Source organism: Nilaparvata lugens, chromosome 7, assembly GCF_014356525.2.
Source record: "Nilaparvata lugens isolate BPH chromosome 7, ASM1435652v1, whole genome shotgun sequence".
Taxonomy (NCBI): Eukaryota; Metazoa; Arthropoda; class Insecta; order Hemiptera; family Delphacidae; genus Nilaparvata; species Nilaparvata lugens.
The window spans coordinates 14,563,149-15,520,252 of record NC_052510.1 but is presented as its reverse complement, the minus strand read 5'-3'; the positions used below and the strand labels follow the sequence as shown (position 1 = coordinate 15,520,252).

Sequence of the window (957,104 nt, the reverse complement as noted above, 5' to 3'; positions counted from 1 at the left end):
TTTAGTACCTAATACATCTTCACAATTGAGATAAGAAATATTTTAGTAAGTTCATTATTATATTTCTTCGTAGCCTACAAACGATTTAGCGACGGTGCAGAGCTATAGAAAAGGATGAAGCTGAAACAGCAATAAAAGTAGTTATCAATTACGGTACCCTTTTATCACAAGACAATTAAATTTAGTTTCAACTCTACAACCCAAGAGCCATATAAATTTAATTGAATTTTATTTCTATATAATAATGCAACATATTATAGTCTACAGGGTTCATACAGAGGGTATAGCAACGCTATAAATATTCAAATAAAATAAAGCCATTTTCAAGTGTGTAAATTGCACATTGATTTACACTTAAAGGTAGGTACGCACACAGATCGTCATCGGACGGACGGCACGCATTGGACGGTTCGTACTTTTTTAGGTGCTGCGCACAATAATCGTCATCGGAGCATTGACATTTTAGTTCATTGCGAAATATGTCGAGTCGTGTGAAAATTAATATTACAGTATATAAGTGGATAGCAGTAGAGAAGAAGGAGTGATAATTGTTACTTGTTTGTTAGCCGAAGATGAAGAAGAGGTACAGCGACGTAAGAAGAGAAAACGAAAAATTTGCATTCATAGAATTAATCACAAAAGGATAGAATACGGAGAATTTAATCATCTATATCCCTGATTTAATTGAAGACGAAGTAACATTTTTTAGCTACTCCCGCATGTCGCAAGTAATGTTTTTTGAGCTTTTGAATGTCCTTAGCGCAGACAACCATAGTTAAGGCTGTTCGGTAGCCTATTTAAATTGGATAATATTTTTCAATATAATTGTTAAGATCATTATAAGAGTGAGAAAAAGTGGCAACTGAAATTTTTAAGTGGTCTTATGAGCGAGTTATGGGTTGTTGTAGTGCTAACTTTCCAGATTCCGTTTTCTTTCCAGATCATAAACGGTTTCGACTATATTAACAGAACTTCTCTTGAAAATTCAAAAAATGTATCTTTCCAAACTAAAACATTTTATTCCCCATATGCCCATATCGTTCATAAATAAACAAGTAACATTTTTTGTAAAATCTATAACACTTGTTTATTTTGGCGAAAAACGCATATTCGAACAAAGCCAATGATATACTGAATGTATTAAAAAAACTCCAATGGAAAATTCGAAACTGTTTATGATCTGGAAAGAAAACTGAGTTAGCACGTTCAACAACCCATAACTTGCTTATTAGACCACTAGCAAATTTCAGTTGCCACTTTTTCTCACTCTTATAATGATCTTAACAGTTATATTGAAAAAGATTATCCAATTTAAATAAAAAAAGTGTAGGCTACCGAACAGCCTTAAACTGAACACCACTTACTGCCGTGCGATTGAGCCATTACATCCGAACGGAGCCGTCGGCTTCAATGCTCCTCTCGGGATTCCTGACGGCATTTCCGATCTACGTTGCGGATAGGTATGCGCACTCCAATTGAAAACAATGCATCAAATCTAATCGTCCGATGCGTGCCGTCCGTCCGATGACGATCTGTGTGCGCCTACCTTTAAAATGACTCTTGAAGAGTTTAAACTAGTTGATGTGTTGTGATGAAATAAAAGGGTAATTATGATAACTATAGTGTTTCAATATACGCGCATTTCACAAAACTTTTCATTATTCAAAAACATCTTTTAAAAACTATTTTAGGCAAACCCAGACTTTTTCCAACAAAAGATTTATTCAGGGAGTTCAAGGTTTTAACAGTTCGACAACTTTTCATAAAAAATTTGGTACTATATATTATAAAAATAAAAATTTATTTGAACCACGAGAATCTCTTTTGGGCTTGCGCCCCGCGCGAGACATTTTCCAATTTGTCAGAATGGACTTGAATGTGTGTAGGAGACAGTTTTCTTATATTTCCAATAAATTAATAAACCACATTCCCTTAAATATTCTTGAAAAAAACAAACATAAACCAAAGGCTTAGATCAGACATAGATAAATGGATAATAGCAAATAAAATCGAGGAAAAATTGTTTTAAATAAATTAATTTTCGTCTACTCCATGGTTGCAGTTGATTTACCTACCTCTTACCTTTCTCTTCTTCTTCGTCTTCTTTTTTCTTCTTGGCCTTTTCCGTCTTTTCTCCTTCCGTTCCTTTATTTTTTGTATCCTCTTTATTATTAAGTACTAGTTTTTATTCTGTATTTTTTTCAAGAAATTTTTTTTGGATCATTTTTGTTAAATATTTTTGAAAAACATTTATATTGCAACTCACATCTGCGCACAGGGTTTCTTTGCAGGTGTAGATTCTTATATATATATATATTTTTTTGTCTTGAAAGTGTTGTATATATTTTTTTGAGAATCAATAAATTTGAATTTGAATAATTTCAGTAGCCCTCCTAAAAGGAAAAGTGAGTAAGGATGAAGTTATCTGTTGTGTCTGACAATAGAAGAGAGAGAGAGATTGATAGTGAAGCTGATCGGGCGCCGATCCAAGACTCTGACCTATACAGGGGGATGGTCGTCCGGGAGACTCCCCCAACCTGGAAAATTGTTGAAGTTTTTTTATCGAAAACAGCATTTGAGAGCTTTATTTTTTAAATATTGATAAGATTTTTGGATTTGTTTATTTAAATGACAAGGTCTCGATACTTTGTTATTTCTGCACCCTCAACTTTTTTCAATCACCACTTGGATAAGTATGGAAGCTGGGTCGTTTCTGGATCCGCGCATAAACCTGATGCTAAATAGGTGCTTACTTGGAATTGTTAATCTCTCATTGAAAGAGGATAGAGACTAATTATTATGAAAGACTACTAAAAGGCTATCTATGAAAGGCTACTTTTCCCAGTTTTTGAGCTTTGAGTCTATATACCGGTAATAGCCTATTATCAGGCTAAATGTCTGCATAGGTCTGCTGCATTTCCAGTTCAGCATCCATTATTTTCATAAAACCTATATAATACTTGTTCTAATTAAGTCTGTTTTGTATTTATATCTCATAAATTTTAATGTTCTGAAAGAACCAGAAATTACTCTCAGTTTGAAAATTCCGGTCAAAGTGAAGCTTTTCGCTGGAGATAAGAGATGGCGTTGCAGTGCTCATATATCGACTTCGACTGCATTTGAATCAGGACGAAATAGCGTTTCTGCGCAGCTGGCAACCATGTTTTTCTTCAATGGCTTCACAACGTAAATCATCCAGCGCCACAACTTTAATTTTGAAACAGAGCAATTTTGTGGCATTGTAGCCAATTTAATAGGAAGCAGTTATACCTAAAACTGTGTTTCAGTAATTTTTTCAATATTTGAAAGACTGGAAAGCGAGGAATTTCCAATTTTCTTGGACTTGTAGCTTCTCATGGAGGCGGAGCCAAGCTGAGTGATTGACAGTCGAGTTCGGTGGGCCGTCTGAAGAATTCAAAGTTTAAATTGAATTTTAGTAGATGTCTGAAAGGTTTTAATAATAGGATATATATTTTTGATTATAAAAACAAGATTTTGAAGGAGTTTGTCAAGCTTTTCAAGCATGTTGTTGTGTTTTTATCGGGAAAATAGCGATTGGAGCCGGCAGAATTAGTAGCAAGAAGGTGGCGCCTCCTATGATTACTAGCGCTTGAACAAGGAACTGACGCGCAAGCTCGAGCTGCGATTGGTCGGATTTTGAAGTGTTGCTCGGCTAAATGGCACTTGGGCCCAAGGTTTTATGGCGTAAGGACTTTGAGTGGCATTACGGAGGAGCATCCCACCACCCCGAGCCTTGCCCCTGTCTGACGAGCTCTCAGTTTATTTATTAGTGCACTAAACTTTGCGATAGAGCACATGCTGCTATCGTCCGATCCGCGTGTCGCGTAATGAGCTAAACGTCGACAGGAGTGCGGTGACAGTTTTTGAAAGAGTGTCGTCGATCGGCTACGTTAACCGCCAATGTATTGTTTGTGCAAGTTAGGTTACTCCAGTCGCGATCCTTTGTGTCGGAACCAGCTAGCCCTGCCAGTCGGATTGTAGGTTAGGTTACCTTTTAGTCGGATTACAAGGTTTTGTTGATGTTTGTGTTTTAGTGCGGGTTTAAAATAGTATGGACGAGCAGAATCGCATGATGCATCCAAGTGGTCAAGTAGGAATGATGCCTCAACCTCCTTACGGAATGCAACCTGTGGATCCGAATCACGGGGCCCCGGCTACCCCGGACCAAGAGACCAGGAAGCAGGATATTGGCGAGATATTGCAACAAATTATGAACATCACCGACCAATCTTTGGACGAAGCTCAAGCCAGGTGAGATGTGCTTTCTTTGTTTGAACGCCACATGTGTTGTGTTTACATTCTAGAACATCTTTTTTTTCTACAAAAATTTTATTTTAATCAGATAACCCAATTCAAAGGCCCCAAAACATTACGCAATTACGGCTATATGTGATCCAAGTAGCTTTGTACAACCAGAAACTCTCATCTATGTTTGTAACCTAACCTCTTCGGTTCATCAAAACTTCAAACTGCAACCAATAATACCGTGAAATTAATGTTTCTTTTTTGTTAATCAGTAATTTTTGGATGCTTCAAATTAAAAACAATATCTTTTAGTTGATTGATTGAGATGAAAGTTGATCCGTATAGGTTAGGCTACCATGATTGTGTGTTGCGGCGGGCCAATCGCGCTCACTAGGGTTTCACCATCATTTCCTTGATTTCTATTCGATTTACAAAGAAAATAGTAAAGCGATATTTTTCTCTGAGGAATCTTAAACATTCAGGTGTTTGAATCAATGATTTAGTACCGTAGTATTCTTGGGCTAATAAAATTATCTTATCAGATAAAAAAACCCACAAGTTATCAAAATACAGGCTTTCAGCGTGGTTATAGATGCTGTACCGTATTAGATTTTCTAATCAAAAACTAAATAAGTTGCTTCAATTTTTTTTTAATTAAATTGAAAAAATTACACTAATATCTAATATGCCGGCAAGTTAACTTATAAGAAAAATAAACGCTGCCATAGCTTTCTATGGCATAGCCTTTATAAATTTCGTTTAAAAAAAGAAAATTATTTCCTGTAATTTTCAAATATTTTTTCCATATATTTAAATTCTACTTTGATTCTACTAGATTGTAATTCAGCATTTAATTTTAAGAACGGAAGTGAAAGCCTTGATTTGTAATCATTTAGCTAATTTTACATAGTTTTTTCTTGACAATTTTACAAAAAATTCATTTCGCAGTAACCTACAGTTTTGTATCCGTCGTATTGTTTTCATAGAAATTTATTTTCCAATATCAATATTAATGTTGACCATACATTTGTTTTCTAGATGACAGAATGGTGTAGTTTTTTTGTTAAATGAAACCGGAACAAGTTTTTTAGTAATGTCCAAAACATTTTATCTTATCTAGTTTTTATAGTAAAACAATTCATTACTTCATGTCAGATCTTTTATCAATTTGTATGTAGTAGATAAGGCTTTGATTCTTCTAGGGTTTTAAATTTGATGTTTCTCATCAATCAATCATTAATAGATTTGATGACCTCTTCCACTAAATCTTATAAACTGTACCTCATTTGTAAATCAATTTTTATTTTTATAAATTTCATTCCCACTTGAGCCGAATTACTACCAAGGCTATCTCCAACACGTTTTGATCAGTATTTTTTAAACATAAAGTTTAACTTCCTCATTTATAAATTCTCATTTCATTTGTTACAAATATTATTATTTTGATTAGTTTGCCTGTGTAATTATGATTATTATATTGTTATTTTTTGAGAGGCATTGAAAAAATATCAAATCTATTGATGAACAATCTCAGTCATGAATAGCCTACTTATGTGACAAGTGCTTCTTTTAATTTACGATGACTAAATATGGAATATGCAATGCATTCTGAAGAGTAAAATACTTTATTATATAATTATTTGCTCAAGTATTTTGTTACATTAAATTGAAGGAGATTATAAATTTCTGTTTCAGAAATAATCTAATTATTCACTTGGAAAATTCAAATATTCCAGTAAGCTACATTGCTTTCAAAAATGGGTACTCTTGAAATGTATTTGAATAATATACAAAGAAGATACTGTAGACCTAGTTGTAAAAAGACACTGTACAATTTTTATGTTTATGATATTCATTCATCTATTTCTAATTTTGATAGGCTATTTGTTTCTGAAACACAGAGTATGAGTATGCTTGAAGTTATAATATCAGGTACCGATGCAATAATAGGCTCAAGTATTTGTATCATTTCATGAATCATAGATTTCACAATTTGGTTAATATATTTCTAAATGCTAAGGCGTCAACTGCGCCATCATTTATAGCCTACCGTATCGCCTAAATTTAATATAAAATTAATGATTAGGATGATTGTTCAATTTAATTTTTCATGAATAGGTAAACAATTGAAACTAATAACTATTAAGTTTTGGAATTTGCATTGGCTTTTTTCAGTTTTCCCAGAAGTAGCAATAATTAAATATTAATACCAGGATCATCTCATCTAGTTTGACCATAGAGAAAAGATAATCTAGTATATACTTATGCTTATCTCTCCTCTATTGTTTGTCCCTGGAGCCCAAATTCATAATAAATATCCAGTAAAGTCATAATAAATAGTAAAGTCATTGATAAGACTATATCGAACGTACAGCATATTCTGACAATTTCTATATTCATTCAATCCCTAATGTAGCTTTTGTACCATCAAGTCTCTTAAACAATTAAATTATTACAAATTTTTGAGGCTATTACAAGGGATTAAATAAATAATACTTGCATCTTTACTTGAATGTTACTCATAAAGTATTTTTTTCTCTATGCTATTACAGACCTACACAATCGACAATTGCTTTACTTATTCTATCGTATTAAGGAATATTACAATATCTTTAAAAATTGGTGAAATTCTTAACTGTAATTCATATCCTTATCAGCATAGATTTTGAAAAATAACTATTTTTATAGACTGCGAAATCGAAATACAGTGTAATATTACTACAATAACGTATTTCAATCCACACTCAATATTGTAACCCTCCAAGGGGTGTACAATATCAAAATCTTGATGAGACTAGTCGTGTGGGTATCTAGTATTGTGGGTGCGGAGGGTGTCTTAGGAAAACGCATAATAAAAATATTGAATTGTTGAATAACATTAGATTCCGATATTGTATTCTGTTTACAAGAAAACAAAATTAAATCACACTTCTTAAAAATGGCAATATTCTAAATAAAATTACATTTTTTTTAATTTACATTTTCAATTTTGATTTTATTGTTTGACTTCGGAGACTGGTCAAATTCAAGCTTGAATACCATCAAGAAGGTACTTCTTCATTTCATTTCAAATCGTCACCTACATCACTATAGTGAGTTCCACATTATAATGGCATTATTTGATTAACATTGGATTCCTATCCTCGTCTATCATTCGAAAAAGCAGATACTACTATCCTTTTCTAGCTCCGCAACGTTGCCAGATCGGTTTTAAAAACTATGTTTTCCAATATAAAGCCGTGTCCATATTGAACAAATGTTCGACATACATTTTCGGCAAACATTGTTGAGGAGCTCAGGGACAAACATTGTAAAAAGTTTGGACAATCATTGTTTGTCAAACAAGAAATTAATGTTTTTTCAAACATTTTCAGTGTTGACAGCTGAAAAACATAAAGGTTGTTCTCGCCACTTAGAATCATTTTGTTTGGTGAAGCGTCCACACTGGCCATGTACATTGTTTATCAGACATATTATAATTTGCCCAAACATGTTTGTCGAACATTTGTTCAGTTTGGATACGGCTTAACAGATCGGTTTTTAGAAATATAATTAATTACCAAAATATTTGAACTCAATAATAATATTGAAATAAAAATATTATTAAATCATTGAAAATATATTCTCTTGACGAATAAAATATAATTGAAACAAGAATAAAATAATAGGTAGTTAATATTATAGGCTATCAGATATACCGATATCAGCTATCCTCTATAGATGGCAGTGGCAAGGTAGAGAATCAGCAACGATGTTCTCCTATTTTCCACCACTGCCATTATAACGTGTACCTCACTATAGGACGATATACCTCCCTTCAGTCAGATGCACCTCCGACTGATTCGGGGCCCCCTATAAGCTATAATAAGCCTTCAAAACAAAGTGGACCAAGATATTCTCGGCCAGAATTATTATGCTAAAACAACAGAAAGCAAGACCGTACCTCAACAAGTCGTGCTGCAATTCTTGAAAGAGAATTTTTGGAAGAACACAAGTTTCAATTACGACCTTCAGACACGCAACACGTTTGTGATTGTAGGATTGAGAGGGTTGCAGGGGGTAACGCAAAGAATTCAGTTTCGTGTTGCTGGCTGTTTGCTTCAAAGGCTTACCAACATAAAACATTTATTAAATCCGTTCCTTACACAAGTCGGCTCGTGAAGGCAAGAGATAGGCCAAGTCGGGACCGTGACGATTATATTATTACACCAGGATGAATAGCCGGTCTGGTCCCGCAAACTAGGAAACGCTTTTGAGATTATAGGCAGGCAGGCTGTGCCATGCGGTTAGCTCGCAACTCGTAATTTAAGGCTTGGAAAGAAACCTGCAACCAAATTAACGTGCATGCCTTGTTAGCCGTGCAGAGGTGAAACCCTGGGGATTGTAAATGGTGTAGTGACGGAAATTGGATATACACGTTGACTTTTCGAGTTGTAGTCGAATTTGTTCAAATCAATTGGTCTTTTTCAATAGAAAATATTTTTGTATGGCTATCTGAGCGATAATCTTACTTAAATAATTCATTCATAGATTTTTACATAGAATTGAAAATGTTGGATAAAATAGGACTTGAATGATTCTGTAACTCTTTACCCCCTATGAGCTATGAAATGATTGGTTATCAAGTAAAGTCCTTCACTGGACCATACTGTACCAAGATACCGCATACATCATAAATGGATCTTTTGATAGGTAACTCTGAAACTTCTGTAATTTATAGTAAATCCTTGAAGCTGTCAGGTAAAAATTAACTCAATTTTTTAACTAGAAACGGCCCGTTATTTTTATTAACCGCAATCTGAACCAAACACGTCAGTATTTTATAAAAAATTTAATATACTGTACTATACTTTATTCTACATTTAAAGGAATTCTTTTTTACAGGCACAAATCATACAAGATTGAGAGAAATGTACCGTTATGATCAGTTCGATATCATGACGATCAATTTCCAAAATAATTAAGGAAAATTAAAAAATAAACATTTTCATAAAGACCCATTTTGTCATGGTTCCGTGTAATCATTTACTTCGATTATGAGGATCTTATACAAAGTACAGTTGAAGGATTTTGTTATTCTTCAAATTGCATTTGCATTAAGTTTTTCTTCATTAATTAATCACTAATATAGAGCGCTTTGTATTACTTTTACATACATTATTTTTATCAACCGCAATCTGAACCAAACACGTCAGTATTTTATAAAAATTTCAATATACTATACTTTATTCTACATTTAAAGGAATTCTTTTTTACAGGCACAAATCATACAAGATGAGAGAAATGATCAGTTCGATATCATGACGATCAATTTCCAAAATTAAGGAAAATTAAAAAAATAAACATTTTTATATAGACCCATTTTGTCATGGTTCCGTGTAATCATTTACTTCGATTATGATGATCTTATACACAGTACAGTTGAAGGATTTTTTTATTCTTCAAATTGCATTTTTATTAAGTTTTTCTTCATTAATTTATTACTAATGAAGAGCGTTTTACATTATTTTGTTCCTCCCAACAAGAAGTCTGGTGCCTGCTCTACCCAATACATCAAATCCTTAAATGTTATTGGAAAAAATGAAATTTTATTAATAAATAAAGCCTGTTTATTCTCAAATTCAAATTTCTATTACTGTGTATCGTTTTAAGAACGCTCATCATCTTAACATCTTTCATAAAAAGATTACATGAATAATATTTTACCTTCTATTGTTACATTAATGTATTTGTTTCTCATAGAAATGTTCTTTTTCATTGCAATGTGTGTGTGTGTGTGTGTGTGTGTGTGTGTGTGACTGTGCACACTCATTGATATTATGATTGCTGTGTGCCCATTGGAGGGAAGTCTCTCGGTTATTTGCTTGTCTTGTATTATTTGAAATTGAATGGATTTTTGGCATTGTCTCTGTTTGAATGAAATACAGTTGAACAGAAGTGTGTGCTTATTGTTTGATGAGATCGTAGAGCAGGCTTCTCAAATACTCATTTGAAAATAGCTTCTCTTTGAGTTTGAGTAATGAACTCAGTTGAAAGTTATGTTATTTCAACATAATGTGAAGGACATTTTATAAATCTAACTTAACATTTTAGATTTTATAATTAGTTTTTTAAATGTCTCAATACATCCATCCATGAATGATTTTCTAAAGAAATTTTATGCTTTTAAAAAGTATATTCTCTGTTTGAGTAATAGGATACCTAAGTAAAACCATAGAGAAACAATAGCCGGCGACAGATCTTCTTCCATTCATACTTAGTAGTAGATATCCCATGGTATAGGGCGTTTATGTCGCAACTTTTACTGTTATCTCAAGCCGATTACTGTTGATTATTGTCGAATTTTACTGTTTTGTTGGGATGAGAGTGTATGAACGGCACAATATGAGAAACTACCAGTGTCACACAGCTTCACGTGAAGGAATTACATGAACTATCGGCTTGGGATAACAGTAAGAATTGCGACATGAACGCCCTATACCATGGGATATCTACTACTAAGTATGGATGGAAAAAGATCTGTCGCCGGCTATTGTTACGCTATTGTTTTTCTATGATTTTACTTAGGTATCCTATTACTTAAACAGAGAATATACTTTTTAAAAGCATAAAATTTCTTTAAAAAATCATTCAGGAATGGATGTAGGCCTATTGAGACATTTTAAAAACTAATTATAAAATTTAAAATGTTTAGTTAGATTTATAAAATTCCCTTCACATTATGTTGAAATGACATAACTTTCAACAATATAATATATAGCATAATATGCTATTGTTTCTCTATGGTAAAACTATTTAAATGTTCCATTTTTATATATTGTGGCAGAGTTTTCTTCTGAAATCAATTTTTTATCATTTAAGAGCTCAGTAGCTATCAGTTCCTGTCATCGCTGATGAATGAACCTTCCTAGTTGTCAGGGAATCCAGAAATTGAATCGTAACATTTTTAAGAAATATATAACTTTGTAAATGTGATTGAAGGGTGTTGAATTGAATTTTTTGAGGAATTATTGTAGTTTATTAGAACTTTCAAGGGGGTTTTTCAAATATCAATTTTTATTTAACTTATAAAGATATTTTAGTGTTCATCGTAATAGGTATCTTTGGTGGAAAAGGTTCACATTGACTTCAAATTATTATTTTTTCAATATTGTTAGGTTTTCTGGTATGCTCCTGTTCTAATTAGAATGAAAAATTGTAATATTATCTTGCTAACAAGCATTTTTTCCCAATTGGCACCTCCAAGGACGAAGGAAGTAAGTGGTTGTGATGGACCGATTGCAATGAAGAAGGTGATAAGTGAAGATGGGTCTGCAGGTCCAATTTGACTGCTAATAAATATTTGCGTGGTCACGCTGAAATGCTATACTGAGATCCACTTCATACCGTCAGTTTTCCTTATTAATAACAGCAATGCTTTCTATTGAAACAGTGCTGGCAGTTAGCAAGAAACACACGGCCATTATCATGATTGAAATTGATTCTGCGCTCTGTGTTTAGGCTAATGATTTGTTTCCTGTTGCCCGGTTTAATTGAAGTCTGTCCAATTATTTGTGCTCGTTGCAATCGGAGAGCAACGATCAGCCAGATAGCATAGAGTGATAGGGTGAAGTGTTCTTAAACTTGGAAATTTCGCAACAGGAATAATATAATGTAGATTCCAGATTTTTGAAAAACCATTAACAATGAAATTTTGCGTAATTGGGTTTAATATTTTTTAATTACGACTCGATTCTGGTCTGAGAAAATATAAATTATCAAAGTTGCAGAAACTATGTTAGAAGACAATGTTCAAGTATAATGAATATGCATGTAGAATTGTGAGATAATGTTATTTAATTTTATTGGTCAATAGTCTATTGAAGTAATGTATAACAAATTTATATTGAATTCATCAACACAAGGCAACTGCCATATACTCTATAAAATAAAATCTTTAAAGATGAAGAAAAGATAAAACTCAATATTTTGTCTTTGGGAAACTTATAAACGTTCAAGCGCTTTATTATAGTGCCAGTTGCACAACAGCCGGTTAAATTTTAACCTTGATTAATTTCACGAGAACCAATTAGAGAAGGCGTTTTTGAAAAGACGGCTTCTCTGAATGGTTCTCGTGGAATTAATCACGGTTAAAATTTAACCGCTGTTGTGCAACTGGCACTATAATAAAGCGCTTGAACGTTTATAAGTTTCCCAAAGACAAAATATTGAGTTATATCTTTTCTTCATCTTTAAAGATTTTATTTTTCATGTACTGTATGTTGATTGTAACTTGACATGTCTTGATATCACCATACTTATGTTAATATAGTGGTCAATCAATCAATCAATATCATGTCAATTTCCCCCCCCCCTCCGATTCAATTTTCGACTTTATATTCATTTATTTATTGAAAAATATTACATGAACATAATTGATGATACGTTTGTTTCAGTATAAGTTTAAAAAGTCTTGTAATATTTTTTTGATTTCTTGAGTTGGTGATGCATGTGAATATTGTTTATCCTCAATTTTTCAGAACGGTAACAATTGATAATATCGACTAATTATCACCTCTCATATTTCAGGAAACACACGCTCAACTGTCATCGAATGAAACCATCACTGTTCAGCGTTCTGTGCGAAATCAAGGAGAAAACAGGTGAGCAGAGCAATCCAGCCAAAACATTTAACAATTTTAATAAAATATTTGAATTAAAGTTTTGGAAATCAATGTTAAATACTCGTAGTCACGGTTTGTTATAAATTAATCTAAGATGATGTTCATCTCTCACCACCATACGTAGTAGTTTATTACTTAGGGCCTGGACACACTGAGCTATCTTCGATCACAGTGGACTTAGGATCAATATTTCAGATATCTAAATCTGTATCCTCCTATGATCGCTCTGATTGCATATCGCAGATCGCTCTTTATGTGTCTAGGGCCGACCCTTACCGGTAGATTCCTATTATTTAGAAGGAAGTAATGTACCTACAAAGTGAAGAAAACCTCTCGAAACATGAATGATTTGCTTCGGCCCTCACAAATTGAGCTAGAAAAATAATGTCAATCTAGATCTAGATTTTGTAAAGTGATAAATCATCCTATTCAGGATGAATGGACTACATTGATTGAAAACACCGCATACCTTACTCTTTTGATAGTAAACAAAGCATGCAAAATGTGTGGAAACAGAGAAAAATGAATTATTGTTGGCGTGGTAGACAAACGCGCCAAAAATGTGGACGCGTAATTTACGTGGGAGGAAATGGGCGATCGGAAAACGACCGACAACAAATATTCGCGGAAAAGTGTGATGATGATAGAAGTATTGCAAAAGAGAGAGGAAGGGAAAAAGAGTGACTAGATTGCTTATCTCGGGTATGCCATTTTCGCGGCCTGCCGCCTATTGATAGGTTTCATACCGCAACAAAGCTATAGCCAAAACACGATGTGCGAGATACATGATGATATTTTGAGGGGAGGGGGTGTATTCTGATTGATACTCTCCCGCCGGATGCAATCTTTCGCGACCGATATGGCTGGCTGTCGTGTTGTACGACACACGTCACGTCACATCACGTGTGTTGAGGCAACTGATTGATAACACACTGACGCGCGCTCTTCAGGTGATCTGTGTTCAGCTACTTTTGTGTAGCTATAAAGAGGACCGTGTGTTGTGTTCTATATATTTTAGTGGCATATTTATTGTGAGCAGAATTGAAGTTTTATGTAGAGATTCTGTTGGTGTGATTTGTGAGCTCAATATTTTTGTAATGTAAAATGTAAACCAATGAATTGAGGATTTATTTTGTACAAGATTCTTGGTTTATTGTTCATTTTTAATTCATTGATTCACATTTTACAGTACAAAATTATTGCGCTAACGAACAAGATTTTTGATTGTAAAGAAATCATTTGAAGTTCGGTACATTACTTTTTGTTGAGACTCACACGCTTGTGAAGTTTTCTTATACTCTTGTTCTTGTTATTTGGGATATTTTTCATTATTAAAATCGTGCTCACCTTTTCTGTGTTATTCGACCTATTGTAGATTTTTTCACATTTTTCCCTAGTTGGGAAAATTTGCATCAAGTTAATGAGATTTAGCTCAGGTTTTAATCGAGTTTTCATCCATCTCCGACTTTTCAACTGAACGAATTTCACCGGATAAAACGTTGCAGCGATTCATTTTTTAGAGTAAACGAATAAACGTAGTATTTCAAGATGTTAGTAACAAATGCTCAACGACAGTACTATTGACATTAGTCGGCTGGTTTTCGAGAAAAATCTCTTTCAATTGGTAAGGTTTGGAAATTAGTGGGTGGTTTTTCATGATATAGGGAATTCAGTTATAAGCTGATAGCTTTCCGTGTCTTCACTTCCACTTCAATTAATTTAAGATTTCTCTGTAATGTGAAGAAGCTTTGTTCAACATGAGTCATTTGTCATGAGGTTTTCGTCGTCAACAAGAGCTTTTATTTATTGTAGCTTCAATGAATGAAAATTTTGTGAAATTTTGAAATTCCTCACTGCTCGGTATTCAGTACCAATTTGTTCCAACCAATTTAGAGGTTAGTTTGAAACAAAGTGCTTTACCCAAAGGCATCTGTCAACAATTGTACACACGCCCTCAAGCTGTGTCGCAGTACAGAGTCGGTTCACCTGTAAATTTTGTTCTGCACACACATTTCAGCGACAGGCTTTGAAGGTGTCATTGCTAGATGCTAGACCATGAAGCAGTCAGCAGTCAGCGGTTCGTCGACCAGTTAGTTATTAATGTTGTTGAGCAGTCGTTGTTGCTGCAGCAGCCACTATTATTAATGGTTAGAACCGAGTTGTGGGGAGGTTAAAAGTGTCACACTTGCTGGGGTTAGAACTCTAGTGGTCCAGACATGTAGGCCTATTTCACATATGACACTAACATCTATATGTATAGGAAGGCACCGTTATGTTAGTGGTCATAGACACGTAATTGACTAAAGTGTCGTTGAGAGATGTAACCAAGTACTAGTGACACTTTGGCTACTCTATGTATTTCTCATCTATTCTCGTTGCTGAAGTCTATGCTGATATTTTAGTGATATTATGATGGTGAAATGTTGGAGTACCCAGTGGACATTGTAACTAGTGTTGTTGTCTGTTGTGATAGTGAAATATTAGAGTAGCCGGTGGTTGTGAGCTTGTTTTGAACAACTGTGTTGTCGGCAGCTGTGTGTTAGTTATTGCATGTTGTGCAGTGCTAACTAGTAACTTGTGCTTGAGTTGTATTTATGATGGAGGATAGTTGTTGAGTTGCACTCTTACTAAACTTGGTGTAATGTTTTATGTTGTGGTTTGAACCGTTGTATATTTTATGATTTACTAGAAAGGTTGTTTTTGTTGTGAGAGTTGGAGGGAGGTTGTAAACTTTTTACTCAATATCCTTGAACTTTTAATAAACTTGTACTTCATTAACATGCATTTTTAAACTTTCTTGAGGGAGAACTTGATAGAGTAGTGGAATGAGTTCAGTTGGAAAACATTAATATCAACGTTCTATTTGATAGTTTAACTGAGAATTTCAGAATTCACTTCAATTTTCTAATTTGTGAAGTTCAAGATTGAGATTGTTATTGTATTGGTCTATTGGACAATTTTGTTAGCTATAAATTTGAGTATACCGTACTGTATTTTCAACTATGCTCTTGTTAGAATCCTCATGTTTATTAAAATTCTAATTAAATTCAACGAAACTGTGGTTTATTCATAAGGATTGTATTGGATCTTGGTTGATCATTCTATGACCAATTTGTGTTGAAGATGGTTCAATCATGAGAAAAAACTTGGCCCCATTACATCACTGAAATTTCAAGCTCTTTTTTCAAATTATAAATCATATAACATACAATTTATGTTACAAACAAAATAATTAAATTATGAGGTGTACCAACTCCAGGCAAATTGTTTAAATGAATGAGTCCCCTCACTAATCATCAATGATAAAATTATTGATAGGAGTCATTTCCAATTTATTGTTTTGTTCCTTCAGTCTTCTATTGCCTATTTCTCATTAATATTTTTATGTTCACAATAAGCTTTATTACACTCTTACTCCGGAATTAACGACTTTGGATGATGGATTGACTTTAGAAACAATATCGACATCATTCAGCTAAAAGTTTAATGGAATAATAAATATTTATAATCATGAATGAGTTCTTACTAATCAACTACAACTAAAGACCTACTCTTTTCTCTACTGATTAGCTTTTTGAATCCTAATTCATGTCGATTTCTTCGCCGTCAATCAATTGTGCCTTGTGCATAGTATGAAGGGCGGTGCTTGATTTTCATTAAAATGAAAGTATGCACATGTTTGTGCGCGTGTGAGTGCTTCATCCCTGTAGTGGTGACAATGGCTCAATTAGTAGCTGCACAGCAAAAATAGGATCAATATTGGAGAGACGGTCAGAAAAGTGAGTGGCGAATATGGATGGGGAAAATGTAAGAAGGGAGTAGTTTGGGGTTGTTTGTGTGTACTGATGATTAGGGAACCGTAGAGGGGGGGAGCAAAGTGAACCAACTCTCTTTGCTACAAGGGTCTGGGGTCTCGGATGGGGGACCCCTTTTTAGATTTTTCAGGGGCCTTTTTCGTGTGCTGGTGTCCTTCTACGTTGCCGTTGCTACATTTTGTTTACGGCGTACCGCATGATCATGAGACGCGCTGGATGGGAGCTTGCGTGCGTGCGTGAGTTTGTGGCTAGCTGTGTGTTAGTGTGTGGAGCTCTAGCACATAAACACTTGCTCTTTATGGGAACAGCGCGTTCGGAGAGAGAGAAAATATTCGGGTCTTCTTCTACAAAAAAAAAGTTTTTTCTTTTTGGGATCTTTTTGTAGATGAGTGAGTTGGGAAAAGAGAGAGAATAGTGTACCAGAAGGGAGTAAGAGTGAGAGAGATGAGGAGAAATTTGAAAAAGGAGAGGATTCTATCTGTGTATGTGTGTGTTCTGTTGAAAGTTGTGAGTCTCCGTCTGTGTGGAAGACAGCATCGGGATGCTGGGACTCGGTTCTGTTGTGGAGGATTTTCAGGTCTCTGCCACTAAAATATCATATTTATTTGCTGTTTCTTGTACCTTAGTTTCCCCTTTTTTCTCTCAACTCTCGAGATATTGTTTTGTATCGTTTGTGCCTCTCCACATTAGAGACGAACGGCAGCTACTTTTGTTGGCTGGTACTGTTTTTAATCCGGGTGGATCTAATTTTAGAGATTAAACTACATAGTAGATTTTATCAAAGTACGATTAATTTATTCAATTTAGGTATCACACCTGTGATGGGTAGGTCGCTTACATACTGTGCATATGGCTGGGTTGGGTTCACAATTGAAGGTTTCACAGATCGAAAATAAATTCATGAAAGCGGAAAGGAAATAATACTTCTTCATTCAGATGCATTCTTGAGTCCCAAAAGATGTTTTCTTTATAATAAGTTGTCGATTAAATTTTAGTTCTCTACTCCTGAAATCAAATGAATGAATCTTCATTGTTGCAAGTTGATGAATACACAGACAATATGTAAAGGATTTTAGGAACATAATTATACGCAGGTTCAAGCACTGATAATAGATATAATAATACTTCTTTATATTTCTACCAATTTTCAAGTAAGTTCATGTTATAAGTTGCCCATGTATCATTTTTAAAACTACTCCTACAAGATTATATAGTAGTTTATCGTTTATTAATGATTTTCAGAATATCTTTAGGAGTAGAGTGAAGAGGTCTGAGGTCATTTAGAGATTTTTTACAGTAACGTTGGGGGATGGAAATGTTTGGAACGTGTTTTGACAGTAGGCAATATGACATCTAGTATTAGAAAATTAGTGGCAAAACCTGAAGTGCTTCAAAGTCTTATACGAATTGAATAAGTCATTCCCCAACCCTAAATTCGGGAATTAGAATATCACAGTATTCGGGCTTGCATTGAAACGTACACGAATCTCCTGTGCCACAACACAATAAATAACATGTAAGAAAGGCACGGTATTGTTTTCATAATTAGCCAGGATAAAATAGTGGACAGCCAAGAAAATGAGATTACGTTGTGATTCAGAGAGTGAAATGCGACTGAATTTTGTAAGCAACAGAAAACTTAACAAGAATGACAAATGAGGGGTGCGCGTGGACACTGCGATAAGGAGCCGAAAACGAATAATAATTACATGCCCGAAAGAGAACGCAAGAAAAAAGGTGAGGAGGAAAGAGGGTGTGATGGAGAGAGAAACGGGGGAGGAAGTATAATGAAAGGGGGAAGAGAAGAAAAAAGAGAAGGTAGGAGAAGAATTGGGTGAAAGGGAAGAGAGAAAGAAATGAATTAACGAAGGAAAGCAACTAATTTGATCAAAAATTCTTGGTAGTGGGATTGTTCTTGGTGTAGTAAAGTAGTTTTTAGTCTAGAGGAAAGATGTACAACATTATTTGAGAAGTCTACAGAATTGTAGCTCAAGCCCAGGGTTTCCACCTACAATTGCGAAGTTCTTAGGCCCCCTCAAGTCTTGTGTTGGGGGCCAGCTCAGTTACTTATAAGGTAATACAAGTTCGTTATCAGTATTGTTGGTTATATCACGAACATACCTTAAGGCGGGCGCTGATCCCAAACCGGACCTTAAGGTACGTTGGAGGGTTGAGCTGTGAGGTGACTTATAACCTAGGTCGTCGGACCTTGGCCATAGAGTGGAAGGTGTATGGTGGTCTTAAGTAGAGTCAGCTAGTGACAGTACGGAGCTAGAGCGGTAGTTGTAAACTTCACGAGTTACCGACATGAAACGTCACAACCGTATCACGCACACGTTCACGTCTGCGATCAAGAAGGCAGTGCCAACAACCCTCGAAAACCACCTCACCCCTCCACCCTACCGAATTATTAAACAAGCGACCCCTGTTTGTTTGTGTGTGAGTGTGTGTGTATAAATTAATTTAGGGTAGACTGGCAAGAAAATTTTCGAGAGGGGTGAAGGATGAATCGAATTTTGAAAGTGAAATGAAAACTGTGGCGTGAGCTGACTGGGGCTCTCCACATTTCATATTATTGTAGAACATATCGCACATCAAAGGCATGATGGATTGTGTGGTGTGGTGTGGCCTCAGGGTAAAAACTGGCAACTCAATTGGAGTTGGTGAGCCACTGTGGAAATGAATGTATGACTAATGCTGGAGTGGTTGTTTTGAAAGCAGGTAGCAGATTGTGACGTGAATGAAACTATAATTTTGTATCTTTCTATTCTTGTGGGGAAGTTTACTAGTTATGTCCCATTGTATACTTGTAGAATACTGTAATATAGATCAAGTTTCACGTTCTTGCTTTACGTACAGTAACATCATTTTAGCTTTTGACAAATTTATGATATTCTTACGCGTTAGGATTCTCATGCGGTTGTAAACGAGTATTATCTGTGGAATGATTTATGTATCGATTTTCATTGTCTTTCTTGGTTTATAGGGCCTGAATATACAGCTCTTGAAATTTTCTTCATGTTGAAACATTTTCAAACTCCACTTTTCAAGTGTTCAAGTAGTATGTTGGATTCCCATCTAAATTTTATTAATTCCAACCTTCAAATGAATGATCAATTTTCGGTGGGTTGGTTACTTATTGAGATTGTTGAATTAGTGTAGAAATAATGATGGATTGATAAGAAGGTGTTGTCATTAATATCAACCATTTTTCCAATTATTTACCTTTTTATGTCAATCTAACATTGATTTCACATCTTATAGTAAAACTCGATTGATGATTATAATTGATAGTTTGATATAGTAGTTCTTTTTTTATTAATATTCTATTTCACCGTTGCCACTAGTTTGACGATAGGTATAATTCATTTCACTAATTAATTTATTCTTACTGGACTTTATTTTCCTCCACACATTGATTTATTAAAATACTTTACCATTCACTTCACCAACCAATTCGTTATTTCTCCACTTTATTCCACTTCACTTCAATTTACTGTATTCAAATACAGCACTTCTTACTGGAATCACTTCAAACGTTGCAGCCAATTCGTTAGTAGCTGAATTTGAATATAATGTGAGTGCGGGTGTCGGATTAGCAGAGATGCCGGTCTATTGAGTCCAACCAACCGGTCGTTTCAACCACTATTATATACTTATACTATGGCAATATGGTATAGATATTGTAGATATGTATAGTAACGTGGCAGCAGTATGTTATAGATATATAGAGTGCCTGGATAAGGTAGGTACACGGTTTTTACCGTCGTAATTCCAGAACAGTCTGCCTGTCTGGTCTGGCAATCCAGAGAGTGGAGGTTCTTTAGCTTCTTGCTTGGACGACCTTCCCGCTCCGCTCTGCGCTGCGCTGAGCCTGAGGTCCCCCGCGGACGCGGGACTTAACATCTCATCTGCATTCTCTTGTGAACGCGCGCACTCGCACACACGCACACAGAACCGGTCTAACCGCGTCGTGAGACTACCACCAGCGTCACCACTACACACACACAAATCGCGCCGCTTACAGAGAATAAATGAAAAGAGCGAGATGATAAAAAACGAAGGTGAAAAAAGTGAAAAACAATATTTTTCTTATTTCTTTTTAAGCATCCAATCTTATCTTCTTTATTTCTTTCTTCTGTAGATGTATATTGGGCGGGCACGGTTGCGAGTAGACAAAACTACTACTGTTGACGTCAACGCCTCGGGAAAAATGTTGAAAAAATGATAATGAAGTTTTTCAGGTGTTGAATATTCTATGTATTGCAAATTTCAGGGACCGGAATATTGAGGTTGTACATTTTTTTGTTGTAAAGTTTGTTGGAATGAGATGTATGAATGGGGTTGCATATTTTGTACTAAAATTCAAATTTTCTATCTCTGTGTTTCATATTGAGATATTATTTTTCATATGATGAATGCTTGATGGCACCTTGAATTTGGATGTGATATGTTTGGAATTAGACCTGGATTTTCGTTGTAAAAAACCCAAGAACATAGTGTGATACACTATGAAAACTCTCTTTTTCTTCAATTTTTGTGTCATGTCAATTTATTTTGTCTTTTTGTCATATCAATTCATAGTCTTTTTGTATGCCTATATCCACGTCTTTAATAACTCCAACGTATTCAATTTTATTCCTTTAACCTGAAACTTTGTTTTCAATATTGCTATAATATTATTGTCTTGAAATGGTCAACATTCAATGGTAATATTAATTCAAATCTATTTTATTAATAATATGGTAGTCTTTCTATTCAATATGTATTCTACTCCTATTAGTATTACAATCTTCAATTCCATGCACAAAGAACGGATATTTTCATTTTATTTTTTAACCTTCTTCATTGTCCTGTAAAAACATGTATGCATACATAATCATGAACAACATTACATGCTTGTCTACTGAGCAAGTTGGGTTCTGGAAAATCCGATAAGGATCGATCTAAGCTAAGCTGAGCTAAAGTTGAACTTGAACCGCTTCAAGACAAAGCCGGTATTTTGTCTGCCACTTGGTGTTTGTCTTCACTCATTCTGGATTCATAGCATCATCTGCACCATCATCATCATCATCATCATCATCATCATCATTAGCCCGCTAAGTCCTGCATTCGGACTTGGGCCGCATTCAGATAATAAGAATATTATAAGATGCAGTCCAAGTCAGTGCTTAGAGCCCCGTGTATTTTATTAGCCCAACTTCTCTATCTGCTCTCTGTCCTTCTGATGATATTCGATATTAGTAAACCTTTTATTTTCTTTCTCTTCTACCTCCACATAGCCAAGCTCAGTTCCACTTCATTATTTCTCTTTGTTCCATCCTTCGCATGCTTGCTTTTAACAGCTTCGTTCTCGTTTTACTTTTCGCGGTTTCCTCATGACCTTTTCCATTTCATTCTCTTGCTTCATCAAATCTTTCTTTTTTCTTCTGATCCATATCGTCATCATCTAATTTTTTCATAGTCCTTTGCTTCCTCCTTCTGTTTCTTTTACTTCCGCTTCTTCCTATGTTTTTGTCTTCTTCTCTTCCTCCTCCTTTTCTTCCACTTCTACTTCTCCGTTCTCTTCATTCACCTTGTTTTTCATCCAATCTCCTCCTCCTCCTCTTTTCCACGCCTACTTCTCTGTTCTCTTCATCTTCCTTTTTTATCCCATCTCGTCATCTTCTTGCTTCTTCTCCTTCTCCTTTTCCTCCTCTTCCTCTCCTTTCTGTTATTCCATCTCTGCGTTTTCTTCATCCTCCTTGTTTTTCATGTCGTCATCTTCCTGTTATTCCTTTCTCAATACTTCGTCATCTTTTATCTTCGTTCTCTTCTTATTGCCCAATTTCTCCATTTTTCTTCTCAGTTCTCTGCTTCCTCCTCCTATTTCCTCTCCTTTGCCGTCTTCCTTCGTCTTCCTCTTCTCCTCATCCAGATATTATCTTCGCAGGTTTTCTTCCTCCTTTTCCCATTCCTCATACTCCTATTCTTTGTCTCCTCCTCCATCTACTTCTTCTTAGCATTAATATCCACTTCTAATTCAACTTTTCATTTCCAATCTTCGGATCCTAATCTAAGCAGAACTAAAGCTTATGTAAACGTGTGTGATATGTAGGCTCGTAAACATTGTTGGTATTGCTATTTCATTGTACAAAGCAATTTCTCTCTTGAATTAGTTTTTCATGATTTTTTATTACGTGGTGCATCATATCGTCTTGGATTCATTGTGAAAATTGAAAGATACAGTATATGAGTGTATATTTTTTGTAAGAATTTCTCTTAGAGGTTATACTTATCATAATATACACGTAGATTTACCAGATATTCATGAGAAATCTTTCCAGTTCAATTGAAGCCCATTTCAGTTTATTTCATATTCCCACAAATTAGTATCAGTGTTGTCCGAGCCGGTTCAGTGCAAATATCTTTCCCCTGAGTTATCTGACTAATCATTGGCTGCTCGCTCAGCTGGGCTGATTATAAACTGTTCCATTAGAAAACATGGGAGGAATATTTTCACTGAACTGGACACACGGAGTCTGATGCTGATATGTAGGAATCCAGCTTGAATGTAAAAAGATACGAAATATGCAACTTTAGAAACATAATTGATTAAACGAGTAGTTCAGATCACATCTAGTTTATGGTCCTCTATGAGACCATTTCAATTTGATATACTAATATGTTATACAATATAAAAAGAATGTTAGTGATAAGTCATCACTGTACATAATAGCCATAAGGCTGAGTGGGAATAGAGTGTTTGAAGTGCTTGGTTCATTGCATGAATCAGATTTGGGTGCGTAAAAGCGTTCAAATGAAGAGTTGTTAGGCAGTTTTCGCGGACATTCCTCCAGCCTTGTGAGGTGGTAAAAACTCGAGCAGAGTCTGCTGCGACGGAAGATGGCGGGTGTTGTGTGTTGGAGTGAGAAGGTACACACATTGACCACATTGAAGCGTGCTTGTTTTACGACTGACGACGGTCGCACGCGCACTTTCGCGTTCGCGCCCAGTTCACACGGTGGTCGTAAAGTTTATGCCTCCGTTTACGGCCCTACTACAACGCCGTAAAGCCCCAAGAACAAGAAGAAGAAGAAATAAATGTGGGGTGGGGGTTGGGGGTTAGTGGAAGGACATGAAGTGAATAACGTTTTATTCGAAAAGAGCTAAAACCGCTTTGACGACATCAATTTGCCACAAAATCAGTGAATACCATTTTATGGCAGTAAAACTACACCTCCGGCCTCCCGGCCCCTGCCCTGACTATTCCATCAACTTGATATTATCGTTATGTTATTAGACCACTAATACTACTGATATCAGCCAGCGCAAGACTACCTACCACTCATCATATGTCCTTTTATTTCATTTCCTCTTCCCCTTATCCATCTCACTTCTTTTATATTTTTTGTTTCTCAGTCTTCTGCCTCTTATCTTATCTCCTGTCTTATCCTATCTGATCTTCTTTATCTCCTGACTTTATCATCATCATAATCATCATCCATTTCCTTACTTATTCATCATCTCCTCCTCCTCCTCCTCCTCCTCCTCCATCACCACGAGCCCCTCTCCGTTTTTTATGTCTTCTTTTCGTCCTTGCTTTTCTATTTTCCTTCTCATTCTTTTACTACTTTTTCTTACCTCTAGTGACTTCTTTCCTTCACCGTTTTCTTCTCTTCGACTCCTTTTCCTCTTCTGTCTTCTTCGCCTTCTTCTCTTTCCCATCTTCTTCCTAATTATTCCCTCTTCAATCACCTTCTCGTTGCACTCCTTGTGCTCTTCCGTCGTCGTCATCATCGTCTATTTTTAATTCATATCTTACCTTTTCTCATTCCTCTTATACTCTTCATTCTTCTTCTTCTTCTTCTTATTCTACTGCTTTGGCTTCTCTTTCTTCCTCATCTCTCCCTTCTTCTGGTTTTCTTTCTTCTTTTTTATTCTTCTTCGTCTTATTCTCCTTCTTCTCGTCTTCTGTCCTCGTCACGATCTTCTTCTTCGAACCCTCCTCCCCCGTTTTTCTCTGTCTTCTCTTTCTCCTACATCTTTCTTTCTCCTCCTTATCCTGCATCGTCTTTTTCTCCTTCTTCACTTTATCATTATTTTTCTTCTTCGTCACATCATCATTCTTCTTCTTCTTCTCCTTTAAATTTTTCTTCTTCTTCTTTACTCCTCCCATCCCAACCTTTTATTATTATGATTATAATTTTAGAGGACAACTCTCAGAGGCGGTCTGTGGCCCGTCGGCCCTTCTTCCATATAAAAAACACCACCACTACCCAAATTGCTCTATAAAACTTTATTATTCAATTACTCGGCTCTAGATTCGAATTTAGTTGCTTTATTTGACTATTATCGTTGTTGTTACAGTTCTGGCTGTTTTCTCTCTTACTTTATTTATGTGTCGAATAGTTGTGCCGCTGTTTTATTATAATGAGACCAGTCAGGTAAATTGTTGTAGCCAGTTATCGTGCAATGGAGACATATTTATACGTGCCTTTCAGCTCAAACTTGTTTAGTTTGGAATATTTAAGCGGTGAATAAGTTGTAGTTGATAATCGATTTGAAACGACTGAAGTTTTCAAGCGAATGTAATTTGCATTCGATAGTTTTAACATGTTTATTTGGGATTTATTATCTCGTTAGTTTGCTTCAACAAGAAATGAGTTTAATCTCTGGAGAAGTACAGTCATTTTTGGAGTATATTTTGTCCTGATATATTAGTATGAACTGATTGTTCAGTATGTGATATTTATGGATCAATTTTCAAGTGAAGGAATTTCTTGTCAGATTTCATTGAAATCTATTACGAGTATTTTGAAATACCTATTGCTCAGCCGGATATTTGATCACAATCAAGATCAAAGTATTCTCATTAATTACTCAAGTTTAAAGTACTTGTAAGTTGGATTTTGGAATTAAGTGCTATAATTACCGTGTTTTAATGAAGTTATAAGATTCTACATATTGTAGTAATACCATAATATTATTATACTTATACCATACAGTCTTCTCCTCAGACCTAAAGTCTACCGATTTCCTACAATTGAATGTATACTTAAAAGTTGAAGCTATCCAATGAAAGTACCTTAGAGTACCTGATATTTGTAATTCATTTTTCACTGAAATACGCACAAATCACATATTTAATACAAATACGTTTTCACGTTGGCCAACAATTCACGTATTACTTTCCTTGCCCTATTAGCCTACCATAGGTAAGGAAAGTATTGCTTTCCGAAAAAGATTAAGGTACCCCAATTTCTAAATTTCTATACGTTTTAAGGTCCCCTGAGTCCAAAAAAGTGGTTTTGGGTATTGGTCTGTGTGTGTATGAATGAGTGTATGTGCGTCTGTGTACACGATATCTCATCTCCCAATTAACGGAATGACTTGAAATTTGGAACTTAAGGTCCTTACACTATAAGGATCCGACACGAAAAATTTCGATCAAATGAGATTCAAGATGGCGGCTAAAATGGCGAAAATGTTGTCAAAAACAGAGTTTTTCGCGATTTTCTCGAAAATGGCTCCAACGATTTTGATCAAATTTATACCTAAAATAGTCATTGATAAGCTATATCAACTGCCACAAGTCCCATATCTGTAAAAATTTCAGGAGCTCCGCCTCATCTATGCAAAGTTTGATTTTAGATTCCCAATTATCAGGCTTCAGATACAATTTAAACAAAAAAATGCAAGAGGAAAAGATTGAGCATGAAAATCTCTACAATTAGTGTCCAGTAACATTTTCACCTTAAATTTAAAATAAACTCGAAATTCGAGAAAATGTGATTATTTCAATTGCAAACTGTTGGCAACTGTTGATTCTATTAAATGATTCACTATGAAGAGATAGCAGACCTCGTGTGTCTCCAGCGTTATTGCCCTGTCACCAGATGGCTCAAATCTTTGAATATTAGACTTGAGATGCGCGGGAACACTAGCGTCAGGTGATCAATTTTCATAACGGCAAGGAAAGTTGTGTGAGTGTGCCACACCAGATTTTTTTAGTAAGTGTACCTAATTCTCATTTGTATACATGATGATTATTAGTTGAGTATAGACGTATATTGTAACTTGGTTATAGATATTGTCAAGCATTCCAATTACAAGAGCACATTTGTCCTGTGATCCACTTCCTCACTGGAACAATAAAACTTTTTCAAGTTGTCTCCATTTATTTTGCCGGCAATCTGTCCACCTGTCCGTCTGCATTTCTGACATACCGTCAAACACTGACCTTCACAAAACAGATAACAGTTATAACAACTGTATTAATGTGGTCGCTATCAGTGTCACCAGATACCAGACAACACCAACACCGTCTTCCAGATGTGAAGAAGCAAAAGCAATTAGCACTTGGAAACGGAACCTCTACTGTGACATTCACTTCTAATTGGCAGTATTCCGTGTAAACAACCATTATACTTCCCATTGAAACATTGCTGCCAGCTTACAGTGAACTTCACTCTTTGAGATTCACTTTAAACTGACAGTATTCCTCATGAATAGCATCAATGCTTTCTCATTCAAACAATGCTGACAGTTTGGAATGAGACTAACATTTTGGGATTCACTAGGAATTGTCAGCATTCCTTATGAAATAACATCGATTCTTTCCATTGAAACAATGCTGCCAGTTCTAAATGAACCTCACATTTTGGGATTTAGGATGAACTGTCAGTATTCCTTATTAATAACATCAATGATTTCCATTCAAACAATACAGACTGTTTGAATTGAATTTTACTAGGCAGCTTATTGGTTGCGGTGTGATTCGGTTGTTTGCTGACATGGTAATTAGGCGGTTATCGTTTGGCACAACTTGAAGAGATTTACCATAGCCACCTCTAATACCTCCTGTATTAGGGTTGGCTGTGGATTTTTTTTTCAATCAATCATTTTATTCAGTAAAATGCATTACAAAATTGGTCCCGCTAAACCTAAAAGATTTTACAGCAGGTGCCTACAAATAATAAAATACACAAATAGAATGAATGCTAACTTGAATGAATAAATAGAATGAATGCTAACTTTAAAAATAAACTAAGGAAAAAAATTTCATGAAACTGGGAGTTTAGGAATTTAAAAAGGAGTATGGGGTATTAGGTATTTATTATTTATTATATGTATTAGTATTTACGTAGCTTTATAAACAAACAGTAGATTGTTGAATAATATCGTATTATATTTTTTTATAGAATCAGAGATAAACGAATATCCTGTATTCTGTACGAATAACGAGTATTCTGTTCTCTCTGATAGAATTTAGTATTAAGGTGAAATAAAAACGATATTGTCAGTTACACATCATTTATTTGAGCCAAACTTAAGTTCCAATGCACTAAGGCATCATCTTCAGTGGTCTTATTTGAAACTTATGTTTGGCTCAAATAAAATAATGTGGGACTGACAATATCACCTTAATATGGAGAAATTCCACAATATTTCTGTTCACATTGAGAATTTAGTATTATATTAGTGTAATATCGTCTGATTGTGGAATAGAAGAACCGCTCACGTTTCTTATCACTTGTGTTGTGGGGAAGGGAGGTTGATGTTGACAGCTCTGTCGTTCATTATCAGAGTGGTAGAAACTTATACCTAGGTAATTAGGTTGGCTGCTAACAGGTGAAGGAATTCTCGGATTCAGTAGAAATTCTTGTTGTATTAGTCATTGTGATTGGGTGTTGTTAGTACGCAATTTTCAAAGAAGTGGTGTAATTGGGTTGCTTGTTATAGGATTGATTGAACTATAAATTCTTATTTTCTTGGCTAATTGGGAAGTTTCAAATAATTGAATATGGGTGAAGTTGGACTGTTGGAGTGATTGCCTGATTGGATTCAGTATAATACACCATAAATAAATGTATAAATTCCATTTCTCATAAGATTCAAGATAAATATATTTTATATTGAATAACAAAATAAACTATTTATAAATTATCAAATATCTATCCTCAACAGTCCATATATTCGAATGTGATCATTATTTAATAGAGGGTGTTAATTATTTAATAATTTCAAGATTATTAAAACTTGATTCTCCAGCTTTATTTAATATGCTATTTTTCTATTAATTTAATTGAGACTTTTCAACTCCATTTAGATCTCCTTCAATACTAATAATTCAATCTCGATTTACTTCTCTTTGACTGTAAATTTTATTTCGCTGCTTATAATATGATTGTAGGGTAACGTTGTGTATATAAGCTAGCTCACAAGCCTATACTTATGCTAGTCGAGCCACAATATTATGTAAAAATGATAGGACTATATTATGACTTTTGCAAACAATGTGAATAATATTTTGTTAAATCATTTCAATCTGAAATTATTCTATTTCCAGGAACATTGTAATACTGTAATTGATTATAGCAAACACAAATTGGAGAGGTGGGTGATGGTGGCACCATTTCTGACTGAAATTGGTAAATTTCAAGCAGTAAAAAAGTTAGTCTGCTTTGTGTTTGTTTACATTTGAAATGTCATCATAACCTGACTTCTCATTAAAAATATGTTTATTCAAGATTTTTCAAATTCAGTCATACATTTATGTAAATTTTATATTTTCACATTTAAGTAAAAACATACCAAAAATAAGAAACGATTAGCACCAATTCAAGCCTTCACTGAACCGTTGTAGTTGGACAAGTGACGAGTATTTGTTTGTTTTTCTCTAAAACATAAATAAAACTTGATTTTGAAATTGTTATATGATTGACACATCTCCAATACATGTTATTTAAAGCTTGAAATTTACCAATTTCACTCAGAGATGCTGCCATTGTATATGATGGTGGTTATATTTGTGCATTGTTGCATTCTGTCTATTTCTATAAAAACTTTTGGCAAATAAAATTTGATCAATGAAGGTCTTTTTTCATTTTATCAAAGTAGCCTGAGCCATCTACGTCGATGAAGTTCTCTGAAGAATAGATAATCTTTTCTCTATTTTCTAGGCTAGCTACTACAGCCACAGTATCCTCCGATATTTTGCTGATAATCCCTTTCTGCCTACTACAAAACTGGTCTACCATAATATTATAGTGCAGTATCCATAAATTTGCATGCTGCAAGTTTTGAAGCACTTTAGCACTCAAGCCGCCCCTAAGCATCATACTCGTCTATGCATGCAAAATGTTGGACGGCTGCTATATGAGCTGCTAGCTGCTATGTTACTGGTCGACTAAACCCGAGAGCTCAACCAAGGTATGTCTTGGTTCAATGGCCCTTGTCTACTACTACTACAACTTACACTACTATCTATCCATTCCAATGTCACACATGCTGCGGGCTCATGCACTTACACATACTCACATATACACTACTTTTATTCTCACTCACACATGCCCACTTGTGTATTTCATTCGTATGAGTGAATATGCATTTGCGTCTTGTGTAAGTGTATGTATATCGCTTCATGTGTGGATCTGTGTATTTCACGGATATGTTTGACGGGTTAATTGAAACGGAAGAAATTGTAAGAGCGTATACGCCGATGTACAAAAGCGGTCTGTCGTTGTGGCGTCTGTTATTCGGCTGTAGTTTATTCATGTAGCCATCCCACTAGATTGAAATACAGTACAACCGTGACAGGTTATTGTGTGTAGTGTGGTGTATAGTGGTCGGTTTGTAAAAGCTGATGTTGAAGCGTGTGAATGTCGAATTTGTAGATGACCAGGGATGTGAAATAGTACACGTTACTTTATGGAGTGTGTTCCTAGTAGGGAATATGTATGGAATAGTGTTTTGCTGGTCGATAATGAAACAAGCTTTCTGGTGGAATTTGTGTGGAAAATAGTACCTAAAGTTTTCAGTGTGTCAAAGTTTTAATTCAAGTTTGTCGAGTTCTCATATCGTCAAGTTCTCAGTTTATAAAATTTTCAGTACGTCAAGTTTTGAATTTGTCAAGTTCTCATTTCATCAATGTTATGTCTCCAGTACGTCAAGTTTTCAGTTTTCAATATGTTTTTGTAGTGGAGCAAAAATTAGGTACGCAACTCGGGAAAAAAATTTTCGCCGGCTCTCAAACGCTCACGACTTTGTCAAGAAATTGAAAACTTTGATCTGGAACTGCCAGACACTCCTTTTGCCGCCCTAGGTGCGAAATGTACTATTTCGGCTAATTTCGGATTATTGCAACCCTGCAATCAAAGTAATTTCATTTAATTCGCTTGGAAAAACGTTATCCTGAAGATAAATCAATATTTAACATAAATATATTGATATATTTAAGACTAAAACTTGAGAAGAAAACTCATGGGATTGTAGTATTGAATAGGAATAGGTTGTTACAATCAGGAAAAGCTCCTATGGATACAGGCACTACCACCTAAATTTAGGTGGTAGTGGTACAGGAGTGGATTATGAGTGTTTTGTGTTACCAAACATGATGTCATAGAATGTTTATAAACTATGGTAATACTGGGTTGAAAACAGATCAATAGTAAGTACGGTAGTAGAGTAGCTGGCGGGATGAAATGCTTGACCATTTTTTGTAAGTTGAGTTGAATGCGGCCGATTCATGTTTCTTGAGCTGATACGAGCTGTAGTGAGAATCATTTCATTCTGTCAGCATTGGTTGCATGGGTAGCATTGATGTTATCCTGATGAAACGCTGACAGCTGTGCAACGAAGGCTATCGTGCCGGTAATGATAGTAGCTGGGCTAAATTATTGTTATTATCAGGTGCTCGGCTAGAAATAGACTGTCATTGAGTGCGAAATTATTGTCCAAGTCTTCCTTCCTTTTTAGTCGTAAGTGCTATTGATGAGCGGGGCGATACTGTGACACCTGTCAGGGAAATTGATGTTTTCGCTGGTTATCGGGGAAATTTCTGAAAGAATTGGAAAGTAAATCAATGATAATAATTGTGGAGAGTTTAATTTAGAAGCTATTTTCTAGTGTTTGAAAGAATTTAAAAGCGGTTCAATGGTAATATTGTTAACGCTTTAGTTTTGTATCAAATTTTCACAATACTTGCAAAACAAAATTCTTACTTGGTCCTTTCCAGACTCTCTCAATTTGCATACAGCATTTCTGTAAATTTAAATTGAGTGCTTTGACTATCCATCCAAATTGCATGAAGTGCATAAAATTGAATATACACTGCAGTGAAGGCAAGTAAATGCAGCAGACAGCTGTTCTAAACAGGTGCTTTCTCAAAATACACCACTAGTTGTTGCCAGACACCCCTTCCCTCCCCCTAGCCTAGACACCACCCCTTCTTGTGCAACACATTATTATTCTCTACAATTAGAACTACAGTGCCCACATCTATGCGAATGCGTCACAGTTCAACAGTCTCTTATATGATTAATTTGAGCTTCAATGTGAATTTTCGTTGATGGTTAATATTATATTGATTTTTATTAGATTTTTACTCAAAATTGATTTATTTCGCACAAAACCTTGTTTAAAATTTTAGTTGAGGTTGGTAATATTTAATATATATTGTTATAAGGAACTTATTAATTGATTAGATACAAAACACTAGAAATGACATGTATTTCACCACTTTTGAAAGGCCTGTAAAATGAAATAATTATCCCCAAGGGGGAGCAAACATTACTAAATCATAATGTATCTATTGTATGAAGCTTTACAGTTTAATTTACATCAAGAACCAGGAACAATAGACAACTCTATAGATACAGTACCATTGATGAAAATCATTTAACAAAACTTCCCATCAAGATATATTTCCGCTCATGATCATAGCAGACATTCTCTTAAGTCTATGATAATTCAATTTAAAAAAAAATTGTTAGGTAATGATTTTTATGTCAATTTTAATAAATTTGTAAATTGAATTTCCAATGTGTAAATGATTAACGTAATAAGATTTCATTGATTTTCATACAACATTGAGGAAAAGTTATGTGTTGTGCTGAAAATCGTGCCAAGTTCGTGCGATACAAGAAGCATGAAATACATACTACCGCATACACAAAAACCGACATCACCAACTCACGCGCGATTCTGCGAGTGCGCTGCCGCTTTATAACAGCCTTATGAATTTCAAAGCGCGACTATAATTGACGTGGCAACAGAAGATAATCTGCACTCGTTAGTCGACGTCTAATTAGGCTTTCAAGATGAAGAAGAGGGAGGAGATGAAGAAGAAGAAAGAGGATGATGAAGAGGAGGAGGAGATGGAGAAGAAGGTGGAGGAGAGGCAAAAGAAAGAGGAGAAGAAAGAGAAAATCACATTAAAAAGAATAATAATGAAGGGCGTAGAGGAGTACGAGGCACGAGACGACGTAAAGACAGCCTCTTATTTCTATGCAAGTCATAAATCAGTGACTAAAGTCTGTGGATTGAAGAGAGAGGCGAAGAAAGAATGATAGAGAGGAAGAGAAAGAGAAATATAAGTAAATTGCAGGAGGAATTGGATACTGCATGATTGTCTGGAATATGGATGACCGTTGTGTTGTGTTTTTCAAATTTTGTTGAAAATGTTTTAATTTTTGCTGTATATATGTATGAGAATGATTTTTATATCATTAAAATGTTAATTTATGTATGTAATCTACACACTTCAAAGACCTACTCCAAAAGTTTCTCATTGTATCAGAGATAAAAAATTCAAGAATCGTTCAAACTTGGGTAGACCTGTCTCGCAATTTATGAGAAGGTAGAGCGAAATTTCTCAAAACATTATTGGCAATTGGTTTGAGATGATTTAACTTCATTTCAGCAAATTCGAAAGTGTTCATTTTTTCATAACCTAACCTAACTTCAATATTAAAGGATATGTGATTTGGGATAGACGTTCTTTGTTCATAAAATAGAAGATGCCATTGAAGAAAAATATCTTCTGTAAAATGTATTGTTAGGTTTCCATTTTACTTGATTATATAGTTACTTTAATTTTCATCCATAACTCATTTAATTCTTCTACAATACTCATTGTCTATACTTCTAATCCTTCCATTCCTGTATTCCAGAGCAGGATTCAAGTAGATTATTCAGATCTAAACTAATCAGACTTGACAAGGTACACAGTATAATGGCTCTGTGTGGGTTGATAATGGAACATGCTTTGCCAGTGTAGTAAATCCATACCACGGTGTCCTATATCCTCCATGTAGGATGCTTGTACATTAGCTCGCACATATTGGAGCTTGGATATTGTAGTGATGATTTACAGTGGGAAGGGGAAGGAAATGTTATAAATAATATTGAATTTATAATGGAATGGAGGTGGAGTGGATAATGTGTATATTACTGTATCTCAATAGAAATATTGAGAGAAATATGCTGATTACATTACTTTATCCAATCATTTAGTGTAGATTATAATAAATATCCTGGCTTACTAGGTACCAGTTTATAATAGAAGTAACTACTACCAATGTATTAAGTAGCTAATATTACAATTTATATTAAAGTCTCATTGAATGATTTAATTATACCAATACACCAGCCTTTCAACTCAATATTGGGAGTGCCTCAATACTACGAGATTTCAATTTGTCTAGTGTATGAACATAACCTAATAGGTTCTGTTCAATTAGGTTGAATTAGGCAAATAGGTTGAATTAGAAAAATGTTGGAGAGGTTAGATTTTAGCTTTCAAATAGCAATGTGTAAATCTTATTTGAAATTTATGTTGATAATTTTATATAATAGACACAATGAACAAAAAGTCTAAATACTCGCATATTTGGGATATTGCACTTACGAATGACACCCAAAAAGTGAATATGAACATGAAATGCAATAATTTTATTAAGTTAATATCAAGTTTTACTGTGAAGTAATTAAATTTGTGTTTTGATAATTGTGTAAAATGTGTTGTATCTCCATAAATCGGGGAAATTTTAACATGACAATCTACATCCTTGGTAAGAGTCTATTATGATGTAAAGTCTATTATGAATGTGTTTGGTGTGAAGAATAGAATATAGATTGTAGATAGAATGGAGAGAGTAATGAAATAATTCTATACAGAATGGATGATGAAGATAGACGATAAGAGGAAGAGAGTAAGTGAGATGAAGCTAATTAAGTTCAGATGTGAGCTGCAGTGGAGTTTACATGCAGCTTGTACCGTGTCTGAGTACTGTGATGGCCAAGCGTGTATAATCCAGCCGCACTGTCATTAACTGACCGTTTAATTCGTAACTTATTGTGGTGCTGGGCTATCCCTTGTTGTTGTTGTTGTTGTTGTTTTGGGAGATGAATTTGATGCATGAAGACTCATTATCGCGCCATGGTCAGTGCCCATCAGCTGAATGAAGCTGTGTGAGATTCTGAGTGGCTGGTCCACTTGGGAAGAATTGAAGGAGGGGAAACACATTTAGATCAATTGTGGAGGATTAGGAAGAAATAGAATTAAATGACGAAAATTGGGAGATGAAATAGGGTGGTATATTATGATAATATATTCCTGCATTTATATTCCTAATTGTCTAATATTGGATTGCCAAAAATACGAGCTGAGTTATAACGTTTTATGTGCTTATCGCTGTCAGGGCTTGGACCTGTCAAATTTTATCAGTGGACTTGAAGATAGATACATCGATAGGAGGAATAGATTGAACAACACTATTGAGATTATCGCTGGAGATATCAATTGCAATATTCTTACTGACCAAATTAATAATATTAGTAACAGATATCTAGATGTGCTCTATGGGGCTGGTTTTGTTTCCTGCGTTAACGTTCCTACAAGGCGGACGGCCTTCACTTCGACTTGCATCGACCACATTTTTGTCAGGCACTTTGATACGGAGGCTCTCCGTCCGGCCGTTTTCCGGTCTGACATTACTGACCACTATGTAACGTCTATTTTAATTAAAAATGATAATCAAGCTCAGAATGTACCAAGATTTGAACCTCTCCAATTCCATGCTTCCATTGATTACTTGAAATTCTCAGAAACTGTTTCACAGCAAACCTGGCAGGATGTAACAATGATAGAAAGCGTCAATGAATCTACTGAATCATTCGTTAAGAAAATTCAAGAAATTAAACATAGTTGTACAACAAATAAACCAAAAAGAGTCCAATTAAAAAAATTAAAGCCCTGGATAACTGATTCGCTTATCAAATCGATTAAAAAGAGGAATAAATTAAGTAAGCTTGTTATCAGACAACCCTTTAATTTACAATTGAAATTATACTACAATAATTATAGGAAAACATTGAATAGATCATTAAAAACTACAAAATATAATTACTATAGGAATAAATTATTATCCGATTCTAAACCTATTTCCTTTTGGAGAACAATTAATGAAATTTCGGGTGTAAATCCAAGGAATAACTCATTTCCTATTCAAAGTTTTCTTACTAATAGTAACGACAGCCGAAGTCCTCAAACAGGAAGTTGTACTACGGTTTCTGATGTTTCCAATAAATTTAATATATTTTTCTCTAAAGTTGGAGAATCTCTTGCAGACGTTATAAAACAAGGCAACCATAATATTAATCTACCTGACATGGATCACCCTCCATGCAATTCGATTTTTGACTTACAGCAGGTGAGTGAGATGGATGTTGAAAACTGCATTTTGGAGCTACGAGGTGGTTCTGCGCCTGGCTGCGATGGCATATCAGCATCTCTTTTGAAGGATAATTTAAAATCTACTGTTACTCCTCTTCGTCACATTATTAATAGAAGCTTTACATCAGGAACTTTTCCGGATATTCTCAAATTAGCGAAAGTTATTCCACTCTATAAGTCTGGCATTAAAAATGATTTAAATAATTATAGACCTATAAACCTTCTTGGTTTCATTTCTAAGGTCATCGAGAAATGTTTCAAGAAGCAATTGACCAAGTACCTTAAAAACAATAACATTCTAATGGATAATCAATTTGGCTTTAGGGATGACCGGAATTCGTCTAATTGTTTCTTTCAGCTTAGCGACTATCTGAGACAGGGTATTAATAATAATAAATATATTCTATTACTATTTATTGATCTGGCAAAAGCTTTTGACTCCATTGATCACGATTTGTTGTTGAATAAACTGACGGCCATAGGAATAATTGGTGCTGCACACGATTGGCTTAAAAGTTTCCTGTCGAAGCGTCGCCAGTTGGTATCTATTGCAGGAGTCGAAAGTAGCATCCAAGATATCAATTATGGTGTGGTACAGGGCAGTACCCTCGGACCAATTCTATTTCTGGTCTACATTAATGATATTATTCAGGTAAATATGAGTGGTAAAATGATGCTTTTTGCTGATGACACAGCCGTTTACTTTGAGGGAGACAGTTGGGAAAATGTGTACAGAGTAGCTTCAAGTGAGCTAAGACAATTGAAAAGCTGGTTTGATATCAATATACTCAGCATGAATACAAAAAAAACTAAGTGTTTGCCTATTTTCCTGCGTGACAGTCGTGCTCCCCCTACCAACTTGGAATTGAGGGTTCACACGTGCGGGGCTGATTGGGGTAATACATGTGGCTGTGATTTAATAGAGACTGTCTATGAATATAAATATTTGGGCATTCATATAGATAGTCGATTGACATGGAGCTCTCATGTTAGATACCTTAATAGTAGGCTGAGAAAAATGATTTATGTGTTCAACCAGCTTAGGGGAATCCTCAATATAAATCATTTGAGAACAGTGTATTATGCGTACATTCAGTCCATTATTTCCTACGGTATTATCCTTTGGGGAAGTGCATCCAAAGCGTTGTTAGATCAAATATCAGTGACTCAGAAAACTATAATAAAAGTTGGCCTTGGTCTATGCAGAAGATTTCCATCCGTACGATTGTTTCAGGTCTTCAACGTTCTCAGAATCAGGCAGCTATTCATTAAATCAGTACTGATGTACATGTTCAAGAATAAAATATATTTCAATTCAGAGTCCAATCATCTTTACATGACAAGACATTCCCGCTTTCATCACTCGGGTCTTCAACGAAACACCCGTTCAGCCTGTGATAGGAATATATCATACCTATGCCACACTATTATGAATAACATTCCTCAAGAAATAAGTCAGCCGGGCGCATGTAGTTTCTCAAAATATAAATCAATAATTACAAATTGGATAAAAACGCTGAATGAAGATCAATGTGAACGGCTACTTCAATCTATTTATCAATAGGATATTGGTTACTTCTAATGTTTGTATATTCTCTTTGTCCCAATCAATATATCTTTTTGCCTAGCGGTTCACCTTGTGATGACCAACGTGTCTGTGGCGTGTGTGTGTCTGTGGTGTGTGTGTGTGTGTGTGTGTGTGTGTGTGTGTGTGTGTGTGTGTATGTGGTGTGTGTGTGTGTGTGTGTGTGTGTGTGGTGTGTGGTGTGTGTGTGTGTGTGTGTGTGTGTGTGTGTGTGTGTGTGTGGTGTGTGTGTGTGTGTGTGTGTGTGTGTGTGTGTGCGATTATGAAATTGAAAAAACTTATTTCTCTTAAGTTCAATCAGGAAAAATGTATACTTTAATCACACAGTACTGGACTCATTGACCCACGAACAGGCCAAAAAGGTCTATGTGGGCTCTTATATTTCATTAAATAGAGTGAATCCACTTGGGATAGGTGCAATAAGATAAGTTTTACCACAATAAAATATGCTAAAACATTGTTGAACTGGATTAAACTAGGAATATTATTATCATAAATATAATATAGATATATATGATAGGGAATAGGATAAGATATTAATAGTATTATTTGTATTACATATCTCAAGTTGTGTATTTGCTCTGTTGAAATATTATTGTAAATTGTGTAAATTTTGCTGAAATAAATTCAATTCAATTCATTCAATATATTAACAAAAGATATGAACATTTTTGTAAAAATTAACTGTTCTTGGAGAAAATCAATATCTCAGTGTTGAAAGCTTTTGTAAATATTGCTCAAATATATTCTCTCTATTTCACAAGTACCATACAAAATTGTAGGTTCTGATTTATTGGGATTATTTTGAAAATGGTGGCAAGTAGAAGGATATCTGTCTTAACGAACTCTACTTCGATCAGCAATAGTGTAAAGGTGCAAACAGAACGAGTAAGTTGCGGTGGAGATCGATGCCACTAAAAATTGTACAATAATAGAATCAATGAGTCATTGGGTCGATTCAATAAAAACTAGAATCTGGAGTTTACACATGAATCTAGAATCTTACTAATAAATCAACTGGAAACTAGAGATTAAACACATGACTGGAATCCTAGCATTTGCTTGAAAATTACTTACAATTACTATTAGAACTAGCAATTGCTAGCTTTTTTCAATCGACTATAGGTAGAGATACAATAGTTATAGTGTAGAAGAATGCTAGCGAGCTGAAATCTTCATCTCGACCTGACCGTCCTGTTCGTACCCTAATTCTAATTGCTGCATGAAACTGTGCTTGAAAAATTGACAAATGGTTATAAATTAGTTTATATTATGTCAAAAAGAAGCATTACTCTTGATAATTTCTTATAGGGGCTATTAATGAAACCCCTAGCTCTTGTGACAGAGCTTATAAACAGTTATATAGTGATATCAGTTCTTTATTAGGAACTTTTTTAATCCGTTATTTATGAGCACAACTGTAACTGTCTCACTAGTCCCTAAATGAGTCAAGTAGGTCTGAACTGCTTACTTTAATATTGGCTTCAAACCCTATAGTATACTGGAATATTTCTTTGTCAACTGTAGTACTTGATTACAACAATTTTCATATTTTTTTCATGGAGGAAACTTGAAGTAACTAGTATCTATAGAAGAAGGCTCCAACTTATTCTCATTCACACATAGTATATAAGCTGAAAAGTCTAGCTGTCTGGAACTTACAACAAGGAACATTCTTTCATCAGTTCGATTACTCAGCGTTTTAAAGGGGTTTCCTTTTTTAGACCCTCTGGTGTTCAATATAACTATATTACCCTTTCTGTAGGCAACAAAGTCGGTTATAGTAAGCTTTCAGAAGTTAGATGTTGGCTTGTGAGTTTCGAAAAGTGAGGGGGACCTGGTTTGAGGGGTGCCCCTTGGGAGGGGGGGGTTGTATTAGACAAGACGCAGCCAACAAAACTTAAAAATAGTCTGCTAACGAACACAGACTTGTATTGTAAAATTCGATTTAATCTGTCAGCATTTCTTGTGAATAACACGATTGGCCTTCCATTCAACCGATGCTGACTGTTTGAAGTGATAGGCTTGGAATAGTTTGGCTGCTTCCCCCACACACTTGCAATGTTTCGCTCCCGAAATAACTTTCTCACAAAATGTATCTCTTCCAACATCTAGATTTATTCTCGTTTCAACTGAGCAGTATAGACGGTGGCGGCATTCTACTGTGGAAACGACCTATCATCAGGCTAATTGTATCAGATATACGACTGCCTGCTAGGGCAGATAGTGACGATGCAATGCAGTACAGTAATTAGAGTAGTTGAGATTGATGGATGGACTAAGTCTCACCTAACCAGTTTAATAAATTTGAGACTTGAATAGAGTGGCTGAAATTAGAAAAAAGTATGAACAATCAATTGAAAATCTGTCATGATTGATAACATTCATTACTATTAATGTTTTCCGTTGCACTTTATATATTTATTATATAGGACTATGTATTTATAGTCCTATAGCACTAAATATTTTTAAATAGAACACTATATATTTCATCATTCATATGGAATAAATTATGATAAAAAAATATTGTAAAAATGATCCAGCGAAGTATTTGAAGAATTTCAAGAAGGCTATACCCTATTGGTACGCTACCGTGTGTTTATAGTTTTGGTATAGTTTATTGACTCGAATGTACAGATATTCACAATATACTCACGTGTTCAATAATTACCATATTATTAGTGTATACCAATAATGACATAGTCTAGCTTTTTATTTGTTTCCGCGCTAAGAAAATTCTTTGTAGCCTACAGTCTACAAGGTTGTTTCATAAATTTAGATTGTTTAGAAGCTGACAAGATACTACTACTGTAAACGAGATATAGAAGCTGTGCAAGTGTTTTCAGATGTGATATAACGAAATAGATTAGTATCAGATAGATGAAAGGATATTTGTGTCAATTAGAAGAAAGAGAAGAATACATGATGGGTACATTGGAATAAGAGAATGAAGAAAATGAGTAAATTCTATCAAGAGACAAGGATAGGTTGAGTGCGTAGAGGCTGATTCTAATTATTAGATAGAGTTAGTTGAAAAAAGGTGAAGTTAGAGGAAGAGGATTAAATTAGGAAGATAGACTGAGTAAAGAGAAAGAGCGAGAAGACGAGTGTGTTAGATTAGAGTGAGTGCTCTGATGAGATGAGAGGAGAGAGAGGGTGTGAGAGTGAGAGAGTGTGTGTGGCTGCGTGGAAATGGCAATTTAGCTGCCGGCGAGTTGTAGTCTCATCCAGGATAGTTCTCTCGCGAGTTGACGCGGTGTTTGTTTTGTTGGGGGGGGGGGGGGTTGGAGGTCCTTGCTATGAGGGGGGGGGGAATTTGGTGTGTACAGTCAGAGTTAGGAGTTCTGGTTGTAGGGGCAAAACTTCATGAATACCAGATTCGCGCTAAGAACGGAGTTATGAATAAATTGGATGAGTGCTGTTGTCTGTAGTGTGAGTGTTTGTGTGTGTGGCTGAGAGAGTGGAGGTGTAATGAGAGCGAAGTGCTGGATTAGGGGCGGGGAAGTGTGGAGAGGGGTTGTTGGTGGCAATGTGTAGGAACGCAGGTTTGGTAATGTGTCGCATGGTGACTTTTAGTAAAACATTGAAATGAGTTAGGCCTCACGGTGCTTGTTTATGTGCACGTTGGTTTTCTTCAGTGTTTCACAAAAATGTTCACTCTTTATTAATTTCATCATTTTTCTATTCTATTCAGATCTTACAAAAATCAAGTTATTCTGAAATTGTGTTGACAAGTTTCATTGTATTCGTTTATATATGGCTCAAAATTCTTGTGTCATCAATGAATGCTTGAAGAATCATGAATCTTCATTCATTACTTTATTAACAACACTGCCCTTAGTGCAATGCTTATGCAATACAGTAGTTTTAAGTGCAGTATTCTTCTTAGTGTTGTTTATAGAATTCTTTTGGTGATATTTTTTTACACTAACTTAACTTTTTTTTAATTGAATATTTGTTGTGTTACAGGTATGTTGCTGTTCTAATAGACTCGCTCCATTCATGGTATGAATTCTCACTTTATTCCCCTTTGTATTTACTCATATCATACTTCTTATGGATCATTTCACCAATAAATAATTCCTCACTCTTTAATTCTACACGGAAATTATTCAAACTCAAAGAGTAGGCCTATCCAAATTCAATAAAAAATTACTGCCATCTTGACAAAAGTATAACATAGTATTTTATCTAGCAAACCATTTTAAATTTAAATTTCGTTCTACCTTCTCATTACTTTACTTGTTCGTCACAATTATTAAACTGCATTAAGGGAGCAACGATCCCGCAATCTATGACACGTCAAAGTTAAATCTAATATCTAGCATCCTTCATATTTCAACACAACAGATTTCACAAAACACACATTAATCAACAAGGAAGTCTGCTAACCTGTATGGACACAATACAATGAGGAATTCCCTGAGTGTTTTTTTAACTCCTTCAAGCCATCAATTTCTCTTATGTGAATTATGTGTAATTTCTCTTATCCTATCTGATTGAATTAAATATTTTCATTCCCATTTAAAACGGGCCACTCTCTTTTCTGCAGGGATTTTGTTAATGACCTCATGAAAGAACGTTATACCAGAGAGGATAATATAATACTCTACTGTAATACCTTTATAATACTCTTTGTAGATTCTGTTTTTCTATGGTTATACCAGTAATCTACATCCAGCCCTTGCAATGATATAATAGGTTGGTTAGGTTGTAATTCAATTACGTTTTTTTTTTCTATTTCACCATTGTTTTTTCAACATAAAGCCTTATAATTTGTCTACTTTGAAGTACATTGTCTGAAATAGAATGAGATCAACGATAGTGGTGCTGGTGTTTGTTACGATGATGATAGTGTTGTATTTTATGAACGATGTTGATGATACCTGTCTAATGATAACATGTCTGGTGGTGCTTAGGCGTTTTCTAGATTCTAGACCACTGATGTGGTGATGGTGATTTGTGTTGCCTGGGCGAGGGGTGGGGGGCACTGCTCCCTTATCAAGACTGCTGGTTACTTTGTGGGTTGTAAATTTTCCGTTGCCACCTCTTATCTTCTCTGCGTTCTCTCTCTTTGTCTCACCCTCTGTTTAGTACGTGAATGCCGTCTTTTTCCTTGACTTCCACTACCCGTGTGTATACTCTTCTATCTTATCTTTGTTCTCTTTATTTCTGAGCTAGGCAGAATTTGTAGGCTGAATTGAAGTTTTTGTGGAAAACGTCGGTGTGTTTTGCATAAGAGTTGGAATGTCCTTGTTCTTTGTATAGTTGATAAAAAAAATATTTAAATTAATGTTTTAGTTTGTAAATTCATTAGAATTGAAAATGGGAGAGAATCATACCATTTATTTAAATTCCAATTGAATGTCACGTAATGAATAAATAGGGATGTCATAATACAATGGATATTAAATTAATATCCACTCAGCACAGCGCAGAGCGGATATTAAATTAATATCCACTCAGCACAGCGCAGAGCGGAGCGGGAAAGTCGTCCAAGCAAGAAGCTAAAGACTTTACCATAGAAAAATGGAAACTATTATATTCTCTTTGATTATACTAATGTCTCATTGTATTATCACATAACATTGTTGATACTGTAATTATTTTTTTTTTTACAATTCCTACACCAATGTTTCATTGTATTATAACATAAGATTGACAATGATTGAAATTAATATAAAGTGCTGGAATACATAAACATTAATAAATTATACTTTAATTATTCTTCTCATTTGAACTATTTCAATATAAAATTCATTATGAAATACTGGTGATTTGAATTATTGTACTTACGTGTACGTCTTCTAATACAAACTACCAATAGTGTTACAATCATGAGATTTTTACTATTTTCAATCCACAATTCGTCGCAAAATTTATAGTCAAGTCTAATTAATTCTTCTTAGTTCTGATACCCTCAAAAAATATTTTCCCTTCATTTTATAGAACTTACATGAGTGCCTCACCCCCTCACCTCACCTTTAGTTTCAGTATCACTTCAACAGCCTTTTGTTGGCTTACCTTTTGGCTAGAGTAGAGGCTGACTGGCTGCCTTTTTGACTTGGTCTGACTGCCTTTTTACTCTTGGATTCGGTTTTGTGGATGATGCTCTCTGCTCTGTCGTGATGTGATGTGATGTGATGATGCCCCCTGTTTCTCGATAGGAGTCCCACTGCTACGCCGGTTGGGGCAATAAACAAGTTGAGAGACACAGCGGGCGGCCAGCTTCTTCGTTCCTCTTTTTCGGTCTTCTTCTTCTTCTTCTTCTTCTTCTTCTTCATCATCTCCTTTTTTCTTGTTAACTTTTTGATTCCCTAGTCTCCCTTTATTCACAACTATTCACTCTAGCTGAACGAAGCTATTGTTGATGATTTTTTGCTGGCAAAGATGAATGTGTATGGATCAAAACGGTGATGGCCTAGTGCAAGGATGTTGTAGTAGGTATGGATGTAAACCTATGGAAAGACCTATATACTATTTTTGGGCTTAGTGGTCCCGCATTAGAAGTTGTCTACACTGTGAACATTCCGTAGAAGGTGAAAAAGATTAATTTTGTAGAAAGATAATCAAAAATATTGTCCGATATTCAGTTTAGACTACAAATAATATATGCTATTGTAATTAAACAGATAATATGAATTATTTTAAATTAATTAGACTGCAACTCATTATTATGCTGTCTCAAATCCAATGTGTACGCATTTTTTTTTATTCTAATTCCAGTGATTAATTTTTTCATGGCAATCATTTCTTCAAGCTACTTGTTTACTCATATGATTGTGGAGTTAATAGAGATTAAAATCTTGAATTTAAATTCCTAATTTTTTCATGGCAATCATTTCTTCAAGCTACTTGTTTACTCATATGATTGTGGAGTTAATAGAGATTAAAATCTTGAATTTAAATTCCTAATAAATGATTATGTGATAGCCTAAATGGTTTAATAAGTAAGAAACAGAATATAAATGTATTATTTCTTTATTTGAAGCCTTTGACTGATTCAGGATTGTTTATTTTTGGGTCCCAAGTAACTGCTTATTTCAATGTAAATTTATAGTTCTACTCTGTAAATCATATTTAAATTTCTTTCAAAATTTAAATTTTCATTCCAAATTCTATTATCTTAGCAATCAATCTTGACAGTAACAAACGATGAAAATACATGTTCTGGGCTATTCGTTTTCTCGAAAACAAAAGCATTTGAGTAATTATCTCCGAGCCATATGTAGTATTTTTCTAAAACTAAACACTTCAAAACTATAGTGAGAGGAAGTAATTTATTCCGTTCCTCTTTAGCATTAAAATGTACATAATTTTGTAGTTAGCAGTCTTGCGGAAAACGAGATGTTTTCTATGGAGTCTCTCCCAGTCAATAGTAGTTCTGGGTTAGACCAGACAAAGTCGCCTACTGTTCTACTATAGTTTACTTCCTTTCGAAATTTTCACGAATACTAACCAACTGTGAATAATCCTTGTGTGAGAAAACCTGTGGGAAATGACTTTGTTCTTCTGTATGTGCTCGGAATTTAGATAACATCTAGTAATTCTATTTTGACAAGAAGATTATGCTTTTTTGTCTTTATGTGGATAACTAGGATTTTATTGTTGTTCTTTAGTACCTACAGTGGTTGAGAGTAGACCTTTGTTAGCAATTATTATTTGACTACATTAAGGATTTGCGTTGCTTTCTCTAATAGTTGTCTGGTTGTGTAATTAATTTGCCTACTAACACTGGATGTTGTTAGTAGAATTTTATTAGTAGTTGTAGCGTCAGTATTTTAGTAGAGAGGCTTTAAAATCTCCGTAATTGGTTAAGAAATGGTTTCTAAGTGAGGAAAGATTGAAAATTTTAATACACATGCAATAAAAATTCACCTATCTTTATATTTTTTCTAGTTCTTTCATTACTTTGAACTATTTTATGAACAGTTATGACATTTCCATTTCAGAAATTGTAACCAATGAAAGGTCATCCATCCATCTTATCGTCTCTTCAGTAGGAACTGTCCAAGAATAGTATATACATATTATAATGCTATATATACTATCCTTGGGAACCGTCTAGTTTAGTTTTTCAAATGTGATGGTTATAAGTTGAAGTTATAAAATCTATTATTTTACATCTAAAGTTACAAAGGAATGTATGTTCATCATGACATCTCACATCAGAAAGCGACATTTCAAAATACATCTTTCTGTAACACTTGGAATCCTACAAACAGTATCAGATATTATCTTGTTTTGACGTATTCCACTTCAAAAAATTCCTCAAATCATTTAAATTCCAAGTAGATGGGAAACATGTTTGTATGTTTATTGTAGTCGAATTCCTTTTTTAGGAACATACTTGTATGAAGCATACATTATCTCTTTGAAATATCATCTATTCAATGAATGCCTTGTCAAATTTTGAACGTAGACTACACCTCTCAACCGCTACTCAGATTTCAAATAATACAATTTCTATTCAATATTTGGGTGTCAAAAGTACGCCCTACAGCTCTATGTTCTATCCATTACTTTGTTCTCTCTATGCACTCTGATCTGAATTTATGAGTTTCTAGATGTTCAACGCCTGGTTAGTGGTTATTCCATTTAGAATTCTTTCTTCGACCTTGAAAATCTCCATCAGAAACTTTCAGAAAGCTCTTCGAAGGATAACAAGGTGTTACATAATCAAAGAATTTAGACAATAAAGTAGTGGGAATAGTGATTAAATTGTCACATATTGTATCAGCAGCTTCCAGACTGTCAGTGAGATAAATATGTACTGTGCACATACCAATCTTCCGTCTCATTTCCTTCTCGTCCCCTTTCTCACGTGATATTCTTCATTTTCTCTTCGTTTCCTTCTTTTTCTACTTCTATTACCAATATTTAAATTAATGTACTTAGTTCAAAAAGTGAAAATAATGTTCATTTTCTAATTATCTCTTCTTGTTCCTCTTTTTCTTATTCTTCTTTTTCTTCTCTCGCTTCTCCTTCTCCTCCACAACCTTCTTATTATATTTTTCATTTTCACCGTCTCCTTGTTTCTCCTCTATCTCCTTCGTCTTCTTATTTCTTTTCTGCCTCCTTCTCTTCCTAAGTATTTGATCAACTCTGCTTGGTTGTACCAGAGATATCACAGTGACGTTTTGTAATAACAGCACCTGGACAGTCAGTGCGATACACCTATCTACCCTGTGCATCCATCCAGTCTATCCTTCTTCATCTCATTCCCGCTTCTGTCTTCTCTCACTCTCTCTCTCTTCCTCCTGCTGCCTGCCATAAGCTTCATCCTGCACCGCTTCGCCTACTTTTTAATAACAGCAATCAGTCTAAATGGAGAAAACGGCCGAGCCGACGCTACACTACTATTATTATCACTGCGCAAACTCGGTTTAATGTTTTGTTCGCTTTTATAAATGCATAAACACGCTAGGCTGGCCAGTAGATTCTGGAGTGTAGATTAAATGATGAATTGTGGCTTTCCGGGCCGCAGTGATTAAGCAATAAAATTATCGGGGTTTTTTTAGAGGGGAAATTGGATTTTTTTAGTGAGCAACCCTGCTGTCAGTTACTGTCGATGGCCGAAATTACTGCTTTCGAAACAGTTTTCAAGGCCGTTAACTGTGGCCGGTAGCTTTATGTGCTCAATAATTGGCACCAACCACTCATATTTTCTGCTTCTTTAAGCGGAAGCTGCGGTGTTGGATGGTTGAATGTTTGGTGATATGGAATTCTGAATTGAACTACTTTTTTCTCTCAACAAATTGGAATTCAATCATTAGTTCAACTATCATTAAGGATAGATTTTTCTAAAAAAAAAAACAAATTTTATTGAATGTCCTGGAAATGATGAACCATGAAGTGATTGTTATAGATAATAGATAATGGGGTAATAATTATATTTTTCCCTTTCTGTGTAGTTGAGAAGTTGATATTCTGGTAATTATTCATATTAAATAAAAATACTAAGAAATTGTCAAAGTTCAGATAAAATCTGTGGTTTTTGACAATTTCTTAGTAATTTATCCTATTTGCACAATAAATTTAAGAAGCGGTTGACTGTGGTCGTGCTGATAAGCATTCGATTAGATTAGTAGAGATACGGGTACGTTTGAGTGCTACTCCCTGTGGAAGGATGACCACGTGTAGAGCCGACTCCTTTTAATATCATTTATGAGAATAAGACTCGCTTCCTGGTGGAATGGAATTCGGAACCCACTGGAACCTCATTTCTCATTTTTATCCGTACAAGCCTTAAGCTTATGTGAGCATCACCATCTGCAAAAAAAATTAAATTGGACTACCATTGCTTTGATTATTTGTACGATAAGTAACATAAGATAGATATCAATATTTTCAATAAAAGTCTTGGATTTGTAGTATCACATATTTTTTGAAACCCCCTAGACCATCATTAGACAATAAAATTAATTTCTATTTCATAATATCATAGATTTAGATATTGAATATTATTATTGTATAATTATAATTTTATATTATAGGTATTGAATATCTATAATACAAAGCGACTCCATTAGACCTGAACATCAATAAGTATACATTTAATGTAGCAATATGAATTGGTAGTTGGCTTCAAGCCGTATGATTGGTAGATGGCTGGCCTATCAAGGTCTTGTCTGCTATTGGCCGAGACAAGGCACGCCAATAGTAGGCGGAGCATTCCCAGGACAACTGATAGATACTAATAAACGTAATATATACAGGGTGTTTCAGAAGTAGTGTCGAGAATTTTAGGGTATAGTACCTGGATGCTAGGAGACTACAAATGTCATATTTGAAGTGTCCAAAACTCAGCGGTTATCCTTATAGCTGCCATTTTGTTTTTTTCACTTGAAAATTTTTATCTCAAGAACGAAATGTTGTATTGATCTGAAATTTGGCATGAATATTTATGCTATAAAGACTCAACTATAAAAAATGAAAAAAAATTTTTTCGTTGAAATTTTTCAAAATGGCGGCCATTTTAAATTTTTGATGGCGAATATCTCGAAAACCGTCCATTTTACAGAAACTTTACATGAGACAAAAAAGTTAGCAAATTGTTTTACGATTCCAATGATACCTAATTTATTAAGATTGGTCAAAGAATAACAGAGAAATTAATTTTTTTCGTACTGCATGCATGACCACTTTTCACCATTTTAAAGATCAATATTAATTTTTTTTATAATTTCATGAAAACCGTTCTTATTACAGAAATATACAAGAATAACTTTCCTCCAAATTTTATTTTACATTGAAAAATATTAATTTCACTCAAATCGGTTCACTGATACTAATGCAGCAATTGCTCAAAATGCCGTCCTTCAACTTGATTACACAGTCTGCACCTTTCAATCATGGACCGTCGAACTGCTATAAAAGCATTTTCATCATCTTGAATGGCACCTGCTGCAGCAACCACTCTTGCCACAAGGTCTTCTTCGTTTTCTACTGGCGTGCTGTAAACAAGGTCTTTCATATGGCCCCAGAAAAAAAAATCTAAAGGGTTGAGGTCAGGTGAACGTGCGGGCCACGGTACAGGTCCACCCCGCCCAATCCACCGCTGACGATAGGTCATGTTCAGAAAGTCCGTAACAACATTTCCGAAATGAGCAGGGGCACCATCATGTTGAAACCAAATATTATATCTGTTTGCAAGAGGCACATCTTCCAAAAGTTCTGGTAGTATGTCTCTTAAAAAAGTAATGCACGTGGGAGAATTCAGACGATTAGGAAGAATGTATGGTCCAATCACGCGATTACCTAAGATACCCGTCCAAACATTCAGCGAAAATCTATGCTGATAACCACGCACTTTGACCTCATGAGGATTGTCTAAGGCCCAGACGTGACTGTTGCGAGAGTTGAAGATTCCTTCTCTTGTAAAGCTGGACTCATCGGTAAATAACACATTTTCTAGAAAATTTGGTTGGATAATGTCTTGCTGAAGAAACCAACGGGCACAGTTACTCTTGGCTCATAGTCGCGTTCAACCAATGAGTGAACTTTTTGAAAGCGGAAGGGGTGAAGTCTTTCCTTGTTTAGTACACGCCACACAGAAGAAGCACTTGAATTGATTTGCTTTGCAACTGCTCTCGTACTCGTTCTAGGATTGAAATCGAATTTCTGCAATACTTCCTCTTCAAAAGCAACATTTCGAACTGCTCGAGGCCTACCAGCAATTACCCTGTTCCGTTCAAATGAACCAACTTCTCTCAGCCGATTGTGAGTTCTTGTGAACACCTTGTCGGAAGGGAGACGGCGGTTTGGAAATGCAGCTGCATACATTCTTCTTGCTTCGGTCGCATTGCCAAGAGCTGCTCCATACATGAAGTGAATATCGGTGTACTCCAGCGAACTAAATTCCATTACAATAATTAAATATTTGTGTAGAAGCAACGTAAGAAAATATTGAAACTGGAAATTTAAGATAGAAATAAGACCTAGGAAACGTGAGACTAAGAAATAGGAAGCACTACATCTGGTTCTTTACTTTTAATGAAACAACAATACTTTTACAAGACAAACATTATCATCTGAAAACCATTGTAAAATCATCTGTTTGCCCATATGGAGCCATACCGAGTTTCAAAGCTTCATCTTAGATACATCTGGAATTAAAAAATTAATATTGATCTTTAAATGGTGAAAAGTGGTCATGCATGCAGTACGAAAAAAATTAATTTCTCTGTTATTCTTTGACCAATCTTAATAAATTAGGTATCATTGGAATCGTGAAAAGATTTGCTAACTTTTTGGTCTCTTGTAAATTTTCTGTAAAATGGACGGTTTTCGAGATATTCGCCATCAAAAATTTAAAATGGCCGCCATTTTGAAAAATTTAAACGAAAAATTTTTTTTTTATTTTTTATAGTTGAGTCTTTATAGCATAAATATTCATGCCAAATTTCAGATCAATACAACATTTCGTTCTTGAGATAAAAATTTTTAAGTGAAAAAAACAAAATGGCAGCTATAAGGATAACCGCTGAGTTTTGGACACTTCAAATATGACATTTGTAGTCTCCTAGCATCCAGGTACAATACCCTAAAATTCTCGACACTACTTCTGAAACACCCTGTATAATTGAAACATTATAACTAAGAAAAACAGGCTAAACTGATTAGAGGAGAGATTATAAAATTATTTAGGATTAAAATTAATGATTAAGTTGTTTACTACACTTTCAATTTTATCCACTTTAGGCTCAATCAAGATTATTTCTTCATGCTCAATTCAGGGTATGAAGAAGTTCCACAACATTTCTGAATCTTTTGTCCAAATTGAGGTTCAACAGTTATTCCGACTCCCTGAATCCAGTTGACTTCAGTGCCACACACCATCTAGAAAAGTAAAAAATACACGATAAATTATTAAGCTTACAATAACATCTTTTACTATTACAATCGTTTCAATTCACTTTCAAGTAGCTGCTGCATGTCTCTATCATTTTAAGAATTAGAAAGTCTACCTGAATTGATCGATATACAGCTCGTTGTGCGTTAATAGACCAATGAATTCTTCGATTACTGGAAAATGAATTTTGATTTCAAGATTGGTCATTTAGTTTTTTGAGCATGAGTGCAACCTGTGGTGTATATGGTTTGTATTGACGGCACCTTGCTCAGGCTCTGGCTATGATTATATTGGTGAGTTGACTGGCTGCCTTGACTGGTTGATTGTATTTGTGTCTCAAAGTTTATTTCTTTTCAAGTATTTTCAATGGTTTTTCATTACTTAGAAATAGTTTTTCGAATACATACAGTGGTTGACTTCAAGATTAGTGTCAAATCGTGAGTAAAAACCTGGAAATTGAACTTTTTGAGGTCAAAATTGTTTTCTAACCTACCTGAAAGCAATGGAGAAAGACGGTATTTGATGCATTTAATCTTGCTTAATGAACTTTGACCACCCTGCTTTAAACGTAAAGATCTGAAATTTCTCTCATAGAACTGTCACTAATAAGAAACAAACTTCTGAATTGGGACTACACAGAGGAGTGCTCAATCCTCTGCGGTTCCCCGTTTCATCTAGAACTTCAACCGTTGCACGGTTGCTTAGCTGTAGCAACTAGTGGTCACTACTTATCGGCAGCATTGATCAATGATACTGTTGTTGATCTGAGCAGCGTATCATCAACGGAGTCATCCTCTGTGAAATTCTCACCCTTGCTGTTATCTCGGCGTTGAGTGGAGCCTTTTGATAGATCTACGTGTACCGGTATCTTCTTATCTCAGAAAACCCGACTCTTCTTCACAAATTGAATCTACGAATTGTTGACAAGGCTGAGACTAGTATCTTGTGCTGTAGCTGTTATTCTTATCATGCGGTAAGATTGTCAGCTGCTCCTGTTTCTCGTGCGGCTGGCTTGTCTAATCTAATTCTGTGTGTGACAGTTGCAGTTGTGAGAGTGACTGACAGTTATCATCGCTAATCTCAAAAATAAAAAGATAATAAACTGAGTGGACTCAATGAATGGAATCTTATCACTTTTCCTTAACAATTAAAACTGTATTTCTCTTTGATTTCCAACTTGAATGTATTTCTTTCATTTCTCATGCTTAAGAATATTGTTGTTTTATTCCTATAACTCATACAGTGTGACTAGAGAGAAATTATAAGATGTCTTTTTCTCTTTATAAAACAACTAGAAATAACGATGCTATTTATTATGATAAGAATTGTTATAGAAAGAGTCATTCCTTGTCCTCGGGCGATATTGTTTGGAGATGTGTCCATAAAGGCTGCTCTAGTACCATCACTACTGACAAGTCATTAAAAAATTTTAAATCATCTGCAAACAGTCATGTCAAACATGCTACACAAACTCCCCCACAACTTTGTAAAAATTCTTTATCAAAATCAGTAACAATTGACACTGCTGAAAAAACGACTAATAGAGTTATTACATGTAGGATGTCACGTTTGTCTGTAGATTCAAGTTTAAAAAATATAAGAAAGGCACTCTCTTTTGATGTAAGTAGTCAGACTGACCCCCTTTTTCTACAGGACAAGGATGTTCTCATTGAACGTATTAATGAACTTCTTGGTTATCAGGATGCACTTATAGCAGAAATTCAATCTCTTAAACATCCTGAATGTGTGCCATCACATTCACCTACTACTCAATGTGTTGCCATACAGACCGAAAGTTTGTCAACTGATTCTGATGATCAGCACTATGCTATTGCAAACAGTAATTTTATCTCACTCAATAAAACCAAGGATAAATTGTATAAGGAAATTATAAACTTGGAGCATGATATAGCTGAAAATAGAAGTATAATTAGTTCATTGGAATTGGAAAGGGAAAATCTTGCTAATATAATATCAAAAGTAAGCCAAGAAGTTGAATTAGTAGGAAAATTAGTAGTGAGTGAGGACTGCAGTGAGTCATTGGGTCAAACAAGTGAATCTAAAATAAGGAATATTATAGAACATGTAAGGGGGAAAATTATTATATTCTCTGATAGTCAAGGTCGTGATCTGGCATCCTATCTACAAAATAGAATACCACATTCATATAGTGTCTCAAGCTTTGTATACCCTGGTGCTGGTATGTGTCAAATATTAGATAGAATTTTTAATTGTAAAGAGGTACAGCTTATGAATAAAGAAGATTATTTAATTATATTAGGTGGTACAAATGACATAAATGACTCAGCTAATGAAAAGGACACTATTATATTCAGATTGGCAGTTGAGAGTTTACTGCGTCAGACAAGACATACTAACGTGATAATAGGGACTGTGCCTTACAGATATGATATGCCGGCTGCCTCACCCATAAATTGCATGATAAAGGTGATTAATGGTCTCCTGAAAAAAATTGTCTCCGGATTTGTTACCTTGTTGAACACATGGGATCTCACTGCAAAAGAACACACAAGTCATGGTTTACACATCAATAAAAAAGGGAAAATTAAAATAGCTAGGAGGCTTGATGCTATTATTAGGGATTCCCTGGATAGGAAAAAAGCCACTTCTAGTAGTAATCTTTATGAGTCCATGATTATTGAGCTCACAACTGGGCCATGTTTGGAGGGCAGTACTTCGTTGATTGGGGGAGAGGTTGATGCTGTAGTACCGGCTACAGGCGAACCAGATGTAGCATTAAATTTAAACTAATAGCTCCAGACAATGAAGTTGAACAAAGCTTCAGCCTACATGCAGAGGTAACTGGCTCTCTAATACCTATAATTTCGAACTCCATTAGAAAACCTAAACCTCCCAGAAGTATAATGATTGCTCATTCAAACCTCATTGATATACCTATAACAGCCATGGACAAGCACAGAGGGGGATCAATTGAACATCATGAAACTTATACAGGTAGGAACGTAAAATTGTGCTCCATTAATGTCCAATGCATGCGGAATAAAATTAGTGAGCTTGAGTTACTTTGTGAGCTGCATGACATCGACGTTTTGTGCATCTGTGAACACTGGCTTGTTGAAGATGAGATTGAATACTACAGCAATTTGGCTGGTCTCAGGAAGGTAGCTCATTTCTCTAGGCAGACTTCAAGTGGTGGTGTAGCTGTTTTTGTGCGAGAGAGTATGGCATGGTCGGCAAACGCCCTAGACCTCAAAGAGTTCTGTATTGAGATGCATGCTGAGTTTGCTGGGATACATATTCCGGAGTTGTCACTTGTTGTGGTAAGCATGTATCGCTCTCCTAATGGAAATGTTGAATGTTTTTTGCAGCAGCTTGAATTATGTGTTGGATGTCTCAGTAATATTGGTTTGTTTGTAATAATTGGAACTGATCACAATATTGATTTGCTTGGCACGTCGGCAGCATCCTCAGGTTTTTTGAATTTGTTAAGAAGTCTGAATTTGTATAGTGCAGTAATGCAACCTACAAGAGGTAATGCTTCCCTTGATAATTTTTTCACAAATTTGGACCATTGGAGCTATGTTGCTGAGGTTAGTGTTGATCAGATTGCAGATCATAAACACATTCTCATGGAAGCCACTTTTATGGCAGATGTTGTTGGAAGTTGTAATGGTTCCAGTAGAAACGTTTCTTACAGAGTGTTCAATGATGGTATTGTCAGACTTTTCTGTGATTATTTGGGGGTTTGGGTTGACTCTTGGTTGGAATCTGTTATTGATATGCAGGCGGTTGGTGGTTTTCAATGTTTCTTTCATGCTCTCATGGATGGTTTCAAGTTTTTCTTTCCACTAAGAATGAGGTCGCTAAGTTCTAAAAGATTCACAACTATGAAGGGAAATTCTGTACCACAAGTAAAAGACTGGTTCACTCCTGAACTAGCCCGAATGAGAGATATGGTATCCATGACAAATGATTTAGCTAGAATCAGGCCTCACCTGGTTGAACTAGCAACTGGGCTCAAGAAGGATTACCGTTATAGATTGCGAGAGGCTAAGAAAAACGCCAATGCAAAATTCATTGCAGAGGCTCAAAATTCATGTAGGGCTGCCTGGAGTCTTATAAATTCACATAAGCCTAAATCAGAAGAAGGTGATCTAAGTTTCACAACTGCCAGTGAATTTAATCAGTTCTATGTCACATCTGTGGAGAGTATTGTGAATAATATTCCAAATAATATTGCAACCGATCTTCCCAATGCTCTTCAGGGTATTCCAGTTGTAGAAGGAAACTTTGAATGGAACCATGTGACACCTGCTGATGTTGTAAGCATAGTAAATGATTTTAGTGTATCAAAGGCAAAAGATATTTATGGAATGAGTGTGGCTTTTCTGAGGCGGATTATTTGTTTCTTGAGTCCAATACTTGCATGCCTTATCAATAAGTGTATCGATGAGGGTGTTTTCCCTGATGAGCTCAAGATATCAAGAGCAGTTCCAATTCACAAGAAGGGTGCTCTGGACAGTGTAAGCAACTATAGATTCATATCTTTGATCCCGGTGATTGCAAAAATTTTTGAGACGGTATTGTTTATTCAGCTGTACAACTATTTTGAGAATAATGGTCTGCTGGTTCCTGTTCAGTTTGGTTTCAGGAGAGGAAGATCGACTGTCTCTGCTGTGCAGACTCTCATTCAATCAGTCCTGGAGGCATTTGAGAATGGAAGATCTTCATCGCTTTTGCTCTGTGATTTATCACGTGCCTTCGACTGTGTCTCGCACAATATTCTATTGGGAAAGCTGGAGAAGTATGGCCTTGGAGTCGGTGCTGTCAGACTGATGAAATCATACCTGAGTGATAGGTTGCAGGTTGTGGACTGGAATGGTGAACTATCAAGTCCTGCACCCTTGAAACATGGAGTCCCACAGGGATCAGTTTTGGGACCTTTGCTCTTTCTCATCTCAATAAATGATATATATTATTCAGTAGATGGTGGTGTTCTGTTATTCGCAGATGACACATCACTATTTGCGGATCATAAGAGCGTAGATTCTGCCAGGCTTGCTGTGAGGGAGCTGTATCATAGTGCGTCTCAATGGTTTGATCTAAATAAGCTGGCTCTTAACAGTGACAAGACTCAGGAGCTATCATTCAGCCTCAATTCTGGGATTGCCACGGGTACTGTGAAGCTCTTGGGGTTTTCCCTGGATAGTAGGTTGACCTGGGAGGCTCACATCAGCCAGCTCTGCAAAAGGCTAAGTAGGGTCATTTTTCTGCTTAGAAGGCTTGTATCATGTGTGCCTGACGGTTTTGTGCGCCAAGCTTACTTTGCTTTTTTCCAGAGCCATATTGCATATGGTACAAGGCTGTGGGGGCACGCTGCGAGTGTGAATAGGGTGCTATTAATGCAAAAAAGAGCCATTAGAATTGTGATGAGAGCTGGTTGGATTGATCACTGCAAACCATTGTTTGTACATTTACGAGTGATGACAGTTTACAGCCTGTACATATACGAGTGCTTGGTTTCGGTTAGAGAGAATATTCATTTGTACACCAGGGCCAATCAGATCCACAGTCACGCTACACGGGGAAATGGAAACCTGGTCCTGCCCGGGGTGAGATTGGAAAGATCCAGGAAAAGTTTTCCCATATCTGGCATCAGATTTTTCAATAGGCTACCTGATGAAGTAAGAGAGCTGCCTCTGGTGAGCTTTAAGAAGCGGGTCAAGTCATGGCTGGTCGCCAACCCGTTCTATTCCATTCATGAGTTTGACGAGTCTGACCCAAGCACTATGTAAATTGACTGTGTAAAGCACTAAGTAAATTGCCGACTGTGATAATAGAGTTTCTATGGTTTTAGTTTGTTCACGATTTATTGTAAAAGTAGGTATAGATTAAAATTAGAATAGGCTGTATAGACTGTGATAGAATTGAAGTTTAGTAATTGTTTATTGATATTTCTGTATTATTATTTATTATTTTCTTGTGAGAAACCGAATAGCTTTGAAGCCTGCTCTTGTACTGCATGTTGTGTATTATCTTTATTTATGTATTGTTATTGTAATTCTGTTAGAAATTTTATTGTAATGACATGGCCTAGTGTACTGTATGTATTTTCTGGCTGTAATAAAATCATTGAATCATTGAATCATTGAATCATTGAGTGGCAGCCTGGCAGGGCAGTGTACAATTACGGCAGCGGTGGCTGGTGTAACCTACAATCATGGGCCAATTGTTTAGAGGCCGAGTTAGGCCAACTACATAGCAATGGCAATAGCTCCAGCACGCCCACTGTACACTACTATTTATTAACACTACACTCTACACTGTACTCAGTAATGTACTGTCTATATTTATACCGTTGAACTGTTTCCAGGTTAAATCGTCATTATATTGTATTTTTTCATTGCTCGTATTCCATGATAAATTATATGTATAGGCTACCTTCGAACTGTTACTAGCTGAAATCGTTACTATATTGTATTCTCTCTCTACTGACTAAAATACTTGTACACCATGAAAAAATTTAAAATAGTAATATGGAAAATATTGTTCAGTAAAATTCTGACATTGTGTAAGAAATTGTGGTCAATTGTCTTTGAAGTGAACTTATAGGAAGGAGTTATCAGTTATGTAAGTATGATATAAAGAGTAGATATAGAATGTAATGGATTTTTGTGTTCGATTCTGGTAAGATAGTATGAGTGAGAGTTTTTGGTGTAGGATATAGTGATGTAGTTCAGTATTATCTGGAATCTACACGAATACGACTGTTCTCTTCAATTAATAAATAAATGAGAATAATTCTATTGAACCAATGTAATTTGGCGATTAATTCCAATTCGAATAATTTTATATTTAGCCTATAAAAAATACTACTACCGTACTTTAAACTATATTAATAATCTCCAGGTGCTCATTCAAGCATTATTCGCAATTTGATTGTTTATCAGTGCTGTATTGAACATCTCGGCGAAGCAACATCGCAAAGGATCTCTCCGTCAATAAAGACCATGAGAACAAATAAGAATAAATAAGAGCTGTTTGTCATTTGTAAATATTATTCATAATTTATTTAATGCTATCAGTATGATATCTGACTGTTTGACTGCTCCTCTCCCCTTGCAATGAGAGTTTCTTCCATATCTCAGCACTCAGGAGCCACCAGACTTCATATTGCATCCAGCAATGTGAAGACCAATTAACGTTTCTGCTTTTTTCAACACATTGCCTAGTGCCGTGATAGGGACAGTTGGAGAGAATGAATGAATAGTATTTTGAGACAGAGGTAGGATATACGATAGTGATAGAGATAGACGATAGTGGTTAATATAATCTGTATGGATTGAGATAGTATGTGAGTGGTATTATAATCGTTGCGGATTGATAGAGAGTGAGTGAGAGGAAAATAATATAATATTTGAAGATTGAGAGTGAGTGAGTGAGAGGTTAATAATAATCTGTGAGGGTTGAGAGAGAGTGAGTGAGAGTTTGATTTTAGACAGAGGAAATCTAGTGATATGATGAGTGTGAGGAAGGGTGAGTAAAATCCGTTGAGGCCAGTCGAAAATCGCGAATCGTCAGGATTTTAGGGATTCGGGAGGCTGGACTGGGACTGGGAGGGACGAAAGGCCTGTCAGTTTTTCAAACAGGATTACACTGTCAGGATTTTGTCCAGGGTAGTGGTCCACAGTAGCAACAGTTTGAATCCAGATTCATGTGTGTAGTGGGAGGGGGGAGCACTCTTACGCCAATCATCCTCTCAAATAAATCCGGACGATTTCATCCTATTCCTCTTCTTCATCCTTCCCTGTATGGGCTGTAAACCCGGTGAGGTTTAGATAAGGCAAAGCCCATCAGTGAAGACCTACAGCGGTGGTCAGTTGGTAACCATTCAACCACGAATCTGTGAGGAGGAGGAAGAAATACTGTTAGGGGAAGAGTGGTGGAGATTTGGATTGTGTTGCGGGCAAAAAGTTATTTTGTGAAATTGAATGGACACTGGTTGGGCAGGGATGTGTTGCCTGCATTTCTGCTCGATATGTTTTGACTTTGGACTGTCCCAAGTGATCATCGTCTGTCGGGCTTTGTTGCTCTCTCGCCTCTGGGCCTACACATTCACAATGGTGTACCGTTTTTCATTATCTGTCCACCTTTTAAAAAAATTGGAAAGCTTTCTACTTTTTCAGCTCAACGTAGTTCAATGATTTTACGAAACTTGTTTCATAGCATTTTCGTTCACATAAAAGCTGGTTTGTTTGAGGTTTTTGTTTTAGAATACTCATCATTGTAATTTTTGCGCCCTTCCATAATATGCAGTCCTTCAATCTTCTTTCTTTGTCCATTGAATTTTCTCCTTTTTTGCTAAATTCTTTTTCCATTGTTGGTTTTTATTTTATTTCTTTTCTTCCCCGTACCGTTGTCATCTTCATTCTTTGTTTTACTTTCTACAAGGTTGTCACCTTGTTTTTTCGTTCAACTATCTTGTTTCTTACATGCTTTCCATCCTAATTTCTCTTTGGATGATGCCCACATGAGCTTTTAGCTTGTGCGTGGCTAATAGAAAGTACGTTGGTGAATTGATGAAATGATTAAACGTCCATGCCATCAGCAGGATTCGAACCCACGAACCAGGCGGTGCTAGCAGACCGAGGTTTGTAACGTTTCTTACTACTAGATCAACCCGGCTGGACTTTGATTGTTTGCTTCTACAATCGACAATTGAGGTACAGTATGTATAAATGTTTGATATCCTACATTTCCTAGGGAATTGGGTCTTTGAAGACAGATCTGTACCAAGAAATATAGGTAGAAAATGGACATCAGTATCCACTGAGAAAACATAAATTATTAGTATTATTATTATTATTTTGATAATGGCCTAAAAATAGCAGAATATCGCTGTTCAGATTCCCTAAAAAATATCAAAAATGAATATTGAACTAGTTTAGGTGAGTAAAAGAACTTTAGTCATATTAATTAGCTAATTGGAAAATATATACAGTATATATATTGGGAATTCATCCAAAATAAAAATGAAATGGATGATTTCCCTATATATATATATTTTTCCAATTAGCTAATTAATATGACTAAAGTTCTTTTACTCACCTAAACTAGTTCAATATTTTTTTTTGATATTTTTAAGGGAATTTGAACAACGATAACTCTGCTATTATTGGGACATTATCAAAAAAATACTGAATTAATTTATGTTTACTCAGTGGAAAGTGATACTTGTTTTCTATCTATATTGCAGGCAGCACTACTGTTTTCAATGACCCAATTCCCTTGGAAATGTAGGAATATCAAACATTTATATATAATGTGCCTCAATACTCGATCTAGCACAGTATTTTTATGGATTGGGGACTCGGCATCATCCATACTACGTGTGAGAGCATTTCAGCATGTGTGAGGTGAGCCTCCAATTGACGACCATTGATGATGCTTCCTGCTGCTCCTCTGAGAGTGAGAGAGAGTGCAAGGGAGAGAAAGTAGATGGGCAGTTATGAATTGCGATGAATGCAAAACGGGAGATCAGTTGGCGAGCTGATAGGGCAGATAGTGTCGACAAGAGGATAAGTGGAACTCCATTAAGAGAGCACCGCTAAAAACACGTGTTGCCCCTTCCCCCCTCGTCATGGGACCCCTTTTTCGTGTGGTTAGGGGGGGGGGCACAGCAACAGAAAGGAGGCCCCCGAACTCATTTCATATTTATTGGGGGGGACTCGTCTGTCCAGTGGGCTCCTGAGTCCGGCTAATATTCATTCCAATGACGAGCAGTCATCATCATCATCATCATCATCATCATTCAACCAATAGCTACGTGAGAGTGTATTATATGGTTGTACCCCCCACCACCAAGCCATCACTTTGAAGGCACTCTTCACACTCATACATAGCCACCACCTCTTTAACCTAATGACTCATGAAAAACCTATTAATCTCATCACTGATACATCATCATCATCATCATCATCTCCTCCCATCCAGACCGAGTGAGTGCTGTTGAGTACTCTTGTTTTTGCTGCTCGTTGCTCTCGTTCATGTTATTATCGTCTTTTACATTTTCATCATTATTTGATGCTAAATTGCCCATTACGAAAACGGTGTGTTGTTTTGTTGCCTAATGTTTGGGGTGTATCAGTGTGTGATGAATTGTAGCTGAAACAGAATTAGTAGTATACTTCTTATTTTAGTTGGGAAAGGTTTATTCCAAATTTCATATGAAATTTCACCTTAAAATTAAACTTGTTATTGTAGAATCTACTTGAAAACAGGCCAAGCCTGTTGTTCCTTCCCAATATTATTTTATGATTTTTGATTGTATCCACAAGTAAAAAATAAATGAATGAATGTGTTTCCTGTTTATTACCTATATATTAATATCATGTGAACATACATTTTCCAACCTCTGTAATCAACCATCAAAACCGTCAATCAATAGTCAAAATTAGAGCTCAATTATAAATGCATGAATCAACTCATGCGGTATTCTTCACTATACTCACTTTGTAGATTCTATTGTTAGTTCATGAATAACAATATTCACATATTTTTTAGTAGCATGTATTTCACGAAATACTCGATTGCCAATCCATGAATGAAAACAGTTACATTCCGTTCTGAACTCACACAAATATAGCCTACTAGTTCCATATTTCATACAATTCTCGATAGTCGATCCATGAATGAATTGTGCTTTGTCGTTTACGCAGACATTTTGTAGCCACATATTTCATTCAGATTGTGACGTTGATTCAGAAGTGAGGTGTTGGGTGTTGTAAAGCGGGCGACGGGTGTTTACACACTCTTACGCCCTTTATATGACACTGACTGACATTTATGTCAATCGTACACTCTGATTCATAATAATGCTGTAGTAAAGTGGGTTGACGACCGTTAAACGCGGGGTGGGTAGTGTGGGGGAAAGGTGTATTAAAACAAAATATTATTGTGCCACATTGTAAAAATTTATGTGCTCCCGGTTTGGGGCGTGAGTTTGGGAAGTGTAGCGCATGCGTACTGCCTGCCAGCAAGCTTTTACACCTTTGTTATGCTTTTAATAGAGTTTATATTCGCATATATGTCAAATGCATAGTTGGGTGTGTAGTGTAGTGTGGTATGCAGCAATATTTCGTAAAAGCTTCCGATTTGCAGGGAACCTGTTGCTCCTGGCTTCAAATTGTTATAGCTGTTGGTGCATAGGTCATAGACGGCCTCTTTACGGCGGTGTAAAATTTTGTGACGACCCCTCAGCCTCTTCCCATCTGTTCCTCTCGCCCCTTCTCTCTTTTTTGTCTCCCTTCATCACCCCGTCCTAGTGTTCTCTCTTTCCGCGTTTTGTCACCCGTTTGACTCCAAAACAAAACTTTACCCCCAAAAGGTCGGCGACTATCCTAGAGTTTACAGCCTCTTCCAAGATGGTCCTCCTCATTTTACATCAGTTTCCTCTGTCTATCATTCCATCTCTTTCCCTCTTTCGCTCACCCCATGTATTGCTTTCTCCATCAACATTCTATCTTCCTCTAAATTCTCATCCTCCTGTTACTATCTTTCTCATACGTTTTCACTATTGTATCTTCCCTCTCTGTTCAGCCTCCTAAACATTTTCCTTCTTTGTAGTCTCTTTTATTTCTTTTGCACCCCTCTTTGCTGTCAAATCCTCTCACTTGTTCCGTCGTAACTGACTGATATGGGCAACGTTTGTTCTGAATCATTGAAAACCATATAATCACAGCTATGATAGTAAGTGCTGCTTCTTATCTCCAAGTTGTTCCTTTCACTTTGTTACAAATCTGACTTCTCTCAAGTTTCTTGAATGGTTTTTTTTCATGAATCTTTCAATTTCTCTTCAGGATGATATTGTTCACATGAGATTCAACTGTATCGGGATTTTAGTAGTTTATTATCTGGTTTCCCTTTGTTACAGATCTGACTTTCTTTCTCTATAATGATATAATTCTTCAGGATTCTTTTAATTCATCCTAAGGATGAAATTTTTCAAAATAAGATTTAACTGTATCTGAATTCCATTAGTTTATTATCTGGTGTCTTGGTTATGATTTTTGTGTTCGTAAAAGTACAATTTTACACTGCTATATTGCTTCTCAGCTTGACTCATTTTACCTATTATTTGATTGTCAATACAAACCTTATTTTCTAGTTGACTTTATTTGTTTAGATGTTTTAAATTACTGTTATACTGCTTCTTAGTTTAACTCATTTTACCTATTCTATGATTGTCAATACACACTTCATTTGATAGTTGATTTTATCCATATGCTACTATAATTATATTATGTTTCAAAACGTAAAATGTTAATATTTTGGTGAAATTGAGCTTTCAAAGAGCTATCAGAATTTGCAAATAACATAGAATCGTATCATAAGTTGAGTTTATTGATCAGACCGCATTCTTCACCCTGCAATTGCCATCCAGATAGTTCTATGGAGTGTTTTTGTGTCCATTCTTATCAGTTACGTTTCCGCTTCGATGGTGAAAAAATGCGTCGTTTTCGTAGACAGTTGGGCGTGTAATTACTGCAAACTTACGTCTCAAGCAACGGGACAACTCTATCGTTCAGAAAGTGCTGATAAGAATGGTGCTGCTTCATTCTTACCAACTTCCTTCATATCGCCAACAAGTCCCAAGTTACAAAGTTTATTCACCTACTTCTCGAAACGTTGGGGAGCTGTGATGGTTGTGGGCTATAAGCTGCAATGTTATAACGCATTGTATTCTAACTGATTCCGAACTCTATAACTATTACTATTTGTATTTCATTACTTTGTATAAATTCTGGAATTGTTATTTTGCACTATTTTGTGACCCATATCATGAGTATAGACTATACAGCTAAAGTTATATAAAAGTTAAAATTCTTAATTTTCGTTCTTTTTTAGTAAGAGTGGACTAAATTTTAGGAAAGTGAAACCATAACCCTATTTCGGACTTTTAAAATGTTATCTAAATTTGGGATAGAAATAGTACAAGGAGTATCCTTAGTTTTTCTCTCCCAATCAGTGCTACTTTGTAAAAATTATGAATAAATAAATGAATAAAATAAATATATTGTACAGTTGTATGTTGTTTCCATTCCTCATTCATTTGTCATTATTAGAAATATTTGTTTACAAAGTTGTACAAATTCTGTATTAGTTTTCATTCCATTTACAAGTTTGATGACCTAAGCTCAAGCCCAATTAAAAAAGTGCTAGAAAACTGAACAAATCTTGTTTTGTTTGTCACTGTTATCCAAACATAAATATCTAATCTATATACTATAATAAAGGAAAGGACTGTCTTATACACACACTTACGAGATAAGAAAATTATGTTTGACGCATCATCAAGTTTGTACTAATGAACTTAAAAAACTTAAATTTTTGCATCTGGATTCTTAATTAACCGAGCATGGTTATAGGCCTATTTTCAATTCTCCATGATTTCTGTACGTAAAGTTTTCAGTATGTAAAGTTTTATAATGGACCATTGCTGAGCATGGGTTACCTGCTAGTTATAAATGTTCTCTTAATTTTGAGTATGGTATCTTTTTAAAATGTTAAAGGTGTTTATTGGGCATAGAATATTCATAGTAGAAATAAACCATTAACCAACCAAACATACTCAGGTGCGCCTGATGCAAATGCATTATTTTGCACTATTTTACCCTGAAAACAAGGCAAGCTAAGTGCTGGCTGCTTTCTGTTTGGAGTGACTCTTGCAACTTACAGCCAGCCTCACTAGCCTAGAAGCTATAGAAGCTTAGATGCCAGACAACGCGGCCTCTATCTCTTTACTCTTTCTCCAATTTAATAGGAAGAATGTGACAAGAGCTCCATCATCATCATCATCATCGTCATCAGAAGAGGCAGTGACATCGATGCGAGCTGATGATGATGATGATGATGATGATGATAGTGTGCGCGAAAAGGATTTTTTTGCTCTTGTCTTTTTCCCCAGGAACAGTTTAGGGCGGTCTCTGGGGCGTGAAGATCGATGCCAGTTGTGTCTCTTGACCCCTCGGGAGCCCCTGCTTCATCCCCCATAACCCCCCTTGTGCACCATTGTCACTACACCCCTTGCCCTTTTTCTCGGCCCTGCTTTCTCACTCTCATCTCACACTGTTCATCGGAATCTTTCTTTCTCTGTTCTATGTAACACTTTTCTAAATATTTTCCTTCGCTCACTTTTCTGGATCATACTTCTCACTCTATCTTGTTCTATTTACGTATTTTTCTCTTTTTCTAAAAATATTTCCTATCACTCAGACTTTCCTTTTAAATTGTCTTCCTACCTTTTCAGAGTATCTTGTTCTATTGATGTATCTCTGTCCTGTCTCATTCATTTCTAAATATTTATCTTGGTCTTATCTCTCTCTCTCTCTTCTTTTTTTTAATTTTCATATAGTTTTCTCTCTTAATTTTAATTTTGGCTTGCGCTCTTTCTCTCTCTCTCTCCCACTCTCTCTTTCTCCCAATCTCTCTATTTTTCTCTCGCTTCATGGTTTGTACTCTGTTGGTTTGCAGTGAGGTCACCACCCAATGTAATGCGAATTTGGTTTTGTGTTCAGTGAAGTGAAAAGAGGAGAGGCGACGTCTGGCTTGCTATCAGTCGCCTCTTTCTTCTTCTTTTCTCCCTTATTACTCTTCTTTAATTTTTTATTTTCATCCTCAGCCTTCTCTTCTTCTTTCTCATCGACTCATTCTATTTTCATCTTCTTCTTGACATTATCATCACCATCCTCTTTTATATTGCCTCTGTACTCTTTGCACTTCAACCCAATTCTCCTACATTGTACAAAATTGGCAACGAGTTACATTTTTCAAACTTTTTGCTGTCTGCTATGAACGGCTGTCTGTATCAATCTATGCAATTTGGATGGTCAGTAGAAAAGTTGTTGTACGTTTGAAAGAGAAGAAAAAGAGTTCCATTTCAGTGAATCCTTCCTCGCAATTGATTTGATTCTGTAGAATTGCTGTGGAACGCTATGCTAGAGTATCAGAGTAATATGTGTTTTGTAAATTAGGTCTTCAGAAATCATACTGCATGATTTTTGGAATTGGATACACTAAACTTTCCTTTGAATGCGAAATTCCGAATGAATTTGATTTCGATAGAATGATTTTGCTCTAATTTAAGGCAGCAGAAAATGAAAAAAAAACCGGATGAAATCATCTTTTCTGGACGGAGGTTAAATATTGTAAACTTGTCGGAAGCTATGCTATTTTGATAATGCTTCATCATTATTAGTTGACCGAGCGAAGTGAGGTCTAAGATTCAAGTCGATGGCATTCTCTTATTTGACATTTATTTTGGCATTATTGACATTATTTTGGCATTTCTCTTAATGTTTAAATGTTCATATGTTGCGCATTTACGGCGAAACGCGGTAATAGATTTTCATGAAATTTGACAGGTATGTTCTATTTTTAATTGCGCGTCGACGTATATACAAGGTTTTTGGATATTTTGCATTTCAAGGATAATATAAAAGGAAAAAGGAGCCTCCTTCATACGCCAATATTAGAGTAAAAACCAGACTATAGAATTATTCATCATAAATCAGCTGACAAGGGATTACACAGATGTGTGGAGAAGCCAGTCTATTGCTGTATTTCCATAAGGTCTATAGTTTCAATTAGGTACTTGTGGATGAGAATACTGCGTGAGGTCTACTGTTCACAGAACTACTAGTTTAATTGTCTTTAGTCTGTACAATTTTTGTCCATCACATATTATCTGTCCACTTTCATCAATCTCATCATCCGCATAATATATTATTATTATTATTTTGGTACAGTATTATTATCTATAGTAATTATCTTTGTTGGAGGTGTACGAACGATACTTGGGAAGTAGATTAGGGTGCAATTCACAACTAATAACTTAGAGTTAGTTAGTCGAGATATAATGTCTGTGATAGAGAGCACTCACTATAAAATGCCATTACCACCGGCACCCACTTATAATAACCTCCCACAATAATAACACAGGCCACCTTATAGCTCGCTTTTCTTTCACACTTACCTACTCCATCTCACACACATGCACACGACAATTCTCTAATAATTTAATTACAATTATGTACCGTATGCGTGCGCACGTTGGAGAATTTTGATGATTGGAGGTGGATTAGAGGAGGAGGAGGAGGAGCAGAAAGATAAAGGAGGAGAAAGAGGATGTAACGAGGATTAAGATGTATATACGGGTAAGCAAAAGAAGAAGAAGAAGAAGAAGAAGAAGAAGAAGAAGAAGAAGATGATGATGATGATTGGTGAGGAGAATGCAGTGAAGGAAATAGAGGAGAAGATGAGAAGAGATTGAGTAGATACAAGAGAAGAATAAAGTGACGATTATTGGAAATAGATGGGGAAGAGAGAAAAGGTGCTGTGATTGAGGTGGGGGATCCAAAATGATGAAAGAGATTGCCGCCTGCGTCCTAGTCAATCAAACTCTTTCATCCCCTCTCTTTCTCACCACTCTTTTTTGAATTCTCCGTCTCTCACTCTTGTGTCAGGGTGTTGACGAATAATCGTTTAGCGCTGGACAATAATTATAACAGGCCATTCGGCCGGAATTAATGTGCGCTTCGCTCGCTTTTAATCGCTTTCGAAAAGAGGCTGAGCGCCTATCAGCATTCAACGATCAGACGTCGGTGCGTGTGTGTGGGTGCGCGCGTGTCGATGATTGATTTTGTGGGTGAGCTTATGAATGAGTGGCGGTGGTGGTCAATTTTCGGCTGATAAAGAGGCTGATGTTATATTGGTGAAGGTGTTGCTGTCAATCAGGTTTAATCGATGGAAGAATGTATGCAGTGATGATGATGATGATGATAAGCTATCATGTTGTGGTTCTGTTGCAATTGCTTTTCCGAATTTAAATCAATTTGGTTTTTATTAGTGTTTATTTAGAATGTTAATTAATTAAATATAAATTATGTTAATAATGTTATTTATCCAGTATTTGATTACCTAATATTTCAATACTTGAAATATTTTAATTTGTATTGAATTTAAACCAGATAGAATACAGTTAGAATAGGAGTTCAGTTCCTTTAGAAATGAGTTTAGTTCTATTCTCATTGATTTGTTGATAATAATGATCTTGGAGATGAAACACCTCATTAAATTCTGTCATTTATCTGAAATATTGTAAGAATTAAGCCTTGTCAAAATTATCCAAATCTTACCAACGTTATGTCCAAAAATAGAGAAGAGTTTGTTCATGCTGGGTTCAAAGCCTTATTATCAAAACCCATCAGAATCCTTCAAATACATAATTTTGATGATTCGGGAGGTTATGACAAGGCCTAGTTCATTTCTGTAATGAAGTATTTATTCTCCCACATTACGTTTCGGCCATGGGGTAACAGAATTCATGTATGCAATATAATATCAGCTCATAGTCATATCATAAGATAATATCAGCTCAGCAGCAGTAAAAATACTCTGAACTGTTTCGTATTCTCTGAACCCAAATGTCTAGATTTTCCTATGACCAGATTATAATGCTGTTGGATGGCTGATATTAATGAAATCTAATTACTCATCCAATTTCCATTCATTTTCTATTTTTCAATATTTTAGTACATGCTTGTACAGTATCACGATTGGAAGAGAAAAAAAGAACCGAATCGTACCTGAATATTTCCAAGTCCAAATTATATGTCCAAGTACAAGTCATGAAGTCAGAAGTAAATCGTTCAGGTCCAAATTTAAAGTATAGTACACTCTATTTTTATGATATTTTGATTAACTCGATGGGTTTACTATCTCCTTCACTAACCGGATAAAGAAGACTTGGTTACTGCGTTCAGTTGACTCGTTCCTTCTTCGTCTTCTCGTTACCTCTCTTTGCCACGGGTATTGCACACGTGTGCATGCGCGTGCTCGTGCTGGCGTGCGTAACGAGCATGCAGTAGTGCACAATTGTGTAAGGTGCCACTCTCCTGTCAATGATACGTGACCACCGCTTTCTATCTGGAAAGATCTACCCTTTCTGGTGATCTGCGATGGTGGGGGGGGGGTAGGGAGCTCTTTGTCATCTATACGTGGTGCATCATGTGATGGCTATTTTGAGGTGGTGTCATTCATGTCTTACCGTTCATTACTACCAATTAGCATGTGTCAAGAGTGGCTGAAGTGTCCCCTCGTTTATAGGAGTTAGTGGTTGGTGGATCGCCATTGATTGAGTTCATAGGTGGATTATTAGATTGACTTCATTATTTGATTACGTGGCGAAGTTGAAACATTGATATCCTCTTTTCCACTTAACGTTCGTTAACGATCCTTATAGAAAAATTACTGAGAGGATGATACACCTCGAGAGCATTGATGCAACCCAATGAAGAACCTGTCACTGGAAAAATTAGAGTTTAATAATTTGTTTGATTTTATAATGAACTGTGATCTATACAATGTACCTTCGAAACAATGTAAAATAGCTCCTATTTAAATTTCCTGAAGGAGAGATACAAGAACAATCGGTATACTCTAATTTCTAAATAAATTTAATTTTATCAATTCATCAGGTTTGAGTCTTCATTGACACATCTGATGAAGCCATGTCATGGGTAATCTTGCGTTAGCTAATCGCATCTTCTTTTTCATAAATCGCTACAAATTTCTTGCAATTATTAGCCGAAAATCACCAAGCCGAATACTTAATATTAGAGAGCTACACGATTGATCAATACGTCTTCCAATATAATCTCTGATAGACTGGAGGATTAGGAGGCCCTTGATTGGCAAACAAAGACGGTGTGCTTGAGAGTACTGGGACTGTACATCCAATATCTCTGTGCACGTGCAATATATGGGTGCTGACAAGCACATATGCAAAGATTGACAGAGAGAGAAAATGTCTATGAGAGAGTGTAACTTAGATAGACTACTATACAGAAGATAGAGTGAGTGGGTTCATGGAGAAGAGAAATAGTGTAACATAGAAATAGAGATATACAGGAGAGAGAGTAAATGTGTGTGAGTGAGAGGAGGTAAGAGAGTAGCGAAAATGAGAGTGAGATTAGTGAGAAAATGTCGATGAGAGAGTGTAACGTAGATACTATACAGAAGATAGAGTGAGTGGGTTTATGGAGAAGAGAAATAGTGTAATATAGAAATAGAGATATACAGGAGAGATAGTGAATGTGTGTGAGTGAGAGGAGGTAAGAGAGTAGCGAAAATGAGAGTGAGAGGGCGAGAGAGTGAGATTAATGAGAGTAGAGAATAAAGAGAGAGATTTTGGAAAATATATATAGCAGATAGAAAGAGAGAATTCAAGAAAGAGAATACAAAGAAGAGAGAGTGAGAGAATAGCAAAGAGAGATTGGCGAAAATGACTTAGCTCAGTGCACACACTACACACAGGGTGTGCTTGCAAGTATTGAACTGTATATACAATACTGGTTTAGTGCCCCCGCGGCAGTCTGGAAGCCAAACCAAACCAAGAGGCTGCTGTGTGTTGTGTTTGTATGCGAGTCGTCCATACGTGTGTCACATATACATGTGCACGTTATGTCTATATGGACCAGCGCTGCACACACGGTCGGTCTTTCAGCCTGCGTGCGTTATCAGCCACTGGACTCGGCCATACGGTGACAACTGGGCTCCTCCCCCCTCCCTCTCACCACTGATCACGTGATCTGATAAATCCCAATCTAACCCCCCTTTCCATCCAAAATACCCCCTAACTCGTACTACGCTGGTTTGGGGCTGGTTGGTGGGGCTTATCTTATTTTGCCCGGAATTAATCTCCCTTTTCTCTAATCCCTCTCCGGGGTAACTTCCCCCCCCCCTCATCATAAGATGGTCTGCGTCCAGTGAAATGAACGTGGAAATGTATGTGGGGGAAATAATAGTAAAGGTTAGAAAGTTTGGGGAAGATAGTGGAGGAAGAAAGTACAGGTTGATGGCGAAATAAAATAGGCCTTTGCGACTTGCGGGATTCATAGATCGAATGCTGTTGAGTTGTTTCTTCTTCATATTATTTAATATTTAAATACATTATTATTAAATCTACCAGTTTTTTCAATCTCAGATTCTCTAGTGTATAGGGAAATGTATGAATTCTGAACACAAAGCCTTGGAAAAGAGTTTTCACATCAGATTCATTGAAATAGAAACTATTTCGATTGTTTCAACATTACCAGTCTGTTATTATACTGAAACTTGAGTATTGTGCAAGCAGCAGAGTACGGAATGGAGCCTTATGATTGGTAGTCGCCTGACCTATCAACGTGCAAGTCTGCCATTGGCCAAGACACAAGACACGCCCCTAGTCGGCGGGATATTCAAATGTCAAGCTTGAATTACAGACAAATTACAAGAGCAATGATAACATATTGAATGATCAAAATAGCATAAAAATTGATCACTGCCTCATTTAAATCGAGATTGATAGCGTTGTTACTTTTCTACTTCTTTTAATAAATTCTTGTGACAACTCTAGTCTACATTTAAACTTTAACAAAATCGGTCATTGATCCATTCATTTATAATTATAACTTACAAACAGCACTTATAATTCAAATTTGTAAAGAAAAATAACAGATGAACACTAAACTCTATTCTTCTCCACAATTGAAATGTATTAATGATTTTCATCATCTATTCAGAAAGTTATTTCTTTTAAACCAAAATCTATGAGATCTTGAATCAAATCAAGTTCAAAACCCACCTAAAACTGTAGATCCATTCATCTCAGATTATCATCCGCTTCATTACCCTCGTACAAGCTTAGAGTTCATTTGGGCATCACCCTCAGCAAAAAAGCATTTTTACCAACACTATTGCAGAAGGTAATTTATATGAAAGCTAATTTTAAAATGTAATAACTATTCCGTACCAAGTGTGATCTCGGAATTGAATAACGCTGACCTTCCAACACCCTCACATAATATGATCACAGATACTCACGAGAAGTTAATTTGAAACAGTTTTATTCTTGTTGGACTGTTTTTGGTGTTAACCGGCGGAATCTTTGAGAATACGTACCCATCTGGCGAAGCGTTGATAATGCACTCAGGTGTAACGAATTGAGACTGAATACTTTTTCGTAGTAACTCGGCTGCTTCGAGACAGGATAGCGAATCGGGAAAGCATCCAGCATAAAAATAGAATGAGAATATTGTAGGAAATAAAGCTTGAAAATAAAATATCAACAGTCTGAGCGGTTCAAGATGAATACACAGTGGAATATTTGTCTGGCATTGAATGCTTGAGAGAATTACTGAGATTTCAATACTTATGCAAGAAGGTTGGTTGCATCATGATGTGAGTCATGGGTCTGGAAAATTTTATTCACAGATTATAAATTGCAATACTGCCGACATTTGAATGAACTTGGGATTTTGTTGATAAATAATATAAGATTTATTTATTGGAATACTTGAATTGAAGGTTATTTCATTGCTGAAGCTGTGATAAATGGAATGATCTTTTTTGAGCATATAGATTTTCAGAAATCAAGATTTGCTATCAATTTTTCTGAGTATATTTTTCTAATTCCATTGTGAGCCAACATGTAGGAACATATATAAGTCTTCTCTAATATAATTATTATATATTGTACATTCGCCAAATTATATAAGGGCCGTTTGCACAGTGTAAGTGCAAAGCTTAAACCAAATCTGGATTTTCTTTGGTTTAAACTAAAATTCCGTTTGCACAGTATCAGTTTAAACTCTGTATTGACTTTAAACTCTGGGAAAGTTTAAACCTCCAAAGCAGGAGGTTTAAACCAAATAATTTGGATTAACTTGACATTTGTAAATATTTGATGGGGAAACAGCTTATAGTAAATTATTTTTCGACGGTTGTTTTTAATGCTTCTGTAGACAATAATTATTATTAATTTAGGTTATAGTGAATCATTATTTAAATGTAAAAATAATTGTAATGGAGGAATTGATAGAAGTTTTTAATGCGATTGATAAAGATGACTGCGAATAAATTTTGAAACTGAGAAAAATTGGGCAAAAACAAATAATTTAAATTTCTAGGATAGAGAATTTTTGTAACGGTTTTGCTTGAGTACAGCAACTGCCAATTTAGTATTTTGATTGAATAAACCACTACCACTTCATAGAAATTAAGAAAATTTTTAATAGTGGTCTTCGATCAGAAAACATGTTTTTAATAACACATAAATGAGATATAATGCTTTCGAGAGATTTCTAATAAACGAGGAAGACCGTAGTAGATTCAAGCGTAACAAAATAACTTTTTTATCTTACTACATTCTAAAATATATTTTCTGGTGCCAACTAAACATAAGTTTTTAAAGAATTTCTTGATCGCTTTTCACTTTTATAACCGTACAGCTTACAGCTCTGTGGATTTTGAACAAGAACAAGAAAATACTAAAATAGTAGCTACATAACCTCAAATTACTGATGGTTTGTAAACAAAAACAAATTTCCTGTAACAATCAGCCTTCCTGATATTATAAACGATGACATTCTATTGCCAACTTAACGCTAAACTAGTTTAACTTGAACTGGATTATGAAATTAGTCGAAGAAAGCCAATAATAGCGAATAGAGTTGATCCAGCGATAGAGAAAGCAGTAATGGATATGGCAATAGAATATGAGAATAATGCACTGAGAAAACCGATTCAAGTTTAAACTTTCTGATTAACTTAAACTCGATTAACTTAATCGAGTTTAGAAATCTATACTGTGCAATCGGCCCTAAGTCATTAATAACATTTTTGTAATTCCAATATCAATTTTATTTTGTTCTTCAATCCAATGATATTCATAAGTGATTTAATTGAAAAATAATGAAGTACGTCTTAGTGTCCATCAATCCTTCGTGAAGTTGGTTGAATTCTTCTTTTGTACAAACTTTTATCATTGCAATAAATTCAAAGCTCCAACTGATATTAATGACAATTTTCATTGATAGAGCCTTTAAACTAACAAATTAATCATTAAACCAACAAATCAATAACAAAATGCATGAGAACTATTCTACTCAGAAATCGAACTGGATGTGGATTGGAGATTTGGAACTTCAAAATCGTTTGAAATTTGAATTTTAAATGTTTTTCTAGTAATTGTGAATTACAGTTGAAATATCTCTCCTATTGTAATTTATAATGTTATAGACATTTTATATTATTTCATTATTGCAAGGCCAAATCCAGAAAGCGTTGTGCAGGTTCATTTTTGGAGCTCATATTCTGGAAAATAGTTAGACAAGAGAGGCGAAACATGTCCGACATGTTGGAACATTCAAAGTACCGAACGTTGGTGGACAGAATAATTTGCAGCCTTTGAAGTTCTGTCTGATACGACAGTTATGGTGAATGGAGAAATCTGAACGGTCAACTACGCGAGTCCCTTTGATCGACCAAATGCCACATTTTTTGGTTGTCAGAATTTTTAAAAGTTCTTTTTGCCTTTCCTGATTGTATAGAAGTTCATAAAAATATGAGTAGATTGAAAACATTTGACAAAAAACTGTACAGGAACAGGCTGAGTTGACGGTTTTTGTAGGACATTGTTTGACAGGTAGGTTTTCCACGAAATCTCTCTGATTCAGTTTCGAATAAATTGGACTCTTCAACTTTTCATTTAGGTATCCCATTGTTCACTTGATAAAATAGTTATTCTAACTCTGTAATTCTGTAATTTATAAGAATTGATTAAAAATTACAATAATAACACACAAAGTTCATAAGTATTTGTTGAGCTTGAGCTGTTCTACTGTATTTATTGGCGAACCTAATAAGCTATCATCGGTGATTTGGAAGATTTTGTTCTCTTCATTTGTTTTGGTGTATCATCACAAGATTTGGAGTTGAGCAATAGATGTCATCAGTTATCAGTAAAACCTGATTTCACCTAAGCGGAAACTTGGTTTGAGCGACAATTAATTCTAAACTAAAAAAAAAAAACATATTACAGGACCAATTTGGAATCATATGAATAGACCCAACTGCCGCTCAAACCTGGTTTTCATTTTTGTGGAATCGGGCAAGTCAAGTCTTCGAAGTTATACTCATCAACTTTTCGTGAAGGTTATTATGAACGGTACATTGAGTGATTGGTTGTGTGACTCAAGTCATATGAACTGTTTCTGAAGAAAAAGCAAATCTCTATGAAGAAAGAGAGGAAAATCAGTGGAATAATCTGGAAACTAAAAGTACAAAGCACATTCCGGGGAATCGTTGTGCAGAAATATGATGAAAACGAAAAGAATGTTCACAATTTAAGTGCGCAATTAGTAGTCAAAACACGTGCCGCTGATGCGCAGTTGTGATCAGTTCAATCATGCATTGAAGTCATGCTTGTTGCAGCAGGGGATGGTGGGGGTTTGCAGGGTATGTGTGGGTGGCGGGGGGTGTAGGGGGTTTGGGGAGGTGTTTTTGGAAGAGTAGCGATCCGGAGTCGTTGGTAAGACGTGCGTGTGAATGTTTAATGGGCAGATCTCGCCCCGGAGGCATAAACAATGCAACAGCAGCAGAAGCAGCCTCGCTACACAAATAGAAGGCGGCGGCTGCAGAGCTGTGTGTCAAGGGAAAGGGAAGGAGAAGAACGGAAATATGAGGGAACAAGGGGAGGGAGAAGAACAGAAATATGAAGAAGCAAGGAGTGGGAGAAGATCAGAAATATGAAGATGAGAAAGCAAGGAGAGTGAGAAGAACGGGAATATGGAAAGCAAGGAGTGGGAAGAACTGAAATAAGAAAAGGAGTGAGAGGCGGTCGAAAAGGAGAGGCAAGAGGAAGATAAGAGATATGAAGAAGGCAAGCTGAAAAAGAATGTACGAAAGAGTAGAAAAAAAGCAGGAGTAGAAGAAATTAGAAGAAGGAAAGAAGGAGGAGGTATGGAAGAAGTCGGAAAGGAGAAGCAGTAGGAGGAGAAGAAGAAGAAGAAGAAGAAGAAGAAGAAGAAGAAGAAGAAGAAGAAATAAGAGGAAAGCAAAAGATAAAGGTGGAAAAATAGAAACAGGAGAATGAGAAAATAACGAGTTGATCAAGAGAAGGAGAACGGAAAGATAATGAAGGATAATGATAATGAAATACGAGAAGAGTAGGCTATAAGAACACATGAAGACGTGAGGAGGAGCAATGAAAACATTGGAAGATAAAGAGATTGATTGGAAGCAGGACAGAAAGTGAAATTAGAAAATTGTGAAAGCTGGAAAAATGAGGGATGAAAAGCAAAGAATGAAAGTAGAAGAAGGATAAGATGGTCTTATGAATATGAGGTGGAACATGGAAGAAGATGTAGATCGAAAGTAGACGAAAGAAAATTTGGAAGCTGTAAGAGAAGAAAGACATGGAAATAAGAAGGTGAATAGGATTTGACGAATAAGAGAAGGAAAATATGAAGGAAAGAGCAAAAATAATAAGAGAAGAAAGTGAAATAACTATTGTTCATGGATATATGTTGGGAGTTAAATGGTGCATGTTTGTCGAAGGAGAAGATTTGAGAAGATGAGAAAAAGATGACAGCAAAAGGAAAGAGAAATATAGAACGAAGAAAAATGACAAAAGAAGAATATCTTGTGATACAAGGATGTTGTGAAAAGGAAGGATATTAACAAAAGACACGTACTCTCTTCAATATAGAATGAATGGGGTGTGTGTGTTGTTGAAGCCCTGGTTTGCATTCAAATGTCGAGAAATATCAAATAATATATGTTGAGATAGAAAATCCTGAAAATCCTGCTTTGTATTCTTGGAGGAATAGAAACAGAGTTGAGAAATTGTTATCGTTATGCGTAGATGTGATTTGAACAATAATGTTGGATTGATAGACAATGTGGTTTTCATGGAAAGAAGTTAGTATTTCACATTATTTAGAATTTACACTGTTTTCAGAAATGTTGTAGAGCTTTTCCATGATGAGGTGAAAAAGTAATTATACAAATATTGTCAAATCCACAAAAATTAAGTTTATTTAGAAACCATACTCGAGGCATCATCCTCAGTGGAAACAAAGTATGGCGTTGAAACTCGAGAATGGATTTTAAATAAACTTAATTTTTGTGGATTTGACAATATTTGTAAAATTACTTTTTGGCCCCACTTGGATGTAATGAGCTGGTTTACGTGTGTCATATGGAGGCCGAAAGTGATTGTTTTCTGACCAGGCCGGTAAAATTTTTACGGCCCTAGGGCTGTAAAATAACCTTGAAGTCAGCTGATTCTGATTTGATGTGAACGTGTTTACAAAATAGTTTATGAAACGGAATCAGTTTATGCTTCTAGAATTAAATAAAGTTTTTGCAATAAGATACTATCATTTTATTTGGATGAGTGAAATACAAATAATGAGATATTATAAACTATTCAAATTCAATTTTCAGAGTATAATAGAATCTAACCTCAAACCTCCTAGTACAGCGTTTATCATGGAACATGGTGGATAAACGGAATCATTTTATGCTTTTAGAATTCAATAAAGTATTCTGTAATAATATACTATCATTTTATTTGGATGAATAAAATACAGATAAGATATATATTATAAACTATTCAAATAATTCTATTTTCAGAGTAGGATAGAACTTCTAACCTAAACTTCCGTTGACATTCAGATTGGCCAAATTTCAAGTGTGCTAAAACAGCTGATCAAAAACTTTTCATTCTTTGTGTTTATCATTCAATAATCAAAACATTTATAATAATATCTTATTGTCATTTGGAAGAATAAAAAGTATAAACTCAACCTCTTACATAATTGAACATAATCTTTTAGGTTATTTAGACAAATCAGAATAAAAAATAAAAATACTTGGACAATTTCTTGATATTCAGATTACCTCAGATTTGCTAGAGCTATGACCTTCCACTTTTGCTTTCGGAAGTGCTTATAATAGACAATTATTCTCATATATATATTGTTTATTTTCCTGTGTGGCGAAAAATAACGTTCTCACCATGGGCAAAAATGTTTTTCCGGCTCTCAATCTTTTCTAGTCCTCGGCCTACGGCCTCGGACTTGAAAACCGATTTCGAGCCAGAAAAGTCCCATTTTCGGCCCTAGGTGCGAAATATACTATTTCACCTCATTATTTGGAATTTATATAAAAGAATTGTATGTATTGGAGAACTATGCTGTATAATTCAATCTATTATGTACCGGGTTTCCAGTGGATAATCATCATCTAATGATAACTGAAGGCAAAAAATGTCGATCTCATCTAAAATAGGGAATGATTCCTGACAAAGATAAAGAAAAATCACCTCAACTGAGACATTGTTTAGAGAGTACCAGGGAGAAATGCATTTAGAGTGTTAGTTAAAGAAACGCTCATGAATGTCATGTTTTCCCATGTTGAAGAACTTGCCTGAATTTCAACAGGCAAGTGATTGAAGCTACCTGTTGTAGCAGAAGAAAGTTGAACATAGACATCGTTGTCGAGAACGATCTGTTGATAATCATTGATAATCGATAGAGTAAACACAGTATCAAGTTGCCACGGCAGCTCGCTCTATTGCCTCGAAAAGTGGACCAGATTGTGAATATGATAGTGTGCAAGCGAGAGAGCACCAGTTTAATTTGTTTGGTAATTTGAGTGGTGATGATCATTATCCTTCCACCTGTATCCTAATAATTGGCCAGTGCTCTCTCTATAGGGGCGTTTTGGATATCGAATCCAGAGAAGAAGCCGGCTTGACGTGTTGATTGAAGGCTGTCTAGTTTCATCCACGTTTCTCTCTTCCCTCACTCTCATTCTATCTCTCTCTCTTCATTCTTTACCACCACCAAGCACCTGAGAGAGTGATTATCTTCTGCAAACGATTATCATTTCCCACGTTGGTTTGTTTTTTGTTGTCTTCTCCAATCATTTAATTATTCCTGCTTTGTGTTTCTATTGTTGTATGCCCACCTTAGTTGTGAGAAGGTGGTGGATCTGAGGTCTTCATCTTTATGATACAAAATTCTTGGTATTCACTGTTCAGCTAGCATTCCTCTCCAATGAGAAGGATTCTCGGATATTTATGAGTCATCTTCTCAAGCTCAGGTGTTTCTTTCATTAATACTGTCATATAGAAGAGAATACTAGTAAGTCATAGTTGATCTCTGATTATGTCCATCCAGCTATGTCTGCAATATAAGGTGATATGGTATCTCGATAAGGAAAAATATATATTTGAAATTTATTTGTGTTATGTGAAATGAATACATCAAATACTATTGTCATTTAATAAATCATATATAATTGGATGTATTGTTCTTATTTGAAATGAGTAGATTCCACAAAAATATTTATCTCATCAAAATTAATAACAATATTAAACATGCAGAACCCTTTTTATTTAAAACAATTTAAAACTTTAAAACATTTCAATGACTATAGTTTAAGTTTATAGTTTTATAGTTTCAACTTGAAAATGAACTTTAAAATGGTCAAAGTAGGCCAAACTAGTCGTTGAAATGTTTTAAAGTTTTAAAATATTAAAAAAAGGGTACTACATGTTTAATATTGTTTTTATTAATTTTAATAAAGTAGCTAATACAAGTGAAGGAATTTCATCTCACAAGTATCTATTACATGTAATGTATGTCATTCTTATCATTGCTTTTCTCTCGTTTCAGGTAATATCTCTTTGCAGTCAATTACGAAATATCAAGCACTTCAATCAGGTATAGTAATCGTAATAAATTTGTCACCTTACAATTTAGTTATCAATTATCAATCATTTCATGAGATTTTTGGAAATCAAAACTCAGGACAGACTTTTGGTATAAAATTGAAATCTAGGTCTGATTTCACTCTTCACTCTCTAGAATTTTCTGGTACCCTACTTCTGTATTTCTAGGAGCGTTATTAGTGGGACAATTTAAATCTTGTTCATAAGCAGGTTGACTTGAGAGCTTTTTAAAATCTTATCTTGTTTTCGTAGTGAAAACGGGAACGTGTGTTTCATGAATGAGTAAGCTTAGTGAGAATAGTTGACTTCCAGGTATTCAAGAGGAACCTGAGTTTCGAGGAAGTCCAGGGATGTAGTTATTGTTAGGGAAACGAGTTTGTCTCCAATGGTGTCCATCCATAGTCGTGTATTCAAAGTCAGTCAATCGTTAACACTGGTATAGAATTGAACTAGAATTCATCCACATGTGCCCATTATTTCTCCACTCAAACTAATGAAGTAACGGTGCTTGCTTATTTCTGAGAAGTTAGGGCTGCTATCTAGGTAGCATACCTATTCAGCCCATTAGAGCAGAGTTAATAGTGAAGTCGTTGACAATCTATACAAACAGAATGTGTGCTGTTTGATAGTTTCAAATTGAAGATTTATAATGATTGGAATCATATTAAATTTTGAAATGAAGCAAATTGGTAACAATGGAATTTCTATCATTTTATAAATTCTCCTTTTTCTTCTTACAAACAAGGATTAGGCTATAGTCTGTTCCGACTCACATCTAGCTAATTATTCAAATAAACCTACAATAATGCAAAATTTCCCATTATTGCCACCGCTTGCATGGTCTGTCAACTTCTGTTTTGCTGATAATTATAGATTTGGCTGATAATTATAGATTTGGCTGATAATTATATTATATTTTCGATCGTATTAATTATTTTCCTAAAATAAATTAGCTTGTCAATTCTCAGATTGAAAACCATACTACCTCATTTGAAAGTGAGAGCGTATTTGAACACTTGCAAAAGTTCTTATCTCTGATTGTAATGTGGAACTTTCCTGTAAAAAATATAGCATTTTTGTATTGGGGATAGCCAACTTTTTATTGTTTCATTCATTAAAAACTTCATTTATCATTGGATTGAAGATAGATTGATAGATCTTTACTAAGATCTTTTACCTTAATTTATCAAATTGTTACAAGTGTTGTGGGCGAAGTTGAGACAATAAGAGCCCCCTCTTCCACTCAACCCAAGATTGAAGTGAACGTTTTTGGTAGTTCATGTAAATTGAAAACTCTAAAGTTCAATTGATTAATCCAATTGAATACAGGCAGTGGGCAAAAAAAAGTGTTATTAGGAATGATAAGAGGAGATCGATGATGAATAGTCGAACAGTTTCTGGTCGGAAAAAGTGATCGACATTCTTGTTGACTGTGTGACGGGACGGGACGGGTTGGATGCCGTTTTGCCGCCGTAATATACGACGGCAATTTCTATGCTAATTCTCGATAGCATCTTCAACAACGATCGTTTAGTCGCGATAATGTACGAGCTTGCACAGATTGAAATGGCGAATTCTTGTAGGAATTGTGGAAGTCGCTCTCGTCTCCGCCATTTCCTTGCTGATAGCATCTCACAAGATGCTGTTGCACGATTCTCCAGTCACCATTTTCACATGTCAAGATACAACCTGATGTCAGATTTATGCAGATGGGAAGTCGCGTCGCACTAATCAAATGTGATGTGTGCAATTTGCTAAATAACTCAACTCGGCCTCAGAATTTGAATTTGAATTATGATTTTGGCACTTTGATGAAATTGAAGGCGGAAGTCTGTGGACAACTTTGTGTCGTTGTGGTGGGTTCAGTCCTTTTGTGATTTTTCATTAAAAAGCCTTCTTTGTTGTATGATGTGGATAGTGGCTGGAATTAGTTGATCCAATTTTTGATATAGTAGTGTTGATACAAAGGTTCTAGAACATAGACAAAGATATTTTCAATTTGAAAATATGGACTAAACATGTCCAATCTATTAATTATATTAATGCTCAGTTGATAATCTGGTTCCTTAAGTAATTTGTTATTTTTTCCATTATTGATTGGTAGCCTCCAAGTGATACGTACTATATTATCTCCCATTCACGTAGGATATAACGTTTTTACTCTTTGTATCAACTATGGCATTTCTAATCTGATTCCTAAAGTAATTTGTTATTATTTGTTCCATTATCCATTGGTAGCCTCCAAGTAATCCATTGGATACCTGCTTTATTTCCCATTCACATAGGATTTCTCTTTGTATTACCAATGGTATGCTGATACTATTTGAACTTGAAGCTTCAATGTACTGGACTGCAATATTTCATTCATATTAGAATGTGAGGCAGCCCCTAATTTGTATGAGTATAAGGCGTAGATTACTTACTGATGGATTGGTAAAAATAGCTGAAAAAGTTTTCAAATACTTTCAAAACTATTATTGGTGTTTTTTACATCAAATCTCGTAAGTATGATCACAGAATACAAATATATTGCTGTATTTATATTCTGTGGTATGGTCTTCTAGTTTGCTTGAAAAACTGAGATTTGAATTGGACACTACTAATTACATAAGGTATAAAAAACCATAACCTAATTTCTCGCCTGGTGTATGAATCAACATTTGGGGGAATGAACAGTTTTAAGCTGTGCCTGTTTATTCTATGCTATCATTCCAATGTTTTTTTAAATTGTGTAACTCTGAATTAATAAATAATATTTATATGCTTTGCGACAACAAAAGTTTTTCAGCTTGACATTCTCCTATCCCAGATCACATGCCAATGCAATGTTCCATTGTTCTGTAATATTGTGCTAGTTTTCCCAGTGTTTCGTGATGTAGTACTAGTGAAGACTATGAGCTTGAGCAGTAGAAACAGTGTTCTAGGATAGAAAATAGAGTCAAGAGACGCAGACGCTAGAATTCACCAAATCATCATCACGAATGGGAGGAGCTTTTGAGCTAGCTGCTCCGCCCCCCCGTCCCCTGCAGAACCCCTTGCACATACAGGTGGCATGTTTACGATCTGGATGCTGTGGTTGGATCGTGAACGGGGGGGGGGTGGTCCGGTTCCCCCCTCGCAGCGAGTATTGTAGAGCGCGCGTTTTTAAATCCGCTTTTCTGTGTTTGGGAAAATAGAGGTTGAAGTACAACCTGACTGGTTTGTCCAATTTGTTGAATTATTATATTATGATATGAAATGCTAAATAATAGACTAGTAATCTAAATCTAAATGAGATGGAATTGAGATTTCACGAACTTGAATTAAATTTATGTATTATAAAATGTTAATCCAAGGTGACTTGTTAAAAAATTTATTAATTAGCTGGTGCAACATTTCAATTGAATTCTAAAACTCATTTCATTCAAATTGGAACAAAAATATCATTCCTACTTGTTCAAATAGTTTTGAAAGTACTGTTCTGGGATTGAAATTTGAAGTGGTATTTTCATTTCTGTCTTGAATAGTATTTCAATAGATGACAATGTAGTTTTTGTACTCATGAATCTTGATTGGTAAATCTCTTGGTAAATTCTAAGACTTGCAAGATAGGCTAATAGGAAATTATTTCTACTTGTTCGAAGTTAGGAGTTTGACCTCTATTGGTGATCATTATTCTGTCTATGGTAAATTGTAAACAAAACAATGAAATCACCCAGACATTGTTTACAAGCTGTCATCGTATTTCATCTGCTCGCCACGGAAAACTTTCAAATTACTTATACATTTCAGACGAATTCATATTCCATTCCTATTGAAGATGTCCAAACAGAATAGTAATATCGGAATGGAAAAGTACACCTAATTCACATTTTCAGATCATAAAGTGCATGAGGATTGAGGATAGATCTGGCTCTGGGTATGAATGTTGATTTTATAACGGTTAAAATTGCTAGGAAATCGATTGGAAAAGGAACTCGTAATGGCAAAAAATGTATAGAAATAGAATACAAAAAATGTATTTCGGAATGAAGCAAATTCTCAAAGACACTCAATAAAATTCTCTGAATTTTAATGGAAAATGGTTGTTGAAGGCTTAACAATAATTTTGATAATCTACAGATGGAAATTACTGAGATATTGTAATTATTCAAATGCTAATGAATTAATAATTTTTATTATTATTGAACGAAAATCCAAATTTAATGCTGTAATTTACCCCGAAGACTTCTGCTACTGCAAATATTGACAACAGGGTAAACAGCTAGATGGAAATTGGATGAGCGCTACTATTCAAAAATTACAGCATTTAATTTGGATTTTCGTTTAATAATAATTATTAATTTTGTTAATGATGGATAGAATAATAATATTTAAGTAATTGAATAAAATATACTTATAAGAATATAAAGTTCTCGAAAGTAGGGCTACAGTTGAATTCAGAAAAATACTGTTTTGATAGTAGTGATTGTGCACAGCCCCCTCCCTTCTTGTTTTGTTCGCTTGGAATTATAATTCAAATCTAGCACGAGGGGCTTTCTGAGTAGAGTGTTCACTATAGTCAGGCATAGCATAGCAAGCTAATTAATGGAACAAAGTTATTAGCTTCTCTAGTCTTGGCATCATCATTCCCTCACTCTCTCACAACGGAGAGAAGTCTGTCTTCTTTTTGGCTTTCACCCCGTGAACTTTAGAGTTTGATTGACAGGCAGCGGCTCATGTTCCTTCCTTCCTACCCATTCTGATTCTCAATTTTCTTTTTTCCTTCCTTCTCCAACTCTCATCCGCTATATTCCACGGTCTCACTCTGCTTAGGCTTTTTCGTAATTTACATCCGCCATCTGGAGTTGGTTTGACTAGTTTCTAGGGCCAGCTAGGCTAGCGGAACGGTTTTTCTAGGCTACGCCTAAAATAAGAGAATAGTGAATTTTGACTTAGTTGATGAACTCTCTGTTATTTTATTAAGAAATTCCGTATTTCAGCATTCAAGAATATTGTCGAAGCTGAAAATTTAGCCAGCAAAGTTAACTCTTTTCCAATTCATAACCAAATATTATGTTTTAAATTAATAATATTTTACAATGTAATTTTGGTTTTATTTCCAGGGTTGTTGTTCATTGTATTCTATTAAATTTCAAACGACAAATTTATGGTTCAATCTTTCCAGCTTTGTTGATGAATTATCATTGATCTATCAACTGAAAATTATCTTCTATGTACTATACTTAAATCATAACATCCAACATACTTGAAATGGACATAACCTACATAATATTTGAACAATTTAAGACAAAATTAGGAAATTGAAGAAGTTTTGGGCAATAGCCTGTTTTTTCTTTTCCGACTACTGTATTGTTTACACCATCCAACAAATAAATAAAAATGAATACTTTGAATCAGTCATAAATTAATCTTAGTTATTTGAAATTTGACTCACATCTTTGCATATAAGTTGCATATGACTGCTTTGAATTGTGATATTATCTTTCTCAATCATTTGAAAAACGTAAGTAGAAAAATATACAATAAATGCAGTATTTTCGAAGCCTGCAATTTCGTTCAAGTAAACCATTATTATCTTCACCTTGCACATGAAGCCTTCAAAGCAGTTACAAACTAACTTCTACCTTACTTATGACAGTCATACAATTTGACTTTTATCACTGTAATTTTGATTTATTTTAGATGTTTCTGAGACATTTGTTAGTGAGACTGACGTCGTAAATACAGGGCTGACGTATTATTAAAACTTATCTTTGGAGCTTTGGAAGCTCTATTACTAAGCTTATCAGTGAATTGGTAGCGAGCTTATGTAACTGATGGATGCCTTAATGCCATAACTGGGCCCATCTTGCATTCACATTTTACTTTCAACTGTTTTTTTTTTGTACTGTATAATATTTTTAATAATATACTTCATATACGTGACAAAAATTTGTCGTATGTTTTCATGTAAATAAATCTTCTTTGTCTTGCTAGTAAGGACGTTGTTGAATAGAAGAAAAATTTCTTGTAAACTATACTAGCTTGTAATTCAATAACAAGTGATTCCAATGCAATGTGGTGTCTGTTGCTGAGTTTCACAACATTAACTGAGGAAACTCATGTTCAATAATATTTTCAATCTTAGAAAATTCTCCTCGAATGCTGTTACAAGTTAGCCCGGGTTTTTACAGTGGTTTGAAACGTCATATCCCAGAAACATCAGATACATTGCCGATAGAGTTAAGTTGAGCATATAAATATTTCCAACTTACAATGCCTTGTTTGTACTATTCTCGTGCGGTAGTTTATACTGATCAATTAGATTTGCAGTTTCATTCAAGCAATTTGTATTGTTTTCATAGAATGAGGGATAGAGTATTTTTACAATATCGACCACTTCATTTAATTTCTATGCTAAATTCGTTCTAATAATCAGAATCAGTAGAAATCTTCTTGGGTCTGGCTTAAATTTTAATAATCGAAAACATTTTTAGAATTGTTTTCAGAAAATGATCTTTGACTGGTGAATTAATAGAACAAATTAGATGTGTGGTTTGTAGAAATCTTCTACTTGATCTCCGGCTCGTAGAAAAACGAAGAGGCTAGACCACAGTAACTCGAAAGCCGGTGATTACCACGTAATAAAAGGTATCGAAATATTCGTAATAACAGGTGGCGCGAGTAGAGCCGACGATCCTAGTAGCCGAAACTTCTCTAAAAACCATTTTCTTCAGTCAGAAACACAATATTAGAGCCGAAAAAAGGCTCTCATTTGGTACCCGATAGAGGTTAACGTTCGCTTTTCGAGACACTTGTAAGTCGGGCATGAAATCTGGACAGCCACCGCCGACGTCTAATTTATGGCGTTTTAAAAACGTGTTATGTAAATTTATTAGAAATAAACAAGCGATTTACTGCATCAGGTTATCTCTCCATCATCTCGGCTCGCTCTCTCGTCACTTCAACACTCCAAATGTTGGCTCTATTTCGCTACAAACCTAGCTTATCAATGTTGGGTCTCTTGTAGGTGTTGATAAGCGCTATCTCAAGAGTTAATAGACAACAGAGACTGTAATAGGTTGCTGATTTGATCAAATTCTTAGATGTATGTTTGCTGGGGCCATTTGCAAAATATATCAAAATTTAAATTACTCACATATCTCTGTGAAGTTATTATAATCTATGTTGGTTCTTTTTTGCTGATGAAGTTTATTTACGTTTGAGAAAGACATTGAAGATAAAGAGGTTGGTTGTTGAGAGGAAGGCGTTGATAGGTATCAATGATAATTCAATGAATCGAACCTAGGTCAATTTCACTATATTATCTATATTTATAGATAAAGAAGGTGGTTGATAAGTTACTGGTTAATGAGGGGTGTGCGTTAATAATCACTCAATGAATCAATCTAAAGTCAATGTCATTGTATTTATATTATCTAGAGTATAGAATTCATAACCTATTACGGTCGGTGCACTCTGAGGATTTTTTTTCTGAATATAATTTCATCTGACTTCGAATGGGTATCCTTCTCAGCAGGATCAGAACCTTTTTTTAAATCTTCAAGATTTTTTCTGACTTCTCATACCTTTTCTACGTTACCCTCTCACGAATTCTTGAATGATCCCAAATGGACTGCAACGAGAATAGAATAAACAGTTAAGTAGTTGGAGTGGAGTTAGAAAATAAGAAGAAAATATGAAGAAGAAGCACACCGCAGCGATCCTTTCACGGACCCTAAATTTTTGGGTTTCACTTTCTTCTATTTCTCCTCCTTCTACTCATCCATTTTCTTCTCCCTCATCTACCTCTGCCCTTTTTCATCACTACTTCAGTCCCAGTGTAGTTATAAGAGAAAAAGCTCTTTGCACTTCTTTATCCTCCTTTTCTAATCCTCCTTCCCCTTATTTTTCTTCTTTGTCATTTTCTTCGCCTTAGCTTAACACCACCCACGGGAAATATCGCCGCCTTATTTAAATTCATCCCGGATCTACTTTTTGTCTTCTTTCTTCTTCTTTTACGTTTTACTTATTCTCATTCGTTGCCACTGCCCTCCCACCGAATGCCGGGAATGATTTTCAAATTAAACTTGAAAGCCGAATGAAAAGATGTGCTACATTAACGCCGATTAATGCCTGATCAAAGGGCCGGCCTCCCCCTGGCTAATTGTTGGTTCTTTTGTGGTTACGGGGAACCGACAGAGTATCTCTTGCCCTTCAATCACTTCACTCTTGCTCACTATTTTTGTTGTAATCGATCATTTTAACCAAATTTCTCTCTAAACTTATATTTGCAGTTACTCATTCTAATTTTCTATGAAACTAACTACTGATGTTAGCAATGAACATTGATTTTCATACTGCCAATTGTCGTTTCAGTGAATGATGGCTATTATTAAGACGCATTCCAGCATATCATTATAAGTGAACGTATTCAGTGAGAATATTATTTACATATGTTTTATGAGACTTGCTCATCCTCGCTCAACTGGACTGATTGGGAACTCTTGGTTTGTTTTGATTGGATTTGTTATTCTCTATTTAAGGTACATGAATTCTTATTTCATAGCAAATCAAACATTCATTTCATTGCTAGTAGCTATTTGATGTGAGGCCAGAAAGTCAATATTCACATCACAGTTAGTAAGATTGAAAATAGAGTAAATTAGATGTCTGCTTTACAAAGCTCAGATATTTTCAGTAGAAATCGAAGTTTTCTACACGGCTTTTATCTTTTGTTATATATACAACATGAATATTTCCAATTTTTTTTTTGAAAGTAACCAACCAGCATTCCCCAGTAGATTTCAATTTCCACCAGAATTCAATTTTTCATGAAGTGACTGCATCTGGGAGATTTCTAATCCAACGTTCTACATTCTTCTTCAACGCCATTTCATGATTTTTTTCTCAGTTTTTTCTTCTTGATTCTATCTTCCAAAATGATTACTCTTCTCATTCTGGTCTCAATGCAGCACCTCATCTAATTTACAAAATATCTGGCACGTGCAATCCTTGTTGTCTATCTCTTCCTTTTTCTCGCTTCCTCCTTTCCTGTTTTCCTCTCTCTCCCTCACTTGCTCAAATATTGCCAAGTGTCATGCAGGCTTGCATGTGTGTGCGTGCGTGTGAGTGAGTTTGAACGTCAGAAGCTACGAGAAAAGCTGGAAAAAGTTTTTTGTGGCAATTATATGAATAATGCAGAGGACGATACTAGTCTGCAGGCAGCTACTCGCTTAGCAGAGTGCGGTATAATTTAAAATTTATTTAAATCCTGATCGAAAATGACTCTCTCTCTCTCTCTCTCCACAAGTCACATCTCCTTCTTCCCTGCTTTTCCATCTCTTCTTCATTATCTTTGCATGAGCTACGTGATCATGCGGTTCATCCCCTTCTCTACTTCCTATTTCTCTTTCTCTCCTTATTCCTCCTCGTCTCTCCACTCTGTTCATCTGTTCAGTTTTTCCATAATTTTCATAGTTTCTTCCTATTCTCTTCATTTCGTCCTTTTCCCTCAATTTTTATCCCATTTCTACCCTTTTCCCTTCATCTTCTTCTTGTCCTCCTTTCCATCCTCATTCATTCATTCACTCACTCATCTAATGCCTTCCACTGTTTTCTCTTTCCTTGAACCACTCTCTTCCTCTTTCTACATCTCTACTACTCCTTTTTTGCCTCTTCTACTTCCTTCTTTTCACTTCAACTTGTTTTTCGCCACTCTATTCTGCTCCTCTCTAGTCGTTATAATTATGTTCTTCATATTCTTCTCAACTTCTTCTTTCTATTCCTCCACCTCTTCCATCTCATCCGCTCCCTTTGCCTTCGCTTTTTGTTTTTCTCCTTTCCCTCACACCTCTTCACTTTCGTCGTTCACTCTTCACTTTCCTTTCTTATTTCTCATTCCACTCATTCCTTATTTAATGGAACATCGATTGCGAAATGAATGTATTAAAAATATTCCAGCGACGAGTTAGTGCAGTCGAGATTCAATTCTACAATTGACTTCTTTTAGTTTATGGTTGGGTTGAAATTGAATAATAATTCTCGAATGTTTTCAGCACACGATTATTATTCGATTTTGTTATTTTTCATTTTATTGTATAATAAGCCATCAAAATATAATATTATAATTATTGTAACATTTTCAAAGAGAAAGTCTTGTTTTTTATTTTCACTTCTATAATATTTTGATCCTACTATTTTCGATTTTCTTTTTTCTGCCTCTCCTCTTAAGTATTTTACTCTTTTCCGGCTCCTATTTTCTCCAATTCCTCATTCTTAGCTATTTCTTCTACGTCAAATCGGTACCTAATACTTTTCTACTTTTAACAACTCTGGTGACTTGTGTGGCAAGCTTCACTCAGTCTCTTCAAGAAATGACGCACATTCAAGGAGTTTAACTTGATTCCTCTACAAAATCATGTTTTTTTTTTTGAGGACATTCGAGGATTTTAGCTTGATTCTTTTAGAAAACTATGTCGTTTCTGAGGACATTCAAGGAGTTTAGCTTGATTCCTCCACAAAATCATATAGTTTCTGAGGGCATTTAAGGAGTTTAGCTTGATTCCTCTACAAAATCATGTCGTTTCTGAGGATATTCAGGGAGTTGAACTTGATTCCTTTACAAACTCATGTTGCTTCTCATGCCGACCTACTATAATAGCAAGCGACTGCGGCGAAGCGAGCCTGAATCCTGAAGCCGGAGAGTTGGGTCGGTGAGCGGAGAATAGTATAAGGAACCGAAACTGACTGTGGACTGTGACTTTGAACCGCGATGGATCCTATGAATAATTGATGAGGCAGCCATGAGGCAGCTAGGTTGAGGCTGAGGCTAGCCAACAACCGACGTCGACGACACTGCACTTCTATCTCTTTCTTGTTCTTCTCTCCTTTTTCGTTTTCTTCTTTCCTTTCTTCCTGTTATCTTCGTTTTAATCAACTTGCCTGCTATGTAACTCTCACATATCCAGCTATCTTGTTATCTATCCCACGTCTACACCCGCAACTTCACCACAATTATCGAGTGTTTCTCTTTTCTAGTTTCTTCAGATTCTCTTCTATGTTTTGCATTATTTATAATATGTATTCTGTATCTAGTTTGTATCATGTACCACTCTTTCCTAAAAAATGTTTTCTGTTTATTACTAGTATACTCTTGATATCCTTACAGCATTTGTCTATTTTATTCTCAATCAACTTTTGCAATCAATTATATTTATCTGAACTGTATTCTATTTTTGTCTCTTTTCCATTCAAAATTATTTTCCAATTTCTCACTTCTTTTGTGAAGTTTTGTTTTCGAATTGATTTCGTTTTGCTATGTCAATCCATTATTGAGTTTTGATATCCTTGGTGTCCTTATTACATAAACAATAATTCAATTCTTTTGTTTTTCCAGCTTTATGTACTTTTGTCTTTCTCACTAGAGCATTATTATTCGATTCTCCATCTTTTTCTTGTATTTGCAATATTCTATTATCTTACTTGTTTACCTTTCTCCTATTATTCTAGAATCTCCATTTTCTCCCATGTTTTCTAGAATCTATAACCATTCCCGTTATCATATTCTTTATTCCATTTTCTTTATTCTCGTCTTCACATAAAAATCTACTGATTTTCATTGTCTTTTTCTTACTTAGTCTTCTCTTCTACCTTTCTATATTGTATATCTCCGCTTACACCTCTCTTTCTTGTCCTCTAGTCCTATTCAATTTTTCACCAACTTTAACTGCCTCCTTTGAATCAATTCTCCATCCTTTTCCTCCTCAATTCTTCCCTTTTCCCTCCACTTCTCAATCGTGTGATGGAACAGTGCTCACCGTTCCGTGTATGCTTTTTAATCGGAATTATAATACAGCAAGCACCTCTGCTTGTTGCCTACAACAAGCCAAAGCGGACCCGAGTCTCATTTCTAAAGATTACAAATTCTCTCGGCTCTAATCTCGCGGCATCGGACAAACGATTTTCTCCACACCAACTCTCCCCATCTTGATTTTTTTTCTACATGCTTTTCTATAAATATATGTATAAAGATCCATCCGTTCTCTCGCTTCAATCCATAAGAAAGAAAAAAGAAGGTGAAAAGACAGCTTGTGTGAAGTCAGACGTAAGAATTCTCTCCGGTCAAGCCAATAATGAATAAGCCGATGTTGTGTCCATCCCCCGCAGCTTATGCTACACAAATGACAAGGAGAACGCGACGGAAAGGTGGAGATCAAAAGTAGGAGAGAGATTGGAGGAAGATGTAGAGGGAACAGTGATGGAGTAGAAGTAAAAAATATGAAAGATTATTGAAGAAGAGTAAGAATATAGAAGGCGAGATCTCATAAGATTATGATGATGATGATGATGATGATGATAGTACTGTGATAAAGTTGGACGAATGACGGATAATGATTACGTTGTTGAACAACACAACACGGATTGAAAAAGTATACAGTATATAAACTTTTTAATATATCAATATGATCTAAATGATCTATTTATTTTTTTACTTCATTAAACACATTGTTTCCCTGCTTGAACCTTATGAAGGTTCTTTCTAGATAAACGAAATAATAATGAGAAAAAAGTTATGTAATAGAGAAAAAGTACATCTGAAAGGCAGCAGATCAAACTAACGGAAAACTTGGTTGGGAAATCTGTACCTACAAATGATTTGTCATACAGAGTGGAGTATTCCTAATCTATATGCTTTCAAAAAATACGCTAGGAATAACCGAATTTTCAAGTAAGCTTTTCATCTCACTCTTTGAGAGATCATCTCCAGGAAGATAATAATATCATTGATAGCCGATACGAATATGGCGTTGCCTGCTAGAGCTACCTGGTCGCGGGTTCGAATCCCGACAAATCCCATCGAATAGGCTTGGACATTTGATCATCTCATCAAATCACTCTCACACTCCCTATATTACCCACGCACAAGCAAGAAGCTCATGTGGGTATCATCCGTAATAAAAAATGAGATTGAATGATGATGCTTCTTCCTTCTGATACAATCTAAGAATTGACCAATTTATGTTAAATGGAACTAACAAAATATATTATAACAATTTTTCATTGCCAAAGTATATTAAACAATAAATTTTAAAGTAAAATGGATTTGAAACTATTCCATAGATCATTCACTCTATTGACCTAAATTAATGTGTATATAACTTGATTACTTTGGATCAGTGGTCAGGTTTGCCAGACAAGACAAACAGACAAACATTGCAAAAACCTTGTGTGTCCTTGTGAGCACTCAGAGTAAGTGACTGGCCGAGTGTGACCTTTCACTCGTGTTAATTTGACCTCTGACCCCGTCTGATGTCCATCTCTTCACTCGTTTTAATAAAGGACACCTGTACAATGAAAGTCATTAGACTCTGACATCGTATTGCTTTTTAGCTCGTGAGATTTGCGCTCAAATGTCATGAATTTAACGGCTTATTTTCGAGTTCTTCCAACTAGTTCTAGAAACAGTGATGTAGCATTCATATAACTTGTCAGGTGTTTATTCATAGCTCTTCTACCTATTCCGTAAAAAGTAATATTAAAATATTTATATAAGTGAGAATAAATAACTTGGCTGGGTGTAGAGAGAATGAACAAACAACTACGTGGATTTCTTCATCGATACCTTGTTGTTGCTGGGTTAACATGTAGAGGTCATGCAAATTTCGATTTTTAATAAGATTTTTGCACATTGTAATTTTTTATATATGATTGATAATGGTCACTTGCGTGATGAGTTATTGTATGATGAGAAATAATCTATTTCCTTTTTAAAACAGAGACGGCTATGAACCGTCAATCAATCCTCAGAGACAGTATGTAAGATCTGTTGCTATTCATCATGTAATTAGTACTCCTAGTTTGATCAAACCATAGACTAAGTAATATAGTTCGATCTGTGATCAAACTTTATTTTTATCTCTTTGGTTATAGGCTTCATTAAACTCCATCTTATCTAATCTCGGGTTCTCAGTTGTAGATAGTTTTAAATTATTTCAATTTTGTTTTTACTTGTGAGTGCATAGTTTTTGCATTTTTGGAATCCCTACGATTATTGTGAAGTCGTACATATTTCTACAAAATACATTTTTCAGGCATCTCATTCTTGGAGTATTTTCTTGAGAATCAGGAAAAATAACAAACATTCGTCCCAGACGCTATAATGGTTAGCTAACGATCTCCTCAGGGATTTGCTTCTCCAACATCACACACTCTTCTTTCTTATTTGAGCTTCTTTCTTCATCCTTCGAAGAAAGTTTACATTGTTATAATGCTGTGTTATCTTAATGAGAAATCATTTTTTAAAATACGAAAACTAAGGAATGGAAAAGTATCAACCAAATCTCAAAACAATTACAGTATTAGATTGGAACGAGTGGATAGCAAGTCTACACTTGATTGAACAAGTCGAAATAGAAAATAGAATGGATCAAGAGAGATTGATGAAGTGAGGGGGGAGGGGGAGAAAGAAGCTACAGCTTCATGATGTGTAGAGGAGAAGTAGATAAAGAATGGGATGGAGGAAGAGTAGGAGAAGCTATTCCCAGGTCGTCGAAGAAATGGAATGGAAATTGGAATAAAATGGAGTAACAGGATCAATTTGGTGGGCTGCCTTCTTTCTTCTTCTTCTCCTTCCCGTTTTATTTTACTTCTTCTCTAGAATTTATTTTTCTCCATCTTCCCTTTCTCCTTCTTCTTCTCCTTGAATCCCAGGTCGACGCTCTACTCTTCTGTGCTCGCCTATCCACTCGCTTCATCCTTGCCTTATATCATTTCCCTTCTTCTTCTTCATCATCTTCTTCTTCTTCCTTCAATTCCCCTTCCATTCCACCATTCCCCTTTCTCTGTTGTGCGCATATGTCTGTCTCGTCTCTCCAGAGAGATGAGTCTGCGTATCGTCGGTGTAGAGTCTGCAGAGTCTCACACCCGCACGTGTGGATACCATACAATCTAGGGGAATCCTAAGTCGGCTGGAAAGCTATGAAGAGGAAGGAGTGAAAGAGAAGAGGTAGGATAAGTTGGTAGTTGAAGAGTGTGGTACGAGAATAAGAGAATAGTGATAAAGAGGAGAAGGAGGAGTTCAATGTGAAGGAATGAAGAGTAGGTGGAAGAAGACGAGAGGAGATAGGCATGATGAAAAGGAAGATAGTGTGGGAAGTTGAGAAGTAGAGGAATAACTAGGGTGTGGAAATTAGATAATAAAGAGAAGTAAGATTTCGATCGTGTGGTTAGGTTATTTACTACAGTGAGGTCCACGTTTCAATGGCAGCATTTGATTAACATTGGTGATGCTATCCTTGTCTATCATTCGACAAAGCTGCCAGATCGTTTTTTAACAATGTAGAAATATGATTAATTAACAAAATGTATTACCTCAGTTATGGAAATTTATTATAAAATAATTAAAATAATTTTCGTGACGAATAAAATTGATATAACTGATCATTTCTTCAAGAATGAACAATATTATTATCACATCAGATATACCTGTATCAGCTATCCTCTACAGAAGGCAGTGGCAAAGCAGGGACTCAGCTACGCTGTTCTCCCATCTTTCTCCACCGCGATTTTAACATGAACGTCACTGTAGTATAGGTTTCAGACGTAGTGTGCGAAGAAATAGTAGAGATAATTGGAAACGGTACAAGAATCAGATAGGAAAGAAAAAAATCATTGCTACTTTTAAAACATAAATTCGGAAAAAATGTTCAAGATTAGAGGGTGATGTGAGAAGTATGTTGATGACAAGTGTCAATGTTGGTTAGAAGAATAAGAAAAAGTTGCATAAAAAAGAACGATCGAAGAATGATTAGAAATAGAAGAGGTAAAGAGTGGAATTGAGTTACAGAAGTTGAAGACGTAGGTTGAAAAATGCTAGGAAAAAAAGGTGATAGGAAAATGAGTAGGAACTTTTGATGGAGTAGAGTATGAGGATGAATATGAAAACGAAGTAAAAGAAGAATTTGATGATATCTTCTCTGGAAGTCAGATAGAAGAAGAACTTGCAATGAAGTAGAATATGAGGATGGATATGAAAGAGGAGTAAAGAGAAGAAAGGAGTGAAGAAAAAATGAAAAGTTTGAGTAAGTTTCAGATTGAGGCTTTCTTGATAGCGGAAAGAAAATGTATTCAGAGTAGAATGTGAACTCTTTTTGTATACCTAGAGCGTAGTGGATTGTGTCAGAGGGGAAGCGGCAAGGATGAAGAATAGGTAGGGCTTGCAAGTTGGTGAGAAGAGACAGAGATGGGGGAGAGAATAAGTGTATAAGTAGAGTGAAGCCAACAGTATGTATCAACGCCTGTATCCCTCCAATTTATAAATCTGAACGATGAGTTGGAAAAACTCCCAACGCTGAGAACAACGGGGTTTTCTATGCCAAATGATTCAATAATATTTAATAGATATGATACAACTAACTGAATAGACTTAAAACGTTGTCAAGAATCCACTTTAATTAAATAAAAATTAATATTTTACAGGATCATGCTTTCGTGTGTGCTCATCCCGTACTCGTATAAGCGGTTCATTTACGTTATTATATAGAAGTTTACAACATGTTTTTTCCTCATAAACTTTCAATTTTATCCTGTTATATACTCAAAAAGGACAAATGAGTGAGTCAAAAAGCATGCTCCTGTAAAATATTAATTTTTATTTAATTAAAGTGGATTTTTGACTACGTTTTAAGTCTATTCAATCATGAAAAAGTTCCACATCAACATCCACGCTACAAACTTAATTAATGATACAACTAATTTTCGATCGTTTACAGATTAATGCAAGAAGGTAAGGAAACAGTAGTAGTGGCATTCATGTGGTTTGAAAACCATAAAACACAAAATTGCTCATTGGTATAACTGCTCATAGACTTTTCAAAACTGCTCATAAATTGGGGGAGAAAAACTGAGGATACCTTTCACTATTTCTCCTTCATAATTTAGATAACATAAAAAAGTCCGAAATCGGGTTATGTTTTGTTGGTTTTCACTCTCACAAAATTTTGAGTACAATAATATATTTTGTTTGTGTAGTTGAAAAGTTGATATTGTCGTAATTATTCATATTGAATGAAAAAAACTAAGAAATTGTCAAAAAACCACTGATTTATTGATAATTAGAAAGACCGGTTTCGGTTATTACACCAATTGGTTTATCAGAGATTGACAATGGTGTAATAACCGAAACCGGTCTTTCTAATTATCAATAAATCAGTGGTTTTTTGACAATTTCTTAGTTTTTTTCATTCAACAATAATATTTATACAAACCATTTTTTTGAATTTGAGATGTCTCGTAAACCAAAATAATTATAATAATACCACTCAGTTCAATCAATATTTCTATTCTATATGAATTGCATCACTATATCTCCTTTCTATATACACCAGAATATCTCTTCCAGGTTGATTTTTTCCAAATTCAAATTTATTTCTACAAAGTAGGTACAAACATTTAACTATAAAACACAAATGCAATTCACCACAATCAATTCAAATAAATAACATTCCTTACTAAAAAATAATAAATTGAACCATAATAGCATTAATACTTCTATTCCTAACTAGTAAGAGTTATAATGCACAATCAAACTGGATGGATTGAGGATTATCATTACATTATTATTCAACACTTCAAATAGCATAAACTTGGTGGAAATCTACTGGCATAAGTGAGGACTTGTCCGCCAGTAGGAGTAGCAATTTATTGTCAATTTAATATTCAATATTCTATAAGTTAGACAATATTACATTTTCTTTATCTGCACACAATAGTCTGCATAGCTGTAGAATTATTCCAAAAGATAGATATTTACATTGTAGCGTTCTACGCGTTTCATCACAGAGTTCAAATTTCAGTATGAACCATCAAAATGGATATAATAATTACTATGATGGCTAATTGTAACAAACTTTCTTGGGTTCATGTATCAACCCGGAGAACAGGATAGAACCTCCATACAACAATAGTGAAGAGCCATGGTCGACGTTTACTATATAATATATAACAATAAAGTAATTATGTTATAATCAACTTCCTCGGGAATAGTATATGTTATGATGATAACAATAGTAACGAGTGTTAGGGTAGATGGGTAGCGGAAAGGGTGAGGGAGGATTGTTGCACTTTGGTAGCCGGTAATGGATTTGGGCTGTAGCCATGTCTCCAGTTGACAAGTAAATGGAAACTTACTCTCTTCCTGTTAAATTGACTGTGAATTTTCCTGGTCAGTTCCCAGGATCTCCAACTGAAGTCCCATCCTACACAAAGTTGCCATTTCCACAATAATTAGTGCCATCTGTCCACCTGCATTATTGTATTTTGAAATATTTTTCAGTATAGAATATTATCATGGTCAGTGGTTGAAGTATGAATATTGAGGAATAGAAGTTAGAGTAGTTAAAATAGTTGAACTACCAGTAATTTTGGGCATTAATTTAAAGCAATAAAGTAATTAAATTTAAAGCAATTTTGGACATTTATAATGGTGAAGATAATTTTGATTTTTTTTTCTGTGAAAATTGGAAATATTGTTTCAATCTTCTTTAACCTCAAAATTGTTCCTGCAATCAGATTTTTTACTTAATATGTGTAACGCTAGTTCGCCTCCATGGTGCACATTGGGTAACGCTAAATGGACTAGCAAATTATGGCGTTCAGACAAACTTATGTTCTCCTTACCGAAAACTACACAACATCTCAAAGAATTGGAAATATACAGTGCATTTGTAGGGATTTGAGGTATTTGAGCTTTATATGTGTTGTGTATCTGCCATACGCTAGCTAAATAATAAACTACCAGTAGTTAGAGTAGTAGACTACTAGTAGTTGAAGTAGTTGAAATATTTTTCATTATGGAGTATTGTCATGGTCAGTAGTTGAAGTTTGAATATTGAGGAATAGAAGTTAGAGTAGTTTAAAAAAAGACAGAAATTTTCAATTCGCAAAAAACCAAACTGTATTCGTTCGTTTCTAGCCAGAGACAGTCTCACCAGGTCAACAGCCCTCATGCAAAACAGTGCTGGAAACAGCGACTTGCTGTCATGTGGTGTCACATGTCACGTCACACCTTAACCACATCACACAAATCACGTGACATGCTGTAATGATCGATCACACCGCCGCGCGCGCACACACACATAAAGAACTAATGCCACTCTTAATTATTACTGTTCATGAATCTAATTATTGTCCATAGTGCACGTGTGCATGCTAGAGCTGTTGACTGCGCGATAAATTAATATTCATGCCTGTGCCAGAATGCTGGGTGGGTTGGTGGTTGGGGGGGGGTACAAGCACACAGGTGAAAGCCAACTAGAATGCCCTTCTGCCTCCCACCCCCTAACCCCTACCCAAACCACAACACAGAAAATTTCATGTCACTCTTAAGAGTACTTATTATTTGTCAGTCAAGGACTATTAAAAACTCACAGCATCTGAATAAATTTCAAGTAATGCATTTGAAATAAGCAGTAGTAATTAGCATCATAGCTTTCATATAAATCACGTTATTCATTCATTAATTTGTACAATTATCATTGAATCACTTATATATCATTATCTTGTAAATCACTTATAATTGAAATGATTTAGAGAGAAAAAGCAGATGAACTCCAAACTATTTTCTCATCAGAAGTTAGAAGAGGGAATTTAGAATTTATTGACTATTTGCAGAATTAAGACAATATTTTAGTACAAAATAAGGTTGGGTCCCTTTTTACTGTTGAACATAATTTCCAGTCTTTAAGGGCTTCAGAAGTGAGAGATCTATTCTCTGTATTCATCCTTTGATTCCTCATTCTTCTAATGCTTTTAGAATTTTCTTCATTTGCTATATTGAAACAGTTGGCTTAAACATTCGATTAGTTTCAAATTCATAATCTCTTGATATTTCATAGCTTTGTTCTTCGTCTTTGCTGTATCATCATGTATTTTTCAAACTATTTCGATAATGAATAATTTTCTAAAGTTTCTTTTATTCTTAATTCTCAATACTACTACCAATGAAATTGTATGCTCCTAGTTGAGTGTATTCTACTTTCCTACTTAATATATTTAACTAGTTCTGCAGTAACTTATTGATGGGAAGGGTTTCTTGTTTGTATTGCTGTGGTCTCTATGGCTACGTTAGTAGGCTCCTGAAATCAATGTCTTATCACATTCTGTCCAACTGTGAGGATTCACATCCTCACAATGAGGCTCTCCTCATTTGTTTCTCATTGATTGTGTTCACATTTCCCTTGTCAAAATGCCGTTCCGCCTATCAAATTTACACTTTCAGAATTTTCTACCTTTTTCATAAATTTTCAATGTGTGTTTTTATTGATTCCAAATGTCATGTCATTAGTTGTTTTAGGTTATCTATGTTCATTATAGTCTATTGATCCAGTTCCTCATTTTTCTATGCAGGAACTAGCATCTTTTATTATTCTCTTTCTCCATTATTCCTTCACTTATAACAGATATAAAATATAAGATAAGAGACATTCTATATTGTATACAAAGCCTACATTCTTATTCTAGATAAGAGATATTCTATATAAAGTTATATCTTCTCCTTGATTATAATTATTATCATATATTCTGTTCCTCTACCATTATATTATTCTGCCAATCGAGTCGCGTTTCCTGTCTCAATAAAATAATTGTTGATTATTGAAGTGCGTACAGACTTATGCGCCACGAACACATGTATTTCACTTTTCATCAGCTGATTATATCTGTATTTTTACAGAAACAGTAAGATACAGATATAATAAGCATAGCATCAGCTTAAAAGATCTTCTGTGTTTATTGTTACTATCTTAGGTGGTAAATACATAACTCTACATTTTTCTAGAATCTTAGCCCTCAAATGTAGCCCTCCTGTAATCATTTGATTAGCTTGCCAGATGATGAATGAATTGTTGTTTAATTATGAAGCAGTGAGTAGGGATCGACTTGCGGGCTGCACCCAAAATGATAGACCACAAAAGGTTGGGTGCTCTACAATTTTTGAGTGTAATTGATGGGTTCAGAATTGTAACCCACTATTATCTTCTTGGTCTTTGTGGAGGCCGTCTTCATTCATTTTCGAATTGTGTAGTATGGAATGTTGTAACTTACTATTATTAGAGAATAACTTAATATTATTTTTCTTGAACAGTAGTATTGTGCAGAATGCTACTTGTAAAATAAGAGAGGTGCCAGTGCTCCAATACATTTCTTATCTAATGAATTACTTGTGTATCATTTTGGAATATCAAGCTATCTAACTACTGTAAAGTAAATACTGTCATAGAGAAACAATAGCATAAGTAGATATCCCATGGTATAGGGCGTTTATGTCGCAACTTTTACTGTTATCTCAAGCCGATTACTGTTGATTATTGTCGAATTTTACTGTTTTGTTGGGGTGAGAGTGTATGAACGGCACAATATGAGAGACTACCAGTGCAACTCAGCTTCACGGGAAGAATTACATGAACTATCAGCTTGAGATAACAGTAAAAGTTGCGACATAAACGCCCTATACCATGGGATATCTACTAAAGCTATTGTTTCTCTATGATACTGTTATTGAAAACCTTTCAAAGTATTAATATTTTGTTATCAAATCGTATCCAACTCTGAGGAAACGATAAGCAGACTATGATAATTAAAGAATTTCATTCCACAATCACATCAATTTAATGATTGGAGAATCAGGGATAAACCCACAACTGTTTCTCTCCCTAATTGTGATATAGTTGAAATGAGGCTATGTAAACACTTATAATAATGATCAAAAAAATTTACTGTCCAAATATACATTATAATACTTCTTTCTCCTTCATGTTAATGAATAATATAGATCTCATGATTGTCACAATTTCAATTTTTTTTAATATGTCATTTTTGCCATTTGCTTTATTTGAAATATCTCTACTATACTATATGGAGTCATGTGAAAGCAACCAGTAAAATGAGTAACTTATCTAAGAGCAATTAAACAATAATTAGTATTGAAATCACGACATTACTTGCCATAAAAAGTTCTGAAATCTTTTCCAGTGTTTCACTAACCTGAACCATCAATCCAACCCGCTCTGCAGCAATATAAGAAACGCGAAAGGCTGTAAACTTTATTGCTCACTTTGAAAACATGAGTCACACGCATATAAAATGAAGATTTTTCGTGGAAAAATTCATCACGAAATAAAATGCATCCGAACGATTCGTTTGATTGCCGAGTAATTTGAAGCCGATTATATGGCCGGGAGTCAGTTGCTATTGAGTTGAGAGAAGATGCTTATGGCTGAAATAAAACGGGGACGGCGCTCGTAAAAGACAAGAATGGAGTCGGAGAGGAGATTGAAGAAATCAGAGGTGGTATGTGTGTATGTGTGAGATTGAAAGAGTGAGTATGTGAGGGAGAGAGAGACTAGTGAGTTGTGGCAAAACATTGGAGTATTGTGTGAATGAAAAAAGTTGGAGCATAAATTGCATGCGAGCGAACCACCTCCTCTGATCACCCATGATGTTGCAAGTATTAACAATCAAGCGTTAAGAAGTACTGAGTCTGAGCATCAATATAAAGGTGAAAGAAATTGAAATATTTTTGGAGTGAGAGTGTATGAACGGCACAATATGAGAGACTACCAGTGCAACTCAGCTTCACGGGAAGAATTACATGAACTATCAGCTTGAGATAACAGTAAAAGTTGCGACATAAACGCCCTATACCATGGGATATCTACTAAAGCTATTGTTTCTCTATGATACTGTTATTGAAAACCTTACAAAGTATTAATATTTTGTTATCAAATCGTATCCAACTCTGAGGAAACGATAAGCAGACTATGATAATTAAAGAATTTCATTCCACAATCACATCAATTTAATGATTGGTAGAGAATCAACGGGATAAACCCACAACTGTTTCTCTCCCTAATTGTGATATAGTTGAAATGAGGCTATGTAAACACTTATTATAATGATCACAAAAATTTACTGTCCAAATATACATTATAATACTTCTTTCTCCTTCATGTTAATGAATAATATAGATCTCATGATTGTCACAATTTCAATTTTTTTTAATATGTCATTTTTTGCTTTACTCTGAATAATATATCTAATTTTATTTCTTATTCAGTTATTTATTTGTCACTCATTTACTTTATTTGAAATATCTCTACTATACTATATGGAGTCATGTGAAAGCAACCAGTAAAATGAGTATCTTATCTAAGAGCAATTAAACAATAATTAGTATTGAAATCACGACATTACTTGCCATAAAAAGTTCTGAAATCTTTTCCAGTGTTTCACTAACCTGAACCATCAATCCAACCCGCTCTGCAGCAATATAAGAAACGCGAAAGGCTGTAAACTTTATTGCTCACTTTGAAAACATGAGTCACACGCATATAAAATGAAGATTTTTCGTGGAAAAATTCATCACGAAATAAAATGCATCCGAACGATTCGTTTGATTGCCGAGTAATTTGAAGCCGATTATATGGCCGGGAGTCAGTTGCTATTGAGTTGAGAGAAGATGCTTATGGCTGAAATAAAACGGGGACGGCGCTCGTAAAAGACAAGAATGGAGTCGGAGAGGAGATTGAAGAAATCAGAGGTGGTATGTGTGTATGTGTGAGAGTGAAAGAGTGAGTATGTGAGGGAGAGAGAGACTGAGTGAGTTGTGGCAAAACATTGGAGTATTGTGTGAATGAAAAAAGTTGGAGCATAAATTGCATGCGAGCGAACCACCTCCTCTGATCACCCATGATGATGCAAGTATTAACAATCAAGCGTTAAGAAGTATTGAGTCTGAGCATCAATATAAAGGTGAAAGAAATTGAAATATTTTTGGAGTGAGTGGAGATACAGTATGTTGCAAGGATAAGATATACAGAATTGTGAACAGAAGGGACGAGAAATGAATTGGTGAGAAGGTGAAAATGGTAAAAAGTGGGTGGAAATAAGTGATAATGTTGGAGGAATGAAAGACTAATAATTAAAAGGTGGAAAATCGAAACTTTGTTAAAGTGGGTAGAAAAACTGGAAATAATTGATAATTTTGAAAAGAAAGATGAAAGATACGCAGAAGGCAGATGAAGTGAGTTGGAAAAATGAAAAAGAAGAGAGGATCATTGTCCTCTTCATTTTTTCACAGGTGGGCAAGGGTATAAATAAGAATACAAATTTGAAGGAAAAGGAAGTCAGCAGGCAGATTATAGGAAACTATAAATTGATTTAAAAATATTGAAGAAAGGGCAATACAAAAGAGAGGATGATGAAGAAGAGTTGAGAATCAAGTCAACAATAAAATACTGCACGAAGAAGAAGAAAGAGAAGACAAGAAGGAGGAGGAAGGAAAATAAGAAGTCAAGGATCAAAATGATGAATACTTTGATGGTATGAAAAATACTACAGTGTAGATAAAGAACACCAACAAAATGATTGTGTTTATTATGAGGAATATATTATAGAAAAAAAGGAATTCCATATCACAAGATTAAAGGCAAAGCATAAAAATATCACGAAAAAGGATAATATAATTTAGAAGAATAACTTATAAAGGGCAAAATTGATGTATGGAACCACAGAGAAGAAAATGTCTAAGGATAGAATGTTGCAAAAGAAAAACAAGAAGTAGGAGAAGAAGGCGAAGAAGATGGTGAAGAAGAAGAAGAAGAAGAAGAAGATGACGAAGAAGAGGGAGAAGATGAAGAAGAAAAAGTACTGAAAGGAAAATAGGACAATCGACAAGTGAAAAGACAAGGGCGGTTGTCGTAAAAAACGCTCGCACGATTTACAGCCTCCTTTTGCTAATAAATTCAAATCCCGGCAATACAATACAAGCTCTCTCTCTCTCTCTTGTATGCAATACAAACAAGCATCTTTTACAGCAGCACTTGAATAGGCTTTGGCCCACTGCAGCTGCAGCCCACTCCACATCTTATTGATAGCTTGTATTGTGAGATTACATGGCTTCAACGATTACCCCAAGTCAAAATAAAAAAGCAGTTTTATTGTGTTTCTGGATTTTTATTTGAGAATAAATGTTCGGCTTGCTAATTATGTATTTGTTATGGTTGAATATATTTGAGTTAGCTGAGTGGGAACCAGTAGTCAACTTATTCACTTTGAAGTTTGTTATCCACAGAAGATGAGCATTCATGTAACAGTTGCTACACTTATAAGTGGATTAGAGTATATTATATTCAAAATGATTCGATAACTCTATTTGTTGTAATGTTACTTGAAAAATTCATAGCCAGTTTTATGATGATGAGGTGTCATCATTAGTTCTTGTGGGTTTAATTCTTTATTGGTAAATTTTTCATATATTATCATTTTTGTCAAGCTCTTCTCGATATTGTGGACGATTCATGTATTGTACGACAGTTGCTGCACTAATAAGTGGATTACAGTATATGAATTCAAAATAATTCGATATTTTTATCTGTTATAATTTTACATAATGAAATTCATAGCTAGTCTTACGACGATGGGTTGTCATCATTCGTCCCTTTGGGTTTAATTATTCAATATTTAATTTTTCTTACAGTTTAATTTTTGTCAAGGTCCTCTTGATATTTATGAAATTCAAATTATTAGGACTCTTGCACTTGTGGCTTCTAGTTTTAGGAACTCTTAACTTATAAATCTTATTTACTTGAAACTTGTGAATAAACATTTTGGAGTAGAATTAAATGTGAATGAACAAGATTTAAGTAAATTTAAGATCAAGATTTAGCATGATGTGTAATTTGCATACTAGGGACTCAGCGGTGAAGTCAGCCACCCATCCCACATACTTTACCCTTCGCAACTTGGTACACCACTCAGCATACTGAATGTTGCAGTGCCTTTATAATTACTTCCACTTTCCTCTCCACGAAGAAGAAGAATTATAGCAGCCTCTTTTGGTGCAACCCCTTTTCGTACTCCTCACTCCCTCTCACTCTTCCTCTTTTTATCTCTCTCTATTCATTCCTCCCCAGTTATCTTTTTGTACTCTCTCGCTCTTTCTCACTCACTTCTCCTCTTTCTATCTCTCTCCATCCATTCCTCCCCAGTTATCTCTTATTAATGTGTGTTGAGCGCGAGGGCGGCATGGCAATGATTAGAGAGCAAGAGCAAGGTAGTGGATATGAAAAGTGGAGGGTTGATGATAGAAGAAGGAAGAGCATGAAAGGGAGGATTATCTTCACCTTACATTACACCATAACCAAACATCAATTTTGCCTCCTTGTCTTTTTCCGGTCGACAAAAAACTAGACACACTTCCGGTGGATATAGAGTGCAGAGACATGCTCTTTTAGCACTTGTGTGGAAAGGGTGTGATGAATTTTGAAAAGGCTTTCAAGTTACAGTGAATTTAGTAATTAAGAATGTGAAAAAACCGCAAGTGGACCAGAAGAGAGGGTGGAATGATAGTGTCAAAATGTTGTTTATGGGATTATTATTATAAATGGCAAATACTGTAAAATGGATGATAATTCTGCGACTGAATCATGTTGTAGAGAACGCAAGTACATCTCAGTTTTACCCTGGAATTCCGATACTATATTTTTTTATTGTAATTGAATTACTTCTGGTAGTTTTTATTCTCTTAATCAGTAATGAAATAGCATTCTATTCATATTTTACTTGCGTATTTGAATTCATAATTTGCGATTAAAATAAAATGACGAATGATATTGGCGAATGTTTACATTTCAAATCTATCAACCAGAAATGTTCGGGTTTCTTCAATACCTCTCAATAAAACCTACAAGTTATCATCTGTAGTTTGATGGCACAGTTGAACTGGGTTGCACAAAAGTCTGTTAACTTTCAATCCCGATTAAATGCCACAAGAACCAATCAGAGAAGAACCTTCGCTGATTAGTTCTCGTGGAATTTAATCATGATTGAAATTAAACAGACTTTTGTGCAACCGGGCCTCAGTTATTGTCCTTCAACTTTGGTTAGTCTACATTGTGGGAGATATATTATTTTGATTACATAGCCTATCTTTCCGATCTACTGTATGTTGAATACTCTTGTCTATTTGGAAATAATGTTACACATGATTTTTCATTTTGATCTCTTTTGTTTCAGGTATGTTCACCACTGATATTATCGTCTGGTCAAGATTTTCAAAGAAATTGGTATGACAACTTATTAAATTTATAATTTTAATTATTATGTTTATATTCAATAATTATGTATATATTCTACCTTATATTGTAAAATAAGGAAAAATATTGTTGAAAAGGTTGGAGACATATTTCACAGAAAATTCTTGTATTATCACAATTCACAATAGGTATAGAATTCACTTTCTAGTACCTAATCTTCAGCTTCCACCTTACAACACTAAACTGTTACAATAACTGTACTGCTATTTAGTAGTAGTTCTTCGAACAGTAGACCTCATGCAGTTTTCTCATCCACAAGTATCTGATGTCACCTGTTCAAGTTGATTCAGTTGAATCACAATTCACAGTTGAATCATAATTTACTCTTGAAAACTGTTATTTGTTTTATCCAAGATCGAAATCTCACTTGTATTAATAAACTCAGTTCACGTTTGAATTTGTATGCCATATGATGATTTATCCAGTTTCGTGATAATCTTTCCATTTGATAAAAATATTTCTTAACTATTTTTAAAAATAGACTATTTTTTTCAGTCAAGAATATTATAATATCTTCTGCATTATTCAGTTCATTTAATCATTTTTTATTTTATTTTCAATCACCTATTAAATTTGTTTTTCAAATGTGAGAATATTGCTACTGATCGGCAGGCATCATAGAAAATATTGAAACCCTACCTTATAGAAATAGACACGACCAGACATCTGTGTAATGCATGCAATAAATAATCCACTTGTCAGCTGATTTTTTTTAATTGAATTGAATTTATTGCCAAAAATTACAAATACATATTTGTACAATATTAATTACAAGAGTATACAATACAAATAGACATTGATTTTAACTTAAGTACATAACAATATTATCAATGTAATATTTGGCACTGCCAACATAAGAAACCTTGTGTGTTGGCAGTTGCAGTTCACTTATTCTGCTTCAAGTACTTCATATACAATTAAAATTTTATAATGTTAAAGATAGTATTACAGTAATTTACAAAAATCGCAAAAGCTTGGAAAAAACAAAACTACTAACAAGAATACTACATATTATATGATTACGTGATATCCAATTAATTATTGTGCCGTCTTGAGGCTATCATGACAGTTAAACTTTCAAAAAGAGAAAATAAATACAATAAAACTAAACTCCTGCAAGATGACGTGGGACAATTACATACCTGGTTTAAATTCGATAATGAATAATTCTATAGTCTGATCCTATCTTCAAACTTCAAAGTAAATTATATATATAGTAACATCAGAGTATGGAGGAATTCCTTTTCTTTTCATATCATCCTTAAATGCAACATTACATACATCGACGCGCAGTTGAAAAAGGAATATTCCTGTCAAATCTCATCGAATTCTATCAACGCATTTGGACGTAATCGCGTTACATACAGACAGACAAAAGCAAATCGAGTTGAAACATAGACCTCACTACGTTCGGTCAACTATACTGCTTACAACACGATGCTGCTGGTCTTCTATACTGCTACAGTGATATGTACTTCTACGTATAACATTCTCGTAATTTCTGACACCAATTATTCCCAAGTAACGTGCACAGTTGAATTAAATATTCAGCAACACTTGGAAGATACAAGAAGACATCCATTAGCATGTGCAGTGCACACCGACTGAGTCTATCTTGTGCACCAACTTGACTCGAGTGCCCGTGTTGATGGTCTGGCAAGAATAACAATAATAATAGTTGAGTGAGCCAAGGGCCGAAGGGAGTGTGGGTGTGTGTGTGTGTGTGTCCTTATCCCTTGAAAGGGTTAGTGGAAAGGCCCCGCTTACTATTCCACAGTGATGCTGGGAGACTCGACGACCAATGGTCCGTGCTTAATATATTTGGAGGGGCTCGCAGTCCCCCCTACCCCTGTCCGGGGGCCTCTCAATAACCCTGTTATCACCTCCTAGCCGGAATTCGTTCGTCCCTAAACCCTTGAAATAGGGATGGAGCAAGTTATCCCTGAGTCCGCCCCAGGAATCTTGCAGTCGCTGCTACACTTATCCTCTGAGTTTCATTTCGCCAATCGAGTATATCTGCGCTTTCCTCTGTCTATTCGCACTTCCCTCATTTTTCTCATCTTCTTGTTCTTATTCCAAGTTCTGTCTTTGCCCACTTCTCCTTCTTTAATTTTCTTTTTTCATTTGCCCTTCCCTGACCGCTTTCATCTTCGTTTACATCTGTGTAGTTTTTCCATCTCTTTTCAAGTTTTTTCTTCCGCTTGCCCTATTATCGTCACTTTCATATAACATTTTTCCACCTCATCTTCATCTTCTTTTTCTCCTCATCCGTCTTCTTATTTGTTGTCTTTCCTATTTACCCTCATCTTCTCAGCTCTCCTTGTTTTTCCTTCTCTTATGATCTATCTTCTCCTTATTCCAATGCTTATTCTGATTTTTCTCCTCATTTGTTTTCTGATAAGCTTTTAACTATTCTCATTCTTATTGTCTCTGCTTCTACTTTTCCTTCTATCATTTTCCATCCATTTTTATAGTTTTCATCTTCAACGAAGCTGTTCTCTGTGTATATTCCTCTTATACTTGCTTCTCTTGGTTTTCTTCTGTGTCCTCTCTTTCCATTTTCCTCTGTTACTTTATTCTCTTGGATCCTTCTGTGGTCCTTATTATTCTTTTTCCACTTCCCCCACATGTTTCTATTGTAAATATTTTTTTAAACTTTTCTATGTCATTCCTTCTTCTTCCTTCTCCTCCCTCTCCAATTTCCGTAGTACTTCCAACACTCTTCATCTCATTTTTTTTCTTTTCAAATACTCTCACATTCTTCTCCTTCTTCCATCAGCCCTTAGATTTTCACTTCATCTTCTTTTTCTTCTTCTTCTGCTTCATCTCCTTCTTCTATCTATCTATCTATTCTTCTTCTCATCGTCTCTCTGCTCGTTTTTCTTTTCTTTGTGCAGGGAATGTGTGAGCTTCAGCAATGTACTGCTCGCTATGTTATAGTGCTCCACTTCTTTCGTCGGAATAAATTGAATTGGTTTTGTTGAAGTTGAATTAGGAAGAAAGGGTTTGCTCGCCGGAAATATTTCAGATAAACCCTGTCTTCTGTACAATACACTTTACAATGCGCCTTCTGGAACAAAGGACTCAGGATATTATTTTGTTTGCTATAATGCTTTTGGCTACTTGAAAATATTACCATTTGGTGCCTGAGCTTGCTTCCTCGGAGGAAATTATTGTCTTTTATAGATTAGAGTTTTTCATAAATTTGAAAGTTTGTGATATTTTTAAAAGTATCATGTTTGAGAATATTTCTCCAGAAGTTGAACTTATTGGTAAAGAAATCACTAGTCACCTGTTATGTAAGAAATTCCATCATTACTTAGGTTTTTCTGAAATTCAAGTATTAGTGTTAATAAAAATGGAATAGGTCAGAGTGGAAAAAAATAGGACTGAGCATAAATTATGCTTTCCATCGAACAGTGTTGAACTGTATGAACGGTCGATCATAAACCTCAAATTATTCGACAATAATTCTCAATATTATCTTGTTTTTCTTTTTGGTTCATCTTGAAAAATGGAGTTTATTGTGGAATCTCAATTATTTAAATGCAGTTGATTTCTGTATATTTTGGAACATTTGTCAATGGGTATCCATACCCCGCACTTATATTTCGAGCTTCTTCTATTGAGAGCAATATAATTTGGATAAGAACTCTACATTTGAATCATTATAATTTGAATTTAAACTCTGAGAACAGCACTACACATTACACATATTCAATATTGATAGAAAGATTGTGTATAACATGTCTTGTCATTTTCATGTTTTTAGTTACTCTCTGAATCATTATTAAGTACCCACTAATGAGCAACAGTTTTATATCTCTTGTATCAAGTTCTCAATTCAAAGATAGTACATAATCCTAATTTCAGGCAAATGTAGATTCCAATACCGCCCATTACAATTAAGTAAATGAGTAGGCAGACCCCAAAGGCATGAATTTATAACACCCTTTAATCCTTCACTCGATCTTCCCCAATTGCTCTTATCATCATCAGAATGTGCTCGAGAACAATATTGAGTATCTCGCTCGCCGCCCAAGGAGTGAGCAGTTTAATGATTCTCATTTCTGTTTTGGCCATTCTAATAGGCTGACGCTCTCGCACGCTCCTATTTATAATTGAGTCAATTCTGGGCATCTGTGTGGGAGTTCGTCTTTTGACGGGCAGGGGTTGGGGGGACTCTCCCTCCGGGAAGGGGTATCAACCCTTGGTATCATCATCATCATCGGTATCCAGGTTGTGGACCGGGACTAGCCACTAGGGACTCGAGATGAGAATTTTGACCGGCTGATGCACTGGCAAGGTTGTAGCCAACTAGACTGGGGTAGTTTACCCCCTAATGGCCGACTCGTCTCGGTGTTGGAAGGGTTGTATGACTCGATGTCATCCGACAGCTTAGGGGTGGTGCACACATGTGACACTCTGTGATGTGATGAAGTAGGATCACATGAGTGGAAATAGACACATGTGGCCTGTGTGAAATGTGAATTCCGTCTTATGTTGTCTCGGCAAGTGGATCTTGTCTTGGCAAATTCAATTACATAGAATGGAAAGGGTTATGCAGCTCGCAAGTTCTTGTTGATTATCAGATCTACTGGGGTGTTTTGCAATTCCCTTTTGCTTCTCAATTTTCCTTAATCTCTCACATTTCAAGTCTCATAGCTTCGATGATAGAGGGGTTTTTTCAATCAACACCTTGAAATTTTCATATTCTTGTAGTCTGGTAACATTTTAGATTTTTTCTATTTTCAAGAATGCCTGTTCAAATATAAGATGCTCTGTAATTTATAAAACAGGCTTCTTCTTGGTTGAATATTCACGGATACTTATTGTCTACGGTTTGTAAACCGTTTTCCAAGATTTTGCCAGCGTTACCCATGCACAAGCCTAGAGCTCATGTGGGTATCACCTACAGCAAAAAGTAGGTGATTTGTTGGTATAAAGATTAGGGAAAGATGTGATGTAAAGATAGGTAGCTTAGACAAACTATCTACAAAACATGACTAGTAGCCGCGTTCTGCTGTTATCGTTTATACAATAATATGATGGCATGTATGTTGTGTGTATAAGAAGAAAATAAATGACTGTGTCTAGGCTTTGGTGACACATGCTCGAAATGGCGATAGCTGTTTTTGGGGTAGGTTTTGTCGAGGGGGGCTCCATTACAAGGGGGAGAGGGGTGTCACAAGGAAATAATAATTGCGACAACACGTTCTACATATAAAACGACAAAACACACACACGGTAAATAATGGCTGTGATTAAGGGGATCGCGAAATGGGTGCTGAAGCTGGGGGGAGGGAGTCGATGGACGTCCCCCCTGTTTGATGGATTGTACACGCGGATCCCCCTTTCCCCTTCTATTGCAAAATGTTGCGTGCATTGTGATAGAGAGTGATAGTGTGTGTTGATTGGATTGGATGAGAGAGAGACAGATATGGTTTTGATGGTAATTATAGCATATCACGGTTGTGATTTGATTGGAATTTTAATTGAACGAAATTCATGAACGTGATTACAATATTTGTTTCAAGTAATTGCGTGTAATATCACTTTTTTTATTAGATGTTTAATCATTCCTATCATGGTGTGCCTGATCAATATAACACGATGAGAGTGCCCAATTTCAATTGGATGTATTGTATCACATTACCACATACTAATTGAATTATTGAACATAGAATAAACTGAATGTATATTATGTTATCTGGACCTGGTTCCTGATTTCTGGAAACGTTAAAATTTTGTTGGGATTCAGATAGAGATTCCTTTATTCATGTGTTTAAGAAAGCAAAATTCAACTTACGTTGTAGTGTTGAAAATAATTAGCAGTCAGAGTAATTAATTAATCATATTAATCTACAGAAGAGTTTTACTATAATATTGAGCAGAGGTAAAATATGACAAAGTTGAGGTATCACTGTAACGTTTTCACATGAAACTGTGAAGGTTGGACCTTTAGTTGTCCATTCTCAGAAAGGGTATCAAGGATACCCTCCCCTTTAACTCTTGACCGTAAGAAGTTTATACTCTCGTAAAAACAGATAAATGAATACTCCAAAAAGAAATGATTCAATCGCGAATAAAATCAATTTTCCATTCTCTTTTCCATGGTCTGCATCCAAATTAGTGTTCTATTTACAGTATCATAAATCTATTAGATGATGCGTCATGGAATAATCAATGAAACTGAAAAAATGAAAACTACAATGAAAATTGAATGCTTTTTCAATGTGGTTCAGTGCAAATCTCGTCAGGGCCTTTGAAAAGCATTGAATGAGGTGAGCCAATTTAGTTGCCGTAAAATAGACATTCGGTTGGCCCAACTCTAATCTAACAGACTGTTACCATAAAATGTAAGTTAGTGGTGCTCTATTAGCCGGCGGTAGTACTGTAGTAAATAGGGTAGTTATTCTGGGCAGGCAACGATCGTACACTCATGTTTACGGTGTGTATACTCGTAAATAAACTCGGGGGTTGATGCCCCTCTCCACCTATATGGGGTACCCCCTCAAATCATCCCTTACCTTGGTGTGAGGGGGTGGATGTTGATAGAGTAGGCAGTGTTCAAGATGTAGGTGACCGTGAATAGTTTCTCTAAAATATTGAGTATTTATTTTTTGTAGAATCCATTTCTTATTACACTACTGTATATTGAAAATGAAAAATGTACCATTCAGATAAGCAAAGATAAGTGATAGAAATCATATATATTCTTGGATTGTCTACAATTAATCCCTGATAATATTCAATAACAAGCTTATTTATCTGATAAAGAATCGAAAATGAAAAATATTGTATCCAATAGGAAAGCAATGATGGATTACGAATGCTATTTGTTTATTGCATTGTTATTGTCAATATTAGTTTCATTTAGTAGACTATAATAATATGAAATCTTTTACATGACATTCAAAAATGTTGAGTCTACCCTTGAATTGTCTACATTCTACAATTAATTCCTGATAAGATTTAATAACAAGTTGATTTAATCGAAAAAGAACCGGGACTTTCTACTACAGTTCAATGAACAAATCTGCATCTGAAATTATCTGCATACATTTCTGTTTCTTCTGGTAATTCATGTGAGCTTGAATTTCATGAGAGTTTGCAGATGTTATGTTGATATTTGGTGGTATTTTTGAAGTAAGGATTTAAATTGAAAGTCATACTTAAGCATAAAATAATAGTTAGAGAGCCTAGAATGGAATTAATTATTCTCTGGATATAGTAGAATGTATTAAACATATCTGGGGCCAATCTAAAATTCCACCATCACTCTTGGAAAATTAAACTGTTGAAAATTAAACAGGACAAAATTATTGATTATTTTTCTGCTTTATCAGCCAATAAAACCTTCTCAAAAATGTAAGCTTTGAACTATGCTATCACAATTCCAGTCACTAGAAAATTGGTAAAATCTAGTAAAAACAGTGAAGATTTCTTCGGTTGCCTAAGAATGAATAGAATTATAAATAAAATATAAATCTTTGTAGTCTAAGTACGCTTTCAAATTATTTTATTCTTTAATCTTTTATATTTTATTTGTATTAAAAATAGCCCTGAAGAAAAATACAATGGATGGAATTATACGCATGCAAAGTTTGGAAAAGAAACAGTAGACATTTCCAAAAAAAGATGAACAATAGAAGGTCACTTGGAGAATGTCCAGTGCACTTAAACACATTAAAGGGTTGATTCGTCACTCTTCACCCTTAACAACCTTTTCGCTGAAATTATTCTTTCAATGTATTCTTTGTGACTTTTGTCTTCGAGAGAATTTTCAGACTCAAATACCCATTGCTTTTGAAGGTTTTGGTTTTTAAATGTTTCCGTAGACTTTTCTTCTCGTCCTATCTTAGAAAGGATTGGTGGTTCTGTTGAAGGGTATGTGATCGAGACAATACTTCTGTCTCTTTTCATGTTATTCCTCCCTTTCATTCAATTTCTTGAATGTGGTTCCATGTGGCGACTTTCATTCTCTTCCTCCTGTTTTCCAACCATCTCCCTTTTGTCTGTATATATGGAGTTTGCAGAAAAACAATGGGTTTGGAGCTTAGGGGTTCTCTCTCATATGTGGGGGTGCAGTAGTTATTACAACAGCCCTCCCCGCACATTATTTCGCTTTTCATCCATATATACGGTACGTGTTTGAAATGTGGTTGTGCATCGTTGCATCTTTCTCCTCTTGCTATTGCCCTTTCCTTACTCCCTATTCTATATTTCCCTTCCTTTTGCAATTCACATTCCCTTCTATTTTGGAATCCTCTTTTCATCTCAATTCAAACCCGCTCATCACTAAACGTTTTTGACGAGGTTACTGCAGTATTATTGGATGGGTACGTTATTTGTCGGTCCCGACTGAAGTATGACAGTTGTAGGGCCCATTGACAGCTTGAATGATACATTCAGGCGAGGTGGAACTTCCATCAGAGCCTTCCCACCAATAAAAGCTATTATTATTATTATTATTATCTCGATTTTTTCTAGTTTATCAATTGAAATGAAAAAAAATGAAACAATTTTTAATCAATTCCATTTTTTCTATCACCCATTCCTTGATTTGCTTCCTTTTCATTATCCTGCTTCCTCCCTTAGTTCTCTATCTTTTCACCTCATCCCATCTCGATTTTCTCTTTCTCCTCATTGATCTTTACCCTTTTCAACTTCATCTTTTCCTCTCCTTACCTATTTTGTTGTGAATTTTCCTTTCCTCTTTATTCCCTGGATCTTCATTTATCTTTTCTTTTCACAACGTTTCATTTCTTTTAAACGTCTACTTTTTCTCAAAAACCTCTTCTTTTTGTTCTTCATTTTCTCCATTCTGTCTTGTATCTCCTACCCCCACTTTTCTTATCTCACTTTTCTCTTATCTGCTCCTTCTGATTATTATTCCTATCTTCTCTTTTAATTCTCCCCATGTTTTCTCTGTCATCTATCTCCCCTTTTGATATCACTATCAATAATTTTGGAATTTTAAACGTCTAACCATTATTCCAGCCTTGTATTTTCGGCAGATTAACCAAATTGCTTCGTATGATAGCAAGTTTGTCAAAATATCACAATCACCAATTTTTTGAGAAACGGCATTTTTCTATCTCCAAATTTTATGGAACTGGAGAAAGGACTAAGATTAAGACGACTAAGAAATACTGGTGAGAGAGATTGTGTAAGATATTGAGAGAGAGAGAGAGATTAATTGATTGAGTACTTTATTTATGTAGATTAATATAAATATACTTGCTCTTATACGATAGATTACATTACATCAAAGTTTGAGATGAATTCCCAAATATAAACTAAGAAATACTAATTGAACTGTATATGAAAAAATCAATTTGCAATAACTATAGATAATATTGTTAAACATATAAATAAAAAATAAGCAGCCACATAAATTGGCGGAGCTTTGGACATATCAATGTTCATTCTTCGGAAAGAATATCCAAAATATCCTTCCCAGTAACTCTCTACTAAAAGAGAGAAGGATATTGAGGAAGAGTAGCACACATGTGTCTCCATCTGACGTCACACGTCTCCAAAACGTCGGCAGCTCACGCGACGCTATTCCTCTTCTTCCTCTTCCCATCCACCCTCTCCTCTTTCTTCTCTTTTCCTCCATATTTCGTCTCTTCCCCTTCATCCCACTCCTCCTCCTCCCCAATAAACACAAAATGGCAGGATTTATGCAAAAGCAGCTCCTGCAGTAAGCTGCTCACCGTCAGACTCGTCTCTGGCTGCCAGCTAACGGGGATTTAGAGCGATCTGCCCGGGAAAAGGTTTAGAGCTGCTGTGCTGCTTCTGCTATCAGAGGGAGAAAGAAAGAGCGAACGAGAAAGCAGGAAGCTACTAATTTATTGCCAGTACTCATATACGGTGTGCCCGAGAGAGAGGGTGGTGGGAGAGCTGATAGGACGTGCCCTGCTTGGGTATGTGCCGTTTAGCTGTGGTGAGTCCGGGGTCCCGATTGGAAACTGTATGACTGCCACAGCTATCTCTACATATACAGAATCACAATTGTCTGTTTTTCAGACTATTTTCCGAAGGGTGGAAGAAGCACTGGAAAATGGGAGAAATAGAGATGAATAGAATGGAGTACAGTATTTTTAATCCTGGAAAATTTCAAATCTTGAGGTCATACAGTGTGACTTGGTATCGTTGTAATATAGTTGTAATATCTTTGGTATAACTGGTATCGTTGTAAGAGACTAAAAATTGAGACGAATGTGTGTATGTATGTATATGTGTGTTGAGTTGAGAAATATCTAAATATCTTATAGTTTTATTGCATTCATATTAATGTCTCGTGATTTTAATGGATTAATCAATAATACATTTTGTGTTGAAGTAGTATTGTAATAATACTTTTGTAAATACTGTATGTTCAAAATTCGTCGATTTCTGCAATTCCAATCCCTGTTATACAGAAATCAGATTCAAAGGAGATTTAATGACAGTTTTCCAGCATGAAACAAACTAATTGTTAAACTATTTAGGTAGCATTTATCGATTTCAATTAATACAATCAGAGATGAACTAAATAGTTTATCTTTAATTATATTGTTCTTTCTATATGATGCAACTCAGTCAACTTAGTAAATATTGCTATTTACTAATTTAAATTTTTAAAAATAAAACTTTAATAATTATTATTTACTTTTTGTGTAGTTGAGAAGTTGGTCTTTCTAATATCAATAAATCTGTGGTTTTTGACAATTTCTTAATCTTTTTATTGAAAATTATTATTTAGTATATATTATTTCATATAGTGATATCATAGAATAAACAATTGTTTATTCTATCATGGTAATTTATTGAATCAGTAAAGCTGTCGTGTAAATGTTGAGTGTAGACTTCAAGAGATTCTGTTGATACTAAACACAAGTATTGTACACTTCTATAATTTTATCAAAATTTTAATTAATGAAATATTCATGTCTCTTGATACCATTTATAAATTATTCAACAATCTTTTGTACATCTAAACCACGTTCATCCGTTGTATAGGTTTTAAGGGAATGTGGAGGGATTATTTTTACCATCGAATAAACAAAACTTAGCCTCATGACATCCTTTATTTTTGGTAACATGTATTGGAGTGCTACGCTACAGTATTGGCAGCCTGTCACATTCTCCTAAAACTTGTCAACGCATCTGCTATTAACCGCCATTACTTCCAGAGTTTTGTAATCAAAACAAGTCTTTGTTGTTGTTTGGAAACTGGCCCTTGTCCAATATAGGAAAAGAGAGGATGAGGAAAAATGTAAGAGAGAGAGTTGGTGATGAGTAAAGAATGAGGAGTATTGAGTGAGTGAGTAAAGTTTCCGAAAACGAGGTGCGAAAGAATGGTCGCTCACTGAGGGAGTCCTAAAACAGTGAAACAGTAATCCGACGATCACGGCTCACGGGCTCACGGCTCATGTGTCACGCAACATTTGAACGGCAAATTGCATTGTCTCTCTCCCTCTCCAACCCTTTTCCTCCCTCCATCAAGCGGAGGAGACTCTCATTTACTACGTCACCCCTCATAACGCAGTCACACTCTGCTATCTCTCTGATTCTCTCTTGTTTTCCCCTGCAACCTTCATCAGTTCTCAATCTCTTCTCTCTTCCGCTCTCATTTCCTCTCTCAATCTCTCCTTGGATGCTGCGAACACTTTGTATGCATGGTAGTTCCTCTCTGCCATTGCGGTGGTTTGGTTCTATCTTTGTGAAATTTTTCGTGTTACTGTATTTTACTTCTTGTTTTGGTTCACATTCTATTCTTGGTTTAGAATGTGTAACAAATCTAGATTTTGAAGAGGAACAAATGAAAGACAGTAGTGAAAATTATTAAGAGAATTAAAAAGCAAAGCAAAAGTGTGTAAGAAATCTGACAAAGTTTAAAAAAATTTACAGAAAGACAATAGAATGCGCTGCGTTTTCATTCTGAATGAACCGATCCAATGACCGAATATGATTTTAAAGATAGGAAAACGAAGCTTCAGTTAACGAATTAAGGAGGAGATTAAATACAGACAAATAGGAAAGGGTTTCCTAAAATCAGAACAGCTGCATTCCCTCAGTAGCAAAGGCATTTGTCCCTCATTGTTGTAGCATCTAGAGAAATTAACTTTATTCACTTGTTATTTTTCATTTTGAATGAAAAAGACTAAGAAATTGTCAAAAAACCACTGATTTATTGATAATTAGAAAGACCGGTTTCGGTTATTACACCATTGTCAATCTCTGATAAACTGACAATTTGACAATTTCTTAGTCTTTTTCATTCAATATGAATAATTACCACAATATCAACTTCTCAACTACACAAAAAGTGTTATTTTTCATCTTATTTATACATATTTTCAGCTTTCTATCATTTCCTCTTCGTTTATCTCCATCACATCCTTCTATATTCCAGTTTTCAATCACTTCCTCTTCGTTTTCCTCCATTACATCCCTCTCTCTATATCTTCATTCTCCTTCATTGATTTTCTTCTACATGCATCTTTTAATCCTCTTTTTCCTTCATTCATATCCTCATTGTTATCCTCCCTCCCCTCCCCAACACATATTTCCTTCTCCATTCTCATCCTCTTCTCTTTTTGAATCCTTGTCTTGTTGATGTTCTTCTCTTGCATGCTTGTTCTATGGTTGATCTATTCTCTTCCTCTATCTTATCCAATTTATCGGCCGCGTTTGAAACCAAGATCAGTCGACCTCCACCCCTTCTCAGCCTGCAGTCTACACAAACAAACCCCATTGTGTCCCCCCCCCCGGATCGTGAAAACTTTGCGTCCCAAAAAGACATTAAAAATCACTGCAAAGCCACAGCCGAGCAGTCACAGATCCCACAAAGTCCCTTCTCCTTTTCTCCTCCCCTCTCTATCCCTCCCTCTCTTTCTGTTTATCTGGTGTCTTTATCGCCTCGGGCTTCCCAATTAGATTTCAAATGATGTTGTGATAACTGCCGCCCGATAGTTACTTTGCTTTGCTCAAAGTCTTCAAAGTCGTCGAACCGCGACAAGCTTTTGTGAGAGAAGTCTCTCACTCCCTCTCTATCACTCACTCAGTCTCTCTCTCTCTCTCTTCTCTTTGTTCTACTCACTTTGTTTTTATGGTCGCTTTTCAAGTAGCGCCTATTTGCGAATTCAGTCTTCGCCAACACTCCTCCTCTTTGTACTTGAGCCGTGTAATTTTATGCACTCGAAAGAAGTTGAGGTAGGTCTGTAATAGGCTTGATGAGCAGTTGTCGTTTGTCGCATTAGCACTTCAATATGCCTGCTTTGTTTCACGAATTAAATTTGACAAAGTGGATAATATGTGGAATTAGTTTCAATAATTATTTTGATAATAATTATGTGAAAGATTGGCTTCATCATTTTAGGGGACTGAACATTAAAACGTTCGATTAATTAAACTACATAAAAAAATTCCAGTGACCTGATTCTAATAGCATTTTATCTTGTTTAGATTACATGTTCCTATGAGAACTGCACTTACGGCTCCAACTGTTTTTCAGCCTACTTGGTTGGCAAATGAATCAGATAATTTTGAATCTTGTTATGTTTTCTCAATTGGATCTATTTGACTTCATTTAGATCAATTGGAATCATGATTAATAGATTTTTGTTTTCATGAGATAATTGCATTTTTCTGGTTGTTGAGAGAGAATTATGTAAAAGATAAACGATATATATTGTATTGTTATATTGTATTCAATTATATAAATTATAATATATTAATGTATTATATAATTATATTACATTTTTTATTTATTTATTTTTTATATTGTATTATTTTTTTGTATTCGGTTTCTCATAACCGTGAAAAGCACTACATGACATCAGTTTTCTTTATATAATGTGAAATAACTTGAAACTGTGACTAATATCATGATAATAAAGACCGTGAAAAACACTACATGACAGGGCACTAACTGTATTTACCCTGGCGTTATAGCTTGAAGCTACAAATTGTTGGAGAGTGTACTGTTCTTGTAGTATGTGAACATAACTTTGAAAATCAACAAACCTAGTTGAAGCTGATTCAGCAGAGAGCAATCAGCATTGTTCAGATGGGAAGCAACGTCAGACAATAATATTTTGAAGTGAAAGGGACGTGATAATTTCAAGGAGACGTAATGATTTTGAGTAGATTATGAAGAAGAAGAAGAAGAAGAAGAAGAAAGAAAAGAAGAAGAACAAGATAAGAAGATGCAGATGATGTAAAAGATTCTGAAGGCGTAGAGATAAGAGAATCGGAGAATACAGAGATTGACTGAGAGGAATAATACTTATAAACTAAACGAAGAAGGAGAAGAGCTATGCCAAAAGCTCCAGTGTAATTTTAGGAACAGTAGCAGCAACACAGCAGCTTGTATTGTACTTTACTTGTTTTTGGGAGGGATGAAGACTCGGCAGCAAGTAATGTTGTAAGCACAGCAGAAGAAAAAGAAGAGGTGGAGGAGGAAGAAGAAGAAGAAGAAGAAGAAGAAGAAGAAGAAGAAGAAGAAGAAGAAAGAAAAGAAGAAGAACAAGATAAGAAGATGCAGATGATGTAAAAGATTCTGAAGGCGTAGAGATAAGAGAATCGGAGAATACAGAGATTGACTGAGAGGAATAATACTTATAAACTAAACGAAGAAGGAGAAGAGCTATGCCAAAAGCTCCAGTGTAATTTTAGGAACAGTAGCAGCAACACAGCAGCTTGTATTGTACTTTACTTGTTTTTGGGAGGGATGAAGACTCGGCAGCAAGTAATGTTGTAAGCACAGCAGAAGAAAAAGAAGAGGTGGAGGAGGAAGAAGAAGAAGAAGAAGAAGAAGAAGAAGAAGACGATGAGATGGAAGGGGGTGGTTACTTTAATTACATGGCCGTTGCTATAGCACAGACAGCATCCGGGTCGAAATGCATGAGAGGAATAGCAGAAAGGGGATGAAATGATGTCTAGAGGAGTAAGGGTTGTCTTCTATTGCTGTACTGTTCTACCATTTCTGCTCATTCCTTCTTCATTCTCTGCTGTATCATTCTCCCACTTTCATTAGACATTAGTCCTGTTTCTATTATTCACGCTTTTTTAGTTTCTATAATATTTTCATTATCATTTCTCTCTTTCTCTTTTGGTAGAGAGTTAATGGGAAGGATATTTTTAATATGCTTTCCAAAGAATGGACATTGATATGTGCAAAGCTCCGCCAATTTATGTAGATGCATTACAATATTATGATGTATAGTTATTCCAAATTGCTTTTTTCATATTATTGTACAGTTCAAAAATTATTTTTTAGTTTATGTTATGTAAATTCATCTAAAACTTTGCTGTGTTGTAAGCTATTGTTTAAGTGTAGAAGCCAGTATATATTGTAATCTACATAAATAAAGTACTCAATCAATCAATCAATCTCTTGATTGTTCCAGGTATCCTAATATTGATTACTGTTGTAATCTACATAAATAAAGTACTCAATCAATCAATCAATCTCTTGATTATTCCCAGTATCCTAATATTGATTACTGTGGTTTGTAGCACAATATTCATCTTAAAGTATTATTTTAAGAAATTTTTGTAGAAGTTTCCTAACGGAATTTTGAATTGGACTCTGACTTGAAGCTGGATAACTGATGAAGTAATGAATAATGTTTTGTTTACATAGTTCGCGTAACTTTGTAGTTTACAGTAGGTCTACTGTATTACATACAATTATCGAATTTGTATCACAAACTATCTAGAAATCAATGAATATGAGAATGGAATTCATCATTTCAACTGTATTTCTCCTCCATCTTGTTTTCAGTATTTCATTATTCACACGAAAAATTTGAAGCTAATTTGAATATGTGAGAAAACTACGAGAATCTTCAATCAAAATGTCATTCGTACATTGCTATAATCACTAGTAACTATATGGTTACTAGTAACCATCTAGTTACTAGTGACCATCAAACTATTAGTAACATAATGACCATCTCCAAAATTTCATAGCTGAAAAATTTGAGTGCCTGGTTCTCTATGAACACCGCGGAATCGCTTCCTGCAGCTGTAGATAGTGTGAAGATTGGTGCCATTGCCAACATGGAAGCCAATGATAGGCACATAAAGAAGAAGACCATCCGGACATTTGAATAGTAGTGAATGTGAAATTTGAGTAAATAGATATACTCCAAAATTTCCACGAGCTGTTTATTCTACACAACAGCAATGCCTACAAGCAAATACACTGCTTGTTTTAAACATTTTGCATAACATACAATAGAAGTAGGATGCTTGTATATTTCTATGCATGTACAGCAGGCATAAGGCTCGTAGGCTTGGAGCCATTAAACATTATAAGATGCCTCCTAATATTATTTCCACCCTTGCTCAAATATGGTATGAAATTCTCTCATCTTCTATCTTCATCATTATCGTCTTATTGTCCTTTCCTTCTCCTCTATGTTTCTCCTTGTTTTCTTCTTCATGCTTAGAAATTCTCTCATCTTCTATCTCCATCATTATCGTCTTCTTGTCCTTTCCTCCTCCTCTATGTTTCTCCTTGTATTCTTCTTCATGCTCTTCTTATTCCAGAACCATTACAATTCTAATTCCATCTACTCTTTCGTCCCGTTTTCATTCATTTTCTTCATCTTTCTCGATTGCTGAATGAATTTCTGAGCTTGCTTTCTCTTACACACTCTCTTCTTCCTCTTATTCCTCTCTTTCTTCTCTGACTCGGGTCGTAATTATCCATTTGAGTCTAACAATTATTAGTCTCGTCTGACAGCACTAGCAATAATGGCAGTGAATGCTTTTTATCACGACGCTATCATCCCTCCTATTAATTTAATCTTGCGTGCCAAGTAGGGCGATTTTGTGAGCATTCAAATCGGATATTATTTTGATTATGAGTACTTCAGAATGTCAATGAAAAACCATCCCTACTTCTCGATGGTTGATTTTATTGATCGTAAAACATGTTTGAAGTTTGTTGTTATGTTAGCTTTATATCATGGTAATTGCAGTTAATACAAAATTATGTTACTTGATTGAAATTGAACTTGCTTTCACTTCAATTGAAAACGGTGGAATAGCACATACAACATACTAGGATAGAATGATTCAGGAATGAGACGATGATGAAATTATAAAACAAAATGATCATGATGATGCTGAAGTAGAGGAGAAAATAATGAAGATCTTGGAAGAGAACAAAATAAGAATTTAAAGAAGAATGAAGATATAACGTCAGGAGAGAGGTTAAGGGATGAGTAGAGAAAATTGGCGCTAATTGAAAGAAGGACAAGAAGAATAATTAACGACAATAATATGATGATGTATAGTAAGAAATTAGTGAAGAAATTGTTGTAGAAGAATTCTGTTTAACAAAATCACATTAAAGTGAAAGGAAGGCGAGTTTGTAGAGCACAAGTGCTAATTAGAGAAGTAAAGAGAGGCATTTCAAGTGAGAGAGGGTGAAATATAAAACAGGTTATAGTCTATATATTTAATATACAATTAATAATTTGAAAATGTTTATATGTGTTGAAGAAGCAGGATTGGTAGAACACGTAAATGAGAAAAATTAGAGAGAAAAGTAGATCGGAGGAGTAAATGAAAGAAAAGTAGTAGAGAACTGGAAGTAAACAAAAACAACGGAAATGCGAAAAGCACAAAGAAGAAAAGGGAAAATTGAAACTTGGCTAGAGAATTAACAGCTTGTCGCTGTTTTGCCAGCAAGGGATCCGTTTGCGATCCTTCTTTTCTTTGGCCATACATTCGTTTTCCTTCCATTTCCCACTTTCCTTTGCTGGGTCAATTGTTTTCCTGTCTTTATAGGAGCAAGGGTGAAATATGGCTGGCCGGCATCCGGTGCATCTGAAGAAAGCACAAATTCGAGAAAACAAAGTCATCGGGCCACGAATTATTATGGCTGTCACAACTGAAGACAGCACGAAAAGGAGGAGGAAACACAGTCATCGACTAGGAGTTATTGCAGAGTTCACTCCTTTCTTCGATTTTTCCGACGTTTTTCGAGATGTTCTCCAGAAAGTTAAACGGACAACTTCCTTTTGAAAATAATGTTTTGAACTTCACAGTCGGTTAAACACCGTAGAGAAGTTTGCACTGTTGAAGGCCGATTGAAACCCATATGTCACCAAAGTTCTTCATAGCTTACATTCCTGTGAGATCTTGAGTTTTCTTGTAGTATGTCGATTTTCATCTTATAGTACTTTTGTTTGAAGATTTTTTCTAAACGTATGATAGTCAGTGTATCCATATTAGGTATATTTTGATTTAGATACAGGATTTATTCGTTTAAATAAAATTTTAATTAGTTGAAAAATGGAAAGTCAAATACATGTGCCGCTATCTAACATTTTTATCAGATCTAGGTTTCAAAACACTAGTGAAAAAAAACACTGTCTAAACTCAATAACATAACTTACAATTTAAAACATACTTTGAAAAATCAGGAATCAAGAAATAGACCATGTTCAAACTTGTAATTTCCCTGATTCTAATAAATATTCCAGATGGAATATATTTATATTCAAACTCTTTTTTCAGGATTTCCTCCACTCAAGTATTCAGTTTTCCATTTCCAGGTAAATTTAAATGTTTGTTAAAACAGTATTTCTAATATTTATTCAAAGCGTTTATGATCTATCTTGATTGAATTTTTTTAAGAACTTGTACAATTTGGTTGAACTTGATCTAATGTCAAAGCCAGTTTGCTGATAGTTGGATATCCTTCTGTCATTCTTGAGAGTCAAAGCCTATTTGTAGGTGACTGGAAATGATCTATACAATAAATTTCGATCATATTTTCAAAGTGTTGATACTAATCAGTTTAGGTGGTGAGTGACGGTTTTCCAAAGAGACGTATTTCGTTTTCGGCGTCAAATTGGATTGGTCGTTGCGGTATCAGTGTTTTCCCTCAACGATGAGCGACATCGACGACTTTGAGAACGAAAACGAGCGAGAGAGAGTGAGAGAGTGATTTGAGCTTGAGACAGCTTATCAGCTCGTTGTGTCGTCTCTATTCGCCTTTTAAGTTGTCAGCTGTCGTTAGGACAAGTCCAGGATTCTCGGTCTGGAGACACGCTGACTGCTATCGCTCAGGTTAGAAAATCTGTCTCATCTGTATGACGACCACGAGATTTGAAAAGTGTTCTTTTAAGTCTCATCTGATGAAAAGATATGATAATTTCAGATTGAGATTGAAATATTGAAAATAACTGAACAGTCGTGTCTTGAGAAGTTAGATACTTTTTCGCTCATAAGAGAATCAGAAATGATGTATCTGTTATGAGCTTTTATCCTTTGCAAGTTTTGTTTCATGATATAGTATATTGAAGTGCAGTTTAGTATAATCAGTAGCTTACTCATTCGACTAATTTGAATTCGTAAAATAAATAGCTATAATAATAAACTTCATTCCCAAAAAAAAACAATTTATACAAAATAATAATCAATTATCTAGAGTCTAAACTAAGAATTGAAACAGATTCAATCTCTGTAAGTTCTATAATCAGTCACCACGTAATCAATCATGAGTTTTCCGCTCACTGTCAACTTTGTCTCATTCTATTCCATAGAGGTGTCCAATCTCAATCCCATAGGAAATCAGTCGTACTTGTTGCAGGAATCACAAAATTTGACAAGTATCGATTGTGCAGCCATGTAGAAAGGGTTGTTACGGTTATACATTACTGAAGTACAGCTTTGTTAACTCACTAAATATTCAACTTCATAATTATTAGAGTTATTTAATAGCATAATGTTATCGAACAGGAATAATCAAACGAAATCCCTATCGTAATATTGCTACTTTATTTCCTATTACTATTCCTTCATCTAGGTACATCTTTCTTTTCTCTTTACTTATTTTCTCTCCTCCCTCCTCCCATATTATTCATCTTGTAATTTTTGTCTCTTTTTTGTTCCTGTTTTACCATTTTCCTCTCTTCCCATATTATCCATTTTGTCCATCTTGTAATTTTGCTCTTTTTGTTCCTGTTTTATCATTTTCATCTTCTTACTTGCTCTCTCTCCTTTTTCTCAATTATCTTAGCTCTAGCTTTTCGACATCCTTTTTCTCTCAGCTCATATTATTCATCTTTCTCTTCTATTCTCTTCTCTATTCTCATATACTTGTTGGTCTTCCTCTAGCAATTATCACTGCTTATCACGCTCTTCCACTTCCTCATTCATTCTATCTTTCTCATCCTTTTACTCTCTTTACACTTCACTCTTCCTTCCTCTCCTTAACTATTTCCATCCCATATTCTCCGTTCACATTTAATATTTATTCTCACACATTAAAAAAACAAAACAATTTCCTTCTTAATTCGTCTCAATTCTCACATTCTCTCTTCCACCCATTTCTTCTCATCTCGTGTCCTCCCTCATTTTTTCCCTCTCATCTTGTTCTATTTCTCTCTTTGCTCATAGCGCGACGCTTATTGGATTCATTAGTAGAAAGCAGAGCAGCCGTGCAGTCAGTCCTCTCTGTGTGCCGAGGCGTTGAGGATGTCAAACTGACAGATATCAGATACACCCTCCCCCCACCACCTTCAGATATTCCTCTCATCCCTTTGTCCCAACCCCCCCCCCGTTTGCTGCTGTCATGTCAGCTGATTTCCACCCCTTCGTCAACCACCCCTTACCCTACCATTCAGTTAGCGCACAGATTCGGCATATCAGCCTGAATCGCTCGTTAATTTTGACTGCTACTTGTTACTCACTGGCTACCAGAGGGACTATTGTCTTCCGTTTCACTCACATACTCGTTCTCTCTCTTTCTCTACATCTGTATTATTTATTGAAATTAATAGATTATCATGTTCAAAACATGATCGACACAAAAAAATTGTGTTGTACCCAATTGTCTAAAATAGACTCGTGATATTATTTTATAGACTCGTACGATTTTTTCTGTATCCTATTCCTCATACCAATAGCTTTTCTCCACATTCTCTCTTCTCATCAATCCAGGTTTTTGATATGTTTTTTAATTCCTCTCCTACTCCATTTTCTGCCAGTTTCAGTTGATACTCAGTCTTGCACTATCATTTACATGCACTATCTCTCATTTGTTGGTGGTTCCGTTTCTGCCACTTCAAATTTGTTACCCTGTTAGAATAATTATTTCGGTTCCCCTCACTTTTCTGTTTGCATATCTACCTTCTACATTCTTTCAACTCTTTCATTTGTTGAGTCTGATGTGTGATGTCTTAAAACTGGAGCAGTTTTGAAATGATTGTGTTGTAAAGTTTTCAGAATTATTAGTTCAAAAACGAATTTTCAGAATATAGAATACAAAATGCATTAGGTTTTAAACCATAGGTTTTATTCATTTGAAGGAGTCACTATGGCCAATAGACTATACCCACTAAGTAAGTTGAGAAACGTATATGTAGTATCCTAGTTATTGGCCATATGTAGGAGTCTAGGGGAACCTCGATAAGGTGAAATCCCCATCATGGATCTGGCGGAAGAATATGCACTTGCCGTGTCATAGTGGTAAGGGGGTAGGGGGTATATGTTTGCTGCAAAGTGCACATGTGTGTTATTTTAACGCAGTGAGTGTGCGTGCGTGCGAAATATTGGAAGGGTGGAGGAAAGAGCAGTGAGAGAGTGAGTGAGTAAGAGAGAGTGAGCGAACTGGCAGCAATCTAATCTTGGAGTACACTTAGCTGGATTGAAACTGTATGAATAATTCGTGCGAACCGTGGGTTCGTCCGGTTGTCCGCCCGGGGACATCAATATCCGATATTATTGCGGACCCTTCCCCCCACCCAACTCTTCGAATCTGACCAATCGGACTCTCTCTTTCTCTCACCTTCTCTGTTTGTCTCTCTCGGCATGCGCCGTTTATTATAGATTGTCGCTAACGCCTGTCGTGAGTTGCTGATGGCGGATAGCCACTCATTATCTGTTGGCTAATAGGCTTCCCGTCGGCGGGACACTCTCCATATTTATTGTATGCAATATGCACTCAGCCTGTATGCAATGCTCTTGCTGCTGTAGTCCATGTTTGTGTGTATCTTGGCGCAAGGACTGACGTGAAACTATTGCTTGGTTCTCGTGTTTACTCCTTGTAGTAGGTACTTCCTGAAAACTTATTTGAATAATCCACCAATTGTATTAATACTTTGTAAATAATTTTAGCTTATAGGCTTTTACTTTCCTTGCCCTATTACCATAGGTAAGGATAGTATTGCTTTCCGAAAAAAATTAAGGTACCGCAATTTATAAATTCCAGGTCCCCTGAGTCCAAAAAAGTGGTTTTTTGGTATTGGTCTGTATGTGTGTGTAAGAGTGTATTTGCGTCTGTGTAACACGATATCTCATCTCCCAATTTGAAATTTAGAACTTAAGGTCCTACCCCTATAAGGATCCGACTCGAACAATTTCGATCAAATGCAATTCAGGAAGGCGGCTAAAATGGCGAAAATGTTGTCAAAAACAGGGTTTTTCGCGATTTTCTCGAAAACGGCTCCAACGATTTTGATCAAATTTATACCTAAAATAGTCATTGATAAGCTCTATCAACTGCCATAATTATCTGTAAAAATTTCAAAGTATCTATGCAAAGTTTGATTTTAGATTCCCAATTATCAGGCTTCAGATATAAATTGAACAAAAAATTCCAAGTGGAAGAGATTGAGCTTGAAGAACAGCTGGCTCACATTTTTGAATAGTAGACTTGAGATGCGCGTGGACACTTTGGTCAGGTGGTCAATTTTCATAACGGGAAGGAAAGTTGTGTGAGTGCGCCACACCTAATTTTTTGTAATCATGTCTATATTTTGAATAAACTCCTCTGGACGTGTTGTACCTTCTACCAGAAAAAAACAAAAAACTACTACATTTTCAAGACAGAAGTTGGAAAGCACTGAGCAAAAAACTTTGGACTATTAGGATACCGGTACTAGAAAGCATTAAACATCTTTGAATATCTTTGTCTCTTATTTTCTACTACTTGAAAGTCCTATTACATCGAGTTACTGTGTGGTCGAATATATTCTTTGAATCCACTCACGACAGGATATTTCTAGGTTCTACAGTAAATTCAAGCCCTATGCCGGTTGTGAATATTCCTGAAGAACGTTTTACAATTCTGTTTCCTCATATGTAATGGATATATAATAATAATATCGCGTGACCTGGTTGGCTCAGGTCAGGTGTCAGAGTTTTCAGGTCGCACCTGATCAATTTGAGGTCCTCTGACAAGGCCTAAGGTCTGTTTTTAGGCAGCCGGGACCGACCGCCTATTGTAATGGATATTGAGTACCCGTAATTGACTCATTTCTTTTTTGAAACAAGCTATAAAAATCTATATCCATAATAATTGAATGCTAGACATACTTAACATTTTTAATTGTATTCACAATGCATTTACTGATGTATTCATTTTTGTTTCAGGTATGTTCAATGAATTGACCGATGTGGAATGCATTCTCTGAATGGTATGTGGATTTATCAATAATTTCCATGTTAGTGAATATCGCTCTGATTACTCATTTCAAAATATCTTTTCAGTTGTAGAAAAGCTAGTTAAGAGATAGATGTCAGTTGGCTGACACTACAACTTTGACACAGTCGACAGGCAAGATTTTTTGAACCCCCTTTTTTCGTTATCCCAATCCTGTCTCCTCCATTTCTTCAATTTCATTCCTTTCTCGTTCCCTTCTCTTTCCTGTTTTTCATCTTTTACTTTTTCTTCACCCTGTCTTTCTTCTTCATCTTTTCCTTCCTGTCTCTTCTTGTTGTTCTCCTTTTTCCTAGCTCCTCTGGCGGCGTTTTCAGCATGGCAGTCAGGCAGTGCCCGAAAACGTACAGAAGCCTATAAATCAAACATTTAATCTCGGGCTGAAGGAGCGGCAGAAGCAGAAACTATGTCGTTAGGGGAATTGATGCTGGGTGAGGAGGAGGAGCAGCCCGCCATGAGAAGATAGACTCCCGACTCCTGGATTTCCGGGCTCTCTTGCTTCCGGCCTTCTATTCCGTTCTATGTTCGCCTTTCTTCTTCTTCTTCTTCTTCTTCTTCTTCTTCTTCTTCTTCTTCTTCCTATTCTTTCCCTTTTTCTTCTTCTCCCTCTATATCTTTCCCTTCTTCTTTTTTCCTCTTTTCCTTCTTGTATTCCTCTTCGTTTTCTTCTTCTTCCTCTATTTCTTTCCCTTCTTTTTTCTTCTTCTTCTTTTTAGTCTTTTATTTCTTTTTTTTTGGTTTTCTTGTTGTCATTCACTTCGTTTTCTTCTTTTCTCCGCAATACTTCTTCAGATTTCATTCTTCTATCCGTTCTTCCCACTCCATTCCCTTCTTCCACTCCTTCATGCTCTTCATTTTCTTCGTCTCCTCTCCCTCTCTCTCTTATATAAAATATGTTCTACCTAATTCTATTTGTGACTTCAACTAATTTAATTTCACCAAGAAAAAAAATTAGTTCCAGTTCTGTAGATTATTGTAAGAATTATATCAGTTGTCCATTCAATTAAAGTTGACAGTTTGAAATTTATCTCATTATAGCAGTAAATTTTCCACTTTTCATCTACAGTAAAGCCCCGCACACATACATCGATTTTTGTTCGGACGATATTTTGCTGTCCTTATAAATACTATTAGGCTAAACAGATGATGTTTGTCAAGTTCCGTTTAATCTGATAGAATTCATAAGGACGGCAAAATATCGTACCAACAATCGATGTGTGTGTGTGCGAGGCTTAAATATTAAGGATGCGTACAGATATACACCCCGCGAACATGAGCAATTCACTTTTAATCAGCTGACTATATCTGTATTTTTACAGAAACGGTAAGATACAGATATAAAAAACTTGGAATCAGCTGATTAAAAGTGAATTGCTCATGTTCGCGGCGCGTAAATCTGTACGCACCTTTAGAAGTTGTGTGATAGCTGGTACAGAGTGATTTGTTCATACCTGGTACACCCTGAACATTCTACGTTGATCAAACATGATCTATAATTTTATTCTATATGATCCACTTGATCATGCTTGATATATCAATTATACTCAAATCTTCATTCTATTATTAATCTCCTTAGACACTCATAAAACGCATATTGCTCTAAATTAGACAAATTATATCTCCACATTGCTAAAGTAGAATTCACCTTCTGACTAAAACTGACATTCAGTTTATGTTTGCTGCCCTGCTCAGATGTTGACAGGTTGAATGGTGTTGTAGGTGGTGGTGGACACTCACAAGTCACATGTAGAAATATTTTGTTGAGAAATAGCGTCGGTGTTTATAGGCCAGAAGCCGAATACAAGCCAAGAGTGTCCCAGTCCAGGTTCAATGTTCGCTGTAGCTTCTAGCGATCGTAGTTGGCTTGCTCCATTGGCACTGTGCCTCCTCTTATTATTCTTCTTCTTCTTCATCCTGTTCTACTTCTGTTTCTATCTTCTCATTTGTCTTCTTTTTTGTTCCTTACCTCTTTATCATTCTCTCACTCTTAATTTTCACTCATATTCACTTCTATTCCCACATCCTTTTTACCTTCCTTTCTATAATTCATTCTCTCTGTCTTCTTTTTCTTGTTTCTCACCTCTTTACTATTCTTTCACTCATATTCACTTTTATTCCCACTTCATTTTTACCCTTCCTTTTCATCATTCATTCTCTCTGATTATTATTTTCATCTCAGTTTTTATTTTTAATTGTTTATTGTTACTCTCCTATTTTATTCTTCCTCCTAAATCTCAACATAATATTGTATTATTTTATACTTGTAGGTAACTATCGCCTCTGATTTGTTGATAATCTTCATTCTCCTCTTCTATTCTTCCTTCTTAGTTTTTTAGTATAGCATCACAATTTTTTTTTGGCCACTTCATTGACCTCTTTTGCGCCCAATTCGTATCCTTCATCTTTCTTCATCATCATTTGATTTCCTCTTTTCTTACTTCATTCTTCCCCGCATTTTCATACATTTTAGCTTCTATTCCCATTTCTTCAACCTTTTTTAGTCTAGACATCTGAAATAATTCCTTCTCTTGTTTGATCTTCTCATTCTTCAACTTCATCATCTTCCGCTCATTCTTCTCATAGTTCTCTCTCCACATCTCTTCTTATTCTCCCACCTCCAATGTTTCTATCTTGTCCTTTCTCTTCGTATTATTCTTTCAACTTCTCTTTCTTTTTGACACCTTCCTTGTTCTCTTTTCATTTTTCTCTGCTCCTTTCTCTCTCCCATCTGTTCTTCCTTCTCTCTCTTCACATCTCCTCTCATTTTTCTATTTTATTCTTTCATTTCCTCTATTTTTCCCTTACTTGTTCTCTTCATTCAATTTTTCACTGTTCCTCTTGTATCCTTACATCCTTATACAAATTCATTTCTCTCTGCTCCTTCCTCTCTTCCGTCCGTTATTTCTTCTCTTTCTTCACATCTCATCTCATCTCATATCTCATTTCTCTCCTATTCTTACATCTCCTCTTTTATTTGCACTTTCCTTGTTCTCTTCATTCATTTTTTCACTCTTCCTCTTTCATCCTTTCATCTTCTACCAACTCTCCCTCTCTATTTATCCCTCATCCTCTCACTTTTCTTCTTCCAATTTTTATTCTCCAAACGCTGCCAAACTAAGCTACTACGCCACAGAGCGCTATGTTGACACGACAGTTCCGCTGCAGTACCAACCCAACTCAACTAGCATAAACATTTCTACAAACAAATAAACACTCCATTTATTTTTACCGACCATCTCGCGGTAGTTCCAAACCCTCTCACTCTCTCATCTTCATGTCTCTACCTCCATCTTTTTCTAACCCTCTTTCTCCATCACTCTTACAGCAGCAGCCTCTCTCTGCGTGGTCCCAGTGTCTTCTTTTTATTAATAAAAGCAAGCAAAGCGAGGAGAGCAGAGTAGTAGTCCATTTGGCACTGAAATATCTGGCAATAGAATAAATTGATCGCGGTCTGTCGTTCTGTCACACTTCACAGCATATCGTGGTACATTCCACTAGCACAGGTCCATGTCAAATGTTCTATCATGCTGTAGTTGCTCGTTGATATAATAAATATATGGCCAACTCTTGAGAACAAAGTGTAGTTCATAGGAAGAAATAACCATTGTGTGTTTTTATTTGGTGCTGATCTAGAAGTTGAACATAGCATTGATAATGAATTCTATTTTTCTCTTCAATATTCTACAAAGGTTGTCTAATATAAATTTTTCTTTAAATCATTAATAGAACCTACTTTGAAAATAAAAAAAACTCAGAACAATATTCTACTAAGGTTGTCTAATATAATTTTTTCTTTAAATCATTAATAGAACCTACTTTGAAAATGAAAAAAACTCAGAACAATGTGAAGGGGGTTAATGTTGAATTTTGTAAATCATTTCTACATCTGCAAAGCTCTATACTCTGTAAAAAATTACTTCTTACTTGGGATGGACATGCGCAGCAGAGAAGGCATACAGCAGCAGGGATACAACAGCGGCTCTGTTACCGTTTTGAACCGGCCAGCGTTCTCTAATTTCCAGAGAGTATCCAAGCGCTGATGATACGCATAAGGATGTTTTCTCTCTGGAAGCGCTCAGTTGACTGAGTCTAATTGACAAATTGGCAACTGCGCTTCTTCTTATGACTTTAATCATCACTGTAATTGGCTGATTACATTTCTCTGCGCTGCAAATTCCTCCAAGTCTGAAGTAATTTTGTAGGGAGTATAGTAGCCTTCATAGGAGAATGCGCGGAGAACGCAGCCAGCTATGAGTATATAGATACTGTACGTGGAAAACTGGAGAAATCCCAATGGATTTGCATTAAAGCAAATGAAGCATTGCCTTGCGAACAGCATATAGACTTGAACTTCAGCAGTGAGTTCTTTTAAATAGAAAATTGCAGAAATCTCTATCCTTTTAAATAGAAAATTGCAGAAATCTCTATCCTTTTGAATAGAAAATTGCAGAAAACTCTATCATATACAGGAATTCCCACTTGATTCATTTCAACTCTCAACATGCAGGGGAGTCCGGTCTCACAACTATCAATCCGATAAACTGAAAAACATCAACATGTTAACATAATTATGTATGTTATTCTATTCTCACTGTAGAAATAGAATTGGGAATTAGGAATATAATATCATAAACATAATTCAGGAAAATGTTCAATTGAATAACCATCAAAACGATTGTAATGAAGTAAAAATTACTACTGTATCAATAACTAGATAATGGGAGTAAATGGAAAAAATAAATGAATCATTATAAAGTTGAATGTAGAGGATAAACGAGCCTGGATTAATGAGTGACACGGAAAAACGCGTGAGCCAGGGAAAACAACATATGGTTCCCAACAGCTCGCCCTAGCCTAACCAATGGTCGGTGGTTGTGTATGTGCGTATATGTGTGGGTTTTTGTATGTGTCTATCTGTAGCTTGGTTTCCGGGTTTTCCGAACAAGGTTGGCAGCAAGTGAACAAAGGGTGGATGCGTGGATGGTCCACAGCTCACAGTGGTAGGTAGCCTGCCTGCCATGGAGCAGCAGCTAGACTTGAATTTCAGCCACCACTCGCTCGCTCACCGTTGCTGCTGGCAAGATTAAAAACTCTGGATAAGAGGTAGTCGGTAAGGGTGGGTGTAGGTGGAGGGTACAAGTAATGTGCGCTCGTGGATGTGTGCGCGCGTAGGCGAGTTCGCATCTGCGGGTGTCGCAGGTGATATTTATCGCAGGGTTGAGCCAGGGCACATACCCTCTAATATTGGGGATCCAAGGTTGTATCTGTGTGTGTGTGTGTGTACCAACTGTACTTCATACAGCACACGTACATGTGTGGAGGTAATATGTGTAGGTGTAGAATGTATGTACGTACTCTCGCACACGCGTTCCTGCGCGCAAGTTTCCTGGATTGCAAGCCATCTCGTAGCACCTCCTCAGTATGTGAATTTCACTGTCTCCTTAATCAATAATAATGATGAGATTATGAAATTTGTAGGAAAACTATATAAGAAACAATAATTATTACTTGAATTTTACTGGAAAGAAGTAGGTTCGCTGTGATGTAAATAAGATATCAAGCACTCCACTTGACTCATATAATTCACATAAAATAGTAGAAACTCCATTTTTCTCCCCGAATATATTCTGGATTGCAAATGTGAATTTCACTGTCTCCTTAATCAATAAATGATAAGATTATGAAACTTGTAGATAAACTATATTCTGGATTGCAAATGTGAATTTCACTGTCTCCTTAATCAATAAATGATGAGATTATGAAACTTGTAGAAAAGCTATCTAAGAAACAAATTACATGAATATTGTACTTGAAAGAAGGAAGTTCGCTGTGATTTAAATAACATATCAAGCACTCCATTTGATTCATATAATTCACATAAAATAGTAGAAACTCCATTTTCTTATATCATGATAGAAATAGCTAGGTGGAATTATTCCTCATCAATGAAAGACCTATGTTTTAATATTGATGTAACCTTCGCATTAGAATACATTGTATTCTTTACGTGTTACTCCAAAAGGGGTATTATCCATCAAATAGAGTATAATCATTAGGCATCGTAGAGCACTATCATTATTGTAATTATGTGACATGAATGAATATTTAATTTCTTGATTCCTGAATAAATTAAATATTATTCTTGTAGTTGATTCTTAACCCTTTACATTTAAATTTTTATTTTTAATTTTTCTTTATCAAATGCAATGTTGATCTTCCACAATATAATCGGTGTATCATGCTTTTCTTTTTATTGTATGATGATCGCGCGTCAAGGGAAGTAGTTATGATTATTGTCCCCTGGTGTTGGGGTGAGGGGAGGGGTCAATCAGTGTGACCACTGACCGAAGCGAGTAGACACTTGGTCGATTTTATTTTCTTTTATTTTTGTCAGTCAGAGTCGACGAACGGTTTGCGACCGATTTAGTGCAACTGTGGCGGTCGGCAACACAATTGCACGTCAATCTTAATTCGGAGCAGAGCAGGCCAATTTCAAAGTCCACCGCTGGTTAGAGCCATGCAACCACTGTCTGTCTATGTTTCCTCTCATCCTGGTTTCCTGGTATTACTTTTCTTTCATTCATCCTTATTTCCTTCTCTTTCCTCTTTTGTCTGTGCCTTTTCTCCTGTTACAATTGTTTGGTTAGCCCTATGTTCTCGGTTATCTCTATCCTTATTCCACATACTTTTGGAATATTCAATCAATCAATCGTGTACAATATTATTATACTTATATGAAAAAGCAAACACAGTGATTTCAACACTGTCCCTCTTCAAATTTGTACTACTGTTAATTGAAGAGAGTCAAAAAATCCACTTTAATTTAATAAAACTTATTATTTCTCAGAAGCATGCTTTCGTGTGTGCTCACACATCATTTTGACAATATCTCTAGTCTCTTCAATTATGGAGAATTCATCAATGTACACTCTATAGATCTATTCTTCTGCTCAGATTGACTAGTTGCATAACTGATCATTCCTATAGGTAAAAATTTCAATTCCGATTTATCACGATTTGCTCCCTTTTTCTGTTTTAATCTACCATCTTACTTCCTTCTGTTTCCACTTAACTTTGTTCTATTCCTTCTCTTGCTCTCTTACTATATTCTCTTATTACCTCTACCAATAATGCATACTTTTTTCTGAGTTTATACTTCTACGGTACTTCTTTGTGTTGATTGATACTTACTTTTTCTCTTTATTTCCTCCCTCTTTTATTTCACTAGCATAATACTCTCTCTCTCTCACACTCTCTCTATCATACTCTCTCTCTCTCTTATTCTTCCATAGCTGTGTTCAATTCAGTCTTTGAATCTTGAGTTCTCATCCTTGGACCATTACTATCCTTTTCTGTCTCTCTCCAATGACTGACAGCCTTCGTTACTCCTCTCTCATTTTGCTTTTTCTCTCACCTCTTCTTTCTCTATCACTCTCACTTATTTGCTCTCATTCACTGTCTTTTTTGTTTTCTACTTTTTCACTTCTCTTTTGTACTTTACTTTCTCACTATCTGATCTCTATTTTATGCTCTGTATGAATCCGTTTATTTCTCTTTGTGATCATCCTATTCTGTCTTTCCCACTTATTTTCCTGTTATAACTCACTTTCTCACTATCCTTCTATTTTATTCTCTCTCTCTCTCTCTCTCTCTCTCTCTCTCTCTCTCTCTCTCTCTCTCTCTCTCTCTCTCTCTCTCTCTCTCTCTCTCTCTTCATCCGTTTTTGTCTCTGGTTATTTTGAAGTGACAGCCTAATCGGTGTTGGAAATAATTGCGGGAGGTCGATGTTGTTTTCTATTCCAAGCGAATTATTTTAATTTGTGTAATGCATGATATTGCCGCTGTGAAAAGGAAGTACCTGTCGTCTACTGTTATTCAATCTGAGCTGGAGTTTGCGTGGGGGATAATGTAGCAGAATTATCTTCAATGAAATTATTTGATGGAATATACCCACAGATTACAGGTTCAGAAATAGGTAGGGATAGTGGAGCCTTATAATCAGCTTCGGGAGCACATGCAAAATAACTAGTCAATGAAAATCAAGGACACGAATCTCCATTGAAATTGTTAAATTTGGTTCTGCGAAATAACTACTCAATGAAAATCAAGGACACGATCAAATCTCCATTTATGAATTGTTAAATTTTGTTGTCCAGTGCCAGGTTTCACCAAGCTCGGTTGAGACCATTAATATGGTCGAATCAGGTATGGTTTACTACGAGTATACTAGAACATGATTTCTACGGCGATAGTTTCTACCGATAATTACAGTACACAGTTGTGAAGCTACCCAGTTAGGAAATTTTCAAATGTCTTGACCGAGATTGGTGAAACTTCGCAAAGGTGTATGATTTCTAAATAAATGTGATAATGATAAGGTGTTTAAAGGTGTATATTTAATTCAATCCCATCTCACATAAGAGAAATTGATGGCTTGAAGGAGTTCAAAAAAACACTCAGGGAATTCCTTATTGTATTGTGTCCGTACAGGTTAGCAGACTTCCTTGTTGAATAATGTTTGATTGATGTATGTTATGTGGGATCTGTTATGTTGCAACATGTGGAATGTTAGATATTAGATTAAACTTTGACGTGTCATATACTGCGGGATCGTTACTCCCTTAATGCAGTTTAATAATTGTGACGAACAAGAAAAGTAAAAGTAAAGTAAGAGTAATGTGAAAGGCCAGTGTAGAAATGAGGCCTTATAGATTGTATATCCAATCGAAATAAAGCAAATTTCCAGGGAAACAGAATCCAATGACCAATTGGTAAATTTATTACTTGGTTTTAGAGGTATGATAGTGGAAAGCTAGTGTAGTGGTGAGGCCTTATAGCCAGCGTATCCTTCCTATCGGATAGAGCAAATCTCCAGGGAAACAAAACCATTGACCAATTGGTATTTATTATTTTTGTTTTTAGAGGAATGATAGTGGAAGGCTAGTGTAGTGAGGCCTTACAGCCAGCTACATGCGGAGACGTCGCGACGTTGGCAGAGCCGGGTAAACAAAACAGGCGAGTAGGGCCACCGCCGCCGAAAAGGGCGTCATTTTGGGGTGGGTGGGGGAAGCAGGGCAGGGAATGAGCCACGTGTTTTTAAAGGCAAAGGGAAGACCAGGGCGGGCGGGCGAGTGAAGGGCGCGCACATAGAGCTCTAGAAAAATCAATGCGCTCCGCCCCGACGCACACGCGCGCACCCACTCCACACCCCCTCTCAACAACATTGTCCTATACTTTTTCCAGCTGTAGCTGAATCAACTGTGCTACAGTATTTTCGGCAGAAATGCATACAGGACGCAAAGTGTGAATATGTTTTAGAAATAATGTCTAGGAATATCTTTATTCTTGATGCACAATATTTCGAATGATTCAATTCAATCTATTAGGCTACACCTGGCTTTATGAAGAGGACTTCATAGACCTGGAGAGACCGTTATAAAGTAGATTGGTTCACATTTGAGAAATTCAAATGAGACTTGATGATGTTTTAGTATTTCAAGCACTGTCTATGAGGCTTGAAAAGTTACACTGAAGTGACAGTGTAACTTTGTTGGTATGGAAGCTTCCCAGAGACTCTTCTAAGAGTATAGAAATTGTAAGAATAAAACTTTGATATTGTCAATACCACTTTTATTTATTCGAAAATCAATTCATAATACAGAACCAGGTTTCATGGGAATTCCTACCACATCTTCAGCTGAATGTATTACCATGAAACCTGGTTCTGTATTATGAATTAATTTTCGAATAAATAAAAGTAGTATTGATAATATCAGTCTTATTCTTTTAATTATGGAGAACTACCACAACATCTCATACCATACAATCAAATTATAGAAATAATTGTTAAAATTTATGTCACATGACACAAAAAAAAAGAAAATCACTTGAAGGAACCCTCGCTACACAAACTCTTCCGTGGTATAGAATACTCTTATCATAAAGCTTTTCAATTAATCTTAGTGAACGTTGATGTTCACAGTGATGTCAGTGAAGTATTAAAGAAAAACTATCACTTTAGTTTTCTCTACAACTAATACAAGTAGAGACAGAAAAAATTGAAATAGGATTCATCCGGCAGGAAGAAAGTAAAGCATACTTGGGATTTCTTGGAATTACAACGTGACTCCATGAGATCTAGTGGTTGTAGTACATGGGAGCTTCATTTGTAGTTCCTGAGAATTTCTTGAAGTCACTAACCTTGATGAACTACTAGACATCATAAAATTAATTTGAAAATGTGATATTACTCATGATAGCAGTGTCTTAAAAGTTATATTGAAGACGTAATTCATTTTCCATGTGTTTGAATGTTGAAGTGCGGGTGCCCGGATGTAATGAAATACACGTTATATACTAAAATGCATCTGCCATAACAAACTAAGAATTCCCACCAATAGTTCAACGAAATTCTTTTTTCATTATTACTTATACCTTCTCGTTGCAAATTATGATAGAAATTACGAACTTACATTCTTCACATCAATTCAACTAAATAAACATTTTGAGTGAACTGAACTGCTATCATTGTATACAATTTTAGCGGTGCGCGGAAGAAGATATATAGGAACAAGCTTCGTCCTTTACTGTTTCAGTCGATATTTGAATTTGAATAAATTAACAATACAATATAATAAATTGTACAAAAACGTGAAACAATACTACCAGCCTCTCCGACAAATTGTAATTTTCCAAAAAAAACTGCCATTCATACTGTGAGCTCAAACATTTCTACATCTAGTTCAATTTTGAGTCACATGTCACCATGAAAATTCACGAGAGGAACTCCTATTCACGACTGAGAATGTAACCAAAAATCATCCCTTTGAACTGTCACAAATCTCAACTCTTTGAAACAATGCATCTCCCAAACATTCTGAACGAAAGAAAGTTGGCATGAAATTTATATTTGTTGAAAATATGTGTTTGCTGTCGTATCCGCTGCACTTTCGGCACATTTATCATCCCAACTTTATTTCTCGGTTGTTTGGCAGGTCTTTGCTGGCCCAACTCCAATACCAGCATCTCAATCTGTATTGTTGTTTTCAACGCATTTTCTCTGTTCTCTACAAACTATTATTGATAGATAGTCTTCAATTCCTATTCCAACGCTCATCTCTTTGTTTCCAAGTACAGTCTTGAATTCTCATCTCTTTTTCGTTGACAATTGTTTCAGTACATGATCAGGAAGTTTTAGACAAATTTGTTGAAACAAAACATTGGGGAAGAGCAATCTAATGTTGTCAGAAGCTGATTGTATCCTAACTCAGCTGACCAATAGCAATCAATAATGAGCATGGAGGTTGGCTAGCTTAAGACCAATGGCGAATCATCACTTCCATTTTGTTTCATTTGCTGCTGCATTTCAAGTTCTACGAGAGTTATTGCTGTAACTTTGTTGTTATGTTGTAACTCAATTGAAGGAAATATCTAACTTCAGAGTTCAGAGAGATGCTCTTGTTCTTAAGGTTATTGATCCAATAAATCATTTTATTATTACTTTTATCCGCTTTTTTGAGTGAAATATGTGTATAATAATAATCGTATGGCTTTTATTGGTGGGAAGTTCCTGACCGAAATATGTGTATAAATTAACGATTTACCATCTAGAATCTTGACTGTTCTTCTGTATTAATCAATTTCATCTTTTAAATTTGAATTTTTCAAGTAAAGCTATTGTTCTTTGATAAATGTATAATTTATCATACGAGATCCAATGCATCATCTAATCATGAATTTCATGTGATCTATTGAGTGTTATATTTAAATAAACAAAAGAATTTACATTATTCACTACGAAAATGATCTCCCCATTCCATTTTGCAAATAATGGTTGTCGTTCTCATTTACTAACAACAGCACTGTTTCACAAGCATTATCAGTGAAGCTGAACAAAGCGCTCCTTTTGTTTTAAACGCGAACAAATACGTACCTATTGGATGAAGAATCTATTATTTATGCGACTCAATTAGACTGCCGTAATTCAAATGCTCACTCGATATTATCATAGCTTAGGGCTTTCGGCGATAGAGGAGTAATGAGTTGGGTAACTCCTTTGTGCTGAACAGCATGCTGGCTGAATAATATTTGGGTTAAATTGAGTATGTAGCTGATGTCCCTTTGAATTTGTATGGGTAGCAAATTGGGATTTGAGGATAATATTGAGCAGCAATACGATTTGAAATTACCTCAACGGCTCTAATTCTCCATGGAGGCTATGTGATAGTATTCTATGATGTAGGCCTACTCATGTTGTGGTTGCTGATGAAACATATCTCCGAATCTCATTTCGTTTCATTTTTTGACATTCTGTTTCTCATATTACAATTTCTCATTCCAATTCAAAATTTCCAAATTAAAATTCTATTATCTTGACACCAGAGTGTACTCATGGAATTTGAAAGTTCTTTGAAGTTGATACAATTATATTATAATAGGTAATTTCTCCCTGATTTTAATTCGTTGAATTCTCAAAATTCATTAACCAAACAAATTCTATCCATAGTTTTCATTTCGTCCTTTCGTCCAATGCTTTCATCTATAGACAGTGTCATTTATTAGTCCAGTTTTGTATATAAAGTTAGGCATGTCTATCTGAGTGTTACCATAGAGTAAAAGTTATCGTTTGAAGATACCTAGATTATTTGCCTGGTTGTATTACAACATAGTTGGAGTGTAGTATAGTACAGTATAGTTGGAGATGAGTTTGAAAGCAATCTCTGGTATGAATGGTTGATTAGTTGATAGACCTAGTACATGAGGGGTTGCAGAAATTAGAAAGAGAGAATGAAATGGTTTTGACTGGAAGTGGAAGAGAGCCGACAGAAGTGAGAATGAGCAGCGAACAAATCGATAGCTGTCATCGCTGGCTGTCTCCCCCCTGCCCGTGCTTCGCTCCGGGGGGAAATTATCCGACTATAAAACCGCACGACGATTTATTTAACGCCGGAGAATATTTTATTAGTTCCGATTTCCGACGTTCGACGCGCGTCGCGACGTGCCGCGTCCATCAGTCAAAAACCGCGTTACCCCTGCCCTGACCTACCCCGGGGTGGGGGGAAAGGGTATCTATCACTCATTCTCTCTCATCTGTCGTATCCAACGGTTGCCGGCTTTTAAATATACATTCATTCTTGTCTGCTCTCTGTTGCACTGATGTTTACTGCCACATGTCATCGCAGTCTCGTCATCCTCTTCCTCCTCCTTCCTTCTTCCTTCCTCCTCTTCCTCTTCCTCTTTCCCTCCTTATCGATCATCAATCGTGTTGGGAGTCGCACTTTTCCGATTCACTGTTTTAATCTGTTCCTCTTCCGTCGTCAGTCACTAACTTGATGTTTTATATTTTGTTCCACATTGTTTTTATCGGGGATGTTTCCACCGGTGTGTGGATGAAAATTGGAACATGGGCAAGTTTGTTCGTTCTGTTTCCTGGCTTGATTTTATTCGTGTAGAGTGTACAGTAGGAGTACATAATCCCACATGCATCTAAATCTAATTTATTATTTTCAGCGTTGCTATCCTACTATTTAATATAGTAATTTTATCGATCAGTATAGCTCCAAGTCCAAAGTACCTATTCAACCTTATAATCGTTTCAATAGATTTGTTTCCAATTCCATATTTAGTATCGACCAATTTAAGTGAGAATAAAAATCCCATTAAGTTCTCATGGGACTTTAATATACTTGCTAGGCAGGGCTTGGAGGGAATAGTATTATTATAACTCATATGAGTTATATTTTTACTGGAACAGTCAGTGGCTCTGATACTAACTTGTTTGAATCAATGTTGATCAAGATAGTGGATTCTGCTCGGATAAATACAAGCTTTATATTTTAATCCAGAAATGGTAGTCTTTTCATGTTCATAGTATTCAACTGATTGATTTTGAGCAATGAGCATGATACAGTGATTCAATAAGCTTGGTCAAGACAGTGTATTCCCCTCGGAATAGTTTAAGTTCTAATTTTTTATCCAGAAATGGTAGTCTTTTCATGTTCATTATATTTAACTGATTGATTTTATTGTAGTGTCAATCGTGGTCATTGGTAACAATTTTCAAGTAACTTCTGTCAATTCATAAATCGACAACTGGTATCCGGTATGCAAAGTACGTTGTTGCAGTTGGATAATCATTGTAGTGTTATCGCCGCCGTTGAAACTGAACCTTGATGTTGGCGGGGGCCGCTGCAGAAATGAGCACCGAGGGGGAACTGGATGTTGACGGAGTGGAAGGGGGAAGCGACGGACCCCCCGCGGCTGAATCGGCGGCGGGGAGTCGCTTAATTCGCGCCAGGGGCTTAAAAGTTTTAGCCAATAAACTGACCGAGACCCTGCGTCGGATTAACCGTCGTTGTGTTCCGCAGGGATGCCCCCTTAAACCCCTCCCCCCTCATCCTTCCTCTGTGCACTCTCTACAATCTCCCTTCTCGTAGCCGAACAGTGTCTGTGTTCCCCAAGATCGGTTACTCTCCAACAACTGTGGGTCTCTGGAATGGAGAAGAGTTCAGGTTTGGGGTGTTCCAAAAATGATTTTGGAAGGGTTTATGGAAGAAATGAAATTTGAACAATGGCTTTTTTCACAAGATGATAAAACTAGTTTAGAATTTTGTGTATTTGATTGAAGAAAATCCCAATAATAGATGTGAAATGGAAATGATAATTTCTTATAGGAAATTAATTTTGGTTTTCATAAATTGAATTTCATTTATTCTCTATAATTAATACTTTAAAGTATGCGTTTACAATTCATCATATACTTTTCTACATGATTATAGTTTGCAGTTCTAATTGATTTTTATTTTTTTCAGGTTGGTTTTCGTCTCAATGTCTTGTTCTTGGAAGATCATCTACGTTCATAGTGGTAGAGTATAGTATGAGCTATTTATTCTATCTTGTCGGTAACTTTAAATAACTTTCGATAATTGATATATGAATTATTTATATTTTCTAGTTGAGTTATTGATCATTTCACAAATCTTCCAAGAACTTTCTTGATCTGATGGTTTTGATTGATAATGTATCCCAGTTTCTAGTCACTAATTAAGCTAGAGCAGTGTACCAACTACCAATATTAGGTTAAAAAGTATTTTACAATTGATCAACTAGATCAAAATACAATGATTCTTTACAATCTACACTAAATCGACCTGATAAACATTGTACCTTGTAATCGACCTAACCTTGTTAAACTGGAAGGGTACTTTGAACTTCAAAATCAATCCCACGTTTTCTTATAGAATGAGAAAATTTTTATAATCATGACTAGTGACGTATCCCACCGTTGATGTTTGATAACGTGAATCTATTGGAAGAAACGAGGAAGTCTACACTGTAAACTGTAATAAAATTCCCGTCGAATAAAATGAATGGCTTGATAAAGTGACGAATACAACTGTTGATAAGAGGCTGAAAGCAAACTGCTGTTTACAGTTTAGGTGCGCACCTGTTAAGGGCAGTAAGAGCATCAAATAAAAGAGTTACGGCTCATTTTGTCTGCCACTTGCTGCTTTGTCAATGGTCGCTGGAGGAGCGTAAAACTCCTAGAGAAAATGCAGGAGGACATGGGGCAACAGGAAGACCAGAAGTAGAAGTTTAGTTGGAAAAGGGAATAAGAAGGTGATAACGGAAGAAGGTGGCCTAGAAAGACAGAGTAAAATTGAATTATATGAATAGAATGGGAGAAAAAAGGAAATTGTAAGTAAGAAGATGAAATTGAGTAAGGAATTCTAATCTCTTTTTTTTCATTCTAATTTCTGGTTTTCTGTTTATTTTAAGTAAGAAGATGAAATATGTAAGGAATTCTAATTTCCTCTCCTTTTTTCATTTTAATCTCTGGTTTTCTGTTTATACTACTTCTCAATCTCTTCATCTCTGATTTTATCATCCTCAACTCTAGTCCTCTTGTTCTAGTCCTCGTCCTGTGTCCTCATCCTCCTCTTCCACATTATTTTTCTTCATTTCTCATCCCTATCACATTTCACCATTTCTTTTTTCATTTTTTTCCATCCACAAACACTTTCAGCTTCTCTTGTATCATCTTTAGGAGTAGAAAGGAGATGTAGAATATGAACATTGTAGAAAAGTCTTCAAAAACTAGGAAATGGAGGTAGGAAATGAAGGAATACTTATAGTAGAAATGTCAATAGTCATAGATATGACAAAATTGGGTGGATGAAGGAGGAGGATTCAAAGGTGATTAACAGAAAAAAGTATTGGATAGTGTGGAAAACGGGAATACTAGAGATGACTTTGAAAACATGAAATGATATGAGAGATCTCATCTCATTTACACACGTAAATTTAAAGAAAGAGAAAGTAGGAGGAGTATATATGAGTGAAATTCAGAAAAAAGTGTGGAATTAATGGTAGGTGAGAATAAGAATGATACGAAATAAGAGAAGAAGATATGTAGAAAAAGTGTGGAAGGAGGAAGGGAAATGTCACTGGCACACGTTTGCAAACAATTTGAACGATTTGAAGAAGTTAGTATGTGAAGTTTAGGTGGATAGCATAGCATAGGTGGTGTCGCTTATTTGAAGACGAACGTAGAAGCCCTAATAAGAAGAAAGACTGGTGGAAACGGCACTTGCCACTCTGACTCTGCCGCAGCTCCAGTTGTCTTGAGGGATGATGAGGGGCGCCAGTTTTACGATCATCTTCATTTACGCAGTGCTATGCTGTAGAAAGTGGTAACTGAAGGGGCGGAAGAATAGAAACGAAAAGAGACGGAATACGGTAGGTATGTGAAGAAAATAATAAGAAAAATATTAAAAAAGAAAAAGAAGAAGGATCGATTATGATTGTAAGAAGCTAGAGAATTATCAGAAATTGAACAAGTACAGAATAAGCTGAAATTGAAGAAGTAGAGGCTAAAACAGGCTGATACAAAATGAGAAATATAAGTAGGAGGTTGACAGATGAAAGTGGAAATATGCGAAGAAGAAGCATAAAACGTAAATGAGGGAGGAGATCACATAATTTAGGATGTGGAGGCAATGAAAAAGGAGAAGGAGATGAAGTATGGATGCAATGGAAGAAAGAAATTCTTAAAAGAAAAAATTGATTGGAAAAATTAATAGAACCTGGAGGAAGAGTCATGATGCTAACAAAATGAAGAAGCAGGTGATGACAATGATGATTCTGATTATTATTATTATGCTGTTGTTGAATCAGCAGGAGAACAACAAGAAGAAGAACCATAGTACTGTATTAAAATTAAACGAAAATATTACAAATCAAGATATGTTCGAAGGAGATGAGGTCATCACGAATGAGTAAGTTATACAAAGAAGAAGATAAAGAGGATTACGAATATGAAAATAAAAGGAGATTAAACGATGAACACCGGATGAATAGGAAACAAGTAAAAATATGCAAATGGAAGAAATAGATTACAGGACGAAGAAATTGAAAGAGATTGTGAAAGGCAAGATGCGAATGAAGCAGGAGGAAAAAAAGAATAAGGTAAGGTATTTGCAGGATAAGGAACTAAAGGAGAAGAAGAAGAGGAAGATGATGAAGAAGAAGAAGCGGCCCTTCGTAGGTTCATTTTACGACATTTTGAGTACTCGTCTCGAAGATCGGTCCCGGGAAGTTTAGTAGTTGTTGGCGAGGTTATGGTCGAATAGCGGCCGGCTGAGTGTTTTTAGTGCATATTATAGTGATAGTGAAGAGCTCAATCGGATTGCCACACTGGATGTGCACTGCAACTGATTTGTAGCCGTTTAGTACTTGTTTTCACTCATCTGTTTTTGTCGTTTTCATGTTCTTGAGATTTGCTTTCTTATTGAGATCTTGTAGGATTCGAATTCAAATTTAAACTGCTTTCATTGGTAATGTAAATATCTAGAAAATGGTTTACAAAGGATATCCCAGGATTCGAAAAAGTAAACACTTGAAAATTTCCATGTTTACAAAATGCCAGGCTAATTAAAGGTAGGCGCACACAGATCGTCAATCGGACGGACGGCACGCAACGGACGGATCGGACGATTAGATTTGATGCATTGTTTTCAATTGGAGTGCGCAAACCTATACGATGCGAATAGGTATGCGCACTCCATTGAAAACAGTGCATCAAATCTAATCGTCCGATCCGTCCGTTGCGTGCCGTCCGTCCGATGACGATCTGTGTGCGCCTACCTCAATTCTATTAAATAATAGATTCGAGGATGTGCGATGTTTGTATTAAATAACCGACGAAAGAGTGCATATCCATACTCACCCTACTAGTGTTCTGAATTGCATATTTTCTGTAATAGATTTTAAATTTACAGTATTCCTCTCCTTGGAATATGCACTGTAGGAAATCATAACATTGTGGGTAGTATATTAATTAGATATTATTAAGTTGAAGAAAATAATTTTTAGAGAAAATAACGTGAATGTGATGAAGTACTGTTGAAATCAATTCAATTTATTCACCAAAATACATTGATAAAATCACGTATCCACAGAATTGACATTTGAAATATATTTTGATTATTGTAATTCACTTTTATAGTGTTTGATTAGTAATTATCGTGAAGGGCTCTACAAAGACATTCACATTGAGGTGCTGGTCTATCCACAATCCACATTGGCGGACAGAGCTCAGTTGTCTTTTTGCTTGATTGCCATTAGAATTCCACAGAGGGCTCATTTATTGCATTGCAGCATAGCTGCCTCAGGCGATCATTCCATTCTCCAATCTATGCTATTCCTTTATTTATCTACTCTCTCTTCTGTTTGTCATTCTTGGTTTCATTTTACTCCCATTCCTGTTCCTTATGTTTGTTTATTTTCTTGTTTACCCTGCCTATCTTTCTCTTAGTTTTCCTTGCTCTCCTTATTCATTGTTTCATCGTCTCTCCTCCTCGACCTCTTCCATGTTTTACTACACTTACATCCTCAATTTCTCTTTGTTCGTCACCTATACTTCCATGTTTTTTCCGCCTCCTTCCATCTTCTTTCTTTTCCTCTTCTCTCTTCCCTAATCCTTCTTCTTCCAACTCATTTATCTCTCCAATTCTCCCCCCTCCACCTTTCCTTGTACTTCGAACTTCTTAATCTTTCGTCATTTTCCAATTTTACTCCCCTCATCCAACCTTATTACATGCTTTTATTCTCCTTTGTCTCGAATCTCCTGATTTTTCTTTAGTCGTCCTCTTCCTACCTTTCCTTCCTCCTGATTATTATTTTTTATCCTCTATACCTTTCCTTCCTTCACTATTACAGTCGTCCTATTCTTTACCTTTTCACTTTCTCCTCATTTCTCGTTCTGGTTCACTCACTTCTTATAGCTTCATTTTTCTATCCTTTCTTCCCACAATGTTCCTTGTTCTCCTCCTCTTCTTCTTCTTCTTCTTCTTCTTCTCCTTCTTCTTCTTCTCCTTCTTCTTCCTTATCCATTCTCTTATTCACCTTCATCCTTTCTTTATTTTTGGTCATCTTAATCTTGTTTTCCTCATTTTCAATAATTTCCTCTCCACTTTCTCATTTGGCATCTTTCAATTACTTCAATCATCTCCAACTTTTTATCATTTTCATGAATCAATTTCTCTCTCTCGCTTCGTCATCTCAATTTCTTTCTCCAGCTGAATTTCGCCATTTATGCTCTACTTGAGTACAATTATAATGATTGTTGTTTCTCCTTAACAGCAATCAAGGATCTTGAGTACTGATGAGTACCGTTTGTACTTGGAGATCCATTTGGTCGCTTTCTTTAGCTGCGGAATGCATGCGTGCCCTATTGGGGCAGCGACGATCTCGTTTCTCGTGCGAATTAGCTGGCGAGAAAGAGGCGAAAAAACGGCTCGCACGAATTGCAAGACGAGAAAGAAGTTAGAAAAAACAAAATGGCGCCATTTGCAACGTGGTTGCGCACGGCGTTTTCTTCATTAACTTGTCAAAGCGCAAATTAAGTTGTTGGCCGACCTAATTAACCCGACCTGTTTCACGTGGTGTGAAAGAGGAATAGGGAGAGCAACGAGTGAAAAAGAGAGAGAGATAGATGGAGGAACGTGGTGGAAAAGTATGTAGAAGACACTGACGTCTCAGTACTTTTGTTTTGCCTCTAACTAAAGTACTTTTAAGGTCATCAACTTCAGCTCCCATATTATTCTTCCAGTCACTTATCACTTATGTCTTTTTCATGCATTTTACATACGTTCCATTACTCTTCAATGTATTATTCTCATGAATGTACTGCTCTTGTTGTTAATTGTAGTTCAAATATTTTATTGGACAATTTCCCAGAGTATACGTTACTTAACAATAAAGAATGTATCCAAAACTTTATAGAAGTTGATACGAATACCTTAAGTTTCAATAAGAACCTAAGAGTTCAATATTCATGTTTGAAACGAACAATCTGATATGCAATGATAGAGAGAAAACATCTTCATAATGTTCTTCAATTCCATTCCAATAAGCATAAGTTTGAATAAGAAATGATCATTCCTTGATTTCAAACGAGATCTTAAATAAGAAATTTTCCAATCAATACAATGAGTTGTAATACAGTTGTTCTTCGCAGAATTGCTTTTTACATTCATAGATTAATATCAGTTCCAATACAGATTGGATGAGTAAGACAAATAAAGGACTAAAATATAGTATTGTTTACACTAGACACAGATATGTTGAATTCAATCATTTGTAGACCACTGAAGATGATGCCCCATGCTTCGAATCTAGTTTGGCTGAAAAAAATTACATGTGGAACTAACAAATCATATTCATTTCATTTTAATATATTATTGCTCAGCTAGTAGTAAAGTTCATCAACTGAAATGAGAATCCTCTATTTATTAAAAAAGTAACATTCTTTCATCAGTATTTATATGTGTGCTGCTTTCATTATTAATGAGGGAATGCTAGTGATTCAGGTAGAACGGAAAACAGGGAGTAACTTATTTATTAACAGCATAGGTGAGAGATAAGCAAGCTTGCAGAGCGCACAGGTAGCGGTAGCCCATTCTCATACCGACACGTCAAAATCCCAAGATATACAATACACGCGATTATGCCTGACGTGTGTGTTACGTCATGTGAGTGTGTGTGTATGTGTGGAGTACTTTCGTGACAATCGCCTTACCCTCCAACTGAGACACGCCCGTTTAACAAAGCAGGAGGAGTTCGTCATTAATAAAACATCAGGCGGGTTTTGTTTTTTCAACAACAAAATTTTTCATCTGAGGTACCAGCAACGTATGTGCCGGGGAGAACATACGTTCCGACCCGGACACACCACCTGATTCTGGAAGAATGACGAAGAAGGAAGGTGGATAGAAGGAAAAGAGAATTGGGAGGAATATGTATGTACACACTCTCGGTTCCGCGGTCCAAACTCAACAGGATACATTAATTACTACAGGATCTGAATTTGTAATGAGTTTGTAGCCTTGTGAATTGAATGTGGAGGCCTACTGTGCAACGCTCATGTAGAAGTTGTTTCAGTTATTCAACAAAACGTAAGTGGCTGATGATTTGGGCTCATTTTATCATCAACATTATTCAATTTTCAACTCATTGAGGAAATATTTCAATTTTTTAGTATTCTTGGAGAAACTGTGTTCATTCTATTAAGGTCAACCTGAGTTATTCTATTCCATAGAAATCTTTATCGTTTTATATTCCTTAGCTCCTATTACATCTAATCTCCTTGCTTCTGTGATTTTTGAGAGTTAGGTTGTTAGAATTTGGTCCTTGAAGCTCGAAATGCAATTATCTCCAAGTTTATAATGCGAGACATATTTAAAATGAATGTGGAGGCCTACTATCAATTGAAAACAATAAATTAAAATATTAGGAAACTGTATGTAATAGAATTTGAAGTATAATATTTTGGGATATTTTGGTATATATAATATTTATATTTTGGCCACTCCCGTGTTTCGGATGGACACGTTAAGCCGTCGGTCCCGGCTGCCTAAAAAACAGTCGTTAGGTCATGTCAGAGGCCCTGAAATTGATCAGCTGCGACCTGAAAACTCTGACACCAGACCTGAGCCAGCCAGGTCACTCCACTCCATATTATTATTATTATTTGGGAATTCAAGTATGCTTCAATTTGTATCTAGTAAATCCAGTATTGTGCGGTTTATGAGAATAATTATGAACTATTCTTGAACTCTTAGTTATTCTACATTATTTCTCGTATATTCGACCCAAGTCTCCATCTTCTCATTTCACTGTTGTACTGTGTAACTCAAGTTAAAATTACAACTCTTATTAGCCTGAGTCTAATATTTTTGAAGGAATCTCTTGAAACTTTTCGCTTTTATCAATTTTTCCCACTATCTTTGCCCTCCTTCCCACCGATTCCAGCGATTATTGGTGACTCATTTAAAACACATTTACTGTGGAAAGCAGCTTTCCCCTAATGCGGCCCTCATTTAGATGTTGGTTGTGGGAGGGGGTTGGGTGTACAGGAAAGTCTCTGTTGCTTCTTTTTAAACATTATCTGCCTCCATCCTACTGGATTCATTTCCTCCTCCTGCATTCCAGTATTTGATACTTCTTGTTTGTCTCTCCCTATCAATTGAAATCCTTTTCTTTTTTTTTAACTCAGTGGTTTTTTGACAATTTCTTAGTCTTTTTCATTCAATACGAAATCCTTTTCAATTACTTTGAAATCCCTACAATTGGAAACATTGAAGATGAATCTAATCGAATGAAATCAATTCAATGAATCTATTTTAATGTTGTTCTTGTCTACTGGCTCTATTAGCTCAGACTCATCTTACATAAAATGTTTGCGTTTGTTCTATCTCTTGAAAATATTATACCACAAAGCAGGTAATTTTCCCTGACGCGTTCATAGAGCTAACCGTATCCGAGTTGCATGGAATACAAGCAAGTACCTCAACAACAAGTAACTGAGTCTGAAATTGTGGCTTTGTGTGGCGAAACGACTTGCTTTATGCAGGCTTGCAGAGATTTAGTCGAAATATTAAAAACAAAAGAGCACTACAGCATAGGTGATTGAGGGCAACGAGGCGTACCTTAAAGGGAAAAATAAGATGGAGAAGGAAAGTTTAGAGAAAGAGAGAACGGTGATGTGGAAATTGATAAAACTGAAGAGGATGAGGAAAGACGAGCACAGTGATGGAGGAGGAAAGTGTAGAGAAAGAGGGAACGTTGATGTGGAAATTGGTAAAACTGAGGAGGAGGAAAGACTTGGTTGTAAACGATGAACAGGTATTGACAGACATGCAATGATACGGACCACTTGCTCTATGTCAGAGACAACCACTAACGACATGCCCTGTATACAATGATGCGTTTACTGGCTGCATACTTGGTAGGTGACACTCTCACATGATGTGGATCATTGTGCAAAGGGTTTGCTATCGTGCAAGTCAACAATAGTTGCCGATAAGATGTCTGAACTTTCAGTGGAAGAATTGGAGGTTTCAAAAAGGAAATATTACTCTAATCTTTCGAGATCTATTGATCTCAAAACTCAATCTTTAGTGAGTTCATTCTATTTTCTTTTTTCTTTAGGGCTACTTTTAATATGAATAAAAATATAAATCTCAGTACCCTTTTAAATTATTTTATCACATTTTTCGGACATTAATCCTCCTCCTCTTCCTCCTACTCCTCCTTCATCACCTTCTCCTTCAACTTTTCTTCCTCCTCCACCACCTCCTGCCATCTCACTCTTCCACCGCCCTTCTTTCTCTTGTTCTTCTTAATAACAATATTACAAAGCCACTTCAAATTTTCAAAACATTTTCTCTGAAATCGTAAACATATCTTCTCTTCATGTCCTTTCCCCTCCTCTTCCTCGCCACCATCTCCGCTCGAAATCACATATCCCATTTCGTTCCATGACTGGACACTTGCTTTGGCATCAGATCAGCATCATCCCGATGTCAGAAGTAGTGGATAACCTACAAGAGCAGTCAGCAGCATTACAACTCAACTTGGATCCTTCTAGCGGCGTCTACCTCTGCTGCAGCTGACACGCGTTTGATATTTGCGTCTTCCCGCTCTGTCTACGTCTCACATCCTCCTCCCGCACATGTGCCAATCGCTTCTCTGCATGCAGCTTAACAGTTGAGTCGGCTTGTCAGTTGATGTGAGTGGGATGTGGAGTGAGTAGAGGTACAAACCTCCTCGATTCATGTGTCGGTACTCATCTCCATTCAAAGGTAGCATCGAATTCTCCTACTTGACCTTTGCGTTTGATTGAAACGCCTCTGACGGCTCTCCAATACACATGTCTTGTACCGATATGAAACCTTTGAGATGGAATATAATAGCATACATGGAACCTTTGAATCGGAATATAATATTAGTATGTCGTGCACCGATATGGAACTTTGAGAGAGCTGGAGTACAATGATTGGCTCTCGAGATTGATGTGTGTGTGTAGTGGAGCAGGTATTTTTGGATTCATTCATGGAGTTGTATTTCCAATCTCATTCAGGCTATGAGAACTTGATTCATTTGAGTTCCATATTCAATTAATAAGTTTATCAATTCTGATTGATGGATTTGTTACATGCATGCAAACATATTTATCTTGAAAATGTGCCATCTCCAGGAAATTGGATTAAATTCATTGGAGGAATGGTCTTGAGTGCTGGACTATTTCGTTATTTTGAATTTTAACTATAAATTAGTCCAAATATTGCTATTCATATCTTATTTTCTCTTGTTAATTCTTCTATGTTCATTCATTCATTCAACAATGCACAAATTACATTTTGAGAAAGAAACAACTGGCCTTCATATTGCTAATAAATAAGAAATCTATTATATATCATATTAATATGCTATTATTCCAAGATCCGATTCCATCCAAAATTATTCTTTTATAATAGGCTATGTTTTGCTGTTCTTCCATTCTTTCCATAATTACTTTGATAAAATATGATAGTATAATGTCATGTTCTACTGATATTTTTAAATACAAAACGTCAGTTTTAATAACCATGTTTCTAATAGATCCTTCAAGATCAGATTCCATCCAAAATTCTTCTTCTATGTGTTCTAAAAATGTTTTCTGTGTTTCCATTCATTTCACTATTTCTTTAATAAAATATCTTAACAATATGATACTATGTTCTATTGAGATTTATAAATACAAAGTCAATTATGCTATTATTGTCATGAACTATTATTCTGTTGGCATGTTGACAATCTCAAGTTTTTCAACTTCATAATCACCACAGATAATATCATATTTTCGCAAAATGATGAAAATACATCAAGGATGGTTATTCTATTGATGGGAACCATGATTACTTCAATAGAGAAATAATTATTGTGGGCACATGACATGATTGTGGTTTGTAGACCACAGTGCAGCTATCGATTTAGCTGGCTTGTCACTCAAAGTCCTTTTGAGTTGACTGAGGCTGGTTATGTGGAACCAACCCTTTAGCTCACTGCAGCAGCCTCACACACACCGAATGCAAAGGGTTGTTGCACTGCATCAGTATTGGTGGATATTGTGACAGTGGTAGATGTCAAAGTCGCCGACGCACGCACACCAGTGCACTTTGTCTTTGTGCCGCTGATATCGAGAAGGCATTACCGTCGTCTGCCACTGGCCCAGCTATGCACTGCCTTCCTTATCTTTCCACTTGCTCCCCTCTCTAATCTCGCTCCTTTCCCACAATCGGACTGCCTTCCTATTTTTCTTCATTTCCTCGGTTTCTCTTCCTAGTCGTCTTTCTTGTTTCTCTCTTCCGCATCTTAGGCTTTGTTTTCTCTTCTACATGTGAACTCATTACTTGATTCTCTTTCGTAGTCTCTGGATTCTTGAAGTTTATTAACTCTTTAGCTTTCCTTTTGCTCCTTTGTAGGTTTTTATTCCTCTTCTACTGATTACTTGATTCTCTAAGTTTCTCGTCTACATCTTTTACTCATTACTTGTTTTGCTCTGTTTCTCTTCGTGGTCTTTTCCGTTCTTCTCTCCTTCATATCGGTAGATTTTTGTTGTCTCATATACAACCTGTACTCATTACTTCTCAGCTTTTCTTCGTATATTCATTGTATTCTTTAAAAGCTTTCTCACCTTTTCTTAATACTTTTTCTAATCATTCTTCTAATTTTTTTTATTATAATCATTGTATCCTCTTTTTATCTTTTTCTTCGTCTTTTTCTTCATCTTTTCCACAATTCAAATGACGATTTTCATCTCTCATCAGAATCTTCTGATTCATTTGTTTGTCTCTCATCTCTACAGATTCATGATCTTCGATCATGACAATTTATTCAATTATTGTAGTTGAATTACATTTTTTTTTCAAAGACACAATGGAATCACAGAACTAATGCACTCTATACATTGAAGTTTAGAAATCGTCCATATCCACTTGGGCTATTACTGTGATAATACTACGGTAATTGTAAAATAAAATAATGAGCAACTGTATAATGCCTACTAACTTCTTCCCTTCACTTGGCTCTTCCGCTTCTTTGATACATTATTCTACTTCTTATGTCCTGTAGAACATAACTAATTAACTCCTGTAGGTTGAATGAAACCATCATAATTTCACAAAATTTAAGCGTCAAAACGGCATAGACTGTAGAGTTGTGACGCTTCAAATCTTGCTTCAACTATTTTTACGTACTTGAAAGCTACTGAATTCAACACAGCCTAGCCTAGTTGTTACCAGTGAGTATAGAATGTAATTACATTACTGGTTGCTATAGAATATTTTGAAGACTTTGTTAAAGATCTGATTTCGTAATCAAAATTGTTTATGAAGAACACAGAATGATTTGGATTGTGATGAAAACGATTTGCTCTTTAGAAACTCATCAAATTGTGTAATCAACCATTATCTAATTAGAAGTTCTGTAACACTTCTCATACAAGTTGTATTAGCACAACCATTGTTGTCAACTTGAGAATTGCATTGGACTGATATGCCCAAGAGCTGTGTCTTTGAGTAGGTCTGCTCCAAAAATAGCAGACTGGCCTTCCCCTCCCCCTACCACCGCCACACTTACAATAATTTCCAAAAACGAGTCAGCTCGTCCAGTCTGGAGGGTTGAAGAGGGGGGAGTCTGGAAAGGGTTGTTGTTTTGCCTTATTTTTCAGCCCCTCCATCCCCATCCACTGATAATAATGAAGGTATTGATTGCGCTGGGAGAGCCGGCATTGCATTGCCGGCCTGGCGGCGGGGGTGGTTGGTGCTCTCTCTCACTCTCTCTTGCTCGCTCTCTCTCTCACTCGGTGGCTTGGCTAAGTTGCGCCTGGCCCCCAGTAGGAGGCAGCACGGAGGCGGCACAGCACACGTTATATCGATAAATTCTCTCATTCCGCCCCCACTGCCTCCGACTCGCTGCAAACGCAGTATAACTATTCTCTCTCTTTCTCTTGTCTCTATCCCTCTTTCCTCCTTTCCTATGTTATTTTCCAAGTCTGTCACTCGTTTTTCTCCTACTTCTTGCTTTCCTCATTTCATTGACTCTGTCTTCAGGCTTTTTTCATATTACTTTGCTCATACTTTTTGTCTGTTTCGTACTTTTCTTTTTTCTTCATATTTCTCTTCTACTGTTTCTTTATGTATGTTTCGTACTTTCCTCTTATCTTCATATTCCTCTTCTACTGTTCCTTTATGTCTGTTGTTTCTTTCTTACCTCTATTCCCTTTTCCTCCATCTCATCTCATTGCCACATGTCTTTCTTGTGCTTTTCCTTTTACGATTATGTTTTCTGATCTTAGTATTATTTTTTCTATCTGCCTTCTAATTTTCTTCACATCTATGTTTGTTTATCACAGAATACGTAAAGGCCTTCTTTTGACTCCATCCATATTGTATTTTCTTTCCGTTTGCTTCTTGATCTCTTCTCCTTTTTTGCCTTTTTCCCTCTTCTCTAGGGTGTGAAAAAGTATGTCCGTAAATACTTTTCTCATATATTGTCTGAATAACTCATAAACGAGGAGTAACTCGATAAAGGAGTACATCAATAAAGTAACTCTGGTAATTGATTGATTCCCAATTTCACAAAGTTTGCTACTTTAGTAGCAAGGAGTAAGTTCGTAATACTTCTCTCCAACAATGTTCTGTGACTCTGAGTAACTAATTTAAAACTAGTAAAACAGACCTCTGTTAATGCAGTAGTTCTCAAACTTTTCACTTCGAGCCCCCCTGCATAATTCAGCTGTAAGCCGGGCCCCCCTACATGTAAAAGCGTATAACAACAAATTCTATACAAACAATTTTAATTTATTCAGGTACTATAGCTACTATAGTACATAGTTGTTACTTATGTTTCTCATAGCAATTAACAATAAAAAGATCTTCAATGTGAAGGATGAGCTTGTTTTTCCGCACAGAATTTGTTGAAAAGAGGTGTCAGCTCTGATTACGCTACTCGTTCCTGATATTATTACTACTAAGTTCCTGGGTCACATCCAGTCTTGATGTAAATTTACTTTTCATGGCAGCTAGAGAAGAGTCAATAATATCTTCAATGCCTTTTCACTCAGAATTGGGTGTTCCTTTTGCACACAAATCCAAAAGGATGTGAGAGAATATTCTTCAAACTTCATTTTAAGCGCAATAGTCACCTTGGAGATCAATGAGGTTTTCATTTTCCATCATGTTGAGGGAGCACTCATTGATTGAGAATTTGAATAGGTTTTGAATCTATGCCAAACCATTCAAGTTCTCATTGAAATATTTTTAAGTAGAATTTTAAAAGTAGAAAGATTGCTTATCGTAATTATTGTAGAAGTAAATTTGAATATTTTTCCAACAAAGCTTTGTGCCTCCCCTGAGCAATCATCGCGCTCTCCTTGGGGTCGCGCCCCACACTTTGAGAACCAATGTGTTAATGAATCCTCTGATATTGAATGAATTGATTTCCGAGCTACATTCTATCACACCAAGTTCAAACTAGCAAAGAAATCTTTTAAATTCAATTCAGCTAGTGAAATGCTACACATTGTATCGTAAACCGATAAATACTATTGTAAACATTGTGTTTAAACAGCAACAGATTAAGGTTTTAAATCAAAAGCATTCAATTCAAGGTCTGTAGGTTATTCAGGATAACTAGCCAAGTTGCAACAAAGTTGAAGTAGGTTGGTGAATGTATTTGTGCTCATGAGTTAATTGATCATAGAAAGTCAGAAGCGAGTTAACACAATAGTGCTTGGGACACTGGAAACAATTCGTCGTTAAAGAAAGGACACTCATTAAATGGAAAAAGTACACAGAATGAAGGTTCCAAGGTAATAAGAGCCCATTGTGTGCGCGCGCATTCAACTATACAACTCACCCTGGTTCTTGAGTAATTGTGGCATTGAAATTAAATGAAAGCTAAAATAATATGATTTCTGTATTTAATTAAATTCTTGTTCCAACAGAGAGACTTGCTTTTAAAGGTTAATCGAATGTAAGAATAACTCTGTTGAAAGTTGTCGTTGAGTAGACGTAGCGAAGTTTCAACCAATACTTATTCAAGCAATCAATACTCAGATTAGATTTACACCATCATGATGTACTCTTCGAATTTCAGAAATTAAGTATATTTACCAAATAACTGAGATTGCATCTACTTCGTATGCCAGCAAATAGACTTCCAATTCAAGCTTGGCACTACAAACCCGATGGGAGAAGAGGCGTCGGACGACCGATGAAGAAATGGATGCCGGAACAGGCCAACAGAGCCTAATCCTTGAATGACGATGATGATGACTGAGATTGCTATTATGTTAATAAGGTTAATATGTTAATCTGGGAGTATGGAGGTACAGATTTAGCTCATATTACTATTTTCTTCAGCTAGATTCATACAATGAGAAAAATAGATGTAACTCAATTAAAAAAATTGCATCTTCATTCTTCATTTTATTACAAAATTCCAATTCAACTATAAATTGGCGCTCAGTTCCAATAAACGTAATGATAAATAATATATATTGCAGATTCTTTGAATCATTATTCAACAAAAATACGAAACATTAATCATTTGAAAGTTAAGACCCGGTTGCACAAAAGCTGCTTAAATTTTAACCGTGAACAATTTCACGAGAACCAATCAGAGAAGGCCTTTTTGATAAGACGGCTCCTCCTATTGGTTTTCGTGGAATCAATCCCAATTAAAATTTAACCAGCTTTTGTGCAACCGGCGGCACTTAATGTTGTATTAATGTAATCGATCACTTGCCTCTGTGTTCAAAAATTCATAGCATTATCGTGGTGACTGAAGCAGTTCACCCTAGCTGGGCTAATATGCACTCATTAGGCATACCGTACAATTATCGCTGCGATTACAATAATTAACACAGCATAACTTGTAATTACGTGAATGGGAGAGGGCAAAAAAAGACGCAAAGTGACAAGTTTACACACCTACCAGGCACCAGCGGTCCCCATGTCGTTACAATAATGATAATTACTGGAGGGTGAGGAGGGACGGGTTCTGGTGAAAAAGGAGAAGAAGAAAGTGGAGAAGTGGGATGTGGAGGACGTGGAGGAAAACATGGAAAAGGGATGGAATAGAAGTATGGGTACATGGTTTGTGACTTTATGAGGAGGGGTACTGAGAAAGGATGAAGAAGATTATGATGGAAAGGAAAAATGAAAAGAGGAAGGAGGAAGGAAAGGAGATTATAAAGGAGGGAAGAAGAAGACAAAAAGATGAAGAAGAAAAATGAGGAGGAGGAAAAGAAGAAGGGAAGAATCAGAAGAAGGAGGAATAGAAGACAAAGAAGATGAATAAGAAGATTCAGGAGGAAAAGAAGATGAAGAAGGGAAAGAAGTAGGTGAAGAAGCAAAAGGAGAAGATGATGAAGAAGGAGGAGAAGAATTGGTGGGTAGGAAAGAGTACCTGGTGAACGTATCATTGGGGGGGTGGAGGCGTAAGTTGGGTGACATGGTCGGTGACTTCAGAAGGAGAAATGAGAAAGAGAGAGTGAATAAGAGGTGACAAGAAGTTTAAGAAAGAGTAAGGAAGAAAGAAGAAGATAGTGTTTAATGTAGGGGAAAAAATGGAGGGTGACACGAACCTCAGAATGGGGGATTGTGGGGGTTGAAAGTACGTTGTTTAAAGGAGAGAATTGGGAAGGATGGAGTGTGAGGAGGGGTAGAGTGGAAGGAGGAGGAGAAGGTGGCTGAGTAACACTTTGAATAATTCATACACCAAATGAAGCACGATAAAGCAGCGTTATACCATCAGAAGCGGCGAGCGTCGAACTTGGAAGTTGGAGGTGGTAGAGGAAGGGTGGGGGTGATTCTATGGGCTGGAGAGATATGATGATGAGTGGTGTGAGGGGATGATTAGAGGAAATACGTCGGGGGGGGGGATCGTGCGTTCATCCTGCAGACGTGTTTTCCTCTCCATTCTTGGCGGCAATGGCTTAAAAGTTCCATCCGAAACATGCATGGAAAGGAGTACTGACGAAGGAAGATAGGTGTAAGAATGAGATGGAGATAAGTAACGCTGGCAAAATGAGAAGTAGATGGGATGGATTCCTACAATTTCGTTCTTGGAAGAGAAGACTGTGAGAGAAGTTCATGTATTTGGAAGATGTGTTGAGAAAATGAGAAGTAGGAGGGGGGTTGTATACAGTGGATTCATAGAATTACCGTCTTGGAAGTGTAGAAAGACAGAGAACCAGTTTGAATAGAGGGAGAAGAAGTAGACAATAAGTAGCAGAGTGAAGTTTGCATTGGATTTATCTCGTTTTTGGAGAATTCTGTTCATTTCCCAACTTGGCAGTGTGTTGTTTACTTATCCTAAATTTCTCTAAAGCTTGGATTACATTTTACAAGACTATGGTTGTTCATTCACAGAAGAAGAGATCAAGTTATATTGAACCTGTAAACAAGAGCAACTCTGTCGAGGAAATGTTGATTGATATAATTGATTAAATTCAGTATTTTCCAAGATGAATATTATTTATCGTTTCAATTCAGACGTGAATTTACTGCATATAGTCATTGGAGTTTTCACTCCAATCACAAAAGAATTTTATGTGATTTTAACGGTAGCATAGTGTGTGCTTCATGTCTTCTTAGCAAGTTCAATGTCACGATGATTAATTTCCCATTTTCGGGTTCAAGGTTAAAATGTCATTAAATATTATTCAATAGAATTGTTGCAGTTACAGACGGTTAAAGTCATTGAAATTAAGTTCAAGACCAGCAGATGTCAATGAAATAGATTCGTGCTGCGTTGCACCAACCGGGATCAACTACAGTACTACGAATTAGCTGACATATACCTACTTAGTAATTCACTAATCCAAAGTTAATATTAATCGCATTTTTACTATTTCATCATCCATTATTCATTAGTATCCAGTATTAGTTATCTCTATTTATTTGAAAGTTCTGGATCATAGTTTGATAGCTGCTATTTCTCAACGATTATACACAATTATCATTATTTTATACCCATACTTCACCAGAATATTATCAAGTAGAAGTGAAAAACAACTGCTTAGAATGATTATAGAGCTGTAAGTTAAGGACTAACGCTTTTCGTTTTTTACAAATCAGCTGTTACAAGTGGATTGTGATTTCATGACAAAACACGTTGAGGTAGGTCAACAAGAAACGTGTCTTAAGGATCCTGCCACGTGACACATTGGGGAAACAATAATGGCAGGGGGAAGGGGAACATACAAAAATGCCCAACCATCAAAGAAATGGAGCTGTTTTACAAGTTAGCGCCGAGACGCGCTGAATTGGGCGGCCCGTTCAAAAGGTTATAAAATAATTGTGAACGCGTGCAGTCGTAAAACTGAACACCGTCGAAGAAGAAGGAGGAGAAAAGGAAGAAGAAGTGTGGGAGGAGGGGTTTACGATCGACCAAATTGTTTTACCCCTCACCTTCTTCACCCTACACTTACTATAGTCGCGGGTTATAGTTTGTAGTTAGCGTTTATTGCTTATATAAGCGTCGCTTAACAATGCGCCTAATCGCGCAGATTTGGTGTTGTTTTGTTGACCGCGCGGCCTTTATTGCTCTGTAATTGGGTGAACGGTTTTAGACCCTATGTACCCCCCACCCCACCCCCGACCCTACCGCTACTTTTGTAAGAGATCACGCACTAGACACTTACTAACCACTGATTTTGTTAGGGCTGGAAAGGAAGCAGATTGAAAGGCATTATTTTGTGATGGACAGGTAATGACTATGATTTGAAGGCTGAGTATTTATTTTCATTCGAATTTTATCGCAGTTTTCCTTTGCAATGAAGATTATGTTTATTTTCCCAAAAATATTATTATGTGATAAATTATGTCATTTGATTGAATTTTAAATTATACAACATAAGAATAAAATAATATTCCAAATCAAATAAACTCGAATAATATGTATTATATGTATTGAACTGTTCATTTTTGACAGTCACTCTCTTCTGATCTAGAAGTGTGGGCATGATTTTATGAGCAAAACATATTTCAGCTAAGAAGTGATCTCATTGGTGAAGTTTATACTATAATATTTCTTATTCAATCACAAGTACGGCTCCTTAATATTGACAATAAGTGATACTAATGTAATATCTCATCTATCCTAGTTATTACTCCTTTCTTATTCACAGCTTATGCTGCAGTGTTCAGTTTTACAATAAAAGTTTTAATCTTGGCTGTTTGTAGTATTTGGGTGTGAATAGTATTTCTTCAAAACTACTATCACATCAAAAAGGACGGTTGTTCCAAACAAGGATGATCAAGATTATTAATTGAAAATGAGGAATTTTCATGACAGTAAATGATTTGGACAACACTTTTTTCAAATTAATAAGATAATAGATAAAAAATATAAAAAAAGGTACAATAATTCCATTTTATAATCAAATACAAGTAGCCCTGAATTCATACATTTTAAGAAGATTTGCACAACAATAGCATTTAATCAAAATTTGGGAGAGAAATGCTACAGGCTTAGCCTGGTTTTTCCTCCTTCGTCTCAATTGTATTATGTTTATAGGGTTTTGTACAATAAATGGATAAATTAATAAAATGATTGATGTGTTCAAGAACGAAATGTGATCAATTTCGAAACTTCATGTGATCAAGAACGAAATGAACTAAAAATTTATTTATGATCAAGAACGAAATATAAGTATTCTTCAATATTCTCAGAGTTAAAACTCAAGTCGAATCCATGACATCTCCCATTTGTTTTCAATCTGGATGTGGCTTAAGAGGAAAAATATAAACAACTGTGTCACTGGCTCAAAGTGTAGCAACCAGGATAGAATGGGATGGAGCAACGAGTTGAAAAGTGAAGGAAAATGGGACAAGTTAAAGAAAGAAGATGCACAATACATCATTTGGAGCACGGCTTCGTCCGTCGTACTCTGACGGATTACTTCTCTTCTCAACCACCGACCGCAAACCAGTCAAGTTGACTTTGACAGCAAACATTCTCTCTCCCTCTCTCTCTTCTCTTTTTCTTTCAGTTGTTTCTCTCCATCACACCCTCTCCCACCACCCAGACTTAGCAGTCATTCAAAAAAGCGTTCATTCAAAAACAAAGTGCCTTCCTGGTGCTGAAACTTTATCGACGTCCTTGAAAGAAATGTTTTAAGTCACACTCACGTTCATTGACGTGCTGTTTTCTAGTTTTTCATTTGTGTTGAAGCTGTCGAATTGGAAACTCATGAATGATATTTCTGGCGATTTGGTTCACTTTTTTGTACGAAATTAGTTGATCTCGTGGCTCGTTATTCTTGCATGAAGTGTAGTCGGTTGGGTGATTGGTTCTTATTTCCCTGTAATTTTGGGAATTCTAGGAACTGAATTAGTTTTCTTCCGAAATTGGAAAATCAGTAGAATACTTTACGTCATGCGTGTGATCCAATTACTAATTAAAGATGCATTTATAAAAACAATTCAGTAAATTAGATTGATATTATAATTCTAAAGTGAATTGCATTCCATTCATAATTATTAGTCCACATGTTTTATGTAGCCTGGAAATGTAGAAATTTTGCCTTGTTCAACGTGTTCGGTGTTATTTTTCATATTTATGTTCTCAAAGTACGAATCTGTCATCTGATATTGAAACTATTAGCAGTATCTTCGCTCTTCATTGAATTGTCATGATAATCATGTTGATTTGATACTTTGAATTTAAATTTATTCAATAATTATTTTTCTCTGTACAATGTCATTCAGGTGACAACCTAATTCATTGTGATATTTCCTTGATATATTTCCATTACCACAAGTTTCTCCTAGACATTGTCGTACACTACCTGAAAAATCTAGATGCTGATCGGTTGAGATAGGGAATTGTTTGCAATGATTCTTGTATTGACTTTTCATTAATTCTCTCAGTTTGTATACTGTTACCTCCTCCATGACTCTGTTATTAAGAACACTATATACTGCTCTTATATTTCACGATATTTCCGTGAAATTCTCATAATACCATATCATCCCCTCTGACAACAAACTTCATAACCAAGTTCATCTCGTCATTCCCTTGTATGTATTCCAGTTTAGTGCGCCGACGCGAAAACCTCAATCTACTTTGGCAATTTCTCCCCTTGTATCCTAAATAGCTGTTGGAGGCAAAAACGTGGATCCTGTATTAGCCAACCCTGAGCTTTTCCCTGCTTCACTTTCTCGGTGCTGCAGTATTCCAGTTAGGATAAAAGAATATGAAGAAGAAGGAGTAGAAGAAGAAGAGAGGGATGAAGTAGAAGAAGAATAAGGAGTAGGGAAACAGAGGAGAACAGGCCGCTGAGTGCAAATTGATTTATACCCGATTTAAAAGGACCGCCTGAATGGAGATTAGAGACAGGCTTTAGTTTGCTTGCAAGGAGGGCACTGCTTGCTTGCTTGCTTGAGCCAGTCGAATGAATGAGAGTTATAGCGTGGGTAAAATGTGGAAGAAGCGGATCAATGGAAAATGGAAAAATAGATTGAGGAGGAGCACAGAGGACGATGAATTGACGAGGTAGGAAGTGGAGGGACAATTACTATGTAGAAAGGTGGATGAATCTGAGAATAAAGAAAGGAAATCTGAAAAGATGGGGAAAAGTGTTAGTGTAGGAGATGAAGAAACGGGATCAAAGGATTAAACAACGGGAAACTTCCGTTTCTTGATCTGGAAGTGCGGTTCTCGAAGGAGAGAAAGAACATGGAAAGAATTGAAAAGCAAGAAGGATGAGAGAATGAAAAAATCAAGGATAGGATACGAATTGATAGCTGGAATTGGAAGACTTGGAAGTAAGTAGAGGGAGAATAGAAATAACGGAAACTTGGTAAAGCATAGAGAAAATGGTCAGAAATCAAGAGAAGTGAAAAGGAGAAATTTGGATAACTTGAAAAAATGCGGGATATGTGGAGTTGGTGATAGTTAACAAAAAATACTGGTTTATAGTAGAGGAGAAGATGGAAAGTAAATGACAATACTACTTGAAATAACTTAGAAGTTGAGGTATAGAAAGAGAAGAATGGAATATAGTGTTGAAAAATATTGAATTTGATCAAGAAGAAACTGTTTGTGGACGATCAAAATAAAAGATGGAAGATAAGTGGACTTTCGATGAAGAAGAAAAAACGTTGAAAGAAGTAGTGGAAATCATGATCAAGGAGATAATCAAGAAGATAGACCTGGAAGAGATAGTCGTAGAAAAATTGAAAGAAGACAGAAGATAAGAAACTGAAGAAGATAAAGAACTGGAAGAGGATAGAGGAAAGTCGGGAGTAAGTGTTGTGTTGGAAACGAAGAAACGGGATAGAAAGAAGGAGGAGGAATTTGGCTAGGAAGATGGAGGTCGTGGAAAAATGGAAAGAAGACAGAAGATAAGAAACGTCCAAGTGATATGTTGGAAAAAGGGAAACTAGATGTAGAAAGAGATGCTCAACATATGGGTGGAAAAAGAAGATGAGAGAGAAGATTTCTACTGAGGTGGAAAAAGAAGATGAGAGAGAAGATTTCTACTGAGGTGGAAAAAGAAGATGAGAGAGAAGATTTCTACTGAGGTGGAAAAAGAAGATGAGAGAGAAGATTTCTACTGAGGTGGAAAAAGAAGATGAGAAGAATACAAAGAATTGAACGAAGAAGAAGAATACGAAGAAGGGAAAAGCGTTCATTCAAAAACAAAGTGCCTTCCTGGTGCTGAAACTTTATCGACGTCCTTGAAAGAAATGTTTTAAGTCACTCACGTTCATTGACGTGCTGTTTTCTAGTTTTTCATTTGTGTTGAAGCTGTCGAATTGGAAACTCATGAATGATATTTCTGGCGATTTGGTTCACTTTTTTGTACGAAATTAGTTGATCTCAGGGCTCGTTATTCTTGCACGAAGTGTAGTCGGTTGGGTAATTGGTTCTTATTTCCCTGTAATTTTGGGAATTCTAGGAACTGAATTAGTTTTCTTCCGAAATTGGAAAATCAGTAGAATACTTTATGTCATGCGTGTGATCCAATTACTAATTAAAGAAGCATTATAAAAACAATTCTGTAAATTAGATTGATATTATAAATCTAAAGTGAATTGCACTCCATTCATAATTATTAGTCTATATGTTTTATGTAGCCTGGAAATGTAGAAATTTTGCCTTGTTCAACGTGTTCTATGTTATTTTTCATATTTATGTCCTCAAAGTACGAATCTGTCATCTGACATTGAAACTATTTGCAGTATTTTCGCTCTTCATTGAATTGTCATGATAATCATGTTGATTAGATACTTTGAATTTAAATTTATTCAATAATTATTTTTCTCTGTACAATGTCATTCAGGTGACAACCTAATTCATTGTGATATTTCCTTGATATATTTCCATTACCACAAGTTTCTCCTAGACATTGTCGTACACTACCTGAAAAATCTAGATGCTGACCGGTTGAGATAGGGAATTGTTTGCAATGATTCTTGTATTGACTTTTCATTAATTCTCTCAGTTTGTATACTGTTACCTCCTCCATGACTCTGTTATTAAGAACACTATATACTGCTCTTATATTTCACGATATTTCCGTGAAATTCTCATAATACCATATCATCCCCTCTGACAACAAACTTCATAACCAAGTTCATCTCGTCATTCCCTTGTATGTATTCCAGTTTAGTGCGCCGACGCGAAAACCTCAATCTACTTTGGCAATTTCTTCCCCTTGTATCCTAAATAGCTGTTGGAGGCAAAAACGTGGATCCTGTATTAGCCAACCCTGAGCTTTTCCCTGCTTCACTTTCTCGGTGCTGCAGTATTCCAGTTAGGATAAAAGAATATGAAGAAGAAGAAGAAGAAGTAGAGAGGGATGAAGTAGAAGAAGAATAAGGAGTAGGGAAACAGAGGAGAACAGGCCGCTGAGTGCAAATTGATTTATACCCGATTTAAAAGGACCGCCTGAATGGAGATTAGAGACAGGCTTTAGTTTGCTTGCTAGGAGGGCACTGCTTGCTTGCTTGCTTGAGCCAGTCGAATGAATGAGAGTTATAGCGTGGGTAAAATGTGGAAGAAGCGGATGAATGGAAAATGGAAAAATAGATTGAGGAGGAGCACAGAGGACGATGAATTGACGAGGTAGGAAGTAGAGGGAAAATTATTATGTAGAAAGTTGGATGAATCGGAGAATAAAGAAAGGAAATCTGAAAAGATGGGGAAAAGTGTTGGTGTAGGAGACGAAGAAACGGGATCAAAGGATTAAACAACGGGAAACTTCCGTTTCTTGATCTGGAAGTTCGGTTCTCGGAGGAGAGAAAGAACATGGAAAGAATTGGAAAGCAAGAAGGATGAGAGAATGAAAAAAGCAAGGATAGGATACAAATTGATAGCTGGAATTGGAAGACTTGGAAGTAAGTAGAGGGAGAATGGAAATAACGGAAACTTGGTAAAGCATAGAGAAAATGGTCAGAAATCAAGAGAAGTGAAAAGGAGAAATTTGGATAACTTGAAAAAATGCGGGATATGTGGAGTTGGTGATAGTTAACAAAAAATACTGGTTTATAGTAGAGGAGAAGATGGAAAGTAAATGACAATACTACTTAAAATAACTTAGAAGTTGAGGCATAGAAAGAGAAGAATGGAATATAGTGTTGAAAAATATTGAATTTGATCAAGAAGAAACTGTTTGTGGACGATCAAAATAAAAGATGGAAGATAAGTGGACTTTCGATGAAGAAGAAAAAACGTTGAAAGAAGTAGTGGAAATCATGATCAAGGAGATAATCAAGAAGATAGACCTGCAAGAGATAGTCGTAGAAAAATTGAAAGAAGACAGAAGATAAGAAACTGAAGAAGATAAAGAACTGGAAGAGGATAGAGGAAAGTCGGGAGTAAGTGTTGTGTCGGAAACGAAGAAACGGGATAGAAAGAAGGAGGAGGAATTTGGCTAGGAAGATGGAGGTCGTGGAAAAATGGAAAGAAGACAGAAGATAAGAAACTGGAACTAGAGGAGATTGTCGTAGAAAAATGGAAAGAAACAGAAGATAAGAAACGTCCAAGTGATATGTTGGAAAAAGGGAAACTAGATGTAGAAAGAGATGCTCAACATATGGGTGGAAAAAGAAGATGAGAGAGAAGATTTCTACTGAGGTGGAAAAAGAAGATGAGAAGAATACAAAGAATTGAACGAAGAAGAAGAATACGAAGAAGGGAAGGAAGTTGAAGATGTGGTAGAAAAAGAACTGGGAAGTAATGTTGTAAGAGGAGTAATGTTGGAGGAGGTTGGAAAAGCTCTCTGTCTGATCAATGAAGACTCCCGTGGGAAATGCAGCTGAGGATATCCTTGGGGTTTCCCGGGGGACCATCATGGACGGCCAAATAACAAAGAAGGTGCCCGCCGCACCACTGCTACTATATTACAACGTACACTTCATCCAACCTGTGCCTGTGTGCTCTTTACTTGGCTTTAGCGCTGGCTTTCTGCATTTGAGTTGTGCTTTTTGTGAAATTCGGTGAAAATGATTATGGAAATTGCTGGAAGAATAAACAGTGTTGATTCACTGGAGAGTCATAGTAATCCAGTAAAAAAGTAATAGAAAATACAAAGTAGATTATTAGAATTACTTGAAACAAGTAAGAATTATTTGATTGTTTGGTGAGAGATGTTGTGGTATTTCTCCATAATTGAAAGAATAAAACGTTGATGTTGTCAATAGCACTTTAATTTATTCGAAATTAATTCATCTTACAGAACCAGGTTTCATGGTAACACCTACCACATCTTCAGCTGAACTGTTCAACTGATGATGTGAAAAATGAATTTCCTGTTCCTTCAACAATAACAAACGCATCAGTTCAGCTGAAGATTTGGTAGGTGTTACCATGAAACCTGGTTCTGTAAGATGAATTAATTTCGAATAAAGTTAAGTGGTATTGACAACATCAACGTCTTATTCTTTTAATTGAGTAAGAATTAAATTTGTTTGAAAAAGTAGATTAAAGAGTCAAAAAGTAGATTAATATTCAAATATAGTAGAATCCGAGTGAGATGACATCTTTGTGTAGATAAGAACATTAATTTTCAAATTACTGAAAAATGCAATGAATGCAGAAGAGAAAGAATATCTTGATGGATTCAACACTGCAAATGTTTTGGAAGTTTTCCGTTGATTGTATAGAAACACAATATTTTAGACTGTAGTTTTATAGCAAGAAAAATTAAATTTATCGTCTTTCATAATAAATCTTGAGTTGAAGCTCCTTCGATGCAAATTTCAATCCTTACCTGGATTAAAATGAATTTAAAATAATTTTCAAGGCAAGAATGAGAGTTGTCTAATCTTGAAGCTGTTGGCCAATGGCATGCGGTCACAAGGTGTGAGGGGAGTGGCTGATTGGCAAATGTCTGAGTCAATCAGAAGGCGTTGGAGGTTTTTATTCATAATCGAAGTGATATTGCTTATTTGAGATGTATATTTTCACTTCTGCTTTCATAATACAGTGATATTAATTTAAGAATAGTAATTTAAACTGTATAATCTATTTATTACTCATCTTTTTACTAATATTATTGGATAAGATTATCATCACTGAGTTTTTGAATACTGCAATACTCTTGTTACATAAAGCCACTTGTACACTAGCGTTGTTAAATGAGATTTCAACAAATTTTGGCAATTAGTTGACAATTTCTTAAAAAGCACAGCAACTTGTTTTATAATGAAACAACTGACAACATTTCTTAAGAAAACTGTTTGTGAACATCATTTTTTTTAGTAAACGTGGACTCGCATATTTTCTTTTCAATATTTATTTTGGCAAGTATGTTACGTTTGATACAAACTATCACTCAAGACATCTTTTAGCAACATTAAATCTACTGTCGAAATCGTGTAATATATCTTAAATATATCTTATATATTATTGGAATATATTATTGTAAAGGCCTTCCTTTATTGTTACCTGCGATCATTCATGTACCTAATGCAATAAGAATCCACTATTCTCATGCACATAAAACATACTACTCAAAGTGTCTGTGAGTGTGAGATACCAGTATGACTATTACTGTGGCACTACCCAAATTGTTAGCAATCAAACATCGTTCTAGTTAACCAACTACCCAATACTATTTGAATGGCATTTGGAAAGCGGCAATCAATATCCCTCTGAACAGTATGGTGTCGTAGTTTGGCATAGCAGGGCTATTGGAATTCGAACACTGGGACATAGGTAGAGGTAGAGGCAAATATCTAGCAATGTTAGCAAGTGAACGAACATACCAGAACAAGTTCGAATGTCGTCGTGTATTACGTGCTGTGGTGAGGACGTTAATTTTACTAAGTAGTTGAAATAACGGGGGTTCTAATAAACGATTCAAATGGTTTCCCTTATTGGACAACCCCATTTTCTTGACTCCGTTTCAATACATTTTGGTGAAAGTGGGATGAAATTTTCGATTGATTTTTTTTGTAATCTAGCCTTGCACGTTACTAGCATAGCCTAGCCTACACTACCTTAGCTATCAGCATAATTATATAAAAGAATACTAATAGTTGTAGTAAATAGTAATAGTTGATCTCTGCTATCAGTAATGGTTCAGCTACGGTTTCTCACGGTTTTGAGAATCTTCTCTTGGCGTATTATGTACATTTTATCATTGTCGTCAATTTGTTTACTATCTACAATTTATTTAGTACAAGAGTCATTGAATTTACATTTCTAGTCACCAATTTCATATAATTAGAATCTCCTCACGGCGTATTTTGTACATTTTATCATTGTCGTCAATTTGTTTATATCTACAATTTATTTAGTACAAGTGTCATTGAATTTACATTTCTAGTCGCCAATTTCATATAATTATTGAACAATCAAGATTATCTCTTTACCAAAACTCTCCATTTGTGAAGCCATGTTCATGGATTTTTTAACATATTCCAAAGGTGGTGCGAAACTATGGTATTTAAATTTAGAAAAAATCTGAATAGTTAGCTATTTCTTGTCACAATTCACATTTATGTTGTGATTAAGTTGAGGGAATTCTCATTATATTTAAAAACTCCGGTACGGTTGCACAAAAGACTATTAAATTCGAATCGGGTAAAATTTAACAGGCTCTTGTGCAACTAGGCCTATGTGATGAATCTTGGTGATTAATTACTGTCCAGTAGTGTAGCATAGCAGAATGGTAGCAGCAATAAGACACTGACATATATGTTTATTTTTCTGAATAACCACAACTTTCAATTAGCATGATCAACCAGTTGACTGGAGTGGCCGTAGTCGAGTGGATTACATGCTGGCTTTGTGATTCAGAGGCCCGGGTTCAGATCCCGGCCCGGGCAAGATATTTGTCTCGGGCCACTCCCGTGTTTCGCATGGATACGTTAAGCCGTCGGTCCCGGCTGCCTAAAAAGCAGTCGTTAGGTCATGTCAGAGGCCCTGAAATTGATCAGTTGCGACCTGAAAACTCTGACACCAGACCTGAGCCAGCCAGGTCACTCGATATTATTATTATTATTTAACCAGTTGACTCATACTGAAAACTAGCTCATTTTCCTTGATGGTTGAAACTACAACAACAGATTCACTTTTTAAAATAACCACAACTTTCAACTAGTTAATTACATATTTTGAAAACAAGTTTATTTCCGTTGATTGTTGAAACGTGAACGCCGTTATCAGGAGAGAGTGTGGTGTGGTGTAACCCACGTGAGCATAGTTACTGGTTTCAGATCCCGATGTGACGTGACGCGAGAGTCCTGGTACGCAGCTCCAGGAATGTCGGTCGGGATTCCTTCCCTCTCTCCCTTTTCCTTCTCACCCTTTTCCTTCCCTACATCGTGTTTCATACGAATGGAGAGAATTCCTCACTGCCGAAGAATGTTTAATATTGCGTTCCGCCAACACCGCTGCTGCTACTCCGTGTGAAACTGTCAGTAATCCTTTTAAGAAACACCAATGCTTCCCATACAACTAATGCTGACGGTTGTAAGTGAATTTTGTCATAGAATGGAGGCATTTTTTGCGTGCAATGTGTTGTACGATGCACAATAATTTCGTAACGGCATGGAAGGGTGTTACCAGGAATGAAGATGAGTCGGTTGGATTCTTTCCTCAAATGAAATCAACTGTTAGTTTCCAGTTGTTTAACTATGTTGAATTGGTTGTTCAAGGGAAACCCTTCGTTACGTGCATTTTGCAACATGCTTGATCCTTGTGTAATTTTTCCAAGTTTTGTCTCGTTCATTGGTAGATTTTTATCAAAGCCGCTATCAAATGTATCTTGTATCCTTGTATTTTTGTTAACAGGTTGCCCTTCGTCTTTGTTGAATTTGAACATTACATTTTTTCACAACTTCTTATATTTTCCGTTGCATGTTAGATGTTATCCTCTCATCTCAGTCCTATTTCCTGCATCGTTCTTCATATTCGTTATCTTTGTTTATCTTTTGATGCTCTATAACTGCATTTTATGAATAGAATAAGAAATGTTTCTTCAATGTTTAATGAAGCACGTCTCGTTTTAAGTATGTTTCAATGGGATAGTTTGTATATTTGGGAGAGAAATGAATAGTATATAATAATTCTAATTTTGTTTTTAAATGGTTAAAGTCTCATTTCAAGTATGATTCAATGGGATCTTTCTTATATTTGGGAGAGGAGTAGCTCAAGGTTCGCCTTTCCCTAGTCATTTCAATGATGAGTGTTTCCAAAAACAAAGAATATTGAACACGACTTGGAAGTCGAATCAACTTTATTGCAATTTCAGTGGACTAGTTTGAATCAGCCAATATGTAGACTGCCTCTATTTTGTTCAGGTTTAGAAAACAAGTTCTATACGTTTGGATAATGTGATCGTTTTGAATTTGTTGTAAAGTTCAGATCTTTCATGTAATTGTAAGGAAACTAATGTAGCTTTATATCGATGACGACGCTGATGATTATGATGATGATGATAATGATGACACAGAAAGAAGAAGAGCATGAAGAAACAAAGTCAGAAAGCGATTCGCGCTGTCGCAGACTACAAATAATAACTGAAGAAGCAGAAGAAAAGAAGAAGAAGAATAAAAGCGGAATTGCTAGCGTGCGTTGCTTTCCCTGCTGCTGCTATAGCTGCTATATCGGAGACGGAATAGAAGGGGAAGAAACATCCTAATGAATGCTTCAAACTTTTAATTAGAAAACTTGTCCCTACCAATGACAACTTTACTCCGTTGTCGGCGGGGAGGCTTTTCTTCTGTTCCTTGAGGGTGAAAGAAGAAGAAGGAGAGGAAGAAGAAGAAGAAGGAGAGAAAGAAGAAGAAATTTAAGAAGGAAAACTGAAGAAAGAAGTAGAAGTTGTAGATGAAAGCAACACTCGGTTGCCTGGAAAAGTGTAACTTAATACAGAAGGGTGAAAATTTCACTTTTCTTGTAGACCGTGGTGTGTGCTGAGACTACCAGATTAGCTTGTTGGCTGCTGAGTGCTGAATGCTGACTGCTTTGGTCGCGCACATCTTGGCCATTTGAAAATTGCTCAACCGTCTGCTCTTTTCACAAGTTTCGGAACAGCGATGCTGATTGAAAGTTGATTGAATTGAATTCTGTCGCCCGAGATTTGCTAGGCTATAATGTTGAGATGTTCGCCTCCTATTGAACAAATTAGTGAATGGAGTGTTATTCCTCAATCATTAAAGCTTTTTATTATTTCCACTTCGTCAGTTTTTATTCATTTTGTCACTCATTCAGTTTCATTTTGAGTCGGTCGTTTCATCATTTCAAATTTGTTAATAAATTGCTCCCCAAATGCTGGATTCTCCATGTTTTTGTCTGTCAGAATCATTATCGTGAACAGTGAGATTATTGTTAAGTTTATCTCGCTTGGTAGGAATGGAGCACCCCATACTGGAATTAATTTATTATTATATAATCGGTGTTTGGAATTCTATTCATGTTCCTTGGGGTATGAAGTATCCTCACATACGCGTACATCTGAAAGTTTTTTTTGTATATTTATTGTTGTTGAAGAACCAATAAAGAATTTTTTTATTTGATTTTTTGATCTGTGTTGAGAAGAGAACAATTGCATTTTCTAAGGGAAAGTAGGTAGTTCAAGTAATTCCTAACCAACTAACTGTCAACTGAGGTAACTGAGGGAAGAAGAAGAAGTAAAAGAAAAGTGAAAACTGAAGATGAATAAGAAATAAATTTAAAAAAGAAGAAGAGGAAGAAGTTTCAGAAAGGCATGAAAGGAAAGTGGTTTATAATTAGAAGTGTTTTCTATAAAGCGGTTTATAGAAAGAAGAAATACAAGAAGGGGAAGATTAGATGTTTTAGGAGTCGAGAAGTTGTAAAAGAGAATAGATGAATTAAGGTAGGCGCACACAGATCGTCATCGGACGGACGGCACACATCGGACGGATCGGACGATTAGATTTGATGCATTGTTTTCAATTGCGCATACCTATACGATGCGGATAGGTATGCGCACTCCAATTCAATACAATGCATCAAATCTAATCGTCCAATCCGTCCGATGCGTGCCGTCCGTCCGATGACGATCTGTGTGCGCCTACCTTTATAAGGAAAGGAAGATCTGAATGGAATCATGTAGAAGTGGTAGCAGTGAAAAAGAAGAAGGCAAATAGAAAGAATATGAGGACAAAGAATGAGCAGAGAGGAGAAGCAATGATTGGAGGCCTGAGGGCCGACCTTTGCACCTTGCAACTGGCAATAAGAATGTCGCAGCCAAATGGGATTTCCCCAACGAAAGGCGACGACAAAAAGAGACGAGGAGGAGAAGCTCCCATTCAACTTTCTTCTTAGAGAGAAGATAAAGGAGAAGAAAGGATTTGAGAAGCAGCCTATAATAAAGAGTAGAACCAAACGTATATAGGAGAAAGTATAAGTTGGGGGAAAATATCAAGAAGAATGATGGAAATCTGAGAAAATAGTCGAGGAAAATGAAATAATTGTAGAACGTAACCAGAAAATTTATGGATTAATCAGAGTATGGAATATGGAATATACAGAGTATCAGAGTTTGGAATATCAGAATCAGAATAGAGAAGCATACAGAATCAAGGGAATGTCAGAGAAGAGACAAGCGAAGGAAAAATAAATGTGAGTGTGACTGAAATGAAGATAAAAGGAGGAAATGTCATTGGAAGTGGTAGAAAAAGAGATGCGTAGCAGAGCTGGATAAAGAATGAATAGAAGCCGATGTTCTTCTACCCACACAAACAGACTCCGCTAGGGGTTGAGGAGGCAGTAAGTGAAAAACGTAATTTTCGAATTCGATTGAGTTTCCATCCCTGTTCCAGTCTCCCCCTATACCCTTCAACCACGTTACTACTGCCACGACACCGAATTCCTTCCTCCTCCTCATACTCCTTTTCATCCGCCTCCTCACCTCTCCAGGATGAGGTATATCGAAAAGTGTTCTTGCGCGTGGGAGTGTGTATGGCCAGAGTGTGTGAGTGTGATAGAATGAATGAGTGGTTGTATGAGCGGTGGGGGAAGGGGAGGGTACACATCAGGGACTGTAACGCGGCTGCTGCGTTCGTTTTCCGAAATGGAAAAAAGAATTTTGAATAGGAATAGGGTTGGGAGAGGAGAGGAGTTCGGAAGAGGAGGGGAAGCAATCGGCATCTGTGGCAAGGACATGGGGACGAGAAAGAGGATGAAGAAGAATAAGATGAGGAAAGGAGGAGAAGGATCGGGAAGAATCACCACAATTCATTTAACACTTGTAATTAATGCGATTCTAGAGAGAGAATGCAGCACGCGAGGAGAGTGTGTGCGAGAGTGAGTGAGAGAGCTCACAAACCAAGCTCTGGAATTCCAATTTACAACGCTGCGACGATGGCTAACCCCTCTCCCCTGCACCCCCAACCTATTATACAGGGGACCCATGTGAGTATGGAACTCAGCGTTCAGAATTTGGTTGGGGATTTGGAAAACCTTTCAGCGTCGTGCTACTGCTGGCTGCTCTGAGTCTGTGTTTCTGTTGAACACGGCCTTCTAGATTCAATCAATTTGATGACAACCAAGCCTGGCAGTCAACTGAAAACATACTACAGTGAGCAACCACTGCAATCATCTCCAGTAATAATTTCTAGTCTGTTGAAATGAGAGATTGAATTTAGGTAAATACAGTAGGATGCATTAAGTTGAAATTTTGAGGTTGGATCAATTTGGGCTACCTTATTTAGAACTTCGAATTGGACGGATTTTGTTATGGTTGTTAGCTTAGTACACTACACTATACGTCACACTAACTGGCAATAGTTCATTTTTTCAATAACCACATTATTTGTTTGTTCTAGTTGTAACAATCATCATTTATAGTGCTGGAAGTTTAGAAGAAAATTTATCTCTTGAATCCATTCAGCAATAAAAAAATCTCCAATGATAAGAGGAAATTATGCGGTATAATAATTAGAAAATTACATACTTCATGTTTTTTTTAACTCCAGTATTTTGATTCATTTTTCATCCCTAACGATTAAGTCATAGACTGAATGAACTCAAAGACTTAGTTCTGTGATTAAGGCTACTACAGAGCTATTCAAATAGAAAACTGTTATTACCTTTCATGTCATAAATTAAGGCTGCTTTATAAGAGTTATTCATTCATTTTGAGTTGAAGATTTCTGAGTTCGTGAATTTAATTACCACTTGACCTACATTAACAAACAATCGACTCGATTTCAATTTCATATTGTTGTAAAAGACATAAATTTAAGGTGTAGTGTTTAACAAAAATATGCCTTATTCACAGAAGATCACTGGTTAATGAACATCAAAAAATATAAAAGTAATCGATCTCTCAAAATAAGATATCACTATCCCTAAATCACACAATGTGTTCTTTCATTTGAATAATCTGAAGCAAGTATAATATTCATGTGTTGGCACCAATTTCTCATATTGTCTACACTAAAACTAAAGGAAATTGGTTGAGGAGAGCATTCAACCATCATTACACTAGACATTAGGAGATTACATGAGACAACACTCACTGGAAGCGGTAAGTGCATGTGTTCCGCAGCAAGATATTGTTGGTGTGATTGTGGTAAGAGGTGTGTACTGTGTGTCCCCCAAGTGGTGATCATGTTGGGGGGGGGGGCACATTCTGTTGAAGGTGGCGACGAGAGCATTCATCACTTGGCCGGCTGGCGGGGAAATTAAAGCGGTCTGCTGCAGGAGACTGTCCGCCTCCGCTCTGCCGCCTCCGGGGGCGGCTGCCACTAGATTTATGCGCTGCTGTGTTCCGGTGAAGCCACACCGGCTAACAAGGAGTCGGCCACTAGTTTCGCACCTTGCTACCAGGCCAAAGACGCAAACATGTCGTTCCCTTCCTCCTCCCTTGCCATCCTGTTGATCTTTGTCTTGTTCCATTTTCTTGTAATTATACTTAGACGTCTTCTCCTTTTTCGTCCTTCTCTTTGACCTGTCTATACTTCTGGTTATATCTGGCTTGTCAAGCTCAATCAAATATATAGTGAATATTATTTCTATAATTTTCCTTCTCTTTATCCTTGGATAGGCGACTTGCCAATCCACATCAAATATAGAGTGGTATTCACCCTCCTGTGTAAAATTAATTCGGCTAGTCCAATTAGTGCTCAGTTGGAAAGAAAATCTAGAATAGCCTGGGTAATTCAATTTCGACTATCTCGTCGATAAACCATAGTAACGTCGATTCAAATTCTCGGATTCAAGCAGTGTTTTCTGTCTATTTTTAAAATCAATTCAATCATTTCAGGGCTCTACTAGATAAGGGTATTCCAAAATTGAATATCTGAACTTGGGTTAATGGATAAATAGAACGATTTTTTGTAACGCTCTATGTTTCTGTTATATGTAAAAGATGCTGGTTTGTACGTTGGAACCAAGAACTAATGACGGTTTCTTCATATAACAACTATCCAAATTTCTGATTTGTACTACAATATTATTATTACTTCACAAAAACTTTACAATAATACACAATCAATATTTATTAAAATTAATAGACCGTCAATATAGACAAGTCACACAAGTCACATTCACTCTTGCTGATGAATACGCACTTTTAATATTCAACAAACTAATTATTATCCATAATACTTATGTATTACCTTGATTTATAGCATCATCTCCTTCATACTTATATTACATCCGTTTTTAGATTTCAAATTTAATAAGCAACAACCACTTATAATAAATCCACTTTCATTGCTCAATTCTGAAGTCCTGATTGCAGTTTTGCGAGGTTGGGAGAAGTTGCTAGAAGAGCAGGAAAGAGGCGGCAGTAGAATGAAAGTTGAAAGCGTGGCGATGGCCTGTAAAAGGGTAGTTGAGGTTAAGGTTGGATGTGCAATGACGAGAGAAGAGTGAGAGAGAAAGAGAGAGAGTGAGAGGAGAGAAGTCGGTCGTAAAGACGACGACTCGTCGGACGTCAAAGTTTCAGTCGATTGCCGGTCGTAACACGCTCGTAAACCTCCCGGTTCACGAGCAGCAAACGGTCGTGCGTCGCTTATGCAGCCCGTCTGACACTTGTTGCTTGCTTGCTGCTGGTTGCTCACTATTATTACAATAACTATTTGTCGCTTACAATAACTGCCCTGAGTGTTAGGACCATGTCGTTTTACGCTGTTGACTGGTTTTTGAGGTTGATGAGGAGCTTGGGGTGGTAAGGTTTGGGGAGGGTTTGGAAGTTTAGGCTAGACCTGCAAGATGGTGACTCGATGAGGGTATTGGAATTCTCGGTTGCAATTACAATCAAGACTAGCAAAGAATTAGAGTATGTATTTGTTTAATAGGAGTTGATGAGAAATCTGTGTGAGGAACCTCAACTAGGTGTAAGATGTAAAGAATGCAAAACAATGATAAAATGAAACACAGAAATCTAGTAATATGAAGCTTCCTTGCGTCTGAATAAATCATCTACCGACAGAATACTTGAACAACTCGATTTATTTCACTTGGTTATTTCTTTTTGTATTGAATGAATGTATTTTTCAGGGTTTTTGTTTTCGTGGAGCAATCTAAACTTGTGCTTGCATTGAAATCTCTGGAGACTAATCTAGATTGTCTCGTGATTAATCTAGATTAATATGTCTCGGACATTAATCTAGACTAGTCTAGTGCACGACGCACTAGACTAATCTAGACCAGATCCAGAGACTAATCTTATCTTGGCATTGTCTATTAGTCTAGACTTCTTCTCCATACTAGTTCACCAATGATGCAGACTACCTGTACTCCAGATATGGCGTATACCATGAGTACATTGAAGACAGTTTTCCTCAGTGAGGATATCAGTCTTACTAGGGCCGAATACTAGGCAGCTGGGTATCCACCCAGTCTTGATAGTCTTGAAACGCTGAGCTCTCAACACAGGATAGACAACCCCCCTCCCCACACACACACACACACACACACACACACACACACAAGACGGACTCAGCTCATGTCTGTGCCTAAAACTGTAGATTCTATGGGAAAAGAGGATATCAATGTTTGTTTCAGGCTCTATTGAGCCTCAATGAAACCGTGGAAATTTAATTCGTTACTCATACCACAGAAGAAGGAAATCTGTTTGTTTTTACTAATGGTAATCTGAGATATTTAAGATTGACGCAAAGAAATCAATTTACAGAAACATCAGTCTTTAATAACTTCGAGATTATTAAATAGTATCAATGCTTTCAATATTTCTGTATTAAAAGCTCTATATTGCTGTATTGAAAGCTATAGATTTCAATATAGGTTTAAATGTAGCAAAATAGGCTTTATTCCAGCTCTGCATATTATACTACTTTCTCTTTATCTTAGAAGAAAAGTTTTGAAATCTTCAAGTCTTTTCACCCAATAATCCAAATATTCTCAACTGTGCCATTTCATAAAAAATGGATAATTCTGAATAATTCATGTTTATTATCATCTGAATAACGCAAGTGTTTGTTTGTGTTTGTTGCAGTGTTGAGCCTACGCAACACACAGGAGGAAGAGCCGCCCGACCCGCAACTGATGCGCCTGGACAACATGCTGATCGCTGAGGGGGTGGCGGGGCCCGAGAAGGGTGGCGGTGCGGGGGCGGCGGCCACTGCCAGTGCGGCGGCGGCGGGGGGACCTGGCCAACCTGACAACGCCATCGAACACTCTGACTACCGAGCCAAGTTGGCGCAAATCAGACAAATCTACCACCAGGAACTCGAAAAGTATGAACAGGTGAGTGCCCGCGACCAAAGAGAAATTCATATTAATTCTAGGTTAGAAACAATTAGATTACAGGATTATATATTTAGTGCCGGTTGCACAAGAGCCAATGAGTTGTTAAGTTTTAATCGTTTTTACCACAAAAATCGAAATTAACCACGATTAAAATTTAACCGGTTTCTGTGCAACCGGGCCTTAGACTATTAACAACTAGTTTACGGTCCACGGTCTAAAGTCTAAAGGTAGGGTAGTGATCCACCTTCCAACAAGTCCACCAGTTTAGAGTTTACTCACTTACTCCTCAGCTCTACATCAGGTCTTTACAACCCTTGGCCTCCCTCACATATCCTCTCCATCTGTCTCGATCCTCGGCCTGCCTCCTCCAGTTACGAACTCCAAGCGTCCCTAGATCGCGTTCCACATCATCCGTCCATCTATTTCCTGATCGACCTTTTCTTCTTCTGTTATATATTTTCTCCTTCCATATACATTTCACCACTCTTCCATCTCCCGTTCTCAACATATGCCCCATCCATCTTATTCTGCCAGCTTTTATCGACCGCACAATGTCTTCATTGTTTAATAATTTCTCTATTTCAAAATTTCTTCTTCCTCTCCAGAGACCATTCTCAAAAACAGGGCCCAAGATTCTTCTCATCACCTTTCTTTCAAAAACTCTCAGTCTTTGCATATCTCCAGCAGTAAGCACCCATGTTTCCGATCCATAAAACACCACACGCTTCACCAATGTTTAGAGTTTACCAACCAGAAATTAATGTTTATTTATTGTTCAAACTCTTTGCCTTACTAACAAATGAAAATCCTTTTCTATAGTATGTTCATAAGGATTGGTCACAATACCAGTATGTTATTCCACATCCTACCATAGAAATAAAATTATTTTCGTTTGAAAAATTTACCAAAATATACCAAATTTGTCAATTTACACTAATTTTTGTTATCAGCCATTGGTTTCTACTCAAATATGTTTTGATAAGTTCAGTTGTAATTTTGAAATCAATTGAATCGAATTTGATTCATCAGTTGTGTCGCTGTCAGTATCATAACCTTTCTTTCAAATATTTATCGTTAGGTTTGAAAATTCTTAATTACTTCCAATAACTCTAGAATGCAATTTCCATATTTTGGCGGTTGTAGGCTACTTGAGTGTCCGTCCGATGCAGTGGCGAACCGGTGGGCGATAATTTATCAGCGGTTTTCGCTGCTCTACTCCTGTTTTATTACTCTTTCTGCTATCTCTGTCTCTCTTATTTTTATTTGCTCTCATCCGCATCGTTTTTAACGCCTCGCTTTTGAAGTGCGTCTGAAGCTGCTGCCGAATAATGTTTTCATCTGCGATCGTGTGCTGTGCTGTGCGCTCCAAACTAGAAATCAACGCTCGTAAAATTGGGAATGCCTTCTCATTACTCTCCTTCCACTCACTCGTCCTCATCATCATTCTTCTTCTTCTTCTTCTTCTTCTTCTTCTTCTTCTTCAACATCTTCTGTTCATTGTCCTTCTCCTTTTTCTTTCTCTCCGCCTCCTCTCCCATCTTCATTCCAATCCTGTCACTCCACCTCTTTCTTCTGTTGAATTGCAATCATAATTTTTGTCATTTTCTCTCCTAAGCCTTCGTTCCCCTGTACATTGAATCTTGACTTCTGTGATTTGATTATTGTTCTATCCTTTCATAATTGAACATCTCAATTCTTTCATTTATCTTCCAGTACTCTGATTTTCTCCTTTGCAAATTATTTTCATTCTCAATTTTGAACCTTTACACCAATAAATCATCAATTTCGAATTTTGTTTTTAACTTTCTTATTTAATTTAATACATATCCTAGTTATTCTCGTTCTTCCAACATCCATCTTGTTTTATTTATCCGGTTTCCTTATTTTCATCGCCCATTCAGATTTTCCTGTTTTGCTCATCACTCCTTTTCGCTCTAATATTGAAGTCTTCAATAATTGTACCTGAAATCTTGATAATACAACTACAACTTGATCATTACTATCAGTAATCTGCTATTATCTTAATATTCTTAACATACGTAACAATATACATCACGAGTATCATCCAATAAAACAATCATGACTTGATATCTCTGATATATAGTGCTCTGTAAAGTATGTCCAATATTTTCAATCAGTGAGTTCAACAGAAGAAAACCTTTTTTTAGTATTGTCTTGTTTTTGTAGTATAGTTGTTAAGATGAACAAGAACAAGAAGGAGAAGAAAAAAGCCATAAGTTGTCACCTTGATACAGACAACAGCTCTATAGTGAGATTCACTGTCAGTATTCCCTATATATGAACCATCAATCTCTCCCATTGCATCACTGCTGACAGTCTGAGGTGAATCTGAGTGTGTCCTGTCTGTCAACCAGCCATCAAATGAAACAGCTTCACATGTCGATGCTCGACCACTGACAGTTTGAATTTATATCACATCAATTCGTTTAAAAACGGCCACCAAATACAAATTGTAACGATCGCTATAAAATCCCGCGCTGGTGTGAGTGAAAGAGAGAGTAAGAGAGAGAGAGGTGCTACTTCCTGTTCTCCTCTATTCAACGTTTCCTGGTCATTTCAAATCTACCATCAAACGTTTTATTTCTTAAATTAGTGTGTGTTTGATTCTCGAATCTTTTGTTTTGAAGATGTTGGTTGCGTGTTTCTTCCTCTTCAATCTTCTTTGTACATTTTTTCACATCTTTTAATGTTTGCATTGGTTGGAAAAATACTATAACTGTTCTATAGTTCTATAAAGTTATAGAACTATGTAAGGCTTACTGAGTCTACTGTTATAAGAAAAGTAATGGACATCGTTTGGAAGGAATTTTCATTCCTACCAGGAAAAGATATAAAAGTCAAAAAATATTTTTTTTTCGCACATCTATTGTTATCACTTTTAGACTGTCACTCATAATAATATAAAATAATACTTAGATTATATTTCATATTTTAATACTAAATAATACAAATTACTCTTGTAACTCGAGGTCACTTTGAACAACTTGGCAGTGCATATTTTTCAGATCATTCTAAACGAAGCAATAATTACGAAATTCATGTCGTTGCGATCAGACAGTTGTTCATGCTTTCAAATTTGATATTTGCTTTGAAAAATATGTGGTTCAAAACTATCCTTGAGAAATGGACTTTGTACCTCCATCTCGTGCATGAGGTAGGTAGGTAGGTAGAGCAGTTTATAAAAAGTACACAGTCATAGTCAAGATAATTCATCTGTAGAACAGCTGTTTTGACGACTTTAAAAAAATTACGACTAAAAAAATCATCGAGTTTCACACAATTTAAACAAAGTAAAAGGACTCTGAAAACAATAAATAATTATATATACACATATACAGAAGTCTGATCATAGTTTCAAATATGAGCAAGGAAAGTTGTGTGAGTGTACCACACCAGATTTTTAGTATTGTCTTGTTTTTGTAATATAGTTGTTAAGATGAACAAGAACAAGAAGGAGAAGAAAAAAGCCATAAGTTGTCACCTTGATACAGACAACAACTCTATAGTGAGATTCACTGTCAGTATTCCCTATATATGAACCATCAATGTCTCCCATTGCATCACTGCTGACAGTATGCGGTGAATCTGAGTTTGTCCTGTCTGTCAACCAGCCATCAAATGAAACAGCTTCACATGTCGATGCTCGACCACTGACAGTTTGAATTTATATCACATCAATTCGTTTAAAAACGGCCACCAAATACAAATTGTAACGATCGCTATAAAATCCCGCGCTGGTGTGAGTGAAAGAGAGTAAGAGAGAGAGAGAGAGAGAGAGAGTTGCTACTTCCTGTTCTCCTCTACTCAACGTTTCCTGGTCATTTCAAATCTACCATCGAACGTTTTATTTCTTAAATTAGTGTGTGTTTGATTTTCGAATCTTTTGTTTTGAAGATGTTGGTTGCGTGTTTCTTCGTTTTCAATCTTCTTTGTACATTTTTTCACATCTTTTAATGTCTGCATTGGTTGGAAAAATACTATAACTGTTCTATAGTTCTATAAAGTTATAGAACTATGTAAGGCTTACTGAGTCTACTGTTATAAGAAAAAGTAATGGACATCGTTTGGAAGGAATTTTCATTCCTACCAGGGAAAGATATAAAAGTCAAATATTCTTTATTTTTCGCACATCTATTGTTATCACTTTTAGACTGTCACTCATAATAATATAAAATAATACTTACATTATATTTAATATTTTAATACTAAATAATACAAATTACTCTTGTAACTCGAGGTCACTTTGAACAACTTGGCAGTGCATATTTTTCAGATCATTCTAAACGAAGCAATTACGAAATTCATGTCTTTGCGATCAGACATTTGTTCATGCTTTCAAATTTGATATTTGCATTGAAAAATATCTGGTTCAAAACCACTTCTTCTTGATGGTATTCTTCTTTTGAAAGTATATGAGATCTGCATAGTTTTATACAAGATGTTGTGTCGGTGTAGTGATAATCCAATCATGAATTTTATACTTGCTCAATTTCCATAATGAAGTACATCTCACATCGTATTAGAAGGACTATTCAAAGATTGTAATAATATTATAATATAGCTGTTTGAATAAAATATTTGCCAAGTAAACTTTGATTCTAATGATTAGATTCAGAATTAGTTTGTGGATATAGTTTTGATTGGGAATTAGTTTGTGGATATATGTCGGGATCAGCGATGTGATTTTATTTGTAGAGCAAGTCAGTACAATCAACAGCAAAACCGGGCGATTTTTCAAAGCCGACGTCGACACGTCGGAGTTATAATTGGAAGTGTTATTTGTAGTTTAGGCTTACCACCCCACATCATTACTCGGTTCAGTTTTATACACAGTAGTCGTAAATAACCACAATTTCTGTAGCATTCGTTAGTTAGCCACTGAATGCCGCTGTGCAGTGTGCATTTGTTGCTTATTCAATTCCTCCACACAACCCGTTCCCAACTTGAAAAATCCTAAAGTTTATTATGGAGCAGGCAGGCAGGCAACTTTCAAGTTGGTTCAAAGTTGCTGCCTGCTTTCAGAACACAACTGTTTTCTCGTTGGTTTTGTTGTGCTGTGTTACTTTTGTTGTTGTTTGAAGAGGCAGCCACATTGTTTGATAGTGTCTTTTGTTCGATTCACTGTCAGTATTCCCTATATATGAACCATCAATCTCTCCCATTGCATCACTGCTGACAGTCTGAGGTGAATCTGAGTGTGTCCTGTCTGTCAACCAGCCATCAATGAAACAGCTTCACATGTCGATGCTCGACCACTGACAGTTTGAATTTATATCACATCAATTCGTTTAAAACGGCCACCAAATACAAATTGTAACGATCGCTATAAAATCCCGCGCTGGTGTGAGTGAAAGAGAGAGTAAGAGAGAGAGAGGTGCTACTTCCTGTTCTCCTCACCTCAACGTTTCCTGGTCATTTCAAATCTACCATCAAACGTTTTATTTCTTAAATTAGTGTGTGTTTGATTCTCGAATCTTTTGTTTTGAAGATGTTGGTTGCGTGTTTCTTCCTCTTCAATCTTCTTTGTACATTTTTTCACATCTTTTAATGTTTGCATTGGTTGGAAAAATACTATAACTGTTCTATAGTTCTATAAAGTTATAGAACTATGTAAGGCTTACTGAGTCTACTGTTATAAGAAAAAGTAATGGACATCGTTTGGAAGGAATTTTCATTCCTACCAGGAAAGATATAAAAGTCAAAAAATATTTTTTTTTCGCACATCTATTGTTATCACTTTTAGACTGTCACTCATAATAATATAAAATAATACTTAGATTATATTTCATATTTTAATACTAAATAATACAAATTACTCTTGTAACTCGAGGTCACTTTGAACAACTTGGCAGTGCATATTTTTCAGATCATTCTAAACGAAGCAATAATTACGAAATTCATGTCGTTGCGATCAGACAGTTGTTCATGCTTTCAAATTTGATATTTGCTTTGAAAAATATGTGGTTCAAAACTACTTCTTCTTGATGGTATTCTTCTTTTGAAAGTATACTGTATATGAGATCTGCATAGTTTTTACAAGAAGATGTACATGTTGTGTCGGTGTAGTGATAATCCAATCATGAATTTTTTACTTGCTCAATTTCCATAATGAAGTTCATATCACATCGTATTAGAATGACTATTCAAAGATTGTAATATTATTATAATATAGCTGTTTGAATAAAATATTTGCCAAGTAAACTTTGATTCGAATGATTAGATTCAGAATTAGTTTGTGGATATAGTTTTGATTGGGAATTAGTTAGTCGAATTTAATAGGGAATTTGTCGGGATCAGCGATGTGATTTTATTTGTAGAGCAAGTCAGTACAATCAACAGCAAAACCGGGCGATTTTTCAAAGCCGACGTCGACACGTCGGAGTTATAATTGGAAGTGTTATTTGTAGTTTAGGCTTACCACCCCACATCATTACTCGGTTCAGTTTTATACACAGTAGTCGTAAATAACCACAATTTCTGTAGCATTCGTTAGTTAGCCACTGAATGCCGCTGTGCAGTGTGCATTTGTTGCTTATTCAATTCCTCCACACAACCCGTTCCCAACTTGAAAAATCCTAAAGTTTATTATGGAGCAGGCAGGCAGGCAACTTTCAAGTTGGTTCAAAGTTGCTGCCTGCTTTCAGAACACAACTGTTTTCTCGTTGGTTTTGTTGTGCTGTGTTACTTTTGTTGTTGTTTGAAGAGGCAGCCACATTGTTTGATAGTGTCTTTTGTTCGATTCGGCCTGCCATTGTTGCCAGATTTCCCGGCCAACAAGGAAAATGAATTTCATTATTTCAAATTGCAAAGGGGGAGTAAGTAGGGCGAGCAGTAACAGCGAAGGGGGAAGGGGTGATTGGAATCGAGCCGACTGAAAAAGAGTCGGGCGAAATTGAGAAGGAAAACAGAAGAAGAAGAAGTTGGAGAATAAGAAGAAGAAATGGCGAGAAGGAGTAGTGGGAAGGAGAGGAGACGAAGAATATAATCAACGGCAGCAACAGAAAAAGTTGAAATTTGAAAAGTTTTATAGCCTGATTACAGTCTAGATAAATTTCGTTGTTTGCCACTTTTCTGGAGACGTTTGGTTCTCTTTTCGAGATCGGTTTTTGTTGGCGCTTGTTTTGTTTTCTATTAATTTTCATCTTGATTCTTTTGATTCGATTACAAAATTGAAAGTATCTTATTTCAAGTTGAATCTCTTTTCTCATCCCATATAGCTTTTGTTGTATTCGCGTGGAATCAACTGGGAAGAAAATTGATTTTGAATGAGACTTTATGATTGAAGGTTGACAGACCATATTGTTTACCATATTATTCTTTTCATATTTACAATGAGCTTCTTTGGACCTTCACAGGAATAGGAGGATAATACTTCTAGTCTGATATTCTAACATTTACAAATTCTAAACCTTTGTTGCAATTAAGAATAGAAAACTTCATAGGATATCAAAACATCAGATTTCTGGGGTGTTTCTAAATTTTTCTGTCTTCCAACATTCAGATTCTTTGAATAGAAACAGAAGATGCAATGATTTACTGTTAACTTGACATTCGGGAATCTGGAAAGAGAGGGGTGGAGTAGTAGTGCTTTCTTTGTCCCGCCTCTTCTTTTAATCTGAATAAAGTGATAATGATGGTCGATAATGGGAGGGCTTTAATAGCGAAGAGGGAGGCACAATTGATGGAAATAATGAAGAGTGAGAACGCGACGTCGCTTTCTTGTTTCTTTCCTTTTTCGTCAGCTCTCGACACTGTTATCTCCTTTTTCGTTTTGCCTCAACACTTGTAAAGGAGAAGGTCCTTAGTCTTATCCCTCTACGGTATCTATCACACCCCTACCTCCACTTCCCTCTCGTTTCATTCTTCGTTAATCGAATAAAATTCCTGGAGCAAAATTGTCAGGGGTCGTTTGATTTGCGAAAGTTGGAAGGAGCTGAATCTGGTGGGAGAGAGAAGGTTATAGAGAACTGATGGTGTGGGAAAGAGACAGACTCTCTAATTGGCTACAGATTAAATTGATCGTCATTACTGAAACTGAATTACTGATTATCCGGGGTTTTCGTGTGGATTTCTTGGAACGGAAAAATGGAGAGACAAATTCGGAATGGCAGGGCTTATCTATGAATTTTGTCTCCTCCAGTGTTCTTGATCATTTTGCTAATTTTATCGCCGTCTACGTTTTTTAACTTGATTAGGCCTGCTTGAGTTAGCTTTTTGCCGATCTGTTAATCAAAGGTGGTTGGCAATTTTCTGCATGGCTTGTGTTTCCATCTGGGTTCTGTTTTGTTGAAAGTAATTGAAAAATCGGTTGATAATTCGACGTTACGATTGCCATGCAGATCGTATATCAAAGAAAATAATTTATTAAGAAAATTGAAAAAGTGATAATATTAATTTGATTGGTTGTTGCTTCTTCATTAATGAATTTTACAGAGCTCATTCATCAAGGCGTGTATAAGACAATAATTATATTAGTTAATTGCTGTTTGATTTATAACTATCTCAACTTGAATGTGAATTCGATTTCCATCGCATTGATTGATGATTGAGATGATAAGACTTCATAAAAAATGTATCAATTGATTACCAAATTGATATTTGGTAACTTGTTCTTGACAAAAAAATACTGTCTTGAAAAATTGAAATAACCGATTTATAAATGGCGTTACTTTCACGAAATGGCGGATTGCTTGTGATTAGTCGAAGCGTAATACAATGAAATGGCTGCTTATTGGTCTAAGTTGTTACAAGGTGTTTTGATTGACATTGGCATTCACCAATAGGAATGCTTGTTGATTTGTAGTGGGGCGTTTAGTTAAGTTTCGTTGAATACGTCTCCTGTTCATTGTCTTTCAAACATTATTTTTTCTATTTCACTTATTACAGTTAATATTTTCATGATTTTATATTGAAATTTTATTATAATTTATTCATTCACTCTCTTATTTCTATGATAGAATATTTATGTGCCGATTGCGCAAAAGCCGGTTAAGTTTTAACCGTGATTAATTCCACGAATCAGAGAAGGCGTTTTTTGAAAAGACGGCTTCTCTCATTGGTTCTCGTGGAATTAATTAATCACGGTTAAATTTAACTCGCTTTTGTGCAACCGGGCCTTTAACTTGGTATTGTTTGATTTATCCAAAGAGAGTACAATATCTCGTTTTTCTGTAGGCCTACAGTTATCTACATTGCTTGAACCAGATTGTTTCATCATATTTGAATAATACCTGTCTAGGGGTGCAAATTGTCACAAAATTCACTATAGTCAGGGTTATTATTGAGACATCTTTCCGCCCTTTTCTGGTATACTAACCATTCTATCTTTGATTTAAAATCACATTACAGATTTGAAAGTTTGAAATTCGTTCATTTTCCTTTTAATGATTTACCTACTCGATCATGTCTATTAACTTCATTTTTCCTCTCTATATCCATATTCATTCTTGATTCGCATATAACCAGTAGTGTTCTGTGTGAAATTGGAATAGAAGATCTATTAGAAGGCCTTTTAAAGCGAGTTGAACACAGTAATTGTGCTCTGGCTGTGGCGGCCTAACTGAGTGAAGCGAGACTAGCCAAGCGGCAGCATAAAAACTACACGCTGTGCTGGAGATAAGAGCATCTAAATTGCAGTTTAATTGAAGTAAAGAGGTGGAGGCGCATCATGGAAATCTCTGCTCTGTGATTGTGATGGGAGGGGGGAGGACGTGCTTCAATTGAAGTTAGGCGGCTGCCTGCTGCAATGTAATGGTGAGCTAAGTAATAGTAGTGTACTGGCTGCAAAACAAAAGGAAGATGGAAAGGTTAGGGATAGGAAGATCAAGGAACAAGATATCAAGGGAGAAGATAGTGGAGGAGTTTGAAAAAAAAGGAATTGAGAAGGCTAAGAAAAGACTACAAGTGAAAGGAGAAGATGAAGAAAAAGAAGAGCTAGGGAAAGTAGGAGGTACAAGTGAAGAATGAGAGGAAGGAGGATAATAATAGGAGAGAAATAAAAGAAGAAGAAGAAAGCAAAGCAAAGAAGGAGAATGAGGATAAGCAGAAGAAGGAAAAAAGATGATGATGATGATGATGATGATGATGATGATGATGATGATGATGATGATAAAGAACGGGAAGAAGAAGATTGAGGAAAATTGAAAGGTTGAGAAAAACACGGAGTTGAGTGAGGAGAGGAGAAAAAGATGAAGAAGAAAGCTGTGAAGAAGAAAAATGGTTAGTGAAAGAAATACAGAATGTGAGAAGGAGATAAAGAAAATTCATGAAGTGTTGAAGAATGTAAGAAAGATGTTTGAAGAACTTAAGGAAGATGCTGCAGGTAGGAATGTGAAAAAAATTGATGAAGAAGTGTTGAAGAAGAAAAAGAATGTGTGAAAGATGTTTGAGCAGACAAAAATATTGAAATTAGGGTAAAGCAAAAGGATAGGTGGATAAGCTATGATCATATGAAAAGGAAGAATAGAGAAGGAAGAAAAATCATAGAAAGGAAGTAAGTAATGTAAAAAAGTAGAATTGGAATAAAAGTATGAAACAAACATAAAAATGAAAAATAATGAGATGTTATGATAAATAATAATAAGATATTAAGAAGAATACGAATATGACGATGAATGAGAAAAAGGAGATGAGATAGACGAAGAAGATGTAGTAAAGAATAAGAAAATTAGAAGAAAGAAGAACAAACAGTGTGTGCCAGCAGGTATATACACAGGCGGAGGAGCGAGCGAGTGAGCCTCTTCCAAATTATAGGTTTTAACGTGAACACCTATATAATACGGTAATAGCAGTTTCATAGAGTGTAGCAAATTACAGTGATTCCTCCTCCTTCTTCCTCTCTTCCTCTCTCCCACCTCTAATTCCTTCCTCTGTACAGCGCTCGTAAACATGGATCACCGTGCACAAATCCAAATTGAAGAGTTGGTAACAGTGAGTGCTGTGGCTGCTATAGTGAACAGAGGTGCAACGAAGCACAACGCGCTAATTATTACTATTATATATTATAACCAAGGACAACGACAGCACAGTGCCACCACAGCACACACCACACAGCTGCCCCCCGCCATTCAAACACTACTACATTATTCAGGCAATTTTACACATAATTACCCACTTTTCATATTCAATGGTAACTGTAGGAAAAATTTAATGTGAAATACGTGCGCAAAGTTCGTTTGCTGCACTCAAGAAACCATTCCGCCCTCGCCTACGGCTCGGGCGTAAACGTTTCTTTCGATGCAGCAAACTGTCACTTTGCGCACTAGTTGCACAAATAACTATTTTCACCTGATCTGAGAAAACATAATTTTGTACCCTTCTACATCATAAGTTACTTGAGTTTGAAAGTTTTGTATCAAATCTTGTGATACAGAAGTGATCATTTTTTTCTACAACATGTAACGTATCATTTGAACCAATTAAAATGATACAGAAGGGAAAAAACTATTTTTTTGGCCACTGAAAGTAATATTTGGGTATTTATCATTGTTTATAGCGAAAATGGAACCTCTTCTCTCCTTTCCAATTGAAAAATATTTTTGTACCACTTTTATTTCGTGTTTTTGAGGTGTGAAGTTTTATTTTTCATTACCTACAGTGGAAAATGATGAAAATATCATTTAAAACCGTGATTAAAACGGTTCATTGATTACAGAAATACGTTTTCCACCTGATCTGAGAAAACATAATTTTGTACCCTTCCACATCATAAGTTACTTGAGTTTGAAAGTTTTGTATCAAATCTTGTGGTACAGAAGTGATCATTCCTTTCTACAATATGTAGCGTATCATTTGAGCCAATTAAAATGATACAGAAGGGAAAAAACTATTCTTTTGGCCACTGAAAGTAATATTTGGGTATTTCGTATCAAATCATGTTATCACATGTTATCACATGATTTGATACGAAATACCCAAATATTACTTTCAGTGGCCAAAAGAATAGTTTTTTCCCTTCTGTATCATTTTAATTGGCTCAAATGATACGCTACATATTGTAAAAGGAATGATCACTTCTGATCAGTAGTGATCATTCCTATCTACAATTATCACGACTTATTAGCAGACAAATTCTCAATCTTCACATCAACACTAATAAAATCTAATAATTTGATGATCTAGTTGGATCAAAACTGATGGAAATGATGGACCCCTCTCATCTTGTTTTACAATGCTACGTAAAAAAATAATAATGGTATGTATTGTGTGAGACATGAAATTATTTGAAGCACTCAAATGTATAGGAAATCAATCAATAAGAGACAATGTTCATAATTTGCAACTTTTATTCTCACAAATATTAAACAGGCTCTTTAGAAAAAAGAACTAAATTACTATATTATTCTTCCTGTCACAAAGCTTTGGACTCTTTGAAATTTTCGAACTCAATGAATTATATAGTTGTAATCTATAATGTTCATTTCTGTTATTATTCTAGCACAATATGAATGGTGAAAATTATAATAACAAATAATAGTCATAAATTTCTGTACTGCTCATGAACTTATCATTATTTCAGTCATCACTTTATTACAAAACAAATTCATACATCTTGAGAAGACAACGCTTTACCAGAAAAATGTATGAATATCAATCAAATATTGAAGATGAAGTCTAGCCAAGTCCATGCAATTAATATTCAGTCTTGATCATTGAGATTCTTTAAAGCTCCCATTCATAAACTAGTGTATTTCAGCTTTCCGAGAATACAATCATGTAGTTGCTTATTCGCTCATCAAGAATATGACTCATTTGGAGAATCTCTACATAAAATTCCGAGCTGCTTTCTTACAAAGCAGATCTATCACTATGAATTTCATGTTGTTGAACCTTGGGTGTTTTGATTTTCATTAGGTCTCATGGAAGATTGACTTGGAATAAACCCAGAGAACTAGATTCTAGAGAAAACTGTCAAAGGATTTAGGTATAAATTCTCAACCGCAGGGATAATCAGTTGATGAGTAAAATATTCTGAAAATGATTTCTCTGTGCTTTAAGGGATTTTACTTGATTTTTTGCTGTACTAACCAGTATTGATAAATCAAATCGCAGATGTGAAATTGAAATCTAATGAATTGTCTTGTCATGTTTCTCACGGTGATTGAAAATTTCCAGCAAGTGTTTGTGAGAAATTCCCTATACATTTTTAAGAAAACATTAGCCCTCAAAAGTATATTCTCAGAGAGTAGCCGGACACTTTGTGTAGAGTCTTTGTATAGAATGTATGGTTTTGGATTGGAGAAAAACTTTTAGAAATTTTTACTGCTATTATTCTTTGTGGCTTATTATTAATGTACATCCAAAACGGTAAACTTTATAAAAAAATCAAAAGATCAAAAATGTCTCAAAATTTCACGTGAAATCCAAAAACATGAATTTGGATATTGCCTTTTAAAAGAAATTTTTCCCGACATTCTGGAAAATGGAAAATATTTTTAAAATTCAAATAGTATGTACAATGTCACAGAAAAGGAAGGAATTTGTACTTTTGTAAAAAGTAAAACAAACGCCTTTAAGTTACCTAATGTAACACTTCAAGTGAATTACTCTGTACAGTACAATACAAGACAATTCATATAATTTTTGAAATTAAAAAATGTTATTGCTTATAATGTCTTTAAATCTTAATGATAAATCAAGGTATTAAATAGAGATATCCTAATGTAGTTGATTTTTCCCACCTTTACAATGTTATATTTTGCTAAGTGTAATTCAATATGAAGCATAAGCACAATTGATAATGTTTTGTATGCAGGAATTTTAGTAATTTTAAGCCTATGAGTTTGAAGGTAAATCTTTGACAAAAATAAAATTATAACTTCATCATTAACTATTATTCTGATCTCCTTTGCTTCATTTTAATTTTTAATGGTCCTGTGTTTGAGTTTCCTTGCTGTTGCAAGAAATATGCGATATTTTTCTCATTTTCACAGTCTCGACAGTTTTTGATTTAAACAGTAATGCAAGATCAATTTAGGGCAACTCAGCTTATAGAGCATGGAATTTTCTCTAATTTAAGACCAATTGCAAGTTTCTATAATGTATTGTACTCATTTTAGAGACTCTTTAATAACAGTAAAATCGCAAGAAAAATGAGAAAATAAAGATCATCATTCAATTAGCTGTAACTTTTTAACGGTATTGAAAACAGAAGTATAATTCATGGGAGTGAAAAGAGGAGAATATTCATCACAACCTCGACTACTTTTTGGATTTTTTATCTGAAGTGTTCCACAAGATACGCAACGTTGCATATGCGAGACTGTGAAAATGGGGGAAATATCACAAATTTCTCGCACATTCAAAGTTGTGTATCTTGTGGAACACTTCAGATAAAAAATCCAAAGAGTAGTCCTGCGCGACCAGTCAATTCATTGGAAATTTTATTATCTTTAATATTATAAGAGAATGCTTTTTCTCGATAAATTCAAGGTTCTCGAGATTTAATGGAAAACTTAAAAAAAGTCCAAAATTTTGTGGTGAAGAAGTCGCTCTCTGGCGTGTCAGAAAATTTCAGATTAGAATTTAGCGCCCCAAAATACAGATAGAACCATCGAAAAAAATTCTTTCGGGGCTGTTTCCTGAAAAACGATCATTTGACTGGACTATAAGTTGTTATCCTATTATATTAAGCGAGCAATTTCTGTATATCTGTTTATATTTTTCTATTTTTTATCTGGCTATCTCGTTATATGGTTATTTATGTTCAACAGATCTCGGAAACGGCTCTAACGATTTTCACGAAATTCGGAATATAGTAGGTTTATGATATCAAAATTCGATTGCACTAGGTCTCATCCCTGAGAAAACTCCCTGAAGGACATGAAAAGGATAATTCATCCTTGGAAAAACAGATAATGATTTCGTCTGTGAATAAATCACAGACGAAATATATTTTTCGTAGTGAATAAATCAAAATTCGGGTAAGTAACAGTTTTGGGCTGTGCCTGTTAGTACTTCCCCAATCATTTTAAAGAAATGATTATCAATGAAATAAATCTGTTTATTAATGAATAAATAACGAGCAAAGCTCGGTGCCCCGATATTTGGTATTAATAGATAGAATTTACAAAATGTACTTGTTCTGATGATATCTTTATTCCAAGAACCAAACCATTTAAAGATACATTTTGTTCGACTTGTGTTATTTACTCCTGTAATGTTAAAAAGTAAATACTACCAACAACACAACATCAGTGACAACCTATTCCAATTCATGATAAATATCGGGGCACCGAGCTCCGCTCTAGAGTACCTACAAATGAAAAAAAATTATTACGAAAGAAGAAATTATACTAAATATTCATAGTTCATACTGAAAGGTTCTATCTAATCACAGTGGATTGAGATTAATTCGCAGAGGAATGCAAAAATTTCTCTCACAAAAGCATGTTAAATTTTAATCCTGATTCATTTCACGTGAACCAAATCACAGAAGACCATCTCAAAAAGATAGCTTATCTGATTGGTTCTACTGGAATTAATCAGGATTAAAATTTAACCGGCTTAAATTACTAGGGTAATCGAATTTTCATATTATAAACCTACTATGTTCTGAATTTCGTGAGAATCGTTAGAGCCGTTTTCGAGATCCGGTGAAATACAAACATAAAAACATCTAAAAATTTAAACATCAAAACAGAAATTGCTCGTTTGATAGTATAGGATTTAGAATACCTAAACTTGCCGACATTATATATTGTATGAATAAAATCGTTCCAAATTTGTATGAATGTTTACCAAGATTGCTATGCAATATTCTTTTGCAATAAAGAATTATCAATGATATTATTATTCAACTTTTTATAAGTAACCTTAACATTTAAAAAGCAAAGTCTCCCTTACTTATCTTTTAATATCCTATTAAAATATGTGTCATGTAGTTTTTCCTGATGTAATGAAGTTCTTTCTAGTCCTCCCGAACAAGAACGGGTGCACTGCTAGTCTCAAAATAATATCAAAAAGATACTTTATTTCTATTTTAAAGAGATAAGAAACGATGGTATATATTTTTACAATATTATGAAAACAGAAAGAATTCCTCACAAGACCAAAGGTAAATAATGTCCTATGGAAGATTAGAATGTAGAGGTGCGTACAGATACACGCGCCGCGAACATGAGCAATTCACTTTTAATCAGCTGATTATATCTGTATTTTTACAGAAACGGTAAAATACAGATATAAAAAGCTTGGCATCAGCTGATTAAAAGTGAATTGCTCATGTTCGCGGCGCGTATATCTGTAAGCACTTTAAGATGTGAATTTTATTGTCATACACTTTTTTGTCAATGCTAGCCAATAAATTCGATAAATACATGGTGCTGGGAGACCTAAATGTAGACTTCATGAAGCAATCAACAAGAAGTAAGACACTAGAATCATTATTTGAGACTTACGGTTTGAGAGGCATTGTCAGGGATTGCACAAGGGTTACTGGGACGTCATCGACATTGATTGACATTTGTTTTGTTTCACATGACATATGGACTGAGGATGTGGAGGTAATTGAGCTGGGACTTTCCGATCATTATGCTCAGATCATCAAATATACTGTGGCTGGTGAAAATGATAATGGTGATAGGCTATTCGCTACAAGAATATTCTCAGACTATGCAAAACAATGCTATGGTCAATAGCAATCGATGTTGAGAACTCACAAGATGGGAAGTTTGATAAGTTTTTGGATATGTACTGCGAAGCCTTCAATGAATTGTTCCCAATCGTTCATAAGAAAAAGAGGACAAGCAAAAAGAAAATTGAGTGGGCTTCTCCTCTACTGAAACATGCTTGTGATGAGAAAAGAGACTCCTACTCTTCGCTAAAATATCTCCAAACAATGCAGCACTCAAAGATAGAATCGATCACCTGTCTCAGCTGATCCGTCACATGATAAATGATTCGAAACAAGCTCATGCTGAATCGATACTAGCCTCGTCCAAGAATAAAGCCAAATCAGTATGGAAAATAATTAAAATGGAAACGGAGGTCAATACTGTGAAGAAGTCGTACCCAACAGCAGTAAATGGAATAAGATGAACTCTATTCATGATATAACCGAAAGATGTAATGAGTACTTCATAAATGCTGCCGATACCCAATTTAACACAACTTCTTCTTTTAAAGAGCAGCTAGGAAACGTGTGCCATGTCGGAAATGTATTGGAACGATTCCCTGTATTAACGCAACTCGAGGTACTTGATGTCGTGCAACAATTGAAGAGCAAAATGACAAGCGGATTGGATGATATACCAAGTAGAATAATGAAGGAATGCTTTAACCCAATCATTGCTCCAATAGTAAGTTTGATAAGCATATAATTCAGCTCAGGTACCTTCCCTCATCAACTGAAACTTGGAATGGTGATTCCTATTCATAAAAAGGGATCAACAGGAGATGTTTGTAACTTCCGTCTGTAATAGAACTACATAATTTTTATCATTTGCCATGAATTTTCACAATGAATAGATAAATTGTTGACGACGGTGAAAATTCATGACAAGTAAAATTATGGAAAAAATGAGAGGCTCTAGCAGTCGATGGTAAGGACGGGACCTGGAAACATCTACGGCAGATCAACCAGCCCGACTTCTCCCTACTGAGAGGGTCTCCCATTTTGGTAGAGTGAGTGCCAAATTAATTATATTATTTTTATCTTTTAAAATTATCAATAAATATTATATTATTCATTCTACATTTAATTATTTTACAATTAAAACCTTTCTCATGAGATAAAGAGTAAGATCCAAATTTAACCTCTCGTTAGCCAAGCGATATTTAACCCCTCATTTATTTGATCAGTACATCTTATTTATCAATTATAATATAACAGCATTATCTTTTATTAATTTCTGTATCCAACTCCTAGAGAGTTAGGACCTGTAATTCTTGTTGAATACAATCCATATTAATTATTTTGTTACAAATTTTAAATTACATCATAAATCAAATTAGTTCAACCATACAAATAACAAGCTGCTTCTCCAATTTATTTGAAAAATTAGCAGAAATAACAATATCCAGGCACCTGAAATCAAATAGAATCGTTTCACCATGCCAATTTGGATTTCAGCCAGGAAAATCCACTACTGATGCTGTTAATGATTTTTCGCCACACTTGGATGTAATAAGCTGGTTTACGTGCGTCATATGGAGGCCGAAAGTGATTGTTTTCCGACCAGGCCGGTAAAACTTTAAGGCCCTAGGGCTGTAAAATGACCTTGAATAACAGCTGATCGTGTCCGATCTCACAAAAATCATAGAGAGATAATCTCATAACGACTGTAATAATCTATATAATTATGTATCGTGAATCGCGGTATTATGTCTATAATATATTTTATAAATTACTGTTTCATAATTTAATATTTGTTATTGTGTTTTTGATATCAAACAATAGAATACGATGGTATCTCCATAGCCTCAACAATATACTTAATGTTGGTTGCATTGTCCATTGTCAGAAAGGTACGTATCGCAAGTATTTAAAAGTGAAGAATCGAATTTGAAATCAAAGTACAATAATTGTATCAATATTTAAAAGTGGGGTAGAGTAATAATTGTTTCTTTTTTATTGTCGAATTCCACTTCTTAATGCAATACAATCAACAATAGTATGAACAATAATAGAACAATAATATGGTAATAAGAAAATACAGCAGAGATCTGAAGTTTAAGGTAAGCCTACTGGTAAAACTCAGCCTTGACTGAAAAATTCCTAGTAATTTTTCTGTAATTCATTATTAAAACTTTTAGATAATTTTCATTCAATATTAAACCATATAGAGAAAACATTAGGCCCACTCAAGATTGAATCTTCGAATGTTTTCTCTATGATTTAACTATTTTCAGAGCAATATTTTGTTGTGGAAATGCCGGCAAACCGGCTAAGTGTTTCAGTCAGGTACCCTCGTTCAACAATACGGAATGGCCGAGAGCGTAAAGGCGTAATACATCAAACCTCAAAGCTCAGTGAATAACAAACATGATCTAGGTTTGAATCTCGGTCAATGACATTTTTTTTGTCGATGAATTTAGACTTTTATTAGCTATTTTTTATATTAGTTACCGTAATTTAAATTTCAATAAATTTTTTTGATATATTTTGAGACAAAACTGTGAAATATGCAATTATATTTAATTTTTCACATTATTTCAAAAAAGTAATAAAAATTCTATTCATCCATCTATCCATGAGATATTGCACCAGGCGCAAAGCGCGAGCTATAAAAATTCAAACAATTATTCGAAATATTAATAGTATAAAAATATGGTCACTATTGTAAATTATTAATTAGTAATATTGAAATTAATTGACAGTAAAGTTGTCATAACCAAGATTCAAACTATCAAAATAGGCTGTTTGAATTTTATTTATTTTTCAATTTCTTATATATTGGGAAGTTTTTTTTTTTGGTGTGGCGAAAAATAGCGTTTGCAACATGGGCAAAAATGTTTTTCCGGCTCTCGAACGCTTCAAGTTCTCGACTTCGTCTCGAACTTGAAAACCGCGAACTCGAGCCGGAAAACGTACATTTTCGACCCTAGGTGCGAAATATACTATTCTGTTCAAAATTTATGACGCCCTGGATAACAATAAGAAAGCTTTAGGTTTATTCATCGATCTGAAAAAAGCTTTCGATAGTCTTGATCACGATATCTTGATGGAAAAAATTTATCACTATGGATTCAGAGGATCTGTATTGGATTGGTTGAGATCGTTCATAACAGGCAGATAACAGGTGGTCGAGATTGAAGCAAAAAACCGGAATGTGGAAAATTATAAATACAGATCCAATTGCAGTAAATTGAAGAGAGGAGTACCACAGGGAACAATAATTGCACCTATATTATTCTCCTTATTCATCAACGATCTCCCTAGTAATATACCAGGAGCCAGTAGTGTATTGTTCGCCGATGATGCCAACTTTCTCATCATAGGTGATACTATCCAGCAGATGCAGAGTGGGGGAGAAAAGGTGGTAGAGAGCATTCGAAATTGGTGTGAAGCAAATAAAATCAAGGTGAATATTGATAAGACATGCTATCTCAGTTTCTCCATAAATCATTTCAATGCTCCTGACACCTTCTACTTCGATATGGACTTAAATCAGGTCAAACCAGCAAATGTATGCAGCTTCCTGGGTTTGAAAATGGATTCTGAAAATGGAATGATCACATCGACGAATTGATTAAACGACTCAGTAAGGCCACATTCGCAATTGCTACACTAGCAAGAACAATGCATCAGCAGATAGTCTTCTCCGCATACTATGGATACTCTCAGCCTCTTCTTACCTACGGATTACTTTTCTGGGGCACGTCACCGGAAATTATCAGGGTATTCAGAGCACAGAAGAGAGTGATTAGAATAATGCTCAAAAAACCGCCTGGAACTTCATGTAGAGAATTATTCCGATCAACAGGGACGCTCACACTACCTTGCCTGTATATTGTGGAGTCTGTAGCATTTGGTCTCAAGCATGCATCGACGTGGACAAGAGGTGCTGACCTAGCGCTCAAGGAACACCTATCGAATACAACAACATAGGACAGCGTTCTACGAGAAAAATCCAATTCACATGAGCAAAAAATGATCAACTCCCTGCCGCACCATCTTAAGGACATTGACAATAGAGTGCAGCTCAAGAAAAAATTGAAGGACTGGCTGGCTGATAAGTGTTTTTATGACATGAATGACTTCTTGTTGTGATTTTATTTTTGTAATATGTAATTTCATTTTGTAATATGTGACGATTGCCAAATAACTTTATTGTTGTACATGCAAAGAGTAATAAATTCAAATTCAAATTGGATGGACTTGGCTAGACTTCTCTTCAATATTTGATTGATATTCATAACATTTTTTCAGGTAAAGCATTTTCTTCTCAAGATGTAGGAATGTGTTTGTAATTATGTGATGACTGAAATAATGAAAAGTTCATGAGCAGTACAGAAATTGATGATTTAATGTATCATAGAATACATACCATTAATATTTTATGTAGCACTAGCTTACCCGGCAAACTTCGTACCGCCAAAAAGTCAATGTATCTCATGTCACACTTGACTTTATTTGGTGAAATTTACCTGACAATCCACATTTTCATTTACGAACATCTCCTATGTGCTTAGTCATACAGTATTTATTATTCCGGAAACATATTCTTCTCAATCAATTGGTAGTAATATCTCTATCAGTAAAGTATTGGATTAAAAAAAATAAGTAGGTCAAATCAGTGTTTCAAAGATGAATTCAATGTTTCCATAGTTGTTGATTGTCAATAAATGGTCCAGGAAATTGAATTAAATTCAATTTAAATATTAGATATAGCTATTTCAACCAACCTTGAGTAACGGCGACTTTCAATAACATCAATTGCAATTCTATCAATAATTGATAGAATTGCAATTGATGTTATATAAACTTTTAAATACTATTAATACATGAAGAAACTTATTTTCTCTGTTGAATCGTTGATAAGATTTTTCTTCACGCATTGGATGTTTCTAACATCAATACACTTTATTTACTTATTTTTCTTTGCATATGTATTATTTTTTTCGCAGGTCAAACACAGAACATACGGGAAAGAGTTTCTATGGAAGTCCACCCAAAAATATTTTAAAATAAAACTTTAATACAGTAGAAAATTTGGAGGAAAAAAGTTGACTGTGACGGTATTTGGAAAAAGGAAGCTAATTTTTGTGATCTTGAAACATTATCATCTTTTGGCATCATCATTTCATCATTATCAAGCTTTGGCAATTCCAAAACATAGGTCTGTGAAATTTATTAATGATTATTAATAAATTATTAGTCCCCCCATTGAAATTTTTGGTCAGAAACCATCCCCAATATTCACACAACATATCCCCAAAGTTTCATGCCGTTCTGTCAAGTACTGTTAGTAGTTTTTAAGTCCATAGGGAACAAACAAACTAACAAACTTACAAACAAACACACAAACAGACATTCATCTATATAACAAGAGAGAGTAGGGTTGTGTTTGTTCGTGTGTTCGTTTGTTCGCATCAAAACATGACAACTTGTGGATTGCATACCGGAAAAACGGGAATGATTTAGATATCCAAATTTTGCACATAGATTCTAAAAATATCAATCTCGTGCATTTGGAAGCCCAAATTTTAGTTTTCCTTCTAGATTTTTCAGAATTATTGTTTAAATTTCATTCGATTTCATTAAAAAATCACCAAATCATATGGTCGAAATTAGAAAAGGAACATCTGTTTCTATATTGCTTTCTACCTGAAAAACATAGTTTTGAAACTTCGTTTTCCTGATGCAATGTTTAGGCCTACACGTGGATTATTAATTTTTCAGCTGGAACAATTTTTGTGACAAAGTGCTAAATAAACGTCTACAGTTTCATCAATGCTGTATCGGCAATATGAAAACGCATGCAGTTAATATGACTTTGAATGAAGGTGTTGTTATTTACATAAAAATATTATATTCTTCCATTTTTATTTAATTAAAATTCCAAAATTATTCGAGCCCTGATAGAATTACTGACTCAATGTACAGTCAGTCAAAAATTTTATATTGGATTGAGGGGTATTTTGGCAAGCTAAGCAAAAATAAGGTCATATGCACCTTTTCGTTATATCTTCAGATAAAAAATGAGTTTTGAGGGTTGTCAAAACTCCCTCTGAAAGGGAAATATAGTATAGTATATAGTATCATCGTCTATACTATAATAAAGGAAAGAACCGGATTATAAACGTAGCCTATACATATGTAAAGTATAGGGAAATTATGTTTGACGCATTATCACGTCAGAACTACTGGACTGATTAACTTGAAATTTTGCTTTATTGACTCTTGCTTAACCGAGGGTGGTTAAAGACCAATTTTAAATTCTTCAAGATTTGATTACATCAAGTTTTCAGTTTGTCAAGTTTTCAATTATTTGTCTTGCTTCCAGTTTGTATGGATCAGCAGAAGATTTCTCTTGAAAGGAAATTAGAAGATAGGTATGATTGGGGATCCTTTTCGAATGATAAAAACAGGTTTTCCGTCACACCCAAATTTTTTCCGCCATTTCGAATCCAACTTCTTTTTTTAATTGAAAGGTGGTCATACTGATTTACTTGAAATGCAGCATATAAATTCTTAATCAACCGAGGATTCTTATAGGCCTATTTTGAATTCTTCTAGATTTCATTACAAGTCTTAAGAAAGACCCTTGCGAAGCATGGGTTACCTGCTAGTTTTTAAATATAGAGATTATGAAACAAGATGAGAAAGGTTATTTGTCAATTTTAATACTAGTAGTTCTGTGAACAGTAGACCTCAAACAGTTTTCTCATCCACAAGTATGAGATGAATCATGAATAAAAAATTTACTTGAAAATGTTAATGAACTCAGTCATAGCCACCTCTAATACCTGTATTAGAGGTGGCTATGACTCAGTTCACGTTTGAATTTGCATCCCTTATGATGATTTATCCAGTTTCGTGATAATCTTTATCTTTTATCTTTTCATCTCATAAGAATATTTCTCAACTATTATAAAATTATTTTTTTTTCAATCAAGAATATTATAGTTTCTTCAGCATGATTCAGCTCATTTAATCATTTTTTAATTTTATTTTCAATCACCTTTTGAATTTGTTTTTTAAAAAATGTGAGAATATTGATACTGATGGGCACGCATCATAGAAAATATTGAAACACTACCTTTTAGAAATAGACACGGCCAGACATCTGTGTAGTGCATGCAATGAATTACAGCTGATTGATTATGAATAATTTTATAGTCTGATTGATCCTATCTTCAAAGTAGATATCAGAGTATCGAGGAATTTCTTTTCTTTTCATATTGTCCTTGAAATGCAAAATTTCAAATAAACTTGTATATACATCGACTCGCAGTTGAAAAAGGAAAATTCCTGCCAAATCTCATCGAATTCTATCAACGCGTTTGGCCGTTATCGCGTTACATTAGGATGGACAAAAGCAAATCGAGTTGAAACATAGACCTCACTACGTTTGGTCAGCAATCAGTGAGAGCTTGTTCCAATCCAATAAAATACTTTTCGATCATTTTCTAACAGTATTGATCGAGATAGATCATCAAATTATTAGATTTTATCAGTGTTGATATCGATGTGAAGGTTGAGAATTTTATCTGCTAATAAGACGTGATAATTGTAGATAGGAATCACCATTACTGTATCACAGGATTTGATACAAAACGTTTAAAATCAAATAACTTTTGAAGCTGAGGGAACAAAATTATGTTTTCTCAGTTTAGGTGGAAAACGTCTTTCTGTAATCAATGAACCGTTTTAATCACGGTTTCCAATGATATTTTCATCACTTTTCCACTGTAATGAAAATTATACTTCCCACCTCAAAAACACGAAATAAGAGGGGTACAAAAATATTTTCCAATTGGAAAGGGAAGAAAAGGTTCCATTTTTGCTATTGACAATGATCAATACCTTAATTTCAGTTCTAGGGGCCTAAGCAACAGTATTTTCTGTTTTGTATCATTATAATTGGTTCAAATGATACGCTGTAGATTATAGACAATGGATATAATCACTTCTGTATCACAAGATTTGATACAAAACTTTCAAACTCAAGTAACTTATGATGTAGAAGGGTACAAAATTATGTTTTCCCAGATCAGGTGAAAAACGTATTTCTGTAATCAATGAACCGTTATAATCACGGTTTTCAATAATATTTTCATCATTTTTCCACTGTAATGGAAATTAAACTTCACACCTCAAAAACACGAAAAAAAGGGGTAAAATTTTTTTTCCAATTGGAAAGGGAAGAAAAGGTTCCATTTTTGCTATTGACAATGATTAATACCTTAATTCCAGTTCTAGTGGTCTAAGCAACAGTATTTTCTGTTTTGTATCATTCTAATTGGTTTAAATGATACGCTGTAGATTATAGACAATGGATATAATCACTTCTGTATCACAAGATTTGATACAAAACTTTCAAACACAAATAACTTTTGATGAGGAGGGGTACAAAAATTTTCCTTTGTGGTACAAAAAGGTACAAAAATCCAGCTTTCATTTGGTATGGGCTTCATTGCATTTTGCTCAAGTCGGGGTCCTGCCCCCGACTTTTCAAGCGCTTGTACCCCAAAATGGGGGGCGGTACAAAATTTTTTTTTGGTGGTACAAAATGGTACAAAAATCAGAGAACACAATGGTATAATTCTCGTTCAAATCTGTGCAGGTCGGGGACAGGCATAAACCTGTACCCCGACTTTTCAAATGCAATTTCTTCAAAATGGGGAGGGGTACAAAACTTTTTCTTGGTGGTACAAAAAGGTACAAAAATCTAGCTTCAATTTGGTATGGTTTTCATTGCATTTTGCTAAAGTCGGGGTCCCGCCCCCGACTTTTCAATTGCTTGTACCCCAAAATGGGTGGCGGTACAAAAATTTTTTTTGGTGGTACAAAATGGTACAAAAATCAGAGAACATGATGGTATAATTTTCGCTCAAATCTGAACAAGTCGGGGAGAGGCATAAACCTGTACCCCGACTTTTCAAATTCATTTTTTTCAAAATGGGGAGGGGTACAAAAATTTTTCTTGGTGGTACAAAAAGGTACAAAAATGGTACAAAAATATGGTATAATTTATTTTCAAATTCGAGAAAGTCGGGGACCAGGTTTATGCTGCTGTAATTTGAACGCACCTCCCATTACGAGAAAACTCAATCCTCTGTCTGGTGAAGAGAAGAGCAAGAAAGCCTACATGCTGCAATATCGAATTTCGAGGTTGAAATTGGTTTTCGGTTTGAGTAACTCTCTATGGGAGGCACGATTCTAACTGATGTATGTTTTCAATTTGAGTAAAATTCGTGTCAATTCGTTATGTTTTCCACAGGTGAAGTATTTTAGAGTTCATTATAATTGTAAACAATTTTTCAGTTGGAGCTGATTTGGAAAAATACTGCTGTATATTTTTTGAGAAGGAAATAGTTATGGGGTACAATGCATTTAAATGGTATATTTAAAATATTGCAATTCAAGTAATTTGATTAAAATCAATTGGATAATGATTGATTTATTCAAATTGTAAAGATGAAATTGAATGACCATTGTTGACAAGCTTCATCAATTCGCTTTTCCCATTAGTATTTAATAACTTTAATATACGCAATGCAACACGAACAACGTGTTCATCAATAGTAACGCAATCGTGATTTCAAGATTGCCTGCTGCTTTCAATCGTATTTGATAATCTGTGGTAGCCAATAATGTGAACTATAATAAAGGTTAATAAGATGTGAAGACCACGGAGTAGAGAACACGATCTTCCTTCTTTGTTTAGACTATTGAATTTGGAAAAACTTTTAGAAAGTGGTAGGCCCATGTGAAACTAAAGGTGCGTACAGATATACGCGCCGCGAACATGAGCAATTCACTTTTAATCAGCTGACTATATCTGTATTTTTACATAAACGGTATAAGATATAGATATAAAAAGCTTGCATCAGCTGATTAAAAGTGAATTGCTCATGTTCGCGGTGCGTATATCTGTAAGCACCTTAAGATTTTTGAGATACTTTATTGAAAAACTACAAAAATATATTTAATGAATGGAAAACTATCAATTATTGTAGTTGTTTGTAATCAATGATCAACATTGTGAAGAAATGATTGGATCTCAATTTCAAGAGATGTAAGATCTCTGATTTTATGACTACACTACTGTTCAACTTATACCTTACATTTCAGTTCAAGTTTTCAAGTACTCAGTTTATAAAGCAATCTAATAATTCTTTGCCAATAACAGGAATTACCACGCAATCCACCTAAAACATGATGGAAAAACTTTCTCATAATTCAAAAATAATGACTACAATCGATTTTTATTTCGTTGTAAAATTAGGCTCTAATTGTAATCCACTCATGGGTCCTGTAACTATCTCGCTGTTTCCCCTGCTTCCATTCTGGTTAGCAAGACCGTATTATTATGTAAATGATAGGTTATAGTCACGGTTATACGTTTTTAATCTGTTCCAAATCCGACCATACGAGTTAATTGATATTATTTAGGAAATTCTACAGTGAATTTTGTATTGCTCTGTTGCTTTTTCTACGGCATGCTTGTTGCATCCTGACACAAACTACATCGCCATTACAGATTTGATTGGACATATAATTTTAGAACTTCTTTAGACGAACGTCTAGATGGTTTATACCTCTATCAGAACATCAGATTATTGATTATGTGTTTTTGTTGACGACCCCACAGCCACGTATCATAATCCTAGGTTATTCCTTTATAATTTTGTAAATATGTTCTTCAATTCTATCAAGCTCGTGAGATGAACTCCCTATATTGTTACACCATCAACTATGTTTGTTGAGCTAAACTCATTGTGTTGTTATTTTATCCAAGCTTGGGCTCAACTTGATGAGATTAAAGTTACAAAGTTGATTCTAATCTAGTTTTAAACTGTGATTATATGGTATTATTGTACTTTATTTTTGTATTGGACAATCTTCTTAGAAATTATAGGGAAATTTTCAGATGCAATCCACTAATCATAAAAGAAACTACCGTACTTTTTTACCTGTTATAGAAATAGTTTCCACAATTTGTCCCCTTATTTTTACACCAACAAAAATCTGTCTAGTTTAATAGAGTTTCCCTAGTATTCTCACAAACCTTTATTTTTCAATAATTGAATGAATTTGAGTTTTATTTGTGTTGAGCTCTTCAATACATGCAAGGAGCTCACAACGTTTGTGTTAATGTGAAATTTCTAAAATTTATGTTTCAGTTTTCAAGTATTCTGCTATTCCAATTTGATTCATATTTTATCATTATAATGGGATCAATTTGTGTGTTTAGTTATTCGTACAACGAGTTCACACGCGATTTGTTGATGTCTTTCTACAGTTTTCTTTCTGTTTTCATGTATTTTTGTACATTTATTATATTGTTCATGCATGATTATACATGTAGATCATTTTTACAATGGTCGTCCTGTTTCCATGTATTTTGTAGTTCCAATTTGTAGGTTATAATTTATGTTTCTGTTCTCATTTATTTTGTAGTTCCATTTTTTTATCTATGTAACAAACAACACTTTTATAAAAACATTGTTAGATAAGATACTAAGACAGTCCTTGTGTTATTTTTTCCTTCCAAATTTAGGTGATGACACTGTTCAAAAAGTAGGTTCGGCTTCCTTCACTTGTCCAATTTTCTAAGTAATCACATATAACATAAAATTTTGAATTCATGTAGATTATACACCAAATTAAATAGGCTAATTATGTTTTGAGACTGTTATTCTTCTAATTTGATGTACAGCTCATGTCATTCTACATGCAATTCTAAATGCATGTATGATGATTTACATTTTATTTTCTAAATTTTTAATGTGATGAAACTAATTAGTTGTGTATTGTTTGTGTGTTGTAGGCATGCAACGAGTTCACAACGCACGTGATGAACCTGTTGCGGGAGCAGAGCCGAACGCGGCCGATCACGCCCAAGGAGATAGAGCGCATGGTGCAGATCATCCACAAGAAGTTCTCCTCCATTCAGATGCAGCTGAAGCAGAGCACCTGCGAGGCTGTCATGATCCTCCGCTCCAGGTTCCTCGATGCCAGGTCAGTTCTACTCATTTCATTTATACAAAAATCAATTTAATATTCTCATTTCTGCCATGAAATGTGCTGGTCGATGAGCTGGAAAATTCGACTATACTCCGTACAAATCTACTTCAGTCTTGGAGGAATTTACGGCGCAGAGAAGTGGAGGGAGATCAGCCAATTACAGTGATTGATAGAGTTATAGGTGGAAGCGCAGTTGTCAATTTGTCGATTAGAGTCAGTCGAGTCTGTGATTGCAGACAGGAAGCTTCCTAAGTTCAACATGAGCGCTTGAATACTCACTGGAAATTAGAGGACGCTGGCCGGTACACAACGGCAACATAGCCGCCGTTGTATCCCTGCCGCTGTATGCCTTCTCTGCTGCGCATGTCCTTCCCAAGTATGATGTAATTCGGTACAGAGTATAGTACTCCCAGTTGTTTATTTAGTACATTATAAATTTATTTCTTATTAACCGTGGTCATGTGACGTAATCTAATAAACCGATTGCCCTACGAATCAATGAATGAATCTGACGACAACAGTCCAATGGTTTCATTAATCAACGGTTAAATATATTGAACTTACGCGCAATATGAACTTACTTACTTACAATTGGGCTTATTTGTTGAGAGTTGCTATCTCTTTTTACGGGCGAGACCATATTATAAAAAATACCATATTATTAGCCTTTTTCAGCTTAACGTTCTTCGAGTCGGCAGGACAGGTAGCACACAGATTGACTGATCAGGTTGGCGCCTGAAAAACCCTTGAAAACGCCTAATATGGTCTCGTCCTAAGTAATGTTTAGAGAAACTAAATGTCATTTGTTGTACTCATTCACAAGTAATGGTTTCGTATTAAAATCTGTATAAAATGAGCTCAACGACTAAACCTGTATGAAATCCTCTGAAATTGAAATTAGGTAGCCTACAGACACAGTACAAATGAAAATTCCGTACAATCAATAATTGATAAGAATTTTTTAATAATAATAATAATACTGAGGGTGATGCCCACATAAACTCTTAGGCTTGTCTTGTGCGTGGGTAATGAGTGAGAGGGATGATGATGAGAGATGACGACTACTTTACCGACGACTTATCGTCTCCTCCGAAATACAAATTGGATGACTAAAACACTTGAGCTAATAATATGAGCATAATTCGTAGAGGAAGAATTTTCATTTCAGTAATGTTTTCCAGTTCAGAAAATACTGAGTGATAATGATGTAGTATAGGATTGTTCAAATGGTAGGTAGGTAATAAAAATATGGAATAGTGGAATAAAAATATCTATTTCATATAATAAACGTACTAGAAGGAATACTAAGTAGCCTACTAATAATTTATTGATTTGTAACCTCTAATTGATGAAGATCTTACTTTGAAGAAGTTAACAAAATCTTTTTTTATTAATTGGTGTAGAATTTGAGGAATTGAGTAAAAAAGTCAATTTTGTTTGTAACCTATTTGGAGTAATAGCTGAAGGATTGAAACAATTTCAATCATACAGGTAGAATGCGTCGCCATATTAGACGAGCTAAGCGTTGCTGACAGGGGTTTGGTTTAGATCAAGACATGAGGCAATATCTACATAAGCAGGCTGCCATCCCAAATTTGCATAGCAAGTGACAAAAACGAAGTGTGTCTTTTAGTGCGAGTGAGTGAGCAGATGGGGAGGGGGAAGGAGGTGTTGGCCCATCCTTCCTGGCTTGCCAGTTGTCTTTTTAAATATATTCATAACCCCCTCCATCTACTATTATTCTCTCATCAACTAATTCACACTGTGCCCCTTGCCTCAATGATATGCCATTGTTACAAAACTCATTAGCATTCGCACGCATTATTTTATCTTCTCACTTTATTTCGCGTTATTTGACATCTATGTTCTTCCTTCCATTCAAGTCCTTAATAATAGTAATGAGATTCTAAATTAGAGTATTGTTCTTGCTGGATAGATTGTTTTTATATATTCGTCTCTGTGTTGATGATCTAATTGTGAATGTAATTTAAGGTTGTGAGAAAATATTTTATCTCAAAAGTACGGTAATAACTCTAAAAATTTTAATATTTTCAAGATTTCTCCTGTAATTGATAGAAAAAAAGGATATTAGTAACAAATTATCAAACTAGGTGTTGTCACAACGTAATTGGTATAAACGAGTAGTAACGCCTATTTTGGATTAAATGAAGATAAATGAATTATATTGAATGCATTATAGTGTAGCTCAGTATATATGTACTAAGCATAAAATAGAATAAATCTAAACGCTGACAAAACAGATTCTTCTGCGAATTAAATTGTTGATACGATTTTCATATTGTTTTATGTATGCTATAAATCTATACATTTCTTAAGGAAGTTGTCCTTTTGATTCTGCTATCATAGTATTACGTTTTTACATTGGGAGGTAGGCTACGTGAAACACACATCAACATAAAACCAAATTATTCTCATTTCTTCTCATGTCATTACAATTAGTGAACAAACTAGAATCATTTTCACTGCAATAATTCAAAAACTGCAACAAACTATGCTTGTGTACATAGATGTGTGAGGGTTGTAACAATACATAAATATGATGATGATCCATGACTTATCATGGTTGTGAATACTGCACTGAGTATTGAGTATTCATATGGTGCAACAGCATTACTCTGTTGAAATATGAGACGGGGTATACGTATGAAAAGTGGTCTGGTTACAGAATATATCTCACAGATAGCAAAACACCATGGGTAGTAGAAATACTGATTGACAGTATGCATCTTCTATTATTTATAAATTGTCAGTCGATTTGGCCCAACTCACTCTCCCTTCACTCCCTCTCTTTTTTCCCTCTCTGTCTCTCTCCATCTATTTTCTCTTTTCCATAGCTTGCAAAATGGTCCAAAAGCTTTAGAGTGACCATAAATATTGATGAGCACTGTTGCGTTATATAGCCGCCTGTGCGTTGTTTTTGGGGTACGAAGTATATCTATATATACCTGTGTCGTACCTATATTATCCGCGATTTATCATTGACTAGTGGTGGACACCCCTCCACTCCCCTCGCCAACTCACGTTTCGCTGTCAATTTGTAACTGTTGCACGGCTCAACCAATATTTCGCCTTTTGAATAAACAGGGAAAATATTGAATATTTATTCCCTGTATTACGCATGCTTCTGTTTCCTGTTCGTGTTGGAGAATTTTATTTTTATAACATTCATTCATTTATGAAATCGTTTTTTAAAAACTGTTTCCTATTGGTGTTGGACCTCAAAAAATAGACTGCGTACAGACTTTAGCACCACGAACACGTGCATTTCAATTTTCATCAGCTGATGCTACACTTATTATATCATTCTGTAACTTACTATTTCTGAACAAATATGGATAATATCAGCTGATGACGCGTGTTCGTGGCGCTTAAGTCTGTACGCAGTTTTAGAAATCGAGCAGCAGAATATTCTGCGGAATAAGTTGGTGGTTGGTTAGCATATCAAAGTAGAAGTCTGCTATTGGCCGAGACAAGACACACGATCACAGTCGGCGGAGCAAACTGCAGTAATGAGTCACAATCAAACAACTGCTGCAAAGATTTTTACAACTTTCAATTTGAACGATTTTGATCAAATTTATACTTAAAAAAGTCATTGATAAGCTCTATCAACTACCACTAGTCCCATATCTGTAAAAATTTCAGGAGCTCCGCCCCATCTATGCAAAGTTTGATTTTAGATTCACAATTATCAGGCTTCAGATACAATTAAAACAAAAAGGTTCAAGTGGAAAAGAATGAGCATAAAAATCTCTACAATTAATGTTAAGTGACATTTTCACCTAAAATTGGAAATAAGCTCGAAGTTCGAGAAAATAATATTTATTCAATTTGCTAACTGTTGGCATGAGTGTTGATTCTATTAAATCATTCACTATGAACAGATTGTGCCGGGCACTGTCTTTAATTCAGGCCTTTTCCCAAGTTATAATAGTAAATTTAATACGCAATAGACTAGAGCCATTATTGTAAGTGAGTTAGCGAAATAAATTATTTTCTCTCTCTATTATGAACGGCCATGACTTCGAGTTTCCCATGATAGATATTTAAAAATTGTGGCTCCGAGTCGTCGAGGAATGTAGATTATGGAATTATCTCTAAAACTTAGCCTTCTTGTCGCGACATAAAATGCGATAAGTTGGAAAACAGCAAGCATTGAAATTATAACAACTACCGATTTTGCAGTTACTATTTGGTCCAAAGGCTGTAGAAGCCACGCGACGATTGGTCAATTGATTCCATTCGCCCAATAGGAGACCTGTTTCTAAATACAGTAGTGGGGATTCCCCAGTCGAGATACCAGATTACGTTCCGGAGGACACTTTGCTAGGAGCACTACGAGAGTAAAGATGTAGTCACTATGTTTCCCCCTTTTTGGGCAGGTTTATAAGTTTATTTCAGTAGTTAATGTAGGAGCTAGTTTTATTTTTTATTAATGTTTAAATTTACTAGTAGTGCCATGTCCTGAAAGGTTTAATTGTGTTTCTTCATCATGTACGAATAATTGTTTCTTCAAATAACCGCTAAGCGGTTCATGTGTGTCCCCAAACCAACTTCTTGTACTACCACCCCTTTGGTTCCGCAACTTTATGTAAAACCGCTTCAAGACACCCGTTCAGACGACAGGTCTAGGGACGTAAGAGGACGTCGCCGTCAAGCCAAATTCAACCGGTAAAAGCTCACCGCCAAAAACAAGGTACTGTAACCCCGACGATGAAGCAACGTACAAACCAACGAAAGTGCAGTGTAGTGAAACAAAGGTTCATTCGAGAATGTCAATAAAAAGTGGGGATTCAAAATTATTATGAAATGGGTTATATGGGTTACTATCGACGAAATTTGGGTTCAACGGGTTTTTTCTTTCTTGAGTAATTTCATGTTGAAATTGATTGGTTATTTTATGACTGATCTTGTTTGGTTTTGTGACGTATTGCTATCTAAACGGGGATAGTAATGCGCCCCCGAATCAGATGAAGAATGTCAACAAAGTAACATGATATTGTTGTTTCTGTTGTTCGATTTTAGCTGCCAATGTTTATTGAAGCTGTTTGTATTTTTCTATTATTTCAAATTGTAGTGTTATTCTATAGTATAAACCTATTAAATCAGGCATGGCAAGATTAATTGAAGTTTTCTTGACTCTAGCCCGTTCACCTGCATGAATTAGGTATAGACTCAGGTATTTTCTAGATGTGTCGGCCTATTTCTAAATTCTAAATTTTATTCAAAATTATCTTCTTAGGCACAAGATAACAGACTTCATGTGTCTGCAGCGTCATCGTCCTGTCACCAGCTGGCTTAGATCTTCGAATAGTAGGATAATTTAGATGAGCGGGAACACTAGCGTCAGTTGATCAATTTTCATAACGGCAAGAAAAGTTGTGTGAGTGCGCCACACCAGTTTTTCTGTATTGCAACTTAGTTTCCCAGCCGTACTAAACTAAATACTGAAATATTCTGTAGACCTACTGTACTGTATCATAGAATAACCAATCTACTGTAGCACAGAATCTATAATATATTGTTATTCTCCAACTGTACTTAGTAATTTATTAGTTGTTCAAATCTTGATAGCTCTACAAGATCGTTCTAACTTTATGTTGTCTGTAATAACAGTGTAAATCTAAGAGAGCGCTATATCGCAATATATGTGTGTCACCGGTCACCGTTATCACATACCTTCAAAGTAGCATTATAACATGCAGCACAGGGACAGCACAGGTGCTAAACACATTTATCCAGCCAGCAAATCTAGCAATAACTGAAACAAACGTATTAAATATTGTGCAGGGGCCAGAACAAGTGGAAAGGTGTCGCATGATTTGTGTGCTGCTGCAAGCCTGCGACGAGAGTTGAAGACGCAAAATGGAAAATGAAGGTGGAAAGAGACGGAGTGAGGTGACAAAAGAGAGGAAAAAGAGAGGGAAAGAATCAGAAACAGACAAGAGAACAATGTGAGAAAAAGGGGTCTTGAGTGAGGAAAATAAGAGGAGACAAAGAATGAGAGGGTTAGAAAATGAAAATGAGAGGAAAAAGAATGTTGAGAGAATGAAGAAGGAATTGAAGAAGAAGAATAGATGAGGAAAGATGAGAAGAATTTGTGGAAGAAAAAGAAGTAGAAGAGAATGAGAAAAAAGGGAAGGAGGGGAAGAGGAGGAGAAGATGCAGTAAGGGAGATGAAAGAGGAGAAGAAGAAGACTAGACAGAGAACGGAGAAGAATAGACTGAAGGAGGAGGAGAAGAAGAAGAAGAAGGAGCAGAAGAAGAAGAAGAAGAAGAAGAAGAATAAGAAGAAGAAGAAGAAGAAGAAAAAGAAAAAGAAGACATAAAAAAGAAGAAGAAGAAGAAGAAGAATAAGAATAAGAAGAAAAAGAAGAGAAGAAAAATGAGAAAGGTGATGAGGGAAAACGGAATGCCATAAGAGGAGAAAAGCAGAAGGCAAAGATAGACAAAAAGAGAAAATGTGAAAGTGAGATTCGAAAAAAGGAAAGAAAGTGGGAAAAGACATGTAAGAAAAGAAGAAAATTCAGGGGAAGAATAAACAAAAAGATAGGAAAACGAGTGGGAAAGAGCTCTCAGAATAGAGAAAATGAGATGTTAAGAGCGAAAAGAGAGGAAAATGAGGAGGAAGAATTACCAAAAGAGAATAAAATGTTTTGGAAAATTGTGACAAAAAAGAGGGAAAGAGAGAAACGGAAGAGCTTAGTCCGGGACTGGGCTGAACCAGCTGTTGCAAAAATCGTGAGCCTCAGAGCAGAGCCTCAGTTCACCTCAGCCGCCTCAGCCTCAGCCTTTATTAAACGCGGAGGTTTCACTGCAATAACCTCAAATTTATTGCTGGGCGCAGTCGGATTTTCGCGTCAGCTCTCAGCTCTCAACCGCCGCCGCCGCTCCAAACAGGCAACGAATTCCGCACACGTGAAAATCTATTCCTCTGTTGAAGCTGCACATACATGGCAAGTGTTTGTTCCCTGTATAAAATACTTGGCTGGGTTTTGTTGCTACTGTACTGTATTGTCCCGGCTGCTGGGGACAACTACCTTGTTTATTGGATGAAAGGGTTTGATACTGTAGAGGAATTGAATAATAGAAATTGTGTGGTTCTGTCTTGGAATTTGAATGCATTTGATGATATGAATAGGATTTTTTCAATTTTGGTGTTCACATGATTTCGTACTTGATAATGCAGGTTTTTTGATAATTTCTCAATAGGATTGAAGAATATCGTTGAACAATGTGGGAAAATGGTTGTCAACCTTGAAAGAAATGAGATGGAGAGATGTGTCAAAAGTGAGAGGAAAATTTGAGGATATAGAAGGAAAGGATTGGTTAGAGCTCAGGTGGGCTGTGGGCATCACCTTCAGCAAAAAATGTATGATTTGAATCGATTAGATTAGATTTGAATCATGAGATACAATATCATAAATATGGAGATGGGTGAAAAGATGATGAGGAAGAAGAAGTAAAACAAAGAAGAAAGAGGAGAGGAGAAAGAAGATGAAGGAGAAAGAGAAGAGGAAAGAGATGGACGAGATGAAACAAGATGGGGAGAGGAAGAAGTAGAAAAAAAGAAGTAAAGTAGAAGGAGAAAAGTAAGAAGACGACAATGAAGAAGGAGAATGAGTGAAGTTGTGTTTCTTCTCTGGCTCAAAATTTTGCAAAATTACTCAAAAATTTCCAATTTGTAGAGATTTGAGTGAAGTATTTTTGTTTTTAATCAGTTTTTAAATATCAAAATTTAACATTTTCAGTTTAGTCATTAGTTTTGAAGTGGAAATTGGACTTTTTGAAGTGAAAAGTGAAATCTTAACTTCATTCTCTTTTGAAACTTTTATTTGTAAAAATTTGGGAGAAGACAGTTTGTGCTATGCCTGTTGTCTTCTCCCAATCATATTATATATTATAATTATGATTTGTGATTGTCAATGAAATAAATATATAAATGAGGATAGGAATGAAGTAAAGTATGGGAAAGAGGAGAAGAGTAGACATTGAATGTAAGAGAGGATGAAGAAGAAAGAAAAGAGAGAAGAGAAGAAATAAGTAAGGAGACTGCGTAAAAAGAAAAGTATGGGGAAGAGGAGGAGAATAGAAAGAAAAAGAGGGAGGGGAAGATGTAATAGGAGAAAGAGATGGGAGAAGAAGAAGCAGAAGTAATGAGAAGAAAATAAGGAGAAGGAAGAAGTGGAGGAGTATGAGGAGGAAGAAGAGGATGAAGAAAAGCCCCACTGTGAATTTGCAGTGATGGAATCCCCAGTGTGAGAGGGAGATAGTGTGGATTTATGTGAGGGTTGCAGCGAGTGAGGCAAGCAAGGATCGGCCAGGGAGTCATCCCTGTATTCCTGCATCCCTTCATCCCTTCTGCACTGCAACATTGACGAGGGTGCCACCTCTTTCTTACAACCATTCTCATCATCATACAACACAACATTACCCCACAAATCGCCTATTTTTACATTATGCTACAATTTTTGCCCCTCCATTCTATTCCAGTTTACTGTGTTATTTCCACCGACCGAAACGTTATGTCAATCAATTGATGATTAATATTAGAATTTAGTGTGAATCAATCATAACTTCTGAGTGAGACATAGCCTCAACCTGTGAGACTTGTCATGCTGTGAATATATAGTTTGCACACATAATTTTTTTAGCGTTTTTATTGTATCACAAACTCATGAATTAAAAATTGGAATTAGTTTTTGAAAGTCTCTTTCCAAAACGACGAAGATTGTTATCAGAATTCCCACTTTCCCTTGTTAATAATGTAATATCGGGGCACCGAGCTTCGCTCGTTATTTTTATTTATTGATAAACAGAACACAATTCTCTAAAATGATCGTGTTTATATTTTACAGCTGGCTATACGTCAGCTTATGAATTTCGTGGATGCGATATTTTGATTTTCCACAGAATCACTCGCTCACTTTTTACTATCCACAGACGACGAAAGTCCCAGCTGTTTCAGCCAAGGATGAATTATCCTTTTAATGTCGTTCAGCGAGTTTTCCCAGGGATGAGACCTGTGCAATCGAATTCTTATATCATAAACCTACTATGTTCCAAATTTCGTGAAAATCGTTAGAGCCGTTTTCGAGATCCGTTGAACATAAATAACCAGATATAAAAATACGGAAATTGCTCCCTTAATATAATAGGATTATTTTATTGTTAGAAACTCTTTATGGGCATTTTCATATAGAATTACATTATGATTATTGAATATGTTCATCTAATGAATTGTATTACAATTTTGTTGATAAGTAAATTATTTTCAAAATTCTCTTATGGAAAAATTATCTCAGATGAACTCGCAAGAGAAATTCTATCTGAAATGAATTTTTTTTATGGTGTAAAAGTCAACTTGTACAACTTGAGTTTTAATTTCAAAATGGATCAATTTACATTAAAACCATTCGATTAATCCTCAATTTCCTCACTGTAATAACTGCTAATAATATTGTTGTTGTCTGTGGTTACAGAAGAAAGAGGCGGAACTTCAGCAAGCAAGCGTCTGAGATCCTGAACGAGTACTTCTACTCACACCTAAGCAACCCCTACCCGTCGGAGGAAGCCAAGGAGGAGTTGGCCAGGAAATGCAGCATCACCGTTTCACAAGTCAGTACAACAATAACTTATAATAATCTAATCTGATAATTCTATTCCTTATATAATCATAAACAAGATAGACAGATAGATAGATAGCCTAAATAACATCCACTGCCCTCCTAAACAGGGCGATCAGGAACTTGTCAAAAAATCTAAATGGTCGAACAAAAAAGACACAGCCCACAGTAACAAATACAAGACACAGGAAAAGGAAGCATTTTTTTCTCCACTATTCATGTGGAGTAATGTTGAATGTAATCTTCCTTTGTGTATAAAACATTCTTGGAGAAATCTATCTTTAATTGAGATCTAAAGTCGCGTTCATTCATACTAATGATTTGATCATTTTTACATTGATCACAATGATTTTTGAAAATATGATTGTCTCTGCGCACCATAAAAACGCGAGAGGGAGATGTGCTTCCCAATTGTTTGGCGTTCATATCCTACATTCACTACGTCTGTCAGAAGATGTTGGGACGAGGGTTGATTCTAAATACCAAAAATATTGTTGAGATTAAAACCAAAACATGATGCACATGAAGGTTAGGAGAGGACACCAGACAACAGCCCAAAACTGTCGGAAAATCTTATCTGAAAAGTGAAGATGATGACGGGCTGTTGAGGTCACATATTTACCATAAACATTTTTCAAAGCTAAAACGAGAGATTTATGATTCAAATAATAAGCAATCAATTGAAATGTAGTTTTTTATTGACAGTAAAAAAGGCCAAGTCACAGGAGGCGTTTTTTTCAGACGATTCGGCAGGGCAGGAAGCTCTCCGATTGGCTGATTCTTGATCAGCAAGCTTATCGAATCAGCTGATTCCCGAACGCTAAATCAATCAGCCAATCAGAGAGATTCATGCCCTGCCGACTCGTCTGAAAAACGCCTCGTGTGGCTTGGCCTTAACTGTGATGATCTTCAAAAAAGGTGGAATTTGATTATATTCACCTAATCTCCAATTTTTCCAATTATTCAATTCTTAGGGTCATATCGTTAAACGTTAATCTACGATTACAAGTAGACATGGTCGCATTTTAATATGATAATCCGTTTCATTCTGGGCTAAAAGCAAAAGCAGATCCGTTTAAACTAAGATGGTGCATACGGGCCTCAGTGTCGGTTGCACGAAAAACAGTTCTATTTTAATAGTTATTAATTTGACGAGAACCAATCACGATTGAAATGTAACCGGCTTCTGTGCAACCGGGCCTTAGTTGCACAGTTTCAGAGCTCCAGAACGTCAAACAAAATCAAACCAACAAAGATTTTGTCAAATATTTTAATTGAGTGACGGCAACATGTGAGCATTGAGCATTGGTCCAGCGTCGTCCCGTTTGAGTGTGATCCGGCCCTGGCCCACATTATCATCGCTGTCTGTATTATTATTAGGTCTGATTATTATTCAGCTGACCAGCGAGTGCATTTTGAATTGTAAATTGACCGTCAAGTGAATAATTTTGCCCACTCCAACGTCCAAAGACATGTTTCCGTTTTCTTTATTCGGCCAGATCTGGTTGCAAAGTGAGACGAGACGAGAATTTTTGCCAAGGAAATTCGCACAGAGTCTATTTTGATCTGATTGAATTTTTCCGGGTGTTATTGATAAATGAGAGTTTAAATGTTCAAGTACCAAGTATATGGTCATATGTAAATGCACGTGAGTGACCATAAGTAATAAGTATTATTTTAAAGTGTCGGATGTAACTCAAGTTCTGAAAATTGGGAAAAAATTGCGTTTGCTATTTTCTAGAAAAATTTCATTCATATATCATTCAACTCACATCGGTGCACATGTTATTACAATTGGACACTAGAAGACAACAGCAAAAAATAGTAATTATTGATTCATAAATATGATTGACTTGAAACAGAGTAAGGTATTATTACAGAGTAGGTTATTTCCAATAAAATAAGTCTTTGAAGTACGGCAAAGAACTAAGAAAGAAGTCAGTTTTGGTTTCCTCCTCGAGAAAGCATGAAAGCTACTTCTCCACAATCTTTCCTTTATCCACAATCATAAGGTACTCATAAATAATAATAACAAAATTGAATAATCCCCACAATATCAACTTGAAATTTTTTAGGGGTTCATGGGGAATAGCTCAACTTTTAGTATTGAATCGATTATATTGAACAAGATTTCTAATATCGCATTCGCCATAAAACCATAGTAAGATGTCTGAAGGAGAAGAAAGAAGTATAAGCCAGAAAATGAAAGAGGAAATTGGAAGAGGAGAATTAGGACCAGGATGTATAAGGACTAGAAGAGTAAAAGAAGAGTTTCAAAAAATATATAGAAGAGATAGATAAGAGAAAATAAGAAATAAATTATAAATTATGAAAAAAGACTGGAGAGTAGTACTAATTGAAAAAGGATGGGTATAGAACGAATAGAAGAGTAGAATGAAGAGATAAGTAAGAGACAAGAAGTATTTGGTGGCGAGAAGTGGAGGGCTGAGGGCTGAGCCGTTGACGGCCTTCCAACCAAAGAAGAGTCAATAAAGTACAGTCTGAAAATATTTCGGTTGCAGTGCAATCAACCTTGTCTGACTCCACCCTGCTCGCCTACCACAGTATGTATGTATATTTCTTTGTTTAAATAACTATATGTATAAATGTAGTAGCCCTGTAGGCTTGGGTTGACCGCGACCTCCTCACTATAAATTCTCCAAGTTAAGCACATGTCCTCTTTCCTCAGTTGGGTTGTGCCCTTATCTTCAGCCCAATCTATTTTTCAACTAACGAGCTTAACCGGAACAACCCTTAGTTTAATCCTAGGCATCGCTTGTGAACGAGTTTTGATAAGATTAAATTCACTACTGACTGGGTATATTTCATCTAAGCCATTTTATTAATAAAATTTGGCAACTTTGTATTATTTAATGAATATGAAGTTCATAGTGATAACGATATGAGCTCCATATTGGTCTTGGAACAAGTCAAAGGGGAATTACACTGCAGTTTTTTGAAATATGAATACTTAAAAAGAGATTTACAAGAAATATCATTCATTAATGCCTTTCAAAATTGTAGGTTCTAATGCATTTTCTTTGTATATGATCTAAAACTAATTTGTAGTACATACAGTTTGTCTATTATCATAATATAATATTATTGTAGTCTATTTATTTCTATTGTCATATACTAGTAAACATGAGTAACTTTGTAAGCACTTGATATTAATTTATTTCAATTATTGATTAAAAATGAAATCTTGTCGTAAAAGATAGGTACTCATCTAATAAATCATGAAAGACTTTCCCTCATGAATTGTATTAGCTTGTTCAAAAGCCTGCAGTATTGAGTATAATAAGATTTTGGTCTTACAAAAGTACATTAAGTCCAATAAGCATTCCCCTGTCAATACAATGTTGTTTTTAGATTTTACGTTAGAATATCAAATCAAATTAAAATAATTTATTCTTCCAAAAATAGTTCACAATACAGTAGTGTAAATACAAACTGGTTTAATACTGTATAATCATTTGCAGAACATATAATTTAGTGAATATTAGAAGAAAAAAATCCTGCAGAGGTTTAATAACCTGAGCGCAGGAAATATTATATATATATATATATATATATATATATATATAATTATTATATTAATATAATATTTATCTGTATAGTAATTTTCATTTTCGGGCTTGAAACCAAATCTAAAGCTAAACTGAGAAATAATATCAGTTGCATGCCTCACATACAACTTTCATGCCTCTGACGATGAAACATTGTTCTAGTATGGACAGAGCACACTTTGAGAGATGAATCCATTGCATTTAGCCTTGAACGAATTGCCGTCTAGCCTATTGAATAAATAATACATGAGAGGCAGTGCTATTGCTGTTGACTATCACTCTTGTTCTACTTTTGCTCTTGTTTTATAAATATAGAGGCTGGTTGTAAATTGTAAATATTGTTCTACAAGTCAAGAGTGAAAATAGGCGTGGCATTACGTTCACTGCTCAAGCAGTGTGCTGATTATTAATGAAATTTATGGTTGTAATCATGCAATTGCAATTTTATGAATTGCTTCACTAATAAGAAACATAAATCATTGTTGATTGCTTTCATTTAGATCCGTTTGTTGTGGGCTGTTGTATTGTTGTTTATTAGAAGTAGATCAGCTGTTGCAGGTGTTTACTGTCATATTTTACTATGTTAATTTTCTCTGAAATTTCGATTGATATGATGATCATGAGCTCCATTTGTCTAAAATAAACATAAAAAATTTCATTAATTTTAAAATTCTATTATTTTCCCTATCATAATATTATATTGTCGAATTCTTCTATTTTTGTGAACATTGACCTGGTTATGTCGCATTAATTTTACCTGGAATAAAAGAATCCAAAACTGAAAACTTGAAGAAAACATACTTTAAACTTCTTCCTCTGAATACGGAAACGCACCTTGAGCATTAAAATGTTCTTCATTTTCATATCAATTGTAGCTTTGAATTGAGGAAATATACTTTTTACGTAGTTCTCCACTATTTTAAATGATAGTTCTTCATATTTATTTTATTTTTATTGAAGTATAAAAAGAAGACAACTAACATATACTTGTTTAAATTTTATTATTTTTCATTTAGGCCTATTGTAAATCAATACTCTTGAAATGCTCTAGCAAGTATTGTTTCACCATAATAGTGTTAAATCGGCTTACTCTATTCTGGAAAATTTCATAAAACCCAGACTCTCATTTATCTAGGAGGAAAAATTACTCACAAAGCTATAGTTTATGTAGTTTGAAATTCGAATTCAAATAATTCTACTATACAAGTATAAAGTATACAAAAAGTATACAGTTTTGCAGTTTCAATATTTTCAATGACACCGAAACTTGTTTTGGCTCACAATGAATTGTAGTTTGCTGTTAATAAACTGGATTGCATCAACTGTAAACAAGTTTGATCTTGGATTAGCACTGTAATAAATGATTCAAGATGATTAATCCTGGTTGATGTGAATCAGCTTGAAACCTACTCATTGTTCCATTTGCATCTATTAGAGCAGCCAGTTTCTGTATCAGAATTTATTGTAGAATTCTTCTATTTTTGTGAACATTAGGTCTTGTAATGCAGCATTAAAAATTGTTATTTCAAATGTTGTCTGTTGGCACTGGAATTCAATTCAATTCTTATATGCCCCGCAAAAAAATACATAGTGAAATATTACAGAAGATTAATCGTGGAAACTATGGACTAACGTAGGCTCAACTTACACTTACGCTACTCAAGTCGAGAAGAGTGACTCTAGTCACTAGCATGTGTTTTCAAATGGTGACACTCAAACCAGTCGACTCTAGTCTCCGCATCCTCACGACTGTGAGACTGAGTCGAGTCGACATGTTGGTACCGACTCGACTTGAGTTGCATAATGCCGTGCATTTTTAATGAAAGTGAGGTTATGTTTTATGAAAGTGATGTTTCATAATTTTAGATAAGACAATATATTCATAATAATTATTATAAAATTTGTTACATGCACAGAAGTGATGAATTGGATATCATATTTTCAATAATGTGAGGTTAGAAATGGAGTAGCATGGAACTGAAGTAGAGACAATGAGCAAGAAAGTCGTAAGGTCGAGAGACTGGAGTATCCTCGACTGGAGTCGTACGATTTAAGTCGAGGTAGTGTGAGTTGAGCCTTAGATTCTGCTTGTTGTTGGGGTATAGACTATTTCAATGGTGCAGCAATGTGAGTATTTTTGTCTAGTATTTTGTTGTTACTTTTTCCTACAGTTACCTTGAAAAGTGGCCATTGCTGCACTGATTACAGAACGCAAAGAATCACTTTTCCGCTCTAGTGCGGGAAAAATCTTTCCTGCACTCCAGATTTGCAACATGGCAACGCAAAATAGTTAGTAGGTTATATGGAGCACCAGTGCAGCAAAATCAAAATTAAGTTGGTAACAGTGACTGTGGTGCACGTTATAAGAGTCTTGAGGTGGTGGACAACAGTGGATGACAGCCCCCCCCCCGCCATTCAAACACACATACTACATTCTATTCTATTTATTAATAATAAAATTACACAGATATACATTTGATGGATTTCAGGCAATTTTACCCATAATTACCCACTTTTCATATTCAATGGTAACTGTAGGAAAAACTTAATGTGAAATACGTGCGCAAAGTTCCTCTGCTGCACTCAACAAACCATTCCGCCCTCGCCTACGGCTCGTGCGTAAACGTTTCTTTCGGTGTAGCAAACTGTCACTTTGCGCACTAGTAGCACAAATAACTATTGTCTGGTAATTGACGAGTGTGTTATCGTTTTGTGTTGTCTAGGTATCGAATTGGTTCGGCAACAAGCGGATCAGGTACAAGAAGAACATAGGCAAGGCGCAAGAAGAGGCGAACCTGTACGCGGCGAAGAAGGCAGCAGGTGAGCGAGAGCCGTCCGAGGACTCGGAGGCTGACTCTCTTTACTTTTACGACCGCTGAGCCACGATCTGCTGCTGCTGGGCGGGCGGGGGGCGGGGCCACGGGGATCGACAAGCTTGTGCACACCAATTGTCTAAACCATCTACATTTCTCACTATCTGCAAATTAAAATTTTATTTTATTGTTTACATTGCTTGTAACAGAAGACTTCATTCGTACAAGATTCAACTACGAAAATGATCAGTAAAATAATAGCGTTTTTCTCAAGTAATACAATTTGTCAAATATAAAGGAGACTTCCGATATGGTAATTAGTTATCAATTATACTTTTTTACATTGACAATGATCATGTTGATGACAAATTTTTTATTCTGAGTTCTGAGTGAACCTAATATAGTTTCAATTCTATAGACTGGCTCAAACCAGTGTTGGCGAAACATGCAAATTGAGATAATAGCATACCTAAATAAAAAATAAAAAGCCCTAATATGGACTCAATATTGTTACAAATTACCAGATTTGTCAAATTGAGAAAATTTAATAACAAAAATCATGTAGGCCTACTCAACCTAACTTAACCTCAATTCAGTATTGCTGCAAAGTGGTAAGAGATTTGTCAAATTGAGGAGATAAAAAAATGATGTAGGTCCTCTCAACTTGAATTCAGTATTGTTAGGTCAAATGTAAACTGACTGTGGCATTCATTGTGTCATTACCCACGTACAAGACATAGACTTTTGTGGGCATCTTCAATTATAAAATTATAGCCAAAACTTCTAACTAAAAAATGTAAAAAGTTTAAAATTTCTACTAAATGTTTGATAACTACATTATATTACTTATTTGCTGTTTCAACAAGTTAAAATGTTATGTGGGACTCATTGTCTATTATAATAATTTAACTTCAATTTTTTCATGCTAAAATTATCTAGTTTCAAACCAATCTTATTGATTAGGTTAGAAGACTTGGTTCAAAATTATTTTTTCCTCAAGAGATCTGGTCAAAAATGTAGGTGGTTTACAATTTGCACAATATTTATTGAAGAAACTGGAATACCGTGCACTAGCTTGCATAAGATCCCCGGTTCCCATGAATCTCTATTGCTTTCAAACTTACTATTTTATTAATGTTAAGCAGACTAAACTGCCCTAATGATCTACTAAATCTTGTACTCAAATTCTGCAGTCTGTTCCTCTAATGGGGGAAATTATTATTCATAAAACTTTTGTACTCGATATTAGAATTTAATGCTTCAAATAAATCTAGGTTACAATTAGCGTCAATTCCAATTTTAAGAAATTAGCACTAAAGGAAAATAATGGAATTAGACCAACATTTTTTTTTAAAGAATTGACTTGATTTTTATCTCATGATGAATAATACTTATTCTATAACGTTCGTCACTTGCTAGCTTCTAATAGAATTTTATTAATGTTCAATGTGCTCTTATAAGTTTGATAAACCTATTTTTATTGATAATTGTGATAAGCTTTTTGTATGTTTATATATGATTTAGTTGTAGTTATTTTTGCGAGTATGTGACAATGGTTGTTCTAACAATTTTAGTGTATAAGTGTTATGCTTGGCTTTAATAATTATTATTCACAAACATTTTATTGCTGAGATTTTAATGAACATTCAAATTTGTTTTTATTGGCTCAAAACTCATTAGCCTGTCATATGTCTTAATCATCGTCTTCACCTCCATTGCTAATGTAATTATTGCAATAATTAGAAAGCCCAAAAATTAGATGTTCAGATTATTTTCATGAGTCAAGTAGCTGATGGATTGAATCTGAATCTCTTTGATAGGCTAGAGTGTTGATTCGCTATTAATTAAATTGTCAGCCGCTCTTCTGAATAGTGTCTATTCATTGACTTTAGCTCAGTATTTAACAGTGATTTTGTCATCCAATCCAATCATCTGTTGATTGATTAGTAGACAAAGCTTTGTCAATTGAAAAGTTCTCACTGCCTAGGGTCAACTCCTGTATAGATCATCAGCTTCTTCGTTGATATTGGAATTGCTGTATTCACTACGCCTTCTCCTATGTTCTTCATATTGTTTATCAGCCACTTCTCCTAGTATCTTGATATGTTCCTCTCATCGTTAGCTACACATTATTGACTTTTCTCAGCTCTCTGTCCAATAATAAGTTTGCCTCCCTCCTCTACAAGCTAGTCACATTTTTGCAAAGTCCAATTTCCAGAGGTACCTTATCCACTGATTGAGCATACTGTCTCATCTGAAATATCACAACTGTTTCAATATTATTTAAGAACTTCAAAAATTTCTTCCTTGTGGTTTCGTGTCCTCCTCAAGATGAAGGTCCTTTAATCTCTCGTCATCATCCACCTACTAACAAGGCACAATTCGAGAGCTGATGTGGGCACCACCCTGAGCAATATTAAAGGCATGCAACTAATGGGATTTTTTAGAAGATATCATATCACCCACTATCAGAAATCAGTGGTTTCATAGAAACTATCAGTTATATCAAACTATCAGTGAAACCCACTATCAGATTACTATCAGTTTTATCAAACTATCAGTAAATCCCACTATCAGGTTTCATAGAGGGTTGAATTGTAAAATAATATAGCTCTCATCATAAATCCAGGAATTCATGTAGATTTGAATTGGAAAATATCATCATATCTCCCATTAGAAATACAGGAATTCGTGTAGGATTGCTCTGAAGTTTGTCTCAGTGTGTGTGTACACACGTGAGTGTGTAGGTGTGCGTGTGTGAATTTTGTGAGGGATTGTACTGGTAGTGAAGGGTTTAGGCGCGCTAGAATTTTCGTAGTGTTTGTAAGAGTAGCAGGCGGCGCTGCGTTGCGTTGCTGCGTTGTAGTTGTAGGGTATGTGAGCTGGTGCAGTGAGCGGCTGACTTTTGTCAGTGACTGTACCGTCCCGGTGTTTCGGCTGACGCTCCGTACGAATGGAACGGAACGGAACGGAAAGTTCTCTCTCGCGGGCCGGAGGGGAGCGCAGCTGAAATGGAGTTAATATATCACCGCGCTGTAGCGTTGGTCTTGACAGACTCAATGGGTTTTCTTAGTCCTGGCTCGCTGGCTTGCTTGCTGTGTTCCTTCCTCCGCCCGCCTAGAAGATATCCTACGTTTTCTTCTTATTCTCATCCTCCTTCTTATTGTCTATCTCACTCCACTGAAGGTATCCTTCATTTTCTTGCACTCCTCTTCCTTATTTTCCATCTCACTCACTCGAACATCTCCTTCTACGTCTTGTACATTTCTTCTCATCCTCGTCCTTATTGTCTATCTCACTCCATCGAAGATCTTATACATTTTCTTGTCACTCTCCTTCCTATTGTTGATATTACTCTGTTTCTTCTGCTGCTTCAGTGCCAGATCTTCTCCTTCAAGGGGAACTTCTCTCTCATTCTCTCCTTGCATTCGTTTTCGCACAAGAAGTAGTAGTAGAGAGGAGGGGGTCGAGGTAGAAGTAGTAGTAGTAGGAGGCGGTGTAAGAGGAAGATAGTAAGAAATCAGGGGCCCTAAGAATGAGATGATAGTGATGAGGAGGGGGAAACAAATAAGAAGAATAAGACAATGGAAATGAAGAAGCTGTAGAATGAGGAAAAGATGAAGGAGGAGAAGGTGGAAGACTATAAAAGAATGAGGAATAGGAGAAAAGGAAACAAGATATACAATGAAGAAGCTGTCGACATGAGAAAATAGAGAGAAAATTGGAAAATACTTGATGATGAGAGAGGGAAGACGTAGAGATCAAATCAATGAAAACTCAAGGATGAAACTAAAGGATAAGGTTCTGAAGAGAAGAGAATAGTGAAGGAAAAGAATATAGAAAAAGAATGGAAAGAATGAGAATAATAGAAGGGGAGAAGATAAGGATGATGAAGAAGGAATTTTAGAAGAATTCATTCCCCGCGGGTTTCTTCTCCCCTAACCTTTTGCAGATCTACCTTTTCTCTTATCAGATCTCTGTGCTCCTGAATTTCCTCCCATTAACTGTTTGTACCGTTGTCGTCTCGAGTTTTACCTCCATTGCAATCTTCTGGTGTCCTTTTGATTCTCGTTATTGCCTGCATTCTATGAACTGTTCCTTATTCTAGATTCGTTCATTTTGTTCCTAGTTGAGTCTATTTTCTATCAATTTACTCAGTGACTGATCATGGCTCATGACTCATTATAACTTATGACCAATCATGACTTATCACCCAGTGACTTATTTTTCAATAATTACTGAGGATGACTCTAGTAGGTGACATGATGATGATGTTGACATGTCGTTCTCCTGGAAAGGATTCTTCTATGAGGAGATTATAATGAGTTGAGATGAGTATGTGGAGTTAAAGTACCTACACCTTTCCATCTACGGTTCACAACTATTTAGAAGTGGAGTAGGCTGAAGATTATATCCCTATCTACACCTAATGTTTTCTCAATTGGCGTAAAGTTATTGAATATCATGGAGATGAGATGATAGTGGTAGATGCATTATTGTGTTTTTCTACAAACCCTTCTTGTCCTTATCACAATTTATAGATAGATTAAGGCTTAGAGTAGATAGTAGCACAAGCCTTTCCCCCTACCTGACTCATTCTGGTTCCCATTGGTAAATAGTAGAAATATTCCAGTTTGAGATGATGATCGTGGTATGGATGCGTTAATCTTAATCATTCATTATCCTGAATCATGCATTATTCTGTATCAGAATTACTTTCTTATCCATATATTTTCATTCATATTCCCGAATTTGTTGATTGGCTTTGGTATAGGAGTAGTGTGTAGCACATCCCTGCACCCATTTTTGTCCTCTTTGTCACTAAATTCTTGTCCCCCTTGGCGCAACATATGAGTATTGTGTAGCACTTTTCAGTCCCCCTTGGCGCTAACTAGGTTGAGTATTGTGTAGTACATTTTGGTCCCCCCTTGGCGCAATATATGAGTATTGTGTAGCACATTTTGGTCCCCCTTGGTGCAAACTAGGTTCAGTCCAGGATTACAGTAGCATGTAGCATATCCCCTTATGGGTCCCCATTTCCGCACACTTTTCAGTCCCCCTTGGCGCAAACTAGGCTCAGATCATGATTTTAGTAGTCAATATTGTATAGCACATCCCTTATTTAGTTCTCTTTGCCGTGTCTATTTCGGTCCCCCCCCTTGGCGCAAAGTAGGTCCAGTCCGAGATCATAGTAGTGTGTAGCGCACTCCCTATTTGGTTCTCTTTGCCGCATCTATTTCGGTCCCCCCTTGACGCAAACTAGATTCAGTCCATGATCATAGTAGTGTGTAGCACATCCCTCCTCTAATATTGGTCCTCTTTACCACTCACATTTTTGTCGTTGGTGCAATCTAGATTCAGTACAAGATTAAAGTAGTATGTAGCACATTCCCTATTTGGTTCTCTTTGCCGCATCTATTTCGGTCCCCCCCCTTGGCGCAAAGTAGGTCCAGTCCGAGATCATAGTAGTGTGTAGCACATCCCCTATTTGGTTATTTTTGCTGTACCTATTCTGGCCCCCCTTGGCGCAAACTAGATTCAGTCCAAGATTAAAGTAGTGTGTAACACATCCCCTATTTGGTTATCTTTGTCATACCTATAATTCTGGTCTCTCCATGGCGTAAATTTGAGATCATAGTAGTGTGTAGCACATTTGGTCCCCATTGGTGCACTCCTTTCAGTCCCTACAAACTAGCTTTCAGTTGTTTAGCACAAACTATGTCAATTTGGAGAGTGTAGTAGTGTGTAGCCAGCCCCGGTGAGCAGAGGGCTGATGGCTGGTGTGGTTGTGTGTTGTGTTGCTGTAGGGGCGTCTCCGTATAGCATGGGTCCAGCGTCGCAGGGCACCGCGACGCCGATGATGTCGCCGGCTCCCCCCGGGTCAGGAGGCCCCAATGACAGCATGGGTTACGCCATCAACGCCATGAACGGAGGTGGCGGTCCCGGTGACTACAGTTCGCCAATGTCCGGATCACAGGTCAGTCGAGCTCTCATTCTATTCACTCAACAGTGTGCAGTGCATCAGCAGTCGGCACTCCCATAACATCAATGTAGAAACATTCTTTTTAGAACGTATCACGTCTACAGTTTACATCGGGTCTTGAAAAAACTCCATTAGATGAAGTACTTATTTAATAAAGCAGGGTAATTGATTTATCAAATTTTGAATATTACTTAATATTATATTATTACCTATAATATGTGTTATCTAAATTTGGGAGAGGAATAGCACAAGGTTACCTTATTTTTCCTCTCCCTATTATTTTGATAATGTACTTATTGTATGAATGAATAAAGACTTTCAAAAATATTTGAAAAATGTTTAAACCCTTTGTTTTAATAATTATAGAATTATTTTTAAAATTGCACAAGTAAAACGCAATGTTACCCTGAAGAATAAACTTTTTTCCCAATGACTTAACCTATAGAATGTTAATTTTTATCCATAAATAAGGTCACTATTTGTTCCTAAGGATTACATTGATCTTATGGGTCATAAATTCAATATGGCCGACTGCTACCACACACTATATTATAATATCATTTTACTTATTGTTCATTCATTATCATGCATATTTCTATATTGAAGGATAAATGCTAGGCGTGTGCACATAGAGAGCAGTCAACGGTATTAGGAGGATATAGATATAGATATTCGTATATGTCTATACCCTTATAAGACTGCTGGAACTCACCTGAAGACGCCTGACCACAGAATAGGTACAGAATGGAAACTATTAATGAAACGCCTATCCAACAAATGCTTTTTAAATGGCACAATGAAACTGAAATGGAAACTAGCAGCTGGTGGTGTCTGGTGCCTACTTTAGACACAACATACTAGACACGTCACGTGACTGCGCCATCTTGTTTGAGATTACAATCGTGGTCTTTTGATTGGCTCGCGGCAGTGAACGAGATCAATTGATCCGGATCAGTAATATGATCCGAGTCTTCCATCAATACTATTACAATGCTGAACTTTCTAACAAGATGGCGGATTTTTGTGCCAGGGTACTAGCCGAGTTTCCATTCTGTATATTCTGTGGCCTGACCGCTCTCTGTTTGCTTACACCCTATAGTCCATAAAAGATTACTTCTGACTTGGAGGAATACGAGTAGCAGAAAAATGGAGGGAGATCAGCAAATTACAGTGATGAATAGAGTCAAAAAAGCGCAGTTGCCAATTTGTTGATTAGACTCAGTTGACTCAGTGCTTTCAGAGAGGAAACTTCATATGTGCATCGTGAGCACTTGAACACTCACTAGAAATTGGAGAACGCTGGCCGCTTTAGAACGACAATATCTCAACCTTACTCTGCTGCGCATATCCCTCAAAGTCAAAAGTAATATTGTATTCTTATTAGTTAAATATGGTTATAATAAGTATATGGTTAAAAGTTATTGTATGGACAATAAATATCATATGGTTCATGAATCTGATTTATGAGAAATAATTAGTCGTCAACCGTAGTTGTAGTCGATTGGAAGAAATCAATTACTGAAAATTGATAGAAATTATTTAAGAAAGAATGATGAAACAGCATATTTTAAAGTATAAAAACTTAATGCAGTGCAAATTTCTATGAAATTTATCGAAAAAATGCAAAAAATTGATGGAAACCCTTTCAATTTAATTTTTATTAGCAGATGCATGATCACTTGAAAATAATATTATAAATATGCATGAAAAATAGAAATCACTGCATTGTCAATTTCCTGCAACTTTAATTGTCATTTTTTCATAATAACAAAAACACAACAGGCAGTTGTGTTTTGTTCTGTTGAAGGGAAGAATACAAACTTGAGGACAATAGTTTAATTAAGAATAAACCAAACCAAACTAACTAGGCTTGGCTTGATATAGCCTATAATGCATTTTGAAGGATCTCATTATTATAAAGAAATATCTTGGTAAACTAACCAATATTTTGATAAGGATGAGGTGATGCTTCACAGCTCACTGGAGACAGTAAATACTGTAATAAATATTATACAATTTTGAGGATTTTCAGAAGATTTCCACTTCCGCATACGTTTAAGTTATTATACTACTCTTGCAGATAGTGATATTCATTACATTCATATTATTTACAGTAAATCAGGCAATTAATCTAATGCTAATTTTCAATTTTGAATTGAGGAAAAATTCAAAAATTTGATTATTTTCTCATTTACTGTATTGTACATTATGCTAATTTTGTTCTTGCATTTTTGCAAGAACAATTAAGTTGCTCTGATAATTTCATCTAATAATTAATTATTTTAATTTTTCTTGTATTTGTTAGAAATATTAATCAATAATTGTTTGAACTGATTCGACTTTTGTATGGTGTGCAGGCTCCATACTCTGACGGCAGTCTTGGATACGATGCAATGCACCAGGTGAGTCAATGAGCTTTCAAGCTTATTTTATTACTTTCATAATAATCTTTATATTGTAGTACTGGAAATGGTGGAACCTTCACTTCAAATTTCAATCCCTGATATTCTACCTCCTAGAAACATAATTTCCAAGATAGATTTTTACAAAAAACACAAGTTTCTGTTTCCAATTCTCCAAAAATCAGGTCCTTATGAAGCCTAGGTCTTGAATTCTACAAAGTGGCATTCTCCATTTCAGGGAAGAATGTATTAATTATTAAGTGTCATTGCAAAAACTTGAATATTGTAGTATGACAAAGTATTGATAAACCAAATGTGAAAAATATGTTATTTTCATCAATTTAAATATTGAAGAATCCACCATTTCCACTACCTATTTACAGTAGTTATTCATTTAGAGGGAGATTTTCTGCAAAATTTATAGATAAATTAGATTAATTTCATCCATATTTTTTCTCCTCATTGTAGAAGAACTGCCTTTCTGAAAACTCTGTTATTCTTTTGAAAGCATTTGTTAAATATCATATAAATATTTTTATAGATAACATAAATTGACTCTTATAGTCATATTACCCCCTTTTTATCAGAGTTTTGTGATTTGTTTATCAAGTCAGAATCAGTATCAATTTAATTTCCATTTATTACCAACTGTAGACATAGTGCATAAAAATATAAATTCCATTATTAAAATAAATCCACTTTAAATGACGCGCTAAAAGAGCTACCGTAACCTTCAAGAAAATTAAATAATTTTTGGCTTGTCAATCCTACAACCAGGACATCCTATATACCATATAAGAGGTCCTGCTACAAGCTGCGACCACAATAATTTGATTCTACTCATGTAATCTCACTTGAAACACATTAATCTCATCTACTCATGCAATCCTTTGATTCTACTCGGCCCAAAAAACCAAAACTCAGCCGTGATTGATACAGCCGCAAGAGCTGTATTAGAAATTCATCAAATTGAAGAGGTTCTTACACGATTCTAAAGAGTGCTATAATTTCTAATTACAGTTGGTCAATAATGCACGATTTTAGTGGGCAGTTTTGAGTCAGGAAGGGGTTGTAAATTATGCCGGGTGACACGAAAAGTCTCAAGATGTGCTTCTGAGTATTTCAGGTTAGGTTGGGTTGGGGGATGTAGTGGGGGGAGGGGGAATTGTGTGAGGGATGTTAGAAGAATCAGGTAGGAGAGATGGCGTGTGATGGCCACTAAAAGATGTCCAGCTGAGTTTATTGGCAGTAACACTCTGCTTGGCGGCCATCAGATGGAGTCGGGGGGGTGGGGAGGAAGGCACCCCTTGGCGCGTAATGAAAAGTCACCCCATTATCACAGCGCCAATAAAAGTGAAGCAGGCTGCAGTATTGAATAGCTGTGTTTTATGCTTTCTTTTAGCACCACCTAGATGGACAAACAGACTTAACCTCTAATGCAGCACCTCCTCAAACTAATACTGTACTACTGCAGCTGTACTTGTTTGCTTTTTCTTGCACCTCCTCTTTTTTTCTTGTCTCTTATTTTCCAATTTTCATTTTCGTTGATGTTCTCTTTGCATCCTCTAATCTCCTTCATCCTATTCATTGTCATTTTTATAATTTCCTTATGATCATTGAAAATGATAAGGAATATTCTCTTGTTATTGGCTTTCAATCTTTTTATCCATACTCTGTTACATCAACATAATCATTTTCTTCGTGAATCTTTTCCATTTCCTCCACTTTTAATATTTCTTATGATCATTATTGAATTAAACTATCATCATCACACATCACATTTCCTCCACCTATTACCTACTGTAAATTTTGTCCAGCAATTTATCGCTATATTTTCTACTTCTTTCATTTACATTTTGTATAATTATTATAAATTCTTCACCACCATACTCATAATCATTACATTTATCCTCTTTCCCCTGTTATACTTTTCTCTCATTTTGCATTCCACTTTGCCTTAATAATGACATTTTTTTGTGTTCTTGTTAATAGTTTTTTGCATTCCTCATAGACCGCAAGAAATATTTTCTCCCAATACTTTCTTGCTCTTGACTTTCAATCTTTTTATCCATACTCAGTTATATCAACATAATAATTTTCTTCGTGAATCATCTAAGTTTCCTCCATTTGCAATACTTCACTTCACTTTTTCTTTCTCATTTTCAACAACTCGACCCAAATACAGACCCTTGAGGTCCATATGGGAGATTAACCCATAAATGTAATCTATATGCTTGTTTTGATCAATAAAGAATTTTGAATTTTGATTTTTTTCCAACTTACCTCATATTTTATCCTCCCATTCAATGTTCTTCATTTCTCATTTATCATTATATTATCTCATCTTTATCTTCGTTTTTTTCTCTTCTTACTCATGGTTTTCTGCTTCGTCATTTTCTATTTTCCAATTACAGTGTTTTCTAATTTTCTTTTTCTACCATCATCAAAATGATCTTCATAATTTTCTCCTTTATCATGCTACCTTTTTCATGACTTTCTGCCTCCCTCTCTTATCACTGTAGGATCAACTAGTCCCTCTAAAATAGCTTGTAAATTAAAATGATTTTCGGCCATCATAAGCTGGCCCATAAACGATATTATTACAGTGTAGTCTTGTCCGTTTCCAGATTAATGTATTTTCGCACAATAAACCAGGCCTGTAAGAGTGTACTTCATTTTCTTGTGATGCCCTACCGTAAAAAACAAGCAGATGTGCTTTTATTATCAGGCCGGCTTATCTTTGTTACTTGTCCGACCTCATAATGTTGCTGCGTTATGTTGTAAATTTTCGCAACTTGTTATTGCATTGTTCACTGCTATTTTATTTTTTGAATCTGATCTGGGATGAATTTTAACTACTTTGGGAACAATGGCTAGGAATTGATAGATTGTAATGACTTGAGGCTTCATCATGATTGATAATATTATACAGTAGAATTTATCTAAATATTTATTTGTTAAGACAGACCATATTTTTAACCTGTTAATATTGCTAGTTGATATTATTGTAAGGGTAACTTTTTATAATAGAAAATAAATGTATTCCAAACTAGATAGTTAAATAGCTCAATATTTTTACATGAGATAAAAGCATAGAAAGTTGTACAGTACATGAGATATTTTTCATACACCATTATTTCATATTGTTGAAATATGTAAAATATCAAAGGCAGTAATTGAAAATTGGATTTAAATTGTATAACATCAGTATTAATTTTCGGTGTTTTTTTAATGGCAATTATTTTCGTTCACAATTTATTCTGCTTCTATAATCTGTCTTATTATTTATATTTTTTCTCCTGATTCAGCTCAATCTGATGATTTCCACATTTTTCAATATTGAGAAATATGAAATATTTTTTTTATAATTCTAGTTATCTCAGTGTATTGTAAATAATATGTTTCACATGGTCTCTTGTATTAATCTCTGAGCTCTTCTTGATCGGTTTTTATGTATTTTTTCAACTGTATAATACATTTTTATAACATCATTATTAATTTTCGGTGTCTTTTTTTAAATGTCAATTATTTTCGTTCACAATTTATTCTGCTTCTATAATCTGTCTTATTATTTATTATCACCGTGTTGTGTTTCCTCCACCACTATCCACTTTAGTTGCTACTGGTGTTTGTGTACTAGCACATTATTCTTGTAAAAATTTCCAAAAACTGAAATAATTTTATTTCAAAATGTATACCATTCCACCTCTTCACTTCTTGTTGGTGTGATATGTGAGTGTCCATCTGGAGAATAATCTGAGTGCAATAGAAAACCTATGTAAATTGAATAAAAAATCATTCATTCAACTAATCAATTAAATAGCTATTCGTTCTCAGCTTTGAACTTTTTAGTAAATTTGTTTCCTCCATTTCTGTTCTCTAAATTTCAATACTTCATAGAGCATGTTTTTTCATTCCATATGATACTTTCTGAATTCACTCAATGTACAATATCGATCTTAAATCCAAATACTTCTACTTATCCATCATTTCTATTTCTTCTTTACTGTCGATCGCTAAAAATCTTGAAACTCTTCATTCTTTTAATGCAAATTTTCCTTCGTACATGAACACTCTCTCAGTTCTTTATTGTTGTATTTACTAAATACTACTACTTAAAAATACTAAGTAGTATTTTGCAATACGAGGAACTGCTTTTCAACATCTCAAAAATGTAGGGTGTGTCAGGTTGTAACAATTTCAAAAAACAACATATTTTTCAGGCAAAATTCTGAAAGGATACAAAAGGTGTAATCTGTTCTGAGGCTGAATGAACATTATTTTCATTTCTTCTAAACTTAAACCCCTATTTATTTCTGAAATAATCAAAATTGAGAATGTTTTCAATTTTTTTTCTCCGATGAAAACACTGCCAATTTTAATTACTCTAAAATGGATTATTTTCTTACACTTTCTAAGCAATATGGTTTGCTCTACACATATTGCCTTTTCCTTGAATCCTAAAAATAATATACAGAACTAAGAATTTCTTGTTATACAATTTGTTCTCATGTATTTATTTATTTTCAATACTGACACAAATCATGTATCTACAAAGATTTGATTGCTATCATTATTATTATTGTCATTTTTGTTGATATTGTGATATATGTATATTGTTTTGTTTGGCCTGGCACTGATGCACTGCGTGTTTGTGTGTGTGTTGTAACAGGGAGGCGGCGTGACCCCGAAGGCGTCCGGCTCGCCGCCGCTGAGAGGCGGCGATGGGGGCGGCTGGAACGCACCGCCCCGCGAGCAGATCCCCGACTTCCAGCCGCTGCACCCGGACGACAGCGGCGATTCCAGCGACCTTGACATCAAGAGGCCCAAGCTCTAGGGATCCTTCTCCATCTCCATCTCCTTCTACTTCTCCCATCTTCATCATTATTATTGTTACTATTAGGTTATTACATTTCTGTTGTCGCTGCTGCTGCTACTGCTCCTCTCCCCGCCCGCCCCTTTGTTCGATTTGTGGTCGTCTTCATCGATCTCGATAAAGCGTTTGATCAGATGGTTGAGGTTAATGGAAGCAGCTGGATCGCTTCCTTGTCAGGTTAGTCTCCTCACAACTTGACTCAAGCAATACAAAGACGTGTTAGAGCCAATGATACGCTGGGCACTAGATTTCAAGTAGAGAATAGATGTGTGAAAGACAAGAGTTTTACAGGGCTGCATTTCTTATGAAGTGCTGTTCTTCATACAAGTGATATGAGATTAATGGGGCTGATGAGGACTAGCTTGAAATCAAGTTCAATAAGTATCAACTAGACAAGTCAACATATTTGCAGAAGTATTGTTTGTTATTGTAATATTGTTCTTAAACTAGTAAATAATGTAACTGGTAACTGGCAAGGTACAGTTTGTTGCAATACGTTTTTCCAATATACTACCTACAAAATTTCATTTGTAAACCAAGAATCTACAGTTTCAGAACCATTCAGATACGTTTTTCTTGTGAAGTGATTTTCAGAATGAATAATTTTCTACAATATATCTAAGAAATTAATTACAAAATGTGTCAAAGTCGTTAACTGAAAATCACTTGACTAAAATCAGAATATATCAGAAAACCACAGAACACTATGAACCGTACTAATCAAACTATGTTTTTTCAAATTTTGTTTTGAGAATCGTGTTATGGGTGGCTGAAACATTGACAAGTTCAAAAAAATTAAATCAAGTTTGACAACATTTTGAATCATGAGTCTTGCCAGTAGCTGATTAATGAAATTTAATTCGGGTTTACAATAGAAATCTATCATTTTAACAGTTCATGAAGAAATTTCATCTTTGATATTACGTCCCATTGATATTAAATGTCAATTTTTTAGCAGGCTGAAATTTAAGAACTGCAATTTTAGTATATTCTTGATGTTTTGTGTAATAAATGTGCGTTGTTAGCGTGCAAGTGCAATTTGTTCAAGTTGAATCAAAATTATTCAATTCAGCTCATGATTCAAAATGAGTTTCTTGACAATCAAGAATAGGGTGATTGAAATTTATTTTACTGTTCGACGGTCTATAGTATATTGGAACAATTTTAGTGTAACTTTGACGAAGCAGCTTTTCTCAGTTTATTGTTAAACTTTGAAAATTCACTGTGATTTTATATTTTAGTGGGTGAAGATGGGTGGGGTACACTAATTTGCTGCTTTTGGGGAGATTGATGAATTTTTCGTTATTAGATGCAATTTGAGTAGTTTGGCAGCCATTTTAGAACTCAGCAAGTTTAATTAGGATAAAAACAATTTTAAATTCATTCATGTTAGATAGGTACCCAATTTTAGTTGGATTTTGTTACGATTATGTTGGAGGGTGTATACTTGAGCCACCAACTTTGCATTGACATTTTTGTATGTTCATGTTTTCCAATTGCAATCGCGTAAGATTAGAGATAAAAGTGACTTCTTTTTTGTAATGCTGTATAATATACTATCATACAGTTGTTGAAGCTTGACTTGACTATATCTTGAACTATGCTGAAAATGTGTTTGTGAATGCATAATAATTGAGGGTTATCTTTCTAACAGACTTATTTTTAATGGTATGATTAATGTGTACCATATTTTATATATAGATTTATGAACCTCTTATATTGAGAGACACTCTTTAGATATTCTTTATAGACAGGTGGTAATTCTCCACTTGCTTTGTATACGGATAAATATTTATAATTCATTAGCTCTTATCATTCATTATTATAATTATTAGTATTAGTATTGACTAGTGTAATAATATTAGTTGTTGATGATTGATTTTATCGCTTATTGACTGGTATGATATTATGCAGCTTCGATTGAACCAACTCTATAAATTTAAAGGAAATCTATTAATAGAGTCGAATATGAATAATATTTTATTGAAAGTGAACAAAATGTTAATGTGATCGGTTCTTTTTTTTATGATGATGATATTCTAACAAATCTGTTAGTTATGAAATTTGAAGCACTGTATGTTATGCGTGTGTATGATTTATTTCACATGCCGGCTCAAATAAGATATTTCTGTATTGAACAATTGTGTGAAGGGATATACGTGTGAGGAAACAATCACAGAATAATGTATTTTGATCGTTAAGTATTTTGACGTACTTGAAAACAAATTTATTTCGTGCTATCAAAAATCTGTTTATTTACTTTTTACATTTTTTTTAAATTATGTAATTGCATATAGTAAATCATTCACAATTAAATGTTTCTAGAGCCTAGCAGCAGTTAATTGAAACTTCTGAATTTAAAATTGTCACATCTTTAAAGTAGATTACTTTTTTCTTTTAAAAAATCTATCTTCTGTTTATAGTGATATCGGGTAGCTCAAATATTCTCCAAATTTTCACTTGAGAATTATTATTATGTGCTTCATGAATCTGATGATAGAATATTTATGAGAAATCAATCAAATGATCAATCGTTTCAAAGTTAAATTAGTCAACTTGAGAACCAATAAGAAATTTGAATGATTATTGAAAACATTATTGCACTTGATTGACTTTATGAGATTGCCTTTTTTCAACTCCTGAAAAATGTTTTTCTCTGAAAATTTATATTTCCAATCTTTTTTGTAGGCTGCAATAAGTATTGAAAATAGGATTTCTTTTAATTACCGTACTCTTCAAAAAGGTGTTCTATTGGAATACTGAAGGATTGTAACAAGGTTGTGAATGATCTATTTTTGCATTAGCATTTACAATAATTCATAATTTGAATATCTGTGTTTTTTTCAATCAAGTAACAATATTAATTTATCAATTTTTGAAAAAATATTTTTGTCCAGCACACAGACGTTATTTCATTCAACATTTTATTATAAATTTAATTTAATAATTTTGGTTTTTACTTGAAAGTTGTTGAGCTTAAAAACGTTGCAATCACCAAGTATACGTACTGCATACACATCATAATATTTAATTAAATAATAATTATTATTGATAATTATATAAATATATCGAATTGAAATAATGTTCTAGTTATTGATAAGAATTGTAGGTTTATCGATTTATTACTACGATTTATTTAAAAAGTATATTACTTGTCGGTATCATGACTTTCTAAGTCTATTTTTTGTAATGATATGCTGTTGAAATTGTTGATTTATTTTGCAATATTCAGCGGGCCTGACTCTAAATTGAACAATTATATCGATTCATCGATCATAGATATTCACAATCTCATTTTACTAGTAATTTAGTTACAATTTACAATATCAGTGCAAGATTCAGCCTATTACTGAATAGAAAAATCACTTTGTGGTTATTACGAATCAATTTGATGTAAGAGAATCTATCAATAATAATTTTGATGGATTCAAGTATATTTTTAGCATATAAATGGTTTTTATCCTGCATATAATTCGTAAAAACAATTTTTTCTATAAAACTCTCCTTCAACCATTTGTGTTTCAACTGTTCAATTTATTTTTTCGTTACTTCTCAACTTGTATATTCTAAACTCAAATATTAAATAATCTTGTATATTCTAATCTCAAATCTCAATTCTGGTTCAAATCTTAATTTGATTTATATTTCAATGTTGTGAAAATCCATATAAAATAACACGCTATGAATTTTTTTCAATTCTTCTCAAATCATATCTCACATGACATCAATGTTTTGGAAAATCCAGATTTCGTGTTTTTCAAGAAAATCTAGATTTCGTGTTTTTCAACTGGTTCCTGAAAGGTAATCTCTTGCTTAAATAGCACAATATACTGTTATAGTTTCAGTTCATTGAAAAGTACTTGAAACTAGTCCTTCATATTCAATTATGTTTCTATCATCCTCAATGTCCTATTTTATTTCAATTCACAATTTAAAACTACTGTGATTAACTGAATGTGTTCTGATAAACAGTATCAAATATCTATGAAATACATCACATTTCAACAGCATATGAATAGTAATTCGTTCATTCGTTGTATGGTTCATAAGTGAATTTGAAGCTATTTAGAGAATATTACTATTATTGTACGTTGTTTTCAATATATTGCGATCCTTGTATCGTTTTATTTTTGAAATGTTTTAACTGAGTACTGTATTTAATAATTGATTATTATTGTCGAGATGCACTAATTAATAATTAACTATTGCCTTTGAAAAGTGTGTGGAAGAGTTGATTTTATACCAAGTGCAACACAAAAACGGAAGGAAATTGATTTCCCAACAAAGCACTGGCACTAGGCACTAGGCTACCCATGTGATTGAAAACAGAATATACCAGGATTTTTCCACGATCCAAACAAACTTCATCGTATACGATTTTTTAAATATAATATTATTAATAAAATAAACAATATTATATAATAATATGATTGATTATTATTATTCAAATGAATTTATAACAAATAATGATGATAATATTAAAGTAGGTTATTTATATTATGAATGATAAAATACTGATGAGTAACTAACATTATTTGTGTGTGATTCATTCAAATTTTATTTCCTTTAAATTTTGGGAAATTGTTAAAATAGTAGCTGTAAGCTATGGAGCCTCATTTTATATTGTCTTCAATATTAAATCCCATTATTCAAATCAGGAATATTTTTCATCAACTTTCCATTGAACTATAATAAATTCCGGTTTACTGGCTGGTCCAGAAGTAGTGTTAATCTTATCAATAATATTAGAATGTTCAGTAAGTTTGTAACAGTACTGTTTTACTATGAAATCTACTATTATAGATATTTCAAGATTAACTTGAGTAATTGATGTAAAATTTGAACTAATCTTTGACTCTCAAACAAGCAGCTATTGTTTTTTCAAACTTCCCAATTTTTTGGCATTTTTGTCCTCTTGTGGATTTTACCAGTAGTGGAATGAATGATTTTTGTTTGAACGAGTGAATATTATATTGAATAAAAATCTTTTGTTGTCTATTTTTAGGTTTCCCAATAGGCACAGAGTCGCCATTGAATCTGTAATATGAATTCGAATGAGTCTTTTTCAATTGAAACTAATTAATTATTACAAAAAAGTGTGAAATTTGAGCTGTGCAGAGCACATACGAAACAAACACACTCAGTATACGGAGTAATGACTGTAATATATACATTTTTATTATAATAATTATTGCGAGATATGTCCAAATAATATTTTTATTATGGTAATGTTGTGCTGCATGGTGTTATATAACTGTTGTAAATATAGATATAATTGACACGAGTTGAAACAACTAGAAGGCTACAAAAACAAAATATCGGTAAAACTAGATGGCTCTATTTTACCTCAAACATTTTTCAATACTTTGATACGACAAGAGTATAATTATATTTTAAATCAATAATAATTGTAGTGTTAATTTCCTGTCTTGATTAACAATAATTTGTTTCATTTTTTAATTCGAAGTAATTGTTTCCAAGTTGAAATAAGCTTTTATCAGCAGATAGTTAATACTGTGTAACTACTTTGTTTTCAAATTGTTTTCTATTATTTGAACTTGGCAATCTCTGTATGATGTATATTGTATAACATTTAAGACAATTTTGAAAATTATAATGATTGATGTTGAAGTGAGTTTTTTGATTCCAGACTCCCCTTCAAAAATGCTGTTTTCTGTATTTGAAATGAGAACTTCATTCATCCAAGATTGAGCCTCATCAATATAGGCTACTGTATTAGGAACACAATCGTGATTAATTATGATGTTTAACATTTTGAAAACAGGATTTCTTTTACAAGGATAATTTGACAGTAGGTTTCATTGGGGATCCTATTCGAATAAAAAAACTACTTTTCTGTGCTTCAAAATTTTGGTACGCCATCTTGAAACTTCCATTTTTAATCCAACTTCTTTTTTTATGGGACGGTGGTCATAATATGACCATGTCATATATTTTATATTATACATGAAACATGATTACGATACAGAATTTCAAGAGAGAGGCCCGGTTGCACAGTTTAAACGTGATTAATTTTTTGGAGAACCAATCAGAGAAGGCTTTTTTGATAAGACGGCTTCTCGGATTGGTTCTTGTGGAATTAATTACGATTAAAATTTAACCGGCTTTTGTGCAACTGGCATAAAATGAATGAGCTTGTAGATGAACCAGCAGGAAATAGTAGACCGGGAAAACCAAATTGAAATTGTTCAAAGTTCCAATAAATTATTTATAAGATCAGAATTGTGAAGATAATTGATATGCATTGAGAAAATTGATTTTTTACGTCTAATAAGAAATTTATATTTATTCAATGAATTATATTTTCTCAAATGAGCTACAATTGGAGATTTTTGTCTAAACAAACTGTAAAATGGAATATTGTAATTTATCATGCTCTTCTTTTTCTTTTTCTAGAAGGAGCTGTGATAAAATCCATATCCATCCATTATCAATAAATACATAGTATATCATGATTTATAATATTTTTCAAATGATTTTCATATGGTTGTGGTACTTTTTTACTTTCCTTGCCCTTTTACCATAGGTAAGGAAAGTATTGATTTCCGAAAAAATCTGGTGTGGTACACTCACACAACTTTCCTTGCTCATTGATCTATAAGCCTCATTCTTAAACGAGGATAATTTAGGGGAATAACATTATGCCGATTGGCGGCTAAATAACTACGATTATACTATTGTTATTGTGTTCAGAGTACATTTTCCTTTGTTTGAATTATGAAATTTCAGGGTTTTTTGAAAGTTGTCAAAACAGACAGCTGTTCGACAAATAAAATATCGACATGTGTTCTTTTGAATAAACTGCTCTACCTACCTACCTCACGCACGAGAAAGAGGTTACAAAGTAAATTTCTCAGGGATGGGGTAGACCCCCTGTTAGTTTCTCAGGGAGGAGACTCATTCCAGTTAATAGAGCTGATATATAACTATACAGGATATGAATTTAAAAAAAATCTGTCAAGTCATTTTCGAGAAAATCGTGATAGAAATTTAACAAAATTCATTCTTTTCAGGAATATTACGGAGCTCCTGCAATTTTCCCAGAAATGAGACTCATGTCAGTTGATAGGGCTTATAAATAGCTATCTATGGTATAAATTTGAAGAAAATCGTTGGAGCCGTTTTCGAGAAAACCGTGAAAAACATGGGTTTTTAGTAATTATCCGCCATTTTTCTCAAGAATATTACGGAGCTCCTGCAATTTTCCCAGAAATGAGACTCATGTCAGTTCATAGGGCTTATAAATAGCTATCCATGGTATGAATTTGAAGAAAATCGTTAGAGCCGTTTTTGAGAAAATCGTGAAAAACATGGTTTTTTAGTAATTATCCGCCATTTTTTCCGCCATCTTGAATTTAATTTTATTGAATTTCTTATTGTCGTGTCCTCATGGTATAAGGACCTTAAGTTTAAAATTTCAAGTCAATCGGTTTATTAGAAATGGAGTTATCGTGTTCACAGACATACACACACACACACACACACAGACCAACACCCAAAAATCATGTTTTTGGACTCAGGGGACCTTGAAACGTATAGAAAACTTGAAATTGGGTACCTTAATTTTTTTTGGAAAGCAATACTTTCCTTACCTATGGTAGTAGGGGCAAGGAAAGTAAAAATTAAGGTACCCAAATTTCTATACGTTTCAAGGTCCCCTGAGTACAAAAAAGTGGATTTACTTTTCTTGCCCAATTACCATAGGTAAGGAAAGTATTGCTTTCCGAAAAAAATTAAGGTACCCCAATTTCTAAATTTCTATACGTTTCAAGGTCCCCCGAGTCCAAAAAAGTGGTTTTTGGGTATTGGTCTGTATGTGTGTGTGTGTGTGTGTGTGTGTGTGTGTGTATGTGCGTCTGTGTACACGATATCTCATCTCCCAGTTAACGGAATGACTTGAAATTTGGAACGTAAGGTCCTTACACTATAAGGATCCGACACGAACAATTTCGATCAAATGCAATCCAAGATGACGGCTAAAATGGCGAAAATGTTGTCAAAAACAGGGTTTTTCGCGATTTTCTCGAAAACGGCTCCAACGATTTTTGATCAAATTCATACCTGAAATAGTCATTGATAAGCTCTATCAACTGCAACAAGTCCTATATCTGTAAAAATTTCAGGAGCTTTGCCCTATCTATGCAAAGTTTGATTTTATATTCTCAATTATCAGCCTTCATATACAATTAAACAAAAAAATTGTAGTGAAAAAGATTGAGCATGAAAATCTCTGCAATTAATGTCCAGTAACATTTTCACCTAAAATTGAAAATAAGCTTGAAATCCGAGACAATGTGATTATTGAATTGCAAACTGTTGGCAATTGTTGATTCTATTGAATCATTCACTATAAAGAGATAGCAGACCTCCAGTGTCTCCAGCGTTATTGACCTATCACTAGCTGTCTCATATCTTTGAATAGTAGACTTGAGATGCACGAGTACACTAGCGTCAGGTGATTAGTTTTCATAATGGCAAGGAAAGTTGTGTGAGTGCGCCACACCAGATTTTTATTCGATTGAAATAATCTTCAATCAATATAATGACAGATAACCTAACTTTGGTCTGAATGTGTGACTTTTGAAATAGCGACCTTGTCTTGTAAAGGAAAACGCTTCATCCGCAGTCGACCACGGATTTCAGCCATCCTGAAATTGAGCCCGCGGTCGACGTCGCAAGTTTTTGCACAAACGAAAACGTACCTTAGGATAGTAGAAGGATACTGAAATAACAGACAACAGCTTATGAACAGTGATTGAATGTCATGTGTCATCTGCCATTCCTCATTCGAAACCGGCTATTGGTATTGGCTATGACTATGCTAGAATAATAATAAATTACAAAGACATAGTAGTTCTGTCTTCTGTTCCATTAGTGTTATAATATTTCGTTCATAATTCAATTTTCAAGCCGACGTTTTGCTAACTCAAGTCGATTTCTGTCGACTACTGTCTATTATTAGTGTGTTGTTGGGAGTGTAAGAGTGGCACAGTATGAGAGACTACCAGCGTCACATAGATTCTCGAAATCTATAGTAAAAATCTGTAGTGTGTGTCGTACGGTATAAGTTGTTGCTTCAGTATTTTATGCTATGAAAAATAATTGAAGATAATAGTTTTTCAATAAGAAGCATCAATAGAAGAATGAAATTCATCTAAAAACCAGGTAACTTTAAAATAATTTACTTACTAGGTGTCGGTTGCACAAAAGCCGGTTAAATTTTAATCGTGATTAATTCCACGAGAACCAATCATAGAAGCCGTATTATCAAAAAGGCCTCCTCTAATAATCATCCAGTTAAATTTTAGTCGTGTTTTATTCCATGAGAACCAATCATAGAAGCCGTATTATCAAAAAGGTCTTCTTTAATTGGTTCTCATGAAGTTAATCACGGTCAAAATTTAACCGGTTTTTATGCAACTGGGCCTAGGTATTTAGAAAAAAGAATTATATAAAACTAGACCTGTTAGGAACAAAGGCTTTTTTCTTAGAATTTCATTTCCAAGTTCTGGTTTTTAACAGGTTATAAAAATTTAAGAGTAGGTTGAAAGCTGAAAACATCATAATAATATTAGCACTGATCTTTCAAAATACCAGGCCAGGTTAGCCGAGACGACAAAGGTGTTGCACCCTTCAGTCTCCCATATCTACCTATAGAAAAAGCATTTGAGACCATTGTAGTGAAAGTTCAATAATAGGTTCATATAGATCACCGGACCCCCAGACTGAAAAACAATACATAACTAATATAGGACATATTCTGCGGAAATACTCAGCCAAGCACCACAGATTAGTCATACTTGTATGCACTATACCGGTACTTAATACCGAACACCAAACCTACAGAGAACTAGCAGGGCACCCGTGCTTCGCTACGTCAATTAAAAGATAAAATTATTTTTGTGAAACATTTATAATCTAAATCCTACCAAAATTGTTGGAATATTTTTTGAGATTAGGCATGAAAATTACTAAGTTATAGTAGTTGAATTTTAAAAATTAAAAAATAAAAATTACTAAACTTGGCATGAAAATTATTAAGTCAAATCATTCAAATAATTAATTGATGTGTTGGAAGTGCTCTGTAGAAGAGTAGTCTAATTGCAGCGAATTTTGTAGGATATGGAGCAGGGCTTAAGAGTCACCCTCAACTTTATTCATTGGCAATTAATATTTCCCGTTGACAGTTATCAAATTAGCAGTGATCATGTTATTTTTGCTTTGGCAATTGAAGATTAAATTCCAAATTAGGTTGATTTGGTATTTGATGACTCTGGTATCCATGGATCTCTTGCTTATTCTGGAATTTTTGGCATAGCCTGTCGCTTACTTTTTGTTTCACTTATCCAAAAGTGTAAAAGCAGCCAAGTCCATTCATAATAGTATAACATTTATTGCAGCTGATTTCACATGTCGTCGCTCCAATGGTAAAGTTGCGTAACTGTAAAAACCAAATTTTTCAGTAGAAGAGAAAACAACTTTGATCGGTCCTGGCAAATCAGGGTTTCACTAGTTTCACCCACTAACTGTTGCATTCTTATTCATTTCTAAGCATTTTAACATGTGATCTGAGAGATTAATTTATTTTTCCTACAGTTACGTTGAAAAGTGGCCATTGCTGCACTGATTACAGAACGCAAAGAATCACTTTTCCGCTCTAGTGGGGGAAAAATTTTTCTGCACTCCAGATTTGCAACATGGCAACGCAAAATACTTAGTAGGTTATATGGAGCAACAGTGCAGCAAAATCAAAATGAAGTTGGTAACAGTGACTGCTGTGGCTGCTATAGTGAGCAGAGGTGCAACCAAGCACAACGCGCTAATTATTAATTATATATTATAACGAGAACAGCAACAGCACAGTGCCACCACAGCACACACCACACAGCCGCCTCGCCATTCAAACACACATACATTATTCAGGCAATTTTACCCATAATTACCCACTTTTCATATTCAATGGTAACTGTAGGAAAAACTTAATGTGAAATACGTGCGCAAAGTTCCTCTGCTGCACTCAAGAAACCATTCCGCCCTCGCCTACGGCTCGGGCGTAAACGTTTCTTTCGGTGCAGCAAACTGTCACTTTGCGCACTAGTTGCACAAATAACTATTTCAATTTAGGCTAGAAAAAAACACGCAGTTTTACCATGGTGGAAAATGAGATTCAAGCATATTTTATTATATGCTGTAAAGTTGTGTATCTTCCAATTCCCATTTTTACTCATAGTTTTTAACAACTAAGAAGAGTTAGAAAACTTCAACAAAGTTTTAGATTGGCTAAATCAACAGTTTATTGTATCTTATGAATAATACCATAATTGAAAAAGTGAAAAAATATAACGCTTACTTAATTTTAAGAATACAATAATAGTAGAATAATAAGAGTAATGATCCTGATCAATTTGTGATCATTATAATAAGAGTAATAGTAATTGTATTAATAATAGTTTTCAGGGTATGACTTTTATAATCATTAATTTATTAGGCTTCACTAATACAAAAATACTTGTTCATAATAATTATTCATCATTATGACTGTATGACATAATAATCATCATTTCTTCTGATAAGAATAATTGGTAAACAATACATAGGTACTATCAAACTATAAACATGAAACTATCTTCAACATAAATAACTAAATGTTCCACAAAGTTGAGAATTTAAAAATAAAAGTAATATGAAGCTCTATTCATAATCTGGTTTATCAGACAGGAGCTGTACATGTTTTTATAACTATGATAATAATTATTATGAACCTTTGAAATAACCTGTCATTACACAGTTACAACATATAAGTGAAACCACAGCATATGAATGGAAAATTATTAACTGAATGCTCATCAAGTTGAAAATTTTTAACATGAAAAATTCAAAGTTTGAACACCTATTCATATTCTGATTCATCAGATGCATTAGGTTCTGGTAGTGCATCAAGCACAGAAGCTGCAACAGGTAAATTGTTGTAATAATAATGATGGCTTTTTGGGATAACCTGATCATTACAAAGTTTCTTGAAGTCCTTCATTTTTGCAGCAGAAATACCCAACCTACTTTGATACGCTTGTATGGGATGAAAGTCCATTGAACGTCCTCTTTTTTGTTTCAGAGAGAATATTTTAAATTTAACCCCATCATATCCTTTCTTGATAAAAATGCTTTTAGGCTCTTCTTTCCTGTATTGCAGCCAAACGGCACTACAGAAAGGGAGGTTTTTGAAAGGCAGGTTTTCAGACTGGAAGATGTTTTTATTTTGATTAAAATTAATGAAATCATCATGAAGTAATGTAGTGACATTGAAGGGTTGAGGTTTAGAGCGTGCTGCTCTTATTAGTTGTTCCCAACCAAGAGGAGTAAATACTGGAACATGCTTAGACTTTTGTTCGATTTTGGAATGTATGGAATCGCATTCCATTTGACTATGACCGGGTTCAAAAAACCTATGGTCAATTAATTGAATTGACTGGTGATTTTTCACTACATTGAGGCACATTCAAGCAAAAGTTGTGTTCTTCTGTTGCCCTGAACAGCTATCAGACATCATTCTCACATGTTCTGTACGGTATTAGTCTTTGCCATTAAAAACTTGTAAATGATGGTCGAAATTTCTATACTACCTCTTTTGCCCTCTGTTTCGTCCCACATGTAGCATTCAACTTCTTGACTTCCCAAATTGTAGATTGTCAAGTTATAAACAGCAAGTTTTCGTACATAGTAGAATGACCCAGCAGCGCCTTTAGGAGTGTTGAGAACTGCCTGTAGATCGAAGTTAAAAGCAATTACTTTGGGATTTTTCCTTACAGCTTCTTTATCCTCATCTCGCCAATTTCAAGCAGCCTCCTTGCGTTTTAAATGTTGAAGGTAGGATTCTTCATCACCTGTCTCATCAACCCTTCCCTCATACACAGAACACATTTTGCACAAATCTTTTTTAGGCTTATGAAAATTAAGTTTGTATTCTCTGAAAATCCTCCTATACATTTCAAGCCCATATGCTTTTCTCCCAGACTCTATAGCCTTCTGTTTGTATAGATTATATACATGGTGGAAATATTTAGAGAACTATCTAAATATTTGTATTCTGAAGATTTTCTGCAATAGTGGGACTCCATTTGCGGAAAGGAAAGTATATGGCTTCTGATGAACTCTTCATCATTGTTATTCATCTTTTGAGGAGGGGGTTTTCGACCTCTTTGATCAGATTGTAGAACACCACAAGAAGATAATTTCTTAAAAGCACCTCTTACTAGGCCTTCTGTTACATTGAGAGGTAATAACCTATTATTACGTACAGACAACAAACACAACATGCGCGGTTTTTAACATGGAGATCAGCTGATCTCAGTAGCAAATTTGCGTATCTGGGAGATACGCAACTTTGTCATAGACGTAGAACGTGTCAACCAACTAAATTTTCCCACAGTAAAAGTGCGTATGTAAGATACGCAAACTTACTGTGGCAGAACTCAGTTCTTGTGTAGTTAGGTAAAAAAACAAACAGCTGTATATTGGTAGCGATGAGATACACTTACGCAACTTTACCACAACATGCTTTGATGATGCAAGATTATCACAAGCACTTAAGTCAAAATTGACGAAATTTTCAGATACGCAACTTTACCATTGGAACGACGATGTCCTAAACTGTACAATCATAAATATTAAAGTAGGTTTGTCTTGTGTTCTAATAACATCATGGAAGGAAATAGTCAATTTCAATTTCAATGGTATTCAGCAGATGGAATATTATGTTTTTTTCGATTTAGTTTTTAGCTGATTTTCAAACATGAAAATATCAGGCCCAGTAGCACAAAAGCATGTTCAATTTCAATCAGGATTAAATTTCATGAGAATTAATCAGAGCAGGGTTTTTTTTAATAGAAGGCTTCTCTGATTGGTTCTCGTGGTATTTAGTCCGGATTATGAATTAACAGACAGTGCAACTGTCTCTCTCAAGGCCATGGCTGCGTACAAACATTGAGCAACAGAGGAACCAATATAACAGAAGCTGAAGAAATTAGTCCCATTTCTATCAACTCACAATAACATTACATTCAACTACCATATGTTTGGAGAGATCGATTTTAAATTTCTTTTGCTATCATCCGGGTCACTTTCTGAACCTATTCTCCCAGATGTTCCATGAATACTTCTACAATGAATACATACTTCTGCAATGTTATAAAATAAGGTCGCCAAATTTGGTAACTCAACTACAGCTATTATAATGTTTTTTATCTGTTCAAACTTTCTTACGTTTTCAACAGACTATGGAATAGTTATTTGTGCAACTAGTGCGCAAAGTGACAGTTTGCTGCACCGAAAGAAACGTTTACGCCCGAGCCGTAGGCGAGGGCGGAATGGTTTGTTGAGTGCAGCAGAGGAACTTTGCGCACGTATTTGACATTAAGTTTTTCCTACAGTTACCATTGAATATGAAAAGTGGGTAATTATGGGTAAAATTGCCTGAAATCCATCAAATGTATATCTGTGTAATTTTATTATTGATAAAAACCTTAATTTATTGTCAGATTGAATAAAAATGTTGTTTAGTTCAGTTCAGTTCAGTTTCAGTTCTTCGCCACAGTCAATTGACCGGGGAATTGTCAAGTTTTATTATTAATCTCAATATTATTTATTTTTAATATAAATAATCTAATTGTCAAATCTTAATAGTTTTTTCGCAAGTGCTGGAAAGTATGTTCCTCTGTGTATTCAGAAACTGCATAATATGGCCTTACAATCAAGTATTTTTTTAATTCTGAGACAAATAATTTTTTGCTCTCAATAGTTTTGAGATGTAGCGGGAGAAGGTTGAAGAATCGTGATCCTGTGCAAATTGGAGATCTTCGAAATTTATCTAGTCGGTGCCGAGTGATATTCATATTGGTCTTATTTCTTGTGTTGCAGCTATGTTGATTTTGGTTATAATGTATAATTAATAAGTTGCGCGTTGTGCTTCGTTGCACCTCTGCTCACTATAGCAGCCCAGTCACTGTTACCAACTTCATTTTGATTTTGCTGCACTGTTGCTCCATATAACCTACTAAGTATTTTGCGTTGCCATGTTGCAAATCTGGAGTGCAGAAAAATTTTTCCCCCACTAGAGCGGAAAAGTGATTCTTTGCGTTCTGTAATCAGTGCAGCAATGGCCACTTTTCAACGTAACTGTAGGAAAAACTTTTTTCTGATCAGCTGCTACTTGAGGGACCAATAATCCTTTCTCTTGGTAGTTCAACGAATTTTCCCAGAGTTGAGACCTGTTCCAAAATAATGTTTTTTGTCGCAAGCACAATATATTCCTGATTTAATCAAAATCGTTAGAGCCGTTTTTGACATAGATACATCTATCCACAAACAAACATATTCAAACAAATTGCTTTCTTAGTATAATTTATTATTGACTTCAATGATTATGATTTCATTCAATGAGAGCTTCTTTCACATAATAATAACAACAGCTGGCATCAAAAGCAGAAATAATGTCAAACATGATTGAAATTGAAACAGTAGCGATCATCAACATAATTTTCTTCATCTGATCTAAGTAACCAGATTATAGTAAGATTCACATCAATGTGTCAGCATTGTTTGAAAGAGGAGCATTGATGCTATTAATGAGGAATACTGACAGTCAACGAACTGTTATACATATTCTCCAATTTTTTTTATTGAAAGCTACCTTATATTTTCTTTGGTAAAATAATCAATGTTTGGGAATAATTGATTCATGGGAAAAGCGCCTTACTTCTATGCAAGATATTTTCACATTAGAAAAAGCAACAACAGCTATTTGGCCGTTTTAATAAATAACCCCTTTCTTTTGCCCAAGTTAAATTTTGGCCGAATTTCCTTACTCTTTATAAACAGATTCCACAACGGACACTTCTGAAGTTTTTAAAATACCCCTTTAAGCAGTTTTCGCGATCTCTCGTATATATAAACAAAATTAGTCTTGATAGAATAGGATCAATGATAGAAGCAACTCCCGTCATAAAAGTTTGTTTTATGAAAATTATATATACTCCCAGGAATAGCTCTGATTGAAGCAGCAGTGCCCAATCAATTTGTTCTCGATAAATGCATTTTAATTGATTCTTCAACTTGGTGCCAACCTAATGAAATAATCTCAGCTTAATGCCAACCTGACAAAGTTAATTATTGGTCGCCAGTTATCAACTGTTTCGAATAGGTACTCTCTCTAGATTATAGTTCTATAGTAACATATGAAATAGACATTTCAATATTATAATAAATTAAGAGATTGGGAGAAGAAGAATACGGTATACATGCTAAAAGACGAACTTTAAACCCTTAAAACCACCCTTAGAGTTGAAATATCGCCAAAATATTTCTTAGTGAGCACCTAGGACGTATAAGGAATCTATATTCTAAGTTTTGTTGCAATCCATCCAGTAGTTTTCCAGAAATCGTGATCAGTGAGTCAGTGAGATAAGCATTTTATAAGTATAGATTAAGAAAAATGTTATCTTAACATGGACCAAGAATAGGTAAGATTTTATGTTTCAGTAAATAACTCACCCTGTATTGTAGCGAAACGTCTCATATTATAGCAAGCCACTTGTTAGGTCAACCTCTATCCATAGCACGAATAACAACCAATTCAGGGAGATTTGAATTTTTCTTGAAATCCATGAATTAACATGCACGCTGTTATTTGATTATAATCATCCTCACGAAAATAGTCCTATTGAAATTGGAACAAATGAGTGCGACGTTGCGCAATAAGAGTTGTTCAACGTTGTCCACAGCTCAACAAATATTGTTCAAAGCATTTAGCTGTGATCACAGCTGAATGACAAAACAATGTAAGTCGACTGTGTATGTGCATGCTTGTTCAGCCTAAGAATTTTCATCTGATTGACTAATTGTCACCAAAAGTTTATTCTCAGCCAATCTGAGGTCAATTCTAAGTCACTGAGTGTCGGCCGACTATCGGTTAAGTGTGAAAACGGCCGATATATGGTTTGGAGAAAGTTCAAGGGTAACCGTACGTTTTTTTATAATTGGAAAATGAACAAAAATCATGCACCAAAAATGTCAGTTGGATTTTGACTTGGAAATCTTCCGTCCAATAATATGTTAAGAGCTAGGTAGTGCTAGAGCTGCACTTTTCTTTAGAAGAGCAAAAAGAGAGCTGCAGTACAGTATTTGAAAATTCTAATATGCTAGTAAGTCTTCCGAATATTTAATAGTGAATTTTAGAGGTAAATCACTTCGAGTAACTATTGCTACTATATATTGTTTTCAACTTGAAAATGATTGTGTCAAAATAATTATTGAGATCAACAACTTTTGACAAATTTCAAAATTATTTCAACTTTCATAAGAATAGTATATTTTGCGGTAGAATACCGCGCATTGTTGTAATGATGGTTCAAACGGCCTTGTTCAGGTATAAGTTTGATCTATCTCTTTTTAATGTTTAATCATTTTTATTTGTAAATTCAGTTTACAAAGAAATGGATAACTTTTCAAAACTAGAATAGAAAATGGGCGCCACAGTTGAAAATAACTTTTTTCTGAATTTAAATGAGTCCATTAATATCACAGAATACACCCACTGATAAAACCGTTAATTGATAACACCTATTAAGGAAAATCTTGTGAACAATACAAACATGGTTATCTTCTTTTTTTGAAGATTCATGCAAACCGCCTGGCGTTTCAACAAACCTGAAACAAAATGTTAATAATTCAATTATCATAGAAATCACTAGTACCATCTTTATACTTTTTATTAAACAATACCAGTTTCAGCACTCATGCCATTTTCACTTTTTGGCAATTGAAGGTGGCATAAGTGCTGAAACTAGTGATGTTTAATTAAATAAAAAAGGTATAGAGTATAGAGAGGGTATATTTCTATTTTAATTAAACAGTTCAAGTTGCCCTATTAAAATAATTTATTGGAAAATATAAAATATTATGATTAAATTAAAAAAAAAAACTAATAAATCAGCCTGCACACAGGGACAAAAGTAGCTTCCATTAGTTGCCGCGGGAGTGCAAATTTGGAAATTTCCGGGACTAAAAAATGTATGTTTACGTGACATTTGAAATTCTGAGACAGCTAGTGGAAGCTACCATAGTCCTTGTGTTCAAGCTGAGATGAAGAGTATTAGTTTATGTTATAAAAGGAGATTTGAAAGCTGAAAATTTGAATTAAAATGTTATTTTGTAGTTGAACATTAAATGAAGATAGAAATCAGTAATCCGTTGTTGAGCTCTAGAATATTGCTGAATGAAATTCGATTCAAGATAAAGAACAATGGAATGGAAATTTATGAATTTTCCGGTGACTGCAAAAGCTGGCATCATTGTACCAGAATGATATAAAATGTAGAACACATTGTTTATTGGAGAGAAATGAATTGCATAGTTATGCAATGCTAATAATATCATAACGCAGTATTGAATTTCATGGCATAATACTCCATAAACTCAAATATTTTGTAAATGGGTGGAAATATTCGACTTTTATCTCATTGGCATGGATCAGTTTAATCTCTCATCAGATTCATGAAATAATAATATAAATATATAATCCAAATCAGTACATCCTCAACAAGAAAGACAGCAAACCATTAAAGGTTTATCCTTGAATTAATAAAGTCGAATTATAAGCAGTGCACTAACTAGTCATTTATTAGTAGTTCTTTGAACAGAAGACCTCACGCAGTTATCTTGAACCACAGCCTTTTCTAATAGAATGCCATGCCCTAGGGAGAATAGTAATGTTGCAAAGTAGAGCTGTCAACTGGTCAGACCGAGTTGAAAGCGGTGAAAAGTCAAGAGATATAGTTCAAGTTGTAGTTAATAATCTAGCCAAAAGTTCATAATAGTTATTTGTATATCTAGAGAGAAAAGTACGGCTTTTTCTCCCTGAGGGAAAAGTTTGAAGCCCGGGGCGAAGCCGAGGGCAACAATTTTCCTGAGGGAGACACAACATTTTCCACTCGTGATATACAACACATTTTTCCTCCACCTACATTTTTATATAAACTGCAAATAAAATAATATAAAAAAAATTTACGTGACTAGTCCAGTAACAATGTGTTACAACATAACCTAAAAAGTAAACAGATGGAAATAATCACAATTCACTGTCGGTGGTGAATTGTGATTATAGCTATAGAATTAGCGCTATACGCTATCTGTCGGCAAAAGTTGTAACAACAATGGCCGGCTCACATGTTCGCGTTCCAAATTTGAATAATTGATGGGAAATATTTGTTGGCTGGTATTTTGAATAACATGGAATATTAGAAAATATTTCTAAATTTTTATAGTATACTAATATGAAATATGTAATAGGTAATTTTAGCTTACAAAAATATATTTTATATGCTAATCAAATTTCTGTTTGAGATATTTAATTTAGTTGGCTCAATGACTACTTTATTATGCTTCCTCATCTGAGCTTAGACCTTCTAACCTATTTCCAATGTAAGTTTTTAAAATAGAGATGCTTCCCATGTTATTTAAATTGAGTTACTTTTCCTCCCTAGGGAGTTTTTCCGTTTTTCGTCCCGAGAGCGAAAAAGTGACACTATAGTATTTATGTTCCTGGGAGTAAAGTAAGTACTTTAAAGAGTAGGTGGAGGAAAAAATTGTTTGATTAGTCGGTAAGCATGTTTGATGCCAAGTTTGTTGCACATCTCAGTGGACTTGGACTTGATTAACTTACTCAGTAGATAGGTCCATCATCGAGATTGTCATCAGAATCATCTAGGTAGCCCTCTCCGTTGTCGAAATAGTTCTGATTGTAATCGGTTCCATCATCCATCTCTTCATCGGCATCCTCCCATTCTCCACCATCCTCTTCTTCATCTCCCCTTTCGCCTTCGTTGCCTCCCTCTTCTCCTTCTCCTTCCTTGGGTTTTGCACTGCTCTCGGCACCTTTTCCCTCATCATCGTCTTCCTCTTTCACCTCTTTCTTCTCCAATTCGTCCAGACTAGAATAAAAAAGAAGCAATAATTTCAACATTTTCGCATAAATAAAACCCAAATAACTACTGTAATATTTCCTATACTATTAAACGAGCAATTTCTGTTTATATGTTTAGATGTTTATATATCTGTATGTGACCGGATCTCGAAAACGGCTTAACGATTCTCACAAAATTTGGAACAAAGTAGGTTTATGATATAAAAATTTGATTGCACTAAGTCTCAACCCTGGGATAACTCGCTGAAGGACATTAAAAGGATAAATACGTCCTTGGAAAAACAGCTGGAAATTTTGTCGTCTGTTGATGATGGAAGTGAGTGAGCGAGTGCAGGTGTGTGGAACTGAGACAAAATTATGACTCAGCTGTTGAACTTTTGTAATCATTCAATCAGTGCCGGTTGTACAAGAGCCGGTTAAATTTTAATCCTGATTAATTCCAGTAGAACCCATTTGATAAGCTAACTTTTTGAAATGGTCTTCTCTGATTTGGATTAAAATTTAACATACTTTTGTGAGAGAAATTTTTGCATTCCTCTGGAAATTAATCTCAATCCACTGTGATTAGATAGAACCTTTCTGTATGAACTATAAATATATTATAATTTCTTCTTTCGTAATAAATGTTATATGCTTTTGTTCTCCAGAGCGGAGCTCGGTGCCCCGATATTGATAAAAAATAAACAAATTTAGACACAGATTGAATTCAACAGAATCGGTGATAGGACCTGATGTTTTAAAACTTAAAAACTACGTAGCTTATTGGTCAAATAAAATTTTAAAGGATCGCATTCTCGTTACTAAAGCACGGTCCATACATTCAAACTTATCATTCTTGCATGTTCATGCCAGACAGCTCTGCCATGAAAAACTGAATCGGATGGTTGCGTCCACACTCTCAATAGTCCAGTCAATATCATATTATGTCTATAACTATAAAAGACATGGAAAATGTGGAAGATGTGCTTGCAATTTAAATTGTAGTTCTGATTTTTCAATATATTGTTTGAATATATTCATGCGCGATTTCCTTTTGCTAGATACATGTGGCCCAAAAGCCTCGTATTTCAGCTTTAACTTTCAGCTTTAAAGCTTTAAATTTCAGCTTTAACCATCATCACCAACTTCACTGTCCTATCTCTCACCATGATATGGTTCATAATCTCATGAACTTATGTCATAGTGCAGGACAATGACATGTGAATGTGAGGACAATAAAGTTGGTGATGATGGTTGAAGCTGAAAATTAGGTTTTTTTCATAATTTAAGGACCATTGTTGTCAGGTGTACCTGAAAATCTATATGAGATAGAGAGCGCTCTACCTAGTCTAAGGTTGTAGAGCACAGAATTACGCCCAACGGGATTTTGAATTATACTTTTTAATGTTAACAATCGGAAGATATTGCTGATTGAAAACTGAAATTCATCAAATCATCATTAAAAAACACGGTACTCATTGAAGATAGAGAGCTCCGAATGAATTAATTTCATTCGAAATAAAAAGGGACAATGTGCAACTTACAGCAGAGTGACATGCTTGACGGGCCGTTTGCTAGTGGAGGGCGCCGGCGCCGGTCGCTTGACGCCCTTGGCGGCGGGACACAGTTCGGCGGGAAACAGCGTCCAGTCCAGAGTTAGCGGCGCCTCGGCCGGCGTGTGTTGGGGGTGCCCTGCGGCAACGATGCCCTGCGGCTGCGCGTCGGCCGCCACAAACACACCAGTGGCGCGCAGATGGGTGATGAGTGCGGCACGAAACGCCAGGTGTGCCGGCTTGGCGGAGGGTGCGGCCGCAGCGAACTCTAGCGGCGGAAACAGAGGCGGTGGCTGCAGAACGGGACCTGGAAGCATCTCGCCTGGCAGCAGACCTAGCTGGTCCACGCTGAACGACATGCCTCGTCCGCGACCCGCCATCTTCGCTCTAGTTCACCGCTAACTCTTTCTTCTTGTCGGGCTCTTTCTGCTTGTCCTTGTCCTCATCTAAGAAATCCTCCTGCAACAAATAAACCATTTTCTCACCAAAATTGGAGTTTCCTTACAAAAATTCAAACATAATTAAAAGTTATTGGCATAGTTCGAATTTACTTATACTATTATTATAGTATTAATGATTGAATACACTAATGAATGGTTCAATCGAATTTGTCATTCTGTGAGAAAGTAAAGATTAGCTTATAGAATGAAGTGAATGATATTGTGGTGGGCAATAATATCGGCTGAAGCTTCAATTTCCCGTAAACACTAACATCTGTAATAGCTGAGAAGACTTTACTAGATAAGTAGGATTATATGCATAAATACTGAAACAATATGATTCAAGAACTTTTCAACTTTGGAGCAAATAGTTGAAATGGCATAAATTAGCATGTAAAATTGATTATAGTCCAGTCAAGGAAGAGTTATAGAGGGAAAAGTTTGGGAAGACAATTTTCGACCCCGCAGTTCTGTTTAGGGTGGTAAGGAGGCAAACATATCAAAAGCCCCCACCCCTACCCCCTTTGCTAAGGGGGTGGAGGTGGTTCAAAGGTACCATTTTTTGGTTTCTCGCATATAACTCGAAAACTAACCATCTTGGGGACATGACTGTTCTATACAAAATTGAAGCTCACATAAATTCTTACAATACTCATCTTACAACTTTCTGTATTGATGGAAGAAATCCTTGCTGAGTATGAGCTTATAGAGGAATTCTCTTCAATTTAATGTATAATTTCACATTTTTACGCATTTCCCTACGACTGTTGCAGAAATATTTAAGAAGATAAGATCAAAAATGGCAAAAATTAGAAGCAAACGTGTTTTTTGAAAAATGTCACACCTTCAAGAGCGGATATCTCGAAAACTATAAGAGATACAGAGAAAATTGAAGGATGAATATTGTAGGAACTTATGTTAGCTACAATTTTGTATAGAACAGTCATGTCCCTAAGATGAATAGTTTTTGAGATATATGTGAACCAAAAACCAAAAAATGGTATCTTTGAACCACCCCCACTTCCTTAGCAAAGCTACCCCCTTTGGGTGGGGACTTTTGATATGTTTATCTCCTTACTACCCTAAACAGAACTGCAGGGTCAAAAATTGTCTTCCAAACTTTTCCTTCTATCCCCTTTTTGAGCATTCATTGCCTGGACTATTATGGTATGTGGAAATATATGTCGAATTACGCGTATTGAGTTTTATCACGCCATCGATCTCACAATATGATTGGTTCAACTTACAGGGTTGTAGATTACCCTGACAACCAGTGAACAGCTTGGACAAGTGGCTTCCTCTTCCCCTTCCTTCAGTTCAGCCTAAAACAATAAATTGTTGATAAGTTCATAATTTGGAATAACAATAAAGTGCACAATACTAGTAGGCGCCCCCCCCCCCCAGGGGTTAGGGAGCTCGCTTATCAATTATGATTTTAAAATCCGCGACTTTTATAATTATAAAATTTCAATATCACATTTACTTCTTATGGGTAATTATGTCAGAATCGAAATAACGTGTCAGGGTATAAAGGACATAGAACTTACAGCCTCTGTATAGCCTAATAACTCGTTTAACTAAAAGTGCAAAAAAGTGGAACACATCACCCATTTAATCAGATTTAATGGTTCATCAGATTTTTTTTATGTATGAACGTTATGGCGGCTGATGAATCAGAAGTGTTGACTAATGTACTAGCCTATATCGCTTTTACAATAATTCATATTTAATGAATCATCAAAACCAATGAATTTATTGGTTATTTGCTCTAGCCATGCGGCTCCAGCTCACCTCAACTCCAACTCCGCTCGAGCCGCGCGGCTTGAGTCGAGAATAAGGAATTGCACCTCAACAAATCCACAAACGGACATTATCCATTACAGGCCTACAGTCATTAGTATTAACTTACTATGCTTATGACTTATTTTGTCTCAAAACTATTTCTAGTCTGTGGGACCATACTATCCTACTACTATCATTGACTGTAAGACTGTCATATCTTGCTGGAATACCGTAATAGCCGACTAGCAGACAAGAAATAACTGCTAAATGTAAAACTTACTAACCTTTTACAATGATTTAACACATGTTTGACACAACGTTATTATTATAGTCATTAATAAAATAAATAAAAATAACTACTATAATAATTGTTTTCAAACAAACTGCGTTACTGCGATGTGTGCAATATACACAAAATAAAGTATGTATAATTACACTTATTACGATCAGTATTATAAATTATTGTATATAAATAAAAGCAGAACTCGTCTGCAAATTAAGAATAAACGTTTATAAAATCATATTTTACCTTTGTAATTTGAAATCTATCCCCGCATGGACAAGGATAGTAGTAGACTTCATCATCTTCATCGTATTCGAAATCTTCAATCTCTATCTCGTCGTGATATACGGTCATTAGCTTAATTTCATGTGAAACTCTAAAAGCATGAACTCAATAAAAAATCTCAATTAGTAAATAAGGTAGGGCTATTAATAATAATAGAGAATTATTAAATTTACTATACACATGCTTTTGAGGTTAGAATATTATTTATAGGTTAGGTTTTAATTTTTAGTCCAACCTTGGAAATTCTGTTGTAGCTACAGTTGGCTATCATGATTTATATTCTTTATTACTCAAATAGAATTCATACAATAAGATTAAAAATAGTCTATTGGAACACAAAAAATTACTATATAATCATTTTTTCTATTCAATTCCAAATACACATTATTAAGTTGTAAGCTGGTACCGCTACTCAGATTGAGTACTTGCGCGCCAAATTTTAACCGTTTTGTTGTTGCTTGAAATAAATTGCATTGAATTTTTACGTTGATTTTTACCAATACCTTATTATTTCATTCTTACCAATAGAATGTAAGACAGACTAACTTGGAAATTGAACAAAAGAGTCTGATACTGCCCTGGAATGAACCTATGAAGAAAGTAGAGCTATTAATAGTCCAAACTCTGCTATATAGAACTCAAGCAGCAATGAAAGTTGGCTAGAAGTAAAAATGCTTATTCAAACAAAGAATATCCTTTTACAAAATTAATACAAACGGTTATTGTAATCAAAAATTTATATATAATAATTTTTGAGGGCTTGTCCTTTGTCTCAACAAAAAAGACTTGTAATATAAAAAATAATCCTACACACTGGACATGGACAGAAATATTTCTCTATCACAGGACTATCCCTCTTAAAAATCACTGCATCCCTGTTGTTAGTCACAGAAATTTTAGCCTAATAACCGTAGCAATATTAATTTTGTAATGTAAAAAAATAGCCTGCATAGAGAAAAAATTTAAATTTAGATAAAGTTTGGTGAAAGGGACTCTTCTTGGCAAAAGCTACTATGTTGTGAATATGAAATACCGTATATAAAAATGAATTATCATGTCTTACATGGCTTCACTGCAGGGGTGAGTTTTGGCATTTTTTACGACTCTCCTCCACTCATCTTTGTCAGGTGTCAGCAGTCTTGGACTGACATTCTCTCACTTCCAATATATCCCTACTAAGTCCATCATCCATCCAGGAATTTCGTGACCTTACCTTTCTTCCTGCAGTTGTCCAGCTTACTCCTCAATATTGTAAGAGGTAGTTGGCTGGCACTCTTCCATTCTTAATGAATATGACCCAACCATTTTACCCTCTGAGACTCTACAGTCCCTCTCAGACTCTACAGTCTCAATACACCTCAATGCTGGATATCAGTGGTGACATGACTGACCTGGGCAGAAAGATGTGTGCTTCTGAGAGGGCTGTTTCGGACTGGTTTCGGGCAAACCTCTTCCTTCTCAATGGCGAGAAGACCCAAAGAATTGTGTTTGGCTCAGGAATGGAGTACTATATGATTTCCCTCCAGTGAAGCTCCTTGGCTTCACTCTGGACCGTAAGCTTTCCTGGGGCAAACACATTCAGGTAGTCTGTGGCAGGTTGAGCAAGGTGCTGTTTTTGCTCAGGAGCCTGAGAAGATGTGTACCAGAGGCCCATCTCCGCATGTGTTACTTTGCCTTCTTTTAAAAAGTGATGGCATATGGTATCACCTTGTGGGGTGGTGCCTCTGAGGTAAAAGATATACTGCTGGTGCAGAAGAAGGCCATCCGGATTCTTTGTGAAGCAGAATTTTTAGCGCATTGTAAGCCTCTTTTTGTGAGTGAAAAGATTCTCACTGTAAACAATCTTTATATTTACAGGTCAGCTATAAAGGCATTCCACAGTGTCCGTACTTTGCCGACCAGGGGTGATGTGCATGACCATGGCACCAGAAGCAGGCTGAGGCTGGACCTGCCATATTGTAGATTGGGGAGGACCCAGAGCAGCCTCCAGCCAGCTAGAATTTTGAACAAGCTGCCAGTTTCAGCCAGGACTCTGCCAGAGACGGTCTTGAAGAGGAGACTGAGGGCTTTCCTATGAGGGAGTTCTATGATTGTGATCCGCAGACTGTAAGTAGATAGGTACCTTGCATTAGTCTTGCTGCTTCTTCTGCTTGCTACTTTTTGTGTGATTTTGTTCTTGACCTGTCTTATGACAGTTTTACTTTCCTTGCCCTATTACCATAGGTAAGGAAAGTATTGCTTTCCGAAAAAAATTAAAGTACCCTATTTCTAAATTTCTATACGTTTCAAGGCCCCCTGAGTCCAAAAAAGTGGTTTTTGGGTATTGGTCTGTATGTGTCTGTATGTGTGTGTGTGTGTGTGTGTGTGTGTGTGTGTGTGTGTGTATGAGTGTGTGTGCGCCTGTGTACACGATATATCTCATCTCCCAATCAACGGAATGACTTGAAATTTGGAACTTAAGGTCCCTACAATATAAGGATCCGACACGAACAATTTCGATCAAATGCAATTCAAGATGGCGGCTAAAATGGAGAAAATGTTGTCAAAAACAGGGTTTTTCGCGAATTTCTCGAAAACGGCTCCAACGATTTTGATCAAATTTATACCCAAAATAGTCATTGATAAGCTCTATCAATTGCCACAAGTCCTATGTCTGTAAAAATTTCAGGAGCTCCGCCCCATCTATGCAAAGTTTGATTTTAGATTCCCAATTATCAGGCTTCAGATACAATAAAAACAAAAAAATTGAGCATGAAAATCTCTACAATAAATGTTCAGTAACATTTTTACCTGAAATTGAAAATAAGCACGAAATTCGAGAAAATGTGATTATCCAATAAATTATTGCAAACTGTTGGCAACTGTGGAATCTATTAAATGATTCACTATGAAGAGATAGCAGACCTCTTATGTCCCCAGCGTTATTGTCTTGTCACCAGCTGGCTCAGATCTTTGTTTATAAGTAAACTTGAGATGTGCGTGAACACTAGCGTCAGGTGATCAATTTTCATAACAGCAAGTAAAATTGTGTGAGTGCGCCACACCAGATTTTTTTATGTTCTTAACTTGTTCACTTGTTGGCCTGCTATGACCACGCCATGAACAGAAACTCATTATTATTATTACAAATCTCACTATGTCCTGTCCCTGTGTGAGTGCAACCAAATCAGCTCTATATTCTATTCTCCAGATACAATTTACGCATGTTTAACCTTAGATTCTTCGAAGCATATTCTTCTTCAGCAGCTCTGAGAGCTTTCTAATCTGCATCGATCATTGTCCAGGCTTCACAGCCATAGACAATGATGGCGGTGTGAGTGTTTGGTAGAGCCTGAGCTCCTACATGCTCTTGCTTTTTTAAACATAGCAGCATTTTGCAAAGTACCTATGTTCCGTCTGAAACATTTTTCAAGATGTTGACATGTTTGAAACATATCACCATCTTGAAAATATTTCCATTAATGACCAGATCCACCAGTATTGCTTGTTGTAGTGCATCTGGAGACATCATCATGTATTTGAACTAGCCATGAACCACTATATAATACATTTTTGTAAATATTTTTAAAGAAACGGAAGTAAAAGCTTCACTACAATTACTCTAGTCTGTTCATCGAAAGGAGAGACAAAACATAACGTTTTTGTAGAGTAAAAGTAAATGGCTTATTTTATATTTATTATACACTATAAATTTAATAGATTATATGAGTCTTTACTTTTATACTCACACAAGAGCAAACTTTATGTTTGGTCATTCCATTCGATGAACAGACTATAGAGTTCAGCTTTCAAAATGGCTGGCCAACCGGACAGAGGGCCGGCCAACACTCAAATAAAGCACATAACACAAAAGGCTAGAAGCAGTCAAATTGAAAGTGGCTAAATTAAAAAAAAAAACAAAAGTACATCAAATAATACATTTATTTCAAATGTTGAGTTATCTTTCATTATTCCACTCTTACAGTAATCTTATTTATGTTATATTTTAGCTTATTTCTCACATCTTCTGGTAAATACAAATGATTATTGAGAACCATAAAAAGAGTAAAAAATTACAAATTATTTCAATTTTTCAATTTCTTGCTTAATTTTTTTGTGTTTGATTCAAGTTTTTTGTTTTTTTTTTGTTCAAATTTTGTGATACGGTATTAAAATACAAAATAAAGATTGCTTCTGCATGTGTTAGTACGGTAGTCACTTCAAGTTCATCTAAACAATCAAAATATACCAGAAAAAGAGAAAAAAATACTTTACAAATTACAAATTATTTCAATTCCTCAATTTCTTGCTCAAAGAATTTAGTTTTCGTATGTTTAAGTTTGTTTTTTTCAAACTTTGTGAGATGGTATTAAAATTCAAAATAACGATTGCTTCTGCATGAGTTAGTAGTGACTTCAAGTTCATCTGAACTACAAAATGTATAAGAAAAAGAGAAAATGTTTAAAAATTATTTATAAAATAACAAATTATTTCAATTTCTCAATTTCTTGCTCAAAGAAGTTTTTTTTTGTATGTTTAAGTTTGTTTTTTCAAACTTTGTGATAGCCTACGGTATTAAAATACAGAATATAACGATTGATTCTGCTTGAGTTAGTAGGCATAACTTCAAGTCCATCTAAACTAAAAAATATATTAGAAAAAGAGAAAATGTAAAAAAATACTTATAAAATATTACAGATTATTCCAATTTCTTGGTCAAAGAAGTTTGTTTTTGTTTGTAAGTTTGTTTCTTTTGCCAAACTTTGTGATACGGTATTAAGATACAAAATAAAGATTGCTTCTGCTTCTGGATGAGTTAGGTAGTCATAACTTCAAGTTCATCTAAACAACAAAATGTATTAGAAAAAGAGATCCAGGTCCACGAAAAAGAATACCTGAGTCATTGCAAGCAACGTGACAATTATGATACTGCGGTAAGACAGTCATATGAATGTAGTCATCAGTTGGCTGGGCATTTTTCAACCGCCAGAACTCCAACTTTGACCTAGTCTTTCCAACATTGTCATGTTCTTCGCATAGTGTTACTAATACATAATTATAAATGTTTGTAAACATACCCTGCAATTCAATAGTATACAGAGTGCAGTCTGTTTTTGGGTTATACATTATCATGAACTCATTTTTAAGAATCGCTACGAAGTCGGTGTTTTCCGGATAAGCTGTAATATCCACGAAATCGGCAAACCTTTGGTAAATGAGTCTTCCAGTAGTTCTATCGAAAAAATAGATGTGGATTGTGGAAGATTCATGATAGAATATACCGTTGACAGTGTAGGAGTTATTTGTTTCTATGTAGGCAGCCATTGGTGAGGTGCCTTCATATAATGTTTCACTGCGGTACATTCGGGAGTTGTGTTTCAAGGAGTATGCCTCAAAAAACCAATGGTATTCTTCGATGTCGGTGACGTGATCGTTGGTTTTGGTGTTGATGATGAAGGAGGCACTGAGCTGGTCATCCATGAGGCAGAAGGAGTTGATGGCGGTGCCCTCGCCGCGCTCAAACACGTGCTCAATCTCAAGCAATGGTGACTCTTGTAGGTCCCAAACTAGAATTCCTCGTGACAGAAGATTGACAGCAACCAGAAAATCATCATTCAGACAAAACTCCAAGCCTTTAATATCATGCGCTCGACACGGCCCACCCAAGTTGTCACTACTATCTGCATCACGATCTCCAACCAAATTGGACGCATCTGTAATGGTCAGTACTTCTTTTTCACCGATCACTTTCATTGTACAAAAAGTGTAGGTTCCACTTTCGTTTAGCTTGTATACGAACAGGTGAAACTCATCGCAGAAAACTAGGTGCTCGGAAGATAATCTGATGTCACTGAAAGAGTAGGGGTTTTTAAATTGAATGGTTTGGATGAGCCGGAAATCATCGTTTCTTATATCAAAAAGTTTGACAAGTCCGTTGAAGGTGCCTACAGCCACAGTGCTGGTTGACATGGTGTAGCATGACCCCTCACAAACGTCTGGTGGAACAGCTGTTTCCACCTTTCTGTACTTTCCGTTCATCCAGTTGTCTTTAACTCTATTTTTAAGAATAAAATACTTTTTCCATTCTGCAAACCCCTCCATTTGCTGCCTGTCTTTGGCATCGAAGCTCAGGAAATTGTTAATGCAGTCGTCAAATTCATGGCAGCTCTTCCATCCTCTGCTGATGCACAAGTTTTTCCACAGAATGTTGTTGTTGTTTGTGGTATTGTGCCACAGCTTCGATACCAGACTGCAATTTAGCAGATCTGGCAGAGTTAGAGGAGACAGAATCTTTTCCACCAATTCGGGTGGAAGGGCCGCAACCGGATCGCTCATCGTTCAATATTCTGCAACCAATCGAAATTGCAACTGTTATTTTATTCAACATAAATCGGCATTCTTGTCAGAATCTATACGGTAACAAGTGTAATATCCTATTTTATATGTATTTATTGAAATTATAAATCTCTAGTAGTGCGGTGCCAACTATTTTTGGACTGAAAATTGTGTGGAAATGAAAATCCAACAAAAAAGTTTTAATCATCAAAAAATCAATATTTTTACATAATACAAAAATGCGGTAGATAAATAGCTTATATAGTTTAAATTGGGATTCACCTGTTTCTCCTCTCCGAACGTTGTATTAATGACAAGCAGGCGTAGCCCGGGCTCCGCAACGATCTGTGAAAAACACAAAAAGATTGAGTTTAGTTCCATATAGGTAGTTTTATGCTGAAAATTAAAAGTATTAGCCTATCCTATCAAATTTGCTCAACAACTATAAAAATTTACAATAGAAGAATTAATTAAAAAAAACATGAATAAATAGAATAACTATTTATTATTTTGTCAAAATTACATAGATAATCTTCACTGAACTTGAAAATTCTCAGAAAAAAGATTGATAGGATTCGAGCCAGCAACCTTTCATTTGTAAATGATGCACGGTTCCTCTGCACCAACAGGTACCAGTCTACTAGACAAAGTGACTGATTGTGCTTTCATCTTTACGTAAACTTTGTATTACAAATTTAATAAATTTGTTTCAATCGAGCCTATTAAAATAAGAATTTATTCAGGCATAAATCATCATCATAATCGTACGAGCAAATATTAGGCTGTTCAGACTTACAAAAAACTGCTAGGGTAGGAGTTGTTTCTTAATGCTAGAGAGCCTCATGAAAATCTTGTTTTCAAAATTAAATTTTCAAATAATTAATAATGAAGAAAGTTATCTTGATATTTTACTTATGTGTGAGGAAAAGATGGAACAACAACAATAAGAATATTCAAATCCATTCAGGAATGACAACTTGTTTTCAATACTGTATGCTGATATGATGAATAAATGAAAGATTATTTAATATAAACATTTTGAAAATTCCGTCTATTTTATTGGCCCATTTTATCGCAGTCCAATATTTCCAATAAAAAAATGTTTTATTTACAAGCTAAGTGTATATTATGCATATAAACTTTATTTTCACGATAAAAATGAGGCTGATGAACTACCTATCTTATCAAGCACAAGATTGAGGTCAACTTTATTTGTATCACGTAGTCATAAAATTATTAACAAATCCTGGAACTGAAATTTGATTTATTATTGATGAATTTCTATTCATTACAATGTTATTTCAGTGTATAAAGAATGTTCTGAAAAAAGGTACCATAAATCAGGGAGTGATTCCTCACATAAAAAAAAGTTCTAATTAATATAGGTCCGAAAATGCTTATTTACCAAGTTATACAGAGTGAAAGATTTCGTCTGAATTCCAGTTCCCCTGCTGAAATGAAGCCCTACGGGTATTATTTGTTGGCTGTTAATTAAAATGTACAATTTTGCGTTCTTTATGTAAAATGAACTGAAAAATTGAATAAAACTGTTTCCAGACCTGTAGCTACAGTAATTTTTAAGATATGTGACGAAATACGCAAAACTTGGTCCCAAAAAACAAGTTCCTTTAAGGTTTGAAGCAGATTTACTATGTTAAATGTACAATAAACACAACATATTTTCTTACAGAACTTGTAGAAAATTTAATTTTGAAGAAAACGATGTAAAATAATTCTTTAATAGACAAACGCAACCTTTAAAAAAAATCCTTAATTACATATATACAAAACGCATGAAAAGAGAGCTATAACCAGATTTTGTCGATTTTTCATGTGTTTTTTGTGTGTAATTTAATTTTTTGTTAAAGGTTGCGTTTGTCTATTATAGACTTATTTTACATCTTTCTCTTCGAAATTAGATTTTCTACAAGTTCTGTAAGAAAATATGTTTATTTGTACATTTAAAATGGTAGTAAATCTGCTTCAAACCTTAAAGGAACTTGTTTTTCGGGACCAAGTTTCGCGTATTTCGTCACATATCTTCAAAAATACTGAACCTACAGGTCTGGAAACTGTTTTATTCAATTTTTCAGTATTTTACATAAAGTACAAAAATTGTAGGCTAAATTGGCAGCCAACAAGTACCCGTAGGCTTCGATTCAGCAGGGGAGCTGGAATTCAGACGAAATCTTTCACTCTGTATAATTTGGTAACTAAGCATTTTCGGACCTATGTTAATTGGAACTTTTTTCTTCTTTTGGTGTGGGAAATCACGCCCTGACTTATGGGTACCTTTCTTCAGAACACTCTATATAATTACTGAACTGAAAAAATGAAATTTGATAAGTCAATATTGTAGCAATAGAATTTATCTGAAAGTTGATGGAAAACTCAGATAATTCTCCATAAAGAGCCACAATCGCATATATAATAAAGTTGCTGCTACCATATAGTCATGGCTATAACTTGAATAGTTCAATAGCATTTTACAGATAGTAGCCTACATAATACTTGAGTTCTCTTGTGCCTGCTATTCAAGGTATGATGCTTCCTGGATAGCGAATCTAGAGAGTTTGTGCCAGTTACACCGTAATCGACTGTGAATGACTAGCCTCACTTCAGGGGCGTATATAACGGGGGCCCAGGGGGACCGCCCCCGAAGTAATGAATATAGAGAAAAATAAGTACAGTAATTAAGAAAAAGGTCAATGATCTGATTTTTTGAAGGTTAGGGTATTTTTGACGGCTTGACGGTAAAATAAAAAGGGTGTTTAGCGCAAATTACCCTCTGAAAGAAAGAAAGCAGCAAAACTGATATTTTAAGTATCATGGGGTGTTTACTTAAAATCAGTTGACATTACATAAACCTTGCCCTCCCCAAAATATATAATCTAAATTCGCCACTGCCTCACTTCTAAAAATTTTAATATCGGGGCACCGAGCTTCGCTCGTTATTTTTATTAAAAATAACAATAAATTTTATTGATAAACAGAACCATGGCTTACTTTGGATAATATTACTTTTCTATCTATAGTAGGCTGTGACAGAACACAATTCTCTAAAAATAATGATCGTGTTTATATTTTAACAGCTGGCTTTACGTCATCTTATGAATTTCGGGGATGCGATATTTTAATTTTTTACATACTCACTCGCTCACTCACTTTTTTACTATACACAGCTGTTTCAGCCAAGGATGAATTATCGTTTTAATGTCGTTCAGCGAGTTTTCCCAAGGATGAGACATAGTGCAATCGAATTTTTACCTACCGTATATCATAAACCTACTATGTTCCAAATTTCGTGAAAATCGTTGGAGCCGTTGAACATAAATATATACCCATATTAATATTTATACAGAAATTGCTCGCTTAATATAATAGGATTAGCATTTAGTGCTGTATTAATTGTTTAGCGAATGAAAAATATCAAGAATGGTATATTACGAGTAGCCTAGATTGATTGAAATCTGATTAGCAAAAATAAGTTAGTATACTTACATGGATGCGATACAGTTGAAGAAATGACTAGAGATATTGATGAGAAGACTAGAGGATAGCAGTAGATCAATACCAATGAATAAGGATACTAAAGCAATTAATTGATCCACCTTCGATTCACATCATTCTAGCCGATATGACTGAAAGAAAAAGAGAAAACTTTGTTCAACTAGGGCTGCTTTTTTATTGGTTTCTGTTGGTGGAGAGACTTGAACTTGACGAATGTACCACCTCGCCTTATAAGGATACCGTAGTATAGTTATTAGGCCATTATATGATTAATCAAAGTTGCTAAAAATCATGATTCAGAGCAATTTGTGCTTTTTTTGTTCTAGGCAGCAACTATGAGTGACCGACCACTTGACAGTTCCCAAAATTATTCAATCTTGTTCAGAACTAACGAGTATGTCTTGAAAAACTTTGTTTAAATCAGTACAATTTAATTAGTAAATCAAGAAATCTTTGTGTTATACTATCATTTACCACTTCCTTCATTTTAGATATTATTTGACCTGTGCTGTCTTATCATTATAGTTTATCATCTCAGGATTATTAGCCTCCAAATAAGATTCTTATATTTTTATAAGATATAATGCCGGTTAAATTTTAACCGTGATTAATTCCACGAGAACCAATCAGAGAAGCCGAAGGTCTTATCAAAAAGACCTTCTCTGATTGGTTCTCGTGAAATTTATTACGGTTAAAATTTAACCGGCTTTTGTGCACCCGGGCCTTAGAATATGATTATAAATAATATTTTTTTATGACTCTCTTTACACTGTACTCTCCATTGTACAATGTACGGTCGTCTTCCCTGCAAAGTGCGTGAATTCTATGCTCTTCCGTTTTAGTTGAAATAAAATAGGCCTACATTATAAAAAATATAGTTTCAGACTGGATATAAAAAATTCACAAAACATTCGAAGTTGAAGAAATAACAGCAGATCTTGGTAACCATAAGAGATTCTATTGTGATTGTAAAAACTTGTTGAGGGTGTCCGTAATCAATCAATAACTAACAATTGTATGGAATTTTCATTTATTTACAAACTAAACCGAATAACAACAATGATAGATAAGATCAACTCAAGGTCTTTCAAGTTTTTCACTTATAAACTAAATCTAAAAATAAAATAACAAAACCAGCATTCATGGTATCAAATTACAATTTTAGTAAAAAAAAAAAAAATACAATTTTTTTAATTACAATTTTTTTTTACAATTTTAGTTACATTAAAATGGTTCAATATTATTTTTGAGACTAAAACATACATTAAGAATAAATATGTATAATAATATCAATCAGTTTTATGAGTATTTTATGAGAGCATCCAATTATAGTCTTCAATTAATAAACAAGGTTAAAAAATTGAAATTTGCCACGAGAGTGGCAATGATTATTCTTAGCCAATTCATAAATTTATAAAATACGAATTTTTATTTAGTTTCAAACCAAATAATTCTACTAATAAAATAATTTAACTAATAAAACGTTTTTTTCAGATAGATAGAATGAAAACAATGAAATTTCGAACATGTTTTGTTCAAAAATTTAGAGTAAAATCCAATAAATAAACAACGGTTGCGTAATTTAGAATTACTACCAACTTTAAAGAAGTTTTTTTATTAATAAAGAATGAGCCAGCATTTATTAAGTCCATCCTCAATTTTTTTTTCATTCAAAGTAAAGAATAAATTTATTTCAAAGTAGGCCAAGATCAAAATTTAGGCACTTATATCACAAATTCAACAAGTTTGAGATTACAGATTAATAACCGTAAATTTATACACATAATTATATGATTGAAATTTTCAAGAAGCATCACTCATTCATTTTGTTATTTGATTAACTATTTTCTAAGACATTTATTAGAGTAGAAGCCATCTCCTTAAAGTAGAAAATATTGTTGTATTGGAGGATATCTGAAGCATCTCGATTAGTAAGAAATTGATTAATTCCTTATTTTTTTGAGAATAAAATTATGAGAGAGTAAATTTAATAGAAGAATACTTTAGGTTACTTTTATAAACAAAAGTATGCTACTTTGAATAGAATTAGCATAGCATCAAAGCATGTTATAAATAGTGATAAAACATCTACAAAATGTTTTTATAGAAACTATGTTGTAACAAAATTCATTCAAAGAAAAATTGCCAATAGCTGGATTTTTGAAGTTAATAATAAGTTTATATTCAAATCACAAAAAACTACCTTTTCAAAGTGTATTTTTAGACAGGTGACGGGAAACTATATTTCAAAAGAATTAGAACTTTCATCGTATCCAAGAAAACGCTATAAATATTTTCTGAAGAAATAGACTTTACGAGATCCAATCGTTGATGTAATTAAACTAAGGGTGTGAATAATGTTGGTTAGATTTAGTTTTATGTTATAGTCATCGATAGTTATTTTTACCTCGAACATGTTATCAGGATTTCTTGGATTGGACAAGCCTTAAGCCAGTTACACACCCATCGATTTTTGGACGTACGATTTTTTGCCGTCCTTATGAATTCTATTCGAAAAACAGATGAAGTCAAACAGATTATGTTTGTCAAGTTCCGTTAAATCTGGTAGAAATCATAAAGACGGCAAAAATGGATGTGTGTGTGTGTAACTGGCTTAAAGCTTGTCTAATCCAAAAAAAACACTGATAACATGTTTGAGGTAAAAATAATTATCGACGAAGGACATACAACTTGATCTAACCAATTTCTGTCTAAGCCATGAAAGTAATTATATACAAGAAACGATTCTCAACAAATAATACTACTTTAGTTTCGTCCATGAAAACTAGATTAGAAAGACTTCGAAAGGTTAGAACAAGTATGGGTCCATAGGAAAGGTACTTTTTCTTCTTGAGCCACCAAAACTCCATGTAGGGGATGCCTCTGCCAAACCGATCGAAGCTGGTGGAGACTGTGATGAGTACATCGTGGTAGATGCCCCAGGGCGAGCCACCCAGGTCCACCGAGGCGATGGTGCTCTTGGTTTTGGGGTTGTAGATGAGCAGACAGTCGTTGTGCTTCACGCCGATAAAGTCGCTGTTCTCGGGTCGCGCGTCCAGGAACACCAGAGTGCTGTCGTGATACAGCAGGCTGCCGTCATGACGGTCGAACAGGAAAATGTGTCCCGGCCGAAAACTCACCACAACGTACGAGTTGCTCGCCTCGAGCGCCGGGATCGCCACGTCATCGTAGCGGTGCACCTCACTGCGGTACAGCTGGCGGAAAGTGTCCATCGCAAACGCCTGAATGTACCAGCGGAACGGATTCTTGGGCATCTCTTTCTTCTCGTCCTTCACTATCAGCGACATGTAGAGCGTGTTGTTGGCCACACAAATGTCGCCGACCTCCGTTTCTTCGTCCAGCTCAAACACCTGACATTCGCGCGCTGACGGCGACGCCAGGTCCCACACATGTATGAATGGCGACGTACTAGTTGCAGCTATCAAACTATCACCAACCAACAAAAACTTGACGCCGAACAGCGCTTGCTGCTGGAAAAACGGCAGTTCGTTTTCACCATTGTGTTCGGCAACGTTCTTTACTAGATTCACACCAATATGCTTCAAAGAACTATTAATCTCGACTACTTCCTCTGTGCGCATCGACTTAATTGAGCAAAATCGGTAGATACCTCTCCTACTGAGTTTAAACACATACAACATCAGACTTTGTGTGTAAACTAGGTAATTTTCCGATATCCTGATGGCATCAATGGGGGAATCATCTTTACACTGTATAGTCTGCAACAGTTTGTAGGGCTCCTTAATGTTGTAGACTCTGACCTCCCCGTTGTTGCAGCCGTAGGCGAGCACCATGTTGCACGAGTCCACACACGTGATGGAGGCGATCCGGTCGATTGTCAGTAGGATCTTGCATTTCTGGTAGTTGCCTTTGAACCAGTTGCGCTTCAACTGATTCTTGAGCACGAAATGCTTTCGCCAGTTGGGCAAATTGGATATGTGGGTGATGTCGTTTTGGAGACTTTGGAAGCAGTCGATGCATTTGTCGAGAGTGCCGCAGTCGAACCAGTTGCGTCGCTTGCACAGGCCTCGCCACAGGCGGTCGTTGCTGGCAGCTTCGTGCCATCGCCGCGAGACAGCGCTGCACGCGTTCAAGTCTTTCAATGGCAGGCAGGAGAAGATCCGCTCAGTCAACTCGGGAAGCAGCACTTCCACAGGATCTAGAAGTTGACTTTTCTTGCTCCTAGTTGGCCTACTCCTGTTCAACTGCAACAACAAATTCAAATTAAAAATCTCTTTTACACAAATACATGATTTACAATAAATACAACCTTATAACATTTACAGAAATACTCCTACAAAGACTTTACGTCTGTGTGTAGGAGTTAATACTATTTTGCTCCACTGGAACTTTCCAACACTATTGAACAAAAAAAAAAACATCCACTTGAATAATTTCAATAAAAGGGGGGGACGCACAGAAATTCAAAGACAAATTAAGACTACGAAATATATAAACAATTGCAATGAAAGATACTTTTATTTAAATACAGGTTGCGGCATGAAAACTTCCTTTTTTAAAAACTTAATAAAACACATAGTAAGAGTCAGAACAGTTTTATATCATTTTCAGAAAGGAAGTATGCATTTAAAGCTTTGTTTAATGCAGTTTTGAAGAGTACATCATAAAGTTGACGTCCCAAACTCTGGATACACTTGGAGTACATATTTCTAGTATTTGATATTACTCTTTCAAGCATTGCACGCTTAATTTTGGTAATTTCTTCCTGTATGCTGTTCTTTAAGTCTTAGAGGGTCTTTGGACGGTTATATACAAATAGGATATCAAAAAACCTCACAGAAGAAATCACACGGGGGCAAATCGAGTCATAATCGGGCCATTACAAATCACCTCTGATTAAGATAAGGCATTCTGGGAAGTATTACTTCAAATCAGCCATTTTGTATATTATATTCATTTCGCATGGATGAAAATGAAGGTCTTTGTGAAGAATTTTTCTCACAGAACGATCGGAAAGTCCAAAGGCAAACGCATATTTGCGTGCTGATCGCCTTGGATATTACAAAATTGAAGCTATCACTGTCTTAATGTTTTCATGTGATCTAATTGGGCCGTGGAACTTTAGATCTTCGTTTTGTTGAACCACCCGTTTTTAATGTAGTAATTCACAAAACAATCTATTTCCGGTTTGGAACACGGGCCAACGAGGCTAAATTAAACCGATTCCGAAAGGCGCGCTGTGCTGCAACCACTGTACAGCCACTCGCAAAGCAGGCCTCAACGGCGAACGCACGCTCCTCGCTGGTCCAACTCATAATGGCCACTGATCTACGCAACAACAAAACTTTAAAACCACCACTCTCCAGAGTGACAACTAGCATTCCGCCGTGTCATCAACCAACTGAACAGTATGCATTAAAAAAGGAAGTTTAGTTTCCGCACTCTGTATTATGTTAAACAATTTATAAAAAACTGAACTTAACTCATTAATGTGAACACTGAGGTCGGGCACATAAATTCATCAGTTCATTGAAATGGGTGGACTTGATAAACAATTTTCCGACCAAAGTATTATTATTAAAGCATGTTTTGAGCTTCAAACTGATTATCTTATAACTATGAAACTGCTCTATTAAAACAAGGAGGATGCGGGGGGCCACATCCACTTGGCCAACCCTGTTGAAAAACATTGTTGCACTCAAATATTGAAATGGCATGCTAATTTGAAAATGCATATCAATTGCATTGAAACTGTTAACTTATAGCAAAAAGGGTCTACTCACCAGTTAGACTAGTGAGCTCCACTGTTGTCTACCTCTCAAAAATTCATTCAGAAAAAGCCTAGGGGAATATTAAAACTTGAAGCCTGAATATAAAAAGGAATACTCAATGAAGGAATACTTAATATTGCCCTGCAGTCTCAACGATCAACTAAAAATAATAATCATAAGCAAATAATAAATAATTACTTTTAAATTGAATGAATGCAATCCCTAACATTTGATAGAAATAGCCTATCAATTTTACTAGATTAAAATTACAAATAATTTTATGGCTAAAATTAGAACATGCTGCAACTACTTGTTTAGCCGGGTACATACACACACACACACACACACACACACACACACACACACACACACACACACACACATACCTGTCATGCAGTGTTCCGATCCCGTCATGTGATCTGTTCTACCACCACCCCAGTATATAAGCCAGTATATATTGTAATCTACATAAATAAAGTACTCAATCAATCAAACCCCTTCACCAAACAGAAATTTCATTATGCTGCATGACAGGTTTTTCCTGGGCTTAACTCATAAAATTAATCTTGTTGCGAGTATGATATTTTTCTCATGATCTATAAAGTTGATTTAATTTGGACTGTAGTATAAATTTGAGAAGGGACAGTTTTGGGCATGAACCTGTTGTGCCTTCTCACATAAGTGTAATAATTGTACAATACATAAACGTTATCACATCTAAAAGAATGCAAATGAAATAGACTAAAAATACAGCTTAATTCAAATATTTACCATCAATTCAGAAATATTAAACTCTAGGAGTAATTGCTACAAGCTACAATATTAATATTAAAAATACATGTTTAGGCTAGTTTTTCGTTGAAGTTTTGTCTTTTCCTGCTACTTTGTGCCGGCCCGTATTAGTGATGGTTTTTGAAAACTAGATCAATTCGAATTCATACAGTCCACCTAAAACTAGAGGATTCAACCCTATGGAAACCATGATAATTTAATCCAATAGATCTCAATACATTTTTAAGAAAGGTAAAAAAATGGACTATGTGTTTCATTTCTAAATTATATTCCTTATACCTTCTTCTTCATCCATTACCCACACTTGTGGGTTCGATGGCGTCATTGTCACAATAAAAGTAAAAAAAAAAAACACAAATTCATAAAGATAACTCACACTTGGTTATCATCTAAGGCCTTGCTCTTTGACTTACTGGCAAATTAGCCAGATAGAATTTCAGACATGTCAGCGTTCAAAAATTCCTGGACATCATAATAAGCCCTGGCTCTCAAAAAACTGAGCCAACTCTGGAGGTGCACCCTGGGTATGTCAAACAGCACTCGATCCCTAGTGTTCTGGTGATGTACATCAGTGTGGGTTAACAAATTTTGTTGATTCTTCTTTATATACGAGGGGCAGAGGAGGAAGTGGCTGACTACTGTAAGGATACCTAGCCCAACAAAAATGGGCTTGCAATGAACATGATGTTCACTTGCAGTAATAATCCTAGGAGCACGTTTCAGTATGGCTACAAATTTGGTTGAATGACCCTTACCAACCATCTTTCCAAAGATTGGAGTCGTGAATATTGGCCTAAAACAAGCTCTGGTGATCACCCTTCTCGTACATAGGAACGGTTCTTGAGGTCTTCAGAAAGTCTGGAAAAGTGAAGAATCTCAAGCAACAATAATTGCTGCAGCAAGAGGTTTCGCAATAGCATCCACCACCTCTCTTAGCATGAAAACGGACATTCCTTACACGTCAGGGCTCCAGGATGGCTTAAAAGAACTAACAATCTACCTCAAGGCAGGTGGAAAGATGAGGCTCTGTCTCTTTTGAGGTTGCTGAGAGCGATACGCGGTTTGAGTTTTTCAGGATAAAAGAAATTTATTGATACCTGAAAAAGTCTCAAACAAGCCGGAGTCACCTGGGTTTTTGAAGTACGACATCCCAGCAGGTGCTGGCCACATCATTTCTAAAAAGAATCAATGTAGTCTCATGTACTGGTCTCGGCCTGAAAATATAGTTTATATGCCAAGTATGTTTCATAAATCACCATGGACGAGCCAGTTCAATGATTTTTGTGCTGGAAACATCCGGTTGAAAGCTCACAGCAACATTGTCCAGACAGGAGATTCCTCTGGTGGGCTCAGTGCAAGTGTTATGCAGGCCAAAACATTTCAGAAGCTTGATAGATTTCAGAATCTTACCTTTAAGTCGTCACCAATCAAATTTACATTAAAGTCACCAGCTACCACAATGCTATGTGTGAAGTGGTCTATTAAAAAAAAACAATAGACGTTCAAAACGGTTACAGAAACTAGTGAAATTACCAATGGGAAAGTGGTATAGAGAAAGAAACATCTAGTCACAGTTTTACAGATAATTGAGGCAATAATCAGGCCAGACATCATCGAGTAAAAATCTGACTCACCGAATATCAAGAAACACAAACACAAGGCATCAAACTTCTGATTTTCAATAAATATTGACAGAATACCCTACTTGGAACTAACACTCTGTGTTAAGAAATGCCAACACAAATACAATATATCAAGCTTCTGATTTTTAACAAATACAGTAATGAGTTCAGAATAATGACACTCTGTGCAATACAATGACCAGAATAATGCCGAAAAATGCTAACACAAACACAAGATATCAAACTTTACTTTCAACAAATAATGAAAGAATACCCTTCTTGGATCTCTGAACACTCTGTGCATTCCAATTACCAGAAAATAAGCTCGATCATTTTCCTTCACGATTTCTAATCACAGGTGTTGACACTAATGTGTTGATCTCCCTGAAAAGCCAGGAGAATTTACAAATGGTGTTTTTGTCACAAAACATCTTCGAACCAAAGCACCAGAAGGCCAGAAATCAGCATTAAGCAACTTCAGTAATTCAGTATATTCAGTCCATGACCAGCAGTCGCCAGACAGACTTCGTCAAAATATAAAACAATTAATACACAAATAACTAGAGATGGCTGCAGATTGATCGTTTCATGTGGCTCTGTAGATGGACTGCAATACTTAATCATGAAACAATCTCAAACTGGTCCACAAGTCCACTTGTCTCATCATCTCTCAGTGAGTACAGAGATTGAGTCTCAGTTGATTATTTTTTCACGTACCAGGCTACAAAACTTCCCATACTCCAGCTCACGAACACAAATCGGCAGTCTGTTAGAAAATTTAAGCGTCCGTAAGGGGTAGCATTCATGTGCTTTCGATAGTCTGGAGTAAGGCAGGTCAATGTTGCCCCTGGTATTGTGGTGGTGAAGCTGGCCCCTCTCCTGGTAGGCAGGAACCTTACTCCTAAGGAGCCGTAGGGAGCTATACATGTACTGACTGTACACTGTCAGTATTTTCAGGCGTTTGAAAATTGGCCGGCAGTGCTCCAGGTAATGCGATGACTTCTGCAGAAGGAGAATCCTTTCACAGCTACCCGCATGGCCCCATAGTACTATTCCGTAGCTTATATGACTATGGAACAGCCCATGGTAGGCTGTGATTAAGTAGTTGGCAGGCAGATGTTGCTTCAGCTTCCGCATCAAAAACGTCACCCAGTCCAGTCGATTGCACAGCATGCAAATATGTCGATCCCACGATAGAGTGGGATCACTATGAGCCTGACCACGCCTTAAGGTGCACAACAGGTTCTGTATATTCCCCTCATTTAGACACATTTTGTTTGACTTAAATCACTGGCTAGCCTCTTCTACAAGAAGATTGGACTGGGCAACAGCAGTTTGGGGGTCCTCATCCTGGGCCAGTAGGGTGGTATCATCAGCGAACAATGGCTCTTCCATGCACACTGAAGTCGTTGAAGAATACAAGGAACAACAGAGGACCAAGAATCGATCCTTGCGGCACTCCATAGATCACCTCCCTTGACTGTGACTCTGCACCATTCACCGATGTAACCTGCATTCTATTTGAGAGGTGATCCTCAATGATTTTCAGGGGAACTCCACTTATCCCATACTTGTCATATGTGGCATAAGTGTCAATCAGTGACAACGAAAAGTTGATTTTTTTTTCACTGAGTCACAAGATTTACTTCAATCCATACTGGATAGAAAACTACTACTGTTATCTCTAATGTCTGAGAGTTTGTTTTGTTCAGAAATACTAAGCCCGATTTTAGAACCGCATCATTCACTTTACACATTTACCTGGTTTTGAGTCAAGTTCAAGTTTTGTCCAGAATGTAATTTTCTAATCTCAGAATCAAAATTTGAAAATGATTTTGATTTATTCACAGCACTATTAATAACATTACCTTATAAGATTTTTTACTTTCCTTGCCCTATTACCATAGGTAAGGAAAGTATTGATTTCCGAAAAAAACTAAGGTACCCCAATTTCTATACGTTTCAAAGTCCCCTGAGCCCAAAAAAGTGTTTTTTTGGATATTGGTCTGCATGTATGTATGTATGTATGTGTGTGTGTGTGTGTGTGTGTGTGTGTGTGTGTGTGTGTGTGTGTGTATGTGTCTGTTTACACGATATCTCATCTCCCAATTAATGGAATGACTTGAAATTTGGAACTCAAGGTCCTTACAATATAAGGATCCGACACGAACAAAATCGATCAAATGCAATTCAAGATTGCGGCTAAAATGTTGTTAAAACAGGTTTTTTCGCGATTTTTTCGAAAACGGTTCTAACGATTTTTATCAAATTTATACCTAAAATAGTCATTGATGAGCTCTATCAACTGCCACAAGTCTCATATCTGTAGAAATTTAAATAATTTAAGATAATTCAGATAAATTAAGGCTTCAGATACGATTTAAACAAAAACAATTATGTGGAAAAGATTGAGCATGAAAATCTCTACAATCAATGTCCAGTAACATTTTCACCTAAAATAGAAAATAAGCTCAAAATTTGAAAAATGTTGATTCTATTAAATCATTCACTATGAAGTGATAGCAGTTCTCGTGTGTCTCCAGCGTTATTGTCCTGTCACCAGCTGGCTCAGATCTTTGAATAGTCGACTTGAGATGCGCGTGAACACTAGCGTCAGGTGATCAATTTTCATAATGGCAAGGAAAGTTGTGTGAGTGCGCCACACCAGATTTTTTGAATTTAAGACACATCAACATTAAGCATCCTCAATCATTTCATTCAATTTAAATTTGTATCCCAACCTGACCGGTGATTGTCAAATACCTAGACTAGCCATTTCTAAAATAATCTAAATAAGAATAAAACATGCTAATTGTCCATTATACCATAATATGCCTATGGCAGAAGTGTAATTTTCACAGGCATCTATTAACTTAGCTATACTAGTAGTTGGGAGAACAGTAGAACTCGCTAAAGTCACTGACATCACTACTCACACTTGCCTATTCACAATTAAGTAAACACATATTTTTTATACAAATTGGATTTAGAGTATGATGATATATGCAATAGGATCAGTGGAGGACGCTGAGAAATAGAAGTTCTGTACATTTTTGAGCTAGCATGCACGATTGAAGAGATAAAAAATCTGAAACTTTGGTACTTTGAAAAAATAGAATTTCAAAATTAAAAAAATTTGAACATGTGATAGCCTACATGAAATAAGTTAATACCGCTTTGAAGCGCTGAGAAGAATGAGCCCAGTAATGAACCTGATCCGATGAAGTATTGAAAAGTTAGGTTGATTTTTAGGGTAAAATTTCTGAATAAAGGGCCGCCATCTTGAAATGGGGATGAATTTAAAAATTTCAAATATATTCGTTTCTGCGTCTTGATTTAAAGTACTTGTATACCAAATTTTATCCAAGTCGGACCATAACTGCAATTATTGCAACTGCGGTAAAAACAGTACAGACAGACAGACAAACGCCGATTGACTTTAAACATAGAATTCGCTTTGCTCATTCAATAAAATTGAAAAGAAACGTAGAACCATTCAAAATCAATTATTGTTTCTCAATGTTTGTATAAGTTTATAAAGCTGATTATAAAAAAGGAATAGAATAGGCTAACTATCAATGGACCTTTAACTAAATTTAATAATTGACTATCAATCCACCAAAAACTAAAAGTTTTAATCATTGGAAGTAGACTATATTATTGAATAAAACGTATTTTAATGATCATGCAGCATGTATGCTTAGATTAAATTTTGGCTTAATTATTCATATTGTTGTTAATAAGATCCAAACGTCCCATCCAACCCTATCCACTAAACCACTACATACAACATATGAGCGTAAGTGTATTATTAATAATCAATATAATTTATCAGTGACAACCCAAGCCAATCATGTATGATATACCGTACTCACTTTTGGTCTTTTTGCCGCCTTCATTATTAATCAATTACCATTTAGCTCAGACCTTAGATAAAATTCTTTTAGGAGTGCAGAAACTTGACTGAAATAAAAAATAGGTAGGTTAGTTCACTTTCACTACAATTTCAAATATTAAGCTATTCAATTGCCAAACAAAATTAAATTTTAAAAATAATATGCCTTAAATTGCAAGTAGCATAAGACTGAAAGAATATAACACAAACTCAATATTTGTACTAAATAGTATGTGTGTGTATAAGATTAGCACCCTTCAGCCATGTTATGATAATCATTTTATAATTTCCAGTTTTAAACTAAAACTTGTTCAAAAAGAAATAAAAAGAAAAGAGAGTTAGAAATACTTACTATTTATTCACGTACAATAATCAACACGATCAATCGTTATAGCTGTTTTAAAAATAATTGTATTGATTGGTGAAAACGTCCATTTTATTGGATGCCAGTACTAATAACAATATTATTTTAAGTAGCTATGCTATTATTTTGTATTAAGTGAAGAATTACTATTTTATGCCTATCAGACATAAATTATCATTAGTAGTTGTTGGTCCTAACGCTGATAGATATAGAATGTTGTAGTATAAAATAGTTGTTAAAATGTAGAATGTTGTAATTTCACATTGCATAGATCCAAATAGATTGTTTCATCTTTCCAGGCTGAGTTGGCTTCAGTTTTGAAAAGAACAGCTGAGTCCATTTTTGAGAAGGGTGGCATTATCAGGTCTATAAGTAACATTGGACAGAAGCCGACACCTTTCAAAATAAGTAAAAATAGCAAACCGTACCGGGAAGCTTGGTATGTAATACTGTAATAATTTTGTCATTGCTTTCTACTACTATTCTTAAACAAATTTGATTGTGGAATAATCCATTATTGTATTTTTTGCTTAAGCATTCCTTAGATATTTTTCTGAAACCCACATTCATCAACCAACTTCATTCTATAGAAAAACGGATAAATGGTTCCAATGTAGGTCCACCCTGCGTACCCACAAGACGTGAGAAAAAGGCGTGAACTACTTATCCGTGAATGCATGGAAAGCTGTCCTACCATAGCTACAAGTATCAATGGCTCTATCACAATCACCCAGTCAACAACATACATGCCTCAGTACAACAGAATCAAATTTTTGATCACCACTCAATACTCTGCACAATCAAAACAAAAAATAAAGCAGATAGTGCTAAAAACACAAGTACAGTCGAAACTACTCAAAACTAAACTTGATGCAATTGAAACTCAGACTAGTCAGGGTAAATTGGGGGCAGGTGACTGAACAAAAATGAGTAGAAGACAAATACTTGAGTCTTTGCTATGGTGTTGCGCCAGAACATTGATGAAACCATGCCCAGGGAACCAAAAAAAAAATCTCGTTAACAAAAAATATTATTTTTTTTGGGATAGAGAAACTATGGCTCTAAAAAAGAACTTTATCCAGGGACATAACAGACTTTTCTGACAGGCTTGCAAGAGGATGGATCCAATTATGTGGCACCCAAAAAGCTGTACGATTCTGAAGTAAGGAAAAATAAAAAGTCATAAATAGCAAGATTTAGCAGACTGATAACAAAATAAAGGAGTTTTGGAGAATTATAAATGAGTAAAGAGGTAAGAAATAACGGATCCCTATCATGTCAGTAATATCATAAATGCTACTTTTATCCAGCCACCTGTGCAACCAGCATTTACCATTTACAGTACTGGATTGTCCAATTTAGCCAAATACAACACCAGCACTCAGTAAATTTAAACACATTACACACACTGAACTGAGTTAACTACTTGAGGAGCTCAAGGCAAACTCATCAGGGCATGACGGCAAGTACTGTGAACAAGAATTGAGAACACTATTACTGCACATTTTTAATGCTTCCATCGATCAGGCAACCCTACCTCACAGCTTTACAATATCCATGATATTTCCAAAATTTAAAAAAGACAAGTCAGACCCTAAAATCTACAGACCTATTGCCAACCTGCCATCCAAATAAAAAATAATAGAACGTGCAATCTACGATCAACTTATCAAGCATCTTGAAGCTAACAATCTAATAATAGGACACGGGTGGGTTTAGAAAGGGATACAGAACATCATCCACGACTTCAGAGCTTTGTAATAACATAAATAACTGATGGTAGTACAAAAACAGCATCTGGCCTTTTCATTCACCTCCAGTAAGCATTTCATACACTGAATTGGAATACATTGAAAGGGAAATTGAAAAAGCTCATAATAGTTGGTACAGCTCTACTGTGGTTTCAGGATTATCTATCAAATCGTAGCAATATGTACCAATCGAACACCAAAAAGATAACAACATCATTCAATATAAATACTCACTCCGATATGTAAACAGAGGCCTACCCCAAGGGTCTATACTGGGACCACTCCTCTTCCTAGTTCACATCAATGATCTCCTCAAAGAAATCAACAGTTGAAACAATTTTATACTCTTTGCGGATGACACTACTATACTAGTGCCACATAACAGTCGGGAGTCAACCCAAAACAACTTAGTAGCTGCCCTGGAAGAAGCAAGAAATGCTTGTGATAGATTGCACCTAGCCATAAATAAACAAAAGACTATCCACATTAAATTCCAACCAACTGGTAATAGCCTGAAAGTCCATACAACTAACCATATACCACAATATTACTCGGCATCACAATCGACAATAACCTTAAGCCAGTTACACACACATTGATTTTTTGCTGTTCTTATGAATTCTACCAGATTTAACGGCAAACATCTGTTCAATCTAATGGAATTTATAAGGACGAAAAAATTCGTACGTCCAAAAATCGATGTGTGTGTAACTGTCTTTACTTGGCAGCCTCATATAGAGCAGCTTTGTTTAAAGCTGTCATCTACATTCTATGTCATCCGGCGACTGTCTAATATATATCAGGGGATAAAACAGAAACTACTGCATATGATGCCTTGTTTGCCTCCCATCTTAGATACGGCATTGTGGCCAGGGGCTCTGCGTCTTTGGTTCACATGAATAAATAAATAAGTTTATTTCCACATAATTCAAACAATACAAAATACAAGTTCAAAATACAAAATACAAATTACATCTCTACATAATAACTTAGACCATACTATTTCAAAAAATATATAGAAACTACAAAATTATAAGTAATAATAATACATAGTAAGACATTTGTAATAACATAATATACCATCCTGGTTATGTGGAATAGGCTGCTCCTGAGGTTGTTTTTGAAAAACCTGTATTGGGGCAGCCATACATTATTATTTTTTAAATTTTTTGGAAGTAAAAAAAAATAAATAAATAAGAATAAAGTTCTTATAATTCATAATAAGGCACTCAGAACTATCCTGAAGGAAGAAAACATGACAGAACACTACCGACCGCTTTTCAAGAAACATGGAATACTTACGGTGATCTCACTATATATCCTGGAGTACACTATAATGGCAAAAAGAGCAAACACAACGCTTAGAGGCGATAAGTATCAGTATAACTTAAGGAATGACGGGTACATTTACCTTCCAATTCACCGGTTGAAGAAGTTTGAGCAATCACCAGCATATGTGGGAGCCTTTTTTCAACCAGCTGCCAGACAACCTGAAGGCACTAGAGGCCTCTGCACTGAAGCAGTATCTGATAGCCCGATTATACTACGCACCCACAGAGTTTGTCCAGGACCACACCTACCAGCACTTGACAGTACGACAAGGAATGATGTGAACCTCCGCTGAAGGGAGGACATTTTGATAATACCCCGGTCATTGAACTGCGACGAAGATGAATCAAGTAAGAAGTAATTAGTGCGTACAACGGATAGTGAACAGGAAAATAGCATAGTTTGGGTGGCTCGTTGGAGTAAGTGATAACGCGCCGGTCTAATTTTCAAGAGAACCTGAGTTCGAATATCGACCGGGGCAAAAGATTTTGACCACAGCACAATCACATAGATACGGCCACCCCGTCTTTCAGAGGAGACGATAAGCCTAAGAGCTTATGTGGGCATCACCCTCAGTATTATTATTTTAGTTGGTTTGCCTCGGACGCCATCAGGAATGGGGATAGTTCTCGATTGGCCATGCTTTGGATCAGCCCGGTTTGATTTACAGTCGTAAACCTACTCATATCCTCTATCATTTGTATTTCTGGATCTGATCGTTGGCTTTGTGAGGTAAACTGGATCTAGAAGTAGGCTTTGGGTCGTGTGAACGGTCCACACCTTCCGTGGTGGTGAATTTCATCCCTCACGGAAGTGTGTCATGCATTCGTATTCATTTTTCGTGGAAACGCAACTTTGAGGCCAATTCACACAGCAATAGACAGACTGAGGAAATATCGAACGTCTGCATGCAGACAGACGAACGGCTGTGTGTGTCACATCATTCGATAACCTGGGGTTGATTTTATTTCCGTCTGTTGCTATGTGCAATGGTCTTTATGCTCAAGGTGGAGCCTACGATTCAGTTAGCTAATCCTACAACTCATTAATTATTACGAGGTACACTCAATATATTTGTAATATGTTAAAGAATACAATGTTCTCAAATTTATAATCAACTTCAATCAGTTGAACGATAAATTATTGAACTAATCCAGCTCATTTATCTTTACACAATCATTAAAATCATAAGTAAAAGAATAGCAGTTTTCTTGAGTAATAAAATTTGACAAAAATACCGATGACTTCATAATACATGTTTCACCACAAGGTGTAATTTTTCAATAAATTCGTGATATTTCTAGACAACATTTCAGTGTTCCATTATAATTTTTTAAATGAAAGCATCATTGTATTACGTATTCATCAATGCTTTTCGCATAATCCATATATTCTACTCATTTTAATAAAGATTATGGTTTCTGGATCCATTCCGAGCTGCGATTATATTAACACACGTTTTTCTATGTATTTCACATGACATGCAGTCAAATATTTAAGTAAATAATGAAATTCGTTCACTTACTGACTGTAGTACTTTCGACCGTCTAGCGATCATTTTCAACAGACTGTTGACGAATTTGATTATTTACTTGAATATTTTACTGCATGTCGTGTGAAATACATAGAAAAAAATGTGCCATTTTTATATTAGAAAGGTTTTATTGTCGTTCTCTGTATAATACTGTTATAATCATACTCGAAACTTATAAACTTGAATCTAATTAGTAACAACTTTACGTTACAGCTATTTCATTCTTGAATTCAACTATCCTCCGACTGAAATAAATGATTTAGCAAATACAATTAACCGAGATGTGGATGTGATAAGAGGCAGAATATTTCCTCAAATCAATTTCAAACCCATAGAATGCACATTCGAGGAGGAAATGAGACCAGCTCCTTACAGGCAAGCCAAACATATATGCTTTTACTATTACATATATATATATATTCAATTTTCGGTGTTGTCTCCATGAAGAAACGCTTATTATATAGTTGACAGAATTGTTATACAAATGTAAACATTAATATTTCGGTAATAGCTTAATAATTAGAATATTTTATTCTAGTACAAATGCATTTTTTAAAATTACTAAAACAAAATCGTATTTGTAGTAGAGTACATTTTTCAGTACTCAGTTATAAAACAGATTCGTCAAATGTTTTTATTCATCATAGCTATTAAATAACAGAATATAAAATAGTAAAAAAAACTTATGTGGGCAAAAGTTATTTCGTGCTGCTAATGTGCACATTATTTATTTATTTGTACAATATCACTTAACCATATCATTATTATCAAAATTATTGTTTGATTATCGAGCCATTATAGAAGAATGTTAATTTTATTTTACTTTCATTACAGGTCAGAAGTACAAGAAATGATGGCTAATAGAAAGATTCGTGGAACAAGATTCTCAAAGAAATTCCAATACAATAATGGTCTGGGTTACAACCCTCTATAAGTCACGTTCTGTGAATTCATAATTAGATTATTCAATAGACTTTTTACGTGAACTTCTTAGATAAATAGTGTTCGCTGATCGAGTATATTGAACAATTTATGGTCATTGTATGTACGTTTTTCTGTGTAAATAAAAAGTTGATGTAGTTGATGTTATTTGTTATAAATTTAATAATTTATAAGTGTGTAAGTCAGTGGTTCTCAAACTTTTCACTTCGAGCCCCCTGCATAATTCAGCTGTAAGCCGGGCCCCCTACATGTATAAGCGTATAACAACAAAGTCTATACAAACAATTATAATTTATTCAGGTACTATAGCTACTATAGTACATAGTTGTTACTTTTGTTTAGCATAGCAATTAACAATAAAAAGAGCTTCAGTGTGAAGGATGAGCTTGTTTTTTCGCACAGAGTTTGTTGAAAATAGGTGTCAGCTCTGATTACGCTACTCTAAGTTCCTGGTTCACATCCAGTCTTGATTTAAATTTACTTTTCATGGCAGCTAGAGAAGAAAACCCAGTTTCACACGAATAAGTTGTCGCAAATGGAGTCAATATCTTCAATGCCTTTTCACTCAAAATTGGGTGTTCCTTGTGCACACCAATCCAGAAGGATATGAGAGAATATTCTTCAAACTCCATTTTAAGCGCATAGTTACCTTGGAGATGAATGAGGTTTTCATCTTCTATCATGCTGAGGAAGCACTCATTGATTGAGAATTTGAAAATGTTTTGAATTCTGAGCATTCATCGCGCCCCCTTGGGGATCGCGCCCCACACTTTGAGAATCACTGGTGTAAGTTATTGTGTAGTATCAAGTATCTTGAAAAGGTTACAACTGCTTTTCAACTTGATTTTATTTAATTACTGTAATTGCTTTCGCTGAAATTCACACAAACCATACACTGAACTTTGTACTGAAATAATGCACTCTTGAATAACGAATAATTTTCTTAATTGTGTAACATAAACCTACTATGAATGTTCAACAAAAAGACTCATTACTGGTCATACTAAGATTATTGTGGGGGTTTTGTGCAAAGATGCAGTAGTAATTATGAAGCATTCCTTATGATTATTCACTTCGTTTATATTTTCTGTGTTTCTGAATAAATTTGAAATTCCTTGGCATGAGTAGTTTTGTCCGTGCTTGTAGTTGCTTAGATCTGGCAACTTTCATCAGCTACAAGTGCTTTGGATATGGGTTCGATTTCAAAGTAGACATGTAATCATCTAAAAAATCATGATCACCTCAATTGGTGGACTAGTTCAATTTTATTAATTTATGCTCGTATGACATTCAGCCACCAGTGGATCGTCAGAGAGCAACCATTGGCGGCCGAAGGTAAAGCACGCTGGAAGCCAGTGAGACACCAGGATTGGCCACCCTAGTGTATTGAGCACTATAAGAACTATAGTCCGTGCAAATTAAGATTCATACTTGGAGGAATATGCAGCGCAGAGAAATGGAAGGAGATCAGCCAATATTAAAGTGATTAATAGAGTAATAAGTGGAAGCGCAGTTGCCAATTTGTCAGTCGTTTGACCGCTTTCAGACAGGGAACTTCGCATGTGTAGCATGAGTACACGAACAGTCACTAGAAGTTGGAGATCGCTGGCCGCTTCAAAACGGCAACATCGTGTCTCTGTATCCCTCCCGCTGTATGCTTTCTCTGCTGCGCATGTCCATCTCAAGTCGGAAGTAAATTTGCACACTTGGAGACCCACTCGTTGCCAAAATGGTGGCTGAATGTTATACCAGCCTTCAAGACACAACTCATACATAATTGGAAGAGAGCAACAGGCTCAAACAATTTCCTGTTCCTATTTGTGACAATAATTATTCATGGGATATTGCATCCACACTTACCTACACGTCCTACTAAGGTTTCAATATGCTAACTATTTTCCGAGTGTACTATTAAAAAAAACACCCATTTCCAAAATTTCCATTTATTTTCAAAAAATATAAATAATATTTACATTGTTGAAAAAATTGTTGAGAAAAGTAGTTTGTACAATATTTTTGTTCCAAGTCATCTTTCACAAAGACTACAGACAATATCCAATTAATACCAATACATTATTTCGTCAACTATACATCGAATTATCCCATAAACTATTGCAGGACGATATGTAGGGGGAAATGAAAAATATGACCAATAAAATTACAAGAATAGTTGAACAATATCAAAGAATCCCATATTAATATAATTATCTAAAAATTATTGTCTTGTCATTAAATTCATCAAGACGAATATATTGACTTTGCCATTAAATAGCAATACATCAGAAGTTGAACAAAACAAATGAACAACATTTTCCATCGATATTGAATCACATTTTTTTATTAATGAAGAGATCTGATATTTCGAAAAGTATTTGTCACGGATTGGATAATAGGGTGGCGCAGAGAAACGGGAAATTTTGAAGTTGCCGTTGGTACACCTGTAAGTCTTGTAGGAGTGGGAGGCAGTTGTCATGATGTCAAATAGTAACGGACATTTAGTTACATTTGGGACACAGCCCCAAAGTTACTGTATGGTGTCTCGTCGTGGGGTGATTGGACCTTACTTTCTTGAGGATGAAAATGGTTCCACTGTAACGGTCACATCTCAACGTTACGTTCATATGCTGGAGACATTTTTTGCTCCACGGCTTCATGCTTTTTCAGATATTGAAATTCAGGAAACCTGGTTTCAACGTGATGGAGCTACCTCACACACTGCCAATCTGTCAATGGCTGCATTGAAACGTTTGTTTGGGGAGCGCATAATTTAAAGGAACGCTAACGTCACTTGGCCTCCTCTGTCTCCAGACCTCTCAGTTTGCGACTTCTTTCTATGGGGACATCTAAAGAGCGTTGTGTACCAGACTAAGCCAAGAAATCTTATTGACCTCAAGACTCAGATCGAAGAACACATCGCCAACATCCCGGAGACACATTGCGTCGCACAATGCTTAGTCTTCAAAATCGATTGAATGAATGTGTTAGGCGCAGGTTGTTTGATTGTACAATCAATACGGACGTGGGGAAATCTTTATTTAATCTTTATCAGCCCTTAATGGACAACATGATTGTAGAATACAACGCCTCCCTTTTTATCAACTTTCAAACTAAATATTTATCGATATTGAATCTCAGTTTTTTTAAAAGAAACTTAGATTGTCAACAATCGGATTATATAATCAATAACAATACTGGGATAATTCGTTCATGGGTCAACAAGATTATAGAACACAACACCTCCTTGTTTCTCATCAGCTTCATCGCCTTCCTCACAGTCGTGATAAGCGTCGTCGTCTTCAGATTCCTCTTCCGACGAAGATTTGCTGCCATCTTTGTCTCTGTAGGTCCAACCGGATGTGTCTTTTGGTACCACAATTCGACTCGATTCTCTCTGTGATTTCAGTCTTTCCACGGCGTGCTTCAGTTGTATTTCCTGTGAAAAAATGTAATGTGTAGTGGATATTACATGACTCACGAACTATAATTAAATACAAACCACTGATTTTGATGAATATTACACGACTCATGGAATACAAACATCATGCTTTGAAATTATCATGAAAAAAGGAGCTGAGTAGTATATCGACTTTGAACCAGTTTATAGATGGAATTAAATGGAGAATGCATTTATTCAAATGCTAATTAATATATAATTATTATTTAACGAAAATCCTAATATATTATATATTAATTAGCATTTGAATAAATGCATTCTCCATTTAATTCCATCTGTAAACTGGTTGGCCGCTATGGCTTCGTATAAAATGAGCGCTGCTGTCTAGAGATTGTCAGTTTGGTGTAAGGGTAAGCATTCCTGACTAGCAATTGGGAGGTACCGGGTTCGATTCCCGGGCTGACAACTAATTTTTGGATAGTAGTTCTCATCTAATTTCCATCTAGCTGTTAACCCTGTTGTCAATGTCTGCAGTAGCAGAAGTCTTCGGGGTGATTAACAGCATTTATTTAAGACTTTGAACCAGCTGAAAACAGCCATTGCAGCTCGCAATTGATTAGTAGACATTCAATCATTCATGTAACAAGTCACAGTAGAAGTGAGAGCAAGTCGAAATCATAATTTTACAGAATTCAAAAAGAAAGCAACTTTTGTGAAAGTCAGAGCCCATTTCTCAAGTTTGTTGCTTATGAATATCTCTCAAAACTAATATTAATTTCTTTTAATTCCCATAACGAAGCACGGGTGCCCTGCTAGTATTAAATAATAACATTTACTCATTGAGTTATTTCACATATAATATAGCCCCTCACTTATCCAGTAAAGAGATAGCAGCTTTGTAGAATATTGATATGAAACTAAATTATTTTCAATAAATATATTAAGCGAATAAGTTGGATTTGATTTTCAACCTGTATCTATGTCAATCACAGATTATCAATTCTCATTTCAACCACTTAATTTATTATGTAGAAATAACACACTAGTTGATTCGAATAGAAAAAGGCTTTCCTATGATATGAGAAGAAGTATTTTGCAAGATAATAATTAAACTCGGAACAAAATATTTCTAAGATAAATTCTGAACAATGAAATTTGCAAAGAGAAATAACAGTTGCGATTGCGTTAATTTGTTTGAAAAGACTGTACTTTTCTTTTCATTTGATGTCTTCTATCAGAATTGCTAATTTCGAACTTAAATTCAAGAAATATTCTATGATGTAAAATCTGACAAAGCATTTATTGGAACGGTTCCACTTGTTTTTCGTTCCGCTACTACGTAGACATCATGTCGTCATTGTGCGTCTGCGCTGACCAGTGACGTCACAGTCAAGGTTCACGTTGCTACTCTAGTCAAGTTGGTTTTCTATACTTCTATTCGTACCTTTTTCGTCGGATTGTTTGCCGTTGCAATTTTAATATTTGTGCTATTCGATTTTTTAGAATTTAATCTTGTCTTTAGGCATCTTACCTTTTAGATATTTGTTACTTTTTCACCATTCGGTTGCGAGCGCTTTGCCTATGTTTCTAACACATCCGGCATCTTGCCTCTTTTCATTGTAGCTTGCAGCATCTCTTTGTCTTTTCATGGAGGTCGTTGGGTATGCATCTCACGCCCGGTCTAAACTTTTCATCTGAATTCATCGGACCTACAGAACCTTTTTAAAGTGTGAATTATTCTTCAAATTAATTCGTTTGTTCTATTCTTCAAGTGTGATTCAATTATTCATCAAGTTCTTCACTCAGTTACTCTGTTAAACTTTGATAAACTTTGTCAAAAATTGCAACCTCGTGTGAGCGTTTCATCGCTATTCATTTGATCTACAGAACTTTTTTAAAGTGTGAATTATTCTTCAAATCAATTCATTTATTCTATTCTTCAATTGTGATTAAATTATTCATCGATTGCTTGCATATTGCTTTGATAAACTTTGTCAAAAATTACAACCTCGTGTAAGCTTCAGTTGCCATTTTTCTACAATTGGCTTCACCTCGTGAAACTCAAACTTTCAAGTGCATCATCTCTACCATTTGGAAATCAATCCAAAAACTCCACAACTTGAAGATCGGATTATTCGTTTGGAATTCTACTTGCTCCAGCCTACATTTCCATTGGGGGATTCGCCTGCTGTAGTGGACGTTTCCATGCTTGTCATCGCATGGCCAGATCACTTCATCGCTTGCTGATGTCCTGTTCCTGTTGGTATTGCAGAGTCATTGCCTGTCTGCCTGGCCGCATCTCTTCTTCAAAATTTTATTCAGGTTATGTAAATTGTTCCTTTCAATTTTCATTTACGTATGCATCATTATTGTTTTATTAATGTCTATCTTGACATTCATTTCACTGAGGCCACCGACGCCTATTTATTTATTGGATTTGACAGCTACCCTTGGCTTTACAAGTGATTTTCTGGCCACTGACGCCTACTAATTGATTTATTAATGTCTATCTTGACATTCATTTCACTGAGGCCACCGACGCCTATTTATTTATTGGATTTGACAGCTACCCTTGGCTTTACAAGTGATTTTCTGGCCACTGACGCCTACTAATTGATTTATTAATGTCTATCTTGACATTCATTTCACTGAGGCCACCGACGCCTATTTGTTTATTGGATTTGACAGCTACCCTTGGCTTTACAAGTGATTTTTTTTTTTTGAGGCCACTGTCGCCTATTAATCGTTCTAATTGATGACCATCTTGACACTCAATTCATTGAAGGCCCATGTCGCCTATATTCAACCTGGACTGTCCTCATTGTATTTATTAGCTACCCTTAGCTCTTAAGTGATATTTTAAGGCCAGTAACGCCTATTAATTGTTTGGTCGAAGTCTATCTTGACATTCAAATCACTGAAGGCCTATGCCGCATATATTTTTATACGTTACTTGCTGAGCATTTTTTACAGATTATTGTCATTTTTTAACCATTAATATTGTACCTTATAGTAATAACTTTCATTATTGCACTCAATTTATATTCATTTCAGGTATCATTAATACTACCTTTTCATTTATTGTCAGACTTCAATGGTCATTAATGTCATTGACCTAATTTCATTTAAATTTTGTATTTCTCTACATTATTTCACATGTTGTAATTTTCCCAAGATATTTGACTAATTGTTTTTGTATGCGGCCATCTGCCTATCATTATTTAAAGATTCAAAGACTTAAAGACTTAAGATATTTAACTTAATCTACTCACAATTGTTCTTGTATGTGGCCATCTGCCTATTATTATTTTATTGATCTCAAAATATTTGACACAATTGTTCTTGTATGTGGCCATCTGCCTATTATTATTTTATTGATCCCAAAATATTTGACACAATTGTTTTTGTATGTGGCCATCTGCCTATTATTATCTTATTATTATTAAATCTTATCTTGTTGATTTATTTAGTCTTTTATTGGCGTACTTACCACACTTCAAGCTATCAGTATTTTTATGCACAGAATTCAAAGATTTATTTGTAGGTATTTATAACATCTATCATCCACAGTCCACTGCCCTGCCCTTGGATTCTGTCATAAAAATTGGTCCTCCAGCCCGTCATCTTCGACCCAGTGTCTACCTAGGATATTGTTAATTGGGGACCAATTGGATAAAAATTGGTCCTCCTGCCCGTCATCTTTGACCCAGTTTGCCTAGGATAATTGTTAATTTTTATTACCCATTTCTTGGTCCATTGAACCTTGGGGTTTCAGTGACCATGTGCCTAATAGTCTAGCTTGACGCCAATGATTAGGTCCCACTCTAGAGTATATCTTATTTCATTGTACCTTTGTATGTTTATATTGTTTAATATTAAGCATTCACACACTTGTTTCAAATTTTCAGTACTGGCTGCAACTCAAAGCACGCTGCGACGTGTATGCACCAGCTATCAACTATCTTGTACCCTGAGAGACTGAACCGCACTGAACTGGTCACAGACGGCTATTGCGCATTGAGAAAACAACACACGGCAAACTACACCGCCTTGCGAGCTCGCTACTTGACTCACCGCACAGCAAGCTTGATACAACTTGCCTCAAATGCACAGGCGTGCCTCTCTGCGTACTGGACCAGCGCCCAAGGTTGCTTATTGGCGCAGCAATCGCATTGCTACAGTGCACTATCGTGTCATTCACTCAGGTTTTTCTGTTAATTTTTAAGCATGTCCGATCATGAGGAAGATTCACTTCCTGAGCCTTCTGCTCTTTTCAATACAAGAGACAATTTACACCAGGAAATAGATTGGTTCATAACCAGCTATAACGATTATGTTGTGGACACTGAAGCCACTTATTATCAACTATTGACTGTAAAAAACGAACTAGGTTCACTTAGAATTAAGTATGATAAGATACATCAACAATTATGGAATTCAGAGTTGCAAGCACAGGACACTTCAACTCATTTTGAGATACTCAATAAGTTTATCTCCATTACCTCTAAGGCAAACGCTGCATTAACTGCTTTTGAAAGCAGACAACGCATCAATGAGGCCACTGCTGGTGCTTCCCAGCGGCCAACATCTCAAAACGCACCTTTGGCAAATTTTCAGTTGCCTCAGATACCGCTTCCACGCTTCAATGGGGAGCTTTCAAAATGGCAAGCATTCTCAAGTGCTTTTACTAATATTATTGGTAATCAAGATAACATTAATGATTCATTGAAATTTTTCTATCTTCGTCAATCACTCAGTGGTGAAGCTCTTGCTAGAGTGGAACACATTGAAGCTGACGAAAATGGTTTTCAGCTTGCATGGAACCTCTTAAGGGAGAGGTATGACAACAAGAGATTAATTGCTGCCAGGCACGTCACGGCAATTGAATCTCCGCCTACCATAAAGCGTAACTGTCCGCAATCATTACGGGCATTCATTGACTTTTGCAAGTCCCACATTACCGCGCTCGAAGCGCTTCAACTTGGAGTCCAAATCAAGGACTTGTTGTATATGCACAAAATGTTGTTGCAGTTGGATACTGCTACTGTTCGAGAATGGGAAAAGAGTGTTGGTATACACGACATTCCCACCATTGATAAATTCTGGAATTTTTTGGAATCACAATGCAAAATCATGGAAGCTGTTGCTTCAAGCTCAGCTAACCATCATCAAGGAAATGTACAGCAAGGTACATCCAACTCGGTTGGTGCTCATAGCAAGCCGAAGTTCAACCAAAATCTATCGAATGTTCAAGCTAGGATGCAGGTTACTACCTCTTCTATGTCACCTTGTAGTTTTTGTAATTCTGTTGGTCATTTTCCAAATCGTTGTAATGAATTATTGAAGTTGCAGGTTACTGATCGTTGGAATGCTGTCCGTGACAAAAGGTTATGTTATAATTGCCTCAAGCCTTTCGCACCCAATCATGTTTGTTCGGACAAATCGTGTACACTTTGTGGCAAGAGTCACCACACTGTTCTTCACAGGTCGTATCCTCAATCACGGGACACTCAGCCTACTTCTAAGGATAAGGTAACTTCAAATGTTATTCATCCTCAATCCTTTGCTCCCTCCAGGGGCAAGAATGCTGTTTTGAATTCCGTCATGGTTCAGAATGTGGAAACAACTAAGCAAGCTGTTTCTCATGCAGAACAGCCTCAGAAGAACTCTCATGTCACAATGAGCTCCACTTCGTCACTGTGTTTGCAACAGCAATCAACTGTCGCCTTGTTACCTACTGCCGAAGTTTTGGTTCAATCTTCTAGTGGGGAATTTATTAAAGCAACCGCGCTTTTAGATTCTTGCTCTGATTGTAATTTGATGTCAACTAGGTTGGCTGAAAAATTGTCACTTGTTACTTTGTATTCTGACACTTTGATTCATAGTGTAGGTGAGAATAAGACCAAATCATCTGTTTCTCATTCAGTTTGCTTGTCTTCTGCTGATCGTTTGTGGTCGGTTGAAGAAAATTGTATTGTAGTTGATAGCATATCATCTAATGTTCCTAGGGTTAACATCGATCTTTCTCAAATTTCAATTCCTGTTGAACTCAAATTAGCGGATCCATTGTTTGATCAGCCTAAGCCTGTAGATCTGTTACTTGGTGCTGGCATATTTGCATCTGTTCTTCAGCCTGGTAAATTATATCTAGCTCAAAACGCTCCCATCCTTCAGAAAACCAGTCTAGGTTGGGTCATATTTGGTTCTTGTAAAGCTATTCGTCCTATTGCAGCACCTCGTTCGTGCCTCCCCGCTTCACCTGTGGCCGCTCCCCGTAGGGTCATGTCGAATTTTCTAACTTCAAATGATGTCTCTCATCAGTTAGAGAAATCAGTTCAGGAAATCAGTTCTCAATCAGTTCAGGAAATCAGTTCTCAATCAGTTCAGTTCAGGTATTAGCTACCAATTCTTCTCATCATGATGTTATCTCAGGTATAATCAATGGTTGCTCCACCTATCACAAAATCGTTCGTACAACAGCATATGTTCTACGGTTCATTCATAATTGTAGAAAACAAAATTCAGTCACTCCGCGCTTTGGTCAATTAACTATCTCTGAAATTTCAGAAGCTGAAAATTGTATCTTCAAATCTATTCAAGAAGAAGCTTTCTCTGCCGAACTTAAAGCATTGCGTCAAAATCAGGAGCTATTGCCTAATAGTTCTATTAAAGCCTTGTCACCATTCATTCATTCAGATTCTCTGCTCAGAGTTGGTGGACGTTTGCAAAATGCAAATGCTTCTTTTGATTATAAACATCAAATATTGTTGCCTAGCAATCACAAATTCACTCGTGCATTGATTGTTGCTCACCATCGTCGTCTAAGTCATGCTGGGGTGCAGGCCACCATGGCCAGTGTAAGACAACGATTTTGGTTTCCCTCCACCCGTCGCACCATCAAAAGTGTATTGCGGCATTGCATATTGTGTTTTCGCTTTTCGGCTCTTCGCTCTGAGCAAATCATGGGTAGTTTACCAGCGGCCCGCGTTCAGGCTAACTTTCCCTTTTATAATTGTGGTTTGGATTACGCCGGTCCTATTTCCATCCATGTAGGCGGCCCCAAATCTCGTACTTCATATTTAACCACTCTTCAGAAAAAAGGCAAATGGTTAAACAGTTGTGAAAATTTGAAGGTCGGTACAGTTGTCATCTTGAAGGATCCTGGTTCCGCGCAGTCCACTTGGAAGCTGGCGCGCATTACTGAAGTTCATCCCGGTAAGGACGACAAGGTACGAGTTGTCACTGTTCTCACTCCCTCTGGCACTTTTAAGAGAGCTATTTCGAGTTTAGCACCTCTTCCCATTGATGAGGATTCTAGTTAATCCCCTTGCCCTTATGGTTCATGTTGTATTTTTAGGTTTCATTGTTTTTTTCCCCTGGTTCTCACATGGGGCCCAGTTTTCAATTTCCAATTGCCTTGCCAGATTTTACATATTTCTTACTTTTTCTTATTGTGCCATACCCCCGTATGACACAAGGGGCCCAGTTTATGTAAAATCTGACAAAGCATTTATTGGAACGGTTCCACTTGTTTTTCGTTCCGCTACTACGTAGACATCATGTCGTCATTGTGCGTCTGCGCTGACCAGTGACGTCACAGTCAAGGTTCACGTTGCTACTCTAGTCAAGTTGGTTTTCTATACTTCTATTCGTACCTTTTTCGTCGGATTGTTTGCCGTTGCAATTTTAATATTTGTGCTATTCGATTTTTTAGAATTTAATCTTGTCTTTAGGCATCTTACCTTTTAGATATTTGTTACTTTTTCACCATTCGGTTGCGAGCGCTTTGCCTATGTTTCTAACACATCCGGCATCTTGCCTCTTTTCATTGTAGCTTGCAGCATCTCTTTGTCTTTTCATGGAGGTCGTTGGGTATGCATCTCACGCCCGGTCTAAACTTTTCATCTGAATTCATCGGACCTACAGAACCTTTTTAAAGTGTGAATTATTCTTCAAATTAATTCGTTTGTTCTATTCTTCAAGTGTGATTCAATTATTCATCAAGTTCTTCACTCAGTTACTCTGTTAAACTTTGATAAACTTTGTCAAAAATTGCAACCTCGTGTGAGCGTTTCATCGCTATTCATTTGATCTACAGAACTTTTTTAAAGTGTGAATTATTCTTCAAATCAATTCATTTATTCTATTCTTCAATTGTGATTAAATTATTCATCGATTGCTTGCATATTGCTTTGATAAACTTTGTCAAAAATTACAACCTCGTGTAAGCTTCAGTTGCCATTTTTCTACAATTGGCTTCACCTCGTGAAACTCAAACTTTCAAGTGCATCATCTCTACCATTTGGAAATCAATCCAAAAACTCCACAACTTGAAGATCGGATTATTCGTTTGGAATTCTACTTGCTCCAGCCTACATTTCCATTGGGGGATTCGCCTGCTGTAGTGGACGTTTCCATGCTTGTCATCGCATGGCCAGATCACTTCATCGCTTGCTGATGTCCTGTTCCTGTTGGTATTGCAGAGTCATTGCCTGTCTGCCTGGCCGCATCTCTTCTTCAAAATTTTATTCAGGCTATGTAAATCGTTCCTTTCAATTTTCATTTACGTATGCATCATTATTGTTTTATTAATGTCTATCTTGACATTCATTTCACTGAGGCCACCGACGCCTATTTATTTATTGGATTTGACAGCTACCCTTGGCTTTACAAGTGATTTTCTGGCCACTGACGCCTACTAATTGATTTATTAATGTCTATCTTGACATTCATTTCACTGAGGCCACCGACGCCTATTTATTTATTGGATTTGACAGCTACCCTTGGCTTTACAAGTGATTTTCTGGCCACTGACGCCTACTAATTGATTTATTAATGTCTATCTTGACATTCATTTCACTGAGGCCACCGACGCCTATTTGTTTATTGGATTTGACAGCTACCCTTGGCTTTACTAGTGATTTTTTTTTTTTGAGGCCACTGTCGCCTATTAATCGTTCTAATTGATGTCCATCTTGACACTCAATTCATTGAAGGCCCATGTCGCCTATATTCAACCTGGACTGTCCTCATTGTATTTATTAGCTACCCTTAGCTCTTAAGTGATATTTTAAGGCCAGTAACGCCTATTAATTGTTTGGTCGAAGTCTATCTTGACATTCAAATCACTGAAGGCCTATGCCGCATATATTTTTATACGTTACTTGCTGAGCATTTTTTACAGCTTATTGTCATTTTTTAACCATTAATATTGTACCTTATAGTAATAACTTTCATTATTGCACTCAATTTATATTCATTTCAGGTATCATTAATACTACCTTTTCATTTATTGTCAGACTTCAATGGTCATTAATGTCATTGACCTAATTTCATTTAAATTTTGTATTTCTCTACATTATTTCACATGTTGTAATTTTCCCAAGATATTTGACTAATTGTTTTTGTATGCGGCCATCTGCCTATCATTATTTAAAGATTCAAAGACTTAAAGACTTAAGATATTTAACTTAATCTACTCACAATTGTTCTTGTATGTGGCCATCTGCCTATTATTGTTTTATTGATCTCAAAATATTTGACACAATTGTTCTTGTATGTGGCCATCTGCCTATTATTATTTTATTGGTCCCAAAATATTTGACACAATTGTTTTTGTATGTGGCCATCTGCCTATTATTATCTTATTATTATTAAATCTTATCTTGTTGATTTATTTAGTCTTTTATTGGCGTACTTACCACACTTCAAGCTATCAGTATTTTTATGCACAGAATTCAAAGATTTATTTGTAGGTATTTATAACATCTATCATCCACAGTCCACTGCCCTGCCCCGCCCTGCCCTGCCCTGCCCTTGGATTCTGTCAATGAAGAAACTTGAACTTTTTGTTCCAACCACAATAGTGTAGTGCAAACTTCAAATAGACTGGAAGTTGCAACTAACAACTACCTAATATTATAACAGATGATGAGTACTGTATTTTACAATAATTTTATAACTTAATCTTTTTTAAATTTTTACCTTCAACTTTTCAGCTTGTTCACATTGCAGTCGCACCGAATCTGTCAACGTGAGCAGTTTCGTATCACCGTGAACGGGAGGAGGGGGTGTAGCTGCTGTTACCTCCCATTTCTGTTTCTTCTCAGTGGGCAATCTCTCCTTTTCCTTGACTTTCGTTTCTGTTTCCGTTCTAGACTTCAGTGTTTTGTGTGGCAGAAACCGTTCTCGTGGTTTTGCACTTTTTGTATCATCGAACTTCTCACAGAGGTGGCGAACGTACGGTTCATCGGCGAAAACTGCTTCAACCAGGTCCTTTGTATCACCCTCCAAATCTGATGGTTTTATAAGAGGCTCGGCCGGTTTTTCCACCCTAGAAAATAGAAAATGAGCTTTGTTCAATGCAGGTAAATGAGGCGCATAGTTATTTAGAGTTCAATGAAGTTCTTAGTGGACCTTGAGTGGTGGTTCAAATATTATTTATTCAAGAGAACAAAGTTTTTAGGCCCCTAAATAATCACATACAAGAGATTGGGCAGAGAAACAAAAACAGTTCCATTTAAAATTAATTTCTTTATAAAAAACAATAATACTGCTTACATGACAGTATTAAAGTTTTAATAGAACATTTAATTAACTTGGTTTATAATTTCTTTATGAAAAACAATAATACTGCTTACATGACAGTATTTAAGTTTTAATGGAACATTTAATTAACTTGGTTTTTTATTTCGTAGCACTGGTGATATTCTTACTTTTTTACTCTTACTATGCATAATGAACTATTGTAATTTTTCGTTATGGAAGCAATTTTTGTGAGAAATCCTGTATGTATGCTTCCATGTTTTCCATAAATAAATAAATAACTTATTAATTTAATTTGTATAAAGGTAATATTAGCAACCCCCAAATCAAACAAAACTTGAAGTAAACCCAATTCAGGGATATGAGTTTCAATTAAATAGAAGAGCTGATAATATATTGTTAGAGAATATCTAGCTGGTATTTTAAATATAATATATCTGCGCGAATTCAATTAATTCATAACATTTTATTACAAAACTGAGTATATTTTAAAATATTCAATCAATAGTAAGCATTCATGATTTTGGAATCATTCAGATATAGATCACTTATTTAATATTTTATAAATCATGTGCATAAAATTGGAAACTTTAATTTAAAAGAAAGAATTTGAAATAATACAATATTATTCATCACAACATTGATTGTAAACATATTTTTATAATCAGTTTAGAAGGACATGGACAAAAAATGAGATATTTTACCTGTAGATTTTCTGGTTGAATTGGGTTCCAGAATGAGAGGCGAATAGCTGCAGAGGATCAGCGACTTCGGTCTCGTCTTCTATATGACTTGGTTTCGAATCCTGCGTTTTGTAGCCAGGGTTACAGGAGCCTGTCCATTCCAAACGATTCAGCTCTTCGGGTCCATTCACATTCAGATTGGAAAGCATTTCAGCCAGACGTTCTTCTTCATTTCGTTTTTTCAATTCTGTTTCAAGTTTTTCTTTGAAATCTGAAATTCTTGCGCCTTTATCTGGCAGTTTATCTAAAAATTTTCTGAAAAAAAGAATTTTGTTAAGAAAACATGCAACTGCATGAATGTACAGTTCAAGTGAGCTTTACTAGCACTTGGTTATTTGAAGTTACCTCAGGGACCTAAAGCAATACCTACAATGCCTAAAGGGAGCACCTCAAGGATCATGGGAGTTGAGCATAGTGACACACAGGGCTCAGTATTGGGAATCTTGCTTTCCATTGTTTTCATGAATGTAATCATGTAGTGGCTTATCGAAAACAGTAATTACAGCGTGAGTTTCTAAACGATAATCTGAGTAGCCTATCCTTGACACCGCCTTCTCTTGCCAATCTAGTGACTTGTTGTTAGTTGTTAGATGAGTGAGATGTTAATGTTTTTTTAACAATTGTAGTCAAGTATTGACTATTTAGTGTTTATGTTTTTGATCCATCCAGGAAAGCCTGGGTATTGATCGAGAGATTGGAAATTGGAATGACTTCACAGCAAACGAGGAAGCAGTGATTTTTACAGATGATACCACTATTACAACTAGGTAGAGGTTTAACAAGTGGTGAGGCAAATTCAAGGTCTACAGAACTACTGAGTGGTGCAAAAAGTGGTTCCCAGCAAACAGACTCAAGCTGAATGAAGATAAAACAAATACCCTCATTTCTCACTCAGATGACAGGAGGCAGAACCTGTACCAGTCAAGCTGCTTGGCTTCTGGCTTATTTAATTACTTTATCCGTCTTCCCAGCAGTTCAGAGGCTGCAGGAGTCGTCATGATTTATGAGGATTATCTCCTGTGTATGTGGGTGTGTTCATCTACGGTAAATATTCATTTATGTAGTAGTATTGCCGGTCAAATATTCTCTGAGCTGTTTTACAAATACTCTCTTTCTTGAGATTGATTTTAGGTTTTCAGGCAGCAAGTTGTAGAAAAAAGGCCCAGCATATGTTGGGGATCTGCTATATTTTCTTAGTCGGTATTGAGGTAGATTCAGGTTGTGTTGGTTTCGCAGGTTGTAGTTGTGAAGATCCGATCTCAGTGTGGGGTTGGGGTTTGTCTCCTTAACTTGCTATATTGATTCCAATATGTAGAGCGATTATGCGTGAATATGTCAGGATTTTGCTGCTCTTGAATAGGTCTCTGCAGTGCTCAATCCTATCTACTCCCAATACCGTTCTTATTGCTCTTTTTTGGATTCTCAGTATTCTTTAAAGGTTAGTTTTAGCTGTTGAACCCCAAGCCGCAATGCCATAACGAAGGTGCGATGCGAATAGTGAGTGATAGGCAATAAGGGCAGTGCCTTCATCTTAGATGTGTCGTATTCTTTAGATCACATAGGCTGCTGAAGATAATTTCTTGCTAAGGTGGTCTATATGATGCTGCCATGTCAGGTGGCTGTCTATTAGTATGCCAAAGAATTTTATTGGGCTTTTTGTCATTATGTTGTCATCTATCTGTTCCGTTGCTGCGCCATTTCCTGTAGGTGTGAATTTGAGGTGGACTGTTTTGTTTTTGTTCATAGTTTGTTGTAGTCTATTGCATATTGAGGTTACTTCTTCTATTGCCGGTTCGATTATATTTGTTATTGGTGTGGTCTTCTTTCTTAGATGGAATAAGTATTTGGTGTCATTCGCAAACAATATGAACTTTTTTCTCACTCTGTAGTTCTTTTGGAAAATCATTTATGTAAACCAGGAAGAGCAGAGGGCCTAGTATGGATCCCTGGGGTACACCTCTGGTCACTGGGTAAAGTGAAGATTTGTAGGTAGTGGTGAAGTTGTTGTTATGGTGGTCAATCTCCACATACTGTAGTCTTTCAGATACGTAGTTCTCGATCCATTCAAGTGCCTTACCCTCAATTTTCAACTTTTTCAATGTTAATTTTAAGATGTTATTTAATTTTAAGATGTTAAGGCTGTATGCCTTATTGCCTTAATTTTAAGATGGATGGAAGGCTGAGATGGAGGACCGAAGAAGTAAAAGTAAGTAAGTAATCACCATGTGTTTGAAGTGAGCCGAAAGCTATCCAGGGTAATATAGGCTACCTGCTAGAAAAGCTTAGACACGTGGTAGGCAGGGAAAGTTTTGTGATTGCATACCACTCACTCTTTCACAGCCACTTCTCATATGGACTGATCCTGTGGGGACATGAACTAGCAGTGAAGGATGTGCTGCTCCTCCGCACTAAAGAGCACTCTGTACTATCACTCTTGCTGCAATTAGGGACCACTGTAACCCACTCTTCAACGGTACAGGGATCCTTACAACCTTCATCCAGTACGGCACGTGTTGTGATCTCCACACATTGAATCGACAACCAGGAAGCTTGGACTAGAAGAGGTGAAATCTACAGTCACAATACTTGCCGAGCGGCTGACCTGGGGGTCTTTTATACAAGGTTGAGTAGCACTTCACATAGCTCTCCATCAGCAGATATTTATCAAACGTCGCTCAGTGAATTGATAAGTTTACCAAGTAGGAAATTGCTAAGCACAGTGAAGCAGAGACTAAACCACAGGTCACTCTATACTCATTTGCTGAGCTTGATGAGCACCTTTTTAAAGGCAACTCTACATCCATAACTAGACAAAATGACAACCAACCTACTACTGTTTGTGACTGTTTATCTAGAACCCTCAGTCTTCGACAATGAAAACAAGTAAGTACGGTAAGATTCTAAGGCTGCCACTAACTGTAGAACTAGAATGATAGGGTACATATGACGTCATACATTGTTGTGTCATGATTGCAAAAGGCTTTTAGTAGAATTTCTCAAAGTCAGGTTATTGTATCTTTAATTTTTTTACTTGATAAACAAGGCCAAAAAGACTTGTATATAGGTAGGTCGCCAGTAAAATACCAAGTTACCGAGTACAAGCTAGTTAAATAGTATTAGATCTTATTGCGTTTCTACGCAAATACAAGTAACAAGTTCTTAAAGTAGGAACACCTGATCTTGGCAACCGGCTGGCGTTCAAATCGGGTCTCTAGATAGGCCACCTTACTCTATCTCACTGGTGACCCAGATGGATTTGCATACGAACTCCACTATTGTCTCTCTGGTGTCTTACACTGGCGACCAAACCTGATGTCTTAATGCCATATTAAAGCCAAAATGAGAATGAGATTTATTTAAAAGAAGTAGGACAAATACTTATTACTTTGGATTGCATAACATAATATTAAATAATTGGTATTATTAAATCAATTACCTGTTATCCAATAGTTTATTTTGTCTTTCTATAGCCTCTAATAATTGAACCTTGGTCATTTTATCTAATTCTGTATACCCTTGTTTTTCTTTCTTTGAAATTACTGGTTGACCAGGTACTTTATGAATCACTTTTTCAAATATCCCACTCAATTCTGCCATTGTATTTTTATTATAGTATATCCTATCTTGCTTTAAAACTATTTAATAACAACATCTTATTATTATAAAATATTTATACCTGTAACAAGATTAAAAATTACAAACCACTTGCGAGCTAAATAGAAAATAGAAAAACTTTTTAGGTTAGATTTTCTCTTTTTGAAATTCTTTTTATACAAACAACAGCTGTTAATAATCCAGCTGATTTTTGTATTTTTAATTGCAGTATTTTGCTCAATAATATAGTTGATTATCATAATAAATTTATTTTTGATTATATTTTCAAATAATTTCGAATTTTGTTTTCAAACTATTGTAAATCTTTGATTTGATTACTTATCATTTCAATGCTCAAATCTTCATTCACAGTTGGCATTCGTGTTTGTCAAGCCATGTGGTGAATTTGCTGTAAATATTTTTAGGTTATATTTGTCAAAACATCTTCAATTTTTTCATGAACAATAATGAAGAATTCAGGTAATAAAAATATCAAGCTAGGCAAGAAAAAAGTGAAAATCTTTAAAAAGAAGAAGAAAGAAAGTATTGACGAAATAATACAACGGTTAAATTCATCCTACAATGACGTAAGTCCACTTTAGTCTATATATTATTTTGTATAATATACTACATTAGTAGTATCATTTTTTCTTAATGTCTCACTTTTGTGTTTTCAGAAAGCAATTTTTGTGCATAGAGTGCTTGCCCAAAATATATAATTATTTATAAGGCTTTAAAATCAGTCTTCATAAGAATTTCCCTATTTAACTTGGTAGTAGTTGCATACTGCGCATCATGTAGCAAATAGCTGTCAGTGATTAAACAATTCCATATTTCGTATGTAAAAATTGGAACACCTGCTAGAATACAATAATTATTAGGTTAGCGAAGTCAATCACTAAGGCCTGCCGCAAAGTAGATCTACGCTAATCCACGAAAAGCAACCCACGCCGTGGGATGTTTTGTAAACCATTTCTATAGAATTATTCATAATCAATCAGCTCATTGCATGTACTATTATCATTAAACAGATGTCTAGAGAAGCTTAGCAATGGTTTACAAAACATCCCACGGTGTAGGTTCCTTTTCGAGGATTAACGTGGGTCTACTTTGCGGTGGGCCTAATGCCACCAAATTTGACTTTTGAACTGGCGAACTAAGAGTGTGACCACGGATTCCTGAATAACATCATAATCAGCCCTGGCTATCAAAAAACTGGCCACAACCTTTTCAATCTCACTGAAATTCAACTGCTTTACCCCTGCAGACACCCTGTTGAATAAGTAGCATAGTTCTGTACTCTAAAGCACACCCGTAATTTCTGAAGGCGCACCATGGGGGAGTCAAACAGATCTCGATTCCTAATAATAATATGTTTCTGTTTATGGCGTGGTCATTCTACATAGGTATGTCCACAAGGGAACAAGTCAAGGATAATAAAAAACTGCCATGGGGCAGGTCAAGTAGAATAACAAAAGTTGAAAGTCAAACACAAAAAAAACGCATGCAACAAAACATACCAGGAGTCTAAGGTAGTCAAACAAGACTAAGGCCTGTTACAGAGTATTGAACCCTGAGGCACTCTAAAAAACACAGAGAGTTGACTGGAAGCAGCTTCGCACAATGACGCAACCTGTGTTCTCCCAGTCAGGTATGACTCCAAGATGTTCAGAGAAGAGTCCATAACCCTATAAACCTAATAACGAAGCTTCTTAATCAGTATGTGGTACTCAGTCGAAAGCTCTGCTCAAATCACATAAGGTCAAATCACTCGATTTATTCCATCAACTGGTGACTTTCTTTTGCAAAAACCAAACTGCATACTTGAGAAAAGGTTGTTTCATTCAATGAACTCCTTAATTTGGGGTTTGATGATGACTTCAACCACCTTTCCTAAGATTAGAGTCATGGATATTGGCCTGAAGCTGTTTAAGCTCTGGTGATCACTCTTCTTGTACACAGGAACGAACGGTTCTTGAGTTCTTCAGAAAGTCAGGAGAGATTGCGGATCTCAGGCAGTCATTAACTGCTGCAGCAATAGCATCCACCACCTCTCGTAGGACGTATGTTATGTTAGATTTGATCCTGTATTTATTTGATTGGAGTGAATCTGATGTGGACTGTCTTCTTCCTATCAATGGTCAGCTTCAGTCTATTGCATGTATCTGTGGCCTCTTCCAGTGCTGTCTCGACAATTATGTGTGGGTCTTGAAGTTTCTGCGATGGTATCAAGATAGTGGTATCATCGGCAAACAATATGCAGCTGTTTCCGTTGTCAATTTCCTTGGGAAGGTCATTGATGTAGACAAGAAACAGCAGTGGCCCAAAGATGGATCTCTGGGGCACACCCTGGGACACTGCTCTGAGTGAGGATTTGTAGTTTACAAGAGCAGTTTTCTTGTGCTGCACTATTTCCACATACTGCTTTCTGTTGGTGAGGTAGTCCTCTATCCACTCCAATGCTCTTCCCTCTATTTTCAATTCTCTCAATTTCAGAGTTAGGATGTTCCAGTCTAGTGTGTCGAAGGCCTTTTGAATATCTATAAACAGTCCCATAACAGTATTTTTCTCCTCCCAAAGTTGGTTTATGTTGTCACACAATTCAGATATTGCAGTTGTAGTGCCTAGACGCTTTCTAAATCCATGCTGTTGTGCTGTTATAAGTTTGTTGCTCTCCAGATGCAGGATAAGCTGGTCATATACTGCTCGTTCGATAATTTTTGAGGTTATAGGTAGGTTTGCTATGGGCCTATAGTTCTTGTGATCCATTTTATCTCCTCCTTTGAATTTTGGAAAGATCTTAGAGATCTTGAGAGCCTGTGGAAATACAGCTTGCTTTAGGGAAGAATTTACTATTTCCAGTAGAGGCTTTGTTAGTTCTTCTTTGCAATTTTTTAAATATGTTATCATGCCCAGCAGAGTTGTTCCATTTTAGTTTGTCTATGAAATGGTGGAGTTGTGCTGTATTTATCATCTGAAATTCACTCAATGCTTTGATGCCTGTCAGCTTGGCCATACTTCTTAGAGGAGGGTCAAATCCTGTTGTTGTTGCTGGCTGTGTAAAGGCTTCATTTAGGATGTTGCTAGTGTAAAAAGGATCAGTGATGCTGACCTGGAGGTCTTTTATACTAGGTTGAGCAGCACTTACAATAGCTATCCATTACCAGATATTCAACAAACGTCGCTCAGTGAATTGATAAGTTTACCAAGTAGGAAATTGCTAAGCACAGTGAAGCAGAGACTAAACCACAGGTCACTCTATACTCATTTGCTGAGCTTGATGAGCACCTTTTTAGAGTCAATTCTACATCCATAACTAGACAAAATGACTACCAACCTACTTTTGTTTGTGACTGTTTATCTAGAACCCCCAGTCTTCGACAATGAAAACAAGTAAGTACGGTAAGATTCTAAGGCTGCCACTAACTGTAGAACTAGAATGATAGGGTACATATGACGTCATACATTGTTATTTGGAGAAGCTAAATTTATTTATACATTCATACCTTACGTTCATATATTTAGAATTTCAAAATATAATACAGGCTTATAAAACAATGAATTATCGCCGGTTGGGTCCTCTTGCTCTCCCATTCGGAAAATCATGTTACACCCAACACTATATTATGTTATTACTTATAATTATTCATCTACTGTTATCTAAATCTTTTTTGGTAATTTTAATCACACATATTGTAATTTATAGTAGGCCTAATTAGAATACCATATGACTACTTATCGTATAATACTGCTTGCTGGAACTGTCCCCAAACTCAGACGCATAGTCTTACTGGGAGAATTCCACTTTATCAATATGTTCTGTGTACTGTTCATGCAAAAATTTAATTTTTATTTCGTTGAAGATCAAATATATGTACATGTATTGTTATGCCAAGTGGAAATAAACTAATTAAATTGAACTTGTGAACTAAGAGTGTGTCCACGGATTCCTGAACAACATCATAATCAGCCCTGGCTATCAAAAAACTGGCCACAACCTTTTCAATCTCGCTGAAATTCAACTGCTTTACCCCTGCAGACAGCCTGTTGAATAAGTAGCATATTGCTGTACTCTAAAACATACCCGTAATCTCTGGAGGCGCACCATATCAAACAGCTCTCGATTCCTAATAATAATAATAATATGTTTCTGTTCATGGCGTGGTCATTCTACATAGGTATGTCCACAAGTCAAGGACAATAGAAAAACTGCCATGGGGCAGGTCAAGTAAAAGAACAAAAGTTGAAAGTCAAACACACAAAACACAATGCATGCAACAAAACATACCAAGCAGCAAGACTAAGGCCTGTTACAGAGTATTGAACCCTGAGTCACTCTAAAAAACACAGAGAGTTGACTGGAAGCAGCTTCGCACAATGACGCAACCTGTGTTCTCCCAGTCAGGTATGACTCCAAGATGTTCAGAGAAGAGTCCATAACCCTATAAACCTAATAACGAAGCTTCTTAATCAGTATGTGGTACTCAGTCGAAAGCTCTGCTCAAATCACATAAGGTCAAATCACTCGATTTATTCCATCAACTGGTGACTTTCTTTTGCAAAAACCAAACTGCATACTTGAGAAAAGGTTGTTTCATTCAATGAACTCCTTAATTTGGGGTTTGATGATGACTTCAACCACCTTTCCTAAGATTAGAGTCATGGATATTGGCCTGAAGCTGTTTAAGCTCTGGTGATCACTCTTCTTGTACACAGGAACGAACGGTTCTTGAGGTCTTCAGAAAGTCAGGAGAGATTGCGGATCTCAGGCAGTCATTAACTGCTGCAGCAATAGCATCCACCACCTCTCGTAGGACGTATGTTATGTTAGATTTGATCCTGTATTTATTTGGGACGAATCAATGTAGTTGGAAATGTAATTTTCCAACTTCCAAACTATAATAATTTATTAACTAACTGAATAACCAGTGTTTGCATGTCTAACATCTATTGGTTCTTTTCTAGATTGTTCCAGAAAATATCAGCAGCTTCAATGACTTTCCACTGTCATTCAATACCCAGAAAGGATTGAGGGAGAATGACTACACAACTCCAACCGAAATTCAGAAACAATCGATTGGATACGCCCTTCAAGGAAATGATATTTTGGGTGCTGCCAAGACTGGAAGTGGAAAAACACTAGCTTTCCTCATACCTGTAAGTACTTACTACACCTTGACTCTTCTTGGTTATTTTTTTCATCAAGGAGTGCGATTATTTATTAAATTATCTACAATTTAATGACCATCCTGTCTGTTTATATAAGAATTCAAATGGCTTCTTACTACTACTTCTATTTATTTTGTCAATTTAGAAAATAATTTATCAAATTATTCATTTTTAATAATAAATAAATACATTTATTTTAATTCATCCATAAATTATTCATTTTTGTCAATCTGGTATTGAAAAATTGAAATACCTGGCAATGTCTCCTCCACAATACCGAATAGTTCCTCAGACAGAGCGCTCTTCTAGAGATCCTTGAAATAAAGTCGACATCAGTTATAATTAAAACTTGGAACAAAAATGGTTTATCAATAATAATTACTGCTAGATAATTTGCTTAGTTACAGAGAAGTTTTAACTATGTTGTGCAACTTTTGTATAACTGATAAATATTCACCTTTAATTTCAGGTGTTGGAAGTGCTATTTTGCAAGAAATGGACTACCCTTGATGGCTTAGGTGCTTTAATAATAACGCCTACAAGAGAATTGGCCTATCAAATTTTTGAGACGCTTCGCAAAGTAGGCCGCTATCATGACTTCTCAGCTGGACTCATCATAGGTAAGGCTCTTTGAATTAGGCTAGAATACGGTATTTGATTTATCTCCAAAGAATTTTACCGTATTTTGTTTGTGGAAGATAAAGCAGTACTTTGTTTCTTTTGAAAATCAAACAGAAAAGCATATTATAGTATTCGTAAGTTCATAAATGAACGTGATTCTTGATCACCCAGTTACTACTGGCATCTATCAATAGATTTCGGAATTAAGTCTCAATTTATTGTTGATCAATCAGGAGAAATTCGGATAATTAAATTCACGCTATGCCGTGAGAATTGATTCTGCAGTGTAGTTTTTGATCCTTACGTTATGATAATGTAACATCGTGCCCACAAGTGTGGGAAATTAATAAAGTAAAAGGTATGAAGGAATCATGGATATTATACTTCAATATAGCTGTCAAAAATGTGAAAAAAATAGTCCAGGTTGAATCTTTATTATAGAAATTATAGTTCGTTGGATAAAATATGTTACATCTAATTTGAAAATATTACAAAATAGCCTCGGTAGATTCATTATTAGAGAAATTATAATTCGTTGTACAAAATACTGTGCATCTGATTTGATAATGGTTTTGGTTTTTAGGAGGAAAAGATCTCCACTTTGAAAAGAAGCGAATGGACCAATGTAACATAGTAATCTGCACTCCTGGACGACTTCTACATCACATGGATGAGAATCCGTTGTTTGATTGTGTAAATCTTCAAGTAAGTCGTTTATTTCAACATTTTTTAATTTTAACTAAGGTTTTGCAATACCGTATTAAGATTCCTTCTCTTCAAAGACAAAGTTTGAAAAATAATTTATTAATTTTGATTCTTGTCAGGTCTACTCATGCTTCTTTTGCATTCATTCTTATTCAATGAAACAACCTTTTCTGTTTTTTTTTCTGGTTAGGTTTCAACCTAACTTGAACTATTGATAAATTTACTGATCTTCTTAAAGAACTTCTTTCACTTCTGCAATAGCACTTTGAATCTACCTGTCAAGTCAGGACGCGATTCTGGGCGCTGGGCCCCATTTTCAGCAGGCAAGGAATACCCGAGGAGTGCCTGCCTGCTGAAGATGGAGCTCAGCGCCCAGAAATGCGTCCAGACTCAACAAGTAAGTTATAAGTACTATTGTAAAAGTGAAACAAGTGTTTCATAGAGTTCAGCACTCCATAGATGTTGTTTATAAAATATTTTGGTGTTATCTTTTTATCATATTTGCAGATTCTTGTACTGGATGAAGCCGACAATTGTCTCAATATGGGATTCGAAGAGACTATGAACAGTATTATAGCGAATCTACCACCAAATCGTCAAACGCTGTTGTTTTCTGCTACTCAAACTAAGTAATTGGTTTTACAATTTTATTCTTTTAATTGTTTAATATGTTTCCAAACATTGCTTTAATTTTCTGAAATCATTATCTACGTTAATGACTGTTGTCATTAACTGTTTAACATTAACAACTTAACATTAACGACTGTTTAATGACTGTCGGCTAGGTAATAAGTTACTATAGAATCATTCTTTATATTTAGCCTACTTCTTGTATTGTAATCGTGAGTCTCGGCATTCAGAGTATATTTGTGCACATGCTTCCTCATATATAACAAGCATGTAAATATATATAGAGAGGGAAGAGTCAACATTTTTAAGTTCAAGAAAAGGGGCTTACAAGTTGCCAGTGGTGGCGCATGACAAATTATTCTTATTGCTTTCTTCTGAAGCTTGAAGAGTGTCGGTGACATAGAGCTATTTCCCCACAATTGAATACCGTATGCCAAATGACTATAAATATGAGCATAATATACATTTATCATCACCTCATGTCTTACAATATTTCTTAACCTACGTAACATGAAAATTCCCTTTGCAAGCTTACTACATACATCAAGAACATGATCTTTCCAATTAAGATTGGTGTCAAGTGTTAATCCTAGAAATTTGAAGGAACTGAGTTTTTCTGATTTTCTGCTGAAAGTGAATTGCAGGTCCTTTGTTTTAAGCTTGTTAAGACATAGAGCGTTAGAAGCACACCAATCTTCAATTGCTGTTGTGCAATTCTCAGTTGTAGTGTTGATTGAAGCTTCATTAAGACCACTAACTCTTAGTCCTAAATCATCTGCAAAAAGGTATGGGTGACTATCATTACAACATTCATTGATAAAATTAGGCAAGTCATTTATATAGATTATAAATAGAAGTGGTCCCAGTATAGATCCCTGTGGGACCCCGAAATTTATCATCTCACCACTTGAGAATTCCCCATTTTCAATTACATATTGTAGCCTGTTGCTGAGATAGGAGTCAATGAGATTTACTGCTGCCCTGTCAAGACCATAGTAAGATAGCTTATCACATAATTTTCCATGCTCTACTGTGTCAAATGCACGTGACAGATCAAAGGATCTTAGATTAACTTTTCTCTTTTGTTCCAAACTACTTATAATATCATGTACTAGATCCAACACATTGTCGCATGTACTCAAGTTTTTTCTGAATCCGTACTGATTTTTTGATAGTAATTTGCTATTTTCGAAGTATTCAGCTAGTTGCTTGTGGAGGAGCTTTTCAAATATCTTGGAAAATATCTGCACTATGCAAATGGGTCTGTAATTTTCTATTTTCGACTTGTCACCTTTCTTATGAGTAGGCATCATTTTAACTTTTTTTAGGCCGTCAGGGAATATGCCAAAGTCTATACATTTATTGAATAAGTGTGTCAATACTTCAGAGACCCTATTAGCAGCTAATTTCACAATAAAAGAGTTTAAGCCATATACATCTAAGCAGTTACTGTTACCTATTCCATTAATAGCAGCAAATACCTCTTCAACTTTAACATGACTGAAGCTGAACTTCGTAACTGGTTGTGGTATTTTCTTGACATAATAGCTGGAATCAAAATTGCTCTTGGGAATGGTTCCTATCTGCTTGTCCACTCTATCTATAAAAAATCTATTTTTGTCATTGATTGGCATATCACATTCAATTTTGGAAGATTTACTATTCCTACAAACATGTCTGTTAACTATTTCCCAAGCCGCTTTAGTTTTGTTTTTACTATCTGAAATAAATTTACTGTTAAATTCAAGTTTGGCTTTTTTTATTGCTAATTTATATTGCTTTTTACTATTATTATACTCCTCTTTTATTGTGTCACTAAGGCAGTCTTTATACAAATAGAATAATTGTTCACACTTTATTTTTAACATTTGCAGTTCAGGTGTATACCATTTATTATAATCTCTACTCTGATATATCTTCCTTTTAACTAGCGGATAAGCCATATTAACCGCCCCCATAAACAAGCTTTGAAATTTTTGTATTTTATGACTAATATCATCAAGCTCATAGACTGAAATCCAGTTTAAGGATTCTAGATATGCCAGGAATAGGTTTGTCCTATCTGCACTAATTTGTCTTAGTAGTATTGTTTTTTTCTTTTTATCGATACAAGACTTTTTTTCAATTTTAACTTTTAGACTCAAGGCATAATGATCTGAAAAAATTGTATGTAATACTTTACTCTCCCATCGGCTGAAATGTAAATCAGTGGCAATGTTGTCTATACACGATCCTTGTGAATTAATATTATTAATGTTTGGTCTGGTTATTTCCTTAGTTGTAATAGACATATTAAAACTAGCCAACAAGGTACATAGTTCATCTCTGTTCTCTGATTCAACATTGAAATCGACATTAAAATCAGCTCCCAAAATAACATTACAATTAAAATTAAACAAATAACTCAAAATTTCATTAAGCACCTCTAGGAATTTTCTAAAATTGCTCGTTGAAACACTATATGGCCTATAAACAGATACAACAATAATATTCAATTCCGGTATTCTAATAGCGCATGCTTCACATATCATTTCCACTGACAAATCCCTTATTTTCTCTATTTCCCTGAATTCAAGCTCATTTCTCAAAAAGATAGCAGCCCCTCCATGAATTCTATTGTTTCTAACAAAATATGAACCTAACTTGAATCTATCAACACTTACATAGATTATATCATCCTTTTTCAGCCAATGCTCGCTCAACAATACAATTTCAGTATTATTCTCATGCAAAATAGTTTCCAGGTAATCAATTTTATTACCTAGTCCCTGAACATTCCAGGAGAGTAGATTCACATCAGAATCCTGATATCTCACGCTATCTAGAGGTTTAATACTACTTGCATGATAAATTGAAACATTAGAGTGATTCCTTACATTAGTTGAAAAATTAGCCAAATTATCATTTTTGTCAATGTTTACAAGTTTAAATCAAGAGATACATCTTTATCAGTTTCATAATTCAAATAGGCTTCCTCTTCATTATCATAATCTGAAGTGACATCAGCATTACTACTCAAACATTGACTTTTTTCCCTATGATTACACGGCTGTACCTGATCGCTGATTGCCTGCTGCTTGATTTGATTGTAAATTAATTTGCTTAGTTCGACCTTTCCCTTTCTATTCATATGAAGTCCATGTCGCGTGTGCTTATTTCTTTCAAACATCCATATATTGATGATGTTTACATTGAACATGTAAGGTAGACTACAAATCACACGATTCAATTTAGAAATCATTTTGTTCTCATTTGAGTCAGCTTGCAAGTCATATCTGTAAGGCACCGTGGTTACTATGATATTCTTATCACAATTTGCTCTTACAGTTCTCACAAGATGATCTGCATATTCTTCAATATCTCTATCACTAAAATATTTATCTACACTATTTGTTCCTCCTATTATGATATTCCAATCATTTTTCGACTGATGACTATGATCTGCACTAAGAAAAGTATTTGAAAGTTTTTGAAACGGGGCCCCAGAAGAAATGTAGGCCGTGCACTTATAGGAAGGTAGCAAGCGTTGTAGAAGCTCTCTGATTCCCCTGCCGTGACTATCAGCCCATATGTTGATATTTCCATCGCAGTCCTCTGTCGGTGGACATCCTTTTATAGCTTTAGAAGGGGGGCTTCGGAGAAAAGTTACTTCCCTTTTCAACTCTTCAATTGTCTCCTGAAGCGAAATGTTGAGTCGATCTGCCTCTTTTATTTCTCTTATACATCCCTCCAAACAGCTCTGCAAATCAGTAATTTCTTTTTGAATCTTACTATTGTAATCTTTGTAATATTCCAAGCTTCTATTGTGCAGTTCAATCAATTGCTTCGTAGCAGTAGATTCTACTTTATCAATCGAGTGATTGACGCCATCATGAGATAGTAATATTTCATTTCCGGGATCATTCTTTCTAAAATTAATATTTCCTCTCTCCTGTAAATTATCGTTTTCGGTTTGGATTATATCAATTTTCGCAGTTTTATTCAGTAGATCTTCTTTTAGTCGTTTTTTATCCATCTCTAGAATCTCAATACGCGATTTCAACAGTCTAATCTCTTCCTCAGTCTTATCCTCATACAACAGAGAGTCCTCAAAATTTACCTTCCTTTTATTTCTTTCCTCGTCCAGAAGCCTAGACAATGCTTTATTTTCATCTGAGATATCCGTCAGTGTTATTCTCAGATCATTATTGTCTGAAATAGACTTATCCAGTTTGTTTAATACTTCAACAATATTTGGAATCAAGTCAGCGATTGAATCGTTTGTGCATAAATCGGCAATAATTGCAAGTGTTCTTCTTATATTTATCGCAAATTCAATTACTACCTCATTACAAAGTTCGTCCTTCAAATTACTGAGTTCTAAGTTTCCTCCATTTATCAATCTTTCACGTCTGCTGCGCGTCACCATAGGCTTGTTCATTTTAGATTATTTTGAAATCGGGCGCTGAGGCCGCACTGCAGACCGTTGCTAGGATACGTCAGTAAGCAAGGATCACCTAAAAACAGCTGATCGTCACAGGCGTCAATAAAGCGCGGGAAGAGATATGCACTTTCGTATTGTATTTTATCGCAATTATTATCGTTGTGGCTATTAGAATTATTGAAGAAGGAGGGGGATCGACGGGAAGAGTGATAGCCGAGAGAGCAGTCAAGGCAGGACGATCGGAAGCTCCTGATAGTGAGAAGGAAGGGGATGGGTAAGGCAAGTCAGTGAAGGGAGATTGCTATAGCTGAGCTAAGAATTGAATTACTCACAGCTTATAAGTTGCCGAAAATCCAAGTGAACCTTATCTTCAATTTCGATAAGAGTTTGAGATTGAAGACAATACTGAAACGTTTACACTGCTCACAATCCAACCCTTTATCGTTAAAAAACACACAATTACACACAACCGAACGGGAAATTCGCGATTCTAATCAACTCAAAACAACAAGAAGCTTTAGTACTACAGAATGCACCGTTAAATTTCTTTAAATTATGAGAAAAACCACTCGAAAATCGAAATATTTACAGAGCGTTACGAAACTCGACCAGTCACGGCAGACTGCTCTGCCAACACTCGATAATGATAAACACTCAATAATCGATAATGTTTGATGGTTTTTTGTTTTTCTCAGGTCAATCAGAGACTTGGCTCGCCTGAGTCTTACCAACCCGAAATACTTGTCGGTGCATGAGAATGCGGCTCACAGCACTCCTGAAGAACTCACTCAAAGCTATGTGGTCTGTGAAATCGAAGACAAAATCTCGAATCTGTGGTCATTCATCAAATCGCATGTCAAACATAAAATACTAGTCTTCTTCTCTACTTGTAAACAGGTAATTTCATTCATTCATTTACCAACTTAAATGCTGTTAGATATTCTTATGTTTTGGAATTTAGCTGCCACAAACCCCCACGAATTAAAGTACGATATTTCGGTTGTATCCTATTTCACATATTGCTTGATCAATAGCTCCTAACTTCATTATCATATTTATTCTCAACTTCAGTAAATTTAACTGGTTCTGAATATTTACAAAAATGTAATATTCTTCAACTCGTTCAAGTTCACGTTGATATCCTGGTGTAATTCAATCTTTTTTGTTATAAGGATTCATTTATATTATTGTTACTACCTTGTTTTTGTTCAGGAACTATATATTTTTAAGAGTTTTTGTGGTTTTAAATTTTCATAACTTATCTCACTATAACTTTTTTCAGCTCTACTGCCCAAAGTGGGCTTTGACTTCCTCCACAACATTCCACCAACAAGCCTCTTCATCTTTAATCAATCTTCTCCATCCCCTATAACTAGTGATGTGGATCGGGAATATTCCCAGTGGGAAGGAACTTATGATTTGGCAATATTTCCGAGGCCAAGAAATTTTGGGAATTCAAGGGAATTTATAAAATTGTTTTAAAAATGATTGAAATTGATCAATCCCACTCATATTTTACATCAATATAATAAATAAATCATCAAACTATTTCATATTGATCAAGCTCAGCCACATTTTACATTGATATTATCAATGAATCATCATTCTTTGAGCCTGTTTTTGCTCACTCACTCACTATCTTTTAAATACTCGTATAGTCCAGTCAATGAAAGATTATAGAGGGGAAATTTTGGAACAAAATTTTTGACCCCGTAGCTCTTTCAAGGGTAGTAAGGGGGTAAACATATCAAAAGTCCTCACTCCTACCCCCTGTGCTAAGGTGGTGGGGGTGGTTTGAAAGTGCCATATTTTTTTTTTTGCATATATCTTGTACAATATGCGCCTTTCGGAAATTTTTGTCGAACACAATCATAATATTAAAGCTCACAAATTATCCTACAAGTTTCATTTCCAACATTTTTCCATATCTCTCATAGTTTTCTAGGTATGAGCTCTCTTAGGTATCACATTTTGAAGAAATCCCGGCTCCAATTTTTTCATCTTTTTGGCCTTATAACTTTTTAACGATTCATTGAAAAAGTCCGTGCTAATCACGAGCTCATAGAGCATTATATTCTCTTCAATTTCATCTATGGTCTCATTATTTTACGCATCTCCCAACGATTGTTGCAGCCGTTATAGTGTTGAGTGTGAAATCTTCAGTTTAACAACAATAGATCAATTGTTAGGGAAATTGGGAGGGAATGTTTTGAACACGATATTTGACTTCGCAACTTTGTTTGAACTAGTTAGAAGGTGAACATATCAAAAGTCCTCATCCCTACTCCTTCAGCTTAAGGGATGAGGATAGCTTAAAATTTGATTTTTTTTTCATTTCTGGCTGACACGCATGTAACTGAGAAACAATGCATTTCAGCGACATGGCTGAGTAAAAATGAAGCAAGATAAATTTCACACAAGTTTTGTACAGTGGAGTTTTGTGGTATCTTCTTTAGTTTTTGAGATATTCACTTTTAAAAGTGGAAAATCTTTGAAAAGACAATTATTCTTCCAACTTTTTGCACTTTCAGGGCTTATTACTCAACAACAATGCATAGAAAAATGTAATTTTTTACACAGGGGGTGGGAGTAAGAAATTTTAATATGATTACTCCCTTACTATCCTTAAAAGAAGAGCTACGGGGTCAAAAAATGTGTTCCAAATTTTCCCTCTATAATCTTTCATTGACTGGACTATAGGAGTATTCAAAAGACAGTGAGTTGTAGAGCATTCAATTCTCTTCAACTTGATGTATTATTTCATCATTTTATGCTTTCCATCAATTTTTATAGCAGTTTTAGTGTTGAGTGTGGTAGGAGTGAGGACTTTTCATATGCTTACCCCTCACTATCCTTAAAAGGACTGCGAGGTCAAAAATTTGGTTCCAAACTTTTCCCTCTATATCTTTTTGAGCATTCGTTGCCTGGACTAGTATCTTATTACAAGTAAAGTGAGCCTCAATGACTCTTGAAAGGTTCTGAGCTGTGGAATTATTCTCTTTTTAATATTGAATTAAACTCGAGGATGCTCATTGTTTTAGTTTAGCCTATTTTGCTGTATTTTATAATTTCTAATTTTTGGATTTATATTCGACTCTAATCTTTATTTAGGGGGTCAATTATTTTTGTGCGGAGAAATTGAATAAAATCATGCAATGAAAGTTAAATATTACACTCAATACTTTGTTGACTTTGTTTACCTGATTTACAGGCATTCATCAGTAAGTAAAAAAATCTTATTCAACTTGTAAGACATGAAAGTAGCATGATAATAGTGGTGCAATTGAATGATTTATTGAGTGCTCAGTTTTCTTTTCAGTCTATGAACTTCAAATTACTGTTTTATTTGAACTTACTACAATAATTTATAAGTTATTCATCCTTATATTTCTTACATAAATCTGTTGTATAACAGGTGATCGAGACCATGTGTAACAAAAAACGTCTTTTTCGGTCATTTTTTATGAAAGAAATCATAAATTTCCTTAAGTTCCCATAAATTCCCGGGAATTTATGATTTTTGGGAATATTTCCTTTAAATTCCCTGGGAATATTTCCTCGATCTTAAATTCCCGGGAATTTTACATCACTACCTATAACCCATCCTCATCAAATCATCTCTGATCTCATCCTCTCATCTTATTCTCTGTCTGCTCCTTTCCTTAAGGGAAATTTTCCTTTGAGCACTTTTTTGGCATTCTGTCTTCAATCATTCATCCTTTAAACATGTCCGAACCATTTTAGTCTGTGTCCTTATAAAGCGAACTGTACTACAGCCTCTCATTAATGTTTAAGTTCAGCATTAGTTTTCCTTCTCCACTCTTCTTCTTCTTCTTTAATTGGACCATAAACCGTTCTAAGTACCTTTCGTTCTAATCTCACTATAACCATCGAGAAAAGATAGCATGAGAAGATAACTACTACAAGACAACAACTACTAGAAGACTCAAGGCTGTGCAAAGGTTAAAAATAAAATTTCTACTGGTGATATTTTTCAAAGTTTTTCGATTTGTATACTATCAAGCTATCAAAATTGAAAAGTTTTCTCAGGAAAACATTTTTTTCGATCATTACTTTTTGAGATATGAGCGCCTAAAGTTTAAATTTTTGTGCCAGAACATTTCAAGTTCGGTGAAAGATAAAACCATGCGATTTTAAGGATGAATTCTTCATGGTATTGTTGATCTAATAAAACAAAATTTTTCTGAAAATATCATTTTCTGAGAAAGTTATTCAATTTACTAAAATGACCAAAAATAACTTTTTGTTGAGTTATTTTCGGTCATTTTTGGTAAATTGAATAACTTTCTCAAAAATTGATATTTTCAGAAAATTTTTGTTTTATTAGATCAACAATACCATGAAGAATCCATCCTTAAAATCTCATGGTTTTATCTTTCACCGAACTTGAAATGTTCTGGCACAAGAATTTAAACTTTAGACGCTCATATCTCAAAAAGCAATGATCGAAAAAAAATGTTTTCTTGAGAAAACTTTTTAATTTTGATAGTATACAAATCGAAAAACTTTGAAAAATATCACCAGTAGAAAGTTCGTTTTTAGCCTTTGCACAGCCTTAACCTATTTCGGACTATTTATACAATATGACAATTTCCACTGAGTCTAACAAGACCCATAGTGGTACAAAACAAAAATATGTGTAACCTTATCTAAATTTGGGAGATAAATAGCACAAGGTTACCTTATTATTTCTCTCCCTATCATCTTGATGAGTACATCATAATAAGTATATTATATGAATCAATAAAGAATGAAGATATCCCATGGTATAGGTAGTTTTTGTCCCAAATTTTAAGCCATTTCTTTGTTAACTCAAGCCGATTACTGTGGACTACCTTCTATTGTCACTGTGTTGTTGGGGTGAGAGTGTAAGAACGACACTGTATAAGAGACTACCAGCATCACATAGCTTCACGAAAAATAATTACGTGGACTATCGGCTTGAGTTAACAGTGAAATTTGGAACATAAACGCTCTATATCATGGGATATCTTCTTGTGCTATCTTTTCTATATGCTATAATTTAGCAACCTGTAATACCGAAACAATTATATTTCTATATGTTTGTTGGTATATTTTGATATTATGAACTGATTGTTTTGCAACAAAATGGTTTCGCAGGTGAAATACACATTCGAAATGTTTTGCCAGCTAAGGCCTGGCATCGCCCTCCTACAGCTGCATGGTGGAATGCATCAGGAAAAGCGCATGGCTATGTACAGGTCGTTCTGCAGTAAAAAGTATGCTGTGTTGTTTGCCACTGATATTGCTGCTAGAGGACTAGGTCAGTAAATAAATAAATTAATAATTGATTCAAATAGTGTAATTTTTGTAATAGGGCATATCATTGAATGTTTCATAAAATATTTGATAGTCTTAGGGTGGTCACTAACGGTAAAATATGCATGACATGCATGTTTATCAAGCATACACACATTTTCATCATGCATGTTTTGTCATCAGCGAAAGGCTTCCAACATAGAATAAACACCCAATAACAATAAATAAACCAATGGAAAATTTCACATTCTAATGATAAAATATATATATATATATATATTATATATATATATATATTATATATATATATATAGCAGCCAAGAAAAAATAAACAACAAAAAATTGGAGTTACGAAAAAATTTGCTCGAAGCCTTTCGCTGTGATCACAGCTTTGATGACTCACCAGTCACCAATATACTTCAACTGTATTTTTTGTTAGGGCTACTCTTGAATAGAAGTACACTTTTTAGAATTGTAACAATTTCTACTTCTACTGTGTATCATATATGTTAATTATATGTTAACTGTTCTACCGTTAGTGGTAGAAATTGTGAAAACTATAAAAACTATAAAAACTACAGAAACACATTAAACAACATGATAAAAAAATCGAAGTATGACTACTATAATAATATACTACTCCAAAGCAGAGGCAATTCGAAAAAGACATGGGAGTGTATCAATGATCTATTGAATATAAAACGAGATAAAAAAATACCCAATATAGATCCCGAAGTTCTAAACCACCATTTCACGCATGTAGGTCAATTATATGCTAATAAAATAATAAATAACAGCCCTAGACAACGTACTCATGCCGATTCGTCAATCCCCTCATTCAATTCATTTTATTTGGCTGATACAAACAATGATGAAATAATAGACACAATCAATTCTCTCAGAAGTAACTCTTCTCCAGGAGTAGACAATTTGAGTTCTGCCTGTCTGAAAAAATAGCTTCCTATATTGTAGAGCCTCTTAAAATGATAATAAATAAATGTTTTTTGGTAGGTTATTTTCCTAAACTATTTAAAGTTGCTAAAGTTGTTCCTCTTTATAAATCAGGTGATAAATCAAACCCCTCAAATTATCGCCCAATAAGTTTAATAAATAATTTAGCTAAAATAATGGAGAAAATTATAAAGAAGAGACTAGTAAGTTATTTGAATAAACATAGAATTATCAACAGAAATCAGTATGGATTTAAGAGTGGCATATCAACAGAAGATGCAATATCCGACTTTTTGGAAAGAATAATTGAAAACTTCAACAGTAAAAAGAAAACTTTAACAACTTTCTTAGACTTGGCAAAGGCTTTTGACACTGTATCCCAGTCAAGATTATTAGAGAAGATAGAACACCTTGGAATCAGAGGCTCACCTCTCAAACTATTCAATAGTTATCTAACTGAACGGTATCAACTACTTACGCTGAATACTTTATCAAGTAATAAAAAACTTACTGAATATGGTCTGCCTCAAGGCACTGTTTTATCACCAATACTTTTCCAAATTTATATTAATGATTTTCTTAAAGTTGACATTGGGAACTGCTCAATCGTATCCTTTGCTGATGATACCGCTCTCACTTTCACTGGCAATTCCTGGGAGGACGTGCGCCTTAGCGCAGAAAATGGTCTAAGAGTAGCACAATCTTGGCTCGATGAACATCTGCTTACTTTAAATGCTTCTAAAAGCGTATTCATGACTTTCTCACCCAATGCCCAAACACAACCTCATGAAATAGAAAGTATTAAAATACACCAAGTAAACTGCAATTGTCAACAATCAACAAATCACTGCTTTTGTCCTGAAATTCGAAAAAAGGACCGAGTAAAATACCTGGGAATACTGTTGGATCCATATCTGAGATGGAATATTCATATAAACAGCATGTGTTTAAAAATAAAATTTCTAATATATAAATTTCATCAAATTAGAGAACTAAATAACTTGAAAATAGCCCGATTAATCTACTTCTCTTATGCACAAGCTGTCTTACAATATGGAATAAGAGCTTGGGGTGGAGCCTTGAACACTCATTTTGAAAAACTTTTCATAATTCAAAAATATATTATTAAAACAATTCTAGGCAAACCCAGACTTTATCCTACAAGCGATCTTTTTAATGAATTCAAAGTACTAACTGTTCGACAGCTGTACATAAAAAATTTGATAATATATATTAAGAAGAATAAAAATAAATTTCGTCTTCGTGAAAGAAACTTGAATTTAAATTTACGTCCTATTATAGAAACATTCCATCAAGAGAGGATGGATTTGAATGTATGTAGAAGACAATTCACTTACTTATCACAGAGGATAATAAATTTTGTTCCTACTCATTTTGTTGCCAATACAAGCCGGAGCAAAAAACTAAATTGCGAGATTGAGGAATGGATAAGATCAAATAAAACTGAAGAAAAAATCTTCTAAGCACCAACTGTTTCTTGTTTTTATGTTTTGTTTTTTTATCATAGAATAATAATTATTGTGTTTTACTAACTTTTATCTAATTTAATCTACAAACTTATATTTGTGTGTAAGTTCCACTAATCTTTGTTCTTTTTTGGTTCAATTTCTTAGTTTATATTGAATAAATATATTACTGCAACTTAGGTCTACGCACAGGTTTTACCTTGTAGGCTACTCCTTAAACATAGATGGACATAAAAAAATAATATACTGCAGTTTTGGGATCATTTATATATTTAATAGTATTTTTCTTGTATTATTTTTATATGTTATAATATTAGATTATTATAATTGTGTATGTTTTTTGAGAAATAAATTTGAATTTGAATTTGAGTGGCAAGCCTAACAAGGACCAAATTAAAAATAAAATTTTGATTGAAGTTGGCAAAAATTTATGACTTTGTAATGGAGCCCTTAAAAATCCATAAATAAGAACCAAGCAAACAAAAATAATATAGGATTTGTTGAAAGATAGAAGGTTGTAATGAATAGCAGTTTGAAGGAGATCAGAAATTTTCATCTTGAATAAAGGCTAATGAAGAAGGGTAAGGATTGAGTGTGTGACTGTAAATTATGTTATTGTTTTATCCAACTATGGAACAATTCTATACAATTTCTGATCACAGTGTTCAACATAAACATTAGCTTTCCCCCCAAACATTGATAGCTTGAAAAATGTATCTAATATTGAAATTGTTCGCAGATTTTCCTGAAGTGAACTGGGTTATCCAGGCGGATTGTCCTGAGGATGCGACGACGTACATCCACAGAGTGGGCCGAACGGCACGCTATTTCAAAGGAGGCGAAGCTGTCATTCTACTGCTGCCTTCCGAAAAAGATGCAATGCTGCAACATCTAGCTGAGAAGAAGGTTCCCCTACAGGAGATCAAGTAAGCTTATTTTAAATTATGTAAATTGTTCGCCCCCACATGTAATACCTTGAATAACACTAAATGGACGAGTACATACTGGCGGTGAGACAAACTTATGTTCTCCTGACCAAATACAACACAACTCAAATTGGAACGTACATAGCAGTTCTAAACCTAAAGTTAAGACTTATGTCGTATGTGTGTTGCATGTGTTGTGTGCCATATGCTAAATAAGCGTATGCAACGACGCTATTTATCTATTTTAATGTCATTATTAAAAAATATCATTATATTGAGCTAGGAATAGCCACGAAGAAAATGCCAAACTTGATGTGAATGCATTACCGTATTTTCTTCAATTCTATTAAAACATTGTCCAGTTGTCAATTTCTTTTAAATCATTACTTTCATAGAGATTGATAGGTAAAATATCAATTCTATCCACCAATACCAATCTTTCTTCTAAGAAGAAACTCGCCATTCGAACCCGCGACCAGGTAGCACTAGCATACGGAAGGGTGCAAATGCAACGCCTCAGTCAACTCGGCTATCTGGTTCTGCTTGACTAACTTTATAGAAAAATCATGTAAAAAACTTGAAAGAAAAAGTATTGTGAAGGGGAGAATTATAGGATAAGCTTATTGTTAGAAAACGGAAAAAGAAAATTTGAACTATTGAGTGTGGCATGGTGTCAAAGATCAATATCGGTTTGTTACTATAAGCAATTATATTATGTTCATATCTATAAAATATTAACGCTCACTAAAAGCATTTCTAAAGAATCTATTATATACAATTACTTTTTTAATTAGTTCTTATACTTTGTTTTACCTTGCTTAATTTTTTGCAGGATAAATCCTTTGAAGCTGCAGAATCCAAGAGTGAAATTCGAAGCTATCCTGGCGAAGAAACCGGAATTGAAGGCCTCAGCGCAAAGGGCTTTCGTTACTTACCTGAAATCTGTTTTTCTCATGAAAGACAAGAAGGTGTTCGATATCCACAAGTTGAATACGGATCTTTATGCCAGGTAAAGTTATGATATTATTCAATTTTTTACGATGTCACGTGATATTGTAATTGTACCTACTTTTATTGATATTTCACAGTTACATTTTTGAAGGTTTTACATTAAAACATAACGTAATCTATAGGTGATTTAGTGAAGTATTCTTATTTAATTTGGTTTTCAACTTTTCTTAATTCTAAAATTTCTAGTTTATTTATATTTTGGACTCAAAATTGGACAACAATCATGAAGTGTAATCATAACCTATTTTTAGACAATTTCTATCCAAATTTGGGAAAGGAACAGTTTTGGGCTTTAAGCCTGTTATTCCTTTCCCAATCATTCATAATTGAGAATGATATTGTATCTATCTATCAATGTATCAATAAATAAATAAAAATAGGCTTAAAAAACCTCCCGATATTTAGGTTTGATTTTTATGTTGAAAGAAAAAAAGTAAATTAGAATATAAAACTATAGACATTCTTTTCAAGTGCTTTAGGTTAAAATTTTCTAGTTCTTCACTCTAATTTTTATGTAATTTTGTATTTTTTACATATTGTGGAAACACAGTACAAGCCTCACTCCAAAATGATGAAGAATTAGCCTCATTGTTATAATAAAACAGTAAAACAGCAATTATAATAGATCAATATCAACTGAAATTGAATGATAAGATAATAATGGATGTAGGTAAGCCTACTCTGAATAAATAATAGTTTCCAAAAATTGAAAAAATCTTACACTTTGCAAAGATGAATAATGTACTCGTTTTTGTTGGTTATTTATTGATAAATTTCTCATTTCCTCAGTAAGGAAATCAATCAACCTATTAGAGTAAACTGTATTGATAAATTTGTCAAGTAGTTTCTGTTGTAAGATATTCTTGGCAGCTGCATTAGTTTCAATCTATTCTATTGATTCTCTTTAGGATTTCCAATCCTTGGAAAATTTAACTGTATCTCTATTTTTCAGATCTTTAGGACTTGTAGTTTCACCACGTATCCGTTTCCTGACAAAGAAAGAAAAATTAAAGAAAAATGACAAGAAGAGTTTGAACGGTGTGGATAATGATGGCTCGAATCTGTTAGACTCGATTAAGAAGGAGGAAGATAGCGAAAATAGCTCGGATGGTGAATCGAATGAAGAGAAGCCAAAGTTAGATGGAGATGGTAAACTGAAACGGTCTAGTTTCCAAACGTTTAATTTTGAAGGAGGTAAGAACATTAATATTATTGGTTACATTAAAAAAATTTGCCGCATCCACACTATCGCCCAATACGTATTTTGGCTCCCAATAATTTATCTCACCGTATTATAACACTGTCAAATAATAATCTTAATGTAGATACTCTGATCAATATAATGAAAATCTGCTGAAGCCCAAATAATCCAAACAATAAGCTACCTATTGAAAATGTGTTTTAATTCAAAATGGAATATGTAGTTCATATTTATGGATATTATTATTCAATTTCAATTTATTCACAACACAAAAAATACAATGAAACAAGCAATATACAATAAAACAATTACAATAACAGTGCAAATAACACATAAAAATAAGACAATATTGCTAAAATGATGTGTTGTACTGGAAGAAAGAGGGGGAAAATACCTTGCCAACTATGGTTTCCTATGGTTACTATATAATAGGCAGGTAAGGTATACCAGAAAGGGAAAGGTGTGACAGGGAAGTGAAAGAACATGGGTAGATAAGCATGGCTGGAAAAAGGTAGATAGGATGTAAAATAACGTTCCAGGTAACAGTTACAATAAATCAAAAATTAAAAATAATTGCTTTTTATCCAGTTAATGATTTCCTGCTTCATTTTCTTTGTAATTTTAGCAATTTTTAGATGATGATCCGGAATTTTATTGATTATTATAGTATAAATAAGTTTCCGTCTAATTGTTTCAATATTAGTATTATATATCATATAATTATTTGAGGTAGGTCACAAGCTGTAATGTCTATTTAATAATTTGTTGATGCATAGAAAATTGGTTCTATTTTTTATTAAATGTTCAATAACATTTTCAACATATAACTGTATAAAACATTGAATTCATCAAATATAAGGTTTGTTGGGAAAAATCTAGGTTTATTTGAAATTGATTTAATTATTAGTTTCTGCATTATGAACAGTTCTTCCAAATGGGAATTATAACACCCTCTCCATACTATTACTCCGTATTGCATTATCGACTGCACTATAGCAAAATAAAGCATTTTTAGAGTTGGATTCAGAATAATGGATATTATATCCATATTACCCACCAATAAATTAACTTAAAAATGTTAGTTACCCTTTTAAATAACTTTGATGCTGACATCACTATTCAACCAAAATAAATTCTAAATACTAATGTAATAACTGCTCTTGTTTTAAATTAAGACAGCTATTCAATTAAATTCAACCAATGCTGACAGTTGAAAGTTAATCTTAATCAATTGCAATCATACGCTATTGTATGCAGCATCCCATCAATGGCATATTTTAAAGATTTGTTCTACTGTATTTTAATATTGCTTTTGCTCAGGTGACAGTGAAGACGATGACGACGATATACTGAAAATAAAGCGTGAAGATCACGATCTAGAAGGCAGTGACGAGGGAGAGCCTCTCGAAATCGGTCCTGGACGGCGCCAGAAGAAGCCGGTCACAAAAGCAGCACTGGCTAAGAAGGCACTCAAAAAGAACATTGTTCCCAACAAAAAGACTATTTTCACTGAAGATGGAGAGGTAAATCAGACAATAAAAACATTGACAGTGACGAGGAGAGTGAAGCCGAATCGATGGGAGAGGGAGAAGAAGACGAATTTAGTGGTAGTGACGAAGGGGACCAATCAGGTGACAGCTACGATCATGATCGACCTGATTTTGATGGAGAACAGAGTGAAGATGATGATGATGACGATGATCAGTCAGACGAAGATGATAGAGATCGAAGGAAATTCGATTCCAGGTACAATATTATTGTTTTTGTTATTTTCATGAACGGATTTTATTATAACGTTTTAATTTTGAATCATAAATAGGCCTAAATAAATGTTATTTGTTACAAGCACATATGCTCATTCAAACGAGCTGAGTTGAATAATACATACTTGAACTTTTTCTTTGTTTGTCTAAAAGTTACCCCATTATTGAGAATACCTCGATACAACGACTTTTCTATCGGTTCCTTCAGAAACATAGGCTACTGGCTTCGACTATATTCATTGATGAAAAATTGCAGTCAATATGACAAATAATTATGTTTATGACTAGCTGGTCAGGCGAACTTCGTACCGCCAAATAGTTAATGCATCTCATGACAAACTTTAGCTGGATGCACACCTGAGGAGGCGCGATGCGGCATTTTATTTATATAGATAATTTTCCAACTGCAAAATAAATAATTTACTAAAAATCAATTAATTCTGAACACCGAAGACAGCACAATTATTCGAAACAAAGCAATGTCTTTCTTTAGAGCATGTAAGTCTTTAACATGAGGCCGCACTGCTGAATGGTTACACACAGAACAGTCTTTTTTTAGTCGGGGCGTTTAGAATAAAATACATGGGCGATTATGGAGCAGCACACACTCTTGTCTACTATCTACCGACGGCTGTTGTATGACGCAATGATTATAACAGCTGATTTCTATTTATGTGTGTGGCCAGCTCACAAATCTCCCATAAGGATTACATGTAAACTTTGAAGGACCGTAGAAAAGAGTCCTGAAGTCGGATTATAAATTTGATAGGCCATAAACCTGGTCCTGCACACTTACAAAAGTTATTGAATGTCAAAATTTGAGGCTCGATTTTATTTATATAGATTATTACTATTCACTGCAAGATGAAATGGAATTAAAATTCTGTTCGAATGAGAAATCATGGTTGGATACGTGTTTTCGATCAATCCATATGCCTTTCTGTTTTTAAAACTGTCTCAACCAAAAACTCTTACTTGTAGCACATTCTATCAAATAGAAATATTGGAAAAAAGTAACACAATTGAAGATGTTATCTCTTTTTCACTTTTGATTGAAACTATTTGGAAATACGAGTTGTAAATAATTGAGTGTAAGTTGCACATTGCAAAACGTTTAATCTTGATTTTTACTCTAAAATAGAGTAAAATACTCTATCTCTCAACTTTAGAACTCATGTGACGTTTTCGTCACTAGATTCGAGAAACGTAACAAACTTTAAACACCACTACCAATTCATTTTTGCTATAATATCCTTGAGTAAATTGTATATACTTAGACAGAAAATGTATATTCAATTTTATTGATATATTTCGTCCTCGTATTAGTTTTTGTTTCAATTTCTGTTCGATAGGAATTCGTACACAAGGAAAGGCGTGAAAAGAAAGAAGCAAGATGATGATGATGATGATGACGATAATTATCCTGGTACATCATTGATGGCTGATGAAGAATTGGCTCTACAGCTTCTCAAGAAAAAGCGATAGTTCTAGAAAACTAATCAATAAAACTATTTATTAATTTAGTTCCAATTTACTTGATGAATAATTCATTGCTTGAGCATGTATCCTTTAAAATCACTATTGGCAGCCACTGGAATCGCTATAAAAACTTGGAAGTCGGTGTTTGTTCAATGTTTGAATCTCCTAAAAATGTTAAGGTTTTGTAATTTGCCATCTACCCTAACAATAGATTCAAGCAAGTAAAAGTGCAATGACCATACATTATTTAATTTTCAAATTACATTATTCATAATGAAAAGGCTTCTATATGATATAATGTTATATTCATACAGCGTAAAATATGTATGGTGTAATAGCAATGAACTGAGGCTCAATGCATTACTACATTATAAGAAAATGATTCAGATTCTATTTTAATATTCATAATTATATTTATGTATTTATTGATGATTTATTTTCAAATTAATCAACTATTCCATATGCCGAAAAAAAACAATTTTACAGAAGCAACAAATAGCATGTCAAGCAATTTCATTTCTATAGTAAATGAATAAAGAGGTTGAAGTCAACCAACTAAACAATAATTTATTATCAGCTCTTGGCTTGACTTCCTATTGAATTTGACTGCAAAGGAAGTTGGTGGACCAGAGAAAATGAATCATTATGAATCACAATCTTTTTTATATAACTGGTGTGGCTTGGTGTGATAACGAAATAGAAATGAGCTTCCTTCCACAAATAATGGATTGTGGTATATCTGTCAATGCTATAGGGCTATAGGTCAGTCACTCATTTGAATTTGTAACGTTTTTTTTGTCAATGATAATCTAATTAATTGCAACAATAAATCATTACGAATTATTAGCGAATTTACTGTAATTATTCTCATTGTAATTTTATTGCAGAATATTGCATAATTGGTCACCGCTTTCAAGACCATCATTTCTGAATGAAAAATCATGAAACAAATTAGATTAATGTTTAATCTATACCAGAAACTAGTAACTACTTATTTTACTTCATAATTTAATTTAACTTCAATGTTTCGTACTTGAAAATCAATTAATTGAAAATCAGTGAGAACATTGAATGACTATTTCTTGTGGAAATAAAGTAATAATAAAGAATGGTTTCTTTGAAAGAGAATAATAGGCTTGGTAGAACCAAAACAAAATACATAGGAATAATAAATTGTATGTTCGTTGAAATAGAGAGGAGAATCTTCAACATTTGACAGGGTCTGTACTATAAAGCAGTTTTCCAATTAGAAATTCAATTTTTTTTCGGTTTTAGTCTGTTTTTCAATAATTGTTAGTTCATTGTGATTAATTTTTCATGATCAAATGTTAATGAAAATGAAAGGTACAAAAACAAATAACTCTGGCGATGCCATAGATTTTAATGTGAAAATAAAATCTAAGATTTGTAAATCCTTACAAACCTTTACTTAAGCGATCATAAATATTTATTTTTTTGGAGTTATAAGGGTACAAAGTATTTTCGATGAAGGATTTCAAGAAATCTACAATAATTATCTATTGAAAAAAGCAGTATGTTTTTTGTTATTTCTTCTTTTTTGAAAAGGGCTTAACAAAAAACCTTATGCTAGAAAACAAACTAAAAACTAATGAAGGAACTACTGTATATATTGTGAGCCTTTTTTATTATTGGGATAATATATTAAGATTCAGTTAAGCGAATGATGCATTTATGAGTTTAGGAATGAATAGATGAGATAAAATCACTTTTCGGTAGTTTGGAACCCACTCAACTCTTTATGTTCACTCATCTCACGTCATCAACCATGCACAATCCTGGAGTTTAAGCGAGCATCATCTTCAGCAATATTAACAGTCATATTAAACAAAAGCGTATTTCTTTATATTATAAGGACGAATATAGTTATAATCTAGATGGGTCACACTTTTTCTTCTCTTATCATTTACATGGTGAGTCATTTTGATAATGGTGTTTCAAGTGGGCTATATCTAGAGACTCAGGCAGTCAGAAGCCTGCAATACTAGGCCTACTTCCCGACAGCTTTCTCCCTCACCATTTTAGATTTCAGTTGTGTGTTGTGGCTGTTACAGACTACAAAGATTAGTGTAGCAGTTACTGTCGAGTTGATAGCTGCCAAGTGTGAAACTTATAGGGCTTCTTTCTTTTAAATCTTGCGACAGTTTCTTTTTGAAACCTTGGATTGTTTGTCATCAGGCAAATTTTTTTGAAAACGTCCCATGGTATTAGAATTCAAACATGAGAAAATTATTATCCTTTGTGATTGTATTCTTGGCCTGCTCGCTAAATAATAGTTTGGTATACTCAAAAGAAGAATCCTCTAAAAATGCAACATTACCAAAATTTATCACGTAAGTAAATCATATATAATGTAAATAATTTAAATTTTTAGTCGTAAGATTATCCAATACAGTTTAATTTGTTTGGTTTTCTATTCATTATTGTGTCAATTTTACGCAGAATATCAATAAATTATACTGTATTGAATTGACATTATTCAACAATATTTACAATTATTTTACATCAATATCAATACTAATTAAATTACTTGCATAGGTTCTAAATTATTATTCTATCTCGTCATAAATTTCAGAACAAATAGTATACATTAGAATATGAGTAATTCGATAAATCTTTCATCTGAAAAAAAATCTTCAGCTAGATGCTAGATTATTGATAGTCAGATGCTGCTATAAATTTTTAATAATTTTGTAATTTTTTGGTGATGTTAATAAATGTTATATTCAATATGAATAATTTATTCTATAGTTTTTTAATAAATCAATACTTTTTACTCATTTTTTGTAGACACAATAACTTAAGTGTCGAAATAGAATGATTAGAAAGTAAACAAAATAATTTTAATTTGTGTTTAATTGTGTTTGAAGCTTCCCTTTGCAATGGCAGCCGTCCCCTCGCATGAGGATGTTGGAAATGGGAATTCATCCCCAAGTTATTCAAAGTCTTGCTTCAAAGTATACCAAAAAGCCTTCGAAACCAGTTAAAAATGATACAGTACAAATTTTCAAATATTTGGATGTAAGTAAATTAGCCTCTATTCTTTTATATACATATTTTATACTCAATGTGATGTCTGTCTACATTTATTTGTGTTTTATTATGTAGGCCTACAGTTTTGGGCTTGAGCCTGTTGTTACTTTCAGCCCGCAAGTGCTACATATAGAAATGAATTAATTACACTAGCTGAAAGCCTGAATTATACGAATATATTGACTTAAAATTTTTGAGATTTGTTTTAAATTTTTGTTTATCAAATCGATGTCTTGTCAAACCAATTTGTGCTGCATGTTAAAGGGAATAAATAAAATTTATTGAAAGAACTCCAATCGTAATCTGTCTTTGCAGCATTCTATATTGTATTAGTACGTACCATACCTACGTATTTTACTCCTAATTCTGTACAGTTTTCATAGAAAAGTTTAGTTGTACCTTGTACGGTGCTGTTTTTTTTAATTTATTTGAACTGAGTCATTATTATCATGAGTTCTGATGTCATATTATCATATTATATTGTCTATTAGATTAAATTATAACTGAAAATTTTGTTTATTTCTATATTTTTTTCTCTGTATTGGTGAATAAACATTTATTTATTGATTCATTCATTTGCTCAATTTTAATTGCATATAATAATTTTATGTTTCCAGTTGTTTTTATTATTCAAGGCTGTTTTATTATACTTGCCGGTATTTAACTTTCAATTTAGCGTTTAATAAAAAAAACACGAACCAAATGAAAAATAATACCATATATTACCAATACCGTAATACCCTGACCTTATATTACCAAGCTCAGTCAACACATTTGTAAAGGGTTAAATCAATCAGGTTCAGTTTACAACGACTGCACTGTAATATATATTTCTATAGCAATAATAACTATAGATAAATCCAGTGCACACTTGTAAATCGTATTGGGTTTGACCATGTCCAAATATCTTGACCGGGCTTGATGAAACCAGGAATCGACTATATAAATACAGTAAAAGTTGAAGCGACGAATATCATTCAATTCTACTTGGTTTATAAATTTAATGTGTAATTATAATTTATTTTTTTAATTATAAAACACTTGTAATTTTTGTACAGAACGAGTTCTTTGCTCAAGTTTTGCTGGGCCACCCTGGTAAACCATTCAACATGATTCTGGACACATCGTGGGGAGACTCCTACGTTCCATCAGCGTCTTGTCCCGAAACCAACATCGCTTGTCGTGAGTTGACTATCTAATTATTAATCAGTTCTCAAAGTACCAATCTAATTAATCTATTGAGTTAATTGTCCAAGATTAGATGAAACAATTATGGTGATAATTTTGTGCTGTATTTCTCACAAGTATTATAATAATATAGCAAGTGTGTTTTTATTTGCTCTCCCGATATCATTTCTATAAAATTCTATTCCCTCTTTCATCCCCTATGTATCGATTTGCAATTACTGATCCTTTCTAAAATGTTATCATTCGATAGATAATAATGAGCTTCAAAATTCAAACTGATCGTGATTGAATACAAATTCAAAGAATCACTAGAATCCACATTATTCCATTTCTGACTCGATTAGTTTCTGGTATTCATCCCATTTTCAATTCTTAGAACCAATCATTATTTTGCAGTAAACAAATTTCTACTTTTTTTAAAGTACGGTAGCCCTATAAAAATACTTGAACGACAATCATCATTGATATTTTTACTTTGTGTGTAATGCGGAATTTGATATTGTGATAATTATTCATATTAAATAAAAGACTAAGAAATTGTCAAAAACCACAGATTTTTTAAAAACTAATCTACAAAATTATATTTTGTGTATAATTTACACGAATCCTTGTTCTTAATTTGGTTGTAGGCTAAGCTCTTAGTTTATATTGAATAAATATTTTCTGCAACTTAGGTCTATGCACAGGTTTTACCTTGTAGGCTACTCCTTAAACATAGATGATGTTTGCATGTATTCTTTTGTTGATATGTATCAAACTTGTATTGTGTGTGAAATAAATAAATTGTGAAATTGAACTGTGTTTTTCTTAGTCTTTTTATTTAATTTTTATTTTTGTTTGATTTTTTCCAGGATCGAAGAACAGGTACGACCACTCCATATCCTCTAAATATGTGAATCCCAATAAAAAATATAACGTCAGTGGAATGATCGGTGATCTCGCTATGGATCTATTGCATGTGAGTATTTCTCTTGATTAAAGGGATTTTTTCGATACATTTATCTTTTAAATACGTCAAGCATCTTGAAAAATAGAAATTAAACAAAGATCAACAAAAATCTCCTTGACATTCCTTGAACTAAAAGAAAAATACATATAAAATCTATTAAGAGTAAGAAGTAGACAGATTTCAACTTACTCATTTATTGTAACCCGCGCCCAAGCGATTCAAATAATTATAATTAGACTATATTGATTCAAACGTTATAATATTGCTGTATGAACATTATGCAATATTTTTTTAGATTAAAATATTGTTTGAAGATTAGATTAAAGTATTTAGAATTAGATTAAAGTATTTTTTAGATTAAAGCATTATTATTATCATCATCATCGTTATGATAATTTCATTTTATACCATTTTACAGAAAATTTCACATTAGCCAATTATTTCTTTCTATTTATCAAAAGTATACTTCATATATTGTTTTGTATTTAATCTAATTTTCAAAATGTAATATTTTTCTAGCTCTCATCATTTTCCCTTTGTTCACTTCATCTCTACAAACTTATTCTTATCCCCTTCGTGACCTTCTACATTTATTAACTTAACACCAAATTTAACAAAATTATAATACTAACATAACACCACAGAAAATGGAAACACTGATGTACCATACTCCGTGATAACACATAGATGTATATTTACAGCATGCACAAATTCTCAGTACATAACTCCAGAATTACACTTGCATAAAGTAATAGAAACATACATATCTCGTCAAATTCAAATTATTTCATTATGGATAAAATAATAATATGGAACGGTTCTACAATATCGAAAGTAATAAGAGTTGATTTTTTCAGTTGGGACACGTGAATGTGACAAACTTCACATTCGCCGAGTTGACCTATGTGCCCAAGTCACTGCTGTTCAATAAGGCCGATGGAATCCTGGGAATGGCTTTCAAGGAGTTGAGTGCTTACAACACACTTCCCTTCTTCTACAGACTCACGGAGTTGAATCCTCAAATGGAAAAGGTCTTCTCGTTCTATTTCAATAGGTCAGTTTCACAACAAACATTTTTTGCTTTCAATTCCTTTAAATCTAGTAGTTTATTCACATTGTTTTTATTTATTACATCGAGTACATCACGGTATTTAGATGAAAACGGTAGAGGTCACGAAATGTGACCAGCTAGCTAGATGCGTCATCGCCACCAACCCGAGTTTTTTAACACCTATTGGCAATTTATGACACTTATTTGTTGAAAACAGATGATTGGATATAAAATGACGTTAGCTACACCAGAAATTCAGCACAAACATTCGCGTGACACCTACCGTCTTCCTCTATATACCATGGAGTACATAACACCAGGGATATAAGAATATATCCCATGGTATATATGGCGTTTATGTTTCAGTTTTCAATGTAAACTCAAGCCGATAGTCCCAGTGTTTTTTCGTGAAGCTATGTAACGCTGGAAGTTTCTCATAGTGTGCCGTTCTTACACTCTCACCACAACAAAACAGTAATAATTATAGACAGTAGTCAACAGTAATCTGCTTGAGTTGACAAAAATCGGCTTGAAATTTGGAATATAAACAACCTATACCATGGTATATCATCATGTTTCTTACCTGCTCTCAGGCTTGTGCCTTAGCATATTTTTTCCTGTATTGTATTATTTTGTATACAATATTGCATAATAGTATGTTATTATTCAATTGTATTTTTTTCTTGAGAATGGAAATAAAATTTGATTTGATTCGATGCTATCTTTCCTCTGTGATAGCACTTGAGAAAAAGAACAACAGGCTCAAGCCAAAAACTGGTCTTTTTCAATTTATACAACAACAAAGTCTAAAAATATATTAAGTTATGAGTCACATTGACAAGGCCGTTTTCTGGTTATAATCTGAGTTTTTGTGAAGTATCGAAACTAAATTGTTCTTGTTTTGCCGTACCTTTAAAACAAGGTGTTCACATTGGTGAGTTAATAAAACCAAAGGAAGAATATTTGCAGTAGCAGAAGTCTTCTTGAAGATTAACAGCATTTAATTAAGATTTTCGTTCAATAATAATTAATTCATTAGCATTTGAATAATTGCAATATCTCAGTAATTTCCATTTGTAGACTGGCTGGCCGCTATGTAAAGGCTTTATATAAAATGAGCGCTGCTTTCCAGAGATTGTAAGTTTGGTGTAAGGGTAAGCATCCCTGACTAGCAATTAGGAGGTACCGGGTTCGATTCCCGGGATGGCAAATAAATTTTAAATAGTAGCTCTCTTCCATCTAGCTGTTAACCATGTTCTCGATATTTGCAGTAGCAGAAGTCTTCGGAGTAGAAATTTCATTTAATAATAATAAATAAAACTAACTTTTTTTGTAAAACTTTGAAATATTGTAACTAACTTAATTTTTACTGAGTTTTATAGTTTTAAGGCTCATATGAGTTTATTCTTTTTATAGAGGGTTCAAAAAAATGTATACACTCTTTGACAGTGAATGTAAACTGAACGAAATAACGTACAGCTATGAATCTTACTTTGTATTGCAGGATCGATGTTTTTTAAAAGGTAGTGTAGCATGAGGAACACGTATGGAAACTTCGCCCATTTCAGCCCGCTTTAAATTTGGGCCGTTTTAGATCGCCGTAGCGTAGCTTGAGCGTCGTTTTCGGGCGATGTAGCTTTTTAATACGGAAGTTATGAACAGTTCACAACAAACGATATTTTTTCATTATTTTTGTATTTGATCATAGTTTTAGCTGTGGTCGTGTGTCATTGTTAAGCTCAGAGCGCATGCGCTGTCCTATATAAAGAGTGACCACTAGCTTGGAAACCGCAGCATTGGCGGTGCTTATTATGTAGCGAGGCGATGCTACGCCGGTTTCGAATGGAAATATTGTTTAAAATTGGGAGATACATCTTTCAAAAGACGTCACTGAACCGTACGGCGGTCTGAAACGGGCTGTCAGTGCGTTACCAAGATATTCAATGTCATGGAGTGTAAACATTTTTTTGGAAAACTCTGAAGACTAAAATTCACTTTTAATACAACATAATGCAAGTTGAAAAGTATCAGTTCAAAATGTGTGCGTGACGATCATTTCGCCCGTACAGTCCTCACTCACAGTGAGGTTCCTCCATGTTTATTAGTCATGTTAAGAAGAAGATGGTGGAATGAGGTAGTGTTAAGGTGGTCTCTGCATCATTGCGTGAGTTTATAATTCTAGTTTGTACATTTTATTAATTTTTGACTAGTTTTAATATGATTAACAAAACAAAATGATTGATTTTCATGTGTTTTCATAATATTTATGTATTTCAGAAATCCAGCAACCAAGAAAAGCGGTACTTTGGCATTGGGAATGGTCCAAACAAAGCATTTCTTTGAGCCACTCAATTATTTCAATGTTATATCGAATAATTACTGGGAAATACAAATGGACAAGTAAGTATAATTCTAGCTTCAAGAAAAAATATTCAATTTCTACCAGTCCTAAACCTATTTGACTATTATACACCTGATTTCATCTAATTCATTACCAAGAATTCTCATGGCTGATGCACTGTAGTGAGTGAAAATGTAGGTATGATTGTTTTATCTTTTAATTGTCTTCAATGTAACTACTTTTGAAAAATCCAGGCTACTTTTAACAGACAAACTTTTTTCAATTGAAATTATCTACCAGATATGTTGGATAAAAATGATATTTTTCAATTACAATTATCTATCTCATCTGTTGGATAATTCTGTCAATCTATTGAATTCAACATAGAATATGGACGAACCCCACCAAACTTAAACAGATTGTCCGTGCTATCTGTGATAATTCACTGTGATATTTTAATTGCCTTTCTATTCTATTATAGCATTCTCCAGTCTGGTCCTCAGTTTGTTTTATACGTTTCGTATTGTTTCTAATAAAGAATCAAATTTGGTTTGAAACTAATATTGATTTTTATTTAGAAGAATTTCAATTTAACATATTAATTTTTCAAAATGTAAAAAAATCAAAGTTGTAAATTGAATTTTTTTGTTGAAATTTTTTAGAAGGTAAATTAATTACTCTTGATAGTTATTCGAAGTCATAAATGACAATCTTTTCACATATTTCCAAAATGAATGAAACAATATACTGTAGTTTATAATTCATTCATAAGTTTTCCACAACAAATAAAAAGCGTTATACTTGTGGAGCTTTAGCCTACTGTAGTTAGCCCACCTTCAATAGTTAGATTCACTTGAAGGGTGTGTGGACTCAAAGTGCGGTCAGGCGTTCCGAGTTCTGCGTTCCACGTTATTTCTATGTACAAAATGGTGGCGGTCAAACTCAAGCGTTCTAGTTAAATTCCCCTATTGAAGAAAAATAAGATACTATGAAACAAAGAGCTTCAGTATCAAATAATGATATGTAAGCGTCTCTCTTTCTCTCTAATGCCTGCGCCATACAATCGCCAAATCGCTGGCTGAGTTACTTGCCAAATGTCCAAAACTATATTGCTGGCATACAGGCAAGCGCTAATTGTGAAGGCGAGCGCTAGCATATCAGCATTCCACACTATCGCACTTGGAAAGAGTGTGGAAGCGGCATTACTCATTCAATAATGAACTTTAGTTTCCATGTCTTCAATTTCAAAGAATGCGGAATTCAGAACGCCTTGCCGCTTTCTGCATGAACGCTCCCCAAAATGACACCATTCTTTACAAATAACATCAACGCTTCTCCTCAACCAATGCTGCTGATACGGTGATAGTTTAGATTAAGAGTAAGAGTATACTATATCTTATATATAAGATATATTTGTTATCATTGACCGAGCGAAGTGAGGTCTAAGATTCAAGTCGACGGTTTGACATTTCTCTTAATGTTTAAATGTTTAAATGTTGATGTTGCGCATTTACGGCGAAACGCGGTAATAGATTTTCATGAAATTTGACAGGTATGTTCCTTTTTTAATAGCGCGTCGACGTATATACAAGGTTTTTGGAAATTTTGCATTTCAAGGATAATATAAAAGGAAAAAGGAGCCTCCCTCATACGCCAATATTAGAGTAAAAATCAGACTATAGATTTATTCATCATAAATCAGCTGTCAAGTGATTACACAGATATGTGGAGAAGCCAGTCTATTGCTGTATTTCCACTAGTATTTCTGTGAACAGTAGACCTCGCGCTCAGTGAGTTACATTGACCTGTTATGTTTTCTCAAAAATTATTAAATAATTTATAAATTAAAAATGTCTAGAAAAAATCCTAAATAAACATAGAGCTTTCTGTCCTATATCGTACCGTGACGTGTCGTCCCGGAATGTGAGCGCTGTTATCAGGTCTGGCTGCAACTGTCTACAACGTTGATGGAAAGATACAATTTTCAAGATGTTCGATGTTTTTGAACGTGTAGTATTATAGTCAACTGTCTACTAACGTTAATGGAAAGATACATTTTCAAGATGTTCGATGTTTTTGAACGGGTAGTATTATAGTCCCCTAGACAGCTGATTTATGATGAATAATTCTATAGTCTGATTTTTACGGTAATATTGGCGTATGAAGGAGGCTCCTTTTTTCTTTTATTATCCTTGAAATGCAAAATTTTCAAAAACCTTGTATATACGTCGACGCGCAATTTAAAAAGGAACATACCTGTAAAATTTCATGAAAATCTATTACCGCGTTTCGCCGTAAATGCGCAACATAAAAACATTAAGAGAAATGCCAAACCGTCGACTTGAATCTTAGACCTCACTTCGCTCGGTCAATAAGGTCTATAGTTCCAATCAGGTACTTGTGGATGAGAATACTGCGTGAGGTCTACTGTTCACAGAACTACTAGTAAGTTATTATTGTTATCATATCTGTTTCAATTGTTTGATATGAATCGTATTATTTGTTGATAATTGTTTTGAAACAGGGTGATTTTTGAAGAGAGCAAGACTAGCAACTACACTCTTTGCCCGGCTGGCTGCAAAGCACTGTTTGACACGGGCACCTCGACCATAGGAGTTACACCTGCCGATCTCGACAAAATAAACCGCATCACTAGAGCCACCGAAGTACTCAAATTTGGTCGATTCTCGGTAAATACCTGACCACAAGCTCAATTACATCACTTGATATTTATTCAGTGGTACAATAGAGATAGTATTTCCATTCAACTAGATCACGAAATAGACACTTAGTATTATAGTTCAATATAGATAGTATATACTTATAACAACAGGTTACAAAACTGTAGTAAATGTATATAACGTTTTTAATACAGTTTTGTGAGTGGCCTGATGTTGATATCCATTCAGTGGTACAGTAGAGGTAGTATTTCCATTCAAATAGATCACGAAATAGACACTTAGTATTATAGTTCAATATAGACAGTATATACTTATAACAACAGGTTACAAAACTGTAGTAAATGTATGACGTGTTTAATACAGTTCTGTGAGTGGCCTGATGTTATAATAAATAGAATAGATTTTATTAATAAATATATAACATATGCATGGAGGATCTCGTCGCGTCGATCAGGTACAGAGGAAAGTGATAGAAATTCACATAGATGAAGTAACTTAGATACGGTACAATATAAAACAATTTCAGATAACATAAAACAACATTAGATAATATGAAACAGCATAAGATAACATGAAAGGACTTTGTCATATCAAGACTAGTTTACAATCTATTCATTGTGCGGTAACAAATTCGCTGTTGAGGTATTCCTCTAATGTATAGAACACCGTAGTTTTTAGTAGCTCCTTCACTTTTTTCTTGAACATATCTTTTGGAAGGTTTCTGATTTGTGAAGGCAGTTTATTTAACAGTACGAACTGTTGATATTTGTGGCTTTTGTAGGATTTGTGCAGTCTTATGGTGAGCTTTACAAAATCGAACTTTTTCCTGGTATCATGTTGTTTAATAAAGTATTTTTCATTTTCTTTTATGAAAACTTCATTGCTGAAAATTCACATGTTAGCCAGGGTCATGATTCACAAACGTTTAAAAGTTTCTCTGCACGATTCGTTGAATTTCAATCCCCCTATGCATCGTAGAGCCTTCTTTGGCCATAAAAACACTTTATTTGCAGTGGCGCTGTTAACCCATATTGTAGATCCGCTGTTCCCCCATAAGTAGATACAGTATTATATTGTACAATATTTTGCATATCTATGGGTCGCTTAGAATGGAAATTCTAGTTTCTATTAATAATTATCCATATTATAATAAAGGTAATACTGGCTTATACACGTACGGAATAGAAAATTCAAGAATGACGCATCATCACGTCTGAGCTACTGGAATGATTAACTTGAAATTTTGCACATAGATTCTTTATTTACCGAGGATGGTTAAAGGCCTATTTTCAATTCTCCAAGATTTCATTACGTCAAGTTTTTAATTAGACCCTTGCGGAGCACTGGTAGTCAGTAATAGAGGACTAATAATTAGATTTCTTATAAACATGATATTTATTATCTTTATTTTTATTATTCGGATGATGACTGCATGAAATTCAACTTATATGTTATTTTTGTGAGATTCGGTTGAACCTATAATCATTGCTATTTCCATTGGATGATCAGATTTTGAGAGATGAATGAATATAGATTAAATTTATCTTTGTAGTAAATCTCAGTGGAGAAGATTGTTTTAATTTTCGGAATAAAATATTTTACAGTTTTGATTGCTAAGTAGAAGGAATTTTGTTATCAATTCGGATCTTAATCTTTCTAAATTCTAAATTAATTGTTTCAATTGTTTGAGTTTTGTTTCAATGTGGAAATTAGTGAAGAATTGGAAAGTCGCACATAACCTTTATTTGGACAATTTATTTTATGAAATTGGGATAAAAATAAGTTTTGGACTGTAGTCTGTTTATTTGTCCATAAGTTGATTGTAAATGATAAATAAATAAATAAATATATGCTGACTTATGCACTAATTCACAATAAATTAAAATACAGCAAATTAAATTCAATGAATTTTACATAGATGTGTTACAGAGAAATGAAATTTACTGGATGATGAGAGATAAATAAACGGTTGAAAAGCTTATTCAGTTCATAAGGTTGTTGGTGAGTTCCCAATCGGGAAATTATATTGAGGTTGAAAACTTTCTGTTAGTGCAGCTGGCCTCAATCAGCCACCCTTGCAACTAGAAAACGGAGGGCTTTGTTTCTGACTGTTGTAATAACCACTACCGAAGAACCTAACACTGCATTTTATTTCTCATGAATGTTGATCATCGTTGATCCTTGTTCAATGGCTATTTGTTCTCACTTCAAAGTTCTATTTTATGTACTTGAACTTCATAACACTTTTGAAGCACTTCCGGTATGAACCTTTGGTCCTATATTTTTCATATTTAAATATATTGAGAGGAATTCATAAATATTCAAGTGTTGAGAAATGAGGTGATGAATTAGTATTCAAACGGAAACCCAAAGATAGTGGATAGCATGTAATTTTGTTTTTCGTTTAATAAGTATGTTAAACATCCAAGTATTGTTCCATAAACACAATTTCTGATTACTATGATGAATCAATTATTTTATTCTTGACTTCAGACACTGTTGTAGGTAAGATGTTGTGTTATCTATTCATATTGAAAACACTGGGATGTTGTCAGAAAATATCACAAATTTATTGTAAAATTAAATGTATGTTTCGAAACCAATATTGAAAAAAGTTTTGAAATCTCACACTGAAGATGACACCATTGGTGTTGAAACATGTATGTAATTTCACAATAAATTAGTAATATTTTTGACAACATCCCAGTGTTTCCATTATTTTATTCTATTCATCATAATATAAGAACATTAATACTCCTACTATAATAATTTGATTTTGTCTACTTTCATTTCCCAGGTCGATTGTAATACTATCAATAAACTTCCTGACATACATTTCATTTTCAACGGAATCGAGCATAGTATAAAAGGAAAAGAATACGTTCAAAATGTAAGTATCTAAAATTATTTAAAAAAATTCCAGTTCTAATTAATTGTTGATGAATTATTTCATGAAAAAACAGATTAAACCGTGCTCTAGTTTTTTTTCATACATTCTTAAGAAAAATAACAATCCAATGCTAAAATAACATCGTCTCTTGAAACTGTTTTTTTAACATTTTAATAAGCCTACTCATATCCAAGAAGCTTGATTCTTCTGAAGTTCTACAATTTATCATCTTCAAATTCGTATTTAAAAATACAGTACAGAGAAGAAATATATAATTCTGTCACTTTCAATTAGAATCATTGTATCAAGAAATGTGAGTTGTAAATTAAAATATAAACATATTTCTGTGTAGGAGTGAAGGTGATATTTTGGTATTTATCCATGCTGTGAAAAATATACCATTTCAAGTCTATATAAGACTGAAAAATATATCATGACTTACACAATACCTAACCACTGACTACAGTCTGTTTTATAATTCATATTTCAATTCTCTAGTCAATAATAAACTGCAAACCTTCAACAATAAGAGAATAAAATATAGTTCATATTGTTGAAAAATTGAATTTATGTTTATATTTATTTCTTCTTCTTCTTCTTTGGGTGTGCCTTATCCCATTTAAATGGGGTCGGCATCCCTTCCTCTTAGTCTGCCTCTCCACAAAGCCCTATCCAATGCTTCCTCTCTCCTCCAACCACTCTCCCGCAAGTCAGCCGCTATTCTATCTCCCCACCTCATCCTAGGTCTACCTCGTCCTCTCACACCATCCAAAACCAAATCCTGCACTCTTCGTCCAACATAATCCTCCTCCCGTCGCTGTACATGCCCAAACCACCTCATCCTTGTCTCCTGCATTTTCTTTCCCAGTGGTCCAACTTTTACAGTGCCTCTGATCAATTCATTTCTTATTTTATCTCTTCTTGTAACCCCACACATCCATCTTACATTCTCATCTCAGTCACTTCCATCTTTCGTTCCTGTTTCTTTGAAATGAGCCATGTTTCTGTTCCATACAGCATAGCTGGCCTCACAACTGAATCTATACACTTTTCCCTTCATTTGACAATTCACTCTCTTATCACAAAGAACACCACTCATTTTTCTCCAGTTCATCCATCCACAATTTATTCTATGCTGTATTTCTACATCAAGCCCTCCATCTCTCTGTACACTTGAACCCAGGTACTTAAAACTTGCAACTGGTTGGAGTTGGTTTCCTTCAAGCTGTAAGGGTAGCCCATCATTGTTTCCCAATACCATGTACTCTGTTTTTGATCGGCTAATTTTCAGTCCCCTTTCCTCCAAAGTCTTCCTCCAGCTTTCCAGCCTTTCTTCCAACTGATCTTTGGTAGTTTCACAGAGCACGATGTCATCTGCAAATAGCATGCACCATGGTGCTAGCCTCTTGACTGCAGCACCCACGACATCCATGAGCAGATCAAACAGATATGGGCTAAGTGCTGAACCCTGGTGAAGGCCAACTTGCACAGGAAACTCTTGGGTCCTTCCTACACTGGTTCTCACTCGAGTGATGGCTCCCTTGTACATCTCCTTCACCAATCGAACATACTTCTCTGGTGCACCTTTTCCTCTCATACTTCGCCAAATCTCTTGCCTGGGCACCCTGTCATTGGCTTTTTCCAGGTCAACAAATGCCATATGCAGCTGAGACCTTAGCTCGCTTGCCTTCTCCACCAGCTGCCGGGAGCAAATATTGCATTTGTTGTTCCTCTTCCTGGCATAAATCCAAATTGCTCCTCACTGATTGTGGTCTCTTTTCTTAGTCTTTTCTCAATAATCCTCTCCCAAGCCTTGATTGTATGAGACATTAGCTTTATGCCTCTATAATTATTGCACTCTTGGACATCACCTTTACCCTTGTAGATGGGAACCAATACACTACTTCGCCATTCATCTGGCATTTTCTCTTGGTCCCATATTTTTGTCAGGAGATTCCACAACAAATCAACTCCCTCCTCCATAAATATTATGTTTATATTTATTTATTCACCGAAAATATTCACAATATTTCTGCCTACAAAATTTACTAATTATATATTGCCTACAATATTAAGCCACGGGATAGACCCAAAACGGCTTACATAAGAATACATTTTGAACACAGCTCCAGCTTGGTAACGAAAATGGAATTGCAAAGATTAATTCGCAGTAGCTACGTCAATTTAATACTGTTTTGTGATATTATCATGAATCATAAATAAATTTCTGTTGCAGTTCAACTTGGGACCGCTGCACTTTTGTGTGACTGCCTTCGTAGCTTCGCCCCTGCCCGAGACCTGGACTCTCGGAGGCACTTTCCTTTACAGACATTACTCAGTTTTCGATTTGCAAAAGAGACAGATTGGGCTTGCCAAAGTCAAATTCTAAAGTTGTCCAGTTTAAAATGTTTATTTGTGCGTATAGGAACTGCAGTTCATCATTTTCTCTCTGAAGGGAAGTCTGAAGCCCGATAGCCTTGTCTAGGATAACAGCATCTGTGAGGGAGGAGAAACACAACATTTTTCCTCCTCCTACAACAATATTTTTATCAATGTCTCTTTCTCGGTTTCTCCATGGTACTTTTTGGTCTAGAAACATTGCACCAACACAAAATACATCCATGCTACTTAACTACATGCTATTATTATTTTATCCTTTGTTCTTTGGTGCCAAAAAAATACAAATGGAATGTAACCATGCTACCTTTCTACATGCTGTAATACCGGAAGCTGTAATGTTCTCCACAACGAACTAAGCAGGCGATACATGCGACGAAATTGCGGTATTCTATTCGAATGGGGCTACTTTCAGTATAGTAGGACTTGAAGTATTGTACTTACTTATTTTTGTCTCGTTGATGAAAAAGTAGTACATTTTTTATTCTGATTCAAAGCGTAAAATACCACTTCATATACGGTAGTAGTTGGAGGAGAAATGATTCATCAATACAACAACGCATATAGGCCTACTGTACTTCAATTTTATAATTTTAGAAAATATTTTTGAACTATTCACTAGAATTATTAGTATAAATTCAACATTTGTAAGACCAAAAATTTACCATGGTTATAGAGTACTTTTTTCTTTTTCTATGCATTCAATGACTGAATGTTCTATGATTTTGTTAAAGGTACCTAATAAAATAATATAAAAAATCATTCTCATTAATGGATAAATTATTGACTTGGAAATTATTTTTTATCCTGTTTTGATGTTAATATACAATTCTGTATAGTGTGATTGCCTGTTTGGTAGATGACGTACTTTAGAAATGATTTATTAAAACAGTAAAATATCAATTGAATAACTAACTTAATTTCAGTAATAGGATTATTCTGTGTAGGCTACATTTCCATCAGACAATTTTATGTAGATTTAGTTAGGCCATGAAAAAGGAAGTTATTATTAATGTTGCAATTATAGAATTAAACAGTGAGAATCAAGGAATCTAGTTTTTTTGCGGTCGATGCCCACATGAGTTTTTTGCTTGTGCGTGGGTAATGGGAAGTGCGAGGGAGAATTATGAGATGTTCAAACTAGGCATGGACCTATTCGACATTGGCGGATCCTGGATAGGCCAAAGGGGAGATAGGCATTTGGGGGGGTGAAAGCATCGGGGGAGGGGAGTATGGAATACCCCCATGATGGCGGGGGTCCGGGAATTGTCAAAATTTAAGTGTAAAATGACACATTTTAGGCCGTTTTAACTCTTATCGTATTGACCAGAGTTTAGAGGCAAAAAACTAGTTTGACTCAAGAATATAAACTAAAAATAAAAGGATTTTGAAGCCATTACAATGTTTTTGCATTAACGTATCACATCTGATCCTTTGACCATAAGAATTTGAATGTCTAAAGCTAGGTATTACCTTTCTATTTCATGTAAAGAAATACTTTTAGTACTGATATTACTTTTTTGCGAATAATTAAGTTTTGAAAATAAACCTGTATGAACATTTTCAGTTATTCTACCTTATAATAAGTTTCTATAATGCATTTATGGATTACTTATTATTCCTTATTATAAAAGGATTCCTCTCATGTTCGGCAACCGAACCAAACAAATTACCCATTTTATCTAGAGTAAATTGGATACCCAAGGAGGGGGGCTTTAGCCACTATAACCCCTCTTTGGATCCGCCACTGCGACGTGATTCGGCGGGATTCGAACCCGCAACCAGATAGCACCAGCAGACTGAAAGGTGGGGAGTGTGGATTGTATAATATTGAATGAAAAAGACTAAGAAATTTATGATAATTTACTGATTTATCAGTAAATCAGTGGTTTTTTGACAATTTCTTATTCTTTTTCATTCAATATGAATAATTACCACAATATCAACTTCTCAACTACACAAAAAAAAGATTGTATAATATTCCATATTACAGAACTTTAAATCTATCTTAATAATATGTCTATAAAGAAAGATTGATGAGACAAGTTTAGTTCTCAAATTGAAGAGGGCGCGTCCGAAAGCAACAGTTGAGGTAGAAAGGTGTTTTATGGTGTTTGGTAGTATAGAATATTTATCACAGAATACCGATTTTTAACTTTTTCAACTTGACTATAAGTTTTTATTATAATTATTATAGCCGCTCATGATCATATTTTACTTTTGGGTTGATTTTTTATTTTTGAAACCCGGTGTTCTGTAATTTTGTATTTTAGTTGAAATAGTTGCCGCTAGTCGCATCTCGCAAGAGCAACGTCACAAGCGCAACGAACAAGGCAACATCAGCATCGACATCAGCTTATTTTCAAAGTCAATATCAAAAGTCATCATCACTGTCATTATCATTCTTTCGTAATAATATTCCTTACGTCGACCTTCCAGGTTCAGTCTTTCCGGTTGAGAATTGTTTATTCTATCTAGAACATTCTAGAAATTCTTATTGCATTAAATAAGCTCGTAGTCTGTGATATCTCAGCACTTTAATTTTGAATAAGTTACATTTTTCAAGTGAATTTTAACGTTAATTTTTATTTAATCATGCCGGTTAAAGCAGTCTGTGTTTTAAATGGCGAGACAGTCAAAGGAGCTGTATTTTTCGAGCAAGATGTAAGTTTGAACAATAATTTTATAATTTTTTTACTTTTTAAATCCAAAAATTAACCTATTCTTTAGGTAGGTAGGTACTAAAATCTTTTCATTAAAATATTGTTTGGTTTCAAAAATTGCCTTGGTTTATAAAGTTCAAGCATTCCTTTTACAGTTTTTACTGAGTAATTTTAATTTTAAACCCCTCATTGCACAATAATTGTAAAGTTAGTGATTTAGAGAATCAACCTTTCAAATATTATCCTAAGAAAATTATTATTGTTGCACTTGTAGACTATTAAAATTAAACAACCGGTAGCCTACCGTGCACAATTTTCATGGATACATTTGATAACATAGAAAGATGATTTCAGGAACATTTTTTTGATAATAGAAATATACCTAAGATTTAAGTTCCAAACAAAATTAATGTCTGTTACATTTTTTTACAGGCACCCGAATCGGCCGTCAAAGTCAGCGGTGAAATTAGTGGACTTGGAAAAGGTTTACACGGATTCCACATTCATGAATATGGAGACAACACAAATGGTAAGTATCAATAAATTAGGCAAATTATTGACTTCTCATTTGGTAATATTGGAGCAGTTACTATGGCTAGGCTATTTTTTAGAATTAGAGAGGATTTTTTTAGTTGAATAGGAGGGCGTGCAGGTAAGGCCGCAGTAGATAGTGTCCTCTATTCCAATAACTTACTTTATTAAACGAGCGAGTTCCTACTTTTGACTAGAGTCTGGAGTCGTTTTCCGTTTGTTTAACGATATTTGTAGATGTAATTTATAATCACAAATCCCGTCAGCTAGATTATTAATTGCATGGAACGATGCAATTAGGTGGTATTACAATATACCTATTTCATACTTCTCTTCTTAGTAATAATCAGAAAACTGGATTATCTGTGTCTTGTCTGGAAGTGGACTTGACTTAGTCCTTGTCATAGTATTGACATATACCTTATGTCAGAAATAAAACACTTATTTACGTTTTTCACTTGGTCAAACATATAAAACATTAAAATAAAAATTCACAACTTTTATCAAGATGGCCTTGCCCGTAAAATCATGACAGGTTCGAATGGTGTTTTTCTTGCCCTCAAAATATTCCTCCACGGAGTAAAATGGTGACTCCATTAACCAATTCTTGACTCGTGCCCTGAAGCTCGACCTGACGTCGAGACTCCTCACCTCATCGGGTGGAGCGTTGAGGATGGCGCTAGCACCGGAAAACAATCCTTCTTGTTCAGCCTGCAGAATGGAACGTCTAATTTCACTTCACCTCTCGTGTTGTGAGAGTGTTTATCAGCTCTTCTTGTCAGCAAGTGATGGTTATCTCTTGCATGCAACAAGGAGAGCATGATATATTGGTTGAACACGGTGGATATTTTAAGCCTGATAAAGATGGGTCGACAGTGGTCCAGGTAGCCTGCTACCAATATTTGGAGAGCTTTTTACTGCAGGAGTAGTACCGTACCTCTTTACAGCCAGGTGCATGTCCCCACAGCTGGAGCCCGTAATTAATATGGCTATGGAACATAGCATAGTATACGTCCATCAGATGCTTCCGGGGGATCTTATGCTCGTTATCACATGAGCAAGTATTAAAACTTTTATTTATTTGTGTCAATTATCCAAAATTATCAAAAAAACTAAAATAACATACTGGCATTTAAAAGCCAACACCTAATAACCTCCCTAACCTTTTCTTTTTCCTTTAAAACCTAATCTTAGCAAAAAACCCAACCTTTCAGGTTGAACATAACCTAGATAAATTAAAATCTCGCAATCGGCACTCCCGCTAAAAATGTAACTTTTAATAACTTAAAATGTAACAAAATAACTTGGAATGTTTCTCTTGACTTTCGCCCGCTCTCAATAGAAAATCTCACAGTATATGAGCGCCATTTTAAGCAAGTTTTCCAACTCATGGGACTCACTGGTAATTTCGTTATAATTATTTGGTAGGGTTTAATTACCGCGCGGACATTGCTGCATCTGTAAAACTGTCAAGTTTATTTTGAAACACAGTTACATTATTTCAATTTAAAATCATTTGTTGAAGGTTGCACAAGTGCAGGGCCCCACTTCAACCCTCACGGCAAGGAGCACGGAAGTCCCAGCGACTCGGTGAGGCATGCTGGTGACCTTGGCAACATCACAGCTGCTGACAATGGAGTGGCCAAGGTGTCCATTGAAGACAAATGCATCTCGCTGCAGGGCCCACTCAGCATCATTGGCAGAACTCTTGTGGTCAGTGTCATCGCATTTCACATTTTGTCTACATGTTTCCACTATGTGAAAAATCAAATTACCAAATGCTTACTATGTAAACATTTTTAAAAATCATAGTAGTTATCTTTTTTTAAAAAAAAGGTACTTTGATTTTTCATTTTTTAAATAGATAAGAGTGTAGCCCTTACCAAGAAAGTGAATATATTTCCACTAATCTATAGTGCGATTCACGTTATAAAGTCACTAACACTATTATTCAACATTGACACTATCAAATGTACTTTTGAATATTTTGATGAATAAAATATTTATTCATTTTTATTCACTGGAATGGAAATATTGGGAAAACATTGTGATAGATTTCTAATATTATTTTATATTAATTTTAAATATTATTCCTGGATCAAAAATCAAGTGAAAAAGCAGTGTGTGATATCATAACCTCAAACTCTGACAACATTAACTTTTATCAAAATTTTTGGAGAGAAATAGTACAGGCTCAGCCTATTTTTTCCTCCAATGTCATAATTATATTATGATTGTAGAACCTATTTTGCACAGTAAAAAATAAGAAATTTCTTCAGAAAGTTTTCATATATAGTGAGATTCATTTTATTAAGTCAGTGGAAATAATAGGACGTGATTGTTTCCAGTTATCTATTTACACTGTCTTGCACAGTAGATAGCTGTGATTCAAGTAATACCGGTATAATGTAACTGATATCTGAGAGGAATGCTTATTTGATATTTTTCTATTACCAGGTAATTCAGGTAACTTTATAAAGTCAGTGAAAATAATAGAACTGCATAGTTGCCAATTTTATATTTCCACTGTCTTGTACAGTAGATAGCTTTGATTCAAGTCATACCGGTATACTCTGATATCTCAGATGAAATATTCTAATAGTCATTGAATTTCTACATAGCCTGCAAACAATGTGGAAACGGTGCAGAGTTAGAAAACGAAGTAGCTTTCTGCTTTGTGTATTAATTTTTGATTCTTGTCAATAATGATAAATTATATTTCAAAAATATTATATTCACAGAGGAAATAGTGTATATGTTTTCATGATTTTACAGTAGACATTCTAAAATCCGTAGTTAACGTGACCAAGCGTTTACATATACAGTATATAGAAGATTTATTACGACATAGAAGATTTTGAAACAAATAAACACGATATCAGGTTCATTTTGAAACAAATAATCACGATATCAGGTTAAAATAAAAACAAAAACCGAGCATGTGAGAGAGACTATTTGTTTCCTGTTTCCTAGCAACGAACTCTAATAAGGTAAAACCTATTCGTGTCAAAGGGGGCGTTCGGTGCTATGCGGTTGCTATTCGGAACCGGATTCAAACCGAAACTGAACCGAATGTGTATGAAAGTAGTCTGTTTGAATTCGGAAGACTAAACTGGAATTAAAGACTAGTTTCACACACATTCGGTTCGGTTTGGTTTGCTTTCTGTTCGCTCTCGGCCAATTCCGAAAAGTGTGAAACGGTAAGGCTAGTTTAACACAAATTCAGTTTGGTTCGTTTTCGGCAGACTCCGATAAGTGTGAAACGGTAATTCGGTACCGAATAGAAACCGCATGGAAACAAACGCCCACTTGACACAGAATGTGTGTGAAAGTAGCCCCTCGCTTGAAACGAATTTAAACCTGATGGAATTTATTAGTGTTAAGTGGGTGTTCGGTTCTATGCGGTTTCTATTCGGTGTCGAATTACCGTTTAACACTTATCGGAATTGGCCGAAAACGAACAGAAAGCAAACCGAACCAAACCGAATGTGTGTGAAACTAGCCTTAGAAGTGAGTAAATAGTATAGGCTACTTAAAAAATGTTGTATTCTGTATGGCACCAGTCGATTTTCGTGAAAAAAAGATCAAATATTAATACTTTGACATTGGTATTTATTACAATATTGATGTGTTTTTTTGGCTGATACTTCTATTTTTTTAATAGGTATACTTCCAAGTTTTCAATAAGATCTATTGAGTGAGTAAACCTCAGGTTGAAAAAAATACGTTCGATTTCATAAACTCAATGAAGATTTATCAGAGGCTGCTCTGTATCGTTTACACCCCCCCCCCCACCATCACTTCTTCAAATCAGACAATTTTGTTTCTAATTGTTAATTAATAACTCTCATCTATTTATCAATTTTCAGACATAACGGGATATAAACACACCTCACTAGTGATAAGTGGTGAGTCTGCCATGGAATATTCGTGTTCTAATGTACCGACTTCTGTAATTAATTTAAACTTGTTAAACCGTGTCCCCCTCACACTACCTCCAAATTTGTAAATTCAAATATTTACACTAAATTGGGGAAACAGTCTCACAAAGTGTTCATTCAATAAATTATTCTATCTAATTTTAATAAAAAGTCCAATTAAATTTCTTCCACAGTTTAATTTTAGACTCATAAAATATAATTTTTTAATTGAATATTGTAGGCCTACACCTGCTTCTACTAATATACTTGAATTTATATTGAAACAATCAATATTTTCAGTATATTTAGCAGAGAATATTAGTGCTACTCTTGGTCAAAACTGTATTTTTTCATTCTATTTCAATAAACCTAACAACCAAATTATTTTTGATGAGTGAGGATGATGTCCACATGAGCTCTAGACTTGTTCATGGGCAATGGGACAGATGATACCCTACTTACACTACAGCTGCAGGTGGGTTCCAATCCACCAGGAAGCGATTTGCAAACTCATAAATGGCTTTCGGAAGAGTTTGGTTCTTGAAGTAGTCAGCCTTGGAGAAGAAGTAGCAAGCGCGTGGAGCTTAGCTTATCTTATCAATGGTTTATCAGCGCGACCACGAAACTAAATCGCTTCCCACTGGAATCAATTCCATTTTTTCTATTTCCAATAAAAAAAGATAAATTATAATAATTCCTCGTTCATTTAAATAACGAGTAAGTTACCAGTTTTCTTTGTTAGACCATAATCATTCTCCAGTACTCAGCAAACTATATATTGATGATGGTCTATCAACATTGCTAGTTTCTTGTTTTATTTATACAATATGATAAGTTTAGGATTGTTTTATAATGAACAGTTGACAATCTCTTATCGTATGTGAACCACAATATTCTCAGTATCAAAATATCATTCTTATATCGTCCAGTTCTTCGCTCGCTATATATCTACTGCCTCACTCACAGAATATTAAGAAATAAATTTGAGTGAAAAACATTTCTGAGTTCAAAATAATCGATCAGACTTGAAGAAATAATTGATTGAATAACTTGAAAAACTTCTACACCAGCAGACCTGAGCCTGGCAGGTTATACGATATTAATTTTTATAAGTGAAAACTGTTAATTATTCTTAATTCCTCTTATTATTTTGAGCAATGGACTGAATTTCTATGCTTACTAGTCATATTTACAAAAGTACATTTGATAATTATTTTATTTATTTGATCATTCAGAATTACACAACTTACAGAAAAGTATTTATTACAACATTGATGTGTTTTTTGGCTGATACTTATATTTTTTTAATAGATATACTTCCAAGTTTTCAATAAGATCTATTGAGTGAGTAAACCTCAAGTTAAAACAAATACGTTCAATTTCATAAACTCACTGAAGATTTATCAGAGGCTGCTCTGTATCATTTACACCCTCCCCCATTACTTTTTCAAGTCAGACAATTTTGTTTGTAATTGTTAATTAATAATTCTCATCTATTTATCAATTTTTAGATATAGTGGGACAACAGCTGTATTATTACCACAGGCTTATATGCCCAAAACGGTTCCAATTCTAATTTATACAACAGTCCAAAAAATAATGTAGCTAGGTTATGTGTCACCTATCATTCATCAATTAAACACTCAATTTACAATTCAAAACACACAAAAATCATTTTTAAATTAAAAAAATACTTCTAAATTAAATTAATTACAATTAATTAGAAAATTCCAAACTTTGAAAAACTATAAAATTTTGAGACCGAAAAGACAAACACACTATTCAGAACTTATCACAGCTGGTAAAGCCGACATTGCAGTTCAGTATCCCCCCAAAACCTGGTATTCACCATATTCAAGTGTTTTTGCAGGCAGTTTCACAATATCAACAGAGATTTTTCAAAAAATGAAATTTTTTTCTATTCTAACGATTTTTTAAATTCTATTTATACTGTATCACTTCCAAAGTATCCCACTTTTTCAACTTTATGCTTACAATTACAATAGGCTACAATTTGAATTTTTGTTGAAATTGTTTCTATAGTGAAGTCCACGTTATAATGGCAGTAAAGAAAGATAGGAAAACAGCATTGCCAATCCTCTGTCTTGTCAATGCCTTCTATGGAGGGTAACTGATACCCGTTTATTGATGTAATATTAACTGTTCATTCTCGTTTAAAATAACCAATTATATTTTATCACGCAAGAAATTATATTTTTCAATAATTTCATAATGAATTTTCATAATTAAGATGAAATATTTTATTAATTCTACATTGTTGGAATACGATCTGGCAACAGAGCAAAGCGAGAAAGAGATAGCGCTATCCGCTTTGTTGAATGATAGACAAGGATAGCAATAGCATTGCTAAACAAACACTGCCTTTATAACGTGGATTTCACTATAGGTAAACGCTAGACCAGAAATAATAATATATTCCTTATTGTAACGAACTTTTCAGAATTCTATTGAAACTGAATTCTATTGTCTAGCTATTGTAATACTATTTGTCGTAGAAATTCATTTTTCAATTGTATTTGTAGGTGCACGCTGACCCCGATGACCTTGGCAAGGGTGGTCACGAACTGAGCAAGAGCACTGGCAATGCCGGCGCCCGCGTCGCCTGTGGCGTCGTAGGCATCACTAAGGCTTGAACATTCCCCTATCTTCATTAAACAACATAGATTATTTTGTTATTTGTCAACAAGATCAAATATGTCTATTTTCTGTAATAGCTACTATCAAATTGAGTACACCTCACAATGTCCCTAATTTATGTCACTGTGGTAAATGGTATTGAATGCAATAAAATTGTGAGAAATTAGAATATTTTATTTAATTTGTGTTTTCTTAGTTGTAATATATACGAGTACAGATGCTGGGATTATTATTCTTCAATTTACACGACATTTTGAACAAGCTAAAAAACTTGTTGACCGAACGTAGTGAGGTCTATATTTAACTCGGATTTTCTCTTGTCTGTCTGCATGTAACGCGATTACGGCCAAACGCATTGATAGAATTCTATGAGATTTGGCAGGAATATTCCATTTTCAGCTGCGCGTCGATGTATACACAAGGTTTTTGAAATTTTGCATTTTAAGGATAATATGAAAAGAAAAGGAATTCCTCCATACTCTGATATCACTATAATCATCTACTTTGAAGATAGGATAAATCAGAGTATAGAATTATTCATAATCAATCAGCTGAAAAGTGGATTATTCATTACATGCATTACACAGATGTCTGGCCGTGTCTATTTCTATAAGGTAGGGTTTCAATATTTTTTATGATGCGTGCCCATCAGTATTAATAACATTTGAAAAACAATTTTGAAAATAAAATACAATTTTGATAATAAGGTGATCGAAAATAAAATAAAAAATGATTAAATGGACTAAATAATGCTGAAGAAATTATAATATTCTTGATTGAAGAAAATTAATTTTAAAATAGTTGAGAAATATTTTTTTCCTACAGTTACCTTGAAAAGTGGCCATTCCTGCACTGATTACAGAACGCAAAGAATCACTTTTCCGCTCTAGTGCGGGAAAAATTTTTCTGCACTCCAGATTTGCAACATGGCAACACAAAATAGTTAGTAGGTTATATGGAGCACCAGTGCAGGAAAATCAAAATTGAGTTGGTAACTGTTGTATAGTGTGGTATAGTGTTGTGGTGCACGTTATAAAAATATGAAGGCAGTGGACAACAGTGGATGACAGCAGTTGACAGTCACCACAGAGTGACAGCCGCCTTCATTCATTTACTACTACATTATTCAATTTTAAATAAATTAAGGTTTTTATTAATAATAAAATTACACAGAAAAAACATTTGATGGATTTCAGGAAATTTTACCCATAATTACCCACTTTTCATATTCAATGGTAAATGTAGGAAAAATTTAATGTGAAATACGTGCGCAAAGTTCCTCTGCTGCACTCAAGAAACCATTCCGCCCTCGCCTGTAAACGTTTCTTTCGGTGCAGCAAACTGTCACTTTGCGCACTAGTTGCACAAATAACTATATCAGATGGAAAGATTATCACGGAACTGGATAAATTATCATATGGGATACAAATTCAAACGTGAACTGAGTTTTTAACATAAGTGAGTTTTTGATCTTGGAGAATACAAATAACAGTTTTTAAGATTAAATTATGATTCCTCTGTGAATATCGTGATTCAACTGAATCAACTAGAACAGGTGACATAAGATACTTGTGGATGAGAAAACTGCGTGAGGTCTACTGTTCACAGAGCTACTAGTAGTAGTGCAGATGATGATGACGATGTGGTCATATGCACGGTATTCATCTTCTTCTATATACCGTGGTCATATGAAAATAATTATAGGATTGAAAGACTCACTCATAAAGCATACACCAAAGTTATTAACAAAATAAGTTTAATCCTCCGTCCTTATAGATTCTATTAGATTGAACATAACTTATCATACACATGATGAACATATGTGTTTGTCAAGTTCCGTTCAATCTAATAGAATCTATAATGACAGAAAAATAAACATTTTGTTAATAACTTTGGTGTAAACGCAGCTCAAGTCTGTAACTTTTAATCCCGATTAACCAATGCTACGAGTACCAATCAGACAAGCCTTCTTCTCAAAAAATACTTTTCTGATTGGTTTAATCATGATTAAAATTTAACAGGTTTTTTGTTTAACTCGGCATTGAAAATATTCTTTCCATGGTAAAAAACAACCATCGGATACCATAATAACCACCTCTGTATTAGAGGTGTCTATGATACCATTCAAATTTCACAAATTGTTATTTTGATTATCTTCTATATAATAAGAGAGAGTAGGGTTGTGTTTGTTCGCATCAAAACATGCCAACTTGTGGATTGCATACCGGAAAAACGGGAATGATTTATTTAGATCTTCAAATTTTGCACATAGATTCTAAAAATATCAATCTCGTGCACCTCGAAGTCCGCATTTCAATTTTGCTTCTACATTTTTCAAAATTAATGTTGAAATTTAATTCATGGGAAATGAATACATAACTATGTTAATATAGAACTATAATCTAGAGCAATGTACATAGAATACGTATTCTGGGTACATTGATCTAGAGAGACTACCTCTTGGTTAATATTGATAACTAAATTAATAGCCAGTCCAATTTTGTCAGGTTGACATCAAGTTGAGGAAGGTTTCTGAACAAGATTTGAGTTATATCACTTAATTATGTTAGTATCAAGTTATATGTTAGTATCAAGTTATATGTTAGTATCAAGTTATATGTTAGTATCAAGTTATATGTTAGTATCAAGTTATATGTTAGTATCAAGTTATATGTTAGTATCAAGTTATATGTTAGTATCAAGTTATATGTTAGTATCAAGAATTTATCTATACTATAATAAAGGAAAGAACTGGCTTATACACGTACGGGATATGAAATGACGTATCATCACGTCTAAACTACTGGACTGAAATAAACTTTAAATTTTGCATACAGTTTCTTGATTAACTGAGGATGGTTCTATGCCAACTTCAAACTCTACAATATTCCACTCAGTAGAAGTTTTCAGTTTGTCAAGTTTCAAAATGGACCCTTGCGGAACACGGGTTACCTGCTAGTATTGTAATATCCATGTTGATCTTATTGAGTTTTGGAGATTATGAGCTAGAAAACGTAGACGATTCAGCCTATTTTGATTTATACTAGTGTATCAACTCGTTATGTAAAATGGTGTTCATTTAGTATTACGGCCAAGCCACATGAGGCGTTTTTCAGACGAGTTGGCAGGGCAGGAATCTCTCCTATCAGCTGATTACCGAACGCCAACCTAATCAGCCAAACGGAGAGCTTTTTGCCCTGCCGACTTGTCTGAAAAACGCCTCAAGTGGCTTGGCCCTTTACATCCACCACACAGTTCACGATATCACTACTATATAGAAAGGTGATTGTATCCTTATTCAATAAGCTTGAATATTTGACTATTAATCTAGAATCTCGTAAAACTCATCAAAACTAATATAAATATGCAACTGACAGTGCCGGTTGCCCAACAGCCGGTTAAATTTTAACCGTGATTAATTCCACGAGAACGAATCAGAGAAGCCGTCTTTTCAAAAACGCCTTCTCTGATTGGTTCTCGTGAAATTAATTACGGTTAAAATTTAAACTGCTGTTGTGCAACCGGGCCATAGTCTTCCAAATTATGCCATACTCCCTTGTCACATCTTGACTTACCTAGTAGCAGAGAATAGCTAGATTATTATTTATTCTATGCTAATAGTTCTCCTTGTGCAGATTCTCAATTTTTTGAAATTACTGTGAATAAAATTCTAATTAGCCATTGCAAGTGATAAAATTATCAATCATATTGTGGTTAACCACTCCCTATCAATTTTTAAATAGGGAATGTTTAAAATTAATTCTTTTTAGTTGCATAATCAAATATTTTGATTTCCAAGGATAATACCAAATGACTATTTTATATATTTGAAAATTAAAAAGAAGGGGGTTTTGAGAAAATAGGATATACAATATAGATATTTCTAATAGACGATATTTCTATATTCTTCAAATTTTCTTGTCACAATTATACACGGCTGAGGAATCAATATATTTTTACAATATTTACTAAATGTCTTTGTGCTATGTGCAATCACACAGAAAAATAATAATTACAATATAAATTTGTACGTTGATGAAAAGTTTAAATTCTTATTGAAAATAGGATGAAAGTTTATGAATTATTTGTCAGTATGTAATCAGAACAAGCTTGTTCTAAAACCAAACACAGTTTATCAATTTCCTCTAGGGTCATCTGAACATTCACTGCTAGTCGAATACTAGGAGTAGGTTTGCACTTTTCTTTTTCGTATAGATATGAAGCTGGCACAATTGCATATCCATGATTGATGGAGAAGTTTGAAATATTTTCCAAGATAGCTATTTGTTTCTCAAGGGATAAGTCTGAAGCGTTCTTCAAATGCAGGTGTTTGGCCGGACTATCAGGGTGAGCCATCAACGTGAAAATTTCACTGACCTTTGCATTTCCAGTGATGACTTTCTGTAGATGGTGACACTTTTCTTGAAGGTCATTTAGAATCGATGGATCTGATTCCAAGTGTTCTATGGCTGCAATTGCGGCAGTTGCTAGTAACGGAGGCAGTGAAGCAGAGAAGCAATATCCCAGACCTGAGAGACGTTGATGCTCTATGATGTAGGATGATCCAACACAGAAGCCGCCTACTGATGCCAGCGAGTTCTCCATACTCACCATAATCAAGTCGACTTCAATCTTTGGAATGTTGAAATATTCAGTCACTCCTCTTCCATGCTTTCCTAGAGTACCAAACGATATGCTCTCGTCAATGAATATACGAAGTTTGTGCTTTTTACGTAGTTCTATCAATTCAGGCAACGGACATATATCTCCAAACTTCATGTAGATCCCTTCTACAACCAAAAACCGTCGTGTTTTAGCAGCTTTCTTTGGATTTCGTAGATCACGTCCCGCTTGTTCATCCAACAACTTTTCCAGATCTTTGACATCATTGTGCTTGAAGTACTTAATTTCACTCCGTGATGCTTCCAGTCCCATTTGAACGGCGAAGTTGACTCCTTCGTCGACAAAAATTATGTCACCTCTTTTGGCGTAGGCCGGTATTGCACTGGAAATTGCAGAGAATCCATATGAGTAGACTAATGCTTCTTCTAGGTCCATGAATTTTGCTAATTTATCTTCAAGCTCCAAGTGAATTTCATGTGTTCCATAAAATCCTCGTGGACCACAACTCCCGACACCACATTGAAATATTGTTTGAATCGCCTTTTCCTCTATAGCTTCATTGCCAATGAACCCTATGTAATTTTGTGTGGCAAAGTTAAGACAGTTTTGACCATTTACAGTTATGTGTTTTCCAACTTTACCTTCTACAATTCTTTCAACACGTGGTTGAATTTCTTTGGAGACATTATCAATCAACGGTTCTGGATTCCAATCATTGAGCAGTTGTTCTTTTTCACTTTCTTTCAACAGCAAACCTAACCTTTTCATCTCTGATTGGCTAGGAGTACTTTTGCGAAAAATCAAAAATATCACCCAAATAAATAGGGCAACCTCGAGTAATAGATGATAATAAGGTACGTCAATAAAAAGTTCTGTTAACATAGAGGTAAAAAAACTTTTCTCAACCATGTTTACAAATGTCCACACCTAACCTATGAGTAATAAATTTAATAAAGTTCACCTCCTTGAAGAAACATCCACAGTTGATGAGTTGAATTTTTCCAATGATATTTTTTAATATACCACTTCACCTAAATTCTTCAACTGAACTATTTGATAACATTACTATTAAAATTAAATTGATCAAATAACACAGTCATAAAGATAACACAATACAAATAATCGACTTTCAGCAAGTCCATTGTCGATAAAGGCCATAGTCGATATAACACATACAAGAATAGTTGACCCATTAATATAAAAATTCAATAGATTATTAAGACGGAGCGAAATCAATCAATTTTCATTTCACTTCAAAAAATCTTCCAATAGTATTAAAACTAGAAATTATGAAAAATACATATCAGTAATACATTTAATCACAATGTCGGCTAGAAACACTGCTAGATATTTGTGTTGGTAGTTCTTAATCAATTTTGGCGGCTGGGCTGGAAAGTAGGTTGCTGCATTTCATTTTGCTTTCTGCTAATTTGCTGATCCATGTATGTAAATAATCTAAATATTTTTGTAGCCTGCATATATTGAAAAACAAGTCTCTATTTTGTCGATGCGTCTACAGTAATCAAATATTTTTTGACATGGGTATCCAAGGTTTGATACCTTTTCTTGAAAAGACATCACGGCCAATAAATATATCGGAATTTTCAGGATGTACAGTTGCAATAGATGCCTATTGTTGGCTTCATAAAGGTGCTTTTTCTTGTGCTGAAAAACTTGCAAGGGGCGAGAAATGTGATGCGTGAGTTGAATTTTTCCATTATTTAAAATTATTTGCTATTAATACGGGTTGTTCTAGCTACATACTACATTTTGAGGTTAGGAATCTTAGTATTGCAACATTGCTCACTAAGCTCTTTTTCAGCCTCTATTTCTTGATTAAAGGACATTTTAACATTTAATTTTAACATCATCATCTCATAGATATTTTTGAATTTACACTTGATGAAAGTCAAAACATGGATTGCAGCAGAGAAGGTAATTGAGTGTTCAAAGTAATGCATGTAGGCTACAGTATTCATTTATTATGTCAGAAAATAGGAGAGCGTAGATGATAAAAGGGTGAGCAGCTACCTAGATCATGCATTATTTCCAACATCGAAACAGCTTCACATCTTTTCTAACAATTACCCTCCAATTTTGGGGCTTTACGGTACCTTGTTATTGTATATATTAGGATCTTGTTCATCCATCTTAAGAGTATGATCACATTGGATGCACGTTTGTGCGAAAACAGATGGATGCACGTGAGATCATACATTTAATTCAATTTTTCTTCAAATTCAAATTCTTTTATTGTTGTGAACATTGATACAATGTATAACAAAGTCATAGAAACATAGTAGGCTATAATAAAATATAAAAATATGAGAACAATACATAGATAATGAGATCAACATAATAAAATATAAAATATCTAAAAAGACATATCACATCACATATTTAAAAATAATTCATTCCTGTTTTAAGGACATTTTTCAACAAGATAGGTTTTTATTTTACTTTTAAAACATTCAAAATCGTCAACCTTAAGACTATCTGGCAGGTTATTATAAAGTTCTGTACCAAATGCAATAAAACAGTTCAATGTATATATGAATAATTACACTGATTCAGTCTGAGTGAAGAGGCATTTCTTGTTTGATGGCAATGAACAGAGCTATTCAAAGCACGACAGGCTATGTTTTTTTTAATATATAACAAACATTCCAGCGCATAAATAGCACAAATTGTCAAAATTTTATACTGTTTGAAAAATGGTTTGCAATGAGACCGACTAGGGACACCAGCAATAATTCTAACGGCTCGCTTTTGCAAAACAAACAGTTTTGTAACATTAGTATCATTTCCCCAGGCATTAATACTATAAGCTAAATGACTATACACATGAGCAAAATAAACAGTTTTTAACACATTAGAATCGACAATAAATTTCAAACGATTAAGTAGAAACATACCTCTTGACAGCCTGCCATGCAACAAATTTATATGTGACTCCCATTTAAGATTATATTGAATAACTATTATTTAATAACTAACTATTTAATAACTATTATTTTTAATAACTAACTACTACTTTTGAATTATTTCTGTTAGAATTGAAACCAAACTCCAACATCTGAGTTTTTTCTTTGTTGAGACATAGTGAGTTTGCTGCTGCCAGTCGTCAATTAATACAAAACTATGTAAATTACTAAACACATTGTTAGGCCTACTTTTGATTTGTACTGCCAGGTCATCCGCAAAGGATTTACAGAATTGGTACTTATGGCTGCAGGGAGATCATTGACGTAAATAATGAACAGAAGTTGGCCCAAAGTAGATCCTTGGGGGACACCTGATTTCACTTCCAAGAAATCTGAATATCAATTATTGTAAAAGACAGACTGATACCTTGCACTCAAGTAAGATGACATAAGACCAATTGCAGCATTGTCAAAACCATAAAAAGTAAGTTTCTTAATTAATATTTCATGAGATATTGTATCAAATGCCTTAGACATATCATAGAAACTACCTTTTACCCTATGCCCATCATCAATAGAATAAATGCAGCTCTTCAAAAATTCAGAGACAGCCATGCCAGTCCCTCTGTTAGGTCTAAACCCATATTGACTGTCACTAAACAAATGATTGACCTCAAAATATTCAATAATTTGATTATACAAAATTATCTAAAAGATTTTGGAGAAGATAGGGATTATTGAAATAGGTCTGTAATTATTACAATCTAAAACACAGCCCTTCTTGAACACAGGAATCACCTTAGAATATTTAAGGCATTTAGGAAATATTCCAACATCAATACAATGATTAAACAAATAACAAAGCACTTCACAAATATAAGGAGAGGCAAGTTTTACAATAAAAGAATTTAAACTATAAACATCAAGGCAGGTACTATTCTTTGAAGATATAATCTTTTTTAACTTGTTTTACACTAGTATGACTAAAATTAAAAGAAGTAGGTATAGCATCAGGTACAGAGTTTCTCAATTTATCAAGATAGTAAGATACAGAATGACCAGCAGCTGGAACACTTTGCACAATTTGGTTAACCTTACTCAAGAAGAAAGGTACTGGTAAGAAAGGTAAAGGTCTGTCTGTGACCAGTGTACATACCGGTTAGACATTGTCAATTAATGAAAACACAAAAGTTCAAATAACAAAACATACAAATAATCTCCTTCTTATTCAAAGAATAGAGCGGAAGGTTAATTAGCTTATCTCGGATCACTTTCTTGAACACTCTCTCCTTCAGCTCCCGCACCTGCTGTAGAAGTCTATTGTAGATTTTTAATGCGCGCATTGGGTAGCAAGTGTGCAGCTTAGCCAATCTAGAGTAGGAAAGGTCAATGTTGTTTCGCCTTCTATTTGAATAGTTGTGGATCTGGCCTCTTGCTTGGAGTGTGTGAAGTTGGCCTTTCAGAAGCACAAGGGAGTTCAGCACATATTGACTGAAGACAGTGAGTATTCCCAGCCTCCTGAACAGCGGGCGACAATGCTCCAAGTATGGTGATGTTGTTATTATACGAACCACTTTCTTCTGTAGGAAAAGAATTCTGTGACTTGCATGACCCCAAAATGCAATCCCATAGTTGATGTGGCTATGAAACAGACCATGGTATGCAGTAACCAGGTAATTCTTTGGATCGTGGCTTCTCAGTTTCCGTATCAGATATGTTTCTTTAGAGAGTCTGTTACATATCATATCAATGTGCTGGTTTCATGTCAGTGATGAGTCTACCATGAATCCAAGGAGTTTGGATAAACTTTGCGGTCTGTCCACCGCACATGCTGTAGTTCCTGTTGAAGCTCCAAGAATTTGTGTAACAGGGTGTCCAAAAATTGCTGAAATCATCTGGACTTGCATTTTTAGGTAGAGCAGACTGTTCCTTTTTAGATTTATTTATAATATTCCAGGCTGCCTTACAGGGGTTTGTGGCTTGACTTATGATTCCTTCCAAGCTGGATTTTTTGGCATCAGCAATTTCCTGGTGATAGATCCTCTTAAGTCTGAGGTATGCAGTGTAGTACCTATTCCTATGTTCATATTCCTATACATGACCAAGCGCGCAGATAAAAACAATATCTAGAAAGAGCCATAAGAAGCTGTGCTGTTCACACTGAAAACCATCAGCAAGTTCACGCGTTCAGTTTGAGTGTTCATATGGCTCTTCCAAAATTTTGTTTCTCATCTGCGCGCACGTTCATGCATGATTTCACGTGCATCCAATGTGATCTATTATACCTTAAAGCGGATTCCTACATAACAGTATTATTGAACATGCCCGGCACAGTGAAAATGTTATTCTCATAAGTTCTAATAGGATAGTCTTACTCGCTGGGTCGGAATAATGCTATAAGAACTCATTGGAATCATATTTTTACCAACTGATACAGATAAGTGGGAATCCGCCTTTGGCCTTTCCACACTGATTGTTCGTCAAAATTTATTACCAGACAACCGAATTTTCCCCTGATTGGAGGAAAATTCTCACAAACGGCCAACAACTGATTCTCAACCAATCGGATGACGATTCTGAGTGTCGGCCGACAATCGGTAAGTGTGAAAAAGGCTGATACACCCTTGATACACTTATTCTTCATCAAGACTGACTAATATCAGTTCATCCGTCCATGCCGTTGGGTCAATAGGCAAAGGGATGTTTAGCCCTCGTCGTGGTCTTCTCACAGTCCAGTCCTAACCAAAAATTAACAAAATTAACTTGACTAACCTTAATGAAATTAACTTAATTAAGCAAATTAACATAAATGTTGATTTATTTAGCTTTCCAATGCATGATTGGCTTAGATATGTATCTTGCCAATGTTGAAACATTTATCATTAGTGAGTGCTAAATTATATTTTCAAGATGTTTTTACAGTTACAGTATGTTTTTAAAGTATTATCCTGCCTTATTGATTTGGGCCTTCCGCCAATCGTCCCCATAGGGGACGGACCATAGTCCAAGAGATATATTACTTTTAACATGAAGGGGGAAACCAGTTTCTCTAGGGTAGTGGAAGTGATTAGTGATTAGCCTCTCTGTCTTCCATTGAGAGCTGTGTTAAAAGTAATATCTCTAGCTATAGTGAGGTCCACGTTATAATGACAGTATTTGATCAACTTTGGTTTTGCTATCCTTTTCTATCATTCGACAAAGCCGGTGGTACTATCCTTTTCTAGGTCCAGAACGATGCCAATTATGTTTTTGACAGTGTAGAAATATAATTAATTGATGCAGAGAATTGTCATCGCTATTCTCCTATCTTTATATACTGCCATTATAACGTGGACCTTACTATAGGACTATTAATAGCCAAGTAAACCGTACTCAATGCTCAATCTCAATTTATGTTGATTGATTAAAAATTCAAATATTTGGTTTGTTACCATTCTCCGATTAACATATATTGTAAAAATGTATCAGATAAAATATTCTTAATTTGAATGCATGAATGACCTTCAGTGGACAGTAATGTCCACTCTACCATTTAACCACGTCGTTAACAGAAAATAAAACACAATACAAAATATACAGAGATGATAAAAAGAAACAAAAAATTGTTGGATCAATTTGTTATTTTTGGAGGAAAAAATGTACTTACAGTAATAGTAGTATGTATATTATCATAGAGAAAAGATATATCATGGTATAGGGCGTTCATGTTCCAAATTTCACTGTTAACTGAGACCGATAATCCCAGTAGTTATTTTTCGTGAGCTAGTAGTACAGGGTGGCCACCTACCGGGAAAACCGGGAGAACCTTGAATTCCTCATGATTTTACCAACCGGGAAAAATACCGTAAATTCCACATAAATTTTTCAATTATTCAAGAATTTTTTCACAAATTTAAATTAATTTAGTAAAGAAGTGTACAGTAACTTATTTAATTAGTAAATCTCCTATAATTTTAGGTTAGCCTATGCTTTTTTCAATGCTTATTGATGTACTGAAAACAGTTCCTCTGGTGCAATCATAAAGTTTTTATGGTCTAAGGGTGTAACTGAAGACTGTTGGCACAGTAGATTTCATATTAATTTCTGGTTTCAATCAATTTGTTAGCTTATTTTGAGTATAAAACAGTGGAAAAAAATTTGGCGCTCGCTTATCGTTTTTTTAAAAGGATAATATTCTTAGTCATGATATACATCAATTACATTTCAAAATTAAATATATTGATGGCTTCATTCTCTCTGGAATAAGACTTTCTTCAAGGTTCAAAGTCACCAACAGCCGGAATCGGCTATGGTTCTGTACATACATATTTATATGGCTTCATTAGTAAAAGTATGAATACATAATAAATGTTCAAATGTATTGATCACTTTTACATTGTAGTCTATTTTTGTGAGGAATTTTTCGGTTTTCACTACTCACTGAGTATTGAAAATGGACCCTGTCCGAAAGCACTACACACACATGAGTGGTTGAAAGAACGTACTCACAAATATTTCCTCAAAATAATAATTCCTCACAAAAATAGACTGTACTGTCAAAAATTATCAATATATTTGGAAATTCAAATACGCTATTCGCATTTCATCATGGAAGATCAAACTGAAGATTTCCATAATAAATTATTTACGAATGTATCTTGTTCCTCAAATACCGGAACTCTACCTGGAAAATTTAGAATTTTACTCTTGAAAACCGGAAATTACTCTTAATTTTTTTTTTTTTAAATGGGAGGCCACTCTGTAGTATCAAATGCTGAGCTGTTCTTACACTCTCACCTGGCCAAAACAGTAGTAATAGACAGTTGTCGACAGTAATCGGCTTGAGTTGACAAGAAATCAGGAAATTAAGAACATAAACGACATATATCATGGGATATCTTCTTATGCCATCTTTACTCTATGGTATTATTGTGCCAATTATTTTTTATGTATGAACAATAAGCATATTGACTCATTTTATTTTCAGATATGTGTACTACTGTATGAAGTACATCCACATGCTGTTATCTCATAACATAAAACCGATCATGGTGTTTGATGGTCAGCATTTACCGGCAAAGGCTGATACTGAAAAGAAAAGACGAGAGTAAGGAATTTTGTATTTTTTAGAAATTTTTTCGTTGTTGTTTTAGAATGACTCATTTTCTTTGTTTCAATTCAATCATTATAGATATGAGACTTAATTCGGATGGATTTGCCAAACTTGAGTATTTTAGTAGAACAGAACACGTTTATTTGTAATCAAGGCCATGCCCTAAGCACAAAGAGTAGAGCGTACATAATCAACTATAGCATAATGATAAAATGATGATAATTTAACAATAAACAAATGAATACAACTAAAAATATTTATAAAAACGAACCTGAAAAGACAAAACACTTTCAGTTGATGTTCTAATCAATTTGCAAGTAGGAAACGTCGGTATTTTAGTAGTAGTCGGAGTATTTCAGCAGTGATGATTGAAAAGCACAGATTTCAGTTGAGTTTTTCAATCTCAAAAATAGTTTTTCGATTGCCTGATTAAAAAGTATGTAAGTCAAAATGAGGGGCTCTGAAATTATCCAAAAATGACCTGAAGAATTCTTACACCAGACCTTAAGGTTGTTCGGTACACTTTTATTTTTTATTCAAATTTGATAATATTTTTCAATATAATTGTCAATATCATTATAAGAGTGAGAAAAAGTGGCAACTGAAATTTTTAAGTGTCTAATAAGCGAGTTATGGGTTGTTGAAGTGCTAATTTTCCAGATTCCGTTTTCTTTCCAGATCATAAACGGTTTCGACTATATTAACAGAACTTCTATTAAAATTTAAAAAATGTATCTTTCCAAACTAAAACATTTTATTCCCCATATCGTTCATAAATAAAAAAGTAAAATTTTTTGTAAATTCGATAACTTGTTTATTTTGGCATAAATCGCAAAAAACGCATATTAGAACAAAGCCAATGATGTACTGAATTGAATATATAAAAAAAACTTCAATGAAAAATTCGAATCCGTTTATGATCTGGAAAGAAAACGGAGTTAGCACTTTCAACAACCCATAAATCGCTTATTAGACCACTTTAAAAATTTCAGTTGCCACTTCTTCTCACTCTTATAATGATCTTAACAATTATATTGAAAAATATTATCCAATTAAAAAAAAAGTGTACCTATCAACTTTAACCCGCCAACTCGCACGTTATATGTTGCCTGTTCTTAATATTCCTATTACTTTGAATAAAAAAATATATAATATTTTTTAAATCTTCCTGTTTTATCCCAAGAAATCTTTCAATTAATGCCAATTCACCACGAGAAAATAATTAACATGCTTTATAATGTCTGAACACTTTTATGTCTATCATCATTTTCATTTCTCGCATGTTCTTAATGCTTAATTTTCTCTACAATTTCTGAATATTACTCTCATTCATTAAGCTAAACCAAGGTCTGTAGAAAAAGGTCTGAACACGAGGTCATTTTGTTGCTTGTTGTAAAGTTTGTTTACTTGCTGTTAACCTGAGCTGACGGACAGCTAACGTCTTCAACCTACTCCCACTACATCTCAAAACTATTGAGAGCAAACGATTGTTTGTGTCGGAATTGAGAAAATATTTGATTGTAAGGCCATACTATACAGTCTCTGAATACACAGAGGAACATACTTATTAACATTTGCGGAGTCAGATAGATAGATAGATTTAATTCTTTTGCTATCGGACCATACAGTCATCAGCAACGTCAATAGAATATTCATAACACTTAACACTTAATTTATCTTAAAGTATGTGTGAAAAACTCCTCCAAAGAATAGAAGGGGTTTGGACGCAGAATATCGAACAGTAATTTGCCGAACAAAGAGACTGGATAATTAATATTCAGTCAGATTATTAATATTCGACAATTAGATTATTAGTATTTGACCCCGGTCTATTGACTGCGGTGAAAACCTAGAAAAATGAAACTGAGCTGCGACCGTATCAGAGACATCGATAGCTCAACAATAATAAATGATTATGCAATTATTGTTGGTTGGAATAAAGTGTTGGAATCGGTGTTCGTTCTGTATGTTGGTTGGGATAAAATGTTGGTATCTGTTTCGGTTAGGAACCGCGAGCTGAACAGACGTCGCGCAGCCGAATTGCTGCGTCAGGACAAGCCGAACGAGGCACGCTCGTTCATCAGACGCTGCGTGGACATCACGCACAATATGGCGCTGGAGCTGATGCACGCGTGTCGAGCGGCCAACGTCGACTGCGTCACGGCGCCCTACGAGGCTGACGCTCAGCTCGCCTACTTGAATTTGACGGGCGTCGCTCATCTAGTCATCACCGAGGACTCTGATCTCATTCTGTTCGGCTGCAAAAAGGTGGGTGACACTCTGTTCAGCCCTGCTTTCTTATGAATTTATGCTGTGATAAGCAGAAATAGAACACCAGTGATTCCTATAAGATTGTTCACATATTTTACTAGTTCCTATAAGCGTGTGATTACATTAAATGCATATATGTGCAAGTGCAAGTTTTGTTATGAATGACACTTTGTTGAGCCCGCAGCTAAGAACTACTGCTCTGATAGGCAGACATAGAGCACTAGTGATTCCTATAATGTTGTTCACACATTTTACTAGTTCCTATAAGGGTGTGATCACATTGAATGTGTATATGTGTAAGTGCAAGCTTGGTTATGCATGACCAAGCGTGCAGATGAGAAACTAAATCTGGAAAGAGCAATAGAAACACTCACACTGGACGCTTGCACATGTTGAGCAGCTACATGCAAGTCACAACGTGTTTCAATAGCACTTTTCAAACTTTGTTTTTCGGCTCATGCATGATTCGACTTGCACTTGCACATATGTACGCATTCAATTTTATCACATCCTAAGATTATTTACATATTCTACTTTTCCATGTAAGATTTTTCACACATTTTAATATAGTGAGCGTAAAGGTGCGTACGCGCCGCGAACATGAGCAATTCATTTTAATCAGCTGATGCCAAGCTTTTTATATCTATATCTTATACCGTTTCTGTAAAAATACAGATATAGTCAGCTGATTAAAAGTGAATTGCTCATGTTCGCGGCGCGTATATCTGTACGCACCTTTATAAAGTCAGTTGAAATGATAGGTCGGCAAAACTGCCAATTATCTTTCTCCACCACCGTCTATAGTAGATAGCTGAGCTTCAAGTTATCCCGGCATATCTGATATAATATTATATTCTGATCTGATCTCAAATATTTTTTTGTTGAGAAATTATATATTTTCATGATTTTTCAATAATACGAGTACTTTTTCATAATTGAGATTGGATCTTCTGGTAGTTCATCAAACTCCTTCAGTTATTAAATTATTTAATGTTAAGTTCATAAGGTGGTCATAAAAACCCCCAGGGACACGTCATGAAAACACAAAGAACAAGTAGGCCAGCTGACCTACTAGTCCAAAAGGAAATAAATAAAAACAAGCAAAAAAGAACAAAGTAATTGAAAATATGCTCAATCTTTGGTAGGGCTCGTCCAGCCTCTGTCTCTCTCTAGTCTTATGTGGGTGTATATTCTGCCTCGTTACAGCTCCCCACATTTGCAGAGAATCTGAAGACTGTGAGGATCTTCTCTCTCACAAAAAGGGAGATCTTCTCTCTCACAAAATACATAGAGGGAGAAGATTGTGAGGATCTTCTCTCTCACAAAATACATAGAGGGAGAAGATTGTGAGGATCTTCTCTCTCACAAAGATATCTTCTCTCTCACTCTCCCTCACCTTCTCTCGCAAGTACACACTACTTTACACGCTACGAACAATTTCGCAACGGTGCGGAGGTAGAAAAGGCTGGAGCTATCTGCTTTGTCTAATGACAGGAAAAGATAGCAATCCAATGTTAATCAGGTGCTGATTTTGTAGTTCCTACAAGATTGTTCTCACATTATTTTCAGTCTTCCGAATGTGTGAGCAACTGAACACCCCCATGAGAACCAATTGTATTCTATTCTGTTTAGCAAAGCAGGAACTCATTGGAAAGCAATACTAGTGTAGTGTAGTAGTTTATATATTCTAGTGTCTTTCAGTTGGAATAGAATGACGTTATAAATTTAACACTGTTCTCAGAGATGCTTTTGTACTTGTATATTTTGAAATGTCAATGAAGTTTCTAATTCTATTTGATTTGATTGATGTCGTTCTTTGTATAATAGGTGTATGATTGTCCCATAATAGAAATTAACTTTGTAAAAATCATAAAATACAGATGGTAAGGGTGCAAAGAATGAATATAGACTAACAATCACCTTAAGGTTTCAGTCTCAAGGTTTAGTACAACACTTGGGATTTCATTTCTGTTTAAAACTTGTAGAGGCTCAATTTTTCAATAATAATTAATGAAATGTTTAGTTTATACTGTCCCTAGTCATATGGGACATATATATAATAATATATTCATTTCATATTAATTAGGAATTCGTGGTGTACCCCTTAGATTATTCACCAGTTACCTGAGTGATAGACATCAAAGCTTACCTTAGAAAATAAAACTAGTTCTAGACTTTTGAGTAATTTTGGTCTCCCACAGGGCACGGTGCTATCTCCTATCCTTTTTCTCATTTACATTAATGATTTAATCAAACTTGATATTGAGAACTGTGTGACACTTGCTTTTGCAGATGACACCGCCTTAATATTTACTGGTAATTCATGGGAAGAGGTTAAAAATAGGGCTGAATCTGGATTAGAACTGTTAAAGCCTGGTTAGATGAGCATATTCTTACCCTCAACGCAAAGAAAAGTGTATTTTTAGCCTTTTCACCGAATGTGTTGGTTTGCCGCTTGATCTCACTCATATTCATATTCATAGTCCTGATTGTAACCTTTCAGATTCATCAAATTGTAGTTGTCCAAAATTAGGTAGAGAAAAATTCTTCAAGTATCTGGGTGTCACTGTTGATCAACATCTTCGGTGGGATGTCCACATCAATGTCACTTGTAATAAGCTTAAACACTGGATCAACAAATTCTACACTATCAGTAAATTGAGTAACATAGCCGTTTCTAGATTGGTTTATTGTGCTTACATCCAGTCTTTTCTTCAATATGGGATTATCATTTGGGGCGCTGCCTACATGAATCACTTGAATAAGATAATTGTTATTCAGAAGACCTTATTAAAGGCAATTCTTGGAAAGCCCAGACGTTTCCCTAGTGACAATCTTTTCAGGGAACTGAATGTGCTGACTGTCAGGCAGCTTCACACGAAAAACTTGATAATCTACATGAATAAGCATAGTAATATTTTCAATCTCCGTTTATCACCGTACAATCTTCGTCCCTCATCCATCACTTTCGAATCTCATCATACAGTTTTATCCATTTGTAGAAGGCAGTTCAATTACATTGTCCATATACTTGTTAACGTAATACCTGATCATTTTATCTCTAACAATTGACCAGAAATCTTTCTAACGAAATAAGTCAATGGATCACATCGCATAACTCTACTGATTTGTTCGATTTCTTGTAACTGTTCACCTTTCAACTCTTTTTTTCTCTTAAATAAGCTCATTATTTCTTGTTAATTGTCTGTATTCTCGAGATTTTTTATTATACAAATTTCATACTTATAATTTATATTTTTGTTTTATGCTTTCACTTTGGTTCTGTAGTTTTTTGTAACACTCGGCCCCTGCGCACAGGCTTTGCCTTTGCAGGGGCCTTCCGTGTTTTTGTTAACCTGCTATTTTAAGTTATTTTGTTTTAGTTTTAAGTTATTTATTTCATAACTACTTTGTACAATAACTATGTTGTAAAAAGGACAAATAAATTGAATTGAATTGAATTGAATTGAATATTGATCAGGATTTTAGAGTTATAAATTAAAATTCATTGAACAGTCATCTGTCATTGACTGAAAGATTGTTTATTTGTTTGTTACGTGATATTGGCTGTAGCTTTTCTCTATTTTAATAGCAACGTGCGCTCTTGCGATAGATAGAAAAATGTTATGTACTTGAGGTGGCTTCCCTTCCCGTTTGGTATTGGTATGAAAAATATAACAAATAATATTTTTAATTTATTTAAATAGGGCTACTTGAAAGATTTTTCACTTGATAATGAAATAAAAAATAACCGTAAATAGTATGTCTCAAAGAAAATAGAAAGGATACCAGTAATTCTATGTAAAAAAATACTTGATCACTTCTCAGATAAAATAGCACGTTGTTTACAGATCATTTTGAATGATTGTTTAGTACTTAGAGATTTTAATGTATGCAACTAACTAGATCTTCAACAACACCAACACATTTCATTCCTTTTGAACCAGTTGCAAGATGGAGTTTTGACCCCATACAGTTTTGATTTGTAGATTTGACCTCAGACCTCAAGCATACAGGGAGAACCTAGAGTCTTGACTTTTACTTTTCTTGCCCTATTACCATAGGTAAGGAAAGTATTGCTTTCTGAAATAAATTAAGGTAGGCTAACTCCAATTTCTAAATTTCTATATGTTTCAAGGTCCCCTGAGTCCAAAAAAGTGGTTTTTGGGTATTGGTGTGTGTGTGTGTATCTGTGTACACGACATCTCATCTCCTAATTAACGGAATGACTTGAAATTTGGAACTTGAGGTCTTTACAATATAAGGATCCGACACGAACAATTTCGATCGAATGCAATTCAAGATGGCGGCTAAAATGGCGAAAATGATGTCAAAAACAGGGGTTTTCGCGATTTTCTCGAAAACGGCTCCAACGATTTCAATAAAATTTAAACTTAAATTAGTCATTGATAAGCTCTATCAACTGCCACAAGTCCCATATCTGTAAAAATTTCAGGAGCTCCGCCCCATCTATGCAAAGTTTGATTTTATATTTCCCAATTATCAGGCTTCAGATACAATTTAAACAAAAAAATTCAAGTGGAAAAGATTGAGCATGAAGATCTCTACAATTAATGTTCAGTAACATGTTCACCAAAAATTGAAAATAAGCTCAAAATTCGAGAAAATGTGATTATTCAATAATTGCAAATTGTTGGCAACTGTTGATTCTATTAAATCATTCACTATGAAGAGTTAGCAGACTTCGTGTGTCTCCAGCGTTATTGTCCTGTCACCAGCTGGCTCAGATCTTTGAATAGTAGACTTGAGATGCGCGTGAACACTAGCAATTTTCATAACGGCAAGGAAAGTTGTGTGAGTGCGCCACACCAGATTTTTTCAAAAATTCCTATGACGTTTCAGGTAGTGTTCAAACTGGACCCGAACGGAGGTGGCTTGCTGGTCGATCAGGACAAGCTGCACTTGTCGATGAAATGTCGACCGGAGAATTACAGCTTTGAGAAGTTCCGACGCATGTGCATTCTCTCCGGCTGCGATTACCTACCATCTCTACCCGGCATCGGTCTCAGCAAAGCGTGTCGTTTCATTACACGTACTATGGATCCCGACATTGAACGGGTGAGCTATTTTCACCCTCCCTGTTTTATGCTTGTTTCTAAGATTTGGCTAATTTCATGAGCTCTAGGATTTTTTTGTTCAGTGTAAACTTGAACCAAATCCAAATAACACATTGAAACACAATAACTGTTATCAAATAACGGTCATTTTATCACAACACAACTAGTTCAACTCTTCATGAGGCGTACTTGATAACTTTCATTGTATTTCAATAATTTCAGTAGCCCTAAAAAGAAAAGTAAGTCCGAAACAGCATTGTGATTTGTATCCAAAGAGCACAGTAGTACATGTGGTTGGATCAATTTAAGTCAGTATTGTATTTCAGTAAGTGATAATTCATTTAAATCTTCTACTACAACTTAGATACATTTTTTATAGTTTACACTATTTTGTGTTGTCTTCTAGTTTTCATAGTCTTCTAGTATATGTGGTTGTATCAATATCAGTCAGTATTGTAATTCATTAGATGATCCTCCAATTAAATATGCTACTACAAGCTCTATATTGTTTTTGTGTTTCACTTGCTCTCAATAAGTGATTATTCATTCAAATATTCTACTACAATTTAGATAGCGGTATTTTTTACACTATTTTGACAATATTACTTATTGTTTAATTTGGTATTTTGTACTTTTAGATATACATATACTGAAATATAGTTGTTTTACACTATTTTCACTATAAAATTTGTTGAATAAGAATTGATATTGTAAAATTTCTCCATAACTGAAAATTAGGAGGACAGGATTTCCTGTGTACAAATTTGATAAATATGGATATGTAAAAATAAAATAGTGTTTTTTCAATTTTCACTATACATTCTTTCCTCCTAGATTCATAATATTTTTATATAATTTTTGTGATTGCGTTTTTTTCAGGCTCTGCCACGTATGAGCTCCTACCTGAACATGCCGCAATTAGTAGTTACCAAGGAGTACATAGAGAACTTTGTTCACGCGGAGGCCATGTTCAAGCATCAGCCGGTGTTCGATACGATGCAACGCAAGGTGATGCCGCTGACTCCGATCGACGACAGCACACCCAAGCTGCGACTGCCCCAACCACTGCCCGAGGATGAGGCCTATCAGCTGGCCCTCGGCAACCTGGATCCGTTCACCCTCAAAGTGGTCGCTGACTGGAACCCTGACCAGAGACAAGTAAGTGATTCAGTAAATTGAAAAATTGAAATTGGAATTGCTTCGGACACAGGGTTTGGTGAGGTATAGTAATATAATTTATTCTTGACTAGCAGGTAACCCGTGCTCCGCAAGAGTCTAATTAAAAACTTGACAAACTGGAAACTTGACCTACTGAAATCTTGAAGAATTTAAAGTAGGCCTATAACCATCCTCGGTAAATTAACAGTCTTTATGCAAAATTTCAAGTTAATCAGCTCAGTAGTTCAGACGTGATGATGCGTCATTCGTGAATTTCCTATCCCGTACATGAATAAGACAATATTCAACTTGTATTACCCTTTTATTGAACCATTTTAACGACTAGTTTCTATCTACTTTGGCCATTTTCAAGCTAAATGGCTTTCTTCATTTTAACTTTAAAATGGCCAAAGTAGGTCGAAACTAGTTAGTGAAAATGTTAAAATGAAAATTAAGTAAAACTCGTTAAAATGTTTTAAAGTTTTTAAAATATTTTAATAAAAGGGTACTACAAGTTTTATATTGTTTTTATTAACTTGAATAAAGTAGCCCATATAAGTGAAGTAATTTTAAGACAATATTCTTACCTTTATTATATTATAGATGAAAACACCAAGATGTAGTCAACTATTATAAATAAACATTGCGACGAAAATCATAGTTTTTGTATGGCGGCAAATTTGTATTTTCCTACATTACAAAATTTTACATTGCTATAGTATAAATTGTAAATGGAACAGTTTTGGGCATCAGCCTGTTTTGTGCCTTTTCAAAAGTCAAGTATTTGTACACAATGTGATAAATGAATAAACAAAACATGTTTCAATACCTACGGTGTAATCCTCGTCTATTGTCTTAGGGTGGCCACTTACGACAGGACAAGTGTGTTGAACATGTGTGTACACATATACACGTCATGCATGTTGTGTCATCATCGAGAGGCTTCGAGCAAAAAAAAGTTGTATCAAAACAGCTTCTAACATAAAATAAACAACCATTGACATAAACCTCTGAAAATGTTAATGCTGGAATAAACACTAGAATTACAATAATACAAAAAATTTGCCTCAAATAGAGTAGCGAAGAAGAAATAAGAACAAAAAATGGAAGATACATAAACCTAACCTCAAAAAACGTTTTTTGAAGCCTTTCGCTTTGATGACACAACAATGTATGACGACATGTGTGCACACACATGTTCAACATACTTGTCCCGTCATTAGTGGCCACCATAGGTGTTGATACATGTTTGTGTTTTTATCAAATAAAATTTGTGATATTTCAGTACATCTTGGTGCTTTCATTATTAATTTGGAGATTTTTAGAGGTTTTTATTCCTCTAAAATGATATTACATTTCAATAACAGAGTATTACATTCATATTAGCCTATATACAGAGTATTATATTCAGGTAGAGTATTACATTTGTTAGTTGAAAATCAAGGAAATGATAGTGTTAGTCCTTAACGGTAATGTTTCTCCTAGCCTGATTTATATTTAAGCCGTGAATGGGTCTCATGACTTTTATGTTTCATACGGAACCGAATATCCTGCAAAGAGATTTGGAGATTGCTATCAATTTAGTTTATCAAATATTGTATGTCTTGTGTCTGCCTGATATAATAAATAAATCGATAATTTATTTAAGATCGATCTGCCTTGATCGATATGACTTGCTAAGTGTTCTATGTGCTCTTCCTTTGAGGCTCGGACGATATCTACAAAAAGCAAGGTCCATACACCATGGTGTTGTGGAAATGCACAGATAATGTTCATTTTCGCCTGAAAAACCAGGCGAATCTCCTCCATGGCAATGAGGCGACGCATCATTTAAGCGGTGAAGTCAATCGTCATAACGCTTGTATAGGAGGAACCAAAAATCCTCATAAAGCAATGAAGCAAGAATGAGTTTCGCTCAAGTGAACGTTTTTTATGCATTTCCACAAACTATGGTTTATGGATATTCCTTTTTTGTAGATGCCGTCCAAGCCTCATAGGTTGGACACACAGAACACTTATAATACACCATCATAAACGTGATGCTCCTGTGAGTAATTTGATGTGAAATTGGTTTGGAAGCACCGTTCTTGAAAAGGAATATAATTGGGCCGGTTTCCGAGCTCGGGATTCAGCTAAGTTTTAGACTTTAAACAGCTGGAGTCAGAAAATTAACTTTCCGAAACGGGGCGTAGTCGCAGTTTTTATGATAATCTTTATTTCCTCATTTCTATAACTAGTAGTTCTGTGAACAGTAGGCCTCACGCAGTATTCTCATCCACAAGAAGCTGATTGAAACTATAGACCTTATGGAAATTCAGCAGTAGACTGGCTTCTCCACAGATCTGTGTAATCATTTGTTAGCTGATTTATGATGAATAATTCTATAGTCTGATTTTTACTCTAATATTGGCGTATGAAGGAGGCTCCCTTTTCCTTTTACATTATCCTTGTAATGCAAAATTTCCAAAAACCTTGTATATACGTGGACGCGTAATTAAAAAAAGGAACATACCTGTCAAATTTCATGAAAATCTATTACCGCGTTTCGCCGTAAATGCGCAACATATAAACATTTAAACATTAAGAGAAATGCCAAACCGTCGACTTGAATCTTAAACCTCACTTCGCTCGGTGAATTAGAAACTTTTTCCTTGACGAAATGAAACATTCCTAAATAATTCGCAATAGCTGAAACTTTACACTATTTTCTCTTTAATTTTTTGTTCAATTTTCTAGTTTTCGACTTTTAATTTAAAAATAGTTCGTCATTTCACTGCGACTACGCCCCGTTTCAGAAAGCCAATTTTCTGACTTCAGCTGTTTAAAGTCTAGAACTTAGCCAAATCCCGAGCTCGGAAACCGGCCCTAATTGTTTGAAATTGACTTTCATTTTAAATCATTCTGTATATTGAATATTTCTTTTTTTTCTCACATTTTTTCATCTATTTTCTCAGGATGTAAAAAAGAAATGGGGTACTACAAAGCAATCGAACCATCCAAGCATTTGGGAGGTAAATTTCCAAATAACGGAACCAAAGTTTAGACCTGTAAAAGCGAAGCCCCCACCTTCTACTGCTGGAAAACAGATTATACAGGATCCAAAAATCGAATTTGAAACATCGAATCTAATAGGTAACTAACGTTTTGTCATATTTCAATTAAAGAATACTTTTCTCAGCATTTCGTACTAACATATTTCTAAATTTAGAAACTTTATCTTAACATTAAAGCATTACTTTTATCTTCAGTGTGTATCTTGCCGGCTTTTAAAGGTATAGATTGAGTTGGATTCATAGAATTATTGACTTCCGTAAAATTACCAAATTACATTTTTTTTTAAATCGGCATTACTTCATCTTTTCAATGTAATTCACTTTGATTTTCATTACTATCCTATCTTTTGTAGTTAATCAGAAAATAATATTATGATCAACCCGACACATATTATTATAGTGGGGTATCATAATTAGAACTAAGTTTAGTATTAGCAACTTTTATAAGTATAATATAATAATTATGTATATGTTTTGTCAATAAACTCCTCTGGTTGCAATTAATTCATTGGCAATTAGAGATTATTATTAATGAAATACAATAAATTATCACATTCCAAATATATAATTGATATACTGACATGATAACAAAAACATGGAAGATATTGGCGATAGACTGTGTAAGAAAGAAATTACATTCTTTCTTTCAATTTCCATTCACAAAAATCATTATTTTTATTAAATTATTATTGGTTTTTACTCCATATTAATATATAAAACAGATTGAAGTCTCTTCATACAAAATAATTAAAAATCGTTTCTATAATGAAAAATGTTTTTACAGATGACAAAGATTTTGAAAATATCTTGTTTGATGAAGAAATGAATACTGTCACACAACCTGCCAAAAAGGTCTGTCTGTCAAAGGAAAGTGAAGCTGTTGGTGTTGACAACGGAATGGAAGTTGAAGGAGAAGAAGATGAAAGTCGAAAGTCACCGATTTTGTTGGGAAAGATTAATGCCAAAAGTAAATTTTTCAATAAATTGAAAAAGCAACGAAACACGGTTGTGGATGAAAAAGTGAAAGTACAGAGCAGGTAAGTTGGAAATTGATGTCCTTCACTCTTTAAATCTAATTGTGAGTTTCATTCGAATTATGAGCAATTCAACTATTAAGCAAATGCAGTAATGTGACATGAATATGCTAATGTGGTCCATTATTATGATAATTGACCGAGCGAAGTGAGGTCTAAGATTCAAGTCGACGTTTTTTGCATTTCTCTTTATGTTTAAATGTTTATATGTTGCGCATTTACGGCGAAACGCGGTAATAGATTTTCATGAAATTTGACAGGTAGCCTATGTTCCTTTTTAAATTGCGCGTCGACGTATATACAACGTTTTTGGAAATTTTGCATTTCAAGGATAATATAAAAAGAAAAAGGAGCCTCCTTCATATGCCAATATTAGAGTAAAAATCTGGTGTGGAGCACTCACACAACTTTCCTTGCCATTATGAAAATTGATCACCGGACGCTAGTGTTCCCGCGCATCTCAAGTCTACTATTCAAAGATTTGAGCCAGCTGGTGACAGGACAATAACGTTGGAGACATACGAGGTCTGCTATCTCTTCATAGTGAATCATTTTATAGAATCAACAGTTGCCAACCGTTTGCGATTGGATAATCACATTTTCTCGAATTTCGTGCTTATTTTCAATTTTAGGTGAATATGTTACTAGACATCAATTGCAGAGATTTTCATGTTCAATCTTTTCCACTTGAAATTTTTCGTTTAAATTGTATATATGAAGGCTGCCGATTGAGAATCTAAAATCAAACTTTGCATAGATGGGGCGGAGCTCCTGAAATTTTTACAGATATGGGACTTGTGGCAGTTGATAGAGCTTATCGATGACTATTTTAGGTATAACTTTAATCGAAATCGTTGGAGCCGTTTTCGAGAAAATCGCGAAAAACACTGTTTTTGAACACATTTTCGCCATTTTAGCCGCCATCTTGAATTGCATCAGATCGAAATTGTTCGTGTCGGATCCTTATAAGGGAAGGACCTTAAGTTCCAAATTTCAAGTCATTCCGTTAATTGGGAGATGAGATATAGTGTACACAGACGCACATACACTCATACACACACACACACCACACACACACACACACACACACACACATACACACACACACACACACACACACACACACACACACACACACACACACACACACACATACATACAGACCAATACCCAAAACCCAGTTTTTTGGACTCAGGGGACCTTGAAACGTATAGAAATTTAGAAATTGGGGTACCTTAAAGTTTTTTCGGAAAGCAATACTTTCCTTACCTATGGTAATAGGGCAAGGAAAGTAATAATCAGACTATAGGATTATTGATAATAAATCAGCTGGATGGATTATAAATTGCATGCCATGAAACATGCAATTCAATATCTTAATGTAACTTTTCTGCTTTGAACTCGGGCTGTCCTGTTGCCAGTATGTCTTGAAGGAGATTAGCTTTTGATGCATTAGCATTTTTGATACACCAACAGCCATAAGCCGTTTTCACACCGATATCTCGCCGACACGACATACAGACAGGATTTACTCTGATGGACAGTATGGACAGAGGAGTCTGTGGTTTATAACTGCGCGAGGTCTACTGTTCACAGAACTACTAGCATTTGTAGCATCCAGAGTAAAACTTTTTACTTTTGCAACTTTTAGAAATTCCATCGTTATTTTTTGTTGTGATATGCAACTGAGAACAAAGAAATTTAGAATATTCTTATTACCTTGGTTGAGACCAAGAAATTTCTTCACTTTTACTCTACGCTTGTAATTAAACTCTTTATGTATCAGAAGAATCAACCTTGGAAAGCCCAGTGTGACATAATTTATATGTTACTCTGTACAGATCTATTAATAGACTGTTACTACTACTCCCAGATTCCTTCCAACTGGATGGTAAACAATGGATTGTGATCATCATAGTCGAGTGTTGACTGTCTGCGAGTGATAACATATAATTCCATGAAATTGGCATTCTTCAGCTGCTGAAAGTTTACTAAGATTTTCAATATCGAAAATGGATATCTGTTTTGAATAGCTCTATAACTCTGATAACTCTATAATGTCAAAATCAACAATTTTCAAAATTGATAGTCATAAATTGAAAATTCAAGTATACAACTTTGGTTTCAATACTTCTTGAATTTACAATAATCGAAAATAACATCATAATTAATCAATTATTTCCAAAATTCATAAATTTATTGTTTGCTTCCAGGTATTTCAACTCGAGCTCTCCTATCCTGAGAACAAGTGCAAGTAGTGCCAATTCAACACCAGTTGGCAGTGATAAGGACACCTTGAAAGACATCAGCAACGTTGACGAGCTCACCAGAAGATCATCTCCGAAGAAATTGGACGAAAACATTTTGACAACACAAATTTCCCCGACAAGAAAATCTCGTGAAACCCCCCTATCACCCGGAAAACGGGTTGTTACTGTAAGTAGCTCTTTATTTACGGAACTAAGTATGGAGGAAAATGAAGTCAAGGACGGGAAATCTTGTGGAAAAGCAGCATCGCCCAGAAAACTTACTAAGAAATCTGTTACAATACGAAGCTCGCTGTTCACGGAACATAGTATGGAGGAGTCTGAAGTCAAGGACACTGATAAGGATAGGGACAATGATTCAGGAGTTTCGTGTCCCAATTCATTCGAACTTGACAATGTAGAAGAGTGCAGCCAATCTTCGGCGAAAAGTGTATCCAGTATTTCTACATTCACCTGGAAACAAAAGTTTCACGAAAAGTTTGGTTTCAAAAGTAACAGTGGTGCTGAAAAAGTTCTGCAAAGCTCTAAAGCAGTTAATAGTGGGTTTCAGAGCCCTTTTTCGAGGAAAAATGCCGACAATAGTGTAAATATGCCTCAAACACCTCGAGGAATGGCACTGATGACCAAAGTACTGCCTCCAACAAACCTGATCCTAGAACACCTAAAACGCCATTCAGAGTTTCTAGTGGGCTTCAAACTCCAGCCTCAAGCAAAACTGAGGATGAAGATGAAAGACTTGAAACACCTTTGAAAGAAAATGATGACAGTGCAAAGCAGACAACACCGGCTCCTGTCAGCAGACGAAGTAATCCTTTCAAGATGAATAGTAGCCAGAAAAGTGCGATGAACTCCACTCCAAAATTCAACTTGCTGAGGGACAGTATTACTGACTTTGGTGAGATGGATCAGGTAATAAAACTGATATGCGTCAATATAGCTGATTTAATATTTAATTTACATGAATTTTATTTAAAAAAAATATTTAGTTTTTAATTTAATCTATTTTTAATTTTATTAAGTTGTTAGCAAGGAATCAAATTAGTTAATGTTTTCTAAATCGGACAAATTGTAAAAATGAAAAATTGCCATTGAGACAGTAAACTTTATTGGATAATGTGAACCCAGCCTTGAGAACAGATGGAATTCGTAAGATGGGTATATGGTGCTGCTCTTGCGATTATTGCCCTGTAATAAACCTTTGTTGAATTTATAGACAGCAAGCTCAGCTCCTGGTTAGGAAACGCATTTCTTTTACTCCTCATGTTGTATGATCAAGCAGTAGATAAGTAGCCTAATAATCAACAATTAAAATACAAATTAACGAAATTAATAGTTATTTGTATATCTAGAGTGAAAAGTACGACTTTTTCTCCCTGTGGGAAAAGTTTGAAGCCCGAGGCGAAGCCGAGGGCAACAATTTTCCTGAGGGAGAAAAAGTATTTTTCACTCGTGATGTACACAACATTTTTCCTCCATCTACATTTTTTTATAGAAACTGCAAATAAAATCATTTTAATAACTTACATATTGGTGACAATGTTTCCTAACAACATAACCTAAAATCTAAAACCTAAAAACCGGTCGTCTGATTGGCACTGCCGATTGCGCTATCTATCGGCAAAAGTTGTAACAATTATATCAGCTGGGTGTCTACCAAAAATGGCTGACTCCAGATCACGCGGTTCCGATTTGAATTGCAGATCAAAAATATTTGTTGGCTGGTATTTTGAATAGAGTAATATATTTTAAAAATTGTATAAATTTTTATCGTCTACTAATATAAAGAATATAATATCATACAAACATATATTTCATGAGTTGATCAAATTTCTGGTTGTGGTATTGAATTCAGTTGACTCAATGACAGACACCTCTTTATGCTTTCTCATCTGAGCTTAGACCTTCTAACCTATTATAATGTAAGTTTTTAAAATAGAGATGCTTCCCATGTTATTTAAATGGAGTCACTTTTACTCCCTAGGGAGTTTTTCTGTTTTTTACTACCGAGAGCGAAAAAGTGACACTTTAGTATTATGTTTCAGGGAGTAAAGTAAGTACTTTAGACAGTAGGTGGAGGAAAAAATTAATATATTATTAATTTTTTGAACAAATGCAATGTCTCATTTATTTTCATCAGTACCTAGATGTGTAGAACCTCAATCAGTAATTGTGAGATGATTTCTTCTCTCAATCATTTTGAACATTTTTTGTGAAGCAGGAAGCAGCTTCAATTAGTGCTCTATTGAAGTGTTTAATTCTTTAATTGATCATAAATCAATTTGTAAATTAGTCAACCTTGTTTAAAAAGATCAGCCTGATATGTTTTCAGAAATTATCGTTCTTAAAAATGATTGATAGTATTTGCATGCATGTAATGATTGGCGTCTATCCATCTAGAAATATGTTGACTTTATTTCACTTTCTTACTTATTGTACGGTACAAATATGTTTGTGTTGATTGGTTAAAAATGGATCCTCTTCTAATGTTTCAGGAAATAAAAGATCAGATCTCCATACTATCCACACCAGCAAAACCGAAGTTGTCTACTGGTGGACTAGAAACTTCAAATGGGAAACAGGAGAAATTATCATTGGGCAGTCTTAGTTCAGAGAAGAGTCCATCCAAAAGTCTGAAATCAGACAAAAGTCCATTTGGTAGTCATAAGCTTGATAAAAGTCCATTTGGAATCGGTAAACCTGAGAAGAGTCCATTTGGAAGCAGTGACAAAACTCCATTTGGAAGTGGTAAATCTGAAAGAAGCCCATTTGGGAATAATAAACCTGATAAAAGTCCATTTGGAAGTGCATCTAAGACGAGTGGAGGTCAGAAACAAGGTAGCTCTGTGAAGGGTAAATGTCGTTCAGTAGGATTGGGGAAAAAGTCGACTACGCCAAGCTCTTCTGGCAATTCTTCTCAAAGAAGCCTCCTCTCCATGTTCACATTACAACCAAAGTAAGTTAAAACTGTCGTTATTTTATGAATTTGAAATTCCTTATCTATCAGTAGTTGTTTAGTACCCACACTGTTTCACAAAGGTACAAGTAGGTTACAAGTCTTGTTGCCAACCATGGTTTTGGAGAACACCAGGATTACAAGTGTTTCACAAAAGCAGAATTGTTAACTTGTTGTTACAATGAATTTCTACAAGTTTACAAGTGATTTGCTTGTTACGAACAAGTGATTTTGCCTGTTTCACAAAGATTTTCATTGCAGTCAATAATTTTTGTAAAAATTACTTGTTCGTAACTATGAAATTTTTACCGAAATGGAAAGCTATGTAAAGGTTTTACAAGTGATCATTAACATTATTTAAAATATTCAATGATTATTTTCAATATTAAAAAATGCCCTATATCCCTCTATAATTCATTATTTTGAAAATATATGTATTGAAAAATTAAATTTAATAAATCTCCAAAATATTCACTAATGTGTTATCTCATAGGTTATGTGTACTATAGTATATATACACAGTATAATTATATAGTATACATTGTATATAGTACATATACTATATTATATACACATTACATACTGTATACAAATTCAGCAATCAATGAAGTGGACTGTACAAAAAATATTGTATTGCTTTCAAATAATTTATTAAAAAGTACAAGTAACCTTTTTTAAAGCATGAAAAAATGAAATTATCATCAAAATAGGTTATGTTTACTATTGGAGCACTTGTAGGCTTGTAAAATTGTAAACTTGTAGATCATAAATTTTTGTGAAACGTGAGTATTTGTAAACTTGCAACTACAAATACTTGTCCGTAAACATGGTTGGTAACAATGCTTGTACCTTTGTGAAATAGGCCCCAGGTTCAGCTAACTCAAATTTTCACCAAAATCAGACTCTGGTCTCAACAAAATTATTTCAAAGTTGCAAATTAACTCAATGCAACTCGAAAGTGCTCCAATTAGGCTAAGCCTAATTCCATTCTGGAAGTTTGGAATCATAAAATTTAATTAATTATTGATCTCGATTTAATTATTGTTATTGCTTTATATTGTTGAATTTGTGCTGCTAGCTTATATTGCATGTTTATTGAAACATTGATGAAAAAAATGAAATTTTTGCTTATAGCATTTTTAAGTGATTAATTTGACGGTTCTTACAACATTTTATCACAAAATAGAGTGAGTTTCTACAGAATAACTAAAATTATTTGAAAAAAAACTTTTTTCAACCGTTTAATTAAATTCTGTGATAGTACCTATCAAAACAAAAGTATCGATACCAAGTAAGTATCGCAACAAAAGTATCGATACCAAAAGTACTTGGTATCGAAACAAAAGTATCGATCTGAGTAAAGTATTGGAAGAACTCTAGCAAGACCAAGTTCCACATTCCTGTTGACTCAAACTCTACGACCTGTTGCTGACTCACATTCACTTTCTCATTTTCTCTCTCTCTCTCTTTCTTTCTCCCTTTACCCACTCACTCACTATCTCTCTTCCCCCCTTCTTCCTCTCACTCACTCTCTCTCTTATCACTATCACTATCCCCACTAGAACAAGAACAAGAGTGCAGTACAATAATGCTTGCTTTGAGAGAAAATTACTTTGTCTGATTATAGGTTATGTTTCCATAATGAAATTTTTTCATCAAATGGAATAAATATTCACTTATTACGGAAATAACTGGAAAGTGTATCATAATAATATAACTACCAAAATATTTCTGTTGGCTACAAGTATCAACTGTTATCATCGGAATAAATGAAACGATAATCGTGGAGTGTTTTTATTAATTCGATGGTTAGTTCAAGTGTTAATTCGACTTCTTTTAAAACGTCTTCAAGCTTCAATGAACAATTATAATGAGCTCCACTTCCTCAACATTGAAAAGTAAGTTTGAGATTTGTCTCAACAACGACGATTTGAGTGATTGTGAGTTCATAGTTGGAAAAGACAAGTTTCGAGTCAAAGGACATAAACTGTTGTTCGGCATTTCTAGCCCTGTTTTTCGAGCCATGCTCTACGATGAATCCAAGAATGCCTTCACTTTTCAAATAGAGGACGTCGAAGCTGATGAATTCAATGGTATGAAACAGTTTTTCTACACAGAAAGTATTGATTTCACCTCAAGTCTTTATGCATGCTCTGTGTATTTGGCTTCTTGGAAATATGTAATTCCTGACCTGATGACAATGTGTGTAAATTACATCAAAGACAATATCTCTGTTTCGGAAGTGATCGATGTGTATGAATTCTCACGTCACAATAACATTCCACATATTGAAACAATTTGTTGCGCGGTGTTTCAAGACAAAACTAGAGAAATAATGGAAAGTGACAAGTTTTTATCAGCTGAAATCTACACACTAGAAACAATATTGAAAATGGACTCATTGCGATTGAAATCTGAGTTCGAGGTCTTCAAAAATGCAGAAAAATGGGTGCTCGCAGAGGCTGGTCGCAGAAACATTGATTTGCAACAACTGGGAGAACATTTTGATTCTATCACAAGGCATATACGGTTTTTGACAATGAATAAAGATCAATTTTTGGAAGGTCCTTTCAACTCTGATCTGCTCACCGCTGAGGAAAAACTTCTAATTTCTGTAAAGTTTTTGGGATCACAAAAGGATCAATGGCCTCAGAAATTGAGTGCGAAAGCAGAGCATCGACTTTTTACAGACGTAGTAGGAAACGTTGAAAACAGAGAGGGGCTAGAAGAAGAAGGAAAAAACAAAGAGGGTAACAATGGAGACAACGAAAACAAAGATGGAATAGTTCATAACCAAATGCAAGACGAAAATACTCAGCAATCAGCGGAAAAGATACTGGAAATTTCAAACAAAGCTGAGAAATTTCAATTTATTTTTACAAAGGGGGCATGGAAACACCACTTTGAATATCAAGGAATGGAGTATGAAATCCTTTTAAATATAACAGAAATGAAAGACCCAATAAGAAAAGCTATTGCATATATAACTTTAATAAACGAACCCAAAATCAAGTTACATTCGTTGGAGACAGTGAGAATTATTTGGGCGGATGATGGAAAATTCAACAATACAGTCTTTGAGAATGTTTCAAACATTGAAAATCATGAACAAATATTTCCATATTTTATTTCAAATGAAATTCTTACATCTTCAAAAGGTAATAAAGCAATAGGTATTAGAGAAATTCGTTTTGAATTGACACTTTCCATTCCGTAATTGTTGATTTGCATGAAAAAGGTCTCAATAAACTGGATGGTAAAGCTAATTAAAGTGTTTTTACTATTTCTAAGTTGTACTTTTTCATACTGGTACCTCCTTCATAGTTTGGCATCTTTCACCTGGTATTAAAACAAACTTTTCATAATTTAAACTATGTAATACTTTATTCCTGACTTGAAAATATGAAAGATATGTAGGCAGTATGCCTACAAATTTGTAGACAGAAGATACGACATGAAGACAGAAGTCAGCTCTTGACTATTGAAAGTGGTTCTGGAAGTAGTTGAGTGATAATATGACATGTTTGGTTCATCATAAAGGGATAAGATTGCACTCAAATACTTTAACCGGCAAAGTCCATCCTATTCACGATTCCTACGCTCTGGACATTGACTACTTGAGGTAATTCATGTTTTTTATAATAGGTATGATTAAAACAGTTTTATTCAGAAGATTTCAATGTTACTTATCCTTTGAAACATGGAATACCGTAAACTATGAAAACATGAAGAGTTGTGCTTCAGATGGACGATTGTAGAGTAGATAATCAAATCAAATTTTATTTTCCATAATAATAATTTATATAAATAAAAATCGAGCCTCAAATTTTGACATTCAATAACTTTTTTATGTGTGCACCGAATTTGATGATTTTTCTAGTTGTGTTCGTTATGTTCAGGACCAGGTTTATGGCCTATCAAATTTATAATCCGACTTCAGGACTCTTTCCTACGGTCCTTCAAAGTTTACATGTAATCCTTAAGGGAGAAGATTTATGAGCTGGCCACACACAGAAATAAAAATCAGCTGTTATAATCATTGCGTCTTACAACAGCCGTCGGTAGATAGTAGACAAGAGTGTGTGCTGCTCCATAACCGCCCATGTATTTTATTCTAAACGCCTCGACTAAAAACAAAATGACTGTTCTGTGAGTAACCATCCAGCAGTGCGGTCGCAGGTTAAAGACTTACATGCTCTAAAGACATTGCTTTGTTTCGAATAATTGTGCTGTCTTCGGTGTTCAGAATTAATTCATTTTTAGTACATTATTTAATTATCTATATAAATAAAATGCCGCATTTCGCCTCCTCAGGTGTGCATCCAGCTAAAGTTTGTCATGAGATGAATTAAACTATTTTACGAAGTTCGCCGGGACAGCTAGTCCTTAATACAAGTTGAGTAAAATGATAATCAATCCATATACATACTCGAAAAGTAACTTGGTCAATCAAAATAACATATTAGGCGCTGCCTGCAAAACCAAAGTTATAGTGCTGATAGCGAGTATCAATATCTGAAAACTATAAAAAGACTCAGATGATATTTTGTCACATTTTTAACACCTTATTCGAATTCCCGAATAATATTCACATTATTCAAATTCCCGATTAATCGTTTTTTTTTGTCTGGATATACAAAAAGTTGTAACGTTATGCCCATGCTTTGATTTGGGCTTTTTCTGTGACTAGCCAGCAGACTAACTTCGCTCGCCTTAACCGTCTAGTCGGGGGGCGGACCCCCCGCTCTTTCCAGAGACAACGCAAAAAACACTGGAAACGCCGATTTTGGTCGTATCGCTGGCGAAATTTTAAAGCTCTCTACAAAAAAAAAACTTTAGATACTAAGCTGAGCCTTCGTACGTTTTTGTACGTATATGGTCGTTTCCTATCAATTAGTCCTAAAAAAGTTTACATTAACCATCTGAAAATTCTTTATAATATAAATCATTTCCCACGTGGAGAAGTTATTAAGATATAAGAATTATTGTAATAATTCAGTTCAGTTCTTTGAAACTAATTTTGTACGGAATTTACAAAACATTCAAATTCGACCTTTCAAGTTCCAATCTAGTTTACTTGAAAATTAAAAAAAAAATGCATTGAAAACTGAAGAAAAGTAACCCTCCAAGGCCCGATTTCACCAAACACCAAACCAACAGTTTAACGAAACTGTTTTTGGTGAAAACTGGTGAAACAGTCGTATGGGAATGCGTGAAATAGTTGAATTATACATTAAATGGAAGATAATTTAATGCTCTACAAGCTCGTAATTAGCACATTCTTGTTCCATCAATCGTTGAAAAGTTATAAGACTTGTGAGAGCGAAGAAATTAAAGAAAAACTGGTTTTTCGAAAACCTCTCCTCATTTTAATTTTTCCAAATATAATAAAATTATAATCTTACCAAAAAAATTAGATTTTTTTGAATGCCTTTTTGAACATAATCGCAAATTATTAAAATGCATGGTTATTGTTGCTTCTCAAAAGCTTCTATAGGTCTATTCTACTTGATACAACAATGAATTTGGATTGCATTGCATTCCCACTCAACCTCTTCAACGAAGTTTTTAGGTTATAAAAATGACGTCAAGCAAGTTCACTGCCTTCACGATACCCCAAAACGACGGTTCCTGAATCTTCGGTCAGTTTGTGCTGGTGAAATCCATCAGCATACAAAACTACTGTTCGGCCAGGAACGTTAGTTCCGAAACCGGTGGTTTGAGCAACTTTGGTGAAATTGGGCCTAAATTAGCACCAACCAAACGAAACCTTTGTATCGAGTTAAGACTTTCAAGTTCAGTCGTTCATGAAAACCCTCTGGCAGAATCTTGAAGACCTCTCTACAGCCTCGTTTCCATCACCACAGATTCAGCGCTGCAACATGACTAGAGATTGAATGACGGGAACTTGTGATAATGGAAACGGTCCACAACATTTCAAATCGGCTGTTGCTTGCGCCAGTCCAATGTACCGCAGCACAAGTTGCGGATTCATATTTCACAATTGATTACTCATCTATTTTCCACTCAAATTCTAACTTTTTTATAAATAAAGATAGAAAAAGTATGCTTCCGGATTTGAATCCTGTACCCCCAAAACTATATTATATATGTGTAAGTCAGATTTCCGAGAATAACCAAAAATAAGTGAGTTTTGGCCACTTTTTTGCTCAAGGTCTCACGTTAGTGCTAAGTTAGCGTCTACGGTCCACGTTGTCATTGCTCCCACTTTCATGCAGTTTGCGCCTAATTGGAAACATTAGACGACAAAGTAGTAAAATTCGCGCAACAAGCTAGCAGAGCTCGTCGTTTTGTTGTGATATTACAGATTGCCAGAATGTAAACTATAAGCTTACACACTACACTACCTCTTTAGACTTTAGCTAAACCTTTTATCTCTACTGTACTGTATTAGATAAAGCTTTCCACAGATGCAAAATAATGTTCATCATTATCCTGATCAAATTATTATTATTACTACTGTATAGTAATCATTTCAAATATCCAATGAAAGCCATTATGAGAGAAGTATAGAACTAAGGATTTCTGCTGAAGATATTGACCGGAGAACTAAATAGCAGAAGGAAATTTCAAGAATGAAACTGTCTAATTATATTATAGTCTGTAGTATTAATATTTCAGCAGTTCGTTAACTGTAAGTTCTAATAAATTCTTCCAATGTTATTGTTATTTCCAACTCAACCGCTTCTAATTGTTTATTGTATTTTTCAGGCCAAAATTGGAGTGTAAATAGATGAGTACTACAAGAATATCCAAGCCCCGGATCTATACACAATAATGTCCAGTATACTATTCGTTTATACCAAACGTGTGTTAAAAGTGATAAGGAGTCGTATTACAATATTCTACTGCCATATTTCAAGACTGACTTCTCAATTTTTTCTCTCAAATATATATGTAATGGTTCGGTTCGCTCAATAATGTTGACCAGTAGTAATGAGAATTTGTGTGATATACTTTAAAACTTGAATAGTTATCCTCCTTCATATTTACAAATCAGTTTAATTCTTTAAGTATCTACTGAGCTGTGGTATTTCTTTAACAGTATTATAATTTTATTTCACAAGTAATGTTATCAAGTCAATATGAAAATCTTTGTTTGTGACTTACACAAGCTCTCATCATTTTGTGATAGTAAACTTTTTTTGTCCAAAAGAAACAATAGATGTAAAGTGTAGAAAATAGATATAAGTATAGTAGAAGTAGAAGATTCTGCTTTGACAAAACTGTGACTAGGTGGGCCTACTTTTAAGGGATTATTAATTTAGTGAAACGTTTATGGAATATTTTGTTGAAAATTGTATTATATACTTTGTACTTGTTTTTGAAATAAAAACTACTTGACAACGTTAATACATTTTTATTACATATAGATACTGAAATATCACATTACACTTTCCCTTATTCAAGTGCGTTACGGTAAGGTATTTTATAAGTACCGTAATCCTTACAGTGTGATCGCAAAAGAAGTAGATATGGTAGTTTTTATAGAAAATGCATTCTTTAAAAATGATTACTCACTTGATTATGCAGAACTTTCCAAGGTTTCATATTGAATAGCACTTTGTATGTACCATTTTTGTAAATTGTACAAATTAATATTTGGAAGTTGAAATACCCGAAACACTGTTTGTATCATTTATAAAAGCTGATAACATAATTTTTATGAAAAATGAAAGAGAGATAAATGTTAACAATTGTGTAGAATCTGGAATTCTGTTTGCCTTGTATCTCCTTGGGAAGACAATTGAAGAATTTTATAGCCTGTGTTGTGAAGTTGTTTTATAAGTTCCAAACTAGTCTGCTGCGAATTATCTTCAAAAGGGCAGCATAATTCATACGCATTCAATTTGATCACGCCCCAAGAAATCTCAAACTGGAATATAGGTAATTTCAACAATAATTTTTGTTGTGATTGTCCTGATTGAAGTTGATTTAATTGATCCAAACTAATACAAATCAACTATAGCCTATAGCAGTGGTGACTCAAGGGGGGGGGTATTGACACCCCCCCCACAGAGAGCTCAGAAAATTGCTTTCCTTTAAATGTTATACTTGATTCATATAAGAATACATTTGTTTTTTTTATATACTCTTGATAAAAATATCAGAAAATTCAATTGAATATTTATAGAACCAGTACATATTTACCCCAGAACAGGGGTATTGAACGACTTCACAACAAAATGGGCTTTCAGAGTACACGGTATCCCGCACTCGTGTTTGTGCTTCATACAGAGAATATTCCAGGAACCTCAAGAGTTTGGTTCAACTATTTCAATTGGCTGAAATTTTAGTCTAATAGAAAAAATATGATTATCGGACAAAGACAATGATTCCTACATTTTTCAGTAGTCTTCAAAGTAAATCTGATTCAAATCTCTTATCTCCAAGAATACAGAACCAAAAACCAAAGTTTTCAAGAATGTACCCCCATCCCCCACCTCCTGAAGCTCAGATTTTTCTTGTATTCCTAGATAGGATTTAATCTAAAATTTCATGCGTTTAAAAACTTATACGGTATTCATGATTAAATACTGTAGCAGAAGATCCATAGAAACTAAACTTATTTATCACTGCACCGTAGTCTATTCATCTGGTCAGGGTTCTACTCTGGTCAATAAGCTTACTTTTGTGATAAGTACCCAAAGAGCCTCAAGACTGATTCCCCAGTTTAATGCAATTTCTGTGTTTGTTCTGTCAAATCCAACCGTGTAGTGGACTATATCCTATAAGCTTAGGTAGGTATCGTACAGAGAAAACTACCATATTCCTGACTCAGTATATTCACAGAGAAGAAGTAAGAATTCCTTTTACTTTGTGGTAAATTCCATATAGAATTAGATCTGATTTATATCTTCATAATTATGTTCTATATGAGTGTTTATGAATTGTTGATTCAAAAACCCAGAAATTCTAGGAGGTTTTTAGCTTTGGAGTACCTAACTATATTTTTTATTGTAAGTACCTACTTGTATCAGGTAAAATGTGTACCGGGACTTACCTACGTAATTAAAAATCTATCTATAGGTAAGTTATAATGAGATTCACGTTATGATGATATAGAATGGTTTGTAGAGTTAAAAATGTATATTATTTGATGGAGGATAGAAGCATATTATTCGATTTTTAATAAGTCGTCAGTACAACCTGAACCTTTGGTACAACGGGTGGCAACACAAACTGTGACACAAACATCCTGGTCGGTCAGTTTGTAACCCCCCAGTGTGCATAAGACTTCTGTATTTTTGATTCTGTCAGTCTATTTTGAATTTGCCGCCATATTGTCAAATGGTTGGTACTTTGCATAGGTACACATAATAATTAATAAACTTTTTTCTGTGCCAGTGAATTTATTTAGATAGGAAAGATTCTTGATTAGTTACTTTTATGCTTTATCAATAAAAAACTGAAATGTTGAAAATTAAAAATTTTTCTAAACTTCTTTGAGGCGCTTGCGCATTGATGTAGAAATCCAAAACAGCTGCTTTGATCAAAGAATGAAATTTGGGCTGGGAATTGTTTTGTTTCTGCTCAAGCTCATGTTCTTCATTCATGATTCATGTACTATCAGTAAATTTCATAAATGAATTGATGTGTTTTACTTTTTAGATATAGTGTGCAAATGTTTTATGGTGCTTTTGTCGGTCTAAATTAGATTTTAAAAATGGAAAACGAACTTTGGAGAGAATGTGTCGGTTGGCTTACGAGGTGTGGTGTTTTGAGACCCGATCATACAGTTAACTGGCCAGAAGCAAAAATTATTGATCTTGCTTACACTTTGAGAGACGGTGTTCTTTTGTGCAATTTATTAAATAATTTAGATCCAAGTAGTATAGATATGAAAGATGCCAACCAGAAACCTCAAATGGCACAGGTAATTTTTTACTTCTTACTTTCCTTGGTACTAGACCTAACGCTAGGCTAATTCTTGCATTTTTATAAAATACCTTCTACCTATTATTTAGATAATTATTCTGAAAATAGAAAATTAAAAGTCATCTATAGTAATAATAATACAAAAAATCTAATTCTATTCATAAGGAAAATGAAAAACTGAAAACATGACAAAATTTAACCTTTATTCTCTGTTTCAGTTTAATGGAAAGTATTCTTTATTAAAGCAATCGTGCAAGATCATCACATAAGTATAAAATAAATAGGAATAGTTTTATATTGTTTGGTATTTAAAAAAAAATTGAACTTGAATTACCGTTAAACTTATGGAATGAATATTTATTTTCAATTGTAGGTAAATCATTTTAATGGGATCTTCCCTGTTTTTGACAAGTGTAACTCATAGAAAATATTGATATTTTTTTATAAATATTGTTGGCTACATTAATTTATGATTAACAATTCTGCAATATTACAATATAACCAATTCGGTGGTTTGGAAACCACCTAAAAAGCAGGTTCATCTTCTCTCATTATCATCCGCCTCATTACCCACGCACAAGCCAGAGCTCATGTGGGCATTACCGTCTGCAAAAAATATATATCTATGAATCTTTTTGCTTACAGGAAAGTATACAATTTTGTCAATTAGTGCATAATAGCCTATATGCTTGAATAATATCTTATTAGTCTACACCAGCACTTACACGTAATATTCAAAAGTTAATTGAAAATTAATCATCTTATGATTCATGTATAGTATTTTTTATTTCTTAGTCACATTGTCTTCTTATACATTTAATTAAAAATGTAGTTTATATTTGTAAGGCTATATTTATTAGTAGTCAAATAATATGGAGCTTATAGTTGAAGTTAGTTACTGCGTCAAGTAATAATTATAATATTTATTCATGCATATACATTTTACATTTTAGGTTCCGCATTGTCAGTTACAATCAAAATTCATCAAATGTTCGTGAATATTGGAAGCCAAAAATAAACATCATCTTAATTCAAATTTTACTTGGTTCATTTCAAAGTTCTCTCACACTGTGCTGTATATGAAAAAACTCCATTAAACTGTAAAAGCATGTCTCTTGTAGCCAATTCTTCAGTAGTCTCTTGAATGTTCTGCTATTTGAATTGTCAAGAATTTCCACTGGTAGTGCGTTCAAGATCGACTCACATGCTGGTGCAATTCTTTAGCGGCGTTAAGGAATTGTTTGTTTTCCATAGCTTCCTAGATACTCTTATCAGAGTATAGGAATTGTCAGAAGTTATAACATTCATACGGTAACATTAAAAGAAAATCACAAAAGGAACCCTCTCTACACACAAACGCTGCTCTGCCGTGGTATAGAACACTCAACCATCAATAAGCTCTACAACTCCTTCTCAATAACATGTTCATCATCACAATTTTTCAAATTAGTTGGGAGCATTCTAATAAATTTAAGGCCCATATAAGTTGGCTTTTTTCAAAAAGAGCAGTTCTATGATACAGTGAAGCATAGTCTTCTCAATTTCTATCTATTGTATCTATGTGTATCAGCATTTCTAGACATTCAATACATGCACAATAACCTCATATATATAACCTTATATATATAAATAGAGGGAACAGTTAGTATGCCTAGCTCTTTAAAGTGATCTCTACAGGACTCTGTAGTTATAATACCTTCAATTGCACCTTTAGCTTCAAAAAATCTTGTTCGATTAATGTTCTCGCATTATCATCTTCATGTTTATACAATTATTACTAATAAATGCTTGAAAATAACTGTTATCCAAATTGATAAAAATATAAGAATTTAATTATTTGGTTGACGTTTAAGTGTTTATTTTTCAGTTTCTTTGTCTGCGCAATATAAAGACATTTCTGCAAGCCTGCCAAGACTACTACGGTCTTAAAGAAAGTGATCTTTTTGAGCCCAACATGCTGTTCGACTTTACTGACTTCTACAGGGTTCTCTACACACTGTCAAAGCTATCCAACTGCCCGAAGGTCCTGAGGAAAAATATTATGTGAGTTCAAGCTGCTATTTATATTTTTAAACTTTTCTCCTTTTTTTCTCTTCATCATTTATAGTATCTGTTGTGTAGCCCAAATTATCACCAATAAATACAATAATCTAGAACCAACCAAACTTGGATTTCCTTTGAATTTAATTTTTTTAAATTAATAAAGTAAATTACGTAAGACCTTCATATAAAGTATAAAAAGTTTATATTGCTTCATTCTCAGATAGGTTGTAAATATTTGACTTGAATCAATTTGTCAAATCATATATTTTATATGAGCTGTTTGAAGTTTTGTTAATAGAATGTACATTCAATAAAACAATAATTCAAGATTGCTATCGTCATTATTATTAGTTCAAAAAGTATTGAATTGTGAATGCATTTAAAAAAATCTGGTATGGTACACTCACACAACTTTCCTTGCTCATTGAACTGGGAGCCTCATTCTTAAACGACAATAATTTAGAGAAATAACATAATGACGATTGGCGGCAACATAATTATTTGAAACTACGATCAGACTACTGTATATGTGAGTATATAATTGTTTTCAGAGTAATTTTTCCTTTGTGTAAATTGTGAAATCCGATGATTTTTTAAAAGTCGTCAAAACAGCTGTTCTACAGATGAAATATCTCGACTATGTGTTATTTTTATAGACTGCTCTACCTACCTACCTCATGCACGAGAAGGAGGTTACAAAGTCCATTTCTCAAGGATGGGGTGAACCCCCCATTAGATTCCCAGAAAGGAGACTCATGCCAGTTGATGGAGCTGATAAATAACTATACAGAGTATGAATTTGAAATAAATCAGTCGAGTAATTTTTGAGAAAATCGTGAAAAACATGGTTTTTCAGTAATTATCTGCCATTTTTCTCGAGAATATTACGCAGCTCCTGCAATTTTCCTAGAAATAAGACTCATGTCAGTTGATAGGGCTTATAAATAAGCTATTCATGGCATAAATTTGAAGAAAATCATTAGAGCCGTTTCCGAGAAAACCGTGAAAAACATGGTTTTTAAGTAATTATCCGCCATTTTTCTCGAGAATATTACGCAGCTCCTGCAATTTTCCCGCCATCTTGAATTGAATTTTATTGAATTTCTTATTGTCGAGTCCTCATGGTATAAGGACCTTAAGTTTAAAATTTCAAGTCAATCGGTTGATTAGGAATGGAGTTATCGTGTTCACAGACATACACACATACACACACACACACACACATACACATACACACACACACACACACACACACACACACACACACACACACACACACACACAGACCAACACCCAAAAATCATGTTTTTGGACTCAGGGGACCTTGAAACGTATAGAAAACTTGAAATTGGGGTACCTTAATTTTTTTTGGAAAGCAATACTTTCCTTACCTATGGTAGTAGGGCAAGGAAAGTAAAATATTGCTACAACATGTCAATCATAGCCTATCCATAAAATGTTGTAATACTGTAACATAGTCAATACTTTTTTAATTCTAGAAATAACTTGATTAATTTTTTTTATAGGGGATTCTCTGTGTTGAAACCGCATTCAACTTCTCAAGAAGACATCTACAGGAATTTGAACTCAAGGTAAATTTTATTCCTAATCATTAATCACGTTGTTGAATGAATTGTTCAACTTATATATTCACAAAAGAATACATATATGCATTGATATTCAAGTATAGTAATGAAGTTGGAAGCAAACATGAGATTGAAATTATTATATAATTGCTATCAATCACTTTCCAATAAAAATAAATTTTCACATGAAGATTATAGCTAGAAGGAAACTTGGTTTATGCTACTATACAAAATATCCGATTATCCAGGTTCCATTCATTGTCGGCTAGAACATCAAATTAACAGCTCAAACGCAAATTAAAACTGTAGCGTTCATCAATTATGTTGTCATTATTCTCAGATGCAGAAGTCTTGATGGTAATTTATACAATTTCATTGCTTCTCTGGAAGTTCAATTTCTACTCATTCTTTCCAATTAAAGATCTGTCTGTTACAATACAACGACAATACGAATTAAGATATCAATTGCTAAATTTGAGATTTGAAGTTATTATTCTAAAGCGGCTCATCCATGGAGAAAGTAGAGATGGCAGGTTTCTTTGTAGCTAATGCTTTTTCTTACGTCACTTTCCGCAACTTGACATGTACAAAATATGTCCTCTATTTGAATTGAACACTAATGATTGAAAGTAATTGAAATCGATTGAAAGTGACGCAATAAAAATCAGTTATCTAACTGTCATATCCCTAGTAAAGTAATTAAATTAGGCGCTCCACTACTATGGACCGTCACTAGTTGGAAGTGATTAATGTTGTCACATTTTTGAGTAGACAATTTTATTTGTTTACAATCCAAATCACTACCAAAATTGGATTTAAACAGCTTTAGGACCGGCTTACAGCGGGCCACCACTTAGTTCCAGTAAGTCTCAATCCTAAAGCAGTTTAAATCAAAGTATATTAAATGTGTACAAAATTATTGTAAAAGTATCAGTACGGGAATTGTAAATTTGAAAATGTTTGAAGGAACAAAATAAAGTAAAAAAGAAAAGATAACGCTGTATAATAGTTATAAATAAAATTTGTAAAAGTATCAGGACTGGAATTGTAAAATTGCAAACGTTTCAAGAAATTTAATAAATTAAAATATATTACGCTCTTGCACAAAATGATGATGAATGTTGAAATGGGCATTTTACAATCACTTCAGGTCTTGTATCTCCAAATAACAACTTTATAAATTGAAATGGTTAAACTGTGATAATAATCGTATTAAGTTTGTTCGGTACACTTTTTTCATTATTTAAATTGGATAATCTTTTTCAATACAATTGTTAAGATCATTATAAGAGTGAGGAAAAGTGGCAACTAAAGTGGTCTAATAAGCGAGTTATGGGTTGTTAAAGTGCTAATATTCCAGATTCCGTTTTCTTTCCAGATCATAAACGGTTTCGACTATATTAATAGAACTTCTCTTAAAAATTCAAAAAATGTATCTTTCCAAACTAAACTTAACATCTTATTCCCCATATCGTTCATAAATAAAAAAGTAACATTTTTTGTAAGTTCGATAACTTGTTTATTTTGGCATAAATCGCGGAAAAACGCATATTAGAACAAAGCCAATGATATTATGAATGTATTAAAAAAAACTCCAATGGAAAATTCGAAACCGTTTATGATCTGGAAAGAAAATGGAGTTCAACACTTCAACAGCCCTTAACTCGCTTATTAGACCACTTAGAAATTTCAGTTGCCACTATTTCTCACTCTTATAATGATCTTAACAATTATATTGAAAAAGATTATCCAATTTAAATAATTAAAAAAAGTTTTCCGAACAGCCTTAATAATAGAGAGCTACTAATTCTCTTCATGTCTTTTATCTCCAAATACAAATGTTAAACATTGAAATGCGGTAACCGTATGTATAATGGAAAGCTATAGCAATACAATGGGTTTGTATTGTTATGTCGAATTATTGCTGATGATGCTTTTTGAATTTACCGCCCCCTGCAGTCCGAGCAGCGGAAATTTGAACGAAGCAACGCTGGCTGTTGCGGATGCCACCTCCACAACTCAGATTCGATACTTGTACTCAGATGAGCTAGACACCGATGTCTACGAAGAACTCTGTTATGTAACCTTTTCCTCAGAGGTACACTACCACAATAGATTATTTATCAATCTACCCATTTTTTGCAGTTTCTATTAATTTCATTTTCGATTATGTTGACGTTTTATCTAATAAATTTTATTTCAGTTTTCGCACTATATGAATGCACTACTGTATCAAAGAATTTCGCTAGATATCTACGCAGACTTTTTTATATTTCATTTACATATTGGCTCTTTGAGAATGTGCACTATCGAAGAATTTCTCATGTCATTGCAGTTTGATAACTCCATTTCAGTTATATTTTTTTGCTGTTTATGAATGCACTGTCAAGAAATTTCTCTAAATGTTCACTGCCGTTTTATCACTTATTTTATAATTTGCGTTTGTAGGTAGATTACTTAATTATGTCTCATCAAACAATTCAATTGGATCGTGTATTTTTTGTAGTTTTTCATTTAGCACTTTTGTAGTAGATCATGCACGAACCGTCCTACATATTAGCCTCGTTAATGCATTTTCGTTTTTCCCACAATATTCTGTAAAATTTTTTTGATAATAATTTTATTGGTCATCATTTAAACCGGAATATTGAAGAGGGACAGAAAAGAATGCATACTTTAGACGAGTAGATACGATTTATATTGAATTATATTCGATAGTATCGAAAAATCTCCATCACGATATCCGTTCACAAACTTTTATCAGTTAATTCTTTTTGAAAAATAAATTGAAAATTATTGCTTGTAGAAGCAAAGTTAGTAGTACACGGTAGTTCTCTTCCTAAGGAAAATCTTAAATTTTAGCAAGTTGAATTTTAAAACAAAAAATTTAAGTTGAAAACACTCAACCAACTGAAGTAATGAAATGACAAAACCTTTTTGTAGAAAGCAAAAACTATTCAGTCACAATAGATCAATGTCAAAAAAAATTATTTATTCAAGTCACAATAAATCAATAGTCGTTTTTGAGTGAAAACGGACTAAATTTCAATGAAGTAGAATCATAACCTGATTTCGGACTTTTAAAATATTATCTAAATTTGGGAGAGAAATAGTACAAGGAGTATATTTAGTTTTTCTCTCCCATTCAGTTGTTTTTTTGTGAAAATAAAAATAATAAATAAATGTATAAATACGATATTTTATTAATAAAGGAATACTCTTTAAAACTTATTCAACTTGAGATCAATTTCAATATTCGATGAAAAGTCACTAATAAATGTCAATAAATTTCATTTTGTAATAAAATTCTGTCAACCATGTATATCTACACTAGACATGACAGCTTTTTACAGTAAAAGTACATTCACTAACGTACCTTCTTTCAGAATACAATACTCTGAAACTTAGCGACTTTTTCCTGCTTCGCTGTGCCTGATAGCGGGTTCGAATCCCGCCTGGGGCATGAAAATTTGTTCGCCTCATCCCAGTGTTACCCACGCACAAGCTAAAGTTTATATTGGCAATATCCAGCGAAAAATAAAGACAAACACAATAAGTTGAAAATATATTTGATTCCTTTTAAGCATCAGAAACTGTCTGTATAAAAATACAGACATTAACACAATACTACGTTTAAAATATATTTGATTTCCCTGGAGCATCGGAAACTCTTTGATACAGTTGCGTTGCGTTGCGTGTGTGTTGGCATGATGTGTTGCATGGCTTGTGTTGTTATTGTGTAGCTGTGAAGAGGAGGCACGCCCCCCACCCCTTGCCCTGGCCCTGCCCACAACTGCCACTGCGCAGGCGCACGGCGCACGTCATCACGTGACCTACTCCCACTACGACGCGGACACGCGCAACGAGGAAATCTACCAGGACCTCTGTTCAATTGACAACAAAAAGTGCGCGCCTGCTTCACCACAGGTCAGTCTTTCATTTCAACTTGATATTTTTTGTTTTATTTCATCTAATTGTCTTTTATAGCTCGATTATTAATTAATTAATTATTATTTATTTATTATAATTTTTCAAACAAAAGCCCCGCACACACACTTAGTTCCGGTTGCACAAAAGCCGGTTAAATTTTAATCATGATTAATCTCACGAGAACCAATCAGAGAAGCCGTCTTATTAAAAAGGCCTTCTCTGATTGGTTCTCGTGAAATTAATCACGGTTAAAATTTGGCCGGCTTTTGTGCAAACGGGCCATAGATTTTTCCTCGTACGATATTTTCCCATCCTTATGAATTCTATCAGATTGAACGGAACTTGACAAACATCATCTGATTGAAATCATCTGTTGTGAGCTAAGTGGAAGGGGGGGCTCTTATTGCCTCAACTTCGCCCACATCACTTTTATTGTAAAGTGTAAATAAAAGTCATGTATCTATCTATCTGTTTAATCTAATATAATGTCTCAAAGTAAAATTGTGACGGAAAATATTGTTGAATAATTAATAATATTGAAGAAAGACGCTCGGCTATCAGCAACACTAGCCGACCGCGGAGATAGGAAGGTACCGATGGCGCACCATCTTCCGCGCATCGAGACGATTTCCACCGCCTCTGGCGGCGGCACAACTCCATCCCCTCCACTTTGGGGGAGTATTTAAAGGCCGGACGAGCCCCAGACCACAGCTTTCCGCTCACAAACCTTCCTGCCCTGGTACAGCGGCCCGTTGGCTGCCGTACGTCCCTTACCTTCCATCTCCCTAGGGCACAGCGGACCGTTGTCTGCCGTCCCTGTCCTCCCATCTACCTAGGGCACAGCGGACCGTTGTCTGCCGTCCCTGTCCTCCCATCTACCTAGGGCACAGCGGACCGTTGTCTGCCGTCCCTGTCCTCCCATCTACCTAGGGCACAGCGGACCGTTGTCTGCCGTCCTGTCCTCCCATTTCCCCAGGGCACAGCGGACCGTTGTCTGCCGTCCCTGACCTCCCATCACCCTAGGGCACAGCGGACCGTTGTCTGCCGTCCCTGACCTTCCATTCCCCCAGGGCACAGCGGACCGTTGTCTGCCGTCCCTGTCCTCCCATCTCCCTAGGGCACAGCGGACCGTGTCTGCCGTCCCTGACCTCCCATTTCCCCAGGGCACAGCGGACCGTTGTCTGCCGTCCCTATTCCTCCTTCTCCCCAGGGCACAGCGGACCGTTGTCTGCCGTCCCTATTCTTCCTTTTCCCCAGGGCACAGCGGACCGTTGTCTGCTGTCCCTGTCCTTTCATCTCCCCAGGGTACAGCGGACCGTTGTCTGCCGTCCCTGTCCTTCCATCCCTCAGGGCACAGCGGACCGTTGTCTGCCGTCCCTATTCTTCCTTCTCCCCAGGGCACAGCGGACCGTTGTCTGCCGTCCCTATTCTTCCTTTTCCCCAGGGCACAGCGGACCGTTGTCTGCCGTCCCTATCCTGTCTGTCCTTCCTTTTCCTACTTCACTGGAGCGGAACCGAGGCCATAAGGCCGATACAAAATTACATCAAAGTGGTGTCATCAGAGAAGAGATCGACCTTCACGCCGTCAGAAGCACCAGGAGGTGCTGTTCACGCCAGCTGAGGCACAAAGAAGAAGGAAGAGGAACTTCGACTTGCCTCCTTTCCCCGCCCACATTACGACTGAGCGAAGTCATCCAGGAGCAACACCTGGGTATCAATCACCCACCTCTGAAGCTACTCAGGGTGTTCGTGATAGATTGGCGCCCAACGTGGGGCACGAGGCAACGAAGTAAGAATCATGAGTGAACAGGGAGAGTCTGATTCAGATGTTCAACACCAGGAGCTGACAGAGGATCAGTCGGTCGAGGACATAAACCCCGAGGTGATAGCTGACCCCAGAGTTTCCTGGATCTATAGATTGAAAAAGGATGAGGCATTCAATCTTCTACAAGATTGGGGCATAGTGTCATCTGGAACACTTGCTGAGTTGAGAAAGTTGTTAGTAGAACAACATAAGAAGATGACTGTACGTTATCCCAGCCCTAGACCTGGTATAGTGAGCAGAAGCAGTGAGGAATCCGGACACTCAGCAACAGGTACTCATGCTGAAGTTGGAACCAACATTCACACAAACCCCCTCATGGACCCAGGGACGGTATGTGACAAAGTAAGAAGCTGGAGACTGTCATTCGATGGCCAATCAGATGCTCCCAGCTTCTTAGAAAGGCTAGACGAGCTACAACAAGCTTATGGGCTCACTGGCAACCAACTACTAGTCGCGCTACCTGAATTACTAGTTGGTAAAGCTACCCTATGGATGCGTAATCGTCGTGACCAGTGGAAATCATGGGACAATTTTGTGACAGATTTCAGATCACGCTACTACCCACTTACCTATGAGGAGGACCTCGAGAATCTAATTCAGGCAAGGAAGCAAAAGGAAGGTGAATCGTTTGACGAATTTCTCGAAGATGTACTGACACTCATGAGGCGTCGAGGAGGTTTTACAGACGAGAATAAATTACAGAGAGTGTATAAGAATCTCCTCCCACGGTACAAATTGTATATTCGGCAATCAGACGTTCATAGTATCAACGAATTGGAAAAATTCGCGAGGGAGTATGAACAAATAAAAGCAGAGGAGAAACAGAATAGACAGAATTCGAGAGTTCACATGATTGAGGACACGAAAAAGATTACAAGGCTCAAGGTTGAGACAGTTATAACCCCTACTAGTAACAGACCATCTCTTAGTGAGTCTGAACCCATGTGTGGGCAATACAAGAGACCGGGGCACTGGAGATCACACTGTCCCGATATCCCACCATGTAAAAGGAGCGGAAAGAGAGCACTGAAATGTGTCTGTGATGTGCAGAAGGAGAATAAAACTCCGAACAAGACAGCAGTTATGCGAACGGCACACAGGATTCCTGTGATTGAAGAATCATCAAGGGACAACAGACTATTCATTACTGTGACAATCGGTGGTAAAAAGTGTCGGGCATTACTAGATAGTGGCGCTGAAGCTAATTATATGAGTAATGAGGTTTATGAAGTTCTCAAAAAAATAGGGATGATAAGGAAGGTACCAACTCATCACCACGCAATATTAGCTGATGGACGATCTACCCCATTAAATGGGAAGCTGACAACTAATGTAACTATAGGACAAATCACAGTTCCACTAGTGGCGTCTATAATGGAAGGACTTGGACAAGAGTTGCTATTAGGCATGGAATTTATGCGTGAAAACAGGGTGAATATTCACACATTCACGAGAGAGGTAGAGTGGGATCCTCCCCAACTGAATCCTACAAGTCCGCTAATAATGTCGCAATCTCTCTTATTGGGGACTAAGACAACAGCAGTCCCAACAATATCAGCTGTACAATCCGAATCTCAGGACAACAAGGATCGCGACAAAAGGATATTCATGCAGTTTGGTTTGAATAGAGTCGAACCCAATGCCTTGATTGATAGAAAGGCAGAGATGTCATATATTCCAAGGCAAGAATCCTGGGGCAACATAGTGATGGATCACAGGAATGAGATGAATGACTCTGAACGGCGGGCCACAATTCATGCCCCAGCCACCAACACAAGTGGTAACTCCAAGAGTGATGTGGAAAAGTTAATATCACCCCCCACGGTCATGGATGTGAACGAGACAACACCACCCCCTACTGTCATGGATGTGGAGGAGTCAATACCCTCCTCAACTGATACGGATGTAGAAGAGCGAACACAGTCTTCGACTGTCAAAGAGGTAGTCTCACAGTCCCAGGATCCCAAACCAGGACTCTCAAGGAATAAGGATCCAGTGCTGTGCCACCGCAACACAACATCAGGCAAGCGCAAACGGGCCGGCAAGCCACGCATAAAAGTCCGATTATCAAATGGACGATGTAAATATGTACCTGTGGACCAGGTATAGATGAAGCTCATAGTGAGTGGCATACACCTCTAAAGGTGATGCCTGGGAGGTTTACACCTCTTAAGGTGATGCCTAGATGGCTCACGCCTTTTAAGGTGGTGCCATAGAGGGCTCCGAACACCCCCCCCCCCCAAGTAGGAGTGGGGTGTCACAAAGTAAAATTGTGACGGAAAATATTGTTGAATAATTAATAATATTGAAGAAAGACGCTCGGCTATCAGCAACACTAGCCGACCGCGGAGATAAGGAAGGTACCGATGGCGCACCATCTTCCGCGCATCGAGACAATTTCCACCGCCTCTGGCGGCGGCACAACTCCATCCCCTCCACTTTGGGGGAGTATTTAAAGGCCGGACGAGCCCCAGACCACAGCTTTCCGCTCACAAACCTTCCTGCCCTGGTACAGCGGCCCGTTGGCTGCCGTACGTCCCTTACCTTCCATCTCCCTAGGGCACAGCGGACCGTTGTCTGCCGTCCCTGTCCTCCCATCTACCTAGGGCACAGCGGACCGTTGTCTGCCGTCCCTGTCCTCCCATCTACCTAGGGCACAGCGGACCGTTGTCTGCCGTCCCTGTCCTCCCATCTACCTAGGGCACAGCGGACCGTTGTCTGCCGTCCCTGTCCTCCCATTTCCCCAGGGCACAGCGGACCGTTGTCTGCCGTCCCTGACCTCCCATCACCCTAGGGCACAGCGGACCGTTGTCTGCCGTCCCTGACCTTCCATTCCCCCAGGGCACAGCGGACCGTTGTCTGCCGTCCCTGTCCTCCCATCTCCCTAGGGCACAGCGGACCGTTGTCTGCCGTCCCTGACCTCCTATTTCCCCAGGGTACAGCGGACCGTTGTCTGCCGTCCCTATTCCTCCTTCTCCCCAGGGCACAGCGGACCGTTGTCTGCCGTCCCTATTCTTCCTTTTCCCCAGGGCACAGCGGACCGTTGTCTGCCGTCCCTGTCCTTTCATCTCCCCAGGGCACAGCGGACCGTTGTCTGCCGTCCCTGTCCTTCCATCCCCTCAGGGCACAGCGGACCGTTGTCTGCCGTCCCTATTCTTCCTTCTCCCCAGGGCACAGCGGACCGTTGTCTGCCGTCCCTATTCTTCCTTCTCCCCAGGGCACAGCGGACCGTTGTCTGCCGTCCCTATCCTGTCTGTCCTTCCTTTTCCTACTTCACTGGAGCGGAACCGAGGCCATAAGGCCGATACAAAATTACATCAAAGTGGTGTCATCAGAGAAGAGATCGACCTTCACGCCGTCAGAAGCACCAGGAGGTGCTGTTCACGCCAGCTGAGGCACAAAGAAGAAGGAAGAGGAACTTCGACTTGCCTCCTTTCCCCGCCCACATTACGACTGAGCGAAGTCATCCAGGAGCAACACCTGGGTATCAATCACCCACCTCTGAAGCTACTCAGGGTGTTCGTGATAATAATTTATAAGGACGGCAAAATACCGTACAAAGAAAAATCGATGTGTTTGTGCGGGGCTTTATTTAGGCTTCTATTGATTCACGAATATTACAATGATGTAATGAAAAGACAGGCATTCCCAAACTCAACCCAATAAATTTTCCAAAGTAGGGACATCAGATGTTGGTATCTGACTGGATACCAAGTCTACACCAGTCGATTTGTAATGCTGCGTCTACATGTTGGCCCAATGAAGGCCAATGTCGACCAGCGCCAGTGTGTGGATGGGTGGTTTGCCAGCGCAGGCCTTCATTGGCCTTCGTAAGGCAATGCAATTTTACCAGGCTGGGCCAGCTTACGGGGCCAACATGTGGCTGCGGCCTATCCAAGTAAGTCCAGGTAAGTCGAGGTGTCCAAGCGATTCACACGACATTACTTTTTTTCAAATTCATTTATTTGCCATAAAAACTATATACAAATTAATAAAATAAATATTCTCAATTACAATGTGGCACTACCGGCAAAGAACAACTTGTGCGGCGGCAGATAATCTTAATGGCGATAATTAGACTAGACTCCAGTCGAGACATCAGATTTTGTTGATTCACTGGGATCACCAGACCGGTGAACACTGGGAACATTTTTGAATGCCAAACTCGATTTGATATCTCACTGGGGTCACCAGCCCGAATATAGGTACTGGAAAGAATTTGATGATCTCAATGGGAAATTTTTTTTTTGAAATTTTTGTCTGAGCTGGTGTCCTCTGTGAGATCTCATAATCTGAGGTCACGATAGGTGTCCCTAGTCTAATAATAACTATTCTAGTTCTTACTACTTGCTTGGACACCAAGAATGTTTGAGTGAGGAATCGTCAGCTCATCTCCTGGTCTATCACTGGTGTACCAGCCTGGTTTCCTAGTCATAGAACAAAGAAACCATGGAAATGAACTGGTGAACAGAAAATGCAGCAAAATTATCCCATTCAGGGCTGGGCTAGGATTCAAACCTGGACATTGTTCGTTCGCAATCGTTAGTTTCGGTTGACTGTTTTCAGATCAGTTGTGAGAGTCATTTGAGCATGTAAAGCAAGATCTAGAAGGCCATACAAAGATTTTGGATGGTCGATAAAAACTGTATTTTTGTCGGTGGTGGGTGCACTACCTATGCTGAGGAACTCCATGAGAAGAGGAAATAAGCTCATTTAATCAGGACCTGGCCACACAGAAAGCGTTCTGCGATCCTATAGGCTTCTGTATCTTCATTCGAGATTTGCAATCATTATTAGATTTAGATTGTAAATTAATATGATACTATCATAAATCGCAGATCGGTCTCTGTGTGGCCGAACTCTTAATGATAGTAAATGCGTAACATCTAGTGAGATTCACTTTGAATTGTAGCATTCCATATAACTAATCTCAAAACTTTTCATTTAATCAATTCTCACGGTAATGAATGTCACCTTATCAAGAACTGCTGAAAACGACCTGAGAATGCCTTGATCGACTTGTGTGTCAAGCTGCCAAACCCCATATTTTCATCCAGTGGTTTACTCGTTTACTGTATCGGAGTTTGAATGGCAGAAAAAAACTGGCTCTCTTAAATTTTATTATTAGGTATGCTTCTAGCCTGACTGTATGTAAATAGACAGAAAGACATTCTGAAATCGACCGGTTGCTCACTGGAAATACCGAGAATATTAATTTTCATGATCGGCATGTGTGCCAAGCCCCTTTCCATCCAGTGGTTCACTATCGGAATTTGAAGGGCCGAAATAAAGTCTTCAATCTGGGTTCCCACATATCTTTGTCAGTGAACGTGTCCAGTACAGTGAAGATATTATCCTCATCAGTTCTTACGTGACTATTTCCACTCATCCCGGCCTGTCGAATATGATTAGTCCCATCAAAACTCATGACAATTATATTTTCATGTGGACATCCAGCCATATTCTTTTTCAACAAATCTGGCGATCTATTGCCCAGGGAAGATATCATTCAATACACCTTACTATTTGGCGGGCCACACACTGTTGTCTTAAGACATGTGTCGTTTCTGATCAAATGTCATGAGACATGCGTGTCTTTTTGTAGTACATGTCTCTGTCGTTTGTCGCCTGGCCGTGGTTATTCATCATGCAATATACTTTTCGCTACACTGTGCCGAAAAAGTACAATTCCCAGATTGTTTCTAGGTTATAAATATACGTGCGACTTGTCTCAGACACGAGATGTGACGTACAACGCCAGTTTGTAGCTCGCCTTTGCCTCGTCAGCAGGCTACGACTTCAATTTCATGGTTCTGGTGTAATAGAAATCAGCTGATAGTAGCAGTGATAGTAGTTTTAATTTTTCTGCTCAAAATTTTCAAGTTTATTTCAATATTATTGAAACTTTCGGACTGTTTAGTGTTATTTCCGGCTCTTATCAACCCTTCGAAATTCAAAATTTATCAGTCATATCTCGAATACGTATTCTCTGAGTGTTAATCTTTGATGAAAACAGAAATTTTAAACTTAACCTCACTTTGGATTATTTATGTGCCAAAATCAAGGAATTGAAGAAGTTTTGGGCAATTGCCTGTTTCTCTTTCCAAATATCGTGTTTGTGACTGTTCTAATAAATAAATAAAAAATAAATAAATATCAGCCTAATACCCTATTCATGGATCACATAAAGCTTTACGGTTTTTTGCTATTCATCAACTGAGATTTCGTTTTTCTCCTACTCATGTCTCTCTTTCTCTCATTTGACAAATTTTTACCAGTCCTCTTGTTTTTCGGCTCTGTCTGAGGGTTGAGTGTAAGAGAGGGCCGGCTGCGCCCGAAATCCGCCCTCCTTGGTAAAAAATAAAGGCAGCTATTCTATTCTGAACTAACCATTGTGCCTAAAAAATTGTGTTCTTTAATACGTATCTTCTGATTTTATTTTGGTACACGTATGGTCTTTCTGAGCTCATTCAGTTCATTTCATACCTTTCAGTTTGAAAGCAACTGGTGTCTAAGTCTGTGTTCCATAGTCTGTGTCTTAAATCTTGTGGGATATCGATAGAAATCAAAGCATCTTCTCTTTATGTCTACAGAAAAATTTGGTAATCCCTCTTTGGTTTTATTGCGTTTGAGTCTTCATCCATCAAGTATGTGCTTTCCGGGGGCCTAGAATTTGCTTGATGACCAGGCCCCTGTTTCATAAAAACTTGAGTCCTGTAATACAGGAACAGCTGATTTTATCGGCTATATTGAGCATGTAATTGGAATGGTGATTCTCCTGTATTACGTGACTTATAAGTTTTATGAAACAGGGCCCAGTGGCCATTTTTTGCTGTATTATGATTATTTTTTCAAATTCCAAGTGATACTTTTACAGTTTTTCATTCAATTATGCAAATAAATAACTTAATGTATAGGGAAGATTATATTATGTGTTTGTGGCTCTTTAAAGTTGTTATTCATAAACCTCTTCTGCATTTAATAGAGCAAAATTATATCTATATTATTTAAATCAGTTCACTCGTTTTCCAGTTTTAGTGTGGAACAGGAGTGTTCGCTTTAATTGTCATATTTAACATCTAGTAAAATTCAGTTGTGTCTCATCATTATCATGATGTTTTTGGATCATGATTACAACGATGATCATTATTCACCTGATCTCATTATTTTTTCCTCATAAAATAAATTATTGAACATATTCAAACCTTTACTACTTCATCTTTACACATCACTAGAATACAGTAACGTCAATTGGTGTCATTAATCAAGATAAGAGGAACATATTAACAGGAAAATTTTGAAGGAAATTTGTGGTCACTTAATCCAGTACTATATTTCTTATCTTTGAGTTACGTCTTTTTTTCTTTCTGACTTGGCATGAACATGTAGTCTAGTCTTATACCCATCTTCAAATTTTGATGTGGAGAAAGGCATTCGACAAACTTTATCAAAAGGTAATCTTGTAAATTTGCATTTCTGTTTGGGTGTTTGTTGATTTTAGTATAGTTGAACATCCTCAATTACAAAAAATCGCTTCCAAGCTCTATCTTATGTATATTTATGATATTGCACACACATTTTGTTCATTCATGCAATACTATAATTTTCAAAAAATCTTCAAACTTGCAAGAGTATCCTCTTCTAATAATCATAGCTGTTGTTTTTTGCCTTCAAATAGGCTCATGATAACTTGGGCCCTATTATGGTTAGACCTAGTATTTCCGAAATAGTTGTCTGGAACAACTTCTTTCTAACTAATTTCTACACTCTAAATTTTGAATATCAATAATTAAACGTATAGAAAAATTATTCTCTAAGATTTTAAAATTTTGACAGGTTATCGTAGTGTTTTTACTTGAGTATAATGTCAGGCCAAAAAAGAGACAAGTTACCTGAAAGACATAAATTTGTATGACTGGTGAAGCCTACTATATTATCACTCATAGTAATAATTGCATTGCTTATTCATTGAAATATTTCTATTCCTATAATAGGCCTATGTTTGATAGTCATGATTTATTTTCATTAATTTATTCTACTATATTGTATGATACATTATGTAATATTTACAAAAAATCATTATAAATTATCAATATTTATAATTTGTTATATATTCATAGAAATATTTATAAACTCTCCGCTATGGTAGAAAAAAATTATTTGTAGATACTTTTCTTTGACACCTAGTGCCGGTTGCAAAAATGCCGTTCAAGTTTTAACCGTGATTAATTCCACGAGAACCAATCAGAGAAGTCTTTTCAAAAACGCCTTCTCTGATTGGTTCTCGTAAAGTTAATCACAGTTAAATTTAACCAGCTTTTGTGCAACTGGGTCTTAGGGCCGGTTACCGAGCTCGGGATTTAGCTAAGTTTTAGACTTTAAACAGCTGGAGTCAGAAAATTGGTTTTCCGAAACGGGGCTTAGTCGAAGTTTTTATGATAATCTTTATTTTCTCATTTCTATAATTGGAAACGCTTTTCCTTGACGAAATGTAACATTCCTGAATAATTCAAAATAGTTGAAGCTTTACACTATTTTCTCTAGTGTGTTCAATTTTACAGTTTTTCGTAATTTATTTAAACGTGGACTATGACTACGCCCATTTTTGGAAAGCCAATTTGTTGACTCCAGCTGTTTAAAGTGTAGAACTTAGCTAAATCCCGAGCTCGGAAACCGGCCCTTTATCCTCTTATTATTGTGTAAGTGTAAGCCACTATATTATATAGATAGATCAGATAGTATTTTATACTCTGGACCACATCTGGATTCTCTCCTTTCTGTTCAGTCTAATAGTAGGAAAGAATCGAGAGGCTCCATTTCTATTCGTGAATGGGGTTTTCAATTCCGTAAGCAAAATTTGACTTTTTCTGTTTGAATTTCAGCTGCCCACGGCCATAACGCACAGCTTCGAGAAACGAGATTATGTTGTGAGCGAGCTGGTGCAAACCGAGAAGAACTACGTGGATGTGCTCAACACTCTGCACAACTGCTTCATCCGGCCTCTGTCCGCCATCATGAAGGAAGATGACTTCAGGGTCATTTTCAGCGGAATCAAGGTTCGTATATTTTTAGTGAAACGCGTCAAGGTGTCACCATATCAACTTGTCACCTCTTTAGAATGGTGTTAAGTAGTCGGCGACGACCGATCACCTTAAAAACAGATTTTTTAAAATATGATAGTCTGATGTGGTGACATTTATCCATTTTTATTTTCATTTGAAAATAATTATCACAAATTTCCAATGTTATTTACACAGCAAAAAATGCAACAGATATCAAGAAAAAACAATAGATTCTACATTCAGAAACAAATTTAAAACTGTGTTTAGTGGAAGTGGAATTAATTGGAATAAATGAAACAATATATTTTTGAATCGCTTAAAAATATTTCGTACTTTTGATTGCTATTTTGTCTCTATCATTTGAATGAATTAATTTATTCGCCTAAAACAAAATATAAGAATTTAACTAAAGCATATACATAAAAATACAGGAGAACTGCTTATTTATTACATTAATAATAACATTAAACACTATAACATAAGCAACTAATAACCTTATTTATACGAGTAGCATTAGAAATAATCATGAAATAACGACTTGATGATCCTTCTTACAGTTACTATGATCTATAATCATGCTCCTATGAGTAGGCCTGCAGTAGGTGAGGCAAAAACACCGGTTTAAGGAAGATTTCTTGTGCGCCAGTGTGGTAATAAAATGTATTTATTTATTCATTTACAATCATTACACTTATATGAGAAGGCATTACAGGCTTATGCCCAAAACTGTCCCTTTTCAAATTTCTACTACAGTCCAAATCAAAATATAGGCTAAGTTACCATCACATAATAATTTACACATCAAAAACAAACATTGTTACTTAACGATGATGAGAATGATAAACTTGTAATATTTGTATTATAGGAACTGTGCGAAATCCACGCCGGCTTCCACAGCCAACTGAGAAAGGCGGTGACGCCGGGCAGCTCGGTGAGGCTGAGCGAAGTGTTCCTCAACTGGCGAGAGAAGTTCCTGGTGTACGGCGACTACTGCGCCAATCTCACCATCGCACAGGCCAGGATCCAGGAGGTCTGCAGTCGCAATGACGCCATCAATCAGGAAGTTATTGTAAGTCAATCAATCAATAATTTTATTCAATTCAACACAAAATACATTAAAGAAATCAAAATACAAAAAATCACAATCAAAAATATGTTTCATATAAAATACAAAAACAAGCTTCATGGTGGGGTGTGCTGAAAAGAAAAAGGAGGAAAAATACCTAGCTAACTATGGTTTCTCATGTAATAGGCAAGTAGAGAAAATGACTATCAATATCTATGCTTTGTATTTTGAAAGTTTGACTTTTGTTGATGGAGAAATCTATACGTTGTTTGACAACGCAGTGTAACAAAATGTTTTCACTTGTTGTGTAGTTGATATTGTGGTAATTATTCATATTGAATGAAAAAGACTAAGAAATTGTCAAAAAACCACATATTTATTGATACTTGGAAAGACCGGTTTCGGTTATTACACCATTGTCAATCTCTGATAAACATCAGTTTATCAGAGAACTAAACATGAGTTTATCAGAAATTGACAATGGTGTAATAACCGAAACCGGTCTTTCTAAGTATCAATAAATCTGTGTTTTTTTGACAATTTTCAGTCTTTTTCATTCAAAGTGTTTTCAAAGTTTGAGGAACACACAAAGCTGGATTCCCACACAAATAAAATCCAAATCAAATTCTTTTTTCATTATGGAAAAGTACCACAACATCATATACAACACCATCACAAATTCATTTATTGTCTCAAAATAATACATAAATATATTTTTTTAAATCACTTGAAAGTACAAAAAAATGATTAAATTTCTTAACATTAATTGGCGTTACCAGCAAAACCGACGAGTAACAAAACTGTTTGAAAATTAGAATCGTATATCGTATAGTACTTACTATCTAGATTTAACGCTTCAGTTTGCCATTCACATTGAGGAGTGTGAAATAAATGCACTACAGTGAAATTATAATCCCCACGAGTTAAAATTGGATTATTCTCACTTGGCCCGGCCACGCGAGTATGAATAATCCCATTAGAACAGATTATTTTCACTGTTCACTGTCACGATTGTGTAGGAATCCAGCTTGATAGATAGTAAACAATTCAATCAAACTTGAAGGAAATTAAAAGGAGTTCAAACACAGAATAGGATACTTTGTTGAATGAGTGCCTATGGTTCTATATAGATTGACTAACGATTAAGCTTATTGTCACAATTCTGAAATCGTGAGTTCTATATGAATATATAGTATTACACTGTATTAGAGGTGGCTATGATATTATTAACTTTGTTATCTTTGTCTATTCAATCATGTGGATTATCATTATTGTGGATTTGAAAGGAATGTCTATGGCCTAGATCCAGTTGTTAAGTATTTGATATCCTAAAATGTTGGAATAGATTAAATTAATTATTTTGTTTTTCCTTTCGCAGAAATGCCAGCAGGAAGCCAACAATGGGAAGTTCAAGCTGAGAGATATTCTGTCAGTGCCAATGCAAAGGATACTCAAATACCACCTACTTCTGGACAAGCTCATCAGTGAAACACAGCATGTAAGTAGCATGCTTTTCAATATCATTCTTATTTTAATATCATTATTCATTTTTGTTTTCAAATTTAAATTCCATAATATTTTCTCAAGGTTGTTCTCATTTAGGCTATTAAAATTTTCATTATAAAAATTCACTGTACTGTGCTGAAGAGTTGATGGAAAATGGATAAATTACAATGTTGTTATTGGTTCTATGAATTTACATATTAGAAAATATTTAAAAAGTAAATATTACACATTTTTTCTCGAGTAGCTAAAAAATGTTATTTATTCAATATTCATATCAAGTTTAACAAATCGATTTGATCGATTTTCTCCTGGAAATCATTACAAATATGTTAAATTGATCGTTCTCTATGTTTTCAGAATCATGAAGACTACAGAGGATTAGAAAGAGCTAAAGAAGCCATGGTTGATGTTGCCCAGTACATCAATGAAGTGAAAAGAGACAGCGATACTTTACAAATTATGAGGGATATTCAGGTAAATTAGACAATTATCATTCTTAAATGTTTTTGTGCGTATGAGCAAAATATTGAATTTATAAATTATAAGTATTTTGCCACTTATATACTACAGATATGGATATATTAAATCTATGTAACATCTATAACATCGACGTAAAACCTATCTATCCATATTATTACATCTAAGCAGATATTACATCAGTACATCTAATTTATCTATGATTTTACCTAGTACAGGAGGTTAGCTATGATTTAATATTTCGCTTTGCTTCATTGAAAGGTTTAATTTTAATTGTATTACCCAACACACTTATGTACCATACTCTGTATCTATGATACTATGTATTTATTAATAAAGTTTCATTTAATTTTATATTGTCTATTTTTGTAAATGTTACAATAGGCAACAACCTTGTAAAAATTATCAATAAATATCTTATCTTATCTTATCTTATCACACTCTTTAGTATTCATACGTTCACTTGGTGCTCTCTAATACCCAATAAATTGTAGGCCTATCTTTCTTTGTATCGTTTTGTATAAAATATTTCATTGTATTATAGTTTTGTCCACAATATTTCAACAAGATAACCAAATCAAACAAACTCTTACTTTTACAGTAGACCTAATTTCGCATTGCTCGTGTAACACTGCCCTTTACCATCATTTTCTCACATTTCTATTGATTTCGAAGATGATTCAATTTTTGATTTGTTTCCTTCAAACAGGACAGCATATCAGATTGGGACATGCCTGAAAATACCGAACTGAAAGACTATGGCCGTCTTTTGAAGGATGGTGAGCTGCGAATCAAAGCTCATAACGATCAAAAAGTCAAATTGAGGTACATTAATTTGTTTGTAATTTTATTATTACTGTAATATTTTAAAATACTGTATATTCCTATATTCTATTATGATTTGTTTGTAATTTTATTATTACTGTAATATTTAAAAATATTATATATTCCTTTATTTTATTATAATTTATATTAATTGCAATTAGAAGGAGCATCCCTGAATTTCTTTACGTTAAAGTAGGAGATTTCACGGTAAGAGTAACGAATCCTGTATTAGTATTACTGTATGACGTTTTCCCCTTTTCCTTTCTAAGAGCGTTTTATAAAGATACAAATAGGCTACTCTAATTTTTTTCAAACTTTCATTATCTCGCTTGATATGAAATAATCATAATATTCTTGCTAATCTATTTTTTATTTAATGTACTTTTTCTTTTTATTGAGAATACTCATCGAATTTCTATGAATATGATTTCGTTATATTCCATCGTTTTAACATTATTTATTTTGCCGGTCTATTGAATGTTTCCTCGTTGATTCGTTTTAGTTTATTATTTTTGAATGATCAATGAAGCATGATTTTGCTATAGGCTAATGTTTTTTTGACTTCTTATTCCTTTTTCAAAAGTTATAATTTTTGCATAGTAATTTCCTTGATAATTTGAGTGAACCTGTTCAAATTGAGAGAGATAATGGGGTTAATATGAAAATCTCTGTTTTCAGTAAATCTCAATTATTGTTCTTGAATAAAAAAGTTGTTGCTTGAATTTACAGGTACGTCTTCATTTTCGACCAGGTGATGCTTATGTGCAAGGCATTGAGGGTAAGTTGACTTGATTTTTATAAAAATACTGTGTATAATTAATGTTCATACCTAGGTTTTGTTTTTTCCATCAATGAAGTTAGACAACTTTGAATAAGAATTTGAATCTGTGTTGATGTGAGACTAAATTAACATACTGTATAACATGAGAAATAAGTGTCCAAATCTAACTATTGAGTAAAATCGACCAGGTTAGTCGAGACAAGACAAGGCGTTACACATTCAGTCTGCTAGCGCTACCTGGTCGTTGGTTTGAATTCTGCCGGTAGGCATGGACGTTTGATCATCTCGGCAAATCACGACCTACGCACTTTACATAACCCACGCACCCACGCACCCACCCATGCCCATGTTGGCATCATCCGCAATCAGAAAAAAAGTAACACGTCAAATAGGGATCAAATCTTTAATAAAAGTTTGTCAAATATTTATTACCATAATTATTGTTGATGAAGAGCCGAAACTCCTTACATTTCTATGTTTCGATTATAAGAAACAGATTTTCCTATTATTGTGCTGGTTTTTGGATGAATAAAATCTTTTTCATTTCATTTCCTTATAGTCCGTGCATTAGACGGAGTAGCTAAGTAAATGTTCAAAGACCAACAATATAATTTCATTAAATGTCTCTAACAACCGAAAACACCCTTCATTAGCTTACTCCGTCTATAAGGAGTTTGTACTCTTCATGAACAAAAACAAGCAATAGTTCTGTGTTTAAATTATATTGCTCAATCTCAGTTTCCATTCAAGATAACGCTATCGAGTAGAATTTGGCTTTTCATCGTGTTATTTATAAACATTCGGTTGTTAAAGTCATTGTTTCGATGTTTCTGTGTTCAAGTACTACGCAATATAATTTCGTCGGGATGTGTCACGTCGCATATGGATAACATTGTGTTTGAATGATATTGTTTTATAAATAACATAATTATATAACGTTGTAATAAACTAAGAAATAAACAACCAAAGATCGCCGTCTAGGTATCACCCTGACACCTGGTCATTTTGGTCATAGGCGACAACCTGTATCCTCGTAAAAATATTATATTATATCCTCGTAAAATTATACTTGAAGTTGAATAATTTTGAATAGAGTAACATACATACTACGTGATATAGTCTAAATATTTAGTATATTCTCACTCAATACACATTTTATTTTCTCTACTGAGCTCCTTTGCTGAAGCTCTTCATTTGCCAATGAAGAGCCAGTCGGAATGGTGATTTCTATTGTGTGGAGTCAAGGTGATAGGTTGTCGTGACCGTAGACGACAACATGTACCCTCGTAAAAATATATCATTGCCTTCAAATTGTCACCCTGACAACTTGTTACCTACTGAAACAAAGGTGCCAACTTGTCAAGACCGTAAACGACAACCTGACATCAAGCACCCTCGCGTCAGAGTGTCCCCTCGACAAGTTATCACCTCCTTAGAAAGGAGACAAGTTGACGGGGACGGCTCACGTTAACCTGTCCCCTCAAAACCTGTTTTAAAAGGGGACAGGTTGACGGGGTGTCAAGTTGTCGGGGTGACACCTAGTCGCGTTCCCACATCCAATCATTTTATTTTTAGTATCTTTTTATATATTAATTTAGTATGTGTTGTGTAAATGAGATTGTGGTCGTTTGCAGGGTGACCAATACAGCTACAAGGAGTCGCTGATGCTGAAGGATTACAAGGTGGACGACCCGGTCGGCAAGCGGTCTCTACACCGCCACTCGAGCTGGAACCACCACTGGTTTCTAGTGCGCAAGTCAGAACGCACCGCCTACACCATGTACGCCCGAACCGAAGAGTTGAAGCGGGCCTGGATCAAAGCCATACAGGATGCGCTGTAAGTCACACTACCATTATTTCTAGCTCAACAATTAAGGGCCCTGCACACCTACGGATTTGGCCTGTGGCGGCCTGCGGATTTAGCCTGTGTCCTTGAACGGCTCGGTGCAAAATCACTACACACTAGTTGTAAGCAACGCGAGTCCCGCCTGCCGGGAAATAAATCGTCCAATAATGGAGATAGAGGAATTTTGATTTCAGATTTGGATTCAGCGACATCAAATTCTTCTAAGAGTGAGTCCCATTTTCGAAAATACCCGAAAACAAGGGAGTTATAGCTGTTTTGCTATAGGTTCTACAATACAAAATTCTTCATAGAAATAGAATTCTCCATCAATAACATTAAAGTGCTCACGGAGTTTTTTTTCGTCTATTTTAGAGTCCTCGTGAACCATTTTATTTATTAATTCGAGAGCGCTGAATCCGAATCTGAAATCAAAATTTTGCCATCTCGATTTTTAGGCGATTTAGATTTTTGGCATCTACACGCCCCTGGCCGGAAGAGCCTAAACACTCACGGATTTCGCCCTAGCTGAGGTGTGTAGGGCCCTTTAGAATCAGTATAAGGCTGGTCACCAACCACAGGTCATGCATGATAAACATGTGTGTTCACAGATGTCGTCATTATAATATTGTACATCACAGCGAAAGTCTTCTATCAAAATTCCTTGAAGTTAAGTTTTCTCAGTTTGTCAAGATCTCAGTTCATCGAGTGCCTATTTTGATAATTTTTTTAGATACTGAGACAAGTGGGAGTTGAGCCGTTTAGTTGATGAAGTCTCACGGCATCAAGCTTTCATTAAATTTTCACAACGTGACGCTCCTGTGTAAAAACGCTGGTAGAATGATTCTCCACCTAGCAGTGACATCTGTGTTTGATAGTTCGCACTATAAATATTAATAAAATGGTGTGTTACCATCAACCACAGATGCCACCACTAGGCAGGGAACCATTCCACCAACGTCTTTACACTGAACAATCACATTGTGAAATTGATAGTTATAAGGAAAAGGAGTCTCCTTCGAACGCCAATATTACCGTAAAAATCAGACTATAGAATTATTCGTCATAATCAGCTTTCGAGTGGATTATTAATTGCATGCAATGACGCATGCAATATTGATATCTCAATGTAACTTTGTAAAGAATCAGCTGTCGTGTGGACTATTAATTACAAACATTGAGGCATGCAATCGATAACTCGAAGTAGCATATTATTTTCTTCCGACTTTTCTCTGCTTTCAACTCGGTAAGCTTTTGATGATAGTAGCATAGTTTTTTAAAACAAATTATTGTCGATACAACAACCCAATCAGCCATTAGTTGTTTACACATCGATATCTCGCCGACACGTCAGGACAGGACATAATTCACTGTGATGGAGAGTATTAAAGGAGGATGTGGTTTTTAACTGAGCGAGGTCTACTGTTCACAGAACTACTAGTATATATGATACTGTATCCAGTGGACTTTCTGAAAGCAACAGAAACCACTTAGGCAACGGAATTTACCTACCCGGGCTGGTTCAACTAATACCCGAGAAGTGGAAGTGGTAACGCATTTAGAGTAACATGAAGATATTGGAGAACTAGGCTATAATTTTTTTAAGGGACGAAGGTTGATTATTTCCGAAATATTGCAGTAAATTTATGCGAAACCAGATAACTTGAAACAGTTCCAATTTTGCTACTACAGTATTTAAAGTTTGTACATTTATTCACAATATTTGAAAGTAGTATGGTTTGGGTACGATACTATATCGATCATCAGAGATTAATAAAATTTTTGTAACAATAACAATTATTAAATTTGCAGAGATAACATTGATCCGGCCGGAAACAAGAATACAGATCACAAGTTTGTGATGTTCACCTTCGAAAAGCCCATCACCTGTCAGCATTGCAGCAAATTCCTCAAAGGTCGAGTTTTTCAGGTAATTTGCTGCAAATTCTACCATTCTTACAAATCTAGATTTTTCTCATACATTTTCTGAGTTGAAACCTCTCTACCATGCATTTTTTATACATAATTTTAATAGTTCTGACACAGTGTTTGGTGAGATTTAGTAATATTATTTTTATTCATTAGTATTATACATTTATAATAAGATAATTCAAAAAGGGTACTGAGATTTGTATTTCTATTTATATTATAAGTAGCCCTAAACAGAAGAGAGACGATTTATAAGAAAATTAATTTTGACTACATCTCTGTTTTCATTATAACAGTTCTTCCCGCTTGATCATATCACATGTTTTCACCAATCTCTCTCTACCATTTTTATCACTCTTCATAATTATAATTGTTCTCTCTATCTGATTATTTATTTCACATGTTGGCGTTTATTTTATATTTTCTATGGCTTTTCCCAGAATGTTGTACAACTCATATTGTCTCATTTGAGAGACAGAAACCAGTTTGTCTGTAAGGATGGTGTCTTGTCCAGTGGTAGATTAGTTGAATGTGGCGTGCCTCAAGGCTCAATTCTGGGGCCCATACTCTTCAACATTTATATTATTGATCTTCCAATTAATATTGATAGCATGAACAATGATGGCTATTTGTTTGCAGATGACTTGGGATTGAAAATTAACTGCGCCTCCAAGCCTGATCTAGATTTAGAACTTGAAAGATGTTACAGATGACACAGTTATTAATGATTGGTGTGCCGCAAACAATCTATCTCTCAATAAAAATAAAACATCCATTTCAGTTTCAATAGAAATTCAAATGAGCCTTCCCTTAAATTTTTGGGTCTTCACTTAGACCAATGTTTGTCATGGAATGATCACCTAGATTATATATCTGGCAGATTGGCCAAGGGCATGTACATGTTACGAAGACTCAGTGCAACTGTTAATTCATCTGTTCTACTAAATTTGCACACATCCAAAGTATTTTAATGTATGGTATAACTCTTTGGGGGAACAGTGTGAAAGCCAAATCAATATTTATCCTCCAAAAAAAGGCAGTAAGAATAATTTCCAATATGCCATCTAAAACACACTGTAAGCCGCTTTTTGTCAACCTTCGGATATTAAATGTACCATCATTATATGTCCTATATGTATTATGTTATGTGCATAGTAATTCAAATAGATATAAAAGAAACAGTACCTTTCACCATAATTTAATACAATTTAATACAAGAACAGTCATAAGCTGAGAGTTCAACAATACTCACACACAAAATCACAAAACAATGTATATTATATGTCAGTCAAGTTATACAATCATACTCCCGACCATCTAAAGCAGCTGCCACTCAATAAATTTAAGCTGGTTTTAAACGAATTATCACTTGCTAAGTGCTTGTACACTATAGGCGAATATTTTGAGGTTGACTGGAGTTAGGTGTTACAACGCTGTAGCCTACATCCTAACATTTAGTATATTTTTTACTAATAGATTTAAGTTTTGTTGTGAACCTTCCATTGTTTTATGTTATCTGACAATGGTCCATGTATTATTGTAATATTTATGGCCAATAAAATATTTATTTATTTATTAATACATCGCTGATTTCAAGTCTCAAACACTCTCTTTGTAATTTCTAAACGATTCTTTTCCAATATGAATACTATCTTATTCAATTTCCAACAAATTATATTATTCAAATATTTAATATTCAAGGTAGTTAGTCGTCTTCTTCATTTTGATTGATGATTTCCTTTTTCAGGGTTATCGATGTGAGAAGTGCTACGTCCCAATGCACAAGCACTGCATTCCTCTGTCGGGTCGCTGTGGGGTGAAGCAGCCCCCCGAACTACCCCCGCGTCCCCCCCTCGTGCCCACCACACAGCGCATGATTCATCACTCGGACTCCGACAACAGCGTGCAGAATATCATACAGGTAATATCACTGGATATTTGTTGCTATTCAATAATAATAATAATATCGTGTGACCTGGCTGGCTCAGGTCTGGTGTCAGAGTTTTCAGGTTGCAGCTGATCAATTTCAGGGCCTCTGACATGACCTAACGACAGCTTTTTAGGCAGCCGGGACCGACGGCTTAACGTGTCCATCCATTTTGCTATTCAATGATACTTCAAGATTATTAGTGCAATTTGTTTTTGTATTTTCTACCTCTAGATTATAAGTGTGGAATTGTTTGTTGTATTTTTTCTACTTTCAGATTACGATTGGGGTTAGTTTTTTGTATTATTTCTATTCCGAGTCAAGTTGGATTAGTTAGTTTTCAAGATTTTAAATATAACTCCAGGGATAGTGTGTTGAGCGTTGTCGGCTGTAAAATGTCACTAATTGAAGGTTCATTTCAAGGGAGTGTACTGAACAATCAATAATATTCTAATAACACCGGCTTAAACATCATTTCGTTTAATTTCGCAGAAGTAGAGCAAAAATATAACATTCACGCAAAAAAGTTTGGATTTTTTTTGCTGAGGGTGATGCCCACATGAGCTCTAAGCTTGTGCGTGGGTAATGCGGCGAATGATAATGGACCTACTGATAATGAGAGATGAAATGGACCTACAGTTCTAGGTGGTTTCCAAACCACCGAATTGTTAGTATAGTAATTATAAATCAATGTATTGTAGCCAACAACATTTATGAAGAATATTAGTATTCCTTTCAAAATAAATAATTTGTTCCTAGTTTTTAGAGCTTGGAAGACGCATTAAATGATATTACAGTGTCATTTTGGCCTAACTTGGAGTTGAGTGGTCGTCTTTCTTATCCAATGTTCCAATTTGATGGTTGATAGTAGCTATGAAAATCTGTTACTGAGTTTCTGTTTAATGCAATGGTTTTGTGATGATAATTTGGAAAATCAATATAATATGAACTAGTTAGTAATTGCAGTTGCAGTGTTGTATTCGAAATAGATTTTGGTGAAAGACAATATACTGAATTTGAATTGTTTCAGCATTCTCATCCAGTACCGCAGTCACCAGCTGATTGGAGTAGTCGAACGTGGCCTGATCATGAGGTCCTTGGAGAGTATCTTTGGTAAGAACTCTCATGATTGTGTTAATTTATTTATTTTTTGTTGCAAATTGCAATATCTAATTATTTGTATTTGAAAATACTACTGGATTGATGGCGACCATCGGAATGATCAGTTGAAACTATTCAATGATGTCGAGATGTAGAATTTTCTGAGGATGAGGCCTACGTGAACCCAAGCCAAGTGGGTAATATAATGATGATGATGATAGATAATGGTCTTACAGTTGGTTCCAAAAAAACAGTCGTTAGGTCATGCCAAAGACCCTGAAATTGATCAGGTTCTCGACCTGAAAACTCTGACCCCAGACCTGAGCATGCCAGGTCACTCGATACTATTATTAGTTGGTTCCAAATCAAAAAGCTATTTTGAAGCTTATAACTGTCAGTTGGTGGAGTGATGCAATAATGCTTGTGATAGGAGTAGGAAGAAAACTTAGTTTATTTAATCTTGAAAGATTGGATTTAGTACTAACTAATCACTACCAGATTTTAGTAGATTATCACAGATATATGATGATTGGCAAGAAGATTTCTTATTCTAAATGTAAATGATCAAGTATTATAATGAATGAAAGTTTATTTTGAATTGAAACATTAAATTATTGTAATTTTTCAAATTGAACTTTAATTTGCAGGTTTGCTGGTGAGATGGGTCGTGAGAGAGCCACAAATGTATTGGAGAGACAGATGGATGGAACGTATCTGTTGAGAATCAGGCCTCAGGGTCCAACTCATCCTAATGAAACTGTTTATGCCCTCAGTCTCAAGTACGTTAACTTATCAATTATTATTCACATTATGTTTAATTGGAAAATATTACCTCATTCACAGAACATCAGCATTCAAATGATATCTCTATTTTATTTTATTTTATTTATTTACAATGCAAATGACACTAATGTAATAACATTGAAAGATAAAATAATAAGGTAGTCCTTGTGCTATTTTTCTTCGAAATTTATAGGTGACAAAGTCCTATCGATAAGAGTCCTAAAGTCCAAAGATAAGGTTAGAATTTCACGTGTACAATCTTTATAAAATTTTGGTCCAAAATAAACATTAAAACTATAAATTTTGAATTTAGATGGCTTAAATTGATAAATTAATTAGAAATATTCCACTCAATTTACCATTTTTAACGAATAATATTGAGTTATTTGAGAAAAACTGTTGTCAGATTGACTAGAAAATGACAGCATTGATTGAATAGGAATCATTGATGTTATTTAAAAGGAATGCTGATCGTTTGAAGTGAATCATATTATAAAGTCCGAGAGATATAACTAACATGAAGAGGGGGTAGGGGTACCGATTTCCCCTACACAGCTTGTAGCATGGACAGGGTAAGGAGAATGCTGTTAGGTAGTGCGAGTGATTAGTGGAGGAAAGAGCATCGGGCCTCTCTGTCTTCAAAAGAGCTGAATAAAAAGTGATATCTCTCGGACTAAATTTATTCTACTTTCTAAGATAGTAAGTGTTCATTTTGCTGTATAATATTCAATGCATATCTTTTACGCTATATAATTAGGAGCATCAGTAATAATTGATGTTCTAGATTTACTGAAACCTTTCTATCATTTTCATTTTTCTGTTTCAATTTCGATCGAGAATATTGTCGTCAGAAATGCTTGAAAATAATGATAATCATGGTTTTGATATTTCGTATTGATTTGATAATTTTCTCCAACTAATAGATGATTGAAATTTAAATGATGAGAGATGTTTTATAATATTTTCATACAATTTAGTGGTCTAATACTGTATATCTGGTGTAAGTTGTTGAAATTACTTCTGCAAACATATTCCAATAATTACAGGTAGAAAAGATGTATGTTTTTTCTTGAATGTGTGATATGTCTTGTTCAGAACTGACGACAAGGTGAAACACATGAAGGTGTACGAGAAAGAGATGGATGGAGTGCCCCAATTCTACTTGTCCGAGTCTCGCTTTTTCCACAGCCTTGTCGATCTAGTCTCCTGCTATGAACACACCAGCCTTGGCGAGAACTTCATCGGGTAATTCACTTGCTACCTGCTATATTTCCTTTAACCTTCCGGAAGTCGCGCCCTACTCAATCACACGAGCTATTTTTCATGTTTTAAGTACTCTATTTACTGTCAAAACATATTAGTTACTTGTGTAATTAATATTTCCATCTCATTGGATTATTTTACGCATATGAACATTTGCATGATTACCTTTTCGTAGCCCAATAAGGTACACCAAGCAAAGCCAACAATTCTGTGTTATTGGTTCGTTGGCAGTTCTTTCCCTATCATTATGCACTGTCTATCATATGCTCTACTTATGGACTCTCGGGACTAAATGGCACCTAAAGACTGAACCATTGCTCGGTTGATACTGCAACTCAGTGGAGTGATGGGGAGAAATTTTTGGAATGCATAGGTGATTCATTCACTGACACCACCCCATTCAATAGTTTTGTGCAGCAAAAAAACTGACACTGTCGTACTTTTTACAACAGCGCGACTGCCGGAAGGTTAATATTTTGTATGAATTTAATTCCAATATTCCGCTCCTGGAGTTTTCTAAATTCAACTTGTATTTGCTGAATTGCACCTTCAATTTTCCATATCTATATTGTAACTATCATATGTGTGTGAATTAGGCCTCAGGCTGGCCACTAACGGTAGAACATGCAAGATACACGTGTCGACATACATTGTTGCTTCATCACAAAGAAAGGCTTCGTGCAAAAGTTTTTGAGGTTAGGTTTTAGTAGTATCTCTGATTTTTTTATCGTTCATTTTTTCTTCGCTGTTATATTTTAGGTTTAATCATTTTTCTATCATTATGATTTGTAGTTTACTTGTGGTTTATTTATTGTTATTGGTTGTTTATTAAAATCACTTCACTTATATGGGCTTCTTTATTCAAATTAATAAAAACAATATAACAACTTGTAGTACCCTTTATTAAAAACTTTAAAATATTTTTTCTACAACCGCTTGAACCGCTTGTAAAGTTCTTCTTTACGTTTACAAGCCAAAAACTCATCATAAAACAGCTGTTTTGTGAGGAGCGAGCGATAATTCACTTTACGATCGCCAGCTGTTTACTTTACGCTTGCTAACTGCAGCACATGTGCAGTAGGCTACATTTAGAAAAATGCAATTCCAATAAGTTCATGTTCCTTCTTTTTCACCAGCCATTGTGGCTAAGACGGCCTGAGCGTTGACACTCACGCTGAGGGACTCACGTTCAATTCACGTTCCTACCAATTTTTTTTTGCATATACTAATTGTTTTATCCTATTCTAATAATATATCATTATAAAATAGATTATTATGATTAGATAGAATAATTAAATTGAATCATTTTATTATTATTACATTGATTTATCAAAATAATTGGATAAATTATTAAAAAAAAACTGTTTATTGTATTGGAATTCAATACTGCAGTTGTAGAAAAACTTTTGTATGTGATTCGAGCGGAATGCTTCTTTATCGCTCTCGTCAAAATTACCACGCTCCGCTACGCGTTATGTGGTAACTGTTTTGACTCGAGCGATAAAGTCGCTTTTAACGCTCTTAATTAACGACTAGTTTCGAACATAGGTCATTTTCAAGTTAAAATCTCATTTTGTCCAAATGACCTATGATCGATTATGGTAGTTTATTTTATGTTGATAACCTCTCGCTGATGACAAACCGTGCATGATGAACATGTGTGTATGAGTGCATGTTTATCATGCATGTCCTATCGTAGTGGCCAGCCTAAGGCTTAGTATCCAAAACTGGAGATGGCTTTCGTATTTTTCTTTTAAATATTATATTAAAATAGTCAAATCTCAACTACTTGCATACCGTTGAGACAGGTCCGTGAACAGAATCTTTCTATCTTTATATAAAAGATAGTTAGAAGAAGAGATAAGTAATCTGTGGTAATGGAAACGGTCTTCAACATTTCTGTTCCTTGCGCCAGCCCAATGTGCCGCAAGATCAAACAAATAAACTACAGTATTTAAAAAACTCAGAAAAAAATGAGATTTTGATTGACGAGTTGATTGATTGGTCAGGTTGAACGTGCGACTGCAGTGGCCGTTCCGACGCATTGTGGCCATCGCTGAGTTTGACTTCAACCCTTCGGAGGGCAACCAGCTGCCCTTGAAGCAGGGCTGTCAGGTCATTGTGCTCAGCAAAGAGGGAGACCATAAAGGCTGGTGGAAGGGCAAAATACATGATCGGGTGAGTAATCATCTATTTCAATCATTATATATTTGTAACAACAACTATGTATTGCAACAATATTATTATTATCAATAAAACTTTACTATTATAAGTAAAACATGACTCCTCCAGTCAATCCTTCTTTAAAAGGTTTTGGAGAATTTATATTTCGTCTTTTTTATAATTTTTGAAATTTTCGACTAAAAAGGAATTTTCTTATCATTTGTCATTCTTGCTTTGTTTATTATTATTCTTTTTTTGTTTGTAAGATTTCTTTTTATAAGTGTATTTTTCATTTCTGTTTGTTATATTTTCTGTAATAAACTCCCTTCTTCTGGGGTACCAGGACGAAGGAAAAAGGAAAGGAAAAATATAATTGATTATTTTAATCGAGAATGAACAGTTAATATTACATCAATAAACGGGTATCAGTTACCCACCAAAGAAGGCATTGACAATACAGAAGATCGGCAATGTTGTTTTCCTATCTTTCTCCATTGTCATTATAACGTGTACCTTACTATAGGACTATTGGCTTGGGTTAACAGTGAAATTTAGAACATAAACGCCTCATAGTATGAGATATCTTCTTATAGTATCTTTTCTCTATGATAATATACAACACATTGATGATAATATTACATTATGATAGATAAAATAATACACATACAGGCCACCATAATTTTGTGACGCTTTTATATCCGAAATCTACTAAAGGATAATTCAAATTTTGTGAGAAAGTGTGATGTACGTACCGGAATAAAATAATTTTAAAAAAGTAGTTACATAATACTCGTATATTGTAATAGTCTGTTATATAACACATTTACTGTTGAATAATGTTTAATAAAAAATATTGACTATTGAACATATATTAAGCTTTGGTTTTCATTGTTATTCACCATTGTATGTTTTTTTCATGGTTTCGATTTTTTATTAATCTATGTTCATTTAAACTTAGTATTATTATAATTCGAGTTAATTGTTTCAGGTTGGATTTTTCCCGAAAGTTTACGTACGTGAGATTTCGGATACATTCAATTTGGAGTAAATGTTCAATACTGGGGAAAAATTGCATTTTAATACGTATTTTAGTAAAGTAGAAGGCGGCGGCATTGTGTATGTAATAAGGAGTACGATATTTCATCTTGAGTTACAAATATTGTTTAGCTAGTATATTGTAAAATTAACATTCTCAATTGCTTACCAGGTTTATTTGCCATAGTCTGTGATATATGTAAATTTAATACGTATTTTTACCGAAAATTTGAAGATTCTAACAGAGATTTCCCGAGTTGAATACACTCCCAGATTTCATTTAGTTTACAGTTTGAGATTTTTTTCTTTGATACTTTTTGAAAAAAATATATAATATATACAAAGTAGGAAAAGCAATTTGAAAATTATATATTTTTGATGTTATTGAACAGATTAAAATGCTTCTGATTCAAGTAGGTGAACGCTCAATTTTGAACACCAAAAGTTTCAATTTGATCATCTCATCATGATTGATCATTGAATAGTGGTTGATGATTTATCATCGTTGGGTATTATATTTTATTCATTTTTGAAGACTGAATTCTAATAAGAGTTTACCGTACAGTTTTGATCGCACATATAACTTATTGAGAATTTATTTTGAATGATAATTTAATTCACTCTCCCTATTATAGTTACTAACTAGTATACTATCTGAGTATAATAGTGTACTATCTCTTATAATTATACAATAGTATACAACTAATTTATTGGAAAACATAACTAGAATATAATTATTGAAGCTCCTATTGCAGTTGTTTGAACATAAATATTATGTCAATTATTTACTGCCATATAAATAATGCTAGTTTTGTTAAGATAGACAATATTAAACTGCCAAATTATATAATAAGAATATAATATCATACCAAAAATATTTTATTATCAATAAACAATAAATAATGGCTAGCCTTGTAAGAGTTTTTTTTAATAATGTTGTTTAATTTTTTAACTCCTATTAAATTTCCAAAATATAAATATTCGCTTTGCATCTAATCTCATTATTTTTTTATCTTGATAACTAATATATTTCCTCAAAATATGACCGATATCTCTATTAGAATAATCTTCCATGAGATATTTTGTTTTGGGGAGGATTTAGTCCGTTTTAGTTGAACTCTCTCTTAATACTAAAAATAGTTCAACCACTATTCAATGATCAATAAAAAACATGATAGGCTCCTTGATTAGAACTGGCCTAGAAAGCTTTAACCATGACAAACCACCATTTATATGTTGGTGATTTCGTGTTTTCGCTAGTTCAGTTTTACTTTATTATATTAACAATGGAAGTGTACCTGACGATATTGAAATGATTGAAAACAATAAATTCCTTCCATTTATGACTAAAAACGCTCTAGACATGCTCAAAAGTATGACATTAAAATAGGATTGGTGAATTTTAGAAAAGGACAATAGATCACAAGATTTAGCTACTTGAAGTTGCTGTATGATAGGGTTTAAAGAATCTATAATTGACTTAATATAGATAAATTTTATTGGAAATGAAGTACATGACTAAACTCTTGTAGTGTAATAATCGGATAACTTAGATTAGAATGTAGATAGTACGCTTACTCAGTGTCTAGATTATCATTTTTATTTGATGTTCAATTTTTCGATGTAAACTGTTTTAAACACTGTAAAAATGACTGAATGTTGTAAATATTAGTATTCGTACCTATGATTTAAACTTTGAGCAATACTCTCTTACCATAAATATGTTTTATAATATTCATTGTTGTGTTAGATTATCGATGTTGAATATATGAATCATCAATTCTATTAGCAGTGTCTATGAGTGTATCTACTATTTCTTCGCGAATATAATTTAATAAAGATGTATATTCAAAGAGTTATCTGCATGTATTGAAACTAAGATATATTTTTCTATCAAGGTTGTTATTAAACATCTTCATTTCCCATCAACTAATTACGTCTAATATAACTGAGAAAATCTCTTGAATTTCTGATGACTAAATTTTGTGTACTGATCAAATTTGAAGAGAACACCTTTTTTCATAACTTGCTCAAACGTAGCATTTAAAGGTATAATTATTCATTTATAAATAATAGAGAATAGAACAACTAGGCTTTTGCCGAATAATTTCTATATTGTTTACACTTTTACTATGACAAATGAATTTTTCATGCTTGATAATAATCAATTGCTACATAATAATTATTTGTCCCTTGTAATGAAAATTGCAATAACCTTTTCATTACAGATCTTTCACGATCTTTAAGTCTTGGAACCCCCTTATTAATTTCACACTTGAGTTATTGCTATTATTCATCTAATATAAAACTAATAATGAGGTTTAAATAAGTCCATGGTCAATCATATTGATTGTTTAGCCTTAGGTGAGTAACAATTTCTATAAATCCACAAATCTAAATTATTAAATACTTACGGTACCTAGCTAATTTAATAAGTATGTTTTGAGCACAAAGTAAGCATGCATGATTCAATAAGATTTGAGTGTAGTGTATTTTAATTTTGAATTTAAGATGATTATGTTAATTATTGCTTCAATTACTAGTAATCTATATTTATCGAAAGTTTCACGTTTCATAGAAATGCTATTTCTCACAGTTTTGTAGTGTTGTGAACTTTTACTTATATTTTATAAACTACCTTTCTCAGGAGTTGATCGAACAGCAATCTCAGTAAAAATGTAATATATTCTTCTGTTAGCTTATTTGCTATAAAATAGCTTCAATCTGGATTTATTGTTTAGATTTTTTAGATCTTTCACATTTTCGGCTGCATTATATTTGTTGTTTAAGGCTTGAAATGTATGTATTTGATAGAAATTTACTGTTCATTAAAACAATACTGCTACTTATAATATTAGCTATAAGTCTCTTCTAAGTGTCTCTGTGGGCTTTAATGTGTTAGGCATGATTAATAGATTTTTAGTACTGTTACCATTTAATATTAATGAAAATAAAATTTATGAAAAATTATTCATGAATATATATTCTAAAGTCGTTTATCTAACACTCCAAAACTAAATAATTACAAATTATTGATTTTATTTTTCAAAATGTTGAAAAGTTTCATAATATTTAGTTCTTTCTAGGTAAAAATATGTCTTGAAATTGTTGAAGGAAGATGAAAAATGTCTCACAATCGAGTAAGAGGATTAGAGAAGGGAAGTTGAACATTTTCAATTTTCTACGCACAAGCTTTGAAGCTCTCACTCATTCTTCTACTCTCTTTGTCTTTCTCTGCTTTTAGTACAATTTCATTTTATCTCATAGATTATGAATTATTCATTGCCATTATCACTGATTTGATAAGTTCCAATCTTGGTGCTATTCTCATTGGAGAATAATAATTCTAATACTATATATTTCATCAGAAACTGTTACACTAGAATCATGCACTTTTACTATATACATGTATTTCTCGTTGCATCGTATCTTATAAAGAAATGATAGTTTATTTTTTAATGTACCTTCAATAAAATATTAATGTTATAGTGGATCGCATGAACGATTATATTTATAGATTATTTATTTGTAAACGAAACGTGAACGTTAATGAATATTATTGATGTGTCAAATATTGTTGTTAAGATATCAGATGAATAAATGTATTTTATAATTGTAAAGTTGTCTGTGTTTTTATGTTGATTCTTGTATATACTGGAAAATTTGGTTATTAATATTTTAGTTTGATTATTGATCATTAACTACCGGCTAGGAATCAGAACTCTTTTATCAATAATTCACCTCCACCAATTCATCTAAGTGATTCAAAATTGATCCAATTTTTACTAATTTGTCAATATTCGTAAGGATTTTATAAGATGCGTAATTTCCTGAGACAGCAATAATAAAACTGCCTTAATCAATGTTTCTCTCCAATAAAAAATATACCCGCCGATCTTTACAATAATAAATGTACAGATATTACAAAAATCAAGTACTATAACAATAATTTTCAAAGTCATACTGTTCTAATTGTTGTCTCATTACACTACAAGCGTTTCGCACACCAATGTGATTCGCATGACGGTGACCGCGACGAATTCAATCACGGCTTGAAAATATTGTTCTCTATCCCGTCGCCTTGATGCGAATCGTAATCTAATTCTTTAAATCCGTAAGAAAACTAGTTTCTTATAAAATTTTATTGAATGCATTAACAATAATCAACGATACTCCAAATAATATGATTATATTTATTAATAAAAATAGAAATCCAAGTACCATTTTTAAAAAGGGTCACAACATTTTTCATTTACTGTATAGAGCACTATAATCACAATATATATTATAGAATATATATTTTATTATGACATTTGGAGGAAAAACTAGGCTGAGCCTGTACTATTTCTCTCCATTAATTCTGATAGAATGTTAATGTTGTCCAAAAGTTAAGGTTATGTAATCACACACTGCTTCGTCACTTGATTTTTGGTCCAGGAATAATTATTTGATGTTTCGGCAATGTGATGCCAAGTGATTATGATATCAAGTGATCGGAAAACAAATAAGTGATAATGGTATCATATAGCCGTAATATGTTGTGACCAAAGACATTTTAAATGGGTACTTAAATTTATATTTTTATTTATATTCAAAAGTAGCCCTAAAGAAAAAAAGACAATATGATTATATTATTTACATTTTACAAGGGTTTTTGAAAGATGTTCTATTTTCAGTGTATTGAGGCATTACACTCATAACTTGAATATACTATTTTTATGGACAAATTTAAATTGTTTGCATTGGAAGTAAACTTTTATATTTATCTGAATTTTCTTGAATCGTGAGTTTATTGTTAGAATAACATATTTGATATTATTTATTTGAATTTTTATTTTTGTTAATAACTGAAGTGAAAACACTTCAGAGATAAATTTGAGGCTTTCATCCTTCTTCTCGGTGTATAACACTTGATTATTTGCAATTTCGGATACCTATTTAATTTATGATTCAGAGTTTTCAATCTCATTTCAATTAAATACAGTAGTCAACTTATTCACAATATATTGCATTTTTCTTTCTTCAAGTTGTCATTCTCACAACGATTTTCATAGAAACATCTCCAACTTTCTTTGCAGTCCTACGAATTAAGTTGCTTTCTTCGAAGCTACTCAAGATATCACTTTATTACATTATAGTTTTATCCATTGTTTTTCCTCATTCTCCTCCATAGCCTTTGTACACGAACGTAGGCTGCTCAAGATATCAATTCTACATTATCACATTATAATTTCATCCATATTGTTTCTTCATTCTCCCCCACATCCTTTGTACACGTAGGTGGTTTTAGGAGCAGATTCAGATGTGCAATCAGTTATCGGTTCCCTGAAAACCGGGACAGTAGCAGGTCCTGGCAGATAGAAAGTAACCGTTCGTTCCTTGTCGCTGGTATCCAGTTTCCTGTAGATGACCGCTACCAGCTGAGCCAAGTTGCGCTCCTGCTTGGTTTTATTGTCGACGGGGCATTTCAACGAATACTCCAACTGAATGTCGTCGTCTCGAACCCTCTCGGGCAGTTTGTGTAGTTTTTTGTTGGGCGCTGTCTTGTCGTGTTTCAGTGAGTAGCGAAATGCCACCAGATCGTCATCTCTCAAGGATGCGTCACTGGGCACTTTCACAATTTCAACAACTGGTGGTAAAGCTGCAATCATTACCAACATAAAGCTTATGCAATAACATATTATTTTATATCAAATCACAATTTATTTCTATAGTGGGATTCATTTCATTCCATAAGAATATCAACATATTGCTTACCATTTATCCAATTCTGACAATTTGAAGGGTGTTTCACTATAATCAAAAACACACAGATTCTATGCGTGTAACGCTCTTTGAAAACACCTAGTATAAACACGAAGATGGACATTTTGAGTATAAGGGCCTCTTAACAAACATGATCATATTATAATACATGTCTTGTCAAATCTTTGACTATCCTGGACCCAACGATCCTTGATGGTGTTATATATTTTGTAATTTTGATTAAATTATTAAGACTTTCAATATTTTAAAATATTCCCAAGTGTTTCTATTGCTTTTTTGTTGTGACATAACTATACTTTAGACGATCTATTAGAATAAATTTGAAAATAGAAGAAGTTCTGGTCTTGCACCTGTTTTTTCATCCTGCTGCTGCAATTGTGATTTAATGAATAAATAACAATTTGATAAGTTAATAAAAACAAAATACAAATCTTGAAATACCCTTTATTTTTTTATAAAAACTTTAAAATAGTTCAACAGCTAGTTTCGACTCTAACTTAGGTCAAGTTGAAATGAATACAACTTGAAAATGACCTAAGTTAGGGTCGAAACTAGTTGTTGAACTATTTTAAAGTTTTTTTAAAAATAAAGGGTACTTTAAGATTTGTATATTGTTTTTATTATTTTTTTAAAAAGTAGCCCATGTGAGTGAAGTGTTTGTAACTATTTGATAGTCTAACATGGGTTCAATAGGGAAGTAAATCTCTGAGAAACGTTGGTCAAATACCTGTGACCATAATATAAGCCTGTCTGAGACTTGAAGTTGGTTGGGCCTTCTAAAACTTCATTGGTAGTATAAGCTGCTATAAATTGATACGTCCAATACTTGATAAATTTCACAGAGATAAAATTCATAAGATTAGTATAGATTAATGAACTAAGTAGAGCTGTAGGGATTGATCAGTGCATATTAATCTATGATAATTGTGCAGGTAAATTGTTTGTATTTAATAAAAATTAATCCAAAACCTTAACTATTTTGTTTATTTACAAAATATGTATTCATATAATCCAAATAATTTGATTGTATGTGATACTTTCAAAGACAGTGGGTAGAAGAAAACAAAATATAATTTTTATATAATATAAAAAATAAAAGAGCTACAATTTTTTATAAAGATCTGACCCTACTTAGTAATATTAATCATGTTGGTGGCTATAACTTGGTAGATGTTTTAATAGGCATGTATCACAATGTACTGTACTGGCATTTCAATAAAATGAATAATTTGAATAAACAAAAGTAGGTAGGTACCACTTAAAAATAAAAAAATAATCAATTTAATACAGAAAAATATAAGATCATTTTTTTCAATTTGGTAATATTTACCTGTTTATAGTGACTAAAGAAAAATAAAAAGCTCTTTGACATACCGGTAACATAAATCCTCTAAAACTTTACAACTACTACGGTACTACGTATGGATGCATTCTTGTTAAAAAGTATTGGCTACAGAAGTGTTTTCAATACTTAGTTGAAGGAATAGACATTATTTTCAAAACATCAAATTATTATTGTGAATGGGATGTTCAATCGTATATGGTACGGTGAAACTTGTAAGAATCAATTTTATTTGTTATATTGATATATAGCTTACCTGATTCATGTTTATGGCAATTTATTTGAGGATAAAATATAACTTCTAGTATTACCGTAAAAAAGAAAACCCAAAGTATTTCACTTCCAAAATGAGGAAGCATGACTTTTTGAAAGTGTAAATAAAAATATTTTTTTGAAAAAAAACTTTTTAGGTTTATTTACGATGGCACACAAATCACATGTTTCATAAACCTTCGATTTCCAATTAAACGTTGGTTTGTTATGTTTTTATCATATTAGAGCTTTCATCTGCATTATTGAATAGTACTTTGATATAAATAAGATGTTCTTCCAGCATAAAATAGAATTGATTTTCAATTTTATAGTTTTATAATGCTGTGTAATATAAATCCATGTTCACTTCAAAAAGGCTGTAATTCAAACTTACCGCTTTCAAACCACTGCCTTGCTAATCTTACTCTACCAAAATAACATTGGCCAAATTATATTTTTTACTGAATAATGAGTTTTTTTACAAATAAAATAGAAGAACTGTTGAATAATATGAAATTATACTGTTAATATATTATTTTTATGAGTAATAATATAGTTTTGTGCTAAAATATGATTCAGCGCATGCGCACAAAAATTATTTGACAGTTTGATCACAGTCACTGTGTCACAGTTGTGCATGATTCTCTTTTCACATCAAAGCAGCATGTAGGATACATGCACGATAAATGAGAAATCTGAAATTAAATGCTTTGTGAAATGGGCTTTTGCCTTTTGTTATCTAGATGTTTTTGTTCCTTTGATTGTGAATAATAATTTCTATTTTGATTGTTTTAGTAGGTTATAAAATTTTGACTTTTGACACAATGCCATTAAATTGAAAGATAAACTCAGTGATTTTTATTTAGCTTTTTGGAATGCGGTACTCATAGTAGATCTAAATAATCTGGTTATTTTAAAAAAGTTAGGTTAATCTTTGAATTATCCAAAATGCACGAATCATTTTGGTTTGGATTTAAATTGGACGACCTTTTATTCAAAGGGTTGAACATAACATCCGAAAGTGGTAAGCAGTTTTACCGTAATTTAGTAGTAGTCTAAAATACTTGAGTATTTTTGTATATTTGTTTAGTTAGGTACTTTCAATTATTAGAAAACGATAAAAATGTTACTTTTACTTAAATAATTGCCTTCCATTATCTTAATGGATGATTTAAAAACAATTGTTATTTTCTAAGACTGTCTATTTTTATGATTAATGGCTTTCTTAAACCTTAGACATAACAGAAATAATAAAATAATGAATAGGCCTACCAGTCTCGCCATAGGCTATATTTGCCACTTACCTTTGTAGGCTCTCTCTCAAGGCAGAATTTTTACGGTACTGTCACAGATTGATCATATATGAGATTATTAGGATAATAGTAATTTCATTGATTATAGGCCTATTATTAATTAACCATTGTATATTTTCAATTCACAGGTATCATCAACGCCTGTGTGCTGATTCTTTTGGCAGCAGCTTTGTTTGAAGGACTAAAATTACTACAAATGAAAGTAAATTTGAATATTCTTTCCATTTCATCGCTCAATTTTAATCTTCCATGCTTCAACGACGAGTCAGAACTTCTACAAGAAAATGGTGTGACAACTAAGAAGTCAATTGAGTAAGTATTCTATGGAATATTTTTTTCTGTGAAATTGAATTGAGTTTTAAAAGCTTTAATGAGTATAATGGACATGTTGTTCTACTTATATAATTTATACACTATTATATTCTACTTTACATGTATTTGTTCAGTTTATTATCAACAATTTTACTCACCGTATATTTAAACTAGTCTTATATTCAATCTTTTAACTATTCTATTCAACTTTCCATGTTTCTTCAGCCCATTATCAACAATTTTATTTACAAACTAGTCTTGCCTATAGTCATATCTAATTTATGAACTATTCTATTCTACTTTCCATGATTGTCCAGTTCGTTATCAACAATTTTATTTGCATTATAAACTTGTCTTGCCTTCTCTATCATTTTATCAATGTCTAGGTGTCAATGTAATGGATCATCCAAGAGCTAATGTAAGCTTTCTATTTCTGGTTACAAGATATACTGAATATTGCACTCCATCACACGTGAAATGTTTACACTACTAGATATGTTGGACACAAACTGGGCACAACTCTTACAATGTCGTCACATGTGATGAAGCACCAGGTCTGTAGTTGAAGATCGGGAGGCTGAACAGAGGACGCAAGCAGCCCTACAACCACAGCGGGGAAGCTGGGATCCCGCCACGCATCCTCTGGATGGAGTCCAATCAGGCCTCATGGAGAACATCAGCTGATACAGGAATAGTGCCGGGTATTGAGGAACCTGTACTCGCTCTGATGATGCCCCAGGCAACCTTACAGTTGTTGGGCCCCCTGTTGATCTGGTCTCAGTTGAACCGCAATTTGGCAGCACTCACCGCACGTTGATATGTTTTATTCAGACCATTGTATATTTGCCTTGAGGGCTGAAGACCATCCTCACGAAATCCCTCATAAGCTATGAGCTCCAGGTCACGTAGGTATCTGTAATCCATGGTGAACTACGCTTAATTGACCGTTCAGGCACAATCTTTTTTGGGGGAAACAGATGGCACAGCCAGTCAGAAGTCTCTCAAAGAATGCAGCAAAGCTTGATTCTGCGTCATGTTGAACCAGAAACAAGTCTCAGTCAACAAGGTTGAGATAGTCACGGAAACGCCCTCGTCCTTTTTCATTTTTTTTTCATTCATACATGTTGACTGATAGACCTCATCAAATTGCACTGCCGGCGCTCCGCCGGGTCCAGCGATAGGCCAGCAACGTCTGGTAATTCAACCTCACAGCAAAGAGCCAAATGATCACTTTTCACCACGATTCAAATTTTCACCATTGCTCTTTTTGATTTATGTTAATGACCTTTTGAATCTGAAAATACCTAACTGCAGAGTAATTTCATTTGCTGATGACATGGCTCTTGTTTTTTCTGGTGTGTCATGAGGGGATGTATATAACAATGCAAATGAGGGTTTGAGTATTGTAAAATCATAGTTTGATAGACATGTACTCACCATGAACCTGAAGAAGACTAAATTTATGACTTTTTCTCCTACTGAAATAGGTCAACCAGTACAAACCTTGTCTTTACAAATGCATTCTCACGCTTTGTTAAATCATGTGTATTGTGATTGCCCTTGTATTGAAAAGGTGAAATCCTTAAAATATTTGGGTATAATGATGGATGATCATATAAAATGGGATACTCATATTGAATATATGTGCAGACGGCTTAAATATCTAATTTATAAGTTTTATAAACTAAATCAAATAGCTGATATGGTAATAATGAAAAAGATTTATTATGCTTATGCGCAATCACTTTTCCAATATGGAATTGAGATATGGGGGGCTGCTTATGATATCCATATGAACAAATTATTCACATTACAGAAACACCTTATCAGAGCTGCATTATACAGGCCAAGATTGTACCCTAGTAGACTTCTTTTTCAAGAATTCCAGGTGCTTACAGTGAGGCAAACATATGTTAAAAGAATCATATTATTCATTAATAAGAATAGTGATACATTCAACTTAAGGAATAATCCATATAATTTGCGTCCCTCCAATCCATTACAATTTGATATTGACTTTACCAGCTTAAGTGTATGTAGACGTCAGTTTGAATATCAGTGTTACTTGTTTATAAATAAAGTCCCAACTGATTTCATTATTAATAGAATTACAAAATCCATAATGAATCTTATACTGGATTGGATTAGGATAAATGTTTATTTTAAATTATCTATATCCATTATGTAGTGTTTCATTCTTATGTTATAAATTTAAAAAAATATTATTGTCATGGCTTCCTTGAATTGGTCTTTTTGAGTTTGTCACTTGCTTTTGATTTTGTTACTTTGTCTTATCGTTTGTAAGTATTGAGATGTGACCTGGTTTCCATAATTTTAGTTATTCTAGTGGTTTGAATAAGCTCTTTTTCTTTCTATTGACATGTTTGCTGTACCTAGTTGTTCGAACTCACTGCCGGCGCACAAGTTTTCTTTGCCGGTAGTGCCATTTTGTGAGTTAGAATATTTATTTTATCAATCTGTATTATTTTATGGCAAATAAATGAATTTGAATTTGAATCACTGAGAAGGGTAGAGCATTTCAGACATCATATCATCATCAATGTTCAGGTTGGTAATATCGTTGTCAAGACAAGCTCAAATCTGGTGGGCTGGTATTTGGCCACGTTGAGGTCCAAAGATCTCAAGAGATTGATTAACTCCCTTGTCCGAATATCAGCCTTTAGAATGTCAATATCAACACCAATAATCATGCTGAATCCAGAGTTGAAATTAGTCAATTCTAGAGTGTGTTCAGAAAGCTTTCAAAGCAACCAGCTGGAGCACAAATCACAATACACCACAACTATGTACAGTCTGACATGCAACAGGGACACACATTAAAGAGTCACTTCCATTAAATTTGAACTCTGAGTTTTTAAATTTGAATTTTTTATTTGTTCACAGGATATGGTGGTTCTTGCTGGAAGTGGGCATGTACGCTGGTCAGGTACTTCTTGGCTACATACTGATGTTGCTGGTGATGACGTACAACGTGTATGTGATGATAGCTGTGATAGGCGGGGCCGGCATAGGATATGCAATGTTCGGAGCCCAGGTTGCCCGAAATCGCATAAAGATGACGCAGCTCAAGATACCCTGCCAGCAGTGTACTCAGTTTTTGCGTAAGTCACAATCTATGAAAATTTATTTGAGGAAGATTTCTTATGTAATGTCTTTAGAGGAAAAGGTACGTTAGAGAATCTGCAATAATATACTATCTTTAAAAATAATCTTGAAGTTGTCCTCAAGATGAAAATTAGTATATAAAGGGACGGTTTCCGAGCTCGGGATTTAGTTAGACTTAAAGACATAAAGTTCTAGACTTTAAACAGCTGGAGTCAGAAGATTGGTTCTCCGAAACTGGGCGTAGTCGTAGTTTTTATAATAATCATTATTTTCTCATTTCTATAATTGGAAACGATTTTCCTTGACGAAATGAAACATTGCTAAATAATTCAAAATAGCTGAAACTTTACACTATTTTCTCTTTATTTTAATTTGTGTTCAATTTTCTGGTTTTTCGAAATTCAATTCAAACGTGGACTACGACCCGTTTCGGAACGCCAATTTTCTGACTCCAGTTGTTCAAAGTCTAGAACGTAGCTAAATCTCGAACTCGGAAACCGGCCCTAACAAGTCACATTCCATTAACAATAAAACACACAATTAACGAGTTACTAGAGAGAGATACTCTTGATGAGAGAAGAGTGATTTATCTATTACATTCAATTGTCAATCCTCGTAAGTATGGATTTCCCAACGAATATCAACTCTCTATATTTATTATTGGTGATGACGTATTAGATTAATAACGATTGTTTCTCGACCAAATGCATACACATTTAGAAAATCAATTCATTAGTATTCAATGAAGTACATGTGGTGTGTGTACTAATTAAAATTATTATTACAATACAATTTATAGTAGATGTATGAAATTGAATAATCTTCAGTTAATATCACTAATAATGTTGTCACTAATTACTAATGAGCATCAGAATTCTCATTTCACTCAAATTAGTCTGCAGGATATAACAACTAGTACACAAGTTCCATCTTATACTTTTCAAACCTCAACAAAGATATATCTTACTTTATTTTAAAATTGTGCAATCTTATCCACTCAAGATTATACTCATATGATGCTTAGAAGTACGAACTGTGATTATCATTTTGCATACACATTATTTGTATCTTCATTGCATTTTGTATATTGGTTTTGACGTTTTATGGTTTGTAAAATCGATTTGATTTGATATAAGATATGTAGTATATGATACGATGATTATTTATTATGAAGGGATTCAACTGGAAATACCTGAATAATTTTTAGGAAAAGCTACCGGTAAACTTATTTATGTAATATTACCCCATAAACTCACATCAAAATTACCCGTAATTTGCCGTCCGGGTTGGTCTACTGGTAAGGAGCGTTACAAGCTTAAGTCTGTTTTCACCGCCTGGTTCATGGGTAGGAATCCATCCGAAGGCATGGATGATTGATCATCTCATCTATTCACCAACGCACTTTCCATTAGTACCCACGCACAAGCAAAAAGCTCATCTGCAATAAAAAATGAATAAAAAAACACGTTTTTAAATGAATGTGTTTTGCTAATGAGATATAATGTACAATGATTCTTTATATAGTTTGTGTAAAATAAGTTGAGACTTGGCCCTCCATCCGAAGAAATTACATGGTTGCCAATTCGTGTAAAATTGCAACTTTCTCAAATTTCCAATTCAACGTCAGAATTGGATGTAGAATATAATCCCCGATATCTTAGTAGTTTTTATTTTAATATCACTTCTCTCAGAATCATGGGGCGTCGTAATGCGTAATAATTTTATATCAAATTAACGGGGAGAATATCTCCTTTCTATTGGTGTCTGGATAATTTTTATCCGACCTATAGTTATTTTTTAATAATGATTATGTTCGTCAATGTCGAGACATTTCAAGCAGAAAACATGAAATTTTCGACATGCTGGAAACTTTTTTGTTTCAATAGAATTTATAGTAGATGTATGAAATTGAATAATCTTCAGTTAATATCACTAATAATGTTGTCACTAATTACTAATGAGCATCAGAATTCTCATTTCACTCAAATTAGTCTGCAGGATATAACAACTAGTACACAAGTTCCATCTTATACTTTTCAAACCTCAACAAAGATATATCTTACTTTATTTTAAAATTGTGCAATCTTATCCACTCAAGATTATACTCATATGATGCTTAGAAGTACGAACTGTGATTATCATTTTGCATACACATTATTTGTATCTTCATTGCATTTTGTATATTGGTTTTGACGTTTTATGGTTTGTAAAATCGATTTGATTTGATATAAGATATGTAGTATATGATACGATGATATTTATTATGAACGGATTCAACTGGAAATACCTGAATAATTTTTAGGAAAAGCGAACCTTATTTATGTTATATTACCACATAAACTTACATTAAAATTACCCGTAATTTGCCGTCCGGGTTGGTCTACTGGTAAGGAGCGTTACAAGCTTAAGTCTGTTTGCACCGCCTGGTTCATGGGTAGGAATCCATCCGAAGGCATGGATGCTTGATCATTTCATCTATTCACCAACGCACTTTCCATTAGTACCCACGCACAGGCAAAAAGCTCATCTGGGCATCATCCGCAATGAAAAATAAATATAAAAACGATTTCTTAAATGAATGTGTTTTGCTAATGAGAGAGAGAAAATATACAATGATTCTTTATAGATATTTTCTTCTATAATTTCTTCAACCAACTTGAGGTCTATATATATCTTCACTTTAGGGATTAGGTTTATTAATTAACCTGTTCCGGTACCCATCTCTTTCTTGGCCTCCCTACATCTCTTTTTCCTGTAGGTCTATAGTTTTGGACTTCAACCAACTTGAGGTAATCTACAATTTCCTTGCAGGAAACAATAATGTAATCTTCATAACCTTGTAATCTACAATGTTTTTTATGCAGGCAGTGCAAGTGCAGCCAGCACTCTGCTGGAGAATGAAAGCCTGGCCACAACTCCAGGCGACCAATCAGGAGCGTCCACCTCGATGCCAGCTGAGACCAATAGGAACGAGACCAACATCGATGTCCACACAAGTCATACGGCCACCAGTTCATAGCTGTAAGAGTTACATGTCTTCTAAGGGGGTGCATTAGACTGCGGGTCGTCAATATTTGTGCTAAAGTATACTTCTACTCTCCTTTCATCAATGCTGATATAATTCATTGATCAATGTGTATCGAATTGAGTACACTCCAATTCTCCTGACACCAATTCATGTCTCAGTCTTGAGTTGATGTTGAGTTTTATATTTTCTGACGAGATACATCCAGCAAGTGTTAGTCTGAATATTTTGATTACTAAAAGTAGATACAGTATTGCGCATTGATCAATGTATATCAACTTCGGTACACTCCAACTCTCCTGACACCAAATTATGAATTGATGTTGAGTTTTATATTTTCTGACGAGATACACCCTGCTGGTCTGAAAATTCTGATTACTAAATTGGCCGGAATTCAGATTACATATTTGGCCGGATTCAATTACTAAATTGGCATTCAATCACAAAATTGGATTCTATTACATTATTCAGATTACATATTTGGCCGGCCAGATAGCCGAGTTGACTAAGGCGTTGCACCCTTCAGTCTGCTAGTGCTACCTGTTCACGGGTTCGAATCCCATCGAATAGGCATGGACGTTTGATCATCTCATAATTCTCCCTCGTACTTCCCATTACCCACGCACAAGCAAAAAGCTCATGTGGGCATCAACCGCAATAAAAAATGTAGATATTGTGCATTGATCAATGTACACGTATATCGACTGAATTGGTTAATCGTTTTTTTTCTATTATGTGATTTATTGAGCCATGTTCGGCTGTGAAGATGTCTTGTATAGATCTTAAACAACAGTCGAAGATGTGATTGTATTTCAAAACTGTATGGAGACATCTGCAGCAGAAGATGTGTTAGTAACACCACACCATGGTCCTGTCACTCAGTTCTGTCACTTGAAACAAATTTTTTCGTAGTAAAATGACAGGTACACTCCATTTTGATTACCAAGAGATTCCACAATATTAATTTAAAATCTTCAAATTTGATTGTTTATTAAGTAGTTCTTCCAAATTCAATGTAGGCGCTTCAATATGCTTTGATCAATGCAAATCGATTCCACTATTAGATCCCTCAGGGTGTATTTCGGATGAGGATGCAATTGAAACCTGATTTACATACCTGCTTCACATTGTTTGATTATCTTGATCGTCTTCTATTTTTGAGATGCTTTCTGTATGACGTTAGTCACTTCAATTGTCCGGAAATTCTACTCGAAACAATTTTTAAAAGAGGTAGACTATAGTGAGGTCCACGTTATAATGGCTGTGTACAATAATTGACAATACTGTTGCTGTCCTTTTCTATCATACAACAAAACAGATAGCGCTATCTCTCTCTCGCTTTGCAATGTTGTCAGTTTGACAGAATATTTTATTTTTACTTTTGACAGTGACTGTACAAAAGTAAACAAACAATTCTCAGCCGCCATTTTTTTCTTCATTCTATCAAAATACTTGAGTACACAAGTTTTATAATTGATTAAAAATGTATTTTTGGAACATTTAAATAATTTTTAGACATTACCGTATGAGAAACACAAATTAAAATACCTGAAATGACATTTTAAAAGTTGATAACTAACCATCCCAGACTTCATCCATGCTTCAGTTAGCCTATACGCAAAGGTTAGACCTACTCGTACCGGTATAAATAATATTGAAAGGTTATCTTAGAACTATTTCCATTGAAATTACCCATTTTAAAAAGGATTTCTATTTTTCTATTATTTTAAAAAGAAATTGGAATAGAATAATTACTAAATAACTTAATTTCTGTTGTTTTAGAATTCTGATTGTTGTATCTCACCTTTTTAAATTAGCCGCCATTTCAGGTTTGTATAAAAATAAAAATCTGATCTCAGTTATGAAAGACAACTTTTGGTATCAAATTATGAAAAAATAAATTTTCTTGATTAATTTGACATTAAATTGATTATTTTATCAAGGAAATGATAATTATTATTAGATCAAATTTAATGGAATGAATTGAGTAAGAGCTGTGTACACTCAGTGGCAAAATGGAGAGACTTGGCAACGTTTTTCTCCTATCTTTCTTCACTGCCATTATAATGTGGACCTCACTATAGGAAAATATCTGAGAATATATAACTTAGTAGGAACCTTTGAAAACTGATTTAGATTAGTTAGTTTTAAGGTAACTGGAGTAGTAATTTGGATATTTAGAGGTGGTGGTAGTTGTAACTTGAGTATAACTTGTTTTAAGTTGTAGCATGGGTGAATCTTGTTAAATGAGTTATGAATTCCTACCACTATCTACCATTGTATTTGTGAGTGGTTAACATTCCTGCTTGCAAAAATTCGTTGATTTTTAACAACTGAAGTGATACACTACAATCTATGACTATTCATAACGAACTGCAAGTTATTAATTTGTTTTGAACTATTTTGACGACACTACAGTCTAATTTGTGAATATTAGTTATCAAAAACACACGTGAGTATTAGATTTTAATAATTATTGTTCAAAAATTAGACTGTAGTCTCGTCAAAATAGTTCAAAACGGAACAATTATAAACATATATTAATTGATATACTCTCAAATAATCAACAAATCACAAAGGTAAATCGCAACCTCAATGTACAAGTTAGTCTTGTATAGTCATAAGATTACCTGAGATTATTGAGTATCTGAAGATCTTTCCGTAGAATGTTGTACAATCTAGTTTCAATGATTATTTTTTATTACTAATGTAGTTATTTGGTGTTTGCAACTAACAAAGTGACTGTTTGCTTGTTAAAGATTTAATGAATCATACAAATATGATACATTTGGGTTGAGTGCACTCTGGAAAATTTGAGTGTCTGACGATTAGGCCTATGTGGTAAATTTATTTATTGAAATTCTAATACTGATTTGTAACGATTTGAAATCTGGTGACAGTTGAGAAGTGTAATGGAAGTGGAAAATTGATCACAGTGATGATACTCCAATAATATAATTAGTCGTGGATTAAAGGATCTGATGAGAATTTACCAATTTGTAAAATTATTAGTCGACTAGAAGAGTTAATTTGAAGAATAATTTTATGTATGCTTTTATGAAGTCTACAATAGTAATTATTGTAGATTATGATAAGCTCTGACTCTTCAAGGTTTTGTCAATGGAAAACTTATAGATGGTTTTCATATTCTCAAGAAAATTTAATCCTGAAATTGACATTCCATTAGGCTATATCATTCAAATTCTAAGCGATTCTTCTTTGATAGAAATCTTGTAGTTTGGATCATCATAACTTCATCAAGAATATAACATAGTCCCGTATTTATGAATCATGTTATATAAAATGTAAAACGAACAAGATTTCAAAACTCTTCTTAAGATAACGTTCAGGACTTGTAGCATCAATTGAATCGGTCTGAAGAGAAAGGGAACATGTCAAAAATCAGAATTTTTCAGGGAGAGAAAAAACTGAATACAGATAAAAGTATTGATAATTTCAAGATTGTTTTTTGTCATTAGGGTACAGCAAAAATACGATATGTGTTTCTCTTATAAAGAGAGTGCTGACATGTTCCCTTTCAACTCCAATCGATGTATCCCACAGTAAACAATTCATTTCAACAATAAAAAAATGAAAAATTTTGACATGTTCCCTTTTTCCTCAGGCCGATTCAATTAAAGAAACTTATTATTTTATTACATTTTTTTTTAGAAATTTCAAAAAGATATTTTAAAATGGACTGTTGTATAATATATTTTATTCTACATAAGTTATCCACCTTCTTCTATTTGTACCGTAGTTTCTAATGAACTAAAAGTGAAGTTCATCTCTGGTATCGTTAGAGGAACCAGTGCCATAATGAAAATGTGTTCAAAATTCCTCCCTTTTACCATTCTAAATAAGATGTACCTAAATGGCTAACTTTTCTTAGCCACATAATCTCCGTAAATTTTCGGGTTTTAATCAAATTCCCAATTTCAATTCAATGAGAGTAGAACATTTTCCACCAAGTGTGTCTTTATATAATATGTCTGTAACATTGTGTCTTAACGATACCAAAAGCCTTCCTTTTCAATTATTTTTATAACCTCATAATCTACAGACCCATGCGAAATCATCACATCCGTTTTCAAAATATGGAATCATGGTTGAATAAATATCGTAATATAAATTATTCAAGTTTATTATTATTATTATCATCATATTAGTATTAAAACATCCAAATAAGAAGATTCGATTTGAATAATGAGAAAATTTCATAGCGAGCCTGATTTTATTGTTTAAAGCACATAAAATTTATAAATGAATTTTCATAGTTAGGCTAAGTATAGTTTTAATTCGTATGTAATATAAAATAAGTACTTTAGGTATAGTCAATGTACCTAGAATGTACCTATTCTAGGTACCTTGGGTATAGTTTTAAGATGTAAGTGAATGAAACACCGTTATAGAATCGAGTAAGCAATCGGATTTATAGAATAAATTAAATGATTGGTTTTTGAAGGAAATAATTTTAATATCATCTGTAGGCTATCTTTTGCAGTGCCAACTTTTTCTAGTTATAAAAGATTTACGTTTCTAACTTTGATAGTGGATAACAATAACTCATATAAGTTTGTAAATTACAGTATATAGTGTTAAGTTAGCATTGTTAGTTTTACCAAATCTTTAATACATTTATTCATACGTTACCAACTAATGAATATTAAACAAGTTGACTATTAGCAAAAATATGAGAACACAGTCTAGCTCTAAAAACATGCATAGAAGATGCTCAATTGATTTTTATGTTTGAATTTGTTTTGTATGGTCTCAAAGTGAAGCTTCAAGCTAGTTTATATTTGACGTTAGAGTTACCAAATTAGAGTATTGAAAATTGACATAATTTGATAAATTATACTAATAATCTTTGTTGCGTTACAATAAAAATATTTTTGTTACATCAGAGATATTTCCATCTGTACCCTTGCATGAGTTCTTATGCTTATTGGATATTTAGAGATATTAAATCAGCTACTATTTTGGCTAATAATGAACAGAATATTTCTGAACATTTAATTTCAAACGAATATTATTTTCTCAATATTCCCGAACAGTGATTCTTACAACGTTATCATCTTAGTGTGAAATAACTCACAAACATTCTAGGTATTGAAATAATCAAATAACGTTTTTTAAATATTTTGAATGAACATTTCAAGATTGAAGCTTCTTCAATGCTAAATAGAAAAATAACTTATGTATTGATTTAAGTAATCTAATAGACTACAGTATAAAAAGGAAAAGTGGAAATTGCACAATAACTCATCCATTTCTTAATTTTGTCTCAAAAATAATTGAAGTATTCAATCTTATATTATTAAAACAAACTCATTTATAATTGCGAATGGGAGTAAAATGATCAATCAGGGGAAAATCTCTTTAAAATTTTGAAAAGTAACTAAACCAACTAAACTTTCTGTTTAGTATTGAAGCCTTGAAATTGAAAAATAATATTTATGAAATTTAATATTGAAATTGTTTAAGCGAATTTCCTTATGCGATCTCTAGATCGTGACATCCAAATTGGGAAATTCATTTAGGTTTATTGAATGATTGAAAACCTTCACCAAGTTTTGAAAAGCGACTCACTAACTAGGCTTAATCCACCTTGATAAGTTTATAGGATTGCATTTGGCTAATGGACGTCAATAGCTGGGTCGGCTTGAAGGACGGGTTCGGAATTGGTTGAGAAGTCTGGAGGCCTGCTAAAGTTTGAAAACTTGTAACTTTGTGAGCCAATAATCTTCTGTAGGGCTGTTAGGTGACTGCGATAAGTCTGCACTGTGGTCTAGCCTCAGACTAAACTCAAAACATACCGTCTTCGACATTTTCTTGATAAGAAATTCGACCATACTTCCAATTGAATTGAAATGGATTTTGATCTGAAATCCAACCTAAGGAATGATATTCGACCTTATAGTCTCAATTGAATTGATTTTGATCTCAAATTCGAACAAGAAAAATTACGAAAAATATTGTTCACTTGTTAATGTAACAAGTCGGCTTTCCATAACAGGCTGATAGTTGATTATTCAATATGAACTATTACAGATCACAGAAGGATTTGGGTTAATTTGTCGATTTCTTAATGTGTAGCCTGCCTAGGTCAATGAAAATCCATTTAACACGTTATGTAATTTGAATGTATTTACAAATGCATTTACATAACATGAGTCATCATTATTGAACTCCCCTTACCATTCCAAACAATAATTGTTGTTTCACAACAATAATAACTATTGAAATAATTATTCTAATGAACACAGATTATTGTAAAATAAATGTATATGACATGAGCTGTGATTGATTACTGGTTGATGAGATTTATTTTAAATTTTCTAGTGAAACATTGGGAAGTGAAGAAATAATATTGATTGAAAGTATAAGGAATTGGGAGATTTTTGGCTTGCAAATTACATAGCTAATGAATGGACTTTAGAATAAAATGAGATAATCAAGATTAGTGATATTTCAGTTATTAGTAAACAAATTAACTGTGGAGTAGAATTTTTTTTTAAATTGTAGTACGGGTTATCGCTGATGGAATTGAATACAATAGTAAGCTATTGATTTTAGAAACTATTTTTATGTACTGAGTAGATTATAAAACAAATATTATCAGTAACATTATAAATCAAAATTCAGTTTAGAGAATTCAAAAGTAATTTATTCCCAGGCTAAATTTGGACCTCTATTTTTGAGGTCAAGTGTTGCACTTGACCTAAGAGTTATCGAGCACAGTTCATTTGTTTCTAATATATATTGCGTCAAATTAATAAAGGCTAATTGATTGATTATTTATTGGAGTTTTGCCAAGTTTAAGACTTGGAGTCAGCTTAAGGGTGCACCAGAGAAACATACTTATTAGAAAGTACAATGAAAACCAAATTACTTGAAATACAGATGGAAAATTACTTATAATAATTACTTGAAATACTTTAATAGAATATTCCTTACACTCAGCAGTCTTGAAAATGATATCGGTTAAATGGCGACCTGCATAGTGTGTACACTCATTAATAGTTGAGGCTCGTCTCAATTTTCTAAATCATAAATATCGAAATGCAAGCAAAGGCGTTGTAAATATTGTTCTAGAGTTGAGTTGCGGGTGGTTTTTTTATAGATGGAATTAAATAGAGAATGCATTTATTCAAATGCTAATTAATATATAATTATTATTTAACGAAAATCCTAAATAAATTCTGCAAATCACCCCGAAGACCTCTGCTACTGCAGACATTGACAACAGGGTTAACAGCTAGATGGAAATTCGATGAGAACTACTATCCAAAAATTTTTGGTAATTAGTTTTTTTTATAGTTCATCGACATAAGTCAGGGATCTGAAGTAGGCATTCGAAAAAATAATATGGAACCGAATAATAACACAAATATTTATAGAGCATGGTGGTCATATGAGATCGCATTTGATAGAAATCGAATAATGTTGTCTTAAAAGTCTATTCACTGAGACTCGTGTCTTGAGCGGTTTTATATTGCTGAAACCGAAATGCTCGTTTCTTGGAGGCTTCATGGAAGAGCGACAACTCTTCCCACCCCTCTACCTGCCCAATTCGTCTTTCGGAATTTTCTCAAATGTATAAGTTTATATAATAAGTTTCTCTCAAGAAAATTAATAGTTTACCATGGTAGAAGGTTGAAAAATGAACATGAAACAACTGAATTACACTCAATAAACTTCAGTTGCTACTTCAAACCTTTTAAGGTTCAACTGATGGTTTCATTTTTTTTTATAAAATATAATTATAATAACCCTAATTAATTATAAAATATAATTATAAGTACCCTTTGAAATTAATAAAATACTAAAACAAGAATAAAAATTGTAACTACTAGTTTCGGTGATCGCACCATCGTCAGGTTATAAAAACAAATTTCCAATAAATAAATAAATTCCAAAGGGTACTATGATTATATTTTATGAATACAAGAAAGTGGCCCTGAATTCATATATTTTAAAAAATAATGGTTTGAATATTATGGATGTAGGTGATGCCCATTGCCCTAGACTTGTTTGTGGGTATTGATGAAAGATGTTGAGCTATGAATGGACTGCCAAATTTATTTATTATTTATTTTATTGAGACATCGAGAAAATCTTGGAATCTAGTTTCAGAATATCAGGTTTTGGAATCTCCCGTGACGTTTGGGTACCAAATTTATTTTTGGTTAGCTATCCAATAAGCGGTAATCTATCCCATTCCCGCTAACCTTCAATTATTTTGAAATTTGCGAAGCCATGAATCACTGTGTTTACTAGTGGTCGAGTGCATTCGTTATCTCTCCGCTGCATTGAAGTGGGGGTCGAGTATCTCATGAGATTAAAAATTATCTCTCCTACGTTCCATCTCAAAACTGTTCAATTGATTCAATTAATTGACGATAGATCTGTCAAAATGAATTATTGCATTTCCTTGATAAAAAATTAAATTAACCTATGTGAACTACTTTGTTATCGAAACTATGTTTAGAGAACGTCAGTTCATGAAGTATGTTTGTTGATCTGTTCTTGAAGCATTCAGTCATTTAGCGAATCTGTAGGTGAGTGGTTCTCCAACTTCTAGTAAGTAAACCACTCTCTGTTAATTATTGTCAAAACATATTTTAATTTAATCTAAACTAAGTACCTAATTGGTGTAAATTTGAAACTTCACTTTTATTGCCTATCCATTGCATTTTGCAATTTATTTATTCATTTTTAAATGATTTTAAATTAATAATTTGTAATAATTTTCTCCAAGCAATAATTTGTCAATCAATTTAGCCTATAAGGTTTTCTACCATCTATGGAAATAGAATCATTTGTATAATGAATTTACTGAGTGTTAACAATTCACTGAATCGTTTTTATCAAAATTGTGTTGAATTCATCTTTGTTCCCAACAAAATACAAGCATACAATGTATATTCATACACAGCATACATTAATAGATAAGTATAAGTTCACAGTTATTGAAACTACGCTCACATGAACCTTAAGCTTGTTTGTGAGTCGTGAGTTCGAATATTATTATTAAAAAGTGAAAATAAATATGTTGCACTGTATGTGCGAAAATGATCGCTAGACGATCGAAAGTACTTCAGTCAGTGAGTAAAAGTTATTAATTATTTACTTGATAATTGACTGCATGTCGTGTTTAAATACATAAAAAAGTGTGAAAATAAATAAATAAAAGAAGGAGATCAAACTACAGCATAGATAAAACAAAAATGCTTCACTTGTGTATCGGATAGAATATAATAATTTAATTGAGAAAAACATTTATATACTTCTAAACAAGGTAAAAATCTTGGAGTAAATATTAGAAATGGAAAACGAAGGATAATACTATATGCGTAAATGAAACTCTTGATAATTCTACAACTAAATTATAAAAGTAGCTAAAAGGATATAGAAAGTGAGGAAAAAATCAATTAATAAAAATATGATGCGATATAATAATTAACTGCGCATTCATACACCGACACAAGCACACACTCTCACTACTTCGTTTCTTTATTTGCATCTTGAGGGACGTTACTTCATTAGATATTGATCACAGAATATTAGATTATAAGAATCTAGTAAAAAACACAATATATTTTGTGCAATTGACAGTTTTCATTCCCTTGATAATAAATTTTCCAATTCTTCAAGTAAATTTTAAGACTTCTTGAATGAATTTATTTGTTTTTCATAGAAAGCTTATAAGTTCTGAATCAACCAGCCCTGGATACATGAGTATGGCATTGAATTCCTATAGACCAGGCTGGGAAGATGTTCAGGATGTTAATTATTTAAAGAGTTGAAAAGAATAACATTGATAAAGTATGGATAAATACAATATTGAACGTCATTTGATCACAGTTTAAATTTAATAGACGTTTGTGCAACCGGGCCCAGGGCTTATGTTGTGCGTTTCATACTCAGCAAATTGAATCAATAAAACTATTTCAGATGGAAATTACTGAGATATTGCAATTATTCAAATGCTTGTGAATTAATAATAAAACTATAAATTATAATTAATAATTATTAAAACTATTTCAATTACACTCTTATAATTAACTTAGGTTAGGGGGTTAATCCTGCTATAGTATAGACCTTTTTCAAATTAACTGTCATTAAATATTATTTGGTGCTAATATCATTGTATAGTAATTCAGAAATCCACTTGTAACTTTTTTAATAATAATATTTATTGTTGCTCGGTACATCCACCATCATCGTACCTTCATCTTTCTCAGGGGGTAGATTATTAAAAATCCAACAGGTAGTTTACTATATTATATTTCTTTCCGCCGTCATATTCAACAGAGTACCTCTTATTGGGTGTAGTGTGTAGTACAGAAGGGTTGGGAGGGTGTGTTGGGTTGGCATTCAAGGTCTATATCTATAGTAATGTAATGGTGGGAGGGAAGGGGACAAGGAGCCGCTTATTACTTCTTGGGTGCAAAAGACCGTGCGCCTCCTCTCGTTCCCCTTTTTTCGATCCCCTTGAGGGGGTCCTAAACCCCTCTTGAACCCGTTCCACCCCCCTGAAATCCCCCCAACCAGCCCCAATCGAGGTCATCAGCGACGCTGTGGAATCCTTTGCAATAACGCCAGCATCCAGCATCGCGTCGCGACGTCGTGTAGTGGTGTGGGAGAGAGAGCGCTAAACGCGCCCATGAGTCGCTCGCAAATTGAGCGACTGAGAAAAAAAACTCGGAGACTTGTCGTCTACGCTCTTTCTTCTTTATCAATCTCTTACTTCATCTCTCTATCTCCAAATATTTATCAATCTCAATCTCTCTCTTTCTTTGAATCTAATCAATGTCCAATACATTTTTCTCTGTTTTTTCATGTTTCCTCCTTTCATCAGTTTTTCTTTCATCTCTTCCCTCTCTTCCTCCCTTTCACTAGCCTCTCTCTTTTCTTCTCTCGCCTCTTCTCTCTCCTCTCTCCATATCTCTTAAGATTTCACTTAGAATTTTATTGGAGGGCTAAGTATAAGAGAGGGCCGGCTGCGCCCTAACCTCGCCCTCCCATTTTCAAATAAAGGCAGAAAATCAATGAATCAATCAATCCTCTCTCTCTTTCCTCTCCGTCTGTACCTTTTTTCTTCATCCTTTCTCTTCACCCTCATGTACATTCACTCTTTTTATAGAAAGAGGCATTTAATTTACTTTATTTTTTACTTTTTATTTTCAGTTACTTCTGATTGCAGTGAATTTTCTCTATTTGAATTACATTGAATCTCCTACTTCATATCTCTTTCTTTTAATCATCATTCTCCATCATTCTCTCTTTTTTAAATATAATATAAAGAATGAAAATAAAATAGAATAATATAAAAATTTTCATGAATATGAAAAATAAAATATTATAAACCTACTATGTTCTGAATTTCGTGAGAATGTTTAGAGCCGTTTTCGAGATACGAAAATCTAAACATATGAACATATAAACAGAAATTGCTCGTTTAATAGTATAGGATTTATTGCCAAATACAAGAAATATTTTTACAAATGAATTAATCATTAAATTACAATAGTTCTATATAGTTCTATTACAATATTTATATATTTAACTCTTGTATTTTCTATGTCTGTCTTTCGTTTTTCCTTCTCCCATCTATGTCTTCTTGATGAGAATCTCTCTTCTCTTCTCCTGTCCCTCTCTTTTCTTTCATCTCTCTCTCTTCTCACCTTTCGTTTCCCTCTTTTCTTCTCTCATATTTTCCATCTACGTAAACTACTTATGAAAAATAGGCAAATTATTCTGTTTCGTTTTATCAAAAACAGTGAACAGTGAAACTTCTCATTGAACTTCATTGTATTGAAACTACTCTTTTATCAATTTTATCGTTATCCATTCATCTAAACAAATATAATTAATAAAACTATGTTCGGAAGAGAAAGTTGGGAGTGGAGAAGAGAGTAATAAGTTGTATCACAGATCTAAGCCTATTATTTAGTTTTTGTTATTCAGTGTATGTTTGTAGTTGTTTACCATATCAAGGTTCAACTCTGCCATTGGCCGAGACAAGACCACAGTTTTTAGTAGCTTCACTAATGAAGTTTTAATATTCTGCTCACTGTGGGCGTGTCTTCTCTTGGGTCTTGGCGAATCTAATAGCAGACTTGCATCATGATAGGTCAACTAACCACCAATTTTATAATTTCCACTATTATTATTATACTACACTATTATATTTAGACTATATATGACCTATCAATTTTGATTTTCAACGCCAGGCTTTCAGTGAATTTTCCAATAAATAAGTGGTTGTGATGATTTAAAGTAGAAAGTAAAATCAGTTATGCTTCTTTCATATTTTGCATTCTAACTCATACACACACTCACTTTCTCTCTCTTCCATGTTTCAACCCTTCTCTCACACACACTCACTAATGCTCTAAACTTTCTCTCTCACACACTCACTCATGCACTCATGCTCCAACCTTGCTCTCTCTCTCACACATACTCTCTCTCTCTCTCTCTTGATATATAATCTCTCTTCATCTAAGTCCTTCTCTAACTCTCTATATCTATTTCTCTTGATATATATTATAAGTCTCTCTTCATCTACGTTCATTTTAGCAGATGAGATGAGTAGAGTGAAGCACTCGCTCTCACCAACCTCGAAAAACAATCAAGAATTTCTCCATATAAGCAAAACCATTTCTTGTCAGAAATATATTGAATCCTCAAGTCGGTTCCTCGCTTCTAGAAACTCCCACCCCCACCCTTTTCTCAGAAAGCATTCTACGATACTTACGATCCCCCCCCCTTACCATTGCCGTCAAATTCAATAAACACCTCCCATCCCTCCCCAGTAGTATTTGTAGAAGTAGTACTCAACTTTATTTACGATTTGTACGCTATAGTATTCCGTGCATAGGTCGGGGAATTCTGGAACAAATATTATTTTGTTGTCTAGCCTCGCTGGTCGACGGCTAAGATCAAGGACAGGGAAATTCTGGGCGCAAAGGGAAATTTGGTAGGGATTTTTGCGGCGTTTTGCGTTTGTCGCTCGCGTCGCGACTTCAGTCGGCTTCAGACCAACGAGCGCGTTGTGAGAGCGTCCACAGACTGTCTGCAGACGATCGTCTCCTTAGACATCCGTAACTGTCGTCACGCATTGCATGTCATAGTTTCCTTATATTTTTTTTGACGTTGCTTACTTTTTTTATAAAATATTCAATTATAGAGTAACCGACAGAACTACGTTCTACATTGAACGGAAAAGGTTGAAACTATTTTGAAAGTTGGGAGCGTAACAAAAAACCGGATAGCCTTGCCAAAATGATTGCGAGGGATGAAAATAAATAAAAAGGATACGAATAGCATCCTGACCCTCGGTATTATTTTGAGGAAAGTTTACCAGGTTATAATCTAGGCTGAAACAGGCAAGGTCATGATTTGAAAACTAAACTTATTTTAAAACTCCAAGAGCTGTTCAAGAATAGCTCCTATGAAAATTATATTGTTTTTTTTTAAAGAACTAACAGAACAAATAAAACGGAAATAGAATTCAGTTTGGATTTTGAATTGAGTTCAATTTTGAAAATGAAATTGATGTTAGGAAGAGGTTTTCAAAAGGAGTACCTTTAATTACAAAAGGAGGTTTGAAGGTGCTCCTTTTGGAATCCTATTCCTAGAACAAATTTTTCGAATCAATTTGAGAAAGCCTCAATTCGATTAATGTCAACTTTTTTGATGTTATGAATAATATTACTAATAGAACAGCAATAAGTGACAGCAATAACACCTATTATTATGGGTACCACTAGATTTGTTTCAACTGGATTGTTTTCAAAAGATGTTGAATCTATTCTCAATATCAAAACGAATATTTTCGAAGGTCAAAATCTACATATCATTATATCATCTTTCATTATATCATCTACATGACATATCTTTATAAGATGAAGCAAATTTTAAATAAAAATTAAAGCAAATGGGTTTAATATTAAGGGTTAGGATTTGAAGAGTTATTTTATGAAGTTCCACAAGATATTTGTTGTTTTGCATGATTTCAAGTTTTTGTAAGTTTGTCTAATGAGCGTTAGGATATGAATTTGGTGAGATTAGAGTTTTCATGACACCTAGTCTGTAAGGCCCATCAACGTTTAAAGCTAATCTACGATCATATGTATGTATGGGCGCATTTATTAAAACGTGTTTCATTTCGAGTATAACCAACAGATCAATCCGAAATGGTGCATTCAAACTTACGGGCTTTCCTTCCAAATGAAGTACAATATTCATTGCACTGCTTGGAGTTTCATTATTTGAAACTTGCAGATGAATTCCGGAAAATCCTTGATGCTAATTCATTAGATTCAAGTTTTCTTTCCTTTTTCATGTTTCATTATTTTACCTTTTCTCTTCATCATATTCTCACATTTTTTAAATTCCTTTCAACTTACCATTTCATCTTGGCGGATAGGGACTTAATATTTTTTTACTGCTTTATGTTGAGTTGCAGAAACGACGCTTAGCTGGAGCTTATACCGCTTTATCTCTTTTACCGGCACGAAAAATGATTTCAAATGAGAGAGAATTCTCCGCCTTATTTCCACCTTCCTCTTTCCATCCATCTTGTTCAGTCTCTTTGAAAAGCGATCTGCTTCCTCTTGAATGTCGCATCCAGGTTCTTGTTCCTCTCTTATTGTATTTATCTCACAATAATTGTTTTCCCTTCTTTTTCTCGTTGGCCAAAACTCATTTATTCCACTCTTTTCCATGAATTTTATCTTTTCCACCCCTTTCTTAATTAACCTTGAACTTTACAATTTCCAAGCTCAACCCTTTCTCTTATTTTGTTCCATTTGAATTGATTATACATTCTAAATAGTGCCGTGTATGGTTGGAATATTTTAAACTTGAAATAGTTTTATCAAATTGAACTAGATATTGATTAATCAATAGAGAATACACATCCTCTACATACAAATTCTCCTAATCACAGAGAAACTGGTGTCCTTTATGAAATCAATCATTTCCTCATCCATACCGGCTTCCATTAAAACCAGCATCTTCCTTTCCAGCACTTACTTTATATCATTAGATTATTCTCTATTCTCAAATTTAAGACCATTTTTTAAAATATAATCACACATTATCACAATCATTGTAGAGAAACAACAGACTCGACCCAAAACGGTTTCTCTCTCGAATTTTTATAAAAAACGTAGCCTGATCTAAGTATCATGCCAGTATCTATGTAGATAGACATGAAAATTTCCTCTATCTTCAGGGTTCAGGCTGTGTACTTTCTTATCGAACTTTCTCTCTTAGTTGCCCGCTTCAAATCTTCTCTCTATCTTATTGAACTTAGTTTCAGAACAACTTCTTCAATGAAGATCAACAGAAACTTACAAGCACTTTATTCATCCAATAGCATTCTCATCATACTAGGTACGATACTGTAGAAAGAATCTATGATTTAATTACATCAAACAACTTTTATACTCTTTGTTATACTCGAGAACGTACGGTGTGCATAATAATTCCAGTTTTATATTCATATATTATGATACTACTCTATAGTTATCTTTCAATTTTGGGTAAATATTTGTATGAAAACAGCTCTATTACGTCTCAACGAAAAACTTTTTATACGGTATTTGTAAACAAGTACGTACGGTATGCATAATTTTACACTCATACATGTCTTGTTGTTGAAGCCATGTGTGCAAATATTTGCATCAGGATGGCTCACGTCTTGTCGTGTGATTGAATTTTATCGGCAACCTGTTTTGACGGCGATGCAAATTCCAAGCTCGAACGATAAACCTCGATTGGAAATTTAATAAGTTGATCAGTGTCGAACTACGAGTAGTGATCTCATCCTCATCATTATCCCTACCTATCAAACTACAGTAATAGTTTTGTAATATGAGCTGCAGACATGAGTCTAGGAATATTGAGGGCCATCTTGTAACTAGAATTTACGCTGGGGAATATTGGAATGACCCCGTTTTCAATAGGATTTTTTGTTACCTTGAGTACGAGTGCCTTCTCATGTCTTCTCTTGATCTCGAAGATTCTATGTTAAATGCAAATGAAATATGTTCCATCTAGTTCTACACTCAACTTCAAAAAAGTTTTAATTATAAAACATCATAGTTACAATGACGATATTCAATACTAAAATAATATGTTGTGTTGTATTGTGCTCAGATATCAATCTATTTCGAGCAATAGAAATAATTATCAAAATAGGATAAGCATTAGAATAAATATTACTATTCAACCACTTTCTATTAATCTGATCGTAAATGCTTAATGTTAATGCATAGTGGAAAACTAGTTGAATCAATAATTATTGTTGGGTTCATCGTTTTTGGGTATTCAATGTTATGGAGTCGCTTCAATTACTTTCAAATATTTATGCTTACTATTGCAATATTTCTCTAGTGATTTGTATTCTACTCCATTCCTTCAATGGTTTTAAGCCCATATCAATGTGAAAAAAATACATTGAAATTCTAATACGAGTTGTACGGAAAACCTTTGTTAGAACTAGTCAAGGCCATCAATGAGCATTGAACCATAAAACTAAAAGTTTCTTTCAAAGTTGCTCACAACAAAAGTTATACAGAACCTACTCTATAATTATAGGAGACAATGAAGAAATATCCTCAACTTTTTCGAAAGAGTTCTTTCGTTTATTATTGACGCGCTAAGTGAGTGAGGGTACTGATGGAGTGAGAGTGAAATATAATGAGATTGAGAGTGACAGAGGTAGCGTTGATGAGAGATTGAACAAGAGAGTGAAAGAGGGATTGGGCCTCAGGGAGGGAGAGAGAGAGAGCGAAAGAGATAGATATAGAGTTAGAGGTAGATAGAGAGAGAGAAAGAATGATATAGGACAGTGAAAGAGAGTGAAACAGTGGCTTAGATAGGGTGTAAAAGAGAGAGTGAGTGACTGAGAGAGACTAAGAGAGAGAAAAAAGGACAGAGAACACAAGAAAATGTGTAAGTGGTGGAAAATGAGTTGAAGAATGAGTAAACTATGGAATAAAGCCTTTTATATTTCATTTTTATTTATCTTTTTTCTGGTTGTTTGTTGCTTTGGGGCGCATTCTGAATAATTGTGCAGCACGGCAATAATTCCCAGATAAAGTTTGTCACGCGCTGAGTTTGTCGCGTTTTTTAGAGCAGCTTTTTTCGTTTGTTTTTCGTTTAAGCTTGCCTTTGCAGATGTTTTCTTCCCAATTTGGCAGTCAACAGGAATAGTGCTAACCAGTCACGCTAGTCAGGCCCTACCGAATATGCCACCCGTTGCTTTTGACAAGCGAGAAACTAAATAATAATAAAAGAGAGCGGGGAGGTGTTGAGGGAGAACAGGTTAGTTATTGGATAAGGTAGGAAAAAATGTAGGAGGTAAAGATGGGAAAGGAAAGGGTATGAGAAGAGGAGGAAATAAGAAAATGTGTGTTGGGGGAATAGTAGGTAGAGAAATACTGAGACAAAAGTTGGGGGAATAGGAGATTGAGAAGTACTGAGACAAAAAAAGGAAAAATATTGAGGTAAAGTAGTGAGAATATTGGGAACTAGGTGTGGAACTGGAAAATTGCTGAAATGAGAGAGTAGATCGTAAGAAGGCTAGAAAAGTTGAGGAAATTCGAGAGGAGATTTAAGGCTTTTTAGTTGAAAGATCTGATTAGATTCTCCATGTAAAACTAACTTTACTCCATATATAAGAGTAATATTGAATCTTCTTGAGGAAAAATGATCTCTTTAAAGGATAGAGTATATGTCCGAATTCAGAAATATAATAAAATTTAGCATAATTTGTTTGTTATTACATTCAAAATTATTAGATCAGTCTAAAGTAGTTCACTAGATAGTAGCCTAGCAGATTAGGTCAATCAGTTTGAATAGTTGAGACATATTTATAAATTGAACTTGAAATCAGAATAATTTGATTTTTTCAATGTTCCAAGAAATCTACTTGATAATCAACTGATAATACAGTATTCAGTTTATTCAAGTTAATACAGTATATCAAGTTTATGTCCATGAGTAATATAATTAAACAAAGTAATCATGAGTTTTCAAGAAATCAATTTCAAAAATGTATAGTTTTCGAAGAAAAGCAAAATGCTTTAATACATTTACTGAGATAGTAGAATAAACCAAATAGTACAGATACGTTCGTATCACACGTAATGTGATCGAAGTATGTACAGAATTTCAATCGATTTACTACTGAAACAAGATAATGGACACTGAACAAGGACAACTATTCCTAACAAAGAACAAATGTATCCCAGGAATTTCCCAAAACATTGGAAATGGGAACAATTGGAGAGAGTTAATTGTGAGAGATTAAAAAGACTGATGAGTGTGATAGAAAAATCAATCTCCATTGTTTGTAAATGAAATCTATTGGCGCCAAGTACTTGAGCTTGAGACCCCCACTCCAATACTTTCCCCTCACTTGGATTCCAATCTTCGTTGCACACACGCGCGTTCACACACACACACACACACACACACACACACACATGCTTATCACAATAACAAGTTATTAAAGGGAAGGTCGCATCACAGCGGTTTCTGTGTTATCCCAACGATGCGAAGTGAAGAGATGCAGGCTTGTAGGCCCATAATGGTCCTTTCACTTATTGGCTCGAAAACTATATTGACCTCCTGTGCAGAATTTGATCAAAACTGTGCAAATGTGCTCAACAACAATTTGTATTGTTCCCCCCCCTCCTAAGTAGTCAGCCGTTTTATAAGTGGTGAGGGGGTCTAAGGGATGTGAGGGGTATGGTTGGAGAGCTCAATTTGAAACTCTCTCTCCCAAGTCCAAGTTTCAAGTCTGTTGTTATGAGACCAGTTTCCGATGCTAATCCAATTACATAGCAATACAGATTCTTCAATGCATAGGCCTGAGAGCTGAGATACATTAGCTTGACTTGTATGCTTTGGGTACTTACTGTTGTACAGCCCTTTTGAGATTGGAAACTTTCAAGTTTTCAATGCTTCAAGTCTGGATTTGAACTACTTGTACAAACTCTGACAGAATGTGGTGCATGGCTATATTATTTCATAATGCATTTAGGAAACATTGAATATGGTACCTACTGCTTGATAGTTTTGGGTGCCAATTCAGGAAAGTGTATGGTTATTTGTTTGATAATCTCACCAACTTCATCACCCATGTATAAAATTGAAGTAGCCATAAACTCGAAGAAAGATAAAAATTAATCTTCTTATAATATACTGTAAAAATATTTTTCAATTACACTGTTTAGCGTAGGTCTAATCGGTGAAATATGTAAATAACCCCTGCATAATACAGTACAATATCATTAGAGTTGTTGACAGATTTCACGGGATGTTAAACTTGTTGAAGTAAATTCACATTCACAAAATATGAAAACACTTTCTGAAGAAATAAAATACAGGATTATGTAAAAAAGTGAAAGTTGGCTCCTTTATTAAGAAGTTTCGTTCTTCTCTTGTAAAACTCCACGGAGGTAATTTGTCCGATGTTTCTATTCAGAGTAACTTTGAGTACCTTCATTTTAGTACATTGGAATCTTTTATTTCAAGGGCACTTCTATAGCCAAGTTGTTCTTGGTGCGATTTTTTGTGGGACACCGACAAATAAAAAAAAACTTTTAGCTCAAACAGTAGAATTGAACAGGAGAAATGACAGACAGTACAAATGAAAACAGTAGAATTCTATAAGAAATCATGGGAGGTAATATTTGTTGCGGTTGATTCCAGATGCATATTGAAGGCGTGAGGAGACGTGAGTGAGGCGAGGAGGCGTGAGGAGGGGAGCTGTGATGGAGGAGGAACGCGTGAGTACGGAGACAACCGTCATCACTGTCAAGAGCGCAGTTCCTCACCACAACTTGGACGACGGCTATGCCTCTTCGGCCAGTTCACCACACAGCACCGGTCAGTTTGCTTCAGTAAATTTAAAATCATTTGTAGCTACATTTTTGAATTGGAGGATGTCTTTAGGTTAAAGCAATGGTTTTAATAGTGTTGATTGTAAAACATATAATTATGAGAAATGTATAGGCATACTCACTTTATGGGGAATGCTCTCAAAATTTAATGGTGATTGGAATTAAATGTCCTCCAAATGGAGTTTTTCGAGACTTTCAAGAAAAATACTGCAATTTACTGAATAATGAAATAAAATCAAAAGATTTTACATTGAAGCAATGCTCTAAAGATGTTGAAAGCCCATATAATAATGTGAAATTTTAAATGTTCCTAATCACTGCCTGGATCAGGTTTCCTTATCATTAAGGATCCATAGGATTCTGAGATCTATGAGTTCTATAGGATTCATTGGATTAATATATGCAGGATCCATTGGATCTTAAGGATCAACAGTGATCCTAATGCTACATGAAGCGTGAATATTTTGTAAATTAGATCAAAAATGAGTAAAATTGAATATTTTTCCACTCTCCACGTTTTCTACATAATTTCTGCAAGTCGTTGATAGTAAAACTTGATTTAACAAAGCAGATCGTAATGGATGAAAACATTGAAACAATAATGGTTCAAGCCTACTGGTCTGAAAACTCCTGTATATTTATGCTTTCCATCTTTGAGGGCCTGGACACGATCAGAGCGGTCTTGGGAAGAAATAGATCTATCTAGAAAAGAACTATCTAGAATGTAGATATAGATACACTCATAAAACCGCTCTGATCGCCATTAGCAGATCGCTCTGTGTGTCCAGGCCCAAAATGCTTAAAATTAAAGTTATAGTCACTATCAGCTCTTCAATTGTATCAGATCTACTATCTATCTGTATGTTATAATGATTTGGAGAGAACAGTAGGCTCAACAGAAATATCTGAGATACTCTCTCTCAAATATCTTAAGAGATTTTCTCTGGCATCTTCTTATCTCTCCCAAATTTAGCAAATTGCTGAAGATATGAAGGTTAATGGTTCCAGATTCTTGAACTTGGGATTTGAAAATTTATCGGCTTCTCCATTCTCGTTTCTTATCAAAATTGGAGAGAGAAAAACTGTAATACAATGTGAAGAACATAAGACGTAACAAGAGTACAACTGGAGATCTCAAATATAAGTTTCAAGAATAGAGTAATTCATTTACCAATTCACAGTCGATAATGAAAATGGGAATCAAAATATAAAGCTGATGAGAATTTCATTGTTTATTGTATGACAGGAAGGCTATTGAGGGAGAAATTATTGCTAATTAATTACTGTATAGGCTCAATGAGTCATTGCATTTAACAACACTGCAATTGAACCCACAGGTACAATAAAAGGGGTAATTGAGACCTCTGTAGTGCAGTCTCTGATTGGTTTTCATGGTCCGATCAAATATAACCGCGATGCGGTTTTGTTATCAAATTATTACAATGACCCGTTCATTACTATTCGGATTCCGGAACTTTGAATATTCGAACATAGTTTGCAAAACCATAACAATATCGTTCAAGACAATTGGTATTGTAATAGAAGTTTATTTTTAGTTTATTTAATGGAAGTTTATACTTAATGGAAGGTTATTTTTAGAGGAGTGATTGCATATGTTATTTTGATAAGTAATAGGTATATGAGGATATATATTTAAAATATCAAAATTTATTGAATAGTATTATAAAGTTATTTAAATATTAGAATTCCCATTGACATTTATAAAATCTACGTTTTAAAATCAATAATTGAGAGATATAGTTGATGAGTTAGGTTTATCAATGTTTAGCTATCAAGGTTTAGGAAAGTATAAAAATTAATAGACAGTCGTCCAATTTCCAATATGGCTGTATGAAAGAACCCAGAGACCGTCTATGCCAACTTTCTGGAAACTGCCAATCTCTTCAACTAAAAGGATTTTATGTACCATAAAAATTAAGTGGAAGTCAATATAACCTACATGATGACTCTAGTCTCTTTGTTGAATCTTGCAAAGCCCTATGGATGAAAGTTCTATTTAATCAACTTTGGCCTAATTGAGGATGATTGTAACGCATTAATCATTAATGAACAGATAAAACCACAAAAAATTATTTCACTTGTATTCCTCAGCTTTTCAATCAGTTTTCATCCGCTTTCAATCGTAGTTCCAAATATTCAAAGTATTATATCTATGAGCATATATCATTGAATCCGGTTTGTCAGGTTTTCATATTCCTAGATCGCTTTTCAAAGAAAATTTAGACCTGTGTAAAAAAACTTCAAAAACAATATTTTTTTCTATTTTAATACTACGATTTCAGATTAAAATGTGTATATAAATTCCCGAAAGAAACGTATGTAATGAAAAAAAACCAGCGAAATTCGTAGCGGTCCTTGGTTTAGTGAACTATTATCCTGAGTAGCTTTTGCCTGGCTGAAGGAAACTCATATTTTCATCGCCAGCGTCCATTATGAGTGCTGCCATGCGGTGGTGGGTGGGGTGGGTTGTTTAAGGGGTTTAAGCGGGGAGAGCATGGAAGAGGTTGGGGTGTATACCGCCATTACTGAGATTGAAAGACAACTGTGATCTGTCTCGATCACTGCTTATGAGTGCTGATATTTGTTTCAAGTCAAAATACTCACTGGTTGCCATTAAACTCAATAGAAATGCTCTTTACTGTGTTTTTTGACTGGAAATTTCTGAAATACTCGAAGCGGAACTTCCACAACACTTTACTACTTGACCTTCCTCTGCCCCTGTCCTTGTGGAGTTATCATAATTTTTTGAAATAATTGTTGAATTTGATGTTACAGTATTATTTTAGAAATGGAATTCTTAACATTAATATAATGCTGTTTATAATATCACTAGTGTTCTAGGCATTTTGAATCATTGTGCCCCCCATAACTATATCCTGATACAGAAGTAATTCTGTTACTGGAGATAATATTGTAATGAATATCATTACCAAGCTATTTATATTGAAATGTTGTTTTCAAGTTTTTTACTCTTAGTTCTACATATTACTGGAGAAAAATTCTTGACTGAAAATTCACTGTTACAAAAAATACGTGGTTAGATGAATAGAACTTTTTTTATTATTATCTTTTTTACAATGAAACACAGATCGGGAGAGAAAAACTAAGAATACCTTGTACTATTTCTCTCCCAAATTTAGGTAACATTGAAAGTCCAAAATGAGGTTATGTCTTCTAGATTTCCACAAAATTTTCAGTCCAAAAATACTTATACAAACCATTCTTTTTAATTTAGATGCTCCAAATACCAAAATAATAATAATTTATAACACTCAGTTATTTTTAAAATAGAGAATATTCACTTATTAGAGAAATTTTCAAACACGAACCGAAAAACCAAATTATACTTATTAAAATAGAATATCAGAGAAGAAAAACTTTGCACCAACTGAAAATTTGGTATCTAAAGCTGCGTTCTTTGTAATAACGTTTATAAAATTGATAGAAGTATTCTAGATAATTAAATGCATAGATCCAATTTAATCTTGGAAAAATACATATTGATAGGGGTAGGGGAAGAGATTTGAGATCTGTATAGATTATAAGCAATATGCCTTTATTGATTGCCCATCACCTATTTCTGGCTGACATACTGGCGATCTCTAAATTTCAAGTTCATTATAGGAGTTGAGTAGTTAGGCTTAGTCGAGGCTTTTCCAATGTTTGCTGGACGAAGAGGTGCTCTAAATTGTTACATCAAACTTTGTTACTCGAGTTAACACTGACCACAACTGTAAGTTGAAGTTGCGGAAGCCACACAACTCTATTTTCTTCTTCTTTCTCTTTTTCTTATTCTCATCCTACCTCCAGTTCTCCTTCTGTTTCTCTCTCTTCTTCCTTCAACACTGCGTCCATTCAATATTGCTTCTAACTTTTCACTCGAAAGCCCATTCTGGCAGGATGTTGGCTTCGTCAATATAGGTTTATCGAATCATGTTTGTAATATCTTCTATCTACGAAAGCTTGTAATAGAATAGAATGACTTTTTTATTTGTTGATGAGGCGAAGTTTGGACAGTAATGTCCTCTCTACCACTTAACCACGGAAGTAAGTAAGACGGCGAAAGTGCACTGGTTCGTTTGTCACTATATTTTTTAGATTGAAATGAAACTCTGGCTTCGCATTCAAATCTCCCTTTATAGCAACTAATCTAATCCCCAATGTGATTATGAAATTGTGATTTTTGTTCATATATCTCATTCATCTATCTCGCTGCACACAGGGACAATAGTAGCTTCCACTTGCTGCCGCGGGAACGCGGAATTGGGAATGTCATACACATAATCTGAGGTCTCAAGCTCTAGAAATTTCCGATTCCGCATTCCCGTAGCTGCTTATGGAAGTTATTTTTATCCCTGTGAGCAGGCATAGAATAAAACAATCTTAAGTTCAAGTATATAAGTTTTTTCTGCAATCTTCAAACGTATAATTTTTCTCTAGTGCAGGCTACTCAACTGTAGCAGCAGATTTCATTTCCACTCTTTAGTACTTTAGATTAATGACCTCATTAATTAACATTATAAGTGCATATGAATATGAATATCGATAGTAAGATTCGAAAGATTAGGCTACTCTGGAACATGTAATATTCTTCTATATTTACTTGTATTCCACTTCGATGTAACTTAACTGCCATGATTCTTTTCTTCAACGTAAATCCAATGAAAATCACGATAGCAATTCGTCATCTACTCTCAGCTGAAAACTTGGCAATTCATTTTTATTCGTTACAGGGGTAACTTATTATCAGAACATTGTAATTATCTCATTTTCTATTCTCAAGTGTTGTATATACGCTACTTTTCATTTGGTGTAAAATACCTGAAATATCGCAAAACCTCAGTTAAAATATCCTTCATCACATTTGAAGTTGAAGCAATAGAAGTACCGGTACAGATAAAAACAAAACAATAACCCATCTCACTAAATCCCATCTGAAACGACTTCTGTGTGGTTAAATGACCTGCAGCCCCTCTCCCCCATATTTGTTCATTGATTTGAAGTAATAGGCAGTTATACTGTCGCATTGTGGGATTTGGCGATTGAGAGGATGGGATAAGCCACTTAGAAGATGGCCATGCGTAGGGCTTGGATGATTGAAAAAGGTTCATTAAACGTTGGAACACGGTTTGCCGTACATTGTTGTAATTTTTGTTAGGTAGAATGTGTATCGATAAAATTTGGAATCGGATTCTAGGTTACTCGGATTTTGCTCCATTTTCAGTGTTTGTTACTCATTCAACGAGTTAAATGAGTTCATTGAATGAATGGAGTGTACTAAGAAAACTTATTTTGACACTTGAAAATGGCGTGAGTGCTGAGACTAGTTGTGTTTATGTAAAATATTACAAAAAAGGTTCTAGTAATTTCCATAATACAAAACGATTCAAGTAGTCCTTTCAAAGTACGATATATTTTTTTACTGTGGATGATGACTTCATGAGCTTTTTGCTTACTTACGCGTGGGGAATGAGAAGATATTATGATGAAGAGATGATCTATATAAATAAAATTGAGCCTCAAATTTTGACATTCAATAACTTTTCATGTGTGCACCAAATTTGATGATTTTTTTAGTTGTGTTCGTTATGTTTAGGGCCAGGTTTATGGCCTATCAAATTTATAATCCGACTTCAGGACTCTTTCCTACGGTCCTTCAAAGTTTACATGTAATCCTTATGGGAGAAGATTTGTGAGTTGGCCACACACAGAAATAAAAATCAGCTGTTATAATCATTGCGTCATCCAACATCCGTCAGTAGATCTGATATTTAATTTTCTTTCTACTGATTCACAAAATTCTAATTCTAATAATAATGCCACGGTACGAAAGTAGAGTATATCTGATACTTAAGACGGGCTTTTTTGCTCGAAATCCCCTCCCCCCTCTCCCCCCTCGTCCATCCCTCCTCCCCTTCCCCCCGCCTGTAGGGTGGGGGGTGTTCTAAAAATAGATTTCCCCTTCCCCTTGCCCAGTGGAGGTGAGGGGGATGAAAAGAGAGATATATATATCTCTCTCTCTCTTTCTAAAAATAGATTTCCCCTTCCCCCTGCCCAGTGGAGGTGAGGGGGATGAAAAGAGAGAGATATATCTTTCTCTCTCTCTCCTTGCCCAGGTGAGGGAAAAAAAAATTTCCCTTTTAGGAGGAAAAATTCCCTCTCTATAGTGACAGATTGAAGTGAATCCATATTTCTACATCTAATGCTATACTGACAGATTGAGGTGAATGCTAGATGAGGGAAAAAAATCTCTTTGAGAGGGAAAAATTCTCTACTGTCAAATTAAAGTGAATCCATATTTCTACATCTAATGCTATACTGACAGATTGAAGTGAATCCATATTTCTACATCTAATGCTATACTGCCAAATTAAAGTGAATCCATTTCGCTCTAATGCTATACTATGATGCCAGACTCACTTTGAGAAATTCCTTTGGTGTCAGATTAAAGTGAATTCATATTTCTACATCTAATGCTATACTGACAGATTGAAGTGAATCCATTTCGCTCTAATGCTATACTAAGAATGCGAAGTACGAGAAAAGCTTATTTTGACACTTGAAAATGGCGTGAGTGCTGAGACTAGTTGTGTTTATGTAAAATATTACAAAAAGGGTTCTAGTAATTTCCATAATACAAAACAATTCAAGTAGTCCTTTCAAAGTACGATATATTTTTTTACTGTGGATGATGACTTCATGAGCTTTTTGCTTACTTAAGCGTGGGGAATGAGAAGATATTATGATGAAGAGATGATCTATATAAATAAAATTGAGCCTCAAATTTTGACATTCAATAACTTTTCATGTGTGCACCGAATTTGATGATTTTTTTAGTTGTGTTCGTTATGTTCAGGGCAGGGTTTATGGCCTATCAAATTTATAATCCGACTTCAGGACTCTTTCCTACGGTCCTTCAAAGTTTACATGTAATCGTTATGGGAGAAGATTTGTGAGCTGGTCACACACAGAAATAAAAAATCAGCTGTTAATCATTGCGTCATTCAACAGCCGTCAGTAGATCTGATTTTTAATTTTCTTCCTACTGATTCACAAAATTCTAATTCTAATAATAATGCCACGGTACGAACGACGACTAAACTTGGGTCGTAGAACTCGAAACGCTGTAAATTTAGAATATGCACGGAAAAATCAGCAGCAAGGAGATAGTTATACCATTCAATTTCCCAGCAAGCTGCATTCAACTACATCTAAAAATACAAACTGCTGAAAAACTAACTAAGCACATTGGAAGTCCATTTATTGAGATATAAATAATGTATATATTGATTGTTGGATAATTTTCATAAAAATATAGTGCATCAGATTAAGCTAAGGCTAAGCACACCTGAGGAGGCGCGGCTTGGTGATACAAAGTGTTGATCTTACGGAGATTGCCTTATCAAACCGTTCCACGCCATGCCCGATTCAGTGTGTGTGAGTTCTTCCATCCAAACCAATAAACAAGAAGCACCTGGATGCAAAATGCTGCATCGTGCCTCCTCAGGTGTGTATCAAGCTAAAGTTTGTCATGAGATTAACTATTTGGCGGTACGAAGTTCGCCGGGCCAGCTAGTAAAGTAATAATTATAGAAGATTCTAGACTATTAGTATGCGTAGGTGAATTTTCACTATACATATTATATTGAAATCATATTCTGTGGTTTGAGAATATTTAAAATTGTAATTTCACTTGGAATCCAGACAGAGGAATTAGGCCAATGTAGATTCATGGGCTATCACTTTTTCACAAAGGTTTCGAATTAGTGATTGTTAAAAGTTTTAACAAATTTTGAATTGGTATAGAGAAGCAGAGCAATTATGAAAGAAGATTTATGAATAGTTTGTAGAACTGGATTGGAAGCCAATATCTCACTACACTGTACTTTCATATATAAATTTGCTATGGATATTATCTTTCGAACTTGAATGCGCGCGCTCGTGAGTATTCGTGCGTATTCGTGCGTACTCGTGCGAGCGAAAGTCCAATCTAGCACGATTTAACGAGGTGACAGACTTGGAGCGTTTTGAGGCAATTTTACTAGGCGTCGCGTCGCGCTATCTCACCGCGTTCAGTTATCAACTGCAGGTTGGCTATATGATGAGAACGCGTTAGTACGCGCTTTTAAAACGAGCTGAGCTACTTTGGGTGGCAGTCACACAAAGCTGGTGCTATAAATCTCTCTCTAGTAGTGAGTATTATCTGCAAGGTAGATTGCTGCTGATTTTGAAGTCTTTAAGCATTTCAGTGGAACAAATTCAGCAAAAATTGACCGGATAAATTTTATTGCAAGATTATTTTATGATGACCCAAAGGAAAGAGGGAAGAGGTAATGAAAAAAGAGGTAAAATATTTTGTAAAAGGTTAATGATAATAATTGATAATGCTCTCCTTTCAATTTCACTTGAAGTAGTGAATTATTAATTTACTTCTTTGACTTTATGACCAAGGTATGTCATTGGTCGATTTCTTATTCGTAGGAATTTTTGGACCTCTTCTTATTGGCGAAACCTCTTGAATGCAGGCGCGGATCCAGGTGGGGATCCATCGAGGCGATCGCCCCCCCCACTTTTCAAGTGATGTTTGAAAAATCTACAGTTACTAAAGTCCAGTCAATATAGACATGAAAAAGGGGTGTGCTTGCATTTTATATTGTAGTTCTTATTTCTCAATATATTGTTTGGATACACAAAAGAAGTCCAGAACCAATCATATCATGCAAAATTTCCTTGTGCTATATACACATTGGCCTAATAACCTTTTATTTTTGGCCCAGTTTTCAGTTATTTCCGCCAAATCATGACACAAAAATTCGTTATCGCTTTTTTTTAGATCATGAAATTCTTAATAATGAATTCTCCATTGTCATCACATTAAGATTTCGCACCATTAAATAAGTTCATTAGATCATGTTCTATGAGAATCACCCGTTAGATGCTCTTAATTTAGTGGAGAGGCGCGCATAAGGACACCTCAAGGATCAAAATTTCAAACACTCATAACTTTTGACACAATGATCGGATCTCATTGTACCGCAGCTCATTCTTCTCTGCTCGATTCATATGAGATCCATATGAGATAGAGCGCTCTACCTGTAGAGCACAAAATCACGCCCAGAGGAATCTTGAATTATACATTTAAATGGTAACAATCGGAATATATTGTTGATCAAAAACTAAAATCATAGAAACTGATTTTTCCTAAAATTTTACTTATTGTAAAATTGTAACTCAGTACTCATTAAAGATAGAAAGATCCGAATGATCTCATTTTATTAGGAATTTCATAATCTAAATAAAAGGCAATAGCAAATTTTCCTGTTTTTGGCATGTTTAATACCTCAAATCAATGTGAAATTTTGTCCTCTTTTCAACAATGTCCTTAAAATTGACTCAAGACCAATGGTTCTTGAGATATTGACGATTTAATGACTGGAAGTACGCCTACTTGAAAAATATCGAAAAATCTATATATCTCGAAAACGAAGGTCGATAGGAGAAAATTTTACTGAGCATTTTTTGTTGCAAATTGCATGCAGAGTCTATGGTAGCCGGGGTTTACACCTTATCTGGGACGCCCTGTATATTGAAAATCAGAACTACAATATAAAATGAAAGCACCAATGTATATAGTGACTGGACTACTACTGTAGTTGTAGAAATAAGTATCATGACATTGGCATTTAAATGAACAAATTCAAAAATCCAATCCAAGGAGGATGATGATGAGGAAAATGACGGCGAGAATCAGGAGGTGGTATTCGAGGAAGAGAAGGTGGATGAGAAGATGAAAGAGATGGAGCAGGAGTTGGTCGAGAAAAATGAGGAGAAAGAGAAGAGGGAAATAAAGAAGTAGAAGGGGGAGAATGGGGAAAAGGAGGATGAGAAGGAAAAGATGGAGATATAAGAAGAGGTGAAGAAGAGGGAGGAAGAGTAGAAGGAGTAATAGTGGAGAAGAGGAATCGAGGAAGAGGACAAGAAAATTTAGGAAGAGGAGGATAAGAACAAGAGAAAGAGCAGGAACCAAAAAGGGAGTTCAAGATGTATTATTTTGTAATAAAAATAAGAAAATTATAGTGAAGTACGTAGCTGTATTGATTGCTGTGATGCATTTCAGATCTACACTCGACAGTACTTGCATAAACAAAAAAAAGCGAAATTTGTGAAATGTAGACAGAAATCCAACTCACGATACAAAATAACGATTTATTCACATTCAAATAACGATTTCATTTTCCACTGTTCAAATCTATCATCCCCGCTTTCAGCAGTCTGATTTGCCGGAAAAATCAGTGTGGATTCCAGTATGTTAGAAAGACATGCTGGTAATCCTATGCTGATACTAATACACGACGAGGAGGATTGAGCTCACTCGAGTGGAAGGGATAACGCAAAAGGACCACATCTTCCCCAAATCCACTCGGTCATTTGGATGATGTTCTGTCATTTCAATACTCACTCCTCCAATTCCTTCTCCTCCACCTCCTCCTTTTCATCTCATCATCCTCCTCCTCCTTTTTCTTCCCATTTATGTTCTTTCTCTTCCTTATCTTTTTCTTTGCCTCCTCGTCGTTACCTTTTCCTTCCTCCTCCTTCACCATCACCTATTCTTCCTCCTCCTCCTCCTCCTCCTCCTCCTCCTCCTCCTCCTCCTCATCCTACTACTACTCCTCTTCCTCCTCCTCGCCCTCTACCTCCTCCCCGTCCTCCTCCCCGTCCTCCTCTTCGTCCTCCTCCCCGTCCTCCACCCCTTCATCCACGCAACCTCTTCCCTGCTCCTACTCCCCTTCATCCTCGCAACCTCTTCCCTCCTCCTCCTTCTCCTCCTCCTCCTCCTCCTCCTTCTTCTCATCCTCCTACTCTCCTTCTCCTCCTCTCCTTCTCCTCCTCCTCCTCCTCATCCTCCCACTTCTTCTATAACTTGTTCTCTCCTTCTTCATCTTTCCCTCCATGTTCACCTCATCCTTCTCCTCAACTCCTTCCTCCTCCACCACTTCTAGTCCTCCTCCTCTTCATCTCATCATCATCCTCGTCTTCTCATCCCCCGCCTCTTACTTCCAGTTCTTCTCCTCCACCTTTTCCAGCTCCACCTCATTTTCATCATTTTCTACCTATCCGTTAACATACGAGTATTTCGTGATGTGTGACGTGTGTGTGATCATCGAACGTAAATTGCGTTTCACTGTCATGCCTCTCAATGATTCATGAATGATTCTCAATAATTCACTAATAGTTCTTCTAATTCTTCTCCTTAATTACCAAAGATGGTCCAAATGGATTTGATCTCTGATCACCGAAGATTTTCAATCAAGTGTTTTCTAATTGTACAGCGAAGCTCACCCAATTACTCAAATTTCCACTATAATACTCAAAGTCTCAAAGATCAACATCTCTGGTACTAGTTTTCATAATGATTTCCACGGTGATTTTGAAAAATGGTTCTTTTTACTTAACTCAGTAAATTGGTAGTGTTAACTCAGAAAAAGAGTCTTGTTGCCAGAAGAAAACTAGACTTGAGCTCGCAAATAGCTCGATCAATGTAAAGGCAAATGTGTTAGCAAATCACTCAAGGGAAGATGTACCTACCAACCCACCAGAGACACATGTAGGAAAATATCACAGTCATGGAGACAACCTAGCTAAGTAATTACAGATACAACTCTCACCGGAAAGAGAACCTCTACTCAGTACTCATCAATTAAATCCCAATTCCACCTAAAGATTCTTTTCAAGTTCACGTTAGCAGTTACTGAATATTCTAGCAGACGTTCTCGGATTGGAAGGCGTCCTTCAACTTCGAAAAAGGTTGGTTACTACTCGAATACTTTAGTTGGTCCTTTTTGCATTGGAGGCGGTTGCAAACCCCTCTACAGGTTGAAGGAATCTGCAAGTAAGTTGGAGGTAATGGGTTTCAAAGGCATCTCAACATACAAATACGCTACGCTACAGGTTTTAAAGAAAAACCGATGGGTCTTACCCACATTAGCAAAGCGTCGCTCAAGTTTGGTCGCATGTCGATTGAACTGCTGGTGTGAAATTTTAATGGGATTTGTGCTAGTGAGAGGGGAAATATGTGTGTGAGAGGAGTGAGAGTTTGAGAAAGAGAGAGAGAGGAGTAAAGGCGTCGTTCTTAGCTATGGATAGCGTGAAGTCGCGCCGCGCCGCTTGAGAAATGCCATTCTTCGCTTTATTACCGAATGCCTCCAGAACGCCATTGCCGCCATTCCTTGCCTTTATTAAGTCCCCAAGTCCTTGGCAGCTCACACCCCTAAGCGCGCGCTCAGCCAAGTTCCACGGCCAACTCAGCGCCTATTAAGTCCTGCTCTCCTGCTTAGCACCACTATAATATCATCATGTACTCGGTTTCACTGTCACCGCAGTAATTGTCATTCGGGCCACTCTCTATTAGTTCGTGTTGAATTAGGCCTGCTTACACATAAATAAGTACGTGTGTCAGCCCTTGGAGACCTAGAATAAGCCTGCTCAACACAAAGTAGCACAAGATAATAGTTCTGTCATGGATTGGAGTACACAATATTTTCCATTGTTGACAAAGACCTAGGCCTACTAATCTTGCAAAAAATATGTCATACACACGTTTCGAAGATCTACATGTTGTATATTTGCAAGAAAATACAGAATATACATCAAAAAACAACTTATCAACTTATAAAAACTTCTACTATCAACTTGTTTATTTTTACATTTCAACTTGAAAATGACCTATGGTCGAAACTAGTCGTTAAAATATTTCAAAGTTTTTAATAAAGGGTACTACAAGTTTTTATATTGTTTTTATTAATTAGAATAAGCACCCTATGTAGCCAATATAGACTTCATAGAGGGTATAAAGGAGAATCTTTTCTTTTCACTCACTCACTTAAAAATTACATAAGTCTAAACATGTTGTGAGAAATGAAAAAAAGTTGAAAAGAGGACAATTTGATTTCTTAATTCCCACTTCATAAAGGAAAAAATCGGCGTATACATGTAAAGGATAGGAAATTCACAATTGACGCATCATCTTGTCTGAGCTACTGAACTGATTAACTTGAAATTATGCATAAAGAATCTGAATTTACCTAGGATAGACATAGGCTTATTTTGAATGCTTTAAATTAATTCCAATTCAATAATTGAAACAAATTTATTCAATTTATGATTCAAAGTAATGGAGGGACAGAATATTCAGAACTGAATTTTTGTTGCATGTTTCTCAGATGAAATATTTTTGTAAGAAGTTATGAAGCCCAAAGAAAATAATTTAAAAGTTTTGAAGTCTTACTTCATGAGAAATTCTAAGAAAACATATAAAAGTAATTGGAGGTCATGATAGAATTGATATGAAAAATTCTTGGATTCCGGTCCCCCTCAGTGTTCTCCATGAAAAAACTTTCTCTCGCCAAAACGTCTCCTACCTTTAATAAAATTATTCCAAAAGAGACGGACTACGTTAATTATTAATCTCATTACTTAATTTCTCTCTCGATTCTTCTCCTTCAATCTATACCAAAATCTGTCTTTTCAAGTATTCAGGGTGAGGATAAGAATATTCTTTAAAATTTCCAAGCTTTTTACATAAGGAAAGTTTATCTTTTATTCTATTTGTTCCAATACGATAATATTTGACAACATTTAATTGTATCCAACCTTTTTCAAGATTGTAAAGTGAGTTTGAAGAGAAAACTTTTAATGTTTCAAATTTACTAACATAATCAAAATCTTAACCTTTTTTTAATTTCTATTTATTCAAATTTCAACGGTACATATCACTTTTACATATATTAGATATTCGAGGGAAAATTACATGCAATGATATAAATAATACAATATATAGAAATTAAAAAATACAAACAGCAAAACAAACAAGTCCATAAGAATACATAGTTGACAGGAGTATAGATCATGGAAACTAAACAATATATAAACATGAAAAAGTAATTAGATAAAATCAACACAAACAAAAGCCAAGAGTTGGAACATTACATCTATGATCTATCATCTTCTATCTATAGGTGATTGTCCCCGGTTTCTAGCACCTTATCAAATCCAATGAACCATTAAATCTATAGGTTTATTAGATTTAAAAGGTGTCCCAGGAACCAGGCCTTACTCTTATTTAGTATTTTAGGACAACGTAGTGCAAATGAAAGAAAAACAATGAGTAGTAGTGAGGGTCTGAGGGTAGATTGAGTGAAACTCCTTCATACCAACTTCGAAATAATTTTCATACAACTAATTGAGAATTATATTCTCCTAGCAAACTGCATCTCTTCTCATCGTAAATGTAATACTTAAATACGAATAAACATTACTGGATAACCACCTTCATAACTACTCAGAAAGTGAATAAACAGTAGCTTACACAAATTATCACACATTTGAATATCTATGTAGGCTTACTCCTGTACTATATGTACATTGTACGTGAAATGAGACGACGAAGCTATCCCTATAGGGGACCCTGGTAGCAAGTGGAGACCCTTTGAAGGGCTAGATCAGTGACGGTCAAGCAAGCGAGAGGGCATTTTGTTTCAAAAAGGGCGCTTGGCCTTCGGCCTTCGCTCTCATCGTTTGATGACAAATCTGCGTGCGGCGTGTTTTGAAAGTGAAGCGTCTCTTTAACAGCAGCAACTTGCTTTTCAAATGCAGTTAATTCGGCGCCACTGATTACCGTGGTTGCTCCCTTGAAAGGGGCTAACTAGTCTTCCTCTGTCAGTCGTCATGTATTTGCTTCTATTTCGTGGAGAGGTTTGAGATGATATGTGGAGAGTCCAGTCTCACAAGATGTTGAATTATAAGTTGTTTGCGAAACTGGGAAAGATTAATTATTCCTGATAGACTTTACCAAGGAAGAGGCATATGTGATATTCGTATAGTAATTGCTAGAAACGTTTGATAATACTGTGAAAATTGCATAGGATGGGAGGTACCATCACACAAAACACAATCAACAAAGTAGTTGTGACTCACTCTCAAGTACGGTAGATAAAAAGTAGATGAATATTAGACTTTTTAGTTAGAGCTACTCATAATAATAATGAATTAAAAATAAAAATCTAAGTACCCTTTTTTTAAATGGTACTTTGATTTTTGATTTTTTAATATTGGAATTCGAACAATCTAATTGTAAAAGAAAACTAAAAAAATTAATTCATATAGCACGAATAAAATAAAGGCTGTCAGGAGACTGCAGCCAACTTTTTATACACCCCTACCCTCCTTCACAACTCCCTCAGTTTTTTAGAGCCAATATACGAGCAATAATAGAAATCACCCCAATCCAATTTACTTGCATGCTTATCAACGAGTTGGTATGCGTACTTGCGTGCGTCTGCTATCCATTGAAAGAGTCAGCTTTCTGTCTCGGTTGATCACCGAGAAGTCTGACTTATTTTGTAAACTAGTTGAAAAACTGCTTATTTTCGTTGATGCAACATCAACATCTCATCATTTCTGAGCAATTTTTAACTGGTTCATCAACTGCCAGTTGAATTTTATTCGAAAACAGGCTAGTTTCGTTGAGCCTGTCAACGAAACCAATTACCAATACGACATACCTCTTGTAACTAGGTCTATATACCTGTACACTAATCTGTCCTATATCTACTCTGCTAATGAAGGCAACGTGTCATCTGCCAGCTGCAGTAGTCAGTCTTGGTCACGTGACAATAGTTGTTGGGGGAGGGGGAAGGCGTAGTAGGGGGGATTCAGAGGGGGTTTCGAAGGATGAAGATTGTGCCAGGCCTGGGCAAATTATTTGTCGATTCCATGCAAAATATTCCAATTAAGGTGTAGGATATCATGAGGGGGGTCACGGGGGTCATGTTGTGGGAGAGAGAGGGTTTACACTTCTCAGGGATGCTGGGACTCTTCTTCTCTTGTCAAACTTATGTTTGTGGCCGGCGGAGGGGGGGGGAGAATTGTAGGTAAGAGGAGTGAGGAGGATGAGTGAGAGAAGGTCACTGTCGTGAGAGGGAGGTTGATGGTCAGGTATGATAAGGAGAGGGGTGGACTCGTCGTGTTGGTAGAGGGCGGTAAGAGTGGTGTAGGTAGAAAGGGTGGTCAACAATTATCTCTGAGTGGGGGAACTCTAAAGGGGGCAAGCAAATCGAGTCAGTGGTGGACCCTAATCATCAGGTTGTCTTCGAATTAAGTGTGACAGGGGCAAGTTGTGAGCCCCCCATCACGTGACCTACCCACCACTCCCCTTCTCACAAGCAACAGTTGAGCTACTGATGAGTAAACTGTTGCCTTGTTGTCTGCCTATCCAACTCCTTATTGTCTCTGTCTCTTCTACTGTCTCTCTTTCTGTTACTGTCACTTGCCTCTAAAGGAGCCAACTGACAGAGAGAGTGTAGTGGAGCATCAATTTGAAACCGTTTAGATCGGTAGGCTGAATTCGAGTTGTTCTTGTCCAACTGTAACAACGCTTTGATTTGGGGACTGGTTAGAGGTGATTTTGGCCAGGATGAGAAGGTGATTTGAACTGTTTTGAGGAAAGTTTCTAACTGTCGATTTGGTGGATTTTGAGATGCAGTGATAGTGGAAAGGAAGGGCTAAGAAATGGTTGATAAAAAAACGTAGAGAATTGAATTGCTGCCTCTATTTTAAGACTTTATTACTTCATTTTGAGCTTCTGTTTTAAGAGAAGAGAGAGAATGAAAATTTTGAGCTAAATAGAGAGAAGGAGATAGAGAAATAGATAGTGAGATAGTGAAAGCTGGCGAGGAAGTGAGAGAGGAAGGGTTGAATGAGATAAAGGAAGATAGGAAAGGTGAATGAGAATGTTGAAAAAGGAAAAGGAAGAAGTAGGCTAGTGAAGAAACAAAAATATGCCAAACAATTATTACTAGATGGTAAAAATCAACATAAAAAGTGAAAAAATACAATACGTATTTGAAGTTCTTGTCAATTTGCTTCGGAATCTGTCAAATTGCTCAAATTCTGATATCAATTGAGTGTCAAAGACTTTGGGAGCATTTTTATAGTTTTTCAATATTTGATGGAGATTTTAGTTGTGTGCAGAGGACAGCAAAGATGAAAAAGAGAATTGAATAGAAAATGCGGAGTGAAGGTAGGACTGAAAAAGTAAAATAATGAAAGAGAAGAGGAACTTAAGTTAGGGAAGCGATTGGTTTCGTCGTGGTCGTGCTGATATAAGCTATCGATAGGATAAGTTAAGCTCCACGCGCCTGCTACTCTTGTTGTAAGGGTGACCACTTCAAGAGCCGAACTACTCTAAATACCATTTATAAGCTTAAAAATCGCTTCCTTGTAATTCAGAACTTACCTGAAACTGTAGGTACACTCATCTCTCATTATCATCCATCACGCACAAGCCTAAAACTCATGAGGGCATCATTCTTATAAAAAGTTTAATTTTAGTTTTTTATCGAAAATCAATGCTAAAAATATAAGTTTTCGAAATTAGACGAGATTTTTGCTTCAAATGCTTAAATATGAATTTCATTTGATTACCTGCTTTATGCGGCTTCGCAACTAACAGTCTTTATAATATTATATAATATAATATAATAATGGAAAGGAGATATTTGGCTTATACACTTAGGGGATAGGAAATTCGCGAATGACGCATCATCACGTCTGAACTACTGGACTGAATAACTTGAAATTTTGCTTTATAGATTCTTAATTAACCGAGGATGGTTACAGGCCTATTTCAAACTCTTCAAGATTCCACTCAAGTTTTCAGTTTGTCAAGCTTCCTCGCGGAGCACGGGTTACCTGCTAGTCTACAATATAATGAAGGAAAGAATAGGCTTATACACTTAGGGGATAGGAAATTCACGAATGACGCATCATCACGTTCGAACTACTGGAATAACTTGAAATTTTGCTCATTGATTCTTAATTTACCAAGGATGTTTGAAGACCTATTCTAAATTCTTCAAGATTTCAGTGGGTCAAGTTTTTAATTAGACCTTTGCGGAGCACGGGTTACCTGCTAGTTCTTAATAGAGTTACTAATGACAGGTATAATTTCCTCTATTTGAATTTCAGAAAAATATATTATTAGATAATTCTATAAAAGCTCTATGATGGAAGTGCAAATTCTCCACAAACATTATTACAACTCCCATCACACAATTTTCAGAGTTTTATTTCTCACAAATTGCTGTTCGTCTGCAGAAGTGAAAGCAGCAGCACATAAGAGAAGGATTAGAATAAACAGATTTGTCAAAGGGAGGGAGCAGGGAGCGGTGGCACCAGGCACCGGGGATTGGATTATCTCTACACATAAACAGCCAGCGAATAGAACTTCAAACGCTGTCAACATAAGTAAATAGCAACCAGCATGAATAAAGCAAAAGCAAAAGCAATGCTGTACAGACGAAAATCGTTCCTATTCATCTTAGCATTCACGGATGCTCTGCACAAATCATTCTTACTATATTATAGATGGTTGTTTCTATCCTCAACCCGGTACAATATTGTCGGCCCTTCTTATTCGGAAGAAATTCCATGGTTGTCGTTGTGGTTTAAATGTTTTCAACAATGTAGAAATATTATTAATTAACAAAATACTCAATTTCAATCATGAAAATCTATAATTTATTATTCAATCTTTCAGGAGTATATTTTTGTGAGGAATAATATGAAATGTTATTATCTTCAACAAGATTTCTTTAATTTGAAATTATATGATATCGTAACTGAGTTATATTATATGATAAATTATTAATTGAATTAAAGTTAAATTATATAATACCCAGTTATACAGAGTGGGTTATTATTATTGAAGCTTCTATCACATACTATTCATGTTCACAATATTATACAGAGTGGGTGAAAAGTCCGAGAACGGCTTAATATCACATACACAAAGGTTATTTGACCGGTGGGTGTGATTGGGGATCCTACTCAAGTTGAAAATACTACTTTACTATGACTTCAAAAATCTGGTCCGCCATCTTGGATCCGCCATATTGAATGTAACTTTATTTTTTATAATAGGAAGGTGGTCATGCGATACATGATTTCTATACGAAATTTCAAGAAAAAAATGGCGAAAACCGCATATCGATATCTCAAACCGTTTAGAAGATATTCACATTATTAATCAATACTATTCAAAGCAGAAAGGAGAGAAAAAAGTATGAGAACAGCTTAGTATCTCATAAAATATTGTGATTCCAAGAATTCATAAGAATTTATTTTTTAAAATAGGTCTACATAATGCGATAGGCCTACATAATTTCGATACGAAATTTCAAGAATAAAAGAATGGCGAAAACCGCATATCGATATCTAGAACCGTTTAGAAGATATTCACATTATTAATCAATACTATTCAAAGCAGAAAGGAGAGAAAGAAGTCCGAGAACGGTTTCATAACTCATACACAAAGGTAATTTGATGATGGGCGTGATCGGGGATTCTTCCCAAATTGAAAATACTACTCTACTATAACTTCAAAAATCTGGTCCGCCATCTTGGATCCGCCATATTGAATGCAACTTTATTTTTTTAATATAGGAAGGTGGTCATGTGATACATGATTTCGATACGAAATATCAAGAAAAAATGAATGGCGAAAAACGCATATCGATATATCAAATCGTTCAGAAGATATTCACATAATAATCTGAATAAATAAGTCAATTATAAATAGAATAAGTTTAAATCATGGAGAAATCAATATCATGCATATCAGAAATAAAATACATAAGTGGTACTGATTAATTATGTGAAAATCTTCTAAACGATTTGAGATATCGATGTGTGGTTCTCACCATTCATTTTTTCTTGAAATTTTGTATCAAAATCATGTATTGCATGACAACCTTCTCATTAAAAAAAATTAAGTTGTGTTCAATATGGCGGATCCAAGATGGCGGACCAGATTTTTTAAGTCATAGTAAAGTAGTATTTTCAATTTGAGAGGGATCCCCAATCACACCCTTCTTGGAATCACAAGCCGTTCTCATACTTTTTGCTCTCCTTTCTGCTTTGAATAGTATTGATTAATGATATGAATATCCTCTGAACGGTTTGAGATATCGATGTGCGGTTTTCACCATCCATTTTTTCTTGAAATTTCTTATCGAAATCATGTATCATATGACCACCTTCCTATTTAAAAAAATAAAGTTGCATCCAAGATGGCGGACCAGATTTTTGAAGTCATAGTAGAGTAGTATTTTCAATTTGAGTAGGATCCCCAATCACACCCACCATCAAATTACCTTTGTGTATGAGATATTAAGCCGTTCTCGGACTTTTCACCCTTCCTGTATGTACTCGAGAGAATAAATTCAATTAAAACTAAGAAACCAAAAACTTGATGTACTTCAACTGAGGCTATTATGATTGGTAGTTGGTTGACGTTGACCTATCAAGGCTGAAATATACTATTGGCTGATAGGCAACCCGCAGACATCGGGCGGAACACTCAAACTAGAGCCTGTAACAATATTCAATGTTCCAATCGTGAATGATGAGGATTATGTGAATTATCATGAGAAGTCAGTCTGTTATAGCAATTTGTTTCGCTGCTTTGCTTTTCTGCATTGTGTAGTGTCGATGTTGTAAGTGTGTGCGTAGAGGTTATGGTACTAAGAAAATCAACGATTTTCCTGGAGCATCAGCTTGGTTCATGACCTTATAAGACAAGGAATTTGTGTCCGATTGATTATCAATCATGCCTTATTTGGTTAGGAATTTGGAAAATAGCTGTCACTTTGTGGGAGAATGTATCTTAAATTATAGTTGTACCGTTCCATTCTATTGGCAGAAATTGTGATGAATATTTTCAATAAAATGGTTACTGCCAATCACAGTTAACGTTGGTTAGGTTCCTATCTAGTATGGATGATCACACAGCTCCTAGACCAGGCAAGCTACCGTGGGCTTCATTCAGCGTCTGTCCATTGCTGGTAGCAGAACTGAATAATGTAGTCTCAGTATTTTGTGTTAATCATTGCTTTTATGTCAGCTTTAGGCTTGTTAGTATTTGACTGTGGAACCATCTGTTCCAATAGCATGTTTTAGTTTTTTCCGCCTCAGTAAATGCTTTAATTAAGAAGAGAGGATATCAAATTTGTCACGTCACAATGGAGATTTTCCTCCTATTACCGCTACTAAGGTACATCATAGATTTATAATATAATTAAGGAAATTATTATCGATGAAAGCCCCAGTTGAAAGGTTCGTTAGATTGATAGCTGGGAATGGCCACAAGCCATGCAAAAAATTTTGAATAATCTGTGCTTTGGTGAGCGTATCTTGTGAAGGTTAATGAAACATTTATCAGTGGTAGATTAACCAACAATCTTAAGTCAGTTACTGACTTACAGTATATTATTTGCTGTTCCATGCTTGTCTATCAGTTTAATAGAGATTAGTAATGCTGTATATCCTAGAAAATACCTGAAGTAGCTATCTCAATACTTCAACTAATAAGTAGTTGTGTGTCAATTCCAAGTCGCTTTATCTAATAAGATTTTCTTCTACTAATTTCATTCTCTTGAACCTTTCTAAAAACTTCAATCCTCAAATACGAAAAGGTGCATACAGACTTCAGCGTCACGAACAAGCGCATTCCACTTTTCATCAACTGCTATGCTTATTATTGACTGAGTCAAGTGAGGTCTAAGATTCAAGTCGATTTCTCTTAATGTTTAAATGTTTATATGTTTTTATGTTGCGCATTCACGGCGAAACGCGGTAATAGATTTTCATGAAATTTGACAGGTATGTTCCTTTTTAAATTGCGCGTCAACGTATATACAAGGTTTTTGGAAATTTTGCATTTCAAGGATAATATAAAAGGAAAAAGGAGCCTTCTTCATACGCCAATATTACCGTTAGAATCAGACTATAGAATTATTCATCATAAATCAGCTGTCTAGTGGACTATAATACTACCCGTTCAAAAACATTGAGCATCTTGAAAATGTATCTTTCCATCAACGTTGTAGACAGTTGCAGCCAGGCCTGATAACAGCGCTCACACTCACATTCCGGGACGACACGTCACGGTAATATATAGGACAGAAAGCTCTATTTTAGGATTTTTTCTAGACATTTTTAATTGATAAATTATTTATTAATTTTTGAGAAAACATAACAACAGGTCAGTGTAATGTCAGGTCACTGAGCGCGAGGTCTACTGTTCACAGAACTACTAGTATCTGTATCCTCCTACTCTTTCTTTACAAATACAGAGATAATCTGCTGATGAAAAGGGATATGTGCGTGTTTGTGACGCTGCTTACGAAGAATGCTCTCTCAGAAAATATAATTACTGGTATATTAGTTAGGCCTTTTATAGTTTGATATCACCAGTTGCATTGGTCAATATTTCATCTTCAAACAATATTTCTCAATTTGATAAAATTTCCACTTCTGACATTTGCCTGACTCTTCAAAACGTTGCCCTGAAAAATCGAGAATTCACCTCTGAAAAAACCGAAGAGGATGAGAGAGGAGTGGAACAAACGAACACATAATGACAAGGACAAACCAGACACAAGAAGAGTAGTTTTCTGAAAGCTGGGCAATCAAACCCTCTGCTGTGCAGCTGTAGACCGTACCACAGTAGTGGTTTACTGGACAAATACCACCAGAAAGGCTGAGCGACCGCAGACAGAGACACAAAACGTTCTGCTTTCTCTCTTTTCAATTGAAATTGTCTTTCCATCGACTGCTCATTCGAAAAATACGACTAGCAATCATCGGAAATACTTTCTTTTTTCTATGCAACTATTTCTATATACGATTACTAGACGACTCTCAGATATCAGTTTCCCTCTTGCCTCCCACTACTTGTTGACTTTTCACATCAAGAGAATTGCGTTTTCTGCGCAGCGCTGCGGTCGTGGGTCTCTCAAGAGACACAGCAAAAATCATTTGTGCGCGCTTTCCACCGACATAGATCTGAATCAATTACTTTAATTTCAATGGAAGTGAGCGCACAAAAATTTCTGTGATGGGTATGTGGAATCGTTCACAATCTTTTAGATAAAATACGAATGTATGTACAATGCTGGAACATAAAATGGTTATAAACTTTCCACAATCACTTTTGAAAGACTATAATTGCCTTTTTTAGTGATTACCATTACAAAGTTCAAATCACAATCTTGAGTGAAATTACTTGATGCTGTCGAATCACTGATTTATTAAAGCAATATGAGATATGCTTAGTTTTTATTAGTAGCTAAGCTTTTACTGGATTTTGATAATGGTGTAACAACTAAAATTAGTATCTTAATTTTTTTAAAATCAGTGTTTTTTGATAACATCAAGTCGTTTTCATTCAATGAATAGGGATTCACCATCACAAAATCACCTTCACATTTCACAATATTCTAATTACAATAACATACTATTACAATCATTTATTTTTTTACGGTACTGCTATTTTATATAAGGCATACTGCTTTGCCCGTACAATAAGTGTCAGATTAAAAAAAACTCATACTGCTTTTGGTAATATTGCCATTTTTCCGTTACTGTAGGGGAGGAGTAAGCTAGTAGTCATGTTCAATTTTCGTGTTACGTAATTTAGGGATGCTTCTTCATTTAGAACTCAGAAAACACAGACAGTCTCAAAATTGATTCTATTTTATTCATTTAATAGTAAGAAATTTTCACTATTAGATTTGGTCTCATGAATATTCAGGTTATGGTTCATTCAAAGTAATGTTCAAATTTAAGTTCTCACTATGAAATTTAAAGTGGCAAACCGAAAAGAAAGTATTATAAACTTGTAACTAAGGTTCGGCTTCTTACCGATTAACTATAACTGTATGAAACTGTAGTTTTCAACTATATGAAACTAGAAAACTAATGTTCTCAACTATATGAATTGTAGGATTAAGGAAGCCAAAACGCTTGAAAATCCGAAAACTCCTATCATCTTACAGTTGTGTTGTGAGTGATGTTGTAGTACCTTTCCATAATGAAAACACAAATAATAATTTATAATAATAAAAAGTGGTTGACAATTTCAAATTCGTGTTTTCAACTCCTATCATATTGAGATTAGCTTGAATTACATAAAACGTTCCAAACAATTCAGTACAAACTAATATGAAGGAGGTAATTTTTATGAAGCTCTTACGGACAAAATGAAACATAATGATGGCACGTAAGAAAATTTATCTTTTTATAGAATACCATGAGCCACGGATGGCGACTACGTGCTATCCTAAAATTAAAAAATTACACAGGTAACACTTGTTACCTAAAATTCAAAAATTGTAGATTTATGTTATTTGTAGTAACACGTGTTACCTGAAATTAAAAAATTGTAGATTTCTGTTATTTGTTGTAACACGTGTTACCTAAAATTAAAAAAATTTAGATTTCTGTTATGCTACGTGTTAAAGCACGTAGTCGCCATCTGTGGCTCAACCAACACCGTGTGTGATGTACATTTAAGAAATATTCTATGCTTCTTTGTTCCAATAAAATTTTCCCCAATACTAGAAACAACGTGTAATCAGCATGTGGAAAATTCAGTGGTTTCTCAGCAAACGCTGAAGAACTAGTACTGAAGCTACCTTCAAACAAAGGACTGGTAATTGTTGGAGTAGGTGAGAGCCTGGGAGCTGAGCTGAACCTCAAAAGACACAAGCGGTGTTTTCAGCTGCTCATCCCCTGAGTTCACGTGTAATACCCCCATCGCACATCAAGGTCAAGTCGTTTCTCAAGAGTGGTTTCTTGTGAACAAAGAAGAGTCTAAACTGGGCTTACAATAAACTTGGAAGCTGAAAGAGAATGTATCCCTTGCTTGCCTCTGAGGTGAGAACACTAGTACACTACCCACACTACACTACAATTTATAAGAATTGGTAGTACGACGGTAATTTTTCTCAACCTCCGATTGGCCATAAATAAAATGCGAATGTATATAGAAGAATAGTTTTTCCACCAAAAGATACTTACACTTTTTATTATTCTTCAACATAATTACTGTGAAGGTTGATGAATTTGTCGTATCAGTGAACCAGTAGGCTGGCTCCAAAACCTCTTCATACAGACTTGGCGTTCAAATTTGGTAGGTATGTTCAATTGGCCCTTTAGAGGCGCACTAAGAACGGATTTGGAAAAATTTCCAAAAAATACGCCCAAAATCTGCGTTTTTCCACTTGGTCACTAGTAAATTATATCTCAAGACATGACTTTGAGGGCAGAGCCCTCGGAGCCCCCTGGCTAGGCGGATATGGCGAGCGAAGCGAGCCTGACGGCTAGTCTATATAAAAGTGAAATGGCACTCACTCACTGACTGACTGACTCACTCACTCGCTGAACTAAAAATCTACTGGACCAAAAACGTTCAAATTTGATAGGTATGTTCAGTTGACCCTTTAAAAGCGCACTAAGAACGGATTTGAAAAAAATCCAAAGATACGCCCAAAATTCTGCGTTTTCCAGCGTTTTCTCAGCTTTATCGAGAACAAATGAACAGAAAATGTTCAAATTTAGTATAGAAGTTCAGCTAGGGTGTAATAATGTTGTGTTATAAGGAATTTGAAATAACGCCAAAGATACGCTCAAAATCTGCGTTTTTCCAGCGTTTTTTTGCGTTTTCTCAGCTTTATCGAGAAGAAATGAACAGGAAATGTTCAAATTTACTACAGAAGCTCAGCTGGGGTGTAATAATGTTGAGTTAGAAGTAATTTGAAATAACGTCAAAGATACGCCCAAAATTAGCGTTTTTCCAACGTTTCATGCTCAAATGAAAAATGCAGGCGAGCGAAGCGAGCACGCTGATTTCATTTTTGGACGATCCAGTCGGGGGTCCATACGGATATGGCGAGCGAAGCGAGCCTGACGGCTAGTGAGAAATAATTTACTAGTGGCCAAGTATGTATGGCTAAAGGTGCGTACAGATATACGCGCCGCGAACATGAGCAATTCACTTTTAATCAGCTGATTATCTGTTTTTTTACAGAAACGGTAAAATACAGGTATAAAAAGCTTGGCATCAGCTGATTAAAAGTGAATTGCTCATGTTTGCGGCGCGTAAATCTGTACGCACCTTAAGGTTTGTATGGAGAGTGATCAAAATTATCCCATTTTATTTGCTGGAGAAGCTATTTGGTTGCAACATCACTGTGAGTCCGAGTTGTCAAAACGATTTCAGATATTATTTCAACTGAAGTCTTTCATTTGCCAAGTCCATTCACGCATAACATCATCACTCATAACGTTTCCTGCGTAAACTTGAATCATTATTAGTTAGATGTTTGCTGAACTATTGCCTTTTGCTTACAAAACGAAAGGTGTGGCTTGAATTGAATCACAGAGTGTTTTTTGGGGATGACAAGCTGCTGAGTTCTGTGAAAGTCGCCCCCTACCGCTAATCTGTGACTTATGATATGTGATCGGAGGTTGAGAAGAAAATGACGCTTGTATTTATGTCGAATTATGGTGCATTGAGTTTACTTTTTTCAATTTGTTGTGTTTGCAGGCCTGGTGTCATCACAGTCGCAGCTTTGTGGCAAGAAGAGGACGCGGGGAAGCCAGAGGAGTGCAGGAGGGAAGCAGTCGCCCAAATCGCAGCATTCAACTTCCAGCGATGACAGTGACAACGTCGTTAATAGTAGGTCTATTTACTCTCCAAATCGTGATATAATGACATATTCATTTATTGACTGGTTTAATTATTTGGTTAATTAACATTCACATTATCCACTTTGAGTCCTGGTTATTGGCTACAGAGATACGGAGTGTTTCAAAATTCAGTAAAATATAATTTCAAGTTGAGTTATCCGTTATGGTGGTGGTTTTAACGTCAAAAAATCACTGTATAAATATTGTTACAGTCTTTGATTGTCGTAGGAGGCCCTGAAATTAATCAGGTGTGACCTAAAGAATATGACAGCAAAGCCAGCCATGAGTCGATATTTTTTATATTATAAATGAGAATAAGTTATACTCTAGAAGATGGTAAGAATATTAGAAACTCCTCTCTGAACCCTCTGATCCCTTGTAGGTGCTGCATTGATTTTTCAGGTGTCTGAATTATTTGCGTTTAATATTAAATGAAAATGGGTATATCTTACGTATAATACTATATATAACATTCATTTGAGGTACAGTACATCATTCTCTATTGGTGAGAGATAAATGATTCTGGAAGAACAACATAATTTGGGCATGAATGTACGTTATCGAACTCCATAGTCCAGTTAGTCTAGTTTTCGATATTTGGACGTACGATTCTCTGCTGTCTTTATGAATTCTATTAGATTAAACAGATTATGTCAAACATATGATGTTTGTCAAGTTCCGTTCTTATCTAATAGAATTTATAAGGACGGCAAAAAATCGTACGTCCAAAAATCGATGTGTGAGTAACTGGCTTAAATGTGCGCTTAATGCTTAAATGTGTGTGTAACGGCAAAAAATCAATGTGCGAGTAACTGTCTTTACACACACATCGATTTTTGAACGTATGATTTTTGCCGTCCTTATAAATTCTATTAGATTAAACATGACTTGGCAAACAGATGATGTGTTCATGTGTGTTGCTAAGTTCAGTATAATGTGGTACATTTCATAAGGACGGCAAAAAATCAATGTACGAGTAACTGGCTTTACACACACATCGATTTTTTGGACGTACGATTTTTTGCCGTCTTTATAAATTCTATTATATTAAACATGATTTGGCAAACAGATGATTCATGTGTGTTGCTAAGTTCAGTATAATGTGGTACATTTCATAAGGACGGCAAAAAAACGAACGTCCAAAAATCTATATGTGTGCTGTGGTAATGATGCAATATATAAGTATATTATTTTGATATGAATAAATTTTGAATAACTTATTATGTTTGTAGGAGAAGTGGAGGTGCGACTAGTGCAGTTGGGCTTGGGAGGGGGTGGGGGCGGCAAAGCGGGGGGATACGAGGTGGTGCTGTCCAATGTGGACGGGGTGGGTGGGGCGGAGGGTGGTGATGGCAGGGAGACATGGACCAGCAATGCTGACTTTTTGCTCTCCATCATCGGATTCGCTGTCGACCTGGCCAACGTTTGGCGATTTCCCTACCTCTGCTATCGCAACGGAGGAGGCAAGTGAATCCATAGATTCACATAAAATATACTGGAATACTATGTACTCTTCTTTTTAGGGCAACTGATTATTAAAAAACAATGAAAATTATTATCAAGTACACTTGATTTTATTGTAAATGATTTTCAAGATTTAAAATATAACGTCAAGTACTTAACGTTAACTATATTCATAAAGTATTTTTTGTGCACTAAAAATGACCAAAAATAACTTTTAATTCAGTTATTTTTGGTTAATAAATCGAATAACTTTCTCAAAAATTGACAATTTCAGGAAATGTTATTCAATCAACAATACCTACCATGAAGAAGAAATTTATCCTAAAAATTTTATTGATTTATCTTTCACCGAATTTGAAATATCTGTCCCAAAAATTTAAACTTCAGGCGCCCATATCTCAAAAAGTAGGCGAATGCTAGAAAAAATATTCCTGAGAAAACTTCATCATTTTGTTAGCTTGATAGTATACAAATCGTAAAACTTTGAAAAATGTCACCAGTAAATTTTTTCTAGCCTTTTGCACAGCCAATGACGATTTTTTCGATAGTTATTCAATTTACTAAAAATAACTTTTAGTTGAGTTATTTTCTCTTATTTAATAACTTTTAGTTGAGTTATTTTTTGGTTATTTTTGGTAAATTGAATAACTTTTTCAAAAATTGATATTTTCAGAAAATTTTTGTCTTATCCAATCAACAACACAATGAAGAATTTTTCCTCAAAATCTCATGGATTTATATCTTACCGAATTTGAAATTTTCTGTCCCAAAAATTCAAACTTCAGGCGCTCATATCTCAAAAAGTAATGATCGGAAAAAAATGTTTTCCTGAGAAAACTTTCTCATTTTGATAGCTTGATACATATCGTAAAACTTTGAAAAATATCACCAGTAAAATTTGTTTAGCCTTTTGAACAGCCTTAAATAGTTTGTGGGTCCATGGACATGTGAGGCTAACAACTATCTCATCGGTGCTAAGAATTATTAGTAAATCAAACTATAAAATTCCAAGTCGAAATCAATAAACTTAATACTTTATACTGTAAATTAATATTCTTGCTCAATAGTTGCTTTATTATTACAGGTGCATTCCTGGTGCCCTATCTTCTAATGCTTGTGTTCGGAGCCGTGCCTCTGTTCTACATGGAGCTCATTCTGGGCCAGTATAACCGACAGGGTCCTGTCAGTGTGTGGAGGATATGTCCCCTCTTCAAAGGCAAGTCCAACTTATATTATTTATAACCATCAGCAACGCACACCGAAGCCGTTACCACGTGGCTTCTACAATGTTGGAGTTGATAATTATTGTCACGAATGTCTTCTCACGCTACTTGAACGATGGAATAACTTTGAATCAATATGAGTTACAGTAATTCTGTGGTTCAGTTAACTATAACCTCTGAGAGCTTTAGAATTTATATAACTTTTTTGTTATCAAATAGAAAAAAGTTATTCAAAAGTAAGCAGTTCGTGATGGAAACCACATTGAAGGATTTACATGCTTTTCATAAATTAGGCAAATTTTTGTTTTTTCAATCGAAGGCCTTATTGGCAGCAGTTAACAATAATTTTGGTTAACAAAATTGAATCATTATGGTTTCATATTGTAGGTGTTCTTCTGTTTTTCTATAATTTGTTATCGTTCAATGCTATAGTAAACGCAAATTGGTGAGGCGGGTGATGGTGGAAATTAGTGAAATTAATACTGAGTGAAATTAGTAAATAGAAAGCAGTAAAAAGTTTGTCTGCTTTGTGTTTGTTTACATTTTGAAATGTCATCATAACCTGACTTCTCATTGGAAATATGTTTATTCAAGATTTTTCAAATTCAGTCATAATACATTTATAATACAGTCATAATACAGCCATATTTACATTTATGTAAATCAATTTTACATTTTCAAATTTAAGTAAAAAAATGTACCAAAAATAAGAAACGATTAGCACCATGGCTTACTTTAGATAATACAGGGTCTGTATAATAAGTAACCGGACTGACCTCAGAAAATTTTTTATTGGCAAAATATGTACAATTTTTCTTTAGAAATCTTTAAAGTAGTCCCCATTGGAGTCGATAACACGCTGATACCGGATTTTCCAATACCTGAACGCTCCCTGGAAGTCGGCAACCTTTATGCTGTCTAGAGCGCTCGTCGTAGCACGTTGAACGTCTTCCAGAGTCTCAAACCGCGTCCCGTTAAGTTGCCTCTTCATTTTGGGGAACAAAAAGAAGTCCGGTGGTGCCATATCCGGGCTGTAAGGAGGATGTGGCAACGTTACCCTCGACTGTTTGTCCAACTGCAACGAGCAGGCAGGTGTGCCATGGAGCATTGTCGTGATGGAGGATCCACAAATCGGCAATCCCCGGACGGGCTCGATGAACTACGGAGTTTACAGTTTGGTCGGGTGGCACAAACTCTTTGTGAACGGCCAGTACTTCAGAGAGGTGCTCCGTCGACTAACCGCTCGGTTTGAGACTCTGGAAGACTTTCAACGTGCTACGTTCAACGAGCGCTCCAGACAGCATAGAGGTTGCTGACTTCCAGGGAGCGTTCAGGGTTTGGAAAATCCGGTATCAGCGTGTTATCGACTCCAATGGGGACTACTTTGAAGATTTCTAAAGAAAAATTGTACATATTTTGCCAATAAAAAATTTCCCGAGGTCAGTCCGGTTACTTATTATACAGACACTGTATATATAGTAGGCTATGTTTAAGCACCAATTGAAGCCTTCACTGAACCGTTGTAATTGTACAATTGACGAGCATTTGTTTGCTTTTCTCTAAAACATAAATAAAACCTGATTTTTAAATTGTCATATGATTGACACATCTCCAATATTTAGAATAACACATGTAATTTAAAGCTTGAAATTTACCAATTTCACTCAGATATGCTGCTACCACACCCGCCTCACCAATTTGCGTTTACTATAGTGGTGTATCTGATTGAAACCAAAAATGAGCAATAAAGTTGCCGTATCTCACAACATATTCGTTCAATCTATTTATACTTACGTTTTCGTGTCCGAGCAATAAGGCATTAAAGTTGACGTGTTCAGTATTGTGCTAGAGGCATTTTTCCCTACCTCAGATCGTCGATGGTGCATTTTGTTGGGCAGAGGGCACACTCCAAAAGATGATCAGTGTTCAATCTTGAAAAATGAGGTGTCAATCGATTTGCAACTAAATTTACCAAAAACCTCATTCTTGTATTTTTTTTGTAAAATAAACGTCTTATTGGTTATTTGAGAAATACAGTTTTAATCGGCCACCATTTTGTTTTATGAATTTGAAAAAATGTCATAACTTTTTTGTAGAACTGTCCGTGTCCAGTTGTCATTTATTGTGCAAAGTTTCACTTCTGAATGTTAAGCCATTCTTTAGAAACAAATAAAATAGTAAGTGTAAAATAATAGTTAGTGGAAAAGCAAAATGGCTGTGTGAGTAACTAAGGACTTTCGGAAAGTTTGATATTTAGGTATGTTTTGTACCCAGGAACAATGTCCTAGAATATTGTTAGGGAGTTCGGAAACACTCTGTGTATGTTTGGAAAAACACTTGAACTTCTTCTCGTGTATCTTTTCGGAAGCAACACGTAACTTTTGAGTGGATACAGAAGAGCATCTGTTGCTTATGGAAAGATTCATTAAAGCATCTTTTTCGGATGCAACACGTTGGTTTTGAGAAGATACAGAAGATCATATGTTGGTTATGGAAAGATACATTAAAGCTCCTTGTGTATCTTTTCGGATGCAACACGTTGCTTTTGAGAAGATACAGAAGAGCATCTGTTGCTTATGGGAAGATACATTAAAGCTCCTTGTGTATCTTTTCGGATGCAACACATTGCTTTTAAGAAGATACAGAAGAGCATCTGTTGCTTATGGAAAGATACATTAAAGCTTGACAAGTTTGTGTTTTTTGTTGTGTTGGCAGGCGTGGGCCTGTGCGCGGTGCTTGTTGCGTTCTACGTGTCGTTTTACTACAACGTGATCATCAGCTGGTCGCTGTACTTCCTAATGGCGTCGATGACCAGCAACCTACCCTGGCTGCATTGCAATAACACGTGGAACACCCCCCTCTGCACTGACTCTGTCGTCAACGCCTCCCTACTCAGTCACTCGCCCGCCTCCGAGTACTTCCAGTCAGTACACACACACACACACACTACAATTATTGTTATTTACAACTGTTTTCTAATATTATTTATTGATATAAATGGGCAATCAAATGAAAATGAATTGTATTTTCTATTGAAAGGGATGATTGTTCAGAGTGGGGTGGAGAACCATTAATTTTAACTCATACACACGCACTACCATATTCATATATTATAAAAAATGTTGTTTGGAACTGATTTTCCAATCATCATTTATTGATATAAATGGGCAATGAATTTAATTATTTATTAAAAGGAATGACTGTACAGATGAGTGGGGAGGTAGAGGAACTTAAATTTCAACTCATAATACGCACACATACTACCGTATTCATCTACTGTAATATTGTTCTTTAGAACTGATTTTCTAATCGTTTATTGATATAGATGGGCAATCAAATATAAATGAATTGAATTCTCATTGTACAGAGTGGGATAGAGAAACTTCAATTTCAACTAAATTCTACTTATTTCTACCTAAATAGAAACATAGTTAACTACTACTAGCTACTTATTTACATAACTATAGTACCGTGTAGTATAAACAGATAAAGCTGAATTTCTATTGTAATTCCTATTATTCATATCCTCACTGCTTTTAATTGCCCTCTATCTATCACCTTATAGGGGTGTGTGGCAGAGAGAACCTAGATATAACATAACACCGTCCTTAATAAAGGCAATTATTCGATAATAATGATATTCGTATGGCTCTTATTGGTGGGGAGTCCCTTGCGGGGAGGTCCCACCGCCTGAATATATAATTTAAGCCGCCAATGAGCATTTCGACTTTCATACTTCAGCCGGGGCCGAAAATTTAACGTGCCCGTCCGATAACACAGGCGTGACCTGTTCAAAAACTTTCGGTGATAAGCGGGTTTGAACTGGGGATCTCTATAGTGAGGTCCATGTTATAATGGCAGTGGATAAAGATAGAAGAATAGCGATGCCGATTCTCTGCATTAATTAATTATATTTCTACACTGTCAAAAACATAATTGGCATTGTTGTGGACCTAGAAAAGGATAGTACCACCGGCTTTGTCAAATGATAGACAAGGATAGGAAAACCAAAGTTGATCAAATACTGTCATTATAACGTGGACCTCACTATAGGCTGTTACGCAAGCACTCTATCCACTAGACCACGGATAATGCGCTTTTGTTTTATTCGATTCTATTCGTATGTTTGTAACTTGGTTGCAGTCGCGGTGTCCTAGAGATGCAGCGCTCGCCTGGACTACACGAGATGGGTTTCCCCAAGTGGCAGCTGGTCCTGTGCCTGGCCACTGTCTACTCTATGCTCTACCTATCGTTGTTCAAAGGCGTCAAGTCTTCGGGCAAAGTGGTGTGGATCACAGCCACCATGCCCTATGTCGTGCTCTCCATTCTGCTAGTGCGAGGTCTGTCGTTGCCCGGCGCGCTGTCCGGCATCCAGTACTACTTGCAGCCCGATTTGTCCAAGCTCAAGGAGACGCAAGTAAGCTACATACCCATCAGTGAACGTCACCGACACACTCATCATAATATTATTCATGTTATGGCAATAGATTATTTTTAGGCCATAATATATGATAATAATAATAAGGACAAAGAAAGCGAGGCCAACCACGCAAGAGATGGTTGGACGACGTGGAGGCAGACCTTCAATCCTTGGGCGTGAGAAGGTGGAGACAGCGATGAGCACAGGACACAGCTGCATGGAAGAGGCTTGTGGAGGAGGCCAAGGCTCTTCAAGGGCCGTAGAGTCAATGAGTAGTAGTAGTATATAATAATAATTATATAATAGTATTCATAATATTATTAATGCTATAGAAATATAGTTCATTTTTAGGCCTAGCCTGCTGTTTTTCCAATCATATTATAAAATTTGTAATTGTATCCACAAAGTAATGAATAGTCCATTGATAGCTCATGGCAATTATAATATACACAGTGGAACTAGGTTATAACGTCATTATAAGCTGCGTTCAGACTTGTGCACCACGAACACGCGCATTCCACTTTTCATCAGCTTATTATATCTGTATTTGTATAGAAACAGTAAGATACGGATATAGCTCGTCAGTTGATGAAAAGCGAAATGTTCATGGCGCGAAAGTCTGTACACTGTGGAACCACACATTTAATGACGCTAAATCAGAGTGACACAGACAGACAAAAGATATTTATTTTTAAAAAAATGCACTTTACATACAAAGTCATAATCTTATGTACTCATTATCAATATAAAACAACAACCAAGAATAAAAACAACCTCATGAATACACTACGCCAAATAAATCTTTAGAAAATGGTCTGCATGGGCAAAAAAATGCCTGTGCGCAAACCAGAGTTGCATAACACACAACACAAGTTGTTTCAAAATATTAATTTTAAACTGAGGAAATATTGAAGAAGATTGTTTTCATATGGAAAACACGATTATAATAAAGGTAATTTAGGAAATACATCCTTATAAACATAGGCTATATTATGTATAATTGAATATTATCTAATAATCAATATATCCGTCTGGCTATCCACATTATTGCCTTTGCCTTCCCAGTTCTCGGCCAATTTTTCTTGACGTTATATAAGAGGTTTAATAAATTACTGACGATGAATGCTAAAGGTGCGTACAGATTTACGCGCAATGAACATGAGCAATTCACTTTCAATCAGCTGATGCCAAGCTTTTTATATCTGTATCTTACCGTTTCTGTAAAAATACAGATATAGTCAGCTGATTAAAAGTGAATTGTTCATGTTCGCGGCGCGTATATCTGTACGCACCTTTAGGTTCTCACAATGCAAATTACTCATAGTTTGGCGGGATCTATAAATAAATGACGTTATATTCGTGTTGACACACTGTTACACTTCTACTGTAATTCCCATGAGTTCCAATTAAACTATTCATTTTTGGTCGGTCGGGGTCGGGCTGAGTGGGAATAGACTCATTAAAAATGGGAACTCAAATGGGAATTATAATTCCACTGTTTCAGTCACTGACTATGATTCTGATTTACAAGATTGGTGAAAAATATGGTAACTTATTGACATTTTTTACAAGAATAATTTGACAGTAGGTTTTACTAGGGATCCTTATCCATTCTCGCTCGGTCGGGCAGAGTGGGGATATCCCCATTAGAACTTATGGGAATTATAATTCCACTGTTTCAGCCACTGACTATGGTTCTGATGTAGAGGATTGGTGAAAATTATGGAAACTGATTTTTTTCTACAAGAATAATTTAACAGTAAGTTTTATTGGGGATCTTTTTTGAATTGAAAAAAACTACTCTACGGTCGTTTCAAGATTTCGGTATGCCATCATGGAGCTGCCACTTTGAATCCAACTTCATTTTTTCAAACGGGAAGGTGGTCATAGGATTTTTTGATTTCGATACAGAATGTCAAGAAAGAAATCGCACATTGATATCTCAAACCATTACAAAGTTATTCACATTCAAAAATACTTAAAAATCAATCAATAATATTCATATTGAGTAATGAGTATCTTAATCATAACTCATTGGTATTGGACTATTAGTGTGAATAATATTAATAGTGGGCTAGTAAATAGTAATGATATTGTAATTCCATTAATTATAAAAGTTGAATATCATATCTTCTCATGGAAAATGAAATATTCTGATTGACTTCTAAATAATGCGTGAAGTTTTCGGTTTCAAATTTTCCAGTTTTATTAACCTTCCGACAGTCGCGCTGTTGTAAAATGTACAACAGTGTCAGTTTTATTTTGCTGCACAAAACTATTGAATGGGGTGGTGTCAGTGAATGAGTCACCTATGCATTCCAAAACTTTCCCCCCATCACTCCACTGAGTTGCAGTATCAACCGAGCAATGGTTCAGTCTTTAGGTGCCATTTAGTCGCGACAGTGCATAAGTCGCACTGTGCATAAGATAGGGAAAGACTGTATACGGGGACTGTAAACGGACAATAACACAGAATTGATGGCTGCCTTATTGGGCTATGAAATGGTAATCATCCAAATGTTCATAGGCGTAAATAATCCAAGAAGATGGAAAAAGTAATTATACATTTAATTAATATGTTTTGAGAGTAAACAGAGTACACAACACTTGGAAAATTGGATGTTGTAAAAAACGCGACTGCTCGTGTGATTGAGTAGGGCGCGACTACCTGAATGTTAAGATTTTTGAATAATTATTGTTCTCAATTCTGTGAAATTTATTCAATTATGATATATATATATATTCAATTGAAGATTTGTCTGTTTTTCGAAGTGTGAATTGTTATTTCAATAAGTGATAGAAGCCTAATCTAGATTTTGATTTGGACTGGAGTATAAATTTGAAAAGGGACAGTTTTGTGACATAAGCCTGTTGTGCCTTCTCATATAAGTGTAATAATTTTACATGAATGAATGAATTGTATTTGTACAGGTGTGGGTGGATGCAGCAGTTCAGATTTTCTACAGTGTGGGAGCTGGGTTCGGAGTACACCTGTCCTATGCTTCCTACAATAGTTTCAACAATAACTGCTACCGTGACTGCATTGTGACAGCTTGTGTCAACTCGTTTACGTCGTTCTTTTCTGGCTTTGTCATTTTCACCTACCTTGGATTCATGTCTCACAAGCAGGGTGTACACATAAAGGATGTGGCTACTGAAGGTCAGTTCAGTGTTAATCACATACCTATCAAAAGTATCTTTTTTTCTCTTTAGGGCTACTCTTGAATATAAATAAAAATAAATCTTAGTACCCTTTTGAAAATTGTTTAGTAACAAAATGTTTCGGCTATATGATGCCATTATCAAGTCTATGAAAATTATTATGTTCTTAAGATTCAAGAATCGGTATCATTCTCTATACACCAGTCTGATACAAGACTCCATCCAGGCGATTCAGATTTGTACAATACATTCAAATTATTGCATTGCTAATGAAAATGAGTTTGTCAAATCCTATATTATTCAAAGACGTCACTGAATAAAAATATTCTATAGCACCCTGCACTCAGGGACATAAGTAGCGGTTATAAGTAATGATTATTTTCATTTTCTCATTTTTTCTGCTATTTCATTATTATTCAAGTGTCTCTAAAACGAGTAAGATACATGATAGAAACTTGCGATTGGTCTCAAATGATAGAGAATTACATGCTCTATAAGCTAAGTTTCCTCAAATCCATCTTGCATGACTGTTTATTATCGAAAAAACTGTCGAGACTGTAAAAATGAGGAAAATATCGCAAATTTCTTGATTTTTGAAACAAACGTATCTTACTTCACGATTATATTTTTACAAAATTCATTCACCTCACATAAAAGAGGAGGGAGATTCTGTTCTTCAAATCAAGACCAAGTAATATTTTTTATCATTTCGTGTTACCGAGATACACAGTTTTGAATATAGAAATTGGGCATTTTTCTGTGTATTTAAATATGGGCTAAAATACACTAAGAGAGGATTTTTTTATTTTTTCAACAAATTCAAGTTATGGTACATGATTTTGAACCGCCTTGATGAGCTGAGAAGAATGAGCTGTAGAATAAGGAGATCTGACCATTCTGTCAAAAGTTATAAGTGTTTAAAGTTTTGATCCTTGAGGTATCATTATGGGTGCCCCCCCCCACCCGGAAATAATGGAATTAAGTGTATCTAACGGGTGATTCTCATAGAAAATAACCCTCTTCTGATGATTTCAGCCGAAATATGGTTTTTTTTTGTTAGGAAGGCCTTGAAAAGGTATTATAATGAAAAATTTGTATTTTTACTGAATCATTTGCTTTCTATTTTTGGGTGTCCCCCCTCCCCCTCTACTGAATTTGAAAATTCCCAAGTAATCCTGTTCAGAATTAATTGCTCTTTCACGTGATGTGTGGTTTCTAATCATTACCAGTGAAATATCCAAGTTGTATAGGGTGAAAGTGGTGAGTTTGCATCATTTTGAAAAACCCTTAAAAAATACCCTTTTTTGAAAATTCGTAGCTCCGGAACCAAAAACGGTAGAGTCCTGCGCGAACACTCAATTTATTGGAAATTCTATTATTTTAATTTTGTCGAGAATGATTTTTCTAGGGAAACTCAAGGTTTTCGAGATTGAATGAGAAATTCGAAAAAAGTCCAAAATTTTGGAGGTTTTTGGGGGTTTTGGGGGTGAAGCCGCCCTCTGGCGTGTCAGAAAATTTCGGATTCGAATTCAGCGCCCCAAAATACATATAGAACCGCTGAGAAAAATTCTTTCGGGGCTGTTTCCTGAAAAACGACCATTTGACTTTATATATTACCGTATATAATTGTCATGATTCTAGTCCACAAACAATTCACCGTTATAATATTAACTTAGAAATCCTATTCAAAATATTTATCTATTAATTGTAATTCACTTTTCATCAGAAATCTCTTTCTTCAAGTAGCGTTCATCCCTTTCAATTGATTTCGCAAGAAGGCCTACATTGTGTATTCATGTATCCTAATCCATGAATTCAATAATATGCTATTGTAACATTATTATTTATCATAATCCAATTGTATATAGGCCTAAGTATTCTTATTACACAATAAAAAACATGACGATAGCCTAAACATCTCGCCACTGGTGGTGTTAAGAGTATTAAAAATAGTTGATAAAAATATTATTAGTTTATTCATTTTTATACATTTGTCAAATACAAAATACAAAAAAGCTTTTAAAAACAAATATATGTTACTGCACTAAACTATAGCACACGCAAAAAATACAGGAACTGCTAATTTATTCTATTGGAAATAATAACATTGGACATTATATCATTGACAAACAATATCCTTATTTATTCAAATTCAAATTCATTTATTGCATAAAATAAATACACAATTGAATAAACTTCACGGTTAGTACAATTTCAAATGAATCAATATGTACACTTATAGGTTGTAATCTATCGCACATGATCAAAATAAGTATTGTACAATAAAGACATAATAATGCTTATGATACTAAAGTGAAAATAAAATAAAAATTAACATGCATCTCGTCCACGAAGGCTTAAGCCTGTGTGTGGAGAGGAGTCTGTTCTTCATTTAGAATTTTTGTGGTTTGAGAAGGATAAAGTGATTCTTGAATACTGAATCCTTGAATAGTTAATTCTTGAATGATAATAAGTTTAATCATTATAGAAAAATTACTGAGAGGATGATACACCTCGAGAGCATTGATGCAACCCAATGAAGAACCTGTCACTGGAAAATTATAAGTTATAGACAATGTATACATGAAGCGTTAAAGAAGAAATAAAGAAGAACTAAATGGACAGATGAAAACAGTAATATAATTTGACAACTACAACTTTTTAATAACAAAGTTTGATGATGTTTGTTCCGACTCACTATAATTATATTACATGGCTAAGACACTGTTATAGTAAAGGTATATTCACACTACGTGCAGATTACGGGATCTTAAGTTAATAATAAGCTATAGGTAATTTGAATGAATTATGGCTTCTATGTTTCCCCTACAAATCTCCCTCAAACATATTTTGATGTGTTTTTTATAGGCATAAGGTGAACAGTTATGGGCATTACGAAGAGTGGAAGGAATATTTCTGTATAAAATTTGTGCAATATAGTGACTATTTGTTGTTGAGTGAGTTTTAATAAGTCTCGGAATTTCAATGCCAATGGAATTTGCTGAGCGTGTTGCGTGATTGTGATTTATTTTTTTAAACATCACTGTTTACACGAATGAAAAGGAGTAAGCTTCTGACATACAGTTTTCGAATGTCAAGTACATTAAACTCATCATATATTTCATTAGTCGGAGTGCGAATGGGTTTACTAATTGCTGTTTTTATTATGCGTTTTTGAGTGATGACTGAAAGATTCAGAATTGATCCATACGCTCCTCCATAGGCTAAAACTCGGGCAGTTATGAGAGATTGAACATAAGTAAAATATACATTTCTTAAATCATCTTTCGATAGAAATTGACGCAAATTTAAGAAAATGTAGATAGATCTGCGTATTTTGTTTTTCAATTGGGTTATGTGTTCTGACCACTTTAATTTATCATCAACTATACTATAATATAATCAACTATAACGCTCATATATTTATAAGAGCCAACTTTCTCAAATTAAATATAATAATTATGAAATAAAAATTATATTATACTACTAACAGTAACTATAGTCTATAATTATTATGCTCATACGTGTACTGTTTGATGTGAATTCGATTTGAATAGAAAAATTTAGGTTGAGACATTTGTTAGATTGCAACACAGCGAAGATAGCACCGTGTCCATGTTCGCTGATTCCACAAATTAAAACATTAATATTTTTATTCTGAATCTGTAGAATCATTATGAATCTGTATTGAATCATGTTCAGATTGTAGCAATAGATAGTGAAGGGAAAAATGTAATTTATCTGATGGAATTGTTGTTTTGTTTGCAGGTCCTGGCCTGGTGTTTCAGGTCTACCCTGAAGCAGTGGCTACATTGCCAGGCTCACAGTTGTGGTCAATACTCTTCTTCTTCATGCTCATCATGCTTGGACTTGACAGTGGGGTTAGTAAATGCAATTTTAATGAATAATTATAGATTATAGAATTATATTCTATCAAGTGGATGTTTAGGTGGCAAGTGAAAAAATTCAAAATTGTTGATTGCACGATGGTTTATGCTATGTGTATCTAGATTAAAGTTTACTGTAGGAAAGCGTACTGGAAAACATAGCATTTTTAAAGGTTTATTTTGTACTAAATAATTGTAGTTTCTAGATATGTTTATCTCAAACAAATTATTTGAAATAGCTAGGCTACAACCTTTCGAAAGTACAAAATGTTTCAAAAAGAGTGTCAAACTTTGATGATTCACATAAATTCATTGAAAAAGATACAGTGTTGTAATTAATTTTCTACATGAAAATCTCAAGTTCTTACGTACTGTAGTTTGTTAAATATTTCCTTCATTTGTAATATATTTGAAGTTCGCATCATATTATTTCAGTGAAAAATCGTGTATAGCCGTTAGTATTGTGATGACTGTAAAAGTTGTCAGTCCTTGTAAGTGGGGAAATCTCTTTGCTTTGAGTACATATATAGAATGTACAATACCAAGTAGAAGGGTCACACTCACTAGTTCTTAGTTGAAGTTGTCGCGTTTCTTTTTCCACCTCTAACTATAATAGATAGTTATGATCCAAGTTATCCCGGTATATCTGAATTCATATCAATTGTCGATTCTTCTTAATAAAATCATCAAACCTATCTTAATGACGACTTGAACTCCTTTGAATACTATTTATGAGTTTAAAAATCGTTTCCTGGTAGTTCGGAACCCACCTCAAGCTGTAAGTACATTAATCTCTCATTATCACCCATCTCATTACCTAATTCTAGAGCTCATGTGGGCTCAATCCTTAGCGAAAATATTATTCATCAAGAAAATATGATTTTCATGATTAAATGATAATCTAATCAAATAAAATGTTATTCTCCCCTTCATGAAACAGTTCACAAAAAATAATGTAAAAAGACATTAGATAACCCACAAAAATGAACAAGAGCAATACAATATTTCACAAACAAATAACAAACAAGTTTATCATTACCACTAAATCGAGTGAAAAAAACCATCTAGCACACAAGATTCCCTTGTGTAGGAATAAATGTCACTATTATTTTCTGTTGATGGTGATGCCCACATGAGATTTAGATTCATGCGTGGGTAAGGCGGATGATAATGAGTGATGAATGATAATTGAGATTAAATATTCTATCTAGTTCTTTATAATTCTAAAAGAATTACTGGTACTTTGGCAACGGTGCAGAGCTGGAAAAAGATGAAAACAAGACAAGAAAACCAATTTTAAATCAGATTCAAACCAATTTCAATCATATGCTGACTTTAAATTGTGAATCTTACTCTATAGAATAGGTTTGCCAATGCATAATCGCGCCATGTGTTTAATGGATATTTTTTTGCTAAATTCGGCGAACATCTCAATTTGTTGGGTTGGGCCAGACGATGTTCTCGATCCATTCAATGTAGTTGGAAACTCGTGCGTAGTCACTTGGGTACCTGGCGCATAGTACCTCGGAACCAATCCTACCAGACGAAGCGAGTCCTACCACTTTGTGATTGCAGTTGGCAGCCATCGCTAGGGGTGCTCCGGCATCCCCCACACAAGGCGCCTTCATCCCCTGAACACTTCCGGCAGCCAAAAACATTGGGCCATCAGGTATTTCTTCCAATGTGGTGGAGTTTATTTTGTTCTTTAGTTCAATTCTGGTTTTCAACAACACGGGCGACGCTCTTTCGATGAGAGTGTGTTTAATTCCGTAGCCGGAGACAAACAAGGAGCTATTGCTGACGTCTGTTTCAGTATTCAAGCAAGCCGGTCTCTTCAGGTCATCGAATTGGCATTCTCTCTCCAATTCCAGTAGACTGACGTCGTTGGCTAGTGGATCTGCAGTGAAGTTGGGGTGAATGAATGATCTGCGAATTTTGATTGCAACCGCTTGGGGTTTGTTGGGCTGATACCTCTCGACGACTCCAATCCGCGCCCATACTGTGGCGTTGTCCATGAAAAGTTTGGCACATTGTGCAACAGAGAGCACAAACCTCTCACTCACCAATGTCCCAGCACACCTATACCCGTCTTCCTTTTCACTCAGTATTACCATATGAGGAAACTCCCCTAGCTTGGCTGTGTAGTTCCATTTTCTATTTTTGTAGTTTGAAGGATCGAGAATGTTGCTGTTGCATTCATTGTTCTCAGTTTTAGCAAGTTTGGAATATTCAGCGCACTTGACTGCGGCTCTATGTCCCACTGACAATTTTCCTGAGGAAGAATTTTCCGATATGGAGCTCAGTTCACCTGTTTGGAAAAATTTGTAATAATATTGTAATCCAGTCACTATATACATTGGTGCTTGCAAAATATATTGTAGTTCTGATTTTTCAATATATTATTTGTACGTAAGAGAATTCCAGTCATGCAAAATTCTCTAATTCAAATTCAAAATTCAAAATGTTTTTATTGCCGTGAACAAATACATGTTATTGACAAAGTCATCAGGTAAACATATACATACATCATACATATATAATACATACATTTCGCTTACTCAAAAACAGAATAATATTATCACTGCAAACAGTTCCGGTTTATTCATAACAATAAATAACATGTTCCAATCAATTATATTCAAGCACTCTTTAGAAGTCAATGTGCTAAATACAGAGTGCCCCAAAACCTCTTATTTTCAATCACTTTTTTGCTATTAGAAAGAACGACTTCCAGACAAATTTGACTGCAATAATAAGCAGATCGTGATCGAAAACAACATTGAAGAATTTATTGTCTTATTTTCGGTTCATTTTCCAGTTCTCAGCTATTTCCTTCTAATCCAGTCATCGGACAGAAAAATTCACCATCCCTTTTTTCAGATTTTAAAATTTACAATAAAATGAAATCATTGGGAGCTCTCTATCCTTAATAAACACCGATTTATAATTTTTCAAAAATTAGTAAAATTCCGAGAAAAAATCAATTTTGGTGAATTTCAGTTATTAATCCGATTGTCACAATTAAAAAGTATAATTCAAAATCCCTTTGGGCGTAATTATGTGCTCTATAACCTTTCCATATTTTATGTTGCAAAATTCAAGTGAAGATTGTGATAGTTTTAGTTTGAAATTTCACGTTGAAAACTATTATTGATTGGAAAAATAAGAGATCGTGGTTTTATAGTTTTTTGTGAAAGGAAATAATAATTGAAAAACTCAATATATGAAAATATTAAGCTCTGAAATGTGTAGCTTTAAATAAAACATGTAACTTTAATTATTGGTGATTGAAGCTGTTTTGGGAATAAGCCTTGTGTACCATCTTAATATTAGTGATATTTATTGTGAATAAACGAAAAAATGATAGATTAAGATGCTATCTACATTTAGCGATATTCATGCTATGAAGTCAGGAAATAACAGGAACAGATTGTTGCTACTTTCCCGTTTCCACTACCTTCTACAGTAGGATAGCATTGATTCAAGCTTATATGATATTATCACTGTTGATTCTTGTTAACACTCAAATAAGGTATAACCTATTCACCATGAAAATATATCTTCTCATGATTTAATAATAGATTTTCATAATTGGGATTTATTTTTTTAGTTCATTATATTTATTCACTAAGCGAATAATTAATTTGGCAACGGTGTGGCTTTGGAAAACGATATAGAGCTACCTATCTGCTTTGTATCTTTTCATAGATTTATTGATAATAAGTATATTACAGGGAGGAGAGAGAAAAGTTATGTTCCGTTAACTTACCTTCAACTAATGATATTGAAATATATAAGACTAGCAAGAACCCGTGCTTCGCAAGGATCTATTTTAAAACTTGACAAAATGAAAATTTGACGTAATGAAATTTTGAAGAATTGAGAATAGGCCTATAACCATCCTTGGTTAATTAAGAATCTATAAGCAAAATTTCAAGTTAATTATTTTAGACGTGATGATGCGTCAAACATCCTTCCTATCTCGTACGATAGGAAAATATTATCCTATCCCGTACGTGCATAAGCTAGCTCTTTACTTAATATAATTATTATAGATATAGTTAACGACTGCAAGAGATAGGTCTGTGGAACAGAATATGGTGAAACTATGATAGCGCCAGAAGTGTCTCAAACACATAGTAGGTACCTACTACATGAACTTTTAAAAGTGATTGAAAAATGTTAAAACAACAGAACTGAATCCTTATCATTCTACCTTCATTTAGAGAGGCTTTTGTTTGAGCCAAATGGAAATCTATTTATAAAAAATGAATGTCTGATTGTGTGTTTGTTTGTATGTTTGTTTGTTCTGTAGACTTGAAAACTACTCGACATAACGGCATGAAACTTTGGGAATATGTTGTGTGAATATTGGGGATGGTTTCTGAACAGAAATTTTATAGGGGGGCTAATAATAATTATTTATTAATACATTTTACAGACATATGTTTTCGAAATTTTCGGCCGAGCGGCTACTGAAGAACGTAAAGATATGATCATGATTCAAGATCATATTGTGATAATATGGTTTAGCATCTAAAGTAACCAGCTGTAATAAACATATCCCCTGTGATAAATTATTGTGTACTGGTATTAAAACGGTAGTTTGGAGTTGAAGTGTAGTCGATTGGTACCAGCTGTTGATAAGTTTCCTTAGAAGACCTATACAAATAATTATTATCACTCCCCTATCATTGAGAAACTGGAAAATGTTGAAAAGATTTTCACCTAATGAAAGAGGTATATATATATATATTATATATATATATATATATAATATATATATTATATATATATATATATATATATCTATATATATTGTATAGTATATGTATAGTATTCATATTGCATTCATTAATTACTGAAGAATGAAAGAATAATTTACAATTCTTTGAATTAGCTTAGCTTATATTCATCCTAAAATGGAAAGAATATGGAATTCTGTGTGATTCATCGTACATCGCATATTTCCTGGACCATATATCGACAATCTACAGCTATGAAAACATTGAATATTTTTCTTTGAAACCCTGATGTAACCTTTTTTTTTAATTGAAAACTTTACTGATAGATATTACTACCAATTGATTGGGAAGAATAATATGTTTTCGGAATAATGAATGCTGCATGACTAAGCACATAGGAAGTCCGTATTGAGATGTAAAATAAACATGTTGATTGTCAGATAAATTTCATGATTCACCAAATAAAGTCAAGTGTAACATGAGATACATTGGCGGTGCGAAGTTCGCTGGGTAAGCTAGTTGTAAATTAAGCTTTATTATTAATAGACAACGCTGAAAAAGACAGGCTCAATCACCAGGAATACTATAAATCTGTCAGTTTGTCGGGGCTTAGCCTTTTAGTATAGGTAGAAGAAGAAGAAGAAGAGAAAGAAGAAGAAGAAGAGAAAGAAGAAGAAGAAGAAGAGAAAGAAGGAGAAGAGGAGTAAGAAGAAGAAGCAGAAGAAGAAGAAAAAGAAGAAGAAGATAGATTATTATGTTGCTTTGGCCTGTGATCTGTATAAATGTCCTGTAACAACTAAAGGTGCGTCCACACATGCCGAACCGAACCTCGAACCGCGCATCAAACCGTGCATTCCTCCGAACATCTTGCCTTTCAACGAACATGAGCATATGTTTCATAATGTTAAAAAATCAGCTGTTAATCATTCGCCGTACCGTACTCCGAACCATTCGCCGTGCCGCTTGCCTCTGTTCTAACTGCTCGCCTCACCTCACTCAGAACAATGAACTTTTCAGCCAATCAGAGCCCTCGATACAATTCGCCGTGCAGCTCGCTCCACAATATTTTAGCTATCCATCACAAGTGGAAAACATGCGAACATGAATACAGAAGTATGGGCAATTTTTTATTTGATTAAATTCATATTTTGAAGAATTCATTGTTACGAATGATAAATTGATAGGAGCTTATAAATATTTTCTAATTCAAATGAAATAACTTCTGAAAAAAATAATGATTGGATAAATACCAATATTGAATTATTGTTGATCAAGAACTCAGTACATCGACAATTCATTCAACTAATTCTGTATTGATGAAATATAATCATTTTCTCTATTGATAATCATTCCATCAACTAATCATCAACTAACTGAAAAAGTACTTCAATTTCCATGAATTTATTAATAGAATTATATAAATCTAAAGTGTAGGTCATATCTAAATTCACAAAGAGTTCGATTCTTGTTGGCAAGATAGATGTTATTCAATGCAGAAATCATTGTTATTTTACTAAAAGATAGGATAAAATGAATAGTTCTTTTCAGGGGGAGTTTTGACAACCAACAAAACTCATTTTTCATTTGAAGAAATAATATCAAAAAGGTGCATAGGACTTTTTTGTTCAGCTTGCCAAAGTACCCCTCATTTCAATATTAAAATTTTCGACTGATTGTACAGTGAGTCAATCATTCTATCAAGGCTTGAATAATTTTTAAATTTTAATTAAATAGAAATGGTAGAGAATAATTATCATGTAGATATCAACACCTTTATTTAAAGACTTATTAAGTGCATGCGTTTTCATATTGCCGATACAGCATTGATAAAACTGTAGACGTTTATTCAGCAGTCTCAAAAAACTGTTCTAGCTGAAAAATTAATAATACATGCCACGTGTTGGCTATAAATTCCATCAGAAAACGAAGTTCAAAACTATGGTTTTCCTAAACATATGTTTTTGAGATAATTCTTTGATGCAGCTGTTTCACATTCACCGTTATAAATTATACAGAGTTTGTGAAAATAAAATATTTTATTGATTACCAAAAAATAGTTATTTGTATATCTAGAGTGAAAAAAATTATACATTTTTTAGTATAGTGATATGAAGTTTGTAATAAGTTTTGCATACAAACATAAATTTCATATATTGATCAAATGTCTGGTTGAGGTATTGAATTTAGTTGGCTTAATGACTACTCTATATTATGCTTCCTCATATGAGCTTAGACCTTCTAACCTATTTTAAATGTACGTTTTTATAATAGAGATGCTTCCCATGTTGTTTAAATGGAGTTACTTTTACGCTCTAGGGAGTTTTCCTGTTTTTTCCTCCCGAAAGCGAAATAGTGACACTTTACTATTATGTTCCAGGGAGTAAAGTAAGCACTTTAGACAGGAGGTGGAGGAAAAGTATATTTTATTCACACTGAAGTCCAGACTTCTCATCGTTTCAGCATTTGAAAACGTTAATTTTTTTCAATTATATGTTTTTTACGACACAATTTCTTTGCTGAGAATGACATACGTTCTAGGCTTGTTTGTGGGTAATGGAAATAATGATGATTCCAAATTCATTGTAAAATGCATTTTAATAGATACATATTACAATGCATTGATTGTATTTCATGTAAATTGCATTGAGGAATACATTGTATTCCATATCTTATAAGACCCATTGAATACTGACAACTATAAAGAAAAATCAATATATAAATGAACTATAACAATACAGAAAATGTATAATTAATTTCATCGATTATGCATTATCATTATTACTATACAGAATTGGCAAAAAATATGGAAACAGCATAATATTTCTTACACAAGGATAATTGGACAGTAGGTTCCATTGCGGGTCCTATCCGAATTAGAAAAAGCTTCAAAATTTTGGTCCGTCATCTTGGAACCGCCGAATCCAGTTATTTTCAAATGGGAAGGTGATGGATGGCTAAAACCGCACATTGATATCGCAAACAGTTTCAAAAATATTCACAATGAAATATACTACTAATAAATCACAGAAAAATGAAATATGAAACTGACAGATCAAACGTCTTTGTTCAGTGTTGAAAAATCTGTGAGTGGATGCTTCTTTCATAGACTACGGCCCGGTTGCATAGCACTCGGTTAAATTTTAATCGTGATTAATTCCACGAGAATCAATAAGAAAAGGCTTTTTAGAAAAAAAGGCTTCTCAGATTGGCTCTCATGATATTAATCACGATTGAAATTTAACCGGCTTTTGGGCAACTGGCATTTAGTATACCTTCAGATCTGTGCTACTATATAAGTGTTCACTAACACATAAAAAAAGTGAAATTTGATAGCTTTGATTTTTCTAGATATCCAATGTAGCCTACTCATTGAGCTTTATTTACTGGTTTTATTCATTTTGTCAAATGCAGGAGTTGAGTTGTTTTGAGAGAATTTATAAATGTAAATGGATTAACAATTTCATTTTTAGAAGTCGTGAAGAGAAAAAACTAGTTCGGTTTGAGGAAGAATTTATTTTTTCAAACCTTTCATATTAAAATACTTTCGCAAAACTATAATGAAAGCCACTAAAAATCATAATATTGGGGTGAATTTACTTGCGGTTTACACTGAAACAAAAGTCAGCCTATTACTTATTTTAATTGAGTAAAAAAACGAAAATAAGCGAACATTGATTCGAGATTATGAGAAAACTGCTTAGCTTAGACTATATAGTGTGACTAACCCGACTAGTGATATGGATTGAGATTAATCGGTTTCAGTTATTTTATACTAGCAGGTAACATGTGTTCCGCAAGGGTCTGATTAAAAACTTGACAAACTTAAAACTTGACCTACTGAAACCTTGGAGTATTTAAAATGGGCCTATAACCATCCTCGGTAAATTGAGATCCTATATGCAAAATTCAAGTTGATCAATTCAGTAGATAGTTCAGACGTGATGATGCGCCTTTCGTGAATTTCCTTTCCCGTACATGTATTAGACAATAATTCTCTCCTTTATTATATTATATATATATATATTTTTTCTCAACATTTCTTTGTGATATTTTCAATTGAAAAAGGTTGTGTGACAGAGAGAATCCAAAGTTATGCCTTTACCCTCAGTAGAGTCAAACGATAAATGCATTACATTGCTGTGTTGCTATGTTTAAATTGATCTATTAAAAGGGATATTTAGGTAGATTTCATTTTTTGTTGCAGATGGGTGGTCTGGAGTGTGTGATCACTGGCCTGATGGATGAGTTGAGACCATTCCTGCGAGGCTTCCGTTACCCAAGAGAGGTGTTCACCCTCTGCGTTGTCTTCCTTTCCTTCTCTGTTGCAACTATTAACGTCACTCCGGTAATTATGAATTGATCATTATTCATCTCTAAATATTAAAAAAATACATTAATTTATAAGCGAGAAGCGACTCTAAGATGTTTCACTCTAAGAAAATCATTACTCCTTAGCTACTGTTAGAACAAATCTTCAAATCCATTGTAACCTTCTATGGATATGAACAGAGGGTTCCAAATTTTTTTCACTAATTGACAGTGAATGTAAACTGGAAAAACTTAGAGCTATGAATCATTGTATTGCAGTTCCACGTTTTGTCAAAAAGTAGTGTGGCATAAGGAGCCCGCATGGCAACTGTAGAGCCGTTTTAGACCGCCGTAAACTTAATCAGGCCATTTCAGACTGCTGGTGGTTTCATAGGCGGTTTCATACCGTTTATAGTTGCAATTAACGTCACTCCGGTAATTAAGAAATTAATCAGTATTCATTTAATTATTACTATATATGAAATAACTACATGTTTTGATAAGCGAGAAGCAACTCCAAGATGCAAAACTTGCGACGATGAATTCATTATCCCTCAGCTCTTATCATTTCAAATCTTCAAATCCATTGTAACCCTCTATGGATATGAACAGAGGGTTCCAAAAAATGTTTACTAATTGACAGTGAATGTAAACTGAAAAAAATAAAGATAAACGTACAGCTATGAATCATACTTGGTATTGTATTTCCATGTTTTGTCAAAAATTCATGTGGCAGAAGGAGCCCGCATGGAAACTGTAGAGCCGTTTTAGAGCGCTGTAAACCTAGGCCGTTTCAAACTAGCGGAGTGTAGTTTGAGCGATGTAACAAGTATCACAAGGTATTATACGTGAGTATTATACGTAATCTATGAATAGTTTACAACAAAATATATTTTTCCATAATTTTTGTATTTGATCACATTTTAAGCTGTGGTTGAGCGTCATTGTTCAGCTTAGAGCACATGGTACACGTCAGCTATAGTTGAAATGGACAGAACATGAGGAGATCCGTCTTTCAAAGACCGTAGGGCGGTCTGAAACGGCCTGTCATTGCGTTACCAAGATATTCACTATCAAATAGTCAAATCAAATCAAATCATAGTGTAGTGAACTGGATCTTCCAAAAAATCACAATGTAATACTTGTTTATTAATTGATGCACCCATTTAAATACATGAAAGAAATAATAAAAACAGAGTCGCCTTGACTTGTACATTTTAAGGTGAATTTCGTTTGTGCGTAAACTTCCGCAATCGACGACGACAAGCATTGTTGACATTCATGTTGTCCAAATTTCAAGTGTGCTAAAACAGATGATCAAATGAATTTTCATTATTTGTGTTTATCATTCAAGAATCAAAACATTTCTAATTTTATCAACATCTTGCCATTAAAAAGTATAAACTCAACCTCCCCCATTAAAACATAATTCAACATAATATTTCAGGCTCTTTAGACAAATTGGAATCTACCCAATGTGAGATCCTCACCCTGTCGTGGTCGACGACGGCATATATATACGCACAAACGATAACCCAGCTTTAGAGGGTGAGGATACATATTGCTTCTGCTGACTCGATAGTTTACCAATTCGATGGTTATAAGCTACTTATCGATTAGTATTGAAATTATCGATATATCGAAATATCGATACAACAAATAGTGTTTACAATATTTTTTTGAATATGTGAGTGTCCAGCTTGTAAGTTGTATGAATGTGTTGTGTTGTAGGGTGGCATCTACTCGTTCCACCTGCTGGACACGTACGCGGCGGGCATCTCGCTGCTGTGCTCGGCCCTGTTCGAGGCGGTCGCCGTGTCCTGGTTCTACGGCCTCGAGCGATTCTCCAACGACGTCGAGGCTATGATTGGCCAGCGGCCAGGCCTCTACTGGCGCATCTGCTGGAAGTTCATCAGCCCTGCATTCATCATTGTCAGTCCTATAGCCATTAATAGATAGAATATTCACTCAGTTCATGAATTTTTGCTTTGCTCATGATGCCTGCATGAGCTCCAGGCTTATGCGTGCGTATAGTTGCGTGAAGACTTAAGCGCCACGAACACGCGCATTTCACTTTTCATCTGCTGATTATATCTGTGTTTGTACAGATAAGCGTAGCATCAGCTGATAAAAAATTAAAAGAGCGTGTTTTTTTCAGATTGATTTCTACATAGATTGCAGGTTTGATGCCTAGTGAGATCGGACTCCCTAGTGTTCGTGGCGCTCAAGCCTGTACGCACCTATTAATACAACTAATTATGATTAGAGATTAGATCTCATTAGAATTAATATCGGGGACCGAGCTTCGCTCTGGAGTACAAAAGCATAAAACATGTATTACGAAAGAAGAAATTATAATAATGATTGAATGAATGAATGAATGAATTTATTTGCCAAAAACAACATACAAAAATCTTTACAAAAAATAAATAGGTATATGCTACTGCACATAAAACAAGATACATACATTTATTTAATTAGATATAGTAACGAAATTATATCCTTTATATTATAAATAATAGTTATAAAATGAAGATTAAATTTATGTTCATATGCATAAGTACAGTAGGTGAGGCAAAAACACCGGCAAAAGGAAGTTAATTAGATATAGTAACGAAATTATATCCTTCATATTATAAATAATAGTTATAAAATGAAGATTCAATTTATGTTCATATGCATAAGTACAGTAGGTGAGGCAAAAACACCGGCAAAAGGAAGATTCCTTGTGCGCCAGTGTGAGTCGTAAATCAGCTTGATCAGGGATGTAATATATAAACTTGAATTTAGCGTATGAAGTGTTCGAAAATGTAATTTGTAATATGAAATTTATTATTGTATGAAAGTCAACGATTGAAAATAATTCAAGTTCAGCCATGCCTCTATGGCTCTTTTTCTGTGTTTATTATTTCGGAAATTATTAAGTGGAAATTCACTTTCTTGTATATTTATGAATTTACTGCCAATGTAGTAAAGTTGCCTTCTAAGAAGAGCTGAGTTGGTGTTATATATTTCATATTTTTTTATTGTATTAGGTCTAAGATTATAATTTATGTCATCGGCTAGAGGGAAATTATGCTCGTATTTAAAACTGTAATTTGTTATGCAACTAAGATATAACTGTCGTATATCAAATTCACTGAACAAAATCTTACTATCATGAGTTCTAAGGTTTCTTTAAAATTGTCTTTATGATAAATTTTTGTATTAGAAAAAATATATGGGTATCGAAAGTCCCACCCCAAACTACTAAACCATATCGCATTAGGGATTCTACCAGTGCCGTATATACCTGTTTGCATTCTGAGAAAGATAGCACATTTTTCAATTTATAAAATTTATAAGATAGGTATTTTAGTCTCTTACATAGGAAGTTTACATGGATGTCCCATTTGAGACACTCATCGATCCATATACCAAGATATTTGAGGTTTGATTTCCTATTAATAACAGGGCAGGATACAATAACATTCATACAAAAATGTTCTATTTAATTACAGTAGATTGAGATTAATTCCCAGAGGAATGCAAAAATTTCCCTCACAAAGGCCCAGTTGCACAAAAGCCGGTTAAATTTTAATCCTGATCAACTTCTCGTGAACCAAATCAGAGAAGACCATTTCAAAAAGATGGATCTACTGGAATTAATCAGGATTGGAAATAACCCGGCTTTTTTGCAACCGGCACTAAGTACCTGATTGAATGATTACAAAAGTTCAACAGCTGAGTCATAATTTTGACACAGTCCCACACACATGAACTCGCTCACTCAATTCCATCACAAACAGATGATGAAATAATAATTATCAGCTGTTTTTCCAAGGATGAATAATAATTATCCTTTTAATGTCCTTCAGCGAGTTTTCCCAAGGATGAGACCTAGTGCCATCGAATCTTTTTATTATAAACCTACTATGTTCTGAATTTCGTGAGAATCGTTAGAGCCGTTTTCGAGATCCGTTGAAATACAAACATATAAACATCTAAATATATAAACAGAAGTTGCTTGTTTAATAGTATAGGGTTTATTCCATTTCTCTGCTCCGCATATCCCTCCAAGTCGGAGGTTGTTTCAATTCGGGAGACAGATAGCTCAAGTTTCGCATTACCTTTTTGTGTTAGGGTTACTCTTTATTATCAAGAAATAGAAATAAAAATCGAAGTACCCTTTTTAAAAACATTTACAATCACAAAAATATGATGTGAGTGAAATTTTCTAAAACAAGGGTACTTGGATTTTTTATTTTTATTTCTTAAGCGTCACCTATTTTCTCTCACAATCACTTCAATGATTTTTTTGGTTGCCATGGAAAAATTTGTAATGTGAAATTTTCAGCTTCAATATTATCATCAAAAAATTATATTTGTTTGCTTTTAAAATGTGAATTTGTGTTTTGAAATATGTTTTATTAATTCTAATCTTCATAAAATAGAAACTCTAGAAGTGAAAGTGCAAATTTTTAGTGAGAAAACATGAAGAACCCAATATATAACCTATAAACTTGAGTGTTAATAGGAGATGAGGCGAGGTAGATCATACAATAGGATCTCTTTGCCGATAAAAGCCATATGAATGAATTAATAAACTTCAATTATAAGTGATTGTATAAGTAAAGAATGAAGAATCATTCACACACCAACATTCACAACTTTTGGAATTTTTAAAAATTGGTTCAGAGCTGATGAAATGTTGTGCATTTGAAGATGATGAGTTGGCTTATTTGTAGGGCGTGGTGATGTTTGGCCTGCTGTACCACGAGCCTCTGTCCTACAACGAGTACAGCTACCCGGGCTGGGCTGAGTGGGTGGGGTGGTCGCTCGCCCTCTCCTCCATACTCATGATTCCGGCGGCAGCCATCTTCCAAATTGCCACCACACCTGGATCTCTCTCAGAGGTAACCGACCTCAATTCAGCAACATATTCAGCAACATACTACCTGCATAATTCATTTTCATTATTCAACATTTTCCACATTCCATACATTACAGTATAGAGAAATAGATACATAGAGAAAATATAGCATTAGAACTTATCTCATGGTAAAGATAGTTCATATTCCAAATTTAAAAGTTTGTTCCATCCAAACACAAGAAAATCATAATTTGATGTTATTACAGACTGGTAGGCTTCCTTGTCATTTACAATGAATTGATGCTTTGCTGCCTCGTAACACACATTTCATTGTATCTCTGTTATGCTTTGTCCGATTCTCTTTTTTTTGTCTTGACTGATTGTAAATAAAATTTCCTGAAAACATTTGTTCTTCGTAAATTTCTCTATCTATCACCGTTCTCCCGCAATTTTGGATTGAAAGTTTAAAATGGCCGCCATTTTGAATTTTTGAATTGGACAAAGTTGAATATTTTTTCTACAGTTCATCTCTCTTATTTGAACATACCTACAGATTTCTATAGCGATCGGTTGGAAAACTTTGAAGATAAAAAATGATTCTGTTAAAAATACAAAATGGCTAATATCTCGTAAACTGAGCGTTTTAGGAAAGAAAATTATACCACATTTTCTCTTTGTTTTGACCCTTAGAACCTATTCCCGAAGTTTGGCACTTTACTTTTGGGACACTCTGTATAGCTTTACAGTAGTGAACTACTAGGACTATTGGCTAGAGTTAACAGTGAAATTTGGAAAATAAACGCCCTATGCCATGAAATATCTTCTTATGCTATATTCCTCTATGATACTAAATAGAATCTACATAATCATACATAACACAATTTATCATAAAATATATTGTAAGAACCTATTCGGGATTATGATTATAGTAATAATATTAATTTTGCAAGATGTGGTTAATAGAATAGAATAGAATGACTGCCTTTATTTTATACCTGGGAGGGCGAAGTTAGGGCGCAGTCGGCCCTCTCTTACACTTAACCCTCAACCAGTGTTAATGAGAGACTTACCGAGAGTTAGAGAGAATTAAGGTTTTCAATGTTGTATTACTCTATAGTATTGCATAACTAATATTATATCCTTGAAAGTTATACAAATAAATAATAATAGCCTAACTTTTTTTGATATTTTATTATTAAAAATTTGGTAGAGAGACAGTTCTAGGCTTAGCTTGTAGTCTCTCCCAATCATTGTATTATGATTTCTGCATTATAATAATAAAATAATCATTTTGTATTGAATTGATTCTCTTTTCTAACCATTCATCACGATTTGAAAAATTATTTATAGTTATAGGTTGGTTGTTCTGCGTTCTGATTGGTCTAATTTGCACGATGAGTGTTCAGATTGAATAGTACGAGCTGTTCCAAATTGGATGAAAATTCATTTTATTGGAATATATTATTATATAGGTCTCATAGCTTAGTGATTCATTTGTTTGGTTCCAAATTGGATGAAAATTTATTCTATTGGATTATATCATTATATAGGTCTCATAGCTTAGTGATTCATTTGTTTGATGTTTGATTTCAGAGAATAGCGATCTCTATTTCACCGGTTGAAGAAAGAGAAATGATTACAAGAACCAAAGATGTGAGCAGGTTCAAAGCAAAACATTGGCTCTATGTCTAAGATGCAGGTGAGCTTATTTTTCCTCAATGTAACTATTTGTTTGAAAAAATGTTGTCCTTGTTTTCAAAATTGAATATGATCAAATCAGATCCATACTCATTCCTTTTTAATAAGCGTTATATTGAAAAATGTTAATGGAAAATTTTGAGTTTCAACAATGTTTCAAATCTAGTAAAAAATAAAATTACTATTGTATTCTATACTTATAACTTTAAAGGGATAAAACACTCACATTCTTTGGTGTGGCGACGACCGTTTCGTGCTGGTGTTTCACATTTTCAAGCCAAACAGAAACTAAAGTATTTAAGGTTATGAGGGTGAGTATTCTGTCAGAGTAGGGGTGGAGATGAGTTTTGGCGGTTAATGGAGGAGGATTTAAATGAGTTTGTCAAACAAGGTGTGGGAGGAAAAGTTGATTTGGTCATTTAGAATATTGTTTGGTGTATTTTATATATTTCAAACCGTTTCAGTACATATAATTTTTTGTTTTTGTGAGAATAGTGGAGTATTTCAAGGTTATTGTTTATGTCAGGGTGTGTGTGATCAGTGGAGATAATGTTTTTTGCAAAGGCGGGATGGGAGGATGGGTGGGGAATGGCTCTTGTGTGTTCTTTAATTCTTATATTAAAATTTTCAATACAAGAGCCATTGAAATACTCCACTCTCACAAAAAGAAATTAGATGTACTGGAACAGTTTGAAGTATATAAATACACCAAACAACAGCCAAACAATATTCTAAATGACCAAATCAACTTTTCCTCCCACACCTTGTTTGACAATGAACTCATTTAAATCCTCCTCCATTAACCGCCAAAACTCACCTCCACCACCACTCTGACAGAATACTCACCCTCATAACCTCAAATACTTCAGTTTCTGTTTGGCTTGAAAATGTGAAACACCAGCACGAAACGGTCGTCGCCACACCAAAGAATGTGAGTGCTTTTTACTTTAAAGTAATATAAAATACAATAGTAATAATATTAGTGAAAACAAGATGGATAACCAACAACGAAAAAATAAAAGTTATTATGGAACTTCAATCATGCTTGAGTCGGAAACATTTGCTTCATATTCAAATGAAACAAGTATGATTTTGCAACAAAACCATGTTCAAAAAATGTAAAATATAATAATATCACAAAATCCTCAATAATTTTGATCAGGAGTGAATGATAAAAAATGTAGAATTTCAATATAGATTTCAATTGGCACTTCGTCATCAAATAATCTAAGAATAGTATTATTTTGAACATGAAGAATGACATGGAAGTAATATCCTCTGTTCGAATGAAAATAAAAAAATCAAAATGACAATGCTCCAGTACTATTGACAAATTGTGCAAAGTGAAGGTGTTTTCAACAAGAATATCAATCAATCAAACAATCAACTCATTTATCCCACAAACAAACATAATACAAAATAACAAAGAGAGATATAAGAATGTGAAATGAAAATATTATGTGAATATTCATTGATTATTGATTATAAGCCTTGTAGATTCGATTTATATGCCTTGCCAATATTCGGCACGTCCCCTGAAGAGACAACTCATAACATATACAGAGTGGGTGAAAAGTCCGAGAACGGCTTAATATCTCATACACAAAGGTAATTTGACGGTGGGTGTGATTGGAGATCCTACTCACATTGAAAAACTACTGCACTATGACTTTGGAAATCTGGTCCGCCATCTTGGATCCGCCATTTTGAATGTAACTTTATTTTTTAAACAGGAAGGTGGTCATGCGATGCATGATTTCGATACAGAATTTCAAGAAAAAATGAATGGCAAAACCCGCACATCGATATCTCAAAACGTTCAGAAGATATTCACATTATCAATCAGTACCATGCAAATCAGAAATGAAATACATGAGTGGTATTGATTAATAATGTGAATATCTTCTAAACGGTTTGAGATATCGATATGCGGTTTTCGCCATTCATTTTTTCTTGAAATTCTGTATCGAAATCATGTATCGCATGACCACCTTCCTATTTAAAAAAATAAAGTTGCATTGAAAATGGCGGATCCAAGATGGCGGACCAGATTTTTAAAGTCATAGTAAAGTAGTTTTTTTTCAATTTGAGTAGGATCCCCAATCACACCCACCGTCAAATCGCCTTTGTGTATGAGATATTAAGCCGTTCTTGGACTTTTCACCCACTCTGTATATTGTGAACATGAATAGTATGTGATAGAAGATTCAATAATAATAATTATTAGAAATTAGTAATTGAATAAGATTTTAGAAAGAACGATCTATTTGAATGGTATTTATTATTTTACAGATTGCCGAGAAAAAAATGGGACCATGATTTTATAGTCAAGGATGACAAACAGTATAATAATGACATATTCAATGCAATTTATTCTATTATTGTACAGTGGGCTATCAGACCAGCTCTAATAAATGGATTGAGAGGAAGTTTAACTATTGAAGCCTCCTAAAACGTATCAGCAACTATATATATTATTCGTCAAAAATATGATTGTCAGTATCATATTACTTCGAGATTGTAATAGATGAAAAGGTGAGTATTATGATGATAGATTAACTGGAAAATATGGTAATGGGCTAGTATTGTTAACATATTTGTCGCTTGCATTGTAATGTGAACCATGTAAGGTTTCAAAAGAATGAAGTTAATTCATTGCTATATTTTCAATAAAGATGCCCAAGAGCTATTGTATAATTGTTGTGAGATAGTAAGTAAGTCTAGAAAAGATATGGCTATTGAATGAAATTATTTCATTGATATTTTGAACAAGTTTTATACAAATTGGTAAAAAGTACCAGAATCCAAACTTGTTATGAATGCATTCATGATTTCAAAAACGATGCTATACATCCTGAAAAGCAATGTTTTATTTAGAAGTAACACTCTCCAAAGTTCCATTTAGTAGCCTGCTACTATTAATAATAATTTTTGTTCGCTCTTACATGAATGACATGTAAGTTACTATCAATTTATGTTTGCTCTTACTTGAATTAAATGTAAGTTTATGGTATTCATTGCTTGTATTTTTCCAAAGGAGGTAACATACTATTAAGTATTTGATATTTCATGAAAAGACATCCGAATACTGAATTTATATTATTTTATCAATAAGTAATGCATATATCGCTTAAAATAATTGAATAAGAAGATAGTTTTCAATTTTAATCTGATAGGCTCATAGTTACACCTCTCACACACTATTGTATCATAATTACATACTATATAAGTAAAACTATATTCCTTCTCATATTGGAACTGACATAATATTGTCAAATACATTTTTAAGCTGACCTTGAAGTTACCTTTCATTGGTTGAAAATTAATACTTTTAATTTGCTTAGGTAGAGTACCTTTTAGTATAGTATAATAATTATTATATTAGTTATGCAATTTTCATGGTTAACGCATGAATAAGCTGGTTCGAAATGCCGAAATTATGGCTGAAATATAATGTAAATAATGGATTTCGTAGATGATAAGTTTTTATATGAAATTAGATGAATTCCATAAGTTATATAATACATATGATAATGAGTAAATAATATTCAATAGCCTACAACATAAAGTCTCTGCTTCATTTATTTTTGAAATAATCCACTTGTGTCTAATTCCTTGTGATCAATTTATTATCAATATTTTACCCATGTCTCTACTGATCAACTTACTCAATTTTTTATGTAATAATTTTCAATAATTGAATCGAAAAATGATTTTGGTGTAACCTATTTAATTGAAAGAAAATTAATATGCTCAAATACTTTACACCTTACATCAATGTTAATCATTATCCCCCATTATAATATTTTACATGCAGGTCCAATTCATTATGTCGTACTTAATATTTTTGTTGTTTGAAGCTTTATGTGTGAAATGGTTTTTTCTGACCAATGCAACTCATACGCTTATTATTTCTTTCGAAAGATTTTTTAATTTTTATAATAATATGGAATAACGTTATACATTTTATTGTTAAATAAGATTAGATTATAATAGTAGGATAGTTCCAAACCATGATTAAATGGTGTATTTTCTAGGAATAATATCGATTTGTGAAATCATAATATTTCAATATTATCTAGTCAAATATAAGCAAGCAAAACAATTATTCAAGAGTTAATTATTATTGAAGTGTGAAGATCATAATGTGAGTGGATATTTTGTTAATTTGGGTGAGTTGATGAACATTGAAAGGAATGCCCTCTCAGATGTGTTCTTCACGATGATTTGGTTTATACATTCTAGTATAAAAAGTAATTTTATACTGTTTTAGACTAGCAGTATCATCAGCTAATGTACATGTTAATGCATTGTGGTGAATTTCTAATATAAACTTTTGCTGTACGTCTTATAGCCACAATACAATCATTAATTCTTGCCAAAAAATAAATGATTTAGAGTTGCATAGCCTGTCATAGTCGCAACAATAACACAACAGTAGGATGTTCATTCTATATAGATTAAAATACTCGTGATTAATTAAACGAAGCGTACATTACTCAAAAAACGTAGTCTAATTGTAAGAGATATACGCATTGATATGCAACAAAAATAATTATAAAAAAGCTAGGAGGGTAATTTGTAAATTGAAAATATGAATTTGTAAGTTGAACGGTACCCTCCTATTACAATTTTTTGGTTTGGTGACTCATACTCAAAATAAATATTGTTATAAAATTCGTTGATGGTCTCTGGACAATAATGAAAATTAAGGTTGGTACATTCGATCAAAGTTGGTGGTATATTGTCTTTTAAATTTAATAGTTATAACTCTGGTAACTTTCAAGCTATTGTAATAGAGATTGTATTATACAATACTGCATTGGATCCGTTCCACAATGGTGTTAGATCTAACAACTAAGCTACAATATTGAACAATCTACACCGGGATCTGCATAACTTTGTTAGGACAATACCATTGTCACTCCGAGTAAGAATTCAATAAGTAAAACAAACACCAAACCAAGAAACTAGAAATGAGGGAGTTTTACCGTTATATAACCAAAATTGAAGTGTTAAGATGTTGAGAGATATAAAATAAATATTGTTATTAGTCAGACTTTCTATGAAAAGTATGGATTTGTATACTGTAAAAAGTAAGCCTAATCATTATAGTAGCTTCTCGCACTATTCTCCAAGATGAGATTGTTTCAATAAATTCAAATGAAGCAAGTAATTATTTCTTCTACTTAGACATTGACAAAATGTGGTGAAATTACCAAAATTCATTTGAAAAATCAATATCTTATAATCTTAATCAAATGAACTTTCATTAACATTTTTGGATGAGGTTGAGATTTATGGCTAAAAATTCCTATTTGGTTTCATAAATTAATTTTGTCATGATAGATAAAAATTATGATAGGTTATATGTAATGAACATTGGAGCTCTTACGGACAAAAATATACAATTTACATTTTTCTGAATTGTCAATCACATTCAGGGTAATTCATAGGAAACTAAGAGAGTGTTTATTGTAAGGTGTTCCTCCAAGATTGATATTCTCGTATCACCAGCTTCCATAACATGCGCTGTTATCATTTGCGTGAATTTCTTAAAACTGGCAAAAATTATTAATTGTTCAAACTAAATTTCAATATTATTCAGTATCTAAGAAATTGAAACACTCTTGACTTGTAGAAAATACGTATATTTTTGTATTTACTCACTTGTTGAATTGGCGGATCCACTATTTATGTTACAGTGTAAATAAATAATAATTATTGTTCAAGCTCATAATCATTATTGTTCAGCAGGCTGAACTGTTACATTGCCTAACACGGGTTTCAATTGAAAAATTGAATTATATTTGATATTATATAAAAATACTATCTATATTCATTATAATCAATATAGTGATAAATTGTGTGTTCTAGTAAATTTGTATTGTAACATATACAATTGTAGAGATGAATAAAATACTACAAACTGTTAACAAAATATGTGTTGTTATTTCACAATTATAATGAAAATGGAAGGTTATTTTGTTCAAATTACATTCGCAATGGATCAAATCAATGATCATAATCGAGGGACAAATTTATTACTATCAAAACTGAAGTTGTGACAAATTCATTGATCTGAGAGAAAAGATACAGCGTAAACAGTTTTCTAAATAATTGTATTCATTGATAAAGCATGGGTATATTATTAAGTGGAGTGTCTCTCATACAGTTTTTTTTATTATTTGCGTATGGCTATTAATGGTCTGGAGACCCAAGGGTAGTTCCACCTCGCCGTATATAGTCCAAAGTTCCCTAATGGGAAACCGGACACTAAGGTTATAGTGAGCACAATACTTTAAATTTACACTTTTCACTTCGGAATAAAGTTCATTTATAAAGTAATCATACTGTATTCACAGGCAGTTATTAAATAAAAGAAAAACAAACAGTTTGCAATTTTGCTGGTAAACATCCAAAAGAGATGAACAAATACTACTGCTTGATATTGTCAAAACCACTAATTTTTTAAAAAAATTTGAAATATTATAGTTTAATATTGTATGGAATCAATATTTTACCGTCAAAAATATCAATTTATTAAACCAATTTGATATGTGCTAGTTTCTGTTTTCACACCAGATAATTGTTTTTATAAATTTCAATTTCAATAAATTAGTGGTTTTCACAATAGCAAGTTATCTTCATACAATATGTATGTATGTACACCGCAAAAGCACAGGAAAATCCAAAAAAGTCTTGATTGATCATGATATAACCCCACGATGATGTTCCAATTAGATTTTGAAATCTCTTTGTTAAGGGTCAAATCTCATCTGAGGGTCAAGTTGACCTGAGAATCACAACCAGAAACCGGCAGCCCCGCCAAAATACCTTTTTGTTAATGTGAGTAATTTTCAAGTTTTCTCTTAGAAATAGACTGTTAATCAGTATTTTCTTTCTACCTAGGATGATGCTTTCATGAGCTTCAGGCTTGTGCATGAGTAATTAGACGGATGATGAGAGATGAGTGAACCTACTGCTTTAGGTATACTCCGAACCACCGGAAGCGATTGCATTCAGAGGAGTTTGGCTCTTAAAAGTCCAAGGTCACCCTTATAATGGGAGTAGCAGCGCATGAAGCTCAACTTATCTTATCCATAGCTTATCAGCCGACCACAAAAGTATCAGCCCCCAATCTGCATTATTGAAACCTTTTCATATAATTGAATGAAATGAAATAAAAATATTCTTTAGTGGGCAGAGTTAGACTTATAATTTTAATTATGTATGCTATATAGGCTATATATTGATAATTAAGTGGAAATTAAATTATACATTCTTCATTCTTATTCATTTCATATCATCCCTTCTTCCTTGTGTTTCTGAAAATTGATGAATTTTCTGAAGTAGTGCTAAGCGGGTTGCCTACTTTGAGAAAATACGGGTTGTTAGAAGCAGTACTAGAAGAACTGAGTTCAACAAATCGTTCATAGATGACGCAGCCTGTTAGTGGACCATACCAAGGTCTATAGGAAGAGGTCTAGACACCAATGATTGTGTTCATGGGAGGTTGCGGTACATGTACGATTTCGACCAAGGACACGAAAATGCGTTCGGTGGGAGCTTTTGACAGTTTAGGTACCGGTCGCCATCTTGGAACAGAGTGGAGTGGTGCATGCTCACTTGCACCGCGTACATGCTCACTTGCACCGCTTGAAAAGTATGTTCCACAAAACCGGTACCGGGATCAACGCTTCTTATTGGTCGAGAGTTAAAGCGTTGGTTGTCTGCTGTTTTGTTAGGTTATGTCTTCACATTCAGAGTCTATAATTATACTAAAATAGGATGAGGCGTACGAAGTATTTTATTCCATTGATGGAATTAATTACAGAATAGTCGAAAAGCAAGAAATTCATTCATTATTGGCTGGAAAGTTTATTATTTTTTAGCTTTATCGACTATTCTACTAAACTAAGATGTGTTTATGTTATCTATTAGTCAGAATACTATATTTTGTTGATTTATTCCTAGGCCAGGATCTATCCAGATAAATGTCTGGATAGTAGACATAAATCAAGAAATTTCAATTATTAACATTTTGCTAATATTCCATAAAATGTTTTATTCATTAACACTGATTGCATAGAAAAGTAGTCAAATTTTCATTGATGACAACACAAACCATCATTAATTATCAGAAAAAAAACTTTATAAGGAAAAACATGATTACATTATATATTTTTTTCAAATAATAATCAAATATTATTATTGAATCAATAATAATAAATAATAGCTGGAATGTTCATATATTGATAACACCTTTATTATTTTGTCAACACCGATCTGTAAACGATAAATTTCAAAAGTACGCGCCAAAAACGGTGAACCAGAATTCGATTTTCGTTCGGAGGGAGCAAGTAGTGGTGCACCAGTCACGTGGTTTCTGGTTACTGCTCACTTCGCCGAAGCCGTGCACCGCAACCTCCATGAACACAATCATAATGTTACTTAAGAAGCGGTCATATTGAAGCTATTTTGGCGGCAAATTGAAAAACTCTTGACTTGTAGAAAATACGTATATTTTTGTATTTACTCACTTGTTGAATTGGCGGATCCACTATTTATGTTACAGTGTAAATAAATAATAATTATTGTTCAAGCTCATAATCATTATTGTTCAGCAGGCTGAACTGTTACATTGCCTAACACGGGTTTCAATTGAAAAATTGAATTATATTTGATATTATATAAAAATACTATCTATATTCATTATAATCAATATAGTGATAAATTGTGTGTTCTAGTAAATTTGTATTGTAACATATACAATTGTAGAGATGAATAAAATACTACAAACTGTTAACAAAATATGTGTTGTTATTTCACAATTATTATGAAAATGGAAGGTTATTTTGATCAAATTACATTCGCAATGGATCAAATCAATGATCATGATCGAGGGACAAATTTATTACTATCAAAACTGGAGTTGTGACAAATTCATTGATCTGAGAGAAAAGATACAGCGCAAACAGCTTTCTAAATAATTGTATTCATTGATAAAGCATGGGTATATTATTAAGTGGAGTGTCTCTCATACAGTTTTTTTTATTATTTGCGTATGGCTATTAATGGTCTGGAGACCCAAGGGTAGTTCCACCTCGCCGTATATAGTCCAAAGTTCCCTAATGGGAAACCGGACACTAAGGTTATAGTGAGCACAATACTTTAAATTTACACTTTTCACTTCGGAATAAAGTTCATTTATAAAGTAATCATACTGTATTCACAGGCAGTTATTAAATAAAGAAAAGCAAACAGTTTGCAATTTTGCTGGTAAACATCCAAAAGAGATGAACAAATACTACTGCTTGATATTGTCAAAACCACTAATTTTTTAAAAAAATTTGAAATATTATAGTTTAATATTGTATGGAATCAATATTTTACCGTCAAAAATATCAATTTATTAAACCAATTTGATATGTGCTAGTTTCTGTTTTCACACCAGATAATTGTTTTTATAAATTTCAATTCCAATAAATTAGTGGTTTTCACAATAGCAAGTTATCTTCATACAATATGTATGTACACCGCAAAAGCACAGGAAAATCCAAAAAAGTCTTGATTGATCATAATATAACCCCACGATGATGTTCCAATTAGATTTTGAAATCTCTTTGTTAAGGGTCAAATCTCATCTGAGGGTCAAGTTGACCTGAGAATCACAACCAGAAACCGGCAGCCCCGCCAAAATACCTTTTTGTTAATGTGAGTAATTTTCAAGTTTTCTCTTAGAAATAGACTGTTAATCAGTATTTTAAAAAATTCTTTCTACCTAGGATGATGCTTTCATGAGCTTTAGGCTTGTGCATGAGTAATTAGACGGATGATGAGAGATGAGTGAACCTACTGCTTTAGGTATACTCCGAACCACCGGGAAGCGATTGCATTCAGAGGAGTTTGGCTCTTAAAAGTCCAAGGTCACCCTTATAATGGGAGTAGCAGCGCATGAAGCTCAACTTATCTTATCCATAGCTTATCAGCCGACCACAAAAGTATCAGCCCCCAATCTGCATTATTGAAACCTTTTCATATAATTGAATGAAATGAAATAAAAATTCTTTAGTGGGCAGAGTTAGACTTATAATTTTAATTATGTATGCTATATAGGCTATATATTGATAATTAAGTGGAAATTAAATTATACATTCTTCATTCTTATTCATTTCATATCATCCCTTCTTCCTTGTGTTTCTGAAAATTGATGAATTTTCTGAAGTAGTGCTAAGCGGGTTGCCTACTTTGAGAAAATACGGGTTGTTAGAAGCAGTACTAGAAGAACTGAGTTCAACAAATCGTTCATAGATGACGCAGCCTGTTAGTGGACCATACCAAGGTCTATAGGAAGAGGTCTAGACACCAATGATTGTGTTCATGGGAGGTTGCGGTACATGTACGATTTCGACCAAGGACACGAAAATGCGTTCGGTGGGAGCTTTTGACAGTTTAGGTACCGGTCGCCATCTTGGAACAGAGTGGAGTGGTGCATGCTCACTTGCACCGCGTACATGCTCACTTGCACCGCTTGAAAAGTATGTTCCACAAAACCGGTACCGGGATCAACGCTTCTTATTGGTCGAGAGTTAAAGCGTTGGTTGTCTGCTGTTTTGTTAGGTTATGTCTTCACATTCAGAGTCTATAATTATACTAAAATAGGATGAGGCGTACGAAGTATTTTATTCCATTGATGGAATTAATTACAGAATAGTCGAAAAGCAAGAAATTCATTCATTATTGGCTGGAAAGTTTATTATTTTTTAGCTTTATTGACTATTCTACTAAACTAAAATGTGTTTATGTTATCTATTAGTCAGAATACTATATTTTGTTGATTCATTCCTAGGCCAGGATCTATCCAGATAAATGTCTGGATAGTAGACATAAATCAAGAAACTTCAATTATTAACATTTTGCTAATATTCCATAAAACGTTTTATTCATAAACACTGATTGCATAGAAAAAGTAGTCAAATTTTCATTGATGACAACACAAACCATCATTAATTATCAGAAAAAAAACTTTATAAGGAAAAACATGATTACATTATATATTTTTTTCAAATAATAATCAAATATTATTATTGAATCAATAATAATAAATAATAGCTGGAATGTTCATATATTGATAACACCTTTATTATTTTGTCAACACCGATCTGTAAACGATAAATTTCAAAAGTACGCGCCAAAAACGGTGAACCAGAATTCGATTTTCGTTCGGAGGGAGCAAGTAGTGGTGCACCAGTCACGTGGTTTCTGGTTACTGCTCACTTCGCCGAAGCCGTGCACCGCAACCTCCCATGAACACAATCATAATGTTACTTAAGAAGCGGTCATATTGAAGCTATTTTGGCGGCAAATTGAAAAAAAATCCTGCTCTGCAATCTATCATGGCACAATTGTTAACCTCTTTCTATTGACTTTGCACCATATAGAAACCTATAGCTAATGTAATTTTTGTCTTTTATACTGGTGTTTTTCCACAAACCCCAGTTTGTTCATGGTCAAGGCATCATATTCACTTGAAGGTTGAGTTTGGACACAACTGTTCAAGCTCAACCTGCCTTGAGCATCGAAATCCTGGGTTTTTGTGAAAATGAAACATCACCATTGAAAAAATATCTCATAGTTCAAATGATTGTTTTGTAGATGAACAGCATATCCTTGATAAAATAGGTATTATAGTAGGCTAGTTATGAATAGAATTTTACCAGAGGATTATTTAGAAAGTAGACACGTCTTAAAAAATACAAATTTCATTTAATATTATGGCAACTTTACAATAATTATCGGTATAAAAAGTATAAAATATTATTATAAATATTACATCTAACATGGTAACTTACAAAGGTAAAGTTTCCAATTGAGATGACCAGGATATAGGTTAGTGGTAAATTCAACACTTGCTATTAAATGTTGATTCATTACTGGTAGTCTGAACAATTCACAAGATACAAAACGAATAAATTCTATATCCTGATCAATTGGAATGTATTAGACGTCTAATATTTACATTGTCTACCATATTCAAAGTCATTCATCCACATTTATTTCCAGAACTTGAAGATATATATAATTATAGTTTGACAATTTTATTTGAGCTCATCTAGATTCATCCACTGAATATACAATATTGATATAGCGATGTTCATCTCTTCGAGTACAAATCATAAATTGAAGATGCAGAGCCAAATTTTTTATAATTTGTATTATGAACCAAGTGTCTTTGTGTTACAGTTATAACAAAGTCATATCTTCTTCATCAACAGTGTTCAACTACACGTTGATGCTAGTAAACCAACTTATTCAAATTAATTTTTGTTCTCTGAGGCCTATTTTTTCTTGAGAATACTATCTTCTTATGGGTGGAAGATACTCCCTATTGGGAGGAGAGCCTGAGGGGATACCTGGGAAACCTGAAGCAGGTCCTTGAGGTCTTTGACTTGGATAGCCTGAATCATCTGAGCCTGAACCTGGGAAGCCTGGACCACTGGGTCGACCAGGGAACCCTGTACTTGTTCCAGGACCAAAGCCTTGTGGTTTATCACTGGGATAACCCTCATCAAATGGGGTGTCAGCAGCTGGACTTTGTATTCCTGGACCTTGTGGACTTGATCCTGGGAAAGATGTGGATGGACCTTGTGGGCGGGAAGGTGCTCCAAAACTTGAAGATGGACCCTGGGGTCCCTGCTGACCTCCAAAGCTAGCTGAAGGACCTTGTGGTCCCTGTTGACCTCCAAAACTAGCAGATGGACCTTGTGGTCCCTGCTGACCTCCAAAACTGGCAGATGGGCCTTGTGGACCCTGCTGACCTCCAAAACTGGCAGATGGACCTTGAGGTCCCTGCTGACCACCAAAGCTGGCAGATGGACCTTGTGGACCCTGCTGACCTCCATAACTGGCAGATGGGCCTTGTGGACCCTGTTGACCTCCAAAGCTGGCAGATGGACCTTGTGGTCCTTGCTGACCTCCGAAACTGGCAGATGGTCCTTGAGGACCCTGTTGACCTCCAAAACTTGCTGATGGACCTTGTGGGCCTTGTTGACCTCCAAAACTTGCTGATGGACCTTGTGGGCCTTGTTGACCTCCAAAACTTGCTGATGGACCTTGTGGGCCTTGCTGACCTCCAAAGCTTGCTGATGGACCTTGTGGGCCTTGCTGACCTCCAAAAGAAGCACTGGGACCTTGTGGGCCTTGCTGACCTCCAAATGAAGCACTGGGACCGGATGGACCTTGTTGACCACCTTGCTGACTGCCCTTGATTGAGTAATCATACAGTTTCTCATTTAAGTTGAACAAGCTTGGTGCAGTATCACATTCAAATTGATTCCACCATACACAAACAAAATGTTGCTGATGGAATATGGTACCATTGGGACACAGAAAATCATAGGTTATATTGTTAGCACATATGTGGAATACTTGACATCTAGCCTCAACGTCAGCATAATAACCAGGTAAAGGTTGATTCTGGCATTTGAATGACGTCTGTGGGATCTCTGAGAAAATGGGGTAGTCTGTTCCTGGTTCACCTGGAATAGCTGAGTAGTCACCTCCATCATAGCTTCCATCATCTTCAGAGCCAGAACTCTGTCCTGGTCCAGAGAAGCTGCCACCTTGACCTCCTCCAAATCCTCCTTGAGAAGTGCTTGGACCCTGTCCACCAGCATTGCCTCCTTGGAAACTGCTAGGTCCCTGACCTCCTGCACCACCACCTCCAAAAGCACTTGGGCTTTGTCCTCCTCCAAATCCTCCTTGAGATGCGCTTGGACCCTGTCCACCAGCATTTCCTCCTTGAAAGCTACTTGGTCCTTGACTGCCAGCAGTGCCACCTTGGAAGCTACTAGGTCCAATACTTCCTGCATTGCCACCCTGGAAACTACTTGGTCCTTGCCCAGCTGGAGAACCTCCTGGAAATCCACCGGAAGATCCTCCTTGGAAGCCTCCTGGTCCTTGTGCTCCACCTGCAGGACCTACTGGACCTTGTGAGCCTGGTCCACTGCCTGGATAACCTGAACTTTCTGGTCCACCTGGTTGGTAAACATCTTGTTGATTTCCAGGGAAGCCTCCTTGAGATCCTGGACGACCTGTACTGCTCTGTCCTGGGAATCCTGGGCCACCTGTTGGATATCCTTGCGTGCTTGGGTAACCACCAACTCCTGGTCCATTAGGTTGACTTGAAGGTCCAGAAGGATAGCCTCCTTGTCCACTTGATCCAGGAGCTCCTGAAGGATAGCCTTGTGATGATCCAGGTGAGCCCCCCTGGCTTGATGATGGACCGAAACTTCCTCCTGGAGATCCTGGTCTACCAGAGGGGTATCCTTGCGATCCTCCAGAAAATCCATCACTCCCAATACTGCCAGGCTGCCCAGTTACTCCAGGTCTACCTGAGGGATATCCTTGACTAACACCACCAGGGTATCCTCCTGCAGGACCTGATGGTGATTCATCCGAGAGTGGACCAGATGGGAAACTTCCAGTTGTGGAAGGTCGACCTGTTGAGTAGCTTGGTCCCTGGGTGGAAGAACCAGGAAATCCACTTGGTCTTGCTGGAGTGGAGGATCCTGGGAAGCTTTCACCAGGCTTAGGATACTGATAGCCACCTCCTGGGCTTCCTGGAGTTCCAGGTGATGTTCCAGGTCTACTTCCAGGACCACTGGGTAGTGGATTCTTGGGTCGGTCATAGTTGTAGCCATTCTGAGCCTAGAAAACAATAATACAAATTTTAAGTATGAATTGATCACAAATTTTGCAGTGGATTACAAACTAGAGATGAACTAACATTGTATTGTTTTTTCATAATATGTACTACAATAGAATGAGTTGTCTAGAAAAAGAAGAAGAAAATGGTACCCTCCTCTCTTTTACTTTTTTCCAATATATTGTTTACAAACATGACATACCCTATTCCTAAGTTCTTATAATTTATATTCTCCAGCTTCAGCCACCATTAGTCATGAAAATCGATTGAAGCACCTCAATTGTGCTCAAATCATGATGAATTATTGTAAGTTAAGCCTTGTGTTGATTTTGAAAGTTTAAAGATATCAGATTAATGAAATAAAAAGATTAAGAAATTTTCAAAATGTTCATTTTATATGAATAATTACCACAATATCAACTTCTCAACTACACAAAAAGTGAAAAGAATCAGATTAAGATTATAAGGGCTCAGCTATATATTATATGTTTCAAGATTATAAGGACTCAGATTATTGGAGATCAATATCATTATGAAGAATTTCTACAGATTAATGAGTTTCTTTTTTTAGAATGTCCACTGGAAATCTCACACTGATACTGGAGTAATGTTAATCAAGCTATTTCATTTTCAGTTGAGGATGACATTCCAATAACCTTCTAGTGAATGAAATTTACATAAACTATTCATAGGCGAATGAAAATAAGAATACCATCCAACATTTGAATGATCTTATTTCAATTCAAACTGAATTGTAGATACAAAAATTCCTTATCCTTATTCATCAATTTACAAATATACAAATCACACAATAATAGAGAAATAAGAACAAGCTCAGCCCTAACTGTTTCTTTCTTAAATTCCCTAATATTTTCGAAAAATAATAATTTAATTTCTTCCTGCGGGTGCCCATAATTTAACCTTGACAAACAGTGATAATCTCATCATTCGAGCAACAATAGTGTTATTGTTTTGATATGTGAAATCACACCAAATGTTGGCTCGCATTGTTTACTTACATGTGCCGGAGTCAATGATCCAAGTAGAAGCGCTACTGCACCTGTGGAAGAATGAGAAACAGACATTTTAATAGAAGTGTTTTACAGTTTGATGTTATTCAACTAGATTCTGAATTTTAACACTTAGCAGTAACCTACGGTAATTCATGTGATCAAGCGAAACGTTAGTTTGATACATGCAATTTTGGTATTCCGATCAATTTCACAATAGTGTGATAATTTCAACTCCAATTTAGAAAATTAACCCCAAAATCATATCCTATAACAGATTAATAGACAATTATCATTTGTCTATAATTTATCCAGTGTCTATTATTCATTTTGGATCGAGTGAAAGTGTTACACCTTGAATATATTTTGGTTACACCTTGAAAATAATGAACCAAGGTCAGAATGCATCATAATGATAAAATAGAACAATTTATTTGAAAATTAGAAGCCTAAGCTGAAGAATACTCTAACAATGTTCGTGGTTAATTGTGACTATAGTTGACAGGTGAAAGTTTTGATCTTATTCAAATAGAACATGAACGAATATTGATTACAAGGGTTTAAATATCAAATTATTTTATTGATTACAGAGTTGAATAATAATTATAATGATTGGATTGGTTATGATAGTATATATTCAAAGAGAATTTTATACGTCGTATGAAGACTAGACATATTAAAATATATTTGTCACCAATGCTCTCTGCAGAGAATCAATTAATGAGATTAATTACGTTCTACGATTTTAAGCCTGCAGAAGCAGTTTCAATTCTGCTAGTAGACAATGATTCTTCATCATGATGTCACGAGGTTTGACCTTGAGTTTTTTTTCGGTCAGCACAAGACTCATCAGCTGATCAGGTCGATCAGCTGACTCACTTGTCACGATCAGCTGACAGTCATTACCCCTGTATTTTAACGGCTAGACAGCCCACCGAAATTTTCGGTATTTTCCACGACACTTTCAAATGACTTGGAAGTCTTATTTCCATTTCAGTTCGATGAGATCAAGCTTGTCCAGTATAAGGGCTAAGCCACATGAAGCGTTTTGTACTGGCGGCTGACGAGACGGCATGGCTGGAAGCTCTCTGATTGGCTGATTATCGGCTGATTCCCGAACGCCAACCTAATCAGCTGGTAATCATGCAATATTGGAATACTTCCTGACATGCCGACTCGGCCAAAAATGCATGAAAAAACTTCATGTGGCTTGGTCCTAATATTTCCAGTTCCTATTTTGTACAGAATTGAACAGAATTCTTCAGACTATTTTGATTTTACTGTTAGTAAAAATGTTAATCAGTTCCATGTTTATAAACTGAATATTCTATGAACAATTCTCATGCAGAACTTCCGGTTCTATTGGTTATCACTCGATGAAGTATTCCGTTCTTCTAACATTGAACAATCTCCCAATTAAAATAATTCATAATTCCCACATCAACTTAGATTAATCATAGTTAAATTTATTCTACATACGGTATTAACTTCAATACCACCTTAAATCAAGAGCTGATTTACGTCAGGTTCAGAATTCCGTCAATTCGAATCCTGTAATGTTGTGATGCCTGACAGTTTCTTGTTCTTATTTTGAATGAGTTCCTTTTTCTGTAAAATAAATCAAAACTGAGGGCCAAGCCACATGAATCGTTTTCCAGGCGTTTTCAGACGTGTCGGCAGGGCAGGAAGCTCTCCGATCAGCTGATTGGGTTGGCGTTCGGGAATCAGCCAATCGGAGAGCTTCCTGCTCCTTCGATTTGTATGAAAACAACTGAAAACCCCTTGTGTGGCTTGGCTCTTATTCATGAATGAAACTTTTCAACAATACTTAAAAATAGTTCATAAATCCAACAAACTTCCTCCTGCAATGCTTCTCCACTTCCCAATATAATTTTAAAGCATAATCAGAATTCAACATTATTTGTTGCATGTTTTGTGTTGTTTTCGACACACTCAAACAATGTTTTTATCCCTTACTAAATAATTGTTGCAAGGATGATGCATGCAAATATACTATCATATCAATTCCCTTCATATTTTATTATCTCATATCATAATAGTACAATTGAATACCACGATAAATGACTCATGAGTCATGGCCAATTCAAAGCAGCTCAATAAAATGAAATAAAATTATAGTTTGATCCATAATACTCCAGTTCTAGAATACATAATGTATTCTAGGTACATTGGTTTCATCACTCACACGTGGTTATTGGTAGCCATCTCATGCTGGTAATCTCGTGGTTTCGCCCTGTGGAATAAAAAACTCTATTAATTCCCTTCAATAGTTTAATCGAAGTACAATATAATATAACAATAGATTATTTTATTAGTTAATTATAAACTAGCAGGTAAACCGTGCTTCACAAGTAGTGTCTTTTTAAAAATTCGCCCTTCCGAGATCTTGAGTAATAATTTAAAATAGGCCTTTAACCATCCTCGGTAAATTAAGAATCTATATGCAAAATGTCAAGTTAATCAGTCCATGCAGGTAGTTCAGACGTGATGATGAGTTATTCGTGAATTTCCAATCCAGTGAGTGTATAAGTCAATTCTTTCCATTGATAGATTATACATTAAATAGAACCACGATAAAATGGTGAACATATCATATTTGTTGATGTCTGTTGTGTTGTAGAAAGATCTGAGGATTAGTTCTGAGATGCAGAGACTGAATATTTGGGGTAAACACGAGATGATAATAATTTATTAACTCAATTTTCATAGCATTTCAATCAACATGCCAAATTTCAAACGTGGGGTCAAGGATTTCAATCAATAATAAATAAAGGAGAGTTCAAATTTTTATTATCTCAGTTATCGAATGCAAAGAATATTGATAAATGAATGATGATTTGTACTTCTGACAGAGCATAATACAACTTTGAAGAGAACAATATACAATAACGTTAAGCAAAAGAGAACAATAGACTATAATATTGAACAAATAATATTGAGAACAATACAACTCATAGATAAGTCTATCATAGATATTGATTATATTATTAATGATATATGAATAATAAAAGCCGCGTTTTAGGCTGTCATGATAGGCCTACACAGTATCATATCAGACATGAAACCAGTATGTAGCCTGGTTGGCTCATACAATGACGAACTATATTCATTCATATCTAGGAACTCAGAAATAGGAATTTTGAAATTTTGTTTGGAGTTTCGTAAAATATGATCACAGTGTATGAACTAATTTTGAAATCCATGTAGTAGTCCATCTACACAGCCAAACATCATCCAAACTGTTCCAAAAGCATTCAACTGCTCTACTCTAGTTGTGTTATCAGTGCTGATCTCCTAGTTAAACGGACAATGGCTATGAAGTAAATAGAGAAGTCACAGGTCAGTGGAGAATTAATGAATGCAAGCAGGTCACTTTGTTAATGACTGTGATAAACGTGCCATTGTTCAAGTGTGAACAGGGCAATGCATTTTTGCATAAATTATTATTATAACTGAGCACGTGTCCATACACCAATAATGGCGGCAAAACTCTTTGGAGTTGAAACGTCGCGGAAAATAAGGGTTTCTCTAGTAGGCCTATCTGAATTGGACATTCTACACAATGTTATTGAATTCTTCACAAAGTTTATTTATAGTGTATTTTAGCATTATATAGTATTATTTAGCATATTGTATGATGATGAATTTGAACATATCTCTAGCAAATGAGATGTAGGAGAAAAAGAATTACAAAGAAGATGTGAAGGCTGAGGTACTCTTGAAACTAGACATATTTTGTAGACCTAACTACCTTTTTGATTTCAAACTCTTCCAGATGACATAGTTTCATGTACTTGTACAGTCTTCTAACAATTATTAGGTTATTTTAAGAAGGTAATCTAATCAAATTGTTCTTCAATAACCCATGTCAGAGGCATTTACTAAAAAAAAAAAAAAAACATTTACAATATGGAAAAATTCCGTTACATACTTGGATCATTTCCCTTAAACTATCGTGTAGCATCACACTCTAGAGTCTATGTGTCGGGATGCATTTATTATAGACTCTACATATAGTATTTTGTAATATGTTAGTGTCAAGAATCAATGGAATATGATCTAAATCAAAGACCTTAAAGATGCATAGACTCACATGCAGCGCTAGTGTCGTACTTGGAATTGAAATCGGCCATTGAGGGGGCAACCTATAAGATTATAACATACCAGTGCCTTTGTAATCTATAATATTACAAATCTATGGATATAATATCTCGTTCTAAATACCCCAATGGCGGCCTTCAATTTCAAGTAAGAGCTATCATTGGGAAGGCATAGGCATTGTGGGTCTATATCTCTTTGAGGTATTTGATTTAAATCATCCTTGAACGTTTTTGTATACAGAAACTCAACAATCTTTACTTTCAATAACAGATGATATGTGAAGATTACATAAGATGCAACATTTGTGAATTTGTTTCATGGTCTCAGTTAAATACTGTACGTCTCCTGTTTTTTTTCTCTTCAAGTGTCAGTGGACGCTCACCTTAGCCACACGTTGGGAATGGGAAACTGACCGACAAACAGTTGTTGGGTTAGGTTGGGAAAATGAGCAGCCAACTGTTGATAAAAATCTTGTGTGAAGTGTGAGTTGGCCCTGACTTGAGCAATAGTCCAGTTAATGAATTAGAATCAATTGTCGGCGATAGAAAACACCCACCCACCTTGCTCAACAAGCGACAAGCGTTGCTTAAAGCATCTCTAGCTCTGGCAACCTTCTTGTTTCAGACAGTGGTCAGCAATTAACTGGCTAATTTGCCGAACAATGGCCGTGAATCAACGCCAAATTAGCTGCTGCAATATTTTTGTTCAATTTGATATAGTCGGCGCATATAGCGCAATATGTTATTATAATAGCTGCCTTGTTCTTTGTTCAATTCTGTATGAATGGGACTGCGTTAATTGGGTTCAACTGCAATACGGTATGTGTGAAGAAAAATTGTTGCAAATTCCATTTCAGTTTCAATTATCACCCATTGACCGCCTCTGAAAGGGGTGTGAGGATTGAATAACGATCCTGACGCAAATTTTTATTAGTTATGCTTTCTTTGTATCAATATTAATGTGCTGCTGGATAAGCGTGAAACAATCCTAAATTGATCTTTTGTACTGTGAATTGTGAACTGTAAATAAATTGTGTATATTTGTACTTGTGTGTATTATTTTGAGACAAAATAAACTCGATTTGAAATTTGGATACCAGAGGCATGGATCTGAAATTTATTATTCTAGCCTACTCTGTCGAGCTATCATTTGTCCAAGTTTCAATTATAGAAATTTTATGTGATATTATATTTATGTATGTGAAATACAATATGATATTCCATGTAAAATTATAGAATTTCATTTAAATTAGATGTAAATGCTAAACTGTACAAAGTCCTATGATGATAAACTCAAAGTAATTGATAAAACATACACGAAACAGCAATTTAAGGAGTTAACAGTACAAGTAAATAGTAAGGAGTAACTAGTATTAGTAAAATTTACTAATTTAGTAAATTTAGTAAATTTTGTTCATTTCTTTGTCATCTCTAGTTCTAGATTTCCATTGCGTCATCGATCTTTACATCTTTCTTGTTTGTTTCACCTGACATCTACATCTATCGTTTCTCCTTCATATTCGATATAACAAGTAATCAACAATAATTAATGGTTTACGATAAGGACATCCGGCGTGTCATATACTCCTTTTGGACGGGAGACCGTTAGAGTGAAGCTCGTACTAATTAATTATTTGTGATGAGCCCCAGAGTCACTTCATGGTGGCTATTGAAACCTTAAGAGTGTGGCTATAGGAAGGTTCATTCAATTCAAGCTGAACCTGAAGCTTCACTCATCTCCTTCATCAGCTTTTATATTTTCTCTATATCCACTCACAGCTCAAGAGCTGAAGATGTGGACATCCATCAGAAAAACAAATGAGAGGATCGTCAAATTATTTACTGAATTGTTGATAAATGATCTATCGTAATATCACCCAATACGAATATGAACAAACACTATAATAATTCTGTAAATACGAGAAAACAGCCTAGCCCGCTCCTCTCCCATGAGCGATTAAGGTGCTGGGCTCTGACCCCACATATACATATACGTTATTTGTAATTCAATTTGTTGGAGACTGGAAAATTTAGAGAGGGAATCGAGATGTTTTCATGATAGAGGAAAGGAATGAGAAGAGAGTGTAATGTTGATGGGATTTGATGGGATGCAGTGAGTAAGAAGATGAGGGATTGAAAGAAGTGAAAAGAAGCCAAACATAATCTACTTTTTATCAAAATTATTTTTTAGCATGTCATTCATTATCAACATTTGGGAATAGAATAGTTTTTGGCCAAGCCTGTTTTTTCGTTATATTTTATATTTTCGCAATCAAATTTATTTGATCTGTAAATAATATGTAACCACAAATATACAACATAATAAATGAGAATGATATAGAAAATAATAAAAAAGATTCAAAACAGGATGAATTGAAGCAAAAAAAAAAACCCTGAAATTATGACTCTGAAGGATATGGAGAAAAGAAATAGAAGAAGGATTGATCAAATTAGAGAAATTATTTTTTAATCAGTAGATTATGAATTCAGAAAGAAAGAAGATGAGTGTTAGGAATATGAAAGAGTAACTTGAAGAAAAGAGGGAACCCAAAATGATGCATCTGAAGAAGAGAGATAAATAACGAAAAAAGGAGGAAAAGAAGAAAAATTGGATAGCAAGAGTGTAATGTTGTCGAGTGTAATAACCCGTCGGAGACGTCTATTAGGAGATGCGCAGACATGTTCGAGGTTATTCACGTTTCACGTTGTTCTACTGACAGAAAATGCAATTGCAGACAGATAGTCACCCACACAGCCACACTTATACAAACATTAACACCCGCTTCGTAGCTATAAAGGTTATCACTGTTGCCCAAACTGCCGTAATAGCAGACCAAGGACTAAGAATGCTCATTATCCACTCATCATCATAATATACTCTGGCACGGCAGTTTAGATTGTGTCTAAAAAAAAATTGTCTTTGCTCAATACTTTTAATTCGATTGCAAGAGGTTGCATGATCAAATTATGAAAATTATGTTGGAAATAATAGGTCATTGTTGGTTGATTTCAGAAATACTTGAATTTAAACAACTTGTGTATTTTCTATAATGATACTTCTTCGAATAAGTGCATTGGGTTACACGATTGATATGTCATAGACTGGAGGTGAAAATCTATTATTTTCTACTCAGCCACAATTATTAAATAGGATAGAATGGATGCAGCAAATCAATCAATTGATCACAAATCTTGAAGGGTCCAGATAGATAGAGCTCTTCATGAGAAGAATAGAATAGAGAATAATGAAGTTTCTATTTGATGACTGATTAGGTTTGGACAGTAATTTCCACTCTACCACTAAAACACGAAGAGTAGAAAATTAATGTAATTCATTCATTTGTGAATATTGTTGCTACTTTATCTGAAACATTTTTTTTGGGAAGTGTCAGTTCAAAAATTAATTGAAATAATATGATTCTGATACTTATGACTAGCTGCATTCAAAGATTAGTCAATCAACAATAACGTTGGTTAAGAATGCTCGAAATGAATTCCTCAAAATTATAAAAGTATCTAATGGGTAGTAGCTTCGCTGGTATTGGCTTACTTCAGTCAATTAGAGAGCAGATGCTTTAGCCAATAGGAAGCCGGTATTATACTTCTCAACGCTCTTCATTCAAAATTCGATTTTGGTTGAAATGTTGATTGTCAGAGTGTCCTTTGATTGCTGTAATTGCTATTACTTCATTCGTAGGTGTTTACTGAAATCACTTGCGGATTGCTCACAATATTATTCCAAAGTGAATTTATGTCTGTTTTGCAGTTGATTGGAAATTTACAATTCCTCTGCTGCTGTGTTCAACAGCCTCGTTGTAGGAATTACGTTTTATATCATGCAACTCTAGTTGATGAATATAGAACAACTATTGTATATTTCTTTTGAAGACTTATTTTTTCTCCAGAGAACTCTAATTTCAAAGTCTTTCTTCAACTTCATTGAATGGCGTATGTTTAGATGTTTTATCATCGGTCAAAGATCAATTCCTCATCGATATCATAGAAGAACTTCAGTACAGTTATGCTTCAGTATAATTTTACCACTTATCTCCACTATTCTTACAGAATTAAATTCATTCATTGCAAAGTCAAACACTGAACTGATGGAGTTAGAATAAGTAGGTTGTGTCAATTTCTCTGCTTTTCGCAATAAGACTGCAACAGATCAAAGAAGACTGCAGACGCTCATTTAAAATTGACAGTTTCGTGAAGAATCACAATAAACTCTACCTTTTCAAGACACCGAATCCAATTACAGATCTCGAAATCAACTTTGATACCGCCATTGTTATTCCATTCCTCGTAACAATCCATCATTACATGAAGTTTCGTCACTGATCACGTTTGAAGTTCTCTCAAATAACTTGTTCAACTACTTGAAACTTGAAAAAAATGAATAGCCGGTACGTGTTTATTAGTTTCGGTTAACACATTGCTTGAAAATACTTTTCATCAGTTACATAAACTACTAGTCAATTATTATTATAGGTAGGCTACGTGTGTAATGGATCCACCCGCCATTATTATAAATTTGAATAGCGATGAAAAACACATTATTGTACAGTATCAACATTTATTTGAAGCTTATGCAAAACTGGTTGTTAGCATTGTTACCGGTCATGAAGTCTTTAAAATCTACTTTCAAATTGCGTAATTTGAGCAGTATTGTGAAGATGATTACATTCTGAGCTCAAACATATCACGAAACACTCAGATGAATTATGGATGATTATCAGAATATAAGTGCGATTGACTTCACGGATAGATAAGTGAGTAGACTTTATGTAGGGCAGGGTAACAAATTATCAAATGTGGGATGAAGCTGGGCCTATCTCTGTCCTAGGCCGACTGGTGAGTTATGATTCATCTCAAGTTTAATGGGTCAAGTGAAGTGAATAAGTATATCTTATCACAAAAATAAGAGGGTCAATCAATATACTCTGAACTGGGAGATGACATGCATTTGAAATTGACAAAAATATAAATTTGAAAAGTAGAATAATTTTTCAAATGTGGGATTTTTTAAGTGCAAATCGAACAAATGAAATGTGTTTCCAATGTTGTTTATAAACAACATAGAACCTGAAGATAGAGAACACAATCATGACCAAGAAGTGATTTATAGTATTGATTGATTGAAATTGCAGAATAGCCTACTGTATAATTTTATTGCATCATTGACCTGAAATTCAAAAATATTATGAATTGAATCACCATCCATCTCATAGAGATTAGTCTTGTAGAGAACAGAAAGTTGTTATGAATATTGTATTCTACCAGTATAACGATTCAAAAAATTGCACTTCATCTCACTTATTTAGGAATAGATCACTTATTCCAGCATAATAACTGCAATATAACTCTATCACTTTCTTGATAATTGTGTATACGACAAAAAGAAAAAATATTGTAATTGAATGATATGGACTTTGAAATATATCAGGTTCTAAAGCATTTTCCTTGCGATAACTGCTTGCTCGCCAATTTCATTTTTCAGTTCTTCTCTACCCATATAATATAAGGGAAGTGATAGCTGTTGTTTTCTCTTTATTCAGTATGTCTTCACCATTCACAAATTAACTAAACTTCATCCTATTTTAATTTCAAATTATTTTCAAACTCCTTTATCAAATTAGCTCTTCCACTTATTTTCCAATCCACTTCCTCTCTATTTGATGACGCTCACTCGAAATTTGATTAGAATCGATCCTAGAGCATAAATAAAATTGTCTTGTATAAAATTGAGCTATCGGAGTGATATTCAAGTGATATTGTCACTATTATCACTGCGAGATTTACAATAATTCAATCTTTAGTTGAATGAGATCACAACTTCCATAGTAAAAGACATTCTTGGCACACTATTAGCAAATACCATAGAGGAATCAAATAGTTCTTCTTTGTTTTCAGCATAGAGAAGAGATACCATCTTTTCAATCTCATCATAAACTGTCTTATGCTATCTCTGCTCTATTCTATTAGTCTGGCTGGATATATTTCATGAAGATATTGAGGTACTAGACACTAGAGGTATCTCATTTCAAGTCGTTCTTCATCACAGTCGTTTCATCTTGGATTCTGGAACGTTTGGATTGCTGGGCAGTTAGTGTTACACTCGGGTGCTAACATTGGTATCCTTGAGCGCTGTTGAAGGATGCAGGAGAGATTCGAATCTAGGCTCGTGTTCCGTTTAGCAAACAATAGACGCTGCATAGCAAACACTCAGATCAAAAGGAAGAGTCTTCTAACGTTTTTTAATAGAGCTGATGTTTCGACTCCGTTCGCCGCAATTGTACTCATTAAACGCTTTATGAGTGTCAGAAATCGATTAAGGCCCATTAATATTGAACTGTTGGGTAATGGATTGGTTGATGAGGCCAGATTGCTTAGGGAATGTATCTTGTACTCATGTTTCTTGATCAGGAATTCCACATCCCTGTTAATTCACGAATCATTAACCTAAACTAGCAAAGACTACTAAGAATACTAGTTTTTCAATCCTAGATGAAATATGGCTATCAAACTATCAATATACCGATACATAGTCAAGATATGTGAAGCTCATTACATTCAAAGAAATTATAATCGCGTGATCAGTGGATATGATAGTTATTGATGAAAGGAGTAATAAACTATTATTATTTACGAAGGCACATGGACCTCAAATTCAAAAAAATCTTGAAGATGGGATTCTCAGCAACAAATGAAGCTGTAAGGGAAACATTTCATCTTGGAATTCACGAGACCTATCAGATCTGATAATCACACATGGAGCTAATTGAAGTTGTATAGGATATTCTAGTGCGTATTTTACAGCTAAAATCTTTTGCTCTAGAAAGAATAAATAGGCATTTTTTGACTATTGAGCTTGATGATTGATGAAGCCTTCTATTGAGCTCAGTGAGTAGGTTTAAGACCAGTGAATGTTACTCAGGATAGATATCATCGAGTTCACATACGATCGATTAATTTACAGATCAATCAATATTTTAACTAAAGTTCAATGCAAATGCTTTCTCAACGTCCCAAATAATGGAAATTTTGAAAAACAGTAAGTCTTACTAGATAGATGTTTTTGTTGGTACAGATTCCTCTGGTTTATGAACTGGATACCTCTGGTTATACGAGAGCTGGTTATACTGTTGGAACTCATACTAGAATTCCTATAACATAATGTATGATATCAGTCTATAGTTACTCACTAAGGCACTTGAAACTTCTTCTAGAATCGAATCTCAAAGACATCTTTCTGCCACAGGGTAGACATTTCTAGGGTAACTAAGAATATCTAACATATAGGTGTGATATTATAATGAGAGTAATACTTTATTCAATGATTTCTTCAAACTCAAGACGTTTCAATCAAAGATTCATAATTTTCTATCTATTTTCCAAAAAGTTTTAAAGTGCAACCCTCACTAGTGTTAAAGGGGATAATAAGTTTGAATTATGTAATTTAAATTCAATTGTATCGATTAATTTCACATTCATATACATTCTAACTGCCTGTGCTAATACAATAATTATTGAAAGCGTTAGTATTATTCTCTTTCTGCTCGAATACATCGTGATGTCTGCAAGTTAAATTGATGTAGAATCTACGAAACAGTGAATTCCTTTCGAGGTGAAACTACTTAGACACCTAATAACATTGTAGCACCGCTTAATAAATCCATTTCAACTTCCATCTAACAAGTGTAGTCCTATGAAAACAACCGATTGCTTTTTGTTAGTGTTGTTTGTATGCACGATTCATATTTCATAATAATTTTGTGTGAGCCATCATGGAGAGGCTGGAAGAAATGCCGTGATAATGGATGTGGGATGGATGACAATGGAAAGGCTACCGGTTAACGCGAAACAATTGCCATGAAATGTCATCGTTTCATCCAGAGAGAGAGAGAAACAGAAAGAAAGAGAGAGTGAGTGAGAGAGAGAAAGAGGATGAGGAGCTGAGCTGCCGTTTAGCTCTGAATGTTGTAACTGTGTTTGTTTAGTCATGTGTGTGTTTCTTCCATGTTTATGGCGTGTGTAGATGTAGTTTGACGCCGATGGTTATGAGTATTGTTTGACAATTAAGAAGGAAATGGAGAATGAAAAGGTGAAGAAGAGGGAGGATGAAAAGAAGCAAGAAAAGAAGCTGAATAAAAGAAAAATAAGGAGGAGAGGAAAAGATGAGGAAAATAAGAGAAGACAAGAAAATCAAGAGGATAAAGAATAGAAAATATACTGAATATTTGACAGATTCTCTCATTATTCGCGATCGATGATGAATCCTGCACTAATTTTTGTCACTAATGGTTTTATTGAACTGGTTTTCTATGAATCTCGACTTGAAATCATTTGATCTGTTTGTGGCAATAAATCCATTATTATCATAATATGAGTGTAGAAAAAATTTGAGGAAGAGCATGAAGACGAGCAGTTTGAGCTAAAAACATATGAATATAAGGTGGAGCAGAGGAGGAGATGGGAGGCCAGTCCCACAAGATGTCAAATTATTATCAATCAATAAACTTGATTATGGAGAAATAAAAAAGGAGAGAAGAACAAATGAGTAAGAGCACGTGAGTGGAGGAAATAGAAAAAGTAAAAGAATAGAGTAGAAGAAAAACTATAAGTGGAATTCAATCAAGGAGGAGAAAAATTTCAGACACAAATTTCGAGACAGAGGTGTAGAGGAGAGAGAGAGATCAAGGGAAGTGTGATAGTATGACGGAGAAATAGCCTATGTTCTAAATAATCATCATGATAGGAGGAAGACAAAAAAAAAACATACAGTACAAACTAGGGAGGACAAACGTACGAATTTGGAAAAGAGTATGATAGAAATATATTACAGACAATAATTGATTATGAAAGAGGAAGAAGAGGAGAATTATTTAAGATGATGAACAGAACTTTGCTGTTAATAACAATAAAGTAAATCCTGGTGACACGTGATGATTATAGCTTTTTTGGACTGTCATACATGTAAATTATTTAGTGATACTTCTAAGTTGATTACGTGACGCATTTTAGATTATGAGTTTTATAAAACTAAACGTGGATAATTAGAATTAATAATTGAAAAAATAAAAAAAGGAAGAATAAAGAAATTCATAATTGAAAAAGGTGACATGAGAAAGATGAATGACGTTGTCAAGGTAGTAGAAATGGATACTTAAAACGCGGAAGAAAAAGAGAATAGAATACAAAATAACTGGGAAAGAAGCTACAACAAGTAGAACAGGACGAAAATTAATATTTATTAGTTGCCTACTTTATTAACGTTAGTATTTTTCTCCCGAAAGGTAGCAGAATGATGAACATGAGAAGTTGATTATGATTAATAGAACGTTTATGATGGTAATATACTGTTGATAACTCGCATGTTGATGATTTTCTCGTTGCTGCTGAGTAGGCCTACCCAGTCACACATCACATCACATGCGAATGTTTATAAACGTATGTGAGCACGCCATTCAAATGGGCTATAACTGTACGCAATTCTAAAATGGTAAAAGTCTTGTTTGTTCCGTCTTCTGTGGAGAACATTGTCTGTTATTGTCACGGGTACCTTTCACTGCGCCCCTTTCATACTTTCTGCACTTTTGTCCATCATAGATTGTGTTTTGGCGAGTTCACACCTTTTGATAGTGAAGTGCAGTGTGACTCATCCTCACTTGCTCGAGTTTTCAGCTCGCCCGGTCCTGAATGACATTGAATTCATTGAATTCATACGCTCGAATCTTCAGCTTGCCCAGTTCTGAGTGACATTGAAGTCACAGTTATTAGAGACTCAAGTCAAGTGACATATCAGCCCATCCTCATTGTCTCAATGTCCCCGCATCTGTGCTGATGTTAGTCGCCAAGTTTCCCTTGAAGTATTTTGTGTCAAATTTTGTTTGGGGAAATTTCATGGTTACTTTCTCATCCTTTTCACTAATCAGCTTTGTTGTTCGATATTCAATGCCGACTTTTGTCAAGATTAGAAGTCAAGTTCAACATTTCAATGATTTTTTCGTCTCTTCATCGCTTTCTCCTCATACCCTTCTTTTCCATATATTAATTAAAGAGATAGCTTGTCGGTTCAATAGATTCAATTTTCTGAGAATTCAGTGTTCTCCAATATTAGAATACTTTAGTTTCAAACTCTCTAGTATGACTCGTACGTTGTTACCCCCTCTTTCCCTGTAACATATTGTCCAGTCTCCTCTGTTTTCAATCTTATCATGACATATTGTCCACAGTCTTCTCTGTTTTCAATCTTATCATGACATATTGTCCACAGTCTTCTCTGTTTTCAATCTTATCTTGACATATTGTACACAGTCTCCTCTGTTTTCAATCTTATCATGACAAATTGTCCACAGTCTTCTCTTTTTTCAATCTTATCATGACATATTGTCCACAGTATTCTCTGTTTTCAATCTTATCATCACATATTGTCCACAGTCTTCTCTGTTTTCAATCTTATCTTGACATATTGTCCACAGTCTTCTCTGTTTTCAATCTTATCTTGACATATTGTCCACAGTCTTCTCTGTTTTCAATCTTATCATGTTGCTGTTCTGCTGAAACCTGTGATTATAGTGACTAAAATGATTCCTGAAAATGAACTTGAAAAAATGTGAACTAATATGGAATAATATCATACTTGTTCCAAGATCTTTTGAAGGGAAATATTGTATATTGAATAGTCTCCCTTCGTCTTTGACATTTGAAATTTAACCATTTCAGGATATTATCGCTTATAAGGGAGCAATGAAATGAAGCAAATAAAATGCATTACAGTTGTGTTGAGTGTGATGTGGTACTTTTCCATAAGTACCAACATTGGAATAGAATACGGATTCTATGAAGGATAAATATCTATAATAACAATATTATACAATACTATATAAACAGAACTTGGATTCGTAGCTTCACCAGCCACATATTCAACTGGTTTTCTCCATGAAAATGAATTGTCTGCCCTAATGCTCCAGTTCTCAAACTCCTCATTTATTCTCTGGTCCACATTATAATTACACGTGAAAGAATCTGTTTCATCTTTTTAACAGAAGTACACTTAGTTCTACCTCTTTAGACTGAAGTGGATGCACATCCAGGCGCTAAGCTACAATCAAAACTCACTGACCTTACAAAGAAGTGAACAATTCATACGATGGTTTACATTCAGATTCAGTATGCAAAGGAAGACGAAGGAAGTGCACTCTTGTATCTGCATTGCCGATCGCCCAATTAACGACTATCTGTCAGCTTAGGTGGGCTGGGGTTTTGATTGAGTGGCGGGAGGGGGGAGGATGCTCTCCGGAAGAGTTGGCGCGAGAATTGAATGTGCAAGGTGATGTGGTTCACAGTACTATTTACAATCTGTTATTAGTCCGAGTGATTGCGGAAGGTCATGTTCAGTGCATCCATTTACACCCTATTACAACTTCCAGTTGAACGGCTGGCACATGTGAACAATTAGGCGGCTAATGTTTGATACAGAATTTGAAACAACAAAAATGTTCCTACAATTTTTGCAAGAGTTTTCTGAATTTTGAATTCCTATTCTATTCTATGTTAATTTATTAATGGAAGATTTTGATATGAATTTATTCTCCAATCAGAACGATTCGAGATTTTTTGGGTTGTTATATTCCTTGCTTTTATTATTCTACTAGCAGGTCACCCGTGCTCCGCAAGGGTCTAATTATTATTAATAAGGGTCTAATCTTGACCAACTAAAATCTTGAAGAATTTAAAATGAGCCTATAACCAGAGAAAACTACTACAACTACTTACTGCTGTATTCTGTGCTATAACCATCCGCGGTAAATTGTGAATCTATATGCGAAATTTCAAGTTTATCTCGTACGTTTATGAGTCAATTATTTCCTTCATCATATTATATACAGTAATGATGATTCACTACTTTTCGTGGATCGTTCTGTATTCTTGGTAATTTACATAACTGATATTGATTTATTCCTCATATAAATGTTGTGACTCTACAAAAAGATTCAATATTAGATCGTAAATTATTGTTATTATAGATATTTACCCTTCATAAAATCCGTATTCTATTTCAATATTCAACCTTTGTTAGTTTTGCCTTTATTCACAATCATTCACATCACTGGAAGTGGATAATTCGACTAAAACCTACTTCCAAAAGATTGGAATCGATATTGATAACAATACTGCTGTTATTTCAAGAGAAATTGATAGAATGTTTTGCTATCAATGACCAATGTTATCAATGTTTGATATCGATGATCATTGATATCATTCAGAAATGAATGAATATCAGGAATGATATCGATGATTTGAATCATATTCATGAAGTAATTGCAAGTTGATAGTTTACATGTTGGATAAGTAGGTAGTGGGAGATGAAGTAGTCTTGAAGGTACTGTGAACTTGGAAAAATTGTTGATTAGAAGATAGTTGATTGATTATAGTTGTGAGAGATTTAATTTCAGAGTTGATATTGGTTTGGTGACAATCTAAATTTAATACAGGATTTCATCAATAAGGAAAGTTGAATATGGATGAAAAATGAATATTTTATAATAGGTTCTAAACTCATAACTTTCAAATATTGCTTGATTCTACAAACATTTTGAAAAATCGTTTCTGTAGAAGCTGAATAAACTGAAATGAATAGAGTAGCTAGTGGTAGCTGGTGGAGTTAGAAACAGAACTAGTGTGAATAATTTAGAAGTTTTACTTAATAATTAGATTATTATCTATTTGGAACTGAGCAGTAAATATAAGTAACTCAGATTAGAGGATTTTTCCAGTGCACTTTACGTTCATTAGCAAATTGAATTTGTTACTACTCCCAGAAGAAATTACAATGAGGGTTGGTTTGTCCACCCAATCACTATCTCACTATCTAAATTAAATCTTGTGATTATAATAACAAGGTTATCGAACTTCTCCAACAAAAATAGCATTCATTTTTCGGAAGCAATATTTGAATATCTTTAACTTGAAATATTATATGAATTTGAAATTTATAGGTTTATTATGATTCAATATAATTTTGTGTAATGACAACATGATTTCAAGTCCATCCTGCCCCTTCCACTGCTTACTATTTCCTAAAAAACTAGATTTCCTCATATTACTCAAATTAATTACTCTACAGTCCTTTTTCATTTCTGGAATTATATACTCACAATATATTCTCAGGAGTGTAAACTTCATTCAAGATTACGCCAATCTCAATTTGGAGGAAATTTCGTCATATTTAATAACTGTTTAGTGTATGTTTTCATGGATAGAATGAACTGTTCATAGGAAAAGGTGCACTTCACAATGTTGTTAACAATAGTAAATAGAAAGTTTGATTCTTGATGATTGGAAATAATCAATGATTACTCTGCATATTCCTAACATTTTTGACGATCTCTGACAGTAACAAGCTCATGGGCAGAATAAACCAACCAAGAAATAAACACTTGATATATTTGATGCTATTCAGATATTATATTTGGCTGAGATTATATATTTAATGATGAGAAAATCTGAGAGATTATTTATTCAACTTATTTGAAGGTACAATTACGAATCAAAAGAATATGATCGGAAAAAAACAACAGTATTATGTGGAAGTTGAATGAAAAGGAGTGGGATAACAAGGAGTTAACAGGATAACAGTTTGAGAGTTCGAGCTTTAAGCTACTAAGAAGTTAGTCACTGTGTTATTGAGAATCTCTCGAAGTTTCGGTTCTATGGGAAGTTTTCACTGCATTAAGCAGTAGTAGCTGAATGATAGATGAATAAGATAGTTAATTAGAACTCTTCAATGATTGATGAACAGTATTAGAGCTTGAGCTTTAGATAATTATTAGCCAAAGTATCCAATCACTCAAAGTGCGTTCTGCTATTGTACAATTTTCTGAAGTAATTTGCAAGCCTCAAAACTTTATTAAGATTTATCAAGCATAATATAATTTCATTTTTCATTTAATAAATCATTCAGAATTACTCAACTTTCCCAAAAGTACAATATCATGGCAGGTTTAGGAGAATCTACTGTACTTGTAATGTTAATGTTCTTATAATATTGTCACTCATCAACTCAGAATACTATAAGCTCAACTCAAAATACTCATATAGGATATTCATAAAAAATAGTTCTAAATTTAAGCTTGAATTGGAAAGTTTGAGTTATAAGTCAAAAACAGAAACTCTATATTATTGAGAGGACTCCCTGAAATAGTTTCTATCACTAAGATTTCTTTAAGGTTGGTTGGACTCACTGTCTCAATTAAATCTCGTGATTGCAGAAACGAGGTTATCGAAATTCTCCTATCCTAATACAAAAGTTACATCCATTATCCGGAAGCCATATTTGAACCTTTTGAACTGTTGCTTTGTTTTGCACTAGCCACATTTACCCTTGAATATAGAACGTAATATGATATGTTTTTATTAGAGATACTGTAAGATACTCGGCAAATGAATAAAATGTAGAATAAAATTAATGAGACTCGTATGAGCTGTTTCACTAAGGGCTGTTTTCTTTTCATAAGTCACATGCTTACTACAATATTGGAAAATGTACAGTGGTATAATATAATATATTTCATGCACCCTGCAATATTACACTAATATTATATGTTTAAAAATTGAAGAGATACTGTAAGATACACTACCAAATGAATTTAAAATGTAGACTAATATGAATGAGACTCGTAAAACTGTATGAGCTGTTTTACTAAGGACTATTCTCTTTTCACAAGTCACATGCACCCTGCAATATTGGAAGTAATTTACAGTAGTATAATATATCTCAGGATTCAATGAAGAAACACTAGAAAAATATGGATGAAACTTGTATCACTGTATGAGACACATCCAGATAATAATGGAATCACCCACTGACCTTGCATTAGTAAGTTAGTTTCCAGTTAGAAGATGTCGAGTGTCCTCCCGATGTATAGGATGATGGCACTTGACGTTGAGGGTACAAAACACACACTAAACAAGGCACCCTGCTGTGCGCAGCTTATAAGTCGCGCCAATTGAATTCGGGAGTCGGAAGGGATAAGATGGACAACCCTCGGATTAGACGCTGAGGCTCATCTCCCTTCCATGGATGCTCAAGAAGAGGCGAAGAAGAAAAGGAGGATAGGTTGGTGAAGAAGAGGAGTATCACGGGGAGAAGGAGAAGGTTGATGGAAGTGGAAAGGATGATAACCAGGAGGAGGGCATCCTGCGTCCTTTGAGGTCGTAGAAGAGGAGAGCGACAACACTGTTAGAAAGAGACGGCGTAGAATCGGGTAACGATCGTGTTATACGCAAAACCTCCACATACAATCCACTTTGTTCCGTCTGATTCGTCTTCCAGCTCCTCATTACTGCTCTGTTACAGTTACATAAACGTGTGTACTCGTATTTACATCTTTAACATTGTGTGAAACTCAACTGCACCACATACCCTATAAACTGCATCTCCTCACACTATCAGTGTGTTCCATATAAACAACATTCATCCCTCACATTAAACCAATGCTGACATCGTGAAGCGAATCTCACTTTATATAGTTATTTGTTTTGTGAAAATATTATTCAGCATGTCATTGAGTTTCCGCATACTTCCTATGGTGGCGGAATCGGGCTGTGTCATCTGCGGCCATTTTGTTACCATTATTGCTGATCAATGTTTCATCTGCCGATCTATAGAAATTATGTAACACATGTAACAGTCCGGAATAGGATGTGAGTTTTGATAATAATGCATGTGTTACATTTATATGTGTTTAGTATCCCAGATCGGAGCACTATGTACGTTTTAATAATATGTAGATTATGACTCATGTATATTGATATTAGTATTGGTTCCGGGTTATCTGGCTGACCAATATCTGTGTAGAGGAGTATGGAACATAAGTAAATAAATATGCAGTGTTAGAATTTCGATGAAAAATCGAATGATTGAAGCTTAAATTAAACCACCAGAAATGTTCTTAATAACGGTCAACCTTATCGGAGAATGTCTCAAACGTTTATTGTTTGAATGGACATTTGTGACAGTACAAGAGAAAGGAACAATAAGGGCTAAGTCATACTAAGCGTTTTTTCTGACGTTTTTAGAGTTGGCAGGACAGGAAGCTCTCCTATTGGCTGATTATCATTTCATTTCCGAACGCCATCCTAATCAGGGCAGGAAGCTCTCCGATTGACTGATTGTAATTGCGTTCGGGAATGAGCTGATAATCAGCCAATAGGAGAGCTTCCTGTCCAGCCGACTCTAAAAGCGCCTGAAAAAACGCTTCGTATGGCTTGTCACTACCATTTTCTTAGAATAATTATTTCAGTGACTATACTGGATTTATTTAATTTATTTCTGATGTTCGCTATTATTCACATGAAAACATTAAGTTTGGTCGCACTATAAAGAAAATAGTTGGACCTATAATTCTTTTGAATTGAATTATTCTATTGAATAATTCTTCAGATTTAAGATGTTTTATGTTTGTGATTGTCTTTGTTCACGACAAGCAGATCAACTTTCTCAATTCAAAATTAGGTAGACCTGTTCACATGAATAAAATAATATCGGGGACCGAGCTTCGCTCTGGGGTACAGAAGCATAAAACATTTATTACGAAAAAGAAATTATAATAACATTCATACACAAATGTTCTATCTAATCACAGTAAATTGAGATTATTTCCCCAGAAAAATGCAAAAATTTCCCTCACAAAGGCCCAGTTGCACAAAAGCCGGTTAAATTTTAATCATTTTTAACTTACCGTGAACCAAATCAGAGAAGACCATTTCAAAAAAATGGATCTACTGGAATTAATCAGGATTGAAAATAACCCGGCTTTTTTGCAACCGGCACCAAGTACCTAATTGAATGATTACAAAAGTTCAACAGCTGAGTCATAATTTTGACACAGTCCCACACACATGAACTCACTCACTCACTTCCATCACCAACAGACGACGAAATAATTATTATCAGCTGTTTCTCCAAGGATGAATAATAATTATCCTTTAATGTCCTTCAGCGAGTTTTCCCAGTGATGAGACCTAGTGCAATCGAATCGTTATTATCATAAACCTACTATGTTCTGAATTTTGTGAGAATCGTTAGAGCCGTTTTTGAGATCCGGTGAAATACAAACATATAAACATCTAAACATCTAAACATCTGAACACAAAAACATATAAACAGAAGTTGCTCGTTTAATAGTATAGGATTTTGGTATAGACTAGAAATAGGAAATTATAGAATTTGAGTATTTACGGAAATTATCAAGTACCTATGTATGAGATAAAAGAGAAGAGCTTCTTTTCAAATCCGAACTGTTATACTTCAATGGTCTTCAACACAATACACTTTTCAACTTTGGAGAAGTCAATCACATGAAAAGAGCATAATTACAAATCAGTAATCACTGATTTGATAAAAAGAAACGATGACCAAAAATCAAATCATCAGCAGTTATATTATAAGAGATTTTATGTAATTCCGAATCCAGAAACTGGGAGTCATGTAGCTTTATAAGGTTTTTCAAGTTTATGAGTATGAGAGTTTGTCGTATTCAGCGACAATCATAAGATTGCGATAGGAGAAGGAGCTTCAATAGGTTTCTGTGATTCAATATACAGGTACTATCACCCTGAAGCAACAACATCAGATCCTCTCCAATAGAGATCAGCTATACATTGATGATTGTTCATTATGGATGGAAGAAGTTGGTTCTGTTCAAATATTTATCCAACTTGTTAACAAGAAGGATAAACAGATATTGATTATCCAGCTCAATAGCATCATCGAAATTATTCATATTTGTAAGGGATGTTCATCAGCAAGAGCAGTAGGATCCAGAAAATTCGAGAAGAGTCTGATCAAGTCAAGTTATTCTTTGAATTTGAAACAAGTCAGTTTATTATCAAGAGTCTTTTTACAATGAAACCACTCAAAGTAAGAAGCAAACTGTTTGTCTAACATTGTATAACTCCAATTCCAAGTACCTGTTCAAAGGAATTCATTCTAAGGTCATGAGATGATAGACTGTGTGAAACGCATGCAGCTATGTTTATGTGGGAGTTTGTTCATCGCTGATGATTTCCTAAGTGCTAAAAGGCAGCTTCAAAACAGTGACACCATTCACAACTACCGAAATGAGCACTTGAAAAGCTCATCAGAAGAAGAAATCCGATCATTTCTAGTGTCGTCCGAATTCTTCTTCTTGGCGAGCGACTGACGAAATCACGTTCGTCACGAACGGTTCATCTGGGATAGAGTGCATACTGATATAGTCAGATTCACTTTCAACCGTCAGAATTGTTTGAGTGGGGAGGATTGATGATAAACATGAGGGATGGTGTTAGTTTGAGGTGTATCGCACTGTACGTGTGAAGTGAACTAGACGTGATAACGACGTGACGTCATAGGACGACGGCCCTGAGATGCAAGACGACATTGGGACACTGGTCATGATTATTATGACGATGATTAGCGTTTTTCTCTTTTGGAGAAGAATCTCGTCTGATTATCAATCGGAATGCTCGTGAGGCACTCTCGTGGGATCCACCGATTATTAGGTAGGATTGGAACCATTCGTGACAAGGTGATGGCAAAATAGCCGTTTTCTGTTAAACAGTCAGTCATTCAGTGCTGGGGGTTTTGATAGCAGTTTAACGTGCATCAACTCTAATGTAGGTTCATTGAAATGTGTTTTGTTCCACTCAATTGATAAAGATGGCCCGCTAATATGTGAAGCAATAGCTTTTAACACCCTCCTCCTTCTACTTAAACTCGGTTTCAACAATATCCATCGTCTATCTCTCTATTTTCAACTAAATATCACATTATGTCCTGGAGGTGTGAATTAGCTTCATGTCTATTTTACCCAAATACGTTGGCGAGTGTGCATCCAAATAAGAATATGATAGGTGAATGTGTAATGGAATGAATATAGTTTATACGAAGTGAAATGTGCTAGAATGTGATAATAATCGATTTCAAATAATGTATGCTGAAAGTTTCTCCAAGAAGACTGTATTCTTCAAGAGAACATGAAACTGATTTAGGAAAGTTTATCATCTGGCATTTTGAAACGATAATAGAACATTCTTTCATGTTATTTTTTCATCTTTTGCTAGGAATGATAGGCTGCTCACTTGAAACTCATATGTGTTAGAAATAGAAGGGATGAAGATGAGTGGACCTATAGATTCAATTTACGTCCAAATTTAACTTGAAAATAGATAAGTTTCCTCCTCTTTATGAGAGATGTTGAACTTTCAACTAGGAACCAACTGAATTTAATTACATAGAGTTTTTTTGTCGGCTAAGTTCACTTAAATCCAATTTTTCGTATTGCCCAATATAAATCATTCCTCAAAAAAAAAAAAAAAACTCTATAACCCATTTATTAAAATATTTATATCTCAGATCCCCTGAGATACGACCGAAATGGAGGCGCATTGAACTGTGGATTCCTTACTTTCTAATTCTCCATAAACAATGTAATTCAAACACTCATTATCAATTGAATATAATATTACATATCAATGTTCTTAAAGTAAATGTAATTCTTCTTATCAAACATTGCATTAATACCTTATTACGTTCATTAAATGTTGACCTCTAGTTATGACCGTTTTAGATATAGTAGAAACTAAGTCCAACAAAGTATAAAAACAAACGAAAATGGAATTATTCCAACATTGATGAGCTAATTTATTACACCGAGGTGATAAATCTAAGTGGCTGTTAGTTGGTGAGCAAAGGATGAAGCTACAATTATTGCACAATATGGGTGAAGACGTGTGATAGTAGAGTTGAGTAGTGACTGTCAACCGGGGCCAAAAGTCGACAGTATGCCGTATGCCCAGGAATGCAGTGTTCCATAATTTTTGCTTTTTTAATTTTCCCTAGGTGACGCCGCGTTTCGTCACATGACGCTCACGATCCGTCATAAATGGCGCTCAAGTATCACAAGTTTACTCTACGCTCGACCGTCCGGGTTTCCACACGCGTTTCTAACGTCGTCGTTTGCATGCGTCAGAAAGTGTATTTCACAACACTTATTGCTCCTTTTCTTGGCTGGTTTGTTTTCTGTAGGCCTATATTTCTCCCAATAGTTGTCCTCATATTTTTCGTTCCATTCCCCGAGGAATGCCAGGAAGCTGACATCATAACGTGTCACGGTTAGAGTTTCAACTGGATTTCACACCAAATCATTCCATTGCAAAAAAAAAAAAAAAACAAAATCCAATATTGATTGATAGAATAGAGAATTCGAACAATGAATTTGAGTAGCAAGAATATCATAATTTGCCTCAATTAGTTCTCCACCAGATGAAATTATTTCTTAAAGTTGTTAAAGATCAAACAATTTTGTAAAAAAAATTGCTCTCACATCAAATCATCGTTTATTGTTATAAAACATACAATATGTTGAGACAATCGTCATTATTAATTAGAAAATTACAAGTTGAAGAACTCAACTATGACAGTCAAACACTACACCTATACTACACACTACAATTTACTCATAATTCAAAGACGCTTGAATAGTTAGTTATTATAAGTATAGTTATTCAAAGATGCGTCATAAGTCTAAGTTGCTCTATACACTTTACGATGATTTTTTGGTTTTATTCTCAAAACATTCTTCACAAGATAAGTTGTATGATTGAACTGTCACTCTGTCATGACTAAATTATTCTATTCTGTCATGACTCGTGACATGAGGTCTTCAGGTTGATGATTAAATTCAGCACAACAAGAATCGTGTATCCAAAACTCTAATAGAATCACCACTCTTCAATTATTTTAGCTTACTTAGCATGGATCCTCTCTCTAGTTTTAGGAGTTTCTGTTAAAATGAATCGAGCTATCAAGATTATCCTAACAGTAGCCGTATAGTAGTAAAGACCAGTAGTCAGTAGTGAGCTTTATTGGCGATGATATTCCGTTGATAAGAGCGTTATGTCGCAACGGAGATGTCATTATTTCTTACAAACTTGGCTCTGACATCACCGTAAAGAGAAGAAGATTCGGCCTGCATCAACGGTGAAGGTTCCAATGAAATTGGACAAAATTTCCACTGCGGTTCAATGCGACCGCAAAACCTCTATTCAGGCTTTGATAAAATAGAAGTAAAAGTAGGGATAAGTTCTACTGATCAGCTGTTCTCAAGGAGCCGACAGCAGGTAGAGATTATTATGCAACGTCCTTGACCGTGGAGCTGCGGTTCTCTGCTTTACATAGTCTCACACCGCTCCGTTGCCAACAATAATGCAGAAATTAATATTCACCCGTTTACTGAACTGTGAGAAAAATCTCAGACAAAGTAGGCCTATAATATCTATTACGTTCAGCCACTATACCTATAACTATGTGCTTTGAAGTTCAATCATAGCGGCTGCCCATTCATTCCGTTAATCAATCAACAACAAGGCCTATTAGTATACATTTCATGATACGAAAAATCATGGAAATTTTCACCTCATGATAATGATAGTTTTTCAAACTTCTCATTCCATCTTAATATATTTGTTGACGTTCAATTCGATCGTCAATATTGTCTCTTGATTCAGTTCACTTATCATCTTCAATTATCTCACCAACTCATCTTATCATCTTCCACTGGATAATCCCGTTTATTTCATAAAATTTCCATGAAGGAGTGAATACATTAAATTGCTTTTTCTGCTTTCCTGTGATATTACTCTTTGCTCCTCTTCTATTATGTTTCAAGGGAATCAGACTAATCAAGTTGATAGCAATAATATTCCTGGAATTCAAAAGCATGTTATAATTTTATTACTACTTTTGTGAGTGAGACGTACTCTGTATGTTGATAGTCCTCACATTACGCATAATTATATTAACTTACACTATTGTCTGTTTTTCTTTCTAATCATCTCAATTTGAGGGAGGAATATTGAAGGGGTCGTCTATTTTTGCTCTTTCAATATCTTTCAATGATAAATAATTTTAAAGAAATATTATAATGTGTTTGAAGTTTGATTGAATAAATATGAATATGAATAACATCAATCAATACCTTCCCTATACCAACACCTTGAACAGTTTTACAAGCAGATATCAGTTTACAAATTCCTTGATTAATTCTCGAGCATTAAACATAGTAAACATCATTCAAGCTTCATTTATTACCTCTTCGGAAAGTAATGCTGATTGTAGAAAAATATAGTTAAGAATGTTGAGAATATTACTGCTCTATCATGATATAATATTACTGCTACTAAATTACTATTTCTTATGAATATTATAAATACTCTGATATAATGAACTTATTGTTCTATATATTATACTACCAAACCATGCTAAGATCTTATCAAGAGTCTCTCATTAGTCAAAATGAGTCATCAGTCTATTTAAGACCAGTGTGAGGACGATCCTCGACATTTTTGTAGCGTCGCCAACCATTTGCGGAAATAAATAGCGTACGTTCACAATATATCATCACTCCTCCTATTCCAGGTCAATATCTTCTCTAATGTCTCCATTACATAACAATATGTTGCAAAGGGTGTACTTTTGCGATAGATGCCAAACCTAGACCAGAGACAACTGATACTTACGCCATCTTCTCTCTATGCCTAAACTCTTCTAAACGTTTCATTCCTCACAGCATAACAATATTATGCCTTCTATAGGATGCATATTATTATGCCGGGAGTGGAGTGGATGAATGTTCGGTTGCATTGCACGATCGATTGCCTTCGATAAGCCCATAGTAATTGTTGATTACTGCCCCGCCTAAAAAGGTTCGCGATTCGAGTTTGACCGGCGAATGAGTGAGATGGGGGATAGGGAGAAATATAGAATGAGAGAGATAGAGGATTGGGAAAATAATAGAATGAGGGGGATGGCTGAGGAGACGTTATGCAAAATGAGGACGGAGACAGAACAATGGTGTCTCGTGGTAGTAAGGTGTCACATAAGATGACACCACTTTCTTCCGTACTGAAGTCAGTCTGTGAAGAGCAGATTCTCTTCGTTAAACCATAGAGGAACAGAATAGAATATGTTTCTCTACGGTTGTACAAAGTTTCTTACTTGTACTTTATAAACAAGTCCTTGTACTTCATGTCTTCTTTCTCATCTTTTTCTCCTCTGCTCTTTTCAAAATGTATTTCTCTTCTCTGGGCTATTTATTCGTTTCATTCTTTAATATGATTTTTATATTTTTTCTCTCTAGCTACGTTACTTCTTCATTCAAGTGACACTTTTTATCGCTTCCTTCTCACTTCTTTTTCAATCTTCATCTCCTGTAATGTATTCCTCAATATTCAGTTTCTTTTTATAATTCGTATATCATTACATTCTCTTCCTCTTCATAATTATATATCACTAGTAGGTAACCCGTGCTTCGCAAGGATCTATTTTGAAACTGCAAAATGAAAACTTGACGTAACAAAAAATTCGAAATTTGAAAATAGGCCTATAACCATCCTCGGTTAATGAAGAATCTATATGCAAAATTTCAAATTAATCAGTTGAGTATATTTCAGACGTGATGATGCGTCAAACATAATTCCCTATTCCTTACGTGTATAAGCCAGTTCTTTCCTTTATTATAGTATATAAAACTGAAGAATACATAATACTTGAAAACCTCACAGAATCATATTGATTTTTCCAATACATCAATAAATTTTAGTTCGATTAGGATCCTCCTCAATTTGAATCAGGCAGCCTTTTGTTTTCCCAATTCCAAACAAAATACCTAAAATACTCGTTTCACTAGGAATTCGTTCTGATAGTACATTATAACTGAAGAATATAAATTATTACTTATTTTATTGTGATCTATTCATGTTTTTCTAATGAAATTCAATTATAGGCCTACATCATGAAGACTATGTCCAATTCATTTGTAGCCTACTGGTGGCAAAAATTTACATTAAAAATAATTATTTGATAAAATCCAAGTTCAATAGTAATGAAAACAAATTCCTTCAAAAAATAATTGATAATAGTACGTTTCGAGGGAAAAAATTAAAAACCAAAAAAAAATGAGAAGCATCGGGGAACCGAGGAACCATCCTCCGTAAGCAAGGGTTTTACCGCTGCGCTACATAGACGTTCGTGAATGGTGGTCTTATAACAGCATTATAGCCTGCTCATAAAAAAACACACTTTGGGCTATGGAACTTCATGTAGCCTACGGTAGCATAGATGAATTTGAACATTAATTCTGAAAAATCTAGAAGGAGAATTGAAATTTGGGCTTCCAGGTGCACGAGATTGATATTTTTAGAATCTATGTTCAAAATTTGGAGATTTAGATCATTCCCGTTTTTCCGGTACCTATGCAATCCACAAGTTGACATGTTTTGATGCAAACAAACGAACACACGAACAAGCACAACCCTACTCTCTCTTATTATATAGATAATAACAATTTTCTTTCACTTATACTCGCCTCTGATTTTCCCTTTTACTCTACTCCTTACATTGCTATCAACCCTACAACATTTCTAATAAATAATCTTTAACTAGATCTTACATCTTCTCTATCAAAAAAATTTTTTGTCCTCCTCATTCATTTTCATAGCGACCCTACTAATTAACATTTTCCAATAATCATGAACTATATGACTGAAATTTCGCTTGATTTCTATCGCCCAACATTTTCCCATCCTTCCCTAGTTTATTAAAAATACTGTTCATTTTTGCACCACACAAGAATGTTTTTTTCATCATACATTCTCTATTATTGATGTTTGCCAATTGCTTCTCCACCATACTTCCAATCTCCCAATAAAATCCCACATCTACTTCTTACCCTTTTTAACTTTTTCCCGTTGTCCTCTTGTCCTGTCTTTATGTTTCCGACATTCCATTCATACACATAGCCCTTAAAACCACTCCACTTATATGGGCTACTTTATTCAAATTAATAAAAACAATATAAAACTTGTAGTACCCTTTTTATTGACCGAGCGAAGTGAGGTCTAAGATTCAAGTCGACGGTTTGGCATTTCTCTTAATGTTCAAATGTTTATATGTTGCGCATTTACGACGAAACGCGGTAATAGATTTTCATGAAATTTGACTGGTATGTTCCTTTTTTAATTGCGCGTCGACGTATATACAAGGTTTTTGGGAATTTTGCATTTCAAGGATAATATAAAAGGAAAAAGGAGCCTCCTTCATACGCCAATATTGGAGTAAAAATCAGACTATAGAATAATAATTATTCATCATAAATCAGCTGAAAAGTGATTACACAGATGTGTGGAGAAGCCAGTCCATTGCTGTATTTCCATAAGGTCTATAGTTTCAAACAGGTACTTGTGAATGAGAATACTGCATGAGGTTTACTGTTTACTGAACTACTAGTTTAAAACATTTTAAAAACTTTAAAACATTTCGATGACTAGCTTTGACCTACTTTGGCCATTTTCAAGCTAAGATGCAAAAATAAAAAAACAAAAAACATAGCCCTTAATCTCCTGTTCTCTACCTTTCCTTCCTTCTTTCTCCTTCCCACCTCTCTCTCCTTTCTCCTCTACCCTCTACCTCACCTTTTCTCTTCATTGATCTCGACGCCTCTGACCTCTGAAATAAGTCCGGAGAGGAGACCAGAAATACACAGCCATCATGCAAAATCGGAGATCACCATCTAGTTATCTCAGATTAGACCACGACACTGTGAATAATAAATGCAATACAGTACCACGTTGAGCATTCGGAATGAGCATTAAGCTAACAGCAATACTAGAAGTAGTAGTCTCCAGTAGGCAGTCAGACAAAGTTGCGGTGCAGACGCAATTCTCACGATTGGAAGGTTACCGTATTGTACCTTTGGCCTGCATTGCACGTAATCCCAGGCGTTACTGGACTACCAACTGTCAGCATTGTTTGTATGGATAGCATTACCTGAAAATTTGAAATGAATATTACTTTGGTAGGTACACATCATGGTGTCTGGGGTGTACTCTTCTATAATAGTTCAGCAGTAATCACTATAGCGGTGCTGATTATAATCGGCTGCGTTATGTTTTCATTATCATTTCGCAGCCGCAGACGTGAGACCACTACAATCGCAGTAGGCACGTCTCGTTTAGGTCTTTTTTATTGTGAAATTCTCACCTCAAGTCTTCCTCAAACACAAGACATTGCTTGGTATCATTCGAATGATATGTTTGATAAGAGGCTGGTTTCAACCAGTAAATTTTCCATTTATGAAGACAGTGGGCCTACCAGATAAGATAGGTGTTTCCTCAGTTCGTGAAGGGATGAATAAGAATGTAAAATTCTTATCTTAAAAGATGATAAGGATCATACAAATTACCGGTTTAAGCGTGGAAAAGATTGGTCCCAAAACCGGGAAGTCTTATTAGGATCCAGTTTCCCATAAACGCTGTTACTATACTTGAAAACTGCATTTCTTGATGTTATTAATTATGTCAAATAATGTTTTAGTATTCTATTTCCATGATATTTCTCGATCTGTCATCTCTCTTCACTGTTGAATTTGTTAATCGTCTCAACTAACTTCAATCAAGTACGCTGCTGAGTTCATTTTTTAGCCTAGTAATCAATTTTAATTTTATTGAGTGCACTCATTAATTACTGATAATAGTTTTTACTGAACTGCAAATTAATTCATAACAACGAAATTCACTTTTTTTACATTTTTTCTGAATACAAACCTAAACATGTGCATCAATTTTCAAATGATTTGTTCGATTTATCATTCACATAATGACTTAAGTTAATTGCCTGACATATTCATTTAATCAAAGCGGCGTCTACACCTATTTTCCCTTCTACATTTCATTACAAATATTCATCTTTTAGTTACAAGGTATAATCCAATAGCATTTCTCCTACTTTTAAAAATTTATTCTAGAATTTTCAGACTTTCCTATTTTGCTCGTAAACGATTGTTCTCTTGCTGATACTTCAAACTCTAGACTTTACTAGATATCTTCTGATATTAAATTCCCTCTAGGTACTCCACATATTTCCCATCTACACCACCCATCACACCCACCTAGCCCACCATAGTAGAACTAACTCCTGTGCATGGGAAACATTTCCTATCACAATCAAACTCTGATGTGAGGTTATGCTGATTATTAGTCAAGCTCAGTGGACGTGTTTGTCTGTGGCATATAATTGTGATGATTTACGAGATTGTCGCAACTACTCTGGGAGTGGGACAGAGCACAGAGGCAGCAACAGCTGTTTCGCCACAGGGACAACAAACTAAGGCCGATTGAATCGATAACACTTTTCTAGCATACGCATTTTTCATAAACAGAGTATGAGAAGCTAAGTACTATGATGTTGATGAGGAATGAATACAACATTCATTTACCTGGACACTCTCGCTCTTCCTTCCTTTCTCTCTCACACTCTCTATGTCATTCTCTTTCTCTCTCTTCTCAGACTCCCGTAAATCTGACGGACACCATTGAGCAAACACGTTCAATGAAAGACTGTGGGAAATTGTATACGTCTTCTGTTCCTCTCGTTTATAATATGAGTAAAAGCAGCCAGCCATTGTCTTGTTGAGTTATCACTATTAGAATACCTTTTCTTGCCCATTAATTATACTACTATTCTCATTTCGTTACCCTCACCATTTGGCCTAGTGTAGTTTATCACTGCTAAATAATATTATTCTAGTTTGTGATGTAGCTTATCATGTGGCTAATCATGTGTAGTTTGTTATTGTATCTTGTAACACTTTTTAATTACACATAATCAAAATGAGTTTATAAAGTAGTTCATTATTGGGCAATAAATAACACGAATGTAGTGTATTGTAGTAGTTGAGTACTGTTGGTAATCTGTAGTAGGCCTAGTATTAAAGACAGCTAGTGTTATTTATACTAGTGTTATAGTGGGCCTAGGAATTCATCTTCAATCCAACTTGGGTGGATCAATTTCATCTGTATCAGATTAATAAGATATGCATAAGCATCGCATATCCCTGAAAAGGAAAATAATTTTCTTTGTCAACTGTTTTCGCTGCACCTGGTTTCAAGATTACATTGATACTGATAGTTGTGATTGATAATAATTCATTGAATTCACAGGTTCAATCACAGGTTCGTTCACTGATTCATTTATTGACAATAATAATGAGATTTGGGCTCTAGACTACCATTCCAGAAGTGTAGTATCGAAGAATATGGGTTCATTGATTAATTTTTGGCAATTCAATTGAAACATTTCACCAATATTCGACCAGATACAGAAATAATTTGAGAGATTATGCACACCGAAGTACCATGATTGAGCGAGGGGTAATGAGTTCAGGTATCCGGATGTACAACTTATTGCCATCTCACATAAAAGAAACGTCAGGTGAAGCTTTCAGACTTTATTGAAAAAAGAACTGCTATCCATATGTGCCTACTCAGTGGAGGAATATAACGATTTCTACTAACCTCAAGATGGAGGTTTAAGAAGATAGATAACATGTTACAAATAGACGAATCCTTATACCCCTTTTACAGGTGGTCAGTGGATGAAATAATAATAATTAAAAATACTTCACTCACATGGGCTACTTTTAATGAATTAATAGAAACAATATAAAAATCTTGAAGTATTAAAGTATTTAATAAGATAAAGGGTTCTTCAAGATTTTTATATTGTTCTTATTAATTTAATAATAATTAATACTGATATTTGACATTGATACTAATATTTTCGGTGATTGATTATAATCATTTGATAATATAGGTTCGCTCATTGATTCATTTTCGATAACAATAATGAGATTTGGGCTATAGACTACCCTTCCAGAATCGTAGTATCTGAGAATATGGGTTCATTGATTCATTTTTCGGCAATATCAATAAGCATTAGACTATAGGCTACCACTCGAAACTAGTAGTATCCAACAATATGGTTCACTGATTCATTTATATTATCAATATTAATAAACCAATATTAATAAACTTTGCTTCCATTACCACTATCAGATGTGAGACTTTGCCTGTTGGTCCTCCCATAATTATTTTAATGAATAGTTGTGTATCAATAAATTAATTAATTCATATCCACACCCTGCAACCTTCTCGTTTATCCGCATTATTTTGATTATCTCGACTGAAATCCCATGAATTAATATTAGCAACTCAATTAACTCAAGTACTATATTCGCACTCATCTTGCTCATTATTTTCAGATAGCTTTCTGTAATTATCCGAAAGTTTAAGTCAAGTATAGGATGTGTTGTCATCCAAACTCTGTAGGCTACTGTAAATCTAAAGATCTTCTGTAGGCTACTTGAAAATCTAAAGAACATGTGCGGTGTGCCTAATGATTCCTGAATCCGACTAAGATCCCATAATCGTTGAAGATGCTGGATGTGGATGTGCTATTGTGGGCAACTAACATGTCTTATCAGATGCTCATTACGCTTATCCAATTCATAGTGTCGAACAATTGACGAATGGTGTGTCGATTGTTTGCCAGCAGTCAGGAAAAAGATTACCGGTCATCCGATGACATTTGAAGGGCGAGTTGCGTGAACATTGTAGTGAGAACCACTTTGAACTGTCAGCATTAGTTATATGGGAAGCATTGATGGCATCTGTAGAAAATGCTGAAGCATTTTAAAACATTCACCTTTTGAGGAAGCTGTAGGGAAACTGTCAGAATTCCCCATAGACGCCATCAATGCTCCCCATTAAACCAATGATGACAGTTTAAAGGTAATCTCACTACATTAACTGACACTTGTAGTTTGAGCTCAATTAGCTCTCAAGTCTCTAAGATTTCCCAATCACAGCTCAGCCACTACTTCCGAATCGGACATATTTCATCATCATTTATTCGCCTAATTTAATGAGTTTAGATGCGTAATTACACTTTAGAAACTTGATAAAATGATTGAAATTATTCTCTCCTACTGATTTTCATGTTAATATTCAACTCCAGCCTTTTTTATTCCTATCTTCCAACAATTGATCTGTATTAATTGATTATTTTTCTCTATTTATTCATCCTGAGAAACTATGCGAAGATTTCTTTGTGAATATCTTGAACATGGATGTCTAATTCTTATGTGATGAATACAAAATACATTGTTGAAATTGAAAGAAAAATAAAAATCTCAGTACCCTTTATGAATTATTTAATCACAACATGTTTCGGACATTGATGCCATTTTCAAGTTGAAAATTCAAAAATGAAAAAAATGAAATTCATTTTCATTGACTTGAAAATGGCATCAATGTCCGAAACATGTTGTGATTAAATAATTCATAAAGGGTACTGAGATTTTTCTTTTTCTTTCTATTTCTATAAAAAGTAGCCCTATACAGAAAAGAGATAAATTGTTGAAATTTTATTTCCAGAACAGAAAATGATTCAAATTTTTTAATTCAATCTTCAATCATCAATGGAAATGGAAAGATTCTGAACTGATTATCATTGTGTTGAAAATTTTTGAATGAAATGATATTCATTTTTTGGGGGAGAGACTAGATATTTCCCAACTATTTCTGATTTGTTTATATCAGATTGGACTTCATTCAAGTGATGACAATGCATGCTGACATTAAGAAAATTTTTTAATTGAATAATTCCTTTTTGGAAAAAGACTAGATATTTCCTAACTATTTCTGATTTGTTTACATCAGATTGGACTTCTTCATTGAAGTGGGTGACAATACATGCTGGCATATAGACAATTCACAATGAAAGACAACTTTCATAGCTAACTAATCCGTGAACTTCACGAACAGGGCCGGCCCCAGGGGTGGGCGGACCGGGCGGCCGCACAGGGCGGCAGATTTTGGGGGCGGCAAATTTTAAGAAATTGAAAATCTAAAAATACAAATGAATAATAAATTCATAATAATAAATGTGAATAGTAAAATTATATAAGATGCTTTTACAAACTCGAGCTAATAAATACTTTTCCAAGTTCAACAATGTCCCAGGAGCGTCTGTTCTGAGCGAACATAAAATAGTCCCTAGATCCCTAGTCCCTAGATCTTGAAGAATTGGTGAAGGAATTTTCCCATGCCAAGATCAGACGAGTTCTACCTGATGAAACAGGTGTGTTAAACAAACCTGTGTTGTAGAAATTGAAGTTTTGATTACTTAGCAAGTTAAGTAGGCCTAATACTCTCTTCTAGTGACGTCTTAAGGCTGTGCAAAGGCTAAAAATAAACTTTCCACTGTGATATTTTTCAAAGTTTTTTTATTTGTATATTATTAAGTCACGCATATCCAGAGCAACAGTTGCCTTCAATAGAATGAACAGAGATTTCAAGAGCCATGATGTTACCATTGCAACAAAGATAAGACTTCTGAGGTGTTACATCTTCTCTATTTTCCTGTATGGAGCCATGAAAATTGAACAAGAAAATTGAAGCCTTTGAATTATGGTTGTACCGAAGAATGCTCGAAATATCTTGGACAGAGCATGTAACAAATGAAGAAGTTCTAAGATGGATTAAGAAATCTAAAGAAATCCTGAACACCATTAAGATCCGTAAGCTTCAATACTTAGGACACGTAATGAGAAATGAGTCCAGAGTCCAGATACTTTCTGCTGCAGCTCATCATGCAGTGGAAAATAGATGGAAGGAGAGAACCAGGAAGACGAAGGATATCCTGGTTACACAATCTTAGGGAATGGACCGGGAAGACATCTGTTGAACTTTTCCGAATTGCTGTCAACAGAGTCAGACTTGCCCTGCTGGTCGCCAACGTCCGAAACGGATAGCGCACTACAAGAAGAAGATATTATCAAACTTTCAAAATGAAAAAGTTTTCTGAGGAAACTTAGTTTTTTTCCGATCATTACTCTCTGAGATATGAGCGCCTAGAGTTTATTTCTTATTTTTACTCATTTTCAATTTTCATAAACTTTTTTCTCATGTTACTTATGAAGAACTTTGTGATATTGAATCGAGAACAGTTTTGGGCTATAATGCCTGTTGTTCCCATACCTGTATGCATTCTTGTAAATGAATAAATAGATAAATCATGGTATTGTTGATTGAATAAAACAAGAAAATTTTGAAAATATCAATTTTTGAGAAAGTTATTCAATTTACCGAAAATAGCTCAATAAATAAACGTTATTTCTAGTAAATTGAATAACTCTTCTAGCGATCGCATCACAGCGGAGACCCAATAGTTAGGCGATCACTCAAGGAAGGGGTGGAATTCAAGATTGACAATTAGATGGGATGCTTGTAAGGGGGAGGCGGCGGTTGCCGATCTCGCCCAGGGCGGCGAAGTCCCTAGGGCCGTGCCTGTTCACGAAGTATGAGAGAGCTACCTAGTGCTTACTGCCCTCTACCAGCTGAATTCAGAAATATATTCATGATCAGCCATCCATTAGTAATCGACCAATCAGGAAAAAGTAGGAGGAGCTTGGAGGCGTGGTTTTAGTTTTAGTTTGAATATCGTTTCTGATTTGTCCATCATTTTCATTGTCTGTTCTGTTTGTTCATCATCTTGATTACATTTCTTTAAGTGACACCATTTTGTTCATATTTCTATATTGTTTCGTATGCCTCTTGTGTATTGTTGTGTATCTTGTTTTTCAATCTGCTTTTTTATATTTACGATCATCTTGCCTGTCCATGTATATTATTATTTCTTCTCTAAAAATAAATCCACTTTCAAACGATAACTCTTGAAAACAGTAAAAAGTATACATTCACGCATTGAATCGAGTGATTTATTCTTTTGAACAATTAATTACGACATAGCAGTCAGGTATTTATATAAATAAAAGCTATTAGCTTCTACTTACATTAGTGTAGCGCTTTCGGACACTAGGCCCTTCATCAACACTGGCTGTTACTTCCGTTGTTGAATATATAATTCTCCCGATAAATGAAAATATCGAATGCTTAACTGGCTCACGTATTTCATCAGGGCTCTTGAATTGATCAATTATTCGGGGCCTTCGACAAACTGTTTTAAAACTCTTCTTTCATCTTGAAATAGAGTTGAAATGAGGTTTTTGAATTGATTTATTCATTGTTTGTTGTTTATAGATAACCGATTACCGCATTGTTGCAGCCTCAGAAAAAGTCGGAACCTGTCTTGACCAAAATCCTCACGCATTGGAAACCAAACAGATATGAACTACATTCAAAATTAATTGGATTAGAAGCCTGACACGTTCAGTGCTTTAAATGGATAATTGCGGTGACCCGAGTCGACAGTAGGCTGAAGTGAGATTCACTGCAAACTGTCAGTATTCGCCATAATCAACATCAAAGCTCCCCATTCAACTAATGCTGACAGTCTTGCTATGTATAATTTGGTAGGGGAATGGAATACACACTGATTGTTCTCCATTTTGCTAACCGGTAAATTCAATATTACCCACGCGGTATTAACGAATCCTGCGCGAAATACAGGAAGTCATGGATTGTCCCCGGCTGTATTCAGTCACGAGTACACGCTGCAGAGACATATCGGGCCAATACACGCTTATTATAGCTGTGTAGATGCAACTTGCTATAGATAACACGGAGTCGGAAGAGAATGGTTGAACATGTGAAGAGTCACAAATCCTCTCAGTGCTCTGCTCTCGTTGCTCGCCACGATTTTCCTATGAAAACTGTATTGGAAATTCACGACGTAGATTAGAATGATTTAGTACGCAGTGATTGCGGTTAGTTAACAAGGAAGGACTGAAAAGGATGCTTGTTGAAAAAGAGATTATTGATGGAGTATTTTCAATTGTGTGTTCCATTACTGCAGAAAGGGACACTCGATGAGCAATTGAATGAGGTTTTATATGATTTCATGCTGCTATGACTTCTGGAGCTGCGGGAACGAATCTTTGTGTTGTGTACTCTGTGAATGCAAATTCTCTTGTGTTATGTGAATTGATAGATTTTCAATGTTTTGGAACTAAGACATGCTTCTATATACCGAGTTCTACCTTCTATTATGGATTCCTTAACGTATCCATAATCAAAGGTTCTACGTTATAATGGCAGTAGAGAAAGATAGGAAAACAGAGTTACCGACTCTCTGCCTTCTATATAGGATAGCTGATACCGGCATATCTGATGTAATTATCATTTGTTTAGAATAATCAATTATATTTTCTAATAGCGTTTTTCTTCAGGGCTACCGTACTTGATTTGTTAGTTAAAAATTAATATTTTACCATAGTAAAATGGATTGAACATTTGAAACTAGTTGTTTTTGAATTTTATATTAAATAGTTTTTTTTTCAAAAAAGTACTGTAGTATAATTTTTCAACCAATTATATTTTATTCATCAAGAACATATATATTTTTAAATCAGTAAATAATAAATTTTCATGATTGAGATTAAATATTTTATTAATTAGTTATATTTCTTCATTGTTGGAAAACGATCTGGCAACGTTGTAGAGCTAGATAAGAATAGCGCTTAATGCTTTGTCGAATGATAGACAAGGATAGCAACATCAATGTTAACCAAATACTGGCTAAAATGCCATTACAACGTGGATCTCACTATAGCTTCTAGCGTTGTTATCCAATAATTTATTGTGAACTGTATTCGAATAGTCCACGTTCAGTAGACTTTTTCTCAATTTTTTGCTGAGATTCTCAAGTTAATTTGCTAGATTTCGAATAATAATAATAATATGGAGTGACCTGGCTGGCTCAGGTCAGGTGTCAGAGTTTTCAGGTCGCAACTGATCAATTTCAGGGCCTCTGACATGACCTAACGACACCTTTTTAGACAGCCGGGACCGAAGATTTAACGTGTCCATCAGAAATAGATTACTAATAATCTACCTGTCTTTCCACATTGAAAATTCAAAACAATGGATGTGAAAAGTTCTATCAATAAGTTAGAATAATAGAAGTTTGAAGTGATGAGAAATATAATGTGATATATCTAGTTGACGCTGTCAATGATTGACAATAACAATAACAGGAGAATCTCATCCTAATTATTCGAAAAAGAAGCCTTTCTGTGACTGCATACATTCCTGACAAATTCGCATCATACCCTTGACACATTTGTCGTCGAACAAGAAACAAACACATAATTCTACATGAATAATCAGGTGATTGCAATTGCGATGATCTATCCATCACATTTACACTTGTTCAAACAAGGACAGATTGGCAGCAGGTATGTGACATTGAAGTACTCCCAGCATCACGACTCACTCTCAATAATCATCACTAATAATCATTCATACTTGTAGCTGAATTATTATTTTTCTTACAAGCTCTCTCGTTATGATATGGTTATCATAACACCAGTCGTGGTCATCTACCTTTCATTTATCCATGGGATTTGTCATGATCTATGCAAATCCTTTCTAATTATTGTCATTGAATAGTGTTAGCATAAGGACATACATTTCACTGGAAATTTTGACAGTTTTATAGGCATCTCTTTTCCAAGATAGTAGCAATGCTGATATCCTCAAATCCTTGTATCTTAAATCTTCCAAAAACCATCAGAGTATATTTCAAGTTACATATTCCTGTAACCAACAGGTTTTAAAAATTAGTGATAGTTAATTCACGTGTGAGATAACACGCTATCCACGCATTCAGTTCATGATTACAGTAATAATTGTTTTTATTCCTGTATAATTACATACAGTTGATACTCATATGTGTGGATTGTGATTAACAAAAATGATAGTGCTCATGAGTTCATGGTTCAATTTTTTAAATGTTGTAACAAACTCAGCTTACTTCGGCTTACTACCTTGATTGACAGTATTACGAGTGAAGGGAAATAATCGTCATCGGAATGTAAATTATTCTCATTTATATTTTGTCAATGTCAAGTTTTTGATGACAATAACAATTATTCATGTACTTGACTGTTTTACGCGTACACCCCAAACTATCACGATCTAATTTGTGATTAGTTTTTTCATCAATTGTAATGGTGATTATGATTTGAGACAAAATAAAAAACGTACTGTAGCAAATGAGTGTAATTCTGCAAACAATGGAGGGAGATGAATGCAATAATTACAAGAATAATAATATCAATATGATTAGGTATCGGAAGATGAGTGATACGATTTGGAATTCGACAAGAAATAATAATTATTATTCATCTCTCTCATCATTGTCACCTTTGAAGGTGTGAAGGCCTTCAGGAAAGAGTCGCTTCCGTTCCATTTTTCGCTCTGTCTGGAATATTTTAATATGTACTTCTTAAAGGACTTACTATTTACCGATAAATGCGACAGCAAACGAAGTATCACTTATTTCTAACTTTATAGATTTTCACAATGTATTAATCATTTATAGATAGATATTATTCTTCAGCAGTCCACTCCAAGGGATTTTATCTGATAGTCTTCTGATAAATTATTTTAAATTTCATTATTCATTCTGTATAGTATCTCCCACTTCATGCGAACAAGTCCAATAAATCAGATAAATACAATTATAGAACCGACTCTCTCGAACGGTACAATCCAATTTAAATTCGTATAATTCTAAACTCAAGCTCTTTCGTTTTTTTACAACAACTTCATTATAATTTGTGACGATTTTGAAAACTGTGGGAAAAATTGACAATTATAATTATTAAAAAAAAAACAATTATAGTACCGACTCTCTTGTACGGTACAATCCAATTTAAATTCGTATAATTCTAAACTCAAGTTCTTTCGTTTTTTTACAACAACTTCATTATAATTTGTTACGATTTTGAAAACTGTGTGAAAAATTGACAATTAAAATACATAATGAGAAAGATTCACTACGCTCATTAGGGTGGTGGTTAGATTGCATGAGATTAGAGGCATGAGGTTAGATTCTCACCAATGAAATAGATCTTAGGATTTCTGCTTACTGTATTGCTCCAATAAGCTTCCCTATCCACCTTTAAAAAAACTAGCTACGAATTAAATGAAAGAACTAAGAAATTGATACTTAGAAAGACCGGTTTCGGTTGTTACACCATTGTCAATCTCTGATAAACTTGTCAGAGATTTACAATCAGTAGAATTTATCAGAGTTTATCGGTGTTTATCAGAGATTGACAATGGTGTAACAACTGAAACCGTTCTTTCTAAGTATCAATAAATCTGTGGCTTTTGACAATTTCTTAGTATTTTTATTCAATATGAATAATTACCACAATATCAACTTCTCAACTACACAAATTTATCTTCTCATCTTTGTAATTGTTTTATTATCTAACTTATTATTACGGTATTTTCTTCTAACTTTTCCTAGTTGTGGGCTGTGTAGTTTAAGTTTAAACAAGAACACAATTCACTAAATTGAACTAAATTAAACCTTTTTCTAAAACTTCCAATTATCATGACTAGAAACTCCCATTATTATGGTAAGCTCAATAATATGAGTTGACTTTATAATGCTTCTACACATCAATACTGCATACTGAAAACTATTTACTTTTAACTGAAACTTCTGCTAAGTTTTATCAAGTATTATAATCTAGTATGGAGTGTTTGCTGATCTAAATAATAATTCAATTATTCTCGTTCTTCTGTAGAACCAAATTATGATGATTGACCTTTGGTACACGTATAGACATGCAGGTAACCAGTACTGTAAAAGATGTGTACTTTATGTGTGACTGAAACTTCTGCTAAGTTTTATCAAGTATTATAATCTAGTATGAAGTGTTTGCTGATCTAAACAATTATTCTATTATTCTCGTTCTTCTAAAGAATCAAATTATGATGATCGACCTTTGGTCTACGCATAGACATGCAGGTAACCAGTACTGTAAAAGATGTGTACTTTATGTGTGACTGAAGCTTTGAAGCTTTGTGTGACTGAATGTTATGTAATGTAATTCAAGAGACATCAAAGAGGAAGAGATTTCATGCAGTAGCTTAACTTCTTAACTACTACATATTTGGTTGAAGGAGTAGAAGATATAATTCGTTATAATTGATGAATATAATAATTATAGAAGTGTAAGAAGTGCTCTATAGTATTTTGTATGTGTAAGCAGCAGCTATACATGGTCCATTACTTACAGGACCTAGCTAAAGAAGCTCAAATTTCAAAAAATAAAAGAATAGAAAAAATGATTTGTACACAGGACAAAAGAAGAAGATATGATTTTTTTTATAATCAATATAAAAATATATATACTATTATTTACATATTAGCTTTATTCTTCTTATTCATCAAACATCTATTTATTAATCATTTTATTAATTGAATATTACATATAAATTATTTCATAATCTCCCCCAAGCTCATATATAGTATTAATCCGAAGTGACTAAAAAATTTAGAATGTAACCCAACCATATTTCGAACTCATAATTCAAATTTGGGAGAGCAATATGATGAATGATTTCCATTTTCATGATAAGTAATTCTGTATTATTGAATAAATAAATAAATAGATTATCCTGTTTCTCCCCATTATAAAAATCTCCGCAGTTTAGCTCATGTTATCAAGTATTTCTAAAATTGCCATTTTTTATGTTATATCTTGAACTCATTGCTTAATAGTGTTATTTCCTTGAATCCAGTTGATTCTATATTCCATACTCTCCCAAATCAACCCTGCTGAGATAGAAACAGTACGTGCTACCAAATGCAACAACCTCTTTTTCACACATAAATCAACATAATCGATTCCTATGGACGTTCACTCGAATAATCGATTTCTAATCGAGCAACTACACACACTGCGCCTTCACCGAAATTGACAACAATCGAAATTAATTCAACGACCTTCTGTACAATTTATCGGGAAGCAACGACGGAGTTTTGCAGAATTTTTCTGGAATTGCTTTGTTGCGATGATGAGTGTCCCGTCTCTTTTTCTCTCTCTCTCTTTCTTTCTATCTGTTTCTTATTCTCTTTCTCTTACGCAAGCATAAGTGGATCCTTGCTGGTGGCTCGTGATGGTCTCGGGTATCTTCTGCTTACTTCTTGCGCAATTCTTGCTGCTTTTTGCTGTCTTCTTGGCTTTTTTCTGTGTTCTGTGACGTTTACTGCTCCCGCCACCGTCTATCATCACCCCGCTCCCATCCATCTTGTTCTTCTTTTTCGTATTTACGCGATTCTTCAAAATCGTGCACTCCGCTTGGATCTCTAGAAGGTAGGTAGGTACTCGCTCGTCTGCCTGGTTATCCCAATTCTAAGTTATCTTTTACTCCTGATTTCGTCTTCTCTCTCACACAGACTCTCTCTCCCCATCACTCCATATATCTCTCTCTTCACTACACTTTTTCCGAACAAATTCAACTTCTTTCTTTCACTTTCTATGTGAAATAATATGTAATTAAATGTCATTAATTATTGTCAAATCACAATAATAATAATAATTATCTGCATATCGGTCAGAATGTCTTTAGTGCATGCTCCTAGAATTTATCAAATGGTAAGCTAGATTGTTGATGATTATGAATCTGTTTATAAGCCACAATATATTGCAATCAAAGAAAATAAATCTAATCTCTCATTCATTCATTTATTCGTTTGGTTTTTCTTCGATGATTTTTACTTGATTTACATTCAAATATAAACCCTATTTATGGCGATGTTCAGTAAGGAAGAAGAAATGTTAACAAAAAATGGGTAGAAGAAATTTGAAATGGAGCGGAGCAGTAGACTAAGTAGAATAATGAGTATGAGGTGAAGAAGGTGGAGAGGGAGGAAGATGGAGAGAAGAAGAAGAAGAAGGGCTATGAACAGAACCTGGGATATAAGGTAGAGGAGCAGGAAGAGAAGGAGAAGAATGAATATTATAATTTATAAGTTGTAGTTTTTCCAGAGTCTCAGACCCTTGTCTATGAAATATAGAAAATTGAGTATGAAATCTCTCTAAAGTTTTTGGGTAAACCGGCGCGGGATGAACGCGAGAAATGAGTGCAGGACTATTCTGTAGTTGTAGTTGTTTTGCTCCCGTTCCTTAAACCTCAATACCGGTAGAGATTTTCAGTAGAGTTCACCGTAACTTATCTAAGTATATTCCGTAGGTAATCTCATTTTTATGTATAGTTTTGATAGAAAGGACATCATTTCTCAATAGTAGATGATTACTTGTAATGAATCACTCAAACTTCGCTAATTTATGTGGTACAATCACAATAACATATTGTATCATTGTATTTTCATATTGTATTTCATGCAAATATATGACAGTTCTTCTTGTCCACTGCTCCTATTCCTTCCTATTCCTATTCCTTCACCTTCTCCAGCAAGTTTTTCTTGTCACTTTTACTAATTTTCATCCACTTTTTCCTCCACCTCCTACACCTTATAATCCAATCTATGAAGATAAAATCACAATAACATTATTATAATCTTATCGTATTTTCAAATTGCATTTTATCGTCACATATTTCTTCTTGTATTTCGCTTCTATATCCTTCACCTTCTCCATCACTTTCTCTTTATCCCTCTCCCTCTACTCATTTTCCTTCTCTTTTTTTCTCTCTCTCTCTCTATCTATCTATCTCTCTCTCTCTCTACTATTTTTTGTAGAGAGTTAGTGGGGAGGATATTTTTAATATTCTTTCCGAAGAATGGACATTGATATGTCCAAAGCTCCGCCAATTTATGAGGATGCATAACAATATAATTATCTACAGTTATTATAATATTACAAATTGCTTTTTCATATCATATACAGTTCAAAAATTGTTTTCTTAGTCTATATTATGTAAATTCATCTATAATTTTTCTGTATTGTAAGCTATTTTATATAAGTGTATAAGCCAGTATATATTGTAATCTACATAAATAAAGTACTCAAACAATCAATCTACCTCCCTTTCCACCTCCTCCACATCATACTCATAATTCTACTCTGTCAACTCCTCCGCTTTCTTTTCAAATTTTTTCTACCCATTTATAGGTAGCATTCCTCCATCCTTACTGCACATCGCCACAAACAGGGTTTCTATGTGAATGTGAATGCTTATATGGGGCCCGCATTACTACACTTGAACAGTGATCCCGGTGCATACCTGAGTCGTGTTATCTCCTCTCAAGTGACTACATCATGAAGTGGGAGGTCAAACCTGCTCAGTGCAATCTGCTTGACAAGAGTGTTCTCTGTTCGTGGCTGGATTTTTCGCCAATCGTTGACAAGATGCATCTTTGACCCGAGCTAGAATGGTTGCATTGAAAGTAAGCCATTGCTCACTCGCGAACTATGTTAGGTCATAGAGGGATTACCGCTGTTTGACTACCTCTCTAAACTCATGTCTTGGACTACCGTTTTGCAGTCTTATCCAGCAATTGAATATGATTAGATTAGATTGGATCTCTTCAATTATAAAGATATTTGTATAAAATAAATTATTTTCTTGTCTTTTCTTCTCTCAGCTATGAAGTTTAATCAATTAATGGGCGATGACTGAGATTATCACGTGGATTAGTTAGTGATGTTGGTGTTTTGTGCTTTTGGTCTTCTAGAATTAAAACAAACTTTTTCAAAATAAAATTTATGTGAAAATCAAGAATAACTATCACAAATCTCTGTCATGGGAGTTTGTGGTTATGTCGGCAAAGTGGAACTTCTACGGGACACTCCACAATCCAAGCCATAAGCTAACAACAACTAAGATTATTCTATTTTCTTTACTTATGTTACAAATGACACTGATGCAATTACATTTGATAAATAAAAAAAAAAGCAATCCTTGTGCTATTGTTTCCGAATTTAGGTGATTAAACTACACAGTTGAAAAAAGATTGTTTTTTTTGTCCTGTTAAAGCCGCATTGGACTACATAAGCTCAACAAATTGAAAAATGTTTAATAATATTATTGTCTTAGAACTTCCCTATTTTTCTCCTTGATTTTCCTCCAGTAATTCTTTAATCCCTCCGACCTCCTGCGACGCTCCTCATCAGAAATCAGCATCGCCCGTCGTCGGGTAGGTTCCCTGTGGTTTTCAGCTTCTGATAGTTTCCGGACTTCGGGTATTAAGTTTCAGGACATCTATTGGCCCTCAGGTCTTCTATTGTAATGTTGTGGTCATTCAGTTAAAAAAATTGTAATAATCTGAACTGATAATCATAACTAATCACTCCAATTCATAACAAGTGGTATTAAATCATAGCTTACTATCCAATGAATCATACTACGTATGATCTGGAGAACTATTCAACTATACTGCATATAAGAGGATGAAATGCAATTTGAAATTACGATAATACCATAATATTGTGATATTATAGTATTATAGTATTATATAGATCGGTAGTGTTGAACAAAAAATCAGTTGAACAGATAGTCTGTTCTTGGGAAACGATGAATGTAGAAGGATATCCTACCCTACTAAAATGATGAGATAGAACTAAGAGAAACGAATTGACCAAAAAATAATAAGAAAATTGATTCACATTGAAACGTTTCTGGTAGTTTTGTACGTCTGTTAGAGATTGTGAATGTCGGCCTAACACTTATAACAAACCTACTGATGGAAATTACTGAGATATTGCAATTATTCAAATGCTAATGAATTAATTATTATTTTTAAACGAAAATCTAAATTAAATGCTGTAATTCACCCCGAAGACTTCTGCCAGTTGTCAATATTTGCAGTAGCGGAAGTCTTCGGGGTGAATTACAGCAATTAATTTTGATTTTCGTTTAATAATAATACTTATAACAAAGTTTATAGGCTGTATGAAATTCATTCAAAAACTCCATGTTAAGATCTCATCAATGTTTGACATATGCACATCGATACCTTGATTCAGGAAAAGTAGGTAATAACACTGCTCTCATAATCGTTGTAGTGTATTCACAATCAATTTCATCATCATTATTTGGCCCGGTCCAATTCGAATATTGAAAGCGTGCAATGAGAACAAATAATGGTGATGTCACACATTCGTCGAAAATGCTCGGAATGCCAAACAAACGTGTAATGGAAGATTTATGAAGGAAAGTAACATCTGTACGATGACTGAGGGGTGGCGCTTCAATAGTTTAGCGGGAGCAGTCAATACAAATATATACATACATTTATGCTCACGACAGTTATGCAAGTGCTAAACACGATCTTTTGTTCTCTCTTTTTGTATCCGTATCAGTAACAAGAGAAAGAAAAACGAAAAATAAGAGTGAGGAGAAGAAGAAGAAGAAGATGAAGAAGAAATGGTGACGAGATGCGGCTCTAATGGAAGTTAATGGATTGAATATCGAGATCGATCTATCTCTCTCTCTTTTTAATCTAGGTGGTCTTCTGACACCTTCTACGTTTGTATGCCAAACAATTAGTCTTTCTCATTTCCTTGCTCTATCCTTTCTCTTCTACACAACATTATATCATATTTCACCAGTCTTGCACCTTCTTCCTACCCTTATCTTGACTGACCTAGTCTTTTCTTGACCTAGTTTTGCTCCCTACAAACCACGGTTTCCCGGTTTTTGAAAGGAGTCTCTCAGAGGAAAGTGTACAATCCAGTTATAGTGTATTGTGAATTATTATTTCTCTTTACAATATTTATTTCTCCGAAGGAGTGGTCACGGTGGGGGGGGGGTTGGATGCAGCCTGCGTCCTCGGAATTCTTTGGGGGGAAGAGGGCTCCAAATCACCCCAAAAATCAGGCCCAAAATCAAATCTGGGGGGAGGGGCAGAAAAGAGGTCAGCAGGTTTGAAATGACTACTGACAGAAGATATGAGATTTTGAAGCTTTAGAAGATGAATTTTTTCTAAATTTAGGGAAGGTGGACTTGGGCATCCCTGTATTTCCATTCCATCACAATTTCGAATGTTTATATTCAATAGTTGTTAGGGTACAGAGGAGAGACTGGTTGAAAAATAGTCGTCTGCAACGAACCGGAATGATTTGCTAATAACCGTGAAAATAGGAGAAATCGCTTTGGGTCTTTACATTGTTGATTTTTGGACCCAGCAACTTTTCGATTTAAAAAAAGATATTATTATTTTGGTCATAGAAACAAAAATCAAACTTCTATGGACTCAGTGAGTCGAGAATATTATCATAATATTTGAAAAAGAATCTTAAAATTAACAATTGAAGATTTTTAATATAGGGAAACAATAAGCAGGCTAACAAAGGCTAGTGACCCTCCGAAAGTTGTGAAGAATGAGTTCCGGTGACTAAACTCTACCAGTGTGAACGGTTGTATGCAGAACCATATGCGCCATTACTATCTCTCTCCTCTCTGCTCTATTTCTGGCAAGATTTTTCTATCACGGTTGACAGTCTGAAGACTCACATTTAAAAAGCACATGTTTAATCTTTTTGGGAACTATCGGCCGACAAAAATATCAACAATGTGAAGCCAGCCTTATACTTGTGATACCCAGGAAACCAACGGCCAACATACTGTATAATTGATTGAAATCAGAATGAGACACTCCAGTTGGTGTCTAATGACCGAGTTTCGCAATTGATGAGACAGAACCCCCATTGCGAATAGGCTGCAAAGCATCACACGACAATTGGCAAGCATCTTCACGCCGCCAAGCAACGGACACTGATTGCAAGTTAGCTCATCCCAAAACGTCTGCATCTCCTCAAATGCGTGAAACGATTCTCTAGAACTCGCTGCATCTCTTGCTGCTGTTAAGACATCCTCCTAGTTCTGCTGACGCATTGGGTTCAGCCATCATCCTGGTTCTACTACTGACTCTCAGTTTGTTGCATGCACTTAACCTCTGTTGCAGTCTGCTTGCTGGACATTTGTATCAATTGTTGCTAAACTGCATCAAATTGGCAGATGTTGGAGCAGTCCTCTCTGGTGCAATTGGTTCAAGACAGACGACGTGAACAATTCATTGTTTGTTCATCAATTTATTTTTATTTTCAACTCAAAGTTCTCAGTTTAATTTATAGTTGATTAATTGAATCAAAATCTAATTGATGGTGATTGATTGATGGTCTAGCCACTTATTGAAGAATAGGTAACTTAAATCGTAATCAATAATCAAATTGATTAGAATTGATTATAGATTGATTATATATTGATAACTTACTAGCAGTACTATAGATAACTTCAAGTAAAATTTATGTTTAGTAGGCCTAGCCACTTACTATAGCAGTACGGTACCGTAGATAACTCAACAAATCCTAGTTTGATATACAGTCTTTTTCACAAGATAGTCGAATAATAATTGAAAAGCGGATTCAAGTAGAATGAAATATAATACAGAAGTTTTATTCATGCAATTGGAATCATTTATGTATTGAAAATACTCTGACCCAATTCCTAAGCCGCTTTTAGAAGAGAAATGTGGAGACAGAAAGTTACTGGAGGTCAGTGCTTATTATTAGGTACGTCCCTTTGCATCAATTTTCATTCTCTAAACATCTGTCTAGTGATGAAATCACTGACAGCTAGTAACTTCCCTTTTGTAGAGGGATGAAAACTAGTAGTTCTGTGAACAGTAGACCTCGCGCTCAGTAAGTTGCATTGACCTGTTGTTATGTTTTCTCAAAAAATAATAAATAATTTATCAATTTAAAATGTCTAGAAAAAATCCTAAATAAACAAATAATAGAGCTTTCTGTTCTAACGTACCGGAATGTGAGTGTGAGCGCTGTTATCAGGTCTGGCTGCAACTGTCTACAACGTTGATGGAAAAATACACTTTCAAGATGTTCGATGTTTTTGAGCGGGTAGTATTATAGTCCACTAGACAGCTGATTTATGATGAATAATTCTATAGTCTGATTTTTACTCTAATATTGGCGTATGGAGGAGGCTCCTTTTTCCTTTTATATTATCCTTGAAATGCAAAATTTCCAAAAACCTTGTATATATGTCGACGCGCAATTTAAAAAGGAACATACCTGTCAAATTTCATGAAAATCTATTACCACGTTTCGCCGTAAATGCGCAACATATAAACATTTAAACATTGAGAGAAATGCCAAACCGTCGACTTGAATCTTAGACCTCACTTCGCTCGGTCAATTATAACATATCAAATAATGGAACCAGTTTTTCTTCTGGTCCAGTATTTTTTTCCTACTCGTCGTTACAACTGTGATTCTGAGATGCTCTTTCATGTGTTATTTGGTAATGTGGTAGTGAATATTGATTGATTCTATGTTCTAAGCCTGAGCAACTTCAGAGCAACAGTGAGACATCTTACATGCTTCGTGTTTAAAGGTTATGGTGTTCAAGTATATCGCAGATGAAGATTTCAGTGCAATAGATTTCAGTTCAATAACTCTGATAGTAAACAAAATGGAAAAAAATTGATTGAAATTTGAATTGATTTTTTTTTAATTTCAGTTAAACAGTGGGATATCTTGGTTGAAATATGTCAAAACACTGTTTTAGGAACTATCAGACAGCATATAAGTATTTTTTCATTTTAGTAAGGGTTGGCCCCTATATTTAAGGAGCAATTTGTGATTATCTGAAGCGAAAAACTTACCTAAGATATCATGTTTTGTAGATGTCCCACTGTTGCTCTGAAGTTGCTCTGGTATAGATCATCTATAAATAATAGATTCGTATCCACAAAATGCATTGAGAACACTTATGCACAGCTTTACATAGTTCGGGAAAGACATTTAAACATCGCCAACGATCTAAAAAGTGTGCACTGGAACATAAGATGATTTCTATGGCGATAGTTTCTATCTGTAATTTCAGCGTAAACATAAAAAGCTTACCCAGTTTGACCATGTTCAAATGTCTTGACCGAGCTCGGTGAAACTGGATATCAAGAATTTTAATTTTAGAAGCCTTTACCGTCAAAATTTAACTGAATTGTAATTTATTGAATGTTTTACTTTGGATTTTTAATCTACTTGAGAAACGTTCATTATAATTTACGGGTTCATCCTTCTATTCAGCTTACTGAAAACAGCGATTCGCTTGATCTCCTCAGATAAGCATCAGCAGGTGACGAAAAGTCAGGTTTTGCCCAGAGAATTGGAAAAGTAAGCCACGATGTTTGGGCTGTATCATCACACAGCGTCCTTGGTGACTCTCGTCCCAGTCAAGCCATGCTGTATCTGCTTACCATATCACCTTTCTTCGAAACCTTTCTAGACCGGAAACATTCGTGACTTATTGGCTGTATCTATCGTGAATCTGTCCCAACAATCACTCGGAGAGTGAGCCACCTCGGAGACGGAGAGTGCACTTTCAGAAGAATTTCAATGAATACCAAATTCTGTGTTTCTTAATGTCTACCGATCGCAACCTACATAGAACGTGTTTATCCGAACATCATCAGAGGTCATGAAGAGAATCAGTAGACAAATTGGAATAGAATTAGTGGAACTATATAAAGAAATAGAAACTGTTTCATATTCATAGTTCTATTTATACATTGATACATACCATATCATTCTCAAATATGAATGATTGGGAAAGGAACAACAGGCTTAAAGCCCAAAACTGTTCCTTTCCCAAATTTATCGATTGATATGATATGTTGATGGATATTTCATCATTCTGATTGAGTAGATTATATTTTATTCATGAGTAGACTATATTTCTCTCAATCCGATGAAGAGCCTTTGAATTTCGATTTCTATTCAATGAATTTTTTACTCTTTATCAGGCGGAGTTATTATTGGAGGATTAAAGTATTTATTATTCATTAAAGATTTTTTCTTTCAAAACAAAATTTCTGTATGAATGTAGAATAAAAAAATGTGATGACTCTATTACTCAACTCTCATTGGTTGGCTTGTGATTGGTTGAATCTATCTTACTGAAATCTCTACTCTCTACTGAACTCTACTCTCTTATTGGTAGAATTATTCTCTTACTCGCATCTCATGACTGTCGAAATGACAGAGATGACAACTTAATTTCTAATCTTTCATTGATAAGCTTTTGTAAGTGGTTGAATTCCATTTTACTCAACTCCCATTGGCTGTTGTCATGCCGATGCAATCACTTCTATCATTGTTTGGCTTGTGATTGATTGAATTTTATCTTACTAAAATCTCACTGCCTGTTGGCATGAACAAGAAATTGTTACTCTCTCATTAATGAGCCAGTTGATTATTGGCTAACAGATTTTCCATTCAACAGCAGACATTAGGAATCACTTAGCACCTAGTTGGGAGTTTTATTTTAAAAAATAATTATTTTTTGTGTAGTTGAGAAGTTGATATTGTGGTAATTATTCATATTGAATGAAAAAGACTAAGAAATTCTCAAAAACCACAGATTTATTGATAATTAGAAAGACCGGTTTCGGTTATTACACCATTGTCAATCTCTGATGAACTAAAACTTGTATTTAGTCTAAAACTCTAAAACTCTAAAACACTAATACTCAGTTTTAGTGGAGACACTAAAACTTGTATTTAGTTTTAGTTCATCAGAGATTGACAATGGTGTAATAACCGAAACCGGTCTTTCTAAGTATCAATAGATCTGTGGTTTTTGACAATTTCTTAGTCTTTTTCATTCAATACAAATAATCATTTATTTTAACTGAAATAATATGACATATTGTTCGTCAATAAAACATTGTTTTATCAATTTGATAGAATTGTCAAAAAATTATAAAATGGTTTCTCTGAGTTTTAATCAGTGCTCAAACATCACAAACAAAACAGCGTCAAGAGTAACATCATTTTCGTGAAAATTATTTGGATCATTCCCATATCAATTAAGTTGACACCCATTACAATCGATGAATATTGAATTCTAAGGTGGAATAAAAAAGATGTTGTCATTTCCATATAACTCGATAATAGATTATGTGGAGCCAACAACATAATTTATTCTTCTTCCAATCACCTAAATATGAAAAAATTCTACAGATCTGTGTCTAACCTCTAATGTAAATTTAATATTGAATTCTATTCCAAATCATGAAGGAATTCATTCCTCAGCCGAATTTTGTAAATAAAATATGATCTTAACTTCGGAGTCATACTAGTTTCTGCCCTCAAGAAGAATTTGTCTTCTTTAAAAAAAATCTGGTTTGGCGCACTCACACAACTTTCCTTGCCGCTATGAAGATTGATCACTTGACGTTAGTGTTCCCGCGCATCTCAAGTCTACTATTCAAAGATTTGAGCCAGCTGGTGACAGGGCAATAACGCTGGAGACACACGAGGTCTGCTATCTCTTCATAGTGAATCATTTAATAGAATCAACAGTTGCCAACAGTTTGCAATTCGATAATCACATTTTCTCGAATTTCGAGCTTATTTTTAATTTTAGGTGAAAATGTTACTGAACATTAATTGTAGAGATACTCATGCTCAATCTTTCCCACTCGAAATTTTTTGTTTGAATTGTATCTGAAGCCTGATAATTGGGAATCTAAAATCAAACTTTGCATAGATGGGGTGGAGCTCTTGGAATTTTTACAGATATGGGACTTATGGCAGTTGATAGAGCTTATCAATGACTTTTTTTAGGTATAAATTTGATCAAAATCGTTGGAGCCGTTTTCGAGAAAATCGCGAAAAACTCTGTTTTTGACAACATTTTCGCCATTTTAGCCGCCATCTTGAATCGCATTTGATCGAAATTGTTCGTGTCGGATCCTTATATTGTAAGGACTTTACGTTCGAAATTTCAAGTCAATCCGTTAATTGTGAGATGAGATATCGTGTACACAGACGTACATACACTAATACACACTCACACACATACAGACCAATACCCAAAGACCACTTTTTTGGACTCAGGGGACCTTGAAACGTATAGAAATTTAGAAATTGGGGTACCTTAATTTTTTTCGGAAAGCAATACTTTCCTTACCCATGGTAATAGGGCAAGGAAAGTAAAAATAAAAATAGTTAATTCAGGGAGAGATATATGAAGACTTACGGTATATTAGTAATGACTCAGTATACCGTAACAACGATATATTATAAGAAGAGGTATCAAAAATCAAAAACATACTACTAATGGAAAAAATTTATTTTACATTAATCAGTCATGGATTAGGACACATAAATAATCGCTAAGCAAAAGCTTCACCTCAATTTACATCACAGCCTTCAGTGATTTGCATGTTTTAACAATAAATTGGCTTTTTCCTACTTTATATTCCATCTTTGTTGCTACAAAATGTTTTTTAAAAGCTGACTTTATGAATTCAACTACTTTGAAGATTTGGTTTCAATTTCCAAGGTATTAGGTTAAATTCAAGAATTTAGGTGTTAACTACTGCTAAAGATAACAGATTCATGTTAAAGATTTGTCTAACATTGAGCTCCATAGATCTACTACAAGAGAATAATGAGAAATATTAAAAAATCATAAAAATTCAATAAATGGTAGATTCGTAGTTTCAACTTGTAGTTACACAGTAATGTCAATAATAATTTTTCCGAGCTGAATTTGCACATAATGTGAGTGATATATTCTTTGAATTCAACTGTATTTTTGAATGCTAATAAGAGATGTAGATAACTCCATAAAGATTCTGAATTTCTATGCTAACTCTTATGAAAGCCTATATTATAATAGCCTAGCCTACTTACAGATACGGAGCAACTTTTATGAATTATTTGCTTCTCTACTAATATAGGCCTAGAGTTAAAACTTGAAATTTTATGATTCGTCAGTGCATTAAATTGAAGAAGCTCTTATTAAGAGAGGTCTCTTTAATGATTGGCAAAACATACCTCACTTCTAAAATTTACATAAAGATTAATAGATTTGATTTTTCAGAAATGCAATATAATCAATCTTTCATTAAATGGAAGCATTCGAAATGAGACAAGCAATTCTGTCTATCAAGGATTGTAGAAAAATAATATATAATATAATAATGGAATGTCTGTTCTTCACTTATATAAATGATTATCACTGTAGCTAGTGATAGCGCGTGTACTTTTTCACATAACATCTATACAGTAACTTTCAGTAAATAATCAACAATCTAAACATTTGAGCTATAATACTAAAAATCTAAGTTATCCAAACAAAATTAACAATCTTCGGAACATCACAAATAATTAATTCGAGGTTTTGAGCATTTAATACTATGTGATCAGTCATTATATTTATAAAAATGTAATTTGAAATTGAAAACATTATTCATTATTCTAACCAAGGCCTTAAGGAATGATTGCCCTGCACTCTAAAAATTTAAATCTTTCTAGCAGCTAGGATTATTGTGTTCATTTCAAGAGGCAATCATCAAAATTATGAAATAATGTCATGAGAATGTTTTCGAATGTGATAATATTATCAAATTCGATTCAACAGATTGTCCTCTACATATGTCTGCTAAAGTAAACTGAAACTATCGCATAAATATTCGCATTTATATTCTTACTATCAGTTTCATTTTAAAAAATTGATTGATTGAGTCTATGATTCTGCAGTCATAATTGAATAGTTGATCTCTTACCCTGGTGAATTAAATTGATTGTGACATCTATTACATTAATATCGCAAAAAACATTGTGTTTAATTATTGAAGAAAGCATTTTCTGCAGTTATAAAGAAACTATAATGATCTCTACTCTCTTGAAATGAACAAATATTCTGTAAATTTGAATCTTATTATAGCTAACGACCAATTAGGCAAAACTTTATTTACAGCTCACAAATTCTAAGCATATTTTACTTTAAAAATTTGAAGCAAAAACACCTTCAAATTTAGACACTGAAGTGATTACATAATAAATGATTTGTAATTGTTTTCTAAAGAGCTTCAAGTGACATAAACTAGCCTAGATGATTTTCGCTAGTTTGATTTCATAGGAGGTAACATTTTTTCTATTTTAAATAATTGATTTACTTCCTCACAAGTTATTAAATACATTGTGCCAGACAGACTATTTCGTGATAAAATAAGTCATTATTCATAGGAGTTCAATTATTCATAGGAACTTATTTTTGAGAATCAGGATAATTATTGATGAGATCAGAAATTAGGATTATTTATGTAGATTTCACACAGTTCTAAATTCGATTTTAATTGTTCTTAGAATTAGAAAATTATTGGTTTATTTATTATCAGAAACTGAAACTATCCGAATTTAATTTCTCTTTCTCAAGCATTTCAAGAGGAATCACCTCCAGGTTCGAATAAATTCATCTGAGGTGAATAATACAACAAAGCTCATATGAGAAATGTCATTATTCTTTCTAGATGGACCAATGAATTAGGTATAAATCAATTCATTCATTAATTAATTTATAATTTCCCAAAGTAAGGTACCGGAGGTAATTTTTCCAAGAAAAGCACAAAACTTGTTCATGATGTTACGCGATTTTTCAAAATTTTGAGAGCCCAGTGGGCATATCCAAATGACAAGTCTAAACCACAAGATTAACATTCCTTCTTTCTTAATTGAGTTGAGAAATTAGTAGACTAATTAGTATTTCTCTTCTGTTCAATGAGCACCAATTTTGATTCAAGTGCAAACTATCAAACTTGTTGACTATCAAACTATTTTAACTTCTTGACTTCCTTTATAACAATTCAAATGTCTCCCCATTTGATGTAGCTCTAAGAAAAGTTTGTGCGCACTATTTAAATCTAAGACAGCCAGTACGCCACCAACAATTCCAACTTTCCCATTATTCTTCACCTATACAACAACAAGATTGATACTATAAATACATTTTTGGAGGCCGTTCGAAAACACTGTATTTCTTTTTGAAGTTACAACTTCTATTTAAGATCTTTGCCACAAATTATCAAAAATCTCCATTAAACTTCTCTGATCTATACTCTGGTAAGACCAAACAACTTATTAAAAAGCTGATCACACACTTGACTCATAGAGCTTTGAAACCTTCTACAATTCCCAGGGTGAAAAAATAAATATTGTATGGGCTTGAAAAATATATATCAATTCACAAATTCTTCAAGCTTTATCCCTCTATCCCTACACCACTTTACAAGAGTGTCAAAACTCTAGACCTTCTACACTAAAATAGCCCAATAATTCAACGCAATATAGAATTATTCTTCTTGAGATGGATTTTATTATACAAGTATTTTTAACAATTAACTCTTTGAGGCACAGGAGTTTCTCAACTTCGACACCTCATACTGCACAGAGTAATTTATTATCTCCAATTGGTAAAAAACTTGGATCATGAGATTGGATCAATAACACTCTAAAAATATGTTCTGTGAATAAATTTATGCAAATTATGCATAAAGTTGCATTTAAGAGGTATCAGATTTCCATCCGTAACCTATTTTAAACGAAGATTTATAAAAATTACAATTTTAAACTCCACAGACATAAAGTGGTTTCATATCAGGTCTTCATGTTTCATATCCAATAATAATATTATGCTTTAAAATATTTAACTGTAAAGTATAGCCTTCAGTTACTGAAATGTAAATCCAAAAGAAGGATGCATTCGAAAGTAATTTACTGTATATTGAAGAATATCATAACAGAGGCATATCTATTATTCGAGCCTATACTCAAATCCTCAGCTAGTACCTTAATCTTTATTTCAAACCTGTCACAGATAGGTAGGCTACATCTCAATTCAAAATTTGAACTCCAATCCAGCAATTATTTGAATAGTCAAATAGGAATAAGAAAAGGAATAGGAAAAAGAGAATCATCAGATAGTTCTCATTCTCTCCATTCATCCATCACATCATAATTACATTCATGTGACAGTTAAAATTGCTGTTTCTTTCTGCATTTTATTCCGGTCTACAAATTGGCCTATTTCGAAATTGTTGAAATGTTTGACTTTTTCTGCGATATTCACTTGAATGTTATTAAATCATTACTAACTAGAACATTACGATATGGTAGTTCTAGAATAAAATATTCCCATTTGTTGGAGCAATTTCTACAGAGTCAAGTGTGTATCTATGTAGCCTAGCTCTTCAGAATTATATGGTATGGTGAATGGCCTACTCCCAGAATATCCTAATTCATCTTTTCTACTCAATATCACAGTGCAAGATGTTTCCATACTACTTATTAAGCCCTCAAAAGCAATGGCATCGTGCCCTATATACCCTTCAGCCAAAGCTACAATCATATCATAATTGTAACAAGATAAGCTTGCTGGGTACAATATGATTGTATATAGTGCCTGTTGCATCAACTCTCACCACCCAGAGGGCGATGGGCATATTCAGATTCGACAAATTCCTCAAGAGATTGACTGAGAGGTTAGGTGAGGTAGTCGGCGGCGCTCCTTGAAGCACTGGAGTCGCTACCTGACATGCTGGATTCTGCGGCCAGCGCTAGTTCCAACTCCAGCTCCAGTAGAGGAGGAAGAACGTTCTGTTGGAAAAGTCCAGACGTGTTTCCTGGAGGACTGTAGTTGGCTACCACCAGGATTTTACCGGACCGACTCCTCGCTTTTCCAGCGCCGAACGACCTTGTGTTCGCCCAGACTAGCTGAGTGAAGTGGCCTGTCAGCAAAATTCAAAAATTAATTGATTATATTTATTGATTTATTCAGGCAATGTTAAACAAAACACATAATTCATCAGAATGATTGGGGAAGGACCAACCCAAAACTGTTCCTTCCCCGCCAATTTCGATTCATATACTTGGTCCAAAAAATAAGTAGGTTATATTTCATTTAGTTGTTAATTTGAGTCCAATTGTTCAGTGCAAACACTTAAAAAGAATAATTATTTTTTGATTTGAGTTGTTCTAAAACTAAATTATTTTTCGATTCTGTTAGATAAGATTGGAAGATACAAATTATGGGGAGTTCACGGATAATTATTGAATATAATGGATAATCATAGTCTAATACATGAATATTATAAGACGTTTTGATGAATTATTCTGATCATAGTATTATATAATATTATATAACATAGTATTATATAAATAGCATAAGATATAGTATTAAAGTACCTATATACTAATAATGATTACTTTAAAATTCTATAATAGGTACTTTAAAATAAACTATAATAAAATTCTTACTTTGTACTTTTCTCGCAGAGCAGTTCTCTGACATTCAACAGGTGGAATTCTCAAAGCTTCTCCCACTTCTATCGTTCCTGATAAAACTACACCTCGTTATTTCTTGCACATGCAACATATTAATACAATATTTTCTATGTGTAGGAAAAATCCATTTTAATTCATTTTATTTGCATATTTTTATCATTATTTGTAATTATTGTGTTGATAAATGAATGGAATATTGGTTTAATGTATGTTATCTGAATGATGGAGAGAACAAGAGATATAGGCATACATTAAACCAATATTCCATTCATTCATCAACACAATAATTACAAATAATGATAAAAATATGTTAATTAAATGACAAAACAATCATTAATCAGACGAAAATCTAAATAATTGTCATAATAAATGGATCACCTGAAATGGATTTCTCCTACACACAGCAAATATTGTATTGATATGTTGCATGTGCATGAAATACTGCGGGGTAGTTTTATCAGGAACGATAGAAGTGGGAGCAGCTTTGAGAATTCCACCTGTTGAATGTCAGAGAACTGCTCTGCGAGAAAAGTCCAAAGTAAGACTTATACTAAAGTATTTCGTGCCATTTGTTATAAAGAGTCTAATTTTCAAGGAAAGCTTTGGCAAATGTTCTATATACTAAATTGGAATAGTTCCGAATAAATTATTACATAAATATTAAATTCATTTTTCGGTTGTGTTCACTTGATATATTGCTTTAATCACTTATAGACTATTGACTTTTTATAAAATCATCTCTTTCAAAAGTGATATTTTTATTTTTATATTATGTATAATATTTCCAATACAATCACTAATTTCAAATTATTCATTCACTGTTTTTTTTTTTTAAGATAACTCTGGATAAAATATCACTTATATCAATAAACTCAGGTAGGCCCACATACTCACCAGCATTGACATTTGCATGAAGAACATCCGGTTCTTTGAGGTAGTTGTATTGTCTCACTGCGCTGTACCAGTATGATGCGACTTCTTGACCTTGAAATAAACCATAAATATGCAATATTAGACAATAGTAGAAAATATGACAGTCAAAATCAAACATTACAAGAAATGATTACACGGAAGTAAGTTATAATTCAAAGAGTGATTTATGCTTATTTTATTATCTTGATACCCCTACTCTGGGAGAGCGAAGAAGGCGCGCATGCAAAAGTTCTGTCAAGCTATCAGAAGGGTGAATCAGTGAGGTACGAAGAGAGCGCGCACTGAAATGACGCGTGCCTTCTTCGTACCTCTACCATTTGAGTTTGACAAGGGTTCAAAATTCAGGCTGAGTATATATAGCTTGAAACGTGAGTCTCCACATTAGAACGAGTGTTGGCAGATTTCTCACTTTTGACATACTGAAGACGTTTGACTTACTGAATGCACATGCACATTGTGCATTGCAGTATTGCACACCAATAACTTGAAAACAATACTGTGGAAATGCTTGAAAGTTGTAAAGTTGCAAATGGAAATGCTTGAAAGTTGCAATAGTTTCAACAACATAGAAGTCTAAATTACTTCTATGTTGTTGAAATTATTGCAGCTTTCAAGCAGCTTAGAAGTAATTTAGCAGAATCGTACTCCAGTCAAAAAATAAAATTATAGTTTAAAATTTAACACAAAAATATATAATTAACAGTTGACATAAATCGAAGTTCACTGGAATTCATATCAATAAATTCGGCTTAAATCAAATCACTTCAACACAACTGGAGAACACTAGCAGAAATCTACATTATCAATATTTGATATTTTTGAAGGGGTTTATTGAAGAGAACTAGAAAATAAGTAGTAACATGTATATTTATATATATTATCATAATTTCACGAAAGCAGGTAGAGAACAGGTAGAAAAAGTCGCAGCAACTACCAAGGTGCGAAGAAGGAGCGCACTGAAATGACGCGCCTTCTTCGTACTCTCACGAAAATGATTTATGACCAACCTTCAGCCAGGTAGGATGCGCGCCTTCTTCGTACTTTCACCGACTCTACTGTGAGATTCATTCAGCCTAATTCGAACTCTCACTTGTTTTACATAAGAATAACATACTAATACTTTTTCAATAATGACAGGCTCAAATTATTCTCACTTCATTAAACTGTCATGCATTTCAATATCCAAGAATGATTTTCCAAAATTATTCGAATATTGTTACTATATTGGTTACTATAGCAGGTAACCCGTGCTCAGCAAGGGTCTTATTAGAGACTTGACGAACTGTAGGCTTTAATAGTGTGTCATGTTTTATTATTTTAGAGTATTTCAAAGCCCACCTGTTACATCAGTCTGTAGAGTATTGGTGAGCCGGCAGAATAGGTTTTGGCCGACATCTTTGTCTTGACGGTAGAAAAATGTGTTGGTGTGAGCCAGGTGATTGGCCCATGATTGCGCCTTCTCGCATAGCTGGAAACACGATAAAGATACAATTAATTCGAGTTTATTCATCAGAGCAACAATATGAACAGAAATTTCAAAGCATTTTCAAAAATTTCGTAAGAATATAGATAATTCCTAGCATGGAAGCTATTATGAACTTGAAGAAGTCGTTCCACATCTACATCTCATCTCAGTGTATTTCTAGAGATGATGAATAATTCTAGTCCAAACTTCAACAGAGTTATGATAAACAATAATTATGAAAATAACTCCTAGTTTTTGGAGACATCATGAATATAAAAATTGTCTCTGTTGAAGTTAATGGCAAACTTATAACATTAATATAGAGAATGATTTATTTGAAAAAATAGATTAATAATACTTGTAAACACAGTGTCCAAACTTCAACAGAGTTATGATAAACAATAATTATGAAAATAGTTCCCAGTTTTTGGAGACATCGTCATGAATATAAAAATTGTCTCTGTTGAAGTTGATTTAAAACTTATAACATCAATAGAGAAAATGATTTATTGGAAAAAATAGATTGATGGGATAGAAGATAGAGGTTATTGGGATGAACAGATTGAATCTTTAATTTGCCTACAAAGGCCTAATTTGCTATGTTAAAGTATTGTCTATTCACTTAGCCTAATCAGCTCTACAGAACAAGCTAGCATCCATATGACTACTACTTCCAGAAAATAGCCATACAAACAAATAAGATTGGTGGATAGATAATTCGACTATGCTACTTCAAACAATATTCGCTATCAATTTATCACAGATAATAATTATACAGATTAACCATTTATGAGAGTAGAACTAGTGCATGCTATTCTATCTATTTATTTATAATAGTAGAACTAGTTTATCCTATTCTATCTACTTATTTTTTCTGTGTCTTGTAACCCATGTCAGAGGTATTTATTAAACACTAGCCGTCAGGCTCGCTTCGCTCGCCATATCCGTCTAGCCAGGGGGCTCCGCCCCCTGGACCACCGACTGTATCGTCCAAGAATAAGATCAGCAGGCTCGCTTCGCTCGCCTGCATTTTTCATTTGGGCATTTTTATCATATGTTAGGACAATCCAGTCGGGGGTCCAGACTAAACGGATATGGCGAGCGAAGCGAGCCTGACTGCTAGTAATATAATATTCTCAGGATTGAAGTAGCAGTGCCCAATCAATTTTTCCGCGATAAATGCATTTAAATCTTCAACTTGGTGCCAACCTAACAAAGTCAACTCAACTTAATGCCAACCTGACAAAATTATTAATTTAGTTGCCAGTTAACAACTGTTTCGAAGAGGTACTCTATCTAGATTATAGTTCTATAGTAACATATGATATGGAAATTTCAATTATAATTAAGAGATTGGGAGAAGAAGAATATACATGCTAAAAGACGAACTTTAAACCCTTAAAAACAACCCTTAGAGTTAAAATATTGCCAAAAGATTTCTTAGTGCGCCTCTAAAGGGCCAACCGAACATACCTACCAAATTTGAACGTTTTTGGTCAGGTAGATTTTTAGTTATGCGAGTGAGTGAGTGAGTGAGTGAGTGAGTGAGTCAGTCAGTGAGTGAGTGCCATTTCGCTTTTATATATATAGATGAAAACATTAATTCACTATATGAAAAAAAATCCGTTGCCTACTTGGATTAATTTCCTTACTAACGTGTAGCATCCCACTATATAGGGTCTATGTTTCGGGATGCATTTAAATTCTATGAAACTAAGGCTAGTTACATACACATCGATTTTTGGTCGTACGATATTTTACCGTCCTTATAAATTCTATTAGATTGAACAGATGATTTCAAACATATGATGTTTGCCAAGTTCCGTTTAATCTGATAGAATTCATAGTGACGGCAAAATATCGTACGACCAAAAATCGATGTGTGTGTAACTAGCCTTAGACAGTAATAGGTAACTGCAGTATATTCAGATCAAACCCAAATTCACAAAGGATTTAGGTTGATATAGAATAAAAACCACTCATCTATACCAACTATTTTAACCTTCAATTGTGTTTTTCTTTCTCAACTGTAAGATTGAGATATATTTATTATTTTTTAAAGTAGCCTAGCTCACAGTAGCTTACAGTAAAACATTTTATGAATTGATGTGTGAACAGAAAAGGTGGAGAGGTGCATTACCTGAGGACAAAGGCTGAGAAAAGGTACTCCATGTCTCTGCCTGTAGACATTATGCCAGCAGAGACATTCGGCTATGAACTCACTGTCCAACCAGTCAGTGCCGGTATCCTCATGTTCACCCGCCAAACCAGGCCGATTGCTTAGCATCTGACAAATTACAACAAAAAATAAATTGTTAATCCAATTTTATTCGACAGACAAGCATAGATATGAATATATTATTATAAACATTCCATACGCCTATATAAGAAGATGAAATTTGAATTTGAACAAGTAATAATTCTTCATACTATTAAATCACTTTATTGTTATTAAAAAGAAAGACTTCAGTCAAATAATAACAAAAAAGTAAAGTAATAATACTATTCTTCAATGTTTCTTTCCATTACGAACATCTTTTGTTAATAATCACCTTTGAATACTTAAATTACGACATGGAAGTCTGATTTTTAGGCTATTATTGAAATCTATTATAGCTTCTACTCACGTTTGTGGAGTGCTTTCGGACGCTCTGTCGTAATTTAAGTACGGTATTCAAAAGTAATAATATTATATTACGAGAATAATGTATGTGAAATATAGGAAAATCATTAAAATTGGAAAAAGTGAATTTTGAATTTTGAGAAAGTCTACAATTTAAATAAATTAATACATTATACAAGTATTCAAATGGGATATAAAAAGAAATTAAGTTACAGCGCGTGATAAAAAGTAATGGAAAGGATGGATATTGGAGTAATACTGTATTTGAATTATGTATGTAACAGGAGTTGCCTACATGAGACGAGTACTGATTATAGAATGTAAAAGAGTTGACTTAAACGTGAAAATTGGAAAATAAAATGTGAATCTTGGTCAAATAAATAGACCTAGTGTATTCTCTAAAATACCGTAATCATTTCATAAATTTAAGTTTTGTCGAAGCGTTTTGGTGGAAGTTTCAGATCCGTAGTCTGGAATGTGCTTGTGCATACTAATTAGTTTAGTACTGAGTTTACTATTAAAGTAGACCTACGTTATCATGTTCTATACCTTAATACGAAGAGGTAATTCCACAAGTCCTATTTATACATACTGATATTAAAACGTTGTATTCTCACTTATTCACATTTATACAACGTGGGAGCTATCTTATTGTTTTTTACAACTGTCAGTATATTTTTCTTCTCTATTCAACTGCAATGTATCCCAGAATGTTTTCCTGAATACCGTACTGTAAGTGACTGGATAAGAATTATGATAGATGAAAGCATTAATTCACTATATGAAAAAAAATCCGTTGCCTACTTGGATTAATTTCCTTACTAACGTGTAGCATCCCACTATATAGGGTCTATGTTTCGGGATGCATTTAAATTCTATGAAACTAAGGCTAGTTACATACACATCGATTTTTGGTCGTACGATATTTTACCGTCCTTATAAATTCTATTAGATTGAACAGATGATTTCAAACATATGATGTTTGCCAAGTTCCGTTTAATCTGATAGAATTCATAGTGACGGCAAAATATCGTACGACCAAAAATCGATGTGTGTGTAACTAGCCTTAGACAGTAATAGGTAACTGCAGTATATTCAGATCAAACCCAAATTCACAAAGGATTTAGGTTGATATAGAATAAAAACCACTCATCTATACCAACTATTTTAACCTTCAATTGTGTTTTTCTTTCTCAACTGTAAGATTGAGATATATTTATTATTTTTTAAAGTAGCCTAGCTCACAGTAGCTTACAGTAAAACATTTTTATGAATTGATGTGTGAACAGAAAAGGTGGAGAGGTGCATTACCTGAGGACAAAGGCTGAGAAAAGGTACTCCATGTCTCTGCCTGTAGACATTATGCCAGCAGAGACATTCGGCTATGAACTCACTGTCCAACCAGTCAGTGCCGGTATCCTCATGTTCACCCGCCAAACCAGGCCGATTGCTTAGCATCTGACAAATTACAACAAAAAATAAATTGTTAATCCAATTTTATTCGACAGACAAGCATAGATATGAATATATTATTATAAACATTCCATACGCCTATATAAGAAGATGAAATTTGAATTTGAACAAGTAATAATTCTTCATACTATTAAATCACTTTATTGTTATTAAAAAGAAAGACTTCAGTCAAATAATAACAAAAAAGTAAAGTAATAATACTATTCTTCAATGTTTCTTTCCATTACGAACATCTTTTGTTAATAATCACCTTTGAATACTTAAATTACGACATGGAAGTCTGATTTTTAGGCTATTATTGAAATCTATTATAGCTTCTACTCACGTTTGTGGAGTGCTTTCGGACGCTCTGTCGTAATTTAAGTACGGTATTCAAAAGTAATAATATTATATTACGAGAATAATGTATGTGAAATATAGGAAAATCATTAAAATTGGAAAAAGTGAATTTTGAATTTTGAGAAAGTCTACAATTTAAATAAATTAATACATTATACAAGTATTCAAATGGGATATAAAAAGAAATTAAGTTACAGCGCGTGATAAAAAGTAATGGAAAGGATGGATATTGGAGTAATACTGTATTTGAATTATGTATGTAACAGGAGTTGCCTACATGAGACGAGTACTGATTATAGAATGTAAAAGAGTTGACCTAAACGTGAAAATTGGAAAATAAAATGTGAAACTTGGTCAAATAAATAGACCTAGTGTATTCTCTAAAATACCGTAATCATTTCATAAATTTAAGTTTTGTCGAAGCGTTTTTGGTGGAAGTTTCAGATCCGTAGTCTGTACTGAGTTTACTATTAAAGTAGACCTACGATATCATGTTCTATACCTTAATACGAAGAGGTAATTCCACAAGTCCTATTTATACATACTTATATTAAAACGTTGTATTCTCACTTATTCACATTTATACAACGTGGGAGCTATCTTATTGTTTTTTACAACTGTCAGTATATTTTTCTTCTCTATTCAACTGCAATGTATCCCAGAATGTTTTCCTGAATACCGTACTGTAAGTGACTGGATAAGAATGATGATAGATGAAAGCAAGTGAATCTCTAACCAAATTGAATAATTTCATATTTGAAACTATCAGTTTTCATTAATTCTCTCCCATCCATAAATAATAGTTTTATCTGCATTAGCTGATTTTTTCATTTTGAATTTTATCCCTCGTAAGTTGATAATTGATTTTTCCCAGCACTACAAAAGATTTTCATTTATTCATTGTTTTGTTTTCTATTCACTTCCAACCATTAAGTACTCAATTATCAGTATGTTATTGTTGAAATTGTTTACGAACTATTTTTCAATTCATTTATCCTTTTGTTATATCTGTGAATAATATTAAGATTTTTGAACGGGGGTGCTATTACCATGTTATTGTACAGTAACTTGCATCTCATTCTTATAAACCAGCAAAAGGCAGGTGATGGATGGTATCATCACATTTCCGCTATTAGCTCTGAGATTCTGATCAGTGTGTTACGATCCAACTCAATTCAAATCATGAAGTTGATCTTGAATTGAATATCGCGTTAAATTTATAGTGGAGACACTGCAGCTTGAATGAGGAAGACAGGTCAGTGAATGTGTGTAGTATAGGTCAGGTGTGTGAGAGAACCCCAAATTGCGGAGGTGCTGTAGTGAGCAGACTCACTCAAACCTGTCACCATTGGTTGAATGGAGAGCATCGATTCTACTACTAGAGGGATGCTGACACTTTATAGTGAATCTCACTATATAGAGATCACCCCAAAACATGATGTTATCAAGCATGATGGAGGGAAAGAGAGAGAGAGAGTCTATTGATCGCTCTTGCGTCGTGAGAGCCCGGCAAAGCCCACCCCCCACCCCATCCCGCACCTAGGTTACCTTGGAGATTCCCCCCTCCCAACACCCGTCACCACACTTCACCCCATAATCACGAATAACAACCGGAAAATTCCTTTCTTGACATCTAAAGAAAAATGTTGTAGTACGATGTTTATCTACCCTTGGATACTGGCAGAGTTCAAGGTTCAAGGACTATAATAGAGTTCAGTGTTAGATACAGATAGTCGTGTATCGTAGTGGGGTGGGATTTGTAACATCATGCATTTCACTTCTCACCATCACCATGTATAAATTAATTGAGTGTAAAGTAATTATGATACTATCATCTTCAAATTTATCTTAAAATGAAGGTTTTCTTTTTTTTCAAACAAATTTTGTTCAAAAATATCCTCACATGTATCTTAACTTCATTTTCTCATTCTTACCAAGAAATAAAGTAACTTTTTTTAATCTGCATTTATTTAGGGACACTAAATGGATAAAATTTGCCAAGCACTGCTCTTCTTCAAATTGGCTGCCTCATTCAATATTGAACCAGATAACCCAGTCATGCTTTTATATATTTAAGGTGTGCTCATTAACTATTTCAAAACATACAATTGATGAGGCTACTAGAACCAAAAAGAGCAATCTACATTTTAGTAATTTTTTCAGAAAAAGCAAATTTTCTGTTCTCTCATTTGTAATAGAGTATAAGAGGTGAGTTTTTTTATTGCTATGTTGTACTATGTTACAAAAACATGAAATTGCTAAAATGGTGGAGATTGCTCTTTTTGGTCCCAGTAGCCTCAATTATACAAATAATACTCGTTAATCGTTATATTATATTGATACAAGAGAAACAACTCACTTACAAAAACAACACTATCTCTACTATTTTTGTATAGGCTACACATCTATCCTCTTTTATATAAAAACATCTCAAGTATTTGGGATCATCCCACCTCATTCCTCAATTTATAATAGGACTACTATTTTTAATATACTTAGCATTCTGATATCTGCTTACATGTGAATAAAAACGAAACTTATGCACGAAACAGATCCAGCACATGACGTATGTTGGTATACTTTTCACAGCAATTATTTACAACAGAATGGAAGTCCTCGAATTGATCCATCTACTAGCAGATTGTAATGAGAGGTGAAATAGTAGAGAAATCATTGCACACGAGATATATAGAGCTTCCCCTTCCGGACGTCATGTGTTTATGTCAATCTTCATTATTCTCAACTCCGAGTAGTAGAGTAGGCTTATAATACTAACAATAGGATTTTACATTTTAGCAGTGTACAACTCGAGCTCTAGTTTTTAGAAGTTACTTCAACCAAATATGCCACTTTCAAGTGAACCTTATTACTACTATACAGCAAACTAGGCTGCTAAGCGAGAAGTGGAATACAAGTACAATGTTATGAACACCATACAATAGCCACAGAGAATGAATTCCTTCTACTTTGTGCAATAGCCTATTCTTTTGAAGTAGACCTATAATATATCAATAACTATAAATGTATTATATCAATAACTAGAACATGTCCAGTATATCTCTACAGATATTCATATGAATAAAATATTTTTGGTGCACTTGAATAGACCAATTCTACAATAAAATATATTAAATTATTGAAATCTACTCGTACGATGAACATTAGTTATAATTGATTATTTATGTAATTTTATTCAGCATATAAAATAAAATACCTCATCAATTTCTTGTAATTTATAATAAAATAAAGGAAATAATTGGCTTGTAAAGAAAATTGTACGGGAAAGAAAATTCACGAATGACGCATCATCGTCTAAATTACTGGACTGATTAACTTGAAATTTTTCATATATGGATTCTTAATTTACCGAGAATGGTTATAGGCCTCTTTTAAATTCTTCAAGATTTCAGTACGTCAAGTTTTCAGTTTGTCAAGTTATTGATTGGACCCTTGCGGAGCACGGGTTACCTGCTTATCTATCTATAATATAATAGATTATATAAGTCATATTTCATATGATTTGTAATTGTATCCACAAATAAATAAATATATAAAGGAAAAATAGTCTTTTACACGTACGGGATAGGATATTCACAAATGACGCATCATCACGTCTGAACTAACGGACTGATTGGCTTGAGATTTTGCAAATAGCTTTTTAATTTACCGAGTCCTATTTCAAATTGTTCAAGACTTCAGTACGTCACCGTTTCAGTATGTTAAGTTCTTAATATTATATTAGACCCTTGCGGATCACGGATCACCTGCTAGTCTGTAATAAACGAAACTCATTACATACATGTATGTTTACAAATGAAACTGAAATAATGAATACATTTATTTTCCCAAAACAAGAAAAAAGAGTCCATGTTTGTTACCGCCAACCTGTTGTTAACCAACCGAGTAATAGTACCTCGGTGACCGTAACAATGTTCAATGCTAGAGGCTGAATTTTAGTGTGTTCATGCAGTTTATCAATACTACTATAAGTGCCGGTTGCAAAAAGCCGGTTAAATTTTAATCGTGATATTCTCGTAACATTAATCACGGTTAAAATTTAACTGGCTTTTGTGCAATCGGGCCTGATACTAATATTTCATACTATCAAATCGAAATCAAAAATTCTTTATTGGTTCTTCATGACAGTAAATATACATAAAAAACTTTCAAAAAAATATAAGAAACCAATCACCTGCAAGGAAAATCCTGTGCGCAGGTGAGAGTTACTAATACAAATTCAATATGAGTCATTTTACAAAGGATGGAATAAGAAATTATATAATATAATATTAATAAAAGAAGATAATGAATAAGTGGAATAAGGGTGAAAGAGAGAGAGAAAGAAGGAGAAGAGAAAGAATGAAATGAGAAAGAAAGAGAGATGGCAAACATACTATTGTAGCAAAGATAAGAGTCACTCAAAAAGTATGTCCTCGATTTTACTGGTAATTATTATCCATTCAATAGTTTTTTTAAGCAATGTTGCAGAATTTCGATTAATATGTTCTGTGAGATAATCTGGAATTTTCTTTATTAATTTATAATCATTGACTATAGACATGAATGTATAATTATAGTCAATGATTTTAGTATGAAATATTAGTATTAGCATTTTACAATGCCATACATGAATGTTTTTCAATAGAATAGTATTTGTAGAGGTTAGCGTTAGCCGGCCCACCTTCTGCAGAAATCGCGGCCGGTTGTCGAGTGGATGCAGTTTGGATGAGCTGGCCGCGCCAGAAGAGCGCCCCTTGCCTGGCACCTTGGGGGGCGGCGGTCCCTGCTGGAGGCGGCGCTGTAGGTTGAGAAGGGCGGCCGCCTCCTCCCGCCTCCGAGACGGGGGCCAGTGTGCGCCGGTGTTCGGCCCGATGCCGCCTCCCGGGTACACCTCCACTCGCCGACCGCCGCATCCGCTGCCTCCGACAGCCTCCATGCGACTAACCATAACCAAATATCCTTCATTCTAGTATCGATATTTTAGTTTCGATACATCGATAAACCGGTATCGAGCTTTTACCACCTATCGATATTTTTGTCTCGATATATCGACGTTTATATTTTAGTAATATTCGTTACAAAAATTATTTTATAGTTGAGATAAGCTATTGTCCATAGTAGGATTGCAACTTTTTAGTCAATCAATAATTCATGAAATAATTTTTCATAATCGTTCATTATAATAATACCATAACAATCTCTATAAGTTACTACCTAAACCTATATTATATTCTCAACGTTTTGGTGAGGGCTACTCTTATTAAATAAGTAACTAAATTCTAGCTACTCTTATTTATCTGGAAATTGAAAATCCAAGTAGGTACCCTTTTCAACTTATATTCACAACATGTTTCTACATATTATTAATGCCATTTTCAAGTGAGTGATCGAAATAAACAACGTTAAATGAATGATATTCAATAAATAATATTTATGAAAACTTTTATTCACAACAATGCTCCAACATATTAATACCATAGAGAGACGATAGCATAAGTAGATATCCCATGGTATAGGGATATACATAACATAACTTTTACTGTTATCCCAAGCCGATAGTTCACGTAGTTCTTTCCCATGCAGCTGTGTGACGCTGGTAGTCTCTCAAATTGTGCCGTTCATACACTATCACCCCAACAAAACAGTAAAAATTGACAATAATCGACAGTAATCGGCTTGAGATAACAGTAAAAGTTGCGACATAAATTCCCTATACCATGGGATATCTACTTACGCTATTGTTTCTCTATGTTAACACTATTCATTGGATAGTATCATGGAGAAACAATAGCGTAAGCTATGTAAGCTTATATTATCGTTTCTCTATGATAGTATTTCTTCGACGTTATTTTATCTCATTCACTCACTTGAAAATGGTTGAAATGTTGAAAGATGTTGTGAATAAAATTCTTAAAAAGGGTAGGCCTACTTGGATTTTTAATTTCCTGATACCTATATTCTTGTTAAGGGGTCTCTATTATGGAGACAAAACAGTTTGATATGACCATTGACGAACATATTTTTGTTTGGAATGGAATGTAATTCATGTTGGTGGGGGGGGGTCTGAAGCTGAGTTTCGTTGAAGTTTGTGGGGGGGGGGGATGAGTGAGTGCATGGGTTGAACTGGGGGGAACCCCTATAGCGCATAATTATAGTTTTGATAGAATACTTATAAATTTGATAGCCTACTATAGAAAAACTTCTATGAATAATTTGGTTTTAATGTGATGCCACCCTGCCACTCTATGAAGGATGATGCCATCACTTTGACCCCGCAAAGTGCCAAAACTGTCAATCATTATTGATTTTTGAAAATATGTTGACTGATATTTTTCTACCGTTTTTTTGCCATCGATATTTGGTTGCTTACGATACATCGGGAGACTGATACATCGATATCAGAGTGTGAAAACTGAACGCCGCACCAATGCGCATGCCCACCCAACTCACCCCTGCAATGCACGTCTCTCAATGCGCAACCCAGACCTTCCTTCAATGAATCTAAATTACGCACCACCAGGCCATCTCTTTCAAAGAGCCCCATTATACACTCATATTATGTTTACACTCTTCAAATATTTGTTAGTCTTGAAACAGAGGTCTATTGACTATATAATTAGGGATGAATCAATTCTATATGAAAGCGAAAATGGCACTGATTCATTCACTCATCACTCATTCATAATATGATGAGTTATGTTTATAGGACAGCTATGGAAATTAAAAATTGAACGGTACAATTGAAAGTGTCTTTTTTAACGGGTCGCGGCTGTGGACATGAACGATTGACCCGAATCAGTAAAGTGATCCGAACTTCCCCTCTGTAATTAATAATCAACCGAGCTAAAACTGTTATTCAAGAGTCTCTAAAGCGAGAACAATACATGATAGAAACTTGCGATTAGTCTCAAAAAGAAAATTTCATGCTCTATAAGCTGAGTTGCCTTAAATCCATCTTGCATCACTTTTTAGTATCTAAAAACTGTCTAGACTGTGAAAATGAGGAAAATATCGTAAATTTCTTGATTTTTTGAAACAAACGTATCTTACTAGAAACGATCATATTAAAAAAAAATCTTCCTTACATGTAAGAAAAGATTCTGTTCTCCAAATCAAGATCAAGTACAATTTTTTATCATTTCGGGTTACCGAGATACACAGTTTCAATATAGAAATTGGTCATTTCTTTGTTTATAAAAATATGGGCTAAAATACACTCGAGGAGAAATGTTCTATTTTTTATCAAATGTCAGTTATGAAACATGATTTTGAACTGCCTTGACGAGCTGAGAAGAATGAGCTGTAGTACGAGGAGATCTGATCATTCTGTCAAAAGTACTTACACTTTTGATCCTTGATGTATCCTTACTCATGCACCCCCTCCACCACTAGGAAATACTGAAATTAAGTGTATCTAACGGGTGATTATACGTTAAGAACATAACCCTCGTAAGATGATTTCAACCGAAATATTTTTCTTTTTTGTTAGGAAAGCCTTGAAAGGTATTATAATGAAAATTTGTATTTTGGCTATAGGACATTATTTTCTATTTTTGAGTGTATTCCCCCTCCCCCAACTACTAAATTCGAAAATTCTCAAGGAATCCTGTTCATAATGAATTATTGTTCTTTCACGTGATGTGTGGTTTTTTATCATTACTAGAAAAAGATCCAAGTTGTATAGTGTAGAAGTGGTAGGCTTGCATAGTTTTAAAAAACCTTTAAAAAAATACCCCTTTTTTAAAATTCGTAGCTCCGGCTCCAAAAATGGTAGAGACCTGCGGGACCACAAAATATATTGGAAATTTTATTACCGTATCTTTAATCTTGTAGAGAATGATTTTTCTCAAAAAACTCTAGGTTCTGGAGATTATAAATGGAAAAATTAAAAAAAGTCCAAAATTTTAGGGGTTTTGGTGGTGAAGCCTTTCTCTGTTGTGTCAGCAAATTTCAGATTCGAATTCAGCGCCCCAAAATACATATAGAACCGTCGAGAAAAATTCTTTCGGGGATGTTCCCTGAAAAACGACCATTTGACTGGACTGTATCAGTCTATTGTAGACTCTATCAATATCTACTAATCTTGTATCAGTTGTCTCTGATAACAATATTGTCATCCAGGGAATTTTTTGTTTGATTGGGAGATTTTCATAGAGGTGTGGGAAAAATAGTCACTGGGATTTGGCAACACTGACCACTGACCATCAAGCAAAGCAAGAAGAAGAAGTTGAAGACAAAAATCAAGAAAACGCGATCACGAAAGGCTGTGAAGGGAAGACAAAAAACTTTGATTTTAAGCTTTTGAGTAATCAAGTAAAATTAAAAGCTAGACTACATTTTGAATTTGTATAGAATGGCTGATAAAATTGCAGAGGTAAGTTTACAAATGTTGGCTATTTATTAGTAGTAACACCGTTTCTTTGTTTTAATACAACCGCAATGCGTGACTATTTTATCAAATCTTGATTGAAAATTATACATTCTGAGTGTGTAATTGTAGTTTTAATAATATACACTTTGCCAATAAGGTTCTTAGCTTAAATCTTCGGCTAAAGTGCACGTCCAGTGCCAACATACCTGTCATCAAATTTTTGGTTGGGATCGATTTAGTATGTTATTTTGAGCACAAAATCACAAAAATTAAACGGCGCTCACTATTGTTCTTATAATAAACTAAGTTCAAAGTAGCAGAACTTTACATGCATTTAACCTATAAGTAGCAGCCATAAGTAGCTAAGGTTAGGAAAAGCTGTAGGTTAGGAAAAGCTTTAGGTTAGGAAAAGCTTTAGGTTAGGAAAAGCTTAGGTTAGGAAAAGCTTTGGGTTAGGAAAACTCAGATTAGGAATATCATAATTTGATGATTTCAATAATCAAAATGGCTGCTACTCATAGGTTAAATGCATGTAAAATTGTGCTACTTTGAACTTAGTTTATTTAAAAAACAATAGTGAGCGCCGTTTAATTTTTGTGATTTTGTGCTCAAAATAACATACTAAATCGATCCCAACCAAAAATTTGATAATAGGTATGTTGGCACTGGACGTGCACTTACACCAAATCTTTAAATCATAATAGTTTTACTTACACTGTAGGATACAAATTAATAAATAACTACTTTGAGGTTATGTGATCGTATTTCCTTGAAGGCTCTGGAACAATCTCGGATACTGTACTCATACCAAGCTTTACGTAAAGTTCAAATTATACTAAGCTATTTTATAAAATGTTGTGGTCATAAAAGTTATCAGAATACTGGGGCTGCACTTTAGTATATGGGCCGCGAAATCTAGCATTGAGACCTACATGGATCGATAGAGGAGATCAAGACAAGATCAACCATGTATAACACTGTTGTCGATTTTCAAGGATTAGCTGAAAAAACATGGGAGAGAGTTCAAAATATTCTATATCAATTTTTATTTCTAATAATTTTTTTATGGCTACAATATGTTTAAATCTAGTGCAATCTTATGTAAAATTTGACGAGGAATCCAATTAAACTAATTTCAGGTTCGTAACTTCAGTAGTTTTTGAGATATTGCAATTTTTTTGTTTAAAAGAGGTGAACCTGTTTGCATGGTGATTGATAGGTATTAAAAACTTTTGGATTTAGTAGAATGATAAATTTTAAAGAAAAAATGTTTAGTCACTTGATTGCCTAAACTCAAAATTGTTTAAGATATTTGGGCAAATAAAAATATTGCAACTCTATTTTTTGCTACCTAGGGAGAACTTAGGTTAGAAAAAACTTAGATTGGGGAAAGCTCAGGTTAGGAGGAGCTTCGATCAGGAAAATATTAGGTTAGGAAAAGCTTAGATTAGGGAAAGCTTAGGTTAGGAGAAACTAGGGTTAGGAAAAGCTTAGGTTGGGGAAATCTTAGTTTAGGAAAAGCTTATATTAGGAAAAAAGCTTAGATTGAAAAAAGCTTATATTAGGAAAAGCTGAGGTTAGGAAAAGCTCAGGTTGGGAAAAAGCTAAGGTTGGGAAAAGCTTTGGTTAGGGGGAGCTGGGTCTGAGAAAAGCTTAGGTCAGGGAAAGATGTGTTAGGAAAACTTGCATTAGAAAGAGCTCAACTTAGGAAAAGCTTAGGTTAGGAAAAGCTTATATTAGGAAAAGCTAAGGTTAGGAAAAGCTTGATTTGATTCAATTATTTTTACAATCTTTTAAAGCTTCTGAATTGCTTTGGAAGCTGAATAAAATGTGATCCTAATTATCGGTCTGCACTATGCCTATCCAAACATATTGAACTCTTCTAAAGCTAAAATACTACATTTTCTTGTATTTTTTCCAAATAGCCTATCTTAATAATCTATAAAATTTTCCAACCTCAAATCTATTTTAATGAATTCCCTGCAAAAATCCCAATGAGATTTAGCCAATTTAGTAGTCACTAAAAGTAGTAAAAAAAAATTAAATATGAGAATTGAAGAGTATTGAGTGTGCAATTCTTTTTATTTGCCCAAATATCTCAAAAAATTTTGATTTTAGGCTATCAAGTGACTGAACATTTTTCCTTTAAAATTTATGATTCTACTAAATCCAATAGTTTAAAATACCTATTAATCATAATGAAAACAAGTTAACCTTTTTTAAAGCAAAAAATTGCATTTTTCTGCACATTTTTATATCTCAAAACTACTGAAGTTACGAACCTGAAATTAGTTTCATTGGATTCCTCGTCAAATTTTACATAAGATTGCACTAGTTTTCAACATATTGTAGCCATAAACAAATTATTAAAAATAAAAATTTTGAACTTTCTGCCATGTTTTTTTCAGCTAATCCTTGAAAATCGACAACAATGTTATACATGGTTGATCTCGTCTTGACCTCCTCTATCGATCTATGTAGGTCTCATTGCTAGATTCCGCGGCCCATAAACTAAAGTGTCCCCAATACTGGTATCTAAATATGAGGTTTTAAATACATTTTTATTTATCTTTGAATTGTATTGAATTGCCATCTATGCTATTTTACTTTCTGAGAAACACTTTCTGACACCGTAATTTTAAATTTTACCATTACTCACAGTGCCGGTTGCACAAAGGCTGGTTAAATTATAACTGTGATAATTCCACGAGAACCATTTCTCGAAATCGAGGCGTTTTTGAAAATACTTCTCTGATTGGTTCCCATAAAGTTAATCACGGTTAAAATTTAACCGGATTTTGTGCTACCGGGCCTTAGGGTATGATCGTGTGATCACATGAAATGTGTATTACATGTAATCATTAGTTGCTGCTCACACTGAACACAACTATATAGCAAGTCCAAGCTTCCAATGTGAGTGTTCCACATTTTGTTTCTAATCTGCACGCTTGTTCATGCATAACCAAGCATGCACTTGCACTTATGTACGAATTCAATGTGATCTCTTTGATCGACCATCGTGAGATTTGTGTAAATATTTGAACGTTTGTGTCTTTATTAATCGACAATGTCTATCCGGTATATACACTGGTCACAGACAGAAGAAAAATTGAATTGATCACTCCCTTTAATTACTCTTTGGAATTTCTAATGTGAATCTTTCAGATCTCAATAAGTATTAGGCTGCTCTAGTGAGCTACTGGGAAATGTGGGTTCTATGATACCATTCATTCTAATCAGCATACAGGTTAAAATGTAAATAAAAATATTAATCTCAGTACCCTTTTAAATTATTCTGTCACAACATGTTTCAGACATTAATGCCATTTTCAAAAATGACTTGGAAATGGCATTAATGTCTGAAACATGTTGTAACAAAATCATTTAAAAGGGTATCTACAGAGTGACGACCACGACGCAGCAGCGTTTCCAGTGGGATAACTACAAGTATCAAGTAAGTAAGTATCTAGTAAGGTACTGAGATTTTTATTTATATTAAAAGTAGCCCTAACGAAAAAATACAATAAAAAGGTTAAAATGTCTATGCGTAGAAAATGCTTTAATTTCTGCTTACAATTTCTATGTGCTCTCTTTCGATTATAGCTGAAATTGGATGTTGCCGAACTGAATAAACTATCGAAACTCTGTGAGAGGACAAGAGTGAGAGATGTGATCTCATTGGAAACGAGACGACTGGAAACTGAGATTTCACGTTTAACAGAACTCCAACAAGCCAACCAACCTGCCAACGCTCCTGTCGAGAATAAATCTTCACTTGTCTCAAAGAATACGTGCTATGACGTGAAGATCACAAACTACGGTAATTCATATATAAGCTACAGTAAGGTCCACATTATAATGACAGTATTTGGGGGCGCGACAGTCGAGACCGACAACATTCGAGGCCTACGACCGTAGAGGACTGTTTTACAGTCCTCTACGGTCGTAGGCCTCGACTGTCGGGAGTGTACGAAAATTAGAGTGGACTCAACTGTCGTCTAACGCAGGCGACATTTGAGGCCACTTTTTCAGGAGTCCTCTCCCGTCGTAGGTCTCGACTGTCGGGGCTGTACAAAAATTAGAGTGGCCTCAACTGTCGCCTAACGCAGGCGACATTTGAGGCCTCTTTCCCAGGGGTCCTCTACCGTCGCTGGCCTCGAATGTCGCTGGTCTCGACTGTCGGGCCTGTACAAAAATTAGAGACTCGCTTGCAGCAGGCGACAGTTGAGGACACATCCTACTGCGACTCCAGACAAAATACATTTTATAATGATTATAACTTCTGATTTGTTGAAAACTAAATAATGGAAACTTCCTTCATAAAAAAGCATATGAACTTTGAAGGTAGATAGTGCTTATCCTTGAAGGATTTTCAGAACGATCATCTTTGTGAAGAATTACAGCTTAATCAGTCGAGTATTTCAAGCGTGATGAGCTCACATACAAACAGACAGAAAGACAGACAACATCTCGTCTTATAGATGGATAGAAGATAGATAAATATTTATATTTGTCAATGAAGGAGGCATAATGCATTAGTAATGGATTCCCATTACTTAAAAATATGTTTAGGGACCATCATCCAAGTACTGGAATGTATATGACTTGACCACCTTTGTTGACGAAACTCAATTGGAGGAGTCCTCTTTTTCAGGAGTCCTCTGCCGTCGCAGGTCTCGACTGTCGGGGCTGTACAAAAATTAGAGTGGTCTCAACTGTCGCCTAACGCAGGCGACATTTGAGGCCACTTTTTCAGGAGTCCTCTGCCGTCGCAGGTCTCGACTGTCGGGGCTGTACAAAAATTAGAGTGGCCTCAACTGTCGCCTAACGCAGGCGACATTTGAGGCCACTTTTTCAGGAGTCCTCTACCGTCGCTGGCCTCGAATGTCGCCGGTCTCTACCGTCGCTGGTCTCGACTGTCGCAGGACTCTTCTGTCGTTTGCCTCGTTTGACATCGACCCCAGTATTTGATCAACTTTGGTTTTGCTATCCTTGTCTATAATTCGACAAAGACGGTGGTACTATCCTTTTCCAGGTCCACAACGACCTGTATGTTCTTGACAGTGTAGAAATATAATTAATTAATGCAGAGGATCGGCATCGCTATTCTTTTATCTTTATCCACTGTCATTATAACGTGGACGGCACTATAGTGCTTAATCTATGTCCTGGGGGTTTTTCAGCCCTTGTTGAGGACTTGGATAAATAAGTCTTTTTTCCCTTTTACTAGCTGAATAATGCCCTACAAGCAATTTTTAAGAAACAGTTATATTTTTGCTGATTAAAGCTAGATTCCCAGACACCAGTGACAGTAAAAGTTATTGACACAGTGAAAATATAATTTCCATGCGTTCTGATTAATCTGTTTCCACTCATTTCGGCCCAGCGTGTTTGAATCCCTTTGGAACTTATGGTAATAATATTCTCACTGTACCGGTCACTTTTTTTAGATTACGTCCTAAGGACTCCAGTTATGAAGTTTAAGGCAAGTCAGGAATCTACTGTGTTGGAATCTAGCTTCAATTGCCATTTGCGTTGAAAAATTTTGGCTGGATCTTCACTTGCGTTTACTGTGTCTAGCTTTTTTCTGTATATGGCTTGAGACACAACCTTATAGCATTGATCCCTTTTTCCTCGCACTTTAAATTCAATCGTAAATAATTACCATTTAAGGCTCACTGCAAATAGATGTCACATATCACACCAATATTGAATGTTTAAGGAAACAGTTGATCTATATAGCCTAGGCACTAAAATAATAAACCTTATTCCGGATCACTTCCTCATAGACTCTAAGATTAGTAGAAAAACTAAACTAGAAATAAAAACCTGGACATACAGTAACTTTTTCTTCCATATCGACGTATGAATCTCGAGATTTCTGCTGAAACTACTGTTTGCAAGGCCATTTCTTTTAAATACATTTAGAAAGTGGACTCGCTTCCAATTTTTGCACATTTTTTTCTCTTTTTTCCTACTATCTTCTCCAATACTTCCTTTTTCTTCTCCTCTTCACCCCTTCTTTCCTCACTTTTATACCCTCTACCTGCCTATTACATGAGAAACCATAGTTGGCTTGGGATTTTTCCTCCTTTCTTTCTTTTCAGCACACCCCGCCATGAAGCCTGTTTTTGTATTTCATTGGAAATTTATTTTTGATTGTGATTTTTTGTGTTTTGATTTCTTTTATGTATATATTTTGTGTTGATTGGAATAAAAATTGATTGATTGATCATAGTATTCTATGATCACCACAATATTATTATAGTGATGTGTCATAATTAAAATTTTTTTGGAATCTGTAAACTAACTCCTCTGCATGCAAATAATCGATATTCAGAGAAACTATTAATCATTATTTATCCTTAAATATGAATTCAATACTATATAGTTTCATGTTGATCAAGAATATCCAAATGCAACTTACTGAAGACTTCTGCTGCTGCAAATTTTGAAATGATTTGTTATTAGAATTTGCCACTTTAGCTTTTTCAGATTTTTCGTGTTGAGTGAAAGAATTAGATTGTTCCAATTCACTTGACACACGAATCGTATAGACTACTAATTTCTGGAATATTTACTTCTAGCTGAACTCCCTGTTGTCAATATTTGCAGTAGAAATCCTCATGGAATTTTGTAATAGTTTATTTAGATTCTTGTTCAACAAGTATCATACAATTTAATATTATCGGTAAGGCGCCTATTAACATCACTTTAAAACCTGTATGTTGCTGATGATGCTCACAAAAATTTGTGACTTGTGCGTTGTTGGGAGATTAGGAGAGCCCAATAAACTTATTTCCTATTAATACCAAGATAAATGGGCCTTTATGAAAGTTGCAAGTATGGTACCAACATCCTGTATCGTTTTAGATAGAGCCAGCTGATAGATAGCCAAGTGTATGCCATTGAAGAGTCTCTGAGTGTCGTAACATCTCAAATTTTCCATTATTCAATAATTGTTGTTCTCATCTTTCGTTATTATTTTCTTCAGCTTGGGACCAATCTGATAAACTGGTGAAAATATTCGTAACGTTGGAAAAAGTTCAGAACCTCCCAGAGGACAGTATTAACTCCACATTCACTGACAGGTAATGTTGCTTTCATAATAAATAAAAAGACTAAGTAATTGTCAAAACCACAGATTTCATTAAAAGTAGAAAGACCGGTTTCGGATGCTTTCATGCTGTTAGTTTCCTATCTAATCATTTTGTATTGAGATTTTCCAGAAAAGAACAGTTTAATAAACAAAATATAAGGGTTAGTGATTAGTTTTCGAATAAAAACAAATTTATTTGTTTTGGAGTATAACTTCGAAAAAGTAGGACGTAAATACATGAACTAGATTTGGAATGTTGTATAAATTGAAATAGGAACTGTTTTGAGTATAAGCTTGTGATTTAATTTCGAAAGTTCTATTGTATATCCTAATTACACAATATACAGACTTTAAAATTGAGTAAAGTCTTACCTGTCCATAAAAAAGGTTGCAAATCCGACTTAATAACTTCAGGCCGATAAATATAACCACCACTGTGTCCAAAGTTCTTGAGAGTGTTTTGAATATGCAAATAGTAAACTATTTTGAGATTAATGGTCTTTTTAGTAACTCTCAGTTCGGGTACAGAGTGGGGAGAAACACAATTAGAGCTGCTGAGGATCTCTATAAGGATTGCTTGGACTCCTTAGAGAATAAGTGCTTCACTCAGGCTAAGTTATTTGATTTGTCGAAAGCTTTTGACACGGTTTCTCACAAACTCCTACTAGATAAACTCTTATTCTATGGGTTTCAGTCCAGATCCATAAGGATGATTGAATCATATCTCAGCAATCGTTTTCAGAAAGTTGCATTCAATGGATCAGAATCTCAGTACTTGCCTGTCTCTCATGGGGTTCCTCAGGGGTCAATATTAGGTCCAATACTATTCCTAATCTACATTAATGACCTCCCAACTATAGTTGACCCTCCAGCTAAGAGTTATCTTTTTGCTGATGATCTTTGTGTGTTTCTGAGCACGCCAACAGAGGCTTCCCTGAATGCTGCTGCACAAGAGGTGACTCAGTCAATTGAGAGGTGGTGCAACTCAAACTTGCTGTGCGTGAACTCCAACAAGGTTCAAGATTTGAGATTCACTTATAATAGGAGACTGCTGGTGGTAGATGCGGAAAAGGAAGCCAAATTTCTGGGATTCACTCTAGACAACTGTTTGAGTTGGTCCAGGCACATTGATAAAACCGCTGGAAAGCTTAATAGAGGAATATTTATATTAAGAAAGTTAAGGACTTGTGTCAGTGTTGATGTTCTAAAGGTAGTTTACTTTGCTCACATTCAGTCACACCTGTCTTATGGTGCTGTACTGTGGGGGTCAAAGGCATATAGCTCAAGACTATTTCGTATTCAAAGAAAGGCAATCAGGCTTATTTGTGGTCTGCCAAAACGTGCTCAATGCAAAGAGAGCTTCAAAGAATTAGAAATACTGACATTTCCCTCTATTTTTGTTCTTCAGTGTCTGACCTATGTGAAGGAGAATTTGAATGGTTTTGTTGAGCAGGGAGTATCCCATGAGCATCAGACTAGAGGCAGGAATAATTTGATCACCAGCCGCTACGAGTATTCTAGCACGCAAAAAACATTTCTATTCATTGGTGTGAAGCTTTTTAATATGCTCTCTGAACAATTTAGAGGTTTGCCAATCTAGTTTTCAAGCAGAGGCTGAAGAATTCCTAATCAGTAACACCATTTACACTTTCCAGGAGTTCTATGAACTGGCTAGGACTTGTAAATTATTAGTATTATGTTGAGGTACCTACATTAAGTAAATACTGTATCAACTACTGCTACTTTTCATTTCTGTTTGTTCGTTTTTATTTGTGTGACTGCATTATATTTCAAGACCAGAATATCTTATATTTGAATATATATATATATATATTTTTTAATATCTTTCTTTATTAATATATCATGATATTGTAGTTCTTTTAGAATAGTATATTTCCAATTATTGTATTGTATGTGTGACATTTGCTGTACATTGTGACGGAGGTAATGCTTCTGAAGACCTCAGAAGCGGTTACATTAAAACTTATTCTATTCTATTCTATTCTATAGAACAGATGAAAGAAATAATACTATGGTTTTCAAGTTGAATCAAAATTTGATGTTTTTATGAATATTTCAATTATTTTTTCAAATGAAAGGAATGCGTATTTGTCACTTTTAGCTTCATACAAATTTCTGGTAGGATTGTACTCTAGCACAGTCATCTGCGGTAAAGAATAGCACAGCAATTTTCAGTCACCATAGGCAAATTGTTCTAGTTTCAAGTGTATTAATGATACTTGTCAGTAATGATCGATCACATCTAAAATATCATATTCAATTTAATTAAAAAATATTTATTCTCATGACTGAATTATACATAACTGACATTGAATAAGTCTCGGAATATTCTCGACTTGAATTTCAAAAGCATTCATGCAACAATAAAAACGCCAAGTGAATACTTGGTAATTATTCGGTAATCCAATTCAACTTCTATTAAGAAATATCTATTAAAGTTAAAATCCAATCAATTAACTCAAAAATGTTTTCTTGAGATCTACTGTAAAATCTGAAATATTTGAAATTATTTTATTCGAGATCCAAGATTTAACATGATGGATGATAATCATGAAGATTGCTTGTTTACATCAGTAAAGTCACTTCCGAAACCCTTGCTCTGGTCAATAATCCACACCATTGTGATTTTCATATCGTTGAAATTTATAATTCCATTCTAAATGTTTCAATTTTTTCCCATTCTGATTTTTCAAATGAGTTGTTTGCTTCATTCTCATTTTTCAATTACAGATCATTTGAACTCGTCGTTAAAGGTATCGAAAACAAAAATTATGTTCTCACAATTAAAAATCTGTTGGAGGAAATAAATCCAAACGAGAGCAAATGGAAAGTGAAGACAAGTAAGTACACGTCATATATTTATTTATGTATTCATCTTATAGGGTCTCATGATAGATTTATACAACAACTGTAATAATTTTATCTCACCTTGCGTAAATAAATTTCACATAAGGGGATATATTATGAATATCACAGTGCCAAGTACACAATATAAGTATGCATTTTATAATTCTATATTGAAAAAAATCTATCTGACAGTCTAAAATCTATCTAAGCTGGATCTCATACAACAGTGAAAATATGATTCCCATAAGTTATAATGGGATTATTCATACTCGCTCGCCCGGACTGAATGGAAATAGTCCAATAAGAACTTATGGGAATAAAATTTTCACTGTCACTGTTGTGTGGAAATCCAGCTTAAGCACTATATCGCACTAAAAACTATGAATAACCTCACCATGGTGATTATTAAAAATCCCTTCACTAAAGCTGTAGAATATGCACTCCACTTATAGAATAAGGGCGAGTTGTTGACTAATGGCTCTGTTAGCTATGGGTGACTTTATGGAACGACTCTGCAACCGGGCATAAGAGATTTAATTTGAGAAAATGTTCATTTTGATTCTAATGTTTTCCAATTAGTTTCTTTTCTTACGAACATTTTTTAAGACGGATGATACACACATGAGCTTTTTGCTTGTGCATGGGTAATTGAAAGTGCGTTTGTGAATTGATGAGATGATCAAATGTCCATGTCATCGGCAGGATTCGAACCCACGAACCATACGGTGCTAGCAGACCAATGTTTGTAACCACCAGACCAACCCGGCCGGCATTTCATTTTCAGTTTGTGCGGTGCATCTACAGTTCTTATTTTGTTAATGTTCAGTTTTTACTTTTATGTAGATTTGTATTAACCGTATCTTTCATTTTCTTTTTGGTTTCTCCCAATCTCACGGTCAAGTGTTGAAATAGATGGAAGGGTATCCTTAGATACCCTTTTCTTAGAATGGACAACTACAGATCCATGTTATAATGCCAGTGGAGAAAGATAGGAGAACAGCAATTAGTTGCCTGCCAGATAGCCGAGTTGACTAATGCGTTGTACCCTTCAGTCTACTAGTGCTACCTGGTCGCGGGTTCGAATCCCATCGAATAGGCATGGAGATAGCAATAGATCATCTCATAATTTACCCTCGCACTCCTCATTATCCACGCACAAGAAAAAAGCTCATGTGGGCATCAACCGCAATAAAAAGAAAAGATAGATTGATAATGAAACTTTTGTAAAAACATGAAACTAACTTTAAATTCACAAAAAACATGAAACTAACATGAAATTCACAAAATATAGAACATGTCTTAATAGATAAGTTATCTTATGTGTTAACAAGTTATCTTATGAGTTGAAAAGTTATAGAATGACTTTTTATTTGATGACGTGGCGAATTTTGGCTAGCAATGTCCACTCTACCACTTGAACACGAGTTATCAATTTATTATTATGAGAGGTGATCAAGGTATATATGTGTTAACAAGTTATCATACCTTAATAAGCTATCTTATGTCAGTGATTTCATCACCCATCAACTGCATTCCACTTTTTTTTTGTATTGTATGTATAGTGAGGTCCACGTTATAATAATGGCAGTGTTTGATTAGCTATTCTATTGCTATCCTTGTCTATCATTCAACAAAGCTGATAGCGCTATCTCTTTCTCGCTTTGCTCTGTTGCCAGATCGGTTTTTAACAATGTAGAGATATAATTTATTAACAAAACATTAATCTTGATTATGAAAACTCATTATTAAGTTATTGAAAAATATTATTTTTTGCTCAATAAAATATAATTGATTATTTTAAACTAGAATGAACCGTTAATATTACATCAATAAACCTGTATCAGCTACCGTCTATAGAAGGCATTGGCAATACAGAGGTTTGGCAACGTTTCTCTCCTATCTTCCGCCACTGCCATTATAACGTGGACCTCACATTAGTACTGTTGTGTGAAATGAATTTGAATTGTTTTGTTGTTGTTAGACAGTGTCGTGTTGTGGCTGGCGAAGAAAGAGGCGGGCAAGACGTGGTCGCATCTGACGTCAGTGGAGAAGAAGGCGAACGAAGCGAAAGCGCCACCCAAGTTCAAAGACAACGAGGACGTGTCGACTGGCATCATGGACGTGATGCGTGAAATGTACCAGAACGGCGACGACGAGATGAAGCGCACTATCATGAAGTCCTGGGCTGAGAGCTCTGGCAGGGGTGGTGGTTTCTGAACATCAGAGCCGAGACCTCTGCCAGGGGTGGCTTCTGAACATCATCATCTTACTGTCTACTAGTTTACTTACTTGTAACTTGTCATTCTCATTATTCAATAAGCAATATACTTCCTCTTGTAAGTAACAAACTTATTTGGAAGATGTGATCATACTGATTATAACTCCTCATTCTATAAGTAACAACCCTACTCAATAGATGTAGTGTTAAGCCCTGCCCACACACATCGATTTTTGTTCGTACGATACTTTGTCGTACTTATAAATTCTATCAGATTAAGGCTGTGCAAAGGCTAAAAAACTTTCTACTGGTGACATTTTTTAAAGATTTTCGATTTGTATACAATCAAGCTATCAAAATGAGAAAGTTTTCTCAAGAAAAATTTTTTTCTCCGATCATTACTTTTTGAGATATGAGGGCATAAAGTTTAAATTTTTGGGACAGGTCATTTTAAATTCGGTAAGAAATAAATCCATGAAATTTCGAGGATAAATTCTCCATTGTATTGTTGATCGAATAGAACAAACTTTTTCTGAGAATATCAATTTTTGGTAAATTGAATAACTTCTCAAAAATTGATATTTTCAGAAAATTTTCATTTTATTCAATCAACAATACAATGAAGAATTTATCCTAAAAATCTCATGAATTTATCTCTTGCCGAATTTGAAATTGAAATGACTGTCCCAAAAATTTAAATTTTATGCGCTGATATCTCAAAAAGTAATGATCGGAGAAAAATTTTTAATTTTGATAGCTTGATTGTATACAAATCGAAAAACTTTGAAAAATGTCGCCATTTTTTTAGCCTTTGCACAGCCTTGGCAAACATAATCTGTTTAATCTAATAGAATTTATAAGGACGGCAAAATACCGTACGAACAAAAATCGATGTGTGTGTGCGCGGGGCTTTACTGTTAATTCCTTATTCATAAACAGCAAAGTAACAAACTTAGACTAGCTACACACATATCGATTTTTGTTGGTACGATATTTTGCCGTCCTTATAAATTCTATTAGATTAAACAGATTATGTTTGTCAAGTTCCGTTTAATCTGATACAATTCATAAGGACGATAAAATATCATACGAACAAAAATCTATGTGTGTGTGTGTGCCGGGCTTCACTTGGAAGATGTAATGATACTGATTATAACTCATTCTAAGCAACCAACCTACTCAATAGATGCGGTTAATTCCTCATTTATAAACAGCAAACTTTTTTTGTAACAAACTTGGAAGATAGAATCATACTTATTATAATTCATTCATAAATGCAGGGTTACTGTTTCTGTTCTCATTTATAACAGAAAACTTATTGAATCATACTTATTATAACTCATTCATATATGCAGTGTTATTGTTAATTTCTTATTTATAACAGAAAACTTATTTTGTAACAAATTTACTTGGAGGACATAATCATACTGATTATAACTCATTCTATGAGCACCAAACCTACTCAATTGATGTAGTGTTACTGTCAAATCCTCATTTATTCACAGAAAACTTCTCTTGTAACAACTTTGGAAGATGTAATAATGACAACTATGTTGCCACATAGTAGTGACAACAATTGAAATGTAATCATAGTGATTAAGCCTCATTACATTTTAAGCAACCTCTTTTGTAAAAAACTTACTTTTAATATACCGGTACTGTTATCCCTTCCATAATCAGAAGCTTCTCTTGTAACAAATTCACTTGAAAGATATAGCCTAATAATACTGTTATATAAATCTATTTGCATCAAATCTATTTGCATCAAACATTTTTTGAACGTTTATAAATTAATCTGGCCCAAGGTACTTTGTATTTTACAAGTTTATGGTGAAATATTGCTGTAATTCTAGGGTTAGAAGTGTTTGGAAAGGATTCTTCAAGTGCAAGGACATTTAGTGTCTAGTTTAAAATGTTCTTTGTTATTTTGAATGAAATGAAAATGTATAAAAAACAAATATGAAATATTAATATTAGTAATATGTATTTGCAAAAGTCCAGATATATTTCCATGTAAGAAATTCTGGACAGTGTAGATAACGTACAATATTTTTTGTTATAGAGCTTTCCTTAGTTGATCTTTTCTGTTCAAATGTAGGTTAGTTTACTAAGTGATAAGTAAGTACCAATTTGGGTTTTTTTTTAATTTTTCTATTCAGTTAATAAGCATTTATCTTTTGAATGTTGAAAACAACATTTGAATTGAAGTTTAGTTTACCTGAATTACAATTCTTTTTTTTAATTAATAAATTCATGAGTATAAAGGCATATTTATTTACAAAAATTAGTCTATTAAGTTATATTTTTATTAGTGGAGCAAACAAAATGTAACTTCCAATTACATCATTTTTCTTTTTCTCAATAAACATTCCTTGTCAAAGTTTGAAATGACACAATGAGTCTACGTTTGAAATGATTGCATTGATTGATTGATTGTTGTAAGCCCAGTGAACTTTTTCCAGCATGCAATAAACATTAGTCGAGAAGTAATTTTGAAGTATCTAAATTTTTTAAAACCGTCCAAGTCACACCTTTTAGGCTTATTAAAATAATAGTGTTTAAGGCTGTGCAAAAGCTAGAAATAAACTTTCTACTGGTGATATTTTTCATTTTTTTTCGACTTGTATATCATCAAGCTATCAAAATGAAAAAGTTTTCTCAGGAAAACATTTTTTCCGATCACTACTTTTTGAGATATGAGCGCCTAAAGTTTAAATTTTTGGAACAGAACATTTCAAATTCGGTAAGAGATAAATCAATCATATTTGGAGGATTGATTCTTCATGGTATTGTAGATCTAGTGAAACGAGAATTTTCTGAAAATATCAATTTCTGATAAAGTTATTCAATTTACCAAAAATAACTCAACAAAAAGTTATTTTTGGTGATTTCTAGTAAATTGAATAACTTTCTCAAAAATTGATATTTTCAGAAAATTTTTATTTTACTAGATCAACAATACCATGGAGAATCAATCCTTCAAATCTTATGGATTTATCTCTTACGGAATTTGAAATGTTGTTCCAAAAATTTAAACTTTAGGCGCTCATATCTCAAAAAGTAAAGATCGAAAAAAAATGTTTTCCTGAGAAAACTTTCTCATTTTGATACCTTGATAATATACAAATCGAAAATCTTTGAAAAATATCACCAGTAGAAAACTTATTTTTAGCCTTTGCACAGCCTTAATAGTGAGACTTCAAGTTTTTAACATCAGTGTTTTTTCTTTGAGGAATATTTAAAATGATTTGACGCTATAGAATATTGGTAATTTTTTCAGTACTTTGGTGGCAGGTTGTATAGATTTCCCAACTGAAACTTTGAGTAGGATGGCAAAATTTGATACTGTGAGTCTTCGTACAATGCTCAAACTCATTATTTTCAACGTTCGTTGTAATTAACTCTTTTCTCCATCTACAGTATAAATCTGTATTTTCAATCATTAGAACGTGTGGAGAGTTGTAGCCTGAAGAATGCTTAAAAACCTAATGGTCTGAATGACAGTCCTCTCATGCATGGGCTTTATAGTGATTTTTTTTATTTGATTGATTCTTTATTGATTCATACATGATAGGGAGAGAAAAAATAAGTTAACCTTGTGCTATTCCTCTCCCAAATTAGATAAGGTTATAATACAGTAACATTAATGAGTCCCATTTAACGAATGCTAAAGCTGCGTTTACACCAAAGTTATTAACAAAATGTTTATTTCTCCGTCCTATTCTAATTAGATTTAACATAACTTATCATACACATGATGAACATACGTGTTTGTCAAATTCCGTTCAATCTAATAGAATCTATAAAGACGGAAAAATAAACATTTTGTTAATAACTTTGGTGTAAACGCAGCTTAACAGTATAAAGTAAATCAAACTAAAGAAGATGGGCCACAATCTATTATATAATATATCATGATTGAGATAATCTGAAGTTCAAGTACTATTTGTAATGTAAAAATGAAAATTAACAGTACTAAAATCTCTTTTCAAAGTGAAAATTTAATTTCAATTGATTTGAAAAAATTGACTATTCAATCTAATTCATTTGAATGTAATTTAATATTTGTGAAATTGAATAGAATCAAATCAAGTTTTATTCAATGACAACACTTACATAACAAATTCCGTTACAGAAAGTATGTTAATCTTTACATTTCTAAAATTTATTTATATTTTTACATTCTATTATTAGTAATATTGATTAAAATATTTAAAAGATCTAAAAAATGGTTGTGGCAAATCGCTCTGGAATTGAAGAATACTTGCAGCCTATATAAATATTCTAAAACCAGCATTCACATTTTTTCTGTTTTTATCAGCAAATTTCTGGTTTGCGGCGGCTATCTGAAACATATTAAGACCATTTTATTAGAATTGTTTTCATTCTGTTGATAGTATGGAACGGTACTAGTCTAGTCAAGGAAAGGTTATAGAGGGAAAAGTTTGGAAGACAATTTTTGACCCCTCAGCTCTGTTTAGGGTAGTAAGGAGGTAGACAACAAAAGTTAGAAAAGTTAAAAAGGGATGGTTCAAAGGTATCATCGCATATAAAACGAAAACTATGTATCTTACGGAAATAACTGTTATATACAAAATTAAAGCTTACATAATTTCCTACAAAATTCAACATTTTTTTCTATATCTTCTCTAGTTTTCAAGATATCCACTCTTAAAAGATATGAAATATTTGAAAAAAACACGTTTGCCTCCTATTTTTGCTCTTATAACTTTTCAAAAATCGATGGTAAAATCCATGCTAATTATGAGCATTCTTAAGCATTGAATTAATGCTTATAGAGCATTAAATTCTCTTCAATTTGATGTGGAAAGAGCAAGACAAATTCAATTTCTGTTGAAAAATGTACATAGTCAAAGATAAGACATTGAAGCTTTGAACAATCATACTAAATATTAGAATTGCCCAGTACAATGTATTTCGCTTACCTTTTCATCTCACTTGTCTGAAGGCTGCCAGGGCTCTTCCACTGATTAATTATTTCATGCATTGAAATTATAAACCAATCTTGTCAATTTTGTTGCTGAGCTAATGTATATATTTTTTTCAAGGAGATAGTCGTGACTTTTTATAGGTTTCAAGTAGCCCACCCTTCAAGGGTTCAAAGTCCTAAAGCCTTGTGCGCTACACAGCGAGTCGCATGTCAGCGATGGTCACCCGCAATATTGCAGGTGGATTCTTAAGGCCGGCTACAGAGCTCGACCGACCGTCAGTGCGTACGTCAGTCGCGCTTGTCTTTTCCATAGATATTCCATGTATCCGTACAGAGCAGGACTGACGGCACGCATGCGCACGGTCAGGACCATGTGTTTTACATTGCGTACGAAGACCATCGTTTGGTCGAACTCGTGCGCATCCGTTCCATCGGTCGACTGACGCGCTATTGAAACAAATAGAAGCTTCCAGAGCTGTACCATAGCCACCTCTAATGCATAAGTCACCTGTATTAGAAGTGGCTATGGCTGTACTGATCAGTAGCCTAATCGCAACATAACCAATGTGCTGACACCTCTGCCCTACAATCAGCTGATATTGAATTGAATAGCATAATAAATTAATTCAATTAATAGTGTCATATTTGAATTCAGAGTTTTTCTATACATTTCTTCAGTCATTTCTAAATTTTTTATTGAAAAAATCATATATTATTAATATAATCTACATTCATTTGATCCGTAGCTTAAAGTGACTGCAAGTATTCCCAATGGTGATACAAGCTCGAAATAACTCATCAAAATTTCTGATGGACATTCTGAGGTAGTTGAAAAATGTATCTTCACCCCAAGCAATAATGTATATAATGGTACTAAATTCCCTTTGAAATGCTCTTTGGGCGACCATCGGGTGAACTTGATATCTACGTCTTTTAATCTTCCGTTTACGAATATAATAAGCTGCAATTAAACAATCTGTAAAGGCGTCCATTTTGTGAGTCAGAAAAACTGATGTATGGTCAGGATGGTATACATACGCACTGACGGTCGGTCGAGCTCTGAATGTGTAAAACTGATTCATCGATGCGTACGGTCAGGATGGTACATACGCACTGACGGTCGGTCGAGCTCTGTAACCGGCCTAAGCCGTGATTGAATGATTGAAAACGTCAAGCAAAGTTGAAGATTACTGATCAATTTTCTGATGTAGGCCTATTCTAATCTAATGACTGTAAAATCAGATAATATAGTAGCCTTGCTATTCAATTAGAAAATATATACCAATATATTCATAAATGTTTTTGATCTTCATATATGTGATTCAGCTCACCTTCTTTCCTTCCTTGAAGAAACCCACATATGGAATCCACTGAACGTTCAAAAACGTGGAAGCGTAAAAAGAATTGTCATAATTGCTATTACCAATATCAGTCCAGAAACATTTTACTAGATCACCTTTTTTAGCACAATTATCCTATGTATGGAAAAATGATAAATATTATTCACGCATTCACCAGAAATCAGACACCAAACATCATAATATAATAAATAATATGAGTATAACATGGAATATAAGTGGTACCGTTTTTACTTGCCTTGCCTTATTACTTTCCTTGCCCTATTAGCATAGGCAAGGAAAGTATTGCTTTCCGAAAAAAATTAAGGTACCCCAATTTCTAAATTTCTATACGTTTCAAGGTCCCCTGAGTCCGAAGAAGTGGTTTTTGGGTATTGGTCCTTATGTGTGTATGTATGTGTGAGTGTGTATGAGTGTATGTGCGTCTGTGTACATGATATCTCATCTCCCAATTAACGGAATGACTTGAAATTTGGAACGTGAGGTCCTTACACTATAAGGATCCGACACGAACAAGTTCGATCAAATGCAATCCAAGATGGCGGCTAAAATGGCGAAAATTTTGTCAAAAACAGGGTTTTTCGCGATTTTCTTGAAAACGGCTCCAACGATTTTGATCAAATTCATACCTGAAATAGTCATTGATAAGCTCTATCAACTGCCACAAGTCCCATATCTGTAAAAATTCCAGGAGCTCCACCCCATCTATGCAAAGTTTGATTTTAGATTCTCAATCATCAGGCTTCAGATACAATTTAAACAAAAAATTTCTAGTGGAAAAGATTGAGCATGAAAATCTCTACAATTAAGAATCAGTAACATTTTCACCTAAAAATCAAAATAAGCTCGAAATTCGAGAAAATGTAATTCTTTCAATTGCAAACTGTTGGCAACTGTTGATTCTATAGTGATCATTCACTATGAATAGATAGCAGACTTCCTGTGTCTCCAGCGTTATAGTCCTGTCACCAGCTGGCTTGGATCTTTGAATATAGTAGACTCTTGAGATGTGCGTGAACACTAGCGTCAGGTGATAAATTTTCATAACGGCAAGGAAAGTTGTGTGAGTGCGCCACACCAGATTTTCATATTTTCTTCAAGTGCAGTACAATAAATCTTGTAAATTTGATATTTTATATATCAACCTTCAAAGTTGATTATAAATGGGGCTGATAAACCAATGTTATAATGTAGCCTATTTTATTGGTTCATATTATTGGCTTTATATTATTGTTTCATATTCGGTTCTAATGTAGTAAATAACTGGATGATAGCAATACCTATATAGGCCTATCATTATTTGAGGGAATGATGAAAATTATGTTTATAACATTGAATGCAAATCCACAGAACTGCATTTGTACTTCAGTAACATATAATTATTCACAAATCATTTCAACTTACTCTTCTAAACAATTTGAGTGAATTTATTCAAAATTAAAACTTTGAATGTGAAGCACATTAAATGGAATTTGTAGTTTTTTGTTATCAGCTAGTTTTTAAACTCACCACCACTTGTTTGAGCACATCCGGGCAGGTGGGGCAGTTTTGTGCAGTTAAAATAAATACAACGTTTTCTTCGGCCTGCACTTGTGTATTGAAATCATCCTGTAAAAATACCACAACTCAACAAGATAAATTGCATAGTGAGAATCACGTTATAGCATCAATAAGACATCCTATGGTAGCCTATGATGGGGCGTTTGTGTTCCAATTTTCAATGTTAACTCAAGCCGATAGTCCTATAGAAGCTATTTTTCGTAAAGTTTTGTGACGCTGATAGTCTCTCATGATGTGCCGTTCTTACATTCTCACCCGGCAAAAACATTTTTTCAACTAGTAGTTATGTGAACAATAGACCTCACGCAGTTTTCTCATCCATAAGTATCTGATGTCACCTGATCTAGTTGATTCAGTTGAATCACAATTCACAGTTGAATCATAATTTACTCTTAAAAATTGTATTTGTTTTCTCCAAGATAAAAAACTGACTTAGCGTGAAAGTGAACGCTCCACATCTGTCTTTGCCACCGTGACTGTTGGAAAATGAGCGAAAAAGTGGGGACATGAACTTATTGGAATTGCATTTTTCTAAATTGTATCCTACTGCGCATGCGCTGCGGTTAGCGAGCGTAACGTAAACAGCTGGCGAGCGTAAAGTACATTATCGCTCACTCCTCACAAAACAACTGTTTTATGATGAGTTTTCAGTTCATAAAGAAGAACTTTACGAGCGGTTGTAGAAATAGGAATATTCCTGCCAAATCCCATCAAATTCTATCAACGCGTTTGGCTGTAATCGCGTTACATACAGACAGACGAAAGAAAATCCTAGTTAAAACATACAATCAAACATACAAGTATATAGATTATATATTTAAGTTACACATTTTTTTCTAATATTAAGTCCTAAGGACTCTAGACAAATCATGGTGATATACTGTATATTAGACAGTATTTGACAGTAATCGGCTTGATTTAACAAAAACTAAAATCTTGAAATTTGGAGCATGCCGACCTATACCATTGGATTTATTCTTATGCTATTTTTCGTCTATGGTTATAATCAGTGGAAATGATAGTATGGCAACCACGGCCAGGGTATTCAGGACGGTTTCTCAGAGGGTCCAGGTTTGGAAAAAATGTTGTAATAAAAAAAAGCTGGACAGAATTGTCTAGTAAGTGATGTGGTGATTTTACCAAGCTCATGTGTGATGTGTGTCATGTGTCCTGGTTTGATGACACTTGGGTCCTCCCATCCCCATGTCCACCCCCCCCCCCCCCATATATATGAGAACAAATTCATGCATAAGACTAGAAATGTTACCTGTTTAGTATTATTGGAAACCTCAAGTGATACATTTTAGAGTGGGTATAGGGAAATTAGCGGTAGAGGTTACAGATATTAAGTTGTTCTTTCGTGGGAGGTTTCCGACACGTTTATCATCAAGAATGCTAACCACGCATCAATGTTGAGAATGATTGTATGTAGGCTATCAATGTATAGATAAATGTTAACAATGAATGAGAATGATGCCTCTAAGAAGCTCAAGCAATCATTCATTACAAATTTTATTGAAATCATTATAATAATACACTAAAACTGATTTTGATGAAATAAAACTTACAGAGTTATAGACCCATTTAATGTCCGGATAAGCCAAAACCTGGTGCCTACCAAGAATCTGAAAACAATCATATTTCTATTATTGAGCCTCCACAAAAGAAAAATGATGTTTTACTAATATTCAATGACAGTTCAAATCATACATCTTTTGATTCAAATATAAGGGAAAATAAAATTTATCAATGAATGCAAAACGATTTGATTATTTTATTTGAATGTTGAATAATTATTATTGATATAAATATAATCAGTATAACATAGTCGATAAGCAAATCGATTATTTTGGACCTCCCTCTTCGGAAAAATATTATATTGAATGATACGGAAGATGGTACTGGATGACACAGGATATGGATATGGAACATTATTAATAAGATAGTAGACTTACTGTGATAATGAGGATGGTAAATGTAAATCTCAACATTTTCAGAACAATTCTTATAAAATCCAAGTTGTCAGGGAATAAGTATCTTCTCTATGCTAAACAGAGATGAGAAAAGCCAATCAGATAAGTACAGAAGAATCTCAACAGTGTTTATTTTTCATTTGATTGATCAACAGACTTCATTGATAAGTCTATTGTTAATAATAAGCAGCATTGATCAGGACACCTTGAAATAATAGAATGTGAGATTGGGAATCTATCCGAAAACAATAATGTTGATTGTGCAATTCGACATTATTTTAACTTGCACTACAAGGTGGCAATGAAAATGTCTGGAGACAAAAAATCATTAGTAAACTTACAAGTTTTAGACAGTTTAAAAAAATGATTTTTAATCAAGTACTATTTCTACTCTCACTCCAGTAACCAAAGTAAAAATTTTCATCTCGAAATTGTTATTCGTCGATTTTGAATAGAGCAAAACACAAAAGTAGATAGTTGATGAATAATTTCCTAAAAATTTGTTCAAATGCAATGCTCAACACTGTGCTGAAAACCATCTGTATATTCTAGCTATAGGTAGATATATAGAGTCTGTCCGAAATGTGATGTCAATGGTTACTTTTCCGACGTCATTGTAGGCCTACATTCCAGAGTGGTGGGAGATTATAGTAGTTTGGGGTCTTGTGAACAGAACCGACTTCACACCAGTTGTCTCCGCCCTCAAATAAAATCAAACTCCGCCCTGCCAGAAAGTTAATTGTTACATGCATTTCTGTGAGAGACGTATGTGAGTTCAAAATGCAGCGCTCCCCTGAGCAACGCTGTCATGAGAACCCAGACTTTTTAGAAAATGTTATTGCTATCGATGTCTTTGGTTGTTCGAGTACGATGTTCTCGTGTTGGAATATATTTTTCAAAATTTCCTAAAAAGTCTGGGTCCTAGTGACACTTTGTTCACGAGTAGACAGAATTTACTTCACTTTCTAGACAGACCCTGTAATTGTCATTTCAGAAATTTTATTAGAAATATAAAACCCAGACTTTGAATAATATAAACAGATGAATTACACTTATTGTCATCAGTTTTCTGAATATATTTTATAAGGATTGTGTTCCACCATACTGTACTCTAATATAATTATTTCAAATGTTTTTTTATGTTTGCTGGTCCGTTCAACTGTTCCAAAATGTTCTGATTTCATCAGCTACGCTTATTTTGCAAAGTTCTCTTGATCAAAGATGTTCACTTTCCCATACTAGTAGTTCTGTGAACAGTAGACCTCACGCAGTATTCTCATCCACAAGTACCTGATTGAAACTATAGACTTATAGAAATACAGCAATAGACTGGCTTCTCCACACATCTGTGTAATCACTTGTTAGCTGATTTATGATGAATAATTCTATAGCCTGATTTTTACTCTTATATTGGCGTATGAAGGAGGCTCCTTTTTCCTTTTATATTATCCTTGAAATGCAAAATTTCCAAAAACCTTGTATATACGTCGACTCGCAATTAAAAAAGGAACATACCTGTCAAATTTCATGAAAATATATTATTGCGTTTCGCCGTAAATGCGCAACATATAAACATTTAAATATTAAGAGAAATGCCAAACCGTCGACTTGAATCTTGGACCTCACTTCGCTCGGTCAACAAGATTAAAATTGATAAATTGACATCGAAGTTTCCTTCAAGACATTGTTTATTAGTCAGACCTTGTACAGTTACTACTTCTTGATATATTAACTGTAATATACTGTAGAATGGATATTTTGCAATGTGTTAGACTATAGGATTGATATTCAATATTATATAGCATACTCTTCTATCTCGAAGGACAATAGAAATATATTTTTAATATAAAAATCATGAAGTGTAAACATAACCTATTTTTGAACAATTTCTATCTAAATTTGGGAAAGGAACAGTTTTGGGCTTTAAGCCTGTTGTTCCTTTCCCAATCATTCATAGTTGAGAATGATATTGTTTGTATGAATCCTCTAGGACACAGCCTCCTCTCTAGTGAGGTCCACGTTATAATGGCAGTGTGTGATTTGCAATGGTGTTGCTATCCTTGTCTATCGTTCAACAAAGCAGTTGGCGCTATCTCTTTCACGCATTGCGATGTTGCCACATCGTTTATCAACAATGTAGAAATTTAACTAATTGACAAAATATTTAATCTCAATTATGAAAATGTATTATTACATTTAAAAAATATATTTTTCTTGACAAATAAGATATGATTAACTATTTTCAACAATAATGAACAGTTAAATTCATCAGATATACCAGCATCAGCTGTTTGGGTGGCAAGGCTGCGATCTTGCAACCTTTTTCTCCTACACTGACCTACACTGACATTTCACTGACCTACACTGACCTTCACTGACCTACACTGACACTGACAAATGTCACCTACACTGACATTTCAACGTGGACCTCACTATAGGGAGAATGACAGTGTTGTATAGTGAGCATTGGTTGAAAGAGAAACGTAGGCGTTTTTCGTAAGGAATGCTGACGGTTGGAATCTTACCAGCAAGATTATTTTTTTCACCACTATACTATACCTCCCAATGTTGCCAATATTTTGGGCATGGCAATTATTAGAGGACGTGGCTGTGCTAGTATCCAAATTCATATAGTAGGTACAGTAGAACTCCAATTATCCTAATAAATTGGCACCTGACCCCATTTGGTTATTCAAATATTCGGATAATTGGGACTATTGAAATTTCTATAAAAGAACGGAATATTTGAAAAAAAATTAATAGTCCTATATGATATCATTTACTTTAATTATAATAACTGTAGAAATCCTTACAATATGAATTTTTTTTAAAAGAGTGTTAATATTATCATAAAAAATAAACCGTTAATACTAGATTAAGATTATAATATAGTACCACTAATAATTATAGCCTATTTCACAGACATGGGCGACGTAACAGAAATGTCGCGTACTTTTTTTCTAAAAGTGATTCGGATGATCGGAGTTCGGATAATTGGAGTTCTACTAAACTAGTAAGGCTGTGGAATGAAAAAACTCACACAAATGCCGATTATATTCTATTCAGCTTTTCTTTTGCAATCTCCGGTTGGAAAAAGATCCAAATCTTTTTCACACATATGGCCTCCTATAAATTACAGTCAATAGAAATCTCTTTAAAATGATTCATTCACAGTAAGTCAGAATTGAATGTTGATTTTTAATTACTTCATCATCATTGAATAAAAATCAAGACTTGATAAAAATGTCGACCACGACAGGGTGAGGATCTCTGGGTAGATTTAAATTTGTCTAAATAACCTAAAAGATTATGTAAAATTATGTTTTGATGTGAGAAGTTGAGTCTATACTTTTAAATGGCAATATGTTGATATTATTAGAAATTTTCTGATTCTTGAATAATGAACACAAATAATGAAAAGTTATTTGATCAGTTGTTTTAGCACACTTAACATTTGAGCAATATGAATGTCAAAAATGCTTGTCGTCGTCGATTGCGGAAATTTACGCACAAACGAAAATGCACCTTAACTTCAAAAATTACAAAACTTTGATTTATCATTTTTCAATTATCATTTCGCTTTGCGTCTGATTAATTTTTTTTAATTTTAAGACAGAAATAACATCATTATTAGTCTATTATACATGGATGTACAGAAAATAATAACACACTTTGTTTAACAACATTAAAACATGTTTTATCCACATTAACATCTATAATATTGGTTGTTTCTTGCGTATAGAACATTGATTTTCAATAAATGCATGTTTCAATTATCCATAACACTTCTATAAACTTACTGTGTCGTAGAGAAATATTAGTACAATATCTACCGGAGGTGCTATGGGTTTTAGAATTGGATCCATAGAATGCATTATTTTATATAGTTTAGCATTAACACATTATGCACAATCATTGCAATGCTATTCAAAATTAAGGGCCTACATGGAGAGCGTTCTGAGCGGTCTTAGGAGGTTATAGATATAACTAAGACATGACCGCGGTGACCACTGCCCGCAGACTGATATATGTGTGTCGAGGCCCAGCGCCCAGATCAATGTGTACATGCAAGATGAAGCATCAACATTGAAGTTTTTCAGTGTCAGCTCTCCGTTAGAGTTAGTTGATAACATAAAAATGGTATAATCTGGATATTACTAAAGAAGAGAACTTGATTAATAATGTTGGTACAAGCACTTTAGAAAAGCCTATAATTAATTAGCCTAACGGAAGTATGTGAGATAATCTTGTTGAATTAGCACTTGTAACGTTTAGAGCAACAGTTCTTCTTTAAGTTTGTAGGTTGCCTTGTTGAAAGCATCGACCATCAGCTGCCTAGTCGACTCAGCCAGTTTTGGCACATCACTCTGACTCAATCCTTTGGTGCTGATTGGAGGAAGAACTGTTATCACAATGTGACCTGAAACCAGCACTTTTATTACTCTTTTGCTGTTGGAAAACATCATCGTAATTTTGAAGACATTCAAATTATTCAAACTGTCGACGTAAAAGCTTTATGTGTACATACATAATCCTGTGATTTTTTTTAAATTTCTTGACAATTGCTGTAGTTTTAAATAGCCTGTCTGATTGGTTTCATTAAATTGATGTCATCTTATTACACCTGAACAATTCACGCCTTAGTGAAGCTTCAATGATATACATTTTTTTAATACAATAAAAATGTTTATAATCTTTTTTACATATTATAAAAAATATTTGGGATACAATAGATCAGATTGTCATTGTCAAAAATATGAGAATTTAGTAGAAACTGTTTCGATACACTTTAATAAAACTTATAATTCCTCAACTGTTTTCCTGAATAAATTATTTCTTAATTGTTCTGAATTTCTCTAGATTAAGTGTTGTCAAATTGACAATAGAGCCTAAATATTATTTTATTAACGATTTAAGCCCAGTCTCACAAAAGTGTGTTTTATTCGTGAATAAATGCCACAATCAGAGATTGAAGGCTTCTGAGATTGGTCCACGCGGCATTTAATCAAATCAATTTATTTTCCATTTTTCTACAATATATAGCCTACAGAGCATGAAATTGCCAGTTACGGAGATAATTACAAGATAACTGAAAAATCATAATCATACCCTAAAGAGCATTACAAAAAAATCATTATCATGGAAAATAATTCCAAAGGTTACAAAAACCTGTTTGGGTAGAAAAAATGAAGTGTTACACTTAACACGAAGCAAATTAAGAAAGAGAAAAAATAATAATAAAACTAAAAAGACAAGAAAAAAAGGAGAGAGAACTTCAGTATCAGTTGAACATTATAAAAATACTAACAATATAGTACTATACACAATAACATTACAAACTAAAAAAAAAATGTCGTGCTTACCAGTTGTAAAAAAAATAAATGGAAAAACAAGAACAATATTAACAAAATTGAATGGGAATTACTTGCAATTTCACCTAATATTCATCATATATACATTGATATGAAAGTACCTAGTACTGTAGTGCTTCTACTGACAATACGATGTGTACTACTGTGCAGGCCTGCAGCTCAAACAGGCTGACAAAAGATATTTATTTAAAAAAAAAATGCACTTTACAAAGTAATAATCTTATGTACTCATTTTCAAAATAAAACAACAACAAAGAATAAAAACAACCTCATGAATACACTAAGCCAAATAAATCTTTAGAAAATGGTCTGCATGGGCAAAAAATGCCTGTGCGCAAACCAGAGTTGCATAATAAAAGTTTTACAGAGAGAAAGGAAACAACAATCTTGATGCATTCAGAATCTTATTGAATATTATTATTATATACAGAGGATTATTGGATAGCTAAAAAAATAATAAAAAAAGGTTGATTAGTGTTGTCACAATGTTGTCATAATAGCCAGAAACATCTTTATGTATTTAATCATGATTTAACAGGCGATTGTGCAATCGGGACTCAGTATTTCATAGGAAAATGAATGGTTCTAGAGGAGCATACCTGTATCAAGCCTTTTCTGATATTTGTCTAGGAAATAGAATTCAGTAAAAACTATTGGAAGAATTGGAAGCTCCGCATTGATTGCTGTGTGAAACGCCCCTTTTTTGAAGCTATGGATTTCACCAGTGTTCTTTCTGGTACCTTCTGGGAAGATCCACAATTTAACCTGAAATATTCACAAATAAAATAAAATTGATAATTCTAGACTTAAAAGGCATTAAAAATATTATCACTAATGATGAGCTAAACCGATATTCATCATCACATTACTATTCAATAATGACATTCAATTGAAATTACGAGCATTAACATGGGATGGATATCAAATAATTGACAGATTCAATTGGAAAATATTAATATTCTGTAATAATAACCGGTAGCAAAAATAAGGCGAGCATTTCAGTAGAATTAATGAAATTAAAAAACCCCTTCATATCATTTATGCACATCCTAACATATTTCAAATGAGTTACATGAAATATGAATGAAAGAGATTAAAGCCAAAAGTATACAGAATTCATAACAGAAAAAGGTTTAGAAAGCATTCAAGTATAACAAACTAAAAACAGAAATATTGGATGAATAATGCATCTATTCTTTTTACAGCAGTTATAATTGAGAGAGTTTTAGAATAAACGCATACTCTTCGATAATAGCGAAAATAGATAATCGAGGTTGAGTGGACTTAAAAGTCTCAACTCCGCCTAAAAATTTTTTCATTTCATTTGATAGCAGCAACATAGCTCGTAGAACCAAGCCATAAATTAGAGTTAAAATAGAAGCGTTTGAAATATAATGAATGTAATAGAATCAACTGTCAATACTTTATGATTTTCTTCACACATAATTTATATTCAAAAATAATACATACAAGAACCAAGAATCACTTATGACAATTAATTGTACAAAACGAACAATACAATGCAAATTATAAGTTGAAAATACACTCGAATACTGTATTCTTTTTCCAAAAAATCAATACAATACAATGTTAGTTGAAAATACCCTAAAATACGTACTTGCTCTCTTTTGCTAAACTCCTCAGTTTAGGTTGTCGAAGATTAGCTTGAATACCACAATTAAAAATATTAAGCTTAAAATAAAAAATACTATTGATATTGAAACAAAACAAATTATACCTACATTCTAATAGCGTGATCCTTGCAAGCATGATGCACTACAGCATGTAGGCCTATCTCATGAAGTACTACTGTATTTCAAGTGTGGAGTGTAATAGAGTTGTGCTCAAAATTGAAAACAAATAAAACTTCAAATCAAGTTTTCCAGCTGAAACATCAAATCAATCAAAAATAATTATTATTAATCAACAAAATAAGTAACTGAATCTGAAAGGAAATCAAATACTAAAATAATAACAATTATAACAATAATTAAATTTTCATTACAACCAAATATCAATCCAAAATTATTCAATAGAACTATAGCCTACTATAATATAGGCTAGACAGAGAAATGAAATTTGATTGGAATCATCCCATTTTAAGCAAAATATGTCCAATCAATACTGATCGAATTCTAGAAAACTATTTGAATGCTTTCAATAGATTTTAACATTTCCATGCATTGCTGTACCTGGGATTGTGGTTCACAAAACAAGCATGCTTGGCATTGTCATGATAGCATGCTTGAGATTCTAACGGAGAAATACATTTGAAATGTGCTTGCTTGATCTCAAAATCAATAAAAAATCCAGAATCTCAAAATCAATCTGGATTTTAGATCAATCCAGATCTCAAATAAAAAAATGCAGAATCACTATAATCATTACACAGGAATGAATGACATGCTTCTGAAAAATGTTAATTTTCGAATAGTGTAATTAGGTTTCAGCTTCCATTGATTAGACTATCAAAAGATATTCTGGCAAGAGTCAAACATGTTTTCAGACATGTCATGAGTTTTGAACAACCACATTTAATCTCTCACATTCAAAGTGATATACACTTCAGTAATTCACAATCAATATGATATACAGAGTGTTTCAGAAGTAGTGTCGAACATTTTAGGGTATTGTTCCTGGATAATAGGAGACTACAAATGACATATATGAAGTGTCCAAAACTCAGCGGTTATCCTTATAGCTGCCATTTTGTTTTTTTCACGTAGAAATTTTTATCTCAAGAATGAAATGTTGTATTGATCTGAAATTTGGCATGAATATTTATGCTATAAAGACTCAACTTTAAAACATTAAATAAAAAAATGTTCTATGTACATATTCAAAATGGCGGCCATTTTTAATTTTTTATTGCAAATTTCACGAAAACTTTACAGAGAATTTACAAGAGACAAAAAAGTTAGCTAATTTTATCAAGATTTCAAAGATACCTCATTTATTGAGATTGGTCAGAGAATAACAGATAAAGTAATTATTTTCGTACAACATGCATGATCATGAACAAAAATGATCATACTGGGTCCGGCAGTCAAACCTGACGGTTTTTGATATTTGGATAAATTAAAAAGCTGTTGAGATATATTTATATATTTTTTTTTATTGTAAAGAGGAGAATTGGAAATTACATTTAGTATTAAAAAAAATTGAAAAATAGCTTACGGCGCAAAAATTACGTCATTTAAATGTTGACCACCATTTTCTGTACACTGTACGAGTCTCTTGGAAAAGTTCGTCATGACTCTCTCCAACGTTTGCCGCGGGATCTCACGAAGTTCTCGCCGAATATTCTCCTTCAGTTGATCCAAATTTCTTGGCTTGTCAACATACACTCTTCCCTTGAGATACCCCCACAGATAAAAGTCACAAGGGGACAAGTCGGGAGAACGTGCTGGCCATTCAATGTCACCCCTGAGCGAGATCAGCTTGCCTGGGAAAAATCCTCTGAGTTGAGCCATGGAGGCCCGCGAGGTATGGGCAGTAGCTCCGTCCTGCTGAAACCATACCCTCCTGAGAGGTATGCGGTGGCGACGTAACTCAGGAATGAGAAAGTCACGGATCATGGCAACATAACGCTCTGAGTTCACTGTCACTGTATGGCCACCCTCTTCAAAAAAATAAGGCCCTATAACTGTTGACCTAAACACTGCAGCCCAGACAGTTACTTTTTCACAGTGAAGAGGCCGCTGATGAAGTTCCCGTGGGTTATTTGGGGCCCAATAACGGAAATTTTGTTTATTAACACATCCATTAAGGTGGAAATGAGCTTCGTCTGAAGTCAAAACAATGATTCCAGGGTCTTCCTCAATCTTTCTTAACATGGTTTCAGCAAAATTCAACCTTCTACCAAAATCTCCTGCTTGTAACTCTTGAACAATAGCAATCTTGTAAGGCTGGAAGCTCAAGTCGTCATGAAGAATACGTCTCACAGACCGGTCGGAGATCCGAAGAGCTTGGGCGTGACGAATGGCAGAGGGCTCCGTTCAAAAGCATGTCGAACAGCCTCAACGTTAGCAGGAGTTCTTACCGTTCGAGGTGATCCTCCTCTCCTTCTTGTGGTTCCAAACGCAGTGTTCTGAAAGTTCCGAACCCACAGAAGAATTGTGTTTCGTGACGGGATCGCACCACGAGGGGGAATGTTAAAACCGTATACGGAAACTCCTTTGCGTTAGAATCACAGAATCATTATTTCTAAAAAAAGTCTCGACTACAAACGCACGATGTTCAGCGGTCCAACGCTCCATTGTTACTGAACTAATGAACTTCCACTCAAGGTGAACAAGATGGCGCCCATCCCCACCCGCCCAGTCACCCCCACCACCACCTATCCCCACTTAAAAACCGTCAGGTTTGACTGCCGGACCCAGTATTAAAAACACTGTAAAATCAGCTGGATGGCCATATGGAGCCATACCGAGTTTCAAAGCTTCATCATAAATACAATTGGAATTAAAAGTAATATTGATGTTGAAATTGTGAAAAGTGGTCATGCATGCAATACGAAAATGATAAATTTCTTTGTTATTCTTTGACCAATCTTAATAAATGAGGTATCCTTGAAATCTTGATAAAATTTGCTAACTTTTTTGTCTCTTGTATTTTTTTTTCAAGTTGAGTCTTTATATGATAAATATTCATGCCAAAATTTCAGATCAATACATCATTTCGTTCTTGAGATAAAAATTCCTTAGTGAAAAAAAAACAAAATGGCAGCTATAAGGAAAACCACTGAGTTTTTGACACTTAAAATACATTTGTAGTCTCCTATTATCCAGGAACAATACCCTAAAATGTTCGACACTACTTCTGAAACATCCTATATATCATGAAATAATGTCTCCAAGAACACTTTTCATAATATGAAGAAACATTCCTTCATTATTCTTCTTGGTGGAATCGGATCATCAATTTTCCCAACCTGCTGTAACAGAAATTATTTCAAATCTCACGAAATTAACAATTTCTGTTGTTCGAAATTGAGTAGTTCTGGTAGTCTTGTACTCGACTCTACAAGAAACTCACTTGATATTTTTTCCAAAAATCGTTACATATTGTCCGAAGTCGATGTCCATAAAAATTCAAGAAAAAAACACCAAAGACGCTATATACTACAGTACCTTATCGGTTTTTAGCTGTTCAATCGAGCAGTTTATTGCTGTTTTAGCAGATTCGGAGTTCAGTCTGTCAATGAAAATTAGGCCACATAACCAAGCGGCAATACCAAACGGCCAAGCGTAGAATAACTCCTTCTTTGCTACAACTGTGCATTTTTGCATCACTGGCCACAGTTCAAACATTCCTGCAACGAGAAATATCACATCATTATTGAAATTAAATTAATTTTAATATTGTTCATACAATTACACATTTGATATTTTAAGATCAACGAAACAAGAAAAGTGAGTTCCTAATGTAAGTTTAAAAGCTGTTCATTAATTCACGGATGAATTCTATCATAGAACGATAGCTATGTTAACGTGTTATTTTTAAAGCTTTGGTGTACCGTTATTTTGGATATGGGTAGTAAATTAATTTTTATTTTGTGCAGTTTTTTCTGAAGAAAATCTATAAAATGATCTATCATGTGGTGGAGGTTTACATAAAATGTAAATTAAAAAATTGTTGAGTTGCAGCCCCTTACTATCAATTGGGGGTGAATGGTTGGAATTGCTTTAGAATCTATTAATTTTACATCAGATATATCATGAAGATGTTATTAACAACTATCTACTATAGAAGGGGGTGGAAAAAGAAACTTGTCAACTACGGTATGCTGTCGAATGGAACTCACTGAATTTTAAACGTGGATCTCATCAATAGGTATTCATTTCAATTTTGCTTCGTTACCTCTTCTTTTTTGCATCAATGTGAACTGATATGTCTCAAAACATTTTGTAGAGTGCCCATAAGGTGTAACACCCGAAGACCATAGATTCTACATGAAATTTTCAACAAAAAATGAATAGTAAAATTTTCTTACATCCACCTTAGTTATTAAGATATATCGATCTTTCTATACTTTTGAAACCCTTTAATAACTAGAAAACTATGAGTCAAAATATGATTCTAAGAATATGGTTAGAATGAGGAAGAAATTTCCAATAAGATTGTTTCATTGTTTGACGTTTTTCAACTTTTCATAAGCGCTCAAACTGTTTCAAAATTAACTCTGAACTCGACGAATGTACTGTTTTTAACATTGACGCTTATAAAAATTTCAAAAACGTCAAACAAAGAAACAAATTATATGAATTTTATTGAAAATTTCTCCTTCTTTCCAACCATATCCCAAGAATTAGAGTTGATTTATAGTCAACAACTCTCTAGTTGTTATTGAATTTTTTTCAGAAATATCAAAAAATTGGTATACCTATATCACAAAAAATTGATATATATCACAAAAACTGAGGTCGATACAAGAAACTTGTACTGAACATTTTTTGTTGAAAATAGAATGTAGAATCTATGGTCTTTATTGGCTGTTTCACCTTTCGTGGGACATCATGTATAGTGAAAAAGCAACTGGTCTTATTGTAGTTTTTGAAGAATGATTTTCTTTGAACATTTGAAGAGTTTCAACTTATTTACCAAGAATGTCAAGAGAGCTTTGGTGATTGGCTACTATGACACAAGCTTCTTCCTTTTCCAAGTACTGTCTGCCCTTCAACTCCCAATTCAGTCCCAGTAGCCGGGAAATATGATTGCATAGCATGGACGCCAACCTGAAAGCAATGCAATGATTTAAATGAAAAATATTTGTCATAATTTTGAAAACCATACCTGTAGACCTATGTAATGATGATTAGCAAAGTCGGCTCAAGTTATCACCCTTTTAATATCAGGCACATATGAAGATATCTATCATATTTAATCTATAGGGTTTTAGATAAAGATATCATTGTAATAATGAAAAAAAACCGCTTCTTTGAAGACAGAATAGATATAAATTGATGCTTAGCATGAGAGTCTACAATTTGCTTCACATAACCTCTTCAATATGAGAACGTTGAAAAATGACCATGGTAAAATATGCAATGTGATCAAATTGAAATGCACAGATTAAGAACTTTCATAGAATTTTCAAACTTAAAAGAATGTCTTGTTATAATTCAAAAATAAAGGCAATCTATTTTGTACTTACACTAAATTCCGAACATCGCGCGGATGCCAAATCATGATTGGTATCACTATTATTGAAGTCAACATTATAATCCCATAATAAAGGAAAAACTTTAAATAATACCTGAATGCTTTACTACTTTCGTAAAGGAAGGGTATAATTAGAATAATTACTATTATGAATATTTCAGTTGATGTAGACGACATAACGGCAAAGATTTCTGTCAATCTGTCGTCTGCACTCTCATCTGCAAGCAAAATAGATGTGTTCACACTCATTCGTATTTCGCCTTTTCTCTTTTATAAAATGAATGCACATGCCGTACATCTGTTACAAAAAGATTTAAGAGCATGACTGTGACTTGTGATACATGAATTACAAATAAGAATAAACGAAACTCAAGCTTGAATAGTACTATTCTCTGAAATTTATTGAATTATCGATAGATATGTTACTAGCTTTCTTCAAAAAAATTTATGACTCGTTATGTGATTTTCGTTTTAACTTTTCATGTTGGTGCACTTGCTCTGCTCACCTTTATCGACCAATAGCCAGCTCGTCCAGGCCCGCGCTCTGAGTTGGCGGCTTATTTGAACTGCATTATTTTTTGCGGCTAATTTACCATGATGAAAGATTAGTCACTAATATTCTTGTAATTATTGATCAATCTATCATTATCGGTTTGAAATTAAACTCAAATTTTCTTACTATCGTATTTAACTATGGTTATGTGCAATACCAGCACGAAACGTACGTCGCCACATCAAAAAATGTGAGTGTTTTTTCACTTGAAGGTTTTATTAATTACGATAGTAATAACAATAGTGGAAACAAGATGGATAACCAACATCAAATTTTCTGTTACTGAAAATAGTTGTTCCACGAAAATCAAACACATTATTGTCAATGATTATGATGTGTGATATCTATAAATGTTTATTCCCACCTCTGAAACATATTTTCTTGTTGATGAACAACCTAAGAAAGCATGAAGTGCTGGTGAGCTTTGTCTCCTGCCGAGCAAAAAGCAAATAAGTTCAACTTGTCTTGATTTTCAATTTTTTTAATGTATTCCGAGTCACATTTTTGTTTACTTGGTATCGCAATTATCAATGACAAATATAATGTTTTCTGGTTGTTTGGCAAACAGAAGGATAGAGAAGGATTAAAATTGTATGACCATATAAATATTATAATAGTAGAAACTGAGTTTAAAAAACTCATGACAATAGACAACACACTCAAGGTATCTAGAATGTATTCTAGGTACATTGGACTTTGGAAACACTGTTGGTATAGAGAGTTATTTATATTACTGTATGGACGGACATTATTTGGCTGGCACTTTGGAAAATATTGTCATGGCAGGAATACTATTACGTCTATGGCACAATAAGTTTCAATAATTGACAGAAACCAACAAGAATATTATTCTCTTGTTGATTTCTGGCTATTCCGGTATTTGCTTGTCAATTCATACATATTAATTATTCTAGCCTACATGTTAATAATACGGTAACATAATAATTATTATTCTTGTTATTTACAACAATAACGTTTTTCCTGTCAGACAAATTTTCCAATACTATTCAGAACTCCCATCTACAAGATTCAAGATTTCATTTTACAATAAGTGGATTGAGTGAAAAAACTAGAATTTCCATGTTTATATACTTTTAATTTAATTTTCTATATTACCATGCTAGCTGATCCTAATCAATGAATCATTTAAAATAATTCTTTATTATAAATTCAGATCAACATTATTGCTTGGATGGAGAAGTGTACTATTTTCGCAGTGAGATCCTATCAATAAAAGAAGTCAATCAAATTTGCATATTAATCATCCACCGTCCATGTGTGCAAGGGTTCAATTAGCGAATGAAAATAATATTGAAAAAAGTAATATTATTTGAAAAATATCATTATCATCTTTATTCATTGAAAATTAATATTAATAAATGAATAAAAAGTATTTTACCGGAAAATCCCACCTAGACTGAATTCATAATTTGAGCCGTCAACTGGCCTCACGACTGTTATAATATACTTCAGCCGGGACCGACAATTAACGCACCAATCCTATTTTATATAATTGGGGAGTAAATACTATCAAGGTAATAGTTAACTCAAAATTTGTTTGAAATTGTTTTTCAAATATTTTTTCCTATTAAACGATCATAATGAAAAAGCAATATGCAGTAATATAAATCAATATAATTGATAGTATCACAATAATTTGTTAGATGGTTCAGCTGCTATTCAAATTCTTGTTAGATATCCACTTCCATTAATAAAAACAATATAAAAACTTGTAGTTTATAAAGGATCCCCCTTATAAAGGGTACTGCAATTTTTTATATTGTTTTTATTAATTTGTACAAAAGTAGCCCATTCAAGTGAAGTGTTTTTATCCACTTCCATGTTTCTCTGAATCTTCGACAATACATTATGATTAGCTCCTTAATAGCTTCCGCAGTGCAGCTAGTTGATTATTCCGCTAACTTTGTAATGCTTTTAACATTTTACTAGAGGATTCAACGAAAATAATTGCATGATAGAAAGAAATAGAGAATGATTATTTGATGAGTGCGAGTAGGGGGAATCGAGAGAAAGCTACGGGGGAAATGGCTAGCCCGCGGTGTATATTCTCCAGCAGTTGACATGGAGCTGACTAACTGTACCCATTCACAATATAGTTCAGTACTTGATTCGTTTGGACTGTGAGCTAATAGTCGGCTGATAGGCCCACTCGTGGTATAGTAGGTGTAGGTGCTGGATGATCACCGTAGCAAAAACCTGACTATTCTCTTCTTTCTCCTCAATCCTCTCCCACTCAAATGTTCAATAGAGTGGTCTTCTTAATGCACGTGAGTTTGTTTTTTCTTAGTACATTTTTCTTCACTTATTCTGGTTCACACTGTTGTACATATTCACTTTGAGAATTAGATTTGAAAGAGTATGACTGACCAATACCGGCACCTATCCTCTCCATGGAAGTATACTCTGGCAGTTACTTATGTCATTATTCCTCCTATTCTCCTCATAATTCTCCTAATTCTTATAATAATTTTCTTGAATGAATGATAAAAAGTATTTTTTCTGAGGTTTCAATTTCAACTTCAGAATGTTAAGCACTTTTGATTTAATTTTGACTATGCTTTTGTATATATACTATGCTCGAGTGATGTGCTCCAATAAAATATTAATAATGTAAAGTACACCTAATGAGCACGAGTATTTTCAAGGGTATTCAAGCCCACAAAGTCTTAAAATAATTTGAAGATTTCTTTGTGATTCTTAAATTCACATTTTTCATTCTTAAATTAGCTCTTTTCATTGCTTTTATATATATTATCATTTCATCTTTTTTTGCTCACTAGTTCTTCTTGGTGATTTCTTTCTCACATTGGTCAACTCGTTTTCCATTTCATGAATTGCAATTGCAAATACAGAATTGATGAAAAAAAATCTTTTTAATCTTGAAAAGTACCTGTGAATAACCAATAGTAATTGTTATCGAAATGATTGAGTGGGATGAATCAATAGTGTGAATTTAATTTCAAACTTAAGCAACAAAGGGATTATTTGTTTTAAATTCAGTTCTTCAAACATGCATTGCGTTGGAACATCATTCAAGATCGTAAGTACCTTGTACTATTCAAAATTTATCTATTAATCAATCATTATTATCAAAATATACAGTAGATATTTAAAAAATTCAAATTTTCAAATTATATATTGGCAATAAACTTTCCATTCATTGCTTCCTCTGATGATGGAATTATACTAGTTCCAATAACAATCTTCACCACTTGTAAAACTAATTGCTAAACATTTAAAAAATTGGAAACTACGTTTTCCACCGCAATTGTTTATCGCCAATTTATCAATACCATTGTCTGACTAATATCATTGATAGTTAATATAATTCTCTTCTTCTAAAAATGTGGGAATATACGGTAATAATTTTATTATTTGTGATGAGTCTCATGAATATAGAACATAATTATAAAAGTTGTGATATCTAAGATTGTTCATAGAACTATCTTGGAAATAATTAGAAATAGAAGCAAATTGATAGAGACATTTAAGAAAACTGAGTAATTTTTTTCAGCGAATACGTAACAATTTATGGAAGATTCATTTGCATGACTTGTAGAGGAAATCATTCAAATTCAGTTCGCTTATCCAATTTTCAATTTCAGTTCGCCCTGAAACAAAATATGTGTGAAGATCCATTTCAAAATTTTCTTCCTAATTCCATTTATTATTCTATCAAGTTATGCTACGCTGATATAATGTCGATTAATATCATAATAGAAAGTTATCATAGTAGCTTAGGAAAAATTAATAAATTGTTTCTTCCACAAACTTTTACTTCCAACTGCATAGCAGCGTGGAAAATAGACTCTTTCTATAGTGATTGCAAAGAGCCCATAGGCTAATTAGCAAAAGAGAGTTTACAAACGATTCTATTCAAATCCGAATAATCTCTCTTTTCTTTCCTTCTCCGTTGCTCTGCTGATAGTTATTACAACTCTGCGGCCCTGACAGTGATCTCTAGGCATCCTAGCAATGAAATAGCAATATACTATTCTTAAGCCTTCTTATATTCATTATTGAAGAATATTAAATCATGAAAGTTTGTGAAATTAGATCGATTAAAGAGAATGTGGACTACTTATTATGGATGTACGGTATTGTGAAGTGAAGAGAAAGGTTCAATAAATTTTGACAGAAGTTACGAGTTGGTACTTTAATTACTAGCAATTGTAATGGTAACTACTACAACTACTATTGGTAAAAGTAAGTCACGGAACATTTTAGGGAAACACTAATAAGTAAGTCACTGGTTATTTACTCAGTATATTTTATTGGATCGAGGAATTTATATAATTCTCAATATTCAGAAACTATGGAAGCTATTTTTAGTTACTGTATTTATTTATTTATTTGAGTGTTACAATAGTGCGATAATATCACTCTAGCTGTAAGCTATTTGAGGGATATATAAAAATAATCCTTTACATACAATAGAAAACAATCAATAACAATAATTATATTTCTTAATTAACCTGATTATATTTCTTCATTTTTGTAACTGATTGTTCTCTTTTGTCCATTGCACCATAAATTAGCTTAACTTAAACTGACTCCACTAACCGAAATAAGACTTATAGAAAAAGACTTTACTTGGTACGCGACAATTAACAAGATAATCACTCTGGGATATTACCTAATGTTACTCACTCTGAACACAAATATTTATTAAATCATAATATATCTTCATTGAAAAACTAAAATTATTTTAAACTCAAATTTGAATTCGTTTTTAAACTGTAGACCTATATATATTTTTGTAAGTAGGAACATTTTAGGGGAACACTAATAAGGCGGTCACTAGTTATTTATTCAGTATTTTAAAAAAATACTAAATTGGAGAACACTAATAAGTTAGTCACTAGCTATTTATTCAGTATTTTATTAGATCAAGGAATTTATATAGGATTCTGAATATTCAGAAAGCTATTTTAAGTTATTTGAATCCGTTTTTAAACTGTAGCCCTATATGAGTACGTTTGAGTTTCTTTTCGCGTTTTAAAATTTTCAATTATTAATACAGTATTTTCAGTTATTAGTGATGATTTAGTGAAGTATTACTATTTAATTTGGTTTTCAACTTTCCTAAATTTTAAATTTGTAGTTTATAAATATTTTGGACTCAAAATTGGACAAAAAACGTGTAGTGTAAACATAACCTATTTTTGGACAATTTCTATCTAAATTTGGGAAAGGAACAGTTTTGGGCTTTAAGCCTGTTGTTCCTTTCCCAATCATTCATAGTTGAGAATGATTGTATCTATTAATGTATAAATAAATAAATAATTATAATTTTGTCAGAAATTTTTTTTATTTAATCAATTAAGAAAAATTCGATAAATTATATGTAAGTTGATCGATGTTATTTTAGAACTATTCTTTATAAGGACCTAGAAAATTATTCTTCAGTGAGTTGCAGTTGAACTAGAACAGCACCCTTGTATGAGTTGTAGAGGTTTCAAGTCCTTATATTTATTTGGCCAGCAGCAACGTTTAGAGGAGAGGCTGAATCGCATAGCTAAGTGACTTCTCATCAGACCGTTACCAGGTGACTAGAATCGGACAGACAAGGTGCAACAAAGCTAATTAATTCACATCACATCCACTACTCTGCTCTATGATTCACTTACAATCCAGTTAGGTCACGTCTACAATTGCTCTTAAACCGTCCACTATTTCCCAATATTAGATTGAACGAATCTCTGTTCTACCCAAGAACGAATCATTAGACGAGAAAAACCTGATTATCAACACTTTATAAGCGAAGTCCGAGTGCTTTTAAGTCCAAGTCCAATCCAGGCATGAGATCGAAGGACATGCTTATTTCAGTGACACTTCCTTTCATAGGAATGATTCTTAATTAGTGAGAAGTCAAGAGAGTTTGCTCATCTCAAACCGATGAACCTTTGCCGACTGAATTGGAGCAATGAAGGTAAACACTTTCATTGGCATTGGTAATTATCAGGTGATGTTGTAAATGGTAGAAGTGTTGAGAAATTCAAGAGTTTTCAAAAGAATCTGTCGTTATGGAAAATTGTGAGACTCTGTTCCACCTTTCTCATGCAAAACTATGTACCGTATATGTAGGTCCTATATATAGTTCGTACACCCTTTGAATCTCAAACTTATCTCACCTGATTATTCTTGTAATTCAAAAATTTGATTAAAGCTCTTACAGGAACTTTTATATGAATAAACTTTATATACCTATACTCATTACTGGAAAGTCTACTGCCTGAATAGCCTATATGTTACACCACTTGATCGTAAGCATAGAACCATAGAGAAACAATACCGTAGCATAAGTAGATATCCCATGGTATAGGGCGTTTATGTCGCAACTTTTACTGTTATCTCAAGCCTACAGTCCACGTAGTTCTTTTCCGTGAAGCTTTATGACGCTGGTAGTCTCTCATATTGTGCCGTTCATACACTCTTACCCGGTCAAAACAGTAAAAATCGACAGTAATCGGCTTGAGATAACAGTAAAAGCTGCCACATAAACGCCCTATACCATGGGATATCTACTGATGCTATTGTTTTTCTATGATAGAGCTAACATCATAATATTAACTTATAATCTAATTATATATTCTATTTCAGCATCAAGAGAATACCGTTCTCCATCTATTATGAATAAATTACCAGGTCAACCTCTAAATCAATGTTTAGTTCCCTAAGGGAACTTCCCTCCAGTTTAGAAAAACCTTACATCACAATAAATATATTTGAACTTCTATCATTAATATTGATAGGCCTATTGAAAATAATCAAGAAATATAAGCCAACTGATGTAGGTACTTTATTGTAACAAATCCCTTCTATTATATGTTTTCAAATCCTCTAGAATACTATTTTTTATTGGACTAAACACTATTGCTAATACAAACATTAATTGACATCAGTAGGAACAAATATAATATCGTATGAATGAATGCAATAATTGATCAAAAGTGTACATTTTCTTGTGAGCTATAATTATATTCACCTCAAACTATACGTATTTATTTATTCAACTTCCAACGTTACAACACCGATTTCACTGAAAAATAACATAGAATAAAGATACTCAAGCAAAAAAATATATATTTATAGAAAAAATAGCATTCATAGTGTATTATAGATGAGGAGAATCACGAGAAGTCCTGATATCACGATAAGATTTATTATTTTGTTCAGGTGCTATACTACACGATAATTACGATTACCGTACGGTAATCCTGAACTGGAAATTGTTCTAAATTTTCTTTTTTAATAATCGCAACGTCTAGCTGATACTATATAGTACCAATAGTTTACTGGGTAAGTCAAGTTCTCACCAATCTCAAGCTCATGAGCCAACCCTGAAAAACGACGTGAATTCAACTTATTCTAATATCAGTGCTCGCATGAATTTCAGGCATGCCTACTGATTTTTAATTGTAATAGAACGGTGCCTAGGTTCCGATGCAAACACAACTGACCGACTTTCGTGCGAGAAAATGTGCGTGCGGGCAATGGACATCGTAGAATAGCGGATCTGGAAGAAGAATGAAATGGAAAGAGAGGTAGTGAAATAGAATGAGCGTGGAAGCTATATAGGTGGCAGTGAAGAACGGAAATAATGCTCCCATAGGAAAGCAAACGCCTATTAATACGCGTCGGTGATTTGTTGAATGTGCAGTGCCATTATAAAACGGTAGTCTTCAAAACGGCTGTAGCAGCAGGAATCCACTGCGCGTGATACTAGGAATATTTTATTGACCGATGACCGTGGATAGTTTGTTCCGATTTATTTTCGGAATTATTTTTTTTTTCTAAAATAATTTATCTGTTATATTGTATTTTAAGGTCATGGAAATGTCGATGAAGATTATCTGCCACTTAAGTAATTTGGGGAAAGAAAGATTAGAAAATAATAGTTTGTTTTGATTTTCATTTTGTATCAAATATCGCAAACCGGGGATTTAAATGATTGCTCCAAGTTCACAATCATTTCATCAGTTTTGGATTTCATTTTTAGTTCAATATACTAGAATTTCGCGAATGAAATTCCTAAGCAGATACCGGTATTCCAGAAATCATGTCCATTATTGTAAAATATCATTCTATTGATAAAAGTAAAAGCAGCAATAGCTATAGTATTATATCTATTAATTTCTTGTTACGTGTAGCCTACTTTTTCCTTCTATTAGTGATAAAAAATAAAGTTTGAAGTACAGCTTTTTTGGTACTTGTCAATGAAAATAGTGTTAAGAGCATCCATATTTTGAGACAGTTCCGTTGTTATAATGTTAGCAAGTGCACCCACCAAATAAAAGTTATTCGAAATAAGAAAGGAATAATCAAGTAACTCGTAGTTGAAATTAGGATCATTCATTTGACTAAAAATGGAATAATCGAGAAAAGTGTTGCTATTCTAACTCTGGAAGCAGTTTAAGGATAGGAACTCTCAAATATACTCTGAAGAATAATACTCTAATTACAAAGAGTCAAACGATGAGTTTTCCAGAACAGTACCGTAATCATACTTCATGCCATTAGAAGGAAAATTCATTCCAGTAAAATTGAATGAAAAAGATTAAGAAATTGTCAAAAAACCACTGATTTATTGATAATTAGAAAGACCGGTTTCGGTTATTACACCATTGTCAATCTCTGATAAACCTCAACTACACAAAAAATTCCAGTAAAACCTAAAACCAGTATGATAGTAATATAGTATGATGAGGAGTTTTCAAATTGCAAATTCAAATATGTAACGTAGGCTACTAATCTCTCATTTTTCTTTCAAGTCGATCAATATAGGCTATTATCAAACTTCCGAATCTCTAGCCAATTTTATGGAAACGTAGAGTTTAAGGCTGTGCAAAGGCTAAAAATAAACTTTCTACTGGTGATATTTTTCGAAGTTTTTCGATGTGTATATCATCAATCTATCAAAATGAAAAAGTTTTCTCAGGAAATTTTTTTTCGATCATTACTTTTTGAGATATGAGCGCCTAAAGTTTACATTTTTGGGACAGAACATTTCAAATTCGGTAAGAGATAAATCCATGAGATTTGGAGGATAAATTCTTCATGGTATTGTTGATCTAGTAGAACAAAAATTTTCTGAAAATTTAGATTTTTGAGTAGGTTATTGAATTTACCAAAAATAACTCAACTAAAAGTTATTTTTTGTCATTTTTAGTAAATTGAATAACTTTCCCAAAAATTGATATTTTCAGAAAATTTTTGTTTTATTAGATCAACATGAAGAATTTATCCTCTAAATCTCATGGATTTATCTCTTACCGAATTTGAAATGTTCTGTTCCAAAAATTTAAACTTTAGGTGCTCATATCTCAAAAAGTAATGATCGGAAAACAAATCTTTTCCTGAGAAAACTTTTTCATTTTGATAGCTTGATGATATACAAATCGAAAAACTTTGAAAAATATCACCAGTAGAAAGTTTATTTTTAGCCTTAGCACAGCCTTTAAGTAGTAGACCTGCATGACAATTTATTGCATGGGGAGACCAGCAGACCTCATTGCAGATGATCTTATTTCAAATTACCTATGCAACTATATTATATGCATGCATTGGATTTCATGTAATTGTTTCCGAATTAATCGCGTAGTACATGTAACGTTTCAAAGGAAGAAAGCAACATACAATCTTTGTGTGACGTACCGGTAGCGTACAATAATTATTACAGATTACAGCAGTTTTCTAACGGTGATCCTTGTGGAGGGGGCCTACTAAGTTCACTACACACTGGAAATAAGAAGAGATAGAGATCAATCGTAATAACTCGCAGGCCTATTCCCGTATCTAGTTCGCTGCAAAGGAAGGCCTAGAGCTTCAAAAAGATTAATAGAGATAAGAGATCATTTTCTAGCCATGGTACACGATTCTTTCAAAATTGCTAGCGGTACAATAAAAAATCATGGATATACTTTGAACACAGAAGAAGGAACCCTTGTTCTTTCCTATAGTGAGGTTCACGTTATAATGACAGTATTTGATCAACTTTGGTTTTACTATCCTTGTCTATCATTCGACATAGCCGGTGGTGCTATCCTTTTATAGGTCCACAACGATGCCAATTATGTTTTTGACAGTGTAGAAATATAATTAATTAATGCAGAGAATTGGCATCGCTATTCTTCTATCTTCATCTACTGCCATTATTACGTGGACCTCACTATAGGTGCTTTGAGGTGCCGTTTACCTATTCTAGTACAAATAATACAATTATAACTACATGTACGACATGTATAAATAAATTATTGGCCTTGTAATATTGTAATATATCAAATAAATAATATAATTATAATATTAGTTGAATAGGCTAACCATTGTTGACGAGGTTATAGCTATACGGTACTTATACTTACCGTACGTAACAGTTGTTCTCCACTGCAAGTTCTATAAGCGTGGTTGTAAGTTTAACTAAGACTATAACATTTTGAATGAGCAATAGGCTAACAATTTGAATATACTTTCAGAATACTCTACAATGATTTGACTGCCGTTGATGTATGAATGATTCTCAATGGAAATTAAGAAAGATCAGTAGCCTACTGAGTTTAAAACATTGATAGAGAAAATATGAACCTTTTGTTATAGGACATGATTCTTTTATCGTGTTAGCTAGAATGATATTGAAACTAATTAATCATTTCATGTTGTAATCATTATGCTGCACGGCATTTGATTGATTACGATATAAGACTAGTGGACCTATGAAACTATTGAATCTACATCTGACATACCGTACTCTGAATCTACCTCTAAACTTTCGTGATTATATATTTATTACACAAGTCTTCAAATAAGTGATTGATCTTTTTATGTTGTGATATTTCCATTGGATGGCATTTCTTTACTGTATAACTTCTTAATTGATATAATCCATTGTTAAGTAACTATTCAAACATTCTGTGATTCAAAATCGGATTGCACAAGTAATAGGTATTATAAAAAAGCAAGAACCCTATTACATATTGAAAGAAATCAGTATCAAATTTCTTGTAGGCGAAATGAATAACTCAATATTTTAAACTTTCGATAATTTATTCAGCACTGAATGGGACATTTATATCAAGTTCTATATTGATTAATGGGGTGAAAATTAATTTGTTCGTTCCTTATGAAATATTATAATAATAATGTGGAGGCTAATTGAAATTTATAGTGACCTCTTTATTTATTGTGGCCTCTTCATCGCTCCCTTATATTTCATTACTAAACCATGGAATGCGTAATAGAATTTGATTGTTGAGGGATATTTATCCTACACAGCGTAACCACATGCCAGGAATACCATATTTTGAATGGAGATCATTTCAATCTCTAGATAGAATTTAATACTTGATGTTTATTGAAAAAAAAAAATATACATCGAAAATGTCACAAATATGTAGGCCTACTACATACCATATCCAAAGTGTGTAAATTCTCACACCTATTGAACCGTTATAATTACAACTTTGTCGAAACCGTAGTCTAATTTGGAGTTTTCCTAGCATTCAACTTTCACCTCATATTCTATGTCCATATTCGCGGTCACTTCTCGTGTTTTTCTATCCGTATTGGTACGTAGCAAATTGACAACTTACTCGCGTGGTACGGTAACTCATGTTTCGAACGAAATCTCACCCAAAATAAAGATTATCAGAGACATTCAGGCCAAAAATCGAGTACAAGACTCGGGAAGTGTGTAGTGCATATCTATATTTGATTTCTAAATATAACGTAGGCCAACCATAACATAAACCTTCCAACAGCTTTGTATAAATATTTTTTCACATTAATTCATTTGTATCAATTCCAACCATGAATGTGTGAATTTGGACTTTATTCCATTAAAAGTCCATTGACAATAGGCAAACGCCCTCATAATATATTCAGTGTGAAGTATTATAGTAATTACTGAATTTAGTTTACACTATGAACAGAGATCTTGTGGAATTGATGTGTTTTATTTCACATCATAAAACACAGAGATGATGTGTTTTATTTTACCTTAATATTACTGTATAGCCTAGAAGGCTAGCCTACAATTTTGTTTTCTCTTATAGCTTTACTCATGCTTAACGTTTATGAGAGACCATTAAGTTGGGGAAAATATTTTCCATTACGGTATTCATCAGTTTATTCTTAAGAAAATGAATTTGATAAAGAAATAAAACTATAAATTTAAGGGCCAATAAAGATAATTCAATCATTATTTCTGCCATATTGATTATGTTACATCATTATAAAATGGTAGATATTAGAAGTAGGTACCTAGTCTGAGTATATCCGTGGAATGAGATAAGTAATATTTGAGTGTTTTTTTAGATTCCCATGGAGGAGTGAAAGAAGATAATGATGATGATGATGGAGAAGGAGTAGTGATGTACACCTTATGTCTAGCTGATGAGACACTTGACTCCTACATAAAAAACAGAATTTGTAATATATACCATAATACCTCACAAACTTATCAAGTATAAAAGCTATTAGGAGTACAGAGTAAAATCTTTAGTATCCAGGATCAAGAGAAAAAGTCTTCCGACAAGTAGTACAACTCAGCTTTCGCAAACTGATGATTATTACGTAATTATTTAGCGAATAGTTTCGAAAAAGTGCAAGTGTGAGCAGAAACAAAGTGCTGTTTTCGTTATGGAAGTAGCACTAAGCTTCCTCAAACTTGAAATATGGACAATAAGGTTTTAACATTGCGGTAGTAGAGTCATCCGGTAGTACATCCGCAAAAGTATTACATGAGTTAATGCAGGGAAACAAGAGTCTGATAATCGAGATATGTGTGTGTGATTACATGCTTCAGCAAGTAGACTCATGTCACCTGTACTAATAGGCAAGTCTTGTAGTTTGGAGAAATGGAAAGAATACCTCTCTGGAAATATAACATATAGCGGCTACCATTAAAATAATATTAATTTATTAAATATAATGTTTCACGAAGAAAAAGGAGTAAAATTCATGGTTTTTATTAATAAGAATTTATATTAGCCACTATTCAGTAACAGAAATCCATTGTAAAAGATAGAGACGTTATCTATTAACTATTATGAGTTTTTCCATATTTAAATAACTATATCTTTGTGTGGAGATCGAAGTAAGGAGGTTAACAGCAATAAAATGGATAGTTATTCAACATCACTTAGTATCTGAAAATTCAGAAGGTTTAATAGAATAATATTATAAGCTGTTTTTGAAATTATTACATCGTTCAGCAATTTTTATTAATATTTGATGAATACAGTATTATTTTTAGTCAAATTTATTATTATTATCAAAGCTGAATATTATTCTTGATCATACTAATAGTGAATCTCAATGAAGCATTAAGCGTTTTCTTATTTTCTATTATCAGATTATTTACAAATTGTTACCTATTCAACATAATTTGTCTAGATGTATAGGCTATTGTGTTTTTTGAATAATTACTCGTCTTTATAACATCAATTCTGACTCCAACCAAATCTTAACTGAAAATCAGGACTTATGTATTCATGAACAATGAGCGGAAATTTACAATAATTACGCAAAATCGAATTTACAAATACCGTAGAATCACACTATAAGGAAAACTCAACGCACGGCGGGCGGCGGCTATGTTAACTTCAGAGCGTAACAATCCCTTCAAATATTATCAATGTTGAAAAATCACAAGAATTTATTACTTTGCCAATTAATTTCAGGCTTATCACTTATTGTCCTTGAATTTTCATTAGCCCCGGTATCCTAAGAGTTAATAAATTAGCATTCTGACCTCTTGTAAAAATTAAATGATGGTTAGCTTCTATTCTAGGATTCGAAGGAAGCTCATCTGAAGTATTGAAGACCATCAAGTGTTAAGAATATTGATACTAATTATAACAATCAATTGATTGAGTTATTGAATCAAATTCATTTACATCATTTTCGATCGCATTTTGGGTTTATTTGGAATGAAAAAAGAATAGTTACCGAATTACTGATTATTATTCTAAAAAATAGTTGTATTTACTATCTATTATGTGATATTTTATAGTATTATTAGGCTATAATAATTTATTATAATTATCAATCCTTCAAATCAAGTTAACAATTTTCTTTCAGTATAGCCTCAATATGGATCGTTTTTATAATTAGGTGATAAAATATTCAAAAAAAATTCAATAAAATTGATAAATATTCAATTGTATTAAAGCACTTCTGCATAGGTAATATTTCATTGTTTTATCAAAGAGTACAGTATAATATTTTCATCGAGTTTATTACCTAGGTATCTCTATGTTTTCAATCCTAACATCAATGAAACCATACAGAATTGTTTTTGCACAATGATCACACGTACGATACGAACTTAGTTCTTCATAACAGATTTTATACAATATTCTGGACAGGAAATTGTATAATAATTAGTACAAACAAAAAATGAAAGCGCAGTCTATCTCCAGATTTGTGCTAAGTGTAATAGCATTGAGAAGAAGTTGAGGCGCATCAATTAGAATAAACGTTTGTGTGAATCAAAGGGTAATTCAATGTAGGCCTACGTACCTCTTATTCATCCAACTGACTGACGTCTCCAGCGTTTTCCTCTGAAAGGAAACCGTGAGATTTCGGTAGAGAGATTATCTGGATGTAAAGTGAGAATAATGCAACAAGGCTGACTATTCACTCATTCAGAACAGTCATTGAACGGCATAATAGTGCAACAACATCTTCTTCATTATAACCAGACACTTTTTCAATATCATGAATTTTCCCACTATTTTTCTTTCTTGCTCATTATCTGTTTTTCCTTATACAGTACAGGCAATTTACATATATCAATCAATTATTATGAGCTAGACAGGGAGTAGTCTAGTGCGTAGGGGATAATAGCAGGAAATTACATTATTATAGTTAATTCTGTTACTGTCTATTATCATGAAGAAATTCAATAATAGCAGCATTGCTGTGCTTATTGATTGCTATGCTATTGATTTAGTTCATTATTGCTATTGATTGCTATGCTATTGATTTAGTTCATTTAATCATGTGGTTGAAAAGTGAGACTGACTGAACATTGTGAGACAAAGTGAGAGACATTCATATCCTTGAACAATGAAATTCTCCAGCAGCTTTTTTCTAGAGAGTACCCTTAACATTTCCCAGATCAACGGGCATAGAGATCCCACCGTGAACAGGGGGAACACATCCCCCAATTATTCGAATAATGAATGTATTTTTCCCCTGCAAAATTTAAGATTGACTAAAGCAATCATGAAAACTTGAAAAAATTGTGAATCAAATTTATTGACCGAGCGAAGTGAGGTCTAAGATTCAAGTTGACAGTTTGGCATTTCTCTTAATGTTTAAATGTTTAAATGTTTAAATGTTTAAATGTTTAAATGTTTAAATGTTTAAATGTTTAAATGTTTAAATGTTTAAATGTTTAAATGTTTAATGTTTAAATGTTTAAATGTTTAAATGTTTAATGTTTAAATGTTTAAATGTTTAAATGTTTAATGTTTAAATGTTTAAATGTTTAAATGTTTAAATGTTTAATGTTTAAATGTTTAAATGTTTAAATGTTTAAATGTTTAAATGTTTAAATGTTTAAATGTTTAAATGTTTAAATGTTAAATGTTTAAATGTTTAAATGTTTAAATGTTAAATGTTTAAATGTTTAAATGTTTAAATGTTTAAATGTTAAATGTTAAATGTTTAAATGTTTAAATGTTTAAATGTTTAAATGTTTAAATGTTTAAATGTTTAAATGTTTAAATGTTTAAATGTTTAAATGTTTAAATGTTTAAATGTTTAAATGTTAAATGTTTAAATGTTTAAATGTTTAAATGTTTAAATGTTTAAATGTTTAAATGTTTAAATGTTTAAATGTTTAAATGTTTAAATGTTTAAATGTTTAAATGTTTAAATGTTTAAATGTTTAAATGTTTAAATGTTTAAATGTTTAAATGTTAAATGTTTAAATGTTTAAATGTTTAAATGTTTAATGTTAAATGTTTAAATGTTTAAATGTTTAAATGTTTAAATGTTTAAATGTTTAAATGTTTAAATGTTTAAATGTTTAAATGTTTAAATGTTTAAATGTTTAATGTTTAAATGTTTAAATGTTTAAATGTTTAAATGTTTAAATGTTTAATGTTTAAATGTTTAAATGTTTGTTTATATGAATATTCATCATAAATCAGCTGACAAGTGATTACACAGATGTGTGGAGAAGCCAGTCTATTGCTGTAAGATCTATAGTTTCTTTCAATCAGGTACTTGTGGATGAGAATACTGCGTGAGGTCTACTGTTCACAGAACTACTAGTCTACGTTGTTGTTTGTTGAAAAATTGCTATAGAAAAACAAAATTGTTGTAGCTGCTATCTGATAAAATGAGTAGGCCTATTCAGGGAATTTCTTTGAAAAAATGACAAAAAATTCTTTTTTATCTTTTTTCTGTATAGGGCTACTTGTAATATAAATAAATTATAAAGAAAATATCTGAGAAGATATTTTTATTTAAGTATTAAATAAATAAATATCTAGATATTTATATATTTTTTAAGATGTTCTTTATATTTAAAAAAATTCTTATTTATTATTTTTATTTTTTATTTTAAAAAAATCTATTTTTAAACTATTTTTAAATTTAATTAAACAAGCCTTTTCTAATTTATTTTGACGACGACACAGGACGGTCGCATTTCTCAGTGACTTACACTACCGGGCAAACAGAAGCTGTGAGCAGCTTGCACCGTCCCAAATATTGAGGAATGATTCAAACAAGATTCTCTACTATCAACTGCTACTGTGTTATTATGCGACCCTGGTAGTTTGGACGATGAAAAGATTCATTGCCGACTCGGCTACGAGCAAATGAGGGAGGTGGTCTTTAGATTTACTCTTATCTGTGGAATTGCAGTAGTCTAGTGGTTAAGACGCTGGCTTTTAAACCAGAGGCGCCGGGTTCGAATCTCAGCGGGGCCAGATATTTTTGACGGCTTCTGTGATCGGATAGGTATAAACACTGTATAAACTATAAACACGGTTTACTTGAATTGAATGTACACGATGAAATTTTTATCACAAAAATATACGGTAGTTCTAATATTTTGATATTATAATGTTCGCAACTCTTTATCTTGAATGAGTTCCCAGTTACAAGTTTTCAAAAATAATTAAAATTTAATGATAAATTTGAGTTTCAAATAAGGATAATTTCAGTTTTTAAACAACAATAACTTTCGATTGTCACCATTTGAAATTTTAATTTAAAATCTCTCTCGGCGTGATTATGTCCTCTATAGACTGTTTTCAATTAGACGTTTTTATCTCAAATTTATTTTTAGTTACACTTGATAACAGATCTCCTAACTTTGAATTTTACTAAAATTTTTAGCTTTAGTTAAAAATCATCACTAACTTATTTGTTCTTATATTAGATTACGATTTCGCACAAGTTTAGATGTTCCCAAAACCATTTTCCTAATGGAGAATGGCATAAAAGGCACCCCTAGGATCAAACATTTGAAAAATCAATAATTTTGAAATGATGGTCTAATCCTTTCGTAATATAGCTCATTCATATTTTCTAGTCAAAATTGTTGCTCAATGCTATAACTTACATTCGGTCCTTTTTACTTCAATTACTTTATTTAGAGAATAATTATTGAATTTTTCTTATACATTAAAAGTATAGTGTATTGGAATAAAGAAAGAAATCGAAACATTTGTTTTTGTAATTTGATTAATTTTTGATTGAGACCCATCACGTTAATTTCCATTTAAGTCTCACGTAATTTCGACTTCCACTCCTTGGGGTCTTTTCACACTTAGCTACACAAAGCTGAAATACATCCTATCTCCCAATCTTGAATCCAAGCTACAAATCTGTCCCGTTCGAATCAGAATGCTAGAATTTAACATTAAGAGATATAGGACATTATTTCAGCGTAGCGTAGCTATGTGTGAAGACACCCATTGTTCTATTCTATTTGAAGGAGCAGGATATATAAGAAAAAATTTGTTTCTATATTAAATTTTAATATTAATTGATTAATATTAAATATTTAAATAATTAAATAAAATAATATTAAATAATTGAATATTAATTCTATTTTTGGTTGTAGAGGGGCTTTGAAGTATGAATGACTTCATGTATATCTTTTCAACTATACTATTCAAAACATTAAACGTTTTCTAAATGAAGTGACTTTTCATCTATTGATGCTTGATGATTGATAGTTTGATTGACTGATTCATTCATTTATTGATCCATTGAATAAATTGATACTTTTGTGTGCGTGTTTATGCGCTATAGCCTATATCTCTCTACCTGTTGGTTGATTGATTGTTTTGATCATTGAACAAACTAGTATCATTGTTTGTGTTTAGGTGCTATGACGACTCTACCTGTTGGTTGATTTATTGCTTGATTTATTAAATTAGTATCATTTTTGTGTTTAGGTGCTATGTCTCTATCTGTTGGGTGATTAACCCTACAGAGACACACTTACTTTATGCTAACACAGTAGACACACTGGGGTGTTGAACATCCCTATTTAACTTTGCATTTTTCTTTGAAAAATACGAAAAAAACAAGTACTTAGACCATACTTCATCATTTCTTAATCATTTTTGTTCCAAGTGCATACAGAAATCAAAAGTAAAGCACTGCTTATCAATATTTATACTAATTTTAGAAGTACGTATGTTCCGCCTAAGTGTTGGAGCTCCTAATCCGGTTTGAACGAATGGCTTGATCATTGTCAATGACAACTTCATCAAAAACTCACGTCTCTTCATTTTATTGTTTTGAATCTCAAGCTGTAGAGAATCATAGCATTCATTCCAATCTGATCCATCATCCCATACCACATTCGTAGTGACAATACAAGTAAATCTTTGTAATAAAAGTGTTTGATAAAAGTACTACGTAAAAGACACTCTGGGGTGTTAGACACCCCAAACGAAGAACAAGATGAGCTGGTGACCTTGTAGAATTCTATTACTGACTGGAAGTGGTGGAGAGTAGTTGACAATACTACAAACCAAATTTAGACTGGGCAAAAATTTCCATCTGTTTGATATAGTCAACTGCAGAACAGAAAAAAAATCCCTGGGGTGTGAAACACCCCAGTGTGTCTCTTTAGGGTTAATTGTTTGATTCATTAAATAAATTAGTATGATTGTTTGTGTTTAGGCGCTATGCTTGTGCCTGTTAGTGGCGTGCGCGAGCGTGACTGCGCTGGACGTGTCAGACGTGGATGTGTGGTGGGGCGTGAGACGCGTGTGGCGTCAACAGGCGCCTCATGTCGACGCCGAGCACAGCGACGCCCAGCAGGAACTCGCTCGGATGGGTGGAGTTTGCAGGCGTCACGTCGACCAGTTCATCGATGGAGTTGAAGCTGATAACACCTGGGCTATCAAGGGTTCGTTTATTATCATCATTATCACTACTATTCAATTATTTTAATGAATAATTGTGTATCTTGAATCAATAAATAAATTAACTATATTTTTTACAATTGACAAGATGCAGTGTCTACGGTATTCGTATGAGGATCGGATAGAGGTAGAGAGGAAAAACTGTTTCAGAGAGAATGGCGGTGTGGATGGGGAATCATGGAAGAAATGGTCTGAGGATGGCACACTAAGAAGAAGAAGAAGAAGAAGAAGAAGAAGAAGAAGAGAAGAAGAGAAGAAGAAGAAGAAGAAGAAGAAGAAGAAGAAGAAGAAGAAGAAGAAGAAGAAGAAGAAGAAGAAGAAGAAGAATTATATATATGCGAATTATATTTTCACTGTTCAATGTTACTTTTTTGTGCCAAATCACACAGCTGAAATCGAGGCGACTTGAAAAGAACCTAGAAAACCATGCTTAGAGAAAGAAACAGTAGGCCCACCTCCTTGCAGACTAAGTTCTTATTGATGATATTGAGGGTGGCATTCTAGACATTTTTAGCTCAGATCATGACAGTCGTTTCTCATCCAATGGCATAATAGTAGGTCCAGTAACTGCAATATTTTTCCGACCTTTCCTAGATGAATTAACTGAATGGCAGTGATTCACAGCAGGTTCATGACAGTAATTCGTTATTTTCAAGCGCCTTTTACTCGTTCATGCTTATCACGATGACAGAACGATGAAGAATAATAGAAAAAGAAGAAGAAGAATAGAAAAAGAAAACGAATAATAGAAAAAAGAGGAAGAAAATGATTTGTTCACGATATAGTTTACGTCAATCTTGTTCAGTATAGTCACCTACACTCTGAGAGAACAGAAAAGTGTGGAATCAGCAGGGCACTTTTTTCACTTACCTATCTAAAACGGACTTAAAATCAATTTTTCAATGCTTGCAATTCTGTTGGATGAAAGCAAGAAGGTTGCCTCAAAGCTTCTATGTTCTGAATACACAGTACCGTATGAATTTTAAAATTCCTATTCTAATAAATTCCACAACTACCTCTACTGAAGTTATATTATTATTGTAAAATTATATTGTGGATAGGAAAATTAGGGATTGATAATAATGCAACTAATAGGCTATTTAGTGTAGCAAAATAATAGCTTTACGATAATTCTGTAAATGAGATATTGTAACAAATTTCAAGTTGTTCAATTCAATATGGCAGGGGTGCCCACAAGGGGGGGGGTTGAACTCGGACGCAGACTTTAGAGGGGTCCCAAGAAAGGCAGCAGTATTTAAAATGACTACTGACTATATATGTTTTTCTATAAGGGGGGTAGAAGTTTAATTTTTCCTAAATTTAGGAGTGTGCGTCCATGGGCTTGGGGAGGGCAACCATGAATATGGATTTGCACCATATATCACTACAACACATTTCTCATTATATAAGAATTAAAAGAATAAAAGTACCTTTTTTAGCTTACATTTTATTACATTAACATACGTTATTCCCTTTCTCAAATTATATTTTTATTTTCTTCTTATGTCTTCATCCTACTTTAACTGTTGCTATAAATATCTTAAATAATTAATTTAAGTGATTAATATTAATCTTGCACTTTTACAACAGTTCTCATGGTTTACTTGTTTGACGGACGCGTTTCTTGGCACTGAGCCACATCCTCAGCGTACAAGGAGTACCTAGCTACTACCACGGAATAAGCATAAGTGTAACGTGTAGTGTTTCTTTCCTCTGTGCTACTACCTAGCTACCTAGTACCTATAGCTACATATAGTAGCTAGGTACTCCTTGTACGCTGAGGATGTGGATCAGTGCCACGAAACGCGTCCGTCAAACAAGTAAACCGTGAGTACTGTTGTGAAAGTGCAAGAATTATATTAATTATTTACAAGATATTTTTATTATTAACAACATGTATCGGCGCTATTAAGTCATTTTCAAGTGATTCACTAAGCAAGTTGTCCTAAACAAGGAAGTTAACATTTGTCATTATTATTCTTCGAAGATTCCACTTGATTGTTTGACCAAATTTGAATTAATAATTGAAATTGTTTGCAGTGTGGGACACGAGCGGCCACTACCCAGGCCAACTGTACGCGGGCGACCGTCACTGGCTGGGCTCTCTCTCACTCTGCAGCGACCTCAACGCTGAGTTCATAGCCAACAAGTCCTTCTCCCGGCCCCCCTTCCCTCTCACATTCTATGTCGCCACTCTCAAGCTGATGACCACCTCGTTGCCCCGGCCCGATCAGGTAGTAACACCATATCAAATCAATCCTATTGTTTACATTGCTTGTAACAGAACATAATATTTCACATATCAAAATTCATCTGACTTGTTTCTCTGAAGTGAAATGTTCATGAAAGTTTTCGGTTTTTCATATTTCAGTAGAAATTTCTTTCAAATTCAGTAGGCTAATAATTAAAATTGCCTATACAAAAAAATGATGTATTAGTGATAACATAGAGGAAAGAAAGCATAAGAAGATATCCATCCCATGGTATAGGTCGTATATAGGTTGTTAAAATTAATTTTGCAAATATAATTCATGCCGATTTTTTGTCAAATCAAGCCGGTTTCAATCGACAACTGTGATACTGTATAATATTATTACTGTTTTGGCCGGGTGAGAGTGTAAGAACGGCGCAATATGAGAGACTATCTTCAGTGTCACTCATAGCTTCACGGAAAATAACTAAAATAACTACCTCAAAGCTCTCTCTGAAATAGGAAAGGGGCAAAGATGTAGCCTAGTCACATTATTATTAAGAATAAGCTACCCATCTAATTTTTTATTATTAAAATTGCACTAGATTCATATTCAGTAGTATATAACTCAGCGAACTTGAAATCAATAGCTATCCAAGTGAAGTGAAGCGGTTTGTATCTGACTTTTAATAGAATTTGTGTATCTTGTAACTTTTCCATAAGAAACTTGCTCAGACATTTTGAAAACGTTAAAAATTAGAAAACTTTAAATGAAATTGGCCTTGACGAGCCGAGAAGAATGAAGTGTAGTACGTTGAAATCTGAGCATTGTGTCAGGAGTTATAAGTGTTTGAAATTTTGATCCTTGAGGTGTCCTTAAGCGCGCCTCTCCACTAGGAAATACTGAAATGAAATGCATCTAACGGGTGATTCTAATAGAACATAATCTCATGAACTTATGGCATTGTGCGAAATATCAATGTGAAGACTATGTAGTTGGTGATGATGGTTGAAGCTGAAAATTAGGTTTTTTTCACAATACAAGGAGCATTGTTGTCAGGTGTACCTGGAAATCTATATGAGATAGAGCGCTCTACCTGATCTCAGATTGTAGAGCACAAAAATACGACCAGAGGGAATTTGAATATTATACATTTAAATGGTAACAATCGGAAGATGTTGTTGATCAAAAACTAAAATTCATCAAAATTGATTTTTTCTTCAAATCTCATTTTTGAAAAATCATAACTCAGTACTCATTGGAGATAGAGAGTTCCGAATGATCTCATTTTACTCAGAATTTCATATTCTAGAAAAAAGGCAAGAGTAAATTTTTCTGTCCGATTACGAGATTTGGCAGAAATAGCTGAAAACTGGAAAATGAGCCGAGAATATGAGGTTTTTGGGCCACCCTGTATCTAGCACAAGGAAATTTTGCATGAAGAAATTGGTTCTGGACTTCTCTTATGTACCCTAATAATATATTAAAAAATCAGAACTACAATATAGATAGCAAGCACAACCCCTTTTTTATGTCTATATTGACTGGACTAATAGTTGCTATGTATCTTGTAGGAAATCTCTTGAATATAACAAATTAAAAAATTTTCATTGATTATTCGGCTTGAGCTCGAGGACAAAAATTTACTGGCAGCGGTGGGATTCGAACCCACGCCTCCGAAGAGACTGGTGCCTTAAACCAGCGCCTTAGACCGCTCGGCCACGCTACCACTTGATAGCGGTTTGTTGCGTCATGTTTCTGATTTTCGGACATTCATTTTGAAATATTTTCTCTGGCGAGGGCTGAGGATGATTCTCACATTATAGTATGAACAAGGTCCTGATGTGCTAATTAGGTGGATTCCAAACCCAAACCAACAGGACTGCATTTTTCTAGCAAAAACTGGAAAGCGCGTTATTTTGTCTACCGTATCTTATCTTAAATTGAACTGATAACGCGCTGGTCACTATATAAGCTAACCACTCTTTCAAATGTGAATTATATTTTAAAAAATATAACTATAAGGTAAACCTCATGAATTTATAAAGCTAAAAAGCCAAAATTATCTTCTTCAGTTATCTCGAATGGTTTTTTATTATTGCGAAAAAGTATAATGTAAAAATGAAACTTATAGTTCCCTATAAAGTTGTAACTGAAGATTGTAAGAGTCAAAAATCATAACACTAGTAATAAATAAAAATAGACAAAAAAATAGAACCGAAAGTAAAACTTATGTATGAAATCAATTTTGAAAGTTCTATCTGCTTATATTGCTTGAAGAAGTATGAAAATCAATGCCAGTTGTTTGAAACCCACTGGAACTGCAGTATAGACCTTTCAATTCATTCATCTGCCATAATAGTAACAACCTCAGTACATCCCATCATATATACAGAGTGGGTGAAAAGTCCGAGAACGGCTTAATATCTCATCAACAAAGGTAATTTGATGGTGGGTGTAATTGGGGATCCTACTCAAATTGAAAATACTACTTAACCATGACTTTAAAAATCTGGTCCGCCATCTTGGATGCAGCTATATTTTTTCAAATAGAAAGGTGGTACATGCGATACATGATTTCGATACGAAATTTCAAGACAAAATTAACGGCGAAACCCACACATCGATATCTCAAACCGTTTAGAAGATATTCACATTATTAATCAATACCACTTATGCATTTCATTTCTGATTTGCCATGGTATTGATTGATAATGTGAATACCCAGTCAGCACACAGTCGTATATAATACGTCAAATTTATGTATTAGCCAATGTCAATCAAAGTAAATAATACGTATAACATTGATATTGAATACGTCCCATTTACGTATAAATGTCCCGACTTTTCATGTATACTATACGTATTTCTTGATACGTATAGCATACATATTTTCCAATACATATATTTGATGTATTGACCTATACATCTATTCTATGTATTGAATAATATGTCAAATATACATATTGTCCAATACATAAATTTGATGTATATATATACATATATATATATGTGATATATATATTATATATATTATATATATACATCTATTTTATGTATTCAAATTCAAATGATCTTTATTCACAAAAAAGTAATACAGCAGCAGAAACATTAGATAAATAGTGAATATTCCCCACAAAGACAACAAGTCTGGGGAATTTTATTAGTTTTATTGAAAACTAAATCTAATTTATGTATTGATTGATACGTAAATATGTCACACTATTTCATCAATTATATGTATTTCATACAAATATCTCATTTATATATAATACATTCATACAAATTATTACATTCATACATTCATTGGTCTTCGAAACGGTTTGAGATATCGATATGCGGTTTTTGCCATTCATTTTTTCTTGAAATTCCGTATCGAAATCATGTATCGCATGACCACCTTCCTATTTAAAAAAATAAAGCTGCATTCAAAATGGCGGATCCAGGATGGCGGACCAGATTTTTAAAGTCATGATAGAGTAGTATTTTCAATTTGAGTAGGATCCCCAATCACATCCACCGTCAAATGACCTTTGTATGTATGAGATATTAAGCCGTTCTCGGACTTTTCACCCATTCTGTATAATCATCCATTATCATCCCATCACTTTAGCACAACCCAGTTGGGTTGATGCCAGTTTGGGCATCAGCCTCAGCCAAATACGGTAATTAATAAAAAAAAAACATAACACACTTATGCGGTTCTGTACCTATTTCTGTATAACTCACAATTTATTAAAAATACTTATTCTCGCAAATTTTTATTTCAACAATTTTTCATTAATTTTCAACAGAAAACACCAGTCAACATTGGTCTTTGTTTGCCAAAATCCTGCTCACTAGAGGACATACAGCATCTACTGAACAGTGGCAAAAACTTCAAGTTGGCATCGCTTCGCCACATTAAAGGCGAATATCAATTTTGGAACGATACCAGCTTCTCTCTATTGATGTGAGTTATAATAAGTATATAGCTTAATATACTATGTACTAGATCGAGACGAAAATGTATCAATAAAAATTGGAAATCCAAGTACCGTTATAAAATTGTTCAGTCACGACATGTTTCGGCTATATTTAAGAGTAGCCCCAAAGAAAAAAAAGACAAAAATATATCATTATTACATTGGAAACAAATAGCATATGTGCTTACTGTGTTCAAGAGTTCAGAGAGCACTATGAACCTCGAGAGGGTAGATAATAAAATCATTTCATGATTGTTTAGAGTCATATGACAGATCGAAACACCCCTTTTACAGGAGGTCAGTGGATGCAATGAAATAAATAAAATAATAAACTGAATAATTATACAGCCCTACATGCTGTACCGCACTCTTCTAAAGTATCTCGAGTATATTTTCCTACATATTTTCAAAACTTTTCTTTATTAAATAAAATTTTTCTTTTTTGTAGGTTTACATTCTTTGTTGTTGGATCTCTCATGATCGCCGGAACCTGGTACGATTTGACGATTCTACAACCAGCGATAACTTGCGAGAAGGTGGCTCTAGCAATGTACGGCAATAACAATAACAATGGTAGTATCCTCCAACACAAAAATAATCAAACTGGATGCAATAATATGGACAGTGGTGAAATTAAACAAGGTAAATAAATTCAGTTTCTAATAAAGCTTAAATTTAACCCTTTAAATTTAAATTTATGGCTTCAATAGGCTTAATTTTCTCAAAAATGTTCAATATTCGATAAAAATAATGAAAAATAATATAATTTGATTATAAATATTTCAATAAGATGATAAACATTATTAACCTATCTGTAAACGAGATGAAGTTGAGTATGTTTGAAATTATATGGATCATATAGGCTAACTTTTATCTAAAATGAAAATTGTGTGTTTTCCGATCTCAGCATAATTATTATATGGCTCATACTCTCTAGACATTTTTGTCATTACTGTTGTACATTTTAAATAAGTTGCTTGGTTTATGAAATACACAGAATACAAATAACTCATATTAAAATTAATGTAAAATAAACCAGAATCAGGCCTCATTATTTTGCTTAAGGATCAAAACCGTCTGGAATATTCTGGAATTGTTTTTAAAAAATAATTTATTTGATTAAGCTAGCTCTTAATAATTCTTCATTCGTATGTTCAATTTATTTGATTTCCCAAACAGGGAATATATATCTCTGGGCTCTATTGTTTATAGGAACAATAATGATGAAGTTTCAAAATAGGAAAAATCATGGAACTCCGAAATTCAAGTAGCCTACAATACTAAATTCTTAAATCTGATGAATCAGGGATTAGTTATCTTCAAGGCACTATATAGTGTATATTTTATCAACACTGGGATAATATCATTATTTATTATTATATTTTGAATAATTTTTTGTGATAAATTTATTTATTTATTACGATTGATTCTTCCAGCAAACAAACAGATGGCGAAAAATCCTGGACAAGAGCCAATAAAAAAGGAAATTAGATTCAAAGGAATAACAACGGTGGTTCCACCAACTGGCTCTGCGTCTAAAGGTATGTTAAATATTTGAAACTACCATTCAATCTGTATAATATGGAAGGGTGAAAGTTTCAAGAAAAGCTGATGAAATGTGTTGAATTAATTTTGTTTTTTCAGCGCTTGAACGAGTTTCCGAAGTTTTGAAAGCATTTTCAGTGCCAGCCAATGTGAAGAAGATCTGCAGTTTGGAAGCCAATGAGGACACTTTGACTCCTCTGCATGGACTGAGGGTGATCAGCATTCTTTGGGTCATCATGATCCACACCTGTCTTGTCATATTCCATGTTGCAAGTGAGTCAAAATTCAAATCTATTAATTTCATATATCTTCAATTCGAAATGCAAAATTTATTAAATCATAAAATAAAATAAGTTCTCTTGGGAGAGGTGAGGCCTTTGCCCCTGCAAAGTTTCGGATGGGCAAGAGAAAAAACCCAAGAGACCAAAGATGGGTGAAACTCCAGGCACAGATGTGGGTCAAGAGGCTGAGTCAAGGGTAGCCAGGCGCCTTAGAGGCAGCTTGGCGACCCCTTCCTCAGCAGAAGGACCTTCAAAGAAGGCCAGGAGTGGAACTCACTTAGGTCACGAGGACCAATCAGTCTGAAGAGAGTGCCAAGCATATCACACTGGATTGCGACAAGCAACCAGGTGATGAATGGGATGTTAGCATAGGGAAAAACTCCTGGCTCTTGTTATGGACACAGGTATTGGTTTGCCTAACATACTACTTGGGAACAAAAAAGCTTCGGTTGACGTGTGGGGTTCTTTGAACCTTTGGATCCTTGAATCCGTCCCTTCAAAATAATAATATAAGTTAGATTTCAAAATGAAATAGTAGTGAACTTTGGTACAGTATTTGGATCTAAATTAATCGATTTTTTCAAATCCATCAATTATTATGAATAACCAGAGTGATGAAAAACATTTTCAATTGTAGCCTTTATATTAGTGAAGTTTTTGAACAGGTCTTCCATTTGAAAATAATAATAATTACAGTATTGTTGTTTTTTCTGTCTATGTTTCAGACAATAAGCTCTACCGATCCAAAGCAGAGGAAGACTTTTTGTATCATACTCTCAGCAGTGGTACATTTTCGGTTGATACCTTCTTTTTTGTAAGGTGAGGATGTTTTTTCTGAATTTACTTGGCTGTTTTCGATTATATAGGAAATAATGTCATAAGGTGTTATATGAGAATAAAAAAATGATTTAATAATACTATTAGAATTTCTTATAGGTCTACACTGGTTCACTATATTAGAAGTACCTATTTATTTATGCTGACTACACTTTGTACCTATTCTATTAAACTAAAGTGAGGTTCACGTTATAATGGCAGTGTTTGATTAGCAATGGTATTGCTATCCTTGTCTATCATTCAACAAAGCGGATAGCGCTATCTCTTTCTCGCTTTGCTCTGTTGCCAGATCGTCTTTTAACAATGTAGAATTAATAAAATATTTAATCTTAATTATGTAGATTGATTATGAAATTATTGACAAATATGAAATTGATTGCTTAATAAAATATGATTGATTATTTCAAACAAGAAAGAACAATTAATATTACATCAATAATCCTGTATCAGCTACCGTCTATAGAAGGCATTGACAAAACAGAGGTTCGGCAACGTTTTTCTCCTATCTTTTTCCACTGCCATTATAACGTGAACCTCACTATAGAAAAGTACAATATTTGATTTTGCAGTTTATGTTACTATTCACTATTCTTTATAGAAGTCCGTACCTTTATGAATTAACATAATTCACTCTCTAGAACCTGATGAGGAAAGTTGATGAAAGAAAGGAGAAATAGGCTACCTCATCTTAAAAGAAGTTCAAGAAATGACCTGAAAAAGATCAAATTTTACCAGGTATTTACTTATTTATTCTAGTGGCCTCCTCATCTCTTTCCTGTACTTTCGAACCCGGAGTAAGTTCGACCTACAAGAGTTCACCAAACAGGAAGATGGACTGAAGGGACAAGGCATACAATTCAGCTCTATGATTGTTTACAGATTTTTCAGGTAATTTCAATTTTATCATTCTATCAATTCACATTGAAGCACTGATAGCTTTTTTAGTTTTTTTTTTTAATTGTTCTCCTCACATCAATATCTAAACCAATTTTATGAACAACTATTATTATTCAAAAGGTTCATTTATGACTTTACGACTCTACAAATTTCAATACATTTGAAATTCATTATTATTCAAGATATGAATGAATTATTGTTTCTATTGTATTTTGTGTGTCTGTTTAAATTTAAAAGTTTGACTTGAACATAAATAAATCTCAAACATGATTGGAAACATAGGCTAATTATTTTTAGAAATTCTTCCTTTTGATAATTTCTACTTGTATCATCATTATCTCATGCACTATAGCCTAATCACTCATATAAAAATAATCATCAACCTCTTCACTAATAATTATATTCATAATATTCATATATTCATATTGATCGGTTCTCGTCCGATCACCGAAGTTAAGCAACGTCGGGCGTGGTCAGTACTTGGATGGGTGACCGCTTGGGAACACCACGTGCTGTTGGCATTCGTTTTTATTTTTGTTGGGTTCTGCCAAAAAGAATATAAAATTAATACTCTGTAGATTATAAACTAACAAGTAATTTTTTTAATAATACTCTGTAGATTCTATATATAAATATAAACTACAAAGTTTATATATTTATAAACTAACAAGTGAATTTATATTAATACTCTGTAGATTCTCTTGTAATTATTACCTACTCTTTATTTATTGTAGTTTATATTCTAAATTAACAAAATATATTGTTAAATTATTTTCAGAGTTGAATAGGTACTTTAATATAAATAATATAGTATCTAAATTCTACTTTCATCATATTATATTTTGGTGAAAACCCAAAAAAACAGAGACTGTTTTTAGGCGACTTTCTTTTATCCTATTATATTAAAACAAATAATAAATTAATAATATCATATGCAGAGTGTCCCACGAAAAGTGTAACAGCCGAAGACCATGAATTCTACATTAAATTTGCAACAAAAAATGTCCACTGAAATTTTCTTATATCGACCTTACTTTACGAGATATTTCGATATTTTCGAAAAACGTCAATAACTAGAAAACTTTCAGACAAAATCTAATTCTAAGGAAATGGTTGGAAAGAGGAAGAAATTTCCAATAATATTCATATAATTTGTTCTTTTGTTTGATGTTTTCAAACTTTTTATGAGCTTTAAAAGTGTTTGAAATTCGGCTTTGAACTCCACAAATGTACTTTTTTCAACTTTGAACGCTCATAAAAAGTTCAAAAATGTGAAACAAAGGAACAAGTTATATAAATCTTATTGTAATGAATTCTTCCTCTTTCCATCCATGTCCTTGGAATTGGATTTTGACTGATAGTTATTGACGGTTTTCGAAAATATCGAAATATCTTGAAAACTAAGGTCGATATAAGAAAATTTTACTTGACATTTTTTGTTGCAAATTCAATGTAGAATCCATGGTCTTCGGCAGTTACACCTTTCATGGGACACCATGTATAGGTCAATCCATATAGGTACTGAATTAGTTGAAAATTATTCGAAATAAATTCTTGTTGATTTTGATATAAAGCCGTGTCCACACTGAACAAATGTTCCACATACATGTTCGGCAAACATGTTTGTTGAGCAACTCAGGGACAAACATTTTAAAAATTTTGAACAATCATTGTTTTGTCAAACAGAAAATTACTGTTTTTCCAAACATTTTCGGTGCTGACAGCTGTAAAACATAAAACTTGTTCTCCCCACTTACAAATATTTTGTTTGGTGACGCGTCCACACTGGCTCAAGAGCAAACATTGTTTGTCAAACTTAATTAAATTTGCCCAAACTGTTTCAACAAACATGCTTGTCGTACATTTATTCAGTGTGGACACGGCTCAAGAAGAATGTGTTTTCCATTACCAGGCTGACCCCTCCTTACCTGATAATGATTTGGATAGTGGACGTATCAATGAAGCATTTCCGAGATCACTCAGTGCTCGAGTTCCCATCAATGGACTATCAGAACTGTGAGAACTACTGGTGGAGGAATATTCTCTATATAAATACTATGTTTCCGTCAGTTGAGAGGGTGAGTAGATACATACTTGAATATAATTTAATTTCAGATGAAAAAAAATAATAATTTCATAGGGAATTTGATGAATATTTTGTATAATAATGAAGCATATGAGTTAGCCCAAAAGCCTACATGTTTTGGAGCTATACATTCAATTTCACAAATTTTGTGGATTGTGAGGAAAAATCAAACAAAAAATGTAAAAAAAAACAGAAAATAAAAGTAAATTTAATCACATATAGATATAAAGATATATTTCTGTCAGGAGTTTGTCATGGAAGATTTTGATAATCTGAATCTCAAACATAACTAACTTAATAGGCAATACATACTATAAAATTCAAATAAAAAATGATTGATCAATAAATATTTTTGACATAATATAGGGCCTAAGCACATATCTCACAAATTTTCTGTACTAAATTTATAGCCTATTTCATTTTTCTACAAATTGAATCATGAATAATATCGAAGAATAAACATGAGAGTATTTCAAAATAATATTCCCAATAGTACTTGAACAAAAGCTTATGTGTTGCAGTGTATGTCTTGGAGCTGGTATTTGGCAAATGATAGCCAATTCTATGTGATTGGAGCAATACTTCTAATTATTTCAAAACGGTGAGTATACTGGCGGGTTCAAAATACAACATTTATTTTGAATACATTAATAATATTATATACTCTGTATTGATTAAGGATATGGATAATCCATTCTGAATCTATGACTGAATTGACGAGTCATGGATGAAACATTCTATGGCATAACAAAAATAATGTTAATTGACCGAGCGAAGTGAGGTCTAAGATTCAAGTCGACGGTTTGGCATTTCTCATAATGTTTATAGTATGTTGCGCATTTACGGCGAAACGCGGTAATAGATATTCATGAAATTTGACAGGTATGTTCCTTTTTAAATTGCGCGTCGACGTATATACAAGGTTTTGCATTTCAAGTATACTATAAAAGGAAAAATCTGGTGTGGCGAACTCACACAACTTCCCTTGCCATTATGAAAATTGATCACTGACATCTCAAGTCTACTATTCAACTATTTCAGCCAGCTGGTGACAGGGCAATAACGCTGGAGACACACATGAGGTCTGCTATCTCTTCATAGTGAATGATTTAATAAAATCAACAATAATTCGCAATTGAATAATCACATTTTCTCGAATTTAAAGCTTATTTTCAATTTTAGGTGAAAATGTTACTGAACATCAATTGTAGAGATTTTCATGCTCAATCTACTCCACTTGATTTATTTTGTTTCAATTGTATCTGAAGCCTGATAATTGGGAATCTATCTGCATTGATGGGGCGGAGCTCCTGAAATTTTTACAGATATGGGACTTGTGGCAGTTGATAGAGCTTATCAATGACTATTTAAGGTATGAATTTGATCAAAATCGTTGGAGCCGTTTCCGAGAAAATCACGAAAACCCCTGTTTTTGACAACATTTTCGCCATTTTAGCCGCCATCTTGAATTGCATTTGATCGAAATTGTTCGTATCGGATCCTTATAGTGAAAGGACCTTAAGTTCCAAATTTCAAGTCATTCCGTTAATTGGGAGATGAGATATCGTGTACACAGACGCACATACACTCATACACACACACACACACACACACACACAACACACACACACACACACACACACACACTCACACACACACACACATACAGACCAATACCCAAAAACCAGTTTTTGGGACCTTGAAACGTATAGAAATTTAGAAATTGGGGTGACTTACCTTAGTTTTTTCGGAAAGCAATACTTTCCTTACCTATGGTAATAGGGCAAGGAAAGTAAAAAGGAGCCTTCTTCATACGCCAATATCGGAGTAAAATCAGACTAGAATTATTCATCATAAATCAGCTGTTTAGTGGACTATAATACCACCCGTTCAAAAACATCGAACATCTTGAAAATATATCTTTCCATCAACGTTAGTAGACAGTTGACTATAATATTACCCGTTCAAAAACATCGAACATCTTGAAAATGTATCTTTCAATCAACGTTGTAGACAGTTGCAGCTGGCAGCTAGAACTGATAACAGCGCTCACACTCACATTCCAGGACGACACGTCACGGTACGATAGGGCAGAAAGCTCTACGGTATGTTTATTTAGGATTTTTTCTAGACATTTTAAATTGATAAATTATTTATTAATTTTTGAGAAAACATAACAACAGGTCAATGTAACTTAATGAGCGCGAGGTCTACTGTTCACAGGACTACTAGTCATAATATAGCCTACTGGCCATTATAACGTCGATCTCACTATGGTAATAAATATTAAAATTGACAGATAAAAGAACTCAAAGCCAAAACTTACTTGATATCATATTCAACGAACAGCTAAACCAATAGAAGACATGATTTGTGGTATTTAAAGCAATTAAAATCCTATTTGCAGGTACTTCCATGTGGCAGCCGGATTAGTGAGTACATTGTTTGTACTAGGGTGGGGAGCTACAGCCGTGGTTTCATTGAGCCATAAACACATTACTGAGTAAGTATCATATTATTTTTTTTTCATTCACTTTTCACCTAATAAACATGATAGATTCTTGGAAATTTGATTGCTTTTAATCTACTATACAAATTACAACATTAGAACTATTGAATTTGAAGTCAATATATCGAAAAATCTGGTGTGGCACACTCATACAACTTTCCTTGCCGTTAAGAAAATTGATCACCGGACGCTAGTGTTCACGCACATCTCAAGTCTACTTATAAACAAAGATCTAAGCCAGCTGGTGACAGGACAATAACGCTGGAGACATACGAGGTCTGCTATCTCTTTATAGTGAATGATTTAATAGAATCAACAGTTGCCAACAGTTTGCAATTGAATAATCACATTTTCTCGAATTTCAAGCTTATTTTCAATAATTTTAGGTGGAAATGTTACAAAACATTAATTGTAGAGATTTTCATGCTAAATCTTTTACACTTGAAATTTTTTGTTTAAATTGTATCTGAAGCCTGATAATTGGAGATCTAAAATCGAACTTTAAAAATATGGGGTGGAGCTCCTGAAATTTTTACAGATATGGGATTTGTGGCAGTTGATAGAGCTTATCGATGACAATTTTAGGTATGAATTTGATCAAAATCGTTGGAGCCATTTTCGAGAGAATCGTGAAAAACCCTGTTTTTGACAACATTTTTTTCATTTTAGCCGCCATCTTGAATTGCATTTGATCGAAATTGTTCGTGTCGGATCCTTATTGTAGTGTAAGGACCGTAAGTTCCAAATTTCAAGTCATTCCGTTAATTGGGAGATGAGATATCGTGTGCACACACACACACACAGACCAATACCCAAAAACCACTTTTTGGACTCAGGGGACCTTGAAACGTATAGAAATTTAGAAATTGGGGTACCTTTATTTTTTCGGAAAGCAATACTTTCCTTACCTATGGTAATAGGGCAAGGAAAGTAAAATAAATTTGCATGATTATAATTTATTTTAATGATATAATTATAATAATTATTGAATTGAAAAATTATATAATAATTATAATATCATATACTATTTTAAAAAGTATTTTTCTTTTCTCCAACAGCCCCAAAGAGCCCCTGGCCAATTACGATGAACTTTACGACAAGCCTTGGGCAAGAATTGGACCATATCTGGTTGGCCTCTGTACAGGATGGCTCCTCTTCCATCTCAAATGCACTATAACCCTCAGCAAGGTCAGAACTTCAAACACAACTTATCAATATCCTACAAAATATCACAATACAAAACCAACTTAAAATCCAGAAATTTCCTTCTTACTACTTGATGGATAATCAAGTATATTGATTGGGCTACTCATGGTTTTGACACTTGAAAATGGCATGAGTACTCGAAACTAGTTGTGTTTATGCAAAAAAGATAATAGAAATTTCTATAATAATTACCGTACTTGATATACTGTCTTCATACCGGTAATTAAATCATGATTTTTGAAGAAAGCTGGATTATATCTTATAATTCAAATAATTTCAAACTTTAATCTTTTTCATGAAAAACATACATAATATTCTTCTATTTCAAGATTTTTCACCAACAAAATTCTCGACAAGAGTATCAGCAGAAACATTTTGCTTACTAGTCCGGGCGCAAATGTCATTCCGTGGTCATTTTTGAGTAACAGCCGTGGAAGATGTCTCAATTTCTTCGTTAGGTCTAGCATAATAAGGATCGTGATGACGACAATCTCAAAAATGTTAGAATTACAGATTTCTTGAAAATCGACATATTTCTCCCATCTTTTTTTTCATGATGACTAACATTTTTTGAGATTGCCGTCATGGATATCCTCTTTCTACACATCATTATAAAGAGATTGATACCATTCCCACGTCTGTACGTACAAGGAATCATGAGTTACACGGTTTTCTAATTGTTGGGATTAGCATTTGGTGGAAAAAGTGTGTTTTCCGCTGCAAACAGTACTTTTTACTCTTTTTCCGATGACGCTCCAGCCGTAAAATATGGACTTACAGCCTCCAACTAGATGTCATTTTGAAGCTTTGGAAATATTCTACAACACTGTGCCAATAATACTAGTGCTTGTCTACTGCAAATACATATACAGAGTGGAAAGTGAAATATTGTCCCCGAAAAATGTATGTTTCAAGTTTTTGAAGTTGAATAAATAATGGAAAGAGTGGTCGAAATGAAATGATTCTCTCGAACATCATTGTTTAGTTAATTCTAAACACTTTGGTGCTAAAACCAATCCGATATTTCTCACAATAACTGAATAACAAGCGATATAAAATCTTCTGTCAATAATGACCGCCATCTTGTATTTTTCAATGATGTCGAATATTTTGTTGTTTCCATCATCAATATCTTATTCGTCTTGTTGTAAAGAAGAGATTGAGACCATTTGCAAGTCTCTATCTTAAAGTTGTCATGAAAAATCGATTTTATAGTTCTACCTCTTACCTCATGCGTATGGAAAAATGCACCAGAAATCATGCAGGGTTTTCTTTGGAGGACGCTGGAGAACTCATTTTTTGACGTACAGCACATGAAGATATTTGCGTTCCAAAGTTGGAAAAACGCTCTAAATTTCATAGATTTAAAATTCCTCTGTATCTCTTGCTCAAAAAAATTTATAATGGAATGAAATTTGAACAAATTTAGAAAAAAAGTTTTTTTGGGCTTTTGAAGGCTATGACTAAAAAATATGCTTTTAGAGGAAAATTTTATGAATCAAAAATTTTAGAAGATTTAAAAAAAAAATTCTTCTGAAAAAACGGTTGAATACCTTGAACGGTTATTGAAATACAAGCAATATAGCAAAACCCTGAACATTTTGGCGGCCATCTTGTTTTCGAGGTGTTTGCCTGTGATTTCGACTTTCATCTTGATCCTTATTATTCTAGACCTAACGAAGAAATTGAGAAATCTTCCACGGCTGTTACTCAAAAATGACCACGGAGTGATTCATGACATTTGCGCCCGGACTATACGTTTTAAGCATTGTACTCAGCAGAAATTGATACATTTTATAAAAATAACGTACTATGCTCGAATTTATGCTCTGCTAGACAAAAAAAGACTTCCAGATCTTCTTATTAGATTACTACCACTCATATAATTTTTATGCAGCCTTTTCTCTTTCTGCCCAAGAGGTCAGAAATTCATTAGACTTTACTATGATTTCTGTTCTGAAAGCTTTCATTCAAAGCGTTCTTCATTTAGGTGAAGTTCTAATCCACTTTTTGTGTAGTTGAGAAGTTGATATTGTGGTAGCCTATATAAGTAGCCTACTAATAATTATTCAGAAGTTCTAATCAATCAATAATTTCATTCAAATCTAATAAAGTATTTAATAGAGGGCTTCTACTCGATTTGTCCAATTATTATAGAAATATTTAGTATCCTTGTAAACTTTTTCATATATAAATAAACCCTACCAGTTTCATCACTCATACCATCTTCTCATTTTGAAAAAATAACATTTGTAAAGTTATGAAAAATAACAATGTAAAGTTATAGCAACTTTACATAAATAGTAACGTTTACATTACCGTACAGTAATATTATTCTATCTTATTGGAGGATTTAAATTATGTATTAATTTTTTTAAAGAATTTTTGACAAAATAGACTATGTGTGCTGATACAAATAAGGATAAATTCTTTAAACGATTTTCCTCATTCAATTTGTCTGCGGATCATCTCGCGGCTCATTTTATTTGTTTTGATATTTCTTGTATTGTGTTATTGAATATTTTTTTGAAGTGTGTTTTTTCATCCAATAAATTTGAATTATAGACTTGGGTGTATGTAGTGTGGTCAGCGACAGGCGTGACTCTGCTGAGTGTGGTGTATGGTCTGCACTACATCAAGCTGGGCCCGACCACATCAGCCATGTATGTGGCACTGTGTCACACCGCCTGGGCCCTCGCACTCGCCTGGGTCGTCATAGCTTGTGTCACAGGATACGGAGGTATGTATGAGTTTCGATAGTGCGATTCAAATATACAGGGCTCTAACCCAGTTAGATTCACTTTAAACGTTAGAATTCGTGCTCACAGCTTTACTTGAAACGTGCAAAAATAGTGGAGCGGCGATGGTAGCTTCAAGCTTCAGAGGGTTGAATTTAATCCATTTATTGAAATGGTTCGAAACATGCCGCTTCACTATTTGCCACCAGAGTGCACCACCATTGAATTACATGTATCAAGGTCTATAGAAAGAATTCTACAGACCTTGACATGATGTATTACATTCGACACTCTCAAGCTTGAAGTGGACCTTCACTGCTCAACTGTTTGCACCCTTATGAATAACATACTGCATTCGATTCAATACTTCCTGTTCAAACAATGTTAAATTTCTTACATTCATATTTGTTAAAAATACTCAATGAAGAATGAATAAATTGTATAGGTATTGAATAGTGATAAGATGCTGTTGAATCGATGGGAGAGAAAAATCCTAAGAAGAATTTATTGGCCAGTGTTAGAGGCTGATAGGTGGCGACTCAGAAAAAATTATGAGCTCTATAATCTGTATGGGCAACCGAGCATTGTTACTGAAATTAGAAGAGCACGTATTCGTTGGTTGGGCCATGTGGAACGTATGCCGGAAACCCGTACGCCCGCGTATGTCTCTGTATCAGCAACCAGGGGACAAAGAAAGCGTGGCCGACCACGCAAGAGATGGTTGGACGACGTGGAGGCAGACCTTCAATCCTTGGGCGTGAGAAGGTGGAGGCAGAGAGCACAGGACAGAGATGCATGGAAAAGGCTTGTGGAGGAGGCCAAGGCTCTTCAAGGGCCGTAGAGTCAATGAGTAGTAGTATTGAATAGTAAGTTACTGTTATTATGAATTTTCTACAAATATGATATAATGTAAATTTAAAAGGAAATGGCTATTAGACATTGAGGTGGGTGCGTATCGCATTTCTCAAATTTCATCTTCAGTCATCTTCTAGCTATGCTACTAGATGGAAGACTATTATAAGCTACCGTACTTCACCAAAATGCTTAGGTAGGCTACTGCTCAAGAAAAAATTGGAATAAATTTTGTAGTACTGTTCATGACTGGTGCGTCTTTCTTTAGTACCTAAAAGTCTTAAGTGGCCTGTACACTAATTATTATTGAACACTCGCGCTCAACCGTTCATTTATAATAATAATAATATTGTTTCATTCGATTGCATTAGTAACCGTATATATCAACTTGCTTAACTTCATTTCATTGCCATCTGTACTACTATTGAATACAGTAAAATTGCGTCTTTTCAGGACGTCTGAACAGCATTCTGTCATGGAAATACTTGTACCCATTCAGCAGACTGACATACTGTGTCTATTTGATTCATCCTCAACTCATGCGCAGTGCAGTTCTAGCAGCTGAAAGCCCCATGCATATATCACGAGATTTGATGGTGAGTATAATAATTATTTCCGCCCAAACCGGGTGGTCTTTTACAAAAAAGCTTATGAAAAATAATGTGGATATGTGCGGTATTAATAGTATCCAACAATGAAAGATTGACGCCCTTCCATTTATATTATTATGGTCATAGTGAATTTTTATTTCAGATACAGAACTACAGAAATATTAATTTAATATCAAACCACTATTCTGTATTATTTGTTAAGAAGTGAACAAGTAATAGAGCTTATGTACTCGGTTTACTCAAGTCTCACAAACATTCTACAGAGGAGCAAATCATTTACAAAATATAAATTACAGAAGTTCCCTGTAGACTTTCAGTCAACTCAAATTTGATGCTGCCAAACCTCAGAATTTATGACTATGACGAATGTGATTTGTGATTCAATTCGCGGATATAAAATACCAAAATTTGGCAAATAAATCGATTTTAGTAGCCTACTACTCGGCTCATGAGATCTTGTTCTTCATAAATCATGTATGTTTTACAATTCATAGCCTACGGTATTTCAGAGGGTGGACAATGGATATTCAACACAGTAAGAGGAGTTCAAAGTGGATGTAATTTGGTAATATTAGATTTGATAATTATCCTTCTATTATTATTTATTCAAAATCCAATTTATGATGTTTGTTTTATTTTGCAGATAGTTCAATTCCTTGGATTCACAGTTGCCTCCTACATGTTGGCGTTTGTGTTTTCACTATCATTTGAGGCACCTTGCATTTCATTGCTCAAGATGTTGCATCCCCAGAAAAGACATAAAAACACTGCAATCGATACCTGACATCATTCATCATAAAGACAGTCAAAGTGAAAATATAATAACCCATTAACATTCAAGTTACTGAGGGAAAATTATCTTTCTTCCAGTGTTTCATGTGAGTTTAAATGAAATGTAAACTTTGGTAATGTGTTCAAACAAAGCACTGAAATTTTATTACAAAGCATAAAAATGTTTGTTTCAAATGAAGGCTGACAAGTTTGCAGATAAACAAGCAATGTACCTAGAATACATGGTACAATGTGAACAATGCATGGTAATGCATTCTAGGTACATTGATAAACAAGTATCAAGGGAGAGGGAGGAATTCACTTGTGTATTTACTTAGATATCATGGGTCTTCAGTGTTGATTCAGTCAAGTATCAATATACAATAATAATTGTAAGTGTAAAATGAGGTATGAAGTGAAAATAAGCTTAGCATTTATATTGTAAAATTATAGAAGTGTGAGGGAAGAACCTGACAATCATTTCCCAATTATTACCGAAGAGGGGTTCAATTACAAGCGAGTATATCTAGAATACTAAATATTCGAATAGATAAATAGATTTCATAAGTAAAAAAAATGTCCATGTTCCGAACCATAAAGGTAGGCATACTTCAACTGCTACTATACAATCATAGAAACTATATTCATCAAAGCCTCGTGCGCAATCAACATGACCAGAGTTTTCTACCAACTGTTAATCAAATATTTAAACAAAACTATATTTCTACAGTAGAACTACCGTACCATAGACCAGTAATACTAAATGTATTCTACAGCGATTCTGCTGTATGTTTTGTAAATACAATAAAAAATATATTAATAATGTAATGTCATATTTTTTAACCCAATCTTTATCTTGTCTACACAAGATATTCAGTGGATTTCACTGAAAAAATGATGAATGATCTGCAGTGCATTATCGAATCGACTTTTATGCAAAAACCTGACTACTAATCTCAATTAAGTTAACTTCAAACCTTAAATTCAGTTTCAAGAAAAAACACTGTAAGTCACGTGTTCGCATCAAGCAGCTCTGGAATCCAATAGTTCAAGTTACCATATCATCAACTACATTTTACTGGACTTTGTATCAATCTGGTAACTCAAATGGATTGTAAGATCTACATGACGACAAGGACAATCAGTAGGAGAAAGTAATGCAATGCATAACTTCAATGTGAAATTTCACTTGGCTGGATGCAACAAAATTCTGTGCTACGAATTAGCACGATTGCATAGTAAACCGTAATCATTGAATTTTACCGCAAAGGTACATTTTCGTTTGTGCGTAAACTTCCACAGTCGACGACGACAAGCATTGTTGACATTCATATTGTCCAAATTTCAAGAGTGCTAAAACAGATGAACAAATAAATTTTTATTATTTGTGTTTATCATTCAAGAAGCAAAACATTTCTTATTTTATCAACATCTTGCCATTAAAAAGTATAAACTCAACCTCCCCCATTAAAACATAATTTTCAGGTTCTTTAGACAAATTGAAATCCACCCAATCTGAGATCCTCACCCTGTCGTGGTCGACGACGGCATTTACGCACAAACGAAAACCCAGCTTTAAATGAAGCCATTGCATTATTGTTTGGCCCGGTTGCACATGAACTGCTGATTAAAGACAACATCAACTTCTCTCATTGATTCTCGTGACATTCAACCACGGGCTAATGCCCGGTTACAAAAATCCTGTTATAATTAAATTCCACGAGAACCAATTAAAAGTTTTCCTGAGAAGAAGGCTTATCTGATTGGATCTCGTGACATTTAATAGGGATTAAAAGTTGACAGATTTTTGTACAACCGGGCACTAGTGTTTCATTCCAACTTCCTCCACTTATCAACTCAAAACTACAGTCGGTTTTCAAAAACAAGTTGACCATTATATTTTTTTAGAGTTTTATTTCAACTTTTTATATTATAAAAGACAGACATTTACGATTCAGCGTCTCCAGCCTCGAGCTTCTTGAGGAAGGCGGCCTTCTTCTGGGCGATGGTGTTGCGTCGCTCGGACAGGGTCAGCTTCTTGCGGTTCCAGCGCCTCTTCACAGGTGGCTTGGCGCGCGCCTTCGCCTTCAGAACTGGGTCGGCGCGAATCGCCTCATGTGCCTTCTTGTAGATACCTTCGATCTAAAACACAAAATAACACACAATATTTACTAACGGTGGTTAGTGTGTAATGCAACATTGGCAGGCTTTGACGATATTTTCATTCACACAATTTATACATAAAAAATTGAGCTCACTAATTTTACAAGAAGATTTAATTATGGGAAATAATTATTAGATGAGAATTATGAAAAAGAATTTGTTTTCAACTTCAACTGAATAAAGTTATTGAATAGGATATTCAATATCTAGCTTATTATAAGCATGGAATTGTAGTCAAAAGTGGCAGTCATAAAATCAATTATGGGAAATAATCCGTTTCCCACTATAATTGAATAAAGTTATTGAATAGGATATTCAATATCTAGCATATTAAAAGCATGGAATAATTATAGTCAACAGTTGCAGGCTTTGGCAGTATTACATCTATATTTATTACAATTTATACAGTTAACATTGAGCTCACTACTTTAACAAGAAAATCTATTATGGAAAAATGTCAACTATAAATGAATAAATTTATTGAATAAAATATTATTGAATATTCAATATCTTGCATGTTATGAGCATGAAGTTATACAGTTAACAGTGATGTCATTCATCACCAAGGATTGGCTTACAAAATTGAAAAACAAAATCAATGAAATTGAAATGTGGTTTGACGTTAATTGAAGCTAAGTATGAAACTCCATGAAAGCCCAGTATGAAAAAAAATCCATGAACTCACTTGACATGAAAGAGTACTTGATTTTTCAATTTGACTACAGAATTCTGATAACCCAATGACTTTCACAGAAATATTTTGCGACATGACACCCTGAATGTCATCCGATTTGCCCATCAAATAAATTATCAGAAGTAGTTCTAGGGTCTGTGACGTCGCAAAATCGTTGTGTGGGAATGGAAAATCGGCTATTACCCCAAATTGAATTCATGACTGAACCGTATGCTTTTTAGTTTTTTTGGAAGGAAATTCAAATATGTCAAAAGGAGATTTCAATTGAAAATTTAAATTCAAGATAATTATAATTATTATCAACCCCTCCTGCGACAGGTAACCATATTTGGGAGAGCTTTCGATTCACTTCCCTTCCATAGTGTGATGTTCTATGTAAATTTTTACAAAAATTATGTAAAATTTCAAATTCGGTAGATGAATTTATGCAATTTTGAAGATATATTCTTCATGATATTGTTGATGAAATGAATAATTTTCTTCATAAATCTCAATTTCTGAAGTTTTTCATTTTCAAACATTTATATTTAGAGGGTTTTTTATCAATTAAATATATCACTAAGAATGTATCATGAAGATCAATTCATCACTTCACTTATCTCTCATCGATTATTGTTCCAGACCAGAATTTATGCTACTTGAATTATCCTTATCTAGTAATGATAAATTACTCGTTGGTATCTGTTATCGCCCACCAAAAATAGGTCATTTCACAGATTTCGAAAATGCCTTGCTTTCTCTTATGCCTTGTTATAACCGTATACTAGTTATGGGGGATATGAACACCGACTTGAACATGACGAATCGTAACTTTGACTACTTTCAACTGACTACAATTTTCCAATGCTTAAACATGACTATTTTACCCCTCGATCCAACTCATCATACTAATGAATCAGACACACTCATTGACCTTCTCATTGTTAGTGATCCCAATGAGGTTGTTCAAGCAGGCCAAATCTCAGTCCCAGCTATTTCTAGACATGATTTGATCTACTGTGTAGTTTCCCATAAGATACCCAAGCCAGAACAGAAAATTATCACTTATAGAGACTTCAAAAACTTTGATGAAGCTGCCTTCCTGACTGATGTGGCTCAGACTCCATGGCATCAAATTGAAGCATTACCCTCAGTTGATGACATGGTCAAGACTTTCGAGAATTGGACTTTGACTTTGTATGACAAGCATGCACCTTATGTGACAAGGAGGATTAATAGAAAACGACGAGTACCGTGGATGACTGAAGACATACTTAAGATGATGGGACGTAGAGACAAAGCACATAGAAAATTTAAAAAGACATTTGACTTGGACAGTTTGATAGAGTATAGGAGCCTTAGAAATAGGGTTAAACAGGAATTACGGAACTCAAAGATTAGGTACTTGAATTCGTTTATGACAAACAATAGACAAGACTCTAAATCACTTTGGCAGGGAATAAAAGAATTCGGGCTTGGCAAACAGAAATCGAATCCACAAATTGACTTACCATTGAATAATATAAATGACCATTTCGTTTCACACTCTAACCAACGCGACGAAGTTGTCATTGCTAATCATATAGATGATCTTGAAGAGCAGGTTACAAACTTAGATTTACCAATCACTGATCAATTTCATTTCCATCCAATCTCAGAAGAAGACACTTTCAGAGCAATTCAACGTATTCATAGTAATGCTACGGGTGTAGACAAAATTCCTATTAAATTTATCAAGAATATGTTATTTGCTGTTTTACCAACCATTACATACATTTTCAACAAGTCACTTGAAGAAGGCATTTTCCCTGAAAACTGGAAGTTTGCTCTGGTTCGCCCTCTAAATAAAGTTCCATCACCCAATAAAGTTGAGGATTTTAGACCAATCAGTATTTTACCTGCATTGTCCAAAGTGCTAGAAAGACTCATTCATGCTCAAGTTGTAAAATTTCTAGACAACAATAGTAAGCTTCATAACTTTCAATCAGGCTTTAGAAAATTCCATTCAACTGAGACAGCTCTGCTTCGTGTCACTGATGATATAAGGTTAGCTATGGACCAAAGAAAATGCACCATCCTCACCCTATTTGATTTTTCTAAAGCATTCGATACTGTTGATCATACAGTCCTTCTGAATAAGTTGGCTATTCTTGGTTTCAGTCGCAACTCGTTAATTTGGTTTAAATCCTATCTATTAGGTAGGAAACAATGTGTATCTGTCGGTGACAAAAAGTCAACTTGGAAAAACGTTATGCATGGAGTACCACAAGGTTCAATTTTAGGCCCTCTCCTCTTCACTTTGTATGCTAATGACCTTTCTTCCATTATCAAATTCTCCAGTTTCCATACCTATGCAGACGACCTTCAAATCTATTTAAGCTGTCCCATAACAAAAATTAATGAAACAGTTGGAATAATGAATCAGGATATCAATTCGATAGTGGAATGGACAAAGAAAAATGGCCTCAAGCTTAATCCTATCAAAACACAACCCATTATAATTGGATATTCTCGTCTTATAAACAATATTGACCTTGAATCGATTCACAAAATTAGTGTAGACGGTAATGACATTCCTTACTGTAGCTCAGTTAAAAATTTAGGCATTATTATGAATAATACTCTTGACTGGTCAGAACAAGTGAACAAAACTTGTAAAAAGGTATTCTCAGCCATGCATGCATTGAAGAAAATGCACGATATCCTCCCTAGAAACATTAAATTATTATTGGTTCAATCTCTCATCTTCCCACATTTAATGTATTGTAATTCTGTTCTTAACGATATGCAGTCAATAGAATCCAGATTGCATTGATGTCGCCAATCTCCGTCGCGGAGCCAGCATATAGAAGAAGAAGAAGAAGAAGAAGAAGAAGAAGAAGAAGAAGAAGAAGAAGAAGAAGAAGAAGAAGAAGAAGAAGAAGAAGAAGAAGAAGAAGAAGAAGAAGAAGAAGAAGAAGAAGAAGAAGAAGAAGAAGAAGAAGAAGAAGAAGAAGAAGAAGAAGAAGAAGAAGAAGAAGAAGAAGAAGAAGAAGAAGAAGAAGAAGAAGAAGAAGAAGAAGAAGAAGAAGAAGAAGAAGAAGAAGAAGAAGAAGAAGAAGAAGAAGAAGAAGAAGAAGAAGAAGAAGAAGAAGAAGAAGAAGAAGAAGAAGAAGAAGAAGAAGAAGAAGAAGAAGAAGAAGAAGAAGAAGAAGAAGAAGAAGAAGAAGAAGAAGAAGAAGAAGAAGAAGAAGAAGAAGAAGAAGAAGAAGAAGAAGAAGAAGAAGAAGAAGAAGAAGAAGAAGAAGAAGAAGAAGAAGAAGAAGAAGAAGAAGAAGAAGAAGAAGAAGAAGAAGAAGAAGAAGAAGAAGAAGAAGAAGAAGAAGAAGAAGAAGAAGAAGAAGAAGAAGAAGAAGAAGAAGAAGAAGAAGAAGAAGAAGAAGAAGAAGAAGAAGAAGAAGAAGAAGAAGAAGAAGAAGAAGAAGAAGAAGAAGAAGAAGAAGAAGAAGAAGAAGAAGAAGAAGAAGAAGAAGAAGAAGAAGAAGAAGAAGAAGAAGAAGAAGAAGAAGAAGAAGAAGAAGAAGAAGAAGAAGAAGAAGAAGAAGAAGAAGAAGAAGAAGAAGAAGAAGAAGAAGAAGAAGAAGAAGAAGAAGAAGAAGAAGAAGAAGAAGAAGAAGAAGAAGAAGAAGAAGAAGAAGAAGAAGAAGAAGAAGAAGAAGAAGAAGAAGAAGAAGAAGAAGAAGAAGAAGAAGAAGAAGAAGAAGAAGAAGAAGAAGAAGAAGAATGCGTTCAGTAAGATTTCTTTTTAAAAAGAAATCTTTATTTTTACAAAACACAAAATTTGGAATAAAACAATTTAAACAAGTGAATTTTGATAAAGTGAGTACCTCTCGCTTCGATGTTGTAAGCAGGACTGACGCTCGATGCGTGAGAAAGCTGGCTCCAACAGTTCCAGGAGAGTTCTAAGAAGTTGTATTGAAACTGCTGACTGCTGTAGGTTCTCACAATGTAACTCCTCCCTCCCTAAAGAGAACTTCGGGGGTTGGTAGCGAAGTTCTTGAAGAAGGTTGCTGTCCTCTTTTGGAGATTCTTTTGTACACGGTGAAAATCACGCAAAGAACAATCACAATGTACAAAATGGTTGTGAAAACATTGATGTCGGTGGTTAAATATGATTTTCGGATGACTGGAGACACTTGAATGTTTTTAAATTGGTTAAAGTTGTCTAAATTTTTCAAATGAATTTGGAAATCTGGAATTTGATGATCTTGAAGTTCTAATTGGATGTTTTCTAGAAATTTTGGATGTCCTCTCGTTTGGGAAGAGTGGAACAGAGGTTTTCCTCGATAGTAAATTTTTCCTTCGGCTGTATTGATGAAATAAATTCCTTGAAGTGTTGTCACAGTAGTTTCGGTTTTCGTTTCTATGTGGAAGGTCTCCAATTTTGGTAAGACTGCCAAATATTGTTGTATTTCGGGAATCCATTTGATGAGGTTCTCTTCAATTTGGACGGCGGTGAATTTACAGTTGTCAGTGGAACCAGTAGATATGATAGCCGCTTCACATTGCAGTTGTTGATGGGAGATGGCTTCGGATGAGCACAGATAGCATTCGTTATCTCCTATCAATCTACATTCTTTATACAATCCTTCAATTTTTAAAGTATTAGAACTATCAGAAGATTTCAATAAATATTTGTTTTGTGGAAGTATTGTTACAAAATTTGATTCTACTCTACTTGGAATTGGTAATAATTCAAAAAGATCAAAAGTTACTTCTTCTACAATCGGAAATTCGAGAAAATAAATGATTTCGTTCTTAATTAGCTTACAATCTACATTAATCAATTTTTCTATTTCTAACATCTTATTATACTTAATTTCCAATGGGAATTTCTTGTCATAGAATTTTGAAATTTTCACAAGTTCATTGAACAATTCTTTAGTAGACATTATACTAGGGTGCAGAACGCCTACTTTACAAGATGCAATAGAATTTTCAATGTCATGAACTACGTCTAATAAAATATTATAAGCTATAAGTAATTGATTCAAAATATCTTTAATTTTTTCTAATTCTATGAAATCGTTTAAATCATCATTAATTATCAAAAATTTCTCTTTCAATTCATTGAAGTTTTGGTTCACAAGTTTAATTGTTTCATTGAATTCTACAATAATGTTTTGACTGATTGAATAATGGTTTGAAATTTGATTGGCTAAATTATCTTGATTATTATACAGTTCGAGAATCAACTTATCGTATTTTTGTTCGTCATAAGCGTCCAAATTACCAGTGATAAATTTTAAAACAGATCCAAGACTATTTATTAAACCTCTTTTATTGCGTTTGACGTTTTCATTGTAAAACAAAATCATTTCCAATTTTTCTTCAATAACAGACTTTGTATGGTTGATGAATTTCAAATAGTTGATTGCATCTCTTAATTTACTACTGTTTTCTGTAACGAAATCGGTTTTTGAACTTATACTAATATTTTTCCAAAAATAGTGAGATACCTTATCATAGTAATTATTCAAATTTTCAATTTCTGAATACATTGATTTCAAATCATAATTATGTACAAAAACGTGCGAGTTATATACAAGTTTGGCTTTGCCAAGGTTAATTGGTACAATTCCAGAATTAATAGTAACATTCTTAATGTCTATTGCTGTTCCTGATCTTGCTGCGTACAGGATGAAGAGGGACCTGGAAAAGGATTGTCATTGTCAATAGTCAGTTGAGTCACTGTCTTAGGTTTTTCAATGTCATTAGTTTTGATGATTTTTCTAGGTCTTTTAATTTTGGAAAGGTGTATTTTAGATTTTGTGTTATGGTGTCTCGGTACGATTTTAGCTGTTTTAAGGTCTCTGTTCACAGATTCGATTTTCTCTTTGTTATATTTGTTTTTTGTCTTACTCTGTTTCTGCATATTTTTAACGTAGATATCGGATGGAATTTCAGGCAATGGTTCTCTATTCTCGTTCACTTTCTCGATAACCTTTTCTTTAATTGCTTGATTCGTTTCTCTAATGTGTTCATAGAGCTTTTTGGTTTTTTCTCTGTGTTGATTGACATAGTCGTTCATCATCTGTTTGCCAATGTCAATGTCAAATAAAGCATTTGCGTTTATGTGTCCGTTCAGAATTTCAAATGGAGTTAGTTTTGTTACAGAGTGAATACTATTATTGTACGCTAAAATTGCATGTTTCACTTTTCTCTCGATAGAATCGTCTTTGAATTGAGTTTGATTATTAAGGAGTCTAATATGCTCGACAAGGGTTGAATGCAATCTTTCACACATGCCGTTTGACTGGGGATGCTGTGTGCTGATAAAGTGAATCTTTATCTTATGAAGTGCCATCAATTCTTTCACCACATTATTAGTGAACTCTGTGCCATTATCTGAAACTATACTTTCTGGAACACCGTGATGACTGAAGAAATCCAGTAGTTTATCAACTATTTCAATTCCTTGTGCACTAGTAAGTGGATAGGCTTGTGCATAACGTGAAAAACTATCTATTATCGTCAAAAATTTCCTTTTGTCAAAAGTAATGCTATCGATATGAATAGTTTGAAGTGGTTTTGAAGCAGTGGGGGTAAGATTCATTTCCAAGTTCAAGGGTACTCTTTCGTATTTTGTTTTTAAGCAAATGTCGCATCTATTGATGAAATTTTGAATTCTGTTTCGAGTATTTGGCCAGTAGTACTTTCTTTTAATTTGCTCATAAGTTTCTTGAATGCCACGATGATTATTCTTTCCGACATGATAGTTATCGATTATCTCTTTTATCTCTTCCTCGTTTGTGACATCAATCAGTTTTTTCGTACAACGTACTAGTTTGAGTTGTGTATTTTTGAAATAAGTTGCAATTATTACAGTGAATCTTTCGTAGAAATCATTTTCAAAGTATAGACAATATTTTACATTCGGAACTAGATATTCTTTTACAAATTCTACTACATCTTTCTCAAAATTATTCTCGGAAATTTCTACAATAATTCGGCACTTGTTTTCAAATAGTTTTTGTATTTTCACTTTTCGTGGATTGTATTTCACTAGATTTAGTAATATTTGATTTTTAGCAAAGTTTACTGGTTCGTCAAGAGTTTGAATTCCAATCATTTCATTACCGTGATAGTCTGAATGCACTGTTTGATCGTCAGAGTCATGTTGTTCTTCTCGAATGTCAAGGTTGTTGTCACGTACATCATTGTCGTCTACATTTCCTATCATAGATTGATCGTCAAGTTCAGAAAAATGCATTTCAATAGCTTCGTTTATTATCTTATCTACTTCTTCACCTGTGTTTTGTCTTGAAGGACCTGGAATAACATCATTATTATTCAATTGGATCCTAGATAGAGCATCAGCGTTTTGATTCAAAATTCCTTTTTTATAACAAATCTCGTAATCGTATTCTTCTAGTTTCAATCTCCAGCGGAGAAGTTTGGAATTTGGTTCTTTTATTGAGAATAGCCACTGCAATGGTTTGTGATCAGTATAAATTTTGAATTTTTGGCCGTACAAGTAGGGACGAAAGTATTTGGTTGCCCAAACTATCGCTAATAATTCTTTTTCTATTGCCGAATATCTGGTTTCGCTTTCGTTCAGGGTTCTACTAGCATAAGCTATAGGTAAATCAGCACCATTTTTCTTCTGACTCAGGATAGCTCCTACTGATACGTTACTAGCGTCTGTTGTTAATAAAAATTCGGATGAAAAATCAGGATATTGTAAAATTGGGTCATTACACAAAAGGGTTTTGCAATATTCAAAGCATTTCACATAATCTTCATCTTCAACATTAATTTTGGTTCCTTTCTTTAGGCGTTTTGTTAGTGGTTTGGTTACATCTGCGAAATTTTTAGTCCAGAGAGATTTTGGTATTTGAGAAAGCATTCTCCGTTTGACACGTTTTTTATCGGAATTGATATTGTTTTCTGACTACGTGCTTCAATCAAGTAAGTCCACAGTTGACGAGGTTTATTGACTTTAGAAGGTTCATTGTGTTGCAAAGTTGTATTGTAATACAGTATTGGTACTTGTTTGTTGTTTCCATAGTAAAGTTTGTTACTAATGTAATCCAATCTTACTCTCAATTGCTTTATAGCATCCATTCCTAACAAGAGATCGAAATCTTTATGAAAATCAAATACGAAAAAATCAAATTTTCTTCCTAGGAATGGTATTTTAGCACTGAATTTTTCTTTTGATTTACCATGGGCTGTAGTAACTTCAAATGGTGTTGGTTTCAAGGAATCTTTAAAACCTTCATGTGCAATTACCTTTTTTATAAAGGATTGCGTACTTCCGGGATCAATCAGTACTCGAAAGTTCGTTTGTGGGTCTAGAAAGTAAGAGAGTTCGTTATCTTTTGTTTGCAAGTTCATAATTGAAAATTTGTTCCGAGGCTTGTTTCTCCTAAAAAATGATTTTGTTCTGTTTGGTCGGAAGTCATTTGATTATTGTAATCATCATTCAATTCCAAGTTTTCAAAATTGTTCATGAGATTTCCAGTCATTTCGGGGTAATTGAACGGTTCATTTGAGAAATTGTCAGTCAAGAGTTCGTTTCTGTTAGTATTGAGTAATTCGTCATTGTTTGTAGCGAATTCGGTTGTCAGTTGATTGAATCTGGGGTTCTTTTTCGGGGGTTCAAGTTCAGTGTTTCTGGTTGAAATACTCATTGGAGTTGGTTGCGATTGCATTTGTGGTCTGTGTTGTTGACCGAAAAATTGCCTTTGAAACATTGGTCTCTGTTGGTTCATTGAACTGAAGTTGCGAAATTGTTGATTGTTATTTTGATGTGTAATCATTGGTCTTTGTTGTGATTGGTTTTGGAAGTTCGGATAAGTCTTGTTTTGGGGAAAGTTTTGCATTGGTCTAGTCTGAGGAAAGTGTTGGATTTGTTTAGTCAGAGGAAGTTGTTGGAATGGTTGTGAGATTGGTCTCTTATTGAGATTGAAATTATAATTACTATTTCTGTTTTTGTACTGCATTTCGTTTGTGATCATACTCAAAGCTTCACTTAGACTTGAAGGGTTTTTTGTTCTCATCAGTGATCCTATAGGTTCATTCAGACCTCTCAAAAATACCCTAAGGGCAAGCTGCTTTGCATATTCGCATAGAATAGTTGAGTTTGCTGCCATCTTCGTAAGGAAATATGCAAGTTGTAAGTTGAGAATCTTTTGAATTCTCTCGTGAAAATGAAAAGGGCTTTCGCTACTTTCTTGTTTCAATTCTGTCATTTCAATATTCAACGTGAAACAATCACGTTTGTCAAGATAGCCGTCGAGAAGTACTCTTCTCACTTCAGGCCAAGCATAAGTGTTTCCACTGGTTACAAGTTCTAAAGCTCTACCTTTGAGTCTAGAAATAATAGTAGAAAATAGATATTCATTTTGAAAATCATCGGGATTCGATTGTACAAAAAACTTAGCAACTACTTTATCGCAAATCGATACAAATCTGTTTAATAATAATGGCTCTCCAGAGAATTCTGGTATCATATCCAGGAATTCTTTTCTTAAAACAGGGGTAGCAGCAGAGGGTGCTGTATCTACTGATTGATTAGGCATTCTGAAATATTTAAATGTTTCGAGAATAACCAAACTAAAATATTACAATATTAAAACTTAAAATTAAGACTTACACTAAAACGAATGCTATGCTCATCTCTTCTGATGTCCTTTCAGCGTTGATGATGCACGTTCGATGAAGAAGATTTGGTGATGATGATATCGAAGTTTGATATCCACTGCACTTCACAATGTTGGTGTTTCGCAGCTTGATAATTCACCACACTTTTCGGATGTCGCGAACGCGAGGTCCTTATATTACAAACGATCGTTAACAGTTTAAAAACTGAAGATTATGTTCATTAATCCCGATCGTCCTACCGACTGCGCCAGCTAAATAATGCGTTCAGTAAGATTTCTTTTTAAAAAGAAATCTTTATTTTTACAAAACACAAAATTTGGAATAAAACAATTTAAACAAGTGAATTTTGATAAAGTGAGTACCTCTCGCTTCGATGTTGTAAGCAGGACTGACGCTCGATGCGTGAGAAAGCTGGCTCCAACAGTTCCAGGAGAGTTCTAAGAAGTTGTATTGAAACTGCTGACTGCTGTAGGTTCTCACAATGTAACTTATATATATATATATATATATATATATATATATATATATATATATATATATATATATATATATATATATATATATATATATATATATATATATATATATATATATATATATATATATATATATATATATATATATATATATATATATATATATATATATATATATATATATATATATATATATATATATATATATATATATATATATATATATATATATATATATATATATATATATATATATATATATATATATATATATATATATATATATATATATATATATATATATATATATATATATATATATATATATATATATATATATATATATATATATATATATATATATATATATATATATATATATATATATATATATATATATATATATATATATATATATATATATATATATATATATATATATATATATATATATATATATATATATATATATATATATATATATATATATATATATATATATATATATATATATATATATATATATATATATATATATATATATATATATATATATATATATATATATATATATATATATATATATATATATATATATATATATATATATATATATATATATATATATATATATATATATATATATATATATATATATATATATATATATATATATATATATATATATATATATATATATATATATATATATATATATATATATATATATATATATATATATATATATATATATATATATATATATATATATATATATATATATATATATATATATATATATATATATATATATATATATATATATATATATATATATATATATATATATATATATATATATATATATATATATATATATATATATATATATATATATATATATATATATATATATATATATATATATATATATATATATATATATATATATATATATATATATATATATATATATATATATATATATATATATATATATATATATATATATATATATATATATATATATATATATATATATATATATATATATATATATATATATATATATATATATATATATATATATATATATATATATATATATATATATATATATATATATATATATATATATATATATATATATATATATATATATATATATATATATATATATATATATATATATATATATATATATATATATATATATATATATATATATATATATATATATATATATATATATATATATATATATATATATATATATATATATATATATATATATATATATATATATATATATATATATATATATATATATATATATATATATATATATATATATATATATATATATATATATATATATATATATATATATATATATATATATATATATATATATATATATATATATATATATATATATATATATATATATATATATATATATATATATATATATATATATATATATATATATATATATATATATATATATATATATATATATATATATATATATATATATATATATATATATATATATATATATATATATATATATATATATATATATATATATATATATATATATATATATATATATATATATATATATATATATATATATATATATATATATATATATATATATATATATATATATATATATATATATATATATATATATATATATATATATATATATATATATATATATATATATATATATATATATATATATATATATATATATATATATATATATATATATATATATATATATATATATATATATATATATATATATATATATATATATATATATATATATATATATATATATATATATATATATATATATATATATATATATATATATATATATATATATATATATATATATATATATATATATATATATATATATATATATATATATATATATATATATATATATATATATATATATATATATATATATATATATATATATATATATATATATATATATATATATATATATATATATATATATATATATATATATATATATAGAAAATTAAACACAAAATAAAATAAAGAGAAAATAGTGTAAAAATTAGTTTGAAAAATAATGTAAGAAAATACATCAGTTATTTTAAACTATTTAGGAATCTTTCATTTCGTCAAGGAAAAACGTTTACAATATATAGAAATGAGAAAATGAAGATAATGAAAACTACGACTACGCCCCGTTTCGGAAAGCCAATCTTCTGACTAAGTCTAGAACTTAGCTCGGAAACCTGCCCTAAATGAATTTGAAAAATGTAACTTCAATGCCGCAGCCACTGGGCCCAGTCGCTGGCCCAGCCTGGTGAAGGTGCGGCAATCTCTTACAAAGGCACGGAATCACGAAGGCCAGCGCTGGCAAACCACCCATCCACAAACTTGGCCTTCTTTGGGCCAACATGAAGATGCAGCATCAAAGAAGCCGATTTTTCGGACAATCAAGGATCTATAAGTGTATAAAAAGGTATTGTTCAACTTTGCACCCTGGGAAACCCCAGTATCCTGTTTCAGTTCACTAGCTCACTAAACAATACATGTTCAAAACAAGTAATTGACTCACCGCCTCCGGTTGAACGCCGTTCTTGATGAACTGCGAGAACTGCTTCTTGTAGGCCTCGTCGTCGTTCTCGGCCAGCTCCTTCATGTACTCGCTCACGTGCAGACCAAAGATGTGCTTGCGGTGCACGTCGGCGTTGAAGTTCTTCGACTCGCCGTCAAAGCCGGGGAACCGCTTCACGCTGTGGGGGATGTTGAGACCGCCGTCGACGGCTCCCTTCATGGCGCCGAACACGCGGGCGCCGGTCGACGTCTTCATCAGACCAACGTCCAGGAAACACTTGAAGGCGCCGGGACCCTCGTCCAGAGCCTCCACATTGTACTCCTCGCCGGTCACCTCGGTCGTGCCCGCGTACAACTGGTCCAGGCCAAGTTTCTTCAGCAGCTGCAAGCACACACACAACATTTCTTTTCAAATTCATTTTAGTTATTAATCAGCGGATTCCAACCAGTGGGTCACTGTGCGACACTTGAAAATTAAGTAAATTCACTTTAAAACAGCATTAGCATAGAGAAGAAATAGCGTAAGTATAAAAGATACCATAACTTATGCTATGTTTTCTCTATATGGTATTGGGTACTTATGATTAAAGTCTGATCTTAAAAATGTAGCATAACTTATGCTATGTTTTCTCTATATGGCATTGGGTACTTTTGATTATTCTGATCTATTATTAGTTTGTCCACACATAACGATTTATTTTTGTGATTAAATGTTTGGGGGGGGGCTGAGAATAACGGAATAAGAATAACCGAACTCGAACTTCTTCCATTTGCCATTTCTATTAATTTATTTAACCTTCCGGTACTCGCGCCCTACTCAATCACACGAGCAGTCGCGTGTTGTATTTTCTACATCCAATTTTCCAAGTGTCATGTACTCTGTTTACTGTCAAAACATATTAATTAGTTGTAAAATTACTTTTTCCATCTTCTTGGATTATTTTACGCCTATGAACATTTGGATCATTACCATTTCATAGCCCAATAAGTTACATCAAACAAAGCCATCAATTCTGTGTTTTTGGTTCGTTTACAGTCCACGTAGACAGTCTTGCTCTATCTTATGCACAGTGCGACTTATACACTGTCGCGACTAAATGGCACCTAAAGACTGAACCATTGCTCGATTGATACTTCAGTGGAGTGATGGGGGAAAGTTTTGGAATGCATGGGCGACTCATTCACTGACACCACCACATTCAATAGTTTTGTGCATCAAAAAAACTGACACTGTTGTACTTTTACAACAGTGCGACTGCCGGAAGGTTAATTGACCATATATACTCATCATTTGGTCTCAAAATGTTATCGTTTCTTCAGATTGCAATTTTTTTATTATTCTTTATTGATTAAATATATTTAAGGCTGTGCAAAGGCTAAAAATAAGCTTTCTACTGGTGATATTTTTCATAGTTTTTCGATTCGTATACAGTATCATCAAGCTATCAAAATGAAAAAGTTGTCTCAGGAAAACATTTTTTTTAATAGTTACTTTTTGAGATATGAGCGCCTAAAGTTCAAATTTTTGGGACAGGACATTTCAAATTCGGTAAGAGAAAAATCCACTATATTCAGAGGATAAATTCTTCATGATATTGTTGATTTAATAAAACAATTTTTTTTTTTTGAAAATATTAATTAAAAGTTATTTTTGGTCATTTTTAGTAAATTGAATAACTTTACCAAAAATATATATTTTCAGGAAATTTTTGTTTTATTGAATCATCAATATCATGAAGAATTTATCCACCGAATTTCATAGGCTTATCTCTTACCGAATTTGAAATGTTCCGTCGCAAAAATTTGAAATTTAGGCGCTCATATCTCAAAAAGTAATGATCGAATAAAAAATGTTTGCCTGAGAAAAATTTTTCATTTCGATAGCTTGATGATATACAAATCGAAAAACTATGAGAAATATCACTAGTAGAAAGTTTATTTTTAGCCTTTGCACAGCCTTAACAAGTATTTTTTTGATTTGAAATATGTGTTTGTTTGGACTGTAATTAAAAAATGTGAAAGTGACAAATAACCTAGCTACATTTGGCCTTTTTTTAAATATTATAATTGAAACAGTTTTGGGTTTCAGTCTGTAGTACTTGTGTGAATTTGAATGATTGAATAAATGAATAATTTGATTTTGAAGTAAAAAGAATTGCATGGATTGTATATGCGATAAATCTAAACCTAGGTAATTTATTAATAGAATGACACCAACTCATTCAATAATAATCAATTTTTCATTCCTTCAAAAGGTAAATGCCACCTGTTGTCTCAACAAATCGTTAATAAATTCAAAATGTTAGAATATCGTATCACAATGTCTAGTTTTTTACGACTTCTAGTGAGTTTAACACTGACTAACATTGATCCCAAGCATACAGTTTTCGACTATTTCAACTATCCAGCAACTTTGTCTATGATCAATTGTTTATTAATTTTTAAAACTATACTTTGAATTTATGGTTCAGGCTATTTGCATACATCCACCTAGAGGTAATCTAACTGCAAATCATGTGTTTGATGAGGTCACATGATTTTCAGTTAGATTACCTCTAGTTAGATTACCAACTAAATATATTGAAATAGGCTAAATAAAAAAATGTTTGGAAAAATATAAGTTATTAAATTACTTGATAATTTTTATATAGCCTAGATTTTATTACTACTGAATTAGTTTATTCAAGATATTAAACTTACCCTTCGGGCAATGAGGAGACCTGTACAGTAGGCTGAGGCATAATTGGTCAAACCAACTTTGACTCCATATTTGGGGAGTTCATGACTGTATGCAGCACACACAATCTTGTCTCCTTCGATACGAGAGTAAGCGATCTATAAAAAAAATGTAAAAAATAAATAAGAATCTAGAAAAATTGACACTAATAACTAGGCCTATTAATTTGGGTACACAACAAAATAATATAATCTTGAAATCATTGGCAACATTAAGTTCATCATAGATTTTAGAAATAAAACTCATAGTATGAATGGCAAAAAATATAATTACGTTAAGAACTAATTGTTGAATAGAATATAACTACAAATTTATTAATAGAACTATATTACGAGAGAATTAGAATCACAATAGAACAAAAATATTTCTGGCTCAAAATGTTGTAAAATTACTCAAAAATTTCCAATTCGTAGAGATTTGAGTGAAATATTTTTGTAAATTAGTTTAAAAATATCAAAATTTAAAATTTCTAGTTTGGTCATTAGTTTCAAAGTGTAAAATGGACTTTTTGAAGTGAAAAGTGAAATCTAACCTCATTCTTTTTCGAAACTTTTATTTGTAAAAATTTGGGAAAAGACAGTTTTGGGCTATGCCTGTTGTCTTCTCCCAATCATATTTTGATATTATGATTTGTGATTGTGAATAAAAAAAAATAAAAATAAAATAAATGAACACTTCCGTACAGTTCAAGTCAATACATTCAGTTTATACTGAAATCAGACTCAGACTTATTTGATAAGGATTGTAAATTATACCAGGATAAAAGTGTAGTAGAACAACTTTAAGAAACATGAATAGTATTTAAAGCAAACTGATTGGAAATCAAAATCCATTCAATTAATTGAAATAATGATTAATAGAATTTACAGAAATGAAAGCAATGTAAAAGAACTCACCTGGCATGTGATATCTTTGTTGGAGAGCCTCACAATAAGACGATACTTGGGGGTGTTGTATTTGTTTTTGTCTTGGACAATAAGACGCTTCCTGGCGTAGTAATCAGTTTTACCTTCCCTACGCCTCTTGAATTTGACCTGGTACCTCTTGAAGTACTGCTTGTTCTTTACTACTTTGACGAAACCCTGTAACCAGTAAAATCAAAATAATTAGTATATTATTAAAAACTGAAATACTACTACAATGTAGGCTACTTACTATACTAAGCTGAATTGAAAGGTTCATGATTAGGTTAAAAGTCATTTAAAAACATCGTGGAGGAGACAGAATAGAATAATATAGGCTTGTGAATAGTTCATGTGTGATCATACATAAGAATTTTTATTTATTTGCTCGCGCCAATTGAAGTCTGCTCATGTGACAGCAATTTGGCCGTCATCAATTTTTCAAGGTTAATCCAGTGCAAGAGCGGAAAAAGCAGTTCTATTACTTTTAAAAATTAGAATTTCTCTATGATTCAAAAACTAATAGTCGATTGATGAAGAATAATTTTAAAGATTTACTAAAACTCTTCAATGCATCTTACTTACTAAAAAATATATAAATAAAAAAATAAGTTACATATACCAGAGTAAGCACTTTAAAGTACTCAAGATACATTGGACGGACTACAAAACACAGGTTATAATTTTGTATCTAGCCTAAACCGTATTGACTTATTTATAAAAATCATAAGCTTTATGATTCTATGGAATTAGATTTATAAGCTTAGCCGTTTAATAATTCTATTCAAGACTTGTAGGTCTACTTGTAATCAGTGCCATTTAAAATGTCATACACACTTTAAGAATACCTAGAAAAATCAGTTGAGGCAAAATGGATGTTGAGCGAGAGGTGGTGTGACTTCAAAAAGCGCGAGCGCATGAAAATTATTCATTGTAGGCCTAGTTTTACTCAATTTCATCCATTTTTAAGTAAGATTGATTAATACACTAATAATTATTAAATCATGGAAAAATTATTGAGTTCTTTCCCCAATTAGGCTAGATTCCTTGTGTAAGTGTAGATCAATAATAATTTTTTTGACTACAACTGATGATTTGTAATAGTTTCCATATCAAAAGAAATTGGGAAAAAATATTCTGACAAGGTGAAAAAAACGCAGAAATTGTAGCTTAAATCTACAGCTTCAAAGTTTTCAACAGTAAACAATAACTTGCACACATTGTTATGTAGTCTGCCCAAGTATTAAATTTTGAAGTAGGTCTATCTCAGTCTTTTTTACTAGAGCCTAAATTAGGATTTGCTATTCAATCAAATAATGAAATGACTAAAATTAAGTTTACGATAAGTAAAACAAGATCATAGATTATTTATAATTTGCAAATAATTTAGGTAGAATATAAGAATTGGAACTCAACTAGATACTTGTCCAAATTACAAGGATTGTTTCATGTAATTTCATCGTCAATCATCTCTGTGAAAAATCATGCAAAACGTTTATCAATTAATCCAAATTATAGCTTATAATGTGATAAATGAAATTTAGGGATAAAAAGACAATTACTTACCATGATAAATCCTAATTTATTGAAAAATTCACAGGCCCTACCATATGAACACGGACGTCCACACGGTCGGTGTAATCGAAAGGAACCGGATGAAGAAAAGACCTAACCTCAATCTCGAATAATGTACTGCTGGCAACACTGGGAATTTCTTAAAAAATAATATTTTTTGTGGTAGAGAACAATCATGAATACAAAAAAAAATAAAGTTTTATTCAATTAGTGGATGGAAAGTTCTATATCATTTCTTCAAATTAATATAAAAAATTTAAAGGAAAAGTTGAATTTATAATGATTATTGAGTTTGGTCGTTTATTGATTAACTTGAGAAATAGAATGAGACTTTCAAGGATGAATCTCTTTGTTTTTGATTATATCAGATTATTTGTGTTGATTAAAATAAAAAATGCATAAATAAGTATGATGGCAAACCTGAATTTTAGAGTGTGAGTGTGAGTGTGAGTGTGCGTGTGAGTGAGCAAGTCAGCATGTCAAGTGCCAAGCTAACCGAGTAAAGTTGTTATTTGTATAAAAATAATGGACGATTCTAAAAATGATAATGTTTCACTTTCTATGCAACTTCTACAGCCAGAATTGCTTCTTAAATCAACACTAATTGAAATCTTGAAATCGGTAAGATTATTCTTCAACATACTCATGCGGTCCAGTGTTAAGGTTATGTTTATTTAGAAAACTTATTTAGAAAACTAATACTAAATAGAAAATACTAAAAATACTAGAATTCTTATTTAATTTCTCCAACAATATTGCTTAGTTCTGCTATAATTCCAAGGCCCCTCGTATTCCTTGACACAGTCTGGTCATCCCAGCTAACGACGAAGGATTCAAGTATCAATCAAGTAATTCTACCTTACCTTCCATTAATGCTTACTATTAGTAGTTGATGATCTGTTAAGTAGGGCACTGCTTTAATAATGTTTGAATCTGGCTACATTTTTATGATAATAACCATTCTATGCGAAAAATGTTTTATAAACTTTTCAAGTTTCAGGCAATCTAGTTAGGCCTATCTTAAAAACACATCTTTTATATCAATTTCGCATACTTTTATAAATTGAATACTGTTGAGGGAATAAATAGGCTAATCTGGTTTGATCTTAAATTTTAACTAGTTTTGGCTAGTTTCAAATTGCTTCATTGAGCAAATTTCATTTTTTTTTTTTTTTTGACTGCTCTTACAGTTTATCAATCTACCCAACTTTATTTTGGGATTTATCATCATCATCATCTGTCAAAGTATTGTAAATATTCTTACATTTTATCTACGGTAGGCCTATAGTAATTTTACTATTTTAACTCTACTATTATTACACTATGCTGTTAATAATAATATTGGTATATTTCTAATAAAGTAAGAAGTATTTTTTAAAAAGTCATCTCTCCTTCAATGATAAATGATAATGGGTGAAAAATGATTGAATAACATCTCCAACTTGGCAGATAAGAAGTTTTGTCTCTTTCTACTACTTGAAACCTGTGATAACGTATGTCATAAACTCAAAGATACCGTACATAATGCATTGCTATCAAAGAGTGCAAAAATTTTATTCCAAATTAGAAGTAGAAACAGCTCTTGACAAATACTGGGACTCCTGATTGTTTATCTTAATTTTTTTAATTAATGACAGTTAATACGATAGCCTAAATGAATAAAATAGTCTACAGTTATTGACCAATTTCCCATGTAGGCTATTATTGTTTTAGTAAAATAACATCAAGGAACTCTCTTTGAGAACTTTTTAATATAAAATTATAAATTAAAACACAACTTATGTTAAGAAGTTCTCAAAAAGGCTACTATGGTGTTATCTTACAAATAAGAAATTAAGTAGCCCTGAATATATTATAAGCTTTCACCAATAAGTAATTCTTTGACTTGTTAAAAATTGGATTTCTTTAATCAAACTGTGATGAAGAAAACTTCTCACTTATCTTTTAAATAAGGCTGGCAATAAAATGAATATTTGAGAATTCAAGACGAACTATATTATCAAGTGATTATTGTATATTAATCAAACTTTAAAGTGAGGTAATAAAGGTAGTAAGTTAATTATACTTAGTGAAGTACCTGCGATTGCAGTTTTATGAGAGAATGTTCAAGCTATACTCTCAAATACAGGAGCTTCTCTTGCTATAAGTATTATATTTAGCTTTAAAGTTAGAGTACGGTAATGTAACAACTTGAGAAAAAATAATTATCAGCAATCAGACTCAGAAACATATTTTCTATAAATCAATTTATCTCTACTTACTCAACAGTACTATCACTTTATCTTGTTTCAAACATATTTTCAATTAAATTCTGGGAATAAATTCCTTTTCATATATAATCCTACTGTTTAGTAATAGTTCCATTTTTTGTTTTGCAGCGATGTGTATCGGGTGACCTGACAAGTTGGGACAATGAAAAACTGGTGGACCTGTACAGACGAGTGGTGCTTCCTCTGCCACAGCGAATCATCACTTCTGGCTGTCGAAAGAACACACTAAAGAGTAGCACCAAGTGCAAGATAACTGGACCTGACTCCAGAGAAGAAAAGTAAGCTGCTTTAAATTCATTGTATTTCTGGAAACCACCATGCTATGGATCCTAATTAGATAGTGTGATATCACTTCCGTATTTCTTAATCACTAAATTCCAACTTGTTGTTCTGTCATAAAACAGTGTTGGAAATTATTCACTAATCACAATAATTCACGGTTAGGAAATTATATTAATAATGATGTAAAGGAAGGATTAGAACTTGGTTATACTGTACAATATATTTCTACTAAGAACAAAGTCGATAATAGGAAAAAAATAATCATTTGCATAATTATATGATATCTTGTTTCACAAAATACTATTCACAATTCAAGTACCTACTTCAAATAGTAACATTAAGTGCAAAGTTTATTATTGTACTCCAAGTCTTCTTCAACGTTTGCTACGTTTTAGATAGGTGCTCAGGTAAGCAATTATCTTTTTATGATTCACTCTCGGCAAATACAAATTAAGATCTAAGTTGTATTCATACCTATAAGTAAATTTATAGGAGACAGAACAATATTTAATTTCAATATCAATTTATTGAAAAAAGATACATTGTAGTGAATGTAGTTAATCAGTGTGGATGCGACAGGCACACTGCCCAAAACCGCACCCCACACAAAATAATAAAGAATAATAAGAAAACAAAAACAACTTATACAGAAATTAAACAAACTTCAGAATTACATGCTAAATCTTAAAATAAAATACTAATTATTTATATCATTAAATGCTATTCGTATTGTACAATATAAATAATTTTAATTAAAATAAGAAAAAAAGTTTAATTGAAATAAGAATAGAGAGAATAAGTTCAATATAAATGAAAAAAAGTCGACCATTTAAACTAAACAAAATTATAAGAAAAAAATAAAACAGAGAAGAAGTAAGGTAAAGACATATATTTATAGATAGATAGCAGAAGAAGAGAGGAGAGAGAGTACTTGAAGTTAAACATTGACAAAAGAACTAATATTCAAGTATTATAGAGCATGATTTAATAAAGGCATTCAAAGACGGATTGAAGAGATCGATATGACGAGATACTGTGTTGAAGAGTAGCAATTTAGATTGCTGTAACAAAACCTTCAAGTGATTATAGAATAACGTGTGACATTTTATCATTTTATTAAATCATGAAGTGTAAAAATAACCTATTTTTGGACAATTTCTATCTAAATTTGGGAAATGAACAGTTTTGGGCTTGAAGCCTGTATTTCCTTCCCCAATCATTCATAGTTGAAAATGATATTGTATGTATGTATCAATGTATGTAAGTATATCATGCTAATAAAAATCCAAAACTCCTGTACTTAGAAAGTATATTTTATAGTAGGCCTATGTTTCTCTCTTTTTCACAGACGGAGCTACAAAATTGGATTCAATGGGTTGACGTCTCCAAAGCCCAGCATTGGTTCTTCAGCCACAAAAGATCGCCTGAAGCCGCCTCCTGACTGCTCCAATAAGAAGCTCAAAGTTAGCTCTGGAAATGAGACAAAACAGTCTGATGAAACGACTGACTCTTCTAAGTCTGAAACGAAGAAAACACCGCCAGCTAAGGTTGCTTTGAAGCGACCTAGCTCACAAGTGAGTTTCTTGCTTGTTGTTCTTTATTGATTAGCTATGATTCAGTTTATTTGCTGAGTTTTAATGTCATAAAAATAGGAATACCGGTATTTATTAGCCGATAAATAGTACAGTAGGCCATGTCACATATGGATTGTAATAAGGAGCTGGAACATCTATAATAAATATGTTGACATATTAGGCTGATAATGTCACGAAAAATTGATGATATTCATTAATGTCGGCATATCAGACTCATCTTGGTACTTGTCAAACTTCTTAATACGACACAAATTGATCTAATACAGTAAAAAAGTAGTAAGATATTCTCATTGTATAAAAATGAATGGCATTACACGAATTCTGCTGGATTTGCACACAACAGTGACAGTGATCAGTGAAAATATAATTCACACGATTTCTAATTGGACTATTTCCACTCAGCACAGCGGAGTGAGAATTAATAAATACCATTACAACTTATGGGAATTTTATTTTCACGGTTCACTGTCACTGTTGTGTGCTAATCCAGATTTACTGTGCTAAAACTATGGCATCATCTCCTCATTAAACGTATCTACTGTAGTGATACGCGTTCGGTACTATTATAAAGCTGGTACTATAAAGCCACAACCTACATATCAATATCAGTGAACGTGTTCGTTAAGGTGCAATTCCTTAGAGGCGTCTCGAGACGCGCAGCTAAAAGCAGGCTTTTCGAAACGCGTGGTCAGGTGACTCGAAACGCTTGGTTAAAATTGTCACGGCTGGAGCACATAACATATAAATCGTATAGAATCATGTTAAAGTGCGTACAGATACACGCGCTTCAAACACGCTCCGATCATGAACGTTACGCAAGGGTTCGCTTGAGCAGGCCCGGCCCCAGGGTTGGGCGGACCGGGCGGCAGGTTTTGGGGGCGGCAAATTTAAAGGAACGGAAAATTTAAAAATACAAATAAATAATAAATTCATATCAAATGTGAATGGTAAAATTATATAAGAAGCTTTTTAACCTCGAGCTAATGAAGACTTTTCCAAGATCAACAATGTCCCAGGAACGTCTGAGTGGTCTAGTTAACATAAAATAGTTCAGTCCCCAGATCTTGCAGAATTGGTGAAGGAATTTCCCAATGCAAAAGTCAGACGAGTTCTACTTAATTGAACAGGTGGGTTAAACAAACTTGTAGAAATCGTAGTTATAATTACTTAGCAAGTTAAGTAGGTCTAATACTATGTTGCAGTCTACGTCTTAAGGCTGTGCAAAGGCTAAAAATAAACTTTCTTGTAATGGTGATATTTTTCAAAGTTTTTTCGATTTGTACTGGTTTATATCAAAATGAAAACGTTTTCTTAGGAAAACATTTTCTTCCAATCATTACTTTTTGAGATATGAACGCCTAAAGTTTAAATTTTTGGGACAGGACATTTCAAATTTGGTACGAGATAAATTCTTCATGGTATTGTTGATTGAATAAAACAAGAAAATTTTGAAACATTTTCTGAAAATATCAATTTTTGAGAAAGTTATTCAATTTACAAAAAAAACTCAACTGAACGCTATTTTTGGTCATTTTTAGTAAATTGAATAACTTACTCAAAAATTGATATTTTCAGAAAATTTTTGTTTTATTAAATCAAAAATACCATGAAGAATTTATCCTTTTAATTTTATGGATTCATCTCGTACCGAATTTGAAATGTTCTGTCCCAAAAATTACCATGAAGAATTTATCCTTTGAATTTTATGGATTCATCTCGTACCGAATTTGAAATGTTCTGTCCCAAAAATTTAAACATTAGGCGCTCATGTCTCAGAAAGTAATGATTGAAAAAAAAAATGTTTTCCTAAGAAAACTTTTTCATTTTGATAACTTGATCCTTAAGCGATCCTTGATCGTGTCCTCACGCGCCTCTCCACTAGGAAATACTGAAATGAAGTCAACTAACGGGTGATTCTCATAGCTAGGGCGATTCCTCCATGTAGGAAGTGAGGAAGTTCCTACACTTTGATACAGAATAATAATGTCTTCATAGTGTATCTATAGGTTATAGGAGCATGCGAATACGTATCAAAATATTATAGAAAATACGGAATTGAAAGATACGGAGCAGTAAGGTTTTGCAACATAAGAAGGCTTGTAGCGTTGTAGGAAGTCTAATCTTTTCCTACAATTCGACACTAGCGCTGCGCTGCATGCTAAGTGGACGCGGAAGGAACTACTCGTATATGAATGATTGAATAAGGTCCTTCGTAAGTAGCTCCTCAACCACATGGATTATCGAAACGAAATAATCGAGATTTGATCCAATCGATTGACTTGCCGACAATGTTTCTGCTTTCTGCAAGACCTAATGAAGTCTCCATACGGACACGGACAATATTTCAATGTAAATAGTTTGGAGGCAGAGTTGTCGTGATTTACTCCTCTTCTTCCTTCATTAACTGCATTTCTAAATTGAATGACTATTTAGTGGACAATTATTTAACAGGGACATTCATTGAAAAAGCAGGAGTGATCCGTGGTCTAGTGGATAGAGTGCTTGCGTAGCAGCACAGAGATCCCGGGTTCAATCCCTCTCATAACCAAAAGTTTTTTAACCAGATCACTCCCGTGTTATCGGATGGGCACGTTAAACTGTCGGTCCCGGCTGAAGTATGACAGTCGTAAGGCCCATTGACGGCTCAAATTATATATTCAGGCGGTGGACCTTCCCGCAAGGGACTCCCCACCAACAAAAGCCATACGAATTTACCTTTTTTTATTGAAAAAGCAGACTAATTCATCTAGTGCTCTATCCCATCTACAAAGTGCTTCTGCCGAACGCACCTTTTCGGCTCTTAAACGCATAAAAAAAACACTAGGAATTCAACCATCAAAATCGACTCAATGGACTAGCTCCCCTGTGTATTGAAAAACAGTATTTCAAGAAATTGATGACGGAAGCAAAATTCTACGACTCTGTCACCAAAATGTTTGCTTCAAAGAAGGATCGACGAATCGAATTAAATTAGAAGTAGACCATGATGTGAGTAACTTATCATTTTGAGTTATGAACTTGCATGTTGTGTTTATGTAGGCCTAAAGGTGCGTACAGATATACGCGCCGCGAACATGAGCAATAGCTTTTAATCAGCTGATGCCAAGCTTTTTATAACTAAATATTACAGTTTCTGTAAAAATACAGATATAATAAGCTGATTAAAAGTGAATTGCTCATGTTCGCGGCACGTATATTTGTACGCACCTTCATATGCCAGCATCCATACATTTGAATATTTGTCTATGGCAGAAAAAGTCAATGTGATCTTTTCCATTGCGGCTATACTGGGGAGGGGGGTTGTAGCCCTACTTATACTTTTTGACTCCTACAAGTTCAAAAATCCACGAAGCGCCACTGTCTCATAGAACATAATCTTATGAGCTTATCTCATTGTGCGAAATAAAACTGTGAGGACAATATAGATGGTGATGATGGTTGAAGCTAAAAATGAGGTGTTTTTCACAATATAATGAGCATTGTTGTCAAGTGTACCTGGACATCTATATGAGATAGAGCGCTCTACCTAGTCTCAGATTTTTGAGCACAAATTTACGCCCAGAGGGATTTTGAATTTTACATCTGGATTGTAATCGGGATATATTGTTGATCAAATACTAAATATGATCAAAATTTTTTTTTCTAAAAATATCACTCATATTTGAAAAATCATAATTCAGTACTCATTGGAGATAGAGAGTTCCGAATTATCTCATTTTATTCAGAATTTTATGATCTTAAAAAAGGCAAGAGCAAATTTTTCTGTTCGATCACTGATTTTGCCGGAAATAGCTAAAAACTAGAAAATGAACCTAAAATACGAGGTTTTTGAGCCACTCTGTATTAGCACAAGGGAATTTTACATCAAAAACATGGTTCTGGACTTTTCTCATGTATTCAAACAATATATTGAAAACTGGCCTCTGTTCTACAAATGATATTAACAACTTATTGTCTATTAACTTACTCATTTTCTCACACTCGTCAACCACAAACACTTAAAACAATAAATAAATGTTATAAACAACTTTACAACAAGACACAAATTAAAAGGCTGATTTTCTAAGACCTCTGACTTGGAGCAACTGGGAAAGACGACTGATCAGCGGCGACGGTAGACAACCGCCAAATGTGTTAACGCCCATTTGGTCACGTACGCCACTGCGTAGACAAGAGCGGCAAAAACACCGCCAGCCGCAGTGGCAGTGGGCGGCTGCACAGTTGCCGCCAACGGCAATATAGCCGCGCGGCGTTTCTGCCGCCCAGTGTGTAAGCTTCCATTCAAGTCCATAGACTACTGCTCGAACGGCGGCGACGGCGAAATTACCGCCCCGGCAGAAACCGCCCAATGTGTAACCGGCGTTAGGTGATCGCTCAAGAAGGAGTGGAACCCGTGATTAACAATTAAAGGCGGGGGGTGCGGCAGTTGCCGATCTCGCCCAGGGCGGCAAAGTCCCTAGGGCCGTGCCTGCGCTTGAGGTTCGAAATATGTTCGAAGGATGATCGCTCCGCTCTTTTCTTATTGTTGACTTCGCTACAACCTAACCTCACAAATGTGAAACGTCCAATCCAGCTGATCGGGTGACAAAACTAAATAAAATATTTTACCAGGGACTTGCTGGGTAGCCTGATAATATAATAAATTTATAATAAATATTATGATTATTGCATTTATTTCAATGTTTTATTATTATAAAAGGTAATGTCTGTCAATGTTTCAAAAGGTGAAAGGCTTGATTGGGAGTTCGGCTTCTTTCTTCTAAATACTTATATGTCGGTATCTATTATTATAAATGCTTTTATAACTTTATATTATTTAATTTAATAATTTTGATAATTTTATTTGCTAACACTAAGATCGTAACTATTAACAAACATTACAAACAAAAACGTTGACCGCGTATGCGCAACTATTTAGTTCGACCTAGGAACTTGCCAAGCTCGAGCTTTGTTACACGCTCTTCTAGCTCCACCTGCGATCATCAATCGATCTGCTCGAGTGACGTTCGATTGCGGAGCAGAGCGAAAGTCTGTACGCACCTTTAGATATGAATCGTAAAAGCAATATAGTAGCCAACACTTCTAATTCATCTGTCGTCATAACGTTTATAACTTACAACATAAAAATCTAATGTAATGTGTCATAGAATCTAATGAATTTGTAGGTTATGTGCTCTAACACGAACTGCTCTAATCACGCCTAACTAAGCGTTTCTACACGCCTGCTTATAGCCGCGCGTCTCGAGACGCCTGTAAGGAATCGCACCTTTACTGTGAAAATAATATTATTCCTATGAGTTCTAATGGGACTATTCTCACTCAACCGGCAATGCTATTATGAATAGTCCCATTAGAACACATGGAAATTATATTTCCAATGTACCAAACGCGTTCAATGGTATGTGAGAATCCAGCTTTATTCGATTATCAGACCTTATTCTAGTTGCATCATTCTACCCTTGAAAAAGTGGGATGAATCTTTCAAACAACATCTCTACTGCTGTTCTGTAGGCCTATGTAGAATCTGCTCTTCAAATGTAATACTTCATGATACTTGTGGTACTTCACAAAAACGTACATTATTTGTAGTTGCTTTCAAATTCCCAGTCCAATTCAATATTATATTGTGATTACCTCTTTTCTGTATAGGGCTACTTGTAATATAAATATAAAGAAAAATAATACTGTGATTTTATTAATTCATTGTTTTTTTATTTATTTGTAAAGACAAATACAGGCTACACATTATGTACCTCCTCCACCACTTTGACAAACGATTGAAATTGCTTCTTGTTTAAAAAAATAAAATTGTTCACTTCAGATAAAAAATCGATTTTTTGAAGTGATAGTTAGATTTGAATTTAAAAATGCTTGAATACTGAAATTATATAGGTGAAGCAATTACTGTTATTTATTTTATTATCAATCTTTTCCAATTCATTAAAATAGACCAAATCATATTATTTTCTGAATCAACGATTTACACACTACAAAAACAAAAAAGACATAGCCCATCATTAAATTTTTTATACTATTTATTCATGTTTTTATTGGAAGACTATTTTTATTTTCAAAATAATTGGTGAGGAGGTTTGGAATATTTAAAAAAATATGTTTCTAACAGATTTTTTTGTTTTGTTTCAGGCGAAAGAATGCCAGAGTACACCCTCGAAGGTAGTATGTACAACTAATTCATCATCACCCGAAGACAAAAAGGCTCGATCGAAAATTACTTGGCCCTAATTACTCGACCGCAACATTTATATAATGTAAGATACTATTGTTGACTGCTATTTCTTAGTAGTTGAATTAATTATCGACTGGTAATGCTTTGAAGACAGAGATTAGTGCTCTGTGTTGGAGGCAGTTTTTGTACTAAGAAGATTTTCTTATTCCAGCTCTTATCTCTTTTAAAAAGTTATAAGGATTGCAATTCATTTCGCTTTTCATTATGGCTATGAGAGCTGCTATTGATTTCCCCATCAATTTGTGAGACTTGAACTTGCCATATCCATTTGCGGTGACAAGTATCTTCAACTTATCCTTCGGAAAACTACTCACAAAAATATATGGCATAAAATAGCAAAAATATTGAATATAGGTGGACTAAGTTGTACAGTAAGTTGTAAGGAGTACACCTCTCCTCTTCACTTTTGCCATGAAGTAGAAAATGTCTATTTCAACTGTTAACAAATCTACATTCAGTTTTTAATTTTTCATTGATTGTAGCCTAAGACTTGTTTCTCCAGCAAGATCAATTGTATATCTTCACTTTTAGTATTTCTATATCCTTCAAGAACCAACTATTCCACTCCAGCGTTTCATCCAACGATATAAAAATGCGCGGTTGGCAATATTACGAAAGGTTTCATCATAACAAATTGCAACTATTTTTCCTATTTTAAGTGAAATTAATAAGTTCCAGTTTAATTTAGCGATTTGCAATGCGTAGGCTAATAACCAAAACTAGTCTATCAATTTTTCAATGAGTGAGTGTGAGAATGTTGATTCTTATTTATATTGATATCTGCTAACATTATTATCTTCACAAAAAGTCAAGGCAGTAAGTTTGTTCATGAATTTATGTATGCGTTGATCCCGATGATATTAACTTATAAATAACTTTATACAATACAATTTTTTAAAACTTCAAAACCATAGACATTTCTAACAGTATTTGAAGCTCAGGTATAATGTTAATAATTTGAAAACATCCGTAACTTTAACGATTCATTCTTTATAGTGGGGCAATCGTACCATATCACAATTTTGATTGGTAATCAATCTATGTTTACCGTATAAACTACAATTAAGAAAAACCTCCAAGTAAGATCAAGTAACAATATTTTGATGTAATGATATCATTGTATTTGATAAAATGGTATTTTTTTAAATATCATCATTATGAACTATCTGATTTTTCATAAATAATAGAGCAATATTTCTATAATCTTAATGTTATTATTGATCAATATCAGACATGCTTTAATAGCTTATATAGAATTTTCCCAATTTTTAGATTCCTTCTCCTTACTCATTTATCCATCTTATGAAAATCTAGAAAATCTTCGTTGCAAGGCCTAAAATTTATAAATTAAGTTTCCAAAGTTCTTAAAACGTTCCATTTTAATATAAATATTGTATTCTGTATGGATTTCCTATCCTACAGTAGCTTATTCAAGTGAAATTGGCAAGTTTCTTGTCATTTAAGAATACAGTGACAGTTAAGAGTTGAGTTAGACAATTTCAACGAGAAAATTTGATCCAACATTATTTTGTAAGCTAATTGTCCCATTTTTAGTTTAGTTCATTACTAGTAAATAGGGTTTTGAATGAATTACTCTCTAATAGTATTGTGTATCAAGGTTTCTAAATGCCATATTCATCTCGAACCGTTAGTCAAAAATTTGTGAATTCTATCATTAAATTGATTCGGTAATCTTTATTGTCATTCATCACAGTTATCCGATAGATCATTTCATTGTATCTGAAAACTTGAACGTTATTTGGTAGCTATCAATCTATGCTGGTTGTAAAAAGTACAATCATACAAGTTCTCTCCCAGTACTTCTGCCATGAGCGTTTAGTTTGCGGAGAGTTCTTGTTATTTAGGTGTAATTATTTTCAAACTTGTATTGAATTATTTATTTTGTGAATAACCGTACCAAGTAAAATTATCACCTGAATCAGGCTTCTATGTGCTGAATTGCGTACGCATTAATATAATGCTATTTAATAGGCATAAATTACTGGTACGTACAATTTAAAAAAAAATTTAATGTAGGTGGAATTTGATGTTAGCTATTACATTTAAGATTAAATACTGTTAGCAGTTTTGTTCTATGATAATTATTAGATGATTCAATAATAAATATCTTGATTATTGATCTTGGTTATTTATTTATTTATGAAATCTGGTATCATAAGTGGTATTATCTGGCATTATAAGTTGATATCTGCTAATCAATTTCCACTTGATAAACACTTCATATTCCACTGAATCCATATTTTTCTTGTTCTCTAATGCCTCAAATGTTCTCTAATATTTTTTCACACAATGTAAACTCAATGAGTTATCAAAATCTTAACTTACAATTGCGTTCGAATCATGAAAATTTTAAATTATTAGAGGGATTAATGTTGCTGTTTAGCAAAGCTATCAATCTGTGATACAAGATATCGTTGAATATCTATGCAATCATACATTATTGAAGTTGCAAATTTTATCCAAATAAAAATACAACTTTTTGAGACTTTTTTGAAAATTGAATTAGGAACATAAATGTGTGTATGTACATTATTTAATGAAGATTATAAATCTTCCATTAACATTATTGTTGAATTCTCAATGCTAAAACTGACATCAACCTCGTATATAGGATAATCAATTGTAAATTATTGATGATGAAAGTCTTGAGCTTAAGTCCATACCTAAGTTGTATAGTCTAGTTTTTTGAATTTGGTATAGTGAAATGTATTTTATTCAACTTTGGTAAAATTTTCGTGAGCACAATTTATTTTGTTCAAACTTCAACTGAATTTTCTTGCGTTTAATTTCTCTAGTTTTGTAAATCGTAGTGTCCCTTTAGAATTTTGATGTGATTAATTTTTAACTGGTTAGGAATGGATAGATACAGTAAATTCCGTAGCTTCTGCCAAAAATGTTGTAAATTTAAATGGTGTTCTTGTGAATTTGAATTGGTTTCTGTTGTATTTAATTTGTTCTGCATACGTAAAAAAATGTGTAAGCTTATTCTAGTTATCATTCTATAAAACGCTGTTATAATAAACTATTTAAAAATTTAACGACATCATTTTCTATAGCCCAGTGTCATTGAGCGTGATCAACGTTGTAGTTACGTAATTAAATAGAATTGTCTAATAAATAACATACATTTTTAAAACAAGAAACTTCAAAAAGTATTGATGATTACTTTTCCATTCAAAATAATGATTGCAGAATGAAATGTTGACGGAACTGAAGGTTGATGAATTTGAAATGTATTTATACTGAATTTTGGTACAACTCCCGGTTGCACGAACGTTTATCAAATCTAACCGTAGTCGATGAGGTCATCACATTGTCGTCCAACTCATGGACCATTGATTCTCGAAGTATTTGTCTCGTTAGATAAATCGTACTCGTCAGAATATGTCATTTAACCGCGGTTAAATGTAAGAGACATTCGTGTAACCGGGAGTTGAATACTGCAGGCAGCCTTGATGATGACGTCACTGATTCGGTGGACCCTGAGCGCAGTTATCAGTTGGGAGTTGGGACCGGTTCGAGCCTCAGATTTTTTACTGATTTTCTAGAAAGAGCGCAATCAAGCCTGCCTTGCATTGGCAGTCGGTGCCAGACTCTCAAACAGTGAACGTGCACATTCATTAGTTTAGTGAATAAAACACCTTTCGACTTATCTTCACACATTTTTCAACTATAATATTCAAAAAGGTAAGTTGAAATCTTATACTTCCATAGTACCATATTGAACTCAGTAGCTTACATAATTATTTGGCAAGTAGCTCAATCTAGTTAATACAACTGCCATCAAATTCTTGGCAGAAGTCAAGGACGTTTATGGAAATGAGAGCATAGACCTCCGGAAGTCTTAATTGAGTAGAGGATTTTGTTGGAAACTGATCTGAAATTTATATGAGGGTTATCTTGTTTGGTATGTTATCAAGCAGTATATTTTTTTGAACAAATTGATTAAAGTTTTATTGATTCAGAGTTGATGAACATGACAAATACTAAATTTATATTTTACAAAATTTTATCACACATCTGTCCAAGTTGATGGACAGAGAGTTACGTGACTATTCTTATCGCATTTGAAAATTTTAAACTTCTGATACAATTCATGTAAGGTAAATTTTTATCTGTTGAAGATTTTGTTATCTTGTTATAGAGGTGATTGAAGTATCAGGCTACATTTTTATGTTACAATAAAGTTTAAAAATCCACTTCGTCTCTCTATTAAATAAATAGAAAGACAATCCTAATCATATCATAGCGTACTTGAGAATGCACATTACCTCCAACATTTGTTTTGAGTATCTGACACTTTATTATGTTGAAACAAATTTCATCCACAGATAAGAAAAAAGTAGGAAAGTATGTCCTCTACTTGCCTGTAAAAAGTAAGTAGATGATAAACACTGACTTGGAAGTTCATGAATGCTTAATAGTAGTTCTACAGTACAAGCACTAGCAACAAACTATGTGATTATATTCTGTACTAGATAATTATTATAGTTTTACAGACTATTGTCTTCAATAAAAATAATTGGTTTGAGGGAGTGGTTGTTGAAATTCTCTTAAATTACTTATTATCAATCGTGGGAGTCCTTTCATTCCAAACTGAATTGAGAATATTAGTTTTTTTGATTCCATTTTGCAATGCTGTAAAATGCAGTGAGAGAATTCACTGTTATTATTATTCTTCAAATTTTACAAATCAAAGACAAACTCATTTGCCCTAAACAACTTTTTTTTAATATTCCAAATATATAATTATGTTTTCTTGGACTTTGCTTGTGGTTTAGATCCCCCTCTTCCTAACTTCCCCTCTTCACCTCAGTGTAGTAAACCAATCATCAGGAATCACTCTTGAAATTTCAAACTACAATTCAAGGAAATCGGCTGAAATTGCTTTAATACGGTACCGTACTAAATTTAGTTCCTTATCATTTTATCTCTTATTTTTGCGGTTTGCGTTGGTCCAGCCAAGTCAATAGTACACTATCAATATTTGATAGATTGATGCCGGAAAAGTTGCATTTTCAAATCATGCCAAACGCATTATTCGATCATAATTTAGATGATCATGATTTTAGATTATCAATTCATCTCATCATCAACAGAGAAAAGCCTACTCTTGTTTGTGCATCTTCCAAAAAAATATCATTATCAATTACTTTCGTTAGAAAAATGCTAATACTGAGTGAGTTTTTTCTATACCGTACCGGTGTATTTTTGATTATGCATACAATAGGCTGATAACTTACAATAGCAATCTAGCCTATTTATTCTATAGTCTTGATTTTAATCATTATTCTTGATTGTTTATTCTATGAGAATACATAAATTCTTGTAAAAATATTTGCATTCCTCGATGATATATAGACAGAGTTAATTCTGTCAAATTATTTCTCAATAAACAATATTTCTATTTGAAAAATAGAAAAATATTCTCTAGTGTACTGTTTTATATTAGCTTTTCTTGTGACAGAACATTAACTTGAAGGCTTATCATCTTTTTAAAAGAAATTAACTGAAAAAGTATTTATTCCTTCATTAGCCCTCAATGATTATTTGTACATAATTAATTGATTCAATATAGTATGTAAAAATGGGTGGTCATATTTAAAATCTGTATTCCCAATCCTAATCTTCTATTCCTAATTGACAATCTCATTGATTGGCAAACTCTACCGGTGTAGCTATATTATTATTATTTGTTGAAGAAGAATACTCAATTATGTACGATATGACGTTATAGCTCATTAGATTTTTGCAAATCATCAACTGTAGACGTCTAACGCTGTGAAATAGACCTGAACACAAAATAAAACTTATATATACGTAGTCGTCAAGGAGAATAACTATCTGTATTAGTTTCACTGAACAACTAGTTATATGTGTAGTTTTTATGAGCAGATTCTGAATTTAAATGTCTTAAAATAAACAGAATTTAAATATGTTTACGGTCCTGTCTACCTCCTATTAACAGCGCGCTAAGTAACTATGATATTTCGAGGAAATGTGTAGTTAATTAACTGAGTTCAGTTCATATATCTTTCGGATATAAAGAGTGAACTTGATCTAATTTGCCTGGTCATAGTCAAGGAGCAACTGGTTCGGTCCAACTTTATTAAGCAACCAATTCATTGACGTAAAACTAACACTCGCTTCTCTTTTCTCTCTCTTTCCTTTTTACATCATCTCCCTCTCTCTCTCTCTTTCTCAAAAATGATCGGTGACATTGAACAATGACACAGTTTCTTAGTTTCTTCTTCGTAAGCAGAACGTCCTAACTTCCAATCTAGTTGTCCAGAAGACCTCATCCTTTCCTGCTCTGCTCTCAATGGTCTCTCTCTCTCTCTCTCCCTCAAAATATAAAATCTGATCTAATCTCACTTTCTCTCTCACACAGAGCCTTCTACAAGGACGCTACCGACGTGGCCTGTGTAGGAATTTTGACAAACTGCTAAGTGGTTGTCTCAATGCAAGGTTGTGTTTTCTGTATTACCCAGATCAGGGTTAATAGTAAATAAATGCAGAAAGCATCTGTATTTTGTACATATTATACATGTTGGGGCACATCAAAAAGTTCGTTCTACAGCTTAATAATATAATGTAAGCCTGTTAAAAGGCTGGCGCGTATTTTAGAGATTCTATAAAAACTGAGGACAATTTTAATAATCAATGTATAATGTACATTGCTTTTAAAATGTGTAGCCAACTTTCCAAAAAATGGAATAATTTAATTTAGTTAATACTATCGCTTGTTCTTGGTTCCTAAACTTCCAGGGAGCTGATTGCATGATGAAGACATTCATCATGTGCAGAAACAAATATTGCTCTAGAAAATACTGAATATTGATGTCAAGAAAATAATTCGATCTTTGAAAGTATGGCTCTAAAATTGGACCTCCCTGTTATTACTAAATATATACATACAGTATATAATTTATTATGACATCTCATATCTGTAAGTTGAATGGAAGAGGAGGCTCTTATTGGCTCAATTCGCCCACAACCCTTTTGTTGCTTAATTTATAAGTGTAAATTGAAAATAAGTGTATCGATCTATCGCTGCTTCTATTTGAATATTTTGGCTGCTAATATTTTTTCAACTTCATCATTTTTCTAATTAAAATATTGTGATGCTTCCAGAGCTAAGAGGATGGTAATCATTGGCTCGATTTTATAATTTATTAGATACTAATATAAAATATACAATATTCATTCAACATCGATTAATTTAAAACACCTTCAACCAGCAGAGATATGCAAGGACATCAATTCAATCAAGATGAAGAAATAATTCAGGGTTATATGAAAAGTATTACTGGTACTTGTAGAGCCCCAATTGATTTCAAAGCCAATTCCATTTTTGAATAATAGTTGGAAGACTTGTTTTAATAAAACTCCAGAAGAGGAAAAGTGCAAAAATGTGAGTAAGGAGGCAAACCTCTTTAAGCAAACCGCAGTCCGCCTCCAATATTCACCTTTGATCTCATTTTTCAACTTTCAAAAATTAATAACTCGATTGAATTTATTCAATGAAGTACGTTTTGTATTGATAATGTATTATGTGGACCGAGGACAAGCTGACGGATTTTTGGAGGAAAACAATAGATTCATTTGCTTGGTTTCAACTTTTGCCAGCACGCCTTGAATAAACGTGTCGATCGATTGCTATAATGCAGAACAGGTGGGAAGAAAAAGAGAGAGAATACGAATTAGTATGAGGTGCAAGCGAGTACAGCGAATAAGGCACAGACTTGATTATTTATATCTCCGCGGTCAAACCGGTATATCGTGTGGGTCTTGCTCTTTGAAGTACTGTGTACTGTGTAACAGTAATAACATGCTTGCTTCAATCACTCAGACCGACAATCCGCCAGTAACTAATTTCGTTTCTAAGAATTTGAAAAATTGTGTGATTTCAGTTCCAACCAAAAATCGAAAAAAATAACTTTTAGTAATGTACCTACTGTACTAAAATAGTACAAGACTGTAAAAATAGTACTGCTGAGCATTGTATGCTGAGTTTCCTGAAAATTAAATATATTTTCAACAATTTCTATTTTTTCCTATTCGAATTATATGTAGTTTCGTGAAAAATTTGCCTGAAATCATTAAATCGAGAAATATATGCTCACCCTCATCAAATCAAAAAATAATGTATACTCATAGTTCTCCATGTATATTTATGAGTGAGAAGGTTTTATTATCAGTAAGTACATATCGAAAATACAGAGGAAAACATGAGTTACAATATTTCTTCTTTCTGGTGCGTTTTTATAGAATTGAGCATGAGAGGAAAATTCAAGTTAGATAGAATACAGATAGATTGTATACTATCTGCCTTAGGAAAATTTGTATCACGGAATTCAACTATGTGCGAATTATTAGCTAAGCCCAATTGATAATCCTAAAAAATGTACAATATTGCCTGATGTACCTATGTCATTATGACAGCCCTTTACAAAAAACTACCTATAGCTCTAGTAGGTAACAATAATTCGCAAAAACGTAATGACAATGGTTATAAGAGAAAAGTAGTAAATATGAAATAAAATGCCATCAAATAAAACATAAATATTATAAATAATACATGACAGGAGGGACGTGCTAGGTTTAAAAACCTGAGCGAGAAGGCCGGGTGTTCTATGATTGAGAATACAAAAAAAAAATGGAATAACATGCGAAGACTTATAGTACCACCTAACTTTATCTGACAATTTAGAAATAATCGGGAGGAGAATAGGAATTGGAGAAGGAAAAATGAAAACGAATTTGACCAATAATTTCAAATTAACATAATTATGGTTGGAAACTTACTTTATTCATTTGTGTGCTGCTTCAGTAAAATTCAAAGCTATGTAGGCTACTGAAGATAATTTCTATAATTGAATTTAGACTACAAGTCCATTTACGAATCTAAGTTGAAGAATTTATTCAAAGATGATCCAATGAACAATTCATTTGATTTGAAAAGATATTAGCTTGGATACACTGTAATTGGTTATCTGAAATGGAGCTTGCTTTATCTATCAAGTAGAAGAGAATTCAGCTAATTTATTGAACTTGCATAGCATTATCATTCCATGATGTCTTGATTCTCTTGAACTAGTTTGAAGATTATCAATGAGATTAGATTGTCGTTTTCTGTATATGACTATAAGGTATAAGGCCATAGATGAGAAGACTTGGTAAGAGACCATATTTCAAAACATTAAAATGATATTAGAAGCTCTCATAAATTATTTTTGGAGTATAAATCCTTTTTTCGCATGTGCTCAAAGTTAGATTACAAAAGGCATTCAACATCATTTGAAGGTTCCTAAATACAGTGACTCGAAAATAATAAATTATTCAAGGATAAGTTGATATTCTCTTGAAGTGTTCAGAGTGTACCGGTACGTGTATATAAAAGCTTGAATCAGTAGGAAACTTTTCAGATTGATTACAGCCAAGCATAGAGAATAGCTGACTTCTCTTACGACTGTATAGTTATAGTGAAACGTTTTTCAGACCGGTTGATAATTTTCTCCATTCTTGAACATCAAGTACAGTAATTTAAATTTCTATACCGTAACTGTTTTTTATAGTTTTGTAACAAAATAAATTAACAACAATATAACACAGTGTTGGAAAGAATGAGATCTGCTTCTGTAGAAATATTTGCCTACATATTGATAATTTAATGCAATGCAAAATATTATTCTGAATAATTTTAGAATTATTCCATGAATTCTTCGTACTACCGGTACAGAATCTAGATTATCCAGTTATAAAAAATTGCAAAACTTATTATAATCGCGATAAATCAAACTGAAAAATGCATTTTTTATGTATTTATCCTTGGACACTTTCTACTTGAGCTATGATGAAAAAATTCCCTTTGCATCATTCCAATGTAGGCTGTAATAATATTCACATTCACTAGTATATCATTCCTCAGACTATCATTATCCATGACTTCTAATGTGAATGATTTAGATTCACTCATCTACTCAATTCAAGTGCTGGAAGTATAAACTAACTTATTCTCCATAGTAAGATTATTTTGTGACGCTATCAGCCTACACCCACAAGATCACTAACACATATCTGGTCATTGATCTTGATTTGATATTTCTTTATTGCAAAAAAATTGAGGCAAAGGTGGTAAATATTCCTCACAGATAAAAACTGATTATCGTGTAGTAGCCTACTACTACGATAATGTAAACGAAAAACAAGATTTTATCAAGCAAACAGCCTGAGCGCTCAACACAGAAAAATCAATTATCGAACTACACTTATGATACAAATCATCCGAAAATGATACGGTAATTATTAGTTTTCAACTGTCAATTTCCACACAAAGTCAACTAATCAGTGAATCACACGTTTATAAAAATTTCTTGGGTGTAACGTTGGATAGTTCTTGAAGTCTTTAGAAAACTTGATTAAATTCCTACAACTTCACATCTTGATTCATGCAAATGAGAATCAAGTAGTATTGAAACACATAGATGAACAAGTGACAACAACTTCATTAAATATTCGTAGGGGAGCGCCTCCGTTAGAATCGAATAAAAAACATTGATTATAAATTCTAGTGATCAAGGTTTTTATACATTAAGAATTGTAGGCATTCAATCGGTTTTATTTTATTCAACATGAATTTGTTTTTCAGATGTCAGTGCAAGTTGAGAAAATTACCCCACCGATAACTTTGGGAGAGGGACCTCATTGGGATCCGGACACCAACACTCTTTATTTCATTGATCACAAAGAGGCCACAGTTCACAGTTACAAGCCTGATTCTGGCAAATACAACACGGCAACAATTTGCAATGGTCAGCTATTATCAAGAGTTTTATTGCATGAGTAGAATTAGCATCATTAGAGGAGAAAAATGTTTCATTATGGGAAATATTATCTATCAATGAATGAATATCAGCAGTTGATCTAAAGAGGCATAAAGATAGACTACAAGTTTTTCATGAAATTAACGTTATTTTGAAAAAGTAATTCTTGAAAATTTTCAAGGCTCAAAGTCCTTAACTCTTGAGAATTCTGAGAGCTGAAAGTCTTTCATTTCATCTGGTGAAAAAAAATGTTAAATTGAATGAATTTTTGCTTAAGAATGAAAGAAAGAATTTTCTTCATCTTTCACAAAACGATTCTCATATATTTTGAGAAGTAGAACATTGCTTGGAAAAAAAATTCTCATACATTTCCTAAAAGCTTTCCAAGAGAATATAGGTAGTAGGTAGGAGATTTCAATACCGATTTTGCCAGGCAGGATAAAATGACAGAGGATATTAGAGATATTATTAATATGAATAATTTAGAAATTAAGGTCCACGAATATACAAGAGTAACTCGAACTTCACAGACAATTATTGATAATATCCTCACAAATATAGAAGATTGTAATGTCAGGTTAGGTAGCTCAGATCTATCAGATCATAACTATCAAATTTTAGATGTTAAGTTGCAGGGCCAGAATCCAAGCAGAAAAAAAACTTTTGTGAAAGAAATTCAGCAATATGAGCTAGGAAATATAAATTGTTTGAAGCAGAAACTGCTTCAAGAAAATTGGAGTAGTGTTTATAACAGTCGTAACCCAAATTACAAATATAAGCAATTCATTGATACTCTAAGATTTCACATTAGTGTATGCTGTCCGATAAAAAAAGTCAAAGTAAAAAGTAAATTAAACAAAGTAGATGAATGGATAACTGAAGATATTCTTACTCAAAGAAATATTGTTAGGGAAGCTTATGAGGAATTTAAATTAGTGAGGGATGTTCCGAGTGAAGTCAAATACAAATGTCTAAAGAAAAACTATGCAAAAGAAGTGAGGAAAGCTAAGTGTAAGAAACAGCTGAAATATTAACAACTAGTACCAATTTTAACTCTGCTGTTTGGGAGGTAATTAATAGAAATAGGAGAGCAGCTCAAAAGGATACAGTTACTAATGTCCCTAGGATAATCGATGAACATGGAAATTATATGGATGATAGTATAGACATTTGTAACTTTTTCAATAAATATTATCAACAGGTTGCATATAATCTCCAAAAGTCACTGAACACTAATACTTATAATACGATACTAATGGTAAAAATTTAATATTCTGTCACTTTTGACTTCAATACAGGAGGTATTAATGTATTGGGGGAATAAAATATTGTTGAACAAATAGATTCATAGAATGAAACCCAACAGATGATGCATATTACATACTATAGTAGGTTACTTTATGTATAAACTATGAATATTTCAATATGAAAGTAATTGAGAGAGCAATTTAGAAATTATACTTTGTATTTGTATCCATATTATCCATTTAATGTATTGTGAAAAATTATTCTTTTCATAAATAAGTTATCTTTCTTTCTGTCAATTATCTTTGTATTTGTTTTATATTATCCATTCATTGTAAGCTATTGTAGAGAATAATTATCTTCATAAATAAGTTATTAGAAAGTATAAAGTAGATGACGTATGACGTACGGTACCATAAAACTAAATTCTCTTATGGTTCTTCCTATATTTATGATGATTGAAGACTTCCAGCGTTGCTCCCTTATGAATGCTTAAGGCTACTTACAATTAAAAAAACTTTTTCAAATATTTTTGCTTAGCTATCATATATTACCAGCTTTTTGTTCATAACAATTCTTGTGAAAAAACCAAGTTGCACTGTGAAAGCGATAGAACTACGTACTATGAATTCAATTGAATTTATGTGTTTGTTCTTAACAGGTACAATGGGATTCGAAATCGAAGGCAAATTGGGTGAATTCGTTGAGGAGAAAGGAGGCCTCTATTCGATCAGTGGCAATAGCAGCACAGGTTACACAGTCAACCAGCACTTGGACAAGATCACCCTGTCCAATGGCCTTGCCTGGAGTCTCGATCATTCCACCTTCTACTATATTGACTCAATGAAATATCGCATTTCCGCTTACGACTATGATATCAAGTCTGGAAGTATCAGTGAGTACTGTAGACATATTGTAATTCAACAGTACAAATATCCGTTATATTATAAATTTCACAACAATCATTTAGTTTTTATATTAGTATTGACATTCTTAAGGTTGTGCATTCAATAATTTTTTTTAACATTCTATTTCTTTTTCTAATCTATTGGACAGGTTCTTAGGACATAATCTATGCAATTGAAATATTTTTATCAGCTTCTGTTAGCTAACAATAGGGCTTCAAAAGTCACTTTTTTGTGACAGATGGTACACATACCCTACAAAAACTACTGGTCGGAAAAATTTGAGAAAAATATGCAAGTCTCATCTCCAATATAGCAAAAATTACGTCAACTTTGTTTTTGAAAATCTGAAAAAAATTAAATTTTTTATGCATTTTAAACTCCTTTTTCACATTCAATGTTCGTTCAATATACTTCAAATTCATAGCAACTTGTAGCGCTGTTCTTGATGAATAAAGTTGATGCTTAAACTTCTTTTATAGACACAATAATAGCCGCTGGTATGTGTACCTTTAAAGCACGGTTTTACGGCTGCTATGCTCGGGAATAGTACAGCTGGAGCGATGTAGCGGAATTAGTTTGTCCCTAGAGCTAATAAGCGCTCGACGTTAATAGTACAAATAAGCGTTTTATCATAAATTTTACAACTGAATTATCATTTTCATTTGATAATGATTCATCGAATTTCCATCTAGCTGTTTACCCTGTTGTCAATATTTGCAGTAGCAGAAGTCTTCGGGGTGATTTACATCATTTAATTTGGATTTTCGTTTGATAATAATTATTACCGGTAATTCATTAGCATTTGAATAAATGCAATCTCTCAGTAATTTCCATCTGTATAATGATTCTAATGATCTAAAACATGTCATGCATTAATAAAGTACAAAAAGGGTAACATGATGATATTTTTATTCCAATAAAAGTGGTAACTCTTTATAACAAATTATATGCTGTATTAGTAACTAGAAATACCGTAGGCTACATTGGATAGATCATGAAATACAACCAAAGTTTCTTGTTTTTTCTGCTCAAATATACTTGATGAACCTAAACTTTAATTTCAATAGTCAGGCACATTGTCAGTTGTATGACATCTTCGTTCTACATGAATATTTTTGCACTGAGGTGTTTGACGAATTTTGGGAAATAATGTAACCTATAGTTACTAGTTAGTGGTACTCTATAAATAAATATCGGGGACCGAGCTTCGCTCTGGAGTACAAAAGCATAAAAATTATTACGAAAGAAGAAATTACAATAACATTCATACAGATGAAATGTTCTATCTAATCACAGTAAATTGATATTAATTCCCAGAGGAATGCAAACCCTCATAAAGGCCCAGTTGCACAAAAGCCGGTTAAATTTTAATCCTGATTGAATGATCACAAAAGTTCAACAGCTGAGTCGTAATTTTGACACAGTCCCACACACATGAACTCGCTCACTCACTTCCATCACCAACAGACGACGAAATAATTACTATCCGCTGTTTTTCCAAGGATGAATAATAATTATCCTTTTAATGTCCTTCAGCGAGTTTTCCCAGAGATTAGACCTAGTGCAATCGAATCTTTATATTATAAACCTACATTGTTCTGAATTTCGTGAGAATCGTTAGAGTCGTTTTCGAGATCCGGTGAAATACAATAGTTATTTGTGCAACTAGTGCGCAAAGTGACAGTTTGCTGCACCGAAAGAAACGTTTACGCCCGAGCCGTAGGCGAGGGCGGAATGGTTTCTTGAGTGCAGCAGAGGAACTTTGCACACGTATTTCACATTAAGTTTTTCCTACAGTTACCATTGAGTATGAAAAGTGGGTAATTATGGGTAAAATTGCCTGAAATGCATCAAATGTTTTTCTGTGTAATTTTATTATTGATAAAAACCTTAATTTATTGTCAAATTGAATAAAAATGTTGTCCTTGGTTATAATCTTGGTTATCTACTTAATAATGTGCTCGTTGTGCTTCGTTGCACCTCTGCTCACTATAGCAGCCCAGTCACTGTTACCAACTTCATTTTGATTTTGCTGCACTGTTGCTCCATATAACCTACTAAGTATTTTGCGTTGCCATGTTGCAAATCTGGAGTGCAGAAAAATTTTTCCCGCACTAGAGCGGAAAAGTGATTCTTTGCGTTCTGTAATCAGTGCAGCAATGGCCACTTTTCAAGGTAAACTGTAGGAAAACATATAAACATCTAAAACATATAAACAGAAGTTGCTCGTTTAATAGTATAGGATAGTGATACTCTATATCATGTCTCTATGTCTATTTGAAGCTGAGAGTTTTGCTGGCCAGTCTCAATGTTATGTCTCTCATAAGGTACCGTATTCACTCAAACTGTTCACCCCTCATATCTGATCTTCTGTTAGAGAGCTGGCAAAAAATCCAAGTTCAAGAGCCAAAACGGGAGTATTGTTGGTACAAAACTACTAATCCTACTTCTTATTATATCATGATAATTATAATGCGTGAAAACAGAATGGATGGATAAAACTAGCAATATCTATTCAATTTCAGGCAATCCGAGAACTGTATTAGACTTCAAACAAAAAATGATACCAGGAATACCAGATGGCATGACCGTGGATTCAGAAGGAAAGCTGATTGTAGCTGTATTCGCAGGGGGTTGTGTAAGTTGAATTTTATTTTTTTTTTCACTTATTAAAATAAAATAATCTGAAAAAATTATTCAAGGTGTCATCTCTGATAATGATGTGTAAATGAATGAAAAATTTGGACATCATTCACTAAGTGACATGCACTAAGATTTTGTTGAGAAGAATAGTTCATGCAGAGCTGCAAAAGATGAACCTACATAACATGTGAGAGGTAGCCTCTATAGTACATTTCTGAGGTACAATTCAAATTACCTTTTCCAATTTCAACATCAAAAGTCTTATGCCAGCGCCACACTTTCGCCAAGTCGCTTGCCAAACGTCCAACACTATTTCTGACTTATACAGGCAAGCCAAGGCAAGCGCTGGCTTATTAGCCATCCACACTCTCGCCCTCATCTTCATTTGTTAGCACTTGGTAAGAGTGTAGAAGCCGTATCTTGATATTAGTGAGGATGAGTAAATTCTCAATGTCTAATTATTTGTCATTAATAAATGAAGTGGAGTAAATTAATAATAGCCTACAAGATTTAGAGACTTGTGTAGACTGATTTATGTGGTAGATAACTAAGGTAGGTCTATTGAGATACTGTGATTTGATTCCACATATTTATGTGTCTATTGTAGAGTGAAATTTTGATAACTCATGAGTTATCAGAAAACTGTCATTTTTAAAAATACATTTGATTTTTTCATAATATTATGATTATAATCACTTGATGGAAAGGATATTCATAAACCGTAACCACTCTTGAAAAATTGAGAGTTTTTGTTCAAAGTTTAAATTTTTTGATGAAAATAGAGATAAGTTCAATCACAGCAATCTCCAGTAAAAATCTTACTACAATCACTAGGAATCTTCTCTAAGAAGCTCTGAAGGAACTTTAACATAATTAATTCTTTCATCAATTTTTTTGTGCCTTATTAATTAATTAATTCATTTATTGATAATTTGTTTTTGTTTGAATTCACAGGTGTTAAGAATTGACCCAGATTCTGGAGATGTATTGGCAAAAATACAAGTTCCCGCACCCCAAGTGACATCGATAGCATTTGGCGGAGACAATTTCGATGAGCTCTACGTTACAACGGCCAACATCTACGCCACTCCAGAAACTCAGGAGATGTTTCCAGATGCAGGCAGTGTGTATAGGCTAACAAATCTTGGCTTCAAAGGAGTCCGAGCTAACAAAGTCAAATTGTGAACAATTATCATCAAGCGAACATTTTTAATGTTGAGCTCAGTGCTAAAATTCTTAGCTTATACACAATCCAAAAGCTTTTAACTGGACAATTTACTATGAGTTACAGTTTGAGGGTACCTAATAAATTTTATTTCATCGAGAGATAAGTGGAAGAGTCAACTTGCTTAAAATATTTATTTCATGATTTTTACACCAGCAACAATTTTATTATTACACTTTTTCAAGTTCAATGTTTATGATTCACAGGATAATTTCTTGTGATTGAGTGTGTAACTAAATAATTGAAGGTGGACACAGAGAAAAATATAATTTTTCTAAAAAAACCCTGATTTGTAACACACCTGACTATTTGCGTTTTTTTCGCTATGCATTATGAAGGATTAACAAAAATATGTGAGTTGTGAATAGAATTATTCAAAACAATAATATAATCTGTAAATCACCATTGAATAGCAGTGAAACACAGATAAGCATAGACCCTTTTTTAGAAGAATAATTGTTGTAAATCATCTAGACTAGAGTAATATATTTGTGAATATTAATGTTGGTAATGCATTATGAAGGAAAAACAATAATATTGTTATTTGCGAATAAAATTATTTGAAAGAATCATACAATCTATATTCATTCATTTTTCTGTAATCCTTATAAATCAGCATTGAATTATGATATATATAATCAAGAGTTTTGTGAGCGTTTATATAGTTGCTTTTTAGTTGAATTACAGTATTCAATATAAAACAATATCGGGGCACCAAGCTTCACTCGTTATTTTTATTTATCCATAAGCAGAACACAATTCTCTAAAATGAATGTAATAAAACATTTAACCATGAGCAACAAAAACAATACGAATTATTTGAATAATAAGGTCACTATTTTCCTTCCCAGGATTCCAGTGAGAATATTGATTTCACCAGGTCGATTAGTATAAAATCTAGAGGTGCATGACGTTTAGCTTAGATGCATTCTGTCTGAGAAAGAAGAAGAGAAATTTGCTATTGATAATACAGAGGAGCAGGACGTACACAATAATGAAGAATTTCATGGAAATGGAAAGTAGAGTTTAGACAATAAAAGTAGGGTTTAGGGCTAATAAATTCTGAATTGGTGAATTAGAGGAAAACCATGAGCTTCTAGTCATAATATCTAAAACGTGTTTAATATTGGATTAGGGAGTAGGGCCATACTATCAAAATAAAACACAATGTTTGAATCAAATAAAATATTTTTCAAAAATTTATACAATTTCGTACACAAATATAATATTAACTTACAAATTATTTTCTAAGAGTCAACAAAAGTACTGACACTCTTGTACTTGTACAAACAATATATAATATGTTCATTTCATTTGCACACACTAACACACACATAAATGGTAACCTGCTATTTCATTAAACAATTCCGTATCAACTACTGACTTATTAATGTGATGTAATTATATTGTACAGTGGCAGAAATAAATTAACATATTGGTTATGAAACTTACACGCTAAAAATAAAGAAATTATTACATTTCATGGTATATGTACAGTCAAGTGTTACTTATATGTTCAAATTTCTTCACCTGGAATGGATAACTGTAAAATATCGCCATTCAAAAGGTATCTCGTAGCATTTACATTTGTATGGTAAAGATAATGTTCAATAGTCAGAATCACCGGAGACAACTATTACAAAAAAATTTAGGGTTTTCAATGTTACCGTACTAGGTATTGAGTCTGAATAAAGGTTTAAGTTAATGGATAATACGAGCAGCCTATTATCAATGGCCTAGTACTTGATGCTTAGCTCAGATGCAATCTGTTTGAGAAAGAAAAAGAAAAATTTGCTATTGATAATATATAGGAAAAGGATCTACACAATACTGAAGAATTTTATGGAAACTGAGAGTAGGGTTTAGACAATAACTAATTAATTCTCTAATGAAGATTAATAGAGGAGAATCATGAGCTTCTTGTTAAAGTGGTCGTGGATAGAACCCAGAAAAAATTTACTTTTCAAGTATCCATCTAGATTTCTGATAAATTATTATAGAAGTATGCCAGCAAGTATTATAAAATCGTATTGAATATAATTAGGGTGAATGTAACTTACACTTGAAGAATGAGAGATCACAGATGATAGAATAATGTCATGAGTAAAAATTATAAAATTGAGATAAATTGAAGCTTTAATGAAGAGAAAATATTGTAATTTATTCATGTGAATATTACTCGAAAAAAATATTGACTTGAAATTTTGGAATTTGAACAAGTGTTGGAAATATTGTGGTAAGAAAATATATTCAAAATCAAATTATGATAGATATCATCAAATTATGATGATAGAACAAAAATATATTCAATCAAGATCTAGTTTTGTGAAGATATATATGTTTGAAAGAGTCACTTGTTAAGTGATATGTTTTAGAATATTTCAGAAATATCTCATATAACATTGATCCTGTTTCCTGTTGATTGCAGATGGGTAAGGGCAAACTCGATTATATTTTCAGTTACTATTTGGTCCCCGATTTATTAATTTTAGTCTGATCGTAAAAAAACTTCAATCAATTCATAACTTCAACGTAATAGACTTAGTATTGATACTATTACTGTTATATTCTTCAATCAAAAATTGATGTTAATTTTTCGAAAATGACACTGAGGATACGGATAATTTTATAAACAGAACAAAAATTTATCTCTTATGTGACCTTTATCTGGTTGTAATAAATTTCTATCTAGAAAGTATATGGAAGTATCTTGTAAGTATCTGAAAGTTATATGCAAGAATTCTAAAATAAACATTGCTAAAGATCTTTCATCTTGTCCCTGAGGATTTTTCGATTTGAATAAATTTATTATGAAATTAAGTGAATTATCTAAATAATATACATGACTAGTTGGTAATGGGTTCGTAAATTCAAAGTATTCTGATAAAATCTAAAATGTTGGTCAAATTGGACATAAGAATAGAGATTGCTACGAATCCTTGTTAATTGTCAATTTTAAATTGGAATAACAGAAGTTCTTGAACACGAGTATTTCAATAAATATTCCTGCATGGTCTAATTCACAATGCCAATTTTAAAAACTTCAGGGTAGTTGATATTGACGTTGAAAATAGAAATATTATATTTTTCAAATTAGAGCACTTAGCTCTCTCTAATTTCATAATTTATAAACTTTTCCACTTAAAAACTATAAGAACTTATATCACAGATTATCTTATTATGTCAGCTTAATTTTTTCCAATTATTATAAATACAGTACATCAAAGAGACAGCCAACAAGTATAAAAATAGCCAAGTAGCAAACTCACATAATATTATTATTAACCTTCAATCTAACAATAAATTTTATATTATTCTTATGTAATATTCCACAAAAACATTACAAGTTTGATAATATAAATATTCTATGTGATCTACGGAGAAGTTTGTAGATACAATATTTATGCATATTTTTATTTTAAAAAACTATATAACAACAATTAACAATAATCTCATCTTTTAAAATGTATGATAAACTCTAACAATTTTCAAGATATTGTAAAAGATGGAGTCTTCACGGTTTATGGGTATTTTCAATAGAGTTTCAATATTAATCAATTATCAATTGGAGTATATTTTATCAATTTTTTATATTACCGTATTAGGTTATTCAATGGTATTACGATCATTTGGTATGAAACGGAATTATACTAAATCTTCTAATAGCTCGTTTAAAAATATTTACTGTATTTCCATTAATAACGGGTAGACATCTATTCACAGAAGTAAAAAAATAATATTTACAAAACTGACGAGTTTCCGAATGCATTATTTACAGTACATTTCTCGCACTAACTTATAGAAATCTGTATTGTGATGTATCTTGAATACTCTTATAATAACAGAATAGTGGATATTATTATCTTATCTTATTTTACAATTATTTTTTTCCATGATGTGATATTGTTTTCAAATATTTCTTCCAAGTCAACCAACGTACATGAATGATTATAATTTGAAACCACTTGGTCCAGAACCTGCATGAAACGTTTTCAAAGAGTATTTACTAATTATTGTTATTTTTATAAACTCAAAATAGGATTCAATACTTTGCAGGATTCCGAAACAGAATTATTTACATGAAGTTATCATACATAAATCACAAACACTAGTGATGTGTAGTTTTTACAGAACATTGACAAAAAGAGTGCTCCGAAAAGTTTAGACAATATACCGTAATGAATGTGAATATAACAATAAATTTTGACAAAACTGTACCTGATAAACAATATCAAATCTAATCAAATTTATTTTTTCATTTCACGGTATTATATAATAAAAATAAAAATTTACTATATTACAAATGGAAACAAGTAGGTTATATATTTCATTTTTTCTATAATCCAACATGAATTCTCAAAGAAGCCTAAACTTTCTAATACCGTACCTACATGTTTTATCAAATATTATTATTTGGTGGTTCAAATCCCACCAAAAATTCTAGAACTAATAAGGTTTTTCAAAAACTTGTTTCCATTGATGAGATTTAAACTACGGTACCCGGCAAGGTCCAACTAACTGTTTATTAAAATGGAATGACAATGTGGTTTTTGTTTGGAAATTTAATTCAAAACTCAAGATTTTCAAAAAACAAAATATCGAGAACAACAACTCATACAAAATAGCTATTGGAATGACAGAGAGTTTTCATTCACGCTTTTGCTAAGAATAATGTAAGCTACAAGGGAGGATTCCACTGATCTCAGAAATGTTTACCAATTCAACACATCATATTATTTACACCATTAGTGATTATTACTAAATCATTAGTGATGTGTGTAGACTTGAAACATTAGACTAAGTTCTCGATCGGGAGTTGAAATTTCTTTCACATTCTAATTTAATCAATAATCTATAAATTTCTAGAAACTTCCAACCTCCTTGTTCGACCTGACCTTGCCCGACCTCCTTGTTCGACCTGACCTTGACCGACCTCCTTGTTCGACCTGACCTTGCCCGACCTCCTTGTTCGACCTGACCTTGACCGACCTCCTTGTTCGATTAATTTGATGTTGGTTTGTTACTACATTTTTGAATTCGTATTATTAATAAAACTTTTTTATACAAATATTCTGATCAGAAATCAAATACCAAATAATTATTAGAAGCTATTTAATTAACTCCAACATCATCTTTCCTAGTTTCACAAAAAGGATAGCGTTACTGCTGTCAATCAACAATATTGACTTAATGATTATTGTCATCCTTCCATGCACTGCTCAGTTCCCTATCTTTGAACAAACTTGTTTATTAAGCACTAGAAGTTTCAAATTTGATCAACATCAATCAATTATCAATCAATCGGTGCTTTCAAAACTCAATCAGTGTTCTAAGACTCTACTGGGTTGCTTTAAAATCATTACAACTTGAGCACTTCCATAACTTTACTAATCATCACATGTCGACGAATTTGAGTTTTTAATCACTCTCCATATTGGTTCAGAATAAGCTGAATGTGACTTTTCCTCTTTGATTATTATGTTCGGAACCTTTTTACTAGCTTTTTATCTATCTTATTACAAGCTTTTGTGAGTCAGAACAGGCATTAAAGCCTAAACCTTGAATGTAAAAAAGAAGAAGACCTTTTTATCGATTGTTCACACTAGAAACATTCTAGAAATATCAAAATAAATATTGATCAATTTCTAATTCAGAGTTACTCCAACGAGTTTACAACGCAGATGTTATGTCTAAGAGGATACTACATTTTCACTACAGCATGTTGAGTCTGAATGAATATACTCCATTCCCAGCATTACCTTAATAAATCCGGCGTAACAGTTAGTTTTCGACTTTTATCCTGGTCAGAGTTCGAGAAACTTCTGAGAAATGCTGATGAATATTTCATTCTCGCCACCTATCAATCGCCTGATTTACTCGTTAGTTAACAACTTGTATTAGCAAATCCTGGTCGGGTTTCAATAAAATGCTGTATCTTGATATTTCAATATGATGATACTTCATCCTCGTCATTTTTGAACCTGATTTATGAATTGATTTGCAACGTTTTGTTGCAGATCCTGGTTGAGTGAACGCTGAGTGGATCATTTTAAAGTGCTCCAACCAGGAAAACGTTCATCGGTAGTCAGACCTTGCTCTCGGGGCCTTCAGCGGTGTGCTTGAACGAGCGCCGTATCCTGGCCAGGTGTAGAGCGCAGATGTGACCATAGCTCTTATTGTACCACTCGGGTGTTCGGCCTCTGTTGGTTCAAAAGCAAACAAAATATGATAACGGGAGAATTTGAGAAAATCACAATGAAGAGAAAAAAGATTCATATTACTGATGACTCAGTAACAATACAGTACAGTGAGTTAAATATAGAAGTATTTCGTTGTTGGTTATCCATCTTGTTTTCACTAATATTCTTACTATTGTGTTTTCATAACAAGTGAAAAAAACACTCCCATTGCTGGCGACGACCGTTTCGTGCTGGTGTTGCACATTCTCAAGCCGAAACGGTCGTCACCACACCAAAATATGTGAGTGTTTTTTTCCACTTTAAAGTTATGAAAATACATTAGTAATAGAAGTATTTGTTACACATTATAGTCTGCTATTGCTACCTGGTCGAGGGTTCGAATCCCGCCGTCTGATTATCTCATCAAATCACCCGTGCACTTTCCATTACCCACGCACAAGCAGAATGCTCACATGGCACCATCCGCATTAAAAACCGGAATACAAGCCTAGTTTTCATGCAGGCATCATATCTCCAAAAAAGAAAATGAAAGATTATTTAGAAATATATTACATTCTAAAAATTTCAAAGCCCTTTGTAACACAAGGACGGTACAGTTATATTCAAATTTCAAATTTCTGGACTATCCACAATCTATAAAATTCTACTCGGAAAGAAGAAGATTCCTATTTTCAAACATATCAGCTCGAGTTCCTTGAAACAACTAACTAAACCGCTGTCAAGACATAAATAATATGAAATCTTCAATGCTTCTCAAATTAGGTTTTATCCTCAGCAAGAAAATAATTGATTAGCTAATTAATTGGGAAATATTATAGTACATGTAATGTAGTACTTGTACTTGGCATTTTCAAGCGATTAAAAACCCTTTCATGATGTTAATACCAACTAATAATATCCAAAAATGAAAACGTTTCTTCAAGTTCGTCATACTTTGATTCTGATTTAAACTGGAAAATTTCAGTCACTAAATATTTTCTAGTCATTACAGTGTATTCCACATGATTCAAAACTTACTTGGTGTCGACCCTGGACAGATGCATGATGCGAGATCGACCCGAACCGCAGGGCTCGATGAGATACCTTGAGGCGAGCACAATTCCCCTGATGCCACTGCCCAGGTTGCTGCTGTCCGCGTGCTCCACCGATGTCTCAACTATCACACACGCTCCTTTGCCCAGCTCTGTCCTCCACGTTCTGTGAACAATACACACTGCTGTAAAGATAAACTGTTCATAGGTATTTTGAATGTCTTGAGCGTAGCAATAATGCATTCTTGTCAAATATAATTTAAATACCCACGCAATACATGAAAAAACTTTACAAATACATGACTCATATAATATCTTCAATGCTTCTCAAATTAAGCTTTATCCCCAGCAAGAAAATAATTGATTAGCTAATATTAATGGGAAAGCGATTTAATACATGTTGTCGATAGTCATTTACAGAGAGAAAAGCTTGGAATTGCTGCGGTACTATGGGAACCGAACTTGTTCTCGTGAATGAACCATTATCATCAATCTATTCTTGATATTTTCAAATGTATTTTGTATAATGTTTGATGGTTCAGTCTTGAGAAAAAGCTTCAAATTTCTGTGTTCTTATGAGGACTGAGCTTTTTCTCATGAATGAACCATTATGATCTTTCTATATGTTCTATATTTTGGACAGAAAAGAAACTGTGGTGAAAAGTGAACCTGACCCCACTTCAAACAGTTTAATACCCTGTTGACAAAATCATGATTAAATACCACGGGAACCAATAAGAGATGGCTTCTTTGAAAGGAGGGCTCCTCTGATTGGCATTCAATTATTAAAATTCAACAGACTTCTGTGCAACCGGGCTTTAATTTTAATCTTAATTTTTTAATGGAATGGTTGAGGGATTAACTGCTTTCTTTCTCTCCCAACCATTTTAATTGCGATTGCTTGTAAAAATATGAGTGAATAGATTAAGCAATTTATTAAAAACACGCAAGAACATAATACATGTTATGTTCCACCGATAGCCTGAACTTATCTCTCATCTTCAGTCAACCGAAAAGTAAAGTAATAAAGAAATTGATAGACCACAGACCATTGAGTATACAGGTAAAAGCGCTCAAAATTTACTAGTAATCATATTCTAATGTACTGAATGTATTTGTGTATATTATTTTCCCACAGTTCCTCCTAGTTTGATTCTGATTTAAACTGGAAAATTTCAGTCACTAAATATTTTCTAGTCATTACAGTGTATTCCACATGATTCAAAACTTACTTGGTGTCGACCCTGGACAGATGCATGATGCGAGATCGACCCGAACCGCAGGGCTCGATGAGATACCTTGAGGCGAGCACAATTCCCCTGATGCCACTGCCCAGGTTGCTGCTGTCCGCGTGCTCCACCGATGTCTCAACTATCACACACGCTCCTTTGCCCAGCTCTGTCCTCCACGTTCTGTGAACAATACACACTGCTGTAAAGATAAACTGTTCATAGGTATTTTGAATGCCTTGAGCCTAGCAATAATGCATTCTTGTAAATATAATTTAAATACCCACGCAATGCATGATAAAACTTTACAAATACATGACTCATATAATATCTTCAATGCTTCTCAAATTAAGCTTTATCCCCAGCAAGAAAATAATTGATTAGCTAATATTAATGGGAAAGCGATTTAATACATGTTGTCGATAGTCATTTACAGAGAGAAAAGCTTGGAATTGCTGCGGTACTATGGGAACCGAACTTGTTCTCGTGAATGAACCATTATCATCAATCTATTCTTGATATTTTCAAATGTATTTTGTATAATGTTTGATGGTTCAGTCTTGAGAAAAAGCTTCAAATTTCTGTGTTCTTATGAGGACTGAGCTTTTTCTCATGAATGAACCATTATGATCTTTCTATATGTTCTATATTTTGGACAGAAAAGAAACTGTGGTGAAAAGTGAACCTGACCCCACTTCAAACAGTTTAATACCCTGTTGACAAAATCATTATTAAATACCACGGGAACCAAAAAGAGATGGCTTCTTTGAAAGGAGGGCTCCTCTGATTGGAATTCTATTATTAAAATTCAACAGACTTCTGTGCTACTGGGCTTTAATTTTAATCTTAATTTTTTTAATGGAATGGTTGAGGGTTGATAGTTGATTAACTGCTTTCTTTCTCTCCCAACCATTTTAATTGCGATTGCTTGTAAAAATATGAGTGAATAGATTAAGCAATTTATTAAAAACACGCAAGAACATAATACATGTTATGTTCCACCGATAGCCTAACCTTATCTCACATCTTCAAGTCAACCGGAAAGTAAAGTAATAAAAAAATTCTGGGAACCCCAGACCATTGGGTATACAGGTAAAAAGCGCTCAAAATTTACTAGTAATCATATTCTAATGTACTGAATGTATTTGTGTATATTCTTTTCCCACAGTTCCTCCTAGTTTATAGAATTTTATTTGAAGGAGGGTTTTAGCTACCTTTTGTACATTTTCTGCAACTTTCTCACTTTTTTAAATTCTTAACTTGTATTTCTCGCGACTGAACCATCTATGAACCCACCTTAGCACACAGTAATCCTTGGCGGGCAGCGGCGGCATACTGGCAGTGATGTAATGGAAGACCTCGGCCTGTGCCTCCAGCTTGGCGACCTGGCGCCACTTGAGCAGACTGGAGTCCCAGAGGTGGCGCTCCCTGAGCACGCGGTGCAGCAGCTCTGTGGGTGGCGCCTCCACTTCGGTGCTCACGCGCCACAGGCGCAGAGGGTGGCCGTCGCCCACCTTCTTGTAGGCCATCTCCACCTCCAGGCCGTTCGACACTGTCACCCAGCCGCGGCTTCTTCACACAAATCACTCATTGTTATTGATATTATAGTTTGAGTAGTTCAAATACATTAAAAACCAAATTACAATTTTGAATTTTTGCACTTTAGAGTAGAAGAAGTTTTCAACACAATTAGTAAACCAAGCAATAGCAAATGATATATTATTTTCATGATATATTATAGTTTATACTATTTTGACATTATTATGATCTAAGTTAAGGAGGCAGTTGTGGGTTTCGATCTGTTGTCTCCAAGAGATATTGTGAATAATCTATCTTCTTCTATATATACTGTATATAAGCGAAATGGCACTCACTGACTGACTGACTGACTGACTGACTCACTCACTCACTCACTCGCAGAACTAAAAATCTACCGGACCAAAAATGTTCAAATTTGGTAGGTATGTTCAGTTGGCCCTTTAGAGGCGCACTAAGAAATCTTTTGGCAATATTTTAACTCTGAGGGTGGTTTTTAAGGGTTTAAAGTTCGTCTTTTAGCATGTATATTCTTCTTATTCTCTTAATTATAATTGAAAAATGTCCATACCATATGTTAATATAGAACTATAATCTAGAGAGAGTACCTCTTCGAAACAGTTGTTAACTGGTAACTAAATTAATAATTTTGTCAGGTTGGCATTAAGTTGAGTTGACTTTGTTAGGTTGGCACCAAGTTGAAGATTGAAATGCATTTATCGCGGAAAAATTGATTGGGCACTGCTTCTTCAATCAGAGCTATTCCTGGGAATATTATATTACTGGCCGTCAGGCTCGCTTCGCTCGCCATATCCGTTTAGCCAGACGTTTAGTCTGGACCCCCGACTGGATCGTCCTAACATATGATAAAAATGCTCAAATGAAAAATGCAGGCGAGCGAAGCGATCCTGCTGATCTCATTCTCGGACGATCCAGTCGGGGGTCCAGGGGGCGGAGCCCCCTGGCTAGACGGATATGGCGAGCGAAGCGAGCCTGACGGCTAGTTAAATAAATAAATGTAGTGAAATCTATTATTATTGACGTTATAATTTAAGAAGTTCAACTCTATAGTTATACATTACAATTTCAATATTTTCACGTACTTTTAAAGCAGTTAGTTTTGATATCAGTAACTAATTCAAGGAAACACGTACTTGATCGCTATCAAAATGCATTAACAAAATAACACTGTTATCAAAAATGTTACAGGATTGTTCCTTATTTGGGGGGGGTTGAGAGGTGGTGATATTCCTTGATTGCTATCAAAATACATTTACGAAATAACACTGTTATCAGAGATGCTCTAGGATTGTTCCCCATTTTATGGGGTGGAAAGGTGGTGGTGGGACAGATAATATGACGGACATGTGTGGCATGCACAATTCTAGGCCGTTGTCATCCGTGATCGGATCGGAGTGGGATCGGAACGCTGCATGATAAGTGTTTCCCTGGCTTTATAGATTTATAGAAGTTTTGAGTGAATAGGAAAGACAACATATGTGTTTTAATACATTGAAATTTGTTCAAATTTTTATTACAACGGATCCATTTGTAACGTTCCTTTCTTAAGGAGACAAGATAAAAACTGTGGGAAATTGGAAAATTGGTATACGGTAAAAAGCGCTCAAAATTTACTAGTAATCATATTCTAATGTACTGAATGTATTTGTGTATATTCTTTTCCCACAGTTCCTCCTAGTTTATAGAATTTTATTTGAAGGAGGGTTTTAGCTTACCTTTTGTACATTTTCTGCAACTTTCTCACTTTTTTCTATTCTTAACTTTCATTTCTAGTCACTGAACCATCTAAACATGATAAAGGATATTACTACTCACCTTAGCACACAGTAATCCTTGGCGGGCAGCGGCGGCATACTGGCGGTGATGTAATGGAAGACCTCGGCCTGTGCCTCCAGCTTGGCGACCTGGCGCCACTTGAGCAGACTGGAGTCCCAGAGGTGGCGCTCCCTGAGCACGCGGTGCAGCAGCTCTGTGGGTGGCGCCTCCACTTCGGTGCTCACGCGCCACAGGCGCAGAGGGTGGCCGTCGCCCACCTTCTTGTAGGCCATCTCCACCTCCAGGCCGTTCGACACTGTCACCCAGCCGCGGCTCCTTCACACAAATCACTCATTGTTATTGAGATTATAGTTTGAGTAGTTCAAATACATTAAAAACCAAATTACAATTTTGAATTTTTGCACTTTAGAGTAGAAGAAGTTTTCAACACAATTAGTAAACCAAGCAATAGCAAATGATATATTATTATATTATTTTCATGATATATAATTTATAGTATTTTGACATTATTATGATCTAAGTTAAGGAGGCAGTTGTGGGTTTCGATCTGTTGTCTCCAAAGAGATATTGTAAATAATTAAATAAATAAAAATAAATAAATAAATGAATAAATGTAGTGGAATCTATTGTTATTGACGTTATAATTTAAGAAGTTCAACTCTATAGCTGTTATACATTATAATTTCAATATTTTCACGTACTTTTAAAGCAGTTAGTTTTGATATCAGTAACTAATTCAAGGAAACACCTATTTGATTGCTATCAAAATTCATTTACAAATAACACTGTTATCAAAAATGTTACAGGATTGTTCCCTATTTGGGGGGGGGAGGGGTTGAGAGGTGGTGATATTCCTTGATTGCTATCAAAATACATTTACGAAATAACACTGTTATCAGAGATGCTCTAGGATTGTTCCCCATTTTATGGGGTGGAAAGGTGGTGGTGGGACAGATCATATTATGACGGACATGAGTGGCATGCACAATTATGTGTGTTGTCATACATGATAGGATCGTAGTGGGATCGGAACGCTGCATGATAAGTGTTTCCCTGGCTTTATAGATTTATAGAAGTTTTGAGTGAATAGGAAAGACAACATATGTGTTTTTAATACATTGAAATTTGTTCAAATTTTTATTACAACGGATCCATTTGTAACGTTCCTTTCTTAAGGAGACAAGATAAAAACTTGTATCAAGGTATTATCTCTGAAACGAGACTACTTTTTACATATTTATTTATTTATTGGATAGAGCAAACAATACACTAGTCGGAAAAGAATCATCAAATGAGAATATTGAGTCTCATGTACAAGCTTCGTTAAAAAAAACAAATTGTGAAATTGACTACATTTTATTCATTCATTCATCTCAACATTTGATTTTTCTTGGATACTTCAATCACATCAGTAATCACTCAACAAATGTCATAACAATGCTAATGGCATAAACACTTTAAATCAAGTTTCGCTTTGCCAATAAGATTATTTTTTGTAGAACGACTCATTTATCTTCGTATGGAAAAGTTCCAAAGCATGTGTTAGTGAACTTGAAATTGAAGAAAGATTTTTTCAATATGATTTATTCAAAATTCATACATACAATATGAAAATTTAAGATTGAATTCAATCATAATCATGGCCTTTAATAATCTCTTCTGGAATAATAGAATCATGAAATTGATAGTGCCAGTATACAAGTAGAGTGAAACAGAAGTTGAATGACATATAAGTTGGACTGACTCACTTGTCTCGGGCTTCTTTGAGTAGAGCAGTGGTGCAGGCCTGCATGTAACCACGCCAGTCCTGCTGCATCTCAGCACCCAGCTCCTCCAGCGCCACCGGGATGCTCTCCTCCATGTAGCTGAATCTGCACTGGCTCAACATTTCCTCGCACACCTAAAACATCACAAAAATGAAAATGTTGAAAATATGCTTCATTTTGGGGTATTGGACGTTGAAAGTCATCATCATTCCAACAAAAAATAGATTGGATTGTTTGTCATTTGTTATGCATAATTGACATTAAAAGTTGAAGGATTAGGTCTCAATATAAAGGAGTTCCCCTTAAGGCATTTTGAGGAGGGAAGTCACGGTGCTTTCACATGAGCTTTAAAAGACAAAATTAGGAAATTGAAGATGTTTTGGGCAATAGCCTGATTTTTCCTTTCCCGACTATTGTATTGTTTGCTCTATCCAATAAATAAATAAAAGAGGCCTCACGTCACCGCTTTTGAATACAACGGAGTTCATGTTTCGAGCGGTCAGTAGTGCGGTACTACAATCACTATAGTCCATACAAAATTACTTTTGACTTGGAGGGACACAGCGTGATGTTGCCGTTCTAAACCGGCCAGCGTTCTCTGATGATTTCTGGTGAGTGCTCTACAGTGAGGTACTAGTTATAATGGCAGTGAATAAAGATAGAAGAACAGCGTTGCCTTGCCTCTGCATTAATTAATTATATTTCTACATTGCCAAAAACAGATTTGGCATCGTTGCGGAGCTATAAAAGGATAGTAATACCTTCTTTATCGAATGATAGACAAGGATAGCAACATCAAAGTTAACCAAATACTGTCATTATAACGTGGACCTCACTATAGTGCTCATACTCCACATACGAAGTTTCCTGTCTGAAAGCAATGAGTCGACTGAGTCTAATCGACAAATTGGCAACTGCGCTTCTACCTATGACTCTACTCATCACTGCAATTGGCTGATCTCCCCCCATTTCTCTGCGCCGCATATTCCTCCAAGTCAAAAGTAATTTTGTATGGACTATAGATATAAAGCTCTAAACGAGAAGTAGCGCGGCTTCACTCCCCAAAATGCCTTATGTGGAGCACCATACATGGAGACCTCTTCCCTCTTCTCTATGCACAAACCCTTAGACTGAATTTAGGTACTCCAGATTCAATCTTCAATTGAGAAATATAGTTGACGGATGCAAATTTATAACATTGAGATGAAAGTAATGGAAAACGAAAATAAATTATTCATAATATATGATATAAGATATATGAAAAATACGCCATTAATATTGTGATAGGTAATTCCTCCTTCACACTCACCATAAACAACTGCTTATGATGCTTGATGAGGGACAGCAGACAGTCATGCGCGGCCTTATTCTGTCCCAACTCCCTGGCGTCTGGGATGCCGAGGTTCTTGTTACTGCGCCTGCGCGGACTGACCGACGAACTACGGGTGGGAGAAGGGGTGGGCTGCCAGTGGAAGAGAGAGGGGGCGAGACAGAGAGCCAGGTTGCTGGCGTTCATCTGATTGGTCGGCGCGTGATGTGCGACCGTCTGCAAGAATTCTAGCAACGTCAGCAAGGCCTCGCGATGTTCGTCGGGTAGAAGCAACAGCGCGCACTGCACGGCTTCCATGCGTTGGCCTACTGGTACGTCTGCAAAATCAAACAAATATTTTATTGAAAAAAATTGTCGTTTAGCTTTCTGGTGGTAGAGAGTTCCTTATAGGAACGGAAAGGCCCACTTAGTCTGAATTTCCCAAAAGTCACTATCCTTAGGTATTTGAACAGAACTTGTGAATACCTTAATAATAAGAATAGAATAAGAATGTTTATTTCGCCAAAATTTTACATAATAGTTACAAAACATGAATGATTTGGCACAGCCAGCAAAGTTAAACTTGTGCGCTAGCTGTGAGTTCATAAAGCAAACAGTACGAAATAGCCTATAGCAATACTGAAAAAAGGAAAAAAATATATACCTATGTAATAAATATTATAGTAATACTTCTTGTAAATAATACATGTCTTCTTATAAATAATACAATGATAAGAATTGAATAATTTCGTGTTGAAACCAATTATACAGATGATAACCAAAAACAAGTCATACAGCCTACATTTAAATCTTCTAAATGCAAACTAATGAAGAAGAATACAATAAAAAATGAAATTTTCAGTTGTGAGCACATCCCAGTGCTTAATCAATTTTCATAAATAATTCAAAAGATAGAAAGACATTCAAAACTCAAAAGAATCATGAATAGATTTCTTAACATTTAGGCATTGTAAAATATATATTCTGCTTAACCCATACATTTATTTCCTTGATAAGTGCTTTAGTAATTTTTGAATTAATTAGTTTTATCGGAATTTTGTTTGAAAATATATTGCAAAGATAGGTGAATTGATGTCGACAAACTACTAGTTTTATTAAGTTGATATTGAAATTATTTAATGCTAATGAACGAGTTTGGTACGGTATATTTCTAATTTCTAGATTACTTCTATTCTTATTTAAGTGCAAAACAATCCTAGTTACATACATCTGTCTTAGTGTGGGAACACTTAATTCTTCAAAAAGTTTCTTGCTTGGGTATCGTCTTGGTTTACCCAGTGCTGCCCTTATAAGATGCTTTTGTAGTGTGAAGACTTTATTAAAGTGACAATCATATGCACCACCCCAAGCTTCAATCGCATATTGAAACAGCGAGTGGGCATACGCAAAATAAATTGATCTTTTTACATCCAGGTCTTTCAATTGATTTACTTTGTAGAAACTATAAATAAGAAATTTAAGTTTAGAAGATAGGTAATTCATATGAGTATCCCATTTCAAATATCTATCCACCATCACTCCCAAATATTTTATAGAATTAACTTTTTCAATTTGTTGGCACAAACAGTTCAACCCATCATTCAAGCAGTGAGGATCAGAGTGCATTTTCAAATGCAATGAGTCCCCAGGTTGACCTGCTAGTGTCGGAGAAAAGGTGATATACTTTGTTTTTTTCAAGTTAACAGTTAGAATATGATTATCCATCCAATTCTTCATAATTTTTAAACCCTCATTAGCAGATTGGTATACTTGGTGCCAGGATTCACCCGAAAAAACTAAGGCTGTATCATCAGCAAATGAAATTTGGGTACAATGTGGTATTTTTAATTTTAGAGCATCGTTCAAGTAGATCAAAAATAATACCGGGGACAGAACTGTACCCTGCGGTAGACCAAAACTAGATGATTGATCTGTAACTGATGTACCATTCAAGTTTAATGTTTGTTTTCTGTCCTGAAGGTAGCTTTTCAGAAGTTCATTGCATAAGCCTCTTATCCCACAATTATTTAATTTCTTCAATAAAATGCTATGAGGGACGGTATCAAACGCTTTTGCTAGATCTAAGAATACAGCCAATGTTTTTTGTTTAGAGTTGAAGTTTTCATCTATCAATTTAGTTAGGAGGATAACTGCATCAGTTGTAGACTTTCCATGCTGAAAACCAAATTGATTTTTCTCTAGGAAATTATTGATGTCTAGGTAATTTAACATTCTTTTTTAATAATCTTTTCCATAATTTTAGAGAAGCCATTCAAAATACTAATGGGTCGATAATTTTCTGGATTTGCCTTATCACCACTCTTGTACAATGCAATAATTTTTGCAGATTTAAACGCCCTCGGAAAATAACCCACTGTAAAACATCTATTTATAATATGTTCTAATGGGAGAACAATATGTTCACTTATTAATTTGACACAATGAGTACTGATACCATCTACCCCTGAAGAAGCACCATTTTTCAGTTCTCCGATTACTTCTAAAATTTCGTTTACACAAGTTGGGCTCAGGAACATGCTATCTACTGGAGGTGCATTTAATGATTGTGGTATTTCAATATTGTTTACAGAGTCCAATAATTTTTTTGCATGTTCAACTCCTACATTCACAAAATAATTATTCAAAATTTTTGGATCAATTTTAGACTCTTGATATACTCTCTCTTTTCCCATCAATTCAGAAATACACTCCCATCTTTTCTTGGAATTGTTTTTATACTCTGCAAATTTGTTGTTGTAATAATCATTCTTTGCTTTCCTTATTAATGAGTTCAAAATATTCCTGTAATTTATGTAGTCTTGTTTAAGTTTAATATTGAACGGTTGTTTATTCAGTTTAATATGCATTTTATCCCTTTTACGAATGGCTGAAATCAAACTAGGAGTAATCCATTTTTTCAAGGGTCTGTTTTTGTGTGAATAATTAACAGTTTCTGTGCATTTATTAATAATTTCATTTATCTTGATGGTAAATTTATCAACTAAGGTGTCAATATCATCGGTAAAATTGTCATAAATCTCATCCCAACCCTGAGTTTCAAGATCTAATTTTAGTTTATCAAAATTAATTCTAGTTACTGTCTTACTGGGGATAGTTTTAGAATTGGAAACATGGTCTTTTTGTCTGATATGGAAAACAATACTATAATGATCCGTGATATTTGATTGTAAAATCGCACCTAGCACATCCACAGACTTTTTTGATCCACTTTTAAAAATATGTGATCTATACAGCTGTTAACTTGCCCATTGACATTATTGAAAGATCTCGTATATTTATTTACGTATGATTTGAATCCATTTAATTGCAATACACTTAGGTACTCATTAGTCAGATAATTTAGATTGTTTTCATCCATTATATTAATATTTATATCTCCCATTACAATGACCGATAAATCCTTACTCATATTCTGCAGATACAAATCTAAACTTAGCAAAAAGGCATTTATTTCTAAAGAAGGAGATCTATAAAGTGCAATCAACTGATAATATGAATTATTGAAACAAAATTTGATTATAATTGAGTTTACGTTGTCTAGTTCTACATCAATATCCTGAAAATCAATATCTTTGCTCACAAATACACATAAACCATCACTTCTTGTGAATCTATTATTTCTATTTACAACAGAATAACCCTCTATATTGAAAACAAATTCAGAGTCTTCACTAATCCATGTTTCGGATAATATTATAATTTCAAATTTAGTTTCACAATTGTTTAAGTAATAGATGAATTCATCAAAATTCTTTTTGATAGACCTAATATTCATATGAATTATATTCACGTGATAAGAGTTGGCAGTTCTATAGCTTAAAAAATCCTCTATTAGCACTGTATCATAACTATCACAAATAAATTGATTTTCATTTAGGTCCTCAAACGGCATAGGGAATCAAATAAGGTACAAAAATAAGAGTCCTCAATAGGAGTCGTTGACACTGGATTTATAGAGAGTTCAAATCCTCCTTACAACTATTATAATTGCCGGCTGGTTGGAGTCTTTGCGGACAAAGACCTTGCCTTTTTTCGACCACACGTATTTGTAGCCCTTTTGTAAGGCGACACCTCGTACCTGATGGAGTAGTTGAAGAAGGGGCGCTGGCAGCGGTGGCAAGTGTTGATAAGCAAATACTTTGCCATCAGGAAGCGATTTATTTATAGATCTTGTCGGAAGACCACAATTTGATTTGTCCTTGTATGTCATTTTTTTGAAATCTGCTAGCCAAGACTCTTTGTCAATAAACTGAGCTCTTGTGTAGTGCAGAAGATCTAGAAATAGTCCACCATAGATAATCGTCTATGGGATTTAGAAAACAGTTTGTATAACTACGCTTTTAGTTAGATGGTTGGCGATTTTTGAGACACTAATTTTATTTAAACCGTCAATGGCCCTCACGACAATAATTATTATTCCGTGAAATGAATTTGTGCAAAATTGTCTACTGATCCTAAAATGTATTTATTCAATTCACTAAACAATTATATAAACAAAAAAAAACATGAATAGATTTGCTACTTTGAAAAATAGCATTGAGCTTCAATTGAAATTGATCTCTACTTCTCTCTACAGATTTATTGCACAAATCTCTAGAATTATGGAGAAATTTCTCGTGAGGGTTCAAGCATGGAGATTAGTGAATGAAATTTGTTCCAAACCGATCATTGAATTTAGTAGCCTCATTTGAAATTCTTCCTCAATATTACATAATGCTTTATTGTGGTCAATACCTAATCATAGAATAACCAATCCTGTAATTCGGTTACAAATAAATGGTAATCTGTTATATGACTATTCTCTGATCTGAAGTATTGGAATTAGAGAACCTCCAGAGTGTTTTACATCCAATGATATTATGAATCATTCTATAGTGATAAGTCCTTGTGATCAAGCTTCAATTATTATCATTGAGCTTTAATGAAGATTGATGATTTATCCCACATACAAGATGAACTTAAGGGTGTGATCACATTGAATCCGTATATGTGCAAGTGCACGTCTGATCAAATAATTGATGAAAACTTTAAATGGCAATCTCATATAACTTCTCTGTGTAAAAACCGAAACTACATTTCTTATAAATTCTATAAATTAAACAAAATATTGAATATAAATAACTTAAAAACAGTTTATCATGCCATAGTTCAATCAGTTTTACAATATGGATTAGTGATATGGGGTGCTGCATATGACGTAACATGGAAAATATATTATCCTTCAAAAAAATATAATAAAAACTATCTTGAATAAACCAAGGTTATACCCAACAAATAATTTTCCTGAATTTTGATGTTTTCACCGTGAGACAACTATATGTCAAAGTCTTAATAAAATACTTAGTAAAAAATAAAAAATCTTCCCAAAGTTGATCAAGAACACTTATCATTTCAGACCGGTGTTACAGAGGAATTTCAAGTTTATCCTACTAAACTTCCATTGATCAGAAGACAGCTTATTTACACAATACCTTTTGACTTGAATTTCAAAATTAGTAAAAAGAGCGTCCGTCAATGAGTGGATTAGAGGAATATTTCTTTACCTTGAATATAGCAATTTAATTTACTCTTCAATGTTTGATTCCATTACGAACTGCTTGTTAAATAATCACTTTGAACAATTAATTACGACATAGCAGTCAGGTATTTATATAAATAAAAGCTATTAACTTCTACTTACATTAGTGTAGCGCTTTCGGACACTAGTTCCTTCATCACACTGCTGTCACTTCCGTTGTTGAATACATATGGTGAGTAAGCAGCGTGGGTTATGGGAGTGGCGGGAATTTTTGAACTGTTGGCGGCGGGGGTGGCGGGAATGTTTGAATTTGTGGATTATTGAAGTAGGAGGTTGAAGAGGCTGTGTGATTTGAAGTTGGTTGCTCATTAAGGATGTTGTGGGGTCTCTTTTAGTATGTTTATATATTTCAAATTGTTCCAAGGTGTTTAGTTCAGGTCCTTTGTTTCTGATGTGTAGAATTTTTAAATTTGTGGCTATGTCTGTGTAGGTGTGATTGTTTCCTATCAAGTGGGTAGCAATGCTGATTCGGGGTTGTTGATGTGTTCTTTGAATTTTTTTCAAATGAACGGCCACAGTGCCCAAGGTAGTATTTTTGGCAATTCGAACAGTTGAGTTTGTATACCCTGGGTTTTTGTATGAGTTTTGTTTCTGTTCTCTGTGGTTAGTAGGTTTTGATCTTGTTTTTTGTTTGGAATGCTATCTTGAATCCTGCTTTTTGAAATTCTTTGCTAATCTGTTGGACTTTGAGTTTATGTATGTTAGTGTTATGAGTTGTTATGTTCATTGCTGGGCTTTTGAGTTTTTCTTTTCATGTTCTGTTGGATTCTGTCTATAAGTAGTGGATCATAGCCATTAGTTTGGGCCAGAATTTTATTGTGTTGAGCTCTGTACTGTAATCTTCTGTTGATAAGGGGATGGTGTTTAGTCTATGGATCATTGTTTTGAAAGCAGCATGTTTGTGTTGAGTGGGGTGATTGGAGGTATATTTATTTACGTATGATTTGAATCCATTTAATTGCAATACACTTAGGTACTCATTAGTCAGATAATTTAGATTGTTTTCATCCATTATATTAATATTTATATCTCCCATTACAATGACCGATAAATCCTTACTCATATTCTGCAGATACAAATCTAAACTTAGCAAAAGGCATTTATTTCTAAAGAAGGAGATCTATAAAGTGCAATCAACTGATAATATGAATTATTGAAACAAAATTTGATTATAATTGAGTTTACGTTGTCTAGTTCTACATCAATATCCTGAAAATCAATATCTTTGCTCACAAATACACATAAACCATCACTTCTTGTGAATCTATTATTTCTATTTACAACAGAATAACCCTCTATATTGAAAACAATTCAGAGTCTTCACTAATCCATGTTTCGGATAATATTATAATTTCAAATTTAGTTTCACAATTGTTTAAGTAATAGATGAATTCATCAAAATTCTTTTTGATAGACCTAATATTCATATGAATTATATTCACGTGATAAGAGTTGGCAGTTCTATAGCTTAAAAAATCCTCTATTAGCACTGTATCATAACTATCACAAATAAATTGATTTTCATTTAGGTCCTCAAACGGCATAGGGAATCAAATAAGGTACAAAAATAAGAGTCCTCAATAGGAGTCGTTGACACTGGATTTATAGAGAGTTCAAATCCTCCTTACAACTTATTATAATTGCCGGCTGGTTGGAGTCTTTGCGGACAAAGACCTTGCCTTTTTTCGACCACACGTATTTGTAGCCCTTTTGTAAGGCGACACCTCGTACCTGATGGAGTAGTTGAAGAAGGGGCGCTGGCAGCGGTGGCAAGTGTTGATAAGCAAATACTTTGCCATCAGGAAGCGATTTATTTATAGATCTTGTCGGAAGACCACAATTTGATTTGTCCTTGTATGTCATTTTTTTGAAATCTGCTAGCCAAGACTCTTTGTCAATAACTGAACTCTTGTGTAGTGGCAGAAGATCTAGAAATAGTCCACCATAGATAATCGTCTATGGGCTTTAGAAAACAGGTTGTATAACTACGCTTTTAGTTAGATGGTTGGCGATTTTTGAGCCACTCATTTTATTTAAACCGTCAATGGCCCTCACGACAATAATTATTATTCCGTGAAATGAATTTGTGCAAAATTGTCTACTGATCCTAAAATGTATTTATTCAATTCACTAAACAATTATATAAACAAAAAAAAACATGAATAGATTTGCTACTTTGAAAAATAGCATTGAGCTTCAATTGAAATTGATCTCTACTTCTCTCTACAGATTTATTGCACAAATCTCTAGAATTATGGAGAAATTTCGCAAGAGGGTTCAAGCATGGAGATTAGTGAATGAAATTTGCTCCAAACCGATCATTGAATTTAGTAGCCTCATTTGAAATTCTTCCTCAATATTACATAATGCTTTATTGTGGTCAATACCTAATCATAGAAAACTAATCCTGTTATTCTGCTACAAATAAATGGTAATCTGTTATATGACTATTCTCTGATCTGAAGTATTAGAATTAGAGAACCTCCAGAGTGTTCTACATCCAATGATGATATTATGAATAATTCTATATTGATAAGTCCTTGTGATCAAGCTTCAATTATTATCATTGAGCTTTAATGAAGATTGATGATTACAAGATGAACTTAAGGGTGTGATCACATTGAATGCGTATATGTGCAAGTGCGCGTCTGATCATGCATGAGCCGAAAAACAAAATCTGGAAAGCGCCATTGAAACACCTTATGACTTGCATGAAGCTGCTTACACTGAACGCAACCAGCAAGTGCACGCGTTCAGTGTGAGTGTTCCTTTAGCTATTTTCAGACTTTGTTTCTCATCTGTGCACTTGGTCATGCATAACCAAGCATGCACTTACACACATACACATTCAATGTCATCACACCCTTACTTTAGTAAAGAAAACTCACGTTGATAGATCGCGACAAACGTCTCCGACAGCTTATTGGTCAAGAGAACCTCAGGCAACTCGCGGAAATACTGCTTGACCATATCGGCGACATCGAACGCCTGCTGCGAGTCGTAGGTGAGTTCGTCGGCCTGCGTTTCGGCGAGCGTTTTGAGTCGCTGGATGCGCGAACGCACGCCCGGCTTGCGAAACAGACCAACCTGGTCGAGAGCGTTCGCTCGCAGCCATGACAGTGCGTTCTGGATGCACAGAGGCAGAGCGTAGCCACTGCGTTGCAACGATACTACCAGCGGCACGCCGAACACTGTCTTGTCTGAAACACACAAAATTCAAAATTCAAATTTTATTCATTCAAACTCACAATATCTACAATCAGAATCAGTAAGAAAAACAAAAACACACAGCTCAGTAAGATAAAAAATAATTAATAAAAGATTAATAAAATAAATACTGGTATGTTTTATTAGAAATAATTTTGTGAATTGGAATAAAAAATACTACTTGCTGGAAGTATACAATACTCCACGTTTGCAAGTAGGAATGAATACCGTATTACTAAAATAGAAAGAAAAATAAAAATCTCAGTAACCTTTTTGAATTATTTAATCACAACATGTTTCAACATTAATCATGTTGTGATTAAATAATTCAAAAAGGGTACTGAGATTTTTATTTTTCTCTCTATTTTTATTACAAGTAGCCCTATACAGAAAAGAGATGAATGAATATAACTTTATTAATTTTAAATTCATGAATAAATGGAGAAAGAAAAAGAAGAGAGAAAGAATAGACTAGCAAACATTCACTCATCTTGCATACTTTCCAATAACAGCTCATCTTACTAATGCTTATTGCAAGCCTCCAAAATTACATTTAAACTGAGAAATAACATTGAAAAAGGATTCTAAATGGTCAGGCATAAGACCTCTGAGCCATCTAAGAATTTTTTTTGAAAACAAGCTGACTAATAAAAATAGTTTGCAAAAATGTAATAATAAAAAAATACTTTATCTTGTATCTATGAATAAAAATAATAATAAGTGGTTGTAAAAATGTCAACTCGTTTTATCTCATATGGATATTTAGCTCTCATATTGATACAGTATCTACCACAACTTCACCTTACAGTTACTATATAGTAACTATAGTAGTTATCACGGTATTTAGATGAAAACTAAACTTCTTCTATATACCGTGGTAGTTATGGTGTTTATACTATGGTGTATGAAATAAATGTACTTCACCTTCACTATAAAATGGGAAAAGTGATGATTGTTCTATTCCTTATTATGTCAAATTTACTTATATTTTTGTATTCTTATGTAAAAATGTGATTTGTGTGTTATTTGTGTGTGACAAAATAACAAAATGACAAAATAAATCATTTAAAAGAAGAGATGTTTCCAACTGAAATATACTAGACAAGTTAAACTGAAGATTGAACGGAAAGAATTTAATTATTCAAAGCATTCTAGTTTCACTTACTTTCATCAGTTTGACTAACTTTGACAAGAGATTGTTATAGCTCTGTTACTAAGCGTTCAAGTTTCATTCATTCTGTCAGTCCATTACATTGTTGGGTTGACTTAGAAAAGAGATAGGTAGTTATAGCTCTGTCACTCACCTTTGTAATCGGGCGTCTTGATCTTCCTGATGAACTTGGGCAGTTCCCAGTTCCATCCGGTGCGGTGCGTGGGGCAATAGCGCTCCATGATGGCGGTGAGCTTGAGCAGGGCCAGTTTGCGCATGACCAGCATCTGACCACAGGACAGCGAACTGATAGAGCGGCCAGAACAGGAGTCCGGGCGCACCGAGCCGCGTTGGAAGCTGTGCCATCTGACTACTGACCTGTACACCCAAAACCAAACTGTTTTAAACCTTTTACCGGTACATACCACTTTGAAATTTGAAATAGTTATAAAACACAGATGAAAATTGAATCATGTGAAATGTTCACTGTCAAATGTATTTTAGCAGAGACTAATCATTGTTACAAGTAGAATGTTAATCTTTACTCTTGTTAAACAACATGGTTTTAGTAAATTAATATCAAAAAGAAATATTTTTTGTATATTTATTATTATATCAAAGACAATATATTTTTTATAAAAAACAATTCAAACTGTTCGAAGAACAATCAAAACAAATATGAACAAGAACGTTTGAAAATTGAAGAGGGAAGGAATTGGTCAAATTTTAAACTCTTATAATTATACGGGCCGTTTGCACAGTGCCAGTTTAATTTTAATGTAAGTGATTAATGTAATCGAAATTCTAATATAAACTAGATTTTGAAAGAATAAGACGTTAATACCATAGATAAACAATAGCGTAACTTATGCTATTGTTTCTCTATGTTAATACTTACTTATTTCTAGGTGGTGTTTCCGAATCACTATCAGCTACATTACTATTAGATTCGGCACTTTCCATTTCAACATCTTTTAGTTTTGAATCTGAAACAATGAGACATCAATTTGAATACAGAAAATTTCTTATTCGCTTATTGAAAGAAAATAACAAAATCCGAAAAATATATTCAATGAAATGTATAACTCAAATAAGAGAGAAGTTCGGAAATAATATCATGTCTCACATAAACTACAATGACATTGACATTTCCAATGTCAAATAATATTTTTGTAAGTGAATATCAAAAGAAATACTCTCCAAGATAAACGATTTTATTAGAAATTGCAGTTAACCAACTGTTAACAGACAGTTTCATTCTTCACATCTCCTTCTGCTATCTTAGTTCATTGATCAATATTTGCAGAAGCAGAAGTCATTAGTTTATAAGGCTGTATGTCTTTCATTGGATGTTTGAAATAATACAATCATAAAGTAAAAATATAATCCAATTAATCTCTTCAAATCTCCATAAGAATACTTTTGAATTTTTTATTAAATCCCCAGGATCAAGTACAGTAACACATAACGAAATTTGGTTAAAAAATTATCATTTTCATTAATTATATTCGATTTGAATCTATTCAGTGTCGTTTAAATTGTATCACTATCAGCATAGAGAGACGAATACTACATTGATATTCGTTTGTCTCTGCTATCAGCTATTTACTGCATGAATCACCATCACTATCATTATCTATATTCATAGATGAACAAATATGAATTGAATGAATAGTGTTATATATTTGAGAATACGATGTGAGGATGTGTGATATGCTTACCACTTTGTTTGGACCTAACTGGTGTTCCCTCGAGACTGGAACTGGTGCAGCTTCCCCTCCTCGACACCGCCCTTCTGGCCGTTCCCCCCGTGCTACTCCCACTACTGCTGCCGCCTTCTTTACTACTATTTACATCTACCAACTCAACAACCTAGAACAAAATGCACTAAATTATTACCAATTCAATTTGTTTATCAATATGTTACCTGCAGATGACTCATAATAGTCATATAAACACCATCTACGTGCTTATCTACAATTATATGTAGGTATGGTCACATTTACATGTTTTATTCTGGGTTTAAAGGTTAAAACTAACAGCTCATCTATCTCCGTTTGAACCGTCATGGGGCTTGGAGATTTTGTCGATAGTCCATACAATTGAAAGTTAAGAAGCATGATACATTGAAGTTCAGAGCTACTGGAGAAAAAACAAAAATAATGACTGTGATTCACAGGAATTCACTTTCAACAGTCGGCATTCTCTATAAGTTAAGTAGCATCAATGCTCTTAATCGATCAATCAATCAATGCTGATAGTCTGAAATGATTCTCTCGATAGCATAGTACAGTACTGGCCGGTAGTGATGCTGATCTTAAATGCGAAAATTGGAAAAATATCAATCATTTTTCACCCTCAAATTTTTACATCTCATAAGTATTTAACATGCACTGCGACTGTATACAGTATAATATTATATTCTCACAATAAATGAAGAAAGTTAAAGGAAAAATCCAGAGAATTTATCATAACTCATTGAAATATCAACAATGAATTAAATAAATATGAATACTCCATAAACTGCTGTATTTAAGTCGCGACACTTTTGAATTGGATCGTCCAAGTAGCTCTTTTTCATATGCTAGTTTCTCTTAGTCACATTAAAATTGAAGGTATAGGTAGACAGTGTAGTCTACAACTGGAAAAAATTACAGTGATATTTACTCCAAAATCTTTCGGAGTAAATCCAATCAAGTAATATTTTATGAGAGACGAATAGTTTATTCCTTTATTTGAATTGATTTCCATTTTAGTAGTCAAAATTATTTTTTTATAATTTTAATGAATAATTAGTATGTGAATATTTCCTATTTTAGTTATAATGATGTGAAATATTTCCTCTATGTTTAGTTTTGAAGCATCTAGATTTAAATAATCTACTTTGTGAAAATACTTGAGGACTGAAAATTTAGTAGATCGAAGAGCTACATGACTTGACCTATTTCGGACTATGTGTTATCTAAATTTGGGAGAGGATTAGCACAAGATTACCTTAATTTACCTCTCCCTATCATTTCGATAATGTACTTATTGTATAAATGAATAAAGAATGAATGGATTGTGTTAGCTGATCTTTATATTCTTTAAGGTTGATTTCTTCCAACATTCAAAGCATGATGTGAGAAATCGTATGTGAGCATAATTATTGTAATGAGAATGGAATAAAGTTCTTGTAGAATCCTGTGATACTTTTCTAGAAGTTATATGATTCTGTATGATTGAATGAATAATTGGATAAGTAAATGAATAAATTAGCGCTCACCTTGGTGTGATTACTATTGGCGTCCTTGAGGTAATGCTGTCGCCAGGACAACTCAGAGTCGGAGAGCGCCCCCGAGTCACAGTCGGGCCGCGACAGAGAGAGCAGTCGGCGGAATGGCCTCTTCTCCTCACACGCGTATGTGGAGGGCGACTCTGGCGGCGACACGTCGATGCAGTTCATGTCTTTCATGCGCTGTTGCATCGACGCTACGTCCAGCAACTGCCAACCAAAAATGCAAAATATGATCATTGTTGTTACAGACGTTGTAGTTTCCAATAAAAAATTAAGAATATCAATAGAACATCGTTGCCAGAGATGTTTAAGATTGTTCCAAAATACAAAGAATGTCCTCTAATTATCTGATTCGAATCAACAACTCTAAATCGTATAAAGGACTATAATTCGGTAGAAATGATTATATTGTAAAGTATAACATTGTTAAACACAAGATTGTTGTACTTGATGTATCTTGTGAAAGTTATGAAGTACTCAAGCTATATAAAACTCGTAATTTCTGTTTACAAGTATGTGAATCAATCTCTAGAGATTAATCCAATCAATTGGTTATATTGAAATGTATGATATTGTAAAACACAAAATTGATAAACCTATATTGTCAATTGCTATCAAGTACTCCAGCTATATTAAATTGGTATTTTCTGTATTTGCAAGTATTTGAATAGATCTTCAGAGTAAATCCATTCATTAACAATCAATTTATTGTAAATTGAGAATTAATCAATCTTTTTTAATTCAGCAGAATGATATTTATTGAATAAACTAGATGAATTGACTGGTGTAGATGAATCAACATTATTATTAGGAAAGTTTTACTTTCAAGACAACTGCATTTCTCATTCTCACATTGAACAATCGAATAGAGTTTTTTGAACTCTCATTCATTTGATGAGTTTTCAATAATTTGTCCAACTATTGTTAAAATTAGGTATTTTTCACATGAAGGATGTCAGGATGCATTTACACACAGATATGAGCTTAGCAAGCTAATACAATCTATATGAACTTGTTTGTCCCTGCGAAGGACTTTCTCTCACTGTGTTGAGAGCCCAACCATAAAGGGGATGTTTGACATTACCGTGCGTCCCCGACATAGCTACATTCCCAAGACTGGGTGCATACCCACTAAACTGCCTAGTGTTCAGCCTCGAGAGTAAGAGGGAGATCCTCACTGAGAGAAACTGCTTTAGCCCACTAATGATATACGCCATCTGGAGTACCTACACATTCCCCCACCTTCGTGAGCCACTATGGAGAAGAGGTGACTCTCTCTTGCCCATAAGACTGTTTATGTTCATCATATATGAAATAATTTACTATTTCCAATCAGCTCCTCCAGACGGCACTGGGGTGAAAATGCCTACAATAATTTGCTTTGTATACTGTATTTTTTATAAAATAATTTAATATAGGCCATTTATTTATTTATTTTTTGTATGAACTTAGACACGAAGTTGTGGACGTGGATCTCTGGAGACTTTATATAACTGACAAGCCGTTGGCTTGTCAGATATGACAGTACAAACTATTTTTGTCAGAAATGGGTTCACGTTGATAACTACAATCTCAGCTACTGTATCTACAAATAGAATTCGGTGAAAAAAGTGGCAACAATGCCTTCCTAACAATCCCACTGACTTTATAACAATAAATCTTACTGTAGTTCAATCAACACACCTGCGGGCCCGAAATGACAACACCCTCGCGATTGTGTCGTTTACGACGTCGCGACTTGAGACTCTCGACGCGTCGCAGGAAGGCCTTGGCGCCGTCCCTGAGTCGTTCGCTGCCCGAGCGTCGGAAGCGCGACGCTAGCAGTTCGCTGTCGGTGGTGAGCGCCCCTGGCGGCAGACTGCCGTAGCGGATCACGACCGGACTTCCACCGCCGCTTCCGTTGTCGTGTGGCCCGGGTGACGACTGGGTGCCGCCCTGTTGAGCTGCTACACCTGCCACAATAATAAAATCTATATTACTCATGGAAAACTGATATACCATTTCATTTCATTTATTGATTTCATTTCATTTATTGCTATGATTTACTACTTGTATTAGACTACTTGTAAGATGTGATTCCTGGAGAAAGTTTAGTTTAGTTTTTTTGTTACTAAATTTCTAAATAATTCAATGTTTTCAAGTTTTAAAAACTTTACAATATACAGTTTGGTGCAATATTCTTATTCCTTTCGGTTTTCAATCTAATTAAATTCGAAATTTTGGTTTGTATATTTCTGGACTCGGAATTTGATTCAAAGTGGAGCAACATAATAACCTACCTTTTAGACATTGGCTTACTACTATCAAAATTCGGAAAGGGAACAGTTTTGAGCTAGGCCTGTTGGTTCTTTTCTAATCATGTATTTGATTTGTGCATTGGTTAATGTATATTTTTTTATCATTATTCCTATAAAAACTAGTCACTAGGACTTACCATTAATTTTGTTCTCTCATTTCTTATTCTAATATATTAATTTTTATTGCTAAAGTCTTCCAGTGAAGCCTACAGTTCTAATCTATAATTTCACTACTTCGAATTCTTTCACTACACATAAATGTAAATGAATAAATAAATAAATGTGCTCTACTGTAGTAGACTAAGGTGCAATTCCTTAGCGGCGTCTCGAGACTCGCGGCTATAAGCAGGAGTCTCGATTGATTTTTTTTGTTGAATGATCGTTACATCGACAGAAGGATTAGAATTGTTGGCTACTATATATTGCTTTTACGATTCACATCCAATAAATAATGGAATCTAATGAATTTATATGTTATGTGAAGGCTCTAACCATGCATCTCGAGACGCCTGCTTATAGCCGCGCTATAGGAATTGTATTTTTGTGATTTATATCAATTACCGTAATTCAACTGTGGTAACTGTGATTGTTAATAACTTCGATTTGTTTATTGTTGTACTGTATTGTATTTTTATGACTACATATTGATTAAACTACAGTTACTGGAATTATAGTCTTGTGGATTTTATATAGTCTACTAAAAGTAGCCGGCTATGATATTGTATTTTTGAGATCAATGTTTGATTAATTGAACTGTTATAGCTGAAATTATTAGATATTTTTATTATAATTTTGTTTTCTGTTGTAGAAGACAACAATATTTTATTTTTGTGATTATTTAAACATTGATTATTTTTATAACAAAAACAAAGCTTAACTCAGAAAACCACTGAATGATTAATTACTATGAGACATTTTAGACATTAATTGTCTAAGACAAATTTTGTCTTATTCTAGCAGGCTATGTTATTGTACTTTTGTGTGTAATGAATTAAGTTTGAATTTTCTTGTCTTTACAAGTTTGCAAGATAAAATTTAATGTAAGGATGATTAATTATTAGGTATATTATGGAGAAATATCGACTGATACAGAAGAAAATTCTGTAATAATAATCTGTAGATTTAATTTCATTCTAAAAACCCGTGTATTAAAATGGAAACAGCCCACTATATAAACTACCATTCCAAAAACTTAACCTATTACTGTATAATATTAACTTCCAGTATGATCCTGAAGCCCGGTTGCACAAAAGCCTGATTAATATCACGAGAATCAATCAGAGAAGGCATTTTTGATAAGACGGCTTCTCTGATTGGTTTTCGTTGAATTAATCACGGTTAAAATTTAACCGGCTTTTGTGCAACCGGCACTTAGTAGATTAAAATTGTGAACGACATCGTAATTTTTCTCTTAAGGTTAATATTATAATATCAATTAGGCTATATAAGATTCAAAAATAGAAGAGTACGGAAGGAAATTGCATACCTTGCAGTGCTTGCAGTCGGTGCGCAGTGACTTCGCAAACTCGTGACCAGCGGCGCAGCTCCGGCTGGAATGTCCAGTTTTCGCTCAGCGCACATTGGTCGTCCTCATCCGAGTCATCACCCTGTCACAAAAGCAACTAATTAGCATTTCAATTGAAAATTTCAAATATTTCAAAGTAGTATATAACATACATTTTACTGTTGCAAAAATTGGAATTGAAACAATTTTGGGGTTAATTCTTCTGTTCCCTCCGAGAGTTTTTTAACATACGTGAAATTATAGCGTTGTATCATAGATTTTTCTCTATTTTGGTTCCTATCCAAGGTGTGGGGCCTGCTTCTCTAGATTCACTGTTGGTATCACTAATTATTTCAATTCCATTCAAATTTATTCCCAATAATCAAATGCACAAATAACAAAATTACAATAAAACAAAGCTCAACTCCACTGAAGATGATGCTCTGAGCATCAAAGCTGTAGTCAGACCCACGTTATAATGGCAGTGTTTAATTAGCAATGGTATTGCTATCCTTGTCTATCATTCATCAATGCGGATAGCGCCATCTCTTTCTCGCTTTGCTCTGTTGCTGGATCGTCTTTTAAAAATGTAGAGTTAACAATAATTTGACAAAATATTTCATCTTAATTATGAAAATTCATCATGAATTAATTGAAAAATATAATGTTTTGCAAAATAAAATAAAATTGATCATTTCAAACGAGAATGAACCGTTAATATTACATCAATAAACCTGTATCTATAGAGGGCATTGACAAGACAGAGGATTGGCAACGTTTTTCTCCTATCTTTCTCGACTGCCATTATAACGCGGACCTCACTACAGTTTGGTTCAAGTAAGTTACATGTGGAATTGACAATATCTTTTGGAGAAATATCCTATTCCTCCTTAGAGAGCATTTCTTATTCCACCTTATTATGGAGGAATATGCATAATGGAGAAACCTATTATGGAGGAACTGCATTACATACATATATTTGTCCAGTATGAATTCTACAATGAATCAGTTTTAATGCAAACAAACACTAGAAACAACGTAGAACTTACGAGCCTGAATATTGTAAATGGTGAATCACTTTCTTTTCTTTGGTAAGATTCTTCTGTGTTGATATGATTGAGGACATGAACTGGAAACTTGAGACAAAATTCAGTTAGCGAAGTTTTGCTAAAGATCTATTCAAGTGAATTTCAGCAAAAGACACGCATTGGTTGATGAAAACCAAAACATCTGGTTCTCTCGGAGATGACAGGGATGCCCACAGCATGTTTTGATGTCGCAACTTGCGACATGAGGCTAAATTTTGGGGGGATTTTTAGAAAAAAGTAAGGAAAGTGGGGGGGGACTTTTTCAATATACAGTCTTCAACTGACTAGCCAGGAATTTAAGTGCCTAGATGGATGCCAAATTTGGGGGGGGGATTTTGCGATATGGACCATGGAGGGGATGGGCACCCCTGGGAGATGATATTATCGTACATCGTTCAGTTATCATTCATCGCTTTTTCAATTTTTGCAAGTTGCAAATTGCGACTTACGGTGGTTTTTGGTAGGTTGTCGACCTTCATGTTGGCACACCTGTTGAGTGCGTGCAGCCGCCTGAAGAGCGACTGCAGCGAGTCTGGCTCCAGAAACGGGTGGTCCTTCTGCACGCCGCTGACATCGATCGGAAACTGCAGGTCTGCAAAACAAACACAAAATAAATTAATAACAAACCAAATCAATTACCTTAATCATAACTCTGACGCTACATAATGTTTTTGTTAGTTTTTAATTATTTTCATTTATATAAATAGAATTAGAAGATAATATTATATTATGTATTTTAGTTTTTATTTTTTCAAAATTATTGTACTGATTTGTTAAGTTAATTTACTTTTGTTTGTAAATTGTCAGTGTTATGAATAAATTTCAATTTCAATTGCAATCAAACAAATAAATATCTAAATACATGCGAAAGTCGCTTAGAGCAAGTAACGTTAGTCCAAACAAGTGTGAGCTCTGAAGGATTAGGCAGACCCTCCTACTACTCACACACACAAGCGCAGTCTTCGTGCCTGTACCTGCCCGCCTTGTGCTAAAAAATATTTCTTTTCCAAATGTCGACTTTACTCAATTTGTACTCCAATTACTGAACTCTAAATATTATTCCTTTCAAAATGAGTCCAATTGCGACAACTTTAAGGCTATAATATTTCTATGTCATATATCTTTGCTTTTCTATGTAGCTTAACATAACTTAGTTTGTAGAGTTAAATAAAATATGACTTATATAAAATATAAACAATATAAAATATGTATGAATGTCCCGTTTTATAAAGTATACCTAGAGATAAAGTGGGCCCACACTTCAAATTGTCAATATATTGGAGATTGAAATTACTGAGATGTTGCAATTATTAAAATGCTAATGAATTGATTAGTATTATTAAACGAAAATCCTAAGTAAATGCTGTAATCCACCCCGAAGACTTCTGCTACTCCAAATATCGGATTTCCATCTAGCTGTTTACCCTGTTGTCAATACTTGCAGTAGCAGAAGTCTTCGGGGTGAATTACAGAATTTACTTTGGATTTTCGTTTAATAAAAATTATTAATATTGGAGCTTGGAACTAAACATTAAACACACCACTGACAGACTCAGGTCACAAACTAATAGTGATTCTCAATCTTGAATCACATTTTATCTTTTTTTTTAATTTGTTTGTATTCCAAATTGCATTTTTGTGGTTTTGTGACAAATAAAGCTTCTATTCTATTCTTAAAGTATAGAAAATCTTCGATTGTGTATTCACAATTCAATCAGGTTAAACTAATTATGTGTTGAGATCCTATGGCTCTAAAGCACCATAGTAAAGTTTGTTGATACTGACTAACATATAATTAGTACGTGGAATAGAATACTCTACCTAGAGATTCTCTCACAACAAAAGACAAAAGCTTCAAAATAACATATTGTTCCCGAAGTTCAAAGTATATTCAACAAACTTGCCTTCCCTTGCACTCAAAGAGATAACTTGACGAAATTTTGGAATACTAATTGCATAAGATGGGACCGAGAATGGAGCAAGAATACATTCACAATTGGGTGTGCCTCTGAATATGTTGAGGAGAAAACAATCAAATCTCTTATGCATAGAAGATGAAACCCACAGTATTAACATACAGCTATCAGATGGGAGGAAAGTTGCGGCAGAATCATTAGGTATAACCAGTTGAGAAGAATAATAATGAAGTGCCAGGTAGGTTCATTATGCAAAATTATTCCTCGCTTATCATCACCGAAGAGTTTGAGCCACCCGACTTATTAGCAGGCCGAGATAACATGATTGAGAAATATTGTTATAATTGGACAGATGCCGACGTGTTGATAATTAAGTAGATTGATAAATACTTGTTGTCAAAATTGTGAACAATTTAAAGCTGAATAAATTGAGAGGTGGTCATAAATATCGAGTTTTTTGAAATACTACTCAATTTCGAAAGGTGGAATATCTGAAAAAAGCATGTAGCTTTCTTCATATCTTATACAGTAGTTTGGCTTCTACTGCAATGCATAAAACATTTGAAATGAATTTAGAGGTTGTTTTTCAATTTCCTCTTATATATTCAACAAATTATCCCAATTTTGGATGAAAACTTGATTGAAGATTGAGAATTTTGTGATCTACTTAGAAATCCGACAGAGGTGTGCCTTACTATAGAATACAGTATTTGGGGAGTCCGATGCTTGCCATTCAAGCTTGCCATCGGACTCCCCCAATACTGTATTTTATAGTGATAGCAGTTCATGAGAAACTGCTTTGAATTTTCAAATTGAATCAATCAATTTTTCAATTGAATCATTGAATTTCTCTCAAAAAAATTTTTGGAAATTTCTCTAAAAACTTATATTATGGAAAGTGAATAAGATATTGTGAAGGATTCCCTTTTGCAAATTTTCCACTCACAAACCAATCTCTCAAATAAGTCGCAAAATGAGTAAGAAGTAATTTCACACCAAATGTATACTTTAACACTTCAATGACTCTTAGCGATTCAAATGAAGCTGAAGCTAGACTGTTGTGTTTTAACGTTATATTAGCACGCTAAGTGCGAATTTCCTCTTGATTCTTTGAGCCTGTGCTCTCTCATTAAATTCTTCACTTCTCCTGATTTCCTCCTTCTTGTCCCATAGTACGAAACAAATCTTCGGCTTCCTCTTTCAGATAAAGTCCGTAATCACTGCGAATAACTCTCGTAATCTGCTCAATTTCCCACGGCTTCTGCAATGCGAGACTAATAGGAGAAAGGCAATAAGAAAGATGTTTACGTTTCGCAACTGAAAAAGCTCGGTGAATGTCTGTCTCCTAATCGAAAAATAGTTGTCAATTTCTCATTTTCATGCGAACTCATGTTCACATCTCATTAGGCACCCAATAAAGAGAGAAAGAGAAAAAAGAGTGAGTGAGAGCAGAAAGTGATACATTACTGACGTCACTACTAAACAGATAAACGGTTTTGACATTTCATGAAAGCCCCAATTCACTTTCATTTATCCGTTCTGTTCCTCTATTGAAAGACATTGCTTTCATTTATCACAGATGTTATCACCGATACTCTTGTTTCTCTTTCCAAAGACAAATGAGTGAAAGAATATTGATAGATTCAAAGAAGTTAGTAATTACGTCTCATTAAATTAGTAATTAATTATAGTTAGTAATAATTAATAAGTTAGTAATTAATTACAATCATTAAATAATTTCGCTACTTCATCATTGTTAGTGAAATTGAAACGAAGCTTTTTTTGTAGTAGTGTGTCTTGTATGAATTGCCATTTTCGTGACGTTGAATGAACAGCTATAGTGGGAGTGACATGCTTAGGCCAATGGCAGACATTCAACTTGATAGGCCATTCTTCCACCAATGATAGCGCTTGCCCATTTCTCATTTGCAACTATATGTTTTCTCGAGGAACATATCCTATTCCTCCGTACTTTAGTTTTGTTCACAAGAGATCTACATTTATAATCGTAGTTCATTTTCATTTGTTATTGAAATAAATTCATGATTATGTCAGCCACAAGCCTTTTAATTGTACATGAATCAATTCCAATGAAGCTGGGTCTCATCAATTTTCAAGTCTATGCTCAACACCCAAACTATCGATTACAAAAGTACTACTGCAATGAATTTCCAAACAGCATAGCAATTACATAAGAAAAAGTACCCTTTTTTCAACTTTACAACATGTTTCGACTCAAAATGTAATTTTCAAGTGAGAAAAAACACAGCGACCAACTACAAACAAATTAGCTGTATTCTTTCAAATTTTATTCTTCAATGATTGAATTTCACCACTTCAATTTCAACATTTGTTAATCATTAATGCAGCAAAATAGTCTCTTGTTTTGATAGTTGGAAGTGACCAATTTGGAGTCTCTTAGCAATGGAGTATGAATTTCACGATAAATTCTTGTAAAATCCCCATAATGCTATACTTCTCCCCTTCGTCATTACTCCTGCTTCCTCATTTTTAATCCATCTGCATTCCTTTCTATGCAGGCGCGAAGAAGCAACAAAAGCAGCTGTAGAAGTAGAATGGGTCCCACTTGCCGTCTAAGGTCTATTAATAATAGACAGCCCTCTGCCGAGTGTACATCTGAGCCCCATTTGAATAATTCTTCTATGACGCAGAGTACTTTCACAGTCAACCTATTCCAGCGAAATTTCTTTTGTACATTTTTCTCGCTCTTTCTCCCAAATCGGCGAGAAATTTGCGGGCGAAAATATTTTCCTACTCAAAACAAGAGGACGGCATAATGTTGAACCAACTATTTACGAAAACAATCCCTCATCTCTCTTTCTTCAAAAATAATTCTTCCTAATCCTCAATTCCAGAAAAAAGTTTTGTATTACATCAACAAAATACTTATAAACCAGTCTAAATGATTCATCAAGAACAAAATAATAGGTTTTTATCAAAACCACCACACACCACTTACAAGAGGACAAGACCCAAACGTCAAGACACTCCATCTCCATCATCACAGCTTCAATCCAATGGAACAAAACATTTGCTGGTATAAATTGTGGTATTCATATCACATTATCTTATTATTTCATCTTACATCTTACTATCTCATACTTGCATCTTATATCTGCACATCTTATTATCTCATTACGGATTCTTCTCACAGTTTCAAGTTTAACGGTTCAACATCTTACTATCTCATACTTGCTTCTTATATATACATATCTTATTATCTCATCACGGATCCTTCTGACAGTTTCAAGTTCAACGGTAGCATGCAAGCAATGTAGTATTATTGAAAATCTCGTTGGCGTTCAAGACTTTCTTCTGTCGGTATTACAAGCATTACTTGTTCTAAATTTTGATCAATCATAACAACTTAACAGTTGTTCACTGTATATATAGCTCTAGTGGTTATTTTGCATTGTCTTATTGGCAAATAAATAGAGTCAAATCAAGTCAATAATGAATATTGACAAAATAATGAAACGTGAATACTACTAGCTTAGTATTTTCAAGTTCTGAGAGTTTATTGAATGTAATCATTCTATTACATTCGGTTTTTAATCAAATCAGATTAAAAATTTCTAGTTTACTTATTTTTGGACTGGAAAGTGGACTCAAATCAATTAAAGTGGATAGCATAACCTATAATTTTTATTCATTCATAACTCTACCTTCATTGTATTATCATTTATCCCATCATCATCACCTAGGCTTAAAACAACGTTAGTAGACAGAAACTGTCTATTAACTTTGGGCTTAAAATACTTCTAGAAAGTCGCCTTTGTAAAATAATAAATAAATAAATAAATTAGAACAGCTGACTTAACTCCTATTTCCAACCAATCTACTCTTTTAAGAGTGTGAGCTTCTTTCCGATGGAGTGAAAAGTAAGTTCAAAATATTATTATGTGTAAGCATGCATATGCATTGTAGCAGAAGTGACTTTCCAAATTTATAGTGATACATTATTACATAATTTACTTCATCATCTCTTCATTGAATACGAAATTCCCTCCCCAGCTTCTTAGCTTGATTCACTTGGAATCTTCTTGCTTTGAACTATTTTGTTCTTGTGACTTGAACGGCTTCATTGCAATGCGTTCAGAAAAGGAGCTCGCTCGCTGAGGCAAATTCTGTTATCAATTCGAACAAGAGATACCTGTCTAGTGCTCACATACACACCAGACATACTCTACCAACTTCCCTGACATTGACACTGACAATGGTAACACTGACATTGTTACAATTTATTAGAGATTCGTCGTCTCAATTTTGAGATTGCCATTGTATTGAGAAGAGCGTCACTGAAGTTTCTTGATAGCATTTGAACATGCATGGCTTCTATCACGTGCTTCGTATATGATAGTGATTTTGGACAAAATCTTTCATATTACTTTATAACAATCTTTATTGTGGATTTCTTATGCGACGAAATTCCCAAGTTTTCTACTATTCACAGCCGTTGGGTGAGGTTGATCTATATAACAAGTGCACTTTATGAATTATATTGTCAATCAATCAATCAATCATTTTATTCAGTAAAATGCATTACAAAATTGGTCCCGCTAAACCTGAAAGATTTTACAGCAGGTGCATACAAATAATAAAATACATAAATAGAATGATATGCTAACTTAACAGTAAACTAAGGAAAACATTTTTTTCATGAAACTGGGAGTTTAGGAATTTAAAAAGTAGTATGAGGCAATTAAATGGTCTAAAGATGATTAATAGGGTATAGGGTTAATGGAAAAAAGAAAATCTCAAAAACTTCAAATCATAAAACTAAATTAAAATAAAAATAAAATATACGGTACTTGATACTCTATAGTAAGTAAGAATCAAAAGATATTAATCTAATTCAAAATTAAGGATAATACTAAACAAAAAATACAATAAGTGATCGGGAGTCTCAAACATTAATTATCCATCCATATAGTATATGGAAATTATATGATATATTAATATATATAATGAAAATTAGTCACTCTAAGGCGGTGTTGTATTCCAATAACGGCGGTGTTTCACAAATACTAAAATTGTTTGATGAAGAATGATGAAAAAGATTTAAGAACATTGTACATTGTATAAATCCAGCTCATTATACCATGTGAACATAAAAATAATAGTTGGAACACTGTATTCAGAGATAGATATAGATTTTTAGGGAAGACATTGTAATATGTTTTGACAATACGTCGATAAACATCACTATTACATCAATAAAAATAATATTGTATTTGAGAAGAACTTGGATATAATATTGATCTTGTGTATTCAATGTTTCTTGAAGAATTCAATGTTTTAAGTATAAGGCAAATTTATGTAAGAAATATATTATTATATATGTACAAAAATCATAAAGATATGTTTAAGAAAATTGAGCACAGCTATCGAACTCGTTCGTCAGAAGCAATAGGAATCCAAGTTCCAAGGCTAAAACTCATTCCAAAGTCAAAACTCATTCCACTACTAATACTTATTATACAGCACACACTCTGTATAGAAATCTGCCTGAAAATTTACGTAATACCGAAGGTAAATCCAAAAATATTTATTAAAAAAATGTTAATGACTGGTTAAAGGAGATTGGGAGGACAAATATAGAAGTGATAATTCATTCATTGTATAAATAAAGCAAATGTCGTGTAATGATAGTCCAAATTTAACTCTAAATGTTTACATCTTTTATACTTAAAATCCTTTAAACTTCAAATTTTCTCTGATATTAATACCTGGTTTACCCAAGAATGTGATAGATGCAAGTATGGGGACAGTCCGACGTTAGCCAATCATCGCCAAGACCCTCTTCCACACACAGACTTTGCCTTTGTGGAGAGTTTTCATGAAGTTTTTTAAAATATATAATGTTGAATTTTCTGGAGCTACGATATAATAACAACTAGATTTAGTTATAATGATTAATTTTTTAGTTCAACTGTAAGTTTTATTTATGATTGTTTGGTTGCAGAAGATGTAACGTTGTTGTATAATATGAATATTTGTACCCTGAAATCATGATAATAAAAACCAATTTAATTTGATTTGATTTGATTTGTATTTGTTGAATCGAACATGAAGCTTGCTGATTTATTTCACGAGCACAGATTGGGAGAACTATTTTCAACGTAAGATATTATTCATTCAATTCATAGCACATTGGAATTTCATTTATCCATCAATAGGCTCAATGATTTATAAATCATGATAACGATCGCAGGGAGATTTACAGAGGGCTCAACTCGAAACTGTTTCTCTCATGAGTTTGGATAAAATAATTATGTTTCTGCAATAAATGTGATAATCATTAAGATAATATTATAATTAGCATAAATATGATTGCAATATAATTATTGATTTGTGTGTTGAATTTTCTTATATAGGATGCAGGGAAGGGCATGAGAAAAATTAAGGTATGTCAAAAAAATTTTCATAACTTTTCATTAAGATTTTTTCACCAGTTCGCTCTGATTAAAATACTAAGTGTTGAAGAAGAAAACAATCAACAATAAATGTTGGAGAACAAAACTACGAGAATGTAGGAAGTGAAGAAAGAAAGGGGAGGAAATTAAAAGTAGAGATTCAACCAAAAAAATGAGGACTGAGGCCTAATTAATGGAGTGATGATGGAGCAGAATGTACAAAGATAATGAAGAGGAATGAGCCGGAACGCATAGACATTTCAAGACACAGGACAGCCAGAAAAACAATATTTTCCTGCATGCTTCTAACGCCAATTACTGCTCGAATCCTACATCTCCCAGATCACGAAAATGTATGTGACTGACTTTGATGTTGAGGATGATGTTTATAATGATGATTATGATGTTTATGATGATGATGATGAAGATTATAATGATGAAGATAAAGATGATGATGATGATGATGATGAAGATGAAGATGATGATGATGATGATGTTTATGATGATGTTGATGATGATGATGCGTATGATGATGATGATGATGCTTATGATAATGCTGATGATGAAGATGAAGATAATGATGATGATGATGATGATGATGATGATGATGATGATTGATGATGATGATGTTTATGATGAAGATAATGAAGGTAATGATGATGATGATGATAATGATGAAGATAAAGATTATGATGATGATGATGATGATGTTTATGATGATAATGATGATGTTGATGATGATGATGCTTATGATGATGATATTGATGATGATGTTGATGATGATGATGATGATGATGATGATGATGATGTGATGATGATGATGATAATCATTGTTGATGTTTGATGATCATATGATGAGGATGAAGTTGACGACATTCATGACTCCGATGATGAAGATTATGTTAATGAAATTGTGCCCGACCAAAAACAACACAGTTCAACACTAGTCTTGCCTTTTATTGATTGAAATCGTGAACCGGAGTCGCCTAACCCAAGAAATTCGCCGAATCATGACAACGCCTGCTCCAATCACAATATTGCAATCTGGTCGGGATCCCTCAGTCACCAAAAGTAGGCCAGTCATTCATCATTCCAAGAAATTCGTCCCAATTTGTTGTCACTTTTTCACATCTACTTCAGACGTTTGTCACAATAATATGGTCAGATTCACTGTCAACATTCCTTATAAATAGCATCAATGCTTTCCATTTAACTAATGCTGACAGTATAGAGTGAATCTCACTTAAGAGTGCAATAATTTTGTCACGAGCCACACGTTCCAATATTCTGATTGATCACAATCCATCTGTCGCTCGTTTACTACTACAAACTTTGCCCTATTTCTTTCGATTTTTCATTAATATTACCACAGAATTAATAATAGCATATAGGAGATTTAAGCAATTATAGGAGATTTCTCAATTATAGAGATTTAGATTATATAGATTTAGATTATATAGATTATTTTTTATAGATTATATAGATTTCAATTATAGAGATTTATAGCAATTATAGGAGATTTCTCTGATATTACCTTCAACTCATGACCAAACTGCATGACTCTATATAAACCCATCTTTTGAGTCATCACTCACTCACACACCAATTCATTCATATTTTGAGACGCACACGACTAAACTGCGTGAATATCCGAATTAACTTTCTTATCAATCCGTGTATTGATTTATTGCCAACATTCAATCAATTTCTTCTGTAGGTCTTCTTATCTATTCTAACCATCTGTACTATGTCACGATTTGTATGCCTGAACTGAATAGATTTTATTAGTCATTGTCATTGTATTAATGTCGGCACAAGAATTTCACCAGAGCACTTCTCACTACTCATGTCAAAGAGTGAAAAGTTCAGGTGACTGAATATGCCGGCATGATCACTGTGCTTGTTTCTGATTCCTGATTCAAACCCGGACTACGAAGTGACGAACTGGCATTGGAGAAAGATACAATAGTTCAACATGTAAGGTTATCTGATTTCACTGATAAGTGAATCGATAGTGTTAATAATATTATTGAAATTTGAGTCATCACCAATATTGAACCGTTTTGAAAATGCTATTTTAAAATTTAAAACTGTTGTGGATGAACAGCAAATGATGACAACCAACTAAAAAAGGGGCTAGTCACAAAAATTTATAAAACCTGGGAAATAATGAAAATCATGGAAAATTGCTAATTACAGTGATTATTAGATTATGACGACCAACTAGAAAAAGGGGCAAGTCACAAATTTATAAAACCTGGAAAATAATGAAAATCATGCAAAATTGCTAATTACAGTGATTATGACGACCAACTAGAAAAAGGGGCAAGTCACAAAAATTTATAAAACCTGAAAAATAATGAAAATCATAGAAAATTGCTAATTAAAAACTGTGATTATTCTTCTGACACTCACTAATAGCTTCTTCAAGGTAGGTTTACGTTCATGCGACTCTTCAATCAGTAGCGTCTGCGACTACAGTCAACCGCACGAAAATAGTCCGATGGAAATGGAACAAGTGAGTGCACCGTTGCCAAATAAGAGTTGCTGATCAACGTTGTCCACGGATGAATATAAATGAGAATCAATTAATATTTTAATAATAATATTTCAATATTGTATTATTAATATTTTATTTTTCTAATACACCTGAATAATTGGAGGACTGAAAATCAGTCCTCAAATGTCGCAGACCTTGACTGTCGCGTCCTCATGGTAGGTACTCAGCCGTTCTAATTTCCATCGGACTATTTTCGTGCGGTTGACTATTATATTTTAGTCAAAAGTAGCAACCTAGATAAGAGTAGGTCTAGGTACAATTTATGGTTTTCAATTATATTCTCAAGTTTCTATCTATCCTGACTAATCGCAAACTGCGGATTCGCATAGTAAATAGTGTTAACCTACCATTATAATTCAAAAGAAAGTAGTTATATTATTATATGATTTTTGCTGGCTTAATAAAATGAAGTTTTTTTCAATGATTGAAAATTTACAGCCAAACTCCAACTCTCAGATAAATTACAAAAATTCTAGGCAGAGGGAATCGAACCCGTATACACAAGGAACAGTCAGAACTCACCAAGCATAACACACGTATCCCAACTCCCGCCAAAACACGCACAAGCACTACGAACCAGAATGATAAGCAAACAACAATAGAGAACTACTGTCACCGAGGACTATCGCATACCAACTGACGACTGAGAGAGAAGGTCCACAAACGAACGCTCCTCGAACTCTCCCCCCCCACCATTCTCAACTGTCACTCCCTCCCTTCAAAATGCATGCATACCCTCTTGAACAACCCCCCCCCATCCATGGAACACCCCTAACAACAAAGAAGAAGACACTCGAAAACAAAAAAGCACACAAATAGATGTCGCGATCAAAACAAAACAGACAACCGTGCAATGCTTTGATGCACTCATGCCGACTGGCAGGTAGACCTCAACCACTTCAGTCAGATTCACTTAATTCTGTCAGTATTGGTCGAGTTGGAAGCAGAGGTGTTCATTCCATGAGGTTTGCTGCCAGTTAGGAGAGTGAATTAGCACAACAATCTGTAGAGAGAGTCACTTCAAACTGTCAGCATTGGTCTAATGGGAAGCAGTGATAGTATTCGTACAGGTTGCTGACAGTTGAGAGGGAATTTCACTATACCTGTTTACATTCTGCTAAAACCATATAACTATTTGAATATATAGATATAGTTCTTTCTATATGCTAAACACGTCATTGTCATACAGTACCGAGAACCAGAAAACATCGGCCCCATAGCTTGGAGCTATGGGTGACGTAGAACTTCTGTTATTTTTGGTAGAGAATAGTTATTTATGACGTCGAAATGAGCTGTTATATAAACCGATTTCACCCTTTGCCAACATGGTACAACAATACATGAATGAATATTGTTGAATGATCAATGATGATGGAAATATACGAATGAAGATTGAATATGAGATACTACTGGTGCTATAATGTATTCCTGTTTAAATTGTGTATTTTGTGGGAGCTGTTCATTTGATTTCAGTTTTGTTGCATTCTTGGAAAAGCTATGAATATTATTTGAAACTATATTAGATAAACATAGTATCCAGTGGAATTTTACACATGGCCAGCTACAATGAGTTCACCTTCCATCTTCCTACTATTTTTGGGATAAAATGGTAGACATTGTTAATAATGCAATACATATCCTGTCAATCTGAGCCTACAACAGACACTTATTCTGTTCTATGTGCTGTCAGCTCTCTCTTGCTCTTACTTTATCAAATTTGTAATAGTCTTGACGATTGGGAATAAGTTATACATTGTAACGTGACGTGACGTGACCCGAGTATGCTATATGAGTTAATATCATATGATCAGATAATTGTTTTCATATTGAGACGAATGTAGCACGTGTGAGTATTCTAATATGATCATATGATATTATTAATTCATCTAGCAGACTGTTTGTTGCGTTTGTTGACTGAATGTTGCGTCGCGTCTAGCCTATAACACATTAATCAAAAACTAGTAAAAACATCAATAATCTGATAACACACTAGAACATCAAAAAAATACTTTCACTTTTCATAGATCATACCAGATATTTCCCAAATTTCCCTCTCAAGTTTAGAAAATTATTCGCAGATGAACAAGATTTTCCAATGATGAAGGATCATACAAAAAACATACAGCAATGCTTATAATAGCAATTCAAACTGTTATCAAGAGAAAAATCAGTATTATTCCAGAATCCACAAAAAAACTATACTAATTGAAGGTTGTTTGGCCATCGAAATCCACAAAATTGGGAGAGAGTCATGGTAATTTCATGATTTCAACATACTATCACGTGAATTACAAAACTGCATCCACCGATATCCCTGAATCAATACAGCCATGAAACAGTGATTATCTACGTGAAATTGTAGATTATGTCATTAATCAATTTCATTTCATGAGTACCGAGACCTCACACAAAACAAACTCGTAAATGCGGAGGCAAAAAATGTAGCATTACGACATGAAAATATTTCACCAATAGTAGAATAAATAATAATATTGTTTGAAATCGTCGGATAACAACGAATTTAGTGCTTTGTCATGGATGCAATTCCTCGTTACGTCGAAATAGTTTCCAATCAACGTTGCATCGTACTGGGACAATCGAAGGTGCACAATTACTGGAAACTAGGCCACCATCATGAAACGAACTCTGATCCCTGATAATCACCACCATCATCATCAACATCAACATCATCATCCCCATCATCATCATGACTGGAATCTCTAGAATCAGTTGGTAGCCTAGAGAGATAAATTGAAAACCAAAAATAATAGAAGCTATCAACAATTTCGTCACAGGCGATTCGATTATGCAACGTTGCCCCAAGACTTTCAATCAGCCACTGAACTATCCGCAATACAAGGAAATGAAATTCAACCCGACTCTATCCCGAATAACATTATTAGAATCTATTTGAATACCACCTATTGAGCTGACGCTGAAGTGCAGTTCAACTCAGTGATTTAATAGTTGGATGAACGATGATCATTCGATACAGAAATGTAGGGTAATACGAAATACGAGTGCAGTAAAATGGCATCTATTTCCAACGGATGACCTATTCAGGGTAAAAACAGGAAATGGTCTGCTACAAGATTGATTCATGGAACAATTTTTATGATCGATGGACGTGAATATTTTGTCGTAAATAGTATAGATCGACATAATAGTTTCTTCATGAAATGATTTGAAGATATATTACTGCATATAAAACCGAATATGGGAGTATTGAATATCAATAAAATCGTTTGAATATGAATAGATTAAACTCACCTAGTATGGATGATAATGAAATAGTGGATAATCATAAAGGTTCATATTCATAATGCTGTATATGAATAATATATTTTACCGTTATGTAGATGCTACTGGTACCATAAGATAGATTCTCCACTCACCTGAAAAAATAAAAATAGGTATTAGAAAAGCTGCAAAGTATACATAGGCTAAACAGAGAAAAATATTCCATGAAAATATAACATAATGTTGACGTTGTATTGATTGATTGTATGGATTGGTAAGATGAAAATTGAATTAGTTTCAATAGAGAAAAACATAATTTTTTTACATAAGAATGCCAAAGCAAGATAACATCACCTATTGATAAATTTCAAAGGTTAATCACCGCATCTTTGACCTTCCTGTTTACCTAAAAGAGTATAATATTTGTCTTGTTAAGGTTTTTTATGGCAGTGTATTTGACTACAATAATCTCCACTGTTAATTTATGACAATTCTTATTCAATTTCTATCACAATAATGATCTTTCATATTGATGATCTTCCTTTTCCATTATCAAAGTTACCAACAGTTCCCTAGTAATATTCATAGTTTTTTGATATTCTTCAACTTTAGTATCAGCAGAGACAAGAAATGTCTATGCTTCTGTCTATCTATCTCTTATGCTTATCCTTTATCTATGGTATCAGCACAACAGCGATCCGAAAACTTTTTATTTTTATTCTTCATTGATTCAGAGCAAAATACAGCTTACTCATATCAACTAACAAATATTAAATATGGAGGAAAAGTAACCTTTTTTATGGCAGTGTATTTGACTACAATAATCTCCACTGTTAATTTATGACAATTCTTATCCAATTTCTACCACACTATAAAAGATCTTTCATATATTGATGATATTCCTTTTCCATTATCAAAGTTACCAACAGTTCCCCAGTAATATTCATAGTTTTTTTTATATTCTTCAACTTTAGTATCAGAATTACAGCGGTCCAAAAACCTTTATATTTTTATTCTTCATTGATTCAGAGCAGAATACAGCTTACTCATATCAACTTACAAATATGGAATATGGAGGAAAAGTAACTATTTCTATGGCAGTGTATTTGAGACTTCAATAATCTCCACTGTTAATTTGTGATAATTCTTATTCAATTTCTACCACAATATATGATCTTTCATGTATTCATGATATTCCTTTTCCATTATTTCTATATTGATTCAGTGCAAAAACAGCTTACTCATAGCAACTTACAAATATGAAATATGGAGGAAAAGTAGCCTCATAGACAAACCAAACATCTAAGAATCTAAAATCGTTGATGATACCGTAACTAGTTTAATGAATATCTCTCATTACATTTGAATACAACTCATAATCTTTTACTGAGTGATGAAGTTCGTGCTTAGTTTGACGGGGTTGATGCCAACCTCCAACCTCCATAAACAACATCAGGAAACACCATGTGATAGGTCTCAATAGACTCCCTTCCGCACACCCCGTCAAAAGAAATTATCCGACCAAGAGGGGAAACAACCAAATGAATGATGAACGAGAGAGAAATGGCCCGATCGCGTGCGTGATATCGCCAACAAGCAAAGGTTGCCAACAAACCGCGATAACACAACGACAACACTCCACATCTACAACTTGGACACTCCGTATAGCGAGAGGCAGCTACAGTGAGATTCAATTCATACTGACAGCATTCCTTATGAGCGATAACACCAATGTTTCACATCTAACAAATACTGACAGTATAGAGAGCAGCTCCACATCTGTCTGCGGGGTGAATTCAACTATCATCAACAAAATTCAACACGCGCTTCTCAAGACATCAATATTTCTCCTGATACTTCTTTTTCTTCTTGATCTTCTCCTTTGACTGTTTCTTCTCTTTTTTGTCCTTATTCATTTCTTCTTTTTTATCCATATTCTTTATTCATTTCTTCTTTTTTATCCACCTTCTTATTCATTTATTCTCTTTTATCCATTTTCTTATTGATTTCTCCTTTTTTATCAATCTTCTTACTCATTTCTTCTTTTTTATCCATCTTCTTATTAATTTCTTCTCTTTTATCCATATTCTTATTCATTTCTTCTTTTTAATGCATCTTCTTATTCATTTCTTCTTTTTTATCCATCTTCTTATTCATTTCTTCTTTTTTATGCATCTCCTTATTCATTTCTTCTTTTTTATTCTTCTCTTCTTTTCTCCATGTTCTCGCACCTACCTTGTTCTTCACCCTCCTCGTTAGCTATCCATTTTCTTCATATCTAAGTTTTTTCTTCTTATTAATTTCTTCTCTTTTATCCATATTATTATTCATTTCTTCTTTTTAATGCATCTTCTTATTCATTTCTTCTTTTTTATCCATCTTCTTATTCATTTCTTCTTTTTTATGCATCTCCTTATTCATTTCTTCTTTTTTATCCTTCTCTTCTTTCCTCCATGTTCTCGCACCTACCTTGTTCTTCACCCTCCTCGTTAGCTATCCATTTTCTTCATATCTAAGTTTTTTCTTAATAACTCTCTCTCCTGCTTACAATTTCACAACTACTTTCTTCCTTAAAAACCCTTCCCCTCATAATAATCACTATTATTTTCTCCTCTCCTCTTCTTCCTGAATTTTTTTTCTGTATATTTATGTTTATTTATTTATTTATTTATTTATTTATTCCTTGAAAAAGCATTACAATAATTCACAATTTAGAAATATAACAACAAAATGAATCAATAGGAAATACAAATAAACATAAGGAACTACTTCCCCAAAAGAGCAAGCTCGAGCTTGGGGAAGGAGCAGCCGTACTTTGACTACTTACTTATTATTAATTAACATTACAGTATATACATTAACAACTAAAATCAAATCCTTTCAATAAACAAGATAAATCAGTGATGCTATAATAGATCAATATATTTACATACAATATGTGTTAGAATGCAACAAAATTTGTAAATTATAATAATGACCTGATATTGCCTAGCCCAGTGTATAACATGATATAAGATGTGGTACAAAATGAAATCTATTCAATTGGAATAATTACTATACTAATGTAATCCAGAAATTCTCGGCACTATCCCAGCCATGAGAGCTAACCAGATACTTTTTCAAATGTAGTCAAAAGTTTTTTTGGGCGAGTAAACCTCTCAAATTACTTGGAAGAATATTAAAAAATAATGGAGATAAATATATGAAGCTACGCTGACCAGCAGTAGTCAATAATCCAGGAACAGTAACCAGACCTGACTCCTCCCGTCTTGTAATAGCACAATCCGTTCTATTAATGAAATGAAAAAGTGATAGCTTCTTATAATATAATATGATGTGTTTCAGGTATATCTGTCTAATCGGTAGAACTGAAAATTCCAAAAAAGCCAATCTTGTTGAATACATTCTATTCTTTTTCAGAATAATTTTTAATATTAAATTTTGTATTGTTTTTACTGGTTTTAGAACATTTGTATATGCACCACCCCAACCCACAATACCATATTGGAGCAATTATGTTATTTTAGCCTATTCCACCCGTCCAACAACAAATAAAATTTTTCTTTTCCGTACCTTTTTTCCTCATTTACTTCTTCCCACCCTTCAGTTTCCCCTGTTCATCCATCTTCTGCCTTCTCACTAATCAAATTCATCCAAATTTTGTGTTTTATAGTCTGTTTGGTTAGTACTCCACTTCATTTTATCCTCCTTCCTCCTGTTATACTTTCTCCTTCTGTTCCCATTGATCCTCTCCCACATATTATTTTTCTTTTACAATTTTTATTTATTTCACATGACTCATCCCTGAGCCTTCATCATATCATTTTACACGTATTCTTCTGCCTCATGATATATTTTCCTGTCTCATATCCTTATTCCTGGAACTGAAAACTGGAAATTCTACCAATTTATTCTGCTTCCTTGATTCCTTCTCTTCCTCCTCCTCGACCGTCTCTGATTCATCAACACATTCTTCTTTCTTCTTCCTTTTTCTCCCTTTTTCTTCTTCTTCTTCTTCTTCTTCTTCTTCTTCCTTCTTATGACACCCCACTATCTTCCATTTATCATCCATTTGTCATTTTTTGTTAATCTCAATTTTCTACTTCCCTTCCTATTTTCAACACTTCTTGGTTTCCCACTTTTTTTCTTACACTGCCAAAGTTTTTTCCCACAACGACTGGCTGCAAAAGATTAACGATCGATAGTTCACAAGTCGATAGTCGTTACAACTTGAATCGACTATAGTTTTAATGACTCAAAAGCACGCCATTGCTTCTTCTCCAATCTAATAGTATAACGGCAATTAAATCGAATTGAGTGCAACATTTACTCATTACTTCCTTATAAAACTATTCGAATTGCATGTCGATTTGTATGTATGGTAGAATTTGGTGTAGGAAGCATGAAAAACTAATAGATTTATTCCATGCGGGATAAATTAAAGGTTTACATATCATAAATGGCGACTTATCAAGCGAACATACCGTATATGACACACTTCCGTTGTTATGTTTTACATACTTCTCCAGCAAAACTCCATTAGTCATTAAAACTATTGCATTGGATCAACAAGTTATGTAAAAGATGAAGGAGGAAAATGAGTTTGAAATTAACAAATATTGCCGACCATGTTGGTCTATTGGTCTGGTACTATCATGATGATAGTACCGTGCTGTACCGATACTATAGGTAAACTATAGTAGGATACTATAGTAGTACCGATACTATCATGCTGATACTTCAGTCTGATAGCACCGCAGAGTTCGTGGGCTCGAATCCCACCGGTGTCATGGACGTTAGATGATCTAATGAAATCCCCCTCATACATCCCATGACGCACCCGAGAAGCTCGAATGCAAGAAGCGGGCAAAAACCGTATGTGGGCATCATCCGCAATAAAGGATATTGATTTTTCAGTTTCATTTCCACTATTGAATCTGATGCCTACAGGAATTTTATGCACTACTCTTTCAAAAATGAGTTTATGATGAAAGTTCTACTTTGCTGAAATAAGAGTAAGAGACAGATCTCAACCATTCCAAGGTGTATGGTAGCTCTACTTTGCCACCATGTTTGCAATTAAATTATATTCATGCCAAATTTTGAAGCCTCCAATTACAGAAGAGAGAAACATTGTTCATTACTCCGTGCTCTAATCAACAATACATACTTCATAAAGTGACAGATTTTATAGAGAGTCAAAGATTGAATCTCTTTACCTTCTCAAGAACAAACATATTGTAGTTTGTAGTGTAGTAGGCCTAGTATCGTTCCAGAGATTCGCTCAAATCAGTTTTCTAACTGAAACTAGTCTTTACAAAAATTTGAATATAAATGTGTTGAAAATCATCTCAAGCAATGAACCCTAATAGCTTCAGTCCACAAATCAAGTGATAGTTCCCATTTCTTGCCGACAAAGGCTCGAATCGGCGAAAATAAAGGACGATGACCCTTGTTTTTCAAACCGGAAGTTTTTCAACAACAGCTGTTGGAGAATCTGCCGTTCTAAAAAACGGCGAGGTTACTAAGGAAGACGTAAGAGACAGAGCAGAAAGGTGATAGAGGAATGCCGATTGGAAGGAATAAATTGTGCTGGTTGATCGCCGATTGTGGAAAGAAATGACAGAGGAGTGGAAGGAGGAAGTGGAGAAGAAAAAAGTAGAGAAGAAAGAGAGTAGGAGGAGGAGGATGATGATGAGGAGGAGGGGGTTGAGGAGGGTGAGAGGGAGGAGGAGGAGTGGGATGAGGAGGATGAGATTGAGGAGGAGAAGGAGGAGAAGAGAAAGAAGAAAAAGGAGAAGAGTTTCCTGATCGGTGTCACGGAATTCGACTTTATCAGGTGACAAGCAAAATGCTAGATGCCATTCTGTCAACGGATATAGTCATGGGTACTGGTTGGGTGATCAAGCATTGTATTGTATTGCGACAGGAGTGATTACTGGTAACTTATCAATGTGAAGGGAGAATGAATGCTGTACCGTTGTTTCGTGATTTACTCCGTACTGGAGGTAATTGCGATTTGACAATATTTCAACGTTCGATTCTCAGGCTTGATTGAAAGAATGATTGGGAGGCTTGGTCTTCATTAATACTACGAGTTAGAATGAGGGAATTGCAAAAGAGAGAAATAGGCTTGGAGGGAAGTTAAATGCAAGAACTACTATACAATCATATGTGAAGTGGGAAATTTATGGAAATTTGTTGAAGTTTATGGGAACGAAGAGGAGTTTGCTTTTTACTTTCCTTGCCCTATCACTATGGGTAAGGAGTGTTTGTGTGTCTGTGTACACGATATCTCATCTCCCAATAAACGGAATGACTAGAAATTTGGAATTTAAGGTCCTTACACTATAAGGATCCGACACGAACAATTGCGATCAAATCCAATTCAAGATGGCAACTAAAATTGCGAAAATGTTGTTAAAAGCAGGGTTTTCGCGATTTTCTCGAAAACGGCTCCAATGATTTTGATCAAATTAATACCTAAAATAGTCATTAATATGCTCTATCAACTGCCACAAGTCTCATATCTGTAAAAATTTCAGGAGCTCCACCTCATCTATTGAAAGTTTGATTTTGGATTTCCAATTATCAGGCTTCAGATACCATTCAAACGGAAATTTTCAAGAGGAATAGATTAAGCTTGAAAATCTCTACAATAAATGTTTTGTAACATTTTCACCCAAAATTGAAAATAAGCTCGAAATTCGAGAAAATGTGATTATTCAATTACAAACTGTGTGCAACTGTTGATTCTATTAAATCATTCACTATGAAGAGATAGCAGACCTCGTGTGTCTCCAGCGTTATTGTCCTGTCACCAGCTCAGATCTTTGATTAGTAGACTTGAGATGCACGTGAACACTAACGTCAGGTGATTAATTTGCATAACGTCAAGGAAAGTTGTGAGAGTGCGCCACACCAGATTTTCAACAAATATTATGTCGTTAACCCCTTAAAAAGCTAATAGCTGGAAGGTTTAAAAATGTATCATGTGTACGGTTTATATTAAAATTGTATTTTGAATAAAATAAATTGAAAATAGAATGATAAAGCATAGAATTTATGTCAAGCTAGCCAATTAAAATTTTTATTTTTTCATTTATAATTGAGAGTGTTCACCCATGAGACACTTTAACAAATCAAACAGAAAATAACACTGGAAAGATTAGGAAAATACAAGAGCAATGAGATCATTCATGTATGATCTACACTGAGATGATTAAAATGGAGAACGAACCTACATAAAGTTGAATCTCTATGGACTATAAAGTTCATTGAACAGCATATTTTCTCTAATATTTTTTATTATCTGTTCGATTGTTATATGATCAGTGACTATAGCATATTCATAGAGTATAGAATGTAAGAATTACACTCTATACTCTCTGAGAATATTACCATAGCTTGTGTATTAGCAATGAGGATCGGAAAAATATTTTCTCTATGCTTTATTATCTATCCTTTCCTCTCTATCCTTACCTATCTATCATCTCTATCCTTTAGAACACTTTACCAATATACGACACTATAGTACTGTATTTTGGAAAGATTATAACATCGAAATGAAATAGATTGGACTCAATTTCCAAGGAAGGCACGTGAATCAGAGTTTGGAGAAGCAGTTTCGACGTACCGAAATGGGGACAGCTAGCGTTTATGGAAAAGAATGCTCTCTGCTTTCAACTCCCTTTTTGTTCAAATGTTAAAATGCTTAGAAGCATTTTTATTAGCGCAGAATCGCACATTTTAAAAGCGTCCATCACGAATTCTCCCTCACACCGAATTTTCCATGACATTTCAAAAGCGTTTCTAATTAAAGTTCTTCAAAGCACACTCTACATATACCCGCACGCCTACACTTTTACGATTTCTCTGTTTGAACATCCATTACAATCCACACAAATCATTTAAAATTTGAAAACACACATCAACTAAATTATCTCCCCATCAGGAAAGATTCAAGCAACATTGAAGAGTTTTCAGGGCTCCTGTAATCATAAGTTCAAATTCATATCTACTCGCTTGATAAATTTTTTTGCTGTATCTAACGGCTTCTGCAACTGCAAATTCTATGTCCCTCAAATTTAATCTCTGTCGAGATGATGAGAGAACTCAATTTTTTAAAGTAATTACAGTACGTAGAGAATGATCTTATCGTAGGTTAGACCATAAACTTTTGCATTGAAATCTGTTCAGCTGGGGGTGCCCACGTCACACAAATTTTGAAAAATTCCATCTGCCCCCCTATAAATTGCTAACCCCGCAAAATGAGATTTATTTTTGAGCCCACACCAAAAAATTTCAAGACGCAGTCTGCGTCCAAACCTTATTACAGTATAATATTAATAAATAGAAATAGGAAATCCAAGTACCCTTTTAAAAAATGTTTCACACGCATTTTTCAACAGTAATAATAATAATATTCAAACAGTTTCGGATTCAAAGAAAAAATGTAGTGATTTAATATCTGTCAATAATATGTGAATAATAAGGTGGAGCAGGATTGAAGTATCGTAATAGGTGTGGTACTTTTCCATAATGAAAACACAAATTTGAAATTGTCAACCACTTTTTATTATTATAATTTATTATTATAATAATATTCTATACAGAACCAGGTTTCGTGGCTTTACCAGCCACATCTTCAGCTGTTTTGCTTCATCTTCAGCTTCATCTTCAGAAAACCTGATACTGTATATATTATAATGATTTATAATAATAAAAAGTGGTTGACAATTTCAAATTTGTGTTTTCATTATCATAATAGGATTCTCAACTACTTCTTCAGAGAATTAGGCCCAAAAAAATTTATTATTTTGATACGATTTTGCATTTGATTCTAACATAGATTTAAATCATCATGCCTAACCTCAAAACATGAGTAATGTAATACTAAAATGTTTTCCTACTTTATTATCCTTTATGAATATACCTCAACAAAACAGTTCTATGTTACTGAAATTTGCAGTGAAATTCTTGTAGCCAAATTAACTAGGTTTATAACCTCGGCACTATAAACGTAAACACTGACAGTGACAGGTGAGAGCAACGAGCACAAAAACGATGGATGACAGGTTAGAAACTGAACAAATGAAAAGTGGCATGATTGATTGATGAATCGAATTTTCAACCTATCAGCTGATGATCGATGTCTTCAGTATCTGAATCGCCCCAGAGAGAGCGCCACTTGCCTGGTCAGCATTATTGATACAACCGTCACTTCTATTCTAGTATCATCACAGAGAACTGAATACGGATATTCTATTGTCTCTGGTATCATACTTAGCATTTTAATAATGTTACAGTTACGTGTGACAATGCAGTACTAATAGTTCTAATAGTACTAATAATTCCCACTTATCACTAAACTTATCAGGATGAAGTCCTTTAAATCATCATGCCTAACCTCAAAACATGAGTAGTGTAATACTAAACTGTTTTTCTACTTTATTATAATCCATGAATATACATCAACATAACAGTTTAATCTCACTAAAATTTATCTTACTGAGTTAGTGAGTAACTGTAGAAATTAATGGTACTGTAATAGTGAAAAAAATTCAATCCCACGGATATGAGTTTTATACCATGAAACAGTTCATTCCATAAAAACGTTTTTTGACAGTGACCTCGAGAGAAACAATTTCCTAATCCTACTTCTAAGTAGGAAGACTCGTTTCCTAACAAGTATTTTGATATTGTAATAATTTCAACTAAAAACAATCCCTCATTTGAAGTTATTCTGTTGAAATCCCCGATTGCGGTGGTGCTTCCACTTTTCCAAATTTCAAATTTTCTCAGCAACTCAGTTGAGTGACTAGTGAGAGAAATGCTTTTCCAAGATGAAAATTTCAAGTTTATTCACGTTTCTGTCTAACAGTGCCTGTGGAAATTTTCAGAATTAATTTTCCCCTCAAGACATCCTTCCACCAAACCACTCTACAACCAGAACTGACACCCCCACCCACCTCCCACCATGTGAAAAGACGCCTTTTCTCACCGACATTCTCGTCAAACCACGCTATGAATAATTCCGAATAACTGTCTCTCATTTTGTTTCTCTTACTCTCTCTACATTTAACCCATTCTCTCCCTCTTTTGGCTTTTCTACTTAATTTTCAACTCTCCATTTCCCAAGGAAAGACACAGCTCTCGTAGCTTAAAAGCTTCTATTCCATCTTCCTCACTGGCATCACTTATAGAATGGGAAGTAGTTAATTGGAGTGTTTCAAGGAATTTCCAGGCTAAATGATTGACCATTTCATTAATAAATATAATTTATTAGGGAGATTTATCCGAGATTCCTTTGCTAAATGAAAAACTTACCTTTATTTACGTATTATAAATGAAATACTTATCATGAGTATCCGAAACTTAAGCAGATTAATCATGCCTATTAATAGCTGATAACAATATCTGTCTGTTAGTAGCTTTTATCTCCAAAACAATAATTGTATGAAATTGCATTACAATTTTACTTTCTCTCAACAACCCTATAGCGGAAAAGGATATTTACACTACGTCATAAAGTAAGTTACATACGAACTGAGGAAGTATGGATATTAACCCATAGTATAAGTAATTCCTCGAGTTGGACAAGAAATGCTAGAACCTTTTGGGAGTTGATATCTAATAGTGGACCCTCTCACATGTTGTCATAAATGAATTCACGTCATGAAAAAATAATGAGCAGAAGAAATCATACTTTCTGCGAATCCACCACCCACATATTCATCGGAAATACTTTTCACAACTTCCTAACATACGGCACTTATGCGCCAATTATCTTGTAGATTAAGCTTAGCCTTCGACATAATAACGATCAATAATGATAGTGATAAAGTTACTGATAATGATATGGTATCAAAGCTTTTACTATGTTGATAGGTTACTTATTTGAAGAACGGGAAAGACTTTCCTTCTCAGAAAAGTTGTTCCTTTTCTATTCTGTTGTTGATACTCCTGAATTCTCAGAAAAAGTTGATCATTCGACATCATTCTCCTACCTAATCTCGATTGTTCTTCTGAAACTGTTAGTCCAACCAACAGTGGGCTCAATTCCTGTCGTCTTGAAGAGAATACGAGATCAACATCATCTGATGTGAGCTTTGTCGTTCCTAACTGTTTTGACATCAACATTGTCTCCAACTCATGTTTAACTAGCATCTACATTGAAATTGCTTTCCCGCTAATGCCATTACAACCTTTGCCCTCTATTTGAGAACCTAGTTTGAAGAAAACCCTGTTTGTAATCACTTTGATCTTGTACGGAATTTTGTTTGGCACTTTTGCGCCCAAGTTAGAAAGATAAGGCGTGTTTCTATGTGTGTTGGAGACGTTCAAACAAAAGGTTGTTAAGCCAATTAAATTCAATTGTCTGTTATCCTACTAACACAGCTGGAATACTTCCTAGAATTTTCCACTATGGATTCTGTAGGTTAACACCTACATGTGGAGACATTCACTGGAATTATCAATATAGAGGTACCTTATGTTGTAATGCAGAGAGTCACATTGGTGAACAAAGTTACTGATTTAATTATTTAGAAGAAATTAAGTCTTTTGTGAAGTAGTACAGTATTGCGTGTTCAACATAGTCAAAGCTTTTTTGTTCAAAGTCAAATGTGTACTTGGTGTTAACGTATAATCACTAAAGATTTCATCAAAAGTCTGATGAGATTCCTGATAGTACAGGAAAATAAGGATTTTCTGGGAAAATAGTCAATTTAAACTGGATGGATAATTGATCAGTAGTTTTATTTGCGCAGTAGGGTAGAATAAGATTGGGTAAGCGAGAATTTCGTAGCACCATTTATATCTCGAACCCTTATGAGGTGGCTATTGGTATAAGGAATTAATAACAGATCTATAATAAATAAATTAAAAACAATTTAATCTGTATCTCTATTTTCATTTTCAGATTCAATTTGTTGTGAATTGTGTATATTTTTGCAGTTTCAATTTATATGAGCATAGGATGAAGAAGCTGACATTCAGTTTATATGTGTCGAAACAATGACAGTTATGTAAATTCAGGTTCCTAATGCACACAGGAATCATGTTCATCAGATATTGTACCACACAGAATCAACATACTCTTAAAATATTTGCAGGCTATGTTCTGGAGAGCAAAACTATATTAATGAAAAAAAAATAATTGGAGGACGAGGAATGTTATACCTAAAATAACATTGCAGATGTTGATGAACCATTGCGAAAAAAAATTATCAGTTTCTAATGGATTCGTTTCATTAAATCGCCTACATAATCAAGATGACTTTATTCAAAGTCTTTCAGCTTTCTTAATTACCAACTTCAGTGAGAGCAGCATTGTGTGAAAAGGTTGTAGGATCAGAAAAAAGTTAATGAATTGTTTGAGCAGCGAAAATGGGAGCTGAATTGGGAAACCGGGCTTCACAACGCTCGTCACCAAAGATTCGAAACAGTTATTCATTAAAAGCGCCTTATTGCTCTGTCACAGCTTTATAAACTCAACAAAGAATTTATAAAAAGACAGCTATATTACAGCAATATCAACTCAACAAAGAGTTTTTGATAAGACAAACTCATCATCAATCTCGTTCACAAAGAGTATATTCGCATAGTTTTTTTCAGCCCTTTTTCAGAAATGGTAGGCCTACAGTAATTCCATAATAATTTATATAATCGAGCACTCATCCAGTTGCACCAATTAAAATTATTAATTTATCAAACTAAAATGTTGAAACTTCTTCTGAGTTCCTTAGGGGATTGTAGACAGCCCCAATAAAATAAATCACATACCATACTATGATAGGAAATATGAGATAAAAATGGGAAACCTAAAAAGGAAAGCGATAAGAAATTCCAACCACTAATAACTGGAAATTCAAAACCAGTAATTCAATAGAACAATTTGAGATACTTGTTTCGATTATAACACCTCTCAATCTCTAGTGAACTGAAAGTTGAAACATCGAGCAGCAGAATTTACAGAGAGGATGGAACCATATGAATGGCCATAAGTTGACCAATTAAGTTTGAGCTCTCAGCTCTGTCATTGGCTGAGACAAGACACGTCTACAGTTTCTAAAATAAGGTCATACAAATCATGTTTATTGTACATACGATTGTTGTACAGATTAATCCATTCTATAATATCACGATATCAGTACAGCAGTATCTATAATTCTAGAGTACAGATACAATACAGTTCTAGAATATAGTAGTACATCAGTATATAGTTCAAGAGTTCAATTCGATTTCGAGAAGTCCATAACAAGCCAAGTAACAATGATACAATACACCACATCAACATGTCACATCATACTCATCTGCAATGAAGCATAACACACTACGTAGTTATGCATAGTTATTACTTGCCACCACATAGCTAGTTGCTTATATAACTAGTTGCTATACTACCACAGTATGACTAACATAGAGAGACTAGTAACTACTGTTTCTCTTCTATGCTACTACTATACCTTTGAAATTAGGATTCCATTTCGTCTATGTCATCAAAATCAACAACTTGGAGGCGATACGGGGAAGTTGGGACTGATCAAAATTGTTGTCCGTCTAAAATGAACTTCAATTTAAACTGACAGCATTGGTTGGATGGGTCAGCATTGGTGTTATTTACAATTAATGCTGAGAGTTTAAAGTGAATTGCTGAAGGCCAATCATTGATCAACAAGTCAGAAGATTTGTGCTCATATCTCCATTGATTATGACACGGGTGACCTGTGATTGGTTCAATTTGATTGCAGTTGAGCAAATCTGCCAGAAACTGTTCAAGCAGAACGCAACCAATCAAACAGAGCAGAATTTGTCGACATCGTCACATGTCATCAGCCGGGCGATCTATTTCAATGTAACCGGAGTGCTCTTGTCACTGCACTAATTAATAACTTGTCATAGTACGTCCAAACTTGGATGGATTCAAAAAAGTGAGAATCCATGTGTGAGATGATAATTGAACAATGATTCCAAAAATATTCTATCCTCGTGCGTTTTTATTGTATCCAGTTATTTGTTATTCATTGTATCCTGTATTTCGTTTTTTCTCAATCAGTGAGCTATTTTGAATCATTCGGCCAAGTGAATAGAAAACTTATAAAGGCTAAAGTAGTACTAAGTGTAAAAAATCATTTCCAGTGAACAGACATTGTTTTCAAAAATATTTGAAGCTTCAAGAGTAGTTTTATAACAAAATAATTAGACTATCATCAACTGCACATAAGACTGAGAAAGTCAGCGTGTGCTAGCGCATAACGATCCCATCAAAGAGCTCAAGGAAATACTACAGTCACTTGCACATTATATATTTTGACGAATTTCATTAACTACTCAAGAAGATTGATTGTATCCAAAGATAAAGGATTCATATCCTTAGGCTACGTTGACATTGAGTTGCAACTTACATCATTTATCTAGTTCTGTAAGAGGTTGAAAAATACTTTTCCAACTGAAAAGTACAGCTCTGGACAGAAAACGATGAAAAGCTGCCTACCAATCGATCGATTCAAGCTAAAGAAGAAGGAGAGGTTGAATAGTGATGTAGGAAATCAAAAGGTTTGAGATATTAAAAAAACCTCAAGGTTGGAAAGGAACTTATACTACCCTGAAAAAATGTCGTGTTGTCATCATAATTTTTGGAGTGAGTTTAGTTTTGTTTTCTGATTTTACATTTTGAAATAATTCAATGTTTCAAAGTTTTGAATTACTGTTTGGTGCAATATTTTTATTCTTTTCGGTTTTCAATCTAATTAAATTCTAAATTTTAGTTTGCATATTTCTGGACTCGGAATTTGATTCAAAGTGAAGCAACATAACCTTTCATGGCTTATAATTATGTCTTTTATGTTTTATGTCTTATAATGCCTTTCAGACATTGGCTTACTACTATCAAAATTCGGAAAGGGTTTTGGGCTAGGCCTGTTGATCCTTTTCTAATCACGTATTTGATGTGTGTATTGTTTAATGTAAAATAAATAAATAATCCATGTTCCATGGTACTCACTCTTTCTTCAAGGAATTCTAATATGAATTTGTTTATATAATCATGCAAATCGACGTAACCTGGCTTATCTCTTTCTAGAAAAAACCATGCAGTTTTTAATGCATTTCCGTCAACTTCCTAGCAAGTTTTTCCCCATCAAAAACTCTTCAAACAAGATGCTTCTTCCTCCGCATCCGGAAGCATAAGTTATGACTTTGGATGAAAAATTGGTTTCTGAAAGTGAAATCGGTAGGCTTGTTTCGTTTTTTATTAATAGCTCGTAGAAAATGCCAAGCTAGACAGCGAATAGATTCAAATTAATTTCAGCTTCCTCAACAACTCACTCCTATGTTGGATGCAATTTTTGGTTGAGACATGATTTGTTCCGCCTCCAGCTATCTTTCCTGACAACAGTCCAACTTTTGGTGAAATTCACTGTCAGCATTGTTTGAATGGGAAGCATTAATATCATCAATAAGGGATGCTGACAGTTTGTAGTGCATCTCACTACATTTCTCCTCACATCCATCCTGTCTTTCTGCTGGGCTGATGAACTTGGAGCGTTCAACAATATTATCGTAGTAACAGCAGAGTGAAATCTTAGACCACTCCTCCTGGGAATAAATTTGCCTTTCAATCTATTAGACTGATGGGTTCAGTTTCAAAACTATGTTCCAAGAGGTCATTCCAGGGAAATAATCAAACTTTGGTTGTCAGTCAGGATTGGGCCGACAAGCTTATTCAAAACTTATTGACAAGCTTACTTGGAACTTCAAATTATTTCCCTACTTTGTACTCTGTACTCCCTGAATTCTTTCAGACAATTAGGCGAGATTTATAATGCTGTAAAAGTTTACTCTTCAGTGATAGTTTTCTATCTTCTCTGGAACATGTACTCATACATGGTACAACCTCGACTAAGCCTATGAAGAATTTTCCTAGTTCTACATGGAATTACATTTTCGGATGGGATTTATTATCAAGTGGAAATAATTTTTTGTATTAGAATCATTTTTAATTTTTTGTGTGATATTTTAATTCATTCCCCACATGAAAACGTTCTATATTATTTTTACGCCCGAAGCTGTAAGTTGAAAACACGGTAATGTATGTAATGTGTCAAAAACATATTATTTTTTATGAATGTTTTCATACTTCCTCATAATTGGTAGCTCTATAGCTTCCGTATAATTGGTAGTCCATGCTCACGGATCTTGAATAATGATGTTGATGATATCGAGCTTTGTCATCAATAGGCCTTTGGAAAAAAACTCTAGTGAATGCTTCATATTTATGCTTCATAAGCCTTTTTCAAGTCTAATTTCCTCTTGTATCAGGGTAAATGAATAATTTGTAAATTATTCCATGAATCACTATCATTTAGTGAAAACTGTCCATTAAATGATTCTCTTATCCCATTTCCGATAGACAGTCTACGAGATAGTAATTGAAATATCATGGAAATTAACCTCATTGTTTTCAAACTAGTACAGTATAGGCTATAGGATTTGAAAATACCACAACAGTTATTTCGAATTAATTGGAGATCAGATATCAAAGGAATCTCCAAATTGTGCATTTATCTTCCATCCAGTAGTATGAGGAATGTTTTAATGAATTCGAATCAATGTCACACGCAATCACATTGCTGTGCTCCAGCCTCCAGCTGCGTGCCTCTGTTGAAATCGGAATGCGATGCGTCTGGTCTTTGCTGCGGTTTCGGAGTTCCGATGCATGAAATAAGAAACGGTCATCTGTGCAATCAAAAGGAACCGGATCAACTTGACTGGAAGATAATAGAAATGAAGAAGTCGAACAGGGAGAAGACGAAGTTGGAGAGGAAGGACGAGAGAGAGAGATGGAGAAGTTGAAATAAGAAGAAAAAGAGGAAGGAGGAGAACAAGGAGAAGAAAAGCCACAAAGAAGAGGTGCTGTGAAAAGTAGTAGAGGAGAACGAAGGTGAAAAAAGAGAGAATAAGTGAAGAAGAAAAAAGAAAAAGAATCAAGAGTAGAAGAAGAAGAAGGATAAAAGAAGTAGAAAGAAGAGGACATGGCTTATCCCCATATGAGAGTGGGAAGTCGAATTTGAGAGGATGAGAAAAAGGAAGAATAACAGTAGGAGAAGAAGGATGAAAAACTGGAGAGACAGGAGGAAGAACAAGGAGAGGGTGAGAGGTGAACAATAGGAAGTAGTTGGAGGGTAGGGAGAAGAGTAGGCGGCAGAAGAATGTGGGATGAAGGAAGCAGAGGAGGAGAAAGAGTAATAATCAAGAGAGGAAGGATAAACAAAGGAGAAAATAGAAGATGAGGAGAAATAGCAGATGAAGGAAGACGAAGAGGAACAATACAATGAAGAGTAGGAAGAAAGAAGAAGGTGAAAAGTGGATGAGTAAAAGATGAGAGAAGGGGGAGAAAAAGAAGAGGAGTAGGAGGAGTGAATGGAAAGGAGTAGGAGGAGGAGCAGAAAGAAGAGGGGGTGATGATAAGGAGGAGGAGGAGGAAGTTTAGGAAGACGGGTGAGAGAAAAATGAGATGAAGGAACGAAAGGAAAAGGAAAACGAATAAGAGGAAGGAGAAAACGAAGAACAAGAAGAAGAGGAAGAAGAAGAAAAAAAGGAGATGAAGAAGGATAATAAGAACAAAAGTCAAATAGGAAAACATTGAGGAGAAACAAGTACTGTAGTGGGAAAAAAACGAAGAGGACCTAGTAAGAAGTAAGAATGAATAAGTGGCATTCGATATGTACGTAATTCAATCTATTCGTCTCTCCTTTTGATGTGAAGCGGCAACCAAAAAACCGGCGGCCCATTATCTCAAACACCTCTACAGCACGTGCGAAGGCGATGGAGAGTAAGAATAATATAATTATAAAGAAGAAGATGGAAAACAGAACAAGACAGAATACAGGTGAACGCGGCCACAGAAAAAAAGGAACTGTGAGGAAACATCAGAAGTTCCATCCATTTAATAGTAATAGACGTCAAAGGTGATCACATTATACAAATGATGGGGAAAGTGTCTTTCCGAAAAAACAAGGTGGAATCAGGTGAGCATCGACATGAGAAAGAGGAGAAAAAATCCGAAATTTCTGGAAAGTTTCAGGTCGCCGCCTACATCCTTGTGTAGTCCCCTCGTTGTCTCCATCTCCAGTTACCAGATTCCGAATCATTTTCGATGATGTTGTCACACTAGATAATGTCTCCATCCGAATCGACCCACATTCAAACCGATCTGCCTCGTTTGGCCACAGTTACAAAATATTAGTCCAACGGCTGCTAGTTTGAAGGACACTTACTAGAGATATTCTAGTTTTGAACTTCGAGATTCACTTCCAACTGTCATCATCCCTCATAAATGACATCAATACTTCCCGTTCAACTCATGCTGACAGTTGAAAGTACATTCACCAGTTTCAGGCTGGAGAGAACAATTTTGAAGTTGAATGTATCTGACCAAAAGCAGAGTTGGAATTTAAAGTACTAGAATTAGGAATCATTATAGGACAAAGTTGGAACAAAACTATGGCGAAGCAGGTTTGTTTATGGTGGATGACCGCAGGCTAATTGGCTCAAGTTTGGAGAAGAAGAGGTAGCTGAGAGAGTTGAAGGATACTCAATCAGTTAAACGATGGAGAAAAAATTGACAATTTTTTACTCTATACTACACAAAGTTATAAGTACTTAACAAGTCAAGGTTATAAATTATAAGTAATACTTCTATTCTTTATTCTTTTTTACAATGGAGCACAGATCAAGAGAGGAAAACTAAGAATACCTTGTACTATTTCTCTCCCAAATTAAGGTAACATTAAAAGTCCGAAATGAGGTTATGTCTTCTAGATTTCTACAAAATTTCAGTTCAAAAATATTTATGCAAACCATTCTTTTGAATTTAAATGTTCCAAATACCAGAAAAATAATAATTTATAACACTGAGTTATTTTTAAAATAGAGAAATTTTTAAACACGAACCGAAAAACAAACTTACTACTAAAAATAGGCTACAGCTGTCTTTGATCCTTCAGTTTCTAGCACTGAAGTATGCTATAGTAAAATGTAATAATTGAAGAGATTTGAGATAAATTCCACTCTACAAACTTAATAAAATGTAATAAGTAAAATATGAAAGGATCCTTAACAATTTGAATCGCTACCACATCGCACTGAAAGATTCATGCAATTATCTCTCAACTGGAGAGTAGACCCACCCCAGTCTCTACTATAGGAGGAAAAAATAATTGAAACTTTCTACTACAGGTTAATCCCACATAATCCTGAAACTGACGCGCTTTCCACTCAAAATCCTCATCTTCTTAGCAAATTAATTTCAAGCGTTTTTGAACATTCTAGTAGCTTATAAAGCGCTCAAGATCTCATTTCTCCACCATTATCGTCAAAATAAAAAATGAATCGTAACGCTAAATTTTCACTCTACTTTTCCATCTACAGTACTACAAACTAGAGTTTCCTACCTTCTCTATTCCACCCTTATTATTTTCCACCAATAGAATCAATTATAGATTCCATTCAATCGGTTTTCATCAATGAAAAGAAACTATTACCTCGTGAATGAGTACTGGGGTTTCGGTAAATAGGATCTCTCAGCCAATAAACTCCTTAAGCATGCTACTATGAATGATACTGGATTGGAAGAAAATTTCATTCTACCATCCATTACTCTTAAATTAGAAATTAAATTGAATTTTTGATTTCTCCTCAGATTCCGATCACATCATTATATTGACATTCGTAACTTCCTCTTCCTCTATCGGTTACACTGTAGAACCTTCTAACCTAAAGAAAGAAAAGCTTGAGTTTATGCTTCATTTTCTCTATGCTTCTACTCTCTTCAGAGAGTACCGAAGGGTTACCAAAGAATAAGTCCTCTCTACCTCCAAGGGCCTTTTGCACAGTCAACGCTCAAACTGAATTTAATCAGCTGTTGGCTCAATCTCAAAATGAAACACTTTATAACGAACGATACTTCATACGGATTTAATCCAGATTAAAATTTAATTTAGTTTAAACTGTCACTGTGCAAACGGCCATTAGAAACATTCTACCCTCTCTAAGAAACTTCTGCCCTTTCCCTTCTACCCTCTTTGGTGAGAGTTACCGGAGGTCAGAATTTTCAGATTAGGAGACATCGAGGTTTCCCTCTGTTTCCTTCTCGCTCACTTCGTGGATTGACCAGATCTCAGATTCCCTTTCTGACTGCTGTTGGTGACGCAATAGTTTTCATATCATTCGATTCCACCATTCTTGGTGCGCCTGAACCTCAACGACCTCCATATAACGCCAAGTACTTGGCCAGTTATGGTTTAGTGGAGCAATCAGACGACCCTGCACCAGGTTATGGTCAGAATGGTTGGAATGGTCAAAGGCATTGCGTGGAGGCGGGGAGTGTACAAGCAGACCAACTCGTAAATACGTAACCTAGCCGTAAAATTCGATAGCTATAAACGGCTATACTTCGATTCACTTCAGTATTGGTTGAATGCTTCCCATTGGTGTTGCTTTCAAGAAATACTGACAGTTGTACGTGAATTCGACGATAGCGATGGTGCTGCGACCTAGATCAGGGCTAAGCCTCTCGGGGCACTCAAATCCAATTTTCAGTCCCAACTGAATTCGGCCTCGGATCTATTTTACACGCTTTTCTCAGCAACGAAGATGGCCGCTAGTAATAAGGGAATGATGATGATATTTGGCGAGCACATTCCCAAGATAATAAATGGATTATTGGGGGACCGCTGTGATTGCAACTTGGTGCCTAATGATCTCCCCAAGTATCAGCAATAATATTTCCAATATTCAAAACTCGAGGAAACGTAGCTGATATTATTATTGTGAAATGAGGGTGGGACTCTTTTAAAAACTTGGAAGTATCAGCACTGATAAGCTATTCTCCAGTAGCAAATTATAAGCTTACATCGATAATATATCTCCGTGATAAAAATCTTAATAAATGCGTCCTATTCAAGCTATACCAATCATCCTTATTTAAAGAGTTTGACAAATTTACGACAGAACTTGAGTTTGACAAATTTGAGTGGCCTAGGCCGGACTGGTGTGCCTTTTGAATGCTTGCTACCATCGACTCCCCAATTCAAATAAACTAAAAAAGGGAAATTATAAAAAGCTACTGAAAATTGATGTACAATCCAAAAACAGTTGTTCAGGAACGAAAGTTGGAATAGATTACAGGTCTTATTTCGAGTAATACAAACTGCAAAATATAATTAACTACAGAAACACTCCCATATCAAGCTATATATCGAAATCTTCAAGATGTCTTGAATTATCAACCTGATTGTTTCTCTCTTATTTCTAAGGGGAGAAGTTTCCATGCATTGATGCAGATACCGAGGGGTAAGATTGATGATGTGAAAGAGTTAAAACTCATCTTTTTCCTCATCTAGATAAATTATTGTTCATAATGTGAGAAGGCTATGTAACTAAGACCCATCTGATCGCGTTAATAACGGTCGTAACTTCATGACAGTAAAGAAATACATAAGTTCACTTTTAATCAGACGACGGATGAAGATAATGTGAAAGAATAGTTATTTTCCAAATTATCGACCTAATTATCGACCCAAATTATCAGCTAATGCTAGGATGAAAAATTTTAGAGAACTTGTATGATTTCTCCAAACATTTGAAAATCGCATATTGAAATTCCAACAAGGTACTTGAAAAATATAGACGAGCATCCCTGAATGCTCTAGGAGGGGAATGTCGTTACAAGTTTTATGCTGATATTATAATAATTCTGCTTCCTCTGTTATATGTCTAGAAGCCTCTACAAGAATACTATCAGTGCAATATATAGTAACAAACAAGTTATATCGTTCCATTCAGAAAAGACTGAGGACCCTAATGGATAGATGATTTATTCATGCATCAACATAATAATATTTATCATAATATTATATCGTGAACATTATCATATAAGCCTCATCCCATCCATATTACTCTAACTCTTCTCACAAATTCACAATGTAATTAACAAGCATGTTTCCAAGCAATAAAACTGGCGCAAGTAGCGGAAAAAAGGCATTAGCAATTGAAATGTGCAATTAGAAAAGCTGAATGATGCCGAGAAGATTTGAAAAGTAATCCACACCATAAAGAGAAGTTGAAAGAGAGAGGAAAAAAGAAAGAGGGGGAGAGTGAGAGAGATGGAGTGAGTTAGTGGATTGGGAACGGCAATGAAAATCCAGCCGGCGTTTCTGAGAAGGGACAAGGACTGAATTTATAATATGATGTAATAACAAGATCAGGGTATTTATCAAGAAAGTTAACTTGTGCTGAATTATTTACAGGTGAAAAGAAATAAAAAATCCTTCAAGGGGTTAAGGACTTCGAGGGGGACTCAAGTTACACTTGAATAGACATGAACAAATAATCTCTCTAATTCTGGCTATAACCAAAATTTTATTTTTTGTTCTATAACCGAAACGCCGACTCCACTTGGGTGGGGAAAGGCTGAGAAAAAGAAGAAGAAATTGTTCTATTACTGCCTTAGACAAGTACAAATTTTCCCAATTGAAGCAGATACTCGTATATTGCGATGAAGTTTACAAAGTTTGATCTCACAACGTCCTTTTTAAGGATCCACTGTCTCAGAACATAAGTATTCGAAATGAAATGATTAAAGATTGAATAACTTCATAGTCAGTCACGTAGTCCTACAGTATATACACATACAGATACACTATACCGTCTTATAAGATACTCGTACAATCATAAATATACATAATACAGTAAAGTCATACAGACCTACACTCCTGAAATCTTTCCATATTCACTGGCATAAAAGAGTAAGTCAGGAATTTCTCTAGCTGTTTTTTGCAGAATCAAACATATATACTACACATTCCTTAAAATACTCATACAATAATAAAGAAATAATATTCATATAGATACACATACTCCTAAAATATTTCCACTAATATACGAGTAAGTATGTTTGTGAGAAGATTTATTCCGAATCCAAGAGGAGCATCCTATGTGACAACTGGCTCGGGATTACTGATACTATAATTTTGTTCAATATAAGGTTTATTCAATATGAATTTTGTTCAATATAATTTCAAATTAATTTCTATGACGATGTTCAACTGTTTATTGTATTACATGTGATTAACTGTGTGTTGAATAAATTTATATCTTATCTTATCTTCAGATTCTGTCCAAGATATCAAACAGCTAATCAACTAAATTAATGTAATAGGTAACGATATTAATGTAAGGCCACAGATAAAACTGGGACGTTTTAAGATAGAACTAAAATCCGGAGGAAGCTCGCCAACTCAGTCCCCATATTTTACAAACTAAATTGCGCCGCCTGTGAACTCTTCAGTCTGCATTCTCGAGCCGGAGAAGTAGTTGTCTCGTTACTGCACATTATTGCAGTGTGCAGCTATCTGCAGTCAACAGTCGTCTTCAAGCTACTTCTCCGCTACTTGAGAAGTCAACGAGCGTACTTCTTACCCGGGATTATTGCCATGCGCGCGCATACGTATAGGTATAAAACAACAGATGCAATAGATAGTTTACAAAGTAGCTGGAAACAACAACTATAGACACATTTTCCTAGTATTACGAGATTCATTTTAGACTGTCAGCATTGGTAGGATGGGAAACATTGATGTTATACACGAGGAATACTGACAAATATAAAATGAATCACACAGCAGCATTTGCTGGAAGTGTATAGGTTCTATAGATATGGAGTATATTTTGTGTAGGCTGTAGAAAACTATAGAAGACACATTTTCTTAGTAGCAGGTTGCTGGAAGCATATATATGTATATCATAGGCTATATAATATATAGTTTTTAGATATAAAATACAAGCTACTTAGATATAAGTGTCCAGTTATATACAGATATTATTACTTAGCGCAGTCTACTTGCTACCCCATTCATGTGAGGTTGACGCACATACACGCACGTACTCGCAGGAGCAGACACACGGCACGCGCGTTTTATAACGCACTGCACATGCGCAGATATTATCAGACATTCTTCTCCATCATCAGCAACATAATAATGGTGGATGGAAAGTTGAGATGGCAGACCGCTTGGCTACTGGAACTGGAAGCTTAAACCTACCTGGCAAGTTATAATAACTTGTAGAGACAAGTTATAATAGGTAGTAAGTAGTTGAATCATGGTTAGGGAATAACAATAAACTGTAGCTGGAAAGTTCACCGGTATGAAATGTTGCAAGTGGTAGGAAATGAGTTTCAAGTTGTTTCCGACTAGGCTACATAAACTAGGATGTTCCATGTTTTAATGAACGGTTCCGATAAGCTATCAATTTATATAGCCTACCATCCGACTACTGAATTTTCAAGAATACCTACTTTTGCAGGCCAATGTGACCAATCTCCAACAATATTTAAATTCAACATTTCCGTTATGCTATCAATTCCTATCCCATCCAACTACAGAATCTTCAAGAATACCTTCTTTCACAGTATGCTATCTTTGACCAATGAGATTATACAAATTCTTCAAACGAGAAATTGTAAATCATTATTGAATGTTCGTATTCAATGTACGAATAGATAGGATTCTCGATTTTGTGTAGCTCCAAACCCTCTCCAGTATTGTGTGGAGGGAATATCAAGACATTAAATAGCATACACCTGCTGCAGTTTGTTATTGATCTAGTATCTAATCACCTACTTCGGTGAATCGAATGGCGTTCATAAATACTGGATTCTAGTTCCATCTAAACATCACTATTAGTAGCAATTAGGTTCAGAACCAATATGCGAGAAAATATACCATACTAGATTTCGGGCTTTAGCTCTATCTAAAGTCGCATTCAAGAGGCAATGAATAGCATTAAACTAGTATAACTTGGCTTGGTTGGGAATTAATAATCCATTCCGGAAGACGTTATTAGAGGAGGGTGAGGAGTAGGAGAAACATGTCTTCATTCATTAATGTATCCATCACCTGAGATCATAATATCTAGAAGATTATTCGACTTGATATACATTCCAAATCCTCTATCGAAACCAGTGTCAAACATAACATGACTATTATTATAGTTTGCAATTCATCAATGTAAATTACAATAATAGTCAATTATCCATTACATATAATCGCTTTTCTGAGAATGGCTCAAAAAATGATTCAGCCGTTAGTTTCATTCCAGAATCCTTCATAGAAAGTTAACGATCAGTCGATCGTCACAAATCACTAGTTGAGAGAGAGAATGGAGGATCTTTTTCAGGTACAATTTGGAAAGAATGGAGGAAACTGATTTACAGAAGAAAGAAAGAAATGAGGTTAACGGACGGTTATACCGTACATTGATTCAGAAGTACGCACCATCACTCACGTAGACCATCTTCGAAAACAAAGTTCATAGCTTACAATTTACAGTAAATAGGCTTACAATAAATAGCTTGAGATTCAGTTGCCACTATTCTATGGATACATATCAGTAATATACCAAGAATTGCTCCTGAAAGTATGAGAATTTCAAATCCAATCACAAATCTAACCACGTTAGACTGTTTACTTAGATTTCTGAGATTACTTAGTCTATGTGGTCGAATTTACGAGGTACGTAAATCTTGAATGAACGATAGAATGAACTTTCCCATTCAACCCAGGTACTCGATGACCTGTCAATCAGCAGATACTAATCAGCCGACATAGAATACAATGCCGATTCATACTTGCTCCAGTATTTTCTTATTTTTTTCTGAGAGAAGATGACTGAAATTCAACATGTATTTCATCAGCCCATCTCAACGTCAGCTAACTTGACTGCGCCAGAGTGACAAGGAACATGACAGAGAAGAAAAGCGGCTTACTCTTCCACAGTGAAGTCTGTCCGGATGACAGTTAACCTCTACTACTCCTCCTCCTCCTCCTCATCCTCCTCCTTATCATCTTCTTTTTCTTCATCTTCTTCATTTTTTTCTTCTTCTTCTCATCCGTCTTCTTTCTTCTTCTTCTTCTTCTTCTTCTTCTGTCACCATCTTCCCTTTGTCTTATTCATCCATCTCTCTCCAACCATCAGGGGACGACAGACGACATCACATAGCTGACCTGCATGCTTAAGACGAAGCCCCTGACCAGTATATAGGAGGAGGCTTGACAAGAATTTTTAATGCCAGACTGAGAGAATAACTGAGAAGAAAGGAGAGAGAAAAGTAAAACAAAAATGAACCGGAGGCGGCAAAAACGGTTTGATTGACGTAGAGTTGATCTATTGCTTATTCCTCCTGTACTTTTTTATCGTATTCTTTTGAATCCTTGACTCTTTTTTCACGTATTTTGTTTATCTCATATCAAAGAGTCTAATACTAATTTCATGTCAAGCGTGAGTAAATAGTAAACAAGCTTCTTATTATATTCAGAATGTTACTTTCAGATGGTAACAGTGAATAGTAAATTTTGATAGAGAATCGGATAGTAAATTGTATAGTATGTTGTGGTGAATTGAAAAGTAATCGTAACAGTAAATAGCACAAAATAGTAAAAGGTCACAAACAAATCATTATTGAAATTCATACAAAATGCTCAATAATAGATTTTGAGCTTCAAGCAACTTTGAAACATTGTCTCTAGCTCATATCCAGGATAGAGCAAATCCAATTTATTGAGAAGTACTTTACTGTTAAAAATCCATTCTCTGTATTTCGAGGAACGTAAACCATAGAAAATAGATTAGCCCACTTAGTCAGTGTGAATGTTATTATATTATCAGAGTGATAGAACTACAAATTTTATTATCAAAAGACAGTTAAATACCAATTCTCACTTTCCTTACCTACACAAAAAGATCACAAATTGAATATACATTTATCCCCTTTAACTCATCCTAATTTATTGATAGTAACTTCATTAAGGTAAACTTTATCATCGGAATCGGCTTCCTGGATGTGAATTCCACAAGGACCAAGAAGCAATAATATTAATGAATTGGGCTGCTCAATTATCTCGCTACACTCCTCAAAGCAATTAAATATTATTTCCCACAAAGCCGTCTTTGTCTGCGAACTTCATGGGAGCATTTACTCCAAGCATAAGCTCCACCCGTAATAATTGCGGTTTGAGAATTCATTGAAGCTTACAACCATACATAATTCAATCAATAGAGTATTTATGTGATGATCAACTTAACAAGCTTTCCTGTGAGAGGTGGCAAACCAAGACTAGAAATTTATGAGATTGATAGTAATGATTTTGAAAAGGGTTATCTATATTATAATGAAAGAAAGAACTAGCTTATACATGTACGTGATAGGAAATTAACGAATGACGCATCGTCACGTCTCAACTACTGGACTAATTATTAACTTAGAATTTTGAATACAGATTCTTAATTTGGTTTAGGCCAATTTTAAATATTTCAAGATTTCAGTGGGTCAAATTTCAGTTTGTCAAGTTTTAATTCAACCCTTGCGGAGCATGTGCTATCTACTAGTCAATAATAAATTTGTTGTGAAAATCAAATCCTCATTTATAGAAAAATATTTTGATTTGTGAATCAAGGTGATTGAGTGCATAATTTTGTATACAATGTTACTTTGTCCTCTGTGGCAAGTTTATCCCCTAAAAGTTTTCCAACAAATAGTTGCAGGCTAGATTCCAAACCAATTACCAAAAAAAACTCTTGCCGATTAAAGAAACCAATTACAACACAGTCCACCCTACAAAGTTTTAGACGTAAGAGAAATGAGAAGAAACAGACAGGAAAAAGTTGTAAGCTGGAATTCCAGAGAGAAATACTGGCAGTTCTCAAACTACCTGAATGAGACGAAATATTTCCACGGTAAACTTTCGACACTGCAGTCGTAGTAAGTTTGCTGCACAGCTGAGAGAGAACAGTCAACGACAAGGGAATACAATGGAAAGGGAAAACAATGTTCAAGTTAATTCGCTGTAAAGTCACCGTCTTACTTCAACATACAATGTTATTCCCCAGCAGATCTCAAGTTGCGGTGTGTGTTTGCTTGTCACATCTATCACAATTCATGTAGGCTTTTGTACAAAACTCTTTTTTATAATAGTGGTGACTCGACATCTCCACTGACTTCCCTTCAATTTTGATCTTTTTTCGATGAACTGAACATACGGTACGGGCTTTGCCGGTAAACCTGGCGCCCCCTTTGACTCGATAAACCGGTATGCCAAATAAGGCGACGTGACGAAACGCGCCAAGAGACAATCGTGTTCGATGGAAATTTCCACTGTCATCGGGTCGTCTTGTTCGGGTTTGCTTCTTCCACAACCAATCAAGCTCAACGTATGATCTCAACTTGTTTGTGTCCCTTATTATGAGAGATGGAGGACTTTTTCATGAAGGGATTACCAAGTGGAAGACCACTTGTCTGAATGGAATTGAAAAACCAAGCATTTCAAAAGCCAAGTTTTAAGAAAGTTCTAATAGAAGGCACTATAAATTCTTCTGAACAAGAAATACATTGTAGGAAATGTATACAATATCAGAAAATGTGTTTTCTTGTAGCCACCGATTGTAAGTGTTTTATGTTATACAGTGAGGACCACGTTATAATGGCAATATTTGATTAACATTGGTGTTGCTATCCTTGTCTATCATTCGAAAATTAGCATATAGCGTTATCCTTTTCTAACACTGCAACGTAGCCAGATCGTAGCGTTATCCTTTTCTAGCTTTGCAACGTAGCCAGATCGTTTTCCAACAATGTAGAAATATGATAAATTAAGAAAAAATTCAATCTCGCTCATGAAAATTCGTTATTGTATCATCATCATCATCATCATCATCATCATCTTACGTACAAGGGTTAGGTTAATGCCTGTTCCGACTTACAAACAGCTTATTAATCATTGTATCATTGAAAATGATATTTTTTTGATGAATAAGATATGATTGATTATTTTCTATGATTGAACAAGAATGAAAAGTTAATATTACATCAGATTCAAGATTTGGAGGTTTTCCTGTAGTATTCAAATGGAATAAGCCGTATTGGCTGTGAATTTATTCTCATTTCCAGCTTTAATATAATATAGATATTCTAGTACAGTATCAGCTATATTCTATAGAAGGCAGAGACAAGGCAGAGAATCGGCAACTCTATTCTCCTATCTTTATCTATTGCTATCATAACGTGGACCATACTATATTATCAGTACTCTAATATCAAAATTTTTCTCGAAGTGCTTCGAGAAGAAGTGCCTCGATAGACCAAATAGAACAAATTGAAATATCATAAAGATTTGAGTACATCCAATTACAATCGATCCATCGATTGACAAAACAATCTTTAAGGATTGTAATTAAACAATCGTTTAAGGATGAGTTGAATAGTAAATTTCAAAAAGTCTATATGTCAAAACAGCAAATAATATTTCTTGTCTATGAGCTTTCCGCTTGAATCGATAGTTGGTCTATGATGAAAAGCCAGCAAATGATGCAAATCCTCTCCTGCAGTGGACATGTTCTCGATAAAGAAAGCGTGTGGTCCACTTTCCACACCTCAGCGCTATTAATCATGCCAGCCACAGGTATCCCATGTCCTATCCACTATCCACTGTCCCTCACCAGGCCACGATGGTTTTCAACGAGGTTATTGCTGAAGAAGCAATGAAAGAAGAAGAGATCCACATTCGGAAAGAAAAGGAGAGAAGAAAATAAGGAAGATGAGAAGGAGGAGAAGAACAAAAGCACGATGGTTTTCAACGAGATTATTGCTGAAGAAGAAGAGATCCACATTCGAAAAGAAAAGGAGAGAAGAAAATAAGGAGGATGAGAAGGAGGAGAAGAACAAAAGGAACTAGGAGGAGATGAAGGAGAAAGAGGAGAGGAAAAATAGTGAGATGACGGCAAGGAGGAGAAGGAATACTGAGAGGGAAATTAGAAATAGAGGAAGGAAAATTGAATGATAAGATAGAAGAAGAGGAGGAAGATGAAGATAATGATAACAAGAGGGATAAAGTAGGAGGAATGGAAGAAGATAAGAAGAAGTAGGAGGAATTGTAAGAGGAGGGAAGAACGAGGAAAAGGAGGATAAGTAGAGGAGGAGGAAGCGAATGATGAGTTGAAGAAGGATATGAAAAATAAGAGTAGAAGAAAGGAGGAGGAGTGAGAAAAGAAGGAAAAGGAGAAGAAGAATAAGAATGTAAAGATTGAGGAGAAGAAGAAAGTGAGTATAGTAAGAGAAGAAGGAGAAGTAAACGATGGATGATGAAAAGGGAATGGAGGATGAAAGTACTAAAGAAAGAGGATTGGTGTAAAAATGGGAAGGTGAAGAAAAAAGAGGTACAAGAAAAGGTTGGAAGAGGAGTTAGTGAAGGAGAAGTTGTTGGAAAGAAGTGGCGGAGAAGAGGAGGAGAAGAAGGATGAGGAGGAGGAGTAGGAGGAGGAGACGAAGAAGAGTAGGGAAATGGAGAAGGAGAAGAAGAACATGGTGAAGAGAGAGAAGAAGGAGGAAAAGGAGAAGTGTGAAAAGGACCAGAAGCAGAAAAGGACAGAACGCACATAATTCATTGCACAGGCTAGAACTACTCAAAGCATAGGGTACTCCTTTCAAGTCTCCTTTGAAGCTTGATCACGCTTATTTTTCAGGCTGTCACCTCTTTCAATGAACGCGCGAAAAGCTCAATGTCGCCAACCTTACAAAAGAAAACGTTACCGTATTGCCAACCAAAAAAAAGAAAACATTCAACTAAATGTCTCACTTGGTAACCACGCAATTGAAAAGAGATTGCAATCGCTCTAGTTTTCGGTGGTTTGGGAGCGAGTCCAAGAGAGAGGAAAAGAGAGAGGGAAAAAGAGTGATCATGTGGAGGGAGAGAAGAGAGAAACTTTGCAGTCGACCCAGGTGCTAGATTAGTTCAGGTTATTCAACCCATAAGCACCAAAACAACAACCATTTTTCAATTTCACGGAAATTTTTGTGTGATATACAGTACTAAACACATGAAAAGAGTTCTCGAAAATCACTACCGATGCTGGGAAAAGTGTTTTCTGTATTCCATACAGAACGAGTTTTCATTTGCGAGTTTTCCAATGGAGAAACTCTGAGAACTTCGAATTACTCCAAATTGAATTCAGCTGATGAAGTTGGGCTTAAAGGCACGAGTAATATTTTATAGCGCACGTGAGAGTGATTCATAACATCATATTCCGAGAACCTCATGACATGTACTCATATTCTTGGAGATATTCGGGCTGATAACAAAAACTGAAATTGCAGGGTTTATATCGATATAAACCTTATGTTTGTTTTTTCTTTTATATAGCCTTCATCATCTTCAAACGCAATCTCAATGAGTTCATATTCACTAATATTTTTCCTGCTAGATGGTGGGTCACAAAAGCTCTCTCTCTCTCTCTCTCTCTCTCTCTCTCTCTCACTCTCTCTCTCTCTCTCTCTCTCTCTCTCTCCTCTCTCTCTTGTAGAGAGTTAGTAGGAAGGATACTTCGAATATTCTTTCCGAAGAATGGACATTGATATATCCAAAGCTCTGCCAATTATTTAGATGCATAACAATATTATCTATTAACTATAGTTACAAATTGCTTTTTTTCATATCATATACAGCTCAATAATTATTTTCTTAATTTATATTTTATAAATTCATCTATAATTTTGCTGTATTGTAAGCTATTGTATATAAGTGTATACGCCAGTGTAATTGTAATCTACATAAATAAAGTACTCAATCAGTCAATCAACTCTCACTCTCTCTCTTTTACGGTCAAGTGCTGAAGGGGAGGGTATCCTCGATACCCTCTCTGAGAATGGACTTCTTAAGGTCCAAACTTCACCGTTTCATGTGAAAACATTACAGTAGTACCTTAACTTTCGCATATTTCATCATTTTTCTTGCTCAATATTAGTGTAGAACACTTTGGTTTAATACGATTCATCATGTTATTTTACTGATACTTGTTTATTTTTAACGCTAGAACGTAAGTTGAATTTTGTATTGTTAAACACATGAATAAAGGAATCTGAATCTCCCTCTCTTTTAGTTGAGAGTAAGTTCTGGTAGGGAATAGTGGGAAGGATATTTTTAATATTCTTTCCGAAGAATGGACATTGATATGTCCAAAGCTCCGCCAATTTATGTAAATGCATAACAATATAATTATCTATAGTTATTATATTACAAATTGCTTTTTCATATCATATACAGTTCAATAATTATTTTCTTAGTCTATATTATGTAAATTCATCTATAATTTTGCTGTATTGTAAGCTATTGTATATAAGTGTATAAGCCAGTATATATTGTAATCTACATAAATAAAGTACTCAATCAATCAATCTCTCTCTCTCTATCTCGTGCATGGGTGATATGCATGAAGTGCATTGGTAACATCCAAACCAAACAACATTATTTTATTAAATCATTCTTCAATTTGTTATTGATTCTTATTAATACTGTATTACTTTTACAGTTTCATTCTTCCTTAAAAATCATCATATTTATCCACCCTCATTAATATAGTCTTTATTCGCATCTTACATAATAGATGTCTTCGTCTTACGTTGATGAGTAAGTGAAGCTTATTTCAACCTTGTATCGTCAAATATGTAATTGAAAAACTGTACACCCCAGTTTATTTTTACTTCCTAGTGCTAAAGACACGCTAAAACACTTCTCAATACATTTTTCCAAAACCCAAGGTATATAAATTTATGAATTTACATCCTATTCCCCTTTATAACCATCTTTTAACATCCTTTTTCAACGACACCGTTAAATCAAATAGTGTTTTATTCACAAATTCATAAACATTTATACAGTATCAAAGAAAACTTATACTACTTCGGTATATGCTTATTGTTTTATTTTATGACAGTACATACAAAATCAATCAAATATTTCTTTACAATCTGTATGAATACTGCATGTAACTCATAAAACACGGCAACAATTATAATTCACCATAATATTTCAATCTGACTCCCATATTTATTTATTTATTAGAACAGTCACAAACACGATATTTGGAAAGAGAAACAGGCAATTGCACAAAACTTCTTCAATTCCTTGATTTTGGCACATAAATAGTCCAAAGTGAGGTTAAGTTTAAAATATCACCGCACACAGCCTTCAAAATTTCCTCTAACGTTTGATGTCTGTTGGCTTGACACCATGCACTTTCAGAATTACATAATAATCTTAATATAGTAGTTGATAATGAGATGCACAACATAATCAATTCAAGGGTATCACGCTTGACTCGACAGGTGAACAACATTCCCCAAATTGTTAATAATGGAAGCAACACATAATCAGTTTAGAGAAATCACGCTTCAACAAGATTGGCAATCAGATCCTGAACTGGTAATTGAAATTTGATGACAGCGCAATAAATAATGGCGAGTGGGGGCGTTGTTGTGCCAAGTTTGGACAACAGGTTGAAATTTAATGAATGTTGACACGGTAACATTACTGGTTGTGGGGCTGTTGTTGTATTACAGTATTTGCCGTCGACCAGCATCTGCTTTCCAAGTTGTAATAGTTTGGCGCCAACTTTGATCCGCAACATTGATTGAATCTGATCGTGCCTATTGGTTCAACGCACGGTTAGCCGTTAGCATAGCACAAACCGTCTTTCACCTGATTACTGCTTTCACTAAAAGGGAGCTTTCGAGAGATTCAATTTTAAAATTGTCAAAATCCTGTATAAATAACATCAATGCTGACTGTTTGAAGTGTTTCTTCTTCTTCTTCTTCTTCTTCTTCTTCTTCTTTTTCTTCTTCTTCTTCTTCTTCTTCTTCTTCTTCTCTTCTTCTTCTTCTTCTTCTTCTTCTTCTTCTTCTTCTTCTTCTTCTAGCCTTCGCCTTCGAGGATTAGGTATATTTGCCTGTTCCGGCTCACAATTTTGATAGGGTACTTACATAGATTTTTGGAGTAAGTTGAGAACACAATCGTCTAAATTCGGCAGCTTTACTACTGGGTCAAAAATCAATCTGTTTTTCTGCAACTACATTGGAGTCAACCTTTCATTTCTCAATCTTTTCCATTCAATTTTAAGTGGAAAGTAGTGAGTAGTGATGAAATAGAAATGAAAATATATTCAATGTTGTTGCTTACCTTCATACATTTGTGCATACTGCGGGAATCCTGCTGCCCTAAGCCACTTGCAAGCTTCTGATGCCTCGATTTCTGCAAAAAAGACGGAAAAACATTATTGAAATGTAAAGAATAGTCACAGATTATAGACAGTTCACAGACTATTATTAGACTGGAATCACGAAAATCCTCTCCATCAGATCAAAAAACACTTGCAATTTTTTAAACCTTGTCGACTCTGTCAAAGTAAGAAATTACTAGGTTACTTTGGAAATTATTAATATAAATAAAAATTGGACACGCTTCAAACAACATTTGCTGGAAAATTAATCAAAACTAAATTAATAATCATTAGTGGAACCAATTACATTATGAAATGATTCAATCATACACTATGAGAAAATTAATGGAATAGAAATTGTCGATTAAAAGGTCTAGTTAGAGTGGGTTGCACAGAAAAGGTAATGTAAATAAGTTTGGTAATGAATATACGCCACATATGGCGTCATAAACAGGAACAGGCTGCAAGATACATGGGCTCCCTAAATTAATAGCCGTTTACGAAGCATTTAAATTGCTACATGAAAATTAGATCCTCTTAACAGGCTCTGACAACGTGTGACCTTCGGATACAGCTTGGCGAATTCATTAGCATGCCTAGACAAGGCACCGGTGTGGATGGGTTACCATCTAAGGAATTTCATTACATTGTACGTTAATTGAAATCAAAACTAGTCTTGGCACTCTCCAACAGCCACGGGAAAAAGTAAAGTACATAAGAGAAGAAACGGAAAACAAGGGAGACACTTGAACTAAAAATATAACTTGATATGATGACGAAATTAAACTGACAAAATGAATGATACATTGTGAGTAAGTTCAATTTGAAGAGATAGTCTCCAAAGTTGTACAGTTTGTGAATTCCTTCGTACAAACTGTACACTGTATGCAGTATAGATAACTTTAACTGATACATTTTTAAAAATCGCGATAGATTTCATTGAAAATTAAAATTTTCAGCTGTCTCTTCCTATTTCTAACCATTTTCGAATGAATATGATAACAATAACTTTGTATGAAATAATAATTATACGTAATGAATACGGTGGAGCTTCAATAATATTAGAGTTTTATGATTTAGCCTATTGATTTACTCTATTGGTAAGAAATGAGAACGTACTCATGTTAATGAATTACATCAGTAGATGGCAGTATCTACTGGTTAGAGTATAATTCTGATTGAGAGCACACACCTATACGCTCCGCCCACTCGTTCCTGATTGGTCGGTAATGTGAACGCATTTCTCGACTATGCCGGTAGATGGCAGTTAAAGATGGGTAATGCATAACTCTGAATATCGTTCTAATAGTCTCGTTTTCAACATACATACACTTAGTACAATGAACTATTCTGTATAATATTTTCGAATAAAATAATTTGATGAAGAGAAAGAGACTTGTTTGAAATACTGTTATAGTTGAATTATTCTGAATAATATTTTCGAAATAGAAAAATTCAAATAATTTAAAGGAGAGAAAGAATATTTTTTGAAATACTGTTACAGTCGAATGATGAACAAAAACCAGGAATCAATCTAACCAAAATTCCAAACCATTTGAAGCAAATATCAAAGACACATTATAAAAATAAAACTGAAAGAACTGTTCGGTTACTGGAACAATTATCAGGCGATATTTTGATAATGCATGGAACGAACGACGACTGTTGTTGTTACAGTGTAATTGCATTGCTCCACAGGAAGGTCAACGGGCTGAAGCAACAGGAAAATTCAGTTGAATTTCAAACTCAAATTCAATGCTGTCAATTTATTAATCGACTCAACACCCTAAAAGGCTACAAAATAAATTGTTTCTGCATGTGTCTAAATAATTTACAAGCTAATAGGTGTGACCTAGATGTTATCAGTTCAATAATTAATAATGATTCTAGGACATCCCGAGAAAATTGATGTTTTGCATTCAGAATGCAAATACAGTATATTTATATTAGTTATTGCAAACCAATCAGAAGAATGAGTCATGATGAAGTGTTTAGTCTATTATTATATCATATTGAAAAGATTTATGATCATAAAATTGATTATGATAATGATTTCCTAAAGCCTTGAACTGTTCCGCAGTTTACAATTCCATAATTTGAAGTTTCTTGTTTAGCATACATCTATTTCTAAGGAATGGAAAGTTGAATGTTTGCAGTTTTTAGTCCATAGAAGCCTATTACGGTTAGATCGCCCTTTTTTCTTAAAATTGGGGAATATTGAGATCTATGACGAGACGTAAACTCAACAAACAAAAGTCATACTTTGAAAGTGAATATTATTATTAGGAATAAAACAACTAAATTCAGAGATTGTATAAAAATGTTGGCTACAGTTCCAAATAAATTGATGTAAGAAACTTAAAATGGTGAAAGTGAGATGAAGAAAATTTTTCAATTATCTGTAGATAAATCAACAGTTCACGTTATCAAAAGTGAAATACCTCGTCAACGAAGCTTTTCTATGCAGTAGAAGGCTGAGAGCTGAATATAAATCAATTCCAACCGCTATCATACCTCATAAAAATCCATTGGACAGCGTAAAAATAGATAATTGAGCGCTAGAGGCGCCGGTAGGTGCAACAGAATGAAAAATGTCCATCGCGCTTGAGAAAATAAATAATAAAATCAAAAAGAGGATCGAAAAAAGATGGGTCTATTGAGGTAGAGCGGTCAGACCAGCCCGCTATATAGCGCATCCATTGTTATTTACACAACGTGAGCTATAATCACACTGGAGAAAAAATTGATTGTTTCCAGGTTAGAATAGTGGAAGAAATTTATTGACTATTAATCCACCATTCAATTAAACAGCCCGGTCCAGAGTCCACAAAAAATTGGTCTGGAAGATTGTTTTTTATAATTGGTTTCTTGGAATTGATAAGAGCCTCCGTCATTGTATGTAAATGAATGCTATTTTGATTCTCAAATGCATCAAAGGGGAGAGAAAAAAGGAGAGAGAGACAGTTCATCAAATATTCTTGAAAGGTTTGATGGGCCCATCAACATTTTCGATGTACAAGTTTTTTTCAAGATGCCCCAAACCATAAGTTGCAGAATACGTAGTTCAATAAGTGTGCACCCAAATCTATAGAAATCCGAATTTCTGTCTCACTAAAGCTGCGTTCACACCAGAGTTATTGAAAAATTTTAATAACTTAATCCTTATAGATTCTATTAGATTGAACATAACTTATCATACACATGACGAACATATGTGTTTGTCAAGTTCCCTCCAATCTAATAGAATCTATGAAGATTAAGTTACTAACATTTTGTTAATAACTTTGGTGTAAACGCAGCTTTACTTAGTTCTTAGTAACAGAATTCTCTCTCAATTTAATGAATTCTTTCTCAAAAACCACAATTTTTCAAGTTTAAAGCAAGTATAAATTTGTTATCGGCACAAAATAAACATCTTGAATGGGATACTAATCATAATCTTATCCATTTCAATAGCTTCTAAAGTATCCTTTGAAGTAGCAGACCTACAGAAATCGATAACACAAAATCAACAAGCCCACATTTACTTTGTATACCTGCCCTACATAATTGGAATCAAGAGAGTTTTCAATCATGTGGCTTGACATAATATGAAAGCAAGTAAACAAGAAGTAGTTGCTGTCAGCAACAGATACTTTGCTGCAAGCTTCTGCGTCTCAGTGATTATATCCCTTGAGGGCGGATTGGAAATTGCTTTCGGAAAAACAGAGAAATGAAAGGAGCCGCTTCCTGTACTACGTCTACGAGTATGCTCACATTGCAAACGGGAAATCTATCAAATATAATTTATTTCTCCAATACATAGAAAACGTCCATCTTCCCTACACTGCTCTATTATTCTGGGGAAAAATCCATCCCTATGACTACTACTTTGATTGTTCTCAAGTTCTAATGAAATATTGACCCAATTTTATATACCTACTCATGAAAATGGACAAATAATAGATTGTAATGTATATAAATTGTATTATTGTATATTATAAACAATGTATTGGTCGAAGTGGAAGCAGCTGAAACATTGAATCAGAATCACAAATGATAAAGTTGCGTTCAGATATACGCGCCGCGAACATGAGCAATTCACTTTTAATCAGCTGATTATATCTGTATTTTTACAGAAACGGAAAGATACAGATATAAAAAGCCTGGCATCAGCTGATAAAAAGTGAATTGCTCATGTTCGCGGCGCGTAAATCTGTACGCACCTTAAGACAGTTCACATTCTTATGATGTGATTAAAAATTGTTTAATAAGCAATCGAAAAGTCATATACCTAAAGTCAATTCTTAGTAGCCCTGCAATTCATTCTAGTATTTCACTGATTCAAGTTCTAATTGGCATTGATTTTTATCATCACAATACCCAATAGAAATTATTGCCTTAAGTCTTTGTCAACAATTTTGATAAAATCATTGTTTTTCTTCTATGGCTTCTTATCTGTAATCCGAATAAAGCTGTCATTCCAAGGAGCCAATCAATTGCAATCACTGTATCAATGATGAAATTAGAAATTCACTATATAAACCATTGTTGATTTATTCACAATTGAAATGATTGTTGAGTATCAGCTTTTGAAAATGATTTTCAACTTTTACATTCAGAATTTTGTTGATGATCCTCAATGAAACTTCTATCCTACATTACAAACTTTGATTTTCTTAACCAATTATTGGAATAATCACAAGTTTGCTCAATGCTAATATTGTTTTCATCCGTCAAAACCGAACAAAATCACTCTAGTGAACGTTAACCTAGTTTTAAAATCCCAGCTTCAAATTTTCAAAATCCTAGATTAGTTCTTATAGCCACCACAATCAATCATTTCCACTGTTCCATCTCCCTCGCCCCATCGCCCCACTCAACAACTTCTTATCTCATCTCAACTTTTGTTTACCAGGCCATGTTTTTCTGGTAGCATGTTTGTTCGCTTGTCAACTGCATTGGATGCACCCGGAGTGCACCGGAGCCAGAGAGACGTGGCCTCTCCTTCTACTAATATGCACTTGACAGTTGTCCTCGTTAAGGTGAGCACCTTATGGGTGTGGGTGGGAGAGAGTGAGAGGGAGTGATCTCCAAGGTAGAAGTACGAGTGAGACAGATTGTACAAGGATGAGAATAAATAGTTACTCCACTAAAGCGTAAAGTCTAGACTATGGGAGCCATCTCTTGTCATTAGGGTAGGCTTTGTTTGGAGTCCGACTGGCTGTTTCACTGTCTACATGTTTCAGCTGCAAATGGCAGCATTGGTGAAATGGGGAACAGTGATGTAGATCATGAGAAATGTTGACAGTGTGAAGTAAATCTTACCATACAGGAGAGATAGTGAGAGAGTAAGAGAGAGAAGAGGGATTATTACCTGTGGCCCATTATGTGACAGACCTATGTGATGTCACACTACTGTAGCCATAGTGCACTTGACATTATCTATGTTGTAGTAGCGTCTAGCCAGTGGCGAAATGCGTGGCATTCCTCTGCTCTGCTATGAGAGTCAAGTGGCTGGTCAACCATGGAAATCGGTTCACCAGTTCCCATCATAGTATTGATTTATCGAGTGGGGTGTTTCCAATTGTTGGGTGACTTGACATAGATTTGTGATGCCAAATGTGACGAATGTCAGTGGTCACAGTTGTAAGTAATGCGAAATTTATCTGTATAGAAATGTAATGAATAATAAATACCGTGATAAACTTATTATTTTGTTGTAATAAGAGTAAATAGCATCACAGAATTTTTAAATAAAGTGGACCTTCGAGTAATCTTTACTTGTAGTAAGTAGGGTCAGAGACAATCTAGGTTTACTCAAGTAGTAGTTAATTAGTTTAGTAGTGACTCGAACCAAACGAAAACGAAAAATTAGCGCATCAATAATATTTCTAGTTTCTCAGTTGTTCCACTCAGAACTATTCAGTGTAGCCTCAGTATACACAATCTATAAAAGTTTTCTTTGGTGTAGACTATTGTTTCTGCAAAACTAGCAGCATTTCAGCGTCAAGCGGGTTGCGTTCTATTGATATACGGCTCTCAGTTTGAACATTATTCTTGCTCAAACAATTCCATATTCAAAAAGTTGTGAATCATTTTATTGTAATTCATTGTACATCTTTTATCAATTGAAAAACAATTGTATCGAACGATTATACTGCAGAGCAATAACCAGAATTAGAATAAAGTCTGCCATAATATTAATTAAAAGGGAACATAGGCTCACAAGAACTTGGACTTTCAAGATTATAGACTTTCCAAGACGTTTTCAGTATCACTGAACTCTCATTTTCGCTTGAACTTGAAGTAGCCTACTATAAGTTATAAGGCTCTTGAGGTATGGCTATGGCTATGGCTAAGGTATGAGGTAGGCTATGAGGTATACAAGACCTCGCCATATCTATATAGGATGTATACTACTAGTATAATCTATGACCACAGAGAAACCCATAATTCTTCTTTTTCTGTTCTATGACCAAGTACTGCTGATCCCCAAAAAACCAAGACAAATCGGACTGATTTCTCCCAACACCCACAATAATAATCTAGTGTAACACCGAGATTAGCGTATCAAATTTCCAACTGGATCCCAAATTTATCCTGGTCACAGTTGGTTCCTCGAAATACGGTGCTCCGGCTGCTCTCAACTTCGTAATCAATTGTTGTTTCCAAGAGCACTAATGTCGCGTTCTGGGAGAGCAAAAGGCAAGCAACGCAACACAACAACACATCTGGGGGAGATGAATAGTTGGGTTCCCAGTTCTCATACCGCCGTTGCGCTAATTATCGTTCAAGTTGTTTGGTTGAGTGTGAGTTTGGTGGCTGGAGGGGTGGAAAGAGGAGGAATGGGGGGGTACGTGGGATGATGGCCTAATACAATGCTATGCATACGTGGGCGACATAAGTTTAGTTAGTAGAGTGGCCGAACGGTGCGGTGCGGTCAAAAGCCGACCGCGTGTGTGGAGGCTGGAGGAGGTTGCTGCTCAAACACTACTAACTTTTGACCGCATACACCAACAAGACTGACAATCAATTCGATCTGTCAGCATTCCTTATGAATACTATTAATGCTTCCATTCTACCAATGCTGACAGGTTGAAGAGGATCACACTTTGGTGACGTCACGCCTCACTGTCACAGAACTAGCGCGCTCCAATCAAGCATACATACCACTGCCAATTATATCCCAAGACTGGGAGAAGAAGTGAGTCGAATTGATTGCTGTTCATTGACATTGCTGTAAAGGTAGGAACCGTTTCAAGGGGAACTGAACTCGAAGAGCTTTTGTAGCTCAGGATATTTAAAATGTGGTAATTTTTGAATACAAACAGATTCTGAAAACACAATCAATGTTTTATTTATTATCCGTTCTCAATGGTGTTTTTGCAAATTTGATTCTAGAAATCTTATTTATTTATTGAGAGTCGATGTATTTATGAAAATGGAATGGAAATTGACGTGTGATTCAATTTGAAGAGTTTCTTGCCATTTTCGGTATTACAAGTACTCGGACATAACCTATGTATAATATTTAGCCAATTTGAAACTGAATTAGGAAATTGAAGAAGTTTTGGGCAATAGCATGTTGTTTTCTTTTCCGATTGTTGTATTGTTTTTGCTAACCTGATAAATTACTCAATAATACAATAATCATGCTGCATACAACATATGAATCCACACAATCAATCCAAGGAGTCATTTGACTTTATTGATCAATACAATATTTCAAGATCATGGAGTTTTCATATTGTTGTTGATAAATTTGCTATTATAACTGAACCTTTCTGTCAATGATGAGATTTATACATTTCGATCCAATACATAGACGATTTCAATAATGTTTCCAGAACCCCAGAAAATAGAACCGTGAATTTTAGAGATTGTTCTTAAAATGAGTCACACAATATGGTAAATGTGGGCATTCTCCTTATTCCTATTCTATGGTTCTACTTTATCCTGTTAACCTTCAATTGAAATACTTTCATCGGTTAATGATTTTTGTGTTATATTAGATATTAGCAGGTAACCCGTGCTTCGCAAGGGTCTATTTTAAAACTTGACGTAATGAAATCTAAAAGAATTGAAAATAGGCCTATAAGAATCCTCGGTTGATTAAGAATTTATAAGCAGCATTTCAAGTAAATCAGTCCAGTAGTTCAGACGTGATGATGCGTCAAACATAATTCCCATATCCTCTACACGTGTGTATACGTCTTTAAGTCAGTTCTTTCCTCTATTATAGAATAGAAGATGATAGATAGATGGATATATCATCCATTTATCTATCATCTTCTATACTATAATTAAGGAAATGAATGAGAATAAATTTTGAAAGGTTTGAGATATCGATGTGCGGTTTTCACCATACCTTTTCTCTGGAAATCCTGTATCGGAATCATGTATCATATGACCACCTTTCAATTAAAACATAATTGAATACGTCAAACATAATTTTCCTATACTACTTTACACCTGTATACGTGTATAATCCAGTTCTTTAATATAATAATTTTTTTTAATTCCGACCATATGATTTGGTGATTTTTTTATGAAATCGTATGTACTATTAATGAAGTTTGAACATTAATTCTGAAAAATCTAGAAGGAAAATTGAAATTTGGGCTTCCAGGTGCACGAGATTGATATTTTTAGAATCTATGTTCAAAATTAGGAGATCTAAATCATTCCCGTTTTTCCGGTATGCAATCCACAAGTTGACATGTTTTGATGCGAGCAAACGAACAAACGAACACACGAACAAACACAACCCTACTCTCTCTTATTATATAGATGATTATTAGGTAATCCATTATCCACCTCCATTATCACTGTTTATATAATTCTATCACTCATACCTTACTTCACAAGTTCTCGCTATTAAGAGATTCATAACAGTTATTCAATTTGAAACATACACCTGGAACGATTCATCAGTCTAAAAAAGTGTTCTTGAAAGTGATATCTTCTCCACAATACGGTACATGCTTCAAGGTTGAGTGAAGAACAGTCTTGGATTCAAATTACTTACAAAGAATAGAGTACACTGATTTCCATTACAACATTGATGATCATTATGACCGTAAGACACCTCTAATTCTATTGTTTCCGTCATCCAGCATCACTGAATAAGTCAGTTGACCTTCCACTGACGAAGGAAAACATCAACAAAAGGACACACCCTGTTTCAGGTCTTATCCTAACACCGGTTCATATAATTATTAGAAAAAACTTGAGAACCCAAATTATATGCATCTTCAACCGCCCAAGAACCTAGACTGCATATATTGATTGATCTACGAAGGTGCATTTTGTCTACAATGAAACCAAGATTCAAGTGACAAGATGAAGAAACAACAAAAGAAAATTGTGTTGAGAGATGGGTTGAGATAATAGTTGATGGGTTGTTCATTGGTTACTTCATGGTTATGATTGAAGAAGTGAGTTCTATGAGTTGGTATGATATTATACAATACTATAATCTCAGTATTGCAAATATTTTCAACAGAAACAAAGATTATACTGTTATGTACATATAGTACAATATACTATAAAAACACTTCACTTATATGGGATACTTTTGTACAGATTAATAAAAACAATATGAAAACTTGTATTACCCTTTATTCACAAAAATAAAGGGTAAAAGTTTAAAAAGGGTACTACAAGTTTTCATATTGTTTTTATTAATTTGTACTTCTGATATATATTACATGTTCGATACATGTTTCTGGAATCAAGCATTGGAAAGAGAAGTCATTACTTTTAGTTGCCATCTCAGTAGAAAACTAATCTACCCAAATCTGTTAATTAAAGTATAAATAATAAAAGAATGTAAATAATATCAATTTTGACAATAGTAAGTAGCAAGTAGGTTCTTAGTATGGATTTATCTGGTAATGCAGGTTTCGATTCTCTCTCATTCTATATCAGCTACTCATTCTCAAGTTTCATTTCAGCTATTCAGCATCTCTCTATTGATCCATTCATAAAATCATCACAAAAATAGAAACGTTTGTACTGTATTATCATTCATCCCCTCATCACGTGGGCTTTAAATACTTGTGGAGAGTTGCCTTTGTGAATAAATAAAAGAATAAATAGATGCTTCTAGAGTATATTTCCTTGTACTCCCCCCCAGTACAAGGAAATATACTCTAGAAGCATCTATTTATTCTTTTATTTATTCACAAAGGCAACTCTCCACAAGTATTTAAAGCCCACGTGATGAGGGGATGAATGATAATACAGTACAAACGTTTCTATTTTTGTGATGATTTTATGAATGGATCAATAGAGAGATGCTGAATAGCTGAAATGAAACTTGAGAATGAGTAGCTGATATAGAATGAGAGAGAATCGAAACCTGCATTACCAGATAAATCCATACTAAGAACCTACTTGCTACTTACTATTGTCAAAATTGATATTATTTACATTCTTTTATTATTTATACTTTAATTAACAGATTTGGGTAGATTAGTTTTCTACTGAGATGGCAACTAAAAGTAATGACTTCTCTTTCCAATGCTTGATTCCAGAAACATGTATCGAACATGTAATATATATCAGAAGTACAAATTAATAAAAACAATGTTGGAACCTCAAATTATTTTCAATAGAGATTTTATATTGGATACCAAACTACAAGGAAAATGAGGTAAGCCAGAAACAATTTTCATACGGAAGTTAACACGGAAGTAAAGTATTTAGAGGAAGAAAACTTTGAGTTCAGAAGGCCAATTGATATTCCTGTCGAGAATATCAATCAATATTTGAAAATATTACCATAGAATTTCATGATCGACCAATCTGATAAAATTGATAGTTTGAAGTCGAAGAAAGCCATTGAAATACAAAACTGGAAGCGAATTTCCGATTTTTGATTGCTGTTTGGACGAGAAATAATCTGAGAAGAATAATAAATTCATCATTACCAAAACGACCTGATAACACAGAGTTGAATGAATCACATATCATCCAAAACAACTTTTCTTCAATCAACCAAAATTGAACACTTGAGATGCAGAACAGGAATTTCTTGTTGGCTGTGAAATAAGAAAGTGCAGGTCAAAACTATAGCCCTATAATCAAAGTTGGTTGGTGAATTAGAGCCTTGTCAGGTAATTAGTCAGATTGAGAAAATATTCACGCTGCTCTAAAGATACGAAACCGTTCATTATCGGTCGAAGCTATTAATTTTGAAAATGCGGTTCAGAAGCTCACCGCAAAATCAATGAGATTGACTTGAGATGGTTGAAATCGTATCTTCTGGTTTCGGATGTTATTCCTATCATTGGTTAGCTAGCGGTTGAGCTTCCAATCTTTTTGTAGCATTGGTTGGTGGTTCAGCTTCCAATCTTTCCGTTTTATTTCAATTTGAAATTAGAAGATATCATTTTCAACTTGGGTTCAACCGAATCACGGCCTCATGTTACGGCCACTTGGTCGATCAATCAAGTTCATAATCCAGTGTGAGATGAATTGCAATCTCTTCTTTTCAATAAGAATCAATTTCCAATTCTAATATTGACACTAAAAACAAGAATTTTCTGTGAAAGCTCATGTGTTAGTTCAGATTCAAATCTTTCTATGACACTTCTTTATTCCATGAGTTCATACGATAATATGATAGTTCACAAGATCTATTTACCTTTTTCCATGTCGATTTAGTTTATCGACTGCAGATAACTGACGAATATTTTTATCTCAATAGACAACAGACTAGTACGTTATATCACAGATTTAAGCCAATATTTATTTAGTCTATGGTCATATTAAGATTTAAAATTATTCAAAACATTCAAAAGTATACATTTTTCATAGGAATTTAAGGAAATCGGGACAGTTACAATATAACTTGGGATTCTCCTAGAATCCTGTGAGACCAGAGACTAACCCGGGAAAATCGAGACGCTACGGTAGCAATATGGTCGTTTTCATCGACGTATCCGACTAGAGAAGATATCGTGTTCTTCTTGGATACGCCAGGCTTACAGAGAGAGATCCTGAACAAAACTAGAAAGAAGCTTCACCTAGATGAAAGTTGAGGATACTGCCAAATTTACCGTCTCATTGTATGCTAACACATTACCGTACTCTGTTTGTTATAGGACAGGAGTCGTGAAATTTGCCAGTTCTCACCAATTTAGCAGAAAACTATAACAAAATGTAAGACGAGATATGAGGCCGCATGCAACGTGTAGGCGTGAGACTTGCACCCGCAGTAATTGGAAGAGCATTGTTACAAACCGAACCTCACATCCTAGAAGACACTGATGCAATCTCCTGCAAGCTGATTCAATTTTCATTCAGCTACTGCAATTACAGTTTCTACTATTGCAACAATGGGATTCAGCAGCCACTGACATTTAGTTGGGATCCTCGATAGAATCTCGGAGACACGAACTCGATCCACTACTATCAGAATTGGTTGAATGGGGAGGATTTGTGTTATTTTCAAGAAATGCTGACAGTTTAAATCGAATCTCACTATAATATTTCTCCAGTTTTTCAGACTGAATATTAAGGACAATCAGAAAACATCTTCCTCGTGACAATATGGAGGCGGAAAGCAAGGCAGAAGCTCATGTTTTTATATACTACTTTGTTCGGCGATTATTTCTAAGCTATTGACAGCTGGTGAATGTAAGTTCAAAGTGCTATCTTGTTAGCTTCTGACACAGTTACAATCAATTTCTAACAAGAAGTCTATTGGTATGAGACGGGCTGGAAGAAGGCAGCTGGTTTTTATCAGGGCATGCATTATGGTGTCTACATTAATTGAGTGCCTCCTCTGTTAAAAGCGTGTACATTGTACGAGTGCCAGCGGTTTATTCAAGCTCCACGAATGGAAATATCTGAGAAATTAGTGGACTATTTTATCAGAGCAAACTCACTTGAAAACTAGAATGATTCATATATATCTTATGTGAATGATATCGGAATGGAAAACAGTGATTGATACGGATTAATTGAGCATAAATAATCTATATTTCTCCCATTTTAATACCATGAATGAAGACTTGCAGACATTATGTCATCTTTGAAGATAGCTGAAATATTACAGCAATGGATTGGAGAACTTGCCAAGACTTCAAACTTGAATTCTTAATTACTTGTATAGTTGTATAATATTATGTGGAACATAGAATTCAGACTTTTTTCCAGAATCAAATTAAATATTGGATATCAAAGTTGAAGTTAGTTCAAGCATAAAATAAGTAAATATACTAAATTGGATTATTTATTTAATGTATGGTTCAAGTTTCTAATGAATGAGTCCAATGAATAAAAAAGCTCACCATTCAAAATTTACAGGTATAGGCCCTGAAACTGATATTGTATATGGGCCAAGCCACACGAAGCGTTTTTCAGACGAGTCTGCAGGGCAGGAAGCTCTCTGATTGGCTGATTGGGTTGGCGTTCCAACACGACGATATGCTGCTTTCTCATTGGTTAGCTTGTAAATGGTTCAATTTTCTGTTATTGAAGTCCCATTTGCTGTTTTCAAAATGACCGTATAGATTGGCAAGGAGAAGGTGGTCATAATCAATCATAAATCAGTGGTTTTTTTGACAATTTCTTAGTCTTTTTCATTCAATATGAATAATTACCACAATATCAACTTCTCAACTACACAAAAAGGAGAAGGTCAACTAGAATAGGAAAAATACAGAGAATTACGATGTCACTCTGGTTATTAACATATGCTTTTATGCTGTGCATATACTGCTTCAAGGGTACGATTTTCATTGAATTCATCGTGAAATTCAACACTTAGGCCCGGTCGTACAAAAGCCGATTGAATTTTAACCGTGATTAGTTTCACAAAAACCAATCAGAAAAGGCCTTTTTGATAACAAGGCTTCTCTGGTTGGTTCTTGTGGGATTAATGACGATTGAAATTTAACCGGCTTTTGTGCAACCGGCACTTAATGTTTTTTTTTAAAAACTCACAACAAATCCTATGCCACATCTTGTAATTCTTAAGGAGAAAGGTTTTCAGTTTTGACTATCTTCTGTTGCAAATTAAAGAAGTATATTGTAGAGAAGGATAGCATTTATCAACAATAAAATCTAGAAATTTCTCTTTTATAAAACTGGAACTTTGCATTTATGTACAGCTGACATCACGTATTGGTGCTGTGCAACGTACATTACGTTCTAGATATTTTCGTAACATGTTATCAATCAATCAATGATTACATGCAACAATGTCCTTAAACATCCTTTGTTATCAACAACTACTGTAGACTAGACGCAGTCTTCTAATGAGAAAACATTTAGGTCCCAAATTTAGGCCATGTACTGTCCCATTACTAGAGGCGTATCTCTCCCATTGTCGGTAGCTAATCATGTCAGGCAATCTCTCTCTCATTATCTATCTAACTTCATCTCTCTCACCAATCATGTTGATTATCTCCATCATCATTACAATTACCATGGCACAAGAGTAATTGTATTTTGGCGCTGGCTTTCTTGAGCACTTAATCACATTCCGTTACCTTTTAAACCATCAACAGAAATAGCTTTTTGCTTTTTATTATCGTTTGACCGAGTTAGTTTTTGTTTTAAACAATTTCTGTTCCTTTGGCTACTGTGTCACTGTTACAGCCTCCTGTATCCATTGCAAAGGTAGTTCTCATTTCCTTTGTAAAGGCCTACGCTATCCTTTAGCACTACTATTAAATTTCAATGTGATAATAGTTTCTAAAATAGAAAGTGTATCATATTGCTTGTAGATAAAGGCTTGTATTGAATGGACATCGAAGAAGTTGTGAAAGACTGTGGACAAACAGCTAAGAATAGAATATTGTTCGTTCAAAACTTACTCATGTGGCGAAACACTTATGTATAGTATCTAATGAATACTATACAATCAACTTATCATAATTGAATTTTGCTTCCGGTAATCTGTTTTGAAAGTGACTCATTATGTCAAGTTTTCTCTCCAAGACCCAGCTTAGGATCAAGTCACTTTACTTACTTTGATCTACAATAAATTCAGAAGATTGTATGGGAGATGCGGTTTTCTTCTGTGGAGATAAAATTGTGAAAAAAATCATGTTTGTCAACCAATTCTATGAGATGTTTAATAAGGAATCATAAGGTATATGATGTTTTTAAAATATATTTAATAAGACTAAAACATTTCCCAATATAAAAGATTATTCACAACCTGGAACCACTTCATTATTACTTTTTCCAATCTCCTGATTCCAATTTAACTGAAAGTCCCTCGCAATTTATCCACCTAAATTCAAATGCATTCTTCAAGTCCAGAGCAATCTCAGCTTTCCACACTCCCAAGGCTACTACGTATTTTTCCTCTCTAGTATCCACTCTTATTTTCTCAGTCAGACGCCCAGTGCTGACATTACTAATCCGTGCGAGCGTGTGACAACGAATAACAGACGCTCTGTCATCAGTTGACGAATTTTCCGCTGTTTTCTCGTCGCGACGCAGATAGAAACTGGCTCTAATCTCGAAATGGAATGATGTGTCACATACGGCTACATTTCACTCCTCACTCATCCTCTCTCCTCCTCAGTCACAACTCTTTACTCCTCACTATGCCACGATGAGCTCCACTTAAACAGGCACCCATCGGAACCTCGTTTTTCTCGTCAAATAATGTTCTCCGTCACTTTCTTTGCATTATCTCTTATCAAACACTTTCTCGCTTGTCATCGGATTCTCGGTTATTTCTTGCCAACTCATAAAAAATTCGTCCTTTAAGTACTATCACTCTCTCCGTTATTCATTTATAAGTTTATTCTCTTTCGAATATCACCTGTCACTCAAATCAACGTTCACTTTTCAGTTCATGGCAGGGATATTTACTCAGATCAGTTATTATTGTGAGTACAGTATCTGTTGTAGGTTACTTTTCCAAGATGAATATTTTTATCTACAAAGTAACTTTGGTTGCAAGTTATGAAATCTCATTTCTATTAATCGGTACTGGAAAAAAGTAAATAAATACTGCTAGTAGTGTCTTTTAATTTAAGGTAAAGTAATTTATTCATTATATTATAATTATTATTATTCAGTTTCAAGTTACGATTTGCTCTACAATCAATGATTCTCTATTATCAGCATAAATAATGGTTAGCGAATCATCATCGTGTCTTCCTCTACCCTTGTGTTTTGAATTCTAAATTGAGTGTGTAGTTGAAGAATGTTAAGTGACACATAACCTAGCTACATTTGGACTGTTGTATAAATTAGAATTGGAACCGTTTAGGGTATGAGCCAGTAGTACTTTTCTGTAAGTTGTGTAATTCTGAATGATTAAATAAATAAATACTTCTCATCTTACAAATTGTATGTCTTTTTCTTATTCCTTTCTTCTTCCATGCTTTTTGTTTATTTCCAAACTTTTTTCTGTTTTTAAAATATTATATTGCTATTATTTGTTTTGTAGGTTATGAGATGTATCTTATATTATTTTGTAAACTGTTTTTGAAAAGAATAAAATTTGTTTTGATTTGATTCTCCATTGAATTATCTCCTTTCCCCATTTGTAATCTTCTTCCATTTTCATTCCTCCTCTCTTCTTCTACGCTCTTCTATATTCTCCCACCTCGTTACGCACAGAAGCTGGAGCCTCGTAAACTTTCACATCTAGTCCTATTTGTTAGTTAACGAGAGAACTGTGCTATGAAACCGAGCATCGTGTTAGAAGAGAGCAGAACAGCTGTTCCTTCGCAAGAATAGGACGTAAAGTGAAGTCAAGGTTAATAGATTTAAGGTCTAAGTACATTGGGTGGAATAAACCGTGACATGGGGTGTCGTTCACTGGATATTTTCTGACTTTTCAAGTTTGTGTGCGTTTGTGTTGAGGTATGCATAGGTACAAGCCTGGGATGGAATAATGAAAAAGTTGATGAACTTTTTGTTGTATCTGTGTTTTCCCATTCAGTCATATTATGACTTGATGGTGATGAAAATATCAGGAGCGGAATGTCTAGGTGATGAATGTAGAGCCAGGCAGATAAAAGGAAAACTAGATAAACAGTAGTAAAATAGCGAAATGGGGAAGCGAATGAGTTGAGTTATTGGTATTGTTTGAAACGTAATCTATCTAATTAATTACGTATCACATGTTGATATAGGAAGTAATTTAGTACAAAAAAATTATCACGATTTGGTAATCTCACAGCATTTCAAATGGGCATTTCAATTTAGTTTTTCCTCGAATTAGCTAGCTCCTTTATCTTGAAAGTTGGTGTAGCAGGTAACACTATTCCCATGCAGAATTAAAGATCCTGACACAGGATTTGATTGCGTGTAATATAGGCTTCATTTGAATTTCTAACTCATATGATCAAGGTCTATAAATACAGGTCATGACACAGTCCCGTGATGCATTGCAAAATCGACATTATGAAATACATTGAAATATTAAATACATTTGAAATATTCCAATCTGCTCACCAATTTTCAAATTTTATCAGCTGTTATCATTATAGATGGAACAACATGATGTGTTATTTTGTTATACTGTTCAAGGATTATTGCTTGACTTTGAATTGTAAAACAAATTGTTCCGACAGAATAATAATAATAAATTAGATTCCAACTAGGAACTGTATTGTTGATTTTTAGATTGGGAACTTCAAACTCTTTTTGAGGTTTGCCTTTTGTCCCAATACCTTATGAATCATAACAAGTTACAAGATTAAGAACAATTTTTAATAATAAAAAAATGAATTATTGAACAATTTATTATTGAAATTCCATTATTAAAAAATCGGAAACCTGAATTTACATATTATCTGAACCAGATTATTGTTTTTGAAAAGCATAATGCTTTATTTTATTATGAGCAGATTGGAATATTTGAAATGTACCGCCATAGAGACCCCACATAATGGCCGCTCCATAAGGAACACGAGTGTCATGACCTGTATATTTTATAGACCTTGCATAAATATGATGGGTTTAAACCTATTCCTAGCTCAATTTCTTAGTGGATTGAGGTGTGAAGATTGAATAAAACACTGAAATTAATATAAAATACTCTTTTCTACAAAAATTGGTGATACATTTCTAAATGCTTACAGATATATTCCCAAATGCTTATAAACATATTACAGATATATTCCCCAAATGCTTACAGACAGTAGCCTTGAAAATGTTTTCCCCCAGTTTCAAGTCCTATTTTATCAAATTTCAAGACTTTTCCAATATTATTATCAACATTGGTTAGTTCATATTATTTTTTTTTTTGTAATTTATTGGTTTATTAGTCGTGAGGAGTATAGGCATACTCATACTAAGGCATTATAATCAAAATAAGGTAATCTCGAACCACGCTCTATAAAACTCCAACAACCAACCATAATCTGTACGTGTTTTAAGTATTAGATATTCGTACAGGTGTGATTAAAACTAATTACAACGTACAGCTACTTCATAAATTTTCAACAATTTTGACAGCTAGAGCGACAATACCGTTGTTACCCGGGTAGAAGTGTGCAGCTAGCATTCATTACAGTACAGTTATAATCACTTGTGGAGTTGATGAGAAAAACTCTCGTTGTAATGATCAAAGTTATTCAGAGGGTCTGAAGCTGAAGCCAGAAGCAGCTAAGCAGCTGTGTAGCATTGTCTTGGAATGGCGTTGACTAATTAGTTGCTTTGAAACTGAAGACTGTGGCTTACATGAGTCTAAGTACAGTAGCCTTGTCGGAAGAAAATCCTTTCCAACAACTATTTTAGGTGGAAAAAAGCTGAGACACAGTCGTAAAAGACGGGTAACAGGCTTCTTGGGTACTCAACAATGGGGATAGGAAGCAATATTACTCATACCGGAATGGATTTTTGATGGCCAAAAGTCACTGGTGATTGAAGTTGTTTTTTTAAACATGGGAAGTTGATTTTATTATGGCGTAGAATAATCTATGGTGCCTTAATTAGTTAATGATATCCTGGGCCTGTTTTTTTGAATGTTTTGAAATCCTGTAATGTGGGAGAAAGGCTCTCACTGGACGTGGATAGTATGGTGAGCCAAGTAATTCGTTCATAATACATGACAATACATATCGATGGCTCTTCCATTTCTATAAAGAAATGGGCTGTGTTAACTTTCTTCTGTTTATCGTCGATTTATTATCATTATATTCTCTTGGATATGCATTACACATGAAGCTGTTATACATATAGGAATTTAACTTGATTTGATGATTCCTCTGTTTAAATTGAATAATGGAACTAAATGAATGGTGAATTGGTTTTAATGTTGAATGGCAAATTGAACTTTTGATAAATATTATTTCATATTTTAAATCGAGCATAGTAGCTCAAAGTCAGTTGATAACATCGCAGGTGGCAATCAGATGATTCGCCACATACAGAATTAAAAATGGAATAGAAATTAGACAATAATACTTATAATGAATAAACGAGAGGTGAGGGAAATCAAAGTAGTCCCACTCTTTCTCTTTAAAGGCATATAAACTGTGAATTCGCACTGATTAGATTGTGTACAAAATCATGTCACAACAAAAAATAGTGTCTGTAACAAATGAAAAAACACCATTTCCAACCGACAGACGGATGTGTGGAACATTTGGTTGGTACCATGTTGTGCTGTCCACTACAGACACGGAAGGGGTTGAAGCGGTGTTAGAGACGCGGTGTTATCCGGACGGTGTTATCTGTCCACGGCTAATGAGAAAGATGCCGGTCGTTCGGCCAACAAGTTTATTGAGGCACGGCTTTTAATAATTGATCGAAACGGCTACCGAATCCAATCCGGCCTGTTTACATCGTGCCGAAACAATAAGGCTGCTAACTTTCTACAGCACAGTGTAGGCACGCCTTTCTGCAGACAATGGAACAGTTCGTTACGTAAAAATCATCGGCCTGTCTCGTTATGGCTTTGCCGCCTTCTCCGACGTGTTTTGTTTATTCGCTTGGCAGAACAATGCCGATGCAATCTAGGAGGCTGTGAGACTTGGCCAGTTCTGAAAGGATGGTGCCCAAATTTATAATCCGGTGGTTGTTGATGTGGCCGTTAGTAGACGAGGAACATGGTCGGCTTTCTGTTGAATGGAAGTTAGTGGAGGTCAAGATTGGATGGAGATGGCAAGCGAATTCATCAGCTGTTCACTTGAAGTGTGTTTTATATGGATTCGACACAACAGTGCGAATCGCATGACGGCGACAGCGTCGATATCAACCATCAACAACCATTAATAACGAACCAGCTTGAAAATACTCTACCGTCGCCGTCATATGATTCAGATTCGCACCGGTGTGCGTAAGGCATACTCTTATGCAAATAGTTATTCTTATAGCATATGCTACCAGGATAACACTCAGTAACAGCATCATCATCATCATCAACTTCACTTCACGGATCAGGAATATTGTACCTGTCTCAGTACCTATAATTCCCTCAGCCTACCTATATATTTTCTCTAATTGGTTTGTAATCAGTGATAATTTTATTCAAATCTAGATTCGGTATCGGTCTTGTACATAAATCTGCAATGAGTTACGTCTGAATCACAAATTTCTGATACTAACCACATTAACCTGAAACTTCATGACATTGGTCATGAAATTCAGTCCTAATTGTTACTGAATGTTTCGTATGATAGGTTTGATGTTCATCTACATTTAGCTTGTATTTGAAGAATTTAAGAGCAATCATATCGTATCAATAACAATCAAATATATATTTGATTTGGACTTTCTCTACCGAAATCTTATTTTTGTATCAAAGTTGCAACGGAATGAAAATTCCTAATTACTTTTCAATTGCAATAATACTTGCCAATAGATATTGATCATACTTATGCTACCAATAAGAATAATCAGAATTAGTCAAGAGAAAGGTATTGGAACTCCCTATTTGAGATTTTGGAATATCAACTGTTGAATCAAGAACAACAAATTTCGGACCCGATTCAATGTGACGGTGTTGAGTTACAATCGAGTTCCATTCAGCCAGTAACGAAATAACAAAAAAGCGCACCATCCGATACTGAATCACAAAATCAGGTAAAGCGAATCCAATTAAGGCTGCTGAAATGTTGGACAGGGTATCGCAATACTCCAACAATCATTCTTCTCTGAATCGGACACTGCCAATTCGAAAAACTTGTTCTCAAATTCAAGAGTTTGTTTCCAAGAAAGGCTAATTAATGTAGGGGGGAATTCGATGTTGTGCCGTCTGCTGCATTGCATAAAATACACTGTTAACGGCGTCCAAATGCTCCAGTGACACTGTCAGCATTGGATGAATGGGAAGCATTGATGTTAACCATGAGGAATGCTGACAGTTTAAAGTGAACAGTTAGCTGGGAAACAGGGCTGATGAACTGGACGCGTTTTACATCAGAAAGTCATTGACGATTATCCAGGAACACTCCTGATTTACTGGCTACAAATCTCTGCTTGCACCCAACACACTCAGGATTCTTCCTTTCTCTCCTGCTCGAATTTACATTATGAATTCAAACTATTCTTTCTACAAGTATGGAAACTAGCCAATCTTTTATTTCGTTTATTCCTTCACCTGCACATTCCAGTTACTTCTCAATTCATGGAACATAGATATCAGGTAGAACATAAGTATGGAGATTATCAGTACTTCCACTCTCTTCACAGTCGGTATTTTCCCCACCATTATTGTATGTTCAATCATGCTCAATCTTTTTTTCCTCTTTCGCCAGTTAGATGTTCACCTTCATTCAGATAGATTCAATATCGTGTCGCTGAAAATCTCATTTAAATTTGCCTTTTTTCGGTTTTTTATTATCACATTTGAAAACTAAATAATTTCATTAGATATTTTAGAATCAGTTAGCTCATACCAACAGTATAGAATTACTTGATTTTATAGATTTATCTTCAAGATGAGTGAACATTCAACAGAGATCACAAGAAAAGTTTGTAGAGCATCCAAACTGCAAAATTATTTAAGATATTGTTCATATCTCCACTTCAATACTCACTTCGAATCTAATAATCATGTTTTCTCGAGACCTCATGTTGTCTCAAATCTCCCCTCATACCTCACTAATAGTAGTTCCAATCCACATATACAGAGATAGAAGATAACAAAGAAAGAAGGGAATTCATTATTCATGTTGCTACTCATTTCATCATTATTCCAAGACATTCGCTACAAAACTCGAATACTAGATTACAAATATTCCCAAGCATTTAGCAGACCAGAATATTCTCAACACCACTGACGATGACAATCATGTTGAGAATTGTTATTTCCCACGAAATTTCCTACAATATGATGAAGATGAAGATGTTTGTGATGGTAGTAGCAAGTGTGCGTTTAAGGAAGCCTACATGGGAGGCAATGTTGCGCGCAACAGCACTGAAGTGGCACTTTGGAAAGAGGTGGCACATTCAACGTTTAGAAGCGGAGGCGTTATCATAATATTGATATGAACGGCCGTCATCATCCTTTATGACAGTTTCCATTTCCTGAGACTTGAAAAGGAGGAGAGAACTGCCAACCTACCAGCGTGTACGTGATCACACACACATCATTCACTCATTCACAACACACGCACGCGTGCACACATTATTGGTATGCCGGGTTGCGGCGAGCGCCCAAATATTCAACCGACATTCATGAAACAGATCGTTGAAATGGAGTGGAACAATCTGAATGGCCCAAACATATGGAGCGGACATAAGTTGCCGCCCGATTGTGTGTTAAGTTCTGACAAAATGCCGAGACTTATGCTGAATCTCTGCGGAGTTTGATAGACTTTTAGAACAGTTTTAGAAAATCACCTGCATTATATAAGGCCACTAGGTTGGTCGCCAGTAGAATATCAGGTGTCTGAGCGAGTCGCGGGTCATTATTTCCTATTGCGCTTATTACATTAGGCTAGTGTTTATTTATTCATTCATTCAATAATTTAACATACCACAACTTTCATAAAAGTTCATGATATCATGGGTTGCAAGAATATGAATTGGATCAGAGTACAAGTAGTTCTCCTGATTTAAGAAATTGAAGTATCAGTATTCCATTTCACTTGAGTATACAATTAATGAACAACTTTTCATTGTTGTTTCTATTTTCTGTGACCTGAGGTTCTTGATAAAAATAACATAAATTATAAGGCCGAATCATACCTCTAGACTCTAGGCTGTCTATTTCAAATAAGGGTTTAAATCAGTTTTGGGCGAGTACCTGTTGTTTTTACCTGAATTCTCTAACCTCTTTCCTGAATATCTCTTACCTGAATATATTTAATGTATTATCTATGAATTGATAGAATAAATAAATGAACGGCTTTCTATTGTAGTTTCTCTTTCACCTGAGGCTCTTGATAAATATCATAAAGCATCAGGCCGTATTGTACCTCTAGACTATCTATTTCAATTAAATGTTTAGAGCAGTTTTGTACGAAAGACTGTTGTTATTACCTGACTTTATTTCGTGTATTGTCTATAGATAAATGAGATGGATAATGGTAAGTTGATATTTACGGAGTCGGCTCTACTACAAGTGGTCGCCCTTACAAATTGAGTAGTAGGTGCATAGAAACTTATTTTATCAATATATTTATTTTAATTTTTTTATTCAACAGAGACAAAAACACCATAATAATAAACTGATTGGGAATGAAGCTCATCAGAGTGACTACAGACCCAATCGCTTCCACAAAGTATTTTGTATCGTACTTATCATGACTGTAACCTATTCCAAAAGATGAGTAGCAAATCTAACCTTTCAACAAACAATACACTTCAACAGTCTAGTCTTCCACTACTAAGGGTTACTCAGCTATCCTTAATTTTATGTTAGACAGTATCACAAAATATCATGATACTCAACACCATATTTGTATACATTGCGTGTTAAAATCTTGAACAAATACGGTATGGATAGCCTGAGTATGACTGTGCAGCTATGTAAACCTACAAACCAGCTGGAAACAAGTGCTGAGTGTTGAGGCCTCTTCACAATGGTGTAACGAAAGTCACTTGAAACTGTCATCATTGGTTGTATGGGAAGCATTGATGCTATTTATGAGTAATGCTGCCTATACATCAACATATAACAAGAGAAAGATTCACTTCAATCTGGCAGCATTGGTTGAATGGGAAGGATTGATGCTATTCATATGTAATGCTGACAGTTAGTAGTGAATTTCACTATAGTTATGTGTTGATGTCTGCTTCCTCTTCACAATGAATAGTTCACAAATCAGGTAAGAAATTTATTGCTTCTAACCAGCGGCTGTAAAGTATTTACAGCTCTGTGGTAAGAGATAAAAATTTTGGATAGCTTCACGCATTGTTACAACCATCAACGCCATGTAACCACACACCGTGCAGTGTTTCAAATGTACCGGTCTCTCGTTATCCTTCATCTTTCATTCTCCTTCTAGCACTATTCCTCATAAATCCTTCAATCTCCCTTATTCATCCTTGTACTAACATAATTTTTCGACTATTGTTCATCACACAGATTTCTCTCATAACTCTTCCATGATCACTGTCCTTCATCAAATGAGTTTTAGGACATCTTTGGCTGCGGGGTTAACCTCACTCAGGGTAAGGTTCCTGGGATGATTCAGAAAACTATGAAATAACTTTGAGCATACGAGTATAATAGATCAATTTCCAAACGTAATTGGAAATAAAAATGAAATATCTGGGTAGAGTTCTCTGATACATTAATAAGCACTTACTGAAAATTGAAATTTTGCCCTTAATGCTGACCAGAGAAACCTTCTATACTCTATACTTGTAACTTCTATGTTATATTCTGTGTTGTTAACGTGAGTGACAATTCAATATTTTTGTAATCACCAATTTTGCCCTTTTTTGGCGGCCTTTTTTGAAATTTTCAGCTGCGGGGTTAACCTCACTCAGGGTAAGGTTCCTGGGATGACTCAGAAAATTATCAGGCAAAGTTGAGTATACGAGTATAATAGATCAAAATCCAAACGTACATGAAAACATTCGAAATGAAGTGAAATATTTGGGTAGAGTTATCTGATACATTAATAAAGCACTAACTAAAAAATGAAATTTCGCCCTTAATGCTGACCAGAGAAACCTTCTATACTCTATACTTGTAACTTCTATGCTATATTCTGTGATGACAATTCAACATTTTTGTTATCACCATTGCTGACAGATCAAAGTGATTCTCACTAAATCTCAATTTAGAAATTGAGGATGTTCGTCGCAGAAAATGAGAATCGAGTGAAAAGGCTTGCGAGTGATTTTGAAAGGAACCAAACCCCTCAAGGACTAAGGCGCGCGATAGAAAGGAGGAAAACTCGTTCTCGGGAAATCACTTCCTAATTTGAAGCACTTCCTTCTCTTCAGATCTGCTCAAACTTCGAGATTTCCTGACTCATTTCCCGTGATTCCAGTTGTTTGAGAGCACTTAAGCTTGAGGGAAAATTTATTAATGATATCAAATAGAAACGAGATTGCTGTCAATTACAACGATGAAAAATATTGATTTATTTATAGGTTAACAATGGTTATATTCGTGGAGGAACTATCCAATGATTAATTGTGATTTATCTTCAAATTTCTATCAATAATTACAACGATGAAAACCGTCTTTCATTCGGTTAATAGCAAGGTGTATAAAGAGAGGTCTGGACATGCTGCCATATTGATTCTTATTGAAATAGTACTTTACATAACAAGTCCGGTAACGATAATTTACCGCATAAGTATGATTGTTTCTGCCCGAAACGTAGTTGAGGGCAGAATTATCATACGAATGCGGTAAATACGTTAACGTACAAGTTACGTACAATATTTTTTTGTCATTCTTATCTGAGAAAGGATAATATTGCTGAGAAACAGAAACCATTACCTGCTGCTGCTCGAGCTACTGCATTCTACAAACATGACCTAGCCCCGTAGCGCCTAGTTCATAACAGACAGACCCTTTGAGCTCAAATAAAATAATAAAGGCCTGAATTATAAGATTTCAGATGAGTTATTATAACTTGAAACTCCTTAAATGAGTTCTTTAATTATTCGAGTTAGTATATTAATTACTCAGATGTTATTAGTCCTAACATACTTGACTGTAAAGAGAACATATGATCTCTTTACAGTATAGTATGCTGTAATGAAAATCACATGTTTTTTTTCTAAAAACAGCTGTATACCGGCTTGATTTGATGCATGAAAAACAGCTGCAATTGAATAAATATGACAAAAAGTTTGTTTTCTTTCTGTTAGCCTGAAGTGATTAACAGCTAAGATGTTATAAGTACGAAGAATATAGTCTAGTAAAATGATAGTATATTATATTATAGTGTAGTATATTTTGATTTAAATATTCATCATATAGAATATAGACAGTTGGTCTTGCTCCAAAACTTGCATTGGTCTCTTGACATCTATCTAGAAGATGGTTAATTGTAGCAATATTTGGGTGAAAACTATCCAATGATTGATTGTAATCTACTATCAATGTTATTAAATAATGCATCTTATTACCAACATAAAAAGAAAAGAAATTTCACAGACACTTTTATTATTTATTTATTCATATGGCTTTTATCGGCAGAGAGATCCTTTTGAATGTTTCGCCCCGCCATATTACCCAATGTCATTTCCTATCAACACTCAAGTTAAAACACTTTTCAAATGACTTTATTCAAATAAGAACTCACCAATCCTATAATTTAATATGAGAAACTATCATTCATCTATTCCAGATTTGGAACTCAGAAATATGAGATAATAGAAGGACTGAATCATCAAGGGGAAGACTTGAAGATTGGAACGAGAAAACTCAATGAGGATGAAAAGGCCTATGAAGATACTGGTAGGTAATTCCACCTATGACCTGCCATAGCTTGAACAGGAAACTGGTAATAATAAAGGCCCAGTGAGTAGAAAAGAGAGCAGCTTATTCAGTTCATGCATTCATAAAACTGCAATTCCAGCATTTTATTCACTTTCATGAACATTGGGAGACGTGATTTCACATAATGGAATAAAATATGGAACAAGACTGTCATAAAGTTCAAAGACGTAGGAGTTGAACGGTATGAGAGATGAATTTGTTGACAGAAAACAATGAAATCTTATAACACGGTGACAGAAGTACGGTGGAAGAGTTTAATAAGAATTTCCAGCACCTCTCGAATGCCAGTGAATAATCTCACTCTCAATATTCATTTTCATCTCTTCTCATTTTACCCGTTTTACCCGGCCTCTTGAATCGATTCCAATATTATCATACGCGCGCTCTTGAGAGATTTACGGCGCAAGCTTAAGCGTGAACGATCTCTTAGCATCTCTCCGCACGCAGCAGAGTACGACAGTTTTATAGCGGATAAGAAGAAGAAGAAGGAGGAAGTAAACGATGAAGAAGGAGGATATAATCTCTTTTATTAGTAGGAGCTCGAAAAGTGTGATGAGAGATGGAGGAGCAGGAGAAGTGTTATACTAGGTAAAAGAGACTTGGGGATTATAACTTCTTGGAGGTAAGTTCTGTCCTCTGAAATCTTCTATGATCGGGACAACGGAACGATTCGGTTGTAAATCATACAGGAGACCTCCCACGTACACATATATGCAGGTGTAGCAATAAGTACAATGTATAACTCATACTATCGTTGCGTTATCGGTGAAGAAGAAAGAGATCAACGTTCACCACAGCAGTAACGTATCACAATCAACTTTGAAATAATTTTGAATTCCGGCGAATGATTGTTAGCAGTCATAAAACTACACTTCCTGTATAATTTCCAAGTTCCAAAGAATATGGAATCGTTTAGAGACTTTCATTATAATATTAATAAAAATATGATCCGCTGATTTCCGTATATTGGGTAATCATTGTTACTTGTTTCCATTAATACCGTTGAAGATTCTGCTTGCTAGTCTGGTAATTTATTACATTCATCTTGAAAGTCTATTCTGTGGAATAGCTACGGATACTTTGTAACAAAAATTGTAGTTTGACATACTTTTATCATAGAAACAATATTCAAATGAAAAAAAATCCAAACAATTCCTATTTACAAGTGAATGTGAATGTGTAAAGAGTAAAGGATAATGTGTAATAAGGATACCTAAACCTAGGTTCACACACCTTGTTCCACAAATTACTCGGATGTTGATTTCAATAAAATTGAAACTGGATGAAGTTGATCCGATATGTTAATATAGTTTCATTTTGAAGTGATGATGTTCTCGGTTGCATAAAAACCATAAATCATCATAGAACCGTATCCATGATGTATACCTAAACTAGCGAAAATATTCACAATCATTGCAAGTAATCACATTCGAAAAATTCCATCGACAACTTCCCATATATGAATACCGGTACTTTTTAAATCGCAAACTTTACTAGCCTAACAACAAAGACAACTAATAAGAATCTGAAGCCAGGTTCAAGGTGGAGCCAACTATTCAGTCATTATATGTATACCATGGTCTCTATTTGTGAATATAGATATATTTCAAAAGGTGCTAACAACATACTTCTTCCTACTGACCCCTCCCCTTCACCACACCAAACACGTGACCTGAAATACGGAAGGCCTCGTCACGAGGGAGTGCTATCGACAAAATCGATTTCAACTTTTTATTTAGTTCAGTATTCATAAGACAGTTGCAACTCGGCTCTGGCGTGACACTAACATAAAAAAACTGACACGATGCATACCTTCTACTAGAGTTGGATTCACAACATTTTGTCAGTGTTCCTCATTAGTATCGACAATGATACCCATTCAACCTATGCTGACAATTCAGAGTTACCCTTACTTTAGAACATATGTATACGTGAGTAAGCACTTTGAACTTAGTCATGCGAAGGTTTCTAGAAACGATATAGTAATAAATATGTGTTGAGGGTGTGAATAGCACGAGTCTCGCATCACATGTCATATGAGTGAGTTCACTACGCCAAACTTACCAGAATAAATTAACGCCCTCTTTTGTCTTTGCCAGGCGAATATTTTTCAGTGAATGGACTCGGAACTACTATTTTACAACAATATGAGTTATTAGAGTGTCGAGCTAAATGCTAATCAAGCCTGGGATCCTGATGGTTAACGGCTGTAAATTGGACAGTGATGTAAGTGTTGAAGAATTTGGGATGGTGGTTGAGGAGGGGAGAGGTCTTGAACTCTGTCAAAAAAGGAAGGTTACGGTGTGGAAAGTGTAGATTTGTGGATGAACGTTGGGATATTTCAATGGAAGTAGATAAATTGTTGTACCTACGTTGATTACTAGTGCTTCTAAAATTGTTGTAGAAAATTACTGTAATTAGAGATATATAAGAAAGATTCTGAAGGTTTCTTGGAATCGAAATCAGTCGTCTTGAGCGAGAATTCCAGAATAAAAAATTAATGGAATATTTTAATACAAAAAATTATAAGAATACCTCAGCTGATTGGAGAATCTGAAGGAACTTTCTATCTTCAACTTTTCATTTTCAAGGCAAAGCTTCACTCACCTGCAAAAAGGAAACAAAAACAAGTTATTAACGATATTCGAAATCAAATATATAAGAATTGGACAAAGAAGACAAAAATTCTTCTAACTGCTTCTATCACCACACAAGTGGAGAAAACCTACTTGTAAATAATATGTTTGATAACGAATTTTCCATCAGTTCCAACAATCTTAGTTTCATGATGATTAACATTTGATTGTATATTATAAATATCATAAATCTTATAGCAGTCCAGTCATTAAAGTGTAGAGAAAAAATTCATTGAAGTTGATAACCATCCATGAATTTTCCAGAAGTGTTCTAAAATTTAGTTGCATGGAAGAGACTTTATGGATTCAATCAATTTATTATGAGAATCGATTTTGTATTCCAACAATCCTGAAATTCTCAAGCTCAATTCAATTTTGCTCTATTGAAACTAAGAAATCTTTCATGGAGAGTGTCACATTTTTCTTTAGCGTGAGCCAAGAGAGACATATTTCAATAACCATCGAAGATACAAAGAAACCACGTAATGTTGCCAATATTCTGATAAGTGGCAGATGACATTTTTCCAAGGAAACTTCTCAATGAGTTTCTTGGAATTTTTCAATTTCAATAACACTTCATGAACAAAGAACTTTTCCCGCTCAAATGCCAACAGTATAACTATAGAGTGAACGCTCCTACAGCTGCCAACCAAGCTGCTAAAGCATTTCAATAGGGAGTTCAGTAGAATGCACTATAATCCAATATATACAAACGACTTTCTTCAGCTATGCGTGTGTTGTAGAATGAAAACCATCACACTTTAGAAAATAATAAGTTTCTGTTGGTATACAATGTAATCTCTCGGTAATAATAGCTTCCGAATTATTATTGCTACGTGGTAGCAAACAGCTGAACTCCTATGTAGCACCTGCCCAGGAAGTTCTAAATTTCATCCCCTCATCAAACTTTTTCCAATCGTTGCTTCCTTTTCCATTCATCTAGTATTTAAAGTTTCCTGTGTGACCTGATCTGACCCTTTGCACCCTAGCAGTCAGTCACCTAAGTCGTCTGTAATAGCAATAGTAGAAGTCTCAGTTGCTATCCGATCACTGTTACAAAGTTAATGCAAGATGCCGTAATGAAACCCGGCTTCCGGCTCCAATGAAGGCTCCCTGAAGCCCGTCGTTTGCGAATTAAAGCGCCTTTATTGTCTCACTCCTATAAAACAGTCACTATCCGCTTTCATTTACTCCTCATTTCACGACTCTGTTCGCACTTTGGATCGTATTGTAACTATACGGTCTATGCTAGAAGATGAATTAGAATGTGTTTCATTTACTTGTGAGGGTGGTTTCTACAAGAAATAAGTTTGATAGTAATAAAATTTATAACTGTAGTTTGAGAGATCGATGAGAATTTGTTAGTACTGTATTACTTGTGAGTTGAAAGGGTAGTTATGCTACGGTTTATTCTAGAAGGTGAATTAGAACGTGTTTGATTTACTTGTGAGGGTGATTTCTACAAGAGGAGTTTGATAATAATAAACTTCAAAATTAAGTTTGAGAGATGGATGAGAATTTGTTTGTACTGTATTACTTGTGAGTTGAAAGGGTAGTTATTACAAACGAAGTCTGATAGTATAATAGTCAGCAACATCAGAGAATTTAACATTAGAACTATGATTTGTATAGAAACTCGGTAATAAAATTACATGTGAAGTTCAGTATGTACACAAAAGTTCTACCGTTTTACAGGCCATTTACTGACCTATTACAGGCCATTAGTAATTTTTCCATGATTAAATAATACCACTCACTATAAACCAACTTTAATAATAATTGACTACATATTTTTAAAAATTAATGTGGAAAACTAGGCAAAGAAAATTTCATTAATCTTCATAGCCGTGAGTTCAAGTAGGTCAAATCGATTGCATTAGCCAAATCTAGGTATGGTACCCTAAAGTGGTGTATAAAGTTTACCAAAGGGGTAAATGTTCTCAAATATTCCTATTTGAAGAAATTCCTAAATTGAAAAATCTTTTATGGCTGAATGGGGAAAATTGTACAATGATTCATAACTTAGAGAGGATACTAATAGCACTCCCTCAGACATAAAAATCTCATTTATCATTACATAAATTAATAAGACCAGTTCCCTTCCAAGTGATATCAGTATTAAAATAAAAACACTAAAAATAGACAGACTTATTAAACTTGGAGAGCTCCATAAAAAACGGCAAACTATAAATTTAATCAAAAGAAGGGCGTAAAATTGCAATTATTCTGGCTCACAAAGATTTCATTATCAAGACAGCACAGTTGAAGTGTTGAAAAATGAATATGAGTCTCTAAAGAGCAAGGTCATCTGTGTATACACAGCTTCATGGTCCATGGTCAAGATCGAACCTCCTCTCAACAACTCTCTGTCTCTTTCTTCTATATTTAGTACGTTTTCTTTTCCTCTCACTCTTCTTCTGACTCTTTCTCGATTTGTTTCTTTTCAACTACTAAGAGATCCATCTGTGAGGAATTGAATGAAATTGCTGTTCATTCGGAGCGAAGGAATGTCTCCTCAAAATGAAACATTTTATTACAGCAAGCGTTGATTTGAACAACGCCTCCGCATTATTACTGTGTTTCAGTATTAGCAACAAATGTAGCGTATCCTCGGAACCGACATTTCGACCTTGCATCAAGCATTCAGCAACTCACAGAAACAGAGAAAAACGTCTCCAACAAAGATTTATAACATTCTTCAAGACACAGAAGGAAGTTCCGTTCAATGAAGGTTAACGTTATTTAGTGTAGTGCTATTTTCGTCACGCCGGCGTTCATATGGCTTCTTTGAAGTATTTCAATATTCCGGTCATCTATTTTCAAATGTCCAAATTTCAGAAATACTAACCAAGTTGAGACGACCAAGAAAGAGAACAACAACAACATTTCCCCAAACAATAATAAAGAAGATGGAATTTGAAGAGAGAAAGACTATTTTGAAATAACATTATGTACCATGGATTGACTGCGATATTAACAGGTTCTATAAAAAAAAAATGTATTGAAACTGCAAAACTGCAAAACTGACTTCATTACTTGAATGAAACTGACTTAATGATTGAATGATGCAAACCCAAAAATGGAACAAATTTATACGAGATACTCTTATTCTTGAGGGAATATACTGGTACAATTTCTTTATTTATTCTTTATTTCTGTTTTACATTCATGTATGAGTTGAAAATAGACATTAACCAATACAAAAATAAGATGAAAATAGGTGAGACAATTTCAATTGTTATGTCAATTCAATCAATCCGCTATACTAGCAAACGGAAACCAATATTAATAACGCTGCTTTTTTAAAACTTTCAGGTTGAAAACTACATACAAAGTTCATACAAGAAGTTCAACTCCTTCATATCACACCACTGAAGTTCGTCATCAGATACCTTGTTGAATATGGAATTCGAGTAACTTTTCAACCTGAGACTAGTTTAACAAGCTGAGGCTTGGTTATCGGTTAATTACATGTGAAGTTTCTTCCCAGTTGCTCTTACCACTTGAATGTTTATGAACAATCAAGTAAGTTCAGTAGTAAAAGAGTAGTTATGAATGAATTATACTACAGTGAATAGTGAAATATACTGTGAATTAAGCTACAATGAACTACACTTCAGTGATTTATACTATTATTAATACTGTTTCTAGCCTTCCAATTGGTTGTGGACATAGTCTCTTATACCTCTGTGTAGAGCAAAAAAGTTAGATATAATGACGTGATAATCCCAAAATCACAAAAAATGGACATAGTGTGTTGTTCCTCCGAGGTACTGAATTATTGTACTTTGTAAGGTATCTTCCCCAATTTCATCCTGCAGGACTGTTGGTGAATAAGAATTTTCATTCAAAAAAGGGAATTTTTAGAAATTATTATGGAAGTATATTGAATTCATCACCAATCATATCAGTATCTCTTACGAATCATTAGCATCCAACATTGGCCAACAAAGAAGATCTCATTAATAGTATTAGGATGCAACAGACTCGCAAATCCGAAAACCGTTCGAATATCGGCCATTGTCAACGTAAATACTTGGATATTCCCGTCACGCTGGACCTGAAAAGACTCACACGTCATCATTGGGAAATTTTCACTTTCCATATTGAGAAGCCATCCTGCCACCTACTTAATAGTAAGATTCACTTCAAACTGTCAGCAGTGTTCGAATGGGAAGTGTTGGTGTTACTTATGAGGAATGCTGACCGTTTTAAGTGAAGGTGACAATAGTCAGTGAGCTTTGTCAGAAATCCGCCTCTTTTCGGGGCTTGAGCGGCGCCCGGGGGTCACACAGGTAGTCGGAAAATTGCAAGAATTCGAACCCCATATAGATGTGGGTGAACGCCATCGAATCATATATAGATATATTATTGCCAGCCGAGGTATGATCTGAATGCTCAAGTATTCTATTTGTGACCGAAGAATGAAGGGATATCCACACAGAGGTGATGCTGAAGGAAGCGGAGACGGAAGAGGTAAAGAGGAAGAAGAAGAAGAAGAAGAAGAAGAAGAAGAAGAGGAAGAAGAAGAAGTAGTAGTAGTAGTAGTAGGAGGAGAAGTAGGAGGAGGAGGAGGAGAAGGAGAAGGAGGAGAAGAAGAAGAAGAAGAGAAGAAGAAGAAGAAGAAGAGGAAGAAGAAGAAGAAGATGAAAATGAAGAAGGAGGGTAGAAGTAGGATGAGAACGAGGAGTGGGAGTGGGAGGAAAGAAAGAGGATGAGGAGAATGACGCGTAGGAGAAGAAGTGGTCAAAAATAAGACAGAGAGACGGAAAAAGAGGAAAATTGAAACAGCAAGAGAATAAGGTGGAGGGGAGGAGGATGAGGGAAGAGGAGGAAGAGTAGAAGGACCGGAGCGGGAGATGGGAATGAAAATGGAAAGAAGAAGTAGTTAGAAAAAAGTGGGAAATAAGAACAAAAAAATAGGGAAGAGGATTAGAAGGAGATAGAGGACGGAAGAAAGAAAAAAGAGAGGAAGTAAGATGGAGTGAAGGAGAAGGGGGGAAATAAGAGTAGAAGAGATGAGAAGGTACTATGAGAAGGGGACAAAGAGGACAAGGAGAAGAAGTAGCAAAGAAAAAGAAAAATTTTAAGTAGTAAAAAGAAGTGAGACAAAGACTAATAATATAAGGTAAAAGAGAAGAAGAGTACGGAAAAGCATAAGGAGGTGTTGTGTGGAGGGGAATGAGGCAAAAAAGAGGGAGAAGAAAAAGTTGAGGAAGAAAATAAGAAAGGAAGAAGAAGTTGGGGAAGAAAATAAGAAAGGAAGAAGAAGTTGGGGAAGAAAATAAGAAAGGAAGAAGAACAGGAAGGGAAGGATGAAGACGCAGGAAAAGAGGTAGAAGACCACTTTCACAGATTCGTCTTTCTTCTCTCTGAGGAGTTGGACAATTGAATAAGATATTCTTCTTGCTCCCTTGAGAGTTTTTCTGAGACGCATATCGGCATCGCATCGGCAACTGTCCTTTGTGTCCCAATCAATATCCCCATACAGAACTTTTCTATAACGGGAAATCTGAATATTTTTGTTCAGAGAGGTGTCAAAAGTACTAATCAAACATATATTGTTGTGGTATTTTTCTTCAGTGCTACTTTTAATATAAATCTTAGTTCCCTTTTAAATTATTTTGTCACAACATGTTTCAGACATTAATGCCATTTTCAAGTGAATTTTATTTATATATTTTTGTACTTCGTATATTACGATAATAAATTTCCGAACGGCCAATATAGTATAAAATATGAACTATAAACATCTATCGTATGATCGAGTATGAGTATGCTGAAGATTTATTTGAAATTTATGTGTTGTCATATCCCCTAATATTCAACAGTTCAACAGTATTACGGAATAATTGTTTCCAATCACTTCATCCAGCATATTTAAGGAACACTTTAATAAGTCTTTTTCAAGTGTATTAGAATAAGTTTGATTAAGTCTGAATTCAATTATAAACAAGGATAATAGTTCATAGGACACCAAACTTCCCAGCAAGAATTTTGTAAAATGTATCATCATTCAATTTTTGAATGAATGATTTTCGGAAATTATTGGATATTACTTCAAAATTCATTTGCATACATTACAGCCATTCCGAGTACTGTAGATCAAAGAACTGAATACACTACCACCTTGCATCATGAACATTTTGATCTGTACCAATTTTGAGTACTCGAAACCACCAAATGTTTCAGTCGAATAGAAAAGATTGTGAACTAGCCTCCAAATCCTCCAAGTAGCAACAACTGCTAAAGTGTCATTAGTAGGAGCAGAATACCGTCAAACCATAAGAGCCGCCATTACACGCTGATTGAGTAGCTTCAACTAGCGGGTGCTTAGGCCTTACGCCAGCCATATTTGGCCAGCAGGCGATAAGAGTTCAGAAGGCCTATTTGCACGCTCGTTCTCGCGCCTGTGCGTGCTACCATATTCCTAATCCTTCCATCCTCTTTCCTCCTCATCTTCATCAACCCCTCCTCCACCTCCTCCTCCATTAATGATTGTCGGGTATTGAATAAAACGTGTGACATTAATAAACGATCCCTGATGATTTATAGCGTTTACCGTCATTGCGTCTCGTGTGCTATCCTTCTCTCCATATGTCGCTATCCTTATCCAGTCGGTATCCTCCTCTTTTATCCATATAATGGCACGCGCTTTTTTTAATCGATTGTGCGCCGAGGTGCATACGTATGCGTGCGTTGATGATGGATAAAAACTGACATACCTGAGCCGCGCTGTAAGAAGACGTAAACGGCAGGATGAGCTTCGCAAATTTAATACCTCACTCTGTTGTTATTAGTGCTTTCAGCTAATGAACTCCGCTGGAATCCTGATATGACGTCTGCTGAATAAATCAATTATTGTCATCTGAGTTGTTTTTGTGTATGAGAATGGATAGGATGAGTCTCCAAAGAAGCTGAGAGGCTGCGAGAATCATTTTTGCTTTGGTTGAAGTTTTAGTTCAAGAGCAATGCCAAATGCACAATAAACTTCAGATTTTTTCTCAATGAACTATGCATATATAAATCGCAGATTTGTTTTATCCAAAATAATCTATGTATTCTTCTTGAGGGTTTTATCATCATTTACTTATTTTAACTATGGAGTGATCCGTGGTCTAGTGGATAGAGTGCTTGCTTAGCAGCATAGAGATCCGGAGTTCTCAAACCCTCTCATAGCCAAAAGTTTTTTAACCAGATCACTCCCGTGTTATCGAATGGGCACGTTAGACTGTCGGTCCCGGCTGACGTAAGGCCCATAGACGGCTCAAATTATATATTCAGGTGGTGGGACCTTCCCGCAAGGGACTCCCCACCAACAAAAGCCCTACGAATTTACTTTTTTTATTTTAACTATTCTTTTTAAATGTTGTGGGAACTGAATCCACCTAAGGGTCCTTTATAACTTTATTTTTAATAAAGGAACGGACTCACCGGCTTTTAAGATTTTGTCCCTGGATATGCTTTTGTCGGTAGAGCATCAGGGTCAGATTTGTCCTCCAGTTTATCAGCACGCTCGCACTAATACACGTTCATTCAATTTTTTCACTACCGAATAAATTTCCGTCCGCACACTTCAATATATAACGAGAGAGTAGAACGAAAAACAGCCGGGCTCCTTCCAAGTTGCCTGGAGAGAATACCGTTACAACGAGAGATATGGCCGATACTTCCCCTAAGTTATGGAGGTGAGGGGTAAGCACCCTCAATATTGCAAAAGGCAGAAACAAAAACTCCACAATCATGGATTAGAGGGGAACTTCAAAGAACACCTTTCCGAGAGAGGATACAATAATTATTAAAAATATACATAGACATAATTCATATACACAATTCTACATAGACATTCACATTTATAATATCACAGAATTGAAAAGAGAAAATCGTTATTTTATTAAAGCTGCATGAAACTAATGATAGCTGGCTGGCACCTTATCTTATCGATAGTATTCGTCGCTCGCTATCCATCAATTTGAGCTATGCCAGCCCGCTTACGAAATGTGTTGTCACAATGTGAAGATTGAAATAGAAATGACATCGACTGGATTAATATGTATCAATATCCAGTATTGGAGTATGTATCAACAACTCGAATCAACATGATACAATGAATTCAATTCACATTATTTGTAAAATAGAGAATTTTTTGTTTCATGGAGAATTAGGGATGCATTATGGTTGCCAGAATGTAGAATAATTAATAGAAATGGTGAAAAATATCAACACCCTAGTTTAAAAAATGTAAAATGAGGGAAAATTAGTATGGTTGCATGTATAGTGTAATTACAACCATCTTCCATTGTCTAAAATCGAAAACTGAGCAGAATTAATGTATTCATAATATTTAGAAAGGAGCGGAGAAACACATATTGTACACACAAACACATATACAAAAACATATACCGCAACGTAAGATATTTTCAAGAAATAATTCCCAAAAAATTTCATTTTGAAATTTTAAAAATTTTCATTTTTACTCTAGGGTGAATGCACCTTCATTTGTTTCTGCCCACGTAAGAGAAGAACAGCTACATAAATTCAAACTGCACTCTCCTAGAATACCCACCCTATAAGCGAAGGGAAAAAGCACGTCTAATAAGCTTGCATTTAGCTTGTCAAGGTGCAGGAAGCTCCAGAAAGATAAATATTGTAACTCCGGCAACCGAGTGTCTGCTCAACATTATTTCACATTAGAGCTCACAAATTTTTTACTTTACCTTCAGCCTGAAGACCCGAGTCAGAGTCAAATAGACACGCAAAGAGCTGAGGTAGGTTGCAATTGGAGAAATTTACTTTTATTTTTTCAAAATAAATAAGAAAATTCTCGGCTCTTCAGTCGTACAAGTAACACACGTTTTCAAAGGATTTATTGAAAAACATCCCTTTTTTAAAGCGAGGATTGTAAAGTGATGGAAGAAGACAGGGAACATGCGAATCCAATGTAAATATAATACATTGCTTTCAATACAATAATACAATATGTATTTTCAAACGTGTGATCGAAATACGAAACTGAAAGGATTCTCGGTTTATTTCAAGACGTCTCATAAACGTTTCAAAACATCAGTGTATTCCCAAAAACAAAATGAATTAAATTTTCTATAAATTAAAAGTCATTAGGAAAAGATTTGACCTGAAAGATAGACTATTCCAAAGGAACAGGAATATAGTATGTATGATATGAAATATAGGAGGTTTGAATAAAGTGGTTCCAGCTATTCAAAAAGTAGATTGAACAATGAGTAATAAAAATGAGTCTCATAAAATGAAAAAAATGGTTTGAGTGAGATTCACATTAAACTGGCAGCATTCCTCATAAATAACATTGTAGCTTCCCATTCAACCAATGCTGACAGATAGAGGTGAATCTCACCAGTCGATTACCTGGTTTCGAGCTCTCATAACCGGCGAAAATCATGACATCACCGTCTAATATGAGGCACACGTATGTATGCTTCCCAGAGGCACTTTCAATATTGAACATCCTATTGGGTCCTGCGGCTATGAGGATGTGAACCTGATCGACATTATCCTTTGTTTCAATGAACCCCCCACCCCTCAACCACCTCACACCCCCCCACAAATCACAGCCCAATCACCCACACATAAATAAGCCTTAGGCAAGCAATATAGGGGCAGGTCAACGGTCTGAAATTTCGACCACTAATCTTGATAGATCAGTTTTCAGTGTAATGGTCCGATCACACCGTCGCTTACATATGGCAGCAATAGTATCGATTTTCATTCAAACCAACAACACTCACTAACTATACAATACTCATCGATATAAATAGATATATGGAGACGGTTTTCTCGCTCATTCAGGTCGATGCTCTTCCACAGCTTTTAAGCTTTTCGATTCCTATCGATTAACTGTTCAACTGTGGCTGCTTGTCCTAATTTCTCTTTGTTCTAGGAAACATATTGGAGGCTAGAAATATGAAGATGAATCTCCAGCCACGGCAACAGACTATTGAGAGAATACAAAATATTTGACCGTCAGGAGATAGAAGAGCACTAATAGTACAGCCAGTTACAAACACATCGACTTTTTGCCGTCCTAAAGGTGCGTACAGATATAAGTTACGCGCCGCGAACATGAGCAATTCACTTTTAATCAGCTGATTATATCTGTATTTTTACAGAAACGGTAAGATACAGATATAAAAAGCTTGGCATCAGCTGATTGAATAAAGTGTATTGCTCATATTCGCGGCGCGTAAATCTGTACGCACCTTTATGAATTCTATCAAATTAAACGGAACTTGACAAACATAATCTGTTTAATCTCATATAATTTATAGGGACGGCAAAAATGGGAATCTAAAATCAAACTTTGCATAGATGGGGCGAAGTTCCTGAAATTTTTACAGATATGAGACTTATGGCAGTAGATAGAGCTTATCAATGACTATTTTAGGTATAAATTTGATCAAAATCGTTGGAGCCGTTTTCGAGAAAATCGCGAAAACCCCTGTTTTGACAAAATTTTCGCCATTTTAGCCGCCATCTTGAATTGCATTTGATTGAAATTGTTCGTGTCGGATCCTTATAGGGAAAGGGCCTTATTTTCCAAATTTCAATTCATTCCGTTAATTATTAAGAGATGAGATATCGTGTACACAGACGCAAATACACACACACACACACACACACACACACACACATACAGACCAATACCCAAAAACCATTTTTTTGTACTCAAGGGACCTTGAAACGTATAGAAATATAGAAATTGGGGTACCTTCATTTTTTTCGGAAAGCAATACTTTCCTTACCTATGGTAATAGGGCAAGGAAAGTAAAAATTGAAGAACAGATGTTATTGAACGACCGGTAGTGGAAACTTTCGAAGATATTTTGTAACAAAATTAAATTTTTTACACGAAATTCACTACAAACGTTTTAGGGATGCTAACTATTTGAAAAGAATCCCACTATAGTAAAGGTGTTCCAATAATAAAAATAATGCCTTCTTTTCCAAAATGAATAATGCTTCATCTGGCATTAGATCTTATGGATATCGATAGAAGATATCTTTGTGATTTCAATTATCTACAATTAAATGTAAGTTATCGTTTTGGAATGATTTATCTCAAACATCAGAGAAATTCCTGCTACGATGTGACAATTACTTTGATGACTTTGATGAGGTCTGCAATTATCGAGGCTCCAACCCTTCGGAACTGATACAGAAATAAGAAGCGATCCCTATGATTGAGCTTAGAAATCTCTCAGAATATCGGTCCTTCAACTCAATATTATTTCCAGATCTAATTGGGATGCGACGGAAGTTTCTCCAAGAAAGCGGCAACATTCATTAAAAGCTGGAGAAGATATCAGAATAAAATTCCCAGACATCAGTTAGAAGGAGTGATAGTTGGGTTGATATAATTGGTAGCCAGAAATATAGTTTTCAATGATAGAAAGATGTTCACTTTACTTTATCGAGGTTGATATTACTCAATACGGAAATCGCTGATTAAAGGTGCATCTATGGAAAAGGGAAATTTGTGATATCAACAACTATCAGTACGTTTGCTATGAAGTAACTGGAAAGAAATTTGATACCATATAAATCACGCCACTTCTTTTATAAACCACGCCATGGCATGAGAATATTGATAGCATTGAAATCTATTTTTCGTCAATTTATGAACATCAACGATTTTTGGGTTCATCGGAACTTAAATTGTAGAGTGGGATTCCATCATCATTCGTCCCTATAGCTAAGGCGGAGTCAAAAAAATCATAAAATATTGAAAAACATTATCGTCACATCAAATCTATAGTTACGATTAATTGGGAATACCAATGAGTGATTTTAACACTTCTTCAAGTTCTTCTACTGTATAATACACTTTTAACAATAGTTCTTCCAACATGAAACTAACATTTTCCAGTTTCATTATCCAAAGATCCACGGAAATGTCTCTGTTCATGAAGATTCCAAGAAAGTCATAATCTGATAGTTTATAGCTTGTTCCTTATGCATCGATGTTGTGTCAATCAGGCTTTGCCTGAAGCTAATCTGAATCTGCATTTGAGTTCTATCAATATACAAGATCAAAAATAAAGGCAGTCAGGTAGTAATTCTACCAAAGCAACATTTTCTGTTTCATTTGCTCAAGATCCACAATAACTTCTCTGTCTATGTGGATTGTATATTGGTTATAATTTGATAAATATTGTTGATTTCATGAATTGATGAGTTGTTAATGCATCAATAGCCTGGAGCTTTACACATTTAGTATTCGAATGATAGTTCTATCAACACCAAAGTAAATTTTTTTTAAATTCCTATGCCTGAGAATCCACGATCATCTGTCATGGAGGTAATAATGAAATAGTTTATTGCCTGTTTCAACTGCATTGGAGCGGTGTCAATGGGTATATGCCCTGAGCTTAGGGCGTTGCCAGGTGGGACTCATAACAAGGTGAGTCCAAAACATTATCACCGGTGAAAATGATCAACAACTAACTGCAATCCTGTCCCGTGAAAGCAGAGTGACTCTGAGAATGCACACGTGCATCATGCGAGATTCACGTTGAACTGTCAGCATTAGATGAACGGGAAACAATGATGTGATTCATCAGGAATGCTGCCAGTGAATCTCACAATAGATAACAAAACTGAAACAAAATGAAACTCTTTGATCGCGATAAAATTCAAATTTACAGCGGTGAAGAAGCCTAGAGGTGCCTAGCCCTGTCCTGTATTTTCGCCTTGAGCCGGTGCCAAAACGTGTTCTCAAAAGCCTTAACGATGTCTAGGCGCTCATCAAAGCCTTCTGGCCAAAGTCACCACTATCTACACTGATATTATATAACTATAGTCGGTGAATGAACCATTTCACACACAAGCCAACCGATCAATCGATTTTCAAGCATCCGACAACAATAAGCATAATCAGGCTGCTAATCTCAGCACTGAGAACAGTAGTTTGGCCGCATTATCCAACCAACGAACCGTGACCAGATAGCAGCAAATGGTCGGAATCATAGTTTCGGAGATTCCTGAGTTGAATCAGAGTGCACCTTCTGCATGCTAATGATGGCTTCAAAGCTAGCGAGCAGTTTTGATGTTCCTTTAATCTAAATTCAAGAGGGAAGAAGATTGATAAACATTCAGTGAGTATATTATACCATTAAAGGATTTGGGAGGAAATCAGGTAGTTGAAGAAATACATTCATAAATACACCAGCTTCCTACTCTTTGGAGGTAGTTTTGAATTATAGTTCCACTAATAAGTCAATATTTAACAGAATAGATATATTAAAATTATTATAAACAATATAAAACCATGAAGTATCCTTTTATTTAAAACATATTAAACTTTAAAACATTTCAAACAACTAGTTTCGGCTCACTTTTGCTACTTTGGCTGTTTTAATGTTCTAAATGGAAGGGTACTTCATGTTACTTTCCTTGCCCTATTACTATAAGTAAGAAAAGTATTGCTTTCCAAAAAAATTAAGATACCCTAATTTCAAGTTTTCTATGCGTTTCAAGGTCCCTTGTTTTTATATTGTTTTTAATAATTTAATTAAAGTAGCCCATACTAGTGAAGTGATTTTAGACATATTCACTACTGAATAGACATAATAATCAACTACACCGTTCAAAATCTAGCTTTTCTCTCCCTTTTTTCATAAAAAATAATTATTTTTGATAACTATATAGAATCCGACAATCTTCACCAGCAAATTGACAGAATATATCTCAAATAAAGGTCCAAGGCTATATTCATGTTGGTTGATGAGCCACTTTATTCATGGGGAAACTGATCACATCCCTCCACTGATCACCGTGTCCAGAAATAGCCTACTGATACCGGATCACCGTCGATAATTTTCCACATTTACTAACACAACCCCACATTTCTCTCACACTAAAACACGTGATATTCAGCAGCCTCTATAGCCACAGGTGATATCATGGAAAATCACAGGCTCTTCTACTTCGTCTCCTCCTTCTTCCTCTACTCCTCTTATCACTTTCTCTTCTTCTTCTCCTCCTCTTCTCCTGATACTGCCATAGCCAATGAATCGGAAAACACAAAGAGATTCAAACTCACGCACGCGTTCTACAGGTGTTTGCGCGAGCGCCCTCAAAGCCACACCCCCTTCCTCCTTATGAACGATTCTAAACCACTGTCGGTTTATGGGGATTAGTCCGGATTGTGGATAGAATACAGAAGGTATCTACTAGAGTCAGAATGGCTTCATTATACCTCCGTACAGTGACACTAATATTCCTCCACTAAAGCCACCACGGTTTACAACACTGTTGCTTGTCTGTCTAGAGTTTGAGGACATCCAAAACAGTTTCCATTGAAGTATTGGCTGCATCAGGGTATAACTGAAATATTGTGAACAAAGCATGATACTATTGTGGATAAAGTATGATACTGTTGTGATCCAAGAGAAATAAATAGAATATGATACTGTTTGAACAGCGTCATGAATGTCAGGAAACTTAGTTGAGACAGTAGGTTTTGAGAGTTCAAAGATAATACTGTACAGTAATAAATCACCGTGCCAATGTATACTTTTGGAGATGGAACTATGATGTCCTTTCTAGTTGGTAAAGTGAGACGCTTGATTGCTTTTCAACTTTGTTTCTAGAATGAAAATAATTATTGAAAACTGCGTGAAAAGACAAAAATCTACACTTTTCGATATGGTGTTTCGATAAGGATCTCCATTAGTAGGCTATTCTTTGTACAATGTTTTCACTTTGCGGTTATGTGATAGAAAATCTAGAATAGGGCTGGTTTAAAAACTAGGTGATTAAAAAGCTGTGTACCAAAGTGTACATGTATAGAGTGGGCGGATTAGTGCGGCTTGTTAAGAGTGTGTAGAAGATATCTACTAACATAGTAACTCTCCACCTTCACTTTTATTACCTTGGATAACTATAAACGAAGTTCAAGCAGACAGCTCTTTAAGATTTCTCACAGTAGACTTGAAGACACTGGAAGACACGTATCACTGGATGACAACTCTCAAAGATTTTTGAACGTCACCAGTCCTATTCCAGCTACATTATTTCTTCAACAAAGAATACGATATTCTATCTACCATATAATTGATTGGGTCTGCACTATACAAAAGTGAAGAAATAGGTTATGCTTGTGAGGATGGAACAATATTGCTGTAGCTTCCCGGAAATGTTCATCATTCTATCTTACATCAAATTATATAAATAAACGGTAATTCGAAACTCCAGACTTCCTTGGTGTACATCAGTGTACTCCACCTCAACTATGACACAAAAATGGTCAACTTCATTAAAACATGTTGATCATGTAAATTGTAAACACAAACATAAGCGATTAAGGTTGATTTCAAAGCCATCTATGACCAAATGAAGATACATTTCCTGCTGTGGGCTGATGGTACTCACATAATATTATGCCTGCTGCAATGGACAGGTTATTTACTATTTACTCGTACACACACACACACACACACAACACACACACACACACACACACACACACAACACACACACACACACACACACACACACACACACACTACCGCATTGATCAAACAAAACAAACATTCCTATAGTCATGTTCATTTCAAAGTGTCAGCATTAGTTGAATGGGGGACATTGGTGTTATTCATAAGGAATGCTGACAGATTAAAGTGAATCTCAGCATAGTTGTAAATTAATTGTCGGGTACAGATCATCATTAGAGTGCATTAAAATTAACGACTCGAATAAAACTGAAGGAGGTTCAACTTGGGCATGCAAACCTAACAACGCCGTACGTTAATTTGAACGCTAATATTGAACCTGTTCGTGTGATAACCGGTGATCAGGCTATGGTTTGTGTTGATTAGTGTAGGCGAGCATAATAACGGGCCTTTGAGGTGAGCAGGCGACTGATGTGCATTTCTAATGAAATTAGGCAATACATTGCCTACCGGTAGTATGTAATCAGTCATAGTATGTGTCAATTATTTATGTAAACATGTTGCACGAATGAATACATTTCAAAATAATGTTTTTATGCTTGTAGATTGTCTTAATACTTCTGAGCTCCTCACAAGATGCATCGTACACTCAAACAATCTTATTCTCCAACATTACGAATTTGATTATTGTGAATTAAATTAATTGTTGTTCATTCAGCCATCTAGCAAAATTATTACGAAATAATGGACCAGAACGTTTCTTACTCAAAACTACTTCAAATTCTGATCCGAAAATGGCAGCAGCCGTTGTGTTGAGTTCCCTTACTCTTATACTCCACATTGACACGCTTTAAAGCTCCTCCCACTCGCTTCTGATTGGCCGACAATTCGCAACAGGCTCAACTGTGAATCTGGCCAGTAGATGCCGCTAGCAGTCGGTTGAATTCATTCACTTTTGTACAGCCCATAGACAAGCCTCCTAGCTCCACCTACTCGCTTTTGATTGGTCGATTATTGAAGCCAGTCATTTGGTAGGAACGATGCTATTTCAAAATTCAGTCAGCAGATAGCACCAGCTCTCGGATCATTATTATTTTTTATCCTTGCTTATGGATAGAGTGATTATCTCAAGAATAGAATAACCAATTCCATCCAATGTTCTATTTTTTTGTATCCACGATAATAATGATCTGTTTCTTTTGTAACCCTAGTCTGATTTCTTACTTGGTCATCAATTTGTTACAAACAGGAGTTCCCAACTTTTTTAATCAGTTGTCAGTTGGATGTTTGGAATAGAAGCTTTTTCCAAAGTCTTTTTACAATAGAAATCAACCATTCGCGCCCGATGAAATCTGCGTTTCAGAGAAAATAACTTTCAAAAATAGAATTTTTCAGTGTTATTGAAAAAACACAATTACCTGCTGTCTATTCAGTGAAAACCTAATAAATTCTGTACGTTAACCATAGAAACAATCATTTTGGCGCTTTTTTGACAAATTCAGTATTTGTAATAAATGCCTCTCATCAATTCACGTTGATTCCAGATACTTCATAAACTCTCATTGATTTTGCCTGTATAACAAACACTTACTTCATAACGAACCTTCATTTCCACCTTTGCAACACTTGCCTTATCCAGGGAAATGAAAAGTTATGAAATTCTTTTTTAATCATGTTGCGATTGAATTCTCGGCATTTCAAATAACTGATCAGTGATCAAAGCAGTGCGATCTTATCGAACTGAGTTCAATAGGACACACATGACAGCACGCACACAACAGAAAGACAGAGATGGAATGATAGAGAGGAAGGGAGGGTTGAAGCGATAGAGTGAGCGAGGTTGAAAATGAGGGTTAGAGAGAGAAAGAGTGAGTGACTAGTCATCCCACGCAGTTGAAAAGTGAAACCACCAGGACCTGTAATGCATTCAGGAAATGGGTAATTAAAGCTACGACGAACCATAGGCAGAGATACAGAACAGTCGAAAGATGATGGCAATGCTAATGTAATGTAATGTGTGGGTAGAACTATAGGAACTATAGTACATAGAATACGATTGAAGAAGGTACTGTAGTGTATACTAGGATTGGTCAATAAGTTTAGAGCAGACTGTGTAGAATATAACATTTATACTCTCTGTTTTGGAGGAACGCCGGAGGAAGAAAGTGAGGGTGGGAGAGAAGTAGTAACAACAGAAATAAAATAAAGAAAATGTAAAATACCATAAACAAAATCAAATATCTTATCTTAAATATTTTGTTAAAAAAGTAAGAATAGACTGAATTGTGAGATGATAATATTATGAGAAAAATAAGTCAAGGTGATTGAATGATATACAGTGCAATAGGGTGAGGGTTATTGCAAGTTATTACAATCAAAATTACATCAATTTATAAAATACTATGCAAAAAGGATAACATGGTGAACATTTAAATTACAGAGATTGATTACAAGAGAGGAGAATTACGGAGAAGGAAAATGATGAAATAAATTGGAAAATGAGAGAAATTATAAGGAGCAGAAGAATGAGGTGCGAAAGAGAAGGGATAATAAGAGGGATGAAATTGAAGAGTAGTAAAAGTACGTGATAAATATGTAAATAGTGAGGACAGCCCAGATCTAGAAGACAGACTAAGATATCAAATTGAAAAAACAATATAAAATTTGTAGAACCCTTTTATTAAAACATTTTAAAAGCTTTAAAACGACTAGTTTCTACCAATGTACATAGAATTCTAGGTACCTTGATTTCTACCTACTGTGGTCATTTTCGAGTTAAATGAACTCGAAAACGAGAACTTTAAAACCACTAGTTTCTACCAATGTATCTAGAATTCTAGGTATCTTTGTTTCCACCTACTGTGGTCATTTTCGAGTTAAATTAACTCGAAAATGGCCAAAGTAGGTCGAAACTAGTCATTAAAATGTTTTTAAGTTTTAAAAATGTTTTAAATGAAGGTTACTACAAGTTTTATATATTTTTTATTAATTTGAATAAAGTAGCCCTTATAAGTGGAGTGATTTTAAGATATCAAAGTACATAGAATCATAAGGGGGTGAGAAATATACCTGAAAAGGGGCGACCATCAGTGAATATGGAGAGTGTTTCTGGAAAAAAACTAGAGACAAGAAAATGGAAGGAAAAAGAGGAAGCAATTGAAGAACAGAATGAAAAGACGCGGTAAAGTCGGAAAGAAGAGGAGAACAAAAAGTATGAGGAAGAAAACATAATTAGATTGAAGAGCTTAGTACTAAGTACTACACTTGAGAAATAGGCAGTAGATCAATAACATTGGAAATGGACTAGAAAGAAATTATTGCCAAGAAGATGAAAGGGAAAGGAGAAACATAACAAGTAATGTCGTAGAGGATGCGTTAGTGAATAGGTAATACCATAGAGGATGAGAGGAGGAATATTTCTATTTTCTTTGCTGATACCTATAGGATAATAACTATAATATAGATGACCACACTCTTCCAGCTGCTTCAACCTACTACAGCCTACATTATAATCTGCTTATGAGATTAGGATGAGAATGAAATTAGCATATTATATGGTACTGTTGTTGTATAGATTAAGCTTAAAGAAGAATAGAGTTACGTTGTTGAAGAACATGTGGAGAAGTATAATAAAAAAAGAAGAATGGGTGATGGTGAGGAGGAGGTGAAGAGGAGTGGTGGAGAAGAGGAGATGTGGCCAAGAGAGGAGAGGAGGCCAAGAGAGGAGAGAGAGAAAAAAGGAGAATTGACGACACTGCCGCAAGATGCAATAGCAAGATCGTAAAGACAACACACCTCTCATATTATTTAACCAACTAAAAACATTATGGAATTAGCATATAAGACTGATCAGAAAATGAGAAGAAGGTGGGGAGCAAGATATGAAATGAGAAAAGTGGTTGGAAGTATGGTACAAGAGTAGTTTGTAGGATAACGTACTATGAACCTTGAAACAGAAACGTATTCACTGGGATAATGAGTGAAGAGTGAACTGATACTGTTTTCCAATACTGAACAAGTAAATGCAAATAGAGTGGAGTATGTAAATAAAGTGAAGAATCGAAAGAAGCCAATCTGAGGTGATAAGTAATGATAATTCAGAGAATTGAATTTTGAATTTAATTTAATCCCTGCATTTATTGAAATAGAGAGATTGAGAAGAAAAAGACTACAGATCAATAGGAGATGAGAGAAAAATGATTAAGAGGAGAATAATGAGAAGCTGGAAGAGAAAAAAGATAAATGAGGTATGATAAGTAGAGGTAGAAGAATAAAAATGATATAGGAATGAGAATAGAAAAGAAGACAGAAAAGTGGGGAATTATGATAAAAGATGTAGAGAACTGTACGAGAAGAGCAGATTATATTACAGACAGGACGAGGAGGGAATCAAATGGATGTGAGGAGACGAGAAAAAGGCGAAGGAGTGTGGATGAGGAGGTGGAGGAGGAGGAATAAGAGGGAATGAATAGGAAGGAGAGAAAAAGGTTGATATGACGGTGGGAGATGTAGGACGAAGAGGAGGTTGAGGAGAAGGAGAAAAGTGAGTGAGTAGGCGAAGAGGTGTGAATGAGAAGGAGTAAGGAGAGAGGGATTAGGAGGAAGAGAAGGAAAATACAGAAAAATGTGGATATGGTGGTGGAACGTGTGGAAAGAAGAGGGGGAGGTGAGGGAGAAGGATGAGGAGTAGGAGGAGGAAGAGAATGAGTAAGAGAGTTGGAAACAGGAAGGGGATGAACAAGAAATAGGGAACGGAAAAGCGAGTGGACGATGAGAAACATGCCGAAAAATGATGACGAGGAGGAAGAACGTGGTGGATAAGGAAGAGGAAACAAGGATAGGGTTGGAAGTAGTAGAAAAGAAGGAGAGAGACTGAACATCTGGTGGAACGTAAAAATAGCCATTGCCTGTGAGTTTGTTGCGTATATTAGCTGGCTATAGGATAGAAAAGGAGAGCTAAAAATAGACGCGAACGTGTAATTAAAATAATCGCTTTCAATTTGAGACGATTTGCATACATGATCGAGCGCGATTAGGCGCGCCTTGCGTTGCTAGTGGCGCATGCGCAGTGCTGTTTACACTATTAAAATTCGATACATCTCTGGTGAAGGCTGGGCCTTACAAACAGCATTTGGCGCGCAGTAGAGCAACCATCTAGAGTTTGTGTTGGTATCTGATGTATGTTTCGATACACGAAAGGGAAAATAATCTTCAATTGCAGGATGTTACCAATATATTATGCTTAAATTATACTGACGATCAAGAATAAAGCCAGGGCCATACCTGTCATGTAGCGTTTCGATCCTACTAAAGTCAGGCATTTCTGTGAGGTGGAGGGTGGACGGATAAGATATATTTATTGATAATTGTTACAAGGCTGTTGCCTATGGTAACATTTACAAAAATTTACAATATAAAATTAAATCAAACTCAAGAGAAAAATAATTATTTAACAGTTCCGCATCAGTATTAATCAATTACAAATATCAAAGAGAATAATATAGTATAGATTGAGCCATCAACATTATACTAGATCACATTAGCAATACTGGGGGAAAGAAAAGTTGTTATTTGCATCCATGTGGAATGAGTCTTATCATGAAAGTATACCATGAAATATTAAACTTCATAATACAATACAATAGAGGGTAGATGAAATAGATAAGAAGAATAAACTATGAAGGTGGTCCAATTACAAAATATTGTGATCGGACTTTTAATAAAAAAGAAGAGAAGTAATTATGAAACTGCATGAAATAGGAGCAATGAAATGAGAGCATGCACCAAACCCAAACATAATGACCTTATGCTAATGTATCATTTATTAATGATGACAGAAGCCTCTATTTAAACAAATATAATAGAAGCTTGGTGAGAAAATCAACTCAGGTGATAGATTGTTCCACAGTCGGGACGCTACTACAGTAAAAGAGGAGTTGTACATAACTGTGCGATGATGTACATAACAAACTGAGGGATGATGGTGCGACAGATCGTATGACAGACATGTGTTCCATGCACTATTCTTGACTGTTGCCGTTGCCATCCGTGATCGGAACGGAGTGGGATCGGAACACTGCATGGCAAGTGTGTCCCCGGCTATATCTAGTCTTTAACTATTATTACCATTATGTATCATATCAAATAACATTACAAGAGCCGAAAAAGTGTGTGCGTACACTGGGAATATCAAAATATCATTAGTATTCAATGACATTGACATGATATTGATCTGTGGAACTGAGTTTTTTCTGTACTTGACTAAATTTGTCCAAATTCTCTTTCATCAAATTTTTTCTACCCATCACTAGCTTACTGGAATCTAATCATAACATATCTATTTTCGGCCGGTTGCACAAATACCAATCAAATTGAACTGCCGAATCATGTTGTCATCTAATGGAAGCCATGTCACTTGAACCGATAGAAGAAGCTACAATAAATCCAATGGCATCATTTAACTGTAGTTTATTAGAATTTTAGTGGTGTGGAACTTAATTTACCTTATTAGAGAAAAGACAGCAATTGATTGAAGACGTCATATAATGGAAGCAATGTAACGTGAACCAATAGAAGAACCTTGAATCAATCTAATGACATAGTTTAATTGTGGTGTATTATAATTTTAGTTTTGTGGAACTTAATTTACCTTATTAAAATAAAGAAAGCGATTGATTGAAGATGAGGAGTAAAGGAGGAAGAGAAGAGAAGAATTCCTTTAATTGAAGGAACTGGAGAGAGAATACCAATCTAGTTATCTTGCAGTATGTATCTTTCCTCCATGTTAGAACATATCACAATAAACAACGTGTAGAACAAACTACTTGTACATTCAAAATTTCACTTGTTCCAGCCTTGAACATAATGATGTGATCCCATAGAAGAAAAGCTGAAATGCTTATCAAGATATGATAAGAGTTGATAACAGTGATAAAAGTTGGATAAAATGGAGGGAAATTAATTGGATGTTTCTCAAAATCAGAACCGAAAAGCTCCAGAAGTCAGTACTGTAAAACACTTGGTTCTCATCCCACTTGATGAAGTAATTGTAATTTCGTTGGGAGATTGACTGAAAGACAGTTGAGACAGTAACAAACTTTTGAATTTCCTATGTAATAAAAATGTGAAAGCCACACTTCAATCTTAACTGTCCACCCTGCATCTTTTACTCCTAACCATAATATCCAATTCCAATTAAATAAGTCTTGCGGTATCGAGGAGTGATAAAGAAATCTAAAAGCTTGAGGAATCCTTTTTTCAACCAAACTGCAAAAACACGAAACCCATGAAATTTAGTGAGCGGTAGTTGGTAAGTAAATTACCTTGAAATTACCAAGGTGAAAGTAGACAGGTGTTTCTTATGGCTCATGACAATCAAATTATCAACTATTTCACTCGTTGATGCCGCTGCACCAAAGCAGAAACATGTAAAACGTTAGCGAGACCGCAAAATTACAGAGAAAGTCGCATTTCGACAATTTGAACGTCAGATGAAAATTGATATAAATAGCAGCCTGTACTAGGTTTTGCGGTGTAGATTTACTAGAGGATGGCAGAATAATTTTGATCAGCTACTGATCAAAGATTGGTTATCATTCATCTACGAATTCGAGTTTATTGATTCCATAAGAAATGTTGATGTTTAAAAGGTAATATCAGAAGCCAATAAAAAGGTAATACCAGAAGCCAATAAAATAGATCCGACACAAATTATATAATTGTAGATACACGTTACTCGTAAGATTGTGCTACTTTTCCAGTGTGACTTTCTACTTCAGCAAGTGTTTTTAGTGGAATGATCAATTATTAATGAGTATGAAATAAGTAAACTCTTCATTTGTAGAGCTTTAATCAAATAAAATTGAACATGACTTTCTACTAGTAACGGATCAACAACATTTGATATTTATGAATGAATCAATGACAACGAAAACATATGGTTTATCATATCATTCTACCCGGCTAGATTTTCGTGTTATCTTAGGGGCAAGATGACGGAGCGACACAGTGGACTCTTGTCCATCAGGGCGACGAATGTGAGCATACTCTGGGTTTGCCTCAATCAATTCAACTTCTTCTACTGATGAATCTTGCTTTGAATTTCGGTTCATTTTCTTCAGCCAAACTGGTCCTGGGCTCATTAGCCAAGATGGTAGTGACTGTCCATTTGTTGAGGATCTCATGTGTAGGAACATTCGTTCATGAGGGGTGCAATTTGTTGTAGTTGTCACGTTATTCTTTATATTAAAATAACGATTAGCCTCCTGCTTGGCATCAGTCGGTAAAGCATGAGATTTAATATAATTAGGTCGTGGTTTTTCTAATAGTATTCAGTCTTAAAAAATCTTGATAGGCCTAGATAGGGCTTCTCCAATAACCCTTGTAATTCAATAAATAATAAATATATATATATATAAATGATACTTATACTATAGTGTTGAGGAATAAAAAATAAATTGCACACCATGAAAGTTTCATACATATATTACACAATAATGCAAAGATCAATCGAGGCAAAAAATATATATATAGAGCGATAAAAATATAATATAAAAAATAGAACAATAATTTTATATCAGCAAAATATCACAGGCTAAACTTTATATTCTAGATTTATGGCACGAATCATTACCATGTGCCTTTATCTTGAAATCATATGCATTCTTTTGCATGTAGCTGCGACATGTACTTGCTAATACTTGTCGACTTGGACAATTCAATCAAAAATATGTGCTCTAAGATCAGCTTGATAAATTAGCCACTAATAATCCAAATATATATATATATTAAAATCTCTAGTATTTAGTAGATTTATTTGTATCGAATATATATTTTCATCTCAGGGTGCAAGATTCGGCACCTGACGGAATAGGTAGAGCCATTCATCTAGTGAATTAGAACTATAATAAATTATCGCAAATTGTATTGCAAAAAATTAATATTATATGCATATGTTTTAATAGCCTAGATTTGTACTTCTTTGATTAATAGAATTTCTAAAATATTGATCTATATTTTGCTTTCAAATAATACCTTTAATACTAATTTTACTTGCGCAAGTATTACTCTTATTAATTTCTCAATTATAATAAAACCCTTTCGGCGAGCTAGCTTTGATCATCAGATTAATTCGAAGCACTAGGGCGCCCATCACTAATTCAAATTTAATCACTCACGTGTCGAAAATCTTCTTGTAAGCCGCCGATGTCGATCCAACTCCATGTGGTCCGGGAATATGGTAGCCGGAATCGTCTCCTCCAAGGGGTTATAAATTTAATTAAAATGAAAAATGACTTCTGCTTCACAATAGCATCACGAAGTCTTTTAAGAAATTTAATAATTTACTTTAACTTTAACTTTTACAAAATTATTAATAAGGTACTTCGCTCTAAAATATTTGGGGTCCTCTTATGGTGGCATCTGGCTGGCGAGTGCTGGTTCTTCCTTCTCAAGTTTTACAGATCCTCTTTCCGACTTTCAAATTAGCATAAAATTTAAATATCCCAATCCTCCGCCATTAAATTCAAATAGATCTTACAAAAAATGCCAAAATATTGCTTAGATTATATGATTAATAATTTCTTTGCATTCGAGCCATATCGATAACATAGATTACACAAATTTTACACAAAATCTAGTACATTATATAAATATATATAAATATTTTTGAATTGGCCTACAGTTGCCGCTATTAACTGCCGTTTTACTATTGGTGCATGCAATTTTATTCGGTATTCATGCGCCTGTAACTCTTATTTCCTGAATACATTAAATTATTTTTATTTGGTTTTTATTTATGCTCTTTGCATGCTAGTTAATATTCTATACATTAATATTAATTCCATGCTACCTAATAATTAGCCACGTGGACGGGTGTTTTTTCACATTGCACACCATCCGAATGCAATAAAGCTCTGCCAAGGGGTTTTGGTCAGATTCTACGTTCTTCGGTTTGATCGATCTCTAGGTCACCGATCCGTGAATACATCTACATAACCTCAATCTTCAAATATTTTATATAATAATCTATTTATGAGCAATAAACTTCCTTCAAATCCTTTTTAGGTTCTTGTACCATTTAGCCAGAACAAGCTGATGCTATCTAATCTTGGTTATTATCTGCTTGGCGATATTAGCCAATTACTTTATTTTTAGACCTATTACTATTTCTGTTAGGGCTTTTTATCTACCCAGATTTAATATGTTACATAGTACACAAAAGAGATCGAATAGAGTGAAGTGCATCAGGCAACACTTCCTCCCATCGATTTGAATCAAGTCCTCGTGATCTTAGAGCTAGTGTTATTGCTTTCCATATAATTCCATTATATCGCTCTACTTGACCATTCCCTCTCGGATTGTAAGGCGTTGATCTACTAGTTGCTATCCCTTTTGAGCCAAGAAAGCTCTTCAACTCAGTTGACATGAAGGATATTCCTCTGTCTGTGTGAATATAGCTTGGAAGGCCAAACATTGATATTAATGAGACCAGGCAATTTATGACTGTTCTCGCAGTCATGTCTGGACAAGGAAATACAAAAGGGAATCTTGAGTACTCATCAACCATCACCAGTAGGTATTTATTTCTTGTTTTTGATTGTACGGGTCCTTTGAAGTCCATATCAATTCGTTCAAAAGGTTTTGTTGCCTTTATGAGATTTCCTTTTGTCTTCATATACTGTGGTTTTATTTCAGAGCAAATTGCACAATTGGAGCAAATTTTCCTTACATCATCTACAGTATAGGGGAGATTTTTCATTCTGAGCCAGTGGTAGAAACGAGTTACACCAGGGTGACAAAGTTCATCATGGTATTTTGCCAAAGCTGAGTTCAATGTTGAACAACCAGCTGTAATACATATACGAGAGAGTGCATCAGCTGGTGCATTTTCTTTTCCAGGTCTGTAGACTATGTTGAATTATTGTATTCAGATAATTCTAGGCGCCACCTTTGTATCTTCTCATTTTTTATTTTTCTATTGTGTTGAGTGCCAAACATGAATGTGACTGATTTTTGGTCAGTGATCAAAGTGAATTGTTTTCGTAGTAAATAGTGTCTCCATTTTCTTATAGACTCCACAATGGCATAGGCTTCTTTCTCAACAGCTGAATGCCTGGTTTCACTTTGGGACAAAGTTCGTGAGAAAAAGGCTACTGGTCGAGAATTTTGTGTTAATGTTGCACCAATTGCAAAATCTGATGCATCTGTCTCAATTATGAATGGTACATTTTCATCAACAAAGAGCAGTACCGCGGAAGCAATTTCATTTTTCAACAATTCCAAAGTTTCCATCTGATCTTGAGATAGAGGGAATTTCTGTATGTGGACAAGGGGGTGAATCTTTTGAGAAAAGTTTTTAATCCATCGGGAGTAATGAGCCAGTAATCCCATGAGTCGTTTCATTTCTTTAGCATTTCTTGGGGGTGGAAAGTTCATGAGTGGTGCAAGGCGTTCTGGGTCAGGTTTAATTTCTCCATGTTTTATCTCATACCAAGGAACTTCAATGATTTTTTTGAAAATTTACATTTTTCTTCATTTATAGTCAAGCCATACAATTCAATTACTTGTTGAAATTTCTTAAGATTTCTGTCATGTTCTTCTTGATCTGAACCGCAAATGACAACATCATCCAAATAGGCAAAGCAGTCGTTCAAATTCTCTCTTTCTATAAGTCCGTTATTGTACGTTGGAAGGCAGCTACTCCATTGGTTACTCCGAATGGTATTCGTTTGAACTGATAAAGTTTTCGGCCTACTTCAAAGGCATTGTAATGTCGTTCATTCTCAAGAATCGGTATTTGATGGTAAGCTGACTTGAAATCTACAGTACTAAAAAAGTTGTACTTGGCAATTGTGTTTACAAGATCTTCGATCAATGGGAGAGGGTATGCGTCTAAATTTGTGAATTTATTAATAGTCTGTGAATAGTCTATAACCATTCGTTTCTTCTGTCCATTGGTTACAATGAAAGGCTGGGCACGCCAACTGGACTGGCTTTCCTCAATTATTCCTTCTGTAAGGAGGCGATTGACCTCATTCTTCATGAATTCATAGTCATCTTGTGGGTGTCTTCTGGATCGGGTAGTTATTGGGTGGCATCGGGAGTCAAGTCAAGTCATTGAGAAGGGAACATGGTTTTATCATGGCCTCCACCAAGAGGCAATCTTTCAAGGGTGGTGTGGTTGTAGAATTATTATCTATTACAAGAGGCTGTTTATTACCATTGAATGCTAAACTTATTGTAGAGTGATTCATCAAAAAATCGTGACCAAGTATCACATTGCAACAGCATTTTTTTAATACCAAGAGTTTAATATTGTTGTATTCATTTCCTTTGTACACAATATTGCTATAAACACATGCTTTTGTAGCGGTGTTATGTTGAACAGATGCAAATCTTATAAAACAAGAATCTGATGCAGTTTTAAATTTATTTGTTTTTGCAAATTTTTCATCAATAAAACTGGCAACACTTCCGGTATCAATAAGAGCTGGTGTATTTATTCCATTCACCGAAACAATAATTGTAGCTTTAGAAAGATTACTGGCTATACCAGCTGCAGTAATAGTTGACGTAGTTAGTTTCTCTTTGAGCGTTTTAATTTTACACACATGGGAAAAGTGTCCAATTCGGGAACATTTATGACAAGTCTTTCCTATTGCAGGACATTCTTGAGATTTTGAGTGTTTTTATATCCGCAACGTTGGCATTGAACGGATTTCTCTACAATTGCCTGTCGATTTTGGGTTACAGCATTAACATCTGAGAAAGATTCACTCAAGCTTATGTTTTTATTTTCTTCAACAGAGTTTGTATAACAAGTACTTTTAAAGGAGTCGGCATATGTTTTTGCGGATTCAAGGACACGTGCTTGGGAAACGGTTTCTTGTAGACTCAAATCTCCTTGTTGGAAAAGTTTCTCTTTAATTTCAATAGAACATAACCCTGAAACAAGAGCATCTCTAATATGCTCGTTTTTGTCTTCTTCGGCTGACACTCTAGTGAAGTTACATGATAAGCTTAATCTTTTTAGTTCAGAATAGTAGTGATCAATGGACTCACCTATTTGTTGTTTTGCATTAGCAAGGCAGTATCGTGCATAAATTTCGTTCTTCGGTTTAACGAACATATCTTCCAACATGGATATAGTTTCTTCATATGAAGTATAGCTTTCCACAATTTCGTATAAAGCAGGTGATAAGAAGTTTACCAATATTTTCATTTTGTCTTTGGTTGTCGTTCCTTCTAAGAAATTTTCGAACGTCTTTTTCCAATGTTTCCCCTCTCTCTCTCTCTGCCGTAGGCGAATCTGGGTCGATAGATAATTCCTTTGGCTTGAGAAACTTGTCAATATGTGATTCCATCTTATCTTCTTCGTAGTTACGGTTTTCAATCGTTTTTGTCTTTTTCTTTGTCGGCATTTTTATTTGATTAAATTGAAATAAGTAAACTCTTCATTTGTAGAGCTTTAATCAAATAAAATTGAACATGACTTTCTACTAGTAACGGATCAACAACATTTGATATTTATGAATGAATTAATGACAACGAAAACATATGGTTTATCATATCAGAGTATAAGTACTCGTATAATGGAATCTAAACAACGGAAATATTTCAATTTGTGAAAAAAAGAGATTTTCGAAACAGACTTTGATATCGAAATCAATGTGGTTCAGAATACACGTTTATTATTCTTCGTATAGGACAACGCATCACACCCGTAATGAGATGTATGGAAAAACGTTTTTGGATCTGGATTTTAACTCAAAATAAGTAGGTAATCACCGTTAATTATTCAACAAGAAATGTGAATTTACTATTTTGAAAATATTTAAATGAGAAATGTTAATGAATGAGCTCCATTGAAGTACTCTTGAATACTATATTTTTCAGTATTGAAGAAAATGAAGCAGGAAATGAGCTATGTTCTCATAGGAGAGTACAATAATAGTAGGCTAATCTACCAGTGGAGTATTTTATTTAAATTTTTTGGTCCACTGGGAAGCAAATCCAACAGCCTATTGATTGGAAAATATTTAAAATGCTGTAAAGCCGATAAATACCACAGCATGGATAATAATGCAATTAGTTGAGGTGATTTTGATGTGCTATTATCTCTAATGAATGGAGCCCGATAACTGGATGACCTTGAACTTAAATATATGCAGTTGACTGCGGCGTTGCTTTGAGGAAATTTGCATGACCAGCGAAGAGTTCAGCCACATAACAGCTGATCACTGAAAGCAGATCATGCAAATTGCGATTGGGAACCGACAAGGGACCCAGAATAATAAGGCAATCATCTTTGGGAGAGACTAGGCCTAGAGAAAACAATAGGCCTAGGCCTAGTCAATAGATCAATGCAGGTCAGAGAGCAGGAGATTAATTTGAGAACGAGATTGATCCTTGGAATAATTGTGGACTACCAATAGAACAATGATTGATGAGCTTTAGAACAGAACATAGTCAGAATATCTTATCAAGTGGAGGAGCAGGAGTAAGAACAATCAAGAGGATGGATTTCTGGATTTCTTCGTCGAGAGTTTTTCTTAGAGATAGTATAAAATAATAATGAAGAGTTCTTATAGGGAAATTTAGGATTTATTTCATCAATGGACCAATATCCTAAGGTTTTCTGGATTTCTAAGATTTTAAGGATTTCTGGGCGGAATTCTTCGAGAGTCTTTCTTAGAGATATTATAAAGTAATATAAAGAGTTCTTATGGGGGAATTTAGGAATTATTTCATCAAGGGACCAATATCCTAAGGTATGCTTTATGCAAGCTAAGATATGGAGCAATATATCCTAAGCGATGATTTAGTTCTAAACAATAAAATGTTATAAGAACAGCAACATTGGTATTGACTTGTGTCTTGAGGACTGAAAATGGTTGAGAGTAAGGCAGGGTAAAATATTCACCTGCTATCCCCTCCACTTGGATTGAAACCCCAAAAAATGTCGTCACTGCTCACCTTTTTCTGGGATCCCCCAAGAGTTTCAAGCACGCAGTTCACGTTCAAGCCACCACCTAGAGGGGTAGGCACCTCTGAGTAAGGTTCCGTATCAGGAAGGATTGGAAGATTAATAATCTCTAGTTGGAACTACAACAAACATAAAGCTTATATAATTAATAAATAAATAAATAAGTAAATAAATTAAATAAATAAATACATAAATAAATAAATAAATAAATAAATAAATAAATAAATAAATAAATAAATAAATAAATAAATAAATAAATAAATAAATAAATAAATAAATAATAAATAAATAAATAAGTAAATATTAATGAAATACTTTATAGTCATGGGAACGTAGATCATCTCTATTGTTATTTTCATGTTTCGAATGTGATCTTTGATGGCCAATAGATTATAATGTTCTGCCACAAAGTAGAAGGAATTCCATTCTCTTTCATTCACTGTGATTATACCTTCGTTTGTCGTAGACGTTTAGTTGAGGAATTGAATTTTGAATTCAGGCTCTAAGGGATTTTCACTTGAATTCTTCTACAAGGGCATGATGAATATTTCACAATGACGTCGAAAACAATCTTTACAAGGAAATACAAAGTTAGTGAGGTCTACCTCCATACTCGAACTTAATTGACCGAGCGAAGTGAGGTCTAAGATTCAAGTCGACGGTTTGGCATTTCTCTCAATGTTTAAATGTTCATATGTTGCGCATTTACGGCGAAACGCGGTAATCGATTTTCATGAAATTTGACAGGTATGTTCCTTTTTAAATTGCGCGTTGACGTATATACAAGGTTTTTGGAAATTTTGCATATCAATGATAATATAAAAGGAAAAAGAAGCCTCCTTCATACGCCAATAGAGTAAAAATTAGACTATAGAATTATTCATCATAAATCAGCTGTCTAGTGGACTATAATACTACCCGTTCAAAAACATCGAACATCTTCGAAATGTATCTTACCATCAACGTTGTAGACAGTTGCAGCCAGGCCTGATAACAGCGCTCACACTCACATTCCGGGATGATACGTCACGGTACGATAGGACAGGAAGCTCTATGTTTATTTGGGATTTTTTTTCTAGACATTTTAAATTGATAAATTATTTAATAACTTTTGAGAAAACATAACAACAGGTCAATGTAACTGACTGAGCGCGAGGTCTACTGTTCACAGAACTACTAGTATAAACAGAGGCTGGACTCCCATGCTTCGATAATGATGTAGATTGTACCATAGAGAGAATATACAGTTAATATCTAGCATTATTTGTCTCTAGTGGAACCTTTGATTATGGATACACTTCTATCTTTCCTCTATGGTAGAACGTAGCCTATTCAGAATTCGCTTCACTTTCTCCATTCTTACGATAATTGTTACGCTAGCTATTATCCACCTTCGCTCTCAGAATAATTATAATGCCTCCATTAAAATTTAATGAAGCCGTAATAAGCAGGATTATCGTGAAATCTACATACCCTTTCATGGAAATACTGTACACGAAAACCAAGAACCACCCAGGTATTTTGTTTGCCCTTGTACGAACATTAATTATGTGCCTCATGGAATCAACCTATTATTTTTTCCAAATAATTACAAAATTGATCTCATACAGAGCATTTAAAAACGAATTTCAAACAAAGACCACGGTTAAGACTTGTTATCAATTTGCTACGGTCAATTTGAAAATTTGATTTGAAGAAGTGGATAGGACGGTATGCAAACACAAGGAGTCAGTAAGTGGTAAAGATCAAGGTCCTTTCTAAAAACGTTTATCGAAAAAAGCTCAAATCGTTACCGTTTCAGTGGTTTACATCAAAAAAGTTCTTCAAGTTCAAGCATAAACATGACCATTTATGTTTTTGTTTAACAACATTTTTGCAAGTTCATAATACGTTTTGCATAGAGAATGTTGTAAAGCAGCTTGAGGCTATAAGTTCCACTCTGAATTAAAAGGGGAAAACGATTATTGTTGATTATAAAATTTTATATGATACACTGATGATGAAAATGTTTCTCAGGAAAAACAGAAGTCGACAAAAATATCCACAATATGAACAATTAACGTAAAAAATGGGCAAGGGTGAAAAAAATTAAGAATGACTGTGATACAAGTAGCCTGAGGCGATTATGCTGACAGTTCTTGAGAAGGAAAACTTGGAGTTCCAATTTGAATATTATTTGTTAGAGGTTATAAATTCATCGGAGCCCTAGAGCTTAAGATACAATAGTCCTTCGAATTAAAAAACACTCAGGGCCAGGATAAGGGTAAAGTGGTTATTGTTCTGATTCATACAGAATGTTTCCTTTCGTTTCAAATAGTATATGGGGAGACTGAAAAATGTTGTATCATCAACAATGAATCTCGAATCACCTATTCAAATAGAAATTTATTCATTCACACAGTTTGAACTCATATGAAAATACAATAATATAATTATTGAATATAATAGCATAGCTTACTATAGATAGAAATCTAAAGTAAGCCATGATATCAGCCAGTAAGACAATAACGGTAACAACACTAAAATTGAATGTTGTTCTTCTTCGTTTACATGCAGTGTACAATAAAGATATATAAACAGTATTAGATGGGATCCTCACGTGGGTTAATGCCTGTGGTTGATGAGCAAAATATTGAGCTATTCCTGTGGATAATTAAATATTCAATCCAAAATAGAAGGTAACTTATGGGAGTAGAGTATGAATTATTGCACTAATGGAATAATAAAAGTATTTGATATCCAGAAATATTTTTGCAGTTTATAACGCTCGAGAGAATAAATGGTAAACCACAGTTAGTATATAGTAGCCAAAGTTATCAACTAGAAATAACATGGAGTAAAATATTGAAGAAACCTGTAAAACCCAACTTTTTATAACAGTAGTTATTCCATCTCAAATGAAATACGATGAGGATTTTATTTTCTGTTCCATTCTACCCATCTTAATAAAGAACAAGAAACAAAAAGGAGGAGGAAGCCTGAAAGATCATGGAATAGATGGTAATCATCTTCCCATGGTGAACTCTATCCAACCTCAATCAATTCTGGGTCACCTCAAGAACAACACCACAGGTCATCGTATTTATCTATTACATGAACGTCGATTACCATATTAATATGCCTGTAGGTTCATTTAGATTTGAAACACTACCCGGCTAGCAAATGAACATAAATACCCAACAGAAGCAGCAACCGCGTTGTAATAGAACAAATGAAAAATTGTTTTATGTTGCAGCGTTGTTTACAGAGCCATTCAATAAATAATAAACGCTGGAGAGGAGGGTGCATTGATGATGGTGTGCGTAATAACTTTGAGAAAAGCATGTTGTACACCTCCCATATCCCATATACAAGTAGAATGATACCGGTCGGGCAATAAAATTTGCAACCAGTTCCTTCTTGTTAATAAATTCAACCAGCGCTGAACAACATTACATTCGCAAGCAGCGAATTATTATTACTCACTCATTGAACGTGGAGGGAAAAATGGAATGGCACCATGTTTCGCAATAATTGACTAGAGGGTCTTATTTGCATTCGAATTGGTGGCCAGCTGCCCAATTGAATTACAAAACTATTTATCGCCAGGAAACCAAAGCCAGAAACGCGTTACCGAATTTGCATCTGAGAGAAAGAGAAAGAAATGAAGTGGAATTCTAGAGGAGTTGCTTATGGAGAGGTCCATGTTTGCACAGTTCAGAGTTCCTTATAAGAATAGCATTTGATGATGATAATGTGAAATTATGTTGAGTATTCAAGAAGTATTTATGTTGAGTTTACTATGGATATTCTGGGGTTGTACAGTGGTACCTGATAATAGTATATCTCGTTATAATTTGTATTTGCATATGAATAAATGAATGAATAAATAAATAAATAAATAAATAAATAAATAAATAAATAATACATTTCTTCTGCAGCCCCTTGAAACATCCATATAGTACACCCCGATTTAGTACAGACCCCATAATAGTATTTTTAGCGGTCCCTTGAGATGCACGATATCAAGGCTCCACTGTGTTCCGAATTGCTTGCAGAAGGATAAAATTAAAAGCAAATACCGATACGATAGCATTGAAAATGGGTAATATTGCAAAAACAAAAAAAAACATATCTTCAGTCTTTTTGATATATTTCAACTAGCATATATACCATACCGGTATAATAGGAGGTGATCTTTGACAATTATCATGAGCTTACATAAAATTGCTATTGTTGAGTCATTCCTAAATTTCCTTGATTTCAAATGACAAGAAGTTCATGAGACTTGGTCATATAGAAATCGTGAATTGGGGAATCACGAAATATTGTAATCAATGCATACTTTCTATTTCAACATTGAATAACTCTGCATCAGATATACAACCAATAAGAACAGGAAAGGCAAGAGGAAGAGATTGAAATATAACACTTAATTCTCATTCAGTGGTTCAACTCAAGACAGAAAGCTTGAACAAAATTTCATATATTTCATACATTTTTGGAAGATGATAGTCTCAACTCCACCTAATAAAGAGTATTTTCATTTACATTTTCATCAAGCCAAATGAGAAATAAAAAAAGAACTTGATAGATTTATGTCATGCAAGAACAAAAGGAACTGAGTGTCTTGAAACTTCAAAAAAGATTATAGATAGATTTTTGAAGTACAATTACTAATAACTCAATCATTTTATTAAAGATTTATCTTCACTAGTGCATTGATCAGGTTATCTGAAGAAAGTAGCTTCAACAAAGATTATAGATAGATTGTTCATGTACAATTACTAATAACTCATTAAATTGAAAAGTTATTTTCTCTAGTGCATTAATCAAGTTATTAGAAGAAATAGTGAATATTAGGATGAAAAAACCATCTCTGAAGTTCGAAACTGTTACCTTTCGATAAGAGAAAGGTGGAGTCTTTATGGTTTTACAACACTTTTATTATAAGAGGATGAGGCGCCAAGTTACCTCCTACCTGCTAATGTAAACACGCCCTTCAATATAATGGAGTAGGGCCTGAACTGAACCTTTTTTTGCCACATTCCACAGACTCAACGACCTTGCCAAGGACGTTTCTGGGAAGAATACTAACATTACCTGAATAGGATTCCCTCGGTTTTCTATTCTGAACTATCCCCATAGAAAGGTAGGAAGAATACTATTAACAATAGAGTATTATGCAGAAAAGATACAATAATTTAACAGTTCTACAAGTTCGAGCAGTGGTGCAAAAACTGAAAAAGAGATTATTTGAATAATGAGACGTGAATAGTAGCATGATTGGAGGTGGTAGACTGGAGGCTATATATATATTCGGATGATTGAAGGGAGATATATATTCGGATGATTGAATAAAAATAAAATCTAGTGAGTAGCAGCTAGTCAATAGTTCTAGCTACAGTAACTATATTATTATGTTAGTATAGTTACTGTAGTTCTAGCTATACATAGCAACAGCTAAGAATATACAACTGAATCCTGGCATTTTTGCTTGAAAATGACTCAGACCCGGTAGCACAAAAGCATGTTTAATTTTAACCATTATTAAATTCCAAGAGAACCAATCAGAGAAGGATTTTTTGAAATTAACACTTCTCTGATTGGTTCTCGTGGCATTTAATCGGGTATTAATTTCTAAATTTATTGGAAATTGCTAGCTCCTATTCAATTGACATATTGTATACTATAAGGAGCACAATACAATTTTCTTCATTTAAAGTAGTTTCCAATCACACAAATTTTTATGATAAAAGATAAAATATAAATCTAAGATTTCTGTTATGAGTTGAATTGTTACAAAAATGTGATTACTTGATGCAATGTTTCCTGGAAATGTTCAGGTAGATATCACAGTGGGTAGATGTATCAGATAGATAAGTAGTTTCCAATCATACAAATTTTTTATGAAAAAGTTAAAATATAAATTCAAGATAAGTTGGATTCTGTAATGAGTTGAACTGTTATAAAAATGTGATTACTTGATGCAATCTTACCTGGAAATGTTCAGGTAGATATCACAGTGGGTAGATGTATCAGATAGATAAAGTAGTTTCCAATCAAACAAATTTTCTATGACAAAGATAAAATATGAATTCAAGATAAGTTGAATTCTGTTAAGAGTTGAACTGTTATAAAAATGTGATTAGGCTACTTGATGCAATGTTACCTGGAAATGTTCAGTTATATTTTATTGATCACTGATGGTAACGAGGGAATAAGAAATCAGAGCAAGGATTTGATAATGCTTCAATGGAGAAGTTAATATTAGCATAAAATTATTCTCGTCATGTCCACATAACTTGTCACAGGAAATTGGCCAAGACTAACTCATATTTGTAACGGAATATGACACGACATTTTCAATAACCGAACACGAGAACAACATTGAAACTTCACATCACTATCGACAAACTCCTACTCGAACAACTTATCTAAACTTTCTTAAATGAATTCTGAGCAGAAATCTTGTTATAAAGTCAAATCGATACCGGCAGCCGGCAGCACAACTTGCACCTCAATAGATATAGAATCTGTAATTTTCATAGATATGGATCTTCCCTGCATATAATTTCCATATTGCATAACATCAGGGTACACTCAAATAACGTGGTTTATAACTATAGTTGGAACAACTATCTACATGTTACAAGACTACATAGGTATAACTATCACAGGTAACAGAATCGAAAGTGATAGTTTATGCTGGTATTAGCTGGTACGCCCACCAATCTCAACAGAGTTCGGTTTCAATTTCAAATTTCCAGCATAAGATTATTGGGAACCACAACCACTGGTATCTATGAGGTGCTACCTTTTGCGACATTCTCGCTGACAACGAATTATTTCTTCACCAGATATTGGAAAGGTCAAAGCACTCTGCTGACGCTCTCCAGATGACTGATAACTGAAAAGCGGTGAGCGTGAATAATGCACATGGAGTGTAGAGACAACATCGGAAGAATTCTTCAACAAAAATCTTTCAACTAGAAAGTAAAGCAGAGACTATAGTATAGATTTATAGGATGTTGACTTGTATTCTACAATGCTTGGGGAAAAATGTATTTTTTTCAAATGAATCTCGTCGGTAGGCATGGATGTTTGATCATCACATCAAATCACCCTCGCATTTTGAATTTCTCACGCATAAGCAAAAACCTCATGTGGGTATCACCCGCAATAAACAATCAATAGGTTGGACAGTAATTTTTGTAGTAGATAATTGTTACACTTTTTCTATGTATTTAAACACGACATGCAGTCAAATATCAAGTAAATAATTAAAAACTTTTACTTACTGACTGAAGTCTGTTGAAAATGATCGCTAGACGGTCGAAAGTACTTCAGTCAGTAAGTAAAAGGTTTTAATTATGTACTTAATATTTGACTGCATGTCATGTGAAATACATAGAAAAAAGTGTGTTAATACATAGCAGCTCGGAATGGATCAAGAAACCATCACAGATAATTGTTATTGGGAAGTGGAAAATTAATAACAAATTCAGAAAATTCAAATGTTAGAATATAACTTGATGGATATTCTCTACTGTATGATCATTGAGATGTTTTAGTCATCTCTTACTTCATTCTACTCGCGGTTTCACTGATTAATCGACTAATTCAGTCAGATAAAATGAATTTTATTGCCAAAAAATGAAGAATGAATCATTGTTCTTTGGTATAGATCTGATTTAATGCTCTGTAGATCAATCGTGTTCATTTAACAATGCGCAGGTGAATGGTTTGAGCAACAGTTCTTCTTTAAATTCAAAGGTGACCTGCCAACATTATATTTACATTTGTGGGTATTGGCATAAAATTAACCAATGTACATAGAATACATTTTATTCTAGGTTGGTCGCTGTCAGTATACACCAGCGTCAAACCCAGACACATCCATCCTAGCACTGAAAATCAGTCTTGGGATGGCGGTGGCTGCTTTTGTCGTTCTTGTGGTAAAAAGAAGTGTCTTGTTTTGCATTGGTACATTGGAATAAACAATTTCTAATCTGTATAGGTATTCCCTGGTATTGTTTATTTTTTCACGTTTAATACTTCCATGTGTCATTAATATGGGACCACCATGTAGATTCATAAACTGTTCAAATCCATCATGATCTGTTTCAACAGTTATTATAGTCGACTATATTTTCAATTTTATTGAAACAGAAACCCAATCAAACCCACCCGACTCTCTAAATGACGCAATCTACATTAATGTAACGATGCATGCAGTTTCAGACAAGCTCTAGAATGTGTTGAATATTCTATTCCACGTCAATTGCCTGATTTCATCGTAATGGATTCACGTCCACAATCCACAACGCATTAGACTCGGATGAAATCGTATTCTTTCGACTAACATAGGTGGTCCAATTTGAATTAATGTAATGATACATGTAATGTAATCTCACAAGGCACTTCTTGTTTCAATCACCTCTATTTGCAAAGCTGATAATGGATTTCGCTGTGAAAAGCACTGAAAAACGCCTGAGCTAAAATGCACAACCACTTTCGTTTTCATAAAATCAAACTCCGTAAGAAACTAAGACCAGATTCGGATTTTTTATTCCGTTTTTTCAATTAGGATATCATTTCACAGCATCTACTCCTGATTCGACACGTTGCTCGGCTTCGGTTCAAATTATGCAAATGACGAAAATTGCTATTTAACCTTGAGACAAAGAAAGGAAACGGTCGGTGAGTGCTTTCACTTTTATTTACTTTTCTGCCGGTTCGTTTCGGTGTTTACACGCAGTTAATGTAACAGGTAGAACGAGATGCTTCTGATCTTTTTTTTTTGTTAATAGACTTCTAGAAACAGAATATGAAAAATGGTGCTGTTGGAGAGAAATTTGATAAATCCTTTGGGGGAACAATCTTCTTCTTCTCGAACAATATTACTGGATACCTGTATTTATGTTGAAATTAGCGACCCCATAGCGACTATAGTAGGATTCACGTTATAAAGTCAGTATCTGATTAAAATTAGTTTTCCATCCTCGTCTGCAATCAAACGAAGCAGATGGCTCTATCCTTTTCCAACTCCGCAGTGTATTCATATTTCGTCATTTATGAACAGGAGATTCCTATCACAGTATTCATCATATTCTTTCAATTACCGGCGATGAACGTTACATAGAAATAGATTAAATAACTTATTCATTTATTGATTCAATAATGATAATATCAGTAGACAAAACTGGGCTTCTAATTACTTGAACAAGGTAGTAAATATCCAGGGATTCCAAATGATTTTGACAATTGACTCTGACATCCTATTCCAACTTATTGTCCAGTACTGTATCAAAAACACTGGAAAACCAAGTTGTGCAATACGTGCAAATACAGTGCAGCATCAGGAAAAATCGTTTGAAAAAATAATGAACGCCAATATCGTGTCAAGAGTGCCTGGTAGTCGACTCTATATGACATCGATATGGGGCTCTTCTTTCATTTTTAGTTCCACTTAATAACTTCAGAAAGCGGAATGGTGCTCCATCCATTCTTTACGATTGAGCAGATACATGTGTACAAGCGAAGAATAATGGAGAAGAGAAGTTGGAGTTAGTGATTGACCAAGTGAATAACAAACTCTCGAGAGAAAAATGGGGAGGAACGTAATCGAAGAGGTAGGGAGATTGAAGAAAAAGGGAAATTCAATACAATGAGAGAAGAGGAGAATGATGGGGAAGGAGAAAGAGATAAATAGTTATGGTAGAGTAATAGAGGAATAGAATACACTGTAGAATAGCTTTATAATTTGATGATGTGCTGAGCTTTGGACAGCAATATCCACTCTACTACTCTACCAAGATGGAGGAAAACGATACGGAGAAAATGAATCTTATAAAAATGAGATAACAGAAGAGATATGAGGTGGAAGAGAAAAGAGAAAATTGACAGGGGAAAGATAGAATTCAAGAGTTAGAATGGAAATGAGAAGCAGAATATGGTGAATGAGGGATAAATATCGAACAAAATGAAGACAAATAGAACAATTTGAATAAGAATACAGCAATTTTGAAAGATGACAGAGATAACATAGTGAAAGAGAAGAAGAGAAACAGAAGAGGACCTAAAACTGAGGCAGGCAAGTTGAAAAAAATTATGAGAAAGACTGAGTTATTGGAATAAAGAATGAGTGATAGCAAACAGGTTGGAGATAAAAGGGGAATTGATGGTGGAGAGAGAAAGAGAATGAGGAAATCACAGAGAAGAATTGAATGAGAATAAACGAGTAAAAAATAGATCAGTTAAGAGATCCAATCAAGTAATGAGAACAAAAATTGATGATAAAAACAATAAAAATATTCATAGAAGAAAGGATGCTTGGATAGAAATGGAACTGGGAGGGTGAGAGAATGAAAGAAAAATTAATAGAAGAAAGAATGGAAGGATGAGAGGGAAGAGAGAGTGAAGAGATGGAGTAAGAGAAATAGATACTGACCACTGACCCTGATAAGACAAACTTGTGAAGATAGTGCTCGTTGGACTGAAATGGAGCATTCCTATCACAGATGAGCGATCGGGCTATGATAAGATGAGAAGAAGGAGGAGAAGAAGAGAGGAGAATGAGAGAAGATGGAGGAGGGGTAGTGGTTGAGGAAGAGAAGGAGAAGGTGGAGGAGTAGAAGGATGATGAAGAAGAAGAGGAAGAGAAAGAGGGCGACAGTGAACTGTGCCATCACAAACAAAACAAAGCAAAATCGATGCGTTTCCGTTAGTATTTGAAGGAGCATCACTTAGAAGAGATTCCCATCTCAGAGATAAGAGGAGTGAAGTACATGTCGGTAATGGACAATGGAAAGCACTATTCCACTCCAATCTGCGATCTGCCCGATGTCGTGCTAACTGAAAACTCCCTCCTTCTTTAGGTGCCAATTCTCCAAGATTATTTGAAAGGATTATCCGTTCATTGTACAAGTTTGAAGAAAAATAACAATACTTAATCCATTGTCCGCAATTTTCCGATCAGATTCATCTTTTTGTATTTCAAAAAGAATTTCACAAAGGTATTCTTCCTCAAATTTGAGGAGCTGTACGCTGTAGATTACCTCAGTTGATTGAAAAATACTTCCCTGCATTTTTGCTGAAATGTCTTTCTTTTAATGAATTTTTCTCCAATTGGAACAGTCTTGTGTCAACTGGACTGGAATCCATACAACACTTCTACTGTATATTGCTGCATGCATCATTTTTTTATGTTTCTACTCCTGCGCTTGACTACTACTGTTTCATTACTACTACTTTTAAAATGCAATAGAACTATTATCGGCTACAACACTACTGCAACACTATACCACTCTTATTTACAACATCTCTGTAATTCTTAGTTGCTGTTGTTTTTGAGTGAAAAAGCACTAAATTCCATAAAAGTGAAATTATAACCTTATTTCGGACTTCAATTCCAAATATAGCATTTCAGTTTGAAATTTGCACCCAAAAAACGTTTAGCTATATTGCTAAGCTGGTTACTAAGAAAACAGTATCTAGAATTAAATACAGTAAAAGAATTTTCCACTGTATTTTGGCAATACTTTTTTTTAAACAATACGATCTCACTTTTCGGTTTTTAAACAGATACGAACCATTACCCTCATTATTTTATAACGAGCTATTTCCTTATATACCAGAGATCGTTATTATATATTGATATCATTCTATATACTTCTTTCTCAGGAATTTCACAGTGATAGAAGAAAGATGTATTTCCAACTGATTATTGGATGATAATAATTATTTTATAATTAATCAGTCGATCAATCTCACTATGATTATGAGCATAGAATAACCAACCTTAACTTTTTGGTGAAGGCTACTCTCATTTATCAAGAAATTAATATTCCATGTACCCTTTTCAAAAACATTCTCGGAATAGAAGTTTTTGAAAAGGGTACTCATATTCTTATTTCTTGATGGATAACCAATCTGTATAAAATCATAAAGTAAGGAAATATTTCTGTCATCTCTGATAAAATAATCTAAACTGAATAACCAATAGTAGTATAGGTATTCTCTGTATTGATTTTCATGAAGGGATCATAAATGAAATCCTTGAAAACTTGCAAATGAAGTGAGGCGCGTTGCAATGACTCAAGGAGTTCTGCATTTTTCTAATAGTTTCATTGTTTGAAAGACATGATGGAAATGCTAAACAGGGGTAACGAACTGAATACAGTACCAATAAGGCAGGCTTACCGGCCATTTATTCAGAATCCAGCTTTTGAATGATTATCAATAAACCACCTTCCATGTTTGGATCGAGCAAGTAGCCTATGACGCACGCAGATATAGAAATGCCAAAAAATGTGACAGCCTAATAAACCTCAATTCAAATATTTAGAGGTCACCGAGTGAGTGACTACTATTGTGTAAAAACGAGATGGAAAAAGTAGAGACTTTCGAGAATTAATTACCCATTTACCTAGATTCCATGAGAAGACGAGAATGACTGCTTTACTCACCTGGAAAAAAGAGAAGAAAGTCATTAGAGCAAAGAAAAACGTGAGAGAATATTCCATCATTCAATCTACTATACATTCATCAATAATTAAGTCAGTATGCCGGTATTGAGCAATTTAGAAAATCTCTCTTCGCAATTTATTTCTTGAAAAACAGCAATTTTGGTACAATTAGGGTGAAGGATAAGACACGTTAGGAAAGTTTTAAAACATTGAATTGAAAAAACTTTCAGTCTAAAAATATGTTTGCAAACTTATTTTTGAGTCTTATTTTCTTCACTCATTGTTGATTCTAGTGTCCATCGTTTTCAAGCATTTAAGGGTAATATATTTCAAAAATATACAATTATTAATGGAACATTTTCTTTTGTTACGAAATAGAAGAAATAAGCGAAATCTCACAGTTTGTAGCCTCCATATACTTCTTCATCTTATACTGAACTTTCTTAGGGAAATTCATAACTTTCTATTAAAACTTAAATTATGAATTTTTAAATGGTCGGAGCACAGAAGCAAGAAGTATAAACCTGAAGAAAACTGGGAAACTAAAAAACATTTTTCCCTTTTCTGTGGTAGAAGTATTTAGCTTTTTGTGTAATTGAGAAGTTGATATTGTGGTAATTATTCATATTAAATAAAAAGACTACCTAAGATTTAGACAATTCTTGTCAAAAGATTTTGTCAATAGATTTGTCAATAAAAAGACAAAGATTTTGACAATTTCTTAGTCTTTTTATTTTATAAGAAGTATTCAGATTTCAGAAAAATATTTTACACTAGAGAGAGCGACGAGTACAAGTCAGTTGCTTGAGAGTGCGCAAAATTGTTGAACTCAAAAAATCTATTTGAGAAAGAGAGAATGAGTGAGAGAAAAAGAGCCATCCTGTATCATTTGTGTTTCTTTTTCATGCAAACCATACGAGAAGGAAATGGAATTCGACATTAATTGAAATATGCGCCTCGTCTGGTTCAAGTTGTATTCATCACTCTTTAGAACAAAAGACAAAGATACTTCGTTTATCAATTTCAATTAGTTTGAATATTGTTGGTGTCTGGTTCACTCACAGACGCGCACATACGAGTAACTGAGAACCACTTTCAACTGTCAGAATTCTTCATGGCATCATCAATGCTTCCCCCATTCAACCAATGCTGACAGATTGAAGTGAACCTCACTGTGGTAACATGACAGTTGATTATTTGATGATGGGAAACGAAGTGGGGGGAAGCTGTTGATAGGAGGGGGAGGGGTGACTGAATTGTCGACTATCTAAATTGAAATCTCCGAAACTTTGGGCCGCGTTTTTAGAGAGAGACAGAGAGAGAAGTTGAACGGCAGCTCAATGAAGTTTGAATCGGAATCGGATGATTGAATGAGAGCAGATGGCGGCTGGCGGTTGGCGGTTGATGATGGGTGGTGGGTGATGCTGGTGTGAGGGTGGGTATACGGGTACCACAATTCCACAATGAGTTGTGAAATGTTCAATAGTCATTATCAAACATTATAACATGAATACATAATTTTTTGTTATACTTATAATAATCGATAATGTGCTAGGGAGAAGTTGAGTAGTATATTAAAATGACGAATAAACTATTACGATAGCTATTATAGATAGCAAATAATGGATAAGTTATTTTTGGGAAAAATTTTCAATCAATAAAAACCTCACATAAATGGTGTGATATTTGAACTATATTCAAATATGATTATTCTATGATTATTTGAACTATATTCAAGAATAGAAATTTAGGAGAGCAACAGTTTTGTAATCCTGTTGATTCTCTCCCAAGTATTTACTGGATTATTTATGTTAAATGATCATGTATCTTTGTAAATTAATATTGTAATGATATCGCTGAAATAATGGTGGATATTTACAATATTAATTATTCATAATCTATCCATTGATTAAAGAATACACAATTATCAATTAAAATAATAGTATTTCCACTTTCATTCTTTTGCGTATGATATCCATCTATGAAAACTTAGATTCTAGAATAAGATATCCCGGTTGGCGTAATAACCGAGCAAAATATTATTAATGAGGTTTACTCTTTCTGCTCTATCCTAATTATTAGAAGAGCTTCATGAACAATTGCATTTCTCAGGGGATGGACTATAATCTAGATCGCGATAAGAATGAAAGAAATAACAAATTCATAATACTTGACACATTGCCTGATCACCAACGATGTTCTGTGTATTCTATAATTCTGCAAATTCAAGCTTCTAAACATGGAAGGTTTTTTCCGAAATTATTGACATTTTATGAATAACTCAATAGCAATCAAATCAACATAATGAAGTATTGGTTTAAGTAATTAATTATCAATCGCAAGATTCGCATTAATTTCTATTACAACGATCCATTGACTAGAAGAGTGTGATTGGAATAATTCTAGAATAAATTGAAGAAATACTGGATATTCAAAATCAATTTCATATTTCGACTAGGCACCATTCAACAATATAATTAACTAGGATTAATTCACTATCCCAATTATACTCCATACAAAATTACTTCAAACTTTGAGGAATATGCGGCGCAGAGAAATTGAGGGAGATCAGCCAATTACAATGATGGATAGAGTCATTGGTGGAAGCGCAGTTGTCAATTTGTTGATTAGAGTCAATCGAGTCTGTGATTGCAGAGAGGAAACTTCCAAAGTTTGAAATAAGCGCTTGAATACTCACTGGAAATCAGAGAACGCTGCACACAACGGCAACATAGCCGCCGTTTTATCCCTATCGCTGTATGCCTTCTCTGCTACGCGTGTACATCACAAGTAAGAAGTAATTTTGTACAGTGTATAAGAGGATATACGAGAAAGGTATGTTTTGGATAAAACTTATTGGATTACCTACAAGATAGAATGCGTAACTTATTTCTTAGATGAATTCTTCCTCGTTCAAATGAATAGTATATAAAGGAAAAGGATACACACAACTTCAGATAATATAATGTGCTAGAATCACCACTCTCAATGACAATAATTATTGAAATTTCAATAATATTTACATCAAATATGAATGTCTGTTTTCTTTAGGGCTACTTTTAATATAAATAAAGGGTACCGAGATTTATATTTTTATTCAAATGTGAATGGTATCATCAATCGTTGAGATCCTGGTAACTCAGGTAATGAATTCATTGTCCAACGACATCCGAATGGAATTGTGGTTTACATCTCCTCCCAAAAATAGCCTTCCAGTTAAACAGGACATGCAAAACAAGCTAAGTTGTCACTGACACTGTTTCGGTAACAATCTCCAGTGAGATCCACTTCAAACTGACAGCATTGGTTGAATGAGAGGCAATGATGTTGTTTATATGGGGGAATCTGACTGAATCGAATCTCACCGTAGCACAAGCTAAGCATGTGACTCACAAGAAGAAAGACAAATCATTTCCTACATAACAACACCACTGTTATCAACGTAATAGGCGTTTATGTAACGCGGTTCCAAACATCCTATTCTGACACTCGACGGAAATAACACCTCTACGATAATAAGTTGACTAGTTGAACAGAAGGACATGCCACTCCCTCATAATCACTAAAAGCTCATCCCAACTATCAAGCAATCAATTCATTCCAACTTCATTTGAGAGTGAATAGAACTTCACTGCAGCCTACAACATTATCACCATCTTCCCAAACATTTCAAAGTATTTTAAGAATATCGCAGGATTTTTACTCAATCGAAGTCAATAGAACATCCAAATTTGATCAGCATTTTCTTGTGACTGACTATTTTCAGTATCTTATTTGAGTGAAGGAACATTGAACACAAAATATCGCAGGAGTTTTATTCAATCAAACTCAATAGAACATCCAAATTCGATTCAATGTTCCTTTACTCGAAGATACTGTACTGAAAAAGAAAAGTAACTTACTAACAGAAAATACACATGAGACAAATCCTTGGAAAGCTGGGGACTTTTGACCTTTAAATGTCATATTTGGAATATGAAGAAAGTAGAATCATTGTTCTGAGAACTCCAGTAATCCAGGAATGTTTTTGTGACGTTTAAGAGGCTTTCAGATAAAAACTCTTTCAACTTGAACGCTCTTGTAGAGCTAAATATATTAGCCGATAGAGGCTAGAAGCATGCTCAAACTGATTAACGAGGGATAGAGCAAAATCACAAAATCCTTTGATGATTATAAAATTGAAAGTTATGAATATCCTGAAAATCATTATGTGTCATTTTTCGACAGTATTGCAATAAACATGAAATGACAAATGTGACTTGGAAATTGGAACTTGGAATTTGGCATCATAATATATTATAATTATACTTATATAATCAAGTTTGTGTTTCTTCAATGGTTCCAAATTTTGGAGTGGAATATTTATAATAAATTTATTAATTGATCCATCTAAATTCAAAATTTATAGTTTTCATGTTTATTTTGGACTAAAATTTTGTGAAAATTGTACACGTGGAATTATAACTTTATCTTGGACTGTGTCACCTATAAATTTGGAAGAAAAATAGCACAAGGACTACCTTATTATTTTATCTACCAATAAAATAATTATATTTATTTATATTTATATATTTATAATATAAAATAATATATTTTATCTACATTAGTCTCATTTGCATTGTAAATAAAAAAAATACTGTACAAGCCAACTTTGACATCTTAATAAAAAATTGTCTTTACTGTTGAATTTTTTTGACTGGGCAAAAATGTGTCTATTCAATATAGAATGGTGTTGCTATAATCAATATTCAAATTGATTCCGATGTAATATTGTAATGGTTTCATTGAACCACACATGATTGGATTTACTTTTAACTGAATTGATTGAGGCAAAATCTATTCATACAATTTTTCTACTCCAAATCACACAGATCTCACATTTTTCAAAGATACTGATTAAGAGAATCAAGCGAAGGAGCTCCATTGGAATAAGACCAATTTTTCATTCTTCTAATAATTACTAATCCAATTATTCACGTCATTCTAATTCGAGTCCTCATTCCCATCCCTCTCTAACACTGACTTCTTACTTCTGAAGTTCAGCACGACACTGTCATTTGTAATCAGGCCAGGAATGGGCCTCCTGCCATGGAGAGGCACATCAAAATTAAATCATCATTAGTCGTCCAAAAAGACAGCAGCCCGATTCGTGACGAACATCTTTTTTCTAGATGGAGTTGGCCGAAAATGCATGGACTAAATTAATGGCGTAATTTTCATTGTGCTAGCGTGATTAGGCCCACTTTTTGACGCAGAAACATCAGGAGAAATCTTGATGTGCCCAATTTTCCCCCTCTCAAACTATGACGAGTCAGTAAATTAACATTGGAATAACAAAAATCACTAATATCGCTTCTTCCTACCAGGAATCCTTCAAAATCGAGCTCAAATTCACCAATCAATGAATTAAGATGTATTAATAATATTATTCATATGACATTTATTGTTGGGGAGTCCCTGACGGATTATCAAGCGCTTAAGATCTGAAGTCATTGAGAGCCAAAAATAATTACAAATTGAAAGACTCGATGGTCTTCGAAGTAAGGAAACAAACAAAATACAATAACAAAAAAAGAATGAATTCAATATATAATATAATTGAAAAAAGTAAAAGCAATATATAAAACCAAGAGAGCTTGATTGACATGCAATACACGACAATAGCTCAACAACATTAATTTACAGAATATAAATATTATATAGGAAGTAGGACTCACCAGAATATTCAATAGTCAGTAAATATATCCATTTAGGTTTATACTTTCTACTCCCACCAAGAAGAAACTATTTCAAAGAATAGTACAGAAGTCAAATGCACCACACTTTGAGAATATTTAGTAATTCAAGAGAATGTACAGTTATTCAGAGGACTCAAAAATGTTGAACAAAAAATTCAAGTCAGTAAACACCACACTATAAGTCAGTGCACCACACTATGAAAATAGACTGATAAATTTCACTATAACAATCAGTAGTGATTCTAAAAACACAAGTTTATGGAAAAATTCAAGTCACACATCAACACAACCAAATTTACAACTATGAAAAATACGAAACGAAATGGAAATCCAGAATGAAACTAGCAGTCAGCTGTAAAGCCTAGGCACAGTGACACCACAGAAACCAGCTAAACAAAAACCGCGTCCTACGATTTACGAAAAACACGAGACTTGCTGCTGGAACCGAAAAGCAACATCAACTGCTCACTGCCAAAGTCAAACGCGGACTGTTTACTATTCTAGGAGCAGGGCAACCGTCAAGGCAAAGCCACACACTCCTCCGGCTTCTTCTAACTGGATACTATAGTGGCGCGAAGACTTGTAGCGACATCTCTCGGAAAACTAGACAAACATGAGGAGAAGACTAACGTCTTTGGGCCAGGGTCACGAGAGTGTTGTGGAGTACGCTAGTACGGCTGTTTGTTGTAACTTATGTGCTGGAAATTTAGGCTAAAATTAGCTTTGGATTGACTTTGATTCTATATTCAGCTTGAGGTTGCCCAGACATCGAAGTTTTGCTTGAGAATCCAAACTTACTCGGCTCTGAAATTGGTTGAGTATTCTAATTTACTCTGCTCTCAAATTGAGTAATATTTGTACACAATGTTTTGAGCTACTCCCAGGATGATATTAGTTTCTGAAATTTCAATAATGTTTTTTCAATTTTGTTGAAATGTTTAGTTTGATTCAACCTACTGCAATTGTTGTATATTTGAACAGTATAGACTACCCATAGCTACAAATAATCAGTGGAACAGTCATTGAAAAGTTTTTTAGAGATGTAACGTCTTTCATTTATGTTACATCTTCATCATAGCTATTGTATAGTGAGGTCCACGTTATAATGGCAGTGGATAAAGATGGAAGAATAGCGATGCCGATTCTCTGAATTAATTAATTATAGTTCTGCACTGTCAAAAACATAATTGGCATCGTTGTGGACCTAGAAAAGGATAGTACCACCGGCTTTGTCAAATGATAGAGAAGGATAGCAAAACCAAAATTGATCAAATACTGTCATTATAACGTGGACCTCACTATAGCTATTGACTGATGTAATTAGTTATTAATGCATTATACATACAATCGGCTAGGTATTGATTTTGGTGAGTGCCATGAACAAATATATCGATATTGGCACAGAGAAAACACATTCTTTTCTGTGACATTGTTCAACTAATTCAAGAATAGGCCTAATTATAATAACCAATCGACCCTATTCTGGTTATAAACACTGACGAATTTCAAGTCAGTTTTGACAAAATCGTATAATACATCATGTCTTTTTCGAATATCATTCCGGGAGATCATTGGATATATAAATGCTATCCGACGCAAAAATCTTATTTGATTTCAGATTCTCCTCTTCACCTTCATTTTCTGAGACGGTAGAAGGCATCTTCATTTTAACGAAGATCTTAATCACCAAGAGACGATTCATAAGCATTCAGGAGCAGAATTAATTCCATTCAGTAAATTTATAAACAGGCAACCCTTCAAACGTTTCTTCAATGGAACGATCTAATTGATAGCCATTTATTTCGGCGAAATACAGCTGCAGTACTTGGAAGGATTTGTATGATGGAATGGTAGTGATATTCACTTTAAACTGTCAGCATTCTTTGAAGTAACATCAATGCTTTTTCCCTTTTAACCAGTGCTGACAGATTGAAGTGAGTTTGAAGTGACTAATTCTCAGTCTCCGTTGTACTGTTTTGAAGGATAGCGACTTCGTTCATCAGTCTGCATACTTATTAGCAAATCTGCAATAAGCGGCGTTAGTGCCGCTGTGAACGCCTGAAATTGAAGTGTGCTTAATTAAAGTGAACGACGAGATTCGTCCTTCTCGGCTTGGCTGGGATCAGCTCGATACGAATTCGAGTGCCTTCGACATCCAAATCGGTCGAGTTCACTTCACAAGAAATTGGATTTGATTCGAGTCGAGTTAGGATTGGCGAGCTGCTGTAACTGTTGGAGACAATTAGCAAGTTCCAGTAAGTTTGATTCAATTGGGATCGAAAATCACTTTCACTGGAGGTAGTTATTTGTTATTGTTGACTCATGATGGGATGGGGAAGCTCTCGTTGTTCTGAGAAATTCTAATTCAATCAAATCAAAGTTTATTCATCAAAAACAATTACAATAAAAATTTGAATAGGCCTACTATGGCATTCAATACAAATAAAACAGAGAAGTTTTATGCACTGAATAATTTCTTAATAAGCATAGATAATTTAATGAATATATACCCCACTATAAATTATATGTGTTGGGGTATAAGTTATTAGTTGCTTGTTGCGTGTTACAATTACTATTTTACAAACTTCATTTAGTTGAGTGATTTCAGTTTAACAGCCCACATAGCTATGTGGTGTCTGTGCAACGCAAATTGTGTTTATGTGGATGCACTTAGGCTAAATACGAGCCAATAAAGTTATGTGACGACTCTGCAACCGGCCATCAGTGATATAGGATTTAAGTTTTTTTTTTTATATTGAAATGAGCATAAATTGATAATACAAACAAAATTATGAAATCAGTAATAATAAATATTAATGTTCTATTAAGGATAATAATAAGAAAGTTAATTTCAAAAAAAAAATGAAAAACTAATAAAGGAAAAGAATAAATAGTTTAAATATTTACAGTCTAACTAAATTTTCACAATTTTTTACTCCAATATCAACTAACCTGGAAAATAAACTTTTCTTGAACTTGCATCTTATATCTATTAAATCCTTCCCTGTTACCTGGTATTGAATTGTAAATTTTTGATCCCAAATATAAGGTTTCTGCCCAAATGTAGTGTTCATCCTTGGTACTGTAAAGTTCGTTTGCCTAAAGTTTCTCTGCCTTGTTTCATGGTTATGATCTGCCAATCTTATTTGTTCTTTGTTTCTCCTCATTTGCGTGATGATAGTCTGGATGTAGACTATCATCTAGTCTTACACTAAGTTTTTAGTGTCCTTGAAGAGAATGTTAGAGTGATTTTGTTCAATGCTAATAAAATTTAGCAATTAATGCTGAGCATCTTCCAACAAATATCATTGGTTGTATCTCACTCTAAGGCTCAACTGACACTTATGCGACTCAGGTCGAGAAGAGACTCGACTCTAGTCGAGAGCATGTGGTTCCAAATGGTGACACTCAGACCAGTCGATTCTAGTCTCCGCGACTGTCACCATTTGGAAACACATGCTCTCGACTACAGTTGAGTCTCTTCTCGATCTGAGTCGCGTAGGCTAAGTGTGAGTTGAGCCTAAGTGGAACAAGTATGGAGTAGTAATTCATGATCATAATCCCATAGGTCACGTCGATACCATAGACGAAAAGCACAAACAATAGAGAAATCATACTTGGCTTGCTACCTCAAAATACAAGATATGAAACTGAAAAGGTGGAAAAATGGGATGTACATTGTACATGTACAAGAAGAAATGTATTGTGATGTTTTGCATTTGCTCAATTGAAATTGATGGTACTTTACAGAAATTGTTTTGGAATGGAAATATAATCTATGAAGTCCTTTTTGTCAGGATTATGACAATTAAACCTATGGTTTTCCAAGCATCTTTTGGTATTACAAACACAACACAATAAGCAGTGTGAACTGTTGCATTTGCTGAAGTGGGTGAATTAGATCGAAGTGAAAATTAGATTGGATTGAAGTGAGAATTAGTACTTTCCTTACCTCCAGTAATATTACAGCTTAGTGTATTAGTCAAATTTCTATGTCATTCACTACACAATTAATCGAGCTACTAAATTAGGAGTATTACGACTTATTCTCAATCAGTATTCCACTTCAAGAAGAGTATCTACGTTCATGCTTCATTTACATGAGTTAGAATACTTATTCAATAGACATAAACCTCTTAAACTCTCACGATCAGAATACAGTATTGTATAACTTCAATGTAGAACATTGAGAATGACACACAACTTGTTTGCATACAGAGAGCAGTAACGAAAGTTATAAAGTCTCAAGAGCAAAAGAAAGTTAGATTTCTAATCAGGTAGCTGACATGCAAAAGGAAATAAACGTATTTTTTGTTGAATTTATGAGACATTTCGTAGAGATGAGATGATATGGAAAGCAAGCAGTCGGTTCGACTCGTTCAAATTGGGCTTTGAAAGAGAAAAAGAGGAAACAGGTGATGGAGAAAAATGTGAAGAAGAAGAAAGTAATGAGATGTTGATGATAAGAGAGGGATGAAGGGAGGAGATAAGAAAGAAGTGGGATAGATGAAAAGTGGGTGATGTAGCAGCAGCAGCAGGTTGGACGAGTCGGCAACAAGACAGACAGAGAATCAAATTAACTGCATCATAGAATTCCATTTATGCAAATTCACAAATTAAAACGCACTACTGCCTTCCACAGTAGAAACAGAACAAAAATTTCACTTTCTTCTCGACGTTTTATTTCTTGTTGATGCTACAACACTTCACTACACATCACTGGCGAAAGTTCTTTACGAGGTTTAAATTTTGAAAATCACGACAGCACAAATTCAGCTGGGAATCGCCTGCCGCTGATTTGAGCGTGTAATGAACATGGCCGTAAACACTTTGGGCTTTATGCTTCCTGGTGCCTTATTTAGCATGAATCTTCTCAGCGAATTACAGGCCGGCTTTTATAAATTTATCCTCAAACTGCGTCAACGATTATTCATGCCCATAAACATACACGTAGATTAGATGAGGGACAGAGAGGGATATAAGGGACAGAGTCTGTAATACGGATGGGAGGAATACAGAACTAGTTACGCGGAGGAGGAGGAGAAGGGTGAAGTGATAAGAAGTTTGAAAAATTGCATCGAAAGTTATCTCTTCTCGAAATAAAGTTCAAGTAATCAACTATTTACGTTTACAAGTCACCTTTTCCGATGAGCTACGACTTTCCAGAAGTTCACTTAGAGGAAAAGAGAGAGATTTAGGTAGTAATCGAGTGAAATATGCATGGAAAGTGAAGTCTCAAGTCAAAACTCTTCTATTACACGATAATATAAGCTTATAAGTATTTAAATAGACATGACATAAGAAATAAGAAAATGTTATTCTGAAATTAAACGTAACAATTAATGTGAAAATGTAATTTTGGAATTATGTTCTCCCAAACACAGGGATGTTTTATGAATCATTCAATTAAATATAGATTCAATTTCCAATGTCCAAAGAATTACAGTAGTTTTCAGAATAATCCATTTGATCTTTGAAAATTACTTTTCATACTTTCACATGGATCAATGCGTAATGAGTCACTGGGTCACATGGGTCAACATCCATCTTTATTGCTGCCATACGTTATTGAATGCGAAGAATTTTGGACAATAATAAATTATGGTTGACATGAAAAGAGTTTGAGTCCAACCAAAATGTATGTTTAGTAGGCCACATCCTCATTGGAATGAGTTCTAATTGAGAATTACTTTATCATTGGAAATTGAAACAATAATGATAAGTATCAAACTAGATGCACTACCTATTCGCAAGTTTCATTATGAAGATAGAAGTAATATAACGTGAAATTCAAGACGTTATATAAAGGGGCGAGTTTTGCCAGTTACACACATCGATTTTTGGACGTTCAAATTTTTTCGGTCCATTATGAATTCTATCAGAACGGAGCTTAACAAACATACTCTATTTAATCTAATTGAATGGAAATAGAAAGAAAAATGAAAATCTCAGTACCCTTTTTGAATATTTAATCACAATTTAATATTTGATTGAATATTCAAAAAGGGTACTGAGATTTTAATTTTTCTTTCTATTTCTATAAAAAGTAGCCCTATACAGAAAAGAGATAATTGAATGGAATTTATATGGACGGCAAAAAATCGTATGTCAAAGATTCGATATGTGTGTAACTAGCCTATGACATAACATGACATTCAAACTCTTGCAACAAACAGCCACCTTACCACAATTTCGTGATGAAACCAATCTCTCACTGATCCACTAATACAGGTCTGTCCTTGATCTCTGCAGCTTAATAATGACATCAGGAAGCAGGTCACTACTATGATATCACCAGGTGCATATTGGGATCCCACAATGCAATCACCATTAGGAAATTATTGTTCAGATTGAAAAATAAATTACTGATAACAATGCACATTAGTGTGGTGAGTTCGATTTGCTTCAGAAAGCACCAATCTAATGGGAGTGGACTTATCATAATAGACTCCTCGTGTTGTTTAAAGCTTGAATTACGGTTATAGTCATAATCAAGCACACGCTGGTCATTCACCAGTTATAGCAATGATTCATCACTGCACGCATGAGCAATACTGATGTTGTAGTCATCAGACTCTTTGTTGGTGATTTTTCAAGGTTCGAGAATAATCTATTTTTTATAAATATTTGCATTAATAATGCAACAGTAATAATACATACAAGAGTATGTATCAATATTAATTTAAGTAGTACGGTAGGCCTACCCATCAATTTTACATCCTAGCGGGTGACATTCATTTCATTCTGTATCTCAGTTAATCCGTATTTCATGTTAACGTCCTTTGTATTTTATTTATTTATTTTCTATCTGAAATAATCAAAACTTTTCGAATAATAACAATAGATTACCTGTATCTCAGTTAATCTGTATTTCATGTTTACGTCCTTTGTATTTTCTATCTGAAATCATCATAACTTTTCGGATAATAACAATATATTACCATTTAAAAGCAAAAACCCAACCTCCCTAATCTACCCTTTTACCTTTAAAACAAAATTGAACATAACTTTTTAGAATATGTTCATCTAATTCAACAGACAGGATGACATGAACTCCAGGAGAACTGAGACCCCTCCATCCTAGCTACCAAATGTCGGCTTCAAAGAGTAAAGAGTTCATCAAGAATCTGAACATTATTTTTTTGGACGGAATAAGTAGTATAAAAAGGGGGAGTCTGGTGCACAAGTGCACCAGACTCCCCCTTTACCTCAAGGTCATCCAGGTCAACCACCCTAACCTCAAGGTCATCCAGGTCAACCACCCTAACCTCAAGGTCATCCAGGTCAACCAACCTAACCTCAAGGTCATCCAGGTCAACCACCTTAACCTCAAGGTCATCCAGGTCAACCACCCTAACCTCAAGGTCATCCAGGTCAACCACCCTAACCTCAAGGTCATCCAGGTCAACCACCCTAACCTCACACACGTATTGGGACACGACTGTACAAGACACAATGTCCCACTCCTTGTAGAACAACTCCTTTTATACCCCAGTTCAGGATCCGGAGGGAATTTTTTTCCCTTTTTTTCCCTTTTTTTCCCTTTTTTCCCGATTATATGTGTTTTTAATTTTTTTTTCCATTTTTTTTTTTTTTTTTTTATTTATTAATTTTTTTTTATTTTTTTCTATTTTTATTTTTTTTTATTTTTTTTTTGACCTTGAGGATAGGGTGGTTGACCTGGATGACCTGAGGTTAGGTTGGTTGACCTGGATGACCTTGAGGTTAGGGTGGTTGATCTGGATGACCTTGAGGTTAGGGTGGTTGACCTGGATGACCTTGAGGTTAAGGTGGTTGACCTGGATGACCTGAGGTTAGGTTGGTTGACCTGGATGACCTTGAGGTTAGGGTGGTTGACCTGGATGACCTTGAGGTTAGGGTGGTTGACCTGGATGACCTTGAGGTAAAGGGGGAGTCTGGTGCACTTGTGCACCAGACTCCCCCTTTTTATACTACTGGAATAGAACCTCTTACTTCTCCAATAATAAATCAAATTTACATCCAGCCTTACAGCATTGTTATACTTTGTACAATTAACTACAAACGACTACACTACTATACTGTGCTTTAAAAAAAACCGACTGACGAGTGATTTATTGTATTCTGTATTGAGTTGATTAATCGAGTGAATATTTATAAATATATAATTATATTAGTGAAATGTTTGATAAATGATATTTGAGTAACATTTTTGCATAAGATCATCCATGCATATATGTGCATATTGCACATTTGCATATAAGATCATTAAGTGTAAATTAAAATGTGATTTGTGAGTAATGATTGTGAAGGACTGCTTGCTATCATAGTCTTCCATTCAGGAAAATTTTGCGAAGCCTCATAATAATGAACAATATTTTAATTATATTTTAAATGAATATGTTCAATATGAACACTAGAACTTTAGATTATGAGAACACTAGAAGTCTCGTAATAATGAACAAGATTATTCGATTATTTGTACTAACAAGATTATTTGTACTGATTCTTCAGTACACTGATCATCAGATTCTACATGTACAAGCTCTGAATTCGTTTTAGAGAAACAGTCACATTAAATGCAGTAGAGTGACATGCCCAAATAGAAAACATAATTATATTTCCATGTCATGTAATTCTCATCTTTTTAATAACAATGTATACGTATTATAACTCAGCACATCACCAAATAAACAACACGATAGAGATCAACCAGCTTTCCACTTTTTTCGACAAACCATGTTAGGCCTTGTTTCCGCTTTCGTGTATGTTAATCTAGCCGTCAGGAAGAACCATACCGATGATCAAGATAGAATTGTCTGCGTTATAATTTGCGTTACAATTTTCGTGTTTCAAGATTTCTCTCGAGCATTTCTGGCCAATAGGGCAATTGCGCGGGAAAGGATTAGCATAGAAACTCTGTTCCCAGTTCTATTTCACTTGCTCTCAGCTCGTGTCAAATCTCTTCAGCCCTGTCACACTCTCTCACTCACTCTCTCGCAAACACTTTTTCACCGGCTTTCATCAAGTCTTCAACCCCTCTCACCCGCATCCAGCGTAAAATCTCCTCTAAACGCCTAATCTTGTTTGAAAGACAGCTATCTGCCTTTTATGCACTTTTACCTTGATTTTGATCCGGAAGATTTGCATCTTTGAGATCTCCTTTCACTCTTACCCTCTCTCTTACTCACCTATTCTCTCTTCTTGACACACTGTCTTTTTCTTCTACACCCACATTAAACTTCCTCCTTTTCACTTTTCACCTTTTCTTGCAATCTGTCACAGCTATGCTTCTACCTCATCCTCCTCCTTCTCCTCCTCCACCCCAGCCCCTTACCCAACCAGCAATCTCGAGTAGAAATTTATTCATCTCGTCACAGTCTCTAGTCTAGAGAATCTCTGCAGTGTTATTCAAATTTTGTTGTCATACTCAACATTGCAAAAACCTAGTTTGCGATTCTACGTAAGATAAGGAAATGCGGAGAAAACTCACAGCTACATAAGAATCTCTCAAGACAAGAAAGAGATAGTTGAAAATGAGTATACGAATAATAAAAGTGTATAATTATTCAAGATTGATCAGTGGGAATAGAATGATCAATTTTTACCACTATTTGAGGAATATTTGGAAATCCATATACGGTCAACCATAAAAACTTTCTCAAGAATATCAGTAAAGCTTTTATATCAGAAATTGAACAACATATCCTCCATACAAGCTTAGCCAAATTATGAATGATCTAGGTATTCGTTGTGCATCATGCGAATCTTGTACATTTCAAAATGAATAAATTTAGACTTTATTCTATATTGTTGATCATTTTTCTCACTGTGAGCATTCAAGAGTAGGCCTACAGTATATTGGATACGATATCAAAACCAACATTGATTGGAAATCCATTCCAGAACTTTATATTGAATGAGATGAGTATCATAAGAATGAACTCTTCTCATGTAAAATAAGGGCGTTTCTGTCACCTAACGACAAAGATCATCAATCAAAGAGATTGTGAGTGTCTAACATTTTCTATTGAGCTGTATCTAATACCTCTAACAAAATTTCAAATATCCAATAAAGTTCAAATTAGAAACCCCTTTCATGCTTTCAACTATGTTAAAGTCGTGTACCTACCGCGAACTTTAATACACTCGAAGCTTGTGGGGTACATGAGAATCCATGTCCTCTACATTAGTTCCATATTGAAACCGATGAAGTTTCCACGGGAATAGGAATCATGTTGAACGGTGTTCAATATTGACTTCGTTATAGTTCAGCGTTACCCCAATTGCATTCTTGCATTGAACTCTGTTTTCTAGCATCATACAAAACACTCCAAGCTCACGTGCAACGGATATACGGTGTAGAGTGTATATCTATGTGTATCTAACTATCCCACTCAAAATCAACTCGACTAGGATATTGTTGGATGGACTGCATCGAAACTCCAACTGAATGAACCACTTATACCTTTCTCTCAAACATGCGCAGTATATACATAGTCATGTCACGGTATATATTGCAGACACGGTTTGATAGTAATTTGCAGCCCCACCGGACAAGACTGCAATTTCATCGATTGCCCCAACCATCGCACTATCTCACTCTATCTAATAGCAATGATCTACTTGCAAGTTGAATAGGTTAATTCTGGTGCGAAAGAACTCGCCTATTACCCTGTCATTGCACTGCGATAAGATGAATGAACGCGAGCGAATCTTCCAGGCTCAACAATGTAAGTGCGGCACGGTACTTTCTCGATGCATTATTTATTCTATGGGGGTATTATCTATTCAGTGGATAGTTAATGGAACGTCTGTGACTGTGGTCAGTGCCATAAAAGACGGTGTATTGTGTAAGTTGTGGTTTCTCCAGTCAATGGAGGCAAACATCTCAAGGAAAGATTGCATGATAACTCTATTAATTTGATAGTAGATTGTACAAAAACTTTTACTCATACCGTTAGTTGTTTTTTATACTGGAAATTGGACAATAACTCTATTACTTTTATACTCAATTCTCTTTTGAAATTATTCTTAGGAGGAGTACTCAAATTTCATCCATCTTCAATAACTACATTTATGTATTAATGAATAAATAATTTTATTCCCATCATAAATTTCATTTGGCATCCATTTCAAGTTTTGGAAACTATATGACCATTTTGACAAGTTGTGTTGTCATTGTTAGTAATTCATTTAACTGTAATTACTGAATAATTGTTAAGACGTATAGATAATTTGTTCTTAAATTTGGAAACGACAAAAAAACTAAACTCAAATGCATTAGTGTTGAATGAGTTCATTATGATTGGAATTTCAAAACTTTGATGATAGTCTTGAGATGGTAGAAGAGCCAACCTAAATTTGAGGATCACTTGATGAATAAAATTGTTGTAGAATGGAAATCTATCCTGAAATATTGCTGATAATTGAATTTAATGTACAATTTGAAGAATATTAGATGGTCAAAAGCTAGAAGCTAGGCGGATTAATGTCTACAACATTATTAAAAAACAACAATCAATTTCAAAGAATGAATTTGTTGTAGAGTATTTACATTTGTTCTTTTACAGTTTCCTTTCAGTTCCTCACAATTTCTTATTGAATAATGACTTTTGAGAAGTATTTCCTTGTACTTTCGTTGTAAAGTATTTACGTTTGTTCTTCTACAGTTTCCTTCTAGTTCCTCACATTTCCTTCTTAAATAATGACTTTTGAGATGTCTACAAAATTCCCATTATTATTATCCTCATGCACTAAAAAGAATTTGAAGATGATGGATTCAATAACCCGATTAGATCCTTCATCCCATTGATAAGATCCATATAATTGGAGATTGCAGTTATTTCCCTTGAAAATTGAGATCCATCATCATTTCATGGATCGACAAAAAATACTTTGGAAAGTCTACTAGAAGATGCATCCGAAACATCCATACACCAAAGTTATACTCTGATAAAAATGAGTCCGGAAATATAAATTCAATAACATTTTACGAATCGGCAAACAATCTTTCAGAAAGTCTACCAGAAATTGATTCCCTTGTAAAATAAATTGATACTCTAGTAATTTATTATTAGCCTTTTGTGTCAGATCAATGAGCCTATCAGAAATAACTGCGATTCTTTAGTGTAACCAATGACACTTGGGGAGCCATTGAAATTTCACAAATAGATGGACATTAAATTTCCTCTGGTTCCCTCTCAGTACTGAGTCTGAATGCTGTCGTAATAACAGATAAAAACTGCCAGTCTTTATTGTAACCAATGACACTTGGCGAACCATTCAAATTTCACAAATAGATGGACATCAACTTCCTCTAAAACTAAAAAGCAAAAATCCTCAACGGGTAGGCCGAGAATCATCTGATGCGACAAGCTTTCAAAAGTGTTTGGAGCGAATAAATAGGCCACAAATAGCACACGACGGCCCATTCGAGTCGCTCCAATAAACATTCCCACGACCACAGCGAAAAGCGAAAAAGCGCGCGACGCACTGACAACACCGTTGCGCGAAAAGAAATCGGCAACAGAAAGAGACAGAAGACAGAAATATACAAAAAGAGATACACAAGAGAGATTGAGAGAGGATGAGAGAACAGTGAGAAGAGGGATGCGCTATCAGAGCAATTGATCAGAAGAAATTCTTCCACGGTTTCTCGTTTTGGACTCACCTGTCCACAGAACCGCAATAATTTTGGAGCTCAGTTTCCGCAGCCGTGAACATTTTTCTTCACCTTCAAATTAGTTGTCGGTGAACTTCCTCAAAGAAAGCGGAATAATTAACAAAGGAGAGATGTAGATTGTCGATTCGTTACTCAAGGATTTGCTGGAGTAAATATTGTGAATAGTAGAAAATGCAAAAGAAAATACATTGAAACTGTACTAAAAAATCGTTGCGAAGAAATACGACACTATTATGTATTAATATAAATGTAGTATTAATATAATTGGTATTAATACCAATATAATATTAGGTATTATACAATATAGTAATACAATAATTAGGTTAGGACCTAGTAATACAATATAGTATCAGGTATTTTGGAATTAGTACTTGGTATTTTAGTATTTGCATCTAAATTAGTACTTATTTAGTTTTTTTTAGCACTACAGCCCAATATGAGCTTTGACCGCCTCCACTACAGCTCTCCATTCTTCTCGGTTCTCTGTCATTCGTTTCCATCCTCTACATCCCATTTTTTGGAGATCGTCTCTTACTTCATCCTCCCACCTCATTCTTGGTCTTCCTCTCTTCCTTCGGGAATGTAGCTTCTCCTTAAATATTAATTTGGGCATTCTGTTCTCATTCATTCTACATATTATGTCCAAACCACCTAAGCCGTTATAAATTTAACAATATTTTGGCCTTTTATCAATGCCTCGAGCTCTGAATTGGTTCTTCTCCTCCATTCCCCTCCTTCTTTAACTAGACCATAAATCTTTCTCAGAATTTTCCTTTCAAAAACGCCCAGATGGTTCTTATCTTCTTTTGTTAACGTCCAAGATTCACAGCCGTACGTTACAACAGGTCGAATCAGGCTTTCATATATTTTGAGTTTTGTATATCTCCATAAGAGCCTGTTCTTCAAAAGTTTCAAGTTACTGAAGTATGCTCCATTTCCAGCCACTTATTCAGTTGTTGCATCAAAAACATTGTTTTACTGTACCTTCATCCTATGAGAGAATGAACCAAATCACATTTACTGATTGAATAGAGATTTAAAAAGATATATGGATGAAGGATAATAATTTATTGTAAACTAGAACTGTCCTACATCTAAATCTACATACAGATTTGAGCTTCGAACATGCACATAAAATTAGTTTTACAGATTACATCAGTTCATAAAGTTTCCAACGAAATATGCACAAAATAAAAATCACCAAAGATTTGTGTTCAACGATTTCAATCCTATTTCCATTTATTCATAGACAATAGATACAATGCAGGTTAAAACAACAGGCATTCGCCCAAAACTGCTTCAAAACTTAATTTGGAATACACAGTCTAGAGGTTATGTAAATAATAATTCAATTCAAACACTATTTTGAGTTCAAAAAATTTAATTTTTTTAATGTTATTTTTCTTGTGTATGCAAGACTGAAAACATAATTTATTCATACCGTCAAAGACATTCACAAAAATAATTCAACAAAGCCCTGTTGCATGAGAAATTACAAGCTAATATTTCATTTATTTATTTATCATTCTTATAACTGGTTGACTAATAATAATTATTAGTTTGTATTCTCTAATGCAATATGCACAAGGATGACTTTCTTGAGTGAAAATATGATTTTTGTGAATTGACTGAGTATTTCTAGTGACAGTACTCTCAGTTTCGATGGCGTTCTATTTTTTCGATGGCTTATTTCAAAATGGAAAACAAGAAACAAGTTGAGTTCAAAATTTCACTTCTTAAAGTCCTACATCCTTCGGTTGGAGGAGAAAATTCGGCACATATAGCCAAAAATGATTCTTGCAGAAGCAATGGAGCAATATGTGAATTCATGAATGATGAAAAACTCATCAGGGAGCGATATGTTATACAACCTAACATCTCGTCAGTTTCAATTAACAAGTCGTAATCTCCATCAATATTTGTCGATTACTTGTGAATAATAAAATCAATTTCCTCCGCCCACTGAAATCCACGGATTGAATCGAGCCTCAATCAACAAAGCAGTCGACATATTCTATGAATGTCAGCACGCATTTGATCAGCAGAAAAGCGGCATCATCGCCTCCGTATCAACTGTCAGCAATCCTTATAAATAACATCAATGCTCCCCATCTAACCTAATCTGACAGTTTAAAATGAATCCCATCATAGTAGCTGTAACCATGTTGCTCGTATCAATTGAATTCAATCAGCATATAAACGCGAGTACAGAACGATGCTCACGTTAATTTCCAAGCTGTAAATTTTGGAGGAACACAACATGTGAGGTCTATTTGTAACTCCAATTAATCCTACATGTGCATCTACACATGTTAGTGACACATCCCCTTCCCCCGCTACATGGATAACACTGATACAGCACTACGATTCGCATAATTGGAGCCATATATGACACCACTGATCAAATCACTTTGACTTGCATAATGGCATACTATATAGATTGAGCCCTACTCTGCAAAATAAAGCCTAATGATTTATGGAGTTGGGAATTCTAAATGAACTCAACCTATTGACACGTTTTGATTGCTGGCTGACCTAGATTTTTGGGACAGCCCACGTATTCTTTCAATATTTATCTGTCTGAAAGCCTTTTCCGCAATTAATGGACTTTTTGAAGCAATAGATGGATAAAGTACATTAGCTTTAATAATTACATTTGGAGTTGATGACAATGATGACAACCGGAGTTGATAACCTCCAAGTCAAATCAGTGTAGTATTATTTATTATTCATTCAATGTAAATATAAAATATAAATGTATAAATGTGATGCAAATATAAAATCAATGCAATAACACACACAGAAATCTTTGAGCAAATTGTTTTCCAGCTTCATAACCCAGATCGCCATGGTTCACAGTGGTTGCAGTATATCAATATACCAGAAACCATCTATATAATAAGAGATAGTATGGTTGTGTTTGTTCGTTTGTTCGCATCAGAACATGTCAACTTTTGGATTGATACCGGAAAAACGGGAATGATTTAGATCTCCAAATTTTGCACCTAGATTCTAAAAAAATCAATCTCGTGCACCTGGAAGCCCAAATTTCAATTTTCCTTCTAGATTTTTCAGAATTAATGTTCAAATTTCATTAATGGTACATACGATTACATAAAAAATTCACCAAATCATATGGTCGAAATTAAGAATCCAAATTAGAATGACTGATTCACTGTACAGTCAGTCGAAAATTTTAATATTGGAATGAGGGGTATTTTGGCAAGCTGAGCGAGAAAATAAGGTCATATGCACATTTTCATTATATCTTCAAATGAAAAATGAGTTTTGTGGGTTGTCAAAACTCCCTCTGAAAGGGAAACTATTCAACTTATTCTATCTTTTAGTAAAATAACAATGATCATCCAACCATATATTATCTTCTATACTATAATAAAGGAAAGAACAGGATTATACACGTATACAGGTGTAAAGTATAGGAAAATTATGTTTGACGCATCATCACGTCTGAACTACTGGACTGAACAACTTGAAATTTTGCATATAGATTCTTGCTTAACCGAGGATTGTTATGAACCTATTTTAAATTCTTCAATATTTTATTACATCAAGTTTTCAATTATTTGTCATGCTTTCAGTTGTTGTAAGGAAGCAGCAGAACGTTTCTCTTAAAAGGGAAATTAGAACATAGGTATGATTGGGGATCCTTTTCGATTGATAGAAACCGGTTCTCCGTCGCACCCAAATTTTAACCGCCATTTTGAATCCAACTTCTTTTTTTAATTGAAAAATGGTCATATGATACATGATTTCCAGAGAAAAGGTATGGTGAAAACCGCACATCGATATCTCAAACCTTTCAAAATTTATTCTCATTCATTTCCTTTATTGAAGTATAGAAAATGATAAATCCATCTATTTATCATCTTCTATACTATGATAAAGGAAAGAACTGGCTTAAAAACGTGTAGGATAGGAAAAGGATAGGAAAAGGATAGGAAAGGAGGATGGGAAAATTATGTTTGACGCATCATCACGTCTGAATTACTGGACTGATTTACTTGAAATGCTGCTTATAAATTCTTAATCAACTGAGGATTATTATAGGCCTATTTTCAATTCTTCTAGATTTCATTACGTCAAGTTTTAAAATAGACCCTTGCGAAGCACGGGTGACCTGCTAGTTAACAATAAAGGTGAACTATTCAATTTTAAAAATAAATTTCAACAATAACGCTTGATTCGAACTGATATTTATTACATTCTGGCACGATCTATTCATTTAATCATGATCAGGTTCATGCAAGATATCTTATTTCTTCATTGATTTCAAACTTAGGAGAAAATATTCAATTTGTTGATAATGTATTTGTTTCAAGTCCCAGATAACGACCAAAGGGACCACATCATTACAACTTCAATGAAGTGCGCATATCCACATTGAAAGTTAGCACTTCCACACGTCAAACTTTTAGAAATATATCGAGAAGATATTTGAACCCCTCAGGAGCAGCTAAAGTTCACCCAAAGTCCACTACAGCTTAGCCTTGGAATAAGGCGGGAATGATATGGAAATAATATTTCTTCTATGCATTTATGTTGTCAGAGTCAAATATAGGAACTGAAGAGTTTGTACCATGGATGAGGATTACAATGCAAAAGTGAGCCTATTCAAATGTCAAGATCAAATCAGATTCAAATCGACATTATCTGATGGAATTATCCTAGACGTGGAAGCTCAATTTATAATCGCCATGGAAACAATGGACAGATAGAGGAAAACGTTAACCTTAACAGATAGATCAAATCCGTATGAATGGAGTACAAAGGGAGAGTGTCAATTCTCTTTCACTTTTTTCTTCTCGGATTAAAAAACGGTTGGCAATCTGACAGGCTTGAAAACTGCATGGAGTGAGCTGTAATGGACCTGAAAGTTGAAAGCTCTTTGTTGAAACGATACGGAAGTGTTTTTTGACAATGAATCAAACTGGTTATGTGCTCAAGCTTTAATTGATACCAAACGTTCATTTGATTTTGGAGAAGTGCTTTGCATCTTCAATATTGAGGAAACGCATCAATGAATCCACCAGATAAATTGAAAAGAAAAGTCCATGGATTGAATTGAGATAAAATGAATCAATGAATGTCCTTATTTCAAGCTCATTTGACTACGTGAATGCGAAAAGAAATAAATCCATGAACACAGACTGGGAGATCTAGGGAGAAATTCAATATTGAATTTGATTTTCTTCATTACTTTTGAACAAGTTCACGGAAAAAATTCAACTGTAGCACAAATACAACCCTACTACCACAGAGTAATTTGATATGCAGTATGTTTAATCATAGAGAAACAATAGCGTTATGCTATCGTTTCTCTATGGTTTAATCTATGCTACTCGTTATATTCATAGATGGATTGAATGTCACGCCAAGAACGTACTCAGTTATGGAATATCAATAATGCAATCTGTAACATTCCCAAATTCAGAGACCTGTTTTATTTAAATGTTGTTTTAAAACCAAACAGTGGCCTGATTTTAAAAATTCTCAAAAACAGGCTGAAGCGAATCACATACTAGACTAGGTGCAAGGTGTAATTTTTTTTTTTCGTTTCTTTTAAACAAGTTTACGATACTCTAGGAGATATAAAAATTCAATTTTGGCAACGAATAAGTTCAAATGGTAGAGTTGACAGTACTGTCTAAACTCCGCCACACCATTGAAAAATACATTCTATTGTATTTTATTCATAATCAAATTCACGTCTATATTATGAGAAGCTGTACTACAGGATCTTCGCTGCACAACAGAATATCCATATTCTCATGAAATTAGAAACAGGCCATATACCTCTCTCTTCATCCTCATGTCTTCATCTCTCTCTTCAAGGATTGTGTGGAAGAGAGGACCTACATTTCTAACTCAGCCCTTAATAAAGGCAATTATTCAGTTCAATTCAATTCATCCATTTCTTCAATTCATTCATTCTCTGGAAAGAATTGATTTGCATGTAATCATCAGACTCAGAGAACAAGGAGTGCAAAATGAAAAACAGAAACGATCGATTTGCAACTAATGTAGCCTAGTTCCTTAATAGTATCAGGCATCAATACTGCTTCAGAATGCAGCAATGGACGAACAATCCTCCCACAGCGAAAGAGGCAGCTGCTAATTGACTAAATTCAATCAATCACACAGCAAGACCGAGACCATGCTAACCCACTTACATAGTGCGGGCAGGCCAAGACAAAAACGATGCAAACTGGAGCAGTAGCGAAAGAAGGAGATAATGCAGGGAAAATTGAGAGCAGGAAGAGGCGGAGGAGGTGACGGAGAAGGTGGAGGAGGAGGAGGAGGAGGAGAAAAGAGGAGTGGATGAGAGAGGAATTGATTGTGAATAATGTGGTTGTGAAGAGGGTGGAGAAATAAGAACTGATATTCTAGAAGACGAGCAATGAAGGAGGATTTGAAAAACAGTCAGCGAAATACAGGAGGATCAGAATAATGAAATAGAGGATGAAGTTTATGAATGATGATTTTAATTCGAAGTAGAAGGAATAGTATAAAGGATTTCAATAAGACTACTTCAATGTTATAGAAATCATAGATAATCACTATAAAGTAACTATCTTATTAAAAAATAGGGAGATGAGGAGCTAAAAGCCATCTACCGATTAATTCAGCGAATAGTAAAGCTCACCATCAAATACTAGTAGCATTTCTAAAACACATTTTTATAAAAATATACCAAGAGTAGGCCTACTGATGATCTTCTATGATAAAGAATTGTTAGATCAGGAAGATAATAATCTAACGAGAAACAGCAGGATTGATAAACGATTAACATAAAAGATTGAGTGCAGAAAATGGGGAGGAGACGAATAGAAAACGAAATAAATGATGCAATTGTAGCATCGAGTATGTAATAATATAGAACAAGTTAGAGCATTAATATTGGGAAAGATTGAAATTTTTAAAAATGTCGAGGTACTGTGAATAAAACTACATAGGACAAGATTGTGGATACAATTAATATTTCAACATATCAGGAAAGTTGGATCTGCAAGTTCAAACAATATTGTAAGTTTTTACAAACAATTGTTTCGACTTGTTGGAAATATAAAAATTGAAAGTGGGAGGAAGAGAACAAGTTAATAAAAGTGGTAAGCAGTGTGGTGAACGAGAAGTAGAAGCGAAAGAAGAAGAAGGACAAGAGAGATGAGAAGAAGTTGAAGAAGAAGAAGAAGAAGAAGAAGAAGAAGAAGAAGAAGAAAAGAAGAAGAAGAAGAAGAAGAAGAAGAAGAAGAAGAAGAAGAAGAAGAAGAAGAAGAAGAAGAAGAAGAAGAAGAAGAAGAAGAGAAGAAGAAGAAGGAAATGAAAAAGAAGTACAAGAATAATAGGGAGGAGAAGAGGTTGAAGAAGAAGGAGAATAAGAGGGAGAAGAAGTATAAGTATTATTGGAGCAAGTTCCATTGAGTTGGAAGGCCGAGGTAGGCCGAGAGGGTTTTTACGTTTCTATGTGGAGTTCGCAAACCGATTAGCTGACACAAACAGAACTGACAGATGGTGTGGGGGGAGGGGGCAGCTCAGGTTGAGGAAGAAGTTTTCTTTGGGTAAACATCAATCACGTGACCCCTTTCAGCAAATTTGCCCCAACACGCGGACAGACAGACCAGGCCACGCTCGCTCGCTATCTCTCACACAAACTCCACAACTTTGCACGTTTAGAATGATCACCTGTCGTGTGGATTGTTGTTAACAAAACAGTTGCCAAGAATAATAACGATAATTATTATTCTGCTTAGTATACGAACAATATGGCAAAGAGAAATAGGGATGAGGATAATTAATCTGCAAATAAAAACAAAAAGAGGGTAGAGGAAGAGGGAAGTATTATCAAAACTTGGGTTAGAAATGATGAGAATGTAGGATTAGGAGGGAAAGGAGAAGGATTTGAAGGGAAATCAAACTGTTTTTTTCGATGAAAAATATTTTATGTAACTGAAGTAGAGAATAACAAGAAGAACTGAGCAAAAATGGATGATTGGAATGAATTAAATATGTTGACAGTTTGCCACAGTTCAAAAAGCTCTATTCCTTTTTCGAATCCATTTGAATTTACAATAGAATTAGTTTCAAGCGTTTTTTATTCTCAATGGGCATTGTATATTCAGAAGAGTTTTAAGCTGTCAAAACCCAGATACTGTAAGTGCGTTCATTTCATCATCGAGTATCAGACTAAGGTTCTTCTACTTTTAGATGCTGCTTTGTATAAGTTCAGATTGAGTTCACACAACACATTCAACATAAATTACACTAATCTGACAATAGTACGCAGACAATTGAGCTATCTTAGCACTAAACTAATAAACCTCATCCCCGAAAACAGAATTGATATTTTTTCCTTGTGGGCAGGCGAAGGATGGGCACGGAAGTCATTGAATGGATCGTTGAAAACTTTTTCTTTGACATGAGTAATATATTGTAATTTATATTTTACTATTAACTCCTTTGTTTTTCTCTGATTTTGTTTTGAATTGATGCTCTCACTCAGCGGACAGGATTTTTCCTTTGCTGGGTGATGCCAATAGTGTTTAAATTGTTTTTTTTTTAATTTACTTTTGTTTTAAATTTGATTTCCATTATCGAATTATCTCTAAGGTATTAATAGAATGATTTTATACTTTATCTATTATAAAAGTTATCATGAATTTATCAATTTTGACAATAAAAATTATTATTATTTTTATTAATCCACCCCAAAGTCTCTACTGCTGGGTGGATTTGAACATGGTCAACAATAATAGAATGAAAATTGAATCAAAATACTATTTATTGGGTGCATGAATGGGTGGAGTTAAGACTTTGAAGTCGCTTGCACCTATTAACTTTATTCTCCAATGGGAAGAAATAGGAATATTTTCTCTTTATCTAATAATGACGTTTGATTATAAAGCAGCAGCCCCAAGTTCTTTCATACATAAGATATTTTTGAATGTGGAGTGTTATTGCTTAACCTTGATAGAAATATGATGCAATATACATTGGTAGTATCGCTGTCAAGTAGTAGTAATTAAAAAAGTACTCATTGGTAGTAAGTGTCCAAAATTCCATCCGAGCATCGTCCATCTCCCTCACATTGGTCAGTTCAAAATGCAATTTCACGGCTTTAGTATTGTCATCCCTCTTCAAATAGCTAGCGAACAGAAAGCACCAAAATCAAATTGTAATTATTGTTAACGCATGTGACGTGTCAATAAGTTGCGTGACGCTTCAATAAATACAGCCGCCGATCACAGAAGCTCAAGCTATAATCGCACATAGCTGATCACCATGGCTGACATTCACTGAAGAACCGTAGTACTGAGTCTCATACACCAATCAACGATTAAGCTGCTAGCGAAATTTGATAATTATTGTTAAGTTTGTGTTCTGTTTGATTCCATATTCATATCAACTAATGAGCTTTGTTATTTGGTTGGAATATGCAGTTTATGGGGAGCATATTCTGTTGATTACTTGGTTCATATTATACGTTAATGAGAAGATAGAAAGATTCTATCAATAGTAATTGATTTTATGCAGTCCCATTCATGGAATCAAAAGCATTGGTAGATTTCTCTCAACTATCATTAAAAATGCCATCCTAAGAGGAAACAGACAAAATCTAATATATGAGGAGATCGATATTAGAGTGAAAAATGAATAGCTCAAACTGAAACTGATAAACTTGAACAGGTGAAAATAAAGTTTCAAATGTTTTTGCACTGGAGTTATTTTTGGAAAATGAAATCCCGATTCTAAATAAAAATATCAATAAAAAAGCATTCCATCATCAATAAATGATTCCATTATTCCATTCATGTTTCATTATCATAATTGAAATTCTATTTCAATCATACAATACAAATTTTACATTACTCAGCTTCTTTCCATGTTCATTCTGGAATTTTCCTTCTTTTGCATCGGAATGAATTGATATATAGTGAGGTCCACTTTATAATGACAGTATTTGTTCAACTTTGGTTTTGCTATCCTTGTCTATCATTCGACAAAGCCGGTGGTACTATCCTTTTCTAGGACTACAACGATGCCAATTGTTTTTGACAGTGTAGAAATATAATTAATTAATGCAGAGAATCGGCATCGCTATTCTCCTATCTTTATCCACTGCCATTATAACGTGGACCTCACTATAGCTATGCAAATTCGCTAAAAAAATGGAATTGTATGAAAATCCTAAACTTTTTACTTGCAATATTCATCCAGGAAAATCGACGTGGATGAATACTGCTGATCAGGTCACTGAATATTTATGAAATATTCTGAAATAACGCGTCAAACAATGACCTAACCTTCTATTCATGTCGTCTGTGGGTGGGAAAATTCCATATTTTCCTCCTGAAACAACCCCAGGACGTTAAGTCAATGACGGCTAGGAGTGCTAACCACTGGACGATAAAACACTTTTTCATATTTGGTAACCTTTACAGATCCAACAATAAACTCCATCTCTATTTTTGTAACGACATTTTTTCCGAAAAACTCACTTCAAGGAAAATATAACGTGGACAACGTACAACCGCATTTTTCCAAAAAAAACTGATGAATGGAGCTTGAAATCAATGGAGAAGAAGAATGGATATTATGGAGAGAATGGTTGTGTAAGCCACAAAACTGGAGTGAAAATATTGAGAGGTTATAAATAGAAACCAATGTCTGAATAGCAACACGCACAGCTTAACCCACAAAAGCTGAGCCATTTCACTCAAGTCCAATTTCGACTAAAATCTCTGAAGCTACTGTCGGTTTTATGAATCGCTTCTCTGTAAAATGTTGAGTGATTTTCCCTCCTTCCGTTGGAATTTCTCGTCTGCACTTTGCATGCTTTTTGACATTTTCAATCACAGGATTTATTTTAGAAACACATTCCACAGGAAATACACCCAACTCATTGTTAAACTATTTTAGCTCTCTTTATGATCGAACAATGGAACAAGGAATAATCTGCACATTACTTCAATCGTAGTGCATGAAAGGAGTGCATTATATTTTCAAAGAATTTATCTTTTACATATTATAAATGTAGTATTCATTGTTATAACTATTATGATGGTGATGTATCGATTCAGTATGATCAATGATACGACGATGTTTGTTTATCTTCTAGAAAATTTCTAATATTTAATATTCAATTATATGTGATATCTCATTCACAGATATTTGAAAAAATTCTACAACCAATTTTATAATGGATGATAATTGTTATTTCCTAAGCAAAAGCATGAATAAATTTTAGTCTATATATTCAACAACACTACATCAAATGTATTAACGTTAAATGTGAGATCCACAACCCAATCAGAACGTTCACAATTGAATCATTGTTACAAGTCAGCTTGAGATGATGAACCGAAATTCGAAACTCAGACATAGAGAGAGAGAGAGAGTAACTGCAACTTGAACCTGCACCACGCAACCCTATCTCATGACCCCCAATTATCCCAGAATCCTTGATTGGCTTTACTAATTCAACCCCGTTGAAAAGATCAATGTCTCTCATGGGGAAACCTCGTTTTTCATGAGATAACCCCCAGATGGCGTGAAAGGTGGTAATTCCACTTGATCCACTGTTTCAACCCAGCATTATAAATACGTCAGACAATGTCTGAGTGTAGAAAAATTATTGTTGGCGAGCCGCTCGATAAAAAGGCGTAACAAGCACAAAATATGACTTCTCGTGAATAGTTTGAACGCCTCAATATTTGTAGGTTATGTTTTATTCAGACGGCAGACCTCCACTGCCTAATGATAATGTAGGCTATGAATATGGTACTATGAATGGAATATTGTTAACGTCATATTCAAGGTGACCGAAAATAATTGGATTATCGAGTTCCACATTGCTGCTCGGAAAATGATAATGAAAAAATAATGCGTCAAAACGTTTAGAACCGAGGGGGCAACAAAATGACATTAATAGCGAAAGAGTCGTTCGAGAGCTTATTTAGAGAATTGAGGCTGAATTTTCAATGGTCAAAGTCGCAGTGAATTTATTTATGTATTCGCACTTTTTCTCCTCGATTTTTCCAACCGAAATAATTGAATAATAATGGATGAACAAGGCAGAACAGCATTTGGAAGTCAATTAGATTCCCAGTGGTTCGAACCGAAGTGGCAGAATCATGAATCTGGGATTTTATATGAAATCAGTTCCAGTTTTTATATGGAAATATAAGAGTTCAGTACGTCACGGCGTAAAAATACACATTTTTAAAGTGTTTATGATAATCGTTATTGAACCTAATATAACCTATAAGCTATATACGCTAGGGGGGAAATCTGTCTAAAATGTTCATTTTACCCTATTTAAGGCCCCATATGAGAAAACTGCAATAATTCGTTTTCTATTCTATCAACTCTGGAAAAACAGTTTAGAATTTCAATAGAATTATATATTCAACGATTTGGCATCTCTGTGTAGTATAACAATACATAACATTTTTGATACTCACGAAATGTAAGCAACTTGGATAAACCACTCACCTATGAACAAAAGAGAAAAATATCGTTATTCATTTATTAAAATTACACAGATTAATCATTCCAATAATGATATAGAGCTTATTCTATTTCTTATTTTCATTATTTTCCACAACAAAATTTCACATACTGGATATAATAGTTCACATAAGTGTGATTTTATTTCAATATGGATCAATTCGACAGCATCTCTGATAACAGGGTAAAATTTATTGAAATTTCATGAAATCATGAGTCTATTCATCTCCGCCTTATTCCGACCAGCATTTCACCGCAGAATATCACTTTTTCTCATTTACACATCTCTCCCACTCCGACAGCAACTAGAACACCAACAGCAAAGATGTTGAGCCGCCGGTGTCTGGCATGTCTTGGTTTTAGCAGTGGGGCGTAATAAACTAGGCAACACTATCATTAAGATCTCGTTGTGGAGCGGGAACATGCAAACAAGCCCAAGGGAAACAACCCTTGCTGTGCGCATGCGTATTAGCGCATTTGCTCATTACACTTTCCTCACTCATGATCCCTATAGTACCTTCCCCCCCCCACCAACTAAGCTCCCAATATATGCTTCCCATCTGTGAAACTTGCAGTTCGCCATATTATTAAATACTTTACTCGATATTCTGTAGTTCCGCTGCGGCGAGCTTACGTGTAACTAAGTAATGTGTAAGCCAACTTAGCGTAGATAAATATTGTTGGTGGAGGTGGTGAAGTTCAGCCACTATCAGATTGTAATTATCGAGCTCATGGAATACGGATAGAACTCACATCAAGGTCATCATATTTCAACCTCATCCAACAACTAATTATGAATAATTATTGGGAGCAGTTTTTGGGGAGTTTATGTTTATTAATGGGTGAATCCCAATTGATGGATTATACTATTATTGTGATATTCCATAGATATAAATCCATAATATGTTATCAAAATCTAGAAAAATGAATTAATACAATTATTGAATCTTACAATTGTTATCTAATCGATCAGCACTTTTTTTAATCGTTCCCAGACTTAGAAAAAAAAGTTAAATTTTTATTTAGCTGCTGCTTGTAATAATGGAGCTTATAATTTGATAAACCGTTCTAAGATTGTAAAAAAGGCAACTGAATATAGAATAGTGGGATTTAAAAACAACTTGTTTTTTTAATCATGGGAATTTCCAGAATACAGAGACCATTAACCATTATCTAAGCATCAATAACTAGCCAAAAAAATCAATACAGATGAGGTAACCAATCAGATTTTGAGATGAATTATATTGATCAGCTTCTCATACATTTTTTCATAAATTTAAGCATAAGGAGATTTATAAACTCAATTCTATTTAACTAATAGTTAGTGTTGAGCTACTTCAATCGAATTGAATCCAGAAGAGAATTAATCAAGCTCCACGGAATCAGATGTGAGTTCCTATTTTTCTACGGCTCATTTGAGCATCACCCTTAGCAAAAAAAATTGTTTTCATGGGATAATAAATGTTTTATATTTGTAGCATTTCTAGTCTCTCAGAAACTAAGAACTTATTCCCAAAGGACCGCTTAAGAGATAAGCCAGTTACACACACATCGATTTTTGGACGTACTATTTTTCACCGTCCTTATAAATTCTATTAGATTAAATAGATGATGTCAAACAGATTATCTGTTCAAGTGCTTGTCAAGTTCCGTTTAATCTGGGAGAATTCATAACAACGGAAAAAATCGAACATCTAAAAAACGATGTGTGTGTGTGTGTGTAACTGGCTTTATACACAGCCAAAACTATCCAAAATAAAGTATATAGGTACCAGAAATATTCTGTCTTGAGACTTGGAGATAATTCATGTATATTTTTCCAAATATTCCTCCAGTATTCACACAAAATCAGAGTGGGCTAATCATTGTGGAGCTATATAATGTGTAGGCTACTACCCACACCATGAGAGCTGGAGTAAAGCAATAAGAACAGTGGGTGGAGAAGGTTGATGTTTGAAATTGAGCGACCTTTACAACAAGGCGCCCACTTGTCAATTCGCGCAAGAGAGAGACAAGATAAACAAGAGAGTGAGTGATGGGAAGAGAAAGAGAGATATTGAGAGAGAAGAAAGAGGGAGCAGTTTAAACACAGAATCCATCACTTCAACGTATCGTTCAACTAGGGTTGACGTTTTGAAATTAGAACAATTATTCTCTAGCAATCAACAGCAATATCTCTCTCTCTCTCACAGTCACACACTAGACTCATTGTTACAGAGCTCGAAACTGTCATTGCAGCAGCATCTGTTTGACAAAAGCTACAGAGAGAATAGCTCTGTTTGTACTTGTCAGAACGCTTCTATAGAACACTATTCGCGAAGAACAAATCTGATAAACCATCAGAGTGTTGTATGACTGCTATCGATCATAAGTACCGTATTTAGGAAACATGGAAGTCGGTGATCTATGTATGGAAGAGGGGTAGGGTGGGATAATTCATCGGGATAATTAAGATAGGAAGAACCGACATTGATCTGAAATGGGATCAGGAGGGAGATGGAATGGACCAACTAATTGGTCCCTATCAAAATCGAACAATTTTCGACTGAAATTACAACAAGCAAGAATATGTGGAATAATTCTCTTACAATTATTACTCCATGATTATTGTTCCTCTCAATAATACGAATGAGTAAATATTAAGGAATCAATAAATATCCGAAATGAATATCGGAACAAATTGGCAGTTATCATAATACATGTATCAGTAGTACATGTATATTATGCTTCTATAACAACAAATATTGAACCATTCCCATCATTGAAACAAATTTATAAGTACAACCAAATTTAAATTCAGTACAGTGTACAATGACATTATAAGTAAACAATCATGCTTTCATGTAAATACTTTCTCATAGTGATACATCAAATACTGAACCGGAATATGAATTAATTAATGTTCACAATCTGCAATATTTATCAAGAAACTCACGGCTGTAGGCCTGTTGATTTGTATTTGAAAATGGGGTTTGTGCTTAAAGGTTGAAATTTCGAAAATTTAAAATAATATTATTCATGTTGTCCTTACCAACATAATATTGGAGTATCCTTCTCTCCCAGTTGAAGTTATTTTCAATCAAATCATATCTCTAGCGCCAAATAGTGGAAGAAGTCGATTGTGATTATCCTATATACATCATCATATCCTACAAAAAAGTGCTCAAATTCGACCGATCAATCATCCTAACCAATATTATTACCAGTAGTATTATTTACCAAAAAATAAACCTAAATGTAATCAGATATTGAGGAGCTCTGACACAAAAGACAGAATCTTCCAATAATTAATAGTATTATTGGAATATTAAGATGTGAATTAGAATAGAATGAATTTTATTTTTCAAATATGATCATATTAATACTGAAAAATGAACTCTTTCACATTAATTCATGACAGTCAACGTTTTTCAAGAACGACCACATTCTAATATCTAGTGTGATACACAAAACCCAGTAAGTTTTTGTGTACGATGGTAAATTGAAATAGAAAGAGCTCAGGAATGGACTAAGGAAGGATCAATGTTGGATTATTATAGAATAGGAGGATTATTAGTTGTTTGCCTAAGTTGGCAGCAGTGGGTGAAGACATGCTGTCTGGGATCTGGGAGAGGGACACTGGATGGCTTAACTTAAACCAGGCTTACTGCTTACATCTCGTTTACTATATCTTCCGCCTCCGTCCCTGGATCCTCAATCAATCTCTCTCTCAGTCACTTTCTCACCCTACCTCTTCCACTCTCTCTTTGTCCATCATTCTCTTCTACTCTTTCTCACTCTCTCTAGTGAAGGTGTGTTCTCTCTCTTTGACGTCATATTAATATCTGCTAGTTCATGCACATATAGTTCATCCGGCAACTAAATATAGACGACGTGTATCAAAGGCCAGCTGGCAATGGACGGGTCAGCGATTACTTATTACCCGATGAGTTTCACTCCAAGTTTCCGATTAGTCCAGTCTCGGGGAAAACTATGTAGTCTAGTGGTCCACTCAATAAAGGTACAGGAAAACGTACAGCTTTTCCTGGTAGTCATTCATTAAGGGTTGAAGAGATTGTAGGGTATGCGGAAAGTCATTCATATAAATTGAATTTGATACTTCTTGGCAAACTGTCTGGCGAACTGCAAATACAAGGCTAGTGAACTCGAGGTAAACGAGTGTATGATAAAATGAGTATGTGAAAGAGATTGAATATAAGAATGGAAAATGACTAAATGAGTGAACTAGGTTAGTGAATATTGTTTCACCTTTTTCATCTTGAAAATTGTTTCACTGTTAGTTAAATAGCAGTTTCATCAGAATTATCGAACCAAATTCAAATTCTACTTTCTCAATTTCACTATCGATTATGAAAAAGAAAATTGACATTGGATAAAAATACCTGAAGTTATCATAACCACATCAATTTTATTCAAATAACGATATACTGATATCGATCGCTACATAATTATCAACCTGAACCTCAAGTGGATTATTATTATTATTTAGCGTATGGCAGATACACTACAAATATATAGCTCATGAGTCTCAAATGCCTAGATATACACTGTATATTTCCAATTTCTTTGACATGTTGTGTAGTTCTCGGTCAGAAGAACATAAGTTTGTCTGAACGCCATAATTTGCTAGTCCATTTAGCGTTACCCAATGTGCATCATGGAGGCGAACTAGCGTTACACATATTTTAGTTGAAAATCTGATTGCTGGAACAATTTCAGTAGAAATCAGAAGTGTATAATAGAAATCAGCAAATGCCATGATTGATAGGTGAATGACCTACCAGAGTGAACGTCTGCCATTGGCCTAGACAAGCCACTCCCACAATTAGTGGTGCATTCAATCGTCACAACAATGACACCAGACATAGAATCAATAAATATTCACAAGCAAGTAATAGTGTCATTTGGAATCTTCCATACTAGTCGTGTCACACCTGTATCATAATGTAATGAGGATTTGTTCACTACTACATAATTCGTATTGAATAATCGGCTTGAGTAAACAAATAATTCTATGTCACAGCTGATACCAGAACCTAGTTGAGGCTAGAAATTACTAAGATTGCCGTTTGGTTTATACTTGGTTGGCTTGAGGCTCAAACAGTGGCTCGAGCAGAAGATGAGCTCCTATTCCAACTTCAAAGACTGAAGACATGACTTATACAAACAGTAACATGTACAGAATGTAATCAGTTGTTTACAGAACTACATGGCTTGTGGAACCCACTGAATTGATGACAGTAAACCGATACAATCTGTTCCTAAGCTTACATCAATGTATAAAAATTGATTCTTTCAGTTTGATTCAAACCACAGTTTATGAGTTGACAATGCTCTTTCTCACTCTGTAATTCTATGTGAATTTTTACTGTTATTTATCATAACAATTTAAAAAATATATATTTCGATTTTGTTATACTTCATGGACAAGGACAAGCAAGATACTGTCTTCCTTAACACTAAGCAAGATGCTATTCGATTCACACTAGGCTTCCTCAAAAAAATCTCTAACAGGCAAAAAGTAAAATGATGAATCTATTTGAAACATTACCAAAATTAGACCAACATAGTTGCGTATAATCCTCGTAAAAACAAGCATCACATTTCGAACAGCCTTGGCCTCATTCTACAGGCATTAAGTTCTACAAACGTAGAGCTGTATCTATTCAGAAGTTCCCTGACTGAAATTTGTATATATTAGGCTCATGTTCCACAGTTTTAGTAGGCTGCAGGTCGAAAATTCGGCCAGCAGTGTTGGTGTTTGGACACAAAACAGATGTTCAGAAACACATTATCATGAAGAATAGGCTATGTGCAACAGACTGTAGCATGTAGTAAATGTGGCATTGATCACTACATTGACAGATCCATTATGCTGTCATATTTTATGATGGTGATGGTGATAACCCAAGCTGAACTTCTTGTTTCAAGACATCAGTTTGTTGTACAAGCGTACGTTTGTTTTGCGTATTACTATTGAATATTCATTTTCATGTTCATGAATGAGTTTGCTAGAAATAGCTGTTTCACGATCCTTACGAGTATAACATACAAGAGAGTAGAGTAGGCATTTGGAACGGACCATTGTCAACTCACTTGAATTGTATACTTTATAAGTTTGTGTATTCATAATTTTTATGGAATCATTTTTTTCCGCAGTATCCATCTCCTATTGAAATCACAAGGAGTATAACTGTGTAAAACTGATCATGATGTTTTGTGGGAGGGATCAAAATAATAATTAAACGTACATGGAATATCAGATTCTTGAGAGATTGCAAGACTTTCCAAAATAGATGTGAAATCCAGATGTTGAAACTCAATAGGCAGCCTATAATAGCTTCAGCATCCTGAGGTTGATTTTTTTTAATTTTGAGGTTGAGGAAAGAAGTTATGAGTAAAATATGCGTTAAATGCATGAATTCATTGTTTATTGATAGAATTTTTGTATTGGAAAATCGAAAAAGGTTTTATCACGAACAATCAATCAAAACTTACAAGACTTTTTGGTTTCTTATTTTTAGTATAGGAAGAGTGATCATCTAGAAATGCATAGAATCAAAATATCCCATATAAGTCAGCAGATACCGTTAGTAAGAACAATCTGTCAATGTAAGTTCTGTGAAAGTACCTACTATATTATATCATAATGTAGCTTTAAGCATATACAAAACCAGAGGAAACTACTATACCAGATTGTTTATTCTATGCCCTAACCTTCCAATTCACAATACTGTATAAAGACACATCTTTGCACCAAGAAACATTTCATCACTGATCCACTCTCAAATAAATCTCTCCCAAACGGTCAGTCTGAACTAACTCCCTTCCGAAAACTCTCAACTGATAAAAAAGAGGAGCGTGAGATATCGATTCACAAAACTTTTCGCCAAAGGAGCAGATAGAAGAGATTTGCCCAAAGCTGCTGTATGCTAGGAATGATGGATTAAAACGATAGTCGAACAGGGAAAAGATAGAACTTTGGAAAGTGAGTGGAAAGAGAAAGAAGATGGGAAGAAAAGGGTGTTGGAAAAGAGAAGTAGGACGAAAGATTCGAGGAAAGTTGACAGGAGCATTCCAATCTCTCATAGCAGCTGAGTTCCTTGCGGGTATTTCATATTTTATCTCAATGCGAAGATATTGACGCTGCCACCCACAACCAAAGATTCACAATAGATTCCAAGCATATCCCATTGTTTTCCAGCAAGAGATGCTGTGTTTTGTGGGGATCACAGAAAAAAATTGCAAAATAAAAGACACGGCATTGTCTCATAGCACGAGAAAAAACTCATTATGAATGCATTATGAGTTATGTGAATTATGCGTAACAGTAAGGGTGGTGATTTTTGTGATTTATATATTGGTTTTCTGTTTTTCATCTTTATTATACTGTAATAGACAACAATTATTTGTATCATAACTTGTAATTATAAGGAGATTCCCAAATTCAATTAAAATCAATCAAATTCGAATCAATACAGAAAACTGAGTCGAGAGATGAACTTATAATGCCTAATATAACAAGGAACTAGACAACATAATTGGAAAATTGGAATAATATGATTCTTAAAAGCAGCTTGGTGAACTGAAATTTCGTATTTCGATTCTAACTTCCATTAACAATTTTCCCATATTTTTCAAGTACATGAGGCAATTGTTAATTTTTGTATCTCGTTCTTGTTGTTGTTGTTGTTATCTTCTTCTTCTTCTTCTTCTTCTTCTTCTTCTTCTTCTTCTTCTCTTCTTCTTCTTCTTCTTCTTCTTCTTCTTCTTCTTCTTCTTCTTCTTCTTCCATTCCAGGTTTAGGCTCTTGCCTGTTTCGACTCACAACTCACAACCGTATTAATATATTATATATTAGTTATTGTATCTTGATAAGTATTCAAGGATAGGATTGCGAAGAATAGGAGGACAAGTGAATGATTTCATGAATGTTTTCGTAAATTGAATTCGTAGTACATAACTTATTTTTCTCAATTTTTCAAAGATAAACCAGTTGAGATTCAGTTACTATACAAGGGAAATGTTATTGCTCAGATAAGTTTTCAAGTGCTTAAGGAGTATATATGAGTTCAAGAATTGCTTGACGGTGGTTCGTAACCCACCTAGAGATGTAGGTCTACACTTATCTCTCATTATCATCATCATCATGTTCCTCATTACTCATGCACAATCCTGGAGCTCATGTGAGTATCAAAAACAGCAAAAATCTCAATTTCTTCGAGGTTTACCAACTGAAATTCAATTACCATGGTAGACCAAGGTAGACCCCTATAGATACATTCTATACTATATAGATACATTCTATACTCTATACTATCATTTACATTCTATACTCTCTGGTAGACCTACCAGCAATTTTGCGCTCCCGCAGCCTCCGCCAAAACTGCTCGGCTTTCCGCATGGGCCACCCGGACTCCACCTTGGCGCTAAAGCTGCGGAAGAAGCGGTACTCCTTCGCCTCCGCCATCTTGCACCACACACGCACGCACACACACTCACGACACCACTACTGGTCCAATATCAAGTCACTCATCACAACATTAACATCCGTTTTTGTCATTGTATCAGCACTATTGTATTACAACACTGGTAGCTTTGATAAGTAGTAATGATATACTGTTCAGAAGAGTAGTTGTGTACTAATGTCTAATACAATGTTGTAATAATAGAAATCAATGTACTAACACCACGTAGTTGATCAAACTATGATCAACACTAGAAAGTGCCAACACAACGTTTTGGTTTATGCCAATAGAATTTATTTATTTATAACACAAAATGAAACCCACTGGATAAGTAAAATTCAAAGATGTATTTTTAACAAAATTGATTATGCTTGAAGAATCGAAGAACCTATTGTGAGTTTGAGGGCTTTCCTATAAGAATGGTGGTAGAAATTTATTAGAGAATTGGAATACAGTAGATTAGATCGATTGATTTCTGATACATTGGTATTCTGAAGCTGCGTTCACACTAAAGTTATTAACAAAATGTTTTTCCGTTCTTATAGATTCTATTAGATTGAACATAACTTATAACACACATGATGAACATATGTGTTTGTCATGTTCCGTTCAATCTAATAGAATCTATAAGAACGGAAAAAAACATTTTGTTAATAACTTTGGTGTAAACGCAGCTTAAGCATGCTCGGTTCTATCAATTGATCAACTACAATGAAAACGAATAACTAGATTAATTGATCAATCGATTAATTATTGAACTAGAATGAGAATTGGAGAAGAAATCTGTTAAACTTTAGATTCTTGAGATACTATTTTATTTTTTTGGAATCATTTGTTTGTGGATATAAAATATGATACATGATATTACTTTGGATCAGTTTCTGATTTTTTCTGATAGGTTTACTGGAGTCGGTTGATTTTTGATTAGATGAATCAATTGGAATAACCAATGTTTATTAGAATTCACATGAATAAATTCAAATCTTGAGTTCCTGGTGAAGAAAATGATAGATATTAATAATTATGAGGAACACTGAGAAGCGTATAAATTACTAAATATTATAGAAATAGATTATGGAAAATGTTAGTAGAACGAGCTGCTATAATTTATCAGGAATGACAGGTTTAGAGAGTGTGCAACTGAGAATGCTTCAATGCTTCATGTATGTTTGAACTTTACTTTTTGAACAACTAGTTTGTGTTTCAAGGGTTGCGGAGCTGCCCCTTCAAACCGCTCGTTGTAAACAGTACACTAATTTGTAAATCTACCATAAAGATTATTCTCTTCTCCTCATAATTCTTTAATAATACGAAGTATCATATTATTGGATGGAACTAAATAAGAAGTTCCTGGAATCGTTATTAAGATTTTGGAACAGTGTAGTCTTCTTAAATCTTCACTGGATTCCAAAAGAAAAGTTTCATCAGTGTTTAATAATTTGCTATTGGATATCATGATTTAAAGCAAATCTAGGCCTATTCTCAAATTTTTAAATTTTTTTGAGTTTATCACATCAATTATTGTTACAAGTTATTCAAAAAGTTTCTAAGACAAGAATAATCTAGTATTGTGTAAAACCTGTCAAACTCCTACCAACAAGAGTGGGAAATCATCCACCAAATTACCTCTGCTCATTAAATTCAATCGTGAATGTTCATTCCATTGAAGTTTGAAAAAATCTATCCAAGAAAATTCCAATACGTTTGAAAGGGTTAGTGAAAGGATAGTAAAGGAAAAATTCAATAGAAAATTTCAAATATCGTATCAAATCAGATTTTCAAACATGACAAACCCTCAAATCACCTACTCATTAAATATCACAAACCAAATAGCTGTTTTTAAGAGATCATTTCATCAAATTTACGACGTCAATAATCAAGGGAAAATATAGAAGAAACCCGAAGATTCACGCAGTACCAATCGTTTTATAAGACAGGGGTGTAACACATGCTGAACAGTTACCAGCCAGCAAAAAATCCGCGAGGGCGTTTTTCGATGACTAGCGTCGTGAAGCAATCGTCAACCGACAGCAAGAAACGCGGCGACGCTACTGCGGTGCCAGGCGTCTCAACAGGTTAACGCTACGCGGCGTCGCGGCGCTACCAACTTAGCGCCAACTACAAAATCAGGCTAGCCAACCGCGCAAATGTGACCCAAATTTGTAGTCGACATCATTTCAGTGTCGAATCAATTTCAGTTGTTAATTAGTGCTGAAAGCAATCGTGATCATCCACACCACACATCATGCCTCAGTCATAATTACGATGAGAAGGTGGCGGTGATGAATTTTAGCAGAAATTAGTGAGAGCGCCCAAAGTATTATTGTAGGGATTGGGTGATGATGGAACAATAAATATTCAGTCTCATACAGTAGAAACCCTCTCACAAGTAGAAAACTAGAGATACTTTTTTTTAGATAGAATGAAAATCACAAGTGCTGATATGGGAACTAATTATATAGATATAAGAAAATCACTCTTAGATAGAATGAAAATCACAAGTGCTGATATAGAACTAATAATATAGATATAAGAAAATCACTCTTAGATAGAATGAAAATCACAAGTGCTGATATAGAACTAATAATATAGATATAAGAAAATCACATCTTGTATCCTGCAAGCGACTTAAGTCGTAAGGTCCGGGGGACTGGATGAGTATCCGACTGGAGTCGTACGATTTGAGTCGTGCTTATTCGAGTAGAGCCCAAAACAAAACTCCTACAATTAAGGATAGATGTCGATTTCCCAAGTGAAATTGCAGTTCGTAATCCAAATTCAGAAATACATCAGGAAATTCACATCTTATAATCTGCAAGATATGTTATAAAGAATAGTTATTGTTGTTAAAATTCCAAGGAAGCAACTGAGAATAGCTGAACAAGATAGTAAGAACAAGGAAGTGACTGGAAGGGAACCATTAGTATTTGACCAATTTTTTGGTGAGATATAAAGTGATTCGAGGAGGATTTCTCATCAGATTCGTTAGAGAATCTGGTTCAGAATCGGTTTCAAATTGAAATCGGTTGGAAAATAAAGAGCATTGTTGAAAGTTGAGAAACATCTTCAGTAGACGGTATTTGAATGGAATAGAGATATTAGGATAGTGATATAAGGTATTTGAATAGAAGTTATATTTTAGAAAGAGATCAAACTTCAGATATCTTCATAAATTTAGTATACAAGTTATTTATAAAATTAATCCAAAAAATGTAGCTTTTTGAACTACATAATTGCCGGATTAACATCATTGATCGACACGAATCCGGGACTAGAAATCAAGTACAAGACTTCTTATAAATTACTTATTGGGAATTAATCATTGAAGTCTGTAGCAGCTCTATTATAAATACAAAGCACTCATCCAATGAATAGAACATGCGACCTAATTGAATCCAGTCTAGCCGAATAAGAACGGAAAATTCTAGCAGGTAAACATTCTGTAATAGAATATGAGCGAATATTAAAGCTCTACTTGCGTGGGAGGATATGAAGGACATACAATTCTTTCCTCGCTCCTTTCATCATGTCTCCAACCCTTACTTACGTCACGTCTTAACAGCATATTCAAGAGGAAAATCGTCTGAACGTCTCGTTTATCATATTAGAGAGGTTTCCATCTATCCTTTCATGACAAAATATTTCGAGAATTCTTCTCTGGAAAAAAATGATCCGATCAGTCTTCGAATTTCCTGGAAGGACGATAGAAATTATGGGGCTAGCATCGGAAAATGTTTTGAGCAGAGAATTTTACAGTAAAGAGCTTCAACTGATTTCATTCTTAGTTAGTCTTCATTCTTGGAAGGTGATCCTGAACATTCATTATTGATTGAAGTATCTTAGTATAAATGAATGATCAATTTATTTCAATAATTTTGAATGAAAAAGACTAAGAAATTGTCAAAAACCACTGATTTATTGATAATTAGAAAGACCAGTTTCGGTTATTACACCATTGTCAGTTTTCTTAGTATTTTTCATTCAATATGAATAATTACCACAATATCAACTTCTCAACTACACAAAAAGTTCAATAATTTTCTTGATGAGAGATGGCTATCACTAGATACCAAATTAGATCTTGGTCATTAATATAATATAACCAACTTCTAGATTACTATCTCTTACCTCTTAATTTACATTCATTTTATCACTGAATAATTACAATCACTCCATAGAATCTATTATTGTTCAATGAGAGATAAATCATAAACCAATCAAAATTGAAGAATTGAATTCAGAAGGAGTGGAGATGAAAGCTAACAGAGGAAATTGATACAAACGAAAAAAAGGGTAAACAGAATCTGCGTTTACACAATGCGACAAGTAATTACAGAAGAAGAGAAAGAGAGCAAAACAGTGAGAAAGGGTTGGTGGTGTAAATATTGAACCAGAGTGGGAAGAGTAAGAAAGAATTGCGATAGATTGGAAAAGCTAAGATGAGTGCAGAATTCACAGCAGCACTGATAGGACGAGAATAGATCCCTCTCTAGTCTCTTCAGACTGTCAGCATTAGTCGAATGGGAAGCATTGGTATTATGCATTAGGAATACAGACAGTTTCAAGTGAATCTCACTGTAATGATTACTTTTTTCCATGGCAAACGCTAAGTATGCTTGCTTCTCCAGTGAGCTGCTCTAGACCACAAAGAACAAAAAAAAATGGAGATACTTCATTATTTTCAGTCGGGAATGACTCGAAAGTTGGCTGAACTGGATAAAAGAGTCATAAAACGAAGGGTTGGTTTCGTTAATTATGAAATTGGGTCGCTGTTTCCAGAGTAGAAGAGTTCGATGCTTGTAATATCCCTCCTTATGTTCTTTGCTGCTATGGTGGGGCTAATATTGGAGAGAATCTCTTGAATTTGATCTCTGGAAAATTAATAATTGCTTGTTGGTTGAATCATCTGTGGGAGAGATCTAACCTTGCGGCAGTCGCGCTGTTGTAAAAAGTACAACACTGTCAGTTTTTTTGCTGCACAAAACTATTGGATGAGGTGGTGTCAGTGAATGAGTCACCTATGCATTCCAAAACTTTCCCCCATCACTCCACTGAGTTGCAGTATCAACCGAGCAATGGTTCAGTCTTTAGGTGCCATTTAGTCGCGACAGTGCATAAGTCGCACTGTGCATAAGGTAGGGAAAGATACGGGGACTGTAAACGAACCAATAACACAGAATTGATGGCTTTGCTTGGTGTACCTTATTGGGCTATGAAATGGTAATCATCCAAATGTTCATAGTCGTAAAATAATCCAAGAAGATGGAAAAGTAATAATACAATTAATTAATATGTTTTGACAGTAAACAGAGTACATAACACTTGGAAAATTGGATGTTGTAAAAAGTACATTAGGATAAGAATAATAAAACTACTCTCGTACTCTAAATAATAAATAATAAACCTACTCTCAAATTGGAGCAAAGTATCTACTACTCATCAAATTTCACATTATTTGGAAATGTTGTTAGTAGGTTTCATTGGATAGGGGAGAGTAATGGTGGAAAGGTTATGTTTAGATGTTATGGTATATTATAGTCTTCACACCTATAGATTACACGAAACTATTTATATAAAAGATAGGCCATTTTTATATGCATCTTGGTTGCCCTTAACAAGAGTGTGAGAATCCATAGTATTTCTGAATCTTTCTAGATCCCAATAATTTGATTGATTGATTGATCAGGTTTCACTTTTTGTGTAGTTGAGAAGTTGAGATTGTGGTAATTATTCATATTAAATAAAAATACTAAGATATTGTCGAAAATCACAGATTTATTAATAGTTAGAAAGACCGGTTTCGGTTGTTACACCATTGTTAATCTCTGATAGACCTCTGAGTTTGACAATGGTGTAACAACCGAAACCGGTCTTTCTAACTATCAATAAATCTGTGGTTTTCGACAATTTCTTAGTATTTTTATTTAAGATTGATCAGGTATTTATTATCACATATTTTCACTCAATTCAGGTAGAAGTAATGTCAATCTAATCCAAATTAGTTACTTTTTTGAGTTATCCAATCGGTTTTTTGATTATATGACATTCCATCATAAATTATGTTTTCTCACTTCAATTCTGTTCCTTTTTTTTTCAAAACATAGAATCTTTGAAAATTCACGAAAATTACACGAAACTATTTATATACAAGATAGGCCAGGCCAGTGCAGTGTTTAAAAAGTACTTCTTGATTGCCCTAAACAAGAGAGTGAAAGTCCATACTATTTCTGAATCTTTCCCCCATCACTCCACTGAGTTGCAGTATCAACCGAGCAATGGTTCAGTCTTTAGGTGCCATTTAGTCGCGACAGTGCATAAGTCGCACTGTGCATAAGGTAGGGAAAGATACGGGGACTGTAAACGAACCAATAACACAGAATTGATGGCTTTGCTTGGTGTACCTTATTGGGCTATGAAATGGTAATCATCCAAATGTTCATAGTCGTAAAATAATCCAAGAAGATGGAAAAGTAATAATACAATTAATTAATATGTTTTGACAGTAAACAGAGTACATAACACTTGGAAAATTGGATGTTGTAAAAAGTACATTAGGATAAGAATAATAAAACTACTCTCGTACTCTAATAATAAATAATAAACCTACTCTCAAATTGGAGCAAAGTATCTACTACTCATCAAATTCACATTATTTGGAAATGTTGTTAGTAGGTTTCATTGGATAGGGGAGAGTAATGGTGGAAAGGTTATGTTTAGATGTTATGGTATATTATAGTCTTCACACCTATAGATTACACGAAACTATTTATATAAAAGATAGGCCATTTTTATATGCATCTTGGTTGCCCTTAACAAGAGTGTGAGAATCCATAGTATTTCTGAATCTTTCTAGATCCCAATAATTTGATTGATTGATCAGGTTTCACTTTTTGTGTAGTTGAGAAGTTGAGATTGTGGTAATTATTCATATTAAATAAAAATACTAAGATATTGTCGAAAATCACAGATTTATTATAGTTAGAAAGACCGGTTTCGTTGTTACACCATTGTTAATCTCTGATAGACCTCTGAGTTTGACAATGGTGTAACAACCGAAACCGGTCTTTCTAACTATCAATAAATCTGTGGTTTTCGACAATTTCTTAGTATTTTTATTTAAGATTGATCAGGTATTTATTATCACATATTTTCACTCAATTCAGGTAGAAGTAATGTCAATCTAATCCAAATTAGTTACTTTTTTGAGTTATCTAATCGTTTTTTGATTATATGACATTCCATCATAAATTATGTTTTCTCACTTCAATTCTGTTCCTTTTTTTTTCAAAACATAGAATCTTTGAAAATTCACGAAAATTACACGAAACTATTTATATACAAGATAGGCCAGGCCAGTGCAGTGTTTAAAAAGTACTTCTTGATTGCCCTAAACAAGAGAGTGAAAGTCCATACTATTTCTGAATCTTTCTAGATCCCAATACTTTGAATGATTGATCAGGTTTCACTTTTGTGCAGTAGAAAAGTTATATTGTGGTAATAAATTATTCATATTAAATAAAAAGACTAAGAAATTATCAAAAACCACAGATTTATTGATAGTTAGGAAGATCGGTTTCGGTTGTTACACCAACCATTGTCAATCTCTGATAGACCTCTGAGTTTGACAATGGTGTAACATCGAAACCGGTCTTTCTAACTACTGTATCAATAAATCTGTGGTTTTTGACAATTTCTCAGTCTTTTTATTTGAGATTAATCAGGTATTTATTATCACCTTTTTTCACTCAATTTAGGTAGAAGTAATGTCTATCCAATCCAAATTAGTAACTTACTTTTTTGTGTTTTCCAATCGTCTTTTGATTATATGACATTCCATCATAAATTATGATTTCTCACCTCAATCTTGTTTTGATATTTTTCAAGAGATGGAATCTTTGAAAATCCCAAAATTACAGGAATTTTGAAAAAAAATACACTTGAAAATTTTCGATATTACAGAAATGTAGAAAAATAGACTGGAGTTTGCAACAAAGTTTCTTCAAATCCCAAAGAGAATTCATTCGAACTGAAATTATCAAGATAGTTGAAGCAAGTTATATCAGCGCATGAAACAGAGTGTACCAAAGGTCACGAGAACATTGAACCTGACAGGAAAATGGTTGAAAAGTGTGATCACAAAGGAGCACAATTAATCCACTATCAGCAGCCGGCTGGAGCCATCTAATTGAACAATTGCATAATTGAAACAGCATGCGAAATTCATTTACCCTATCAACAGTCGTGATCATATCGCTGAGTTGGCAAAGTTGGCGAGGAAGGTAGTGTGTGAATAAGAGGATGATTGATGATGAATAGACAAAGTAAAGAAAATGTAGATACAGAATAATAGAGACAGAAAGAAAAGAGGGAGTGTGTATACATGATTGAGGAAGAGAGGGTGCGAGAGAGTGTGTGAGAGAGAGAGAGAGAGAGTGTGAAGGGGGAGAGAGAGTAAGATTGATTGAGTGCTTGAGAGAGGAAAGAAGGGGAAGAAGAAAGAGAGAGTGTGTGAGTGAGACAGAGAGAGAATGATAGAGAGAATGTGTGTGAGTAAGATTAGAAATATGATGAGGGAGGAGGGAAAATCAAGAAATAATGAAAATCAAAGCTAGGAGAGAAAAGTATTGATTTGAGTATAAGGTTTTATCTAAATTGATGATGAATAGACAGAGAAAAACATAAGAAAAAGTGAGACTAAGTTAGAGAGTGAAAGAGAGTGGATGAAAGTAAAATGGCGAGGAAAATGTAAAGGGGTCGATGAACAAAGATTGAAAACAAAAGTACTGATGTTGTTAAAGAGAATTAGTTTCTCGTTTGATTGGTGCGCTTGACTTGAGACGGAACATCTATTTCAATTTCATCAATCAATATTCAAAGTTTATATTTGAATTATGCATCTGTTTGTTTGTGGCAATTATTGCAATCAAGCAGAACAACACGTGCTTTCCAATGGAAATTCGAACTGAGTGTGATACAGATATAATTTAACACTGTTGTACAAGCATTGTTTCTAAAGATGTATTTAGAGATAAATGGAGAAGTTACATTCTATACTCTCTGGATGTTTTACTTTCATATACTCTGAATTTAATTGGTTTGCAATCATACCGTACCAATCACAAATGAGAGCACACTCCCAATTCTACCCTTGCTTATTCTACCACTCATCTGGATTTTCGTTAAATTTATTACAAATATTGATTCTTTACTTTTAAACTTCAACGCTATGTTACAGTCTACATTTCATCATATTTATTTCATATAAATTCACATGAATAAAAAGTTACATAATAAATTAATATTTTTGAAGAGGGGTTTATTGATGGAATACGAGCATCTAAAGTATGATTTACTTCAAATTGACAGCATAGGTTAATAGGACGCATTGAGTTTGAGAGAATATAACATCATAAACCCTATAGAGTAAAGACCAGGAATGACGTCCTGGAAAAATCATTGAAGATCCAAGGCTGACGCTCAAAACAGAATTTAATGGAAATACTCTTTAGAGGTCTGAGTGATAATATGAAATCCTTAACAATCACAACAATAATTTACAATATACAATCAAACTATATTGTATGTGGATCGATAAATTTTGAAAACGTTTCTATGGAGTAGTCCAATATAAAATTTGGAGTATTGTATGGATATATATAAATATATATATATATATATATATATTATATATAATATATATATATATATATATATATATATATCTATATATATATATATATATGTAAAGTTGTGCTCCTTGGAGGGTTATCTCTATGATAGAGCCCCACGCTGTCAAGCTATAATTGTGTAAAGTGGTAAATTGCAAATCCCTTGCAGATGATACGATGTTCTTGATCTTTATAAGAGCAGTTGTTAAATTCCCTCTTTTGCGAATAAATTCACAAAAAATTAAGGCCGTCCGGCTCGCAAAATTACTGGGTCCAAACCTCAGCTCTAGCTCAGTGGTAGATACATGAATTTTCCAAATACAATTAATTACCATAAGGTTCAATGACCGGTGATTAATAATTCTTACCGCTGCTTCTATGAAGTTCTTGAAGAATACCAGTGAGGAAATTAAAAGAATATCTGATGACTGATTGTCAGTAACCATGTACCACTAGAGAATGATAAGGACCAACATTACTATAGTTGTTTCTAGTTGATTCTTAAAACGCTCGTCATGAATACAGGTATTCACCAATTTATCCTTCCAAAATTCCTTAGAACTTACAACGCCAGTTCTTGAAGCTCTCTGGATCCTTATATGATATAACTGGAACCTTATTAATATAATTTTCGATATACTTATTCTGGCAGACTAATATGACTATCATCAAAGGATGATAAATACTGAGTGCTTTTAATAAGGTCAATATTACTTGATTCAATAATTTTATGTGCTGCTGAATATTTATTGGTACTAAAACAACTCAAACTGTATATCACGAGGTGAGTTAGGATATAATAAAAAATTCTATGATTTTGTATGCTGACATAAAACACAAAATATATTCCCATAAAACAGTGTATATAAAATATTCGATATCTATAATTTTTCTTAAATAAATTCTTTCTAAAATCTGAATAATTATCACAAGATTTGCTAATATTCACAATAGCGAGCTTTAAAAATTTATAAATATATTATATATAATACTGATGCTTAGACTTCCAGTTAATTCAGAATTCTACAAATAAAAACCTGTTTAGTCTATAGATTTGACATGATATACTTTGTTCAATTAGCAAAAATAATAATTAATAAAATTGATATTCAACATGAGATCTCAGGGATTTATATGAGTTCGGGCCGTGCATGGAAGTAAGCTTCCTACATATATCAAATAAATATATAATGTTCTTATGAACTATGTGATAATACTCAACACGTTGTGACTTCTTATTGGATTTAAGTTAATTTTAATAGCACTTTTAATTAATTTCCCCACTATATTTAGAAAGGCCTTGTAACGAGCTCGTTTGATTTATCACTCACATAAATGAAGTTCTCGACGGTCTCGTGGATTGAATTAATTATTTCCAATAATTAATCAGGCAGGTCCCTTTCGTCTCTGCTGGGCTAACGCGTGGTCCAGATCATTATAGCTTTCTTTCCGAATTAAAGATATAATTATGGGAATTGATTATAAATTACGAACTCTTCAACAACACTGAGTTCACAGATAATTTTAACATTTAATACAAATATTTCACATTTAAAAAGGGTTTGGCTTGATAATTTTAAAATTTAAAAGAAGAAAGAACCCTAAACTCTATGTGCGTCCTCTCAGGTCAAGATCTTAAGCCAGAAGAAAGAGGTTTTCAGAAAAATGTATCTCTTCCTAGAACAATTTTGTAAGCTTCTTTCTGATTGGTCTTCAATTTAGTAGATTCAATACAATTGGTCGCCTCAGAATCAGGGCTTCTTCAACTTTATAATAGAAAAAATTTAAATAAAAAGTTTTTATATAAATACATGTAGTGTTTATCTTAAATTAATTTCATAAATAAATCGCAACATACAATTTTAATAGATAATAAATTTAGTTTTTTATATGAGTTTTGTATACTCTGGATTTTCGTGCTTTTTTAGATTATAATAAACATTTATACAGAAATAATAGTAGTCTGTATTTCTACACATCAACCTTCCTTAGTATTGTGATGAATTTTTTAAATAGACCTCATGAGAAGAGAGAAAAATTGTGATTACCTTTTAAAATGAAAGAATTTGCTAAAGGAATAGTTAGCGACCGAGCGATAAAGCTTACTTATCAGTAACTGTATATTAGATAAGAGTACCGTTCTGTACCGAATATTTTCTAGAAAATTATTCAATAAAATTATAATTATTCTGCAAATAAAGCACGAATTATTTACGAATTGCTCATTGAATTTTGAGGTTACACTTTGTTTACTGCCGATCAGATGTTTAAAGCGGCTCAAACACAGCTGACTGATTCAAAGTATTTGTCAAATGTCATGCCGGTTTCATGCAAGGTATAATATCTTTTCTAAAAATTATAAACTATCAATAAAAGACCAAGAATTTCGAATAAAAAATAAAATGTTATATTATTGTTGAAATTATTTATTACTTAAGAAATTATATTATAATGTCAGGTCTTATTGTAACTAACTAGGTCATAGCATGAACAGTATATTATTGATAAACACAGCAGAAATTAATTATAACAGTCTCAAACATAATAAGAATTGTATAAGAATATTAAATTATTAATTATTATTTCAACTGAACCACATGGTGATCGAATCTCTTTGGCAAGCCTAAGCCAATCATAGTGCATAGAAATAGCACCAAAAAGGTGATCGTTTGAAAACAACATATGTTAATCTACTATCAGACAACAAACTGCCTTATCATATACGCTAGCACATGTACATTGCATAAGAGGAACTATGTCTAGAAGATTAAGCAGTTTTAAGAATTATATAAACTGAGTTATTATTGTAATTAAAGGAATTATATTCTACTGCCTGCCACTGACGTCACATCTACATCACAATCGTTCTACCAATGGCAAATTTTTATGCAAATTTACTACACCGAGATTCTCAGAAGAAAGGTCTAGCCAAGAAGCTTAGAGAAAAAGACTTGACTTCCCTTTTGAAATCCTCACCGTTCAGATCTCTTTATAGTTACCAAGACCTATTCGTAAAAAATTCTTGTTCGATTTTATATGTTTTATTTGTGAGCCAATATTTTAGGCTATTCTATTTGTTATTCATAAATCTATGTTCAGCAATCGGTAAATTAAAAGTTTAAAGTTAAATCATCCCTTAATTAATTTGGTGAAGGAGATATTTAAATTAAAATTCCCCACGTGCCGAGACCGAAGCCTGGATTGCTGCCGACCAAACGATTTTGATCTAAAGAAGAAAACCACGACCGCCAAGGAATTTCACGTGAGTTATAAGTTTAAAGGGGCCCCAATCTACGCTTCGAAAATATTTCAGTGCAGAAAGATATAAAATTTTCTTCGTTAAATTATTGGCCACGCCGACAAGCGCTTTAGCATTTAAGAGCCTAGAATTTATTCATATAGAATTTCTAAGAATTTGTAGTTGATTAGCTATCCTCCGCTGCCAGAACCACGACCCCGAACAATTTTAAAAAACATTTTTTATTCATTCTTCACTATTTTTTCAAAACTGTTAAATTTTATCAATTGTAAAATTCTGTCAAATCACGCATGGTATCATGCAAGTACAAGAAAACTGCTAATCATTTTTGTCAATGTTGAAACACTTTCAATTTGTAAATTATATTCTGAATCTGCACTGTGAGATCATATATTTTATTATAATATATTTCAATTTTGTTAATTCGTTTTCTGAGTTCGATTATTTCTTAAGCCTGTCAATTATTGTGTCTGATACGTTCTATATCATCAAGAACCGATCTAATACGATCATTGGAATAATTGAATTAAGCTGGATATTGGAACAGGTCTAAGTGGATGTAGCGAGTGGGGTCAGATCGAGATATTTATTCTTTGTCCTTACCTGCTCATATATCAGCTTTTATCTGTTACCGACCTCGACTTAGGAGCGAATACATCAACAGTACCGCAGATGCAGCCAGAGATCATATAATTTCCTACAATAGAGCTTAAAACCCGACAAGACTCTGTTCTCGAAGTATATTCTGAACGATATTTGGTCCAAGTACCGTCTTTTAATCCTCAGAACTTATTAGAGACGCAGTCCCGTAAATTATCTACATCGGGATTTTTGCTCGACCTGTATGATTTTGTATGCTCATTCTTCACAGGTAATAATTTTAAGGTATCCGTATTCAGTGTTTAGCGTCCGCTACACTACTTATAAAAATTTCATCACCATACAATCTGTCATTAGAAGAATCAAGGGTGAGCGAGCGTTTAGGCCTCCCGCGATTCCGACAATTGTATTGAATCTTGTAGTGAATCAATCAGTCTGGTGTACACTTAGCGTCCACGCACGCAATTACAAAATTTATAACCTCAACACCGTTGAATTAGTACAAGATTCACTCTACATATGTGAAGCCGTTAAAAAACGCTCCACAGTATATATAATATATCCTTTGTGAGTAAATTTTATATAATTCAACCTATTATACTGGTTGATCGAATGATCAGCTGATTCGCTCAGTATTGATTCAAATAATTATCGATTTATTCAAGATCGACTGATTCATTTAAAGTTGTAAACAAACAATTCTAACCTCAATGTACATGCAAACTTTTATTTTTTATAATCCGCCAACAATAAGTAAGCCGCTTTATAATTTTTAATTTTGCCAATGGATTCTCATAGTTGTTGAATCACAATTATACATGTTTTCTTATCATTTTTGATAATACTATTACTCCTAATCGCTAATAATATTCGATTTAAGTTGATTGATCCTTTGACTAGGTCTAACCTTCTTTCCATTTTATAATTCTATTAAAATTCATTGGTTCATTTCAAAATATTTGATGGTACTAAAGTACCACGTGACAATATATATATATATAAAAAAAATTTGACTGAAGCAAGTGTGAATGAACCCTTTCAAGTATGAATATAAAACATCCCGGCTACTTTGACATTTTGGGATGCCTTTAATTCTCAGTTCAGGAAAAACATTTTCTATTATCAGACCATTCCTCCAATCTCAGTCTATCTCAATGAAGTTACCAGGCATTTCAACTCGAAACTGTTTTTGATAAAATAAGTGAATTTGCTGTGCTCCCTACCACTCAAAACTTTATTCACTCTATCATCAATTGAAAGCTTTTTAGAAAGCTCTACAAAAAGTATATTTTAACAATTCCAGAAGCAAGCGAAGGTTGAACGTTTTTATCAATTAAATTTGATTGAAGTTGGAGAAGTATGGTGTCAAGGCTATTAAAGTTAGTACTGTGATACAGTTCAATGCCCTGTCTACTTAAAGTGAGCACTGACCTATCACAATGAATCCTATGTTGGCCGATAACAAAGTTACACACACATTATTATCGTGTGCAAACTGCACTTAATTCGAGCGACAGACGATGGAAAAAAATCGAGAGAGAGAGGCCACAGTCTGAAAATAAAACGAACAAAATCGAGAGGCCGAGAAAAGTTGGGAAAAGTTTAGAACAAAGTGAAGTTAGCGAGAAGTACAAGCGTAGCGATAAGCGGAAAACCCCCCGAGAGGCAGACAGTGATAAGAGGAAAAGTACACGAATATAGTGAAAGAGAGACAGGAAGAGGAGGAATAGAAAAGACGGAGTGAGTAGTAAAAGTCAGCGATAAGTACTCAGAAGTCGTAAAGGTTATAAGTTTGGACTTTAGTCGTCAACTTCTCCATTATCCGACAATAACTCTTCACTCAAGTTCAATTAAGAGAGTGCGTAGACAAGAAGGGTGAGTAAGAGAGAGATTAATAAAGAGAATGAGAAAGAAAGTCACTCACCACTTAGATGTTTTTCCGACTGACTACGAGGCTGCTTCAGTACCTGCAACACGAATTATAAAAATTATTGCCGAAAGTCCATAAACTCAAGCGAAAACTGATAATAATTCCATCCCTGAAACGAAAGAGATCCATCTGTAAAACATGTTGAGTTTTATTTTTATATCTGTACTTTATGGAAGTTGTGAGAAACTAACTTTATGGAGGTTGTTCTGAAACTAAAACGAACAAAAAGGAGAGTTACTAGCAATAATAGTTAACGGCGCTCGGCATTAATTTGGCGCAGGTTTCAAGGTTATTGTGATATTTCATGAATTTCATGTTTGTACATGAGTTTTGATTGAAAAAGCATTCGGATAAAATATAATGCAAATTTTAAGAGAATATTTGTATTGGTTTATAGTATTACGCCATTGGCTAACAAAATATAATATATGATCTCGTAGAATCAGAGCGACAAGTGCCTCGTTAACATTTGTAAATGTTTTAATCAATGTTTAACACAACGTTTGAATCAATGTTTGTATTTTAAACATTTTCCAAGCAAGTTTTTTTTTAAATATCATAAATGAACTCACAGCAAGCGCACAAGTTCGCTTTCCTAGCTGTGCCCATTCTATTTATTCATTCGAAATGTATTATTCATTTCTATGATTATGTATGTACTGTATATTTCAATTATTATTGTATTATTAATTGAAAATATTTCTAGTAATTTTGTATTTTGGCGAAAAGAATTTTTCTTTTAATGAAATTATCCTATTTAACAAATGGGATAAACTATTATACTATGGGACTTATACAAATGGGACTAAACATGACACTATAGTGGGATCCACGTTATAATGACAGTGGATGAAGATAGAAGAATAGCGATGCCGATTCTCTGCATAAATTAATCATATTTCTACACTGTCAAAAACAAAATTGGTACCGTTGTGGACCTAGAAAAGGATAGTACCACCGGCTTTGTCGAATGATAGACAAGGATATCAAAACCAAAGTTGATCAGGGGGGGGTACCATCAGCAGTGTGAATCAGAATGACTACTAATGACGATATTTTTGTGTGGAAGAGCTTGAGAAGGCACCCCTGAATACGCAAAATATTATAAGCCATTTTTTTATTTTGTGAAGAATTTATAAATCTTAATTTTTTCTTACTGTTCATAAGGTTCTTAATCAATAGCTGTGTTTTTATCATATCCGTTTTATTTATGGAAGCACTATAATCATAATATATATCATAGAATATATAATTTATTATGACATTGGAGGAAAAACTAGGCTGAACCTGTACTATTTCTCTCCAAAAATTTCGATAGAATGTTAATGTATTAATTTTCTTATCAAATAAAATCTTTATTTTTCCCAAAATAATCATTACAATAACAATGGTTATGGAAAAGTACAATATCAAATAGAAAATGGAATAATATCAAATAGGATAAAATATGAATATATTAAACGGGAAGTCCCTGCAAGGTTCGGAAAAACCTGAGCGCAGAGGCTCAGTGTTCAATGATTAACAATAATGTAAGAAAATAATTACTTGTGATTGTGAATATTGTAAAAAATAATTATTGTAATAATAATTGTCGTATTGCAATTAAGTAATATTGTGAATTTGAATAGATAAAATTTGAATTTGAACTGACCCTGCGCTTGACACAGTCAACAGCATCCGGTGTTGTAGGCGTGGTGGCGGTAGACGCGTTGCAACTGATCGGCGGCTTGGCGTTAGCAGCGGAGCGGACGAAGACTTGTTGCCCAGTTCGTGAACGGCTGTCGCGGTCGGTGACGGCGGACACAGCTTCAGCGAATCAGCTGACGGCGACGGAAGCGGAGACGGACTGCAGCTAGATTGGATAAGATTGGATTAGATTAGATTGGATTAGTTCTTTATTGATGTATGTTACAATATATACAGACTTGGTGAAGATTATGGAAACATCTTAATATCTCTATTACAAATATAATTTTTTTTCATAGTAATTCGATTTCAACTGTTTTACATCCATGAAATCAAGCCGGTAAAAAGCTGATTGTAGAACAAATAAACATATGATTCTCATTACAGTATACTGTAATAAAATCATATGTTTTCTTTACAGTCGAGTATGTTTCCTAGTTCCGAATTAGTAACAGCAAAACTGGTACAAAAATCGACTTTTAGCGCTCCAGCTGGAAGTGTTGTCAACTACAATCAAGAAATTCCAGATTCGAAACTTGTAAACTAGGTTATGTTTATAGAATGCATGTAGTAATGTCAGCACAATCAGGTAATGTTTTCTGTTTCTCAATTATTCTTTTCTAGATTATTATGACAAAAAATAGGGTAAGTTACTTGGACGTTAATGTCTTTTGCAGTGCTCGAATGAAATTCTAGTCTCGGCGGACGCCTCTATTAGAAACATCATTCTCGCCTGAAAAAGGCCCTTCCCGTCCTTGTGACTTAAGATACTATTACAATATGTTTTATTGGTGATCTTATTTGTATAAAGAAAACTATACTTTTCTGTTGCTTCATAATTTTTTTAAGAATTTCAAGAGAAAATGGACGACGAAAATCGCATATCGATATCTATTACCGTTTAAAAGTTATTCACATTCAAAGATACTAATAAATAATAATAATGAATAGTATTCCCATTTATATGCAAATAAGCAATCTAATGAATAAAATGTACATAATATTAAAAAATACAATATATTAAATTTACTAAAAATATAAATAAATTGCATTTTTTCGGAAATTAACCTACTCAACCATGGGAAACCCATGTTCTAGATCAGGTGTAGTAGTAATACATTACATTTAGAGTGGGGGTGCAAATACATTGGGTAAGTGAGCTCACATATATTGTTCGAAATTAGGTTTTCTATATTATCTCTTCCAGTTGTTGTGATCCAGTTTTTAACGGCGCATTTAAATGTTCTTGAGTTTTCTATTACCTTGATGTGTAAATGTTTAAAAAATGTAATGAATGAGTAGGATGAAAATCTGACAGATCAAATTATTCTTTTCAAATATGTGAGTGGAAGTTACTTATAAGTTATAACGAACACTTAAAAAAGTGAAATTTGATAATTAAAATTGTTTCTAGATTTCTATGTAAAGTACTCATTTAATCCATTTTTGTATGATTTATTAGTATCTTTGAATGTAAATAACTTTGAAACTTGTAACTTAAACAACACTTATCAACTAATGGGAAGTATCTATCCTCCTACCTAGACGGAGGCGTGCAGCTAGACCGCAGCTGCAGGCAGTCGGGCCGCTTGGCGACCGCGCTCCACCCGCCCAGGTCGGGTTCCGAGGACGACTCCAGCAGCAGGCGACTCTGGCGACGCACCCACGGGTCGCAGGCCGCGTCTGAGTCGTCCTGTTGTTGCTGCTGCTGTTGTTGTTGCTGCAAGCGAACGCCGCGCGTCAACGGACGACTGCGTCGCAGCCGCTCCCACGTCTCTTTGCGGCGCAGTTTTGCACCCGAACTCAAAGCTGCAACAATTTCATTCATTATCAGTTTATCAGTTATGTACTTTGTTCTAGTTATGTAGATTTGCATCAGTTAAGCTCTTATCTAAATCTAATCATAAATAATACAGGTGGTGTGTATTTAATCTAATCTTAAGGTGCGTTAAAATTTATGCGCAACGAACACGCGCATTTCACTTTTCATAAGATGATGCTATTCCTATTATATATGTATTTTTACAGAAACAGTAAGATACAGATTTAATAAGCTTAGCATGAGCTAATGAAAAGTGAAATGCGCGAGTCCGTATCGCATAAATCTGCACGTACCTCAAACAGACAAGTAGTAAGTGGCAGAATAAGTACAAATTGTACAGATTTTTTATTGTCTGGTTAGTTGTGCTAGAATATTGTTGAAATAGAAGAATAATTGCAAATTATTAACTAATATGTCTAAATGGATAGTTTGAATAGCTTAATCTTATGTTCCCGACGAAGCCTATTGTATTAATTTGTATCAGATTGCTATTGAAAATTCTATTTCCCTTGATTTTCATTTCATTCCTTATGAGTAAATCTATATCCTAACTTCAATTCAGTTTCATGAATTAATTTAAAGTATTAACCATTTTGTTGCAACGTGTATTTACTAACTTAATCAAGTTGTAAAATCATTGAACATTGAAATATAATATTTGGAAAGATATCTTCAACATATTTTTGATTTGATTTCCTCGGCCAAGATCACAGATTGGTGAGGATTGGGTTCTAATTGGTGGAAGAAGTTGAAGGCGGTCCCACTGAAAAAAGCTTCCTGATTGGCCAGATTTTAGTCCTTCTTCTCCCCCACGCTTCGTCATAACGCTTCCTATTGGCTCTTGCTTCTGTGATACCTGGTTCTAGTTCCGTACAGATGGCAGCACTTCGTGGGTCAGATTCTACTACTCTCACAACTGCATAGGTGTTGGTGTCATCCACCACCAAGGTCAGTTTTTTCAATATTATTCTCCAATTCTCCAGAGTCATTGCACGATAAACTTGGTCGGTTTGGGATTGATTCCAGAAACGTTTTTTTTTTAATTATTGATTGAATTAGATAAGAGTATGATAACTAACTCATAGCACTTCTTTTATATCTGTTTTAAGAATTGCACCTTCAGGTGATTCAAAATATTTATTCCTTTTAGAAAAACACTGATAACATCACACATTGTAATAATTAATTAATTCATGGAATTCATCCTATCAATTCATATTCATATTCATGAACCTCCACAGTTATTATGGAAAAGAGGAAACATCAATGCTTTCAACTTCACTGACAAGTAGACTGAACCCACATTATTATACATTATTAGAAATGGCTGTCATTGTGTCTGAAGCCCAAAACATCTCAATTTGAATAATTTAGTACATTATGCCCAGTTTCAAGGACACTTATTGAATTCATTGAATCTTGTACCATTATTACATAACTATAAAAATATGGTTTGATGATCAATCAGATTTGATAATTGTTCCAGAAAACGGGGATAAATCTTCTAAGGTAAGATATACATACCCACAAATTGTATCCACATCAACGATATAATTCAAACTACAAAGCAAAGAAGCAGCTCTACTCATAATAAAAAATAACCAATTGCCATTTATTTCATTGCAAAACTATTAGTTTCAACTCTTCAACTCTAGTAGTGTTGTAATGAAATAACGTGTACTTGGTCTTTTTTTATTGAGTTCTAATATTCAGTAGTCTCAAAAATAAGAGTGAGCTCTACTCACGTTTGCCATGCCGGGGTATGGGCGGCGACGCAGTGCCAATCCCCGACTCTGGGTCGGCATCCCTGGAGCTCGAGGACTCGGACTCCTCTGAATCAGGCGACCGCCGAGACTGCAGCGAGGACGAGCAGTCAGACAGCCACGTGAGACTCGAGCAGCGCGAAACGGCGGGCGACGTCTGCGTGCACACGTCCACCAGTGGATCCGTGGCATCACTAAGGCAATCCTCGTCGTCGTCCGGAGGTTGCGGAGGAGGTGGAGGTGGCGGTAACGCAGGCGGCAGAGCGGCAAGGATGACAGAGGTCCTGGACGAGTCGCCGTTCAACAAGGAGCTCAGTTCTTGGGCGATGATCGAGTTGAACTCCTTGAGGAGGTCATCGGACCAGGCGTCGAGTTCTCCGTTGCGGGGACGCCGGTGGACGCCGCGGTCCGGGAGGGAGTTGGATCTCACCAGAAGGGAGCGTCGCGATGCTTTGCTGGTCAGTGTGGACGCTCCCGAGGGACGCTTGTCGACCGCAGAGTCGGGCGTCGAGGGCAGGCGCCAGCGGTCGAATACTTCGCCTATCTCGTCCTGCAATCAAAAATAAAGAAAATTTTCAAGGGTCATCTATGAAAATGAATGCTAAACATTAGTCATGATCAATATATTGTCACGGAAGATCAGTCATTTAATGTTGAATTCAAGTAATAATGTTAAGAAATCATGATCAATATATTGTCATGGAAGATCAGTCATTCAATGTTACTCGAAATTCAAGTAATACAGTTAAGAAAATAATAAATTAAAGTAGGCTATAAAATAATCCTGTCTGGAACACACATCTTTCCTTGACGTCATTCATTCCAAAAACTAAATAGGCCTTATGGATTATTTAGTCAGCCTGAACCACCTTGTTAGGTAAATTTTTCAAGATAAATTCTCAGTTTTAAGATTGTTCTAGAAATCTGCACTTTATGACATAGGCATTTCCGGTCCTCCATCTACTTCAGCATTCAATCTTAGCATTCAGTCTGTAATATTCTTATTATGATGGAAAAATTTTAATATAGTGGTATTGCTTCTGCATTTTTTCACACATGGGTTTTGTGGCGATTAATTAGTATGTGAGTTTGATCAAAATCGTTTAAACCGTTTCGGAAAGAGTGGTGAAAAAACATGGTTTATTAATTGTTGAGGTCATTTCTTCATTTCATTGGCGGTGCAGCTGAACGATACTCATAATCTCAATACAATATGCTCAGAGGAAATTCCACTGTATAATACTGCTTTACAAGTTGAAGACGAAGATGAGTTGAAAATGTTTGAATGCATAGAGATGACAGATGAATGCTTTCTCTCGATTGTCTCAGGAATCAAT

At 34.5% G+C, this 957,104-nt stretch overlaps 25 protein-coding genes, 1 long non-coding RNA gene and 1 other non-coding gene across 42 annotated transcripts; 15 read left to right on the top strand and 12 right to left on the bottom strand.

Annotated features, from left to right (window-relative positions):
* Positions 1-3,806: 3,806 nt before the first annotated feature.
* Positions 3,807-245,473, top strand: LOC111058456 (homeobox protein extradenticle). The gene is made up of 9 exons (XM_039432150.1): positions 3,807-4,272; positions 12,835-12,908; positions 181,642-181,892; positions 210,356-210,546; positions 220,056-220,191; positions 226,492-226,588; positions 232,389-232,558; positions 234,922-234,966; positions 239,639-245,473. Exons 1-9 carry the CDS (start codon positions 4,073-4,075, stop codon positions 239,801-239,803), a joined length of 1,329 nt encoding a protein of 442 aa, XP_039288084.1. The 5' UTR covers positions 3,807-4,072; the 3' UTR covers positions 239,804-245,473.
* LOC120352282 lies at positions 51,522-54,149 on the top strand. The gene is made up of 2 exons (XM_039432149.1): positions 51,522-52,045; positions 52,228-54,149. The coding sequence occupies exon 2, from the start codon at positions 52,448-52,450 to the stop codon at positions 53,951-53,953; it is 1,506 nt and encodes a 501-aa protein (XP_039288083.1). The 5' UTR covers positions 51,522-52,045; positions 52,228-52,447; the 3' UTR covers positions 53,954-54,149.
* On the top strand, positions 79,719-130,545 carry LOC120352283. Its single transcript, XR_005571746.1, has 3 exons — positions 79,719-79,776; positions 106,818-106,867; positions 130,292-130,545. It is a non-coding gene; the product is annotated as an uncharacterized LOC120352283 (long non-coding RNA).
* An 11,829-nt stretch (positions 245,474-257,302) lies between the features above and the next one.
* On the bottom strand, positions 257,303-264,413 carry LOC111046685 (DNA-directed RNA polymerase III subunit RPC7-like). The gene is made up of 5 exons (XM_022332293.2): positions 264,122-264,413; positions 263,058-263,132; positions 261,362-261,829; positions 259,578-259,845; positions 257,303-257,563 (listed from the first exon to the last, which is right to left on the bottom strand). Exons 3-4 carry the CDS (start codon positions 261,748-261,750, stop codon positions 259,578-259,580), a joined length of 657 nt encoding a protein of 218 aa, XP_022187985.1. The 5' UTR covers positions 261,751-261,829; positions 263,058-263,132; positions 264,122-264,413; the 3' UTR covers positions 257,303-257,563.
* A 3,650-nt stretch (positions 264,414-268,063) lies between these two features.
* Positions 268,064-286,451, bottom strand: LOC111046688. Of its 2 annotated transcripts, XM_022332298.2 has the most exons (5): positions 286,400-286,451; positions 286,028-286,115; positions 273,977-274,116; positions 270,758-270,820; positions 268,064-270,486 (listed from the first exon to the last, which is right to left on the bottom strand). In XM_022332298.2, the coding sequence occupies exon 5, from the start codon at positions 270,473-270,475 to the stop codon at positions 268,982-268,984; it is 1,494 nt and encodes a 497-aa protein (XP_022187990.2). In that variant the 5' UTR covers positions 270,476-270,486; positions 270,758-270,820; positions 273,977-274,116; positions 286,028-286,115; positions 286,400-286,451; the 3' UTR covers positions 268,064-268,981. The 2 variants fall into 2 exon arrangements, with proteins under 2 accessions (XP_022187990.2, XP_022187989.1); XM_022332297.2 differs by lacking the exons at positions 268,064-270,486; positions 270,758-270,820; positions 273,977-274,116 and adding an exon at positions 276,188-278,211 and having other exon boundaries at positions 286,400-286,447.
* A 39-nt stretch (positions 286,452-286,490) lies between these two features.
* LOC111046689 (probable 28S ribosomal protein S6, mitochondrial) lies at positions 286,491-292,114 on the top strand. Its single transcript, XM_039431856.1, has 4 exons — positions 286,491-286,496; positions 286,693-286,850; positions 291,239-291,400; positions 291,860-292,114. Exons 1-4 carry the CDS (start codon positions 286,491-286,493, stop codon positions 291,957-291,959), a joined length of 426 nt encoding a protein of 141 aa, XP_039287790.1. The 3' UTR covers positions 291,960-292,114.
* A 2,869-nt stretch (positions 292,115-294,983) lies between these two features.
* Positions 294,984-310,400, bottom strand: LOC111046690 (DNA-directed RNA polymerase II subunit GRINL1A). Of its 2 annotated transcripts, none has more exons than XM_022332302.2 (4): positions 310,086-310,400; positions 306,611-306,904; positions 305,346-305,694; positions 294,984-295,400 (listed from the first exon to the last, which is right to left on the bottom strand). In XM_022332302.2, exons 1-4 carry the CDS (start codon positions 310,244-310,246, stop codon positions 295,173-295,175), a joined length of 1,032 nt encoding a protein of 343 aa, XP_022187994.2. In that variant the 5' UTR covers positions 310,247-310,400; the 3' UTR covers positions 294,984-295,172. The 2 variants fall into 2 exon arrangements, with proteins under 2 accessions (XP_022187994.2, XP_039288082.1); XM_039432148.1 differs by having other exon boundaries at positions 310,326-310,382.
* Positions 310,401-310,608: 208 nt separating this feature from the next.
* LOC120352281 (probable ATP-dependent RNA helicase DDX10) lies at positions 310,609-336,753 on the top strand. Its single transcript, XM_039432147.1, has 12 exons — positions 310,609-310,830; positions 315,209-315,400; positions 315,882-316,032; positions 316,617-316,738; positions 317,246-317,367; positions 322,487-322,688; positions 326,934-327,096; positions 330,270-330,456; positions 331,289-331,465; positions 332,420-332,661; positions 333,989-334,414; positions 335,784-336,753. The coding sequence occupies exons 1-12, from the start codon at positions 310,711-310,713 to the stop codon at positions 335,807-335,809; spliced, it is 2,130 nt and encodes a 709-aa protein (XP_039288081.1). The 5' UTR covers positions 310,609-310,710; the 3' UTR covers positions 335,810-336,753.
* Positions 336,754-336,891: 138 nt separating this feature from the next.
* LOC111061281 (aspartic protease 4) lies at positions 336,892-353,220 on the top strand. The gene is made up of 9 exons (XM_022348977.2): positions 336,892-338,261; positions 338,799-338,949; positions 340,020-340,143; positions 341,001-341,107; positions 341,956-342,152; positions 344,427-344,549; positions 347,015-347,180; positions 349,969-350,061; positions 352,298-353,220. The coding sequence occupies exons 1-9, from the start codon at positions 338,149-338,151 to the stop codon at positions 352,448-352,450; spliced, it is 1,227 nt and encodes a 408-aa protein (XP_022204669.2). The 5' UTR covers positions 336,892-338,148; the 3' UTR covers positions 352,451-353,220.
* A 1,303-nt stretch (positions 353,221-354,523) lies between these two features.
* LOC111061280 (superoxide dismutase [Cu-Zn]) lies at positions 354,524-362,399 on the top strand. The gene is made up of 4 exons (XM_022348976.2): positions 354,524-355,122; positions 355,554-355,650; positions 357,178-357,365; positions 362,116-362,399. The coding sequence occupies exons 1-4, from the start codon at positions 355,054-355,056 to the stop codon at positions 362,224-362,226; spliced, it is 465 nt and encodes a 154-aa protein (XP_022204668.1). The 5' UTR covers positions 354,524-355,053; the 3' UTR covers positions 362,227-362,399.
* Positions 362,400-366,104: 3,705 nt separating this feature from the next.
* On the bottom strand, positions 366,105-367,994 carry LOC111063413 (serine palmitoyltransferase 1). The gene has a single exon (XM_022351095.2). The coding sequence runs from the start codon at positions 367,760-367,762 to the stop codon at positions 366,305-366,307; it is 1,458 nt and encodes a 485-aa protein (XP_022206787.2). The 5' UTR covers positions 367,763-367,994; the 3' UTR covers positions 366,105-366,304.
* A 229-nt stretch (positions 367,995-368,223) lies between these two features.
* LOC111063000 (exonuclease 1) lies at positions 368,224-400,057 on the top strand. Its single transcript, XM_039432146.1, has 10 exons — positions 368,224-368,552; positions 374,744-374,863; positions 376,876-377,137; positions 382,004-382,219; positions 383,098-383,376; positions 386,331-386,508; positions 387,214-387,466; positions 389,677-390,639; positions 392,223-392,683; positions 399,416-400,057. The coding sequence occupies exons 1-8, from the start codon at positions 368,392-368,394 to the stop codon at positions 390,479-390,481; spliced, it is 2,274 nt and encodes a 757-aa protein (XP_039288080.1). The 5' UTR covers positions 368,224-368,391; the 3' UTR covers positions 390,482-390,639; positions 392,223-392,683; positions 399,416-400,057.
* A 2,146-nt stretch (positions 400,058-402,203) lies between these two features.
* LOC111052100 (protein vav) lies at positions 402,204-439,241 on the top strand. Of its 3 annotated transcripts, none has more exons than XM_039432144.1 (18): positions 402,204-402,581; positions 404,451-404,626; positions 406,153-406,218; positions 408,172-408,310; positions 420,850-421,023; positions 421,895-422,098; positions 423,474-423,593; positions 423,959-424,075; positions 424,788-424,903; positions 425,633-425,681; positions 427,319-427,521; positions 429,340-429,457; positions 431,204-431,377; positions 432,414-432,496; positions 433,132-433,263; positions 434,363-434,512; positions 436,540-436,708; positions 437,682-439,241. In XM_039432144.1, exons 1-18 carry the CDS (start codon positions 402,372-402,374, stop codon positions 437,739-437,741), a joined length of 2,460 nt encoding a protein of 819 aa, XP_039288078.1. In that variant the 5' UTR covers positions 402,204-402,371; the 3' UTR covers positions 437,742-439,241. The 3 variants fall into 3 exon arrangements, with proteins under 3 accessions (XP_039288078.1, XP_039288077.1, XP_039288079.1); XM_039432143.1 differs by lacking the exon at positions 408,172-408,310 and adding an exon at positions 409,956-410,139 and having other exon boundaries at positions 402,205-402,581; XM_039432145.1 differs by lacking the exons at positions 402,204-402,581; positions 404,451-404,626; positions 406,153-406,218; positions 408,172-408,310 and adding an exon at positions 419,317-419,421.
* Positions 439,242-442,354: 3,113 nt separating this feature from the next.
* On the bottom strand, positions 442,355-445,469 carry LOC111052089. The gene is made up of 2 exons (XM_022338708.2): positions 445,093-445,469; positions 442,355-443,369 (listed from the first exon to the last, which is right to left on the bottom strand). Exons 1-2 carry the CDS (start codon positions 445,193-445,195, stop codon positions 442,978-442,980), a joined length of 495 nt encoding a protein of 164 aa, XP_022194400.2. The 5' UTR covers positions 445,196-445,469; the 3' UTR covers positions 442,355-442,977.
* Positions 445,470-445,799: 330 nt separating this feature from the next.
* LOC111052091 (high affinity copper uptake protein 1) lies at positions 445,800-457,767 on the top strand. The gene is made up of 4 exons (XM_039432142.1): positions 445,800-446,112; positions 446,530-446,713; positions 449,618-449,835; positions 452,704-457,767. Exons 1-4 carry the CDS (start codon positions 446,037-446,039, stop codon positions 452,856-452,858), a joined length of 633 nt encoding a protein of 210 aa, XP_039288076.1. The 5' UTR covers positions 445,800-446,036; the 3' UTR covers positions 452,859-457,767.
* Positions 457,768-461,255: 3,488 nt separating this feature from the next.
* Positions 461,256-536,381, top strand: LOC111052092 (sodium-dependent noradrenaline transporter). Of its 4 annotated transcripts, XR_005571745.1 has the most exons (15): positions 461,256-461,428; positions 472,605-472,781; positions 499,263-499,394; positions 500,638-500,868; positions 501,954-502,085; positions 504,808-505,015; positions 506,236-506,509; positions 509,444-509,672; positions 513,443-513,555; positions 522,511-522,651; positions 524,346-524,546; positions 527,342-527,509; positions 529,060-529,165; positions 531,457-531,699; positions 536,077-536,381. XR_005571745.1 is itself a non-coding variant. In XM_039432141.1 (14 exons), the coding sequence occupies exons 2-13, from the start codon at positions 472,667-472,669 to the stop codon at positions 529,156-529,158; spliced, it is 2,043 nt and encodes a 680-aa protein (XP_039288075.1). In that variant the 5' UTR covers positions 461,256-461,428; positions 472,605-472,666; the 3' UTR covers positions 529,159-529,165; positions 531,457-535,105. The 4 variants fall into 4 exon arrangements, 3 of the variants coding, with proteins under 3 accessions (XP_039288075.1, XP_039288073.1, XP_039288074.1); XM_039432141.1 differs by lacking the exon at positions 536,077-536,381 and having other exon boundaries at positions 531,457-535,105; XM_039432139.1 differs by lacking the exon at positions 536,077-536,381 and having other exon boundaries at positions 461,256-461,450; positions 531,457-534,894.
* Positions 536,382-540,915: 4,534 nt separating this feature from the next.
* LOC111063651 (collagen alpha-1(III) chain-like) lies at positions 540,916-564,103 on the bottom strand. The gene is made up of 4 exons (XM_039432138.1): positions 563,875-564,103; positions 547,091-547,138; positions 544,894-544,934; positions 540,916-543,876 (listed from the first exon to the last, which is right to left on the bottom strand). The coding sequence occupies exons 1-4, from the start codon at positions 563,879-563,881 to the stop codon at positions 541,525-541,527; spliced, it is 2,448 nt and encodes an 815-aa protein (XP_039288072.1). The 5' UTR covers positions 563,882-564,103; the 3' UTR covers positions 540,916-541,524.
* Positions 564,104-598,754: 34,651 nt separating this feature from the next.
* On the bottom strand, positions 598,755-619,816 carry LOC111064335 (repressed by EFG1 protein 1). The gene is made up of 6 exons (XM_039432136.1): positions 619,688-619,816; positions 615,284-615,542; positions 610,102-610,248; positions 606,041-606,170; positions 604,664-604,753; positions 598,755-603,213 (listed from the first exon to the last, which is right to left on the bottom strand). The coding sequence occupies exons 2-6, from the start codon at positions 615,536-615,538 to the stop codon at positions 602,969-602,971; spliced, it is 867 nt and encodes a 288-aa protein (XP_039288070.1). The 5' UTR covers positions 615,539-615,542; positions 619,688-619,816; the 3' UTR covers positions 598,755-602,968.
* Positions 618,804-633,648, top strand: LOC111064325 (calcyclin-binding protein). The gene is made up of 5 exons (XM_039432137.1): positions 618,804-618,976; positions 622,577-622,793; positions 625,968-626,064; positions 628,824-628,933; positions 630,922-633,648. Exons 1-5 carry the CDS (start codon positions 618,956-618,958, stop codon positions 631,155-631,157), a joined length of 681 nt encoding a protein of 226 aa, XP_039288071.1. The 5' UTR covers positions 618,804-618,955; the 3' UTR covers positions 631,158-633,648.
* Positions 633,649-635,236: 1,588 nt separating this feature from the next.
* On the bottom strand, positions 635,237-641,132 carry LOC111064317. The gene is made up of 5 exons (XM_039432135.1): positions 640,983-641,132; positions 640,596-640,652; positions 638,977-639,075; positions 637,441-637,584; positions 635,237-635,504 (listed from the first exon to the last, which is right to left on the bottom strand). Exons 1-5 carry the CDS (start codon positions 641,016-641,018, stop codon positions 635,430-635,432), a joined length of 411 nt encoding a protein of 136 aa, XP_039288069.1. The 5' UTR covers positions 641,019-641,132; the 3' UTR covers positions 635,237-635,429.
* Positions 641,133-644,675: 3,543 nt separating this feature from the next.
* LOC111064398 (1-acyl-sn-glycerol-3-phosphate acyltransferase alpha) lies at positions 644,676-668,731 on the bottom strand. 2 transcript variants are annotated; one of them, XM_039432134.1, is made up of 5 exons: positions 668,631-668,731; positions 652,976-653,109; positions 651,505-651,686; positions 646,972-647,137; positions 644,676-645,420 (listed from the first exon to the last, which is right to left on the bottom strand). In XM_039432134.1, the coding sequence occupies exons 1-5, from the start codon at positions 668,639-668,641 to the stop codon at positions 645,272-645,274; spliced, it is 642 nt and encodes a 213-aa protein (XP_039288068.1). In that variant the 5' UTR covers positions 668,642-668,731; the 3' UTR covers positions 644,676-645,271. The 2 variants fall into 2 exon arrangements, with proteins under 2 accessions (XP_039288068.1, XP_039288067.1); XM_039432133.1 differs by lacking the exon at positions 668,631-668,731 and adding an exon at positions 653,529-653,768.
* Positions 656,195-694,829, top strand: LOC111059148 (O-acyltransferase like protein). Of its 2 annotated transcripts, none has more exons than XM_039432132.1 (16): positions 656,195-656,377; positions 673,272-673,500; positions 675,557-675,750; positions 679,503-679,660; positions 680,122-680,315; positions 681,110-681,214; positions 681,318-681,491; positions 682,225-682,318; positions 683,093-683,224; positions 685,146-685,311; positions 685,841-685,920; positions 687,727-687,822; positions 688,887-689,016; positions 691,600-691,774; positions 693,078-693,220; positions 693,879-694,829. In XM_039432132.1, exons 1-16 carry the CDS (start codon positions 656,348-656,350, stop codon positions 694,017-694,019), a joined length of 2,241 nt encoding a protein of 746 aa, XP_039288066.1. In that variant the 5' UTR covers positions 656,195-656,347; the 3' UTR covers positions 694,020-694,829. The 2 variants fall into 2 exon arrangements, with proteins under 2 accessions (XP_039288066.1, XP_039288065.1); XM_039432131.1 differs by lacking the exon at positions 656,195-656,377 and adding an exon at positions 657,117-657,150.
* Positions 677,356-677,437, bottom strand: Trnal-aag. The gene has a single exon. It is a non-coding gene; the product is annotated as a tRNA-Leu (tRNA).
* A 1,071-nt stretch (positions 694,830-695,900) lies between the features above and the next one.
* Positions 695,901-714,946, bottom strand: LOC111059149 (60S ribosomal protein L5). Its single transcript, XM_039432129.1, has 5 exons — positions 714,794-714,946; positions 713,222-713,407; positions 712,289-712,423; positions 709,590-709,970; positions 695,901-696,148 (listed from the first exon to the last, which is right to left on the bottom strand). The coding sequence occupies exons 1-5, from the start codon at positions 714,794-714,796 to the stop codon at positions 695,954-695,956; spliced, it is 900 nt and encodes a 299-aa protein (XP_039288063.1). The 5' UTR covers positions 714,797-714,946; the 3' UTR covers positions 695,901-695,953.
* A 297-nt stretch (positions 714,947-715,243) lies between these two features.
* LOC111059147 (ashwin) lies at positions 715,244-735,885 on the top strand. Of its 3 annotated transcripts, XR_005571744.1 has the most exons (6): positions 715,244-715,423; positions 717,181-717,350; positions 718,703-718,928; positions 725,094-725,218; positions 728,766-728,904; positions 735,869-735,885. XR_005571744.1 is itself a non-coding variant. In XM_039432130.1 (5 exons), exons 1-4 carry the CDS (start codon positions 715,328-715,330, stop codon positions 725,190-725,192), a joined length of 591 nt encoding a protein of 196 aa, XP_039288064.1. In that variant the 5' UTR covers positions 715,244-715,327; the 3' UTR covers positions 725,193-725,218; positions 735,869-735,885. The 3 variants fall into 3 exon arrangements, 2 of the variants coding, with proteins under 2 accessions (XP_039288064.1, XP_022202462.2); XM_039432130.1 differs by lacking the exon at positions 728,766-728,904; XM_022346770.2 differs by lacking the exons at positions 728,766-728,904; positions 735,869-735,885 and having other exon boundaries at positions 725,094-728,255.
* A 1,949-nt stretch (positions 735,886-737,834) lies between these two features.
* LOC111064168 (regucalcin) lies at positions 737,835-742,636 on the top strand. Its single transcript, XM_039432128.1, has 3 exons — positions 737,835-738,183; positions 740,722-740,834; positions 741,794-742,636. The coding sequence occupies exons 1-3, from the start codon at positions 737,913-737,915 to the stop codon at positions 742,022-742,024; spliced, it is 615 nt and encodes a 204-aa protein (XP_039288062.1). The 5' UTR covers positions 737,835-737,912; the 3' UTR covers positions 742,025-742,636.
* Positions 742,637-743,234: 598 nt separating this feature from the next.
* Positions 743,235-956,318, bottom strand: LOC111064370 (rho GTPase-activating protein 7). 5 transcript variants are annotated; one of them, XM_039432125.1, is made up of 18 exons: positions 955,750-956,318; positions 953,724-953,991; positions 952,148-952,348; positions 950,491-950,533; positions 823,276-823,347; positions 775,504-775,646; positions 773,949-774,069; positions 771,849-772,117; positions 770,154-770,372; positions 768,610-768,760; positions 767,787-767,874; positions 767,043-767,266; positions 765,420-765,731; positions 756,933-757,270; positions 755,606-755,757; positions 753,897-754,172; positions 750,528-750,707; positions 747,160-748,264 (listed from the first exon to the last, which is right to left on the bottom strand). In XM_039432125.1, the coding sequence occupies exons 5-18, from the start codon at positions 823,283-823,285 to the stop codon at positions 748,150-748,152; spliced, it is 2,598 nt and encodes an 865-aa protein (XP_039288059.1). In that variant the 5' UTR covers positions 823,286-823,347; positions 950,491-950,533; positions 952,148-952,348; positions 953,724-953,991; positions 955,750-956,318; the 3' UTR covers positions 747,160-748,149. The 5 variants fall into 5 exon arrangements, with proteins under 5 accessions (XP_039288057.1, XP_039288058.1, XP_039288059.1 ...); XM_039432123.1 differs by lacking the exons at positions 950,491-950,533; positions 952,148-952,348; positions 953,724-953,991; positions 955,750-956,318 and adding exons at positions 743,235-746,959; positions 934,924-935,288 and having other exon boundaries at positions 747,044-748,264; XM_039432124.1 differs by lacking the exons at positions 950,491-950,533; positions 952,148-952,348; positions 953,724-953,991; positions 955,750-956,318 and adding exons at positions 743,235-746,997; positions 934,924-935,288 and having other exon boundaries at positions 747,054-748,264.
* Between the last annotated feature and the right edge of the window lie 786 nt (positions 956,319-957,104).

Coding starts and splice junctions, on each gene's coding strand:
- LOC111058456 (XM_039432150.1), top strand. CDS start 4,073: ATGGACGAGCAGAATCGCATGATGCATCCAAGTGGTCAAGTAGGAATG. Junction 181,893..210,355: donor AACTCGAAAAGTATGAACAG/GTGAGTGCCCGC, acceptor TGTGTGTTGTAG/GCATGCAACGAGTTCACAAC. Junction 220,192..226,491: donor GCAGCATCACCGTTTCACAA/GTCAGTACAACA, acceptor TGTGTTGTCTAG/GTATCGAATTGGTTCGGCAA.
- LOC120352282 (XM_039432149.1), top strand. CDS start 52,448: ATGTCTTTTTCTCTTTATAAAACAACTAGAAATAACGATGCTATTTAT.
- LOC111046685 (XM_022332293.2), bottom strand. CDS start 261,750: ATGGCGGGTCGCGGACGAGGCATGTCGTTCAGCGTGGACCAGCTAGGT. Junction 259,846..261,361: donor GTCAAGCATGTCACTCTGCT/GTAAGTTGCACA, acceptor TTTTTATTCTAG/TCTGGACGAATTGGAGAAGA.
- LOC111046688 (XM_022332297.2), bottom strand. CDS start 286,051: ATGAAGGCGGCAAAAAGACCAAAA. Junction 278,212..286,027: donor AGGCGGCAAAAAGACCAAAA/GTGAGTACGGTA, acceptor TTGTTGTTGCAG/TTGAACAGGAGTAGGCCAAC.
- LOC111046689 (XM_039431856.1), top strand. Junction 286,851..291,238: donor AAACCGTACCGGGAAGCTTG/GTATGTAATACT, acceptor TTTACGTTACAG/CTATTTCATTCTTGAATTCA. Junction 291,401..291,859: donor ATGAGACCAGCTCCTTACAG/GCAAGCCAAACA, acceptor CTTTCATTACAG/GTCAGAAGTACAAGAAATGA.
- LOC111046690 (XM_022332302.2), bottom strand. CDS start 310,246: ATGGCAGAATTGAGTGGGATATTTGAAAAAGTGATTCATAAAGTACCT. Junction 306,905..310,085: donor AATAAACTATTGGATAACAG/GTAATTGATTTA, acceptor TCTTTTTTTCAG/AAAATTTTTAGATAAACTGC. Junction 295,401..305,345: donor AACAAGCTGAAAAGTTGAAG/GTAAAAATTTAA, acceptor ATTTTTTCACAG/GAAATACAACTGAAGCACGC.
- LOC120352281 (XM_039432147.1), top strand. CDS start 310,711: ATGAAGAATTCAGGTAATAAAAATATCAAGCTAGGCAAGAAAAAAGTG. Junction 310,831..315,208: donor TAAATTCATCCTACAATGAC/GTAAGTCCACTT, acceptor GTTCTTTTCTAG/ATTGTTCCAGAAAATATCAG. Junction 327,097..330,269: donor TATTGCTGCTAGAGGACTAG/GTCAGTAAATAA, acceptor AATTGTTCGCAG/ATTTTCCTGAAGTGAACTGG.
- LOC111061281 (XM_022348977.2), top strand. CDS start 338,149: ATGAGAAAATTATTATCCTTTGTGATTGTATTCTTGGCCTGCTCGCTA. Junction 341,108..341,955: donor TCGCTATGGATCTATTGCAT/GTGAGTATTTCT, acceptor TGATTTTTTCAG/TTGGGACACGTGAATGTGAC. Junction 342,153..344,426: donor TTCTCGTTCTATTTCAATAG/GTCAGTTTCACA, acceptor TATGTATTTCAG/AAATCCAGCAACCAAGAAAA.
- LOC111061280 (XM_022348976.2), top strand. CDS start 355,054: ATGCCGGTTAAAGCAGTCTGTGTTTTAAATGGCGAGACAGTCAAAGGA. Junction 355,651..357,177: donor ATATGGAGACAACACAAATG/GTAAGTATCAAT, acceptor CATTTGTTGAAG/GTTGCACAAGTGCAGGGCCC. Junction 357,366..362,115: donor TCATTGGCAGAACTCTTGTG/GTCAGTGTCATC, acceptor TTGTATTTGTAG/GTGCACGCTGACCCCGATGA.
- LOC111063413 (XM_022351095.2), bottom strand. CDS start 367,762: ATGGTTGAGAAAAGTTTTTTTACCTCTATGTTAACAGAACTTTTTATT.
- LOC111063000 (XM_039432146.1), top strand. CDS start 368,392: ATGGGTATCCAAGGTTTGATACCTTTTCTTGAAAAGACATCACGGCCA. Junction 383,377..386,330: donor GGAACCCTGACCAGAGACAA/GTAAGTGATTCA, acceptor CTATTTTCTCAG/GATGTAAAAAAGAAATGGGG. Junction 387,467..389,676: donor AAAGTGAAAGTACAGAGCAG/GTAAGTTGGAAA, acceptor GTTTGCTTCCAG/GTATTTCAACTCGAGCTCTC.
- LOC111052100 (XM_039432143.1), top strand. CDS start 402,372: ATGGAAAACGAACTTTGGAGAGAATGTGTCGGTTGGCTTACGAGGTGT. Junction 424,904..425,632: donor GATCAAAAAGTCAAATTGAG/GTACATTAATTT, acceptor TTGAATTTACAG/GTACGTCTTCATTTTCGACC. Junction 429,458..431,203: donor TCAAAGGTCGAGTTTTTCAG/GTAATTTGCTGC, acceptor TTCCTTTTTCAG/GGTTATCGATGTGAGAAGTG.
- LOC111052089 (XM_022338708.2), bottom strand. CDS start 445,195: ATGCTTCCTCATTTTGGAAGTGAAATACTTTGGGTTTTCTTTTTTACG. Junction 443,370..445,092: donor TTGCCATAAACATGAATCAG/GTAAGCTATATA, acceptor TAATGATTGCAG/CTTTACCACCAGTTGTTGAA.
- LOC111052091 (XM_039432142.1), top strand. CDS start 446,037: ATGCACGAATCATTTTGGTTTGGATTTAAATTGGACGACCTTTTATTC. Junction 446,113..446,529: donor GAACATAACATCCGAAAGTG/GTAAGCAGTTTT, acceptor TTCAATTCACAG/GTATCATCAACGCCTGTGTG. Junction 449,836..452,703: donor GCAGTGTACTCAGTTTTTGC/GTAAGTCACAAT, acceptor TTTTTTATGCAG/GCAGTGCAAGTGCAGCCAGC.
- LOC111052092 (XM_039432141.1), top strand. CDS start 472,667: ATGGAGGAGGAACGCGTGAGTACGGAGACAACCGTCATCACTGTCAAG. Junction 472,782..499,262: donor CAGTTCACCACACAGCACCG/GTCAGTTTGCTT, acceptor TTGTGTTTGCAG/GCCTGGTGTCATCACAGTCG. Junction 509,673..513,442: donor AAAGGATGTGGCTACTGAAG/GTCAGTTCAGTG, acceptor TTTTGTTTGCAG/GTCCTGGCCTGGTGTTTCAG.
- LOC111063651 (XM_039432138.1), bottom strand. Junction 544,935..547,090: donor ATGGCTACCAATAACCACGT/GTGAGTGATGAA, acceptor ATTCTTCCACAG/GTGCAGTAGCGCTTCTACTT. Junction 543,877..544,893: donor GATCATTGACTCCGGCACAT/GTAAGTAAACAA, acceptor ATTGTTTTCTAG/GCTCAGAATGGCTACAACTA.
- LOC111064335 (XM_039432136.1), bottom strand. CDS start 615,538: ATGGAGGCTGTCGGAGGCAGCGGATGCGGCGGTCGGCGAGTGGAGGTG. Junction 606,171..610,101: donor TTCTCAGCCTTTGTCCTCAG/GTAATGCACCTC, acceptor TCGTGTTTCCAG/CTATGCGAGAAGGCGCAATC. Junction 604,754..606,040: donor TCTACAGACTGATGTAACAG/GTGGGCTTTGAA, acceptor GTTTATTTCAAG/GTCAAGAAGTCGCATCATAC.
- LOC111064325 (XM_039432137.1), top strand. CDS start 618,956: ATGGCTGATAAAATTGCAGAG. Junction 622,794..625,967: donor CGTGAAGATCACAAACTACG/GTAATTCATATA, acceptor TATTTTCTTCAG/CTTGGGACCAATCTGATAAA. Junction 628,934..630,921: donor CAAATGGAAAGTGAAGACAA/GTAAGTACACGT, acceptor TGTTGTTGTTAG/ACAGTGTCGTGTTGTGGCTG.
- LOC111064317 (XM_039432135.1), bottom strand. CDS start 641,018: ATGTTGAGATTTACATTTACCATCCTCATTATCACA. Junction 639,076..640,595: donor TTAAATGGGTCTATAACTCT/GTAAGTTTTATT, acceptor GTATTTTTACAG/GATGATTTCAATACACAAGT. Junction 635,505..637,440: donor TCTTCAAGGAAGGAAAGAAG/GTGAGCTGAATC, acceptor AATATGTTTCAG/ATAGCCGCCGCAAACCAGAA.
- LOC111064398 (XM_039432133.1), bottom strand. CDS start 653,713: ATGTCGTCTACATCAACTGAAATATTCATAATAGTAATTATTCTAATT. Junction 653,110..653,528: donor CGCGATGTTCGGAATTTAGT/GTAAGTACAAAA, acceptor CATTGCTTTCAG/GTTGGCGTCCATGCTATGCA. Junction 651,687..652,975: donor AAGCTCTCTTGACATTCTTG/GTAAATAAGTTG, acceptor TTCTCGTTGCAG/GAATGTTTGAACTGTGGCCA.
- LOC111059148 (XM_039432132.1), top strand. CDS start 656,348: ATGTTCAATAGAGTGGTCTTCTTAATGCAC. Junction 681,215..681,317: donor AACTGGCTCTGCGTCTAAAG/GTATGTTAAATA, acceptor TTGTTTTTTCAG/CGCTTGAACGAGTTTCCGAA. Junction 687,823..688,886: donor AGCCATAAACACATTACTGA/GTAAGTATCATA, acceptor TTTCTCCAACAG/CCCCAAAGAGCCCCTGGCCA.
- LOC111059149 (XM_039432129.1), bottom strand. Junction 712,424..713,221: donor ACAAAGATATCACATGCCAG/GTGAGTTCTTTT, acceptor TTTTTTTTATAG/ATCGCTTACTCTCGTATCGA. Junction 696,149..709,589: donor ACGGCGTTCAACCGGAGGCG/GTGAGTCAATTA, acceptor TTTGTGTTTTAG/ATCGAAGGTATCTACAAGAA.
- LOC111059147 (XM_039432130.1), top strand. CDS start 715,328: ATGGACGATTCTAAAAATGATAATGTTTCACTTTCTATGCAACTTCTA. Junction 715,424..717,180: donor TAATTGAAATCTTGAAATCG/GTAAGATTATTC, acceptor TTTGTTTTGCAG/CGATGTGTATCGGGTGACCT. Junction 717,351..718,702: donor CCTGACTCCAGAGAAGAAAA/GTAAGCTGCTTT, acceptor TCTTTTTCACAG/ACGGAGCTACAAAATTGGAT.
- LOC111064168 (XM_039432128.1), top strand. CDS start 737,913: ATGAATTCAATTGAATTTATGTGTTTGTTCTTAACAGGTACAATGGGA. Junction 738,184..740,721: donor TATCAAGTCTGGAAGTATCA/GTGAGTACTGTA, acceptor ATTCAATTTCAG/GCAATCCGAGAACTGTATTA. Junction 740,835..741,793: donor CTGTATTCGCAGGGGGTTGT/GTAAGTTGAATT, acceptor TTGAATTCACAG/GTGTTAAGAATTGACCCAGA.
- LOC111064370 (XM_039432123.1), bottom strand. CDS start 935,041: ATGGCGGAGGCGAAGGAGTACCGCTTCTTCCGCAGCTTTAGCGCCAAG. Junction 757,271..765,419: donor GTTTGTCGCGATCTATCAAC/GTGAGTTTTCTT, acceptor TTGATTTTGCAG/ACGTACCAGTAGGCCAACGC. Junction 755,758..756,932: donor ATCATAAGCAGTTGTTTATG/GTGAGTGTGAAG, acceptor GTGATGTTTTAG/GTGTGCGAGGAAATGTTGAG.